This window comes from Lonchura striata, chromosome 1 (genome assembly GCF_046129695.1).
Source record: "Lonchura striata isolate bLonStr1 chromosome 1, bLonStr1.mat, whole genome shotgun sequence".
Classification (NCBI taxonomy): domain Eukaryota; kingdom Metazoa; phylum Chordata; class Aves; order Passeriformes; family Estrildidae; genus Lonchura; species Lonchura striata.
Window position 1 is genome coordinate 147,376,678 of NC_134603.1, and position 1,132,399 is coordinate 148,509,076.

The 1,132,399-nt window shown below is 38.8% G+C and overlaps 8 protein-coding genes and 1 long non-coding RNA gene across 22 annotated transcripts; 5 read left to right on the forward strand and 4 right to left on the reverse strand.

Moving 5' to 3' along the window:
* Positions 1-246: 246 nt before the first annotated feature.
* DYNC2I1 (dynein 2 intermediate chain 1) lies at positions 247-26,627 on the reverse strand. The gene is made up of 24 exons (XM_021526534.3): positions 26,553-26,627; positions 23,728-23,781; positions 22,675-23,092; positions 22,099-22,151; positions 21,162-21,488; positions 19,838-19,896; positions 18,039-18,096; positions 16,420-16,497; positions 15,045-15,240; positions 13,357-13,459; positions 10,983-11,112; positions 10,352-10,463; positions 9,851-9,945; positions 9,416-9,542; positions 8,331-8,503; positions 7,617-7,779; positions 6,333-6,446; positions 5,193-5,254; positions 4,107-4,158; positions 2,850-2,910; positions 2,495-2,591; positions 2,105-2,236; positions 1,266-1,489; positions 247-682 (listed from the first exon to the last, which is right to left on the reverse strand). Exons 1-24 carry the CDS (start codon positions 26,565-26,567, stop codon positions 511-513), a joined length of 3,075 nt encoding a protein of 1,024 aa, XP_021382209.2. The 5' UTR covers positions 26,568-26,627; the 3' UTR covers positions 247-510.
* A 7,990-nt stretch (positions 26,628-34,617) lies between these two features.
* On the forward strand, positions 34,618-113,791 carry ESYT2 (extended synaptotagmin 2). Of its 5 annotated transcripts, none has more exons than XM_021526535.3 (24): positions 34,618-35,018; positions 64,952-64,993; positions 65,582-65,716; positions 67,492-67,568; positions 73,309-73,381; positions 74,209-74,298; positions 84,132-84,187; positions 88,890-89,010; positions 89,614-89,790; positions 90,213-90,295; positions 91,513-91,561; positions 92,203-92,292; positions 92,914-93,009; positions 95,804-95,905; positions 100,381-100,443; positions 102,344-102,418; positions 103,072-103,158; positions 103,740-103,889; positions 104,901-105,289; positions 107,380-107,478; positions 108,015-108,146; positions 109,463-109,568; positions 110,456-110,505; positions 110,627-113,791. In XM_021526535.3, the coding sequence occupies exons 1-24, from the start codon at positions 34,665-34,667 to the stop codon at positions 110,670-110,672; spliced, it is 2,742 nt and encodes a 913-aa protein (XP_021382210.1). In that variant the 5' UTR covers positions 34,618-34,664; the 3' UTR covers positions 110,673-113,791. The 5 variants fall into 5 exon arrangements, with proteins under 5 accessions (XP_021382210.1, XP_021382212.1, XP_021382213.1 ...); XM_021526540.3 differs by lacking the exon at positions 34,618-35,018 and adding an exon at positions 38,705-39,524; XM_021526537.3 differs by lacking the exon at positions 100,381-100,443.
* Positions 113,792-123,317: 9,526 nt separating this feature from the next.
* On the forward strand, positions 123,318-164,628 carry NCAPG2 (non-SMC condensin II complex subunit G2). The gene is made up of 28 exons (XM_077782903.1): positions 123,318-123,371; positions 124,040-124,134; positions 127,263-127,454; positions 128,465-128,579; positions 129,052-129,209; positions 129,909-130,043; positions 134,995-135,089; positions 135,932-136,001; positions 136,698-136,784; positions 138,960-139,055; positions 142,689-142,814; positions 143,693-143,872; positions 144,863-145,015; positions 146,592-146,814; positions 148,054-148,175; positions 148,632-148,805; positions 150,992-151,062; positions 151,303-151,456; positions 151,627-151,800; positions 152,274-152,384; positions 152,500-152,643; positions 153,410-153,509; positions 153,795-153,979; positions 154,682-154,825; positions 156,666-156,769; positions 159,725-159,822; positions 160,040-160,142; positions 164,469-164,628. The coding sequence occupies exons 2-28, from the start codon at positions 124,060-124,062 to the stop codon at positions 164,626-164,628; spliced, it is 3,549 nt and encodes a 1,182-aa protein (XP_077639029.1). The 5' UTR covers positions 123,318-123,371; positions 124,040-124,059.
* Positions 164,629-180,019: 15,391 nt separating this feature from the next.
* Positions 180,020-816,056, forward strand: PTPRN2 (protein tyrosine phosphatase receptor type N2). Its single transcript, XM_077789214.1, has 23 exons — positions 180,020-180,287; positions 247,667-247,717; positions 342,680-342,793; positions 404,961-405,078; positions 409,882-410,044; positions 422,527-422,950; positions 429,370-429,624; positions 430,983-431,023; positions 432,505-432,878; positions 451,708-451,794; positions 467,326-467,405; positions 580,374-580,438; positions 710,196-710,408; positions 730,859-731,053; positions 754,178-754,325; positions 761,602-761,675; positions 769,809-769,886; positions 781,649-781,768; positions 782,913-783,079; positions 788,740-788,793; positions 790,777-790,841; positions 806,747-806,820; positions 811,411-816,056. The coding sequence occupies exons 1-23, from the start codon at positions 180,161-180,163 to the stop codon at positions 811,480-811,482; spliced, it is 3,159 nt and encodes a 1,052-aa protein (XP_077645340.1). The 5' UTR covers positions 180,020-180,160; the 3' UTR covers positions 811,483-816,056.
* LOC110468538 (uncharacterized) lies at positions 703,124-704,722 on the forward strand. Its single transcript, XR_002465091.3, has 2 exons — positions 703,124-703,263; positions 703,795-704,722. It is a non-coding gene; the product is annotated as an uncharacterized LOC110468538 (long non-coding RNA).
* Positions 816,057-903,965: 87,909 nt separating the features above from the next.
* On the reverse strand, positions 903,966-962,039 carry DNAJB6 (DnaJ heat shock protein family (Hsp40) member B6). Of its 9 annotated transcripts, XM_021526545.2 has the most exons (12): positions 961,928-962,033; positions 957,606-957,725; positions 957,213-957,253; positions 956,744-956,896; positions 952,638-952,743; positions 951,841-951,950; positions 949,101-949,160; positions 948,616-948,726; positions 937,230-937,364; positions 936,335-936,479; positions 934,795-934,865; positions 911,568-913,667 (listed from the first exon to the last, which is right to left on the reverse strand). In XM_021526545.2, the coding sequence occupies exons 5-12, from the start codon at positions 952,700-952,702 to the stop codon at positions 913,354-913,356; spliced, it is 1,011 nt and encodes a 336-aa protein (XP_021382220.1). In that variant the 5' UTR covers positions 952,703-952,743; positions 956,744-956,896; positions 957,213-957,253; positions 957,606-957,725; positions 961,928-962,033; the 3' UTR covers positions 911,568-913,353. The 9 variants fall into 9 exon arrangements, with proteins under 9 accessions (XP_021382224.1, XP_021382220.1, XP_021382219.1 ...); XM_021526544.2 differs by lacking the exon at positions 957,213-957,253; XM_021526546.2 differs by lacking the exon at positions 956,744-956,896.
* Positions 962,040-968,723: 6,684 nt separating this feature from the next.
* Positions 968,724-1,039,992, reverse strand: UBE3C (ubiquitin protein ligase E3C). Of its 2 annotated transcripts, XM_021526553.3 has the most exons (23): positions 1,039,834-1,039,992; positions 1,029,473-1,029,526; positions 1,026,714-1,026,788; positions 1,025,934-1,026,080; positions 1,025,155-1,025,270; positions 1,023,705-1,023,862; positions 1,021,564-1,021,717; positions 1,020,566-1,020,786; positions 1,020,130-1,020,284; positions 1,018,050-1,018,237; positions 1,010,946-1,011,032; positions 1,010,169-1,010,326; positions 1,009,327-1,009,559; positions 1,005,497-1,005,601; positions 1,004,892-1,004,979; positions 1,001,509-1,001,606; positions 998,184-998,316; positions 997,167-997,414; positions 984,641-984,853; positions 977,476-977,664; positions 977,312-977,378; positions 976,322-976,452; positions 968,724-973,266 (listed from the first exon to the last, which is right to left on the reverse strand). In XM_021526553.3, the coding sequence occupies exons 1-23, from the start codon at positions 1,039,897-1,039,899 to the stop codon at positions 973,096-973,098; spliced, it is 3,255 nt and encodes a 1,084-aa protein (XP_021382228.2). In that variant the 5' UTR covers positions 1,039,900-1,039,992; the 3' UTR covers positions 968,724-973,095. The 2 variants fall into 2 exon arrangements, with proteins under 2 accessions (XP_021382228.2, XP_021382227.2); XM_021526552.3 differs by lacking the exon at positions 968,724-973,266 and having other exon boundaries at positions 975,912-976,452.
* Positions 1,039,993-1,084,976: 44,984 nt separating this feature from the next.
* On the forward strand, positions 1,084,977-1,088,265 carry MNX1 (motor neuron and pancreas homeobox 1). Its single transcript, XM_021526572.2, has 3 exons — positions 1,084,977-1,085,740; positions 1,087,683-1,087,843; positions 1,087,933-1,088,265. Exons 1-3 carry the CDS (start codon positions 1,085,137-1,085,139, stop codon positions 1,088,263-1,088,265), a joined length of 1,098 nt encoding a protein of 365 aa, XP_021382247.1. The 5' UTR covers positions 1,084,977-1,085,136.
* Positions 1,088,266-1,098,987: 10,722 nt separating this feature from the next.
* Positions 1,098,988-1,113,625, reverse strand: NOM1 (nucleolar protein with MIF4G domain 1). Its single transcript, XM_021526573.3, is given in 12 exon segments — positions 1,098,988-1,100,013; positions 1,100,887-1,100,996; positions 1,101,702-1,101,833; positions 1,102,203-1,102,335; positions 1,106,090-1,106,211; positions 1,106,813-1,106,980; positions 1,107,801-1,107,911; positions 1,108,383-1,108,706; positions 1,110,589-1,110,784; positions 1,111,706-1,111,830; positions 1,112,592-1,113,598; positions 1,113,601-1,113,625. Coding segments are annotated over 12 exon segments (2,631 nt in total). The 3' UTR covers positions 1,098,988-1,099,835.
* Positions 1,113,626-1,132,399: the final 18,774 nt, after the last annotated feature.

The following is a 1,132,399-nucleotide window of genomic DNA, read 5'->3' on the forward strand; positions in this document are numbered from 1 at the left end:
GGTATTCCTTTTGCACCGTTTCAGAGTCAAAATCAGAAGATAGATATGTGTGATGTAATTTGTGTTTTGATATGTTTGCATATGGTCTTTAGGCAGACACAAGAAATTTTTGCTAAGCATTAATGTTTAAGAGGCCCAGGGGTGGAAATCTCCTCACACTCAGGTTGTACAGAAACACAACTTTATGTTTGCCAAAGAATTGCTGTGATTTCTTTCAGAGTGAAATGAGGAGAAACAACAGTGCAATTTATAGGAATGCATTTTTGCTATTTTTTAAAAATATATGTACATCTAGAGTACTTTCAGTAATGAAACACAATCAACATATTTTTGAGTACAGTAATGATAAATTTGATTCTGACATTTTTATGATAAAATATATTGTTTCAGCTGAAATATTGTATTGATAGCCTTTAGAATATACAGAAGTTACATACAAATTACATTAAATTTTTTAATTGAAGTAAAAAATAAACTATATATTTTGCAATCAACTGTACAACCCTGTTTCTAAAAAGACTGCAATAAAATAGAATACAGTTTGTCAGATTCCTCAGGCTGAGGTAATGCCCACTTCTTCTTTACATACTGAATTTCTATCTGCCCAGTTTCCTTGGCCAGCACAATTCCTAACAATCCATTTGCTTTTTCTGGCTCTCCCAGCAGAGTCATAGTTACAGCCCTGAAATCAAAATAACAAGGAAGTGGTTTTTAATTGAGGGAAAATACACAGAAATTGGTGCTTTCAATCATATTTGTATCAGGTTACCTACAGTCAACTAAATGATTCTTGTTTTCTGCTCAAGCCCCAGTGTGCTCTTTAGCTTTTCACCAGTGGAGACCATTTAATGTAAATATAACTTGCATATCTTCCCCCATGCATTTAATCATTAATTTCTAATCCTGTTTTAAATTATTTCAAGTTTTCAAAAATGAACAATGTTTGATGGCATTTTCCAGTACAGTGTAATAAATTTAAAATTTAAGTAATTTAAAATGTTAAAAATTTAAAAATTGTAGTAACTTCTCCAATGTGTTGCTACAGTTAACAAAGATTCAAGGAAAACCTTTAGTTAGAGGGATATTCAGCAAGGCAAACTTCAGCCTAGAGAAGACAGTCAAAATTTAGCACACTGTAGTTTGTTTCCACACCTTCAGTAGTTCACAATATAACAGTTAGAAAAGCAAATTCTAATGATCATTCAAAATCAAGCAAAAAAACCCAAGTAACAATATCAATATTTTGTTAAAAAGAGAGCCTTTACCTCTCTGATGGGATAGTCTGCTTGGCCACAGGCAACAAATCATTTTCCAGAAGATCCCAAATGTAAATATTGGATGATGCATCCAGGGCAAAGAACACAGCAGGTCTTGTCAAAGCCCACTGCAGGGCAATAATTGGCTGGCCCTTTGTGCTGTCATTCCACTGCATGAGGGGATACTCTGATGTCATCTGGTGTAATCTAATACTTCCATCTGAACAGCCAACCTACACCACAGATAAAAAGAAAATACTTTCTGGAACAAAACTAACTAAGCAAGATATAAGAAGTGGTGTTTAGGTACATTGCTTACTGGTGGACTTGGCAGTGATAGGTTAAGGGTTGGACTTGATCATCTTGGGGGTCTTTTCCTGTGGATATTCTCAGTTCAGTCAGAGAGAAAAAGAGAAAGATTTCTGCCAGGCTGAGCCTGGGAAAATGTCCAAGAAGAATGTAAACAATCTATTATATTATTTTCCTTTCATATTGTTTATAGATATGTTCTATCACACTAAGTCCAGTGTACCAATCAAGTGAAATGTTTTTACTTTAAGACCAATGGAATTAATGTTCACAATGTTCTCTATAAAAGAGAGAAGTGCTTTTGAATAAACATTCATTTGCCTTCTGAAATCATACCTGTCCCTGGCTCAACAGCATGCTTTTCCAACCTAAATTATCCTAATATTCTATGTGTTGTTTTTTTTTTTTTTTTGTCATCCTTCATGACAGATCTGAATTAGTGAGGTAAATCTACTAACATATCTATTAAATACATAAAATTAGAACTATTCCCTCAGCAAGTAATTAAAAATGAAACTTCCATTAAAACATTTTCATACCAAAAACAGTGGCTTTCCAAAAGGGAAGAAATCAATTGCAGTGATGCTTATGGATCTCAGTCTGCTCTCCTGGGGCCTGAATAGCTTTGGAACAACTTTTAAATCATGCCTTGTACCATGGCCTACCAGACCCTATGAACAATACAAAGAAAATTATTTAAACAAAACAAAAAAAGTTGCATTATTGGTATTACAGGAAAGAGTTAAATAATTAATGAGCTGATACTTTAATAGATCCTTACTAGCTAACAAATTTTAATAGCTAACAGACTTAAATAATATAGGCTCAAATTAGAGATTTTATACAGTCTACTGGTAAAATCCCAACTAAATGAGACAGATTCAAAACTAAAAAACTAACAACGAGATTAATTCCAGGATGGTACTCACAATGTTTGTTCCAACAATGAAGTGATTTGGATTAGAAGACAGAAATTTAATAGTCAGTGTCTGTGGCATTCTCTGGCTAATTTCCTTTGGGAAAAGGCTGAGGAAAATGGCAAAGGCAAAAGATGACATTAACACAGGGAATTGTCTCCTAAAGCTGTGCAAGTACATACAGAAATTCTGTATCTAAGATGTCTATGACTAGATCTAAGAAGAAATGTGTGTTAAAAAAACCCACAAACATGTTAAATGTTAAATATATTAAATATATCTTATGTAACAGCAAATTAGTAAAGTAAAGGTAAAAATAGCTTTGTGAGATAACATATGTAAAATTTAAATGCTCCAGTTTTCCTACCTCTTACTCAATTCCATAGTAGAGCTATGTACTAACTTCACTTTCCCTCCAGGAACTAAGCCTAAAATTATAAAAAATTATTATTTTAACTGATTTAACCACTTTGCATTAAAAAAGCACAATCAATAAATTAAATAATAAGTTAATAAGTAAAAGGATATTTCATAATTAGTTTACTGCAGATACAGCCTTTGACATAAAAATCTTAAATAATTCAGAGCTATTTACTTCAGAATTCAAATCTGAAGAGTTATGATCTTTGACAGAAATAGAAACAGTTACACATTGCTTTTTCTCTCTGTAAAACTCAATTCTAGAAATGGTTAAAGCACACATTTATGTTACTTGGATTTTTGACAATGAATTACAGGTATGAGATAGTACAATAATACATCCACGAAGTTGGTCTGTGTTACTTGTTAGCAGAGAACAATGCAAATAATGTAAATCCTCCAAAGACAAAAATTTTTTGAAGAGGAAAAAATTTTACTGCTGGTTGCAGTTAAAATGTGTCAACACATGACCACAGGTTTAAAATGTACCTCTCCACAGACATAATACCCAGCTTTAGCAGCTTTATATAGTCTGACATTGTACATGAGCTTATAGAAACTGATCAAAAATTCTACTTTTCTGGCATTACTTCATTGTTTATTTATGTATTTTCAAATGTAAAAGGATTTTAGTCACAGCCTTTTCCAGTTAGGTAAGCATGTAAGTGTAAATTTGTTCAAAGAACAAAGAATGCAATTTTCTCCATTTACATAACTCAAAAAGGGCTGAATGGACTTGGTTCTTCAGTGTCTTCACAGAAATTTTTTCTCATGCTAAATTAAGTATCTTATCTAAAAAAGAGCTTTCAGGACAATTTTCAAAAAGGAGACACAGGCAAAAACAAAAGCACTATAACAGGTTTGGTTAAAACTAAAGGATGACCAAAGACATAAGAATTGCACATTCTTTGAAAAATAAAAACAAACTGTTGACAACTACTCTGGCATTGTAAGAAATGTGGTTGTCTAGTGGCAATTAGCAATACACAATTAGCAGAAAAGATTTAGCACTGAAAATAACTCTCCTACCTAACCAATAACCCCGAACATCAGATATGAACTACTCAGAATTAATATTTTCTTCAGTAATTTTGCCTTCTTCTAAACTACTTCTTGCCATCACTGACTCTTCCTCTCTCTTTTAACTTCATAGTGTCAAAACTGGAGCATTTTATTCTACTTCTAACAGTAGTACAGTACTCACCTAAGTCAGTTTGTGAACCAGCTAGATCTGCTTTTTGCAATTCAACAACTACCTGAAAAGTCAATATTTAACATTAATAAACAATCAATATTTACCAGGCTTCAAAGTTGTAATAGTAAGCAATAACTCTAAGGGACTGTTAGGAGAGGCAGGTCTAACATTACAATGATTACAGGTAGATTCCCTGTCAATGCCTGCAATTCTAAAAATAGCTTCACATGCCTGCTGGATGTTCCCTGATGGAAAGCAGAACATGGAAAGCTACATTCTACACTTAATTGCTAGTTGGCATCTTGTTGGCTTGGTCAGTCACTAAAAAACCCACCCTAAACAAGGAATTGTAACACATTTCCTGTGCTTTCCCATACATGAAGAAAATGAACTATACACAAACTATACATAAAATAAAAAGGGCCTGAACCTGTTGTTCATTTGGCCTGAATCTGTTGCTACTAAAGTTACTAAATTAACTACAGCTAAGGCTTTAAGGAACTTAAATACTGACATGGAGGTGAAATACTTTTATCCCTTATTTTTCACAGGTTCAGCAGCTGGGCCAAAGCTGCATCAGGTAAAAAGCCACTTGAAACTTGTGATAGAAGATTTGTCAGGACAGTAATTAAGAGCAGAGGACCTAGTGCTTTCCTAACCATCATATTTTAGTCAAGGAAATCTTATCCTTTGATTTTCACTTTTTATCTCTTTAACATTTGTTTTATATGAATTAGGAATTTAACTTCTCCCCTACATTCAGTATAATCTCTGACACAACTGTGATTTTAAAATTAAAGTAGGTGAGTGAAAGATGACTGAGGACTATTAATCAAGTATTGGAAATATGTGAACATATTTTTATGAAGTAAAACAATTGATTGCCTTTTTTCATGAATTCATGTACCTGTTAATACTTTTGCCTAAAGATAACATTTGGGAATCAGATCAAAACTTTTAAGGAGAATTCCAACAGAACGGTTAGTGTTGCTATATTTTTCAGGGAGGCAATTCTTCTAAGAAATTCTGAATTTGGGTTGCTGTATTTGAAGTATTTTATTACACATTATACTCTCTCTTTTCATGCATACTCACCCACATATTGAGGATTCCATTTTCATCCATTGAAGCTATCTGAAATGTAGGGCCTGACATTTCTATGGAAGGAATGGCAACAATTTATATTCATAGACTGACCTTCCTCCTGAACAATAGCAAAGGATTTGAAACTTTTCCTACATTAATACATCCTCTGAAAAGTCTGCAATCTTCTCTGCTGCATAAAAAGGGAAAGTGCCCTAATTCTATCAAAGGGAAAAAAGGTAATGAAATTTTCTTTACTGACAGGGTGGTCAAATACTGGAGAAGGCTTCCTAGAGAGGTGGTCAATGTCCCAGCCTGACAGTGTTGAAGAAGCATTTGCAGAATACCCTTAACACATTTTAACTTGGTCAGCCCCAAACTGATCAGGGAGTTGGACTGGGTGATCCTTGTAGGACCCTTGCAACTCAAACACTCTGTTCTACATGGTCTAGTCTGGTCTATTCCAGCATTTGCAGCCTGTCCTACCAGAAAGGCAAATGATCTCAGTCTGCATCTTTTTTAAAATGTCTGGATTCTGTGTGGACTTTGGAAGGGAATATAAAGTGAAACAGATGGAATCTTGTAAAACCTGCAATAGGCAGCACATTTCTTCAAACCGCTATGGATTTTAAAGTACAAATGTGTAATGGAAGTGATAATGTCTTCCCTAGCACACTGTCTGAGAATTTGAGGATGTGAGGATTAGAGTTTCTTTGCAAAGGTTGGTCATAAAAAGAACAGGCAAAAGGCACAGGAAAAACCACTAGTTACAGCCACACATTTCAAGTGCTTTCAGATATTAGCAAGGTTCTCCACTGACTCAGACAGGGATTTTTTTGGACATTAGAGAAGCATTAAGACTCTTCCAAACACAGTTTTTGAGTGATAACTTGTTTTATCATGGAAATATAGTCTAGAAAGCAGACTTTATAACAAGCACACAACCACATCTGATGTGAAGCTGCACTGAACGAACATTACATAAAAATAAGAGCAGAAAACAAACATGAATATTGAGTGCAATTGATACTACAAACAACTTAAGAGGCAGACTGCGATTATAAACTGGATTTTGGCTATGATATATTTTTTTCACTAGATAACTAAAGAAAGACTCAGATGTATTGATGCTTAGAAGAGCAGTTTACATACCCTCCTGATAAGACAGGCTTGAGAGCCCATAACTGTGGTCACTGTTGAGAGAAGTTGAGACAGGTTCCAGTGCCAGTATAGGAGAGGTGTGGTTTACTGAGTTTAGAATGCCATCTGTAAATGAGGATAATGAAAGTTAGTACTTTCCACAAAAACCCAACAAAATCTTAATCACTTTTCAGTTTATGGGAGAATGATAATTACAAAGAAAGAATGGTGAATAATGAACTCTGCACAACTCTCAAATACAATACTGCAAACTGCTAAATTAAAAAAATACTACTAGATAAATCAGTGTTTCAATATTTCTATTCACTTCTCATTTTCCAAATTACTGATGTACCATTTATGCCACTGTACCAGACATTTAATTAAAATCTGCCATTTTAGGGTTAGCATGGAAAGGATTACTTCAAGCTCCATAAACAGCAGGGGTAGAAATAAATCACTGTGTACTATAAAAGAAGACAAAATTGAAGAAAAGTTACTCTTAGTAGAAAGTATCCTGAAAAATCCTGAAACAAAGTATTCACCAGAAGAGAATATGTTATTTAATAACATTTTAAGGCTAATGAGTGTTTCAAGTAATTTCTGGACTTGCCCTGTGCACTGAACTTAATCTCATTTAAGACCGAAGGCATTGACGCTTCCTAAGTATCCAGCATTAAACCTGTCTGCTTACATAGCAACTACATGAAACTGTACACATCCATTTGACTACCAGTGTGCAACACAAGACATCAAGTATCTTTGACCTACTAAAAAAATTAAAAGTCTATCTACAACCAACTATTGTTTACTTTTACATGGCTTCTGCAATTAGCAACACTTGTGAAGAAAGAGGATTCTTTAAATGTGTGTAGTGAGGTGTTTTAGAAAAATAATAGTACAACAGCCAAAGTTAAATCAGAAAATCATACCATGGTTTGGACTGGAAGGGATATTAAAGATCATCTGATTCCAACCCCCAGCTGTGGGCAGGGACACCTTGTGCTGGACCAGGTTGCTCAGAGCCCCATCCAGCCTGGCCTAGAACATTACCAGGGATGGGGCATCTATAACTTCTGTGGGCAGCCTGTGTCAGTGCCTCACGCCTCCCACAGGAAAAAATGTCTTCCTAATAACTAACCTAAACCTACACTCCTAATAAAATTATTTTAAAAACTATTGCTGTATGTTATTCTTCACTCTAGGATGCCTTGCATGAACATTACAGAAACATCAAGATTTAGGTGACAATTTCACTGTGCACAAAGTGGCTGACCAGGATGCACAGATGCTCACCTGTGGAAAATGTGGGAACTCTAAATGTCCACTCAGTTCCAGTGATCATCATACAAGGGTGCATTCTTGAGTCTTCTCGAAGATCCCACACCAACAATGAACCATCTACTGTTCCAGCAAAAACTAATGTTGCTTTACTGGGACTAAAGCAGCAACATATCACCTGTAAAACAGTAAAAGCATGCAGGGTTGATATTATGATAAAGATCAATGGTTTGATGAGCCTGAAATAGGTTTGTTAACATGGAAACCCAGAAAATACAGATTACACATGTTTATGGCAGAAGGGAAATCTATTATTTTAAAAGTGAAGTAGGATACAAGACTTTCAGTAGGCCTTCCCTTTTCAAAACAATCCTTGTGTAATCTGCATCTACTCTCACAAAGCTGAAAGAGGTGACTCAACTGTATGGGAATGATGAGCAGAGAGAAGTCCTAACAACATCCGAAGCAGATGTTTACTTCTATTCACTCTTCAACCATGAAATAGGGTCAAAATTAAACAATCAAAACAACCAACAAAACAACATGACCATCACTACAAACTGGTTCTGGAGCACAGAATAGAACAAGAACAGTCTTTGTTCACTAGGCTCAAGTATATGTAAAGAAGATAGAAGATGGCATATTTTGTAGTAAGACAAAAGTAAAAATAAATTTTTTTAATAAAGTCCTGTAATTGATGGAAAAATATACAATGTTAGTAAAGCATACCTCTGAATCACATATTAAAATTTTCTGAGGACTGGAGGGCTGCCAGATGTTCCAAACACATATAAGGCTCTTTCTGCTCAGCAAATCCACATCTGCCTTTTCAGGTAATCCATGAGCAGAAAGTAGTGTCTGCCTCTGAACTTGGGAGACATATAAGTAGGGTATTTTTCGGCCTAAACGAAAATTAAAAAAAAAAAAAAAGCCAAGAAAGAAAAGCAATAAATGAAAAAGCATATTCAATGCAGATGAAAAAGCATATTCAGCTACTATAGCAACAAACTAAGATGCAATTATGAAGAATATTTCTATTAACACTGTGTTTCTTTTGAAGCTATACAATAAAAAAGTAGAGACTAGAGAAGGAATTCAAAATACTAGAAGTAGAAAGTAAAAAGGAAGAGAGTCAGGAAATTAATAGAATAATTATTCTGGGCATAAGCAAGCCAATCTGATCTGATGTCAATATATACACTGAAAATTAATCGAAGTCTCAAAGGGGAAACAGCACAGGCCAGGCTTTTTTGGTTTTAGTTTTATCTACACATATTCATGTTAGATGACACAGGGTTCTGTGTTATAATAGCCCTTACTTGCATAATTACAGATGCTCTATTTTTCACTTTTCATCTGAACAGCTACTGTTTATATGGAGAAGATATAATTGCTTTACAAATATATCAGGCTACAGTGTCCCTGTTGAATAACCTGCCTTTATTTGTAACTTTGGCTCTATTGTCAGCATAAAGAGCCCAAACAAAAATTACACCCCTTGGGATGGCCTTTCAACAACAGGAACAAGAAATTACACCCATCATATTAATTGTTGGCTTTATTTCTGGTAGGAATAGATGGAATATATTTCTTGTAAGATGCTTACAAGTCTGCACAGAGTTCCAGCAATATTAGTGCAATTAAAAGGAAAGTGGGGTTTACATCATCTGTATATCCTGATATGTGCTGTTTGCAGAGTAATGACAAAGAACATGGCACTTTGCATAAGAAAGAAGAAATCATTCTGTACACTAAAAAGTGTAGAATAAGAGATCATTCTGTACACTAAAAAGTGTAGAATAAAGTTCCCTTACCATGGAGGAATGGCTGGTTAGTATTTAACTGGAAACAGCTATCACTAATAGACAGACTGGTTTGTTGAGATCTTAGTTTCCTGGGCTGTGTTGCAACTTGATCTTCCTCTAGCAAAACAGCAATCACCTTTCAAACATAATTACATTTATAGAAATAAAAGGGTCATCTTATCTTCCAGCTTTGCTATTATTGTAGCTTTCTAAAGTTATGTGGATTAATTTCATAAAAGTTTATCAACTGTCTTGTTAATTTTGTAACTTTGAAAATACAGCTTTACAGACATAAAAGTTGCACATCTCTGATTCCATTTCTTTGCAGAGAGATTATTCTCTTTGATAACAAGTATTATTTAAGTAATTCATTTAAAATAGAACAAGAACTGTAAGTGATTTATCACACAGCTCATAAGGGATATTAAAGATATATAAGCGTACCTGGCAGGCAGACCGGAGAAAATTTGCTAATCTTTGTGAGTCAATTTTAGGTGTTGGAGCTCCATGCACTGATGTATCCTGGCTGTTTATGGGACCTATGAAAAACAGATAAACAAAAAACAAACAAACAAACAAACAAACAAACAAACAAACAAAAAAACAAACCTGAGGCTTCAAAAGAGAATCAGTTAATAAAAGTGTAAGGACAATTTCATTTTTAAGCAAGAGGAGAGTGGCAGGAATCAATTTATCTTCTGTACAAATAACAGCGTTGAAGGACAAGATCTGTTGTTGCTGCCAATAGAAACATCAAGCCAGAAGGAAAAATTATTTCTGCCACTTATTTTTCATACTTTCCACATGAGGATTCAGAGTGCCTATGTCAGCTTGCTATCAATGCAGCCTGCCACTCTATAGATTCTCACAAGTAATGGATACCAAAGAGAAGGTTTATATGACATGCACTCATCCATGAGTGAATAAGATGAAAATGTTCTTCACCTCCAGATACAAGAGCACTTTCTCCTGGATGCTGTGTCCATTTCTCCAGTGTCTCAACTTCCTCAGTCTGAATGTCTCTATCAAGATTGTCCTCATTACACTGAACATATGCCTAAAGTAGAAAGATTAAATTATCAATATATGGGGTGAGACAGCTAAGACTGACAGCACATAACTGAATAGAACTTAGTAATTTTAAAACTCTTCTGTTTGTGAATTTCAGATCTAAGCATACTGACACACTGTCCTTATTTCATGCATGCACATTTTACCACATTTCACACCAGAGTGCTAAATAAATAATATTGTAAAAATACAGAATGCCTTCCATGATGTGTAAACATCAAACCCAGCATATTTGGGGACACTGAGTCACAGACAGGTGAAAAGCCCTTTAGAAAATGGGGAAGGAAAATGAGAGTCATCTTCTAATACAGAAAGGAAATTGCCTATCTGGCCAAAAGTTCTGAGGTCGTTGCTTTATTGTAATTGAGGCTTAGAGATGAATATGATTAATTTATTACTTTATGTCCTGGTAGCTTTAGCTACTTTATTTTTTAAGGACAATTCTTTTCCAGAAGGAAAATCCAGCTTTTGAGGATTGAAACATTCCTAGGTGTTTGTTACGCACCTGCTTAGTGTTCATTTTACCAAAATTCCTGATGTACATGTCGTACTCATTGACAGGGGGCAAATCCAGTAATGAAAAACTAACTGAGAAATCCAGGTCAATTAGTGGGAGAAGTTCAGAACTCCGTTTTCTTCAGGATTAATTACAAGAGAGAAACAGAAAAATGGTTAAGAACAAACATTTGGGATTTCTAAAGAAAGAAAACCTGATTTTGCATCTAAACAATCCTTTAATCTATGGGAATTGAAGTTGTACCAAAATTAATTAGCAGATAAAAATGTAACAATAGAAATACATAGACTATTGTTTAGAGTTTTCATTCAATTTTACATTGAGATAATGATCTTATTTGAAAATGCAATACTAATTGCAAATGGAAAACTTCAAATGGTTTATTACTAAAGCCAAATTATCAAAAGCTCAGCAGATCATCTTGCCTAAGTATTCCAAAGCTGTTCTATGAGGTAACAGATGAATGGCTCTTTCTTCTATAGCGAAGACAGTGGCTAATTCTCCTAAACTCATTTTATTAACTCACATCACTCATATGTGTACATGCTTTATAAAGATCTTCCATGATGTCCTAGCTTTGTTACACATATGCAGGAAAAGATTGCAAGTCCTTGTCACAATTGACCCAACTATCTATCTACTTTAATGTCATAAAGCTGTTAATATATTTCATTTCTGGAGTGAACTGCTTGAATTACACAAAGATGTCTGCTTACAAGTCAATTCCAGGCTCTTGCTGTAGTACAGTCTTTGACAATTAGATAATTTTGCAGTCTCCCTTTCTCTCTCTTGCAGGTTTTTCATGTACTTAAAAGTGATACATAAAGACAAACCAGATATAATTATGGATCTATAGCAATTCTATATCTAGACACTCTTGGAGATGCATGTTCTAGTTACAGCTTCTTGCTGAGGCAAGACGGTATTAGAAAAGGAAAAATACTAGAGTATCAAGAGCTAGAATTTTATCAGTATTTTAGAGTGACTTTTTCTTTATGCATAAGGACAATTTTCACATCTCCTTTTTCGTACTTGATGACATCTATTGCATATTCTTACACATATTTTACTTTAACTTGTGCTTCCTAATGTATCATCTCTTCAAAAACATGGGCACAGATTGCAGAGATATAACTCAAACATAAGAAACTTGCTTACTAGTTACAAATCTGAATGATACAGGCAGAGAAATCTTAAAATAAACTAATAAGCTTGCATTTATAATTTACAACTCCCAAGTGCCACAACTTATTTATGGGATGCTTTCAGTCTATTTACTGGCAGTAATGTATTATCACAACATTAAATTCCACAACCCCTTCCTCTTCCCATGAAAATGCTCATTATCTTCACAGGCTATGTATGCTGTTAGCATGCACACAGAGTTATAAACATAGTCAATCAGTCATGGTACTTAATCATCAGAGGCTGACAAACATTCCAGAAGTCAACTCTCCAGAGATGCTTTTCTGAGTTTCTTAATCTGTCTCTACAGTCTAGAGAGGAAGCCTAGACAATGAACTTGTGTAACATTTGAGTATATAATTTTAGGCAATGTGAATTAAATAACTTAGACAATAAAATCTCCCTTATGTGAAAATTAGCCACTGATGTAAAGCCATGAAACACTGGAATCTGGTATTAACAATAACATTTAATAATCTTGCTTTATGCATCCAAACATTGTAAAGAATGTTGGAGATATATACAGTGCTTCAGACAAATCTAGAGCTTCTGTCAAATTCCACAAAAAAACAGGCATCAATTTGTTTCTGTAAAAGACAGAGATGTCTCAGGTATCTCAAATCTAGATCAATAATAGCATGTTTTTACAGCAATCAATGTAAAAACAACAAACATGCCCTGAAAGGGGATGTGCTATTTAATAGCACATTCCTGAAAGGGAACGTGCTCTTTTGGCAACTTTATGCACAATATATTCTTGATTATTTCAATAAGTTACAGTTCTGCAGAGACCTAATGGTAGTTAAAAGGCTTGCTTTTTAGTACTTTAAGTCAATATCTAATTAAATGACTGAAGTATTAAACAAAGAAATTACAATCCTGGCAACACGTTCTGAAATAAAATGATGCACATAAACTGATATATAGATACATTTGTCTTATAAAATGACTTGTAGCAATACCTGTAAATTATACACACTTAAGAACTAATTACTGCTAGTTAATAAAATACTCGATTCCATAAGACTCAAGTTTATTAAGTATCACATATTTCAATTAAAATAATGAAAATAAAATTAGAATAATGAAAAAATGAATTTTCAATGAAAATAACAAAAAATTGCTGTATCTCACATAGTGAGCTGTCATTTTTGTGGATTATTTAAAATACACTTACTTCTGCTTACTGGCCATACTTCGGCTGCTTTGTCTTTGGTTTGCCATTTGGAAATCCATGAATATTCCACAAAAAGAGCTTCTGACAGAAGAATCTTGCCTTTCTGTGATATTGTAAAACACTGTGTTACAGTTCACACTTAAAAGTGTATGAAAATGTTAAGCAGTAAATCTAAAAAGCAGCAGATTTGTTACAACACAGCTACTAAAAGTTCCTGGTTCACATGTTACACAAAGTGCTCTATCACCATTTTCAGTACAATGAGTTTAACATCAGTCATGGGCCAGGATGTGGTCCTTAAAATGGTTCTTTATCAACTTATTCAAAATGACTGATCATTGTAATTTTTACTTTAGAAGACTGATGCTGAAAGTGTCTCTTTGTGTTGCCATCAGCAGGTGCTTTGTTCCCTTGTGTACAGTGAAACATTCTGTGATCAATTCTAAAGATTGCACTAAATTCACACAGACTTCACCATGTGCACACTACATCTGAGTAAGAACTCAGATAGAGGAGAGCCTCATCAACACAGGCTTAATTAATATCCTTAGATGAATAAGGAAAACACTGAAACTTCCTTGAAAAGCCACAGTTAACAGACCTACTACAGCAAGTGATGTGATGTCTACCTTACTCCCTTTCCTGGCTAGGTTGTAGCTAGCTGACCTTAAGATCCAACTTCCAGTCAGGACTACTGGTGCTTCACTTCCTCAAAGGATGACTACCTTTTTAGGCAATACTTGCAAAATGCTTTTTAACTTACAAAAATAATTGCCAGACTGATACATCACCATTTTAAGCAAACAAGAACAAAAGTTCATCAAAAAAAGAATGTGTTGAGTAATTAAGAATAAACCACCAAGTGCTACAATTCTGAAAGTGAAAAATATTTATCAATTTTGTATTGTTCATTAGAAAAATAATAATTGCATAAATATTCTGCAAGAAGAAATTCACATTACAGTATGCTGGTTCCTGCTGCAATGACCATTAACTGAAAATCTATTGACAGAATCAGAGACTCTTCTAGGCTGGAAAAGACTTTTAAGAGATACTGTAAAGACTTATAGAAACTCCATGTTATCCTTCCATGACTGTACTATGAACCAGACTAAAAAGCTATTTAATATTCTTTTGCTCAATGATTCTGTGTGGTTGTTCACTTCAGTGTAGACCTCAAAGGAGAACCACAACCGTACTTAAATAAGCAGCTCTGGCACTCACAGGTTTCAGATCAACTGAATGCCAGACATTTCAGAAAGAGCTTGCATTTAATAAAGTGCTATATATTTGAGTAGTATTGATATTTTTCTTGCTTTCTCTCCAGAACAGTTGCTTCAACTTTGCTTAAAAGTAAAAGGTGAATTTAATGCCAGTGGAAGCCCCACACTGTTTCAGCACTCCTCAAGTTTTCAAAATCCAGACTCTCATATGCTCCTCTTACTCAAAATAAGATGTACTAAATGTCAGTCTGTACTTTTTATATTTCACAATTTAAATTATTAGTAATGCCTATGAATCATTTAGTAATGGGGACGTTACAGTGCTTACCACAAATCTACATGATTCATACAGAGGACCAGATTTTGGTCTTTAGGCAGAATGTTAGAAAAAGTGGCCAGCTGACTTGTAAGTTGTATGTGTTACTCATACATTTAATAAAAAAAGGCTGGTATCTAGTAACATACCTATGTCTGCTTCCTTTTTTTCATTTTCTAGTTTCTTTGGCAATGGAGTAAAAATTCTCTCATTCTCTGCAGTAATTGCTCTTTGAATTTCTTCAATTTCTGATGTTCTGGAAAATTGAACATCTCTTAGGTTTTCTTCTGCATCTCCTGCTTCACCACTTTTGTCTTCATCATCTTCAAAATCATCTTCATAGACCTTTGAAAGTAACAGAACTTCCAATATTTGGTAAACCCAGACTATAGATGCATTTTTCAAGATCTTTTACAGAAATTATAAAATTTCAAAATAAAAACCTCATAGAGATATCTATAAATCCTCTGATGGAAAGGCATTCCAAAATAACTGATGGAAAGAAAACAGCATCTCTTGATTCTGCAGTAATTTTAATGAAGAGAAGATAATCTCAGTGTTGTTCTACAGTGCCCAAAATAGTCTTTTAATATCCTAAAGTCTTTTAATATCCTATATAATATCCTAAAATAGATACTGTAAGTTTAGATGAATTATATGTTCTTTGAAAAAATAAAATAAGAGTGTTCAGTGGCATAAATGTTTCAGGGATGTATGATGTTGTTTATTTGACAGTTTTAATTCAAGCTGTCCTTTAATGTCAGGCTCACGTTTACTAAACTGCCACACTCCCTGTCTATGCCTAAGGGTCAGCCTTTAACAAATTCTCCAAACTAAGACAGTTAATGTCATGCTAAAATATTCACCTAACACATATGGTATGAAAAGTCTTAAATGTGCTTATTTCTTATCACTGCATAGTAAAGGACTACTGCAGTGACCAGCTCAACAGTGGAAATCATCACTCCTGACATGACTGGAGATGAATTCTACCTCACTGAACAAAGATGATTCTAGTTCAGCTCAAGAAAAGCACATGCCACAAACTCTTATATCTTTAAAGTAGACAAAAGACAGCTAAAAATAGGGAATTCAATTAAACAAATTAGTGAAGTGAATGCTGTGTGTCAATACCTTTTTTCTATTATCTTTTTTCAATGATAAATGAACAGCTTTTTTATTTTTTATCTGAAATTATTAGCTCTGATTATTTAAATAATTCAGCATCTTCACAGCAAGTTACTTAAATAATTGAAATCCACAAAAAAAGAGAAAACATTTTTAAATACTTCAACTGAAAAAACAGAAGTTGGTTCCCAACCTCTGATGAAAACTAACTAAATATATAGTATAGAGTTTCTACATAACATTTTAATTATTCACTGTCTACTGTTAGCTACATTAAGGTCACTGTCACCAAAACTAAAAGCCATGTAACATCCTGTTTATTTCTGTGAACAAAGTTATTCTTTATTTTGACACTTAAGAATTACTTCAGACAGACAACTGTCTACTTTTACTCACTTCAAAGTCATCCTCATAATTCAGTGAAAAATCCTCAAGTCCTGTGTCTGGATTAGAGATGTGTGTATCTTTCACTTCCTAAATCAGAAAAATAAATTAAACCATTCAATAATCTTTCCCCAGAAAAATATCTGCCAAATCTTAGCATACAATAGATTAATAGTTACTATTCTCAGATATTTCTACATTTTCAAACAAACATACAGCATGTACTTTATACAGATAAAGAAATTTATATTATCAAGTGCTAATTACTAATTAAACTAAGTACTAATTAAACACTAATAGTACAGGAAGAAAAACAGACCTCAAGCTTATTTTGGGAAGATCAACAGTTTTTCTAATAGTATTTTTATTCAAAAAGACATAAAAATTGCTGCATTGCCCACAATTTAATTGCTTGTGCTAACAACAAAATAAGATTGCCCCACCCTTTTGAGGACTAGAAAAAATTATCCCTACACCTAAGTTATACTGGAGGACTCAATCTTTTAATAAAATAGTGCAAATGTTGAGACCAGGAAAGCAGAGCCATGGATGTAACAGGAGAATAGGATAATTTTTATACGTCAATTTTGCTTACATTGAATCCTCTACTTTATTTACATGGAATAATATTTATGGTATCCCTGCAATAACTTCAAACACATTTCCCTTCTCTAGATTATCAACTTGATTAAAATAATGCCATTTATTTATGGCAACTTACCTGGTTTCAACATTTGCAGTGCTTTATTAACAGACTGAATCCCACAGTATAATTTAAGTTTTGAGAATTTTCTCTGATTTATTCTGCCTGCAAGGTTGCAGGTAATCAGCAGTAACTAATTAATATAGCTTAATTCATATGATTTTTTAAAAAATCCTTATTCCATTTAGTCAGACCTCTTTAGTAACACACTCAAAGGTGAGTCTTTATTAGGCTTTAGGCTACTTTATAGTTTTTTTTTTTTACCTATGATCATCTCAGAAAATGCCTACAGAGCTGTCATCTTTATTCATAACACAGATGCATCTGGTATACATACAGTTTTTATACACTAAAAATCTCCACCTGTCAGTAGTTATCTGGGTTCCTAATTTAAAGAATTTATAAAGAAAAACAATATATTGTCAATATAAAGCAGGATTAGGAAGTCATGCTGGAATATCTTGAAGACTGTGGCATTTGGAGCAGTAAATATAAAAAAAATTAACAGCATAGAATGCAAACCCTGGAATTTAAGTCTCTCTGTTGAGTCAGGTCTTAAGCAGGAATTTTACCCTCCTGGGTTGTTTCCTATTGCCAATGAAGACAGAAAAGATAATGGAAAAGGAGTCTAAATATAAGAGGACTGAACTGCCTATTTCTCTCCACAAACTACAAATGAAATTTGGATCCTCACCACAGAAATTCACACCTAAAGATGAGCTGAATCAGTAAGCTGAAAATATCACAAAACTTCTTAAAGTTTTTATGTTAGAGTTAAGCTGTATCTGCACAGACTGTTCCAAATAAACCCAAGTCTTTACAGCTTCAGACTTGCTGAAAATGTGGTTCTGTCTGCACATGTCCATTTAAAAATATTAAAATAAATAATTTCAAAATATAAAAATCATTTCCTCTCCCTTAGTTTTACCTCTTGTCTTGTGTCCATGTTCTCTGTTTCAACAAATTTTCCTTTATCTTTTACAGTCCTATTAAAAAAGAAACAACAATGCTATTGGTTAACTCATAAGAAAGCAGTTCTGTTTCAGTTTTGGTTTTTTGGGATTTTGTTTTAGTAAAAAAAAAAAAAAAAAGCTTTTTTCCTGAAAAGGAAAGAACAGTTGGAAATTTTCACTTAACTGAAATATTTCTACAAGTATTTTTATAGATCTCTGTGATACAAAAGGATAATGAAATAACCAAGTGATTAATGGCAAAGAATTGAGAAACTTTGTCCAAATGTAACACCTATAATTGCATCAAAAGGCAAGAAAAAGTAGTGAGAAAAAATTCATAACTCCACACATTTACTGCTTGTATTAATATCTGCAGCAAACCAGAGATCAAGATCAGGTTGGTGCAATATGCTCAAAAGCTATAAATCAAAGACTGATTTCAAACCTGGTTTTTCATTCAGGGGTCTTCTTTATGAGGACAATACAATGAGGGTCAGAGAGCAGAAGCAAATCAACAACAAGCTTTGCTCCTCAATAATCTATTTGATTATTTCATAAGTAGAGAGTAAGCAGAGAGTATCATTCTTCAAGAAGAGAATATTTTATTTCTTATGTGAGTATTTGTATCTACTGCTGTTGGGATTGACAAACACAGGAAAAGGAAACAATAAAAATTAAAATTTGGCTGGATCGTGTCATAACAAATTGGAGTGATTCAACACTAACTGTGCCTGAAGCAGAACCAGGGTTCCAGGACATCTCACCAAACCATACTGCCTTCCCTGCCATTCAGGAATGGCTAAAATCTTCTCCCAAGCTCTGCAAAAACAATGACTCAGCCACAGCCCCAGCAGCCTGAATATTCAGGCAAACAAACAACAAAACACTGCCTGAATATTCAGCACTGCTGACACAGCGGAGTGCAGCTGCCAGGTAGCATCCCAATGTGTGTATTCTGAAATATTTCATTTTTTAGTTTTGCACAGCATCAGACTTCCACAAATTCACTTCAGCCAAAGTGGTTTGTCCCAGGTTTAACATTAGTAATACTGAGCCAACACTGTTAATGACTCCACTGCCTGTCTCCCCAGAAGCAAACAAGCCAGACTTGTATTGAGCCAGGAAGCTAAATTAGGGTTTAAGAGTGAGGATTGCAACCAACCATGTACTCAGAGAATTAGACTTCAGAAAGTTGTGTAGCCTTGAGCCTTCAGCTAAGTGCTAGAATATACAGGAAAGTTCTCTATTGCTAGTAATAAAACCTAGAAATATAATCCCTGAGGGTATCTGGAATTTTTCTTTTCATATTCAACTGCAAACTTACTATATATATAAATATAATGTATTAGATATCATCTAGGATAGGAACTGAGTATTGATATTCAAATTAAACTAAACAACAGAGTCCGATGCAGTTCATCATGAACCTTACATGTGTCCACTTGACTAAATAGTGAATTTCCAGGTGGCAAAATTCAGCACATCTGTCTCCAAAACTAAGTGCCCAGATTAATATATTTGACTGAAAAATATTTCTTGTTACCCTAATGAAGAAAAATAATTAAAGGAATACAAATACATACATTTTTTTATCTGAATCATCTTAGAGGAAACACACAGATTTTTTTCTAATTGCTGTACTATTGGGCCTATGGAAAAAAATTACATTATCCCCAGATATGTGAGATTAAGAATTTATGCATATAGGTTTGGTGGTGACTGAATCTTAGTAGACACCATCTAGTATATAATTATCTTAAATCTCTGAATTTACCTTACAAGCTGATGGCTCATTTCTTCTTGAATCCTCTCCTCCTTTTTGTATTCACTGTTCTGTGAAATAAGTCACAATATTCATGAGTCAGAAATGCTGGCAGGGAATATGTATATGACCCTGTATTAGTAGTACTCTCATCAAACAGCAAAAAAGGTTGCTAATGAATTGTTTCAATTACAGACTATTTTTTATTTCAGTCATTGCTTGAAAGATGCTCTCAAAAACTGGCAGGGCCTAAGGGCTGACCTTGGAAGGCTGTGGCCAGCCTGTTCCAAAAAATTACAGTATGAGACTTTAACAGTATGCACTACAATTCACACAAACTGGATGGAGGGACAAAAACAGTCTCAGGCACTTTTAATCCTCTGTAGAGGGACTTGAATCTTAATTTCTGTATTATGAAGGTTTGCTTAAGTTTGGAAATGTATTCAATAGGTTGTTTAAGATAAAGGTCTTTGTCTCTATCCAGAAACAGAAAATAAAATACAACTCTGGGACAGAAGCATTAGTGGGTGTGTTCTCTAACAGATACCTGAGTTCATTTCCAAGGAGTCAAACATTAAGCAGGCCCTTGATAGACTTTTGTTGTCTGCTGCAGTCAGTCAGTTTAGGAATCACTCATGGAGGGTCCCTACATTGAAAATTACTCATATTGTCACTAGAAAATGTATATTTGAACTTTTATTTAAGAAGTTTGTATATCTTCACTCTTTAGGCAACAGAAGAAACTACCCTAGACCATCTCAAATGCTGTATGTCTCATAAAATTAATTCGATTTTAAGTTACATATGACTACAGACTCCTTCTCTCAGTCTTGTTGAATAAATAGTTATAAAATTAGTAAAAAATGACAAATTATTGATTAAGTCTCTAGGATATAACATCATGCTCTGTATTAGAAATGTAAAAGATATTCTATGGCTTCAGAAGTAGAGGCAAACACCACAAATATAAAGGGTCTGTTTTCACCTGCCTACTTATGAGTTGGATAGTTGTGCTCCCTTCATAGACAACATAAACGTAGCCTCTATTAAATTTTTTTTGCTAAAAAGGCAGCCAATAAACTTTAATGGACCTCAAGAAAGAATTTTATGAATAAAATATGTTTCTAACATAAAGGCAATTTTTTTGTTCAAATTTTATGGAAGGAATCAATTCTGAATTAGCATACTTAAATGCAGATGTAGTGTTTTCATACACCACTTTAGCCTCAAATTTCAGAAAATGTTGACTTAAAATTCTACCAATTTTATTATTCCTCTATTAACAATATACTAAGAATTAAAGTAAGTGGTAAGGTAATGTTTTAGCAAAACCTACCCTTATATCATGTTTCTTTCTTTCCTTTTCTCTACTTTTTACTCTCTCATCAGCTTCTGCTGCTGGGTCTTCTCTGCCTCCATGGGAAGATTTTTCTTTAGATCTCTTTGATTTATGTTTTTCTTCCTCTTCCTTTCCATAATGTTTATGACTTTTCTCTTTAGAAAGTCTCTCTTTTTCTGCCCCAATAGAATGTTCTTTTTTTTGCCTGTGTTTTCTTTCTCTCTCTTTATCCAAGTCTTGATGTTTCTCTAATTTCTGCACATGTTCACCTTCTTCAACTTTGTATGCTAAAAATTTTTCAATTTTCTTTCTTAAATCATTATCCTGCAAAGAGGAAAATAATATTAAATGGTTAAAAAGTTCCCCAAGACCATTCTTTCTTCACAAATCTATCCATATTTGACCATTAAAATTATTGAATTTTAAGTACTTAATCTTTGTGCTACATGGTTCTTCCAGCCATTTTTTTAAATTTCCTATAATAACAAATTTAAAATTATGACTGCACTTGAGATTCTGGTGCTTCTTCTAGGACAATGCACACTTTGCTACAGGAAATTATTTAAATTATATGTTCTTCACACAAAAAAGTAATTCTTATCTACTAGGTGGTCTGAAGTAGAATGTACACTCATCAATTACCCTTGTAATAAATGCATAAATAGCAGATGTAAACTTTTGATGTAACTCACCAAAAATGAAGAAATTTTTGCTACAAAAATTTTATTTAATGTTTACTTTAAAAAAGAGAATAAAATATGTCTTTAAAATCCGGTATCTGAGATATATTTTGTTTTTGTTTTGTACACTTGTCATCACCTTACTATCTATGCATCTCTTGGATTTATTGGGAAATACAGTCTGATCCAGTTTCTTCATTATACTACAATTTTATCTTATTCTGTTATGGAAACACTTCACTAATTTCCTTTACCTTCAGTGCTTTATGTCTTCTTTCTCGCTCTTCAGTTCTTGTTTTCTCCTCCTCTAGAAAACAGATGTATAAATTAGGGAACAGATTTTATAATATTCCAATTCTGTACACAATTAACTCTAGCATGTAGAAAATAGTATTTTAGCAATTTGCTTTCTCTTACATAAGAGCTTTCTAAAAAGGAATCCTGTTGAAATTCTCTCTCCAAAGGTGGTTACACCTTCTTCTCTCCTAATGAATCCCTCCAGGTTTGTGTCATGCTAAGAGTAATGACACATGCTACTGATCTCAGCAATCACCCTGCAAGTGAAGGGATCACTCAGGACAGTGTCTAGGCACTGACCAACAATACCAGCGGTGTCCATCCTCTCTTCAGAGGAAGGGAAATAAGCATAAATCTTTTTAAATGCATCAAAATAAAACTAAGTTAAAAAAAATATTCCATAAAATACACATGCCAGTAGGTACTCACACCTGCCTGTTTTATCCTCTCTGCAAAGACGGGATATGGTTTCAGAGTATTCCTATCTAAATATCAAATATTTCCAAGTACAACAGCAACCCAAAGTTGCTTACCCAAACGATGCCTGATTTCTCTTCTTCTGTGATGTTCTGTATCTCCTCCTTCCAATGATTTCAGATAATTTTGTGGATCTGTTTGCTTTATCTCATATGTCTTGTGCTTTTTGTCTCGTTCTCTACCAGACTCCCTGTCTTTATGTTTTAGTATGCTGTGTCTCTCCTCCCATGACTCTTGAACTTTGTGTCCCTCTCTGTCTCCTCTATGGTGTTCTTTTTCCCTTTCTTTCTCTCTCCTTTTATCCCTGTCCCTTTCACTGGATTTAAACCTCTCTCTCTCTCTTGTTCTTTCCTTGCTCTTCTCTCTGTCTCTGCGTTCATGTCTGTTAGGGTCTGTGTCATGAACAGTCCTCTCTCTCTGCAGTTTCTTTTCTCTGTGTTTTCGGTCTTCATTTTGACTATCTGGTAGTAATGCCTGAAATAAAATTTTAAAATATATCATTATAATTCAGCAATCTATTTTGATAGGACTATATTCATGTGGGGGAAAAAAAAAGCCAGATTACTAAATATGTATTTAATTTCCCAAACTGTATTAAAATGTTGATATAGTTCTAGGTTTACTTTGTAAACACTAACATTATGTCTGTGCTTATTGAAGAAAACTAATAAATTGAATAATAATAACACATACTGGAAAACAGCTTTTAAAAAATACAACACAAACATAATATAAATATCAATGATGTAACTGACTGCAGCCTGAATGTCTATTTGACCAGGGGATAATGTAATTAAGCAGTTTAAAAACACAGGACAAACATGATAGATAATGATAATAAATACAATATGATTTAATAATCATAAATACAATAGATAACATGTATTTTAGGAAAGTGAATAATATATATAAAGCAGAACTGTCATTTGGATTTGGGTGACCAGCAAATCACACCCCATTGACTGCTGTGTGATTACTGTAACAATGCATTATTTCCATTTACCTAATTTAGAACAAAGAGTCGACTCTTTATGTTTTTAGACCACCAATAAATTCTAGTGCTGTAAGGCAGCTTAACATGAAGACTAGCAGAAATAAAATAAATCCACCTTTAGATGTTTCCTAAGTTCTTCTGCTTTCCAAGTATCTTCTTTGGTTCTTTTCTAGAACAGAAAATGCAGAAAAGACTGAGTAACCAATCTGCAGAGAGGAGTGATGCCACCCTGTTCTTTTAAAAGTTTTAAAGTTCTTTTAAAAGAAGTTTTATATGCCTTCTGATGTTTACATATTTCTACTGGAACTCTCACACACTGTTCATGTAAATAATTATTATTTTGCATTCTTCTTTGTGGAAGGAGAGAATTGATGGACTCTTGGTTTGACCAGTGTGGTTGGAGAGGTGGCAATTTCATTCTCCAATCCACTGTCACTTTTGGAATTCTATATATTGTGAGGTCAGAAAAAAAAGTTACTTCCTTTTGCTCTTTTGATCTCAGTGTGAGTGCGTGAATTATTTCGTATCGTGGTGAGACAAAGTAAATAATTTAACAATGAATCATATTTCTTAGGAAAGGATCAAGGTACATATGGCAAGTCTCACTGAAAAGATCATGCAAACAATAATTTGTTTTAGCTCAGTAAATCTCACCTTCCTAGACCTGGAAGAGGCCTGAAGCTCAGACTGCATGTGTAACTTGACTGAACATGAAATATTTGTATGTAGCACTGAAGAAGAACAAAAAGATAATGAAACTAATCAAAGGACACGATTGTTTCACAAGAGTGCTCTAAATAAAATAAGTTATATTTCTTCTATCTGCATTTGCAGAGCTCCTCCACTTGGCTGCTTGATTGCTGTTACAGAGACTAAATAAAAATTCATATTGTTTGAGATTACTAAGGGAAAGGAGGAATTAGAATCTATTGAATATTTTAACTAGTTCATTGAAGGATGAAGACCATATCCAACGTGACATGATCAAGCTATCCTTATTCTCAAATTTAGATTTGGCAAAAGCTACTGAAGATTAACAAAACAATCACTCATAAATATTGTAATGATGAGCTGCATTGGTGGAAGAAAATAAACATAGGGTGCCAATTTTTTTTTTTTTTTGTTAATTCATTATATGGAGGCAGTATTTTAACAGCATATATATATTTTAAACTATTCTACTATTCTACATGAGAAAGATCTTGTCTTTTCAAATTTGGATTTTAAAGAAGATTGTAGTGGACTGGTAAACTTCTGAAGTCAATGAGCAGTCCCAAGAAGGCAGTATTTATATCAAATATAAAGTGTCCTTTCAGTTTAGTTTCTTCTGATACTTAAAAAATGGGGAAAAAACAAAGAATGTAAATATTTACTACTGCAGAAAGTCAGATGAGAAAGTAAAAACAAAGCTGATAATTTTCTTAAGTCAAGATTTAACAAAGCCTAAGAAACTCAACAGAACTTGTGTGAAAGCCACCTGGAAGGAAAGATATGGATGGGAAGAGAGCAGAATGTTCAAACAATAACCCATTTAGAATCATGTTTTGGATTTAGACAATATTTGTGTATGTATCAGCAAACAAAGAATGCTAATGATGTTAATAGCATAAAATCAGCATGACCAACAGACAACATCAGATGAGGCAGCTTCAGATTCATTTCCAAACTGAGGCAAAAAGCACACAGCACACATTCACAGGTGGTTCTCTGGCAGCCAATAATATATATGTCAGTTTTCTGGAGTCTGCAGTTTTCACCTCCCCACCACAACCAGAAGCTGTTGCTTTTGTGTACAATGATTTTCCACTTAAATATCTGGTTTTGCAGAAGTATAATAAACAAACAGGGGAAATGAGATATTTTATAAAGGGTCAAGTCCTTTGTCCCTCTAAGTAAATGTCTACACGATAATGTTTCAAACAAACTTTCAAAGGATTTATTGAACTTTCTCACCTGTCTGCTAATTTAGAAGTACTTATATACTCATTTAATTCCAGATTAAGATTTGTTACTTAAATGACACTGGGGTTTATCTTAATTCATCCACCTGAGAGCATTCAGCTCATATGAAATGCCACAGATTTACTGAACTCAAAAAAATCTATGAACGTTTTTACCAGTTACGAATCTGTCCTTTAATCTAAAGATAAAGCAGTCAGTGGAAAAAGAAACCTTGTTAGTTTAGATAAATTTTGAAAGAGATCAACAGGGGTTTCTTCACTCACAACTAGAAAGATAAGAGATTTTCAGAACATACTGTTTTTATCTAATTTAACAACTCAGTTCAATGTGATTCTAAATAACAAGACACAGAAGAGAAAGACAAAATTCTGTCTTTAAGCCAGAGAAAAGTACTTTATTTTTTGCATGTAAACATTTATCTTCCTTATTTGCAGAAAGAGTCGCCAATTTGAGAGCCCTCAAATAGGTAAGAGCAGGGCTGACAGGAGCAGCAAAAGGAGGGTTCCTCACTCAGGGTGGCTGCTCCTGCCTCTGGCCCTTTGGCACCCTCACAGCGACACACCTGAGATATTTCAGATCAAATGTCACTTTTCCATCACAGCTCACTGCTTTTGCAGGTGAAAACGTCACACGGGAATTGATGCTAGCACGCGCGTGTGGGGTTGCTCCCTTTATTCCGCAGTCCTACAAACCTTCAATAATTTAACACCTTAATGCACAAGTTACGTGTGTTCCCGAAGAACTAAAGCCCGGCAATTAGCAGGAGCATCAATAATTAAACACGCTTTTATCTAGGACGTGAAACAAGGGGTATTTCTGCAGCCAGCTATCCCCCTCTGCCTCGGGATAAGGAATTCCCGGCTCTGGCGGGGGGGATTCACCGACAAACAAAGCCGCCGGGCCGGCCCCGGCAGAGCCGCGGGGGTTCTGGGGGGCAGCAGGCGAGCCCGCGGCGCTGCCCGCGGTCCCGCCCCTCACCTTGTCCCCCTCCATGGGGCCGCAGGCCGCGTCCGCCGCCGGGGCCGGCTCGGGCGCCGCGCTGTGCCCGCCCCGGCAGCCAGGGCCGGCAGCCGCGCGCCGAGCGATGGATGCGGCGCGCTGCCGCGCTGTGCCCGCCCCGGCACGGGCAGCCCCGGGCTCCAGCGGGCAGGGGAGGCCCGCCTGCGCCTCTGGCAGCCGACCGAGACACGGCTGGGGTCTGCCCCGGTTCCGGGCTCCTCGGTGCGAGAGACAAGGAGCGGATCCAGCGGAGGGCAACCAAGGTGATGAAGGAGCAGCTCTCCTTCGAGAAAAGGCTGAGGGAGCTGGCTCTGCTCGGCCTCAAGGAGAGTGACAAGGGGCCTCGTAAATGTGTGTAGATATCTATGGCAGGGTGCCAAAAGGATGGACAGGGCTCTTTGGGTGGTGCCCACCAGCAGATGGGCAGTAACTGATGCACAGAATTTCCACCTGAACGTGAGGAAGAACTTCATTACTGTGCAGGTGACCGTGCACTGCAACAGACTGCCCAGAGCTGTGGAGTCTCCCTCACTCCACAGGAGTCTCCCTCACTCCTCACTCCCTCATTCCAGAACCACCTGAGCACAATCCTCTGCCGTGTGCTCTGCTTGAGCAGGGAGGTTGGACCAGATGACCCACTGGTCATATTCTAATTCAATAACTGTAGTACATCAATCGCCTCTTTGCTGAAAAGAGGTGACTTAATGACTGGTGATGGAAAGACCAGATGACCCACTGTTCTCCCTTCCAGCCCGACCCATTCTGTGATTCTGAGCTGGTTCCGCGGCTCAGGGCTCAGACCCCGTGAGTTGGGGATGGGGGACACATCCCCCCAGCCCTCAAGCACTGTTGTTCTCCTCTGCAGCTCTGACTTATTCTAGGATCGTGAAACCATCCCTCATCGTGGCTGACTCACTTTTAATAAAGTTGTGCACAATTACTGCAGGGCAAAAAAAACGTTAAAGGGTGCTATGCTTAATCTGCCACTTATCCAGATGCTGGGTAGAGGTAGGTATGAAGAACAGTTGTATAAATAAATTAAAATGCTAATAATCTTCCCCCAGTGACAGGTACAAGAGCCGATTTCTGCAACAAAGCACAAGTGGCAGCTCACCAAACACACCTGGAATGAGCTCGATGGTTGCCTGCAGGAAAGGTGTGTGCCATTTCACAGCAAATATTTACAACATATTAACACGTGCAATTTAAAAGACCAAGTGAAAATTCCTCTGGGTTCTTTTAACTTTGTTCCCTATTTTCAGAGTGAAAAAAAAAAAAAAAAAAGTTAATATGTAACTGCTACTGCTAATATTGCTGTTTGTAGAAAACTGACTACTGGGGGCGGGAAGGAGGGAAGCAAGGGAAGAGGTATTTTTGCATTTTAGAAACATTCTTGCCATAGTTCAATGGGAGTTTGTGGCTGCTTCAGAGATAAAATTTAACCCCTTATACTTGGCTGTAGTCAATTGACAAATACATATAAACTCGTGATACCTTGCCTTGTATTCATATTTCCAGAATAAATTAAGAATGCTGTGAAAGTTTCCCCTTGTCCAAACTGTGAAATATTTTCTTTCTCATGTAGCAGAAAAGTAAATCAAGCATGCAATTATGAGCAAAAACACCCCATCTTGATATTTTCTTGAACAAAACAAAACCAAAAAACCACACAAAAACCCAACCAAGAAAAAAAACCAAAAAGCCTAAACACACCATTAAATGTAAGTATTACTTTTAAGAGCTAAATTGTATCCACTAAGTATAAACATCTATGGATACTAAAATATTTATGAGCCTTCTAATGGGTTATTTATGTGGCTTTGGCAGAACAATTATAATCTATAAGCACCTGGTTTGGGGAAACCCCTGATTTCAATCCAGGCAGACTGAGAGCAGCCCTGCCCAGCAGGATTTGGGGGTGCTGTGGGTGAGAGGCTGGACATGACCCAGCCATGGCACTCCCAGCCCAGAGACCCAAACGTGTCCTGGGCTGCATCCAAAGCCCCGTGGGCAGCAGGGCAGGGAGGGGATTCTGTCCCTCAGCTCCTCTCTAGTGAGACACCAGTTGGAATATTGCATCCAACTCTGGGGTGCCCAGGAGAAGAAGGACATGGACCTCTTGTAGTGAGTCCAAACGAGGCCACCAAGATGATCAGAGGGATGGAGAACCTCTCCTACAAGGGAAGGCAGGGAGAATTGGGATTGTTCCTCCTGGAGGAGAGAAGGCTTTGGGGTGACCTTATTGTGGCCTTCCAATACCTGAGGGGAGCCTGCAAGAAAGCTGGAGAGGGACTTTTTACAAGGTCATGTGGTGTCAGGACAAAGCATGCAAACTAAAAGAAAGTAAGTTTAGATTAGATATTGGGAAAAAAATCTTTACAGTGAGGGTGGTGAGTCACAGGAACAGGTTGTCCAGAGAAGCTGTGGATGCCCCATCCCTGGCAGTGTTCAAGGCCAGATTGGATGGAGCTCTGAGCCACCTGGACTAGGGGAAGATGTCCCTGCCCATGGCAAGAGAGTTGGAACTAGATGATCTTAAAGGTCCCTTTCAACCCAAATTTTCCTATAATTCTATGATTTTATATTTTCCTCCCCGAACAAATAAAAATGTGCGTAAAAGCCATCTTGGATTAGCTCAAAGAGCTCTTTAGCCACAGTGGTGACAGTGTATAAACAAATGGAACTAAGCATCTGCTTAGGAAGGGATCTCTACAGAAATGCTGTCCTATGTATAGAGACTGAAGGACAAAATAACCTTTTAACTGGATTTTATTTTTAACAACAATATAGCAAATACCTATAACTAAATAAGCAAATATGACAGTAATGCCAAAAACTGGATAGAAGATGCAGATTTTTTTCAAGTTCTGTTTCTCTTGTCTACTCTTTAGAACATGCATCTGTATGTATTTACTGGAGAAAAAAAAAGCAGTGAAAAATACCAGTTTAAAATACCAAGTTTGGCTGCTAATAGCTTTTCTTCTTAGCCCTATGATAGTATACTAGTCAGGCATCTCTGAGATGAGAAAAAATATAGATGTGGGAAAGTGCCACTAAAGGGTTTGGAAAGAACTTTTCAAAGTTTTCAAACTTTTAAATCTAGGGATCAAACTGAAGTTTAACTGCTGCATGAGAATACAAGGTAGAATAGCACCTTTGGAATAACAATACTAGAATTTGTGCCTGCCTCAATGTATTCATCATGTATTAAAATAAACTACAGTGCGTCACCAATGTAGTGGAGAAAATGAATACATCAGTGGTCTGACTGCTTTTACAAATGTGTGTTAGACTCAAGTGAATACAGGCAATAAAATGACACATATCTGTTGTGTAAAGCCAGCATAAAAGGATGTCCTAGATTTTCTTTCCAAGAAAAGTGTTGTAAATGTTTTTTTGGTAGCCCTGAGAATTTTATTACAATTTTAGCATTTCCAGGTTTTTCTCTTGTCTGGCTTGGTTCATATATCTCCTTCTCCACTTGCACTGTTATCTGAAAAACAGGAAGATAAAATAGCACAGCTTTTTATATTCTCTAGTAAGTAGCTTTGTTTGTTTGTTTGTTTTGTTTTTATCTTCCAAAGTTCCTCTAAGCCTGTGAAGCAGCATTGTATTTTTCTTCACCTCTATGGAATGACACATCACAGTATTAGACCAAAAAGTTAAGAAAATATTACCCCTCAGAGGGACAACAGGACAACATGGCAACTTTATACCAGGCTTAAAAATCAAGACTCTTCTATTGTTAGGGAAAAAGGAAAAAAAAAATTTTTTTTTTTTATTTTTTTTTTTTTTTTTTAATGAAGAAATAAACTTGTTAGGATCCAGGCTTTGTAGGGTCCCCTCCCCCTCCCTTTTTAACCACTTTTTCCTGAGGCCTTTTGAAGTTGAGAAGAAAATTTAAATATTTCTATCAGCAGACGTGCATAAATGATCTGCAAAGTATCAAAATGCTTTTGTTAGTCCTCCAGGTTCATAAATAGAAACAGGAAAAATGTGGATCTCTGCAGTAAAGCTTTTGTCTTTTGAGCTTGTAAGAATCCAATGAGGGGGAAAAAGGAGACTATAATTATTGTGAAAACTTGAAAAGAAACACATCTTAGTGGAAAGTATTTCTGTCTTCAGGAACAATAAATATTTGAGGATCTTGTTATGAGAGTACAATTTATGCATTCAGTGAAACTGAAGCCAGCTTGGCTGATAGCAGGGATCAAACATACATAGTTTTTCTCCAAAGAACAGAAGCTCAGGTATGTTAGAGTCTTTAGGCTCTTCTTTGTGCTATATATTAGATAATTCAAAGCAGACAAAAAATATTAGTGGTCTATGCTAGATAACCTAGAGCAGGTTGAGAGAAGTGCATAAAATCAAGCACAGACGTAGAGAGTATTCCATGATGAGAATCTATTAGGATAAAATTTCATGTAAATTATATTTTCATTAATAATTCAATTTTTTTAAGGATGATGTTCCTTAGCAAAAATTCCCAGATTTCTATTCCATAAAGAGTTCTCTTCAATGGCAAAAATGTCTAGAGAGAACCATTAGACTAAAATAACGCTGTTGGGTAAAACTAGGTGTAATACCACATATTGTCCTGTTACTGAAAATGGTCATGAAGTAACAATTAAAATTGCTTCCAAAACATGTTTTCTTGTGTGAACTCCAAAGAAGTTGGGAAAATGATTTTTTTTTTTTTAGCACATAATCTGAATTTTCCCAATTTGTCTTATGGTCAAAAATTATGTATAAACAAGATCTTTCAGGAAGTTATTTGGGAGAGTAGTGCTGGTATTTACTGGAAAACAAATCATCATGGCAATCTGATGGTGATGCAATGTAAAGATAAACATAGGATGACACTACTTTGCAATGAAAGATATAGCATTTGAAAGAGCAAAAAGGAGAAGCAAACACATATGGCTAAGAATGGGTATAAGGGGATGTTGCTAACAAAAAGTATTAATTAAAATTCTAATAATACAACTGGCTTTAAAAAGGCAGGATGTGGAAAGAATAAATGTTGTCTAAATGAAGTAAATATAATCAGCTGTGTAACTGATACAACTGATTAGAAGATGCTTAAGAAGAAGCCAGATCAATCTCTGGGCCATGAATAATTATCTTCAGGAGTTCCTGATGCACAAAGGACTACCTTTTTAAACTACATATTTTTAAATATTACTTTTTTTTAATTTTCACATTTTTAAATATTAAAATATAGGATCAGGAAATATCTGAATTTACATTTTCAAGATTCTTGAGCAAATTATTAAACCCTTTATCTGCACCAAAATATTAGAATAAACAAATAACTAGTGTTTATCTGGAACATTTTATTTAAAATTTTATAATGGAGTAACTAACCCTAACTTATCCCCTAGCAGCAGATTTTATATCTTGATTTTAACAAGATTCCTTTGTCTCTATTACAACAATGGCTATGCTAATTTCATACCACTCAGTTTCTTCATCAAAATATTGTGTGGGGCCAAGTCAGTTATCTACAAAAGTTCTTAAAAGTCAGAAGTCTTACTCTTTATCAGAACTTCCTCTAGATGTTACAGATAAACATTATCAAATTCATGCTACAAGATCTTACTTCTCTTTTCCTATTTGATTGGCACATAATCAAGCACTTTTAGTTCTAATTAATCAAACTTCCACATTGATTAATGAATTACTCTGTGCAGGATCAGTACTAGGCTGCCTGGTCTACAATTATATTATGTTTGTCATCTTAAATGCTACTACAAGATTAATTTTTATTTCCTGTTGTGTTTCTCCATTGTATTGAATTTGACCATATGGGGAACTTCTCTAAATTCTATATCCAGCTCATTTTCAAAATACATGCTGGACATACATGAGAGCAGAATAATATGTACCTTATGGTAAAGTGTTACTTGCCAAATATCACATTAATTCTATCACTTTTTTCCCCCTCATTTTGAATTTTCATTTTAATTTGTGGTACAGTTGTATTCTGACTCAGACACTGTGAGGCCGGATAGGGAAATAAAATGGACAATGGATTCCAAGGCTGAGAACAAAAGACTTGAAAAAAATGAGAGTATTAATAGTGTTGGTTGTAATGGAGGGAGCCAACATAAAATGTAGTCATTTGTACTAGGTGTTACTGAAACTCAAGAGTGAGTGACATTAAAGTCACATTATAATCAGAGTAACTGGAAGAGGAATTCAATAAATGCAAAAAATCCCTCAGATTTACTCTGGTTAAGTTGATTGGTGTCCAAAGGGTTCACAGCATCATACTTGATACCCTCAGTTTAAAGTCACAAGCTTTCCTAGGGTCTTATGGTGCTTTTCATTGAGTTCCTTCACAGTCACAGCCTGAAGGTGTTTTGAGTTTTCCAGAAAACTCAAGGTAAATTATAATTTCAAAACTTGGATTACCACCTAGTTGTAAATCACTGACTTTGTTACATCTTTTTGTATCATTTGGTTGTTCTGAATATTCACCCTGAGTAATCTAAATATACAGATGGGGAACATACAGTGTCAGTGGTAAAGAGGAGGTGAAGAAGAGCAGGAATCTATACCCAGAATTTAACTTAGAGTGGTCCATTCAGTGTGATGCCAGGCATGAAGGGATTTTGGAAAGATGAGAAAACAGAATACCACATTCAGTTGCCAAATGTGGATTCTTTTTCCAATTCTGATGTGCTACATTAAGCAAACAACTTTTCCTTTGATGTCATTGCCTTTTGGACTTTCTCTGGATAATTGAGATGAGGTTACTTTCACTTCCTAAGCAAACAAAGCTTATATAGCTTTCCTATTTGTCCACTTGTGTGTGTTTTCATAACTTTGCGGTCTATTGGCTAACGTAATTCTCCCCTCTTTACTGCCTGCAAATATGAAGTCTCAAAGTCCTACACATTTTGTGAAAATTGGCATCTGAAGAGAGGAGAAAGGATCCTGATTCCCACTAAGTGAAAGGTTAGCTATTTAAAGAAAACAACAACAACAAAAAAAAAAAAAAAAAAAAAACAAAACCCAAACCAAAATAAAAAAATAAATAAAAACAAAACAAACCACCAAACCCAAAAAACCCACACAAAACAAATAAAAAACCCACACAAACTCCTGGTAAATGCTGAGTTTAATCTGTGTGTACCAGCAAATTGATTAGGATCTGATAGCTAAGGAAAAGCATCAGCTGCCTCTTATGAAACTCGTGGCTGCATCAAAATTGTTTGAAAAGGTAAAGAAATGATAGGAGGAATGATGTGAAAACCAGGTGTTAAAGGGATACACGACACAAGCCTGTTGTAAAATCAGCTTTTTCGATTTAACAAATCCCAAGACAGTGGGTGCCACCCTCGTGTGTGCTAACTAGATGACAGAGGAGGCAGCTTTATGTGAGGATGTGCGAGCAAAACTTCAGGAAACACCTGTTGTAGCTAAGGCGCGGAGTGACCAGCGTCTGGCTGCTCTGAGGCGTTGATCAGTCTTTCCTTTAAAAGTACCATCAACAGGGAATAAAGACAGGAAGGTTGTTATCGAAGGGTGTAACAGGTAGAAACTGCCCAGCCGCGTGAGTGACTGAAGAGAAGGGCAGGCGCTGTGCTTTGCCCATGAGGAAGCGCACACACGCCTCGGCACGCTCGCTCTGCTCCTGCCACCCACCAAGAGCCCTTTCCTGGCGGCGGCCCCAGAGCCGCGCTGCTTTTCCCTCGCTCCCGGAGGCCGCGGGCGATGGCCCTGGCCCCGAGCGGCGGCGCGAACCCGCGCTCCCCGGGCAGGCCTGCGAGGGAGGGAGGAGCGGCACAGGGGAGGGGAACAGGCTGCCCGGGGCGGGGGCGGCGGCGGGCAGGGGCGTTCGTGCGGCGGCCGGGCGCCAATAGCGGCGGTCGGGGCCGAGCCGCCTCCTCCCGGCGGTCGGAGCTGGGCCGGCCGAGCCCGGAAGCGGCGGCGGGTGGTGCCGGAGCGCGGTGAGCGGGGCCGGGCGCGGGATGCGAGGAGGCGCCGCCGCCGCCCTGCCCCCTGCCCGCTCGCAGGCAGCGCCCCGGGGGGAGGAGCGGCGGGAGGAGCGGCAGCAGCAGTAGGAGCCGCCGCTGCAGTAGCATGAGCGGGGCAGCCGCTAAGCAGCCCCCCGGCGCGGGGTCCGCCGCGGATCCCGCCGCCGAGAACGCGGCGGCTGCGGACCCCGCGCCGGAGTCGCCTTCACCGCTGCTGAGCGTGGACGTGACGGGACTGGTGTCGCAGTTTGCGAGGAGCTTCGTGCTGATCTTCCCCGTGTATGTGCTGGGCTACCTGGGGCTGAGCTTCAGCTGGGTGCTTATCGCCCTGTGCGGGCTCTTCTGGATCCGCAGGCACCGCGGCGGCAAGAGCTCCCGCCTGGGCCGGGCGCTCGCCTTCCTGGAGGACGAGGAGGAGGCGGTGCGGCTCAGCGTCTCCTCCGCGGATCTGCCTGCGTGGGTGAGTGGCCAACACCCGTCGGCGCTGCCACGAGCACCCGCGCCCGGCGGGCCGGGCCTGTTACCTCCCCGGGACCCGAGGGACACGCAGGCCGGAGCCCCGCAGCCGGCCTGGCGGGAGGCTGAGGGCAGCGCATCTCCCGCGCCCCACGCTGCTTGTCCCGGTTCGCCAGCCCCTTCCCAGACGGAGCGGCGGCGGGAGCGGGCGGGCAGCGTGTCCCTTCCCTGCCGTTCTCCTTCCGCCGGGGTGGCCTGGCCGTGTCCCCGCCGCCCGCTCCGGTGCGCCCGCGGCGGTGACAGCCTGAGCCTGCCGTGACCGGGGTTCTGCTGGCAGAAAGAAACTTTACCGCAGGGTTTGGGTTTCCTTCCCCTCGGGTGCCAGTGGCGCGCACGGCTCGGTTCTGGCGCGGTCCCTGCAGAACGCGGATGTCGCGGCTTGGGCCGTTCTTACGAACTTGGGACGAGCGGGAAATAGAATCGGGCGCTTAATGCTGTTCGATCTCTCAGTAGAGTGCTGCCAAACGGGGATGAACCACAAGTGAGGTGGTGTTTCCGAGTGGTTTCAGGGCTGTGACATGAGGACTAAGGTACAAGGGGCCGTGGTGGCTTTATTTGTGCATTGATATGGTGGGTTTTTTTAAAGGCTTTCTCAAAATCTTTCTTTGAAAGTTTTAGGCTTTCTACAAGGTCTTCAGAACTAACGTTACTTACTTTTTTTGTTTGTTTTGGCTTAAATCCAGCTTCAAAGTTGCATACCTTTTGTTAGTAATTTCTCCTTTGGAGGATTTACGATGTTTTTGATGCAGCTGCCAGCGCCAGTGTGAATCTGGGCCTGCCTGTGCCCTGCTCTGCCCCGTGATGCTCTGTGCAGAGCTTGCTGCTCTTAGTGCCCATACCCAAGGTCCTGAGGGTTTCTGCTGATTCTTTCCATGTGATTCCTTTATTGACTACTCTCTGCTCCTGACCTGCAGTCACCCACATCTCTCCTAGGGACTCTTTGCAGTGACTGTGCATCCAGCAGTATGGAGATGATAGAAGCCCAAATAGCTGTTTTCATGTGATCAGACTGCAATACCTGTGACCTGTTCTAGCTCTACTAAGGAAGTTATAAGAGAGAATAGAGTGGGTAGGTGTGAGACTGGAATCTTTTACTCCTCTTCCATCATATATTTTGCCAAAGTTCTGGTGGAAGATTGTGATAAAAATAAGTGCAGTGTACAGAAGAGATTAAATGTTTTTGCCTCTTGAAGCAGAGATGTGAGTCTCAAATAATAGCTCTTACATTACCTGTGTGTTGTGTTTGGTTTTTCCTGTAATCACACAGCAAAATAATGGAAATGTTCTGATGCTGCATTTAAAATGAATTAATTGAAGCTAGATCTGTAGTAGAGGCTTGTATATAGTAACAATCTGCTAGTAACTAAGCTGCAGATATTCAAGCTTAGTGCTGTGTGTAAGTTTTGTTACCTTTGATAGAATGGCAATTAATTTCTGCATGAAGTTGTCCAAATAACTAAAGATTTGGAAAGAAGCCTTCTGACTCAAATCAGAGGCAAAAAAAAAAGTTGAGTGCTGGCTGCAAGCACCTGCATATATCCTATGGCATAGTGAGAAACCAATTATCAATATGCAGGGTGTCCCAAAAGTGTGACCCTCTCAGACACCAATTGGCAAATAGATGTAGATTTTTTTTTTGGTTATTTTTTTCTTCCTTCTTTATCCATATTCTTATATTTTAAAGGTCTTGGTTCTTTTCTTTCTGCTGATGTATTTGCTATGTTCTGGAAGCATCCTTCTTTCAAATAAAAGTAGCTTCCAGAATAAATGTAATCTGGAAATCAGAACACTTCTGCAGACTAAAGACCTGCTTAAATCAAAAGTGGTCTTCAATGTCTGCTGCTGTAGTCCTTAAGGTTTATACGAGTCTTATGGTGCTTCCATAATGCATCTTGAAAAACTTCTGTTTTTCTTCCTTCTGCATTACTTGTATTTTCCTGGAGGTTTGTGAATTTCAGTCATACTTGAAATAACAGCTACTGGATGGAACCTGACATCGCTGGTAGGGACCAGCTTTATCCATGTCAGTGTCAGCTCCAAACTGAAGTGTTTTCTCTTGGTTTCCATTATGGAAATAAATTTTAAATTGCTTGAGTAGGACAAGGCTGTGTTTAAATATAGGAAACTTTGTACTGTTTTGAGACTGATACTGAGGTGTAATAAACCATTTTTCAACTAAAATTATGTGATATCTCAAAGATTTATTTGACATGTGGTATCTTCCTGTGCCCTTGATTGGAGAAGAGCTTTAGTTTTGTGTGTTAGGTATGATTCCCTTTCCCCACACACCTTGGTATTGTCGGTTGCTTTAGTGGTTCATATTAAGTATTTAGTAATACTGCACTGAGTTATTTATTTTTAAGAAAGTGATCATTTCAAGAGAATGTTTTTCTGCTGGCAATATGCTCAGTTGCAGTTGGAAAACTGTACAGTTGGGCTGCCACACTAGAGTTTGTAATGTTAATTATTAGTTTCCTAAATCAGATTTACTTCTTCCGTGAGCAGGTGGTTATATATCAGGAATATTCTGTACTGTGCATGTAAAATGAATTAATTCAATGTGAATACAAGTTATGTTACTTAAAATGTCAACACAGAATTACATATGCACTGAAAAATACCACATTTACTGTCTTAAAAAATTAAGATCTGTACTCATAGACTTGCTAACATGTAGTTATAACTGTGCTGCTGTGTTTGAAAGGTGTCACGGATTATATGAGGTAGGAGGGAGCAGAGGTGGGTGCTTTTCCAAATAATTTAGAACTAGGCAGAAGAGTTTACAATGGGAGAGTTGGAGATCAAAATTGTCTTTAAATAGAGACATTTTAAGACTTGAGCAAGTCTTCAGCAAAAGACATTTCCCCTTTATTTGCAGCATTTTTTATGCACCAGATGTATTTTATACTGGAATTAATGTAATTTAGACACAAACATGTGTATAAGGAAAGTGGCAGTTTAAGTATCACAACATAGAGGAGGAAAGGTAGGAAAACAAGACTCTTAAGTTTTTAAAGGGCAGGTATCATGTTGCCTTTTATTTTAAAAATGGTAGTGGAATTTCATAATCTTATGGTAACAAATTTATTTTGCTCTTTCTCAGATCAGCTGAAAAAGTTAATCTAATTTTTCCATTTTAGCAGTGATTCTTGTTCCTTAGTGCCACTTTCATAACATGCCAACATATCATGTTCAACATGTTTTTGGATTAGTGAAACTTTGGCTCCTGTTTTCTTCAATATACAGATAAAAAGCCACACTGGATTTGTTTTCCCCAAATTAAATGTAAATTTGGCCTGGTACCAAGACCTGTATCTATGTGCAGTCTGTCAACAACCAGCAGATGACCAAAATAGGAACAAATCTTAGCATTTTTAAAGAGTTTATTCTGAAAACAGATTTAGACAATTTTTTGTAATCCTAAGTATGTATTATACAGAAACTGAAATACTGTATGTGATTGTAGTAAAAGTAGTGGCATGCTAGGACATTAATTACAAATCTACTGTGCCATTTTGGGTCCTACACATTTGCTTAAGTTTCTGCTCTAGTTTGGAGTTATTTTTCCTCTTGTTTTATTTTCTCATCTACTTAAGAAAAAGGAAAAAGCCTGCATAAATCTAAATAGGTGTCATCACCTTTTTAATTAAACTTTTTTGGAGTACTGTTGTAAAGAAATCTGGTAGGTCTTTCTCATAAGAAACTGTATGAAGTTTTTGTAGGTTTTTAGTATTGTGGGTCATCACTGAACTGCTGTACCACTGCTACACCTAGAGAAAGGAGATAATGTCTAATTATACAGTTAGAACAACAAAGACTTTGGTTTTTACTGGTATTGGAAAAGCAGTGCCAGTGTTTGTGGAAGAAAAGTGGTTTGGTAGCTCTAATTACAGGATCACACCTGTACCGAGTGATGTTTGCAGAGAAGGTGGCTCTTGTGTGTAGTTGATAATGAAGATTACTTGATACAGAATCAAACTTGCCATCTAGACCTTTAGATGGATGGTTCAGGACAGGAATCTCCAATGTATCCCTGCTGATGGATGTTATGGACTCAGCAAACCTGATAAACAGGTGGACTTTTGCAATACAATGTGTGTTATTTGCTGTAGAATAAAAAGATGTTCCTCTTCTCCTTATACCTGTGGTTGCTGCTGTTACTGCTGCAGCTGTGGGAACTGTAGGAGGATTTTTCTACAGCATATGAAATTTGAAGACACTGAGACATTGTGACACATTCTTCTGATCTGTTCTCCAGCTTAGTTGAGCATGTTAGGTGGAATTTACCAAGGGGTGATTTATAAGGAAAACGACTCCCATGTACAGTAACTTAGTGTTAAGCAGGATCTCATCAGTTTGGGTGATGAGTACTGCAGTGGCCATTGCTCTGGGCTGCCAACCTGCATCTGGAAAGAGTGAAGAGGTGTGAGTAAGAATAGAGTAGTAACTTGTGAGTACTTAACCACTGAACTCTGTGTTGTCCTTCTTCTGCCTGATTATTTTTCATTTTAAACTGCTTTCTGTTGTAGCTGATTCATAGTATATGAATATGCACATCTGTGTATTGTGGGTTGTGTGTGTTATTGTGGTTGGGCTTTCTTCTTAAAGGAAGAAGTTTAATTTGTTTCAGTATTACTTCTTGAAATTTAGGTAACCTGAGTGACATCCAAAGAGTACCCCATTGTTAGGAGAAATATAAATGATGGGTTTGGGAGTGGAGAACCAAACGGAGAAAAAAGGATCAATTGTCTAATATCTCTATCTCCCTGTTTCTTAGAGTTGTCAAGTTGAGTGTGTTAAAGCTATGCTGAGACAATGTCTTTCCCAAAACACCTTGTCTCACACAGTAATATGGTGAGCCTCACTATGTAATTCATATATAAAGATCCCTTTCCAAAATATTTATGGTAGAAATCCACATGTTGAATTGATGTTTGTAAAAGTTATATCAAGCTGCTAAAGCAAAACATCAGCCTGAAAGTATTAATACACTTCAATTCTTTGTAGGTGACAGTGGCTTTCTAAATATGCACTTATAATACATTATTTTTTCATCTAACAAATTATTATTATGTAGAAATTACTACTGCATTTTGGGACTACTGTAAATGTTATTTAAATATGCGGTTTGTCTGAATAATTAAGGAAGATGTGTGCAGGTCTCTTTAGTTTTTGTTTGCTCATTTGGGTTTTTTTTTTTTGCATTTTAGTCTGGTAGTGTTGTTTCTGTGCCTAAGTGCCTTTGCATATAAGGACTGCCCCATCCTAAATCATGTTTGAGAATGCAGGAGTCAGAAAGATCTTGTCTGTAGAAACTTTAGTTTTTGTGGAAGAAAAAGGTATCTAGGATTACAGTCAACCTCTTCTACCTATTCTACAAGATTCTTCTCACTTTAAATTACAACTGCTTTCTGAGATTGTGGGCATATCATAGTGTAGTGGGGTATGCCATCTAAGATTTTTTTAGTTATTTTAACATGAGAGCTTTCTGGGAAATAAAGTTGAATCAGAATTATTGTCACAACATTTTCATTGCAGTTTATAGTAATGAAAGCCTGTTTTATACATTTGAAGTGTTCAAAACAATTCTTTGGTTTCCTATTATTTTTGTTCAAAATAAAAGAAGTGGCTTGTTGTTTCTGGTAAGATTATTTTATTTAAACTTTAATAAATTATTTATCTCCCATCTATCAGTTCATCACTAATTCTCTAGTTGCTGAAATTGTCTTTGGCATAGCTTCCTTTGAGCTTTGCTGGCCATATACCCATACTGAATCTGTTTATTTTAAAAAAACTTTCTTTCAACTAGTAGCAAGTTTTAAAAGAGCACAAATTTCTAAATATCCTCTGTAGTGTCTGAAATGAGTTTGTCAGAGTCTTATAACTGTATATAAGGTTCTGAAAGCAAAAGTTAATGATTATTAATTAATCTATACAACTGATTTGGTATGTTCTGATATGTAGATAAAAGGAAATCAGTAAAATAATATGATTCTTCTGGACATACTACAGAAATGATAGATTTGGTATGAGACATTGTTAGTTTATATAGAGTTGTTTGACCTGTGGTAGCTTATCTTTATCTTTGTTTTTCTCTACTCTTGGACTATATAAATTAAATCTGATACTACCCTTTCCTAAGGAAGTGGAGAAGAGACACCCCACCAGCACGTTTGGAGCTTTCCTGTGGCCTAGCAGGGGCCAGCTTCTAGAGGTTATGTGCTAAGCTTGAAAGGGCAGCAGAATTTCAAATGTAGGATGTGTGGGGCTGCTTTTGCGCATTCAAGGTAAATACTGTGCCACTTCAAAGAAGAAAATTAAATCCTTATCTTTTGCTGCTGTTTGTGAACACTTAATGAAAATAAAGGAGTTGGTGTGTTCAACATAGAATGAAATGTGAATAACACTGGAGAAACAGTGTTTTGATAAGAATAGGGGAAGAGTGTTTTTGTTTGAAACAACTGTTTGAATTCAGTAAATTCTGAAAAGGAACTGTTTAGATAAGTCTGACACTTTTTTTCATTTGTATAGCTTTTAGATCATATGGCACTTTGATTCTGGGAAAGACTTTTTTCATTTGAATGAGGAGAGAGTTCTGTGAAGTCGAGAAAGAAAATATTTGATAAGAAACAAGAGGGAGGAATTAAACCAAGAATTTGCTAAAAGTGTGTGAAATAGTGAAATCCAGTTGCCAGATTTGTGGGTTTTTTCTGTTTCTGAGCTGGCAATAATGGATCATCAGGAGTGGAAAGAGGGGTTGTACAAACTTGCCCCATCAGCTAGGGGCATACCTGATAGTAGGCTTCTACTCCATTGAGTTGAATTAATTCAGATTTAACTTGCTTTGTAAAAACCTCATTACAAAAGTGAGGTTCAAGATTTAGGAGTAATTTCCTGGCTTATGGGGCCTGTGTTAAACCAGCACACTAGCCTTGGGAAGTCTGTTTCATTTACCTCAGCTTTGCAAGGTATTTTTTGATCCCTTGTTCCTTTATCGTTCCATCCTAATGTCAGGGTTCAGGTAAAAAGCAGTGTTCCATCTCCTTGAATCCCATTAATAGGGTGCCTGGGAGAGGGAGGAGAAGACATGTTCCTAAGCCTTCTTGTGCATCATTTGATCCCCATCCCCAACCTACTTCTAGTGTTTTATTCCCAACAGCTTTACCAAGCTTAATGTACCAGTCTTTCAGTCTTTGTTACATTAATGGAGTTTTATTTTCTTTTCAATTTAAATGGCATGGGTTTTTTTGGGTGGCTTCTTTGGTTTTGTTCTCTCTATATGCTTCCTGTGCTACAGTTAAAAGTTAGAGCAGGAGCAAGAATATTAAAGCTTTATTCTACTTGGTCCTTATTTAGGATAATTTTATTTGTAGGCTCTGCTCTGCATTCCTGCATTCATGCTTGTGGCAGAGAGGATAAGGGAGGTTAGTAAAGAAACTGATTCTGCAGTTTCAAAATGAAGTAAATGTGCACTCCTGGCAAAAAGGATGTTCTGCATCCAACTGCACTTTCCCAGTGCCACCTCATGCCAACATTAGAATTTACTTGGCCAACTAATTCTGAGTTTTCTGCCAAGTGTGGTGTTCAGCTGGATGAGTTTCATGAGTTTACTATGAGACCACAAAAGTGCCAGTGCCTACAGAAGGGAAGTGGCGGAAGCCTGTGCTCAGGTTTAAAGTGAGATGGAGCAATGGCCTGCACAAAGAGGCTGTTCTTAGAAAAAGGGTAGAAAATAATGCTGCTGAGGTATCTTTGTGGGGAAGCAGAGTTTGAATCAGAGCTGCTTATAATGTCAATTTGCATATCTACTTTTATAACATTTTAAAACATGTTATCTAATCATTAGGCATATAAACTCTCAGTATTTTGATTCAGCTTAAAAGCTGACTGTTTTTGGTGCGTGATTAGATTTGATCAACTCCACAAGTCTTTTCTTACCTGAATTATTCTATAATTTTCCTTTTTGTTTTAAGCTGTCATTTAAATTAGCTTTCAGTCTCCAGTTATGGCTTACAAATGATAAGAAATCCTTTCTGCATAAAATACAAGTATTTGCTTAAATATTAGTGTACTAGCAAGAAAAAATTAAAAAGAGGTTATCTTTAGGTGTTTTGTGACACTTTTTAGAGCATTAAGATGCCTGTCAGCTAAGTAGCTAGTATTAAAAGTTCTGTACAGCAAACGTTAAAACACACTATTTTTCAAATGGAACTCCTGTTATATAAATAACCTTTGTAAGACCAGCGTTCCCATATAATGAGTCATTGCACAAAGTTTTGTCTGCTACACCCTGATGTGACTACAGAATTTTCCTTAAGACCTGAAAATCTGAAACAGGACTAATGGTTTTCAGCTGAAGCAGCCTGGATTTATGTACCATGAAGTTGTTACTATACTAGAAACACAAAATTAGTTTTACTTGGATGAAAATAACTGTCATATGACAGACAAGAATTGCATTGTCATTTGGCTGTCCTTATCGTATAGCAGCATGGGTCGAGTTTACATTAGTTCAGTTGCAGCACTTGTACCTGAGAGATTTATATTTGCAGTGTAAATTGCATAACTTTTGGCATCTGTTTATGTGAAAACGTCAGTTGGAGTCTAGTACAGACTACACTATTGTTTTCATAACCTTTGTTTGCATTCCTTTAGTTGGATACTGGCTCAGTGAATTATCCAAGCAGACTGAAAGAGTTTCCTCTGAGAAAATTTCGAAAGATGCAACACAGAATGTAAAATTGACTGTATTGACAATCCATTGTCTTGTATTGTCACTGTCAGTCATTAGTGGGAAGATGGGAAGGTGAATGTCTAAGGATGCAGTGCCTTTCTGTTGCATTTTTAAAAGTAAACACAGAACATGCTGAAGCATGAAGGTAGCTGTAAAACTTTGCTTGCTCAGATTTGAATTAATTATGCAGTGTTATGGTCCACAATTCTGCTCTTAAAAGTTTGTAGATGATATTTTAAAAAGTAGATTACTAAAACCAAATTAATTGTGTGGAGGAAAACTTTGTGGGGAGAGCTGAAATGGAACTTCACAGCTCAGAGAACTCACAGCTTGCTTTATATTTAAGCATTATTACTGCTTCTTTGTAGTATATGGTTCTTCATGCCTTATTTCAGATCTGCATAGCTTGACAGAAGAAAACCCATGTGTCTGTGCTTTCTGAGATGCCCTTCTTCATAGCACACTCTGTAGACTAGTGAATAAGTTTACATCTTCATATCCAAAAGCTCAACAAGAACTGTGTTTGTTTTTATTCTGCAGGGAAGAGTATGAGAAGACATGCTCTGAGCTGTGAGTTTCTGTGCAGACTTACAGGGCAAACTGTCAGGACTTTTTGGTATTTAGCATGTTTGAGCTCTCTACATGTTTCAAGCTGACTGCTAATATAATGAATGTAATGATACAAATGATTAAAATGAGGAAATATCTTCTCTTCATTTGTTAGTATTTCCTAATGCAGTAAGCTTGCTGGTCCAGAATTTTGAAAAATTGTAGTTTGTTTTGAGGCAAGTCTTCCCTCCTCCCCCAGGCTGTTGATTCATCTTGCTAATTGTTGAACTAGAATGTTAAATTATCTCTTGTGTGTGGCTAGGAAGTTGCCTTAGTCTAGTAATAAATTTTATAATGCAGACTAAATTTGTATCCTAAAATGTGGTGTTCCTCACTCAGTGCCTTTCTCCTAAAATACTTGAACTAGAAAAAGAATGCTTTTCCACCCACCCTCTGCCAGTTAAATATCAAATGGCAGCCAGGAAATGATAAGAGAGTGTTTCATGGGGGGAACAGAGAACCAGTGCTCAGTCATCTGACTTGTATGTGTTAAAAGAATATTCAATAGAGATTGATATATTGGATTAAATTGTAGTAATTTCTTTTCTCTATTTGTTCATACTAATCTTTATATTGGTTTATATTTCAGGGAAGATATTTGGGCTTTTGAAAGTGTTTGGGTTTCTTTTTCTCTTAAGGGTGTGCTAGGTATGAGGACAGTGTTGATATGAATGTGCCTTAACTGTCCTTGTTCATTTGATAAAATCACTTATTTCTGTCATGTTCATGTAAGTGTTTGTAATGGGAATTAATTTTATGGTACATTTGGTTTGGCTATGTATAAAGCTTTATAAGAAGTTGCATATAATATATGCTTGTGTTGTTTTCCGGTCTTAACATAGATGTTTAATAACAGAAAAAATATTTGCCAAGAATTGTTTTTCAGCTCCTTTGTGTTTTGAAAGTTTTGCAACTATAGTTGACATTTCTTTCCCTTGTGTCCTATCTTTCGTTTATTAAAGTGAATAACCAAAATGTTACAAATCTGTTCATTTTGTTACTTTTGATTTGCCAGAAGAAAAACTCCATTAATGAAGTTTTTTTCTTGTTAGGTCATTAAGGCAATCCATTACACACAGAACCATAGTGACAGCCTGACAGTAGATCTGATTTGGAGGTTGCTTAGTTTACAAATCAAGTTTTCATATATGATTGTGTACTTGAATTTTGCTATTTGAGAGCTGAAGAATTACAAAAGTGTTATTTTAAACAATATTTCAGTGTTCTGTGATTTGCTTCCAGTGCACACAAGTTTTTACTGGTCTGCCTGCTGCCTTTATGCAGAACTCTTTGGTTTTCTGGCACAGCCAGTGAGGAAGCCTGACAAAGTGCTTGAACCTCTGTTGGGTTTGGAGAGAGGGTCTGCACTGTGGTGTTCTGGATATGATGCAGGAGTGGCAGATGATTGTAGGCAGCAGTTCTTAAGTTCAGCAGAACAACTGTAGACAAGACCATTGAGGACTAATGGGTAATTTTAGATGATGCTAAAACATTTACCAAGGAAAATAGGCAATAGGAAGACTTGAAGGGCTACTGGAAGGCAGTCTGTATTGGCTCTGGTGGGACACACCTAAACTTCCATCTTCATTCACTTTGAGTGAGTTTGGTATTTGGGATGCAGAATATTTAGCAGATATTTTGTAGAACTTTTTTTAGTGTAAGAAGTAGAGGTATTTGTGCCTGAAGTTAACTCCGGTAAAGGGATGGAAGTGATTGCATCTCTAAAGCATTTATCCTTGACTGAAATAAGATTGATTCACATCTCTGTCCTCAGGTAGCAAGCTGGTAAACTGTAGGCTCAATTTATTAGAGAGCAGTAGAATGTATTCACTTGCCAGAGAGAGAAGTTCATCAGTGTTCCTAAAATTAATGGGTTTTTTAGCTCTGACAAATCACTCTGGAATTTCCTTTGCTGCAGTGTTCTGAGTTTTGATCCCCATGGAACACATAAGATTCTAGTTTAGTTTTAACATGTAAGAGCTTAGAAGGTCATTTGCTTTCTTGCTGGTGAATTGCAGTGCTTGGGGAAATGGTTTTTCTTTTTGTTAAACCCAGTTATCTGGAGGGTTTTCATTTGTTCTAGTTTTCTTTTCTAGCAAAGTTACGAACTCCAGCTCTGCTTTCTGCCACAGTGGTTGTTTGCATTGTCAGCCACGTGGGAATAACATTCTTCTCTGTCTTGTTCCAGTGGAGAAGGCAATGTATAAGTAAAGCTCTTACATTGTGATCTCCCACTGAGTAAGTAAAATAGAAAAAACTCTTGGCTTGAAGCAGTCCAGGTTAGTCGATTACAAGGGATTTGAGATGTCACTATTTTAAAAGAAAGTAACTATATTAGCTTGTGGCAATTGAAACAAATGTATAGTTTACAATTTAATTTCAGTTGTTGTAGTTTGACCCTGGCTGGATGACAAATGCCCACCAAAATTGTTCCTCAGCTGGACAGGGTGAAAAGTGCATTGGGAAAGTTTGAGGGTTGAGATAAGGACTGGGGGAGACATCATTCACCAGTTACCAATACGGGCAAAACGGACTCAAATTGGAGAAATCACCAGAGATTTTTAGCAATCAAATCAGACTAGGATAGTGAAAAGTAAAACAAATATTAGAAACACCTTCCTCCTACCCCTCCCTCCTTCCTGAGCTTCACTGTTCCTGATTCAGTGTCTCCTCCTCTTTGGACTGTAGGGGATTCTCAGCTCTGGCACCTGGAGCATCTTCCCCTCCTTCACTGACCTTGGTGTCTGCAGAGTTATTTCTCTCATGTTCTCACTTTTCCCTGGACAGAATTACTTTTTTGAAATATTTTTTTTTCCTTCTGAAGTAAGTTACGATGTCGCATTACAACATGAAATAACTCAAGCGCTTACTCTAAGATGCAAAAGAGTAAGTAAAAGGAGTAAATTTTATTTCTGACCTCGCAATATATAGAATTCCAAAAGTGATAGTGGATTGGAGGAAGAAATTGCCATCTCTCCAACTATACTGGTCAAACCAATAGTTCATAAATTCTCACTTCCCACAAAGAATAATGCAAAACAATCATTATTTACATGAACACTGCGTGAGAAACTCCAGTAGAATTATGTAAACATCAGAAGGCATAGAAAACTTTTGAAAGAACTTTAAAAGTTTTAAAAGAACAGGGTGACATCACTGTTACTGCTGGGATCAGTCTTGTCCAGCAGCAGGTCCATCTTGGGTGCTGGCTGGCATTGTCTCTGTTGGGAGGGAAATAGGGAAATAACTCTATAGGGAAAGCTTCTGGCAACTTCCCACAATAGCCACCCCTGTGGCCCTGGCCCTCCACCTGCTCTGAAAACCTTGTCACACACCCTCAATACAATCTTAAACTGTTCAGTTAAAACAGACCTCTTTAATGTATTTTAAAAAATGAGAAGTTTGGCAGCTGAATATTCATGTCATAATGATTTCTCAAATACTTTGAGCAGTCAGGACAGTATCAGATAAGGCAAATCATATATGGCAGCAAGGGTGGTGGACTTGACTTCAGCATCCCTTGATGTTGAAAAGAAATAAAATACTTGCTTTCTTTTTTCCTCAGAGCCTAGTTGTACATGGAAAAGACTATCAAATTCTTGAAAATACTTTTTTGAGCTGGGAAGATATAGTTGCAAATTAGCTGCTATTTATGCAGATCTCTGAAAATAACTGTGGCATTTTACTCAAGGGGGTTGATTTCATTTTAACTGTCATCACTGCATTCTTCTAACTCAAGTGATGTCTTTTGCAAAAAAGTTATTACATGTGATTAAAAGCTGAGTACAGATCTAAGGCTGCTAAAAATATCAGGTAGCTGTACGGGACTGGGATTCAGGCCTGGAAGAGCACAATAAACAGTAAAACCAGTAAGAGAATCTGTTGCCAATTAATACACACAGTCACATTTCCTGTAGCAAACTGAAATTTAGGTACCATACTTGGGCACCTCATTCCAGGGACAAGGCTTCTCCCTGGAACCTGCCTTTGATGAATGGGAAGGGGTGAACAGACCTCTTTACAGGAGGTCCCTTTTCTCTGTATAATAAGAACCTATAATAATGAGGTCCTAACTACACTGCTGCTTTTTACATGCTTAAATTTATCAAGGAATAATTTGGGTCACCAGTTTTTAGATTTTAATTAATACATGTAGTAAATATTCTGTGGTAGAACTTCTAAAAAGATTACTAGCATCTGTTGTAAAATCTGCTGAGAGTTTCAGAGCTGACAGTGGCTTGGCTGCACATATTTTTCCCTGAATGGGCACAAAGATTAGCCTCTCTAAGAGAAATTCAGCTTAAGGGAGGCTCTGTTTAGGAGCAGTCAAGTAAATTGGCATTGCCATGGGCAAGATTTCTTGGAGCTAGATTTTAGACAACTGACTTACTAGGTGGTTTTTGGCAATTCAGGCAGTTGTCTTAGAATCAACGGAAATTTCATTTACAGAGTTATTACTATGTTAGGTTTTAGGCACTAGGTGTTTGGTTTTCCCTTAGAGCTAGAATCTACTGAACTTAAACTTAAACATATAGGTGCAAATTAGTTGGATTTTATCTTTATGGCCAGTATACATATCTCCAGAGGACTGTATTTGACAATAAGGAAATCTTCAAGATGCCAGATGGTTCTCTCCAGAGGCCTTTATTTCTCTTTAATTGATGATAAAGCAGGTGTAGAGTGACTTGTTTATTCTTGGGCATATAAAAGACAGAATTTTGAGAATTAGAGAAAAGTGATTTCATCAGTTGCAATTACCTACCGATTAACAATATTTGAGTATAAAAAACTGGAAATCATTGAAATTGTTCTGAAACCATACGTAGGTAAAAGGGTTGCTGAGATGTTCAAGTTCTTTTTATCTTTTCTTTGTCTTAAACTACAACCAAGATCTAGTGGATATGATCTGATTATCACAGTTCCAGCTATGGGCTGTACAAATACACAAAGTGGGACAGTAGATGCGGATTAAAATACAGAAATTGTGAGTTTAAGTATAGTTATAAACTTCTCTGTCTTAAAAGACTCTTAGATGTGTAATGTCATGACTAATTGTAGGCAGTATCTCTATACCATGACACGGCCCACTGCTGTCATTAATTAAAATGGTATTGATTTATGATGTCTGTTTTTGCTACTAAATGGCAAAGTGAAAGAACGTAGTGTGTTTGTAAGAGTTGAGCTAGGGGTAAAGAATATTCAAGAGATCCCCAAATGTTTGGCTTATCTTCAGCATTGATGATAATCAGTAATAGGAGAGGTGACTATTCTGTGTTGCACTTATAAGAGGGATAATGTATCCAGTTCCTCTTTTTTCACTCTTTCCACCTCTCCATCTTGTCTATCAAACACCCAACAATTCTAACACTGGAACATTCCTCCTTCTAGGCCAAGAAGATACTGAATCTAAATCACTCAGGTGTTTGCTGTGTGTGACCCATTGTTTGTTTGAAGGGCAGAGGCTGCCTTTATGTAAGGGCTGGTTTCAGGTGTGGGTAAAACATCTTCAAGCAGTGGCTGTTATAGAAGCAAGGTTATGTCATTCAGGTCAGCACTGCACACTTGACTGGCCATTCTAGAGGTGAACTGATAGCGTTATTGAAAATCTTAGGTATAGACTCAAGATAGGAGTTTGTCCACAGTCTATGCTTCCACTGAAGGGCTGGTTTTGTAATTGCTTCTGTGAAAACTAGAGTATTTTCTCTCAAAAAACCACAGGTACTCTCTCTCAACTCTCTCTCCAAGCGTATGCAAATAAAATAAATGAATTTACATTAGAAGCAGAGAAATGGAAATGGAGTATCATTTAAAGCATATATAGCCAAATGTTAAACTTCCCAAAACATGGGACAAAGCAGATTGTTTAGTTTCCAGTATTGTTTTAAAAACAGCTTAATTTAGAAAGAGGATTTACATTTTTTAGAATTTATGATCACTTACTTTGCTTGCTTTTTTAAGATGGAAAAACTTTTTAACAGAGTCTGAAGAATGTCTTGATGCAGAGCATTGCAAGACAGCTGTGTCAAAAGACTGTATCAGTGATGGTTTGCAGTCATGACATGAGAGAAAGTGTCTGTGTCTGCAGGAAGCTGGAATCTTAGATGTTTCCTGGGAGCAGGGCTTGGAGGAATTTTGGTAGGGTGGACAGGAACATTGCCAACTGACTGGACTTTTAATTTCTGTTTAGTGTTTTGTATTTTTGTATTTACTACTGATGTCTTAAAAGACATCAGCATCTTGAAACCTCATCACTATTTTTCCTTTTTTGTTTCCCCAAAAGATGGAATGATGGTTTAAAACTCCAGATTTCCTACATATTAGCAGTATTTCTTTTCCTCCCTTGGCTTTGTTGAGTTGTAAAAACTTAGGAACAAATGTTGCTGTTTATAAAAGTCAAAGGATCAACAGGACTGCCGAATATCCAGGTGTGTTTTAACTATAATATTAAAACATGTAGTACTGTGTTGTTGAAAAAACAGTACAGGCCAGTCTTGGGTGCTCATTTGCTGCAGTTCCACTTGAAGGGCTTTATCATCATTTTTGCTAAATGTGGATTTCAATGTATTTCATACTGTGATGTGTCTGCCAGGCAGTGTCCATCTGTTTGTAGATGAGCATAAACCTCCTAGTGCTGTGGATAGTGTACTTTGGTGTTAAATTCACTTTCTGATGAAAATTATTATACTGTTCTAGAGAGACATTGCAGGCCCAGGAGATTTGCAGCTTGCTGGATGTTCCACTGTGCAGATGCTGTATGTGCCAGCCCAGTAACATAAGCACCTGAATTTTCCTCAGAGGATGCAGTTTCAGTAGCAGCTTGTCCTTCTGCAGGTTTGATTTAAGTACACTTACTCTGCTTTTTCTAAAATAGCTTCCTGGATAAGAGGTGCTAAGCTCAGTCATGGGATAGATAGTCCAGCTGGAAGATAGGCTGTCCAAACTTGATTTGTGTGAATACAAGAATTAAAGGCTGTGGGTGCAAATTTAAAAATCTTTCTACGTGTTTGTAGAATCTTTTCAATAAACAATGAAAATACTTTTTCTGTTTCAAAACAAAGTGATATTACTGGGTGGGAATTTTTGCTTATGTTGGACATTACTTTCTGTCATTTTTGAGGACTTTTTTTCCTCTAAAGTACATTCTGTTAACATATAGATTCAAAATAGTAAGGCTTATATTGAAGGATAAGGATAATAGTTAATTTAGCTGGGGAGGCAGTCTGGGTTTTGATTCCACCTTGTAGCTCAAACATATGATGTAGCATTCCTAAGTTTAGAAACTTGATTTAGCAGGGAGTGCTTTCAGTGTCTTTCCTTAGCAACCCAGCCTATCAAAACACACCAGAGCTGCCCTTTCTGCTCTGTACTGAGGAGCAGTAGCAAGCTCTGTGGTTTTAAGGTGGAGTTTATAAAGAAAAATAGGATAATGAGTCCTGCAATTTTAGGGGATTGGAATTCAGTGGTCAGAGTATTTTTCAATTACGTATTTTGTTGGTCTTGCGTTCTCATTATGATCCTATATGAGGTTAAGAGCTGCACTAAAACTCTAGAACATCATTTTTAAGTAAACTTACCTGAAGAGTATTGATGAAATGGAATTGCTTGTGGGTTTTTTTTGCTTGGTTTTTTTTTGGCAGGGAGTGCTGCAGGATGCCATCAGCTGCTAAGGGTTGCAGCCATCCTTTGCAGAAGCTGAGAGGGCATTCTGGGAAGGATAATTTCATAGTACTGTTTTAGGTTTGATTTTTCCTTAGACATCACTTCCAATGCTGTGTTAGCTGGACCTTTGATCTTGCTTAGTGCAGAAGTTGCTATGCAATGTGTTGCCAGTGAAATGTATGACATAATTTGCATATCTCTTTCTAAAAAAAATAACACTGTTCTGTTACTGAAAACACTGAGGGGTGTTGATACACAGCCTATTGAGGGGGCCAGAATTGTTCTAGAGAGAAGGGAGAACAAATCTTATAAACCTTAAAAATTTTAGCACCTACTTAATTAGTAGAAATACTGAGCTCTGTTTATGAACCTGGTATAAGAATTTGATTAAATCCTTAAATGAAAGAACCAGAAGGAGTTACACATGTAAGCTTGTCATATGATACCTGGTGCTGTCAGGTTAACTGGGGCTTTCCTCCCCACTGTTTGTCACTGCATTAACTGAGAGCTGATTTAAACATTGTGGGCTCTTCTTGCTTTCATTTTATTAGAATGCTCTGCTTTCTCTTACTTTGTCAGCAGAGTTTTATAGTTTCAGAGAAGGTTAATCATGGATTATTTAAAAGTTTCACACGATTCCCAGACTGTTGGTCTGCATTCTTTATACTCTCTAGATTTTACATAGTGTGTTCCTAGTGTTTCGACTGGAAATGAAACAGGGATTTTAAAATGCCTGTTATATCTTGCATGATTTCTGATTATATTTCAAAAATGTTTAATATTAAGAATAAGCTCTGGCTGGATAGTACTGGATGCAGTGCAGTATTCAGAAGTTAAACACCTTTGCTGGTGTTGGGTCAGAGTCAGTCAAAACAAGCATTAAGTTTTAACTACTGAGCATATTGTACAGACTTCCTAGGATACAGGATAACCTAGCTTGAATTTTTATGTCATGATGCTGCATTTTTTGGATACCACAAAAAAAATAAAAACCCAAGTTCTCATTTTGCTCTTTTGTAGTTTCAAATACAGATTTGCAGTTTGCTCATTCCCAACCAATACAAAGTGAATTATACTTGTCATAGTTCACATTTATTTGTTTCAAATGTGTTGTGAATTATAGATGACATTAAGAAGAACAGAAGGTTGGGCTTCAGTGCATGGAGATATTTCAGGCTAAAGACAGGGAAGATGATTTAATCTGCCTGAGAAAGAGGAGTCTAGCAGAAGGTAATCATTGCTTCTTAACACTTGCCTTTTCTGAAAGCTGATGCCCATTTTTAGCTCTCACAGAGCACCTGCATGGTTCCCTTAGAGAGAAGAACTGTGCAAGCTAATGAGTGCTAAAGGAGTGAGCTCTCCCTGCTGCAGGAACCTCAGTCTCTGGATCAGAACTGACTGCAGGGTCAGGGACTCGGGCAGCGGGTCAGTGGAGGAAAAGGTGAAGAAACCTTCAATGTTTTATTGTAGATACCAGCAACAAGAGTGGCTGGCCATTTGGTGCAGAGCCCAGCACTTCTTTTCACAGCTGTAGACAGTTCAAAGAATAGTAAGTTGTGCTGTGATGCTGGTTGTATAAGCTGTTTTGAAAGCTAATGTTTAGTAGTCCAGAGAGGAAAATTTGTCTTCTCTTGACTGTCAAGAGAATAAGACACTCTGGCATGCAGTGGGGTGGGAACATGTCTGGATTCTCAAGGGAACTGAAAAGGAATTTGTTATAGAGACTAGAAAGTACAAAAGAGGTCATGTTTTTGAAATGTGACAAATTGAAAATATCATGCTAATACTTTTATAATTTTATTTTAAAAACCAAAAGTTGGAATTTCAAGGTATTAAGACTTTATTTTTAGAAAGAGAAGAACAAATTAAATTACACCTGGGAATAAAAGGGTAAAGTTAATAATGTCAAAAAAAGAGTACTGTGCAAGATTTTTTAAATTGTAAAATTTGTGGAGCCCTGAGAGCTGTGGTTCATCCTATGCCTTTTAGCAGTTTAAAGATTTAGGTCTTTGCTTTCAGTAATTGCAATGCTTGTGGGAATTTGGTGATGTGCTAATGCAGGCTTGTGAAACATTAAACATTTCATTTTGTAAAACTTGGTTGCACTATTTCTCTATAACATGACATGAGAGCAAGACTTTGGGCAGTATAAATCCAGTTGTAGAGTCTTATGCTACCAATTCTTTTTTTTTTTAAACTGTGCTCATCCTGGCCATCTGTTGGACATCAGCATTTATAAAATACAATTGTTACTGCTGTAAATGCTTGTAGAGGTGAGATTGGAGAAGGACATCCTGTTGTCCTAAGAGTTCATGGGTTCTGGTCTCTGAATGGGGAGGTGGTATAGAAAAAACATTATTGTAAATGTGGATAGTAAGCAGTCAAAATGTTAAACCTAAATTATTATGTTTCCTCACTTTAAGTTGTGCTCAACAGGTGTGAGAAATGTCTCATCCTGTGTCGGGTTATCAGTTTTTTGTCAGAGGTTCTGGATGTCAGTCCCTCAGAAGTGAAAACCATTAAAAGGTTCCTGCAACCTAATGCCCCCATAAGCCTTCTACTTCTTTATTATTTTTTTACTGTCCTGTCTCACTCCAAACTAAGCACTGAAAACTTGCCTTTGTCCTTTTTGAGATGGAAAGTGAAAAAGAAATGTGAACATGGCAATCCAGGAAATATTACAAGATATTAAACTGCAGTGAAATTAATGCAGTTTGGCTACAGAGTTGATGTCATCCGTACATTGAAGCCTGAGGTATGATATATATTACATATATATATTACATATATATATGAGAACTTGAAGATAATTCTGAAATTAGACTGTGCTAGAAGATGAATGTGTGCTAGTGGACTAAAAGCTTCAAGCTTTCTGTTCAGAAAGAGGTAACAGCTGAGGAAGGCAAACCCATGTGGTTCCCTGTGGCAGACATCGTGTGCTGTGTTTAGGGTTGATTCTGTACCCAGACACCAGGGAAAACCATGCCAATGTACTTCCACCTATTTGGAAGGAAACTCTAACCTTTACTGGTAGAGAAAGGGATTTTTGTTTCAAGTTGTTTGTGAGGTGATTAAGTCTGGATGCTTCTGGAAGTTAATGATGATTAGTTTTTAATTTCTAGACTGAACCTCTTCCCTCCGGTTGGGGCTGCAGAGGCTGAGTGTCAGGTTAGAAGAAGCAGGATTATCCAGTTCCCTTACTAGCAGGCTACTGTTCTGTCATTCTTCCAGAGCAGCTGCTTATAATGCCTATCCCGGGGGATTTTGTTAGAGCAAGCTGCTGCTAAGTAGGAGGTCTCTGGGTAACTTTCTATAGTGGCATGCTTGTTCCATCTCTGCAAAAATAGCAGCACTTAGGCAAATGTAATCTAGTTTTGGTATTGGTGAGTTAAATTGCTGAAAAGTAATGCAGCTTTTGACAAGTCACATTGCCACTGTGAGTGAAGCATATTTAATAGATGTTGAAGTGGAAGATGTGCATGAAAAAATGAAACTGCTGTGCTTTGAAATGGCATCCTTCACTTCTGAATTGCAGGACTTAGTTCTGGGCTTCTTTTTCAGTCAGAGCTCTGGAGCCTCTTTTTAGGCAGGGTTTATTTTTTTCAAATACAGCATTATTTTGCATTGCCAAAGACATTGTTTGCCATAGAAGCTGAGGAGAATATCCAGGTGAGAATATTCTGGTGATTTTGCAGGGCTGCATAAGGATGGATTCTGAATCCTCAGCTGCCAAAACTATAAGCTGATTAGGCTTTTGATGGGCTGCTAGCAAAAATTTGAGTATTGTTGATTTTCTAAATGCTGTTCCAATGAATTCTGCAATGAGAAGGAAAACCAAGGGACCACTCTCTCAATTACAGTCCTGTATATGTATTTAATATATAATATATTTTAAAAATAATTTTAGCAAAATAACATGTTTTTAGTATTTAAATGAGAAATATAGATACATTTATTGTTATTGGTAAATTGTAAAAAAGGCATTTTATAGTTTGAATTAATGGCATGCTTTAATTTTTGCACAGCAGGCAGGTTGGATCTGGGATCCCTCCATGGAGTTTGGGTTCTAGTGAGATCCAAAGGGTGTTTACATGGGCAATGGTGGCTCTTGGCAGTGTTTTGGGAGCATCTGGTTTATGCTAGTTTAGCCTGACTTTACAGGACACAGCCTATGTGCTGCTAGTTGTTTTCCTTGTCCCCCAGATATGATATATATATACTCATGTATGGTGTATATATGTGTTCATAAATATAAATATACACTTATGAATATATATTAAGAAATAATGTCCTTCAGGCCATACCAGGATGCTGAAATGTTCTGTGTATGTGAACAGCTGAAAGGGATGAGGAACAGAGGTAGCAAGGAAGGTTGTAAGGAAATTAAAATTTCTGTAGCTTATAAAGAATGTCAGTTTTATTACTCGAGGTGTATGAATTCTATTGTAGTAGCTTTCCTGTGTTAGCATTGAATCCTGGAGGTGTTGAAAAGCTGTTTGTTTCAATTTCTCCAAGCACCAGCTTGTTTTGTCTTTAATTGCTATGTTGTTGAAGAAATTACTTTTCACCTGAACACTCACAATGCCTGAAGCAGATAGCTCAGGATAGGGGGGAATACAGAGATCACTCTGGAAAACTCCTGCTGAACAGCTGTCTGTAATTTGTTGTGGCACCTCACAGGACTTGAACTGATAGAGGCAGCTCACGTGGGATGACAGTGTTTGTGCTGGTGGAGTGTTTTGGGAACATTTGGTGGGGTACCAAGTAGGTGTTTCTAAAGCCACTCTTGTCTTATAGGTGCAAATCTGACTCAAAGGACATTTAATTGCTTCTTTCATAAAGGTTTACTTTGTTTTCCAGTGTGTTGTCCAAGCACTTAAATGGCTTATGTTCCAGTTTATAAATAAATACAGTCCTTAACCTTGCTTGTTATTACAGCTGTTTCTTTCATTTAAGTATGTTTCCACTTTTTCCAATATTTCGGTTTTACTGTGAGATTTTATCATGATCATAGAGGCATGGCAAAAATTTTAGGGCCCTTCCCCACCTCCTTTATATCTGTATCTTACTCTGTGTACTCTCTGTGTAGAGGGTATAGTTTTATTTTTTTCCTCTACCCTTACTTCTGTGATGTTTGATTTTTTTAAAAACATTTTTTTTTGTTTGTTCGTTTATGGGCAGTTATTGTCAAAACCTGTATTGCTTATTTTGTAACCCTTTTAGGTTATTTGATACTGATTTATATGAGTCTTTCTAACTGGTATTTTGTGAAGTATCCTATGGACCTAAATAGTGTGTTTGACAAAACTGATTTTCTATATTTAGTCTGCTTCTGGACCTTCCAGATATTTCTGTTGAAAGATGTGGCACATGCAGCTCATCTGTAATGATTCTCAGGGAAAGTGTTTCAAGAGTCCTGGTTTAGTTCTCATGCTGCAAACGCATCACGTTTATAGTCCTGAGCATGAATTTTGCTGTGCAAAGGCAAATAATTTTAATATATTTAAAACTGCAAACCCAAAATCCATCCCAAGGCATGCTAAACAGAAACTGAATCAGATTACCAGACGTAATAGAAATAACAGTTGATTGTTAGTTTAGTAACAAGGGCCCACAGGATTTTTAAGGAAACCTTAATATTGGCATTTAACCTTTTCTTTCAGAAATACTGAATCCTGCAGTTCTGCAGCAGTAAATATTTTGTGGGTTTTTCTTGTTATTTGGAAGAGGAGAGAGCCAGGGTGTTTCTGGTATTGACAGAAGTAGGAAAATTGCTCGGTTAACCCCAGAGGTGAATTACTGAAGTGACAGAGCCTGGCTGCTGTGCTCTCACAGCCTCCCTTCTCCAGCTCCTGTCAGAAGGGAGGGGTCCTCCCTTCACCAGCGCTGGAGGAGAAGCCTCTCCAGCCTGGGTCAAGTGCCAGAAGACACTGGGTCAGTTCCTCCGTGGAAAGGAGCAAATAGCTCAGCTATTGCTGCTCCTTGTTGCTTCAGAGACTGAGAGGGGATTGCTGGCTGGAGTACATGGGATTAAGCTATTAGCCCTGCTCAGCTCTGTTTTACCTAAAATGTCCTTAGGCCAGCCTGCTTTACCAACTGGAAAACACTGGAGTGAATAGATGTTAAATTGAGCTTGAATATCACTATATGACACAATTTATTCTATCCATGCTGGGCTGCTTCTTTTAGTGACTTTCTCTGGCCTTTTTGAGTTACAAGTGCAGTGAGTTTAGACAAACTGTCAGCTATAATTCAAAGGTAAATTTAAGTTTAGTGTGTTTTGGGTTTTTGCCATGCCACTGGCTTTAGGCTTAATGGTTAAATAACTGCTTATGCTGTACATTCAGAAGGTTTTAGAGCACCTAATTTGGGCTCCTGTCCTGAATTTTCTTCTGTGGTATAGTCTCCCTATCCACTGACTATGCATGAAGAGACTATCAAAACTACTGTGATACCCTTATACATTTTTACATTTAAACTAGACAAATGCACTTTTGATAGAGTACAGGATTTTTATATATAAATTTAGCTTTCCAAAATAAGAAGGGGTCAGTATCTAATAGAAGAGATATTTGTGAAATGCCTGGAAAAGTACTCAAGAATATTTTGCTGCATTTTAACTATACCAAGAAACTTGATTATATTGTGTAACCTTAAAGTGACTGCTATAGTTTCTTTAAGATTTACGTCTGGAGCAACAAATAATCAGTGCAAATGGAAGGAACTAAGCTTAAATTAAGTAATGCTGAGTCAGAGAAGTATCTTTTAAACATAGCTATGATAGTACATTATTTTTAATGTAGAATATTCTACAGTGTGTGGAAGTGACTTGTCAAGATTGTTGAGTCCAACTCCTGGCCCTATGAAGGGCACCACAAGAATCACAGAATGTTCCTGAGAGCATTGGAAGTCTTATCATTAATCTTTGAATGTAAAATGGAAGAAATGCAAATTTTTTGGGGGTTTTGTTTGGGGCTATTTATTTATTTATTTTTAAAATTCTAACCTGCTTTTATTGCTTCCATTTCTTCCATTGCTGTAATACACAGCTCATGAAAAGTGGTTTGTTTGTAGCAAATTAAGTTTTCAGTTTTTGGAATGCTCTGATTAATACCTGTAGTTTTGTACTTTCAGTGTAGATGCTCCGGTTTTTGTTTGAGTTATGTAGATAATATTTAGGGCCTATGTGTTAATCATCAAATAAATGTCAAATTTATCTAGAGTTGTTTCATAAATATCTTTAAGGATGGAGGAAGCTTTCAAAGATAATTTTTAAAAGAAAAATGTTTTACAGTGAGGGGATCAGTGAAAAGTAACAGCTATTATGCAATTTATATTTTAAAGTAGATTATTAGTACCTGTGACTTGTTTTGAAAACAATTCAACATTAATTACAGGAGGTTGTTGTCATGTCTTTCCTTTGGAATTTCTTGTCAATGCTTTCTTTTAGTAAAATTTATGTAGATAATTGAAACTTCCTTTATGTGAATGAAAAATTATATTTAAGGCATTAATGTTATTAATTGCACTTTGAATCTCATTTCATGTTTTCTGATTGCTATTTGACTTTTCAAGTTCCCATCCATCCTTAGTCCATGGCATTTGAGTATAATAGTTATTATTCTGTGTCTAGCCTTTCATATGCAGATGATAATCTGGCCAGAAAACTGAGTCAATTTAGCCAGTGTGAAGTTTATGTAGAGAGTTTGAAAAACAAAATAGTTGTGGGTAAGAAACGTTTCTTCTGTTGTTACTGTTAGTGTAAATGGTTTTCTTTTGTCCCTTTTTTCTTTTATTGTCTTCCAGGAGAAAAGGAACTGCATTCCTTGGGCCCTTTCTGGTATTTTATTGATAATTACAAAAATTCTGTGTTCTGAACTGAGCTTTTGAAAGTGCAGGATCAGAAATAGAAAGTAAATATAGAAGTTGTTTAGAGCTAAGCACAAGCAGTTGTGTGAGAAAGCCAGATAGTGTCTTTTTAATGTGCAGAAATGCATCTTTTGAGCACTTCCAAGTATTTTGCAAAATAACTTTTAATAATAGAACTTTCCTGGAACATATTATGTTTTTTGTGTGGAACACGTCGTCGGGGCATTTCTTGCAACAGTTCTCTCTTGTTATACTTTGCTTTCAATATTGAATTGCTACACCAAGTGGCTGAAATTATACTACTTGCCAAACCTGCATGAGTAATTTATTAACAGAAGCCAAGAGGAAAATGCTTTTAGTCGTTAACTGTCTTAGCTGAAATCTTGACTTCTGTTTCTTTCTGTCATGCTTGTCAATAGATTTTGATATGAGAATTAACACATTTTGCACATCAGTTAGTCTGATTCTTGCTTCTGGCCATAAAAATGTTTGTGCAGTTGCTTCAATGTTCTTGTCTCAGTCCTGACTGATTCAGTGTACCAGCTTCTGTCCTCAGGCTTTCTCCTGTTGTCTATGCATAAAATTGTATTTGAAGTCAAAAACTCTTAAAGCAAAAAATAATTTTACCACTATTATTGCAGTCTCATATAGCAGGCTGAAAATTTATGGGATTAGTAGATGGATAAATATTTTATTTTTTGTTTTCAGACAACCTGGGTTTGGAGCATCTAAGGATTAAGCAAAGCCCAGCTTTTGATTCAAGGCTGGCTTAACTGAAAATTTCAGAGTCTTGAAAATGATCTCTGCTCTGAGTGTCAGAATAGGCACCAAACTGCATTAAAATTTGAGTGAGCGAGCAGAAAAGCAGGAATGGAAAAGGGATGAGAAACAAGAATAGAAGATACTGTATTATTTGTTGCCTGTTATCAACTGCAGGAGTAAACTAGGCTTACATAATTGAAGAGCAGGCTTAGTGCCAATTCATGTAACTATTGGAGCATGATAGGTGTGGCACACCAAAGGACAAGTAATTATTAAATCTCTGTAAAAGTTAAGAGTCATGTCCTGTTAAGTAAGGTCTTAATAAAGACTGTACAGTAGATAAAATAAAACATTAATAAATTAACATATATGGATAGATTTGAGTATCTGTGGCCTCTTATTTGTTTCCCAACCTATTTCAAGTGTTTATGCTTAATTTGAGACTGAATGTGAAGAGTGCGTGATAGGTACAAGAGAGATGCTTCCTCTTTTCCTCATTCCACAGAGGTGTATTGCATGTCAGCTGTGTGCATGGTGCAGGGAATGTGGCCTGTGCCTTCAGAAGTTTATACTCTGAATCTGGGAAGTTGATCACCCTTTGGAGGAAGGTGAATTTCATCTGTGCTGAGGTTATATTTAGAGTGGGAAGCCTCTCTCAAGTCTAGTGTGTCTTTTCTGTTGAATGTCAACTGGATACTTGTACAGAAGACTAAAAATGAATTGTGAACATGACAACTGTTATATCTTGCATTACTCACAGCAGACAAGTTTGCTTTTGGTATTTCCACGAATTTTCTTTTCCTTTCCTCATCTGAGTGTTTAATTTGTTGTTTCTATTTATTTTATTTTGTTGCTGTTCTTTGCAATTCCTGTAGAATCATAGAATTTAGGAAAAGACCTCTGAGATCATCAAGTCCAACTATTAATCTGACACTGCCAGATCTACCACTAAACTATGACCCTAAATGCCACAGCTGCAATACATCCAGCACTGGTGACTCTATTACTTCCTTAGGCAGCCTGTTCCAATGTTTAACAACTCTTTCAATGAAAAAAATTTAATTATATGCATTCTAAACCTCCAACCTGCAACTTAAGGCTATTTCCTCTTATCCTCTCTCTTTTCCACATGGGAGAAGAGAGCAACTCTCATCTGGCTACAACCTCCTTTTGGGTGATTGTAGGGAGCAATAAAGGTCTCCTCTGAGTTTCCTTTTCTCCTGACTAAACAACCCCAGCTTCATCAAGTGCTCCAGCTAAGCCTTGTGCTTCAGCCCCTTTTCCAGCTCCACTGTTCTTCTCTGGACACCTCAATGTCCTTCATGTACTGGGGGGCCCAAAACTGAACACAGCATTCCAGGTGCAGCCTCACCAGTGCCCAGAACGGGGGGACAGTCACTGCTGGTCCTGCTGGCCACTCCATTTCTGATACAGGCCAGGGTACCTTTGGCTTTCTTGGCCACCTGGCACACCTGGCTCACGTTCAGCTGCTGTCAGCCAGCAGCCCCAGGTCCTTTCCCCTCAGGGCCACTTTCCAGCCACTCTGTCCCCAGCCTGTAGCACTACCTGGGGTTGTTGTGACCCAAATGCAGGACCCAGCACTTGGCCTTGTTGAACCTCATACCACTGGCCTTGGTCCATCAGTCCAGCTGGTCCAGATCCCTCTGTAGACCCTTCCTGCCCTCCAGCACATCAACACTCCCAACCAACTTGGTGTCACCTGAAAATTGACTGAGGGTGCCATTGGTCCCTTCATACAGATGACAAACAGGAGTGTCCCCAGCACTGAGCCCTGTGGAACATGCTTGTGACTGGCCAGAGTTACAGCCATGGATGTAACTCCATTCCTTCACTCTCCCTGGGCCTGGCCATCCAGCCAGTTTTTTACCCAGCTGACTGTACACTGGTCCAAGCCATGAGCAGCCGTTTCTGCAGGACTGTGCTGGGGGAAAACATGTTGGAGGCTTCACCGAACACAGCGACAGCCTTTCCCTCATCCACTAAGTCATGCTGGCATAACAGGAGATCAGCTCCATGACCTTTGCTGGACCAAGGTCAGAGTGACAGGCCTGTGGTTCCCCATGCCCTTGTGGATGGGGTTACATTTGCTGACCTCCAGTCACCTGGGACCTCCCCAGTTAGTCAGGACTGCTGGTAAATGATGGAGAAGTGGCTCTGTGAGCACTTCTGCCAGCTGCCCCAGTGCCATAGGGTGGATTCCTTCCAGCCACAGAGGCTTGTGCTTGTCTAAGTGATGTAGCAGGTTGCTGACCATTTCCTCTTGGATTACGTTGGTGTCCCCTATGTGGAACAGCTCTGCAGCTCTCACCCTGTGAAACTGAACATCACTGATCTCTCCTACCTAAATTAGAATGAAACATGTTGATTCAACATTATGCACAACATCGTGCAGAAGTCATTACTGAGAACTGGCATTTTTTCTGTTTGCAGATTCATAAGGCAAATATTTTAAAGGAAAGATCAAGATGTTATTTATTAGTGTTGGGGTTAACAGTGTTCATTCTCTCAGTTTCTTTGACTTTTTTACCATTGGGAGCAACATGAGAACCCTGCAAGACAAAAACTGAGTGTAAACTCTGTTGAGCTCTAAGTTCATGTACATACTTGCAACTACTTGTGTTGCAAAAGTAAAAAACAATTAAGTATTTTTTGTTTTCAAAAAGTGGACACCATCCCCAACTCTCTTAAATACAGAGTTCTGACATTCTACCCACCATAATTTTCCAGGAAATTAATTCTAAGTAAATAAAATAACATGGCTCCCAAATTGTTCCATCTGTTATTTATAATTCTGTTATTTTAACTTTAGTAAAATAAATCATGTTGAATGTTTTTTCTCAGTCGAACAAATCACTGGACACTTCTGCACCACTTATAAAGTTTTTGAGATATGTGATATACTTGATAAAGATGCTGAGAACCTTTCTTGACAGTGGAAGTCAGCAGCATTTGTAATTCTTCAAGTATCTGTAGAAACATGGGGCTTACCTTTGTTGTTGACCTGAGATTGTTGAAAAAGAAACAGACTGGAGAGATACCTCTGACACTGTTGATTATGCTGATGAGGGGCAGCATAGCAAAAACTATATAGCAAAAGTTTAGGGGTTTAGATGAAATTAAGGGTTGCTCTGAGAGTAGATTGAGTGTGTGAAGAATATGTTAGTGCTGATTGTTAATGCAAGAAGTGAAGAAAAACTGAAAAGTCATTAATGGGACTTGCTTTCAAATTCATCCTGTTGGAAATACGGTTTAAAGAGTAGGTCTTTCACTGACTGTTCCTATCTGGGATATGCATAATAAATATAGCTGCTGTTGAAGCCAGTGGTGCAATCTGTTATGCTATGAAGAGATTAAGACTTGGCAATTTGGTTAAGTAGAGACACTGCTTCACAAAAGTCACTATATGTAGGTCATGGTTTTTTTGTGCGTTCAAAGGCTTTTTGTGTTTGAGAAGTGTGATCTGCATCTTGTTCTGCCTGTGAATTTCTAAGGAAATTCTTGTTAGCTTTGCTTCTTCGGGGCTTTATTTTTGTTTGGAGGGAATATTGATTGGGTTTTTTGCATGTATGTGTATTTGTAAAAGATAAAGCTACTAACTGTGCTCTCCTGTGTCTGGACAACTGTGTCTGTTCTTCCAGCATTGAATGGATGTTTTCCTATTGCCACAGGTACTTTCTGCCCTGTATATAAACTGTCACACTGTCTCTGACTGGTTTCTGCAGTTTGAGAAAAGAAATCACTAGAAATGCCTTTCAAAGGGCTCTTGGCTGAACTTAAATCCATATTCCTGAGCTTCAGCTTCACTGATTAAATATTCATAGCTGTGATTTATTGACATTGAAAAAGATTTGGCATGAATGAAAGGAAGCAGAAGTGCAGTGGGGACTCTGGCAGTCACCTGTGTCATTTTAATATTGGTTGACACAAGCCGGGTTGGCTGTGCTGGTTTTTTAGTTTGTCCATGGTGTTACAGTATGACTTTATTCCAGGTACTACTACTAGAAACAAGTCCAAGCATATATTTATGTATTTCAGAAATGAGTTTTTATTTTAATTTACTTGTATTTTAATTCTCTTGCCAGGAGTGTTGAATACTCAATATGTTGTCCACCGTCTAGGGAGATCCCTAAGCTTTCCAGTATTATAAATAACTGGACACAATTAACTAAAAAGTAGTTTGTATTTGTATTAATTTTTTGTTTTGTGTTTGTTTTGGTTTTTAGGTGCATTTTCCAGACACAGAGAGAGCAGAATGGCTCAACAAGGTAAGGAGAAACATTGATCTCAAGTGGGAAGAGGCAGGAAGGAAGGCTGAGATTAAAATAAAAGGCGAGGCAAGAATCTGAGAACAGAGTAGTTTTAACTTTAGGATTTATACACTTGAAATCTCTGGTTGTTGATCCAGTTAGTCACAAGAAAGATTAAATTTAGTTTCATGGTCCTGAAATTGTGAGTTTTATGAGTGATTTAAAGTGGCATTACAGTAATGACAGCTATAATTGCGTAGAACTCATAGCAGCTGTAAACACAATCTTTAATTTTCTTCTTGTCTGGGATACTTTCCAGTTACTGTAGGTTCCTGACCTACAATCTAAAAATAAATGAAATTTGCAGTTTTGATTTGTGTGTGTGATAATCTAAGATATAAATCTATGTAGCTTACTTTTTAAAAAATACCTTTCATTCAAAGAGCATAGAAGAACATTAATTAATTGGAAAATAGTAAGAAAAAAAGCAATATAGAATTTTCAGATAGAAAATTCAGATGCAGTGAAGTTCTGATTTTTTTACATTTATAACTTGTTCATGTATTTAAGAACTGTACTTCCATGCAGATTGTTTTTTCTCCTTAGACTGTAAAACAGATGTGGCCTTTTATTTGTCAATTCATCGAGAAACTCTTCCGAGAAACCATAGAACCAGCAGTAAGAGGAGCAAACAACCACCTCAGTACCTTCAGTTTTACAAAGATTGATATTGGTCATCAGGTCAGTGTCTGGTGAGGTTTTTTTTAAGAGACCCTGTTTTACACAACATTTTCTTATAGCCTGTTCAAATCTGCACAGAAATACTTCTCTGTGACACTTGGCCATAAGCCTGATTCTGACTTGTGTTGTAACATTACAATAAAAATGTGTGGGTTTATTAGCAGAGGCTATATTGTATTTCCTGGGATCTATGCTTCAGAAACTTGACTGAGAATTTGGAGACGACTCAGTGTAGAAATGCCTGGTCACATGAAGAGCTCACAGCAATGTGATTTTAATATTGTTCATGCAGTGCTTTACATTAAGTGAGCAGGAACCATTATCCGTTTGCCAGATGGTCCAAGTGCAATTTTCTTGTCACAGATGCACTTCTAATCACATTGTGTGGAGTCAGTGACATGGCTGCTGGCTTGGCTTTCCAAGGACTGCACAAAACACAGTATAAAGGGACAAACAGATGTTTGTCTTCTGTTCCATCCCATGAAAGAAGGGGTCCATGCCTGCAGGAGAGCCTGTTTGACCAGTGCAAGCTGAGAATCATCCCCTCTGCTTGCAGCAGGTTCAGCACTACTTAATCTTCCCTGAATTAACCTGAACTTTACTGCTTTGAGATGCAGTTTAACAGCTTTTGTTTGAAGTTGTCTTTTGTGTTTCTATTGCTTGTCATAAATTGAATGTCAAATAAGGATTTAAAAATCAACACCCCCACACACCCTCAAATGTTAGGAAAGCTGAAATTACTTTTCAGATGTGATAGAGGGGAATTGTGCTCCCTCTCTTTGTGACTCTATTTCATGTAGGTTATAGTTCATTATGCTTTACTGCACTTTTTGTGTGTTGGGTTTATTATTTTTTTAAATTGTAAAGCCTTTTACACAGGGCCTCTGTCCTGCCCTAGATATATTTGTATTGCAGACTGTAGCATTCCTTTTAAGATGTACTAATTTTAAGTAGGTTTTAGCTTCCAGACTGAACTTAAATCCGTGGTTCTGCAGCTGAATTGAGTAACCTTGGACATGACAAAGAGCTATTCTTACTTTATACTGCAGCCTTGATTGAGTTGATTGAGCTGCACAATCCCAACACAGCAGTGAGATTTTGATTTTACAGAAATTATCAAAAAGCTGTAAATAGAAATATGAAAACTTTTCAAGGAAGGAAAAATTCAAAAGTGAGGTTGTTAGTCATCCTCTCCTGCCTAGTGTTTGATGGATATTTGGGGCTTGAGTGTGTGATTGGTATGTGTTAATTCTGTGTGAGAGAGAGAGGAGAGAGTATGAATACAATGGTTTAGAGTGATAGCACAGGGTGGTTGACACAACTTTTTATGGGAATCATGGATTCTTTTCCATCTAATCTCACTAAATTCCACTTAAGGCAACTGTCTTTTTGTGAACTAAATTTAGCTTGTTGTTGTAGTTACACAGCAAAGAATGCTTTGGGAGTATCAGACATACACCTCTACAGAGAAATCAGATGTTTATGCAGGGTAGAAGGAAAGCTTGATTATTAAATATTTTGTAAATCTTGAAGTTAGTGGTCCATGCTCAGGGTAATTGTGGAAGGATTGTGGTTAATTGTATCCCAGCAAGGTAATTTTTACCCTTGAAATAAGAATTTGAACTAAATTTATAACCTTACTTCACACCTTGTAATGTTTATAGTAGGTTCTTAACTTCAGGTATTAATATGCCTATGATCACCTTTAATTCAAAGTTAAGAGTTTAATATACTTCTGTAGAAGAATCCAACTTTTACTTGCTTCATTGTTCCAGCCTCTGAGGATAAATGGTGTAAAAGTGTACACTGAAAATGTGGACAAAAGGCAGATCATTTTGGACCTTCAAATCAGGTAAACTTTGACTATATTACAGTGGAGTCTATGCTTTATAATTTGCACATTTTTTCATTTGGCAGTTAATGTTGGCCTGAAAGGAGAACTGCTTCATCATGAAAATATAATTAGTTGTAATTGTATATGAATGGAGGAATAAACTGCATGCTGTAAGTAGCATTTTTGTGAGGGAAATGGAATATCAACTCTATGTGCTTTCATCATTAAATGCATGTTTGTTAATAAAAAAATACTTTCCAAAGATAAAGCACTAGCTTTGACTTTTTCCCATAATGTAATACTTTGTAATTAAATGTAGTCTGAAATCTAAGATGTAATATTTTTTGTGTTTTTTACTTTTTTCAGTTACTTAGAGTATTTTATTAACATAGTATTAGGAAAAAATAATGATAGCTGTAGAAGATAATGTGCTTACTTTACCAGAGTAAATCTGTGTATTATAAAATGCCAGAATGACTGTGCTCCATTGCTTCAGCTTTCTTTGCTATTTCCTCATTACTTCTCTTATATAGATTTCTCATTAGATCTACCCTACATTTACCCAAGTCATTCTCAACAGAATCTGCAGTTGCAGGGTTTTTTGGAGCTTCAGTCAGTGAACCCAGCAATGTTTTTATAGTTGACCATCACAGGTCTGTGTTACCATGGCTACTTTTGCCTGCTTGTGGACTATGGAAAAGCCAAATTTGTCAGTCATTGACAGTCCAGCAAGGAGCAGCCTTCTATGTTCCTCACTGCTTCTCTGGCAGTAGCCAGGAGGGTCATCAGGCACATCTCAGCTTCAGAGGCACTTCCAAAATTCTAACTTGGTTATTCTTAAATTTGAATTCTTTGTTATTCTTAAATTTGAGTTATTTGTACAGCTATGCTGTAGCCTTTGCTGCTTTGGCAGAGCTGGGCAGGCCCCAGAGTGATAAAAGACTGCTGTCTCCTTCCCTGGGTTCCAGAGCAGGTGAGGGCTACATCTGTGAGCAGAGCCCAGTCTGTAGTGAATTGAATCTTTTTATTTCTGTAGGAAAAAGACAGCTGTCTAAATCAGGGATTGGTGTTGCTGGACAAAATACAGCAGGATTGGCTTTTGAGAGTTTATTTCACTGGAAGAACGTGTTAGCCCTAATGGAGCAACTTCCTTCAGTTTTCTCTTTGTTGCCTCTTCTGACAGCAGCTGGGAGAGCAGCTTCACCTCTTCAGAGATAAGCTCGCAGGAAAACATTCTTGTTTGACCAAACAGTCCATAGAATTTTTTTTTGAGATGCTGTTTCTGTTCCAAGACCACTTCTTCCCTTTAAGGCAGAACTATTCACAGGAAGACAGAGTAAATCCAGTATTTTTTTTTTAATTTCTGCTCATCCTCATGAAGTAGATAAAAGTAAAAAGGCTAGTAGGTTTGTACAAAAAATTCAGGGATAATGTCCTGTTAACATAGATATGAAGGAAATCTTTACCCATATGTCTCATTGTATTACCTTGCAACCTACTTAGAGAAGTGGTAGACAGCTGCAATAGAATCCAGTCTAAAAGGCCAAAATTAATTCCTTGAAGTGGTTTAAATAACAATAATAGGGCTGGGTCAGTTGGGTGCCTGATGATCCCAACAGCCTGTCCCTAATGCAGGTGGCACAGACTTCCAGGAGGAAAATGGAAATGAGAGCTCTGGAGTGACTATCACAGCTTCTAGGAATTAAAGATTAGACAAAACCATCATCAAAGGAAGTCCTTTTTCATATTTAAGACTTGTCCTTGGCACCTCATTCAGAAAGGGCTCTTTTTCAAAGGCTTTTAGTATGCAAGTTTAAGACAGAGAGTCCCCCAGCCCCCTGTACCAGTTGTTAACTGTTTGATGTTGTTTGCTTTTTAGTAGTTTGGTTCATATAACCTCTGAGAGTCTTATCAGTGATATTACCTCAGTCACAACAGGAAGAATAATTACCTCTTGATGCATTTAGATAGAGTTAAATACAGATACGAACCCTAAATTATGTTTTACATTGCAGTTGCAAGACTATAAAGAGCAGTCTCACTGCTGGAGAAAAGTCCATCCTTTGGAGTATTTATCCCTGTATATTTTAATCACCGGTTAAATTAGTTGTTATAACTTTAATTTATTTCTAAGTTTAAAGTTAGGAGCTTTCTATAAACCCTTCATTCTCTAAATACAGTTGAGAAGGACCTCTCAACCAATCTCTCTAAACTTTTATAAGAATAGTTGTAGGAAGCCAAGCCCTATGGGGTGTGTGGTGAGGGAAGGAAGGAAAGATTTTATTTATTTTTTTTCAGTTTAAAGTACATTAATTCTTTTAAGAATCCCCTTTTATCTTGCAGTTCCACTCTTGTGGCTTCTTTTAGCCCTTTCTGCTGTCAGTTGTTTGTGGTGGGGTGTGTGCATTTGCTTTGGACCTTCCATAGTGCATTTAAGTAGTTTCCATGTGTCTCTAGAGTATTTTTTTTTGCATCATCCTTGAGGGTTTTTTCCTTTGGTCTGCTTTTAATTTTAATTGCAAAAGGAGTGTGTTTTGGTTTAGTTTCTATTGTTTCTGCAAGGATACCAAGTGCATTATAATCATTGCTTCAGAGTATTTTTCAGAACTCTTTGGAACAAGTTTTGGGTATCACTCAGAGGCCAGTTAAGAACCTCACTCTAAGTAGCTTGAATAGCTAATCCACAAAGCACTCACTGGGTAATGTATCTAAAGGTTCAGTTTGAGAACCATATTTGTGAAGGGAATGCTTTGCCTTTCTCTTACTTGGAGTTTATGTTAAAAAAAATTATCAAAACTCATTACAGTTTAAAAGTCTAGATCTCGATGAAAAATATGGGCAAGGGAAAATTTCAACCACTTGAGCAAATGAAAATAAAATCTAGAGAAATTGTTAATAAAAAGAAACCTTACATTTGCTAAAGTGCGTGAATGTAGTAAATACTTGGGTAAAGGTTATAGATCAACAGAAAACAAGATAAACTCAGTCAATTTACATGTGAACTGTAGCAAAGGAAGCAAGGAAGATTGAGAGAGGGAAGAAATAGTTGTAAATAGCCTGAGTTTTTTCAGCTTCTCATGACACAAAAAAATTGTACTGGAAAGAGTTTTAGGTTGCAGATTGAAACACATGGCAGATTTTTTCAAAATGTGGAATACTTGAGTGGGGAGATTCACTACATTATACTGGCAGAAGACAGACGTAAAAATAGGGCCTAAAGACTTTCTAAAGACAATTAAGATAGTCCAGTGTACAGAACAACATAGCACTGAAATAGAAGAAATATTTTTTCCATAACCCTTTATTTTTTCTTCTTTTTCTTCTGGGTATCTTCCATGGGCTGCAATGACCACACGCAGTACATTGTGCTTCTCTTTTGATTCAGTACAGCTGCTGTTAATATTCCTACAGGAGTGTCCTCATTAAACTGTGATCTATCCTAGTGTTCTGTACCTTAAAGGGATCATAAATATTACTGGGATATTCTGATCTGAATGTATGGAATTTGCTTAGTATATGAGCTTTCAAGTTGTATGGTGTATTACAGTGGAATTCTGTAGTCATCGACTGTTAATGGACCCAGCCAAATATCTTAGGGGATAAAACCATATTTAGCTTTATTATAAAGTTAAATGTTGTTGACTTAGTCCCCTCAAATGCAGTTTGTTACTATTTTTACTTCAGTTTGTCATCAAGTTGTTATGGATTTTCAAACAAGCATATTGCTTCCCAGTCTTCATAACACAAATAGTTCTGATGCTGCAGAGTGCCGAGATTCAGTTGCAGGTTTTAATTGACCTTGCTTCTCTGTGTCATGTTGTTATGCAATTATTTATATATATATATATGGGGGAGTGTATTTATATATCTCTACTATCTCTATATATAGTTAGGTAGGTTAAAAATAGAAATTACATAGTTTTAAATTGTGTATTAAAAGTTACATACCTATTTTTAAACTGTACAGTCACACTACATTCTTTCCAAGGAAAGCAACTGTCACCTTCCTTTGACATAGACCCCATCATGTTGTTGTCTTCCAGTTCCCCAAACTGGCCATTAAACAAAAAAATTCTACATAGTATTATCTTTTGAATAATTGAAAATAAATTCCAGTGATTGATGTTTACAGGAAAGTCTTGGTACTATTGTTTATTTCTGTTTAAGGGATTGATAAGATTTGCATTTGTTGAAATCCCAAAGACAGCACCACCACACACAGAGCAGAGGAGGATACAGATGATTTGGATAATGAATATGTGGAATGCAGCAGCCCTCACCTTGTTTTTTCTTTTGGTAGTACTTTGTGCCACTCAGGCTCAGGGGAAGGCAACAGCAATCCTGCTGTTCTGCTCTTACTGTAAGAGTAATTTATTCTATATTGACTTGAGCCTGGAATAGCCAATGAAGAGAGCAATTCCATTTGTTCACAATTCCCCAAGCATTTTCGTAATAAGATTACTTCATACTCCCAAGCACAGCTAACAGTGTTTCACTGTACAGACCAGGCCTGAGGAGCTAATGTGCAGAAAGCTGGGCTCTGCTGCAGAATCTGGAACAGGATGCCCTGCAGAGGAAACAATTTTCCCCTCCTTTCCAGCAGTGTCTGGCTTTAATTTGGCTCATCTCCATCCCACTTGGCTCCTTCTTCCATTTTTTTTTTACCTGGGCAGTCTGTTCAGAAAGCTCTTCAAATTTCATTTGTGCCTCTATCTTCTTAGTGAATGTCCTAGTCCAGCTCATCTCTCCCTATTTCGAGCATGGAATTCAACTGTTGGGTTTTGCTTTTAGCTCTCATTCTGTAGAATCATTGACTAATTCCACTCTAAATCAGAGTCTCAAGCTTTCTTCCTGAATTCCTTGCTGAGTCTCAAAATTAGTTTGTTTTCAGAACCAATGTGTCTCACAGCAGTACCAGCTCTTGGAAAGAAAAGTTGCTAAGTTCTGCTGGTACATGCTTGACCTGGATGAAGCTTCAGGGAAAGCAGCTAGAAATCCAAGCCTGAGTTGTGTGTGAACAATCTCATATCCTTGTAGCATGGGCAAAATAGTTGGGACTTCTTTTTACCAACTTCAACAAATCTGAAATACAGGGCAGCATCTGGAAAATTTCAATCACTTGAACTTGCATCCCCAAAAATGGGATGCAAGAACTGTTCAGGGAAAAATATGCATAGTTTTTAATATGTTCTCTAATTGCTTCCTGCCTTCTCTCCCTTCAGAAAGGGCTCAACTGTTTTTGGCTTAGAACTTGCTTAGAAGATCATTCAGCTCAGCAAGCCCTGCTTATTGAAATTCTGAATATGACTGCCTTTGCAAGTCTATGAATATTTCAGATGAGTTTCATTTTTAGCATAACTACCATCTCTGTCTAGTACTTCTCATGATTACGTTAGATGAGAGTGGATTTGGGTACATTTACAATCAATGAGATCTGTGGAGAGCTTTCCTGAAATGGAGTATGAATTCTGTGTCCATTATTTCCCAAAAGTAGGGCCTCTTGCTTGTTTCCTGTTATGCATCCATCTGGAGATGGTAGCAATCCTAGGTATTAATTTGAGTAATTTTGATCACAGTGATGTTTTGAAGGGGGTGTTTTAGCAAACTGGCATTGTTTTATGTTCTAATATTTCAACATGCATTTTTTGTGCATACACTGGGAGACAAAATACATTGTCATGACACTGCAAAACAGAACTAACAGTTTACTGCAATTTAGTTCATAAAAGTGAAATGTATACTTTATTTTTTGGTTTAGTTTTGTTGGAAACTGTGAAATCGATTTGGAGATCAAGAGATACTTCTGCAGAGCTGGTGTGAAAAGCATACAGGTGAAATTCAATTTTTTTCTTTTGATTTTCATATCACTAAATCACTATTTTCAGATTAAATAATCTATAAGAAAGCAACAGTAATATTGTGTAGTTTTCCAGCTTTTTATTCTCATTTGAATAGTATTGATAATGCATTAGAATTTCAGTAGCATGACATGTCTTAACATAAGAAAAAAATTCCTTTAAGATGTAGAACAAATATGTAACATTTACTACAGGAATGGAGATAATTGCACATCAAGCCAATGTGATGGGTCATGTTCAAGTGATGTGTCAGTTTATAAAGGCACCATGGAGCTTAAAACTTTATTTCATGTGATATCTAAGTGTCAGCTAGAATTACTGGTTTGGATGCAATTACTGCTAGTAGATTTGCCTTCTGATATTGTTTCTGAGATTTCCTGAACTTTTTGATAACAGATTTCTCCCTAAGGAGCAGAATTAGCTCATTTGCATGTGTCTTGACATACCTGTAAGCATTTACCTGCTTTTGCTCTGATACCTGTGGATGCCACTATGCTTCTTTTATCACATTTGTTTGCATGGAGCTGTAGAAATAATCTACTTCACACTTTCAAAAAATTACCACCAACATGACACTGCATGATACAGATGAATGTAATGAATTTTTAAGCACAACTGTTAAGTGCTTGTATTAATTTTATTTGGCTTGGATAACATATAAAGACAGTATTTATATATATATATAAAATTCTTCCGTAAGCAAGAATTTAATGAATTAGACATGTGAGCATTGCCAGCAAATAAATTTTATTTAAAACTTGACTAAAGTAAATTGTCTTTTTTTTCTTTCTCTTTTACAGATCCATGGCACCATGAGGGTTATCCTGGAACCACTAATTGGGGACATGCCCCTAATTGGAGCATTATCCCTTTTTTTCCTTAGGAAACCTGTAAGCACTTATCTCCCTTTCCAATTTTTTTTAGAGTGCTGATGATGGTAGTTAGAAAATGATGGAGCAAGAATTAAGCAGCAAAAGGAAACAGTTTGGGAAGTGTTTGGTTGAACTTTGACAGATAAGCACTGGAAAAATGTTATGGATGTAGCAGGAACCAAGAAGGATAATAATTACCTTGGAATTTGGAAGTGTGTCTTGTGAAAGCTGTCAAGACTTTTCTTGGAAGTCCTCTGGGTAAGGAAAGATCAATGGAGACCATCTAGATTGGTTGTAAAAAAGCTTTTGTTGCTGGTCTCTTGATATTCTGTAGTTCTAACTTAAAATTTCACAGGATCTATGCAAGTTTGTTAAGAAAACTAATGCTGGTGTTAGCACAAATTAAAATTAGAATGGGAAATTTCCCACCTACTGTAAGTTTTTGTCCTAGGTAGCAAGTGGGCAATTTCCATTACATTTACCAGTGATCCAAGCATGGGGGTGGATGAAGCATACAGTGAGATGGAGTTGGAATTCAAAATGATCATGAGAGCAGCAAAAGTGGAAAGCAGAGAGAAGGTCACAGAATTCAGCTGGGAAATGCACTAGGCTAAAGTGCCTGTTTGGGCAGGAATAAAAGTAAAACAAAGGTGAGCCACCAAGGTCTGGCTGGTATGAAAATGATGCAGCCAAACTGGCATGTGGAAACAAGGACAGCCCTCAAATGCTTTCAGTTTTAGGCACAGCACTTCAACAAACCTTTTTTTATAAAAGTAGAAAGGATAACATAATACACATTGTACTTGGCTGGTGGAGAACTCTTTGATGTTGTGTATGTGTGTGTGAGGCAGTTTTAGCAATTTGAAGTTTGGTGCTGCTTTTAATAAGTATCCATAAGAGCTTAAGAGAAAATGTGAACAACGTGGAAATTCTTATGCTCCATAGACTTCTTTAAAGAAATTAATTGTTTCCATCTCTTACTTGAAAGTATATTTTCCATTGGAAGCTTTCCTTGAATATGTTCTAGCTAAACATTAAAACTTAGTATGTCAAGGTTTAACAGTTTCAGACTGGCAGGTCACAATTTACAAGTGCATGTGTTTAGACATAACAAAGTGATCATCTTGGTTTCATCAGCAGTCTGAAACTCTGAAAAGTTGATCTAGGCTTGCGGGGGTGAGAGTGAATTCTTCAACAGCCTTAGGAGGTACATTGCTGCTTTCTTCAAAGAAATCACATTCTTGTGATACAGTTCTTTTGAACAAATGTTTCATGATAATTTTTTGTTACCATGTTGAAAAATATGTTTGGTTTTAGGTGTTTATGTATGGCCTTGTTTCCTCTGTCTAGAGAAACCATGTGTTCTTGGGTAGAAGGAATGGAGACTTAAATCTTAGTAAAATATGTAAGAATTTGGAAATATTTTGTACCTGATTTAGTCAGTCTTTTTGTAAAAGAGAATTAGTTCATGCAAAACTGATAAAACATCAGTGCTCTTATAGTTGAGAAAGTACATTGGGATGAACCAATTTGAATTTCCACAGATTTCTCTGAAGTGAGCTTAAACACTAGGAGATGTCTGCTTAAGTTTCACCTCATTTTTAATCTCTGGCTGAGCCTTGAGTGTAGGACAACTGTTAATCTTCATGTTTATTTTAACAAAGTAAGCTTGGCCCTGAAAAGGATTGAATGCTGTCTTACGCTGGTTTGCACTATGTAATTGTTAGCATACTCTCTGATATTGTTTTGCTATTTAATCCTCTGCTAAACAGCTTCCATACTCAGTACAGTCCCCGGATCATTCCAGGGACCATCCAATAAACAAGTTAAATGCAAACATTCTGGTTTAGAGGAGCAGGGAGAAAAGTGTAGCTGTGTGGTGCTCCCTCTTTTTCCCCTACAGGAATAACGTTTCTGCATTGTCTAGACGTGGTTTGTGTTGTCTCTCTCTCAGTTCTGTTTTGTACAGTCCTTCTGCAGAAGCCATGCTGACACACTGTGCTGGAGCCATGACCCGACCCAGTATTGTCTGGATTGCCCTGGGGCACCTCCTGCAGATGCTCCTGTTTGGTGCCTTCTGGGGAAAAGGGGGGAAGCTGGAAGAGTAGGAGGGAGAGAGGAGCAGCAGGAATCCTTAGAAGCAGTTGCTGGCACTTCTCTGCTTCCCAGCATCCTGCTCTGGTAGGAGGTATCCAAACCCTCCACTTCTGGTACTCCCAGAGCCTTATCCAGTAGATTTTAACTCTGGTACCTGTGCCCACTCTTTTCTAAGTGTGATACATCTGCAGGATGCTGAACTAGGACAACTTGCACCTGAGAGAAGAATCTGAAAACATCAAGTGAAACACCCCTCATTTGGGGTCAGTTTATGAACTTTGGGAAATACTTTGTCCATAGTAATTTTGTCTTTTGTCCTAACCCTGACACTTTATTAGTGGGACAGAAAAGGATGGGAGAGCAGAGTATCAGCTTGGACTAAAATGTCAAGCCACCCTAGAAGCATTCAGTTACAAAAATGTAAAAAGTGTTTTTCACCCTTCTTTCATTTAAAAACTAAGGTAGTGGTCAAGGTCCAAGCAAACCTAAGGGTGGATGGTTCAAAAAATATTCTGAGATAGCCCATAACTTTGACAGTTACCCATGGCTGTTCAGCTTTTTCCAAACAGACTTCTCTCCCCACCGCAGTGTGTTTTCTCAGTGTTTATTTTTCTAACTTCTGTAGAAAAATGTAAAATCTTATTATAGCAAGAACCAAATTCTGTTCTCTTACTAGAGAGCAAATGGCTGCAGCCAAAGAAAGCTTTTCTTAAATATTTTTGTTAGAAGAGACGAGGAATTAGCTGGCAGCTGGCATTAGATTTTGTTCTCATATTTTCCAGTCTAAAGTAACTGGCAACAATTCCTTTTGCTCTGTATCATCTGTTTGCTGGACTTAATGACTATATAAGGCAACATGGCCTATGAGTTTACCAGTCTCATATTTCTGAGTAATACATAAAATTTTTGATCTTTCAAGAGTTCTTACATCTTATGAAACTTTCTATATACTGTATTTTGTTGTTGTTATTGTGAAGAAGGTGCTAAAAGTTTCATCAGCTTATTTTATAAGTCCAAATATGTAGGACATTTCAAGGGAGGGAAATACGTGCATTCTAATGTTTGAAGTAGTCTTTCAAATCTCTGAGTGTCAGTGCTAGAGAGAAGGTGGCACTGGATTAACAGTCATGATTTGTGAGGTTCTTTGCATATTTCTCACTATATTAGCATTATGTATATTTACCAGATAGTTGGTTCTCAGAGTTTTAGTTATTTTACTCTTAGCATGAATCAGTGCATAGTTATTTTGATTTGTTGTTCAGTTATGGAAGTTTATATGGCTTATAGTTGTAGTATAAATGGGTAATCTTCAAAAGCGTGTTCAGTGGCACACTCAGAATTGAGGGTGTGTCTTAACCCAACTGTTTTCTCTTAATAAAAGCCAAAACCCTCCCAATAAGACAAACACATACTAGTGTTCCAAAAAGAACAATGGCTGGAAAACAGGATAGCTTCCAGGAAAAATGGGCAGTTCTTCCAAAGCTCTTATTTTCAGATTCACAATTTTGCCTTCCACTTGCTGACTTGAGTACTGTTCTCCTTCAACTCACTTTACAGACTGGTTCTGTACTGTAGTTTTGATTCATTTTTGTATCAGTTTAATTTAATATTGTCTGAATTTGGAAAACTGGCTGGATGGGACTTTCAGAATTACAAGTCATGGTGAAAATTAGACTCAAAAAGGAGTGCTTGCAGCCATAATGAGTCTCAGTGAAATAACTGGAAATAAACAAAGTGGTTATATAGAATGTATAGAATACATCTAGTACATATGGGACTGCCAGGTTTGTGGAACACCTGGATAAATGCTGATGTGTGAGAACCCCAGCCTTGTTTTGGGGCCACATGTGGTGGTGAAATTCCTCCTCCAACCCGTGCTTCCAAAGAAAAACTCCGCAGGCTTAGCTGTTCGGTCTCAAGGCAGTTTATTGCTAGTTATCTAACAGATTATGTTCTTGGACTGCAGCTGTTTGATCAGCGGCCTGGGTAGAGGCACACACACACCCTGACATCCTCTCTATCTGCTGTCTTCTTCGTCTCTCTTCCCGCCCAGGGTTGCTGCTATCTTTTATAAGATATATTACGTATAACATGTTTACAATTATTCCCCAATACCTACTACCTACGTTGCCAAGTGTTTTTCTACTCTAAACCAATCTGTGAGTGCCAACATCACCAAGAACATGGAGGTAAGGAAGAAGAAGGAAGAAGGATGGGTTCAGCCCACTTTCCTCCATCTTAGAACTTCTGACCCCCATGTACAAAGTGAAAACCCCCCTGTACATGTGCTAAAACCCCCCTGTACAATACTAAAAAAAATTCCCCTCTACTTTGTAACTACTTTTACTATACTATCTAACCTTTTGTGACTGCTCGTTCCACCTCCAAAGTTGGTAATTCATTCCATGGCTCAAACTCAAAATCACAGTTGTTTTTCAGCTGTCTGCCAGGGTCTAGAATGCTTCTGACCAAGGCCTGGAACCTCTAAAAATGTCTGAGAGACATTTTGAGTTCCCACACTGATGCACAGCTACTGTTAAAATAATGTTTGTTAAGAATTAGTCTTGTTGCTTTTGAAGTGAATGGTTTGCACTGCTACTCAAAATTCGCTGCAACTTACATTTTTTCTCAGTGATTTTAGATTTTGGTAGCTTATGGGATGCTTTAAGGGCCATCACAGTTGATGTTTCCACAGTACCTTATTCTTTTTTTCCCATTTATCTTTTCATTCAATGCTGTTGTCACTCTTACACCAGTTTTGAAACTTAGCTGCTGGAGGAAGCTGGCTGGCACGATATTAAGCACCATAAGAAATGCCCAGTTTCCTGTCCTAGATGTAATTTAGTTGCCAGCTCACTAAAGTCAAAAGAGTGTCAAGACTGGTGTGAACCAAAATGCAGTCTGGTAGAAGGATAGGAAGGAGTAGAGGAGATGGAGGGAATTGGCTTGAATGAAGCTGTGAGTAGTTGACACTATAGAGCACAGCAGGTGCACTGGATTTGTGCAAAGTCAACTGTGATCCTGCTTCTGGTCACTTCAGCTCACTTGCCTGTTGTGTCTTCTACCCCCTCAAGTATACATCTTAACCTCTTTAGCAGTTGTCTTATTGAAATCTTCAGAGAGTTACTAGTGAAAAACTTTTAAACACCATTTCTGTGCAGAGCTATGCTGTGTTTCCCATAGCAACCAGTGGGAATACTACAGCTCCTACTCACTGTAGTGTTGTTTGAGAGATTGGATTTATTGTGTATTTCCTGGGGGATACACTGGGTAATGTTACATATTAAATTATTACAACAATGCCAGCACTTCAGCGTTGTAGGTGGTGATGGGCTTTGCTCTGCTAACAAACAGATTGTACCGTGTTTCTATATGGCCATTCATGAGTAACAGTAGAGGGAGGAGGGCATGTTAGTCTCCTCCTTGTAATACACTCCTGGGAATAATCACACCTTATCCCATGGAATTGTATCCTCCTGGCCTGTAGGAGATCTTAAGTTTTCCTACAAAAGTCTTGGCACTTCCATAACTTGTTTAGCAGGAAGTTGTTAATCAGCATTTTAAAACATGCTGTGGCTTCTCTACTGAGAATTAGTATTGTTTATGGCAGCCAAATCAAGCCACAAGGTTGGCAGTGTTCAGAGGCTGCTTTTTGTACTTCTGTGAACTTTATTTATGGCCCTGTGTATTCTACATTACAGCACGTATTTTTCCCTTTGTAAAGGTTTCTAGGGTCTTGAGAACACCGAATATGTATAGAGATGCTCATTAGTTTTTAGCCTATCTTTTCTTATTGGCGTTTATTTTTTAATGTGATTTTTAACCTCTTCCACAGTATGTGTTGCATTAGTTCTCAGTATAGAGCTTTGGTAAGATGTGTATTTCTTGGCTTTCAAGCAGATAACGAATTTTGTTTTTGCTTTTCTGAACAGAGGAAGAACTGTAAGAGGTTTGAGTAACAAGACACACAGACTACTTCATTGGAAAGTGTAACTGGTGTCTGGAATCCTGCCTTTGTCCAGTGAGCTGGTTGGTAGAGTCTGCAAGGCACATCACCTCTCTCAGTTGCAGTGTGTTGTGGAAAGACACCATCATTTCTGGCTTCTGACAGAATTTCATTTAGTTACAAATTCTGCACGCAGTTTTTCAATGTTCTGGAAAATTTTTCTGTTAGTTCTGCTGCAGAGAACCAGCTGGCATTCTCTGAATTTAGCTAAACTAAAAGAATTATGCATTGTTTAGAATGGTGACAGAAGAGGAAATCATATTGTTAAGCTAGTTTTTAAATATGGAAAGTTTTTAGGTTTGGTGCTTTATAAAAGATTCATCAGCTGGGAGTTCTTTGCTTGCTTCCTTTTTCTCCGTAGGACTCTTCAGTTAGGTCTGATAGCAACATTGCTGTAACTTCTGTCAGAACCACATGTTAGGGGATCCTGTTCTTCTCCAGGAAGTCATGGCATGGCAGTGCCCAAAGTACAGAATGAAAATCCCTTATTTTGCTGGACTGTGGCTGGGGGTTCCCTTCTGCTTATGAAGAAATTCTTTGCCTCCTTTCTTCTCCCTCTGTTGTGAGTGTATCTGCTATCTCTGTTATTTCTATACTTCTGCAGGTATAAGGATTTTTTTTTTCTGAGTTGCCTTTTGGAAAACTCTTCCTGAGGTGCAAACAGTGTGTCTGTTTATTGCTGGTCTGATTAAGTTTGGAAATTAAGTGCAGACTTGAAACAACTTCATTGAAAGGAAATGTGGGGTGAATTTAGAGGGGATAGAACACTAAAAGAACCAGAAAAGAAGAAAACAAAAGAAACAATTCTCCCTAATACCTGTAGACTAAGATTAGAGTGTGTGTTACTGCTTGGTGCTTCTGATAAAACTGGGAAGGAATCTCTGAGGTGGGCAAATGCAACAAACTTTATCTGACAGGGGAATTTACCTTTAAAGCCAGTGAAAGCTTGATTATGCCAGGAGTTTGAAGGTTCATATTCCTTCCAAAACATTTCATGGTTTAAGATTTATTTGCAAAGATTTTTTAATAACCCTGTAAAGTTCTTAGCTGTAGTAATGTTTTTTAACTTCTGAACTTCAGCTTCTAATGGAAGAGAATTTGTTTTTAACAATTCTGAAATTGGTCTTTTTCTTTATTCCTGTACATTAGGTGGATGAAGAGAATTTCTGATATTATATGTATTTCTTGTCTAAATGACCACTCTTAGTAGCAAACATCTCAGGTTTTTTGTGTCATTGTTTTTCCATGTGTCATGCTTTAAGGACTGATGATGAAATGAATGGGTAGGCTTGTTTTTTAGCAGAGATGTGTAATAATCAAATTATTGACAGTGAGGTTGTACTGTAGGCCCGGTGTTGTTATTTTATAGGCTGTGTTGCAACCTTTTGAAATGCTTTTTAGTCATGTCAGTGCAAAGTGTCACTTCTCAGTACCATCTCTTCAGTTGTTCTTGGTTTTCTTTTGGGCTCTGGCAGTTAATACAGAAACCACTGTGATAAATGTTTCAGTCCAGTGCAGGAGATGTTTCTCAATGTTGAATTTCAACATGCATTGTGTTGCTCAATGCATTTATTCAGTGAAGTCTGTTTAGGAGACAACACAGGACTTACTGTGTTAATTGCTGTATGCAGTACACTGAACAAAATATGAAAACCAAAGGAAATGCAAATCTTTCCTCATTTGCTATTTAATCTGAAATCGTTATGTAAAACTGTTAAATACAGGATGCAGGTATGAGCACCTCAGGATAGGGACCACTTTTGGAAGGTATTTATGGTGTCCATTTGCTTCTATTTTGCCTGTGAATAAAGAAAAAATAAATAATATAATAAACTGGGTTCTTTGTCTTAAAACAGTATAAAATGACTTCTTCTAGAAGCTAGGTAGACGGCATAGATTTTTAAAGCATCTCATAATGTACAGTCAAAACTTGTGATTAGAACAAGAGAATTAGTCTGAATACTCAATTTGTGGTTAGTCTTATCAGCTACTACCAAGCTACTTGTTTGCTATATTACTTAAACATCTGTGGGTTTGCATGATTGAGGAAGTAATATAAAACTGAAATTTTTCAGACTAAGTTGGACTTTCCATCCTGGTTCAATTATTTATTTCTTTACTTTTTTTTTTTTCCAGATTTAAGATGAGGAGGAAATTTGAGAAAATATACTAAAATTTTGTACAATTAATTTTCAAATTCGAGACAGGGACATGCTGGAATAAGTCCAGTGCAGGGCCACAAAAATAATGAAGGTATTGGGCATCTCTCATGACACCCTGCTCCAGTTCCTAAATTATCTTCATGATGCCCAGGGTAGTCTGAGCCCTGTTTGTGGCAAGGGCATGGTGCTCATGTAGATTCTCACAGTAGGTCCCGTGATGTGTGTTGCCTTTTGTTCTGGAATATCTGGTTATTACATCTTACTTTTTTCATTGAAAGGATAATGATTCTCTTTTTCCATGCTTAATTATTTGTTACGGGTAGGCCTGGTAACATTGTTCATAGGTAACATTGTTGAAATATTTTCACCATTACAAAAGTATATGAAGTAATAGTGCTCCTTATATGAGTTAATCTATTATGTTTTATCTTTACTGGAAATATTTGCAAAGGAAATCACTAATTAAACTATTAATAGATCCTTTGTAAAAGAATGGTACATGCTATTCTTAAAAAATAAAGTGAAGGTCGGATGATTCTTGTCTGTTGTGAAAATGTACATTTGTTCTTGTAGAGGTTTGTTGTTTTGTTTTAGCATTTAGATGAACCACCACAATTAGTTTCTTAACTGAGGAATATCAAAATCCTTTTGTCATGCAGTTAGATTAGGTGAGTTGGATTTGGAAACATTGTGGTAACTGGATGGATTTGGATTTATTTCTTGCTTAAATACTCTGTTAACTTCTGTGAAGTTAATTGAAATCATTCAGTGAATAGAGAACTATGGGAATTCAGATCTGTTGGTTTTGTTATCTAGAATTAGAATATTATGGGATCAAAAAGGATGTTTTTATCTTAGTTTCTAATACCAGAATCTTGAAACAGAATAGGTACCTTTGTGCAGCATAATATTCTGCAAAGATTTTCAGTGAAGAAAGTATACATGACCTAGCAATGAGTTATCCCTTTTAATTATTTCTGAGGATTTTTCTCACTTTGATACTTAATCCTGTTGATACCTTTTTCTTTATCAGTAATAGAATGAACTTGTGCCTTGAAAACAGCCTCTCATGTTTGCAAGCTGTTATCACATCTTCCTGCCACCTTCTTAATCCCAATTCTTCATGCTTTCTGTTGCCTCTGTCTTCTAGATCTCTTATTTTCCTGGTCTCATGTGGGATTCTTTGCCAGTTTATTATAATTTGCAAATTCATGTTAATGACTGTTCATCTCTAACAGGTCTATTGTGACTCCAGAAATATTTCTTCATTTCATAATTCTTTATGGGTTGTACAGAGGAGATCCTGTGTTTTTGTGTATATTTATATGAATGGTGGAAGAGTGGATAAGAGAATGGTGAAACTTTTTATAACTTTTAAAAATTGTTTCTAAAAATTCTTAAGAATGGAAGAGGGTTGTTTTGTTTAAGAATATCCTGGAAACTGGTTAATTCTCCATGGATCAAAATCTGTAACAATTGTGTTTATTTCTTTGTGTTTATTTATTCAGTGTTACAAATTCTAAGCTGCTTTTCTGTATTTTTTTTTCTGTCCTTCCCCCCCCCCCCCTTTTCTCTGCATTTTACAGCTTTTGGAAATTAACTGGACTGGACTGACCAATCTTTTGGATGTTCCAGGACTGAAGTGAGTATACCTAAAACAGTGCTTGATATATCTGCAGCCCAATAAAGCCCAGAGAATCTCAAGATCATCAATTGAATAGTTTCTAGGTTATATGACTGAGCAGTTCTCTCTTAATATAGAATTACATGAAATTGCTCAATTTGCAGAAGGTAGTGATTTCACCACAAGTCAAAGTATGCCAAAAATATATGTAGTGGGTCTTGTGAAAAATACTTTGAAAATACAATTTGTAATGTACTTCTTTTAGTGTTCTCAGCCTTTCCAGAATCTTGTGAATTTCCTATTTGCCATCTCGTGTGACAGCAGAAAGACAGAGCCTTCCTTTCATGCCAGTGGGTTCATGATATCTGGGTTCTTGGCTTTGTATGCCAGTCCATCTCTATTTAAAGGCCATTAGAAATACCTTAAGATTATTCAAATTAAATACAGCTTCTAATATTGTCAAGTGTTTACTTTTAAAGCTTTCAGTTTATTATGTGAAGATAAGTGGAGTAGCAAAAAAATTGACTGTATATAGGTATAAAATAGCTTAGCTTATTTAGAGCTTTTCCTAATACCACATGATAAAATCCCAAATTAAAAAGCATCAAGAGAGGTGCAAGCCAGGCTGCTTTCAGTCATTATAAACCTGATAAAGTTAAATCCATTAATATATTCATATTTATCAGGTTTTAATAGTTACCTTGGGGCTTTTTAATATGGAGACAATGGCAAAGGAGATAATGGCAGATCTGGATTTTGTGACTATCCCTTTTATTAGATCCCACACTCTCAAGAGTTGGCTGACTCCAGAATTATTTTTTTATTGTTTCAAAACAGGAGTTTGAATTTAGGTATTAAATTAATCCCTAGAAATAAATTGCATGACTGAAGTGGGTTTTGCTTGCCTCAGACACGTGAAGCCACTGCATGGAATCCCAGCTGAACAGTTTGAAATTAGAACTTGCATTAAGTAGGTTAATGGCTCCAAGAATTGCTCATGTTTCAAGTCTGCTTAGGCTGCCTCTGAGGAAAGAGGTTTTCTTGATGAGTGAGAGAAAATGGCTTCCAAAATACAGCTGCTGAGTAATAATTCCCCTTTTTGGTTTAACATGACTAAATTTACATTTAGTACTTAACTTTACTGGCTCCTGAGACTCACATCCTGCTACATATTTGCCTGACTGCAAACACAAAACCTCAGATGTAAACAAAGTCTCACTAAATATCTCAAGTTTATGGTTTCCAGAGCAACCAAACTTGGCCACATATGCACAAACCAGTGCCATCTAGACGTGGTATAGTTTCTATAGTAACTGTAACTGGGGTGACTCATGCTCTGCCTTGCCAAGAGGTTTCTTTAGTGCTGTATTTGTTTTTCTTATCTGTATAGATAAGTTGTGTATTTTGGTCTGACAACTTGACATATTGTAGTTGTTATAAACAATGATGAACAAGAGATTGGTGCCACCACAGGTACCTTTATAGTCCTGTGGCTGTTGGCTGCACACTAAAGTGCTTATTTCTACTGTTTGCAAATGTCTTCTGCTAATTGAATTTCAGCATTAGCTGCTGGAAGCTTCCCTGTCAGCTGTTAACATTTTTTTCATTGCTTTTCCTGTATGACTCCACAAGGAGAAGGACACACAAGTAATTCATATTCCATCATTAGTATAGCTTGTGGAGAGGTGGAATTAAAATCTCCGTGTGAGCAGGAGCCAGGCTGTGAGAATACTCAGGTGATTTCAGGAGGGGATGTGGATGTTGGGAAAGTGTTGGAGTTGCTTGAGATATAGTCAAAACACTCAATGCAGTCAGAAATGCAGTCTGTGCAGTATGAATAAAGATAGCATAGGAAAAATACACAGCTGATAAAAATTAAGTAGAGCTAAGTAGAGAGCAACACAAAAGAGTAGGCAACTAACAATTATTTTTCTGCAATGAAATTGAGTTTTTGAAGACAGTTTAATAAACTATATGAAACATTGCACACTTCTTTCACTTTTTGAACTGAAAAAATAATTGTATGTAGAATCATTGACTAAAGTTTTATGATCTTAGGAAGCTGTTTTTTAATGATGCATCAACAAAGGATTTATATTAATGCATCTTTCTCTGTTGCTTGCAGCATTTTGTCTCCGTTTTCCATAGATCAGACTTTAGATAACAAAAAATGCAAAAGATTGTAATTTTTGCCTTGTATTCATGAAGAATACTTTGCATCCAGGAACACCCCAGCTGATATAGATGAGATTTAAACAGCTTGAAAGCATTTTGTTGTTATAAAATTAATTTAATTCATTAGTTAGTTGCATACAGTCTTCAGTCTTCCTTTCCAGATCACTATATTTAAATTTAGGGTATCTGCTACCTTCTAGGAGTCCAGTTTCTCCATGTAAAACTTGGTGAAATTTCATTAATGCTGCCTTATTTTTCTCAGGTGTTTTTATGAAATTCAAGTAGTAATGTTGGGAGAAAATTATGATACTGACCTCTGGAACCAGAGTTGGGGTTTGGTTCTGGCATAAAGGATTGTCAGTTCTCTCAGTGCTTGGGCTGTGTTTCTTTCTTTTACTTAAGGAGATTTGCTGTAGCTCTTTGAACATTAGTCAGTCTTTCTCTAGTCCAGAGCAGGTTTATTTATGCCTGTGATCACATAAAGTCTGATTTTAAGGAAGATAGGGCAGCCTTTCTTTCAAGGCAGCTCTGATACTATTGCTTTCCTTGCACTGCTCCTTTGCTTTCTGTCAGTTGATTTTCTCCATTAGTTATCTGTTCTTAAGGGATTGAGCATAAAGGCAGAGCTTTCTCTTCTTGCCAAGCAGGGACACTAACAAAAGCAGGAACAAAGAAGCTTACTTTATCTCTATACTAGAGTTTTGTCATTAGACTTGTATTTTGAAAAGTGTAATTGTTGCTTGTAGTTACCATCACTTCAGCTTGGGTTTGGTTTTTCTTTTCCTTTTAATGTTATGACTCATTGAGATGTTTATCTTCAATTTTTTGTCACCTCTTAACAAAATAATGATTTCTATTTTCTTGGCTCATTTCAGAGACTTGAGCATATAAAACTGAAAGCTAGATGTTTGGCGTGATGAAACTTGAAAATTTGAAGAGCAATATGTTAAAATGATAGCTAAGTGAAGCTACTCTTCAGATAACATGATTATCTTGTAGTATTTGTCTTAAGATTTACTGAAACTGAATTTCTAGGGTTCACATAGAATGAAAACCTCTGTAAATGTGATTGGAAAAGCTCTGCATGAAAGGGAGGGGAAGGAAGACTCTTTAGGGCACATGTGAATTAACTCAGAAGCAGAGAGGAAACTTTTTTCCTCTGAGCAGTATCTTAACATTATCCACTGTTTTTTCTTTCTAACCAGAAGCCTGCACAGACCTGTCCATTGATTTTGATGCAGCCTTGAGCTCCTTCTGTTCCTGTTGCTCTGAGTACCATTACAAATCAGCCATGTTCCATCATGTGTTGTAGTTACCTGGATTTACAGTGGAAGTGGGCAGCCAAGGGGTTGCAGGCTCTTCAGGTTGCAAATCTCTGGCATGAACATCACTGTGCATTTCTAGTGAGCCAGATTGTATTTAATGGGTTTGTTCTGTTGCCCATCTCTAGCATAATGTTAATTGCTCACGACTACATTTTCTTTCCAAATGAAACTGTAACACATCATGTTTCACAGCAGCTTTTGTGGTTTTACATGCTAGCTCCTGGGTCAGAGCTACTCCCAGCTTCATATTCAGTCTTAGAAAACATCACAAGGCTCACACACAAGTGCTTCATCCAAAAAATGTTCAAAGTAATCAAACATTATTTGCATCTTGATTTCACAAAGACTGTAAAAAGGGAATCGTGGAGTGTATTTAGGAGGAGAAACTGCAGCTCCACCAGCTTTAGTGAGAACGTACCTCTGCAGTTCAGAGGATCTCAAGTACTGTTGTGATGACCTCTCTGAACCTTTGTAAATCCTCCTGGGGTGTCCTGGGCACTTGTGTTCCATGTTCTGCCTTCTGCCTGTGTAGGCAGTGTGTGGAATCATTGCTGTTGGTCTGACAACGATTTGTTGTCAGTTCAGACCTGAGCTGGGTGACCTTGTAGCTTAGGAAATTGTTCTCTTCTCTGTGTTTGTGGAGGGGTGTGGGGTTGGGTTTTATATGATTCATTACCAGTGTGGTTGCACTGCCACTCCCTTTTCACTGAACAAAACCAGTTTTGCTTCCCTAGGCTATGTTTTACTCAGCCATGAGCTTGTGTTCTTTGTGTCTGTGGTTTAAGTGATGGTCCTCCCAGCTCAAGAGGACAAGTGGTTTCATAACAATACAGGAATGGGTAGCCAAACTTGCAAGGAAAAGTAAATAATTACTGAAGTACAAAAGTAATTAAACAGTTACCATGTGCTTGGTTATATGCATTAGAGGCAAGAGCACTTATGCAATAGCCTTTTACCCAGGCTGGTTTTAAAAGGCAAGAGTGAGGGAGAAATTTGGCTGTGGCAGGGAAATGGGAACTTTATATTAATCTCTGTGGTTTCTGCTGTTCAGTGTCATCTGCTTCCACCTGGTGGCCATTTAGGCAAGAATTCTTTATTTTAAGTTTACAAACCCGGTGTGTCTTCTGCTCTCCCAGAAAGGCAAATTTTTCTCCATTTAGGTTGTTAAGCAGCAAAATGAATATTTTTTTTAAGTAACTGAGGATTCTTTTCTCCAACAGTGGCTTATCAGATACAATAATACTGGATATCATATCCAACTACTTGGTCCTTCCAAACAGAATTACAGTCCCCCTCGTCAGTGAAGTGCAGATTGCTCAGCTGCGGTTTCCTATACCAAAGGTAAGCAGGTTTCTGGTAACAGTAATAATTGGGCATTTAGTTTCTTCTAATCTGGAGAAATTTTGAAATACAGTTACTGCACTGGTACAAGTTGCTGTGAATTCAATCACTGATAATAACTGATTTAATTTATAAACAGTTTCAGTGAAGTTAATGTTTCAAAAGAACACCATTAAAGATTTATTTATTATTTGTTGCAGTCTTAAACATATTACTTTTACAATCACTAGATTGCTACAATCTAGTTTAACTGTATAGAGTAAAAAAAAAAAAAAGTAGCATCTGTTTTATATTACCATGGAAAATTACTATTAGTGTGCTTCACTAAACAGTTGTTGCTATTTTTTGCTACTCACTTCCAGAAACCTGGTATTTCTTGATGTAACTGGCATGTTTCTGATGGCTGATGAGAGTTTTTCTTTTCAGGAGTCTCTTGAGTGCTAGGTCTGTTGAGTGTGTGGATCATCACTGATATCTTCTATTTACAGTATGTCCAAAACACGTTAAGGAAATGGCAGTGGAAATGATAAAACATCTTTGTGTAAATTGTGATGACATGGAAGCTTTCGGATTACTATGCAAACTCATCTTTTCCTTTTTCAGGGTGTTCTAAGGATACACTTCATTGAAGCTCAGGACTTAGAGGGGAAAGATACTTACCTAAAAGGGATTGTCAAAGGAAAGTCAGATCCTTATGGAATCATCCGTGTAGGCAACCAAATATTCCAAAGCAAGGTCATCAAAGAAAATCTCAATCCAAAATGGAATGAAGTTTATGAGGTATAACCAATAAAAATACCTTGTTGTATCTTCTTCTTTGCAGAAGAAACAAAAGAAGAAATATCTTCTATCTTTTGTTAAAGAGAGGTTATTTTGGGGGTGTGCTTAAGAAGCTTCTTGATATCTCATTCTAGAAGCCCAAAATTCTGTAACAAAACAGAAGTTCTTCCTTTTTTTTTTTTTTGTTTAGACTGACTATCAGGAATTCTGAAAAAGTAGTCTGGGCTTTTCGAGCCAACATTGACAAATTTTATCTGAAAAGCTCTCAAAAGTGCTCTACTCATTAAATTGTAATTTTTTAAAGCATTTGCTTAACTAATGTATTTTGTTGTACAAAGGTACTGCAGCTCAGTGTTTTACTGTTATGCCATTTAACCAAGCTGATCAGTTTTACTGATAATGCCCTCTCACTGAAATTCCAGGCTTTAGTGTATGAACATCCAGGACAGGAGCTAGAGATTGAGCTCTTTGATGAAGATCCAGATAAAGATGACTTCCTGGGAAGGTAAATGTTATGGAGAATATGTTTGTAGGTGTTGGAAAGAGAATTTTTCTTCAATTATTATTTTTATTTTATTGCAGTTGTTCTGCTATCTAATTGTATTTATAAATTAATTATCTTGGTAGCTAACTACTTTATGTATATAAATACATTTATATGCAAATATGCTTGCGTGTATAGATACATGTTTATATGTTTACATCTTTTCTGAAAAAAACAGATGAATATTGTGGGTACCCAGAATTATGCCCTAGCTTTTTAATGTTTGTAAGCTAGTACTAAGTCTTAATTCTTTCTTCAGGCAAAGTTAATATAGTTTTATAACTCTATATCTTTTTCATCTTCATAGTTACTAAATGACTGTCTTCAGTTTGTTTTTCCTCTTAAGTGCTGATCTTAACTATTTGATTAAAGAAAAAAATTTTAGCGTAATGCTTTTACAGACATGACTCACTCTTTGACTCCATAGGCCATAGGTGTTTACTCATAAACATTTCAGGAGTTTAGGCAGCTTCTTTCTCCAGTAATTTGTCACCTTTATTTCTTGCAGAGTTTTGGAACTTCTCATTATTGCTTTCCATAGAGAGTAGAGCTCCCTTACCTTTCCAGCTCCTTCTCTTTTAACAGGAGCAGCAATACCTACTTCTCATTAAAATAAAGAAGTAGAAAAGCAGGAAAAGACTTCTTTTTCTTTGCACTTCCCTAGTCTTACACTGAAGTGACGGTGGGAGGAAGTGAGATAATGTGTACATCAGTACTAATAAAATAAAAAGCCAGACAAATGTTCATGTGCTGGCATGCAGGTGTCTACTCTGCTTAATTTTTATCAGATTCATTCCCTGCTACATTTTTAGCTTGTATGAACTAGAACTCTCCCAAACACTGCAAACATGAATTTGTTCATAGCATATGTCCAGGTGCTATTGCAGTGGGTCTTTGGATGTGCTCTGTTTTGAGAGTTTGGTCATGTATATGTGAGTTATATTGTGCCAGTTGCCCTTGTGGCCTCTATAGTGTAGGCATTTTTCTATTACCCTGCACTCATCTTTGCTCAGCCATTTCATTCCCTGCTCCTTCTGTTCTTAGGTGCTAAAAGAATAGTATTCTGCTCTTTTGATCTCAGTGGTGGATACTCAGCAAGCACAGAGTGGTGCTTGAGTTCTGTGCTAGATCTTTTGTTTCTTGGCTAAAATACTGCTTCTTTTTCTCCATTTTTCTAGTTTGATGATTGATTTAATTGAAGTTGAAAAGGAGCGTCTTCTAGATGAGGTAATCAAGTTCAGTAGGTTTTGGTTTAACAAGGCCCATATGTTGTACATGTAGCTGCTCTTGGATTATTTTTTTCTTGTGCATAATTCCTGTATGTGCATGAATAACCCTAATGCTGTAGAAACAGATGTCCTGTTGATCAGTACAGTGGTTTCAGAGATATGTAAACTGGTGAAATCTGAAAAATAATTACATTCTTTGTTGGTCTTGGAGTTTTAAGGTTATTCCTATGCAAATGCAAAAAATAGTAACTTAGATATTTGGTGAGAAGATTTTTTTGCAAGAGAATAGTTAATTGCTGGGCAGACTTAATTTTTGTCCTATATGTAAAAGAGATTCTATAGGAACATTTTGCCGGGTTTGTTTTCCCAGAACATCTCTACAGAACTTTAGGAATTTTCTTGGTGTTTTAAATATGCTTTTATCATATAATGTAGAGGTTTGTCTGGGTGGTTTTATCATTTTGTGTTGTAATACTTTATGCAAAACATGACATAATGGATCAGATCTTTCAGGTTATGTGGAATTCACCTCTGAGAGATTCTTAACAGACTTTAGTGCTTCCTAAATGTCCTGAAGAACCAATTGCAATCATATATTTGTTTGCCAGCTTATTTCACATTACTTTGCTTTATTTTCAGTGGTTTACTTTAGATGAAGTGTCCAAAGGAAAGTTGCATTTAAAACTGGAATGGCTCACATTGATGCCAACTGCTGACAATCTAGACAAGGTATTAAAGGAACACATTACTTTCATTCTAATCTTAATTGTTTTGGGGTGATTTTGTTGTGACTTTTTTGTTTGTTAAGTATTTAGCCGGTTTTCTATCTGCTGTGAATTTGGAGAAACTTGTAGCTTTAGTTGAAGCTCTCTGTCTTTAGAAATCTCAAAGCAGCCATAAGTGTCAATGGTTTAAATGAGATTTCCATATGCTTTTGTGGTTCTCTTCTCTTAGTGTTTGAGAATGTCTGGGAGATAAAGGTGGATATGATACTACAATCTGTCCAATCTAAAAACAATAAGTAGGAAATGGGTGCAAGTTGCCATGCAAATGGTTTTGAAATATCTGTATGAGTCTTGAAAATATACTTACTATGTTTCAGGCTCTTAATTTATGAATGTTTGCTTTTTGGGAGACAGTTTTTTGGTTTTGGGGTTTTTTTGTTGTTGTTGTTGGTTTTTTTTGTTTGTTTTGTTTTGGGTTTTTTTGTGTTTTTTGGTGGTTTGTTTTTGGTTTTGTTTGTTTGTTTGTTTTGGGGTTTTTTTGGTGTTTTTTTTTTTTTCCCCAGAAATGGGATAGAAATAGTAATACTTGGTTTCCAGAAGGGCTTACAGTGTGTTTTTGTTGTAGGTGCTAACAAGCATTAGAGCTGATAAAGACCAAGCTAATGATGGGCTTTCATCTGCATTGCTTATTCTGTATTTGGACTCAGCAAGAAATCTGCCTGTAAGTTATGTTCTCATGGATGCCCTTTTGTCACAGAGCCTCTTGGGTACTCCCAGCATGTCTTGCTTGGTAGTGTGACACACTGCTTTACTAACACACATTGTGCCACCTTCTCTATAATTCCTCTCCTTTCAAGACTTGTAATGTAAGGTCCACTTTTTTAGTAGCATAGTATTTAGCTATATATTTAATAAAACATTATTCTTTAATCAGTGTGGTTTTTCTTTAAAGAATGCTCCTTTCCTGGACTTGAAAGGCTGCATGTTTTTATTACATGATGTTTTCCCTAAATGGTATGGGACTAGCATGAGGAATTTTAAGGAACTAACTGGGAAAGAAACCCACTTCCTTAAGTTCAGGTTAACTTGCTTGCTTTGGCTTAGGGTATTGCTGGAGATTTGAAGGTACTGAAGTTCTCACCATGAAATCAGTACTGTGCAGTTGATGTTACAGTACCAGAATACTTGTAGGAGATTTCTATCAGATTGTTTTTTGCAGGGTGGGTTATTTGCTTGTGCAAAACATAGAAATAAATCATGTTCTCTCTCTCTATGGATTTATCCTATTGGACTGTGAAATAACTTGTTTTAGAGTTTATTTCAGGTTAGTAAAGTACTGTTCTGGTTGTAACTGATAGCAGTAATAAGGTTAACTCTACCACAAAGAGATAGGTGAAACTTAACTGAGTTTGCTGGTTTACAGTATTGCTATTAGATTAGAAGTTCTGGAAGTGACAACTAAAACATTAATTAGAGAATACGGTTTTCAAGCTTTGGATTTTTTGCATGCATTTTTCAGATTTGTCTGCTGAAATTCAAGTTAAAATTAAGTTAAATTAGAGAGGTAAAAAATGAAACCTTAATAGCCCAAACAATTTACATGACTGACTAGTGATTTCATGTCTGTTCCAGGGTTTATAGAGCAGAGGTTGGAGGTAGTATCTCTAGGCTATTTTAAAAGCTAAAAAGACTCATTTGGAATAGATCCTCACATTTCCTTTTTAACCTCACTGTATATTGAATTTGGGCAAAACCTGAAACTTAGCATAAAAAAAAAAAAAGAATTGCTACAGTATAGAGTAAGCAGGAACAGAACAGAATAGAATTATGGTGTGTTTAGCATCAGTTTCAGAGAACTGCAACAGATAGAAAAAGTCTGTCTGCCATATGTTTTATGTACTAGATTCAATTGAACCAATTCATATGTCTTCTTGTTCAACTACTGAATTTTACTGAAATAGCTACAAAGTTAATGTCTGGTAAAACACACTAAAGCCTCTTACTTAAAATAAATGGTGTAAATTTCTCTGATACACCAATTCCAGTCTTTTCCACATAGCTCTGATTCTCTATGTTACATTCTCCAGCAAGTACTCTGAGGCTATCATAAATTAAATTTTTTCCTTTTAAACAAACATTCTCTAACATTGTCTCCTTATTTTGGGAAGATGAGGTTGCAGGTCTCAAGTTCTACCTATTTTTGCAGACAGGATTTTAATTTCAGTTCATTTAATCAGTAGATCTCTAAATTCTAGGGCACAGAAAGGGGGAGTTCTTTGCACAAAGCAGACCAGTTAGGAAATTTGGGAACAGCATTCTGAATTTCCTATTGCTGCATTTGATATTCTGTCTACAGTAAAGAATTGCCTGGGTGGGCTGAGAATGATGGTCATAGTGTGGGACCTGTTTAATCCTCTTACTCTTTTCTTCCTCTACCAGCCCACAAAAGCAGTTGCAACAAACGACTCAATATTTAACTTCAAGTCATTTTCTTTCCAGTGTTGTAAAGAATATAATAGAAAGTAACGTGGAATAATTGTTGTACAACTTTACTACAAAATAATAATATGATATTGTGTTAAATCAAATTTTCCAAAACCAGAGACCTAAAGGCTTCACAGTTTTGTCAAACGGGGGAAATGCCACGGGAATACTTTTTTTATGCAGAACTGAAAATGTTCCTGTACATGCCAGAAAGACAATGTCATGGAGCTTCTACAAGAACTGCAGTTAATTGTAGTAAATAGAGCTTTTTAATAGCCATAGGATTCTAATATGGAGCAACATTTACAAGACTAAACATGACATTTGTTGGTTTCTTATGTTTTGCTCAAGTTCAGTGGTAGGGGTTATGTAGAGAAATAGCAAATTAATCTCTTGGATTTCTTGTATTTATGGAGAAGAGAGAATTCAAAGAGAATGGTTAAAATTACACTGACTTTTATTAATAGTTTGAAGACTTTTGTGCACCACTTTAATGTTACAGTGAAATGTTTTCTACATGAATAATTACCTTTTATGACCTTGAAAATTGCCTTAAGTGAATGCTTATCACTGTACATTTTAGGTCATGCCTATAACCTTGTTTTGTTCAAGCTGTAGTGTTGAGTTACCACAACAGAGGCCTTTCTTTTGCATCATAGTTGTGGGATGATTGAGCTGGAAAAGAAATAGAAATGGTGTAGAACACTGGTGTCTAAGTTAGTAAACATTAGTTGGATCTGCCATATAAATCTGAGCTACCAAGAGTGAGCCTGGAAAGTGGGTTAATAATATAGTTGAGTAATTAATAACAAAATAAAATTCAAAAAGCATTCCACCTTGCTGTGCTACAGAAAGTCATTTAATAGATGAAACTATTTGTAATGACAAATATTTACTTTTTGTTACCTGCTGTTTTCTCTGGAATCCTTTGACTATTTTCCTTAACTTTTCTGTGTAGTAAAGCTGCTTATGCATTCATTCTGCCACAATCCCATCACTCTGCTTTCTCCTTCCATTTCCATCTTCCTAAGAGTATCTACGAGGGAAACTTTGGGTGTGGATACTTAAAAGAGAGGAGAGCATCGGGACTAGTCTTTTGTGAAAACACTACCTCACTCTATAGAGCACTATTTGTGAGTTCTCTGGTATTGTTTGTATTGTACCTTTTCTCTGCCAGAGTGTGGATTAGTGCTACTAAAGCCACTCACTCTAGTGGAATGAGAGCATGCAATTTGTTTTCCTGCATGGTTTCAACAAGTGTGCATTGTTTTTGTGCTATTTTTATTGCATTTTAAAGGCTACTTAAATTTCATTGATCAGCATATCATTGGGTAAGTAATTAACCTTTTATGATAAAAACCCAAGATAAGTTTATTGTGAAAGCTCTTTACATTTAACTTAAATTGCTGATTCATTGAGAAATAAAATGAATACTGTACTAGCACACTGTATGCTGGTTAATTGTTGGCTTCTTTTGTAAATAAATCAAAATAATAAATATTGCAACCAATAGTTCTTCAAAAGGTGACACACTCAATGTTTGTAAGAACTTGCAACCTCTCCACACTGGTTCAAGTTGTTTTAAAAATGGGCGCAGTTCTTGGTGCTTTCCAGACTATGAATTCCCTTGTAAATTCTATCTCACTCCATGATGCTCCTTGTTTTGCAAATTCCCAAGCTCCTTTTCTTTTTTGGAAATTAGTCTGTAGTTGGGAGAATCCAGGCTAGGGTGAACTACCAAGTACTATTTTTTGCTTGAATTTAATGTTACAAAACTATTAAAAACTGATGAGCCTCTGAGTTTCTTACACTTAAATCTGGAAGTTCAGCCTTGGTATCTTCAAAAATTGAGTATCTGTTCAGAATAAGTATCTTTTCGCAGAGGGAGATGGGTTTGTCTTTGAAGATTGTGCAGATCAATTTGTAACTGGCTGGCTACATCATAACCCTTGATTTTAAAACACCTTTCCAAAGCCCAGCAAAATCCTTTCTATTAGTTTCTCTGTAGAGGTTAATTTTAAAGTATCTAAAAATTTATAACCGTTCTATAATCTTGTTAAAAAGTAATGAATGAGATAGACAATTTATAACCTACAGTTCCATCATCTTGGTATTAAAACTATTAAAGAGTTGCTGTTTCTTTTAGTTATACAGATACCACATATATATTTAAAGTAATTATTATTAAAAAACAACAACAACAACAAAAAGCTGGATTAAGGATGCAGCCCTGATGCCTGATGGTTTTTATGGATCTTAGGATCTTTGTGTTAAGATAGGTTGTCTGAATAGAGCATTTATTTAGAAATTTATTTATTTAGAAATTTATTTAGAAAAAAAATTCCAAATCCCTGAATTGATTGTGAGGCAGAGTGGAGCAGCAGCTGTTCAAAGAAAGCTGGGTCTGGATTCCCTTCTGCAGCACTGGGAGCTGCCTGGCTCTGCAGTGTCCTGGGTGCTGATCTTGCTGCAAGAGGAGAGGATTGTGGCTGAAGGCAAGGGGAGAGGAGAGGTCTGTAGTGGCCCAGGGATAAAAACAGCTCCAGCAGCCCGAGAACTGCTCTTGTTCCCAGGGCATCCTTAAATATGGGCTGTTGCACAAACATTCACACCTGCAAGCTCAGTCTCTAACGTGTAACATGAGTTACTGAGGAAGTGTTGAAAAGGGAGCTCACTTCCTATGGGGAGAGGAAAATTCTGAGTGATCTCTGTTCCTTTTTGGATAGTTTATTCACTGCTGCAGACCTAGGTTTGTGACACCAAGACGTTCACCCATTTAAATCTGATTTAGCTGAAGTTAAGGTATAAGAATTGTGTTAGTTAAATTTCCAAAAATGACATGAGTTTTATGATAATCAGTAATTCATAACAGTCTTGGTGTCTGTGTAATATATAAATTATCCATATTTTAAATGAGCTTTTAAATGTAGTGTCTTCTGGTTATCTGGTGAGGATGCACTCAGAGATACCCCAAGCAACACTCAGTGAGTCAAAAGAAATAATGAGTCATTCTCTGAAGCATATTGAATCAGGAGCTGGCTGAATAACAAGGCAATTTGTTACTTTTGTAATTTATGGGTTTGTTATTAGGATTTACTGCAAATGTCAGTGGCTGTTGGAGAATGCCACTGTGTCATTTTCAGTATATTTCTTGGATAACCCATCCTCTTTTCCTGTACTGCAGAGACATTCAGAACCATATCAAGACTATTTTGTCACGCAAAGCAAGACATTCCCTTTTTGAGTATCCCCTTTTCTCCTCTGAGTCTCCTTCCTCCCAGCCTTTCAGCCACCATCTTCATGAACCTGCAGCTTCTTCCCTTGAAACCTGAGGCCTGGCTTAAAACATATTTGCCCCAGCTGATATCCCTCCTGGCCTATCCTTGCTATGATTCCAGAGGAATTGAGATATGCTCAATATCCAGGAGTCAGTGGTTGTATGAGCACATACAAGTGTTTTGTATGTGTTATGTAGAAGTTTTGACTTCTAAAATTCCTTGAAATAATAATATAGGAGGGGAAAGATTCGTATTGAATATGCAGGTGCAAATGGGAAGGAAAAAAAGTCCAGTAAGTTGAGTGGCAGTTTAAGATTCAAAATAATATTGGTGAATTGTAGCTGCCACTTGAATAAATCAGGTACTTCTCTGTAGAGGGAAGTCATTACATCCTTATAAATGTGGGATGGAAATAGAAAGAGATTTGAAAAGAGATCTTTCTACAGAAAGAGATTTGTAGTCACACTGTGTCATATTGTCATGAAAGAAAACACTGTGCTCTATGTAGGAAAGAGGAATGCAGCCTGTGAGAAGCATGGCCTAATCCTTTTGTTCTACTTGGCCATTACCAAGGCCCTGATCTTGGCTGTAGCAATGTAAGGTCTGGAGCACAGCACTGATGATGAGACAGTAACCTTGGCTAGCAAAGAAAGGGACTTCAGCCTTAGGAAATAAATCGTGGAACCACAGAAGGGTTTGGGTTGGAAGGGACCTTAAAGATCATCTCCTTCCAAGCCCTCTGCCATGGGCAGGGACACTTAGATCAGGTTCCTCAAAAACCCCATTCAACTTGGCCTTGAACATTTCCAGGGATGGAGAATCCACAATTGCTGCAAACAAAGTGACACTTTTGCCTTTGTCAGAAAACAGGGAATGGTGCTTAAACTCCAGGAAAGAATGGTTTCAATCTCCAGCAAAAATTAGTTTCAATAAGGAATAGTTAGTTTCAATTAGTTTCAACTAGGGATAATGTGCAGTCTCCATCTTTGAAGTTCTGCAAGTACAATACTAAGTTCCTAATGTATCAGATAAATAACTGTGGACAAATCCTTGATTGTATTGTAAGAAATATAATATTAAAAAAAATACCCCACAAAAGTAGTCAAACTTATTTTTGGGTTCTCTCAAGTTTAAGAGTTGGATTTGATGTTGCTTCCAACTCAAAATATTCTGTAATTTTGTCATGGATTATATGTTCCTTCTGAAATAGAAATTTTCAAGTGAGATGCCAGGAATCTTTGGAATATTTTGGCCAACTGGAGTATATGACATCCTAAAAGAATCTGCAAAATAATATTTCTGCATAAAGGTTAAATCTCTTCAAATTTTAGTCACTTAGATTTTAATTTCTGAAAGGCATTTCTTTTGGCAAAGCATTATTACCAGTTCCTGTTCATAAACAAGAATATTTTAAAGGGCCACTATGCAATTTTTTTATTGTCACAAGCTACAGCTTCTAAAGAAGAATTATTCCTTGAAACAAAAATGTGTCCCTAAAGAAAAAAGCCAGCCATAAGTATACTAATTTGAAGTCTGTTTTATTTCCAAATCTCATTTTCTGAAATGATTTCTTATTAATTTAATGCAAATTTTTTAGACACTATTGTCACTTAAAGAACAATATATTAATCTTAAAATAAAATTCTAACATTTCCATATTTAATGGAAAGCAGTCAGAGGTGTTGTCCTGCTTAGCCAGTTTAAATTCCTATTTTTAGTGTATTTGTGTGTCTTCATTCAACTGAGTGAAGCAGCAGACCTTCATTCTAGTTAGCATGCAGTGTTTGCATCACTTTTCTGAAGAGGCTCTAAAGAACTTTGACTTTTATAATGATATAAATCCCTATCAATTAGATGTTGTAATTTCTCCCATAAAAGGGCTCCTTTGCATAATTACTTGACTTATCATCAGAGAAACTTCTGGCTTGTGAAAATATGCTCAAACAAATTCTAAAAGGGATCATTCAGAAGGCAGTTCATAGGGCATCAGGCATTAAATAAAAATATTTTGTGAATTATCTCTATTAGGGTAAAAAAAATGAGCAAAGAAATACAAGCAGACGGAAATTGGGTATCTTAGTTTTAAAACAGAATAAAATTATCCAGAGGAGAAGAGGAAAAAAAAATTTGTCCAACTTTTCTGTTATTGTTGTGGTCCTTCATTGTTTTGTTTTATTTGATAGATGTGGTTTTTTGGGGTTATTTTTAGGTTGATTTGTTTTCACCTGCTTTGTCCTATGTTGTCATGTCATAATTAATTAACCTAGTGAAATTGCTTCATTGCATGTCTTATTAACCCTTCCTATGTTCATTCTCTCCTGACTTAAAAGAATAATCCATTAGAATTTAACCCTGATGGCTTGAAGAAGGCTGCTGTTCAGAAAGCCCTAAAGGTAACATTAATATAGTTGTCCATTTAAGGTCACAAAAGTAATTGGAAATGCACGAATGCCTGCAACACTCTGCTTCCAGCACTGGATGAGATTTCTATTGCCAGATACATAGTTAGTGTGATTCTGTTTCACTTGAATTTGATTTCAAGAAGCCAGTGTCAGGATGTTGTTAAAATATTGTGCTCTCTGGTAATTTGAACTCTAGATCAGATCAGTGGAGTACAGGCTGCTTGAGAAGACTGGGGAAAAGTGCTGAGAACTAATTTGTAGTAGTAACTAAAGAATGAAGCTGACATGAAAGCTAAGACATCGTTCACATACTGAGTGATACCTTATCACTCAGCTCTGAATGATTGGTTTGGAATAATCTTATTCCTACTAGATGTTTTTAGAAGGTTTTACATCTTTATATGAGTGCTAAAGAAAATTAGGCCAGCTTTTTGGTAGGCAGACTTGGAAAGGGCTTGATGCTCAGCTGGGACAGACTTTAATAGGCTGTGCACAGCAAGTCTGTCACTACCTGGTGTTAGCGGTGCATTATATGTGTGTGTGCACATTGCTACCTGCTTAATTTGAATTAAAATTATTCCTATTTACATACCAGCATAAGTGACAGAGTCTTTTGTCAACTCCTGTATTTTGATCATTTTATGAAGAAAGTTTCAGGCACCTTTTTGTGGACAAAGAAAAAAACGAAGACAATGTCACCTGCCATTTTAAAACACCATCAGCTGCAGTGTAATGTGGCTTTCTTTCTGTTCTGTAAACCTTTGTATTCAGTTTTATTTGAGAGCTAAATATTTTTTTAAGTAGAAATGACAAAAAAAGAAAGGCAGCATTCATCCAAGAAAGGAGTGCTTTCTTAACAGCTTTATTTCTAAAGGAAAGTATGATTCTAAGCAGTATGTGACATTAAAGTTGAGAATTATTAGTGAAAGTAGGATGTCCAGATAAAAAAATATATCTAAATTATGCACTTTCTTAATTTAAAAATATAAAATATTTTAATCACTTGGTTGTAATTGTGACCTTACATGCATTAAGAGGATTTTAACTATCTGTTGATATATCTGATTTTCCTACAGGGTAGAACTCAAAGTAATCATGTATCCTACATTTTCTAGGCTTTTTAAACTGCATTAACACCTGCTTGAGATGATTAACTTTCATGTCTAAATTTTCTTTCTGAATTGAATTTTTGTTAGTTTAAATTGAAATTCATGAAAGAAACATATAGTTGGAATGTTCCTTTGCATATATAATTTGTTTCTAAACTGATGTTTGTTTTCACAGTTTGATGTAATGCTATACAGCTGATGAGCAAGGCTCAGATATGGCAGATGGTTGATTCTCTAATAAAGAGTATTTGGTAAACTGTAGAAATATCCCTCACATACATTGTAGTGCATATTCTTTCTCCCCCAAACTGAAAAGTAGGGAACATCAGTGTTGGATACCACATCCAATTTAATAGTTCTACAGCACTGTATATGAAGTTCCTGAGTTTGTGCTTTCTTCATATCTTCCATCTGCATGCAATATTCATTTTGCAGATTTAATTATGCTTCATTAGCTTTGGGGATTGTAATGCTCATTAAAAGATAAGAATTTGCATCTTACCAGTTTCATTTAAAGAAAATGGAAATGTGTCTAAAACTCCTGCTTATTAGTAGCATTTTGCTTCAGCATATTCAGGTAGTTGGATGCCTTCATGCTGATGTGTTCACCAGCTACTCGCCAGTCTGCCATTCCAGCCGGCTGAGTAAAATACTGAGAATAATAGAGAAGCATGTAGTAGAATGCATATGATTTGTATTTTTAAGATGCAAACATTTACGTTTCAGAGGGGAGAAGTTTTGCTTTATTCTGAAAGCAAAGTTTTCGTTTTTTTCTTTACCAGTCAGGAAAGAAAATAAACAGCAATCCCAACCCACTTGTTTTGCTGTCAGTTGGACACAAGGCACAGGAGAGTAAGGTAAGTTCCCACCCTTTAAAGTTGGCTTTGTCTTCACATATTTGGTAGGTCTGTGAGCTTGGCATTTGGCTACCAAATCATGGAGCATATGCACACATTAAGTTGCCACCAGAACTGAAATTGGCAATGAGCAGCCAAGGATTACAACCTATGGCCTAAAACCACCTTACCAACTAAGCCATGGCACAAAGGGTTGCATCCAGTCTTTTCTTAAACACCTCCAGGGATGGTGGCTCCACCACCTTCCTGGGCAGCACATTTCAGTGCCCAGTCACTATTTCTGTGAAGAATTTTTTTCTAATGTCTAGCCTAAACTTGCCCTGGTGCAGTTTAAGACTGTGTCCTCTTGTCCTGTCGCTGGTTGCCTGGGAGAAGAGGCTGACCCCCACCTGGCCACAGCCTCCTTTCAGGCAGCTTCCTGCCAGGGAGTTGTAGAGCAGTAAGGTTCCCCTGAGCCTCCTCCAGACAAGCAACCCCAGCTGTTCCTCATCAGACTTGTTTTCTAGACCCTTCCCGAGCCGTGCTGCCCTTCTCTGAACACACCAAACAAAACATGAAAAACGGCAAAATGAAAAATGTGCTCATCTCTTGACACCACCTCTGTTAGACAAACTGTTTGATAATTCGTGTGCTTCCTTTTTTCTTAACTTCAGATTAGATACAAGACAAATGAACCAGTATGGGAGGAAAACTTTACTTTCTTTGTACACAATCCCAAAAGACAAGATCTTGAAGTTGAGGTATGTGTCTCACTCTCTTTAGACACCTTTCTTTTCTAAGATGTTGTAGCAGTAAAAGTCACACATTAAAGGCTGTTACGAAATGACACTAAATATAATGTGAGCATTATTAAAATTATACTTAAAGTATTTTTTAATACCAAGCAATGAGATGTTTATTTCTATTTACTACTAAAAGGAAGAAAGACTATAACCAGGCTCTCACATGAATAACAGTTAATGGTTGTCTAATTAAAAAAAAAATCCAAAAGTAAATTTGGTATACCAGTTTGGAACTAGGAATATTTCCTCTTTCATACCAAGGAAATTATTTGTTCAAAGGTCTGGTAGATGTAGATGTGGTGGTTACTTTTCTATCTTACTTTTGCTTTAGATGGTAAGGTTGAAGAAATGAGGCTTTGAGTATATTTGTTTTTTCCTTCTTCAGTGTAAAGTTATCTTAAAATCAGGAAAACTTGGTTTAAGAACAAACTACTTTCAATATTGTTTGTATTTTTATTTTTAAACAAAAATCTAATTTCTTTCTTTGAATTCTTACAAAGCAGATGTTACAAAGTGACTTAATTTCTGTGTTCCTTCAGGTGAGGGATGAACAGCACCAGTGTTCTTTGGGGAACTTCAAGCTGCCTCTAAGCCAGTTGCTAGAGAGTGAAGATTTAACTATGCATCAGCGATTCCACCTGAGCAACTCTGGTCCCAACAGCACTATAAACATGAAGATTGCACTCAGGGTACTCTAAAACCTTGCCCTTTGTAAACATCTGAAAGCATATTTAGGGCTGTGGTGACTCCTGGTCTTCCAGCTTTTGAAGAAGCCAGTACATTTCCTTTGATGTCACCTGCCAAGTGTCCTTGGTTGTGCAGAGCTATCAGTACACAGAGATAGCCTCTAATTTAAATATATTCCATTTGAAAACTGTACAATGCTCAAAGTTAAACAATTGTCATCTGCATTAATTAAAACTGAAGTCCCCTGTGGTTTTAGATTTGGAAATCATGTTTGGAATTTGAATTCCTTCAAATATCTTTTGAACCCAGTGGGCTACAGATCAGTGAAAAAGCCTCTATCTAGAAATGGAGGTGAGGTTTTGATGGTTTTAAAATATAAAGTGTATCAGGAAAGGAAGTACCTGCATAGTACTGGAAAAATTCAAACCAGCTTTCAAGGATGTTGGAGTTTTGAAAACAAAACTTGCATACCTGAAAGTTGGTTTGTCTTTTTTCTCCATCTAAATTACTTGTTTTAATAAGGTATTATATCTCTTCATTATAACGCTTCTGTTATTTTTCTTTCTAAAGCACTTGGTTGCTTATGTGTGATTAATAAATTCAACATATAAAAGAGAAAGTAAGAAAAATTAATGAGAAAATATTGTGATGTAAAATTAAATTTCAAGAGAGTGGAAGAAAAAAATTACAGAATGTCTTTCCAGATGGCTAGAACTGCAAAGTGAATAGCATTTACACCAGAAGTGCATAGAATGCGGGAAGGGAATAATGAGGAATGATTCTTAATGTATGGCGAATTTCACATTGTTTTATAGTTACTGCAGTTGCCATGAAGAAGGTGGAGTTGTGTTTTGTCATGTAAAGCATTTCATATTGTAGAGTTAGCAATTGTGAATGGTTTTGGTCCTGTTTTAGTGGCTTAACTTTACAACTTGTCAACAACCAGTATTGTGATTTGTTCCTGTTTCTTATACTGCAGAATAGTAACATTATGTGTATTTTCCTGTATCCAGGTCCTTTCTCTTGAAAAGCCGGCAAGATCTCCAGATCATCAACACTCAGCCCAAGTAAAAAGGCCATCTCTTTCCAAAGATGCAAGAAAATCATCTTTTAAGCCTCAGGTTCCTGTCTCGCCAACATCTGATCCCAACAAGCCTGTTCCAGCATCCCCAGTGACTGACAGTGATAAAAAGACTGACACAGCTGATAAAAGTCAGCCTCCCAATGCCAGCCCACAGTGGCCAACAGATCTCAGCCGCAGCTCCTCCAGCCTCCACGCCTCCAACTTCTCCTGCTCGCCCAGCCACCTGTCGGTGAAGGAGCCCACGCCCAGCATCGCCTCGGACATCTCCCTGCCCATCGCCACGCAGGAGCTGCGCCAGAGGCTCCGGCAGCTCGAGAAGTACGGCCTGCACCGATGGCTGCAGCCGATTCACAAAGAGTGTCACCAAAGCAGGAGTGCTCAGTTCACATTCCAGAAATGTTCTTTACTGTTCAGTCATTGGGGTTTTTTTGCTTCTTCCTGGTATCTCAGACAGAAGCTGCAATTAGAAGTTCCTTGCCATTGTGATCGTCTGCTAGATAAAGTCCCACTTCTTCTCATAGCTGCACTTTGTAGTTTCATGGCAGTAGTTGCCTGTTTCACCACTGAATCCTATTAGCATTAATTAAGCCAATTAAGCTGGAAATGGTTGATCTTTTTAAATAACTCAGAGGGATATTAAACTATAAAGAATGTTAAATGGGTAGGCAGTTACTATGCAGTCACTGAAGTTATTGCAGACATGCTTTCTTAAATTCTTGAATTTTTTTACTTGCCTCAGTGGGCAGCTGTACTTACCAAGTACAGACAGCTGAGCAGCCATCCCGCTCTGAATAAGAGACTGGAAACTATTCATTCCCTTCTCTGTGAATCTAAGTAGAAAGATTTTCTTTTTTTATTTGCAAGGGATTTAACTAATTCCTCTTTTTCTCTGTCAGAGTTCATAGAATCAACTGAGTCATAGATGTTGGTCAGAATCTCTGGTTGATTATCCCTCTGCTCAGAGCAAATCCCTCTTCAAAGTTAGATCAGGCTTCTTCGGCCTTGTCCAAACAACTTTTCGTTATCTCTAAGGATTTGGATGCCATAACTTGTTCAGCAACTCCAGTGCTTAACCACTCCACTTTTAAAACATTCTTCCTTATTTCTGTTGAAATTTATCTTGCTGCAGCTTGACTATGGCCTCTTATTATTTTACTGTGTACAGCCATGAGGATTCTGACTTGGTCTTCTCTAAAATGTCTGCTTTAAGTAGTGGAAGGGCTGCAGTTGAGTCTGCTGTTGGCTCTCTCTTTAATTTGTACAAATACACCACCTGCTTATGTGCTCCAGACCCCCATTTATCTTCATAGTCACATGCTAACTTGTTTTGATTTGGTCAGGCTCTCTCCTGGTCCAAAACTGAGTTAGTTTGTTAATTGTGATAAAGATTGAAATACTACTCCTCACGTAATGCACAAGTGTCATATTTTGTCATTTGGTAAGAGTGGTAAAGCTACAGGTAATGAGGTCCTTTATTGCAGACCAAATGCTTTTAGGTACTTTGATTTTTTTTTTTTTTTTTTTTTTTTTTTTTTAATAACTAAGAAAATACTGAAATTAAGTCTTCATTCTATTTTTTTTAAAGTGAATGACTTGGGGATTTTAATGGATCAATCACTTTGTAGTAGATATTCACAAAACAGGCACTCTTCTCCCTTGAAGATAAGATACCTTTCAAGTGACTGAGAAATGGCAAATACGGCATATACTGTCCTGTACGATATGGAAAATACTTAGTTCACACAAACTAAAATGAGCATTTCATGGAGATGAGGGGACTGCATATGCTGGCCATTCTGTGAAACGCAAGTTCTTAAGCATGGTGCTTGCTTTTTATTTAAATATGACCTGTAAGTGTAAATTTATTTTAATCTTGTTTTCATGGTGATATAAACTATGGAAAAGTAAAATGGTTGTGGTTGTACTGAGCTTTTATGACAGGAAGTAGATTTAAATTATCACTATTTGAATCCCAAGAATATCTACATTTCTATGATAAGAGAATTTAGAAAAGAATGAGCTGGTCTTCTAATTGGCTTCCAGCCTTAGGTAAGAGTGGCCCATGCCTGAGGTTTTCATTGCAGCTATCACTATTATTCTTTCCAATTTCCTAGATGCTGCTTTGATGTTTATTTTAGGGCAAGCAAGTTTTTTACTTGTAATGAGTAAAGTCCCATATTCATAGTGACAAGAATACCTGGCCTATTTTGAAGAGCAGAGTTGCTGGCCAAGGAATTGAAGTACAAAAATCTGATGAGGATATGCTCACACACATATGTTCTCTTCTTTCACATTGGTCTAGGGAAGTTAAATGGATAATACATGATTTCTGGAAAAACTGCTCAGTTAAGTCTTACTTTTAATGTGCATTTTAAAAACTAAGCATATTGTTCTGCTTTTTCCTGCAGTGGAACAACTCTGGGGCAGTCTCCATTAGGACAGATTCAGCTAACAATTCGTCATAGTTCACAAAGAAACAAACTGATTGTGGTAGTGCATTCCTGCAGGTGAGCATACAATACACAATTTCATATTTGGGCATATTTCTTTATAAAGTTTATAATACATATCCTGACTTACTCTTAAGTGGATTGGTTAATCTTTCTTACTTTTAAAATAACATATGCATAAATAAAAAAATATACAGCACTATACTCAGAATAGTAACAACTTTGTGGAAGATTTGGCTCTGATTTTATATTTGTCTATTATGCCTCTGTCAGATTTTAAACGAAAATGACATTTAGATTTTTATCAGCAGTATCTGAAAACTAAACAGAGACTGAATTTTTTACAGAATGACCAAAACACGTGATTTCTAAAAAACCATATCTAAACTTCAAATTAGAATTTAGGGAACATTGCATTTCCACCTCTGCTCTCTGCTTACTGGTCATCTGCTCTTGTGCAAGTCACTCCATATCATATTTTGTGCAGGGGAATTGCTTCATGTACTAAATTAAGTGATGGTAGTGTGGACACTTACATTTAACAATGTCTTGTTGATTTTCTAAGTGCTTTTCCTTGTTCTTCACTTCCACAGAAATCTAATAGCATTTTCCGAAGAAGGATCTGATCCCTATGTGCGAATGTATTTATTGCCTGATAAGAGACGATCGGGAAGAAGAAAAACACATGTATCAAAGAAGACATTAAACCCAGTGTTTGATCAAATGTAGGTTCTAAACTATATGCAGTAGTTTTGTATCATGTAATTACAAGGCTGTCAAATCAAGATTTCTGTGCTTACTTGAAGTTCCTGGTTGTCACCATTAGACTTGATCATACCTTTCTCTTCTGCTGTAACAGTTCTTCTCTCCTTCTATTCCCTGTTATCACTACAGCCCTTCTTGCTGTTAGCAGCCACTTCTGTCTTTGCTGCCTTCCTACACCAGTTCCATGCTGGTAGCTCAGCTGCAGGATTTGCTCTCCTGGCAGGTGGTGAGAACACGAGTGCCTTTAGCTGGCCAGTGCTGCTGATCTCCCTTCTTGCCAGAAAGCTTGGCTGGCCGAGTGCCTGGCTGGTGCTGCCAGCCAGTGCCTGTGCATAGTCACATTGCTCAGTCACTCGGTGGTACTTCTCAGCATCCAGGGAGTCAGGAAATTTACTTGTAGGTTATATCCTGGCCCACATGTTGTAAGTTGTACCAACTTGTGCAATATTATTCTGCATAAAAATCCTTATCCTTGCACTCATCTTTTTGATAGTAGTTTCCCTCACATGTCTGCCCCTTACTCTGCTACTCATCACTTTTCCATAAAGACCTTTCTCTACAGACAGAAAATGAACTCAGAACTGTACCAATCCAGTCCTTTCTGTCCAAGGCAAATCTGTAAATCATTAGCTAGAGGCTCTAGCAGATTTTCTCGGTAGTGCAGATTTCTCCTGTTCATTCCAGGTAATAGATTTATTTCCGTGCCTTTCCAAGGAAAATGTATTGCAAAGCAATAAAGCTGTTTAAGAACTGTAGTGACAAATAGATGTAAGTTGTGGTATAACTTTGTCCTGACTTTGTCTAAGTTTCAGCTCTAGCAAAGAACTATTTTTGATAGTTTTTTTTAAGCCAGCCAGGAAAGAAAAGGAGCTCTGGTTATCAAGTACCAAGGATCAATAAGACTGACCAATCTTTTCCTTTTGGAAAATGCTAATACTGAGCTGTCAGTACAGTAGGATTCCACAGTCTCTTCTCTAGACTCATTGCTTGATCTTTGCCTCCTTTTGTCTTGTTCATGTGTTTGTTTGCTTTTACTAGTGGCCTCTAGAGGCCAAAGGTAACAGAAGTCTCAAACATTTGATGTTGATACTGATGACAATTTTCAAGAAAAAAGTTAGGCAAAACATTGGGGTTGTTTTCTTCACTTTCTCAGACCTCATTTTTTAATTTGGGGAGGGAGATGGTTTGGTTTTGATTGGAATGGCAGTTTAGCTGTAGGAACTGAACTTGGACCTCTGGTACAAAATTCCCTCTAAAGCATCTCGTTGCCTGTCAGGTTTGATTTCAGTGTTTCCCTGCCTGAAGTACAGAGAAGAACACTAGATGTAGCAGTGAAGAACAGTGGTGGATTCCTGTCCAAAGATAAAGGGCTGCTTGGCAAAGTAAGTTGGCAATAAGCAAATTCTGTTAATACAGCTTATTATATAAAGCAAAAATCCTCTTGGCATATGAGTTAGTGTTGACTGAAGCCTGGTATGAAGCTATCAAAAATTATAGGTGCCTTAGATGTCAGGCTTCAATAAGCGAAGGAACAAACTACAGAGTGAGACTTAGAAAGATGAGGCAGTAATCTTCTCTAGACAATGGTAAGTTCACAGTAACAAAAGAAATGTGCTTGTCAGAGAAAGGAAAGAACCTGTAGAAACCAGGCAATATTGCAGAAAATGTTCAGACAAAACTGGAAAGAAAACAAATACTCAGGGAAACACAAGTAATTAAATTCCCAGTTTGTAAAATCCATGAGAAAGGGCTGCTACTGGAGACATTCCCAATGCCAACACCAGCTGTTGTGTTTGTAACTTCAATGTTCTATAGGCACACATTAAATCACCCAATTTGCTACACACATGATTGGGAGCATGAAAAATGAATAGTAAATTCCTACACCCTTTCAAATTGCCATATTTGAGCTCTTGAAGAAGATGAGAGATACAGAATCATGGTCAGTTCATGGTGAACAGTGTCCTCAATTTTCCTGTTCATCTGGAAGGCTGTTAGTAGGAACACATCTGCTGATTGCCACTGCCTTGCCACTGCCACTGACGTGGTCTGGGACTGTACCACAGAAGGGTGTGGATTTTAAGGTCAAAATCAGCAACTTGGAACTTTAGGCAGATGGCAGAGAGCTGTGATGACAAGAATATAAAATACATCATTTACCAATGGCATTGCTTACCCTGTAGTTTACAGGATTGTCAGATTTGATCTTTAATAGAAATAGAATGAAAGGCACACATGGTGCATTGACTGGTAATTTAACTTTCCACAGTTATTAATACCTCTGGCATCTGAAGAACTTGCTAAAGGCTGGACCCAGTGGTAAGTATAACATTTCTGTTATTAATAATAATACTACATAGTAACAACTATTGTATTAATAATAGTTTTAATAATACATGCTAAATGTAAAAAGCAATCTTTTGGTTGTTTTCTTTTTCAGGTATGATTTGACAGAAGATGGTACAAAACCAAATGGTGCAAGTTAGGCCCATGGACACCAGGACTTCCTCATGCATATTTTGCCAACCTTTATATATTTTTAACGCGTTGTTTTCAGAGATGTACCAATGTTATTTTTATAGCTTTGCTGATTTAGTTCTTAGACACATCCCCAATAATTTTATAACACTTGGTCATTTTATGTAGACATAGCCTTCCTCATTGTTAAACTTTATATTTTATTTTGCTAAACAGTTCTATGTGTTTCTGTAATGTGCAATAGTACAGTAAAGTAACCTTTTGTGTTTAAATTGATCTTTATGATGGCTGTACCTATTAGAAAGTGAAAAGAACATGTTCTGCTGTTTTCCTGCCTTGTTTTATATCTCACCAAGGTATACTGTACCATGTAAATATATACTATTTTTTTATAATTCTTTCATGCTGGTTTGAATTCAGAGGAAAATTAGATAAAGGATACAGATATTTTCTTCTAAATGCATGTTAATTTCTTCAGATGAATCTCTTTTGTCTTTGCAGCACAATGGTCTTAATCATTTTGTGATACTCTGCAAAAAGAAACTGCAGAAAAACATTTTTACTTTATTGTGTTTTTGGCCCAGTGGGGCTAGCTTAAAATGTATAAAACATTAACATTTTAATATTTATATATAAATGTATTATTGGGAAATCATGCTATAGAATATTATAAATAAAATGAAAAATCTATAAATATTGTATAAATAGAGGATGAGGTCCACAAATAACAGTTTCTACATCTGAGTTTTCATTTAATTGTGTAAACATAACAAACAGTACAGTTTTATTATACAGGTTCGGTTGGATTTTGTTATTTATTCCTATACTCTGGAGTACTAGACATGTGATCTTTTGAAGGTATGAGGACATGGATTTTTCTGTATTATAAAGAAGATATCTAACCACTTTAAACTGTCCTTACCACCATGTTTCACTGATTTATAAGCAGACAAATCAGCTTGCAAGTTAAGTTCATATAGTAGGCATATGTACAAGACATATGTTATTTTTATTATACAGTACTGTGCTAAAATAGTATCTTATGCGATACCTTCTGTAATCCTCACATGAACACCAGTAGGTAAGAAAGTGGGGAACTGAGATGAAATTGACTGTCTTTGACAGCTGCTTCATTGCTGCTTGGTATGTTTGGTGCATGAGCAACATGCACATCAGTGGTCCAGGCAGATTTCTGAGCAATGCTGTCCTTCTCCTAAGCATTGCTGCGGGCTGGGCAGGAGGCAGCAGGAACACCGTCAGCACAGACTGATCCAGGCAGGCAGGATCTGAAGGGAGACTATCAGCCCCAACAGCTGAGCTCATAACGCTAAGATTTTGAATTATGGGACTATTTTTTTGTATTCAGAACTGATTTTTCTTTTTCTGGTAAGTTTTTTCAGACTGTTAGAAAAATGTGCATTAAGAATCCAAGAGAACAGCTTGGCTTTTGCAAAGCCAGTGTCCTCATCCTTGGAGAAGTATGCAATTAGACAAAGTATATTATTTAGCTAAGATTCTAGAATGGTATCTCAGCCAAGAAAGAATTTTAATGCAGAATGATAAACTCCTGAAATTAGCTTTATTGTAAGAAAACTGACAGAACCTTAACTCTAGATGTAGAATTTGCCTACATTACTAGATGTACCAAAGTGCCTACCATAGATGTAGCTTTTTTTGTGTTTTTCAAGTCTAAAAATTTAAGTTTATCTAAATTCAATTTAACATGAACATTTGTTGTGGATATGTGTGACCTGCACCATACACCACTATACAGTGATGGCCTTCTCATTTCCACATTTTATACACAACAATTTTATCAAACAATCTTTCATTGTAAATTGTACTTTAACTGCTGTTACTGGGCTGGGCAATAGAGATTCTTTGTAAGAAAACATTTCCATTTGAAGGCTTCACTGTATACTGGAATGTATGAGTAGCCATAGATTCACTCATCTATTAATGTAAAATATATTACAAAATAGTTATTTTCTTTGCTAGTTCTCCATTAAGATGTTATGAATGGAAAGACAGAGAATTATTCTTAATGCAATGAAAATGAAGAAACCAAATGCTGATCTGAATAAATCAGGTCTAAGCATGGCAGTTCAACATAATTGTCTTTTGCCTTTGTTCAGTCTGAGGTGGAAGGATTTTTGCTCTACATCTTGGCCGGCAACTGCACAGAGTTTGATCTGCAGCCAGCAAACAGGGTGTTAAACTGATTCAGTGCTCCAAGTCTTAAGTGAAGTCTGGGGACAGAAAACTGCACTTGAACAAAAAAAAAAATTCTGTCTTCTAAGGTTTCAAGGTGGAAAATAATGCCGTATTCAGGCAAATGTGAAAGGATAGCACAAAGTGAGTAATTGAATAAAGAATATAGGGCAGATTTTCAAAATAGCTCACTACCTAAAATTATGTATTGGTTTTTAGAGATCCCATTTTCCATTTAGGAATCTGAAATGAAGAGATTGAACTGTCATTGCAATTCAGCAACTGGAATTCCCATAGTCTGTAATCAGTTCTGGGTGCCAGATCTTCAGAAACATTCTCCTGGGTGAATTTGGATCAGACTGTGAGTGCCTAGATGAGATGGATTCTTTGGATAGTGGATGCAACTTCTTTATTACCAAATTCTAGTTGTTCCATTTATATGGAAGTAGGAAGGACAATTTTGCCTCTGGGCAAAAATTGCACCTCATTATCAAGTCATTTATTCAATGTCAACTGATAGCTTTTCATGCAGTTCTTGTTTATCCTGTGCCTTAAAATATGAACATATGAAGATGTTTAAGAAATGGTTAAAAAACAAGCTTTGTTACCTGTATGTACCAACACATGTTCTGTACTATTGAAACTGTTTTTAGAATTACTCTGCTTCACTGACAAGAAAACCAGCTTTCTTAACTATAGCAGTGGTATAACTCGAACTCAAATCAGCATGCATATCACTTGGAGGTGGACTAAAAGAGTTTTAATTTTCTGTCTTGAATCCTTTATCAGAGCTGCAGCAAATGGTGAGAGTTAAAATGAGAACAAAGGGTAATCAATTTTGTACAGATTGCCTTTTTTGCTCATGTAATTCTACATTATGATGCATGTATTTATTCAATAAATGGTTCGTATGGAAGTCGGTGTGTTGCTTCCCTCTACACACAAACTCCCCTTCTCCCCTCTTGCACATCCCTGCTCTAACTGGTAATACAGTGAAGAGAATTTTTTAAATAGTCCTGTATCCAGACTCCTGTAACCTAGAGAGCCTTATGTAAGGTCTGTAGGCAGATTTTTGGGTCTTATATGAGAGAAAGTGGAGTGAGAAGTGCAGGACACTTCATGGGGATTTCTGTGCTTGTTGTTCTGGAACAGATTTACACATAAGAATTAGTAGGTCGTTTGTTCAACTTCAGTGTCTAAATTTTATTTTTCTCTCAAATTGATCAATTGAACAAATTGTCATAATTCTAGCACTTATTAATTAATTATCTTTAATTATGCTTTCAAAAGGACCTAGAATTGTATTTAATTGCCTTAGATTTAGAATCAGCATATTTCTACCTGTGGCATTCTTTCCTATTCTTTCATTTGCTTGGTGAGGCAAATATTGATGGAAAATATAATGATGTACTGCATAAATAAGAAAAAGGGTGTTGTATCCTCTAGGCATTCCAGAAAAACTGGCACAGAAATTATGCTCTTTGCATTAAACATTAATTTATAATTAGTTATAATTCTGTAATTAATTATGATACCTCTTCCCATAAACAGCTACACCTTGTCTGAATTAATAATATTCAATCAGTTTTAATCAGCCATAAGTAAAAGCTGCAAAACTTCATCAACCAGTCACTATCCCATTTAGAATGGGCACCACTGGATAATCTTCAGTGTTACTAACTACAAAATTGTTCCACTTTGGTTTGAGGCTTTTTCCTTCGAGGGAGATATGTCCCTTTTTTTAGCAGAATAAAAAGTGCCTGCTAATCAATGGCAAGGCAGCTAAAGCCTAGGAAAAGTATGGCTGTCTCCTCATTTCCCTCGTGGCAAGGTGGTTCTGGATTGCATACTCCTTGGCAGGGCCAGTTCTGATCAGGTGTCAGCATTTTCCTGACTTGGGTCAAGATCAAACCTTCCATTCAGTCCTGCAGGACAGGTGGTAGCTGGATCAGCACTGCCTGTGTATTCACAGATCTTACTAGAGAGCAGAAATAACTATGCAAGACACTTCTACAAATGGCTTTGGTATTAATTTGATGGGCTCACCCCAGCCCAGGATTCTTCTTAGTATTTTGCTGTACTGTTTAAATTGGTTTGGGCTTTTAGTTCACCCAGTCTCCACCTAGGAGCAATGTTTGCCAATAAAGTTACCAATGTGGCTATTTTCAGTATTTTCTCAGCTAAGAGCAAAATACAAAATTTCTTTTCTATGAAGTACCTCTTTTAATCAATTTAATTGTTTATATTCTCCCTCAAACAAACTCAGAATGTTGGATGGCACCTTTGGTAGAAAGAACCAAAACTGCAGATTGTCCTGGACCCATTTGTGGTTGTAGCTGGCTGCTGAAGCAGTCAGGTTATTTAATGGTCGCTTTTTATATTCTGAAGTTCAACTGTTATATATGCTTTCCTACTGATTTCTAAGGCAGTCAGGCTCTCAACAATATTCTCAGGCACCTTCTGAAATACGTTTTATGAGAAATGCAAAAATTCACTTGTATTTCTTTCAGTGTTATGCAGTAAATTTAGCTGCCAGAGTAGATGGCAGCTCTGGGAGGAAAGTTCTCTAATCTGTATTCATGTGATAGAGGTGATACTCTCTGTTCTCACTGTCTGCAGGGAACATTGCTGCATGCCAGTCATCTACAGTGGAATCCAGTTTGAGCAGGCTTCTGCATCTCTGTTTCCTCAGACACCACTAAAGTGAAGCCAGCCTGTCTTTCATGCTAATCTTTGAGTTTTCAGGAGCTGTAAACTTCATATCAAGGGAATTGAGGCCTAACAGTGATCATTCTTCCCTTTAAGATCCATATAGGAAGATCCAAGGACAGCCCAAAGCTAGGCAAGATTCCAGCCTTTCACACCCAGGCAGGCCAGGGTGGTTTGTGGCCTGGAGACACGTGGGCCATTCCTGCAGGACTTGGTAACCCAACCCTCAGAGCTGGACACCAAGCACCTCAGCCTCTGTGCAAGAAATGACAGAAGAAAGTTGCGATGTCCCTGCACCCAGCTGTGTCCCATGAATTCACTCATCAGCTGAGTGGTAAGGATTTAATGGATGATCAATTTTATTTATTAATTATTTAAGCAAAGTATCTCCTTTCTAGAGGATGTTGCACTAGATGAACTGGTGAGGTCCATTCCAACCTCAATTCTATGTCTCTCAAGTATGTTTTTTTAAACATTAAGGTAAACTCAGTAAATGTGCTGGAGCTCTGTGTACTCCTGGCCTGTGCTGTAGAACTTCCTGGGCATTCTTCTTCCTGAGCCTAAGCTCTCAGGGATGGGCATGTAGCTACTCCAGCTGGGCAGGCACAAGGAGTCACAAAGCTGGGAGCTGCAACCTTTGCTGAATTAGGATGCAAAAATTTGATAGGAATTAAAAATACATTAATATGTGTGTAGAACTTGAGTTGTAACATAGATGGTCGGTAATTTTATTCGATAACTGGGACAAGATCCCCAAACCCCAAAAGGGTGCATACATTTAACAGAGGTTTCTTCCAGCATGAAATTTCAAACGAGTTTTTTTGTTCTGTTATTCCAGTTGAATTTGCAAGATAGTGTGTTATTATACAAACTCTGAGACTCTGACAACTAGAGCTTACTAAGCATGTCACAATGATTAATAATTTAATACAGAATATTTTGCAAGACAGTCTCATGCAGACTTCCTATGGGAGAAAAATTTCAACTGATAGGCTGAAATCCCTGATGTATTTTGCATGATTGTTGTTGCTACCTCTTGGGTTAAGCTGAAGTTACTGTGTTGCAATGTTTTTCAACTACAATTTATAGGAAAGTTAATCTAGTTTTGCATGAATCATGAAATTCTCTGAGCACAAGTAACTATGATAGCCACTGAATGAGTGCTCTGTTGTAACTTTCAGCTCGGTGTTCCACTGGGTACATTTGATGAATTGACAATAGCATCCAAACAAAGGACGTGGAATGTCTCTAAACCTGTCATTTATCATTGGGATGATACTGAAATAAAGGGAAATAAAAATGGGTTAATGGAAATGGATATTCATGCCTCAGGAATGGTATTGGTAGCAATGCTGCTTCTTTGTTTTATTTAGTAAATCATTAATTAATTTGCATGTAAAATAAGTTGGAATCAAAAGTTTAAAATACTAAGATTAGCTTTCTGACAAGTTTCAATCTTAGTTTTAGGCACCTTTGTTCTATGCCATATTTTTTATTCAATATGCTTTTCCAAGTTCAGATTATTTGAGACATGAAAAAATGCTTCATTTATAATTTTTTTCTAAAAACAATTCTGCTTATTTTGCTTTTCACATTGAGACATTGAAGTTTTTCCATGTACAGTCATTAGTGCCTAGTGTTTATTTCTGAAGGTACTGTTATGTTCCACTAGATGGTAGTGCAGACCCTATTCTCAGAATCCTTTTCTGCTGCCTGTGCACTTTCTTGTACAATAAGGAAGTGGTCTGGATGAGAGGCATGTTTGAAAGTGCAGCCTCGAGTCACCCTGGCTTAAAAGCAGTGAACAACAGGCATGGTCCTCACCGTGCTCTGCTCTCCCCTTTTCCTCTGAGGCACCAAAGATCCTAAAATAATTGAGTTTCATAATGGGGGATTTAATTTGCCAAAATGGTTTTGTAGAGGTATTTAGTTCATGAGGTACAGGGAAATTTAAAAATGGTCCATAATGTGAGAAAACATGAAACTTCTGGAAGATTAAGGTTCTCAGTTCACCCGAAATTCTGCATGCATCTGTCAGCAATTCACTGTAGGTGTTTCATGCCTTAGATACCAAATTAGATTTGATTCTAGACCTCCCTTGAGTCGCTGACACAATTTTAATGAGATTAAGTGTAAAAAGTTGAAATTAATCAGAAGCAGGCAGAAGTGAAATTACAGTTCAGGACAAGGAAAATGGCCAGCACATTTGAAACATCACTATGATTTAAGTATTAATTGTTGGTTCAAGTACATGGCTAGGAACTCAGGATAGCTAACAATGAAATCCATCATGGAGCAGTGCAATCAACATGGGGGTTATGGGAAGATAGATAAAATTCTACTAGAAAAAATAAATTAAGAATCAATTTTCCTTTGTTTAAGGATAAAACACAGGTCTTGCGATGATAAAACTGTTTGATGCCCAGAACAGGAATAAATGACAAGTATGTCTAAACTTAGTGGATATGGAAGCCCTCATGAGTGCCTGGCTCCACATTTCCCCCCAGGCTGATCCTACACTGCTGTCAGTTCTGCATGAAGGCAGCAGGATGTGCAGCCTTTAAAAAACCCCACTGGGTTTTGGTCAGGTGCCTGGTCTGGATCAAGGACATGGGGAACACCCCTGCTGGCAAAGCCAACACAGATGTGAGAGACAAGTTAATTCTTATAATGCCCAAGTAATGTAAAGCAGTTGGTTGTGTGTTTGTGTATGTTTATATATGTATAAACTAATATGGATGAGCAAATCATGACCATTCTGATATTTTTACTGTATTTTCATGTTTTGTACTAGACAGATGGAAAAGAGATGGTGTCATATCTAAATGATGTATGTCTATCACAATGAAACCTCCAAGAGCACTTGTGAAATTAATAATAACAGTGATTTTGTACCTTAGAAGTGATTTTTCTCTTAAAGACTAAAATAGAATGAGAGCTGCAAGGAGACAGGACACTTATAAGAGCAGTAAATCTCTATAAGAATGTAATTTAATAGGGTTAAAGTAATACAGACATAGCATTTGTAACTGTAGTGTTATATATCTGAAACAAATTAACTGACAAACTAGTATTATAAATTTACTAAATGATACATAGTATTTTGAAAGATGACGATGACTTTATACTAGAAAATGTTTGCTGTTGTTGTAATGAAAAATTCCACTTCCTTTTTTTTTACAGTGGGGTGGATTCAGCTATGCAAATACTGTTATTGTAATTTTTTTTTGTATCTCATAACATTTCAGAAATCTTTCCATTTTCATGGTACTAATAGTGAACAGAGAAAAATTACAGTGACTTATAACATTGTTTATAAGGAACAAGTGATAATGGTAATGGCATAGTAATACAGTAAATAGTAATTATAGGGCCAATAGAATGGTTTGGGTTGGAAGAGACCCTAAAAAATATCTATTTCCAAGACCCCTGCCCTGGGCAGGGACACCTTCAACTAGACCAAGTTGCTCAGAGCCCCAGCCAACTTTGTGTTGAACACTGCCAGGGCTGAGGCATCCACAGCTTCTGCAGACAACCTGTGCCAGTGCCTCACCACCCTCACAATAAAGAATTTCTTCTCAGTATTTAATCTAAACCTGCCCTCTGTCAGTTTAAAGCCATTCCATGCTCTTACAAAAATTCCCTCTCCTCTCTTGTAAACCCTTTAGGCACTGAAAGGTGCTCTAAAGTTTCTCCAGAGGCTTCAGGCCTCCGGGCTGAACACCCCCAGCTCTCTCAGCCCGTCTCCATCCTCCAGCCCCCTTCAAGATGTAATGACTAAGTATTTTGTCACAAAGCATCACAACAAAGCAACGAGATGCAAGTTGCAGTGTTTTCCTGGTTTAAACTGACTGGGTGTGGCTCCTGGCAGAGCCCGGCAGTAGCGGGGAGCTCCCGCGGGGCGGCAGCTCAGGACTGCGGCTCCGTCGGCAGCGGCTCCAGGGAGTGGCTCTCCCCAGCAGCTTTTGCTTTCCCTCTGCGCATTTTGTTTCCTTATTTTTATGTGAGTTAACAAGGATACGTTTTTTTTTCTTCTGCAGTGATTTTTTTCCCTACTTAATCTCTTAAACTCTAAAATTGATTCATGTTAATATTAATAATTTAAGGGAAATAAGCCTTTTCACGGTCTAATCACACCAGCATTGAGAAGTGACAGTTGCCTCTGAATAAAGGATGGCATGATTGGCAGGATTACCTTCAGGCAAGGAGAGATCTGGAGAGAAGTGGAATAGTGTGAAACTTCATCTCTCTCCCATGCTGTTCAGATTATTTATCAAAGTATGTGAAGATCAAAAAAAAAAAAAAAAATCAAGGGAAACGCATGCATGTAAATTATTAACAGCCTGCCTCAGAGGATGAGCAGATTTTGTTCATACTGTTTTAACTATAACAAGTTTTATTACATATTCAAAGAAAAAGAAGTTACAACTCCAACATGGTAGTAGATAACGTGTGAAATAATCTCATAAGAAAATATTATCTACAAAATAACATTGTAAATATAAGAAAATATTGTCAAGAAAGTAGCTGACGTACAGGGAACTACCTGTTTATTTTTTATTTATATTGTTGACTCTTATGGGTTGAAATGGAATGCTTGCTCTAGTCCAAACAATATTCTGGTGTGAGCCATCTGTAACCGAGATCTGTAATGCAGACCACCAACAAGAATAAAGACTGGTTCATGAAGCAGTAGCACAAAAGCAAATCTTTATTTGCTGTTGCTCAGCAACCATGTGCGAAAGGCCCATTTTTCATTTTTGCCTTAACTTGACAGGAAAATGATAATAAATATGAGATTATTATCACAGTGTATAGATTATTTTGAACAGATGAACAGATATGTCAAAGAGAGGTATGTAATTTGGTAATCTTGAAAGGGAGAATATTAGAGAAACTGAAAATAGAGTTGTAGGTTTATTACTGGCTTGCAGTTCATGCACAGTTCTTGAAAAAAACCTAGAAAACATTATTCTGTCTCTCTGGTTTCTCTATATGGTCCATTAAAATGAATCACTTGGTGTTATTCAGCCTGTTGTTATCTGTGTCAACTTCTAGTTTCAATACTGTGAAACAAACCATTCTGTGGTTGCTATGCAACAGAAGTTAAAAACTAAAATATGTTTTATTTTGTTTGCTAAAATGATACGTGCCCAACTAAATAAACAGTAACCAGGTGACTAAAGTGGCATCTAATTAAAAGACAAATCAAGGTATTAATGAAATATTCAGCCTACATGAGTCATGATAATAAATCCATCAGTTTGTATCTAAAATGGCAAAGATTTTTAATATATGCAGAAAATTTTTAATATAAGCATACATTAGCATAATGTATAAATTTTAGGGGTTATACTTTTTAATTTGTTTTTATAATTCTACAGGTATGCTGATTGCCCATCCAACTTATTCCAAGCAAACTGTTTCACAGGCTCCTTGCACTTAGCTGAATATGTAACTTGGGATATAAAGTCAGGTCCACAGGATGTGAAAAAGCCAGCTTCTTTTATCAAATAAATGTGCTAGAAAATGCAAAAAATCTTATTTTTTAATGTAAACTAAAACTGTGAAAGGCAGGATCATTAAGGAAGAATCTATGTTAAAAATTAAAACAGCAGAATATGTAAATGCTACTTTTAAAGGAGTGAATTTTTATCTTTAATATGAAATAAATTCTGAGTTACATAATATATTTTAAAATTACAGTCCTGAAAAGTCCAACCAGATATGATAACTTCTATGGAAATTATAGTTGGGTTTCTGTTTGTTTGCACAGTAGAGCAGCACATTCTGTACTGCTTCTACAGACTGGAAGTAAATTGCTTCAGTTATGTACTGCTCTCTTCTGAACAGCCAACACTACTGAAAATGCCAAGTGGAAAGATACAAACTAAGCCCTTAACAATACACTTTGACTGTTTTGGTTTGCAGAAGATCTCAAATAAATGGAATGGGGAATATTATAGAATTCAAAATCTAACTCTATTTCCAAACACTGCAAAGAAGAAACAGAAGATATAATTTCCTGATACATTAAAAAAATCCTTAGTTATCAAACTCTAAATATTATCTGGTTTACATAATCTGGCATATATTCTGTACATTCTCGCATATAGGCTGTTTAACTCTTGATTGCTTTTGGATGAAGAGTGCAAAGTACTCATATTGTTCACCAGGACTGTGAGGAAAAGCATAGCTGTCAGCAATAGCAACAATAACATTATTGGAGAAAAAAGCCACCAGTGTAATCATATGCATGATGTTCTATAAAAGCATTTATGTCCACGTTACCAGAGATCCATGGAGGAAGGAATTCTGTTTCCTAAGCATGAAAATGAATTTAACTGATCATGTCTTACCCCCATTTGGAAGCACTGACGCTTTGCAGGCAGGTACAGAAAGGCAACAGTGAGCGGGGCGGTGGGTTTGAACGATGGCAGCTGCCTCTGGGTAAGTGATGGATGTCACCGTGCCTCCAGCCAGCCTGGGTCAGAAAGCAGCAGAGGAAGGAGCTTTCAGCGTGGCCAAAGCTGCTGGGATATGAAAAAATTTTATGATTGGCTTTTCGCAAATGTTACAATAAATATGTGTAATGTTAGAAAGTTATGCTGTATTCATTTTCTTATGTAGTGTGTTAAATGTAGTTTTAAGTTACAGCATAATCTTAAAATAGAAACTCTGCGATATAAGATTTGTTACAAGCTCAAGCAGGGAGATAATCAAGAAACTCTTCACATAGAGATGTCAGCGAGCAGGGCCCATAAAAAGTCAGAAACTTCCACCTTCTCTCCATCTTTGTAGAACCAACAAAATTAAGGAGAAGTTGACAAAACCCAAAGTTCTTAATTTGCAAAAAATTTATGCATCATGTATGAGATATATGAATATGCAACAGGCTATTGCTTTTAAGGTTATTCCTTTGTTCACAAGGTATGCTTTTCGTGACTTAGTGTCCAAGAGCATCCTAAGGTCTGTAATTCTTTGCTTTTTATTGTCTTATAATTATCCTAACTCTAAACTTTATTACTCTAATTATATTATTATTTTATAACCATTTTATTATTATTAAAATGTTAAAAGCTGCACCAAAGGAGGTTCAGGTCGAACATTAGGAGGAATTTCTTTACAGAAAGGCCGATTGGAATGGGCTGCGCAGGGAGGTGCTGGAGGCGCCCTCCCTGAAGGTGTCTAGGAAAGACTGGAGGTGGCACTCAGTGCCATGGTCTAGTTGACCTGGTGATGTTGGGTCATCGGCTGGACTCGGTGACCTCAGGAGCCTTTTCCAGCCCAGCTCACCGTGTGCGTCCCCGAGTTTGGAACCGTGCGTCCCCGAGTTTGGAACCCTGCGCCCCCTCACGGCCTCCTTTCCCCCAGCCGCCCTCAGCGCGGGAAGGGGCGGGGGCTGCGGCCGAGTTCTCGCGAGACGGGACGGGAGTTCCGCGGCGCGCGCTCAACGCCGGCCGCGGGAGGATTCGAAAAGTGGCGGGTGAGGGAAGGGCCGGGCGGGGCCCGGAGCGCCCCCGGAGCCTCGGGGTGTCCAGCAGGGTCCCGGAGCGTCCCCGGAGCCTCGGGGTGTCCAGCAGGGTCCCGGAGCGTCCCGGAGCCTCGGGGCGTCCAGCAGGGTCCCGGAGCGTCCCCGGAGCCTCGGGGTGTCCCCGGGTGTCCCCTCCGAGCGGCTCCCGGGGCCGGTGTCTCCTCCGGCGCTGCTGCCGTGCGCCGCGGGCTCTTCGCTCGGCTGAGGCGTCCCGCGGATCCGTGAGGGTTCGGCCGCTCCGAGGGAGCCCCAGGTAAGCGGCACGTCCGGCTCTCCGCTGCCTGCTCGGCCCGGCCTGGCCGAGCCCCCGGGTGCCCCGGGACGGGGCCCGGGAGCGGCCCCCGCCCCGGTCTGTGATGTGACTTGATGCTGTGTAAGTCACTTTCCCACCTGGGAAAGCACGTCGGGAGACACCTAGCATGGAGGCAATGTTAACGTGCGCAAATAAGGCTCTTGGTGGCCTTGTCCATTTCCCATGGTTTTCTCTTGATAGACGAAATTACTTCTCTTTTTCTTTACTACCCCTTAGTGCTTCTTATATAAATAAATACTGTTGTTGGGACTGATAACCAGTTTAAATAGCGGTTTTGTGCTTAAGAATGCATTGTGCTTTTTAAAAATCAGAGTATTCATTAGCAATTTATTCTGCTTTAAGACTTATTTACTAAAAAAAAAAACCACCACGAAAAAGAAAACAAGCCCTGCAGCCTAGTGATGTTGTGAATCTAAATCCTGATTTAGATAACTAAAATATGTTGGAGGGGAAAACTGCTTTAACTATGTAGTGCATGTATAACTACTGTAATATATAACATATATAAATTAATGCTATGTATATAACTGATAGATGACTACAACAGACCAAAATGATCTTGTTTTGGTGTACAGTACCTTCTCTAACATTATGTTTTGGTTATAAAGTAGGGAAGACCAATTCCAGGATGAAACGCGAAGCATTTTTGCAAGTTGTGTCTAAAGAGACAATTGAAGACTTCCTGTGCTACACTCAGAATCGTGTAAGTGAGCCAGTGTATACGTTTATCACTCCTGGAGTCATAAGTCTCTTACAAGTGCAGAAATCATGTGACAAAGGGACAGAAACTAAACTATTTGTCTGATATGTGGGAGTAATTGCTGTAGAAAATAAGTTCAAGTGGCACTTGAGGGAATATAGGCTGAAAAAGTGGTGGAATCTGAAATATGAATGTTTATAAGCCAACTGATTTTTTGAGATTTGGTTGTTCCACATACCATTTTTAAAGAATAAATTATTAGTATTTGTGTAATTAATTCTAAACAAATATTAATTTCGTGTTGCTGAAATATTGCATTGTTAAATTTCAACCCATGAAAGAGTATTGGTATATGATGAATAAGAGTTTATGTACAAACGTAGCAGAATTGTGTTTCACTAGAATTTCTTCATCCATTTAAAAGTTTGGGCTGTCCACTTGTTCTTTGGTCCATGTTTAATTTTACTTGATTGTTCTTTCTATCACTGAATGCTTTAGAATAGGGGTAGATTGCTCTCTTGAAAGGAAGTGTGGAGAGAACAGGGAGGAACAACAAAACAAATCCCCTGAAATCTAGTATTGAAAGCTCATTCTCATATTATATATATATTGCATAATAATAGAAATAATAATTTGCATTGAGGGGTTTTCCACTCACCTTCAATCTGTCTGGTGTTAAGATATAGCTGAACTCTTCTCAACATCTTTTGCTTGCTGCCATAAATGGAATTGTCAAGTTATTTCTTAAGCTTTCTAATGGGTATTTTCCTGGCAGTACCTGTGCCAGGATAAAGTGGATCAGTTGACCTCTGTGTGCACAGAGGCATGAACTGATTTAATGTAGCAACTATTAAACTCACCATCATGTTGTATATAATAAGCTTACAGAGTTTGTCTCCAAAACATCCTTGAATCTTTCCCCAAGAAATTTGCTATTCCTTTCATTTGTGTTCCTGTATGGATGACAACTTTATTACCAGATTGCCTCTGATTAAAGTCTCCTTCCCATTTTTCCTTAAATCTGAACACTTTAACAAAAAACTATTCACTTTAGTATTCACTTACAGTGTTTCTTTTTCAGTTGATTTGGTTGTGTTGATTCTGCCATCTGCAATCAGTAATTTATTTTAATGTGCCATGAGCTATTTGGATTTAAAATGGTTGGGGTTTCTTTCATCCTTTAGTTTTTCACCACCAATTCACAGTTCTCTTGCAGCAGTTTTCAGCTGTTGCCAATATCTCTGGAAATTTTATGTCACCAGCTAAAATGAGTATGCTGATTAAAATTGTCTTCATGTCTTTGGAGCATAAGGGAGCACAAATATTCACATGACTTTTTGACTGTCCAAGGTACTCCAATTATTTTATTAATTTCCTTTTGAAACCTCCAACAATGGAGGATGCGTGACCATGTCTTAATATGAGGATCCTCCTTTTTGGATCTCCCTTGAAAAATTCTTGATTGCTTTTCTGGAGGAGGTTGTGGTTAAATAGATCATCAATAAAGCTTCACTGCTTCCCTTAGTTTGTGTATTATATTTGGTACTTAGTTGGTACTCTAGCCTTAGAATTTACTTTTTAAACTCTCTTCAAAGTTCAGTATTTAGCATCACTTCTTCTTTCAGTGTCTGTTTTCTACCTACGCCCCAACCCCCTTTTTGCTTCCCCCTTGAACTTTTCTTTTCCACACTCTATAAATATTTAGATTCATCTGTGTCTTCTAGATTTCCAGGGCTTTACTAATTTTCTGTCAAGGTTTCTCATGGGCTTTTCATTTTTTCCTTTGTAATATTTTAAAAAGGTCATAATGTGGTGCTCTTCATTGAGATCTTCAGCAGATGCTGTTAGTTTTTTCCACTAAATCCTATTCCAATTCAAGAAAATATATGAATAATTTCTTAGAATAAGAATATAAGAATAATTTCTTAGACAGAAAAATAGGAATCACAGATATGATTGTCATTCACTGTCATCCTTTCTCCTCATAGATTTTGGAATAATTCTGTCTCATATCATCCCAAAGAAAAATCTAAAAGCACTGATCTTATTACGAGTTGATTCTTTCTGTTCAAAACGGTACAATCTTAATATCCTATCTTTTGGGTTTGTTTAAAGCACAGGGCTGCAGAACTCCCTGTGAGGCCTTTGGTTTATTGTATTTGTTTTCAGGTGTAGGATAGGATAAATATGTAACAGGATCTTTCTTCTCATATCCTTCTGAGAACTTTCTGATACTTACTGCTGCTTCTTTCATTCTTTTCAGTTTTTACCTTTGACTGTCTCTTTTTGATGCCTTGCAGTGTATCTGCAAGCTAAAAATATATTTATTTTGAGATCATGGACATTCTCCCTCTTTGCTCTGAAGTGTTTTTGACCCAGTAAACATTCACTTCCATATTGGAAATTACATCTCAGAAATTACCTGTTCTTTCTCTTGACTAGGCCTGGTCTTCCTTCTTATCTTCTCTCTGCATATTCCCTGTCCTAGCTCCTTCTTTGGAGCTAACAGATTCCTTGTGTCTCTAAGGTAAATTTTTCTAGCAGAATTCTTACTAGGAAATAGTTCAGCTCAGCCTTGTGGTGCAGTCTCTACTGGAGATTGATGGTGGCTTTCCTGTCAGAGGTGTGGGGTCAATGGGCTCAGGAGCTGGGTTTGATGTGGGGCTCTAAGACAGAGCAGGGTGCAGAGCTCTGATGTGGGGAGATCATAACCCATATTAGTGCTGTCCCTATGGCTCTACTGACTGCTACAGTTCCAGTCCTTGCCTAAGGATTTTCTTTCAACAGCCGTCATCAATTGATACATAAGAGAGCAAAGACATAATCAGGGACTTAAATTCTGTGCAGTTTTGAACTTCTGAGAGTATGGAAGTGTCTTCATTGTTATCAAGGGCTAAAGACTTTGTCTTAAAAGCAGCACTCTTGCTTCATGATAAAGAGTTAATTAGCAGGGATTTCTTTTGCTATTTTGAAAAAATATAACTTCTAGAAGGTATTTTATCTCTATAAATGCAGAGGAATATAAGTCAATCATTAATGTAAAAACCCAGATTAAATGTAGAAAATATGATGATGAAATATAAGCCACTTTGCTGATCTGAGATTGTGTACTATCTTCTGATGATTTATAGAAAAACAAATTTGATAATTTTGACTTGAATGAGCTACTTCAAGAATTGCCAAGAAAGCAAAAAGAAGTGCTATGGCAGAGGTTGACACAGCTATTGACAGAGAGCTTAATGGAGAATCCTGTGGAAACATGGCACAGGACTGGAGATGGTGACAGTGATGATGCCATGGAAGTTGAGATAGTTCCAGAAATGGTAAGAATCTTGTAAAATGAAAATATGATGAGTGTTTTGTGTTTTTTGGGAAATAAAATGGAATATTTCCATAACATCTGAAAACATGCAAGGGTTATCAAATAAAATCAGTTCCAAATATCACCTTCCTGCTCATTTTTTTAAATGAGTTAATTTATGCTCATGTTAAGCTGAACTTATGATTGGTCTATGCTCTAAAAGACTAGATGTGCTCATAATTTTAATTAAGATGTGACTTAGTTTTCTTAGAGTTGAATGGGCTTTTTCTATGTCTCATGTTAGTAAACAAATGTTAATGTTGTAGATGTTAAGTTTAAGTAGCTGGCATATAGTATAAGAAATTCACTACCTGATTTGTAATGTCATTTTATTTAATGTACATCATGAAATCTAGATTTGACTGCTTCTTCCACAAATTTAGAATATATAGAATTTTTCTGACTCAGACCCTTATGTACTGCCTTCTATGCTGTATTCTGTGTAGCCCTGAGAATACTGGGGGAAAAGGTTATTTAATTTTGGGGGGGAAGAAAATACATGCAGTGGGAAAATCATTAGAGAAACCTAGAGGCTAGTAGAAAAATCAGTCATCTGTTCAGAGGCCTGTAGAATTACACTTGGAGTGAAAGTCACCAGATGTACACATCCCTGAGCTACACAAGACCCTGCTAGTTAGGGCCTTTTCAGCTCTGAAGTGGATGTGTGTTTGAGTGGGTTTGTTGCAGGTGAGGGTTTTAGTGCAGGAATGGATGCACATGTGTGGTCACAAAGTTATCTACTAGCTGGAGCTGAAAACCCTTTTCAAACTTTTTGAAACTATGTACTTTAAAAATCTATCCATTTGCCTCTTATTTGATAGGTTTTGGGTGCCAGTATACTCCTTCTTCAAAATGGAAGCATATTAACAATTCAGCTTTGCTCTCTGTTGCTAAGGTTCATTTCTTGTTTGAATTATTTTCTGAGTCCAAAACAAACGGCAGAAGTGTTTCCTCAGCATTGCTTTCTTTCAGAAACAGACTGTAGCAGTGATCCAAGGAGTGGCAGCTGTTGTGACTGCTTCCATACCTGCAGTGGATGAAAATGTAAACTACAGAGCTCTTGTAGAATGTGTTTTTATATTAAATGGTGAGTGCTTCTCTGTACAGAATGCAGCATTTTACAGAGGCTGTTTGATCTGACTGAAATCCAGCTGGCCTATGAAACAGAATTCACAGGAGAAAAGTTGGTGCTGGTTTGAGTTCGTATTTATGAGACAAAATTAAGGGAGTGTTTACCTAAAAATCAGCTGCACAATTTCAAAGTTGGAATGTAAATAGTTTTCTTTCTCCCAGCTGTTCACCCAGTGGAAGGAAACTTTGATTATCCTGTGATTTATAATACTTTTAAGGGAAACTCAATATTTCATTGTCACTGATCCAAAGAGTTGGGCCAAACCTTAGAGTTGCCTAAATACTGCAGTAATCAAAAGCCATGAAAGTGTGTAAATGCGGCAGGAGGAAGCTGACACCGTGAGGTGGAGTTAGTGTGCTAACAGACTACTGTTTTACAGGAATGACTTGGTTCATTGCAGTAAATAATTATTTCATTACTCTTGTAGGTATTCTTCCTGCATTATCTGCATCTGAAAAAATCCTACAGGATGCCATCCAACGTGTGTGTGAAATGTGGTGGGAGAAGGGACTGGAGGGGAAGGAGCAGCTGGGGAAGACTCTGTTTGTCATTCTGCTGAGAAAAAGCCTCAATAAAGTTGCTACGGTAGGCTGAGGCTCTGTTGACTTTCAGGTTATTGTCGAATATTTCAAGAAAGATAATCCCTCCAATAAAACACTGCCTTCTCTAGAACAAGTTTTAAAGGTTTTTGGCATCAGTTTCACAAGTGAACTGGATTTTAATTTTTTTTGCATTCCTCTTCATCTTTTCACTCTTTTGTCCAGTCCAATGACCAGGGTTTTTATTGCAATTAACTTTTTGTCAGCTCAAATTTTAAGTACTGCATTCAGCTAAGCATAGAAACAGCTTTTGTGGGAAGCTTCACCTTCTCTTGCTTTTTATCTTTCTACAAATAATTTTTTTCATTTTTCAAAATGTGTGAGTTACTTGGAGTATTGTGATACACATCTTTTGCACTAACCCAGTGGATGTATCCTTATGTCTTTTCCCTGTTTTTTCTTGTTAACTGCATGAATTGTATGAAGTTTAAAAAGTGAAATGATGTGGTTTTTCCATATTTTGCACAGAATGGCAATTTTCTGTACTTGAGCATGTCTTCATTTGTTGAAAGTCAGAATTTCTACATTTACAAATATTTTTCACAGTAATGTGATGAAATTAATAACCATAATTTCACAGTCTGTAACAATGCATTTCAAGATCATTATTTAAAATCCTTTCAATGCTGCTTTGCATTAAAGCAAAGCTACTCCACTCTAATGTGGGCTTCTTCTTTCCTGTCAGGGTGCAGATATAGTTCGTGTATGGAATCTACATCAGGCATTATTTTGTTTTGATTATGATTCAGATGAGAGTAATGAAGTCAAGGACTTGTTGCTTCAGTGTTTTATGAGTGTAAAACACATTAAGAAAGAAGAGGTAAGCCAGCTTTTATCTTACTGTGGTTTTGTGCCAGTGAGCTTTGGTTGCTTTTAATAGTTTTGCAGTTTGTCTTTTTTATGGTACAGTAGATAGCAACGTGAGACAAATCAGCTCTGACTCCAAGCTATAAATGGTGATACTCTGTTTCATTTGTAAAACTTGTTTCTATTCCAGACAAAAGTGTGAAAGTTTATGTCTAAATCTTCAGTCCAGTTCTTTTATCCTGAGGCAATAAGAATCAAGTGCTTTGCTTCTAGTGAATTTCTTTGGATACTTAAAATCATTCCCTGGTGTAATTCTCTTTTTTTATAGCAGTTTTTGTTTTATTCAAGACAAGTAACTGTAGCAAAATAATTTTCCTTCTAAATTACTCCATCTAGAAGATTGTGTTGCCATAAAAAGAACCCAACTTTACAGAAAAATGAGAATTACTTTATTTAACTACATAGATTTCTCTCAGTGAACAGTTGCTGTTTTGTTGTTTTTAGATTGTGCCTGTGCACCAGAATTGTGGTGTCCAAGCCTTTTTTCTGGTTAGGTGGCCAGACCACCAGACTTTGTCTCTGAAGTGCTGACTCTTCCCTGCATGTGTAAAATAGATGTATTCCTTTTCCTGTGGAATATATGAACTTCTGTCATAAAATGATCCCTGAGGTTGCTGCATAATTGTGACGGTGTAAGGCTATGTAATTTTAAAAATGGAGATAGCAAAGGAATTATGTGAAGTGTTTGACAGAGTTTGGATCCAACATCCAAATGTTTGGATACTTGCCATGAAGTCGGTGGGGCTTTTGTTACTTGCATACGATATTTTAAGCTGTTTTAGTTTTGACTAAAACTATGATGTACCAAGGCAATATGAGAGGTGAGAATGGAAGGAGAGGAAATGTGGGTGGAAAGAGGAAAGACAGGAAAGGCTTTATTGACAGAGTTTACAATTAATTTTGTGTCCTTGGTGTATTTAAGCCATTTTTTGTCATCTGGAAAAAGTGTGTACTTGTGTGTGTTCACAGTACTTAAAATGCATTAGCTGTATTTGAATCCACTGTATTAATATTTCATCTTCATTATAGGCACAGTAAATAATTGGTAAATATATGTAAAATACAACTGCTAGCTAGGCTTCAGAAGCAAATACTTGTAGTTCTTTTTTTCTTCCACATCGTGTGAGACTTTTAGTATAATGTGCTAATTAATACACAGCTTTTCTAAAGGAAGCTTGCACCTTGAATCTTTGAGTGAGAGAGTATAAAAGTTGTGGGTTTGTTGTGGGTATTATTTTAAATATGGGGGGGAAAAGCAGTGGTAATCAGTAATGAATATTTTTCCTGGCGTATTAAAACTCATCCACTTTGCTCCACAAGAATGTGCGGATTTGGCCAGGCTTTGCACATTTCGTTTTCCTGCACATTTTTCTCTTCACTCTCCCAGGGATTTCTGGTTCTTGACATTTTATTGCCTTTGCATTTTCATAGGCCCATCTCTTTCTGGGTGGATATAGAGAGCACCTTATTGCACTCTCTGCTCTGTCTGATCATTAGTGGTTTAAATCCTTAATTCTGGATACTTTGCTTTCTGGCTGGAAGGACTGGCTGAAGGCTGCAGCTCCCAGCTGTAGCCAAAGGGCTCAGCCTTGGCCAGTGGTGGGTCTGCCTTGGAGCCCACTGGCATTGGGTCTATCAACACAGGGAAAGCTTCTGGCACAGAAACCACCTCTGCAGGCCTCCACCACCGAACCCTTGCCATGCCAGCTGAAAACACAAGACACTTTACATCCTGGAGGATAGCAGTTCAAAATAAAAGGAGAAGCATTCTGGAAAGATCCCAGGACAGGGTTCAGTTAAATTAAGTGTCTGAAATAAATTTAGACATCTGTGCAGGAGCATAGTCAGTACGGGTTCTGGGGAGGATTTGATTGCCTAATGAATGACCCATGCTACGTTAAATGACCTAAGTTGCTTCAGACATCCATGTGGGGCTGGCACGTTAAACACTGTCATAGATCTCTGCCTTCTGGAAAACCATCTGGGCATGTAAAATTGCTCTCTGTTTAGGGTGTGCCATATTAACCCTAGTAAGCAGAGTCAACAGAACAATTCAGCTCCATAAAACAGTAACTAAACAGCTGATCACATAAATTACTCTCCAGACAATTAACATTTCAAGGACTTAAACATCCAAATTCACATATCTCAGATTTGTGAGCAGAAATCCAGTCTCACTATATGAACTTTCAGTACTTACCCAGAATGGGAACTGACTTGGATTTTCCTAGCTCTGCAGACAGGAGATTCAGAGTGCTCAAAGCATTTTCCTGTTGCTGTGAGGCCATTGTACTTCAGTTGCAAGTAGTTTTGTTTGGGATTTGCATGCTGTGGGAGTTCAGTTGCAGTGGTAATGCACCTCATGCATGTTCTCTAATTTCCCTTCCCGGCTCATTTCACTAATGATAGATTTCTTGTAGCAGCAAGAAACCAGCCAACTCCCCCAGTATCTCTGCTGGACTTTTTTTTGCATCCTGTATTGCTTCTAAAATGCTTGTAGTAATACCAAGTATCAACGTGATGTATTAATTGCTTTTGAGTTGAAAGTGAGCTTCTGTGTATCAGGCCTAGTGTCTGCAGACTTGTTCTGCAATTCCTAAGAAAAGTAATCCTAGCTTTTATACAGTATCCCAGAGGGCAGCACCATAGTAGCTTAAGCTGCTGTAACTCCAGGTTGCAATGATCCTGTGTTGCCATGGACTAGAATTTATCTTTTCCTTTTCATAGTGTAATGTTCAAGCAGCAATGTCATGGGTTGATTGAAGGAGGTAGCTGTTTTCTCCTAGTAAGATTATTTTTCAGACAGCTTAACTGTCTGGAATGGTTTATTATATGCAAGGCTGAAGGAAGGGAAGAGTCAGGAATGCAGTCTATCTGTTCTAAATCAGATCAAATTGATAGAGAACTGCACATTTATAATTCATTGCAAGATCTGGGAGTTCAGTGTTTCTGCCTTCCCAGGCTGTGCTGTTCAACACACAGTAATATTTCTCAGAGGCTTACCATCAGGCTGCATTAGTGGAGTGATCCTCTGAATTCATCTCTCTGTGATTTATGAAAGCATTCTTAGTCAGATGGGGTTTCCAGTCAAACAGCTGCAGAGCACGCTACTGTGTTTTAGAGGTGGGTCTGTTGTACTCGTTCCTTGCTCACCTTCTCTGTGTGTGCAGAACAACAAAGTCACATGCTCTGTGTCCACAAGCACAGCAGTACCAGACACTCAACACTCTGATACTGCATTAGTCCCAAATATGACAAGTTCACAGATAACAGATTCACCTATCACCAAGTTACCTCTCACAATAATGAGAATGTTGTTACCAATAATTATTTCAGATCCATTAATCACAAGCAGCAGATTAAGCTAGAGGCACTTATCATTTTCAGGAGCAGGCTCAATCTTTTAAAACCTAAGGCTAAAAAGAATTCATTTAAATCTATTTTTTGACTTTTTATCATCTATCCTGCTGCTGAGGTTATAGAAAATGAGATGAGTTTGTCCTCATCCTTGCCTTGTGGAGGGAAGAACTGTAAGTCAAAACGCCCTTGACCTTTTATTTTGTCAGGGATGTTGATGTGTGACATGCCAAGTGGGACTCCTCTATGTTTATATTAGGCCACCAAAGTTGGAGATAGAGACAACTCTCATTGACAACAGGAAGGATTCCATCAGACTTGAAGCCAAAAACCTTGACATTGTATTTAGCCTTTAAGTCTTGATTTTTATGAGCTTCTGAGTTCCTTCTTCACCCAAAGGCATTTCAGCTATAATTGTGCAGTTTCTGGCTATGTGCTTCCATCTCCCTCCCCTAGTCTGTGACTTCCATCTCCCTCCCCAACTCCAAGTGTGTCTGGCATTCTATTTTCTCTGTTTGGTCTTAGGTGTGAACACAACTCTTGGGCCAGTTTTCGATGGAAGTGCCTCTGGACCTCTGCTATTTATTCAGTGACCCTTTTGCACTTCTGCCAATGTGCTCTTTACTACGGCACTTCCTTTATTAATATTTCTAATTTACTTTTAGCTAGAAAGTTGAGAGATAAAAAGGATCCTTACAACTGGCTGACTTACCCTTATGTGTGATCTGACATTTTGAAGTCTTACCCTCACCTGTAAGACAAGGCAGAGTGAAGCTGCCTGTACACATACTGTATAAGACTCCAATTCCTTGGATAGATCTTGCTGGTTCTGGAAGAGGATTGGCTTATTTCCTTCATCCACAGCCTTCCACTGCCTTTTGTTACAAAATTCTATTGCACATCAGATTTGTCATCATTGTTCCTGACTTGTTAAAATGGAAGAAAATTAATTTGGGAAAAATAGTTTCTAATTTCATGAATGAAAGCAGCTCCAGGAGGTTCGCAACATTACCTTTCATGTGGCAAGAGGAAAGGAATTGTCCTTTCTGACCAAGCCATTTAATTTCTTCAGTGGCCCAGCTGTTCTTTGTGGCTTTGTTAAAAATACTTCTGTGTCCAGTGCTGGTAGAGTTGTGGTGTTTTATTTATGCCTTCGCTGTCATTCCAGTGTCATGCAGGGATGATATTGCACTTGGAAGAGCTCGCTGATCCAGCCTTGATGAGGGTGCTGATTGCACAGTCTGCTGTCATTCTGGACTGCTGCTTGAAGGCACACCAAAACAGAAAGGACATGGAAAGAGTGGAGGCAGATACATGATCCACATGTTCATTTGTTTTGTGTTTTTTCTACAGTATGAATAAAACTAGTGCTTGAATTCTGTTTAATAATTAAGAATCTTAAATAGTTTTTTCCATTTCACCTATGCATTTTAAAATTAGAGATGGGATTTCCTTTGTATTTGCTGATTTTTGCGGTAGCTCTTAAATTGGGTATTCTTCTGAGCTTTGAGTTCTGTTTGATTTTTCCTCTTTTTCCCTCTCCACAGGGAAGAAGACTCTTAAGTTTTTTGTTCAGCTGGAATATAAATTTCATTAAAATGATACATGGGACTGTTAAAAACCAATTACAATTCTTTCCAAGGTATGCATCCCAGTTAGAGTACTTAATTAGTAAGAGCTTGTCTAAAATCTTATCTTACTCTAAAAATACCTAGTGTATTGAAAAAAAAAATCAGTATCCAGAAACCCACAAATCTTCTGAATATTACTATATTGTTTCAACAACTTCATTTAATAATAGCTCTGACATGCCTGGGTGTACAGTTTTAGTAGCAGTAAATGTTTATTTGCCATTAGCTAAAGCAAATTACTTTGGATAGAAATTGGTCTGCATTATTTGCTGTGCTTGTGTTAGGATTCAGGACCATTTCTCCTTTTGTAAAGGGTTTCTATTTTTCCTATGAGTAATCTCTAATTTAATTTTCTAGGTTTCTATATAAAGCATTCTAATAAGAAGTGGCTTGCAGGATAAATCATAGCCTGAGAACTTGGCTGATGGATAAAAAATATGGATTTTTTTTTTCTCTGTTTATTCAGTGAAATATTGCTGAAGTAATTCTATGTATTAAAATCAGAGGCTTTCTAATGCGTTCATGAAGAATAATATATTCCTGTACATGTCTATAAAGAATTTAAGGCACTCTTCATGACATAACTGGTCAAGTATTTCTCTGAATGTTTTGACTCTCCTATCATAAGAGATATTTCAAGTATCATGTAATAGTGCTTGGGTTCATTAATTAAGAGTTAACTTGGTAATTATGGGTGTAGACTTGAAATCAAGATAATTTCTTCTAAAAACCAATTTGATGCACAGAATTAAGAACAGTATTGGTTCTTATGCAAAACTTAATGTTTCACCTTTATGAATTATACAGATATGGTTAGCATGCTTTCTTGACAGGGTTTCTTATATGTTAATAGAGCCTTGGTGGAATACATTGCAGAAGTTTACTTCAGGGCCTGGAAGAAGGTGTCAGTAGAATTCATAGAGGTAACACTATACTTGAAATTTCATTCGGATAGTTTTGAATTTCAAGGTGGGAAAGACTCATGATTTTCCACCAGAGAGGTTCCTTTAACAAGCCTTAAAGAGTTTTTTTTCCCCTAAGGAAAGGGCCTCTTCAGCAGTGTCAAGGAGTAACTATGTGTCATGCTTTGAATGTTTTCCCAACTGAGATCAGCTTGGCTGCAGTTAAACACCTTTAATTCTGCTGCTGAAATATCGGTTCATACAAATATACATATACACATTTTTCATAAACATACCTGTTAGCTGAATTACTGAAGCTTTTATTCACTATGTGCAAGTCTGTATAGTTGATAGCTCAAGTATGTATCTACATTTTGTGGATTTCCATGGAAATTATTAAAGGCATAATTACAGATCACAACAATGCTAGAGCAAAATTTCAGATACCAAAATACTCTTATTTACTCTGCTTTTAGCTTCTGACAATTGGATATACACACATATATATTTATGTATATTCTGAAATTTTTAAAATAAGTTGAGACAAACTGAGGCCCCCAGCATGGAAAAATCTGGGCAAAGCAGAAGCCAAGTAAGAAATAATAGCAGATACTATTTTCAGTTGCTTGTTTTAGGGAAAGATATAGTTGCTGAACAGCTACAGTACTTATTATTGTTTTATTGTGTTAACAGGAACATGTGTTTGTTTTACTGTAGGTTATTGAATACAATTGCATTCAAGATTTCATGCATCATGGAATTCATCTTCCCAGAAGTTCTCCTGTTCATTCGAAAGTTAGAGAAGTAAGTTCCAGGAAAGCATGACATGAACTAGTAGCATCAAAATGAGATCAGTTGCTATAAAGTGGAAAATCTCCATTTCATACTAAAATACCATACCAAGTGTGGCTGGAATGGAAATACTTTCCTTCATAGCAGCCTGTGTGTGCCTGTTTGTGGTGTGCTGGTGGCACAGCAATGTTCTGGCTGCTGCTGAGCGGTGCCTGTGTGGTCTCAAGGCTTTCTCCTCTGCACATTTTCCCTTGGGAGTGGGGTGGGCATGAGCAAGAAGTTGGGAGGTCACAGCTGAGACAGCTGATCCAAATTGACCAGAAGGATATTGCATGCCATATAACCATCATTCCCTCAGCAAACTGAGGGAAGGTGGGTTTTGGAGAGGCAGCCATTGCTGGGAGGCTGGCTGAGTATTGGTCTGCTTGTGGCAGGTGGTGAATGGTTGCATTTGCATCATTCCTTTGGGGATTTTTTGGTCCTTTTTGCTTCATTTATTAAACTCTCCTTATCTTGACCCATGAACTGCTTTTCTCTTCCAATTCTTTTTCTTCCCCATTGAGCAGGGAGAATGTGCATGGCTGTGGGTTCTTAGCTGGTGACTAGGGTCAACCCAACACAAATACTTTAAAAATAGCATATTCTGAGAAATAGTGTTAGAAAAATTTTAGGAGGAACATGCTTATAGTTTTGCACCAGATTTGTCTTTGCTGCTCAAAAGTAGAAGAGGATTTTCCAGAGTGACAGAAATAGATTTTGCAGTCTGTTATCTAAACTTTCTTTACCTGTAGAATTGACCTTTCCATAGATGATCACAGGGATGAAAAGTCATAACCTTCTTGAGGAAAATTTAGTAGACAGGTCTGAAATGAAACTTAGCTTTTTTCTTTATTATATGTAGGGGATTTATATATGTTTATAGGGACAAGCTTTGATTCTAGTTGTCTGTCTGTGGCATTCAGTCTTGAGCAGAACATTTGAAGCAGAATGAGACATGCACAAGGCTTTTTAAGACATTTTTATTTGATCAATGCCCCTTTCCCTCCAATGCTTTCTTCCAAATACCCAGAATCTAGAGTGTATACTGTGTGCAGTATACAGCTTGACATACCAGTGTACAATACTATAGTGGGGTTTTTTTTTGTTTTGGTTTGGATTTTTTGGGGTTGGTTTTTTTAGGGGGTTTGTTCTGTTTTGTTTTCTCATAGCTATAGGATTTCCTTGTCCTGTGATTCCTGATTGATGGAACAGGCTTTTGATAGGGCATTTCATGTTTTTCAGACTCTGGGGCTTATGATCATGAAAGAGGACAGTGAAAAAATATGTCTTTGGGCTGCAAGAGGAGTAGGTCTTGGAATAAATTTGAACTGACCACTAGAGGGTCAGCTTCTTTGCAAATTTTGTGTAATCTTGTATTCTGTTTTCCAAGATCTTCAGGGAATTATCAGTGCTATATTGATCAAGGCCAGAAATGGTCAGAGGATGATATCTTCTCACTTTCTGATTAATTACCAACCTTAGAACACAGCTCAAACTGCTTAGTGTTTCAAAGTGAAGGAATTCATATCAAGTTACATTATGTCCTTTTTCTTTCTCTGCTCTGATCTTCAACTTTCTCTTTTTTTTTTTTCTGCATAATTCAGATACAGAAAATAACAGGATTTTTAGCTAATTAAGCACTGGTTTGAGTCCCAAAGTGTGCTGATACTTGCTTTTCATCTATGCATAAAAAATATATTAGGTTTGTACATGTATATTTGGATAACTCCACTTACCAGATAAGTTCCTTTGTTCTTAACAGAGAAAAAGCTTATTTATTTGCAGTTCATAATTTCATGGTTTCAAAGTATTTTTGCCAATTACTTTAAAAATAATTTTTTACAGTACCAAAAAATTAGATGTTTCTGTGAACTTCTCTAGCCATGTTTTTTTCTTAGTTGTTGATCTTTATATAAACTTATTGACTCTATAAAGTTATAAAATATTATATTTATTAGATGTTTAAAATTTTACTATTTTTGAGACTTCCTAATAAGATAGAGGGTCAATTAATGTGTTTCATTTTATCGTTTCCATAGCATGAAAACTCTGGTCTTAGATAATTATGAAATGTAACAGCCCCTTACCACTTCCTGAGTGTAGATTGTTAAAATGGCTTTGGGGCCTGTTTTATTTGTCTTTTCTTAGATGCTGAGCTATTTTCATAAACAAAGTAAAGTCCGTCAAGGAGTTGAAGAAATGCTCTATAGATTGTATCAGCCCATCCTCTGGAGAGCACTAAAGGTAATTTTCCTTTTTAGAAATACAACTGTCTGTCTTCAGCTATTAAATTTTGGGTCCCTTCCACATCTTCTGTTTTTATTATTTGCTTTTAAAATGAAATAGCCACAAAAACCAAAATGAGTATTTAACATCACAGATGTAACTGAGTAACTTTGCAAGTTGTAATTAGGCATAGCATGCACAATAATGTTCTAATTTGTTAATATAATTTACTTGTAAAATGCACTTTTGTTTACAGGTACCTAGAGTGCTTTCCAGGATTGCAGTTGGTATTCTTACCTTTTCAGTGTGAAATTCTGTGTAACCTTGTATTATCTTTTCCAAGATCTTTAGGGAATTATCAGTGTTTTATTGATCAAAGCCAGCAATGTTCAGAGGATGGTTTAGTCTCACCTGTTGATTAATTACCTTAGAATACAGCTTTAGAATACAGCTCAATGAATTTATTAGAGTATTAATTTAGGAATTCATTTTTTCTAGTTGGATTTTATGGACATTTTTGTGAGTTAACAAAATACAGTATTCCGTTCTTAAGGGAATTGCTGCCTGTCAGTGGAGAGTCATAGTCACTTGCCAAAGCCCAGGACTCAAATGTGAGACTGGACTACTTTTTGGAGGAAGATTCTGTCAAACCTTATGAAATCTGCATACATTTATTTGGAGAAATACAACAGAAGGTGTGGCAGGTGGGGAAAAAAGGGTACTGATTGATTTGCAGCAAGACAATGGGAGAATTCCAGAAATTGTTGAAATTTTGAACACCTGCTATTCACAATTTTCACATCACTAATGATTCCATTGCTAGAGCAAATCATGGAGTACTGCATTAAATATTTGGGTTTTTGAGCTGTTGCTGTGACTCAGAATCACCAGTAGTTTAAGATGCAGAACTAAGAAGGGAAGTTTATAAGTGTTCTTACTGTTACGGATTCAACTCCAAAGCTTGAAACGTCAGTTTAATTTTAGATAACCAATTTGATGCTCCTATTTTAGCCAAATTCCTAATTTAATATAGTGAAGAACAAATTCTGTTCTTGAACACTGTTTATGAAACAGAAAGGACACACCAGGCCTCTTTACTCCTCCTTCTTGCAGAGAGCAAAAATACTTCAGTTGTAAGAATACAATGAATTCCAGAATTGTTGATGCTAAAACTACTTGATTTCATCTCAGAAATCTTTAAACTGAGAATGCATATTTGTAATGCAGATCTCTGTTTTTTCTTCAATTCCTTGTCTTGCAAGTACTTAAATTGCACAAGCTTCTGTTGGGGCTTTTACCAGCACATCTTTTATAAAACCCTTTATGAAACTCCTAAGTTTTTTATAATATAAACCCATATGTATCTTCTTAATCTTTTTTTCATGTTCTTATTATGAAAATCAAGTGTCATACAAACATAAAAGAGATGTACAGTGATTGGTCGTTAGTATGAGAAGATATATGGTTATAAAAACATTATTATTTGGTATAAGTAGTGATTAAGCTATTTCTTATCAAGCTGAAAAAGTCAAGAACCACTCCTCCAAAAATTCAAGCTGTTGAAGGAAGTGACTCCTTTAAAGTGTTTAGTTGTCTTTTAAATTTTTTTAACATCCCACATGTTTAAATGAACATGTTCTGGGGATGCAGTGTTTTAAATAATTTGAAGTTAATTTCAGAACCTGTAAGACCAGTTAAAATTTAAAAGAAAGATGTGAAAATTAACTGAAGGAAAACTTAAAATATTGTTTCAAAAGATTCTGAAAGTTTCTCAAAATAGTACAAGCATAATGGTAAAGAAATATTAGTAATTTAAATTACTGCAGGCTCTGGCATGGAAAAGTCAGTATGGATTAAAACAGTCCATGAATTTAAAGTCTTAGGTTTTACCTCTGTGAAGACATTGTACAAGCCTGAATATGCAAATACATTTGGGATAAATTCCAGTTAATTAAAGGCAGGAATTTAAGCTGTGGGTACTAAGTGCAGAATTAAAAGTGAGCTTAATGGAATTCAGTGTAATGCACTTAAAAAGTTTATGGAAATTAACTTTCTGGAATGGCTATGGTAGACAAGGTCTAGGTTATTGCACAAAACCATATTTGAATTAATTTTCACATGCAATGTTAGTGCAGAAGAGCTATTTCACCCTGAATTCACATATTATCTTGTTATGTGTTGATTCTTAAATATAGACAAGCTCAGAGCTAAAGGATTTTTCTACAACTTTATAGGATACAATTAAGAATTACAATCTTTTCACCTTTAAAATGTTTGCATTATCTATAATAAATAAAGAAGAATACAAGCCCATAACTAAAGAATGTATGTATGTACTTTATTTGCTTCTGTAGTATTCAATTTAAAATTCCTAGTAATTTTGTTGACTTGAAGAATTTGGAATGTTATGGTCCTAGTCCACCATATCAGGATTGGACAAGAAGAGAAACCCAAGACAGATTGTAAATGAAGTAACTGTTGTTCATTTCTTTTGTGCTTTTCTGGTTTTATTTGTCATTAGTTTATTTAAGTCTAAATATTACATGGTTATTACCATGTTTCTTTTCCCTGCCTTTGATCTCAATGTGATTTATGACAAGGGAAAAAGAAAATTAAATTATTAGCATAATCAGGAATCTCCCTGAACTGTTCAACTTGCTGCTAAAATTAGGCCTACTTTGCTTGTTATATTGAGAGACTTTTTTTTTTAATTGGATCCAAAATCTGGACCAGATTCTTCCTTCCAAGTCTTCTTTCCAAGAGAAGTCAGTAGAGGCTCTTAATCACCGCATTTGCTATCTTTGATAAATAAAATGTAGTTAGGTGGTTAGATTTCAGCGTTCTCCTTGAGATGCCTTGAATTTCTTCATGGTTTCATTGCCTGCTCTCTTTTTCTGTCCTTTAAGAGTCCACAGGATCAATTATCTTTCACTGAATAAGTGTCTAAATTTGCACCCTTTTTGCACCTTTTTCTTTTTCCTTTTCTGCATTTGTGGCTCTACAACCAGTAAAATATATGGTACACTGAAAATCGTTAAACATGGGAAAATGTTGTAAGGCTTCCCATAGATACTTGATGAGCTGCCTGGAGCTCAGAACATGGTCCTAATACTTATGTGCAGAGATGCAGAACTGAATATGTTTTTGCTGGACAAGTTACGCTCCAAGCTTTCTGGTACTTAGTTACTAAATACTATTTGCTTGAAGAAATAGACGGGAGCTTTTCAATTAAATCACCTGTCTCTTGACAAGCAAGTTAATTAATCCAGTCTGATTGAATTCAGGAGTCTTCTGTCCTGAAGAGGAGCTATAAGGCCACCAAGAGAAATCCCAAGTGCTTTTAATTTATTCAGCATTACAGAAAGCAGAAGGGCCCTGACTGTGATTCCTCAGGGTCATTGAAGATAATGTGCTTTGAAAGCTGATAGTAACAGTAACTCAGGTTTTATTGAATGGGTAGAAATGTAAGATAAAACAATAACATTAATATGTGACTTTAAGTTCTTCCATCCATTTATAGATTCATCTCTTCCATCTACTTAATTTAAAACACTTGTTTAAATGTTTGGAAAACAGTATTTGGCAGGATATACCTTTGGATATTAACAGTTGGTCCTTATGGAAAAAATATCTTCTCCTCCATTTTAACAGGCCAGAAACTCAGAAGTTCGAGCAAATGCAGCATTTTTGTTTGTTGATGCTTTTCCTGTTCGTGATCCCAGTTTTACTGCTGACGAGATGGACAATGAAATTCAGAAACAGTTTGAAGAACTTTTTGTAAGTTTTAATGAAAGTAAAATGTTAAACATGAAACTTTTGTCAGAACTAGCTCAAGAAAAAACATGTTGATGCAATTAAAATTTATGGAATTTCTGGATAATTGTAGGGAAATAGAGGTCTGTGGCACAGAAAATATAAAAGTAAATGAATATTTTAAATTTCTATAGTATGTTTTCTTCAGATGCTATACAGCACTTTAAACTCTAAAAAGGAACTATTTTGGTTTGTTATTCATTAATCTGTGAATGAGAGATGCCTTTGAAAGATTAAATGCTTGAGTAATGATCTTGATCCTTACTTAACCTAGGATTGTGGGGGAGAGTTTCACCGTTACTATGGAAGCACTCAATGAAAGTTCAGTACTGTATTACTAAATACTTCTGAAACTGAGTATAATGGAGAGAACCTAAAAATCTCCTTACCAGTCCAGATGGGTGAGAATGGACATAGTATTTTCATTAAGAAAATGTTGGGGAATTGCTGAGTAGACATCAGATAACTGAATGAATTTCAAACTTGTTATGTTGTTCCATAGGAACAGTGATGAGTGTAGACTTATATAAATAGAAGTCCAAATAGTCTTAATTAAGTCACAAATGCAAGACTTGATTTATTAAAAAAAAAAAATTCAAAAGTCCAATGAAAAAGGTTGGCCAATAGTTATCTGAATTTTGCTTCTGATTTAAATTTCCGTGTTTTCTTCATAGTAAAATGCATTGAGGGACTATTAATTTTACAGTTCTTTTATTGTATAACAGTTTTCATAATGATTGAAAGGTAATGGAATGCATTTGGTTTATGATAGGCTCAGGTCAAACAGCAGTAGAGTCATAATAACCCATATGCTCACAGTATTATTTTTCTGTTTGCTTTAGAATCTCTTAGAAGATCCTCATCCAGTTGTCCGCTCTACAGGGATACTTGGAGTTACTCAGATCATATCCAAATACTGGGAGATGATTCCTCCAACAGTTCTTGCTGATCTTTTAAAAAAGATAACTGGAGATCTGGCATGTGATATAACATCTGCTGATGTTCGATGCTCTGTTTTTAAAGTAAATGTTTTTTATCATGATTGTAATTTTTCTATTTTACTTGATGTGCAGGTTTCTAGTATAGGCCACTTTAAATCAAGGAAGTTACTTGTTCTTCAAAATGTCTTAGGCAATAGAATTCCTAATAAATAGAAGTTTTGCACATTTTGTAAAAGCCACATGTTTGGAAAATACAAATGTCTTGAAATAGTAACTGATTGGCTTTCTGACTCTAAGGTTTTTCAATTCCACTTGTACACACACTGTTTCAACCCAATAATTAAATTTTTTTTGCTATTAGAAATGATGCTTAGACTATATGGAGTTCCAGGATTTCTTACATCACTGGATTGAAGGCATCCTAAGACATGCATAATAAGGATTTTGTATCCCACTTTGTGTGTCTGAGGTTTGAATGGATGAAAATAATTCCACAGTTTGTCTGGTGATGCCTCCTCCCATGCATTGCTCACTATGTTAGGAATAGTTCATCTACATCTTTCTGGCATGTGAGAAGTAACTGATAGCGTGGACAGAAAAATGAACTCCCTAGGCACCATTTTCACTTGAAGATTTTGTGTCTGTGTCAGTTCAGCCTTAAATTGAAGCTGTCATCCTGTTAATCCTCACTTGCTGCACTACTGCTTCATGGTGGGGCTATCCTGGATAAGCAGAAAGTACTGATTTAAAAATGAATTAGGAAGAAACATGTATTTTTAATTTGAAATCAGCATATTTTAGAGAGCTGATGTATCCTCAGGCAGAGGGCAAGACCATGGTCTTAGTGTAGCTCTGAAGCTGATTCAGCTGAAGTGAGTTCACTGAACACTGTTCACTGTAAATTTGAAGTAATCAAAGCAGGTTTTACCAAAGAATATTACAAGAAACGTAACCATGCACAGTATCTGCCCCTGCTTTGTTTAACATGAGAAGTTTCATAGTCCTTCTCAACAATTTTTAGCTACAGATTTTTCAGCTCTACTCTTTCTGGATTTGATTTTTTTATTTTAGTGCCTACCAATAATTTTGGACAACAAGCTAAGTCACCCACTCTTGGAACAGCTCCTGCCTGCAACCAAACACAGTCTTCATGACAGTTCTGAGAAGGTGCGAGTGGCTTTTTTGGACATGCTGCTCAAAGTGAAGGCTACCAAGGCTGCTAAGGTAGGATAATGACACTTGATTAAGTAGCAACGAGACAAAATCAAGGCATTTATTTAAAAAAAAAGAAAAGTACATTTTGAGACTGCTGCAGTGTTCCTAAAAAAGAAATAACCTGTTTTGCTATGGTAATACCCTTAACATCTGTGGTATCCTGAGTGCTCTGTGGGCCCTTGTTCTCTCTGGATGGGCAGGGGAGAGCAGCGGGTTACAGCCACACTTCCCTCAGCTACTCAACTCTTCTAAATGCCTGGCACCTTAACCCAGCACCTTGTTTGCTTTTATTCTCCTATTTTTATAATGCCTGTTTTTATTTTATGAGCACATCTTTTGGATTTTGGTGTCTTTTTATAATAATTTGTAATGTATTTTGTGTTCTGCTGTGCACCCTTATTTAGGGCAATACTGTCCAGCCACAGGCATTATAGCATCTTTGAGCTCTTATTCCAATCTCTAATGTTAATAATTTCTTACTCTCAATATTATATTTTAATTTAACAATGGTTTTGTCTCTTGCTAAGCCTAATAAAGACATAAAAAAGCATCCAGAGGAACCTCTGAAGGTGGCTGTAGAGGGGAATCCATACAAGGAGTGACTGAGGTCACTTTTTGAATTATTCTGAGTTTGCTGCCATTAAAGACAGAGAAAAAAGATAATTCTCAATGTCAGGGATTTTTTAGGGGAAGGAAAGATCAGGTTTATATAAAGAAAAAAAATCCTAGTAACTGTTAGATGTTTTTCAGTAACTCCCTATTGATTTAAGAACTGTAATGTGTATCTCTGGTAAGTCCTGGGATCACTTTAAACTTATTTTTTATGACAGTTTTAATAGGAACATCCATAGCTTGAATTCACAGGGTAATTATTGGTGCAAATATTTCTACTCAAGAGTAAAATAGGTTCCTTAACATTGAAAAATATTTTTTTGTTTTAATTTGAAATTGTCCAGCATAATTAATTCAGAATCTTCTCACAAAAACTACAAATGTAGTGTTACAGCTGGAAAACAGCTGTGTAGTCTTTCTGAATTTCATAGCATTTGATTTCTGTAGTACAAGTAAACTAGAGCTCTGCTAAGAATGGGATGCATTCAATATTGTAAGGTTTGGGATGGTTTTGTAAAGGGTGTTGATCCATACAGGGTTTTAAGGTGTACACAATTCTTGTAGGTAGTTTGGTCCTACTTTGTCCTGTGAGGAGAATACAATTATTGTCATTATGTGCCATGCTTCATATTTTATGGTGATATCCTTGTAGAGTAAATAGTTCTTCCCTGTATCTATGAAATTGCATTGGTATTGCAGGTGTATTGAACTGGAAATACTTGAACCACAGTTTTAGCAGTGAGTCAGAGATACCAGGAGATTTAAAACATCAGCACAGCAAAATAACATTATTGCAACAGAATTTGACCTCCAATACAAGTTGGTGTAAAAATAAAAAATCCTCATGTTTTCCAGGTTGATATTCTTTATATCTGATTAGACTATTGACATGGAAATCACTTAATGAAGGTGATGGGTTTTTCCTCTATTTTTGTTTAACTTTTTTGAATATCTTTTTCTCACTTCACAAAAGTTCTGGAATATCTCTCCCATGGAGCATCTCCTGTCTCGCCTTGAAGCTGACTCTCGGCCGGTGTCGCGGCGCATTGTGAACCTCCTGCTGAACTCCTTCTTCCCCAGTGCCCAGCCCGAGGATGTGTGGTGTGAGCGCTGTGTCACTCTGATCCAGATGAATCCAGCAGCAGCCAGGAAGTTCTATCAATATGCCTGTGAATTCACTGCCCCCACCAATATAGGTGAAGCACAAAACTTTCTGAGCGTTTGGAATTACTGATGTCATGCTATGTAAATGCTTTTTTCTTATTATTTCTGTAACAGTGGTGCATTGTTGCTAGTTTTTTGGGGGATTTAGTATAATATTAGTTCGTAGTTTTGGAAATTCTTGACATCACCAATAAGCACAGCAGGCAGATTCATCAGCTTTTTCAACAATCAGGAGATCAAAGCTTTTCATCTCTGTTCTTAGATGCTGTACTGTACATTCCAGCTTATGGTGGTACCTGGTCCTTCTGTTCCCCTTTCTCCTTACACGTACCTTAAAATGATCTCAGTTTATACCTATTTCTCATGTAGAAATAGGGTAGCAAATATCCTGATGCCTTAAGTGATTTGAGATCTTCATGTGAAAGATTATATAGAAACTGAAAAAGTGTTTACATCTGATAATCTGCGTATCTGGGGTTTGTGGATCAGTATTTTCAAGTTGCTTAGAGAAAATCTAAAAAGTCTTCCTTCAGAAAGCTTCTGAAAGTTTCAGTGAAGAGAGCATATACTGCCCAGAATGTCACTGCTTTTTAGAACAGTCCTATTGGAACAATTAAAATCAAGAAAATTTTGTTTCAGAAAAATTCTGTTAAAACTCAGGTAATCAGCTTGGAGTGATTTGGGTAAAATGCCCAAACCATTGCCTCTCACTGATTATCTTGATAAGGTTATGAAATCACAATTATGAAATCTGCTTCTTGTTCTTCTACCAGAGTGGCATAACCCTTTCACTTTTTCTAGAGCTGAGCTCCTTGTTCAGGAATGCAGTGGTTGGGCGATGGCATCTTTGCCAAAGAATGGGAATTGACATAGGAATGAACATTGACATCAGAAGGAGCATGTTCTTGAATGTGGGTCATTCAGTTAACAGCTGTGCCAGATTAGATATAGGAGTTGTGGGAGCTTCCTCTGATTCTGACTTGATAAGGTGGTGGTTATTTAGAGTTTTTTTAGTATACTGTTTTAATAATAAAATTAAAGAGCCTGATGATAATGTTGTCATTTCTTCTTCATACTTGAGGATATAAAACATATTCACATTTTTTCCATTTCCTTTACAAGGAATTTTTCTCCATTTTTTCATAGCTGTTTCTGGTTCTGTTTCTTACTTTTTAATACTGGCTTTTTAGCATTGTAAATAGAAACACTTATTACCAACATTCTTAGCAAATAGTAAATGTCTCATTTATTCTTATTCTATTTAAATGTAGCTAAATTGATGCTCACTATTCGGAGCTGCTTGAATGCCTGCATCCAGAAAGCAGTGAAAGAGAGTCTTAATGATAGCAGGGATGATGATGATGAAGATGGAAATGAAAAGGAGAACACCAGTGTAAGAAAGTCCACTCTATTCTAAATTCTGGTAACTTCTTTTCAGTGGTGCTTAATGTGAGACAGAATATAACAGAAATGCCCTTGGGCATCTTTGGAATTGGAAGAGGAGAACTGCCATTATTGGATTTTCATGTCCTGCAGTAGCATAAGTCTGGTTAAGTAGCTAGAATAAGATAGAAGGAATATAAATGATATTTTAAATTAATAGTTGACTAATTGCAGTGCTGATTATAAACTGGTTTGATTTTGCAGTTAAATTATTTTAAAAATTACCATTGAAGATATGTGAAGTTAGGAGAGATTAAGACTGAATTGTGGAGTTCCTGTTCTACAGCAACCACAGTGCCTTTGTAAAGTGTCTAGAAGGACTTCTAGTGTCTTTAAAGCCTTATTTTAATTTAAATTTTTATTTGAAAATATAATGGGTAATATCCTCTAAATGTTTGTATTTCAGGTGCTGGATAATGTGTTGTCAGTAAATGATGTGGCCAGCATGGCAAGTTTGTTGGAGATCACTGTAATACTCTGGAGAAGCATCCGCAAAGCACTAGATCACAATGAAGATGCCAAGGATTATGCTATCAGGAAGTTTGCTTCTGTACTTCCTGAATATTTTAAAGTATTTCAGGTAATGAAAGCCTAGATTTTCCTCTATTTTCTCAGTATTTTCTTCAGATGCTTTCATGTTTTATGTCTTTTATCTATTTTTATGGCATTAAGTATTTTCTTTCATTGTTGCTATAAGCTATAGACAGCAGCAATTTTCTTAGAATCCCACAAATGGGAAGAAACTGTTCTCCAACTGCAGTGTCTGACTGATGAACCATTATCTAAATAGTCAGCTCAAAATACTTATGCAATAAATTTCTCTCCTTGTAAGGTTTTCCTAGGGTTTTATTATTTTGAATGTTTTAGAACTTTTGGAAAACAGCAAATACAAATGTGCTATTGCAGAATAAATTCTGCTTTCCTTACCCACTGTCCCCCAGACTCTTCCACCAGAACCACTTCTTATGATTCAGCTGCAACTGAAGCAGCTGAGACTTTTTACACTGAATATGAGCTGGCAGAGTGCACTTGCAGCCCAGAAAACCAAACATGTCCTTCTGACCTGCTGGAGTGAGTCCAAAGGATGGCCAAGATGATGAGAGGGATAGAGCACCTCTCCTAAATGGAAAGGCTAAAAGAATTTGGATTAAGCCTGGAAAAGAGAAAGCTTTAGGGTGTCCTAATTGAAGCCTTCCAGTGCTTGAAGGGAGCCTGCAAGAAAGACAGAGAGGAACTTTTTACAAGGGAGTGCAAGGACAGGACAAGGGGGAATGTATTCAAATTAAAAGAAAGTAGGTTAAGATTAAATATAAGAAGAAATTATTTTTTGTGAGGGTGGTGAGGCACTGGCACAGGTTGTCCAGAGCTGTGGATGCCTCAGCCCTGGCAGTGTTCAAGGCCAGGTTGGATAGAGTTTGGAACAACCTGGTTAAGTGGAATGTGTCCTTACCCATGGCAGGGTGGTTGGGTCTAAAGTCCCTTTGAACCCAAACCATTCTGTGATTCTGAGGTTTCTGCTAATTTGAATCTACACTCTAATGATCTGATGCATTTATTTATTGCTTTCATTCAACATAGGAAGTTAATTAAAATTAGTCATTTTCAAATTGTCAGTCTCCTTGCTCTCTCTAATTATTTTAGTGTTATTCTTGAGAACGATGCCATCCTGAGGGTGGCCAATAGTGGCTGCTCCATCCACAGTGAATTTGGATGGATTATGTACAGATATCTTTTTCTTAGTTGATTGTTTTTATGCTGAGGTATCCTGAAATATAGTGGCTGTTCCTGCAACTGCAAGTTTGCTTTAGATAATCGGGGAGTGAAAAGCAGCTCATTGCTACATATTATTCTACAGCACAGATACACAAGTGCTCTGTATCCTGAAAGCATTTGGAAGTTGTCAAAGATGTTCAAATCTTTTTGTAGAGGATGTATTATCGTTTCTGAAAGGGTCTTGTGAACAGACAAGATATCCAGCTTTAGCAAGCAACCTCTTTGATATTCTTATATGGTGAATAGGCAGCTTGGATCTAAAAGGACCTGTCATCAGAGGCTTAGTTCCTAAAAGTAGTGAAGCAGACTGTCTCTTTCCTGAAAAAGCTACAAATATATTTTAAAAGTTCTTTTAAAAATAAGAGCTTTAAAAAAAGGTTTTAGATCTTGGAATGGCTAAGTAGATGATAATTTCATTTGGCTGTTTCCATGAAGCTTGTACATAGAGATAAATCATTTTTAAAGAGTTCTTAACATAGATTGGTTTCTGTATAACCTGAGTGAGATTATGTTGCGGCCTAGACCATGTATTATGTCATGTTAAACATTGCCGTCCTTATATAAGAATCCTTTTCTTTAGAGTCCTTTCAATAAGTTTGTCTTGTGAATTAATTTAAGGCACTGATTGAGAATAGTTAGATGGTGTCATGGTTGTGCAATTAAACCTTAGTCTCTGGTGGAAAAAAAAGTGATGTGGAGCTGCTATTTCTTTTGCAATGAGTATTAACCTAATGGAGCCATGACTATTCATGGTAGTTATTCTGCCAGTTTGTCAAAAAGTGAAGGATATGATAATTGGTAATTGACCTCCAAAAACAAGAATCAGACATTTCCAATTGCAAGCCACATATTGTTTTGAGTTTCAGCTCCATTTGTAGTGGAAAAGGGAAATCCTGAATTTGAGGAAATGTAATTACAATTTTTCAGTAATGTCTTTAATTTTGCTTGTATGTGTGCACTTTTACATCATACAGTGTAATTCTTTTATCCTAGGATGAGCGGTGCATGGCTCCCTTGATTATTCTGGCATCTTTTATGCCCCCTGGTGCTATTCCTACATTCAGGTACTGTTTAGAAATCCAAAATGCAAATGACAAGAAGTTTCTTGTTGGCTGTATTAGTTCATTTTTCACAATCTGATATATTTTGGGTAAATTAAGACACTGAAACTGTGATAAGTCAGTAAAATGTGTGATGTTCGAGTCTGTCTAAGTCATTGGTGAATCCTTTTTTGTATTATACTAAATGTTTTCTGCATTTATGGGTGTGAAGGTAATGTATCTGTCTGTCTGTTTTCTTTTAAGCTGTGGTGTGGTTTCCAGACTCAGAAATATTGACAGTGGAGCTGACCAAAGCAAATATTCTATGCTGATCGACTGCCTGTGCCACTGGGGTCAAGTGGGACACATTATGGAATTAGCCTGCGATTGGCTGTCTGACTCGCTCACCCCAACAAAGGTGTGCTTATGCATATGACAGGGAATCGGGGAATTTCCAGACTGCTTTAAGGCATCATGTTTTTTTAAATAAAATAAGACTTTTAAATGCTGTATTATTCTGCTTTGAAATCAGTTCTAAAGTCAGATACTAACAGAGTTGTGCTGGTTTTGTTCTTTCTTCCAATTCAGAATACTAAAACATCTGGGCGAAGAGTTTGTATCCATGTAACACATGAATCAAAGCCAGACTTGGCAGTTGATTACATTGAGTATTTATTGACCAATCCTGTCAGTTGTGGTTTCCTCCTTTCTGTTCCTAAAAATAGACTGAAGAAGCTTTTGAAAATCCTTGGTACTGCAAAGGTAGTTTTCTCCTTATCATAAACTGCTTATAAAATTAGTGCTTAACATCATATATTGCCTGAGGCAAACTAAAATGCCTGCAAGAACAAATAAATGAAGCTCATTATCCCCTTTCCCTTTGTAAAAAGATTTTCCTTTTGATTTGTATTTCCAATACTCTAAACTTGAAGTAAAGTAGTTCAGATTTGTTTATAGATGGCAGATTTTAACCAGCTTCTCAGTTTTAGGTGTCTCAAAATTTTTGTGATCTAGTTTTGAGTGTTTTTAAGGGACCTGATTTTTAGAATATGTGAATAAGGAATAGTCTGAAAATCAGTTATGGCATTGAAAAAGGCTTGTTGATTATTTGGGGTTGATGCTTTGCTGTTTTTATGGGTTTGGGGTTTTTTTTAACCTTTTGTTTAAAGCTGTTGAGTAAAGAAACATTTGACAGGTGTTTCTGAAAAATGTAAATGTAAATCTTGATATTTCAGAGAGTTCTTGGCTCAATTCTGAAGGGAACAGATTCTGGTGGCTGGAATCAAGCAACCAGCTTAAGAGCCTTCAGCCTCTTTTGCAGATTGAGTATTCATCTTCAGCAGAAGGTATGATTAAAGCTTTCCAAAATAAGCTGGAGTTACAGTTGACAGTAAAAGGAAGTTCCAAAACAACTGGAGAGACAATTGGTAAACTTACCTTTGGGTTTCTTTTTTTTTTCAGTTTTCTGAAGAAGGAAAAGATCACCTTTCACTTCTGAAGGAGACAGGTGCTTGGATAAGAAGTCAAGTTGTACCTTTTTTATTAGCAAGTGGTCAAGAGGATGGTATTGCAAAACACAGCGATGTTTCCGAATTAATTATCCAGGTTAGAGGATTCTTATAATATAAATCAAGCTGCTTTCAATTTGAAAAGCTGTAGGTGTAGCAATTTTCAGACAAACTACATTGGCATTTGTGTCATCACTTGACACACAGTGTCCCTTACCCCTGATCTTGATTTGCCTTCAAAGAAAGCATTTGATGATATAATGTGGGAGAGGTTTTAGCTAGTTCAGAATTGTTTTCTGTTGCATTCCTCTGACATTTCATTTAACCCAAGATGGATTTTAGCACTGAGCTTTTACCAGATTTTGGTGAAAGATTTGGCTAACTTCACTCCTAGTCAGTGTCTTTGAACAACCCAGCTCATATATACACAGACTGATTAAAAGTTTTCACTCTGTCTATGCTTCCATCTCGTAATCTATTTAGTATGTAACAACCAGTGTATCTGTAGGGAAAAGCTCTTTTTGTCTGCTGATTTTAATTTTGCTATTAAAGGCAGGTAGAGATGTCATATTTTGCCTCAGTAAATGATCAGTGTCAATGCCTTTGATCTGAGCCTGAGTGAAAAAGAGAGGACTTAGTGCCTTTTGAGAAACTATTTACTGTTGGGAAAGGGTAATTGAAGCATTTGAAGGACTGATTGGAATTCGTGCTTTTCAACAGGTGTGAACTGAGTAACTCCAGTTTGGTATACCAGCTCTCAGTTCACACCTTGGCTAAGAGTTTGTGGTTTTATTATTTTGAGTTTTAGAATGGTTACTTTACATAAAGTTTGAGTTTCCTATAATTATGTACCTCTCTTCTAGGCCTACCTGACAGTGTGTAAAGATGTCATAATGGTGGGCCTGGGAAATGTCACGTTTCAAGCACACCTTTTAGAATTGGCCCTTCAGATTATGCAAACAGGTACCCTGTTTTGTACTAATAACAACATCTGCATTTATACTTTGCTGACTTCTCTTGTATTAGCAAGTTAGTTAATCCCTTACTTTTAAGAGTTGGAGGGAACATTGGATTCATACTTAAAATGTTAATTGGACTGTATGAAAATTTCAGCTAAGGTTGCTCAGAAAGGAAATGTATTGTCTACACTTGTAAACTATCACTATTTGTTGTATCTGATTTTCATGCTAAGCTTGTACCTGATGAATATTACAACTTTTATATTATGGTATTTATCTCTTTCTCTAGAGAGAGGTGGCTCTTGTGCTCCAGTGTTGCTGTGTACTCTAAAAGAAATTATTGAAGCTTCTTTAAATCAGAATACTGAGACAGAGGAAGTGACAAATCTTTTCCACACTCTACAGAATGTCTTTCAGAAAATTTTAGAATGTGTGGCACATAGACTTAAGAAAGAACGGGAAGGAGGAATTCAGGTATTATGTTACAGTTCAAAATGTGATGTAATTGCTAATGTGTAGATGACTCCATAATTTTTATGCAAAAGGGTATACTTAGACACTCTGAGGTTGTTACCTCTATTACCAGCTGTTTGGGTAGACATGACAAAATTTTCAGTTAAATTTTCTAAGTTTTCTTGCTACCAATTTTTTTGTCCATTTTGGTCTCACCATGACAGAAGGACCACTAAATTGCAGAACAAATGCATTCTGTTGCCAGTGATTCTGGACCATACTGGTACTTCTGTGTTGTTAATTTTACCTGCAATTAGATGAACTTCCTCAATCCAGAGCAAAGGATTTGTTTATATATATTATGATCTTGGAGGGAGGAGAAATTTTCTTTATTATTTATTTATTTTAGCCTGAATGATAACAACTTCAAAATAGGTGTGATGTTCTAAAATTCTTGAAAATCTCACATCTGAGAAATTTAGTGATCTACTTTTCAAGACTTCTGAAAAACATTCAGTTCTTTTTTGTAAGAACCACTGCTTTGTTTCTCAAATTTATGAGTAGACTTCCCAGGTGTTGCTGATTCCCCCTCCGATCCCAGTGACTAGAATACCTCTAAAGCTTTCAAGGTGTGATCTGCACTTGACAGAGAGGCTTGCTAGTATATTTCAGTTATACTCAAGCAGTCTGAAAAAACAGGTGTGTTTTTCTTTTTGGTTTTAGTTGATTCACTCTATACAGATGGCTCTTGGAGAATTCATCCATGCACTGCAGTGCTGGCATTCCTCATTCCCAGCAGTTCACCGGGGTATACTCTCCACTCTCCTGGCTGCAATAGTAGCAGAGATAAATTGTATGCTACAGAAGGTAAAGTTAATCCTGATTTTCTTTTTTCTATTTAACGCCTTTTTGCTTTTTAAGTGCTATGTTGGAACGACAGAGCTTTATTTGGAAAATTGATCTTTGTACTGCAGATTAGGATTTTGTGTGTGTTGGCATGGAACAAACAGGAAATTTTATTTGCTATAATTTCATATTAGAGTTCATCTCTCAGATTTCTGACTACAGCTGTGGAGGAACAGACTTGTCCTGATATCTATTTCAGTATCTGCCCCTGACAGGAGAGCTTAGCAGTTAGGCAGTGTTGGGGATTAATAACGTGGGTTCTGGAATATTCCCTCTGTGCTTTTGTACTGGGTCTGTCTGGGAAGGAGTCAGCTTTTCTCTCTGCAGTCCCTGTGCTGCTGTGGTTGGCATTTATGGCCAAGACATTGTTGAGGACACACCAGTTTGTTTTGGCTGCTGCTGAGAGTGCTTTGCAGAGTGTCAATGTTTCCCTGGTTCCTTCACCTTCACTCTAAAAAAAAAGTAAGGCTGTCAGTGGGCAAGAGGCTGAGAGGGAACACAGCTGAGACCATGGACCCAAACTGATCAAAGGCTTGAAATACTGTGTTCAGCAATTAGAGCTCAGGGGAAGGAGGAGGACAGGGGCTTGTTCTAAACCTACCTCACTTCATCTCACCCAGCATTAGGGAATTTTGGAAGTGAACCACTGATGTGTGACAGATTCCCATTCCCTAAATGGTCCCAGAAGGTTCTGTGGTCCTGTTTCAAAGCAGGCTGATGCCCTGCTTGGCACTGATCACTTGTGTATTCTCTACTTCCATACGGAGACATTTCACCTGCTGCATCTTTTTTTGGTTCCTTTGGTTTTTGTGCAGAGGATTTCCAAATATCTGATCTATGTTGCTTTGGAAAGTAAATAAAAAGTCTCTAATGCTGAAAAGGATGTGTAGACAGAAGTTATTTCATGTTCTGAAAGTCTCAGGAACCACAACTATCCTTGAAGGAGAAGGGCAACATTCCCACCCCATTTTTCTAATGCGGATAGTGTTAGGAGCAAATATGATTAGTAAGATTGGAAGCTTTTAGACCTGAAAAGGAAGAGTAGAGGCTGTACTTTTGCTGTGGGTTCTGCTTGTGTCAGAAACAGAGCAAGAAACAGTTGCCAGAAGGAACCACAGAGCAGCTTCCAAGGTTCTGTTACAGGAGGCACTGAAGGAGACCCAGCTGTTTGCCTGCAGATATTGATGTATCAGCTGAGAGGCTGTGGGGTGACAGGTGTCCTTTACAGATGATGCAGAGTAAACATTTCTGGGCTTGAATATACTGGAGATTCACACTCAGAGATTGAGTGTTCATTCCAGTCACTTATCTGAGCTGGGGTTTTCCCTGCCCCCAGGCTGTTGTAAATCAAAATTCAGTTCTAACTAAATATTTGTCATCTGTTCAGAACTTTATACCAAAAAGAGCAGGTGTCCAGAAAATCACTGTCAAAGTTACATTTAGAAATCGTGGATGCACACTTCAACTTGGAGCCACAGAGGGGACTCTCTTGTGTTTAATAGGTTGTGCCTTATAAAGAGCGACCACCAGTGTAGTTTAATGAAACTTCTGGTGAAAGCAACTGCAGAGAATATTTGCCTTTATACAAATGCTGTTTATGTGGTTTAGTTTTTGTCTTTCTAATTTAAATTAGTTCTGTTTATTTGGACACAACACAGTTAGATTAAAGCTATTCAAAGAATACTTGTGTATGTTCTAATTGTTTAAGGATAGGCCCTGGTTAGTGTAATTATTGAAATACAATATTCTGCATACATATCTTTCTTGAGCTACAACGGTTGTTGACTTTTTTCTTTTTTAGGCTTCCAGTGAAAAAGACTTGATTATACCAAAGACTATTTCAGATCTTCCCCCTCTTTCAAGCAGTTTAATGGCTGTCATTATGAAGTCAGTTAATGTTGTCAGGTAAATGTTTCTATATTAATTTTTCCAAGGTTTTTGTTAGTATAGAGCAGTTTATATGTTTTCAATAAAATTTTAATTTCTAAATTCAAATTAATTTTCAAGAACTAGTTACTTTCTAAATTTATCTGGACTATTTAATAATCCCTTTTTCTTGACATATAGCCTGTCGGGTTTGATTTCTGGGGTTGATTCCATTTTTTTAACCAAGAGTGCTTCTTATTTACAAGACTGTTAATCATGATGAGTTTTTTAATTATACATCTTGGCTTGCTTCTTTCATGAGATACTTATAAAGCTGAGTCCCCTCAACACAGAGATATTAAGATGAGATAAAATATTTGCCAGAAATAGAATTAATCCTTTAGTTGAACATCTCTAACAAGGTGACATGTACCTATGGCTGTATTAAAGTCACAACATCAAAATAGAAAGTATGTAACTGTTAAAAGCCTCCAAAAGTGAGCTTAGGTTATTTATCTTTTAATACTTAAACTGGAGGGAGGAGGGTATTTGCTCTATTTAGTGGAGGCCCTAAATATCTTCTAAAATTGTCACAACTGAATTTCATTTTGAATTTCAATTTTTCTTAACATGACTATACACACTACACTTGCTTTAAATTATAAAGGGCCTTAGAAATTCTATTGCTCTCCCTGACTTACCACAACTAATTCCTCTTCTTGACTTCTTCATCTGACAGGCACTGAATATCCCTGTCTCTGCTGTCATGAGGTTTTTTTTTTCTTCTCAATCCTTCTCTAATTCTAGTTGAACTTGCAAAATAAAAGACTCCAGAGACTCCAGCAATAGTCCAACTAATCCAAATCTTGCTCTTCCAGGAGGCAGCACTCAAGGTGTTCTCTTCTAGTGAAACAATTATTTTACACATCTCTTTTCAAAAGAGATGAAAATCGGTTAATTCTTGTGAGACTTTTTCTTGTAGTAATCTAGGTGAATCTTGTCCATTCTTGGTGGACAAAACTGCAAGTTTGGCCCAAATTGTTTCTGAGTACTTGGGAAAAATGTATCTTCTAGTATTTATCCTTTTAGGGCAAAGATTTAGAGATAATTTCCATCTGGTTCTACTGGTGCCTCAGAATTGAGACTACTTATAAGGCACTTTTATAAATCTGTATTGATAGGCCATAATCAGAGTTCAGTAGTGAATGGTTCAGTATTTCAGAAATATTTATGTCAGCATGAAAGCCTTTGATGTTACAAAATCTAATGTGAGGTTCTGCTCTGTGAGCTGAGAGTCATCTTGCTCTGAGTTCTGCAGAATCTGTTTTATTTTCAATACTAACCAGTCAGTCTCTAGCACTGAATTTCAATCTCCTTAGAAGTGATAGTACTGGGAGTCTTGGCAATATCTGTCCAATTGTTTATCTTTCATTTTATTAGGGAACTATCTGTATAGGAACCAATTCCTTACCTCTGAGCCTTATATGTATTTTTAAATAGCTTATTGTTTTGCTCTATTTTATCTTTGCCTGCAGGCTCATGTGACCCTTTCTCAGAAGGAGGTGGGGAAAGGCAGCTTCAGTGAGTCTTGTTACAGGTTAATAAAATTCCAGTGTTCCTTCATGGAGGTTAAGAGTGTGCTTAGTGACCCAAACAATGATAACAGCAAAGTCAGGACTCTGATCCCAGTACTGTCCATTAGCAATTTAAGAGCAAGGTGAAATAGAATGCTTGGTCACATTAGTCCACAATAATACAATGAAACTGAAGCAATGCATGAGCAACTTCATAATGCTTATTTCTGAAGCTAAAGATTTTTCATCTTTTTCAGCTCTTAGAAGCAATATTTGAATTTCTGCAAAATGTTTTTACTGAATTGATTCTTAACTGCATATTTCATTTTGATATCTTAGCACAATAAAAGCCTGAAGAACAATTGAAGTCAGAACTGGCAGTGTATGATGTTCAGTTTTCATAACAGATAATAGTATTGCTAAGGCTTTTTTGAAATATGTTAGGGAAGGTTTCTGTAACATTCTGCTCTGAGTTTTCCCTTCAGTTCTTCACAGAGCATTTTGCTTTGTGCTCTGAGGAGTATCAGGATTATGGATCTCTTCCATCTCCTGTTTTATTCCTCTTGTTCTTTTATTTTTCTCTGGTTTTGAGAATTGCTTCTGAGTTAAATTTGGGATTTTTACCACAAACACTAATGACCAGTTAGTTTCCATTCTGTGGTATTGACTTATTCCCTACTGCAGTGTAGTTTGGTTGCTGGACCCTATCTGAGACTCTCATTTTATTTTTCTTACCTTGACATATATCCCAAAACACCACTAGAGTTTGCTGGTAATACTTATATCTCTTGCTAGAAGTCACAATATCTCTTAAGCTACATATTGAGTTAGTATTTTACAAGGAGGTGCTGTCATGGTTCTGTTATTCTGTCCATAGTTTCAGTAACTAAGATGTTGCTGGAAGTGTTTCAGAGCATTGTTTAGTTATAAATTATCTTCACTGGGTTGTAATTGGAAAAACATATATTTTAATATTTATGAAAAACACATTTAAGGTCAAAATGTTAATTAAGCCTTAGTAGGTACTAGCAAACCAATAGAGTAATAGACTATATTTTTTCAAACTTGAGTAGAAATTTGAGGTAGAAATTTCAGTACAAATTCTATTAATTAAATTCCAGTAGAACCAGTAGTTTTTGATGTATTGACTTTGCTAAAATATATCCCAAGCTCTTCACTTCTCTCAACCAATTTTTCTGTTTGCAGACTTTTGTATTTTCTTCCCAAGCAATTCATCATGCTGTGATATTCTCAGATCCAGGGGCAGCACATAGTTTTCAGTTACCCAGTCACAGTGTTTTGTCCTGCATAGTATCTTTGAAGCTGTGGTGGCAAACTAGCATAATTACAAACATGTTCTGTTCTATTTTGAAAGAAATGTAGTTTATGACATATTTTTGTCTTTATTTTTTTTCCTTAGGTCAGTTTTAAAAGAATTAATGGAGTGCATTCTCTCTAAAGAAATTGAAGGGATTTTTAGTCTAACTGCTGCTGTCTGCATTGTGATTGTAATTAAAGGTCAGTTAAAACATCTTTGTACTTTTTCCATCTTTCTTTTTATGTACTACATTGAAGTACACAGTAATTAATCCAGGACAGTGAAAATCCAATTTAATATCTAATCTTCCATTAAGGAATCTATTATGTTTAAAATTATCATCTGAAAATATGGAAGGGTGGGGTTGTTGTTTGATAAATTATTATTTTGTCCAACATTTCAACTCATTTCAAATAGGTAAGCACAAAACTTCACTTCTAAAGGATATTGCACCTGCCATTCAAACGAAGCTAATAATATGCAAGGACACTGCCACAGGAGAATCCAGCAGCACTGAAAGGTGGGTGTACTGTAGGAAAGGAGCACTGAGCACTCCTATCCCCTCTCTGCAATAATTGGCTGTGTACTGTACTTGCATAACACTGTTAAGAGTGTTCTGAGTGATTGATGGCAAGGTTTAAAATACTGGGAGGGAAAGTGGGAGGTATTGAGCCCAGCACAGTATTAAATTTCCTGCCCTTGTATCTGCTGTGATTGCAATCTTTACATATTTAGCTTCAGGCTTTTTTCATTTAATTTGAATGTGTTATCACTTGAGCCTGTGTATTGCAGTTATCACTTGATCCTGTGTATTGCAGCATTCACTTCTGAAATCCAGGTCTGTTTGCAGTAGAACAAAGCAAATAGTCCAGTTCCTATTTCTTATTACTAGAAGATTTTTCTCCCACTTTGGCATTAGGCATAGGAATCCAAATCTATGCAGGCAGTAAAAATTTAACTGAATATAACAATGTCTTTGAGACCTTTCCACAAGTGGTTTTATTTTGCTCTTTTTGTTGACAGGGAATTTCAAGTATCATATCTTATGTATCTTTTGTGAAAAGTTTTTTGAAAGTGATTGGCTGCATTGTATTTGCAATCAGTTATCTCAGACCTGTTGAGAGGATGATGATGAATGCTTTAGCCTTTAGTGTCTCAAACTTGCTTAAGTCTTAAAATTTGTGAGCACCTGACTTCTGCCTAGTTATTGAACTGCCCATAGAATCAAAAAGTGTGCAAAGGAGATATTATAACCACAAATACAGAATGTGAAGAAACCAGATTGGAGTTTATGGTCATTAATCCACAATTACTGAGAAAGTTTGCAATGCACCACAGAGGCCTGAACATGTAGAGCCCCTGGCAATCTTTCATTCTTCAAACTAGTGATCCTTACATTGAATCAAACAACGGATGTAGACAGACTTTAAAATAAAGAAACCAAACCAGAGACTCCCAAACAAGCCAAAAAGCCTGTTGTGTAAGAACCTCATTGTATAGGAGCTTCATTTACTCAATAGTTTCTTGCACAGCTCTCCTAGCCTGAGCACACATTCCCATTGTTCTCTTCTTATGGATCCTTGGCCTGAGGCACGTTGTTCCCTGGCATTTTAGTGACTTGACATAGAAATTGGTGGCTGAACTGTGCTTCCATCCAGACGATGGTGCTCTGGGTCCCTTCCAGGACCTGAAAGGAGCCTGCAGGAAAGCTGGAGAGTTGCTTAGGTCAAGAGCTAGCTTAGAAACTAAATCAAACACAAATAAACAAAACCCCATTCTTTTCCTCATGAAATTACTTTACAATGGGTTGCCAAGTGTCCTACTAGAATATTTTTAACAATAATAATAATAATTATCTGGAAAAGAAGGAGAGCGGCAGGGTATCGTGTTTCAGTTTGCACTTCTTCTAATCAAGACAGTAGAAAACACTGTGAAATTAAAGTGAATCTTAACATGATTAAATAAATAGGCACATTAAAGTGAATAATTGCTGCCACTTGAGAGCACTAGTGACTATAAATTTCAGTGAGAACACAGATAATTGCTTTATGAATCTATATGATTGTCTCTGCTCAGTGAACTGGGACAAATCAACCTGCGTGTTTGGGCAGATGAAGAGTATAAGATGCTACACAGTGTTTTAATTTAATGATATATGAGTGGCTACCTTTGTATAATAGCAACCCAGGAGGCAGTTCCAGACAAAATTCAAGGGTTAGGGATATTAATATGATAATGGGAAGATTTTTTTCTATGAATCAGAATTGCACACCATGATAAAATTCAGAAGCTATCAGCTTTGCAGAATTTGAGGGGATTTAATATTTGTACAGTTATGCTGGGGAATTTTTCCCCCCAGAAGGGTAAAATAATTGATTCTGGAAAGAGGTTTGGAGGAAGTTCTGCAGTGATCAGGTTTTGCATGATGAATTGAAGTGTGTTTGCAGTCTCACAGCCAAGACAGAACGTCAGACTGGCTGGGCCTCTGGTGGCTTCTGATGTGCCATTTGTAGTGCTCTGCTGTTTGTGTGCTAATGTAGCTAAAATGTGATTACACATGTTCTAAAGCGTGCCCTATTGTTTGTAAACTATTTTATCATCCTGTTCTGCTTACCAAATTTTAGTTATGGTATGCTGCAAGCTAGATCTCTGGCCATTAATTTGAAAGCAGTCCTCTAACACACATTACTGTGCTGCTGCTGGCTAAAATACTGGGTTTTAACTAATTCTTAATAATATTACTATTTTTTGCTTCTGAATGCATTATCTCCTAATAACTCCTTGAGGGATTATTTTATTCAATACCCAGGTATACCAGGAAATGGTGACATTCGTTAATTTCCCAAGAGAACTGGTATTCTGTGCCAGCATCTTAACTTCAGACTTATGAGTAATCTCTTACATATTAGCAATGAAAGAAAAAAGTAAAAAAGCTGTCTGGTGTGGTAATTAAGGTGCTGCCCTTATACAAGGAATTGGTACACTAATTCAGAAGCAAAACTTTTCACTGCAATTTACTTTTCCCTCTTCAGCTGAGCTAGTGGTTTCAGATAGTCCTGTGGGTCTTTATTTTAAAAATGCTGTTCAGTGCATTTAAAAATTCTGGACAACATACTGTGTATTGAGAGAATTTCCTCAAGAGTAATGGCACACATATTAGTTTATAAAATGCAAATATTTATGCCTAACAAAAAAATGCAGATAAACCATTTGGAGGCTAGAGAAAAATGTCTCACATTCTGTAAAACCTAATGTGCTATAGGATAGTAACTTTTACATAATACTGTGTATTTACTTTATTTAGAATTTTGATATATGAATATTAGAATTTAAGTTTAGTTAACGGCTGTGCAGAATTTTTATTTTTTTTTAGTATTATCAATTAGCTAGTTTCAAAATTCATTATTGCACTCTCATTGCGTCTGTAAATTATGGCTCTTGAATTGTTTTGGTGTATAACTCTGGGTGTGATTTTTCTGCCTCTCATCTTTAAGTTTCCTAGAAAGGTACTTGGTAAAACTGACTTCAGCTTGTCTGGGAGGAGCAGAGTTATCCCAAGTGATGGCTTTTGGCCAACATGCCAGTGGTACCACATGACAAATCCATTGGGTTTTTTAGCCTTGAACTGTAAGAAAATAAAATTTCTACAAAGCAGCATTGTGCCTAATGCCACGGAACTTAACACAGAACTAATTCTGTAGTACCTTGTAACACTACCTTCAGTTGACACTGGAGTTTCATCCTGGCTTAAAGGCTGTGGCACTGCAGAGAGGAGTGTGAGATTAGAGATGAGAGTCAGAGTGGGACTGAGAGGAGTGTGAGGGCAGCTCGAGGAGGCAGCACTAGTAAGGATAACAGCAAAAGCTCAGGCTTGGAAAGCAGTTGTCTTGGGTGAGAAGAAAAAATATAAAGGCTGAAGAGTGAGGGAGAAATCAGGAAAGTAAAAGAATGAAAAGTGGTCTTAGAATGAATTATCCGTAAAGGATTTCACTGTTTTGTTTGAACAAAGGAGGAACAATGCTGTGCAGAAAACGAGTGGGTTCTTTAACTAGATGATGAAATATTAGAAAATGTGCTTGAATTGACATGGTAATTTAAACTGGTTTGCTGTTGGTTATTCTAATGACAGAGATGACCAGGAGGAAATGGAAAAGTTGAAAGAAAAAGAATCCAGCTATTTCAAAAGTAATTTTTAAAGGCATTTTAATAAACTAATATGGACTAACAGGTCAAAGAAATCATGTGGTAGCTGTACCCTGAGAATCAAATAGTTGAAGATTGCTTTGGCATTTAGCATTTCTAATTCTGTTACGCATTGTTTTATGGCATTTCAGATTCCTGTATGAATCATCTCTGAAAATTTTGGATGAGTTTTTGAATCCTTGACCACGCAGAAGCTTTTGTCGTGAAAATTGAGAGAAGATGTATTGCTTTGTAAAAAACTTACCTTGTAAACTTCTGAATTGCTTAAGATTATTTTCTGTTATTCTGTACATTTAAAGTAAGAAAATGTATAAAAGTGTGTATAGACATTAGGTAATAGTAAAGATTTTTAAACAGCTGCAAAGGGGTTGTTCTGTATACAAATGTCTTCTTGAGGGGAGTGCAAAATAAATATTTTTGTATCTTTGTTTTTGTAAAACAAATAATTGTATCATATATACTCCTGAGACTGAAGTTGCATGTAACCTCAGTTCCTGGGAGGACTAGAGCATATTCCTAGAGGTTATGGAAATGAATCTTATTTTGATATATGTGAGGGTGAAAATGGTGACTGAGCGTAGCCATCATGGCTTTACCAGGGGCAAACTCTGCCTAACTGACCTGACTTCCCTCCCTTTTGTAGAAGAAGAGAGAGCACAGCATGTCCTGTTTCCTATCCTTGGCAAAGACTTTTACACGGTTTTGCACAGTATCCTTACAGCCAAACTGGAGAGAGATGGGATGGATGGATAGACTTGGAAGATGAGTGGAAAACTGGCTGGACTGTCAGAGTGGAGGAATAATCTGCTAAGGAGTGAGATTGGTGGCTGTGGCACTGCTGAGGGCAGGCCCTGCTGCCAGGGCAGGTTGGTGACAGGGTGAGCAGCAACCTCGGACTGATGGCAGATGACAGCAGCTGGGAGCCACAGCTGACACCGAGGGGCATCTCCTGATGTTCAGCAAAGACCTGGAGCTGATGGGACAAATCCTGCAGCACCCACACAGGTACCTGCATGAGGGCAGCTTCTTGCTGCCTGCACCTGCCTGCAGGAGAGTAAAGACTTTCCCCAGAGATGAATGAATGAGAATGTGAGGCTGCAGAAACAACTTGAGCAAGAGAATTTCTTATTGGACATGATAAACAATCATTATGAGAGGGAAATAGAACTGGAAGAGGTTGCTCAGAAAGCCTGTGGAATACCCATCCTTGGAGATGTGCAGAACGTGGCTGACAAGGAGGGAGAGCTCTGACTATCCATGGTGTTACATCTTTGGAGTTAACCCTGCTGAGCTAGGGATTGGACCAGATTCTCCCCTTAGCTTCCTCATAACTTGAATATTCAGGTGATTCAATGCCCAGTATGCTCTGGAGAAATGTCTTAATTATTAAACATAGGCTTGACCTGTGGGCCTGTGCCAATGGCTATTGAGTCTCCAGTGTTACTGAGTGGCACTGACACTGAAGTTAACCAATCTGGCCAAATTAAGACAAGCTCTTCATTCTTGATTAAGATTTGTGCAAAGGTGTACCTCCCATCTGTCTAAACATCTACTCTACAAGCATCTACTCTGCTGGTTTTCTTTCTGTGGTAAGAGACTGTAAGGTTTTTTCAATATCTGCTGTCAGTGCAAACATCAGACCCATACCTGGGTTGATATATAAAACTTCCTTACTGGATAAAAGCTGTTTTACCTGGAATGTTGATATTTAAAAGCAATACAGTTCTTAATAATCTGGCAAGCTTTGCAACAGGATAGTCAGTGTCTGCATGGATTCATGAGTTCCAGATTTACCTCATCCACAACAGTGGCCTGACCAAAGGAACTAATGCTGGCCCAGCAGGTAGCTGCAAATCTGCCAGCTGTTTATCTATCAGCATCTTTATAAAAACTGTGTTCTTTGGCCTTCATTCTTCTACATCTGTTAACAGGCAGGTGTTCCGGTAATGACCTTTTAAATCTTCTGATTATACAAATTACTCAATGAATATGTAAATAAGTTTCTTTTTTCTGCTTCTCATTCTCTCAGTATTTGCTCATATCATTAGATTAGAAAATAATCCAAATTTACTGCCTTGTTTTTCCTCAGAGTATAGCTTTGTTTTTTTCCTGGAATTCATGGTACAGATGCAATAGCCCTGTCAGCTAGGAAGGAAATAAAGGCCATTCCATCAACATAAGAAATGTGGATTTCCTTTGAAGAACTCAGAGGTGATACTGCTAGGTAGGGTAAAATATTTAAAGATAAACTTTTGTTTTCCTGATGGCTGGTACTCAAGTGATTCTTGAGAGGGTTGAAATAATTTTCTGTTAGTCCTGCATCTGGTGAATGTATTTCTGCACAATTTCTAGTCCAGCTTTACTTAACTGCTCTGCTGTGAAAAATCATTGGCTTTCTCTAACACAAATAATGGTGGTGGCATTCCTTGAGTCAAGGTCTGTCAGGGCTTTGTCCTTAGGCCTTTGTGGCAAATTTCACAAGAATATTGGAGGAATTCTATGTTTCACTTGCTGTTCTGATTGCAAACAATCTTGCAAAACTTTAAATCTACATTCTCCTTCTGTTTGGAAGAGACAAATAAATAGGACATTTCTTAAGCTGTTATCTTTTGTAAACCTGTAAAACAGATTTGTTTCATCTTATTAATCAAAAGTGCTGTTGGGGAAGAAGTGTTTTTCTTTGGTGTTGCCTTCAGATGAGAAGGCAAGGTGACCTGGTTTCAAGGGACAGCACGGCAGCCCGGCCTCGCCTGGGCCACCCGGGCCACAGACATGCACAGACACCAACGTGGTGGGTGGTCAAATGGCATTTATTACTTTATCTCGTGAGGTTAAATAGTCAAGGGGGACTTTGCTACGTCAAAGGAAGAAGGTAGGGTCTCTAGGGTTAGTAAGGAGTGGAAAACTACTGGGTTAGGTGGGGTTACGTGTCTCAGGGGTAAATGGATCACGTATTACAGGATGAGGGGGAAGGGCCTTGCTTCTGTCACATCCCGAAATCTTCTGTTCGCCTGTCCCTATCTACCACACTATGGGTGTGTTTGAAAACTTCCCTTAATTTTAGGGATCTCTTCAGCTTTTTTAAGAAGTTGAACCTCACTTTGATTAATAAAAGTGCTTGAAAAATGAGCAAGAAAACAACAGTCTATGACACTCCTTGGGCACTGGCACTGGCAGGTGTTGGTGATGAAGAGCCACCCGCAGAAGAAGCATTCTGGACACAGTTGTACCTGTGAGGGCCATGTTAGGAACTTTTCCCTTTGTGCATATGCATTCAGGATCAATGAGACTGAAAAAAGCAATAACTTTGAACTACTTTCATTAATCAACATTGTTTGTAAGGACTGGGGCCCTTTTTGTAATGACAATGTTCATTTGCTTTGTTGTCTGGATGGGAAACAAAACCCTGTATCTGCCACCTATCACAGCTTCAACTTGTGAGCTAAGGAAAACCAGGATAAATTCCCAAGCTTCTTAGCAAATAAATATCTTCAGGTATGGATCTAAGCACACAAACTTTCAGAATAGCCAGGGAAGTTAAAAAAATTCCATTTTGAACCTGTTGTTTACTTCATGAGAGCTGCAACTCACTTTATATTTAAACTCCCATGTGCTGCTCTCAAGTTTTCTGAGGTCTTTTGACTTTCAGAAGGAAATCAGACTAATTTTGACCAAATCTTTCACCTTACCTGAAGGATGCTTAGTGACAGCTACTCCTAATAATGACTGTGATATGAAACTATGACACACAGCAGTGAACTTTCCATATTCTTTGCTGATCTGCTCCAGTGTCTTGCAGACCAAGACCATTGAAGAGTCCAGCTGTGCCTGTGCCAGAAGCCCCGTTGTGGCAGCTGCCCATGTCTGAGAGAAGAGCATGGCTTAGTACTGGCATCTGGACAAGCAGCTGGCCAAGGGCAGCTTTCAGGAACAGCTGCAGAGCTTTCCACTGGAGGCCAGCAGTTCTTCAGGTTCATTAAGCCCTTGTAAATAGGCACAGATCTTGCCTAATTGCTCTGGATAAGAATTGGTCCTGGCCTCTGTGTGCTGCCTGTCTGAGCATGACCTAAGCCAGAGCCCCAGGTTTCCAGCAGTGCTGTAGCTTTGGCTTTAATTTCCTCAGCAGTCACTGGGGAATTTTCACTTGGTTAGGGTGTTCAGCATAGATGTGTTCTGGGTCTTCTCTAATCAGAGTCCTTTGTCTCTCCAGTTCCGTATCATGGTTCTAGCAAAAATTATATGCTGTGGCACAGAGGAAGTTTCACTCTCTGTTGTATCTGTCACCAGTGTTTGAAAACAGTGTGGCAGTAGGAGTTGTTACTTTTATTTTGTTACTGTTCATGACTCTAGTAAGCAGAAATTTACCAATCTTTTTATCTTGTGTCATTCTTTTTAACCAGAGGATCACCTTTTTCTTAGCAAAATAACTTGGTTCTCAAATACATAATGTGACAATTGCTTTTTTCATGGTGCTTACATTACTTAAAATGACAATTTCCTATATTTTTCCTATGTAAAATTCTAGCATTTTGTTTTATACTCTGTCAGCTTGCCCCAGTTTCAAATATATGTTCAAACTTCATTAGTTCATGCTGATTTTTTGTGCTGTCATTAATGAAAATATTAAATAAGATGCTTTTCCAAAACATAATTAGTAATTACTTTTCAGCCTAATCTAGTTCCCTCTTCTGTTTAGTTGGTTGCTTATCCATCTTACTACACCTACAATAAATCCTTGTCTTGGGTTAATACATTTTTATTATGCTGCAGTAGCAGATGCTCTGCTGTAAAGCCTTACATTTTAAGCAGGTACATTTTAGCAGTTCTTGCTGGAGAGGTGCCTGAATCCTGTGTGACCCCATGCCCACATCAAAGGACATAAAGGATAAAGCCAGCCCAGCCTCCTTCAGAGTTCTCTGCAATGTGTAATGACGTGTGCTTCCTGCCTTTTGGGGTAATTATTAAACATTTAGATAAACTGTTTGTGTTAGCTCAGCTTCCATCTGAATAAAAGAATATTGATTTGGCCCTTTTTTTTTTTTTTTTTTTTTGTCGTTGTTTCCTACTGTTGACATCCTTACTTACCCACTGCCTAAAACTGTACCTGAGCACAAGCTGCTTAGTGAGAAATTCAGGCTTCATGCACAGGCCTTTCTGAAATCTTGCCATGGTTATTAAAAATAGGTGTTTGCAACTTTATTTTCTCAGAACAGCCTCTAAAAGAAAAATACAGCATCTGTAAGAGCCTACAAATTCAATTAGACCAGTCTAGGTCAGTACTTAGAAACAAAACAAAACAAAAATGAAAACCCAAAGTAACTCTACTTCCTGCTCTAGTTCTGGCTATTTGGGGACAGTGTCCTGCATTGAAGGAAAAGCTCCTTTGAAAGGATAGGCTCCTTTTACTGATCACTGACAAAAACTGTGTCCTTTCTTACACCAGCCTCCATGGTGGACACTACCAATACACAGGATAAAGAAAAGGCTTTTACTCTCAGTATTTTCTCAGTTGTGCACAAAGAGAAGTTCTAAGGTTTGTTCTGTATTTAAAAGTGGTCCCCTTTTTAAAGGGGATCATTCTTCCTGACAAAAATCATTGCCTTCTCTTCTGTCCCCAGTTTCCCTCTCATGGGCTTCTCTCTTGGTCTGCAGGACAGTGGTTTTCATGGGTCTGTCCCCCCACGATGTGTAAATCACTTCTTTGCCAGTGCCTGAGCTGGTCACTGGGCACAGCAGATGAGTTTGTGAACAAGAGCTGCTGGAAAATGTGCAATGACCACAACACCTATATGCAAACTGAAAGACCGTAGCAAAAATGTCTGAGATTTGCATGGTGCCCTCTGTGTTCCAAGAATCTGATTTTTAAATGAAAACTTAAAGGTGGGTTTACCATATTCCAGATCAGATTTTTTTTCCTTTTTTGTCTCCTATTGTGACTCCTATTGTCAGAATTTTAAAAGTTAATGTTATGCTAGAGCTCAAAAAGAATACAAAACCAGTTACGTGCCATGAAATTGAGAACTGTTTGATGCAAGAAAGAGCTCAAGGATCTGATTACAGCCTCCTGGTTCCCTGATTTGATCTACACTGGAATTGACAGCAAACTTTAGTTCCTAAGCCATCCATCATAGGTCAGCCAGCCTCTGGGGGATTCTTATCTTCCCAGTTGAGATCACAGGGCCTCAAACTACCTGAGTAGCACATAGAGATCAGGGAAACTTGCCTGCAGTTTTTAATTTATCAGTTGATCATGATGCATTGATTGAATGCTTAAAAGCAGGCCTGTTCCAGGGTGATCTAATATTAGAAAGCACTCTGTGCTATCTGATGAGACTCTCCTGGGCAATTAGCACATCTGAGCAGGTGTGATGCTTTTGACTCTGGAAATAAACTGAGTGTGGAAGAAAATACATGGAACCATTTTTTGGTTGGTTGGGGGTTTTTTGTTGTTTTCTCCCTTTTTTTTGTTTGTTTTAATTATAGTGAGAGGGGAGCAGATTTTTTTTTTTTTTTCATAAACCTATTTGTGAAGACCATCTTTGTTCTCTTGGCTCTCAAGCTTCCTGTTGCAGTTCCAGTTTAGGACAGCTCTTTTATCTCTAATTTTATTAATCTGCTTATGAAAGCAAATGCCAGTTACAAATTTATTTTTGTCTTGGATTTTTTTTCTAATTGTGTTTAATGTAATTCCTGCCAGTAGAATTTTGTGCCTTTACCATTTTTTCACCATGATATTCCTTTTTCCATTGGCAGCCTAGGAGATGAAATGATAGAATATCACACACCTCAGAGCAAGACTCTTGTTCATCTGTTTGCATACCTCTTCATCATGCACAGTAGAAACTCTTTTACAGAGCAGAAAAGTTAATGAGAAATGCCCAGCCTAGGAGGGAGATTCCCTAGAGAAGCAAAGTAGGTATTTTTGTTTGGTTTTTGATGCTCCATTGGAACACTCTGAACTACAACAGGGAGCAACAGGTGGGCTTTTAAAGTAGTGATTCAGAACAGAATAAGAGCCTTGTCTTTTCTATTATTCAACTTTTAATACTTTCTCCAAAACCGTGATTGTTCTCAACATAATCTTGTACTTGCAGAGACACATAATGTAATTTCACTGTAGTCTAAACAATGTTCCTCTCCCCAGCTGTCATTACCATGAACTTTCCCTATCTTTTTTTTTTTTCCCAGATCACAGCGTATTCTCAAAAAGTGACCTTCCTTTAAAAGAAATGCATTGTAGGCCCAAGCAGTCTTGTTCTCTGAGATACCAGAATGCTTTCAGCAAGACTTTCTAATTTTTTAACTGGAAATTATGTGCTTACTTTGTTTTTTATTCATTTTTAGCTATTTGAAATAACCCATGTCAATAAGTATTGTTATAAAATTGCAGTGAAAAGGGTCTGAACTCAGTTGCTCCTGCTCCATTCTGGGTTGCTATCTAACATATTGGTCAATTTTACATTTCCTTTACAGTGTACTAGGACGAAAATATCCTGAAGCTTATAGAGACACAGCAGCTATAACAAATATTCTAACCTCTGGGCAACCACCAGGTTTGCTTCTGTGTTTTACAGTAAGCAGGACAATGTTTCCTGGATAGAACATTGAGGATGAGCTTACCCCCAAGGCAAATTGTCTCCAGTAACAGGCAGCCAAAGTGAGGGAATGATGCTGGAGAAAAGAATGAAGGGGAGCTCAGGTGACTTCTTGAAAATTTGCTGTCCCACACTTCCTTTCACCAGCACAGCAAGGGGCTGAAAAATGCAAGAATCTGCACTTTGTGCTTTGTGAAATCAGATCCTCCCTTGTATGTTTTCAGGATGAGAGGAATGGCTCAAATTGTGCCAGGTGAGGTTTAGATTGGATATTAGGATCACTCTCTTCACTGAAAGGGTGGTTAAGCATTAGAATAGTCTGCCCAGGGAAGGGATGAAATCACCATCTCCCAAAGTGTTCAAAACATGTGTGGATGTATCACTTGGGGATATGGTTTTGTGGCAAACACAGGGTTGCTGGGTTGACAGTTGGATTCAATGATCTTGGAGGTCTTTTCCAACCTTAAAGATTCTATGAACACATGAGGACATGGTTTAAGAGTGTTATTAGAGCTGAAATTTCAGGCACTCAAAAGTCAAGTGGAGGCATGCACAGCTTAAATTTCTCCTGTGATTATGTGTCAAGTGACACATCTTCAATCATATTAAGAGAAGTTACTCATTCCACACGAACTGTTCCCTGTACCTGCTCCATGGATCATGCAAAGCCCTTGCTGTTGATGACACAGCAAATGGTGAGTGCTTTTATCCCCTCATGGTTCAGCACACAGCTCCACACTGAGCCTGCTGCCTGCTGTGCATACCCAGCTCCTGCAATGGCATTACTATGGCACTACTCACAGCACTCCCTGAATTTCACAGTGATTCATGTCTCTTCCCGGCTCCCTGTAGGTTTACTTTATCACCATCTTAAAAATGCAGTGACATTAAGGTAAAAATTTCCATGGATTTTCATGTTTGCCAGGTTATAACACTCGTTTCCTCGAGACACCCATCTCCAGCTGTGGGTGCTCAGCAGTGGAACCAGGCTGCAGGTTCTGAGGCAGGTACTGCAAGTGGGGGACACATAACCAGCTTCAATCAGCTACAGGCCAATTCTTTCAGAACGACAAAGTGCAGTAATCTCATTCATCCTTTAATTGAGTACAAGAGGAGTGGGTATCCCAGGGGATAGTTGCTTGTAAAATCCATTCACCAAGTATCAGGTCTTACAGATTAGCAAAGATGGATGAAAAAAGAATTTTTAAACTGTTTTTGAACTCCCTCCCATTAAAAGAACCTAATTAATTAAAAAAATTGTCTCCCTATTGACATTTCAAATCAATTTTGATCAATGGCAACCAAATCTAATTATTCATTGCACACCTAAGGATTTCAAGATGGTTTTGAAGAACAAGAACCTGTTATTAAAAAACATTACAATTGTCTAATCCTTTCACTTGGATATCCCATCATAGTGTGCTCAGACAGCAATTTTTTAAGCTGTGCTGAGACCTCTAAATGCCCATGAAAATCAGCAGAGATTCATGTGGTTTTGTTTTAAAATCTGTCTCCAGAGACTACAAAACAGGCAAGTCCCAATTCAGCCTGTGCTGGACTGAGGTGACAGCGGGTGTTAGCAGGAAATACAGCCTTTCTCAGTCAGAAGGACCAGCTCCAGAGCACCTCAGCCACCTGTGCTTGTTCTCACAGAGGCCATCCCTCTCCCAGGGAAGCTCAAATTCCCTTTTATAGCTTGACACCAATATAAAGATGCCAGAATGGCCTCAAGAGTTGGATTCATCAGTTACTGTAGCCCTGCCTTGAGACACCAGGGGTCTGTTCTTCACAGGTTCCGGACATCCACACATTGTTACTTCACTCCACCTTTGCCTTTTCTTCCAACAGCTTCATGCCAGCAGCTTCAGCAAACTTTTTCCTGTAGGTATTACCATCAGTGATATTTGAACAAGTCAGCTAGAATTTTAGATGAGCCTTAAATGAATTTGGGTTCAATCCAGACCTGCAAATGCCTACATTAACAGAAGATGCTTCTCCAGCATCCCTAGCAAACCAGCAGGAGAGATTATGGAAATTTTCCTCACACATGCACACTGAAGTGGCTGGTCTGTTACCAAGGCTTCTTACAGCCTTGGAAGTCAGCCCTGAGCACTCATATATGAAGATGTTTAGGTCTTCAGTTAATGTAAGTCACATCTCTTGCTATTCTCACTGGTAATTTTCTCTAGCTGCACTTCATCTCTTAGGCCTTGTACATTCCACTTTAGGCTCATTTCCAGAAACATATAAAAACCATTATCATTCAGTTACAGCACAGGGAATAAAACATGGGCTCATATCTTAGCAGTCATAACTAAAAGCAACCTACTTTTTTTTTTTTTTTTTTTTTCCACTTTTAAACTTCATCAGTCATGCACTTGCACAGTTCTCTAGAATTTTTCCGTCTGGCTCTGTATTGAACTCCTGTTCCTCAGTGATGCTGAAATATCTAGAGTAAAACTTTTAGTGTGCACCAGAGCAGAGGCATTTTCTAATACAATTTTGGAAACAAGAAAAAAGGCTTTAAAATAGCTGAGAACAGCCACTCAATGTCATTCTTAGATATAAAAGAATTGATATGATATTCATAAAGTTAATCATACCACTATCTTCCATCAAGCAGTCTGATATTTTCTAGATCCTGCACATATTTATTTTCAAGCTAAACTGTATTCAGTATGAATTAAACAAAAAATTCTAAGGCTCTGCTAGTTTTATAGACATTAAATAAAAAATACTGAAAATCAGTAATTTCTGTATCCAATGCTAAAATCCTCTCAAATACTTTTAGTTACACTATGAATCATTCAACAATTGAAAAAGACCACAATCACTGCTGATGTGACCTTGGACTATACATTTTCAGACCAATTAAAAACTTTTCCCTTTAGGAACTTTCTATTTCTTGTCCTAAATCTTTGTCCCTGAATTCAGAATACAACCACCAAACTTTAGAGATTTAAGTTTGTATTTGTACTGCTAAGGAGAGAGTGGTATGACTTTAGGTCTCAGTAATCCAGGCTTCTGTAGAGCTTCTCATGCTTTAAGTACTCTTACTGTCTCAGGCACTAGATGGCTTTTTAGACATATTGTTTATAACTATTGCAGAGTAAAGGCCTTCCTTCTTAATTGCTTTAATATATTAACTATTTAAATTCTATATTTAAAAAATGTTTACATGGAATAAGTTATATATTTTTTTTACTGAAATGATCAAATACACAGAGCTATATAACCATACCTGTACTTTTTCAACATACATGAGTAAAAGAAGTTACTGGTTAAGTGCATAGTACAACATTTCTATTAAACTTTCTTGATATTTTTAATACCAAGGGCTATTACAGCCTCTGCAATACAGTTGCAATACCGCCCTTCACATAATTTGAATATCAATTTTGTGACTTTAAACTTTTCATCAACAATAGTGAACAAATGTAACTAAAATATGCCAGGATATGAATTTGTGAACAGTTCTGCAGTCACTGTTTGAGTGTCTCTGCAAGATCACCCTGAAGAGTGCCTGGTGCATGTCAGCTGCCAGAGCAGAGTTTATAACTGCTCACACCAACAACCTGCAAAGTGGCAATTGGTGCTGTTCCTCTTGTAACCATGGCACCCCAAGACGTGGCTCTAGAGATGGGTTTTGTGGCCTCATTTTTCACAGTCTTGTGAAAGAAGTCCTCAAATGACACAAGGTGCAGGAGGATCACTGCTGCTTAAGCAGCTCTTTCTGCCCTCAGAAAGGTGTGGTGGATCTCACACGTGCATCAAAGACTTCAAAATCTCCCTCAGTGTCTGTAGATACATCTACAGGCTTTGAATATTTTACCTACATCCTCTCAAGCCAGAACATGGAAATAATGAAACAGTACAAATTCTGTCTTTTCTGGGCACAGATACAGCACAAGCCTCTCTATCTCTTTCTCTATTCTTTCACCCTTAACCCCCCAATACATCTTAAAGCTCTGCCAAGATATCTAGGTTACTGAATGTGAGAGATAAACTGCCTGATAGGTATTGTTCCCTGTGGACTTTGGGGCCATTAGCAGGACAAATGATCTGCAATTAACGTGTTCAGAAGTCTTGATTTGGGGAGGGGAGGGTGGAGGGGACAGGGGAATGAGAGGAAGAAAGAAAATGAAGAGGGTAATTTTAATGCTTTTTCTTTCTCTAGGGGCTTGTTTGTCTGTGCAGGTACAGTGTATTTAGCATAGCTGGAACTGACCTTTTGTTCAGGCTCTTTATACTTGGATAAACTGACAAATAGCTCCATGATCCTGGGATGAAACATGCACAGTAAAAAGATACAATTTCTGCAATCACACAGGTGTACTTATGCTTATAAATATAAGTCCTATTTGAAATTAGAAAACAGACTTGCAAAGGCTTTCAAAGACAACCTCAGTAACTAAGTACACAGAACAGTAAAACTCAGAGGTTACCTTTGTGTTGTAAGTTCTAATACTTAGCCTCTAACTACCCTGTATTTAAATTCTTGTATTTCTATTAATATCACAATTATTTACAAATTGATAAGTATTAAGAGTATTTTCCCTTTGTGTATCTTTATGCCTAACTTATTCTCTGGCAATGTTCTACTCTAAATCCTGTGTTTCTTTTTTACACCCAAACAATGTCTGGTTTGTGTAATTTTGGCACTTTTTGTTCTTACATCTCTAAAAAATTCTACAATTAACTCAATTCCCAGCTGATTAATTCACTACTCCTAATATTTCATTCTAAACAGTAATAAATCAACAAAATAAATCCTATAATGATCTTGCCTCTCCCATGCTAAACTACTACCTACAAGGTCTTTTCTAGCATGGTCATTTGCTCTTAATATAATCTTGAATGGCCCAGTGAAATTGAGAGAGGCTGACCTAAATATCTAGTGGTTAGTTCATGTCTTTGAATCAACCAGAGCAAAAATTTGAACCTTTAAAATACCAGGCAGCACAGGTGTCCTGACTACTGGGCTAATTAGCCATCCTGGGACCATTTCTGGTCCCCTCTGGATCTCTTTTTCTAACCTTCACTAGTGGATTTTTGATTAAAACAAGTATATTTCTCAAGTATGAAAAGCCTTAGTCAGACAACACAGCATTTTCAAACACAAAAGTGTTCCCTTGAAAAACTGTTGTTCAACTGTGGTTGCCATGGATAAGGATGTAAATCTTTCACATGCATACAATCATGTAGATTATTCAGCTCTCCTTTTACTTTGCCTAGCATGTTTTTCACATCTAAATGGGCATCATAAAAAGACTTAGCTCCAGCAATTAAGGACATGCTAAACCTCAATGTGTTGGACTGGATTTTCACTGGGCTGATTTTTTTGTTCAGTTCTGTCATTCTTTCATGAAGCCTCACACTCACCTCTAGACACACTAGCAAGGGAGAGCTGATATTCTACCCTACCACTCAGTATCTTTAGAATCCCTTACCAAAAATATTTAAATATGCCCTTACATAAATAATTTGCTGATACAGTTCTTAAAAAACTATCAAGTCCTACAGTTCTGTTTGAGCCCCATAACATCCCTGACTTCAGGAATGGAGTAATTTCTCTAGTCTTTCCAGAAATTTTCACAAATGACTTGCACACTTTAGGATTTCTTTTTCCAGAGTCCAGAAACTTATTGAAAACATGATAAGAAAAACCACAATCAAAACAACCTCACAAGGTTGATAGACCTAAACATGGATGCTTAATTTGTTATATGAACTATTGAAAACCTTGGCACTGATAATTGTCTTGATAAAATGACTGTGAACCAGCAAGGAAGATGCATGTGACACGTTATTTACACTGTGATACTGTTTTTCATCTAATTTGCACACAGACTCAAGCCTTGCAGTTTTTACACTTCATTAACAAAATTCATTATACCTAATACCCATTACTTCAATCTGTCTGCTCCTGGGGCTTTAAGACAGATCTGTGTATCTTTGTTAGGTGAAGCCTACTACAAAACTGTAAAATACAACCTTGCACTTCCCAGTCCTGAGAAGTGCTACTTGAGTTCTCGCTAAATGCCTAATTCACCTACTGATTGACTCTTTACTCTTTCCTTGACACCTGACTCCTGTTTTTACTGGATTTGTATATTCAAGGATTCCTTCCTGTCCTCGATGAATGCCCTTTCTTGTCCTGATTTTTCACATTGCTTCAAATGCTAGTGAACAAATGTTATTTTGCTAATCCTCTGCACAGAGTGGCTATGAGAATTTTAATTTCCGTTTAAAATCTGCATAGTATTTGATCATAAATTCACAGGAACTATGTAAATCATTCCTTGCAGAGCTGCACTGATTCCCAGTAATATCACTGCTATTTTGTATTTTGACGTACAACTTGTTCTCTCGCTGTGCCTGCCATTTGCTGCTTTCTTACCTTCAGTTGTTTTGCAGTTCTCTGCTAATTCTGATGACCTTTTTTCTTGTTCCCACTACTAGCTTTTAAAGCCAGATGGTTTGCATAACCCATGAGAATATACTAATTTATGTTTCAGCACTTTCATTTCTCATCTTGTCCTTTCCACAGAATGCTTTTCCCTCCTTTTTTGTTTCTCCTTTTTTAGTGCTCAGATTTCTCCCAGTGTCGTCAAAATTGATTTTTCTGAGGCAAAGGGACTTTTGGCTTAGCAAAACCACTCTCCTGCAAGACATAACAGTCATGTAACAGACCTCAAGAGCAGAAATGTTCAAAAAGACCATTCAGTATCAATGCATTTTGTTGAAATTTCTGTTTTCTGAATCAAGTATTGCCCTTTTTTGCATCTGAGTCACCAACCTTAACCACAAAGGAAAGGAGGTGACTTTGCACCAGTTCTAGAAGCAATGAAGTTTGTTTTTTTTTCCAGCACAGAGGTTCATGGATTTCCCACAGAGCAAAACTGAGAGGACAAGAGTTGTCAGCAGCTGTCTGTAAGTGCCCCTTGTTCTCCCCATGAGCTCCCACCCAGCCCCCCCTGCCCCAAGCCTTGGAAGTGAGCAAGGAGGAAGGTCTCTGCTCTTCCAGGGTTAATCTGTTCTGTGGACTTTTGTCATTTGCTTTTCTGCTCTATGGCAAAGCCACTTCATGTACTAAAATTTTTACTTATTAAAATACCTTGAGCATGTCTCAGTCTGGTTAAAGCCAGAGATAAAGCATGTCAGGTATAATTAGAGCTGTTTACCTGAAGTATGAAGAAGGTCGTGGGAATCTTAAACTTCAGGGAGAAATAAAGTAGATGTTTAGGTGACAGAGGGGGCTGGGACCAACATCATGGAGCTGGTTGTCCTGGCCAAAAATACATCCCCCTGAATGGAGACATGGCACCTGTGCTGTGTCACCTTGGTGGCTGTGACTGCTCTGTTAAAGGCTGAGTATTGCTACGGTGAATTTGTGAGAGAAGGAGAGTCTGTGAACCAGGAGGGACTCCATGAGGTTGAGCCTCCCTATCCCTCCTGGCAGCCTGGACTGATGCTCCCACTTGCACTGAGTGATTTGGGGACAGGAGGGGGAGGATGAACATGTCACGCATGTGGATGTCTCCCAGGCAAACACACAGAGGTGTTTACTTGAAGGCTCTTTAAATCCTTTGGAATAGCCAGTAATTTTCTGTGGAGAAAGCATTGGTACACAAGCAGCTGCTGAGGAGACCACAGGGAGGATCCACTCAGCTGGCACATGTTTCAGGACAAAACTTTGATAGGGTGGACTGATTTCACAGAATCCCAGAATCTCTAGGGTTGGTAGGGACATGAGATCACCTTGTCCAGCCTCTCTGCCAAAGCAGAGTCACCCGGAGCAGGTGACACCGGAACGTGTCCTGGAGGGTTTGGAACGTGTCCAGAGAGGGAGGCTCGATGACCTCCGTGGGCAGCGTGTTCCAGTGCCCTGACACCCTCAACGCAAAGAAGTTCTCCCTCTCGTTGAGGTGAAACTTCTTGTGTTTCAGTTCACGGCCATTGCCCCTGTACGGCTCCATTGTCTCCTCGTACAGGTGCGTGAAACAAGCACATTAACTCAATTCCTATGCCCAGTCATCTTTACGGGGGCTGCCGGCGGAGGTGGGCAGGATCCCGGTGTCCGCCAGGGTCGGTGAGAGTGAGGTGGGCGGGGGAGCCCCGGCGCTGCCCGTGTCCGGAGGAGTCCCCGGCTCTGCCCCTGCCCGGAGGAGCCCCGGCGCTGCCCGTGCCCCGGGGGAGCCCCGGCGCTGCCCGTGCCCCGGGGGAGCCCCGGCGCTGCCCGTGCCCGGAGGAGTCCCCGGCTCTGCCCTGCCCGGGGGAGCCCCGGCTCTGCCCGTGCCCGGGGGAGCCCCGGCGCTGCCCGTGCCCGGGGGAGACCCCGGCGCTGCCCGTGCCCGGGGGAGACCCCGGCGCTGCCCGTGCCCGGGGGAGACCCCGGCGCTGCCCGTGCCCGGGGGAGCCCCGGCGCTGCCCGTGCCCGGGGGAGCCCCGGCTCTGCCCGTGTCCGGAGGAGTCCCCGGCGCTGCCCGTGCCCGGGGGAGCCGCTTCCCCGCGGTCCCGGCGGGGCGGGCAGGGCGGAGCGGAGCGCTCCCCCCATCGCGGCTGCCGGGCGGGCCGGGGCGGGGCCGGGGGCGGGCGGCGCTGGTCGCTGTCCTGGGTGTTGAATCTACTGCGGCTGCCGGAGCCGGGGAGCGGCCGCGGGAGGCGCAGGGCGGGCGGGCGGCATGGAGTGAGGGCTGGCGGCGGCGGGCAGGGGAGCGGGGCATGCGATGGGCCAGGCATGATGGGGACGCTCGGCTCCGTCCTTCCGCTGCTGCTGCTGCTGCTGCCGCCGCTGCCGCAGGTGCTCGCCGCCGCCCCGCGCATCCAGCCGCCGGCCGCGGGGGCCGCCGCCGAGGCGCGGATCGGTGAGTGGGGCCGGGGCCGGGGGGAGCGGGGCTGGCGGGGAGCGCAGCCCGCGCTGCTGCCCGGGAGCCTCCCCACAGGCAGCGCGGCAGGGCCCCGCGGCCGCGCCCGCACGGCGGAGCGGCCCGGCCGGCCGGCCCTCACCGCCGGCCCCGGAGCTCCGTCCTCCGCCCCTCACCGCCGGCTCCGGAGCTCCGTCCTCCGCCCCTCACCGCCGGCTCCGGAGCTCCGTCCTCCGCCCCTCACCGCCGGCTCCGGAGCTCCGTCCTCCGTCCCTCACCGCCGGCCCCGGAGCTCCGTCCTCCGTCCCTCACCGCCGGCTCCGGATAAGCGTCCCCCGGTCTGCCAGGACCCGCTCCCGGCCCCTCGCACCTCCTGCCCCTGCCCAGCCGTGTCCCGTGTCCCGGCTCTGCGGGCGGCTCTCGCCCGCTGTCCCCTCACGCTGAAACTTCCGCCAGAGCACACGAAGCCCCTAAAATCGAGGTGCGCCAGTGGCGAGTCCCCGAAAATGCTTGCAGCCTGCACATATTTAACCCTTCTCCCGGTTTGCTGGATTCAGCCCACTGAACTGCCCGTATATTTCAAGGAGACGGGAAATCTCCGGGCCATAATCCCCCAGATGCTGCCTCTGGTGGAGTCCCCCCTCCAACTCGTGCTGCTGGAGGTGGAAGTCAGCACTGGCTGCGGGTTAAGGCTCTTTCAGAGCTGTCAGAAAACCCCCGGTGCGGACCATTAAACAGCCGCTTTCTGTTGAGACATTGTTGTCTCAACATTGTTGTCTCACCCCTTCTTCATTTAGAAGGTGTCATCTGCACTAAGCATCCCCACCTGGAAAGGGACCCATACCGGCATGAAGGGATCCTGAAAACAAAGTCTGTTTCAAATCGATGCAATTCTCCTGTGACACTCTCCCTGGCAGCTCTTTCCTTGCATTGAGACATTCAGCACTGTATGCTCACCTGAATTGTCTGCTAATATCTATTAATAGAGTCAGTCTCATTTCACTTACAGTATCTTCCCAAAGCTCACTTTAAGTCAAGAATGTCATAACTAGGAGAATTTTGTATTTTTTCTCATTTTATTATCTACTTAGGAGGGTTATGGAGATCAGAGTGAAAGCTAAACAAACTATCCTTAAGAAATCTTTTTCTAAGACAAAAAAATTAAATTCCTTTAAGAAACAAAGAAAGGCATCCAGAGGAATATTGCTGCAGTTTTCCTCATGCACATTCTGTTTATTAAGAAGGAATTAAAATCAGCTGACCATGTTTATAATGAGGCTTCAGCCAAGTGGCAATAAAAATGAACTATTATGCTTGCTATAGTGAAGGTAGTGATGCAAGGTTTTAAGGAGAAATGGCTTGGACTGGGTTTATCCATCTCTCCTCTCTCCTGGTTGCTATAGATATAGACTGTTTCTCCTAATCTGCTGAAGAGAAAGCTTGCATAAAAATATTGCAAGTAATAGCTGTAATTTTTACCTCTAATAATGCAATAGCCTGCACTGTGCTTTCAAATAGTCAGATTTTGATTCTCTCTCCCTATACAAAACCTGCAAATCAGTTTGGGTCATATAGTATTTTTCAGTTTGTTGTAGCTGGAACAGAGAAACAATGTGTGTGTTTATTTCCCTCCAGCTTCCCTGTGCTCCTGCCTCGGCAAGGATCCCTGCCTGCCAGTTAAGGCTGTCCTTGCATGGAAGGGACTGGGGGAAGAGCAGCCTTGATTTTACAAAGTGAATCCACTGCTCTGGAGGTACAATTTGGAGGCATTTCAATGGCAGCAAAACAAGCTGAGCCTCCCTACTTCTTGCTGGGATAGGGACCTCACTGACATGTCAGGGATCTCTGTGAAAGATAGGAAGGGATTGATTGTGTTTGACAGGATGCAGGAAAATGTTTGCATTGCTCAAAGTGAAACAGTTTTAGCCTGTCTCTTCCATCAGAGCTCCTTTATTTCTTTTATTGACCAGTGTTTCAGATCTCATTAATCTGGAGTTCAAACTATTTATTATTGTAGATTCTGTTCAATTTTGGAGTACCATTTTTAGACACAATCAGGGGACATAACTGTAATTGTACAAGGTATCTGAATTTTGGGATTATTTGCAGTTATAGGTGAAAGATACTAATTTGGTTTCTTCTTGTGTGCAGTCCCATCTTCTTTAATTGAAAATGAAGACAGATGCATTATGAGACCTAGAATGTGTGCTGAAAACTGCCTTAAAAGCAAAGTAGTTATAGAAACATATTTTTATGGTGTTTTTCCCCCCATTATTTCAGGAAGTCTTCCTAAAAGTTGTTTGAGAAGCAGAAGTTCAAGACCTTTACCGTTTCATGCAATGGATTAATCCAGTTTCAATCTTTCCCTCTTTTTTTATGGTCAACTTTTGTCTGCACTTTCCAGTATAGTGAGCATCTTTAAATGTTGACCTTTATTTTGCAACATAATTACAAAATTATTTAAGAAGTTAGAAGATTTAAAGTTGGAGTTAACTGAGATACACAATTTGGACTCCTGCTTCTTCTGCCTCTATAATTTATGAAGCTTTGTAGATCCTTCCTGTGGTGAGGTGTTAAGGTGCAATTACCAACAGAAGCACATATTCTTCCATTTATTGACATTTACCTTTCATCATTCATCATTCTGTGATGATTTATAGTAGCATTTTAAATGTGACCAAATAAGGAAAAGCAAAGTCTTTTCTCTCTGTCTTTTTGTTGTCTAGGTCTTGGCCAGCAGAGAGATTCTTCTCTTTTTCACAGAAAAAAAAAAAAATAAAAATCAACTGAATACACAGTAGTATTCATCAGTCTTTAATGAAACACTGTGGTTGGGAGTTTACTATTCTAAAGAAATTTTTATTCATTTATAAGACAGTTCATTTAAGATAATGGAACTTCCTTTTAAGTGTTTTACAAGTAATCATCTGTGGAAAAATACATCCTCACCATGTTTGCTCAATTCCAAAGGTTTGGGTCATTCCATTCTTGTGTTGATGGTCGTAACACTAAACAATACCTTCAGTAAAAACTGCAGCTTCAACTACTGAAATATTTTTATTGTACAGCCTTATAAGTAGTCTAATTGATTCAGAAAGTGGCAGTGGTACTTTACTTTCATTTTAGGTGGGCTGGGTGAGATAGAGAACTTGATAACAAAGTAAGCTGTGAACATTTTTAATCACGTTCTTTCATTAGTACTAAAACACCGGTACTTTATAGCAGAAGTTGTCCTCATATGTTCCAGAAAAGAGTAAATGTGCATGCTGCAGTGCCTTCACATTGACCTTTAATGTGTAAAATGATGCTTATAACCTTCACCAAATATGATTTTGCAATATAATTTGATCTTTTGTGCTGTGTGCCATCCCATTTTTCAGTATGCGTTTTTCCTCTTAAATGAGTACATTGATATGCTGTGGAAATTTCCAGAAACCTTTGTTCCACACTCTACGTAGATTTGTTCCACACACTGTGTAAAAGTTTCTTCAGAGTTGTATTAACTAACCACAGGCAGAATTTATGTCAGTCAAATGAGTGTGTGAGTTTAGTTTTTATCTTGCTAACAAAAAACCAAGTCATATTTCAGATTATAAATATACTGCTAAACTTTTAGTTGTGAGTTCCTGATACATGCAGTGAGCAAAGACAGTATCTTACATTTGTCTAGGATTTAAATTTAATTGAGGATAGCAACTTTACTAAAATACTTAAAAAATATTGCATGTTAAGTTTAGTACTTTCCCAAAGTACCGTGTGCATATTTAACCACTGAAAAAAATACTTTAGAGGTGGGTTAGGAGTAGCAAGTGACTAAATTTAGTCAGAATTAAGAAACTGCAACAGCAGGGACTTCAGTTACTGTTGGTGAAATGTATTTCTTCAGTGTTGATTCTTAAATTGCAAGAGAAATACAGAGCAGGACAGATGAAAAAATTATTTATTTAGATTTTTTGCATTTCATTCAGTGTTTTGAACACTGTCCAAAGGAGGCAGTGACAGAGAGCTTTCATCTATGGGCGTTGCATGAGGAATGGCAAAGAATTAAAAGCTTGTATCTTGATTTAGTTCTTGTTGGGTGGATGTTACCTTAACAGAACTACCACAGCTGTTCTCAGCCATCATTGTTCACTGCTTTGAAGATCCATGAGGACAGAAGTTTTGCTTCTTGCAGCAATTGAGCTGAAGCTCACTGAAGTCAATGTCAACCTTCCCACTGACTTCAGTAGCATTTGCACCAAACTTCTGGTTTGGGGCTTGCAGCAGGCTGGCTGAGAAAGTAGGAGCATTAGAGTTTTACCATCTGTTCAGTACAAAAGAAATTGCCTGACTTTCCTGTTGCATTCATTTGGAACTTCTCACAGGCACTCTGTTTTTTTAATAATGTATTTATCTGATGTAATTATTGATGGTGGTGTGTAATTTATGATATAATACTAGAAAATAAAAATAACAGCAAAATTATTTAATTAAGACAAGTTTGTATGCTCAGAATGTGAAGGATTCAGTGTAGGAAACTAGATTCTTCCCCACATCAAAAATATTTTTGCATATCCTAGAAATGTTTCTTAAGTTATCAGTTACATTAAAAAGCAGCTTTAAGGTAGATTGATATCAAAGCATGTCTACCTGTCAGTTCTGCTGAATTACAGGTAAGAACATGCATTAATATTATTGGCATCATGCCATGACTGTTCTACAATAGCTTTTTTACTGTAACTTGTTTGTGTTCAAAGTTGCAAGTGGACAGGAGGTGAATTATTTCTCTATCAGTCAAAGGACGCAGTTGCACAGTGCTCAAGGTTGCTCATAGGATGGGATTTCCCGGGAGGTTTTTTTTTGTGTTCTTGTTTGTTTTAGTGACTAAGAGAAAACAGAGAAGCTTTTGGCAAGACAGTCTTGTCTCTGCTTCCTACCTGAGTGTGCCCCAGCCCTTCTAAACCTCAGCAGAGCACACCACCATAGTTCCATGACGTCAGGCAGCCTTCTGGGGGGAATTGCCTTCCTCCTGGCAGTGAGATCCCGGAACACTTGGGCAGCTCTGCTGACACAGCCCAGGGCAGCTCATGTTGACACACTGCTGATAGGCAGGCTGTGTACTTTGTGAGCAGGGTGGGTTACAGACAGCACTGTGCTGAGACTGCCACGGAGAGGAAAGGGCAGCTGCAGTCCCTGGGGGTGCTGAGCTCATGGAGAAGAGGAGCTGAGGTCCCCTGTGTCAGTCAGATTTCCACTGCCTGGAAAGAGAGCATGAGAACATGAGCTCAGTTGTAGGTGGTTGCCATCATTCATATGTGTCCAAATCCGTAAAGAGACTTGTGCAAGTCAAAAGGCAGTGTATATTCCAGCTGCCTGAGAATGAGACATATTTTGGTCTCATGCCACTGACAATGTAGCCTAAAATTTAGCTAAAATTTCTGCAGTTATTAGTACAAAATCAGTGTATCTACTGTATTGCTAAAACCTGTGTTGGTGTTTAGGCAAAGCAGGCAAAGTTGGGAGGAAATTCAGTAACTGGAGGAAAGATCTACTTGGTTTTGATCATAATTTTGGCAGAGGATGGAAAGTCTCCAAGAGGCAAAGTTCATTGCTAGCTTCCATTACAGAAGTGCTGAGCTGGATGTGTATTTGTTTGGGCTCAGCATGGTCATTATTAATAATCTAGGAAGGTGATGAATAATATTGTTGTTTGTCAAACAGTTTTATATTTGCAAATGAGGAGTAAGCAGGTGAAGATGCAGATGAAGAAGGAAAGCAAGCAGAAGAGAAGCCAAGAAATAGAGAGAAGCATGTTGGAATGTGGATATTTAAAGGACACAATGAGAAATTAATTCTTTAGAATAGGAGATCAGAAATGGAGACTAGTCAGTTATATATGATCTGTAAAGATGTAAATTTAAGATTAAATGGAGTTACCTTTTCTCTTGGAAGAAACAGTCAATTGCAGTAGCAAATCTGAGATGTTCAGTGTGCAAGTCTGAGGCATGAGAACATGAAGGAAGGTGAGTAGAAGGATAAGAGATTTGCAAAATAAAACTATTAATTCATTATTTCAGACCAAAGCTGTGGCAAGAAGTGGAGTCAAGAAATGCATATACACTATGAGAAACTGCTCTGGGAATAGAAAGGATTTATTTCTCTTCATGTAAGGGTTGGGAATTGTCTAACTAAATGTAATTAATTGAGCTAATCACTCTAGGCTCCTTTTAACCTATTTCTAGTTTATAAATTTCAATTAATTTTACCCAACTGTACATATCTAACACAGGTCAGATAAATGTCTCCCTGAGTGCAGCTATTGCTTTCCACTTAGCATTATCTTAAATACATTTCCCAGGCTAGGGCAAGTATCTCTAAATATCTACATGGTAGGCACTGCACTTCAGCTCTTCAAAAAGCAATGTTCAGGTTAAACTGGGTAAGAGTTAAACACATTTGGAGAGTAATTCACCTGTCTTTCCCCACTAGGTGAGACTGATGAAGTAGCTTAAACTAAAGTTAGGTTGCTTGAGGCTCACCAGCTACATTTCTTCAAAACCTTTCTGAGATCTGTAGGTCTTGCCAGTGAGCTTTTTAGGGAGGTTCTGTGAGTACTCAAGCAGGTTTGTCACATAAGGGACTGAAGTGAGGTGGCTGATGGATAATTGTAATACTTGAAAGAAATGTCTCTGAGAAAATCAGCCTCTGGTAATTGCAAACAAGTGAAGGGGAGCTCCAAATGAGAGAGAGGAGAAATGGGCATAACAGAATGAGCAAGCCAAGGGGAAAAACAGGTAAATGTGCAGGAGCTCTGCAGGCAAAACAGAGAAAAAGGCAGGGGTGTGGTATTAGAGGGCTGAAGGAAGGGGACCATGAAGACATGAGTTATGGACAGTCAAGGGAAAGCATGAAGAGAATGGATGTTAATGTGTACATACATTAATGAGCTTTCTTATGTGAGTTTTAAGGCCTTTATTTGTGAGGTGGTGGAAGGGTTCTATATCTACCTCAACCATTCCACAGTGTCAATGCATTCCTGCACTCCCAGTAAGAGTTTGCCATTCAGAACAGCTGTACTCATCCAACAGTTAGGGGGTTTTATTTCTGAAGATTAGAGGAACTTAACTTTATAGATTTTATTCATTTTGAGAAGGAATTTCTTGAGAAGTAGATTAGTAAATGACCACATCTTACTGTGTCTTTTCCCCCCTATATTTGTTTCAGCAAATGGTACTTAAATACCAAACCAAACCAAATAGTTTGTTGATACACAGTTTCTCTGGACAGAGAGTTTGTGCTTACAATGTTGTCTATTTTGCTTCCAAGTAACATATTGATTAAACAAGCTGTTTTTACATGTAAAATGAGTAACTAGAAGTTTTATGGGAAGTACAGCTGGTTGTAGTGGGTGTAAGGTCTCTTCTTTCAGTCATAGCTTAGCAGCATGCAATGATGGTTACATAAGCTCGAAATCACAGCCAGAAAGAACAAGGTAATGTGCGGGGATGGTTTTGTCTCCCAAAATGTCACAGACTTCCAGATGTCCTCATAGAAAACAATGCAGCGGGGACCAAACACACATTATGTATTGCAATGAACAGAATAAGTTCAACAAACCTTAGGAAATACCCAGATACATGTAAACCCCCCTTTTTTACTCCCTCTTCCACAATTAATCTTTGCTCTCTCAAGTTTGAACCTCAACATATTATACAAGGTACCTAATGAAAATCAGTCGTGGATGCTGAATGAGGTGTTTTGAATTTCTGGTGCCCAGAAATCTTCTGCTCACATTATTCTGCAGAAGATGATTACCTGTCTGTGTGTTGCTGCCCTAAAAGGGGTAAAGATGTTATAACCTTATAACTTTATAATCTTATTATTCTGCTCTGCATCAAGAGCAGAAGTTGTCTTTTCTCTACAACTTTTTAGTTGGTTGATACAATTCAGATAAGCTCATAGCAGTTTTTTCAGGCAACAACTTTACTTCACCTGGAAGGTCATGCCTCATCTTCAGGCCTGAGGAAGAGTTTGTGTGTTAAGCAATTGTCTGTGTTTTTTTAAACTACTGCCAGCCTGCAGTACAGAATGGCAGTAACAAAATTTTATGCTATTTCTGACAGTGACTGTTGATCTTGCTTTTGTAAAGGGTATTGGTTTGGATAAAATAAAAAAAAAATGGACTTAAACCACAGCCTTGCTTACAAGCAGTGAAACCAGTGCTGGTATTAGTGCTGGTGTCCATGACATGGCAACAGGGAAATGGGTTTTGAGAGTAGGATTAGTTTATGCCACTATTTCTCTTAAGGTCTGAAAGGCATGAAATCTTGACTTATGTCTGTGTAAAAGATAGTCTCCTATTAGCCTGGCCCCTCTAAGGGGGTAGATTTATAAGTCACACATTAAATTGTATTTGCATTTTAGTGTTGAATTTAAAAATAGTATCAAAGATTATAGGCCTTGATTAATGTGGATAAATCACCACCAAATAATGTGAATGTCTATTGTATTTCTTTTAAGAATGTATACATTATTGTTTATTTTTCTTGGAAAAAATGGTTTGTTATAATTTTAATTTGTATTATGGAATACTTTATATATAAAATATTTATGTTTCAACTTTATTTGATATCTGATATGATAGATGTTAACTATCAAATACATTCAGTGAGCTATTATTCAAGAAATCTTCCTTCCTGTTCTAGATTTCAGCAAAGCTCAGTAGTCTCAGTATGTAGTCAGTCAGTGCCTTACTCAAACTAGAAAAATCTTCCACCAAGCCTCTTCTGAGGCCTGGCCACACCTCCCAGCCCAGCTGCTCAGCTAAACACTGGCTCTTCTCTTCATGGCATCAATCTGTGGATGATGCAACTCCCTCCATTTGTTGGAGATGGCTGTACTCACTGCTGACTATCCCAGTTCTTACTTTGTCATCCTAAAAGAAGAAAAAAAAGGAGGGAAAAATGAAATTTGGGAATTAGTCTATTTGGAGATAGTTTAATATTAATGAAAACAAGATACAAAGCTAAATATCATCAAGCATTTAGGTAGTGGGAGGTAGTGACACAGTTGACAAACATAACTCTACCCCAAATATTTTTCAGTGCAGAGTATTCATTAAATTTTGATTTTTTGTTTGGTCTGTATTAAAAAAGTATCAGTTTGGCTGTGTTTGTTTTATTTTGCTCCTATTTTTTATTCCTCTTGAAAACTGGGGTCAGGTTCTGCAAATTTGTCTACCTCAATTTTAAAGTTGTTAAAATATTCCTGTTAGTACTACCTACCTGGAAATTTATTTTAGTTAACTAGGTCAGCTCATAATTACAGTTTACCAACATATGTTAGATGCAGGGGCTAAATTCCAAGGACAAAAAACAGCAATAAAAAATGTGCATTCAGAATAAATGTGACAAGAATTAAAACAGAAATTTTGAAGGAAAACCCAAAGTTAACTGATGTTGTTCATTGTAGGAGCTGCAGAAAAATAAAACAATCACGTTCTTTGGAAGCAACCACTCACACTTTCAGACAATATAAAATTTATAATGCTATAATCAAGTGACATTTGAAAAGCAGAATGGGAAGGTTGTTTTAGTACTATATGTGCTGGGTTTTGTGCTGCCCAGCAAAGATCTAGGGATGAGGGCGGGTTATTTTCTGTCCATTTGCTTTTGTTTCTCTGAGTAACACCTGCTCTAATGAGTTTGTAATCTGAAAGTAAATAACTGAGCAGGGAGGAGGAAATGGGCACAACACACAGAGTTGAGAATAAACAGCTGTCAAATGGCTGCTGTTTCAGAAAGTGGAACACACAGTTTGGTTTCAGCTTGAATGAAGGAACTGATCACACCCAGTTGTCAAACTTTCCTAATTGCAGAATTACTTGAGAGAATTCTAGAACAATGTGTTATCCTCTTCAGGTTATGGAACTATTTTCACAGTTTAGCAGGTAGGGAAGTGCTCTGAAAGGATCAGCTACCCACTGGTGGGGTGGCCACGAAGGTTGTAAAAGGAGTGTGGTTGTTCTTCTTTCTCTTGCAGTTAGGGAGACTCATGCCAGAGAGACTAAATTAAATAGTAGTGCAGTAAAAGGGGATGAGCATCACCTAAGTTTTCATGAAACTGCCAGAATCTGAATTTATGTTACATATGTTTGGCCACCTGACACTCTTGTCATTCAGAGTCTTTCTTTTTCTCCATCTGGGATTAGAATAAAGCAACTTGCTTTTTGATCAGTTCATCCGTGCTATCAAGAGAGGCATATAAAATACAACTTTTAATGAGTAGTTTCACCAGTTTTCTGAGTTTGTTTCTGTGTTTGGAGTAAATTAGAGAGGTTGCAGGTTCAGTTCCTTTTGATGCCACTAGTCAAAGGTTCCTGGATTTAAGGGGATTTAAGACACCAAATATTTAAACAGGGCTTGCCTGATTTTATAGAATATGTTTAGCTCTATTTAAGACAAAGCATTACCAAATAAATATTTGGACATTTTATTTTGAGTCAGTTTTCCATTGTCTCTGTTGTAGCCTGGAAGACAGACTTGGCTCTGGAGCTCCCATGTTTTCCTTCTATTTGATCAAGATATTCTGCTTAATTCTTCTCAGTGTGGGGAGTCCTTCTTGCCAGATGATGGGCTTTGGTGGTTTGATGGAGCTCAATTTTACACCCCTGGTCCCATAGAATGGGGCAGTGCTCCCTTAGCTGGCCACACCCAAGTCACTCCCCAGGCCTGGACAATGTTCATGTTTAAATGAAAAACAAGTATTCTACTCTATGCACAGTTCAGTAAAACAACTATGGTACAAAGGAATAGGTGTGGAGAAAGATCACATAACATTCCATAATCTGTAATCTTTACCAGACTGTCAGAGTAATTATCAGAATGCTTAATTACATTTCCCAGGGGCAGATTATTTTGGTCAAATCTCATCCCCCAAAATGCAGACTGATTTTACAGGAAGAACCTGCCTTTCTGCTGTGGTTTCTCTTGGGAGAAGGCTCATTCATACCTGGGAATTCTCCCCACCTTCCAGCCCTTCAGCTGTGCTAACAGAACTATGTTTGACCAGCTTTGTCATTGCCATGGAACTTTTGGAAATTCCTTCCCAGTTGTACAAATGTCAACTAAACACTACTTTGAGAAAAAAAAAAGAAAAAAAAAGAAAAACCCAAACCAAAAAAATCTCCCAAACCATTTACACATTACCAATACAGCTCTTCCTGAACACACATTATTAAGCTGGCAGTCAGAGTACTCTAATATTAATCTGTTATGTTGGAGCCAGTGTGCAACAGCTCTTTTTCCTAGTTTTTGTAAGTAAAAGTTGAACTGGCAAGTTCTGTTGGAAATAGATTAATTTCAGTAGTTTCTTACCACTTCTTCCTATCACAGTATTTTACATTATATTTATTCATAATTTATTTTAGTCACATTTCATTTGTGAATAATGTGTATCACTTATTATGATGATATTTTTTCACTACATAAATCAAAGAAAAGCTATTTCTGTTATAATTTATTACCTGAAAGCTGTGATTAAGTCTGTCTGTTTAATTTTGGTACTGATTGCCAATGCAAAGAGTTAAGCATGTGCCCAACTATAAGTAAATGATGTTGTCACTTAGTAAACGTGAGTGTTCACTCCTTATGCTTTCAGCATGGAAAAATACAGGTTACAGCAGTTTTGTTCTTTGAATTTTTGTAGCATCTCGACCTTTATTCCACTCATTTAGTTGGTAATTGAGCACTTGGATGACATCAAAATTTTACATACTAGAAAAACTTGTAATTCCAACTTCATAGTGCTGTCACTTGCATACATGTTCAAGGTTACTCAAAGAATTCATTGTATTTCCAAGTAAGATAGTTTTAAAAAGGGTTCTAAAATGAGACTAGATAGACATTCCTAAAATTGCCTTGAATCTGCTGTTTGTAGTGCCTTGTGCAATAAAAAAGACTTTGTGTATTTAACTTTTAAAAATTTGATATGGCACAAATATAGATGAGCTAGAAGGTTTGGTTTTCATTCTTCTCCAATGAGTAGGATGTCTGCTGACATGGAAGGACTGTAAAACCTACATTTGGGATGATGCAAATGAACTGAATATTTATCTGAAATCAGATTGGTGCCAAAAATCCACTAACTGATGCTTTACAAATGCATGAAAACTGAAAGAGGTTATTCCTCCTTTTCCAAAGATGATCCTCAGTATGCATATTGCCAGTGCTTCCCCAGAAGAATGACTTGAGCTCTGGACCTTACCTTACAATCCAGTGAGATAATTGCATAGTTGCAGAAAAAATAAATATAAATTCCTGACAGTATCCCCAGGTGCCTCATGAATGAATTTTGAATTCACTCTGTAATTTCTCAGTAAAATATATTATCTGTGTGTAGTTATTCTCCATAAGTGACAAATTAGAAATAGCTTTTTAGTCTTGGTTTCATCTCAGGAGGTGAAAACTTATTTCTGCAAATATATCTTTTTGCAAATGTAAGCTTTTTTTTTTTTTAATGAAGATGATAAGTTGCTCTAGGATAAAAAATTATTAGGGAATTTTCCTTAGAGACCATTGAGAATTCTCTCCTCACAAGAGAGACTACTGGGGTGGCTAAGGGGAAAGAAAGTAGGACAGACCACAGCAAGTGAGAAGTCATTATGGAAATAGATTAAAACTTTAGTTCACCTTTTCTGTTCCATCCTTCCCCAAGCTGAATATGAACTGGATTCCTCTGAGGAGCTTGACTGTGCTTTTTAACTTGACCTAGAAGTCTCTTAAGACAGTGTTTAAATTTAAAGGGCTTGTTAGGAAGATGTTACTGTAGCAACAGGAAAGTAATATTTTTCAGATTTGACAAAAAGCTTTAATGTCCTTCTTGACTGTATCTTCCAGATTTCACAGTATGAATTTTTTTCAAAGTCACATATGGTATTTGTTGGATGAATTACCAAAAAATAGTCAAGTGGTGCAAAGACAAAAAGGATGATTTCAGATAATGATTTTTTAAAATAATCTTACCTGCTGTAATATGTTGCCATTCCATTATATGAGGCTTTAAAATAATAATAAAGTGATGATTCCTGCTTTTTCATGGGTCTGCTGAGGAACCCTCTGTTGGTGGATCAGCTCTCCAGGCTGGTATGAAGCTTGGCAGATCTGAGGATATTCCACAGTGATGGATGGCTGGCAGCTGGGAAGGTCATACCAATGTGCTTGTAATGATCTATTGCCCCATTCTTGCCTTCTTTCCCTCAGTTTCTGTCAGAGAATGATTTTGTTTTAATCTGATTTGGTTCTTGGTATTTTTTGCCCCTTTTGAGAAGAGCAAACCGAGTAAGCACAAATAGCAGCCCTGAATAATGCTTGGGTTCCCTTACAGACTGAAGGAGCCAGGAGGCTGCAGTGCTGAGGGTATTCTGGGGAATGATAGAACAATTCTGATGTTGACAAAGATTCTAGGTGCAGGAATTCAGAACCTTTCCTTTAGAAGAAAAAGAAATATATATAGTCCCAGTAATTGTGAATCAAAATTTATGCTGGTATTTGCTCATCAGGCCCTGAATAAGAAATATTTAATGAGAAACAAAATTCCATGGATTTTTGCTACTGAGCTGCTAATGCAGTGCTAAGTGTGGGCAGAAAATACAGCGGTTAAATGAGTTTTTTGTAACTGTGTTCTGGCCAGAAGTCTCCATATTAAAGTGCCCTGTTGCTGTGGCACACGTGAAAGCACAACGCAGACCACCTGCTGCTTGCAAGGTAAAAAAAGGAACGTTTATTATCTGACTCTGTCTTTTCTACCTTCCCAAGGGTGACATTGGATTGGAGAGTGAATGGGCCACCTCTCCAAAGACATTGGACAAACCACCAGTATATCAAGTGTTCTCCACCCCCATAAAAGAATGTAAACAATATGTTGTTTACAGAAATTGTGTGGGAAAGTTCTCCAAAGGAATGTAAACTCAGAAGGCTTTAGGAAGTCTTAAGAATCAGGGTGACAGTGCCCCACTGGGTTCCTGTAGCCATGGAACTATCTTGGGTGAGAGGAAAAGCCCTGTATTTGCATTGTAAGTGGAGTGTCAGTCCAGGTAAGAAAGTGTGAATAGGAAAATGTCACATCAAGGCAGAACACACAGACTATTATGGTCTGCTGAGCTGGATCATTCTACCCCACTAAGCCAGACCTCCTCTGCATCCTTCTGCCCCTGCTTTCAGGCTGAGTGGCAGCTCTGGATCCAGCAGCATGTGAGAGCTGAAAACATGGGCTTTGGAGTGTGCAGGTGGGATTTCAATGTGGCCTTCAGCTCATTTCTGTGCTCCAGGTGATGGGAAGGAACAGTTTTGGGTGTGAAATAATACAAGTGCATCTTTGTGTATAAGATCTGTGTGAGAGGGAAGATTCAATTGCAAGTGTGCTGAATTTTAGGAGACAATAGTTCAATAGGGCACTCAGAAAATAGGCAATTGAATAAAGTAGAAAGAGGTACAGTAAGTGTGCTGATTTATCATGGTCTTATATCAAATTGGTGGATATTATAACCACAGCTGAATCAATTTTTTTTCATTGCCTTGGTTTACTTTCACAAATGAACAAAGTCTTAAAAAATAAGTGTGGAGACGAGCAAACCAAGGATGATGATATTAATGAGAAAGGCACTTCACATTCAAGAAGATCTGTTACTATTTTATAACCTTGAAGTCACAGAGTTTAAAGAAGCATAACTTTTGAAGGCTTCTTTAAAGGAGGAAGGTGAAAGATTTTTTAAAAAATTAAAATTTGCTTCTTTTAATAGCACTTCTAGTTATTTGAATATGCAGCTTAAAACAGAACAGTTCCTTGAATGTTCCAGCTGTCAGAACAGGCTTGTTCTAAAACAAGCTTATAGGAATGTGTTTATCACTTTTTTAAAATTAAAATATTGCAGGAAACATTTGACTCTCCCTCAAAAATTACTACAGTGACATAAAATGGCAGTTCCTCTAAAGCTGGCTGTTGCATATAGGTTATTTGAGCAATGATTGTGAGTTTTTGCTTGAAGAGCAAGAGATCTGAAATTGCTCCCAAGTGCAGTGTGGCTGTGTAGAGCTGCTGTATTTAAGTTCTTGAGCCACTGGTTTTGTGTGATCATTAGATTAAAACTCTTCAGTGTAGTACAGATACTAAAGTTATGTTTTACATGACCTAACAGAACAAGGAAATAATTATATTTTGGGATGGTTTTGCCTGGATAGTTTTTGTGGTTTTTTACTTTCATTCCTTAATTGCAGCAGAGAGTATTCCTTGAAGAGGTTTTAGTTTTATCTGCTCAACATGTGGAATTTTTCTTTATAGGAGTCTCTCATGTTTTAACATTTGTTTTTACTCCATCTCAGAGCAAAAATAAAATAGAAAATTAAAATATATTAATGGAATAAACCACTTTAAAATCTTATTTTTGTAGAAGGTAAAATATTGAAATATTTTAAAATGTGGGGGTTTTATGTTAACACTGAAGTTTTTCAGCCTGAGCTGAAAGGTTTGTCAGCCCAAGGGCAGAGTGAAGGATTTGATAGTCCTCATCCTAAGAGTTGCAACCTCAGATCTCGTGTGTCCACCATGGGCAGGAGAACCCAATCTTGTCACTGGGCCAGGCTCCCCTGCTCACCTGATCCAGGAGGCCATACTCTGGAAGGGGAATTTGTGACCCAAAAAGTCACAAAATCAGAATAGAATCCCAGAATGGCTTGGGTTGAGAGAGACCTTTTAAAGGTGACCTGGTCCAATCCCCCTGCAATGAGCAGGGACATCTTCAACCATATCTGGTTGCTCAGAGTCCCATCCAATTTCTTTTATCTAAGGTCCCACCATTCACATCTGGCTCAGATGCATTGTAGTGTTAAATTTACCTCAAATGAAATATTTTGATTCTATTTTTTTTTTTATTAGAACTATCTTGTAGAATCTCCATTTTCTCAAAGCTACATTTTTCTTTGAAAGCTCTTGACAGTCTCCATCAGCCTTGGTTAATATAAGGATCAGAATGTTCAGAGAAGCCAACTGATTTTGTTAAAAATCCCCAAACAACCCAAAATAAAGTAGTCTTTTATTTTTTTCTTACACAAGAGCGGAATGTGAGTGAAATTTTCATGAAAATAGTTAGTTTTTTTTTTTACTTCTGCTTCTTGAGGTGCCTGCCACATGGTCTGTTTTTTTTTAATACCAGGAAAAGAAATCCTGTTTCTCATCTGTCTTCAAAGAATATTTTGATTTCACTAAAAACAATGTGTGTTTTTACATGCTTTCAAAAGCTCCAGCTTTTAAAAAATATTACAACATGTGTAAGTATCTGTGCTCTAGTGAGAATTACAGCAAAATGGGTTCTGCACAATTTTTCAATTATTTTCTAATCCCCAACAGGCTGGAAGTTACACCTATTGACAAACCTCATGAGAAATAGCAACATGCACCAAATTTCTTTTCAACTCTAGCAATTTAGTATTCAGAAGTAAGACTGTGTTAGATTAGATATTTAAAATTCTGTTGTTTTTTTTTTTCTTAAATTGCTTTTGATAAGAAACATTTCAAGTTTTTTCTTTTGAGAAAACTTGCTGGATTGTTAGTTGTGTGGTGTAGGATTCATCTTACATCAGATCTCTGCAGCTGAGTCAGTCCCTCTTTCCCATTTATGGTCACTGAAGGGGAAGAGGTACTCATGGGATGTTTGATCTGACCTATTTTACCTGTCTGAATTAGGAGGAGATGAGTGGTACTCCAGGAATATGTGGCAAACTGGCTACATTCCCTTCAACTGCAGAAGCACCAAGGTGGGAGCAAAGGCTGTATTAGAGAAATGTAAAGGAGTATGACCTCCCATCCACACTTTCTGAAATATCTCCATGAACTTTTTTAAACTTCACATCTGCATCTTAACTTCAAATGGAATAGTTTCCAAATCCTCTGTTTTAAGAGTACTTTGTAGTGCTAAGGTTTATAATCTTTAGTGGTGTCTTTTTTACACCTAAAACATATCACATAGAAGGTAAATATATTCTCATGCAGTTTTTAAAACTAAGAGAACCACAGTAACAGGAGCTCTGTAAGAGGATAGCACTGTCTTCCTTCTCTTGAAGCACAATTTGACCCTACAGTAGTGGAGTATCTTATGATTTGGGATTAAATTATATTTTTGAAAATTAAATTATATTGACATTTTTTAAAAAGTAATCTTGTTTGTAAATAAATTCTTAGTTTGAAATAAGCAATAAGCAATAAGCAATCACTAACTTTAAACTGAAAAGATGAAGTTAAATTCCAGTTTGTTTCTGAGCTCAAAAAAATTTTTGGCCATGGTATATAATCATGTAAATGCACCAGCACAGACACACTTGGCTGCAAATACATTCCTTACTTCTTCTTCTACAGTATAACAAGTTTCATAATTTTTGATGATTATTTACTTTATATGCTTTGCTCATGTTCAGCATAGCTTTTTTTTCCCCAGTACTAACTTATCTTGGGTTACTGTAAAATGTTCAGAGATATGTTTTAGGGATTTTTCTTTCACCTGTGTTTATTAGAAAATAAACCTGTTTTAAATCTGATGCAGACTGATTTTTATATAGAAATACTGCATTTTTTTTTCAAATATCTATAGTGAACTATATAGTACTTATTTATTTTATGTTGCCACCTAACATGCTGGAAATTTTAAAGATCTTTGAAAAGATGCACTTCCAGCCTGAATGGGTTGATAAATAAGGTAGGATATATAAGTAATGCAAGGATTTAAAAGTTGTATAGATTAATAGTAGTGTAAAGATGGTTAAAAATATTCTGGTTACATTAACTTAATTTGACAGTGAATCCTTTTCTGCACTGTAGTAAGAAGAGAAATATTTAACTCATTGAAGAAAGAACAATATTGTTGCCACTGTGGGCTGAAAACCCACCTGCACCAGGTCTGAGGGCTGAGAAGTCCATGGATATGGGTAAGGAGAAATTGAGAACTGGTCACACACAGGGACATCTTCTGTGCTGGCCCATGACAGTCCTGAGGGACTGGGTTTTAAGATGAGCTTTAATGAATAGAGGAGAAGCTGTAACTTGGTTCAGAAATGGAACTCTAAATGTATTGACAGGAAGACAACAGCAAATAAAAGTAAAATGAGTTGGAGGACTCAAGTTGTTTGACTGGAGAGGTGAGGGTGATGGGAGAAGAGAGAAATATTAGGAAGCAGATTGTGAAGGGCTTTGAATGTCAAGTGGCCATACAACAGGATTTGATTCCCATTTCCTGCTATGTGACATTAGGCAAATAATGACATTTATCTGGTTTTTATGAGTTGAAAATGTGGATAATGCTTGCATGCCAAGTAGCAAACTGTGGCAGCAGCTCTGATCTTGGTGCAATGTAAATGAGATATTTAATTTACTAATTTAAAAAATTCCTAAATGAACACGGTGATGTAAAAGCATTAGAGTCACACTTTCCTTGAACTTACTTTTTGTAGTACTCATTAACATATTTTTCTGTAATCAAGATTTCTGCAGAGCTTGATTTCTGTATACAAAGCTTTTTATTTATGGAAAGCAAGTTTCTACAAGGTGATTTTCTTTCTAATCTGTAGCCATATTGAATAGCTAATGAGGAAGTGTCCTCTTTGCACTTCATGATCCTAACAATTTCTTTAAAATACATAGGTAGGAGATTATATTGTGTTAAATTTAGTGTCCCTATCCATTACATAAGAGAAACATGTACAATATCATTGCCAGCTGCAGAAACAATCCGTGCATGTATTGATTTTATTTTCCAAATAAGAACCTGCTACATAAGATGCTCAGAATGGTATAGTTTGTAAAAGTAAAATGCAGTACTGCAGAGAAAGTACAACGTTCTGGAGGGAATACTTGGTTTTAAACAGGTATTTCCTTTCTTGAAGGTTAAAAAATACTAAGAATTGAGTCTGTTTGAAGTTCAAGAATTGTTGTTATATCCATGATGAGCTCACACAATATTATCTGTAAGAATTCCTGTCTCCCTTGTCCAGCTGGCTATAATACCATGTCTCATGCTGGTAGATGATGACCAAAGCTGGATTTTACATCCTTTCACTGCCTCTCATCTGGATTTCACTGGGATAATACTCTGTGGTTTAAAGTTACCCTTCTTTAGTAAAGGGTTGCTAATCCACAAAAAGGCACTGGGTGAATTCAGCAGCACAGGCAGAGGGGAGTTGGATTCTGCTTTGAACAGTGGTTTCCTACAGATCAAGCTCAAACCTACACCCTGGTGTGTAAGCTGGAACTGAATGGGCAAGACTGAGAGAAATTCACACAGAAGGAGAGCAATAGAGAGAAAACTTCATAGTTACATATTAGTCATGTCAATTCCACATGTCAATGCCCTGGAAAACAGTTGGATATGACAGCAATCCAAAACCACATAATGACAAGAAGTTCTTTATAAAAATACCATGGAACTCACGTTTGAAGATGGTAATAATTTTACTGACATTTGAGAAAACTTATCTTTTCTGAAGTTAACATTTTATGCAAAATGATTGAGAGATCTGGAGAAAACCTATATGTGAATGAGTCAGTTTGTGGGTTGTTGAGTCAGTTGGTGGCTTAGGTAAATTAAAACTAAAACAGTTTTTATTTCTGTTGGTATTTGGATATTTCTCTCATCTGCAGTAAGTAAACAATTTGCTGCTAATATTACTTGTATTTTTATTGAAATTATACTTTTGATTATGACTGGGGAAGCAAAGTGTTTCCCACTGTAAGTTAGGACCAAGTTCATGACCACCTAGGGAGCCTGAATAGATGTAAGTTGATGGAACCTGATGAGATGCATCCCAGAGTCCTGAGGAATTTGGGTGATGTAGTTGCCAAACCACTTTCTATGATATTTGAAGAGTCATGGCAGTCAGGTGAAGTCCCAGATGACTGGAAAAAGGGAAATGTTGCACCCATGTTAAAAAAGAGTAAAAAGAGGGACCCTGGGAACTCTCAGCCTGTGCCTGGGATGATCATGGAACAGATCCTCCTAGCAGATATGCTAAGGCACATGGGGGACAGGGAGGTGATTTGACATAACCAGCATGGCTTTGCCAAGGGCAAGTCCCTCCTGACCAATCTAGTGGCCTTCAATGATGGGGTGACTCCATCAGTGGGCAAGGGAAGGGCTGCAGATGTCATTCATCTGACTTCCATAAAGCCTTTGACACAGTCCCTCATGACACCCTTCTCTCTAAATTGGAGAGAGAAGCATTTCTCTCTCCAATGATGCGTGGACTGTCCAGTGATGGTTGCATCCAGAGGGTAGTGGTCTCTGGGATCCTGATGAAGATCAGTGAGAAGAGTGCCCACAGGGGTCTCTGCTGGGCCAGTGTTATTTGATGTCTTCACCAATGCCACAGACAGTGAGACTGAATGCACCCTCAGCACATGTACAGAGTGTAAAGGTGTACAGATGGCACCAAGCTGAGTGATGTGCTTGACTGCCTGAGGGGTGGGATCCATCCAGAGGGACTTAGACAAGCTCAAGAAGTGGCCCATGGGAATCTCCTGAGGTTTAATAAGATCAAGGGCAAGGTGCTGCACCTGGGTCAGGACAACCCCTGCTATCAACACAGGCTGTGGGATGAGCAGACTGAGAGCAGCCCTGCCCAGAAGGATTTGGGGGTGCTGTGGGTGAGAGGCTGGACATGACCCAGCCATGGCACTCCCAGCCCAGAGACCCAAACGTGTCCTGGGCTGTATCCAAAGCCCTGTGGGCAGCAGGGCAGGGAGGGGATTCTGTCCCTCAACTCCTCTCTAGTGAGACCTCAACTGCAGTGCTGCATCCAGATTTGGGTCCTCAAAATAAAGACATGGAACTGTTGCAGGGAGTCCAGAGAACCAGAAAGATCATCAGAGGTCTGGAACAGTTCTCCTATGAGGAAAGCCTGAGAAAGTTGGAAGTGTTCAGCTTTGGGTGATTTTATAGTGGCCTTTCAGTACCTGAAGCAGGGCCTGTAAGGAAGATGGAGAGGGACTTTTTATAAGGTCATGTAGTGACAGCAGAAGGGGGAATGGCCTTAAGATGAAGAAGAGTAGGCTGAGATTAGATATTAGGAAAAAATTATCTACTATCAGGATGCTGAGACAGGGATCATATTGTCCAAAGAAATTGTGGATGTCCCATCCCTGGAAGTGTTCAAGGCCAGGCTGGATAGAGCTTTGAGCAAGCTGATTTAGGGAAAAGTCCTAAAAGTCCCTGCCCACACCAGGGAGATTGAAAGTGGGTGATATTTAAGGTCCCTTCCTACCCAAAATATTCAATTATTCTGTGATTTTATGACCAAAAACATATTTATAGTGTCCAGTGTAATAAAATCTCTACTTACTCACACAAAAAGTTGGTTTTGAAACATGGAGATTTGGACTGAGAAGACTTTGGGAAATTTACTTGACAGCTTTGTAGTTCTGGTAAAGGCAAAACTTCATTTAATTTGTCAAGAAAACAAAGCCATAAGAAATGGTGGAAAATTTAACCTGAAACTGAATAAATTATTGCTAAAAGATGAGGGGTTTTTTAATCAGTGGGATGATAAGCCATCAAAATTATTTAACTGGGGCATACAATATAATACTTTAATTCAAACAGAAGTTGTGGACTAATAGCAGTGACCACCTGATGATGGTGATGACATTCTCTGTTGTTTTGAATGTAGAATGTACTCACCATGGTCTTTTCTGACCTTGAAATCTATCAATCACTCTCATATGACAGAGTGCATTACTGTGAAATGTGCTGTACAGATTTTTTATTTCCTCACTGTTCCTCTACCATTCACACAGTGTGAATGGTGGTACCTATTAATTCTGTAGTAAAATGATTTTATGGTTGTTTTATTATTAAAAGAAAGCAATTTTTAATGATGTTAAATAATAAGGTCTAAGAAAATCTTGTCCATCTTACCAGCATACAAAGACAAAAATGGTTATCAGCTTAACTTAAAATCTCATTTGATTGCAAAATGCTTTATTGAATGCATTTTTTAACAGGTTGACTGTAGAAGTTGGTGTGGATGGTAATTTTGTACTCATCCTTTTGTCATTTATGGCTTGTAGTCATATAAGAAAACATAGCTAAATGTTTCTTATTGTTTTTGTACCAACTGCAGAAGGAAAGGATGGAGGTCCTTTTATATAATAACAAAAGTGAAGTGGAAAATATTTTTTTACCTTTTGTACTATTTTAAAATTGATTTTGAAGGCTTGCTTGTGAAACACTGAGGCACTCAATGAACAAAATCAAATCCCTGAGTAGTAAACCAGAGAAATTATTTCTTAAATAAGCTGCCATAAGACATTTTTCTAGTTCTTGCTTTTCATCTGAGCAAGTCTTGGAAAGGAGTTCATTTTTCCAAGGACAACTTTGCCCTTGAGAACAGTGGTTTTCAGCTCCACCAGAACTTTATGAGGTTACTTAGTCTTTTATTTTTGTTCTTTTTTAGTAATGTAGTGGCATTTCTAGTGGAGTTTCAACAGAACAAAACTATTCTGAGTTATTTCCTATCAAGATAGTACTCAAGTGAGAGCATCTAGTTGTTTTATGTTGAAAATCAGAATGAATGAACATCACCTTGTAGCCCCATATCACATCTCACTTGTAGTGCTCAGTCTAAGCTGATACATTTTGGGAGAGTGAAATCCTCAATGAGTGGCAATTTTCCACAGATGTGTGTATATGTACATATATATATTATTAATCTCACATCAAGCCCAGAGTTCTCATGTTTTCATGTTCTGGTTCAGCAGTGCTCACTGTCCTTAGATACTCGCTGCATTACAGACACCTCCACGCTGAATTCTTCTTCAGAGTTCTGGTTGCAATTCACCACCAGCATTACAAAGCATCAGAGCTACCTCTGGATTCTTCTGCACTTGTCTGTTAAGTTCCCTCTGCAGCGTTTGAGGTCAGACAGTCCAAATCAGCCCAGCTGATTTTATGGTAATTAGGAAGGAGGTTACACAGGGAAAAAGCTGACGAATCTGAATTTAAAATGTAGCAATAATAGCTTTTGACCCCAAAGCACTGTATGAATTTTTATTATTTTGATGGAAAAGGGGTTGTTATTTGGTTTGGCCTGGTATTTTGCTGCAGTGCAGATTTCTATGCCTTCTTCTGCATTTTCTGTGGTGTTCCTCACTGAAGAAAGAGAATGAGAGAATGAGTCCTGTGACTTCAGGTCAGTACAGGATCATGCCCCAAAAGGCACTGTATCACTGGCTCATACAGAGCTTCAGTCTCTTACTCCCTGCCAAACTCTATATCAAAGAGAAAAGGCAGCAGGTGTTCCCATATTGCATGGGGAGAAATGTATCTGAGCTTCTATCTGCTCACATTCTGCAACTGCTGCAGAGATTTTTAGGGAGCAAGAAGAGGCTGAAATACAGTCATCTTTCAGAAATGAACAGAAAGTTTTTTAGACAGTACTTTGTTGTCTGATTTTTTTTATGATTAGACAATAAAATTTTCTTATTTTTAAAAATGACTCCTAATGACTCACCTCCTGCTGCTGGCTTTAAGTTTCATACAATTTACATGAAAAATAACTGGTAGGCAATACATTAATAGCAAAAAAAAAAAAAAAAATGGCCATGACTACAGAAGCATGAAAGGATCACCTGCCTTAGCTTGTTTGAAATAGAATCTTATATGTAACAACAAAAGCATACCTAGGAAAAAAAAAAAAAGTGTGTTATTAAAAATATTTTCCTTGAAAATACAGTTGTTGTAGAGACAAATGGAATGTGAGTCATTAGGAGCTGTGGTCTGATTGACACTCAGCTCATGTTGTGTTTTGCAAAAATAGATTGCACACTCTTCAGTAGTACTAAACTTAAACTTCTCTTGTTGAGAGCAGGAGCAATTGCGTCTTGGATAATAAAACTGGAGATATAAAACAATTTCACTGTATTTTGCTTCCATTTTATGGTATAGAAATTTGTGTGACTTAAAATGTCAATAAGGAGATAAATTGCTGGCTTTCATTGTGGAAAAATAATAGTATGATTTTTCTTATGCCAAAAGATACAGCTATTAAAAAGTAAGACAAGAACAGCTATTTTGAAGCAGCAGACATTTCTTCTATTTCATATTATTGCATATATTTTTTATAGCTATTGAAATTTTTATCTCATAGTTTTTATCTTATAGTTGAAGTAATGAAGCTACTGAAATATTTCTGTCCTTTCAAAATTATTAGAGATAAGTGTCATAGTTAGGAGGTGCTTCCAAATAGTGAGCTGTGCTAGCACATTGTCCTAAAGAAAGGCATGTCCTGATAGACCCAGTCTCAATGTATGGGCAGCTCCAGCTGGGGTGAGCTCATGGTGCAAAAGTGTCACAGCTGCAGGAAAAAAGAGCCAGAAAATGTTTGGACAGTGAAGGAAGCAAAGAGAGAATATATTCAGTGATCACCATGTTGCTGATATCTGTGGGTGCGTGCCTGGAGCTGCAAGAAATGCTTTGTGTGGCTGGTGACATAGAGGCCAGCTCTTGGTGATGGCCCCATGTCACCCATGTCACTGACCTACCTACCTCTGCTACTCCTGGTCACACAACTTGCTGGTTGCTTCATAGGGAAGATTTTTTATTTCACCTAGTAAGACCTATTCTTTAATCTATAATATTTATTTTTTTAAATTTTCCTAGCAACATTAGAAATACCAATATTTAGAAATGGTTGCATGCCTTTTAGAGAGTCTTCTCTTTTAGAAATCATCACACATCTGAGTACTTGGTGCAACACAGGCATGTGAAGCCAGATTCACTGGCAGTGTGTGTTGATTCTGAATCTGAGTTACTTAAAAGAGTGAGAGAATTGCCTTGCTAGGAGTGAGATGATTCTGGAGTTGGGAGATTTCCCCTCAGAATCATGGGGTAGTTTTACTGAAATTTTTGCTGTGACACAGCACACTCTCAGAGCTCACCAAATGAAGGTTTAAAACATTATGGAGGGCAGTTTGGTGTAGGAAAAGAGAGAATTTTAAAAAAAATTATGAATTATGGAAAAACCTAAATTTTAAAGCACTTACGTGTGGTTCTATCTACATAATTATGGACATTTGAAAACTTTCCATGTCTATTGGTTTAGTTAACACCAGTGAATTAAATATAAATTCTTACAAGATTTGTTCACCTATTTCCAGAATAGAATGACCCTTGTGCAACTACCTGTGAGGGAAAGAATATGTTCTTGACAGAGGTGCCACTTATTTCTAGAGGAGACATTTCTGCTTCTGGTAGTCAAAATTTGAGTGACTTAACAGAATTGAAAGTTATATCACTTTATTTAGTACATGAGATCACTGGAGATACAAAGTAAAATGTGAGGGTGGGACACTGTTTTAGTAGAATCCATAAATTTGAGATATAAAATTGCTTTAGCTGAAGCATAGTAAAAGGCAGCGTGGTCACAACAACATAAATTGTTGGGGACTGAATCGTGACAAATTTATGTCACCTGAAATCAAATAGTTTGATTTTTAAACCTGCTTTGTTAGATGCACTTTGAGGAAAAAATGCAAAGATTTTACAAGAACAAAAAGAAATTAAGAGCTGGACTATCAAGAGGCTTTAGGCATAATTTCCAAAAGAGAAAAGATGGTAAAGATGGTGCTTTCTGCTTCTCTCACCAGACTCTTCAGCTGATCTATTTAATTCTGAGGTCTAAAGGTACTCAAAGCTGAGCTGGTCCTCTTGAATCTGTTCCTGTGGTCTGCATGCACCAACCAGGGGTTAACCAGTGGAACTGCTGCTGGTTTGGGTGCTTTGGGCTGTCAGTGGAACTGGGGTGCACGTTGTTTGTCTCAGTGAGGCTGCAAGGCCATTTTTTTCTCAAAATGCTCACATTTTCTTGATAGACCTCACTGGTAAGGTGCAACATAGCAGAAAACCCCAACCACATTGTGATTTCTCCATCAGGACTCTTTGCAATGTTCTGAAATTACTGAGCTAGAGCTGGTCTCATGGAGCTGAGATTGGCTTGAAATAATGTCTTAGGTGAATCAATCTTCAGTGAAAAAATTAGCTAGATTAACTAGTATTTGAAAACAAGGTGGAGATTATTAGTTTATTTTTGGTTTTTTTTAAAAAACTTCTTACTTTTAAATTGAGGAATAAATCCATGTTTTTCATTCAGGCAGCAAATCTGCCATACACCACTATGATGAGATTCTAGGAGTATGGCATAGGAGTACTACTCATGTAAGACAGGAGCAGCACATTTTTTTCCAGGAAAGAGAACTACAAGCAGCTATCATTTCTAGAAGCAGATATTTCTATTTTTTTTCACATAGTAGCAGTACCTATTTTTAATTGCTGATAGTTAACAACTCCATGGGAAATGGAAAAAACCTATAGCTAGTAATTACAGCTTCTTCTCACCCTGCAGTCTTGAAGGATCCTCTCCTTAGCTAACAATTATGAAATCTGACACTCCTGGATCAGGCTGCATATTAGGTTAAACCTAAGTAGCTGTCAAGGAGAGGAGCTATCATACCCAAGACAGGCTACCAAAGGAGGGCTGCATTTCCAAAAAGTTTGAGAATTGCTGCTTTATGCAGTCCTAGAGGCACAGATTGGAATGAGCTGTCAAATACAATTTTTCACAGGCTATTGTTGAGTTTATATAATGAGCAGGAACCTACCTGCAGAACAGGATGAAGAAAGAGAAGATTAAAAGAGACATTGAGTTCCACTGGCTGATCTCTAGGACAGTAAGAAAAAAAGCGGAATGAGATTTTTATACTTAGATGAAAACTCTGTATCTATTTATTTTACAGGCTGGAATAGTAAATGTCTAAGGCTTTAGTTTGGGTTGTTTTTTTTTTTTTCTTTTTCCAAAGCTTTTTATGATAAAGGGAGTAACTCTATAAGGGGTTATATTAGGTGGCTTACAGAACAAATTCCACCTTCTGTAGATCCATGCAATTCTTTGATGAGCTGGTAATGTGGACATATCATTTTGAGTGTGATGTCAAAGACTTAAGTATATTTGGTTTATAGTAGATTTAATATAGAGCAAGAGTTTAATTGTATGAAAGTAGTATACACATTTTCCCCCAAGTAATAGAGCTCATTTAGCTTCCAAGCAAGATTTGACTACTCTTACAAATCCACACTCCTGCTCAGCTGCAATGTTATAATGATTTACCATCCCTGGCTCCAACAGATGTCAATTTTCCAAGTGTAAGCAGCTCAGAAGGAGACACATATGAAGGAGATAAATAGATGTACAGAGCCTGGCTTGGAGCAGTTATATCAGGTTGACTGATTCATGAACATATACTGAAAGAATTTAATATGTGGCAGTCTGAATTAGTGATTTGTAAGAGATGACACATGTAGACAGAAACACCTTACTGGCTGAGGACTGAACATGGTGTTTCTGACCATTTGAAAGTGTTGTAATAAGTGTCAACAGCTATATTTTATTTCTGCTGCATATCTTTGTTCAGGCAGTGTGTACTTGTCAATTGTTCTGGTTTGTATAAAATTGCAAGTGGCCATGTACAATGTGGTTTTCTCTGCTTTCCTCTTCCTACAGGAAACACACTCTTGATTCAAATATTTCCTTTTATCTTGGAGTGAGGGACACTGATAAAATATAGAAAGCCAGAACTGGCAGTTTGGACTATCCATTCTCTCTTGCTTAAGGAAGGAAATCTTTAGATTTTGATACAGCTTTGTGTGTTGATTTTTTCTTTTAAGAATAGAAAGGAAGTGCAAAATACATCTTGTTGAGGTGTGAGACCTAATACAAAAGCAATGTGAGACAGACTTCTTTGCATAGAATTTAGATTCCCACTTGAAAGGCTAAAATACCCAGAAAGTCTCCTGTGATTTAGTTTTAACTAGTTGGCAGATGTTGAATGATCTCAGGAGCTGTCTTGCTATTCAACAGTAAATATGTAGCAGACTGACTGTTTATAATCTCTGTAATAGGGGATTTGTCAGTCTTCCTTTATTACCTGTAAAATGGATTAGGAGAACAGTAAGATTGGACTGGTTCTCTAAGGAATGTAAGAGAGTTAAATGTCCATCCTTATTGGGGATTTTAATGAAAAATATGTCTTTAGTGATTATATTAAAAATAGCAAGACTACTGTCTCTGTTTCAGCTTTCTCTATTTCTATTCATCCAGCTAGATCTTAGTACTTCCACAATTCCCACCCTTTCTAAAATTACTGGGAAATTACATTTATCTTTGGACAGAAAATGCTGAGCATCTTACTAGAGCCAGTTTATGATTTAATATATGTTCTCAGTGATGCAGTAGTAATGAAGATGCAGATCTGGCTGGGCAGATAGAAAAGGTTTATTTTTCCACAGATGCAGGATTTTCCATCTCTTATCTTTAAATTTTTTTTTTTTTGTTTCAGGCTTTATTAGCAGTGAGTTGAAAAGATCAACATTGACAGACGTGACGTGTCTGTGATTCCAAGCTGGAAACCATTTCTAGCTTCTTTGCTGGGGAGGCACAGCTCTATTCAGCTGAAAAAGCCCTTTAAATATGTCTACTCAAATATGAAGCAGCAGTTGCATGAGAAAAGTGTGCATTCTAATGAATTGATTTTCAAACATCACATAGCAACTGAGAAAAACCACACAATTTAAAGCGAAAAAGAAAAGCTAAACTAAAAAGAGCCATTAGACTTGTCTGATCTGTGTTAGACCTAAAGTGTATACAAGTGAAAAAAATGAATGCAGTAAAACCAACCCAATAGACCAGTGTGGATAAATCACATAGTTAATTATAAAAGATACTCAAGATTCAGGGTTTAATTTAATCAGTGTGAATAAATCATCCTGTGGTTCTCCTTTGGAATCCTAAACAGTTTGTCTTTCTTACCCACTACTGCTAATATGAAAAAATGATGTTCATGAGTTAATTTATATTAACTCATGGAGTTAATATATGGCTTAGTACGAGAACAGAAGATAATAAAATCATTTATTAGAATTAATGTTATCTGTTTTGCTATGGAAATAGAGAGTTCACAGTGAAACCCACAGTAAAACCAGTGTTAAGATTGCCATGCAAGTGAGGACAGCCTGATGAACTGTTTTTCTGAAGAGATATTCACAGATCCATTTCTTCCAAGGTAGCAGCTAACTCCTACTGCTGGCCCATTGCTGCAGCAGTAACACAGGTGATGGCTGACAGCCATGGAAGGTAGAACATAAAACTCGTTTATTTACTGAGGTATTAAGCAAATTCCGGCAATCATTGTTAATGCTTTGGATGATATCCAAGGCAGAAGACCAGAGTCCTGTTGGCTCAGGAGTACAGGGAAGCTTTCTGGAAAATAGGAGCATTAATGAAAAGCTTATCTTACATACCAGGACTTGAGCAAAAGGCCAGAGCATCTGATAGAAGTACAGCAATCATCTTGTGAGAGGTTCTTTTTTTTTGAGAGGGTCTGACTTCTTTTGGAATAAACAGCAGAGGATTGGCCCATATCTGTAACTCTACACTTTAAAGTCAGGTGGAAGCTTTGAAGTATGTTTGCATGGCTGTATAAAAATCAATTACAAATATACCTAAAAGAGAAATATACCACAGGCTTGGTATATTTGCTTGGTCAACATTTTTCTTATAGTTCAAGGTAAATAGGATTTGAGGATAAGGCAGATAAATGTTGTATCCATAATCAAGCATGAGTGGCTGGAGATTTTGTCAGTAATCTTCCACTTCAAAAAACAAAAAACAAACAACTGCAAAACTCATATAAAAATCTTGGGAATCGCATACCTTTTCCAGGCAGCCTGGAGTGCTTGGAGACCTTGAGGAAAAGATAAGATTTATAGGTTTATATATGTTGTATAGTTGCACAAATCATGGAGATGATTTCTGCAAAAAGATTATGTGTGAATGCTGGATGGAAGGCAGCTCATAAACACAATTTTGTTGCTGCTTGTCTTGATGAATATTTCTCTGACGTGCTTGTGTACCACAGGGAGATCATATACTGCTGATCTAACTTGTACATGGATCAACATGGGTAAAATGAGCCACGTCTCCCCAGTAAAACTGGTCTGGTTTAGAGTTTCATTTGGTTTTACCGAAATTTATTATTTTTAAGGAGATATTTGCTTGTTTTCTTCATGCATTTGTTCTGTTGTTTCTATTATATTACATCTGTTTTTCTGTTCAGGATTTTGTCACCACTGTCAGGTACAGGTTACTTGAAGGGATGAAGGAATCTATACCTGCTGCTAAATCCAGCCACTTCCATGTCATACCCATCCAGATGTACAGCTTCCTCATTCAGATGGGCTGTATTTGTTCCTGAATCTGAAAAGAATATAGTGCTCTTATGCTGCTCTATTGCTATTAAAACCTTAATTTACAGTGAAGGAAAGAAGAAGTGTTTATTTGCAGTTGTTAATGTGGATATTAACTGTGATTTTATCTCGTATTTTGAGATTTTAGAAGGCTAACTGGCAACTTTCTGTGTCATTTATTTTGACAAGATGATTTTTGTTGGTCCCTACTAACTGAAATATTCTATTCTATTCTATATGACTGCTGAATTTATTTTTTGAGAACATTATAATCAATGTTAAGTAAAACAAGTTTTGAAAGGATCAATGAGGAAAACATGAGAGAGGGAAAACCCAGATCACCAAGAGTAAGAAGAGGAGTGAGGGATAGAGGAAAATTAGAAAGATTGATAATAATCTACTAAAAAATATTAAGATTATGACAATATTGGAAAACATGTAGGAAAATCTACAAGTGTTTAGGAAGAGAAATGTTGATGTATTTTATCACATCTCATCAAAGTTGATAAGGAGCATTTTTGCCTATGTGTTGCTTATTTTAGCAGTAATGTATTACTGACACATTTCCTTCAGATACATGAGAGGCCATCTATCCTTAGCTGGAAGGCATAGTAATTTATTTTCTTTGACCATACTGCTCTGTAGGCAAGCTATCTCCTGAGTAAAATAGACTATTCCTAATCCACAGAAAATTAGCAAATTTTTTGATATTAAAATAGTTATGGAAGTGAAGTAGGTGTCAAATGAAGTGCCTATGACTACAGTGAGAACAGGAGTGCAATATACAGAAAGTGTTAATGGTAATTATCTGCTAATGATTAAATCCTGTGCAAAACCTGCAAGCCAGTGGAGTTATAGAAAAGCCAACACTCATGAAAGGTCTCTTCTCTATCTCATTAAGTGAAAAACTAGAAGTGAACTGAGAAACTCGTTCTTGATTATGTGGCAAAACACAGTGATCAGAGTCTGCACTAATAAACCAAATGTCTGACCCACAGTGACACACTATAGACAATAAAACAGAATTTATTAACTTATGTATTTCACAGAAACTGCCGCTCTCATTTCTGAAAGTAGCCCAGATTGATCACTGCATTGTGGAACAAATCCAATATAAAATCAAACTCTGAATAATTTATGACAGTGCTTGTAAGCCTATATTAAAAAACTTCTCAAATGCATAAGTCCTCCAAAGGCCAGAAAAGAGTAATGAGTTTATATTTGTCTTATTTCTGCAGTGTAGACAGGTTCTTCAATGTATAGTGAGAGACTATTCATGACTTGAAATGATAGAAATTACTTTTTAAAATAATAAAATGCCAAACCCCTGTTTTAAAACCTTCATATGATTTTTTCCTGATTTTATCATAATCTTTGACTAAGACCAATGGTATTCCAGATATTTTCTTATTGTTATTGGCATATGTGGATTGAAATGGACTGTTTCCATGAAAACTTCACCAAAGTGTCCAAAAAATCCCAATATAGGCAGAAGCGCCTACTCTTCCCAAGACAGCTAGGATATTTAAATCTCATTCTAGAATGGAGAGTCTAGCATTATAAGTTTCTACTTTTCTTACTGCCCAAATACAATAAAAATAGCACATAATACTAATTATACTGGTCAGATTGGCAGTAGTGTTCTGGTTCAGAATATATTTCACCACTTATGTTGCCAGGAACATGCATTTACCATTATGTTAATAAAACAAAATGCTGTGAAGTTGGCAGCCAGAGCCATGATTCTCTTCATGATTCTCACCATATGATTTGCTAGTGAGGTCCATGGCTACTTATTTAAGGCTTTTTAAAAAGGATTAATATTTTGCCAATGGGTTTTATAGCTTTCTTCACTCTTGGAAAAAAAAAAAACAACTTATTGTTTTGTTATTTTGTTTTTCCACTCTCTGTGTCCCCCCAGCCCCCCACCACCCCTATGTCAGTACATATTAAAACATTTGAGAGGCTGATTCATCATTGTGGTGAGGCCACTAATTCTCATGATGAACATTTCTCTGTGCTTTACAGTGAATTATTGACAGAATTAAGTAAACTCAAGAGTCCTGCCTACTAATGCCCAACTGCATCCTGAACACCAAGAGCAATAATAACATTAACCCTGTTCCACTCCCCCAGGGCTGTTTTGCTCATGAGACCCTCAATGTTTTGCTGCTGGCCTGTCAAAATTTCTTCCAGTTCCTTTTGCCCTCCTTGTACTCAGAAAAAAATATATAATCCCTGTCTAGAGCATAGGAAGGTGAGGAAACCTGTTGGGTTTTATTAAGGATTGTCCTCTTTTGCCTTTCTTTGGCCTGTATTTAATATGGAGAATGTGGTAGAAGGTTGGAATATCAGAATAAGGAGGAAGAAGAAGGGTAGGAAGTAGAAAGAAGCTACTGCATCCTCTGTTACTTTTGCTCATGAAGAATACCTCAAATTTGTCACCAGGTTTATTCATTGCTCTGAAAAGTAGATGAAGGCTTTCAAATAACATCTCCTTTGAATGTAATAATCATTCTGGTGTTAAAGATTTTCTTTTCTTTCTGTGATCATAAGACTAATGTTTTCTAAACTGGGTCCCAACTGACTTCGGAAATTCTAAACCTTAAATTTATCATGTAATTTGTTACCCTACTGATGAGTTTTGAGAACTTGCTGTACTGCACATATATATTTAATGTCTCTTTTATGGTAATACAGATTATGAGCCAAAATGTAATACAGGCTTCTTAAATCCATTATTCAAAACTTACATTTCTGTCACTGCAGTAGATTTGTGGTGAGTAATTTCAGCATTTTGGAAAGTAGCCATCAACTGAATGACTCAGAGCAAAGGGTTTTACACAAATGCAGATTATGACGGTATCAATTCTTTCATAAAAAGATTGAATCAGTGACAGTAAATGTTCTTAATAAAGATGTGTTCCAGGGGCCCAATTAACACAGTCTTTTTTTATGCAACATTTGTGTTGCGAAACGAAGAACTTGTTTTAAAAAAACCTAAAATCACATGTACTTTCTAATTTAGTCTTATGGTTTTATTTATTACTTATGTTTTGCATAAGTATCCTGCATTCTCCATAATAAACTTATGAAGGAGAATAATGTGTTCCTGGACATGAAAGAACAGGAGAGGCTTTAGAGAGCCATTGAGGTTTTTGGGTGGAGTAAACAGCGAGATGCTTGTATCTGATTCCCAGCCACATCCTGGGCTGCATCCAAAGCACCGTGGGCAGCAGGTGAGGGAGGGGATTCTGCCCCTCTGCTCTGCTCTGTGAGACCCCACCTGGAATATTGATCCAGCTCTGGGGCCCCCAGCATAAGGACCTGCTGGAATGAGTCCAGAGGAGGCCACAAAGATGCTCAGAGGGCTGGAGCACCTCTGCTGTGGAGACAGGCTGTTCAGACTGGAGAAGGCTCTGGGGTGACTTTATAGCACCTTCCAGTACCTAAAGGGGCTGCCAGAGAGCTGGACAGGGACTTTTTCAAGGGTATGGGGTGATAGGACAAGGGGGAATGGTCTTAAGATGAAGGGGGTCAGATTTAGATGAGATACTAGGAAGAAATTACTTACTCTGAGGGTGGTGAAGTGCTGGTACAAGTTTCTCAGAGAAGCTGTGGATGCTCCATCCTTGGAAGTTTACAAAGACAGATTGGATGGGGCTTTGAGAAACCTGGTCTAGTGCAAGATTTCCCTGCCCATGGCAGGGGGATTGGAACTAGATGATATTTAAGGTCTCATCCAATCCAAATCATTCAGTGATTCTGTGAGTCCTTAATCTGAAATTAAAAGATAGCTAAGAACAATAGGAGGGTATGACAGTGAATAGCTTTTGCAACAAAGTAAGTTGGTGAGCATATAGTTTTTGTATGGATACTAAAGAGAATAGAAGTTGTTGAAATATAATCAAAATTGTAAAAATATGAAAAAAGTAAAAAACAAAAGATATAAAAGTATCTATAACAATATTAAATAACTGAAGAGTTCCTAGCAAGACCAGGTCTTATAGTACATCTTCACATTTCAATTATAGGAGTGCAGTTACTTAAAAGTAACTTTTAAGTAGTTGTAAATACAGGTGACAACTGAAGAAAACTAGGCTTTTCTAGTTTATGTTTGTGTTCAACTATTTCTCTCCTGGGGGTCAATACCAGTAAGCAAGGAAGTAGTAGTAAAGGTAATATTGAATGACTGGAAAGGCATGTTTTTGATTTAAGAATAGAAGCTGTAGCTTTGAGGAGGAAAGCCACTTTAGGAAAGGCATGTGAAAGAAGGAAAGCACTAGAAAGTGCTAAAAAGGAAATTGCTAGACTCAGGGGAGATGCTTATTAAAAAGAGAATAAAATCTCCATTTTATTTCCTGAAGGATTACTTACAGAGAAAAACCAAACCTTCTGTCATCAATGCACACTATCTAAATAAAGTATTTAAATCAAGACTAATGAAAAAAGCAAGAGCTTTTTGTATGTATTTATCTCTCACACAGTAGCTGCCAAGTGCTATTTCAGCAGAAGCAAAAGTCTGAATGAAGAATGGCCCAGAAGACTCTGCCAGGAACAGCAGAGGCAGATGCTCCCTGGGCAGCTGAGGATGGGAGCAGGGCTGGCACAGGCAGGAGCCTCACGAACAGGAGCCAGTCCCACCACACCTGAGCAGGGCAAGCTGGACAGACTGATGACCCCACCCAGGTTTAGGTGAGACTCTGGGCCACAGCAAGCCCATGGTGATGAGACCAGGCTGAGACATTAAATCTGAAGGTCTGGATCAGGGTCTGGATCAATAGGGGGCATGTCAAGGCACTCATGTGGTGGCAGAAGAACTGCAGTGGAGTTCAGACCAGGGGACACATGTCGGAGTCCAGGACACCCCTCTGGCTGCCCTGGCTGTCTTGAGACCCTGGCAGGGGGCTCAGAGACCTTGGCACGAAGTCAGAAACACCTCTGGCTTCAATTTTAGCCCGTGGAAAAACTGCCAACTCTTTATGAGGAATTACAAGCCACAAGGGTTTGAGTAGTGTGGTAATTGAATTAACACAGGGTGAAAAAGTAGAATTTTTGGGTTTTTAGAATGGGGTTCAAAGGGACAAGATGGAAGGATTTGGGTGTGTCCTGACTTTCTTCTCCTTGTTGTCCTCCATGTCTTGCTATGATGGTGACACTTTTCTATTGGTTTAAGGTAGGGACACACTGTCTAACATAAATGATAGATATTGGCACATTATTGTAAACATAGTACACATAGTTTTTTGGTGTAAAATGTAAACACTGCCCTAGAGTGCAGACAGAATGCCAATGCTACACAGAGCTCAGCAGGTCAGAGAAAGAATGTTATAGATAAGGAAAAATAAACAACTTTGAGAAGCTGATCCTATGCATTTCAAGCTTCTTTGGCTGCACAGACTGGGAGAACAAGGACTTTTACAATCTTGGGGTCACCTTGACACCACAGACCCCGAGAGACACAGTCTGAGCTTAACAGCAGCTCCCAAGAGATGGAGTGGGAAGTCCCCAATTCCAACTTCTTTTTTATAACGGCTGAAAGTAGTGAACTGGCCTCAAGCTGCTTCTAGGAGGGGAGAGAAATCAGAGTCCTGAGGACATCACAGTAAAATGGTGGTTTGCATAAAGAAGAACTCAGATATAAAAGATACGATTTAGATATCTAGAAGAAGATTGAGTGAAGCATAAAATCAGAATATAATAAGGCAACAGATTAATTTTTTTTAATGTATGGCAGGAGAAACAGATAACAGACCTGAGATATGGAACACCTTCTCCCAGAGAAGTTGCAGAAGAGAGGAAAGGAAGAATGTGGAATAACATAGTCTTTGTTTAAAGAATAATTAATTGATGGTTTCAAAATGAGAGAACTAAAACCAGAGAAATAAGAGGCTGAGAATGACAATAGCACAGGAAAAGTTGAATGTGATATCTGCACTAGGCAAGAAAAGGCAGCAAAAATGATCCAAAGAATTTGGTCACTCTTAAGACCACCTGTTCCAGACATGCATATAAATTGTTTGGCTAAGCAATTTTGGTTTAGGCAACAGAGTTTTCCAAACAAGGAACAGGAAGTTAAGCACCTGATATAAATGGGGTTCTTAAGAATGGAAATCCACATCAGTAACTGGGGGGCTGAAGTGAAGCAGAACTCTAAACTCTCTATCATCTGGATTTGGTACCTGTCTCAGTTGTTGTTAAACTTTCATGTTGAGACTGCAAGCCTTCACCTTTTAACTTTGACACTGTGATGGTGAATGAAACAGACATATCTCAAAATATTTTTGTTAAGGGGTTTGTTAAGGCTGTTTTGTGGAACTCACACTGCCAACCCTTGGCAGAGGGAGCCCACCACACTGAAGAGATGACTAAGTAATTTTTGAGTGATTTCTCCATTTTCAGATAATGTCATTATGTCTTCAGGCTAAGACAGGACAGAGGAAGCTGCTTCCCCAGGGAAGAATATAATTGCTTTATATAAAAACAAACAAACCAAACTTCAGTGAAATGCACTAGTCTACTTTTCCTTACAGTTCCAGGCAAAAAAAAAAAAAAAAAAAAAAAAAAAAAAAAAAAAAAAAAATCTGTCACCTAAACTGGATCATCCTCTAGGAGAATGAGGTTATGTCTTTGTTAATAAACTAATCCTGGATACGCTTTGGGCCTGAGCACAGATATGAGATAATCCAAACTCCTGAACTGCCAGCATGGTCATGTCCATGGTGCAGTTTGGAGTGTTAAATAAGCACATTTGCAGACAGTACCTAGGCAAAGTCTGGGAATCTACTATGGGCCAAGGATCCAGGGAGGCAGGATGCAGCTCTTTTATTTTGGAGAAAAAGGAGATAGAGTGAGAGAAGTCATCCAAATGCATGTGAGCCATGCTGTGCTGATAAATCCCAGAGTCAGAAAATTGTTGCTGGCCCATTTAATTTATTTTTAGGAGCAGCCTGAAAGGACAGGTAGCAGCATCCCAGAGTTATCTTGACATTTGAAGTTATGTATTGAGTAATCATAAGACTTGATAGCAAGATTGCAATGGTGCAGGCACCAGCTTTGGTTGTGGTCAGGTAAGTAGCTCCTTGATTTAAAACCCATTCTTTAAACCTTGCTTTGTCAGAGAGTACCTTCTGTCTGTGTTGAGTCAGGGCTGCAGAATGTGAAAGCTTACAGGAGCAAGATAAGAAGTTTCAAAAAGTTAAAAGCCCAGTTCCCAAGGACTTCTAATAAGACCTGAGAATCCCTTAAGTCTCTTTGAAAATCCTATGTGAAAATAAAAATTGGATGAAGTGTAGGATTTATTGGTTCTGACAAAAAAAAAAAAAAAAATAGAAACAGCAAGTTTTCAGACAAGCTGCAGACTGGAATAACAGAAGAGAAGTGATATGAATTTTCTAACAAGTCTTGTCAGTTTTCCTGTCTTTATTAAGGAGAACAGAACATCTGCAAATGGGGCAGACATGATCTTGAAAATAAGTCCTGAATCAATCAATTCAGCAAAGAACAATCTGTACACATGATTTTGGTTTTGGCAAATCATCAAACAGCTATTAACTGGAAAGCTAAATGGGGTCAGCAATTCAAGTCTGGCTGGAAGATAATAAAGTTATAAAGCATCATAATATGCATTACCTAAATGTGAATAGTCAAGGCACATTTGAATTAAGTGTGGCTGTTTTGAGGATCAGATTGTGACACCCATGTTTAGATGAGCCCATGTAGGTGCCTATAATGAATTAATTACCTAAGCTCTCATTATAGTCATTATGTCAAGGTCAGAGGCCTTTTCAGCTGATCAGATGTGGGGAGTTCACTTAGAGTGAGCTGGACAGCTATGAACTTCTGTGACTGCTGTGTCTGCTGGTCACCCATCACAGCTGCTTCATTCTTTGTGAGAATATGCCTTTTTTTTTTGTCAAATTCAACACAAGAAACTTCTGCAACACTTGTATTTTAAGCAAAGGGTTAAGAATGATCTCTAGCATACCCTGGTTACCCTATTGACTATTTCTTCTAATTAAAATACAAATCCCTTGACTACAAGATCTATAGGCAGCTGATCATCTGTATCCATGTGCTCTTAGAAACAGGACTTGGAATTGAATATCCCATGAAAGTCCTACAGCTATTTTTGGCTTATATTTTCTTCAGTTTAACTTTGGTCCTATTTTTAGCTGTGGAATATCAGTGCTTAGCAGTGAACTTGATAAGAGCAGGACACACACAACCTATACATTCTCTTTTGCATTTTGCATTTACCTGTAGCATTGGTGGCCTATGGCATTTACCTAAAAGAGTACAAAAGAATAGGGCAAACACATTCACATTTCTCTATTTTATTTTTCCAGCCTTCAGAAATTTTCAGCTCAGAAAGTGCTAAATCAAAAATTATATCAGAGTCTTGCTTATTGATTTCTAGAATTTTATGAGTCCTTCTTTAAAAAACTGTTCTTGTGTGTTGACAAGGATGGTGAACTTAGCTCTTCATGTTTATATTTTCCATGCTATGTAGGAATTTTTAATCCTTCTGTTTTACACACTCACTCCTCCAGTTGGAAAACAAGCTGAATCCATTCACTGTTTTTTCTGGATTTACTTATTTGTCCATAACATGTTTTTTGGAACCTAGTGGCATAAGTCTAAGATTTTGTTCCCTAGTAATAATTCTAAAAGGAGAGGTGAATTTCTGTTCATCTAATCTCTATGTTGGCAAATACAATTTACTCCCTAAATTTTGTTATTCTAATCTTAGTTTGAACTAATGGCAAATAAACTTCATAAGAAACATGTTAATAAAAGGAATTTTTCACAATAGTGGTAATTTTAGCTTTTGGACTTTACTGATACTGAGAAATATTTTGTAATTCTATCTTTTCTGAGGGGAAGAAAATTAAGGGTAGCAGTTTTCTAAATCAATAGGAAACAGATGTGATTCCCATGAAAACTCCTGCATTGAGGCTTCTTCATTAGCTTGTTTATAATGTTTAAGTAAATCAGCTCTAAAATAAATAGTGCTGTGGGGCAGAGGACATTGATTAACTGAGCTTGGAGGGCAGTTTTACTCAAATCCAATTTCATAGGCAAGTGGAAAATTTAAACTCATTTCAACACTGGGAAGACTTTTAAAGACCATTTATACAAATTGAGCACGTTAGTCTATATTTTTTTTTAATTGCTGTATTACAGTAAAAACAAAAGATCAGTTTTTCTTGAGGTTAGACATAGATATTAATGGTAACTAAAGAGCAATAAATGGGACATACTTAGAAAAATTAAATTCTAAATTAACGAGATGGTGCTCTGCCCTGAACTAGTGTAGTTCTAAATCTCCAAATTTCCTGGTAACTGCAAAAAGTAGAAAATGGTAACTGTGTAATATTTGAGTAGAATTATATTAATTGATGTAGGTTGGAAAAGCTTGATACAAACAAAATGGTGGAGGTAAAAAAGGCCCATATAATAAGTGAAGCTTTTGAATGGAAGTGAGTTGGGATATAGCTCTGGCAAAAGTTTTAACTTGAAAAAGCTGGGGTTTTAACTCTAAAGAGATTCTGTCATCTTGAAGGGAAATTTTCCTTTGAAGGTGATAGTTCTTTTGTTTTGTCCTGCTTATGATTGGATTTATTCATATGAATAATAAATTTTCATTGATATTAAGTGAACCTCGATTATAACTTTATTTTTCTACTTAAAAATGTAAAAAAATCAAAAAAGTTTTAGACCAAAAATGTAAGTTCTTTCTTTTTGATTGCTTTGCAAGGATATCTTACTTCTCTTTTCATGATGGTATGTCAGGTTTAATTCATGGTTTCTTTTGTTTTTGGGTTTTTTTTAGGTATTTTTTTCCTTTAATTTTTTTTTAAATTTTATTTTTGCATATAGCCTGGAGCAGAGCTGCCAGCTTTGAAAACAGAGGTTTTAAGTAAGATGACATATACCAGTTGCTTCTGAAGTGAGGTCATCTGGGATTTCTCACCTCTCATTTCGAGCTCTGGATGAAGATCAGGATACCAGATGCTTGCAGTTCTCCTTACCTGTTTCATCCCAAAGGATTCAGTTTTGTGGTTTGCACTGTTCCCTTTAATCATCACAGACACAGTGACAGCTTTGATTTGCATTCTGCACAAAGTATGTTGGAATGAATCTGGCCAATTATATTTTTTTCCACTGAGCTACAATAGTAACTCTGCATGAGAGCTTAAGGAAAAAACTGCACTAATTACAAAGTATTATAAATTTTGTATTTAGAAACTTTTTTTCAAAGTGGAGATACATCACAGTGACAAGTAAGAGCAGCTGAGATGTAATAGTGTGGAATAACTGATTACTTCTTGGCAGAAAGAGCAGTGATTTACTGGTGAGAATTTCTTCCTCTGTTCCTCTGACAATCACCAATAAATTACTTTGTCTTTTCCCCAGTTTTAAATATTTACAAGCATCCCAGGAGAAGAATGTATTCTTCATTCTCTGAACATACTTTCTGTGTCTTGTATCATCACTTACTAAAGGTATTATGACACAGTGCTATTTAGTATCTCCCAGAATCACAGCTTGAAGTCATCTCTGTCTTCTGTTTGGCTATATCTCAAATCAGGTGACACGTTTCTCATCCCTTTAAATCTGTCCTGTGGATGTGTGATATTTAGTTGTTGAATTTAAGGGAAATACAGGGATGAGCTAAAGCACTGACCTCCTGCAGGAAGCAGCTTTAATTCATCTTGCAGTTAGGGACTGTCACATTTGGTTACTGAACAGCTTTTAAAGCAAACTGTTCCAGACTCCTACTGAGGTGAATCAGAGGGGACAAAAAGTAACTTCTTCTGTCTGCACCCTGGAATTTTTGAGGCTTATAAATGTGCTACTACTTCCACTCTCTCTTGTTTACTTAGGTTTCTAAAATTGGAGTAGTGTTTAATTTTGACAGAAATTGTGGGATGATTTTAAAATTTGATTTAGCATTTTAGTAAAAACTGAGGCCTAAGCTGTAATTAATTCTGTCATTCCATTTCATTCAATGATTGTCCCTCTAATATTGATTTCTTTTTATGTTACTGTAATTATTCAGTGTCCAGTTACTTTTCCCATTGCTCATACAACTTTTAGTTTTTATATTTTAGAATGCCATTCAAATACATTCTTTACATTATAATGTATTTTTTAGTGAAATAATTTTTAATCGTGAATTTCAAACAAATGCAATAGAGACATGCTCTGTTAGGAATTTAGAAATTTCATTCTAATAAAAACAGAAATAAAATGAGGTAACATCTTAAAATACTTAAATAGGATTGCAAATATTATAGACTCAGTATTGCAAAAGTTGGAAATATTATGAGATGCTTCCTAAGTCAGGATCAATTTTGTAATGTAATCTAAATCATGTTTTACAGATTTCTTCCATAATTTTGAGCAGTAGAAGCTTATTGTTGGGAACTAATACTGTTATTTTATGTTATGTTGTATTTCATTGCTAGCAATTAAGTTTAATGAGTTGGCAGCACTAGTTATTTTGCTAGAGATGTGGAATGGTTTGTATTGGCGGGGACCTTAAGGATCATGTAGTTCCAACCTTCCTGCCATGGGGAGAAACATCTTTAACTTGTCCAGCTTCCTCAAAGCCTCATCCAGCCTGGCCTTGGACACTTCCAGGGATGGGGCATCCACAGCTCCTCTGGGCAACCTGATCCTGTGTCTCACCACACTCACAGTGCAGGATTTCTTTGTAATATCTAATCTAAACCTGCCCTTTCAGTTTGAGATCATTCCTCCTTGTCTTGTCACTGCATGTCCTTGTAAGAAATATCTCCATCTTCTGGTTTGTCCCAAAGCCTCCTTGGATAACTGTAAGTTTTTGTCTGTGTAGTGTAGCTTAAAAGATTTTTACATCTCAAAAAGTTTTCAACAGTGAAACTTTTGACAAGTTACTGTTTGAGGGGTTTGCAGGGAGTGTTTGACAAACTTCTAAAGAAATTGGAAGCCAGATTTGTCCTCTGTTGGTCTCAGATTTAGTCAAAGAAAGGGAAAATTTCTAACTAGGCAGAAGCCTGAGAAACTGCTGAGAAGAATGTAAATAAGTTCTTTATCTTTCTTGTTGTTCACATTGTTTATAATTAAGTTCTACCACTGCGTGTCATGCACTGTACACCAGTAGAGTCAATTGTTCCCACTTCAGGACCAATAGAGTTGGTCTGCACAAAGCTCTGTATAAAAAAGTGATGTATTTTAAAATAAACCAGAGTTATACTTGCTGCCTTCTGAAAAAAAGCCTATTCATTCCCGTCCTGCCTCAACAGCATCAGTCCTCAGTTATTTGAAACAACAAAATTCATAAAAGATTACTGAGTATATGTATGTTTTCTTTAAAATGAAAGCCTATATTCTTTATATGCAGTAGCAAACTTGGCAAAACTACAGAGAGTAATGGAATTGCAAAGCAGTAGGAAGGCACAGGGCTTGCAGTGGTAATTTGCAAGCATACAGCTGGCTTCAGTTTTAGTTTGGCCACAACCTACAGTCAAGCACTTGGAATAGTACATCTGAGTACTCATCCTGTGGAATTCCAAGGTTTTATAGGAAATGGACTACAGAACAAAATAGCACTCTTCAGTTCTGACAACACAAGTATTAACAGTGCAGTTTCATGCACATTTTAAGGTAACACAAAGTTCCCCTGGTGCTGAAAAAGCTGTCTGATGGATCTGCCTTCTCCTGGGCAGTTCTGCTCCTGTGCTGTCCTCGTGCTGCCCCTCCTCTGCAGGCTGGGAGAACTAAACCCACCTAAAACCAGCCAGAGATGAAAGAGGCAGGAATGAACAGTCAGGGCTGTGACCACACCACTCTATGCCAGGATTAAATGCTCATGAACTTGTTATTTTCCAGTGGTTTTTTTCTTCTCTCTATCTCTGCAGATAATTATAACCTCTTTTTTCCTGAGACAGAGCCACAGTATAAGCTCCTCAAGGCTACTCATCATCAAGGAGATATTATATTTTTGTGTCATAGAAAGATTTGATCCAGGAAAGTTATTTCTTAGAAAATGAAAGTATCTGGAGCTGGTAAAGGGGCACAAATGACTCTATTAACTTTTCAGGTGTCAGGAGTTCAAGAGATCATCAGATCTAGTCACAATTTCCACCAGGTCTGAACATTTTCGGTCAACAGTGTGTTTTAAAAATCTTTAATTACGTATTATTATTGTCTCAAATGATTAGAATTATTTTATTTTGCCTTCTGTCCTTTTATCTCTTGTTGCTGTGTTACCCTGATTAGGTTGCTCTGGTTTCTCCCACCTAGAAGTTTGGATTCAGTTATTTGGACAATACTCTCAGGCACACAGTGTGATTCATGGGGCCAGGAGCTGGGCTTCTGTGATTCTTGTGTGTCCCTTCCAGCTCAGGGTATTTGAAGGCAGAAAGAAGGGCACAATCCAGCATGCATTACTTCAGCCCACTGCCCACAGCTCTTTAAGAACACAGTCCGTGACTGCAGAGCAGGGATGCAGGAAAAGTGGTCTGGGAAAGCCAAGAAAAAGATTAAAATGACCTCCTAGTGAGAAACACAGAGTCAATGAACTCGGGTACCTCCTAAAAGCATTTTTGTGCTGCAAGTGGAGCCATGTACTCCTGATGAATCATGCTGCATTTGTAATACATCCACATCCCAGTGTGTCACATCAATAGGGGATTCAAAGGGAATGACAAGTAAAAGCAAGGAGTAACAGTGTGATGGAATGTAAGTAACATTAGTGTCTCTCTTTTTTTTCCATCATGCTACTTAAGAGGTCTGTGCTTTGATGTATAATACAAAAGGGCAGTAGTGGAGGGAAATGTGAAGGATGGGTGGGTGTTAGTGATATGCAAAATAGCAAGCTTGCCTTTAAATGTCTTGGCAAGGACCTAGCTGTGAAAAAAGGCACTGCTGACAACTTGGAATCCCCCTAAGTGTGATGTCCCTTCTCCTTGAGCAGTCTTAAAATTGAAATAGTGACAGGCTTTTAGTTATGTGCATCTGCCTTCTCATTATAGAAAGTTAGGAAAATTTATATTAATTGAGATAAAGAAAGGCTGAAGAATTGCTTTCAGTGGGAAAGTTATTTATAAATAATGGCCTTTTACTGACAGGTATACCCATTTAAAATAAAATAGATTAGCAAATAAGGAGTATTTATTGTGATTTTGTTTTATTCTTGTTGCAACATTTACCTGGTTAATGTCTTTGATGATGATCTCTTGCACTAGCTGGCACATGGCTTTCATTTTGCTTTAGTTAAATTCTTGTAACTTATAGCTTCAGGCAGAAACTGTTTTTAAAGAATGCATGCAATCATGCATTATTTGGTATTTTTAAAATGAAAGTACAGAACTTCTCTGCTCCCCCAATTTGTGGAATAATTATTGTGATGTAGTTAGAAATCTAATTAAACTTTTACACAGATGTTTTGTTCAGAAAGTGTTCTTTGCACTTTTATCTCCAACATGGAATAACACAATGAACCACCCTAGTGTAACTGCACACCAGCTTTGTAATAACAATCCTTGAAGAAGTAAAGCTTAAAATTTATTAAAGAACAATGAGAGGAAAGAAGGGACTCTTAAAAATTAATTCCCAGCTCAAGGTCAGCTTGAAGCAGTGCCAGGCTCTCAATCTTCTGCTGCTCTTAGCCAAAGGGTATAGTCCAATAGATTAAGTGGTAAGGGCCTCTTCAGCTGCTGATGCACAGAATATGCAGCAGTTGCAGATAATTTGATTTCTTTTCCTTAAAAAAACCCCAAAAAAACCCTAAAGAAAACACATCCCCCAAATATGAAAATATCACTGCTTAGGGATTTTGCTTCTTGTGCCTACATAAACAAGATAACCTGAATTATTAAAAGTGTGAATTTAAAGAGGATTTGTTGTGCCACATTTGTTAAACACCCACACTCTGTGTGGGCACTCAGAAGTAAAGTGATGTTCTTTGAGTTCAGCTTAACTGCTGACTAAGCCTTTTCTTCACAGTATGGTTGAGGTTGGCAGGGAGCTCTGGAGGTGCTCACATCCAATGCAGAGGCTCAGGCAGGGCTTCCTCAAGCCCAGGGTTGTGTCCAGCTGGCTTTTGAGCACCTCTGACAGAGGAGATGCCCCAGTCTCTGGTCCCCCTGGGCTGGTGCTGCTGTCCTTGTGGTGGAAGTGTTTCCTGATGGTCAGGGGAGCCTCCTGTGTTTCAGTTCGTCCCCTTTGCCTCTGGTCCCTCACTGGGCACTGGTGAGAAGAGCCTGGCTCCATCTTTGCACTCTCCCTTCAGATATTCATGCATCAGATCTCCTCCAAGCCTTCTCCAGGCGTGTCAGTCTCAGCTGTCTCAGTTTTCCTCACAGGAGAGATTCTCCAGTCCCTTCATCATCCCTGTGGCCCTTCCTTGGCTCTGTCCCTCTGCAGCAGTCTGGGTATGGTCTCAGCCCTGAATCACTGCTTTGAAACACTCCTCAAGTGAAGCACAGAACATTAACCTCCTCTGTGATATGGACCAAATCTTTCACGGCAGCCTTTGGCACTTAAGGTTAGAAAACACCTCTTTTTAAATTGCTTCCTTTGACTCATACACTGGGATAATTTTTAAATTATGTACTTTAGGCCCATTTTCCCACAGCTTTCTCTCTCTTGTCATGTCTTCAGTGAGTAAGACTTTATTTAAGATTATATGGCCACATCTACCACTCTAGCTTTTAGAAGTTTGATTTTATAAATACCTGGAAATTAAATTTACAGAAATGCTAATGTATAATTAATATATATATTCTCTGAGACATGCTAGGAAGGAGATCACTGTTAACCGTGCCCTTCTCTGTACTGGAATTTCTACACATTAATGGAAATTATTCCATGTTTTCCACAATATTTCCTTAATCATTTCTGGCTTTGGGATTAGCCATCTGGTCTTCGATCCAGTGATGACTTCAGGCTGGTTGTGAGAACAGGAGGAGAACTGAAGCTATTGCAGTCACCTGAAAATTCAGTGCAATTTACCTCTCTGGCTTTCCCAGATTGGTGCTCAGTGATACAGCAGCCATGGACCCCAGAGGCTGCTCAGCCTCAGATACTCTGTTATCCCTCTCAGATGACATGCTGACCCTCCTTCTTATGGATAAAAACTGTAATAATCAAATGCAGATATTACCGCCCATCTTGGGATTTGGGAACAGCACAACTACATGCTAATAAAATGCAGAAGTTGGGGCAATTTATCAGAATTCCAGTACACAAAGAACCCATAAAGACATTCCTAACAAATTATGATGGTGGTGTTAAATGACACATTGCAAACATGCCCCTATGTACTTTTTTTCTAGAGGAAAAGATGTGTGCAGTCAGAGGCATTGTCACCTGGTAATTTAAGGACTTGCTAGAACTGGTGAAATTTTACTTAGGGTGTAAATATTTTAAATAGCTTTGGATTCATTAAGCATTTCTTTCTCTGGCAGAGCAGAGAACTTATCTCTTTATTTATTTATATAGTAATTTTTCCTCTTGGCATGAAAAAGTAGCTGAATCTATGGTACCTAATTTCTTGCACACTAGAAAATTATATGGAATAATTTAATCAAGATGAACTTTAAACATGTTGTTTACAAATAAGTTTACACTGCAATTTTTTTCTTTCAGAAGTATCCTTTCATGTCAGGATAACTTGGAAATGAATAGTGTAAATTCAGTTTAAGACAGAAGCCTATGTTAGGGCTCTTCCTGACTTGTACTCATACTTTGTGTATTATTTATCATCCTCAGTGTTCTGTTTCTGCTATTCTTAGCATGTGGCTTTGTTTCATTCAAGCAATATATTGACTGTGAGGACTGGTTAAGAGCAAACTGTACAAGGCAATGAAGATCTCTTTTAATTTTTATTTTAGAAGTTCATAAGGAAAATTACAAGGTGCAAGCAATACCAGTACAAGATTGCTTGCATTTTGGTTATGTATTAATGAAGAAAAGAATTACTAGAAATAAGAGGTCAGGTTAAAATCTTCCATTTTCCTGTTCTGTATTTATCTCAGTTTGCACAGATGATGTGTGCCATGAAATGCATTCAGTGTGCAGGAAAGTCTGGAGGTAATAGAGCTGCAAAATGGAGACAAGATCTTCAATGAAGTTTTTTACCTGATACTAAAACGAGTTTTGAATATTTTTTTTTTTCATTCACTAAGAAATAAAAGCAAAGTAATTCTTAAGCATTTCTTAAAAATTATAAAAATCTGCTGTAGTACTTAGGCTTCTTATAGATTGGCAATTTGATTCTTGGTTTCAAATTCCTGGGTGCTTATCCTTTTTCCCAAAGCAGTGAATAATCCTCCTGGTTTGATTTAGCACTTCTCCAGACTACTCTTTTTGGATTGGCTAATTTTTACTTTTGTACAAACATTTCTGCTTTGTTTCTGGTCTCTGGTGCACAGTTATTACAGGGAAGGTGAATGTGAAGGGTTTGAGTCCTGTTTATTCCACAGAGCTGGGTTCTCTCACATTCTGTTTTGTTTCCTGCGTTACGGCTGCCACCTTCACTTTGCTCATGCTGTGCTTTCTGTTCCATCTCTTGTGTGGCCAGTGTCAGGAGCTTGGGCTTGTTACCCTGGTGGGGATCCATGCTGCTGATTAATAGCACAGGTGGCTAAAAATAGGTGGAGTTCAAGCAGGAGACATTTGCTGATAATAAAATGTTATGCCTTTTATCCAGGGTTCTCAAATGTGATTCTAATCAGGTGACAGAATGGCCACAACTGCTCACAAAATGAAGGAACTGATGTATAATTTTTTTAAGTCATCCTCTGCAGAATGGAAATTTCTTTTGAGCAAAACAGAAGGCACAAGCTTGTTAATCAGTTTAAATGTTATCCACAGTTATTTTTTTTTTGCCATAGATGAGAGGCTTCTGCTGAGGGAGGCTGTTGAGAATGTTGTGAAGAGCATGTGACAAATATCTTTTATCCCTTTTCAAAGTGGGAGTCTTGTGTCCTTGTTTAACTGAATATAATAGGTTTTGCTTGAATTTGAAAATTTGAAATTCTGAAATCTATACAGCAATCATAGGTGTAATGAAGATGCCAGTCATTATTTTATTGCTTAGCTGGAAATACATCTTCAGATGCTTATTTTTTTTCCTCAATCTGTATGTAAGTTGTAATTACTCTTGCAATGAAGTTTAATTATGGTTATTATTGTCACATGGAAAGCTGAATACAAGCAACTTCAGGCAACTCTCATACCCCTTGACATTTTTCATGAGTACTGCTACAGTTGGGTGCTCTATGCTCTTTTATCAAGGATAAATACCAAGGATAAATTTATCAAGTAAATTGTCTTTCCACAAAGTGATAGACCTGTGGTACACAATTATAAACACTAGAAATTATGCTTTATGTTATAAACATTAGAAGTTATACTGTACTGGCTGTATTAATTAATCCTCAGGTTTATTGAAAATATTCTACTCACCTAAAACTTGAGAAACAATGCAGAAGAAAAGTGAGCACTTTTATGGGACAGTTGGTGACACAGGTTATGTAGGGAGTAAAATGGTGTGTTCTTAATCTGTTTTATCACATGCTAATACATTTCCAAAAGTTTCATTTCTAGAGCTTTAACTAAAAGTTTTGTCCTTTCAAGAAGATTCATCTGCTTGGAAAAACTGAGCTGGCAAGTTCTTTCATATGTTTAAATGAGAGTTATGTTATGTTTGCCCATTGGAAAGGAAAAGCCAGAAATTTTACAATCATTCAAAGAAAAGAAAAACTTTGTGGGTTTTTTTACATACTCAGCTTGAAAATATTTGTGCATAAAATAAGAAAATATCATAAGCATGAAAAATGCTGCTGGTTGGATATAACCTATACATGTTTGCATTACTTTCCCCATTTGAGCACAAAATACCCTACCCTTCCAAAATCTCCTTGGCTTTTAGATCCCAGAAGCCTTTGAATTAGCTGAAAGTAAAAATTGCTGTTCAAAGTTAGAGAGATAAATACACTGAAACCTGATTTCCAGACTAGCCAGAAATCTTGCATTTGTCTCTTTTAGACCTCAGAACTTATGACTGGAGAATAAGAAAATAATAAATTCATTTTACTGATGAAGTAATTGGAGTGTAGTGAAGATGGCCATGCTTTCTGGTGTGTAAAACAGTTAATCTTCTGCTCATGGCTTAAAAAATTGTCAGACTATTTTATGGTGAAAAGGAAATGTACAGAGAAAGTAAGAGAACAGGGAAGCATTTTGATCTAATAGGGTTGTATCAGATATTGGGAACCAGAAGGCCTAATGCACTGAAATATAAGGAAAAAACAGTCAGTAATCCTGTATTAAAAAGAAAAAAAAAAGCCCAACAAAACCAAAACCAAAAACTTTTCCAAGTGTCAGGCTGGACACTTTTCTGTTCTGTTGGAGAATTTTATGCCATCTGTCTAGACTGTAAGATCTTTAAGGCAAAATGAGATACACAAGTGGCACATGGACCACTGCTAGGACTGTTAATTGCTTAGTTTTCACAACATCTGGCACACATTATAGAACACATTTTCTTCTGCCTGTTAAAAGCAGATAATATTTATTTACCTGCCTGTCACTAGGGCTTTGAAGAGCCTTATGGAAACCAAAGGAATAAATGAGCCCTGGAGGTGAATTGGTGCTTTTCAGACACCACAGTCCAGACACAGCCTTTAACTGTAGGTTTCTAAACAGTGTCTTGCCTCTCACTGGAACAGCCTTGTGATGCTCTCTCCCTGAACATCTGCTGATGGCCACTTTCATAGCCAGAAGCCAGGTCCAGACAGAAGTCCCCTGTTGCAAATGGCCAGCCTGATGTTCTTAAAATTTGCAGACTACTGTGGGACTCGTTAAGCTTCATGGTGGTGGTTTTATTGTGCCATCAGTGCCACCTCAGTTGACTGAATGGCAACAGTCATAAAAGGGGAAGAAAAACATTTTATCTTCTGTTGCCTCGGCTTCCTTCTGCTGAGCTGAGGAGATATAAAAGAGCCCTTGGAGTACCAGAATTGAAAAGGTCTCAGCTGGAAATGGTTGACAGCACTACCTCCAACAGAATAGGAGAACAGAAAATAAAATGGGACCAAAAAGTTCACTGTGCAGGAATAGCATATATAGAGTTAAGCTTGAACTGGGTCACATAACAGGATTTTTTTTCCCCCTTTCTCATTATTTCTTCTGGCTTTGAACCATTTATTTTAAAAATGAGACATCTTCAGTTAGTCATCATAAATTAGTGATCCACCAGTGTTTGAGGTATTGCCCCAAGTGAAGTAGGCTGCTGCAGTAAAGTATAATTCAGCTCCTGCATAGCCTTTCTTTGTGAACAGGGCAAATGAGCTTGGATGTGGTCTCTGTTTCTTTGTGCTTGGATTCCAGCTGCTGTGACTGGTTATGGAGGGCTCCTGCATGGCTGTTCTCTATTAGGACCTCACTGCAGAAAGGAACCTGCTGGTTCTGTGCTTACATCCCTCTGACTGCAGGAAACATCCAGATCCTATCTAGTCATATTTATCTGCATGAAGCTGCAGAAACTAAAAGTCATCCCACGGTGTTTTAGCATATGCTGAAAAATGAAATACTGTCAAACTCCTACAGTACTTGAAATAGACTTGAAATAGCCTTACAGCTTTGCTCCTTTACACTTTTTCTGTAGGGATCATTCAGGGATTCAGATGCAGTGGGGCACAGAAATAGAGAATGAATCTCTCACTTGTAGAAATGAAAATTAACCTTCTGAACTAAGATGGCTTTGGATAACTATAATCCCCAGTTTCATGCCTACTTTCTGTATTACACAGAAAGTGCAGAATGAATAATTCAATAAGTGATACCCAAGTTTATAATTTGAAAAGAGAAATGTCTGGAAATTTTCTGTGAATGAGATCTTTGTTATTTTTTAAGCCTAATTGCTACCAGCATAGATGATGGGCTAAAAATATGCTGTTGTTCATACTTATTCAGTGTAGCCAACAAGGAAATTTCATGTTTTGATCAGTAGTATCAGCAAAATAACATTATTGGTTCCAATGGTACTTGCAACAAGCAGGAATTTGCCATTAATTTTAAGGCGACTGAATTACATTGCTCTGTATACAGTTAAAATAACTTTCTAGATGGGACAAATATTGAACATCAGTGCCTTATACACAACTATGAAGCCATCCACCCTCATTTGAGGGGGGTGGGTGCTGTCCTGCTTGAATTTTGCAGTATAATTACTTTTTCTCCACAGACTGTGGTTTATTACCCCATGATTTTACAATGACTAAGTGGTGATTCAGGGAAGTTTGAAATGTTAATTTTCTTTGTTCTCCTGTTCTTTAAGAGGTCAGCATAGGTAGGGTGAACACCACTAAAACAATTTTAGTTCTAATGTTGACTGCACAAGTACAGAATGAGATTCTGCCTTCTCATTGAGTTGAAAGAAGAAAAACTCCCAAGCTAAGGTTTCTAAATTATCTTCTTACTCCCACACATGATCATTTTCAAGTGGCAAATGATTATTTCTGGAATCAAGAATCTTACTTACTTCCTGATGTGTCATTTTTTTTTCATTTTTCTAAATTGCCTTTAAATACTGCTTAGGTATAGATATCACACATAGAAAAAAAAATATAATCTGAAATTCCTAGCCTAGAGGTAAACCTGTGAGGAATGCTCTGGATTTTTTCATATGTGCAATGATTATTTGAAACCATTCTTTTCTGTATCCAGGATGATTTTTAGACTGCAGCTGTCTTGCTGAATATTCATTATGAAATGCTTGTATTTAAAAATAAACCCATTAGTTTTGTTTCTTTCCCACCATGATAGTGACCTGGCATGGTGACTGCATCTCTGAGCCTTAGGTCTCCATGGAAAACCTTCATATTTTAGATTTTTTTTTTTTTAGATCTCACACAATATGCAGATAATGTCTAGTATTTTTAAGAATGGATCCTAAAAAGATAATACAAAGTTAGCTAGCTGTTTTCTATCTTCTCCTATAAAAGCCCATGTGGCTCTCTCTTGTCCTAAGCCCCCATCTGTACCATCATACTTCCAGGATGAACTGTGTGCTTTCCAGCTTGGAATTATTTCTGATTCACAGAGTTGCTTATTTAATAACAGAAGGAATTCTGTGTGACTAGAGTAAAATATAGAGAAGGGGAAGCATATTTCTCCTTTTTCAAGTAGAGAGGAAGGTTAATTCACTTTTATATTCCTAATTTAGTTGAGGAACAGCATCTCTTCTATAATACAGCAGAAGCATTTTCCCAGTCTGCTTTAATTACTGTTCCTGTCTTCAACATTTAGGAACCAAACTTCTTATTTCAAAAATCAGTGAAGGCCTGTCAGTCCCTATACCAGGAACAAGATACTTCCCTGGTGGCTATTCCACTCTATATTGTGGAAATATGACCCCCTGCAACACTGGAAACCAGGCACAGAGGAGCAGGCAAGTGAAGGTTACAAGAACTTGTATCAGGCAGAGACACCCAGCAAACCTTGAAACCTCACGAACAAGGTCAGTACAATGTACAGGGCCTCCCTTTTTAGTTCTTCCTTCCTCTTGAGTCCTTGTATTGCCTGAATCTGTATTCTTCAAAAGTATTCAGATGATTGAGTCTTGACCAAAATTATCAGTTTTGAAGAAGTAGACTTTTGGTTTTCTGACATCTTAAGGAACAGAGTACAGAGGTCTCATCTCAGGTAACTGTAAGATCACTATGAGAAACCTGCAAGACAAGTTGAAAAAAATAGAAATTTTATAGCATGGCTCACTTAGATTATTTTAGAAAAGAAGTCTGGGTTCAGTTGCATGACAAAGGGCACCTTGAATTGCTTCAGGGGCTGTGGGACTTCTGCCTAATGTCCCTGACACTCCAGGAAGGACTGAGACTCCTACCAGACCTCTCAGTGCTGTGTGGGTATCTCAGTCTGTGGTATCTTAGATGGCAGTAGAAGAAAATGTTTTGACAACAAATTCCAACCCCATTTTATTGCAATAACAACAATAATAATGAATATGTTTTTAATATATATATCCTATAGACATGCTTAATATATTTGTCTCCATGCAGGTATAATACAGAGGTATATATACCTGTAGTTTGCAAAGACAAACTCTGATACTGAGCTTTGCAGAGTGCTTGGCACTGAGTGAAGGTGGGAGAGCAGAGGTGCAGCAGTCAGGGAGATCAGCAATCCTCTTTGGTGTGTAATTGCAGCTGTGTGCTTCGTGCTTTTGTGTGCTGTGCCTCCCGCTGGGGCAGGCACTGCACACTCAGGAGCTTTGCAAGTGAAAACATAATGTACTTTATTATTCTCGCAGAAAGGGGAGGGAGAAACCAAGCAAAAATTATCAAGAAATAAAAGCAAAGTACTTGTAGCTTCCCTTCATCATAAAGGAAAAAAAGAACATAGCAGGAAAATAGCTTCCATATTTTTAGGTGTTTGTGAGTCACCCTAAATCTCTTAGGATATTTTAGTAAAAATTATATTAAAAAAGCTTCTATGAAGTAATGAACTCGTAAGTTTTTCTGTGTGACATATTTCAGTTGCTTTTTTTAATGTTTCTTTTTAACTTCTTCAGGGTAAAGAATCAGTTATCCACCTGGGAACACAAATATTGTGAAGTGAGCTATGTGGATTGCAAGAGGAAAAAAGACTGGGAAATCTTTTCTGAGGCTGGCTGTAGCATTCTTTAGTTCTACACTGGACTATCAGCAGTAGTAATAAAGGTTTTCACACATTTGGGAAAGTAGGGGCTGGTGGGATAATACATGGCCTAAGGCCACTGTCCTGCCCATAAGGACCTTTTGGGTCTGGGCTTCAGCAGGTGTGGTGGAGATAGAGAATGGGTTAGAATAAATTCATGGTGTTGTCAAAAAATGATAAAAAAGGAATCGCATCTTTAGAGGTTTTACCAAAAGTGCAGGTAAAAGCTTGGAAGATCTGGAATTATAAAATTCTCCAGTATCCCAGTCACTTGAAAGCTTTTGGACAATTTCATATCCATTATAGAATTGAAGTTTTGCAATTAAAAGCAGCACTAACTGAGCAGTAATTATCTTTTATAGGTGTTCTACCTTTAAACCAAAATGACATAAATTGTGTGTTATTACATCATCAGATGTCAATGGGCAGAGCTGCTGAGTGTAACAGGATTCTCTGAGAGGTGGGGAGGATACAGGTATGTCCACATACTGTCAGCCAGGAGCAGCTCTCTCCCCCTTTCTCACAGTTGCTCCCTGTCCTCATATTTTGTTTAAACTGGGAACATGAATAGCTGGGTTGCTCTGATGTAAGACTCCAGCAGACTTGGACCACTTGAGGACTGTTTTTTTCATTGAACATATGTGTTAACTTAATATTTTTAGTTATGTAAAATTGCTAAAAATTATTGTGGCAATTATTCAAGAAATGGCACAAAAGGTTTTTTGATTTTGTTGTTCTGCCATCACATGAATAGCTAAAGGTGAGTTGAATTGATAGCCAAATGCCTTAGCTGTAAAAATGCTAAAAAATATTCCATGAGCACCATTTTCTTCCTATGTACCCCCCTGTAAAAATGTTCCAGGAAGTTGTACAAAAGGAAGAGAACTGTAGATACAGAGATTCTCATTCTGGTCCTTGACCTGATACTCTCCAACTGCCTGCAGGAAACTGAAGTCCCCTTCTCAGAACAGGTCAGTGCTTGATGTGAATCTGATAGTTAAGTTTTATTTTTAACAAAGCTAAATGAAGAGAAGTAGCTGGGTATTGTTTCCTTGTACAGAGTAGTGTGTAACAGCACATCACACTTTGTTTTTTTTTGACATAACATTAATGAAACAATTTCAGATCTTTCAGGCATTCTTGTCACAGTCCCATGTAAAGGAGTACTCAAATGAGGTTGCAGAGTAAAAAACTAAAAATTACTCATCTGGGCATAATTGTAATGTCCTTTTGCCTTTACTTCTGGTGCATGATAGAATAGGGAATAAAGGTCAAAAAACTTTGGATTTTTAGGGTGATTTATTTGGTTTTTTTGGTGTGTGTTTTTTTAAGGTCTTATAATTAGGATTTTTTGTAAACACTGCAGTGATGTAGAAAGCATTGCATGCACATTGTTCCTTGCTTTCTGCAGAGTATTGGATTCAGAAACAACACAAAATTAGATTTGTAATATATTCATCAAATAGAAAGTCTCCAAGCATAGTTTTAAACATTATGTTTTAATGTTTTGGATGAAGTTCAAATCCTGAAGGAAAAAAAAATTTTTTTTGAATAATACTGGTTCATTAGAATAATTTAAGAATTTTTAAGAGGGCTCCCATATGAGGTGCCAGACTGATTCTAAACCTTGCTGTATCATGTCTCAGAGAATTATGCAAATGCTGGTCAACTGCAGACTGAAGACTCATGTGTGGAACTTCATGAAATATTAACATCAAGAATTTTCTGGAGGAAAAAATAAAATCAAGTCTTTAATTAATGAATCTTTGGAATCAACTTGCAAAACTATCAATGGGATTATTGCAAAACAACTTCTGTTCTCAGGATGCCTTCAAGAAATGAGAGAGTCCCCTTCCTCTAAATTCTCAGGAATCCCAAGACAGCATCCTGTAAAGTCAGTACAAGATGCTAGCAAGGAAATTCAGGGCTGTTCTTATCTCTGCCACTGGCTTATGTCTGCTCCTTGGACTTTTTATCACTTTTAACACATCATGCATTACAGACATTTCTGTGGGGGTTATTCTGCAATTCCTTTCTCAGACCCTCTTATTTTCTCCCATTTCTTCTTTTCTTGTAGATTTTTATTCTTCAGGTGTTGCATACTGAAGTGTTCACTATTACCTCTGCTCTTCCTCCAGTATTTTCTTCTGAATTTGTACCTTTTACTGTTTCCAATTGTCTAAGTTTCCTCAGCCTCCTTGATTCTCTAAATTTCCATACAGGGAAAAAAAGAAAACCAGAACAAAACAAAACCAAAAAACCCTCTGAAGTAAACGTTGGTAATTCCTTTATGAATTAATAGGTCCCATTGTTTTTTCATTGTGTATGCTCTAGGCTAATTATCATTACCAGGGAGAGGCTGGATTCAGCAGACAGAACCAGCTCTGGAGTTCAGACCAGCTTGCTGGAGCAGTGGTGGAAGCTGAGAGGAAGTTCATGATTATACAATAATGATGTGAAAATTCCCATTCCTTTCTCTTTTCCATTATGTGCCTCCTGCCTGGTAACTCTCAGTAGCAAAGAATATCCAGGAGAGGATAGGAAATGAGCACAGAGAAGTCTGTAATGTGGAAATTAATTTTACTTTTTTTTCCCTTTTTTTCCTTGTTTTTTTTACAACGGAAAACCAGCAAAGACAAAAACAAACATACAAACAAAAACAACAACAACAACAACAACAAAACCAAACCAAAACAACAACAACAACAACAACAAAAAAAAACCTTAAAGAGAAAAAAGAAAATAGGCATTTGGACCCTATTTCCCTGCTCAGATATTTCAACTCCATCAAAATCAACAGGTATTGGAGGCTCAGTTAATGAGAGCTGGTGTCTCTATGGCTACAGAGTAGCAAAGGCTTTTTTCTCATCTTAATGGGTAAAGCACCTATGTAAACTCCTGACAGCATCCAGCCTTCAGATTTTTTTCCTTCATAAATGGATTTGGTTAAGTGCAGTTTCTCCTTGGTGGTTACAGGAGTGCAAGAGATGAACTTCCAGAATCAGAGAGGTCTAGTCTTCTAATGATCTTGTTTCTTTTTTTCCAGACAGATCTTTTGTGTACTTTTTAGGAAGGAAACAGAAGATGAATTCTGGTGCTACTCAGCATGCACGCTATTTGTCATATTTCAGAATAATCTCCAATTTCCTTGGCTTCCTCCCCAAATTGCTTTAATCATCAGGCTTTTTCTTAACTACATCTCTGATGTGTGTCATTATTGTGGCTGCCTCTCAACAACTAGCCTAGGGAAAAAACATCTCACTGGTCTCACAGAGTAGGCAGAGCTGCTTCACAGACACAACAGCAGGATGTATTCTAGGACAGCTGGCTCTACTGCCAGCCTCAGAAACATCAGGGTGAGTCAGGAGTAATTAGAGCTCAATTACTGGTCAAAATCAAGGCCATTCACTCTCAGTTCTTTCAAATAGGTGTAATTTCACAAAAGTAAGTAGAAGCAGATCATTTTACTCTGTGATAAATTTAAACATCTGTCTACAATGAGTTTTGAATCACTACAGAATAGATTGAATTCTTTATCAGCATAGCAAAACATTGTCCTAATTCTGTCCCTTGTCATTGTGATGCCCATGTAGGTGGTTATAGACGCTGCAGCCCAACAGGACTTTCACAAAGCCACAATGTGCTGCTGCACATGGATTGTTTGTCAAGAAATTATTTGTATAGATAGGGACAGCTGAGTCCTTGGTAGCTTTTAAAAAATATCTAGTAGATTAACACTTTTATGATTTTTGATTTTTTTTTCCCCTCTGGAAAGGGAGTTTTGGGCATCTTAGTAAGAACTGTTAACTTTGATGTGCTACCAATATCCTTGTGTGACCTGTTTCTCATAACTCTGTCCCATCCTAGAGGATTCTGCAGCTTCATTCGCAATTCAAATTCCCAGAGCAAATTGTAGAGATAAATCTTGATGTCACAGTCCATTGAATTTTACCTAATATTATTATTTTTCCCTCCAGAACTCCAAGAGACTATGACTTTCTTTATTGGCTTTCATTATATTTCTCCAGTACATGAATAATTAATGTGGATTACTCTGGACTGTTTAAACTCTTTATTAAAGAAATTACCAAGTGTATAAAATAGTGTTTCTTCCATTAGATGAACACAGGTGAGCTCAACACTCTAAATTAACATTCTAATGTGATTCAGAAATGCATGATAAAGGCATGAAGCTGTTTTTCCAAACAGCAGTTTTTCCTGTTTTCTACATCTATCAGACCTCCATATGGATACAGGGAAATAGACAGAATTAGACCAGTGTTTGGGTCCTGCCTGCCCTTTTTGGAGCTCTTCTATATGTGTAGTTCCCACATCCATGGGTGCTGTTGTCCAGATCAGAATTATTTCCCTTCAATAAATGACTCTGAACTATCCCCTTGCTGTTTTCTGAGTAAAACAGAACATAAAAGCTAAGAATAGCAGAGAGGTTCTCTGCAAAAAATGGTTTCTGCCTTTGAAGTCTGCTTTATATATTGTTGGGAAATGAATATTACCCCCAAATTTTGGGTAATTGGTTAGTTTTAGAGGCAATATAAGTGTATGAGAATTGCTGTAAATTATAGTTATGTTTTTTTAAGCACCAAGAAGATACTCATTAAGAATGTCTGCCAAATAATGAAAAGAAAATTTTGGCACTTGTTAGAGGGAAATGAGAAATATGTCTCTTTTCCTTCCTTTGATTATGGAAATAATGGGAGTTTTCCCAAAACAGAAGACACAACTTTAAAGAACCATTTAAAAAAAAAACCCTCTGTCACTGAATCCAGCTCTTGAAGACTGAATACTTTCAGAGAACAGGACATAAGTTCCTTAACCATGTAAGTGTTTTGAATATTTTACCTGAAAGAGTTATCTTCCAAAGCACATAGGCCCCAGACAGAGTTCCTGTTTCCTCTAGCTAATAGGTTCATTACTTCTTTGACCCAGCTTGTCTTAACCCTCACTGTGGAAGACATCTAGAATTATGTTATAATTAGGATTTTGAATTCACTCCTGTACTGCAATTTTGTAAAACAAGTATGCTGGAATAGACTGGCAGTTAGTGATGGGCAAAATGAGGTTGATAGATATAATGATGGCAGCAGTTCTTTCACAGAATAAATATCACAGAGGCCTCTGCAGTGCAATGCCTGCTGGCTTGTGTGCAATGATATTGAGGAAGGCAGTGCTGGTAATGTCATACTCTGCTGCATGTAGGCTTCAGTGTTATATCTTTTGGCTATGGATAATACCAGAAGGTTTTGCTGCCAGCAGATTTTGTGGGCAAGGATATTGTACATGCAATGGCAGGTAAAAAAAAATCAGGCTGCTTGTTAATGTATTTAAACAGTGAAGTGGAATTTAGATTCAGTGGTGTTGAGCTTTTAGAATCTCTGCCAGGCACAAAATAAAGTTTTGCTTAGCTGCAGTTGGGATTTCAGTGGGCATTGGGTGATTTTAGTTCCTGCCCAGAAATGGATTCAATTTTAGCAACTGGTGACCAGAAGGTATTTTATTGCAGTTACTGAATGCCTGCTCTGACCTTTATGACATTTTGTCTACAGTTTGTGAGTACTCCAATTAACAATTTTGAATTTTGAAGGAACAGATCCTACATTTTGTATTGTAAAGATGCTATTTTTTCCCAAATATGGGACACCAAAATGGCAAAAATCTTTTGTTTGGGGCTGTGTTACTCGAGTACTCTGCCACAATTAAAGGTAAAATATTTCAGGTAAAATATTTCAGTCATTATCCTAAGAGGTAATATTTGCAATGTCTTAAAATTATCTTCTATTTATTCTACAATAATGGATTCATCTTCCTTTTTTTTACAATATAAATAGAAAGCATGTTATTGTTCAGTATAATTAAGTATCAGTGGAGCTACTTGTTTGGCAGATTATATCTGTGCTCCCCATTTTCCTTTGAGTGAATGGCAGTCTTGCTAAACGGAGTTAGACAATATAGCAGTGAGAGAATTGTAATTTTTCAGAGGAGATAATGCAAGTTCTTTTAATAATTACTGTGAAAAAAATGACAAAATGGCTCATCAAATGGTGAATGAGCCACTTTCTGAGTGCTGGGCAAATGCAGATGCTAAATCTTTCTTAGTGATGGACTTTCAGTGTCTCTTCTCTTCATGACCTGTTATTACTGCTCACATCTTCAATTATTCTTAGCAGTGACCTTTTCTTAGTGCTCCCCAGAAGAAAAGCCCTACATCATTGCAATCATGGCATTAGTAATCAGATAAGCTAATAGTATTCTCACCACAAAGCAATTCCTTTCTTTAGTGGTGAACATGCTCAGACTACTTTGTGAAGTTAGAGATCTATTTTTTCCTCTAAATGCAGAAAGGACAAAGTAATGATTTACATAGTGAGAAATAATAATAATAAACACCATAGCATTTCTGTACTATGTTGCCTATTTCATGCACCAATCCATACATGTTGAAGGGCAAGTGATATAAAGGAGGAAGCTGAAGTACTGCTATGTAATGTCATTGAGGCTTCAGGGGAAAATCTTGGCATTAAGTTTAGTACTGAAATTTTTCCTAAATGAATGAAAACTATTCTGCGATGAATTATTCTGGCTAGAGGAATATTTCAATATTCAAAGCAGTGTGTATGAAAAATGATTGAAAGAAGGGGTAAATCTGAGATGAGGAAGTGTTAGCAGCATATGGCAACACTTGTGGGAAATCTTTCCTTACTTTACTTTGGAAACTTTTCATGTAAAAGATTGCACAGTCCTGCTGTTAACCACTGCAGGGATTTCTTTTGTCATCTTTATGACTGTTAATTTGGATTAGAGAAAAGCCTGGATTCTTCACCAGGGATGAGTGCTCCTTTGTATGAAGCTTTGTACATGCACATAATTAAAAAAGAAAGGAAAAAACCCTTCTCTCAAGAGTTTACAGTATTACAAAATCATCAGGCACATATTACACTCAAAAACCATAAAAGGCGGAGTGCAGAAAGAAGATCAAAGCTCAGTGTATTTTATGCTGACAAATGTTTTTGTCACTTTCCCTCTTGGGAGACAGACCCCCTTTAGCATTATATGCCACTTTAATATTATTCTTGACCACACTGATTTACTGTTCTTTCATCACTTAACTATTATCCAAGCAGCTGTTGACAAACCACCACAGGTTCCAAGGGCTTGATAAAATATCTTTTTCAGTGTAGAACCTTCCAGATATCCTGAGAACCTGAGGAGACACCAGAATGCAACCAAACCTACTCCTGCTTGGAAGAGCTCTGAATTAATGTAGCAAGACAGAGCAAATTCTGCCCTTCTTTTACCTCCTGTCTCAGCTCTCTCCCAGTCACGCACTGGAAGGGAGGCAGGTGGGGAATGGCTGAATGTGCTGGAAGGGAAGTGGAGGGCACCTGTGGGCATGGGTGGGACTGGACTGCCAAGAATTGCCAGCAATCAGCACTGATGAGGTGACAGTATCCTGACAGTGACCCTGCTGCTCACCTGAGGAGTGAGAGGGCACCGTAGAGTAAAAATGTGGCAAACCCTGGATGAGGGAAGAAATGATGTCTGGCTCCAGATCAGAAGGTTGAAGGATAGCTTTATTAAAACTATACTATAATACATTAATATACTATTTAAAGAGATACTATACATACATTAATATACTATTTAAAGAGATACTATACTATTCTACATACTTCTTACTTACCTAACTACCAAAACTTGTGACTCTGTGCTGGGAGACCAAGCCACAGATGGATCCAATTGGTCACTGACCCCAAACAACCTTCACCAGAATCCAACCCAGCAATCACTGCAGGTAAACAATCTCCACACCACATTCCACATAGGCAAAACAAAGGAGCAGAGATAAAGATTGTTTTCTCTTCTTCTCTCTGTGCTTCTCCTGAGAGACAGAATTATGTCTTTCTGTCCAGAGAATGTGACTGTCACAGGTACCATGTAGGAGGGGCAGTGCCTGGGAATGGCATGCACGTGTTTGGGAGGGTCAGGGAGGGGCAGCTGCATTCTGGTGGTGGGACAGTTTTTTTTGAGAGTAGAAGTTAGAGAAAGACTTCTCAGGAAGAGCATGGAGGAGTTTGGAAACAGAAAAATAAGCAATGGGATAAGAGTGAAAATTTAAAAGGTAGAGCCATCCTGAGTTTTTATCATCGTGAATGCTAAAATGAAACTAAAGCAAACAAGGCAGTTAATCAGTTGATTTTCACAGGCAATTGGTAAGTTTTGAGTAATGAGTATATACTTACATTGCATGTGCACATACCTATGTAACCCCAGGGTTTAGAAAACTGGGATGAAATTTGCTTAAAGCCTGTGATCAGCTTAAAGAACATTTTTCCCAGAGATTCTTGCAATTTTGGGTAATTCTAGACTGGTTAAGCACACGTGTATGACAGACAGATGAGGATCTGTTGAATAGATCACAGTTTTAGCAGGCTGAGCAAATTTATATCTCACCTCTATTAGTGAGCAGAATATTTTTCTCTCGAACAGATGACTTCTCCCATCAGTTTTCTGCAAGAAACCTTGTCTCATTTTTTCCTACCACTGTGTTCAGATTATCATTCATTATTGTTGGGCACCATCTTGTTTTTTTCAGTTAAAACTATCCCAGCTGTGTGAGTTGAGCACTTCTAAAATGCAATTGTTGAACCATATTTATTAATCCTACAATAGGAAAATAAACATGTGACTCACTATTTAGAGTCTTCCATAGCTGGGGCTGAAGACCCAAGGAAGCATTGACCTGCCCAGGTGTTTCCTTATTTCTTACCCTCACCAGCAGTGATGAGCTCATCCTGCAAGGTCTCCTGACCTTGTCTTGCAGCGAAATGTGAAATAAAGAAGTAAATGTAGGCTGCACTTTCGTTCTGGACTATTAAAATGCTAAAGATTGCTGGCATATTTTGATTAAGGGAACATATAGTGGCTATAATTTTGTGATGGCAGGGGTTTGTAAGGTCTGCAAAAGTGAGGAGACATTAAGTGCTTTAATGAAAGAGAGTGAAAGGAAAAGGTAGGGAACCCTCAATAACACAAAAGATTTAAAAGGTTTGTATTTTCCCAGTTTCAGAAGAAATGTAGCTGGTTTTGCCTGTTGTTTGGTTTTTTGTTTTGATGATTATAAGTCAATTTTTGATAAACAGGGTCTATGACCTACTTTAAAAATTTAATTTAGAAAAATGCTTACAGGATTTGATGGTATTCTTTGGAGAGATGTTTAGGATCATAGTGAGTTGGTTAATGGGGGAAAGGACAGAGAAATTAACATAATATAATCTATTTGAATCATCAGTCAATGTCAATTTTTGAAAAAATATTTTCCTGATAAGAGAATTTTTACAGTTTTTTCTATATGAAGTTCAAGTGACTTCATCTGCTGCCTTGACTGTCCTAACCTTCAGAGGCTCCTTGTATAAGTCAAAACAAACAAAATGTTCCAGTGCAATTGAAGCTTTCGTATTTTTTTCTTTAGGAAAGCAGAACTGCTGTATGATGAAGAGAAGGAAAAAAGAAACATAAACTTTTAGATCCTATACTTGCAGCAGTATTTTGTGATTATGTTTTGCTGCCTTTCTGAGAAACAGCACTGGAGATACAGAGGGGGAGGAGAGGCAGAAGAATTTGCAAGGCCCTATGGAATCTCTTTTTGTGGCTATTTAATAATGCACCATGTAAATATTCTGTAATGTACATTATATACAGTATATTGACCTGATTTGTCACTACTGAGATGTGGAGACCGTGCAAGTATTAGCAAAGAGTTAAATTTCAATGCAATTTTGGTAAGAAAACTCTTTAAATTCTACATTTGGCAAGGCAGCGTTTGCTGGATAATTATGTGGAGACTTTGTTATTTCAGGGCTGCTGTGTGAAGTGAGATTGGGGCTTTAGGTTTGGCATTTGAAAGTAATGTATCAACAGTTTATGTGTACTGGGAGATTTTTTTGTGGTAGGGAGATTTTTTTTGATAGAAAATGCAATGTAATTTTGTTCCCATAAGGCATGAACTGAATTAAATATATTTTGGAGATGTTACCAATTCACTCTTCAGAGTTGACTTATTACCACCATTCCTAATAGTGGGTAGATGATATTTAAAATGAAATATGATACTTCTTAGTGTTCCAGCAAATAGCAGGAGATAAATTAGTAGCTAAATTAGCATATTGACTGGTTGAGTGAAATATGCATAACAATCAACTCTAGCAATTAATACCTTGAAACAAAATATTTTTGCAAGGCATTTTGGAGGTCCATGTCTATTTTAGAGTAATCCTACATGGATATAGTTTACTATGCATTGAGTCATTAATTTGCTCTCCAAGACATTGGTTTACAAGTCTGATTGCATCAGATTTTTTGCTGTGGTGAGCATCAAATAAACAACAGTTATTAAAAGAGAAACTAAAACATGATAATGCCAGTTTTCTTTTGTGCTTTTCATGTAAAATTTATTACTCAATAAAGCAAAATCAGAGTTCTGTATAGAAGTAGCATGACTATTGATTTCTTTGTACCTAAGCAGGCTAATTTTGTTCATTTTGTACATTTTGTATCTGTATTTTTCTGCTTCTGAGAATATCAGTGTGTTATTATAGGATGGCCTCTCTTTGGCAGGTGGCTACAGACAGCAGGTGGTTGTAATCCCAGCTCCCAGGTGCTTCAAATCAGTAGAGTCAGGTGAACCTGTCACTGTTTTAATGTGCCACTCCACTAGAAATATTCCTGGCTGCAACTTCTCATCTGGAACCTTTTGGATCCATAGCACTGTGGGATGGGAAATAACCACAAAACTACCTGTCTTCCCACCATCACAGGAAAATTCAGCAGCATTTTGCTGGTCACAGATATTTCAGGCTTCTGGTTTTAATTTTTTTTTTTTTTTTTCTTCAGGAAAAAAAGAAATACTGATTTTTTTTTCCTAGCCATAAAACCTTTTTTTTTAGAACAGTTAACTTCAGATTTCTAGAAACAGGAACACTGAAGTATACATTTCCACATCTAGTGTATATTGGTGCAATGTGCAGTTCAGGCATCCTCCTGCTTGGCTGGTTCAGTAGCAGGACTGCAGTCAGGTATCTTCAGTGAGTTTCCAGACACTGTTCCAGGTCAAATGGTTCTTACAGCAGACTTGCCTGGAGCAAAACCATCCACATCTCAAGAACATGTTACAAACCACACTTTGTGTACTGTGTGAGCACAAGCCATTCTGCCACGCTCTGTGTGAAGAAGCTTTCCTGCTCTGAAACGTCTCGTTCAAAAGGTACCAAATTTACAGGGTAAATGGTACCAGTTTACTGGGGCATGGGTAAAAGGAGAGAATGCTTTTATTCCTGTGCATATTGTAAATCTGTGTAAGATTATGTGTATGTGGTCTTTGCAGGCAGGTGTGGGATGGATGTGAAGGACTCTGTTGGGTCTCCAACATGTCTTGAAGTCAATAGTTGGGCTGGTCTAGCTCAGAACTAGCACGTGCTGCTAAATCCTGCTGAGACACACAGCATGTTAGTTCATGCTTAATGATGTGCTAATACAGTTATCTGCTGAAAGGCTTTTCAGAGATTCCTAAATCACTCTATCTCACCAAAACTTTTATTTTAGCAGGATTAGGAGCCAGGTAATTTGTGGTCAGAGGGTTCTCAGCCTTTCGGTTCTTTTTCTAGGGAAATCCACAGGACATAATTCACTGGACTGCCTGGTGAAGAGAGGTGCTGTACTCTGCTTTCATGGAGATAGGCGTGGCTGGGGAGAGAGGATTTGCTCATTTGTTTGCATCTGGTGTAGTTCCTGGCTGGTTTCTTGATGCAAAGTGTGGAAAAGTTCAATACTGCTTGATATCATAACTCGGTGTGGCCATTAATAAACAAGACATTCTCCAGGAAAATTGAAGAGCTTAATTGTGAAAACGTGTTCTTAAGGGCAGTGTTTGTATCCAACATACAGCTTCATTCCTTAGATTTGCTCCAGTCCTAAGTCTTTAGCTTTGTCGGAAAATAAATTATTGGTTGGATAAACAAAGTGAGTGGCCTTAGCAGTAGCAGGCTATTTCACAGTGCCTTTGAACCTGTCCCTGTGCCCCATGTGGAAGGACAAGAACAGGGGCACATCTCGCCCACTTCCCTGCTGCCTTCACAGCTATCAGCAGGGACTCATTTTGGTTGAGCAAATGCAATAATCACTTTTTTCTCCCTGGTTGGGTGGCACCAAGGGAACAGAACACTTTATCCATGAAGATGTGTACAACTGAAGGAGCAGGATTGCCAAACTGGATGAAGTTCCCAGGGTGAAGAGTGGAGCTTGTGCAGTAGGGGCTCATCAAGCAGCAACTTTGTGATCAAATTTCCTATTTTAAATAAAAAAAAAAATCTAAGGATTTTTTAATGGACCTGTACTGATTTGGCAGCTGCCTGACAAATATTATACCTGACAGGTATTAGGGTGTCAACACAGGTGGGACCCTGGCCAGGTAATAATTGATATAGACTCCATGCATTTACAGAAGGCTGTAAATATATTAAGAAGACCACTGCTTTTTTTTATACCCTAATTTGCTACAGCTGGGCTTGATTGATCCTTTAATTAAAACACCATCACCATTGGCTAATTAAGAAACCATCTTTTGGTAAGCAAATTTGTCACACCTTCCACATGTTCACAATACCAGGTGTAGCAAGTGAAGATAAGAACTGTTTCTCATTCTTTTCTCTGATCTTCTCACAGCCTTCCCAGACCCATGCCTGAGAAAGTCTGTGCCTGCTCTCTGTGGCCAGACAGCTGCTGCCACATTAGGGTGTTGGAAGGACTGGCTTAATTTTGAAGGGCTGGCTTAATTTGGAAGCCTTTCTCCAAGGAGTTAGCACACCTGAAGTCTTAGTCCTGGTCAGTGGTTGCAATTCCTAAATCCAAGCTTAATCTGAGCAGTCTATAGGCTGATTTATAGGCTTGTCTCGTTGCAGTATTGTCAGGATGCTCTTGGTTTCTTGCTCTGTATATTCTTGTAGCGTATTGCAGCATTACTGTGCTATGGTATAATAATGTGCTCAAAATTAAGAGAACATAAGGTCCCTCAAATTACTAAATGAGAGACAAATACATGGAAAAACTGAACCTTCAGTAAAGAAATAAGAGGAGGAAAAACTCGAAAGGTTACTCTAGACATAACCAGTTAGTAAGATGTGCTGTCTAATAAGACCTGCTCCAGACTTCCTCTACATCCCAGTTTGAACACACAAGGCAAACCAAATGTCTGACTTTTTCAGAGCATTTAACAGGTCTTCAATATGCACTAATTATCCACAGTTTTAAACCTGTATTAATTTTTACCTTTCCTTTGTGTTTTTAGGCTGCCTGTTTGAGGATGACCTTTGCAAGTCTTTTGAAGTCTGTGTAAATGGTAAGTCTTCCATGTTTTGTTTGCTGGTTGGTCTGTCCTCCACTCTGTAATTGCTACATGTTTAATTCAGTAAACCAAATACATGTGTGAGTGAGAAGGAGGGGAAAAGGAAAAGTACCAGGTATGACTATTCTGGTCAGCAGTTAGGAAAAATTTAATAGATTAAAAAAAAAAAGTATTTTCTCAACCTGAGCAAAACCATTTATTTTAATGTGAAATAGATTTTAATGTAAATAAACACACTTAAATATGCTAATATTTAATTTGTCTCAATATGGGTGGAAATAACTGTTTTGTTACCTTCAGTTTCTTCCTCTTTTTAGAATATGATGTTGAGTAATTATCAGTGTCCTTGTCTTCAAAAGATTATTTTTTTATAATAAGAAAGTAAGTCTCAAAGGAACACTGCAGTTGTTGATTATACTGCTTCCTTTTTCTATGATTTTACTTGAATTATACAGAAACAGCTTTCTTCTGCTGTCCTGCATAATTTATTTTCAGTAAGTCAAAAAAGCCAACACAACATATGAATGAGGCTAATGGAATAGTACAAAAGATGTTTTCTAATAATAGCTGAAGACTGGAAATGTGCTATATGAAATTATTCCACTCCCAGTGAAGAACAGAGGAGTTTTTGAGAGAGATCTTTGAAACAATAACTGTTTTCAAATATGTGTATATGTGATGAAAGGAAGAAGGGAGTAGTTTTAGTAGTGTCTTTTGACATGGAAATATATGGCAAAAATGTATATCTGTATTAAGAGGGATTAATTTTTTAAATTAAGTATTGTATGTGAAATTTTTTTGTGACTTCATATTGTAAAGGAGAAGTTTTATTTTCCATCAAACACAGAATCAATAATATGGGCCTATTCATAAATTAAGATATTAATAAGGTTTAGCTAATGAACATTTAAGATGGAATGAGATTAAATTTCCAGTACTGTTTAACATCAGACAAATGCAAATTTATAAGACTTTTGTACTGACAATTCCCGTGATTGACACCAGGAAGGGCAGTGACAGATTTGTACAGGTTGAATTTTGCTGACTATCAATATTTTCCAGTACTTAGGCTGGAATCTTCCTCAGTGCAAGCAGATTTAATCAGTTTTAGTCAGGTTTAATCATAGGTAACTGTTATACGCAGCAGGCAGTGCATAATAGGGATTTTATGCAGCAGATAATAGCAACTTCTGTACTTTAGGGATGTGTCTATTGAAGACTTTGCTGTTCCTATGAAAGTAACTTCCTAACTTCTTGCTCTACTTGTTTTCTAAAATTAAGACGCAGTTTGTAAAACACTCATTAACATGCAAAATTAAATTATGGAAGTTGTATCTTTGAATTTGAATGAACCTTTTGTGTAGAACTGCTCATATTTTGGCATAACTTAAAGAAATGTCAGTAATGAATAAGAGTTGATCAATATTATTTTCTAATGTCTGAACTTGTTTTAAAAAAATACTTGCACAGATTCTGTCCAAGTGTTTAAGGTAACTGTAAAATACTTTATTCTTTTTTGTTCCACTGAGCGTATTTTATATGCTGTCCTTGATGCAAGTGAAGATAAACCATTCTTGAGACAATAAACAGGATCTTTGGGATATTGTGCAGTGAAATACTAAAAAATATCAGAATTTTTTGTATGTAGTAGTAAGGAAGTGGGCCTCTTGCTTCTGAGCAATCCTTCACAATTTTCCTGCCCAAAGTGGTGCTGAATCACCTGTATCTCTGAAATTTTTCAGACATTCTGATATATTAAAATTTGAGGGGTTGAGAGCTCAGGAACTGAAGTTTGTGGAGGTCACTGTGCTCAGAAGCAGAGCTCCCTTTGGAGAGGTTTGCCTCCTTTCTTGTCACATGAGTGGGTATTGCTGAAGTACAGAGTGAAAGTGGGTAAGAACCAGCAGCTGCTTTTTGGTAGCAGATCTGCAGATCTGCTTCTGGCTCCTGCAGGAAGGCTGATATTTCTGATATTTTTCTCTGCCTTCAGCAGAGGCAGAGAAAACTGACCACATTTGCAGAAATAAAACTAAGTTTGCCTACTGAAGACAAGTCACAGTATTTGCTGTCTCACATCTGTCATCAGCTGTAGATTTCAAGTGTATTTCATGCATCATTCATTTTGTGAAAGTATAACCAAAACACTAATAACTGAGCTATTTCATAGCTTAAAAATCCCCCCCTACTCTTCTTCCCTTCTCATTGCTTCTGAAGAGAGATTTTTACTGAAAGATTTTGATAAATTTTCCTTTCCATTAAGAAAAAAAAATGGTGTTCAAAGAATGGGTTTCATATTGTTAAAAGCAATGTAATAGAATTGTATGAACTGAGATAAGCAGCATAACTGTTTATAGCAGAGATAAGGGCTGCTTACATCTGCTTTGGTCACAGGACATTTTTGCAGGGCAAAGGACCTGCTGTGATAATGATTGTTGACTTTTCTGCCACTTTCCCTCATGGTATAAAGGTCTCTTTTGGCTTCAGTGATGGGTTCTTGCTTATGCTTGTTTAATAGCTCCAGCAGCATTCATGCAATATTAATTTATTTCCACAAACCTTTTATCAGTTTTCTGAGCTGCACTGACTCATTGAGTGGTTAAAAAGGAACATATTGTTTCATGTTAATTTTCATGACATAAGGATGAGCCAGGCAAAAAGACTGAGTTAGTTTTCCTGGACTCTTCCTTTACAAAGCCAGAACTTTGAGAGGTAAAGTGACTTAAATGTCATTTATTTATCTATCTTCTGGTACATTATTGCTTCTTTCTTAGCGTTGGAGGAACTGACATTTTTGTCCATCTAAAATGCTTGAAGCTTGAAAGCCTGCAGCTAAAAAGACTTGATGGGGAAGGTGAATATGCCCGAGAGAGCTGCAGACTGATAGAAAGTAACCTGGCATAGTAGAAGCTTGGAAATGCTTGTCCCCCCAATAAATGCTGAAAAGCTGTTACAAATACACCAGGAAGCAAATAACATCTTGATTAAAGAACATATACAGAAGGAAAAAATAATATGAGGAATAGTATTTGCAGTGATGGTAAGTGTAGTGACACAGTTGTGGGTGAAAAGGGGTGTGGCTTTCACACCTTCACATACTCTTTGCTGTCTGGGTTAGAAGTTCAAGCAAGAGTTTGCCTGTAAGTGTATTTTTTTCCTTAACTGCTCTGCATTGAATGTTTGTATGAAAAGGAAAGAAAACAGCATCAAGAAGGAATTTTTAGAGGATCTCTGAGACAGAAATTCTTTGCTTACCCTTGAACAGACCTTGTATTTATATACTAAATTTAGTACAGCTGGATAAGCAGGAATATGTCATGTTTTGTTTTGCATTTTAAGTGACAGATAAAGCAGTTCATGTAAAACATCAGCTCGTTTATCTTCCTTGTTGGAAGGTTTAAACAAACTGGCTCCTGTAAACAGCAAAGCAAAGACAAGTTCTTATTCTTTCTCATGAAACCGTGCTATTGAATTCTAGCAGTGCCACTGGGAAAGACACCATGTGGTACAGATAAGTGTTCATGTCAAAATAACCATCCCTTATTGGCCTATGTCCTCTTTGTTAAACCGTTTGAACTGCTCATTTTGAAGGGTAGCATTCTTTCCTTTAGCTTTAATCTCCAGATATTTTGCTTCAGAAAGCAGTTTTGTGCTGTGTTTTATGCGGGCATGGATACCATGATATCTTTGCTCCTATCAACACATCCTTTCTAAGTCAGGGCAGTTTTATTTATGAAAGAGGCTGTGGCTGTGAGCCTCCTTCCTGCATGACTTCAGAATGGGGCTCATGCAGACAAGATCAGATAGTAGAAAACAACTCTGTGAGGCCAAGCAAGGCAAGTTAATTAAACGCAGTCGCAGAGTGCATCGTTAAGCCCAGGCTGGCTGGCAAGCACCACCCTGCTCCTCGCAGCCGCGCTCTGCTGGCTGCAGCAGCGTTTGGAGAAGCTGTGCTGCTGGAAGGCTGGGCAAACAGAGCTCACAGCTGAATCAATATTGCTTTATGTATGCAAGCTGCACTTGTTAGGAGGCACTTAGGTTAGCACGGTGTGTCGGAGGCACCCAGGCATTGCAGTACGAAATCGTGAACCTTTCCAAGCCTGCATCTCTGCAGGTAGTTCAGCATATTAATGCATTTTCTTCCTCAGCTACAGAGCTCCTTGAGCATTTGGAATATAAGTGATTGTGTGTGCTGGTGATGAGCCGTAAACAATAAACATGTGCTACAGATGATAAGGGAGAGAAGTCAGGATCCCTGAAATGGTTTCTTGAACTTAATGTGTTCTGCTTTGAGGTTTTCCAGACCATTGCCTGGTAGGGTGGGATTGCAGAGAGAGATGCACCTCGGCATTGTTGAGCTAACAGATGTCTGCAGCAACATCTGCCTTGGCAAGGCACTGCTCTCCCAAAGCTATTGAATTTTTGTCAAATGACACTATAAATCTGGGCCTAAGCTATCTGAGCACTTCCAGTGACCATCAGTACTTGTTATAACTAAATCCAGACTTCTGAGGAGTAACACTGAGTGATACCTCTGCATGCCCTTGCTGTATTGTTTGTATAGAATTTATGTGCTTTACAAGGATGTGGGGAATCTTCACAAATAGCTGAAGTTCAGTTACCACCTGATGCCATTTATTGCCTGAATTTTGAAGTAAATGAGTGTGTGTGTATGTTTGCACATGGATGTTTTGTTGTTGTAAAAATCTGACCAATTAATTAAATATTAGGATTTACTTCCAGTGGTTCTTCTGTACCAGTCCAATGAAATAATGGGACTTTTTTTTCCTGACCTTTATTTTTAAATATACTTTGTGACTTCTTCTGACATTACTTATTCAATCTTGTGTGGTACTCAAGAAGGAGTAAAACTTAAAATCTGCCATTGTATAATGGTATTTTGAAAATCCACATCCTTGGAAGTATTTACACAGTCCATTCAACTGAAACCAAGGGTGAGCTAACGCCTAAATATTCCTGACAATCTGTTGATATCAGGATGGTGTCTCAGTTATTAGGAATATTTTATAGTTTTTAAAGAAATGCTCACACCTTTTGAAACAAGTCTGTGGATATAAAACCAGGATTGAAATTGACTGTATTTTTTTTTAAGTTCTCCGCACTTGTTCTTCATGAGGTTGTGTGACAGTTCTAAAATAGGAGGAACTTCATGAAATGGAGTTAGTTTGGGAGCAAGATTTCAATTTCCCATTAGCCTGTGTTCTCCTGTGTGTTGGCTCTCACTTCCCCTGAGCTATTTGAGGTACTGGAGGTAAAAAATTAACACTTAAGGTTAAAAGTCAATGCAGTGATGACTTCATCTCCTTTACTTTGAAACAGTGTGGTCATGTTTTTTTCCTCATTGAAAAAAGCCCCATCTGTGTCTTGTGTTTGTCTCAATGTGGTGTTAAAACAGCTGCCTGTGTGATGGTGGGATAGAAATGTCCAGCACAACTGGATTTAGAACTGGGGCAGTGATCAAATTGATCAAGTGATCTTAGGAAAATGTGTTTGGCATGGTAATGCAACTGTGGTAATCCAGTGCCCCAGCTGTCTGTAAAAACTTCTTTGTGGGGGCTTCTTTTTGTGGAGCATCTCGGGGTGCAGCTCCTGCAGGGCAGAGAAGCATCACTGAGACATCACTGGCAGTGCACTGCTCAGCACCAGGTGTGAGAGGCAGCCATAAATTTCCCACCAGCCATGGGTAATCCTTTATATTCCTGTGTCCTGTGCTAGTAAATAAGTTTTGGAGCTGCTGAGTGCTGCACAGTGTTATTTCATGTCGACAGACCTGCTTCTGCTCAGAGCTCAGGCAAGAATTTTGCTGTGTTGTCACAAGGAAGCTTTAGTTCTTAGTGTTGTAACTTGTGGTAATGCATTTTCTTGGCTTTCACAGAACCAGGGCAAGCATTGTAAGAAAATGCTTGATTTTGGGGCCATTTTGGTGTTCAATCCAAGCATTTTGATCACAAAATTTCACCTTCCCCCCTGCAGATTTGGGGGGATGTAAGGTGTGTCTGGTGGACAACACTGGAGAATAACCATAGTTATCTGGTATCTCTCTATTCAGAATTATACATTTGTGGTGATAAGATGGATGAATCTAATGTAATGATCTGATATTAAGTAGGATTAAAATTCTGAAATTTATGGAGTTACCCTTTATTTTATTTAGATTCAGTATTTCTCCCTACAATATTTGAGGTGATATGAAAGCTTCATCCTTACAAGATGTGTTAATTAAAAAAATACAACCAAATCTTATTTTTCCGCTGTTTTTTTTTGGACATGTAGGCATTATATGTGCAATTTAGGGTAATTCTGAACACTTATGCTAAATTAGCATGCTAAACAATATTAGAGATATTGTTTTTATCATGTATCTTATCAGTATGTAGTGGACATTTTTGTTAACACCTTTTGGGTAAGCTACATAGCAGCACATTCTCTGGGCATATTCAGACATGTTCCCTATTTCACTATTGTATTACGCTAAAAAAAATTTTAACATTTGAGAGGTCATGGAAAAGTAAAGCCTGCTTGATAAAGGCATTAGGGAGTCTCAGTGAGGTTTGAGCCTGATGAATGATGAAATACAAGAGCCTGAAAAGGACAGTGTGGTCTGGGGAGAAGAGGAGAACACCATGGGATAATGTTCTGGCAATGAGGTGGAAAGCAAATGAATCCTGGTTTGGAGTGACACTGCAGCAGTGTGTCTCTGCTCTAAATCCATCAGAGTTTGTCCTCTTCTCGTGTCAAGGGACATTCACGAGCGTGGTTCACTTCATGATGATTAAGAGTTTTGGTTACAGCTTTTGAAAAAATGGAATAGCAGGCAGATTTTTCTTCAACTGTTCACATTTACTAAGAAAAAAACAAACCAAAAGCCCACTAACAAAGAAAAAGCATAATTTTTTTTTTTATGAATAAAAGGTAGTAATAAAAATTATCAAGAGAGAAGAGATGTGAAATGAGTTGGCAGTGATGGCTACACAACCATATTGTGATTATTGGGCAGCCCCAGATTTAAGTGAGACAGGACCTTTTCTCCTGATGTTAAAGGATACCTTCAGCTTAGCATTCCAGTTGATTAAAAATGTCATTCCAAAAATGAAGTGCTTTAACAACTACTTGCTTATTTTGGGTTGCATCTGTCCTCTGTCAGAAGGGAAACTGGTGTTTGCCTTTGTTGCCCTAAATATCAGTGACTCAGTTGTCTCCGTGTAGCAGTGGTTAGTTGGGTCAATCAGATTAATTACTGAGGTACTTTGGTAATTAACTGAGGCATTGATAGGAATGCCTGAAAGGAGACAGAGGAGAAAACTTTGAACCCATCCCCTGCTTGGGAAAATGGTGCTTCTTAAAATATTCATGCTGCTTGTGTCTTTATTTTTGAAAGCTTCAGTAATCCTGTCTTATAGTACATAAGATGAAGACAAGAGGTCATGAATCAAATATATTTTCAAAATATACCAATTTTGCAAGAACATTAATGAATGACTATTCACTCTCTGCATTTTCTTGAGCCTGTAGGAGGCAAAGCTGTAGATTTCTTAAGTATATTCTGAATAACATTCTTTTGGATGTTCTTCACAGCTACGAGTTTTTCTGTGTAGAAGATGCCTTTCCCCCACCGCCCCCCCCTATTTTTCTGTCCTTTTTTCTACAAATTTTCTTTTAAAATTCTTCACCCTGTTTGCTGCACAAACTATTCATCACCTGACAGCTGTTGCATTGCACTAATAATTTAGTGAACATCACTTTGTTTCTGACTTCATAGCATTTGACAGGTACTAATAGTCTTTTAACTCTCAATCTGCCTTTAGACAGTAAATATAATGGGAAAAAATACTTCTGGTTTTTATGGGGGCGATGTTGTGCTCCTGGGTCAGCAGCTTCTTAGAGACTATAGGAAAAATGAGTACAAAACTTCCTACATGGTTCACAAGACAGTGTATCCACTGCAGCAAAGCAAAAGTGATGAGGCTGCATGAAATAGTCTCAAGACAGCTTGTGTGTGACAAATATATGCAGTAATTATTGACATCCATTTTGTCAAGCAAGAAGCAAGGAGGATGGTATTGCTTTATAATAATCTAAAGGAGATGCAAGTTTATATGCACATGAAAACCATAAATGTAGAATATACAAAAATACCTTTTAATTACCATGATTGTTTTGAATAGATGTACTAAAGAGGTTCAACATTTGCTTTTTTAAAAAGATATTTTAAAGTAAACAATGTGGAAGCTTTCCCCCAGGTTGTGTGCCTACTATCAGAGTCCTTGATTTGGATTGATTCTTCCAAAGTGAACAAGAAAATAGATCCTCTCTTTATTCTAGTGCTTGGAACAAATGCTTCGTAATAAAGAACTGTGAGAGGCTTTTATTGTTATATGTCCTCATTTAATAAACAAGAGCAATCTGAAAGTGAACTAATTATGGTGCTGTTGATTAACAGGTAAAGACCTGTTAATGAAAAGTCATCCTGCATTGTATGGCATTCCAAGCCTTTAATTTAAACAGAGTTTGCCTTCATTCCCTCCAACCCCATGGCAACAGCAACAAAAGTTGCTCTAGAGATAGACAGAACAATAAATATATTTTATAGTCCCAAACTATTTATTGTAATTTGGTCTTTACTGAAATAGCTTTGGCTGCTACTCTGCACTAGTTGAGACTATTTGGTAGCTTTTGCTGCTGTGTCAGCATGTTCCTCTAGTGCCCTGTAGTAGGATCAGTGTGATTTAAGGCTGATAACTGCAGAGGATGGTGAGTCTGAGTAAGGGAATACAGCATTTCATGTTTGGACTCATAACTCTTCAAGGTACAATGGAAAATGCTTCTAATGTAATGCACTAAACATTTGTGTTAGTAATGAATTTGCAATACTATGATAAGGTTTAAAATGTATACCTAATTTATTCTATTTAATGCTAACTCTCTTAAGATTGTATTTAGACTTTTAACTGCATTATCTGACTGAGTCTTACAGAGAAAAAGTTGTAGCATAGTTATTTTTCCTGGAAGAAACAGGACAGGTATGATTGTGAGCAACTGCACACTGCGCAATTTTTCAATGGCAAAAATGTCTGGTTTTGGTTCTCTGTCTGTCATTGAGCTGCTATTGATGTTTTCTCTATCATAAACTCTACAGTAGATGAGAAAGAGGTGTATTACCAAGACAGAAACTATAATGTACTGGTGGGGAAAAATAAATTGAGGGGAGTTGAAAAACTACTGAGACCTTCCTTCAGGTTTTTGTCTTTGTCCTGTATTCCTCTCTGTACTCCACATTATGCTGCTGCATCTCTGTTTCTGTGAGGTTAAGATAGGAAAGGTATTGGGAGACAATTTGATGAATGGATTTTTGGATGGCAAGGCTGCTAATAGTTTCATAGTTTATTTAACACTTAAAAAAAGCAATCTGCAATACCCAGTCACAGTGGAAGCAGTTTAAATGGCTTTTGTATTTCCAAAATTAAATTGATTTGTTTTCTTTGGAGGTGAAGTGGTTTTCAAAGTGGTAGTACTTTGTTTTTAAATTTTAATTATTTTCAAGCTTTAAGTAGCAAACTTGACTACTTCTTATTTACTGTGACTTAAACCCCCAAAACTTTCCAAATTATATATCTCCTGTTAGTCTTCTAATTTAATCTCTCTTTCTAGGATCTTGTTTCACTCCCAAGTTAGAGATTTGTAGAAATCTAGTAAATCTACAATAACTGACTTCCTACTTGCTGACAGCTTGCCTTCATATCAGTAGAATTTTGGTGATGGCTTATGCTGAGTAATTTAATGGAACAAACTGTTCTTTGACTGACAGCACCTGTTATAAAATTTTCCTCTCAATTTTTAACTGTAATTTTGATTGATGTGTTTGGTGAACGATTGTTTTAGAAGTATTGGACTTTTGAACTCTTTAACTTATTTTTTCGTTACTTAAAATTTCTGTAAATACTAGTTGACAAAAATGGATCAATATACAGTGAAGAAATACCAAGCCTATTCCATGTCTCAAATTATTTTTTATTAATTTCAATTTTGTTATGGTAAATATAACTTTAGATGTCCAACTTCCACACAGTGTTTTTGTTACAAGTGTTTGAAGTTGTCTAACACTAAGATTTCTCCATTGTCTTTCTGCTCCTGCATTTAGAGCTTCCCACCCAAACATTTGAGGCAGAAATTACTATAACTGAAGAAATGGAGAGCTCTGAAACAAGTTTGGGCAGAAAAGGATCCCTCTTTCACCATTGTTTTTCTTAGTGGCAAAGGATTGATAGATGTGCTTAATGTTGCAGTACAAATTATAAATGCATGTTCACTAAAATGGTAATCAGGCAGTTAGTGCCCATTTCATGTCTCTGGATCCATTGCATTCCCAATTAGAAGTCAGGCCTCCTTCTGGGCTTTATTTCAAACATCTCGAGAGATTTATGCTCTTTATGAGCTTTAATATTCTCTTATTTTGGGCAGTCCCAAAATTTTGGTTGCTCCTCTCCCAGAAATAGGATCATTGATTAAACTTATTTTGTTGTTCTGTGAAATATTACCCTTCACATATGATGTAAAAAAGATTTACTTGTCTCAATGTATTTTGTTGGCATGGTAATTGAAAATAAGTTATGACTGGCATAGACGTCAAAGGCATATTTTAGAAGGCAAGAAAGAACTTAAAAAATGCTATTTCCTCTCAAAAATCTGTGGGAAGAATCAGTCTAACAGAATTCTTTTCCTATCCCCAAGCATCTCTTCACCAACACATTAACTAATTCCTGGATTCTGAAGAGGCTTGGGCTGGGCTGGAGTTAAATTTCATCCCAGTAGCTGCTATGGGGCTATTCTGGATCCGAGCTGGAGTCAGTGTTGGTGACCCAGGGTTGTTCTCAGATGGTGAGCACAGTGCCCATGTTCTCAGGGCTTGCACAGTATCAAGGCTTCTCCTGCTCCTCATATGACCCCACAGGGAGGAGTCTGGGGAGCAAAAGGGTCTGGGAGACCTCTGGAGTGTGGGAGGGGGGGTATCCACACGCATGTCCCACACCCCAGGGTGCTGTAACCTGGGAGCTGCTGCTCAGGGACTGGCTGGACACCAGTTGGTTGGTGGTGGGAGAGTGTTTCCATTTGCATATTTTCTCTTTCTTGGATTTAATTCTCTTGGTTTTGTTCTTTTTCTTTTCATTGCAATTTATTCTTTTATTTCAGATAGATTATAGATGTTGTTTGAGTTCAATTATATTTAGATGTTCTTACTTCAACCAGGAGTTTTCTTGCTCTTACCCCATTGATTCTTTTCCCCTCCATCTTGCTGGGGGGGCAGTGAAAAGCAGCTCTTTGGTGCTTAAGTTCTGGCTGGGTTAAAACATGGCATGGTTTCACAGGGCTGTAATGGCTTGTAAAGTTAATGTTGTGGTTCCTTCCTGCTTTGCTTAGACAAGATTTCTACAAATGCTGCAGATCAGCTGGCTCAAATAATACCTTACGATTTCTCCCCAGTTATGGGAGAACAACTTCATTAGTTCATCACAGACCAAAGGAAATGATAGTTCAAAATTCTAGGGCTAAGGGGTTTTCATTGTGCATTTCATTGATGTACAGTAGTACAGGAATAAATATTTCCATGTTTCTGACTTGAATGTCTCCATAGTAGATGTAAATGGGAAATGGGCATTTGTTAATTAAGCTGCAGTAATTGCAAATTTCAGTGCCACTGCAAGCTGCTTTCTGAGGAACCATGACAATGACATTAAGCATTTGCTAAACAAAATCAACTCCTGCATGTCAGGCAGTTCACATCCTGTTTGCTATTTAAAAGTCGTTGGTACAGATAGATTTTTTTTTTTTATTAAAAACGAATAAACAGAATTTTCTTCATCTGAAATTGGCTATTTTCAGAAGTATAGTTTTTTGATGGAAAATCAAGTGGAGGTATATATAGTTTTATTCTCACCTTTTCTTGCCTATTTATTTTTTTAAATCTGAACCTGCATCTTCAAGCAGAGAAATACTTTCTCATCACAAAAATAAAATCTGATCCCTGGCCACAAAGAAATCTTACAAGGAGCCCTCCTGCAGGAGACTGGGGATCATGGTTTCATGTCTCTGTCTGTCTCACAGAGGTGGAAGTGTCAGTTCTTGCTCCAAGAACAGAGCTCTAGAATAATCTCTACTCTCCCCATAGCAGCTGGTCGTCTTGCAGGGCTGTGGAGAGGAATTATGCAGCCTGGAAAAGAGCAGGAGAGTCTTTAATCAAAGTGAGTAACCCAAAGTTTATGCAACAGTGTATCAATACACACACTACAGAGAACGCTTTTGGATTAGAAAAAAAAATAAATCTCTCTGTAATACCAAGTCCCCCGAGGCTGAAAGTCATACTTAAGTAATCAGCTATGAAATACTTCTTGTTTTCCAAGTTCTGCAAAACTTAGTCTCATCTCAATTCACATCCCCTAGACTGTTCTTAATGTTGTTTGAACTATGCAGGAATTGCTCTGCAGTCTGAGAGCCCCAAGACTCTTGTGCTGGAAAAAATTGCATGTTACAGCTATATAATCAATGACATAGTCTAAAATCACCCCATTAAAGGAAAAAAAAGGTGCAAACAATGTGAGAAACTCATATATCTGTATAGATAGATGATTATGATGATATGTGAGGTTTTCTTGGTGGAAAATACAAATTAATGCAGGTAATTTGTTTTAAAAAGCATTATCCTTTGCTAGACAAGGAGATTTTGTAAGCAGTCTAACATACTTGCAGAGGAGCAGAGCCATATGTCACTGCAGAAGGTTTGTCCTTTGGCTTCAGTAAAATGAAAATGTGAAGGATTTTATTACTTTGAGTGTTAATACAGGTCGTAATCGAGATGAAACCGAATTATCTACAGTATCAGTGCGTGAGATGCTGCAACTCAAGTGGCAGCAATTTTATGGGGGAACAGACTGATTTATTTCTCCTTGTTTACTGCCTGTGCCCGTGAGCCGTGCTGTCTGGCAGGGCTGGGGCTGAGCTTTGTGTGCCCAGAGCTGACTCTCCCCCCTTCTTGCACTGCTGCACTTGAAGCCACTCTGAAAATACTGATTAGTGGTTGTTTTTATGGAAGGTGGAACAGAATCTGAGCGAGACTTTAACAACTCAAAATTTCCTCTGTTGCTGTTGACAATATCTGAATAAACTTTAGACTCAACTGAGGAATGCAGCTCATTCTCTCAAGGCAGAGAAGGGGATGATGAGACTTTGACTTCAGTTGTCCTTGCAGAAGAGTTGGCACTGGGGATGGGGCAGCAGAAGTTGTGGTTTGCTCTTCTTTCACCTGGGTCACAGTGAGCTCTGTCCCCCAGATCTCCTCAGCCTCGTTGTTCTGCATTTGGCCGTGGTGTCCTTGCCTTATCAGAGCAGAGTCTGACTGTGACCTTTTCTCCTTGCCAGAGCCTGGGATCCTCTCTGTGAGCAGCACTTGCTACTTGAAGAAATTGATTTTACAAATTAAGTGTGGGGATGCTGAAAAGATCCTAAATGGTGGAAAAGAGGTTCTTTAGGATTGTGGAGGGAGCCTGGAGGCATGCACAGGATGGAGGAAGAGATGAGGGAATCCCAAAGGTCGTAAAAGGCTGGGGAAACCTTGGCTTCCTCCAAGCCTCCTTCCCATGTGCATCCTCACCCTTCCTTCCCAAGGTGTCACCAACACTGAAATTTAGTTTTGCCTCCATAGCTGAGGAGCTCTGGAGCACTGAAAGGAGCCTCAGAGTTGGGTGAGGAGAAGATGTGAGAAGGGCACCTATGGAGAAAGCCTGATGGTGGAACAGGGGGGTGTAAGTAACTTTTATTTTTGCATCATCAAGACTGGCATAAAGAAGCTGTTTCTGTTGGGTTCTTGGATAAATCTACCTGCTGTCTTCTGCAGCAGCCAGGTGGGTCAAAAGCACAGAAATCATTTAGCATATCACATCTCTACAGGTAAATTTTGGACCCTATTTGCAATGACACTACCTTATACTCTGCTTCCATCCCCAAATCTGTGGGGTTAATTGTTAACCCAAACTAATATTAATTTCAGATATTTGCTCCTTGAGTTCAGAGGAGCCCTCCACACATCTCACTGTGTTAGGTCTCGACTTCTGAGGCAGGTGTCAGGGTATATTAGTAGCTTAGGCATTTCCAAAAGCTTATATGGATCTGAAAGATAAATAATGTTTGGTACAACTATCACCAGCAATTTTCAAGGAAAAAAACTGTAAAAAAAAATTAATAAGAGTTTTTGTATTTATTCAGAAATAAGATCTACATACTTTTTCCTGTAAACAGCCTTTAACTCTTATGTTTAAATCCATAATTTATTATAATTTTAAAATATACCAAGTATTTTATTTTCATCTTTTTACAAGAGTGTTTAATTTTAAAATAGGAAACTTGCATTTTATGCAGGAACAGTACAAAGCACTTGGAAAAAATAATTTATGCAGTTGGTTCCTAATTTTATTCCATAAGCTCCTGTTTGCTCATTTGGATCAAGGGTGCTTGTGTAAGGAAAGGGCCAAAAATCTTGGGAGAAGTGAATGAGCTTCAGTGCCAGAAGACTGCAAAATTATCCAAGATAGACACATAATAAAAAAAAAGTTTCTTTTCCTGAATATTTTGTATGCTTTTAAAGTCTTATTCTGAGAGAATAAGAAGGATGAAAAGATTGCAAATTAAAATTTTGTCTAAAGTGAGAGCTTATGCAAGAACATGTCAGAAAAGGCTGTAAACTCCACTTGTATGGACATCCCTTTGGTTCTGCGTTGTGGGAGGTCAGTTTGATTTTTTTGCTTGTTTGTTTTCCTAGTCAGTCAAAAAAAGAAAAATTGTTATGAGCTGTTGCCCTGTTCTTTTGAGAGTTTTAAAGTTATTCTAAAAGTTTCTTATGACTTCTGATATGTATATATTTCAACTGAATTTTCTCACACATGTTCATGTAAATAATGACTGTTTTGCATTCTTCTTTGTGGGAGGAGAGACTTGATGGACTGTTGGTTTGACCAGTGTGGCTGGAGAGGTGGCAATTTCATCCTCCAATCCACTGCCACTTTTGCTATTGTATATATTGTGGAGTCAGAAAATAAAGTTTGCTTTTTTTTGGTTCTTTTTCTTTCCTTTTACATCTAGCCTGCTTGTGTGAGTTATTTCGTGTCATAGTGTGACAATGAGCTGATATGGTCAGTTGTTTTTTAATGACTTTTACCTGATTTGTGGGAGTTGAGTCTGTTTGTCGCCAGTGCTGGGCGAAGGCAGTAGCAGGCACAGTGTGTTCATTTTCTGTCTGCCTCTGTCCATCACCACTCCTGTTTAGACAAGTTCAGTCTGCTCTTATTGCCTTTGGCAAGTGGTTCAACAGCAGCTGGATGAATAAGGTAACCTCTCAACCCCATCAGCATCTCTTTGCCTGGTGCCTGTGTTGGATTGCTAGGTTAGGCTGAAGGGTACAAGCAGGGTACAGCTGGGAGCAGGAGAGTGACAGCCCCATAGTGTCAGGGTCAGGACAGAAATCACTGCAAAGAGAAGCAAAAATGGAGCAACATAACCTGTGAGTCTGCAGAAAAAACCCCATTACTTAAGCAGCAATGTATTCTGTCAGGGGTTGGTGCCAGTGTGGAGTGGTGGATGGGTGCCATAAAGGCAGCTCCATTGATACTGTGGGAAATCCTGGATAAATGGATACAGTCAGATGCCAAGTTCTACTCCAGAACTACCTAATGGCCTTCTTGGCATATCTATCATTATTTCAGCGACAGACAATGTGGAACTGGTAAGAAAGTTGCAAAGGTGAATTCCCTATTCCAAAAAGTTTTACTGTCTTAAAAATGCTTGCTTTAAGGTCAGCTTGAGTAAGAATAATAACATAATATAATTATATTGTATTGTTAATATAATAATAATAATAATATGGCTTCGAAAGTATCTTTTAGTACTGAATTTCTAGTACTTGATGTGCATTCTCTTTTCATTCTGTGACATAAGTGTGGCATTATGTGTAATAGAAAGGAAATCCAAAGAAATTGTAATGCTTACGATTACCTTGAGAGCTAGAAATGCTGATTAATCTGTTATATATTCAGCCATGTACCTTTCCCATTAAAATTAGTTGTCAGAGAATGGAAGTGAATGGGTGAAATTGGTGTGCAATAGCAAGGTGCAATGTCATAATGGGCTGTGGAAATCTGATGGATTCAGGTATGGTTTTGGTGATAGGCAGTATAGGTAGCAAAGAATTTCATAGCTGCAGAATATTCAGATAATTTGATAGAGCTGGCAGATAAGAAAACAAAGAATAAAATCACCAATACTTATAAAGGCAGGTCAGGATGGCAAAGTTTTACAGTATTTGTGTGGACACCTGCAGATCTTTGCTGTTTAAAATGATTCAGCATCAGCTGCAAGGGGAAGCAGTGACTGATACTTTGTTCAAAAGTGTTTGGCTTCTCTTTGTAGGGTGTAAGGTCACTGGTATATCAGGAAAAATGTAGAAGTTTTTTAATGTCTTAGAAATAACTTGCTGAAATGCAGTTTTTATTATTTTTTGGTGTGCTTCATGCTATCAGTATTACAACAATGTTTGTGTACTTGTAAGCAAAAATAAACATGGACAAATGTGATGTGCAAAAAGTCAAAGAAAGTTGACATTGAGTTGTTCTGACTACACAAAAGAGAAGTTACTGTTCTGTTTGTGTTATCCATGTCTGTGATATACTTACTATAGGTTTTGAAAACTGATATATTTAAAAGAAGTTACCTGGGCAAGGTATTGTGGTCTTGGGCATGGCCTCAGCAGATACTGTTCTTTCAAATCCACCTTATTTGTGCTGTTGTGGCCAGGATGCTCTAAAAGCTTTGTTTGAGACTCCTGGCTACTCTCTCCAACCTCCTTCATCCTCCCTGGATCATCTTCTTTTGCGTCTTCACGAGCAAAAGCAGGCAGCCTGGCTGTTCTCATGAGTCTCTGCCTTTTAGTTTTCTCCTTCTCTGGCCAGAAATGTTGCTGCTCTGAAAGCAACGCTTGTGTTTTTCTGTTCCCTGACTGTTGTGGCTGGATTGTCCATCTCAGTGGCTGATGCTAGCAGGTAGGATGTGGGGTCACCTTTCTACCTTGTATCCTGCAAGGGTCATGTCCTGTGGGGGCTCTGCAGTGGGCATTAGGATGAAGAACGTTGCCTGCTGGCTTTGACACACCACATGGAAACCTTTCTTCTGGCCATTGATGTGTACCTCTTCCTTTCATCCCAGGAATACCTCAAGCTTTCAGGCTTTGGTTTTCTTTGAAAAACAAGTGGACTAGGATTGGTTAATAAGCTTATGGGTTGTGTGTTCTACTTGACCAGGCTAACGTGTCCATGTGTAGCTTGCCTGTGATCTCTGTGACCATCTGAAGAGGTCAGCTAGAAGTCTGCTGTGCTGACCTCAGAAACCCCTGAGCACAGAGCTAAGGTAATACTGGGATTTAAACCCAGCTTAGAGTGTGTCCTGCCCTTCACACAGCTCCACACCCCATGATGATCCAGATGATCAGAAAATCCATGAGCAGGAGCACAAATCCCACTTTTGCTCTGGGAAATGTCCTTTCCCTCTCCTGACCCAACAAATACCCAGATTTACAGCCCATCTCTGGCTACAGGAGTATGATTGCCAGGTGAGCCAGAATTTGTGTTGGGGGTCATGGGGCATGTGCCTGTGGTCTGGATTGTGCCTGTGGCTGTGCTGCTGCAGGTGGCATCTCCCAGCTGCAGGAGATCCTGCCAGGCTGGTGGTGTGGCTTTGGGAAATCCTCCTGTGGCTGGAGATGTGCCCACCAGCACGAGGCCATTGTAGTCATGTTAAAAACAGAGCAGAAGTGGTACTTTTAATTTTTATTTTTTTTTTTCAGCACCAAACTGAAAACCATCAAAAAGACTTTTGCTGAAGTTACTTTGGGAGCATAATGTGGACCATAACATTACCTTGTTGATAGTCAATATTTCTGTACCTTTTGGGGGACTGTTCTGACCCTTCTTTCCCTCTCCCATACACACAGAGATTTATTCTGCTGTAATAGTCACAGATGCAGAATTAAGGTTCTGTTTTCAGAGAGTCTGGGGAGATGCAGTGCTCACATCTGAAAGTATGGCTTTCACAAACTAATTGATTTCTAAAGGAAAAAATACATCAGTGTTCAGTATCCAGAAAATGTACATCTAAAATGACTTATTTTCTAATAATCCTGTATATAGTATAATGGTTATCTCAGATGAGATGAGAGTATTGTCTGGGGAGCAGCAGCAGAGCTGCCCTGTTTGCTTTGCAGTTCCCTGACCTGCTTATTAGAGGACATTCTTATGAAACAGATGAATTTATATGAGAGGTGCTTAGGGGACCTGTTGTTGTTAAGGGTTTGTCAGCACTTTTCAAGGTGTTACAAATATATGCAAACTGTATTTTAAGTAGCTACTCATCCTTAGTGATAGGCAGAATAAAGCCTTATATGATAAAAAGTTTGTTTTATTTGCTATTTTATATGAGAAATAGTTGCAGATAAAAGTAGGGAAAACTGGTGAAATACATCAATAATTTTACAGTTTTTAATATTTTTCTGGGAAGTAGTAGAGGGGAAATGAAATGTTTCAGCAAAATGTGATATTTTGCATTATAATTATTTAGTGGGATTTTATTTCATAGTTTTTCATTAGAAGAGGACTATGTTTTACTGAAAAGGAATTTGTGTAGCAGTACAGTTGTATTGAAAACAACTCCAATAATTTATTTTAAGAGAAAATTCTTCACATGAAATTTAAAATAGCAAACAGTATGTTCTCTCCCAGAATGAACTGTTCCCTCCTCCTGTTCCCTTTCATTAGTCCCTCCTTGAGTACTGACCTTTTACTTTCTGCATTAATGCAGCTCTGTCTCTTGGCTCCTCATCAGCCTCTCCCTCCTGTACCCTGCTGAGGCAGGAATCCCTCAGAAGCAAGTGCAAGACTGGAGAACCCAGGATCCAAATATGCCCTGTGAATGTCATTGAAGAGTGTCATGGGTAGGGCTGATTCCATGCCAGAATTCATAGTCTGGGCCATTGTGATAAATCCTGAAAGTGCACAAAGAAAGGGAAATTTGAAACTCAAGTTTTAAAAACACAACAAACCAGCCACCTCTCCCCACAGCCCATCTTGGTTCAGTTATTTGAGAAAGATTTGACCTCTGTTGTTTGCGGGGAGGGAGGATAGGGTTTTGTGCTTTTTTTTGTTTTGTTTGTGTTTTGGTTTTGTTTTCAATAGAAAAGCAACCTATTAGAAGGCTGTGTGTCACAGGCACATTCTTCTTTCTTTCAGGATTTTTCATAGAGGAGCACAAAGGAAAGAAAGAGAAAACAATTTCTATTTCTGCTTCTTGTTTTCTCATGTGGAATGTGTTTGGAGAATTGTTTACCTGGGGTGATTGCTTGATTGGATTCTGGTGAAGATTGTGTGAGCTTGATGGCCAATCCAACCCACCTGTGTCTGGAGTCTTGAGAACAGGGTCACGAGTTGTGAGTTAGATTGGGTAGCTAGAAAATGTAGGTTTGTAGTTTTAGTATCTCCTTTAAATAGTATATTACTGTATTATAGTATAGTCATAATAAAGAAATCATTCAGCCTTCTGAACTGGAGTCAGGCATCATCATTTTTTCCCACTGGGTCACCTGCATTTACAATAGCTGTGGAGCTGAGTTATTAAAATTAGGGCTGTTACAGCTAAGAGCAGTGTAACTGCCCTTTAAGTGTTCAAAGGTAGCTGGAGCAAATGGTACCTGGTAAAGTTTTTTATTTTGTGTGGTTGGTGGTTACATGTGTGGCAAGGGGAGCCTCTCAGAAAGGCCTGCCCACCTTTGGAAGGCTGTAGATAGCTTTATCTCAGTACTGATGTGTTACTTATTGAGAATTCAGCACCAATAGGTGTAAATTACTTTGATGTAACATTTTGCTGACCCTGTTTATATCATAGATGAGCAGATGGTATGGAAAATATTTTGTACCTGTGCCAGAGAAAGGCAGCGAGACTGAAAAGTAAACCTTAGTCTGAGAGGCTTGGGCACGATGAGCTCACTGTGAGCATCTCTGGATGAGCTGACTGGAGAGCAGCCCAGGCTTGGTGGCTGTGCAGCACCTTTCCTGCAGGAGCAAATCCTGCAGAAGGCTTACAGGCAAGGAACTGCCTTGCCAAAAGAGTTGGAGAGCTGACAGTGAGCTCTGACTGATTTGTACTGGTGTGAGGAGGCTATTAATTAACCCTCATCAGCCACAAGTGCCAAAGGAGGAGTGGATTCAGAAAGGTAGCAGGTCATTTTGTGCCGGAGCTCACCTCTAGGTCAGGGGTGGCTCCATGTGGTGGAAAAGTCTCTCCTCCAACCTGTGCTTCCAAAGAAAGGCTCAGCAGTTTCTTGTTGTTTGGTCTCAAGGCAGTTTATTGCAAGTTATCTAAAAGATTTTCTTCTGGGGCTGCTGTGGTTTGCTCACAGCCCAGGCAGAGGCTCACACACACCCTGACATCCTCTCTGACTCCCGACTGCTTCTTCTCTCCCCGCCCAGGGCTGCTGCTGTCTTTTATATGGTACATTACAGGTTACATGGTTACAGTTTTTCCCCAATGCCTATTACCTATATTAAATGGTGATTTTCTATCTTTTATATGGTACATTACGTGCTGCATGTTTACAGTTTTTCCCCAATGCCTATTATCTATATTAAATGGTGCTTTTCTACTCTAAACTAATCTGTGAGTGCCAACATCACCAAGAACGTGGAGGTGAGGAAGAAGAGAGAGGGAGGACAGGACAGGCCCAGATCCCTCCATCTTAAAGCTTCTGACCCCCGTGTACAAGAGCTAAAACCCCCCTGTACAACACTCAAAAATTCTTTCCTCAACTTTGTGACTACTTCTACTATAATATCTAAACTTTTGTGACTTCTTGTTCTTCCTGCAAGGCTGGTAAATCATTCCATGGCTCAAACTCAAAATCACAGCTGTTTCCAGCTGCCTGCCAGAGTCTCAAATGCTTCTGACTGGGGGCCTGGAACCCCCAAAAATGTCTGAGGGACATTTTGAGTTCCGACAATTTTGGGTCTGTCATTTTTTATCTCTGCTTTCCTTTTGTCTTTATTTAGCTGTGTTTGGGAAAGCCAGGGGTGAGAGTGGGGAAGCTTTGCTCTTCTTGATGCCCTGATGTGGTAACTGGATTTCAGATTTTGAGGTGAGGATTCAAGTTGGTGTTTTTTGTTGGCAGTGTAAAATTCCAGAGACCAAAATGCCACTCTCTAGCAGTCAGGTGGTAGGAGAGCACATACAGAATATAGAAATGAGGAGTTTAATTCATATCAGCACAAGTGTGAAATGGGATAGGTTTCTGTAGTTGGTGTTGTGTTCTGCAGCTGCAGGCATGTTTATCAAAAACTTGTTCAAGTGTGTGTCAGCACAAAGTTATACCAAGTATATGTCATGTAAATCAGCAGAAATGGAGTGTGTAATAACCATTAGAGACCCAACTCAAACCACACAGGAGACTATTTACTGCTAAGGCTATTGGAATTGCAACCCCTGCTTATCCATGTTCATTTATGGCCGTATCTTGCATCTATCTTAGATCCTATAATGGAAATCCACAAGGAAATACTACTTTTGAATTCACAAAGGTTTTATCCAGCAAGAAATCAGTTCACACCCTCTACAGCTACATCGAGATGAATGGGGAAAACACTATGAATGAGGAAATAGTTTTAGGGGATAAAATACTGTTTCATAACACATAGGTACAAAGCACTGGTTTAAGGAGTATGACATATATAAGTTTTACTATTTTTTCAGCGCTTGACATAGCACGTAGAATCTTCAGGTGCAATTTTCTGTTTCTGAGAGATACTTTGAAGAGCAGCCACAGTCATATTACCTTCTGTATAGTAAATGCTTTAATTTGCAAGGCTTGTTCTGTTAGTAAGACACTTGAAATAAATGTAAATGCCTACCAGGGGTTGTTTCCACCTTCCAAATTCTCATGCATGGGATTATTGTATTGCATATGAAGAAGAAAACTGAAGAGTAGAAGTGAGGAGGTGGGTTGTACTTTTAGCATGAATAATGTACCTTTTTGAAATTGGTAAATACCTTAAATGAAAAAAATATCTTAGATCAGTCCATCTGAAACCATTCATCTTAATTTACAATGAGAAAATCAATTGTGCCAAACATGCAGCTATTTTTATGACAAATTTAGATGTTCATTTGTTTTGTTTTGTGCTTTCTTTCTCAACAGGAAAGCTAGAGTAATGATTTCAACATAAGCATGTAAATTATTAATTCCCTGCCCATTTTACTTTGTAAATGGCACCATAATTGAGCTAAGGAAACCATGCACAGCTCAGTCTGAGGGGAAAAATCTTCTGTGAAAGAAATGTCACAAAATTAAGCACTTTGCCTGAATTCTGTGAATACTGTGCTACATTCACTAATTTCAGACTTTCCATTAAATTTACTTTTTACCTTTGCAAAGAAAGCACACTAAATTATGTCAGCAACACACAAAAACTTTTGTTTTAATTTATTTTCTAGCAAAATGAACGTGACCATACAGATCTTAAAACTAGATCTGTGCAGCTGCGTGGTGTTGTTGTACTTGCCATAAGCTGCTCTCCTTAGAGGTGAATTTTAGGGTGCAGTTCACAACTGGGGTGACTCCTGTGTCATCTTCCTCCCCAGCTATGAACATCTGCTTGGGTCAGACCTTTCTTCTCTGGTTTTGGTGTCCTTTGGGATTCTCTAAGTTTGCCTGGTGGACAAGGACCATGCCTGCATAGTTAAGTGAGGGAGGGTGATGGGCATCCTCAACAGGCTGGCTGGGGAGCAGGGAACAAATCCTGCCTGCAGTTTTGCCTTACCTGTGGGGCTGAGCAGCCTCCTGATCAGCTCAGCTCCAGAACTAGAATTATTTCTAGTATTATTCTGTGTGGTTATTTCAGTCTGGCTCTCACTGCAGAGGTCTGAGCCATGGCCTCTGCTTCTCCTCTTCTGCAACCTCACTTGAAATAATGGAGTTTAATGAACTTGTCTGCATTGTGGTTCATGTGCTGCTACGGGAAGTGTGGGGTTTGAAATGCTCAATTTTTCCACATTAGAAACTAAATAGTATAAATGAATAGAAGGTCAAAATCAAGTTAATTCAGTTTTAGTTTTTTTTCTTTTTTTTTTCAGAGGAGGTAATTAAGAGACACTTGAGCAATAAATTAAGTCTTTGCTCTCTTTTATTTAATGTGTTTGAGTCAGCAACCTAAAACACAGTTGGGGACATGGAAAAGCTCACCATTGTCTCTAATAACTTATTTTGGCTGGACTGCATTCTTCACAGAATAAATGTGTTCTTATAATATATCATTAGGGAATAAATAATTGTGCTATTTAAAACTCTAGTGATTCCCCAAAAGAGGAGCCTCTTCCAAAATGGAAACAGGCTGCATAAAAATAAACTGGAACTTCTATGCAAGAGTTGAGCTTTTTTTGTTTACAAACAAGGTACTGTATTAAACTTTCTCTACTTTGAGAATATGTGGAGGTTTAATATTTGCTAGCAATAGATTTTGTTGTTTAAATTTGGAGTTAAGTATGCAAAATGGCTGATAACTGAAATTCTTTCTAAATTTTTCACGTCACAGTCAGCTTGGTTCTAGCAGAAGACAGAATCAATGTGTGCTGTCTGTGCAATGAGTGCTGGACTCATGGCACTTCTCTGAAGGCTTTACGTGGCTTCCAATCCCTAAAAGTGCAACCTGCTTTTAAAGAGATTATCAAAGGTTGTAATTAAATTACATAACCATTTTGGTGTTCTTTACTCACTGTTAGGTGTGTGGTGTAGGAGGATGCAGCCACTTAGCTGGCTGCTTTTATCTTGCAGTGAATAAGGCTTGTAAAGGTGTAAGTCTAGTGCATAATTTGAACTCCTGTGGATCAGAGTTTGGGCATTGAAATATGCCTGAAACTTTGGCCAAGTTTCAATGAAATTTCAGTAGTATTGGAATAGGTAAATATATATTTTTAAAGTGGATTTTATGGTTTCATTTGAATTTTGAAGAGAATTTAGGTATAGCTTTTCAGAGAGGATTCAGGCTACTTAGGTTCAGCTGAGTGCTTCATTCTGGGAATGAAAAGATAAATCAGTCTTTGTCCAGGCATTTCCAGGCAGTGCTGATCTCACTGCTACCCAGAACTCTAGCTGGGATTGTTAAATGTCATATGTAGGGTAGATTGTTTCTGTCCCCTAAAGGCTGGACAGGACTCATCAGATCACTTTTCTATAAACCAGTAGTCATTATGTTAAAGGTTGTTAAACCCCAGTACAATGGTGTAATGAAAAACCCAAAATCCAGGTGCCCCAGTGTGAGAAGGCCAACTGTGTAATGCCTTTAACATTACAGGCCCTGGATTGCTTCGTTATAGTGCCAAAAATTAAATCTGAAATCCTTACAAGTGTTTACAAGCTGGTTATCATTAGTCTTCTCTAGAATTACTTGATTTTTTCTGAAATTAGGCCTGTAATAATTTAATAAATGAAAAAATCTTGCTGGTAATGCAAGGGGCAGCCATGCCAAAGCACAAACCTTCTGCAGGGTCAGCTTTTTCTCTCCTTTTTTCTTTTTATTTTCAGGGAGGGATACCTTCTGCCAACAAAAGTGCAGGTGTACAGTATCATAATTAAATTTAGCAAGGTTTGCATATTGAATGACCAGGTGCTGCAAGCAAAAAAAAACAACAACAACAACAAAAAAAACCCCCACAACTCAAACACCTAAAACTCCGCAAGCAAATACATGCATGAAGTTTATATAAAAATGATTTTTTTTTTTAAGGTATGGAAGCTCAAATTAAAAATCTCTTTAACTTCTTAATTTTTTCTTTCATTTTCAATAAATTAAGCTTCTATATTGCAGCTGCTCTTCCCAAACAGACTAAAAGCTCCGGTTCATGCATAACTCAAGAAGGCAGGGATGACACTGAGTCAGAACTTAGTTCTGCTTTATTGATAATAGAGCTACAGAATGAAACTGCAAATCCTTTAACCAAGCAGCAAGCTGAACATCTGCAATGAAATTGGCACCTAAATTTAAGTTAAGCAGTAGTTTAAGTTCTCAGAAAGCAAATTAGGAAACTAACTGAATCTGTACTTGCAACAGAGACTGTAGTGAACACAGAGCTGGACTTGGGGATTTGTGGTTTTTGGTTTGGTTTTTCAAAAAAATCAATAGTGAACAATTGTAAACATGTGAATTTGAGGGTATGGTATCTGTTTATATAAATGAATAATCAACATATTCACATCTTGCATGCCTTCTGTGTTTTCACTGTTTGTACAGCTCCAGTCATGCAGTAAATACAACACAGGCAGAAGGGAAAGGAGCTTCCTTGCCTCCTTCCAATGGACATGGGAAACAAAGGGAGACAGGCAGGGATTCTGAGAAAAGCATAAACAAAGCTAAGCACTAATAATCTAGTATACTTTGAGAATACAATTGTCTATCCAGGATGTGGGTCTATGAAGCTTTTGTTGATTTTATTAAATTCTGCTTCTTTAATACTTCTAATACTTTAAAAATAGTTAATTAAATTAACTTAAATTATCAACTATTATTTAAATCTATAAATGAGGGTAAAGATTTTTTGAGTTACGCAGAATTTAATTATCATTTCATGTTCTCTGCTGTCTTACCTTTCAAGATCTCTAGTAAAAAAACCTCACCTGTATTGTCACGGTTAATCTCACTGTTATTATTATTATTATTAAGGGAATAAAAATTCCCAAAGAGCTTTAGGGACATGAATCCAGTATAATTGTTGGGGGGAAAAAAATCTAACCACGATATAAATTCATTTAACAGATAGATATCTGTATTTTTAAATTACACCACAAAAATATTTTGAAGTAGGAGCTAGGGAAAAAATCGTAGGACTATGACTTGGTTGGTTTGACCTTGTTCTGAGCTAGAGTTTGCCAATGTCAATGTAGCCCTGAACTAGATTTTAATGTAGGATTTAGCTTTATTCTGTTTAGAAAATGATTATGAAAAAATATATAATTATTTTCCTAAAACCAAATAATTGTGAGTGACCTGGGTAATGATGAGGGCATGGCTGGTTTTGTGCTTCCAAGCACCCAAATGGAAAGAGGAACTTCTCAAAGGGGAAGGGGCAGCTGCAGAGCAGGTGAGCACAGTCTCCCAGGCAGGTCCTTGGTGATGGATAGAGGTTGCAAAGAGCTTGATACAGGTTTTCCTCTGGCATTGTGGCAAAAAGAGGTTAACGTGATTCATGGTGTGAGAAGAGAGAGTAATTTGGGGACTTGGGGTTTGGCTTTGCTTTAGCTCTCATCAAGTCTAATGATAAGGCTGCTATGAGAATGCTGCACAAACTGTCATGCAAACATTTTAAATTGCTGTCAAAAATTGGAATGGAGACAGACAAGAGTAGCTTAAATTATTTTAAACTAGAGAAAACAATAAAGTACATAAAGTTCAGTTTGTTCATTTTTCCAAAGAATATTGTGGGAATGCATGACTATTGTGTGATAGTATTTTAATGGTCAGCAGATAGCACACATTAGTAGCTCTTCAAAGAAAGAGGAGTGTAAATATGAACTGGTGAGAAAAGACTGATAATAGGTAAATAGATTATTTATAATTTGTCTTCAAATAAGCCTCATTGTTTTGTCTCTTTTTTTTTTTAATATATATTTGAGATGCCATGTGTATTTTCTGCAATTTTGGGCAGTTGATATGGGGAGAGGAGTGAAACTGGAGTCTGAGTCATGAGCAGTTTGGTTAAATGGCCAAATCATCTCTTCTGGCCTGAACTCTGGCTGTTCGATTTTTACAAAGCAAAGGAGCAGTTTGGGTCACTTGCTATATCAGTGCATAGGAGCACACAGACTGCAATTCAGGAATAAAGGTTTCTCTAACTGCACTAAAGGACATTTGGAATATTATTTTGGAACAAGATAAATCATGTTCTGTGCTGTTTCTGAGCTGCATACTACTGTGGATGACACGGCTTTGAGCCATCACTCATTTTTAACATGGTCCTCATCAGATCTGGCCACCTCAGATCTAAATAACCCAATTCCTGCAGCAGAGCTGTTGCATTAATCATAGCCTTGCCATTAACAGCAGGACTGCACTTTACAATAATGAGGATGGGGGAGGATTTTCATTAAAATACCCTGAGCAGAGGAAGTTTGGGAAAGACCAGGAGATTTCAGTCCTGGGTCACTTTCTAAATTAGTCCTCTGTTCACTGCTTTCTTTGGATTGAACACTTTTTTTCCTGGCCAAGTCTAGTGACTCCCTTTGGAGACATTCTAATCAGGTTTCTTAATTAATCTTTTCTGCATAAATTTTGTCTCAGAATAATTTATGGGTTTATTTTAGCTTTCGTACCATGTTAAAAAGTCAGGGTTATGTGTAATAGCCACTCCTAGCCTAGTCCATTCAATTATACTTTATTGAAAAGAAATTGCCATAGATGAGGACATCAATGGTATAGGCAAGTTGCAATCTGACATTCCAGTTTGAAAAACATCTTTAACAGTTTAAAAAGTAGGTATGTATGTTAATTTCCTTTGCAAAATTAGTGATGGGCTTTTGAAATTTTTCATTAGATCTAATGGGTGAACTGTGCTCTTTTTTCCTTTGGGCACACCATACAGATTGAAGTTTATGGTTGAATTGCAAATTTGTGATGAGTACTTGAACTTTCTAATGATGAGAGTTACTTCAATTTGCTATTAAAATTAGTGAGAGCTGAGTAGGGAGTGAGATCCTGGAAGAGAACTTCTAAGTTTGTAAGATTTGATCCAGTGCTTATTGAAGCTGAAATCTACCCAAAGTGCTATGAAATAACCAGTGTATTTCAGGGACTGCTTTGTCTTCTGCTTTGGCCCAAAAAAGGATTGTGGTCAGTATTTCACATCAGCATACAGGTGGAGAAAGGATGAAGTCAGAGAAAGATTCATGTGGAGGGGGATTAATCAGCCTTAACCTTAGATATTTGCAGTTTGGGTGTCAACCTCTGAGTTGGTTGCCCAGATGTTGCCGTATAGTTGAGAGTGAAACAGGCAGGTTTTAGGTGATAGCTGAGCTAACATGCTTTAGATCTTTTCAGTAAGAGAAGATAAATTGTTCCCCTGGCTGCAGCTCTGCAAACACAGTGGATAGGATGACTGGGTCTGCTGTTGAGACCTGTTTTTAACCTTGTGAATCCCATCCATGCTGTCTTGGATAATGGCCAGTTCCTGGTACTGGCAGGCAAAACAAAAGATCTGGCAGGTACCAAGTACCTAATGCAGTCAGCACTCTCCAGGATAATCCTGTCTCCTTCCTTTGATCGTCTGAAAGGGAAATGGAAAATCTACCACCTGTGAAGGAAGCTTGCTCTGACTAGGTAAAGCAAGTACCAGTCATGTTGGGCAAGTGAACAGCAAAATTCAGAGTAACCTTGCCCACGGAGTCTGGCACCATGAGCAAACACGGAGGACAGGCTTTGCTGGCTCTGGGAGATGTTGCCTTGCACCCTTCCCCTCTCAAACCATGGTTGGTTAGACATGCCAGCAGTTTAAAAAGTGTCAGCAGGAACACCCACAAGTACAGCCTAAGATCTTATTAACTCCTAGGAGCAGCACAATAATTGCTAAGCTCCAGACTGCATGGAGCAAAGCCAGACTTTGCCTTTTGCTAAAGCCACTGTATAGAAAAGACAAGATTTTCAGAGTTGGAAAAAGAAGACAAGGGATCAGGATTGTACCCTTGTGGCTATGCTCTGATTGAGTCCTGTTCCCAAGATTATGTCAAATTTTCACTGAATAGCTGCTCAATGTACAATACATTAACAATCCTGGGGGAAGAAGCTGGAAATTATAATTGCATTCTCTCCAGCTGAATATCCTATTAGGGTACAAGAATCATACTTTTCCTTTTACTCCCTTTCTGGCTCTATGCAGCTTTTCTATTCATTGACATGGCTTCAGTATAAAGGAGACCTGTCCCAAACTCTTTTAAAATCTAATAGCCTGGGTCTATCCTGTGATATGGCAGATCAGGGAGTGAACCACCTTCAGACTGAAGAACACAAATTTCTTATTTCCCGAGTACAAGTGCTAGTGAGTAGTTTATCTCTATATGAAAATATATTTATTTAAAAAAAATTATATATATCTATGCCTAAGTATAAGTTCCTCAGACTTCCTGCCTGCCAAGAGCTGCTTTTAAGAAAGGTGCTGAGAATGCTCTCCCTCTGTGCATTTGGCTCCAGCTGGGGCTCTCAGCACACTCAGTGAACTGGACTCCTGCCTAGCTCAGAGGCCTTTCCAGTTTGCCACCAAGAATGATGGTAGTGGGGATCATATTTTTCAAAGCAAAAATATACAGAGCTTTGCTGTTATTTTCTAGGCATGGGGTGGATTTTCAGCTGCACTCTGGCTCCCAATGACTTCATACTGGGGATTGGCACTGGCACACAGCACTGTCCTCAGATAAATGAGGGTGATACTTGTGCTGCATCTGTGTAAAAATGTATGTTGTGGTTTTAATTCTCTGGTTATGCCCACTGGGGGATGCTATAATTCCTGCCCTGACAAGATACAGAAAAGGAGTTTGATGCCTTGTTCTGAGCATGCCCATGGGATATGACTGGCTTGGGCACTGCTGCAAGTCACTGTGGTATTTTTGGATGTTAAGCATTCTGTAGTCTTTCATAAGGTTTGCTTTTATATCACAGATTTGGACTGGAGGGCATGATTTCAGATCTATGATGAGAATATTGTAAATAATTTGTCTGATTTTTTTTTTAATACTGCTTATTGTATTAAATGCAGATTGGAAGAATTAAAAAAGTAAATTGTCTGTGTAAGAATGAGTGGCTTGGACTGTGTGGTTTTGGTCTTTTATACTGAGGTTATCAATATTTTTTGCAGTGCATTTTATGTTTTAACAAAAATACAATTAGATTTTTTTTCCTGATATTTTTTGTCCTGACTCACAGACAGGTATACAGTGCAGCAGGTGATATTCTTTAAATCTATGTAAAGCTGGAAAAAGAAATATATTTTCCTTTTTGAGACAAAACTCAATGAGCTTGATGTTTGACTTCTTCCTAGGTTATTTTTAAAGTGAATAAGTCTGAGGACATTTGAGGATGGTGAAAGGAGCTGTGTTCCACTAGCATGTTGAAATTCCTGAGTAGAGCAGTACCTTATTTTGTGATTGCACAGCAGTCTGATTTGGTTTTGGGTGAATATTTATATATGATTCAAAAGTCTTTTTTTAGTTTTAGTTAAAGGGCAGCAATTAAGACACCTAGTAGCACATTTGTTTATGAATCATTGGGCTTGATACTAAATACATGGACATCATTATTGTGGGAATTGCACCTACTTGTAAGTGGGTTTGTTTAAAATTTGTTGTGCAAATACTGAAGTGTTTTGTGGAAAGCTGTTTGATATTTCTGAATAGCTTGAATCATTTTATATTTTGAAAGTGGCTGGATTTAACCTTAAATACTGCAGCAATTATCTGTAGAACTTGCTGTCATAACGCTCCATTGGTGTTTACCACAACACTGACCAAAGTTTGCTTGCTTTCAATATTTTCCTTCCTTCAACTACATTCTCATACCCTTTTTCAAAGTATATAAAATACAATTTATTCACATATAACAAGTACTGTTGCTGTGGTTCCAAGAATGCTACTTTATAAAACATTTACCTTTGTCCTACCAGCACTAATTAATAGAATGTCAGACTCTGTGAAGTTCTTGGTTTACTAAGTGGATGAGGTCTACTTTTTACTTTTAGGTGTGACTTTAGTTTTAGTTTTTGTTTTAGCACAGTACTTTGTGAATTAGCAGTGGTCATCCACCAGCAGTCAGAAAACACCTAAGAAGCTGTGTTACATGAATCCCTGCAGCCACTCCCCTAGAAGTCCTGCAAATTTTCTGGGTCAAGTACAAGCAGAAGAAATGTGAGCTCTGCCACTTGCCTTCTAGAGAATCTACTTCTCTGCCACATAAACACAAGAATTATCTTGCTTCTGAAACAGAAGTAAAGCAGAAATAGCCCTGACAATGAGAAAAACCTGAACTCTTGCTGGAACTGTTCCATTAAAACTTGGTTGGCACTGCACCAGAATCTGCTCAGAAACCTCTGCCACCTCTTGTTTTTAAAACATTGCCTCCAATCAATATTTAGGCATTGCATTTCTTCTTTCATTTGCTGTAGTTGATAATTGTTTGGCTTATAAGCCACATGAAGATTCTTTGAAGGCACTGGGCACAAAATCACTATCTTACAGCTGGGACTTGTGAAGACAGGTGAAGCCACAAAAGCTGGGATTGTGCCTGGATCCAGATGGGACCAGCTCTTGAATCTTGGGGCTTGCAGGTGATCCTTTGCCCCTTTGGAAGCTGAGTGTGAGTAATCTGCTGTGATATTCACCTGGTAATGGGAGATCAGTGGCACTGACCACCTGCAGTTTGGTGATGTTGTCATCTCAGCCAGCACTGGAACTGGAGCTGGTGGTGTGGCACCCTACATTTGCATCCTTTTGCAGGTATTTTACACAAGAAATGAGGGAAAACCGTTTGTTTACTAAATTATAGTAAGGAATTGTATATGTTCTTAATAGCAGGTGAGACACAAGACTGTTTCTGCTTGCCATGGGAATGACTCCCAGATTTTGAACTGTATTTGTTTTAATTCACTTTCTTGCTCTTTGAATTTTACATGAGCTTAATGTACTCACATGTTAATTGAAAATATATTGCTAAGTTATATTAAGTTACATGGGGACAGTTAAATTACAAATTGAGTTCCTCTTGTTAAAGGTGATCAGAACCTATATTTTTTTGCACTCCTTCCATATTTTTAACTAGATAATTATATTACAAAAAAACCTGTTGTCTAAGAAGGGTGCTCCATTAAAACATCCTACTGGCTTTGTTTTCAGACAGCAGAAAAAAAGCCAGAAGTGGCTGCTACTGTTGATGGATATACTTGTATTTTTTGTATGCTACATAGGAATATAATATTTCTGATGGAAAAAACTATTTTTAAAAGGTGTTTCAGTACAGCCTTTTTACACTTTTGAGATCTTTTATCCAGGTAACTGAAAATAAAGAAAATTCATAAAAAAGGAACAAAAACTTCACGAACAATTTGTATTCTCTCAAATGAGAGGCATTTCTAGAAAACATTTAATTTTACATAATTTGAATTTTGCATCTCACAGTCAGATTGTGCTTAATCTGGTTGTCATCAGAACAATAATGGACCACCTGAATTTGAAATTTTTAAACTGTGTATTCCTTTTCTGGATTTAGCTGGTTTATCAATAAATGTACAAGTGAGGTCTCACCTTACTTAAGAGCTTACTTAAGGAAGCTTATAAGAAGCTTATATCTTTTGTGACATTATCAATTTGTCAAATGTGCAGAGACTGCCTGCTATGATCACTGTTATTAAAAAAGACCATAACATGATATATTATAGATAAACACGCTCATTTTCCAAAGGGAAACTATTTTAATTGACATTCAACATCCGCTACTTCAATTACATGACACATTTGCCAATAGCCAGCTTTTACATATTGACATACATTTTTATTTAACTTTACCTGGAAATGTCAGGAGGAGAGTTCAGGGGAAACAGAAGAAAGATGTTAATTAATACTGCTCACAGTGGGATGCAAGCATTGTTTCAGTTTCAAATTAGAGCAGTGCTCACTCAGGCATACACTGCTAATATGCTATAACTAAGGACTTGTAGAGCAAGGAGAAGTTAATGGACAGCATCTTTAATAAGGATGCTGTGCTTCACTCTGACTTGCACTGCAGCAGAGGGAATCAACGTGGCCTCACAGCCCATCCATCATTTGCCTCTGCTTCAGGTTATGCTCTGTGTGTGTGCACTAATATATCTGTGTGTGGGATAAAAACTCAGCAAAGGCCAGGAATTAGAACAGGTTTAGAGGCATAGTGTATATGTATGATCATTAAATAATCAAAAGGAGTTTTTAGAATTCTGGATATAAGCTTGCATGTGTTATTTTTTGGTGTGATTAAAAAGATGTAGCACATTTATAAAGATTTTGTTATCTTTTCTCCCTGGGACTAAATATTTTCTCCTCAAAAGCCTTTCTCTCAAAGAATCTTGGAAGTTGTAATCTTATAGATAAGCAGCTGGAAGGGTGCTCTGGCTGTAGAAACTAAATATATGACGTGGACTGGTTTTGCCACTTTTGCCATTCCCCTTGATCTAAGCAAAAACCAAACTGTTAATTCATAGGTATCTGAAAACTGTAATAACTAAGTACTTTACAGAATGAAAATTCATTGCAGAGAAAATAAATCAGGTAAGGGATATTCATGGAAGCTATAGGTAGGTATTTATAAGCATAATTGTAACAACAGGAGAGAACCATTTTGCTTCATCTGTTCTGAGGCAGGTTATTTAAATCTTTGGTCTCTTGAGTTTTGCTCAAGTTTTGGAAGCTACAGCTGTCCAAATGGAAGCTTTTTTTGTGATAAGCAAGTATGCTCATGCTCTGTTGGTAATATGGATCTGAGGATGGCATTGCTGCCCCAAAGGTGGGAAAGTGAGTCTTGTACTTGATTTGAGTTATCAAGTGAGCATCTGAAATTGGGGCTTCCAGATGGCTACTAGCAGCTCCTCCATCTACTTGTGAAAAGAGATTGTCAGACCTTGTTTTGGTGATGATTCATCCCTGACTGATAGTTTTACATAATTCTATGAGTCTCTGCCTCGCATGAACCTGATATTTTTGTGTTGTGGAAGAAAAAAATCTTTCACAAAAAATATACAGAATTATTGTAAACTTGCATTTTATTTTCCATCCAAGGATTTCTAAATATTTTGAAAATTTTAATACATTAGGACTCGTAATAATGTTTTTTTAAGAAAGGACAAGTACTATTTTACTAAACTTTATGCTTTGTAAAGGTGTGATAATAATGTCTCATGTAGGTAGTCTATTAAAATTCCTAAATTTCTCATCAGGAAGATTCAAGATGACTATTCTGTATCTTGTACAGCTGATTGTCTACCTAGGTACAGGCGTAGCATCTCAAATTTCTCCCTACTGAATCATGTCCTTTATATTATGCCATTTTTCCAATTTGAAAAGATTATTTTGATCCTAATCTTGTTTTCTAGGGGCTTGAAAGAAACTGCAGGCCTGTACTGAGTACAGAGAAATGTCACATTTGATAAGCATTCACTAGGTTCCATCATCTGCATGATTAATGAAATTACTCCATAAGTACTACTAGACCCAGGGCAGACCCACCTCACAACCTGCCTTGATACTGCCTTTTCTGCCATCCTGTTTTGACATTTATCCATTGCTAGGTCTAAATTTGTTTTTCGAAATAGTTTTATCAATTTTAGAGGATTCATTTAGGCTTGCTAATAAGAGTGTCATGTGAGATGGTACCAAAAGCCCTGCTAAGGTGAAAATAATATATCTACTGACTTGTTCCTTTGCACAAGGGCTCTTATCTGCCTTTGAGAAAATCATCTTGATTCAGCTATCTGTTATTTAAAAATTCAAGTTACTTATGCAACTTGTCCTGTCTTCTGGGTGCTTTTTATTTGCTCCAGTGTTTTTCTGAGACTCGGCTTAAACTGAGTAGTTTATATTTCCCAAAACTTTCAATTTTCTCCTTCTGAAGAGAGAAGTATTTTGATTTGCTTTTTCCAACCTCCTTGAGATACACTTCTTTCCCACAAGTCTTCCTAAGTATTAAGTGCTCTAAGTTTCCTTTAGTGTGCTTTCTAAAAATTCATTTCATCAGGCCTGTGATTTGAAAATGTAGACTATGGTTAAATGCTCACTTAATTAATTTTAGCTTTCGTTTTCTTTTTCCTAGTGCAGAGTAATTAATTGTCTGATTACAGGTTTCTTTCTAATGAAAAATGAAGCTGAAGCAGTTTGAGTGTTTTCTCATGGTCATCTATTTGTAATTTTCCTGACTAACGTGCAGTTCTTATTTTCAATGCACATATTTTTATAAAAAAGGTCCCAGAGAAATCCATGCATTGCCTAATCTTTTAAAAACAATCCATGTATTTTTCCTGTGTATAACTATGATGGCTCTTAATTTTTAACCAACAACAGGATTTTTTTTTTTTTCTTTTTCCATTTTTTCTACACAGAAAATTGTACAAATATTTTCAAAGTCAGTAATTTTCATCATGTAATGGTTTGGACTGGAAGGGACCTTTAAAACCTGTCTTGTTCCAAGCTCTCTGCTATGAGGAGGGACATTTTCAATCAGATGAGATTGCTCAGAGCCCCATTCAAACTGACCTTGAATTTTTCTGTGGTGGAGCATCCACCACTTCTCTGGGCAATCCATGCCAGTGTTTCACCACACGTATTGTAAAAAAATTCCATCTTACACCTAATCTAAATCTACCCTCTTTTAGTTTAGAACCATTACTTCTTGTCACTTTTCACTACTGTTATATATGGACTCTTTTCTGAGGGAAATTCAGGTGATCTAGCAACCATAGAAAGAGAAACTGGGAAGGATTGAATAATCTGTTTTATGACTGTTTTCATACTATTCCTGTGTCTTTTCACATGTTCTTTTTATCTGTTCCTTTGTTACATGCTACACTTCCATTTTTCTGATTTTTGTGCCATCGTGTTCTTGCTATTTTTACTAACTTGGCTTCTGAAGTGGTTTATTTTGAAGATCTTGTGATTTATCTACCCACCATCTCTAGGCACAATGAGACTTTCTGGAATACAGGCTTCACTGGATTTCTCTTAAGAAGAAAGACAGACCTTTGCCATTTTGCCATCTTTTGTACCATAACTTCTAGGACAGGTCCTGAAAAGCCCTTCTTTACTCCCAGAAGAAGCTACTGAGTGTATTTCTCTATTGCTGTCACATGTTTTTATATAAATAACCAGCCCAAAGTGTCCTGCTTCATTCTGCTTCCAGCAAGCATTTGGCAGTTCTCTTTTTCTTTGTACTTAGTGTTCTTGACTTTTTTCCTTTATTTGGTGTAATTGATTATAAAGCATTAGAAACCTATAAAATGCTGTTTGATAGTGTATGTATCCATACAAATATATTCCAAGGGAACTGTGTATGCCTACAAGTGCAAGCAAACTGCAAGGACAGTGTTTATTTAGCTTTGTTTTGGACTCAGAATTGGCAAAGCTTGGTACCTATTTTGCAGTCTAACAGTGTTACTTGAAGATTGTAATTTCATTATATCTAGTCAAGTTTTTACAATTTGCAATAAACTTAGAGTTAAACACTAAGGCAATTTTAAGGAATCTTTTTTATCTTTTATTAATTTTTTTTGTGGTAGAAAAGGTTGTATGCTGAAGCTTTGCCTTCCTCTGAGCATTTTCATTTTCCATACAATTACTGAACAGCTGAGTAAGGTATGAACTTACTTGACAGTGAAAACTGAGATTCTCATCTTGAAATATTACAGGACTTGGGTTTGAGAGCAGCAAAATATTTTGGCATATCTGGTAAAAATTGTAAATTTCAAATGGCTTCTGGGTGAACTCACATAAAAAAAATAGTAATTTTTTATTAAAACCAATATCCAATCTAGATTACATTATACAGATTTTACCTTTATCTCCAGAATCACCCTGTACTGCTTCATACTTTTTACCCCAACCAGGTATAGTATCTCCACTCTGTTTCTGCCATTTTGACATCTGTTTTTTTTACTAGCTTTTTTTTGTGTGTGTGTGGCAAGAATCACAAATCTGCAGTTCAAGTGCAGATGAGAGCAGAAAAAAATTCTAATTTAAAATTAATTAATTAAATTCATTTAAAAATCATTAATATAGGGAAATTAGATAATTATAACTCCCTTGCAGCTATCAGAAAACTTCTGGCTTCATATTAAACATGGTTTGATGCATTTTTCTCCCATGTATTTTTCAGGGGGCAAAAAAGAGAGAGTTTCAGAGAAATTCAGGAGTTTGATGAAAGCTGTAAAGAGCCTTCTCCAGTCTGAGTTCTTTTTGTGATGCAATCACTGCCTTTCTCTACAGATAAACCTATTTATCTGTACCTGACTTTGACTTTTGGTCAAAGTAAAATGAATCCCTCTCTCTTCACTGCTGCAGTCATGTAATCTTCTAATGAGAAATTTCACCTACTCTGTTTCTCCTGAGACATCCACCAAAAGTTGAGGACACTGAAGCTGTTAAGCATTACTGCATTTCTTCTATTTTCTTCCCTAGGTGAAGGGAAACACCTTAAGGGTTCTGTTTTCTTGCCCCTCTTCCAGTGATATGCAGAAGAGAAAATTCGGGGTGTGTGGGGGGAATAATTTAGATAGGGATGGCAATGACAGAGATTTCATTCTAATTTCCTTTGCTAGTGCTTAGTTATGGTGTTACTATTCATACAACCCTGTGCATTAGCAACTGGATTTGTGTATCCCCTGCATCACCTGCCAATTGCTGTTTATATAAATAAATACATTTTTGCTTCAGCAAAGCCTCTTTTGGCTCCCTCATTTTATTTTCTTGCTGTTTTGAAGTTGAACAGAATTCTGAGGTACCAGATGGCCAGGTACTAAATGCATAAAATGTATTATTTCCTTCTTCCCGTCTCTGCAGCAGTCTGTTTCTGTTTAGCTATGTAAATAAGAGTGGTTGATATTAAAAGCAGAAGTTGCAGCTGATATAGATATAAAATCAGGTGGCATTGAATATATCTGAAAAGTAAGCAACTTTTGGCATTCTTAATCTGCTTAGAATAGTGGTAAATAAAATTGTTGGCTGAAGAGATAATATTTATTCACTGTGTGTTTTATGCTGACTGCTGGGAGAGGACGGTTTGGAGGTAGAGCTCTTCTTTACTGGCAATAACATCTGTTACAAACAAGCTGGAGTGGTTCAGAGCTGATGTGACAGAAATCATTCTTGGCTGTTAATGAATTGAGGTGAATTTTAGTGTGAGAGTGAAGAATGTGTAGGGAGTTCAAATAGTTAAGCATGCTGTTGTGGACTTGCTAAAGCTACAGTATAAAATTGGTATTCCCTCATGGGGATTTAATCTTGTGAAATGCAGATAAACTAAAAACTCCTCACTGCACATCTCACCTCATATCCGGAGTTAAGTCTTGTGTAAATGGGGTTTGTCTGAGTGGCAGGAAGTTACAAGTAACTTATGGATTTCTGGTGTTTTATAATTTACTTTTCAAATAAAAAGTAATAGAGAGTTTTTGCAGGCATATTTTAATTAAGCTTTTCTCAGTAGGCAGAGTAACATAATGATCCAGCTTTGCCAGGTAGTCCCTGTCCTCAGACTTTTGCTTCATTGGTTTAAAGCTGAACATTTCATTTTAGCTCTTAAGATTGTCTTACTTGCACAATGTTCTCTAGAATGAAAAATGAGTTTAATAACTTTGAGACTTTTAAGATTTCTTGATCTTTCATATGAAAATATGAGGTATGATTTCTTATGACTTTATATAACCAAGTATCTGAGCTAAGTTCTACAGCTTTATAGATACTATTGGTTTCTGAAGCATTTTAGTAAATCTCAGGGAAAAGCTCCTGGAATGTTTGGGACTTCCTTCATGTAGGGATTGTAGTATACAGGACTACTGAAATTACTTGTCACCTTGCCTGTCATTCATTAGTGAATGCAGCAGCAGCAGCATTAATCAAAACATTCTCATTGGAGAATTTTCATCTGTGGCATATTGCTCCCATAACTCTTCCTGTGCTTTTCCTAGTGTCAGCAAGATCTGACATTTTTAGAGCAGATGCATAATTTCTGAAAATATTTGTAATTCACTTTACAAGGCATATGTATGACACAGGTGATGCTATGATATTCAGGCATCAGCATGTACAACATTTTATGGTTTGTAGGGGCTTGACCTCAATTTATTTGCAAAATAAGCTTTTGAATACTAGCATGGAAGCTTTATAATACAAAGTATTTAAGACTCCCATACTAAGTTGGGTGGGTGATCTGTCATAAAAATAGCAAAAAATACATTTTAGTCCATGAGATTTACTTTGTGGAAATGCTGAAGCACAACACCTTGAATCAGATTGATGCATAAATCCTACTGATTTCAGCAAAGTCAAAATATCACCTGCTGTCTCTCCTACCCTGTCGTGCCTACCTGTGACACCTCAGGCATAATTGTCTGTTTGAATCCTGGTTCTGAAGATGTTACCTATGCATTATTTCTTCTCATCTGATGTGTTTGTTCCAGCACCTCATCTCTGTACAGTCAAGTGGCAGGATTCCATTCTTTTTTTCTGACAAAAGTAGGTCAAGAGTAGTTTTATCCCTGTTGCCATCCATGGTTTGCACTGATGGAAGGAAATATCTTAGTATCTCTCCAATACCTTGTTATTCTCACTTTCACCTCTTGCTCTCTGTTTATTTGCAAATAACAAAGCCTTACATTTGTAATGTTGGGCTGTGTTTGGCAGAAAAATTAAAACACGCTTGTTTGGGAGTTTATTCAGGAAAATAGGTGCATTTGTTACTCAGCAATAAATCCTTTTAAGGATAGCCATGTGATGAGAACAGCAGGAAATGTGAATGGAAAGCCATCTGGTCCGTGCCACAGCCCTGAGGATACGTCTGTGCTGGCTGGAGTGGCTGTTGTGCAAACTGGGTGGTTGTAACAATTCTGCTGGGTTCTTCTTCCATTTACCCCACCTGTGCCCTGACCTTAGCCTGGGGCTGCTGTGGGACAGAGCTGTGTGTGTTACAGCTCGGTGCTCACACTGCTGAGAGCTCCTGTGCTGAAATGTCAACTAACAGGATTACTGCAGTGTGAAAAGGCCTAGTAGGTTCAAATATTGTCCTGCCCTCTCCTGTATAACTTCAGTCCTTCTCCCACAAGAGGGAGACAGAAAGTGTGGTTGAATCTAAGGAAGAAAGTATTTGGTGTGAGGAGATCCTAATTAGGAAGGAGCTTTACCATTCTGGAGAGGACAAAACTCACAGAAAGCCTAAATATCAATAGTGTGGGAACATTTGGTATGACAGAATGTTTTCTTGCAAAGGAAAGAGAAAGAGACTGTGTAAATGTGATTTTAGATTTTGAAGGAAGACAAAATGTTTCTCAGCTAGATTCTGGCTGTGTTTATGCTGGTACATAATGTGGTGCAATTGGAGCAGACCTACCAAGCAAAACACTTGATTTGCAAACCTGACATCCAGGCTTGCACAGATCTCAGGAGCTACTTTCCCTTGGAACACCTTTGGTCCAGTGCCAGGACTTGAAAGTCACTAGTTCTTATTTCCAAGAAAAACATGAGTGTGTACACTCCTCTGTGGAAACCCAAGTGTGTTCAGTGATGGTGAAGCAGAGATTTGCTGCAGAAACATATGTCTTCTGAAATAAAACAGTACTGTAAATACACCTTCCTTCTTCCATTTTTTCTAAGTCTTTGTGCCAAAGATTGTGTTTGAAATGTGAAATTTCTTATGGAAACCCCATCCAAACTTACAATATGAAATATCTTGTGGAAACCTCATCCAAACTTGGGTTTTGTCTAAAATATATTTCCTAGTATGATATTAAAATACTTTCCTGGACAGAAAAGCAAGGAAGGTGGCAGTACTCTACTAACACCGTCATCTGTTACTGAAATGCTTACCAAAACCTGAATTACATAAACTATTATATGATCATTTTGTAAAAAAAGGAGGGCAGAAGAATTTCTTTGGATATTTTTTTAAATCATGCTGACATATTGTCAGCATTTTTTTAACAAGTGCTGACAATATCCTCTGAAACAGAGCAAAAACAGAGGTGCTTCAAAACCAAGCTATTATTGACAGTTACTGCTGCACTCCTTGGTTCCTGAGGTGTTTTGTTGTTGTTGTTTTTACTGTTATATTTCTCAATAGCATTCCTCCTTCTCAGGGTTATTGATTGTTTCCCACAGTCATAGCTGAGCTGCTTCCCACAACACTGTCTTCAGTTTCTGTTTCTGCCTGTTTTCTTTGTGCAGGTTTGTACATCAATCTAATTTCACTTTAACCTTTATCTTCTGTTGCGAACAGCCTGTGCAGCCTCTGCAGTATTAGAGACCTGAGATTCTGGCAGGTCATCTAGGAGCTTTTCTGGTTTTTTTTTCCAACCCATTTATGGGTACTCTTATTAGGAATAAAAGCAAAGCTAAACAAACAAATACAACCTTTCAGTGCAATAAAATTTTGACTAGTTGAGAAAAAATGAGCTCAAACTTCATGTGTCTCTTACTTCATACATTGCTGCACGGACTAATGCAAAGTTGTTTTGCTACCCAGTGTAGAAATAAAAATGGAAGTTTGTTGTGAGGACAAAAATGGTTTGCTGTCCCTCCTTCAATACTATGCAAAAAAGATTAGCTCTGCATAGTTGATGCAAGCAGCAGAGGAGTAACAACACTGCTGGAACTGGGTAGCAGCAAAAGCCAGAAACTCTTTATATGAGATAATTTGAGATTACCTCACTTTATTTCCAGGTGCTTTTGTAGTGAAATTTATTCAATACAGTCTTAGAGCAGCAATTTTTGAGAAGTCATAGAAAGGCTCCAGAAAAAAAATAACCTTAATTTCTAGGAAAATACTTAAGTATGTATACTTCATCTGTCTGCTTATAAGTTTCTACCTGATTAAAAAGAAAAAAAAAGTAGGATAGTAACAAACAGATAAGATGCATTTGTCAAAAAATAAAAAAAAACAACCCAAAGGATTTCATATGACCTAATTTTGTCCTTTGACTGGGCTAAGCATACACATTAAGCATGATTAAATCATGAGTTTGAGGTTTTTGAGACTTGGATTCTCGAAAGGAAGCTGTACAGATAATGTCTGTGTGGAAGTCCCTAAGCTGGTGCATGCATCATTAACCTGCTGCAGCAGAAGCACTCCAGGAGGGGACCTGCTACTTTTGGACATCCCATGGGCAGCAGGATTCCCAGGTTTTGCTGGCACTGAGTCCTTCCATGCTGTGACTTGAGCAAATGTCTTCCTTTTTTCAGTGACTGGGGGCAGTCACTGCCCAGCAGCTTCTGTGTGGTTGGGGATGCTTACCTGGTGCTTTGCAACGTTTTGCAATGATTTGCACGATACACCTCAGGATGTGCTTATGGAATCTGCTGGGGGAGGTACAGGTGGGCTGTCAACATGTGAAAGGAGACACTTGAAATCTAAAACTACTTAGAAAATATTTGGGGAAATAGCCCAAAGGAAGGGGCAAGACTAACTAAGGAGGGGGCAACACTCTGGGATGTAAAATGTGTTGCTAACTGTGCTGGAGTCAGTCCTGTCACCTTTTTGCACAAATATTAAGCATCCCAAAGGTATGTTTAGCAGGGAGTGTTATGGTGAATGTATGGGAGATAATATTTTCACTTTAGTCAGCACTTTAGGGAGGCTTATTCTGGAGTAATGCTGTTTGGTGCTGGAAGGGATCTGCTTGAACAATGATGTGAAGAAATACCAGTGAAAGAATCCGTGATATGAAAAACAAAATCCTGATAGAGAGGAAAAAGGGTCTCCCTACAGTGAGAACAAAATCTTGTCGTTTAAGCTACATCATGGGATGTCAAGAGGAGGCACCAGGATAAATGTCCAAAGCTTGAGACAATGAGTATGTAAATGGATTCCTGGTGAGGCACAGCCTATAGGAATGGATTAGGGGTTTTTGCATCTGCCTGGAGGTGGGTGCTGGGCTGTCTGCTCTCAGGAGCTCTGAATGTACATCCCGCTTTCCCTGAGCTGCCAGCTGGCCTGGGTGGAGACCTCGGAGAGTCGAGAGCCAGCAGAACTGTGTGGAAGAGGCAAAAAATGGAAGCAAAATATGTTCAGCTTCCCAGGACTTTAATCTTTGAGTAGAGAAAGACACAGGTGCAACCAAATGATAGGCAGTGCCTGCAGTGTGCCAGAACACGAGTGTGTGCTGTGCTCTGCCATCTGTCACGCTGGTGACAAGCTCCCTGCAGCAAGGCAGGCCTTGCTCTTGCGAAGGCTCTGCCTGCCCACACGCTGCTCTTGTAGCCCAGCCTCCAGCTTTAAATTGTCTGTAAACTTCAGCAGAAAGTTTAAAGTTCAGCCACTTTGGTCTTTTACATTGCAATTTGTTTGAGGAGTCACGTGGCTTGTGGGGGAAGAATAGAAATCTTCCAGATAAAGGGGTTCTTTTGTAGGGTTCTTGTTGTTCTAATTGCTTCCTTGTGTGTTCTAAAATCATGTCTTAAGTACAATCTAATTTTCTAGTCACTGACCTTGGTATTCTTTACTGTCACCACAGGACCTATCCAACTGGATGCTCCTGGAATGAATATGGGATAATGTCACATAGTTTTAGCAAATCTGAGGCTTAGGTATTTAGCCTAAACAGCTCTAGGTTTCTCCTTCAGGCAGTGGATGGCAATATGTGCCTTTGGATGAGGATTTAGTGGTTAATTTTGGAGGAAAGGAATTTGAATCTGGAAAGAAAGGAGAAAGTAAAAACTTTGGTTACAGAAGAATGGAAAAATGTCACTTGTATTTGATGTGGAAAGTGTCTATTCTTTATTAAGGTAATTAATTTTGTGCTTATAGGTTTGTTAGTTTTGGAATATGCATTGCTTAAGAAGATGAAAAACAGCTGAGTAGTTGTTATATTATAATTATGCTATGACTTAGTCATACATGTATTTTAAAGATATTTTGACTTATTAGGACATAATTAGGTCATTATTATTACTGTGATATGAATTCAAATGGAGCAGCATTAATAGTTACTTGTATTTTGTTGTGGGATCATATATGCAACCTATGACTGAGCCAGAACTGTGCAAATAAGCTAGATGGAAGTTTAACAAGGCAAAAAAAAAAAAAAAAAAAGTCTTTTAGGTTTTGTTTCCATCATCTTTCCTTGTAACACTTGTAATTTAATCTTCTTTTCTGATACATGAGTGTCTAAAAGAACTTGTCTGACTTTGGTAAGTAGAAGTTACAGAAGATGAAGCCCATCCATGGAGCTTGCATGCAAATATTTTGCATGTTGCTTAAGGAGGAAAGTAAACTGTACCAGTTTATAGCATATTTAGCACAGTCTCAGCTAATCAGTACTGTCAATGAAGTTTATTGGGGATTAGTTTTATCCAGCTTTGTAACTGAAATCTGGCTTTTACCTGCTTCCCTGTAAATCATGATATAGTCATGCACATATAAAATTGGACTGTTTATGGGAAGAAGCATTTATTGAATTATTTTTTTGCATAGCAAATCTGGGAATCATTCTTGGATGATCTTACACATATATATAAAAAAAATTTACCTGCCATTTTTGATTGTGGAATACTAATATGCATTTTTTGCCTTTGGAAGCAAAGCCTTTTGAGAAGTCATAGATGGGAATGTGCAAAATATTTCCCATAAGGTACTTTTAATATGCATTTCTCTTAATGAATATATATTAGCTTTATATTTACTTCCTGGCTTTTAATAATGATTTCAGTGATGAATGCCTATGAAGGGGATGGTAAAGCTTGGACCCTTGCAGTCACTGTGGTCCATAATTATTGGAAGTGCTTTGGGATGACTTCCTATTCCCTTTTGGAGGCTGCCATCTTGTGTTCTGAAATCAAAATTTCCATTACCATGATTTATCTCTCTCAACCACTAGCTATGAAAATGGATATTAAATTGTGAACACAGTGGGGATAAATGTAGTAGTATTTACTGTAATGAGTAGATAGTAGATAAAATTGTATATAGTAATTGGTTTGCTTAAAATAATGTGATCCCAATAGTGTTTGAAGGATTTTTATTTTGAAATCCATTTCTGGACATTGAAAACACAACTGATATGAAGAACTTTGGTGCAGACTGTTGGATTTAATACTGAAAGATCATTCTCTTGTAGATTTCTGTGAGATCACTAGCAGTATTTTTCATGTAAAGTTCTTATTTAGAGATAGTTGAAGCGTGAGGTATGAAGAATTTGATATTAAGAAACATACTTCCAACTTGCTTCATAAAATTGTCTTCAAAAATTTTAAATTTAAAAGTGAAAATTCAATTTCATTAAGATGGGTCTATTTTATTCTATTTTGTTGTTTATGACATGCTTCTAGCTTTAGGTTTAGTTTGTCTTCTGGAATGTTTTCTTGTGTGAAAAGTTGAATGAGCAAATGCAAAGGTTATCTAATGTTTACTGGTAGATTGTTAAATTAGGATATTTCAGAGCTTTGAGGGTCAGGGGAGACCCATAAAGAGGCCTCAAATGTAAGAATCCAGCAGATTTGTGTCTACTACCTTTTGGTGGTAAAGGTGCTGAGCATAACCATTAATTTACAGCATGAAGTGAGTTGCATTCTGAAAAGTGCTACCATCACAGGAAATGCTTAGGAAAGTTTTCAATGTCTCATACAGACAAAAAACTAGAGCAAGACTTTGGAGAGCTGCTGGGAACAGGAAGGTTTGAGGTATTTTTCAGGCATCAGCACTGATTTGCCTTGTGCTTCTTTACAACAGTCCCAGTCTCTTGACAGAGTGAGTTAAGCAGAACATCGCTGAAATATCTGCCACCTATTGTTCTGAAATGAAACTCAAAGTGATATTTGGAAATTCACTTCAAAGTAATATTTTTCCCCACCTGTCATGATGTAAGGACTGAATTATTCTTGATTCATGGGTGAGGGGAAAAAGAAAGTGTATGTGACACGCTCAGTGGAGAGGTGTTACAATTGTTCTTGATTCATCCATGCTCACAATACAGTTACTATTTTAAGAGAGCTGCTCCAGTGTATGATGTACTGTTGCAATGATTTTCATTTCATGTTTATTTTTAACTTAACTTTATGTTGGGCTTAACATGAAAATTTATTTAATGTTATGGGCTGTCTTCATAGTCACTAAATAAATTAAACCCCCTTGAAGCAATCAATGGCAGATAACAGAAAAGCAAGACGTTTCAATTGTGAAACCATTATAGAGCACGTGACACTGCTCAAATGCAAATCTAAACCCTCACTAAATTATGAATAAAACATGGTTAAAAGCAGTTAGCAAAGATACTATTTCCAGAGCCAGTGTATAGACTCTACTGCTGCTTTTAGGGCAATCTGTGCAATTTCAAAGATTTGCTGAAGGAAAGAAGGAAAAAGCAATTTGCAGTGCCCACTTATGTACTTCCCTGATCTAGCAAATCAAGAAAGAATTTTATGCAAATGTCAAGTGAAATGAACTCTCTTTTATTGGAGAAAAAATAAAAAAAAAAAAAAAAAAGAGAAATGACTATCCTATGTAGTTTGTGTTCTAGAAATGGCTGCACCCTCAAAGGTCTGCATGTGACTGCAGATCCCAAAGGGCCAGCTGGAATCCAGGATTTGTTTGTTTAACCAAATGTAGCAAGTTTCAAGCCTAGTTAGATAACAAAACCAGGGCTTGCAATGATGAAAAAACTAGTAGCTTTGCCAGTGGGGCAGCCTAAAATGAGGATACAGTTCTACACAGAATTGCAGAACAGGTTAAAATTGGGTACTTTTCAACCACACCGTCTGGTATTACCATAAGTGTTAAAGGTGTGTATCTGTCATCATCAAAAGTATCAGCAAACCCAAAAAGCCCCCAGGCTTGCTGCTATGCTGGCAGCTCCAGAAAATGGAAGGAAATTGCAGTAATGTATCACTCTTAAAAGACATTGCTAAAGGAGAACCTGCCACGAGGTGTCATCTTCAGATGTCAGGGGAGGGGATGGATGACACTGGAATTAATTTCAGACCATTCTTGGGTTCACGTTGGTTAAGTCAGTGCCTTATTAAAGCAGAGTGCAGTACTTTCCTAGGAAGATGCAAGAGGAAACGAGTGGAGTCTGGAAAAAGAAAAGCTGCTCCAGAGGCTTTCATTAATTCCATTTGCTTAAATCCAGAAATGGATTTTCTGCTGGGGAAACAGATTTTTAGAACCAGCTGAACATAATTAGCAAGTCTATTGCAAAACAACTGGAAATAAGTCACTCCAAATACTGCAGGAAGGACTGGACTGGGGCTATGGTTAGTATTTTTCTCAAGTCCAGTAGTAGAAACAGCACTTTCATTCCCTTGGATTAGCTAAAATGGAAGAATTGTTCATTTCACTGAAACTGCTGAATCCTAGTCCAAAACACGGGGAAAAAGCTATTATTTGTTCTTATCAGTATTCTGAAATTAATATAATGTCTTTCAGCAAGCAGCAGTTTTCTTCTCAGCCAAAGCCGAGATATTGTCTGCAATATCAGTTACTTCCTTGCCTTTTTCTTTTAGAAGGAAAGAGATATAGCAATTTAAATGGGAAAAGTCTTTGATTTTGTAGGTAGAGAACCAGGGAAAAAGATAGAAATTAAATGAAATTCTCTTGATGCAGCAGGCAAGAAATGAGTCTCAACTGTTGTTACAACAAACTTTATCCATCCACCCTAAAAAACAAATCCCTTTATAATTTCAGTGAGGATCAAAAGCACTGAGATGAAATCTCGTAATATTATTTTCTGAGGGGGAAAAACTCTGTCTAAAATCTCCCATGGGGTCTGTGATGAAAATTTTCTATCCTTTTCTCTCCTTAGCTTACTACACTGAAAAAAGTATGATCCAATAATCCTTGCTTAAAAACAAAGTTCTGCTTCCTTTTCCTAAACTTTAGAAGTTTCCCACAGTATTTTTTTTTAATTTTTTCCCCAAACTTTCCCCTGTAGAGCATCAGGTTGCTGTGGATGGAGGTGTGGCAGCATCCTGGAGGCCCCCTGTCCCAGTGCTGTAAGAAAAGAGCAGGGTAAAGAGCCACTGCTGCTCATCCTGAGCTGCTGATTTTGTGAGCACAGGGGGAACATGCAAACTATGGCAGCAATGATGTCCCTTCAAGCCAGCTCTTCTTTTAGGGCACATGTCCCTTTAGTTCAGGCTCTTACCAAGTCTCCAAGTTGCTCTACAGCTCTTAAATGCCTGTTAGTGGTAGTAAACTGCTTGAAAAGGAAAAATAAAATACCTCCTGAGATGACTTTCTGCCTGAGGCCAAGGAGCACTCTGATGTGAGTGTGCTGGTGGTTTGTTCTCCACAGCATCCTGCTTTTCCTTTGTGTCGTGTACACACAACATCCCTTGAACAGGAGGCCTGAAGATTTACCTGACAGAGTTTTCCATCAGTGGCACTGTGTGCTCAGAGGTGCAGCACAGGGGAATTTTGCTGCAGGACTGGCACAAGGGGTTATCCCACTTGACACCAACCAACTGACAAGGTGTGAAAAATTCAGCTGATTCCTCTTTCCTAGCAAGGTATAAACTGCAACCAGGTTTTTGTAGCTCTGAAGTGATTATGAGATGGATGAGTAGCACAAAAAACCACAATATTTTTACAATATTTCAGGCTTTTCACACTGTTGTGTGAGCTGCTGCTGGTGAGCCCCTGCATGGAATGGGCACTTGTGCAGTGCAACAGAACATGGGCAGCAGAGGATTCAGCTGGTTACAGGTTTTCAGCAGCATCTTGGGAATTCAAAAAAGCACTGAATTATCAGATGTCCTTTCTGCCATCCCGTGGCAATCCTGATGCACTGCAAAGGGCCTGTCCTGGCTTGTTTAAACATGGACTATAGAGTGATGCTGTGATGAATCACAGCCTGGTCCTGCTTTTGAATGGAGTTGTTTTTCCTGGTCTATATCCATGTGACAGAAATACTCAAACTTGGTATCAACCATATAGATTTTTCCCCCTTGTATATGCAATTTAGCACACACTGCATCTAGCTGCAATTGTTTCTGGTTCATGAGAAAATGATGCTTATTGTCCTTCCTGTCAGGAAAATGTGAAGTGAATTTCTTCTGACTACAGCTCTTCGTATAATTCTATATTCTTGATTCATTTCTGAAATAAAAAGAAGTTATATTAACTATTAATGATAAATTTAAAAAAACCTCATACAATTGAGTTCTACTTAATATGCTTAAAAGTATTTTCTCTTTAGCTTTTACTTTAAAAAGAATCCTATTAATGGAATTTCTGGGAAGAAATTCTCTTTGGCTTTATATTCCCAGATAAGCTTGCATTCTTTTTATTGTAGTGTATTAATCTTTCTACTCTGGAATGGTTAATTTCTTTAAGTTGTCTTCATGACAGATAAAAATTTGAATTTTTAGTGACAATATACCTTAAGATGGACCTCAGAACTTAAATTTCTTAACACCTCTGTGGAAGAAGCCCAAAACATACCTAATGAAAACATGAGATGTAGATGATTTTGTTTCCCAATTGCTGTTTTCTTAAATACCTTTCTAGGAGTTGAAATTGTACAAGTGGTAAAGCCTGGAGCAGAGACAAAGTGTTTGTGTCAGGCACTGCTATTATAAATTAAAAGAGATTAGTGGACTCTCTGAATGCAAAAAACCACTAATCTCTACCCTTTAAAATTAATTTAAACTTATTTAAAAGCTGAAAATTATACCTCTGTTTATGGGTAATGATGTTTTATTCTGTGGCTGTGTATGTCCTGTGGTTCAGCTCCTGAGGGAGAGGAGAGATTGTGTCTGTTAAATATTCAAACAGATTTGAGATATAATCTTGGAGAGGTCATTCCAAGCTTTTTGGCACAGAGACTCCATGACATGGATGGCAGGTGGATGTCACTCCAGGAGTTCTGTAGGCTGGGCTTTACATGATACAACCACATCTTCATTGGGGTACCCTTGACACAGCGGATTCAGTTTGTTCCAGGTGAAGCGTCCTGAAAGCCTTGGATTTTCCAAGTCATCATTTCTAACTGGAAAATTTATCTCAAAAGGTTTGTTCCAGCCCATAAGAATTGTTAAGCTTTCCAGTCTTGTTGGGCTCTTTGTTCTTTTATATAGAAGCACAATGAAACTGTAGACACAGAGCAGTTTTCAATCAAGGCAAATTCTGGATATGTAATATAAGCAGTAAAATACAGGGAAAGCAGAACAAAACTGTGGCTGAATAAATTCCTTCATTCTGCATGCCATATATTAAATATTTATATTTTGACTTATCTATGTCTTAACAGGACATCTGACCTTTTATTCACTAGAAAATTAAGTAACCTAGGGATGTTATAGTCTTTATAGCCCAGGCACCCATAAAGTTTATACTGTGGTATATTCATCCTATTTGCTTGCTAAGCCACAAATAAATTTCCATTTCTATGGATACAAATGTTATTTCCATTTTCAGCAAGACCATTCTGGAAGAGTAAATTGTTTCTCTGGTTTATGAATCCTTTCCATACCCATAGTTTAAATATGTATAGCTGTGCATTGGGCTTTATGTAACAGTGTGCATTGTACAGCAGAGGGAGTATTTTGTCAGGAATAGAGAAGGCAATTTGTCACTGTGTCACTGAGTACTTGGCACATCACCAGCTCTAGCAAGCTATAGGATATCTCTTTATCAGGAACAATCAGGCACTAGCAGGTTAAACAGTATATAAGTGCAGAGGTTGGATGGGATAAGCTTTGAGTTACTAAACTCTTGCATTTTGTCAACTGATACAGAATAGATATCGACACTGCTGAAAATGTGGTGGAAAATAAATATACATGTTAAAATTTAAATGTTCTGTTATCAGCATTTACCTTTCTATATGCTGGGATTTTAAAATCAGCATTTGCCTTTCTATATAATGGGATTTTAAAATGTTCTTAATGATTTAAGTATTTTCAAACAGGTTTTCTCCTCTTTCTGTTCCCTAAATCAGTGATTCCTAATGTCTAAGGTTTTATGCTCTTTCTGTCTTTCATGCCTCTGTGTGTGTTAATTTGCAATAGTCCAATCCCTACTGGTCTTAATGGCTTTTACCACTCTTCTGCTGGAGTTGAAATGCTGTGTTGGACATTGGTAGGGGGCTAAACTGTGCCATGAGAGATGTGGACAATGTAATGTATGGTCTTCTATTGATGGCTAAAACAAACAAACAAAAAAAAGATAAAAAATATTTACAATGAACAGGTAGAATAGAAAGAGGGGGTGGGACCAAATTAATCCTGGTATTCTGTGATTTATTACATATTGGCCAAGATTTCAAATTTCTGCCTATTATCTTTTATAAAAAACAGGTATTAAGTAAAAACCCCAAATGAACTCTTTGTTTTTATGCTATTAGAGTTGTTCATGTACAGCCCAATAACCACAAAGCTAAATTGACTTGAAATTGATGCTGCTTTTCTGCCTTGTCCCTGTGCTCCCCTCATCAAAACTGATTGTTTAATTCTACTGGAATGCTAGAGACCAACCTGGATTTTCAGCTCTGTTTCTTTTTCTTTTCCTTTTTTTCATTTTCATTCGAAGATATTACTTGTACTTTCAAATCTTGATACTGGCATCACATTTCTATTATTTCACATTTCCTATTAGAGTTTCTTTTGTGCACTAGATTTCCTGCTACCTGGCATCACAACAAGAGCTGAACAAAACCACTGTCTTTACAGCAGGCTCTTGGCAATCCTGTCTTATCACAGAAGTGTGTGTCAGCAACACAGGGCTCAAATCCTGGAGGAGTTTGTCTTCATTCTTGCTCCTGAGCCTGCTTAGAAATGTGTGAGAACAACATGCATGCAGTTCTGTGCTGATGTGACAGACCTCACCATACCTTTTGATTTTAAAGATTTTTATTTTTCCTAAGAAGATAGCTGAATTAAGGTATAAAGAAAACTTCGCTGAACAAATACAAAACTTCCAACGTGGGCACAAAAATTGTGCTGAGTCCTCAATGTGTATTTTATGTACAAGCCTGGAATTTCCTTTTATAGAGTTTGTCAGATGGTCCCTTCTTCCCTGTTTGGTGCAGATCACTCTGTTCTATGTTGAGCCCACCTGATGCACAAAGTCCAATCTGCAGCTGCCTCCGGATTTGGGACCTGGCGTGTTTCCAGGGCAGCTGGCTCTGCTCCCAGCTCTCTTGGGTTTTTTTGGTTCTTTTTTTTGTTTGGGCTCTGTGAGGTCTCATGCTGACACAGATTTGCTCTCAGCTTTAGCATCTGAAGCAGCAAAGGTGAACTCTCCTAAGCCTTGAAATTTGTGGTGGGATGTCCTGAGGTTGCCCAGGTTAACTGTGCTCAGTGCTGCAGCACAGGAGCCCTGTTTGCAGTTGGAGTTTGAGACCTGCCTTGCCAGCAGAATAAGAAACCTTTTGTTTTGCACTAGCTTTTACTCCACGCTTGTCTTCCAAGAAGAATGGAAGTTTGGAGCTTCTCTTTAGCCTTGCTTACCAATTTTCTCAGGGCCTACTGAGTGTGGCGTGTACCTGATTGTGTCCACTCTGGACTCCAGTCCTGGGATATTTGTTCCCAACTTTCCTCTGTGCTACAGTTATTGGTCTAGTGCTGGAACTTCCTACATAAGTGAAGATCTTGGTGCACAAACATGATAATCCTTCATTTTGATGTCCTTGGTAGATTAATTGAGACAGTGCAGTGCATCATGCTGCTATCTCAGAAGGATACATCCATTTCTCATGATTTTGTTTATAATTTTGAATACAGTGTGGGGTGTTGATCCCTGAGCTACTGCTGAAAAATTGAGCTCCACAACCAAGAAGCAGCAGAGTGGTATCACTATGGTGCTGTACGGGGAATAATTAGCTTTGCTTGAGAGGCAGGCCTAATTAGCCCATGCACAATGTTGCTCTAACGAGGTTATATTCTCTCTGAGACCTCAGCTAATATCCCTGCATGGTGCTGTATAAATGTGCTGGTTTGGCTGAGCTCTGACACGATGTTGCATTGCACTGAGTAAATATGCATTTGAAGGGGAAAATAAGGGTCCAGAAAAAACTTTTTCCTTTTTTTTTTTTTTTTGGGTTTTGTAGGTTTGTTTGGGTTTTGGTTTGTTTATTTTTGTTTGTTTTTATCATATGCAGGAATACTTATTTATATCTGTGGGGTACTATTCTGTCATTCCAGCTCACTAGGAACGTCCTGGTGAAATAAATCTGTGGAGCCATTACTTATGATTCACTTAGAAAAAGAGCTGTGTCATTCAAGGTCTTAGAGCTTTAGACTTTTGAAAATGCTACTTCTCATAGAAATGTATATAAATATGACTGTCTTATAATCATGCAAGTTATCTTATCTCTATTAACATGCCACAGTGACAGCAACAGACTTCTGTCAAAATGTTAGGCAGATGTGGTTTAGCTAATTAGGAAACTTCCACTAATTTTTCTTGTGCCAAGTTGAAAGGCATTGTTGATGACTTAGTCTGAGTGCAGCCCATCTTTCATCATTGGTCCCAGTTTTTAGTCCTGTAGAGTCCCCCTGTTCTCTTTAACTTTCTGGCAGAGACTTGTAGAAAAACACCTGTTCCAGTGCCTATTGATTATTGGATTAATTTGTGCTTCTGTTTCAAAAGGCTGATTGTCGAGGATGATTTAGCTTCAACTTGGATTTTATATTTTTTCCTGCTGTTGCTGGAACGTTTTTCTAAAATATTTAAAACTAGTCCCAAAGAATGTAAAATGAAGTGCCCTGGGAGATGGGATGCCCCAAGTAATCCCCAGGTGTTTGCTTTGTGAATTAATTTCTACAGCTTTATTCAGACAAAGGAAAAACATTTGGTGTTGGAATGCTGCTCTGCCCTAAGGCCAAACTCTTCCTGAACAGGGAGCAGCACAGGCAGCACACAGCTTAGGTGCTGGGCAGTGTCCAGGCTGTGGGTTCTCAGCTCCCCAGCAAGCTGTCCAGCAATTCCCACTTGGATAATTGACTCTGAGAGTAATGTCAACAAGATTATTTCAGAAGGGTGGGGAACGTAATACTTTTCCATACCCATGCCAGGCTCTGAATCCAGTTCATGGACAATATCATAACACTTGTCTGTCGCTGTCGAGGCAGGAAGGGAATGGATGGACTTGACCCAGAAGGCTGTGAAAGAAAGACTCTGATTTATTCAAAATACACTGCTCTTTTATACAGCACTTCGTAAGGACCAAATCCATTGGTTCTGAAGTGAAAACAACCCAAAGCATTGGTGCAGAGCGTTTGACGCACAGTGATAGAGCTTAACTATAAACAATGTGAAAAACAAGAGAGATAAAGAATTATTTACATTCTTCTCCAGCTCTTTCCCAGGCGTCTGCCTGGCTAGAAACTCTCAGTTTCTTTCTTTGACTGAATTTGAGACCCACAGTTGTCATTTCCACTGAAGTGCTGATTTCACTGGGCCAGTCCAGTCCTTACCTCTCATCAGTGTGGAAATGACATTGCTGCTGGTCCCAGCCCTAAGAGAACTGAGGGACTTTTTTGACATCTGTAAAAAATACCACCTTTTGCATGTGCACTGAGCAGTTTGTCCTGTGTTGAATTTGGGTATTATGAGAGGAGGGCTGTTAAGGCCACTAAGAAAAGGTTGTGACAGTGCCTTAAACATGGAAGTGTCTGACATGTGGGACTTATTCTTTGTTACATATACCTTCAACTACTGCATCCAAATTGTTTATGAAGATGTTGAAGAGCACTGGCCCTAAAATGGAGCCCTGCCAAACCGCACTAGTGACTGAGAAGAATTTTATAAACTAAATTTTTAGGCAGTAAAATGGAATCTCACTGTGAATGTATGGCTGAGATAAAAGTACTGAAGTACACTGTGCCAAGGTTTTTTAAAGAATCTAGTAGTATAGTAGTGCTCCAATATCTAGTATGAAAAATGAATTTCACCGATTTCTTTGGTGGTTTATGAAAATGTTTACATATTGGTAAGAAAAACTGATTCAGCATTCTCCACTGTAATTCATGCTTTACTGTTGACAGAATTTTATAAAATACCAGTATAAATTATAGTCTTTAAGGAAATACCTTATCCCATAGCGAGGGTACTTGAAATCTTTGGGTTTCTCCTATTATGTTTATTGTGTATTTTGTTGTCGCTCTTCCAGTACATATTTGTATAAATTCTTACTGGTTTCACTGGGATCACTAAAAGGAAAAAAGACTCTGAAGCACAAAAGTATTGCTCCTGTTCAGTATTTCTCTCAATTCTTATTCATGTGGGTTTTTTCCTCTACATGCAAAGTTGCTTTATATGTCTTTTATCTCAAATACTCAAACCCTTCTGAGATTTTTCTTTCATTCTTTTCTTGGTCTATTTGATTATGCTTTATGCCTGTTTTCAAGGATAATTTTCATCTAAAAAATAGCCATGATGTCTTAGTATGAAACATGATTTATTTATTTTATTGTTGATAGCATCATTTGTAAATTCAGTCACACACTGAGTGCACCTAGCTAGAATATTAATTTCCTACAAACATGAGAGCAAATAGTGAGGTGTACTGTACATCTTGATCATGAGGTTATGTGAATTCAACTACTGTGGAAAGGAATATAGCTGCACAATTCTAATTTTGTTTCTTCCTGTTGATTACCATATTTAGATCTAGAACTAATGTTTTTACAGGAAAAAAGCTAAAGAGAGAGGAAAGAGAGGAATAGCACAGTAGTTTTCTTATGTGAGAGCTAAGCATACTAAATATTTCAATATTCACTTTTAAAGCAAATTAGATCAAACAAATCACTGTACTTTTGATCTGTTTCAAAGACTTCAGACATTTTTGTCACAGCATTTTGGCTGTCTCGAGTGTTGATGCCTTGACTTGTAACAGAAACAAAACAACCCTGCAAATATTTCTAAGCAGAAAACAGAACTGAAGACTACAGCTTTACTGACACCTTTGCTATGGAACAAGCACATTTACTTTTTAAATAAAAGCAACCTAATTGAGCCACGGTATCTCTGCAACAGCATTGCAAGGTTAATATGGACCTGCATTCACTGCCTGCCTCAGCATGTCCATTGTCCAAGTCTGAAAACCTTTGTATTGAGTTGGAAGGCTTTTTAAAATTTAACATTTAATGTTTTTGGGGTGATGCAGGTCAGTGTTCTCAGTGTTGGTAAATGGATTAGGTTGCAGCACACAGTATGTAGTGAGTTTGTAAGTAACTGTGTTCCCACTGTATCTTCCAGCACCTCATTAGAAATGTTATGTTGCAAATAGTTTTGGTAACCTACCAGATGATGAAAGGTTTGTGCTGGGTTTCCTTGAGAGCTCAGTGAGGACAATAACTGGGAGTGCTGTGGGTGTGCATCACTGAATTGGGAAATAAATTTATCCTAATGAAAGCCGGGCAAAGAATTGTCTACTTAAACAAGGATCTGTTGAGCTGTAGAAATCTGAGGTAAGCAAGTTACAGATAAAAATATAAAAACAAATTATGGTAAATGATAATGGATGGCATGATTGTGCTTATCTGTAATTCTGTCACCAAGAAGCAGGGACAGGCTCCTCATACAAATACTTATGGGCCCCTTTGATTGCACAAACATTCTCAATCTGCTGCAGACACTGGGCATCTGTGGTCATTCTCCAAAACTTTCAGGCTATTCTACAGGTCCAATCCACCAAAGCCCCATGGTTAATCCTTAGACACACTATTCCATACCCAGAGAGGGAATGGGTGTGCTACTGCCGTGTGCTCCTTGTGTCCAGCCCTAGAGCAGCCCTCCCAAAGGGATGCTTGTGCTAATATCCAGGTCTACAAAGGATCATAATTCTTGGTGAAAAGATAAAATTCAGCTTGGAGAAACAGTTTCTAGAATATTTTAAGGTGGAAGCAGTTCACTGAATTGATGGGGAAAATTGGAATTGTAGTGAAGATGAGACAAGATTGCACTAGCTGACTGAGTTATGGAGCTGGTGCCAATAGTCTTGGGATGATACATGGAATCCTTTGCATATTGGCAGCTGGGGCAGTACTGCAGTGGGGATAAGCTGAATGTGGATGTGCATTGTGGATACTTGGATCAAGCTAAGACTGAATTCGATGTAGCTCTGAGGTTCGCCCCAGAATGAAAGCTCTGCTTAAAAGATCACATGTGAATTTGGGAGTTGGAATTGATTACTATAATTTGAGCTCCCCTTATGTAGCCTTTGTCTTTTCCTATTTCACTTGTGCCTTTTAGAGCAGACTCAAAGGAAAAATGTCATGGAATGTTGGTATCCCAGCCAGCTGAAGGGAAGCAGTTTACCAGAACTTGCATCTTGCCAAATATTGTTAATGTGTTCTCTTCTGGATGTAGTAACAAAACTTCAGAAAGCTAAAAAAAAATCTACGAGCCACATCTTTTGACTCTTACACTTTGGTTTTTGAGTTAATGATTAATCTTATTTTTACACAGGAAATGTTTGTAAACAAATAATAAACCCAGAGTTATCATATGGACAAAGCCTGTTCTTCATGTCAGTCAGTGCCAGTTCCAATATTTTTAGTAATAAAATTCCAAGTGATAATCCAAGTCAGTCTTTCAGATCCTCAGTGGCTTGGGTATTTAGTCTCAAGCTTCACATAAAGAAATGGAAGAAAACTAGCAGATTCTTGCAGGAATACTTCAGTTGTATATTGATTTGATCTACAGGAATAATTTCATAAATAATATATGTATTACATAGATATAAAAATAGATAATTAACTACATAGCTAGAAGGGTGGTCTAATGGTGGGATGAAGGAATGTCTCATAAGTCAAGTCAAGTTTGTGACCTGTCATATTACTTAATATCTTAAAAAATTTAAAAAGTTCCACAGTCTGGTGTTCTCCATTTTTCAGCCAAGGAATTAATTGAACTGACAAGGTATGAAGAAAGCATTATAAATCATTTTCTAATGAACTTATATGTCTGAAATTTAGACCAAAAGCTGTAGGCACTTTTAATACAAGTTAGGCTTGACGTTATCTTGGCAGTGAATTCACTAATATTCTGCTGCAGCCAGTTCCTTTGAAGTCAATATTTTTCCTACAGCTTCTTCTATATGTGTAGATCATGAGGATACCTTTGCCATTCCAAACTTTGCTCTTTGTAAAGCACATAAAAAAATGCAAGGCAGGAGAGAAAATCTTTAGCAGAAATGTTGGCTGGTAAAAATTCAACAAGAATAAATTTCCTTCTTTCTGCTAATAGTATTTAATATATATATTCACAACAAATATACAAACTTGGGGGTTTTATTTCATCCTCTTTTTTTCCTCTCTCAGGAAATTCTTTTTACCTGTAAAGCTTAGACATGTTTGGAAATAAAGCATCTGAGGCAGACATGATCAGTGGATTGTTGGTTTGGGTTTTTTTCTTTTCTGTGAATAGCAGGTGTCACAAACTGCTAGCCATACTTGAGTATATGAGTCAGTTGTTGTCAGTTTGAATAACACTGTGTAGTTGTGTAGAAATGTTTGCAGCTACTGAATGAAACCAACTTATTTTCTTACCATGAAGACTTTGAAGAAAATTCAGAGAGAACTGTATCACTAGGGAGCTGTTGGCTTTGTGTGGAACCAATGACTGCATTTTGAATATAAAATATAGTGCTTTTGTGCCAAAGACCTTCTAATTTTTTGACAACAGTCAAAAAATTCCATTTATGATTCAAAAATTATGTTGTTGCACTACTCATGCCTTCATATCTGCCTGAAGATATGTCCCTGCTTGAATTTAAATTGTGGAATGGCAAATTTAAATTCTGCAAGAAAGAGATTTTGCTTTTGTGGCCTTAACCTAGAGTATTTTTATGACATTATGTGAAATAAAGCTATACTGAGTGTAGTATTTTATTTGGGATAGAGGAGAATGGAAGGAAAAATAATGGAAATTTATTAAATATTCAGCATCAGTATTTAGGTGTATGCTAAATTCTTAGTGAATACTTAATAATGGAATTCCATGTCTGTACAGCTGTATTTATTTCCAAAAACCTAGGATTCTTCCTGAATATTTTGCTGTGTCTGTAGAGGAATTAGTTACATCCTGATTTTTCTCCTGAATCTTAATACAGATTTAGGGTTTTAGGAGCATGTACTGCCCTGTTCTTCTCACATTTCCTCTGTCTTCCCTATGTGGAAATGCTCTACCATAAAAGGCTGCATGAGGTTGCCTTCCTCCTTTTGTCTGCCCTGGGTGGCTGAAGAAACACAAGATGAGCCATCCCAGCTGCTCCATGAAACCATTCATAGCTTAGAAACCCCCTTGACAAAAAACAATTTAAAGAATAGTCAGAGAGCATCAGGAGAATTAATTCAGGTGACCTTTCATATCTATGACTGCAGAAAATGCAGGGTTATTTTCATGTACGTGCAGGGGAGTAAAATCTGAGTACTATGACATCAGTTGACTATCAGTAAAGCCAAAAGCATGATGTAACTTCATGGGCTAGAAAAGCCAAGGTCAAAGTACAAAACTTAGGCTCAGAGCTTCTCTTATTATTTTAATTTTCTTTCCTACTTTAGAAAAGCTTTTAGATCACTGAAACCTATATTTTCCACCCTTTTGAAGATTCCTGAGTTGGCCCTTTTCTAGCTATGCTGGTGTGATGAGAAGTGCTGCTTCTTGTTGGAAGTATTTAATTTCTTTTGTGCATAATAATCTTACAGTGTCTGTGTATACCATTTCTTACTCTTTAATTTTTTGTTCTGTTAGTCTTACTATTCCTTTTTCTTGCCCTCTCTGCTCTTGGGAAAAAGCAGTTACAAAACCCTGTGCACTTTTTTGTTTTCTAGTTATGAAACTATTTAATTATTGGAAATTAACAGCTACCCAATATTACATAGTGGAAAATGAAGTAGTTCGTTAACTAACAATATAGTAAATCCTTCCTGAGTGAGATGAAGAATATAGAGGAAAAAAAAGAGTTCCAGTAGTGTTTTGATTTGTTTCTGTTGAGTTACAATACTGACACTTTTTTTCCTAGCTACCATGTCTTTAATTAAGAGGGCTTTGAATTTAGGGGAATTATTATTCATTAGAGAAGTCTCCCAATTATCAGAGCTTTATTCTGATAATTAAGGTCAAACTCATTAAAAAAACCAAAACAAAATAGAGAAAAGAAAAAAATGCAACTGAATACTCTATTGATGAAAGTACAAAATTTAGAATTACCAAAATTATTCTATGTCAGTCCCATATACCAATGTCATGAAAGTCAATTACATCACATGATATAGTTTGGAATGAGCAGAAGTATTTCTTTATTAAACTCACTGAAAAGTCAGTCTCTATCAAAGAGATTTCTGTCTGCTATGCTACTGTGACTGCTGAGTGTCAAGACCAAAGCCCAGCAGCATTTCAGGGCTGAGGATTGTGGGGCTCACTGGGGTCCCACGGCCACACTGAATGTGGACTCTGCTCTTTTTGGGGGATTGGGTTTGGGGGCTGGCGCTGTGACTTCAGCTGTCAAGGTCTAAAGCTCTCAGGAGAGGAAATTGCAATAAACAATGCAAAGTCAAATAGATGCCCTGGGTGCTTTGCTGCAATGAATATTGAGAAGAAACATAGTTAAACAGTTCCCAAATCTACTTTAGGCACTGGTGACCTGCTTTTTTTCTCAGAGATGTTTACTTACCATGCATACGCCACGGTCCGAATCCATTTCCCTGCCAACGTGAATAAATCTGCAAAGTCTGTTTAAATAGGTAACAATGATATTTCTTTGTTTCAAAACCACAGAGAATTTTAGAAATTGAATTTTTATATTGCTGGTTTCCAAACCAGTTTAGTAGATCTATAACCTTAAATATATAATTTTTCCCTTTCAAGTATTTGTATATCATTGATGAAACCAAGGCATTTGCCCTTTTGAAAGATGATCAGGTGTGTGAATCTAGTTACTCAACACAAATGCTAGCAGATGTGTATATTGATATTGGTTGGGATGCAAGAAGATATCTTTTGGAGAGACAATTTATCTGTTAATATTAGAGTTCTGGTTTTCACATGAAGACATTTAACATATTCCCATAGGTCATATTTGTCCTCCATGTCTATTCATATAAATATAAATCGCTTCTTACCCTTTAGGATGATGTCACGAGTGATATTTATTATCTAACATTCTGAATTGACTTATTTTGGGCATAAGTTGGAGAGAGAATTGCAGTTTTCTGACCTGTGGCTTCATTCTTGGAAGAGGTTGAGAATCAGTGGACCAAGTCCCCAAAAGTATTCATGCACAGTACCAGATCTCTGCTTATGCAAGTCCACATTTAAACAGCTGTTTGAATTTAAGTGTGTGAGGGTACCTCTCTGTGCTCAATAAACAGTACCTATTCTGTTTTTCATAGATATATTTATTTTTATTTTCATCAGCCTGTGAATGCTGCACAGCATATCCATCCCCTGTGCTAAGTCCCTATTTATTATTTAACTGTCCCATGTTGCAATAGCAATCACTTCAGTACTATTTATGTTTCTCAACATGATTAATTAGTTTACTAAACAGGGAAAAGTGATATGTAATCAATTGGGAAAGGGGAATTGGGGGGAATAAGCCTGAGACTGTCAATACTGAGTATGTACAAATAATTTTTTTTTTTTATTCCCGAGGGTTGTGGGTACATTGCAGGAGAGGGGGTTTCCAAAGAAGCATCACTTGGAATTGTGAATTAATGAAATCATATAATAGGGTGGAAAAGACCTTAAAGATCATCTTCCAAGCTCCATCCAACCTGGCCTTGAACATCCGGGGGCATCCACTACTTCTCTGGGCAACCTGCTCACGTGCCTCACCACCCTCACAATAAATAATTTCTTCCTAACATCTAATTTAACCTGCCCTCTGCCAATTTGAGGCCATTTCCCTTGTTCTTTCACTACATGGCCTTGCAAAATGTCCCTCTCCAGCTTTCCTCGAAGCCTCTTTTGCATCCTGGAAAGTGTTAGAAGGTTTCCCCAGAGCCTCCAGATATCACAACCCCAGCGCCCTCAACCTGTCTCCATAGGAGAGGTGCTCCAACCCCCAATGATCTTTGTGGCCTCTGGACTTGCTCCATCAGTTCCATGGTTTTCTTATGTTGGGGGCCCCTGATCTGGACCCAGCACTGTAGGTGAGGTCTCATGAAACCAGAGCAGAGGGGCAGAATCCCTTTCCTCCCCTGCTGCTGCTGCTGAAGCCCAGCACACATTTGGCTTTCTGGGCTGTGAATGCACATTGCCAGATCACACTGGGCTTCTCATCCACCCACATCCTCCTCAGGGCTGCTCTCATATTAGTTATTTATATAATATTATAGGATAGTATAATATCCTACTTATTTGTTTTTGCGGGCCAACAGGTGTAGCCATAAACATTGCTGCAGTCTGGCTGAACTCAACCATGAAACTCTGTCTTAACTGTCACAGCTCCTGTTCTACGCCCAGCAAAAATAGGTTTGTTAATTATAATCATCTATTGGTAAGATGGAATCAGTCAGGGTGGCTCCTTCTCTTAGGAGCCTGCAGAACTGCAAAGAGGAATGCAAGAGTAAACAGCTTGTGTGAATGGAACACCCAAAACTGCTTCAGAGGATGTTTGCCCAGAGCCTGGTACTGCTAAAGCAGAAATTAAAAAGAATGAAGTTTGCTTAAAAAGGAATATTAGCTAGTTGAAATGGTAACTAGGGAGTTACCTAGAGACTTTTGGGAGCTTCAAACCAAACAAAAAAAAAAAAAAAAAAAAAAAAAAAAAAAAAAAAAAAAAAAGAGGGGTAGCTTGAAAAGAAGTGTAAAAGAAGCATGAAAACCTGCTGGGGCAGGGAGACAGAAGTGGGAAGAGAGCAGCATCAAAAGGGTGTTTGCACTGCTGGAGGATGCCCTGGGCTGTCCTGCATGGTGCTTCCTCCCTGCTGGAGGCTGTGGTGTCTGGCACTGCTGGGATATACCCTGGGCATTCCCACCTGGCTCTGGGAGGTTCTGTTCCCTGCCTGCAAATTATGCAGCTGAGGAATGCAGGACAGGTTTGTGCCAAGCTGGAGCCCCCACATCTCCTGAAAGGGGTGCCTGTAAATAGGAATCTGTATCCCAAAAGAGGGAAATCCTTGTACTCTGCCTGTGAGTGTGCAGGGAACTGTGAATGTGGCCGTGGGAATTAGAAATTTTGGGGGTCTAGCAGTAGAAGACTGTTTAGAAAAGTGTGAGCATTTGCTGTTGTTTGGTAAGTGCCTGGTATTGTGGTTTATCTGTTTCTTTTGTTGATATTGATCCTGAATGTATAGCTCACTGATTGCCAGTTAATTATGTCCCATTAATAAATCAATAAGCTGCTTCAACTCTGATTTCTTTTAAACCATGAGACTTGGCCAATTTTTTCATGTGACAGCACTGTATGTAAAATTAAGGTAAAGGTAGATAATATATCTATAAAGTATACGAATGCCCGCTTTATTTAGCACATCAATTTAGATCATGTGTTTTTAGGATGATGGCTCAGGCTAGCATGTTTTGACAGCAACATGGGCTTTGTTCCTCAACTGATCCTGTTGTTATGGGATGTGTGGTTGGCTCCAGTAACTCCTTCAGTGTGGCTATTTTCATAAACCCAATATAAAATAACAGTAGTCTTGATTTTTGTTTATAAATTTTGATCTTTAATCAACAGTAGTATAGTAATCTTTTATAGTATTTTCGTATTTTTTTATCTTGGGCTTCAACCAAACTTCCATGAAAAGTTCAAGTGCCTCTTAGATTCAGAAAGCACATCTAGGAACGTGCTATTCTGCTCACTTTGTGCTTAGAGCCATTATCACTTTCTGCTATGTCAATCTAAGCCAAAGCTCTGGCAGTCACTGTCTGTGCTTTGTCTGACAGTGGCTAATTAAAAAAAAAAAATAAAATGATCCTATAGACATTTTTAGTAACTGGTGATAGACTTTGCACACATCCATGGTATCTATCTCTGTATCTAGTTTGCATATTATATGTTAATAAAATTAAGAAGTGTTTTGTCAGTCAAGGTTATGTATAAAGGCCAAAGAACTAGGAAGGCATTCAAAAACCATTCACTATCTGAGTATATATGCTATTTTCAGATACCCAGGCTTACAATTGCAGAATTAATGGCTATTTTGAACTTTCACTGCTGTTAGTGGCATTGTGCTTTGTGTTTCAGCTATGTAACACTAATTCATGCTGTGGACTTTGTTTCTGCAGTGAGGTGGTGTTCAGAGATCCCTCTGAGACAGCATTGCAGAGAGAACTGCTTCATTATATTTGTCAGTCCTGGCTCTAAATCAGTGCCTTGCAAATGAATTCCATTCTACAGTAAGAAAATGCTTTTAGAGAAGTAGTTCATAAAGACTGTTCCTGCAGGTGAGCAAAGCTAAAGGCATTGATATGTGTGTGTTGCTATCTCTAGCTAATGACTTGTAAAGGATGAGAATATGGAAATTCTAAATTCATTGCTAGTGATAAATGATACCCATTAAATAATTTCAATAAAGTGTTTCAACTTTTTAAAACCTCTCTCAGAAAATACCAGAATAATATTTGGTTGATAAAAGACTCATGTTGCTCATCTTCAGGCTGTGACTTCAAACTAAACTAATAAACTAGAAGGGCAAGGTTTAGAATAAGAAGCAGAGTTCAATGCTTGTTAGAAGTATATATGGAGGAAAAAAAAAGATATTCAGGCCTTGGGATGGTTGTTGAGATAGTTATATAGAACAAAATGTTTAGAGTTGAAATATTACTCAGAGGTAAGCTGGAATTGTACCAATGTAGATGCTGTCATTTTGCTTAATGTTTGCATTTTTGCTCAAGGTAGCTATCTGTGGGTGATTTTGAAAATTGAGAACAATGCATGCAGGTGAAATTCTTGTCAGCAGGGTGCTTTTGTTGCAGCAAACCTTCAGACTTGATTTAATAGCAGTCTGCCCAGTAAATCATCTTCACTCTGTACAGTGTAACAGTGGCATATACTATGTAAAAGTCTGCTGTGTTAAATTTCATTACCTCAATCTATTGCTTGTACATCAGCAGATTAATCTGTAATCAGGAGTATTTAGCAGTTTTTTTCTGGTTTGGGGTGGTTTTTGACCACTGTGACTGTGATAACTACTCTTTTCTGATACCACACACCATGAATTCAGCACAACCTTTTATCCTAATAAGCAAAAGGATTCAGAGCTTCAGAGTTTATGGAAGCAGGACTGCCCTTCAGTGACAATAGGAATAGATTCAGGCTTGAGACAGGTTGGTGGATAGCTGTACAAAAAGGGCTTTCTTCAACTTGGTAGAAAGCTGGAAGTTTGCAATCAGGCCTGCCCAGTAATTTCTGAAATATTTCACAGAGTTGCAGCCTGTGAACACTTCCATGTGCACATGGAAGACAGTTCCTGGGGACTGCACAGAGAAGTCTGTGTGTTGGTAGATGCTGTATTCATCTTGGCAGGAGCCATTCAAACTTGGTTATTTGTATAAGTGATGAGCATTTTCTATAAAGCAAATAAATGGTTGTTATAGCTCAATGCAGATGGCATCAGTACCTGGCTTTGGGCTTATGAAATGCATATATGTATTTCCATAGATAGCATTTCTCAGAGTTTAACAAACTATTAGAAAGAGCATTAGGGAAGATTTGTATGCTGTGTACATATTTCTGAGACCTGAATTCTGCCCCTGGGGAACTGACACTTCTACTGCTCAAAGGAGAAGCTATCAAGAGAAAAAAATATTGAAAATCCAAACATGAGTGAATAAGAGATGTTTTATTTCCCCTTCCCCCTTCTCCATTTGCAGAAGATTGAAAAATAACTGATATTGCAACTGTAGTGGCATAAGCCACTGAGAAGAAAAAAGGATCTAAGGGAAAGAAAATAATATTAGTGCTTTGCTTTATATTATATCTTCATCCTAACCTGCTCGAATTACAGTTGTATCATGGCTGTGACAATGGCAGGGTTGGGATTTTTTTCCTAGATTAATATTCTTTTTCTTTCAGTTGTCATTGTAGGCTACAAAGTGCATATCTTTGCAAATTTTCTATAAGGTGCTTTCAGAACAACTGAAAATATATTTTTGTAGTGCATGTAATTGCTGCTATTTTTTGGGTTTCTTTACCCTATAACTTGAGTACATTCTAGATCCCATATATGACTATTATATTTAGAGATTTGTTCTCATCATCTCCTAGAAGATAGAAAAAGAACATGCAAGAGCAGAATAATTTACTCTGCATTTCATTAGGTGAGAACTTTTGAATTTTCATGAGAATATTTCTCCCCATTTCAAACATAATATCAAAAGGCCTCAGTCCCGCACCTTTGTCATTTGGACGATACAGATAATTTCTCATTCTACATCTTTGTCTGCAAAGAAATGCACAGGTTGTTTTCATGGCAATTACTTGGTGGTTTGCAGTGTGCAGTCAAAGTGGTGTCTTCCTGAGGTGCAGCTCTTGCTGTGAGAGGTGTACAATTAATGGATTTTGTGGCAGGACCTTGGCATTTCCTGCCCCACGTAGCAATATTCCTTATTGTCAGCCCTTAGTTACGGTTTGCTGCTCACCAATTTGGAATTAGTCAGGGCCTCATTGAAAGCCTTGACTCAGCCCTTGCAAGGAGGAATCTCTGTGATGCTTGTTGGTTTTAAAGGGCCTTTGCAGAATTGCAGGAATTTGTCAGCCCAGTCTGATTCAAAGATTTAGGTGTAAGAAGAAAAGTCAGATGTCTGACATGGAATGGAAATACCTAAGAGAAGGAAGTGTGTTTGGGGTAATTTTAAGCACACTTCTTACTGATTTAGTTACTGAATAAGAAACTTTTTTTTCCCTGGAAGCCTTGTCAGCTCCCACATTAAATAACCCTCCAGTACTCTGTTCCTGCTGCACCTTGGAGATTGAAACCCAGTGTGAATAAATAAATGGCAAGTCAGACAGTATCTGCTTTGATCCAGGGCACTAGAAATAGAGACATGACTTTTAATGCAGGCACAGACACAGCCCTGGCTGTAAATGCTATATCAACTCCTGCTGTTTTTTTTCTCCTCCTGCCCCTATTTCACATGAATAAAGTCATGATGGAAATTGTACCACAGCTACATCTTCACTTGGGTGATTTGTCCTCTTTTGGCTGCTACTGAGTAATTCTGGGATGTGGACAGAAAGACGGTCACAAATGGATGTTACTAACCTATGTGTAACACCACAAACTCAGAAAAATGTGTGTTGTAAAATATTACTAAAGATATCTCTATTGTGGGCATTAAAGTTATTAGAAGTTAATGATAAATATTTAGTTACTATATACTTTTTACATTCACAGACTCAGACCTTTAAAATCTTTGAAAGGACCTCAAATCTATGTTTAAAAATAAACAACATGAAGCTATGACATCTTTCATCTATATATGTCAAAATCTCCTTTGGATGGTGGGTATCTGCAATGTCCAGCTTAGCAGACCCACCAAGAAGCTGATTTTTAAAAGCTTTTGATTTTTACATATAGCTAGTAGTTGCTGATGCTGAACTGATGTTTCCAAAACTGATGTCATTTGAGTGTCAAGCTGCACCATGGTAAAGGTACATAGTATCTCTAGATATGTTATTATGCAATACATGGGTGTTTGTATAGACAATATCATATCACGTTAATACCTACCTAAGGTATCTACTGTGGCAGATGTGTTGGAAAAATTAAGCCTGCTTATAAGGCTTGCAGAGAAATATTTTTATTCTCAATATATCACAGTGTTATAGGGAGAGCATACAAGATCCAGTGAGTATGTGGAGCATAGCAGTATCTTTGCTAAAGTATAAAAGATTTTTGGAATAGAAATAACCAGGCAGTATTTCTGAATGCCAAACAACTACACAAGAAACGTCCAGAAGGCCAGGCATTAGAAAATCCCTTTTATCTGAGAAAGCAACCTTCACTTCTTTTAAGTCTTAGCTCACTGATGTTACTGCTAGTGGAAGCAGAGACAGAGCCAGACCACTGTTGAAAAACAGCTTTAAAGGGCTCTCTGGAAGAAAATAAAATGTTTATCCTCCAGAGGGTTGGGGGAGGTTTTTTCTTCCTCTTGTTGCCCCTTCCATTTTTTTTTTTTTAAGATATGGAAATTGGGAATAGATGGTAATTCAGGGGAGTGTGTTTGTTGCTTTGCAAGGCACCATATCCTTTGCTTGACTGTACTTATGATTTGACCTTGAGTCATGACTGATTTTCCAAGATCTTTCCAAGTGCAATGGCATCAAAATTCTCCACAGTGCTGCCATTCCACTTTTGCCATCTCTGTGTCAGCAATACTGTGCACATAATGAATTTAGGGTCAAACTGGAAACTTCTTATTAAACTACACTACACTGGTGACATTGCATTGTGAGTGGTTAGCTGGTGAATAAAGTTTTTATGAGCTTCTGCATTAAACATTTTTCTTTCTTGGTATGAGGTCCCAGTCCTCACCCTGTCAGTTTTCAGGTCCTGGTCCTTTTCTGCATTTTGGGATCTAAATCTGAGGAGCACACAGAGAAGGGCATAAAATATATTCAATATCTTGTGAAAATAGATTTTTAAATTAATTAGCAGATGGTTTTTCAATTCCTCTGGAGTGCCTGGTTTAGCAACTTTGCATTCATGTGAGTGATCCTATTGACTTCAGTGGGAGACTGTATGAAAGGCTCTATGCTCTGGAGCCTTTTGCCAGCAGCTGGCAGGCCTTAGAAGGATATTTCCTTTTCTGCAGATATGAGAATAAAAAGATGTCTTTATCCAAGAGGCGACGTGCTAGAAACCTGCCTAAGCTCAGTGTCAGCCTATTGTTCTGCTGTTAAGAATGGGGCTGCTGACATTAGAGAAGCACAAAAAAGCAGCATAACACTTGTGGGCTCGACCAGCAGTAGACCTGTGAATTAGGGCAGGATGTTGACTCTGATATCTTCTTTTTTTTCCTCCTCAGAAGCCTCAGCCCCCCTTTGGAAGTGCTGTCTATGTGTTATTAGGCAGTCAAAGCACATGTTAATAGCACTGATTAGTTTTTGATTCTCAGAAAAGTAAGGAGGGGGTCAGCAGAATGGCTGCCTTTTGGACTTCCAGAGGGCTGACTTCATCCTGTTTGTGAGAGGAGCTGACTGTCCCTTGGAAGACTGTCCTGAAATGTGAAGGGGGTCACGAAGGAAATCCTAAAGTTGCAGGAGTGGGTCATCCCAGTGTGCCATAAAATAATCTTTGCTGGTGGTAAGGAAGACCAGGCTGGCTGAACAGAGAGTTTTTACTGGAACTCAGGGGAAAAAAAAAAAAAAAAAAAAAAAGGCAGAGTTTATGACCTCTGGGAGAAAGGGCAGCTCAGAAGGGGCAGGGGCAGGTCCTGCTTGACCAACCTGATGTCCCATTTAGTGGATGAGAGAAAGGCTGTAGATGTGTCTACCCAGACTTCAATAAAGCCTTTGGCACCAGCAGAAGCTGACTGCTCTGGGGTGTAGTCTTTGCTGGGTAAAAATCTGGCTGGGTGGCCAGGCCCAGAGAGTGGTGGGGAATGGAATTACATCCAGCTGGTGGCCGGTGACAAGTGTGTCCCCAGGGCTCAGTGCTGATGTTGGTATCAGTGATCTGCATGAAGGGGGTGAGTACACCCTCAGTCAGCTTGCAAATGATGCCCTGTGGAGTGGATATGTTATCTTCTGGAGGGTGGGAAGGTTCTGCAGGGGGGTCTGGACAGGCTGGATTGATGGACTGAGGACAATTGTAGAAGTTCAGCAAATTGAAATTCTGGGCCCTGCACTTGAATCACAACAACCCCAGGCAGTGCTAAAGGCTGGGGACAGAGTGGCTGGAAAGTGGCCCCAGGGAAAGGACGTGGGAGTGCTGGTTGGCAGCAGCTGAACATGAGCCAGGTGGTCAAGAAAGTCATCCTGGCTTGTATCAGAAATGGTGTGGCCAGCAGGATCAGGGCAGTGATTGTCCCCCTCTTCTCAGTACAGGGGAGACTTGGGCTTGGCAGTGCTGGGTTACTGGATGGGCTCAATCATCCGAGAGGTTTTTTCCAACTTAAACAATTCTATGATCCCACCTAACTTTTTGATCCTTATAGATTAGCAAACTTGGTCTGGCATACGTAGAAGCACTGTAGTGGGTGAGAAACTAGAAATAAAAAAGCAGACAGAAGAGAATGGCTTCTTTAGAGCCACAATCCTTGTATCCCAGCGCCTGCCAAAGTGGCCATCTCTTCCTACCTGTGCTCTGGCAGAGAAGTGTCTGCCCAAACTTACAGAATCACCCTCTTTCAACATCACAGGCACAATGCTGTCTGTGTCAGAGCCGCAGGCAAACTTAAATAGCTGAAGATATATAAAGGAACAAAGTGAAAGAGTCTTTTGAAGCCCAGAAACCACTTTGAATAATTTAGGGGTCTTCCTTATCATCTTACTGTTTACCTTGGCAGTTTAGATGTAGAGAGTCAGTGGCTTAGTTTGTCAGAAAGAAGTCAGAGGTTGGGCGACTGGAACAGCTCCAGTTTGGGTTTGTCTGTAGTTCATTATACACAACATTTTCCTCCCCTCATTACAAATAAGGGTTTTCTGAAGATTTCCAGTATTTATGGATTATGAGACACACTTAATATAAAGGTTTTGGGTTTTTTTTCTGTTTTTATTTCAAAGGTGTTGAGCTCTCAGCAAGTAAGTTTATGACAACAGATTTGCATTTTGCAGTTTCATGCAAATGTCTTTTTTCTTGCAAAATACCTTTACTTCCAGGGTGTATTTTTTACTTAAATTTTATAATCTGTCTCTTACTGAACAAAGTGAGAAAGCTTTTGCAGAAGATGAGCACAGAGGTTTGAAATATTCATGGAAGTCTAAAAATGACTACTGACTTTTGTTTACTATAGATTGCCTTGGCTTTCACGAGATGAGAATTGGCTTTTAAAGAGAAACCCAAATCCCTCCTAACGCTTCATTTTGGGAAGGAGGGGGAGAACCGACACTCTCTGATGATTTGTTTTCATGAGATGTCTGCATTAGCTCTCAAATTACAGAGCTGATTTGATGGAAAATTGCAAGAGGCTGCTCATTTGTGACTGACCCTGCCATCTAACAAGAAGATAGATCTTAGGCATAATTGGGTTGATGCTGATTTGATCGTGCACAAAAAAAGCTTAAAATAAGTCTTAGATCTGCAGAAGCAAGGCAATGCTCCATCCTTAAATTGCCCCTTTTGTTGCTTGCCACAGGATTTTGTTACACTGGATGACTGCTTATTGGAAATCATATGCCTCCTTCAGTGGATTGAGGATAAAGGGATTTTTATTGATGCTTTATGCTTCTATATTTTGTATGTATGTTTGGAGAAAGAAGCATTTGCCCAACATACACAAAGAAATGCCCCACACCTCACACTACATAACTTGAGTGGAAGCAATAAACTGGTGAGATTAGAGTCCCTGAAAGCTTCTCACCCACACATTTCACAGATCCTTGCATTAGAAACAGGTGAAATATTAGATTTGGCTAATGAAGGTAATGTGAGTCTTGAATAGTTTATGGGGAATTGATATGAATTAGTTTCATTTTCACAGGAAATTCATGAAGTGAGACCACAAACAGGGAGTTTGTCTGGGGAGGAAGCACAGTGCTTATTTCATGGTGTATCTGCACACACCATGGAAGATAGATCCCGCTATTCCGTGCTGCCGCACGTTCACGGAGGCAGCCTGCATAATCTGGGGTGTCTGGGAGACTTGTGGTGGCAGGGCTGGTTTTATAGAGCAGTGAATGAGGACTGGGAAATCTGTGAGATGTGTTAATTCGGCACCTCTCCAAGGCAGTCTCCACTGCTCCTGTGGAGCACGGCCAGCCAATTAAGCTGCCTCCACTCAGCCACCCCGTCTTGCTCGGGTGCCCATGTGGATGCAGGGGATTGTAATTTGCAACTGCCTATACAGGTGAAAATTTTACCCAAACATCCTGCTGCTTAAGGACATAGATTTTTTTTTTGCCTCCAGAGTGGTTGGGAAGCTCACTACTTGTGCTTGTAATGGGCTTGCAGAAACATTTTGCATAAGGCTGAAACTATTTTGCTCAGAGATTTGATTAGACATGTCAACAAACCAAACTTTCATCTCAACACAAACTGGTATTTTAAGCAGGTATTATTCTGAGGCCTTATACATTGCAATGGAAAAATATTTTTAAGGCTCACTCTCACAATACCCTGAATGATGCTGCAAATAACTTTCAACTCTGTTTTAGCATAGTTGCAGCAAGCATTGCTGTGTTTGTGACAGACTCCTCCCTTTGATAAGGGAGTAAATTTGCATGGCTGAGTTAAGCCCTCTGAAAATAAGGGCTTACAATGAATAAAACACCAATGTACTGTACCCCTTTAATTACCATAGTTCTAAGACAGCATAGTTATAACATGTAATTAAATTTCATTGTATAAATGGAACATGGGCTGTGGTAGGCACATCTTTCATCTTTTGATGTATAATGACATTCAAAATATTCTCTAGTACTCAGTTGATAAACAACTTGAAGAGTCAGGGTCTACAGAGTAGCTTGTTTGATTTTAAATTTGTAAGATTGGCACGTGGTCTCTTTTGACGATACTGCATTCTGATGTGATCCATTTATCTAATGTCATTAACAGTACATGCTGAATGTACAATTAAGCTTGAAACTGTCAATGTCAGTGGCTGTTAAAAAAGGGTTGATAAAAATGAGAAGAGGAACCGCTGTTTTGTAATAAGCATCTGTGTTGCTTTTAAGTCAAGAAAAAAAAATCAATGAATTTCAATATATTGCTGTCTTCATTGCCAATGTAATTCAATAAATATGTTAATTCACTTTTCTGAACACTGAAGAGAGTGAGAGCTTTTTGTAATTTATTTTTGTCTGTTGTTTTTCTTTTTTTGTTGTTTTAGTTATACTTCCAGCTTAAGTCTAGTAATAAAAATGCTATTACATTGAAGTAGAAAGGAAATATTCTATATCTCAGACTTCTAACAAACTGCAAGATTTTTTCTTTATTTGTTTGTTATCTTTGAACTTGCAAGCCAGCAAAAAATTGATGTATTCTTTTATCTTTAACAATTCTCCTCCTGATAGAATAAAATGGTAGCACTTTGAGGTTCAACGAATACAATTGTGAGTCCACATGCTAATTTCAGTGCAGAAATTTTTTCCTAACCACATTGCTGGTCTTTATCATGAAACATGATAGATTGACTTCATATATTTTAATCCTATTTAGGAATTTGCATGTTCTGTAGTTTCATGAATCAAAACTGAAGTGTTTCTTTAAGAACTCTTTGACAAAATACCATTATCTGGTAGCGAATTACATAAACTGATATGAGAAATACCTGTATTTATGTCCCTACAAGCATGCCCTTGTTTTGTAATAGTTACATCTGTTTTCTGAAGAAATTATTAAGGTATTGCTATGTGCAGCCATATAGGAGAGGCTCAGAAATCATGTTCATTACTGTAGTATCCTTTGCTGTAGTGTTTCCTGAAAAACTAATAGGTGTGCAAGTATTGGAAAGAAGATGTCAACTTGTGAGTGTGAAGAGCTGTAAGCTCCTCTTGCCATCAGCTCAGTTGCTGTATTTTGGAAAAGACTGAGAGGTTTCTGCTGATTGAGTAAGAAAGAGCCTGTGTTTGAAGCACAAAATCTCCTCAGGGCATCCATGTATTAGGCTTCTCTTTTAGCATGTGAAATCCGCTGAAAGACACCATTGGTAGCATATCAGACCTCTTCTGATTCTTCTCCCAGTGCTTTTCTGTTTAATCCTCTAAATACTAGTCAAGAAATGTATTATCAGGATAAAGAGGTATATACTATTGTGTGTGTGTATAGATATATATATATATATTTTTTTTTTCTGTTTAGTTAATGGCTGAGTTTGTGTGGACCACATGTCAATAAAATATCCCTCTGGAAGTAGTTACTCCAAAAAAGACCTTGTAAGTGCACAGGAGATATCCAAAACTACAGTTCCTACAATTGCCAGTTAATATTCCAGGTGATAAGACAGCAACAGATTTGCCAGCTGAAGTGCTTCCATGCCAAGGAAAGTTTTCAAAGGAGACAATACTATGGCTCTATTAATGATTTGCCTTTTTTTTTTAATATGATTGACGTTAACTGGGATGACTAAACCGTGGAAAAGCCAGAAATTACTCCGACTAAAGGAAAAACCATTTAAAGGATTCAATGCTGTAAAATCTCCATTTCACTTTGCAGAATGGTGGTTCTGGCAGCAGGTGATGTAAACACAGCAGTGCAGGTGGAGCAGAGTTAGTAGTGCTCATGTTGGAGGGCAAACACAAGCTGGGGAATTGGATCTGAGCTAAAGGGGAAGACAATAATATAATCCACCCAAGATGAATCGTACCAATGACCTGAAAAGACTTGCTTTGCTTTGTCCTCTTACTTTTGGAGGAGAACTAAGTTTCTAGGCAGGAAATGGAGGCAATGGCATCGACTAGAAGTCAGCAGAGCATTGGTTGGTCTATATAAGAAACTTTTATTTAAATTTCAGAATACAAAGTCTATTGAAGGAATTGTATAAAATGAATACAATGTCTTAATAGAATATGTCAATGGGAAGTATTAATGAGAGAAGCACTTGGACTGAGCTTTGTAAAAGAATTTCTAAAGAATTGATTTTCTAAAAGATCTCTATATTCTTAATATTGACTTTAGGGCAAATATTAAGATAGTACTGTCTGGAAACAGTGCTTCTTTCTTGATAAAAAAAGAAAAAGATTACCATGAAAAGAATGTGCACCTGTGAGAAGTAGAATAATAAACTCATATGATTAGTACAGAATGAAAGTTAATACAGCCAGGGACTACAAATTTGACTATTATTAGAACATTCCCGGTTGGAAATGGTGAAGGACAGGGGTTTGTATGTATTTTTCATTTATTTACTACAGTGTTACTATGAAAGACTGTGAACAATGTTAGAATGCATCAATTTGGGACATGGAGGAAGAGAGAAACAAGTAACAATGTGCATAACATTAACAAAATGTCCCCATATGGACATCTTCTTTTAAATGTACTGAAGATAATTCATTTGAAGCTGGAGGATGGGAAAACAAAGGCTGTTGATAAGGTTAGAGAGTGAAGTTTCTAATCAATGAGGAAACTGAAGGAGGGCATCCTAGTTAGCCTTGCACACTATGCCTTGAGGGATGATTGCAGATAGGCAGGAGATACAGGGTGATGTAGCTGATATCTGTCAGTCTGTGGCTGATAAAGGACCAGGGGGATAAAAGGCCTGTTTAACCATTAGCATGAGAACTAATGACTCATGAGAGGTTCAGAGCCAGACTTAGAGGATTCTTCTGAGAAGTCTGGAGCCACCTTTCATATAGGAACTTTGAACAAAACAGTGAGAAGGTGAAGCCTGGTATATTTATATCAGAGCAAATGTGTTACATGCAGCACAGAGGAAATTCCTTTCACTTTTCTTATCCTACACTTGCCTTTGAACTTAGTTGCTAAGCTGCCTGTTGCACAGAATTGTGCTTCTGTTAATGCTGCTTGGTACTTGTGAGAGGCTTACGTGTTTCAAGGAAAACATTCAGGGCAGAATCAATATCCACTGTCCTAAAATACATGACCACAGGGGCTGCAGAAATACCTGGGACTCGCTGTGTAGCCCTAGATCTGAGCTGCACAGAGTGATCCATCTCCAGTCAAAGCCAACCAGATGTGCACCAACTCCTACAGGTGTGCCTTGAAATGCTGCAGCCCATGAACTATCCAGTTAGCTTTGGTGTAAAGCTGTAGATAAAATATTAATCTACTGTGGAATGGAGCATGAAAAAAAAAAAAAAAATTAGAGACTTTGGTAAGTTGCTACTGAGTACTATTGTCCTAGAAATCATGGTTTTCTGAAAGGTTTTCACTGTTTGCACTTAATTCCACTTTAGTGAACAAATGAAAATAATACTGAATAGTAAGATCTTGTAAGAGGTTGCTAATTTTTTTAAATTAGAGATTTGGTAAAATAATGACAATTTTACATTCTTTGTGTTTAGACATGTAATTTGAGAATTTTTTCTTATATTGAAATCAGACTCTGAATGTATTAAGTTTATTTTTTTAAAATAACTAATACAGGTTTTAATTCCTTTTCTGTTTTACCAGTTACTTCAGGATTTCTCTTTGTATTCATTTTCAAATATGCACCTTTGCTCTTCTCTCTCATACCCACCATGTTTGACAGATGCTGTTTGTAACCATTCATGAGCTTAGATGTCCTTCAGATTCCTTCTTTAAATGCTCATCTGTGGAGCATACAAAGTATGCTCTGGGAACTGGACTGTGTTTAGTGTCACTTGCCATTCTGCCTAGTATTGCCAAGCTCTTATTTCATGTATCTGTGTCTAAATGCCTTAAATACTCCTTGGGGGAAGAGTATTTTAGATTGTTATTTTATTTCATATGGGTATGTAATATGTAAAGTACATATTTATGTTATAAATGTATATGTCCATATATATATACACATACAGTTATATGTCAATATATAGAGATCGTGGTTTTTTGTTGTTGTATATTTGTATTTTAAACGTGTTCCCTGAACAATTATTGAGGATGCTAGGCACTACAATGATACCAATAATTAAAATTGCTGATATAAAAGGCACATTTTAAGACTTATGGATCTTACAGCACATGCTCCTCTCCTTTGTGAGTCTTGGTGGTATTTGATATATGCCTGCTACCTTCATTAACAGTACTTTATGCAAATTTTTGACTTTGCATACAGTATTATCCTCCCATAACTTCTGCTTTTTTTTTTTTATTATTTCAGTTTTGGCTTCAGCCACCATATTGAGACTGAATTTTCCCATTCCCTGAAATGGGATGCCTGAAATTTAGTGTCTCATGTTAAACAAAGCTATCAAGCTCATATGTTTAGCTATTGTCTTCTAAAACAGATTATAATTTTTTATAATTATTTAAAAGTGATAGGATTATTTGAAGGAATATCCTCATGTTTTATATTACATGTTCACTTATAGTAAAATGCTCAGACCAATGTGTCCTCTTAAGAATAAACAGTTGATACTTTAGTGCAGCCAACTGATTCAGCTGTAGCATACGTTTCTCCCTGAAGTGATTTAAAAATTAGCTGTTAGAAATTGACTATGGTAAAAATCAAAGAAAACCAGTTCAAGTTTCCTAAGAATAAGACTTGAAAATATATTTCAAACCCCTTAAATATCTATATTTAAGAATATCCTGCTTAATGCTAGGAAATTAACAGTAATTTTATTCATTTGAAATAGAAATGCCTTCAACCTTTTAGGGAAAGCAAGAGCAAATTACAGCCAAATTTTCATTTCACAAGTCATCTTCATCCAGGATAAGCCAGGGCCCCAAGGTCAATTCTTCAATTTGGTATCCTATTTCCATAATGTTATTCTGCAGTGTACTTTCATTATTACTGGAGCACTGCTCGCTTTCCTATTAGTTTTATAAATGGCTATGTTAATGCCTTTTTGCAGACAAAACCATCTTTTGTTAATATCCCAGTGGATTTCCTAAGGATTAAAATATAGTTTTAAGCAGCCATTGGTTCTATTTATATTTTTTCATTGATGATTAGCCCTTGTCACCTACCCAAAAGTGGCATTGTTCGAACAGAGACCGAAGCAGTTTTTAAGAAGATACGAGTGATTTGCTTGACTGACAGAAAAGAAATAATTAGAAGCAGAAAATTCTAGGAATCTTTGTAAAGTTTAGTAATATCTAAACAATGCAATAGTAGAGAAAGAAGGAAAAAAAGAGGTGTGGGGGAAAATCTATTTTGGCCAGGGAGTAGCCTTTTGTTAATGCAAGGAGTTCTGTAGATAAAATTGTTTTCTTTGTCTTTTCTGTGCGTTAGTGGTGAGAAGATACCAGTGCAGCTCAGCTGGGGTACTGCTCTTACCCCTAAAATCTTGCCAGTTTTGTTGTAGGTAATTAAATATTTACTTCTGCAGTTACAATAAATACATACTTTATGTAAAATTCAGGACAAAAGTGCATGGAATATGTCTGCAGTGTTCAATAGTCTACATCCTTGACAGGAGAATTTGTGTTTACTGTGCCTAAGATGTTCTCATCCTACCTTAGAGAGAGTGGAAAATAGCTTTTATTGTGAGCCATATTGATGAAATGTGTTTTTTTTTTTTTTTTTCTGGTGTGTCTTTTGTTAGGGAAATAAATAATTTATGTACATAAAATATAAGCTTATTCAAGAAAGAGGATAATGAAAGATGCTATTGACTGATCACCTTGATTTTTCATACTCTACATACCTTGTGAACACTGTACAAACATTTCAGTAGATAAACAAGATGCTGCTCATAGTAGCAGAGTATTCTGTTCTGCTGTGGAGCTTAGAGTAGGATATTTCAGTTGGAAGGGACCTACAAAGATCATCCAGTCCAACTCTCTGAACACTTCAGGGCTGATCAGAAGTAAAACCAAAAAAGTTTTATGGCATTGTTCAGATGCCTCCTAAACACTGACAGGCCTGGAGCATCAACCATCCCTCTAGGGAGCTTGTTCCAGTGCTTGGGCACCCTCTCAGCAAAGAAATGATTCCTAATGTCCACTCTAACCCTCCCTGGCACTGTTTTGAACCATTCCCATGCATCCCAACCCTGGATCCCATGGAAACAAACTCAGCACATCCCTTTCCAATTCCCCTTGTCAGGAAGCTGTAGAGAGCAGCAAGGTCACCCTTTGAGGTGACTCAAAGCTCTTCCCTGCTCTCCAAAACACCTTCCAGCCCTTTCACCAGCTTGTTTCCTTCCTTTGGATGCATTCAAGGACCTTCACATCCTTCTTAAGTTGCAGGGCCCAGAACTGCACGAAGCACCCAGGTATAATTGTCTGTTTTGAGCAGCTGGTTGTGCAGTGTTAGGTTGAGGTTATTACATTTTATAAAGTGGATTTTTGTAACAGAGGGTGTGTCTTAGCAGGAGCTTGATCTTGAGAACAGCTAACAACTATGTTTAATTTCCGTAATTGGACTGATAAATGTTCCATACCTGAACTGCTGCATCTGGAACAAAACCAGGGCTCAGCACCCTCAAGATGGAGCAGTCATCTCACTTTGTTCAGCAGAGCTCCAACTTGTCTTTAATCAGACTTTTTATAATAGAGAGACCATTCTGAATGAATTTTGCCATGAATCCTGGTGTATTTGTAGGTCTTGGAGACATACAGTGACCTTGGTCATAGAACTCAAGCACATCTGACATACTGTGTCTGAGGAAGTTATTTTAGTTGAAATTTTCAAACTTGAATGCTTAACTATGAGTATATGTGACAACTTAATAGCAGTGTTCTGAGTGTGGTTTGCTGTTGTGTCAGTGTCAGCTTGGGGTAGGCGCATACTTCAAAAAAGAAAAGAGCATTTTCACTTTAATATGTAATAATAATTCATGTTTTCAAGGTATTTTATACTTGGATTTGAAGAAAAGTTCAGAGGTCCTTAAGTGATGGACACTTGAACTAGCATTCCCACACTGTGCAGATGGAACCAGTGTAGATCCTGAACATACATGCATAATCTCAGAAAGACTTTTTATGTGAAGGAGAAAGGTATTGTGGCCAAATTGCTGCTAGACTTCTCTGCATGCATTTGGCTAAGTCAGTGCACCTGCTTTTTGGGCTTACCCCTGTCCTGCTCAGGTGCTGATGTGAGCACCTGCTTGGGACATCTGCCCCAGGTTCACCTGACCTCACTTCAGGCTCTCTGCTGAGTGTGAGCTAAGAACTGGCAGGTTCTCCACAGCCAATGTAGAGAGGCATTTATGCAGAGTGTAATCCATCCTTCCTAAAATCAGAAATTGCTTCCAAATGTATTCCTTCTCTTGGAGAGTCTCCTCTTGGAGACTTTCCCTGTGCTGTTCTTAATTTCTTCTAAAAATCTCCATAGGTCTTGTGGCTTCCAGGGTATATGTGCTGCCTATTAGTTAAGATACTTTATATTAAAAATTGTCAAAGAAATGAAAGCAATTTCGTATGGTTCCGGAATTAATGACAGTCTGCTTGCACATTGGTTGCTTTCTGTTGGCATCTGGGGTCCTAGTACAGACTGCCATTCTTAATCATATTTTAATTTTCAAATAAATTGCTTTCATTATCCTTTCATTTACAATACCATGTGTGCATTACTGCTCATTAATGTTTGTCATCTACTTTGCTGAGACTGAGTTTTTAAATAGCCATGGTTGCAATGCAGTAATTAAAGATGATCCATGTTGGTTTTGTAGAAATTATTCTGAAGCCTTCTTACACAAAAAAAAAAAAAAACCCAAAAAAAAAAAAAAAACCCAAAAAAACCCCACACAAACCCAGAGTGCCGTTAAAATCAATTCCTTAAATGTAGGGAGGCAGCTTAGCACAAGGCATTGCCTGTGGGTAAAAAGAGGGCACTTCTAATGTTTCTGTTTGAATGTCTAATGATGGATCTGTGTGAAAACTGTATATCTCTGTAATTACTGTTGGGTTTGAGTATAATATTTTACACTTGAGATGAAATTAGTTTTTTTCCAAGTTATTTTGCAAAATGTTTTATTCCACTCTCTTTTTAGTACTATTAGTTTCTATGCAGCCAATTCCTTCCCACTTTTTTCTACTTCAGATACCAAAACCATGAAGGGACAGAAACAGCACAAAAGGGATTTTAAAATCACAGTTTTGGAACAGAATCTCTACCAGCTAGAATTCAAAGCAATAGAAAACCTGGTTTTGGTCTACCCATCTTCCATGGGTAGAATATGGAAATGCTTCCCATATCTGCATTTGCAGTTAATATTTACTTGCCTGTGACACAATCTGTGAGACTGATTTTATGCACACACAAAATTGTGAGTCTCCATGTCTGTGCTTATCTGATATTTTTATTCCTTTGCTCCTTAAGTGTCTGTGCTCAGCTTTTAAGACCTGGCCCTTAGGGATCCTTATGTGAATGTCCAAATGGAGTGTCACTACTGATATGGCACAGGAGTAAGGAAACAATTATACATTATTCAAAGAAATTTAAATGGATTTTTGAGATACAATGCTCTTTATGAACTGCCAGAGAATGAGCTGTTATTCTGGTAGTAATATTTTAAAAAGCAACTTCAAGATGTATGTAGCAACTTCAAGATGTACATGACAGCACTTGGTCCCAAGATGGGTCCCCTTCTTGGTGGGACTTGAAATTTGAGTCTTGCAGAGCTTTTGTGCTGCACTGTGTGGTCATGGCTGAAGAGGCCTCTCCTCTCTCAGGCTGCATTTGCTTCTGAGCTGAAGAGTTGAAACACATCCTGCTTCTTTCTCTCTGTGCCAACATTTGCTTCCAGTGAAGCTTGTCAGCTCTCCATGACCAAGATCTTTGCAGTCACTTCCTGCCTCAGTGCAAAAAGCAAGTCTGAAGAACCAAAATTAACGATGTGCCCAGTTTTTTTTCTGTAGTTTATATATCTTCATGGAAGTGTTGTGAAGTAAAAATATTTGGAAACACATTTTGGTGTTTTCACACCAAAAACATATATAAAACCAAATTATTTAAACAGTAGTAATTTCAAATATATGCAATTAATGATCAAGCAGTAGATTCAAGTTTATAATTTTACTTATTTCACTAATAGAAGAAAATCCAGTACCTCTCTACTTGAATCTTCTCTTTATGATTGTAGTCAAGGAAGTTGAAATAGGTGTAACACCTCCTCTTAGTGTTCACTAGCTAAAAAGCCAAACTGGATGCAAAGTGATAGAAGCACCTCAGCTAAGGCTGGATCCCTGAAATTTTTTGGAGTTTGTTCTTTTGTTATGGTTAATCCAGTCATCTCTGCCTCATGCTCTTATTTGTATCAAGGCATTTATCTCTTCAATTTATTGACTTAGATTTTCATTTGGCCAAATCACCTACAGCTTCTTTGGTATCTTTGGAGTAAATCTGTCACAAATACACCCCTAAATTACTTGTCCAATCTTGTATGGCAGGTTTGCTAAGATGTGTCAGACTTAAAAACACTTCATAATAATCAGGCCATTTACTTTTCATAAAAAGAAATGCTGATTTTTTTTGCTATTAGAAAGAATACTTTTTCTTATTTGAAAACTGTCTGTTCTCATTAATAATAGAAAATGGAAGAAAATGAATAGAGAAGTTGATAAGCCTGCACCAGATAATCTAATGACATTGTCTAGATAAAACTTCAGGTTTACTAGTAGGAGTGTGGTGAGCTTTGGGAGGGTATTTCAGAAGTTGTTTTTCACTAAAATGACAACAATTATGTTTTTGTGAAATGAATTAATCTATCCCAGGCTGAATGTAAGAGCCCAGAGTCCCATCCCACTGTGCCATAACCACCCAAAATACTTCAATCCAGGCATGGGCAGAACTTTGAAATCACATCTGCAGAGGAAGCTTCAGTGCCAAAAAAGTGTGTTTCTTCCTCATTGCATCTTCATTCCACAGGCTTTGTGTTACAGCAAAGCTTTAACATTTCCTGGAGGCTGTGGTATGATCCTAGAGGCATTTTGCAAATGCTTGTATATTTTTGCATTTTTTCCTGAAACTGTGAAAAAGCAAGAGAGCCGTGCTAGTCTGAGGCTTCAGTAAAGACAACTGCTAAGCAAGTAGTTCTGTTTAAGCATAAAAATGTTCCCAGTAGCCCCTGGGAGGCTTGCAATAAATGGAAATGTAGGCACATCTTGAATAGTAACTGGATGCATTGGAGCTTGTACAGAAAGAGTCTGGGTAACTTGATATCCTTCAGAGGTACTTGCAGCCTCAAATGCTTATGAATATTTGTCTTAAGTCCATACCTAAATTTTGTGTGAAAAGTAGAGAATTCCATGACTGTAAAATGTGTTCCAGGATATTTCTTTCAGTTTCTGGACATCTATAAATATCTATCATAGCCTACTGGATATGTAGCCTTGAGGATGGTTAGTCATTCATTGGGATAGAATAAAAGTAAACACATTTATTTTCTAATTTTGGATGTACTTCATTAAGTGATTCATTCTGATGCAGTAGAAGTATCTAAGTATCTTCTTTTACTTATTTACCACTTTTTCCAGTGGTGGATAATGATGTAATTCTGTATTTGCTGATTGTAAGATGCAAATACAATGACAGTTACAATTCATCGTGAATGTGGATGGCACCAGATTTAAATTTTTAGTAACTAGATATTCAGGAAAGGTTATTATACTAAAAATTCATAATCAGAAGAGATGCAATAAGGCCTTTTTATTCCTGTTCAAGTACATGAAGAGTATCAATATTAAGCCTGCAAATCAAAATCTGTGCAGACATGAAGAGAGGAGAGAAGAGCAGTGATACTCTAAAAGAAATGTTGTTGGTTTTGCATGGATATTCTTATTCTGGTCATGGTTATCAAGGTCTGAGGAACATCTCTGCTCCTATGAGAAGTCCCTCAAAGCATTGCAGTTGCTGCAATAGCTTTAGAATTAGCAGCCAACACTAGCTTTTCAGTAATGTAATAGGGGATCTACACAACCCTTGTCTTACTGTATAAGATGTATCAGTGATGTCAGTGAATTGCTGAGGACCTGCCAACAATGTTAAAAAACTAATCTTATTTATGTGGGTATATTTTTCTGTTTGTTTTGTGATATTAAAATAAGCAGAGCAAAAAATGATAGATGATCTTTTTTTTCCAAATAACAGTCGCTGTCCAGATAAGGTGAGGGCTAAAAGACTTCTCTTCTTCATACCACATAATATGCCATTTTCATTTTGTGCTGCTTATAACCCTGAGTGTCACAGCTTTCTATTCTAGTCTGAATAGTCAATGAAACATTATGAAGCCGATAAGAAAAGCTGGTCCCCGTTCCTTGGCAACGGCTGTTAAGCAGAGCTGAGTGCTGTTGATTGAGGAGATTAGCTGCCAGAGATAAACCTCCTCTTTTTGCTGCCCTGCTGCTTATCTTTCCACCCATAACAAGTTGCACCAAATATGACAGCAGTCAGTGGTTTAGGCAGAATGTGAACTTTGCGGCAAATGAAATTTGTGCAAAACACTTCGGGTGCTGACGTTAAAATCTTGAATTTATTCAAATTTTGCAGGTTGTTTTATGGACTGTAGTTCCTCAGTTTAGGGATGAGCATTTTTATTTGAAAGAGTGTTGCTCCAGATGTGGGAGAAATGGGATGTCCTGTTGGTTCGCAAACACTGAAGGTAGTAGCAAATATTACTAGCAGTATTCTCTTGCTGATGTTCTCAGTGACATTGAAAGAATACATAAGCTACAAAGTAAAATTACTGCAGCTACTAAGCATGCAGAAGTTGGATTAAAAAAATAAAAAATTACTATTACTATTTTGATGGCTTTAGAGAGAATGATATTGTATATTAAAAAAAAAACATCTGGATACATCTAAATCTGCTTCTGTCTGTACATGGCTTGGAAATTTTTCTGGTTTCAGCATATCCACATTACATTTAATGACAGAAGCATTGTTGCTGACTGGAAAATTTGTGCTGAAATATGACTAGGGAGAGAAACTGGTGACTTTTTCCTTCCTCAAGATTTGCATTTCTGTTTCCTTTGCCATTTTAAAAATATTGGTTTATCCCTTTGCTTTCATCAGTGAGTCTGCAGTTCTGTTTGTGTTTGTGACCTTGGGGAGGTCTCTGGTGATGCCCACACCACCACCCTGGATCTCCTGGCCCTTTGCAAACCTCTCTGTTGGCCAGAGCAGGAGCATAGGCTGGGCTGGTTGTTGGATAAGTGAGGAATAGCAAAGCACTGACAAAAGAATGAAACTCTTGAGTTGACATGCTTAAGAAAAGTTATCTGTGTGCAGAGGTCTGGGTGAATAGTTATCCATCTAATAAATGTTATGAATTCAGCAGTATTGTTTAAATGTGTGTGATTGTTGTAAATAATGCAGCAGAAGCTTCAGAATAGTACATTTGGGTTAGAGGCATTTTCCTTCAGGTAGGATGGCAACCCCTTTCTGTTAGATCCATCAAAACATCCTAAAAAACAGTGATGGCTTCTGCTGGAAGAACATTCTGCTGGAAAGAGGAAGCAACAACAGTTAAAATTTTCTGTGTTGTTTTGTTACTTCAATCAGGAATCTGGCACCTCATATAGTATCAGGAATATAGCATCAGGAAGCAATATATTATCAGGAAGACATTTAGAAAGATAGTTTGATAGATTGTTTCACTGGGTTATTTTGCTGTTTCTAAAGTCCTGGCTTTCAAGTTTTTTGTTTTGTATCTTTGATGAATGTTCTTTCATCAATTTGTAGCACGAATATTTTGTTCAAAATGATTTTTATTTATTCTCTCTTCTTTTAAGTATATGTGCTGAGTGTACAATTTGTACTTAACCACTCCAGGATATTCTAAGGACGTGAGCAGCTTAAATCCAGTCCCCAAAATCAAAGTAAAAAAATGGGGTTTAATTATATATAGTATTTTAAAAAGCTCATTACAACTTAGAAGTGTGCACAAATTCTAGGCATTTGATGTGAGTTGTATGTATTCTGTGAGTAAAATAGGAAACAATTTGGGGTTGCATATATCACATATATTGAGGGGTCTCTGTACACATTGCAAAAGCAAAAGAAGTCTTCTTTTCAGATCCCTTCTTATCATAATTTCAGATATTGCTGGTCTTAAAAGTTGTTTTGAATAGTAGCACACAAAACTGAGGAGAATAAATATTTCTGAAACTGCTCCCAGCTCTGTTCCTGATCCCCATTCCTGTATCATTCCATCTGTCTGTGGGCTTACTTAGAGAGACAAAAGATCATCTGCTGTGCTGGAGACTTCTGTGCTGGAAAGGCATTTCACCATAGGGCATTTTCCAGCCCATAAATAATCTTTGCCTCTCTCAATGCCCTTTCCAAAATTTATCATTCATCTTCAGATTTGAACTCCAGAACTCTGCATTCCCATACTGACTTTACCAGTGCTGCACACTGAACGATGTCACCTCCTTGTTCCCACTTCTTGCTGTTTTGTTCCATATATCCCCAAACCTTCTTTGTGCTTTTGCCCTCGCATTGTCTCAGGCTGAGCACTGGGGTTTGACTCAGGCAAGAGGACTTGAACTTGTGCTGCCCTTCACCTGTTGCCATCAGCAAAGCTGCAGGCAGTGCCCTGGGTCTGTCCCACAGCTGGGGAAAAACTGTGTCAGGACCTCAAATTAATTGTAACAGAAATAACTTTTCTGGCTGCAGCTTCTGATACATGGTCTGAGGCATGTGGATCATATTTAGCTATTTCAAAGCACAGTTTTATTGGAAACTGTCAGGTTTTTCATATTCTTCAAACTGTTCAGTTGAAATTGTTGGCATCCTGATGTCAGAGTTTGAGTGAGGTGCTTGGCTGTTCCAGTGCCCAAGCCTAAGCTGCAGAGGCAGCTTGATGTGCTGTGGCTTCTGTAGGCGTAGTTCAGACTTGAGCAAGGTGTAGAGATTTCTGAGATAGCTCCAAACAGTTGTAATCAGACCCCAGGGTGTAAACTCTGAATTTATCCTTGTTTATAAGGATTTCCCCTCCCCTCCAGATCACATTTAAGTTTTCTGCTGATGTTTTCAGCTTCACATAACATAATTTTCCGTAATTTAAAAAAATATTTTTTAGCTAGGGAAAAAGATGGAGCTCTTTATTACTATAATTCTGTGCACGTTTGAAGTCAGTTCCATTTAGGAATTATTTCAGTAACTCAGCTTACAAAAGCAATCTGCTGTCTCAATAAATATTGTCTTGCAAAGGTCTCGAAAGCTTCTAGTTTGGCAAAGGACAGAAATAAACCTAGTTTGCTCTATTAGACACTGCAGCTGGTGAATATGAATGGAATGGTCATTAGTCATGTTTTCACAAGAACAGAGTCTCCTGCAAACACATAATAACTAACTTTTAAAATACAAGCCCTTGGCACTTAGGACAAGTTAAAACTTTCACTATTTTGTTTTTAATACAAAATTAAAATTAATGCAGAAACGCATTTTGCTGAGCATGTTTCCTTGCAGAGTTATTTTTGCCTTGGGAATACACATGCAAGAGCAGCTACAGTCTGATCACACAGTGAAGACATTGCCAGCACCAAAGTGGTTCTTGGCACCAACCGAAAATGTAATGGGGATCCTTGAAGTGACTGAAGTACATCTCAGTGATACTTGGAAAATTAGTGTACATAAATAAGAATTAGTGTATTTGCATCTCATTGATTCCATAAATAAATTCGTAGTCCCTCCAGTAACCCCTGTTCATAAATGCATATTGTGTAAAAAAAAAAAAAAGAATTTTTTATGTCTCACCATTCCTTGTTGCTCTGGCTTAATTTTAAACAGTGCAAGCAATAGGAGCTCCATTACTCTTCCAGGAGGAAGCTGAACAGCTCCAGAATAGTTTCTCCCTGCTTGAAACTTGTTCTGATTCAGAATGTTCATTTTTTGTCTTTGCACTCCATTTCTCCCAATAATGTCATAAATTATTAATCAACCATGTTGCATAAACATTTAGTGTTTCTTGTAAAGAATCAGGTAGTTCAATGCTTAAGGCTCTATGTGACTGCTTCCTTTCTTTCATTTTTCTCAGAACTTCTCTAGTTTATTCATATCTTTCTGATAATGATGTGGTCAGAATATGATGCAGAATTCTGTCTTTTTTTCCTAGGGAAAAAAAAGGCTTTTTCTAAATAGGGGTGGGCACATGGCTTAGATTTCTCAGTATTGAAATAGCAATGTATGATAAACCTACATGTTAATCTTGCAGTCCAGTGGCTAAACATGTTAAAGGAAAAAAATAGCTTTATTTTAAGCCTACTAATACTTGATTTATACTTGAATTTAAAGTATTTATCATTTTGGAGGAGGATTTATATGTTTAAATCTTTCCTTCATTTTCTCTTTACTACCAGTATTGACCAGAAAGGGAGTTGCCGCACAGAGGATTTTGATTGCAAGCTCTTTTTTCTTAGAATCTTCACAGCTAATACTGAAGGCATATCTTTGCTTAGAAAAGCCCTCTGAACATATTAAAATTGGAAGTTCTTAGGCTTTTTCCTCAAAGGATTTCTGGATTTCCCTTGGATCAAAATTAGAGGCAGATGGTTCAGTGGGTTACAGAGTGCAGTGGTTACCTGGATGTGGAAGATGTTGATTTACTCACCGTTTTCTGATCCTTCATTATCCTCATCACAGAGCCAAAACATAACTTTTCTGCCACGTAGTTACCTAAGCTGTGGAAAGATCAAGTTTGGTTCTCTAAGAAGTATCAAGTTATTGAAGCATTATTCAGCTTGAACATTAGGTCTAGCAACAAAATTTCAAGACTTGCTTTCTTTTCATCTCTACTTTTTTTCCTTTCCTTAAAGTCCCTCCTGCCCTCTCCTCCCAAGGCATGGCCATTATTTCAATTGCAAGGCCTAAGTATGACCTGTTAAGCTTCATTTCTGTGCTCTGAATCACATAAAGTAGGCATTGAAATCTGGACCTCTCATTCTCTTAGCTGAATAACTTAAGGGCTTTTTGGAAGCAGGCAGCACTTTCTTCATGGAGATTGCTCTCCTCTTGCTTTGTCAGCCTGTAACACAGTTTTTCACAGGCCTTTCCTTCTCTCCTTTTGCTGTACTGAGGAATTTTTAGTTACGTTCTCTAAAATTTACATATTTCTGTTGTAACTTAAAAATCTCTAAGTGTGCATAGTGTTTTAGGACTGTACAATCCAGCACTTAAACTAGCAGGTTAACACAGAAATAGTTACTGAAATTATATTTGTCTTCTGTTGAAGACTATATATTTTTTCTTTTTTTTTTTTTTTTAATAAGGAAGGACTGAGTCCTCCAGAACTTGCAGTTAGAATTACTCCTTGAGACAAGGGGACCATAATGCCCAGAGGAACCATTCATGCCTCAGAATGATTTGGAGCTTTGCAAATCCCAGACCTATCACACTATTTGCACAACAGCTAACTAATGCTGCTGTTAATGTTAGCTTTTATCTTTTAATATGAGCACTTTCATAATCACTAACACCCTACCCGACTCTTTCCATCAGCAGAAATATTCGAAGGTTATAGGTTTGGGGAATTTTTTAAAGTAGACCAGCTATCCACCTTTTTCCCTTAAATATCTGGGTTCAGAGAGGTGAGAAGAGGCATTAAATCTTGTTTGAGTTCTTTTGTAGGACTGTTTGGTGACCTGGATTACAGCAGATTTTTTTTAAGTTACCTTTGCCTTCCAGACAGCAGTTTATTCAGTAGCTGAGGAAAAGTGGATTTACTGGACTCTTAGTTATCCACTGCATGGCAAATTTTTGTTGGGTAAAAAAATTTCCATGTTTAGAATGTCCTACTTTATTTTTTTTCCTGCATTTTTATGGTTTTTCTATTATATTTTAAAAAAGAAATCTACAAAAATATGCTGTGTTTTCCTTGAAGTTGAGGATTTACTTTTATTGCATAATGTTTTGTGCCTCACATGGTAGCAAAAGCAGAGTGCCACCACATGCTCTTGTTAAACAGTTTCAATGCACTTTCCTTACTTGTCTTTATTATGCTTTATTTCTAGAAACAAATATGGTAACCTTTAACTTTAAAATTAAGAGATATGATTTTAAATAGCTGCTTTAAAGTCTTCCACCTGCCTGCCAGCCATTGGGATGGGGAAGGACAGCGTGGCTGGAGGGTGGCTGGAAGTGCTTGGTTCTGTACTGGGATGAAGGCAGGTGGAATTCAGGGAATTCGGGAGGTGAGCAGCTGTGCTCCAGGACTGATCCCTGTCCACTAGATGCCACTATTACTGCTCCAAAACGGGAACAGCCCAGGGCCACTGAGGAAAACAACCAGGGACTGGGGAGATAAGCAAAATAAAATGACAGAAAGGTTTTAAAAGTTGAGCAGGGGGAGGTTGCCCCTCGGAAAGCTGCTCTCCCCCTGATTGCAAACAGCAGCTTCTCTGCTCAGCCACTGCAGGGTTTGCTGTTGGAAGCACTGGACTCACATTTCCAAAACATTGTATGAGTAATGATGCTGTGGAAGCCACTGCTGCTCTATCTGTATTATCTCTGCTTTACTTGCAAAGTGAATATAAAAATAGAGATATAAATTATGAAAAAAAATTAATAGATGGAATATTAAAAATATGTTTTTTTGCTGAAGACTTTACTTGTAAATGTTGAATGTGGATTTGTGGACTATATCTTTTGAAATAAGCCTCCTGGCATACAATTTAATGTCCTCTTCAAGGAACAATAACATTTAATATTTTCCTTTTTAATTTTTGAAAATGGATTTTGAAAATGAACTCCATACTATGGGAAGCAGCAGGGAGAGAAGAATAAAATACTGTAATAATCTCCTTCATACTTCCTAAACATTTAACATATGTGACCTTGAAGTTCAGTATCTTGAGACTTTTGAGATGCAAATATTATGCTTCCCATTGGAAAAGGATTTAATCTCTCCAGTAGGCAATTCAGGCTCTTACTGTGGGTTGTAACACTGACCTTTTTATTAGCTCTGGGCCTTATAGCACCTTAAACTACTAGCTAGGGGAAGGAGTGTGATGTCCATATTCAGTGAGAAGAAAGGATTCTTTTCTTACAGAAGGTTAAGTTGCTGGAGAATGATGCCTATTGAAAACATTATAGTAGGTTCTCTCGTTAGCTGCAAGAGCACAAATGATGCAAGCCAAGGTGGCAGAACTTGCCATTTGACACACACCACTGGCTCTGTGGACTTTATTTTTTAGAGGAACAAAGCACAGTGACTGCAGTATGGGACAAAACTTGAATTTTATTTAGAGCTTTACTTTAATTTGTTAACAATTGTCAGGTAATTAGTGCAAGGAAGCTGAAGTGTGGCTACTGACACTATCTGGAGAGCTGCTCCTTTCTGGCTCCTGCAGGAATTTGAAGAGCAGAAGAACCAGGTGCTTCAAAGCATCTGCTTGAAGGCTCCTTGGCAAAGGTCACTTGTCAGTGCCTTGTGAAAGTTTCACAGCATGCACATCTAAATAATTAATTACTGCACAGCACAATCTTTTAATTTACGTATATCAAGCTTTCAGCTGCCTGCAGACAAACTCCAGTATCTTTACCAGTCTCCAGACCTTTGCTCAGTAGCAAAGACACTCAACAAGAATTTTTTGCTGGTATTACTCAAAACTGTGCCATATCTTGGATGCATCTTAGTTTCAGTCACCAGATTAGGTATACGTAGTGGTTCCAGGATGGGATATGTTTCTCTTGCCAAGGACAGCTTTTTTTTTTTTTTTTTGGCTGGTTTCTTGTTTTTGTTTTTGTGTTTTTTTTTTTTTTTTTAAATGAGGAACGACTGCCTAAAGAGAGCGTCATGAATCAGCTGCCCAATAAATAGGGTTGCCTTCAAGGTGAAGGTTGACACTCAGCACAAGTTTCCAAAGATTTTTTAGTACCTCTTAAGCACTTGATGCCCATCACCTTTACAAAGTGAACGAACTGGCGCAACCAACTCTTCAAAACTGTTTCAAACTATTAAGTTTTTGTGTTCTCCTTTTTCATAATTCCGCACCTGGATGTCAATCATGAATGCAACATGGCACTTTCTCAGTAGGTAATGGAGGTCATATGTATGCACTAATTCATGACAAATGGGCAATAATAATGAATCATGATGGGTGTTTTCCTTTTACACCTCTCTCAATGATCAGCCTTTCAGAACCTGTGTTTTGACTTGCACATGGTTTAATCTATCAGTTTTATTTTTTTCACTAGAAGCTGATAAATATTCAGTGTAAATATGTATACCGTGCTCCAGGAAGTTGTCTTTAATAAAAGACATCTGACACTATTTGAATTACAGTAAATTTGTGTCCTTTAATCTTAGCATCTAACTCTTTAGTGCATAAATAATTGTCAAAATTCAAGACTTTAACTAAAAACTTGTAACATTTTATGTTTCTTTTCAAATATTAAGCATATCAGCAAAAGAGTCAAATGGATAAAGAAACATTTCACTGCTTCCTTGGGTGTATTATTCTTCTGGTTTATTCTCTTCTTTGAAAACAAATCTAGCAGCTTTGTAAGAGCCAACATGAGCATGCTGTTAATGCAGATTTTTCCAGTTCTAAGTATAACTGTTAAGATATCATTATGGAAACTTCTACCTTTTGCTTGCAGCAAATGATAACCCCTTAATAGCAAACATGTGTTCCTATTGCTGAGTGTCACCCTTCCCTCTTCCTTCCCTGCAGATGTCCTTGGCGAGCTCCGTTCCCTCTCCTAACACAGCTCCAGTGGAAATTCAGTGTGAGCACACTCTCAGCAGCGACAGGCACACAGAGCATGGTGTTACTAAAACATCACTCACTCCTTGGACTTCCTCTGCCCTGATATATCTCTAAAATCTGGGAGCTTTTCCACTTTCTCTTTTTGCATTATGCCCAGCTTTGGACATTTCTCCCACTGTTTGAGGCCAGCTGGTTACACAGCAGGGTCCAGAAAGATACACCATGTACTTTTTGTAAATCCCACAGTGACTGGGATAGTTCATGGCAGACTAAGCTGGACATTTTAAATATTAGATGTAATTTAATTTAATCTGTTTTTCAAGCAAAAATGAGCTTTGTGCTGGACCTAAGCCATTTCTTACCCCACATCTACCATTTAGGTTTCTTGAAAGTAAAAGAGGGACACTTTTGACAGCTGTTCTTGGTAAAATGGCTCTCCCTTGCCTTTTCTTCTCCTGCAATCTGTGTAATTGAAAGCAAGTTTATTTAAAAGACACCCTGAAAACGGAACACTCAACCTCAAGTTAATTTTTTAAGTCATATATCTTGCCACAGAAACATTATTAATTAAAAAAAAAAAAGTCAAAACACACCCAAAACCAAACAAACTAACTCTAACCAAAAAAAGAAAGCCTCAAGCAAACAGAAAAATCTGGGAAAATTCCTACTTTTTTAGAAAAAGCAGCTGAACGATGAAATGTATTATTTGCACGACTCCAGTCCAACTGTAATCCCCAGCACAAAGATCCTCTGTATTTTAGAGCTGGTATTTGCCAACCACTCCTTGGGGCATTCTGCTCTCACTCCTCTCTCCTTGTGCTGCATTTAGCAGAGCTGAGCACTATTTGTGGTTGCAGCCCCTCCAAAGCTTATTATGCCCATATTTCAAGTACAAAAGCCAAAGTAACTTACAGTTTCTCCCTAAGCAGTCCCAGTGTTTTTGGATAGATTGTATAATGCAGCTCAGGCTCATGTGCTAATTGTTAATTTTAGAATTTAAATGGGTTTTGTTCTATTCATAGGAAGTAGGCTGAAGGTTTCTGAAAACTCTGAGTTTAGGAAAGTGGTTTGGTCTCTTTTAGAGTTTGTGAGCTTTTGCATCCATGGAGATATCCTTAAATGATAATAGAAAAATCTTTCATTTTACTGAATGTGTATCCTTTTCTGGACTCTAAATAAGATTAGAATTATTTTTAAGGTACATTATCTCTAAAAAATGCATGGAATATTAGTTATTTATGTAAACATAGATTTTGTCCTAATTGCTTGTAGCCACCAATGGTGGTATTCCAAAATAGAGTTGGCTGTTTCAGGTTATGTTTCATTTTGAATAATCTTGTTCCTAAACACTGAGATGTTCTTCTGTACCTTTCTGTTATCCATCCATTTACAAGTTGACTGATATTTATATACTTTGCTTATTTCCAACTGCAGCAGGTTTTTAAACAGAGATGAATATTTTAATCTGCCGTTAGGCTGCTTTTCACATTACATGTCAGAAAACCAAACCCTATTTGTCTATGTGGTTTCCAAATTAAACCTAGTTTCCAATAGCAAAATTAGATTCAGATGTAGGGTTTTAATTTGAATTAACTTAATTTGGCAGTTTTAAGTGACAGGAGGATTGGAAAAGAGAAGAAAGAAAAAGTTGGCTAATTTCAATGAGGTATTTGTGTTTAACAGTGAGGGCTAATAATGCCCCTTTTCTGCATCCTAGTTTGGTTTATTTTCTTTTATGCCATTATTTGTGTTTAGTGAACAGCTGGGCCAGTAGTTCCCATTTGTAGTCTTTTAGCTCTGTAAAGTAGCACAGAAAGTAATGGACATTTGCAAATTAATGCTTTCCCTTATTTTCTGCTCATCTGATGCAGTTCTCCTTTTGGAGCATAGATGTAGTATCGGAGCAGAAATAATTACTGTGTTAAAACTAGGATTGCAGTAGAATATTTTGCTAATTAAACTTGTTGCATTTAAATTGCTTCCTTTGGATCACTATATAGAAGAGAACTATTTTGAACAATAAATGAAACCACTTTCTTTCTCCAAGACCCAGAATTGCAGATGGTCAGATTGTATGTGAAGCACCTAGACTCTGAATTAGGCTTTTGTATGAAAGGGAGAAAGGTAATTTGAATGTTTGAACTCCCTGTTCCTCCCACACACACACAGGAAGCTTGCCTCAAAATGAACAATTCTCTAAATAAAGACTAATAAGAAGCTAAATTAATTAGAAGGTGTGATTTGAAAAGACATTGATGAGAAGAGTCTGTCATTTCAGACAAATGGAATGGAGCTAAATAAATTAGACCACATTAATATCTCATTGTTCTGTGAGGAGCTTTCTTTTATTGCATTCATTAGAGGGTACTTCTTGAAATGAGCCTTTACTAGCCATTATGGATTCAGTTCTCATTTACCAATGCCTAACACACAGCGCCCACATTAAAAATGTTTCAGCAAATTCACATAGTTTCTGCAAATTAATATTTATATTTCTGGATGCTGCACTTTTCATCCATGTCATAGTAGGCATTGAACACTAAGGTTTTCTCTCACTGAATTGTCAGTAAAGAAGTCTTACATCTAAAGATTTGGGAAGCATAAGTCTGAAAATACTTCATAAAATGTATGACATGTATTCCTATCTCATACACTAGGATATTCCTTCAACTAATATTCTTTCCAGTATTTATTTATTTAGATAGAAAATATTCTGTCCCATGACTTCACTGGTCCTTTGATAGCTTTTTAAAGTGTCTTTTAAAAGGTTCCTTCAGTATATAATTAGGATACATTGGAAATGCGCATCTCATCATGCCGTTCTTCCTCTCAGAAAACGAAATGTGTGTTTTTCCTTTTCTTTTTTCTCTTTCCTGCAGATGGACTATTTGGGAGATGTCAGCAAATGCCAGTAATAGACATCTATAAATATGACATTTCAGCCCCCGTTCTGCAGCACCTGAGGATCATCCTGGAGCAGCTCTCACACAGAGGTACAGTCAGAACTCTAGAGTGGGGCTCAACACACTGGGGGTTACAATTATTTGTGCTCCCTCTGAGATGATGTCTGCAGAAGTTTTTGAACACATTTGTGTTTCAGCCCTGTTGGTGCAGGCATTATAAAAGTAAAAGCCTTTGGATTCACTGAATCTGCCAGGAGGACCTGGGGAAGCAATTCCAGGGGAGATGTTTCCTCCCTGTATAGCACGTCTGGGACTGACACCGTACTAAAAAATGTTAGCATCCATGAATGCTGGTGTCACATAAATCAGCAGGAAAGAAAAAAAGTTTGCCTTCTGCACCACAGCATATTTTAGGGTGCATGGGCAGAAAACACAAAACTTCCAGTTAGCTGGGAACAATTCTGAACTTTCTAATGAATTCGGATAAAAAACTGTTCTGATTTCATTACCAGCTGCAGCTGGTCTGTTTCTTTTAATTTTTGTTCACCTTTCCAATGTTAATCTCTCTACTCTTTCCGAAGCCAGAAAGGATTTTCTAGCTTTTGAATGGCATAACTTGAACTAACAAATCAAAACTTGAATGATGTGAAAGCCAGTAAGGTGAACAAACCTTTCAGATACTAATACATGAAATAAACATCTCCTGTAGACAATCACTGGATCAAGATATTTTTGTAATCTAAATTGTTCCAAGAATATTGTTGGAATGTTTAGCTTTGCACTTGCATCATCTGTGTGGGTGTTTGTACCTAAATATTTTCCAGTCACAATCTTGTTGACAAAGTAGTAATGTTGTATTAGCATGATGATAGTTTAATTATGAGAAAAAAATGGTTTATCAGAAGTTTGGGACCCTGTTTAGAGACTGTACTTCTAGTTGGGACACTCATTTAGAGAGAATTTTCCAGGGATTTATTTGCTGTCCAGCAGCCTATTCAAATGAGACAAACTCAGCAAAACTTGATTGTAGTAGCTCCTGCCTGATTAACAGTTACATGTGAATAGTACTTGTGGCTCTTTCACTTGTCATTTTCTAAAGGCTAAGTAATGCAAGCAAAGTTATGAAAATTCTCTGTTGTCAGGGCAACACTGAGTGAAAAAACTTGTGTTTGAACATAGTGAGGAAGGAGGAGAGGACACATTCATCTCATTAAGTCACCTAAATAAATACCTAAAGTGATCATGCACACATGGACAGGCAGCAGTCATTTACATCACCTGCTGTAGGTCAGGTGTCCTGTGTAAAGCTGCTCTTATGAGGATGTCTGAGGTCAGAGACCTGCAGGAGACTGATGTCCTTGTGGAAGGAACATTCAGAGGGGGATGGGATACCCCTGACTATCTCAAAGGATGCTCACCTACCTCCATTTCCCTGCTTCCCATAAGATTTTGGTTAGCTCAAAGGATTTGATGTGGCCTCCCCTTCTAAGTACTCCTCTGATCAATAAACCCACCCTTCCCAGGACCTTTGTTATCCACAACCCAGCCCCCTAAATTTAACATTTTTGTTGCAGGAAACAATAGTATGCTTCTTTTAAGGAAACTTGAACATTGAAATTTGGTCTTGTCTAATAGTTTTTTATAGCAAGAAAATTACAAGGAAAACACAGATTGAAACCATGGTGGAAATAAAGGACTTTTGCTTTTGTTTATGACATTCAGAGGTGCATACACAAATGTGTGAATTCAAACTGATATAAAACTTTTGCAAGCTGTTTTTGTGGTCTCTGGGTATCCCCATGAAGGGAATCTTAAATATATGTATGAAACATAAGAGAATTCTGGAATGCTCTTGCTCAAATCATTGATGTGATTAAATCACTTTTTCTTTTTACTCTTAGTATCTTGCAAATTTTGTCTAGTGGGGACAGAAATATGGAAGGAGTAGAATCAATACTATCAAACTGATTGATTACCGACACAAGGTTACTCAGACAAGACTCTGCTGCTTACTGGTGCTATCAGATGTAAAACATCCAGCCCTCAGGTTGTGTTTTTTAGCTGTGATGGTCACTCTGACAGTTAATGCTGCTCTCCTGCACATGGTGTGCAAAATGGGACAACCATTTCTGCAGTAAAGATACACAAAACATTGTCAAGACTGCACAAATATTTCAGGCAACCACCAGAGAGGGATTAATTTTTTCAGAGGCCTTATTTTCTTTATTTGTGTGATACCCCATTCTTGTAAACTCCAAAAGACTTCTTTCTGGCTCAATTTGGTGGTGCCCACCACCTTCCCTGGAAAGGACAGGGGACAGCATCTATTCTCTACTTTCTGTGAGCAGCAGGACACTGTTCCCATGAAAGACTGTACTGCTGGTCTTTTGATTACTAAAATTTTAGTAATGCCTATGTTGAACCCTTTCTACTTTTATTAGATGTATATACAGTTAAGGATGAAAAATTCTGGGGGCAATTAACTTGAGTGGTCTTCTAGGTTATTATTTATTTAATTTTCTAATGTGACATGGTTTGACTACTTCATTTCCTTCCTGATGTATTCTTGCAGAATTACTAAGATCTTCCTTTTCCTCCCCAACCCTGAAAATACTGCTGACATCTATTTCCATAGGATTTTTTTTAAAAAGCAATAGAAAACCATTGAAAATGTACATTTTTTTCCATCCCTCTTTGTTGATTGTTTGTAAGTAAGTGGTGCCTATGTTTGAATTATAGCCCAAATGGAAGAGTTTGTGGTGAGATGTATAAAACAAAGGGCAATGTGATGTGAATAGAAAACAGAATTTGTGACTCTGCCAACTCAAAATGTTTACTACAGTGGGGAAGAATAAGACAGAGGCTTAGATGAGTGACACACCTGATGATAATCTATTTAATAAAGGACTTTGACTAATATTGAATTCAGGTTTCATAATGATACAGATTTTGTCTTCTTTACACATTGAGTCTGTCCACACTATTGACTGGGCAGATTGATGGTAGAAATGAATGTCTTGGAATACTAGATATTTCCCTAAAAATAAATTATCTGCTAGCTTTCAAATACCCTTGCACATGTCATTTTCACTCACACTATCCTTGAGTCCTTCAAACACTCATGAAGATTTTCTGAAGGTTCAGATTATTAAATGAGACTGTCTGTATGGGAAAAACCCTTCTCACTGTTGCTGAAACATGACAAATCACTTTCTGAAGCTGATGGTACTTTATGTCATAAGCCACAATAATTTATGAGGAATTGAAAAATTTTTCATTGTCTGATAAACAGGGCAGTCAGAAGTATGCCATGTAGATGGGTCTGAATCATTTGAAAAGGGAAGTGAAGAAAGTATCAGTGTAGAGGGGTGTATGAGTAGTGCCTGAAGGACAGGGAGATACTTATCCCTGTGGTTGGTCTTCTGCATCATCTTGTCCAACTTGGAAGAAGATACTTTTTTGAGTATACAAGAATGATAAATCATGTGTGCATTTCATGGTTTGAGCTAAAATGCAGAAAATACTTTTTCCTATTTTTTTTTCCTAAGTGCATTCAATTTATTAATATTTTTTTTTTTTTTTTATTGTGCCTACAATAGTCACATTTATATTGTAAAGGCAAAATATTCACTAAAATAAGATTCTTACCAAGGTTGTGGAAACAGTTCCACATTGATTATTGACCTGTAAATCAGAGCCACGAAAAGATGAAATAGGAGAGTTGAATATAGGACATTATAACTCAAACATGAAGCATAAATAGTACTTGAAGCACCACCATAGGCAATAATAGATGATAACAGTAGTATTTTTCAACTTGCATGCTCCAAGAGGTATTTATGTGTGTTTCATGGGATTCTAAATAGTAGCAGGGGTTAGAAATGATAAGGTGGCACTAACTCTGTGAGTGTGCAGCTGCCACAGCAATGGGCATTCCCTGAGGGAGGAGCTTTTTTTGTTTTTCTGCAGGAAATGTGTAGAGTGACTGAAAAACAGATCAGTTATATATATTCTTTTTTATTTTTATGTGAGCTGGAGTAATTCCTAAATAATTCCTCAGTATGCTTGCTGCCACTTAATTTTTTCAATAATACCTTGTTCAAAATGATAGTTTAAAAGAAAGCAGTTTATTTCACTCTGTTGTAAAGAAAGTCCTGCTTAAGATACTTGGATATCAACAGTAATATTAAAAGAACCAAAATGAGTAGGATGTGCTTTTAAATTCATGTAGTTTAAGTCAGCAAGACATTCTGGAGAGATTAATGGACTGTGGAAATAGGCAACATATTTACAGACTATTTGAAAAAAATAGTATTTTTCCATCTTGTTTGCTTTCTTTGCAATGCAGGAAGCCCTTGACAGGGAGAAAAAATTATCTGTCTTAAATTAATTCTGACCAGTTAAGTGTAAGGTGATTAATATAACTTTGCTAGAAATAATTTTATACTCTTAGAGCATTTTGTTTAAAAAATGGAAATGATTTACAATCCGTTAACTTGAAAATTGAAATGAATGTGACCTGTCACTTATAGCTTGTGAATTACAAAAGGGTTGCTAAGTATTTTTTTCAGTCAGGACTATTTTTCAAGAAAAAGTATAATTTTTTACTCCAAGAAAGGAAAGAGTTGAAAGTAAGTCTTTATAAGCTCAGATTTGAAATAAACTTAAAAGGAATGGCACAGTTCTTGCACATATTTGTGAGGTGATTATCACATCATTATGGAGGAATACAGAAACCTGAAATCCTGAGAGGTAGGAGAAAGCAGGTTTTTCTTTAAATTGAAATATTGATATAAATGAAGGCAAACTCTTCTTTGGCAGAGAGCAGAGAGTTTGCATCTAATTTCCTGGGCATCAGCCTGCTCCAGACACCTGTCTATGGAGCAAATTCTTCTGCTAGATGGCTGCTGAAGCCAGGAATTGAAGCATAACTCCCATGATGAGCTACAGCAGAGGAACTCAGCTGGGACTGGACATATTTACTTTCTCCTGGTATCACTGTCACACTGCCTGAACTTTTTGGCTCAATGGACAAAAACGTGCTGAAAAGGTTGCAAAGAATTCCTGCCTTTGTTAAGTGCTGAAGCACCACTGACATTTTCTGGTCTTCAAAGACTTAAATGGAAGTTCAGAAAAGAATGAGTTTCAGAAAAAGCAAGAAGATTTATTTACAGAGCAGCAGATCCTGTTTTGAACACTCATGTGTTAGACAGTACAGAACCAAAAAAACCCCTATTTTATTTTTTTTCCGTTTGGTTCTTTGTATGGCTGCTCTGCTTACCAGACGTAATCTGACATGGCACTGACTTGTCAGATACAATATAATATAATTGTGAAAAATGATCTTTTCAGGGAATTTGTATTTATGAAGAATGCATTGGAATTATGAAAATTATTATAGGAGTGAAACAGATTCCACGTATTCTGGGAAAGATATTTAAAATTACAGAGGAAAGCTTTTTGTAATCTACATAGTGTTTTATTTGCCTACTCAACATCATTGTGTAAAGTTTTTTGATTTTGCATAATTTGATTTTTTTCTTTTTTTGGAAGACATATATGTCATTGTTATGGCACCACATTATCTGGTTTAAAAAGAATGACCAACCAGAGCTTTTACTTGGGGTTTTGATAAACTAATACATTAACTAATATGTTTGGTACAAAGGAGAAAAGGTAATGTTTCTATCAACTAGCAGTGACAATTATATAAAATTCTTTGTGGCCAACTTTACAGATCTTCTTCCAAAGGAAACTTAGAAATTAGTGATAATATGATGCAAATATCTGAGGCTGCTGATCAATTCCTGCCCTGCTTACTTTGTTTAGAAGATCTGTGTAGCACCTCGTGGATTTTAAACTTTGCATTAATGTTTTATCTTTTCCATGTCTGTGCTGGCTCTTTTGCAATTTGTTCTGACTGTCTTTATTTCTTCCTTCTGTGGAAGAAGCTGCAGATGCCTCTTATTTTTCCTTTTGGACTTCCCTGAGCAAGCTCAACAGGCATCCTCTGGATGGTTCTCAGCATCGGATTGAGCAGTAGCTCAACTGCTGAAAGTCTTTGTATTTGGGATGTTCATGAATATGTTCCCCTGTTAATGATGACACAGGGAGCTCTGAACTTCATTCTTACTCTCTTAGATAGCATAAAAAAATTAACCCCTTCCACAGGACCATTGGGCTGGACAAGCACCAGGCTTGAAACGATATAGGTGCCTAATATATTTTTAAAACACACTTGAAAATGCATCAATCAAATTGCAGTTCGTTATCAGTTGTTCCCACACTTGGAAAGTCAGCAAGTCTCAATTCAAGCATGAGATTACTTCTTTAGGTGCTATAGTCTCTAATAACACCACTTTTGTAAACTGTGAATAACAATATAGCATATCCAGACTAACTATGCCATTTTCTACCATTAATCTGTAATTATAGCCTATTTACATATTCAACATAAGACTGTTTTTTATCATTACACTACCAATTTTTTTTTTTTTTTACTTGTTTATTACTAAGGAATAGTTTCCTTGTCTATTTCTATATTCATTGCATATCCTTATTTGAAGTTCTAATCTCTATCTACATGGCCTCATGTTCTTTTAAGATATCAACTCTTAATAATACCCAGTGTTTGACATAATTTTTTAGTTTTTTAATAGGTACTCTAAATTCTGAACTTTCAACCTTATTTATCAAAATCATTATTTAATTTATCAATACAAAACTTCAGTGGGTAGATTTTGTCCCTTGCACAATCATGATAAGATTGAAGCTCTACTTTGGTTTAGTAACAAGTGTGAATTCCCACAAAAGTTCTTTTTTCCCCTTCTCTGTAGAAAAAGTATATATACATGTGTGTATGTGTATATACATACATAATATATGTTGGTGGCTTTTTATTTTCCACTTAAGGTGTTTTCATCTCTACCTCATGGCTGTGGCATGATGCTCAGAGTGCTTCTGAAAAACATAGTAGTTTCCTGGAAAATGCTGAGTAATGTTAAATTTCTTTTAAAATTCCGCTTTTGCTTTTTTTTCATGCTGATTCTTAGTATGTACTCATAACATTTCAGGCTTCCCCTTCAGTTTTGTTTTGCCTATACACAGATAGATGAAGCAGTTCATGATAATAAAATTGTAGTATCCCTCCAGGATTCTGTTGCTCAAATTTTCTTTTACAGCTTCTCCCAGCCTTAAACTGGCAAAAAAGGAGTTTCCGCCTATTTTTAGTCTTTATTCTTATTGTTGTCTGGTTTCTAATTAAACATTGCGTAGACCTGCACTACATTTTTTGCTAAATAATTTCTAGTCTTTTAGGAAGGCATTGAATGTTCTTCCTGCTTGGCTTAACATATGTCATGAATTTAGCTATTAAACTTCATTTTATTCTTTACCCCACTTTGAGGTTTGTGAGGTTTTCCTCACATGCTGTATTCTCACATTTCTTTATCATGGTTAGATAATTGATTTTCTTTTCCTTATTTTATCTGTGAGCTACTCAGCAATGTAAAACCTCTGACTGAGAGAGAAACTGTTAAGGTTCCTGAGTCTGTGATGTTTCAGAAACTTAACTTTTTTGTTCCTTTTATTTTTATGTGGCTCTTTTGAAGAGCTAAAATTCCTGCCTGAGCATCCTCTATACATTCCTGGAAAGCTGTGTTGAGTCTTTAGGTGTCCCTTCATCCCTTCTTCAGTAGAGAGAGTAATGAAGTAAAAGACTTCAGTATTCCAGCTCAGCTTTTTCCAATTGCTGATGAATTTCAAGTCCTTCCAGGTAAATTCTAACTGAACTGTGTTCACTTCTGATAATTTTATAGTTAATGACACTCATTAGAGTGTTAAACATTGAGCTTTTCATTGTTTTTATAATTATTAGGTTTTAGCAGGCATCCAGCTCATAGTCACATTCAAGATGTTGGAAGGATTTAATACCAGCCAATATTGCAAAACCTAATTCAAAATTCTACATGGTCAAAAGCTCATTTCTTTTGTTCACTCACATACCTTTTCTCTTTACAACTTTCCATCATGAAGGTCTGTTCTCTATGAAATTCCAGGCTTCCCATTTGATCTGCAATATAAAAGACAAGTTCTGAAGGTTTGGACAATTGCTCTTTAAATGATAATATTTAGAGTGTTCAAATGTATTTGATATTTGCCATCCATAAATTTCTAACCTAAAATTAATAGGTTAATTAATTTATGAAATGATTATATTTATATTTAATTATATTTATCTGCATTTCAGAAAAAGCTCTCTATGTATCCTAACTGTAATGAGTATCATCATGCACTGAAAGTACTTGGTAAGGTCAGTTCTATGTGACTAAGACCAGGCTGCTCTTTTCTAGAAAATTAAATAGAGATGAAAAAATTCGCTTTAACCCTCCATAAAATATTTATGGGTAGTAAATACTTTTACAGAAATTAGAACTGAATGTCAAACAGTTTCTAAATAGAAGAAGGGTTAAACTCTCTGCCTAACTAAACCATAATAAATGAGTCAATCCGCCCTACATAGGAAGGAAAACACATTATTTTATGTTTTGGGTTATGGTGGCTCGGACATCATCAACAATCTTCATAGAAAACTGCAAGACTGGCATTAACATTTTTGTATATATATGGGAGAGACAATGATACAATATTCTTCCCTTTTCTCCCATCAAAGTGAACTTTGTTCTGACATTGCCTGCAGGCTTGAGCAGACAGTGGTCAATGCTCAGAAATCAAGACACTACATTTAAGTTTAAAATAAAAATGCTCATCAACATGGAAAACTTCCAACTACCTTATTAACCTGTGAGGTAATTCCACCAGTCAATAAATTAAAATGGAATGTGGTCCTCAGTGGTAGTTAAACTGAGAGAAATTTTTTTAGCTAAGAATAACCTTAGAAAAAGTGGATACCAAATTCAATTCAGAAATGAGAAAAATACTCTTGAACCCATCTTGTAACTGCTTTTTCTCCCTTGTGGGCAGTGCAAAACCTGTCTGCTTTTAAATTTTAATTAAAACTTAGATTAGTTATGATCATCTAATCTTTCCTTTGCTCTGCAGTGTCTGATCACTGTATAGAAGTATCCAAAGTTTAATCTGCTTCTGGTCCTCCCAGATTTGACAGTCTAATTAAGTGCTCAACTTTAGCACTTAGTATATAAGCAATCCCACTTCATGTTTTGATAAGATTTTAGATGAAATTGGTCACTTACTTGTTCTGCTGCAATATTTCTGAATAATTTTATTGTTTCATCTTTTCTACTGCATTTATCTCCTTTAGGAACCAACAGATTTCCTTCCTGCATTATGCTAGAAATGTGTTTGAAGGCTCAACCTACCATTGACAATAAAGCATTACTGGCATTGTTCTGGGGTGTCTTAGAGACATTCCTTCAGTGTGAAAATTAATGTATAAAAATATGTCAACATACAAACATTGGTTCTAAGGCTGGTGTTTCACTGTAAAATCCACTCTATTTTTCTCACCAGGTTATGGTGACTGAAGGAGATGTGCAGATAGATATCTCTGTTGTTTTTTGCACATGACTTTGCCCTTCTCTTTGTTGGCCTTGTCTTTACTTCTATTCTGTAATCCTTCGCCTCATCCCAGGTTCCTTGCGAAACTGTTTTCCTTGGAACTTTGGGAAGACATGACATTTGTGTCTTGTTCTTAGGCCAGCAGCTAAGTGTCATAGAAAGCCGTAGCACAAAGCCTCTGTTTCCAGGTAAGGAAGTAGATCTTGCTCCTTAAGCCAGCTTGTTTAATGTGTAGATGGGTGATCCACATTCCAATAATTCCAGCTGATATTAAATGGCTGGAGATGTTATTTCAATTGCTCTTAGCAGCTCTGTTGAAAGCAGGCTTACATTTGCTCTATGTGGGCCAGCTTGACTCAATATAAATAACTAAGGGGTTGTAGATTTACAAAACTGTTAATCTTCCACCTCCTCACTTCCCATCCCACTCCCATCGCATCCCATTCCATTTTCCCTGGCATAGCTCATCCCATTTTTAATGACAGTGACTTTGAAGATGGTTCTTGAAGCACTTTGCCACCCTGGCTTGATCCTGCAGCTGCTGAGCCCACACTGTGAGCTCCTGTGGGGTGGACAGACCCAGCTCACACACACAGACCTCTGCAGCCTCTCTCTCCTGGGGCTCTTTATAAACAGGAGAGAAACAGGCACTTTTAGGGTGCCTAAAAGGATGTAAATTCAGAAAATTGTAGGATGAAGTGAATCATATCTTTGATTTCACTGACAATATTACTTTAGCTGTCCATGGACTGAAGAGTCTCTGGCTGATTACCTCTGTCTTTCATTTAGTCACCTAAATTTGGTCCTTTGTGTCTCTCTGAGTGCAGCATTTAAGTTCAGCTGCATTCCAGGCCCTGTGGAATAGAGGAATTCCCTTGTACTTCAAGGATAAGTAGCTTCTGGGTACAGCTTTAGTAGTTCTCTTCGGACTGAACAGAACCTGAGAAACAATTTCAAATTCCCAGTGCAAGGGTCACTGAAAAAGAAAAAAACCTCAACTTTGCTGTAGTTTGCTCTGGCCCTTGCTCTTGCAACATTTTAATTATTTTTCTGGAATCCTCTGGGTACTCATCAGTTATCCATGTAGCAGCATAAACTAATCAGCACTCAAATTCTGACCTTTGTTGAATAGCAGGGGCTCAGGCAATTTCTAATCCTGCTGTGTTATTTTGGCATGAACTTCTTTGTTCAACTTATGGTAGAATAGATCCTGTTTTTTTCTTGAACTTCAGTTGGACAGATCATGGTACAGGTCCCTGCCTGACAACTGATGATATGAACTCATCTTTACTGGAAGAAGTTCTGCTTTTTGCCTTGAGACCATTCTTGTGATCCTATAATTTCACTTATTTTTGTACTTCACCACTTTTTTTTTTGAACTAGGGACAAGATAACCTGTTTGCATGTCTTTCATATTTTAGTGACTATGTTGTGTAATATTATTTTTTGTAGGGAGAGAAAGCAATTTTATCTTTATAATTGTCACATAAATGTTGTAGAAGCAGATCTGTTGAAATAGTTAAACTGCAGTATTTTCCCTCTTAAAAATGAGTCTGGAATGTCTTTATTTAGTAGTGTTTCATTAATTTAAAAATACAGCACCTATCTCTGTTTCTATGTTAGTCATTCTTTGCTAAAGCTATGGAAAGCATCAATTTTTATAAAACCTACCATTTTAGATGCTTTCACCTCCCTGCTGTTTCACTGAGCAAGATGCAGCTGAGGGTGGGTGATGCTAAGAAGGAAATGACATTGAGTTTCTACTTTTGTCATACAGGAGTATTTTAGGATGTTCCTCTTTATTTTAATTTTTCTTTTTTCAAGGATTCAAGAAAAATAGGAGAAAAATACTCAGAAGTTCAAGTCAAGGATGCTGAAATCAAAACAAGCCTGAAAAAAATGGCCTTATTTTCAGGAGGATCTGTTCTAGGACGTTGGAAGGATTGAGTGAACTGCCTGTTCCCAACTGAGTTTTGAAACACTATGACGACCTAGGGCTTGAGGGATTGAAGGGCCAGAATTGAGTCTCTTGGTTTCCTTCCTAGATGGTTGAGCGATAGGCCAACAAGCTCTTCATTTAATATATAACTTCTTGAAGAAGTGTGACAATTTTTTTCCTGGAAAGCAGAGTATTATTAAGTCAATATGGCTTTTTGCTATTATACTTCCAATGACTAATGGTGTAGACACTGTTTCCATCCAGAACGAAGCAGAAATTTATTTTGCACAGGTATTATTTTATCAATATTTACAGGTTTTTTAAAATTTAATAATTTCCCTTTCAAAAATTTCTTCTGCATACATAATTTCTCAAATGTATCTCCTAAAAGGTCTGGCTAGCTGACTCTGACTCTGTGTGCTATGAAAATGTACTTAGGTAAGTTGATAAAATGCTTTTACAGGTGATTTCAGATATGAAAACCAGGTATTATATCAGAAACCTGGTGAAACTTTTTGAGTCAGAGCATTTATAACTTTTTATAGGAGTTTCCAAAACATCCAGAATATCACTCTGCATAGATGCTCAAACTTCAGTGGTGCAATGAAGAGCGAGCAGCAGGTGGAGCATGTGTATTGATTTTGTCACTGCAGGCCTTTGAATCCCACAAATCAGAATTTAAACAAAATGCAGGAGCCCTGAGAGTAGTGTCACCAGTTCTGAGATGGAGAAAAAATAACCTGAGGCTGTTATCCCTGTTATGAATTGTAGTGTGGACTTAGCATTTCCTTCCTGGTGGTACTTGGTGTGTTACTCTATACTCTGAATAATGAACCTTATCTTTTGTGTGTGCTCTTTCAATTTGTGTAGGCTTCATCAGGTGTCTATGTCTATTTTTGAGAGAAAAAATACTCATCTGGAGTTGAATCACAGATATATAGAGAATAATCAACAATCAGTCTCCTTACCTGCTTTGCTAGGGTATTGATTAATGGATTTAAGTTCAGTATTTCTAGATTTAGTTCTCATATTAAACATCATCTGTTGTTGCACAAGTGATATTTACATTCTTTACAACTTATGAAATGCCTACTGCAGCTCCTATAAATATGAGATTTAAGGAACTTTAGATCAAATTACAGTACATCCTTCATTCCCAGGCTGTGGAATTGCTCAGCTTTGTTTTATTGAGTTAGTTAGGCGATAAAAAGTCAATGATTGCAGAGTGTGTGTATGTTTGTAGGCTGGTGTATGTTGGGAGGAAGCTTCATTTGATCAGTGGGTTTGCTGTAGCTGGGCCACACACAGTGAGAAGGCCAGTGGTGTTCATTCCATCAGGATGGGTCTCACACAACACCAGGTAAGGTTACATGGCTCTTTGTGCCAGGAATTAACTTGTGAGTCGTAGCTTTAAGACTGTGAAAATTACATTCTCAACCTCAGTAATCATTTTCATTAACCTCTGTATCTATTTGCATTGTTTACAAGTTAAAGATGAAGGGTCTTGGAACCTTTGGCCATTTCCTTCTATTGTCCATCATTGCATCCAGCATTTCTAAAATTGAGCATTGTGACTTGACCTGCAACGGGGTTCTTCAAAGGGAGTCTTTGAGTTCCTCAAGTGACTCATTTCTGTTTGGCTTCCCTTTTGTTTGGATTCAGAACAGAATCCAAATTGTTTTTTATGTCTTGGCAAAGCTTTGTCAGATGATACCTGGAAATTGTAAAAAGCACAGTCCCATCACGTAGCTGGCTTCTTTTTGGTGCAGATGACTCTGAAATAGGCTTGTATTGACATTATCTCATGGCAACAAAACACCATTTGGGTTTTGTAAACAAATGTACACATGTAGGAAAATATTTGCAAACAAATCTGTCCTGCCCTTCCCTGTTAAGCCATTAGGTCTGCTAACATATTTCTGCAGACTGAAATAAAAGTTCCAGAAGCAATTGTCTGGTTTAGCCAGCTAGCAAGGCTGGAGAAGTGTAAAAACCCATTGCTCTGGGCTGGTAAATGATGTGTTAGCTCACTCAGGTGATTCATCCAGCTGAACATCCTCCTCTGACAGTGATTGGTAGCAGATGCTTTGTGGTAGATTTCAGAAGTGTGAGACACTGAGTAAGTATAGAATAAGCTTTTCCCTTGTATCACTTCTGAAACTCAGATTTTATAGGGACTTCACAATTCTTGTATTTTACTAAGGAAAAACTACTTGTAATACATAGAAGCAACTAAAAGCTGCCATTAAAGCAAAGAAGCCATGATGTGATGAAATAGGAGGAAAGATGAGAAATAATTACATCTTGTCAGCACAGGGTTCCCTTAAAAGTGTTTCATAGAATAGTGATAGTCAGTCTCCAAAATGCAGTCTCTGAATATTAGTGACATTTTTTTGGAATACTGCCTTTTCTCAAGGAAAATGCCTTATTATTCATATAGATTCTTGAGAAAATGATACAGCACATTTTTGGAATGGCTGTTCTGTTTTCCATTGAAATAACTTCTAAAATAGTTAATAGTTTCCTCTTCTGGCCAGGGTTCCCAGAGTTCATTGTGAACAACCTCTTGGTACCCCTTGAAGGAGCCTAAATTATTCTAATGTAGAATGACAGCTGGAAAATTTTCTGCATTTCCAAGGACAAACTGCACTGGTGGCAGATCCCAGGGAGAGCTACTCCTCCACCTTCTATACCAGAGGACACTTTCTCCTTAACTGTAATTACTGCAGTATGATGTAAATGAAACCTGGGTCTAGTATTTTTATCCTAATGTGGGTTTTTTTTTTGCCTATCAGGAGTAAAGATTGGTTTTCAAAATAAATTAAATGAACTGGTTTCTGGAAGGTTTGTAAGTGGTGATATGGACAATAGGAGCATGTTTCATAGGAGACTTGCTTTGGGTTTTCACTGTAATGAACCATTGGGCCACTGTCCCAGCATCCCTTTTTAGGATATCACATAACTGTATCCACTATATCTTCTGGATCCTTTCTTTTGGCTGTATCACCACTGATTCTCATTATAAATTTTTCATACATCATATGTTTGTGCTTTTAATGGAAAAGGAAAACACCAGCACCTTCTGGATTGGGCAGGGAAAGCAGATGAACTGATTTCACTGAAATGATGATGATGATGTAGAATAGTACAGGAAAGTTAAGAGCAAAATGGAATCTGCCATGGACCCGTTCCAAATCCTGTTTTGGCAGCCCAAGATTAAATGTGATCCAGCTGTGGAAAGGACCCAATTATTTGCCCCTTAATCTTTTGCAAACTCAGTTCCTGGAAGCTGCATTCCATCTGCCTTGAAATCTGTGTCTTGGCTTATTTTTCACTAAGAAACTCTACAGCCTCTAAGGATGGGCAGCTTTGGGATTCAGAGTGACTGTGCCATATGATACATCATTTGAATGTTAGAAAAGCTGTTTCTTTATGAACAGTATACTTAGTAGATAATCTAATAGGTCCATTTACCCTTTAATTTCTTACACTGCTGTTAATTAGTATCAAATCCTGGCTGCATTGAAACACTGCTGTTGGCCCTATTTTCTATTGCTGTCTCTGGGATTGAGCTTCATTTTTAATGTTCTGTAGTGAATTTTCATTACTCTAGGGGGGAAAAAAAGTATTTTTTGCTACACCGAGAAATGGGATTGTTTTCCATTTTCTTTATTTTTTTTTTTTCTTTGTTAAATCAGTGACAAGGCTGATGAATTTTTTGGAAGCATTTGGCAGCAGAAAATCAGTGTTGTGAACCTGCCACAAAAAGTGTGCCAGTGTACTCCAGATGTTGTCCCACAATGGTTTAGCAGAATCTGGGCTGTGTCTCCTTACCTGAAATGTCTTTGTTATCATTTCTAAGAGGTGTTATTTTGGATAGATGTCTTTTTAAGCAACTTTTTTGGTTGCCCACTAACTCTCTATAAGGCTGGCTAACTGTAGTAAACATAAATTGGTAACAGGTGCTCTTCTCAAAGTGTTTTCATCAGTTTTTTGCCCAATGGATTTTCGAAGAAGAGCCCACATATGATCAAAATTTACTGGGGGTGTGCTGTGCCTCCCTTTTGCTTGGAGAAGTGATGGAGAAGGTGGCATCGATTCTTTTGATGCTGTCCACAGCAGAGCAGGCACATCTGGATGGGAGACACTTTGTGCTGAGGAGTATTAAGGGTCTCTCTCCCTTATTCACAGAGATGTCAAAAATGTTCCAGGATCTCATAGAAACATGTTGCCAGGCAAATAATGCAGAACTGAATTAGTTTGACTATTTTGCTCCTGTGTTCTTGTTGGAGAAGCAGGTTCAACTAAATGAGGCAGCATAAACATGAAGCAGAGTGTTTGGGCTTAATGTTACAATTTATGAAAAAAACCTTAACTGTCAAAGACTTAAAAGGTTCAGCATCTGCTGTATCACATACTGCCAGCCTCTGTGGAGGAATCAGGGCAGCATATTCCAGAAAAGCAGCAATAAGATAAAAGCACAAGTGAAGTTAGACTCTTTCCTTTGTATTTAGAAAGTTTGCACTGAAGGCTAACAGATCGTTGAGCATATTTATCCCAGCTCTTCCCCAGTTTTGAGACTTTCCACCATTTAAAATTATTTTGTTTGAGAAGTGTTTTTGTTTTGTTTTGGTGGTTTTTTGGAGGTTTTTTTGGTTGGGTTTTTTTTGTTTGTTTTTTATATTACAGTAAAATCTAAGCACCTTTTAATTTTCAGTATTTGTGTTCTTTATGTCTGCTAGATAAAGAATGTTATCCTCATTTCACAGATGGGACATGGAAGGACTAAAGGGTCAGGATCACAGAGATATGTAAATATTTATATTTCCGTTGATTTCAGTAGCAAGTCTTCTACCTACATAAGATGCTTAAATATGTTTTTGGTCACGGACCTTGGCGATTAACTGACATTTTACAGGAAATCAGTAGTGACACAGGGATCTGAACCCTTTAGTGTTCTTTGAGTTCATCTTTTTCTGCTGTGTGCTTGCTGAGATTATGTGAAGTCTAAGCCTTCCATTCTCACCAAGCTGGTTTTAGCATAATGGGACAGAGGTAGAGAAAGCTGCTTTGATAGCTGTTTGCCTTGGGCATTATAAAACAGAATTGACTTTAAAAAGGCATTTACAAGTGACCTAGTGCTTTCTGGGAGATGGGCACTGCTGTTGGATCAAAAGCTAGAGGAGATACAGCTTCAGGTCAGCACTAAAATCTCTCTGTACTGCTAAAAGAATCAGTATCAGAAGAACTGTGGGGAGGGGTGAGGGGGTGAGGGAAAGCAGAATAGGTAAAAGTAATAATTTCTGAATGTTTATAACCTCTTTTGTGCTGTCCCACAATTGAAAACAAAGGAGGTGGAGCCTGTGTTCGTAATTAAACTCTATTTCTCCAGGTCAGAGGGTAAGGTGACCTGTCTGCACTATCAGCTTTTCAGGCCAACATATGGTGTGATTGATATTGGCTCTAAGGGGTCCTCATACAGCTGGAATGCTGGGGATGTGAATGTGATATCAGTTCCCTAGGGAGAGCTGTAAATTTAACACTGGGGGATAAAGTGAATATAGTATCAATAAAAAGATATTGCTGCTATTTTTGTCCTCTGTGCACTGACACTCGCAGCATTGGCAATAACATGCAGGTCAAAACACCTTCCAAAATGTGATGAAGATCTTACTCTGTTCTTCAGTTTCACCACTGGGGAACACAGATCTGATTTGAAAATAAATAAGTAAGGTCTCTTTCTTCCTCTTTGATATAAGAGCTGTTGATATGGCAACAAAGGTTACTTGAATTAATTCTGTAGAAAAATGTAAATACCAAAGTGTAAGATCATGGGATAATTGTATTGATTATTACAGGAAGGGTATTTTCTTCTCCTGAGTGAAAAAAAACCCAATCTTTTCTGTGTTAAATATAAAAAGGAAGAGTAAAGGAAAGACTGTTTAAAAAACAATGTAGAAAAAACAGTGGGAAAATTGATAGAAAAAAGGCTGCTGGCCATCAAATGTAAGACTTCTGAATTCAAGAAGGTAGCATGTGATGCAGGCTTACTGATTTAAATTGAGGTTGGATTGGTCCTAAGAACAGCTTTTTCTTGTCCTTTTCATCTTGGAGTATAAGGTTATAATTACTTATTTGGCATCTATATTTTTATAAGTCTTTGATTCCTGTGGTGAACATAGTTGTGAAAAGCAAAGCAGACTTTTTCAGTTTCAATTAGGCAGATTATTTTTATTTCTTTATTTTTTAATCAAAAGTCATGAGTGAAAAATTAAACTAATACATTTCAAAAAATAGAATTTTAATTCTTTTAAACCAAACTCTGCAGTATTGTCATGGTGTTAGAAGCTCCTCTGGCAGACTTTGTGTGGCTTGCTACAGAATAGGCTCAGTATGGGCAGATTCTGGAGAACCTACAACTCCAGAGACAACAGCCAGACCCCAAAGAGCATCAGTGCAGCACTTGGAAACTCTAAAATAATGTGGGTCAGCATATGACAGTAATTCTGCTATGGCAGGAGCTCTGCAGGGAGGAGGAAGGGGTGGTATGTCTTTGCATGCACAGTTCATTCTGTCAAGGCTTGAACATACAGCTCTAGGCAAGAATTTGAGATACCTCAAGTCTGCTACATACAAAGGCATTTTTCTCAGTTCAATCACTTCTGTACTTTCCAAGTGATTGGTGATAGGAAATCAGTAGGTTATACCTGGGGTTTCTGGTTGATTTTTTTTCTTCCATCAAAAGTCCAGAAAACTGAGAACTGATCTGGGGATTTTAATGGTGGAAATTCAATACTGCAGCCTCATTACCATTCTGTTATGGATTCCTTTCATCCGATATCTTGATATTACCACTTAGAGCAGTAAAATGGTTTCAATTTATTAAACTAAGTGTTTAGTTGGAGAAAATCAAAAGTGCATGCTAATGTCAGTGTATTGACAAGCCTTCATCCTCACTGTGGAGCTGCCTGTATTTATGTTACCATTCCACGTGAGCTTCTCAAAACCTTGCAGGCTGAAGCCATAGTGAAGACATTTCTGTCAGATTGCTGCTGCTTAATTAGACAATGTTGCTTTCAACAGTCCTGCTCGATGGTTGTACTTGTAAAATATCAGACATTTCCAGGGACCTGTGGACATTGTGACTTGTGTAACACGGTCTACAGCCCGAGTATTTATGAAAATTCAGTGTATAGATATTCAGAATAATTTAAAAAGTCTTTTCAGTTAGAAAACTGGCAATATAGAGAGTTTTGATTTGCCTGGTTTTGAAACATGTTTGCACATGTTTTCTAGAAATAAAATATATATGTTGCTAATTGGCTGAGGCTTGATTGACAGACCAAAATATTTTTAATTGCAAATCCTAAATCTAATTTGAATCTCATTTCATCTGTTCTAAAGAAGCTTGACTGATTAAATATATTTAATTTCACTGCCATGCAATGGATATGATTTTAGTGCCACCTTTTTTTTAATCTGGCTTTTCATTGCCAGCAGTGCAAGTGACACCTATAGACATAAAGGGAGACAGAGGTATATAGCCTAAATAAAAAAAATTCAGTATATTAACCACAAATAAAAAAGATAAAAGTTAAAGAATAAAACAGATTGGTCTTTGTCTCCTTTAAAAATACACTTTGAAACTAGCTTAAAAGAAGGTATTATTATATATAACAAAATATAAATCATATATATTGTATCAACATATATCAGAACAAATGTGTTACAGTGATGCTAGGTATGAATGCAACTCTTTTATTTCTGGGTTAACAGGCTTAGATTTTACTGCAGGTGATCTGGATTTCCTTATTGTTATATAATTTGGGCAATATGAAGGAAGTTATAGTTAAGATCTCTTTGAGTGAGATATGCTTTGGAGAAAAGGATAATATAATTATTGCAGTAGCTGAGATACTTGATAAAAAACAGACAAGTTTCTGACATGTCAGCCTTTCCTCTAGAATAAATTTGGAACAGGCACAGGAGTTGGAGTGATGAGCCCCTAGGTGGGGACATACTGTCAAGGCATTGAAGGAACTGTGCATTCCTATTTTCCCTGCACTGATTGTTTTGTGGGTGAGGTTTTAGCATTTAATGTTGACAGTCTGGCAGAAGTCATATGAATCTTTCTGGGGAAGAAGAAACGTCTCTGTTTAAGTGTTAGGGAAAAAAAAAAAAAAACCAGCCAACAACTTTCTTTACATGGAATTCTGTACATGGAATAAAAATGCAAGTTGCAAATTGATCAGATAAATGCACTGTTCACTTAAATCTGTTTACTTTGATTATCCAGGGAGGTGGGAAAACTCCTATTCCTTGTTGTTTTATCTAAGCCTGTGTCTCATTTCTGACAGTGTCAGGATAAGACATGTGAAGAAAACTTTGGAGGTTCTGTAGATTGTAGAATTTGGGCATTTCCCCCTCCTCTGGTAACTGGCTCTGAAAAAGTGCTGCAGGGCAGGTGTCTCCAACTTTGCAAAAGAAGTCTCTTGTTCCTGTTTGATAGAACCTTGAATACCTTTGTATTTAGTCAAACAAATACCCTGTGTTAATCTCCTACCAGAATCATCAAGTCAGGTATCAGTGAATTCCTCTCAATTATTTATTTACCTGATGTGATTTTGCTGTTTCTTTTTTTTAAACATAGCATTTCAAGGATGACCACTGCCTGCCCATTGCATTCATTCAGCTCAGTGGTTCATTAAGTTTTGAATTTTGGCAAAAAGCCGAGGTCTGAAATACCTTCAGTGTATACATTTGGTGGCTGGCTCAAGGAGTGCTCCCAAGTGAATATTCCTACTGAGGGTTTCCTTGATGTGTTTGGCTGGTGATACAGATATTTTGAAACCAGTCACAAGATGCAGGGGAGCATCTGAAATACAAACAACATTTTAGAGGAAGGAGAAGTGTAAATAAAGGTGTAGGACCTGTGGTGACTTAAGGAGAATGGAACAGAATTGCATGACAGGGAGTTGGTATTTCCATGGAGGTGGGATATGAACCTTAAGGAATAAAGGCTTCAGCTTTTTTCTATGTCTTTAGCCATTCTCATTGTCTGGTGTTGAATCTGTTCCTTGTTTGCTTTTGGATAAGCAGGCCAGCGCTGCTCAGAGTTTTTTAGTAGGGCATTCAGATATTTCAATATTTTAGGACTAGTAATAGCCTTCCTGTGCTCATAATTATGCATAGCTAAGCTTTCCATTTATTTCCCCCAAAAAGAAGATAATTAAATTTGTTCTCAGCAAAGTATAGCTATAGGTTATTTTGTCCAATGTATAAAAATTTCCATTTTTCAGCAGTTAACTTTGTTTTCTCAGATTCCCACATGCTATTAAGAAGCTGATTTTTCACAATGTTGTCAGATTTTCCTTAATTTCAGGGTATATACCAACCTGTGAAGATAGCTTTGCCACCTGTCACAGCTCCTTTATAGACCATTATTAAATAATCCAAAGACTCTAAAGGACCTTATATGTAAGCAAGAGAACTGAAATGGAACCAAAACATATATAATTGTAAATGCAGGATGGAAATGGAATTCTTCTTACTGCTGTTTTTAAGTTAAATATCAACATTTTCCATAACACAAGTGTTTATTGGTAGCAAGTGAAAAATTTAGTGATAGAAGTGTTTAAAATAAATAGCAAAGGGGAAACGCTTGCATGTCACTAAACGTGATTAGAATAAATTTGGCCAATCATTTCTTTCAGTCCAAGGAAAAATGAGGCAACAAGTGTGTGGCAGCCACAACTGAGGGAGGCACTGTGGCAGTCACAACTGGGCAGAGATGCCCAGTTTACCTTTACCTTCTCTGCTAAAATACCCTGCACGTGGAGACTCCTGGAAATGGATATTGGTGGGAGTTTCCCGACCTGTGTCACTGCAGCAGAGATCCAGAGCAGCTGCAGGAGAGGCAAATTTAACCCCTATTCATACAGCTCCTTTCTCACTAAATGAAGATGTTCTTTGAGAAATAGAATGCATTTGACACTGTATTTACCATTCATGTCTACTATGAACAGAATTATTTTATAGACAGACACATTGTTCTCTCACATATTAATTTTTTTAAATGCATTTCACTTCTGCTGACAAGCTATTAAAATTCAACATTTAAATGTCACACTATGGCATGTAATTTGCTGTCATGAAAACAACTATGGATTTATTTTCTGGTGAGATTCTCGTTAGGTATTGAGCAATATGTCAAAACCAAAAAGTGTCATGATTTCATAAAGTGGGGGGGGAAGGAGAAATCCCCAAATGGTATGGAATATTAAAAATCACCTGTACTGATAGGAAGAGATTCAATGGCTCTGCTTGTTTTCTTTTTTTTTTCAATTTGGAAAAGGAAATATAATTATTCTGGTGGGTTGGAGTTTTGATATAATTCTGAATAGGTCAGACCAATCAAAATTTAAGAGTTAATTACTGAGGCTGAGTTAAGTCAACTCTTGAATGGAGACCACCAGTGATAAACTGAAGATGATATACAAAGCAGTTGTCTTGCTGCTGTTCTGTTTTATCTTTTTTCTTCTTTCTGGGTCTATTTAACATTTAATCCATAATCCAGCATGGCTCTACAGAGGAATGTGCTGTTTCAGACACAGATGCCACTGCAGAGTATAATGCCTTGATCCCCTCTGGATTTTAAAGATGATAGACACCTTTTGCAAGAAGCAGCACATAAATTTCAGTGACTGACACAAACTTAATTTGGACAATTTTCTTTACCAAATTCCTCCCACACCCGTATAAAATCCATTATATTTATTTAATCATTGCCCTTATCAGCTGTTGAGGTTTGTTTTATGCTATCAGACAAGCACTGTATTCCAGACCTCAGAGGGCAACATATTAATCTCAGCTGAAGAAAAAAAGCGTGCTGTAATTTTCCAGTGCTTTCATACTAAAAGTTGTTGGTAACAGTAATAAAAATTATTTTATGCTTAGTATTGTTTGATTTAGTAATATTTTGTAGGTCCAGCTAACGGCTTATTTTTCATTCCCACTTTATCCATAGAAATTGCTTTGTTCCTTTCATTTTCATAACCCTAAAATATATCTAAAGTGAAACCAAATAGCATATTTGTGATTTCAAAATATTTTCACTGAAAACTATTTTACATTATGTACAATAACATATTCAATACCAAAGAATGTGATTGCTTTCTTAGATAAATGTAATATTATCCTCCAGGCTTCTGTAAACTTCTCCCATAAGTGATTTTTCTTTTTTTTTCCCCTCTTCTGTTTTTCATTTGTATTGAAGCTCTAACAGTATGCATAGCTTCAATGTGACTACACAACAGATTTTCATGTGAAAAGTACTGTGAAAGATTTTTAGTAACATTTTTTTTTACTGTCAGGTTACCTGTCTTTCAAACGGCCCATTTAGAAATTCTGTTAAAATGTGTGTGTCTGGTGTCAAGAGCATCAGATCCAGGCAGGGATGGGCAAGTGTTCAAAATGACCTGTCATTGCCAAAGGGAAGTGGTAAAGAGCATTGTGCTGCTCTGAAAGAAATCTACCCATGCTAAAGTCTGTAAAAGTTCCTGTATGGAAAAATTAGGGGGTAAACCACGTCTATAAAATGTTTTAATTAAACTGTGATTTTTTTCTATTGAATCAAGAATAATTTTTAGAAATACAATTCATACTATGGCCATGGTTGTTACAGAATGGTACAAACATGGATTTTGCTTTTAAAATCCTTTAATATTCCATTACAGAAACAAAATCTCAAACAAAAAATAAAACCTGTCAAGACAGGTTTTCTCTAAGGAGAGATGCTGCATTGTACAATCTTCTGGTTTTAGGTGGGGCCCAGGGATTTGGGACTGAGGGCACTATCCTGGTTGCTGCAGGCAAAGAGGCAACCGTGGAGCTCTACAAAGAAGTTATAATTATTATTGGGGTTAATTAGCAAAGCTTCTTCCCAAGCCCTCATTGGTTGCCTTTGTAACAAAATCGTGTTGCAGTTCTAGCAAAGGTTTTGTTCTTTGAGAAGACACAAGTCCAAGTCTGTTACTGGCAGAACAGATATATGTAAAGGGAAGAGATTGCCATACTCTGCTTTTAACTAGGAAAGGGAAATATGATAAAATAAGAGCTGTAATGCACCTGATCCCCTTCACCTAATCTCAGTTTAAGTTTAATTGGCAGGCTCACCTGCACAAGATTTGGAAGAGCAAGGTGAGAAGCAGAAAGCAGCTGTATGAAATCTCAGTGTGACTGCAATAAGGCTGCAAGGCTGATGGGATGAGCTCAGAGCACTCTAAATGAAGTCTCTGTTCTCCTCTTCCATCTCATACCTGATTTTTATTCCCCTTACTGCCACAGAGATGAGTACACCAATATTTTATTACAGGTCACCATGTTCATCTTTCAACGTGCTCAGCCACTTCAAGTGAGTGACTCCAGGTAGAAATTGTGACGTTAAAATAATTAGTTAAAACATCCAAGATGTTTTTGTCTTTGTTAGAGAAGTAGAGTATGCTTTTATGTCTTTGCATCCTGGTTATGCACTGAACAATATATGGGATTGGATGGATTCAGTGTAACTGTGTCAGCATAGTGCTGCTCCTGGGTTCATTAGCCCTGCTAAGTTCTGCAGTGCTTTGTTTTGTACACAGGATAGCTTTGACAGTGCCAACTTAAGTAGCTCTTCGTGGTAGTGCATTTATTGAGTAGATATGCTATTTATGGTCAATTTTAAACTCTCTTGGTGTTATAAATGCTAAGTCTTTACCTTAAATTTCTATTTGATTTTTTCAGGTAATCAGCTTTTTGTTTATCATGTTTTTATTTCCTGGAGCTTTGCTTATTTCTAGTGATTTCATCGTATCGATCATTAGAAGTAGAGTGGGTTGAGTATTATTGCTTAACTAGATTTCTAAATACAGCCTACATGTATTGACTTCCTGTTCTAAACTACCTTAAATGTGAAAGCCTTATCCAGTTTGCTGATTTTCTTCTCAGTTCACAGAAGAAATATTTTGAGTTTATTGCTAATTTACCATGGGACTCTAACCTCTTATAAAAAATTTTAATCTGCATACAATGAACCCAGAGCAATGTCTTCAAAGGCACCATATGCTTTTTTTTTTTTTTTTTTTTGTCTGGTACTTCTCTGAGAATTTTTTTTTTTTTGTTTTGTGTAATAGTGAGTTTACACACAAGAGATTTATTTTCCTTTTATTTACTAGCAGTTCTGTAGGCTTTAAAATTTGTCATCCAGTTCCATATGGACTGTCCAAGATATAAAAACATCCCTACCAAAATCTTTGCATCTGGTTTTGGTAGAGAAGCTGGTGCATGAACAAACCCCGGACTGAATGGTGAACAGCTGAATACACTCTTTTTTCAAACTTAATGAATCAGTGTTTTGGTTAAAAGTATACAGTCTTCTTCTTTTATATCTTCTTCTTTTATATCTAGATAATTCAAGGTTTAGATGCTCTCTAAAACAACTTTTTTGCCATATTAGCTATAAATAATTGGGCTATCATTGGGTGTTTCCCCATGGATGGAATTTAAATGGGAAATGAGGGGGAAATTAGTCTTGTATCACCCTGAGCACAAGCAGGAATTTTGCCTAGTAAACTTAGAAGAAATTTAACTGAGAGGAAAAGATAAAATGAGTTTTTTTTGGTTTTCTTTTTTTTTTTTTTTTTTAAGCAGTGATGAAAAAGAAGTTTTGCCAGTGATATGTGTTCTGTCTGTGTCCAATTATAATGTTAATTGCTTTCTAATTGATCCAAGCCTTTGCCCTGCCTATGGTGGTTGGGAAGTGCTCGCTAGGGAGTGGCTGTGGTTCCAGTCACAGCCCTTTCACTTTTACAGAGTGCTCTGCATCCCAAAATACAACCTTTTCCTCCCATTAACATGGCATAGACTGATAGTTAGTGCTGTCTAAATGCTGCAGATGAGTTCCTTGCTACACTAACATTCTCTAGGAATCATAGATTATATTCCCAGGCCTAAAGCTGTTTACTGTATCCATCATCAATACCACTAAATGGTAGTTTATCTAATCTGCCTTAAGGGACACAAGTGAATTTTGTCAAAGTAGTCTCAGATAAATGATTGTCCAATATACATTATTTCTCCACAGTTATTTATAAATACATTTTAAGGAAAAAAAATGTATTGTGGGAAAAATGATTGGCCTCACAAAAAGAGTAACAAATGAACATTGTCACGGATGCAGTGACACACTTCACTTGTAGGACAAGTAGCATAATGTTTATTGATATAAACCAGCAATTTAACAAAGTTTGATAGTAAAGGGTACAGTGGCTTAACAAGATTCAATGGCAAAGCACACTTTATTATTTACTGCATAGAGGACAGAGTCAGACAAAACTGCCAGAAAGACCCTACCACTGAGTAAGGAGGCTTATAAAGAATCCCCTTGTGTTCTGAACTACTTTCTGAGGGGAGTTTAGGTGTGGCTGGTTCAAGACTTAGTCACAGGCTTCTTAACGGTTTATTCTAAATGATTATATGTGCACATTAACCCTTTATATCACTTAGCTAAGACTCCAAAGTCTCAGCACTCTTATTTCCAATTCACTTGCTGAGTACCTGGTGTGATAAGCATTCTCTCAGTTTCAATGTGTAGCCTCAAGAGGTGCCTCTACTCAAGGGCAAATCCTGCCATGGAAGGGATCCTGGGAATGCTCACTGGGCCCTTGGGCTGTCCATTTTTGTGGAATAAGGTGATTAATTTATAGTCATATTCTCATTCTGGACATATTTCAGCTGGCACATGCTCAACTGGCCCTCAGCTGTCAAGTAAGGGGTTTGGCCTTCAGCTATTTTGGATTTTTCTGTCTTCCCAGAGTCCAACTCAAGCCAGATGCAGCCAGCACGGCTGCCACTAGTGGCTATTGCTCAAGCAGGAAAGGAAGGGGAGGTGAAGGACCACACCACCATGACATTACAGCAGCTGTAAAGCATCACATTCATTCAATCAGGCACTGCCAGCATGGATGTCATGTTCATATGCTTGCCTAATAATGTTTTTAACTGCCTGAACACATAGAAAGTTCTACTATTTTACAGTCTTAATTCAGAACTGGACATTTATTCCCTCACCTGAAAGGTTATGGGTCATTAAGATGACTGGGGCTGGGCAAGGGTTTGTTTCTGAAAGGGACAGGATAACTCCAGCCCAAGCAGACAATATCACCTAACTCCCAGCAGAAACTGCTTGTCATTTTGCATAGGGAGCTGCTGTGCCTGAAACTGAATTATAGAAATCTGTGTCAGGGAAGAAAGCTCTCTTTTCTCAAGGGCATGGCAATAAAACAAATATATCTAAACAAGTTCTTTGAAACATTCCACAGATTTTCTGCAAGATGATGCATTGTTAGATGAAAGAGCTGCTCAATGCCAGGTATTTTGTTTTCTGTGTTTTTCTTTTTTTTTTTTTCTTTTTTCAAAGAATTACTAGCAAGATCAAATCTAAAACCAAATTGCTTTCAGTACAAGATAGCATGATGGATTATTTTCTGGCTTATTTTCTATTTTCAAAACTCATTCTTTAATTTTTAGTGCCATTTCAATGAGCGAAATGTGCATATAAAAGTAGTGGTGGGATTTTGGCTTTCTCTTGAAATGAGAAAAGAAAAATGAGTGTATGTGGTTCTGTTTCCTGCTGACTTGTTAAAATCAGACACATTTTTGAGGGCAATGGGAAGAAATCCAGAGAAATGTGAGTCTGATAGAGGTTTGGTCATTGTTTAAAATTGTCTTTGAAAGTATTTTCCCTCAAATATATTGTACAACTGTCATATTTGAGTAACTTGTGTATGCACAGTGAGATGGACTGGAAGGGAAGTTATAATTCCATTATGTTGTCTGTTTTCTTAAATTTTGAGTAATGTGGAAATATGTGCCTAACTTGGAATTAATGTTTATCCTAACTTGGAATAAATGAAATCAGGAATGTCGTTGTAGCAGTATTGAGCCAGAGCAAATTGCAGGACAATGGATTTAGAGTAGAACTAATCAAATATTGGAAATGTTCATCTGTGAGAAATCCTTGGGGGGCAACTTTGATAATTCTGAAATAAATTGCATAGAAGTCATTATTTTAGAGCTCAGAGGCTTGAGAAGCACCATCTACTTAGAACTCCTTGGAGCTTGAGCTCCTGTGAGCTGGAGAATTTTCAGGATTTCCTGTCTTTCAGCTGACAGCCTGGAGATCCCAGGACTTCTTGTACAGCTTTTCTTGTTAGGTGAAAGAGTAGGAAAGCAGGTTGCTGTCAGGTATTTTCCAGAATGTTTTCTAAACAGAGCCTCTGTCTCTGTAAACTTCTAAGCTAATACAACATTCAAATCATGCTTCCTTTTGAGTAGTCACTGTTACCTGTTCAAAACCAACAGCAGTACAATACTTTGCTTTTCCAACATTTTTTCTCAGTACATGGAATTGTCTCATTAGGCATCTTACAGACCTAAAGCTGAAATACCCTTCAGTAGAGCTGAGGAATCACCCCAGGTATGTATACCTCTCAGAGAGAAAATCACTGCTTCAAATGAGATGGAAAGAAGAGATTGTTGATTGTTGGAGTGGAGAGAGAAAGCATTTGGGTGAGGGAGCATTAAACTCTAAATTGCATTAATATTGGTTAAACTATTTTGTCTGGCAATTGACCAAAACAGATAACATCCTATATGGCTTGGGGATGTCATTAGAAAGAATGATCATGCTCTAGTAATGGCCAGTGATCATCTGGTGATTGCCCTTGTGATTTTCTGGTAAATTTGATGCCGTGCAGTTAAATTTTCAGTGACCTGAGTGTGGGCCATGTCCCGGGGGCTGTTTGCATAATCCGAGTTACTCTTACATGGCAGTATCTGACAGCAGTAATGTCACTGCTGTGAGCCACTGTGGTTCCTCTCAGCTGTCTTTTAGCAGGAGGAATGTCTTCCTGTGTGACAATTTTCAGATATCTCCCTGCAATTTAGCACTTTAACCTTGTTGGAACTCCAAATGTCCCTCAGACATTTTTAGAGGTTCCAGGCCTTGGTCAGAAGCATTTTAGACCCTGGCAGGCAGCTGGAAACAGCTGTGATTTTGAGCTTGAGCCATGGAATGAGTTACCAACTTTGAAGGTCAAACAAACAGTCACAAAGTAAAAGTAGTTACAAAGTAGAGGGGAAATTTTTTTAGTATTGTACAGGGGTGTTTTAGCACATGTACAGGGGGCTTTTTACTTTGTACATGGGGGTCAGAAGTTCTAAGATGGAGGAAAGTGGGCTGATCCTGTTCTTCCTCCTTCTTCTTCCTTGCCTCCATGTTCTTGGTGATGCTGGCACTTATAGATTGATTTAGAGTAGAAAAGCACTTGGTAATATAGGTAGCAGGTATTGGGGAAAAACTGTAAATATGGAACACGTAATATATCATATAAAAGACAGCAGCAGCCCTGGGCGGGGAGAGAAGAAGAAGACAGCAGACAGAGAGGATGTCAGGGTGTGTGTGAGCCTCTGCCTGAGCTGCTGATCAAGCAGCCACAGCCCGAGAAGAAAATCTTTTAGATAACTTGCAATAAACTGCCTTGAGACCAAACAGCAAGAGCCTGTGCAGTTTTTCTTTGGAAGCACGGGTTGGAGGAGAGACTTTACCACCACACGAGACCCCTGACCAAGCCCAGGGTTCTCACATAACATCATCTCTGGCTTTTTTTAGTGTTCAAGGCCAGGCTGGATGGGGCTTTGGGCAGCCTGCTCTAGTGGAAGGTGTCCCTGCTTACAGCTGGGGATTGGAACTAGATGATATTTAAGGTCCTTTTCAGACAAAACCATTCTATGGTTTTATAGTGATGTTTTTCACCAGTAAAAAGATTTCACAATCCCCATTGAAGCAATAGTGATTCCAGGGAATGGTTTCAGAATCTTAGATACTTAGAATGAAAAGAATTGAAAAATCAGCTATTGTTTTATAGTGATTCGTACCAGTCTGATAAATTTTCATCCTGAGATGGAAAAAAGATAATCATAACTCATAACCTTGCAAAAAAAAAAAGTGTGTTTACTAAATGATGGAAGCAGTAGCCCTTTTCTGTCAGTGGTTTATTGCTGATGTAAATAGGATTAATTTTAGCATGAAGATGGGACCCCCTTGTGTCGAACGTGATACAAATACATAATGAGAGATTGTTTCTCCCCCATTGACTGAATCTAAGAAGGCTCTATAACAACTCCTGATAGGCATAATAATAGTGATGTTCCAAAACCCACTCAGTGGTGCTGTCAGACACGCTGAGCAGGTCACCAACACTTGTTCAGTGAGCAGCAGTGTCCCTCCTGTCAGTCCCTCTGTAAGATCTCAGTCAGATGTTTCATAAAAAACCCCAACATTGCTGACAATCCTGGTTTTGTACTTCTTCAAGGTTATGTTCCTAGCTGATGATAGGTGTTCTCTTGATTCCCTGAAGGATAATTGTCATGGAGTTCAAGTTGTCAAAACATGTTATTAGGATTGTTGGAGGAAGAATATAAAGCTTTAAATAATCATTAGGTGATACATACATAAAGACACCTTTTTCAGTGTAGAAGGGAGAGGTGATGAAGGCTAAAAGTGAGAGGACACTTGAGCAAAGGTGTTTGCTATTCTCTCCTTTCTAAGGATTCTGGGAACCATCTTAGCACAGAGTGACCTCTGATCTTGGAACTCCTCTCAGCTAATGTGTGCTAATAGTGACTTAAGTGCAGTGGAGGGCCAGGCTGGATTGCTGAGAGAGACTGAGTTACAGAGGGGATGACTGGCTTTGAGTCAATATTAATGAAAACATAGGAGGGTAAAACTTCTTGCCTTCAAATAAGACTTGGTGAGAAACATTGCTTTTGAATTGTTCAGTGGAAAAAATTAGGGTTATGGTGGGTTGAATTACTGTGAGTTTATAATTTATCTGAATAATGTAGATTGCTTTGTCCTCTGAGTGTGCAGCAGAGGTTGGATAGTTTTCAAATCCACCTTGGTATGAGAGGATTTTTCAAGTATTGCTGCATACTTGAATAATACTCAGTCAAATGTTGGTAATTATTACAGCTTCTTGTGATTATCAGCAATTTTCTTCTGTTGTCACTCAAAGTTTTATTTCTGAATGAGCTTCTTTGTAGCCCTCTTACCAATCAATACTTCAGGGTCTGAAAAAAGAGAAGAGAAACTGAACCTAGTACCAGCAGCCAGAAGGTTTTTTTTGTGTACAGAGAGCACAAACACTGGGTCTTGCTCCATGATCCATGCGATAAAATCTTCCGTAGTGTTCCTCAGCTCTCAGCTTGCTATGAGCTGGAGAGTTGGAGGTGAGAAGTTGTGACAAACGTGCTGAGCTACCACATGCTGCCCAGCATCTTGTTGAAGGAAAAGAAAACCAAAAAAGCTTTGACCCCAAACTACAAGATACATTGTCAGACCTAACACATTTTTCTGTTCTGTGTCGTTGGGATCATTTCCTACTGAGGTAGATACGGCCAGATAAAAGAACAAATGTTTTCAAGTAGTTTGCACTGCCCTTATTGTTTCTCCTATGCACTGGGGTGACTGCTTAGAGGAAATTGTTGATAAGTTGAGAAACTTCCAGTGGTCTCTTGCTGGGACATGAAAGTTTCAGTTCCCCTGATCTCTGGTTCAAGGCAGTCATAAAAATAATGCAATAATACAGGACTATTGAAAGGCACAGAGGGTGACAACTTCAGGACAGTAACTGAAGTGAACAAGACTGTACAGTAGATTTCATAATGATAGCATAATGATAAATCCTTATAGTATATGAAGTTTACTGTGTACATTCTCGACAATTACATAAAGGCCATATGATTCACTCTGCAGAATAAACACTACTTATCAAGAGAAAATCTGAACTACTTAGCACAAATGTCACTGAGAATCAGGAATATGGAGAAGTAAACCAGGATCTAACACCATGGTTTGGAGCCAGATGGTTCCTCTGAACAGAATCAGAAGATTGGGGAGCAGCACACACTCCCTTGCACATCTCTGGGAAGGAACTTACAAAATAGGATGAGGAGAAGACAATAAAATTTCCTTTGACGTGAACTGGGGTGGGAATTTTGGGCTGAAGGTGTTGTAAAGAAAAAGGAACAGAAGGTTATTTCTTGAGAAATACTCATAAAACTGGAATTTAAATGAGAGCTTCATACAGAACTGACATCCCAAGCAACCAAATTAAAAGCAATCTGTGTGTTAAAGAAGTTGAGAATATAAACAGGGAGGAGGGAGAGATAAGATATTTCAAACATTTTAACAATTACCCTGAAAGTAGATTAGAGTGGAATCCAAAGAGAGATCTTTTATCCTCTGTGGAACAGTATGAGTAATTCTTGTTTTCATTAAATTTTTCATTTTTTTAATGATGTTACATTTGCATTTTTCTTCGTAAAAGATAAGAGTTGATTAACAGTGCAGTGAGATTTCCTTCTGTGTTTCCAAAGTTTGTTCTAGAAGTTTTGTGGACTTGTCTCCTCTCTTCAGCCACATTTGGCTGGTGCACAGACCAGATGCCATGGCCAGATTGAATGACAGGGAGAGGCATAAAGTGCTGAAGGTAATTCTGTGTCCTTATGTTTGTGCCAGCTGATTATGTACATCTTCCCTTCTCTGTGGTGTGGCTTAGAAAAGCCTCTGAGCTGTCTCTGTTTGTGTTCAGAGATAACATTTCCTGAAGAGTCATAACACAGAAGAGAAATGGTCAAAGTCTCTTGGGTAGTTTTGCATCAGATTAAATGGACTGTCCAGTCTGTGCTTTTATTATGTTTTTAACCCAATATTAATTCACTAGGCTAGGAAATAAGAAGGAACTACAGAGTTTTAATCTCCTCCTTGCTTTCTTTCCACCTTTTTGACCCAATAGAAACTATTTGGAGCTTAAGAAAAGACTGGATAACCTTGCTTGCAGCATTAGAAAATATATCAGCAAGTTGGTGTAACATTATGTACTTTACTGTCCCTTTAGAATTTAGGTTCAAGTGGAAAAAAATGTTGGAAAAAGACATATGGCTTATGGGGACAGGTTTACTCTCTAGTGAAAAGTAAAGTTATTAAATGAACAGTGCCTGCCAATTGCAGAAAAGTTGGCAGGGATGCCTTGGCACTGTAGTTTTTATTTATTATTTAAAAGGCCTCATGCAGGGCTTCTGAATATGGCCTTAAAATTGGAGGCAGTGTGTGAACATAGAGGGTCAATGCACAAATTGTGTGCTGTGTTACAGGCAGGAAGGGATTACAAAATGGAACAGGAATGATATTATGAAAAATCCTCTCTGATAAAATCAGTAAATATAGTAATGACAAGCTTTCATATTAATAGATTAGAAAACCATTTCCTAAAGATTAAAACTATGTAAAAGGAGAGAATTCCTTCTCTGAGGTCCTTGCCTGAAGTCAAAGTAGAGAAGGATCTGTAATATTTCCTGGTAGTTGCTATACAAAGTTGGTCTATTAGCAGAAAAAATAACCAAAAACGCAATGGAAGTTGTTGTTTTTTGGGTGTGTTTTTTTTTTTTTTTTTTTAGGAACAGTTGTTAAAAATTTATAATTATGAATTTTGGTACAGTTTTAAGAACCATAGATTGGCAAAGAAATTAATTACATTTTCAAAATAGTACTTAGCTGTTAGTGCAAAGGAATCCCAACACACACAACAGCAGGTACTTGACTTAAGAATCTGGCTTATTGTTAATAAGAGTAGGATACAGGTACTCATCCCAGGGAGCTCTTCTTTCCCGAGATTCAAAAAATTGTCCGACCGATACACTTATGTAATAATTGAATTTTTGCATCTCTGGATAAGCCAATGGAACAAAAACAAACAGTTTTTTCAAAAACTTAAATTATTTTATTTAATAGAGATATTCCCTCTACAAAATGCATTGTATAAGATGTTTGATATTCTTAATGTAACAAATCACTGAAACTACCATGGAAGCTTCTGGAAAGCAGTTTCCAAGCAGGCAGTAGGCACAAGTAAAACCATGTGGGGGCAACTGTGCAGAAGAAGGTTGCAAGTGGTGATGCATGCAGAGTCTCTCAGGGTTTGTGTTGGAATCTGTGGTATTGATGATCCCAAGATTGTAAAAAGTCTCTTTCTGCCCCGTTGCCAAAGCAGAAGCCATAATTGGTCTGTGCTGGTTCCAAGGTTGTTTATTCTGTTTATCTCTCACATGTTCTGCTGCCCTGCCCAGCTCTGTCCTGCAGGGCAGCGTGTGGGGCTCTGCCCTCAGTGGGATGTTACAAACATTAAATACCAGAAACTCCCTGGGCTGGATTTACAATAACGTGCCAATATCTGTCACCTACGTTGGACAGTGTGTCCCCAGCCTGAACCAACAGAAAAATGCCAACACCACAGTGAAATATGGAGGGCATGAAGAAGGAGAAAAAGGACAAGACACACCCAATTTCCTCCATTTTGTCCCCTTTGGACCCCTCATCTAGAATCCTAAAATTTTACTTTTGCACCCGTGCCACACTTAATTATTACTTATATCAAACACTCAGAGCCTGTAATTCATCCTGTAAGATTGAAAACTCTTTTCCATGGACAGAGATCCCAGACAGTGTCTCTGGGGGCTCTGTCCAGGGGGGTTCCTGACCCCTGCCAGGGTCCCAGGGCAGCCAGAGGGAAGCTCTGGGTTCCCACAGGTTTGGATCTGCAGGACTGCGCTGCCCATTGAGTGCTGCTGATCCAAAGCCAGCCCTGGAGTCTGGAATCACCCTGTGACAGCAGGGCTGAGGAGCAGAGGTGCTTGAGCACAGCGATCTGAATATGAACCTCACACTCTGAAAATGTTGCACTTTGTCTTTTTCTTCAACTTGTTGCCAATACTCAGCCCTGTGTTTTTTCCCCTCATATTCATTTGACCTTTTGTTTTTTACCTAAAAGGAGCTATTTCCTGATGGTTTTGTGCCTTGTGAGATATTTCTTTTATTTTCATGCCAAAAGTTTTCTAGGAAAGAGAAAAGATTCTTAGCCCTGAGCATCTGTGTAAAAATAACATGATCATCTGGTTTCTAATTTGCTTTTAAAACACTGGAAAGGATTGCCTTTGTACAGTGGAAGCTTCAGCTCTTTTGCAAATCCAGAGTCTTCACTTTCAGTGGAACGAAATATATCAACATTGGAAGAAGCCAAGTCCTATTTAAAGCTGAAAGCCTCCTAGATGGGACAAAACCCCTGCATTTTTAAAGGGAGAAAGAGGAGGGAGAAAACCATTCACGAGAAGTATAAAATGTAATTTTGTTTTAAAGCTCACTAAAAGCTATATAGGTCATGAAGACAATCAGTCTTTTATTCTTTGAAATAATTCACATTACAGCCCTATGTATTACCACCCTTATCACAGAAAAGCCTTTAGATATGTGTTGGCAGATAATTACAAATTGATTTCTGGACCCTCATTTTGACAATGGTTTTGAAAACCTTTTCTTTTTTCTTTTTTTTTTTTCCTTTTCCTTTCTTTTTAAAAGCCTTTTATGATTTCTCCTGCCTCATAGTGGAGAAGTACTGTCATGATGAGCTGGCCAAGTGTGTGAACCATTTATAAAAAAGAGCCACAGAGTACAAGACCCAAAATATTCTGGAAATGAACTGTGAAGTGCTGCAGGTAACTGCAGTGTACTTAATTTATGTCTATCTTCATCTTTCATCCCACTCAAACTTGAAATAATTTTAAAAATAGATGGTAATTTAACAAATGATTAATCTAAAATTTTACAACCTGCAGGTTGCTCCTTTCACTGCATACCAAATCCAGTTTCCTTATTTTTTCAGCACTTATGACTGTCAAGAGGTCTTCAGAAATGAAAATACTTAACTCTTTACTACTCTGTTTACCCTTAAGGGTCAATCTGTCTCTGAAGATGCCATAGAGCGATTACCAGTGTCACAGGCTGAAAGTTTAGCTTTCAGTCTAGGACCTGTCCTAGGGGCAGCAGCCAAGTTTAGTGTGATAATCCCTGCCTTGAGGAGGCTGCAGTTTAAAACTCAGCATGCTACAGCTGAAAAACACATTTAGGTAAAGTTGATGAGTAGGAAGGGAGAAGATGAGTAACAGAAATAACTGGATATCTTGGTCTAGATGTGCTGTGTGCACAATCTGCAGTCGGCGGTGACAGCTAGCGCAGTAATCACTACTCACCACCTGCTTAGCTGTGCTATTTTTAAAGTATCATTGAATGACAGCAGTAGTGGGGCTTTTTTAATTGTTTATTATTACAGAGATTTAAATAGCCTTATCTCAGCATTTGGGATACATCTAAAGGCTTTACAGCACTAAGAATATCCCAGGCATGCAGGTATGTGAAGTAGCCTGTACGACATGCAGTAAACACTGACATAGAGAACTGGAGGCTAAATTGAAATTTTTTAGTTTTGCAGACTCTATTGATTTGGTTTTGAGTTGTTTTCCTTTCTAACTCAGCCTTATGTATTATTAAAATGTTTGCAGAACATCAAGCATTATACCATTTTTCTTTGGCTTATTTTTCTTTCAGGGGGAAGAAAGAGTCTTTCAGATATGTGGGAATGGTGGCCATTAACTTTAGCTAATAACCCACTTGCACGCCTTTGAAGTATAATTTTTTTTTTTATACAACTCCCAGAAGGATGTAATTTGTAAACAGTATTAAGAAAAGCATATGAAGTGCCACTGTCTTCAGTAATCTGTAACTCTCAAGGGAGGATACATTTTGATCACACTTCTTGTTGAGCTTGAACCTGAATACTACAAAATTTAATTTTCTTTTTCTCTTGTTTACTTTTCCCTATGTATTTATAAGTCATTTATTCTATTAATCATTTCACCTTACTTTACCTTTCAACATTCTTGTTCTTATTTTGGTGAAGAAAACTCTTCACTTAAAAATAGAAAACCAAAATTCTTTACAATGACCACTGGAATACATTAAGTTATATGAAATAAAAATAATAACCCTCCTAAATTTTTGTATAATTAAAATAACTTGGGAAAGTAGGTTCTGAGCAGGTTGAGAGGTGCTTTTTATTTCTCAGGGGCAGATCTTTAGCTGAATATAATTACCAGAGTTCCTTTTGTTTTAAAGAGCATTGGACAATTTGCACAGCTTGGACTCTGTCTCCTGATTTCCTCTGTTTTTAAGAACGTCTCTGACTTCTGTCTGTGCTGTGAATATTTCTATTTGTATGAATGATACTTGCCATAAGCTGTCTTTATTTTTTCTAGACAAGACACCTTAGCATTCTTTTGGATATCACTAATTTGTCTCCATGAGGATGCTGCTGTCCTGTTGACAACATGAACTGCTGGTGTAGATCTGCTTGCAAGAGGCAGGAATTTATGTCTGCATTTAAAGTATTTAAAATCAGGGAAAAAATACAAGAATTTAGGAATGAAGGACAAGGAATAGGAATATGTTCATGCCTTATCCTTCAAATGAGATCAGGATAGAGATATAAGTGACATGGCATATTTTTTTGTGTAATTAAGGAATACCATTTTCAGTGAAAAGGATTCCTGTTTTCCAAATTCAGCTGTGTGTGTTGTGCTGTGGACATGTATCCGTAGGAGGGGTTGCATGTGCTGCCTAACCCTGCTCAAGCCTCCCCATCCCTCAGACAGAGGGAAGGGAGCAGTCCAGCTCAGGCTGTGCACACTCATGTTCCTTTGGAGCAGTTCCTGTGCTCTGGCAATGCAAATGCAAAGACTCATTTCTTCCCCTGTAAAGCCAATGCTCAGACAATATTGCAGAACAAACCTTTCCTTACACAAAGGTTATTTTCTCTCTGGAGCATTCTCTTTTTTTGCTGAAAGGCATTGTAGACTAGAAATTCTCTGAGAGTTCATGACATCCTGAGAGCCTTCTTTTCAGAGACAAGTTGTATAATAATAATGTGGTGACAGAAAAATCGAGGAGAGGTGGCTTTCTCTGATAGAGAATTTGCCTTTAATTCTACCCTGAAGAGATTGCAATGGAGCACCAACCTTTGTTCTTACTGTAGTGCTTCACTGCTACACCAACCATTTGTTAAATGGGAAGTAATTGAGGTTGAAAAAGGATTGAATGAATAAAGCTTTTGGCAGGGAAGGGGAGGAGGCAAAGTATGGGTTAAAGGTTATTCCTTGCAGAAATTTCATAAAATGAGAGGTAATGCAGCTTTTGAGCTAAAATTGTTTGTGCCTCTGGAGGGGGAAGAGAGGGAAGAGAGCAGGCTGGGGGGAGGGAGACTCAACCTGCAGAAGCACAATGGGAATAATAAGCCAGCATCAAATATTCAGCTTTGTGGCATCTTACTGAATATACCACAAATTTCACCCAGAGATGTGCTGTCTTGGCCACCTCTGTAGGTCAGCAGAGAGCAAAGGAGGAGGAAGTGAGGAGTCAGGAGAGTACCATGAACACCCCTTAGAAGCTTTTCTCTCCAAGAAATGTTTTAGTATTGCTGTAAATTGTATTTGCTGCATCCAGAGGAATGAATGGGCTTCATGTTTCAGAGCTTTCCTGAATCCTGCAGTTTTAGTAGTCTGAAAAATAGTAAATATTTTGACTTCTTTTCCTGTTATGAACTCATATCTGTTTTGAGATTTCTTCTGTCACAGTGACACAGCATTTTTCCTTCTTTTTCTCCTCCTCAAAATAAGAAGTCTGTTATGAAAGTTAATCTTATGCTATTTTGGGCCTGGGGACTCCAGAGACAGGCAAAAAGGATTTATATCCTTGACAGAGGCCATGTTGAATAAAATGTCAGCATTACAGAGCATTAATGTATTTCCATCTACTATGCCAACCATATATATTACAGTTATTTGAAATACTTTGCTGATTCTTGTATTTGTGGTCCCAATGAGTATAAATATGTACTTTTTTTTTTTGTAGAATTATTTGGTGTTCTTATGCACATTAAATTGTGGAAAATACAAGATTTTTGCTCAAAACTGCCTGATTTTAAGGACAGTTATTTATTCTCAAATTGTATTTTCATACACAGCCTTTACATTTCTACATAATTAAGCTCGTTCACTATGCCTTGAAAAGACAAGCTTTGCATATTTTAAAAAATATTTTTAGATATTTTATTCTTTATTTGGATAGAACTATGCATTCCACTCTGAAAATAATAATGAGATTTAAATAAGATTGTTGTAGTGAAATTCCCTAGGGATAGATGCTGGCTCAGTTCTCATCCACAATTTTGTCAATAAATTGGAGATATACATGTTCTAGCTGCCAGTAAAGAAACTTCCAGATGACTGATAGACTATTGGAATGGTTAATAGTAATTGAGAATTCTACCAGAGAATTTAGAATTGTTGAAAACTTGGGCCATTCAAAAAGAGAAAAAAATGAGAATGGAGACTGGAGTTGCAATGAAGATATTTGTTCTGTTGAGAAAGGTGTCAAACCAAGCCAGCAGCTCACTGGGACTTTCTGTGAGAGCTGGGGCAAAGAAGGCTAATGTGGGTCATAGATACACAGATTAAAACAGTGATTTTGTCTACATATGTTGTGATAGGCAACTACTGGACTATCTTTTTAGTTTTGTGTCCACATTTGTTTAAATTATGTTGACAAATTGAAGTAGGTAAAAAAAATTTGCAAGAAAAAAAATTTGAGAGAATGCTTCTAGTGAGGAATTTAGAGCTCCATCTGTTCTGCTCTTCTCAAGGAAAGAGAGACAATTTGTTTACAGCTCAGAAGGGCCTTAATATGTTGAAAATATTGGTTACCTCTGTAATCTAGCAGAGAAAGACAAGATTTGGCTGAAGTAGGCTGGAAGCTGAATCCAGATAAATTCAAATGAGAAAGCAGAAACAAACAAAACCAAAAGTATCTGTAATCACAGAATAATGCTTCATGAAAAATGAAAGTCAAGATGCTATTTTTTTTTTTTAATGAGGCAGTATCATTATTGCCAAACATGGGAAATAAACAGTGCAAAGGATTATTCTACATTGACAGAATATCATCACCAGTAAATTTTGAATCTCACATTAATAAATCAGGATACCAGACTAGCAGCCACTAGCATTGATAAATATGATAGTTTATTTTTTTGTTCAGGCAGTGTGGCAACAACCAGTGTGAACAGATTACTCCCTACAACTGGAGATTTGCTGGTCTCTTAAGCAGGATATGGCCTTTGAATAAGACCACTTGGGAGAGTTTGGAAAGGCTTTTATTGTCCTAGAAAGGTGCCTGTGTCCTCAGAACAAAGCCAGTGCTCCAGCACGTGTCCAGCACTGCTGCTTCACCCAGGTGACCTGGCCAGCAATGGGCACTGCAGCACCTGCAGGATCCTGAGCTGGATTGTACTGGTGCAATTTCAGCTGCCACTTCAATAGACTGATTTTTCTTACTCTGTGGTGTTCAGGAGTCTCTGCATCACCTGGCAGTCCAAGGTCTGAAAATGAACCTTTGCATGACTCCAGACAAGCAGTTATGTGCCCACTTGAAAATGCTCAGTGCTTCCTGCTGCTCCCGGAGGGCTGGACTCAGAGAAATGAGCATCATCATTCACAGCTGAAATAACTTTTAAAATTGGGGTTAACAGAGAGATACAAAAAGTGTTAATTCTGTAAATAATGTGTTACAATTAGAAATTATCATTAATTAAAGACATTCACTTACAGAATGAGGTATTTCCTCTGTGGTACATCCAAACGTTCTCTTTACTTACATTTTTATTACTTGCAATTACAATTTATTGCTTTCCATAAAAATATTTTTCAGGCATACTAAGTTAAGTGAATGATTCAGTATTTTAAAACTGAGTATTTGTTATCTTTGAGGACTATGAAATAAATCACATATTGTTGAATTTAAAATGCCAGTCTTGTGGATAAATCAGTCCCTGGGGGAGCCATGAGCAGCACTGTCACAAAGAGAGAAAGGGAGAGTTTGCAGGGCACAGATATTTACTTCTTTCATATTTATGGCCTGATAGTCAAAGAGGCTGAGCATTTGAAGATTCAGCTGAAGTGAATTGAGTTGAAGGTGCTTCCCAAAAATCTTCATATATATGTTCACAGTTGACTGGAGGGAAAGAAAAGTTAAAAGCAGAGAAATATAGGCAGGAAAAAGACTTGGGCATGAGAGGAATCTGAGTCGTATGAAGTTAAATGTGGGCTGCTCTTTCATGTCTTGAGAGACCAGAGAGATTCCCTTTTTGTCTGAGTGGGAAATTTCATGCAGGTTTTTGAGAGAAATGATCTGCTGTCCTGGACCAAAGTCAGTGATAGGGAGGTGAGTGGACAGCTCTCTTTGTGTGACTTTTACTCCTTATGCCAGGGATCTGGATATTCCAGCATCCTTGGGGGTGGCAGGCACTCTGTAAATGTAGGACATTGTGTTATTAGCAGCACTGTCACTTCAACTTTTCATTTGTAAAGAATGCCCTGCATTGCCAACCACTTTGCTGGTGATTCTGGGAGGTGAGTTAAATGGAGTGCATATAGCACATGGAGTAGTTTTACTGCATGCAGTGGAAACTGGATCCGTTCCTGTGTAATTCCTGCAAATTAATTAATTTTGCCATCATTGCTTTTTTCCTCAAACTCTTGTACTAACTCGGAACATTACAAATCAGATAGTTTGTTGTTTTGATTAATGTAAAACCCAACAATCATGTATCATGTGGGCAAATATGGAAATGGTTTCGCATAATTGTGCACAAGCTATTAATTTCTGGTGATCTAAACACTTGTGCAAGCACATGTATATTGTCAATCTCTGTGTGGTTTCTCAGTTCAGAATCACACGTTAAGGATTTTTACATTGATTTTCAAGGAAAAGGGGAAATCTGAGGCTTTTGGCAAGAGCTGGGAATGTAGCAAAACTAATAACTGATGAATATGAAAACCAGCCTTGTGTCTCTACCTTTGTCTAGGAAAGGAGAAGATTTTTATCACGTGTGGATACTGTCATCTCCTTTGTTGAAAAGAGAATAAATATCCTGGGTAAATTATTTTTAAAAAAATTACTTCAGCTTTATCTAAAAACTGGACATTATTCCCCTTTCAAATTAGTCATTTCTGTTACGTGTGGCATCTCCTGCCATTCAAAACCTTAATTGAAACTGTAACAATTGATGCCACCTTTACAGATTTATTTCCTGTCGAAATAGTTTACACAGAGTCACAGATTCAGAAGATAAGAAGAGCATTCTGGCCATGGGCTCCTCTCCTCGAGTTGCTGTGATGATGATGAAAGTGATTTCCTTTTGAGCAGGCAGCCCAGGACTGCAATTGCACGTGCACGAAGCTTCTGATTTACAGGGGTGCTAGCACCCTGAACTCCAGTTTAATTCAGTGGGAGCTTTAGCACCAATAAATTGCAGTCAACTATGTGTTTGCACATATTTTATATACTGTGTGGCAGGTTCTGATTACTTTCATTGTCAGCTAAACTCAAGCCTACATTTCCCCTCCCCCCTCCACTTACTAAGTAGTTTGTGGTTTTTCTCATTCTTGTATAAATGATTAGAAAAACCCCACAGCAGCAATTCCCTTTTCCCCAAAGCTCCTGCTATTCTTATTCTATAGATGTTTTAGCCTTTGCTTTAATGCAAACTTATCATAGGGCACAGAACATTGCTGGCAGTGGTTCAGCAGTGTTTATCAAGGATGCATCTGGCTTAGCCAAGTGGCTCAGGTTTACTGTGTTGTGACCAAGCTCAGAATTGATTAGAGAGGAATGCCCGTTTGCCACAGCGCAGATCTTGGAGGCACAGAAAATTCTTGAGACATCAGTGTTCATGATAATTAGGTTAAACAGTGTATGGGAGGCAATCAAGTGGTCATATGCGTGAGTGAGCTGATATACTGAAGATATTATATTATATTAACACTGGAATATCCATGTCTGAATAAGAAAAATGCTGGGGCAGTTAAGAAAGCAGGAGCTGCACACCAGAGGTGTCATCATTACCCAGTTCTGTATCATATTTTTTGTGTGTTATACACAACAGTTGTGAATACTAAAAATATTATAAAAACCTCCTGAGACTGCAAATCAAGCATTCAGAAGGTATACAAATGTAATTCTGGCACATCCTACACTGCCTTAATTCAGCATCTTTTTGCTTATGTGTTACAGTGTATTGTCTGATTACAGGATCACATACAATTTTTTTTCCCACATAATCCCTGCATCGTTTAGTGCAGGAGGAGACCTATTCTTTGGATCACCTGGGATCTGAAATAGCTCCATTTGCAAGCTGATAGTTTAAACTCCTAGCAACCCAGACATGCCTACATAACCAGCAAGCTTATCTAAGGTCTTCTGTCTCAGGGAATAAATTAACCCCTTCAATCCCAATAGCTGAGAAAAAAGAAGAGAAATCAAGTGGGAAATTATTTTTATTTAAAAGCACTACAGTCTTTTATCATTTTCCTATAATTTGAAGTGTCACTAACCTCTTAAATATTTAATAGCAGAAGGGTGTGAGCAAGAAGGAGTAAGATGTCATAAATATATTGCTGCCTATTTGTTTCTTCCTTTGAAAACAGCAATTTTTATTTTTTGTTATGAAAAGAAATAATTCCATATTGAATGTGGACTGCTGCATGGAATATAGGAGCACAACTGTCTTTCTAGGAATGTGTTAAATCAAAGTGGGGTATATTCCTGAATTGAGATTTTTAATAGGAAATTTAAGTGGCTTTGAAACCCTACTTACTGTGAACGCTGGAGGGAAGGAATGTGTTACTGTATCTACTTCTGAGCTGTATTTTGAGAGTCTGCATGAGTCGTCAAAGGTGCCTGTGCGAGATGTGACCTTTTCAGATCGTATTTATTATGTCTTCCCAAATACACACCATAGCTGTACAGTGCCTGTCAACATTACATTTAGTGAAACTGGTTCTCTGAAGTGAAGAGTTCTTTTTTGATACTTAAATACTCCCTGTCTGAAGCTGGTTCTGAAAAAGGTAAAACCACCATGAAGAAAATTGTAAGGAGAGAAAGAAAGAAGTTTAAACCTCTTTTCCCTCTTTCTATTTCAAATCCTTCTTCCTGTTATCTCCCCTTTCTCCTTGTGATCTATTCTTTATATTTTACTTTGTTCTTCTGAGGGATTTTCAAATAAATGAAGTGCGAGTATCTGATCTCTAATAAAACAGTGCATTTATATTACGTTGTCTATTGACCATGTTGGGCACCCTTCTCCTTCCCAGAAATGTCTCAGCTACAGCACCTGGCTGTTGCCACCTGTGTTGGTCATGGAAGAAGGTATTAAAATATATACAGCCTTTCCAACACTTTTTATGTCTCCTTTTAACTTGCAAAGCTCTAATTATAGCCCCTAAGCTCTCACTGGTGCTGATGTCTACAACACGGATCAGAACTGCAGACAAAAAATAATGAAATATATATTGAACCTATTGAAAACATAGAAAATTTTCTGTTATCTAACCCAAGCCACCTGATCAATATGCCACTATCTTTTTGCATCATGGGTGGAGATCCTTGTGACCTGCACTGGTTTGGTGAAACTCGTCTCAGAGTTGAAGAGGCATTCTCCTCTCTCTCTGCAATTTAAAAAATAACCAGGATATAGTATACAGGATATAGTATTCTGGGCAGTGAGTAGTTAATATTGAATTGGTTTTGATTCTGAATAGGAATGTTTTGGAAACCAGCTTTTAACAAATATTGGTCAGTATTGTGAGAACTTAGTTCATTTATCTGAGCACCTGAAAGGGTCATATCAGACAGTCTGATTTGTGTCATTGCACTTTCTCAAATCTTGCAATTAGGTCAGGCTATCAAAATCTTCAACAGCTGTGCAGTTGGTCTTTATAGTAATGTGTCCTTCCTAAATCCCCACTGTGAGAAGAGTTGTTCTCAGTGGCTGGATCTTGTCTTGTCTTGAGCAACCTCATCTGTCTTCCTGCTTTGCACTGCTGCAGACAGGCTGGAACAGCTCTGAGCACAACTGGACTCTGACCAAGGCCTTTGGGCAATCCTATAATGTTTCCAATAAATCAAAATAAACTGGCCAGATGCTCTTTCCATGTCCCCTCAGTGCTCTGTATGTCTTGTTTGAAATGGGAGAAAGTCTTTTATGGATTGAATGTTTTGGCAGGGAAACAACAAAAGCCTCCAGAGCCCTCAGGTAGCAAGCCTGGGTGATGGGAAAGCAGCTGGCAGGGATAAAGCTTGTGGATGGCTGGGGGAAGAAGGAATGGCAGAAGAGCACAAGGTCTTGTTCCTGTGATTGCAGAGCACATCCTCTTCAGTATGGGGTCAACAGGAGGACCAGAGTTAGGTTTTATTTTAAGGAATCCCTTTTTGCTCCCCACAAACAGTGCTGGTGAATGTGGAGACCAGTTTACTGGCTAAGATGTACCACTTGCTTGACTTTGGTCTTTTTGTTTATTTTCTATTCTTCCATGTAAGAGTGATAATTGACCACCTGAAACATCCTTCACAGCCTCATGGGTGTACTTCAAGTGGGATGTTGGTGTAGATAAGTAAACAGCAGCATCTATACCTTAAGTGCACTGTGGGCCCCACTGTTGTTTGCTTTGCATGGGCTCCATGCCCTTGTGGCTCTACAGGATGGAAACTGGATTACACTTATTTTCTCATGTGTGAATCAGCACATTCACATTATTCTGACAATATTCTTTGTCCCTTGTCAAGCAACTGAAAAAAAAATACATAAGGTTAAAGGTAAACATTCCCAAACTTCTTTTTTTTTTTTTTTTTTTTTTGTGTGTGTGTGTGTGTTCTGAATTTCTACAAAAATTTCTGTGGGTCTAACAGCTATATAATGTATAAATCATTATAAACAAGGCATGAAAGGAACTTCACTGTTTATACTATAACTTGCCTGCCCTTTAGCAGTGATGAAAACTGAAAATACCAGTGCATCTTGAATTCAAAGGAGAAAAAAAAATAGATGAGAGATCATAAAGGGGTAACGCAGTTCAGCTAGACTCAGCGTTTGGAATATTAAGCAGATTTGACCCATGCTGAGAAGAGTCTGAAGAGCAAATTCTTCTCAGCACCATCTCTTATGTCAGGACCCTGATTAACAAAGACATTTAAATAATGTCACTGCACTTCATACAATTTGAGCCTATTTTCTCTTTTGTATAGCTTGTGAATGTAATCTTTTTTTTACTTGCCATATTTGACCTCTGTGTCCTAATAGTGGCAGGCAATGATACTTTGAATTATTATGCTGAATATAAATGTAAGCTTCAAAACTAACAAAGCTTTTGTTCCTTCCCTGATGAAAGCACAATTCTGCAGTTGCTTTAAATATTATAGCTCTAAGTCTGCTGTTGCTACTTCTACTGAGGACTTCTCAGTGAATTCATTAGAGGTGTCTGTTTTCATAGCCTGGCTTGTACAAATAAGAAGAAGGGATTTGCAAGTTCAGGGTGTATCTTGCTGTGCCTAAGCTGCAGTGTTACATGTACTGAATCTAGTTTTGTGCTTCTAGTGAGGAATAGTGCAAGCTGAACTCAGAATTTCATCATTAGGGGTTTAGGTCTCTAAGGCTAAAACAAAGGCCAAGGTTTTTTGATATTTGTTAATTCACCTGTGTGAATCAGTGTTTTCTAGAGGACATACTAAATTTTGAAGGAGCAATTCTAAAAACATAAAGGTAAGGAAAAGCCACATGTGTTTTCCAAGCATGTGAAAATAATTTCAAGGATCAGTGGCTTTGCAGTTGGAATTAACAACATGGTAGCAGAAGTAGGAAGAGGAAAAAGCATCTGCATTTCCATTTTTTGGTGTGTAATGCAGAGAACAGTGCTGTTCAGAGAATGCCACTAATGAAATAATGTTTTTAGAAATAAGGGCTTTTTCTCTTCATTACACAGATTTCTTGGTTTCATTTTCCCAACTCTCCTAATAAAATCTATTTCTAGATGAAGAAAGGATGGAGAGAAATGAACGGACAAAACCTGTCTATTTCAAATTGTGTTTAGAGATTTAGGACACAACAAACTTCTGATGATAATTTCAGCTTTCAAGTGGTTTTCTACATTTCTCTTTTGGAATAATGGACATGAAACTGCTGTTCATTTGATTAAAATATCTGAAAATGGAGGTGATTTTAGGGAGAAAAATCTTCCCTTATTATCTAACTTAGAGTTTGCCCAAAGCCTCTGTGCTGTGTTTTGAGGTAGCCTGAGCTGTAGGGAATGGCTGCCAGCTGCCCAGATGGAAACTTTAAATCAGGGAGCAGGCAAATGTGGGATTGCCTCTGTAAAAAATATCATTTTTCAGTTGTTTTGCAGATTAGGAGCTGTCACACTTCATTGCTGTCATACAGCCCTAAACATTTTTTGGGGGCATACATACACTGTGAAGAATCTGAGATGAGTAAACACATTCTTATGTAATAAGAAATTGTATCAGATTTAGACTTCATTGCAATCCACCCCATGAACAGGTTGTGTTTCTTCCCTCCCATTTTATTCTAACCCTTTAATTCACTGTACTTAGGAAACATTAAATATTTCCCCAAATTATTCCAAATCAAGGCTGTCAGTCACAGTTGTATGGAGTCAATGGCACAGACTGGGAAGACCCTTAGAATCATTTCCTTCTTCCAGCAGGTTCTCACTGCACTGTCACATAGCCCAAGAGAGCTGATGAAAGGGCAGCTTTCCAGCATCTTGACACCTGGCTTTCAGTAATTTTCAAAGAGGCAGCTGGAATACTTCTTTTTATCAGTTGAGATATCTTCAGGGTTGGTGGATGAAATGAAAGACTCTTTGCATTACACATTTGAAAACTTTGTACAATGTGTGATGCTTTTGCCAATATTTAGTGGCTGCCATGTAATCCATCTCTTCTGTTAAGACCCAAAATATCCTGCTGTTGTTGCATTAAGACAACTTTTAAACAAAGCATACAAGAATTAGAGAAAAAAAGTGGTGTGTGCTTAAGCATTTTTTATAAGCTTTACAAATCAGTGTGTGCAGACATCAAATGCAAGTCAAAATTGTAAAAGCAATGGTTTTATCTATTATTTAGAGTAAAACAATGCATTAATGTAATAATCACATTTTCTAAAGTCTCATGTAGCCCAAGAAACCTTTTCATACCTACTAAAACATATCATTCCCAGGGATGTTACTGAATAGGGTAAAATTGCTGACATATTATTTGTCTTTTTTTTTTTTTTTTTTGGCAGGGAGTGGGATCTTCAGGGGGAATGTGCTTTGTTTAACTTGGAAATGAAAAGTAGCAAAGTATCTCATAATTTTTTTTGTCCTTCATTTTCCTGGAAGCATGCTTGAGAAGTCATTTTTGCTCATCATCACCATCTAGGCTGTGAGGTTTTTGTTTCCTATTGAAACAATAGGTTATTGTTTCCTATTTTGTTTCCCATTTCAAAGCCACTTTTCCAGCTTCTACCAATAAACAGAAAGTCTTGATTTGAGCCAATCTTTTTTTCCATTTCACTTTGTATTTTATCAATTAATATTGCCCCAAGATCTCGTGTGTCATTGCAGTGCCACTTCTATGACAAGCTCTGCCAATTATTTTCTGTTTAATTAACACTTTCAGCAAGTGTAGGTTTTGCTAAAAAGAGAAGAGATACTGGTTCTGGCTAGTGAGGGAGGTGCCCTGAAGATAGCTGTGGGTCCAGTCAGGAGAATCACAGATCCAGATTCTCCCCAGAAGAAAATATTCTTATGAAAGGAGGAAGACTCTGTGTGGCTGGAGGGTACAAGGTGCTGTGGGGATTATAACTCTGAAGGAGAGCAACTTTTCTCTGCTGGATCTCCATGGATTCTCTTTGTCTGATTTCTTTCCTTGCCCTGTGCTGACAGCATTTCTCCTCAGGGAAATTCCCCTAACTCTGAGAAATCTACCCTGGGCAAAAAAGACAATATAGTTGCAGCTCTGCCACAGAAACATGTCCTTAGCCTAAGCCAGCTGACATGCTCCTGAAGAATACAATTTGCTGTATAATTCAGAGCCCTGACTAGGCTACCCCATACCCTTTTAAACCATTGTTGTTACAAACCAGATGGAAAACGAGGATGCTGCAGTGCTTTCCTTGGAAAAGCATTTGGGTTGTGCCATGCCAGGCATGACAGCAAATCTGGACTGTGCTGCTAACAGAGCAGCTCCACTCTTTGGAGATGGCCATCCCACTGACACTGAGCAGACTGTTCCACAATTCTCTGGCAGCATGCAAGAAGTTAGAGGACAGAGAATATTTTTTTACTGTGTTGCTCAGTTTTTGTGTTTTATTTCTCTTGGAAGTTGGAGATATAGTTAAAAAAAAAGTCAGATTTATCATTCAGAAAATGAAGGATAATGAATGAAGGATTTCTTACTTAGGAAGAACAAGTATGCAGCCCATAGCTTTTGCCTGATGTTATGCCAGGATAGCTTCTACATTTTTTTTTAGAATTATATAATGAAAGACTATATTTGGATTTTTACTTTATATATACTTGTTTCAAGAGGTGTCTAATGAGGTACTAAAGCCACATCAAAATGAGCTGATTGCTTTTGGGTAGTGTATGGATGGCACTGCAAAATATTCCAATGCAGAATGGAAAGAAGGTAATGGGCTTTAAGTAGTGCATTTCACAGAGCTTACAATGAAAGTCTTAAAAAGACATAGACAAACTTTCCTGTTTGTATTAAACTTTTGCATGTAGAGTAACTTCTCCTTCCCATCATCAGTGCCTCTTGTGCATTGCATGTGCATTTATGTTGCGTGTGTTTATGAACAGGTTTTTAGGATTTGGCCTCAGATCCAAACACATGAATTCTTCAAGGGTGAAGGCAGCATCACTTATCATTGATTCCACCAAGCATTTAAGAAGAAGTGACATTTACCAGCTTGTTTTGAAGATTTATAAATGCAATATAGATTTGGCAGGAATATCTGCTTCAATAAATGTTGTGCTGTAGCATATAAGCATGGGCTTTACCACCAGCAGATTCACAAGCGCTGTGTCATCCAAGTAAAAATAAATATTCAATAAACAATTTATTAGGGATGTGAGCTCACTTCTGCTTCATTCCACTTGGAAAGGCTTGAAATCTGTTGCCTACATAGTGTTATTAAGGACACAATGAAATGAAGACAAATTAATTGTGGGATTGTAAAAACTATGTCAGGGAAACTTTCCCTGCACAACAAAAATGATGCAAAGTATAGTAGAGAAGGGATATATCCAGGCTTTATATATGAGGATGGTTTGTTTAATAGCTAGGGATAACTGAATCCTAAACACCTGACTAGAAGCTCTTTTTTCCTGCACCTGACTTATATTTTATGAAAAATGCCTTTCATTTTTCAAGGCTCTTTGAAGAGCTTGCACTAAAAGTAAACAGGATTTACAGCCATTATGATCATGATTTGGACTACCAGATCTATTGGTATGGCATTAATGTGGATGATAACAGGAATAATAAAAAAAATTACTTTCTGCTTCCTATTCCTGTGATCAGTGTAAGGCCATAATGTGGGGAGAGTGGGAAAGGGTCTAGTTTAGATTTTTCAGTACAATATCTGCACCAGTTCCCATACAGGAGTGCTTCCTTGCACCCATTCAGCCAAGACTACACCAAAAATGGGGCAGGACCTGTTTTGGGCAACACTTCCAGCTAAACTTCTGTACTGATGGAGAGAAAGGCTTTATGGAGCATGCTTATCCACACAGCATAACCTGCTCAGTCTCAAGGAGAGCTTTGGGAAATAAATGGCCCTGCTTCTGTGCCAGGTACTGCTGGGACAATCCAGGTGACATCTGAGTGTGCAGGAGAGGAGCTCTAGAACAGAGACACCTGGGGAGTGCATCATGCCTTGCAGTGGTGGTACCTGCACAGCTGTTATCTGCTATGGTTGCACAATCTTATTTAACCTCATTGTAATGGAGATCACAGAAAAAAAAACTCAAAAAAATCACAAACCAGAGCATTACATCCACAAAGTATATTAACATCACAGCTAAACAGATTTTTTAACTAAATAGAGAACAGATGTGAAAAAGATTTAATTGTCCTTTTTTCATATCAGTGTGAATAAAAATATCTTTGCTGTAATCTTGGAAATCTTGACCAATTCTAATGTACTTTCAAGCAAACAGGTTGATCAAAAATTATCTTTCTGAGTAACATCGGATATATTTGGCTTCTAAAAATGTTATAGAATTAAGGACTGCATAGGAGCAAAATGAACCAAACCTGACTCTCTGCTAAATCTAATGTAAAGTACAAAAGCTCCATCTTATCTGGCTGTCAAGACAGACATATTCAGTCCATATGTTTGAACCTTTGGCATTTGGCTGAGAAGTAATTGAGAGAAGGAAATATTTTCTTTAATGTCATATAATGCATGTAAATTAATAACTATAAATATGGTTTATCTTTACATATAGAGATAGAAATAAATGGTGAATAGGAATATGAAAATAGCAATAAATCATCTAATTTGCAATGCCCTGTTTCTCTTTTATTTGCCATAGTAAATAAAAGAAGTTAATGCTAGTTTCCTCCTTTCAACAAATAGTCCTGAAGTGTAAAAATTAACTGATTGTTTCTCTAGATAAAGTATTTTTTTCTGTTTGAAACTGTGAATGTTGTGTGAAATTCACTCATTGCTCTTTCCTTTCTAAGCTTTGTGCCTTTTGGGGCCACGATAGCACTTTGTAGGTAGATTGCTTTACTGAACTACAGATTTGGACAACTGAACCACAAGCATTTTGGAGTTGGAAGAGGGCAGTTCTTTTTTATTTTATTCTGATATTTGGAACAGCCATGAAGGAGTGTATGGAACTCTTGGACACTTCAGCTCTTGGTTACATTTACAGTGAGGGTTGTTTATAATTTCTCTACTAAGAAACCTGGTCAGTGACACATAGATCTTAATTTAAATAACAAAATACTTGTAAAAATTGTGTGATATTCTGGCTTTTTAACTTTGTCTTTTGTTGTGAATTAGCTTAAACTGCTCTCAGAGCAATCAGATTGATTGCTGCAGATTTCATCTATCAAGACTGTTATAACATGGGGGGAGCACTGCTGTTAATTAAAGCTACATTACATTTCCCAGTATTATTTATATGTCTATTGGAGTAGTTTATAGATGAATAGAATAATCAATGTTCCTTTCTTACTGCATTTTGTGCCTCCCTTAAAAAGAATTAATATGCAGGTTTTGTTTTCTTAACATGGGAGAAAAATGCATGTGACATTTAACCAGGATACCCTGAGGATCTGGAAAATAAGGCACATGACTGTTCCACCACATCAAAAGTATGGTAATAGGTAGCAGTCGATTATCTAGAAATATATCATTATTTCTTAAAGCTGGGAGCCACTGATCAGAAGGCATCCTCTGTAACAATACTAACAGTGAGACATAAGAGCTACATCACAAGTGTTTTTGTAATGCTCTAACATCATTGCTGCTTCACTTCAGTCTTGCTTAAAAGCAGGTTTGCTGCTTTTTACAGCATTTAGAGCTGTTGATGAACAAATTTCTAGAATAAATGGTGTTTTGGAAAAGATATTAAATTCCTTGATATTAGTTACTAGTCCTTAAATAGTAAAAATACACCAAAGTTAAAGAAAAAATCCAAGTACCTGCCTCTTGGTTCGTACCACATTGCAGTTGCTCCTTGTTTTGCCACTGTTCCTTGTTTATGCCTACCCAGTTCTATAATATTCGAAGGTCTCATGAAATGCAGTACCACTTGAACCCCTGAAATTGTGTTTTGTGTTTTGTTCTGTCTGCGATGCAGATAGAGAAATGAGCCACACAGCTGGTGTGGCACTGCAAGTGGAAGGGCAGAACCAAGAGAAGGCACGAGTGCTTCTGGTCACCCCTCCTGGGGCTCCCCACTCTGGGGCTCAGCCTGCAGGTCCAGCCTACACCTCAAACCATGGCCTGGGCCCAGAGAAAGTTCTCTGAGTTCATAGTGAACACACTGGGAAGAGCATGTCTGTGTAATTAGTGTTAGAACTTATTGTCATGAAATTAGCAGAGCTTTTATTTTAGAATATTTGGATTATAGCTGAGCACAGAAGTCACAAAGATAAAATTTCTCCCAAGACTGATAGGAATTTCGTGTCCCTCTGTATGTTTTATTTCACCGTTGTGTCACTGTTTCTCTTTTAGAGGCATTTTGTCAGTGCCAGAGTTTCCAGTAAATTACATTTAACCTAGCTCTTTAGAGTTATAAACAAAAAACTGATTAAGCTTTTTGAATGAAGTTATGTGTTATGAATAGATGCCAACAGAAACTGTCCCCATAAAGACTTAGATTTGAGGGCTTTAAGTTCATATCTGATGAGCTTGTTCCAGTGCATCCAGTGCAAATATTTTAATCATTGACAGTCTATTTCAAAAACTAATTTAGAGGTTTAAAAAACCCTTATTTACTTGCATTGTGGTATACTGTGGTAAAATTGAGTCACAGCTTTATCATGGCATATTTTAAGTGTTCAGAGAAATCAACCCCAGAAAGCAGTAAAGAAACAATAGTGTGTGCAGCTGACAAAGCATCAGTGGGAATCCATGAATCAGCACTATATGAATTGTCTAAAAATTTTATTAAAGCTTACTGAGGTATTAACTACATGAAAGAAGGGAGGCAAAATGAGCACCATGTTGGAAATAATGTCAATCAGAGTTTCCCTTATGAAATCCTTTTCATTGTTGGCTAAAATAAGTCAAATTATAGATTTTTTACCCACAGACAACAGCTTAATATATGGGCAGACACTGTACCTTGGCTTACAAGTGGTACAGTAGTTTTTTAATTGTAACTGAGTGGCAAATCAGAGCTCTGAGATGCAAAGACCATAAAGTCTTTAATTAATAACTTCTCTGTCATTCAATGTACAGTAATTGCACCCTCCATTGCATCTGGTTGGAGGGTCAATACCCAAAAATTTTATGTGCACAAGAAAATAAAAAAGATAATTCAAATACTCCTCCAGATGAAAATGCCTTTCAGGGTTGCACAAATTCAGTGTGTGTATTTTCTCTACTCAGGGTGAATTCAAAATTAAACCTGAGGAGCTCTAATCAGATTTTGGGGAACAACATGCCCTGCAGATTGTTCATCTTTGCTGCAGGCAAACTGACTTGGCTAGCTCAGTTCCCTGGAAAACTCTGAGCTTTCAGCCACCAAGATCCTTACAAGCTTCCTAAGGGAACCCTCTCTTCTGCAACTGCTGGGCTTTTATTAATAATAATAGCAACAATAACAATTATTGTTATTGTTATTGCTGCAGAAAGAGACTCTGCAAATGCATGCAATATATGACCTTTCCCAGGAGGAATTTACAGTCTCAGAGAAATGGTTTAAAAGTGGAAAATGGAAGATATGGTTCTACACAGTGTGTAGAGTTTCTTCCAGTCCTTTAGTATAAACAAATTGCCTTTTACCTGCTATAATTTGCATCTGTCATAATGCAGCACTGAGTGTGATGAGTAGCAGACCTAAGTTCCTTCCTAGGGCAAGGGTTTCAGGAATATTGAATTTCCTGCTGGGATAGGCTGGGAGTGTCCTGGAGAAGCCTTTGCTCTGTGCTGCTGTGCATGGTCTGGTCTTTGGTCAGGGGGAATTTGTTCAGAACCAAAGGTGGAGGTGCCCTTGCAGCTGCAGCTATCGCTGCCCAGCCTGGGGTGCCACCCCTGGGGTTTGGCTTTGCAGCCAAGAGCTCTGCTCTGACAGCCGAAAATTGATTTTCACAAACATCAAAGAGTCCAACAGTTACATAAAATGGGGGTGAGAACCACTATGTGGAGCTGAAAGAACAGTTCTGCTCATAAGCATTTAAAAATACATGAAGAACTGTAGGTCTGAGATGAATTTGCTAGAGTAAATGTAACCTGTATATCCACTTAATTTTCTGTACTGATTTAAGTGTCGGCACATTTTCAACCAATTCTACCTTGTTACAGGTGATGTTTTAATTCCCAGACTGAAGACACTTCAAAAGTCCTTTCCCAGGAACTATATTTTTTGTGACAATAAGGCTGTCATCCTACTGATAGCATGAAATGAATTGGATAAAATAAAATGAGAAGGAAAACCTGCTGATTTTAAATGCATTAATAACTACTATTTGGACAAAATCTCCATTCTTAGAATCATACCATCTAGCATTACTACCAATTTATGCAAACTTGGCCTGAGTTTTAGAAAAACTTTGAATTCAAATGAAAGTGTAGAGTCGTGTAAGACATCTTGGAAGGAAATAAGATAGAAAAGGAAAAAGAAAGAAACAGAAAAATGAAAGTAATTTTGATAGAAAGAAAAGATAACTTCTTACTCTAAAAGGAGATTGTGGATGATTAATATATTAAAGAGTTGTTTTGCAGTGTGAAACTAATATCAGACCTTTTTTGTGTTAAATTTGGAATAGTTACATGCATCTTGGTGTGAGTGCTAGTTACTGCATCTGGGTTCAAAGCTCAGTGAAACAAGCAAAGTAGTCTCATCTCTATTTTAGTGTCACTGTTTTGAGTGCATGTGAGTATTTTCTCATGTTCATGAAACTCCTTGGGCTGACAGCACAGAGGAAATGTCTCTGCATAGTCCAGGGACAGAAGGAAATGCACCTTTTCTCACCATATATTAGAGTTGATTGTTTTTTAATAAGTATATCACAGCCTAGACAGGGCAGAAAGATAATCAAGTCAAAGATGGGATTGGCCATGGGTTAAATTAAAGCTGAACATTAATATAAAGTTATAACAATGCAAGATAACCTCCCTTCCTAGAAAGCATTTCTGGGAATGCTTTTGAGTTGAGGGTCCATAGTTTGTGGGAAGGTTTATATGACATGGTGAATAGCACGGGATTCATCTCAAGGATTTGGGAATCATGTATCCATTCTGTTGCAGTCTTTGGAAAGCAACCTGCTCTGTGTGGAAGTGTGGAGATATATTTTGTGTTGTCATATTAGGCTTTTATTACTATCAGATCCAGTGCCAGAAAAATCTTATGTAACACTTAGAAACTTTCTCTTGAAGAAACTCGATTATTTGTAGCTCTCTTCAAGAGTTGAAATAAAGGTATGGAGACATGACATACTGAGTCCTGTGAGAGCATTTTATAATCTTGGCAAATGAAACACTCGTTTGACTTTTTCAAATAATAGAAAAATTTCAAAAACTGAAGAGAAAAGCCTTCCCTCTACCTTCTGGGATAGTTGCTTAGAGTAAATTAAAATCAGGACTGTAAGCAGATCAGGGTTGTAATTTAATTCTATGGAGATTATCACTTTTATGTATAATAAAACAATATATGAAAAATTGAAGCTGTAATCCTTAGGTAGCCCTTTCATCTGTTCATTCAAACAGAAGCTCTTTGCCTGTGAGTGAATTGCTGCTGAGTGCAGCAAATGAAATTCTTCCATATTAGAAAAGTCTCATTAGAAACTCCATAAGAAGGCAAAAAAGTCACCAATGTAAACCTGGTACCTGGCAGTGGAAAAGGGAATTAAACAAAAAAAAAGCTCAGGAGGACTTTCAGGAGAGGATGACCACAGCTCCAGCTGAGATGGATTGGACGAGAGTGATGATAGCTGCTTATAGGCCCCAGGCATTACTTCAAATAAATTCTGAACCAGATTATCTTTTCATCTAGAAGGCAAACACAAAGTTAGACCAGAGCAAAAAAATTCCATTAAAGTAAGTTTTTCTGGAAGTGTAATACAAAGTGTTTTGGCAGACATCGTTCCATCTTTGTAGAAAACATCTTAGTAGAAATTTTCACTAAAAATGAATATTCCAATACAAAGAAATGGGGAAATTAAAATGTTGTGGTATAAGAACTGGGTTTAACTTCTCTATTTTCATTTTTGCCATTAACTTGTAATTTCAAGATGTATTAAAAAATTGCTTTTGGGTGAACTTTTATTTTAAGAGAAAACACCAGAATATTTTTGGTTGCAATCTTAGGTAGGAAATACAGCATAGTAATTGAAAGACTTAATTCTGTTGTGCACAGCAACCTCAGCATTAAATCTGCAATTTTGATTTAGGTAGAGCTGAAATATGTGAGCATTATTGGATACGTCCTTGAGCTCTGAAAAGGGAGGTCTGGAATGAGAACAGAGCAGCTCCTCTGGAGAATGTGGAAAGGCAGCCTGCAGAAAGGCATGTCTATACGTTACCCTGACCTGTCTGTTGTGAAAATAGGGAAGAAAGCAAATCATTCCCAATTCTGCAGACGTTCTGACAGCTAAAGCAGGCATTAACAATTTGCAACACATGGCATGGGGGATGAAAGTCTCTGAGCTCTACAGCTGAGAGTTTCCTGACTGAAATGAAGTAGCAGTTGAAGGTAGCTCAGAGAAAATAATATATTTTTAATCTATCATATTGGGACAAAATGCCTAACATTACCAAAAACTGGAGAAAAAAAATAATGTCACAACTCAGAAACAGTGCATATTCTGTCTTTAATTCTGAATAATTCTAAGGGTTTTGGGCCTTTATAAAGTGCATTTTCCTGACAGAGTAGGATCAAGTTTTAGTATAGAGGTTTTGCAAATTTAGAATAATCTCCTGTAATTTTTAATTATTTTGATATGTAAAAATAATTTTGTTGATAATATATTGATGCAGAACTAATAATTTTAGATTTTGATTGGTACAAGAACTGGAGGATTCAGACAAAGGTTCTGCTGGACTTTCCTGCAGAACCCCATTCAGCCTCAGCCATGCTGGTTGGGAGCAGTACCAGGAAGATTTGCACAGCCAAATCTCTGGGCAGTGAGAATTGTTGTTTCTTTAAAGGACTTATATTGAGCTCTTCTGATTTACACCAGAACTTCTCCAAACCATTAAAAAGCTTTTGTTTTCCTTGCTTAGGCTTTCAGAGGGAGGGAAATTAATTTGTATGATTAAGTCTGAACTATAATAAGTTTAAACACAGAAGTAGAAGATAAATATTTTCAAAAGCTGCTGTTATAATTGACATGCATTAAAGATGTGGTCAGGTACATTTGGAGAGACACCAAGTTTCTCTAAGATGGAAAGCAGAGTCAAAACCACACAAGAAATGCAATTGCTTAGAAAAATTGATCAACAGAGACAAGAAAATACATACTTGAATTATTTTTCAATAATTCTCTGTAACTATGATAACATCAAAGACAATTAAGCAGGTTAAGTGACATTTTATGTTGAATTTGAAAGTAATTTTTATTTTAATTTTGTAGACATAATCCTACATCTTCACCACTAGGAATCTCTGAAATTGTTTTCTTCACTATTTAAACTGCTTGCTTTTGATTTGATTTCAGCTAATAATTCTTAGAAGAGTACTCTCTGTTGACACAGCCATTGCTAAGTGTTGAATATAATGCGGACTTAAACGATTTTATTATTTTTGTAGTTATTTTTTAGTTATTTTAGTTATTTTTGTAGGGTTTTTTTGTAGTTATTTTTTATTGTTTTGTAGTTTTGTAGTTGTAGGGGATAATAATAGTAATAGTAATAATAATAATAATAATAATTAATAAATAATAATAAATAATAATAATAATAGAAGACTGTGATGTGGAAATAAAAGACCTGGGGAGATACCTGATGATATGAAAGACTATGCTACATCCAGACGACCTCCATTAGATTTGACCTTCCAGTTGGGTTTGATGAAGGTATTAATGTCTTGTCTTGATTTATTAAAAAAATATGGATATTGATCTAGTACTGATATCCAACTGCGATGGACAAAAATTCTCAAAGAGTTTAAGGTTAGAAAGTGTATGTTTATTCGACGCCAGGCAGCGTGCAGGATAGCTCCCAGATACACACCATGCCTTCCAGGTGATTACAGAGTCTTTTTATTCATACAAGTATTGAATACCAAAATACAAATACATATTCATAATTTTGGTACATCCCATTCCCCGCTTTGTATGCTGATTACTCCAAAAGCTATTAAGCATGCCTAGTTTGTTCCTTGAAATGGGTCGGTGGTCCCTTTCATGGGGAGGGGTCCCAAAATGAGGAAGTAAATGAAGTCTTCCTCGTTCTGACCTTTCTACCTTTTCAATGCAAATATGACAAATGAACTGTTGGTAGAACTCCCATTCCTTGTCTTCAATTGGTTTCAGAACAGAGGAGGCCCACAATTGTCTTATGTTCCTAAAAGCTCTTTGTCACTTTGTATATTCTTCATTATAAACCCAGCTAACTAAACATTGTGCTGACAAACAATCAAATTATTGGTCAACTACTAACTCCTTACTTCATCAAGGCCTACTCATTTATTATTATTATTTTAATTAACTCTAGTAAGGCTTATTTCTAACTAAAATCTTAGCTCCTCTAGAATCTCTAAATTCCTTAAAGTTTATGTTTCAGTCTTCACTGTGTTTATACTGGCATTCCCTTTTCACATACATTTAGGTTATAGAGTTCCAACTAAATGTAAAAAAAAAAAATTAAACATTGCGCCGACACCAATGAAAATGGCGTAGGGAATGTGGGGAAAGCCTGTACCAATGGCTGTTTTTCGTGGGGTCTCCCTATTATCAATGGCCTTCAACTGGGAGCAGCTTTGTGTCTGCTGCTGTTGTCACGGTGTTTGCGTCGTTTCGGTGTCCGCCAGACATTGACATTGTCCCTCTGTGGGAATTTGGGCTGGGAGAGCAGGGCCTGGGCCTTGCAGCCGTGGGGGGGACGGATAACCGGGGGCTGGTGACATGGAAGTAACGCGCACGGGGCTCTGCTGTGATCCTGCTCAGCCGCCGCACACAAATCGCAATAATTGGGCGCCCAATGGGCGCGAGCGGTGACGGCACCGACAAAGGGAACAGGAAATGGCCACGCGGCGTCATGTGCTCCTTCTCAAACTCAATTCTGATTGCAGCTGTCAGCGTGCCATTGTGGCTCTTGAATGTGTTGTTTTATTCAGCTCAGTGTGTGGGAGATATGTTTTTGAAACTGAAACAATGCTGGAAAATGATTGGCATGAGGTTAATTTTAGGCAGGCTGTAGTTCCCGAGTTGGTTGCTTAAGAGACAGCAATATTAAATTATTGGCAAGGGGATTTTTGAATTAGTTAAAATTTGTGGGTTTTGTCCATGTCTTGTCTTAACACTGAAGTGAGTTACAAATGCTGAAGATACAGCTGAGAGGACATATTCTCTTAACTTCAGTTTTTTCTACCTCTGTAACAAGTAGTCTTTCTTTCATCTATTTACTCTTCTTTAGTGCCATAGTTACATTTTTTTAATGCATTAAGGATGATAGTCCATCTTTACTGGTTTCAAATGCATTAGGAAAAGATGTTAAAATAGTGCAGCAATAGAAAAAATTGCACTGAAGATAGCAATAGACATACCATTCTCTTGACTAGTGAGAACAGGCATCACAATTATTTCATCTGCTCTTTTACTGAAAACGTTGGGGTTTGTAGGCACAAAACTCTGTATTTCTCAGGATTCAGAGATTAATTTCTTATCTGTATGCAGGTAGCATGGATGAACTCTTCTTGCTTTAATTTGAGAAAAGGTCTTCAGAATAATTAAATGTATTTTTCTTCAAAGTTTGTGTATTTATTATGTATTCTTTAGCCTTTAATAGGGTTAGTATTGGCTTAGAGAGTGAAACTGTAGTAATTTTGGACTCACAGTTCATGAATTCATAGTTTTAACACTTTGCTAATGATTTTACTATATATGTATTCTAGCTGAACTTTCTATGTTGCACATTCTTCTAAAATGGAAAGTTATCTTGGTTTTTTTCTCTTCATGAGATTATAAAACAAACAGAAATGTGTAGTGCTAGACAACAGAGAAGTAAAGTTGAACATTTATATATATATACATATATAAATAGGTATGGAATATGTCCCAACTTTGTTTTTAAAATAATTTTAATTACAATAGATCACAGTAATCATAGGTGCATGGTGACTCATTTTTGTGTGTTCACATAAAAACATGTACTGAGCAGCCTTAGATTTAGATTTTTAAAACTATTTGAATCCATCTTCTTACATGGCATCTTTGAAAAGGTGATATTTGCATTTGAAAAGGATGAATCAGAAATAAAACCAGATTAGATAGAGACAGATATTCTTTCCCCTCCCAAGTGTCTGGAGTCATTTACTGTAGCCATTAACATCTAATATGGCTTCAGGTGAAGTGTTTCCTCAATAAACTTGAGTAATATTTTTATTTAAGGAAAGGAGAAAGGATGACAAGTTGAATGTTACAAAGCTTTTTTGTTTGTTAAAGCCTTCATGCATGCTTACATTGGTTCAGAATTTTTTTTATTATTATTAATTTCATTAATGAAAAAAAAGTTTGGGATGCAGCCCACCTAAATCTTGCCCAAGTAGGACCTTTCTTTTTTTTTTTTTTCCTCCCCTAAATCTTTTCTAAATCCAAGACAAAAGCATAGTTTTAATGTTGTCTAGCCCTGCCTAAACGTATGCTGAACTTACAGAAGTGTCTCCTCTCTAGGATGAAAATTTGATAAATATTAAAGTAATTTTTGCTTCTGCATGCTCAGAATGGCATCCTTGGGCAGAATGGAGAAATTTAGGCAGAATGTCCTATTTAGGCTTCCTTTTTAATTCCAGAATTTAGTAAATTAATAAATAATTCTGCTTAAATTAAGTGGAAAAATTGGAAGTGCCCAATGGATAAAGCACCCATCCCAGTTAGTGAGTTGGTGCTAGTAAGTTCTGAGTTCTGCTGAGGCTGAGGATGTTTTATCTTCATCCTGAGGGTCTGCCTACACCAAAAAACCTCATGTTGACTCCAGATGGTGGTGAAGTTTATAATTTGTACATAGAATAGGGACTGAACCAGAAATTGTCCTTTCAAATTCTAGCAGCTTCCCTTCCTGCTTCTAACAACCAGATCTGACTGTCTTCATCCAGAGCTAGAGAGGATTTTTCTTTAGATGGTTTCTTACAGAAAGATACTATCAGGATAACCATATCTGGAACTTCTGTCAACAGCCATTGAGAGATTTGTAGTGTTTGGCTGCACAGGGCATAACAGCAGAAATTCTCTTCAGTTGTGTGGTATTTAGCTATTAGATATTTACAGAGAATTGCATCAGCAAATTCTGTGATCTAAAGTGTTACTAGAACATGTAAAAAAACCAGGTAACAAAGTAAAAAGCTTGTAAGATGTACAAATCAGGTAACAATTATGTTTGTGATTATATCATTATTTCAAGTATAATTACTGAGAGATTGGAAATGCACCTACTTCAGGAGTAGTCACTGTAATTTGTCTACATAGTTGCACTCACCCCTTGTTGAAAAGTTCTTTTTTGCAACATTTAAATATAACTTAATTTGACTCCGACCTGTGTTTCACTAAAACTTGCAGTACTAGCTCCTCAGTGTTTGAAACCTTAATTTTTTATGGGGAAAACAGAGAGGGGGCATTGTGCTGTGGATGGGGAGGACATGGAGCAACCTTTCAACCAGCTAGTGGGATAATTTCCATAGCTGTCCAAAATAACCCTTTTTTATCTATTAAAAATGGTTTGCAACTAGTTAAGATTCTGCTAAGACCAAAGGCTTTCAAAATGTCCTTGCATGATTTACTGTCTTCCTTCTATTGCAAGGAGGTTTCATTAGCAAAATTCCATTAACAGGTTTTCATACGGAAGAGAATCTGTAGTTCACTCGTGGGTTCCAACCAAGTGAGGCTTCTTTTTTCTTTTTTTTATAACGTTGTTTATCTAGGACTCATTTTTGCCAAACTTTCAAGTTGTTAAATAGTGAATCTTTTTCATTCTGTTTTTCTTTGTTTGTTTCATTATTGATCAGGTTTTACCTGGCGAGACGATTACACACAGCATGTTATTGGTCAGGAACTCTCAAGCATTCACAAAATCCACAGCAGACGCCCTGATGTATTTGCATCTGAAGGATCTGACACAGGAAGGTAAGTCTTCTGCAGTGTTTTTGCTTGGGTTTTGGAAAGGTTTGCAAATGATAAGAAAGAGGTTGGCCCAGAAGCAGAATTAAAAAAATTTAAAAAGCCACTATTTATATGATAAAGGCATCCACCAGTGTTCAGGGTCCAGAATGAATTAAAACCCTGGACCTTGTTCTTCTGTTTATCATCAAGTTAAGGAACTACATTTTCTATTGTTAATTGAGGTGTCAGAATTCAAAACATCAGGCCTTGCATTCAATTTATGCACTCTCTACAGTCAGTTTGGCCATCCCTACTTATGACTGGCTTAAAAAACCAAACTTATAGTAGTGGCTCAGCTACAGGAGATATTTTATTCTGGACTAAGCATTGAATGACATTCTGAGTGACTAATCATATTTTCAAAGTCAAATTCTTCCAAAACATACCTGTAATTGATTTGAAGTCCATAGATTCCTAGTGATAGTTGCAATTTTTTTCAGGAAGGAGATACCCCTGTGAGTTCCCATGACAGAAAATAATGATGAGACATGGTTTAAAAGGTATTGAGGGGGTGACTTTGCAGTAATTGGTTGCAACACACATCAGTAATTCTGTAGAACCTGTAATATGGTTGTAGAACCTGCAATTATATCATCTTTGTATACAGTTGCACATATAAAGAGACTCTTTTCCTGGTCTGTTCTGTCCTGCAGGATTTTAAGTGCAACCCAACCACACAAGCCCCAGAATGAAATTTTAGGAACCATTAAAAATGTAAATTTTGCTTTCTCTTACGTAATTTTAAGAATTATATTCTCAAATGTAGTGAAATTGAAAAAAAGGGCTTTTTGTTAAAAAAAAATCATCATAATGGCATAAATTTGAGCTTCTAGCCTTGATGGGCAAAATATTGAATGTTGGAATTCAGATCTTCCTGCACTGCAGTATGTGGTTTGCATATACTGCAAACCATTTATTTTCTAGATTATTTTATTGGTTTTTTCTGGAAATGAAGACACTTCCCAGTGTCTTCAACTGTTTTTGCCTCCGTTTGTTTTGATTTAATTCAATTCATAGTCTTTGACCCTGTATTTCACATGTTTGCTGATTCAAAAGCATTTCTGAAAATCACAGCACCATTTCAGAAGTGCAGTAAGGTAGAAACTTAATGTCTAAAGAAGATAGTGATCTAAAGATTACCATAAAGGTGATAACAACATGTGGTTGAATCCATAAACATGTTTTCACTGCTTAGATACACAAAATGTCAGTATTGAATGGATTACTCTCAGTAGATGGTATCAGAAATGATCTTCAATATCTTCTGGGAATTTTTTTTTTAAGAGAGTACCTAAAATTTTTTATTCATGAGAGTAAGATAAAATAAGCCAGATTTCCATTATATCAAGACCATATTCTGCAGTGTTCCAGATTTGTAGTTATATAAAAATAAAAAATATAAGAAGACATTAAAAAATTATTTAAGGTTTAGGTTGAAAACAAATGCTCACTTTTAAGAATTCCTGTTTTTAACAAGTTTGAGATGTTTTACATTTTTAACTATAACTATGTGTTAAAAAAAATCTGCAGCATTTTGTATGTTGATACTTCAAGAACATCAGAATTTCAAATGTGTTCACATAAAGCAGTTCCTATTGTGGATAGATTTTCTGCAGTCACCAAGCTGTGCTTCTGAAAGCATTATCTTATGTGCCAACAGTTTAAAGCATTAATTGATTTTTCTAGTTGTCCATTTGCAATGTGTTTTGTAGGTCAGAGAACAGTAGGAAACCTGGTGTCTTGTAGATTCTGATGAAGTGTGTTATATGTTCAGTGTGCTCTGTGTGCTTGCTAAAATCTTATCAGATAATAATTAAATAATTTAAAAAGCAACTTAGACTAGGTATCTAATTATCAAAGAAACATTATGTCAGGAAGACCTTTTATTAAGGCTAACGTGTGTAATAAGACAATATGAAGTCATACTAATGAGTCATTAATCCCCACAGAGCTGGTGAGAGCAAGAAAATAGACTCAGACACTTGAAAGGTAAATTGACTTAGGCTAAATTAGTGCATATGAAATCTGATGAAACAGAAGACATGGATTTCATCTAAAAAAAAAATGCTGAAACTGGGAGTTTGATTTCAAGATGAAAGTTCTTTCTTTGTTGGCTAACTGGAGTGTACATGGTATTTCCTGGGTCCTTATTAAATTTCAAAAAACCCTCTCTTGAAAGAGGGCTCAAGATAAAGGAAAAAAGTCCATTCTGCACAGAGGGAATAAATGTCAGTTGTGTTCATTGGTGCAATTAGGCAAAACCACAAACGTTTCCAGCAAACTTCAATGTATGAAATGGGGCATAGTATTATTTCTGTAATAAAACCTTCATTAAGTCAGTAATAAGATACTCTCAGCATTTAAAAGGGAGAAATTTATTCTAAAATGTGTGGTTTCTATTAATTTGGAACATTCCAGAAATAGCAGAGGTGAAGTGATTTAGATATCTCCACAAAAAAATATTCTAAAATGATAGATTTTGTAGGAAATACATAATTATTTCTGTAGATAAATAATTATATGTGGTATTGTCCTTACACTCTTAAGTTAATTTTATGCAAAGTCATCTTTCAGAGCAAATTAAAACTGAAAATATTTCCAAATAAGGGCAGAAAAAAGGACTCATTTGACAGTTATTTCTTCTACTCACCAACTGCTTTTATATATTTGTCTTTCATCCATTTTCCAGTATAACTTTGTCATATTTAAAATAAATATTTTAATTTAGTTGCTATAATTGGTCAGTTAAGGCATTCCTGAGTTAACAAGTTGATACAGTGATGAACTAGAAAATTTTTTTAAAATCTTTCAGATGTATTCATAGTACCTTATTAAAGTTGTCATCAAATGAAATAGAAAGCTTTGTATTCTTTTACATTTTAATTGTTTAAATGTTTATAACATAAAATATTATATCTAACGTGGAATGTATATATGAGTACAATTATTGTCTCCATATGAAAAATGAGAAATCTTAGATCCCAGATTTGACTTTTAAGACCAGTGACAGTGACTATATATTGTAAATAATGGTTTGAAAAGCCAACCTAAATACTGTCCTTTGTCTGTGCATTCAGTTCCCATCAGGTCCAGTGGAAATATCCTTTGGGCAGAATTTGGTCTGGGTTTTGTATTTTTTTTTTTTTTTCCTTTTCCATTCCTTTTAAAATTAGTGAAGAAAGCAGAAGATAGGTGTTGGAATTAATCAGTGAATGAAAGGTGAGTGTTGGCAACTGGGATCCTCCCTATGAAGAGAGCCTGTTTGGATTAGTTCATCTCTACTGAAGCAGCAAGCACAGTGCCCAGGTCTTTCTGAAACTCCAGGATAGTTTTGGTCTGGCTTTAAGCTGAAAAGAAGGTGGATATTGTTACCTACATGTCCACACTCCATCAGAAGGCAGAATTTAGAGCTCTGGAATAAGAAAAAAATGCAAACAGCATGAGAAGGAAGCAAGACTGATGGTAAATTATATCAGGTTTGCTATAGTGCTCTGTGCAGTAACCCTTCTTTTTCCTGGAATTTGTGTCCCTGATGGGAACCTGCTGTTATACACTGGGGAGAAGTGGAGGATTTTTCTGGTGTTTCAAAGTGAGCAAACCTGTGAGCACTGTTGGTTGCAGTGCCACCACAGTAAATTAGAATATTAATTACATCTATTAGTATTAAATTAGTAGGGACACACATTTGGTACAACTGTGAGCATGGAAGGAAGTCTGTTAATTTTTGATTAAAGTAATATAATTAAACCCCAGCTTTGGAAAATGATATAATACTGCTCTCTCAGGCTGTGCCTCTACATTAGTGCCAAGATGTGGGTTGGTAGAATAAAATTTTATTTACAGTGGCACAAAGATGTTGAAAGTCAAATTCATTCACTGAGCTGTAAAGCTCTTCCACCTGGAATTCTTCTTCACTGGAGAAGTGTGTGGGCATGTGAGCAGGAAATGGTGATACCAAAAGGTGATTTCCCTCAAACAGCTTCACTCACAGGGAAGGAAGAGGGCTGGGAACTTTCTCTCTGCTTTCTTGCACAAGGAATGAAATAGTTACCGATGCTGACATTTAAATTATCATCATCATTTATGTGTTGTTGAGATAGATGAGGACAGCTGGCAATAATTCAGATTCATTGCACACAGCACTCTGAATCCCATATAAACACCTCCACACTGCCATCATTTAATCTCATTTCTAGCTTTTCTTTGCAAATGTCACCAAAATCTGTCTAAACCACTCAGGAAACACCACTGTTCTGTGAATCCCAGGAACATTAGAAGATCAGAAGAGATGCTTCTTCCATCTCATTATTCCCTTTTCAAGCCTTTCACTGGTGTTTACTTGCTCCATTATTTCTGCATATTGAGTACTCTTTCTTCTATTCTTTACATTGGTGGAGGGCCAAATTGGCATTGAATCTCATCATCACCCAGCAAGTTTTTTAAATCTTAGAACCATCTCATGTTTCTTTAGGGTGCAATTTAATCATGTGCATTTTCTTTTTACAGGCATTTTCTTTGTTTTTGAATATGGTTTTGCCTTGATATAGCATTTTATTTGCTTTACTTTTATTTAATTAGATTCATGAAATAAATTTTTAATAGTGCAAGGTGTTTTGACTTTTGCTGAGAGATTGAATTTTCTATACTTTTGTGGTTGCTAATCTTTTGAGTGACTTACCTGTTATGTATTGAACTACAGTGGCTTGCTTGGCCACTTTGTACATTGGACAGGCTGGTAACTTTATTTTCCATGCTTTTGCTATGCAGGACTTTGGGATGGAATGAAGATAATGAAAGAAATTATGATGTGGAAAATAATGTCAACTTGGCCAAGTCTCTTCAGCAATACCTTAAATATCTCAGAATTCTCTCCCAGTCTGCATCTAAGAATTTGTATCCATGGAAGACAAGTGACAAAGCTTCTAAAAAGGTAGTATTTTTAATGTGGTCCTTACATTATGTGATTTTGGCTTCCTTTTTCTCCAAGTTCTCATTTTTGAAATTTCCCCTCTGTCTGAAGACCAGATATTGTTATTTACTCCAATTGATTATCATAAGTGCACTAAATTTTCTCAAAATGAATCACCTTCAGCATTGTAAATGCTTCAGCTTGTCAAATCTGGAGCATTTTATCCTAATTAGGGATGGATAGCATGTGATGAAGAAGGAAGAGTGGGATAAAGGTGGTAGCATCTTGACTGGCTGATCTGAAACTGCATCTGAGCTACTCTCCAAAAACGTGGCTAAGCTACCATGTGAATTCTTGCTGGTGTTTGTGCTGCTTAGGCTACAATTCATATAATCTTTAAGCAGATTTTAAAAATGGGTCTGCTAAATTGTGCCTCACATTTCCTACTTCTTATTGATCATAAGGAAGCCCACTGTGACCAGTTAAGGTTCATATGTATACATTTTAAATGTACAGATAGCTGGGCAGATAAATCACAACCATTGAGTATTGACTATGTCAAAAACTACAGACATGCCTATTTGAGAACTAAAGCGGGTTTATTTTTCCCTTTCTAGAGAAAATCAGTCTCACTCTAAGATGCAACTTGTTAAATTTATTTAAATTATTGGATGAAGGGGTTCCATACAGCAGGCCCTTATTGCCCTGTAGATTTTGCTCAAAAAGCAAAGCATGCACTCTTTGATTTTAAAGAACTAGGCTGCTGTTGCAGCAATACTTTACAAGAAATTGTCTGTGCTATTTCAATGCATCAGTATAAATGAAAAATTTGCCAAAAATATACTAAAGTTTTAGGAAAAATGTCAGGTGAACAAACTATAGTGCCAAAGCCAAACTGCTTTAATTTAATTCAGGGACTAACTCAGAGACACCAAATCTGCAACAACTCCTGGCAACAGCACCAGTTGTAGCAACCATTTGGTCATGGTTGTTATTCTTGTCAGAAGCACAATTTCCCAGATTCTCACTGACTTATAGACACTACTTGTGATTTATGGCACATAAATTTCATCTGGGGCAAGAGGAGCTTCCAGGCAGTGACAAGGCAGCTCTGTGGAGGGATCAGGAACCTCCTGATGAGCTGCTTGGTGCTGCTTTTCCTCCACTCTCCTCCTGGCTGCAGTGAGGATGCTCTGTTTTGTGTCACTGGCTTTCAACAAAAACTTGCTCAAGAAGTATTTCAGTGGGTCTGGTGTTGTCATGCAAGTTCATAAATAATCCATATGGCTGAGACCTTCTGTGGGGAAGCCTGCTGTGATAACACCACCCACCAACCTTATCGAGTGTTGCCATGGAGATGTGTACTCTGAAGCCTGGGGGAGTGGGATAAAGAGGAGAAAATCTGGGAATGAAGCACGTATAGGAGCAAACTGTACACCTCTATTTACTAAGGAGCATTTTGAAACAACAGACATTGAGTCAGATGTGTTACCTATAATTGAAAGTCAAAAAAAAAAAAGAAGGAAAAAGAAAAAATATTTTAAAAACTAATGATCAGCCGTGAATTTCAAATGATCCTGGAGATGTTTCCCTATCTTGGCAAATAAAATGCAACCGCTCTTCTTGAAAAAGCAAGAGGGACGTAATATTTTTATCTTGATTTGTTGTTTTGTTAGTGAAATAGCATTTAAACAAGAGACAAAACCAGAATTTTTGCTGCTCCAAGAAACAGAAAAAAACTCATAAAATTTAAAAAATTTGAAAAGAGAAGGTGGAAAAGTAACTGGATGAGCTACCTCTAATATGCTTGTACCATTTGAAATTGAAGATAGCTACTTTGTGCACTTTAATTGCAAGCTTCAGCAAAATATTGGTACCTTATTTTTGTGCTTAATATGTAGATTACAAACCCACATTAAATAACTGTAGCAAGATCTGATCTTTTAAACTTTTTTGTCCTTCTCTAATTAAAATAAGCACAAGACAGAGGCAATTTACACTACTTAGAACTGCAGCTTTTAGGGTTTGCCCTTCTCAAAAGTAATTTTCTTCTACCTCTGTCACTTCATTCCTGCTGTTGGGGAGTAGGGGCTATAACACTACTCTGGTTGCTTTGATACCTTACGTGCTGTGAAACGTGTCTGAATCTTGCAGAAATTTGGTGTTTCTTGACAAAATTCCTGTATGGATTCAGGGTCGAAGCCTGACATCAGAGGTCTCTGGCCAAATGTAAAACAAAGAGATAAAAGATAAAGAGGTTTGAAAATGTTCCTTATACTCTGAAAGTGTTATTTTGTATATTCACATGATTATATTTTACAAACTTTCAGTCTTCAGTTGCCGTATCATCTTCCACTTGTATTATCAGAATAAAACTACAGAGCTTCAAAATTACTGAATAGACATCACACACAGAGTTATGAAAAAAGTTGTAAAATAAAGCATCACAAAATTTAAAGCAGGTAACTCTTTTCCTATTTCCCTTGCTCAAGCAACTGTCAGCTTGAGGCTTATACAGCAGTGACAGAAACACTACCAGTAAGCTTAAATCATGTGATTGACAAAATTCCTATGGCATCTACCATTTACTACAAGAGCTTCTTCAGGTGATTTTTGAAGCACTTGAATTTCATCACTAACTCAGAATTATTTCTCAGTATACAGGCAGTATCTACTGCAGGCTGTAATCTAGCCATCTGATAGTGACTCTGACAGTAAATAAATAGAGGCAAATCAGAAGTTTGGTGTGTCTTGGTTACAGTTGGAAAGAATATTTCACTTTAGTTCAGCTGAAAAGAGTTGTTCAGGAAATGGGCACTTGGTGGCATTTGTTACTCAAGCATTAGCTAGTGGGATTTTGTGTTTGGTTTTCTTGGTCTTCCCTACACACACTTTAAGAAAGGGCTTTATGAAATTTTTACCATTCACAAAGTCTTTGTGAGTCTTTGTGATTCCTTTCTACTAAACCTGGATGCAGTATGGAAAATAACAAATACCCAGGCATATATTTTAATGAGAATTGGTTTATCTTAGCTACAGAGGTGAGAAATGCAGAGGCTTCAAGTCATGTGTGAATTGTCCCTTCTCCACTCCAGCTGGAACAAACCCCTCTCATATCAAAACACCCAAACCCCTGAAAAACCCACTGCACTTTTGACATTCCTACAGAAACTGAGGCTCAGGGTTTTGTTGGATTAGGAAGACAGCACATGGCTGGTATTGCTAAAGCTCAGAGCTGCAAAGGAGAACTTGCTGCCTTTGCTGCTGGTGTGTACGCCTGTGTTTGAATGGTTATGGGAGATTTCATCTGACCAAGAAAAGTTTTACTTATCACAGAAAGAGAACTTATTTGACGCCTGCCCCAAATGTACTTTCTGCTGGACAGGCTGTAGGAATTAGGAAGTTGCCATCACACTTGTGCTGTGGCTGTATTTCTTGTTGCAGGAATCTCTGCCCTATGATTTGGGTTTTGTGGCTTGAAGCAATTCATGGAGCTGCTTTTTCTCCTTCCCCTGACCTGGTCCCTGATGACTTCAGATGGGGCTGGTCCCACCTGCTGCTGAGGTTTTCGTCAGGCCAGTGTGCCATTCAGGCCCTTGTGGGTAGGATGGGGAGAAGAGAAAATTATGGCAGATACATTAGGGAATTTAATGAATTTTCTGTTACTGTTTCTTTGTGTTTTAGTTGCATTCATTTTCATGGTAGACTTCTTCTGTAGTTATTGTGATTATAGAAATCTCTGCATCTTAGGTATTCTTATAAATTTTAAAGTAAAGATTTCTGTGAAAAAACCAAAGCAAAACAGAATCTTTACATCAAAGAAGGGGCTAATAAAGGCCTTTTCAAATCATGAGGGGGAAAAGAAACAGGTAAAGTGATGGGTTAGTGCCAGAGAGTTGTGGCTCAGTAGTGGAATTGTGCTGAAAGGGGAGAAGCTGCAAGTAAAAATTATATAAATTATATAAACTAAAAATTCATATATTTGACGGCCTAAAAAATCAATTGTTTGAATATTTGTAATTGATCACCAAAAGAACTAAGAGATGTGGTAATTATTGAACAGAATTATTATTTATTTTAGAAAATCTGAGTGCATGAGTGCTCAAAGACATGCTTTGAGCTTCTCTGCAAATAATAATTATTGTGATTAACTAGTAAGAAATTACTTAGTCATTGCACATTTTAACCTTGAGCTTTAATTCAAAAAAACAGCACCTTTATTTATCTAACACTGATTTAAATACAGGGAGGACTGAATGAAGTTCATCAAAATTTTTACAAAAAAAAACCAACTTCTTGCAGTGTATATATTTAAACTGTTTGTATAAAGGTGAAATTTAATACTTCATATATAAGAGATTATGTATAAAAATATAATTCAGCTGTGCTTGAACACTTTAATAAAAATATTTCTAGAATCATTGATAAAGGAATGTGTCCTTGAAGCTGCAGAATTGCCTCTCTATTGGCATAATTATGCAGTGATAGCTGAACATTTCCCAAGCATTGGTGGATCCATTTGCCTGCAGCCATTACAGAGTGGGGAAGAGTAAATGCCCCTACTTCACAGACAGATTAGACAGATTTTCTGAGGTTATGCAATAATTTTTTGGTAAAGCATAAACTAAAAGCTAAACCACAAATCCCAGAAAAGTATTTAATCTTTCAGATCTTTCTCGTCTTCATGGCTCTTATAGCAAAATGGAAATAATAAATCCTCCTTAAAAAAATCAACAAACACACATACACAAAAAGCCCAAACTAACCAATGAGAAACCCCACAAAATCCAGAACCAAACCAAAACAACCCAACAAACAAACCTCCATAGGCACTGGAGCAGAAATCATTTGACCATATAAAGATGTCTGTATTGGTGCACATCAGACTAAATTCATTCCATGATCAATGGAGGGAAAAAGAGAGTTTTCAAGTTGTGATTCATCTGTTTTAATTTAAATATATAAAATGAGATGCTGTAATTTCCATCCTCATGGCCATTCTGCAGGAATCTGGTGTAGATTTTTTTTCTGGAAGGACTGGTATGCACACATTTAAAGCTCAAATAGAATCATGGACACAAAGCCTAGTAAAATTGCAATCATATTGTGTGTGGCATAAATGCACAGTCTGGTGATCTAATGTGACTTGTGATTTATTTTTTTAACTAATAATTTAGCAAGGGAGCATTCTGGTGCTAGTATCATGCTCAAGTCTTAGATCCAACCAGTACTTTTACCTACAACCCATCAGTTTATACAGGTTATAATGACAGAGTTTCAACATCTAACATAGAAATCACCATTTCCCTTATCACACAGGTATCTCAAAAGGATTAATTATTTTTTCAATTATTAGAAGATATAAGTGCCATAGAAATGTTATTATAAATGATCTGTGTCAAGTCTGGAGTCTTATTTAAAAGGGCAGTTAATTAATTTCTAGTAATTCCCAGATGAAACATAGATTGATATTTTTAAAATCTCAAATACTGACTGGATAATAAGATTTATTTATTTTTCAGACCCTTCCCTTCAAAACCAACTATTTTTTCTTTCAAATGCCATGTGTTTGGAATTTGCTTCTGTAATTTGTCCTGTGAGTTTGCTGTTTGTCTTGCAAATATTTACTCCCTGTACTTCAGTACATTGAAATCAGTAAATAGAAGATGATGAAGCTGACACAAATTTTAAAATCCGTTTTTATTTTTCTGTTATACTTATCAATGAGAGGGTAGAGCTCACAGAAATTTAAACTTACTTTATCTACCTCTGTGTGAGTATGTTGGTGTAGACATTTCAGGACAGTGGATCAACAATTTCTTTATTTTTAGTGTGGAAAAATACCTTAGCTGACCTCTAGAAGTTATCCAGCAAGTGGAAGGTTATTTTCAATGGGGTTGTAAAGCAATGTTGTGGACATCAATCCTGCAGATCTCTATTCACTTGCATTTCTTAGGATAAAAGTATTTTCTATATTCATGTGTTGGAGTTATAAATATATTGAATTGATGTTAATGTGCTTAACTTTTGGCAGATGAAGATCATCATGTTTCTATGAAAATCATCTTTAGATAATGAGATAGCTCAATATACTAGCATATGCCTACAGAAAAGTGTTTAAACATCATTCACTGAAACTTTGAGTAACAGACTTATTGGCCTATGAGCAAAATGTTCTCAGGAAAGGGAAGCTGATACACCCTGGTGGAGCCGTCAGCACTGATCTCTGGGCTGCCCCATCACTGTGGACTGACTGTCACTCTTTGGTTCCCACTGTCAGGGAGCTCCTGAATGCAGAGGTAAAGATGCCTCAAGTCTTGTGTCCCCATGTCCAGGCAGTGGCCAAGTGGAGCAGGTATTGCCAGGAGGCACCACAGGACACAAAGTACATAAGAGAGAATGGTTAGAAATGGAGTTTGCTGAGAAGACAGGACAGACATGAGCCATGGTCAGACAGGTCTGTTGGTCAGCCTGCTTACATGCTGCCATTCCAGACTACTCCTTTTTCCTAAACATCCCATAGTGTGCCTCGGACAATGACAAGATGGCACCCAGAAGGAGTCCTGCATCTCTTAAGGAGTCCCACACCCCTGCAAATGTTAACTCTTTTCAGTCTGCAGGGTGGTGCAGAGAGCTTTTCCCATCAGCCCTCTGGTGGGTGGCACTCCTAGACGTGATGGCTGATGGCTCACTGTGGTGGCCCTGGATGGAGCCAGGGCAGGGGTCCCTTGCCATTGATCAGGTTACTGGGGGTCATCCACCCTTCATTTTTCCCAGGTGTTTTATCCTTTATGTGTGGAGACAAGCCATGTGTCCCAGTGTGTAAAACTGACCTTTGTTGTTTATATTGAGCCGATCATGAATGCTGAGGAAAGACCACCCAGAACTCCTTCCACACCAAAGGAAATGTTGCTTTGGCCCACAGAATGGAGATGTGTCAGAGGGAAAGAGAGAAAACAACAGGTAGTTATGAAAACTTAAGACAGTAAGTAACATCAACTGGCAATAAAAATTATCCATGAAGGAGAGTCTGTTGTAGATAGTTGAAGGGTAGTCAAGTGGATATGATCATTCCAAAGGAGATCAAGAATGGCTGGGAACATCTGAGACTTAAAAGAGATTTTGTTAAGTAGTAACTTACACAGAAAGAAGCCAGTGTATTGTCCTTTCTTTTCTTCTTTTTTTTTTTTTTTTTGCCTTTTCTTTTTTGAATTTTTTTTTTTTGTTTAAGAGTAGAAACCAAATCTCTGAAATCAATTACAGCAGTAGAGGTTATTGAGTAGAGATTATTGATTATTGAGAGTCGGAGCCTGGATGGTCCTGTTGCACTGTGGTTTCATAACAAAGATTAGGAAACAAAATTGTGAATAGCTTCAATCAAAGCAGACTCTAAAGGCTCCTTTTGTTTGATCAAGTTTTTGACACTCCAAACTACATAATATTAATTAACAATCTCTGCCACCTTCTCTGATGTAGTTCTTAAGTGGTTTCAAAGCTACTGTATTTTTCAGAAAGAAAATAAAAGATAGTTACAGAAAATTATCAATGAAATAGTAGGTCAAGTGAGATAACTGTAGTGTTGCCTCTTGCCTTAAATCTATGAATCTGTGGAAAGGCCATGGCCTGATGCTGTCCCATCACTGCAGGAAGCATTGATTTGGCCTCTTTTCCAGTTCCTGGATTCTGAATTAGTTTTACAAATTCTTGGGGTTTGTGCATGGTATAATATTATAGTTAGTGAAAAGGTCATTAGCAGCTGGTAGAAAAGGCCTTTGCTTCATTATTGCTCAAACAATTGAAAATGCTCATTGGCTGTAGTTATTCTTTTCAGAGAAAGCTACCACTGAATTTGGTGCAGAGCGTGTAAGGTCATGTCTACAGCATGCAGAGCTTGTGAAGGGTTTCCCCCTTTCAGCTTGAACCTGGCTGGATCCTGCTGAGATATCCTGACAGGACAGCACTGTGTGGCCACAGCAGCTCACCAGCTGAAGGAATTAAGGCTTTGTTGTCACAGGACTTGCTGCTTCAGCTGTGATGCTCTGGGGACAGAGCTGTGCTACTTGCTCAGCCCTACCCCTGGGACTTTCATGCTGTCATTCCCTCCTTGACACCCATTTGGCCCTCAGGTTTCATTTCTGGGTGGATTTCTATCAATTTAAAGGTAAATTGAGCAGTACAAGCTCCAAGGCTACCCTTTGATTCAGCAATCGGGCAGTGCCCTTGTGCTGGTGTTTATTTTGGGGGTTCACATGACTACAGGTATCTCCCATGTGGTGAGTTTGCATGAGGCAAGTCTGTGTGAGTCACAGAGCATCCAGACTGTGTCTGATACAAAAAACTAAACTTCTTTCACTCCACACAGTCAGTTAAGGTGTGAGGTAATTTCATTTCTAGTAGTCTTTGGAAAATGTTATTTTATCCCCCCATAAAGATGGGCCTTCCAGTGTTTGTTGTGGTACTATCTTCTAATTTCAGAGACCATAATGTCAATATGTCAAATAGGCACAGTAAATTAAGAGTTGTAGGTGGAATCATGCTTCAGCCAAATTTAAGTGGTAGCAAACATGGGTTAATGTCTGCAAATGCATCAAACACAAAAACATAAATTAAATTGAGGGCAGAAGATTCCTTCATTATAAGTTTCAAAAGGATTTTTGTTAGCTTTATGTGCCTTCCAGATTTAGCAAATGTATGTGCAAGAAAGGAAGTATTTTGTTATAAATTTGATTCCATTCTTTCTGCACATATGCAAAACATTCAAGTCAATCTACCCTTTAGTGGATAAATTGAAGAGCATTATGTTTTATGTATCTAATCCTGCACCACTCTTTTAATTTGTATTTTTTTTAATAAAATATGTTGTTCATAGACTTTTGCACAGTGTGTCTGCAGTGTAATTTAATGTGCCCTTCCATGAATTTTCATGCAGAAAATGTCATTTAGTTACATACCTAAACCATACAAGACATTGCCCTAACAATTCCATCTTCAGAAAGGTTAGTGTGTGTGGATTTTTGTAATGTGTGAATTATTGAGATAGCTTATTTGAAAGGTGATGAAGGAGAGGGAAATCCTGTGCAGATGGAGAAATAAGATTTTTTTTAAACTGAGGGGTTTATAAATTCAGAATACTTTTCAAAGGCTTTGTATCAGTGACATGAGATAATTGAACAGTATTTTACCTATTAAAAAATGAAATGTTCCTCACAGTAACCAGGGCTTGTATACCCTTCTCAGTATAAACCATCTATATGGCAACTAGTGTATTTTTTATTCTTGTACATTCCACTTAATGTTTGTTTGGGGTGGGGTTTTTTGTTCTATTACTGGCAGTACATCATGTGGAGTCCTGTGTAATCAATCCAGAAATGTATTTTCTTTCAAAAATTTCCAGCTCTGTGTTTCCCTCTGCTTCTCCATAATGTTAGAAGGCACCAGTATGGGAATTTATATTCTTTTCATTAACCATGGACTATGCTATTTAACTTTGACATTAATCAAACTAGCAGTGTCCATGTTCTGGAGTGGGTTTTGCAAAACCCACTTCCAATAAGATAATCACAGTGCTCTGCAATTGTTATTAATAACTCGAGATGTAAATTGTATCTGGATTCTAAATTACACATTACTGATATTTTTGTTCTATATTTTGCCATAAAAATTAGATGTTTTCCCCCATACCACTTAAGCAAACCCATAGTTTAGGATTGTATTTATCAGTGCTGCAATTTTACTTGGATTTCCTCTTGCATATCACATGTACTTCTGGTGTTGTGTTTGAGATGGGAGCAGCAAGGAAGGGGACTTTTTGCTCCTGCAGGTGGGAAATTGCCATACAGCTGTGAGACCCCTTTAATTAAAGTCAGAGTAAACTACATCAGAAGGGCTGTTATCAGTGAAGACAGCTGAGCTATCAGTGCTCTACTTTAATTAGAACTTCTAATATTTCATCCCTTACTGCCCAAAGTGTGACCTGTCAAGCTGCTGAGAGGCTGCTCCTTCCTGACAGAGGTGCAGCTCTGAGCCCAGGACTGACACACACCTTTATCCAGTTTGTGCATGATCACTTGGTGGGTTGGTGGTCTTTTCTTTGTTGATGTGCTCCTTGTCTGCAAGAGCAGTAAAACACTGATCTGTTAATGCTAAACAACGCTTGGACTTGTTAAATAACTCATCAGAAGCCAGCCCACATCTCCTAGCCCTAATCTTTCACAAGGTTTGTGAGTGTCCAGCAGTTTCTTCCCCTCTAACACTTACTAATAAAGCTTAGGAGAAAAGAGAGAGCTGTATATGGGGCATCAATCCAAATTGGGGTGCAGTTACTGAGTTGGATTGAGCAATTTCTTGTTTTTCCATGACTGAATGGGGAATGTCCTCTTCCCCCTGTTGCATTTCTCCCTTTCCCAGCTCCCTGTTCTTCCTTCCCTTCAGCCCAGGAGGTCCTCTGGAAGGCTGCAAGACAGAGAGAACAGGAGTGGGCAAGGCAGATGGCAGCTTATGTGAATTTTCAGTGAATTGCTCAGGGTGTCCTGGGCAGCTTTGTGTCATCCTCTGCAGCTCCTCCTCACTCTGGAGTGAGTTTCATTAGAGGTTTTTAATTACCCCAGGCAAAGACCCATTCAAAAAGGGAGATAAATGCATTTGACTGGAAGTTTTTCATATTTAGGCTTTGCTATTAAGCATGTAAACAGTGTTCAGCTTGCATTTTGACAACTGGCTCCCCCTTGGAGCTGATCAGAGCAATGCCTACCCTGCAGCTGGAGCACTGAACCAGAGCTGCACTGCTGCTGTTTGATACAGTTCCCAGGGGACACTGAAATATTTCATACATAAAGCTGCTTGATCTCTAGCTCTGATTTTTTGACACTGCTTCACTGCAGCCCAATTTCTTGGCTTTCACAAAGCACATTTCTATGTTAAAGACCAACTGCAGAAATCCAAAGCCTTGCATTGGTAGGTCACAAACCAAAGTGGCCAAAGTGCCTTTTGTCTCTGTAATAAAATTGCCTATACCATAATTCTGTTTAAATCATGATATGGAACCATGGGATGAACCTCTTCAATCATTTCTTAAGGGGAAGAAAACTCTCTTGGAAAGAAATAGGTATGAACATATATTAACATATAAAATCCACTGGCTGTCCGCAGAAGAAATAAAATTGTTCAGATGGAGAGCAAAATTATTGTCCAGAAATTAGGACCTAGATAAAATCTAAAACTAATTCTTCATCTCTGGAGGAGTTTATCAATCTTACTTATTTTGTTTTTGCAAAGTACATTAGCAAATACATAAATCATGATTTTTCTGTCTGAATCCTTCTAATTGCCTTCCTCTGGAGTGTATAGTGTCTTCATTCCCTCTGTATTTTGCAGCTCCCTCTGTCCTAAATCATTGTGTCATCAGTGCACAGGGACACCAGTGACTCACAATAATTTATAGCAGTGAGAGCTGACATAGTTCCTGTCCTAAGGTTGCCACATTGTGATGGAGTTTGACAGTTTAACCAAGAGAGCACAGCTGAGAAGCAGGACCCATCCTGGAGCAAACATACAGGAAGGGATGTAACCTCAGCAAGTGTCCTCAGGGAATCATAAACCAAGAATCTAATTAGAATTATTGTGGATATAAGTAAACCTCTTAGTTCAAAGTTGTATTTAGCAACAACTGAAGAAAAATGATTTTTGAAATTATTTAGGAGGATAGAACTCGTTTGCTAATAGATGAAAAGGCCTGCCTTCAGGTTGTGATCAGAGCAAAAAAGCCTCTAGGATTAAGTGATAATATCCATGAGAAGAGAAACTGAAAATAGAAAATTGTACTGCAAGCCCACCTTTCCACTTTTTATTCCACAGCACTTTTTCAGTAAAAATGTGATTTGAGCTTGATTGACATGTTTTTAACATTGTTGTTTAATTTGCTGTGGCGCTTTTCCTGAAAAGAATAATTTAATTAAAAAACAATTTAAATGTTTATCATTTTTTTCCCAGTGTCAAATGATATATTTATTAGTGATTTAATTTAGTGGAAAAATGTTTCATTTAAAATAGAACAAAGTACTTAATATATGCAATAAAATGGTTTACTTACTTGGTGTTCCTTTAAAAATGACGTTTTTAATTTGACATGCTAGTTTTTGGTAAGTAATTGGAAAAAGTTATTTTTACAGGTTAAGTAAAAAGGGAAAAGGGAAAGTAGATTTATTAAATTTTCTTTCTCTGTCTGAATGGAAATAGTTCACACATAGGTAACACTGAGTTATGTTATTCTGTCTCTAATCTCTTGCTTTTTAACAATTTGATAAACTGTATGTTTGCACATTGAACAGTAGTGCCTCTTTGAAGCACACTTTACAGTCTGTGGTTTGCAGCTTACATTTGCATGGCAAGTTCCAGTTATTGTTTTCCTGGCTGGTAAAGCACGAAGGCTTCTGCCTCCAATCCCTGCACGATAATTACAAAGCAATTCTGACCCTTTCCTTTTGTCCACCTTCTGCTCTCTCTAGAGCTACATCTACAATGACCCTCTGAGGTACTACACGAGGCAGAACCCCAAGGAGCCATCACCAGCTTTGGCCCACGCATCAAAATCCCAGCAGGAATTCCCTGAGAGTGCCCGTGGCCGGAGCCTCCGCCAGCGGCAGCCGGAGAAGGGAAGGGAGCAGCAGAGCCTGATGGCCGCGCTGCACTCCTACATCACCCAGAACCTGTCTGCACAGAGCAGTGGGAACAGCCCTCACAGCAGGACTAAAGGCTCCCAGGTCTATCCTGAGAGATTGTACTCTACACAGGTCAGTCCTTCCGATGGAACTTTTGCCAAAGGCAAAGCGGAAGATTTCCCAATGCGGAAGCTGTTCCCGCAGAGGCCAACCCCAGAGATGCTGAGTCACAAATCTGCTCCCCAGCAAGACCCTCTGAGCATTGTGGATGGTAAAGTTGATATTTACTTATTGTTGCTTACCTGAAGTTTCCCTCTTGTTTACTGAACATTTTTGAGAAAAAGAAAATAAAATTAGACATTTGCTATATCTCCTAGTATTGGCATATTTATATCTGCCACAACGCAGTAATAATTTTCACCATTCCAGCTACTCTTTCCCTGCAAACATCTACCCACATTGTTCAGCCCACCTTCCATATGTGTGCAGAAATATATGGCACTTAGTAAGACATAGCGTTTATGTAATTTATTATATTTTCAAAGCATTTTACAAACAACGCATAATTACGGGTATATCTTCGCTATCAAAATCTGGTTTTATGCATTCATCCCACACTATATATATAGATAATACAGAAATGCTTGGTTTTGTTCCACATCTCTTTAACTATAAATTAAAGGACCATGGGTAAAGTTCAAAGTTAAGCACAGAAATTAACAGTGAGATGAATTCTGGTGCAGGACACAGAGAAGGGACGAGTCTGTCAGTTCCATGGATAGGTGAACAAGAAAGTGGGGTTGCATCTAGTTTTGTCTGGACATTCTGTAACAAAGAACCCAATTCCTGGGCTTTCATCTTTTATTTGATAATGCTGATTAACAATGATTGGATCGCAGTTTATTCGGTATGTGATAGTTCAAAAAATATTTAAATTAAAATGGAAAGTAACATCCCCATGCTGTGCTGCACTTAAAGCACTGCTTTATAAGATGAGTCTTGGGGATCATGTAGACTTTACAATTCATTTTGTTGTTTCTTTAAACTAATCTATCAATGTTATTACAGTGGCTCAGAATGCCTGAAAAATGAAAGACTTGATCCCCAGCCATTGTCAAGCACTTGTATCTGTTACACTGAAGTCACCAATACCCCAATGGGTTTTGGTGATATGTAAGAGGGTTCCTTTGAATCCCTCTTTATCATCCATAAAGTGTAGTGTTCTTTGATTTGTTTTGGGTGGTTTTTTAAAATATCCTCCAAAACCAGAACACACACAAACACACAGAAATGTCAGAGTTTCAGCAGAGGAAAGATAAAGCTTGCAGTTTAAAGGATGCTCAGAAGTGAAAGCATTCTTGGTATGGTGCCCAGAGATAATAGGTTTCAAGGAATGAACTATAATGTAACATCAAATCCAGGTGGCACTGTAAGTCTCTTGCACAGGTTAGACAATTTTGTTCCTAGACTCAAAACAAACTAGGCACATGCTGGTTTCATTATCCTCCAGCTGTTCCACTTCACCTTTCCTGGTAGGAGCCAACTGGGAAAAAAATGCTTAACACTTACAGAGAATAACATGTTTCACAATTCATTGGGTTGTACTACTTTGACTTCTCATACATAATATGCCCTATAGGAACTTCTGCCATTGCATTTGCTATTAAATTTTGCATAGACAAGGTATTATGAATTATTTGAGTAGGAAATACTGTGGTTTCCTTTTTATTTTTGAGCCCCTTAATAATCTCACAAGAAAGTGGTGAGGACAGACCCTGGCATATTAATTGCTTAAAATGCTGTCCAAATGTCCATTGGAATGAAAGTGGTTTAGATTCAGGTTTCCCAGAATGACCACACAACCTCTTTCTGCTGTTAACCTTTCTCCAATTTCTCTTGTGTTTATGGATTATTGTAGGCTTGTGGTTTGTTTTTCTCTTGCACTCTGTGAACTACAGAACTGTTAAAATCTGGATGGATGGGGTGCTAAATTCTCTGATCCATCTGACAGAGGATTAGACAAAGGCACTGGGCTGGGACAACAATCCAGAAGGTACTGAGCAGATTAGTACTGAGAATTGCTGCAAAAGAGTGGCAGGTAAATTCTCTAACAAGGCACCCTGAGGGAGAAATACAAAAGAAGGAAATGTGGAGTTATTTTTCTATCAGATTTAGAAGTTGTTACCACTAGGAGTAGCATGATGTGCGTGGGTACTGCCTTTGTAGTCACTGTGGAACGCTGGAATTGTTAATCTCTCCTCTGCACCAGCCGTATTTAGCATTTGGCTCAGTTTTGTGTGGTTTGTTCTAGTCTACTGATTTTTTATGTGTTAAATATTACAGAATGCGTCTCTCTGTTCCTTTGAAAAGGTCACAGAATTAGTAATTCAGATGTCTTTAAAAAATAGCAAACTTCCATGTTTATGGAACAAAAATACTTTTTTTTTTTTTTTACATCCTCTCTCTGACAAAGCTGGGATCACCATTCCGTATGGTGCTCAGCTGCTGAGGCAGCTAACATGTGGTCAGAAGGGTGATGGGATTGAAGAACACAGACCACACTGTGGAATTTCTAACAAAGTCACTGCTCCCATACCATGTGGTTGTCAGACAAGCTGGCTTTGAATCTTGTGCCAGCAGAATATGAGGCATCATTTATATGCTATACAATAAAAAGCTGTTTTCCCTGTATAAGGTGCTATTGTTCCTACTAGGGCATTCTGGTGGAGCTTATATGAAAAATTACATCTTCTAGGACATGCATGCTTTTACTGCCATTATGGTTCCAGGGTAACTATAAAAGGAAGTTTGAATTCATCAGCTGGAAAGCTGGAGCTAAGGGAGAAATCTGGTTTGCAGTTTGCAAGCCCTGTGAAACATGACTGAGCATTGCTGAGTCTACTTAGAAGGGAGTCAGTGGGAGACTATAAAAGCTGTGCACAGGTAAATGCATGTTCAAATACATGTGCTGCTTAAGTGCTGTGCCATTGCAGTATCCATCTGGTTTTTGGTCTTTCTCCAACAATATTTTCTGATTTTAATAAATACATCATATTACCCAAAGGTGCTTGCAAACAGATGCAATGATATTTATCTGTTTATCAGTGTTATCCAGTAATTTACAAATTATTGCAAACATGGACAAGTGCCATAACAAGAAGTGTAAATATCCATATTTACCATGGGCAAGGATTAGTATCATATCAGTAGGCACATGAAGTTAGCAAGACTCTTTATGAAGACCTGCATTTCACCAGGATGTTACAGACACTTTGGTGACTGACCCTCCTGGGGTACTAAAAACATGATGGTCCTCATACTTACTGGCTTTGGTTATTACCTTTGGTCCTTGGGATTTTAAGTCACATTGTAGTTGTTCAGTAAAAGTAGATATAATGCCAAAGTTTTACTCATATCAATGCAGCATTTAGGAATCTGTTTGATGAACTGTGCCCAGGTGGCAATAACCAGGGCAAGAATGTCAGTATTATATAATATGATATATGACATAATATATATTATAATATATAATATTATATACTATTATATTATAATTATATAATTATATATTATTATCTCATATATAATATAGATATTTTATATTGTTATAATATAAGGATGGTTTATAATATATTATATATTATAACATATATATTTAATATATAATGTTATATTATAATATTGAGGTTTTAGTGAGCCAGAAGAACCTCCAATGAGCCTGTCAGTATTACCTGGAACAGGGTCTGAGGCAATTTTTTTTTTTTTTTTTTGTGTTATTCCTTGCCCTGCTCCCCCATTACCATTTGTTTGAGATTAAGACTGCTTTTTTGTTGACAATGGGTATTAAAGATTAATCTGAAGACAGAATGGAGAGATAAGACTGGGCTAAGAATATAAGTAAAGAGAAGAAGTTAGTTTGGAAAAAATGGAATGGAAATGACAAGGCTACATTTGCCTGCATGTTGTTGAGTAGCAGAGTAGCTCAGTGGTTGGTCTTGACAGCTAGCTGTGAATCAAATGAAATAAACAAAAACCTAGTTGTGTTACATTAATATAACTAATTTAATTATATATGTTCTGAAATATAATTCTCTTTTATCATTTGTCTTCAAATGATGTTTTATTTGTAAAGTTTTAGTTTTGATTTGGATCTGACATATATTCTGTCTTTTCATTGCTGACTTTATTAGCTCTGCTTCAATAATTTAGGCTTTTCTGTCAAGATATTGTCCAATAGTTCTAAAAAAGATAAGATCAGAAATGATACCTAAGCAGACACAAGGCTCCTGTGGTAATGCAACAGTACAATTTTCTTCCTACAGCTTAGTTTTCTGCATTGTTGCTTTGTGTAACACTCCACCTTTCTGCCAGGTAGCTCTTGTGCTTCTTGAAAAAGTGTCTTGAACTCAGGTTGATCAAGTCTATTAAAAATTTTTGTTGCAATTTAATTTGCTCCTGTAAATTGCCTTTCTAAACTAAAGTATTGGTCACAATGTGTTTACTGTATTATTAAATTAGTGACAGGGGATGGGTACAATAAAATGAAAGGAAATTTTTCAGTTTTTTCTCTGAAGTGTTGCTAAGCTTCCATCAAACTTCAGTGTTAATTTTGCTGCTGCCACATATCTTGGCCCAGAGAGTTTGGCACAGATTGAGTTTACATCTTTGATTCAATTTCTGAACACTTGCTTTCCTGTACAAAGCTCTCTGCTATTCCAGTATGGTACCAAAATCTTTGTCAGCTGTCAATTTGAAGTAACATCACACATATAACCTATCTTTTTTATTGATAATCACAATTAAGTGTGCCTATAACTATGCTTTTTAAAGGAAATTTTAAAAGTTCACATTTTACAAGATTAGATTGTATTTTATATTACTGAATTTTATAATCAAAGAAGTAGAATTTTGTAATAACATCATGGTGGATTATTGGAAAGATATTTCCTTTTTTACCTGGAAAGTACATAAAAGAAACACCTTCCCCATATGTCAACACACTCTCAGACTCACAGTAAATCTATTATTTAAGCTGTTTAAGCTCTTTTGCCTTTTATGGACTAATTAGTTAAGGAAAAATGGCATTATTTTTTTTGGTGAATTTTGGGTCAGGTCAGGGGAAATTAGTCTTTGCTTTGAGATGGAATTAGGAATCTGATGGTGAGATGCTGAAGGGTCCAAAAAATGACAGATGTGTCTAAGGACTTGGCCTTTTATTCCCAGTGAAAAACAGTTCTTGATGCTTGTCACCCTGCAAAATCACAGATGTTCCACTGCCTCTTCCCTGAAGTCTGTTAACTACTTCAACTTCTTTTCTAGTCTCTATGTACTTCTTCCTCCTTTGTTGTGAGTAAAAAGAAAAATCCTTATTTTTAGCCCTTCTTATGACATTTGTTTTTCCCTGTTTCGCTACTTTTAAATTCACTTTTATGTGAGCCTGAAAGCTGACAGCACGATCCCAAAGTCTTGCTCACAGATGATGATGTCCAACCACTGGGCCTAATATAGATAGTGTTAATATTGAGAAAAAAGGTTGGATGGCACCTTCAGAGTGCTTCTATGTAAACTCATACGTTCAACAGAGAATTAAAAGCAGCCCTTAATTTCCTCTTCCTACACAATACTATGTGAAAGAGTTTTCTTGCTTGCATGTATATGCATAAATATGTTAAATTTCTTCTCAAAATGAATAATCAGAACAGAGGCATGGTTGGAAATGGTTTTGGTGTGCTACAGTAAGCACATTTATTGTTCCACACTCCATGGGGCGTTAGGCTGAGTTTTGCAGATCTCTACAGACTGATAGTGGAGATGCAATTGCAGTCAGAAAAGTGCCTCCCCTGGGGAGATGTTATGCTTCATCTTCTGACTCATCTTTAATATCCATTGTCCTTCAATTTCCTTATCTTCAAAACTTTTATCACATCAAAGTTGTTTTGCTGTTTGGTTTTGTTGTTTTTTCTCAATGTGACTGGTAAAACATTCATAGCTGGCAAACCAAAACAAGTTCTATATATCTCTCTATATCATCTATATTTATATCTATCTATATATGTAAATTTATATTTGAAAAAAATATATATGTTCCAAGAGAGATTAATACTATTTAGATATTTTGTCCATTACATATCCATGTATATAATGGACATATATTTATATCCCCTTCTAATTGATGAGGAGCTTTTTGATTAAAAGACAAAATATCTGACTCATTTTTTTTCCCAGAACTCTGTATAACTACTTATCTTGTGAAAGCAAATCACCAAAGAAAACTGATCTCTAGGAAACAATAATGTTGTTTGTACTGTTTTGCAGCTCAAAAAAAAAAAAAAAAAAGAAATTAGGCTACTTTAACACTTGCTTTCAGTATTTTGAGTCAATTTAGGCTAGGAAAGAATGTTCTTCATGTAAAGAAAAAGTGATCATTTCATGCCCTCTCTCTAGGAGTACTTGCTGGGCTATAACAGCATACATCTCCCTTTCCTGGCACAGATTCACCTCATCGTAAACTTTAACATCCAGTAGGAATATTGTGTTTTCTGTAAGGAATGCAACATGAATTGAGTTCACCTTCCTTTAAAAAACAGATACTCTCCATGAAGAGAAAGCTATCAAAACTTTTTAGGAAAAATATAAGCACATGTGTTTCATGTATGCAGCTAAATGTGCTTATGTTGTTTTCTGATCCAGAGACACTGATTAAAAATGTATTGAAGGACCTAGAGAAACACCAAGTGAATGTGGAGAATCTCAGCTCAACAGAACTGGATGAAATTGCTGATACCATTGCCACTGCAATCCAAAGTGTTGACATTCAGGAAGAAACAGAAAAAAGTGCTGGAAAAACTAAAGAAGACAAAACAGAAGCACAAATGAAGAAAGGAGATTCTCAAGGAAGGGGAGAGCTTCAGACTGGATTAATGGAAAACAGTGTTAATATACCAGGTATTTATTTTAGAAGTACAGCAAAAGACAGCTACCCTGATTTTCCTCTATTGCTTCACCTTAGTGCTAGACTTCTAAAAATCAGTTTTAAAGAAGTGTGAGGGAAAGTTTCTGTATTTCCCGCATGGCTGTGGAATTTTAGATTGTTTTTTTTTTTCTTTTTACAGGAGGTTCTTCATTTACCAAAAAAATCTGTTTATGAACACTTGGTCTTCAAGCTTCACAAACAAGATAAATCTACACACTCAATTATATTGAAATAAGAATTGCTTTTGGTCTAATTTCCACTTTGCTGTGTGGTATAATTTCCTATTCTTGAAAATGAGATGTTTAAGCAAAATGATAATGGAAATTATTATATTACAAGATGTATTTCAAAATATGCAGAGAAAAAGGATATGTTTTACAGATAGTCATTTTTTAACATGCCACAGCTACTTGCAGAAAAAATCTGTGACAAGTTACAGGTAGAAACCCACTCATTCCCTTTCTTTCGTAGGGAATAAGAAGAGTTATTATGGTTATTTGTTTCTGTCAGCACACATATTTTCCTGGTGATGCAGATTCAGAAGCCACAGTAATTACAATTAATGAGTGAATACCACAGTGGAGCATAAGTTACTGCTCATCCTTTTTCTATTTTAGGAATGCTGTAATATCTAGTATGTCAGAAAAGTGTACTGTAGGTCATAAAAAATGATTTTAACTGTTTTCATGGTGGTATACTGAAATCCTTACTAGCTAGGGATATTCTGGTTATTCTGATTTGTTGTAGATTAAAAGGAGCCAACTTGAGGATTTATCTTGAGTCATGCTGGGAAAGATGAATGACATTCAGTTCATAAAGCAAAAAGCCAGTATTATTGACTGAGGTTAAGGAACTGACTGAATATTATCACTGTAGTTAAACTGTAACATGATTTTGGTGAATGATATATTTTGAAATACTTCATTTTCTTCCATCAAAATAGATATAAGGGAAGTACATGTTTCCTTTTCCTTTACCATAAATGTCCATCCAGCAAGCTAGAGCCATTTTATTCTGTTTTGGTTTTTTTTTCCTCAGATATTGGTAAACTCATATGATGATTTGACACTTAATTAGCAAAATAACACTATTACATTGGCTCTTGAAGTATTCTGTCTATTGATCTCACATTAATTTGATATCAAAGTGGGGTTAGAATAACAATAACAAATTATACAGTGCTCCTTACTCTGCTTTTTCAGCTTTGATGTCTCAATGTTTAAATCACATAAAAAAAAAAACATTGCTAAAAAGCACCCTATGAGAAGTCTTTGTTTTGTATATGATGTTTGCCCTTCATAACTATATTTGTGCTTTTTATATCCTACAGATAATGGAGTGCACGAAGCCAGTGTGAGAAATGATAAAGAGGTAGAGTACCAGTATTTTAACAAAAAAAAGTGTTCCATCTCAGAATATCTGTACGCAGTGAGAGACAAACTCACACTTCTGAAATATAAGACTTGTTCTAAGTTTTGTGTGGCTATGATTCAATAACACACATGTTGTTTTAATGCACTGAAATATTAAATGAGCATTTATTTAAACCTTAACCAAAATGGGTTTTGATGTTCAAAAATCAAAATCAAGTCCTTTTTCCCCCCTTTCTCTAATTTTTAAATAGACAGAATTTATAACAGATTCACAAAGTTCAGGCTTTTCCTCAAATCAGTAGATTTGCTTCTTTTCCCCTTTGGCTTTTAGTCCTGGGGAACATCAGCTCTAGGGAACAAAAGCTCTAGGCATTACATCTTGCACCCTAGCTAGTAACACCAAAATTAGCATTTTAATCCAAATTACTTTTACAATATTCCTCCTGAGCTTTGAGTTTTATCCTATGGACTGCTGTCCAATATTTAGCCATTTTTGAGGTATATTCATCTTTCTTTTTCTCCATTTCATGGAGCAAAAAAATTTCAAAGAAATATTTTTAAAAAATGTGTTAAACTTCTCCTACTAGGTACTCTATGAAAAGCTAATACTGCAAGACTCGTAAGTGGGCAAATCCTCTTGTGTTCACAGTAAAATCTCTTTGGTCCTTCCATCAAACAAGGGAAGCACACACAGAGTGGCAGGAGCTTTAAACACCCACATGAAAATCATCAAGGAATGAAGTGCTGTAGTCACAACAGACTTACTGTGGATCTCATATATAAATTTTTTAGTGACAGTTTGAGAAGGGAATGTTTGAATAGAATTTCATGTGACACAGAGCACAAAGTGCCCATTAGCCATCATTTCCTCCCAAATGCTTGGCTGCAATAAAGTTATGTAATGAAGCTAACTAATGAATTTTTCGAGGCACCTGTTTTGACTCTGGTTCATTTGCTTATTGTTGATTTATTAGACAGATTTTGGTTTTCTGTGATCATATGTTGAGATTGTTGGATCATCCACACACAGTTTGTCACCATTTCTAGAGATGAAGAAGGGAAACAGAATTGGTCAGATAATATCTGTTCCTTTTCTGGTGTTATAACTTGTGAGACCCAAGAGGTATGAAAGTTTTCAGGCCCAACCCAGGAATATTGATGGACATTTCTATTTTTTGTCCTTTTCATTAACTTATGTGATAACAAAGTTTAATTTCTGTCAGTACTTAAACACAAAGACACATGGAAACTACTAAAAAAACTATAGTGGCATAATTTAATGCTCTTTTATTATTACTGAATAAACAGCATGTTCTTAACATAGTCTAGCAGCTTATAGAAATTAAGAAAATGACCATGCAACAGTTGTATGAGTAGATTCTACCATACCAATAAGAGTTTGAAAAAATTGTATCCAGGTTTGGTGAGTATAACCTTCCTGTGTTTAGTTTTAAAAATAATGTTATTCTTTTAATACAGGAGAACACTGCAAAACTAATTAGATTTTTGAATGAGAACGCATTAGCTGAAAATATTCATAAAGACCTTATTGCTGAAGAACCTACAAAGACAGAAACTAAGAAATCTAAAGAAACTGACCCTTCTTCCTCAGAAGAAACAAATGCTGGTGTGGAAAATGTAAAAAGTGAGACTTTCTCAAGGGAGCTGACAACTGCAAAGAACAGTGAATCTGACTCCGAAGACCCCAGCCAGACCAGCTACTGGATTAAGAATGCTTTAATGCAGGAAGGAAACTCCTATGAAAAGCCTCAGAAAAACACAGGACAAGGCTTACAACTTGAAGTGAAATCTTCTCAGGAGGAAGAATATGGCTATATTGTGACAGTGAAAGAGTAAGTACAGCAGCCAATTTGAATGGCATTTTTAACGGGGGAAAAGACAAAGTTATTGCACCTAGTGAAATATGAATGCACAAGAGGAAAATGCCACAGCCTGATTTTTAATACATCTGAAACTGTTTGGAACCTGTTCAGTACTTTGATGAAAATACAAGCAAACAGTTCCATTTTCTTACAGTTGCCTTTCCTCCCTTGCAGAAGACATTAAATTTGTAGGTCTTTTGCTTAGACCTCTCTCTATCTTCTCATGTTCTAGTGACCTTCCAATATGTCACTAAGTGTGCTTATGGTTAGTATGGGAGCTTTAAATATTTGACTTGAAAGTAGTCTAAATATCAATGCCTGAGTCATTCTTTCAGAAAACGACACACAATAATACAGCACAGTATTTTCTCTGTGGTTTTGTTTTGATCTGAAAATAACACATATAGAAATCCAAACATCACATATGCAGCTAGTTTCGAAAGAAAGGCCTAATGCTTTCAAGTCATGCCACTAATGAATTTGACATTTAATACTATACTTTCAAAAAGGCAACTTTAGCCCCCCTAATGATGCACAGTTCATTACAGGATTTGGGATTTTAGAACCATGTAGGCAATTTCATATCCTTTTCCCCTCTGTAAAACAGTGTTATGTTTGATTAGCAATCCTGACTCCTCTTCTGTGAGAAATTGGGAATTTCTAGGATGAGCTTACAAATCACTGTCCAGCATCATAGAAAAACTGAAGCAGAAATTTCTTTAGCATGTACTGGTTCTTTTGACTGTCTTAAACTTATTAACGGGATTGAAGGCAATAGAACTGTAGAGGATTATTGGTTTTACTATACTGTGTTGTATTGAAATGCATGTGGCTGCACATTAGAAACAGACCAGAAACTGGTGGAATACCCTTTAACTGCACCTCTTCATTCCTGTCTAGGAATGTTATGTAATGCGGTAGAAGACAGTTTTTCCCCAGCTCAGCACTACTTCCCTTTTCCCCCAGCTCTTTTAACTCATATCAGTCTGTAAGACTCCTTTATTCCAAAGAGTATCATAATGACACCATCTCATTTGGCTATCCAGACTTATTTGGCTCATAAATGCAGTAAAGTTTAGAACTGCCAGAGCTCTGTGAAATGGGAGACGTTCTGAATTTCAGTGTTCACAACCTGGAGATTCTTCACTGTATCATCTTACCTGGTTTTCTTCCTAGCTAGTCTCCCACTGATGACTTTTCTCTGAATTATGTCTGTTATTTTTCAATGAAACTTGTTGAAGAAGGTATTTTGTCCAAAGATTCTTGGTTCTAGAGGAGTCCATATACACAAAGATAGGTTAGCTTTACCATTTTTAATGGTTTTTAGTGGTTGGTGGCCGGACTCAGAGAGTGGTGGGGAGTGGAGTTACATCCATGGTTGTAACTCTGGGTAGACAGCAATGTGTTCCACAGGGCTCAGTACTGAAGGCAGTTCTGTTTAATATCTTTGTTGATGATCTGGATGAAGGGATCAAGTGCAGAAACAAATTTAGGAGGGAGTGTTGATCTTCTGGAGGGCAGGAAGGCTCTGCAGAGGGAAAAGCCCAGTTTGCACCAAATGCATGTTAGGAAAAACTAGAAAGGTTAGAAAGGTTTGTCAAGCTTTGAAACAGTCACCATGGCTGGAGGTGTCTAAAAGGCATGTAGATGTGAAACTTAGGGACATTATTTAGTGTTGGACTTGGCAGGGCTGGGTTAACAGTTGGACTCGATGATCTTAGAAGTCTTTTCCAACCTAAATAGTTCTATGATCCTATGATTCTGCTCAGTGCTATAGCTGACATTTGTGGGGAGATCCATTTCCTATTAGCTTCTGAGGTTTTTCAAGCACAATCCAAGGAGGTGTTAGCACTGCTGCACTGAACTCCATGAAATGCTTGGAAGATGACAGCATTTAATTGTGCCACAAACCAAATATAAGCATTTCCATCTAATACTTGAAGTAAAGATTTGTGATACTTTAAAGATTTGTCAAAATGGCAGTCTGTCAATGGCAAGAACAGTGGGTCACTCCTGCTGTGTTTGTCAAGTGAAGTGACCTTTCAGATGGTTGCAGCACTGCAATCCATACCAATCCATATTATCCATCAGTGCTAAGCTTTGGAATGAATTGACACTTTCAGTGTAGAAAATTGTCCAGCAAATCCTCCACTGTGCTGCTTCAGTATTTCATTATTCTGAGAAACCAATCAAATTGGTGATTTACTTTGTTTACTCTCTTCTCTTTCAAAAAATTGGTATTCTACTGCTGGAGTATTTATGTAAGATTTTTTTCTTTCTCAGTGTAATTTGAAGCTTTGAAGTGTTTTATTAATTTAAACTCTAAAATTCTGAAGTAATCTTATTTTTTAAAATTAATCTACGAGATGTTATTTTCATTTGTGTTCTACTTTTGCCATAATTATAAAGTACCTCTGTTATAGTTGGGATACATCAGTGTGTGCTCTCTAGTCAGAGAAGTCTTGCCTTTGGACTCTTTCTATTTTCTGAAATTCTGGTGCTTCACATTTGGGAAATGTTTTTTTCTTTGAAGAATGCCAGTTCTCCCATTTGTTTGGCAGTATTTGCTCTAAAATGAGGGCCTGGATCCCACAATCAAAACATTTGCACAGTGTTTAGTCTCCTGAGTGTCTCATGAGGAAACCCAAAGCCTGAGTTTCCAGAAAATGTAGTTCTTACCACCTCCAGTAAATTTAAATGGAAGGTGCTGCATGCTCAGCAGTTTAAATAGCCAAGCTGGCATGCAATTTGTCAAATACGAGATTGAGTAGCTAGACTTAAATGCACTAAGAAAAATCCTAGTTTGAAAGTTCATCTCTTTCTGCTGCTAATCACAGAGTCTTTCAAGCTTCAAAATCAAGTCATGCTTGTCTGAAACCATGCTTGGACACCTAATGCCGAGCATCCTGTCCTGTTTTGTGATTTTATCAGAGGGCTTGTGCTTGAAGTTTTTCATAGAAAGACTAGATCACAGGCAGCTCATGGCAGCTCTCTTAGCTTGCGAGCCAACTTCTGGCATTGCTGTGTCACACATTTCCAGGATAGTTCATGTTTTGTCATATGTTGGCTCCCAATTGCAGACTGTCTGTGTAAGATTGTATAGGTTGTAAATCTGCTCCCACCACGTGAACCGAGTTGGATGCTGCATGCATGGCTCATTCATTGGAGGGAGCTGCAGTTCTGCTCAGGTGCTGGGAAGAAATGGGGCTTGTGTTCACAATATAAAGTTGCTTTGGGATATGATTAGTCTGACCCATTTAATGTGCTGAAGGGTTGGGTTAATTACAAATGCTTGATATTATTTCTCCACCTTTACAAATGTGATAAATGATACTGCTTTGCATATAATGATTACTTTCCTCAGGATGGCATTCGGGTTAGGACCCTGAAGCTGGGTTGTAAAGAAGTCTTGGTTTATTCCTCAAGTTTTCTGTTTTCCTGGGCATATCATTAAATAATTGTATTTTTATGATCTCCATTATTTTTCCCCTACCAGGTGGAAGCATTTTAATTGCATTTAAAAATTAAATTTAAAATAAATAGGAAAAATTAATCACACTATCTACAGCAATGAAAAAAGGCTGCTATCATTTTCACTTAATAGATCTTGATGTTTTTTAGAAGCTGAGCATTTATATTCCATGAGGCTTTGCAGCTCTTTTTAGAAAATAATAACAGAATGTTCTTGTCTTTTAAGACATCTATTCAAAAAGAAACACTGATTTGACCTTCTCTGTATATCTTACTGTTCTTTTTGAAATCATCATTCTACTTACAAGTGCACTTTATTAAGAGAAAGAGATTTATTCATATTCTTCACTTAATTTCTACAACTAGCTTTAAAAATTAAGAGAAATTATAAACACACATAAACCAGAAAATCTGCTGCTACTGAAGTCTGTTAAAATCATCAAAGAATAGCACTGATGACATTAGAAAAAAAGTTAAATGTAAAATTTTTATCTCTGATTTTTTACTTCCCTTATATAACTCCTCCCTTGTATAAATAAGTTCCCTAAGTGTCCATAATTGATTTTAAAGCCAAAGGTTTTGCTTCTGACAACATTGCTTGACCCCCTATCTGAATAATACACATGGAAAATCCTTTCCTGTAATATTGTCCAGTAGGCACGATTTGGTCTTTGTCTCAGCACCAAAACCTGTAGAAAGACATAATTCTAGAATTTTCTGTTGCCAACTCTTCATGCATAATTATTCATGGTCCCTAGAGTTTTTTAGACATGAAATCTTTTTTCTATCTATAATTCTTCAGTTTTTTGTGATTCTTAGAAAGTGACAGAGATCATACCCCCCTTATTACTGCTTCACTGTCTCAATTTTGATATTATATATTCCCATAGGAAAATGATGCTTTATGCTTCCTATTCATCCACAAAAAATAACAGCAGTAGTTAATCTGGCTTTGTCACAGAGAGCAATAAATACTGCCTTTTTTTTTATGTGTGTATTCAGTTTTGTATATTTTTATTATCTCTTCTATGCACAGAGATATAAGAATCTGTTCTACTTCAGCTGCCCTTAGCTTTTGTGCTTTCAAAATCTGTTGAAATATATTGTGACAGAATGTGATTCTCAACCTGCTGATGATAATTTTACAAGAGTCCTTCCCAATGTCCATCTTTCCCTCCTTGAAGGGCTTTGCTTTCACACATATTTTCCTCTCATTTCTTTTTGGCCCAGCTCCGCATTTTTACTTCTAGAGGAACATAGAGAGAAAATTTTCTAATTTTCTAATTTTTCTAATTTTCTAATGTGGCTGGTGACCATCCAATCCGCTGCACTAACAACTAAAGGCAAGAATTCACTCTGGTCCTGATGCAGTGGACAATTTTGGGAGTGTGCCTGGAGTCCTTGGTAGCACCACAAGAACTCCCTCAGATCTGTATTACTCCACTTAGCTGAAGAGGAATGGCTGCTGGCCTGGTTTCCCAGGCCAGACATTCCCAGACATTCTCATTCCTCTTTCCATGCCTCTGTGCTCCTTTAGCACCCTATGTTTGGGTCTTCCATGTCCTTGGTTCAGGTCCAGCTCCATCACCTCTCAGTAAGCAGGTTCAGGTCACTCTGCTGACTCCAGGCTACAGAATTACACATGAAATATGCCCAAAGTAAGGATGGGGCTGGGGGCTGTGCTTTGTTTTTATAAACAGTGGGAGTTGTTAAAACCCTGAGATGCTGCAATATCTCACAATAACATATGGTCAGTTCTTCTAGGATATCACAGTGCTTTTAGGGTAATTACCATTCAGGTCATTAGGAAACAGTAATGAATTTTAAACTTTTGAAATGAGTGAGAACAAGAAAGCCAAAGATCAGGATTCCTGGGAATGCAACATACTGAATCATAGTGCAGTCTATTGCCAGTACTTTTTCATCAGTGCTGTTCTGCCCAGTCCTGGGAAGCTCAGATGTAAAAATGCCATCATTTAATTTTCATGGTTTATTTTTTAAAATTTCTTAACTCACATTATGTGTATAAAATATAAATGCTCAACCACTAAAAATTAGAATGAAGTAATTTCATGAATAGAAAATCAGTGAATAAATTTGAACAGAAGTTCTCTGGGCAACACGTGCCAGAGTCTCAGTAAAGAATCTCTTCCTAATATATTGCCTAAACCAATTCTCTTTTAGTTTGAAGCCATTCCCCCTTGTCCTGTCACTACACTTCCTGATGTAGAGCCCCCTCTGATTTCCCTGGAGGTCCCCTTCAGACTCTGGAAAGCTGCTTTGAGGTCCCCTATACAACCTTCCATTCTCCAGGCTGAACAGCCCCAACCTCCTCAGCCTGTCATCATAGAGGAGATGCTTTAGTCCCTTTATGAATGAGTATTTCTGTTTCTTGAACTCCTTTTTTTGAACACTGTATTGTTGGATATTCTTTGTCATTTTGCATTATAAATTGGTCTGGGCTTTATGCTGCCTTGAGGGAAGATAGAAGATAGGAAGGAAGGGAAAGAATAAAAAGTCAAAAGTGCATTAAAATGTGTATCATCATTTGTGCTCAATCACATTTACTAATTACTTGTATGAAGAAGTAATTTGATATGAAAGAACAGGTTTGCATTTTCAAGGCTTTTTTGCATCAGAGATTCAGGGTGCATGACAAGTAAACCCTGTAGCTGTTTCCAGGATTCAGCTTAAAATGCATTAGGGAGTACTTTGGTGGGGTCCATTTCAGCCTCAGAAGGGAGGGCAACACAATCATGGCACAGATTATTGCCATTATTTCTGTGCTTCTGCAGGCGACAAAGCATCTGTATGAATTTGTTACTATTAACACAGCTGGAGGTACTGAATGTTTGAAGTAATGCAAGCACAGGCTGGCACAGTGTCACACTTTGATTATAACTCCAGAGAGTTGGTCCTTCTCAACTTCTCTCTCTCTCTCCTGTTTGCAGGATGCTGTTATCTCCTCTGACCTTCATAGCCCGACCACTGCCATTGATTTTTAGCAAGTGTCATTTGTGTTACAAATTGGTCTGGACTTGAATCTCTCTGTATTAAGAGGTTTAGATTCACACTTACTGATGGTGGGAAAAGAGGGAAAAAATTACAGAAAGTGGGAATTTGCTGAGCTGTCAAAACAGAAGTAAGCTTAAAAAGGTTTTATGGCTAATATAGCCTTTGAGGAAACAAGCATAAAAAAACCAAAGTGCAGCCCAATGCAATAAAATTGCAGTGCCCTTAAAATGATTACAATAACAGTGCTGTGAAGTCAGCTCTCAAACAATCCAGTGAATAGCTCTGTGCTTCAAAGTTATTCAGTTGCTCTCATGAATTCTGGATAAATGTGAACCATTTACAAAATTAATCATTATTTAACTTAATGTAAGACACAGACTGTGTTCAAACCAAAATGAATCAGTGAAATGCATTCCTTCCCAGTCTTTACTGGAGATGTATGCTCCAAGATGTATGAAGGTACACTGAAGCATGGACAAAAATCTCAGACAGACAAGGCAGGCTGGCTGTTCTAACACCATGGACTTAAAGCATCACTGCCCAGGACTTTTATTATAGATTATCAAATGAGTTACTCTCAGGGCACTTCCAGAAAAGAGAAATAAATACAGTTTCAGTGTCTAAATATTTTTCTTAGGCTTGGTAGGCTCAAAAAGAATTTAATGGCAATGCTATAAAATTTCTATTAAAAATGTTCCCAGTAGTCCTTGCCATGGCACTTACCTCCTCTGTGACCTCCAGCAAACCCCTCTAGGGTCTCCATTTCTTCTCTCCATTGTATGGATAATATGCATTGTTCTTGTGATGACTGAAACTTCCTTTGTGTCTAGAAAAAGAGGAGTAGGAGCTGGAGAAAGCTGGATTTGATAGCTTTATAGTGGTGGCTGTCAGCCTGATGGGAATGGCAGAGTCATGTCACTGTGTTGCCCTGTCCTTTCCAGCAGTCTGTGTGCTGCCTGAGGTGGCAGAAGCACTTGCTCCGTCCTTGGGGCAGGAATAGATGATATCTTTCTCCATTTATTCCCTCCTCAGGCTAATGTGACATCCTTCCTTTGGATTGTGAGGTGGGTGGCTCAGAAGTTGGCAGTAGCCAGGCTTGGTAAATGACCTTTCACTTCAGAGAACATTGGTACACATGGTATTGGTGTACTAAAAAGTGCCATGAAGCCAATTCCCTGGAGACAGGAGACACTGGGAAGAGAGGAGTGAAAATCTCTAGTGGCACCTTGATAAAGCTGTATCTTTTTGTTGCAGTACCATCAGCAGCCCTCCCATGCCTCAGTTATTACTGAAATTTGCACACAAGGAGTTTCACATCAATCTATTTCATACATCAGTAGCTGAGTTTCCGATTATTTTGGTTGTTAAAATATTTACCAATCTTAGAAGAGAAAAAAAAAGATTAAAAAAAATAAAAAAAAACCCCAGGAAAATCCAAAATAATTAAACCATGTGAGATGGAGAAGTGCTGTGATCTGAGACCACATTAATTATAAGCTCCTATTTAATGATACACAATTTAAGTCCGGGCTATTTGTATGTGAGGACCACTGAGCCTGGGCCTCCAGGAGGCAGTGCCAGGGACCCTCTCTTCTCCTCTGTGGCAGCACCACACATGGAAGACCCTCAGCATCTTCTGCTGAGATACATCAGACTCTCCTGGGAGAAAAGCTGCTGTCACAGCAAAACCACAAGTTGTACCTACCCTTCAAATCAACAGGACATAAATGGGATGCTCTTCACATTAACTTTAAGGAGAGTGAGTCACAGAGCAAGGGGCGGAGTGTCACTGTGGATTAAGAGCTGGTTATGAGATAGAAGAGGAAGATTTGTCATGAACTGCTGCTCCTCAGCGTGTACAGAGATTAGTGGTACCCCATCGGCAAATTGTCTCTGCTAGGGAGAACTATGGAGGATTTAGAAAAATTCCAGATGGATTTAAATACATTGAGGGATTAAGGAGTACAATAGTAGATGAGATTCAGCTGGAATAAGTGTGACAGAATAATAGACATTAACAAAAATAATACTTTGGGGGGAAAAAGAAAGAAAAAGCAAAGTTATTCTTTAAACTCCTCATAGTCTGTGCTCTGAGGCTGTAAAAATTTGAACAGAAGATTTGTTATATCTATATACATGAATCCTGCTCTTCATATGGTGGCACATATTTTCAGACTTGAAAATTTAAAAGAAAGCATGCAAATCCTGAAGGCAGTGGCCCATTTCCCAATATGTCTAAAACACAAACTAGTGTAATATGTAGCACTGGGGTCAAGAGTTCAGGAGGAGATTTTTTTTTAAAAAGAGAGATTTTTCTAATTGCTAAGCAGATACATAATCATATTAGCTAATTGTTTGTAGAATTATAACCATAATCTTATTTCTTTTCAGAAGGGATACTCTTGCTGCAGGGTATAAGGCAAGAGGAATTCACAGTGGTATCTGTCTTTTCTTGGCCTAGGCTACAGTGCACATGTGACACACAGAAAGTGCTTGACTGATACTGTTTTTAAACACAAGGTTCATATGTTTCATGAGGATCATGTAAGGAAAACGTGGCACCATTCCTGACCTCTGGAGTCAGAGAATGAATCAGTTAGACTGATTTTTTATGTATAATATTCTAATTTATTTGGTCAGGTGCTCATAGTACTCTTGGGATAGAATATCTGTGTTTTGCTACTTTTTGACTGGGTTTTGGGCAAGTGCCTGAATAATGGCAATTTCATAGACACCCTTTCACTGTTTTAATTTTCCCTCAGGGAACTAAGGAAATACTATTTTTTGAATACTGCTACCGAATAACTCTCTTAATGTCTTTCCCTCTTTCTTTCTTGATTATTAGTGGTGCAAATACAACAGTGCCCAAGCCAAAAAAAAAAAAAATAAGATAAAAGAAAGAAAACTAAAGAACTAATGTTCATTAGAAACTGGAGTATATTGTTTGTCAAAGGACTGTTTTTCCCAGGATAGACAGATTCTTAGGTGGTCCTTACAGACTTACAGAGGCAGATCACAGCTGACCACTTCTCTTGCCCTCTCTTAGAATTTTTCCAGAATTATCTTGGACTTTATTTCTTAGCACTTACTTTTGAGCTATGCTGTATTTAGTGCTAGTTTTAGAAAATCAGGCAGTAGCATGTCCGAGGTGGTCTACAATAATCTCCAGTCTTGTGCTGGTGGCTGCTGCTGAGAACTGACTCAGGGTCTGGGGTTAACATGCACTGCTGGGAATGTGCTTCCTTCAGCATGGCTCTTCTCACTCCTTCTTGATCCCAGCAGCAGGAACTGGAAATTTCTTTCCTGCTCTTTTTCCTTTTCTCTTGACTGCTTCTAGCAGGCAAAGCAATCATGGCTGGTGTGCACCAGCCCCTTGCCCATGGATAGGCAGTGCCCAGGTCCTGCCATTCTGGCTCCTCTGCTTTTCCTTGCCAAGCAGTGCACTGAGAGGGGAGCTAGGAAGGGAAAGAAACCAAGTCTGACTGGCCCATGAAGGTGGATGGTTAAAAATGCAGAAGTTACCTGTTCCCACACTCCTCCTTTACTGAATTTCATACTTTATGTTTATTAGAGCAAGTCATAAGCAAATGGTTCCTAGCACACCTGTAAGTTATTTTACAGGAGCTCTGAAATACTCCACACACCTCAGAGTCTCATCCCTCAGCCTCAGCCCTGTGACAGACATTCCTGCTCTTTTCCAGGCATGGAGGAAGGATGGCAGCTTGGCTGGGGCTGGCCAGGCTGTCCCTCCAAGCTTACCACCAGCAGGGATTTTGCCTGCACCAGTCAAAGTCCATACTGCTGCCAAATGGTGTTAGCAGCCAGAGAAAACTGGTCCTCAACATTATTAATCCTAAAGACAGACTCCTTATTGGACTCTCTAATGCATTCCATATGGTAGTACAGACTCATATTTCTGAACTTTGATTTTTCTTTTTTTAGGTTTAGCTTTTTATCTTCAGTACTAAGGACACTGTGCTGCATATTAAGAAAGTGATACCGTTATAGCCTGTTGCTCTGTCAGTGACAGGAAGCTGATTTGATGTCAATCAAAACAAGGATATTACTGAGGAATGGCCAGGTGGAACTTCCTTAAATAATTATTTTAAACTTGGAAATTCATCTTTCTTAAAATTCAGTATTTAGAAAGACTAGTGAGAAAAAATTATTCTCAGCAATTTTACTGAGTAAAAACTACTCCCAGTTCTCAGCTCAGCAGTAAAAAAAAAATCTTAAATGTAAAAAACAGTTCCTATTTGTGTTCACTAAGAGAACGACTGTTAAAAAATCTTAAATAGAAACACTCAAAATAAATATAGTGGAAAGCAGGATCAACAAAATTATTTTTCAGATCAAAACTCAGATTAGCTCCTACAGTAAAGTACCACCACAGGGAGCCATGGATCTTTGGTGAACTCATCCAGGCAGACCTTCTGGTAGACTTTTTTTTTTGCTAACAAGTGAATCTGTGGGATAAGGAACCAAATGAGAAAGAATCTTACAATTCAAATACAACACTTTGGGCTGCAGGGCATAATCTGTGTGTAGCTCCCATTGTTTAATAAAAGTTGATTACTGAAATTAAATTCTTCAACAGATTTCATCCATTCAGCTTCTGTTTTCAAGAGCTTTGAGTATGTGTCTTGTTCCCCATGTGTTTAATATCTTTTCCCTTTAAGGCACATTTCTAGGTGTAAAGCAGAAATGTGGTTATTTCAGAATTTAGAGTGAAAGCCAGTGCCTCATTTAGGTACCAAACTGCTGGATGCTGCACATGTTCCCCAAGGTGTCATCCACTTCATTTCACATCATGGAGCTTCTTGAGAGACAGGTGAAGACATACCCACACGGGGAGGTTAGACACCTTCTTTCCTCCACTGATTAGAAGGGGCCTTTGAAGACTCCAGAAGACAGCCCAGACTGCAAAATATCTCCATTTCACTGAGACATGCCAAACAAAGTAGGATGTTCAGGGATCCAGCATGCCTAGTGCTGCTCTGCTGACAGCCACTGTGTCTAGGATCTTCTGTCTGTCTTCTGCTTGTCACTTGGAGCTTGGGAAGTGAAGCAGGAGATGGAAGAGACCTTACTGAATTTGGTCTGAGCAGTTTTAACTCCCACATGCTGGAAGAGTGTTCTGTGTACCAGAAATGAGAGATAACGCTGTCCATCATCCTCTTGATGGCCCAGTGGTTTGTCTTCAGGCCTAAAAGTAACAGAGAAAAATAATGCACCTGACTCTTAACTTGCAGCACTCAGGAGTAAGGAAGACTGCTGGTCCAAACTTAGTTTTTTGAGCATGTGTGCATTGAAAGTGGTATTAATGTCAGCTTAAGTCTGAATAAAATGTGTCCTCCCCAAAATTCCTAGATTCTGGTTTCAAACTCTGCTTCATTCTCTGATTTAGATGTGTATTAAATACTATTCAAGCTGAGCTCAGTTGTAGCCAAACTTTTGAAGATTCTCCACAGGACATAAATGGAGTGTCCATGCCACTGTGCTTGAGTTTGGACAGCAAAAGGGGCTGGGTATGAGTGGCATTTACCTGCCCAGAAAATACATTTACTGCTGGGAGGATACTGTAGTTAAGCATTCAGGCAACTCTGAGTCTAAAAAGAAATGCCTTGCAATTTTATTGTAGTGCTCATTGCTCTCAAAAATGGGCAAACTGGCCATCATTGTCTGTGTTCTGATCTAAGCAAATTTTGGGTGGATTGAACCCTACCTTACTTGAGATTTTACTGGGGATTAGACTGACATTGAGGTTTAAAGAGTGCAATTCCAATGTCAGGCACATTTCTGTACTGTATATTATTCTTCATTTTTGCAAAAATGATTCAATTGAATTAATCTGACAGGGCTGACTGGATGTCCATCACCGTGCTGCATTAAATTGCTAAACAGTATTGGAAGGGCACTAGGTACAGTCTGGTAAAGACAATACATAATTTGAATGATGGCACTAAGGGAGCATTTCAGCGTCCAGTAAGTGCGTTTCCAATGGCACTTGGCAATTGGGAGGAGGAAAAGCAAGTGAGAGCAACTGCTTGTGAGACTGACATAATACTGAACTACATGTTGTTCTCCTTGGGCTGAGAGCAGGCTTGGCAAACACCAGCAATCAAGCCATCTGTATAACTGCATCAGATTTCTTGCTACCAAAATGGTTCAATTTAGGGGATTGTTTTGACAGGCATGTTGGGAAATACAGAACATATAGTTTTCATCATTGTTTACTTCTGTTTTTCCTCTTGTTCCCTTTGACTTTGTCCACTGGCCCATATTAGAGTTTGAGCTCCATTTATCTCAGCATGCAGAGCTGGCCATGCTGCCAGTGTCCCCACAGAACTCCTGTGCCTTCATTTACATGTTTCCTTTTTGTTCTTTAACCAGAAGGGGAAACTTTGAGCCTTGAATGCATAAATCATTAGGTCCAGGTCAAAAATAGGCCATTATTCAAAATGTTTGTTCTCACTCATCAGATTTGTACTTAATCTTGGGAATTTCTTGAAGACGTGGAATCCATTTGTAACATTGTTCAGAGAATTGGAGCATGAAGATGAACTGGTTCTGAGATCAGCATCCAATATGCAGCTCTGCTTTTCTGTTAAAGTGCTCTAACTGGCCATTCATGAAGCAAGCCTGGCCCATAAGACTGGTCTCCTACTCTATTTGCCCACAGCAGGCCTTTAGCAAGACTTCTAACTCACCAGTGAGTCTGAAGTTAACTTCACTGGGATCAGGATGCTCCAAATATACTCTAAAATCAGCAAGATGTGCTCTAAAACCAGTCAGAGGCCCTGTTTGGAACAAAAGTTTTGGTAGGGGGAATAAGTGAAATTTTTAAGTTAATTTTCAGGAGGCGTAGTATTTGCTACTACATCTCCTTCATATTTGGTAGGGAGTGGTATATAGACCCAATAGTGTTGGTGCATCTGCTCTTAGACCCATAATGGATGCAAGTCAAATAATAACATTATTGTCTTTTATATAAAAATACCAGGCAGCTGACAAGGAATTTTGGTATAATTGCCTTCATTTTATGGACAGTGGAATTGCAGATAAGAAATTGTCTTGACTGGGGTAACTTGATAGACCTCTACTAGATGAAGACATATTCTGTTTCTCACTTGTTTAGCTACAGGTATTCTCTCATTTATGTATAAAACCACTGAAGACAGTGGGATTGTTTAGACAGGCAAGGAAAAAAAATGCTAGCATTACTATACATTTTGTATCTCGAACTGAGGAGAAACTCACTTAATGGGATTGTTCTAAGCTGTGCCAACTTCCTTGGAGCAGATTCTAAAAATTACTTCTCATCACTGCATTTTTCTTGTAAATTGAAAAGTTAAATCTTAATAGTCAATAGCAGGGGAAGATTATAATTCAGTGCAGTATTATTTAAATTACCTCTGTAAGTGGATTGTTCCTTAAAATATTTCTGTTTTCAGCTTTCTCACTGGGAGGGACCTAGACACTGGATGATACAAAATCTTATTTTCACCAGACAATCTAATTTTCTGGTATTCAATGTCCAGTACGCTTTGTGGAAACACTTTGACAATTACATAAAGTTGGGCTTCCAAATCCACTCTTGAACATTTAAATGGATTGCACTAATTTTCAGAAGTGCTCAACAGCTCACATTAAAGTTAAGAGATATTTATTCATGTGTTTTAATTTCAGATTCATCTCTAAATAAGATAGCTTTATAGGCTAGATCCTGCCTTTTTTTATTTGGCTGTTTGTTTTGTTTTGTTTGGTTTTTGGGGCTTTTTTTTGTTTTTTTCTTGTGTTAGACCAAACTCCTAATGAACTTATAGGGAGCTAATTGGCTCAGGATTATTTTAGGTCAACCAAGTAGATCTGAACTGGATGATTTATTTTTGACATGATTAAACTGGCTACAGAAGTTTTCATGGCTATGTCGTGACATTAAATCATGACGTCAGAGTCTTGAGCTGAGCTGGGGAGTAATTTCATCTGAAGGGATAATGCAGTACTGCCATATAATATTGGCTATTTTTAGCAGAGATATAAGCCATATTATCCAGGAGGTATAATAATGCAAGAGCCCTGCCCTGAAAAGTGAGCTAAAACAAAAGCAGTAGTGAAATATTTTGCAGATGACACTCTGAAAGACTTTGAAACTATATCTATCAATCTATGTATCTTTATAAACCCCAAAGGAAATATTTATATTTAATTCTCCACTTATTTATTCATTGTCATTAGTGTGTCAAAGTTATTCTACCAATAATATGAGATAGAGATTGGCATCTGAGTGAGACAGAGTTCTGCTACTGATGCAGTAGGGTCTGAATCTATCAACTAAAAAAATAACAGGGTAGCACTCACAGATAGAGATGGTATTAGAAAATAAAGCAATGGAAGGAAGTACATTATACATTAATTTTATACATTTTCTGACTCTCATTTCATCTTCCAAGAGAACTGGAGATGAAAACCTAAAAAGGACCTCAAAAGAATTATTTTAAACAGTGAGATGTATCACATTTTCTTTTAGCTGCTGTTATTACTTACCTTAAAAGAAGGTGCAAAAGAGAAATCTACAGCAAATGGAATGAGAGCAAAGGTAGAAAACCCAAAGTAAGCACTGTCTCGGGCTGGCAATTTTATATCATCTGCAAAAAGGTGCTTTGCCATCCAGCAGTTGACTCTTCCTAAGGCCAAAATCTAGCCCAAAGGTGATCAGAAACCTTCAAGGAATTAAAAAATGTAGTGGTAAATCAAATCATAGAATCATAGGATATCCTCAGTGGGAAGGGACCCATGAGGTTCAATTCCTGCCCCTGCACAGGACACCCAAAAATCACATTATGTGCCCAAGAATATTGTCCAAACACTTGAACTCTGCTGAGCATGCTGTGATGTGGAAGCCAATTCCAGTGGCCTTCAAGCTGGGTGTTAAAGGCACTGCAGAAACCATGTGTTTTCCTGGACATAGAAGGGGTTAGCCAACCTCAAGAGAGAATTTGGGAAATGTAAATAGCATCCATGAAAGGTCCTTCTTCTACTATTGTTTCTTTACCAGCTCATGCTTTGTATCTCTGAGGCCTATCTCTTGATTTCTCTCTTGAGGATTCACTGTTACTGGTGTACTGAAATGCCTTATCACACACTCCTGGAAAAATTGCATTGAGTTGGACCTGTCTTGGCCCTGGAATGTGAGGGGCCACAGCCCAGGGATCCCTCTGTGCTGTACTGCTTGGGGTGCCAGCAAGGACCAAACAGCACCCAAGGAGTTCCCAGATCCCCCCTGGGAACTGCAGTGACCATCTTGACAGATCAGACCGAGCAGTGTGAACCCTACCCACAATTTTTCTCCAAGTCTTTGGCCTTGATGAGATATTTCAGTTGTCAGGGTTGTCTGAGAGCTTTCTTTCTACTGTTACAACTTTAGTCTGGAGTGTCTCACTATTTGCGCCTTATCTCAACACTTATTTTTTTGTCTTTCTTTCTTGGTTTGTCTTAACACATCCTGCTGAATTAATTCCATAGCTGTTGAACCTTCACAGTCAATAGACAAGACATATTTCTATGAAAAACCCTACTCCCTAATACAGAGACTGAATTGAGCAGGCTGAGAACTAAGCGTAGTATGTGAAAGATCACAAAATCATCTGTTCTAAAAGTATTGAGTGGTTGCACTGAGGATGAGTGGCAGGGCTATGGGTGGGAGAACAGGTGATGTTTGGAAGATTGTCCTTGTGAAAGCCTGAAATTAGATGGGTGATGGTGAACAGTGCTGTTACAAGGTAGGCCAGTTTGGTTAGCACTGTGCTGGTGGAAATGATGTGATTCTCGCCATGTAAACAAAGTTAAAGGCAATCACCATAAAAACCATGCGGCAATGAGCAAAATTAAACACTAAAGAGAAGTAAAGCATTAATTGAGCATGGAAACTCATGGCCCGGCATTTTTAAAGAAAGGTTTTGAATAGTCTCCTGTCCTACAACACAGCTGTCATAGAACTGTAATAAACAGTACTAAATTGTATCAGCTCTGGGAAGTTAGAAAAATTGCATTGGAAAATATTGTGATTGTAATCATTCTTAATGGGAATCCTCAAATGTGACTGTGGGATCAGCAATAGTATTGATACCATAGAATGCTCATCCTGCAGCTATCCTGAGCTATTATGAATGATAATTTCCTAGCCTATCAAACTGCATCTGAGTATGCGAACCTTTGTGTTTGAGTTTGATATTTCATGAGAGTTACTAGGACTGATCTTGGATGCTCAGGCTTGCAAAACAATGGGCTTGCTGCACCACTTTCTCATCCATTTCCCCTCCAGCATTATTGCTGGTTTGTAGCATTTAAATGCTCTGATTACACCCCCCATTTACTGCTGCTGCATTGGCTTGCTGCAGCATATCTTGGTTTTGAATCTGGGGAAAGCTTTTTCAGAGGAGCGGGGAGGGGTAAGCTGGAAGTAGGAGGTTGAGCTTTGCAAGTGAGGCTCTGGTTAAAAAGCAACACCAATGGACACAGCAGCCTTTGCCTGCATCAGACTTGCTATTGCAGTAAAAGCACACTTGCTGACACCAATCATTTCTGTAAAATTTAAGCCAACCTCTTTGGGAGAGAAGATTTAATTAACACATAAACCCCAGAGTAACTATGACAATCTGCTTTCATAGTGATGAGAATAATCACGTTTCTATCCACTGTCAGTTCTTGAAGTATTACAGTTTTATGAATAATCTATAGTACATTTTTTCCCCTTGCACAATCAATCAGATCCTTTTGTTATTTTCACACAAGAACATTTCTGTCTTAGAAATCTAGAAAATCTCTATATTTATCTGGTGCCTTGAGGGGCTACCTCTGGTTGTGTGACAGGAGGTCTCTTGAGCATTTTGGGCTAGTAGCATGAAGGGAGGCTGAGCAATTCCATCCTAACCAAGATCCACATGAGTTATCCCATTATTTAAATAGAGGTGCCCTTAGGGCAGTGCATGCAGAAACCAGTGAAAAAAAATCCAAAAAGAAAACCAACCAAAAACAAAACCCAAACCCAGTGTTCATTGCAGACAATAAATAAAATAGTGGCAAGGAATTACCATGATGTAAAATTAGATCAAAAAGCTTTAACTCTGAGGTAGAAATAGTGACCTTTGAAAAAAGCTTTGAGAAAAATATTTTTCCCTTAGTCTTGTTGAAAAGATTGTGTCTAATACTACATGCTTTTTTTGACACCTTCTTCTCCTACTTATTATAAATCCTTGAAGGAACAAATACAGAACCTTTTTTTTCCTGTGGGTTAATCTCAGCAAAGTTGTTTCTGCTTTACCGTGGCATAAGTTAGATATGCTTGTAAGGTATAATTTTATGTCTTTGGGGCTTTAACAATGTTGAGAATAAATCTATGACCATAATTTAGACAGAGAATGTTGTCTCTGTTGTTTCACTGGACACTGTTATATAATTTCTGTATCTTTTTTTTATTTAATACTTTTTTATTTGGTTCCACAGTACTGAACAACTAAGGTAGGATCTTTGTATTAGGGATGGAATGTTCTTAATACATCTTTGGACTTGTATCAGCCCTAATCACCTGAAATTTTTGCAAATATAAATTTTGCATCTGGATAAATGCTTTTTTAAATGATAGCAGTCATATTGTGTTAGGCTTGATTGCAACCTGTTTTCTAAATTAAAAAAATGTAAATGTGGCATTGACAAAGGTTAAAAAGATTTAAAGGGTTCTCTGTCAGCAGTGTATGCACACACTAAACTAAATCCTATGTATCTAATCAGTGTCCTCTGGACTGTGTGTCTTGCTCCATTGTTTACTTTCAAATTCATAATAATTTTGTATCCTTTCACTGTGCAAAGATTCATTTTAAAATCTAATGAATTTAAAAATATGCTTTTCACTTGTCCATTTGATACCGAGCCTGCAATTTGACTTTCATTGTTTGTTTCCCTCCTTGTCTCGTCAATCCTTTTCTTTCTTTCTGTCCTTTTACTTTATTACATTTTTTATTGAGGACTGAGATGAACTGGTTGCTGCATCATGGGCCCATTACACTTCCTAACAATTCCATTTGCACCTTATTGTTTGTCTTATTGCTGGAAAATTCAGGTGATTCATCATGCCTGAAGAAGCACCTGATCCCAATTCCCTTGATATCACGATCACTATGTGACAGGAATACAGTTAGTGGTGGCTTTCAGACTCAAAGAGGCCAAGGTGATAACTCTTTTGGGACCTTTAGCCTCTCAAGTATTGATGAGTTCCATTTTTTTAATGTTCTGTTTTCTTGCTCCCTTTCAACAGCCCCCTAAGTGTGGAAAAGGGCTTGGAGTTAATAAAGGAAGTGGCAGATCTCCTGAAGCTGCAGATGAGTGTCTTCGATGATGTCAAGTATGTACATGGTATTTTCTCCTTTTTTGTTTTATTGGATGACTCATTTTTTAATAGTTTGTCTTACAAGGAAATATCTGATCTTTACTGTCAAAATCAAGAATGGGCAGGAGGGGAAAAAAGAATATTGATGATCTTTGTAACATTACTTACACATGGGAACAAAGTATTTTGAGAAAATTAGAAAGAATGAAATTTTTTTCTTCTTTCATAGGGAAAAATGTTCTGTTCCAAATGCCATACAAATACTACCAACTTTATTTAAAAATTTATAGGTAAGGAAAGTCTTCTGAAGGGTCATTTTACCCAGAATTGCCAGGGGGAAAAAAGACATCAGAGATAGATAAAAACTTGGGTGCCTGGCTTTGAGTCTGGCACATAGCACACTAGGTCATGCTTTTTGGTCAGCTACTTATTTAACAAGTCACAGGGAGTTCAGCTATGCTGAACACTGGTTTTCCTCCTATGAATCATCCTGATGAATGCTCTGCCTGTTAATCTCATTAACTAGGAGGTTATGACCTGCCATGTCTAGTGAAGATTTTTAGATTGAGGATTTTCTGAAGGCATTTCACAATACTTCAGCCTCTCTGCATAGAACATAAGGAGTTTGATGTAAAGGTAATTGAAAAGAAGGGTCAGCTGTGGGAAGGTTTTGAGAAAAGAAGTCACATTTTGGGCACACAGGAAATAACTGATGTCTGGGTAGCATCCAGCTCCTGCCTGTGTTTCAGCAGGTTTGGGATTACTTGCCTTGGCCCATGAGCTGGGTTGCTGAATTGCAGCATCTTTCTCAGCCTCACCTGTGCTGCCATCAGCTACTGTTTGATCTTCATTAACAGAATGAAATTAATTGCTTAATACTCTTTTTAAAATCATACTCTGATGATGTTTCGTCTTTAGTGGAAGTGTTTATTCTTGATTGTAAAAGGAAAAAAATTTACCTCTTCTATAACTGTATTGTATGGAGATAATGACTACTGGTGAGAAAATCTTTTCAGAAACCTGGAAATACGTATTGGCTTTAGTTATTGAAAAGGAAAATATTTCCATATTTTGTTTATTTTGATTAATTTATTTTGGTTGTATCTCATGAAATACATTTTTTGTATGAATAATGAGTTTTTAAATTGAAAATAAAAAGAAATTCTATTCTCTTTCTTGTAAAGAACTTGACTTTGAACACTAGCAGATAAGGTCTATTGCACATTTAAAGGAGAAATCCCATGGAACAATTTCTCTGCTGAATCAGTGGGTTCAGCTTCATTAACTTCATTTATTTACAGTACAAGAGCACTTTTACCTACCTTTCTAATTTTTAATATAAAGCCTTTTTGTTATTTTTTATTGTTTGATAAATCACAACACATTGCAATTGATAGGCTGTAGACTTGTTCTCTAATGAAAAATATCCTTCCAGTGGTACAGCCAGCTGTGATTGACCTTTCTTTTAATGTGCAGAATTAGCTGCCTATTTTGCATCTATTAATACACAGTCATGTGACTGTACTGAAAATATTTCTATGGTCAGTACCTTAAAAGTGTGGTATGAATTACAGGAAGTCCAATCAGGACTGAGCATTCTTTCTATCCATACAATGTTTTTACCAGTCTTTGCCTTTTTAAAAATCTGTAAGTCTGTTAAGGGTTATCCTAAATCTCAAATTAGTGAAGAATTCATCCATAGTAAATTTTCTTTGTCCAAGAGAATGAGATGCTTTGACTCAAGTTAAGCCCATAAAGTACTAAAGGAAGGTGGACCTGACTAGTAGATAAAGCAGTAGTAGAAGCTTTAGACAAAGGCCTTGCCAAAAAAAGAGTTAACACTTTTTGTAGTTATTTTCTTGCCATTGCACGACTATCAGTGGAAAACTACAAAGTTGAGTACTCTGGTTATCTTCTCTGTGGCCTAATGGAGAGGGGCTCCAGGAAAAACCTGATGTCATGCCATAATCACCACTGACATATCAGGAAATATGCTTCTTACTTGGGCTAAGGCATCATGGGCGATTTATTTTATTTCACTGGTGGATAAAAGTACCCTCTTTTTTAAAGATTCTTTTTTTTGTAAAAATGGGAAGTTATGTAGAAAAAACTATCAGTCAGCCTGGGGAAAGAGGAGTTATGAAAGGGGTGAGAATTTGTCATACTAGCCTACTTTAACTCTGACCTGAGTATTTACTTGGTCTAGAATTCTCAATTCTCTATTTTCTGTCCAAGAATTCCCAAGGTTAGAAAGTAACAGTGTAGACTTGGATTTTTTTAGATCATTGCAAACATTTCAGAGTAATGACATTAATGGGAATCACAGGGTTAATATGAGAGTATAGACAAAGTCATCACATCAAATAGGAATGGTGTGAGAACTGAGGAGAGAGGGTAAAAGATGAGTTCTTTTAAAATTCTTTAAATTCTCAGTTATCAGTTTATAGTCCTTTCATCAGAAAAATAAAGTCAAACAAACAAGAACACACAAAAAACCCCCAAAAATCCAAAAAAGAACCAAACAGAGAAAATTTTAAGTAACTGCTTCACTAATAAATTACTGCCTTTGGTTAGTTTTGTCTGCAAATATCTTTCACTCTTCCCTATATTTTTAGTTTTTCCCTGTGCTTTGGAGTTACGTAAGTGATCAATTGCTTTTGCCATGGATAGGAATCCAACACCCTGTGTTAGCTCTTGATTAGCTGGTGCTTGGTAGCCATCAGCTTATTTTATCTTCTGTCTTTCACAGAAGATGAAATTTCTGTCTGCCAACTTTAAGGATAGACTTCAGTTCACAGGATATCCCCAGGCTTATCTTCAGAGCATTCAGTCCATCTCTACAGCTGATTTGTTGTCAAGTTCACATTGACAAAAACTCTGCTCACCCTGTGAAGCAGATTAGTGGGAATAGATTTAGGGAATTCATAATTGGAAATATTTCAACGTTGAAAATAAGACCCAACATGTTAGTTGTCACTTTTGGATACAGACAGAATCTTTATGGGAGTAATAGTTATGCTTAATATGTTTTGTTAATGGTTATGTAGCTGTCAAATAAATTCCATTATTTCTTATTCCATCATTAGAGACCATTAAAAGGATATTAACATGCTGATGTAATTATGCAAGCAGACGTAAAATTACTATAGTTATGATTTTATAATCTAATTATGGGTGTCCAATGCCCCTGGTGATTGATTGTTGGACTGGTATCAGGGATTGAAGTCAGAGGGGTACTTATGTTTAGGAGGGTTTATATCTATTTTCTTTAAAAAGAGTTTGACTTTGCAATCTGCAACATTGGCTTTCTTCTTGTAATTGAGTTATTCACAACATGAAACTTTATCAAGAAACATCCAAATATAAGAAAGATGTCAAAATCTCCAAGCTCAACTTTGAAAGTAGTGGAAAGGACACAGACTTAATAGTCAAAGTCATTGATTAGAGCATAAATGACTTAACTGGTTTCTGATGAGAATACAAATAATTTTTGAATTTGTATTTTATGTTCTCACATTTGGGGTATTTCCTGCCAACACTGTAAAGGGGAAGTATCAGCTCTGACCTTAGGTGACTACCTTTGTATGGAAAGAAAACAGATTATTCTGATTTCATAGTATTTCAGGCCTTATATCCTTCCACTCACAGCCTCCAGGTAAGAGTGAGATTTTCAGCTGAATATTACATTCTCTCTAGACTGATATGATTTTCCCAATTGCCATTGAAGATCTTTTGCTCTAGGTGTCTCTTTTTCCTCCATTTTGTTCCACTTTAGCTTCCTCCACCCATTTATCTTAATGACAGTTTCCTCATTTTTGCCTTCTAATATACCAAAACTCAGTACTCAAAAAACTGAACTTTCAGAAGATGTGCTAACTTAACCAACATTTCTATTTTAATATATAATTTTTCAGCAGAAAACCTCTAGCAGAGCATTCTTTATTCATTCCATAAAACTACATTAATCTCAACCTGCTACTGTTGTTTTGAAGCGTAACAATTCACTATACAACCATATAATCTATATATATAATGTTAAGAGTGAGCAGGACACTTAGGCTAAATTTGAAATGCTAATATAAGTAGATTTTTTTTAAGTTGAAAAGACTGATTCTTATTATCTAATTTAATGTCCTGGATTGCAAAGCCATTACATTTAACCACTCTTCCCCTATCATGGATTGATGCATTTATATTGTGCATCCAAAACTAAGTTAAAAGACCAAATCCCTCATCTTTCAAAGTCTAAATCTCCATCACTCAGGATTCAGGCTGGTTGTTCAGCTTTCCCCTCACAGTGCTCCCTACCCACACTGGGACTACAGGTGAATTCAGTGTTTACTGAAATAGTTTATTACATAAAAAATGAAAAATTCAGGTTAAACATATGAAGACTTCAGCTGAAAAATAGCTTTCAAATTTTGCAGCAGACATAGCTATGTGATTTCACATTTTGAAAAGAAAATACTATAAATTCAAACTAATAACTACTTTCAAATATTAACTAAGCTTGACTTATTTAGGTGATAAGAATAAACAAAAAAATTACTTTGGACTGAACTCGAGCCATTTTCTTGTTTTGTTTTGTTCAGATGGCCAGTCTTTTGAATAACACTAATTATGATAGACTTCTGAAATATTGAATCACATCTATATATTTTTCTACAGCCAAATGCTCTATTCATCAGCAGAAAAGAAATCCTCAGTTAATGAGTAGCTCTTCAATGTTTTATTTTATTTTCATTGTTCAATGTGTGGCTTCAGGTTTTATTTATTGCACTTTATTCAGATTCTGCTTTGAGGTCAGAAACCCCATTTCCTTCTGGTTTTGTTTGGATTTTTTTTTTCCTATAGTGCTCTTCACTCCACTATCAAAATGCTTGGCAAACATGAATTGATATATTTAACTCATATGAGCTATGGGGTTTTATTAGGACTATCCAGAGCTGGAGTTATGCATGAGAAGATTAGTGCCAAAGCTTTTACCACTATGAGGTGTCCAGCGTGATGTCTCACTGCATGGCTTACTCAGCCTCCTCTGAAATGAACTTACCCTGACTGGAACAGAGATCCCATTGACTCCAATCTGCTGAGCATTCCATCCCCTGAGCATTCTGCAGTCCCAGGAATCAGCTCTTCATTCAGACAATGGTGTTTGACCTTTAACATAATTTCAGTAATTTATGTATTTTTTTATTTACTTATTTTCCCTCAAATGAACTGAGACCGAGTCTGTCTGAAGTGAATGATTTCAACAGGATTTAAAGTAACAGCAGGACCTTTAAATCTTTGTTATTCCATACTTCTTTTACAACATACCTCCTGAAGTCTGATAAAATTGAAATTAAGATCCCTGAAGATATTAGTCTTCTTTACTACTTGACTACCATCCATCTTTGTATTTCAAGGATCCTACTGAAAAAAAACACTTTAAAAAGAAAGGCTGTATTTCTGTGTTTGAAGATAGATTTTTCCTGCCATACAGTAGCACATCCATAGTGTTAATCATGTTTTTTTACCAGTTTTGTGTTAACAGTGATTTTAACAAAAGCTTGAATTTGGAAGGCTTATCATGAAGACAAGTTACAAGCACATTCTTTTCATACTTCAAATCTCTTCTTTCCAAGTACTGGGGTTAGAGACATTTTGCACCTCCTTTTCAAAGAACAGGCCTTACACAATCAAACCCTGCTGATGACTATCCCTGCTCTTAGGAAGAGCTGGAACGGTTGGGCTGGAATAAATACAATTTGAAAAGCCAGCCAACCATCCCAATGAAAAGAACTTGAACTGAGGAAGATATCTGAAAATCAAACCAAGTGGTGAAAGTTTGGATAAGCTTAAAACACTTCCAAATTGGAAGTGTTGGGCAGGCAGAGTGGGGAGTGGATCTCCCAGCCTCACCTATTATAAAGACATGCATTGGCTGTAGAGTCCCAATCATGCACTGTAGGTTCTGTTCATTGTTTGTCATGGTACTTTTATAACACCTGAAAAATTCAATCAACCAGTTAATCATATTCAGTCATCCAGAACCTAAACACTGGAACAATACTTGGCATTTTCACTCCATTGTGCTGATGGGTTATGACATGTGGTGTGTGTATGCTCTAAATGTGAACAACTCAGGAAATTATTGAGAGGCAGGACAGTGTGAGGGAAGATTATATTTAACCACTGAGCAGTGGTAGGACAGGTAACACAGGGTCTTATTAGATTCTCCATTGTGCAGATTCTCCATTATTCCATTCTCCTTGATTTGGTGTGGTTAATCTTTTCTGGTATGTTGAACATCTGTGGATTAATATTCTTGCAAAGTTTTTTTTTTCCAGATTGGCAGATTCTGGATTCTCTTGTCTATGTCATTTAGATTTACTGAGGGGAATGTTCTGTAACTCATCCTATTCTCATTCATTAACTAGAAATGGATTTTTTTTATTTCCACTCCATTTATTGTCCAGAAATTAAGCAAGATTTTTATTTCATTTTGAACTGTATCATGCTTAGTCTCAATAAAAAGAGAGACCTTTCAAGAAAGTTGAGCAGTATTTGTCATCTGCTCTCTGAATTTAAATAGCAAAAAAATAACTGTGTTTATTTGACATAATCTTGTTTAAAGTGTTATAAAAGCATAGCTCAGAAATAATGGAACCCCTTTTATTCAAAGTTGACTTCTCCCACAGATTTAATGAGTCTGGGAAACAAATTATGTGAAAAATGTATTGCTATAACTCATTGCATGCAGGCATTTATAAGAAATTACATTGTGTTTTCTGGTACATATTGTCTTATTTGACAACTAATTTATAATATAAAGATTCATCACTTTTTAGAGGAATGATGATAAGGAAAAAAAAAGGTGAAAATTTAAACGATGCATTTCCTTACTTAAAAATGAGTTATTCCACAACCTTAGCATTACATTAGTCTTGTGGCTTTTCCCCCTGAGGTACAATACATTTTGTGTTCTTTTCTTAAATGAATGTGCATATAACCAAGATAATTTTGCCTTCTCCACTATAACTTTCCTCCTAGAAAAATATAAAAGTCATTAAAGTAACAGGAAGGATTTTGGCCTCCAGCATTTTATGAATTCTAGGTTACAAAAGAGAAAGACAATAAAAATCTAAGGAGATTCTTAAAAATAATATGTGTGGTGCTTGGCTTTCCATTACAACATTTCATCTCATTAAAACAGAGGATTTGCACCTTTGTAATCAAGAGCAGAATGAATCCATTGTTATTGATATATTTCCATGAACTCTTAGGTTCCTACTCAAGAAAGGGTTTTTACAAATATGTGAACTTCTGAAGTCTAACATTTTTTAACTTCATATTTCTCTACTACACATTTCTCTGTGTGACTGAGAATGCCATCATATTCCTTTTTTAATAAAATCAAAGTTCATAACATTACAGGGTAGGCAGGATCTACTCCTTTATTTCAAGCAAGTCATTCAGTGTGTGCCATTGCATTTGATTTATATAACACTTCACATATTATTAACAGGTAATAATTTCCATTCTGCAGATGGGTAGATTGAAACCCAAGGCAGTTTTCTTCATTTTCCCTAAAATGGCACAGGACTTGATGACACATATGAGAATAGAAACAGAGAACTGTGATTCTCACTCTTGAACTAAAGCTTCATCCACAAATAGAATTCCTAATATTAGAAATGAGAAAAAGATTTTCATGTTGGGATTTGCTTAGAGAATAACCTCTTAGAAGAAATATAAAAAGTATTTTATGTCTATGTCTGTCTTGATCCTCCTGCCCTTGGCTGCCTGATTCTCCTAGAAGTACAAACACACATTTTTTACTTTCATTTTGTGACCTGGGTGGTTGGATTGCATGAGCATTCAGACCTGCTAACCCAGGGGAAAAAAATATAAAGAATTCTTTTGCATTTTTGTTACAGCCTAGCCAGTAAATATTGCATAAACAGGTCAATAAGTTGAATTACAACCTGCCTGTGGAAGGGTTTGTATTCCTTAAGATTCATAAAGACAGAGCAAATATGCATCTGTTGGTGCAACTGAAGAAGTCCAATAAATTCCACTTGCAGTGCTCCTTTGCCAAGGAAATATCTCTACCTCACAGCTGGCAGGGCAGCCTCAAGAACAAATCTCATTGATGTTCTCAGAGCTAAAGGAGAAGCCAACAGGTCCTTATGGAGACAATCAGGAGAGCTCTGGTTGTAGCACTCAGAATTTGGTAGCCTTTTGAACTAAGACTGTTGCAAAGTTTGGGTGTTTTTTTTTTGTTTTTGTTTTTTTTTTGGTTTTGTTTTGGTTTTTTTTTTTTTTTTTTTTTTTTGTTGGTTTTTTTTTTCTTTTGGTCTTTGGTTGTGCTGCCTAATACTGATGCAAGCAATTTGTGTCCTACATGGATCCTATCAAAGCTCTGAATATTCTGAACCTGTACCTCTGTAGCCACCCTAACATGTGAGTCATGCTCCTCATTAAGGATTGAAAGTCGCTTGTGCAAGCAGGGCAAAAGGTGCCTGTCATCCCAGCAGACAAATTTTCTATGTGCTTTCAGCCAGTTCCATTAACAACTCAGGTGTGTAAAGGGTGAGTAGGGCTGAGGCCAATAAAATGCATTGAAGGCTTACTGAGTGAAAATGAAAAATTTCTGCTGTTTGCAGATACAAAGGTATAAAGAAGGAGAAAGGAAATATAAATAGAATGTTTTTTTTTTCCTTTTTTATGACATAAATTTTATCCTGCAGCTTAATCCTTGGGGAGTGCAAGAAAAACCATTGTACATTTAAGAAGCTTTTTGAGACCATTTTTCCACCCTCACAGGGTCCAAACAGTTGTTGTTTTTTGGGTTTTTTTTACCATAAGAAATTATAGCACTTGTATGGTTTGTTCTTTTAAATACTGTAATTAAGAACCTTATTTGCATGGCAGGCAAAGCTGGCAACTTTCATGTACTCAGTGTGGTGAAAATGTCAAGTTTCATGGCTTGTGACAGATTAATAGAAAAATTATTTTAAAACTCTGCAAATTATTCATAGATATTGAGTAATCATCAAAAGTTGCATTTTGTGAAGAATAAAAATAGGGCAAACTGAGTGTAGCATCAATCTCTAAATTAAGCGTTGTCTCTTTTTTAAATCATTTAAATTGTAGTCTTAGCAAAATAATCTTCACCTCAGATGAAGCAAGTTGTAAAATCTTTAAAATACTCTTTCATCATCTTTTGCAATGTAAATTAGGATCAGTGTACTTAGCACGATTTTGATGCATTAGATTAAATGATTAATACAAAATTAATGATTAATGTAAAATAATTAAAGCTCCATCTTTTAGTATCAGTATCAGAGACTCACCAGACATAGATTGCTGTTTTTGGAAAGTGTCCCTTTCTGGACCAGTCATCCCTTTCCTGTGACTTCAGTCTGGAAATTACTCTAATGCCAGTAGTGTGTCATTATCTGAGCACCTTGTCGTGGCCTCTTCTCTGCCACTGAAATGCTGCCCTGTGCAGTCACTCCTCAGTGCTTTTCATGTCAGGGGGAGAGAAGAGGGCACGACAAAGTGCCCAAGGCCTTACCTGATTTATGAAGAATGTAACTTGCAGAAGTAAATCTGGGCTGCAACCATCAAATCCAGACCTAAGTTTTGTTTCCATGTAGCTGTATTTGCCAGATGTGATTGCTCTGAAACTGTCAGTCTTTCTAATCTTTGTGGTCTACCTGTTCTGCCTCCCAGCTGCCTGGTGGAAACCCCTCTAATGAAATTCAAGTGGTGATATGAAATCAGCCACTACCTGGTGAGCACTGCTGTTAGTGTCTTTCCCTTAGCAGGGACTTTGCTTTTCCATCTTTAGTTCCTGGTCACTGTCTAACACCAGGTGGAATGCCAGTCCAACAAATCTTTAACTTTCTCTCTCTATGCACTGTTTAGTGCAAGAACACTTCAGAGAATGGTGCAAATTGTTCACGCTTAGTGTATATGAAGGATATAAATATAAATAGATAATATTATACTTGCTGTGTTGCAGGGTGTTCTGGAACACTGTGCACCATTCTGCACTTTAGGGAGCATGTTGCGAGTTTACAGAGAAAGGTTTAAAAAACTCATTTTGCTAAAACAGAAAAAGATTTTTTTAATTGATCACTGGCTGTACATACATACCTGTCAATAAGAATGTGAAAATACATATAGCTCTACATTGATATTTCTGCAGTCCAGGTGCAAAGTGAAGCAAATCTTTGAACAGTAAAGATATTAAAGAGTGAGAGATGTGTGTCTTTTTAGTATTAAGTCTGAGTGATGATCAATAATTCTCTACTCAATAGTTCAGGGATGTTATTTTGTAGCAGGTCAGCACAACACATCCTTTGCAAGCTTTCCTGAATCTTTGAAGCTCAGTCAGGTATCTGCTTCTGTAATTTAAATACAGTATGATGCAATGCTTCACAAAATAAATTCTGGTCAAGAGTTCTGGTAAAAATGTTGGTCAAACTTGAATCAAGTGGTCAACTGATTTACAGCTACCCTGAGTATCAGAAGGAGAACAAGACAGCCTATGTACATATCTTAATCCATTCATGTATTATGTGTCAATGTCCAGCTGAAATTCTCTGCCTTTGCTTTTCTCTGTAAATCATGTTGTAGAAACATACTGTAGTATAAAGATGCCTCTGCTAATTATGTGCTTTTCCCCATTGATTTGATTTGACATAACTATGTTTATATACCTCTAAATATAATATATAAAACATTTACAGTAACATGAGCATCTTAATTTTTCTAAAATTGAGAAGGTGAAAAGGAGATTTCAGTGCAATATAAACAATGGACATAAGCTTCAAATTCCTAAACACAGAAGGCATTGAAATGTGTACACATTGCAAGTCATTAGTTCAAGCCCACCAAACGTTTCCTGAGACAATTACCTTCACTGCAATAAAATTTGCTTTGCATAGTCCTCTGGAGCGTTACTAATTGCATTTCTTAACCTCCAGAGATTAAAGGATTTTGAAATGAACATATAGACAAGTAGTGACTTTAATTTCAAATCTAAGCTTTATTAAGGCAAGCCCTGTTTTATTAAATCGACTCATTAAGAGAATGTTTCATGTTGGAAATAGCCAATCCTTATCTCCTCATCTTCCTCCAGTCTTGAGAAATTGCACTCTGCCTGTGTCTTAAAAATGAGATGCCACCTCGAATCATTTCCATCTGGCTCTATGTCTCATCTTCAAGAGTGCACAGAGCCATGTTGGCACTTGTTTCAGAAATCCTTTTCCACTAGGGGGTACGATAGACTGCGCCTGCATCTCAGCGGAGGCGCGGTCCGTGATGCTGGAGGACGTGCACACGAGGGAGAGGAGCAGGCGTGCAAAGCTTGCTACATCATTTATGGGGATTCAAATCCTGTCATTCATAAATATAATTATAACCTACGGCTTGAAAGTGATATGGACCTTGCCATATTGATCACGCTCCAGCTCTGTTTATTCAGATCATTCATTTGTTGACGGGGAAAATATAAGAATGCTGTTTGTTGTAAAATAATTAACAAAAGGAAATACTTCTATTTTATACAAAGAATATTCTTTGTTTCTGTGTGTGCTGTGCACCCTCCCACCTTCAGATGGGAAATATAAACCCAAGGGGAGGGGATATTATTAAATCAGCAATCAACCTTCAAGTCATTTTGGTATAAACACTGTAATTATTTCATCTCTAGTAAACAGAATAAAAGACAACAGCACATAAGGGTGACAATTTGCAATATGCTTAGAATGTCTTTGTTAAAAAACCCTTATTATGACTGAAGGCAACATTATTGTAAGTGAAAAAAAAAAGGCAAAAGTTGTGACAGCCAGCGGGGGAGGGTAATTAGTTGGTAAAGTTCAAATAATAAATGTAGCAGGTCATTGCAACAGACATTAAATTTTGTGCAGGGAGAAGTCACTATTTTTTATCCTTGAAGCCAGAATTGCTTACCTTTATTAAAAAAAATAATTCAGAAAGTATAAGGAAAAAGTGATCAGTGCAATTACATTGTATAGTCCAGATGCCTTCTAAAATTCACAATCTTCACTTGAGTGAGTATAAGTTCATTTGTGCCAGAAAAAAGTGACTACAGATTTACCTGGGGGTAATTGTAGTAGCAGGTAACTATAGTAGGACAGGGATAGACAAAAAATACTGCCTAACATTTTTAACCTCAGTTGCAGCAGATGTCAGAGGTGGGTGAGGTTTCAGCCTGGTCCATGTGGTTTCTATGTGAGTGTTTTCTCCTGCCCAGATGGGTGGGTGCTGGTTAGGGTAAGGTACAGCAGGGGTGATGTCCCAGCTCCCCCAGCATTTCCCTTGTCTGTGGGAATGGTTTGCTTGCAATTCATCACCTTAAAAACAAATGTATGCACCTCAGTGAGCCCTTGTATTTAGAACAATTTGAAGACAATTGCCATTAATGTTAGCCAGGTTTCAGAGGGTCTGACACAGGAAAGCAGTCTCATCTAGCCAACACAAATTTCCTATCAAAGTTGCATTTTATGCATCTTGAAACCCTTTTTCAGGCTGCTTGACCTCTTGTTAAAAAGTATTTTAAAAATATTTTGCAGTCAAATAATTACTGGTTTTGTTTAAATGTTCTCATCCAACACATAATGAACAGTGAGGAATTCCCTAAAGAGCATCTTTTGTTATTGAAATGTTTATTTATTGAGTGCTTTTGCCAGAAGCCCCCATGAGAAAAATCTCATTTTATGAGCTCCTGAAGCAGTCAGTTCCCAAAACATCAAGCAGAAATGCAATTTTGACCAAGTAATCTCAAGGTCTTTTGTTTGCTTTTAAATAAACAGAATGCCAATGTGCAAGAAGTTGTAACAAAAGCCACTTTGTTTTCTATATTTTGCAAATATTCCTAGTGAAGCCAGGCTGCTGTGGTGCTCAGGTGATTTCTAACATACAATAATTCTATTGCTACAGTAGAGGAAAACAATGACCCACAGAGCAACATATTAGTGGGTGTTTTAAATGATTTTGAGATTTATTCTTTCTTGCAAAAGGATGGTCTTAACTCGGTATCATCCCACCTGCGTAAGGAATTTTTTTCCTTGCCCTGTTTTTTGTTCTTGTTTTCCCTGAGCAGTGAGGAGAAATGACAACACTTGTGGCAACACTGTTGTGGGCATGGCTCAGATCTTCCCGTGTTCCTGGATTATCCAGGTGGAGTCAGTAGAAAATAGTGGGATGGTTGCTGGCAGGCTTCACTCCTTGGCAATCCCTGTCTCTCACTGCCTGGGCACTGAAATTATCCCAATTTTAATCTGTGGGATTTAATTGATGCCAGGAAGTGCAAGACTGCTGGGAGTGGGGCAGGGCAGGTAAGTGGGAGGGAGTGGGGAGTGGCTGAGAGGTAAAAGTAAAACATTCAAGTAAGGGAAGGAGGGCAGGAAACTTTTTGTCTTTGCTGATAGAGCTGAAGTGTAACTACATTGTGGTCGAAATTTTGTGTTGGTTCTAGGTTCTGTAATACAGTGAATATTTGGGGGGAATATCTGAAACTGGTTTTTCTTTCCCTCCTATCTTGGTTATGCAAGAGTTACATACTGGGGTGATGCTGCTTTTATTTAAAGCAGGTTGCTAATGGCACTGTAAATATCTGAGCACCTGAGAGGAATCAGCATTTCTCTTAGGTTGGCAACACAGAAAGGACAGTGCAAGATTAGTTAGAAGTCAGTGTTTGGTATCCCGAAACAGATGCATTTTATGGTTGATAATCTCAGGGTTAATGACAGAACAGTCTGGATTTTTGCAAAGCTGTTATCTCAAATAAAAAGTACTTGCAATTGTTGAGTGCTTTAATCCATAATATTAATATGATGTTGACAAATGTTCTATACTTGCCTGGCATTATTAGAAGTTGATTTTGGCCATTAGTGACCAGGCTTTTAGAGAGTCCTTTAACAATAGAATCTGTTTTATTTTTCTCCCCTCCATCCAAGTGTACTTCAAGAAAAATGATTGATTAATGTTAGTCCCTGTTAACTCCAGAATAAAATGTGTGCAGTGCATGCTTTGCTAGTAAAAGATGAAAAGATATTTCTTATTCTTATTCTTACTTGGATTCCCTTTGTAACCTCAAAGCAAAGTCTTATAGTTAAGAAAAGGTTTTTTCTGTGTGAAATGGAAAAAGTTTAAAGGTATTTCTGTCTAGGATATATGTGATGCAATTAAGCACACTTCATTAAGTGCAGTCCATTCTATGACTGTAAGAGATGAACATGTTACTAAAAGAATAACTTAACACTTCATTTCAAGCCCTGAAACAGAATATTTTTCAAGTTATTTCTTTTATGCAGCAATTTTTCAGATTTCATTCTCTCCTAAGGCACGGCTATAGGAAGTCAAAAGCTGTTACATGAGCAGTTCTAGCCCATGCACTTCACCTTCTAAGCAGGGCTGCTCTTCATAGTATAAATGTAATTCTTTTCACTGATAACATGAGTTTGAAAAATCTTAGGAACTTGCATAGTACATATTAGGTAAGTAAACTTTTATAAATATTGTTAATTTTTGTTTTTCTTCAGACACTATGCTCTTCTCCTCTGTAAATTCTTGCACTATAATTTATGTGGTCTCTTGTTCCCCAGAATTTTTTCTTTAATAATACATTCACTATATTTTTGTGTGTATTTTTCTTATGCGTTTTGTAGATAAGTATTTAAGTGTAGTTTTAAGGGCATCACAGCTGAAATTCCTTTCATCAGATGTACATGTAGGATGTTTATTGGGATGGAGAATGAATGCAACATTACTAATACAGATTTATTTTTCCTTAAAATTACACAGTGATATTTTTTGGTGAAACCCTGAGTACATTGCCATTCTACATCTGGTTAATCTGGTTAACCTTCCTCTGTAAATATCTTATAGATTTTAGCACCATTAAGGACCATCAGGCTACACAGAGAAAGGTCTTCACACATTCACATACTTTCCTCTCAAAAATTGTGATCCCCTCTGTTGTCAAACGATAAATACTTGAGGTATTTTTCTGGTCAAAACCAACTATTGGATCAGATATGTCCAGAACCTCTTCTCTACACAAATTCTTGCAGAATATGATTAAGATAAATATTCAGAGTTTTTATATTGTCCCTCTGACTTACAGTTGTAAAAACAGGAACTGAAGTTGTGTTGATATTGGGAATATAAAATGTGAATATACATGTAATCTTCTTTGGATGCTGAATTCCAGTGATAATCTATGCTGAACTTGACTGAATAACAATTTCAGTGCCTCCATTTTGCCATCTTCATAATAAGAATAGTATTTACAGAAGTGTTCTGAAGTTTAGTTAATGTCATTGAAATTCTTTCAGACGGGCACAAAATACACACAGGAAACCACAAGAGGTATAAAAATTTATGCAAATGTAGCTAATGAAGCAAAAGGAAGAGGGCTAAATGGTGTCTTAATAGGTTCTCTTTAAAAACCTATTTTGATAAGGGATATTATGCCATGTCTCTTGATTATGAATTTTACATTTTTTTAATAATCTCTTTCAGCGTGCTGGGACCAGCTGTGACCTTCCGAGTGCACTCAAACCTCCAAAATATTTCAACTGCAGATGTTGCCAAAGAAGCAGGTAAGTCCTTGTCCTCCTTTCCCAAACTGTGACCACCCATGTGTCTGTTTAGCAGTCAGTACCACTGCAAAAAGCACAGACACATCCTGTTTTCCCAGAACACTGACATTTAAAGGGGGAGAGAGTTGAGAGGTGAGTGGCACATAAAAAATTGAAGTTTAACATCTTTGAGTCCATTAAAACTGTTTGAGACTACCTTGTTTGTCAAGAAAATGAAATAGAAGCTTGTCATCAAGTTCCAGTGCGGTGAAAAACTCTTCAGTGTTGTCAAAAACATAAAAGCACATTAGTCATTTGTAAAAGATTATCACTTTTCTGATACTTTTTCTCAGGGAACAAAAATGTTATTACACCTTAGCCTTAATTTCTGGAACAAAAAATGGTAAAATACTCCTTTGTTGTTTTGCTGCTTCAACTATTTCAATGGCAAGTTAATCTTGGAAGTAAAGGTAACATTTCTAGAATTAAGATGCTTCTGAGTAAGTACCACTGTTCTAAGGACTCCTATTGGCTCTTTTTCAGCTTGGCTATTAACTGTATTATGGAGTTGTTGACTGCAAAAACAATTTTTGCAAAGTATCTGAATTGATGACTGATTTGTTTCCAAATTACTCAATTGATAGGCTTTAAAAATCAGAAGTAAATGAGTTGTGATATTGCTTGAAAACAGAAACAAGAAAAGTTAATGTAAATAAACACTAGGAGTTCCAATCTATTAATTAACTTCTCCTTTTGCTTCACCATGGATGAATATAGTTGCAGAAAGAACTGGGGTAGCTCCTAGACCAGAACTTTTCTCTGCAGAACGCTTTGCATTGCAGAAGGATCTTGTTAACTGGTGATTAAAGAGTAGCAACAGTAAAAAACCCTAGATGTGTACTGTCAGAACTCCAAATTTACAATAAACACTTAATTATGTGACTCATGAATGGATATGATTTTTTCCCTGGGAAAAATTAATATGGCTTTTTTATAATAATGATCTTCCCTGTCTTGTAAACGTATTGAATCTCTCTGAAAGGGTCAACAAATATGATGCTAATGGTAGAGCCTGACTGGATTGCCAGAGGTTTTTGACAAGATCTTCCCAGAAGTTGCTAAGGAAAACAATAGTTTCTTAGGATGTGGAATATGGAACAGAAAAATGGTGAATCACTAATTGGTTAGGAGGCAAGAAACAGAGATCAGGAAAAAAGTATTAGTTTTCTAAAAGGCTAAGAAAAAAAGGTGGAAAGGTGGAAGGGTCTCTGCTTGGACTGTAACATTCAAGTTATAAGTGAATAAGTTATAAGTGAATTAGAAAAGAGAGTGAGCAGGATGGTGAGAAATCCTGCTAATACTGAATTATTCACAGTATTAAAGGTGAAAGTTGGTCTTAGAAATGTATAAAGCTGAGTGAATGGACTCAAAATGGAAGATGAATTTCATTGTAAATTACTGTAAAAAATTTCATATGGAGAAAAAAATAGCTTTGCATACAAGGTCTACTTGGTAATGTACTTAGTGTAGTGATAGGTAATTTGATGAAAATGACAGTTCAGTCTCCATTATCAGTTGAACAAGAAAAATTGTTTTTGAGAATTATTTGGAATGGAATAGAAAACAGAATAATATAATTTGTTCTTTCATAAATATGTCATTTGCTTGTATTTAAATACCACACATAGTACTGCTTCTCATACCTCAGACAGATTTGAAATTCTGGTTGAAATGGAAAGATTCAGGGAAAGACAGAAGTCATGACTGTAAGTATGGAATATCTTCCATATAACCAGTGGTGCAGTAAGAAAGGAAAATTTATTTTGGAAAAAAAAAAAGACTATGGTATGAGAAAGGTCTGTCAGCTCTATAGTTGCACAGTGAATGTGTAATTGTAAGGACAGATTAAACTGGCAGAAGGCAGGTTTAAAATAAATCAGAATGCAATTTATAATTTTTCCAGTTGTGGATAATGAAGCTTAGACGTATTCAAAAGTTTACACATACGGAAATTAAAGGAATTGACATCCACTGAAATTTAGCAAGGCTGTGGAAACATTGTCAAGTCCAGGAGATTCCTGATGTGCCTTGGCCTGTTCTTAACAAGTTACTCTGAAAAGTAAAAATGTTGATTCATTATTTCAGCAAAATTATTTCAGATATAACATTCTGGTTTTTCTTATCACTGAAATCAAAGTAGTTGTTTTCAACTTCCTTAACTTAAATGCTACTGAAAAAAAACCAAGAGTATTTTTCTTGGGGAGGTTCTGGGGACAAAATAATGCCACCCCAGAGAAAAGGCAACAAAGTGGTGAAGGATCTGGAACATAAACCCTGGGAGGAATGTCCAAGAGAGCTGGAGAAAAGGAGGCTCAGGGGAGACCTTATCACTGCCTACAACTGCCGAGCAGAGGCTGTAGCCAGGTGGAGGTCAGTCTCTTCTCCCAGGCAACCACTGACAGGACAAGGGGAAATGACCTCAAGCTGTCCCAAAGGAGGTTCAGATTGGATATTAGGAAAAATGTCACTGAAAGGGTGGCTAAGCCCTGGAACAGACTGGAGTCACCATCCCTGGAAGTGTTCAAAACCAAACAGATGTGGCCCTTTGGGATATGGTTCAGTGGGCAAGGTGGTATTTGGTCAAGGTTGGACTTGATGGTCTTGGAGGTCTTCTCCAACCATAATTTCCTATGATTCTAAGAATTTCTGCAGATTCACCAATTTAAATTCATATTTTATGCAGTAATTTTATCTACTCTTTATTATATTAATATCCCAAATAGTTTTTTTACTTCTGTTTGCTTAGTGAATTAAAACTTTCAGGATTTGATGGCTGCAGAAAGAGGTTTATAGGAGTTTTACATAAGTTCCTCTTGGTATTGTCATAACTAAACCTTGTGTTTGTTCTTTATATAAAAAAAAAAATAAATAAAAAGCGCTCACAATTCTATCCATCCCTCAAATATTTTAAATTTTAAAAATATCTTATTTTTCCTTTCTAACTCATGAAGTTGCAGTGCTTGTCAATGTACTCACTAATCAATTCATTTATTTTAAGCAAACGTCTTACTTCCAGATCTCTAAGCCAAAAATAAATTCTCTTAAAAAATCAACAGCAATATATACTTACATAAGAAGTTTTTTCAGGCTGTAGTTATAATTATAAATGTTTAAAATCAACAATATCTTGAAGAAAAGCATTCCAAGTACTTAATTTACCAAGGGAAGCCAAAGGAGAATAAACCAATGCATACTTCCAAGGTAGGCCCAGGTAAATGCACAATTCCATGCTGTACTGCTGTTAGGTAACTTGACATCCTTTCAGGAGCTTGGAAAGAAGATCTTGTTTAGAGAAATGAATAGACCAAATGGACAGAAGAACTTCACAGTGTGTAACATCCTTAGAAATTAAAAGAATTTGGAAATTGAGGTAATCAGATGCCATAGTAAGTACAGGAATGTAAATTATTCAGATTTGCAAAAGGAATCTATTCGTGCAGGTGTTATGTATGTGCAAGTCTCACTGATAGCCACAAGTTTCTGTGCAGCAGTTGGGTCTTATTATTAACGTAGCATATATTTTTGTAACCCAAATGGATACACTTCATATTTTAATTGCACTATTTAAGTTTTAAATATAGGGAACTATATTTAAAGTTTTCCATCTTCCTCTGTGGAGTTTGAAAAATGTGCAGGTTAGAGAAGACATGGGACTATGCAGGGACTATGCAGGGACTATAGCAACTATGCAGGGAGGTGAATAACTTAAAATATCCACTAAAAACAAGAGATATGGAAGTATGATAATAAAAATGGTTGCCTCTGTTGTCTTGGAGTTTGAGGTTTATTCTTCTTGGTGAAGAATAAACACATGACCTGTCTTGAGGCAAAATAAGCTCTCTAAAATCCTTTAGAGACATTCTTGCTGATTAAACTTTTTTCCCCAGTAATTCACAGTTCCAATTCTGTGTAAATGTTTTGATTACTTTTGGTTGGGTTTTTTTTTCAGTTTCTAGGGCTATATAATTATATGAGGAAGCTGACAACAGAGTAATTTAAAATTGTGAATAGCTTGCTTTCTCACATTAACAACACCTTTATTTGTTCTAGAGCAGAAAACCAACATTTTGCCAGCTTCACACACTTTGACATTCAAATGATAGAATACATCTTTCATCAAGTAGCTGTCCTCTAGCCTATTTCTGTTTAATAAGTCAAGTTTGGTTGTTCAATGTAATTTAATCCCAATGTTTTGAAGAAACAAACTTTCTCAAGACATAAGTTACCTGCTCTAGGAGTAATTACAACTGGCACGTCATCATTTAGACAAACAAATGTATATTTTTTCTCTTCAGTTTAAAGGTCAGGAGAAACCTAGCAGAGAACAATTATCAGTAAGATATCTCTATATAAAATTGTAATATATTTGATGTAAAAATGAGGAATGAAATTACTTTATATGTAGTCCAGAATTCTACCATTTAGGCAAAGACAGTGATAATTAGAAAAGTGAAAACTTCTTGAAGCTTCCAATGAAAGAATTTTGACATCAGGTGCTTGTAATGGGCAGATATATATAATCTGAACACATAGAAAAGAGATGTAGGAGAGTTTTGGGTGCTCAGTACTGCTGAAATTTTTTTTAGTGTTAGAATCATGCTTCTATTTCTTTCTGTGTTGTATTGAATTGCAACATTTTAGGTGTTCAGGTGCAGACTGAAAAGCAAAGGGCTGTGGGCATAGTGTGGGCAAGGTAGTGATGGGGACAGACAGCACATTGAAAGGCTGTGCATAACCAGATATTAGGCACTTAACAGGTCTCGTGTGCAGGTTCTTGTGTCTAAGATACCTTGTGATAGACACCAGTAAGGAAAGTCAGAAATTTTGATTTATTTAATGTATATATAGGAACATAAACTTTTCAATTTTTTTTTAAATTTTCATAACTTTTAATGAAACCATTGGTTTGGATGGTTTTTGTGGTTGGCTTTTCTCTCTCTCTTTTTTTTTAATCTTTTTTAAACTTTCTGTTGCCCTGTTGGTGAAATTCACGTTTTCAAAATGCAGATGGTTCTGAAGGGGACTATTATCCTGACTTAGAGAGTAGGTTGTTGGATCATATGAAATTCTTGTCTAAAAATCATTTCTCTGTGAATGATTTAATTCTGAAAATAAAACATCACAAAATTAATTCTACTGAAACACAAAAATGCAAAACATAATATATTGTTATTCAAATTTTACTGTATTATGCAATATAACAAGCTAATTTGAATAAAGACACTGCCTCAAAGTTATTGGAATAGATTTTAAAACAGAATTTCTCATCAGCTTTAAATTACTGCAAATGATTAAATCTGTAATCTTACATATTTTGAGATTTAACATCTATAAATTTTGGTCACATCTCAGCTCAGCTGAAATATCCATGACAAAAAATATGCAATCGAATTTTTGACATTGAGCGTGAATGTTTTTGTTGGAGTTGGCAGCTCTAAACAGGCAAAACACCATCCTTAGCTTTTAGCATTAAACTGTACTTTTGAGTTAAATGAATACTTTAAACCCCTTAGAGTTAACTTGCCCTGTGTATTGTTTTCAGCTGCTGGTGTCTGGTTTGGAGTGGTCCAAGATATCATAGTTCTGCTCTTAATTAGGATGACTAAGTGGCCGAGCTCTTGTGAGCCTGCATCCAGTTGATGAAGAAAGCATTTATGCCTTATTCTGCCTCCAGTGTACTGCTTCTCTTGCTGACATAATGAAATTTGACAGTATTTTTTTTTGTGCTGGTTTGCTAATAACATCCACCTTGTTTTTCATGGTGGCTGTCAGTGCAGGAGATCTGAATTCTGTGGTATCAAAATGAGGAAACTTCAATTTCAAAGAGCAAAATCACTATAGCCAGCCTTGGTTTTCTTGTTGATTCTTGGCATAAGCTTTGCAAGTCTTGTGAGAAGTCTCAGCAAGATGAACTCTTGCTTCAGGCACCAACATGTCCATGCTGGCAGTGTCTTGGTTCCCTTTTCTACCCCACAGCTGTGAGCAGTGATGGTTGTTTTGAAAATATTCATTAGTCATTCACTGTCAGATCATAATTCAGCTGTGATGAAGTAAACAGAACAAATTTAAAGTTTTTTGTTGAATTTCTTCTATTTAGATTTTTGTAGACCAAAGTTATCTTGCTCTCTGAGATGGTACCAAAGAATGTGTCTGTGAATAATTTTAAGTTCAGAAACTTTGAACAACGTAGCCAGGAGGTTGTGAGGTTCATCTGAATTTCACTTGCCATGTCCCTGGTTTAAGTAGGATTACAATTCTTTGGTCCATAATGTGAAACATAAAGACTTGACAGGTATTTTTCTGTTCCTAAGTTCCTAAGTCTTTTGGTGTAAATCCTGATTCCTTCTCCTCAAACCTTGAGTTCACATTGTCCTTTTTCACCTCCTGAGTCCTCTGTAATGGATTGATTTCCCTTCACTACTGTACCATCAAATCCATCGGAATTATTTTTCTCAAATGTGTCCATTGTTGAGTAAAGGATGTCATTATGGTTTTGAAGATTATTCAGAAACTGAACTGTCTCCTGAAGTACCAAATGTCTGATACAATGATTAATGAGTTTTCAAGATGGCATTTCTTTCCTACCTTGTTCTTCTGTTGAAAAATAGAACAAATGAGAAATAAGTGCTACCATTCAGAAAATGTGTCTCAGTTCTGAAGAATAACCAGTACCTTTGGTTATGACTCTTCTCCATGGACTTCCTTCTAATGATGGTGTTCAATGCTGTGATTAGTAAGGGTAGAATTCATTTGAACATACATCCCTCTCCTCTAAGAATAACCGTGAAGTATCTAATTTTAGAGACAAATATTTCTTTTCTTTAAAACCACTTTCTGTTTTAACAGAAAATTGCAGAACTTTCTTCTGTTCAACTATAAAGTCATGTCATCTATTCCAGCATAATTCCTTAAATCCAGCTCCTTATTGAGAATTGTAAAGCTGCTTAATAATTTTGTAGAACGGGGGAGTAAAACAAAAAGAGCTAATTAGCATTATATAGTTAATTGTCTTTAATTTAAAGCAATTATAGTTTATACTGTTTCATTCTCATGTCTCTTATTTACACCCATTAATAAAAATTTGTCAATTAAACTAAAATAAGGAGAAACACACCATTGGTGTAGAAGAGGTCTTAGAATATTGTGGAATACAATAATGAATACCTGAACAACACAAGTTCAATGGAAATAGCAGAATGGAAGCTTAGATTGAAACCCATGTATTTCTGTTAGGTGTTTTTTTCCTGAAATCTATAAGCAGGCCTATGGAGACTGGTAAAAATGAGTCTTCTATTTAAGTAATTTATGTTGTGGTTTAGAGGTTAATAGAGATTTTTAAGCTGATTTTTTTTAAAGAGACTTCTGGTACTATATTTAAATGCATTTTAATAGTGAGGATAGAATTGATCTAAATCTGTTGCAGCTGTCTAAATATTAGGCATTTATTAAAAAATAGTTGTCTAGATTGCCTCTACATTCAAAGAGAAAAGATAGATTATCTGAAGTGACATTTATCATAGGTGGCTAAAAGTTTGAGAGAGAAATCATCACTATTGTCCACAGAATCACTGAGACATTGCTGAAGATAGAGCTCCCATACATAGATCCTGCATGTAAATCTGAGAAGATTGGTGGAAGTCAGGGTGGTAGAATTTAGTACACTGGAAAGCTTCTTCCTGTAATTGCTGCTTGGTACTCAAAAATATGGGTTTTTTTAATTGATCAATCCCTTAAGGTCTTCTGATTTCTGCAAATCCTGATTTCTTCCACATAAGTCTCCTTTATTCAGATTGTTCTTTGCTGACAGCTCTTTAAGAATTCAAAATTAGTTTAAGATCAAGTAAAAATACAAAAATTTGAATTTTGATAAATATTACCATGTGTGATACTATTAAATAACCAAATTCTTGCAGCTGACTTCTTCACACCTACAGAGCTGATAATCCAGGATGAAACTGCCCTGTAGTTGGAGTGCAAAGTGATTTTTTTTCAAGCCAAAGAAATCTCCCAATACATTTTTGACTATGGTAGTGGAAAGTCTTTTTCCATTTATATTTCCTAGAGATTTCCATGCACAGATATTTGAAACTGGCCCATACAATTTATATGTTGGACAGTTTTCAGTTGGTGAAAATCAGCAAATAGCTGCTCTAAAATCCATGACACAGAGAATATGTGACTGAAGCAAAATACTTTTTCATTTTTCATACAGCAGCACTGCTGGGGGTCCCACTGTGGACATTGCATCAAAAAGTCCCCACACTAAAATATTTGAGAACTAATTTTATTTTATTTCTGACTTAAAGCAAGCAGAAATCCCCAATCCCAAGACAATTGCTTAGTGTTGTATTTCACCATATTATTTAGCCAAATTGCTTCTATTTCACATTTTTGTGAGCAGCAGCACATTTTCCAGGAAAATTTAAATACATATGCAAGATGACATATACAGCAATAATAAATACAATTCCAGACATCTCTAAATGTTATAGTCCTTTAATAAAGTTTTATGCATTTTTGTGCAGTATACTTAAGATGCCATCTCTGTTTACAGCACATCCCAGGCATATTAAAACAAATTTTAGGAATGTGACTGTTAGAAGAAATCTGGTAATGTGAGTATATACCAGGCAGCTTTTATATAAAGAATAGTTTGGCTTTGTAATATTTTTTGATGATTATGTTACTTTCTAGGTAAGCATAAAGAAGGGAATTGAAGAAACTCTGATTTATGTCAGATATCATTGTAACCTTCTTTACCTTGGAAAGAACAGACAGCACCTTTTTTTTCCCCTATTAGAGAGATTGATTATAACTTCTCAAAATGTGGAACAACAAGATTAACCAAACGATTTTAAACTGTGCATGCAAATAAATGCTAGGCACCATGTGGAACAGGGATAATGTGGAACAGATAGTGTTCTATTTCAGTTGGTACAAACAGGAAAATAGACTTTATCTGATGTAACTAAATATCCTATTTTTAATATATGAAATTGGATGATTAGCAGTCTTGTGATTTTAGCTGATAGCTTTCATATCAGCCAAAGAATAAAAATTGTGAGTGAAAGCAGTGCTACTTCAGGAGTCTATGAAAAATAGTTTTTATTTAAAGCATTTAAAGTAAAAACAGAAAATCAATATATTAATCTCAGAATCAGGTTGTTGTCCCTTTTACCTGGAGAAAAGTAATAACATGGAAAGACCCCTCTCCAGAAACGTGGTGTTTTGGTAACAGTGTGTAAGGACAGCTGCCCTGAAACTGGGAACAATTTGTTCTCTTGGTAAAACTGCATTTACAGGTTGACATCTTGGGAGGGAGGTGACCCTGGATGAAGGGGCAGGTGGGGGGTTTCTGGCTGAGAAAGGCTTAGTTAGAAGGTCCAGGGGATTCACAGATCATCTGCCATGAAAATAGGCACTTGCATGACCTTCTACTGCTGATCATGTGTGGAGGGACGTATCTGAAAGTAATGAGCTCTTGATAGTTGGACTAGGAATTATCTGAGAGCTTTGGGAGAGTTTTTGGAGAGTTTTCTGGCAGTGCTCACAAGGGCACACTTGTCAGCAGTGCTCAGACCTGTGTTAACATTGCCTTCAGTCTGAGCAGTCTTTCTCCTGTGGGCTGAAGGCTCCTTCACCAGCAGCAGCTCCTGCCTGACACTGCACAGTTGTTAGGGAATGTTGGGACTGCAAGGCCAGGGACTTGATTTGCATGAATTGTTTGTTTTCCTCACTATCTATTTCTAAAGAAAGGGGTTTTACCCCCACCTTGAGCTTTCCTGAGCTTCACATATCCATTCTGACATGCAAGATAAGACTGAGTCGAATTTTTCACATTTGATTTTGTTCTTATTTGGGGATGATGCTTTCCATAGGCTGACAAGTTGTTTTCAGGATTTAGAGGTGATTGACCATTGTAATAATCTGCAAATACTTAAATCTTTCTAGAATTACCTAGTCCTCAGGAAAATGTTAAATCCCTTTGTTATGTTTAAAAGATACTTTCCATAAATTTGAACCTTCCAGATAAAGAGAAATTGTATGAATTTATGTTGTCTGAAGTCAGAAGACATCTCTAGGCTTAGATTCTAGATTTAGATTTAGATTCAGCCATAGACTTTTCAAGTAATACCTGTAAATTGTCTGCAGCTCAGCTTTCTTAATTGTAAATCAGAAATATGAACAGTAAAAGGCTTTTTATTAAAAAAAAAAAAAAGCTATACTGTATAAGATAATTCAGAGGATAGACAGTACTATCACCATAGGATAATTATGACCTTTTGTCTCTGTGCTGCTTCTGCTGTTTTTAAATATATTTTTTCCTGCTTGCATCAGTGAAACAAAATCAGGATGACAGCAGTCATAAAATGGTTTTGGTTGAAAGATCCATCTAGTGGGTTATTTAGACTGCCCCCCAGGATTGTGATGGGATTGGCTGGCAGGAGATCATATAGCAAATATTTGATGTTCTGTTGAAAAAAAAAAAAAAAAAAAAGACCAAAAAAAAAAAAGAAAAAAAAAAAGACAGATGAGAAAAAAAATGTATATGCCAAAATCCAGAGGGTGCCTCTTGGCAAAGTTTTATAGATATTTTAGATCAGTAACAAGAAAAGGTAGGTAGCTACACCCCATTACTCCTTCCTAAACAGCCAGGTAATTACTTTTGGCATTTTGACAAGTGTTTGCTGGAGTGAAGGTCAAAGCTGTCAGCAGAGAAGATCTATGCTAATCTGCTCAGCTGGAGAAGTCTTAGGTAGCTAATGTTTGTAATTAGAAGTTGTGGAACCCAGTTTTCACTGTAGTTTTGCACTGAGCATATGTGAACTAATAGTACAGGGTAAATTCATTTATCAGAGTTCACAAAAATTAACTAAATGGGTGCTTAGGAGTAAACATCCAGTATAAAATTGGAGAAATATGTGAAATCTGTGGTACAGAGTAAATGTATATTTCTATATATATATATGTATATGTGGTATTATATATATATACACAGAGTATGTATTATATATATAGCATTATATATAAATCTATTATATATAAACATCAGTATTGTTTATTATACATGTGTGCATTTGGCTATACATGTACAGAGAGATAAATAATTATAATACTATTATTTTACATTGAAAAATATTAATAAAAATAAAAGAAAGAAAGAGGAAAAGAAAAGGAAAAGGATGCACTTATTGAATTTAATAAAGTTGCTGAAAATAAAAAAAATTGCTAGAAATTTCAAATACAAAAATTCAATGCATGCAAAATATTCCTGTTTTTCTTGTGGGCATTTTCACTTCATCCAGCACTACTCTGTGAGTGGATTTATTTAATAGAGAGGGCTTTTAAACTGCTAAAGTGCTTTAGCAAGGTATGAGAAAATATGAAAGAAAAAAACCTGAACAAATAATTGTATTAATACAATTATGAAAACAATTAAGCTTTTTATAATAGGTATAATTTATTTTATGATGTTGATTGTCTTTTCCTGATATATTCATGTCTTTATCAGACGAAACTAGAAATTATTGTTTTCACTTATCATGGTGTTCTTTGTGCTACTGAAAGTGTCTCTGTGTGTGTGTGTGTGTGTATATATATATATATATATATGTATAAGTTAGAAACAGGGAAGGTTTCAGAGGAGTTCAAGGTGTTCAGCTAAGATCCTGAACTCCAGACAGCCCCTCAGGTCTGCAGTGATTTCACACACAATTTAGTGTTTGTATAGGTATTTGGTGACCACGAAATTCTTACTGTACATGGAGAAAGAATGCAATCAAAAAGTAATGCAGTCAAAAAGTAATGGTTTGGGACTGATTGGTGTGTACTCTGGCAATGGAAGTAGGGATTTGTTGGCCAAATCTTAGACTTAAACCTGATGAGAGAAGGTTGCAATATTTTAGTGGTTGCAGTTGGAGCTGGAGTAGAACTTCATTGGTAGCAATCAAAACATCCTGGTGGTTTGCTGAGTGGTTTTTAACCTTGACCAGTTCTGCCACAGAAACTTTGAGGAAAATATTCTTCTGACACTTTTTGCCTTTACATATCATCCAGAGCAAAAAGAGATAAAGCTTTAAATCTAGGTCTAAAGAACAGTCGGTTAATCTGAAACATGAATTTTAATTGAGAAAAAGACTATATTTTTGTTCTGGATTTCATTGTTGAATTTTTATAGGAAAAGGTTAAGCCTTTTTCAACTGTTATGCCATTGCAGATTTTGAAAAGAGATCAGAACATAACAGATTTTGAAAAGAGATCAGAAAATGTTTCCTTTTTTCCCTCCCCATCATTCCTTCTTTGAATGGGTTTTGTGTACTATATTATTCTTTATGATATTCTTTTCCTTGATATTTTTCTGTTTATGGGAATCACCATGTATTAATTCTCTTCATTAATTTAACAACTTGAGGGTATATCCTGCACCCATGTGCAGCAATATAGCTGTGGATCTCAAGTTAGCATTAATGGGAAATGTGCAGCTAAAATCAACCACACTGGGTCTAGTTACTATCCTTGGCTGTAAAATGGATTTTCACAGGAAATTATTTCCACTTGAGAACTGGGGAGTCAGAGAGGTTATGAAGTTGTTTTACATTAAATTAAGAGTAATTTAACATTATTTTTTAATGTGTTTCAGATTGAGAAATCCACCTGATACAGAACCTGTATGCAACCTTTTATGTTGCAACTTAGTATTTTCAAAGTGACATTTTAGGCACGTAAGCTGTTTTCACTTGGCAGCTCCAAATACTCTGTTTTCTATAAGGTTTAGTAAAATATGTTAATAATTTTTTTTTGTAAGTTAATGTCTTTTTAACTTTATGTTGAAGAATCAGATGCCCCTCTCAGGTTTTCTGAGGTAAACATGGATGGGTCCAAATATTTGCAATGGTTTTCTCACTCCTCTTGCAATTTTGCTTGTCTGATTCCTTTTCCTCTCATTCTATCCAAGGCTCTTTTTCCTGCTGGCAGCAGGAAAATAGTATAACTCTCATAGAATAACTAAATATCTGAAATCAGTAGTGGGGACAAAAAAGAGCTGGAACCTGGCTAAGGCTAGAAAAGCAGGTTTGGCTAGATGTTTGCCTCAGTGACAGTATGGACAAGGGAGCTGATTGTCTTCTCTGGTTATTAAAGTGGTGATGAGGCTGTGTTTGGATATTTATTGCATATTTTTCTACATATTGCTTCAGCTTATCTGATACTCTTTGCCAGTCTGAATAAGTGCATCCACTTAATATTGGTTTCTTGCTGTGTTAAATGTAGGTAAGGAGCATCAGAAAGTTTAAGAGCTCTAATTTGGTTAAACTGTTAAACTGATATCCATTACTAACTGATATCTGTTATGCAGCTAACAACCATAAATGCTACAGTTGGCAGATATTTATGTGTAGAGGCGTATGTACCAAAATGAATTATAACTTGCCCTTAAGAGTTTTAAACAAACTTAGTGGAATATTGCCATACAGTTAAATAAATCTTTGCTTTAGACAGAAGGCAGTAAGTATCTAAGAATTCTCATTGCAAAAGATGTTTACATCTCAGATTTCTTCACTGAGAAAAAGGGGGAAATGGAAGCCCTCAGGACAGAATGGTCAGTAACACAGCAAACAGTCACAGCATGTTTTCACTATCACATGGACACCTTCAAGTGCAAGTTCTGACACCCTTAGGAATAGGCACCAGTGTGGCTTTTAGCAGTGTGCATCTGGTAATGGCTGTTGGGTTATCACTGGTGCCACTGATGAGCATCCTTCATGCTCCTAGTCCCTGTTCTGGATAAAAACTTGCAAGTCACCCTTGTTCTTTAAGCCACTGTTACTGGTTTAATGAATAGTGGTAGCATAAGAGGTAAAGCTGGGTTTGGGGTAGATCCCTTCTGGAACATGAAATCTATTGCTGGTCAAGCCCTACCCTTGCCCAGGCACTGTTGTGGGAGAGATTCTCTGTTGATGCTTACACGTGCTAAAGTTAGATAGCACATTTATACCCTTTATATTTAAAGATACTCTGCATTCTTTTGACACCTTAATCACCTTAAAAAGAGAATTCCTAGAAGTTAATGTAGACATTTTTTGGAAAAGGTGGAACCAGTTGTATTTGATTTCCATACTCTTCCTTCTGAGAACTGCTGGAGATATGATACATGGCTAAAGGAACCAGATACAGCCATTCATATAGAAACCAACTCCAGGGCAAAATCACTTTTTACACATTTTAAATGTGCTCTGTCCTTCTCTGTGTTGAGACAATTATTTCTTGAATTCTTTTTCTCACGTCTGAAACTTCAGTTATAGTATTAATTTTCACTCTTCACCATTCTGTTCAGGAACTGTTGTACCTGATGGAAATGTACTTGAGTGCATCTTCTGTTTGTGAAGATCTTAAAGAGTTCTTGAACATGTTCCAAAATGTTCAGATGGGTTCTGTTCCTGTGCCAAGGGAAGTGGGAGTCACAGGTCTCCAGCAGCATGCCAGGGAGCCCAAGCTGCCCCAGTGACTTTGTCAGAATCACTTTTAACAGGCTGGTATTTGTCATGATAAATCAAAATGTTTATGATTTATGGTGAAATAATTATTTTTAATTCTGAAAAATGTCCAGATTAATTAAATATAGTCATACAGAACCTCTAACACTAAATGTGGTGGGACACAGGGGAAGGTCCTGTCCCCTTAAAATATCTTCCATCTTTTATTTCCAAGAGTCTTTAAACTTTCAAAATGCTATATATTTTGGAGGTGACAATTATTTTTTCCCCAGAAAATTTCTGGAAAGATTATAAGAACAAAAATTCTCTTCAATGTTTTAGATTTCTGATGAATTCTGAATGATGATTACCACATTTAGACATGACACTTATTTTGATTGTTAGCTAAATTCTTCTGAGAGGATTTTTGTATATAGAAATGAGAGAGTTCTTTTAAATTTATATGTCATAAACCCTTACAAATTTTCATAAGTATGCTTGGCTAGTTCATCTTTTATCCTAACCCTGGCATATTTCTTTTGAAAACATTATATGTAAAAACATGATGTTCTAATTTCCTTTTTCATTAATTTTATTATTTTAGTTTATGAACATTCTTTGTTACTTTCCAAAATCTACTCTATTTTTAATTTTTTTAAGGCTTAATTTCCCACATTTTAATAGAAGATATTTCTTTTTATCTGTAATTAAATCCATAACTTGTTATTCTCAGAAGGTTATTATGGATTGTGACTTGACTGTTACAAAAAATGACTTAAAGAGGCTCCTAATATCAATTTAGTGTAAGGATTTAATTTATTATTCATTAATTTTGTATTCATTGTAATAGCAGTAATCATTATGAACTCATTGGGTAGGTATGAGAATGTCAGGCACCCTATATTTCCATAGAAATTCAGTTCATTAGTCATCTTTAGCAAAACAAAAAATACCATTAATGCATTATTGCTGTCACTTGTTTCTCTTTATAATTATATGCCTGTTATTTTACATAAATATCTTCATATGTGTAAGTGGCACTGGAATTTAAAAGTTTCAATACATGCATAAACTCCCTTGTCTGTCCTTATGGCAACACAAATTTTGGTGGTTTAAATTAAGATAGCTTCACTCAACTGATGACAGAATACAGGCTAATTTCACATTTTATTTTAAAGAAAACACTTTCAAATATTGTCACTTTGCATTGGCAGAATGTGTTGATTTTTTCATTCATACGCTTCTACTTTTTAAAAAAGATTTCTGTTTAGCAATGCAGAATTCTAATTTTTATTTCAAACTAATTGATAGGTTCATCAGAACATATGTAATTTCCTATTTTAAAATGGGAGTTAATATTTTCCCTTCATTGCCACTGCATATTTTGAAGTGTTCAGAATAGAATTTTATTTTTTTTCCATAAATACCTCAGGTGGATCATTCGTAACTGTCCCATATTTCTGAGACTGCATCCTTTCACTGGTGAATGATTCTGCTCATGTTAAAAATGAGTTGACTGAATGCCTTGGAAGAAAACAAGTGTGTTTAGCATCATGCCAACTAATTACAGTGGCTACCTTGCAGCTCAGTGTTGAATTGGAGTTGTCCTTCTGAGCACGGACCCAATCAGTCCTGGTCAGTGTTGTGTCAGCTAACTCAATTCTTTGTAATCACATTTAAATGTAAGAGTGGATTTTGTCTCCTCTAACTCAGGTGCCTTTCGTTTTAGCTGCTTTAAGTATAAGCCAGTCAACCTTGGCTGCTGTTGCAATCAGTGCAGTGCAATAAGTGCTTCCAGAGGCTAATACATCTCATCCCATGAGAGGTGTCTGTCTCATCTGGAACTCCTCTAGCTCATCTATCTCATACATGTCTATCACACTTATGATTGGTGTCTAAGACAGGTCAAGTGTGTACCATGCCCCTGAGGATCCTGTTGTTCTCCATTAACTACAACAGAAGTCCTGCTTAGATTTCAGACTAAACAGCATCTCCCAGTGAAAGCAAATCCCTCAGATCTCTTTCAAGCACCCTTAGAGCACATTTCTGAATTAATATGGCCATGGAAATCTTTTGCTAAGGGAAGGGCAGCATTTTTTGGAGCAAGGTATTTCCACCTTCTGTTGTGCAAAAAGGATGGGTTGTACTTCACTAAATTCAGCATGGTCTGGTAGCATTCTGGGCACTGAGCAATACTTTGGCTGCCAGAAGCTCTTTCAGAAAAGTGGTTTTTTCTCATGGCCCTCAGTCACCTCTGGCCACCCCATACTGATATCTTAGGTGCTTGGGTCACCTCAAAGGGCATGTGCTGCTGTGTTTAGGCAACAGAATAAATAAGTGGGAGAAAAGGGCAAAGGGTAATATTTTGTTGCCAGTGGCTTTTAAAAGTAATTTTCAAATGGTTTATTCTACTTCAGTGCACATCTAGCCTCTACTAAGAGCAGACTCCATTCACTTAAAAAAAAAAATAAATTAGGGCACTTAATGACCCTCTTTCAGAAATTACTGTAGCAGTTTCAGTTCTGCAGCAGGTGTTGCCTTTGACTCCTCTCCAAGCAGGCTGCCATTTTTTGGCAAGTGAAGTTTGTGATGGAATGTCACCAGTTTGCACATCAATGTGTGGGAACAGCAGGTCTTTTTGAAAAATGTTTTCTGGTAGGTTGCAACTGATACTTAAATTGATTTATTTAAAGGCTACCTTGGTTTTGATATACACTGTCACTTCTTCTAACCTTTCTCCCCCAACCTGTTTTCCTTCCACCTCTGCAGAAGTGCTTTGCATTATTGTGGCCTGGAGCATCTCTGAGTGTTCTTCTAGGAGCATCTGATTCTACAAAATTATCCAATATAGATAAATAATGCTGTTTGCTGCACAAACTGCATACGTATAAGCAAATCTTTGTCTAAATTACTGACAAGAACTGCAAAACACAACAGTGAAACTTGAAATCCAAAATGCATACATTCTAAAATTCTCCTCTCAACTTGTTCCTGATTCTTGGCAAAGGCTTTAGTGATTTCAAAAGATAAATAATCCTTACTTTGTTATTTCCTGACAATATTTATAGCAATAGAGGCAAGGAGACCCCTTCAGGGATTAACTCAGCTGTAATTTGAGTCTCTGCTCATTATCACACCATAGGATTCCCATCTTTCAGGAGAAGCTTTACTTTGTCTATCCCCTTTCCAGGATATTGCAAAAAATTTGGGCACAAAGCAGGCTGCCAAGGAAAACCATTCTTACATCATTATAAACCTGCTGGAGGAGTGTGAAGCTTAGCCTCTGTTAGGGAGACATTTGGAGGTTAGCAGACCTTCTGTGAGACCTTCTGGTTTGTGCTTTGCTTAAAAAAAAAAAAAAAAAACAAACAAACAAAACACAACAACATTGAATTTGGAGAGTGAGGGAAAGTGATGTTCTACTTGAAGAGAACAAATATTTCAGTGAATAAAATTCTATCAGCTGTTAAACTTAGACCATTAGCCTCATTGAGTATGCAACATCTTTTTATTTGTGCCATTTCCTAATATATCTACTGTGTTATTAAACAATATTTTTTATTATTTTAAGAACAATTTCAATTTTAATTGTGTTGTGAATAAAAATTTCAAGGAATGCCATTTTGGACATATCTTAATTAGCAGCTTTAAATGTCATTGCCTTTAAAAAATAAGGAAAAAGCCATATGCTACTAAATCACAGATGTGATATTTGTCACTTTTACTCAATGTGCTTTTCAATTTTTCAGTATTTTCTTGTGATTTTTCTCAGCTTTAATAGAGACAATATTACATGCATTGTTGGTTGAACTGTGACTGAATCATCTCCCTATTACAGGCAAATAGAGCCTCCAAGTCACCAGCTGAAAAATTTATACATTCTCTGAAAATTATATAGGACGACTCTTACGGTGCTGAGAGTTAAAATTTACACAACTTATACAGCTTTATTAACATGTGAAAGACTTTTTTCTCCAGTGAAACTGTTTTGTTTTTTTTTTTTTAATTTCTCTTTTACATACAGTAAGGTAAATCATTATTGTAGATAAACTGAAATGACATCTTTTTTTATCCATGTGATACGCAATTGCACACTGCTGTCAAAGAGAAATCCCCTCTAGAGAATTGTCTATGTATGCTTTTTTTTCACTGCATATATGGGTAATAGTGGAATTTTTCTCTCAATAAACAAAAGCAAAACATCTTTTTGTTAAGGATATTTACTGATCTATGCCACCATTTTTCTGCCTTTTATTAACTACATTGGGAGCTTATGCAACCAACTGATATGTCAGCATGTCTCTGCAGACACTTTGGTTTAGATGTCTCAATTTGAGAACTGAATTCCACCTATACCCTCCTCTGAATGTGATGCTCTGGCACTTTAATGTTTCTCAGTTACAAGCACTAAAAAAGCTGTCTGTGTTTATTAAGTGTAAGTCTTCCTTAGCTTTTCTTCACAAGCTGTGAGAGACACATGTAAGATTGCAAGTTAGTCTTAAACAAGGCTTAGGAAATTAAAATAATTATCTAAATAAGAGATCATTTAGGGCTTTCTGTCAATAATTAAAACATTGATAGTTGCTTGATATTAAATAGTGATAAAGTTTCATAAAGGCATATGGTTAAATTTTAGGAAGGTAAAAGAAGCAAAAAGTTTTCTTCAGGTAAATTTTTTTCCTGTTGTTTTCCAGCAACAGTGGTTTGTACTTTTACGAAACATCTGTACCACATTTCCAGCAAAGATAAAATAAATGGATAGGTAGTTGATTTGACTCTAGTAAAGTACAGTTTTCTTCTTGCCATATTTGAAAATTTTACATCAGTTATTTCTATTAATGTTATAATGTTATCCTTTTGACAGCAGTTAGAGCTAATCAACAAATTCCTGTTTATTTTAATACATTCACAATTCAGATTCCTATTAATATAGACTGAAGCTTGTGATGTAGATTGAACCTTTTTAAAAACATTTCACATTTGGGTTAAAAAATAAACTGGATTTTATTCTGTCAGTAGTAAATCTGTCAAAGAAACATTCTAAATTGCTGATTTTAGATACTCGAGAATGCAGAAATCTGTTCTAATTTTTTAATATATATTAAATGAAGTAACAGAAACAGTATATGGAATCAATAACAACCACAGGCACATATCAATTACTTTATACTATATGAGACATGTGCTTTTTGTAATTTCAGTATCAAGATGTTATTTCATTGTCCAGATATTTCTATTATTTCACTATTTCAACATCCTACATTTATTTTGAAGTGCCTCTCACTTTCATTTCTTATTTCAGACTCTGAAGTGATTTATGTAGTTCATCTCTCTGTGCTGCAATACACATAAGATGGAGTAATAAGCACATGCAATTGGATAGATTATCTCTCTGGCAGAGACACACCATTGCTGTGCAGAAAATATCTCCATGCTATGTTTTGTTCTTTCCTTCCCTCTTCTGTTTTGTGTGAAATCAGAAGGAGATTATATGGAACAAATTAACATTTTATTTATGTGTAAGACATCATTAAAGTCAGAGCTAAGGTAAGCTTTTTTTTTTTCTGCCATGCTCAGTGGTACCCTAATCTAATTTCAATTGAAAACACATCTAAAACACAACTTCAACTTGAATTGTTTGCTGAATATATCTAGTAATATGCATAGGCATTTTCTCTACAGCTAATTGATACTCTTCCTGGTGTGCTTATTCCCTTTGGCCTGTACTACAGACCATGATACAAATCTATATAATCAGTTCTTCCTGATTAATTTATATGGATGAAGTCTCAGTCTATTATCAGGAATTCACTTGGTCAGGATGAATATATGAATTCACTATTTTCCTGTGCTTTAGCAAGTTTGAACCTTTAATCACAATGCTAGTAAAGTTCTGGGAAGAGATTCTCAGCCTTTCCACTAGAAGCTGTTAGGCTTTGCATGGAATAATTGAACATTCACTGACCTGGAGTGCAGGAGAGCAAAGAGAACACTGCACTGTAGCAGTTTGATGAGACATCTCCAAGTCCCTCCTTTTGTTGTATATTTAATGTAAATTAGTGAACTATTCGTTGAAAAAATAGTTGAAACTCAATTCTTCTCTTTGCTGGTTAAGGAGGGTAGCTACAACATCCACTTGTGAGCCCAGTCCTTATTGATTGATCCCAGGAATTTTTCTTTTTTTTGGGGATCATTTTGATCTGTCTGAGAACAGATCAGTGTCATTTCTTCTACTGTTTCATAATCTGTGCTAGCATGAATGCATCTTTAGAGGTCTTGGCTCCATGCTTCAGAGGGGGTCCACTTACTTGTTTGTTATTCAGTTGCAAGGAAGGTCAACAAGTAATGAATAAATGTCAAGAAAGATCACTTATGAGAAGTGGATGCTCTGCATAATAAACATTAGCACATGTTTAACAAAAAATTTCCTCCAGTAGAAGTCATTCCCATATTAATTTAATCCTGCTGTCTAAGATAATACAATCTCTTTGAAACAGTCTTGATTCTTAGTGCATAGGGACCTTTTCTGGATCAGAGGCCAAATTTCCATTACCTGATGAGCTAATCTGACGTGACAGCCTCATATGCAGATGGGGAATCTCTTGTCAATAGTTTTCTTCAGAGACAAAGAGAAACAAATGTCTATATTCATTCTCTCACTTCATGCATGAGTAACATTACCTTTCTATCTTCCTTTCTCTCTATTCAGGTAGTCAATGAGAATTTAAATATAAGCTTTTGTGTTCCTGAGTTAGCTTATGAATGCAAAGCTGTTTACAGAAGACTGGCATCCTTGTCTGTTTGTTTAAGTACAGTATGTATTTTGACATGTAAATTTACATGAGGCATATTTAATCAGTCACAATGATATGCTAATTGGATTCCTGTATGAACTGCATAAAAACAGCATTTGAAAAAAAAGTTATGAAGGGAACTTATTACCAGCTGAGACACTTCCTAATCAGTAATACGCATCATCAAAATGCACAAGGATAAAAGTGGTAGATTTCCAGGACTTTTGTAACCAATTAAAAAAAAAAAAAAAGAACTAAAGAGAAAAAAAAGTCTTTTTCTGAGCAGCCTGAAAGTTAGAAAACAGCAACTGAAATCCATAAATTAGAATGCCAAAAATCTCTCAAATGCCTCTGCAGGTTTTGGATGTTGTTCACTGACATAATTTGTGTTCTGATAAGGTTATAGGTTGATCTTGTCTCTAAAAGAGCACTGACATTTAGACTTCAGCTCTGTCTGCCCTGGGGATTTGCTCAAGCATTTTGAATATAGTTTTTTTCAATATATATTTTTATAAGCAGCTCTGACTTTTTCAGGTGCCAGTGGTTCACTTTCAAGCAAAAACAAGCCATGCCAGTCTAAACTAGCTACTATATATTTGCATGTATGAGCCTACAGTACCTTCCCATTTCTCTTCTATTTATGTACCTGAATTTCCCTGATAATTAAATTTTTAAAGCTGATAGCCTTTAACAATTTTTGTAAAACATGCCACTGGATCTATTCTTTCATGATCACATCAGACTCATTCTAATTTCTCTCTTGCAGATCACTATACCTACATAATTTCTGGCATAACACAACATAAGTATGAGTTTAACACACTTAGATTTCCAGACTGATTCAACTACTCATTTCTGGCCTTTACTGAAAATAATCTTAATTTCCAATATTTTACTTAGATTTGACTACACAAACCCCAGACAATTACAGACATAGGGAAGGCCACAGGATCACCAAGTTAAGGGATTTACCTTGGAAGGAAAAGGAAGCCTTTTACCTGAATTTAGTCCAAGAGAGGGGAAGCAATGAAAATTATGCAAAACTTTTAAATAATGGGCTGGAAGCCAACAGTGCTAGCCAGCGGGGGAAAATGGATAAATAAGTTATCTCAGTTTTCTTACCTAAGTAGAGTTTAGCTACCTGGATAGAGCTGAAATGAGGTTTACTGAGAATCCTGAGAACTGAGCTCTTTATGAAAATAAACAGAAGGAAAAAACCATAATGATTCTTCCCCAAAAATTGGATTCCTCGAGAGTCCACAGATATCACACCTCGGGGAGACTGGAAACCCCCGTTTTTCCCAAGCTTGAACCTGATTCTGGAGAGCAGACTACTGGGCATTTACAGGGGGAAAAGGGGAAGAAAAAACATCTTTTCTGTCCTTCCTGTAAAACCTGCCTCACACATCTGGAGCTGAGCAGTACTGGCTCCAGGGGTGCCCAGCCTGACACAGCCAGATGCTGCCCTGGGGCTTGGGGCTGTCAAAGTGCAATAGGAAAGAACTCAGAAATTTGATTATTGTGTGTACTGATTTTGTACCTCTCAGTGATGATGGAGTATAACAATATATAGAGACTCTTGGAGAAAGGAATGCTTTTTTCTTTACTGCTGGATGTCCTAATTACCAAATATTTGAATGTATTATAGTTCCTCCTACATTCAGTCTTACATTCATATTTTAATTTATTTATGTATATTTTGTATCAGATGGTTTGGGTGATTTCATATGTAGCCTTCGTATTAATGACCATAATTATAATTAGAGGACTGTTAGGAAGAGCTTTTCCTTATATATTACTAAGAAAGAAGGAGGAAGAGATTTGGTACATTTGTGCTTTTTTGGTTTGGAGAATTCCAATGCTTTCCGGTAACAACACTAGTATACTGTGATGATCATACATAATTTTAATTTTCTTGTTGTTGCCTTAATTTACTCTTTACCAATACATGTGTCAGGAATGTAAAAAACTATTTGAAATATAAAATAAGGAAGTAATTGGTTTAAATCATTAAGATGAAGTATTTTTAAAGTTGCCTAATTAAGATGTGGATTTTACTGTAAACACTATTATTTTGTTTACAGTAGCTTCCTTTGCTTTTTGGCTGAGGACAGAGAAGCTGAGAAGACAGTAAATGGTCATTGTCACAGTCTTCCACATATTAAACTCAACCAGTTTGTCACAAACACCTTTAATTTAACCACTGCCATTTGCGTGGCCTTAAAAAAGTCCCCTATATCTTCTTTTGAGTGGGAAAAATAACAGAAGGCCTAACACAGAAAGTTGTCTGAGCCTTAATCAAGTTTGCAAAGAGCTGTGCAGTCCATAGAGAGGAGAGCTGAAGCTGAAACTGTCACATGAGGTGATGAAAAACACATCTCTGGTTGCCCAGATGCTTAATATCCACCAGGAACTGGCTTTTATTTCCTATTGCTCACCATCTCTGGACAAGGTTAGTAAAGAGTTACATTCCTTTACTCTCAGCAGTGTGTGTCAGCCTTCTAAGGTGGCAGGAAAGTGAGCACCTCCTCTGCATGCCATGAAGTGTGAGGAAGCTTTTCTGCACAATTTAATATTTTGAGGTGAAAAGTCTGGATCTTCAACACAGGCAAAGCCAGAACAAGTGTTCTCTTTTTTTTTCCCTTGAAAAGTGAGGGTACTCAAGTTATGTAAAATTGCACGTTGTGTATGCATCTATAATGTACGGAAAATATATTTTACCATTTGGATCTTACTGAGATTTCTACAGCATGGTAATAGCACAAAATTGCTCAGGCTTCTTTGTATTAAACACCCCATGCTTCAGCTTCTGCATATTTGTTGCCTGACTGCAATCTCATTAAAATCTCTATGTATCACACTATAGTTTTCTGAACTGTAAATAGTATTTTAAATGTTTCTATTGGTGGATTGTGTCTAGATAAATGGCCTTGATCATTTATCATTTATCACTGATCATTGATTGGTGTGATCAGAGGGCTGGAGCACCTCTCCCAGGGAGATGGGTTGAGAGAGTTGGGATTGTTCAGTTTGGAGGAGAGAAGGTTTTGGGGACACCTCACTGAAGCCTTAATGAAGCTAATAAAAATGAGGAAGTTTTTATACATGCAGATAGTGATAGAACAAGGGTTTTAAGCTGAGAGAGGGCAGTTTTAGATAAATATCAGGGAGAAATTCTTTACAGTGTGGTTGATGAGACACTAACACAGGCTGCTTGGAGAAGCTGTGGATGTCCCTTGTCTGCAAGTGTGCCAGGCCAGGCTGGGTGGGGCCCTGGGCAGCCTGATCTGGTGAAAAGAATTCCATGATTCTAAGACTCTGGGATACCAAATGTGCAAAGGACAATTCAACCTTTGTTGAATTTTCTGAAACTCTAATTTAACATTTTTATATTAAAGGAAGCTCATCATCAAATCAGATTAGCACATCATGAAAAGCCATGCCAGCGAGTTATGACTGAAATGCTGTTCTACATATGAAAATGAATAGAGAAGACAGAATAAAAATAAAAATTCAAAATACATAAACAAGCAATAAAATAAGAAAAATAGTAGGGGGAATATGATAGAATTACAATGGATGCAGTGACATGCTGAATGAGACTATAAATGCTCTGTCCTCTCTGGAGTAATTGCCACATCTGTGTTTTTTGACCCCCTTAATGACTGTTTGATGGAAGTAGGCAGTCAGGGAATCTGTGAGCAATTCAACTTGATCCTGAGCACTGCTGAAAGACTTGACTGATAATGTTTCTCTCAATGAACTGCTCTGTAAGAGAAACCATGTTTTACTCAGATTCAACATGCCATCAAATGAAAAAATAAAACTCTATGATTCCTGTTCTTCATTTCAGAAACAGAAAACCTCTTTAAGGGGAAATAATATATGTATATATATTAATATAGCTAAAAATATACAAAAGGAGCTGTGAAAAATATTAGATGGATTCCAGTTCTACAGAGATTATTTAAAGAAATCATATTAGGAATTCCAGCAGAATTCTTATTATGTAGTAAAAATACTTCAAGAAGACCAAAATATAGAAAACATGGTAAAACAGAATGGAAATGGAAGTTACTTGAAAATATGTTAAGAAATCTGAAGTATGTTCAAGAGAAAAATTAGAAAGGATGGTAATAACAAATGAAGCATAAAAATGTATTAAAGTAGATGAAAAAGATCAATCAAGCAACTCGCAGATTCTTAGAAACCAATAATAAATAATTTTCAAACTGACTGGGGACAGGAAACCTCTCACAGATTCCACAGGATCAACAGTTTTGAAAAGTAGCTCTAAGAAAAGGACACCATAAATTAAAAAAAAAAAAAAATTGATAAGGCTATGCTCACTATTTTATTTTTTATTAAGGTTTTTAGGAACAAATCTTTTATTATGGAAAATTCCCCAGACAATGTCTGAAATTGAATCTATGGAACAAGTAGACAAAATTAAGAATAGTAGGTAATTTTTGCTGGATTATAATTACTCAAAATAATTCAAACTCTCCAGAATGAAATATCTGAGTCAGTGGGTGACATGGCGAAGCCCCATTGGTACAGATTGGAACACAGTAAATAGAACAATAGTTTCTAGAAAAGAGTCACAGAGAAGATTGACAGAAATGACAAATCACTGAACCAAATAGCTGTATTTTTATAAATCTGTATAAATGATTCCAAATATGAAATCACAGAAAGCGATTTAGTGAGTGTGTATGGCACATTAGAGATGGCTCAACTTTTAAAAAGGAAAGTCCTGCCTCCCAGCTTCAGGCCTTTGAATTCAGCAACAATTGTGTGTTAGAGGCAGATACTGTTGATAATGGGTCCCATGGAATTCCAAAGGCTTTCAGCAATATCTCTCAACAAAGCAGCTAAGTTGCTCAGGGATAATAGGGAGGTCTTCACAGGGATAAATAGCCAGTAAAAAGAGAGGCAGATGAGGGTAAGAATAAATGTTCCTTTCTCACAATGCAGAGGTGTCGCCAGCTGAATTCCACAGAGGTTTGTGCTCTTCAAGAGATTCATAAGTGATCTGTGAAAAGGACAGAATAACTTGTGGAGGATGTTCAGATATTCAAGATATTCAAGACAAGGGCTGACTGTTTAATGTTGGAGAAGGACATATGAGTGACTGGGCAATAAATTAGCGAATGAAATTAATTTTTTATAAATATTATAGGATACTTGGGGCTGAAAAAACCTTCAGTTCTAACTTTGCTAACACAGTGATGGACAGTGAGCTAACTATAAGTACTTGGGAATGACATTTCTGCTTTTAATGTATAGTTCTATAAAAATACCAGTGCAGTGCTCAATAGCAGCAACAAAAGCAAATCTGTTGTTAGGGAAGGAAAGAGAGGAAAAAGGAGAACAGATCACAGAAAACCATGCTGTGCCTGAGTTCCTAAATGCATGAAGCTCTGTTCCACTCCCCTCCAAAAAGTATATTATTATGGGCAGAGATATAGAGAGGCGTGACAAGCAAGATCAAAGGTTTGGAACATCTGGTGTGCAGGGAAAGATTTAATAGAATAGGAGCCTGCTAAAAGTGATATGACTGATGGAAAGATATGCGAGAAGCTTGTGAAATCATGACTGGCATGGAGTCATTGTGTAGGGTTTGAAGATTTCTTCTGTCTTCAGAACAGTAAACAGTCCTAACATTGTATGTACAGCATCCTCATTGGTAACTGTGTGAAACCAAGCTGATAACAAGCAGAAAGAAGGGGCTTTGCAGACAGTGCACTATTGAGCAAAGCCCTTGCTAATTTTTTTTTTAACACTGTAGTTTATGTTGCTTAAAAAACCCTGATACACAATTTAGTGAAAGAAAAAGACATTAATTGACAAAAGGAAAAACACCACCTCTGACTTAGAAACTTCCTAACTTGTTTTGCAGCACTGTTCTGGAAATTGTTTCTACAAGGCCTCGTTTTCGCATAGGCTTGCCTCGGTGTTTAGGATTAGTCACTGTTGGGGATGGGGTTTTAAGAAAATTATTTATGACATGAACTGTTTTATCAGGTGGCAGACTTACTGTATTTTTCCTGCTTTTTGGCTTTTTTAGCACTGTATTACTGCATTTGGGTCTCTGTATTTAAGGGATGTTTGCATTTGCAGCTTGATACCATAATAGCAATTTGGACTAATTAGTATATTCTTAAGTGCTGTAACAAAATAATGCTGTCTTGGATGCTTGGTCCAGATTTATTTCTACTTGAATTTATCTGAAATCAATGAAGTAACAGTGGTAATAAATTTTCCCTTAGGATATTTTTTCCTCCATTGGTTTCAAAGACGAAGATGTTACAGAGATGTGAATGTCAAAGTTACTTCAAACAAAGTAGCCACAAGGCAGTTACATATTTCCAAATCATCAGACCAGCACGACTTGCAGAGAAAGAGTAGGTGCAGAGAACACATAGGAAGATAAACATCAGTGAGAAATGGAGAGGAAGGGAATTTGGAGCCTTTTAGTTTATGCTGGCAGATGGGGCAGAACATTTGTCATAGAAGACTAATACAAAAATAGACATTAAAATTATGCTGCTTTTCCTACTTAAGACAAGTCATATGCTACCTTTTTATTTTTTTTTTTTAAATTTCATTTTTTTTCCCCCAGGGAAAGTATCATATGTTAAAGTATAAGTAGAATAAATTAGTATTTGGATATATGGGTTTTACATGTGTGTCTCCTGAGTGTGAAATATTCATTAACTCTTCTTTAAAAGGCTGGTGAAGCTTCTTGAGTGCATGAGACTCAGCCTCCAAAAATCAGAATTTCTTTTGGGCGCCATTAAGTGCTTGGTTTAATCTGACTATCAACCAGGTTATTTACAAAGAAGAGAGAGATGAAACTGAAAGCAACTGGATACTAGTCAAAGGGACTAATAAAAAGCCCCAGGGTGTAGCTGGGATTCTGTGATTTCACAGCCATGAATATTAATTGCATCAATTTTATTTAAAAATAATAATTACATTTGTAATAGATTTATGACTTTCTGAGCTATAGATTATGTTATGTTATAGATTTTTTAAGAATAGCACTTGATATAGGTTGTTTTAAAAGTGTCTGAATTCTTGTTTGAGGCATATAGCTACCTGTGAACGAGAGATTATAGGTGGAAAAGTATTTTTTTTCTAGCATTTTTTCATAATTTTAATTCCTAATTTTAAAAGTATAGAAAGACCACTGGAGGCCTTCTTACACTGGAAGCGAATGGTTTGTGTTAAAATAACTGGTGGAACACTCACTTCTGGACTATGTTCTGTTATCTTAATGGTGAACAGAGAGATCACATTTCTCTAAAAATCACAAAATAAAAAACAACAGCAACAAACATCCTCTGGCACTGACATGAGAGTGCCATAGACGGTGGAAATGTTACCTTAAACCTACTGTAGATAAGCTACAGAGGCTTCAAGGTGGTGTGAAGTTAAATTCCATTTTAACTTACTGAAAGAAGTCACAAACACACAGGAAACTTCCATAAAATCTGGAGTGCCAGAGCTCATGTCATGGGACATCCCATCGTGACAGTTGACCACCTTTCTAGACTAGAGATGTGTGACTTGTGTTTGCATGAGTCAGTGTACTAGCCATAGTTATTAAAAATATTTAGTATTCAGGCTTGAAGTGGAGTATAGATGGTTGTAAAAGAGAGTTTAATTAAGTATGATAAATATTAATTTTGGTGAGAGAAGATAACAGTGAGGATGGTTATGTAGCAAATACTTTTAATAGTTTACTTTCTGTTTTTTAACTTAGAACATATGGGGTTTCTTGACTTTCACCTGGCTGATATTGTTCTTATCTTGGGTGAAATACAAGCAAACAACAACTCCTAGGAGTTTACAATAAGCAAACAACAACTTCAGGAGTTTGAGGCACAGACCTGTAGAAAACATTGCTTTGGGACAGGCAGCAGGAGGAAGGCACCTCCCTCCACATTCACATTCCTGTGAGCACCAGCAGCTCCTCCATGCTCAGCAATGCAGAGGATCCAGTCCAGGCTCCCTCACTCTGAGAAGGGTTTCCTCCTTGAAGCTCACCACAAGCAGGATTGTCTTATCTGACCTGGCCTTCATATTTTATTTCTCTGTTGGCTGATTCTGCGTGTTGGTTCCTGTCCAGACAGGTATTAGTGAGCTTTTGGGAAGGTGTTTATGACCCCGTTATCCAGGACAAACAGTTCATGTGGCTAAATTAGAAGCACAATCACCTTATACAGATCTCAAACTGAGGGAAGATTCCCCAGAGGACAATTCAGAGCATCTAAGTTAAGATGCAGCTCTGACTCACCCTGTGTAGGAGGTTCTTTCTCTCCATTCTCTTGCAGAGGTCTTTGGAAATTTAACTTTCTCATAAACAGACCACAAGTTAGATTAATGAGTTAATCTAATTAATCAATAATGAGTTGTCCAGCAGTGAAACACAGGTTGTTGAGATGTGAGACAGCACTTAACTTTCTTCTTTTGAACCTATTTTTTGCTAATAGCCACCCAAAACTTTCAGCAGCTGTTAGGTAATTTCACACAGGAAAGTTTAAAGTCTTCATATTGTTTCCAGTGGATTTGTTCACATCTCTCCAGCCATTCATACAGGGCTGGCACAAGTCAGAGCAGTGAACCTCAGAGTGCTGTGTCTGACTCATACATGGGGGTTACAGGAGCACTTCAAGCAGGGCAACACAGAATTTTGTGCTGCCCCTCCTTGGACTTCACCTCTTCTGTGGTATTTCATTCCTAAGCCTTTGTAAAAGCAATCAATGAATAGACTTGCAAAGCTTTTTTTTTTTTTTTTAAATTTCCTTTTTAACATAAATCTGCTCTGACCACATTAATGCAGGATTTTATGAGTGCTAAAACTGGAAGGCTGCACATTCCCAGTGGTATTGTGTTGTGGCTGGGAACCTGACGTTCATTCCTTTCATTTAGTCTTAAATTAGAGGCAATGTGAGCCAGTTTATGTAAAAATGCTTTAATTAACAGGACTCAGATGCAGCATCAGAAGTTCTAGAGGAATTTAAAAACTATACCTAGGATTTAGTCCTCTAAATAGTAGGTGGGTTAGAGCTGTCTGAATTCCTCTGGTGTAATGCAGGATGGGCCTGCAGATTTGACTTGCTGCATTTTTTTTACAGTAAGTTATGCTGGGCCATGATAAAAGGATCCAGGGTTTCAATTTAAAACCATGGCAACTAGAAGGGGTGATTTGCATGTTTGCATGACAATGTGATCATGCTATCTCAGGAGATAATGCATGTAATGTGCATAGTGGAGCTGCTATACCTACATCTATAAAGTGTGATGGAGGAAGGGGGATCACCTCTGTTGCTGCAGGAATCATAAGCAATAAATTATTTTTTCCTCTTGGAAGGTCAAGAAACCTATAGATGTATGTGAATTATCCTTTTGATTCAATACTCAACTCAAGGACGGCTTCGAGGAAAAGCAAGTGAAAAACTCCTCTAACTTTTCCTTTCCCCTTGATTTGTACATCCTCATTAAATGAGTAAGGTACCAGTAGAAAATTTGTCCTACTATTGATCTAACTTTCTACTAAAATGACTGTCAGAGGAAATATTTTGGAGAGGAACAGAGAGAAAATCAAGTAGTAGAATATGAAACCAAAACTTTTAGATTTGGTTTTAAGGCTTTGAGGCTGTGGCTCTGCTGCCTTTGCCTCTCCTGTGCAGTGGAAGTTGTACTAAGTGACTGCTTTGATTAATTTGTGCTAAAGGCTGGCACAGATTTGGCACAAGTGATGGCAGTGTAACCTTCAGCAGATTAAATCAGCCTTCCCAAACAGGAACCAGAAACTCTCATGGCAGCAGTGGATCGCTCTGCCATGAATTCTAAAGATGAAGAGCAAGAGAAGGGTATGATTTTTTTTTTTTTTTCTCATTAATGGTGGAACAAACAGAAAAAGGTCCCTTGAAAGTTAAAGCTTAGCTACTGCAGAGTGTCCTCATGTATTATGAGTGAGAAACAAAGGAAACTGAGAAACTTCAAAGCTTTCTGTGGCATTCAGAGCTTTCCATCTTCAAAGCACCTCTCCCTTTTGTAGTTCTGCTCTGGGTTTAATTAATACATTTTAAATATTGTTACTGTAAACAGCGTCATCTTTGTTTTCTGCCCAGTTCTTTTTCAGAGTAATTTAAATTATTTTATGAAGCTATCTGTCATCTTTATTTAGTGCCTCTTAACCTCTTTTCTTTTACAAATGAGTAGTCACCTCCAGTTGAGATTAAAACAACACTGGAAAGGGGTGTATGTGCATGTGAAGCAGTCCAGAAAAAAAAAAAAAAAAGCTGTTTTGCCTGCCTTTTATCTATGTTCTCTAAAGTAAAAATAGACATAACCCTCTCACTTCATGTACTAGCAATATTTTAATATTTTAAGATGGAAAAGAGAGATTTAGAAATTTTAATGCATCTCCTTTTTTTTTTTTCTTTAGAAAGCTAATTCTAGAAAACTACATGAGAGAAAAAGTGTGAAAATTATAAATCTGCATACTTGTAGTCATACTATTTTGTTCATGCTGTCACTAATTTTTTCCACATGTATTCTGGGGATTTGGACATGGGGAGAAAGAGAAGAGAGGCAGACTAGAAGAAGTATAACATTTTGCATCTTATTAAGATGTTTTTGTCTGTGGAGACTTAAGAAATTTTATCTATTAAAATGATATAATTCTTCTGCAATATTGAGGGAAAAAGAAAGACTAATATTGAGGAAATGTCATTTTGCAATTAGTCAAAATACTGCCTTAATTGTAGCTTTACTTAACTGTAAGAGTCTACATGGAGTGATTGTTTTATAGAAAGAACACAGTACTAGGCATTTTAGTCTTTTTTTTTTTCTCTCTGTGCTTAATCCCTAAAAATGAAAAAAATTGAGAAAATAAGTAGAGAAGTAACTTGAGGAAAAACATAATAATGTTTTTCAACTCTGGTAAGTGATATGAATGTGATTGTGCTCTCATAACTGTGAGTAGCCAGTCTTATTTCAGCCCCCATCACACAATTGTTACTGTGCCACACTTGAGGCAGAGAAGAGGCATTTTTAATGCCTGTGTATGATTTCAATCTCACATCCTTCCAAAACATAATCCTTCCTGCCCTCTAGAATCTAAAAGAACTTGAGTCAGAGGGCACTGAAGCTAATGAAAGCACTCCTTTTGACATCCCTGGCCCTCGGTTCAGGCTTAAAGCACACAATGATTGCTGCTACCTTTAATTCCTTTTTAAGTCCTCTTTTCAAATCATGACTCATCTCTTCCCTCTCCTATCTGAATATCCACCATTATGGTCACTGCACACGTAAATGCCAGATTCCCCAGTGCCTGGAAAGGAAGAGAATCAAATTTTAAATGCACTCTCATTGAAGAAACAGGCTCCCATGGGCATAATTTATATAACATGAATATTTTTAGTTGTGAAAAAAAAGCAAACAGTTTTGCATCTTGACTTTCTGTGTTTGTATGTGTGTGTAGAGAGTGATTTTTAGCTTGGTGTCAACATTATTGCAAAGAAGGGAAGAAACACATACCAAAAATACAGCATGGGAATACAGAAAAATCATTGTTTACCAGACTTGTGTCAGGCAAGCTCTTATTAGTCCTACCTGCTTCTGCAAAATTTTAGTGAATTTATAAATGGATACTAAAGACTCAACAAATGTTTCCATTACTAATGGAAAATAAAATAGCACTGTATTCTAAGCTGGGTTTTCTTTGTAAATGCCATTTACTCACAATTTGTCTAGTCTGTCTTCCTAGTTACACAGCATCTGGTTTCTGTTCATCTCTTGCCTCTTACTGCAAATTGCAGTCAGGCCTTACTCAAACCATCCATTTTAATTTGTCTATGTTAAGGTCCCTTCCCTTCCCTTCCCTTCCCTTCCCTTCCCTTCCCTTCCCTTCCCTTCCCTTCCCTTCCCTTCCCTTCCCTTCCCTTCCCTTCCCTTCCCTTCCCTTCCCTTCCCTTCCCTTCCCTTCCCTTCCCTTCCCTTCCCTTCCCTTCCCTTCCCTTCCCTTCCCTTCCCTTCCCTTCCCTTCCCTTCCCTTCCCTTCCCTTCCCTTCCCTTCCCTTCCCTTCCCTTCCCTTCCCTTCCCTTCCCTTCCCTTCCCTTCCCTTCCCTTCCCTTCCCTTCCCTTCCCTTCCCTTCCCTTCCCTTCCCTTCCCTTCCCTTCCCTTCCCTCTTCTTTGCTGTAAACCTTTTCACTTAATTTCTATTTTTGTCTAGTTTTCTGGTTCCCCAACTCCATCTTTTTGCTGATATTTTATGATCCTTCCCTTTTCACAATCCTTTTCCTTATCTTTCTTTATACTTCCCTGCCTATTTACAATCCCAATCCTCAGGCTTTCCTCTCTTTGGATCTTGTTGTTTTTGCTCTATGACTGTCATTCAAAGTACTGTGGTAGCATAACACGAAGATCTCCTGAGACTCTCTGAAAAATCCTGTGAAAGAAGCTGTCCTTGTGATATTTTCAGTAGGAAAAGTGTGCAGAAAAGACCAGCAGGACCTGGTCCCCAAATAATGAACTGCAGCATCATAATTGTAACGGTTTCTCCAGGGTCTAAAGATGAAAAGGAGTGATTTTCCACTCCTGACTTGTCCATCTCCTTAGTTTTTACTTAGAGAACTACTTTCAGAACTTTGTCTTGCCATCAGAAATATTCTCCCAATAAATTTTTGCTATGATCCAGTGTGGGGTTATTTGTGTGTAGCACACAGGAAGTTTGTTTGGTGGTATCCTTTTAGACAAAATGGGATTTAACCCCATTTAAATAATAAATTACTGGTTATTTCATAATTTAAATGCCATTTTGAAGTTTTGCTTGATATCAATTCATTAATTAGCCAAATCTTCAAGGGACTTTTAAACTAAGCAATGGAAAATAAAAAAGAAGCCAATACAGCAAGATTTTGGTATGTAATTCCACAGCAAAATGTAATCTTTCTATTTGTGCACTTCTGTGTCAGAACCACCTCTAGTAAATATAGAATAGTAACGTTAAAGATAAAACTTCAAATGTGCCCAGAACAATATTGTGCTTCTGAGACATCATCTACATTATGAAAGATAATGACCAGTATTAATTATAACTGGAAACTTTTCTTTTTGGGTTGAATTAGGCTTATCTTTATGTCATATGTTATTGGGGTTTTTTTAAATTCAGAAAATTGTAGTAATTCCTATTGTTGTGATGTTTGCAAATAATCATTGTCTGTGAAAAAATCACCTGCCATTGCATAAATTTTTGGTGGAATTAGTGTGTTGGGGTTTTTACCTCTACTAAATATATATGTGTTGTGCAGTTGGTGATGATGCTTGTGACAGGTGTAGTTGGGTTATTTTTCCTTAAAAGATGAGCTTGCTTGTCAAGTGAAGCATAAGGTAATTTTTAATATCAAGTAAATATCTAATTTTTTGGTAGAAAAATACAACAGGAAACAATTTATTAGAAAATGGCTCGTTGTTAGAGGGTTTCAGCTCTCAGTGGTTCCTGTGTAAAAATCCTCTGCTTTTGTGTGTTTGCCTGGAAGTTGATGTTTCTGCACTGCTAAGTCAAATAAGTGTTTCCTTTTGAATATATTTATTGGTCAGCTTGTTATCAGAGGTTGTGCGTGTTTCAGTTTGGTTTGCAAGTGCTTATTCACACAATAATCCTTTTGGTGCTAATACTGCTAATTAGTATGTTCCTGTGCAAATGGCTGGTAGGTCAGGATCAGAATGAACAGATGAACATAAGGTTAAAGTCCATCTTCTGCAATGTTAGAATTTGTCAGTCATTTCCACATGACCCTATTACAGTACAAAAATTTGGAAAGAATTACAAAATACTAAACTCTAAACAGAAAACTCTATTTAAAATATTTCTCAGTGGTGTGTGTGTGTGTCATCTTTTTATCGTGGTTATTTCTGCATGTGGAAAATGTTGCAAAATTATTGTAATTTCATTTTCAAGTACAAGATATGGCCCTCCCAAAAGTATGATTTATGGTGATTTGAGTCTACTATCTTTCTGTTCCAGTTTAAGACCTATTAAGAGAGTATGGAAGTAAAAATAAAATACTGGGACTTTAATCCAAGCTACAAATGTAAATGTTGTGATCTCTTGTGACCTCTTCATTATTTTCTACATTTGTTAGTGGAATAAATCTTCCTTGCATTCTTCTTTTGCCTTTCTCTTCCTTGCTCTGTGAAAATTAGCATGTTACAGTATTGGGGAATTTCCCAATTAGTTGTGTCAAGTCAATCATTTGGCATTCATGAGTATTGGAATCAGTGGAATTTGTGTGGTAGATTTCTCTAGTGTAACTCTCTGGAACCAAGCAGGTAAGAAGCCATTTTTCTTTGTTTGTCACAACATGGTACTTTTTGCAGGTATATTTTTCAAGCTGAAAAAAAAAATGGATCCTCACTAAAAGCTGTTTCTGTAGTAGCTCCAAGGAGAAATAAGCCATATCATTTGTATCTCTTTGGTTCAGAGGTAATTTGATGTACCTGTATTGAACGCAATGATACCGATTCTATAATTTTATCTAAATAGGCACTAACTTCAGATGAAACTATGAAAGCTAAATAATGCATACGCATCAGAAAGCACACTGTGCCCTTTCTATCTTCCCCAGCTCTCTAGTCTCTATCTAAATCAATATCTGTGTACTGCTGTGATGGCTCACAGCACGACCTGCATTTGGCATACTGAAACTGCTACATGCTTTAAAGCAACATAGGATCTTTTGGAAAGGCACTTTTTTCCCTGAAAATGCTACTGCCAATGAAACCCCATACAAATGGTCAATAACAACCAATTGCCTCTGTTACAGAAGCCACTGAAATGGAAAAGTAACCTATACAACAGAAAATAAACTGAAAGGAAATTTTTATTCTGGAACCGTAGCAGGGTTCTCTTTCACTAATCCATCCATAAAGCTTAACTTTGGTAATATATGCTTTTCTATTTATTTACATTTCTTTCTGGTCTTTACCTTTGTTGCTATATAAAGGTTTTTTCACAACATACTGCATCCCTTCTAGAAAAAAGTGGACTTGATCTCTGGAATTATTTTAGTCCCAGGCTTTGGTTTGCTTTTTTCCCCTCCCCTCCCATTTTTAGAAATATATTGAGGATGTATCCATATCTACAGCAACAATTTGATTTTGAACCAATTATTAAAAGTGTAATAACAGATCCATTCCTTTACCTGACTGCGTTCCTGGAAATATGAGGAAATTTGAATTATTGTATGCAGTACTAGAAATGAAAACAGAGAAATAAAATGTAATGACTAGTGACATGTCTTCCAAGATGATGCAATAAAATTATTAGCTCTGTCTGAAATTTAAGGATTGATGAGAATTTCCTAACTGATATGTGGTTATGCTTATTTCAGCCAGGGCTGAAAATGTATGGGGACAGAATGAGCCTGAAAACGTTCTCTCTGGCAAAATACAATAGTTATATTTTCTGAGTAGAAGCTCTGTAAAAGCTTAAATAGATCTGCTTGCTTTTTAAGACATTCTGATGTGGCTGAACAATTTTATTAAATCTCAGAGTATTCCTTAAAGAACCACTCAGCTGTTAATGAGTTGAGTTGCGCACTGGCACAGGCTGTCCAGAGGAGCTGTGGATGCCCCATCTCTGGAAGTGTTCAAAGCCAGGCTGGATGGGGCTTTGGGCAACCTGGTCCAGTTGGAGTTTTCCCCACCCATGGCCCTAGATGGTCTTTAAGGCCCCTTCCAACCCAACCATCCTATGATTCTCTGACCCATTATTTCTCTACTTTTAGAGGACATGTTTTTTGTATATAACCTCAGGTTCCAGCTACAAAACTTGTGAATTAGAACAACTTGTTTTCTGTGATCCAGGTTTAAAAAAACCTGCCCTGCCTGTTCAGAAAGTATCCTCTTCTGTGTCTTGGAGAGGGCGAGTTTCATCTTTCAACCTTGGCCACAGTCAGTGTGCAGCTCCAGTGCCCTGGATACAATTTTCTTCTGCTCTTATTTCCCTGAGGACAGCTGTGATCCCCACTTCTACCCAGGCTGGGATATAGTGGAACATGTGGGAGGTGATAACACTTTTGCCAGTACGCATTTCTTCCCAAAATGTGGGAAGCTCTAGGAAATGTCAAACTTCAGCAAATTTGTGCTTACGCTAGGGTAGTGGAACTGCAGGTTGGACTTTATTATAGTCTTGAAAAGAAAATTGAGATCTGTGAGTACAAAGGTAGAAGTGTTGCCTTAAACTTTGTTGTAATTTGTGCTCACAAAGTGAAGGTACTTTTCTGTCACATACAAAGGTCAATCAATACATGAAATGTACTGTACATCTCTTCTTGTTTTTACTTTTAAAATCTCATGACCATTGCCAGAAAATACTTTTGCAACTTTTGAGCAGACACTCTAACAATCATGGCTGTTCACTCTGCTGTTATTTGAGAAGATATTTTTAAAAATAATTAGAAGAAGGAAAGAAAGTGGCCAAATGGAATAGTTTGCCTTTTTGGCTTTCTTTTTAGTTTCTATGTCGGTTTTCATTTTGCTATTTAAACCTCATGCATTTCCATTCTTTCATTCTGTTCACTGGTAACTTTGGGAAGACTAAAATGAAGAAATGTTTATTTATGTAATCAATATTACAGATTTCTAACTAGAGAAATCTACTATAAAAATTTCTTATTTATATGTCATACATCTTGCTAAGTCTAAAAGGTGTTACATGAAGTTCTCTAAGTTATGTGCAGGTTCAATAGCTACAATTATATTTAACCAATGTATTTTAACTGAATCTATTATAAAATAAATTATCTATAGGTTCTAAAATTAGGTCAAAGCTTTTCAATGCAAATTTAAATCTTCAGTACCAACACCTCAATAAGCATATTTCCAACTTCATTACTGAGTTTACCCTATTGTAAATCCTGCTTTATTTTATCTTTTTCATCTCACCTGATGGTCTCAACTCAATGAATTAATTTGTTCACAGTGAGTCCACACAAGCAAATCAACAGTCTTGTCACATGTGCTGGCAGATCCCTGTAGTGACCCTCAGGTCCCTCACTTGGTTTGTCCTCTCCTGCTCAGAGTTGGTTTGCTCCTAAACCTTCACATTCACAGGGATGTCTGAACTGGCTTCCCCTGTCCCCTCAATCACTCCAAAACTGCAAGTTATCACTTTGTGTAGAGTTTTGTATACCTAGGATGTGAAATAATGTCACTCTCAAAAGTTTCTGCCTTTCAGATTCTTGAAAAATGTCATGGTCTTCAGGTATTGTGCTTCAGGCTTGCTTTTGACATGGCAACCATATCATTTGGAGGAATGAAAGGCATAATGTTAAGACAGCTCTAGGAACACAGATTAAAGGATGTTTTGGCATCCCTTCTTTTCATTTACTTTTAACCCAGAAGGGACTTTTTTTTTCTAATTTGTAGGAGAAATTTAGATATTCTATCCACTGGGGATGAGTGTGGTAAACTCTACTTGTGGAAACCTTGCAAGGTTAAACCAGGGCTTTATTTTCTCTATTACGTTATAATGGTATTAATGATTATTTTGTAAATTTACGAAATACTTTTCTGCTTTTTATGTAAATTATACTATTTAGACTTATCCTGGACTTTGAGTCTACTCTCTCTGGAGTCTCAGTGATCCACAAAGTTCCTTTTCACATTAGGATTATGAAAACTTTTCAAAGAAACAAGTAGTAAACACAAAACAACATGAGTCAGATTAAAAATTCAAATACCTCCTGATTAAAATGTTTCTCAAGATATGCAGTCTTCAGCTTTTCTTTCCAATTCGACATCCAGTAGTTGTTTGGAGTTATGTAATTCATCAGATTAATTACTCTAACACAGATTGGACAGAACATTGTCATTCAGAAAATGAAATTTTTTTTTTCAAGTCAATCAGAACTCAGAAGCAGATGTGTCACAGCAATGGGGTTCACCTTGGGCCAGAGGTGTGTCTAGGTGTTTTACTTACCAGGTTTATCATGATTATAGTGTGCTAAACCTTGTAACCTTAGGATACTACATCCCCTAGGGTTACCACAGCATTTGGACTGTGAGTCAAGCACAATTATGTCGTGTGTGTGTAGAAGTCTGTGGAAAATGTCCCAGTTGGTTGAAGGACAGGTAGGATGCTCCTGACTCACACTGCTGTGCCTCCAGCTCTGTGACACTTGCATATCAGATGCTTGTTGAAAAAATTACAGTGAGTATTCTTTCCACATAGTTTTAATCCAACTTTCAGTGGTTTTATTGGCTGTGGCTTGCAGGATGCCACGCTCAGGTTTTCATTCATCTCTCTTTAGACAGTGCTTATTTTTAATGCTGCAGTCACCATGGTGCCTGGGAGAGAGAAAACATTTCTGTATGATACCAGTTTAGAGAAGTTCCCTGTTAACATAGTAAAGATTATCTGTGATATCACATCTTAAAAGTAGCAATATTGAGAAGAAAATAACGAAAAATCAGATTTCCTGTATACTCAGAATGCTTACCTGTTGTGCATATACCTACTTCATTATGATGGGATTACAAACCTGGAGCAACACTAAGAAGCATAAGAATTCCACCAATAGAAAATGTTACTTTCTTCTTATAATTTATAATTTGTTATTTGATTTATCCATGTCATAGATGTTATTGTAGCCACACCTTTCTCAGACTTCTTTAGGAGGATGAACATCTCTTCCTAATTCAGTTCCTTAATGTGAATTATTTTCTGGTTTTGAATCCTTTATATTAAAAGTCCTACTAACACATAGCAAGAATTACGAACATTATGTCCCCAGGAAGGTGAATAAGCCAAGTATGTTCAAGGGTAAGCAACACTATGACAAAACTTGGTCCAGTTACCATTTTAGTGACTTTCATGTTTCATTCTCACCTTTTCCCTCCTCTATGTCTTTATAATATCAAGCAATCTTCAAGGAAGACAATATTTTTTGAGCACATGTATTCTGAATGTGGTAGCAACTGTTTATTTCTACATTATAGCTTTAAAAGGCAGGATTTTAAATGTGAAAGCAGAATTTTCCTATTTGCAAAAATAATTAAAAAAATAAAAGAAAGCAAAATACCTGAACAAAAGTCATGCCTGAAGAAAAAATAGATCATTTTGAAAGATTCCAGTTTTAGTCTATGACATATTCTGTCCTAAATTGTTTCCTTGAGTTTATTAACCTGAGCATATTAAGTATTCCCAACTGGTCAATTAAGCTTTGGGAATTGTCCTACATCTCACTCATTATATCTCTAAAACCATAACTTGAAATATTTGCTCTTGCTCCTAATCTTCACAGTTGCCTTCTGTGGCCAGAAAGATTTATTCAAAAATTATGAGTTTCCTCATACTGTGATACTGAACTGCTGTTCATGCAGTAATTTTAAAGTAATGTTTCTTTCTCAGGAATCAGAGGATATGTTCCTCATCTGTCAACAACTTCAGGGATATACAAGGCAGATCCTAATTTTGTCATTCATTGCAAAGCTATCTTTTTTTTTCCTAATAGCCTCTGTGCTTCCATCAATTTCCAGCAATCTGATAGCTTGTTTGCAGAGATAATCAGTCAGATTTTTCAACACTTTATAATCTTCAGTAACAACTGTGGTTTGTTATCCTTTGATCATTATCTCAATTACTTTATTTTTTTCTCTTTCACTTTAATCCCAAAATCCAAGGTCTTTGAATTTATATATTGCAACAATTGAAATCAAGATGATTTCTGGCCACATTTGAATGCCACTAAATTCTTGCAAAACAGATTTTACAAATCCATGTCATTTAACATTATGGAGAGTGGAAGTGAACAAATCTCCAGCAACTTCCTGGTTAGAAGAAACTTCTGAAGAGAATTCAGGTGTTCAGCTATCAGATGTGTATATACCAGTGGTACTGGATGTCTTTAGCATCCTGTGAATCAGCCCACGAATATGAGAAGCTCAGGTAAATAAATACACAAAGGAATGGAGAGAAGCATGTCATTTAGATGCAGTTCATTTCTGACATGACCCATCTGTCTTCTGGAGCTCATGAAAACATGTCCCTCCTAATAACCATTTTATCATGTCTGACAGAGTTTCTCTTGCTGTCTTAATGCTGGACTGATGTGGGCTAAGCACACCCTGGCAGCAGTTGCGATTCAAATTTCTATTTTGTCTTTTGCTGGAAAACAGATGATTGATTGCCAGTGCAGCTCAGAAACACATGGGCCATTCATTCCTGGCTAGTTTTCTTCATGCACTTTCTACAATTGTCACTGTTTCCCTCAGTTCTTATTACAGAGCAAATCATTCCCTTGCCCCTCATCCTGCTGTGCATTCAAGGTTCCCAGCTGTCCTCATTTTCTCTATTCTTTTAAGAAAATCTCTTAAAGAATCTGCTCTTCAATGCCTTTTTCCTAATTTTCTGTGGTTTTAGGATCTCTTGTGCAAACCCACATGGGATATGGTCATTTGCATTATTCAACCCTATTATCTTACTTTAAGCCATGCCACTTTCAATTGAAGTTGTCTGGTGTATTACTCTAGTTGTGGTTATTCTTTGCAGTGTTTACTTTGATCCTCGTCTTCAAATGCAACATTTGAAAACCCTCTCTGCCTGATGCTTTTCTTTTCTGTCTAAGTGTCATGTACACGTGATTGCTGACCACAAAATACATTAGTTTAGCAAATATTTGTGCTCTCCAAATGTTTGCTGTGCTGCATGCTTTGTGTTCTAAGAGACAAAGGTACAGGCATAGAGATACATTTATGACAACCTAATTGATGACAGGAGGTTTTGTGTGTCTTTCTGACTCTCTGTGATTGACAGAAATTATCTAAGTAATGAGAAAGATCATAATTATTTTTATTTTTCTCATAAGGATTCAGTGAAGAACTGATTAAATTTTCTAGAGCATTGTGGGAATCTGGATCCCAAAATTATTGTGGTTTTAATCCTACCTGAAGACAATTGAACATATTCAGATGTCATTAGGACCTCATTTTATTTCTCATCACTGTTTAATTTAGTTTGTCACAGGAAAAAATTAACCAAGTGTGCTCAAAGTACCTTGTACTTCTAATTGGAAGAGGTAATGGTAGTAGCAGTGTTAGTAGTTTTGTGTTATTAATGGCAAGGTTTGCTGTCTAAATATTCACCAGCTGCACGTCAGAAATGTAATCTCATAATTTTATCTAATGATAAAACTTCAGCATCTCATTTACTGGAGAAAATGGTAGAACATTTATTTGGTTTATTTTTCCATACTGAGAAATCCTTGAAGATAAAATCAGATTTCATTGTTTCATCAAAAATTTTATTAAAGGATTTAATTTAACTACTTTTTCTAAGTATTTCACATTGAGGTCTCCCATAACTGGGGTGGGTTTTACCCTTGGAGAAATAAGGCTTAAGTTATGAGGAAGTCTAGATGAAAGAATTCATTTACCTGCTCTTTCCTGTACTGAATTATTGTATTTAAACTTGGGCCAGTTAAACAGGATGTCCTCTTCATTCAGACTAAAGTATTTCCAAATCCTGTCAGCAGTCTGGGGTCTTATATATCGAACTCTCCCGCTGTTTTTAAAGTATCTTATAAAACTTTCCATAAATATACTATACCCATTTTTCTTCTGAACTTTTGATTCAAGCATTTTCCATCCTCATCCCAAATATTCTTTTGGACAGATTCCCTCAGAAAACTTCCTATTCATTGACATCTTTACCAGTTTCTTTTACCAGGAGGATTTTCATTTGAGCTTATTAGATTCTATTTCTCTTTGTTTTGTAACAAAGGCATATTTTCTTAAAAATAAAAAAAAAAGTTGCTATTTTTTTTGTTAGCAATAATTTGTTTGCTTTCCTTGTTGCATGTACTATTTCCCTGATTCCTTATGTCCCCCAAAATTCAGGAGGGTATATTAAGGCCTGCTTTTTCTTTTGCTGTAAAAATTTATGGGCTATTTTAATACAGATTAGTGCAAGTGCAATACCAAAGCACTGTAGGTGGTAAAACCCAGTTATCATTTGTATGATTAGTTTCACCTTGTAGCAGTGTCTCTGAAAAATGCAATTAACAGTTTCATATTCAGCATAGCTGGCTTTTATTCCTGCTGCATGGTGTGCAACATTTGCATCATAAAAAAAACCCTAATTGGTAAACACAGCCTTGCCAGATTCTCTGCAATTCACCCAATTCTCGTCCTGTTAATTGGCTCAGCTTCAACACCCGTTGGATGGGTTTTCAAAGGCAGCCGCAGATTAGAGAGCTTGCAAGCACTTGTGTTTCACAGGACTGACTCCAAGGAGACTGAGGGAGGAAAAAAATATATTTTAAATGAATGCTGAATGCAGGCAAGCTCTCTAGTCCAAGGGTTGCCATGGAAACTGTTTTGTCTGCTAATCTGATAGCAGAGTGTATGTTTATTGGTACACATCTCTAATGACCTTCAGAGCCTAAACTCAGCTGGAAAGTAGTATTCCACCACTGTGGTCAGAGACAGCAGCTAAGTGATTACATCCTAAACTCTATTATTGTAGCTTATACTGTTGTCAGGTGGGTTGGGGTTTTTTTTTTCCCCTTTGTTATTGTTGTTCCCTGCTATGCATTGCCCCAAAAATGACAGTTTGCAGTGCTTAGATACACAGCTTTGGTAGCAGAGACTGTGTGTCAGATACAGGATGTAAAGTTTTTAGGGTGATGTCTTTATGCTGGAAATTCTTGTATTGCTGAGCTGAGGGAATTTGTCACCCTTTTGTCTCTAATAATGGGTTACTTTAAAATAGCAGTGATTCTAAAAAAAAAAAAAGTTAGAAAAAGATAAATGTAATAGGATGTGTTATCCTGGGAGAATAGGGAGACGTGATATTCATCTTCCTGATAAACAAACAGATTTAATCTCAATATTTTGAACCTATGCAATTTTTTTCTCTTACTATTAGAAAAGGTAACTCTCAAAATTCAAGAGTTATGCCTTTAAGTCAGAGACATTAATTATAGCAGCTTTGCTGACAGTTTTTAATTTTGTAGTAATAGTACACAAACTTATTATTGGAGCAATTTCTAGAAGCATACAAAAACAAATTGCATCCTAATTAACCAAGCAATCTTTCTTTAAATCTGGGGGTGTTGACTCTGCCTTAATTACCAGCACTGCATGCATGGGTGCTGTAGGATAGCCAATTAATAGAGGAGCTGTCATACAGAGAAGGATTGTGGGTTTGGTTTCAAATCCTGCAGCCCAAATGACACCTCAGCCTTGTGCACATTCAGCTCAGCCTCCACCAGGGATAATTTTGACCTTTAGGAATGAAGCATTAACCTAGTAAAAATCCTCAGCTTCGAGGTGAAGGGGAAGGTGCTGGAGGAGCATTGTCAAGGTGTGCATCTCTTCTCTCCTGCATGGGGGGTGCATGGCATGGAGCTTGTGGGAGAGCTGGAGATACAGGAGAAGGGCTGGCTGCTGCCCTGGGCTCTTGCCAGCCCTTGAGGTTTTTGCTTTTTGCCCAGACAAGAGAGAAATCTGTTGCCATGCTTCTCCTTCTCTGTGAGTGGCCTGCAGTCCGATCCCAGACTTCCCAAGGGGAAGATGGAGGCTCCAAAGGTAGAGAGATCCAACAGAGCAACATCTGAGCATTTAAGACACAAATTAAAAGGACAGTTAAGGGACATAGTAGATGAAAACAGGCAAGAAATATAAAAATTCAGAAGTGATTAAGCTACCTACATTCAATGAGTGTGAATGGTGAAGATCACCAAAAAGAAAGAAGGAAAGTTCTTGAAGCAGAAGAAAATTTATAGAAGAGGCTGAAAGATAACTGCTATTAAATGAGAGAACTAGCTAAATTGTTTTGCCTATCAGGATGTTTGAAGTTTGATTTCCTCACTTTAAAATCTTTGATTCCAAAGTTTTGATTCCAGTCATTAATGAAGAAATAAGATAATTAGCATACTAGCGCTACATCTCTGTTATTGTGATCTCATCTGTCAGAGCTTAGGACAGTGGAAACACCACAGACCTGCAAACCTTCCTGGTGGTGAGGTCTTGACATCTGCAAATCTCAGCAAGCAGCACCAGCCTGAACCTATTGCAGACACCAGGCTCCTGCTGCACCTCTCTCTCCCACAGGGCTACAACACCACCTTCTTGGGAAAAAGAGGTAAAACTGGTCTCTATGCTAGGATATCAGGTGTTTCTTTAGCTGAGCTGCAGTCATATTTATGTCAGATCTTCACACAGAGATTTCTTTTTAATCATTTTCAGAAAGGAGCTTTCCATCCCTCCTGGTTGTTGCCCTCCTACTTGTCTTTGCCAAAATGTGGTTGTTGAGCGTGGCATCAAATTTCCTTGTCCTCAGAACGCTTCATTTCTAGCCTTGACCCTCTCCCTATTCCAAGCTTTGATCTTTAAAAATTAAATAACTTGGAGATTAATATCAAGCCTTCTTTTATTTTCATCTATATTAGCTGTTATTTTCTTTTGAAAATATCAGTCCCTGCATGTTATGAATTGGATTTGAGCCGCTGGCTGCAGCTGCTCCAGTCGAGCAGAGCCGTGAGCTAACTTAGCCATGGAAGCAATTCTGAACTGTTTGTTTGTGAGAGGGCTTCAGGAAGGGAGCTGCTGTCTCTTATTGGAACAAAACAGGTATTTTCATGCAGGAGTTGAATTCTTCTCTTGATGAGATAGAAAAATGCATAAAGTAAAAGCTGGACTGGTTTGGGGTTTTTTATCTCTTTGAAGTTTTGCTGAATTTCCTTACAGGAGCTGACTTATGTTCACAAAACCAAAAATCTTCAAATCACCATCATGTGCTTCTTTTTCACCGATTAAGGCATTTATCTTCATATATGTTTAAAAAAATAATGACAGTGCTTTCTGTTCTGCTGTGTGAAGAGTATCCAAGATCCTGGGCTTATCCAGAAATTGATTTTCTTTTTTTATTTTTTTTTTTAAGTGGAAGAAAGACGGTTGCAATTTTATTATTTTATTTCTGTCATTATTCCTTGAATGCAGTCCTCCAGTCTGCTTCTGAAAGGTGCTTGAGAACCCTGATTTTTTCCCCTAAATTACCAAGTTATTAATGATCAGCTTTGTATCTCAGTAAGGAGTGCATTTATGGCTACTTACTTAGTAAGCTGTTCAAAGCTAATTTCTACATCTCCTTTAGAGCCCCAGTCCCGATGCAAGTGAAGTCAATTGCAAATCTTCAGTGCAGAAGGACAAAGTTCTAAATTGTCCCATTTCTTTCAGTTAGGGTTGGCTCTGAAAAAGCTCCTTTTTTAAAAAAACCAATCCATTGGCTGTTTTCTGCTTGAAAAGCATGGTTACAGGAAATGTATTTGCACTTTAAAAGCCATAAGGGAGCAGAAATGGAAAGCTGAGTTTTGAAAAGCTGAATGAGAAAAGGATATATGTGAGTACTACTGCTTTTTACAGTTTCCAAAGGTGTATATTATGTTTCAGTAAAAAAGATCTTTCCTACATATCTGATTCTAAAATATATGTGTTCCATGTCTCTATTGCTGTAAATATTTCTGCTGATGTTAATTTAACAGACCACAGTTGAACCATTTCTCAAATATAAGGATACTTGCATCAAGATGCACTGAAAGGTCCAGTCTTATGTTTTAATAGAAAATTAATAAATTTGAACAGAATGAAAACATAATTAACTCTACCATTTGTTATAAAATATTTTATTAAGGTCGCTTTCACAAAACATTCCAAGTATTTTCAGTTTTCATGGTGATGAGAAAAACGGCAATTTTTCAAAATTCAGAGGTCTTTTGTTCCCTTTTTAGTATCTGCTGTAAAAACTAAAGAAACATTTCTGTGGAAGAATTTGTGTTGAATTTGTCATGTATTCTTATTCTTGAGCATGTACTTGTTGATACAACTGATTTGACTCTTCCAGTAATTCAGTTTTTTCTAGATTCTCTAATATCTGGGAAGAGAAAGAAAAAAAATCTGTTTCTAGTCCACCTGAATAGTCTGTTCTGGAAATTGCCTCTCCTATTTAAATTGTGGCAAGAATTGGAACAATTTTTTTGTTTATATTAGCTATCATTGAAATTGAGTTATCTGTTTGGTTTGTTATGCACTTTGTCTGGGGAAAATTATTTCTAGAAATCTCATTAGTTACTCTTTAGTTAAACTCTTTCTATATAAGCTTTCAATCCAGTTTATCTATAGAGACAAAAAAAATCTGCAAAAGAGATCCAGGTGTTTTTATATATTTTATACACTGTGGAGCTTTCTTTTATAGGGAAGACCCAAAACATATATTTTTTTTTTTTTAATTTTGTTTTAACCATATTGAGTGAATAGACATTATGACATTCAGGAGTACTGGAGTAGTTTGTTCATTCCTTGTTAACCTTGATGGCTGCTGTGGTAGTGAATCACTGCTGAGTCATTTCCATCACCAGTTTTGCAGGGCTTTGCTGATTTTGTCCAGCTGATGCGTGGCTGTTCTGCCTTTCTGTGCAAGGCTGAGGTAGCCAATCATTACAGCACCCACCACAACCACAGGTATCAACCTTATATTTGTTTCAGAAAAAAGTAAGATGATCTCTTGTAATTTCAGAGAGATGAAGTTAAAATGAAGATAATTTGTTTTCAAACTGTGGCTGACCTTCAGCTCTGTTCTTACACATTTGTCCTCTACTAACATATCAAAACTTTTTTTAAGATACCTTTTATTTTGCCAATAACAATGCCTTGTGAATTATTCAATAAATAATTTCCATATTTTTTGCATACCATTTAATGATATGCAGAACTAACTTTCTCCAAAATCTCATTCTTAATTGTGTGCTTAATTTTCCGAGAGTTATACTGTCTTTTCAGGACATCAGTCCTGAATTGACTGCAGTAGAGTATTTAAAAAAGAATTAATTTCCAAATCATTCCACCCACATCTTCCTTGTTTTACAGAATCTCTTAGGATATAAAGAAAAACTCTGTGTTTTCATGACCTTTATTTAAAGAAGGGAAAGCATTTGACATATATACTGAAATGAAAATGCAGATGAAATCTGAAATTCTTTTCTTCTCTCTGCATTCCATTTGACCATAACATCATATGTGCTTTCATCATAAAATTGGCTTGAGAAGCAAATTCAGACTCAAACCTCTGCCTATATATGTGCCCACATAAAAGAATATGCTCAGCATGAGAAAATGGCCCTAGAGTTTTAAAATTCTATTTTAATTTCCTTTTGTTAAAGTTGTCATTCTCTGTAATAGAAAAGAGATAGATTAGTTGTGCTTATTTCCTCTGCAATATGTGTAATTATGTCCCTTAATTCCGTAAACTCTGTTTTTACAAAGTGCAAACAAATGATCACATAAGTCCAGCAGCTCAATCCATTACATAGGAAGCACCCATTGCTTTGTGACTTCTGAATTTCAAAAATAGATTAACCTATCCCCTATCAGTGAAAGGGCTGTTTCATGAAAATACTTCTTACATGTGCTTGTTCATTCAAAACTTACTCTACCAAACAGCTCAGTGTGACGATGCCACTGTTTGCACAGTTACCTTCAAAGCTGATCCTCCTCTCAAACAAGAAGCCTATTTTGAATCTGAAGTATAAAATATTCCCATTAAAATTCATAGAATTTGGCTTATCTATATTGTTCTGAGCATTTGGCATTTTAAATAATATAGTAACCTCCACAAAAGGCATGATAGATGAAGAGTAATGCCAAAATGTCAAGATTATGCTGCTTCTTCCACTCTGTCATCACACTGCACAAACACTGTAGACAAGTTAAGCTAAAGGGCCACACAAGACATGAAAACCACAGAAATACAAATATGTGCAATAATTCAGAATCTATGATCTGTGTATCCTGTTGACAGATATATTGGACTATCCATATACAAACACCAATAATTTCTTACTAATTTTTCTTAGAAAAAGATTACCTTTTATTTCTGCTGTTTGAGATGTACATCTCAGAGTGCACTTCTGCTTCTCTATCCCTAGCTCTGTCTATTGAGATTGAATTACAAGTTTATCCCTCTCAGGTAATCTCCTGACCCTAGTCATCACCAGAGGTTTCCACAGTGGATCCCTCCACTTGAAGGCACTGGTGGCAACTAAAAAATGACTTGAAACCCATTTTATAATTTGTTTTGAACTGACACATGTCAGAGGACAGAGATATTGTTTTAAATTTACATCTACGTCTCCCCAGCCTGGAGCCAAGACTGAGCAGTTCCTTTGGACATATTTTGCAGTCCTGGTTCCTTTATCCCTTTGCCAATCCAGACTGTCTTTGACAGGGTTTCTCCTCAAAGCTCCCCTAATTCAAACACCTCGCTATCCAAGCTCAAAAATGCAGGTTTGTATCCCTGCTGGATATCTCACAATTTGGTAATTCTGTACACCATGCTGGGGTCTCTCGCACTGTCACCCTGTTGGCTTTTTCAATCACTTCCAGGACAGGCTGGGCTGCAAAACTCAAGCACAGTAATTTCTGCCACTGGTCTGGACAAGCACACTTTTCACAGAGCTGTTGCATGTAGCACTCATTACAGTGAGAGATGTCAGCTCCACTGTCACAGATGTATTCCTCAATGACGTGTCATGGGGCTCCAGCCTTGTACTTTAAAAAGCTTTGTTCAGTTTGTAAATATTTATTTAGTGATCAAAGTCTGAAAGTAGCTTTCCTTTCTGATTTGGGGGTTATTTTTTCTCTGTCTAAAGATGGTTTCACAGTTAAATGCCACTTCTAATCTGCTTTTCTGTGTCTAGAGTATATTTTATTAACCCTTTTTTTTTTTATTTTCTTCAGTGATAGATTAGTAAATTCCAAAGTAGCTTAGAAACATTGCTTAGTGACCTTTTTGTTCTTTGCATTTTTTGAGGAGAAATCAACAAAAGACAACAATAGTAACCTTTCCATATTCATTACCATAAGCTGCACTGACCTTAAGAAGCAGTCTTATGATTCCACACTTGTATACAGGGTACGGCTGCTGTGCGGGTTTCAAGACCTTGACAATTTTTCTCCTCTTAGGGCTGTGAGGGACAAAGAAATTAGGTATACTTTAGTACCTGTGCATTTGCACAAAATAGAATGATGGCAAAACTCTCAAATCTTATATTGTAAAGATAATTTTGTGTGAATATTTCTTTACAAAATCGACTTCTAGGTGATTTTAAGCATAAAAGCTTCATATCTGAGTTTAATTTAATTAAAAATAGGATTATTGCTTTTTACTTTATTTTTTGAAAGAATGAAAATTAATTTAAAAAATATATTATTTTCTTTCCCTTCCATTGAGAGAAGGATAGGGTAGATGAGGAGTATTGGTATATAAAAAATAATCTAAGCTCAGCATTGATGAATTTACGTTATTGGATTACACTTGATTTCTGGAGTTTCTTGATATTTTACTAGTCTTACTGCTAAACTCTACATTCTTTTCTGGTAGATTTTCTAAAAGAAAAAACAAGGAAAGGAAATAAAAAATATGTGTAACTTGTGGACTTATCTGTTAAAATGAAAATAGCATTGAACTCATAAAGAATAAAATTATGATAAAACTGTTGTGTTCTGTATGGAGCAGGCCTGTGGTTTTAATACTGTATTAGTTGGTGATAAGTTAGGGCAAAATTGTCAAAAAAAGGCAAACCTATATTCTGGCAAAGCTCTGCTCAATTCTCAGTCCTCTGTCGTGATTACCTGAAAAATTACATTGTGCCTGATTTTCTGCCTACATACATACCATCCCTTCCTAGATTATTAATGAATCTATTAAATAGCCAGTGACCTAGAAAGTAACCACAGGATGGCCTGTCATTAGCCTTTCACCATGATAAAAATGCACCATTTAATCATATCTTTTGGCTTTTTTTTCCTCTGGTCATTTGCTCTCTGGGGGTAGAGGCTGCTTCTGTGGGCAGAACTGCAGAGGGGGCAGTTCTCTGTTTTTCTCTTTACTTTCTAGTTTCTTACCTATACTCATCTATTATAAAAGATCTTGAAAAATAATTTTAGCAATCCAACTAAGGTTTGTCAAAAGGTTTTTCTTTCCTCATTATTTTATCAACATATCGCAAGGCTTCCAAGACTGTAACTCTAAGACATGTTTTCTTCTAAATTAAACTAATCTTGAAGAACTTGTTTTTCTGTTGTGCCCCTATTGATGCCTTCTGCATAGTAAACATTATGGGAGCTGGGTTATACAATCTTTGTTATTAAATATAAATATAATTTTTAAGGAAGCTTATTGTACTCAATCTAATTGAGGTTCTCCAAAAATTACAGTGGCACAATTGTTGGTAAGGACATTACAATATATGTGAGGGGAGTGGAAACAGTGGTTTGGGGGCATTTAAGATGGCTTTTCTAGAAAATAATACATAGAGATACAGTGTTGAGTAAAGATATGGTGTTTCTTCAGAAAAACCAGCACTGATTAGCCCCTTTATTATCATCATCTTCCAAGTGTTTTGTTTTTGTGATTTGAGCTGCCATTTACATTCACTGGTCAGTAATCCCCTGGAGTGACTCAGTATCTCTGCACTGATTTTAAATACAGCTGCACTGTGCTGCACACGTCAAAAAAGCACAGAGTGAATTGTATACACTTCAGATGACTTTTAGATGCTTTTTCAGAAGCTTCATATTTGCTCCAGAATTCCTGGCACCTCTCTTTTGATAGAATTTATTCTTAATTAGTGTAAAGGAGCAAGGGTCTCCTGTTTCACTGAGGCAAAGGATCATTTGCCTTCTCAGATGGACCTTTCTCTTCCTTAACTGCTTCATTAACCTGTGATAGTCTTCAGCAAATTGTTCTCATTCTCCTCATTCCAGTGTCCTCTGAGTATCTCTGATTTGGTTTTCACTCAAAGATAGTTTTAGACTCTCAGATTTTCCTCTTTTAGAGTGTTGGCCATGTCTCTTGACTTCCATTGGGACTCTACACTTTTTTCCCAGAGTTTAGTTAACTTCCACCTAACTTTACTGGTATCTTTAATCCTGAATGATTTTTTAAAATTATTATTAAAATGATTAATGATTATTAAATTATTATTTTCTTCCCGATTTCTTCAATGCACTTGGTTTCTTAGTGGAGATTTTATTTAGTATCTGTTTTTCCAGTTCTGATTAGCCTATCATTTCTCAAAAATTTCTCCTTTGAATATTCACTAACATGGCATTAGTGAACAGTTTTTACTAAAAATACCCTACAGACTGTATCTGGAATGGGATTGACTGGGGTAGGACTGTAGGAGCAGCAAAACACTGTCATTAGCAGTGCTACATCTTCAATTTCTCAGTCTTAATGAAAAAAACTCTTGGCTTTTTATATTGGTTTATTTTCATGTGAGAAAAACAAAAGTCTGTCAGAGAAGTAATTCCAGTTTTGCAAGATAATTTTCCATTAAGAAGCAAAAGTGCAGTGCAATAGTGTTAAGCCTTGGCTTCTGTTTGATAGAGGAAATCCTGTATCCTGCACTAATTCCACTAAAATGTGATCTTTTCTGTGTGCTGGAGCCACAGAAGCAGTCCCTTGTCACCCCAGAGGGTGTGTAAGTGTCATCCCTTGAGTGCCATTCATCCAAGTGAACTCTCATTAGCCATTAGCAGCCCCTTTGTAGTCAAAGCCATGGAAGAGTCCCCAAAGAAGAACTCATAAAGTATGTTTTAGACTTCCTGTATTCTGCCTGAGACATTTATGTAAAACCCCACTTCTGGAGCTGCCTGCCTGCCCTCCAGCAACTGTAGGGAGTCAGAACAACAGGCACATAGGTGGCAAAGTTCAGTGTAATCAGTGCACCATTATGTCATCTCAGGGTTCAGGAGCAGCTGCAGCTCCCAGTGCCACCAGTGGCCCTTGGGCAGCTCCTGCTGTGTCCATGGCTTCAGTGGCAGAAGGGAAGAGGGGCAGAACTTTCCCTTAGATGTTTTATGCTATGTATCTAAAAAGGTCATGATGTTATATCTGTTTCTTAAATGTTTTTTTTTGCTAGATATCTATAAAGGTCATGTTTTACCACAGCCTGAGGTGTCTGTCCTAACCAGGGAACTGTGTTAGCCTGTTTCTATTCCCAATCTGTCATAAAAGACATCCTGCAGGATAAATTGTGTACTTAGTTACTGCAATGTAAACTCTGTTGTTCTGAAAACAAGTTCATCCAGTTGTTTCCAAGATGCTGATAGGTATTCTGCATTCATAAAATACAGCTGGTGACTTTTACTGGTTGGGTTTCTCTCAAGGTCTTGTAACTATGTGATAATTTTGCAGCATTTTTTTGTTTGTTTGGGTTTCTTTTGAGTTGCACAGATTTTATATGCTGACTCATCAGCTATTTCAAGGGCTTCTTCAAGTTTCTGTGTCTAAAAAAAAAAAAAATAAAAAGAAATTTGAGCTGGGGACTGGGCCTAATTTTACTGCCCTTCATAGAAATATTTAATGGATTCATGTCAATAGCTCTTTTGAAAAGGCATCTGTAAGGCTTCATGTCTGCTCCCATTCTGGTTCTGGAGAAGTTGACTCATGATACATCAACAGGAGATGGGAGAAATCTGCTATTTTGTAGTTATTGCCATGGCAGTGGGTCTTAGCCTCTGCAACACTGGATTTCAAACATTCCTGGCTTTTGTGCTGTATGCATAGTAGGAATTACCTGTAGGAATTACCATAGTAGGAATGGGAATTTAACTGTAAGTTCCCAGTTATACAACCTACCTTCAACCTGAGAGAAAAAAAAAAAAAATCAATATAATTACCCTCTGGTAATAATTCTATCATCTTTCGTGGCATTGAGAATATACTTGTAAAGCCCAGTGAACTGTCACTGTAAAGGTCCAGTGCTGTAGTTCCACTACCTGAATTTTATCAAATGCAAGAAGGAGCAGCAGCAAGCTCTGAGGGAGTAATTGCAAACAAGAGATCTTTCCCTTGATTTGATAGTATGGATTGGATAATTTTCCAAATCACTAATTCCTCAGTACAGCGTATGGCACAGGTGGCTGCTGATAACTCAAGCTTGCAGAGAGTCACAAAGCTGACTCGTTTGTGGCATTGCTGCTGCTGCTGCATATGTTGATATAAAATACACAATGATGCTCCTAAGGAGGAGAAGGGACGAGAAATGATAACAATAAATCAATAATCTTTATTTGACTTCTTTTATCTTTGTTCAGCTCAGTAGCACAAGAAAATGAAAGCAATGATTTTTGTGAGAAATTTGGATAGCAGAGAGCACTCAGCCACCGTGAAAGTAATTTCGTATCTGTAGATGAGCTGTGAAAGCAGCTTTTCTGTTTATTTGAGGGATAGAGCATAGAGGCCCAATGTGACCAGGAAAACAGCAGAAAGGAGAAGCTGCACATTTCTAAGTGCCTTAAATCTCTTTCAGATTAGGAGGGCAATCTCATGAGAAAGCATTAAATATGGCACACTTCTTCAACCTGCTAAATGATGGTACCACTGCCATCATTAGCTGTGAGTTTATTTTGGTAGCATGCAGACATCAGATTGTATAATTACTGCATTGGCTCTTGCAATATGTTATTGGCTCAAACCTTGGCAGACACACAGGAGCTGAGCAGACTGACCAGGTTTAGCCCCAAATAATCTGATTTTTCAGGATATGCAAGCCATCTGACACACAAAACCCAAGGGTATCATAGCTTTTTACAAATATCAGGTGTGAAAGGAAAAAAATGTTTTTACTCTCTCCACTGCCACAGCAGCCTCTTTTAATTTTTTATTGTACACCCAATATCTGAGTACTAACACTTCCAGAACAAGCATATTTCTTAATAGAAATGGGAGTTCACAGTCCAGCCATATTATAGTCAACAGTGTGGTCATCATTAAATGCATGACAGCAGTTTATAGGCTGGATAGAGAAATGTTTGCATGTGGGTAAGGGATGGCTGTTGTACTTTTTGACACCACCTAAAATCTTCCTGTCACGATATGGTCACACATTAGTCTAAAGGGAGGTAGAAAAGGCCAAAGCAAAAAATTCCTTCCAGCTGAGACTATTTAACCTGCCATCTGTTTCTGAGCTGCCAACTAGCCCCTAGCTACCAAAAAAGCTGCCATCCCATTAACCCCAGTGAGCAGCAGACTTCAACTGATGGTGGCAAAGCAGGAAGAATGCACAGATTTTAACTTCTGCGCTTCTTTTCATTGAGGGCACCCTTATGAAAGTAAAATGGCAACAGTAGCATTTCTGAGGTTTTCTTGTGTATTATGGATTCTGTGCAAGTATTAAATGAGCTGTGTTAGGATGTCAAACACGTGGGAAGTATGCATTCAAAGCAGGATTGCTCTGAGCCGGCAAGATGATTTCTTATAGCTGCAGTATTAGAAAAAATTTCAAACATCTCTTTTGTTTAGCAGCTTTGCTCTTATGTTGCTTCACTTTTCGTTTAATTTGTTGGCTCTGAGAGCACTGCAGCCTGGACTTAATCTCACCAGAGCTGCTAACTAAACATCATCATAGATGGTCTGCAAGTGGCAAGGGGACCTAGCACACCGAAGTGACTGTTCCCAGCAGTTCTGTAGGTGGCACTCTTTGCTCTGCATCTGTCTGAGCCCAGGCCTTTACACAGTGCAAGTGGATTTCTATACAGATACCAGGACTGGTACCTTTGTTTATACTCAGTTTCAGTAGGTAGCCTCTATGCAAATGATACTTTTAGACTCAACTGTTTCAATCACTACATGTTGTCCTAGATTACTACACTGTAGTGCTGTGATCTCCTGAACTCTTAATGGCTTGTAGTGGTGGTGATATTCATTACTGCATTATTTCTTGTGTGATAATGGGTACACACATGGTGTTATGAACATAAAAGTTGGTGAGTTTATTACTACTGTTGTAATGATCACTGATGGGAGCTCTGGGTGAGTTCTGCTGTTTGGGCTCACACCGAGCGCTACCTGTAGCTGAAATCATCCCACTCAGCCCAGGTATTGTTCAGCTTGGTCGGAAATGAGAGTGGCTGACTCCAGTCAGTGCTAGGAGGCTGTCAGCTCTGAGAAGTTAAATTCTGAATTTTTTCCCCAGGCTTGAGGAGTTTCCTGGGCCAAACAAGGAGTGGGATATCTCTGCTCACAGCTGAACTTTGTCAGACCATATATGATGCAGTAACAGCTGCATCATGCTTGGTGCTTCCAAGAAAGAATAATCTATAAAGAAGCCTTATATTTTCATCAACATCCTGCTCAGGTTATGGGTAGAAAGAGGGTTAAGATGGTGTTCCCTTTATTAAAAATAATTATAATAAATAGGTGAGTTGGAAATGAGAGAGACAGTTTCTCCCCCTGCTAACAGCTCAGTCTTCTTTGTAACACAAACTCCCTTGTTTGTGAAGTTCCTGAGGAGTGAATTCTGGCATTTCAGCCCACTTACCACATCTGAGATACAAAACCCTAACTGCATAGCCTTGGTTGAAGGGAATGACTGAAAGGAGAAACCATGGGTGCGTGCCTTCTTGAACTAGTAACAGTTTTATCAACTCTCTGACATCAAGGGATGTGAGACACTGACACAACCTCAAAGGCTTCCAGCTTGTTAGCCTTTCACACAGCTATTAGGATGTTCCTAGTCTGGCTCATTGGATAAATTCAGTAATTGTCTTTACAAGACATATAGAAATCTGAAAGGTGGCTGTCAGCAGCGCATTAGAAGCTGCAGGCTGGTTAGTAAAAAGGGCAGTGGGAAGCTGAACAAAGCAAAACCTCTTCCTGCAGCCTTTTAAAACTCCTCTCTGTTTTGGGCAGCTTTTAAAATATTTACAGAAATAATTATGTGTAAATACTGTATAAAAAAACTTTCAGAATATTTACTTCGACACCGAAGCAATAGAAGTCTTTAGGTAAATGTCATAACTAACATTACATTGTAAATTGCTAAAGAGACAGATGGGAAAACACATAAAGGTGTGATGGGCTGGCCCAATTTATACCTTGATGACATTGCATTGTGGAATGCATAGTCTTATTAAGGGCTTCTCATTCCTGAGAGGTAAATTCCTGAGGTAAATTAGATCAATAAAAGTGAAGAGGAAAAAAAAGGATTTTTTTGTTTTGTTTTAACTAAGCACTCAAATTATTAGCAAATATAGTTCAGAATTGAGATCTAGAAGGCACTTGTACAGGTGTCATTGGGGAAAATCTCCTTTTTTTGAAGACTTTAGAAGGTAGGAATTTCCTCTTTATCTTGACCTGAGTAGGCTTTTCCTTCTCATGTTGTCTGCAAAGATCTTTAGGTCCGCTTCTCTAATGCAAAGTTGACTTAAATTAGTCTGAATAAGAGCTACTAAATGCAGGCTCTGGAAGAACAGGTGCTGAGACTTCTGACTGTCCTACTCCTCATAAATGTGTGGCCACTTCTTGCATGGTGTGCTCTTGCATTTAACAGAATATGAGATAGCTGGTGGTACCTGCAGTGCTGAGAAATACCACATGAGTTTAATGCGCACTGCCTCCACTGAGTGTAGAGAGAATTTTAGCAAACTTCTCCTAAAGGCCCATAGAGTCTAACTTCTTTTTTAATCACAGGATTAAAGAACAACAAGTGAGACCAAATAAGAACTAAAAAAATAAGAACAACATTTCGGCTTGATATTGCTGGGTGATGGTCTCACTGCCTATTCCTTCTGGAACCCTTCAGAAAGAGTTTTTAAGTGGAATGTTGATGGCCTTGTTCTCATCTGTCCTTGGTTTCCTTCAAGCCAGGCTTTGGAAGGGAAGTGGTCAACATTCTTTTTTTTCAGAGGCAGTTTTATTCCTTGGAATGGCTCTCCTTTTCTCTCCCAAGTATTCAGGACCACAGGTGTATGTCAGCCAAGACCCACATGCATGGGATTTTGGCTGCACTGCAACAAAGCTAAATTGGTTAAAATGAAAACTCAGCACAAAAATTCATTCATTCCTCTTCATGTTGACTTAATGCCATGACCAAGCATAAGCTCCCTTGAGTCTGTCAGCTGGTTCTGGCTATCACATCATTGTTCTGTCTTCTCAGTGAGTTTATAATGCAATTACAAAAAATTATTTCGGGATAAGTTGAGAGGCATAAGTTTGCTGGACTGTTGTACCCTGGTTAAACAAGGAAAAGATGCAACAGATGAAATTTGTTATCAGGAGGAGTTTGATAAACACTTCTGCACCAAAATAATGACCTATTACAGTTTGGCTGTCAACAGTCCTATCCTTACAGTATTTAAATCAGTTTGTTCATCTGGAGAAAGACAAATGTTGAGACGTGTGCACAGAAAAAATCTGAGGCTATCAGGCATGAAAAATAAGATACAATTGGATGGGGAACCAGATTTGTGAAGTTCATAGTTTTTGTTTACCAAACTACCATATGATGTACAAAGAATTTTTTTAACTCAGTTCAGCATGCTGTGTAATATAACGTGACATTTCTGTATATGCCAGCAGAAGATTCAGCACTCGAACTTCTCACAGCATGACTCAACACCTCCTGACAACTCAGCAAATAACAACAAAAAAACCCTATCCTTAATCAATTTCTTTACCCAGTAATCTCAGTTGTGATAATAAAGAATTACCCATTAGTCTCAACTGGGATCACACAAAATCACTCCAAGTCTTTCATTACTTCATAATCAGCTTTTTCCACCAGAAAAAAAATAAAAAATATATATGCAGCTAATGAAAAGGTAAACTCCCTGTGCACACATTGACATAAATGTCAAATTTTAATGATTGCCCTCTTTGAACTTCGGACAACTCATACATACTGTGGGATCCTGCATAGGAAACAGTAAATGTCATCAAGACAGTGCATGGGATGTAATATATTATAATAAAAGGCCAAATGACTTGAAAGTCAGGTTTTCCTGCATTTTTTATGAAAGAAAAATTGATCCATTTTCATGAAAGATGTCACTAAGTCATAGTATAATTTTTGTAGCAAAATTGAAGTCAGTGACCGAGACTTGTGTTCCTAGAGACAACTAGACACTTTTGGAAATGCTTCTTCTAATTAAAAGATACCGACTGATTCAACCAAAAATGCTTTCATCTTTCATCCTGTAGAAATTGGTACATGGCCATGAAAACTGATTTTTTTCTCTCTCTTTTCTCTGAGCTTTTGCAGACTTCATCTGCAGTATGGAAACAGACTATGTTTTTGGCTGAGCAGAGACCCTTCTGTTGAAAATAGCTTTGATATCTAGGAAAGGATAGTGGATGTATCTCTGCATTTGACATTTTTCTTGAAATGAAATCAAAGACATTTTTTATTTCACTGCCTCTGATTTTTTATACATATATATATATATATATAAAGGTATGTGTGCATTTGGCAAAGAATGAGGGACTTAGAGAGATTCCTTTGAATTTTAACTTTTTCCTACCTTTAATGATTATCATTAGTGCTTCTTTCAGAACACTTCACTCTAAGAGAATGCAAGCCAATAAGCTAATCTAACACATCATTTATTTTACATTACTTAAATGACTGAAAAGTGAAAATGGGAATGTAACATAAATAATATGAATTCTTTATTAGATCAGCCCTTGGACATGACTAAATATATTAATTGGTGTTTCCATTTTAGTGCCGTCAGTTATATCCTCAATTTTTTTTTTTTTTTTGAAGTCAGCATTTTCAAGAAGTCAGGGTTAATCTAATTTATGTAAAATTGAGTAAGTAGGAAGATTTTGGAATTTGAAGATTCTCCCCTCCCTTTGTTTCACGTACTGTGAATAGACAAGCATTGGTGGGTACAAGGGAAAAAGGAGGAAGGATCAAATGCAATATTAATAGTTTCTGAATTCCTTGTCAGGAAATTCACAGCAGAATGCAGCAAATTGGCCATGAACGTTGGAAAATTGTGTGCAGGATGCTCGTTTCTGGAGTTTGCCCTCTGTTTTAGAATGTAATATATATGAAATTGCTGTGGAAAGAGAAGAAGAAAGAATGTGACACAGAACAGCAGGGAGCCTGTTTAAAAACACAGTTCAAGCCTCCCACGGTGGCACAGTTTAGCTGTGCAGGGAGAGGAAGCAGTTCCTCATGAATCCAAGCAACAAAAAGGGCATGACAGAACCACAGGCTTGATTTCAGTGCCAAGGGCTCAGCAGAAGCAGATCTCTTGGCTTGGCACCCCTTTCCTTGACAGCAGCAAATCGAGTTATCCTGACTTCCCTGCGGGAGAGACAGGCTCCAGAAGAGTACGGGCTGGTCTTGCAGCAGCAGCTGAGCACTTGGAGCAAAGGAGGATGTGGAGCTGTACCAGTGATTTCCATCGTGGCTCCAGTGCTGCTGGGGCCAGTGCCCAAAGGCAGGATGCTGGAAGAGGGTAGGTGGGGATGGAGCTGTTGAGGACCAAGCGGGCACGAAAGCAAGGTTAGGAAGCCAATATCTCCTCAAGGAAATCCTGATGTGTTCTGATTTTCTACAGGCTCTTGCCTTGTTCCTTAAACATAATTATTCTTCATCTCCACTCTTTGATTGTTATTTGCTGCTGTTGGCAGCATATGTGGAAGCAGCAGCATATGTGGGACTGGACAGGCAGCTCAGCAGAGATGCTGAGCAACACACACAATTCTCACAGGCGTGTACTGATACCCTGTATCAGAGGCTCTGCTCATGTAGAAGCCAAACTTCACACTAAATAAAGGTAAATGGTTTTGACAGGAGTAGGAAAACAGATGCTGGTTTCAGAACCAGCCCTGATGATTTGTTTCTTTATATTTTGGAACTGGTGAAAACTATGCCAAAGAACAAACTCCTGTGGAAAGTAATGCTTGCAAAATTAAAATAATTCTTCTCAATTATTTTTTTCATTAAAGTTTTCTAGTAATAATTGCTGTCCATATTTTCTGGAAGTAAATTAGCTATCCTTGGGTTTAACAAAATGCTGTGGATTATCTGTGGGTTCATTCTGTTCATGTTCCTGTTCAGGGTCACTTCAGTTCAGATGGTCTATACAGATGGTACCGTTTACTTTTTAAGAAACAGCCAACACAAAAGGAGAATGTTAAACAAATTTGAATCAAAAAATCCTTGCACACATATTGTGTTATGAGTATTTTGTATTCTGTTTGTATTTATTTGATAGTCTCACAGTTCTTTTCTTAAAATCTTACATTTTGAAAAACTGTTGTTTCAAAATAACCCTTCCCCCCTTCCACCAAAATATAGGAAATATTATTAATCAAATACAGAAATACAGGCAGAGAATTTCAAAAATTTTTAGAAGGGAGGGTAACAGGTACTTGGGAAGAAAACGTTAGCACTCCATAATAGCTTAGAAGTTTGCATGAGGAATTAGATGTGCAGAATGCAATTAAATCTAATTAGTTCGGCACAAATTCAAGGGCCAAGGTCTCCAGCATTAGCAAAAAAATACCCAAAAAATATCTACACAATAATCAGAAGATTTTATATCTTGTATGAAAAATGGCACTTCCAGGGATGTACTCTTCATTAGTACTTTCCTGAGGCATTGACTTCAGGGACAGTTATCTGTTATTTCTGGCAACATTTTATGGTTTTCTTTAAGTTATACCACTCAAGTCCCACTTCAGCACCTCTTTATGTGAAGAAATCTATTTTCAGTTTCTACTTAGAGGAAAGTAAACTGCTCATCTTTGTATTAATTTTGTAGTTCTAGAAGTTACTGCACATTTAAGATGAATTGCAAATTAAATCATTCTGCAGTTATATTAAGGTTCCATAGTAGGAATTGCTATTTTTTTCTTAATATTTTACCTTTTTAACTGTAGGTAAAAGGCTTGGCCTAATACATCTCAGGAAAGTATAGCCCTATTTGTGAACAGTTTGGTTAAATATTAATGATGAAAAGTACACAAAAGTTGCTGCATAACTGTGGATAAAAAATTCTCCCTTCAATTCCACTTTGCAATAATGAGCATTTAGAAATATTTCAATACATCTACACCATACACCACATTATTAATTGTTGCTAAACATTCCAATGGGACTTCCCATGAAAAAGGAAAGCTGCCATCATTTTGCAGAGTATCAGCATTAGTATTAAAAGCAGTGAAAACTGAGCTTCCTTATTGTCTTGCAGGCTTAATTAATGCATGAAATAACTGTGTTTATTTGCGTTGTAGGACTGTATGGATATTGAGATTCTCGTGATGCTGTCTGCTCCTCCACTTCAATACAAAACATTGTTTCTGTATGCCAGCAGTCCAAGACTGCAGCATGGTGGGGCTGAGAGCTGCAGGTTTATGGGATTATGATAGTCCTTAAATTCAGGAGCTGTTTTATCTTAACCAGAAAAGAAACACAAGTTGGCAGACAAACAAACAACAAAAAATGTCCCCACTCTTCTTCTGGAAAATAGTTATATACAGGATTAGTCTAGACTTCAAAGTAGGTGGTGCAGGTTGCTCCTACCCCAGGTTTTTACATCTCAGTTTTAGCCTGAATGTATGATAGCTGTTTTCTGAAACAATTTTATGAGTTCCTACCCTAGACATGAAGATATCCTTGTGCACTGGTGAATGAATATCATGGCTCTATCAAATGAAGTCAAATGTCCCCAGTGCAGTGTTTTCTCTTCACATGGACCCAAACCAATGTGACAGTTTGTGTTAAGGGGCTTGGACACTTTCACATCAGGACTTTCTATTTATCACTCCAAACATTTATCAGATAATAGAACTATTCTGGGAAGCATATCTTAAGAAATTGCTTTGGAGAAAGATGGGGTGATGGTCTGCTGTGTCTGCAAGTACCTCTGCATCATTTCACAAGGTGCTGCCTAAAGGAGTGGGTCACAGTATGTCCTTCTTAAGACTGATGTGCATATACTGGAATGTTGCATTTAATTTTTGCAAATACCACCTTCTAGCTTGTTAACTGGAATGGAAGCTTCTCAAATGTTCTTTGTCCTGCTGTTGCTAAAATCAAAGTCAGAGGTAGGTGTGAGGTTCTTCTGCCTTCTCACCTATGGGGGAAGCATAATTTCTCTTCCTTACTCTCCAAGAGTAAATAGTTTGTGGAACCAGCTCATGTTGCAGTGGTGCACAGAGATCAGGGTTCTGCAGTGCTGTGCCACATTTATGTGCCACATAAACATCTGTGCACCACTCTGGTGGCTCTCTGGAGTTGTATGGAAATGCTCTCTCCTTTTCAGAATAAATTCAGCACAGGGATATGGGTCTTTCCTATCACATCCTACTCTTGTTCCCCAATGCATTTTGTGGCAGAAGACAATGTTTTTTGCTTCCCTGTATTTGAGTTGGATCCATACAAAACTTTTCATCTGCATTAAAGCTGCTCTTGCTCTGCATTTACTGTCATAGGTAATTGTATAGTTTTCTCAGATTGCCCTCTAATTATTTTAATTTTCTCATTTTCTTAAAATTTTATTGTGATCTTATTTTTTTAAGATATTTGCCAAATCATCATCAGCAACAGCATCAGCATCGTTCCTCTTCTACTGTATAGGGTGCATCAGGAAGAATCCTGACAGTATTGTAGAAGGAAATCTTGAGGTTTTTATATTCCTTTGACAAATACCAGAATTTAATCATAATGCTCATTGGGGGCTGTAGTCATAAACAGATAATAGAAAATTAAGAAGAATTTAATAAAGGAAAGGGGGTCTTTTTGGTCTATTGAAAGGAAAAAAAAAAAAAAAAACAACCCAGATATTAGAAATTTATATCTGAATATGTTTATACTCTTTCCAGGAGCTTGAAATTGGTTTGTTCTATCCTCAGACTTTTTTAATTCTTTTTTTTTTTTTTTACTTTTTTTTAACTTTTTTTTTTTTTTGAATGGAAGAATATCAAGAATCAAAGAAATCTATTTATCTGGATCTGACTGTCACTTGAAAAATAGCTAGTTTGGAATAGCAGAGGAATCATACCTCTTGTTCATGGATCATTCACTGCTTGCAAGGTGATCAGCAAAATTAGCAAAAAAAGCCCAAATTCTTCTGCCTTCCTGATACTCAAATGCCAATGAGACACAAGGCTCTTTTAAGACTTTATGTATCAAAATATTTTTAACTACATAGTTCCTTTAGGAAAGATCCTATTGAATATCTAAAAATACTTGTTTCCAAATTATCTCACTAGGGCTCTAAGATAGGAGGTGCCTAACCAGAGTTCAGGAAGCATTTGAAAAGTGCTCTCAGGCACATGATGGGATTCCTGGGGTGTCATGTACAGGGCCAGGAGTTGGACATAATGATTCTCCAACTCAGGTTATTCCATGATTCTAAGATCTGCTTTTAAAGTGAGAATTGTGTTTTCTTTGTAATACCAATAAGATACCAGGTGAGAAACTTAGATTGTGTGTGGAGATGCATGCTTGGGTGAAGGATTTCCGTGGAATGTTACACTGATCACCTCAGTGTGTTCTCCTACAGCCTTGGTATGGAAACACTGTTCTGATTGAGACATGAACACCAAGGGGCTTCATTGGCTTGGATACAGGTGACCAGATAGAGATCTGCTAAACACTTTTTTTTCCCATCAATATTGAATTGCTTTATGTAATGGCTTCCTGATAATCTATGAGTATCATGGCTGCATTTACTCACAGCTTTTTTAACTTACTGATTTGGTGAGATCCAAAATAAGCATTTATAAACTACTTTATAGAGGTAATTAATGTGGAGTTGAATCTTAACAGAGTGGAAAGTACCAGAACTGAAATTACTTCAATGAGTCCATGAAAATTCATACCATCTGGAGTTCGGAATGGGGAAATTTCACCCCTGCTTTGCCCTAAGGTCCAGGTGATAGCTTCTAGTCTGCTCTGATCAGGAAAGCATAGAATGAAGATATGAAAGATTAGGAATGTTTAATTTATTCAGAATGTGGATTTAGGGTTGATAATATTTATGAATAGATTCTTAAATATTTTTTACTCTTCTGGCTAATCTTCTCTAGGCCAAACAATGGAATTCATCAAGAGATGATATTTTTAATCTCTTGTTTGCTTTTCTTTTCTTCTCATGCTCTAAGTAAAAGTTACTTTTATTTCCCTTAGTGATTGAAATAATTTTCTTTGCTGTACTAAATTGGTTTTGTATTTCATAATTTGCATGCAAATCTAGTGAAAATACTTTGACAAATTATAAGCCTCGTGAATGACACTGCTTTAAGCTTTAAAAAGCAGGCATGTTGTTGTGAAATTTTGAAGTTGCATATTTTTTTTCTCACAGGCAATCAAATTTAAAATGTACCTTGAAGCCTATCTTCTCTCCCAGTGTAACACCTGAACATAATGCTGAAATGGGCTGGCTCAGTTCATTATAGGAAACTTGCATTTTAACTTGATTCCATTACTTGCTGATATATGATCTTCCATGTGGCCTGTAATATATTTTGGCAAAGTGAGTGTCAGCTATAGCAAGTATCAGAAAATAGGAGACTGCAAGAGAGAGTGAACAGTAAAACAAGGCATTTGGCAGTAATCTTTTCCACCACTTAATATGCAGGTTTTATAAACAAAGTCATGACCCTGTCACAATATTAATTTCTTTCATGCCTTTCATGTAATAGGGAAGGTGGTAACAAGATAGGACTTCCCTGCACTGTGATTTCCTTATCATAACTCCAAGTTTTAGTGAATTGCCAAAGTATCTCCAGTTCTTTCCTTCCTTCAGCAGAATCTGTATTAATAGGAAAGAACAATTCCCCCTGTGTTTTCAGTGTGCACAAGTACAGCCTCAGTGCATGTACAGAAGTGAGCCAGTGACAGCTCAGGGTCACCTGGCCACACGTCCTGTCCCAATCTGGGCAGACACAGTGGTGGAGTTGCCCAGCTCAGATGAGCAGCAAGGTAAAAGCCAAGCTCCAGGGCACACCTCAGCCTGCCCAGCCCATCTCCATCTCCCATGGACCAGCTAAGGTTTAACATCCTCTGGGTCATGAACTGAGCAGGGAATGCCCACTGGTGGCCTTGGGCATTGCTGCTCAGCCTGAGTGCTCTTCCTGAATGAAAGGGCTGAGACAGTGGGTCCTGTCCAGATAACAAGTGGTTGTTCTCTCCCTGCAGGAATATCTGCTTTTGCAGTCAGGCCTATTTCTGAGGACAACCTTGGATGCAGCCTTTTCAGACAGTGGGGCCACATCCATCTGCATGCTCATTTCAAGCCTTGTCAATCTGGAGGTTCATTCCCAAATTTAAGACATTAATCTTTATCACATTTGTCACCTCTTCTACACCTCTTTGAGGTATGAATTTAGATTCAAGCTGCCATTTGTCTGTGGCCTAGGTTAGAAATGGGAGATGGGGCAGGTGCCTGGATTCTTCTCTTCTCACATAAAACCTATAATATATATACGACAACACAACTCTATATCTACATGAAAAGAACAAAATCAAGTCCATGCAAGAACTACGTGCTAGCAGGCCTAAGGTTGCTCTTGTAAAACTGAGCTTGGCCCCTTGGAGTGCAGGAACTCTGACATACTTTTAAAAATTAATACCTTTTGTTTCCACATGACCCTGCTTCATCAGAAGTTAGCTTGTGTTTCTTTCCATCCTCTTCATGTAGGATGTGGCCCCAGGGCTTTCCTCACCACCACATCATTCAAAACCTGCACTGAATATAAAATTATCGGTTGCTTCATTGTTCTCACAGCTATCATAACTTAATGCTTCACAGACAGTAATGAAATTATGTGCACAATACCCTGGCTGTTCATGGGTTTGCTGTCCCTACAGGTGGCAGAGGAAAATAGTTAACAGTGTATCAGCTAATTTCTAAATAGCATTTCTTTCATTGTCTGTACAATTTTTATCAATCTTTATATGTATGTGAATACAGTTTTAATCTACAATTGCAGCTATAAGTGTTCGATAGCTCAGCTCAGTTGCCTTGTATAAATACCAGAAAATGAGGAACATCAAATTAATGGTCATCTCTGGGAAATGTGAAGTAATTTGTCCAACATCACATAGGAGCTCTGTCGCAGATCCAGAAATGGAATTTACTTCTTCGGTGGCAGCTGCCTTAACCATTAAATCTTATTTTCCCATTCTGTAGTCCCTTGTTGGTTCATTATATACCTTCCAGTTCCTGAAACAAATGAGGCAGAGAGAAATGAAAGCCTCATTCACTAGATAAACCTGATTCTTTCCCCAAATACCATTTCTCAGAATACCATGCACAGTGCACACAAAAAGCACTGCAGCTATGCCATGGAAAAGTAGTCTGTATGTTCAAGAGGTCCAAAACGAGTTCCATAAACAGTTTTAATCTAGAATTTCCCATCTCTTGAGTATGTGAATTTGAATGGGATATTCAGTTATTATTTCCAAGACTTTGAAAAGAAATAGTAAAACAGAACTTCTACTGTGGTGAACAGTACTGACCTTGAGCATAGATGATCAGAATTTATATTTTCATCTTTATAGTAGAGACAACTAGCACCTGGGGTCTTAAAGTAAATATTATTCATAGGTGGCTACTTAACTTTTATGAGAATCAATCACTGGAGTAAAAACAAAGTTCACCTTATTTTCACAAAAAAACCCATAAAGTATTAAATCTCTACCATCAAATATGTGTCTAGGGAGGACCTTGGTGTAGACCCAGAGCAGACCCATCCATTCTTGTATGTCTAGGCTGTCTTTCTCTCTTTTTGTATTCGTTTGTCCCTTCATCCTGTGCCTGTTCTGCCCCTTATTCACTGTTTTTTTGCCATCACACACTTCAGGACAGAATATTTTTTTTGTAGCTGTATGTATTTATTTGTGAGCAAATTAAAAGAGCTAGTGAAAAGGGAGAGGGTACAAAGAGTGCCTTATCTAGACATTACAATAAATAACCATATTTGGACACTAGAAAGAGGACTGAATGGAGCTGAAGAGCTTTGAGGTTGTTCAAGACCTTCAGGAGGCTGGAACCTAGAGGGGTGTAAATGGAATTGGACAACCAGGTGGGGATTCTCACTATAATTCTTGCCAAAGGGAACCAAGGTCTGTCTTTCTTGACCAGCAAATCAGAGCTATTCTTTGGACACATGTCCCAGGGTGTTTTGTTCAACTCAAGGCAGCAGTTCCAGGTGCAATCTGCAATCCTGCAATCTGCATCCCACTGCAAGCCTGTACTCCCCATGGCATGGGGTTTCCTTCTGGGCTTTGGCTTTCTGGGCCACGTGGCACATGCACTGACAATGTTCTGCCAGTGGGACAGAGTACACTGGTGAGTAAATTTCCCTATGCACTTGCTGATTTTCAGTGAACCATGGCTGGGTGATGAAGCATACCCTGTTAGGCCTGGATTTGTTTGCTGTTTTCTTTAGTCCTCTGTGAACAGTTCTAATGCCGCAGTGCAGGGGCTAAATGTCAATGAGGAGTCAGGGTTGGGCAGGGATAAATCTATTACTTTCCTAAAAGAATTTTCGCTTAGCTTTCTCACTTCACTTGTTAGGACATTTTTCAGTTTCTGGCTTCTTGGTCAGGAGCCAAAATTTCCTCTCCTGTTATATCCTGGAAGGGTAATCCCTGTGGCTTTGGCAGGTGCCGATAACTTCTGAAGGGAAGTAGCTTTTGCAAAGGCATATTGTGCCAGGGAGCGTTGCTCTTTAATTCATTCCTATCCCATTTGCCTATCATAATTCAGCCGTGGAGGACCAGCTCATTTGAAAGAGCCTCTCATTTGTTAGCTATTAGTGCATGTCAGGTCGCAAAAAAAGCTATGCTTTGTTTGCATATTGCATATTTTCCCTCAGACTTAGCCAGGTTTCTCCATTTGACTACTGCAACTGCAGCTCACATGCAAAGAGGATTTCTTTTGCATTTTCTAGTAATTCTTAATAACCTTACTGGCTTTTTTAAACAGTGTTTATTCTGATTTATGCTCAGAGATTAAAGCCAAACTGATCTTGATTTCTGCTTTTGACACATGTTTCTTTGTTTGTAATCCAGGTATATAATTTTTAGAAAATAAGCAAAAATTTATTTTATCATTTAAAAAAATATTATAGCTTCAAGTCTCTTTTATGGATTTATTCTGGTCCAATAATATTTTTTTCTATTTTGTTTTTTCTTTTTTTTTTCTTTTTTAAATTTCAGTTTAGGATATGTACTATAAAATTCTTGGTAAATCATAAGGAAAATTTTGCATAGAAATTAATTCTGTCCCCCAGAGATGTAGTTTACATGGATATGAGAATAAGCCCCTGGCACAGCCCCCAGCACTTGTGTCCACTCAAGTCCTATTTTGAAGATTCTGTTAAAAGAGGAAGAGGATGTTCTGATTGATTTTGCAGGAATAAAATTAATCTTATCTAGGAGTAGAGTTTATCCATTTGAGGTCCATAGATTAAAAAAAAAAAGAAAATAAAGGAATTTTTCTAACATGCAACTAAATAGAAGTTGCAATAACTAAAGATTCAGTATCAAGATACAATAACTACAGTTTTGCCTACTTTTTATTTGTATTTAAATGAAAACTATTGCTATGATTCTGCACAGGGTGATACAAGCTACTTTGTTTAGAAATTATTTAGATTTTTTCTAAAGACGTTTAATTGTACTTTAATTTCAAGGGACTATAAAATACAAGAGTAGGGGCGGCAGCTGGCCAGACAGGTCATGGGGCCATGTTATCATTAGATCTCCATGAGCCCATGCTGTTGATAACATTTAGCCTATTCCCTCAAGATCAGAATCTGGCCCTGAAAGGTCAATCATGGAAATCATATTCATCAGCTTCAAAATAATGAGTCTTCCCCTGTTTTTAAATATCCTACCTTTGGCTGGCTGCTATCCATGGCAAAACCTTTCCAACTTTACAGTAATGGTCACGTCAGAGCCAGATTCTTTCACAGACTTTGTGCTAGTTTACCATGTTATTATTTATAAAGCCTGTGACCCTTCCCATTGGATTATTGCAGGTTCCAGCGCTTGGCTCTCTGGTGGTTTGGTTACTTTAGTCTGTCAGCATGTTCAAAACTGTGGGGAGCACACTGTCGTGCAGGAGGTATCTTGCTCAAGGCCAAATGCAAATGTCCTGGTTTGCATACAGTCCCAGAGGTTTTAATTGCTGGAGCAAGGCCTCACACTTAATAAACAAGTATCGGGGAAGCTCACATCTGGAATAGCTAGTTGTGTTCCTCTTTGTTGGGGAAAAAAGAAACAAATAAGTCCAACAAAAACCGACAAACCAAAATGAAAACGGTATCTTATTTTCAAACCTTGGAAGAATTCCTTTGATTGGTTGGAGCTATATTCCTGTTTATTCAGTCCCAAAAGTAATCATGGCTTATTCCTGTTGTAGGTCACGTCTTGAAAGATTAAAAAAACTGTGGGGGACGTTTCTTGTGGACTAAGTTTTTGAATTAATTCACTATTCATAGTGAGGGTGAGAGTAAGGAATGGTTTAGTAAAATTAGTAGTACGCTGGGCTGTCCAGAGCTCTATGCAGATCCAGGTTTGATGCTACCCCCAGCACTTTTCTTGACCTTGCAGTGTCTAGAGACTAAGGATGGAAATGCTTCTTGCAGGTGGAGATACTGAGCTGCTAGCTCAAGGTTATGTGGTTCAATCTGGGGCACAGCAGGAAAGGAGACTTCTGAGAGCTTCTGAATATAGGTCCACAGCTTAACCATCACAGCTCCTTGATATGATACCATGATTGTATGATGCATTTTGTGCTGCGATCAAAAAAAAAGGTTAATTATATATTTAGAGACTGTTTCCTACAATGACAAACTGAATAAAATCAAAGAGGAGACATGCAAAAATCCTTCATCTAAGTCTTGGGTTTGAGCAACTCTCTATTCAAGCCATGATGATTTATGAAAATTAATCAGAAAGCTAATGATAATTGTTATTTTTATTTGAGATGAAAAGCCAGAAGTAAATTTTGAGTGTTGCTTAGATGTCATGTTCTGTTTATAGCCCTGGAAATTTCTTACCAATTAAAGGCAAGCCCAGAAGTGCACAGAGAAGCAAGACCTTCATTCTCAGCATTCCATTAGGTTGTTAATTAGCCATAATGTTTATGACTTTCTAAAGCAAGTTGCTGGAACAGGCTTAGAGTAACATTCATGTTCTTTTGCATCCTGGCAATTTATAAACTGCAGCTCACTCTAAGGTATATCGAAGTGTAGGGCTTAATAGAAGAATAAAGGACTATGACTTTTTAGATAAAAATTCAGATCATAACTTATGTATTTCATCCATTAAGTATTATGTCCCAAATGATTGTTTCTGCTTGGAACTTATTGTGAAAGTGTAAGTTTCTGGTTAAATCTAGCCAGGGACAACTTCAGCTTCTTGCTGGAATTTATGAGATTATTTTCTTCTTTTTCCCTCTTCTAACTCTTCTTTTTGGAGTGTGTAATTTTTTATTTCTTTTGCAACCTCTCCATATTTCTTAAAATACCCCTTTTTCTTGTTAAAATATATATGTAGGGAGGAGGGAGAGTGTGTGACATTTTTTATAAGAAGAAAAGCAATTCTTATTTCTGATGTGACATATTTTAAATTTGAAAAGTAAATTTATTTTTTAAAATATTGTAGTGGAATACATTTCTTATTTGGACAGATTACTCAAAAATACTAACTTTTAATCATTTTCAAAAAACCTGGGTTCATTTTTTGCAATGTAAAGCCTGGAAAAAAAAACTTATAGCTCAAATTTTATTTAATAAATAAAGTAAAAGCTCCTGGAACAGCTATGCAGCTATTTTTGGTGATGTTTAGTGAAAGGGTGACAGCACTGACCTTTAGAGTGTTTGTTGAGTATGAGCAAAGTGCTCAAACCATTCACTCTGGTGATGTAAAGCTGCCAAGAATATAACCTATGAGAATCAGTGCAAGTACAGTAATAATTCTTTATAGACCTAAGGTTTTGTTCTAGCATTTTTAATACTCTGTGTGTGTGTTTATCCTTTCTGTTCCTATCAGATGTCCACTGACAGTAGAGTTCATGTGAGAGCTGCATTGTAGTGTGCCAAAATAAAAGCTGAACTGCATGACAGTACACTAATCTACATCATGGAGTTGGGCTCATGTAATTTAAATTATGGCCAGAGGTAATAAAAATTCCTATTTCTGGTTTATGAGGGAACAACATGAACCCTAACAGCTGTAGAACAGTTCACAAGAGACAATTTACCCACAGATGTGCCGAGGCTGGTTTATAATGTATGATGAGCTGTCACAGGCTGGACTTCTCATTTTTAGATTGCCCTATTTCTTCTACCAGTAAAGTTAATAGTAGAATAGGACTGCCACTATTCCAGAAAGGACTAATAAATGTAGTAGGCAACAATCTGAAAGTATATGGGTAAAAAGTATACATCTTGAGAAAAAAATGAACTTATCAACATTGTGATTGAATGCAATTACATACTTCCACTCTCTGCAGTAAGTACTGTTAGCACTGAAAGGAGTTTTAGTGAACGAGGAATACGACAATATTGTATTATGTCAGATTCTACAATATGACAAGCTTAAGAGAGATTGTATTTACATTTGACTAAAAATCTAGTTGTGGTCCTTGTGAAGACAGTGATTAAAACAGTCTTCAGTTTTAAGTGATTAAACAGTTGTGATTAAACAGTAATTAAAATGTTGGACTTCATAGGGAAGTTAACCATACATTCATTTGTTTTAAGAAAACATGCACCTGTGGAAGACATCTGAATGACAAAATAAATATTTTCAAGAGAGAATGACAAAGCAAATATTTTAATTTCTGTAAGGAAATAGTTGACTCAGGCTCAGCATTCTGATTCACTATAGATATAAAAAAGTGCAAAGTGCATTGGAAAGAAATTATGAATTTAACAGGACAGAAATGGGAATCATGATGCAAAATAATTAAATATATATTTGGGCCATGGAAGATCAAACTTTTAAAACTGAGTAACTGAGGTGAATTTTTTTTCCTCTGATTCACTAATCTTTAGCATGTGGCACCAATCTCATTCAAACTATTGTGCTTCAGGAGGTGTGTCCTGAAACTCCCAAGGGATGTTGTCTCTGTGGGGACTCACAACAATAGAATATTTCTGCAGGGTGGAAGTGCATCCTTTGGGCAGGAGGGTCCAAAAGCCAGATTGACCAAGATATTTGCTCACCAGGTGGGAAATCTGGAAATCAGAATTGTGCAGGAGCAGTAGGGTCTTTGCCAACCATTCTTGGCTTCTGGCAAGGGAGGTATCATCTTCTGAGTCACTGGAATCATTCCTTGTAGCTTATCAATTTACAGAGGGTCATGGCAAAACTTGGCCTGATCCAACCAGAACTTGCAACTGTGAGGAGTGAGGCCGTGACTGCAGTAAAGCAGGGACAAGAGTCTGCAGTGATGAACCCAGAAAGGAGCTGTCCAAGTTGTCCTGCTGCAACTTCAGCATATATCCTTACACAACAGGAGGGTGTCACTGCCAAAAATTCTGCAATATTTTATGCAAGGTTGCCAGCCAGCGAACGCTGGCCTCTGAAATATCCTTCAAGAAAAGGTGTTGTCCCTTGTGAAGGAGAACTAACAAGTAGCAAAAGAATAAAGCCATGAAGGTAGTAGTGACAGATCAGGGGGGGTGAATGAATCTTAAACACTGTACATATTTCTTTTCTACCAAGGGATTCTGATGGCGTAACAGTATTTTTCATCTCTAATCACTGGTGCTGCGTGTCAGTATCTCTTATTCCTTTCCCGATTTGAGTGACACAGTGTGATATGTCTAATGACAACTAGAACAAATTTCAGTAATGAGGTCACCTTGGGCCTGTATTACTGTCTGACTGCTGTTTTCCATAGAAATTATTTGTGAAAGCAGACCACATGCTCTGCATAACTTCCTCTGTTTTACTCAGAGTGACGAAAAGGAGATCTGCTAAAACTTGCAAGGTGCAGATGGTTTGCATTGATCTCTTCCTGATTTTGAGCTGCAAATTGATATGTAATAAGAAAGCTGCCACTTTGGTCCCTAGGAAAGAGGAAAAAAAATGTTTGTGGGTTTGGTCGAATTGTTTAACTTTTCTTTATAAATGTAAAGACATGGAAATTCTAACTGACAATAGGCAAACACATGCCAGCAAGGAAATAATAAGTGTCGGAAAGATGAGGCTGAATGAAAATCTTTGCCTCCAGCTGTAGTTGAACTAAGATTTTGGAAAACAGTTATAATTATATAACTGTTCTCTAATTATAGTGAATTCCACTGTTTTTTACAGTATATATGAAGTTTATTTACAAAAAAAAAAAAAAATAAATAAAAGGGAAGTATTTCTGCTTTTGATGTGTCACGGAAAACTGGTTGGTTGTAAATTTCCCAAGAGAGGAAAGAACTAGAGAACTAATACCAGATCTGAAGTCCATTGTGGCATTCTCAGGACATAGTTTGGTTGTCTACCATGCAGAAATAAATCAGGAACACTGATCAGGACAGCAGTATCATCTAATTTAAATCGGGACAGCAATATTAATTATCTAATTTAAATTGGATTCATTCCAGAGACTGTGAGGGATTTGAATTACAGTGATGTAATTCAATATTCAAAATTCAAATAATACAAGGTATTCATTAGTTTTCATCCTTAAAATATCAGTTAAGTATCTTTATTGATTCTAAGAACAGGATTTTTGTGGCACATCTTAAAAAGATATTGTCTGGTGCAGAAGACCAGGCTTTAAGATTTGGGACCAGATTCATAGGCATGTTAGCAATCACGAGTGGATCAAAACACAGAATCAGTGCTTCAAAACAACACTTTTTTTGCTGAAAGGTCCATAAAGAGAGAATATATATTTAGAAATAGACCATTTTGTTGAATGCATAGAGTTCAGTACAAAAGAACAAACTCAGCTCTCCTTGTGGCTTTGAAAAGAATCCCCTGCTACTTTATTTTCTTCCAAAAGTAGTGATAAATATAAAATTCATGTCCTTTAAAACATCATCATTCTCTCATTATTAAACAAGACAGTGCTGTAGCAACAGATTATGCAATGTTTGTGTAAAACTAGCCATTCATCTTAAAAATCTGCACCATTTCTCATGAATTGACTGATCACTGTTTTATTAGTTAATGGATTTCATTAGGTGTTTGTGTCCATTTCAAATTCACAATACACTTACAGAGCTACATAAAGATGATCACGAGGCTAAGAATCAAATTATAGCTAAATCAATATATTGATCAGGGAGAACATTTCTAAATTAGCTCAATTAAGGTGTTTTTTTTTCCTAGTACATGGTCATATAAAAATCCATGCAAAGATTGCACTGACTGTTGGTGACTTCCACTGAGATATGTGAAATATTCCCTAGATTGAAAGCTCTTTCCTTACAAGTAGTCCTGAGAGTTTTGCTGGCTCCTTGCAATACTTGTGCTCATTGAGGATAATTGGTCCTGATTCTGGTCTCTGATTTATAGTTAGCCAGAAAGTTAAATTAATTGAAATCAATGGAGCTATAACAGTATGAGATGTTCTGATCTCATATTAAATGTGATAAAGGTAAAATAAAATCCAATGTTTTCTCATCTATAATTCCATTAATTCAAAACATCAGTGTCCTTTAAAATTTATTATTGTTTTTACTATTAATCAGACATTGAAGAGAATATAACTGCTTTTTTTTTTACATGCCATGTATTGTCACTGGACTCTTTAATTTTCTGTTTTCTGATTCTTGTATTATGACATCAGTTACTGCTTTGGTTTGGAAACAACATCGGATTTGCTAACACAGCACCTTGCCTAGTGTAATCATGTGTCCTGCTGACAAGTGGTGAAGTCTTAGATTTCATTTGAACTATTAAACACACTTTTCCCATGGAATGACTCCTCAGTATTTGCTTGGAATCTTCTGGCTCAGTTATTGCATTTAATTTATGCAGATTGTACCCCAGAGTTGCGTTAAAAACTGAACAGCAAAATTAAAATCTAGTGAACCTCTTCTCTTGGATGATGGCCTGTAACTTCCAGGGAATTGATATGTGTTGGTAGCTAAGGCATACTGCTGATGACAACATCTTCCTCATAGACTTGGGTGCCATTTTCCTTTATTTTCCCCTGTTCTTTCTTTTTTTGTCTATAGGCTGTGCAGAAGTTTTGCTAACTTTCAAACATATTCACTTTGCATCTTCTCTTAGATCTAACTCCATAACTTCAATGTTTACCAAGTGTATCTGTTAAGTTTATTTTTGTAGCTTGTGATTTGACCATTTCACTCTTTTTAAGTATCTCTACAGACTTCCTTTGTTCCATTACACAATTATAATTTTTGATATTTTCTTTCCTCTTTGCCTGACTGTATTTTTTTTTTCTGTATGTCATGTTATATCGCTTACAACTATCCTGACAAGTTCTTACTTTTTTTAACTTTTGTACTATTCCAAGAATTTTAATCTCCCTATTGTAAAGCTAAATGTCTGAAATCCAGTTCCAAATCCATACGTAGATATACGTCTTAAAAAGTCCTTCTCTTTTGAGGAACTGTGTACTTATAATGCCCAGGGAAATCAATATTACACAAGACAGGTGAACAATTTTCTCTTGTTCCTTGTGAACTGTAAGTAAAATATGTGGTAAAATTTACTTGCTTGAGAATTAATTTTGCATCATAATGCTGGATTAAGAATAGTTGACAATATGTGTTGCAACCAGTGACTGGACTGCAGCATTCTCAGAACCCCAAACATTAGATGACATCTAATCTACATAATGATGGTGTAATCATTCTTTCCAGGGTCTGGTTATGTGAGAGAGAACTGGTGCCAACTAAGATATTTCAGCTAAAGCTCTGGTGACCTACAACACAGTCCCTTTTTCAGATATCTCAAAACCTGCCCCACAAGTATTAAATTGTTCTGTCTTGTGGTCACAAATTAGTGCAATATCCAAAAGGAGGAGATGGGCAAGTGCATGGACCAGTGTGAAGATTAAGTCATGCCTCAAAGCTAAATTTAAGTCATTGGCCATGTTTTATTTAGTATTGTTGGAGCACTTATACTTACAAAAACAGAAGGATTAGAGTTCTTAGAATTTGCAAGAGTACTATTGTTTGAAAAGAGGTTTGATTGAAAAGAGGTAGTAAATAGTCAGTTTGAGTCACAAACAAAATATAGATGTTTAAATGCTAGGTGATACTGAGTGGGGATTTGGTAAAGTGATTCATTTAATGTGGAAATGTGATGAAGTATACACAGCAGAACAAAATAAAACAGGCAAAGGAGATTTTATTAACTGTAGAAAATTGGGATGGAAAGCTTTACTTTGTGAAGAAAAAGGTGAGAAGTTATCTACTGTTTTCCTGGTACAGTGAGGGAGATTAGAACAGTGGCAAATATCTGTTTTAGCATTATAATCATGATGGAAGTGAAAGAGCTGGGGCTCCAGGAGGTCCATGTTCATGCTGAATAGTCATGTTAAAAATCAGAAAGCTCAAGCACATTGCTGATTCACTAAATTCCCAAAGTGGTCTTCCATTAGTAAAGTTAGTGTTGCACAGCTGAAGTACTAAGGAGTGATTCTTGTATTTTCCTCTAATCAGTGAATGCAACCAAGGAACATATGTGGGGTAATTATCTCTGGTTCTTCTTCTAAGAAGGCTGTAAAAAAAAAAACCTCTTTATCATATATATATATATTAAGAAAGAAAGCATGCAAACATAGATCTCTGTATTGGAACACAGCTCTTATTTTGAAGAGCTAATGAAAATTTAGGTTCATTAAGCTATTAGTAGAAAGAAAATCATGCATTTGTTGAAAAATTTTCTCATAGATACCAAAGACATGAATGATTAAAAACAAATCTGAACTAGAGGGAAGAAACAAGGCAGTCTTATTTTATGCCTTAGTAAAAAATAATGTTATGGACATTTTGAATGGCCATGAAGTTAAAAAAAATATTTGAATATCAAGAGGAATTACAAATACTAACCTATAATACTATAATGCATTCCTAATAATCTTGAAACATATTTATTACTCTTAGGCTCAACAGAAACACGGGCTTACTTGCTGCTGTGCCCACAGGGGCTTATGTTCTTAAATGATTGAATAATCTTTACTTGAAATTCAGGAATAGTTTGAACTCCTTTTATTTTTCAGTGTGGTTCAAAACATTTCTTGAATGTCTGACTGTTCCTGAATGCAGGGAATAACTGAGGTTACAATATCTGAACCAACAGCACCCATGGTGTATTTTGTTGGTTGCTTTACAATTCACTAATCAACAGTGAAAGTCTAAGCTCCTTAGCACACTGATCAGGAGCAGCGTCTGCATGACATGTCCACACCTCATATCCTTCAAACCTAGAAAGGAATGGTCAGGGAGATCTAATTATAAATGTGTCATTCTGTATTTACTTTAAAAGAAAAGCTCATTGAAGGACTCTTAATGTAGATGACAAGTGAACAAACTGAAATGTACCCCAAGCTGATTGCTACCAGAGAGATTACAGGATTAAAGGAGCTATGTTGCTTTTCTCATTGTCTCATAGAGAAATATTCTTTTAAAAAAATCCACCATCTATTTCTTTTAGCCTTTCACAATGTATTTCTAATCATAGAAAGATATTTAATATTTAAGAGAAGCATTATAGTTTAGGTTAATGAGCACAGATAATGCAAATCTTCCTCCTTCCCTTATTTTGCTATTGTTATATTGTTAGCATTATTCTTTTCAAGGGAAGGAAAACTAGACACAAATGCAGGGCACACATTCTCATATGTAGTGCATCTCCTCTGAATAGTTTAGTCTGGTGGAAGAAAATAATTTTTGTCCAGTTACTCTGCAATGCAGCTCTCTTTTTATTTACTCAGTGCAGGTCCTGGCTTTCTCCCACCAGGAGGTCTGATTTTTTTTTTTTTCCATCTATGTAAAAAAGAGTAAGAAACTATTCCTCATTCTCCCCTCTGTGTTAACCCTTAAACAAATATTGTGTTTCATCAGAGACACCACCTTCTTTTCAGCTCCAGGCACTGGCTGGGGCTCTCTCTAGAGCCAGGATACACAATTTCTGAACAGGCTGAGAGATGCCTTGTGGAGGAAGGTGTTCCAATTGCCCTCTGCTCCAGGGCTGTGCTGCTGTTTGTGCATCAGAGCCTTTCTGGGGATTTAAACAGCCTCTGGAGGCCTGAGCTCCTTTGCCATGGTTTCCTGCTTTCCACGCTGCCCCTGAGCTGCCCACCCTCCCCGTGGGAGCAGCAAGCCCTCTCTATTTGCATTTTCATGTCCTTGAATTCCGGTCAGCAATGCCGGGTAGCACGCATCGATTCCAGCTTTCATTTTTTCGAGTGTGGATATTATTTGTTATATTTCAGGTGCCAGAATGAGTGATTGTCATCCACAGACAGATGCGCTTTTGAAGTAGCAAAAAAAAAAAAAAGATTGACATGACTTTTGACATGATTTTTGTCAAGACTTTAGCATGCCATTTGCTGGCATACCTAGACTAATGAATACCTTTTACTCCTCTGAGATGTGCAATCTAATGTTATGCTATCTTTTTTCCTCTTTGATATCTAAATGTCAATCATCAGCGGGAAAATTATGTTAGTGAATAGGTAGCATGCAATTTATCCCATAGAAATTAAATATCTATCTGGGTTAGTGAAAAGAGTCTTTTCCATGCCCAAATGTAATTTCTGCATATAATTTTGTGCTTGCCAAAATCTCATTTGCACATATGGAACATTGTTTTTATAAGTCATCTTGGAATGAGTGTTTAATACATGTGGTGGTATTTTAAAAATAATTTTGTACATGTGCCACTAACAAAGGGAAAGTTAGTGCCAGCAATAGAATTAAGGCTTTTTGTTTCTCCAGGGAGTGCTCTGACCACTGAGTTAAACTAGTAGCTATTGTTGCCTGAGGCAAGAAAAGCCTTGCTGTTTTACCACAGGCTTTCTTACAATGATGAAACACCTTTTTCTTTTTTTTTTTAATCCATGTGTCTTAATGCAGATGTGAAATGTACTGTCTCTCAGCTGATGCTAAAAATTCTGCTACTTTGCAGTCACTTAATGCTGAATACTATGGAAATGATGACAATACTGTGAAGGTATTCATAAGGAACTCCTTGTTTGATGTACATGATTTCATCATGACTAATGCTATCATAAGAAATACTAGATAGTAGAAATTATTTTTATAACTTCAAAGCACTTTCAAAAATATAAAATAAAAGCTCATTATTCTTTACTATATATGCTCAAAAATGCCAAGAAACTTTTCTTCTGTGTTCTACAGTATTTTGTCTTTTATACAAAAGAAGTAGTAAAGCTTTTCAAATCAAATTTCTACTCAGTTTGGAGACTGTGAGTGCTCACCATCTCTATCTAGAATGCAATAGAAAGATGACTTTTTAAATTCATGGCCAGAGATATATTTGTGCTGACCCATCCTTTCTTTTTTTTTTTCTTTTTTCTTTTTTCTTTATTTTTATTTTTTCTTTTTTTTTTCTTTCATTTTTTTCTTCTTTTTTTTTTTTTTCCTCTTCTCATGTATTTTTTCTTTTTTTTTTTTTTTTTTAATTTTTATTCCTAAGGATAAGGAACATGAATTTTGGCACGATAAAGATAGAAAAACAAATATCTCCTCTGAAGGATGGGAAGGTTTGGCTTGGTATGTGTAGAGCTTAATGTTGCAAAGGCAAAGTAAAGGAGGTGACAGAGCTGTCTCTGTTTGCATTGTACCAACTGGGAGACTGGGCCACAGCACCATCAGTGGGTGTCTGAAACTTGGCAAAATCATGCCTTAAATGTGCTGCTTTCTCCAAATGTTATCACCATTTGCTACCTAGGGTAAAACAGGAGTCTGCTGGGGGATTTAGTATTTCCAGGCACATGGTGAGGTCTCATCCCTTCATCATCTTGCCTACACGACATTTTTTTCACCTCTTCTGACCAGGGAATCAATCACATTATGATTAGGCTATTTGACACCGTTATTGCAATATAAGCAGTGTTTAAGACTACCATAAAATTGCACATTAATGCAGAAATCACAGGAGACAAACTACCTACGTGATCCTGAAGGTGCAGCTGCTTTGGCTCCAGCAAATCAATAATACTGGAAAAAATTTGGCTTCAGCTTGTGAAATACCACTTAAAGAGTCAAACTGCAAGACTTTCTACATGGGATTTGCCTAGTTTTTTTCCTAAGTCATCACAGTTCACAAATCATTACATAATGTATAAAACTGTGAGGGAAACATTTAGTAAAGTAAATAAATGTATAATGAAAACTAACTGTAAGGGTTTGGATGAGTATGAATACATATACAGAGATGCACACACAAATGCAAACATATAGTTTTAAACAATTTGCTACAACCAGTACAAAAAGATTAATTTTGAAATTCTTCTTTAAGCAAGAAAACCAGTAATGTGTGTAGCCTTCAGGTAATTCCTATTTGAACATGTGTTTGTGAAAGTTTTCCATATGTTGTATGTATTTCAGAGGATGTTGAATTCCCTATGCCAAGAGAGAGAAAAAAAAAACCACTATGTGTAAAACTGTCTGCATGCACTTACCTACTTACATAGTTATTAGACATTTGATAAATTCCTTCTTCAGTGAAATATCAATATTTTAACACTGAATAAAACCACTGCAACTGAATAACCAAGAAGAAACTTTGAAGTAAATATATTTCTAGACCTCTATATAACTGTTATTAGAACTTCCATTTCAGCAGTGTCAAAAAAGTTCAGCCTGACAATCTCAGAACATTAGAACATAATATTGAATTATAGGAAAAATATTGCATTATTTAGAAATTAAATTCTAAAACAAGTGCAAATAAAAATAGAACAAGACTGCACCATCACAACAAAATCAAGTAAGAAAGCTCAATGTTCCAGTTTTTTTTGAGGCATTAATTTTTTTTGTCAAATGCTATAAAAATCAACATGTTCATGTAAAAATTTTAGTTTCAATGAAAAAGTGTTTCCTGATGGAGAATGGTACTTGGGGAAAACGTTGCCAGCTCAATCAGATAAATGCTTTGCGATAGGCACTCTTCTCTGGAAAGGACCATTAATTTTGAAGGTGACAACTTCTGCAGTAAAGAAATAAGTTAGACAAGGATTGACATTACTTCATCAAGAGGGAACCCAGATAACTTGCTCCTTTTAAAAGAGAAAGAGCCCATGCATTTGTTAGATTCAATAAGTTGGCTGCAGCTTTGTTTTGGGCTGCAGAGAAGAGAAAATTGGATGGAGCGAATGCATGTGAGAGATGGTGCAGGCGTGTGTGTCTGTGTGTGGCTCCCAGAGGCCGTAATATTGTTAGGGCAAGAGAGGGGTGATGTTTTTCCACTATCCTGCTGTTGTCTTAATATTGTAGCAAAACTGAAGAGAAGGTTCTGAATGACTCATGCTCCATGACAGGGCTGCCTGGCAAAGCCAGACACCCAGTGACTGCCAACTCTGTCCCTCTCTGAATGAAACTCATTTCTTGCATATAAATTTCCCATTTTATATTGATGTAATTTCCATAACTTTTCCCTGAGTATATAAAAGAAAAGACACTTGAATCAGTTTTGTTTCCCTCAGTTCCAAAAGGCAAAAGCCCCATTGTTCCTTCATTCATAAAACCCCATACCCCTGTAGGTGGACAGAACTCCTCATTCATGCACACATGGAAGAGGGGTAAGTACTTTGAAGAGAAAAACTAATATGCATAAAAGTGGTCTCCAGAGTATATTTTCAAAGTGCTCAAATTCACGCACAACTTTGGTTAATGGAATTTCTGCACCTATCCCCCTGGAGGGCTTTCAAAATGTATTCTGTTTATGAGCAGCTAATTAAATGTGCTTTCTGGTATGCAGGTAATTAGTTGTTTTTAACAATTATTCAGGTGCTGTAAGTAAAAGGTAACGATGAATTTTAATTTTAAAACGTTGATTATTTTCCCACACTGAAATACATTTATTGAATGCTAAAAGGCAAGTGACACCGTCTTTCCAATCTGGCAATCAAATAACCAAAAAAAAAAAAAAAAAAAAAAGGAAACCCATTTTTATTTTTTGGAAGTGTCAGCTTTAAGGCTCTTATCCATAATCCAGTGGTTTAAGCAGACTTAGGTTTAGATTAGGACTTGAGTTGTTATAATTACAGACACTCAATTTTAAAAATATGCATATATATGTATATGTGCACACACACACACTCAGCTTGAACTTAATCAAGAAAAATGTTCTTTGGTTTATGAGGTCAGATTAGATGCTCATAGTGGTCCCATCTGGCTTTACAATCCATGAAGTTAATTTCTTGATACAACTGAAAAATAATGTATAACTGCAAAATTAAATTTGATATATAAAGACTGATAGCTGCTAAATAGAAAAGGTAAATGAAATTTCATTAATAGTGACAGGAAGTCAGAGTTATTTGTTCCTTTAAATTTTATTTTCCTTATCACCAGAAAGAGTATATTCTCATGCTGATAGTTTGAGACTATTTTTTACCTTCCATTCAGTTAATTTTCACAATATTTTAGCTCTTGGTACTTCAGCAAAGCTGATCTTTAAAGCTTTTAGCCTTTACAAGGTCAGCATGTGTTACAATAATAGTGAGGAATTTTGACAAATGTAGAATAAAAATTGTTTTTCTTAATTTGCGTTATCTTGTATATCTCTAAAAAAATAATACCATCTACACTGAGTACATTAACATTTATGTAAATTATACATTTGTGTTTCTGTCAGGGCTCCTGCACCATATTGTTCTGCAGAAGACAAAGGTGTTTAAATGGTGGATGCTTTGCTTCACCCTCACAGTGCAAAATAATCAGCATTTCTTGGTGATTCCATTCTATTCCTACTATTACTGCTTTTTTTATCCTATAAATACTCTGTATTTAAAATAATATCATAGAAGCTGATGTGTGATTGAATAGCTTTCTAATTCTCAAAGAACAGTGTTGTGTGTTCGCGTTCTGTTTCAGACCCAGGAAATCAGAACAGCCAAGCCAAGAGGTGACTAACTCAACAGGCTTGACTAATGCCTTGTCTAGGATGAAATGACAATTCTTGAAGGCTATAAATTATTGAATAATATGTTTCATACAATCCAAAATCGCATTTTGGAGAGTGATGAGGTAATACCTAAAGTTTTGCACAGCCCAGGGAAATGGAGGGCCTGCCTTGAGTGGAGGGTAGAGCCAGTCACATTCATAGAATCATGAATCATAGAGTCATCGATTTTTGAAGAGATCTTCAGGATCATCTAGTCCAACCATAAGAGTTCCTTAATATTAGTGCTCCTGAAAGGAAAAATGTAAACAGGGTTTCCTGTTTCAGAACAAAATGTACTTTTGTGCAATAGTATCATCCTGGTGACATGAAAGTTTTGGATTGCTACATGGGTGCCCTGAAGCAGAGCTTCTTGCTACAGTATCTCAGAGATGCTGAGATCTGAAGGTAAATCATGCCCAAAAATTTGAAAATACCTATTATTTCTAAGTGTATTCACTTTATTGGTGATGATGCACCTAAAAGTAAGAAACACATACACAAATCTATTTATTTTATTGTAGAAGGCAGTGAGGTTGGTGAGGTGTGTTATAACTTTGGTGAATTCCTCTTGACTTATCCATGTCCTTCTTCTTCATATGCCTAAAAACATGTTTCAAGAGGACTAATAAAGTTACAGAGTAATGTTTTTCATACTATTGAAGTAAATATTTGAAGTAATTTTAAATTCTAGATTATGCCAACATTTTTACCTTCTACTTGCCTGTGAGAAATGTCATAAACTATAGAATATAATACTGTTGCTAATTCTGAACATTTATTTCCTATTCTATCCATCTTTCCCAACATCATTCTCTTAGATTACAAATATATATTTTTACTAGATCTGATGGAATAAAATCTTAAAAAAAAAAAAAAAAAAAGCAAACAAACAAAAAAAGACCAAAAAACCAAAACAGTGCTTCCTCAGTTCAGGTTTTCATATTTGTTCTCTTCTTTTGCATTGCTAGCAGTTGTTATAATGGTTTTGTGAAAGATTTTGCAGACCCCTGATGAGCAAATATGGTACAGAGACACTGGCAAACAGAAGTTCCTATTCACTCTTCAGATAGCTGACCCCAAGATGTATGGGAATGAGAGCATCCATGGGAAGATTTTGCAAGTTATTGTAGAAATGACATATCATGTTTAATCTGTGAGGTCAGATGAGCCTTAATGCCTCACACATTTTCAAATCGATCCTAAGCACCTGTAAGTAGATCTGTAAACCCATTCCTTTGAAGTACATTGCCATGAAAAAGAGCTGTAGTACTGTGACTTTGGGAGTGCCTTTACTCCCACTGCAGTGCAAAGGATATCCACATGAATACTTAAGTGGGAGGTTGAAATTGGAATTGTATGGTTCACAGCATTTCACTTTAGAGGGACTAAAAAGCGTCCTTCTCTCTGTTCAGATTTTTTTTTTAATTTTCCTCTGCTGAGAATCACTTGGCCTTTAGTTAACTGAAAGCTTTTTAGGCTGCTGGAATTAAAATATCAAATTAGGTTCAAATAGCTGCCTTTTTATCCTGGCAGCCACAGCTGGCTTCCTCTCACCTGGAACCTCTTTTAACTTGACACTAGTGGAAAAAACTCTTCTCCCAGACCTCATACAGTAACTTTTTTCACATTTATCTGCTTTTGTGTTCTCTGGGGGATGTCATCCCTGGGATGTGAGGTAGGGGGATGAAGCATAAAATTGTATAACCCATTGGAGAGTGCAGAAAGTGCTGTTCCTCAGCACCACTAGTGCAAGTCAGTGTAAAATGGGTACATGGCAGCCAGGTGTTGGTGATGGAAGTGTCCCATGGGCCACCAACAGCCAGCAGAGCACAGCCACCACTGCTGCTTCTGGCCCCTGTATGTGATTCCCACCCCATCACTGGTCTGCTCTCCAGGTTCCTGACTTGGCCAGGCACTGACCAAAGCTGCTCTGCACTCCCCTCTGCAGCTGGACAGGGGAGAGATAATACAACACAGGGTTCATGGGTTGAGATAAGGATTGGGAGAGGTCACTCACCACATGCCACCACCGGCAAAACTGACCCATCTTGGGGATATTAATTTAATTTATTTCTAACAAAATCAGAGTTCACTAATGAGAGTAAAGTAAATCTTTCAAACACCTTTCCCCCCCTCCCCCCCCTCTTCCGTGGGCTCTCCATTCCCCATGCCAACCTTCAGGAAATGGGGAATAGGGGATACAGCCAATCCATCACAAATTGTTTCTGCTGCTGCTCCAGTGTGTGGCCTCCCACAGGAGACAGCCCTCCATGAACTGCTCCAAGGTGGGTCACTCTTCCATGGGGTACAGTTCTTCAGGCATGGGTCCTCCACAGGGTCACAAGTCCTACCATTAAACCAGCATGAGCTCCTCTCTCCATGGGTCTGCAGGTCCCTGCCAAGACCTTGTTCCTGCACAGGCCTCCCACAGGGTCACAGCCTCCTCTGCATGGTCTCCTCCATGAGCTGCAGGTGGATCTCTGCATCCCCAGGGAGCTCCATGGGCTGCAGGGGCACAGCTGCCTTACCATGGTTGGCACCATGGGCTGCAGAGGAACCTCAGCTCTGGCACTTGAAGCACCTCCTGCCCCTCCTTCCCCAGTGACCTTGGCAGAATTGTTCTTGTCACACGTTCTCACTCTTCTCTGGCTGCAATTACATCTGTAATTTTTTCCTCTTCAATATGTTAGCACAGAGGTATTACCATAATTTCTGATTGGTCCAGCTTTGCCAGTGGTGTCTCCATCCTGGAGCTGCCTGGGATTGACCCTGCTGGATGTGGAGGAATCTTCCAGCAGGTTCTCAAGATGTCACCCCTGTAGCCCCCCCTCTACCAAAACCTGGCCATGCAAACCCAATACACTCCTTCTCCAGGAAATGCTGAAGGACCTTTTTATTGTCATCTCCATTTTTCACAAGCATCTTTCTGTTCTAAAGCAGATTAATTTATCCTCTTCTTTTCAGTTTACTCTTGGAGCCAAAAATCCCACAACCCAGTACCTTCCCCTTTACAGGGAGGTTCAGAGAGTTTTTCCTGAATGTCACTATTTTTGATTTTGTGCTCCAATTTTTCTTACATATTAGATTTCTTATCAAAGTCCCAGCTGTTTTCTCTTATCCTTTCTCTATGTTTTTACAATAAAGAAGCCAATGATGAAGCACGATTCTATCAGACATGTGGCAATCAGCACACAAGGACTGGAGTGCTGGTTCTCCTGTGTGCTTTACCAGCAAAGCCATTTCTTTCACTTTAATCAGTATTTTTATTGGCTTTTCCATCTGCACTGAAGCTTATTGGACTCTGTAGTTCTAACAAATGCAGGTTGTTACAAGGGCATGGCAGAAGTGCAATTTTTTCACATGTCCCATAGGAAGGAATACAGAAGGGATTGCTCAGTTGATTGCAGAGATAGGGAAGTGGTGCATGACTATTCAGAGTGGATGTTATGATTTGTCTGGTTAACTCAGATTCCAGCTGAGATTGCCATGATGACTGGAGGTGCAACTCCCAGAAGGTCAACCTCGCTTGGGCCATTTCGGTAGTAGACTAACAATATATTTTTGTGTCAAGACTTGGCTTGATTTGAACTCTGCACTGATTGAATACCTGATGAGAACCAGCAAATGCAATGATTCCTCTTAGGAGTTTGTGTTTGATAGCACCCCAATCTCTAATTTACTGTGTGCATGTGCTAGAATGAAAATCATTCTCACAAGGTTGTATAATTAGTGTTATTTTGTAACAACTCTGATTTTATAATTTTCTATTTTTTTATTAAAAAACCTCTTTTCTTTGGCTTACTTGAGACCTGGGTATCCTAGAACTGACCCACTAGCTAGTATTTTCTTCTTCAAATTTTTTTCTGCTATCATGCATCTTCTCTTTGTGGTAATAGTCCTACAGTTCTGATCCTTAGGGATGTGAGAGGAGGAAGAATTCTAATGATGAAAATGCTTTTCTTGGGCCCACTCTTGTAGCTGCAAAAACCCCAACTATATGATCTATTGAATTAAAGCTGTTACCTTCTTTTACAGATCTTGTCTCATAATATGTGTCAACATAAATCACTTACCAGTGGGCAGGTTGGAGAGAGATGAATATAGATGGTGTTTATAATTCTGCTTATATAGTAATAAAAAATAATGATGCATGTATTTGATTGTACTCTGCTCCATTCTTCTAAGTCACTTTTTTCTTTCACAGTATGGAGCACATTTATCTGCCCTAATCTACACATCAAAAGTTAGACATGTAAGTCAGAGTTAGTCACTTTATATACCCTTGTAGTCTGTACAGAGAGTTAGATACCTCTGTTTGTTTTCTTTTCTGATAGGTATCCAGGATATTTCAGAGCTTTTCCTTCTAGATCCACATATGTCTTTACACAGATGATAAAGTGTGGGCTTGAACATCCATCTTTTGAACTATGGTTTATTGTGAATTCACGATTCAGCTTTTAAAGTTAGAGGTTTGCTTCTTTTTGTCTTTGCATAACTTGGCACAACAGGATGTTGGATCTGAGTGCACTAGAAATAAACGGCAGTGGCGGTATTTTTTTCTAAAAAAGGAATGAAGCAGTAGAAAACAACTACATTTAAAATACCTGCCATAATTATTAGTTAGGTCCAGTTTCCACATGTGGTCTCTTCATGTCCCACTCCTAGGCAGGAAACTTGCAATTAGGACATAAATGTGCTTGCTTTGATCACTGTGAGGTTTTTCCTTCTGCTATGCCACACTTCCTCTGCTCAGGGCCAGGGTAGTCCCAAACATAACTCATGCAAAAGTTCAAGTCAAAGGTGATCTATGAAAAGCCCTAATCACTGATATGCCAAAGATTTCTTGGCATTTCCATCTTCTCCTGTGTTTGGAGAGCACAACGCATTGGTACTCATGAGCATGCTAGTGCTAGTAAGGGAAGTGCTACCATGAGACCTTGTTGTTTGAGGTATAAAACTTTGTTTTTGGGAACTCTTTAGAGAGCCATAGGATTTATCCTCTGATACAAAAACATTATTTGAAGCAAAGAATTAAAAGTGTGCACAGATTTAATACTGTTCCAAGCAAATTGTTGCATTTTGAGTTGGAGTAGCAGCAGTAAAACCATGAAAGCATTTAGGAAGTGTTAGACTATCTGTGCAAGACATGTTTCATACATACAACTAAAAAATGTGGACAAATTACCAGAGTAGTTGGATTTTTAATATAATGAACAGATACCAAAATAACGAATAAGAAATAATAATTTTGTCATGTGCTGTTACCTTGTTCTTACAAATTGCTGGGTGACCCAACATTCTAAGTTAATATTTTCTATGACTATGAATCAAACATTAAGTTAAACCAAAGAATCTTAGAAGTTCCAGCATTTTTTTAAGTAATAAATAGTTATTATGGCGAATGGAGAGGGAAAGCAAAGAATTGCTGGGATAATTTAGCATAAGATTGGAGCAGGACAACTTTAACATTTACAGACATCTCCAATTCCATGTTTCTCTCCCAACAGTATCAAATAGGATGCTTGCATTTTATAAAATGAAGTTAATGTCCTAGAATTATGCTTTTAGTGCCTCTTTCCTTCTATGGTTTTAGAGCTAGAGTTAGTATTTATGTTATTGTGTTTTTCAAATTAAAGTGGTACCTTTTCTGTTCTGTGCTCATCACTGATTTCACTGTGACTTTAAAATCATTTATGTCCAGCCTAGTCTCTTATAGTGCAATTGAATTCCATTTGTACAAAGTGAATTAGCTAAAAGAGATTTCTGATTTTTATTCAATTTTTACAATATTTTTCTTCATTTGCTGGTCAACTTTCTGTGTGAATTTGAAAAAAATATAAGCATTATAAGCCAAGAAAAGTTAGCAATGATGCTAAGGCAAGATTCATGTACCTAAAAATATATGACCTATGGATATTTTTGAAATAGCTCTAGTGATTTCTGGGGTAAATAATTTACATTACCATAATATGTATTCATAGAAGTTCTTGCACTACTTTGCCATCATATAACCCTAAGATTTGAAAATAGGGCTGTCTTGTCAGGAGGATCCACTTAAAGAGAATGATATTTTTGAGAGACTAAACACAAAATAAAATTATTTTCTTACTTCTTTCGTGCATTTCCATTAGCTTGTTTCATTTGTCCCCTCATCTGTGGGCTGATGATTTTGGATACATCTCTAAGTAATATCCCACGATTGCTGCACCCTGAACAGAAGCCTCAGGTAGCATTTCAAAGCCAGCTCAGGTTCAAGGAGCAGGCTGGTTGCATTATGGTGTTATGAACTGCTTTGCCCATCTTCTCTGCAGGACTAAGTAGTCCAGGCAAACTTCCAGGTTAAGTGGTTTGGCTACAAAATGTAGCCTGTTAAAAGACATATCTCTGTTGCCAGATTTGCTGTGACAAATCTTCTGGGCTACCAGGAACCACCAAAGTGCTGCTGGGGCCCTTGGGCAGCCCCGGGGAGCCAGGCTGGCAGAGGGAGCTGAACTACACTTGGTTTTCTGTTCTTGGTTTCTCTGGAACACTTCTGATTCACCAAAGGCCTCAGCTGTCCTGGAGCTGTATACTGGGAATGACACATCCTTGCTCAAAGAGATGCATGCTTTAAAGGGCCTGTTAATTTTCAGTCCAATTTTATATTAAGTGTGTTTATACATATACACATTGTCATTTTTCCCTTAGGAATTATGCTACTAAAGTCTAGGCATTGATATGCAACAATGTTAAATGTCTGTGTTTCCATATGTGTATATTTTTGGTGAGTAAAAATGGCATTTGTGAAATGTCCTGTGGTTAGTACAAGATAGGGAGTGTTTGAAATACCAGTGTAGCCAAATGGCCGTGTCAGGGCAAGAACCATTGTCAGTCTCCTGTGGCAGGTGTAATTTCTGCTGTCATTAGTGTCCTTCTCTCTGCCATAAGTGGACAGTAGGTCCTTGAGAAATATATTCCTGGCAATGTGGCAGTGCATATTCTGCACCAAATTACACCTCAGCACTTCAGGTGTTCTTCCATTCAGGAAAAATAAAACATTCAAATTGCTGAAGACAATTTCGTTCTGATCTTTACTCTCTGAAGGATGAAAAAAACACCTCTGAAACTCCACATTATGAACATTCTGCATTTTCCAATTCTTCTGTCTGCCACCTGCATAAAAAAAAAACAAAAAAAACACACAAAACAAAACAAATAAACATACAAAAAGCAATACAAGTGTTCCCAATAGTAAGAAAATAATAACAAGAAATGTGGAAGTGACAAAGTGAATATTGTCTTTTGCTTTTCTAAGTGTAGAGTGCTTCATACACCTATATAGCAGCAATTTTTTTAATGGAAATGCTTTCTGTTGACAGTGTAAATATGATACCATGTGAAGCATTTGAATGATGTAACTCAAACCATTCTACTTTCATTACTTTTAGCAGGAGACTATTCCACAATCTGATAGATCTCACCTTTAGGAACTTTTTTTTTTCTTGAACTTAATGCTACTTATCTGAATTCCACCCCAAGACTGTACAGAAATCTCTATAGAGTTCTTTGGATAATTCCTCTTTATACTTACTCGTTTCTTTCAGATCACTAGCAAAGGTTCTCCTTTCCCAAACCAACCTCATGGTCCTTCACTGGCAACTTGACATTGCCTTTTTCTTCTTCCCCTTCTGGCTCATTCAGTCAGGAACAGATCCATCAGTCAGCAGCACTGTGAGATGGAAGCAAGCTCTGGAGGGGATTGCTGTTTATAAAGTCAAGGCAGAAGATCAACATGGGACATTCCTGCTTGATCCATAGGGAGGAGTCCATATATTTTCCTTCTTCCAATGCTTTACATTCAGGAGACTGAAATTCCTTACTGTTTATTTTACAGGTTTTAATTTTTAAATTAAAACAAAAACAAAAAAACACTTAGCTTGTCTTAGAGGTCATTTATCGTCTTTTTTGAGCAGCTCCTTATACAACAGTTCTCAAAGTATTTATTCCTATCTGATGAAAAGGCTACAGCAACTGCTAGATCAAGGGTCACATGCTGATAGCTGTAATGATACATTTATTTATTTGAAATGCTTTAATGAACTCTTGGCAAGCTTCATGTAATGAAAGACCAAAAAGAGTAACATTTCTGCAGTTCCTTGATGTCCTCAGAACCAAAGAAATCATAAGTGATTGTAATAAATAAATAAGCAGATAAAGTTATTCAAAATGAGAAAAAGTCATCTTAGATTCTGACCTTGCATGTTCTAGTAATAAGGTCCATCAAAAGAGAAGGAGTTGCTAAATCTACAGCCTTTAAGATTAAGGATTTAAAGAGTTGAGATGAAAAACCCTGGAGCTTTGGTTCCTGAAAACCAAGTGATTTTTCAGTTGGACTGAATACTGAAGGACCATGAGGTTGGTTTGGGAAAGGAGAACCTTTGCTAGTGATCTGAAAGAAACGAGTAAGTATAAAGAGGAATTATCCAAAGAACTCTATAGAGATTTCTGTACAGTCTTGGGGTGGAATTCAGATAAGTAATATTAAGTTAAAAAAAAAAAAATGTTCCTAAAGGTGAGATCTATCAAAGGTGAGATTGTGGAATAGTCTCCTGCTAAAAGTAATGAAAGTAGAATGGTTTGAGTTACATCATTCAAATGCTTCACATGGTATCATATTTACACTGTCAACAGAAAGCATTTCCATTAAAAAAATTGCTGCTATATAGGTGTATGAAGCACTTGTTTGAAGACTTTGCAAGACTGAGAGATGATACAATGCTTTAAGACCAGAAGAGGTCTGAGACCCCAGACATTGTTGCCTTGGCTTTCTTTGGGTTATTTGCCTGGAATAATTTAAAGGATACTGAACTTAAAATCCTCACAAGAGAGAACTTTAAGTTAGGGAGAATAAAATCCATGGTAACCCAACTATGGTGAACTACAAAATTTTATTTAAAGCTCTTTAGAAAGGCAAGAAGGAAAATCACTAAAGCAGTGAAACAGAGAGCAGTTCTGAAGAGATTCAGCCTCACCAGGAAAAACAGACTTTCTTAAATGTAGACACCACCAGTTGTGATTGCATTGTGTTTCATTGATTTGATCCTCTCCTGCCTCACCTCTAATTAATTTATAGCTGTGCAGCTGGTATGATTTAAAGGCAAGTACCTTGCAGAAACTGTAAATGACACCATGTGGTGCCCAGGTGTGGACTACTGCAATGAATGAGCCCAAACACTGAACTTTGAACCAAAGAGGGAGTGCAGTCAGAGTTAAAGAATATGTTCACAAGCAGATGTTTTTAAGGAGGCTATCCCAGACCTGTACCTTTGTACAATGTAAATAAGTTACATGGAGAACCTCATCTCTAAACCTCATGGGCCTTCCTAGGCACAGGTTCCCTGAATTGTGTTCCAAGCACAATTTGAATCAAGAAGTAAAAGTGGAAATCCATATTGAATGTGAGAAATCATGCTTCTGAACTCATCTCAACATATATAATTGTATTAAGCTTATGATAATTAGTGACCTAGAAAAAAGGGAGTTCAAGACCGAGGGGAATGAGGAAAACATGAATTTGAGGAAAACCTCCTAGAATTCAGGAAGTCAGGCTTTGGCTTCTCAGGACACTGGTAGGCAAGATCCTGTGAGAGGGAACTCTAAAGGAAAAAACAGCTCAGGAGAACTGGCAGGTATCTGAGACAGAAAGCTCAAGAATGATCTTTCCTGGTACTCTGGAAAAGATGTACCAGGAAACTGGCTTGGGAATAAGGACTGAGTTCCAGAGCAAAAAGGGTGTATGCAGGAAGGACATGTTAACAAGCAGAGCTTCTACCACTGTGTTAAAAAATAACAGGAAAAGGAAATGAAAAAAAAGGAAAAAAGGCCTGCTTCTGAATGGGGCAGATGGTACAAATAGGCAAACGCAGAATAAACAGAAGTGCTCAATATCAGCATTGTGACCTGCAGCAAAAATAAGGTCTCCCAAGTCAATACATGCAGACAGAGTTTTTAAGGAGAGAAACTGCAATCTGCAATAATAGAAGAAGACAGTTGAGTCAAAGAGCTCTTATGAAATCTTGACATAGGAAAGTCCATGGGTCAAGACAGATGCATACAAGGATACTCAAAAACATGGCTGATGTCACTCTATATTCTTTGAAAATTGTGAAAACTGGTGTTTAAGGCTGCAGAAAAGCCAGTGTTGCACACATATTCAGAAAAAGCAAGAAGGAACATTCCAGGAATCAGAGGCTGACCAGCTTCACTTTGAACCCTGAGAAAATTATGGAGTGGAAGCTATTACTGGGCACATGAAGGACAGGATGATGACTGGGACTAGATAGCATGAATTAATCATGGGCTAACCATGTCCGACCAACCTCATTGCCTTCTGCAAGGAAATGACAAGCTCTGTGGATAACCAGGAAAGAGTGGCTGTTATCTCTTTTTTACCTAAACAATACTTTTGACGTGATCTCCTGTAGCTTCCCTGAATTTACAGTTCAGACATTTCAGTCTCAATGAGTGTATTAGTACAAAGGTGAAAAGCTGCCTGGATCATTGGAATCAAAGGGAACTAATTAATTGTTTGTAATCTGCCTGGAGGCCTGTTATGAGTGGGATAACATTTGTGCAAGTGGCAATATTTGCTAGAAAAGTAGAAAATGTGGCAGCCAGGAGACAGCATTGGAATTAGTGTCTGAGATGTACCACTGTGTCAGTGCTCTGCCTGGCTGTCTAGATGCTTGCTCATATTTAGGATAACAGATCTGTTTCCTCTAGGAAAGAAATAGAAAATTAAGCTGGGAGACTTATTGAAATATTGAGTTCTTTGCTGCTTGCAGAGAGAGAAGTTAAGGTGTCTTAAATATGCAAATGTACCTAGAGATTCTTGGCATGGTGACTCTGATGGGAGACTTTCAAGCCTGGCCTGTGAGTGTTCCTTGGGGACCATATCAGGATGAGGGTGATGAGACAGACACAGAAGGGATAGGAGCCAAGTATGATGTGATGTGATGTGATGTGGGTATTCCTGGTGGAGCTCCAAGACAGAACCATCCTGGAGGGGGCTCTGAGGCATAGGGAAGCCCTCAGACCATGGCAGAATATTCTAATATATCATGGCTCCTAGAGGAATTTAAGAGGAAAAGACACTAAACTAATATAGCATCATCCTATTTTTCCTTACAGCAGAGTACGAAGGCTCACTTCAGGATGAATCTTTAAATATGTATCCACTTTCTCTCAGAAATCCAAAAATATTCTATCCTGATACTAAACTTCATCATAATGACTTGTGTTGTCCTGATTCTGGCCAGGACTGGGTTAATTTTTGTACACACCCACACACCTACACATCCACACACCTATACATCCACACCCACACCCTCTGTCCAAACCAGGGAGTTCCAAAACTATTGCAGTTGCACAGGCTTTTAATACATCATTATCATCTTTCCTTGCTCAACAGAGCACAATTTGGAATTTGCTGGAATAAGTGCTGTTTCAGATAATGAATAATCCACAGCATTAATCCAAAAATTGCCACTACTCACAGGAAAGTTGTTTCTGAATACACTATTCCTACTGTCCAAGGCCCAGGAGTCATAGTTCTAAATCACATTCTCAGTCCTTAGCATATCTTCCTCTACTGTAAAATAACAAAACAAGAAAAAAACTTTTGCACAATTAGGATTTCAGTGAAGTCTGTGGCAAAATTTCTACACTATGGTGTGAAGATTTTCCCTTCAGCTCTAGAAATAAAGGATCTTGAGGAAGTCAGTGTTTCCAAGGGTTTGCACTGCTGGGGTGATGCTCACAGTTTAGCTGTGGCATCTTGGACCCGTGCCTCTCACTGGCCTCCCCTCATTGTTGTGGTGACATGGCAGAGCTGCCAAACTCCCTGGGTTATACCTCCATATTTTTACACTGTCCCTGAAATAACTGTGCCCATATAAAAATATAAATAAATAATATTGCATAGTTAATAAAGTCTTGGTTTCTCGAAGAAGTATTAATGACAATCTGTAAAGAAAATAAGTAGAAATAAGAAAAGAGACAGAAAAGAGACAGTTGAAGAATGATATGAAGCTATTTCCCTACATGAGACTCCTGCCTTGTGCTATGGCAGGGCAAGTTGAAAACCTGTAATTGTGCTTGCTGACAGGCTGTCTCGAGAAACAAGCGTTTGATTGTGATCATCCTTGACAAAGATATAGGGCACAGGCACCCTTGGATGCCTAATTTATGGATTTTTATCTTGTTTTATAAACTGTCTGTAGAGTTAAATTGCTGAATAGGAAATGCAAAGTGAGCTGGAGACAAGGTATTTGAAAAGCAGAACTCAGGGAAGACTAATAATAACGACAGGCTGAGGAGATCAGAGAGCTAAAAGACTACTTCAGCTAAATAAACAAGGTAGCCTCTGACCTCTCTGAAATCCAATAAGCTGGTTATCAGTCTAAGAAATAATGTTGCTTTATCAGCTCGTTTTTAAATGGGCCAAAGTATCAAGTACAATGAATTGTTAGATGTATTTATAATAAAGAATCTTTCACTTAATGTTATTTTGTTGTGCACTGATTGCTGCTGTTTTCCCAATGGTGGTTTCTCTTTTCCCCACAGAAAATTTCCTTACCTTTCTTTGGAAAAAGGCTGAGGGTAAAAAAAGAGAAAAAATATTTAGCCCAGCTGTTTTCTTTAGCTCTGTAATTTTATTTTACTTTCACTTATTTATTTTTATCCTGCACCCTTGGTAGTGTTCGATTACCAGTTCTGTGCTGGAGTGGACATGTTAAACTATGAGTATTTTTAGAAATATTATATTTTTTAACATCTGACAGGACACTGAGGGGTTCTGGTTTTGGCAGTAGGCTGCTTGGTGACTTACACAAATCACTTTTATCTCACTCTTTCACAATTTTCCTATCCTATATGGAAGACAAAGGCTTTTACTGATGCAGGTTTTACTGTACAAAGGGGATGTGTCTATATTATGCAACTCTTTCCAGTCACAAAGCAGAAGCAGCTTGATATGACTTTTATGTCTAGCTAAAATTGATGCACAGCAGTTATATTTGAGGGAGTTGAACCAACTGGCCATGAAAGTGTGACCCTATAAAATCAACAGGATATGGTTCCCCCTTGACAGCACCTACCTGGAGCACGGCAGTGAAATCAGTGAGGTGGTTACGAGCTCACTCCGAGTTTCAGCCCTGGGTGAACCTCTGAGTTATGGCCTAGGAGTTATGCACAGAAAACTGTTCTTCAAATTAAGTCTGACAAAGCCATAAGATCAGGATGTTGGAGACAATTTACAAACACATAAAAGAATATTATATGAATTTGTATTTATATATTTTATGCTATGACTGTTTTATACTATGACTAGAGCAAAAAAATTGTTCAGACACCTTTGCTGTCATCAGCCACATAACCAACACTGTGCCTAACTCATGAGTGCTCAAATAAAACTGCAAAACAGGAAAAAAATGCAAGCTCAGTAGGGAAAATATGCCTTTTTCTGAGTTGAATTCTTAATAAATTGAGATTAATTGGGCTGTATTGAGATGCAGGGATGCACAGGGATGGCTTCAGCTATGGGACTGAGGCAGACATGCTCTGATAGCTTTGGCTGCAAAATGGGAAATGTTATGTATGGCTCCTACTTGTTCATTTTGCCAAGGGCTATCATTGCCATGGCAGCTCAGCAGGCTGGGGCATGTGTCCAGCTGTCCCTTGTCACTGCCAGGCCCGGGGAGGGCAGAGCATGCCAAGATGCAGAGTTCCACCTTGGCAGCCCAGACACAAACACAGATTCTGCTCTAGAGTTGTAATTTCTGTGAGAGGAATACCAGCTGCAACTTTTATTAGCAACATCTCAGGATCCCCCAGGTATGTGCCCAAGTATGTGCCAGGGAGCTTGACTGTGGGTCAGATGCTGATTACATGAGCAGAGGGAAGAATTGTGTTCTTCCCACAGAACAGGTATTCTTTCCCATTAGAAACAGGCACAAATTTAAAACAAATTTGAGGCAAAACCTAATAATGGACGTAAAATACAGTTATCTACTTATTTTGTTTTCACTTTTCACAAAAGCACTTTCCCTCATTCTCAAAAAAAATTTGTTTAACATATGTGCAATGTTCCCTCCCCTACTGGGAGCATCTTCACATGTGGTATTATCTAGCACCCAGGTTTAAGATGGGATCAGCATCTTGAATATGACAAGAATCTCTTGATTCTGCTACAATTAAAAAAATCATAATCATGGTCTTTTTGAAAGTCAATATTGATTAATTAAACTAAACAGTATATGAAATTCAAAGCTGTAGGTTTGAAAAAGACCTAATGCCAAAGTCAAATCCAAAAGTCACTTTAATTGGTTTGTGACTTGTTGAAGGCTGAAAACATGTTGTATAATATTAACTTGTCAGAAAAATAGGCTGTTTAAGTAATTTAACTTAATTGTTGTTAAAAAAGCAACCTCTGCCTACCTTATAGAAGGTAGCTTAGCTTCTTCTTCACAGTCCACTGACAATTATAAATACAAGTAATATTTGTAGTTTGTGTAATCTCTCTGGTCCAAAAGTCCAATGTGTCATATATTTGTCTCTGAATTACTACCGTGCTTACTGATAACAAGCCTTATAATAGAATAACTTGTATGTCCTTCTCAAACACTACATTTTAGTTAGAGCAGCATTTAAATTCATTGGGGTCTGTTCAGACTTTCATTGGATCTCTGAACTACTCAAGGTAAAGGAAGCCTTTCAAAATCTGAAATCAATACATGCATTCTGTGCCATCAGATGGTGGGGCCTCCTTTGATGCTGCTCTGCTCTTCTCTCCCAAGTACTTCATGTTCCACACCAAAGGCAAGGCTTCACTTTGAACAACTGCAGTTCAAACTCTGCATAGAAAACATATTTAGATACTGTGAGTGCTTTCCCCTTCAGATGTATTAGGCTCTATAAAATTGCTGTTTTCCTTTAGCACTACTGCTGTTGAAATAATGTTAAAGTGTGGCATAGTACATAGTAAAATTGCACAAGTAATAGTGTGGCAGTGTTTAAAAGAATGAGGTAGATGCCATAATATGATCTATATAATAATGGAATTATATGTTAGAGTTATCTAATAGATGGTATATTCTAATTCCTTTTAATGAATTGTCAGCAGTGCCTGTTATTTGATTTAGATAGGCTTATATCTTTAAAGTATTCTAACTACTAATATAATTCCCACCAAGTAATACAGTGCTATATTTAAAAGTTAATTTTATATTAATTATTATTTAAGTATTAATATATTTGAATTTAATTCAAAGATTGTAATTGATTCAAGAGTATAATGCATTATTAATGTCTATTATTTAATGTAATTCATAATACCAAACATCTTGTTGATATTTTTAAATAAGAAAATAGATGGGTAGATCATTATACACTGTGAAATTAGGGAAATGAAGGAGATGCATCTTCTCCCTGTTATCTCTGTTTCTCTTTCTGCCTTTATTGCACTTTTTTCCCAAGATATTGAAGATCTGATGAATATTCAAATATATGCAAGTCCTATTGCAGCACCATACATCGTACACACAAAACACATACACCTTGCATATAATTCCATCCTACATTTATCTGTATTTACAGGACCTTGGTCTTTTTATCCATTAAAGATAAGGTTTTTTAGGATTTGCATTTCTAACTTGACCCAAGGAATTATCCAGATACAAAATTACAGAACATCTAATTAAGTTGGCCATCAAAAAGGGATGGAGCAACCTGTAAATTATTTTGCCTTCATCTTCTCACCCATCCCATAGGTGAAAAACAACCCTCCTTTCTCCTTCCTATCCCCACTTGTAAGGCAGAAGGACATTCAGCTTCTCATTCAACCTTTGGTGCAACTAATTGCTTGAAATTGCTCATTTTTTATATTTGGCACACTGTTACATGAAGGAGCATCAAGCCTTCCTGCAGTGTGACAATGTAATATAGAGATTGCTCTTTTGCTGGGGCCCCCATTTATATTAATTCCCACAACACCAAATCCGTTCAGCATAACCCTGGAGATACTTGTTCCAACTGAGGATTTGTCAACTTTGTCTATTCAGCAAATTTTATGGGATAGGAAGTTTTTTGTACGTCTTATCAATCAAAATTGAATCTTGTAGTACACATAATCCTGTTGGTTTTTTTTTTACCCACAGTAGAAATACAAAAAACTTTAATATTCAATTAGCTTCAAAACAGGCTGTGAGTAATGAATGAAAGAATTCATATATTAAAATATATTGTAACATAATTGCAGAACAAAAAAGCACTTTAATAATTCAGAAAACAAAAATAAGATGCTGTAGTCTGCACTTAGTAAAAACCATTCTTGGTATTTTAAAATTAATGAAATGTTTTATAGCTCTCATTTTGTCATCTATTCTCTCACTTTGAATTTTTCTCGGTCAATTTTATCACTTTATGTTAGTATTACTCACTACTAGGTTATATTCTAGACCGTATAAAATTTTAAAAATATATGAATGGAGAAAAAATACTGTTTTGGTTTCTTTTTTTTTTTAGGAGAAAATCCAAAATTGCACTTTCAGAATCATAGGCAAACATCTAAAATGTTACAAGTTTTTTTTTTTTTTTATAGTCTGGGTGAGTCAGCCTGTGGTTAGGAGAGATTTCCCCTTCTTTCCATGTTGATTTTCTACCCATTAATTCGATATCCCCCTTCCTTGAAAGATCACCTACCTTCTGTATCATGAAAGTCAGTTCCTGGAGTTTTTGCATCAATCCCCAGCTGCTTTTAGGGTATCATGGCTGCATGTAAAATGGATGGTGGCATTGTATTTGTGTGTGAATTATGTCTTCATTGGAGAGGATGAAGCACTCTCTGGAAGTGCCTCTCTCTATCAGCTGTAAGGGAAGTACCAAAGAAACTTGAACTAAATGCCTAATTTTCAGATATCTAAAACTACGTTTGGAAACTGCCTTTGAATTTCAGATTGGAAAGTGTAGGGAGTAGCCAAACCTAATCTGAAGTCCTGAGTAGTTTTTTCCTTGCCCCCATCCCTCTGTGTTTCCATGGCTCTCTCTTTCTCCTCTCCCTTGGTGTCTGCCTCATGCTTTGGCTGAGATAAAACTCAGTGTCCTTTAACCACCTGCCATTTTTGCAGTGACATCACAATGCTTCAAGAAGAGACCTTTCTTTTCTCTAAAAAACTTTCCTTTTATTTTTTCCCTATTCACATAATGTTCCAATTTTTAATCCTTGCATTTTCTCCAGTTTTGCTCTCATAACCTAGTTCGGCCCTGTTATGACGACCATGAAGATTTGCATGCCCCAAATGTTAGTTGGTTTTGAATTTTCCCAAATTTTTCACTTTCTCCTCTTTACTCCAGTGCTTTTGGGTTGTGATTCATCAGCTGAAACATCTTAAAGTGGTTGGCTGCATAAGAGCAAACTGACCCAGAAATAAAATTGCTTTGCTGATCCAAGGTCTGACTGATGATGGTACTTTTGAGAACAGCAGCCTTTCCTCATAAAAATATGTAGTACCTATTTCAAGGAACGAATTGTCAGTACTTCAGAAATGTTGGGATGAAATAAGAGTTTCTTGTGAAGATCATTGTCTTTAATGGTTTTTGATACATATATATTTATAATCACAGACAAATTGGAGTCAGAAGGGACCTCTGGAGGTCATTGGGTCAAACAACCAATCTAAAGCAGTGCCAAATTTGAAATTTGTGTTCTTGGGGCCCTGATCCACTTGAATTGTGAAAATATCAATGAATTCTACAGCTTCTTCTGGCAGCCTGTCCCAGTGCTTAGTCATCACTTACTAAGAAAATAATTTGTTCCTTCAGTACAATCAAAATTTCCTTTGTAGCAACTTTCCTCAAGTCCTTTTGGTGTGAGTCTCTGCAAAATTCTGATTCCATCTATTTTATAATCCTGCTCAAGAAGCAGCCAGCAGCAGTTAAATTACCATTTAGACTTCTGTGAAGTCTTTGCTGGACAAACCCCAGGCTGAGCCTCTCCTTGAATTTGTTTCAGTCCCTTTATTGGCCCTTCTCTGGACCATCTCTGATGGTTTGCTGGTGTCTTTATTTTGTTGGAGACATAGAACAGACCATAACACACCTGGAACAGTCACATGAATCAGTCACCAGGTAAAAAGGCAGTAGCTACAAAGCTCTGCATCTTATTTCGCTAAATAAAGCAAAATGCAGGTAAAGTTCTGCAAAGATGAAGTACAAGACAGAATGCCCTTCATTCCCTGTGTTCAGCAAAGCAACAGAAGGGCACCAAGGAAATTCAAATTATGAAACATTCCTGATGAAATATTAATAAAACCATACTATGGTCTTAATTGCTATAATTTAACACCCTTTATGATATAAATATTTCAGAAATGTGGGAAAATGGAACATTAAGAAGGGGTCAAGGGATAATAATATACATTAATCTCGATGGGTGGAGATGTATACCTCATACTTAATTTATGTTTATACTACAGTTCTGTATTCATTTTTGAAGAGTAGAATGTGGAATAAGCTATATGTTTGCATCTTACATTGAGACATGCATGTTATGTGTGTATGTGTAGATTATTGTAGGTATTTATAAAGTACAGGACTCTGGTATGTAATATAGATCCATAGGGATATATATATATATAGATATATATATATAAAGGAATTTTAAATTGCCTTCACAGCTGCATGCTCTCCTTTAGAAATCAGTCATGGATCCAGCAGTCTACAAAAGCAAAATGGTCAGGAAATATGCAAACCACTTTCTCCCAAAATTATTTCCCAAGGAAGTCATTATCTATCCTGCTCTTGCAATGGCCACGTTTCTTTTTCAGTAGCAAATATTTCTTTTAAGGCTAGTTTCCATATATTTCCATGAAGGGGAAACCCTGGAAACAAACCTGTGCTATGGCCACAGTGTCAAGGAGGAGAAAGCATGGTTTTGTTCACAGTCTTAGGGTACTTTGCAGCCTGTCTTGGTAGGACAGTCAGACAAAAGTCAGAAAATGTTTCACTGAACTTTTAACTCTCCTATAGATTTTCACCCGATTAGAATGCTATTGTGCTATTTTTTTTCCCAAAATAGCATGCAGAAATTGCTTGAAATTGCTGGCACTCTAATAGTGACCTGTGCCCATGTATGCATAAAGCAGATTAGGCATTTCATTTACATTTCTTAAAAATTGTATGCAGTTATGATTCCTATGTGTTAAATTGCATAATCCATACAAGTCTGACATTCTTATAAAGGCTGTGGGCCAATGTCTCCTTCTGAATGTATCAGTGCCAATGAAAGGGGTTATCATACCCTTGAGAGAGGTTACTGCTGTTCTGTGTTGGCTGGTGGAACTGCTCCTGTGGTCACTCTCTAAACCATGTCAGCCAAATTTACCAAGTAGGCTCAACTAGTTTAAACATCAGATTTTTTGCTAATGATGCACATTTTGAAAATACAAAGGATAAGGGGCTACTTATAAGAGGGTGTAACTGGCATTTTGATGGACAGTGAACAGTTTTAGCAGGGCAGACTCCTGATTCACAGCATTAGTCCACAGTCTCTCACTGCCATTTCACCTGTCTTCTTTATCCTAAATGTTTTGCAGTTGCTTATGATTTATTTTTAAAAACACAGCATGACGAAATGCTTTGCTCCTGGGATGCAGGATTCTCACACAAAGCGCACAGAGGTCTGCCACACAGAACAGCATTTTGCCCAATGAGAGGTTTATAATCAGATTTTTAACCTGCTCAGATGGAGCTGGCACCATTGGAAGCAGCACAGCCCAAGTAACCTTTTCTTCACTTTGAAGGGATGTCCTAAAAATGTTTCCATAGCATTGTTAGAAGAGGGATAGTGCCAGCAGAAACTCATTCCAATGAGCACTGGGTTAAACCTACCACAAAGGAGAGACCTCTCCATCACACCATTTAGAGAATGGGAAAGCTTTGCCTTTGCTTCCAGCACTTCTGGGAGAGATGATCAGTGTCCTTTCCTGCCATTTCTCCTTGTTTTAAACTCTGCCAATAAGTCTCTTCTGCCCCTAACAGTGAAACAGTGAAAGTGCTGCAGCTTGTAAAGGATTTATAAGGCTTAGCTGAACACATCACTTCCCATGCCAAAGCATAAGAGAAAGAATGTTGTGTGGATGGAGGCAGCTTTGGCATTCTGCTGTTCTCTTGCCTAATATCCATTTCTTGTTATCTCTACCCCTCTGCCACCAATTACTGTCTCCACTCATTTGGTAGATACGAGCTCTTTTGCACAGGAACCACCTTTTAGCATGTTTGCACAGTGCCTTTGGCACAGTGATTCTGGCCATGAGCAGCATTGTAGAGGAGGTTGTAATAATCATAATGTTTTGAGTACTGCAAAGCAGCCATCCTTCACACACTCAGATCTCTCCTGTTATGTGCTTCTCCTCATTCCCATCAAATGTTCATACCTGCAGACACAGGCACATTCAAATCCTGTAAATGCATTTAGGACACAGTTATCTCTGTAGGCAAGCATTTATCTTCCTTATTTTGCACTTCACCCACCCAAGGATAAAAATAATGTTTTTTTATGAAATTATTAAAGTTTGTATTCTTCAAATAATATTTGGCCTGTATTTCTGAAATATAAGGGTTTTTCCATTCTTGTTGATTTTCAAGAATTCCTTTTAAAGGTAGTGAAATAGCCTCCATAATTTTCATGAAAGCAGAATTATGAAAAACTGTTCTGAGAAACAATGGGCAAGTTAACATCGTCTCTCTTCACTCTCATCTGAAAGCTTTATTGTGACTCTTGTTACTAGTGGCATCCTTGGTAATAAATATTTTCATTTTATTCTGAGGCACAGCAAATAGATTTTGTTAGTGAATGACCTTGTGCATTAGCTGTGCTATTCATGATTTAGTGAGCCAGTCAGTTGAAATATTGCTAATGTTTTTATGACTCAGTCTTGTTACATTTGTGCCACAAGGATGACATTAAGTGTAGTCGTAGATGAATAACAAATAACGTGTCTCCAAGTTGTGTTTTGGATCATTAAAGAAATGAACCTACAGGGTGCTGTTTTATTAACTGAGGAAATGACTGGGAAAAAAATGACAGTTCTTGAATGTGTATTTATTAAAAATAACATTTGGCAAGCTGAGAATTAGTGGTAGTGTCCGATAATTTTTTTATAAACCAGCACAAATACACCACAGTGCCCATCCAAAGATTTTGACAAATTTTAAATGTGTAAGAATAATTCATACATTTCTTACTGTTGCAGGCTAAAACTCAAAATGGTGAAAGCAGGACAATGATAAAAATGTAGAGCATAACAAAGATGAGGATTAATAATTAGATGCTAATATGGATATTTTAAAATATTATGTATTATAATATGAAAAAGGCTCAGTGTACTTTCCAGGGATACCCTAGGGAGGTGTGGATTGCTTCTTTAAAAGTGCAACAACTATTTTTGGATTTATTTTCCTGAGTCTGTCCATTTCTTTTGTGTTAATAATGGAAAATCTAGAAGAAGTATCTTGTAGACTTCTGGAGAGATGGTTTAGTCCTTTCCTTTGCCCCAGTAACAGATCATCTATTCTAAAGAAACCACAGTTAAGTTCCAGATAACAGACTTTCCTGAATTTCTACAAAGCTACAACCATAAAGATCAACCTCTGGATGACTTCAGTGGTTCTTTCTGTTTATTTAAAAATAATTAATCACAAAGAGGAGATGGAATGGATATCCTGAGAGACCAAAATATGTTATATGGAAAGAGAGGCTATTCAAATAGAAGGAAAAAGCAGATACAAAGCTAGAATATTAGCTACTCTTGAAAAGCTGAGTTACTGCCATTATCTGCTTTTTTTGTGTAGTATTTTCAGCCCAAGAAAATTAAAGCAATCTGTTGAATTCTTGACTAGAAATAAAACATGGCAGAAAACCTGTTCCTTTATATTGTTATTCCAAAAAATTTTCTATTTAAAAGGAAAAAAACTGTAGCCTTAAGCTTGTTTTATGGACTTTTGCTTTTCACAGAGTGGTGAATGTGAGGAGGCCAAGAGTCCTCTGCATGGGAAGGGCTAAGAAAGGTCCAGGTGGTTTTTCTTGCCTGCCCATCCCCTGGGACCATGAATCTTCCTTTCTGTTTTTTAAATGTTAAGGTTGGACTCATGATGGTGAACTTTGACATTGAGCTAAATGGGACTTTTAATAGGACCATTAATAGTTGATCCAGACATTAGCAATCACCCAGAAATGACTCTGCAGAGAAGCACTGCACTGGTAGTCACACCTTGGTCTACCTGAACCTGCTCTGCTCCAGTTTCAGCTCAACACCCTGCTGGTTGTTTCATCTGAATTTTCTGCTCAGAGCTGAAACTTGTCAAGGAATATTTATGTGAGCAAATTTTGATGTGAAAAGTGGAATGACACTTCTTTTTTTCATTTTCTGCTAACACTGGCTGAATTGGAACAACTTTTGTTATAAATAATGGATAAGTGTTTTAAGTATGCAAGCGAGTTGTTATACATACATGCATTGCACTCTGTCAAGTAATGTGCAGCATTGAATTGTCACTGTTAAAATGGCCAGTAGCGTTAAAAATTGTCACTGTTAAACATTCATTGAAATATATTTTGTGTTTCTAAAGCATATGCAACATATAACTATATATATATACATATATACATATATACACACATATATACAAAAGATAACAAGATACATAACTCTTTTGATGGACACCAATCTGTTTATTTAAGAGAATATTATTGATAATGGGTTCCTGATGTTCTGCCAAAAAAAAAAATATTTAGGATAGATGATGGTTTTTAATTTCTACAGTTCTAATTCATATAAACTGGGTTTGTTCATACTTCAGAAGCAGAATCATCCTTACACCACACCTTAAAAATCCCTCTCTGTAGCCATGGCATTGTCTGTTGAAATGTTTTACTGTTGAAGTATTTTGGAGGTTGTGTACATGTGTTTCTTACAAGGAAATGCCAGTGGAAACAAAAAAAAAAAAAATAGGATTGGTTGATGCAGCAGGCATTTCCAGGCATATATATATATATATATAAACTATAACGATCTCAAGATGGCATAAGTAAATCTCTGGTGATATCTATTTACTTCTCTTGACAAGGCAGGGAATTTGACTGATTTTTTAGTTGAGACAGCAAAGGCTGTAGAGATGGATCCCATCACAAAGCAAAAAAACTCCAGAGAAATAAAAAAATGTGCATTTCATACATCTCAAACCCCTTAAATACAATTTAAATAGCAGATTTTAGATAATTCCCAAATTGCAGTGTGGTAATTTTAAAGGAAAGTTAAAGGAAAACATACATTTGAGCAGTTGTTTGTTGAAGAAGTGGAAATAAGTCAATACAAGCAGTCATGCAGAAAGAATGTGTTAAAATGCATCCCTAATCTATGCAATGACATAGGTACCTGAGGTCCTGCTGTATAAAATCATTGCTACTCTATCCTTTAATATCACGTGGGCATGGATATAAGAGGTAGATGGTTTAGAGTGGGAAAAGTGACATTGTTTGAGTGAATAAGTTTAAAAAATATACAGTTCTTGATAGGTATTCAAGTATGGCCCAGTTTCCCTCTTAGGGAAACATTCTGTGTTGCTATTTCACTTACAAAGGAATTTTGTGTGTATTTGTTGTACAGAATTAAATACAAACAGAGATGGAAAATTGCTTGATTGTGAGCATGGAGATTTAGCTGCCTCGTACCAAAATCTGTGAGAATGCAAAGGTGCACAGGGAGTGTTGAGCATGGTCTGAATTTCCATCTGCTGGTTTTATTGGCTGGAGCAGTTTGTAAAAGATGTGTGCTCTCAAAATTGCTAGAGATGCAAACAATATTTTAAATTACTCCAGGCAGCAAGGTACTGCATCTGAACAGATTGAAAGCTGAAATGTTGATATCAGAAATTAAATTAATGCACATGAGATTGAAACAATATCTAATTAAAGTTACTTGAAAAATGACTTGAAAATTGAATATGACATAGTATTTAGCGGGCTGTTGCTAGCACAGCAATGTGGCGTTGACTTTTCTGCAACCATTTCCATTCCAGGCCTGGCTGCCAGTTAAATAGAAATTACACATGAAGCAGCTATCTTGTGCCATCACCCTGTAAAGATTGGAGGAGAAAATACCTTCTGCCTGCAGCTTGTGTACTTGTTTCTCACTAATTGCATTGTAAAATGTATTACAGTCACCCTTCTTCTCACGTTATCTGGTCACTTGAGTTGGTCATTCTTGTTCTGAGCTGATGCATTTGGGATATTCCATGTTGTGCTTTTGATTTGCTGTGTATATGCCTGGCACAGTGTGTAGCCATGCCAAAGACAAAGGCACTCTCTTTGAACCATGCTATGAAGAACCTTTCCAAATATTCAAGAGCTCCTTGTAGGGGAGGAGAAAGAGAAGTCCAACTTGAGGTAAATAAATGAAATATTTACTCGTCTTAGAGATACTTGTTAAAAAGCTAAAAACTGTAATAAGCACTGTCTCTCTGGAATTCCCTTTCTCCTTTTCTCTTTCTATCCTCAGAGAGGAAAATAAATGAAATTCTTCTAAATGTGGCTCTTTGAAAGGAGCTTTGCAGCAAGATGATGGAAAGAAAAAAGTGGTTGTAGAATTCATCTGACAGCCTCAATCTGAATTAGTTGCCCTCAATTTATTGACTGGAGGTCCAGTCAATATAGTTAGTGAGTCTAGAGCATGAATTGGCTCATTCCAAAATGGGCAGGTAATAGAGGTCAGGGGAATCATGTACCCATAAATACTTTTCTCCTTACATTCAATTCAATACAACTCAAAGTCAGATACAAACCAAAAATCAAGTTTTCCTGGTGAGTGATGCCATCTTCCCAGGAAACATTATTTTGTATTTAAGGGTGGTTACTTCTTTGGGGAAGGTAAATCCTGCAATAGGTTGGGAGCCAAGCTGGGGAGGCTTCCTGCTGAACCCTTTCCCTGGTTCCCTTTTCTTCACTCGTGCCAGTGTGTGCTCCCATGAGTCAGCTGAGGCTGCAGCTGTGCTAGATAGAAAAGCTCCTTCCAGAAGTGCAATAATGAGGCTGGAGCTCTGCTCAGAGCCCTCCATAACTTGCTCCTTCTAATAACTGATGGATTCCGAGGTTAAACCTGCCAAACCTACGCACTCCAATTCCTGACTGTGCCACTGACAGATAACTTTGCTAAAGGAAATAAACGTTTGCCCTCAGAAAACACATCAGGCCTCCCTGAGGTTATTGAGGAAGAATGAGCAGTGACAATCCCTACCCTGAAACACTCAGTAACACCCTCATCATGCTCTCTAATAGAGCAAAGCCATTAAGTTGTCCCCATTGTAATTTAGATCACAGAAGAGACTTCCACAGATTCTTTCAGGTTAAAATAACTGGTATACAGAGAGTAGGCAAAATTATTCCACTGTAGCTACGTGCTTAATTATATGGAATACTGCATAAATTGTCAAGTGCAAAGAATTATTCTGATAAATTAAAATACTAATTAAATAGGCTATTGCAGAATTTTGAGAACATTATAGGGCTCCGCTTCTTCAGGTAATTTGCATATCCTTCATCTAGTGAATTTAATTTAAAGGCCTCCGTTTTTGTGTGTTTGGAAACCGTTTTTGTTTCAATGGAAGATTAAAAAATGGATTTTTATTTTGCTAGCTGGTTTGAGGGGGGTTTTGTTTGGGCATTTTTTCTTTCTTTTTTTTTTTTTTTTGTTTGTTTGTTTGTTTTTTTTAAATTTTGAATAGCAGTCCTTATTATGCCTCTTTGCTCACAAGTTTGTCAGTTCTCCATTAGTATTATAGGACTTTAAACTGTGACCATAAAAATATAACCTTGATGAAATGTGCAATATATCATGATACCCACAATTGTAATTTCTACTTTCATAAAATTTACAACTGAAACATGAGCTGCTGTATACTGGTATTTGAATAAGAGCTAGCAGTTAGTACACCAAAATATTTTCAAAAATTTGGGCCAATTTTCAGAGAATTAGTAGCCTTTTCTTAATATCTGAATACATTGTCCCACCACTTCTTCCATCTATCTATATTGACTTGGTCTTCTTGTTTCAAATTCTACGTTATAGTCCTGCATAGGAAAGGTTAAGTGGTTGTATTCACCATTCCACAGCTGGAAGCAGCTGCTGGATACGTGGTTACTGCTTCAGCTTCAGCACGGTTTCTGACAGAATTTCTTGACCTTCCTGGGCAGCTTGTGGAGTTCAAGGTTAGCTAAAACTCTCTCCTGCTCACGCCTGTCGGCCGTGCCTCCCTCCACAGCTGACAGAGCCTGGCTTGGCCATTTTCCGGTTATGATTTAATCAATAACACCTCGTGCCTTCATGCCTCCTAATTTTGGCAGGGTTTGTGTTAGCATGGCTGTCAGACCCGTCCTTTGTGTTTCAAGGGGGAAAGCAGGGCTATTAAATAAACCTTTTTTGTTGTTGTTTTTTTAATATCAAAGCTTCGATAATTAATGTCTGCAGGAAACCTATGAAAAGGAGGTCAAATCTGTAATAGTAATTATAAAATTCAGCGATTCAGCACACCCAATATTTTCTATTAACTGTTCATGTGGTAAGAAATTACACAGTGGGATTTAAGCTTTGTTGTTTACTTATAGCCATTTATTTTGCAGCCACTCTGCTGTGCAGTTTTCTTTATCCTAATCTGCCAAAGAATCCTTTGTTGGACCATTCAGTTTCTTTGAAGGAGGCTGTGGAACATTCTCATTTTATAAATATATTTTTGCATTTAGTAGAAATGTGCCTTTAATGTGTTTTCTGGGTGTGAGGTGGTCAGTGTGGTAGCATGACATATATTTTCAAATATTTACTTATTTTTTGGAAATTCATACCACACAAGGCATACAAAACCGCAAAATGTGATCTTAAATTTCATATTTCACTCAGCTTGCCTTCACAGGGTCCCTTTGGCTCTGGGTAGAATAAATATGTTTGTAAATGTATAAATTATGGCTCGGGTGTTAAGTATGTGAGTATTGCATGCAGGTTTTAAGGTGTCATTCAGGAAAAATGCATTTAAACTTTCTTAGGTTGGGATTCCATGTATTCTCTGCTTAATCAGCGTATTAAAAGGATGCAAAAATAAGAGTATCTGGGTCTAAAATGTGTACAGAGCTTTCTTCTTTGTTTGAATTGGGAGCAAAATTCACCCCTTGCAGAAGGCAGTCAGAAAAGTTTTTGTGTTAGAATTGCTAGAGGTGTAACTTCTGGAGCCGTTGCATGTAAAAACTCTTACAAAAATATTTCCATAAGTGGTGGGATGGAGCCTAATGATCTGACTTACCTCTGGAATAAATGTGAGTCATTTGTGTTGCACTTTGGACAAACTCAGTAAAGTATCAGTTCAGAATAATCTTCAAGAAATGTCTGCTGAAATCTGAGCTGTTTTAAATGTTTCAAATGACAACAATTAAAGGGAATTTTTCACAAATGATAAAAAAGTTAATTCCTTTAAGTATTTTCATATAAATTTACAGTGTGCAGTATGTTCCTAGTACTTGCCCTTTCTGATTGGAAGGTTTGCTTCAGGCAACCAAAATTGAGAAGCTGCATCTATCAAATTTTGTTCTTAATCAAAGAAGAGGTAGGTGCCTGCAGATATGTGTAAAATGTGCGGGATGACTCACCACATTAAATGTGCATCCCTTTCCAAAGACAACAGAGAGAACCCAGATGACTCACTTGGATTCCAGGCAGCTGAAGGAAGGAGAGGTTAACAAGGCTGCAAGACTTCATTGCCACTCATAAATAAATCAAGCCGGGTGCCTGGGTTTTGGCCACAAGTCCAACTGACAAAATTTGCATTTGGAAGGTTAAAACCTTCCCATCCAAAATGGGATGGCAGTACCCATACACCCAGCTAGGAATAATCTCATCCTTCTGTTCCCAGAACTGTGGTTGAGCACTGTTTTTTGAGGCTGCTAGCAGTCACAGGCCAAAAGCATATCAGACCTGATATCACATATCAGAGCATAGGTTTAAGAGAATGGGCAATTGTACAACAGTGCTCAAGCCCATGCCTTGAGCGGGTTTGGGTTGCAAGTATAATTGTAATCTTGGTGATTATTACCTTCATTTAACTGATTTATGCTGGGTTGCTTTATTTTAGTTTTTAATGCTTTTAGTGATATGGAGATAAAGAGAAAAAACTATTTTTTTTTAATTGTGCATTGCATCCTGGTGGTGTGAAATAAACTCTTTTACCTGTGAGATAAGAAAAGTCCTGTTGTGAAAAGTCCTACACAATGACAGTGCTGTTCTCATGGTAAATTACTGCTCTGCTCTTCAATGCAAGCAAGTGGGAAGTATCCTCAGAAAAGAACTTTCCAAACAAATTGTGTATCTGTGTTAAATGTGTGTAATATTGTAGAAAATAGAATTAGCTTGGCTTTCTTTCTCACAAAATAATGAGCAATTAATAGCATAAATTGCCTTCAAAAAATTGACTAGCAGAGGTGCTCTCAGGAAAAGATATTCCATAGATGGAATAGGTAGGAACTGTCATGAATTTATTGATGAAGGAAAGAGGGTTGGTGGGAACTGTTGTAAAATCATACATATTCCAGTTTTCCTTTAACTCTCTCAATCTTAATGTTTCCTTACAGCCATAAACAAAGAGAAGCTTGAAAAAACAACTGGACTGAAAATTCTGCAGACTGGTGTGGGGGAGGTAAGTGCCTTTCAGGCATTTTACATTCTCAAAAATATTTTCATTATTGGGATTTTTAAAAGAAATTCTGGAGCTCATGAACGTTTGTGAGCTACCAGTCTCATGGTGCTAAGGGCCTTTTTATGATACAGTTGCATCTGTCAAAATACAATCTGCTGCACAAATAGCACTATATCCCACAGAGAAAAAAAATACCATCCTTATGAGAAAAGTGCAGCCAGTTTTAAAAAATGCAGTTTTTGCTGTGTTGTATCACAGGAAAAAAATCCCCAAAGATGAGCAACGTGACTGAAGTCGTCATATTATTCCCCTTGGTTTTCATGGAGTGCTATCTCATGTAGAACAGTGGAAGTTTGAATTTGGGGTAAAGAATCTTTAGATATTAGAGAGAATCTGACATCTGAATGTCTCACTTATTTTGGATGTAACTTGAAATATAAATAAAACATGTTTCTGTTATTATAGTGATATCACTAAGCAAAAACTCCACTAAGCAGTTCATCATTTATTAATAAACATGATGCTATCTGCTAAGAACCTTGTATGAACTACAGTTGATTGCTAATTCTCGTGCTAATTTTGTGTACACAGTTATCTCTTTTTTTCCCTTTTCATTTAAGTAATTTTCCTAGGGGTGAATGCTTACAAGGCTAGGCAAATGTCTTTTTCTCGTGACTGCATTATTCTCAGTATTAAAAATAATAAATTACTAACTTCTAATATACTGAAGGTATAGGTTGTTTTCTTTCTTTACTGATTTTTGGGGGTTTTATTTCTGATTTTTTATTTTCTGATAATCCTAAGGATTATCCTGCCTAAGGATATCCTGACTTTTTCATGCCTAAGAACTTGACGAGATTTGTGAGATTCACTGTGCAGCTTCATTCACATTACTGAAAGGCTCGGTCTTGAAGAGGTGATAACACTGAGACCTGCTGTGATGCTGAGGGCCAAAGCTGAAAGATTGGGAACTTGGAAACAAAAATAGGTGAAATCATCAGAAGATGGAAGCCATAATCTCTCTTTAACTGATTTATCTGGGAATGTTTCTTATGGGTGCATAACCTTAGAAACTGGGAAGTGCCTGCTGGGGCTGTGCACCTCAGGCTGTGTCCTGACTTGAGGCCAGGCTGAAGTTTGTGGCTGTGCTGTCTGCAGCCCCTGGTTTCTGTTTAATAGCAGGAGAACCAGGACTGGGGTACAGGCTGTGGAAGCCACTCAGTTTAATTTTACCCAACGGGACTCATCCATGCTAATAAAATACCTCCATGTATTTTGTCCAATTCCAGTCATTGAATGGATTCCAGTCTGCTGCGAAATCAGCTGGAGAATGAAATCCCACTTTAGATGCTGACTGTTAAATCAGTTTTTGTATTATATGTGGTCAATGGAAGAAAAATTCCCTTCTGGATAGTTGGAATGCAGGAAGTTTTCACCTGCTAAATGTATAATTAATAGCAATAGGATTGTAGCAATAGGATTGCTGTAACCATGGTAGTCTAGGAATGTTATGGAGCTATAACTTTAAGGACTTCCTAGATTCTAAGACCATCTAACAGAGCATGAAAAATTGAAGAGTTCTTAGGCCAGAGACCTCACCAGCCTGATTCTTGTGTTTAGTTTAGAAAAAGTCACTATAGAATTCACCTTCCATATATTTAGGCTGTTGTAAATTTTTTATAAAAAAACACTGATATAACTTGGATTAATGAAGACTTTGACAGAATTTTGTGCATTACACTCTACCAAATATATATTATTATAAGGCAAAAAGTAATAACTGGCTAACCCAAGCAAAGCTGACATTTTGGCCTAAATACAATCCAGGTTATATCTGAAAGAGGGTGATCAGCAGAGAAAGAACCACGTGGTTTGGACCAAGTAAGGTGATAGAAGAACATGTATGCAGCTGCTTATGTATTTTGTTGGATGTGAATTCTCCCAGCTGTGCAAATTCTCCTTTCTAAATCTTATCAGATATGATTGTGTACCTAATGAATACATTTCTGTGGTCTCACATAAAAAAAAAATAGAGGAGTGCTGTAACCAAGCTTTTTTTTTCTGTTGATACAGTATCAGATTCAGGCTATTTCAGGTTAAATATAAATACGGTAATCCAGTTTTGCAGTTTGTGTTTTATTCACCCTGGTGAATAATTATTATTGAAACTATAGAAAGTATGTATTTTAAGATAATGAAAGAGCTTTTTGTTAAATAAGCATTCTTTTACTTCACACTGGAATTAGGAATGGAATTATATATAATGGTGACAGTAAATCAAAGTCAAGATGCTCTAATCAAAAGTACTTAGAAAAACTTTAGTAGAGAATGAGAAATGACCTTTTTGTTTGGACAGCAGTGAGGTGCATGACAAAGTTAATGGATATTTAATCTTCATGTGCAGGCATGTAAAATAAAAAGGATTGATATGACAAGGCAATTTTCATAACTGAAATACCTCAAGAGATGGTAGTGGCAAATGGAGCCACTGTCCAGACAAATGCAGGAGCCCTCCCAAGCTCAGCAGTAATTCATGTGTGGCTCTGGACAGTGGAATCTGTTTTAGGTGTCGGTCTATGATAACAGGATTTGTGTCTCTGTAAGGAATGTGTGGACACTAGTGACTTCCCAGGCCTTGGCTGTGCTGGAAGGAAACTGTCTTTTCCTCTGTGGAGATGAGAAATGCTTCTCAGAGCTCCTCAATCCATCACTTTCTTTCCCCTATCTCAAGAAAAAACATTTCAAAAGCAACAACAGACTATGAAATTCACACCAAGCTTACTGAGCCATTCAGTCAAGTCCAGGGAGGGCTGATGAATTGCTTTTATGTCACTGCATAAACATGTGCTCTATAGTCATTAACAACATGAGTCTGCAGTCTGCCACAGCTGCAATCCAGTTCATCATCTTTATGTCATGTAAAAGATTTCCACAGCTTGTGATTCTCTCAGCTAGGCCTGAGTTTGCTGCCTTGTGTCAGTGTAGGTAGACTCCGCTTTAGCAGGATTAAAAATGAGTTCCTAAGCTGGGACTTCAGAAGCTGCTCATGTTTCAGGATGTTGATTTAAAAGTTCTGTACACTTTGTGGGAAGGTGTGAATGATAAAATGCAAAGCACTGTCTGGACTCTGGGCAAGCAGAGCTTCTTTCAGGCCATCATAGAACAGATTTTACCAGTATTTCCACCTTACTTTCACCTCAACATTGAACATTTTTAACAGAATATTCAACAGTACAGGGATCCAGAAAGTTAGATTAGAGTTTGCTATAATGTGTATCACTCTTAAAATGAGAATTATTTTGACACTTATCTTGTTTTCAAGAAGGTGATTTTACCAGAAAACCAGAATAATTCTGCTGTAGAACAAAACAGTGCTGAGGTTATAATCTTGACAATCTGTGCATTGCTGTAGCATTGATCATCCCTGGAATTATATTTGCCAAGATGTTTATTTTTTATTTGCAGTTTTCCAGCACCTAAAACAGGAGCTGGAAAAAACTAAAACCAAAAAACCAGTAGAACTCCTCTACAGTATCCATTTGAGATTTGTTGGTCTCATTGTCATGCATGTTTGTGCCAGACAAATCCTTCATGAGCATTTCACATCTTCTTGTTTATTCAGATACAATGAAGCTTTGAGGTATTTTCTTTTGATCTCCTACACATGAAATAAATCTCTGAAGTCCTGAGGTCATCTTCAGCTGTTCAGCTGTGTCTATGAGGGTATGAATGTATGTGTTGTGTTATTTAGATGTCTATTTGCATAATACCATGAAAGACACAATAATGGTAAAAAACTGAAGAGTTAAACAGCATTTAAGCAGGACCCATAACTCTCTTCTCCTCTGCTCCAACTTGATGTGAACAATTACTTGAGTTGAACTTGATGCTTTGAATGGCTGAGCCCTCCTGCAAGATCTTGGGGATAACATTTTGTCTCACATGAAGGGAGAGCCTCTGTAGCAGCTGCACAGCTCCACCTGAACTCCACCACAGCTCCTGAGCTCAGGAATCAGCAGCAGCAGCAGCCCCATCCCACACCAGCATTATTCCAACTGGATTTGTTCCCAGGAGTTTCTCTCCAGCCCAAGGGAGCTCAGCAGACACCATGAGCCACAGCCCTGCACAGGGGTCACCATGCCAGGTATCCCTTCAGCATCCTTTAGGAACATAACTACTTCTAGCTCTCTACATAAGCACCATTGAAGTATTACAGGAACACAGTATTTTTAAGTTCAATTCCATCCTCAGGTTGACTGTGACCAAAATTACTGTGACACGGATAAATGTTTATTCAGCTTTTGGCTGCAATTTGTTTTCAACCACAGTTTCAGAGTAACAAGTCAGGCTCTCCAGTGAGTCAAGAAAATGTTATCCATTTTTGGGGTATAAGAGTCTGTGAGCTGAATAATCAATGAATGAGGCCTGAAACAAACCAAAGGAATGGCACTGTTCCTGTCTCGAACTGGCAAAACAGTACCCACTTCAGAATAAGTTACATTAAATTACCTCTTTCAATTTCCCAGTAAGAATGCACAGAAGAAATTAATCACTGGAATCATAACTTGATTTGTAGGATTTGAATCATGGCTTTCATATGGTAGACATAAAAATTAGAACAGTTTTCTAAAGCAAATGGAAATAACCCAAAATATATGCAGAATGAATGCTTCACCATACCTCTAGATGTCCTAAAATAGAGCAGTGATATTTTGACATGTTTCAGGATATTTTCATTTATAGATATTTTGATAGGTGTAGAATTATGTTGATGTTGCATAAAGTGATGTTACTACAATAAAGAAATCTGTGTTTAAAAATTCTAGTGAAGCTAGAGGACATGATAAGACAGACTTTCCAGTGATGTACAGGCTTCAGAGGCAGGAGTCAGGTTTCTAGCTTCTTACCTTCCTTAATTGTGCCAGATTTTGTCCCTATTGTCCCTATATATCCAGATTTTACCTAGAATGATACTGGCTTGGAAAGCCATAAAAAATTGGAGTGCAGAACTCGACAAATCATTTTCAGTTGTTGTAGAATAATGTATAAACCTTTTTTCTGATCTTTGACTACTAGGTAAAGTGCTAAGTGCTGGATTTTGGCTTATAAAGACCAAGTCAGCCTGGGATCTACTCCAGCTGTCTCTGTTACAGTGACATCTTGGCAAGCCAAAAGCTCCTGACCTGGAGCAGGTACTGCCCAGGGCTATCCAGGGTTGGAAGGGACGCTGAATGCTGTACCAAAGATCACTTAGATGACGTAGGTCTGAGACATGGTGTATGAACAGCAGCTGTGCATGTACAAATACTCGAGTTTTAGCTCAAGACACAGCTGAGTTTTTCCACTTCCATTGAAACCCACCCTTCTTTTACCAGGCTGAAGCCAGGCACAGGCACATGTGAGGCAGACACCTCTGCTCTGCAGGGGAAGCATTCTTAGACCAGAGGGCACCAGGGAGGGCTTTTCCCCCATGCCTGCCTTCAGCATTTTTTTCTTACAAACCCCGTGGCTTAAAGATCAACAAGTTGGTTTATTTTTTCCTGTTATGTGAGACTGGAGCTCCCACAGCCAGCTCTTGCTGTTGGCTTTTGCTGATCACTGTGGCTGTGGTGGTAAGGGGCAGTGTTTGGAGCCACATGCATTATTGTGGATAAAGTGTGGATCAGGTCACAAAGTGGTTCTTTGCCTTAAGGCATGCAAATTTATTTCTAGAAATAAGGGCAATGGCATTAAATAAAAAGCTTTTAGGAGTACAATCCTTGAAATATTCTTGGTGAAGGCACAATGAGAAAGACTTACCTTATCCCACATGCACAAATTACAGATTCTAAAGATGTGTAACCTTTAAAAAACACTAGATTTGTATTTTACATAGAATTCTACTAGAAATATACTACTTATGTGAAATTTTACTAACAGTGAATAATGTCTCACTATTACAGTTTGTAAGTACACCTGAATAGTAAAGTTATGCTAATCAGAAATTAGTCACACAGTAGCATTTAGAAGTAACACTTCAAAAAATTTTAGGAATAAAGCTAAACAGAACATTAAATCTCACCAAACAGAATGATGAAGATCTATGGCTCATTTATTTAAGACCTTGTATGCTTTTGAAAAATGCATTCTAACTAATATTTAGATATAATGTTAATGCTATTTATTAACTATTCATTACAGTGCATAGCCCACTAGAGGGCTGCTTTTCAAGTAAATTGCATCCAGAGTGTTAATAAAAGTGTTAAATGTTTAAAAACAGAAAAATATGCAGCAAAAATATGTGTATCATTTTACCACATTATTTTGTCAACTATCTTCTGCTACTGCATGTTGTATACAGAGCATACTAAGACAATATAAGTCATGACCCCAAATCTACAAACGTTTAGAATATGCTTAGCTTTAAGTATATAGTTAGGCATTCCTTTTAAGCTGCTGCTAAGTTTAGAGTTAAAGATATGCCTGGATGCTCCTGAGACTGTCTTCTGTCACATATCACACCGTCTCTGGTTGTGGAAGGGCAAAGTTCCAATGTTTATCCCCTGTATTTGATTTGAATATTGCATAGCAGAGGTATTTTGACATCTGAATGACAGGTCACAGCTTCAGTTTGGAAATCATGTGTCAGTAGTAATTTCTTTTCTTGTGCTCTGATTGTGACAACACCCTCCATCTTCTTTACAAATTTTTAAAGAACAAGACAAGGAAATGAGGATATTATAATGTAAAGAAAAATATAGCAAACCTGATTTTCAGAGACAGATATCAGTCTATACTGATTTATGTTTTCCTCCTGAAACAGTATATAAAGCACAAGTATTCAAGTGTCACATTGGTTCATGAGTTCCTTTACAGTAGCACTGTGTGATTTAAAGGAGCAGAAGTGCCAAGTGATGTGGCAGTTGCCATGGCAACTACAGCAATTCAATTTTTATTCAGTATCATGTAAAATGAAACAAGATATGGTTTGCCTTGTGGCTTCAGGAACTTATGCATCCTACCAGTGTTGTTCCTTTTTTCTCTTTTTTAAAATTGTGCTGGTTAAAACGTAGCATGTGTTTGTTTTAAGGATTTATCTCAGGTTTAGGCTGTGTCATGCCATTGTTTTTAAAGCAGAGTTTCCCTTACAAACCATTATAAATCTTCAGAGAGAAGAGATTTAGATACTAGCACTGGCTACATCGAGCAAACTGCAGGGTAATTCTCTTTAAGAATCAATGCTATTATTCACCTTAACTGTGATTTGGCAGCCTGCACTCAATATATTAATAAAGAATCTTTAAATAGGAGAACATGATTGTTTGTACTAGATATCTTACTGATTCATGAAATTCAGCAACCTCCTTCTACCAGCAGACAGATTATTATGACTCAAAGGAAAACAAAATCTTGGGTGGTGTAATGGGTCAGCTGGGGAGGCTGCAGATTAAATTCTTTTAAAGTGTCTGAAGTTTGAGGGATAGAGATGGTCAGAAATTGTAAAGAAGGGAGAATGCTCCATCTCCACAGCTAGGAGCTTGATCCTGTCAGGAACACGTGGATTTCAAGCAATCTCAAACACATATTTAACTATTTAAGGAGAGGAAGAAGTGGCAGATCCCAGTCTCTCAGCCCTCTCTCTAGAAGACCCTGGCCAGGAAATGCTCCCACATAGGTCAACATGGAAATGAACCTGTCAGGACCTCTGTTCTGGGTTTGTAAGCACGGAGAATAAGGGTTCTAAGATTCAAACTCTTAAGTCATCCAACTTTCCAATAGGAATCCTTGACATCAGGGGCCCAGAGCTGGTAAAATGAACAGGAACAGGACCAGAGCCTATCGTGGTCCCACGTTTGTCTGTACTGTCAAGTTGTTGTCAGTCACTCACATTGTGTCCTGTGCCAGTTAGGACTCTTGGGCTGTTTGCTTCTCCATCTAAGCAAGATCCTTTCCAGGGACCATTCACATCAGGCAGCTTCACTGTGGTCACCTTTGGAGCATGGGTGTAAAGGCATGTTAAAATTAAAGAATAATAAAATTAAAACTTCAGCTGTGGGTTAAAAGAATTGTGTCATTTATTGTAGGGTTTTCAGTACTAAGCTTTAGGTACTTCAGTAAAACTTGAGATCTTTGCTTTCTGGGAAGGCTTGATAGCACATTCTTATTGATCCTTCTCAGAACTGCTTTGCACTTGTACATCACTAAGTTTCCACCCTCAAATGCAACATGGCTGTAGTGTCCATCACTTCAAACTACTTCAGAATGCAAGGCTTTATCTGTTATACATATTAAAGCAAATTTTTGTCAGAAATCTTTAAGCAAGCTTCTAAATTTAAATGTGATGATTCCTAATAAATGAGTTTGTTGGAGCTTGGTTTTTTTCTTTTTTGAATTAATCAGCAAATTTATCCTGATGAGATAGCTTTAAGATCTAGCTGAGAAAAATGTTGGAGTTGCTTTGACTAAGCATAGTCTTGTGTGCACTTTGGTTTCAAAGGGAAATGTTGTGGAGTTGTTTTGCAATAAGAATGCAAACATACTTCACTGAATTACTAACTCAAAGTTTCTGTAGAAACAGCAATGAAGTGGCTCCTGAACTGCAGCATGTCCCCAGCAGGTTTCCACTTTCACTTTGGAACATGTAGGTGTCTCTGATTTGCATTACTGGGCATTAGGCACAAGGAGATAACAGATAGATGAGGAGAGACCTGGAACAGTGCAGCTCCTGCAAAACACCCATTTATTTCAGTGAAGAATGAAATGTACTGTACTGCACAGGCAGACCTGAGCACAGCCAGGCCTGGAGACAGCTCCGGGGTCAGCGTGGCTGCTTTTAGTGCCGTGCAGAGATTGGAGGGAGGGACTTTGTGTGACCTGAGCAGAGCAAGAGGGTGAGTGCACCTTTGACAAGGCACAGGGACGTGATTCTGTGCCCCAGAAAAGTGACCTGGCCCAGGAATGCCCAGGGCCACTGTGGCTGGCAACAGCTCACTGTGCACTTGCTCTCACAAAGGGGTGCCACTGTGCAAACTGTCTGTCTGTCTGTCTGGTTCTTTACCTTTAGCAGGGAATGACTTCATTTTACAAATGTCACTGCTGGTTTCATGACATGGATTTCACTTGATTGTTAAACTGTTCATTTACAGATCTTTACTAAGTGAATGCAAACAAATTCTGGTCCTCAAAGCTCTGCTAATGCACAATGTTTGAATTTTAATTTCCAGTCCATCTTAGATTATGGTGATGAAAAACAATATTTAATCCCTCGTTAACACATGAATAAGCGGAAACTGTCATTTCCCACCAAACAATAATGGGATTATCTCAAGAACTGTCAGTTTATGTGAAAACATTATGTTGCCCAAATTTTCATAAAAATTAGCAGTGGGTAATATTCAAGATCAGAGCAATGGAAAGAGGGAAATCTGCATTCATGGTAATAAATATTCATATTTGTCTGCTCAGGAGATGAAAATCTAATCAAGGGGCTATTGATGCACTGGCTTTTTTTTTCTTCTTCTTCTTTTTTTTTTTTTTTTAACCAAGATGTTTCATCTAAATTGGGTTTGATATGGAAATTAGTCTTACTCCAAGTCCTCCAGGCCATGAGCATGCTGGGATAACACTGGAGGTGTCCGGTACATCAGATGTTGCTGCTGGCATCTGCTTCTACAGACAACAAACACAATAAAATTAAATAAAAAATTGACAACATCTCAAGGGTCAAGCTCCCAGTGGCTTAGGGTGTTGTGGCGGGTTTTTCCCCCTTAAACATTTTAATTCTATCCCAGTTAAATCCTCAGTACTGTAGGGTTAAAATGGTTGGCATTTTTTGCTTTTGTTGACAATTACCATAAATCAGAAGACACTCTGCATGAAGCTTAATGAAATATGTATGATACAAAAATGGGAAGATAAGTGCAGTTTGCTGCTTTAGGATTTTGTGTGTGTATCTCTGTATCAGTGTGCACACATGCACAGCCTGAAGAGGTAACTTGTATTTTGTGTGCTGTGCACTGAACAGAATAGTCAGGCAGTTACTGACTAGACAACATACAAAAAAATGTGAAAAAAAGTATTAAAGTTTATCCAAAAGTGAGAATAGTATGTTGTCTGTATCAAATAATTCGTTGAACTAATATACTTGCATGTTAAAATACTCAGTTTAAAATATTTCTTCATACTTATTTTTGTTTACTAGCATGAAAATCTGGTTTGACCTAAGAGAAGTATTTTCCTTGAAATACTTCATTATTTACTGTTGCTATTACTATTATTGCTGCTATTATTATTATTATTATTATTATTATTATTATTATTATTATATTATTATTATTATTATTATTATTATTATTATTATTATTATTATACTCAGTAGTTGCACACAGTATCTTGTTCTTCATTGTGCTTCTCATGATTTTATGACCTTTTAAAAAAATTAGGCACATCATTAAGATTCTGATCCTACAAATAACCCCATATATATATACATATATACATGTACACACATATATATATGTGTGTGTATAAAGGATATCCTTTTGTGGAAGGGTCTTGTGTTTTCTGACATTTACCTGACAGACCTGTGTGTGCTACTGGACACTGGACAGTTCACACACACAGACTCAAACACACAGAATTCACAGAATCACTGGGCTGGGAGAGACCTTCATGATCATTGAGTCCAAAACAGCCCCAACACCCCAACTAAACCATGGCACCAAGTGCCACATCTAGTCTTTTTTTAAACACATCCAGGGATGTTCCATTCAGCTCCTGATTGTTGTGCACACACCAGGAATGTGTGAGTCAGTCCTCTTAACACTCGAAATGCCTGCGCTGAGTTTATTGGATTCCTGCAGAAATCGCCATACAAAAAGCATATTTTTTAAGATTTGGAACTGAGCAAAAAAATATATCAGCAACATTCAGCTATACTGGCTGTAGCAGGAGAGAGCAGAAATATAGGCAGAGCCTGCTCTGAAAGAAAGGATATTCCTGCTGACCAAGAAAAGACAGTTAGAATACAAATATTTCTTGTTTCGGGGACTGCACCCTTTCTTTATGAACTCTATAATAAATAGGAATATGGAGATATGCTTTTTTTTTTTTCCCAGAATTCCAGTAATTTGTGCAATAAATTATTGTGAGGCAAGTGTAAGCAGCCTGAAAAGTGTGGTGTGCATGTATTGGCAGACCTGATATCTTTAACTGTACAATCTGTGCTGGCATCTTTGTCCAAAGTGTTTTTCAGAGACCTTATCTTCCTAATCAACTCCTTTGCCAAGCTAAAAAAAGAGAAAGGAAATGCATGTAGCATATATAGCAGATGGGTGTTCAGCTGTACAGGTGTCTGGTGTGCAGGTGCCAGATAATGCAAAGCAGTTAGATATTTTCTGGGAAATTCCATTACTTGTTCCAAAAAGAGAGAGTCATCCATTCTTCTAGTGCTACCTGCTCCAGCAAGATGCACACCTGGGAGTGTTAATGACCCCTCTTAACTCTTTCCCATTTCATCCGAGTGGTTCTTAGAGAGCTGCTTTTTTTCTCTTTGCCTTTTCCCAAGACAGTGAATAGACTCTGGAGTTCATCAGTTTCTGCAGCAGAACAGCAGGAGCCTGTGTCGAGGTTCAGCAGCATCATTTGAACCAAGCTCTTCTTTATTCATTTCACCTTCTTACATGGATTAAAGCATCCATCATAGAATGGTTTGGGTTGGAAGGAACCTTAAAGATCATCCAGTTCCAGCCCTCCTGCCATGGACAGGGACACCTTCCACTAGATGAGGTGGCTGAAAGCCTCATCCAGCCTGGTCTTAAATATTTCAGCCACAGATAATCTATTAAGGTATAATACATCTCAAAGCAGTATCTGGAGATAAGCAGTGTAGTGTACCTGTAAGCAATATATCCAACATCATATGAGTACTCACACCACTATGCAGCCAAATTTCAAATGTTAAGGTGGCAGTGTATTAAGTTATATCCTCAGGTCCTTACCACAGGTAAGAGAGAGGCTTCAGGTGCTTCATGGACCTCAGCTGTGGTCCTGGGTCCCATTTCCAGTCGCCTTCATGCAGGGAGCTGCTACTGCACACTACTGAAGTATCACAGGCAGCTTCTGGATGTGCACTCTGATCTTCCCACAAAAGTACCACGTGCACACTTGGCAGGTCTGTGTGCTGCAGAGCTTGTGGAGCATTACTGCTTTCCCATTTGGATGAATTTTTTCATGACAGAAACAGAACAGAGACCCAAATTTGAGGAGAGGTGTAGGCCCTTATGCAGAAGGAGGGACACTGATTTTCTGTATGGCTCTTCTCTGTGGGCTGAACCTCATTAGCTACACTGAGCATTACCCTCCTGGAACAGTTTCTACTTTTTTAAGCTATTTTAATATTCCAGATAGCTTATGAGACCCTGGGACGGGTATTTGTTCAACATAGCTCCTGGTTTATATCAAGATTCTTCTTCTGAGTCAGATGGGTGAAGGCTTGGACTTTGGTTTCCCATAGGAGTGCTCTGACACTAAACTATAGATGGTGGTAAAGCTTTCTGCCAACTGAACATTAATAAAAAATCATGCTTTTGACATGAAAAGAAATTCTGTATTCAAAGTTTCCCTAAAACTTATGTGGACCTATTGAAAAAGAATTCTGCAGCAAATTGATATTTCTTTGCATAAATCATTTAATTGAAAAAAGGCTGAGTAGTTTTGATTAGCAGGAGCATTACAGTAATGCTTTCTAGACAGGATTGGGATCTCACTGGGTACCTGCCCACACATAAAGTGACAGGAAAGCTGTGTCTTTGAGTGATTAAGATAATCACCGAAAAGACAAGATTAGGAAAGAAAGGGAATAAAAATGATCACCTTTCTCATTTTAAAATTAAGTATACAAGTTTTAAAGATTTTAAATGAAATTACCCAGATTTAAAAACAAGCCCATGAGAAATTTTTAGGACCCAAAGTCCTACCCAGTGTCAGAACCAGACACTCACCTTTCCTGCCCATTAGAGTGCAATTCCAGAAGAATCAGGATGGAAGCTTATCTTCAGACTTGACTTAACAAAATGTTTTAATAATCCTAGCTATGAAATGCTAGGAGCTGATCTTGGATTTTACAATAAGAGGCAAAGTGGTTGTGATACTCTATGTTATGTAAATTATATGCAAAGTATATTGGCATGCAAATTTGAATGCTGAAAGAAAATCATTCTTTTCTAAGCCAGAGAAGAGAGTTTTTCACTCAGATAAGCCAGAATCTGCAGATAATTTCTTAACATATTGATGGTGTTTCATTACATCTTTAAATATATAATAAATATATAAAATAAAAATAATTGTGTCTTCTTTCTAAATAAGTTCCATTTCTCTACTTTGCTAGTACCAAGTAGGCAAAAATGCTAAAAGTCTGTCAGATAGATAAGATTTTATCAGAATGCCATAAAATTTTAAGAATATATTATTAATGTGTGAAAATTTTAAACTGCCATTTTAATATTTTACTATTTTGGTTTTAACAGTCAAAGCTTGGAGTAGATCCAGGTGTTGTTTGTGACCCTGTTGGCCAGTAACATCCACAGTGGCTAATGCCATGTTGTTATTACTGGTTTTTATCCATGAGACAATGAAATGTTTCTCTGTCTATTGACATGTTGAACTTTGGAAATGCTAATGGGCAGATACAGAATATTTCATGAATAGGTAATGTTCACAGCACATGATAAGATACACCTGGTTGTCCCTCTGGCTCACCAATAACACAACAGTGCTATTAACCATATTTTGTTAGGTGTGACAAGACAAAACAGAGCAATAGTGGCTGTGTCTGCTGTCTTTTCTCTGTTTTATCTTTTTCATTTTGAGCTTGAGTTTTGTGCCAGACTAATAGCCGGTGGCAATGGGCTGGGGAAATGAAACTTTTGCTAAGATTAGGGACTGTGCAGAAAACAATGTGTGAAATCCTGATTTGACAAGGATGAACAGACTGGTGAGGGCACTGAGACATTTTGCAAAGTGAAACCATGTTTGTACTCAATGTGCCTTGTAAAAAATGATATCAACAGAGGTACCAAAAGAACCCACCCAGAAGACAATAGAATGGCATCCTCATTATACCAGACAGGGAATAAAGGAGGTGTGGAGTTTATTCTGCCCTTTCTAATTACTGGTAGCTTTATTAATTGATGGCAGTGGAGCAATGTGTATGTTGTTGTGCTCTGGGGTGATTATCCTTGTGAGACTGTAAGTTCAACAGTTGTCATGCAATTTGGAGTTGCAGACTGGTGATTTTAGTAATTGAATCTCAGGAAATAAACAAAATATGGCAACTTGATGCATTTTGAGCAATTAAATTTCTGCTGAATTTTCTGCTTCATCCTGGGGACTCCCAGATTCTCAGCCAAATTCTGTCTCTGATTAAGAATGCAAATAACCCAAAGAAACAGAAGAAGGAAGCCATCTTTAATATATCTGTATGTCACAACACTATATTGTATTGGCGCCTGCCTTTAATTTAAAATGTAGTCTAAAACATCTGCCATCAGACCACAAGTCAGAAGAGCAGAATGAAAAATTGTGCCAACTGTGGCTTTTCTGGCTCGGGAGAACAGAAACCACATTTGTAGAATTTGAATTCAGTATTCTTGCTCAGCCCATTTAGGATGTACAGCCTTCAGAGGAAGCTCCTTTCCTTGCTTCATGCCAGGTCTCTTATATGCTTATTATTAATTACCATGATGTAGCAGGTACAGGGAACCACTGGGCTGCATTCCCTCATGCTAAATACCTGAAAGATTAGCAGATGCTCAGGGGTTTGCTGGATTATTTCCTGAGAAGGTAAATGGTACATGCAATTTATTTCTTGGGTGCAGTCCTGTTCATTAATAGAAACTTTACCCCAGCTCTTGTTTCATGGGACACTGGAGGAGTGGTGATTTCCAGATCTCAGCCCATAAGACTGGCTCTGGCTGTTCCCAACACTTTGAAAGACTGGCTCACAGTTCCCTGCACCCTTACCCTCCAGTGAGATATGAGCCCACTGATTAGAAAAGTGACATTATCCACCCCAAACTTGGCTGTACAGACACTTAACTGAATCATCTGTGATAGGAGTGTAGTCAGCTGAGCTCTATAATCAGCAGAGTCCAGCTATGATTGGAATTGCCTTTTATTTCCCATCGCTGATTAAAGGGAAAGTCAAAAGCTGGGGCTGCATAGTTAAATGGAATTCAGATTAAAAGCTAAGACTGAATAACTCTGTTATGTCTAAGATGTCAAAATGATTCTGTCATATAAATAACTAGGTAAACTAGGATATCACAGTAGTGTTGGCTGAAGATGCAAATGGTGTAAATAATCACCAAACTCCATGTCAGCCATTTGTGGCTATCTTTGACAGAGCACTGAGGCTGTGCCCACAGAGCACACTGAGCTTGAGCAGTCAGATCTCAGAGTCCAGCCAGTCTCCCAACTCTTGTGCATTTCTAAGAGTCCATAAGAGAGCTCTTTAGTCTGTCCTACACTTCATGTAGCACACGAATTGATGACCCAGTGGGTGATTTACCTTCTAGGGCAACCCTCTGAAAACTGCTGGCCTAAGCACTGAATAGTCTGTAATCTGCATGAGTTTCATAGCTGATCAAGAGTCTTTTCTAGTAGCTTGAAACCCTCTCTTTACTGGCAAGTTCCCTAATATTAACTTTTGAACACAAAGAGAATAAAGACTTCATTCTTTTTTTGGCTGGTGTTGAGAATTGGTATGGGGTCGGCCATGCTGACAGGACACTTTGCAAGGGAAGAGGAAGGTGTTTGTGGTATCTAAAGGACATTTCCTTCTTTTCTTTTCTTTTCCTTTTTACTTTGTGTTAAAGATGTATGACTTCCCAGTCAGCGCAGCTTGCAGTCCGCCTTTGTTTTCCAAATTAGAAAAACCAAACAAGCTGTTTCTCAATATAGTTGTCGGGCAGTTCGTTGCATCAAGCTGTGAGCAATGTATGCCATGGAAGGAGCCCTGGCTGATGCCAGCACAGGAGGTGTGTGATGGGGATACAAAAATAGTGATGTCACTCAAATGTATGCAAACAACTGTGGTTCTCCTCTGTTTGTGTAGAAACCCCTGGTGCGTCCTCGAATCTCAAAGCTAACTTAGAAGAAAAAGATAATAATGTTGTCATCTCTTACTTTTGTTCTTTCTTTCCAGTGCTTCCTCCTTCCTTCCAGAAGAGGGAGACAACTCTCCCACAATGTAAAATTCAGAAATTTAGAAGGATGAAATACCTTTGAATTTATCTTTTTTGCTTTGAAATAATTTAATTGAGAATGTATGATTTTCCAGGGCAAGGAAAGCATTACAGGTCATTGATAGAAGTCATCAAGTCTCTTTGCCAAAATAGTTTGCTACGCAGTTGGATAAAAAAAATTAAACCTATTCCTTTCTGCCAGTAGTTTCCATGTAGTTCTTGATATTGGGGATGTCTTCTCTGTTTTGATTTTAGACTTGTTTTCATTTCTATTCTATTCAGAACAAGTCAGTATAATATTTCCTCAAAAGTTATTTACTGAATTAGCATTAATTTTTATTTAATATTAACTTGGTGAATGAAAATAAAGAAAAAAAATACTCAGGTGGAACTGAATTTCAGTTTCTATCAAACACATAAATGTGATAGTGTGAAATAGAGTAAAAAGTGTTAAAAAATTGTAGAAATTGTAGAAGGGAAGCACTGCTCATATATGCCAGTAGGTATCTGTTCCTCATTGATTTTCAGAGTCAGCTTCCAGTCATCTGACTCTTTACATCTTTTGAAATATAATGCAATATATAAAAATAAATCATCTGATTTGCAGCATGCAGTATTATGATGTCAAGGGTAAATGAACTCATTGAAAAAGCAACAAATGCACTTCATTGATTGCATTTTTTTAGATTTTATCAGCCAGTGTGCAGATTTCATCTGTCTAAACACAACGTAGTCACCATTTATCTCCTATAAAATCAGTCAAAACAGAAACTCCTTTGTAATAATTTTGACTCAGTGATGGTTTGGGTGGTGGTGGTGCTGGCAGAGAGAATGACTTTTCTCCAGCAATTCTCAGCCAGCCAATAAACACAACTTATCAGGGGTTACCTAGCAACTGTATGCTGCTGTTAGTTGAAGTATAGTGATTAGTTAATAGCCCATGACTTCTCAGGTTACTTTCTTTACAATTACATAGAAGTATTTAGCATTTGATTTCTTTTGAAAACCCCTTCTGATACAGAAATTAATATCAGGTCAGATTACGACTGGCGTTTATCTTGCCAGTATAGAGATAGCAGTAAGTGCTTCCTTTCCTCCACCTTCCCCATCATATTTTATGTCTTTCAGATGATTGTTACAACTTAAGTACATTAGTAAGGGAAAATTATGAAGTGCCAAAAAGACATCTGTGGAATTTTCTGGAATTTTTATAATTTAGATTTTACCTGTGAATTGCATGATGAACAGTCTGTTTGCATCTCCCATGTCATACTAGACTGGGCAAGAGAAAAGATCTCACAAATGCAGAAGTATCATGGGGTGTTGCTAAAGGACACGTGAAAGCACAATGCGAGCCACCTGCTATTTGCAAGGTAAAGAAGAAAGTTTATTTTCTGACTCCAGCTTTTATACTTTTCCAAAGGTGACAGTGGTTTGGAGAGTGGATGGGCCACCTCTCCAAAGACACTGGACAAACCACTAGTACATCAAGTTTCTCCACCCCGGTGAAGGAATGCAAAACAATATGTTTATAGAAATTATGTGGGAAAGTTTTCTAACAGAATGTAAACTCAGAAAGCTTTAGAAAATCTTAATAATCAGGGTGACAATGGGGTGCATTCATGACCCACTATTTCAGATATTACAGCATGGTATAAGGGGGACTTGACTGCCACATACACTTTTCTCAAGCCTTCAGCAGTGCTTGAGTGTTTTGGTACAAGGTACAACCCTTCACATGGTATTTTTCCTTGGGGTACTTTTTTTACCCTTTTTTTGACCTTTTAACTTTCTACTAAAACCATGCCAAAAAATCCTCTAAATACTCGCTCTTTTCTGTGCGATGCATTTATAAAATTTGGAACAGTGCATTCTCTAGATTAGCAGGAAAAGTGCATCTGTACTGCCCAGGTGACCCAGGCATCCTTCAGGCATGAGCATTTGGTTCTGTATGAAGTCTGTAGCTCCAAAGAGGGACAGAGGTGAACTGTCAGCTGCACCTTATTCTTCCTGTGGCCCAAATGACCATGACTGGAATGCCCATCCAGTGCTGACTGCAAGGTTGTTTCTCTTTTTTATGGTGAAGTTTCTTCATATTGCTGTCATATTTCAAAGCCTGTGTGCTTCTACAAGCATCTGGAGAAGCGAAAACAAAGTCTTGAAAAGATTGTGTGAATGGACCTCAGATCCAGTGTGTCTCATCTCCTGCTCAAAACGGGGTGGTTGCCAACACTGGATCAGATTTCCTTTCTGTACTGGCACTTTGAGCGCCATCATTAGAAAATGAGGACAAATTTTTAAAGGCAGAAGGAAAAGGTGGGAATTGCCCCCTTAGCTGTAAGGAAATATCATCCTCTGGGTGTTACTAACTTGTTTGTGCAATCTGGTCCCATGCCTTTTCCAAGGATTTTTTTCTGTCCTTAGTCTTTTGTTGACTGATGGTGATATTGGTATGTCCCTAGGAGAACTGTCCTGGTTCTGGCATTCTTGCCATCTGGCACATGATAAATAATGATGATTTCTCTTTGTCTTCTTTCACCTGCTCAAAGGCATGCATCAAATGCTCTGCATGTAATAAATGTATCTGCCACAGATGCCTTTGGGGTGACAATCACCCATAATCACATAGAACCTTCTTTCCCTGTCCTGCCAGGCCTGGGCAGGGTGAGGAATGCCATCATTGTCATGGCTTTCTCTATACCTTGTGGACTGGCTGGTTGAATTAGCTTAAAAAACAAACTTAAAGATCCCTGCAGCTATTTTCTTTCTGTACATAACCATGGGCTTTGCATAAATGTGCAGTCTTGTTTGGTCCTGGAGAAACTTTTAGAATTTACTAGAAATGTTCTGGACACAGTCAGTGACAGAGCTTATTCCCCTGTTCCTGCTTCCATCTCTGAAGGAGCTTGGGACCATCTGCCTACAACAGTTGTGATTGAAAATGCTAAGGAAAAAATGGAGGAAATGCTTTGAATAGGTCTCAAACAAATACATTAGAATCATTGGGATGGAAGATAAAGCACCAATAGTAGAAAGTCTACTACACCCATTTGTTCTTGCATATAGGAAAAAGACAAGGAAAATTAAGGAGCTTTCCTATATTCCTTGGGTTCACTTCCTTGGTCTAATTGCATGTCATAAACACCACTTGGCAGCTATCCCAAAAGGAAGAGCACAACCTTGTTTGCCAATGCCCTGCTAAGAAGAACTGTTCCCTTTGGAAGCACGGTGTAGCTGCCCATGGCATGGCCATGGTCTCTTTGAAGATCCCCCCGGGATTTTTTTAGTGGGGACTCCTTGACCTTAGTCTGAGTTCCAAACTCCACACAGCTTTTGCTAGGCTTGAAAGCACAGACCAGACTTCATATAACTTGCTTCAGGTCCAGGGCTTTCTTAAGGCTTCAACAAATTGCAGTTGGTATCTCACAGACCTATACAAGTTATTCTTACAAGGACAGGGAAGAGCAGACAGAGCTTTGTTCTGTTTGTCTCTTTTAATGGGACTTAAATCTGCAACTAATGGTTATAAGGTCTATGAGAATTCACAAAGACTTAAACATAAAAAATAAATTTATTTCTACTGGGAACTAAAGACAAAAATATATTACAATTTTATTATAAATTTTATGCTCCTAATTGTAAATTCTATTCCACGGACTACATATATCTGCTTCCCATAAGCCAAATTCCTATTCACATGTTAGTGTAAGATAAAACCCAATCCTTTTATAACTTAGTAAAATTTAACATGTTTTATGGGTGCAAGGGTTGAATTTTTATTAATTATAACAGAACAATCATTTCCATCATGAAGTACCTAGTAATTTTAAACTTTGATCTCATTATTAGGGTCAGATTTTGTTATTGTTGGGAAGGACTCTTTAAAGATAGCTGCTGCAGTTTCTGAATAGAGATCATAGGGGTTGGGTTAGAATATCACAATGATTTATGTGACTTTGGAGATATTTTATCACACAGTACTAAATATAAACTGCAGGTACAACAGATGGCTTTTGCCCTACAATCCATTTATGCTTCATTCTCTAATGTGTGGTTATCACTGCATGTATACAAGATGTTTTGTCTTGCAGAAGTTTTCCTAAAGGATTGCAGCAGGATTTGTGCTGTCATTTATTAAGCAGCAGCCCCAGACCACAAAGTGGTGCTACACCATGGCAGCTGCCATTCTCCACAAAAATAGCATTTTTCATGTGTCTGGCTCTTTCTCTCAGTCGGCTCTACAGCAACTTTAAGTAATTCATCTCTTTCTTTCTGTTTTGAGGGGCAAATATAGCTGGAAATTGACTGAAGGATCATTTCAGCATGTTTGGGTGTCTTACCATGTTCATTTGTAAAGTGGTTGATCAGTCTAGTGGAAGGAGCTGTTGCTACATCCCTGCCTCATTAGCTTTTTAACTGACTGTGTGGTATGTGAGCCCTGCTTGAAAGTAGAGGGAGGTGGTTTGCTTCTGGTTTCATCAAAAGCAGCTTTCAAGCAGCAGCATAAAGATATGGGAAAATATTTGTTAAATTAAACTAATAAGACCAAAACTGGGACCAAAGACTCCTTTCTCTCATTCCCATGTTCAGATATCCTTGGTTATTCTTTTCAAAGAAGTGCTGTTCAAATCCTAGCAGGCAGATTTGGAGTTAGTAATGACATTTTGAGTGGAGCCTCCCTGTCATCCTGGGCCATGTGCTGGAGGAACACTCCCCTGTTTGTTTAGTGGCAACATCACATACACAGCTCGTCTGGCACTGGTCATATTGTTTTTCAATTTGGTGTGAGCAAATTATTTAACACTGATTGCACGAAGGGTTTTTTAGCTCCCAGAAGAGTATTTTACTGCATGTTTGATCCTCTTTTATTGCCACATTTCACACTCAACAAAAGCTTTGAACTGAGAGCCTCTGCATCCATTGGTAACAGCAGGTTTCATTCCCTTCTTTTACACACCTGTTTTACAGCACCTAAGTGAATAATTTTAAGAATAGAGCCTGTATATCCAAATCCCTCCAAAACCTGAACTGCTCTAGATACAAATGTCATCTAAATAGCAAGTGGTTTATCTGAAGTCTGTGTTGTGTGCTCTGACACAAATGCTTGTCTGGCAGGTGTGAGCAGCACCTGCCCCTGACACCCAGCTTGCTTCACATGCACTCGTGAACTCTTTGTGGTTTCCTTTAGAAAATTGTATTCCCTGTGAAAGGACTTGTCACAAGTTAAATTATCTGTGAGATCACTAACTCTTGCCTCCATCCTAGTGTTAAATTCATAACAATTTCTGTCAACCTTCAGTATCAACAAGGACGTTTAATGAAACTCGTACAGTAGTAAAACCACATCATTTTGGCACTGGTGATGATGAATCAGAATACAGCCCTGGACCATACCATTAACTTATCAACTAGAGAATTCCTACTGGGTACATCCCTGCTTGTACAGCTTTTACTTTTTCTTTCTTCTTATTTTTAATCTAAAAGAGTAAACTTTGGCATGAATTGGTGAGTTTGCATCCACATCTGGAGTTTATTTCTTACAGGGTCCTTGCAGATCTTACAGTAAGGCATTTTCAACTACACTTATCTAAATGAATAATCATATTTTGCAGGTCACAGTGTAAAGATTTTTCCTCGTGGCATTTATTTTCCCTGATATTTTCATTCTGTTGTTGTGTAATTAAATTCATCTTTTAAATTTGCCCAATGTGAAAAAGAGATCTAGATGTAAATATTACCAGTATTTTATCAAAGGTTTTGTTTGTCTAGGGGGAAGATGAAGGAATATCCAAAGGTTCAAAATATACAAGGGATAATTAGGAAAGTTCTATGAGTAAGTGACCATTGTGACAAATTTACCTTCATAATTCATGAAGATGTGACAGTGGATTCTATATACCACCATTTAGGCATTTTCTTTCAGCCTTGCTCTGCTATATGTATTTAAATGCTACATCTTCACCATCAAAGTGCAAAAAAACACTGCAAAATTGGCACATAGTGCAGCAGGAGACAGCGTGTCCCTATTTTCAGCTCTTTGGATGTATCAGAGTGGAAGCTGCTGGCTCTCAGTGTAGCATTTATGATGTTACTCTGCAGAAACTAGGGGTGAATTCTGGTCTGGGGACCAGGCAGGAGACAAACTTCTCTGTTTCTGCCTGGAAGAGATGCTGAGCAGCTGTAAACTGTGCACAGGAGCTTTGTGGTACAGGTCTGTAAGCATAAAAAGAAATTAAAATATAGACTTGAAATGGCCATTGCACAGAGCTAAATAAAACTGCCTTCAGTCTCATCAGTGACCCTTGCTGAACTTCTAATGCTGGGGCACTCAGTGTGCACTGACTCCAGCTCAGCCTCTGTTTTCACCCAACCTGCTAATGGAAAGAGCATGTTTGTTTACTGATTATCAGGGAGATACCTGCCCTGCTTCCTGCATTTTCATAGTTAATGTTTAAAACCATGCTATTTTAATAATAAAATAAAATAAATAGTATCCACCAGGAATAAACATTATCCCTTAATTTCTAAAAATAATTAAAATATGCATGTTAAAATTCAGAAGAGTGTGTCTCATGAATAGGAATCTAATTTAACGATTTAAATGGTGATGGTACAGCTAGAAAGCAACTCAAGTACATAATACACCAACCTAAGATTCTGATATTTTTCTGTAATATCAATTCAGCATTATCAACACTAAGCCACCTGCTTTTTCCTTAATAGTGCATGAGTTATTAAGATCAATGTTTTAAATTATGTTTATGCTCTAATAGAAAGGATCTGGTTTCTTAATTTAAGAGGTGATTTAGTTTACCTGCTTTCCTCGGCATATTAATTATTAAGTCACTGTCTGTGTGTCATGTAAGATTAAATCATGCTGAATTGCTTTGTAAAAAAAAAAACAATCAGTAAGATAGGTTTAAGGAACAGCTTGGGTGAAAGAAATTAGCATAAACTAAAGCAGATCATGACTGGGGGGCAAGAGAAGTCTTGTGGACATGACTGAATATTTCTAGTTAGAAGATTCAGGAATTTTTCTGCACTGTGCTGAAAACTTTATTTCACTTCTTATCAAGGCTCTTACTAGCGTTTCAAAGGTACTTTTTAATTTTGAATTATTTAGATTTGGGCTCAGTGTTTAGCATGTGTCACTGTCATTTGATTTTCAAAGCTAGTGAGTACTCAAAGCTACAGTTTGAATCAGATGAGATCCAAAATGCTAGGCAATTTTGAAAATGAGGCTTCATTTTTGGAACTTTACAGCATAAATTTTTTATACAGTAAACTGTGGGTTTAGGATAGAAATTCCAGTAATCTATTTTTCTAATTCGTGCATTACCTAGTCATATTAATCAAAACATGTATTTTCATGTTTAAATTTTAAGAATAAGTTTACTTAAATTGATCTGGATTTTTTTAAGTTACATCAAGATGAAGTGCTAACATTTGTGATTATAAAATATACAGTTAGAAATTTTGAGACTTTAATAACTTTTTATGGAAAGGAAAATTAATAATTCTGATTATTTCTGAGTGTTGTCAATGTCTTTGATGCCTAGAAAAGTCTTGTACTGAGAAATTTTCTTCTAGTGCTACAAGTAGAATTTTCCTGATGTTGGATATTTGTCAGGGGAAATTCAAGAGGAGGGAGTTAATTTTTGTTGACTTTATGGATTGTCAGAGCAAAGCAGATCTCTCTCAAATTTCTTGAATACCTTTGTGTCATATTGCAGGATAATATGGATAAGGAGACAGACTGCAGAACTGCAGGAGCCATTGATTTGTTGGTTCAGCCTTTCTTTGTCCTGCTTTCTCATCTCAAGAAAATGCACAATTATGCTTGGGTGTTAAATATTGAATTCCAGCTCCTCTTGATAAAGCATAGCAACCAGATTTCCATCAGGAAAACAATCAGGTTTTCCTGGACATTTTATAAGGCAAGATAAAGGTGAATGCATTAGAACTTGATTTAGAGTCTCTTAACATCTTAAGCTTGGAAAGAGTTAGGATGGTTCAGACTTGTCAAGAGATTCCAAAACTTCAGTACATGAGGACAGTTTAAATGGGATACCTCTAGAGTGTGAGATTCAGGAATACCCTTCCTCTTCTCTCTGCTTAGAGGCAGGAATAGAGGCTTTCACATCCCAGGATGTTGGACCATATTTCAGATCGAGTGGTATCCACAGAAGAGCTCAAGATCCTGAAGCCTCCAAATTAAATCCCACCATGTTACAGGGTGGAGGCTGAGAGAGAATCATCACATGGCCAGTGCCATGCCAGTGCAAGTGTCCTGACTTGTTTCTCCACCTGTTCTTACTCCTCTCCAAGCACCCACCTGTGGTTGCTGCCACAAGAAGAGTTTTCAATATCTGGATTTGTCATCTAACTTGGTTAGATCACTCCTATGTTTTTAAAGACTGAGAAATCCACATCTCAGGTGTTCTTTGGCTATTAAGAAAATAATAGCTTCTCTTGTTGATCAGATCCTATTATTGTAGATCAGTGTTTATATTATTGGTGCAAAAATAGAAAAGACAAGGCTTATCTTGCAGAATGCAAAAGAGAAAACTGATGATGATGTATATGATTTAGACTAGGTCTTTTTTTTGTCTCCAGATATCTCCTTTGTTTCCAGCAGAAAGAGCAACAATAAATCTTATTTACACACCACATATTGTGATTTCAAAGGACAGCAGAAGTCCAGCTCTATGCCAGCTCAGAAAAAGGCATATGTTTGCCCTCAGTAGTTATGTTTAGTGAAGTCATTGCTCTGCCAAACCAAAATATGGTCCTGTCCAGGCCTCCCAGCAGCCTTGTGCCACTAACTTCACAGGGATGACAGGGCAGTCAGTGTCACACACAGGGGAACAGAGAGCTTCAGCAACAGCAAAATAGAAAATTAGTGATCTAGAAATACCAAAACTGCTGTAGGACTCTCTAGCTTGCACCAAAACCAGTCCCATACTCACTGAAGAATGAAAATGCACTGAAAACAAAACCACACTTATTTAAAAAAAAAAAAAAAATTGTTTCTTTCTGGGGCAGCTGACAGCCCTGGGGCCTCAACACCTACAAGTGATGATCCTATTCCTTCTGATGCCTTCCTGCAGACACTTTTGAATGAGGCTGCAGCAAGCAGTGGCTGGATCAGTCTGGATTTATGGATTTCAGAGATTATTCGATGTAGGTGGCTGCTCATAGGAAGTGGCTATTGTTCCCCAGATGTATTTCAGTCCTTCAACACACAGACACCACATATGCACATATTTTCACCTGTGATATTTATTCTGTCTCAAAGCCCCATCCCTACCACTGAGTGGCTGCTCCAGCCATTAAAGGAGGGGTGGTGGAGCCCTTCTGAGGTACAGCCAGGTATCATAACCACTGCTACAGCTGGGAGCTGGAACAGAGAAATTAACTGTGTCCATAACCCATGTGGAAAGGCAGCAACAGACTTGAGAATTGGCTTGATATATCCTCAGCCTCATTTCCATATCTTCTTTGCTTTGCTCTGTCCTGTTCTTTTTCCTTCCTTTCCTCTTTTCCCCAACTGAGAGCATTATCTGGAGGTGGAGAGAGGAACTGAGCTGAGACCTGAACTACCCATGAGCAGATCAAGTCCTGGAGCACCACAGACATTGTGGGAACCCAGCCTCTGCCAAACTTATCATAGAAAAGGCTTACATTTCTACAGTGGTGTGTTTTGCAAAGATTCACCCATTTTTCAGTTTAAAAATCTCTACCTTATTAGCTGTACAACTTTTAAAGCTTCTACCTGTACACTCATCTTTCTACTCTTTTTATAGAATCCATCTACCTGGCAGCCTCAAAGGCATTTACTTTTATGAGAGTTGATGAAGGTAGGGCAGTAATGTGCATCCTTCAATTACAAATGGGGAGCCAAGTCAGGGATGGGCTATTGGCCCTGGGGATGCATTTGGTATCCAGGATCTCCTCAGTCCTAAGCCAGTATCCTCTTCTCTGGACCATCCTCTCAGCCCTTCCTTGAAGGTTTTTGAATTCTGGGGCTCTGTTGTCATAAAAAAAGGAATCCTTTCATCCATGCCTCCATCCGTCATGCATTGCTATCACGTCTAGCAGCAGATGCACACATTTGAGCCACATGACAAGGAAAAAAAAAAAGGAACAAAGACCAATGTTTACATACCATGGTTTGAAATCTTTGTAGTTGGCAACCAAATCAAAGGAATGCTTATGTTTTGATGTACAGCAGTCTTAAATCATTTGTAATTTTCTATCACCTCATTTTATCAACAAATTAACATCTTGATATATAAGATCATCAGTAAATTAGCAATCAGCACCAGAACACAAATTTATTTTTAATGTGTGTACAAAACAAAGGACAATTGATAATATGTGGTGTAGCACTTTACATTTTAAAGAGAAAATTAAAATATTTATATATGTCAAGATATTTTTTAATTTATTCTGGCACCTGCAATTGGTGAATTTCTCTAGTCTTTGTGTCATTTTGATGTATGTGCTGCCCAAACTCTTCTTGCCAAGAGTCCTCAATTTTCATGAACAAGACGGGAGGATGGGGAGCTGTATCAAGGAAAAGGGAACACATCTGCATCTTTCTCAAGGAAAATGTTTCCAATGTAATATTGAAAAAATGCTAATTTCAGAGATAAATTCTCTATGTGTGTATGATGACAGTATTTCCTGTAAACAAAGTAAAGTAATAGTTTAAGCATGGATTTAAAGCTAACATCTAAAATTGCAGACTAAATCCTCCTCCCCCCAACAATCATTAATTCATTAATTCTTGAAACCATCACTGCATTGTTTTCTGGTAATTATACACACCTCATATGCCAGCTTTTTAAGACATTAATTGCATGATTAGTTTTATGATTTCTTCTGATTACCAATTAAGTTACCTTTTTCTCTCTTTTTTGTATTTCATACATACCATTAGACTTTATAGTGCTTCTTTTTTAATTTCTCACCTAGCAGGGGTTCTCACACATTCGAAGACAGCATTATCCACTCAATAAACAGAGAGAGAGTTTAATTTTCTGTGTAAAGTATTGCTATGGACTTGGAAGGATGATGTTTCAGATATTATGCTATCAAGAGTGACATTTAATTTTACAGGGGAAAAAAATCTTGTTTTTCCCTGTCATAACAATGTTCACAAAGCATGATTTTAAAGATGTGCAGAGACCAAATCAAGTGATTCTGTCTGTTGGTTTAGCTGAAGTTGTCACATCTTCCTTTTTTGCCCAACATGTATTGCCAGCTGGTCTTCGATTATATTAGTCTAATTTCTTGTATAGAGTTCTCTTGGTCTGTGTAGCCTCCCATACACCATAAATCAGATACAGAAGCACAAGGCTCTCTAAGACTCAGGGGAAAAAAAATTGATCAGTGGGAGTACAAGTCTGAATAGAGCTGAATTTACAAATCCAGTTTAACTGCATCCCAATTATCTTGTAGCCTGCATCCTTCAGATGCTGAGAAGTCTCAACTTTCATTTCATTCAACACATTTGACTTTCAGCAAACTGGGCTTCTATGAGCTGCAGTGGCAATATGCTAATGCCTATACACATTAAGTGAAGATCCTGGAGGTGCTTTGGGGGATTTATAGATGAGAATATTGCAGAAACCACAGAAATAAAAAAACAGATGCTATAAATGGGTTTTACTCTCTATATTGTACAAACATGGACAAATGTTCATTTTGGTATGTGTTTCTTTCTCTGTGTGTACTTGTGTGCTTGGTTTATCAAATATTTGTGTGTTATTCTTATACATCTTTGCAGTGTAAAAGCAATTTCATTTAATAATCAACACCAGACAAGATGCCTAAATGGAATTTAATTGAGAAAGTCCCTTATGTAAAGGAAACAGGGAACTGACTCAGAGACCTTCTTGAAGAGAATAATACAGTCTAGAGCATATTGTGTGAGTGGTTTTAAGGCAATCTGGTATCGATTTAAATGAGTACACACTTCCAAATTCCTGACAGCTATGGCAGGTGAGAGAATAGAAAGACGTTGGGAGTTGCAGGGTAGCTCTAATTGGACCAACACAGAAAATAAACTCCCAACTTTTCTGTTGATCCTTAAAATGCTTGCTTGCCAGAGCTGTACTGTGGTTCTCTAGTAGGGGGGGAAATTGTCCAGAGTGCACCATATGCTGTTCTACAAGTACCCTGTGGACAGCAAGTCAGCATTTAGAAATGTGCAAAGCTGAAGGTGTTCCTGCAATAAGAAGTAAGGGCATCTCCAGCTCTATGAAAAATGCAATTTTTTAATACATAATAGAAAAAAAAATGGATTTTCTGATTAACCTTTATTTTTCTGTTATGATTTTTATTTTTAAGTGATGTTTTAAATCTATTTCATTTGGTCCCACTTTGTATTGTATAATACAGAAGATAGCAGCCAACTTTGCCAGGCCAGAAAGCAGAGGACTCCAGGGCACCGATTGTTGCCTGACAAGGTCAGGAACAGAGTTGAAATGTCCAGAGGTTGCAATCACCTTGGGCACAACAGATAGTACCTTCAATACTTCACTGCAGTTAGCTTTGTTGTCTTTAGAAGTATTTTTAAACATAAATCTATCTATTGCACTCATGTTTTCTATTTAATAACCAGTATAAATTGTTTGAAATATTTTCCATTACCCAAAAAGAGGAATGTGTACTTATGCCATATGTTCCAGGTTGTGTCAAACTCAATAATCAAAGCATAAATATTTCCTTCTAATTGCTGGTTGTTTTGTTTTGTTTTGTTTTTGTTTGTTTGTTTGTTTTTTTAATTGCACACTTCCGCTTTTAGCCATTCATAAAAAAGTGATACACAAGAGTCACTGAGTTAGGACCAAGTGTTGTGCCTAACTTGAAAAATAAGAGTTAGCAGCATAGAGATTTGTGGTTCTTTCTCTTTGACAAAAGTTACTTGACTGTTTTTGAAGCAAGAAAAATTTCGAGAGATTTGGAGTAAAGAAAAAAGCCATCATTTAAGCTTGCTCTTGTATAAAGTTTTTATTGGTGACAAGGCAAGAAGGATTCTCTTGAAAACACACTCAACATTTTTCCCAAAAGACATTTAGAAATTCTCTTCTTCTTTTTTTTTTTTTATTTAATTCTGTTTCTTCTTTCCACAAATGTCCAAATTGTCATTTGTCTTTCTGAAGGCTGAGTCCATGACATACACATCCTTTCTCTGCACTAAGACAGTGCCTACAGGCTAGCCTTCCTTCTCTTCTGCCACTCTGAGAAGAACTCTTGCCTGCATTTCTAGAGTAAGGAGTTTAGAAGTCAATAGACATACTTTATTTATAGCATGTCGAAATTCAAATCAAGTATTATAGGTTCAAATGCTTATCCCTCTTAAAAATTTACAGCACTGCATGGAGATATGTTGCTGGGTATCATGGACCATCTGCAAATAAAAATTGATAAAACACCAAAACCCAATAAACAAATCAATCAATACAATAAATATATTTTATATTGAATTGTATATATTCATATAGTCCTATACTGGTTATTATTTTATATATCATTTTATTATTAAGTATATTTGCAGGTACAGTTCCTTGTGAGGGGAAGAGGAGCAGACACTGGTCTCTTTGTGGTGACAGTGACAAGGCCTGAGAGAATGGCCTGAAGTTGTGTCAGAGCAGGTTTAGATTGGATATTAGGGAAAGGTTTTTCACCCAGAGGGTGTTTGGGCACTGGAACAGCTCCCCAGAGAAGTGATCAAGGCACCAGCCTGACAGAGCCCAAGGAGCCTTTGGACAACACTCAGGCATTCTCAGTCAGGTGTGACTCTTGGGGTGTCCTGTGCAGGGCCAGGAGTTGGATCCTTGTGGATCCCTTCTAACTCCAAATATTCTATGATTCTGTTATAATACTGCTGTGCTGAAAGTGTTTAGTGCTGAGAAAATTACTTCTTGCCCTCAGAGAATACTATGAGTTTCAGAAGTTTCGTTGACATATCTGAGAAGGTGCTTTCAGAGCAATAGAGCACACCCTTGAAACTAGAAAGTACAGCCAAGCAGTGTGAAAATGCTGAAGTATGAATAAATGAACCAGTAACAATTCCAGTTTGGGCAGTCTGGTGTAGCCCAAAACTTTAACAAAACTTTAACAGAATAGTCATTTGAACAATATGTTTTCATCCTCTTGCACTTCCTTCATTGTGGGTTTAGTTTTCCCCAAATGTATGAATTGCTGAAAGTGTCACCAGAGGCTTTTCCCTTCCTGAGGTCATTTGCAGTTGCATGTTGTGTAAAGCCAGGAAACAACAATATTAATCCTTTTCAAACTGAACTGCAGCTCCAGAATTTCAGTTTGCCCATCACTAATGTTCATTCAAATCCATGTTTAAATTGGGAACAAAACTATCTCCAGTTTACAGAAATCCATAGCAGCCCAAATGGATTAGGATTGCTGCATCAGAGAAGTCCATTAGTGTAGTGTAAAGTAAAGATACACTATAAGCCATTTCAAAAAGTACAGCTGCCTCTGAACAACCCAAAAAAATCCTCTTATTTCTGAAAACACAATGTAAAAATGCACAGCAGGCTACGGGCCAAATATTTCAAGTACGTATTTTTTAGAAGTTGAGTTTAACCCATATGAGTCATCATTCATTCACTCCTAAATTTCTATTATTCTGTTATTCTTGATATCATCCCAGTTTAAATGGATGCTGAAGGCCACAATGGATGTCTCATCCATTTCTCTTCCTTGAAGCATCCAAGGAACTTGATGTACAGTTTTTTGCTGGCTGGCCCTGCATTCATACTGACCTCCTGTCCATTAATTGCACACAAGCATGGCACGTGAGGGTCCAAGTCCAGGCACTGGAAACAGGACTTGGAGAGCAGGCAGTCCTGGAGTATATCATGCTGTTGTTATAAGGGGTTGTCACAACTAGAATGCCAATATGACATTTCTCATTTCTTCAGCCATGAGAAGGGGTAAAATAGACACCTTCCTTGGTCTTGCAATGTTCTCCTTCTCCTGCAATGTTCGTTTGCTGCAAGGAATGGACCACTGAGGAAGCCAACCCAGCCCAGGCTGCATGGGTTTGCTGAAAAGGGCTGTTTTTCCTCAATGGATTTCCTCCACACACTCATCAGAGGATGAAATCCTAACCAGTGCTGAGGAGCAGGGGGGGTGGATGGGCAGGACCTAAAGGCAGCTAGATGTACAGCAACACCTGATTTCTGTCTGTGTTAACATCCAAACCTAAACCCCCTGATTGTTCAAGTGTCAGTAAAGAGTTTATTGATGCTATCAGTCAGAGTGGAAGGACATCATTGCATGGCATAAAACACTGTATTCTACATCCTCTGTGGAAGCTGTGAATGGGAGAAATACAGTTCTCATCAGGTACTCTGGAGAGGAAAGCAGGAGGACTCAGATTTAGAAAACAAAGGGACAGCTTTCAAAGGGGCAGGACAGAAATGCCACACTAAACTGCTCTGGCTGGACATCTCATTTGAGATCTTTTCTCCCCTACCTCCTTTTCCAGTAAAATTATCCTGAAAACTTGTTTCTGAATGCAGGATATCTATTTATAGAGAAAGTTGTTGCTTTTTTACATTTTGCAGGAGCAATCTTTGATATCAAAATTTGTTTGATATGGAAATACTGTATACTTGCTATTTTTTTAGCCCACCTACATGCACACCAAGTTTCTGAATTACCAGTAAAAATCTTTGTTTGAGCTTTTGTGCACAAACAAGCTCAGCTTTTTAGTATGCACCTCCTTAAGCAATTTCTTTGAAACCAGCATACTTGGGTTTCAGTTTTTTGCCTATAAATAGCCTTGCTTTGTAGGATGTAGTTTATTGCAGACTCTTTTAAATGCATTTCTAAGGGGAAATATGTGGGGAAATTTTAATAAGTTGTCCTTATTAAAAATGAATTATATACATCAAAATTATAGTTGTTTGCAATAACACAACATTCTTCTTTATCTTGCGCTATCAGCACAATCAGTGGAAAACATAAAAGGAGATATCCCATACACATTTGAAATTACAATTACAATATTGGGGAGGGGCTCTTTTAAGTCAGAACTTTTTTTCTTGAGAACTAGGCTAATTTTCTTAAGGACTTGCATTTCCTACAGATTCCTGGCTCCAGCACATAACTGAATCAGCTCTGGAGCAGAAGGCTGAGGGAGGAGGAAGTCCTGCCTCACACATTGGGAGACACCAAATGCTCACATTTAAAGATACAGTAGAAATTAAAAGCAAAACAAAACAAACCCCATAATAATAAATAATAATTATATAATTAAATATAATTAATACAAATATATTTAATTAATTATATTAAATAATAATTATATATTGAGACACAAAACACATTTTCCTACTATCATTAGCTTTTACAGTTTTCTTTTAAAGTGCTGTGCAGACAAAACTGACTCCTGGGACTATTAAAATAATTCTTTGTGAGGATAGTTCATGTTTTGTTTCAGTCAATCAGGAATACATGTTCCAGGACACTTCAGTGGATCCATTCAACTTGTTTGACTTTCTCACAAAAATTATTTAAACTTATATACTGTTGCTTGGATAAGATCTGAAAATGCAAGTGATGTGACAGCTGGGTTGTACCTTCATAATCAACTCATTCTTTAGTGATCTGGTATTATTGTAGCAAAGATCAAGTTTTTGGACTATTAGTCATTCAATTCATTTTTTTTTTTCATTATACCAGTGATAGTCAATAACTGACAGACTCAGAGCAACAGTAAAATTTAAAGATAATCTCTGTCTTTGCATGTGTGTTTGAGTTGTACATGGACATCTCAGAAGTTGGCTTTAATACAATGTTACCTTCTTGGAGCCTTACTAATTTTTTTTGCTTTAATGTTTTTCTCATTCCTAGATTGTCATTAAAATATTTCAACTTCCTAGCAGTATTGGATGAGTAAGCCTATGATCTAGTGTTGATAGACACATCAAAGTTAATCACAGACTTAATTTAAAAGAGATAACCCAGAAAGCATAACCAATAAATAAAAAGCAAGGTGTGCATCCATTTTGAATCAAAATCCTAAATCCATTAGCATATTTATACTCAAGACCAGGCTGATATGTGGGCCCCATAAAATTAATAAAGTTTTCTTTTTAATTTTGGGTCTGACAGAAGTGCAGGTTGGTTTTTAGTCATGCACAAGTCTTCCTTTAAGGTGGCTGTCCCCACCAGTCCTGAGAGCTTAACAGAAAATTATGACAACTGCACTTGCTAAATGAATTCACTTGCATCTGAAACTGTGGAGCACATGAGCTCAAAAGTGTGCAATTCTACTGAGTATTTGCTCTTTCTTTTTTTTTTTTAATCTGTTTTTTAAGTTTTTCTGCTTTTGGAAGCAGAACAGAGGATACATTTGTATGCTGTGTGTTTTCTCTGGAAGATAAAAGGCACTTTTGATGGAGGTACAGTCTCCATTCATGGTAACTTTCAGGATATGGTGAAAAGATGCCACATACAAGCATCTTGAAATTTCTTTCTTAGTTACTTTGTTTATAGCTTATACCTTGGACAAAATTACCAACCATTAAAGTTTCTTGGCACTCCTTGATAGAAATTTCAGCTGCAAACTTTAATAATCAGAAAGTACCTAACATACTCTCTGCTTCTGGCTGAATTTTCTTAGGAAAATTACAACAAAAACAACTCAGTCATTTTTGAAATTGCACTGTTGAAAACTGAACCTAAGCCAGTATGAAAAAGTTATGGTGCTTTTTTTTCCTTTTAACTGTCCCAGTGATTCATCCCTTTTACCTTTGTTTGATGCTGATGGGTAGGGGAAGCCATGTATTTTGCCCTTTTTTTATGGAAATCCAGGAAATCCTTTCCAAAGTAGTTATAAATCTGTGTATGTCTGTGGTTTGCACATGCCCTGAAGAAGTTGGTGGCATTTTAGCATCTGAATTCACCAGACAATCCATCCCATCATTGGTCAAGGTAGCAAAATGCTTGTTGAGAGCTTGTGGACCTTGATCCTGCATGATCAGGGTGAGAAATGTTTTCTAAATAAATAAAGGAAGTTTCTATAATACAGACCTGGTTATTAGAGGGGACCTTAACCTCTGTGCTGTACCAGCAATTCCACAGGACACAGCAGTCAAGAAGGCTTTGGAAAGGTGTCAGGGATGACATCTTGTAACAAGAAATGCACCAAGGCCACCCTTGGTCTGCAGGAGAATTGGCCAGGAAAGATACAACCAAGACTACCATGGAGAGAAACTTTCATACTGGGACTGGGTAGGTGAAGAACAGAGGGTCTGGGAAAAAGATGGGTTCAGATTTGGAAGACATTATGTAGAGTACCTTCCTTCACAGTGAGTTCTGACATTGCTGGTTTTTGTTTGAGAGACTCCCTGCATCAGCAGAGAGATGTGGAACTGATGGTAACACAGTGACTCTCCTCAGGGAAGTGCTGAAGTCACCATCTCTGGAGGTATTTAAAGATCTCTGGAAGTATTTAAAAGATGCGTAGAAGTGGAATTCAGACACATTTTAGTATTGGATTTGGAAGTGCTGGACTCAATGATCTTAGAACTCCATGATTCTTTGATTCTGTACTTGATTCCAGTAGCCTAAATGACATAGGTCTGGTTGATGGATATTAAGTCAAGTGACAAGCTATATTGGAGTCTGTATGAAGGCTAAAGAGGAAAGTCCTTTTTTCTCAGAATCAAAATCTTGTGATATATTTTTTTATTCCAAAAAGAATATTTTCTTTGGAAAAAGAATGCAAAGTTAAGCCCTTGAAATTTAATGCCTGACTTACATTTTTTTGTACATCCTTAATTTGTCTCATTTTTCCATGTCTGTTAAGCTAGCTTGTTTAATTACAGAATCATGCTTCATTCATATGCAGGAAGAGTCAGGTCTGTCAGTGAACTAGGACTTTGCACTAAAGCAAATGATTAAGAGTCCCCCACCTCCTTTGTTAAGTCAGAAAGTATAGAATGAATGAGACAGGATGGTCTCTTGGTTAAAACAGCAAAATTAATTTTTTCTCCAGAGAGACTTTTATGACAGTGGGCAATTTTCTTACACCAGTTTTGTCAATTCTTTCTCATTTTCTAGATGTACAAGACCTTCCATATAGTGCTTGACCCAAGATTTTGGTGAGCACTGACATAGCAAATGTATGAACTGAAGAGTGTACATGAATATATGAAATCCTAAAAAATATAGAGACAGCTCAGACTGTACCCAAAATTAATGAGTACCTTTTGACATAAATCTCTCAGTGCTTCAAATCCACTTTGTACAGAGGGAATAATACCCACATGTACTAGCAGGATATGAAATTCATTAAAATTATGTAGTGTTTGTATACTGGGAAAATGAGTACCAAAGTATGAAATTAAAGTATTGAAAATTATTAATCTATCCTCAAAACTGACATCTGTCATCACAGAGAGCATTGTGTAATGTGAGGTAAACAAGGCCAATGGCCAAATGTAAATATAGGTGCAAAAAAATAAGATGTCCTGAACGAAGAGGAGAACTTATAAAACACCATTTCAAAATACATGTAGAGGGCAAGATAGATTTGATGAGGCAACCATAATCCTGGCTTTTCCTGACACTGAGTGCTTTCTTTTCCAAACTTAGTTCAATAATTAAAGAAAAGCTATTGTAAATACAGGTGAACCTAATGGGAATAAATGACAATGTCTGACTCAATTTAGAAGGTTGAATGATTTCTTTATTATGACTATGCTAAAATACATTAATATACTATATAAAGGAAGATACTAAAACTACATACTACTTTCTCTAACTCAACTCTGTGACCCTCTCGCACGAGTCCAGTCACAGGTGGGCTGGATTGGCCATCAGGCTCAAACAATCCTCACTAGAATCAAATCAAACAATCACCCCAGGTAAACAATTTTCTAAACACATTCCACATGAGAAAAACAAGGAGTAGAAATAAAAATTGTTTTCTCTTCCATTTCTCTCTGTGCACCTCTATGAAAAATCCTGAGAGAGGGAGAAATGTGCTGTCAGAAAAAGCTTCCCAGGATTCCTTGGTCCAAGCAAGAGCAGCAGGTAAATCTAAAAAAAAAATCTCATTCCTTGGGCATACAAATTGACTCAAGCTTCACCCCAGATCCAGGATGCAGAGCCCAGATTTCCCTCCCCATCACAGCACTTGACCCATGTGCTTGGCCCCCTGGGTGTGTGTTGACCTGACTGTGTCTGTTTTGGGAAATCCATAGAAAAAACTTCAACATTCATGTGAGCAGAGATGGAACTCTGTCTCCAGGGCCTGACAAAACTACTGAGCTACAGTGGGATGCTCACTACTCTCTGACCCAATGAATTTTTAATTGGGCCATACAAAGTGGGAGGGTTCCATCAGAATGGACCATGAGGAGCTTCCATAGGATGCTCCAGCTCTGGAGGCTTCAGCTGTCTGGTGGGAGGGATCCGAGGTGGGAGGAGGAAATTTTTGATCAAGGCAGGAGCCCACATCATATGGTCAGATGCTTCAAACACTGAGCTAGTGGAGGAAAAGGGGCACCATCATCTTGCCCTTGGAGAAGACCAGACCTCCTTTGCTCACCTGAAGAATTTATGTGGCTGCCTGAACCCTGAATGCAGGTAAGTGTAAGTGAGGCCTTGGATGAGGAAGGCTGAAGTTGTACCCATCTTCTACTGGCCAGGCTGGACAGGTCCAGTGATGTGGTAGTTGTGAAGCATTTTTCTTACCCTAAAATGCCTAATTCAGAGCTTGGCAGGATGGTATCTAGGAGGCAATTGTTGCAGTGAATTTATCAAATGCTCTTGGGCTGCTTTAGCCCAAGGGGGAAAAAAGGATATTTAGGGATGGCAAGATGTAGTCCACACATTCTTAGGTAGCATCTGCAGGGAAATATGCATAATCTCAGAGGAATGTTTTTCATTAATGTAAAATACAAGGCTGCTCCTGAGAAACCTTTTCTGAAGTGTGTTTAAACTATGCACTTCAAAGCATGCTGGTGCTTCTGTGAGCCCTGGCTTCACAAGAAACTTTGCCATAGATACAAAGAAGGAGAAAATCTCCAAAGTAATGTATGGAAATAAGAGGAAAGGCTGTTTGCTCCTTTTGCATGAATGCACCAGATTTTGACACAAGAAAGGAAACAGCATACAAAAGTTCAAAGCTCCCATTGCAGCCCTTTTACAGTAATAATAAAATATGGGGTTTAGCCAAATCTCAGCTTTCTCCATTATTTCTGTCTGCTGCTTTCTTGCCCATGACCTGCCCAGCTTGTATCCCAGAGCATCATTTGTGTCTGTGCTTTAAATGCCATAGTTACACCCCTCTCAAGCTGAGTACTAACAGTAGGTGGAGATACAATCCAATTGTTCTGTAGTGATTCCAAACAATCTGAAGCCAGTCTGACTTGCTATTAATTTTAATTAAGTCTTGCAATAAAAACCAACAGAACAGTGAAAACCGTGAGCAAAAATAAATGTATAGGTCATGCCTTTAATTCCTTTTGTGCAGTAATCTGATAGCTTGTTTTGGCATCACTGGTGGAATACATAGACCTAAGTTTAGTCTCTGCTGTTTGTTTTTCTCTCAAAACCCATGCCTTCTGCTATTCCTTTCCCTAAGTTAAAGAAAATTATAATGAAAGGGAGATGATTCCGAGACCAATTCAAGCATCACAATACAAACTGATTTTTAAAAAATATCTGTCAGGTTATTCAAGATACTCAAGTTGGTGCATTTATTTTTTAAAGGAAAGGCAACATGAAATGCTGACATTATGTTAATTAAACTTCTACCATAGCTGGATTTGAAAAGCTATCTCTGATCTATGTTTCCACAAAGGTGAAACAAAATGGTGACCATGTTTCTTTGCAGGTTTAAACTTTGGAAAATGAAGGTCATAACCAGTTTTTTTGCCCATGCAGCTACACTCACTTTGCTCCCTGGGCAGCAGGCAGTGAATATTGACAGTTCTGGCAAAAACTCTTAATCATGCTATTAAAGTGCTCCCAGACATGCAAATCAATAGGAAGAGCAGCATTCCACCCCTGGGAATATACCCCTGAAGAGTTATGTCTGCCCATTTTGATGGTACCTGCTGTCCAGCTTTTCAGATGATTGCAGGTTTAATATTTAGAACTTCAACTTTAATTTATATCCTTTTCACTCACAATCAGTCCAATCCAGCTGGATATCAGGGAACAATAGTTTTGTTATTTGTTTTTTTATATCAGAATGGTGCCATAGTTGTGCTATGGCACTGCATCTCCTTCAGAAGCCTCCAGAAATACACCACCATGAAAACCAGCCAGCACTAGGCTGCAGGATGGCAGGAAGACTAATGTTCATTAGGGTACAGAAAGTGCTTCTCTGGGAATAAATCTGTTTTCTGAAGGTACCTGCCCTTTTGCTTTGTGTTTTTATGCTGTTTGTCATACACAGCCTTTATCCTGTCCTCTTTTTCATTCTTATGAAATATCTGATGATATGCACAGCTTGGTTTACCCTTAGATCTTCAGCTTCAGAAGGAAGCTCTCAATAGAAATAAAGATATAAGGGAAGCAAAGGGATGAAGTCTCTTGGCATACAGCAGACTGCAGAATATCATATGGAGATGCCTGTAGGTTCTGAAACCTATTCACTGCTCCCAGTAGCCTCTCCCAACTCACAATTTCTTATCCCATGGCAGATTGGTCAGACGTGTTACCAAAGAGTATACTAAGATGACAAAATGATAGTTAATGGAAAGCTATTAAATAAAAGGTTCTTTCTTTCATATTGTTAGTTTGATTAAGTCAATTTTCAGAGGAAAGCACCAGAACACCAGGAATCACAGTGAACTTTGGAGAAGGTGCAGTTACCTCTCATGTGAAAGTCAAGTCACATATGTTTCACCAGTGTTTTGTAGATCTCATGCCAAATAATTGCTACTGCTGGAAAATATCTGTCTTTCTGTGCTGCACATATCATATTCATCCAACTTATAGGACTTCTTTCATTAATAGATGCATTAAAATAGCACCCCACTCATGCTCTAAAGCAGCACTCAAAACTTAGCAATTACTGAATTTTTAATTACATTATTTTGTTATTTCTTCACTGTCTTTAAATTCTTTGCTTATGCTACTGAAGACTAGGAGAAAAAAATAAACTTTGAATGAAAGAGCACATGGATCTTGTGTGTAGATATTTCTGTGCCTGCCTTTCATTTAAAGAAACTGAATTTTAAATGAACAAAAATAAAATTCAAGAGACATCCACATCTCACCAACACTCAGCTTCTAGAAATTTAGGGTATGATTCACCATAGTCCAAAATCCTGATAATGAAACACATTTCTTCCACAAATGTTTTCTGTATTGCATCATTTGGTAGCACATTTTGATAGCAGAACCCCACATTGCAACCTACCAGAGCTCTTTAGTGCCCCTGTGGACCAGAAAGAACCTGGTTTAAAGTGAATTCACTTGATCTTTGTTGTCTGATAGTGTTATCAATTTTCTAGGATTGAGTGTGTGTGTGTGTATATGTGTATATATATATATATATATATATATATATATATATATATGTATATGTATATGTATATATATGTATACTATTGAGTATATGGATTTAGTATATATGTATTTTCTAGCAGTGAGTACATATATATATATAGTCTATGGCAAACAATGATAATTCATAATGCTTCTCTGACATGAGTGAAAGTTTTGTTCACCTTGTGTTTTGTGTCCATAGGAAATACCTTTATATTGCCACCAAGATTTTATATCTTATTTATTTTATATATTTGAAACAGCATGAGACACTCAAGGATGCTTGAGCTCAGTTTTACATGTTGATTTCCACTTGCATTCAGGCAAATTCAGTGAAACCAGAAAACATTTAAAAGAGCATTTTGTGTTCAACAAAAAGATGTCATTAACTTGATTTCCTCAGCCTAGATCTGTGCAATGAGCCACAGAGGTTCACCTTGGCTTTCTAGGGGATATCTTACAAAGCAGAGCCTGTGATTTTGCCTGGGGTCTGCTCCCACACAGAGGGCATTGAGCACCAAAACTCTGTCACTTTGGCAAGGATTTTTTTCCCTCCTACATTTGTTTTGCTGATAGTAATTTCAGTGTGTGCTGCCACTGTGTACCTACCTCTGCCCTGAGCTGTGGATGTGTTTATAAATTGAAAGATTTCAGACATGATAAACTTCATTTTAACAGCAATTAGAGCATATGGTGACATTGAGTCTTATTAAAAAGAACTCTATTGCAAAGATTTCAGTCTACCAGTAATGGAAATATGACATTTATGCAGGCTTTGTGTTGTTTGAAGCTACTGCCCATTGTAGCTGAATTGCTGTGTGGCTCCACTCAGCCAGTCTCTTTCACAGAGGTTTTTCTTGAGCAGGCAGTCATTTCTTTTCTTTTTCTTTTGTTTGTTTGTTTGTTGGTTTGTAAAAGGCCCAGTGAGTTGTGTAGCTTTCCCTGGGAAGCAAAAAGGCTTGCAAAGACTTATTCCTCTCTGACATTTCAAATCTATGTGGTTGTGGTTAAACATTTAGTTACATGGCAACTTTTCTAATGAAGCACCTTGCTTAAAAATGAACTCTAAAATGCCAGCAGCTATTTTATGATCAAATTCCCTGGTGAAGTATGTGTAACTTGCTGACTTCAGTGGAAGCAATATACATCTGAGGGCAAAATTTGTCTCATGGATTGACTGATTGTCAGCTGTTTGGTGCTACGTGCCAACTATTCAGAGGCACTTAGCTCCCAGCAACTCTTGCAATGAGACCTCAGGCTGAATTTTCACAGGCTTTTTGTGAATCTCACATACAATGTGTAAATAAAAATGGGCCTGAGTCCTTATGTTCAATGGGAAGTAATTTATTCTCAGGAGCAGTCCCAATGTGTATCCAGATCCTGTTGAGATGATTAAGTACTTATTAACATGAGCAAGGGTTACAGATTACAGTATTCTGTTGACTATTTAAAAAATCACGAGGCATGATTCATGTTGAAGTCAATGGGCAGAGGCTGGAGGAGCAGGAAGAATTCATCAGAGACATGAGCTACACTGGGGTCTCTGGGAGCCTGTGTTTGTTGAGCTTGAGGTGGGATTTTTAAATTGCATCTTTGGTTTTGTGGGTGCCACTTTACACTTGCAACTACTCATGCCCATCATTTTGAACTGAAAAGATATCTCACTTTCACTCAGCTTTTTCTCGTGGGTGGTTAATCTAACACACAGAAGTAAAGTGCAATTTAAGGGTAAATCTAAGGAAGAATATTGTTTTCCAAGCAGACTGTCTTGTAAAAACTGATACTTTTCTCTATACTCTCCCACTATAAGCAGGATATTAATATTTTCTTTCCTCAGGTTAACATTTTACAGGGTACTTAGAACTGTTTTTCACCTGCATTTCAGGGTCACAGTTTTGCTACATTTCATATGGGGTTTGAGGAGTAAGAGAACCCATGACTGGGGAGCAAGGTTGTGTTCACCCCCACCAAGCACTGGTGATGCTCTTCGAGGCTGAGCCCAAATCCTGAGCTGCCTTCAGATTTAGACTAAGGACAGTATTCAGCCTCTGAGATATGAGCTGCTTTATCAAGTGTTTCTGCATAAATCAAACATGTTTAACAGTTTCTAGAATATAACCTTTTAAATTACAGACATCCAACTATCAGTCCCACCACCCAAACAGAATGACAGGGCATTTTGTGACATTCTGGGCTCATAAATTAATTGACTTGCTTGATGGTGAATTATTTTTATTTTGAGTTTGATAGGAAAACAGCACACATTGAGGGTTAGTTTCATTTTGAGTCTAATCATCATTCATTTATCAAATGAGGTGTCACTTTGTGTTGGTTGATGGAGTCACACAGATTTGTGGGCCCAGACAGTTTTACTCTGGAAGCTGCTCAGACCAGAGAGTTTTTTTTCCTCACCAGAAGTCATTCACACACTCTTATGAACAATATAATCAATAATCTAAGAAAAAAACATATTGTTCCTTATCTTGAACAAGCAATAATATAATCAAAGCTTCTGAACATGACATCTGAGAGCTTGAAATTTTTGGAATTGTCTGAAGAATGTGGTTGTTTGTGCACACAGAATATAATGACAAAGGTGGATTATATCCCATGACTTCAGGCAAAATAACTCAAACTGAGAAGCCATGTGACATTTGCATGTCTTTTCATCATGTCATATATATATATTCATTGTAAAGAAAGCCAGAGATCTACAGATCTCATACAACCACTGAAAATAAATATCATATCAGTCCCCTGTGAATATAGCTCAGTCTATGCTAGTAATAAAAGCCAAATATTTTGAAATTTAAAAGAGTATCATGTGATTGTTAGAAAACTTAAGTCATCCCATTCCGCACAAAAAGTCGGAGAGAAAGGTGTATAGATCTGGGCAACAGCTGAGCATATTATTCCAGAGTTTAATCATAACAAAAGAGGCCATCATGAAACCTTAGAGACCTAACTTCAAAACAAAATTATTAATAGCCAAGGGGGTAAAAAGCTCTAGTCAAATTCGGAATCCAGTTCAAAATAGGATCTCCACTTCAAGATGAATAATAGATGGAGTCCAACTGTTATGTGGTTGAGCACAAATTAGTGATTCATTGATTGTAATCAAAAGCAGCTGCTTGTAATCAAAGCATAGGTTTTGATAGGTCATTATCAAATGATATGCTAATTTTCCATGTATATAAAGAGCAGAGATGGAGCTTTTCAAGAAAGATCTTGATGATGCAAAAGAGATTTTTTGAGAAGTTTACCTTGGTGTTTTCTTTCTTATCTGTCCTTTTTCTCAGTCAGTATTTTCTGTCTCCATAATTAGTTTCAGTTTTGCAGCAGCTTATTGGAAATGTCACCGACAGCTGGTTTGATGCAGCACAGCAAAATAATGCATTTATTGGAGGAAAGCAGGTCTTAGGCCTTCCTTTTATCATTATTAACTTGCAATGAATACTCCTTCCTATGGACATAAGTTTGTGAGTCCAAATTTAGCTAAGTGCTTAGGCAAGTATTTTTCAAATTCATCTGTTTCAATTTAGAAGCCTTCAGTAAATTGGCAGCAGCTAGCCAGCAATAATTAGTGGATGAGAATTACAGCTATCTAGAAACTGAAAACCAGGTAAGTATTTAAATTCTTTAGTTTATACACACATTTGGAAATACCTTGCCCTCATGTCTCATAGTCCTGAAGTTTACTGGGAAATAGGTCCATGCAAAATTAGTTTCCCACATATTTAATCACAAAACATCTCTGAAGTCCAAAATCTCCTTGACTTCCCTTCTTTTTCAAGAGACATTGTTTTGCCAGTTCCTGGCTAGGAAGGGTTGCTAGTGTCAGGTAGGTGTCTGGCTATCTCTCTTCTTGCTCTGCAGTACCCTTTTTCGAGCCAGGAACTTCATCTTTGGATTTGAGCTCCAGCTGTGGAACTGAAACAGAGGAGGTTTGAAGGCCAAAAAAGACAGTTGCAATTCCCTAGTCTGAATTCAAAACACAATAGCCAATTCAATGGAAATTAAGCCAAGCTCAGTGTTCCTCTAAAGGACACCATCACTGTCCCTTTTTACCATATGTTTCATTTACCATTGATCTTGGTGTTTGCAATCTGTAGTTATTGTTCCTCCCTAGCTGTTTTTAGGTGCTCAAGAGGAGTTTTCCATATCAATACAGCAAAATTTTTCCATTTCAATACAGGCAGAAAGTAACTTTTTTTAGCCTTAAACCTTGATGCTACAAGCCATTCTTTATGTCATTTCCAGACAGTCTTTTTGTGGTTGCTATTTAAATTGATTTGGAATCTAAAACTACTACACCTCTGTCACAAAACTGTCAATCTCAGCTAGTGACCACAGGATAAGTATTAGATTAATATGAAGATGATGGCAAACAGACAGCTGTCAGACGTTCTCTGGCCTCTCAGACAAGTTTATAAAGTGTGTTACTTGTTACTTGTAGAAGCACTGACAACCTGGCACATTGGGTTGGGCTTTTGAACCACAGTTTTCTGTAACCTGTAACCTGGTGTGTTTTTGACATTGAGGCTTCTTTTATTGAAGTGTTTCTGATATCACTGATACCAGAATGCAGTTGATGCAACAGGAGGAGTAAGGAGGGAATCCCAGCACTGTTGCCCTGGTGGGTAATTACAGCTGACCATGTGCATGTCTGACCTCTGAGAACAGATTTGCAGAATTAGGACTTGAAACTTCCTGACGAAGGAGGTTCTGCCCTTCTAATTGTGGGATTTTGCATCCAGGATGTTGAAAGACCTGTAATCATAAAGGGGATCAGTGATCAGGCATTGGTACTGCCATGTGAGGAGGACACCAGCATCCCACATCCCACAGGGATCCACTGTCCCTTCCCAGCCCCTCTGTGCAGGAGTATCAGCATGTCTTACTTGTGGGCAAACAACTCTCTGGTTCTGTAACTAATCCCAATAATATAATGATTATTTCTAGCTTATCCTCAGTTTTCCCCCTGAAACAGTCCTAGTCTTGGAGCCATTTTCACTCATCAGTATGTGCTTATAAAGCAAACAGAGTCCAGATTATGCCGGGGTTTCTGAATGGAAAATCACAGAAAAACAGAGGATTCTTTTCTCACTAATCATGGGTTTTGTGAGTAAGATGGAAAATGTGGACAAAAACAGAGAAAAATTACCACAGGTTGGGTGAGGTGATGGGTTTTTTTGCATTTTCCCTTTTGAAAATGGGAAATAATTTTTCTTCAGTGAGGCAATTTAATTAAATTGTGAAGGTATTAAAACAATCACAGCACTTATATAATTTCTGAATTTGGTCTAAAATATTTATAAACGTAGATGGGGAGAAAATATTATTATTACAAAAATAAATAAAATTTCAAAGAACTAATCGTCTTTTTCTTTTTGCTGATCATATTCTCAGTCTTCATCAGGAATGTGGCTTGAGCTGGAGGACAGTTATTTGCTTACATTGTTTCTATGACCTTAGAAATATTAGTATACAATTAATACTTTATTTTTGGAATGACTGTTGTGTGAGTATTTCAATTTTGGACAATATGAGTGGGGACAGTTTTGATTTAACTTAATATCTATTTTCAAAAATGAGCCAATAAACACATAAAAATATTTTTTCATTATAATTTTTTGAAGGGGAAATTGTTCAGTTTTTCTCTATTCTTAAACTCATCTTCCCAATATTTCTCACTTTTTACTCTCTCACTATAAGTTAGGGGCTTGATTGTCTAACTGGGAAAATTAGATAGTCTATTCTTTCCATCTTATCCTTCAGAGGTTAATACATAGAAAAATTGAACCAAAATTTAGTCAAAAAATTGTAAAGTATTTTTAAAAATAAAAAAATTAATTTTGTTAATCCAGAGTCCAGGCGCAGGCCAAGTGTGGCAGAGGGATGGAGAGAGGATGAAGCCCTTGCTGCTGAGATATGAGGAACAAATCTGACACAGTAGAAACAGTTTCCTCCAACTTTCACCTCAGCAGGAGTCACACACTAAATTTTCCCCTTCTGGATGATCAGTGCTGTGCCATGGTCAAAGTGGGTCAAAGAACCCAAGTCCTTTGATTATCTCTGGCAGTGGTTGCCTCAGCTGGCTTTGCCTGTAGGACAAAAATGTACTCACAATAAAGAATAAATAAGAAACATGAATTCAATTTAAAATAACATTACCTTTCTTTCTTACAAAGGTTTTCTTTGGGGAAAAAAATTAAAAAATAAGAAGATAAATGATACCATCTCTCTTATTTTTCCAGCCTCAGCCTCAAGCCATTATAATTGCTGGAGTAAAGGTAAACAGCAAGCCAAACCAAGCCAGGCATTTGGCTCCCTGTTCTGCTGACTGATGTATTGTTATTTGAAGTGCTACATACCTCATTATCTGCAGTTAATAAAGTAGTATTGTGGGCAGATCTGCAGTGCTCTCAGATCTAAGGAGCAGGTTAAAAAGTGGACTAGCACTTAGAGGTTGTGAAGCAGAGAAAATAATCTGTGACATTCATAGTGAATAACAATGCATATCTTCCATCATTGTGTTGCCCCCTGTTTTCTGCTTTTAACCACAGCCAAAACAGCCCATTTTCCTTTTTTTTTTTTTTTATTTTTTCTCTATATACGTATTCACCTTGGTATATTTCTTCATCTAGTTGTGGGACTGTATTCAAATTTTCACACTGGGACCATAAGGCTAAAGTATACTTTTTGTTCTCTAGGTGAAAATGTCTTTGCAATAAACAGGGTAGGTAAGATTTGCACCTAAATTCAAAGAAGGAGTGAAACATTTTTTATTAATCTGGAATTTGATAAAAATATGCTACAGGACATGGCCTTTCTTTGGTTGTTAGAGAAATCAAAACTTTAGTGATATTCACGCAAGATTTCAAGTAAAGGGATTTCATTAAAAGGTTGCAATATGAGTTTCAGAGCTTTCCACATCTTAAAAACAAATGGTTTAGAAGAGTAGAACAAACAAACAAGCTCAAGATAACAAAAGCCAGGGAATCTCAGAAAAAGGGAAACTGGACAGGACAAACACAGATCTGAACCAATGTGGTTAATCAAACGTTCTCTCCTTATTCGAGATAAGATGGCAGTTTATATAAGCTTCTACATAGTTTACAGATTACAAACCACTCTGATTGGCAAGCTAACATTGTTTACCTTTTCCTTAAGGTGGCCTAAACCTTACACTATAAACCTATACTAATTCACACCCAGACAGCCCAGTGCTCCCAATCACACCTTAATACTATTTCTAACTGCACCACAAACTCTTAATTTCTAACTGCGTCAGAGGCTTGAAGGCCTCACAAGGCCCAGATCTGAGGCCCAGACTGGAGTAGCTCAAATCTCATAACTCATATTCTCTTTCTCTCAAAAATGCTGCAACAGATAACTTTAGTTCATAGGATCCCATGTCTGTTGCTGCTGTGGCCAACAGTAATTATCGGAAGACCAATAACAAGGTTGAGTGTGCTGGAAGATGTTTTATTTCCCTCCTTGGCCACTTATAAAATTTCCTCTCTGTTTTTTATGTGCTTTTACACCTTCTGCACTCCAGAAGTGTGGAGTGGGACTGGGACAGTCCCAGAGCAGAAGTCAGGAGCCCTGGGATGCTCACAAGCTCTGTCCCCAGGCAGCACAGTGACTCTGGGGCTCTGACATCCTCTCTACCAGGTCATCAGTGCTCAGTAGCACAGCAGATGAGGAGAGCTTTGCCTCCATTTCTACTCCAGCCCCTTTGAGAGGAGCGTTTGCCCATCCCACACATCCTGCACATTCACTGAGTAGTAAGCTCCAGCAAGTCCAGACCTTTTCAGATTTTGGACCACCAAAATATGTCTTAAAGAAACAAGTTTATAGATGTTACAAGCAATTCAAGTAATGGTTTGTAGCTCACCAAAAATGTTTTAGGCATCCAGGTCATAAAGATTGAAGCCACCAGCTTGATACAGAAGCTTTAAATGGACAAAAGGGATACTAGAAGAAAATAGGAGGATTTGTGAAACAAATAGATAAAAATGCTCTCAGCCATTTCTTTATTTACAGAATATGAGTTTTGGCTAGCTATCTTGAGCCTTGTTTGTCCTACAGGCCTCCATTATAGAGGGAAAAAATGGGTAAGGCATAGGCAATCAATTAAACAGAACTAAATTAAAGTTGTTGACAAAAAATCCTAATGTGCATTTGATTATTCAGCTTCGATGAAACAAATATTTCAGACAGCATTCAAGCTTCCATTGTTTTTATGGCCAGTATGTTTGCTGTCATGAACTCAATCACAGCACAATAGGAGGTGAGACTAAATGGTTTGACACATAACAAGTAATCATGATAAAAGAATTGACACTATGCAGTGCAGAGGCTGTTACATTTTTAAATGCAAAGTTAATTTCGAGATTGATTGAAGTCTTCTGCCTTTCTTCTAGCAGTGGAATTAGTGTATTGTGGGCCTTCTGCAGCTCTTTGTCTGGTGTGTGGCATCTGCAGTGAGTTCAGCAGTGTTTAAAAATGCATTTAGATTTGAGCTTTAGAATAACCTTTGTGAGTACTTTTCCCCCTTGAAACTTCACGATGGATTTGATATGGGAGACGGAGGAGGAAAAGGAGGAGGAGTTGGCATTAGAGCTTCACAGGATACTGAAGGATTCTGTTTACCCGAGCCCAGGTAAATTGCTGGAGATTTAGCACACAGCTCATGCCATTTGTCTGAGCATGACCTTGAGAGGACACCTTCTTTCTGGTTTGAGGGGGGTAATTTTGTTTCATGCACTTGTCACTCTTGCAGCTATTTCTCCAAAAGCAAGCAAGCGTGCTGAAGGAAATGTGTGACAGCGCTGAGAGGTGGCCCTCCAAAGTGTAAGGGTTGATTATTAATTAAGCTGAGACTGCATCCAAAGCTGCAATGCCACAGTACAAAGTTATTTCTGTTGTTTTTTGAGGGATTTGTGTGTGCTGGGCTAGCACAGTTCAGATCTTGCACACAGGATTATTTGCAAACAGAAGCAATCATCTGTATGTGACACTCTACACTGTGTTTGCAAGTCCTCTTGCTAAAGGCAGTGGTGAATCCATGCTTGGTGGAGGTCTGCTGGAACAGATCTGTGCTAATCAAGATGATTTTTTTTTGTCTCTTGGGTAATTCCTATGGTCTTAACTAAATCAGACTTCAGGGCACTTCTAATTGCTTCCCTCACACTGATTTACAGCTGCAATGGAAATGGCGTGCTCCAATTCCTCTGCTGAGTATCAACAGGTTGTGAAGTGTTTGTGCAAGAGAGGGAGGTGGCATTGTCTGGGTGGTTGGTGCTGGCAGGAGATTTGCTGGAGGCTGCAGGGGCACAGCAACAAGGGAAGCCCCCACCATTGTCCTTGCTATGCAAATGCTCTTGTTCATTACCTTAACTCTAGCCTTGCAATTAAAAAATAAGAAGAAAGAGACTGGCAATAAATAGTGCAATGTCTAAAATTGTGAGTTACAGTACACCCTAAATCTGCTAACTCAGATTAGCCAAAATCTGCTAACGTTTATTCATGCTGGGAGAACAATTTCTCTGCATTTCAATAGTTTTCCCAAACTGGATGTATTTCCTTGTGCTTCAGTTGGCCTATAACAGAGCTACATACAGAATGAAGACCTTACCACTTCAATGATGTGACCAACAGAAGTTATCCTTTAAGATCTGTTCAACTTAATTTTACCACAAGTCCTGAGAAACAATCACTGGGAAGCTGAGAGTCGAGCCCTGGGAAGGCTCATGGAAGATTAGGAAACCACCAGATCTTATTGCAAGGAGTGCTTCTGCTGGTAACTAAGATTTTTTTTGAAGTCTTGCACAGTCAGATGTTGTTCACATGTCTGCCAGTTTGCCAGGAAGGCAGGACATGGATGGGGACATTTACTGTGGAACAAGTGCACGGCAGCATGGAGTGTTGGGAAGTGACCTGAGGTCCCAGCCAGGCACTTCTGGATGTTCTACCCAAACCAAATGACAATAAAAAATAAAATAAATGCAGTTATAAAACAGTCAGAATGTTACTTTCCAAGCTTAGTTTAAAAAAAGTAGAATTAATACTTAGGTTTATGCAGCATGTGTGGTATACTTCACGGGGCTAGTCAAACATTTTGTTTTAAATTGTTTTAAAGTTTGTTTTAAAAGTTTTCTAATGGAAGACAATTTCAAAGAATTTTTTAAATTCAGGCTTTTTTTAAAAAAATAAGCTTTGGAATTTTGAGATGCACACTTGGATATGTTTTCATAACAGCATGGGGTTTTTTTTCTGAATTTTTATAATAATTCACATCTAGAACTTAAAAATTGCCAAAATAGCAGTGAATCATTGTACCTTATTTGAATTATGTGCTTACTGTCATTCAAATAATTTATTAAAATTTGCTGTAGGGCAAAATGCAGATTATTGTGTTTGAGTTAATGAATAAAATTAGAATTTTGAAACCCCTTAATTATTCACCAGGCAAAAAAGACAGTTTCCAGCTCAGTTGTGCTGGTTTGTGTGTCATGTAGTGAAGAATCAAGTACTGGAAAGAGTTAAAGCAATTTAGGGCTCTATCTTCTTTCTCACTAATGGCATCTTCACTGCAAATCAAGCCTGAACACCATGTGAGTCACCCTACTCCTAAATTTTCTTTAGAAATTCAGTAATGCTGAAGAGAAACCTGTAACTTTCTAGCAACTATAATGGGAGTAGTACTTCACCCCAACTAACCAGGCCAGTGAAGCATTGTTGTAATCACTCTCTTATGCATAGTTCAGCAGTAATAATCTCAATTACATATAGATAACACTTTGTCTTCATAAAGACAGCTCTAAATCTTCAAAAACTTGCAATCTGTATTTACTAGTTTTAAGCTGTTTTATTTTTTGCTTTTGAATAACTTTTTAAAAATTATCTCTCCCCATAAAAACTCCTTTCTGTGTTCATTGATCATTAAACAGCAATATGTTTTAATTTTAAAAGTCTTAGCATTTCAGATTAAAATAGATTCATTAATTACTCTTTTCCCCCAAATTAATTTAATTTACCTGCCTCTATATAGGCCTCTGTCTTTGTTTTATCACTTGGACTTAATTCTAGGGACTAAATATAGGCAAAATATTCAAAACATTTAATGCATAGGGAGAAATGGCAGCGCTGTCTACCATTGCAATTGCCTAAAATGCCCAGATTGGAAAGGACCTGGAAAGATCATCTGGTCTCTCTTTCCATGGGAAGGGGAACCCAGATGAGATTATCTGGCCTCCTGTCCAACCACATATTGAAAACCTCCAGTAATGGAGACTCCACCATGCCCCTGGGGAAGTTGTTCCAGTTAATGATTGTTCTTACTGTAAACAATTTCTTTCTTATATTGACGTGAAACTTTTCCTCTGGGACTTGTACCCATTGTCATTTGCCTTCTCCATGTGGCTCCCTGTGAAATGAAAGATTCCATCCTCTTTCTCTCTGCCCTATAAGTGCTGGAATATTTTGACAGGGTGCTCCCTCAGCCTTCTCTTTTCCAGGGACAAAAGAAATACCTCCTTAAATCTTTCCATTAGGGCAGGTGCTCCAGCCCTTTGATCACCTTTGGGGCCCTCATTTGGGCTCTCTCCAGTCTATCTGTGTCTTTCTTGAATTGTGGTGACCAGAGCTGGCTGTGCTCCAGGTGCAGCCTATCAGGCTGAGCAGAGTGGGATGGTCACAGCTCTTCTCTCTGTCACTCCTGCCCTGGGGATGCAGCTTTGCCTGCTTTGCCTTTGCTGCTGCAGAGGTGCCCTGCTGATCCTGGCTGGGGTGTGACCCACCAGGATCTCCAGCCCCCTTCAGCAAGGCTGCTCCCCAGAGCAGAGCCTGGCGTGTGCTGGGCTTGTCACTGATATCACCCCAAGTGCAAGACTTTGCTCTTGCCTTTGTTAAACTTCGTGCTGTTCTCCCTTGTCCCCTCTCCCAACCCTGTCCGGGGCTGTCTGTAACGTGGGTCACCCTTCTGCCATGTTCTTCTCACCACCTGGGCTTGTGTCACCAGCAAAATTGGTGCTTTCAGTCCCATCTGCCAGTTTACTCAGGAAGATGTTGAACAACATGGGGCACTAACAGTCGCAGGAAACCCCTTTTGGGACCAGCTGATACTTTCCAAGAATGCAATTAATTGGGTAGGTTACAGAAGAGTTACCCCAACTGAGCAAACCAAAAGCATGCTCAGTTACTTCACAGCAGTCATTTCCTCAAGTATTTAGACTTCATGGGTAATGCAGGTTACCTTCTCTCACTTTACCCCCGAGGCTTAATGCAAAAACTACACAGTGAACGTAAAATATTCAGCAGTTGCTGATTCAGAAAGCACCAGCTGAGGACTTTGTGAAAAAGGGGTCTGTGATCATGTAATTAACGACAGGAGCAAAATACATATTTATGAGCTGGATGGATTTTGGTGTTCCCTAATTTTTGAGCACTTTTCACTGTAATCTTAATATTTAAAACATTTCTCCTGCATGTGTAGCATGTCAGTTATTGTGGGCAACAGAAGGCATGACTGGCTCCCAAAGCTGCTGCTTCTAAGAGCCTACCTGGCTTTAGGGCACCAAGTAACAACCAAAACTGTCTTTTTGTCTCTCCAACAGAAGAGTCAGTCCATGAGGACTATCCTTCCTAGAAGGCACAGGGAAGAGTTTTGTGGATTATTTACCTCATGGTCCAACTCACAGAAAGAATTCTCTCTCTTCCCATTCTCGTGCAAGTTATCTTACATCTTACAGATATACATCTTACAGATGTAGCTGATGTTAACAATTCAAGAATAAGAATTGAAAAGGACTACCTAAAGCATTTAAAAAGGAAATTTGGGGCAGCTGCCACCAGATTTATTTTAATTAATAACTGAATGGCTTTAAATATCCAGTAAATATCACCTTAGATCTTTATTACTCCAGCTTCCTTTATTTATGCTTGCACATTCTCTGCACAATGGTTATTTCAGTTGTAGTAAAGGCAAAGTACTAGAAACAGAAAAAACATGCAAATAAAATTCCTGCACGTCCTTCAGAAACTGTCTGTGCAGCCTGTAATTTCTAGGGCAAAGGTTTGATGTCTGATGCTTCTAGTGAAGTTTGAAACTGAAACAAACCCTGGCTCCTGTGGAGAAGAAAATGTGTTGAGGAAGTTTGTCCTTTTTAATCAGAGCACCTAAGAAAAAGTGTTAGATCTAAAATATAAAGGTTTTGTCAGAACAGGCTTCTATAAAGAAATCGAGACAGAGAATTTTTTCTGAATTTTTAAAATAAGATTTACATTGAAAAATAAGATTTTCAAAGTCTCTCTCTCAATTCTACCATCCTGGACAGAGCATTTAGGAGATTAACTGTTTAACTGAAGACAAGAGAAATGAAGAATTGCAGTACATACCAACATAAATAACTTTTTAAAGTATTCTAATAAAAAAATTTTGTTGATAGATAATTATATTACATTTTCACTTGGAAACAGGGCCCATTCTAGTTTCTCTGGTTGTTATGGCACTTTCAGTATCTCCATTCCTCTGTAAAACTGTAGAAAATAAATTAATGAAAAATTGTCTACAACTGCTAGAGGTGGGCCTCCAAACAGATCATCTCAAAATCAACTTCCTAGTACATCATTGGTTTATTGTGTTGAAATAAACAAACATCACAAGGGCTTTTTCAGAGGATTAAATGTTTTTAAACAAGGACAATTTCAAGGTAAAATCTTATAAAATATATCAGCACTTCCCCATGTACATGAGCTTGTGAGTGCATACCATGAGTGTAAATTCATATATAAAGACTTCTGGGGGGATACCATCTCATTAACACACTTAAATCCTAGAGATGAACACATGCCAGTGTTGCAAATTTAACTAAAGGAGAAAATTTATATTACTGTGACAACCTCCACCAAAAGAAGGATTAAAGTCAGAGGCAGTAGCCAGTTACAGTGAACTTTTCCATCAGATTTACTAAGTGTCAGGTATGGCTGTGCCTAAGACAATATTATGCATTTTTTAATGTTTGGATCACATATGACATTGTATAGAGACATTGAGCGGGGAGGGGGAAGAAAAAATAATTATCACCTGTGTGTGAATGTTTGGTTTCAATCTTTGACCTTCCTTGAACTCATGGCTGCTGAGAGCTTTTAATTTTGTCAGCAGTTTCATTCTTTTATGCCTAAAGGTAGGCAATTATATTTTGTATTTGAGTTTCAAATATCCTCTGAAAATCAAGTGATTTATTTAAGTGCTTTGCTGTGAACTTAGCCCAATTCTGTTACTCAGGCTGGAATATGTTGGCTACTATTCTTCAAAAGTTTGTCTCAGAATTAATAGGCATATGCAAACAGGCATGTTTTGATCTGCTCAGTTTTTGTGTTCCTGCTTCTTTTAATAGGTACTCAAACATCCCATGCAACCTTTTGTCCATCTCCTTCTCCACAGGAGTATATTTATAAATGGTTTCACCTTTAATATGCCCCTGCTTTCCTATTTTAGAGAACAGAAATGACTTATCAGCCCGGTAGCAGATCCCTATTTTGTCTGTCTCCCATAATCCATCAGGAGAGGGTTAAGAAAAGGACCAGTTATCTCATAGCAGTCAAATTCTTTGTACATCATTGAGTTTTACATTGAACATCTCTGTGTGCTGTCAGCTGCAGAGAAAGAAGATTACACTGTGTGTCTGCTACATGAATACCCTGTAAATACTGCTTTGGTGCAAAAGGCAGATTTCTAATCAGCTATGAAATAAACAGAAACTGCTGGTCATTTCAGCATTCAAACAGCCAAATTTGGTTGCTTTAATGCACAACAGCAATTTACTTCATGTGTTAACAGAAAGCTAATAGCAAAACACCCGGAATATCCTAAAGAGTAAAACAAACCCTACAAATGAGAGAGGTTATGAAAATCTTTAAGAGTAGTCCTTCATACTAGGCTGCTCACCACCATTTAAAGTGCAAAAGTTCTTTTTTGAATTTATAAATGGTTTTGAATCACTGACCCCCAGGCTGGGGATGCAAACAGTAACCATTCTTGAATGCATGTTGTCACCCAAAGCATGTCTGTGTACAGGAATATTTGAGACTCTAATACATTCCAGAAGAGGAAAAAAATCTGAATTAGAGTGGTGGAGGTTTCTTGCAGAATGCTCCTTTATCTTTTAAAAATGACAGGCATCTTTATGAAGTGATACAGCACTCACAGAGTCACAGCAAATGTGCAGATTGCTCATTCTGCTGCTGGTGGGGATTGTAATAGTATAGCCTGCATGGGGCTTTGTTTTCACAGCCAGACACAGAAACAAATTCAAACTTCATAATTAGGGCATAACCTAAATCCCAGGCTATTAAAAACATCTATTTAACTCTGCTGTTTATTATGTTTCCCCAAGGACTCAATACTGATCGATAGCTGAAATTTGACTGTTGGCCATGGGGGGCTTTTACAAATAATGCCCCTTGTAAAGTCCAAAGTGCAGCAAACAACCTTAGTACCACAGATCATCACTTCAGAAATTCCTACATTTAGAATGTGCCCCTTTCCTATGGCACTTGGAAGTATTATGATTTAAAAATTGGTGTAGACCCTTAGTAAGAGGCTGGACTATTTTAAATGTCACAGAGAAAATATCAACTCCTATATAGATTGATCAGGTTTGGTAAGTGAAAATGATATAGCAGAGAGACATCCATCATAATGGGTTTATGCCAACTCAGTTTAATACAAAGAAAATTCTGCACATCACTAGTTATTCTTTGACAGTTTTTTTGTTATTTCTTCCATTTTCATTTCAATGCAGGGAGAGTCTTCAAATTTTTAAGATATGCTGGTTGTGCTCCATTTCTTATGCAACACTGGAAGCATCACAAAGATCTGTTTACAAATGGGAATGCTGTCCTGCCTAGTGAGTGCAATGCTCTATTTTGGGGCACAGGATTCCATTCACTTCTCAGCTATGTTACTGTCCTGCTTATGACCACATGGCAAGGATGCAGGTGCATCCCTGGTGAAAATAGGTCTAGGTCAGTTTCTTTACATTAAATGGGTGAAAAATGCAGCTTAGTTATTGTGGTTTCAATTCTGAGCCACATTCTTTAAAGAATGAAAATTGCAAAGCTTAGTGACTCTGAAGGATAACTATATTTTTCTTAGGTATGTAGTCTCTCCTGCTGTTGCTGATTAGAATTCTACATGTACTTTCAAAATTGTACTCAAATCTTGGGCATGGCATTTTATTCCATCTTAGCCTATAAGGAAAAAAAATGGCTTTGAACTCTTAACTAGGATATTTTAAGAGGGAAAGAAGGGAAAAATCTTTCAATTTTGATATCTGGAATTCTCTCCTTTTTTTTTTCCAAGCTTTGAATTACTGTTGTTGGGTTGGGTTTTTTTATTTCTCTTTTAATGAAAGTGTTGTGTGGGGGAGGGGAAAGGGAGTCCTTTCTAGTACATGACATAAAATAAATAATATGTGAAACAGAATATAGATGGAAGAAATGAAAACTCTTTTTGTCTTAGATTTCTCTGGCTTCAACTTTCCATCAGGGCAAGTCTCTAACTTAGCCTGGGCAATAGAAGTCACATTAGAATTTTCTTTTCCTAAATCCATTTGTGAAAACACTTGTTTCTTCAACTGGTATAAAATTTAACTACCCATTTTTCTTCTATACCTATTAATTTTTTTTCTTATAAAGCTATTTGTTAGAGACTGAGGTCTTAGATTTGCCAGTCAAGCCTTCCCTCAGACAAAGAAGTACACTGACAATAAAGATCAGGGGTTTCATGTGAAAATAATTTACAATTTACACACACTTAAATTTATTTTTTCTTTTCAGGTTAATAAAAAAACCATAGTTTTTAAATAATATGTAACCTCTGATCATGGGACTGACTGCAATCTATGCTGGCTTCAGTCTTGGAGTCAACTGCAGGTCTGGAGCCTTGTTTTATATTTTCAAAGCAGTAAGCATCCCATTTTCCACAGTAGCATATAGAAACACTGGCTCCTCAGCTTTGGTCTGTTCAACCACAGATAAGCAAGGCATTCCAACTTTAACTAATAAGAACTTGAATTGTTGCCAAAAGATGTGTTAAAAGTACAATAGCAAGTCTAAAAATCAAAATACATCATTCATTCCCTCTGGAACGGATTCCTGATGCTCAAAGGCTTCATTTCAATCCCAAAGCAAATATGAGCAACTTTGAATAGCTGTGTACCATCTTTTGAAGTTATTTTTCTTTAAAAAAAGGGAGGAAACTTTTCTTACTATATTGTATCCTCAAATCTTATTAATCAATAAAGCCTTAAAGTGGCAAGTCAGTCACATCCTCCTGCTAGGCTAAATGATGGTTTAAACCTTTTCTAAAAATTGCTTCCTTTTCTCCTCTCTTCTCCATCATAACATTTGTTTTGTTACAGGCTGCAAATGTGCTTTTCTGACTGCACTTTGTCACCCACAGATTCCACAGTGGGTGGAGAGCTGGGGATTTGTGTTCTGTTTTCATGCAGAGCTGTGCATTAAAAAATGTGCTGCTGCTGTTGTATGGGAAGTAGAACATCTTACACAAGCAGATAAATGAAAGTCTTTCCAATCTAAATAAAACTAAATAAACCAACTTGATTACTTTCTATTCAGAAAATTGAAATACAAAAGAAAACAAAAATAAGAAAAAAAAAGGCAAAAAATCTTAAATCTCTGGTGGTACTTACACATGTATGTTTGGTTATGGTTCCATTTATCATAAACTAAAGTCCTGTGCTTTAATGAGGAGACAAGAGGCATCAATTGTGCCCCTTGTTATTAGTTCAACTTTTCATTATGACTAATTCTGACCTGTATAATGAAATCAGATTATGTGTGAAAAATGAAGCAGTGCTGTACTGAAATGCAGTGTGAAGGTCAAATGTGGATTTGTAGCTGTAGGAAACAACTGCAGCTGTGAGACAACTCTTTTTCAAATACAGTGAGCAAAACATTTCTGATTCTGAAATACAATTCAAGAGGGAGATAAAAGGAGCAAGGAAAGAGAGGTATGGTTTGAACAACCAAAAAGAGAAGGGACTGAAAAATGTCATTTCCTAAGACAACCTATGACACAGAACTTGATTCCAGTCACTAACTCATCTTCTGTTTTGTTTTGTGTACACAGGGAATTACAATACTCATCAAGGGTCTGGGTCAGGCCCCTAGTGCTGTGAATGAAAACACATCCACTGCCTGTAGTGGTAGCTCATCATTCAGGGCTTCCAGAGGTTCATGCTTATTTATAAGCAGATTGTTCCTGGCTTCATTTGTATTATTTAAAGGTGAAAAATGTCACACTGATGCTTAGGAAATGAAATTCTATGACAATATTTGCTCAGCATTTAAATGTTTAAATTCTGTGTGGTGCACTTTAAGTGAAACACAGACATTCTGAGAATGATTATGGCATTAATCAAATGCTCTCCATACGATTGATATGGATTTAATACATTTAAAACAAAGTTTTGAGAGTTTGTTTTTTCTTTCTTTTCCAAAATTTTAGCTTTGCAAAGGAGCAAGAAACATTAAAAAAAACCCAGAATTTAATGTTGTTGAGTGCAATTGAAAAGAGCAAAGTCAATAAAGAACAAAATGTATTTATAAATAACTATTTAAGGATGAAAATATTTAAAATATGCAAGTGTTACCAAGAATTATCTAGCTTGCTGTACAAATAGTCACCCTCTGGGAGATTGATGCTTCTATTCAAAAAAAAACCACATTCTAAATGCACTCTCAACAAAGACTGCAGGTCTGTTCAAATTTAGAGAAAAGAATTACCTAGTTCACAAATTATTCCAAAAGGATGGAACAAGCAAGACTTGAACTGAAAACTCTGGATATGGGAACACGTGTCCTGCAGACCATGAGGAACAAGGTCTCAGATACAAATCTAAGTTCTGGATTGTAAACCCAGGAAAGGACAATTCCCATTTTGATAAAAATAACTCACACCCCTCTGCCTGCCAAGGCTTTGCTGCTCTGCCCCAGCTGCCTCCACTTTGGAAAGGTTTGTGGGGCTGCCTCCCTTCTTCCAAGTGTGACTCGTTACAGGCTTATATTGGGATACCCCAGTATCAGTGGGAGAATAAATCCCACAAAAGGTCAAAGTTTCATCTATTTTCCATCAAAGTTGGAAAAATATGACTCTTAGAAGGGGATGTCCATTCTGGTAAGTCATCAATGACTGAAGTGTTTTATTTTTACCAGTGTTGATGTCTCAATTTATTTCATATTTTTAACAGACTATCTTAACTGCTTCCCTTGCACTCCAACAAAATCATCTTTTCCCATTCATTAGGGGTTTATTATGTTTTGCAGAAGCAGGTATGAGAGTACAAGATGATTTCCTATTTAGTGGTGTGTGTTGTTAAACCAATACTGACTTTCAGTATGGAATTAGTTTTTGTCTCTCCAGCTGGAATATTAGTTTAATTTGTGAGGGATTCCAACATCTTTTAGATGATATGCAATGTATAATATTGAGTTTTATTATGAAGATAAGCAGAATAGACCCTAAAAATGCTTTCACACAATCCCACATGACTTCATGTGTTAATATGAGGAACTTGTAAATTGTCAGCACTAACAAAATATTTTGCTGAGCTGCCTCTTTAGGCTAGTTGTGCATTAGTGAGATTTTTGGTCTGTAAATACAGTACTATGTAAAGAAATATCTATGACACTGGATATCACTGCAGCAGTGACATTTCTTTATTGAAATTCTTGGTTTAAGAAGATGTTCCTGTTTATAATCTGAAATAAGATCAAAATTTTAAAATGTAATAGGGAAATGATTGCTACTCTTGATTGTGTTTCTGTCCTCACAGTAAATCAAAACACAGTTTACTAGAAAGAGGAATATCATGGATTTGAGGGTGTTGGGAGCTTTTCTAATTATTTAATTAAAGTATAAGGAGTCACATTTAAAGCTTCAGGAAACAGTGGGAGAAGAGGATCATGGGCTGCTCCATTTCACACAGTTTACACCTCTTCATGGAGGAATGCTGCTTTCCAGCAAAGACTTTGCTTATGCAAAATCTTGTCTTTCCCTGACCAGAGCTCCTCAGTTTGGTCCGAAATAAAAGACTCTTTATCAGGATATCTGATTAATTGTATATCATAATGTCTGAGGAAGTTGTACACTTCAGTTAGATGTCACTTACCCAAGTTCACTCAAAACTGAATAGCAGCTTCTCTGGTAACTAATCCTTTATTATATTAGCTCAAAATTAAACACTGTTGAAGGTATCTGAAACTTGCCTCACTCTGGCAAAGTTACAATTAGCTGGTTTATTTGTTTGCAGGCTGTGTTGTGTTGTATGCTTTTCCAAAAAGAATGACAAGTTGGAGGTGTTCATCTTGGCTCTGATCTCTCCAAAAAGGCTGTTTCCCTTTCCAGTGGCAGAAATCAGGACACCAGATCTCAGGGGTCAGGGGCTGCAAACAGAGGTCCACTGCAAGGGTAGAGAAGGAGAGATGCTTGTGAAGAGGGGGAGACCTGCCTTCTGCAAGGACTCTGAGCTATAGAGGTTTGCCCATGTATCCAGAACTGTGTGTCAGGGCTGGGTTGGCCCAGTAAGGGCCTGAAAATCACCCTTTGCAAAAATCTTGGTCTCCCCATTGCTGAGTGTTCACTACACGATGAGTAGTTACTGCATTGAGGGTTAGTATTTTGTGCTGTCGTAAAAATCAGCCTTGAAGAATTGGAACCTTTTGCTGTCTCTGCTTGTCTTGGTGAACAGGTGATCCCTTTCCTCACAAGGCTGCCCAGGTACCCATCACATTCACCTGCAGGGTGAATTTTAAGGCTAAGCCACCTAGCTCAGAGGTGCAACCATCTGCCTTCTGCAGCGAGAGGTGATGAGCTGCCTCTGGGCAGCCTCCTGCACGTGTTCCCTTCTGGGTTTGCTTCTGGTTCCATGGCCCAGGTCAGCTCCAGCCCAAAAGGGCACAGGGGTGTCACAGAAGCCCAGGGCTGTTGTAGCAGCAGCAGATACAGCAAGTTGGAGGCTGATGATGTGTTTGAGATTGAGGTGGTCCCCACTAGGGCTGACTCTGAATTTAATATCTCACAAGACTTTCTCAAGTGCAATGGAATGCATTTCTGTCAGTACTCAGATTATTTATTTTACAGGAACTGACTAAGAACCCCATGGAAATTGGTCCCTTTGGCCACAAAGAAGCCCAGTTGTCTCCATTTTATTGATTCACATTCAACAGTGCAAGGCCTAGACTCACCAAGTCCTGGCAGTGCTTGCAGAGGCTGACCCATGTGGTCCCTGGCAGCCCTAAAAAGTAAAGTTTGTATGACCCACCTAATCCAGCATTTTTGGGATTATGTAACGTCAGGTCCACAGCTCTGTGGAAGCTTCTGGGACTGAAAGTTGCTAATCCTTCATGAAATACTGGAGTATAATAGTTCTTTGAGAAGACCTAGTCCCGTGCTTCTTGTACAGTGACCATAACAGAGCAGTGGTGGGGAGGAAGAGGATTGTAGGGTGAAGGCTCTGTTTTACTGAATGCAGAGTTCTTCTCTCACAGAATTCATCTATTCCCATAAGTCAGCAACCAGCAAAATGCTTCTCCATTTTTTTTTCATCAGGCATCAGTTGGTGTTTAAATGATTATAAGCATGTTATGAAAATTGATCTGTGCTCAACTTGCTTTATAGTTGGAACTAAATCAGTATTGATTTTATATTTTTGTATTAAATTATATATCACAGCTTTAAAGTGCCAAATGTATGAATAAATAGAAACCAATTTTAAAGCAGTTTGTGGCACATGTTCTTCCAGAAGGTGGCAGTTGGGGAGCTCATACTACTTACTGCATGGTACCTTCAGACAACTACAGTGTGAAACCTTTGTGTAGGAGAAATAAGATTATGACAGAGCAGAAAGAGAACACCTCTACTCACTACCACGCATATATTTGAATTGGGAGTTGTATCAGAATCTTGTTCTGAACTCTTCTAATGGTATGAATGCTTTTTTTCCGCAAGAAAAAAAATCAGACTATTTGAGATATCTATGTATAGTTATTTAAGATATCTATATATATTTATTTTTCTATGCATATATATACACACACATAAATATAAATGAAAAAAGCAAAAAGTCTGCAGAGGGAAGAGATGGGAAACCAAGACAAAGCAGAATGGGGTAGGTCTAAGTGGATGAAATCCAGAGAGGAGGCTGATGTGGCAGTTAGGTTTGAAATACTCCAGTGCAAAGCTATAGAACTTCTGCCACAGAGCAGAAATATGCCCAGGGATCAAAATTTATCAGAACAAACTGGGAAATAAACAGGGGAAGAGAGGTAGAACTCTGGTGGTGATAGAAATAAATTCCTGCACAATTTTTAAAATGAGAGGGTTTTTTAGGCTGATTTTTGAAACTATAGGAGAGTTTGTTTGAAGTGATGACTTGGTATGTGTGAGAAGGTGGGTAGGAGCTCCCAAGAGTGAAAAGCTGGAGCATGTTGAGGTCAGAAAGAATTTTGCAGCTGTTATAGGGAACTTGGTGATAATATATTGGCATAGTTTGGCTTTTCCTTCTCCTGAGCATTATTTTGAGTGAGCCATGAAACACTTGCAGCTTGACAAGCATGGCTGCTCTTTCCTGGAGCAACAGCTGATCACATTTTCTCAAGAATGCCATTCAAAAAATTGGAAAATGCAATTTTTCATTTTGGGGAGGAGGGGGCACAGAGGGGGAAATTTGACTAAAGGGAGTTGATTAATTCTAAATAAAACCAAAAAGGTTGTTATTTCCAAAGGAATGAACTGTATATTTAGGAATTTAGGTTCAACTTTGTCTCTTCTAGGTTAGTTTTCTTGAACACTTTAAAAGACAAACAGTTGAGAATTTACCTGTTTCACAAGTAATTATGAAAGGTCCAGCAGAATAGTCTGTACTTTGCATCAAAAGGAGAAAAATGCATTTCAATGGCCATTTCCTGGTCCTGGTAGCTGGAAATATGCAATACTAAGTTTTGACAGAAATTTCTAGTTAATTAAGAATGTTGTACATTTATGTGCACTGGAAATCAGAAAATCGTCTTGCTTGTGATGAGCAGCTTTGATGTCACTGGACTATTAAGGTCAGTTTTGAGAACAGACTTTACAAACAAAACTTTAGTAGCAGACCTGCCAAATCAGCAGCACTAGTTTCATATTCTGGTTGCATTTGTGCTCCCTTTTTATTAAGAACAATTCTAATTAATGGTTTCTGTGAGAGACTCTTCATTTTAGCTTTAAACCTTCATGGGAATCTCCAGAAGAGAACAACTGATCTCAGTTCTATGAAATTTAATTGGCTTTAACACGGTTCCTGCTAATAAAATAGAAAAGTAATGTATCAGTAGGTGTCCTCCCTTGTTGCTTTCTCCTATTACAGCAATCCCACGTTGGACTGGGAGAGCAATTTGATTCACAAGTAAATCAGGAACGCTTTCTTAAAGGGTGGTTGGTGAGGCACAGCACTGCTGCAGAAAGTAGCTTTGATTAGTGAGTAGTTGACATCCGTCCCTGAAAAACCTCGTGTTAGAGAGAGCATTTTACAGTATTTCAGGTGGAGAAATTAAAAGGCTATTGATCTCTTGTTTGTTAACGATCTTATTACACTTTTGCTACCCTGGCTGCCTAATACCCTGTCAAAATTCACCCTTGGCTGCCTGTCATACAGCTGCATGCTTTCCAGCATCAGCCCTGTAGGATAATACAACGTTTTTTACTTTCTGTCTTAAACTGTTATGAAATCTTGTCCTGTGATATTTACACTTATCCAGAAGCAGTTGCATATCAGCACTTAGTGAGAGATTCCCTAGACACACTTGAGTTGTACAAATGTTAAGGCCCCACACTTACAGTAAATATTCCACCACTCATACAGTATTAATAATACAAATTCATAATATTTATAATATATCCCAGGGGAGATGAAGGGAGGTTCGCTTGAGTGCATTGCATATCATATCAAAAAGATTTGGAAACAGCTGCTTTTTTTCCCTAGCTCGTGGCTGCTGAGGGATGCTGCTGCTCTTGGAGACAGGGCTGTCTGCCATCAGGTAATGGATGTGCTGCTGGAGAGCTCCAGCATCCCACGGGGAGCCTGGTGGCACAGCCACTCCTTGTGCCACAAGCACAGGTCACTGACACTGCGGGAGCAGCAGCTGCAGGAAGGCCAGTACACCCAGTGCCAAACCTGATGGTGATTTTACCACTGAAAGTTCACTGGGAGGAAGAGGTGAGTGAGTCACACCTGTTGAAAAACACTGTGTCATCTGGATTTTCCCAAGATAAATTGCACATTGTTCAGTGACAAATCAGTCACTTCTGAAAGCAAAATCTCAGTGACCAGATGCTGCATTTTTATCCAGAGTTCTATTACATTACTCCAAACATCAGCTCTGCTGCCTTTATATTTTAAAAATAGTAAAGGTAGGGTATACAGGGAAAAGCCCCATCAAGCAGTTAGGATTAGGATTTATGGGAAAGATCCTAAATGGACTTAGGGATTCAATCTTTTGAAAATCCTATCTTAAGACTACATGAGGTTTCAGCTTCCAAAGGACAATATGTTCATAAATATTCAGAGTCTTTGCTGGGTGACCCAGGAGAAGTCAGTGGTCTGTATTAGCACAAGTACAGTGCAAATTCATGTGGTTTATCATTTTAAAATACCTTCCCTTTTTAGAAGGGGTTTTGTTCAGGATAGCAATATTGATTCTGGCTTTCTCTAACTTTTGACTAAAAAAATCTCATTCAAAATGTTTTATTCAAAAAATACTTCAAAACAAAAGTGTTCTGCTGACTCAGATCAGGTTGCCTGCATGCTAGTTCTTAGCCTTGATGCAGGCTAAAACTCAAGGATGTCCTATTAAGCCCACCTGCAGGCAGTTTTAGACCTTTTTAGCTTTTTTTTCCTGTTGAGTACCTCATCTTCCTCCTAATCTCCCCATAATGTGCTTTCTAAGAAAATGGAGCCTAGGTTAAGATTTTATTTTCTTTGGTTAGGATCCAGCAGCTGAGGGGCTTTTTTTTTTTTGATAGATTTTAACCAAAGATACATCTTTGAATCACACAGTCTATGATATTTAATTACTTGTAATAATTGTAAACAATAGGACACCTATAAGCAACTGTAGGTCTTGGGTTATCAATGAAATGGTAATTTTATTAATATATCACTGTAAGCAGCAGAGGTAAGAACTAAACCTTGTGACTGTGCTCATATGAGATGCATCACAGAGATGCAATAGCTCACTTCTGCATTAAAATTATATTTGCATTTTGGTAGAGATTTAATGTATATAAGATATATTTCTGTGTAGCTTGATGATGTGTAACTATTTTTCATGTAACTCTGGAGCAGAGTAGATAGATTTAGGTGTTGCTGTTGAGAGGGTGTAGGTTTCTTTGGGAGTCACAAAACACAGCAATTTTTCCAAAATATTAGTGAGTCTACAGCTGCAATCTGAATTGATTGAAGCTGACCAGAGGGGTTATGTTTGTTTGAATTTGGTGCAAAGATCCTGCAAATTTCTGTTTACCCACCCTCCTAAAAATGAGCATAAACATGTGTCGATGTTTATAAACTGTGTATAAATTTTTTAAAAGGGGATAAAACATATAAACATTGTCATTTTCCCTTCTCTGAAGGGATGAGGCCTGATTCACTTATCCAACTCATTTTTTTGAGAGACTTTGGACAGGGGGAAGGAAAGGAGGAAAATAGTTTCCCCTGGTGAAGACAAGGATGCTGGTGCTGTTTTTACTCTATTGCAGAGTGGGTAAAGCTCCATTTCTGCTGTGTTTGGAGGACAGGTTTCAGAGAAAAGGGATGAGAATGCTTTTTAACCAGACCATTATGGACAGTGGTCCACAAGTGTGGAGGCTGGGAACCTCCCCTGGAAGTCCACTGTTCAAATCCTATAAGCAGGGGTGCAGCAGATCCTTTTCCTGCATGCAGAAATTTGGCTGCTCTTTTTGACTGTGCTGGTGAAGGGTGGGAAATAAAGGTGGTGAGAATATTAAAAATAAAAATCCAAGCTGAACTGTAGAAAGATGATGTTTGTAGCACCTACTATATGCATATGTATGTGTGCCATCACAGGTCACCAAATGATTATTTAAACAGAGAGTTGTAAAGGAAAAACCTGTATCTGGATTTTATCATAGTGATGGTCCTGGAAATGATTTTATATCTCTTCAGATTTATCACTGGAAAAGTCCCTTTGCTCTCATTTTGTGCTAGTCTTGGGGCTCAGCTCTTAATGCAGCCCTATAAAAACACAAACCTGTAATACATGCCTGATTTCAGCTGTAAAAAGGCTTTTGTTCCTACAGTGGCCTCCCTTTGCTGAAAGTCTGCTTTGCCAGAGCTTTCTCAGTGTGTAATTACCTGAGGATCTATAGGTAAGACTTTTCAGTACTTAAATAACTACTATATGAAAACTCCATGGTGAGGCCTTTCATAAATCAGTGGAGGCTTTGGTGCAATTGATTTGATGATGCAGTTCACTCTGGGGGCTGTGGATGATGGAGTCTAATGAAGAATATTGAAAGGGTTGCAGAACTTCCTCTTGCTCTGTGTGCTTTTTGTTTTGAGGCTGATGCTTGAATGGTAGAAACAGTCAAGTTATTAAATCCCACACCTTTCATTTTTATTTACAATACATATTTCTTCACTTCAAAACACATTTCTTCATTTCAAAACACAATATGGACATATTTGTCCATATTTTTTCTTTTGGCAGTGCAAAAATTATGATTTCTGACTATTATAGGCTTTTCTTTTTTTTTTTTTTCTCATGCATTTATTGCAAAAAAATATGCAAAAATTCAGTGTAGATCTTTGCTGTACTAAGGGTGTTCATAAAAAAAATACTGCTCAGAAATGCTTTGGCTGCTGTTACTTATGTTTCCTCTTCCCTCTCTTGCAAGAAGGTCTTGGGGAGTTTCCTGAGTCTTGCATTGCACTTTGAGGGTAACATTTAAGCCCTGTAGTGGATGCATTGCAGCAGAATGGCAAACAGCAAACACTTTCCTATATGGCATTTTAGCATAAAATTCTCTGAAGGCCTCTGGATTTTCTCTGTTTAGAGAGAGAAAGCACAGAGTTATTCAAGATTGGGCAAGTTTTTCCACAATATATCAGTGAAGTCTTTTCTGTGAAGGACAGAGCTCAGCAAGCCTTCAAGCAGCAAGGCTTTCCTTTAGTGAATATGGTTCTTTTTGATGTCTGTCAGTCTTTTTGGAATTATATGTCTGGATTTAAGAAAAATATATAGTAATGTTAACTTGTATTTCTTCCTTTAGTCAAAAGGCTCATATTTCTTTCAATCCTTCCTTTGTTGTTTTTGTGAGTTTTTTTTTTTTTTCAAGATAGAAGAAAAGACTAAGGCAGTCTTATTCTGATTTGGCTGAAGAAATCTTTAGATAGCAGTGTTAAGATTATGGCACAAAGGCAAATGCCATTGCACTCATACTGCTTTTATACAGCAATCACGTTGTACCAGAAATAATAATCTCTTGGTAAGCTAATTTCAAAATGATGATAATGACATTGATCTCCTTTCTAAAGTGCTTTGAGATTTACTGATGAATGTCTCAATGCAAGAAATAGATATAAATTATCATCAAAAGCATTCATGTACAGAAATTCCAAGGAAAATCATCAGAAAATTTAGGTTCCAAAGTTTAATACTGCTATGGAAATTCTGTCTTCTGCCATTACCATCGCTAAGGAGTGAAAATGAAGATGAAAATATGCAGGGCCAGCAAAGTAACCCTATGTGTGAGCCCCCCCTGCTGCCTCTGGCTGCCATTACCTGGCAAGCCCCTTCCCATGATCACTCCAGAGCTCATTTAGGAGCTTCAGGGAGGAGCAAAGGGGACACAGTAGGCGGAATGAGAATCAAATTAATTCAAGAGAGAAGTCAAACTAGGAAAGGGCACTTTTTTATTCCTTCAACCAAAACTCTAAAATATATTTCCAAGAAAGGATGTGTTTGGAAAACTTTTTTAAAGCTAATAATATTTGGTTTTTATAAAGGTGTAACTGTTATTTTCAGAATGTCATCAGATGTAAAATAGTACTAAAATTATACAGGACCCTTTGAATTTTTGAAATGTTGACAGACAAATTTAATTTATTTGTCTTTAAAAATAACCTCTTCTCTGCTAGGACTTTTAAATATAATGTTTCTGATAGAAGGAATTTGGAAATACAAGTGTAAGGATTTATAGTGCTGTAGCCTTGCAGCTTCTTTGTTCATTTTCACCTGCTCAGCAGGAGAGGAGAATGGAGTGAGGGCTCCAGCAGGAAGTGTAGCACATTATACCTTTTGAGCAAAAGTATCAATATCAAGGCAAGGCAGCAAAGGATCAGGGCCCCTGAAAAGACACTGCACCAAAAGTTGTGCTCCTTCGAGTAGGGGATGGGTTGCCCACGGAAATTATCTTTCAGACTAGATTTAAAATTTGGAATCTGTGGCTAGAAATAAGACCATGACACATGCTGCAGTTCTGTTCTGGATGTGCTGTTTTATAACTGATGCCAATATGAGCCACAGTACGAGTGTAAATGCTCTGTTCTGGTAATTCTGAGGAATTAATATTTGTAGTTTTGCTTTCTTGGTTTATTTCCCAATATATGCTGGGAAAAATAATTTCTCATAAAATAAATTGGGAGGAATCCTACATATAAATACATCTCTGTGTGTGTCTGTCTGCTCTGGTATCTTACATCTGTCCTCTTATTTGGCATGAATGAACTCCTGTAGAAGAGCTAGAAATGAACAAACATACTTAGATGGGCAAAAAATAATGGAAAACCAGTGGAAGGAGAAAAATACAGAGCTAGGTTGCCCACTACTGCAACTAATGAGCTGCAGTGTTAACAGTGTAGAGATAATGATGGCTGATTTGGGGAGGAAGATGAAACTGGGAAGTTACAGGAACTGAAGCAAAGAGCAGTGCTTAATGCCAGCAGCCTGAAGGTTTCTTTTCTGGAAAACTTATTCTGAACTGCTGTGTCATTCCCTGAAAGCTGGAGACTTTACGTGGATTTTAGAGACTTTGGGATTCACTGAGAGAGCTGTGGGAGAACAAGGTAAAGCTTTTCCAGGGATTATCTTTAAAATAATAATTTTTAAAAGAGTTATGTAAGGTTATGTTCTCAGAGGGACTATATAGAGATTGAAGGCAAAGCATATGCTGTTAAACTGTGAAAGTGATTATATTGTACACACCTAAAATAACCCTGGAAATGCTGTTTTAGAGTAGACTGCATTTGCTTTTAAAGAAATGTGTAGGTTTGCTCTAAATTGTTAAATAGTTACGGTATACTAGCCTGAAAGCTGCTGAACTTCACCAGTGTATGAAGGTTGGTATGGGATGCTTACATGGCCTCCAAGATGAAAAGGACATTAAAAGGGTTTTCCCAAGAGTTTTGTGGGCTTTAGCTTAGACAAGCTAAAGGCTACAGCACTATAAGCTGTTGTTTATAAAAGAAAATTATGGCCATTGCTTGGCAAAATTTAGCACTCCTGGTTTTGGGAACCCCTTCATGGCTTCAATAACATGGCTACAGAGAATGAGGCTAAGGTTCTATAATCTCCTTCAGATGTATGTGCTGAAAGCCTTGAAATTCTTATGCTGTGGAACATGTGGCAATATAGTGTCAAACTGGTTTATGTAAAACTTTTAGCAATTTGGGAATCCATCACTACTGCTTAAGAAAACTCCTTGAAGGCTACAGTTGACCTTGGATTTATAACTGTCATGTTTTTGACATTCTCTTTCTTATTAAAGGTGTATATTCACTTTGCACTGTCTTAATCACAAATACAAGATGAGATTGATGAGACCCATCTATTAATTCCAACTTTTTCATGACACATCTTGCACATCTCCTGTCCCATCTCTAGCCTGTCCTTTTCATATTAAGTAATAATGTGAACTTGCATAAAAGCAGTCAAGATACAAGGGGAACTTGGTCTTTCCAGATAATAGAGTTTAACCTTTTGATTTCTTAATGTGATTCCTTTCAAGGATGCAAAGTGGTGATATTTCTATTTGATACACAGAAGGTCATTAGAACTTGAACTCCTGAGCAGGAAACAACACAAACAAGGGAAACAGTCTAAAGACCATAAAAAAAAAATACTGCAGTCACAAAAAGGCAGGATATCATCTTTATTTTAGACAAATCCTGAAATAAAAACCATAATTTATTGATATTCTTAATCACACTGCAGAATGTGAATGACACTTCTGGGGTATGTTTAGCAAAGGATTATGGTTACAGTTGCTCTGGTTTATTCAATCAGCCATTTTTCCTTTCTGACCTGTCAATAAACACTTTGCTGCAAAAGCTGATGGAAGGTGAACGCTGTGCTGTTAGTGAGCTGGACATTCCAATAATGGCACAACCCAACAGACTGCTGGGCAAATAAAAAGCTGGGTTTAGGAACGTGTTCTTTGCCTTCCCCTTGGGTGAAATAAGGAAATCTTGGCTGAACTGAGCACGAAGAATGTGAGTGTAGGGAAATTTGTTTTTATGTCAGCTCAGCCCACCTATTGTCATTTTTCTGCAAAGAGTTAAGAAAGGCCTTTGGAGGAGGGAAAGGGGAAATGGAAGAAGGGAAATCAAGTACAGCCTGGAAGAGGTCCTTGGTGATACCTGGGTGCTTTTAATTAGGGAAGGCCTCTATCTTGGCTCTATCCAGCCTGGCAATAATCTATAATCTGCCTTAATCTATATCCATATAAAATCATGTAAATGTGGTGTGGCATGAGACTGGGGGAACTGCCAGTCCTTACTGAAAGGGACCCTGAGAGAGAGTCTGTTGTAGCTTTGCATCTCACAGATAGAAAATTGTATGAAGGGGCAGGCAAGGTCAAACTTGCACAGACACTTGTATTTATTTACCCCCTTAGTGAGTAAATACTGTTCTCATAAATGTGGTAGGGTTCTCTTTTTTCGTTCATCAAAGTTTCTAAACTGTGTAGAGCTGATAGCTGCTGCTCTGACACCCAGACTAGCCATGGGCTGTGAAAACCTGGGTGATTGTGAGGACACTTAAATTACTATGGCACTTATGTTATATTTAATTTTAGGGAATCTCACTCAATGATTTGTAATTTTTTTAGAGAAAAAGGGATGTTGTCCTCCCTCTGCCTCAACTGCCACCTAAACAAAACAGAAAATGTTTAGTTCTGCAAATTATTTTTATAAAGGAGAGAGAAAAGAGAGAAATACATAAAGAAAATATTATCTAAAGAGAATATATATATAAATAGAAAATTATAGCCATTAAGGATGCAATACCATAGCATTAACCCTGCCATTGGACACTGGGGCAGAACATAGAGGCTGTGTCTGTTCAGAACCACAGGATAAAAGTTAAAAAGTATCATGAGTTTTTTTTCATTTATAGCTTGCACATAAGAGATTTATTTTTTTTCTCCCCCCCAATTTGGACTCTTTATCTCAGGGCATTTGGCTTTGGCAAGCCAGCCAAGCTCTGCCTGAGATGAATGCTGGGTGTTGCATGTGTGCATAAGCACGCAGCAAAAGCTTAGTTATTGTCTATATTATCTCTGTGCACTGGGCTGTGATTTTTCATTTCAGAGCTCTGTCACAAATTGGTGTGCTTGAACTGGTGACACAAAGGAAAGGATTTGGACATATATTGGCATGGGTTTCATTAGCCACTGCACTGCCCTGGTCTGAGCTGGTTTTACAGATAAATCCTGTATTCTTGCCCCAGAAGTAAGCAACAGAATAATTCTTCAGGGGTGTATTTTGTGTAATCCCCATATGGGAGCAGTCACATCTTATTTCATTTTACAACAGCCGTTTTGTTCTGCTAAATGCTTTCTTTTCCAGAGAGGTGTGAAGGGTGAAAATAGCTTTTCTTTGGTTTTTAACCTATGCTACATGGCTATGTCAAGTTATAGAAACACTCAATACATTTGCAAGCCACAAACCATGTGCCGGTTTATCTGCAACTTCACTAGCCATTGTTTTGGTGCCTTTCAGTTTCCTTAATTTCAGTAAAAGAGAAAGGCTCCTCGTATCTTGTAGGATTTTTGGGGGTGGGCTAAGTGAAAGGTCGATGCCATGAAGGAGGTTTGCCAACATGGGGCAGGTCAGGCTAGCTGAGCCTCCTGATAGACGAAGAACAGAAAAGGCATCATGACATTATTGTTCTGCCTGCCCGAATCTGAAGTGTTTTGGATGTTCATCCCGTTTCATCCCTCAGCTATTTTTATTCTCTGGCCATTACAATTCTTTTTTAGCACAAAGGCTGTATTTACTGTGTTTATGCAGATATGAACACACTTCCAGAGACAGCACAAACTGGGAGTTCTGAGGCTGTGTTTCTGCGGACGTCGCTCTTGGCATCAAAGGCAGCGTGAGCTGTTCCCGCTTTTCTCCTCTTCAACTCCATCTGTTTATTCCATTTAGCTCCAACTGCTCACTCCAGGGGTGGCTCCTCAGTTGTGCCATTGCCACTTTTTGCAGGGCTATAGATGAACTGGCTGACCTCAGCTGTATTAAAACTATACTCAGTCCTTGCTTGTAGTTCTTTAACAGGATTAGTTGCAAGTTCACTTTCTTGATGTAGTTCATCACAAGGTCACACAGCCAAACATCTGCAGGACTGAGGGACAAAGGCAGAAAGAGGCACATTGTCCTGTTTTTGCCTCCCAGAAATGTGTCCTGAAACTGTGACATGAAGCCCAGTTAAGTGTCAGAACCAAGCTTTTCATTATGATCTTTGTGCCTGAGGCCTTTGCTTCCCTTATTAGGATGATTAGGAATAACTCTGGGACAAAACTCTGCATTCTTAACACCTCAGAACTGTAGAGAAGGTGAATGGGCATTTAAGGATGGAGCTTGCTTTATTGTTAGCTTTGGTTTTTAAACTGTCTTCTATCCTCCTGTGCAATATATTCTAATTCCTCTTTATTTATATCCAGTACTTTGTGAAATTGCCTTTATCATCTGATTGTTATCCTCTTCCCAGCCATGCAGGAACAAATTTTGGCTTTCTTTGCTGGCTCACCTTTTAACTTCTCTTGTTCCTGTGCTGTTTGCCTTTTTCACAATGAATGCTGATGAGGTACTATTTGGTCTGTCTTCAGCAGTCATTTTCTGGGTAATTTCTTTAAGCAGCAAACACTAATTCCTCCCACTCTTTAAAGTGCCATATGGGATCAGATTACCAGATTAAACATGAATCCATTTTTGGATGGCATTTATGTCCCATGCTAGTTCTATTAAAATTATTGACTATCTGGCCAAAAGTACTGCCATCTCAAGACTTACAGGCAGCTATTTTTGGGCCAGAACAAGAAGGGAAAAGGGCCATTTTGAAATGTTGTTTCTAACATCTTTATCTCAAAGTTTGCACTTATGCAAACATTGCTAAGTGTTTTCCCTTTGTTCGTGTTAACAGGAACTGCTACAAACACAAAAATATATTTTTAGCAGTTATCCTCCTATGAGGCATTTTCAATCCTACTGACACATGCAATAATTTCAAAAGATCTAATGGGGGGCCTCAGCAAGAGGATGTGGCCCTAGGGATTATCATCATCACTGAGACAGTAAAGTTGCACACATTTTAGGGGCAGATGATAGTTTACAGGCTGTATTTGGTAGCCTTTAGAGAGCTAAATATTTGCCAAAAAAACTGGTATGAGGAACATGTTTATAGGAGTAAAACTCTTCTCCTACATGACAATTTCTCATGCATTACTATATAGTGAGTGGACTGGGCTGGATAGTCAGGCAGGAGCAGCCTGGTAGTAATGGGGTACTTTGTGTTATTCTCTCTTGAAAATTTTATATTTGCTGAGGCTGGGTAATGCAAGGTTTAACAGCATGGGTTTTGCTCCAAAAAGGAAGAACACACTGTGTTTAGTCTGTGGCTAAAAGGTGGCTAACTGATTTCCATACCCTACTGATTGGCTCTCCTCTCCTTGCCCAATAGGTGTTATGGTGCAGAGTGTGGGAATTCCTTCACACTGGAGGCTTCTTGGAGACAGGGGACTAGTCCATCAGCCAAAATGGCATAAACAAGATTTAAAATCATTAGCATGGCTTCTGCCATTATGCTCTCAGCAGATATTGTAAACTTGCAGGATTTGATTCATCATTTGCATTGGTGCAAAATTGGCCGTGACTGCCAAAAAACAATTGACTGTTCCTTCCCAGCTGTTTTCTAATTACATTAGAATACTGTGGTGTCTAATGCAGCTGCTCAGCCATGGTGTGGACCTGCCTTCTCCCACAGGGACCTTTCCAAAGCAGCAACACTTGCTTTGAGATTATATCTGCAGCAGAGGTGGCTGGTACACAGGTAGCAGTGACAGTCCAGTCATCGCCAATTCATTTCTTTCCTGGGAAGCTATCCCACAGGACACATGACTGCTGAAAAGTCAGAGATTAGAAGAATAATGCTAAAAACATCAAGTCATCTCACATCATGCTGGCACACAGCCCAGAAGCTTGTAAAAATGCAACTTCATCAGACAAAAAGGAGTTACCGGAAAAGGAACAGAACAGAGAAGAAAATACCTTCCAGCTCTAACTTGTGATGTTCCTGTGCTTCATAAGCTATGTGCAGCTTTGTTACCCTGTCTCCCACTGGATGTGACAGAACTGGAAGTTCTGTAGAGAAGGTGCCAGCCTGAACAGGGGAATTGAGCAGTTTCTGTACAGGTAGAGTCTGAATGCACCAAATCCCTTCATCCTGTGGAAAAAGGAGTCTCATGATGTGCATAATGCTGTGAACAGCAAAGATGTAAAGGCATGTACAAAATTATACATGATCTAGAGGATATAGGGATGAGTTGATCATCCCCTGCTACCACAGAATAAGAAGCAGGGGCACCATGAAATTGCTAGGCAGCAGGAAAGCACTTTTAATGCCTAATGCAAAACAAATTGAGGATTTCATTGATACAGGATACTTTGGTTCCACATGTTTAAAGATCTTTAAGAAAAGATTGGACAAATTCAAGACAGAAAGATGCAGAAAAGGTTGATAAATAAAGTGGTCTGGTTACCACTTCCAGCTCAGGAAAACACAAAATTTTTAACTGACGGAAACTAGAAGTTTATGTTAGGGGAATATCACCTGGCAGCTTTGGGCTAGATGAGGACAGATATCTTCAATTGTCTGGATATTTTACATGCTTTCTTTCATGAGAATGGACCAGCCTGGCCCAAGCCAGGAAAATAGTATTACTATTGTTTTAGTACTCTGCCCATCTTTCCAAAGGGAAGAAGATCCCATCCCTCTCTACTTTCAGTGTGTACTCTGCTGGTACCTCAAGAAACACAAACTTGTTCTCCCTCTCCCCATCTTTCTGGCTTCCCAGATAGTTGTTTTGGGGACTTTTTTCTTTTTTTGGTCCATCATACTCCTTGCTTTCTTCATGTTAAGCTGAGGATTCTTGGAGAAGGACTGGAAGCAGGAAGAGGCATATCCTCAGGCTAGTGCTAAAAAGCAGTTAAACTGGCTCAAGTAACAGCCACAAAGGAGTACAACCCTAAAATTGGTCATTGGTGAGGGACAATTTACTTGTTCGGTAGCCCAGGTGCCTTTGGCCTAAGGCAAAGAGAAATGAGAAATATCCTTACAGTGTGGTCTGGTTTGGTTTCTTTGGGGTTTTTTCGTGTGGTTTTAACAGGCAAAGACAGACTAAAAGCATGTCCAGGAGATTTTTTTTTTTTTTTTTTTTTTGCCTGTGGGGAGTGTTTTGTTATGACCAGAGTCTCTATTTATGTAGCAAAGAAGTTATCATCTTTTTATGCTTGAAATGATAATGAGGCAAATTAAGTGTAAACCAACAAGATGAGATTGTCTGAGTCACAAGATGGTCTAAAACAAGAACCAGACTGCCTTCATTGCACTAATGAGTTGATGTCCAGCTAGGATGATATTGCCTCTTTTACTGCTAAGGAAGATTTTAAAGGAGACTAATAGAGAATATTAATACATAGTATTTTATACATAAAGTATAAAATGTTTATGACACTGCCTGTTACCATCTACTGGTGCTGTTTTAGCATAGTTGGGAGAGTAAATACAAAACAATACAAAAATAATGCAAAAATAATTCCTTGGTAGCAACTAAACTAGGTCTAAACATATGTGTTACATCTCTTGCTATGTACTGAATCAAATGAAGATGCCAAATAGGCAGCCTAAAGATTGCTCATGCACATTTTTTCTTTTTTGTGTCTGCAAGTAACATATATAAGAAACATCAGATCTCTTCTTATTTGAAGAACATGGATTCAAAGCTTAACAACATTTTAAAAATTACAGGGCATGACTTAATGAATTCTAGATATGTTTAGTGGTGATGGAAAGAATAACCTGAGTTAGCTTTGCTGAAGGTGTTCATTATCCTCTGGGTTATATTGACAAAGATGACTCAAACAACAGACTAAAAATAATTTTAAATGGAAGGTGTGTGTTTGGTTTTCTTTCTGTCCTACAGAGATTATTGTAGAGGATGACACTGGCTGTCTTGTGAGACAACAAAATAATAGGGGCAGGTAGAATGGCCTGACTTAGCTCATCACTTCAACTGAAGTGATTAAACAGTTTAGAATTAAGAATTATTTTCCCCCCTCTTTTTATATATATATATATATATATATTAAAATACCCTGGAGCCCCTTCTCAGAATTGTGCTTCAGTGCCTTCTAAATGGTGTAAGGAGAGATGGTTCCTGCTCTTTGTCATTCCTGTGGCTCACTGGCTAAACATGGCCATCTGCTAAATGTTGGGCTTGCAGGCTGACAGACTCACCAGGCCATGGAGGTAGAAGTCTTATTCAAACCTTATTTTTGGGACCACACAAATGAGGACAGCTGCAGCTACTGACACCTCGAAACATGACTCTGTGAATACTAAATATTGCCACAAAAATGGCAGGGAGGCTGCTGGCATCCTTTAAAGAGCTGCTGTTTGGTGCAGAAGGGTTAAAAAGGAAAAATTCTGTGCCCAGAGGCTTTGGATGATACAAAACAGTTTGCATCTGAGCTTCTTTGTGCCAAGTTTCCAACTCTGCAAAAGTTTTGTACATCCATTTAGAGTTGTTATCACTGATAATGATGATGACCTTGTTTCTCTCTAGTAATAGAAAGTCCTTTGATATTCTTCCTTCTCACTGATGAGAAGCAAAGTGAGGTTTTGACTCTGGAATTTCACCTGGTGAGGCTGATCTGTAAAGGACAGTTACACCCTATGGGATCCCAAGAGGACACACTGTACATATGAATTATATCTAAATTTTCCAGCCCAGACATTTTACCTACTTGAAATAAGACCTGAACCTGACTGATAAATTCACACTATAATTTCTGTTTATTTTTCTGTGCAAGAGAACTGTGAATTGTGAGTAGTGTTATCCTACCTTCCAGACAAAGAATTCAGTGGAAACAGCAGGTGTGCACCTAACATTTCACCTAATACTTTTCTAAAATTATTTAAACTATCAAACAAGAGAGAACTATAATCCAGATATGTTGGTGGTGTGGTGTTAGAAATATATTGCAGATGTTTCACTTTCAAATTCATCAGGATAAGGGAAAAATTGCAAGCAATCTTTGCTATTTAATTGTTATTATAGTGCATTATTATTATTAGAGTTTCAAAGGTACATCTTGTAAGATGGGGAATTAGCTGTTCTCTGTTCCAGGTAACTGTATGTGGTCCCACACAGAAACTGGAACTTACAGGTGACACTGAGCAGGAGATGTGAGAAGGACATATCTGGATGACATTTTAAAGCATCCTTACTTTCTACTGTGTCTTGCAGATGAGGTAGACAGCATCATCCTCTAGAGAAAATTGCTATAATAAGTAAAATGTCTGGGAGCAGAAGTAGGATCTTGTGCAGATACTTTGGAAGGGATTTGGGAGAAAATACAGTGAGTGTAAAGAGGCTGCTTTCAGCTTTCAGCAGAGTAGGGAGGATGGGAGCAGCCACAAAGCACTCAAAGGTCCACAATAGCATCAAGCACTGATGAATTTTTTTCACTATATTGTGATTCAGAATCATCCTTGAGCAGTAAAATTCTGGTATAATCTGGAAGATTATTGAGCAGTAAAATTCTGGTATAATCTGGAAGATTATTTGCAGAAAAACTGTGTTGATGAATTCTCCCTATTATCCTGCATGCTCTTCATAATTTTACAGACAGTGTAAGACATAGTAACAGCATGACCCCTAGGGTATACTGAACAACAGCAAGTACAAGTTGAGACAATATGCAACGACCTTGCAAAAAACCAAAAAAGTATTTGTAATTTTAAAATCCTAGAATCAAAATGTAGGTGTTAAGTCAGAATAGCACATATTTACAAAATTCATAGTCTGATGAGTTTTAAGTGAAAAATGTTCTCACCTTATATATGTCCATGTGCAATTAAGTAACAACTACAATTCCCATTGGTGCCCAGACCTGTTATGGAGATGCCTTTCATTTCTCTTTGTTGTGTTTGGGTGGTTTTATGATGTTTGTCAGTAGCACTGAAAATGTTTATCTTTCAGGGCTGTATCAATAGATATTAGATTCCTGTTCACTGCTAGGAATATGGAAATGTGCAACTTCCTAGATCACACATCATTGTTTAAAGAGAGCCCTGGTTTGGGGTACCTCTGGTTTTACCCCTCAAATAGCACACCCTTTTTTCTTCTAAAAACACTTGTTTTTAGAAGGTGCGTAGCCCAAATACATGAAAACCAGTACCTTTTGTAGTATCTTTAAATTATTTTCTTTTATCATTTTGGGTACACAGGAGGAATTATTCCGAAGAACAATTTTGAAGACTAGGATGAAAGTTTAGCCTTCAGATATTAAAGAAATTAAAAGCCAAGAATGAGCTGGCTTTTGCTTGCTGTAGCAAGTGTTAAGTTTGCCAGTGGAACTGTATGAATACAGAACACTTCTCTTTAGGCTCATGACTGCTAAAAGTATATATGGCTCTGCAGAGCAATGTTGGGTATCAATATTGTATGCCTTTTCACTTTTTGTTAGAGAATGGATAATTTAGGTCTAACTTGAAAGAGCACTTGGCGCCAATGATTCTGATAATTGAAATGTATGAGAATTCTGTTTAAATACAAATCTAATCAGGATATCACTGGTAGCCCAAGTGAAATTCAGAGTGCTCTAATACTTTGATCTATGAAGGTCTTTTCTAACAGGAAGGGGAATTAGTCTTGGTGGCTAAACAAACCAAGTTTGCTTTCTTTTATTTTCCTTTGCCTCTGACGTTTGTTTCTGTTTGAAGATCACTCCAATTTTATTCATTTTCGTTTTCTTCCTTTGTGTTCTTTTCAAATGCCCCCTCTCCTGACTCTTCTGTGTGATTACTCAGATCCCTTCTTTTCCACAGCAGTGACCTGATACTGCAGTCTCACTCCTGTCTTGCAATGAAAAAACCTCAGCAGTAACATTATTTTAGAATAATAGAAGGTAGTTGCTTTATTGTATTGAGCAGTTCTATCTTTGCAAGAAGTGCAGTCTCAGCAGCTCTGAGTCTGGCCTCTATGGTAGTTTATTATCTGAGCAGCTCCTTTTTTGGGGAGAGTACCAGGATGCCAGTCCATGGCTGACTGAAACAGATGACCTCCTAATTCACCATATCCAGAAGGAAATCAGCTGAGATTTCTTGGCAGTCTGTTCTTTGGTTTTCATTGCCTCCATGTGATTAATGTGTCCCTGCATCATTTTTTAGAAGTCTTTTCTCATCATTGTGTTTCTTTTGTCACAGGCTCCATCACACCACTCTTCACTAAAATACCCTACATTTGTTAATGACATCTCTAACTTGATGCTTCTATCACTTTTGTAACAAAAAGGCTTTCCACTTCTGCTAGTAATTCCCATTTATGGGAAGAGAAGGATAATTCAATGGCTGTGGTACTTTCCATTATTCAGAATGACATAAAATTACTTCTTTTCAGTGCAGCTTGCTCTCTTTGACCCAAATTTACAAGGCCTCAATTTTGCCCAAGTCTCTGTGTTTGCTACTTACTCTTGACTGACAACTTCTTATCAACCTAGACCTTCTGAAGGATATTCAATAAAAAAGGACAAACTACAAATAAGAATGCATATTTCCTTGCCTTCTGTGTCAGAGTGGATATATATGGACAGTCCACTGCTATGTTAGACATAAACAGTTTAGTTCAGAATGAGGTAATAGGGGTGTAAGTGGAAATCAGGTTATTTGATTCTCATCTTAGAGTTGTAAATTATTATTATTATTACTGTGCCACCTTCTCTTCTGCCTGTTGTACTGATAGATTTGAGGAGTTTCTCAGTGAACCAAGCCAGAGAATTTAGCTTTATATGAAAATGTTAGTTTTATTTACAGCACTTCAGATCTTTCATGTAGCTATACAGCATCAGTTTGGTGGCACCAGATTAAATTCTTGCCTTATAGAACCATTTTAAGTGAGAAGATAAGAGAATTGTAACTCCCTCATACCCAGTTTGAATTTTGCTCCTAGATTTTTAGCTTTTTTTTTTAAAGCTTATGTCAAGGTTTACTAGTTCCTCAGCCATCTAAGATAAGTATTGAAGAAGAGCTGTACTAAGGAAGACAAGTGATTTGAACCTAGATTTTTTTCCTTCTTTTCCTTTTTACGATTTGTTCCCCATGACTATGTTGCATTATTGCCATTCCAACAGACCTCTAGTTCTGTTTACCTGAGCTGTTGTTAGCAGGCTGTTTAGTTGTTTTTTTTTTTAGTGTAAGATTTATGGCATAGTTTGACTACTGCCATTTTAATGTCTGTGTCTATAGGGTCTTAATCACACTGAAATCTCTGGATCTCTTAGATTTACCAAGAGTTCTCCAAGGAAATCAGAATTGCAAAAGCTGAAGAAAGCCCTGGAGGCTTTCCAACTTAATTAGGAGTGAACTCCTTCCCTGTAAATGAAGTGGTTCTTTAAAATGACTTAGAGTCTCCATTGGCGTCTTCTGACAGTGCTATGATGAAGTACAAAATATTATTAGAATGATGTTCCCCTCCTGTGACACTCTCTTTATCTCTTCTATCTTATGGAAATAGCCATATTTTGTGAGTACCCATAGCATTATTTTCCTTGTACTGAGACAATAAAAAAAAAAGAGGGAAAAAAGAAGTTATGTATTTTTTTAAATAGTGCAAAATAACAGATCTCTGTAGCATTACAATCTGGACTTTTGTATTTTTGAATACAACATTGCGAATGTAAAACGATCATGGATGGAAAAGCTTTTTAATGAATGGCTGAGATTAAATGATTTATAATAGCCTTAATCTTACAAAGGGCCATTGTCTTGCTATATTTCACATTTAAATGATGCTGCTGTAAAAAGCAAATCATACATCCTAATATTTACTGGTTTATTAAACATCTTTTCCTGCAAAGAAAATGTGATCTTGTGCACTGGTGAGGTATTCCTAGGGGCCACAAAATTGTGAAAAACTCTTTCCATTTAGGTTAACTGAGCAACACCAAATTTCAAGTAATGGCAGATAAGCTTGAGACAAGCTGTTCATATTCTTCAAAATTGTCTCTAAACTGTTTTCTTTATGGAGGATTTCTCTATACATCTTCCTCCCATGTCATTTAACAAGCAAAATATTGCCTAACCTTCTATTTATATACCATGTATCACACATAGTAGCACCAAAACACAGCTTTTCTTCTTCATTCCGAAAAGTAATAGTTCCATTCCAATAAGCCACATACAGCTCTCCAGAGTAAACATGGAATATCTGCTTGAAGGTGGCTGAAGTAGCCTGGATTACACTGGTGTTGGGGGACTTGCTTCTAATAGGTGACTTCCTGTTTGGAAAGTCATTAAAGAGTGAAAGGTTTTGTATGCTAATCAAATTATCACAGTGAAGTTTGGTAAGCATTTTAAATTGAAGTCTACTGAGGAAGAAAACCAAGGAAAATTTCAGAAGAAATTTCTAACACAGCTGCAGGATGTATGGAAAAGCAGATGCAAGGCCCACCCAAATGTTTTTGTTTTCCTATAGTTATTCCATGTATTTGACTGGCAAGATTGACAAAAATCAGCTCTGAAGATTTTTTTCCATGCTTTTCTTTGTCTATTTCAGCAATAGGAGAGAAGATCAAGAAAAGGGAGAATGTGCAAGTTGCTGCTATTGGATGGTGCTAACTGAAGGGACAGGTCATTTTGCAGGGTAGATTGTTATCCAGTTTTGTAATTACAATAACTCCCTTTCTGGCTATTCTGTGTTCTCTTTTGCAGTGCCATTATAGATATTTTTATTCACTGCATAATTCAGTGATGCCCAGCTGCAAAAATCAAGGAGACCTCCACCCAAAATTTGGGCCCAGTGTGCCAGCATGGTTGTTCTGCAGTTGAGCTAGTAATCTGCTAATGAGTCTTTTCTAATTATTAATCCTTTTCTTGACTCAAAGCTGTTTGGAAACTAACATTAAGAAGAGGTGTAAGTGCAGAATATAAAGGAATCTTATGATCTGCTTCTGAAATAACACCAAATTATACGGGAAGCTCATCTGTTCTTTCACTGCTGTTGTGCAGAAAAGGAGAAATTACTTGCTTATTTCTGGACAAGGGTGTTTTAATAATAAAAAAAAAAAAAGAATGAAACAGGGTGGGTTTAGCCATTACTGCTTTGATTGCTGCTGGCTCATTAGCATTGGCCACGCTCCTTCAGATTAGCAGTAATTAAACTGTGAAATCAGACCGATTGCCTTAAGCTGAGACACCATACCAGGCTGTCAAGAGAAATCACAGGGGATAAATCAAGGGCCCTGTGCATCTCAGATCACCCTTGGCATGGGTGAGAGTGTGAGAAGTGGAATAATGAGGACATTCAGTTTTTTGTATCTGGTGAACTCTCGGCAGACAAGCTTTGGAAGCGTTGTCATGACAATGACAACAGCAAGGATAAACTCTTACTCCCACTAGCTGTGGTTAATGAAGATGATAATGAAAAATTATGCCAACATTACTGCAATTTTTTTATTCCGACTGGCACTTGTAACCTTACGCCTAATGACACAACACAATAGTGACAGTAATTGTGCATTGATAAATGGGGTAAAGATGCCGAAAAAATGTCTGACTTGAAGATATACAAGTTTAGCTAGCTGAGTAATTTCTTTCAATAAGCATTTGCTTTGTTCTTTGAACTCTCACTAGGTGGTTTTGGACTGTGCATGCCAAAAAACATCTCTAATCACTTTTCATTGTTTACTAAAGAATAGACCCAGCAATTAAGGCAAAGAGTGCCTGTGTTTTATTTCTTCTAAGCAGAACAAACGCGATCAAGATAAATAACAGTAATAAAACAACAATACTTTTTACAAATTCTGAATGGGTTTACAAATTCAGTGTTTGTTTAACTGCTGGTTTCTGGGACACCCAGTTTGTCCCACTCCAAGTGTAAAGCTTTGGTGGATAAATCTCCAATTACATTATGTAATGGCTGTCTCACCCCCACATTGCCCCTGCCTAAATGCCACCATTTATTCAGATTGCATTAGCACTTACGTAAGTGTCTCTTTCAAGCACAGCTCCTAAATCCTGCCACGTGGGGGAGAATGGATGGATAGACAGATAGATAGACTGACGGACTGACTGGTGGTATGTTTTAAGAATATAGTTAAACCATTGTAAAAACTTTCTTCTGACCTATCCCAGCTATCTGCATCCTTTTTCCTTCTTACATTAAACCTGTGATTAATCATGCTGATCCACCCAGTCCAGGATGCTAAGTGGACAAAAATCTGCTGACTTCATACTCTTTATACTCTCTTGGTTCAGCTCCCTGGTCCAGATGAGGGCTGGAGATGGGGCAAGAGAAGCAGCATGAGCATGTAGGCCAAAGTGGCAGTGGCAGCCAGCCCAACCAAAACCTTCCCATCCTACCTTGAAGCATGAGGGCTGTTCATGCCATTGTGGAAGGATCTGCACTACAAACTCTCACTGCTTTCCAGTTAAGCACTGTGAGACCATAATCCTGAAGAGGCTTATGGAAGCGGTTCAAAAGGCACTCGCAGTGAGAACAGAAGCAGCCACCAGAGCTTTTGCAAGCACATCTCACAGGGATTCCCAAAGGGCCACATGGCACCTCAGGAATCCCTCCTGCTCCCCAGGCCACCCTCTTCCCACTGCTGAAAGGCTGATGTTCTTTCAACAAGCAAGCGTGATACTGACAATAAAGAATAGCAAACTCTTTCAATTTATGTAGTGGATTCCAACTCTGCTGCAATCCAGCGTCCACACTCCCACTTTAGAAGCCACACCACTTGGCTTTAAAGAATAGCCCAATTGAATGTGTGAGTATGCTGCAGCACAATAACCTCTCTGGGATTAGACAAATAAATGCAAATGAATCATTTAATGCAAACAAATCACTTAAAGGAGTAAGTGTTGTTTTATTTACCCAAAAACTACCTAAAATAATAGCTCTTTTGATAGCTTTAGTAAAGTGTTTGGGGGTTTTTTCCTATGTAAAGTTCTACTGTTGCTCACCAGTGGCCTCATTCCATCAAAGCTTTAGAAATCTAGATTGTCGGATGTGGGATTTTTTTGTTCAATCACTGTTTGTTTGGTTTTGTTTGGTTTTAAGAAAAAAGATTAATCACAGAGCATTTGGAGGTGTATCAGATATATGAGGGTTTCTCCTTGACTAAGTGGTATTTGTCTTTTCAGTTCTTGAAAGGCAGTATTAAGACAGCACAGTAATGTTTGTGATTCATGGTTGCAATTCTCTTTTTATTGCTGAGCACCAGCAGTGAATAGGAGCTGCAGAAGGACACGTTTCCAATTACTCTATCTCAGAGTTCTCCATTGCTTCTTAACAGAGATGTCTCTATCTCTGCAAGTGAGTGTAATACAAAAGTTTATACAAAAATAAATGTGTGCATGTGTATATATATACACACATACACTGAAGAAAGATTTCTTTGCTCTTTCAGCTGTTCTGTCTTAAAGTTGATTCAGTGTCTGCTGCTTTGTTGCCAATCTTGTCACTAGAAGAATAGAGAGGATTTAACCATTAGAGAAAGGTATTACATGAAACAATGTCCAAAGAATATGGAATGTTTTTTGGGAAGAGATGGCCTGACTCTTGAATACAAAGTGGTGGAATCCTTGCACAGAATTACATAAATGGCTTAGCCATGCAAGATCATAATTCCCTCAGCATGCAATAGGTTCAAGTAGGAAATTTAGAAACTGAATACTGCTTCCTATAGAAAAGCATTTTCCTGGACTGTGGTCTTTGGTCTTTTGTGAGTTTGGGCCCTAATACTTGTAGTGGGATGAACCAAAGCTTGTTACCTGTGCAGGTGCAGAGGTTGATGCATCTCAAATGGAATCTCTGGTCCTTCAACATTTACTTGATTATTTCTTCATAAAATGGGGTGCTGATGGAGGGGAAGAACAAAAGTCCCAATTACATTTTCCTTGAGTATCTTTAACCTTTATCAGCACCAGTTTTAGGAGAGAATTTTTTAAAAAGTGAGACAGGAAAAACATCAAAATACTCTGCCTAAACATTAATACAGGGCACAGCTCCAAAATTGAGAAATCAGTGCTAGGGAGAAGTCAGGAAAAAATGATCAAAAACACTAAAGAAAGGAGAATAACAGTACAGAGCACCATGCACTGAGTGAGTTTGATTTAAAGCATTTTAAAAGAAAACTCCATTTACTTTAGAGACTGACAAAAGTTTATACATTCATGAATGAGCTCTTTATGTATTTAAGAGGGATGACAGCAGACAAAGGGAATATTTGATGAATGTTAAGACAAGATTCTGAAAGTCAGAGATCATTGAGAGAGGACTGAAGGTTCTGGCTTTTTCTTACAAATAACTGCATCTGTTTGGCACTTTGTGTTTCCATTCTGTGTGCTAGAATTGTGAGAGAACTAGAAAAGGTATTTGGGAGCTGAGTGAGCAACTTAAAAATATAAAAGGTTTAGGAAAGCTATGCCTCACATCCTTTCATAACTTGCTTTTCATCTTGCCCTATAATGGAGTACCCTGGCTAAAATTAGCAGCTAGCATAGACAGGACAGTTGTAGAGATACAAGGCTGTGACTTGAATTCATTGAGAACAAGTGAGAGAAAACTGAAGTAGTTTTTGTATATTTTTGGGGTTATGTATTTTGTTATTAAAGCTTTTGATGGTGATGTTTATTTCAACTCTGCCCTGTCAACAGAAAAAGAGTGGACACCTGTACTTCAAGGACATCCCTTTGCAGACTGATATCTCAGCAATTTGAAGGGGCTGTCTGAGATATGGGCCCAGGTTTTAGTTTGTCCGTCTGTCCAGGGGCAGTAACTTTGGCAGAAAGATGGGAAAAATAACTGAGAGCAGTAACATCTAAACCACCTCAGCAAAATTTGCTGAAATTTGTTTGCTACAACATATCTTTTCTGTTAAATCAGCAAATCTTGAGGTTTCAAAGTTCTTAATTATTTATGATAGAGTTTAATTTGCGTAAGACTTGGAGACCATACACCAAATACTGCAGGTAGATTTTTAATATGATGACCAGTAAAGGTATTCAGATCCTCTCTTGCCAGACAAAGTATTTACTTCTTATTTTAAAATATTCAGGATGACATCAGGTATACAGAAAACAGAGGTGCTGGTGAAGTATGTTAATGAAGCATCATGGCATTGATGGGAGCAGCTTACCAGACTTCAGGTAGCAGGTGTAGAGATCTCTAGATCTGTAGAGTAATCTGAGAACCAAAACTAAAATGGACCCACCAGATGATATAAATCAGTGATTACTCTACATGACACTGCACCAGTTCCAAATTACTAACAGTTAAATAGATAATATTTCTGGTGGGACTGCTGTCAGCAGTCCTTGTGCCAGGTTAAGTAACATTTGCCCTGCCCAAGTTTTACTGCCATTGTTTCAAAACAGGCCTTTTCTTCTGACCCACTTCTTGTTCTCACCATGTAATCACCGAGTCACTGCACAGGGACATTCTAGTCCCTCTTGAAATGCAAGGCCAATGCAAGTCACTCCACAGAGTAAAGCATCCTCTGGATGTTACACTATCTTCTTTAGTAAACTGAGTTGGTGTCTTTTTCTTCTTTGTTTTTTCCTATCTTGAGCTGGCAAAAAGTATCAAAATACAGGATACCTCTGAAATGAGGAAGATATGATTACCACAGCCTTCTGCTTTCTGTGGTGTGCACCTGTGTCTATTGCCAGGGCAGATAGTCCCATGTCCCTTTGTGAGCCCATACAGCAGAGGGCTGGCAGAAGTCATCACACAGCAGGAAAGGCACTGGGGTTGTAAACAGCTTAACACAAGCTACATGTGGAGGAGGAGCCATGTCAGCAAGCTCCTAGCAGTCATCAAACTGGAAATCATGAATACAGAGAATCACAGAATAAACTGAGTTGGAATGGACTCACAAGAATCACCGAGTCCAACTCCTGGTCCTGCACAGGACCATTCCCAAGAGTCACACCATGTCCCCAAGAGCGCTGTCCAATTGCTCCTTGAGCCTTGGTGCTGTGAGCACTTCCTGGGGAGCTTTTTTCTAATATCCAACCTAAACCTCCCCTGACACAACTTGAGGCTTGGGTCCTGTCCCTGGCCACCAGAGAGATCAGTGTTTGTCCCTCCTCTTATCGTCAGAAGGAAGTTGGCACTGCAGTGAGGTCTCCCTTCAGTCTCCTCCAGGCCGCTCTTCACATGGCTTCCCCTCCAGACCCACACCAACTTAGACCTTAGCTAGGAGCATGAAATAGCCCTGTGCTTGTTCATGGGATGCAAAGGGAGGGATGGCAGCAGAGGAGGATTGTCCTGTGCACACTGTGGAAATGGCGCTCTGGCCCTCAGCGTCTTTATCAGCCAGCGATCACAGGGATGATCACGCAAACAGCGGGGTGAGGGCTCCCCGCCATGGCCGCTGTGCCTCCAGATGCACACAGCCCCTGCGGCTTGGGCAGACCGAGGCCTGTGGGTGGCTCAGGATCGCCCTGACGGGGCCCAGCGCCAACGTGGCATCCCCCGAGCCCAGACCCAGCGGGCAGGAGGAGCTGATGGCTGGCGGCTGACCGCCCGCGGAGCCGGCGAGCGGTGGCCGAGCCGGCGGCAGTGCAGGATGCCAGCGCCGTGCCCGAGGCTCGTGCCGACGTGTAAAAGCCTCCTGCAGATTTGCACCTTTGGCAGTGGCTGTGCGGAGTGTGGCTGGGGCACCAGGGCATGAGCTGCCTTGGCCTTGGCCCGTGTTGGGCTCCTGCCCGCTGTCTGTGCTGACTTTGGACACTGGAGAGCAAACAGTAATTTTCAGGGAGAATTAGGCCTTGCTTAGATTTCAAAGTTTTTAATCACAAAGTAAAAAGGCAGTGAGGTAGTACTCAGAGACACCTGTTTTGGTAGAAAGTTTCGGACAAGAATTGTGTACTCGTTCCCCTGTGATCCCTGCTTACCCTCCATTTTCTTCATCCCTATGACTCACTCCTTATTATGTCTAGCATTTAGAAGCCTATCTCGTTGTTTTATGATTACATAGTAATTCTTGCTATTTACGGTGTATTTAGTGTTCAAATTCCAATGTTAATTTAACTTTCCAGCAATCTCCATCATGAAACTTGCATGACCCTTGTCAATTTTTATATCAAAACTTCTGTATTGGTGGATTTAACACTTTGGAAACAAACAAGAAATCATGATGAAAATTATAGTTTATTGTTTTTATATTCACTGACCCCAGTGCTAATGCCTTTACAAAAATAATTTATTGTTTTCCTTATCTCAAATTTCTTCCTCTTTCTTCTTGCAGATATAGTTGCATAGAGATATTATAATGGTGTATTTTTATTTCACATTCCATAAAAAAATCTTAGATTTTTAATTGTTCTAAACACTGAAGGACTGAAGTTTTGAATCAATTGAAGTCAGTGACAGCTTTGCTGTTAACTTCACACATCAGGATTTTGTCTAGCTGTTCCTAATGCATTTGATTCAGAATTTTCTATATTATTTACTTTTACCTATTTAGGAATACCACCAAACAAAAAAAAATATTCGAAAGGGAAACTTAGTTCGTAATCTTGAGAAAGAAGAGTACCAATATAAAAAACCTGTGTTGTCTCTGTTTTTATTCCCCTACTGGAACTGCCCCTTCCTTCAAGTAGAACTCAGCTGGTTTAGTGGTGGTTTCCAGCCAGTCCGCTGTACAACAGAACGCAGAACTCTGCCCACTGGTAGCCAACATTTCATTTAAAAAGTTGTCTATATCTGCCCCAAGGGACTTTTTGTGTATCCAGAATTGAGCAACTGCATGGAAGGTTAGGTCCCTTGGGAATGTTTTGTTCAGTTTTAGCTGTTTTGGCTGCTGTAATGTCTTTCTGGAGTTCTGCCCCAAAGCTAAAGTCTCAGACTGGGAGTTTCTTTTGGCAAGGATTTCACTTCTTTCTAAAATGGGCAACATGTTGCCTAAAATAGTCACTCTCTAACACTAATAATAGTTACCTATCAGATGTCAGGGGAAAAGAAATGTAATTGCAGAATTGGTCAGTTGATCATGTTGGCAGAAAATAATCAAAACTACACATTGCCTTGTAGCTTTCTACCTCTGAATTAATCACTGCTGGCTCCCTTTACAGTCAGTGGAGAGAAACGGGCATTTTTCAGATGTGATTCTTCTGGCCTATTTTAGATATCTAGTTTAGGACAAGATGAACTACAGCCTAGAAGTGTCTATTTCTCATTGCTGATTATAAAAGGAGTCTAGACATCTCCGGGAGAAGTAGGCAGCCAGATTGCAGATGTTTTTATTTGTCATTGTGTGTCTTCATGTGGCATGGGTGACTAAAAAGGCTTCTAAGCTCTATTTTGTTAGAGTTATTCCAGTACAGTAAATTTAAGCCTCACTACTGAAAATGAGAGATCTTTTTATAGGTTATTATTTTGTAGATGGCAATTAACCACTCAGAAGAGCTGCTAGCTTTGACACGCACATGCTCAGCCACTTCATGCTTTAATGTTAAATTATATTTGACATTTAATTTAAGCTCATATTGCCTTCATTCAAAAATAAACCCTACTGCATTAGTAGTGAGAAGGTGGAGGGATAATTTTTCTCCCCAAATTCACACTCAGTGAAATCTAAACTGATTTTTCACGCTTAGTTTTTCAAGTATATTATGTGCATTCTTCTGAATAGGTCTGTGCAATTGCTTCTCAGATGTGAGGGAAAGAAATCGATGCATCTTTTTTAGTGAGCAATTACAACATAAAAGTGTATTTTTAATAGGTGTTTTGAAGGCTGCACACACTGTGAGGTTTGTTGCCCCCTTGAACCAATTGTAATCAGAAGTGACATATACTATTATTTGCCGGGCAAAGTAGCACTGATTTTGTGGTTGTACCAGTGCATAATGTGATCTCTTTAGTCTTATGTATTAAACAGGATGAAGACTTAGCTGACACAAATGTAATGCCAGGACACAGAAGGAGCTACTGTCTGGTGTCCTGGCAGTGATATTTATCCTCCCTGAGTGGCAATGGAGAGCTGTCCCACCAGGTCTCTGCTACAAGGACCTGAAAGGATGCCAAAGAGAAATGGCTTCTTCCTCAGGCTAGTGTGAGCCATAACTTAGGGGTTTCCTTTGCAGAGTCTATGTCAGTCCTTGGGTTCTTCCACAGTCCTTCCTCTTGCCCTTAGAAAAGGCAAATCATGCTTAATATTGATCTACCTTTAACTTCATAGCTATTGCACGTCACAAAACATGCTGCTATTCCTGGCAAAGAAGCAAAATCTCTCTCCTCGGGGGCACTGCAGCACCTCTGATTGAAGTTTAAACTCATCTGGTATCCTGAATGCTGGTGTCTGTGAGAGACCCCATGGGTTGCTTAGGAGCACAGTTTATTGAGCCAAATTAGAACTCGGGCTGCTGCATTCTTTTCATCATTTAGCTCTTCAGCCCATCTTGGCTTCTTCAAGCTCTTTATGCATCCCATAACCATGACCTGCTGGAAAACGGTAGTGGGGAAATTCTTCCAGTGAATTTTGCAGTCATGGACGTGGATGGTGATTATTTGAAGGAACTGGTCATGTCTGGGAATGGCTTTATGCAAATCACAGAGTCACAGAATTTCCTGAGTTAGAAAGAATCAACAAGGATCACCCAGTCCAACTCCTGGCCCTACACATGACAACCCCAGAGTCACACTGTGTGCCTGAAAGCACTGTCCAAATGCTCCTTGAGCTCTGTCAGCGTTGGTGCTGTGACCACTGCCCTGGGAAGCCTGTTCCTGTTCCCAGCCACCCTCTGGGTGAAAAGCCTTTTCTAGTATCTGACCCAAATCTCCCCTGACACAACTTCAGGCCATTCCCTCAGATTCTGTTACTGTTCATCACAGAGAAGAGATCAGTGCCTGCCCCTCTGCTTCTCCTCATGAGGAAGCTGAAGACTACAGTGAGGTCTCCCCTCAGTCCCCTCTTCTCCAGGCTGAGCAAGCCAAGCCATCTCAGCTACTCCTCACATGGCTTCCCCTATAGACCCTTCAGAATCTTCATGGCTCTCCTTTGGGTGATCTCAAACACCTTTATAGTCATCATATGATGAGGTGTCCAAAACTGCCCCCAGCACTCGAGGTAAGGCTGCCCCAACCCAGAGCAGAGCAGGATTATCCCCTTCCTCACCCAGCTGGAGATGCTGGGCCTGGTGCACCTCATTGTTTTCAATGATTGGGAGTCACTACTGCACAAAAATAAAACAAACAAACAAAAACCAAAATTAGGCCCTCCCAACATCAAATAAACCAGTGCAACTACAGCTCTTCAGCACTTTTTTTTTTTGCTGTTAAATTGAGTGATTTATGCACCTTGCAATAGACATTAGCATTAAGGGACATAGTCTTTCTCAGATGCAATTCATTATTTATCTTAATGTGATTATGCTTCAAAGGCCACTAAATGCACATCTTCAAAGTACTTAATTACTCCCTATTATTACTTTTGACAATAAAATAAATAAAGTTTAGTTAAATTCTACATGTTAAACCCAAATTACTTGTTTCACTGTGCCAACCAAACAGACCACTAAATAAAATCAAACAAAACACTAGGAAACAAAAACACCAAAACCCAAACCCTCCACTCAGAACATAAATGGTTTAATATATTGTGATTGACAAACAATCATAAAACTAGGTTGAAGACATTTGAAATTGCATTTTTTCAATTTAAATGCATTCAGCATCAAAAGTATGATTACAGGAATAGAAGAATAAATATTTAACATCAAACAAATTTCTTTATTAATATAATTATATGGTGTAAAATGCATTTCCTAATATTGCTTTAAATAAATTTTAAAAATTCATATTGCAATGCTAGCACTATCAACAACAGAATCTAGATAATAGGTAAATAGCTCTTTGGGTGGCACTTCCTTTAAAAACAGCAGTGAAAGCCAAAATTTCCATTTGTCTCTGTTTTCTAATGCAAATTCTTCATAAGCTTTGCACAGGATAAACATGTTCAAGCTGTGCCCTGGCTGCACGGAGTTGTGCGGCAGGGAGACGTTTTCTGATGTTTGTGCTAATTGCATCGGAGCTGGACTCTTCCTGGGGGTCCACCAGGTCACTGCACAGAGTGGCACAGAGGGAGAGAGGAGAATATCTTGGACAAATGGTGTAGAACATTGCAGCAGACAGACTTGCCAGATGCTCAGGTTATCCAGGCAGCCCGGGGCTATGGGACGTGTCAGCCGCCCGCGCGCGGTGTCTCCGCACCCGCCCCGCGCACCTCCTGCCCACGTCTCCAGGCCTGGTGGCACCCTCCTTTCCTCAGCCCTTGGGGTCTGAGATGAAGAGCAAAGCATAAAAGAAACACATCTGCTTCCTGAAACAACAGCGTTAGGGCTCAGGGTTTGTGCTACCCCAGCTCAAATGCTGACTGAGCCTGTCCTTCTTTGTGAAACAGGCTCCACTGCTCTGTCAGTGCACAGTCTGGCCCTGTATTTTGCAGGTTGTTCAGAAATGGAGTGATCTTCTTTAGACTTTTAGCAAATTTCCACGTTCTTTAACTCTGCACCCCCTGTTAGGGGGGCCTCAAGGAGTGACGTGTCCTGACAGTAGAGATTTATACCTGGCATACACCATCTATAAGGAGGCTCCTCTCTGTTGGGGCATCTGCCATCCAGAATCATGGCCCAGCTCAGTTCTTTCAGGTCTTCTTTAGTAACAGAGACCTTAAAAGTACAGCTTTCCCTTTGTGCCTGGGACTATGTTTGCTCTGTGGTGCCTTTAACAAAAGACATGCATTCTGTTGGCAGGGATGGGGGTGCTGTTCCAATTTGTCCCCTTTTCTCCCCCCTTCAATTAATTCAGTGGAGTCTGTAGATCACCTGTTGCCTTCTCTCTGACAGAGTGCTTCATGTTCCCACCTCTTCCCAGCACCACCATCTTCCCTCTGGCTAGGAGGCAGTCATTTGGAAAGGCATTACCTTAAACTTCATGGGGAGACACCCACATTGAGATAGTGCCATTGGCATTCAGGCCAGGTACCTGAAGCAGATAGTAGCAGTCCCACCTTCAGCCCTCCCAATTTCTTTTCCCACACACACCCCAACCCCACTCTAGCAAAAAATGCAGTTGATTATATTGATGATTTTCCCCCTGGCTGCCTGGGCACATAAAAACATCTTTCTTGGACCATGGAAGTCTGTGTTCAGCTGCAGGCAACAGCAGGATGGAATAGGGCCAGTGACACTTTGCTGATGTATTTCCCCATCTTCTGGTGATTCGTGTTCCAGGGACTTCCTGCATCAGAGATGGTATCTTTGTGTTTAATAGCCTTTAATACATTTTTTTCTCCCTTCAATTCACCTCCACCATTCCTCTTGATATTCTGGAGGAGAGTAGATGTGCCATTCCCAAAATTCATAATGTTGTATTCAATTTAAAAAAAAATGCCCAGAGTGGATTGTAGATTCTCCCAGTCTCAACAAGTTTCTTTTACTATACATTTACAGCAGTCAGGTTTCTCAAATTTGGTGTAAATCAAGCTGTTGTCTGATTGAGTTTGTGTTGACTGGGACACAGGTGATCCTGCCTGTTGGTTAAACTCAGCTGAATTAGAGTGAAAGACAAATTTTGACAAACAAGACCCGGAAATGGAGAAGTCCTGAAAGACAATGGCAAGGCAGAAGTGTGATATGAGGTGAGTAGTTCAGTTATCAGCAAGATAGGAGAGAGTCTGGGACCAAATGCTGGCTGTTTGTTCTGGAGTGCAGCTTTAACTTTAGGGCTGTGTCTTTTTCAGGACTGGTCAGTGAAATTTTCAGCTAAAAGCCCACATTTGTAACTGTGGCAATCAGGTTGGGCAGCAAGGCTTGTATTTAAGTGTTAAAATAGGCATAATTCTCCAAGTGTTCATTACCCCATGTCTTAAGTTAGATGAGTTGTGTGGTCCCACCAGCTCTTTAAATCAGAAGTCGGGTACATTTGGGTGAGTTTTGATGCTGAGATCAGACAGTTTGAGTATGGCATGAGGCTTCTCTCAGTTTACACAGGTTTTATCTGAACCAAGTGACTTAAGATGTTTTAGTAAAGATATTAAACCAAGTGATCTAGGAGCTCCTGTGCCAAGGCTGAATGAAGTATTTAAAATTTTCATAGATTCCTGGTAGAAGATATTTACAGTGGCTGAAGTCAGTGTAAAACAGCATATGTCCAAGTGTGCCTGGTATAGAGGACGTTTGGGGTTTTTTTTAAAAGTCTTGTGTTTCTACTTTGCAAAATTTAAGAAATTGGTCTGATCTACCAGCTTTTGCTTTATACTATAAATTATTCCTGGGAGGGAAGCTCATCACCATGCAAACATCAAAACTGGACTATTTGTCAGAGCATCTAAGATTTTTCATTTTACAACGTAGAGAGAATATAACTGAGGTGTCAAAAGCACAGAGGAAAAAATCTTTGTAAAAGAGCTTCAGTAAAAGTTTTGCATTTATTTAGGCAAATGGAAATGTGCACAATGACTGCATAGAGCTGAACAGCTCTTGGACACAGGGTTGTTAACAAGTTTGAAAAAAACTGCATCATTAGGAAGACAAGAAGTAGGGGAAAGCAGGATCTAGCTTTCTTTTTTCTGGATATTCATGGCTTGTATAAATGTCAGAGGCCAAATAACTGACTTTTATTGGTAATAGCCTGGACTGTATTACAATGTGTATACGTAGTTGTTACTGCAATATATCAGCAAGCTGCCACACTGGGTCAGAGCTGGTTATGTGGATTATAATGGGGTAATATGCAGGCTCAGGAGTTCTCTTTGGATAGGACCCTTTGTGCCCTTTTCTTGTAAAACATACAGGTATATGTAGTCAACTGCTATAATGAGGCACCTTAAAACATCTAATTCAGCAGGAAATGTAGCATCTTCTGTTCAATCATACAATCACTGTTCAACAAATAGAAATTGAAGAGACTTTTTTCCTAGTGAAATTTTCTTTTGTAATACGTGCCTCATCTAGAGCATGTACTGGTGAGTCAACAGTGGAAAAATTTTGTACAGCTTATCTAAAATCATGCCATATTGTGCTCTGTGCTGTAGTTTTCTGCTATTTCAAAGATCAGGGCAATTAAGATTGCTCACCTGTGATTAAGGATTGCTCCTCTCCCCTGTTAAAGACAGCCTAATCCATTATGCTGAGGTTTGTCTGTACTGATTCTTTCCACATTTATATTTTCAGTACCCACGTTTCTGATGAAGAAGTGCACGTACACTTCTTAGTGCTTCAAAACCTATGGTTCCCATGCAGTTATTAGTATTTTAGCACAACATAATGTGTTTGATTTTTTACTTCTAAGATCTTCCACTGTCCAGTGCCAGGTACCTTTATCTGCTGGAACTCATGCTCTTTCCTAGAAATGCTCAAAACCCAGGCTCTCTCTTTGCCCTTCAGTGTTTCATACTTTTGGAGTATAGGAGCTGAACACGTTCATTTTAAAGATGCCTCGTTCAAAATGAGGAAGTTTTCTGATGGAATTCATATATAGAACTCCATTGTCAGCAACACAGTTCCTACACTCTCCAGGGAAGTGAAAGTTCCCCCACAGTTGCATGGGAAGTGTGGGACTGTCCCTTGATGTAACCTTTGGGCTTAGAGTTTAATATCACACCCTATGCAGAAGAGAAGATAGAAAGAAAAGACTATATAGGGGCTATTAAATGGTGAGAATTCCTCCATTTCTGTTAGTCTTCATATCTATAGAACTGAGGTTAGATCCAGCAGACCCAGCTGACAGAAGATTATACCTGAAAGAATTTGAGAAGCAAGTCAGTTTATGATAAAGCAATTTTTTTTCTCCAATGCTAAACCACCTTCAGTTCCTCTACCAGGCTTAAGGAAAATTTTACTGCTCTTGATCTAGAGCAATCTAGACTTCTCCTTTCTAATTATATATGTTCTAAGTACACTGTATCCATACAGTTTAAAATTAAGATAGATTTTAAATCCAAAAATAAAGATGAGGTTTTTTAATAGTCTCAGAAAAGAACAAGTTATTTTCAGAACTCATTCAACTTTTATGATCACTTCCATGTAATAAATTAAAGTTCTCCTAAAAATACTGATGTACCATTACCTAATTAAACTATTTCATGCAGTACAACCTCAGAAGCCTGGATGCTTCTAGATTCAATCTCTAGTAAATGTACTTTCCCACTGAAAGAGCAGGGAGTTCGGAAAACACCTGATTTCAAAAAGGGCTGCAACTGAAATTATCCTGTGTCTCATGCTAATAAGATCACTCAGTATGGATGGAAATAGAAAAGGTCAACTCAAAAAGAGGAAATTTTTCTTTTTGCCATAGGCCTTTATTTGCATTCCAATTGAACCTATTTTGAAGATCTTTTCCTGTGAATCTAATGAACTCTTGTACAGACCTGTGCAGAAGTGTGGACTTCAGAAATGTTCAGAGGGCTCAGTGGAATGAGAACATCTTTCCTAGGGATAGGATTCAACCTTTCTCAAGGACTAGACAGAGGAGACCTGGTATCTGATTACATGCCACAAATTCCCATTGTGGCATTGTCCCATTAAATTCCCAGTTTAACTAGCACTTGGAATCAGGTTCTTCTGTGATCTCATGGGCTGTTCTGAGAAAGGATGGGTATGGGGCAAAAATTCTCCCAGAAAATAAATCAGCTGCACTTTTAGGTCTTATCTGTCTGATTTCTGCTAAACCTTGCCTTCTCTTGGTCACAGACTCTATAAAGGAGGTGTGAAGGAATCATAGATGCCTCAGTGGTACCACCAGGCTGGCAAGGTCACTTGCAGGTGTCACGGCACAGTCCTGTGCTCAGGTGAGCCATCACCCTAGGTGAGCTTCCAGAGGGGCACGATGTAGTCCCATTGGCCTCTCCTGCTCTGCCCAGGTCTGGCTCTTGGCACACCTCAAAGAGAAGGAGTACCTCCTAATCACAACCTGCAAGGGTAGTGCTGCTGCAGTTCTTTTAATTTGAATGTATATTGTGTTTATAAGTAGTCAATGGCATGCAAGGATTAATGCTTAAAGCAGCATATGCTAGCTGATTGTTAGGAGTAGTGCTATTAAAAAGTGATAGTGCTCCAGCTATAAATGGATGCAATTTAATGGATAGTATTAGTAGCAGAGCTGTTCAGCTGAAGCCATGGCTAAAGGGACTCTGGATTAATAACTTTCTAATTACATCTGTATAAGCTGGGTCACTTAGCAGCAAACTGACAGGTTTACATTTCCTTATATACAAGGTATTGCTCTGTGTATTAGCCCTACACTAGAATTGCAAATAGAAAATAATTGGGTTGCATTTTTAGCCTCCCCAAATGGTTTAAATTAGTGGCAGTGCCGATCAACACAATGCCTTCATGTGTGTGATTTTAACCTTCATTGATTTTCGCAGTTCCAGGGCAGCCTGACATTGGCTAGAGAGCCACGCTGATGGGGTGGCTGCCCAGCTGAAAGGAGGTTTAGGCAGTATAAAATTAGTTCCTGGTATTCAAGAGCACACATTACAGAAAAACAAAGGCTCAGTTCTTCAAATCCTATGTCATGGGTGCTATTCCTCAGGGCAGAGAAATTTAGTGTCATTCTGTTTATGAATGGCTGGCAGCAGCTTTGCTTCAAGGTTTGAAATCCCTGAAGGAAATCTGGCCGAAATGCATCAGGAAAAGTTTTCAGCTGGGATAAGCAGGAAGGCTGCAGTGGCTATAAACAAACAGGCTCATGGAGATTGTACCAAGCATCTTCCACATATAGTGCACTTTAAATTGTATTAATTGCAGTCGTGCCTGTTACCATGACAGCTAGGTGCTGCAATTACCTCACACCTCGAGGAATTGCATGCTCAGTACAGCATTCAGAGTCTACTTCCTGCTAATTTGTTTTTATTTTACTACTTTTTTTTGTACTTTGGAGAAGTATTATAGAAAGTAGAGCAGAGATATGCCTTGAAAGAAGCATGTTTATACTCCCAGGGCACTATAAACCCTGTTTAGCCATGTCCTGAGGAACCAGTAAAACATAATAATCTCAGTGGGGATCAAATGCAGTGACTGAGGCTGAGTTATCCCTTGTAACCGTCCAGGATGGCCAGGAGTCATGAGAAGAGCTCCTCAGTGAGAGGGACATGCTGCACTGTAAAATGACTTTGACAAAAAGATTTACAGGGTGAAAGCCACAACATCCCCTCATCCAGAGGGATTAGCCTGAAGTCTAGCTGTGAGCTTCTGCATAATCTAGGCATTTCAGCTTCAGGGTAAGACCACAGCAAAAAAAAAAAAAAAAAAAAATATATATGTATATATATATATTTAGAAAGAATGTCCTTTTCCATTGGGGTGCTTTTGAATTAGAAATCTGGCTGCAGTGACCAGGTGTGCTGGGCACTGGGGTATCAGAGCAGGGCAGGGACCACAGTGCTGCAAACCCAGAGACAGGATAGGAAAGGAGGCTCACTCACAGTGCTTGAGAAAATACATCTGTTAATCCCTTCTTTAAGGTGTTAAGCAGGCTCAGCTGTCATGCAAGCCTTGTGCTGGTGATTCACTACAGAATATTTCCACAAGTAGCCAATTTGAAGCTCACTTACTGTACAGTATCACTTTGAAGAGTGTTGTAAACAAAGAGGTATAGGCTAGGCAACATCCTCTGGGCAAACATGAACCCTTTAGACTGAAGCTGGAGATTCAAGCACTTACACCCAACCAGCAATAGTTCACAGATCAGGTTTCCAACCTGCCATAGCAGCAGTGCTGTTTTATTTGAATCTGTCAGCATTTTCACATCATAAACCTCCGTGCGTGTTGCAGTATATCTCAGCTGTTTCTAATCCCTGAGAACTGAGACTTGGCATATAAATTGCTAACCCATATATTAATTTGAGTCTAAGTTATACAACAAATTATATTGATTTTTATTTCAATTACATACACACTGTCTGCCAAAGTCCTGTAAAATATGTTTTTCACTACAAGGAATTGCATGTTCATTATGTTTTACATTAATTGATGTCTTTTATATTATTTTGAATGCTTTTGAAATGGCCATTTTGTTTCTATTAAATAAACTTTAGCTAATATTCTATTTTGTACATCATTACTCACTAATACTAGAATGGCAGCCGTGAGCCAGATGAAGACCTTTTGGCTTTGGTCTTGTTCTTAATTTACATAAAGGTTTGCTAAAACTTTATTTTAAATCTGAAAACCATGTATCAGTATTTGCTGACAAAAATGCACATGTCAGTGAGAGCCAAAAGATTATTATTGTTCAAATGTCACAGCATTCAAATATTGGAGACATTTCTAACAGAAATAATAAAAATACATTTTTTTTAATCTTGGGTATTTACAGAACATTGGTTGTGTTTTTGACCTTAATCCAGTTGCTGGTACATGTTTATTTACCTGTATGCTGGGAGGGGATTGATTATTTCTTTAAAAAGGTGGAGGAAAAATCCCTGGCAGACAGAAAAGAACCTCCAGCAAACAGAAATTACATACTTAGGATATGCAAAACATAAGTGTTCTCCATTCTGTATGTAAGACTGCACTCACATGATAGCTTCACAAAATCAAATTTACTTCACCTGCCTTCTAATGAATTTTTCTGCATTCTAAAGAGATAGTGCTATTCTAAAGAGTAGCCAGAGTGAGTAACATTTGGTATATTAGCATATACCAGTCCAGAAGCCACTGTATTTTCTCATGACTAGGGAGCTTTTACAGAGATGTGAATACAAACTTCACAATTGTGAGACAAGTCAGATTTTCTGCCGATCTAAATAAATTGAGGGCTTTCTCTTTCCCCCCTCAACCTGTACTGCCCAAACAGACTACCAAGAAATAGCAGTTTTCAGTCAAAAATAATCACATGTCAAAGTCTTTGGAATGAGCTGTCAAGTAATGGGTGATCCTGAGCTCCAGGTACTGTTACTTGGCAACTTCTAAGAGGGGATTAACCTTCTGTGGGCATCCCTTGCACTGCTTTTTGTACTCCTTCATATACCCAGGTGTAAGTCTCCTGCAGATCAATCAGAGATTTCCCTGAAGGAAATCCAAGTATTGCATTGCTCTGCCTGTGCAGTGGGCTGGGTGCAGCTCAGACAAACTGAGCAGCAGTCCCAGCACAGCACTGCTGATCTGCCCATGAACAATAATGCAGATGTACCTCAAACAGCTTTTCCATGTATAGATCATCTTACAGGGCATAATCCAGGGCTTCACTACTATAATCATTCTTGTTAAATGTGTTTCAATATATGTGGCAATGTATTTGTCATAGCACATAAACCAGAATAGCCTGATATGTGTGCAATTACTTTTTCTATCAGATTTCCAGGCTGTGCTTTGGTCAATCTCACCAACTGTTTAAAAATCCTCAGCAATAAGGCAACTCTCCTTTTCTTCTGCTGCACCCCCAAAAGAGTGTACTTTGAAAAGTCATACATGGCAAACTATGTTAGATAATAGAGTGTGGAGTGCAGTGTGGAGACTCTGTTTCAAATGATACTTACCTGTAGATGAGTGTAGTCTATTATTTTGTTATCTGCTCTTCTGATGTAAATATAAAATCCCCATGAATATTAATGGTAGTTTCTTGAGAATTGTCTAAACAGGAAAGAACAGACACTACAAAAATCAATTCATTTGACATGACTGGTAAAATTCCTGATGCTGTAATAATTTGTCAGAACCATTCTTTATCCCTTAGAACAAAATTACTGCTTTCACAAGAGCTATACTTTTTATTATCTTTTGTGTAAATACTTATATCCACCATGTTAACTTTCACTTAACATTATTTGGTGTCACAGAAATGGTGATTGGAAGGGACATGTGGCCTCTGACTCTAGGCCAAACTCTAGTTCAAACTGCAGCTGCTGCCAATGCATTCTCAGGTCAGTCCTGGTTTGGTCCTCCTAAGTCTTGAAAACACCAAGGGTGGAAATTCCACAGCCTCTCTTGGGCTGTCCTGATCTCACTGGCCACAGCTGGTGACCACTGTCCTCATTTGTCATTTACCAGTGCTGCAGAGTTTGGCTTTGCCACCTCTTTAATTAACCCTTAGGTAGCTGCAGGGTGCTATAGGTTGCCCTTTTAACCCATCTTTACCAAGTATTCAATTCATTTAGGAACACAAGCATTCCTAATGTTCTTTTTGTTCATATTGTTGTTTCTGGCCTGACTGTTCAATTGCTGTCTATGCTCTGCTCAAGCCACTAAGGGGAATTTTCTCTTGGTACAGCTTGTTCCCACAGTTTCCTGTACTACATCTTTTCTGGTGCCTGTGGGGAGCACAAGGCTAAAAGCATCTGTGCAATCAAAAGGTTCCTCCACCCTCTGATAACTGATTTCAGTCAGTGGAGATAAAGATTTCAGTGATAGCAATAGGAAAGGCTAGGCCCAGGTTGTAAATGGAAGTTGAGAAGAACACCACAGTAATATTTTGCTCATCTGTTTTGGCACAGAAACAGTCAAGAAAGATTAGGCTCAAAGGATCCTGCCTTATTTTTCTCCCCACCTTCATTAACCTGGATGGCCAGCAGGTGATAGCAATTTATGCAAATCCTTTTCTCTATACAACATTTTACCTTTTGACAATAGGCAACCAAGCAGATGACACAGCTCCAGACAAGAGGGTTTTGAAGACCCAATTTAAAATCTGAGATACCATATATTTTTCAAAAGCTTTTCTAAGGATAAGATAAGAATATAATCCCTTAGTTTGGTGCAAATATTTTAAGACTTTGTGTTTCTAAAATCCAGTTTGAATTAGCCTTGAAATTTAAAGCTGTTTATGTCTACTGAACCAAAAGGCACTGTGTGATGCATATAATAGAAAGCATCATGCAGTCATTCTATTTCTCCTCCCCTTCTGATACTGGTCTATAGTATTTGCCAAGAAAATCATCCAAAGGCAAAATGTCATAACTTAAAAAAAAAAAAAAAATTAAAAGCTAGTCCCTTTGTAACAAAGGACTTACAAACCTTCCTTTTCCTTAGGATTCTATAGTCTTACAATTTATTAGGAACTCTTGTAATCAAATATACTTAGGATAAACTTGACATTTTGGGTGAAGTTATTTCCAATATCATGTTATATAAAATGCATCTTGATGCTCAGAACAGCTTGGATAAGTCTGCTGCACCTTTGAGAGTCAGCACTTTGGGAATCTGTGTGCTGATGTGACTTGTGAGAGGAGGGCCCAGCATATAATGAGATGTTGACTTGCTATCACTTCAAACCACGCATTATTTGAGAATCAAGAGGAGAAGGTTGGGCAAACTGCCATGGATTCCTTCACTCCCAATCAGCCTGCCAATACTTTTGCCTGAAATGGGCTTCTCTGTAAAAGTTTGCCCACTTTCAGGATCTATCAATTGTTCACAAAACTCCTGATACTTTAGGCACTGGAGTAAATTACCTCTTTGTGACTTAGATTATTCCTTTAGATATAATGCAGTTTTAATTTCTCACCAACGTGGTCGAACTAATGGCAGCACAATTCATAAGCACCATTTCTGAAGTAACTTTCTTCTATGTGTTATTAGTTTAAAAAAAAGCTCTCTCTAATGACAACTAGTTATTAACCAAATTTATATGTGAGAAATTCACCATGCAGGTTACTCATTCAGTGCATAGGGTTTGCAGATCCAGTAAATAAACCATAAAACTGACTAGGAACTGCCTAAGGAAGACAAAGAGGATTAAGTCACGTATATTAAAGGAAAGACAAAAAATCAGGAGATCAAGATGGGAATTAAAACCTTGGAGCTTATTCTACTTGTAGATTTTTATCCACCAGACAGATTTCAAGAAAAAAAAAACAATAGTAGTTGGAGACACTGTCCACGGACAGTGCCTTATCTTCTGACTTGTAGATCACCAAGGACATCGGACAACCAGATTCAATTTCCACGCTTTGAGAAATATACTGACATGTCTGAAGTTTGTAACTCACCAGCATGTTCTCAGGTGCTTTCTATCAGGCTTTCCTGTTGAAGTTGTTCCACTGTACATGGAGTAATTAAATGATTGGGCTAGAGGGGCCAACATCATAAAATCATATATTAATGGACTGATTTGTGTTGGAAGGCACCTTAAAGATTACCTAGTTCCAAACCTCCTGCCATGGGCAGGCATAGAGGGGGCACCTTCAACTAGATCAGGTTGCTCAAAACCCCATCCAACCTCAACTTGAACATTTCCAGGCATGGGGCATCCGCAGCCTCTCTGGGCAACCCATTCCATTGTCTTATCATCCTCATTATAAAGAATTTCTTTCTTATATCTAAATCTATCAAAAACTGTTACTCCTTTTCCTTTTATTATAACTTTCTCATCTTTTTTAAATGCCCCCTTTAAATACTGAAAGGCCACAGTAAGATCTTCCCCAGGCTTTCTACTCTCCATGCTAAAAATCCCAACTCTCTCAGACATTCCTCATAGGAGGGGAACTCCACCCCCCCGATCCACGTGTCCCTTGCTAAACAAATATACATGTGGCTAAAACAAGATAAGGTAGGAAACTGTGGCAGTGCTTTTGACAGCCTTTATAGTGGCACCTCCCTAAGCATTTTTGTTATTTCAAAATTCATTTTAGCATGGATGACAATATAGACCCTATCTTTGGTGTCACCAAATCCCTTTTAAAAGTTGCAAAGATCTTCCTGGCAGAGCACAATGAACACACCTGCTATCTGCTTCCTACATCTGTAGGTGATGCTTATGTTCAAGGGCCAGTACCTGGTACAGCTACTTTGGATTAAATGGCAGAGATGACCTACAAACTGGTGGCTTAACAAAAGAGACACTTAAAGCAAATGGATAATCAACAAAGCTTTATTTACAGGGTATCAGGCCATTATATTAATGTCTTAAATATATGGCTTTTTGTCTCATTCATCTGTGCCCGAGTGGGAAAAAATCCGTAACAAGTGTAGCTGCCTAATGAAAATAATATGAATAAGAAAAAATCTTCTTAGCTTTAAAAGTAAATGTCACGATCTATGTAAAAGTTAGTCTTTTGATACTGTTTGCAAGACCAACATCTTATTGAATTACCTTTGTGCTACTTTTCCACTCTCTAAACCTCACTCTTCAAAGCTTTGTGGCTGCACATTGCTGTGTGAATAGGCTTATGGATGCTATGAACACTTAACAAAAAATCCATTATAATGATACTTTGCTGTTTCAGGGATATTCACTGTATAACAATCCTAATGGTTCTGGTGAAGCAATAGGTATGGAAATGCTGGGTAGAAGATAGCTTCTCCCTACTTGAGTTGTTATATGAAAGGTTCTGGCTCCAGTTATTGATGATCTAACCACCTGCAGCACTTAAACTTGCTTTTTACTTTTGTCCCCAGCAGTAGTCCCATTGCATTCAGTAGGACTGCATACATGATTAGTCTGATCAAGGTCTAATTAGTGAAAGAAGTGCAGCCACTGGGGCTGCAGACAGAAGGCTGTGCCCTGAGCCTGTCTTCCAGACACATTTTTTACCCCTGTACCTTTGTCCATGCACCCACACAGGCACGAGCTGCAGGCAGAATGTTATTCTGAACAAGCATTTAAATCTAGATGTAAAATAGTTTCATAGTTTGCATCCTCTGGAGAACCAGACAAAAACTGTCAATTTTGATTCTAGAATATTTCAGCAGCCTAATCAGGACCACTTGGTGAATGCAGAATTCCCTTTCAAGGGGAAAGTAACAAGTGAATATTTATTTGTTCTGCTTTTGAAACAACAAGGCCTTATTCAGGCAGCAGCTAAGGACTCCATTTCTCCATGAAGTGATCAAACAGCAAAGTTGCTCTGGCCCTGTGTGGAGCCACTGGAGAAAGAACAAGATACGTGTCCTCAAAACACTTTAGCCAGAGCAGACTCATTCTTGTCCATAGCCCAGGTATCCTACAGAAACGAGTTTCCCAGTCTAACCAGTCAGGAAAGGTGCCTCAGGCTGGACAATCTCAATCTTTCAGGACTTTTGCTGCTAAGCTCCATTGCAAATGCACAGTGAGGGTAATGATTTTCTGCAATATTTAGCACTGCATGCTTTGCAGAATAAAAAAATTAAAAGCAGTGATTGAGCTTTGGGGTCCTTTTTATTTATTTTTTTTTTTTTTTTTTTTTTTTTTTTTTTTTTTTGTGTTAAAACAGTCACAGTCTGGTGTGCCAAAGGTGCTTTTGCCCCATTTCCTAATGTGAAAGGATATAAAAGGCATTTAAATTCTTGGGGAATTATTAAATTAATGTTTTAAAGAGTTTTTATTTCCCTGTAAAAATTGTTGCTGTTTAAAAAAATATTCCAAACTAAACTTTGATCCTCAAGCTTCAAAATATCATGTAGATGTTAAATAGTTGAAGTAGGTAAGCACTGGGAGTAAACTGGAGAAGTGGCTAATGGAACAACTGGAAGTAGGAGAGTTGGCTGATGAAATCTCATAGTACAAGTGTACATTACATGGGTAACTGCACCAAGATGACTCCATAAATCATTCTGTTCATGAAAATGCTGGTGAGTCCTCAAAGCTTTTTGTGAGCTTTCGTGGGCACTGAAAAGTCATGCTAAGTGAATATTCATGATTCGGTGTTGACAGTGACTTTCTTTCCAACCTTTGAAAAATTTTACTCATTCAGTCAGGATAAGGAACATAGTACTGTGTTAATTAAATGCCCAACTAAATGACACAAATTGTGAGTATGTAATAATTAAAAGGAAAAGTTCATATAATAGTTCAGATAAAAATTTTCAGACTCTGAATATTTGGAAAATATTTATGAATTATAAATGAACAGCTAGAAAATTAATTATTGACTCGTGAATTATTTACTAACCAGAACAGATGTTAAAGTTCTGCATTATTTATTATGATGCATTTATTTCAGTGCTGAGTATAACCTATGAAAATAATAGTGATATTAAAACTGTATTATTTAAACAGGTTGATCAGTTGTAATTATTATGTCTATTTAACTGGGGAGTCAACTAAAAAACACAGGGAGGGAGATTTTCAAAGTACCCAAGGAGTGAGGGTTCCACAAGTCTAATAAAAATTAATGAGAGTTGCACTTCTGAATCCCTCGGGTGCTTATGAAAAATCTTTCATTGGGAGGTTAAATTGCATTCCCAGGAGGAGTCAAGAGCTTGAAATAGAGCCTGAGAGCTCTGATCCCAACTTAAATTTTTATTGTATCTGACATCTCTGTTTTGGGGCTGGGTTTTTTTGTCATGGTACTGGAATGTAAGGGTCATTAGATATCAGGCTTTCCTAGCTAGACCAAGCAGTTTATCCCTCTGACCCACCTGCATGTAACAAATCCATTGTTCAGATATTCATATATTTGGGGTTTGCCAAACTATTATTATCTCTTTATTTTTTTCTTTTTGCCCAAGACTGCATTGAAATAGGTTTTTTTGTCATTTTCTAATGAAACTAACTATCCCTTAGCAGCCATCTCATTATACTTTAGATTTTTCATCTTTTGGGTGGAGTTGACTTTGCATATCCATGACATATTATAAGATCTGAGGAAGATTATGAAATTGCAGAGTTGGCACTGCAATGATACAAGGAACCATTCAGCCATCCTGAAGATCTGTTAGAATCCTCAGACACAAAATAAACACCCCCCTCCAAAGAAAAATCATTTTTCTTCCCTTAGTGCTTTGGTTTTGGTATATTTCACAAAGACACCTTTGTTTATTCCTGCTTTGTGGCATTTGTTACAGGAATCTGTCTGAACATCTGTCTATCAGCTGTCATATTTAAATTAACTGCATTATGTCCCTCTTGCCTATTGTTCATCCAGAGTAAAAATACTTGGAAAATACTTGCTTAATTTAATTTTATTTTTTCTGTGCCTGGTCCTGTTTTCAAATTTGTGTTGGTAGTGTCCTATCAAAGCCTTGCAGTAAGCTTGGAATCTGACCTTATATTCAGTGAGTTCATGTTACTTGTGTTTGCTAGAAATCCATGCAGTCCAGAGGCAGCTCTCTTTGGTGGTCCCAAAGGGGAGTTACACTTTCTTCAAAAAGGATATGCCAATTTCCAATACCCACCTATAACTTTTCTGCTTGGGCCACAAAGAAAAATGTAGCAAATGACTATGATAGCAGAAGAAAACCTGTATATGTGTTTTTTTTTTTGTTACAATCTTCACCATTTATATGGTAACTTTTGGCTAAAAGCTTGACTGCATCTTATAAATTTTAATGACTTGAATTCTGCAACAACCTTGTGAGGAATTGAAGTTCTGCCATGTCCATTTTACAAATAAGAAAACTGAGGAACTGATAAATGTAATAACAAGAAAGATTATACCAAGTGTCATGAGCAGACATGGGAAGAAAACTAAAGTAAACTCAATGCCTGCTTATCACTTTACCTTCCCAAGGTCCAAAAACATATGGAAACCTGGAGAAAAAGCCACTTAGCTGACATTGTTAGCTCTGGAGGGCTTTTTATGCTGCTCTGATGAGATCTGGCTTGAACCTGAAGATGGAAATCAGACTCTTCCCATTCATCCTTTCATCTCCATCTGATCCACTGACCATACTTTAATTTGAAAAGGAGAGGATAATATATGAAATTAAATCTTTTAATTGGGGGATGAGCACCTTGGAGGATTCAGAAAGGTGCTCTGATAAACTCTGTATTTAAGAAAGTTGTTGATTTCCCCCCCCAGTCTGGAGTAGGTGCACTGGTACCAACCCCAGCTGTGGATTGATTGGTCCAGCTGTGTGATGGGTTTATGCCAGTGTGATTTTCCTTGTGTGGCCAGGCCACAAGAGGATGAACAGGGCTCTCCATGAAGGTGCCTTGTCCTGGCCCCAGGCAGGTATCTTGATTTCTCCATCTAGAGTCCCAATCAGCCCATAAAATCCACTATTCCCCTCCTGTCTGCCTAAATGCCCCCACCTTTAGCCTATACCTACCAATAGAAGCCTATGATATCAACCTCTAGGCTTTAAAATTAACCTGTTGTTGTTGTGCTGACAATATTATTCGGCACATGTAAAGAAATAAATAAAATGTTTGCATCTTTTGTTTTTGCAGAGGTCTCTGTAATCCTCTTTAACTAGAGTTGTTTAAAAAAATCCCATCTTTTCTTTAAAATCAAATGGAAGCCTATTCTTATTGAAATGAGGTGCATAAATCATTCTGCCAGGACAAGTTGTTCAGATCTGATCATCACAATAAAATAATAATAATCTCCTATATAGAAATTAGTGTGAGCACACATTTTCTACTGTGAGGGGCAATAGTGATCTACAGCAAGAAAAAATTCTCTGCTGGGATCCTTTTTAATAAAGAGAAGCAGCAAGCCACTGGAGAGGTGTTAAAAACATAGCACATCTTAGTCACAGGGTTTAAAGCTGCATTCCAACAAAAGAGATCTTAAGGAATTGTTTGGTGTTCCTCTAAGTAAAATCTGTTTGCACCACACATATTTCATAACCATTTAGAGAGTTTTACTGACAAATAGATTGATATTAATATTTTAAATTAATGTATAACTAAGAGTCCTTGATTTTTCTCAATGATAAATAATCCAGCAGTTCAGTAGATGATGAATGTCCCTACTCTGAGAAACTTGAGAGCTGGCACTCTGAGGAAAATGCATAATGCAGCTGCCACTGAAACTGGGGGCTGAATTCAGTGCAGGATTTAAGAGCCAACATCCAAAACTGTAGTCCAGCTGCCCTCACTTCTCTCTCCCTCAGTGATACACATCTCTGTGTGGTCAGGAAGCTCTTGCAGCATTTGTGTTTGCTTTCTTCAGTGGTCACACGCAGTCAGTGCCTGCTGAGGGCAGCCCAGTGCCTTTGGGAAAGTTTGTCTGCAGCAGTCAAGAGCATGGCATCCAGTCTGAATCTGCACTTGTATCAGACAATATCAACTTTTTTAACTGCATCTGCAATGATTTGTGTTATCCACATCAGGTCTCTCAGTGAGTGAGCCTGGCTGGCCAGTTTGCCCCGTGGTGGCCATGCAGTGTTTCTGCTCAGAGGTGGTGATGGGCTCCAGCACTCATCTCTGAGTGAGAGACCAAAGATGTGCCCAAGCACGAGCTCTCCCCACTCCACCCTTACACAGTTTTCTAATGCATGAGTCTCAGCATGTGACAAAATGTCCCTTCTGGGTCTGAGCTTGAGCTGAGAGCAGCTTTTAGAGGCACAGAGGATGGTTCCGAGGTGATTCTTTGCTTCTCTGCTCTAAGTGCCTTGATGTGCTGGAGCAGGATTGGGCTGGAGCTGCAGCCCTGCTCCTGCCCTGCTGAGCATGGTGTGCGAGTTCCTGGGAAGTCGTGACTCCCCTCCCTCCGAGCAGCATCAGTCTGCTCCCAGCTGCCTCCTCCTCTCCTGAAAAAGGGCACAGCTCCAGTCCTGAGGAGCCCTCCCGCAAGGAAACACCATGAGGGAGTGGGAAGGGAGGAATGCCCCCAGCTCTGAGCAGCAGGAGAGGGGCTGCAGCATCCCTGCAGCCCTGCAGTTAGCAGTGACCGGCTGATGCAGCCCCGGCAGCCGAGGGACCAGCGCTGGCAGCCCAGGTTTCCTCAGCAGAAACCTGAGAGATGCAGTAGCTCAGCCTGTGTCACCCTTCAGGGAGTACACCCTCGAAAATTATGATTTGTAATTGGAGCTCTAAACCATACACCATACCTGTGAGATAGTACAGTTGTTTGATTTCGTCTCCTTTAAAAAGCCCTTTGGATTTATTCCCTTTCTTAGCCACTGAAAAGCAATTTATAATATTCTTATTTTCTAGCTCTTGATTACAATGAGGGCAGGCTCTCTGTCCAAATAGAGTTTATTTTGTTCAACACACATTTTGATAAATGTGTTGACAAAATTGCAATCAAAATCTTTAGAAATTCTCTTCCCCTTCTTAGCACATATTAGCATACAAAACCAGGATTAAAACCTAACTTTTGGATCTCTTAATTCAGTGTTGTAATAGGGTATAAAGCAACAGAGCCTTCATAGTCTTGGATCCATAGTCTTCCCTTTAAATTCTGTTCTGCACAACAGAAAGCAAAAGCCAGGGCTCTGTAGGAAACTTACAGAAGGATAGCAGCTTAAAAATAAATAATGACCTTGATGATCTGTTTTTTAGGTTTTCTGCTCATTTTCCTTCAGGCAGATGAATTGCCTTTTAAAATCTAAAGTGTTATGGAGAGGTTGTTTCAAAGACATAAGTGGTGAGACGGAATGCCAAGAGAAATTAGAAACTGGTCTAATATTCTACTAGAACTTGTCTGATAGGGCAAAGAGTCAGAGCTTGTTCCTAAGCATCTCCCCTCTACTGCTCCATCAGCTGAAGTAACCTGGGCTTCAGAGTAGAAGCTTTGACAGAACCAAAGTCCTACCAAGGAAACTGGTAATATGCTATATTTTACCCCAGCTCTGCATTTATTGCAAGTAACCCAGTGCAGTGGGGAAATTTCTTGTTAAAAAACCAAATTGTAACAAGGAATCCCATTGAAAGAAGAGCCAGATGAAATGGTTGGGATGAGGTATGCAAGCTTGTTCCACCTCTTGTTTCCATGTAGATGAATGCTCAAACTCAACTCAATGAATGCTCAAACTTACGAAGAGTATACAGGATTCATAGGATTCATGGATAAGACAGGAGCCTTCTGGTCTTCTTCCTGAGACATTTCCCATTTTGAGGGACCACTCAAAGTGAGAATGGGGATCTCTACAAAGAAGCTTGATGTTCTTGTTTTAAGTTTGTTCCTATCCTGAAGGAGTGGCTTTTCTGTAAAGGCTGGCAGGAATCAATACACAGCCACTCTTCTGCCTCTCTGATGCAAGGGAATCCTCAAGGACCTGCCTACCCCAGGTCTGCAGCTGGCTGAAAACTTCAGAGTCACAAAGCAACTGGGGTGGGCCAAAATCCAACACTCACTCATGGATGAGATGAACAGGTACAGAAAGATACCATTTTTCTTTGCCATACATATGATAGTCATGTTTCCAAACCCTGCAATTTCAAAATTGTGTAATTGTCATATAATGGTAATCATGGTTGTTACACTGTGGTACATCTAGGGGGAAAAAAGGGGTAGGAAATTTGTTCTGTGTGAAACTACCAGATTAAGGTATACAGCAGACACACGAGCTTGTATCTACATTAATTTACCCACTTGACTGCATCTTAAATTTTATATCTGTTCTATCATCCTCTTAATTAAGCCCTGAGTAATTTAAGGCTTTGAGGTGGACTACTGTTTTATTTCTAGCTGTGGTGCATGGAAGTGTGATTCATACGTGTGAATAAAAATAGATGAGGACAGACCTTCCCCAGTGTAAACTGTTACAGCTCCAGAGATTTGTCTCTCAGAGAGGAGACAGGAGAAGTGGCACAGAGATTTTTGTCATGGTTTTAGGACCAGGTTTGTTACTTATACATGGCAGAGGTACAGGACCACGGAGAAGGGGCGTCAGGGCTGAAGCTTTGAATTAATCCCATTACATATTTGTTCTTATCTAAAGGCAGATGAATGATGAGGTAAACACAGATAAACTCTCACAATGGAGAAATTAAATACATCCTGCTGAAGAAATAAGGTGAGGAGGGCTACTGAAGAAAGTAGCACCTCCATTTAGCAAATTTCTCACTTCATGTAAAAATAGCCTGTGCTCAGGTGTGTGGCCAGTGGGGAGCTCTCTGCCAGGGCAGCTTCAGCACGTTAATCACCTGCCTTTGATATCCAGATACAAAGTCCAGCTCTCACAGGCACCCCAGAATGTTATGGCACTGAGTCTATAAACCAAAAAATGTGTTTTGCTGTTCCAGACAATGTTGATCAACTGCGTTTTGAAACAAACAGATCTATTGCTATGTGAAACTCCTTCTGTGGCACTGAATAGAAGCATAATTACCAAAGATTTGAAATCAACTTCCAGCTGAAAACCTGCCACAATATGCTTGTGTTTCATAACTAAACCTTTCCCTTCAGTCCATGCTGGCAGTGGCAAATTTCTGCCTCTTGCTAATGCCTAATGAGCAAAGCCTATTATCAGCATGGCTGGGCTACAATTTGGGGTAAAATTCAGAATATAACCCTTCATGAGAGTGGTGCTGGTGAAAAATTATATCCAAGTATATAAATGATATCTAAATATTTCCAAAACCTCTTCTTTCATTTTAGAAATAGCAATAAACTAAATCAGAAGCAAGATACCAAGGATACCTCATTTACAGCTGTACTATGCACTGCCCTTCCTGGGTTTAGGATGAAAATACTACATTTATCTTTCTGAGTGGCAGGAAATTTATAATCAAAATCTTTAAGTTAATTTAAAGAGTGGGATCACTTCCAGAATATGTTTCTCTGATGGTGTCTCTGCATACATCTGTCCTGATAAGATACTGCTTTTCACCTTCATATAATCTCAGTTAATTCCTTGGGTTTATTCTCTTTTTCCATGTCATACAGCTGAAGTGGGAGCACAGAACCCAATTCTGATAGCAGAAAACCTAAAACTATATTTTAACAATCAGAATATGCTGATTATATAAATTAGTAAGTGGGTAGTGGCAAGTTCCCCCTGAACATAAGGAAGAATTTTACAAGCCTTAAAGAGGGGGGCTGAGCAGTGAAAGAGGTTGCCCAGAGAGGTTGCAGAGTCTCCTTCTGCAGAGATATTCAAAAGCTGTCTGAACATAATCCTGAGTAATTGCTGTAGCATAACCTGCCTGAGCAGGAGGTTGGACTAAATGACCTCTATTGGTCCCTTCCAACCATCCCCATGTTGTGATTCTGTGTTAAAAAAAAAATAAATTAAAAAAAAAAATTATTTGAAAATTCTCTTTAATATGGAAAATGTTTGCAGCATTTTTGGCAAATTTATGTGCTCAGTGGAAGCTAAGCATTGATAGAAAGAAAACCAGGATTTTTTGGTGCTTTTTTTAAACTGGGTTTATTGTTTTCCTTATATCTGTCCTCTGATGGGTTTTTTTCTCTCTTTTAGTAAGGGAGGAAAAAATAGAGAAAGAGATAAAAAAGAAAGGAGAAAATAGGGCTGAGCAAAATTAGGAGGACTTTTACCACTAAAAATTCAGAAGCAAATTTCTAAGATTCCCTACATTAAGAAAAAGAAATGTAACATTTTTATAAGAGCCTGAAGAACAAAAAAATAGTTCAATTTTGTTGTTTTTCCTCATTTTCAGGTTGGCTCTACTACAAAGAAAATGAGAAAACTGTCATTATTATCATTAATCTAGTTCCATTCAGCCATGCTGTTTATCTACAGCAGACCCAGTAATGCAAAGGGAAGGCACAATGCCTTTATATTATTATCTCCTCTAAATATGCAAGAGTTTATGAATAAACTATTTATCAGCTTTCTTTGTGACCAGCTCTGAATTTTCTTTAAATTTACATTATTATTACTTGTGAAGCACCTTCCACTTTGACTACAGCTTATTTTCTCCTGCTTCCATATGATCAAAGTGTCTAATGCGAAGGACCTTCTTCTGCTCTGCCAGAATATGTCAGAGTTTGCCAGCTATGCCATGGAAGGAGGATGGAGCAGCATCACATGTGAGATTAATGTTATGCTACAGATTGGTATAAAGAAATGAAAATTAAGTTAGAAAGCCCAGTAGTGTGGCCTGGATTACATTAAATTAGGACATTTTTCAATTTAAAATTTTCTTACTTTAAGATACAACATTAAAATTCTTTCTGTCTGTACTGTGTCTCATTTCAGACAATTTTCTTTCCATTCATCTTGTCTACTACCATGCAAATATATTTTCAAAGTTATTCTTCCTTTCCCAGTAGCTTTTGCTGGCATTGCTTACATTCTATGTGTTTTGTCACTCTTCATTTTTGTTCTCTCCTTCCTCAGTCAGGTGTTTGAACAAGAGACGACAGTGTTCAAGTTTTCTCTGGGGATGTAAGGTAGAAAAGATAAAATCAAAAGTTGGGTCATGTCATGATATACATTTATTGAGACAAAAACATCTCTATCCTAAAAGAGTGTATGTTTGTAGATGTATTTTTAAACTAATGACTCACTGGATGTGTTACAGTTTTTAATGGGGCATGAGTAATGCCTGGGAGTCTGTATTTAAATGTGAGGGAAATCTTGACATTTTTAAAGGGAATTCTCTGGTGTTGTTTCTATGGTAACTTTTCTAAGGGGACGACATTTTTTCATTTGATTTTTAATTGTGATCAACACTAGAGTAACTAAAATATTGAACATAAAAGAGAAGAAATTACATTTGTTATAAGCCCTTTCAGACCAGCAGGGGACCAAGGCAGGGGTTGCACCTCACTTAAGCCCTCACTGGAGACCAAAAGAACTTTCTGTGGTTCATGGACTTGACTTGGGGTTTTGGAGGCAGGGGGCAGGGTGAAAGGCACAAGCATTATTTTGGGGAACATAGATAGTGGGGTTGCAGCCCAGAAATCCCCAATAGTGCTAGGGAAGCTTAGTGAAGCCAGGATAATCAATCCCAAAGCTTTACATAGCCAGAGAAACAAAACTATTAAAACCAGTGAATTAGCGATAATGACATAGGAACATGAAAGCCTTAAGGAGTATCTTCACACACCCTTTCCTCAAAAGCATCTTCTCAATTTGCTTGAAGAGCTAAACAGTAGAATTTTAAAAATAATTTTATTAATTAATAATTAAGCTACAACTCTTAAAACTTCCTGTAGGTGTATGTTTTAAAACAGTGCAATACTTTCAGGCATAGTTTCCTTTTACCTGTGAAGTCAGACCCTACAGTGCTTTTTTCCTGCTAGCAGGGCTAGGTAGTAGGAAAAGGTGCAAGCTTTGGTTATGGCACACATTTCCTGGTCTCTGAGGTGCCTCTGGGAGAGTTACACTTTCATGCACCAGACAATTGATCCAGGCACCAAGCTTGTAGCTCTTCCCTGGGTATATTTAAAATCTGTCCTGAGATCTCCATGGTGCCCTCAGGAGCTCTGAGGCCAGGAGCAGAGGGAAACTGGAAGGACTTCCAGATGAAAAGATTCCATAAGTACATAAGATTTTACATAAGTAAATAAGTAAATTAATTCCATTAATTTCCTTGATTTTACAACAAAATATGACTCATAAAACTTAGGAGCAGCTGTGTTGGAGACTGCCTAATTCATTGTGGTAAACTAAATTCTGTACATAGTTTTGGATGCTAAATTCCCAAATTTTCCTGAGCTCTGTGTCTGAATGGGCTGCATCATCAGTATTACTGACAATTTAAACTTTGATATTGAATTAAGAGAAATCTTTAAAATGTATTGAAAACTTTTTGTACAAAGTTATCATACACAGAGTGATTAAAAGGAGGGAAGAGACAAGAAGGTCTTTCTTTCAAAGGACTGAGCAAATCACTAAAAAAAAGTGATAAACAGAACATCTCAGAAATTCTGGCTTTCCCTCTGCAATTAGTGTTGCATGAGAGGCTTGTCAGTGCACGTCTGCTCAGGCTTTGACATGACCCCTCCACTCTTGGCCCTTCTGAAACTTTGACAAAGTTATGGGAATACACTCTAGGTGTCACTTCTAAGACCAAAGCTGAAGATGAAAGCTTCTGTTTGTATAAATTGCACCATTGTTCTTCTTCTTCTACTTAAAAAAAAAGGAGACTTCATGATAATCACTTCAAGCACCAAGTGAAAACCCAGGGACCATACCCACATCTGCTGGAGATTGACATTCCTGTGTCAGTAAAGCACTGATTCTAAAGTCTTACTGGTTTAACTGGAATTATGATTTTGAACTCTGTTTTGAAATCAATTGAAAAGCTCTGCTGGGAGTGTGTGCATGCCTCATTAAGTGGAAAACATAGGATAGGTGCTTTTTCAACAACCTTTCTGATTTCGTATGTAATCTGAAGCTACATATTTAAAGCACATATTTTTAAAATGACTATGTGACACATTTATGCTAGCACACTATCATTAGCATGCTATCACACATGATTGTTTATCTAGGTTTTATAGCTTGTACTTGCATAAACTGATGATGTCGCCTTCTTTTTTTCTGCAGTCAGAAAAGGCAAAATTTTTCAATGTTCTCAAATGCTTGTATGACTCAGAGAAGAAAGGGACATTCTGAAAGTTATGTAGTTTCTATCCTCCTTCCTATAAGTGTCAGGATCTTCCTTCTCTTTTTAGTAAGTGTTAATATTTTCAGCATTCTAGTTATATTACAAATGCCACAGACATAATGCCCACTTGCTTTATTGGCTAAGGGCCTGCTTCCAGCGAAGAAGGGACATTTTGTCATTTCTTCAGTAGGAGGAGAAAAAGAGGAAAACCCTGGTAAATTGCTTTCTAAAATAGAGAAGTGGGGTGTGAGTGGAGGAGGTGTCTTTATTAGATACAGTGCAAGTACATTTAGGATTTTATTGGGTGTCTGCCGTCTTTGCCAAATTATCCATTGAAGCCCAGCTCCAGGACCAGTATTGCTGGTGATATTTCTTATGCTGCTCAGACTTCTACTGTTTCTGTGTATCACAACAAATAATCAAGGCTTTTTTCAGGGACACTAAAGCAATGGTAGCAACAACTAGAAATCAAAAATAAAGTGGAGTTCTTCCAGTAAATGAACTTCAATTGGCCAGACAGTGTTCTGCAATTCTAATTTTTCTCAAAACTTTGTACACCAGTTTAAATGCTGTCTCCATCCATTTTCATAGAAGGCATTGCTGAATATTCCACAGAGGTGGTTCTCTGCAGTCAGAAATGGAAGGTCAGTGCCAAAAGAAAGTCAATGGGACTGTATGAAGTACATAAGAACTTTGTAAACTGTCTGCTTCAGAACTTTAAACTATTTATAAAAGTATTTTATTAATTTAAATGTATAATGCAAACAATTTAAAGCTAATAAAAATGTTCTAACATCAGATTGAGGTAGGTTGGAAGTGAATTTCGATCAATATAATGAAGGACAATTTTCTAATGTAATCTATGTTTGTCCTGAGGCTACTAGTATTAGGAGATAAGATAGAAAGAGCAATATCTGTGTCAAAGGCAGAAAAAACACATCTGATTTCAATTCTCCTTCAGATTTGCAGCACTAGCTACTATTCTGAAAATACTTTTTCATAGTTAAACTGTACTAGTTTGTTTTCATCTCAGGAAAGAAACAAACACCCTTTCCACAGCACTTTAACAAACTAATCTGCTGATGTTACAGTAGAGAAAACTGATACCTCACAGTTCTCTGAATTCTTGGCACATACTACACTGATGCATAAAAGGAGTCCAGCATTTCAATGATAGCCACATTTTGTTATAACAAGATCACAGTGTAAAATCATGCATTTCTCATCATGTTTTGCCATTAAACATGTTTTAAGTTGACATTTTTATAGAAGCTTCTTAACCAGGCTTTCATAATAATAGTGTTTAGTCTTATGTGAAAACAGATTAATATTTATATCTACATTCTGTGCATATAAACCTAATCACAATGGAATTAAAGTTTGAATAGTGATTTTTATTTTTCTTTTGTGGAATACCAATTTATATAAAGCCTCACTCTGAAAACTTTGGCTACTGTGTTCCAGGTGCTATTCTGATTGGTTCTGTTGATTTGTATTTAATTTCTTAAAATGAAGTGTGCAGGATTGGGTCCTACAAAGACACTCAAAATGTTCTGTATAATGGACAGGTTGCAAAACACCTGCTGTGACTCCTAAGGCATTTTGAAACTTTGTCTTCAATATTTAGTTTTCCTTCAGCTGATGCTGCTCCTCAAATATTTGAAGGATATAATTATTACTGAATTAGTAGAATTACACTTATTTTTTGATGTAGCTACTAACAAGAATCCTCTCCCTTGTCCTGTGCTTTATCTTAAGAAAGAGATGCACCTGCAAATCTAGAACACATCAGCTTTAATTAAATTGAATATTAAAAATTGAATTTATCCACTGGTCTTGTAATATTTTGTTAGTGGATGAGAGAGCTCTAACAGCTTTGGGGCTTTTTAAGTTACCAGGAAAAACGTAATACAGTAAAATCTCATTTTGTTTAAAAATGTCTATAAATGCATCCAGTTTTGTCTCACTAATTACCTTTATAAGCAATACTTGATCAGGATGCCACTTTTACAGGGCTACATCAGCCTCCTGGAAGACTGAACTGACCTTTTCAGTCAGTTGGACCTCACTTCACTAATGGGAACCCCCAAACATTTCTGCATATTTTTCCTATTTAAAAATAAACAGTCAAGAGCCAATGTGAACATAAAACTAATCAATAGGAAAATTTGCATCCAAGTTTGTTTTGATGAAGCACTGAACTATTTTATTTATTGAAACTGTATTAATGTAATTAAAATAAATGGAAAATGCACTCTTTACTTAATTAATATTTTAAGCTGTCTCTGAAGAATAGTATGCAGCTTGAATTTAGTTATCATTTTTAAACTGCAAGACAGATTAATTAGATTCAAATCTTAGCCAGAATGAAATAATTTTCTTAATAAAGCTAAGAGCTCTAGAATTTACTAGTAGAATGTGTCTGTTGTTGATCTTCAGAGATGAACATGAGAAGATAAGACATAAAACTCAATGGAGTATAGTGGTTAAAATTCTGCTAACTCTACTTTTAAATTATGGTCCTAGGTGTTAGTTTTATTTATAAGAATGGTGTAGTGTTTTCAAGACATGGGACTTCTGCCTCTTTCTTAATACATGTATTCCTAAAGTTAAAGTAATTTAAATGCAGGTGGTATAGGTAGTTAATATTTGGAAAAAATGTTTTGTTCATCAGAATGAAGGAAATTCAACTTTGATTTCAATATCCACATAAACAGAAAATCTATGGAAAATCCTCCACAGCATGTTTGGATCTGTATTTAATGAGCAAGGCTCCAAAGGATAACTCATAAACAAAACAACAAATGAGATTAAATGGTGTTTTAGTTTTATCATACATGCTTTAAAAGAATGAAAATCTATTTCATGCTGTGTATGGTGCATGCATTTGCAGAATGAAGAGGCTAAACTTAGAAGTGCAAACAGATCTGTAATCAGAAATTAAGGAAAATGGTCAGTGTGGTTTTCAGTGCCCAGTTATGAAGAACAGATTTTTGGGGAGTCCTGACAAACATTGGTGGTTCTCAGGCAAGAGTTTTGTTCTGTGCAAAATGGGAATATGTTTCAGCATCATTCTCACTGAAATTGCAAGATTTAGAATATTTTGAGTTTAGGCATAGTTCAGACACAGCTCTTGAATTCGGATGAATGTTAATGTGAATCTTCAAAATAGCAGTATTTTTAGATGCGCTAAACCCAAAGAAACTGTCTCAAAGTCATTTATACTTTCAATGTCAACTTTTTTTCTAAGAAAAAGACGTTAAACTTTCTAGAAATTTTATAATTAAATGCTGCTGATGACGGGGTTTTTTTGTTTTCCCATTTTTTAATTAATTAAATCATATGAGAAAATTTATCAGTAAGTCAATTCACTGATATGTGACCAACAGTTCTATAGATGCTTTTAAAACAGATTTTAAATTTAAAATGAGTAAACAATTGAAAATTATTTCTTCTATCTCTCAACACCTTCTACATTTGTAATGAATAACACGTTAAACAATCTATGTTTAAATAATTTCTCCCTGTGACATAACCCTCACAAGTATCTATCATCACTTCAAAGGTCATATTTAGAATGGGATAAAAGTAATTAAAATTACATAAACGTGAAAAGTTTTTTTTAAATTTCACCACAAATTCTTCAAAATCTTACTGTTAAAAAAAAAAATATATGTGTTTTAACAAGTATTTTGCTGTCTCTTGACACTTGGCCAGTCAAATTCATGTTGAACCCATTCAGCACCTGACAGTTCTGAAAAGATCCAATATTTTTCCAGGATATGTTAATGAATATATTTTTAAATACTAAATACAAACTACAAAGCTAATGGAAGTATTTATCAGTTTCAGACAGTTCATTAGAAGGATCAATATGCAAACACACGCATCCTTTTAATGAAATCACTTGGCGGGTTCATTTATCTTTCAACTTAAGGAATGCAGGTTAGTGAGGAGATTATGTATGCTCTGGTTTTTCCGGGGACAGGAGAATATCAGACGGAGAGGGTCCTCTCAGGATGACAAACTGACAGAGCAATGCTTTCAGACCAAGCACTACAAACGTGGCTAAGGAAATGTTTGGAGAAGCCAAATTTTTTTTAATCTGTGGGAACGTGAAGGATTTTGCATGAGCAGAAGCCAGGTGAGGAGTACTTCTCCTGCCTGGAAACCTTTTCAGAAACGGTGGTGGATGTAAAGAGCATCTTCCTTGTCCTGGGATGGGAAGGCTGGGTGTGGGGCTGTGAGTGGGGGGAGCCCATGGCAAAACCAATCTGCACTTTCTGGACACGGCAGAACGTTCCTGTACAGGGGATAGTGATGACATTTCTGTGCTGTCCTGCAAGTTTAAGTGAAGTGTTGCTCTGAGGCGAGGTGAGGATGCTCTGAGAACTCAGGCGTCCTTCCTTTGGCACCCCGCACAGGTGCGTATCCCTTTCCCTTACCCAGGTGCTGGCTACTGTGGGGTGCTGGCAGCATGAATACTCTGCAGAGGAAAAGGGGGCAAAGGAATTGCTACACGGCGCTAATGCGGTGTCCCTGGGACACCCGCGAAGAGCCAGGGCCGCTCGTTCCAGCCGGGAAGGCAAAGCCTGCCGGGGCCGGGCAGGCGGCAGTGGCCGAGCCCCAGAAGGCTGCCAGGACAGCAGGGGTGTGGGGTAAGGGTGGCCATGCCATGCCGTGCCATGGCGTGCCGTGCCGTGCCGTCCCTCACACTGCCTCCTCCGCTCCGTCCCGCCGCGGGGGTCGCTCCGGGTGGGGGTTCCTGCCGAGGGAGGTGTGTGCCGCTGCCCGGCTCGGGACAGCTCTGCCCGGCTCGGGACAGCTCTGCCCGGCTCGGGACAGCTCTGCCCGGCTCGGGACAGCTCTGCCCGGGAGCAGCCGCCGCCCTCGGGCCGGGGCAGGCCGGGGCACAGGCGGCGTGGGGGCGGGACGGCTGGGGAGGAGAAGGGAAAGGGGAAAGGGAAGAGGAAGGGGAAAGGGAAAGGACTGCCCGCCTCCACGGACAGAGGAGAGCCGGCTCTGCCCTGCCTGCCGTCCCTGGGCAGTGACAGCGGGAAACAATGGGGACAGGGAAGCGGGAGGGCTGTCCATCGGCGGGGGAAGGGAGACCGAAGGGACCTGCCACCCGCGCCCGGCAGCCCCCCTGCCGCTCCCCGCCCGCTCCCGTCCCGCTCCCGCAGCCGGGGCGCTTCGTGGGCAGATGCTGGGGTTTAGGGAGGGGAGGGGGTGCACAGCGTGTTGCTAGCGGCATGCGGGAATTTGAGGAGCTGGGGAAGACTGCAGGGTCCGTTTCGTTACGAGGGTCGGTGTTGCCCCGGGCCCCTGGGCTCTGACTGGGAGTTACGGTGCGCAGCGCCGGGCCCGGCACGGCCCCGCTCGTCCGCGCCGGCTCCGAGCGGTGCCTCTCGCTATTTATCGGACTGGACTTCGTTACTGTCCCGGGGCTGGTCGGAACACACTCCTCCTTCCTAATTTCCTGTGTCATTTGGAGAACGAGGACGAGAGGGGGGAAAGTTTGGATCTTCTTTGCTTGGCAGTGTGTGGATTTTTTTTTTTTTTTTTTTTTTTTTTTTTTTTTTTGAGGAAAGTCTTTTCAGGAAGAAGCGTTGTGGGCTCCTTTGCCGTATTGTGATTCAAATGATTTGTAGCTTTTTCTTGCTGTCCTTGTTTGATTTTATTTTTGGCTTTCTGTCATTGTTCTACCCTCCACTTCCATCTTGCAAGACAGGCACCAAGAAAATAATAATAATAATTTTTAAAAAGCAAATAAAAAAAAAAGATGGGGGAGGGTGCGTGTAAAAAATCAACCAAAAGAAAAAAAAAAAAAAAACCAAAAAAAAACAACCGCACATCCACAACAGAAACCCCAAACAGCTTCTCCAAATGAGTGACACAGCCCGTGTCCATTCATCGTCGCACTCCGGCGAAGGGTTTCTGCACAGCCCAGACCTCCTTAGCCAATTGCTGCCAGCAACATGTGGAGGGGAGGCATCGCTATAGCAACCGGTGGATGGGCCATGTGCGGCAGCCGGCAGGGGCTGCGAGCCGCCCGATATAAGGAGGGCAGCGCCGGGGCGCGCCGGCATCCTCCGCCCGCGCCCCGCGGGGACCACCGGGCCGCCCGGGGCCGCCGCCTGCCCCCGCCGCACCGCGCCGGGAGGCGGCCGCGGGCGGCGAGGGGCGACTGTGCTGGCCGCCGCCTTTGTCTGCGCTGAGGAGGGGCGGGGGGTGAGAGGGGGAAGTTTTGGCACCGGAGGAGGATTGCTAGAGCCCGCCGAGGTGCGCCGACCCCTCGCAGAGAGGGGCCCGTCCCGGCCCGCCGGCAGCAGGTACATGCGGCGGAGGAGGGGTGTGGGGAGCGCCCGCGTCTCTCGAGGCGGCCCGGCCGGCGCTCGGGAGAGCCTTGTGCGCGGCGTGGGCCGGGGGGCGGCCGGGACGGGGCAGCCGCAGCCGTGTCGGGGCCGGGCCGGGTCTCCGCGGAGCAGCGCGGGCGGGCGGAGGGCTCGCTTCCCCTCCGCGCGGCCGCCACAGCCCTGCGAGCCCCCGGCCGAGCGCAGCCCCGGGATGCTCCCGGCGCGGGGCCGTCGAACAGGCGCGGGGCGGAGGGGGCAGCGGGCACGGCGGGGCGAGGCGAGGACGTGTTCCCGGCTCGGGTCCCCGCGGTGGGTGCGGGCGTGCGGCCGCGGAGCCGCGTCCCCGGGCGGGGACGGCCGAGGGACCGGGCCCGGCTCCCTGCGAGACGGGGCGGCTGCTCCGCCGACGGATCTGCCGACGCCTGCCAGCGTAACCGAGAGCTGGCTCGTTTGCTGGCACTCGGCTGTAAGGGCGCCTTATCTAATCCCTGAATTATGTGCCTTCAGCATCAGCATTAGATCAGCGCTGGCGCTGCGGCTCGTGTTCCCCTTGCTAGCTGAAGACATTTGATTAAGCTCGGCAATCTCTGACCGTCCTCTTGGCTCGGGCTCTGACACTCTGTGACTTAGACCTGCCGAGTCCCTCTCTTTCACGGTTTTACTCCGGCTAACAAAGCCTGGGCTGCGGAGGAAAACCTGCTTCCTGGTGCACCCACTCTGCTGCTTTGCCCTATCTGCTCCCGAGTCCTTAGAGACGGGGATCGAAGTTTCTTCACCGTGGTTTCTTCACCGTCTCCGCGCTCTCTTCTTGCTGCCACCTCACAGGTGCACTGTGCGGCTTCGGACAGGATGGGCCACGCTCCTCCATCTCCGACTCACCTACCTCTTCCACAGGCATGGATGTGGCTGTCCGGTTTCCTGAGTTGTGCGTTATCCCTACACTGTCTCAGTGATGCTGTAGGCTTTTGTGCTTTACTCTTTACCTAACTGCTGACTTAAAAAAATACCCAGATGCTCATGAAAATCTTGAAGCTCATTGAATTTCCTCTTTCACAACCTTATCCTTTATCACCATGCCACAAACTTCTTCGGGGTGCTTGGACATTCCGGCATTTCGGTATTACCTTGTAGTGGGATTCAGAATAATAGCTCTAATGTCTTGTAACTCTAACCAGAAACTTCACTTATGTTTACCTTTAGGAAGCCAGAAGAAAATATCTACCATTGATCAAGGGATCTTTGAACTCAGTGAATTCTTGATTGTATTCAGTCATTGTTCATGGTATTAATCCTACTAAAAGGTATAGAGACGCTCCAGAGTGCTTTGTGGTGTTGAAGGTTGTGGAAAGATCATTGTACCCCTACAGATGAATAGATCTGTGGCTTTTGCAGTGACCTTTCTCAGTGATTTGAATTAAGCTGCAGTTCCCAGAAATCCATCTGCCTTTTGTGTTTGTCGATTTGTCTAATCTTTCCGACCCCTAAAAGAAGCAAAAAGTGCCTTCCCATCCGATTTCATCCTCCCGAGTAAAAGCATTAAATTGACCTCGTTTCAGGTGATGAACTGACATTTGCTGAAAGTGATCCTGGCATCAGGTGAGCTTTCTGGGGAGAGAAGGAGGGGGTGTGAACAGGGAGTCAGAAGGTATCGGCCCTAGAAATCTCTCAGTAACTCTAAAGATAGTATTTAAAGCACCAACAAGTAGCCTGGACCAAGCAGCTTGGGAGTGCAGTGCTGAACACAAGGGGTGTTACATGCACAAAAGGTGAACATCCCCAGGCCCTGCTGCCCCTGCCTAACCTGACTGGGGGGCACAGCAGGGGAGGAGGCACAGCATCTACATCTGGGGGACATGCTGCTTTCCCTTCTGTTTTGTTTTCTTACTTTATGAAAGGTAAAAATATCTTCTCTGTAGCTTTCCCGGGGACAGATTATGGTAGCCAGCCTCCTCCTGACGTAAAGTGCTTCTCTGGTTTTCTAGTAACCTATCAAAACTTAACCAGCAGAGTGTATCAACCTATACAAGTCTCAGATAACCCCTGAGAGAGGGAAATTACTAGAAGTGAACTTAAGTTTAGATTTATATAAATGAGCAGACATACACGGATGTGTGTATATATACATATGAACACACACACACACATTATATATATACACACCCACACACATCCCTTTCTTCATGCTTTCTATATAAGGAAATAATATGCATATCCTTTATATTTTCATGTAATGTCAGTGGCTGCAACTGTTAACACAGGATATTCCTTAGAAAACAAACAAACAATGAACCAACACTTATTTTAGAGAAGTTTAATTTTAAGATTAATGGTTTTCTTGTAGAATTCTTTTTTTCTGCCTAGGTACTTTTTTCCCTCCTTGAATGGCATATTTGCAAGTACAATTTCATCTGCACAGAGGAACAATAGCTTTCAGTTGCACAAAGGATTTCTCCCACCCTGAATCCAAACCACAATGCCTCTTGCTCTGATAATAGCTTCTGAAAAGATTTTGTAATGCACAGAATTAATACATGATTATTTCCGCCTCACTTCTCTCATTTATTAGATTCTATAGTGAATTCCAAATTAAAAATAGCACCTCTTGAGTTTCTTAACGTTCTAATATTTTGAAACAATCATATTCTGAAGTTCCTCTTTTTGCCCATATTTACTGAGAAATCTTCAATTTTTCATTATTGTTCAGAAACAAAACTGTGTAATATAAATTTAAAAAAATGAAGCATGTGGAAATTGCAAAAAAAATGATAATGTTGAGTTGTTTAAAAATTAATTTCAGTGATTTTTCCATTGCTAACTGGAAGAGTGGTCAGGTGCAGTAACTGGCAAATTGGGTTTTAAATATTTTTAAATTTATGAAGCAAAACAAAACCTCAACTTCAGTTAGAGTTTTGCAAGGACCAGAATCATGCCCTGTGTCCTAAAGTAAATAATGAAGTGTAATTCTGCTGAGGCATCTGGATGGTGAGCTTCCACATCACTTCATGGGGAGCTCCTCTCTGCTCTTACAAAGACTTTCTCCAACACTTCCAGCATAGGTGTGAGAACTTATTTACATGAAAGCGTACATTAAATATTTACTGACATTTGCCTGGGATTCGTTTGAAATGTCGACTGTTCTGCTGCATCATGGGATGACACCGCGGAACGGGACGCTGCTCTTTGATTAGAGCAGTGATTTGTGACTCCGGTGTTATGGCTGCTCTAGTTAATGACTCACTTTTGGGTGTATATAAAATGTGTTCTGTCGAGGGACCAGGAAAGCCTACATGAGATCAGACCCTAAGAATTTTCTTTCCTCTTAAAAAACCCACAGACCCACACAGAAACAGTGTACTTCAAGTAAACACTGGGTGTTAGGTGTGCTGTTGTTCTTTGCTTTCTTTGCATTTAAGCTAGGTCGGGCTGTTTCAAAGCAAGTAAAGGCTGGATGAACACCTCCAAAGCCTCTTGATTCAGATTCACTTTCTAAGCCATTCATTTAGGAATTAGTTATTTTCCTTCATTGGGACTTCATTGATAGTCCACACTTTTTGAAGGAGAAAATCATTCAGAGGAATGTCAATATATTCCGTTATGTGAAGTTTAAAAAATGCATACTTACATGTAGCTGAGTTTAATATTTAATTGCGTGTAATTTATGTGATCCATTTATTTGTTAAGCCTTGGGTGGGGAGGTAATTTGTTTTTCTTGTTATGCAATAGCTATTGTTCCCCTTCCACCCCAGGCACACGCACCATGGCACACGCACCACGGCAGCCCCAGCCAGCACAGGGAGAGGTGTTCTGCTTTAAAAGACATCCGACTGTAAATGTCAAATTCATAAATATTTAAACACTTTTCTTTCAATTTCAAGTCAAGGCTGACAGGACGCCTCTAATTAACCCTGGGCTCCGTTTCAGGCTGGGGCCTTATTGCAGGGAAGAATCAGGGGGTTAGGCGAGGTGGGGAAATCTGTGCTCCTGGTTAGAGGCAGCGGGGGCGGCTGCGGGGAGAGGTGGGAGGACGGAGGGAGCTGGTAACTAACACGTCGGATTAATTTTTACCCGTTTCATAATGTGATGTTTGGTCAGGCATCGAGCAGGATGAAAGGGCAGCGGGTTCCTCCAGCTGCCGCGGGGACAGTGGGGGCTGTGTTCTGATGGGACGTACTTGGGGGACCGGGCCGGGCTACCCTCTGCCGTTCCCGGTGTCCCCAGCCCGGGGCTCGGGGACGCCGCGGATGCGCGGCCCGGAGCTGGAGCAGGAGGCGGGTGATGGGACCCTGCTCGGCCTCTCCCGGCGGTTCCTGCGGGACGGGGCAGGGGCCATCAGCCGCTGGTGGCTCCCTGGGCGGCGTGGGGCTGGCCGAGGTGGCCCGAAGCACCAGCCCGCCGCGGGCAGGGAGGGGAGAGCGGAGTCATCCGGGCCCCGACGGCAGCGACTCCGGAGCTGCTCCCCGTGAGGCGGGACGGAGGAAAGGAGCGGGAGAAGGGCCGGCGGCTCCGTGGCAGAGCCCCTCTGCCTTCCCCTTCGGCGGATCCGACGTGGCGGGCGCCGCCGGGCAGCGGGGAGCGGCCGGGCCCCTTGGCCCTTCGCCCCTTCCCTCCCGCCGCGGGGCCTCCATCTCCTCCCAGGGCACGGGGGTCGGGGCAGGCGTGGGCGCCGCTGCCCCTGGACGTGCAGGGGCTTTGTAAGCCCTCGCCCGTCCGAAGCCTGTCACCAGGGACGGGGCTACACAGATTCCCCCCAGGCAGATGCTTGCCGAGGTGTAAGCAATGCCGAACGCCCCACGGAAGGTTTCTAACTCTTCCCCGTGCTTCAGGCTGCCGAGTGCAGCTGTTCGCTAGGAGTAGGTAGGGGGGTGGTCTTGGAGCAATTCTTTTGTCAAGGGCAGCCAGCTCCTGGGACGGCGGCCCCGGCTTTGCGGGGAAAACTGCCTGGCAAAGTTGGAAGCAACATCTAAAATAGCTCTAACTCCGGTGGGAGAAAGAGCCTGCCGCCCTTTCTCTTCTGCATGTTTACTCGGAGCTTTTGACAGCACTTTGCTCCCATCATTGTCATCGTTTCTCTCGCATAGCCCGTCCCCGTGTGCTTGGTGCGGCTCTGCCACACGGCATCCGGAGAAAAAAAGCAATCGTTTAAAACCGTGGTGGAGATAGCAGAGAAGGCTCAGGAGCAGTGTCCGAAACTGCCCGCCAGCCTCTTTCCTTCCGTCGGTGCCCCTGAGCACCGACGGCTGCCCGAGCCGCCCGATGAGCGGAGCTGGCCCGCGGGGGAGTCCGGGGGTGCGGGGCTTGTCCCTGCCTGGCTGATGGGGGCCAAACACCGCGGCGACAAGGACTAACGTCCCGGGGCGCAGCGCTTCGGCGGGAGCCGCCTATTGAGATGCAGATTGCGACCCTTGGCCCCGGGGGGACGGGGCCTTTCAGGGCGATGCTAACGGCAGTCGCAGCAGCCCTTCACCCCGCCGGGGACGAGCGGCGGGAGCAGCGGGACCGCGGCGGCGCCGTCGGTGCTGCCCCTCCCGTGTCCCCCGCCCGGCGCGGGACGGGGCCGCGCTCCCCCGGGGCAGCCGGGGCAGGTGCCCGGCGGGGGCGGTGGCGAGGAGGCGGCCCCGGATCCCCCCGCGGCCGGGGCGGGGTGGGGTGGGGGTGCAGCCCCCTCCCCCTGGTGGCTGTTGGGATTTGGAGGAGGGGCCGCTGCCGAGCAGGGGAGGGGAGGCGGCGGGCGCGGCGGTGGCTGCGCGGACGGCACACGGCCGGTGGCCGCGGCCAGCCCCGCGCCCGCCCCCCGCCGCCCCGCCGGGGCGCACGGACCGGCGATCCTCCTCCGCGCGGCGCATCCGGGCAAGAAAATCCGGGAGTCTGACTGAACCTGCATTTCCATTAACTCAGCCTCAGCCCCGGCTAATCCTCAGCACTGAAGGCAAGGAGGCTAATTAATGACAAGCTTTTACAGTCAAGACCAGCGATAATTGCTTTGGTGGCCTTTATGATTACAAGATAAAAATGGACCGGGCCTGACATAAGAGCCACTGTGTACACTGCAAGACAGGAGGAAATTAAGAGCTGGCTAGCTGAATACGGAGCAGAAAATTACTAATAGAGGAGAGATAATGAATAGGCCGGCTAGGCATTCATGGGGAAAAATCCATTTTGTTACCACGCGAAATTAGGTGGTGGAAAGGAGTTTGCTAATTGTTCTCGTCTTGTAGCAACCAGGACTGAGGCAGGGGCGTGCTTTTCAATTCATTTCCCTGGTAATTGTGAAAGGGGGAATGCAGGCCAAATGAGTCTTGCTGCAATTTGCGCGCCTGGTCTTTTCATTTTCATGTTGCGTTTTTAATTGTTGCTAATATAGGTTATAATGAAGCTAATGAGGGGAAATTATTGTACAACTTTTTAGCACATGGAGACAAGTGAAATGCACTAGAAGGATTCTCTCCTATTGCTACAAAAATAATAGTAATCTGGAGGAGTTTGGAACTATCGGGGTTTTTTTTTAAGCCGCTTCCCTCTACAACAGACAAAAGGAAGGATCGCCACCTACTTTCTTTTTTTTCCCCTGTGTTTTATTTTTCACTAAGAAAAAACCGGATTTTCCCTTGCTGCGCCCCTCGCAGCCCCTGGCTCTCGATGCGGTGCGAGCGGGGCGCGAAGCCGCGGGGCGCTCCGCGGGGCTTGCGCGCATCCAGCGGGTCCGCCTCCGCCTCTCGGTAGTTAACTGAGAGCCGGCGGAGGGGAGGGCACGGAGCGGGACCCGGCAGCAGCCCTGTCTCTGCCCCTCTGTTTGCCTCCCTCCCCGGCCGAAAGTTAGGGCTGCCGAGTGTTCCCCCCGACGGGATCCCCGCTCCGCGCTGCTCCGCGACCGCGCAACTCAGGCGCTGCCTCTCTCTCCTTCCCTGCAGAAAAGCAACGTCCCGCCGCTCGCGCAGCGCGGGGAAGAGGCGCAGTCCGCGAAATTCCTCCTCCTCACCCTCTTTTCCCTCGCCTGCATCGCCGGGGTCCTGGCGGCGTCGGGGGTCGCCTACTGCCTCCGCCACCGCGCCCACCACCGCCTGAAGGAGAAGCTCTCGGCCCTGGGGGCTGACGCCGGCTCCGATGCTCCCACTGCTTACCAGGTAAGGACCAAGCTCTCCTCCTCCGCTGCCCGGCAGACCCCCGGGGCCTTCTCGCCCTGGGAGTCGTGGGGGTGGGTTTGTTTCCGACTCTTCCCCCCCCGTTTCTATTCATAGTCCCGCGGATTCGGTGTAGCAGCTTTTTACTACTGGGTATTAATCTTGGCTATTCTGGTAGCTGCTGTAAATTTGTGCCTAATTAGAAACATAAAAAAAAAAAAAAAAAAAAGGAAAAAAATCCCAGCCCTTGCCATTGGAATTCTCAGAAAAATAGCATTAATATCCATAATCTGTCACCCCTGCCACTATTAATAACGGAAAATCTTTAGCATTTATGAGGAATGGATTGCACAGTTATCTGAAGATGTCTCTCTTTTTGAGTAATCGACTTCTTCAGGGTCTGATATGAAAAGAGCCTTTGACCCGATCTGTTGCCACCTTCTGCCATTATTCAGATAAAATGAAATCTAATGCTGATAGATGGGAGGTAAACCAGGACTGGTTCTAGGAGAACAATGATAGCAGATGTGTACCCAGTAATGCTGGAGGACTGCACTCAGCTTCTCGGAAATAAATCAGAAACCTCGAGCTTTCTCTTTCACTTTCAAAAGTGTTGGGTGGAGAGACACTGCATCTTCCTGAAGTTTGTTTTAGATGTTATGGCATGAATTTCTTGGTGTGCTATTGGTGTGGTAGTGCATGTGTTATGGTCCTATACCAGACAGCCCAGGTCTGCTATCCAAAAATATTTGGAGTGTAACCAGGAAAAAGAATCTGAGAATGTGTAAACATTGTCTCTGTAGTATCTCTGTCTGTTGTGCACCCACAGTGCCTCGCTAATGGCACTTTTTTGTCAAGTTTTACTTTACTTTCTTGTTCTGCTTAGGATCAGACATTCTGACCTTTCTGTATCCTGGAGCTGAGATAGATTCAAATTGGCAGCTGAGAGTATTATGGGAATAAACTCATATTTCCTCACAAAGTTTGGGTCTGTCTGTATCTCTTAGATGTTAAAGATGTAATGTATTAAGTATATCTCCACAGGCTGGGTCTAGAGAGAATTAAGTACAGAATAATAAATATGAATGTTACTGTAACAATTAGTATCTTCAGGAATCGTTTTAGTTTTCACTTTTAAAGAAATGTTTACTTTAAAAAAATTAAATTACATCTTTGCATTTAATGACTTCCAAAGCAAGACTAAGTGAGAGCAAGAGCATTTCCTGAAGACAAAAAAAGGAAATGTTCTCTGGGATAAAGTGTGAACAAAACAGCAGTTTTGTCAGTTTTGTTGGCCAATGAGACTGTGGCCATAAATATTTTTGTTTGATTTTAATAGGTGACTAGCTATTGGTTTATTTAAAGCACAGAAGCAATAGGTAGCCTTTTCTTCCGTTAATTGTGAATACAGGAATTCTTAATTTTTTTGAAAAGCCCTCCAGGTTCCAAAACCACACTTGAAACTGAATTTCTGATAATTAACAGGACAATCTTCCTACTGACAGCTCTAATTAATAGTATCTGTAATTAAAATCGTGCCCTTCCAGCAGGAAAATTGTTTGAATTTCTTGGAGTGACCTTTTTTGCCATTTCTCCTGGGAGTGTAGTGGTTGATATTGATTTTATAATGAGCTTGGTTTGTTTAATAAGAATCAGTAATCCAGACATTAAATGAAATATGTGCTTCCTTTTTTTCTTCACAAATTTATATATATTTTAAAATCTTCATATTTAGATCTGAGAATGTCATTTTTTGTTTTGAAAACAACAACAATGCTTCGAGGTTTCTGCTCAGTTTTTCAATAGCAAGGCTGTATTAATATTCTTTGTTCCTGACCTCTGGGCCTGCTCCTGACCACCTGACTTCTTAAACGGTTCCATTGTGTTTTCAGGAGAACTGCAGTCATGAGTGGGAGGAAAAATGTTTTTCCTTAAAAACAAAGGTTTCTAAGAGCTTGGCTCTTCACCCATGGAAGTAAATGGGAATTCTGCCATTTGTTTCAATGGCAGCAGTAGGAAGCCCTAGTATAGGCAGACAAAATGCTCAGGCAGTTTTGATGCTGCTAAGCAGCATTTTATCAAAATGAATCGCTGTGCTTGGGTCTGAACATAATAAACTATTCATGTGGATTTGAAGAGAAATAGGATTGAGCCCTATTCACATTGTCAGAATCACCTTATGTTGAGCTGTGTTAAGTGTAATGGATATCTGGTGTGATGCATGTTTTGGATAACATCAATTAGGTCTCAGAAGGGCATCTGCTATCTTTTTCCTCATCTTCTCTGGATACTTGTAGGGGAATAATGTAACCTGTATTAATATGGGGGTAGGAAAGAGGCAGGCAGCTTTCAAAACAGTTGGTTCTCATTTATGTTTCCCACATAGCCACTCAGTTAACTCAGTGTTTTTTAGAAATATGAAATATTTCAGGGGCTGCTACCACTAGGCTTTGAAGCATGGTACTCCAATGTGTTGCTGCTCACAGCTGACATGGCAATTCAGATTTTTTTTTTTTTTTAATTTGAAGGGAGAGAAATTGGTTGGTATAAAAGGGCCTGGTGGCCCAATGTGATTCAGAGAGAACACAGAAATATCACTTCAATTCACATGCTTCTCAAAATGTCAGTTGTTTATATCTTCACATAAACAAGACTGACCTAAATTTTCAGCATTTAGTAGAAGCATTTTTCATCCTAACCCAGTTCAGCCAGGAGAGTTCATTCAGGGTTTTACTCCTTCCTTATCCTGTGAACTCGGAAGAGTTTTTTCCCATGGCTGTTTTTTGGCGGGACTTGGGGTTTTTTTCCTCCCATTTGTGCAATGAAATGCCATCTTGAGAAGGGGGAAGCAGACAAACCATATTATCAGAGAAATAACAGGTTGGCTGCTAAGTCTCCCCCCATACTGGAGGCGTAGCACTTGTCATGTAGCATCACCCTCCCTCAGGCACGAGCACTCCTCACACGTAGCTACTAACACAAGTATTTCTTGTGCAACTGTGTGAAGAAGGCAGGACAACCTGTACTGGGTAAAAGTTGAAGCAGGCAGATTGAATTGCTGCAGTGCAGGATAAGCTGCCAAACCTGGTTATTCAGGTGTTGGGGTGAGGCAAGCAGCTGGCCCTCCAAGTGTTGAAGTAGGGAAAACCTACTGAAAGACTAAGTAACAGGAGGAAGGATAGCTACACAATTGAAACTTCATTTATCTTTGACTCTACTAAACAACAAAATTACAGGCTGGTTTAATTAGACAGTAGCTGAGGAGCTTTTCAAAATTAATGGAAACAGTGTGTCTCATAAAATGTTACGTTTTAGCCAAAAAGGCGGACAGTTTTGGTGTCTCTCACAAACACATCTCCTGTCCTTTCAAACCACACGTGGAATGATTAGATAAGTCAGCCTTAGCATTCAGGGATGACTAAAAAGAGGCTCTTGGTGCCTCCGCGGAGCCCCCGGCGCATGCGCGCACCTGCACCCCTGCTTTTAATTGTTGCTGGCATTGCTTTGATCTTCTTTGAAAAGCAAGTTTAGCATTCTGCAAGCCCACTCTCTGGTCCAGGAGATTAGGGCAGAAGCGTTTTAGGAATTTTCTGCAGACACTCTTTGATTTATTTCACAACACTGAGCAGATTTTCTTCATGCACTTTGAAGACTTTGGAACATAACCCAGAGAAAAACGGGCACTCAGGCATCAGGAGCAGGCAGCAAACAGGGCCACTAAGTGCACATCTTACTTGTTGTCACTGCTCCCATTAGTGAGCAATTTATTAATGTAATGAGTGTGTGGTAGTGACTGCTATGATTTAGGGATGCTCTGTTTGATTCAGGGTGATGTATTTGTGAGTCCAGCTGAACCCTGGCTTTTGACCCCTGTGTGGGGAACGCTGGCGTGTGCATGCTAAATCATCAGCATATTTTATACTTTGCACTGCAGAACTTTCCTATGAGCACGGTCTTCTGCATCACTGATAATGCTCAGCAAAACCTTGCCCATAATGGAATTAAAAGGCAAAAGTTAAAATGCTCTGAAGCTGGCTTCAGCAAGCTTGCCTTTTAATATTTTATGTCAATAACATTCTTTTTAATTTTCCTTCATCTCAGACAAAAGAACTTCCTTTGAAAAGTGAGGAGGAAAAGACCAAACAGTTTACAATGAAGTTCTTTCTTAAACTGCCTGAAGTATTCAAGGTTACATGCAGATGGATTACAACATCAGCTGTTTTAAAAACTTGTCCAATTAACTTGATTTGTCAGGCATATAATTGTAAATTATATGTTAAATTCTACATTATTACATGTATTGTATTATGTATAAATTATATATTCCTTTGTCAAATACAGTCTTATTAATTACATGATCTTGCTGGATTCAAAGCCCCTAAGAACTTCTCCGTGCTCTTACTGATTTGAACATGCTGGTATTTTTTATTAGAGATGTTAAGAACACACTATTTGCAACAATTACAATAAATATTTTGCTGCAAATATTTTAAAAGACTCCAACTGAATCTGCTGGAAACAAACACTCTACTTAACCATCATGCATGGGTTGTGTGTTTAAATACAGATAACTCATTACCTCTAATATGGCTTAATATTTTACACTCTAGATTGAATTTCAAAAGCAAACTTGTTATTATAATATTAGACCTTAATGTTATAGTAATACTGTATGTCAACTCCTTAGAAATTTTGTGGACTAAGTGAAAACAGGGGGTGGGGAAAAGGAAAATTTTGCTGTTCGTATTTATCAAGTTCTCAGTAATATTTCAGCCTTACTACCAAGGGAAACTGGTAAACTGGGGATAATGTGTACCATAAAGTATTACCTTCTACCTTTATAAAACTTAATTTTAAAGGACCCTCCTACACTTAAGCACAAAAGATATCACTGAGAATGAAGTTATTCAGTACATGAGTATTTAGTAAACATTTCAGAAGGAATAAATTTTTTAAGGATTTTGGATAGATGAAAATTTTGCCTTAAGGCAGAATGCTGTGAAGGGCTTGCTTGTGTTCTCTTCTGGGAAAACAAAGGGCATAATGCATTTTTAATATTTTCTTTTCCTGTGTCCATATTTAAAGAGGCAAAAAGAGACCATCTCATGACTATGTAAAGCTACAGGACAAGCTGTAATTGTTTGTGATAAAGCACACATGGCATTGTATATGAATTAGAAGAGTTTTTCTTGTCCATTTAAGTCTACTTATTGTGTATTGTGTGAACAATTTTGTCTCTCTTTGATTAGCATTTTGTCTCAGAATAAATTCTCAGGAACCTGCAGATACTTTGTATGTACAGTAGTTACATAAACCACTTCACTTTAAGGCGAGACAGTTTTCACAGTGTACAAAATATGTGTGACTACACAGAATTCACAGTAGTCACACATTGCAATTCTGGGAGAGTAGAAGAAGGGGGGAGTGTTTCAAGGTGATTAGAAGAAGAGTTTGCCTTATGTTTAAACACTTCTTTGAAGTCAAACAGGTCAAAACAGAGTGAAGCAAAACAGGATGTGTACAAATCTGGATTTAACTTTTAGTCAATTTTTTATCTGATTAGTGTTCAGAGCTATCCTCAGTTCCTGTGGTGCAGTGGACGCTGCTTTTCACCAACCTCGTTTCCTGTGGTAGCCATAAAATTGAGTTAAATGGTAGCAGTGCTCAAAATAGCATTCCAAAATACTGTATGAATTTGTAAATCAGCCTAAATTTATCAAGCTTGCTTGATCAATAAATCAGGATACAAATAAATAGGGGTGTATTTGTTAACACAGCATTTAAAATCAACTTCAAAGTAGTGCTTAATGAGAAATGCCCATCTTAAAGGCTGGATGGAGCTTGATGGCAGAGATTTCAGAGGGCACTTCTGGAAGTCTTTATTTGAGCCTGTGGTGTGTGTCTCAAGGGACAGAGCTCTCGTGTCACCTCCTGTCCCTGCTCTGCCCCTCTGCTCCAGCACACCCAGCCTGGCTGAGGAGCAGCCCTGGGAACCACACAGGCCATGGGAAAGGGACTTGCTGGGCTTATGACTGATGGCTCTCCTCCAGCCTTTTCCTGTCTCCATGAATAACTTCTGTGAATTATTCAGAGGTGGAGAAATGGACTAGCCCTTACCAGAGGAGGTTTCACCTTCACAGCCCAGACCATGGGTTGCTGCAGCAGTGGCAGTGCAGCAACACCTAGGAGTAAAATACTCCTTTACATTAGAGCAAGCAGGTTGTTGCAGGTGTGGAAGGAAAATGAGCATATATGCAAGTCCTGGAGTGCTTGGATGAGAAGGTGCCATGCATGCTACATTTTCATTTAAAAACTATCTTTTTTCAGTACTTGTCCATTTTTCTGCCAAAAAAAGTGGCAAAGAGAAGGTGATGCTGACCCTCTCCTCTTAGCCAACTTTGTTTGTTTTTTTGAAAGTACGATTTTTCAAAAGCTTGATGTTTAGTGAAGCAAGGACAAATGTGCCCCAAGCATCTTGCAGTATAATTTCTGTGTATCTAGGATGTAAGAAAATGCTAAGTAAAAATAGTAGGAGGCAAAATTAAGTTAGTGACTCATTTTAATTACTGGGAAATCCAGAGTTCCTACCCAAACAGCCATTTCTTAGAAAATGTGCTGGAGGTGCTCTGGACTTGCAGGCTGCATCTCAACTGGTAAATTAAGCCAGTAAATATTTTGAATGGTCCTGGCACTATTTCAGGTCAGGCAACTCAACTTTCCCCAGTTTCTTAGCAGAGTAAGCACAAACAAAGAAAAATAAATAAATTCACTCAACAGTTTTATTAATAATTTGGCTGTAGCCATGTGGTTTTAGAGGGTGAGAATTCCTGTTGCTTTATCTGCCCTAGCTTCCTGTCCTGGACCACCAAGGTCTGGGCTCCTGAGCATTCTGCTCCTGCTTCTGAGCTCCTTTCACCCATCCCTGTGGTGCCACAGGCTGTTTGCCAGTTGAGCGTGGGCTGGTTCTGGATAAGTACAATGGATTGTCTCCCCCTGGTAAATTGATTATGTCCCAGAGCCTGTACGTTATAAAGAAGCCAAAGATAACCACAGCCTTGCCTAATGGGCTGGAGAGTATTTGATTTGCAGTTCCAGGCTGTACATCATCTCAAGTGTCCTGATTTCTTTCTGGAATAACTGTACTGTCTTCGATGCCTTTTTTTTTTTTTTTTTCCCATGTTATGTAGAGGATAATCAGGCCTGTCTTTCCTACACACTTCTACCCTTTTTTTCTGTTTTAGGATATTCCTTTTTCTTTTGCAGCATCTCTGTTATCACATTTCAGATTTGACACATTCTTCTATTGTATGTTCTCTGAATGCTCAGTAGCTAACACTGCAATCTGGCTTGCTGATCCTTTCATATTCCTCCAGAATGCTTCACTAGAAGGAAAAAGATATATTTTTTTAAGTTTTTAACTGGAAAATTTTGGGGTTTTTTTCAGGATAAATCTTACACCAGGACCTCTGAAAGGGAGTAGAAATAATTTTGTGTACATAAGGAACTGTGGTAGATGATGCTTGTAAGTTCTTGTAGGACCATGTTGTCTGAGCAAGAACAGGTTGCAGTTTATTCTCTGGAGTCTGTAAGGTATATAAAAACATTCATCCTACTGCTTTCTTCTTGGTACATCTGTTCCTCCTGCACACCAGTCTCCCAGGGTGGGCAGTCGAAGGGAACGGGGAATGCTGCATCGCTTCCTTCTCCTTCTCCTTCTCCTTCTCCTTCTCCTTCTCCTTCTCCTTCTCCTTCTCCTTCTCCTTCTCCTTCTCCTTCTCCTTCTCCTTCTCCTTCTCCTTCTCCTTCTCCTTCTCCTTCTCCTTCTCCTTCTCCTTCTCCTTCTCCTTCTCCTTCTCCTTCTCCTTCTCCTTCTCCTCCTTCTCCTTCTCCTTCTCCTCCTTCTCCTTCTCCGTGCTGTGCTTGGCCCTGTGGGCAGAGCAGGGCTGTGTCCTGCCCAAAGCAGCAGCATCCTTCCTCCAAGGGTCTTTGTCCCTCCTGCACTGTGTATTTGTGCTTTGCCTTTGGGAAGGGTTTGAGGCTGATCTCAGCCACCTGAGGTTTTACCCTGGCAAGGCATTATGGATTTGGCTGCTTTGTGGGACAGATGGACAAAAGTCAGTCTCAAATCCTCCACTTTTCTCTGCCTGTAGCCCTGTAGGGACTCTTGTAGGGATTTTGCCAAGTAGAATATTCAGTGTGGGCTTGCTTGTTCTATTGTGATATAAGCTTAAACTTAAGAGAAGTTTGGGTAGAGCAGGCTGGAGCTCTCCTAGAGCCGTGATGCTCCAGTCTTAAGGGCACAAGTGAGAGGTGTCATCCCAAACAGCCTCGTGAGTGTGTGTGATATGTGAAGGCAAGGAGATCCATGGAAGGCCTGTGTGCTGAGCTACAACAAGTCAGACATTGAGGATGTGATTTGTGTTGGCTGGACAAGAGGCCAAGCTTCATTTCTTTCAACAGAGAAAAAGCTCTGGCTCCCAGGATGGGGGCCTTCTATCCAAGATATTTTCTTTCTCTTGTAATTTTGTGCACAACAGAGATCTAAATTTTTTCTAGTGGTTTAAAGAGCTGTAAAAGATAATCTGAGTGATCTAATGCACACCAGCAAGCCATGATAAAGGGCTGAGGCAGCTCACCTGCTTTCTTTGTTCTGTGGGTTTTTTGCTGTGACATGTTCTAAGCTATCAGTTCATCCCAGTACTTTATTTCAGTTGAGGCATTCCTGCAGCTCTTCTCATTCCAGTTCAGGTTTGCAGCTTTCAGTTTTCATCACTTGTATTCTTAGCAAACAACCAAACCAAGACTGAAGATGGGAGACTGTAAAAGGATGTTCCTAAAAGTCAAATCCCTCAAAGAAGCAAAATTAATTTGGAGGGTGAAAAAGAATAGCTTTTGAATGGGAGAAAATCAAATTTAGTTTAAGTGGCTTATCCAAAGGAGGAAATTAATGTGGTTTTCTCTAGCTTTGTTGACCAGTTTCTGTACTTTTTACTAAAGGCAAATGAGTGATGTTTTATTGTTGATTGGTTGGGATGACTGCATTCTGAACAAGCACAGATTTTAAGCAGGGCAATGATTTTTAAAAAAATTAATCTTTCACGCAGATAAAACCCTGTTGAATTTCAGTGCAGTTTTTATTTTTCTGTTTTCCTGTCTAGCTGACATTGTTGCAGGTTTCTTGATGATTCCAGCTTTTTCCTTTTACATAGGGTGGCTGTTGTTTTGCAGAGCCGTGTTCTGGCAACCTCTCAGGAAGTCTCAGAGAGGGCTGATCTTGCTCTCCAAAGTGAGAACAGCTCAACATTATCCTGATAAAGCTTACTTTTGGTATTGGGATTACATGCTTAGCTTGGCTGATTGAAATCACTCTTTTTCCCCTCACCAAGTGTCACCTGGCTTGGGGAGCCCTGCACTCCATGCAGGTTGGAAGGTCCTTGGTCCCACTGACAGCAGCAGAGGTGCTGGTTTGAAGTGGGCTGCCCTAGAGCCCTTAGGACCAACACCACCCATTTCCTGGTACTGCTGCTCTCAACATCCCCCTGGTCTTCAGAAGTGTGTTGGGAGAATATTCCCATGTTAGAGACATACTGATCTTCCCCACTAGCAAGAAAAGAATTGAGGGAATGGTGAAAAAGTAAAATTCACTACATTGGTGCCTTTCTGATGGCATAGGAAAAAGAAACTTGGATTTTACTTTTTTCAGCTTCTCAATTGGAGTTCATTCTGGCCTTCTGGGAAAGAAAAATGCCTCAAATGGAGTGATTTGCTGGAAGAGGTTTTGCTGCAGTGGCTCACAGCACAAGCTGCCAGTGGCTGGCTATTTACACCAAATAGAAGGAGAAATGTGATGGAGCTGAATGTGTTTTTGGGAGCAAAACAATGTACACATATAAATTTGTCTTATATAGGGAAATTATGTCATACATCTCCCTCTGTACTGAGTGGTAACAGTATGTATAGTAACATGGGAATTTGAGCATGTAAATTCTGTGTATTGTGACCCCCCAAGAACAAAATAAAGAACTGCATTTCCTAGTTAACCTCACTGAAAAGCACTTGGGTGTGAAGTTAAAACATACATAAGGGTTGCCTAGCAAGCTGTTCCAAATTTCAGCTTCTTTTTGGAGGTCTGAGTCAACCCAATTGCTCTGCAGGCATTGTTAACAAAGAATTCTGTTTGCTTCTTTGAGGACTTTAGAAGTTAATTAAGTATAAATCAATGCTCAAGGCTTCTGTGAGTGCTGGTCACTCCATCGCCAAAGGGACAATGCAGAAATGGAAGGAGCAGGGAAAAGGTGACAAGAATGATTAAGGGAATGGAAAATTCCTATGAAGAGAGATTGAAAAGGCAGATTATTTCTTCTAAAATAGTAACAAATAGTATAGAAAAGAAAAAAAAATATAAAATGAGAAACTGAAGAAAGAGTGAGACTTTTATTCTGTCTTTGGCCACCAGGACAAAGATTTTTCAGTTACATGAAGTATGTAAAATAAAATACTAGAATAAATAAAAAAGCTATCAGCAGAATACAACTGCAACAAGCAACACTTTCTGCAGAATGTTGTTGATGCACAGGTTATTAGCAAGAATCTCAAAAACCAAAGGAGCCACATGAGAAAAAATATTCTGGGATAAAAAATACTAATAAAACATTATTAGTAATGTTTTAGAAGATGCCTGTAGCTTCATGCCTCAGTTCTTAAAATAATCCAAATATAAGTGTGACCATTTAAGAAATGGGCCTACTTTGAACTTGTCCTCCTGTGCTGTTCCCATGGTGCATCTTGCAGACAAAACTGGTGCTTGGTGGAGAGGTCCAAGGAATAATAGTGACCCTCTGTGCTTGCATGGGTTGGGAAAAGAAATTGCAGGAACCTCAGTCATGGGCAGGGAAGTCCTTTTATTTGAATGCAAACACCCATATTAACCCCTTGCTGTTGCAGGGTATTTAGTGGAACTGGTGCCATGGGACAGGTCAGGGACAGTGGAGAGGCTGCAGGTCTCTTCTGGCCAGGCACTCTCAGGGCACAACCCTGATCCAGCTGTGCACAGCTGTACAGAGAGATATGGGAGAGCCCAAGAAAAAATGTGCATTTTTGCTGCTGTTGCTGTCTTCTCCAAAATATGAGGTCTCCCTGTATCTCTGACCATCAGTACCAAGTATTAAATCCCTGTTAGTTTGTCCAGTATCTCCTATGACACCAGTACAGTGAAAGTGTAGAAATATTGATCATTTTTTAATCCTTGAAGACCTTTGTGATGTGTGATAGAATGACACAAGATAGAGATACAAGGAAACTTATACATACTATTTTTTTCCCATAGTTTAAATAGGGTTTCTCTGTATTACCAAAGATTTGGCTCTTAATAACCTACCGTGACTTAGTAGTAACTTTGTTCTTTATAGATCCTTTTTTAACACTTGTGCACTAAATTTGCATTTGGTCTTCCCAGCAGAGCTGATGAGGGATTTAATTTTTTTCAGTGGAGAGTGGGTGAGAAGCAGTGAGTTTAGTTTTCAAATCAGGAGTGGGTAATGACTGGCAATTTTAACTGTCATGCTAGATGATGTTTTTTAAAAAAAATTGTCATGATGGCCATCTTTGGTAAATACTTCCTTTATCCTTGCATCACCTCTGGTGTATGTCTGCCTTCTGTGGAAAAAAAAAAGTATTTGGGGTTTTTAGAAGTTTTAGGATTTCTTTTCCCATTTCTCTGACTGCTTTTAGAAACTCTGTTACCATGAATGCAGTTACACAGATTTAGGGAGAAGCAATACTAATCTTTGTAGTGGAGTAGAATAACATTTTTAGACATAAACTAGTGGCTATTTTGTTTCTGCCCAAGCTGGAAGTGCTCACTGAGTCCTGTTGGCTGCTGGGAATTCTTATTTCTAGCAGAAATGATCTTCCATTTTCAGTCCTGCAGGGCAATAAAATAGTGGACTAGACAGCCTTAATGTATAGCTTGCCTGAGAAACTACAGCTGTCTTGGGACTGCATTTTTTGCCCACTTTGGGCCCCAGGCAACTATAAATGCTGGGAGTGAAAAAGGAAACATTTGTGGCAGTTATCTTTAAGAGCACTGGCATCTGCTGGAAGCTGGTCAGGCTTTGGGTGGGTTAGACAAAGTCAGAATACATGATGGATTTACACGTGGTTCTGCATGGCCTTTCAGGTTAATTCAATTGTTACTATGGTTTATTTGTAACCCATACTGTGCTGTGTGGCTCTCACTGTGCTAGAGGGGAATTTTCTGTGCCAATTCATATTAAGGAGCAGCTGTGCCCTCATGAGCTTGTATTAGAGTTAGTTAAGATGAAAGAAACATGGCAAAGGTGAAGTGTGCTTTACAGGCTATTTTTTTATTTATCTGGTTATTCCTTTAAGAAATCTTTCCTCTTCAGCTTCATACTTGCCATATATTCATATACTTGTAAAACATTATATGCAGGCACAGCTGAAATGCAATTTAGAAACCAGCACTGGTTGAAACCACTATTTTTTGTGGCAGGTAGGTCAATGTGATATACTATCACTTCCAGAATTGCAGATGTCTGAACCGCCAGGAAGGCCAGGAAAACTCTGACATTGTCAGGAACAACCTGAGAAGAAAAATTGGGTGCTTTTACACCTGTAGATTTCAGGTGACTTCAGGTACATAGTTTGCAGATATATCTTATTCAAAACAAACACTGATTTCCTTGGAGTCATCCAGGTAGTCCCTTTGAATTCTTAGGGAAGCCACCATCATGTCATTGTGCAAGGAAGATACTCTTCCAAATCAGTCTAAAGAATCACAGCCTTTCTTTGTGTAACTCCTGTTTGTGAAGACCAGGGTGCTGGAGTCCTCTTTAGTCAGCATCTGTTTCATAAAACTTTTAGAAATAAAGGCTCCAAACTGTCATACTCCAGTCAGTCAGAGGTTTCTGTGTTTTTGTATAGGAAAACATTCCCCAGCTGAGTAAACGAAACATGAACTTCAAATTTTACTGACCCTCTGGAAAGCAGTATTACCCCAAAGATACCTGTGCTCTCCTGGCATGGATTGCAGGGCAGTATTAACATTATTTCAGAGAAATATCATTAGACCTATGCTGTCATGTCTTCCTTGGCCATGTGAGCCATGGATATACCTGCCTCCTCCAGGAGCTTCTGGACTGTTCAGATTGCTTCATCATTGATGAGAGATTGCTGAAAGGATGAAAGTAAAACTATTTTCTTAAGCTATAATGCATAGACAGCACCTTTGGTTCTGTGCAATTTTCATGTCTGCTGGACTCCTGGAGATGTGTACAAGACCATGATGGCTTTTCATTCCATTTGGTAGGACAAGACTGTGCAAATGTTTGAATTTAAATAGAGGGAATAAAACAAAGAAATTAAAAACCCTTTTTTTTTAAAAGGAAAAGTAATTTTTTTGTTTAAAGTTAGCCATATTTTCTTTGCCTTTCCCTTTCTTCATGGCCTCGACTTTCTTTGTATACATGAGGAAAGGGAAATAACAATTGATGAGTCATCACCAGAAAACACATGCAATGCTAAAATAATTGAAATTTTAAGTTTCACAAGCCACAATCAAAATTGAGGTTTTGTTAGGAGAATGATTCTCAAGCCTGTATTTGGCCGTGATGCTCTCAAAAAGAAATGGCATCCCTTGGTTTTAGATCATTTAAAAATCAAGCAAAGTAATCCTCCCCTGTCCCAAGGTTCAGAGTTATATTCAGATATACAGAGTGTGGTACAAGAGGGCAGATAGTGAACTGAACTGGGCATGTGAAGGCTGCATTGACAATCAAAGAAATTTATTTAGCTTTCTTCTTTCTTTCTTTCTTTCTTTTGTTGTTTCTGTTCCTCCCAAGATCTATCACATACAAGTGTAAATAAAAATGAATTGTTCAGAGTATGGATGTGTAATTATACATTTGATGCTGTTTCTTTCAATATATTACTCTTAATCATTTTTCAAATATAACCCTTTATCTCTTTTCTGAAGGGACACAGATATAAGATACAGTTGCCTTTTCTGAGAAGAATAGAAAATATACATGCAAATATTCCCTATATGTAAACAGCTCTTTTATTGCTGGACAAAAAGTATGTTACAATTAAGCTAAAGCTTGAAAGTATGTTTCAATAACTCAAAAATAAATGGTAATAAAGCTGTAATTATCCCCAAAGCTACAAATACAGTAAATAAGTTAAAGTTAAATTTATAACACCTGGAAGCTTATCAAGTATGCAAAAGCAAAACAAAGGCGGCCAAATTACTTTAGCTTCACCCTGTAGTGGTGAAGCAAACACTAAGCAAATTTAGTTAGAGAATAATGATGTTTATAGTCCTAGATCCATTTGTTGAAAAAAAGAGCTTATTTTTTCATTTTTAAAATCTCATTGTCTGATGACTGCACCCATTGCAGAACAGTAAAATTCAGGCTGTACATGCAGACCTCAGCTCATCCTGTGAATAATACCTTCTGAAAAGGGGAATGAGACTTCTGTTGAATTAAATGCATTGAAGCTGAGGGGGAAAAAAAAGGCATTTTAAAGGTCTTATTCCTCCATACCTAGCGTATAGATTACTTATATTCTTATTCTTCATTATACATTTTATTAAAAGGTGTAGTCTTGAATTATTTAGAATTAAGTGTCAGCGTTTTAATTTAAAATTTCTGTGAAATATGTTTGTTTCACATATAAAATTAACACAGTGTTCTTGTGATCAGACCTGCTTAGGCAGATTTGTTTCTTGATTGCTAGAATATTAGGCAGGTCAGGTTGGAAGGGCTTGGTGTACACTCATCTATCACTTTTAATAAACAGTAATTTGTTTGGTTTAGTGTCTCTTCGTTTTCTTAATAATTATCTTAATAATTATGGAAAGCTTTTTTCTCTCTTATATTTTGCTAATTCTAGAATAATTTTGCCACACTTATTTCTGGACTAATTAAAGTGGTTTCCATTGTAATTTGCTAAACAAAAATTATTTAAAGTGTGGAAATGCCTATTTCCTGGACTTAATTTTTTGTTTTGTGAAAATGTTGGGATCAGTTACAAAATAGATTATTTTTGTTAATATATTGTAATGAAATTATATTTCTTTTTCTAAATAAGCTGAAAAGTTGACACTTCCCTCAGATCCCAGATCACCTGTTAGTCAGATCTGAGGTGAAAGTGGCTGGGAAAAAAGAGGAGTGCTTTATATGCAAAGCTATTTTTGTTTGCTTTGGACTGAACATTTATCATGTTCCTGGTACCAGCTAGAAGAGAATGATTCATGTGCCATCATCACTGGCTGGACTTGGAATACCTGAAGATATTGCTTAGAGAATTTGCATAAAACATTTGCAATATCCTTTCTGGAGGCAGCTTTGAGGTGCAATGGCTCGTGTTTAATGACTGCAGAGCTGAGGTGAACGTTGGCATCTTAACTGGGATGCTCCAGTCAGCTCTCCTGCCTGTACTGTGTCACCTGTGGTTCTCAAATTCCATTTTTGCCAATAAATCAAGGGAAAAGATTCAATATTATCCATTAGCCTCAGTTACATCTGGTTTAAGTTCTATGGTTACCTATACTCATAATCCTTACCAGGGCATATACATATATTTCTCTCTAAAACCAAACGTTTCAAGAAACTATGCAGCTTCAATGGATTTTCCAATTTCCTTACGTGGATTTTCCAGTAGATGACAGATAAAATTTTCTCTGAGCTCTCTTTTGCTGCCTTGCCCTTCTGTGGCAGCAGTGGCTGCTGTGCATCGCAAGCCACATGGCAGGAGATGCAGCTCCCATCACTGGCTGGTGACAGAGCCCAAAACTCCTGCTGGTAAGCAACTCACATCTCCAGAGCAGCCTGGACAGGTATCTGTGGGCTCAATTTCTGAACAGATTTGATGCCTCCTCGTTTGAGAGGAGAGTTTTTTACCTCTTCAGGCTCAGAGACCCACCTAACAAAATATGGTGGCAAGACTGGCTCTCAGTTTTGTCCAGGAGGTGCAGCAAGTCTCTTAATGCCTTTCTTTAAATGTGGATAAACTACATTTATGCTGCAGAGTGGTTAATTCACAAGTAGAATGTATGGATTTGAGAATCTATTTGTTGCACCTGAGGAAATAGTTGCACTTCATGCTTCTGCCTGTCTCTGTGTGGACAGCCAAGTATTAGGAATATTTTAGAACCTCATTGTGAAGAGGATTGAGGGGTTTCCAAGAATACTGTTTATGGTTTGTTTAAGGTTATCAATTGTGTGTCAAATAAAAAGCTCACTGCAGATGATCATGGTGCAGTGCTTTGAACTCATTTAACTCAACATTATTTACAGAATATTTATCTTGGTTATGGCAGTTTTTGGCATACAGCAATATTACTTCTCCATTATATACTGCATGTGACCGCCATATCAGTTTGATAATAAATGCTGGGAAATAAAAAACAGAGTAAGTGCCTTAGTATGATAGCAATTCCCATGTGATGGGAAATAATGTCATAAACTTCAAATTACCTTTTAAATAAATGTTTATGTCCAACCCATCCATTAGATCATAGCCTGAAGGTCAGGAGGATCGTTTCTTCATCTTTCACTGTATGCATTATGGTTGCTTTTTTAGGTGTAAATGATGTTTTTAAATGAAGAATGGCACTAGAACTATACACAAACAATGGCTAGACATTACTGAGTCACAGCATGGCAGAAATAGCCTCAGCCACTCTGCTAAATATAGAAATGCAGCAGTAAATTGAATTCATTCTTAGAAAATATTTTTAATGGCTGAGACAATACAGAAATACAGTTCATATAATTCTCACAGTATGAAGCTTTGACATTTTAGTCAAGAATGAATTCTAGTTGTGGTTTAGTAAATGGCTGATTTGCAAAATTCTTGTGAGAGTAAAGATTTTGGAGAGGAAGGCAGAGCATACCTGAGCATGCAGAGAAGTGCACAAGTAACAGATATTGTATTTATGAGGGTCTGAACCATTCAGGGCTTTTTGCATTTGTGAAGAGATGCCAGCTCAGTAAGTGCCATGGGATGGTGTGAAACACCCCACACTCTGAGACCCCACTGTTCCCAATGCCTTTTGTAGGAAGGGAACACTGATGCCCCATCTCAAGGCCAAATTCCACGTAAAGACATTTCCCTGCTTTCAGCTGGACATTCCTTGTCCGTCTGTCCTGGAGGAACTCAAATGGCTCCTCAACACACTCAAAGCTTTTACATGTGGTGGTCTTGAACATGTTGTCCCTGCAGTGCCAGGCTAGAAACCCAGGTGGGAGCTGGAATGGTTGGGCTGGCAGAGAGGTGGCTTTGGGGCAGCAGAAGCTGTGGCTGTCCTGAGGTGGCTGATGTGTGCGTGGGGATGGGGCAGGTTCCTCAGCCAGGGCTGGGCTAGCTGGGAAAGGGGCAAGGTAGAGTTGTCGAGGGCTGTCACACTGCTCTGGAAATAAATTCAACCCAAAATCTTCTGTTTGCAGGCAGAGGAAAATTCATTGTCATGGAGATTTAAAACTCCAATCAAGAAAATCAGAAGTGTGTTTGCTTCAGCTATGATTTGACCTTCCTGTTTACATTAAGCATTTTTTACGGCAGAGTGCAGTGACGTGGGTGCTTTGTTTGAGGTATTTGACAGTAAAAGCAGTTCTGGGAATTATTATTTTGGTTCTTTATATGTCAGGAAAGAAATATGTTAAAATTTGAGAGAAGGTAATTTTTAAAAAAATGTATTTAAATTTGTTAGGATTCTCAACTTCATCTTCTTCCACAAGGACCATGAGCATGTTAAACTTCATTTTAAAACAACATTTCTTAGTAGCATACTAAATTCTTTATGTCCAAAAATATTTTGGTTAGAGGTTAATCTGGTCCAGAATCAATTGTCTAAAGATTGTTTCTTTTGTCATTATAATTCATGTAAAAATGGTACATTAATTTCTTAGAGATCACTTGATCTCAATTCTTTTTTGTTAACAGAGGTCTATAATCCTTTCCACAGCAACCACTTGTAAAAGCAGAGGATTATGGCTTGAGGCAGGATATGAACAGCAGGAACAGATCAACTTAAAAACAAAGATCCTGTTTGAGTACAAATGCTATTGTTAGCACAGAGTTGGGGTGAGTCAAGTGGCAGGATGTCTATTAGAATATAATAAATTCATATCAATGCCACATGGCATGCTAGCCAGAAGACACATCCTTCTAGGTTTTATGTGATGGACTTCTTATTTTTATACCTTTACTTATTATACTTTTGCTTAGTCCAATAAACCATTCTCTCTGGGAATGGCTGATGTTTAAACATCTGAGCAGCTTTTTGGTTTTTTGTAGATTTATTTTTCTGTCTAAAAAGCTTCCACTCTGTTAAAATTTTTCCCAAACCTGCTAAAAGCTGGGATTTGAAATTACACTACTGCAGGGTCATTCTGAGGTTAGTAATAGACAGTGAGGACTATTGCTATCCTTTCTTATAAAGTGTGTGATCCTCCAGAGAAAAGGAGAAAAAGAGGTTTTTTCTTTGTTCCTACATTTAAAAATATAAGATATCTTTTCCTTTATTAAAATCTTGGGTTTAGTACAGATAGTTTAACTGACCTATTTAACAGCAATATATGTGAGTCAATTAAACATACTTTTGAAGTTTAAGTTATTTTTCTAATATTTTTCATGTTTTCATGCTACAAAGGTACGAACTGACAGAATACATACTACTCAAGTGTAGAACACCCCTACTTTTGGTAAAAATTGGAAAAATTCTTTCATGGCCTAGACAAAATCAATAAATATAAAAAAATGCAGTGATGGAGTCAGGTAGCAGTTTTCTGTACAGTTATTCCAACAACTGACACCATATAGAATTAGTAATCTCTGCTTCCCAAGCTTCTGTTGACTGTGTTTTTGTAGCGCAGTGAAATATATCCTGTTTATAAATTATACACATTTCATCTCAATGTATCTTAATTTGTACATGCATACATACATATATGTATCTATATATATACATACTGTATTAAATACCATCAAATAGTAAGAGTCCACATAAGCACCTCTAATGGCAAATAAGACAGAAGTTTTGGTAGAAAAGAATATTTGAAGGGGTCTTTAATCATTGTCATGTGGTGACAGAAGTTTCTATATGATGGTTTCAGGGAGTTTGTTTGAATACTTACTGCTACATAGATTAGGATCCCCCTTCAGTGTCCTAGAGTTTGCAAGGTTAAAAAAAGCCCCAAACGTAGTCTTAAGTTATATTTTGAACTCCTGTGTGAAAAGATTTTATTGCACTTGATAAATAATGGTTTTCAGATCATCCTACTAATGGCACTTGGGCTGCAACTAAATTATCAATGAATAAGAAAACAGAAGCCATGGCATTCCAGTGGTATGAATTTTTCAGCCTGTATTATTTTGTTAGCCTGAGGCAAAAGATTGAGCTTCTAGTACTTGTCTGTGCAGAATGAGTAATCTGAGATAAATTTGTTCCCACACTGTGTGTGCAATATGGCCACATCCTATAGACTTACCAAGCAGCCAAGGACCCCTCATGGACAATAGTCATATGTTAAAAAAATGATCATTTTATTACAGTGTCTGTGGTCTCACCACTACAGCTGATTCTAACAGCATTGCAACATGACAGAGTAACTGTGGGTCTGCTCATCTTGTTAGAATCAGAATTTTATACTATTAGGAGTTGGTTTTACCAGCAGGATTTTCTGTTACCTAACCAGAATTCTATATATTTTCACGAATTCTATGCATGAGAGCAACTGAAAATACGTATTCCCAGTGCTATCTATTTTGGTGTTTCAACACGACTTGCATTAGTGTGTGTGATAGCTTGAATTTCCTTTATTCGCCAAAGCTGCTTAAACAATACAATGACAGATTTCTGCTTTTATTCTTCGTTAATGTCATTCTTCATCCTCTCTGCCCCACATCAGGGAGGAAGTGTTGCGAGTTTGCTATTTTAATGAAGAGAAATGAGGCATCTATCAACTAGGATTTACATTGGAGAGCACATCAATTCAGTTGCCTTGAGCTTGCTGAGTTTGCATATCCAGGGCCAAGCAGTGCTCTCAATTACTCCCGTGCAACCCCATTAACTTCAGGAGGTTGTGTGGTTCAAAAGTGGCTTTGCAGAATGTGGGGCAATATTAGGGGAAGAAAAAAAATATATATCTGCTAGAGGAGTCAAGCTCCAAAATAGGATTTTTGGTTATCTATAGGAGATGTGCGTGCAGCCACTTTTGAAAGGTTAGGGTAGTCATCGTGTAGTAATTTCATTGAGCATCCCTTTGTAGCTTAACAGAACAGACAGCCGCCCAAAAATTACTGCAGTGAGGGGGAAAACACTTCCAGCTTTGGAAACATATTGTAAATCATATGTCTTTAGTAGAGTCTATCCTGTAATTACTCAGCTGTAGGTTGTTTCCTCCTCTCTCTCTCTCTGTCTCCAGGAGCTATGCCGGCAGCGCATGGCGGTGAAGACCTCTGACCGCCCGGAGCCCCCGCGCGCGTCCCGAATCAGCAGCGTTTCCTCACAGCTCAGCGATGGGCCCGTGCCCAGCCCCTCGGCCCGGAGCAGCACCTCGTCCTGGAGCGAGGAGCCGGTCCAGTCCAACATGGACATCTCCACCGGTCACATGATCCTGGTAAGGCGCTCCCGTCTTCCAGAAATTCCCACTGAATTTCACACAGCTGTTGGAAGGAGAGCTTTAAAACGTGTTTTCACGAGTGAAAAATATTCCTGAGCTTCATTGGTAATCTGAACTTTGTATAATTAAACCAGGCACTTTTATTTCCTATCTTTTTTTTCATTATATCTTTGTTTTTCTTCTCTCGGGAACATTCTTTTAATCTGAAAATATGAATTGTTTGTATGCCTGCTTTTAAGGAAAAAAAAGCCCTGTGGTGTCCTCTTGTCCTATTAATTTATGTTTAGCTTAGCTCGGACAACTGAAGAAAGCTGCCAGATTTCTGATCAGCTCACTGCTTTTTCTCATGTGTCTCCAGTGTGTGGAGGTATCTGAGCTGAGAAGGCAACAGAAGATTGATAATATGGAGCAATTTGTGTCTGTCACCCTCAGAAAAGGGATCTGAAATGTCTGAAATTTGAGCTTTGCCTGGATTTTTTTTTTTTTTTTTTTTTTTTTTTTTGTCCTTAGATAAGTGTCTTCCAAGTTGGATTTCTCATGTTTGAAATGATCCAAATATATTCCATTGATGGAGTCTGTGTTGGAAATATTGGGTTGCTTCCAAGGACAGCTTGAGACCAGTATCACTGTAGAAAATGGACACCTGAAGAGTTTTCTGCATGTAAGAGTCAGAGTCCAGTGGTTGGGACTGGTGGAGATTGTTTCTGTCCTGTTGGGAGAGCTGTAGAGTAATCCTTCATTTTTTCTGCCTTATTTTCATCTTTCTTTAAATATTTACTCTCTCTAGAGTACATTGACATTAGCCGAGTAGAAGTTAGGTTGTGGTGAAGAACTTAACTAAAAGTTGTGTTATTTTGCTTGTATATTTGACTTCTGTCTTTACCTAAAGCAAGCATCCTTTGCAGTTGATAGTTTGCCATATTTCTGGAAACTTCTCTCCATCATGTCATACTTTTGGGTCATAATTTTTAAACTTCTTTGTTTTTCTGGACTTAAATTTAAAGGTACTATCTTATGAGGTATTTTTCAAGTTCTTACAAGCCAACCTCCCATTGTGGAGAAAGGAATGAAGGCAGGCAATATCCAAAAACCTAATTTGACCTCAGCCAAGTTACTGACCTCCTTCAGCCTTGATCGAGTCAGCTATAAAACAGAGCAAAAGCAGGGTAGGATTTTAAACCAGATGCTTCCTCAGAGTTTATCATCCTGAGTAAATACATCCCCTTCCAAAAGTAATTAATTAATTATTATATTAATATCTGTTAGACAAGTGCATCTTGAAAGTCTTGTTCCCATGACAGAAAACCATTTGTTACAGTTTTGACTGTTCCACTTTTGCCTAACCATAATTAAAATCCACTTGATTTCCTTTCATAGTTAAGTAAAATACTTGGGGGCTGGGGGGAGTGGGAGGATTGGGAACCCCAAACATTTCCAGTTGCCCAGTCTCAAAATAAATACAAATTCTGAGGCAAAAAGGATTCAAAAAGATCTAGGCAATATGTTTGTATGGAAATAAGAGCAAGATTTCCTGTGTAGATGGAAATACTAATTTAACATTTGCAAACAGTTTCAGCTACTTCAAATTGAGCAAAATTGCTTTCAGTGGCATTATTGAGAAATATAAAAATATAATCTCAAAATCACGTTTAAAGGAGAGGAAGTTGCATATAGGAACCTCTTGTTTTGGCTCTGCAAATTTCTGCAAAATTGCAAGAAAGAATTGTCTTCATATGGCAGTAAATAAACTTTAAAAAATAGTCAGGTTGGTCAAGATCACTCTTAGAGTGTTCAGTGTTCATAATTCAGTCAATCCTGCTTAAACCTGGATGAAATCATACATGTGTTAACTTTCTAACAGCAGATGTTACATCTTAGATGGGGAGGGTTCAAAGAAGGGTAAAGAAATACTGTAGGGTTTTGAGAGTGCAAGCCACACAGAGAGAGTAAAAACAGTTAATTTGCTAAGTCTAACCTGAACAAACAAAAAAATCAGTCATTCAGGGGAGTCTGCCTATGTGCTGTGACATAGAGGATGGGGAATATTTGTTCTTAATGGACTCAGATGATACAATTAGGAAGAAAATACGTGTTAGCATCGAAATATGCATTTATCTTTGCTATCAGGGCAAGTCTAATAGGAGGGTCAGGCAGGCAGTGGGATGTTTACTTAAGGAAGCAGTTAAACCATAAATACAAGATTTGCTGAAGGCAGAGAAGGGTTAGGTTTACATGGAAGGATCAGCATCTCTCAGCTCCAGCACAGGAGCAGATGATTGGGCTTGATCAGAAATGCTCATGTTTTGTGTCACTGTGGGTCACAATGAAACCAGAGAGCTGACCCAGTTTATATTCTGCTCAAAAATAAATGCACATCTCTGTAATACCTTATTTACCTGAATTTCTCTCCTTCTGGGGATGCTGTGGCTTGTTGGACCTCAGCAACAGAAGGAGTTCACCAGAGGTGAACTCTTCCTCCCTTTGCCTTGCAGATACAAGTGGATGAGACTGAGGAGACACTGCAATTTTATACTGTTCAATACAAGACAATTTTCAGTTCTTCTCTTTTCCCTCTGCCACAATGTTCTTCCTTTTAAACTTTGTAGGTATTTCCTTTGAAAAATGTCTCCGTGCCCAAAAAAACACCTGAGAAATACTAGCAAAGGGCCTAGTAAGAATGGCAGATACCCTCTTGCTTTGCAGGGTAAATGCACTTACAGGTCTGTAAATGTGGTTTTGAGCTCCACAACGTGCAGTGGTAGTTAGCTGAACTAAGGTTCCTCAGTCCTTATTGCTCATAGGTGCCAGGGTTTCCCTAGAGAAAATAAAACAATGGATTACTGTGTAAAGTGGTAGCAGGAAATAATTTTTTTGATTCATAAAGAGAATAAAACTTTAATGAAAATAGCTTAGAAGTGTGTGACTGCTGAATGGCTCCACACAGTCTTATTCAGAGGTAGCATTGGTCAGAAATATTTCTGTGGAGCTGTTTAATTTGGTGGAAAATGCTATCAGTCATACCTGCAGTCATATCTAAGTCATCTCAGCTTGGGGTTTGTTGGAACTTGGGTTAGCCACAGGTACTGCTTTCTTGGAGGACTTGCCTATTGTTTATAGTGCTCGAGGTGTGCAGGAACCAGGAATCTTCCAAGCCCTGTGGCTGTGGGGCAGTGTCCTCACTTAGAAACCAGCCTTCAAAGGGAAAAATCCTGCATTTCTGCATTTCTGCCACTTCCCTGCACTGCTGCCAGCAGCGTGAGGTGGTTTGAGCTGTTGGCAGGAGGAAGCAGGGAGGGCTCAGGAGGCCCAGAAGGACAGCGATAACAACATTCAGAGGGTTTTTTTTTTTCCTTTTCACTGTCTTTTTCATCACATTTCTAACAGGAGGGTGGTGCATATGGCACATTTTGATTCTGTCTTTCTAAAATATCCAAGCACTTTGGAAAGTGTAATTAGAGGAGCATGTTTAATGCAGTCGTGTTTGTGGCACTGACTGGCTGGTTTTAGCAGCAGCAACAGCTCAGGATGTGTGCCCTCATTTTGGTCACCACTGGTTTTGCAAGAAAGCATCATTCAGAAGGCCACCACAAGGGAAAGCATAGGAACTTAATTTTCCACCCACTTTATTCTCATGTGTATGTCTATATTGCAGCCGACAAGAGAAGTTCTAATAAAGGGCAACAATTCCATTTGCAGTCCAGCAAGAAAACCAAAGGTGGTTTAAAAGTGATCAGGAAAGATTTAGTCTCCCTACTTGGGCTCCTGAATTTTAGGTATTTAATGAAGTGTTGGTGCTGACTTGAGTCCATAAATACCCCCTCTACTTGATGAAGTGAGTAGGTGGCTCTGAAGCTCTCCAGAGAATTAGGCAGAGAGTGGATTTCTTGTGAGATGCCTCCTTTGTGCTGCACAATCCAGTTGATGTTTGCAGCTTACAGGGAGTCTTTTTTGATGGTGCTGTAGCACAAGCTCAGCACCAAGGTGGATTGGTTCCTACGCCTGCTGCATGTTTTTACCACACCTTGTTTTGGTTAAAATAATTATAATATTTTATGAGGTTTTAAATGAAGAAGAGTACTGCAAGAAGAGAATGTATGCTTTTGGTGATACTATTATGAGGCTGCTATCTGAATACCATATAAGAGAGGGTATTTGCAGAAGCAGAAGTGATTTTCTGTGTTTTGTTGGCTTTTTCCTTGTAAAGACAGACGTGCAGAAATCGGAACATTATACATAAATTAGAATTTCAGAAAGTGTGAATTTACAAAAGGTCTTTTTCAGATTTTTTTGTAAGCTGAAATCTTAGCTGTCTTCTCCCAGAGGGTATGAAACTGATTTATGTATTGGAAATAATAATAATGTGTAATTGTTGTGATTATGTACTTTTCAGAAGGAGAAGGAAGTTTCATACTTGGGCTGAATGAGGAGATGAGAACAGATGAACTAGAGCCTGAAATCTATGGGCTTTTATCTAAGAGATATCAGCCTGCTTAATCCCCATGTCTTTGGCAATATGCCTGTAAAACCAGGAGGACATTCACCATAGAGAAGTGAAGGATGGCCTCCTATGAGAACTTTCTGTCAAAGTGCTGGGACAGATTGTGTCTCAGAAGCTGACACAGCCTTGGCTGGGGACATGGGGTGGGGGCCTGGTAAAACAGGCAAACCCCAGGTGCTGAATTTTCATCCACTTTAATTTTGATGCTGAATCACTGGCAGGATTGCTGTAGGACTGGGAAGGGTAACAGGGAAAGAGAAGAGTTTACAAGATTGAACTTGGGGGTTTTTGATGGTATTGATGGTATCTGTTGCTCTCTGAATAGTAAATTTTAAAGGTTTCTTAGCAGTTTTCCCCTCACTCTCATTTTTTGAATGAATTCTTTTTTAAATTAGCTCTGTAGGGTAGCAGCTAAAGTTTTGTTGTTTTTTTTTTTTAAATTGAATATGGAAGAGTGTAGAACTGAGTGACTGAAGACACATTGCAACAAGAAAAGGTATTTGCTAGATCCTGTATTACATCTTGCTGAAATTCCTTCATTTTATCCCTAAAGCTGTAATAAAATTGGGAGCAAAAGGCATCTAAACACACTTCTCTAAATGAAGAGAGTAGCTCCAGCATGTAAGGACAAATAGCACTGAGCAAGAAGCATGTGTACTTTCCACCTTGACCTTAATCCATATACACACTGAGCATCTCCTGAGCAAAGCAGCACGCAGGGCGTGAGTGCAGTGCACTGCCTGGGGACACAGATGCTGCAGAGGTGATTAATGCTGGCAGGGACTAAGGTGAGGAGTGCAGGTATGGAAAACAAGGTCTTTGTCACAATCATTTGTTTGATTATTAAATGGATTCTAATATTTTTTGCTTTTTCCCACTGTCTCCTTCTACCAGCATTACCTCTTCATGCATCTCAAGAATATAAATACCCTGTTTAAAAAAAGCTTGTGGCTGAGAAAATGAAGGAAAAAATCCTCCCTCACATGGGAAGGGAAAGAATTCAGTGGCAAAGTTTAGCTCAAAGTATAAACTCCTTACAGATGTGCTAAGTGGATCTTAATCCCAACTTATCTTTCAGCTGTGCCAGTATAAATAGTTGTAGAAGTCTCACAAAATTAAGTCCCAAGAAAGCTTTGGCCCTAAAGGCCATTTCATCATGAACAGTTGGACAGGAGGAGTCACAAGGGAAAGGGCTGTTATAAATTGTGTTACTCAGTGACAGGATAGCCAATATCCCAAAAGGACATAAACACTGTGGATGGGAAAATCTTTACCCATCTCTCCCTGAGTTGTCATGCTTTTAGGGACAAGCAGAGCTGGCTGCCTCCTGAAAGATCTGCTGATGAAGTAGTATTTATCCTTTCATTTTACATCTTTTTTTCCCTCCCCAAATGTTTAAGTTGTTTCGAAACATTTGCCTGTGTTTGTTTAAAGCTGAGACTTGAGATACACGAGCAAAGAAAAGCTGCAAAGAAAAGTGGAAAAAAATCTCCTGGCATATGGAAACAGCTCTACTAATAGATCCATAAATCTAATAAATGGATGTATGTACTACATAGATTATATCAATAAAACTCAGAAAAAATATTCATGAACATGTTACCCTTTGATTCTTCCATTTTATTTGTTTCATAATAAGTTGCTCCCCATTTTCTATATTAATTTTGTTGAATGGGCTTTAGGAAATAATGACAATTGCACAGTCAGTATTAAATTGAGAAAAACATTCCTCTTGAACATGGTATGAAATTGATTTCAAAATGCTTTTTCTCCCTAAATTCTTCCATGCCAGTTGTTTTCCCCTAATGTATTCATGATTAGAAATAACTCACCAAATTTCTATGACTACATCTTACTCTGTGATTTGACTGCACAGTGTTTATTCCAGCTTTGTTTAAGCTGCTTTGGTTGAACGCTTTTATCCAACTTACATCATTCCCTAAGGCTTTTAGTAGAAAGATGAAGAAAACATTTCTCTTAATATTCTAGATTACTAATTTTAACAGTGTTACATTGGGAGAAATATGCGATACAAAACTAGGTTATGCAACTGTGTGCACCAAGTAAAAAGAAAGGATCATTTTCTTGGCTGAGATAAATCTTGGTGGCTGTCTGGAATTTTTCTGTTTCACCCAGCTTTCTTGCATTTCTAGAGGACATCCAAGTAATGTCAAGGCAAGACAACTATCAGCTGTAGAAAGTAGCAATAAATGGGGATTTAATTAAAATTATTTGAGTTTTGATACTTCAGGTTGAAGACAAGGAATGTTACTGGATACTCAGCTGCTTCTGAGAGTCTCATGAACCATGGAGTCTCCTGGAGATTAATATTTATCTGAGAGATCTTGTCTTTTGGCTCCAAATGCATCCTCAGTGATGAAGTGCTCTTGCTGTATTTTTCCTATTGTGCATGCTCACATCACATGCATTAAATCCTTGATAACTCATTGTAGCAGATACAGCAGTTAATCATGTTTTGGATCTAGCAGGTGGAAACGCCTGTTTAGAAGGATACTAGAAAGAGGACAATTCAGGAAGACTTCTCAGGCAGGAAATCCAAGATGATAATATACATTACAGAGTATTTCTGAGCTGGTGGCAGAGTTCAGATATGAGCAGGTGGTGAGTTTTGACTCACTGTGGGGTAAAGAAATTACTTCACATGGGTTGCTAGACATGGCACACTGCTAAGATCAAATGTGGTAAATGGGACTGCAGCTTCAGAGCTCCTTGAAATGTGTAAGAGTTCAGGGTGAAGCCAGGACTTGCTTCATGATACTTCCAAAGAGACACAATATTGGCACTGTGTTTTTGCACTGCTGTGCCAGTTGCAGTTTAGGAGAACTCCCATCAATATTTTGGAGAGCCCTTTGTTTTTGTGTGGGCCATCCAGCAAAAGTTATTGAACATGGTCTGGTTATTGGTAATGAAGACAGTTCAACCCCTCCACCAATTCAGTAATGTCTGATTCAACAAAGTTCTTCAGGGCAAGATTAAAAACTCTTATCCTTTGCTTTCTGCAACTCCTTCTGGGATTAGACCATAATTTGGCAGTGTTTTCTGAGCAAGGTAACAGAATTTGGGTGGTATTTGGAAAATTTGATGTGTAGGACACAGACAAAATGCTCCTGTGATGATCAAATTTTGCATATGCACCCACGACGCAGCTGTGGCAACATTTTTAAATTAGGAGATAAACATTAAAATAATCTGTGAAGTTTACTTGGAAGTGGATGACATAGTATTTGCTGTTCAATTAAAGAGGACTGTTTTACGTTTTGGTCAAAACCAGGTATATTCCATCCTCAGAAATTACATCCCTGCCCCAGTATGTCTTTATAAAAGACATGATTTTACTGAGTTTGTCTCCTTTATGTAACTGTCCTTTTGTTTCAGACCAGAGTAATATCTTACTTTTTTTTTTCCTAAAGTTGGCAGCTCTCCCTCAATGCTGTCATGTCTCCCTTATCCTCTTCTCCTAAACTCATGAGCTAATGCTGCTTTAGGTTGCCAAGCTGGCCAAGAAAACCCTATTCATAGCAAGGGAGAATTATGAGCTGCCTCTTGTTGCTGGCTGTATGTTGGACCTTTGCATTGAACTAAGAATAGAAGGGAGTAGTGATAAACTGCCCACAAGCATCACCTCCTCCAAGCACAGCCTGCCACTGCTCTAGGAATTATTCTCTGGCCTTTTTCTTTCTGGAATGATTATGAGGGCTGATGTCCAGGTCTCAAATGTTTTTGTCCTCTGTCTGGTCAGTAGTAAATCCATCGAGGTTTCTTGAAGATGGTTGGTTTCTGGATTTGACTCATCTTTAAAAAATATTTCTCTGACTATGTATCACAACTGTGTTATTTTTAAGATGATTTATGTGAAGGTTTGCCACCTTCTGATTGGGCTGTTTGTACCAACTAAAATATTCCCATGAACATCCAAAAACTCCACTGCACATAGAAACTAAGCTCTAGTAGCTGTCAGACTGCAGTGAATTGAAGCACATTTCTGTACATCTTTTATTAAATATGTGCACATGCAGCACATTTCTTTAAGGAAAATAAAAGATGACAATGTCTCCTTTCTGGATGCATTATATTTGTACTTCAGCATTGAAGAGAGTCTGGTAATTATAAAGCTGTTTACACGATTTTATTTTAAAATTATAAAGGTACTGAACTTGAGAAAACAAATGCAGTCAGTTATTTACTGCTGACTACTTTCATTCTTTCTATATTTCATTTAAGTGGACTGACTTTAGCTGGTTGCAAATAAAAATACTAAAGGACTAGCAATGCGCACCATGATTTGTGTTCTTGCTGTCATGCAAATTCACAGAAAGAAGGAAACATATTAAAGAAATTTGATAAGACCAGGTGGTCTGAGTGAATAATTTCCCTTTCATTAACATATTCCCCTTATTAACTCTGTAATTAATTGTACATAGCAAAGGAAAGCTATGGAAATTGCATTTTGAGATGTATCAAAGCTGACTTTATGCTTCAGACTTCCATGCAATTTACTATTAATGAAGCAAGAGATGGAGGCCCCAAATCTATAATTATTACTTACTATTTGAATGACAAGCAAAGAATTTTATCAGCACAGTTTCAAATGAAAGAGGATTAGCAGCTAATGTTGAAATTGTTAATCTTTCTTATTAAAATAATTTTGACGAGAGTGTTTAGCCTGAAAGAGGTTTCTGGAACATCATTTACCATTAAAACAGCTATTTTCTGAGGCTCAGTATGAATTTGTCTAAGTTTGACAGCAGGGTGCAAATATTTTTTAAATGAATGAATATTTTATGGGAGCTAAGGCTGTTCGTGTGTGAGCTGATGCCGAGCTGCTTGCTGTGTGCATATTCCTAGAATGTGTAGCAGGATGGTAGCTCAATATCTATCTCACCAAAGTGAAGATGTCTACTGAGATAACAAGGGGAAAAAAGCTACAGCAGGAAAATCTGAGAGCTGAAATTGCACCCACGGCTGTGTCTGCAGCCGAGTGATTAGCGGGTGGGAGCCCAGTCAGAATCAGGCCCTAGATCTTGGTGTTATATTTATGACACAGTGTTACTTCATGTTTATTTAGGCCTTCTTATACCTTTAAATACTGGTATATTTTTAGGGTTTGTATATTGGTTTTAGTATCATGTGCCTGGAGATGACTGTTCAGTGGTGGGTGCTTTTTACCCACATGCATGCTTGTGTACAAATCCCATGAGCAGCAATGGTATCCTCTATAGGTATAGATAAACATTTGGGAGCAGAGATACAATATATACAACTAACTTTTCTGTGTTAATTGAAAACTGTTCAGCATTTTAAATTTTAAAACTTTTCCTTGCAATATTTGCAATTTTTGTCTCTTACAACACTGTTTTAAATGAAGCTGACAAGGCTGCTTGTGTTCCTTGGGATGAGGAAATTGCAAATATATAGTGACATAAATGGTGAAAAGCACAGCAGTGATAATTTATAAAATTTAATTTGCAGTGGTCTCAGCCACATCAGTACTGGAGGAGATGTATGTTAAAGAACCCTTTTAATCTGCCTGTGTCACATTACAGAGAAAAGCTAATGGAAAAGATGTCACATGTCTTTGCCAGTGACAAATTTTACCAGTAGAATAGATAGAGATCATTTAAATGCTTTAAGACATTATTTTCATGAGTAGATGGACTATGTGTAGAAGTGCCATCAACACAACAAACCCTCATGTAGCTGCTCTACCATGAGATTTCTCCAAGCTTTACCTCTGTGTGGAGCACATGGAACTTCACTGGGCTCACCCCAAAAACTGCAGGTTGCAGAACTAATCTTTTATCTGTAGTCCTACAACGTTCCTTGGAGCATTCTTGCAGAAGGAGTGTCAGGACACACCCTGAAGTCTGCATCCACTTCATTCACCAGAAAATACCAAAGGAGTTTTAGCTTAAACATAGCAGTTGGTAAATAGCATGCAGTAATCATACCAGAGAAGCCCTTTCATCACAAAATCATATTTCATATATTATAATTATGTGTTAGGCCAAAGGCATAAAGAGTGCTTCTTAACCTGTAGGAATCATAACAAACTGTGTAGACCATGGCATTAAGAGACAGTCACCATGCCAGTGTAGTAGGCTGTGGTGGACTTAAAACATGGAATTTTTCAAGGATGAAGCTAACACAGAATCTAAACCCAAAGCTTTTCTAAATGCAGGAGTATTTCTGATGCAGCTGTTTATCTACTGCTTTATCTGCTGCTGGGGAAGGCACCTGGAAGGGTTTGGTTTATTAAGCACAGCAAGAAGATCCCCAGGATAGTGCTGGCTCACAGCAGAGGGGTGTCCTGCTGCTTCTCAGGTGTGTGTGTGTGTAATGCCTGCCTGAGAAAAGTGCTTTCTTCATTTTTCTTTGCCTCCCTTCACCTGTGGGTGTCTTTGTTTGCATTGGGGCAATCTGATTGATAACATCATGATAGTGTCTAATTGCTGTAGTAAATGTACTAATGGTGCCTAACACACTGCTTCTTCTGAAAGTCCATAAATGGCTTTTGTTTCATTTGAAGTTCTGTTGTACCAAGAAAACTCTGTGGTATCTGAGGGTATCCACCAGCATTTTATTTAGCATATGTGTGTCCTCATAAAAAAAATTTTGAGAAACTTTGTCCTTCAGGTATGATTCTGGCGCCTGATAAAAGAAATTTTGATTAAAGTCACCAAGATTCTTTCAACTCACTTTAGTAACCCAAATAATAATAAGCTAATGCTTATTTACTACTTTTGATCAGTAGATTCAAAGCTCTTTTTAAAGGTCACTATCATTATCCTGCCTTTTTAGTCCAGGAAACTCCTGCACAGGCAGGGAAACATCTTGACCAAGACAAACCTTAAGGCTGGAAACAGAGCCAGGAGTAGGCTCCCATTCCCTGGTGTCCCTGTGCTGAGCTCTAACAACTCATCCTATTGCCTTTAACAGAAAAAGGATTGTATGGAAGGATAATACTTTTGCCCTTTAAAGTCACTCATAACTTTTTTTTAAGACATGAAAGTATAAAGGAATTCTGGACTTGGGTTTGTCAGATTTCATTCTGCTGGTTTAGTTTTCACCTCATTATCTAACAGCAAAATAGCCCATATTTGAAGAGCTGACTGAAAGATATTAAATACATATTGAAAAAGCTTGTGAAAACCAAACTGAGGATGTGCAGTCTATAGTAAAGAAATCTATGATAGAAAAGGATCCCTTCCACACGTTTTTAGTCTTCTCTGAATTGATAAGTTTTCTTCAAGAATATATACCCAATCTGCTAAATCCTTAGCAATCATGAACATGCACCAAATTTTATGTTCTTTTTCTTTCTGTTTAACAGTCATCCATACTCCTACTGTCTACTCTAAACTACTCCTGTCACCCTCTCAATGTATTCTCCTTGTTCAGAAGTTGAAGGGAAGTGTTCCAAGGAAAAGAAACAGCATGAAAGGAAATGTTGAGAGTTACCAGTTATGACCAAAATTTGCTTCTTGCTGTAGCATTTAGCTGTGTTCTGGTTTTTGTTTTTCTGACTTTCTTCCTTTGCAGTATAGTGTCTTCTTTCATCATTTCACTACTTTGTTGACCTCTACAGTCTGTTCTTGGCTTTTTCTTCTGTCCTCTTTCACATTGTTTTTCCCCTGTTCTTATTTTTGCCCTCTGTCACTTCAAATATTTTCATCTGTGGATTAGACCAGTGTTTCTCAAACTTTTTTAAAGTGTTATTCTTTACTGGCTTCCATGGAAACCCAAGAGTCCCAGGAGTAGGCAGGATGTCTTCAGCTTATGCACTTCTAAAGCTTTTCTATCATCACTTCACAATCCCTTTTGAATGCTTTCATGAGAAAAATATTTGAGCTAGGCCAGCATCAGTTGAAAATCCCATGGTGCATAGATAAAAGGTTACCTGAAAAATGGGACACTTCCTCCAGATTTGGGAGCTGGGGAGATGCCAGCTGCATCTTGCTCACAGTCAGCATTGCTTATTCTCCTACTGCATGTTGTTTCAACGTGGCTGTGAGTGTGACATGGAAGGGGTAGGGCAGAAGTGTTGTCCCTTAAGTTCTGAAAAAGCTTCTGTGGAAAAATAAATTCTTCATTTCCTACTGTCACAAAATCGTAAAGTCATTTAGGTTGGAAGAGACCTCCAATATCAAGTACAACCATTAAAAAATCAGTATTCCTTCAACCTGCTTTCTGAGTTGTCTTGTATAGTCAAGCTCCTTGTTTTTGCTATTGCACTGAGTTTGCTCTGCACCCATGGGACTGGCAGTTCACAAAGTGTTGCTTCTCTGTGTGCAAACATGGAACTTTGTAGGTAGTGGACGTGGTTCCAAAATGGTCCTGAGTGCAGGGATGTGATCATTTGAAGATGATTGTGGAGTTCTAAGTGTCTGGTCTCTGTTACAGGAGATTTCTAAGGAAAAGGCTGATTATCCAGTCTGTTCTTTCCCTGCTTTTTCTCTCAGGTAACCTGATGGTCACTTGTGCTTATATGCATAGTCTGCCTGTGGGTATAGCACAAATTGCAAGACTTCTTGGATTTCATATTTCATGTTTTCAATTTTCTACAACCTCTGTGTGTGTTTAGATACAAACTCACTCAGTTCAATATCTTACCTTGCCCCACCACACACAAAAAAAACCCCTAAACCCACACTGAAAAGCAGAGGGGTTTTCCTGTATGAGTTATTATTTTTTTTCCTGGTGAAGCACTTTTGACTTTTGAGTAGCAGTAAGTAAGTACTTATCCCTTTTCTTTAGCAGGGATATTATGTATGTAAAAGAAATATTTTCCTGTCTGCCCTCAAGATGGCAAGTGTCTAACACAGTGATATTTTTCCAGAATATCTATAAATCACATCGTGTTCTGTGTCACTTGGATATACTTGGTCATGGTTGCCTGGGTTTTACTGGTCTCATTATCTCTGTAGAGCCTGACCACGCTTGAAGAGAGGATTATTTTTAAACATGATGTTTTCAGAATTCTTTATTTATCTCTTGGTAATTTTTATATATATAGTAAAGGAAGATGACTATAAAAGTGCTCTGAAAAGAAACACAGACTGTAATTCATTAAAATTTAAATTTGAAAATACAGTATCCAACAGGGAACCCAAATTTAGATGCTTAATTGAGTTAGCAGGGCTACGAGAAGAAGCCAGGGAATTTGGTTTTATGTTTTCAGCCAGGTAATTAGTGTGCAGTAATATATTTTTAAAGTTTTCATTTCAGACACACAACAGATGTATAAATGAATCACAAATATGTCTTGGATTGTGGTATGGTGTTAAAATATTAGTAAAAATGGAGTGAGACGGGATCATCTGAAAAATTGATTTAATGTGTAAGAAGAAAATAGCAGTTTTCTGTGAGAGTGGTGTTGGGTGTCAATATTTATCACAAAGAGTCAAAGGACTTGATTTGTATATTTTAGTTCAGTTTTCCAGCTAGTTTTTACATGCTTGTGCTTTTACATTTTAACAAAGCTACCAGGAATGTTTCCCAAAATGTCTCACTTGAAGAATTCAGCTGACACTCTCCTTGGTGCCAGTTCCTGTACTGCAGAGCTGTCTTTAATGGGGAGGTTTGGGCTGAGTTTTTCTTGTTTTGTGTTTATTTTTGGTTTTAAGAAATGTCACAACATATCTTGTGCTATGAAATAGCAGTATTTGGCTAAGAGGTTTAGACCTTAATTTTTTAAAGTAATATTGTTCCTTTTTGTGAAGGCTATTATTTAAGATTTTTCTAATTAAATCTACTATAAGAAGTACAGAAATTTTAGAAACTGCTTTTGAATGATTCATCTTTTACATATATATTATTTACCTTGGCATGTCTTTGCATAGACAGCATTCAGCATGTGCATAAATTTATCTACTCACCAGACACTTAAACCATGTACTTCTAAACAAAATCCCCAACCCAAAATCTGTACTAATTCCATCGCAGTCAGAACATTTGGTATACTTTTAATTACATAAATGTTCTCAGATATGGATTCATTAAGGTGTCCTGACTTTTAGCCGTGTCTATAAACATGATCATGGAGTAAAAAACAGCTGTCAAGAATATTCCTGCAAAAATTAGTGGTTTAGGAGCATATTCTTTGACCCTGGGAAATTCATTTCAATGTTCCTGCCCTTTCATTTCCCATCTGTGAAGCAGCAGTGGTACTTGCCTCCCCTGCAGAAGTAATGTGAGCACTTTCAGACAGTTGGACAAGAAGGAGCTTTAGAAACACAGGGATTGTAAGGGAGCAAATTATATTCCTTTTATGGCAATCATCTTCTCCTTTTTGTTGAGGTTTATTTAAAGCAAAGTAATTGCAGAGGTGAAACTTCAGAGGCATAATTTAGATTTCAAGAAAGGGGATAAGGAGGAGGAGATGAGGGTGGTTGTATTTTAAGACCTAGAAGACACCATTAAGTAGCTGATATTCCTTAAGAAGGGATTCCTTGTAGAGTGAATTTCTTTATCTTCTGCTATATTTAGAGAGCCAGGTGGAGTAAATATTTCATAATTAAGCATTCAATTTTTAAAATGTTTAACTTCATAGCTGCATTTCTTTTTAAAAGTATACCTGCCTCCACCATTCCAGTTGAAGCAATTCTTAGCAGCACATGTATTTTCCAAGATTTCCTCCAGAGATGACAACCTGTGTCAGTCCAGACCAGGTTGTATCCATCCACTTCACTGGGATTTCACTGAACACCTTTGGCAGCTGGGAGCTGTAAGAAAAGGGATTAGCAAGTGTTTGTGTGACACACAGTGATCCCAGCACCTGCTGATTGGATTGAAGTAATCCTTTTACAAGTTACAAAACTCTATTATCAGAGCATTAGGAGAGGGAGAGATGGTGATGTACGCTGCATCAAGGGTGTATTAATTTAGGAAACAGAACATTGGTTGCCATCTAACATGCCTGTGAATTACAGCCTTTCTTGTCAAAGTTGCACACTGGTCCAGTCTGGTAAATAATGCCTTACACTTCTTGTGCAGAGGTGATTCTTCTCTAGCAAACCAGGGACAACAATTTAACATTATTTAAGATGACATGCTGAAAGCACAACTGCTCTCTGTGTGCATGCTTAGGTGTCTACGATGAGCTTTATATCTAAAAATATGAAACTGAAACTATGGAATGTCATTTTTATTGTTGGCTGGTATCACCATGGAAGTTAAATTATTTCTGAATAATACAACCTATTTGAAGCAATCTAGGGATATTATTCTCAACCACACTGAATAGTTGCTTTGTCAGTGAATTGCCTCTCTCTGGCTTTTTTTTTAAGTTTTCCTTCATCACCTACCATATTATGTATGATATTAGTAGTGTTTCATGCCAAATTACAAGTAGAGCTCCATAGTATTTTTCAGTACCTAACTGAAAAGCTTCAAAACTATTTTTTTCACTGGTGCAATCATGTCCTGAGAAATACAAGAACTATTAGAGCAAAACAAATCATGGTAGTAATATGGCTGCAAATTGAAGAGGAAAAATAATTTCTCGGTGTCTTTTGCAAAGAGAAAATACAAATTTCCAAGTTTTTACTTCCCATATTTTTTCATTTGTGGTTACTATAAGCAGGATATCTGAGATGGCACAGGACAAATTAGAAAAGAGAAAGGAGCCTTCAGCCTGAAATGACTGACTAATCAGCTGATGAAATCCTGGTTCCAGTAAAGTAGGGATGCAGAACACTCCCTGGGATTGAGAGCATGTGAGGCTTTATAGCCAGATGGTAATTTACTGAGATTTCTTCCAGATACAAGTTCTGTGAGATACTGACAATGAGCTGCCACGACAGAATTTTTATTTTATATGTCTATATAAGCCAAATATAACTACCCCTATAAAGCCACACTTCTTTGCAGTTAATATTGAGAAATTGATCTTTAATATTAAAGCTGGTATTCCTGACATTTATGGATTGTTGCTTCAGAGATGGAGCTGGTCTTGGTACAGGCTCTGCATTACTGGGGGTTGGTTGGATTAGAGCACCAGAAACAACTGTGGGACTTCCATGGAACAACAATTTATTGGAAAAAAATTATTTTCTTAACATGCTAGTTGATGGAAAAACTGAAATTGGTTGAGATAGTGCATACTCTATTTATTTAAGTTCTGCTTTTCTAGGAAGAAAAGTAGGAAAGCAGGGACATAGTTTGGCTCTGCTCCCAGGTTTCAGCACCACTGAAAGTTTCTTGGAAACATGTGATGGGCTCCCAGCCTTTTGTCTGTGCAAGGACACCAGGGCAGCTGAGGAAAAAGGACTGATCTGCAAGCAAGACCCTAAAGTAACTTCAGTGTTACTATGAAACTGTGCTGAGAAGTGAGAAATGCTTAAAAAGTATAGAAAAAACATTGTGGTGCTCTGCAGGATCTGAATATGGCTCAGAGTTGTGATAGCGACACTGATCTCAGGGGGCTTTATTTGATCTAGACAGGCTTGTGTACACCAAAATAGAAGAATAAAGTAATAATTTTTTAAAAATTATTTTTTTACAAAGAAGAGTGGGGAGCAAGAACAGAGAAGAGAAATGAACTTTTCTGTTGCTATTCCTCAAGTCTAGACTTTAGTCCTAGAAAATAATGCAGCACATATTAAAAAAGGAGTTGCTGATTATCTAGAGAGAGATTTTTCAAGGGCATAAAAGGAAAATAAATGTAAGGGTGTCATTTAAGAGGATGGGGAAGGCTGGAGTTGTTCCTTTGTGTGTTTGCTAATCTCCTTCACCCTTTCCATTGGATAGCTGAACAATGAGTAGGAATATGCATAATTTTCTAAAGAGCAAATCTTACCTGGACAAACCTGATTGCTTTTTATTTAAGTAAAACTACAAAACCCAGTAGATGAAGTGAAAACAACAGATGTTATACATACTTTTAATAAAGTCGTGACACTGTCTCATGAATAGTTAATTGAAAAATTAATGCCAATTTTTTAGAGGACAATTATGTGGATTGAAATGAGGCAAAAGGTTGATATGCAAAAAGTAATGATAGAAAGCTATGTCTAGGAGTGTCTGGCAGAGTACAGGAATTGCTCCTAGATCCAATTATATTTAACTTTTTAAATAATGATGTGGAAATCAGTGGAAGTGACAATGACTTTCCTCACAGTCTAAAGTTTTGCACAGACGTGATGACAGAGGAGTAATTCAAAAGTTTGAAAGTGTTAAACCTGGAAACACGTGCAACAAAGAAATTATCTTTGAAGAAAAGAGTCACAAGACATATCTATAATTTGCATATATCCATTAATTCATGATCTGTGAAGACACTGGAATATACAAGCAGACATTATGGAGAACAGCAATATTCCAGGCAAACAGACTAAAGTTGAAATACATGGCTTGCTGAAAATGAGTAGCGAATTAAGTTTGAAATAGAAAAGCAATATTTTTGACATCCCTATGAAAAAAATATCTCAAATGAAAACTAGTATTCCTTACTAAAAATATTTGTATATTTCCAGGTATATAATGTATAGTTCAGAACAGTTAGAGTCCCAAGAAGTAGCAATGAACTGTGCTTTAGGCTTCTGCTTTAGATATGGAACAGCCAAATGTTAGAAAGATTCTAGTGAAGTACAAGAAATTACATTATTTGAAGGCCTGGAGAAGCAAGGCCTTTGAAGACTGGAAGCAAGTAATCAGATAGGCTGCTTCTGTCTCTGAATTCTATAGCACTGTGAGTAATATGAGTGGGAACAGAGAAATTTACTGTGAAGCCACTAATGATAAGGTATTAATCCAGAAAATGGAAGGACAAAACCATATGTGGTGTTGAAAGCGAACTGGATTTATGCAGAAAAGTATTCCTCTTACATGTAGTCAATGCAATGTGTACTAAAGTTCAAACAGAGTAGCAAGAATTCTGGGGTATCCTGGGCCAGAACAATGCAACCCATGAGTTAGCAAGGAACAAAGGCAAAAAACCACATTATTTAAATTAAGTGGCGAGAATAAAAAACAATTTTTTTTTCAAGTATAGCATTTTCTGCGCAATTTGCTATATAATAGCTAAGACAAATTGCCTCCTCTAGAATTTCCTCTCCTCCTTCTGAGGAACCCTGGGAAGCATGACAGGACTGCCTGGCCCTCTGCATCTCTGGGAAGGGCAGCAGTAGTTTGAAAGCAGTGGTTCCCACACTGCTGGGTGTACAGTGTGGGTTTGAGCAGTCACCATTCACAAGGATTAAGATAATTTCACATCCACATCTTCAGCTGACATTTGAAATTCGATTAGACCTGTCAAGATCTGTCAATTTGAGAGCTGTACATATTTTCACTGAAAGATGCATCCTCAGTCATGAAAAGGGTTTCTGCTCAAGTACTGTACTGGAAGTATGTTGTCAAAAATAATTGTGGGAACTGAACATCAGCTAATAAAATAGACATTTTTAAAACAAATATCTTGACAGATGCAAACCATACTGCCTCTGAAGAAAGTATTGTGTCTCTTCACCCAAGTAAAAAGTGATAGAAGAGAAAATGGCCTCAAGTTGTGCCAGGGAAGGTTCAGATTGGATATTAGAGAAAATTTCTTCACCAAAAGGGCTGCCAAGCACTGAAACAAGCTGTCCAGGGCAGTGGTGGGGTCACCACTATTTCTGGGGGTATTTAAAAGACATATAGATGTGGTACTGAGGAAAATGGCTTAGTGGTGGACTTGGAAGTGCTGGGTTACCAGCTGGACTTGATGATCTGAGAGACTTTTCCAACCTAAATGATTCGGTGATTCTATGAGTTAAAGATTGATCAGTTAATTAGAATGTAATAGTTAGATTTTTAACCTTATTTAGTCACAGAGCATATGTTGGACACCCCTCTTGATAAAAGTGTAAAGAAGAAAAAAAAGAAAACTGAAGTAGTTGGACACCATATTACAACATCAGCAGAGCACACAGGAAGCTCTAACAAACCCATGTTCTACCAAAACCAAGCTGGGCCACTGTGCTCTGTCCTTGTGCCTGGGTTCAGGCAGATGGAATCTGTCTTAATATGTGCCACTGGCAGTGTGACTTTAGCCCATTCACTGTCCCTGGGACAGCTTTTCATCCTCTTGCTGAAAGCTCCCTTTTTGCCTTGCAACTGGCAGGTCTCACACAGTAATAATGGATTTTATAATACATCCACTCTGTCCTCATTACATCAGCACATCTCCTTATCCCCACAGCATGTTTGGTAGCAAGATTATCTCCTCTGTCTAAACAAGAGAAAGTAGGGACTGGGCTATCAATTGTCCTTGCAGGTGAGGCCCTGGGGAAGGAAAAGTAAGGTTAATGGAATTTAAGGTGCATCAGAGGATCTGTGCAAGCAGATGGTGTTTGTTTAAATAATAGCATATACTTGGGATTACAGGACTTGCCTTGTTGTGCCCATATTGGTGAGGCTAGACCTCTGGTTTTTTCAGCAGGCTTGAGGATCATTGCAATAACAGTGGTGACAACCTCTATTTATTTTACCTGCTGCTCTGGGACAAGGACAATCATGTGCGTGTTTGACATGTTGGTAATGAATTTCTTTTGCACCACGCAAACACTGCAGAATGTCTCATCAAAACATCCTAATTAAGGAGTGGATTTGAGTAGACATACAATCTCTAAAATATCAGAAGTTCCACTCAATTTAATGTACATCCAGCAGCTCCCAAGAGAGTGTTTCAAAATCACTAAGCTTCTGTTTAGCAAAGTGGGGATGAGCGTGGGGGCTCTGAAGGACTGTAAATGAAAGATTACTTAACTCTGAGGGAATTGTCTGTCTCCTGAATGTTTTAAAGCAAGCTGCTTTCTCAGTAGCTTTTAAAAATGTGTGTAAAGCAGATGTTCATATTGGGCAGAGCCTTCCATGGGTCCATTCAAGTAGTCAAACACCTCTTGAAGGTCTGTCGGGAAGTGCCCTGTGAACCTGATCCATGTGATGCAGGAACTGAAACCACACAAAAAATGGTTGGTTAAAGTAGAGATTTCAGTGTGTTTTCATTTGAAAATTCATGTATCTTTACACTCAAGATTACCTGAAAAATGAAGGTAAAAGTAATAACCTTTAAAGAACATTGAGTTATTTAAAAGTTCATGTGCAATAAAAGCAGTCAATTTACCTTAACAGTAAACTTTACCTTAACTGTGTCAGATTTGACAATTTAAAAAGGAAATTAAATTTCTTTTTAAAATACAATCCTTGAAATCATCAGAGAGACAAGCTGGAGTCAACAGAAAGCTCCTTACTGCATTCAGTCCTGCCTTAGGAATCAAATGTTCATGGTCCTTTTCCTACAGCTTTGTGGACCTACCAATATTTTGGAGAGATTCAGTGTTGGCAGATCTGTATATCTGCATAAAATGTCCCTGAAGTCTGTGGGATATTGGTGATGGGCATGTCAAAATGAATCAGATTATAAAACTGTGGTTTAAAATGGGAAGATGCTACAAGCTGGTCCTTGACTGCCTGATCTCTGCTGCATGCTAAACAGCTGCTCTGAAGCCAGCAGTCTTGGCTGGGTGGTATTGTAAGATTTTGCTATTTTTTCCCTTTGCCTCATAAAAATTCTTGTATACCAGCAACTCTCTGCTCTGGAGGGATTATCTTTTTTTTTTTTTTCCACTATGATTTCAGTATACATGTCCAGGCACAGATTTGCTAGGAGAAAAGAACAGGATCTTTAGCCTCCCTCCTTTCCCTTGTAACAGCCTTTTGACAAGGACAAACAAACTATTAGAGGATGGTTTCCTCCTGTTAACTTGCAAGTTAATGCTGGGAACGTGTTACCAGACCCACACCCTGACACACACCGGGGCCACGCTGCTCTCCCAGCTCCACATCTGTCAGGTCACAGCTCTGTCCACTGCAATGCTTCTTCCTTCATTATAGAAAAGCAGCAATCACACAGTGTTTTGATTGTATCTAGGCCACCACTATTTTTTACCTCCTTTAGAAATCTTTCTTCTAATGCAATATTTTTCTGTGTCCTTAAAGATGTCCCTTCTGGAAGCGTCGCTTCTTGAATTGGTTTTTCAGTACCAGCTTTGATTTACAAACCTTGTGTAAAGACAGCCTGACAAACCCTGCACCAAACAAAGCTGTGTGTCAGGGGTTCTTTTGTCATCAAAAAGCTGTTCTAGCTGCAGCAGGGAGCTGTATCCTGCCCTGCCAGCCAGGTGGGAAGCGCAGTGGCACAACAGATTTGCAGAGCTCCTGTTTGGCAGAGGACAAGCTGCAAGCTTTTTGCACCTTCTGTTAAACCTGTAGACTGGGCATGAGAGCTTTTCTTCTTTAAAGCACATTTGGGAGGAGCAATTTGACATCACAGAGATTGTCTATGGAAAGGGTTTCCTAAGCAATTAAAGTACTTTTTAATTTTACAGTCAATCCTTTCTGGGAGCTTTTTCCTAAGCAATTAAAGTGCTTTTTAACTTTACAGTCAATCCTTTCTGGGAGCTTTTTCTAGACAAGTTTTGCTACATATTGGGCTGTATTCTTGAAAGTTCCAGCAATAACCACCGTGGCTGATGTTTGGGCCAGAAGCTCTGCTACCGACCTCAGCCCTGAGCCTGTCTCCCGAACAGTCTGTCCTTTTTAAATCTGTTTACTAATGTTAATTTCAACCTACCTAGTAAAGGCAGTATTGAGTTTAATTTGCAGATATGAACAGGTGTAACGTGAGATGACTCTCTTGCTTGTTGTAGAAGATGGCAGGCTCTGCAAGGTAATGAGCCTGTATAAGTAGGCTTGAAGTACTAGGTGATCACTTTCTTAATTTTCATGCTAAAGGGCAGGGAAGATTTCTGGGTTTCCCCACTCTTCCTCCTTTCTGCTGTCCTCCCCTCATATACTTGGATTATCTTCTGATCCATGTTGCTTCACTTTTCTCAAATCTTTGGTGCTGAATTCTTATCCACTGCTGGACTGGAGCTCTAGCCTTGGGAGAACTACGAAAGATCAGCACCAAGATACTTGGATGGCCCATCATTCCCACCACAGACAGTTTTCTTCGGTGATGCTTTTCCCAATACTCTTAACTGAATGCAATGTACAATGTATAACAACATATATTAATAATAATTAGCAACATCTCCTCAGTTCAAGGCCCTCTCTGTGCCTGTTCATCTGCAAGATGAGCTTCTGATGACCCAGTGCTTAAGCCTCAACAATTCATCCTAGCAATTTTTAAATTCTTTTCAACATTTCCATCACTGTTTTGACATGTGTATGTGTTTGAACTTTGGTTGTAAAATTCTTTGTTTTGACAGAAGGTATTTGTAGTAATTTTTGTCAATGGAACTTGGTTTTTTTCATTGCCTGATGAAAGAGACATTTGGGCTTCTGTTTTCTAAGTACTAAAGAAGAAATAATTTCCTCCTAAAGCTCAGTGACTGGATGTTTCATACATTTCCTCTCTGTTAGCAATGGTACATTTTATCATTCTCGTTTTTTATAGCACAAATAAGCTTGGAGTAAACTCTATTAAGTAAATAAATGAACCTTAAAACTAAGCCCCTTTTTTTCCCCAAAGCTCAGCATTCCCATGCTTTGAGCAACATCCTTTAAGCTTAGCTCTGAGCCTAGCTAAGTTATTGCTTAATGTAGTACTCTTTGAATTCCAGTCCTACATGGAAGATCACCTGAAAAACAAGAACCGCCTGGAGAAGGAGTGGGAAGCTCTGTGTGCGTACCAGGCCGAGCCCAACGAGAGCAGCGCGGCGCAGCAGGAGGAGAACGTGCAGAAGAACCGCTGCCGGGCCGTGGTGCCGTGTACGTACACTTCCCTTTCATCCTGCCCTTCTGACTTCTGGGTGCATTGTTCTTTGCCCAGGGCTGTGAAAGCTGCAGAGGGCAGGTAAACAACCTGGAGTGGTTTCTGTGGGTACTGGAGAGCTGTGGCTGTGACTGCGGGCTGGGTGCGTGTCCTGTTGTCTTATCAGGCCCTGTTTATCTCCTCGTGAGTCGCATTTATGATACAAAAATGCACAACTGTGCCACGTCACACTGCTGCTGCAGCTGTGCTGTCTCACCAAATTCCACAGAGAGTGATTGTCAGTACTGGAATTGCCTGTAGCTATTCAGTAAAGTCTCTTCTTCTTTTGACCAAGACATGTTGGTCTCTTGTCCATCCAGCAGTTATAGCAGCAGTCTACAGGCAGAGCTAGCTAATCTGATTATCAGATACTCAGCTGTACTGAAAGAGCCCCTTTAGGCTTCAGTGGATAAGTTTGCAAACTGGCTTCTCTCTTCAAGGCTTCTCTAAATAACAAAAATAAAAATAATGATTAAAAATACCCCCCGATGTTTATATTCCTAGAATCTGCTCTTTCCTGTAAGCAGCTGCCTTTTGAGCTTGAAATAAAAGTAATATATTTTTTGCTGTGCAAACATATATATATCTTATAGATTACATTAGTAATGTATGGACACATATTTCATTAAGCAACCAATGAAACGAAAATGAAACTGAGAATATATGCACGGTCCACAGCAACCAAAATGCTCTCAATCAGCATGCCCACAATCCAGCTGGATAGCTTGGCAAACATATATAGCTGGTTTAATTTTTAAGGTGCCCTGAAAACATTAATTTTCCCTAAGAGTGTCTTGAGTAAGTAGTATTCCTCCTTTAGAAATGGAGAAATGACAGGTAACACTTTAAGTAAATGTCATAGCCAGATTTAGAGTGACGAATCTCTGGAAGGACATGGTAATTTAACTGAGCCCATCAGTCCCTGCATATTTGCTTCAGAAGGGTTGGTCTTCTTTGTTTATGTAGTGGCTCTTTCTGCAATACTTTTCTACTTAGAAGAGGATTAGAGCAACTTAGCAGTATTAATTCTCCTGAGTAAATTCGGTGCTGGTCAAAAGCCTTTTGGGGCAACAGCAGCAGTTTGCTGATTTCCATGTGTTTGGGGATCAGGCTTGCTGAGAAGTTCTAAAAAATTCACCATGAAAGTTAAAGTAGTGCAAGCCTTCTGTGTCCTTTTACATCCTGAAAAAAAAAAAAACAGCTCTTAAAGGACATGGTAGGCAGTGAAAATTTTCCATGAAAATATGTATTGATCCAAGTTAATCTTCCTGCTTAAAGTCTTCTATCAATATGGACTTACAGTCAGACCATCTTAAGATATTTCAAGTTCCTGCTCATAAATTAAGCTAGACTGCTTTTGGTTGCTGCCACAGAAGACAGTATGGGAGCTACAGATGTTGGCAGAAATTGGTGCTGGTTATTTGACTGATGTAGAAACTGTGTCTTCATGGTACAATGAGCTATAAGATAGAAACCTTCAGACTAGACTTTTCTACCTCCAAATCCAGAGGTATCATGGCTGTGACAGTGCTAAAGAGCAGAGATTTTTAACTTGGGTGTCATAGAATCATTTGGGTTGGGAAAGATGTCTGAGATCATCATGTTCAGTGGTTAACCCAGCACTGCCAGGTCACCACTAAACCACATCTCTGAATACCACATGTACATGTCTTTTAAATACACTCAGGGATGGTGACAGGTAATCTGTCTCTTTTCATCATATTGGAGCTCTGGATGCATCAGCCAGCACTGAGCAGCCTTTGTTTCTCTGCCATTGCTTCTTCCATGGTGTGTTGTTATGCCTTTATTCCCATATCTGGGTCTAGACTGAATCAGTGCTGCCTGAAAGAGATTTCGTGAAGATTTAGACATGGATAGGGTGACTGCAATTTATCTGACATTTTAACTATAACTATTTAAATACATTTAAAAGGATAAAATGATACATTTGCTTTGTTTCTTCTATGTGGAAATTTCTATTACAAATATTAGTGCACTGAGAATTTTCCTTTTTCACTGAATTGCACAAAATTATCTGCCTTCACTTTCTGAAGTTGCTGTGCACTGGTAAACAGCTGTCATTTTATGCATGTTTGAACTACTTACTACTTTGTTGATGGGTGGAAAGTATGGTATAGAGTTTAAACAATAATAAATTTTGATAAGGCGATGGTTATTTTAGACTCTAAGATGAGAAGACCCAGTTTGCCCACCTTTTTTTTAAAGTGTGCTAGACACTAAAACTATAGCAAAAAAGCAATAGATTTGGTTAATCATGTATGAAGAAACAAACCTGATATGCTTTTGATATTCTACAGAGCTGTTATGCTCCATTCAGTGTATTCTCACAGAGTAATGCCTTGTTAGTGTTTCCCTACCCCTTTCATAATCATAATCACCTCGACAGGGGTAGAACAAGATTGCCAATTCACATAGAAGATTTCCTCTTAGAAAGGCTTCAAAGAAGCTTTAATATGTTGTATTTGCTTTGTGGTTTTCTTTCTGAACCAGTCTTGAAGTAATGCAATATTTTTTTACTGATTATATAGCTCATCTAATTATTATCAAAACTTTTTATCATAGATTACTCTTGTACCTAACTTTTCTGTTTTCTTTACAAACAGCTTTTAAAATACTTGATAGCAGAACACCTTGACACTGCACTTAACTAATTACTAGTTTAAAAAATACTAACAATTCAAGTCACCTGGACCTTCTAGATTAACAAATCTGTATCCTTTTATCCAATCAAGAAGCAGATTGCCATAATTTAGAGCACATGGTGTTTATATTTAGTGGTATAATTTAGTGATGCTTATTTTGTTTGTGAATAGATGAGCAGCTCAAAAAAGCTTTCCAATTTTTTTTCTCCCTTTGCATCTCTGGAAAACAAACCCATCTCAATAGAGTCAATGCTGTATGTTTTTATTCATGTGCACCATGAATATATACAGGTATTTTAAACATTTGGCAAACAACTTTTTGCAGTGGACATCTATCAAAAAATGTCCACCACAGTCATGTCCATGGGTCGTGGTATATATTTAAGCAACCTGCTTATTTCTGTGCTGCCTTTCCTCTAAAGGAGATCAAAGCATTTAGGGGCAGAACATGCACCCAGACCTGTCTTGTTTGCCTTGAGAGCACAGCCTGGGCTTGTGCACCAGAGATGGGAACACCTGAGCAGGGAGTTGTGTGCATTATCCATGTTATGGATGCATGTGCAAACAGTGCTTTGAAGTGAATGAACTTGAGCAGTTCAGAGCAAAGAAAAGTTCTATTTTCTGCAGATCATCTATAGGCAAAATAATGATAATCAGCAGATTATGATTCTTCATAATCTTCAGGCTGCATCACTTTCATTTCTCAGTAGTTCTTCACTTTCCTAATTCAGTGGAGTCCTGTGTAGTGCTTTGTATGAAAAAAAAAAAAAAAAAAAAAAAACCAACAACAAAACCACAAAAATCAGTCTAAACCTAAAAGGAAGAAAATTATGATCCAGGCAGGTTGTGCCAGGTTGATTGCCTTCTTCTGTTATGCCTGGATTCAGAGAACCTAAATTTGCCCATATTCCTTTTTTTTCAACCTTATATTTATTGGTTCTGTTCCTTCAGAAGTATCTGATCAAAAGGAAACAAAAGACTGAGGGAAAATGTGAGTCTTATTTTACAAGCATTCAGTCTCCATCTAACAACAAAAATGATCTTCTTCAAGATGCAGGGCCAGTGAGAGAAAAGTAAAAGGTTGAGATGACATACTACTTCAGTATTGGTCAATAATAATTAATAATAATTATTCAGATAATAATTCAGACAGTAATGACATTTTATGCTTGACTAAGTCATTTAAGCACAGGAATCCAGTGTTGTTTGAGATGCCTAAAGTGTTCAAGGTACCCAGGCAGAACTGGGTACTGGGTATAACACCAGCCCTGTGGGAGATTTGTGACCCTCTGCCTGCTAGCCCAAGTGTCTTTAGGACTCTGAAATATCAGAAGAAACTAGGCATGAGTCTGTGACACTGTAGATCAGGATGCCTGAATTTAAGTGTCTCCATGTAGTTGCCTCCATGTGAGGCTGGTGACAAAGCCCCTGATACAGCCAGGGAGGAGCCAGTCAGTGCAGTGACATCAGGAGAGCTGTGCAGTGGCCAGAGTTGGTATTTGTTTTATTGTGAAATAAAGAGCTTTAGGATGCCACTGTATCTTGTGTGAGCTTCAGATGCTGGTCTAATTGGGTAAAAGTGTTGGGGTCTTGTGTCCTGTCTGTTTTCCTTGTTCAATGTCTCATCTAACCTACAGTTTCTCAAACAGTCTATGTTCATGTTTAGCTACCTAAATCAAGCTCCATTAACCACCTCACATGAAGATATCTATGTGTATACACCAAAGCATAGATTTTTCAGTCTATAAATTAAGATTTATATACTGCAAACTCATGTGTGTTTGCTTATATCATGTCCTTGATGCTCTATCCTCTGTATGTTATGATTTATATTTTACATGTATATAAAACCCAACATTGTGCTGTGTTTCTCTGGAGCTACAGGTTAATATTAACCTTCTTATTTAGGAAGCCTCTGTCTGCCACATGATCCATCTATACATTTTGCTTTTCTTTTGGTTGTTGCTTGGCTGGAGCAATAGCAAATGCAAAGCAGTTCAGCATTCAGCAGCAGCTATTGTAGATACTTAAAATGATGACGAGTTGTAGCTTGGCCAGATTGCAGTAGCTAGTTACAGCATTTGTCTTTTCTTTCACTTCCTTATTACCATCCTCTCCTCTCTCCTCTCCTCTCCTCTCCTCCCCTCTCCTCTCCTCTCCTCTCCTCTCCTCTCCTCTCCTCTCCTCTCCTCTCCTCTCCTCTCCTCTCCTCTCCTCTCCTCTCCTCTCCTCTCCTCTCCTCTCCTCTCCTCTCCTCTCCTCTCCTCTCCTCTCCTCTCCTCTCCTCTCCTCTCCTCTCCTCTCCTCTCCTCTCCTCTCCTCTCCTCTCCTCTCCTCTCCTCTCCTCTCCTCTCCTCTCCTCTCCTCTCCTCTCCTCTCCTCTCCTCTCCCCTCTCCTTTTCCTTTTCTGACATACCTTCCTTACTTGTATTTCCTGCTTTTCCTGCTTCTCTTATAATCAATATGCAGTTTGCAAAAACAAACAAACAAAAAAAATCTGTACATTTGGCATTTTCCCCATAGTTGCTCATTGTTAACATCATAATCTGTGTCCATGGTACTCTTTTGAGGTTTTTTTTCATTTTCTTCTTCCCCTGCCTGTTTCAGAAGAGCTATTATGCTTGTTCCTAGAAGCTTTGAGGTGATAAGATGCACAGACAAGCACAATCTGTTCATTGTCAATATGAATGTTTGATGCTGCAATGGAAGCACACATGGGTGCAAACTCTTGAAATACGCAGAAAGACATGTAGAACCTTTTTTGTACACTTCTTTTTTCTAAGAGCAAACACAGTCTCAACACCTTTTCACTACCAAACCCTTAGCATGTCTTGCCCTCTGATAAGCCCTCCAAGACTGCAAGATAATGACATGGCACACTAAATCAGAGGGTCTGGAGAAAACACTATGTTTTGAAAAAAAAAGATCCATAAGTTACTGATCTCACACCTGACTCTTACTGGAGAGTCACCCTGACATCTGTTTGCTAAGTACTGATGAATCACTGTCTGCTCTCTCTCCTTCATCCTCTGAAAACATTTCACACGTTTCCTTTGGTGATTAGTTCAAACATTTTTGCTATTCAATGAACAGGGCTTATCCTGAGTGCTTGCTTAGCTTAAGGTATGTGAGAGACCACATTTACTGCATGTAACCTGTCTACCTCTGCAAAGCCAGAAGGTTTCAGAGCTGCAATTCTTCAAAGCACTCTGTGACACTGCTCATTGCAAAGCCTTCTGTAAAAAATATTTGGTAGCCCAAGATCTCAGGTGTCAAAAGTTCTTATTTATATTTTGGATTTTTTGTGCAGTGGTGCCAAAGTGGGATGGAAATGAAAAATGTACATGAGCATGTTCCCTGTCCTGTCCTTTTCATCCTCAATCCTCTCAAAACATCAGTATCTGTGTTCAGCTAATAGAGGGTTACAGAAAGGGCAGCTCCACAACCTCTTTCTACCATATACTGTGCAGGATAGGTTTCCTGAGAAGTAAAAATTGTGCTGGTTATATATCAGGTACAAGTTGTTTGGAATTCATATGTAGACTTAGACATCTCTAAAATTATCTGAGTGTGGTCTGGGCTTTCTTTCTTCAGTCAGTGGAAAGAAATGGCATTTCTTAAACACAATTTGGCCTGTTTGTGACAGCTAAAACAGGATGAAATGATTCATCACATAGAAACATTTCTCATAACAGCAAGTGAGTCTGGATGATTGGAAGAGATGCAGATATCTGCATTGTCTCTGCCTGAGTACAGACAAATAAAACCTGTCCATTATATGTGTTCTGATGTAGAAATAATTATAAAATAAAAAAGGACTAGAGTTTGGGGTGTACCAGCTTTAAATATAATTGAGGTAGCAGCAGTATAATTCCAAGTTTAAAAGTGATAATTGTGATGATGGGCAAACAGGAGTGAGTCTCCTATGTCCAGAATTGCTGTTTTCTTCACTGGTGTCTGAAGTGTAAGATATCTGTGTGTGCTCCAGTTGTGCTTTAAGTGAAATTGTTGGCATTTTTCCTCTCCCATGATCATCTCCAAGTCATATTGTCTCTCCATGTCACGAGTGGAACACCACACAGCACTGGTCTTTGACCAGGACAGATTAACTTACTGCCCAGCTCTCAGTACTTCCATGCCCCTGCTGTTCCTATTTTAGAGAAGCCAGATGGACAAAGTCCCATCAGCTTCCCTCTTCCATGACCCTGCAAGCACAGGAATGTTTGCTATAATACTGGGGGGTTTTAGTGGTTTGCCTAGTTTAAATCTTAAACTCCCTGAACAGAAGAGATTTTTTTTTTTTCCTATGAGAGGTTGTAGCACATCAGTGCAACTCATGGACACAGCCTTTGTGATACCAAGCCTCTGCAATATCCCATTGTTTCATTCCTCAGTCAGGCTGTGTTACTGTGGCTGTATCCACCCTATGGCTAGGTTGGGAGTCAGAAGGAAACATCCTTTCTGATATTTTCCTCTCTTGAAAAGCACATTATTCTGGCTTTGAATTGTCTAACATAAAATGTGTAGAATACTGTGTAGAAACTTTCTTCTCTTGTTTTCTCCTTTGCAGATGACCATTCCAGGATATGTCTGAAAGGTGAAAGTAGCCACGACAATTCAGACTACATCAATGCCAGTCCAATTGTAAGTATGGTAATTTATGAGAAGTGTTCCAAGTAGTTGATCCTTGTTGCCAAAATAGGGTCACTCCAGGCACCTCACTGCTAATCTCAGGTTGTGAGTACCTCACAATGCTGGTGCTGCAGCCTGTCCTTTCAAATTGAAGAGAAATATATATGCATGCAATCCTTGAAGTTTATTTACTAAGAAAAAGTCACTAGATAACCCTCGTTCTACCTTGTAATACTGTCAGTTTTTCTGTACTTGATATTAGAAATTATTAACTTACATATTATAAAATTCAGTGCTTTACTTTAGTGGAGCTTTTCCTTCTCCTGAGAGGTAAAAATAGCTTGTTCATTTTTGTATTGTCCTACTAGCTACAGTAGGAGGAATTGTTTCTGTAGGCTGGAGGCCTGAGCTCCACAGACTTCTGAGCTTCTTCTGCATTAGGAAGTGACATTTCCTCTTACCTTTCTTATTCTGTTGACCTAGTGATGCACAGTCTGGTGGTTCTGTAGCTCTCCTGGTTCTTCTCTGAGCTTGCTGTTTTGAAAGCAAGAGCAGGATCCCCTAGCCCCTGAGTATTCATACCAACTGCAAAGTAGGTCAGTCCAATTTTTGTGTCCAGACACTCCAGTGTTGCCCAGCTGCCATTTCCCATGACTGTGTGAGTTAATGTGAGTCCTCTTCTTGTCCATGAAAGGTGATAAGGAGAAAAGATCTTTATTTGCAGACACTCAACAGGTACAGTAATGCCAGTGGCATTGCCCTGTCAAAGCACCTCAATGGAAGTGTCAGGATATCCGAGTGGAGGGGGAAAAGGCACTGTGTCCTTGACCTTGTGGGACTGCTGGTATTGCAGCCACTTTTTATCACAGTTCTTATTCACATTAATTAGGCGCCAAAAAGTTATTACAGGGCAACTGTGAGAAAGAACTTAGGATGGAAAATAAGTTCCCACTGCAGTGGGCTGTATTTGCCATTACTGGTTCATTTTCCTGGGGAGTATCACTCCCCCAGTTCAATGACTTTGTGTGGGCAAGGCAGCTGACAATTTGCAACAGCATGAAATTACAGGCTGCTTACTTCCAATGTTGTTGATAATACTTTTTTTCCTTAAAAAAACATGCAGCAGCTACATAAAAAGTGTTCCCTGATCTTTGTTTCAGCAGAGTTCAAAGCTTCATTTCCTTCAACACATAAAAGTGCTTTATTCAAAGAGTTAAAAAACACACAGAAAGAAGCCAAAAAAAAAAACCACCTTTGGGATTTTTTTGTCTTTGGCTTAGGATAGAGGGGAAGCCAAAGCACCTGCATGTTGAGGGATTGCCAGTTTCTATTTCAGAGGACAAGGGTAGATAGACACAGATTAGAGTTTTTAGACTGCTTTTAGGTATGTCTCTGACTAGACCAAGCTGTGTCTGGCACCAGGATCAGGGGATCACAGGCCCTGTTCCAAGGAACGTGCATCCTGCTTGTAAAATCATACACAGAGGTCCAGCTCCAGGGCTTCAGTGCTCTGTTTGTGTCTTCAGGACCCAGCTGGTGAGTTATGTTTGGTCAAGCCTTCATCTGATAGTAGAAACTGAGAGGTTTTGTGGGAAGGACAGGAGTGGGAGGTGATAACTGGGAGTGAGATACTGTATTCTTGTAAGAGCTTGGTTGTAATTCACATGGCAACAACGTGGTATCAAAGTGGAATTACAGCATCTGTAGACAGTGCTAGGTGGGGTTCAGTGTTGTACAACTGCTGGGTTTTTACTGGATTTCTGCAACCTGCCCAAAGGTCTGTGTAGGCACAGCTTAACTAGTTTTAGTACACAATTTTGGCTGGAGAAGGGGGTGAATTCTTGCATGTGTGTATATGTCTGTTGCAATTGTAATTTTGGATTATAGTGTAGCTGTTTCTTTAATTACACTGAAGAGTAAAGTATTAGATGAAGTAGTGTTGTAAGTGAAGGAATAGGACTAGGATATCCCACTGACAAAACTGGGAAGAAGTTTGCTTTGTCAGAATTCCCAAAGCTCATGCAAGCATGTAAACTCCCACAGCTTTAACTCTTGTGTTTTCACAAAGGGCTGTAATCTTGCCTTTCCATCAGCTCTTAATAAGGGTCTTTCTGCAGAGTTAGAACATATTTCTTTTTTTTGTTGTCATCCCAGACTCAAGAGTTCTGTTCAGTACAACAAGTCACACTGATGAACCAAAAATTTTATGGTTGTCTTTGTATCTCTTACAGAAATACTTCTATGCCCAGAAATAAGTGGGTTCACAAGTGTTTCATTAGATTGGGATTAGTGCCCAGTAACTTGCACAGCCAAGAAAAACTGCCAAGAAAAAAATTCAAGTTCCTCTTCTTCATAGTAGGATAGAGACCCTACTGTAAGGAGAGGATGCCACAGCTGACATTTGTGTAGACCTGTTATTCCAAGGAAAGAGATGCTCCAGTTAGTTACATGAGTTTGCTCCACTTAGCCAGTAGTCATTTTGCTATTTTGAAAGCAATAGATCAAACTATGTTTCCTGGAGATGATGCAGTGTGGGGCTGATAGGACAAAATCCCTGCTTTGCAAGCCCATGGTATGGAAAGATTCCCTGCAAACTGCTGAATTTTGAGCCAAATTAAATATCCTCAGATTAGTGTAAATATATTTGTTAATCTGGTGTAGTTTTTGTATAATGCGGTCAAATATAAAAGTGGCAGAGTCTTTGTCCTCCCCACTTCAAATGCCTATTGCAATACTGAATTGGGCACTTGATTCTGGAATATTTACTGTGTTTATACAAATATTGAAGCCTAAGTTGGACATATGTGCTATTTGTACTGCTGTTTGCTTGAGATCTTTTTTGGTAGCAGGCACACATTTAGTGAGTGTCCCTGAAAGCACAAAGTGGATGTGGAGTATCAACACAACTGCTTTCACTCACTCTTGCAAAAATCCTACCATTTCTTTCCTTCAGACTGTTTCAGCTTAAATAACCTCAGTAATTATCCTGTCAATACAGTGATGCTGCTGGTGCATTTCTCCTTGCAGTGCCTGGCTGAGGAGTGAGCACTGTTGTGAGATGGGCATTGATAGCACAGGATCAGTATGGGATGAACTGACTGGAAGAGGCTTTTTCCTCCCTGTGTGTGGGAGCTGTCTGGTGCAGGAAGAGTGTAAAATAAAGTAATTCCACTTGAGCTTCAGAGAGGGAGGCTGCCAGTCCTGTACATGTTGCTGGGTATCTCCAGCTTCTGGGTCAGTGGTCCAGTCTCCAGCTGGGGCTCACTCAACCTTCACTGAAGTCTAAATGAGTGCAGCAGCACATTGTAAAAAAATCCCTGTGCTAGACAATGAGCTGGCCACCTGCCCACATGTTTCTTCCTTTTAAAAAATGCTGCCCCCCCCTCAATACCTCAATACTTCACAGTAGGATGTGAAAACTGAGGTTATATTGGTGGCCTCAGAGCAGCTGGGAATGGGTGAAGAGAATCTGGAAAGATTTAGTCCAAGTTCTTCCCATATGTCTTTTATTTAGCTGTAGCATGAGGCCAGGGAAAATGAGTCCTTAGGATATATTTGCAGGGTAAAAGTGAGGTAGAAATCTATTTCCCTCCTCTCTGAAATAACATAAAGTACTATGATAATAACTCTGGTATAGGCAGCTGAATGAAAGGCTTGCAATTACAGCACAAGGAGACCCTGACTGTGCAGAATAAAACTGTGATAATTACTTCTGTCATATTTGTACTTAGTCCTCATTAAATTTCAGGAAAATCATCCAGTAGTAAATAATGTGCAATCTTTGCTTTTAAATCAGAGGTCATGAAAGTAAATGGGAAATTCTGTTTTTCCTCATAGGGTGTCTGAGAGAGAAAAATCCCATCAACTACATTTAAAAACTCAGTTTGCTTATTATTGAAGACACCAGACTGAGGAATGTCATTAGCATGACAGTTTGTTCAAATACAGCATACAAATTTCATCAGCAAGAATAGACTCTGAAATTCATAATGGCATAGGCAACCAGATTTGCTTCTTTCATTCCATTAGGGGCTTAAAAGGAAGGATTAAAAAAATTGTTTTAAATTTTAATTCAAACATGAAGATGAGGACTAGTGTACCTTTTTAATTTTAATGCTGAGGTGAATGATTACAAAATTTATCTGCATTTGCAGGATATGCTTTCTTTTGCAAAAACAAATACACTTCTTCTTTAAAGACTGTCTATACTTTGTGTAATAAATATATGCATGGAAGTAGATTTTCTTGGTATTGTAAACACATTAAATCTGGAAGCCACACAGAAGGTTGAATCCATACCAATTTTTAAGGTGTTAATCAGATTTCAACTTCTTTTCTGTTATATTTGGTCTACACTGGATTTCATTCTGATCTCATGATTCAGGAATATTTCAGATGGACTCAGAGGCTTTAAAGGAAGGTAAATATGGTGTGACTGAGACCACATCTCACCCTGTGGAAATTAAAGATCTGACAAGATGAAAGGGAAGGTAAAGGGAAAGACTTCGTCAGTATTATTATTTACATAAAATTTCAAAATGGTCATTGATGCCTATTGACACTTTTACTTCAGTTTGCAGTCTTACAAGACTGCTTAACAAGAATCTACATGTACCACTCTCAAGGATTTACTCCCACAATGTATTGATTTTTCTGTATTTCATCAGCATTATCAGTGAAATCATGCAGCAGCACAATCTCTATCAAAAACGCAACAAAATTCAGTATTCTTCAGGGAATTCTTGCAAAGTCTTAGAATAAGGCAGCTGGATAATTGAACTCTTGAGGGAAGAACCAGCTTTTATTCTGCAGTAAAGCCAAGGTGGAATCCTGGTCTGATATTAACAAGATGCAACCAGTTGTGATAATGTTCTTCATATATTTTCCTACTTTAGGGTACTGTAAGTCAGCTGATACTGCAAAGCCCTGTAGGAAAACACAAGTTGTGCCACTAAAGTTTGCTCTAGTTTTTCCATTCTAAGAAGAAATCTCAGTGCTCCTCATTTTTCTTTTCATTTGATTTTGATACTGGTAGTGATGGAAATCAGTACAATCAATTGCATGGCCAGTTATAGTAACCCTTGACCCCTAACATAAAATCATGGAAAAATAGATTGAAACATTATCACCAGATTTGCCTTTGCTGTACTGCAGCACAAAATGAGAATTCCACCATAGCAGAACAGTTGTAATAATTGCAGGTTTTTCTTTCCAACAATGGCTGTTCAATCCCATTCTGATGTAAGCCTTGTGAACTTGGTGCTTTGATGTGGAAATAGAGGGAAAAATGATGTTCTTTTTGAACAATTATTATTAGGGTGATTTCTGAAGGTTGTTCTGATGTAAAATGTTAGCAAACAATCAATTTTTGTTTTAATACTTGATTGTATGGAGTCTGGAGTTCTCCATTCTTCTCTGGAGAATACATTTTCTATTTTATTTTCCTGAAGTGAGAAATCTGAGGGATCCTTGAAAGAAGATAATGACTACTGACATTAAAAAAAAAAGCTTTTTACTTGATCCTTGATTAGTTAGTTTAAAACCCATTACTGACTTTATTTCTTTATTCAAACTTCTGTTAACTTTGATAGATTAAGATGCCCTTGGTGTTCTTGCTGACCTTGGGAGAATAAAAAAGAACAAAGAAAAAACATTCAAGAACTGTTCCTTGCCATCACCTACTCATATTAAATTGAATGTGACCAGAGTAGGGATTTTTCACACTTTTCTTGAAATCCATGGTCTTTTAAACAGTGCATGTAATACAAAATTGATGAAACCAGGAATTTCATTTAATTAGTGTAAACTTTGCTCTTATCTTTGTTCAGTTAAAGATCATTTAATAGTGTGATAGCATTTTCTGCCATTTTCTATTTGCTCCAAGCAAGAAGAGTTTCTGCTCATAATTGTTTTTTGTGCAACACAATGTGCTTGGAATGTAATAATTGTAATTGTCTTTTGAATTATTGTTAAACTGCTGATACACTTCACCATTCTGTGCTTATTGTAATGTTTGCCACGTTCCAACAGCACCTTTGTGACAGAGATTGATTAATGCTGAAATGCCAAGATTGGCCTATTCCTGATTTATCAGCTGAATGTTGAGACGTATTTCCTCCATGACAGCACTATTTGCATCATCCTTGATTTCTTCTGCCTTTGTTTTCTGGCATATCTACATTTTAAAAAAATAATAATTTAGGAAGAATTCAAAGTAAATTTTATTTTTTCTAAAGTTTTGTGTATTTACTGTTGGTTACTTTTCCAAGCCAAGCTCTAGCCTGTGGAGAAATGACATCAGTTCTGAGTGGATGCAGCCTACAACAATTTCCTCTGGGAGTAGCATATCCTCCTTGGTGTAGGTCAATTTTTCTAAGTTAAGATTTTTAGTTCCAGCATAGGAAATCATTTCACCACAAAATTAAATCTTGTAGATCTTTGGGATTCGAAACGAGACAACAACAAATTATTTCAACTGTAACCGAAAATAAAATTCCCCCCTGCTTGTAAGCTTGACTTTGCTTGATCACATTTACTGTTGTTTTCAGCTGTGTTTAGTTCAGAGTCTCAATTCTTACAAAACAAAGCAAAGCACAACAACAACAAAAAAAATTGCCCCTTTTGAAATTTTTCCTAAGGGCTTTTTTATTAATACCAATTTCTGAAGAAAGCTAGTTTTCATTGGTGTTAAAATACCCACAGTAGTAAATGTGCTGCTATTAGAATTGCTTTTGACAAAAGGCAAAGAAAGCAAGGTTGACATTTCTAGTGAGCAGTTGCTTGTTGGGAAGATTTATTTGCTGATAAGAGAAGCATCCCAATGAAACTTGGAATAAAATGATGGTATTACAGACATCCTGGTCAAGGTTTTTTTGTAACTATGGGTGATGAATCAGAAGTAAGCTTTTAGTCTAAATGGAGTCAGTGACTTTTACCTGTGTTGTGTTGTCATGGAGAATTTTAATATTAAGTCCAGCTTAATTATACATCAGAAAATTAGAAACACAAAAGTGTTCTTTTCCTTTTTACAACATTCATCATATTGTTGTTCTGTTAGAATAACTTACATCTGTTCTTTTATGGTTCTTCCCTCTTTTATGTTGCACATAATTATGAGGTGCCTTTTTTACGCTGACATGTACCATCACTGAAAATTTTGATAGGCTATGAATAAATTCAGGAGATGCCTGTTAATGCAAATGTGACTCACATTCATTCTTATTCAGATCTTTACTTATAGAACAGAACTGTGTATTGAGACAAATTCTGCCTTCAGCTACATGAGTATAAGTTAACTCTTACCGACTTCAGTGTCACTGAGTCACACCCACACATCTCAGAGCTGAAATGGGTCTCTTTTCTTTATGTTCAAAGTTTTGTCCTGCCCAGTTCAGGGTTAGAATGAGTTTGTTTGTTTTTTAATCCTATCAACAGATCTTCTTTTTCAGCAGAATGGGTCCTAAGATTTAGAACCAAGAAAACAACCCATCAGTTCAAAAACATTCATTGTAACACACTAATCCTATTTACTCCTGATGGCTTTGTTTCTTAGATTCTTTATTTTCTCTGCTCAGTGAATTTTCTGCTCCTTGAATTAAACGTAATAATTAAGGTCTTTAAGCAGAACTTCCTTCATTGAGGCCAAATCCATGCATTTAGATAAATCAGCTAACCAGAAAAAGCCAGAAACTGAATTTGTTCCCCATTTTTGCTGTTTTTTAGTTACATCTGCCCTTGACTTGCATGGTGGAAATGGAGAACATATTTAGATGTGTGGAGCATTCTTAACATTCAGTGTAGAAAAATGTTTCAAAAGGCTCCTAGGTTGCTATGAAACCACGAGTACTGATCTCAAATAAATGCCTTTGTCAGCCACCATAAATGATCTTCCTCTGCATGTTGAGGACATGGGACATTGCTCATCACGTGTGCTGATATTCATCTGGTGTCATCAGTCTTTTGGGGGAAAACTTCTCCTCTGAGCTCACAAATAGAAATAAAACACTTTACTTGCCAATAAAGGGTGGATGGATATGACAGTCTTTTAGGAAGTTTTTTGTTCTGCCCTCACAGGCTTTCTGTCTCTAACACTCCAAGGGATTTCCTTCAAATAAATCCAGTCTGTGTTCTTCTTCCTTATTCCAGATGGACCATGACCCCCGAAACCCTGCATATATTGCCACCCAGGGCCCTCTCCCTGCTACTGTTGCTGACTTCTGGCAAGTAAGTTAAACATCTTTTTGAAAGTTGAATTTATGTCACAAGTTTTCCTTTACTTCTTGAAATGTAATTTGCGTAAAAGTATGTTGTGCTTGAGTCACTGTAAATGGACCTTGATTTCAAAATATTTAAAATCTAGTGCATGGCTATTCAAGCCATTTATGTGTAAAACAAGCCCTGCTAAGGAATAGTTTCTCTGAAAATTATACTGAGAACCTCAGGGCAAAGTATTTATATTTTAATGCCTGGTCACTGTAACTAAATTACTGCCAAGAATTCAGTGATTTTCAGAGGGCCTGAAGAGTGTAGCCAGAATTCATTGTCATTCTCCAGATCAGAAAGGACCTAACACCAAGTGCCATGAATTTTCCATTGAAATCTATTCCACACGTGTCCCAGTTCTCCAATATGCTTAAATCTTTATGCATTTCCCCTGCCACAGGCAGTTAGGACCCAGCTGCATAAATTTAAGTAGGAGCAGAATTCTTTGCAGGACTGGGACTAAATGGAGTAGTTTTTGATGCATAATTAGGAGCTTACTTTGCAAGCAGGTGTTTTAGTGCTGTGCAGCTCTCAGGTTTGGACATACACACGCTGTAGATGTGTGTGATGGTGTGATGGATATGAATGTTAGATATTCCTTTGGAAGTACAGAACTGTGTCTGAAAGTTTGCAGAAGCTGCCTGGGGAGGAGGCCAGCTGGGGCTTATTATCAACATGAACATATGCTTTTATTTTTTGTTTTGCATTATGAATTTAGAAATTTTTGTTCTGAAGAGAAGAGAAGAGAATGTCTGTGTGACAATTTCAGAAGTGTCATTGTATTTTAGGAGCTTGCATCTGTTGAAGTCATCTCTTCATCTGCATCACTTGACCTATCCTTAGAAATTATTAACTGATCTCAAATGAAGACTCTTTTCATGTCACGATTTTTCTGATGAGTAATCAGGACATTTTCAAAAAAGTTGTTGAATTTTGGGCGCATGGATATTTAAGTGCTCAGTCCAAGATATTTTGGGACTGTTTTCTAGAAGGGCAGAGCAAATGCTTTCTGCTTGAAGTCAGGTGAGCTTTTGGTCTGGCTTGAATCTTCAAGTAGCTTGTGAATTTTGTCTTCACTGTTTGGTAATTAGCTAAAATTGAGAAGACTGATCTTTTTTGCTTGGTAAATGGATTCCTTCTAACAGGCATGATACTTGAAAATGTATTTGTTAAGCTACACATGCAAAATCAAATAGTATGTTAGCTATTCTTTAATGACATTTTATGATTTCTATGGTCCAGGTTTTTAATTGTTTCTTTTTTCATATTTGTTTATCTACACTGTGTGTACTTTGACCTGTAAATGCCTCTTTACAAGTTGAAGAATATATGTTCTTGTTTTTAAATACAGCATTTAAAAAGCCCACTTTGAGTAAGCATTGCAGAAATCAGAATTAATCATACAAGCATAGTATGAAGGATATATTTTGTATTTCTCCCACATCAGTTTGAAAAGTTAGGCACCCTGTTTGCACGGTCACAAAGACTACAACTTTGTTCTGTGGCACCATCTTCTTCATTCCACTTCATACTTAAAAGTTCTCTTTCTTTATTTCCTCATGCTATTTTGTGTGGAAAAGTCTTCACTTTCCTTCTGCTGCTTTTGCTATTTCTCTTCCAGTAATCCATCAGTGAAAGTTCACTCCAGCCCCCCACCAGATTTGCTGTAAACATCTCACCAAAAGCTGTTTGGGAGCCGTGGTTCAGCTTTGATTTGAGTGTGCCTGTGTGCATTTCTGATGTGATGCTCTTCTACTATTTCTTCTGTTAGGTTCCATAGAAAAGGTGTTTTTTGAAATTTATTTTGATGATGTCTGTCACTTCAACATAACAATCTACCTATGCCAGTGTCCTGGGTTGGTCCATGTAAACTGCCTGTCAATCACAATTCAATGTCCAAGTTCTTGTCCCAGGCCATTTACACAGCCCAGGCTGTCAACCAGATGTAGTAAACAGGCCAAGAGATATGAGTTCCTTGCAGAACACTGCATCCACGACCATGAAAATAAAGAAGTCTGCAAGTCAAAAGCCATGGCTTGAATATTTTGCAGTTTATGCGCAGTTGCAGGAGAAAAGTTAATTTCTATTTTCACCTAATTGTGCCTATTTTAATGTAAAGCATAGGAAACCTGAACTTGCTATGGAAAACAGTCTTAACTCCTGTCAAGGCACAGTCAGTTGATATTTACTTGGATACAGTTTTCTGCTGTTTATGGTGCTTCCATGATAATGCCGCAAGGGATTGTTTAATGATTCAATTATTCATTCCTGATACATCTTCTCAGTGGTTCTCCTCCCTCTCCCTCCTCCACTTAATGGCAGCTGTTGCAGAGTTGCATTTCTGTTTTCCCTTTTTGTGCTCAGTGAAGCAGTTTTCTGACTGATAGTGAGAAGAGCAGCTGCCTCCAGAGGGACCTGGGACTATTCTGCTGTTCCTTGTCTAAATGCACAATGTCATGCTTTAGCAAGTCAAACAGAAACTCTTGGAGCTTGACACCACCTTCCATGGCAATATTTGCTGGATGTATTGATTCCTATTTTGCAGAGATTTGGCTGCTGAGATTCCCAACAGTCAGGGTGCACAGTGGTCATCAGTCACTCCGTTGTGTCTTGGCTGAAAGGTTGCCCCAGCAAGAACCTGTTGTAATTGTCTCCACTCCTGTAGGCTTTTCAAGCTGACTTCTAGAAAACTCTTGTCTACAGAACATTTGTTTTACTTGACAGTGTAAGGCAACTTTCTTGGCATTCGCAACACAGCTGATATCCACAATGAAATCCAGACTGCTTCTGATCTGTACTGACTGTCTGCATTTCATGCTCTTATTCCAGATATAGTTTCTAGACCAGCTTTCTCTCAAGCTTTCATGATATTCTCCCACCAGTCAGTGACTACTTCTACAGCAGCAAATAGTCTGGCCTGCTATGAATGGATTTGTGGAATGTCACAATACTTTGTAGGTTTTAACAAACAGATAATTTAGTTTTGGGCAATCTTTTTTTCTAGTTTTACTGGCAGGCCCCTCTAAAACCTGTTATGTTGATCCAGTGCCCAGTATTTTAGTGCAAGTGCTGTTAGACACTTAGCAAACAAATTCCCATTTACTGTATTTGAGTTGCCCAGATCCAAACAAAGATCATAGTCAGCTCAGTGCCTTTGCTTTCTCAAACTAGGCAGAGTTTTTTCATACAACACTGATGGTGCTTGGCCCAGGCTCATGTAGTTTAGCATTCTTAGTACAGGTGAGGTCTAAGCTGCACCTATATTTATAGGTTGGATATTAGGAAAAAGTTTTTTACAGAAAGGGTAATAAAGTACTGGAATGGCCTGCCCAGGGAGCTGATGGAGTCACCATCCCTGGATGTGTTGAAAAAAAGACTGGGTGTGGCACTGGGTGCCAGGGTTGAGGTGTTAGGGCTGGGTTGGACTTGATGATCTTAAAGATCTCTTCCAACCCAGTGGTTCTGTGTGATTCAGTGTGATCTAAGCCTAGTACCATTATGGGATTGAAGAGGCACCAGTTCCATTTATCTCACTAGTGACCACCTCTTGGAAGATTGAGTCTTTTTGGTAGGGTGGAGAAGAGCAGGTATCATTCTTCAGTACCATTTAATTTGGGCCTCTAGAGTAGGCCATTAGTCTCAGAATTTTCTGTAAAACTTTCTATTAATTTGGGTTTCCAAGCTGACCTGAAGGATCAGCTTGATGAAAGTTTTTCTTTCAAAGGCACATGTTTGAGCTGGAGATGGTCCAAATGCCTGGATATTTGTTATTTGCAAATGGTGTTAGAATTTGTATATACTGTAAGAAAAATAATGATATCAAAAGCAGCAATCTTACACTGACTTTTCTAATGGCAAAAAGCCTCCATGCTTATCTGTGTCCCTCTGGTTTACTTCTCCAGCTCCTTAGATTCTTGGCATAGCGTCTCTAAGTTAGCAAGTGCCAAGTTAGTTCCAACTTTCCTGGCTTACCTATTCCTTTGAAAACTTTCTAGCCTGCAGGAGTTGTGTTGTCAGTCATCTCATTGATCTGTTTTGCCACAGGGCTTCTTAATCTGTCTGGATGCTCTGTGTTTGCAGCTCAAGCAGAGATTTCATCTCTACCCGCTTGTCATCTCTTGGACCACTCTGGAAATTTTCCAGCCACTACTTTAATTAATTTTGAAAAGCCTCCAGCTGATTTAAGTCTTCTTTTAATTTTATCTGGTCTTGTTTTCATTTTTTACCAATTACTATTTCTGAGAAATACATCCTCTATTGATTCTATTCTTGTTCAGTGGGAATTCCACCTCATGATTCCCTTTCTTGAAAACTGGATGACTGTCCTCACATGGTATTAATCCATTTTTACCTGAGTGGTTAAACAATTTGTCAGGTCTGTGGGTTGTTTTCTTCTCAGCTGGAAAGAAAATTCATCCTCAGGACAGGGTTTTGCTTTGATAGAGTTCCATTTTATTTACAAAGAAATAACAGAGTTTTATTTCCTTGAACAAAGACAGAATCAAATAACAGTCAATAACTTCTATTTTCCAAATCTCATTCACCCAGTGTTTTACCCCCAACCTCTCTTTCAGTTTTTCTTCTACCAGGATCACAATGCTAGTTTGTCGAGCTTTGCTGGTGGTGTCTTTATTCCTTTTACACATTTATGCTGCTTATCAGGATTAATCATCTTGCCTTGATTAATGCTCTCTCTCTGCATTAAGCATATCAGTTTCTAGAGAAGCTCACAGGTCCATATGCTTCATGTTTCTCTTGTTTTTGATGATAACTTCTGTAATTTCAGTTATCAGGCTTCATAAAAGAGTTTGCTTGTTTCTTACATTTATCTTGAATGAAAGGTGATGATTTTGTCCGGCAGCTTCAGTGAGATTTCACTCAGCTCTTTCACATAGCGCTATTAAAATTCAACATCTCTTTGAACATAATTCAAAAGAAAGAGGATGTAGAACATTTCTGATCTATAACAAGTTTTCGCAGCAGGAGTTCCATGTTGTGAATAATTCTGGAGGCATAAAATTTTATTATTTTCAGTATGTGCTGGGTTATAATTCCACAAAATATTTGACATGTAGTACATGTCTTAACTTGCAAAGTATTCTAAGAAGCAAGGGATGATAATATGCAAGAAACTATTTCTAAGAGTTAGTATACTTAAAACCAACTGTCCTTTCACTGAAAAATTGTTCTTAATTATGCTGGTTTTATAAATTGCATGTCTGCTAAGGTTTGTCATCTCCAAATGAACATTTCTGTAGGAGGACATAAATTTTCTTTCTGAAAAATATTCTATATAATGCCTTTCTTTCATAAATCTACCCACATTTGCCCTTCTTTCCCCTCCTTCTTTTTGGAGGGAAGTGCATTTTCACTTTTTTTTTTAATTTACCACATTAAGTGAAATAGGGGGAGGGAACAAGCACTTCATGCCATGCTTTAGTTGCCTTGGAAAATGAAATAATATGTCCTATATATAGTTTTGTAAGCATTTGTTGTGCTCTTGTGATGTCCTCCCTCCATGAAGAACATAATTAATCATTATCTGAACATTATTGAAGTTCTGCAGCAGGGTTAGACAAATATGATTTTCCTCATTTTGCAAATGCTGAGTAAAGTACAGTGCACCTATAGCAGTAAGTCATGAGAGTAAGTGAAATACAGTTCACCGTCGTAGTGGACACACTCGTAGTTTAGACCAGAAAACTCCACGGGTTTTGCCTAAACAGATCTGTAGCTCAGGCTGGATAGATCCCCCAGTGCTTCAGTCTGGCAAGGATGACAGAGCAGACACCACTCATGAGCAGCAGAGTCAGACAGGAGGTGGAAGGCAGATTTCAGGTAGTGCTGCCCCTTTGTGGCTGGGATGCTCCTCTAGGAAGCAAGAAAAAGCTTCATCATCCTACAATTCTGTGTCAAACCCATCGTTTTCCTTACCCATCTTGCCTCCATTACTTGTCTGTACATGAAATAGTCTTGCAACTGGAAATGCCTTTCAGCCTTCAACTGCCATTTGCTTTTTGTTGCCCCAGTCCTGCATTTCTTAATCTAAAAATATTTTTACTTTTCTCTACCCCTGTTCAGGAGTAAGTTGACAGCATCAGTCCGAAAAATTGACTGTTGGTTTCCTCTGAGATCACAGTGGCATATTAAGAACTGATTCCTGAATCACAGTCTTGAGGACATGACAAATCTTTGCATGTCTCATCAGCAACACTTGCTTCTCTCTTCCAGTTTTGGAATTCAGTAAAATATTGTCAGTTGACTGTTTCCTCTGTAAAAAGGATTAGTCATCAGTAGTCTCCAAGGGCAAATCCCAGTAGCAGGAGACCATGTCCCCATTGCTGAATGAGTCTTCCAGCAAAGTCAGTGTTCCAAGCCCATGGGCTGAGTAGGAACAACTGTACCAAACCCTTGTCTGCTCTAAATGCTGGTTTCTGTTCTTCCAGTTCAGCACGTTTTATGAGTGCTGAAATTAATTTACAGACTAAATTATTCTTCTGCATTTTGTTCTGTGCAGACACTGGGCTTTCAAGCAGTTGTGATTCCCAAGTTTTATTTTCTTTGCCTGGAATGGGACTTCCTGCATGTCTAATTAGTTCTCACCTTCAGACAGAAGAGCAGCTGAAAACCAACAGAAAGCAATTCAATGTGTAAAATATGCATATTTTAATTTAATAAAGGAAAAACAGCAAGGGAGACATAGGCACAGAACAGTGGCCCCTAGAGCTCTAGTAACTTGTCATGCCATGAGAAATAAATACAGCATTAGAAATTCCATAAGCGTTCAGTGAAGGAGTCTGCTTTTACCATGCTCCCTCTAATTATGGCTCTGGTTGGAGAAGGTACTTAGAAATGGTCCCTTAAAATTTGTAGCCCTGTATTGTTTAGTTTCCACATTTTCAGTACTAAAGGAAAAGCTAATTTCTAATTATTTTGGTGGACTTTTGCTCCTTAATGTAGTTTTGTCAGCGGTGCAGCTCTAAACAAAGCTCATGTTTAAATTACTTAATAATAAGGCTTGTTAGGAATCTACTGAGAAGAATAAGAACAGTTTATGTCTCTATGAGAAAGCAGAAAGGGAAATTATTGCAACACGTACAGTCATCTTGAATTTGCCTTTCCCTATGACTTTCAAATAAGTGTTGCTACAGCAGAAAGGGGACACAATACAAGTGTGTATTTATGTATGGTTCTCTCTGAAGTCATTTTTCCAGCTGCAGTCAGATACTTTTTAAATTAAGTACAGATTGTTGACCATTAATCTTTCATTCTACAGATTTGCTTAACTTTCAGGCACTGTTATGATTTACAAATGGCAATTCTCCCCTTGCCAGATTTGACCCATTTCATATTAAAATTATGTCATTTACAAACAAAATATTTAATAAAAAAAGTCTGTATGACTTTCTGACTGGTGAATTTGGTAATTGTGAAGTTGGTAACAAAAATCTAAATTCAACACATTTTTTTCCTTCAGTTAGAAGATCCTAATTTTTTTAAAAGCTTGAAAGACATCACAGTTGAGTTAATTATTTTCACAATATGTAATGGGATGAATGTTATCTGATGCAGCAAGGGTTAGCACCTTGTGTTGTTTTTTAGGAGTCCTGTTTATTAATATTGAGTTTTGATTATCAGAAATTATTTGGGTTTTCTTTGCTTCTTCATCTGCTTTTCCAAGTCTTTGTATTTACCAGTTATACCAATTGTATGGGAAGCCTAAAAGACTGAAAAAGTAAATTCTGTAGTTTGCTGGAGGTCTCTCCCAGAGAGCAGCTGGTGTGATTTGCAGGTTATATTTAGTGAACTGGATTGATTTAACTGATTATCCCATCTATTTTCTACTTCTAAATCATTGCATTTTGGAAATCTTTCTACTAGTCTCCATTAAATGAAGAGTGTCTGGGCAGAGTTCATATCTTGTCATTTCCCCGTCACAAAAATGACAGAAATGGCTGAAAAAGGAGTTTGAGAAGAATCATTTATTATAAAAAGAAGCTTCAAAGTGATAAAGTGTCTGAAAAAGAAAACGGGTTCATATTAACAATTTTATTTACAAGCTAGTAAACAAGGACATTTTAAAGTATAAACTATCAAAAACTGATGTTTTATCAGATTTATGGCATTGTTGTAACACTGCTATTTGTGACTTTGTTTTTATCATTACATGAAAAACCAATTCTGTGCTTCTTTTCAAGTAATTCTTACTAAATATAATTCATCCCAATGTGGAAGCCTTTTATATGGAGCTGGCAATGCTGGATAACCACAGCATGAGGTCTCTACACTTGGTGGATTTCATCAACAGGGAATTCTGAGGATCACAAATGCTCTGCTCATCTTTGGGTTGCAGGATTCAGCCTTTAATTTGCAGCAAATGGAACAGGATGGTGTTATTCTTGTCCAAGAAGTGTTCTGAGAATGATGCATACAGCAGAACCTCATTAAAGATCATTAACATGTTATTCTCTAGGCCTACAGGTGGACATCTCATACAAAATCATGCAGTGTCCTCCCTTTTCAGCAAAGAATGCACTGCAGGCTCTGCAGTGAGCTCCTGTACAGAACTTGGGCTTTCACAGGACTCCATTCAACATTTCTTCTTCTTTTGCTGAAAATATTACCATGAATTACAAACATGAGCCTGCCTGTGCTAAGTGATTTTTAAAAAGTAAAATAAAATAAAATTAGTTTTATATATTGCAAATATATACATGTGTATATTATATGATGCGTGTATATATATAAATATATTTAGTTTTTGTAGAAACTTAGAGTCTAAGGCTTAATTTTGCTGGGTGCTACATAAAAAGAAAAGCCTGTGCTCTGTGGAGCTGCTATCCTCTTTATTCTTCTCTGCAAGCATACAAAGTTCAGAAATATGTGAATTACTGCATGTTTGCAGTTGAACTTCTTCCTCCATTCTCCAAGGCCTGCTGAAATGTATCTTTGGTAACCACAGGCACTTCAGAGGCTGTGCTGGGATTGTGCAGACCAGGTCTGAGTCCAGTTCTTTCTTTACCAAGACACATTCTTGGGGCCACTTTGTAGTTTATGAGTGTGTCTGGACACTGAGCACAGCCAAGTGTGAAGTGCTGGGAGATGCAGCTTCTGAAAACCCCATCAGTTGCTGAAAGATGAGGAGGTAAACAGATGACAATGTAAAACTGTGAGCTGCCTTTGACTCATCCTGCTTCCAAGTTATTTGGAAATACGTGGTAATAGATACCAAGCTGATGTTCTAATATTTAAATCAGCAAGGAAACAATGAAAATGCTGTAGTCCTCCAGTCACAGGTGGTGAGCCTTAGTGAAAATCCCATCTCAATGGTAAGCACAGGAGATGCAGGGACAGTTGCTTGTAACAGGAATGGAGGCACTACATTGCATTGCCTTCTTGATTTAGTAGATTTGACTTCTACTTTTCACACAATGACCTAAAAGAAATATTATACCCCAGAGTAACTTTGAAATTGTTTGTTTAAATTAACTTTCATTTGGATTTATGCTTAATGAAATCTTCAGAGATGCAGACAGCCCCTCTCTAATGAAATGCTCTGTCTTTGAACCAATGAACAGGGTTGCCAAACTGTAAGGATTCCTCTCTAAATGAGTGGGCTTTTATAACGTTACACTTGGGTGGCACAAGCAGAGTGCTCGATGATTAGTTTATGGTCTAGATCATTGTATTTTTATTACACTCATAAAAACTGTGTTTCTCCTCATTTTCGTAATGGCTTCAATGAGCTTCTATACCTTCTAGAGGCACATTAAATCGTTATGTGATGAAAGTACTGATTTAGTGGGGCTAGTTTTAAAGTAAGATGCATGTTTTGAATTCTTATCTTAGTCTGATTGCTGACTGAAAAAGGTGAAACTATTTTAGAATGAAAGAAATCTGTATCATCTTCCTTACATATAAAGAAGGTTTCCAGCTGTGGCCTGAAACAAATGTAGTACAAAAAAGATACAATGATAAATATACATCTATCTGTAAATTGTCTATAATTTTAAAGTATGTTTAAATGGTTTTGTGGCATTGTGAGGTTTTAACGTGAGGATGAGGAAATTACAAACATTTTTATTTAAAAAGCATTTTTTAAGGGGCTAAAAATTAAAATATTTTTCCTAAATTCCACTGTAATTTTTCACCCCACTTCTTTTCAAAATGATAAATAACCCTATTCTGTGTAAACCCTAGATTCATTTCTCTAAATAATTCTAAGCCCATTTTAAAAGTAGTTTTAATTATGCTGCAAAATGAAATAAGGGAAGAAAAACATTATTTGTTTCTCTATATGCAAGCTATTCTTAAAAGAGAAGACAACATCATTATCCATGAATGGGAAACCTTTTTATTTGATATGTAATTTAAAAAATAATCCTTGAATTGAATGTATCATCTCTTCTTTGCACATTTTAGACAAAGGCCTTTTTTGTTGACAAAATTTACATGTCAATACAGTTGCTTATAAATATTTCTGTGAAATAAACATAACCCTTCACAAAAAGAGCAGTTTACTCTTCATTTAGTAATTTTATATGCTAGCAATAAGACAATGAAAGTTGTATGCAAATATAACATCAATGTACAGCATAATAATAACAGTTTTTAGTGATTATGCTGCTTGGTATTAATTCATAGGAGCCTTTTTGTTCAGTCATGGGCTGTTTGGAACAGAGATATGCCAGACCAGAGCATTTCTGCTTGTTTGGTGTTTGTGAGAGACATCCACAAATCCTTTAGTTGAGGATGTGCTTGATTCTTCTATCCTCCTCTGTGGCTGGTCTAAATTATTAACTGATCATGCTGACAGGAATATACTCTGTTTTCCTCTGCTTCTGCTGTACCTGTGCTCTGTGAGTGCACTGTCTGCAGCACAAGTTGGACTTTCATTCTACCTCCAGGAAAAAATAAAAGGGGGGAGAAAAGGGGAAAACAGAACTAGAAAAGAGAAAGGAGGAGGGGAGGAAAAAAATAAGAAAAATAAAGTAGAAAAGAGGGAAAGAAAAAGGAAAATAAAAAGAAAAAAAATTTTAAAAGGGACAAAGGAAGAAAGAAGACAAAGGAAAGTTAGAAGGAAAGAAAGAAGGAAAAAGAAAGTAATGCACATTTGCAATGAATCTTTTATAAATGTGCATTTGGAGGTATGATTTCTCTATCCAAAATGTTTCTGGAAAAAACAAGAATTTTCTCTGCCTTTTCTTCATTACTGTGGTTCAGATGCAACTTTTATGATCGTTTCAGCAATGCAGCACTTTAATGGCTTTTGCTGCTTGACAAACTGAGAAAAGACATGGGGTTGAGAACACAAACAGGTTTCAGTACATGTGACTTTAGTAGGTCTGTGCTTGCTTCAGTGTTAAATATCATATCTTAAATAGATGGGTGTTCTGCAAGCATCATTCAGTGTTCCTTTAGTGGATCTAAAAGTTGGACAGAAAAGCAGTTGAACATGGTACGGGGAGCCAGCAGAGATTTTGGGGATGACCTGAATTGAAATCGCAGGAAATTCTTTAATATTTCATGGCCGCCTGCAAAATATGGTACCAGTTTATTCAGGGATTTGAAAGCAGCTGCAGAGTAAAAGTGTCTAATGAAAATGAAATAAATTTCCTGTGAATGGAATAAATTTTGATTGTGTGTCTGAGTGCAGTAATTATACATGTCACGCAGTAATTAGGCAGTCACAATGTGGCCACGGTGTCTTTCTTTGTCTGCAGATGGTCTGGGAGAACGGCTGTGTCGTTATTGTCATGCTGACACCCCTCGTGGAAAACGGAGTCAAACAGTGCTACCACTATTGGCCAGACGAAGGGTCAAACCTCTACCACATCTACGAGGTACCTGCACAAAATTTCTGGTTGCAAACGTGACAGTAAGTGCAGGGGCTGATTCCATAAGGGCAGAAGGATGCTGGAGGTGTTCTAACCTGAAGGTCGAGCTGCATACTCTGAAATACATTTGGTGTGCCTTCGGATAGTTCTGTATTTGCAAAAAAAATTGGAGTGCAGCTTTAACAGCAAGGTGCTTTCCACCGAATAAAGTATAGTAAATAGTGGGTGAAATATTGCAATATTAAAAAGGACAATAATGTTTGCATTTTGAATGGTTTTACAAGTGGTTGATATATGAAAGCGTGTATTTGTGTTTTATAGGAAACTAGTATTTTTAGAACTAGTGGATTTTGCCTTAGGATAGCCATATGTAAATCTTTGTAGAAAAACCTCTATATTGCTGTAGTAATTAATCCTATCTATTTTTATCTCTTGCCTCAGTCACAACAAATATATATTTTTATTTTCTGCTTTGCATTTCTAGCCCAAAATATCACAAGTTATGTTGCAATGCAACATTGACAACGACTGTCAGATTTTTCCAGTGGTCCAGCTGTGTAGAGGAAGACAATAATACCACAATGCCAAATATGAAGAAATGTGGAGAAATTGTGAAGTAATTCTGTTATTTAAACTAAAAGGAGAATAAAATCATTTTCTGAAAAGATGAGCTCTGCAAATAACCTGCATTTTTAAATGTTTATTTTTCTTAATAGCAAAAGAAACCAAATTTTTACTTCTCTTGTGAATTCAACTCAGATTTTTAAGACCACTGAGGGTGGGCTGGACAATGCATTTGTAGACATTTCTGAAAAGAAAAGAGCTGCCAGTCTAACACATTTTCAATACAAAATATCTTTTTTGTTCACATAATGTTATAAAGATATAATTCAGTGAATTTTCCTTTTGCATTAAAATTGTCAAGATTTTTCTTATATTTTCTATGCAAGAGCAATGGCAGCTAACCCCTTTCTGACAGCTACATTGATTGCTAAATGATTTTTTTTTTCCCTTAATACTGGCCAATTTGCTAATAAAAATAAAATTTTCGTGCAATTTCTTCATCCCAGAAATCTTACACCTGCAATCCTGGAGACATGACTTGCAACCAGAATTGCTGATCTCCATTTTTTCCTTCCTGTGGGTGTAGGTAAATCTTGTCTCTGAGCACATCTGGTGCGAGGATTTCCTCGTGAGGAGCTTCTACCTGAAGAACCTGCAGACCAACGAGACCCGCACGGTGACCCAGTTCCACTTCCTCAGCTGGAACGATCAGAGGGCTCCTGCTTCCACCAGATCCCTTCTGGATTTCCGCAGGTAAAGCACAAAGTATGGCGCTTCTTCTAAGACCATACGGGTCTGAGGAACTAGTGCTTTTTTTTTTTTCCTTTAAAGATTTTTGGGTTGAAAGTGGGCTCCTCAGCCTGTAATGCCAAGTGCTAAACCAAGAGAAATATCGTCAGTAGGTTGATGTCTAGCGTTGCCTCACACAGAGATGCTGCCTGGGTTTGACATATTCATTTTGCATTTAGAGATCGATACCTTTCCTACTTTTGTATAATCTCAGTGCTTCTGTATTTCTTTGTTTTTCAAGTATTTATCAATTTCTGCAACTTCCAGGCTTTTCGTGTGACTCCCCCAAGATCCTTATATAAGGACTTTCACAAGTAAATTAGAAAGTGTGAGCTTTAAAAAAAGAATCACAATGGAGTCGTATGGTGATAACATCATTCCCATGGTACCATTTGCTCATAAGGATCCAACAGCGAGGTCTGCAGACCTTTGGCTGCAGGAAGGTGGAAGCCTGAGAAAGCAGATGAAAATATTGACAAAGGGTACCCTTTGGAACTTTAAAGAAAGTCAGTGTGGCTTTAAAATACAAATATACAAAGGCAAAAGCTGTGAAAGTCCTCACCACCTTCCACCTTCTCTAATGTTTGCTGTGCCTATCTAAATTTTAATTTGAAAATGAAAGCCATGCATGATAAATACTGGAGCGAAATAATCTTCATTTGATTGCAAACCATGCCCAGTGCATCACGTGTAGGTGTTAGCGTGTACCAGCTAATCCACAGCGACGCGCTTATGACTAATGAAAAGAATCTCCAGGAGGTTTGGGGAGTTGGTGCTCCATCCACCAGCGGCCTGTGGGATCACGTGCTGTTCTCTCTGCTCTACAATATTATCTACAACCTCCCAAAGTGATTATACGGGGCTCAGAGCTCAAAAGATCCAAACTTGTTTCTTTCAACGAGCGCTGGGAGCTCTGACTGATGCGAGTCAAAGTTGTGCATCTGCACCCGAGGGGAGGAGCTGGCATACAGCCAGCAGGAGCTGGTTGCACAGTTGTCTGTTGGCAAAATTCTACCCTTAAAAATTTAGGGCTAAATGCCACCCTTCATGTACTCAGTATTCTTGTACGTATTGCAAGGCTTTTCAAAGCAGAGAGACATCTCACACGGTGCAGGTCAGGTAATGGAGTGCAGCTGCTCTGAGTCACTTGGAGCTATGGCTAGGTGAGGATGTAAGGATATACTACAGAGTCACAACACAAAAGCAGTAGTGGAGCAAGGAAGCACAGCCATAGAATGGAGTTGAAATTGTAATTGAATTTTCAAGGTTTTCTTCTCTGGGTTCAACTTTAATATGATTTTTATAGGTTGATTTCCCTTTGCTTGTGGCACCGAGGAAGTTGCCTGTAGTGAATTTTTGTAGTGAGGATTGTGACTCGGTTCCATTAAGCTGTGTGAGGCTGCAGCACAGAGCTGGTGCAACATCCGGCTTTGCCCTTTTCAAAGTTAGTGGCAAATCTGCTCACAATTCTAACTGGAGCATAAATGAGCCTGTACAGCCAGGACATCTGAAGTTCAGAGCACCTCGCCTCTGACTCGTTTCAGTCAGGATTGAGGTCCCTGCGTGAGCTGCAGGATTAGATCCACAGTAAGTCACAGTTCACGCCGCCAGGAAAGCGCCTCTTAGAGTGACATTGTGTAAGGGTTAAATAGCCGTGTGGAAGAAGTGTTGTGCAATACTTTGAAAAAGAAAAATGATAACTAGATGAGAAAAGTAGCAGAGCTGCCAATCTTTGTATTTTAAGCCAGTATGGGAATGAACCTGTTAAGATTTAATTGAATTCTGAGTGTTCATTTCACATGTATTCACAGTCCAGTGTAGGGTACTGTAATCATTTGCTACGTGCAGGTTTTGTACAATGAACTCATAGTACTGAATGCATAGTAAAATTCCACCTGAAAAGGAATTTTGGCATGCACAATAGCTGGTCTATGAATCTCAGTTTTCTTGGTCATCTGATCTTCGGGTTGTTTTTTCTTTTTTGTTCTTTTTTAATGACAAAAAAACTAATGCACTATTGCTAAAATAATGTATTTGGAATTCATTTATACAATACATGTTTTGCACCTGAAGCTTTCTATTGAAAGTACAGACTCTGCTAGATTACAACAGCTGAGTCATAAAGCCCCCAGAAAAATGTCTGACAGTGCTACCATACTCTTAGTAGGGTAGTGCTAGGAAGGGGCTGCTCTCATTTCTTTTAATCTTATCTATGTTTTTATGTGCATTCAGTGTGTTTGTATATATATATGGATATGTGTGTATATTTATATATTCACACATACATATATGAAATTAAGCATATACATAACCAACCCTCTATTTTTTATAATTCATCACCAAGAAAAATTGGATTCCCAAAATTACCTTGCCCAGAGTCTGTGGAAATATGGACCTCAACATTTTTATTGAAGTAAATTTTGCAAGTCTCTTTGAAAACTGAAAGCTTACATTTCTCTTACTGTGTATCAGACAGTGATTTAGATGATTTTGCATCTAGCAAATACATTAAACCTTGCTGAATAATCTATCATACTTTCATAATGTAGGAATAAATTGCCAAAAAGATATTATTCTATATACTTTACAAATCTGTACAAAAGACAGTCCCTGAGAGGTGAGGCTACTAAGGAAACCACTGGTCAGTTTTAAATGCTTCTGGAGTCCTAATTTCATTTTGAACAATAGACCAATCATTATTGCTCTGGACTAGCTTGTTAGTCATGCACTGATATGTGTCATTAAATATTTCTGAAGCCCAGAGGGAGCACATTTACACTTTAAAGAGGGACTGCTAAGCTAAAAGATAATTAGCATCACATGTGAGGGCTTTGCTTAAAATATATATCTATTATGCTATCACTTCTCGCTGTGTGCAATGGCATTTACTAACACTGCTCACTTTAAAAATGGACAAATTCTTATTTTGCCAGCTAATTAGCGGTTGCCAGTGTCATTTTTGTGATGTTGCAGCTAGTAATATGAGCCCAGTTGCATAGTCACAAAAGTGATCATTGGAAACTGTGACTCTGCTGCAGGGACAATGTGGGAAACCCCTTTTCTGAGCCTCTAACGACCTCTGACCTTTGCTTGCTGATGGTTTGCATGATGATTTCTTTTTCACTCAATGAGCCAAGGGTTGGTTTGTATTACTAATCATTCTTTCTAAGTTAATTCTTCCTGTATATGTATATATATATATATAATATATATTTTCTTCAACATTCAAGAACTTTGCTTACTGATGAATTTTCAGCTCACTCTCATTAGCCAGAACTAAGAATGAAATGAGATGTTGCTGCACTTCTAAATATTTTCATAAGCTATATATAGACAAAGCTATGAACCAGCTGGATTGAAACCCTTTGTTTTAATGTGTTTTCTGAAATGTGTGATAATGAGAATGTTTGAAACGCCTTCAATAAAACTGACAAACATAAGGTGTCTTTCCCTAACATGTGTCTCTGGCTGTCTGATTTACTGAGAGGTCTGATAGATTTAGATCGAGTTTGTCATTGAAATGGTATTAGGACTTTGGTAGATGGCTAGTCACAACATGCAAATATCATATTAGTGGTGCCACGCAAGGAACAAAGGAACCACACAAGCAGAAAGAGAAACGGTAAATACCCCCCTGTTGTGATTAGCTTTTATTTAATACTTGAAATGGAAAAACAACTCTTCACTGATGCACTTGATGGGGGTGGGGGGACAGTGACCAGCAGCAAGTTGGGGAATGCAGGCTGACTGTTTCAGATGTTGGTACAGACATTTCAAATATAATTTACTGTACAATACCAAAAAAAAAAAAAAAAGGTAAACCCCCCCCCAAAAAAAAAAAAACACCAAACCAGGCATTGTATCATAAAGAAGGACCTGATCCTCATGATACGACTGTCAGAATTTGAATGGTTTATTCCTGTGAAAACTCTGCTGTAGCCCAAGTCATTGAAGTTTTGTTTGGTACTGCCTGCATATAGATATATTTATGGACATATAAATGGTCCATTTAACTTCTGAGGTCATGTGCTTCTCAATGACTTACCACTCATTTAATAAGAGCATCGTTCTACTGCACTAATTACTTACATCCAGTGAATATAAATAGAGACAGAATGTCTCTGCAAGTATGATTTACATAAGTAAGCAAAAGAGTAAGAATTGTGAAAAGTCCCTGAATTCAAATGTCTAAAGGGAATCCCAACAAGAACTTAATATTGTTCTCAAGTTTGGTTAGAATCTGAACTAACAAAAATAAGAATATGATAACATGGTTTCATGGGATATCACCAATACCTCCATAGCCCATTTGGGTTGAGTTCCAGGTATCCCAACACCCTGTCAGAAGTTTAGGCATCTTCAGGCTATACTGTAAGCAGTGTTTAAAGATATGTGCATGTTTTCACAGCACAGATGTTAGTGAATAGATGAACAGCCAAGAACTAAATGATTCAGTAGGTTAGTTATGCTTTAAAATTCATAATAACATCACACCACTGTTGTCAGATTTCGGCAGCTCCCTTTAGTTATCAGGATCCCGTGTAACACACTGAGCTGGGGAGCACACCTTATACTATTAGAGCACCCCTTGTCAGCTGCCCTATGAAATTATTTTACAGGAGACCTTCTAGCTCCAGTAATCTCAAACATCTCATCAAATAATTTGAATGAAAGGTTTTGATTTCTTGAAGCAATGCTTTCCTATTTTAGCCTTTATTCATCTTGCCTTGTTAACATATGTGTGCATATTTTACGGGATTTTGGCCTGCGATGTTCTTGACATGCAAAATATATCCTAGAGCAAAAGAGAAGGCTTGGGATTTTGGTGTTTTTAAGGCAATTTAAATAGATTTAAGCCAATTTTGTGGGCTCTATTCTTAGAATGAGTATCTTGCTTTACTTCAGCACTAGTTAATTCCTTCATAGAGTTTACACATCAGCTGACCTGTTCTGTGGCTGTACTTTTATTGATTGATTTCACATATATTCTCTTGCCACTGAAAGGGTTTAATCAGGAAGCTGTTGTCGAAGACAACAATGTGTAAATATTAAATATATAACACTTCTGCAGTAGAACCAAAGCAGTAGAACCAAAGCGTACTGATGGGTTTAGTTATTTTTACTATGGTAAGATTACATTTTAGAATTTTTAAGAAGTGTTTCAGGAGATTTGGCATTTGCCTTTCTGGGAAGAAGTGATGCTACAGATCAGCGCACATTGTACAAGGTGTAGTGGAATAGCCTTTTAAAAATTTTTATTCAGTTTGATGACCCTTGATATTTCCTTGAGTAAGCTCATGAACTCAAAGTTTTCCTCAAAATCAAGGCATCTTAAGATAATCATAGTTTTGCAGCTAAGAAATGAACCATTTGAGAAAATAGCTCATTTGTTTTGCCAGGACAACAGTAATAATGGAATGTTTTCTGGGATTTCTTGGGCAGTAAACCAGAATCAAACTTTAAAGATTATCTACCTAGTTGCTTGTTATATTAGGAAACTATCAACCTGAGTATTTATTCAAAGACAGTAATATTTGCATTTTCTTATTTCTTATTTTTGACAGTTGGCAAAAGAAACAGTATATAATATGCTTAATTAATTTCTTGTGTCTGTTTTATTTCAGAAAAGTAAACAAGTGCTACAGGGGTCGCTCTTGTCCAGTAGTTGTTCATTGCAGGCAAGTACAATTTCTAAAATAGCTTTAGAGAGCTCTGTATATGCAAGAATTTAACACAGATATAAACAAAATGGGCAAATTAAAGCTTTACATTAATCACTAAACAGTGAGGTAGGCTAAAAGTTTTAAGTATAACTCAATTGAGTTTTAATGCTATTTAATACTTAGGATCTGTTTTCATCACAAATTTATTGTTCCATATAACTTTTTAGATGTTGAGCCATGACATAACAACGTATGGCCACACTTATTCTAGTATAAGTAGCACTTCAGTTTCATACATCTCCTTCAAAATTACAGGTGTTCCTTGCATGCCCTCCCAATTTAGTCTGCTTTATTTTATTAACACTTAATTATGTTTTATTTCTTCTTTACTTGTTTTTAGTGATCAGGGTAAGAAGAGGGCAATGCCAGGCTGCCCATGGATTGAGTAATTCCTTAAGCACAGAGTATTTTTAGGCCTGACAACATGATAGATGCACTCTAAAGCTGTCAGGCAGTTCAGTGGAAAAGTTTACCATAATAACATTAGTGTTGGGTTTTGCCACTGGGGGTTCTGACTTATTTATCAAAAATATCCTTGTAGATAATGAAGACAGAAAAGAGCCCTGCTAAGAGGCAGGATGTTTGCCATGTGGCACTTCACTTTGGATGGGAGTGAGGAGGGAGGGGATGTGTTTCTCACGTGAGGATGCCAGGAGCTGAATGTTCCAGAGTGGGTTTGTCTGCATTGCCTTCAGGAAACATCAGAAAGGAGCTATTTGATGCACAATGAAGAACCTTCATGTTTCCTGCTATTTCCTTACTGGGATGGATGGAAATATCTACCATGAGCTCAGGAGTTTTTGTTTTTATTGGGCCTGATTGCTGTCTTGTCTCTCATTATTCAGCTTAACTAATAAGACTGTGTCTTTGTTCCCTTCACAGACAGAGAAAAAAAATTATTACCACTAGCTCCTTTTCTCTAAATAGTGATCTAGTAACTGAAAGAAAAAAATCTCTGTCTACAGAAATTAAGTTTCATAGCCTGACTGTAAACAGAATACAATAACGTGCTTCATGCTGTTCTATTATTTTTTTTCTTTCATTAATTGTTTTACACAAATTGAGCTATCAATAAAAATAATGTCTTAATTAATAGAACTATATACCAGCCTAATGGGTCACACATGCACCTTTGTAAAAATTTTGGGGAGGGAAAGAAAAAAAAGCTTTTACTTAAAGTCTTAATTATGTTTGCTAACAGCAGCTCTAAAAGAGCATCACGCTGGCAATTACACGTTGCTCTCTGAAAGGGACACAAGCTGCATTCAGATTAGGGAGCTTTCCTCCTCCTGAGGCTTGGTCTCACATCTCTGAGGAAGGGCTATGGATACACAAAAGTTAAAGCTATTTCTTAAAATTACAAGATAATATTTCTTTCTGGTCATTGTTACTAGGGAACAATTAAAGGGAAAGATACAGTGCAAAAAAAAACAAACCGCTCATATATAGTGAAGAAAATTGCAGTCCTCAGTAATTAAATATTTGTTCTTGAGCAGATCTCTGCATTCCCTGTGATCACTGTGGTCACATGCAATCTGGAGCATTTTTAACTGTTCTGGATAATGTTCTAGTCAAACTTACTCTGAGTTCTTCATCTCATATATTAGTGACTGTAAGGTCAATTATATGTACACTTTTTTAATAGAAATGGTATCCTGGTTTAGGATTTTCCACTGTTGTTTAAAATGTTTCTCTTGCATAAACTTGAAAAATCAAAGCAAATCCCTGTTATCCATGCAGGGTAGTAGTTAATCTTCCACAAGCAGCTTGTGTTTATTCAGTGCAAGCTTTCTCTCCTCTCAGTACCCTCCTTTAACCCCTCATTCTCTCCTCTCGCACCAAGTGTAACACGGTAACGTTAAGGGCAGGTACCTTCATGTTGAGTCTAGATGCACACTGATAGGCTTTATTTTTTTCTTTTTCCTTTTCTGTTGGCAGCGATGGTGCGGGAAGAAGTGGAACCTACATTCTAATTGACATGGTTCTCAATAAAATGGCCAAAGGTGAGAATCAAAAGGCTTGTTACTTCCTCAGAGCTGAAATATGTGCTTGTGTTGCCATGACAACAGTGGGGGAGCAATATTCACAGAAAATCTGAGAATAAATTAGAGGCAAATTGTACTCTTTCCTGAATGTTCTGTAGTTTTATTTTCATACCAAACGCAAATGCTTTGTGAATGAGAGGTGTGTTTGTGCTGTTGAGAAGTATTTGAATTTTTGAATTTATCATTTAAAATAGTTATTACAGCTTTTACAAGAGATGCCTTGGGGCTGTGCAACCCTAATTTAGTGGTTACAGGAGCTAGGTCCCAGGCTGTGTCATGGCTGTTGCCCATGTGGGTGTTACCTGCCCCACCATGACGGTCAGATGTGATTATTTCCTTTTTTGGAGCTGCCCATTGCCACCAACGCGTGTAGAAGTGGTGGTGCCAGACAGGGCCTCGTGTCTGGCACAGATTTGTTTCTTACAAGGAAAAAGACTGTAGTGAACAGGACAGAGAACTGAAAATAAATCTCCATTGCCAGTTCTGGCACTATCTCTTTGATACTGAACAATGTATTTAACTTTTCTGTTTCTTAGAAGTCTCATCTGTGATGTGTAATTTTATGATGTGGGAAATAATCTGTCAACTAAACATAAACTTGTTTGTTAAAATGAACAATCTATAGATTATCTAGAGATTGGGACCATTCCTTTTTATTTTTTTTCTTGTTTGGTAAGTTGTGCATGGTGGGAAGTACTTGAGATACTCGGAAATCATCTTTGTTAGAACTGACCATATTTTTAATGCTGATACTGTCTTCAGAAGAAAGGAGGATGAGAGTGAGCCTGTAAACCTGACCAAATAAACAAAAATAAATTTTCCTTTATTGATTCTTAACCTGAGTTCTTAAGCCAGATCTAGCATTATACCCACACGTGTATTTAATGAAAAAGGATTAGTTGTAAAAATATACAAATTTATAGAGAAAAACAATATTTAGTTCTTTGAATTCTAATCACTTTACAGTGTTTAATATCTTCTAACACAGACGTACTTTTATATGTAGTTTAAAAATACTCTCCATGCTTTGCAGTCATCTGCTGTTGCATCCTGAATATTCCAGTCCTCTGGGACATGGTGGTATCCGGTCCCTTTAGAAAGAAGATTTTAGCTTTTCTTTTTTTTCTCTCCAGATTTTGTTAACATGTCTCATCAAACATGGACTGAATTTTCTGCCCGCAAGCATCATGTGGAACTTGCCACTGATGCTAAAAGAAGTTGTATGTTTGCCTTCTCCTTTGCGCTGTACTGAAAATAAATTTTTCAGTAGGATGAGATTAGCTTTTCATGCTCGTTGGAAAATAGGTTTTTGCTCTGTGAAGGAATATGGAGATATTTCCAATGCTTGTTACTTGCCACGTGACAACGTAGACTTTAAAAATAGAAGCAATGGTACATCATAAAATTAATGTGGACCTTTGTTAAGTGTTTGTTCACTCATTTCGGCTATCAGCAGTGAGAAGCCATAATGAAAACTAGATTTAAACTATATGCAATTTATTGGCATATAGAAGTAAATGAGGAGTATTTTCTAGCTCGAGGCTTTCAGCCACTTAAGGGAGGGTTGACTTTGTTGTAAAAGCACTGAAGAATGCCATTTATTGACTCCATTGTACCATGTAATGTCAAATTCCATTTTAAGTGTGGGCTTAGCGCTGCACAATGCCAGACAAGTCATGTGAAACTGGCCAGAGAAAGGCGTCACAGGGCTTTTTGGAGATCGGTCACCCCCATTTTGTTCTTGACCTGCTCCCCTCTGCCCATGGGGGTGTGCGACGCGAAATCCCCTGACCTGGTGCTTTGGCTGGAGTTTAAATGAAAGATCAAAGGGCAGAGCGGGCATCTCAGCCCTGCTGAGGTGGGCCTTTCCCAGGCTGTCACACTGTGCGGCCGCCAAAGGTTTTGTTCGGGCGGGAGCCGCGGCCCAGCCTGTGCGGCCGGGGCGCTCTTTGTCTGGCCTGAGAAGCTGGAGGCCCAGGTTGAGGATCCAATGTTCATCAAATGATCAAAGGCCTGAAGCCCTGGACATGAAATCTTTCTTTCCATTTCCTTTTCTTAGAGAATGAATTGCACGAGTGGCAAAGAATGCCCTTTCCAAAGCTTTTATGTGCAGTGCGAGGGCTAACTTCAGAGTCCTTCAGCGCTGAACATAAAAATGTAAGTGCACTTTCAATCTGGGCCCAGCTGCAGGGCCAGCATCGAGGAACCCTTCTTTCAAAAAGCCTTTTAAGGATTAAGGCCTTCAGTCTTTCAAAAAAAAAAAAAAAAAAAAAAAAAAGCAAAAAAAAACCCAACCGAAAAAAACCTCCACGGACTTTTAAGAATAAACTTAGAATAATTTGAGTTTCTTGTTCCGTGGTCTGGTTTATTAGAAAGTAGACAATAATGCATTTTTAAATCAAAGTAAATAGAGGAGCACTTAGTTTCAGCAGTGGGAAAGTAGAAAGCAATCAATAAATACCTTGGCTCTTTAGTGGGGTCTTTAATAGGTTGGGCAAAGGAGCTCTTTTATCATGTAGTGATTTACTTCCCTGCATTCTCTTAGACAGTTAACTGTAAATGCCTTTGTCATTTACAATTTCTTCTCCTGCTCATTGAATTAGTGCTAACACTTAGTCTATTAAACGCGTTATAAATTCATATCTTCTACTACTCTGTTGTTGCCAACCCTCATATTATTTTAGAAGCTGAAAGCCACCAACAAGGGACCTGTTCCTAAAAACTAAAGCAGGGCAAAAGAAACCAAGCTGGGGCGGATTTTGTGTTTGACATCTGCCACATCAATTTGACGGCTCCAACTCCTCTGATGAAGGGAATTTTGAGGAACGAAAATTTTAAAATTTTAAATTCAGCTCAGGGCACTTGCAGAACAGTAAAAGTTGGTAACAAGGGCAGAAATGCTCCCAAAGGTGTACTTGAGAGGTGAATTAAGCTGGTGGAAGGATGTGCAGGAGCTCACAGGGGCACTGGGACAGATCTGCTGTTGGGGGAAGTTCTTAATAAATTCCACTGTCTCCGGTGCAGCAAATGCAATGATTGCATCTGTGCACTTTTCCTAACAGCCACATGAAATAATCTGAGATACTGGAATCGGCAGAGAGCACCAGTGTCTGTCCAGTGCTGTCATTCCAGTGTCATGTCAGCTGGGAGTTACAATGCCAAGTAGATCCTTTTGTTTCATTGTTCCAATAATAAATGTAGCTATTTATCATGTCATTTATTACTGTATTTTTTTTTCTTCCTAGTTTCATATGCTGTTGCCTAGAAAGATTAGACAAGTTGATCCTTGAGGTCCTATTCCAACCCGGTGTTCTCTGATTCTGTGATATGCAGAGACTCTGATCCTATATCCATCAAGGCAATAAGAAACATGAAACAGTGTTGAATCTGGCCTTACACTAACATATCTTAATATTATTTAACATGTTTCAACCATGGCACCTATTTAACTATGATAACTATTTGTACATGGGTGTTAAAGTTTTAATACAGTTACCAAATCACCTCACATTTCAGTGACAGCCATCTTAGGACAAGCTTTAGTTTTGAGTTAGAAGCTGAGACGTGATTTTGTTCAACCCATGTGCATTTTGATTATTTAAATAAATACAAAAAATTATAATGGATTGTTTTTGTAGATAACAATGCTTGCTGGATTTTTATAGGGACTGGCTGATTTCCTCTGAGGCTGATTTCTACTGAGAATTTCAATGTTCCTGATGTATTTACAAGTTTTATCCTTTGTTACTATGGAAGACAAGATGCTTTAGATTTAGTTTACTTGATGTTTCTTCTTCACCCCAAACTCGCAGTAATGCTGAGCTGATCAGATTTTTTTCTTTTTGTGTGATCTAGAGAAAAGTTGAGAATTTTCTCATTTCATGTCTTTCCCGCAGGCTGATTGTAGTGACTAAAAGTGTGATATATTGCAAGACATTTTTATTGAGTGATTCTGGCACCAAAAAAAAATTTTAAAAAAATTATGAGGTCTTCCCACTTTCATTTTTCTGAACTGTGAGGGTTGGATAGTATAGATAATAGTGTGATTTTTAGATATTCATCCAGCCAGCAGCTGCTTAGGGTTTGCTGACCATCCATTTTCTTGTGTTTGAACTAGCTGAAACAAGATGAGTCAAAGGGAAGGCGAATATGAATTTTAAAATCCTTTTAAAGTATTGATTTCCAAATTCTAAAACCCAGCAAAAAAGATTTGATTTAGCAAAGCCGAACCAATGGTTTATTCTCTTGCATTCAAAAGCTTGGATTATAATTGATGAGCATGCACACTCCGGCCAGGGCTGGCTGTGGAGGTTATCTCCCCAAGTCCTTTCCTTGCCCCTGCTACCCTATTGTCTGAGGGTCTTGTGAGTCAGCTCCTGAGCAGATGCAGTTTATACCGTGACATTTTAAGGCAAAACAAAAGATTCCTTAATTCGCCTTCTGACTCATCGTGATCAAATGATTTGGGCTAATCTGAACCCTTGCTGAGGTTTTGCTTATCTGCTGTTTGGGTTTAACCATCATAATGAAGTTGTGAGGTTAGCTCCTCTCTGAAAGGATTTTATTAAAAGAAATGCTTGCCCATAGTCATGTTAAAATTAATTAAATCTGCTTATTTTTGAGTCCTTATGCAAAGTCTGAGAAAATTCTATTGTTCTGTTGTTCTGATACAAATCTAGAGCTGACTATTTCTGACCTGCTTTTGGTGAATGAGGGAATATTTCCTCAGCCCAGGATCAAGCTTCTCCCATGAAAACAAAATTTAACATACTGCTTTCCTTCAGAGGTTGAGACAATATATAGTGTAAATGAGAGATTTCTTTTTTCTTTTTTTTTTTTTTTTAAGGTAATACTAGTTAGAGGGTCAAAAAGTGGGATTAGAAATAAGTGGTATTCTGGGAAAAAAATTATAGCAGAAAAATTCAGGACTTAAAAACAGAATTGTTTTCAGGGTCTAAATTTGAATTAATTACATGGCTGGCCTTTGAGATTTGGATGAGACAGATTATTATCTCTAGAAACACAGAAGAAAAAACACAGAGCCAAAAAATTTGGGGTTTTTTGTTTACCGTTGTGCTGTCCACAAGACTGCCTCAGTTCTCAGCAGCAGTAATGCCAACCATGTAAATCTGAAATGCTGCTGTTTCAATTTCCAAAGGAAGTTGCTCGTGTCCATGTAAACATATTGTATGTTATAAGGCTGGTTTTTCCAATGAACTGCATTTATGTATTGTAACTTTTATGTAATGAGTTACCCTGGAAACACAATTAGGCAAATAGTGCTCGTTCTTGCAGCCTTTCCCAGCAGATAATTAATCACTATGAGAGCTGGGCCCCCAGCTACATGCACAAGTGTATAGGGAATGTATAGGATAGTTTTTCACAGTCCAGCCTGAGGTGCTCAGCAAACTCTTACTATTTAGAAAAAGCTGTTTAAAATAGTGTTTATTTCCTTTGAAAAACACATTTGGGCATCTGAAAAGCTTTAGAGCTTTTCGCATGTTATTGGCTGTATGGAGTCATTGATTAATAGCTTATAAAAGGAAGATAAAAATGTAGCATGTTCTACAAGCTTCTGCTCTGAAATGAATTAGTGACCATGGGAAAGGTATTCTTGGTTGATGTTTCTCACTGTATGTTGTATGGTCTGCATTTTTAGGGGTTTCCTTTACAGAATATAAAGATTTCAAGCAAAAAGCAAACATGTTATTGATACATTTTCTTTAGCTTTTATATATGTATATCTATATAATTTAGTGGTCAGGGATTAACCTAAAAGAGCCGTATTTCTTCAGTTATTTGCTATTCTTAGGATTTTATTGGAAACAACTTGGGAGTAGGAAAGTATAGTAGAAAGCAATCATTATCCAGGGTTAGGGGCAAATAAATTGTGAAGAAAGACTGATCAGGCATGGGCTATTCCTTGGGAGAGGGAGCACAAAGGGGGGTCCCCATAGAGTGCTGGAAGACCCTGAAAGAAATGTATTGATGTCAGTAAGCAGCTTGAGATAGTGACTAATTTGAAAACAAGAGGTCATTGACTGAAACTAAGGAGGAGACAAGCAGATAAGGAATTTGTGCAGCGTTTTTCCCACCATGGGTAGGTTAGGATATGGAAAAGCGAAAAAGCTGGGTCATAGTAGTACTGTGCTGCAGCTTTGAAAGCAGCTGAGCACATGTTTGGAAAAGGAAGTTTATATACAGAGAGTAAAACCATTTGTTTTTTGGTAGCTAATCTCATGCAGCAGAGGAGTGTTCATTTGACCAGTGGTGGTCTTCTGGCAGTAAAGGATAAAGTAAAGTTTAGCTAAAGTTTAGCTAAAGTGGAGCTAAAACTATTCCATAATTTCTATAACTGGACCAGTTTAGTCACTTTTAAGGATAAACTCTGTTTAAATAGTTTAAAGATTGAATCCATAACAGTTGCATCTTTTATTCAGGTCACTTCATATACTGTCTTGTGAGAGCTTTACCACCTACGTGCAATGTAAAATGAAAGTAATGTAAAATGTAGTTCTTACAATTTAATAGATTTATGTAGGCGAGCTACTTCTGTGTCTCCTGGAAAGAAAATGTATATTTTCCAAAGGGGACTTCAAGATTTTTTTAAGGCCAAGTGAGATGTGTTTTCATAAATGTCATTTTTGCAATAAGCATCTTAACTTTGTTCGTGTTTGATTCATCAAATGGAAATCAACTGCCAGGTAATGAACCAAGAGTTTCTGGAAGAGATACTAAAAGAAGTAAATTGTGTAAAACTCCATGGAGCTGATCCTGGGGAACATCTATTAGCAGGGAGTAACAGCACATTCACAGTACCTGCTTTATATGTGCTTTGTGTATGCATGTGTGTCTGCACATGCACATGTAAGTTGAATTTAGATGCATGCACTGGTATTTTCTACAGTGATAATAGGTGATCATGGGATATTTTACCCCATAAGGAAAAAACCTTATTAGCATCCATATCTATAGCAGTTCTTATGTAGTAATTTAGGCATATTCATTTTACTTTTAACTTCTGGGGAGGGTGGAGGAAATCTAATTTTAAAAGAGAAACAATTCCTATAATGTATAGAATGCAATGTGACAATTCTCACACACACACTGGAAGTGAGGAAGGATTGGTCCTCAAATTAGCATCCATTTGCATTCAGTTAGAATGTGTGGTTTCTGCATGTTTTTTTCTGCATTGACAAAGGATATTAACTTAAAAACTGACATGTCAGCAATGAATCTCTATCCCTGCAAGGCTGTTAAAATCAGTGTAAAACTTAGAAGCATTATTTTCCTGTATAATTTTTTAAAATATTAGATTATGCCTATGTCTTCCATCTTCAGTGTCACCTTCCTTTGGATTGTGTACTGACAAAGCCATTACACATTTGTACATTTATTACATGCAGACTTCAAGTATTAATACAAAATGTGTAAACAGTAGCACATTATGTAATGCATATATATAACGTATACTCTGTGTGTGCATGACTGTCACAATAATTTTAATTACTTTGCTTTTATTACTTTAAGCACTCCCTTCTACACTTACATGCTTGCTTTGCCCATTGGGTGCTTTTGTTGAAGTTGTTTTTGTTTGGTTTTCTTTTTAATAAAGGTAATGAAATTTTAATTTGGGTTGTTAGGGGCACAGAAGCACTTACGTATTTTGTCTGAAATTACAGACAGTTCACTGACTCAGGCATAGGCTGGGTCCATCCCTAACTACACACACATGCACATAGATTTTGTTAATCTCAAAGAGTGAATTTATAATGAAAATGAGACCCTGAATACATTAATCTTTTTTGTTATCTTTAAAAGTGTACCCCTCAGTAGGATTTTGCTGACGCTTTTCTCTTTCCATGAAAAGCATCAAATGATCCTCCTGGCCAAGAGCAGAGCTACAGCAGTAGACATCTAGATAACTACAAATGAAAATTGTTTTTATTTTTGTAGTTTCCAGATGATGGTCAGGCCTCTTTTTTATCTCTAATACTTAAAAGTGATTTTTATTTAGTGGGCACTTTGTGCAAGAAGGAAGAAAATATTCTTGTTTCTTTGCAGCAGAGCACTATACAAACAGCAGTTACTCAAAGCACACATTTTTCACTTCCATGGCCTTCACTACACTGCAGTGCTGGTTTATCTTTTCAGTGTGGTTCCGTGTTGCCTTTCGTCTGTCATTCCTTCAAAATCACCAAATGTGGAGGTAAGGGAAATAGGGAAGGCTACAGACACAAAGCACAGATCTCAAACACCATAAGCTTTAGCAGATTCTAGCATTTGTGAGGCCAGAAGTGAAGAGCAGAAACTCAGCTCTTTTCAGCCCAGGTTCATTCCAACTAACTTTAGGCACATAAAACATCTGGCGTTAAGCATCTCACCTAACCTAGTTGTCTGGGTCTCCTCAGTCATCAAGAAGAACGATACACACCTCTGGAGGATAATTCTCAGGCAAATGAATTGCCCATCAGAGCTTACCCTCTCTTTCTTAGCTGTTGAGAGAGGAGATGACTAACTCCAATTCCAACTTCAAGGATGGCTGGAGTAGATGAGATGAGGTTGGGCCTTTGAGACTAAGCTAGTTAGTAAATATTACCGGTTTGCTATTAAAACTAATGGTCAGTGAAGAAGTGGTGTTACACTCCCCCTAGTTATGACCCTTTTCTCTTTAATCAGATTGAGTTTGCCCCTCATATGGTGTGATTAAATGTTTTGCTGCAACATTAAGCACTCAATGGGGCAAACACTTGCTGGGGCAGCTACATGAGCCTTTCGTTAGAAGCTCTCAGTGGGAAGCTGGAGGCATGTAGGGCTTTAGGAGATTTGCAAATCTGCAGCATATCTGTGCTATGTCCAGCAACATTAGACATTGGAAACAGTGTGGCTGGGACAGTGTAACAGTCCACGAGTGCTGATTTACCCTCCCAACTCCCCAGAGAGCCCACTTGTGTCTCTACACACTACAGCAGACAGAAGCGTAGATGGGTGTGTTTGTGTATTAGGCTCCTGACAGACCTGGATCTATTTACTGCCTGTCCTTTGGTCTCCATACTTCACTATCCCCTTGCTATGGCAAAGCTGAATGCAGAAGAGGACCAGAAAATGCAGCACCAAAGAAAGCCTCTTTGTCAGAGTTCAGATGGGGAGGGAAGAAAGGCAGCGTGAAGCCGCCGCGCGCGCGTTTGCTCCACGTTTAGACATGAGTCATGCAGCCATCACCCAAACATGACAAACACTTGTATTCTTCCTAAACACAGGCACGCTGTGATGAGACAGCTTAGTGTCCTCACTTGTTTCCCCTCATTTTCTTTCTCAAGTGTATTTTTGCTGTTTCACATTATTACAAGTGTATTTTCTGCAGCACTCCCGGCTGCCTGGGAAGACTGAGCCATGCAGGGTCCGAGGCTAAAGGCTGCTGATCAGCAGCATCCTGCAAACACTAATTGGTTCTTCTTCAGCTTCTAGCAACAGCAGCGTAAAGATGTGTGGTAGGGAGGCACTGTTCCTTCAAGATTTTAACAAGCTAGTTTTTAATCTTAGCTAACAAGTCCCTTTGCCCTTCAAGGCCTAATTCAAAATCTATGCAATATAATAAATATAAAAAGATGCATCAGGCAGGTAATATCTGACTAGAATGAAGCTGAGTACTTTCTGCTACAAAAAGCAAGGCATTTGACAGGTCATTTCTGTATTGCTCTTAGTACTCCATTTTTTCTGTTGGGATAAATGCTTATTCCCACACTGATCATCATCATTTCCTTAAGGAGAAATGGTAAAGGTGCCAGGAATGCCCCCTTTACAACTGCTCAGCATGACTCCTACCTCATATATTCAGTATTGTGATCACTTTGTGGTCAAGAAAAACAGAAAGATAGACAAAAAAGGTACAATGGGTATTGGGACAAAAAAAAGAGGATCTATCTAGGTCTTCACCTCTCTAGTGTCCAAGTACCTTATAATCATTAATGGATTTGCTTTCATAACAACTCATTAGGTAGGTGGAAAAAATGGTTCATTTTAGAAATGATGGTGTGAAACATAGGGTGAATTTAATGATTTAGCCCAAGTGGGCTAAATCATTTAGCAGGAAGTCAAAATCTCAGTCTGCAAGAGAACTGAAATCCATCTAAACATAGCCCCCTAATGACCAAGCCATCCTCTAGGACTCACAGTAACAAATTTATAGCCATTCTGCAGAGTTATAATCATAACTTTTTGAGGTATAGCTGGAAGTTTTTCCCAACTAAAAAAAATCCTTTTTAATTTAATATTTATGAGCAAAATGTATTTGTGCAAGATTCACAAAGAAAATTCTTCAGTTTGGGATATTTAAAAGGAAACCCCCCACAAATAACTGCTTTGATGAAGTATTTAAGCATCATTTTATTTTTATAAATACACAGGAAATTCAGAGCATCTAGAATCTAAAATATTCCTTTTAAGACAGAGCCTTAATATAAAATTCTATCAGTCTCACAGAATCTACACTGCACTTTTCATTAGCACTGAATAAAACAGAAGATTTGACTTTACTTTCAGTTTATGTTGAAGCCTATTACATAAAAATCTCAAAGATTACCTTAATTAAGCTAAAACTTCTCATGCATTTATGTAACAATGATGATTGCTCTTATAACTGAAAAAAAAAAACCCAGCACATTTTCAGATGCACAAACTCTGTAGTTTGCTGAACCTGAAAAAACTTTTTAATGCTATGTCTTCATTTTTTCTTCCCAGCTGATGCATTTAAAGATGTTACTCCTCTTGACAAACATTGTCATATTCCTGTGCCATCATAGTGACAGCAGTACTGCTACAATGTGGAAGGGACCATCCTCCACAGAAGGTTTCTCACGTGTCTTGTGCTTAGCAAAATAGGACCCCTGCCATGTCTAGGGGAATGAGAAGAGAGGGAAGCTTTCATTATTATAGTCATAAAACTAACATTAGGTAATACACGGTGATTTTAAATATTGTGAGCTGCTGGTCATGCGGCAGAATTAGGCTGGGTTGTTATTTATTGCAGGAAAAAAGGGGAATTTGCCCATGTTTTTATGACATGCTGGATACTCCACTTACACAACTGTCTAAGGGCAAACACTTTAACCCCTTGAGATCTGCTAATCAGGAGCACCAGCTGGTAAGTGCCAGTGTGCATCCAGCATTCATGCCTGCGGGGAGAGAAAGGGTTGCAAAGGATATGACCCTAAACTTCAGAAACCTCTTCTCTCCTTGGGGGCAAAATATCATTCAGCTTGCATCTTCTCCTGTTTTCTTTCAGTTTATCCAGTTAATGTTCCTGGTGTGGGTTGTTGTGCACTCACTGTGAATGCTTCAAGCCTTTAGGAAGATGATAGTTAATTACTGAAGTTAAAATCTGGCTTGCACTGGTGTGGAAGTGCTTTCAGAGGTATTTATTCAGCCAGCTCACTGAGCTGCTAGGGGCAGGGGAAGGCTGGCAGTATCTGGCTCACAGTGAATTACTGCAAATGTATGTTCTGTTTGAAAAAAATAGCACATTGCACAGTCATTTTTCACAATACTGTTGGTACAATATTAGCTCAGTCTCACACTAAGTTACATTGGTATGTTCATTTAAAACAAGCAATGAAATCCTTTGTGAAAAAGGCTGTCTCAAACACAACCCAAATTTATTCCCTGCAAAGTGAAATGCAGTCAAAAGATGAAAAGGCAGTTCTTTATTGTATAAATGCTTTTTCTTTTATCCTTCTCTTTAGCTTCTGAAACCACTAGCAGACACATATATATTGGTGGGAAGAAAAGATAGAAAATACTGTATTTTTGACATGTTTTGTTTTCCTTTCCAAATGTCACTTGCTCTCCAGCCTAGTATTTTTAACCCTTCCTTTAGATTATTTGTGGTATGACAATGAATTTACATCTGCATCTATTACTGGACTTAATAGTTCAGAAGCCTAAGCAAAATACTTCCAATAATTGGATATCCTTGGAATCAGTGAATCAAGCTCTTCTAACTTTTGCTCTACACCACTGCATCAAATTTAGTTTGTGTGAGCTTTCCAGATAAGCAATGTTGCAAATGCCTTAGCAGTATGTGGATATTTTGCAGCCATCTCACTATAAGCATGACTTGACCCTAATGTCCTTAGATGCAATATTCCCCTCTCCCAATGTCATGCAGCATATGCTGGATTTTTGTCACCTGAATTGGCTCAAAAGCATAAATAAATTGTTATTGGGTAGTGTAGAATGGAATGCCATATTGTCATACTCCCAGATTAAAGATAAAGCCTCAGCATGGCAGAGAAAGTGTTGAATTTGTGTCAGATTCCAGCAAAATAATTCCAAAGAGAATTGAAAGTTCATGCTGCACTTAAACACCGAGCTCTTCTCACCTGTGAAGGCAGGTGGGGTTCAGACCTCCCTTTGTACCTTGAAAATGTCTTTGTCTGTGTCTGTCACCAGAAAACTTTTTACAGACTATTGCACACGCCAGTGACAGTGAGCTGAATTTACATAATCCAATAGCAGAGTATCCTAAGCTTGAATAGAAAAAAAGCCCTCACCACAAAATGAGATTTAGTAGAGGACAAGCAATATATATTTAAACACATTTGTTTTAGTCACAATAAGGGAATAGATGCAGAACATGTAGATGCAGAGGAGGAAGAGAGGCTTACTCATGTAGAGAGAGAATGAGTCATGCTGGCTTTTTCCTATGCCATTGATTTCATCTCCTGTCCTGTGAATTTTCTTGTTCCAAGATGTTTTTCTTCTGAAACAGTGTCCTGTCTCTGCAGCACTAAGTTTCATTGATCAGTCTCTCCAGGCACTTAAGTATTTCCCATCACTGTAGTATCCAAGGCATTCAGAGGTGATAAAAATGGTGCAGCAAACCAATCCCTGTCTCTGCTTTGGATTGTCTCTAATCCAATGGCATCTCAACAAGACACTTGATTTGCTTTGCTTTTCCTTAAAATTACCTATGGCTGAGGACATCTGAAATGCTTTTGGATGACCTGCTGATCACAACACATGGGCTGGGGACACTAGTGAGTAAAAACTGATGTTTTAGGAACTTTACTGACAAAACTCTTCAGGACAAGCTTCCCATTAAGCACCCCAGACCACTAAGACTCTTCTTATGTTCCAGTGCATGCATATTCTTTGGTGTTTTCCTAAATCAGGATTTTTTAATCAAGTGTTGTTCATACTATTAGTCATGTCATTCCCTTAATGATGATAAAAAAGCAAACATCAGTTCACTAGTAAATGCCGCAGTCTGCATGACAGAAATGGAGGAATTAACCCTTTCAAAGGTAAACTCAGATGCCTGGCTGGCCATTAAAAAGTGTAACTATGTCTTGTCATAAACCTTTTCTCTTTTTGTCCTGAGGGTAGAATATTTTCAAATAAAGATCATCACTCGGTGGTGGGGGGACATACATGTTGCAGTAATGGGTACTTGAGCCTGCCAGCTGCAGAAGGGGAATCTCTGAGTTCATCCTTGCACCATACACCTGGGAAGCTCAGAACTGTGGTTAACCTTGTCCATGGATAGCAGTGTCTTGAATATTTCTCATATCTTAATTTCTGAAAGGAGAATTCCTCTTACTTTGAACCAAGATGCTAGTGGAACATTTTGTTTCCTGGTAATCAAATGAAGCTACAAGTGAGGCTGTAAAGTATGTGCAGTACTCACATAGCTCTGCTTCCATCCACAGCTGTGGTGGAACAGGAAAATCCCACATAATTGCACATGTATGTGTCAGAGCAAACACTGAAGAGAGCTACTGTGTTACACCAGTGTTAGGGTTTGTGAAGAGAGCACCTTTAGTGATGCTTTCCAGATTAATTGCCACTGCAAAACCTGCAACAGATTTAAGGTATAATTACTGTCACTGTTATCAGACTTTACAGTGTATGTAAGTATTGCTTTGCTCTGTTGTAAGGAGATCTGGGGGGTTTTAATTTTAAAATAAAACCTTCTATTTTTTTTCAAAGCTCATTGCTGTAAATCCTGGGGAGGGGTGGGGAGCAAAAGGTGTGCAATGCTTCAATCCATGGTAATTAGCAAAACTGTCTGTAAGATACCATTTCTAAGTTGTGAATATTATATTTACTGAAATAATTCATTCCATTTCTGATACAGCTGAAGAACATATTTTCATTTATTTGAAGAACATATTCCAAATCAATAATTCTTGTAGAGCTGATAATATTTTAAAATATAATTTCATCTATTTTATCCAGGAAACCAAATGAAATCATTCACTATTCATTGCTTTTCTGGATTTTTTAAAAGATGGTGTTGAGCTATAAAGTTGAGTTGGGAAAATGAGGAGGTGCATGATGTTTGCATTGATATGACCCCAACTATAGATAGACAAGCCCTTAAATTACAAGAGCTGTAGGAAGAGTGGTAAGTGTTGGGTCCAATTCTCCAAATCTAGTTCTGGGAATTCAACGAGTATGTGTTCTAGATGTGTACAAGTTACATTGCAGCAGCAATGCTCTAGGTGCATGGCCCACAAGCTGGCCACTGAGACCCCTGTGAATATTTGGGGATATTTAAATGCCTCCAGAAGGAAATCCCAAATTGGCAGAGGGTGGCTCAGGAAATTTGTAGGAGAAGGCAGCAGGAAACAGTTGACAAGTCTTCTTCAGAGCACACCACTGAGTATCCCTTAAAATAGAGCAGATTCCAGAATTGTGGCCAATCCCTGCTCTTGATAAACCATCCAATGACAAAAGTGAATGTACAAAACAGGAGAGAGCTGAGGTCAGCATGTGTCCAAGCTCCTGTAGCTATGGGCCCATGTCAGCCCTAGGAGAGTGAACAGCCACCCAGGGCAGTAGGGCATAGTGGAGCAGGGATGGGGTGGAATGGCCCATCTGCCTGGCGCTTTGGTACCCTGAGATGTTCTTGCAAGATGCAGAAGGGAGCAGATACAAGAAAACCAAATTCTCCATGTGAAATTTTCTCCTCAAAGGCTTTCCAGACAGCATTTTATTCTTGAAGCTCATACGGGAAGGACCAAAATCCTGATTCCCCCTCAGTCCCTTCATAAAATATCAGATTAGGCACTTAAGGAAAATGAGGAGGGTGATCTTGAAATATCAGTCACTGGAGGAAATTGAGGAGGAAATCAGCATCTCCCTGTCCCCTTCAATTCTCTAATCTTTGTGGATTATAAGAATGGGAAGAGTCTCAAGGACTTGCTTTGATCTCCATAGTTCATTTTTGAAAGAAAGCTCCCCTGTGTGCATGGGGCAGGGAGCCAGTCCCAGCCAGGCTGTCTGTGCCTGCTTCACATGCCCTGGTGCTACCAATGGCTACAGGGCAGCTGTGGCCAGACACCTGGAGTGGAACCTAAAGAAAATGTCACAGACTGGCCAGGTGAAACAGTGGCCACACAGCAAGGTCCTGATCTAGGAAGCCACAGACAGGTTTTCTGGGTGCCAGCTGCAGGTAGCAAAAGGTCACCTAAATCTTGTTTTTACAGCATTAATCATTGTGTGGTTCAGGCCCTTTATTCAGTGCATACTCTTAGAAGTGACAAAGGGGACACTCAGTGGCACTGCCATGACAGACCCTAAAGTTGCACAAAATATATTCTGCTCTGGTGCAGAGACATTTTTAAGAATTTGTTTTTTCTCTGGTTTCTCTTGAATTAATGTTAGTAAAAGGTGCCCCAACCTCTTATTTTTCTATATGAAGACAAAAATTGCAGCTGCCTGCCAAGTCTGCTGAGAGATGGATGTAATAATTTTCAATTGGACTGTTAGCCCAAAGGGAACCCGATAGCAAGAGATTGACAGATGCAGCATGGATTATCTTGTGCTCTGAACTCAGCCCAATTTGTGGTTTGTTGCAGGTGCTAAAGAGATTGATATTGCTGCTACCCTGGAGCACTTGAGGGACCAGAGACCAGGCATGGTCCAGACAAAGGTACTGTCAATAAATCCACTGGGATTTTAAATACATTAAAGGTCTTTCACAGTAGTTGTTTTCATGACAGAAGAGAAAGGGTATGACCTAATTTAACGCAGGTCGCTTGCTGATTACTCTGTTTGGCTCCCTACCAACTGAGGTTTATTTATGCTGAAGATTTATCTAGGTTACTTTCTTTGGTGTTTACTGTTCTTTCTTGTAACATCTCCAGCATCTATCTTGATTATCATATATGAAGGGCAGTCAAGACAACAATCTTGCCTGCTAAAGAAAATGTGCATTTGAAAGAATGTTCTTGCTTTCATCCTGAACTATGGATTATTTTCTTAGGGTATCTGTGCTTAACTGTGGCATGTAATATTTTTTTGAAAGCTTCTACTCATTAAAGAGAATGTAACTGCTGCATTTGATATTTTTTGCTGAAAAAAAGAACTCATAAGTTTTGAATTAAAGGAAATAAAACTTTGCAGGGAATCAAGTAATCTTTAGTATCTTCGAATGGAGGAGCTTGCATCAGCCTTTATGGATGTAACATGGCAACTATATTTTTACACTTTGGTGAGATGAATGCCTTATTCTCAAATTCCTGTCAGTTGTAATAGTTTTGACATTTTTCTACAATGTAAAATTTTTAAATATAGAAGCTGATGGTGCAATTCTAGTACCTTAAATTAGAAATGAAACTTTCTGTTATTAACAAGTCTAGTGATGTATGGAATGATATTGTGGGATATATGCCACAAGTTAAGAGCTGCAAATATGACAATAAAAGAACTCTTTCATGGTATGAAGGTGAAATAAATCTGTTTATGGCCTTATAAAATATCAAATGATAGTTATAGTCCCAAACTGAGTAACAAGAGCAATGTGACAGCACTGTGTCTTGGCCAGGCTGGAATTGATAGAAAATTCTGCAGTGAATTGAAATTCCTGAGGGGCAAAGGTGAAATAAATGTGTGTTGCAGGAATCATTGGTTCATAATTTTTCCTGACTCTCTTCTCAATCATGTTATTTTCCACTAATACTAGGGGAAAGTACTGCTGAGAAACAGCTTGGGGAATGTTAATTATTATTTACCAATTATGTAAGTGCATAAAAAATAAAGATGAGCAGTCAAATCTAACTAATCTTTATCTGCAAGGAAGACATAAAATTGCACAAGTCTTTTTCTGCTTTGATTATTCCAACTGGAACAAAAGGCAAATAGCACACAGTATCCAATGTCATATATATTTACTCTGAGGTAAGATGCAAATCCTGGGCTACTCTGCAAAATATGTAGCAGCTCTGTGGCAACATAGAGCTCAGATTATAGTTTCCTTTTCAGGGCAGAGAAATTATGGCTTGTTGCCTTCAACAAAAGAAAAAAACATTGCTCCAGAACCAAAGAATGTGGTTATATGAACAACTTCTCCTACTTAGCCACCAATAGTTACCTGAATTCCATGAAAATCTTCCTCAATACATGTTTTTTCCCTCCAAACATTTGTCTGGAAGAGCTCCAGAAAACAAATGTATCCTGTGTTTTCATCCAGAATGAAAAATTTTCTCAGGATATTGCTTATCTCTCCTCTTGCTCCTTCTTCCATCATTGTCATTTTCTCAAAACCACCCAAATCACTTATTCAAGCTAATGTCTTGCAAATTATAAATATCTGGTTACATGCTAGCAATGTATAATCCCCAGAGAATTTTTTCTGATGGATTTAAACAAACCCCTGTGCTTTCCCAACTGAATACAAATGAGGAATATTAGACTCTAGGAGTAATTTAAAACGATGGATTAAAAGTCAGGTTAGAAATGCCAATTACAGAATATCCCTAGGCAAAATAAACACCAACTTCCTTCAGCAATGTTATTTTGTTTCCAGCAGGCAGCGCTCCACCTTTCCAATAGGCATGGGAAAGATTTGTTTGCAGAATTTTGTCTTCTGGAAGGGATCTTTAATTCAGAAGCACTGTATATAATAAATTGAAATGAAATTATCATAACAGCATTCTGCATTTCTAAGAAGCATAATAGAGGATTTGTGGGTTTGTTGGATTTTTTTTTCCAGGGGAATTGTAAAATAGAATTGATATGTCACATATGAGAGGAAAAAGTAATGAAGGACGAAGTGTATTCTCTGTGATAGGAAAAAGATATATTTCTTTTTTTTTTCCTGTCTCCTATATCCTCTCACAATCTATAATAGTAGATAGATTCCTTACTTTGTTATATATGCTACATGAACCTGGGAATTTTTATTTGTAGACTTAATGAAACATAGCCATAGTTACTTTTTATTAAGTATATTCTTGTCACCTCTGCATTATAGCTGAACTGAGACCACAGAATGTCTGTCCAGCTACGTTTTCTAGGCAAAGCTAGATGTTAAAATTCATCTCCAGGCAGTCTTGTACATGCAAATAAAACATGTGAATGGCAGTGTAGCTGTACAAAACAACAAACTGAGCTCCTTTAGAAATTACTGACATTAATTTGCTCTAACTGCAGTTGTCCTCATGGAAAAGTGTGGAAGGTGTGGGAAGACCTTTCCTGGGAGAGTGGTGATGCACATCAGTGGGAGCTGCACTCCCTGCCTTTCACCTGGCTGTGTTATGCAGAAGGATGGAGGGGAAGAGCTCAGCTGGCCATCCCTGACAGGCCATGTCCTCACACATCTCATTTCTGCTCTCCTGTCCCTTTGCAGTCAGTTCTGAGCTCTGGCTGTGCAGATTATACTCTGCAAATTGTTTTGTCTCAGTCATTAAGGTCACACTGCCTGTTCCTCAGTCCCTGGTGAGGCAGACACTTCCTCAGGCTTTTTGAGCTGGTGCAAGCATCCAGTTTGGTTCTGCCCCAAAATGTCCCATATATGCCCCCTCTGACCCTGCTGCTCTCCAGCTTCCCTCACACACTCATTGTGCTCCAGTTAAAATACAACTGATGCTCCTGGATGGCCCCATCTTTCCCAGAGTTTCCTTTAATTGCAGAGACCTTAGACAGTGCAGGGAGCCTCAGGCAGTCTTGCACACCATCTTCAGTGCCTTCTGAGGATGAGTCCTACTCTTCAGGGTGAATTGATGTCTGATTAAAAGCTGTTGGCTGCAGTCCAGCAAGTGTACATGGCTGCCACTTTGACAGCAACAAGCAGACAGCAAAATTCTTGAATGGCAGTGTCGCTGAGAAATTATTCTGTTTTATTCTGCTTTTTCTGCTCTGGCACTGTGCCCATCATTGCTTCTCTGAAGCATCTCCACATGGGAGCTGACTGCAGTCGGGTAAGACAAGGCAGAGAAGACTGGCACTGGATTGCAGGAATTAAGAGTCAGCTGCCTTTCTGAACTATGAGTTGTACATCTGTAGCTTGTTCTTTCATCCTTCCTGAACCTTTCTGCAGTAAAATGAAACACTGTGGAAAATTAATGTTATCGGTTCAGTGATCACTTTTGGGGGTGGCTGTGTTCTGTAACCATCCCACACAGCCCCTGGCAGCACCAACTGAGGTGCCAGAGGTACAGACCTCCAGTTTTCTAATGGGAGACACAGACAGTGGCCCAGCAGTGATCTTGGGCTGCTTTGAAGGGTGCATCTCAAACCTGCATCCTCAGAGTTGATTCCTCAGCAGTTCTTCCTCCAGCTGGCTTAAACCTCTGGAGTACTTCCAGAAAATCCAGGAATTTCTCCACAGTTCTTATCTGGTGTCTTTGATTTGCCTGTATTTTAAGAAAACTTTCCACTGGAAAGTCTCAAACTCCAAATCACCCTGTCAGTTATTTCAGTAAGCTAAATTACTGAGAAAAAAAATCACTTGCTTGGAAAATGCAACACCTGTTAACTATGAGGATTTAAAACTGCTTTGTCCTTCTGTAGGACTACACAGTTCAAGAGTGTGTTAGGGTTGCATTTAGAAGAAGTAGCCATTCATGGCTGTGTCACTCACACCTCTGCCAGCCCAGGACAGAAGCTGGTAAATTTTGGTGTTGAGGTTACAGTAAAGCAGAGAAAAGCCTTCCCAAGTATTTCTTATATAGGAGTGGTCTTAACAAAATTGCATAATTTCTGAGTGTGGAATGGACAATAAAAAGAGAGGTTCAAGAAGATCAATGACAGGTAAGCCAAAAAACAGATATTGTTCTATATAATAGATATCAAGGGAGGACATATGTATTTTAGGTTCTTTCAACTAGAAACAGTTCTGAGAAAAGCCAAAGTCTCTGCTTTACAGCATCTCACTTACTTCATATTTCAATAATGTATTGAGTTCCCATCTCCGTGTCAGAAGGAAATGGTTGGTGATCAGCTACTCCCAAGCCCTTCTGACCATGCAATGGCAATATATCACTGTGCCCCAATAGCTTGGGCTCTGCTACTAACATTTTTCTCCATTAAAATGACTCTGGCTTCAAGATGCTGTCAAACATGTTATATGACATCAATACTCCCAGAACATTTTGTTCCTTTCTGTTGCAGTGTACAGTTCACCGTGCATATTCATATTTTTAACAATGTCTTGAGGACGTTCAGCTGCAGAATAGAGCACCAAGCTTTGTGGCAAGTGTTTTGTTTTGTTATTCAGGGTGTGCATTTGTTCTCTCCGCAGGAGCAGTTTGAGTTTGCTTTGACAGCAGTGGCAGAGGAAGTGAATGCAATACTCAAGGCCCTTCCCCAGTGAGCAGCTCAGTCTCCTGAAGGTTCCTGCAGAATCCATCCCTCGTTTTCCTCATCCTCAGTCCCTGTGAATGTTCTTGGAAACCGTGACCTGACCTTAACTGTGTATCTTCTGTTGTAACCACATAGTGATAGGGTCCTTACAAACTGCTTTAGCTGGTAAAAGTTCAACAGTTAAAATGTGTATTCTGTTTTTTGGGGGTTTAAACAATTTTTTTAAAGTACATCAAAGCCTCGGATTAAGTGACAGAACAATCCATCTAATTCCTCCTACATCCTTGAAGCCCTGAATGTCACACTTTGAAAGCACACATTAATGTTCTTAATAGCAAATATACAATATTGTGGGTAATTAGTGCAGAAAACAGTGTTCTGTTATATTTTTCAATTTCTCAAAAGCTAAATAAGAGTGAGGGCTGAAGAGGATGGTGATTGTTCCCATATAGTGCCAAGCTGAAGCATGAAACAGTGCAGTGGGTGTGAGCAAACACAGGTCCAGACTCTGGCAAGGAGAGCTTGCACCTTCTCATGCCAGGCTTTGGCAAGCAAATGCTTTCTTAACTGTTGTTTACTTTTCAGCTTTGTGCCATGAGAGGCACAAAATCTGAGCTATGAGAAAAGAGGCTTGCATGGTTGTTGCAACTGGGGAGAAAACATGTTGGTCACATTAATGGGAAGCTAGGGAAAAATGAGCACAACTCATGTACCTGGCATGACAGCACAGAAGAGGAGAGCATAGGCTCCCTTCAGGTGATGGGAAAGGTCCTGTCAGCAGTCAGGTAATTGTCTGGAGCTGTTATGGAAAGAGATTGTTGGTTTTATGGGATTACTGAGGAAGAAAATGGGATTCTCCCTTTTATATCTTTACATTTCCCTCTGTAAAGCTCCGCTGTGCCATCCATTTTAGCCAGGAAAGTGTATTTCTGTAAAAGCCTGGCTGAAGAAGAAATCTCCAATCTGCATTTTATGACTCTCATCGAGTTTGTCTGATCCAGGCATTTGTTGCAGCTCTCTGCAGAGGCTTTGCTCACTCCTTGTTCTGCAGGACACCTATTTGAACTGAGCATGAAGGGGTAAAGCAGCACAAAGATTGAATTTCAGAGATTCATGTGTTCTCAAAAGTCTAATGCCTACTGTTGCAAAGTACTTCTAAAATATGTCTGTAAATGGTTTGGATATGCAATCTTGCTTCTGTGATTTCACAGGTTTAGTTGTGGCACTTTTCTAAAGGAATTTACATTATTGATAGAAAGTACTCTGATATGTTTGAACAAAGGGCCTGAGAGTAAAATTATTGAAGGCACCTAAGTGATCTAAGCTATTAATTTCATTCTCAAAAGTGAATATTTGAATGCTTTTTCATCTGCTATCCTACATCTCCGTGACGTAAGAATCTGGGGTACTTTTTTCCCAAAGTCTTATGAGTATTGTGTGCTTGAAACCGTATTAGGCTAATTGTTTAACTTCAACACTGGAAAATATATCATTGAATTTAATTTGGGAAGGGGAGCTTTCATAAACTTCTAATCAGTGAAATGTTAAAAATAACAGTATCACACAGTTTTGCTGGCACAAAGGTGATGAGCATCAATCAAAATCAACCATGTTGCAATTTTGTGTTGTAGGTGTGGGTATTGGTGATTTCTTCTTTTTAGCAATTAAAGAGTTCCTTAAAATAAAAAACAAAAAAGTAAAGAAAAAAAGCAAAAGGCTTGTTACTTTTTGCCATACATTTTTGTATGCTTTACTTGATATATGCTGTTGCTTAATTTGTGCATCCCATCACTATAGCAGTGCAGAGCAGTTACTGCAGATGCCATCATCCTCTTAAGTACACATACTGTACATTAAGCCACATGTTTATTTTATGACCTAAGCATTTTAGAGCTTTCCTAGCAATAACTAAAAAAACTAATGGAGTATAAATGAGAAAATTGCCTTTTTCATTTGATAATTTAGGTTTACCAGGATTCTTTTATTACTTTAGCTAACACAAAATTTAAGATCAGGGCAGATGAGATCAGTTTGAGCTGTATCAGCAAGTGTTTGAAATAGATTTACTGTGAGCCACGTACTGCAGCTTTCTGAAAATACAGGTGTATGCAAACTGTCCAAAGAATCAAAACTGGGGCATCCTAAGTCAAGCCCTCTGATTACTGGGTGGAATGATTTTCCAGTGTTAGATGCTGTGCCATCACCCACTGCCAATGGGCTAATGGGGTTTTACCACAGATTTCTGCCCTGGGATTCATTAGTGTTTGCCTCCTTACTGTCCCTGTGTATACCACAAACATGACTGACGAGCCTTTCATTGTACTTCAGGAATATTTTTTAATTGTTCTTTTGCAAATATTTGCATTTCATAATAGCAATTTCAGGGTGATCCCTATTAATTCACAAGCAGCTGAGTGTGGGACTTGATGCTTCAGAGTTTATTTAGAGTAGATTAGAGGGCATTAATCTTCCCCAAGGCTAATGGGGCAGGAATGTATTGTTTTATTCATCCTTGTGGAGCAGAAAGATGCAGTCTTACTCAGAGGGTTAGAGTATCTCCCACTGACCTTCATCGACAATCCTGTTATTTCAGCCATGTTTTGTACAGTTCTTCCACAAAGAGGTGCAAGGCTTATTCTGTTGACTGTAAACAACCACACAGAATGTTTCATTTGTGCATAGCACACTGTTCACACCTCTCAATTAATGCCCTGCTTCTGGAGGTGATAATCTGCTGCAGGGTCAATTAGTGAAACGCAGCTTTCAGTTGCACCAGGGCAATCTAGAGGGATCTGACTATCCATGTCCCAGGAAGATGCTAAAGCCATGGATGAAGCCACAGAGATGGATTTGCCATGCAGGGCAGGAATTTATTTTTACTGCAGTTAACATAATCCTTGTGATCTGGTGAAGGAGGTCATTCAGGCCAACCCCCAGTCACTTGCACTAGATGTGGGGTGCACCCCATGTTCACTGTCAGGTTGAGTTGAGCTTCTGCCTGAACACTGGGATCACCTGGGAGCTCAGAGTCAAATGAGACCCACCATCCTTCTCTGTTCAATTTTCTGCTGATCTTTAGTAAACTCATTGCCATTGAAGCTGGGGCTGGTGCCTGACTTGGCCACAAACAGCACGTGTTTGATATTGGATATGCTTACATTCTTGACAAACTGAGTGTACAGGTTCTGTTTGTGTGCTTGAACCTTTAAGTGACATTTTAGGTGGTGACCTGCAGGAGGGCAGTTTAACCCCACTGCTCCTCACTGCTCAGAGGCAGAAATCTCTGTTTTCTCACAGGCAGCACACACAGCTGCTGTCCCTGAGCAGGGCAGGGAGCTGACCAGACCCCTGCTGGTGCAGTCAGAGTGTCCAGATAGGAGAGACAGAAAGGTGGCTGTCACCAGAGCTGATGCTTCACAGGAGTAAAAGCACAGTTGCTCTCTCCAGCCTTCACATAGGCTGGGAGTTAGAGGAATGGAGAGGCAGGGCAGCACCACTCCCCAGATCCCAGATGCTCGAGGTTCAGGCTGAGGCACAGGGCTGAACAGCAGTGTGGGTTTGCTGCTGGCTGCAGGTGTTCAGGTGTGACCTGTAACCATTGCTGTTGGCCACTGTCATGGGACCTGCTGCAGCCCAGGTAACTCCCATCCCAGTGGAAGTCCTTGGCCAGGAATGAATTTCAGCAGAAAATCACAAATCCAAATCTCAATCCAGTAGCAAAACAAGCCAGATTATTTTTGTAGAAGCTACTAAATGTTTAACATATTTCAAAATATTTTTAGAATCTACTCCCATGACTAAACCTTGTCCCTGTCTCCAGCATGCATGCAGAACCAATCCCATCCATTCCCAGGGGAATGACAGCTATAGTACCTGTAAGGAGTTCATGCTTTATTAGTCAAGTGGAACATTAATAAAACCTGGCCCACTTCATAATTTCCAGAATAGTCATTAATTAAAAAAACTGTTTATTGGAACAGAAAACAAGTATTTGATTAGCTTTGTTACAGAACAATAGCTCTCCTCATTTTTATTCTGCATATTTTATTCTTTCTTTAGAAAATTCTCTTAAGAAGCATTTGAGATAATTCGCTTTTTAAAACTGTACAGTTTCTATGGTTTTGCTTTTTAAATGAGAGTACACTTTGTAGATTTGATTATTATATTTTTCTGTTAATATTACATTGGGCATTACAAAAGCATTCCCCACCACAGTGAAAAGAAAGTGATCCTGTTGGTTTACTGTAAAAGAAAAAATAATTAAAACAAAATTGCAGAGCTGTGGCATACTCAATCCAATTAGAGCATGACTCTTTACTACTTTTCATTTACCACATGAGAAAAAAAATAGTTACACCAGCAAGATTTCATTTGAAGCTGTTCATGCATGCTGTTTGTACTGTATTTGATGGCATAATATTGTTTTGTTTACAACCTTTTCTTTCTCGTCATTCTATTATATTCTTTATATGTATATAGTTTAAAAAAAAAAGATTATACAAAGTATTTTGTTCTACCTCTGTAAAAATCATATTTGTGAATAAAGTCACGTTGTCTGTGGAGTATGGTATTGTGAATACAGCATTAACAGCTGGTGCTTTGCTTTTATTTGGGGGGTGGGAGTGGTGCCGATGTCTCTTGCTGGAGGGGTGGGGTCTGACTACCAAGGTGGGAACAGGAGGCTCACAGGGAGGGATATGCACATTTCATCTGCTCTGAAAAGAGATTTCAGCCAGCTCTGGCTCAGGTGTGTGGTCCTTAATACTGCACCTTACAGGATTTTGATTGAGACAGATTCCTGTGCTCAGGTCGAAAGTGAAGCAGGCAGAAGAATCACTAAATTCCAGGGATCCTCCTTGTATTGCCAGAAAGTGGAAAAAGATCACCTAGAGCCTGTGCCACAGAGTGTACAAGTTAACAAACAGATTAAATGGAACCTGCTTGCAGGAAAATTAAAGGCAGGAAAATGTTTTTGGGAAGGCTGGTGGATCACACCATCACAAAATGGCCAAGGATTTATAGTTTTAAAATAGTAGCAGTTCATAGGAGTATTTGAATAGGCAAAAGAAACTTCTCACTGTTATATTAAATAAGGCTAAGAGAAATAAATATAAGGTTACCATACAAACACAGCTTTCAATAAAGGGTCTTTTTCTGGGGTATAGGAAGTAATTTTCCCATAAGCACTGTCCTTTATATGAAGGTTTTGGATCTTCCCATTAAATACATACTGTGAAATGTCTTTGGGTTTAGACAGCCCTGGCATGGCAGTTTTCATGGTCCTGTGTTATGTGTTGAAATTTCACTTGTGTTTTAAAGAAGACTTAAAATATGTTTTCCACTTACCTGGAAATCACTAGAAAAATGTAAACAGAAACCTAAAGTGGTCCTGGTCCAGCTCGCTTCCTTCCTATCAGAATAATCACATTTTACATTTTTTAAACCTTGTTTATGTAGATTATACATGTTTTAATATCTGTGCCTTTTTCAGTGTAAGAAGGTGACTTTCATCTTGGAAGCAAAATATATGCACCATTACAGCTATTTTCCTGTTGTGTAATTTAAAAGGTCTTTCATCTCCAAGACAGCTTTCTGAAAACTCTGGTAACATCAAATGAAGGACAAAAAGAGAAATGTGTTTAACTGTATAAATACTGGAGCATTGTGAATCTTCTAGGGGGAACCAAAGCCACCAGTTGTGCATCATTCATTCATGCAGGCAGTGCTGCTCTGCCCTCACACTGCACAGGTGCACACAGCTGTAAAAACAAGTGCTGATGGGACTGCTATTCCTGGTTTTGGATGCTGGGCAAAAAACTGCACAGCCACAGGGAGGGGTGGCAGGTAGGCTGGGTTTATGTGTGCTTGAAACAACTGAGTCCTTGGGGAAATTCTTCTTAGGTCAAAAATTAATTTCTCCCCTTGAGAGTGTACAAGTTAACCCCCCACATGTAGGTTAAATCAGCAATACAGATAAAAGACTCAATGTGGATGACCAATCTGGGACTTCAGGCTTTTTAAGGTTTGGGCTATTTGGCTGATGTACTGCACTGTCCCAGATTTTTCCTGCAGTAGCTTTGCTCACACTTCTCAAAAATACAGGATTGTGTTGCTCCCATCATTTCCAGCATATAGTACAGGTGGGATTCATCTTAACCAGCCTCTGAGCAGCTTTTCATGGGCTTCCACAAACCACCCACTCATCATAAGCTTCCTCTGTGGTAAATAAAGGAAAACAGAGCATTTTTAGAGTGGGAATTAACTGGTTTGGCTTCCACTTCACCATGAGGTGATTCATCCTATTCACCCCATACCCTGAAACAGAGAACATCAAAATTTTACTATGTGCTAAGTACAAAAGCATCTCATTTCTATATTGTAATCCTATTCCCTCAAAACTGAATTGAATCACTTGTATGAAAAAGAGAAAATATTTCTGATTTTATAGACCTTGAATTTATAGACATCCTTATCCTATTCCTCCTTCATTTCTCCTGTTCTATGGGGATGACTCATGTCCCCTCTTACAGAAGATGTCCTGTGCCTTGATCAGCTTGCTACCCTTCACCTTAACTTGTCCAAGTCTGTTTGCACTACACTCCGAGGTACACAGGGGCCAGGCTGTGGTCCAGTGTCACAGTGATGGTTTTAGATATTTAAAATATTTTCCTCCTCTTTAGAATGTCTAATGTTTTGTTGCCCTTCTCCACTGCTGACCATTGAGGTTCTGCTCACAGTCACTCATTTACAGCAGCACCAAATGCTTTTCTTCAGGTCGTCTTTATATCTTTATTGTTAAGAAGTATTTAATTATATGAATTACTTTATCTCCAGTAATTTCATCTGCCATCCTCACAGTCCTACAGTATCACAAGGTCTCTCCAGGACACTTCATAGCTACTTTTGTTTTTATAATGATAGGTAATAGAATGTGTGTCATTCACAATCTGCCACCTCTTCCTTTTTCCTATTGTTTAAAGTAGGGAATCACCATCACTACAAAAACTGTCCCTTTCTTCACAACGTGTTTCTTAACTTTGAATCCTTCATTAACCCACAAAAAACTTTCCCCTAATGCAATGGCAACTGAGTTTATTTAAGAACCTTTCATGAGACAGCTTTTGCCAAATGTTTTTAGGAATACTAAATACAAAATAATCACACACATCATTGAACTCACTGATTTTTTTCAAGTCTTTTAGGAGGCTTTTGCAACACAACTTGACCCTGCAAAAGCCTTGATGCTTCTTCCTCCTCTTTACACCATCAGTTATGCAGGATCTAGACACAGGGGTGTGGATGCTGCTTATAGAGTAGGACACAATAAAATAGCTTTGATATCCCTTTAGAGTCAGAGGAGAGCTCCTGGATGACCTAAAAATGGAGCTGTGGAGCTCAGCTAGTGCAAGCCCCACTCAACACAGCACTTGGAGCACATAGCTCAGGGTCATTCCCAGGCACTTTGGAGTATCTCCAGCAATGCAGACTCCTCTGGGTCCTCTTTGTGAAAAATATCTTTTGAAGATCTCATTGAAATTTCCCTTGATGCTGTTTGATTGCCAACCAGCTCCCCAAAAGGAGATGCCTTGTGTAGACAAATCCCTCTGTAGGTTCCACCATCAAGGTTGTCATTGTAGAGCACACTCAGGCAAGCAGCACACATGGAAGGATTTAAAAATAAATTCTTAATCCATGAGCTGAATCCCACCCTCTGGGCAGGATTCAGTGCTTGCTGCTGAGTGGTTGATGTCACTGCAGATGCTGTGGGTCCCCTGCCCACCCTGCAGCACTCCTGCCAAATGGCTGAATCTGAGGTCTTGCTTGTTTGCCAGCCCTGTGCTGGTGGGTAAAATCTTCTGAAGTGCCTCAAATAATGTTGGATGCTTACATTCAGGGATCTGAGTCCTACATCATGTGTCTAGTAGTTGGATTCTGTATCTTCTACCAAAATTTAACGTATGGGAGGGAATTTGACAGAACAGCAGCTTCCCAGATAATCCACCAGTCCAAAAGAGGCAGCAGCTTCTGAAAACCCTAATTTTGCTGTCAGAACTGGATTCAAGGCAGGGCTGTGACTTCAGCAGCATTACCTGAGTGTGTGCCAAGCCCGGGCACGAGCTGCTGCAATGACCACAGCAGGGCAGAGCTGGAGAGCTGCCCTTGTGCTGGGTAGCACTAAAAGGCTTTGTGTACCTCACAGCCAGTGACAGCATTGTGTGGGACCAGAGGCACTGTTGCTTTCCAACACAAGACAGCAAGAAAGGGAAAAAAGCCAAAAGCATGAGTTCATATAAAATAAAAACTAGTCTACAGCAGTGCTCCATTAGCACTTGTTTCTAAATGTGGCATCCATTTCCTTCTTGCAGGAAGTCTGCTCCGTTTTCCAACAGGTTTCATTGTATTGTCCAAGTTAGAAATGTTTGTTCCTGAAGGTGGATATTACAACAGAGAGCATCAGCAAGAGCAGTTCTTGAGGTGTTCCTGATGCTACACCTGAGCTATTGAGCAGAGGCCAAGGTGGACCCACAGCTTTGTGATCCTGATAAAAGCATTGCCAAGGCTGAAAGGAAAACAGAGCTCTGGTAAGTGGCTGAAAGGGAAAAACAAACTTCCACTTTTTCCAGAAAAACTCTTTGATTCTTTAGACATTATTTCCATAAGCAGTGCTTATGACACAATGCTTTTTGAAAAGGGAGATTGATTTAACATCTGGTGTGTCTAGCTGTGCATGGTTGAAGGAGCTGAGTGACCTCACCCAGTGAGGTGTTCCTTGCAGAACAGAAGGTCTTTAGCATTGACTTTCTCATCTGTTCTACTCTTCATTCTAAGAAGACACGGTATTTTCATTATATTTTATTTAAATATGGTAATATAGAAGCTGGAGTAACAAGCTGGGATCTGTTAGGGTTAATCTGAAATTAATTACCTTCCTGCCCATGCCATATATTTCCATTACAAAGACCCTCAAGACAGGCAACTAAGCCAAACTGTGTTCCTAAGCAGTTAGGCAGGATTTGGCTTTCCTTACAGTTACAGCACTAAACGCTGAGCTTTTTGAAGAAACACTTTGGTTGTGTTTGCTAAGTTCAATTGCTTTTATTTTTTTCTCTGCAGTTCAGAGAATAAAGACACTATAACAATATGATGAGCTAATGACCTGACTTGGGAAATAAAACATTTCTTGATGCACTACTGGCTCATAGACATCCAGGTATCTTTTTCTGGAAGGTTTTGTTATGGCTCTGTCTGCTGAACCAGACCCATGCTGGATTCTCTGTTGTGCCAAATTCCTGCCCTGCTCGACTTCCACCTCCTTATCCTCCATGGCCAAGAGGCCAGATGGAGATGGATGTACTTTGTAGCTGGTCCCCCTCTGACATGAGGATGTGAGGCACAAGAATAGAATCTTGCAGGAAAGATGTGGGTGCTTGCTCTGCAGCAGAGAGCTTAGAGCAGAGGTTCCTGTACCATCACCAAGGAACGGAAAGGATGGACATCTTTGTAGTGATCTGCCAGAGCTGTCATCTCATTGCTGAGCAAGTTCCTGTCTCTGATAATCTTCTTCTTCTCAGTAAAAAAAAAGAACACATTTCTTGTCAGTGTTGTAGGTATTTATCCAGGAAGATCTTCACAGACCTTCTTTTTTGCTGCATCTAGCTTTCCTTTCTGTAAGTTGCCAACACAACATCTAATGTGCACAGAACCATATAAATGTCCACAAAGGTTCTTTTTTTGACAGAATTCTGGCTTGAAAAAACTTATTCAATTCTCTCTGATTTCCAGTCCTGTACAAGCAGGACTTAGGTAAATGGCAGACACAAGCAGCCCTGTCATACATAACCAGTGCTGGTCCTCCCTCCTAAAGCAGACTCCTGTAACTATATATACAAACCTAGCTGCATCTGACCAATGTGAGTCACTGAGACCATCCCATTTTAAATGTTTCTTCAGAAATAATGGCTGATGCTGCACAAGTTACACTATTTCTAATGTATGTCAATTAATTAACAATTTAATGCTGGCTGAAAATGCCATTATAGCTTTTACTTTTGGCTTCCATGAAAGCTCATTTAATATTATTAAGTGTTTTAAGTCAGGGAAAAGTAATTTAATTACTTGTCTGAGTTTCCTTTTAATGCACAGTGAGATTGAGAGGGTTGTGCAAGAAGGAAAGGAAGCATAAGGATAAACTTGAAAAACATCTCCTGCCTATATTCAGAGTGAGGGAATGCACTGACAGGTTAGATCTTCCAGGAGGCAAGAGGTAAGAGGGCAGCAGTGTACAACTAACAGATCTTTTTCTAAACCCTCTAATAAGTATTTACTTATACACTTTCCTATCCCCATAACATCTGCTCCCCTACCCTTCAGTAAGTAATGTAAGTGTAGAAGGTGGGATTTGCTTCCTCTAATCCAAACAACTAAAAATTAAGTAGTAGTCCCAGATAATCCTTTCAGCTTCCTTCCAAATCAGCAGAGAGAAAGAAACAGTGGTAAATCACTTAGCCCAGAATTATCTGTGGGCTAAGAGCAGAAAAGTACCATTCCCAGTGGAAAATACAGGCTGGGCAAGCAGGCAGGCCATTACTGAATAGCCTCCCTTGCAGGAGGAAAGCATCATGAGATGTGGAAGGACTCCCACCTGCCATGGGCTTTAGGTCTCCCCTGAAAGCTGCCATTCCCCAGCGTGTGCAGGGCCCTGAGCAGGGACCCTGCATCTCACGGGAATGCCAACAGGCAGCTGCTAGACCCAGCTCCCACAAATCCTCACTGGTGTGCCAGGAGGACTGCAGCACCAAGCTGAGAGTGAGGATTGCCCCTGCACAGGCCAGATTGGTGTGAGGATTATGAATAACTGGCACTTTGAAGTAGGGGGAAAGAAAGACATCTGTTTTTCTTTTTTAGCTGGAGACTATAAAACCAACACCAGATAGTGTTCCAGGACTTAGGTCTGCCCCTTGTACTGAGACACAGGTTTGCTCTTCAGCCATCTTCACCCTTAAATTCACCAGTTACCCACAATAAAAGTGAAGGTGATGGGCAGCAACTCTGGGATCCTAAACCAGAGTGGAGAAGCTGCCCTGGCATGGTGTGAAGTGGCTCAGGAATAGATGGGGATGGAAGGCAAACTGTCTTCAGCAAAGTTTGAAGCCATCTGGGGGATTTTGTTACCATATGGGTTAGCACTGTGCTCATGCCATAGAAGCAGAATCACCTCCAGACCCACAGTCCAGCCTCCTTTTCACCATGTTTCAGCCAAAATTTCACTCTTATTCAACCTTTTGGTGAAGGACAGGGGAGCGTGTTCCACTCACTTCGTGCCCAAGTTAAGTCAATGAAGGAGCTTTTGTGCAGTAACAGAATAAGCAGCTCCTGGTCTGAGAAGGGATAAAGGTGTGAGGTTTTCCATTGTAACTGTGGTCTTTCCTGACCCCAAAGGCTCTGAGACCAGACAGCAGCCCTTGAGCAGAAGAGGGTTGGAGCTGAACAATGGTCTACCCTCTTACAGCACCAAACACAGAAGGAAGGAGAGACCAGCACCAAGGAAGCTGAGCAGGGATTTCTTTTCCTGCCTCATGTCAACATGAGATATGCTGACAGTGGCATCATTTTGTAAATGAAAATATCTTTTTCCCCTAGAGAGAGGGGCATAAATTCATTAGCTAAGCAAAGGGCTCAGAGGTGAATCATGACAGGTCTGGTAATCTGATAAAAAGAAATGTTTCCTCATTAAAATACAAATGGAACGCTTTATTATTGTTATTTAAAAATCCTGTCTGCCCCACTGAAAGGCCAGCAGGAAAAGGATATGCTATTTTTTGGCTCTGGGAAAAAGTGAGCTATGGACAGAAGGAACAGGATAGGTTTGCACTTTTCACCTGGCTGGTCTGGAGACTTTATTGCTCCTATTCCTTAAGTTCTTTCATGTCTGCCAGGCTACAATAATCCAATCTACTTTCCTTTCATATTTGACTTAAAATCAGAAGTTCTGTTGTCTCTGAACATCTCCTGGAACTTAAAGGGGAACCAAACGAGTCTGTAGTGCCTTGCTAACTTTCTCTCTGATATTTTTTTTTCCTATGCTTTGTTTATTTTTGGAAATGCATTCTGTTGACCAGTTGCAACTAATAGGACTGTGCCTCTTAATTTTGGCTGCAATTTTGCTAACACAGTATTTTTTCTCTATGGACCATACCTTGCAACAGATGTTTATCTGTGCAACTATCTCTGGAGCTGTTTTAGAGAGAGATATATCTCACACAGATCTCGACATAAATAAACTACAGCAGAAAAAAAAAAAAAAAAAAGGAGAATAAATAAGAGCACAGGATGGCCAACAGATGGATAAATGTCCCTCCAGACATTTGTGCTGGATAAAATAGTACCACAGCACTCCTACAAGACACATGTTCACTTATTCATGGTTGGACAGATGTAATTTTTGGTGTAGGAGATCCAACCCTTCACTATCACGTTGGTTGTGCTGGGATCTGAGAGTTATTCTGGATCTGCTGGCATCCCCACACCAGCTGGCAGCAGGGCCTCTCCCACCAGTCCCCTCCAGTGATTCCACCAACACAAGGTGGTTCTCCGTGGTAGGAAACTGAAAATCTGATAGAAGGGTAAAAGCTGGAAGAGTCATGGGTTGAGATAAAGACATTTCAACTGGTAAAGCAAAAGCCACACCATGTGCAAAGCAAATCAAAGAATTCATTTACCACTTCCCATGGGCAGGTAGGTGTTCAACCATTCCCAGGAAAGCAGGGCTCCATCACACATAGCAGCGACTTGGGAAGAAAAACACCATCATTCCAAATGTTCTCCACTCCCTCCTCTTCCCCCCTCTTTCTGTACTGAGCATGATGCCATATGGTGTGGGATACCCCCTGGCCCAGCTGGGGTCAGCTGTCCTGGCTCTGTTTCCTTCCAGTATCTTGTGCACCTCCAGCCACCTTTGCTGGCAGGGTGATACGAGAAGCAGAAAAGGCCTTGACTCTGTGTTTAGCCCTGCTCAGGAATGACAAAAACATCTCTACATTATCAAAGCTGTTTTCAGCATAAATCCAAAACACAGCCTCATTCTAGAAATTGTGAAGAAATTTAACTCTATTCCAGACAAAACCAGCACAGTGATACACCTTACACCATCCTCCCTTTAACTCATTGCCTTTTCTATGCCTTTGGAGCAGGCAGGACAAAGAGCTTTATTATTCCACATCCAATCTTGACACTGCCTAGTCCCACAGAAGGGTGGTTAGGGGTTCTACCCCTACACAGCCATTCCACATTAGAGGGCAGGTTTGGGACTCTGAAGTCTTCTGTCCCGCCATCTTCTGCCTGGGCTGACATGCCACATGCTTCAGTCACTGGAGCAGTCCTTTCCATGTTTACTGGCACAGCCTGGGCTTGCACATGCTACTTCCTTTGCAGCCAATACTTGGAATGTCACCCCTGCTGCCTCCAGGGAGCAAAGTCCTCCACCTGCAGCACAGGGAAGGGAGAACTTTCAATAAGGCTGACAGGACACTGCCCTGACAGTGGATTGCCCTATCTCCCAGGGCCATCCACTCTCCTCCACTGGCTGTTCTGTGGGAGGTGTTCCCACCAGCTTCTTCATGGGTCTAAATTAGCAGCCTGAAGTTATTTGCTCATCAGTAGTTAAATGCTAGACCCTGTGACAAAGTCAACCTTCTCCCATGGTGGCAGAAGGAGCCGAGATCTCACCTGCAGTATTTAACCCAGACATCAAATTTTGTGGGAGCACTGCTCCTCTCTCAGAGGGAGGTGAGCCTGGGCATGTCCCTGCCAAACCCCTGACCAGGTCATATTGGCTTGGCTAGCCTCAGTCCACCCCCAGGGAGTGCAGGAGCGAGTGCAGCAGCTACACTGCTGGTTATTAGAGTGAGAGAATGAATAATTTTCACAGGTTCAGTTAGGAGATTTCAGACAAATTGCTGAGACATATCAAGTGTACGTGATGGAAGACTAAAAGGTGAAACTCTGAAAACATGAAATTATTCTTGCTCTTAGCTCCCCTGGGCCTTATCCAGAAAATGCTTAACTTGGCTTTTCCATATAGCACCATTCAGGAACAATGTTCACAGCGTGTTGTATAGAGCTGGGTCTTTATTTTATCCATCTGCATTTCTCCTCTAATTTATTGACTTCTCCAGTTCTGATGATTAGGTCAGGCAGTGTCACATGCTTCAAGTACTGAGGCCAATTAACACTCTTTCTGGGTGACCAGGATTGCTGATCGATTAAGCTGCTCCATCCCACTGAGATTCCTTGCTGTTGCAAAGGCAGGCACACGGTCACATAAAATACATTGAAATAGAATTAATGAAAAGGCAGGCCTGAATGACAGCCAAGATGGGCTTTTTATTTTATTTCTGGAAGGAACCTAAGGAGGGGTTTATTGGACTCCTCTTCCCAGCAGTTGCAAAGAAAAAACAACTGTTATTAAAAGAAAGCTTTCTGGGGAGGGGGGAAGGAAAATGGGTAGAAGCAACTAAAATACTATCTGAACAAAATAACCCTGTTCCTTCCAGAAAATAGTGAAAGTGGGAAATCATAGCAATAATAAAATTTAGGCTTTTTCTAAAAGATATACACATTTAGCATACTCCCATCTACCCAGGAAAGATGTATTTTTAAACAATATTCAAAAGCTGTACAGCTCATGTTCCTCAATTTTTTTACATATCTACATGAAAATGAAATTAACTGGGTACAGCAAGGTACGTGACCTTGAAGTGCTGTGCTAACAATGTTTTTTTTGGACAAAAAACATTCCAGCTTGCATGATATTAAGAGGGGCAAGAGTCTGCTGGATATCCTTGCACTAGGCAATGAGGGTGGGGAAGAAATGGAGAGGGAGTTTTGCTGCTGGAGGTGACTCTCTGCCCACATGGTACTGTCTGGCAGTGGATCAGACCAGCCTGATCTGCCACCAGAGACACCCCTTGGACATTGATTCAATTTTTTCTCGCTTTCAGACAGAGTAGCTTAAAAAGCAATCCACATCATTGCATAAAAAGCAAACTCTCATCATTTTCTCTGGCTGAATACATCAGAAGAGCACTGGGCATTTGCAGAACTAACACTTCAATGCAAGTGAAACTTGAATGAATAGCAGCATTAACTACCAGCCTGCATCAGAGTCATTGGCTTGTCGAACAGTCTGGGTTGGAAAGAGCCTTTAAAAGCCCATCCCCACTGCAATAAGCAGGGATAACTTCAACTAGATCAGGTTGTTGAAAGCCTGTACAACCTGACCTTTCATGTTTCCAGGCATGGGACATCAACCACATCTCTGAGCAATCTGTGCCAGTGTTTCTCCACACTTACCATAAAAAAATTATTCTTTATATCAAATCTAAATCTACCCTTATTTTTTAAAATCATTACCTCTTGTCCTGTCACTGCAGACCCTGATAAGCCTCTGTCCTCATCTTTCTTTTACGCCCCTTTAGGTACTGAAAGGAGCTCTAAAATCCTCCTGAAATGTTCTCTTCTCCAGGCTGAACAACCCCAGCTCTCTCAGTCTGTCTTTGTAGGAGAGGTGCTCCAACCCTCTGATCATTTTTGTGGCCTCCTCTGGACTCACTCCAACAGGTCCATGTCTCTCCGAGGCTGGGGACCCCCGAACTGGACACAACACTCCAGGGGGAATCTCACAAGAGCAGAGCAGAAGTATTTGTCTGGGGCAGTCATGATGATGTCCCAGCTCAGGTTAGCACCTTCTGGACCAGGCACAAACCCACCACAAGTTTTCTCCAAAGAGTAAAGCCTAACTGCACAAGAGGCATGAAAGTTAATGATGGAAGGAGGCAAATTATTGCTTTAGTTGAAGGTAATGTAGAAAACTTGAAATGTTCCTGGGCTGATACGACTGCCTTTGTGTGGCAGAACATCTTTAAAACAAAGTCCTGTTTCTAGTCTTGACCCCTCATCCTGGAATTTTCATGCATGGCAAATCCTGTCTCAGCCTGGCTGAAGATCTGGCAGGCTGTGCATATGCAGAGCATCCTGTTAGCATCACTACAGATTTGGATACAAACAGACCCACACAGAACATTGTGGAAATGGGATTGCACTCTCTCCAAACCTTCTCTTGGGTATGTGCATGATTTCCCCTGTGATCTGTACCTTCTGGCTCCTTGGGCTGGATGGTCTCTAATGCCAGTCAATTCATCAGCTTTCTGCAAAAAGAGAGTAATTTTGGAAAGCTGAAACATGGTCTTAATTAACACGCTATTGTGGTTAATCTGTTTTACCAATCCCTTAATGCAGAGAATCAATAGTTACAGACATCAAAGTTGATGAGTTTCCTCACAGGAAAAGAAAAATCTATAAAACATAGATGGTTACACTTCTCAAAGCTGCAAATTAAAAACAATGAGTTTCACTAAACCTTACACCAAGGTGAAAGCTGCTGATTCTTTAAATAAGCCTGGGCTTATTTATTTATTTACTTTAAATAAGCTGGCTCCTGGACCAAAATTATTGTACAGCCCTTTGAGCAGCAGGAAGACTGAGACAACTGCCTTCATAACCTTCATAACCTTCCTAGCTTGTATTGCACCTCAGTACATGACTTGGTGGATTTGCAAAAGTAATATTTTTCTTAGTACATTCCAACCAAATGGCTGTGGTATTGATCTAAATACAACAAATCTTCCAGACTTGTTGAGAAAATTTACCAGGCACAGTATTACATGGCTTTACAGGACTACAGTGATTGATGAAGGACAACTGTGAATAATAAGATACTTAACTGCCAAAAAAATTCTATGTCATGGAGCATAATATTGTTTAGTTTCACAGTATGCAAGAAAGTTGTATCTTTGCAACAGTTTGACATCTTTAATATTCTACAGACTGAAAAAACCAGAGAGACTTAGCTAAATTCAACCTGCCCTGGAGGAGTGGAAACCCAGCCACTAGGGGCAAGAGTTTGTCCATCTTTGCAGTTGGTTCTTATGGTCTAGCTAAGATAAACAGCTCTCCAATTCATCATCTATATAGGGTTTGCTCCCTTGCTTCTGGCAGATATGGCCACATTACTTAGTGAAATACTTTTAAATGTTTTCTCATAGCAGATTTGATGCAAAAAAAAACAACTTCTGCCAACCTTCACAAAATATGCAGGAATTGAGGTTTACTATCTATGTCTAATCACATATAATTTTACACTTAAATTTTATTTAAGTATTTTACATTTTAGCTCTTCTTAAAAAGACTAAATCAATACCCATACTCCTCAGACGGTCTGAATATTGGAGCATTTACTGTAGGGAGGAGTTGTAGTTCTAGATCTGGGGATGCAACCAGCCATTGAAAAGAAACTTGTATTTTCAGTGCCAAAGTTTTGCTGCATTCCTTGTAGCCTCGCTGTGTTAAAAGTTCCATAAGGTACTTACAGCTTAGAAAAGAAGACTTAATCTGGTAGGGTTTTTTATGGGTATTCAGTGGGACACAAGGAGATTTATGGTGCCTTTCCTTGGACATTTGGCAGTGGCATGAATCCCTTTTGGTGTGAAATTACAAGATCAGAGCACATTTACCATAAATATCTGGGTTGTAGCAAGCAGAGGTTTTTCTTATGTTAGATACTTCTCACATAGATATACTGAAACTTTCTGGCCTTTAAAGATTTTATATTTTCCTTGGAGAATAAATTTTACAGAGCTGCCTAAAAGCTAACCAAGAGCTGAGTGCAGAGCATTGTGTAAGTGTAGTAGTCAATCCCTTCTCAGAAAAGCTTTTGCAATTTCAAATACCTTGTTTAAGCCTTTTTTTTTTTTTTTTTTCTCCCAGCTGTTGCTGTTTGAACATGGCTTTCAGTGAGGAAGATAAGCAAACAGGTACCTTCTCTGCAAAGGAACAGCAGTTTTGGAGGTGTTAGAACCTCTGAGAAAATAGCAGAGTTCATGGCTGGAATTCTTGCTGCTACCCCTGGGGCATTCAAGTAACAAAGTTTTAGTGCTTGACTGCCTGGAAGTCACTCAGGGTGAGTGAGGTGCAACACCACAGATTTGGGTATCAAAGTAGACCCCTCATTGCATGTCTCCTGTTATAGCAACTTCTGTGTCAGAAACATTCTCTCCCAAATTTCTAGTAAATCCTGACTGCTCTCAGCCTGAGTTGGTGATTTTTCAGCTTTTGAGTAGGACCTTCCCAGTGTGGTCAGTTTTTCTGGACTCGTCTAAACACTCCCCTCGTGTGCCTTGATCCAGAATGATATTTCCTGTGCTCCCACCAAGACTGATGTCATCATGACAGCATCTGAACAGGGAGTCCCAATGGTCTAGCTCAAGGGACTCTGTAGTCACTGGGGGATTTACAGATGTCCAAAGTGAAAAAAAAAAAAAAAAAAAAAAGAAAAGAAAAAAAAAAGAGTTAAGTACTATTCCTCCTGGCACTAAGCAACCAAATTCCCAATGGATTTTTGTAAAGCATCTCTCATAATATCCATCCCTTCATCTGATTAAAACCCCTTCTTTGTTTAAAAATAAGTCTTGAATCCGTTCAGTTTTCTAAAAATATTCACACTTTTAGTTGAGATGCTGCTAATTGGTGACAACTTTGTATTCTGGGTCTTACTCATTTCTCATCAAATGTAAGAGTCAGGCTTCACTGATTCTTTATGCTGGTGTTAAAAGCTTTACACACTGGATGCACCATCCCTGCTTTATGAAAAACAGAGCTTGTTTGGGTTTTTCTTCCCCTTAATGTGCATGAAATTTTGAAGGTCATCTCCTCCTATGGCTTCTGACCTGCCTTATTATTACAGTTTTCATATGTTTCTGTTCTCTTTCTCTGGCATCCTCTTTATAACAACTGAGAGAAGATGCTATTTATTTTTAAGGTCTGCTGGTGAAACAGTCACGTCCATGAATAATTGAACCCAAATCCAGTGCTATAATCTATGTGGGCAGGATGCAGATCCATTCATTCCATTAGGAGTCTGTGTGTAGGACAATCCTGTGAACAAACTCAGGGAAATCAATGATTTCTGGTGAGTTAAATTCATTGACAGGAAGAGGACTTGCATATGGAATGTGTCAGAACATATAAGATGAGATTCTGGCACTGTCCATGGCAGGGATGGGAGTTTTGAGTCAGTAGTTTAGATTCCACACATGGCTTGCTGTTTTCCTCCTTCTAAGTTTTACAGGCATGCAATTATTTGCACAAGTACGACAGGACTGGCAAATTCAATAAGGCAAGTTTTTGATAAAGGTCTTTGGCTAATTTAGTGCCAGACTTGGAAAAAAAAAATGTACAGCCTTAGGTTGTTGAGATTAATGAAGTGTATTCTGGAGGTGTCCTGAACTGGATGCATTAGCAAAATAAGCCAAGAAAGCACCAGCAGACAAATCAAGCAAAATGCTTGACTTAGGAACTCCAGCAACTAAAGAGCTCACTGAGGAGCCAGAAGTAAATAAAGCCACAGTAAAACAGGGATGCAATGGGCTTCTAATTGCTCTGGGCTGAGCACATACAGAGCACTCTACATGGAAAGAGAGAGAAAATGGGAAATCCCTCCAGAAGGTGCCAGGCTGACGTTGCCTCGGTACAGTAGAGCAAGCCATCTCCTATTATCACTTCCATCTCTCATGCTGGGTTTTTTAGTGTGATAAAGAATTAGGTTTAGCAAATTAGGTAAGGGAAAGGGAATTTGGAAATGACATCCCCAGTGATTGATGATACTAATAAGTGTTGTGTCAAGGAGATCCCCTTCCCCCATCACACAGGGCACATCCACACACAGCCTTCCTTGCACACTGCCTGAACAGAAACGTCACTGCATTCCACATATATTTAGAGAGGGGAAATAAAAAATGTACACAACAATATTTATGCATGCAAAGTCTGTTCAATGCTGCTAAGTACACACACGCTATTCATCCAAGTAGAAGAATGCAAAGAGGGAGACAATTTATACACACAGAAATATGTATATTTTAAAAATCCCCCCGCATACATATCTCCCTTTACAAAAAGATAATGGAGCCAAACCATGACAGATGATTGTTAATCTTGCGCTGCAGGAAACTCCAGCTCAGTTCCCTGGTTTTGCTTCATTTGAGGCAAAATTCGAACCATTCCCCTGAGGGGAAGGTATTCTGCAGAGAAAATTTTTTGCTTGAGCATGTTCATTCAAACAGGGAGAGCTGGCAGTAGGGTTAAAGTAGGATGTGGGAGAGGAGTCATATTTCTCTGCATCAAATGATTCAGAGCAAAATTTGAACCCGCCTGTCACACATCAGTTCTTTAACCAGCAAGCTGGAGGGGCCTGCCAGGGTGGCAAGACTGGCAGAGGTAAAAAATGAATACAGGGCCATATTTGTCCCTAGGCTGTCCACTGGGTGAACCACAGCTCATTTAATCATCTCCCCAGAGTTTCAAAGGTACTGGATAGTAAAGTGAGGAAATTCTGTATTTGGGGATCTTTAAGTCTTGTTTCAGCTTGGGCTGGAACACTTAGCACATTCTCAGCTATGGGCAGCACCTGTATCCAGGAACTTTAAATAAACACAGGAGTGTGCGGAAGCTTAATAATATTTTGTGACTGCAATAACACCCAGCTGACAGATCTGGGTGCTGAAGGATACCTAAATTCCATTTGAAGTGCTGGACCTCTGTTGCTATGGTGATGAGAACTGTATAAAAAGCTACACAGAGTGGAATAAAATATTGTATTTAAATAGACCGATGGAGATCTACAAGTTTATTTCTTTTTTAGGTTTCCTACTCATGCACACCGCTGTGTGCCTGCCATAGCTGCAATTTCCTTCTTCAGTTTGACACATGGGATTAGGTGACATTGAGTGCACTCTGTGCTCCCCCTGCAGCTGCCAGCCCAGACAGTCAAAGACTTGGAATACAGCAAAAACTGGAAATGCTACTTTTGCCCACTCAACAGGAATGTGTTAATCACATAGGAAGTATGTGGTGAGTGGTGCTAGAGGGTATTTGAAAGGTGTAGATGTGTGTGTGTGTTTGTGTAGGGACAGCAGACTTTGTTGCAGACTAAACTGGGGGCTATCACCACATCTGCAAGCCTAAGATTTCAGTATTGCTTGCTCCAAAACACAAAATGTAAAATGAATGCTGACTTCTCTACCCAAGGTATGTCCTTCTCTCTCCCCAACATTTTATTCCAAAATTCATTTTATTCTTGACACAACCACTGTCAAGAGATAGAAGGGGCCACACACACACACTCACTCCTTGGTCTCTGTGAGAATCATTTTAGAGCATAGAAAGACTTTGTTCTGCTGTCAGCTGAGAGGCAGCTTTTTACCATTCCAGCAAGCAGAGTTTCCTTCCAGCAGGCTCCTTCTGAAGTTATTCCTAACTCATCACATCGTGATGAGAAACTCACAGTCAGCCCATTCAATGTAATGGCAAACACAAAACTCCTCAGATTACAATAGCATAGGGATACAATTCCTTCAATTTTCTGGTGCACTGGTTTTTAGAGCAAAACTTTTGCTTTCTGTTCTTTGTGTTCTAGTCTCCTGCTCTAATTTAGTCTCAGTTGAGAAGTCTGGAACTGCATTTCAGCTACAAAATGTGCTAAAAACTTCCTAGATCACAGAATCACAGAAATTCTGGTTGCAATGGACATCTGGAGATCTCTAGTCTCCATCATTCTACTCATCACCCACAAGGGACCAGCCTGTGGCTTTTTGCAGCTGAGATGTGCAAACTTCAAAATATGGAGGTTGATCAACATTTCTGGTGAACTCTTCCACTGCTGTACCTCCTGCTGAAATCTTTACTTAATGTTCAGAGCCAGTCTGGAAACCCCAAATCTCATTTTGTGGTCTCGCCTTATAGTGCCTGGAAGTACCAAGGGTTTGGGTCTTCTTTGTAGCTTCAAGTGCTTTTAGCTACAAGTGTGTCCCTTAGCCTTGTCTCCAGAAAGGCAGGACAGACTCAACTCTCTTGGCCTCTTCTTGTGAGCCATGAGCTCACAAGAAAATGAGCTCCCAACCTCGTGCCATTTTGGTAGTCCACCATTTCACCTGCTGCAGTTACTTCCTCTCCTTCTTCAGCTGGAGCCCAAAGCAGACACAAAAGCATAGATGGGATTTCATGAGAGTCCAGCACTCTGTTCACTGCCAGCTATCAGCCAGATATCAAACCACTGATTTCTCCCCATCTCTTCATGAAATCAAGGGGGACCTAAAAATCTGCAGGCATCACAGCCTTGAACACCAGTGTTCCTGAGGCAATTCATGTTGTATTTTCAGCTGTGCCCAGAAGTTTCTCAGTTTTAACAGATCTGAGCAGCTCAACATTCATCTTAGACATGAATCCTGTTGGTACCCACAAATGAGGCATCTGCCTTGCATGCAGGGGAGCCTAAGCCTGTGATCAAGGAGCAAAAGAACAGATGATTCACAGAAAGACAGCAAATAACCAGCAAAGTCTACTGTGACAACTCACTGCCAGTCCGTTGTCAGTGACCCTACAGATCTTCTCTTTTCCAGGATACTGGCTGCCTGTGACATTTTTTCTTCATCCAACATTCAAATTAAAATGATCAGAGGCTGACCCACAGAGTCTAGTTCATCACAAATTTTGTCTTACTGATTGCATAAATAATCACAGGCAGGAAAGTGCCTTTTACATCAGTACACAATTGCATAAGCTTTTGTAAGAACATCAGGAGGAGTGAGTGGTAAAGGCATGCTTGAATTGTCTTATTTATCTTGTAAGTCTAAAGGCCTGTCATCTGCAAAGTGACAAAGCTGTCTGTTTAACCTAGACTCATCTCCATTTTCTAACCTATTAATGCATTTGGAGGGCATGGATATACAACAGTATTTAACACTGACGTTCTTTGGGATACTCTTTTTCTCTGGGCTCTGAGAGATTTTGTATATTTTGCACCTTTTTTTTTTCTTTTGAGGCATTAATGGCAGAATCATGAGCAAATTCAAGGGATTAGGATGGAATTCTTTCTTAAACAAAAGAAATGTGCAAAAGCAAAGGAATAGGCAACCTGCTATGCAAATCAAAACTATGAGGTTAAGTACAAAATAGACACAGCATTGCCTGAAGGAATACAATGAAAAGAGGCCCAGATCTGTGAAAACATGACAAGGATAAGGTTATCGGCTTCATGCATTCAACAAAATATGGAGACTGCACTGTGAGGTCAGACTGATAGAAAAATCTGCCTTTTGTGTGACTCACCTCATCTTTGGTCTTCAAGGAAAGATGGACAAATGCAGCACAGAGGTTGCTTCATCTTGGTTAGTGAAATTTCTGAATAAATTCTCTCCATTTCATCCGAGTGACGTGTCTTTCTAACAGATGATTGAAGGTCATAGGAAGGAAGATTGGAGACTCTGTTTGGTTATGCAGTTGGGATAGCAAATAGAGAAAATGAGTCACAAGCTCTAATATTAAACATAGATGTATTTCCATTTCCCAGAAAGTGGTCTTTATATGCAGGCTCTGAGCCACTCAGCCAGCTGGCACAGGAGCCCAAGACACCTTCTGAGCATTCTTTCATGTCACTGTGGCAGAATTTTCCTCTGTTCCCTTCTTTTCTGGCACAGCTCTGGAGCCTGCTTGTGGCTGGCCAGTCTCTTCAAGCTTCAGATCTGTGCTCAGCATCACAGCTGGGCCCTGCTGCTACCAGAGCTAATTAGAGTCCTGCAGATCACTGCCTTCATGAAGATGTTTTTGTTGTTTTGTACCAAGTACCCCATTCCCTGGCTACTGGCACTTAACCTACTTTCAGCACTGAGCCCTAAAGCTCTAAGACACCAGTGAAGCCAGACTCTCAGTACAATAATTAGGCTGAAACACAGAAGAAAAGCAATCTATTTTCTCCTGCCACAGCTAGCATCACTTCTTAGGTCTTCTCTCCCACTCCCCTCCCAGATTGCTGTGTGGTGTGTGTAATGGTAGTGTGCTCTAATTAATCCATGTGAGATTGGGAGCTGTGCTGGAAGGCTTGTGAGGTGGATCTTACAGAGGAACAACACTTGTTCACCTCTAAGGGGGAAGTTTCACAGGCAGAGAGGGCAAGCTCACAGCTCACCTCTCTGGGGTACAGCCCCCATCCCTGCTGCTGCTGGCAGTGCTCACCCACCCTATGTCCCTCACATAGGCTCAGCTAGGACACTAAACATCCATTTCTGCTTTTCTTCCTGTATGTTAATGGTTTTTTCTCTGTAGTGATACAGACTGGCTGATACAAGGTCCAAATATCAGAGTAAATGCAAGGGAAGCAGTTAGACCACAGGATCTGCATGGGAGGATGTAACATTTTTGCAGACTGGGGAACTGAAGGCTGAGCTGCCTCACAAAACTTTATTCTAAGTACCTGGGCTGTGACTGATTGGGAGAAAACAAATGAAAACTGACTCTGGTCTTAACCTTTTCTTGGGAATATTTAGCCTTAAAAACATGCATGTACTAAGCAAAAATCAGCCCAAGAGAGAGATGCTGTACCTCTCCAAAAAGTATTTGTGTCATTCTCTCAAGGGTGCTACACTTATATGCCTATGTCAAGAAAATCATAGACTCATTACAGAATCAAAGGATAGTCTGGCTGGGGAAGGACCTTAAAGACCATCTAGCTACAGATCCCTGGGACACCTTTAACTAGACCTGGTTGCCCAGATCTTCATCCAACATGGCCTGAAACATTTCCAGGGATGGGAAATGAGCATTGACTTTTTCATCCTGAGCTCAAGGAACATCAGTAAAAGACCAGCAAGGAAAGAGCAGCTCTTTAGTTTTTGAGTAAACTGTGGAGCCTTCAGATGTGTAGTGAATGTCTAAAGAGGAAATGCTGTGGCAATGGGAAAAAAAGAGACACTTTCTTATGCAGGTGTATGGTTCAGTCTGATGACAACTGTGTGGTTAGGTATGGAACAAATCCCATTTCAAAGAGGCAAAAGTGAAACGCTGTTTTACTGATCAACTTCAGTGATAGTTGCCAAGGGTTATATCCATGCAACATCCAGAAATAGGCCCTTTGTGCTTAATTTCCAGGCAAGGTAAAAACCTTTTTGAATAATGAAAATATGTGAATATGGATTACATACTGTGCTGAAGCCTCTGGAGCTTGATTCACTGGGGTGCTGGAGGTGTCTAACTGCTGGTCTATGTGCTAACTTCCAAACCAGCCATCTTACAGGCTTCCTTGGTACCTAAATTATATAGATACCGTGGCTCTCCTCCCATACAGAAATCCCTGTGGCACCTGAATTTCAACTACTGCTGCTCCCTATCTCAGGCTCACAAATCAAACATTTTCCTGCTTGCTGTGCTCATGGGACCTGAGCTATTCCACGCTGCAATGAAAACATACATATTCATTAAGGCACAGGGAACAAGAAGCTGTAAAGAGTTGATTCTGCAGCCTTGAGGGCTGGATCCTTACCTGCACTGGAGGAGAGGCAGCACTGTCTGCCTTAGTCTGTACATACTGAGTTGCAAATGCAAAGGAAAAGGCTTCTATTACATTGAGAACAACTTATTGGATTGACCAAGACAGCCACATCCTATCTCAGTCAGTACCCCACTGGCAGAAAGTTTCCATAAAGAGGGGAGATCTGTGAGTTTCTGTCCCAAAACACACAAAGCAGGGATTTTGTCTCAGGGATACTCAAAAGAGCTGTGGTTTACATGTGTAGCAGGGAGGAGTATTTGGCTGTGCTTTGTGAGAAGATGCAAGGATATGGAGGAAAAGGATGGCTTCAGGATTTGGTACTCTGGGAAAGGGAGAAAATTTATCAGTGAAACAGATGTCAAGCATCTCAGAGTCATCAAATTGCAGGTGAAGGTCTATCTGTGCAAGCACAGTGCAATGGCACCTGGAAAAACTGAGCAGTGGAAACTTTTGTATTTAGGGAATTAAACATTTCCTGTTTAAATAAATTTAATTAAAGGGAAGAGAAGAGAGTTTAAAAATTTACATTTAGATTTAGAGCATAAAGTGGCTGTTAGTATCCTGATCTGTTCTTGTAAATCTGGCCCCAAAGCTTTTACTCGCTTTTTTTAGTTTAAGTTAGTATTTTTAACAACTTGTTCTTTCTCTACAGAATTTTCTAAAAATAGCAAGGATAATAATATGGGTGGAAAAACCACAAAATCCAAAGACCTTAAGGGCAGAGCCAACAGCACACAAATGATCACCCTCTCCCCCGAGTGCATGGCAGGCAGTTATCAGTGCCAGTCTAATTCCCCTGTCTCTTCTCTGATATCAGCAAAACAAAAGGGGCCAAGCAAATCCCTGGTGTCATTCCAAGGAAGTTGCTCAGCCTGGGTTTGCCCAGCACGTTTAGCAGAGTGATGTATGCTAATGTGCAGGCATCTCCCCTGTGCATCTGCACCTGGCCTCGGGTCCACACCAAGTATCTGTCCATCACTGCATTTCTCTACTTGTGTTTTGGATTCCTGTGAAATATATTCTTGCCTCTTTTGTTTAACCTTTGTCTTCCAGTTTTTGTCTGCCTTGTGAGTTTTGCCTAATTAGGAACCTTTCAAATTCCCTTGTGGCCTTGAGTTTTCTCATGCAGAATTTGGAATTAGTGTATTATTTTGTGGCTAGTTTTCAGGGCCAGGTTCATGCTTTTTAAAGTGCTAAAATAACAATTAACAATACTTTGCACTTCCATACCACTTATTTTTTCCTCTGGGGACCTGAAAGCACTTTATAAGCAGCAATTAATTAAGATTCAACATTATGAGGGGAGGAATGTATAGGGACACATTTCTGCTGTAGGAATGCAGACATTTCTGGGGTAGCTAGTAATAACTAGTTTAAGAGAGTTACTATAACATATTGAATACCAGACAGCAGTTTTTAGACTGTAAAAGACCAATGCTATACCCAGCTGAATTTGCAGAAGAGCTTTATAGAATCAGAATGAAACTACAGAAATTAATTTTGACTACAACGCCAAAGTCAGGCCCCCTCTTACCCATGGCCAGAAGTGCTGCTTCATGTCCTGCACAGAAGCAACCAGCCCTGATACCTGACTCAAACTGGGCCTTAAGGCTCTCACACATGGTGCTGGGACTCAGATTTGGTCCTAAATCCAGAGGAAATAGTGCCACCTACTGAGCCAGCACCCCACCAAGGACCAGTGCTCAGGGTGAATTCCTGTAATGAGTGATACCCACACCCAATACGTAAAATCCAGTCTATTTTCTACGTGATGTATATACAATACATGTACAGATAGACAGGCAGACAGCAGAAGAGTCAACATGCCAGAAAATATAGAAACTTGGACTTGTGTGATTATATCACTATTTTATGACAGCAAGGAGATAAGACCTGAGTATGGACTGAAGCACCAGCACCAGCTGTGTCTTTTGAGGGCCCACAGTAACTAGCAGTCATGTCTTGCCTTTGCTTCCACAGCCTTCAGCATGTTAATGAAGGAAAGAGTGTTTATTATTTTCAACACTCATCCTCCCTACAAGGATAGTATTAATGATGTAAGGAAGTAAACAACCCACCGAGCCACAAGGCTCTAACAGTTATTAATTTCTGAGGAACTATCCTCACACCAATCTAGGAACTGGAGCATTGAAGAATGGTGTGAATAAATATGAACACAGACACATGCTGGTTTACAAATATCAGACACTGGTCCTGTTTGTCAAAACTGCTCCTTTTCAACAGTTTCATATTGGGTGATGATAGCTAAATCCACATAGGTTTAGCCCCAGTTTTGCCCACACTTTTTGCTGCAGTGGCTGGTGTGGGCAGCATGGTTGAGGCTACTGATCCTAAAGCAACCCAAGCATAGACCAAGAGGCCCCTGCAGCCTCTCAGCTTCCATATAAGCCAGGACTTCTGATACCACCAGGGTGGTGCAGATATTTCCCTGTTGCTGCTGTGGCTGCACCATGCTGGGACAGATCTTCTGGTGGAGTTAAGAGTGACTGGATAAAAACTAGGAGAAAGCCATGGTAAAACTTGTGCATGCCTGATGACTGACCATGCATGGCTCCCTCCTGCTTGCTGTCTCTTGCATGAGACTCTTGACAGCTTGGCTGTACCCTGGTGTGGCTTGGAAAGAAGAGTTGGTGATTGCTCTCATCCAGGATACAGTAAATGGGAAATGGGATCCCAGATCTTCCTGCATAAGGGGAAAGCTGAGAGCTAGATGATTCCCATCTTAAATCAGTACTCTAAGTTCTGTCATGTAGTTCATAACATAACAAATGGCACCATCCAGTACTAGAATCCTGCCTTTATAGAAAGGGGTGATGGAGCAGATTCCAAAGGCACAAAGACAACTAACATTTCCAGTGAATCTCCTCTTCTTTCCTCACACATTATAAATATGGGAGACAGGAGCAAGCTCTGGAAGTCTTTATCGGTGCTTATGCCTTTGCACTGACTGCAATTAAAAAAAAAAATCTAAAAATATTTAGGTAGCTGCATCCATTTCTTTTTCCTTCTGCCCAGGCCCCTAAAATTTTAATCATACATGCAAGCTAGAGCAGCTGGATTCAGGCCACTTTCATAGATCCATAGAATGATAGAATAGTTTGGATTAGAAGGGACCTTTAAAGTTCATCTAGTCCAACCCCCGTGGAGTGAGAAAGGATATCTTCCACTTAATCAGGTTGCTCAGAGCCCCATCAACATCCCTATCTCCACAGATGGGGCCTCTACCACCTTCCCAGGCAGTAATGCTCATTACCCCTCTGTGGTCGCTCTTCAGGGCTTTTTTGTGCAGTGTCAAGAGGTCTAGACCTCAGAGAACTCTGCAAAATCCAGGCAAAATCTGCAATTCAGGATCAGCTCTCAGCAGAGCTTAAGAGTGCAAAGTCAGCTCAAGGCTGATCCTTACTACAGGTAAAATTCAATACTGCAAAACCAAAAAAAAAAAAAAAAAAAAAAAAGAGGAAGACTGTAGGAAAAGCTGGGAGACACCAGTTTGGGGGAAGATTGCTTTTCTAAGCTGTCTCTGAGCTATCTGCCTGAAAACTTTGTGGGTAGAAACAGGAGATCAGGTGAGAGGGGGAAGGGACAAGCCTGGGAAGGAGAACTAGACTTGCTTCTTCAGTTGTTGCTGAGGAGGAAGAAACAGATTAATAATCATTATCTCTGACAGTATCTGCCAGCATCTGTGCAATAGAGCCTGGCCAGAGAGGGGCTGGGGACCAGGGACTGGGGACCAGGGAGTGGGGAGGGCTTTGCCACGTGCCTTGTCCAAGCAAGGCAGTCTGCCAGCCACTGCTGCCACAGGGAACCACCAACTCTGCCTGTCTGCAAAGGCACTGCTGGAGGAATAAAGACAGAGTTCCTATCTTGGAGCATGTTTTTCCCCCAAAGCTCTGTGTTACTGCAGGGACTCATCTTGCTGGAGTCTTTTAGAGATATAGGACTCTCATCAGGAAGCTCTGCTGCACATCATGGCAGCTGTCTCTTCTCTTCAACCACTTCTGTCTGAGGTCACTTATTGACCTGTTGGGAAAGGAATTCAATTTTTCTGAAAGGGAGCAGTTTCATTTTCTTATATATAAATCCACATTTGATTTCAAGCTGTTTGTAACACAGTACTGAGCACAAAGACCCTAATCCTCATCAAAGCCCTTGGGTATGTGTTCACTACAGAAACAAACAAAAATAGTGATTGCATTAGTTACCCACTCAGCAAACCTGGCTGCCATTTAAGGATGCTGTTTCTTGCTGTCCTTCTGCAGAGCACTATCCTCAAAAATGAAAATAATTTCAAATAATCATTTCAGTTTCAGGTTGCTCAAAGCCAGGCACTTGTAGGGGCAGGCTGTCAATTTTCCTGCATCAATTAATGTATTGATAAAGCTTCTGGAGTAGTGACATTAACAGCATTATCTTACAAAGATACCTGCAGGTAATATCAACACAATTACTATTGAATCTGAAGTGGAGAAACTGGTGAGCCTGCCTTAACAGAATTACCAAGAAACATTGAATTATTTCTACTGATATGGAAACTTATATAAAAACAAAGCACTGAGTGAGACATATTTGTCTTTGTTGAGCAAAGCTGAAGCACAGATGTTCCCCAGGCCATTGTGGCCCATGCTGGTGATATATTCAGAGCTCTGGATGTTTCAAGTAAATACATCTTTAGCCACACTCCCTCCACTGTCCTTATTGCTTTTGCTTAAAGGAACAGACCTAAAGCAAAAGGCTTCCCAGCTACAGAAAGGTGACTTACATCTGCAGCACCACAGCCAGGGCAGGAGGCTTAGCCCCAAGGTGGGATGTCAGAAGGGGCTCTTACCAAGGTATGGATGGGCACAAGGCATTCATCCACTTTCACTCCTGCAGCAAAACCCAGTGGCCAAAACAGCATTTAACAACCTCTGGACTTACTCCAGCCAGTGCAGAGATGTTAGCTTCAGGGTGAGGAGAGTGGGGAATGTGATCAGACAGGAACAGTCACAGGGCATCTCAGTGAAAACAAAGGAAAGGATGCCAGATGAGAGAGAGTTGGGGTATGTCCATCTTAGCCCTACATAGTAAATGCCTCTACTCTCAAAATTTGAGCATGGCCTTATAAAATCTTAATGTGCCCTAGCTATGATCTGTCCCTTTTTCACTTAACCCATGTATGTATGCATATACATATACAAATATATAATTTTAATATATAATAAGTGACCCATTGAAGAAACAAAGGAGCAAACACCACACAGGGTAAGCAATCCTACTCAGAGACATTGCTTCCCCTGTTTCACTTGCTTTGGTAGATTGCTACATTGTGCAGCGATATCTCCTCAGTTTCCTCTTAATTATCCTTAATTCTATTAAACAGACAAACATCAACTGCAAATAATGCATGCTTAATTATGCAGTGTTGGTGGCTGATATTGTATTATCACCAGCTTTTCTTTTAATATTTTGGCAACACTCAAATGAAACTGCTACAATATGCTTAAATAGCCTCTATCAGAGTGATGGTCACGAATCCACTGCATGCAGAGTAACCTCACCTCTGCCCACAGAAGGCCAGCAGGGATGGTGAAAGGGAGCAGTTTCCATCCCAAATGAGCTTCCAGATGCCCTTGCTCGATATGGATCTGATGGCAGGAGGCTAGCAAATGGTTGCCAGGCGACCCCAGAGAGAGGCAGCAAGCACCGCCATGCAACACAAAACAATCATTTTCAAAATAAAGCAAAAATTCTCTGGGTTTTGTCATCATTATTATTTGTAATCGCTTCTGAGGATGGAGAAGGCTTGTCAGACCAGATGGGACCAGAATATATAATGAAGGACACAGTACATTGCACAGGAACCAGAGGTAGCTGAGAGCAATAGGGCCCCAGGACTGTCACTATTGCATTAGGGACAAACAAAACCACAGGGACACCAGTAAAAGATGCATCTATTTTCACAATGACATTGCAAAGATGCCATATGACAGACAGCATTTTTAATCACTAAATAATCATCTGGTACAGACACTCTTTACCTGTCATGGTAGACTTGGTCTGGGCCTCCAAGGATCTAGGATCTTCTTGGGTTTGGCTCTGTGTGTCATATTTGCCACAGAATCTGTAATTCAAACCACAATAATTTGTTTTCTATGTTGACTATTTCCAGGAACAAGGTGTAAAAAAATTTGGTGAAATGGGATTTCTTTTGCTAGATGCTTTACTTTGCTTTCTTGTCTCTTCCACCTATGTACTGCCCAAGCAGAAGTGGTACATTTTCCTGCTGTTACACAACAGCTTAAATAAATCCATGAGCCACCTCCCCATTTCAGAGGACACAAAACACCTGAGGCATGGCCCTGTGCCAGCATCCAGCTAATGAGAAGAGCTGAACCAACTCCTAGTGGGCCCAAAGGAGGGTTTAGAAAAATTGAGATAGAAAAGTTCTTTTACAGTGAATTGGTCAAAGTTTTTCAAGTAGATTTATCCTCATGCTAATTTAGAGGAGTCCTGGTTGAAGACACTGCACTTCCCAGAACGAGACTATAAGGAGAATCTAGCCCTTGACCCATTAAGTATACACCATTCCAAACATAAAAAGCCAGGTGCACTTCTCCTTCCAGACCCCTCCTAAATACTTGAAATGGGTTGGGTGAAATAGGTCTCAAGCCAGTGCTGGCCCTGCTTGAAATGGGAGTTTGGGCTGGGTTGTGTCCCAAGGTCCTTTTGGTGTGAACAGTGCTGGAGTGGTGCAGTGATGAGGAGGAAACCTGGGCCCTGTGAAGCCCCTTCAGATCCCTTGAAGCATCCTAAATTCACATTGGCAGAAGTGCAAGGAGTAGAGATTCCTTTCTTTGCTGATCGAATCAGTCAAGCGCCTGAAACACCTTCAGGGTGCAGAAGCAGCTCTGCATTCACATGGCTGAGTCACACAGGCCAGAGACAGCCTTGTGCCAACGTGGGATTGGCACAAAAGCTGAATAATGAAGAGATGTTTATGCTGCTGCTGCTGCTACTGCTGCTGCCTTTACTCAGGGACTCGTTTTATTCTTGCAGGCTCTCCGGCAGTCACCATTCATGCACAGGTGCAACCATAAAGGGGCCAAATGTGGAAGGCAGGGTGTGACTAAGCCCAAAAATGAGCGACGCAAATGCATTATTCATGCAGAAAGCTTACAATGCTCCACAATTCCTTTCTTCAGAGCAGATCACTCCACTACCAACGTCAGCTACACGATTCTTCATTTCTGACACCTGCCTTTGTTCCTTTTCTACCTCAGAAGTGAGGTGACCTGGGTGTTTGCCTGAAATGGTTGCTCAGGACAAATTTTCCAGCAATGCTGCGTAACAGCCTGGGACATGTAGGGGGTAGAAGTGATGCAAGTGACGACAGGGTCCTGCCCTCTTAGGCTGTCTGCTCCTCTGAGCACAGGAGTCTGTGTGATGTTAGGAACTTTGCTAGAGAAATGTATTAGAGGAAAAGAAGGGTTTAAAAAAGAGAGAGGAAGATGAGATCAGAGCAAGCAAAAGAGAAGGTGAGGATGGGAAGAGAAAGAAAGTTCCAATCAACATTAAAAAAAAAAGATGGAACCTTGACTATGTTGAAAATAATAGGGGTTTTAACAGTTAAAAGGTTTTAAAAGGTCATTATGCATTTAGCAGCAAAAGAGCAATATGAATTTCTAAGCAGCAACATCTGGAAGATCAAAAGAAATCATACTTCAATCAACATGAAAATCTCTGCTCATTACACACAATCATATTTAGTTATTAATAGACACAGGCTAGACACTGACATTTTACACATTTCATCCTGTGATGCGCCAGGGACACTTCTGGCATTTAGTTTATCATTTTCATCAGTGTCATGGAAAGAGTGACCGATATGACCCCAAAAAATCTCACACTGTCACTCATCATAAGTGAATTTATCAACACATACGAAATCGGAATCCACATGAGAGTTTTAACTGTTTGCATACTAAATTACTTCATTCTTCACGCTTCAAAAAAAAAAAATCTGTTTTGCATAATAAATAATGATAAGGGCCAGTGGACAATTATATAGGTGGAAACAATATGCAAAATACTTGGAATTCAAATTTGACGTGTGAACATATCCAGAAGTTGCTTAAGTAATCAGCTCAGCAGCTGTATTAGCCATTGTTAGAGCTTAATACAAAAGCTCTTCAGCTTATATTAAAAGCAGCCCAACTTAAACTGCAGTTGGCACATGTCCTATTAGTATTTTTGTTTTGTTAGACAGCTTCCAATGGATTCAGATGTGCAATTAGGTCAATATTAAAATTAAATGGTCTGTAGTTTTAAGTCAGAATACAAAGAGGTCTTTGGGAGGAAGGACTCAGTCCAAAAATATCGTTGACTCCAACATGAGCACAAAAACAAAGTGCTGTAAGCCATCAGCCCCAGCCTAAATCTGTACCTTGTGGTGTGAGAGGGAAGGCTCTTAGCTGAGAATTGCTTGCTAAACTGGCATATTCGATTTCATGACTGATTTTTGTGTGTAATAATTGCATTAAAAAAATAATGAGAGTGGGTTTCTTTCTAGTTTTAGCAATCACTATGGCAAACATGCTGAGACGCTTCAGACAGAAATGTGATTTTACTTCTAATGACAATTATTTTTGGACTGAATTGTAATTTAGTTCGTTAATTAGATCTGTCACTGCATTTTCTAACTCGGTTATTGCATCCTTTGATGATTTTACTAGAATTATACTTCTATTTCTGCCACTTTGCATTCTATGCTTTAATAATTCTTCAGACAAGTATGCTAGGCAGTTGATTACATTTTGTGGCAGCAGTAATGTAAACCCTCTCCTGTGTTACATTAATTCAAAAATCACTCTGGTCACTGAACCAACATGCTAAGCCAATGCTGCTCTGAATGAGTGGCATTGAACTATTCAGAGGAATTCAGCCAGGGACAGATTGTGGACATGCTTTTTTAGTCATTAAATGGCTATAAAGAGTTACAAGCAATTGTAAATGTAAACAAGATTTTTAAAAAATACCCTGAATGTTCTAAAACTCATTTAGTTATCCGCAAAAGGAGATCTTATCTACTAAATTAGTTCAGGGCAAGCTTGTGTAGGTTTATTATATATTAATGAACAGACAGATTTTTAAAGATCTTGCCATTTCAACAACTTTAGAAAATGGATTGTTTGTATGCGAGGTCTGGCTTTTTATTCACCCAGAACTGTGGGTGTAGTTAGAAATTCACTTCTGCAATAAAGACAATATGATCAAAATAGTCACATCCAAAAAAACTCCAGCACTCCCAAACAAACCAAACATAGGGAGGCTGATTCCTCCTAGCCTCCCTGTGTACCCAGACATCTGCCAGTCAGGTGCTGTGTGATGTGGATTACAAGACAAAATCCTGCTGCTGAAAATAAAATACCCACTACTAAACATAGTTGGTAGAGCAGTGAGCAGCCTGGACTATGCTGGCTCTAATTCCACTGTCTGCCTTGCACAGGAGACAGCTTGGAGTTGCCCTGCAGCCCAGGCAGAGCAGGGAATGATCAGAGTTTCCCTCTTCTCTTTGCTTGTTCAAAGCAGAAACATTTGCTCTGCTTCCTTCCCTGGAATTAAACTGCTTCTCTGTCTCTCTTTCAAGAGAAGGATCACAGAGCCAGAATTCCAGAAATGACCTAGCTTTATCTGACATGTCCTTACTCAGTTCTGTCCCACTCCTAAAACAATGCATTTGATAGAAGATTTTTATTTAACACATTCAGAGATATTTTTAATACCAGTTTAAGAGCATTTTCATGCTTACTGTACAGCTGGATTTTTCCAAAGTAGCTGTGCAGGCCCTAGGAAGACATCCTGTGAATCCAGTATTTGCTTGTTTGGCTTTAGGGGTGCTGTGAATTTCCTAGCAGTGACTTACCAGACTTCCAGGACACAGGGACCAGCTAATGACTTCCCAATAGTCTTCTTCCCACATTTCATTTAATTCATCCAAGTGGGCTCAATTTTCAATCCACTAAGCAACAGCACAGGGTAAAAATATTTGTAATTCTAATAGTTGATTTGTAATTATTTCTTAACCTCCACGGATTTCTTTTCACTTCTTGAAATGTTGGGCTGCAGAACAGAAATGGATATTGCTTTAAAAGGTTCTATAAGCCTGGAAAAGGGAGCAATGCTCACATACCAGATTGGTGGTCAGAAAGGCCTTGCTGGGTTATGAAGGAAACACTGAATCAACAGTGTTCAGCCCCATGAAGAGGCTGTCCATTATTCCACAGACCAGCCCAGAAACTGGGCTATGGCATATCTCCCATATGTTTTTTGATCATAAAAGTGCACCTTAAAATAACTACACTTAATAATAAACCATTTGAATCTCAATTTCTAAGGATTTAAAATTTCCAAGGATTTTACTAAAATTACCAAAAATTCTTCATGAAGGTGCTTTCCAGTCTCAGAAATACATCCCAAGCTGGTGGGAATGAGTTCATGGGCTTGGAAGTGGAGTTGCAAGAGAGGATGTCTAGGAATTTCTGCCTTATCCTCTCCATGGGTTTTTGTCATGTTGTCATGGTTTAATTTTGGCAATTTACCTCCTCTACTAAAAAGATCGTTTTTCTCTACTAAAAATATAGTTTACAGTGCTGAGGAGGAAACCTGGGCACTGTGAAGCCCCTTCAGAGCCCTCGAAGCATCCTAAATTCATATTGGCAAAAGTGCAAGTAGAGATTCCTTTATTTGCTGATCGAATCAGTCAAGAACCACAAACACCTAATAGGCAGATCATTTGTGGCTTTTCTGAACAAATTTTGAGGGTTTTTTTTAATTTGGTAAGCAAAAATACTTTAATGTCTACAGTGCTTTCTGAAGAGGCAAGACAGAGAAAGATAAAGCCCATGGACATGAGGGAGAGGTGGGATATTTGGCCATTTGCTGCAAGATTAGACACCTGGAACAAAACAAAGCTGTTTAAATTGTAAATCTGTAGGAGCACCATATGAGCAGGGCAGAAGGAGGGTAGGTTTGAAGCGCAACAGCAAAAAAAAAAAATAATCACTTATCTTTTAACAACCACTACTTATAACTATTAAAAACCTGAAAAAATCATGTGCATAACTTAAGGTGGAGGGAGTAGCTAAAGAGCAGCTTTGTATCACAGTAAAGGCACATGTGTTCCTTGGATGCAGTAGGGTGCTGGCCCTTGTCCCCACAAGTGCTTTCTTCCTGCATGCTCTGCCCCAGACTCTGGGAGGTCACAGCAAAGAACAGATCCAGTGAGGACTGGACATGCTCTTTTTCTAGGAGAGAAAAAAGCCCTGAGAAATCCTGGAGCATGACATCCACACTGGGTCAGTAATTTAATGGAAGAGGGGAGGCAAGCAGAAAAGCAAGGAAGGAAAAGCACAAAAGGTTTTCTCTTGGCATGAAAAGTGCCCTGTGACATCTGGTCAGGATGCTTGTGGAGCAGTAGGATTCATGCAGGTAAAAAAGTCTATCCTGATGCAGGCCTGAAGCAAGGCAAGGTAGGCTAGCTGTGGGAGGACTGTCAGAAGGGATGTAGTCACTCTGAAACAGAGATGCCTCTGCACAAAATTTGTACCAGTGCAACTCATTCCAAAACAGACTCGTGCTTCTTCCAAAGTGGTTTAATTAAGGCAGAATCAAAATGTCAGCTTAAAATAAAGGAAAAAAGAAAAAGAAAAGAACTTTTGTATGAAGACACAAGGCATCTGATGCCAAAAAACCTACAAAAATTACAGAGGAGGAGAAAAAAAACCTCAACATTTCCATCTTGCCAAAGACCTTTCTCACTGGAGGGAATTTCAGTTGAATAGTTGCTACTGCCAGCAGCTGGAGTTGCAAACTGAGCAGGGAAGCAGCAGGGTTCTCATTCTCTTGCCTTGCTGACCAAGGACTCTGACAACCCAGCTCATTATTTTCACAAGCTCAGCTCAAAGCAGCAGTTCCAGCGCTTGCTGGGCCCACATTAGTCCGTTTACAGCATTTGTACCATCCAGTACCGGGATTCTGGCAAGAACTGAGGTAAAAACCATCTTGGAAAGGAGGTTTGGTGAATGGCAACACTAAAAAGCACTCCTGGTTTTTCTATGCAAGAGGAAATTCAGTGAGAAATCTATTGCAGTTTTGGGGGGGCAGTGTAAAGGATGGGAAGGAAGAGCTTCATTCCAAGTGGAGAAGCCTTGGGTGACTTTCTTCCACAGAATGTCTGCTGGAGGTTTACAAACTTCCACATGCACTTTGGAAGGGGAACTGAAGAAACTGAAACTGTGATTGCTGCTTTTGCTCCAGACTGGCTTGGGCATCTGGGTAGTTCCTCAGCTGCAAAGCAGCACCTGCCTTGCCCTCATGCAAACCACAGGCAAAGGTCCAGGCAGCAGCTCCAGAGATGGTTTTGGAAATGGTACCCCAGTGCCAGACTGGACCAAATCAGTTCACAGCAAGGAGAGACTCAGAGCACCTGCAACAAAGGTGGGTGTTTTTTCAGCTTTTCTAATCTAAAAACAACAGTTAATAAAACTTAGAAAATCTTCTCTGAGAAATTTCACCATGTGCAAATTTTTTATGCCTGAGTTACAAACCCAAGTAATTAACACCACTCCAATGGAAATGATAGTAAAAAACACACTGCAGTAGAGCTATGGGGAATGCTTTCCCTGCTTGTTAGAGTTCTTTTGTCCCAAGCTGGAAATAAATATATAAGTTGAATAAAATAAAAATGCCCACCTGTGCAGATGCATAGTTAATTATTAACTTAATTAAACCCACTGAGCTTCAATGGGAAAGAAATGCAATCTGATAGTCAAGGCAATATTTTTCCGTTCTTTCTAGTGTTTGAAAACATCTACTTTATTCTATTAGTACCTGAATTCAGTGGATTGATGCCAATTTTTTTGTTTAATTTGGTTTTAGAAAGTTTGTATAATATTAAATAGATAACATACCATGGGTAAAAATAACAGTGTCATTATGTTTCTGGAAAATATTAAAAAACATTATTAAAAATAAATATATATACATTTGTGAATAGATTGATTAAAGAGGTATTTAGTGAGAAAATTTGCTTTGGGATGAAAGTTGATTTAAAAAAATCATGTGCTTATGGCTCCAAAAAAGACACTGCTAGAAAATATTGAAGTGTGTGGTTCGTTATATTTGAAATCTGAGATTCCTGTGTTAATGGCTCCCCAGTATTCATTACCATAATGCAGCATTAAACAAGCTATGCTACACTGCCTGCACAACACGCTGCTGTCCATCAGCAGGGAGCAGGCCACTGGGGACCTGATCTGCAGCTCTGTGCAGCCAAAGGCTGCTCTGCTTGTTTGCCCTGCCTTTCCTTTCACCTACAGCACGAGGTGGCACCTGCGCCCCAGGAGCGCTCACGTTGGGCACGGCTGAGCAGGCTGTGCTGCTCCTCTCACTCTATACACTCTGCCCACAGATAAAGGCAAAGGCAGCTCAACCTGACTCAGGAGGCAGGCAAAACTGAGATATGGCCTCAGGGTAAAGGATCAGGGCCAGGCTGCTGGATCCATGCCCAGCATAGAAAGCTCTCTATGAAACTGAATTTATCTATCCTGATTTTGCCAGGGATGGCAGCAAGAACACCTTCTCCAAGAGCTGTGTAAATACTGCCCTCAGCATCCTATGTACCACTGCCAGCACACACGTGTATTACATCACAATAGTTGCCAAAGCAAAAGACAATTTGGGGATTGGGGGACTATTAAAAGGGTTAGTAAAAAAATCCCACACTGTGCATTCATGGGAAGATTTTTGGGAAAGGCTTAAGGAAAACTCTCACACAAAGCTCAGTGCAAGTATTGATATATTCATATATAACCGTGTGCTTAAGTCTTGGCCTGGGTCCAAAGCTATAAAGAAATAATATCCACAATAATGCTGACTGCATGCCTCTCCATGAGCTATATGGAGCCACTACATCTGAGGGCAAACCCCTGTGGCACAATGCCCTTGTTTATAAATATATGCTCATGCTTTCATAGAGGTGCATATATAAACACACATACACACATATATATTATATATATGTGTCAGCATCGACTGTCTAAAGACCACAAGATGCTTTCAACATAACTCTCATTACTTAGATTCTCTAGTCTGAGCTTTACAGATAATGGATTTTTTTATCTAGTGTCTCTGAAAAAATGATGCTGAAATAAGTAACAAACTACTTTGTTACTTATCTGCAAACAGAAAAATAGTTTAAAATCATTATATCAGATAAAATGCTTAATGTACCAAAATATTTTATTTTTCATCTGATGTTAAGAATTTAGAACATTTTTGAATAAATTTTCATGTCATTTCTAGCTAAAATGTACTTTCCAACTAAAGAAATCAAATATACCACCCTGACAGTTTTACAAAGAAGCATAGTTCCTATGAAATTAGAAAGCAAAATTCACAGTGAGATAGCATTTTTTTACCAGTAAATATTTAGTATCATGAAAACTTCTTGGTTCAACAGAAGTTTTGCATAAAATAGTTCATCCAGTTGTGCATTTGGGCCGCCTATGGTTCCTGGTTTTGAAGTTGTAGACAGACTGGGAGCAGTTTATGGTATGTCCTTAGTCTCCCAGACTTTTTTGTGCAATTATATATTATGTGCTGTTGGGGGTAAGAGACATTAGGGAAGGGAATACACATGCTTTTGGTTCTTGAGCTGCATTAGTACTGGGAAATGAAACATTTACTTTGGCAATGAATACATTAACAGTAAAAAGGGAAAGGGGAGTCATTACTTGTTTACAGTGTAGCAAACTCTTGTGCTGAACCTGCTTCTGGTATGCACCATGGAAAACAAGTCCCTGCACTTTGCCTCCATCCAGCTTTGCCTTTGTCCAGAAGGAAACAGTGCAGGAAACCCAGTGGGTGAGTGCATCCTCCTGCCTCTGTCCAAGGGCATGGCAAAGAGGCTGCTCCCTGCACACTGCCACAGAGTGCAGGCAAGGGGAGGACAAACAGATGTGGCCCAGCTCTCCCTGGGATGCTGCCCCTGCACCCAACTCTTCTCCTCTCACCTCCACTGAACAGCCAGGCAAAATGGAAGGGAAGAAAAGGAAGGAGCTCAAAACCAAAACCAACTGCTGTGACTACAGCAACATACAAAAAGCTGTTTATGCCCTGCCTCACACACACTGATGTCACATTTGTCAGGCATCCTTCTCCTAGGACAAAACATGAGACCATAGTTAGTCCTGGCACTCTTGGGGTCTCCAGCTGCCTACAGCCAATGGAGTCTGACAGTTCCATGTCCATGGAGCTGAAAAGGAAACCAATCTTGAGGAGCTGCAGACAGGTGAAGGAAATCAAAGGACGCCTAAAAATTGTTATTACCAAAATGCACAGCAATAGAATTTAATGACTATTCAGCTGAAAAGATAAGTATCAACATGTGGAAGAAATCCTGAGCAGGAAATAGCAAAAAAAGAAAGGCCAGTTACACTATCATTTGTTTAATCATGAATATAATAGACGATGGTGAAGGAAAAGGTCTTGCCAACAATGCAGTTTAGTTGTATCCTTAGTGAGGCATAAGCTTTGCTCTCAGAAAGTCTTTATTGAAAAATAAATTCATATTGGCTTGAATACAGGCGCTGTCACACAGAGTGACAACTGGCTGAGTGGCTGTAAACAAAAGGTAAAGATAAATGACACTACATCAGGTCGGTGTGTCTGCATGGAAATGATGGCCAACAAGATACATCGAGGAGAGGCTGGAGCTGTCAGAGAGATACCCTGGCTTTATTTAACATCTTTGCTAATTATGGAAGGGGAAATGCACTGCATTTACTTCATATGATATTCAAGAAAAGAGGCAAGACTCTCACCTGCTCCTAGGAGACCCCTAATACCAAAGCACTGCTATCCCAGCGTCAGCAGGGAGATGGATTGCTCTGAGGCTGCACAGGCAATTGTTTGGGAAAAAGCCTGATGGTGGAGGTGGTGGCAGCAGTACAAAAGAGTATGTAGCAATTATGTGCCTGGCCAGGGGACTGTACAGGAGCAATCCAGCTCCTGACGTAAGCAAAATGCAGTAAAACAGATAAATAAATATCTGTGTGTTGAGGAGGTTTTCAATAAACCTGCAGGGATTTTTGCTCCAAATTATTTTAAGTATCTGTGATATTTCCATGGGGAATTTTTTATCTCCTCCTTCCGTTGTGAGGATGTTCATTCACCTTGCAGGCATATGAGTGAGGAGAAAGAGGTGAGACAGCATTCATTACTTGGATGTCTTAGAGGTTTTACATCACAAGCAGGGGGAAGAGTAGCAAGAGGAGTTTTTGAGTGGGCAGCCCAAAGGAGGAGCAGGGACAGAGAAAGAGAATGGTGAGGATTAGGCAGAGATGTCACAAAGTATGTTAAAGCCAGAAGGAAAAGGACTCTTTTCTTTCAGCCTTTTAGATGAAGGCAGGCCTGGCTCTGTTGCATCCCACACTCCTTACTGCCAAAAACAGAGCAACACTGTTTAAATAAGAGGGGAGAAACTTCAAGACGGGGAAAATAGAGTAAATGGTAGATGAAAAGAAGACACAAATAACTTTTCATGCTGGAGGAAGGGATAATCCTTCCATAGGACAACAGGCACAGAGGACAGAAATTGCTTTGGTCTCCTGTGGCTAGAGAAGAGAGAAGGAAAAAAGCAAGCAAGTGCTGATGGATTTCTCCTACACTGCTTCTGAATTTTCTCATTCCAAAGATGGTTCTTAGCAGGCTGCTCAAGAGGACTATCACCTAACCACTCCCCTGATTTCTTGATAATTTCTGCTGTATTGCATAGGTGGTTCTATTGTCAGATGCTGAAGAGAGACAGAGCAAGGCTAGGAAAACAAAAACAAATTATTAGTAATCTCTTCAGAAATTCAGCAAGTGACTCTAGAAAATAGGTCTGCACTTACATCCTGGTTTTAGCAAATTAAGTGCACTATTACCTTTACTCAATTTTGTCTTATTTTCCTAAAGGTATTTTTAAGTTATTTTTCCTGCACTATAAACCAGGGAATAATATCCCTCTATAGAAGGGAGTTCTGCCATTTCATCATAATATGCAGAGGGAAGTCTGTCGTTGCTCAAGGTCAATATACTTGCAAAACCTTGAATGTTGAAGCTGAGAGACAGGGGATGTTCCCAATAGCCTGAGTCTCATCCTCAGGTTGCAAAAGCAGAGCAGTAGCTGAAGTGAGTTGATGCTGCTTCATGGAAGTCTGTCTGGTTGTTCCCATACCAGTCCTGAAAGCTGGAAATGATGGGATTTCAAGCAATGTCACTCTCTATGTTTGGACCAGACATGTGTATTAGTAGGTGCTGTTGGAGAACAAAAAATGAATAAATATGACCATGTGTGTGTCCAGTAACTGCTTCACCAAAGAACTTCAAGCATCAGTATCCAATAGCCTTTCAAACAAATCTTTCTACATTGCCATTATAAAGTGAAAGTGGCCCTTGACTCTTTAAAAGGTTTTTTCCCTCAGCTCTGAGTGGTATAAATGCAATATGATTTCATATCACTTTAGATACGTGATACTGTCCAGAGCAGGCTGCTCTGTATCACTGAGATGCCAACATTTGGCTAGCAGAAGTGGAAACACAGCAGGTAACAATCCAGCAGAGGCAGGCTGATGGAACTATTTTATTCTGTGCTGTGACCCATGTTACAACGGGAAAATATATTGGATTGCTGGTCTCTCCTTGTGATCCAAAAGAAGGGAAAGTTGTCAAGACACAGTCACGACCCCAGGTCAAGAATTACTGACACGATGGTCTAATCAAACTTTTCTCTTTCCCTATGGCAATCAGGTCATGCTGGGAAACTTCCACCTCTCTTGCCATAAGAGATTCAACAGTCAGAATTCAATCCTAATCCTATTCAAGGACAGAGATGCCACTGGCATCAATAGGAGCAGCACTGGTATGAAACAGTTGAAATGTCAAGTGTGTATTTGCAGAAACTGATTCTACTGAAGACTATGCAGATATAATTATGCTGCTCTTTTCCCCATTGCTCTCCTTTTATATTATCTAAGGCAAAGTGCCCACAGAGGACACAGATGCACTCTATTAGATGTAGAGTGAGTATTGTTAAAAATATCCTCTCTAAAACCAACTAGATATTTACTCCTTTGTAACCTCATCAACTGTGACACGATGCAATTACAGATTGTTCAAGAGTCTTGTCTGCCCACTCAGTGCCAGACTGAAAAACAACTAAAGAAAATATAAAAAGCAAAACAGACAACTGAGTATGCACCCTCCACAATGTTCCCAGGAGGCTCAGTAACCAAGTATACACTACACATCTCAGGGAGGAGAGTGCCCATCTACAACATTCTTCTCCTCCACAAGGCATTTTCACAACACTAAAGTTGTGGGAAAGTAAAGTTTAGACAAAATCAATGTGGATGAGTCACTTTTATTTTTTTATTTCTGCAGTACTAGCTTTCAGAAAAAGTCTATGGTTTTTTTCTGGGTAATGATTTCCTCTCTCATGCTCTGTTGGTGTACCCAGTGTTGTGCCAAGGCTCTGCCTAAAGTCCCCAAGGTTTGTCCCAGTAGCACAAAATTCAGTCCTTGTCCTGTAATCAGCCCTGCCTGGGCAGAGCATCAGTACATGCAGAGCTCTGCTGAGTTTTGGGAGCTCTGCATGGATGAGGCAATCTTCCCACGCAGATCAAGGATTGAGAGTGGGGCTTAAGAGAGAAAATAATAAACAAGAGGATAAAACCCACTGTGAAATACTGGGTAATTTTTAAAAATGTAATTTAGCAGGTGTTTAGTGATTACCCTGAAAATAAGGCAAAAACACTTTCATGACTCATATTCGTGCTTCAGTTGAATTCTCTTTTCCATGCTACAGCTGTAATTTAAAACATTTGCTTCATCCTGAGAGGAAAAATGAAGATGTTTGAAATAAAGCACTGCTGCAGAACTTACACCTGTAGGGTACACACAAAAACTACGCCACCAGCAAAGGTTGAATTCTAATCACAGCTCCTCCTTGGGGAAGAGCTGCATTAACCTTCTTATTCTGAATTCCTCTCTCCTTTTACACTAAATGCTTAGACCTGGTCGGCTATAAATAGTGAATATTACAGGATAAACAGCTAATATTACAGATCAACATTTTGGTGTTATGGGAACTGCATTACATTTTTGTCCTAATCTAGTGATGTTCTACAATGGCAGGTCTGTCTTAATGTTTTCATAATGTGAAAGGTAAATGCTGATTATATAAATTAATAACTGGAGGGGTACAGTGACAAACTACTTATTGACAGCAAATTGTTAGTGAAATTGTAACTGTTCCTTTGTGTTTAACATGACTTGCTAAATTAAGTGTTTGGGGTTTTCTGTGATTTCACCATGACTCTGCAGAGCACCACACAGGTTATCCCTGCTTTAGCCAGTGTTCCTTAACCTAATGTGCTTCTCTGTAAAGCACTTCCTACATCATCAAGTGCTATAAAGAGCAACAGCTCCACAGAGAGGAGCTGACCCCACCACTGGAGTTTGGCTGGTTTGTGCCAGGCGTGGTCTAAGACATAGTACTGCTTCTCAGTATTGCAGAAATAAGCTGAAATCAAGAGAAAATGCCTCTTCCAAGCAATTCCTTTTGAACCTCTCCTCTTTCTTTCTTAGATAGTTTCTTCATCTTTCCTCATCTCTTATTAGAAGACAGTGTTAGTTTCTCACCATCCAGCATGTAGAATGAAGAAATCTCTGGCAGGAAGATGTAGGGAAAGCAAGAGCTGGGAAGTGATTCTTAGAGGCAGAACACCAGGTAAGTTATACAATGACTCTATCGGTTTATATAGGTATTCCCTGGTGGAAAAGACACCTAATAAAGGGCTTTCAATCTCTGTTGACAAAAGCTTGAACAAGATTGAATGGCTGAAAGTTAGACAAATTCAACCTTGAAACAAGATGTAACTTTCTGGCTGACAGGGTAATTAAACACTAAAAGATTACCAGTGAATGTGAGGGTCTCACTACTGGCTGGAGGCTGCAAGGCAATACCACACACCTTCCTAAAGATGTGCTTTCAATACAACCTCAGGAGCAAGCCTGGGCATGAAGGATCCCTTCCCCCTCTCCCTCTCATGCTCAGCTGGTCAGATGGAGATGACTGAGCATATGGAGATTGGGAATTTTTATTTATTTGACTGTTTGAGGGTTCAGGTTTGCTTTCAAAATTACAGACTTGCTATAACTGACAAAAAGGCACCAAAGATCTGGCTTCTAACCAGACAGAGACAAATGTTCCTGGATACTATGTATGTATTTCTGGTTTAAATACACAAAACCGTATTGATTAAAAGTTGGAAAGAATTTCTCAAGTCAAATTGGGAAAAAAATAGTTAAGAGGTGGGAGAAAGCACTACTTTTACTAATTGTGACCAATTAGGCATGTCCCATTTAATAAACTCTCCATCATCACTGAAGCCTCACACATACTTGGCACTACAGCTTGTTCTTTCTGTGTTATGCCTGTGGCATTCAACTTCTACCCCTGAAGAATTAAATTCTTTAATTGAACTAAAACCATCATTTAAACCATGAAAATATTTGTGTATCAACCACAACTGAATAGACCACATTATACAGGAGATCAAACTAGAGGATCTTATGGTGCTTTCCTATTTTATAAGGATTACTCTTAAGAAATCAAGGATCAATGCTGTTTTCCTTTATCACAATATGAGTTTTGATACCAATGCCAACAAAATTCCTATATATGCACAGGGATATTCAAACCTGCCACCTTTGCCAGGAGCTATGAGTTCAAGACCTGATTGAAAAGCTCAAACACTGCACAATGCAGCAGCCTACTGCATTACACAGGGATTGCTGAAGGTAAATTGGAACTCTTGCTTGCAAATAAGCCGACTAATGTTTTAACTATTACACTCCAATTATCTATGCTGCTTTTTTTCACACCACCTGTTACCATATCAACATCTCTGCAACACAGGCACTTATTCTCTATGAAACATCCCTAATTCTGGTACCACAGTCCTTTCTCCAGAAGGAATCTATCCATCATGGTACCTTTTCTTCCCAGGCCATACATAACAGAAGCTGTTTGTAATCTAGTAGAATTATGGCACATGGGATCCACATCCAAAGTGCTGTTATTCCTCTTATCTCACTGTTTTATTCCAGTTTTGGATAAATGGCAACATCTTGACTGATTCTATTTGATCACAGAGCATGGACAAAACAGTGGGATGTGTCACTATGGTAATCATGGCAAATACACAGTGATTTCTGGAGATGTATTAGACATCTCACTGCTGGCTGGCTGCAGCTTCACAGCTCAGCTGCCAGCTGTCTTGGAAAGCTGAAGCAGCTACCAAGCTGCTGTTAAAGCAGATTCTGTGGTTCCACTTGCCATGATCCTACCAACAGCTGCTGCCCAAATAGTGGGGAGGCCAGTAACCAGTTGCTTTGGAGTAACTGTTCCTGGCTCATTCAGAAAAAGGCTCTTCCCAGGTTTGTGTACAAGTTTTGTGTGAAAGAGGATTGTGTGGCAGACAGCAAAGAGTAGCAGGGATGAGATGTTTCATAAAATCTTTCAGGCTGGAAAAGACCTTTAAGATCATTGAGGCCAACCCTTAACCCCTCACTGCCAAGTTCACCACTGAAGCAGTCCTTAAGTGCCACATATACACATCTTTTAAATACCTCTAGGGATGGTGATTCCACCACTTCCCTGGGCAGCCTGTTCCAGTGCTCAACAACCCTTGAAGAGAAAACATTTTCCTTAATATCCAGTCAAATCCTCCCCTGGTGCAAGTTAGGCTGTGCCCTCTTGTCCTGCTGCTTATTCCTTGGGAGGACAGACTGACCCCCACCTGGCTACACCCTTCTTTCAGGCAGTTGTAAAGAGTGATAAGGTCTCCCCTGAGCTTTCTTTATCCAGGGTAAACAACCTCAGTTCCCTCACAATATTTGTTCTTCTGACCCTTCACCAGCTTTGTTGCCCTCCTCTGGACACTCTCCAACACCTCAACGTCCTTCTTGCAGTGAGAGGCCCAAAACAGAATCCAGGATTAGAAGCGCAGCCTCACCAGTGCCCAGAACGGGGGGACAGTCACTGCTGGTCCTGCTGGCCACTCCATTTCTGATACAGGCCAGGGTACCTTTGGCTTTCTTGGCCACCTGGCACACCTGGCTCACGTTCAGCTGCTGTCAGCCAGCAGCCCCAGGTCCTTTCCCTCAGGGCCACTTTCCAGCCACTCTGTCCCCAGCCTGTAGCACTGCCTCATGTTGTTGTGACCCAAATGCAGGACCCAGCACTTGGCCTTGTTGAACCTCATACCACTGGCCTTGGTCCATCAGTCCAGCTGGTCCAGATCCCTCTGCAGACCCTTCCTGCCCTCCAGCATATCAACACTCCCAACCAACTTGGTGTCACCTGAAAATTGACTGAGGGCACACTCAATCCACTCACCTAGATCACTGCTGAAGATATTAAGCAGAATTTACCCCAGCACTGAGCCCTGGGGAGCACACTTGTGACCATCCACCAGCTGGATGTAATTCCATTCCCCACCACCCTCTGGGCCTGGCCACCCAGCCAGTTTTTATCCAGTAAACTGAGCACCTGTTCTTCAAGCCATGAACAACCGCTTTCTGGAGGAGAATGCTATGGGAAATGGTGTCAAAGGCTTTCTTTCCTACAATCCTGGTAAACATCTACAGCCTTTCCCTCACCCACTTAGGTCACTTTGTCACTGGAGGAGATGAGCTTGGTCAAGCAAGGCCTGCATTTCATAAACCCTTACTGGCTGGGCCTGATCCCCTGGCTGCTCTGTACAGAGATCTTTTGAAACAAATATAAAGTGAGTTTCCTGAAGAGCCTGGATCACCCTAACACACTGACAATATACTCATTTTGGCCTTCCGATCCCAACACACCTACTTCCAGGACACAGGCCTGTCTCAATCTAAGGAAGACAGAACTAAATAGATCAAGCAAATTATGTGCCAAATAATGTTTATCTCCAATGCCTGGGCTCACTAGATCTGCAGTAAATTTCTCCTCTGTAAATATCTAACATGATGAAATAAATGCTGTCACTGTGGACAGAAAGGTTTGGATCCATAGTAGATTGCATCATATTGGCTGTTCTTTCTCACAGGACAATTATGCTGCAAACAGAACCAAATCTGAAAGACTATCTGGCTCTAATAACCATAAAGTATTATGGCACCAGCAGCCTCTGAGTCACTCATCTGTTTCTTCCAAATCTATATCTCCCAATATCCACTATTCAAACAATAAAATGTGAGAACATATTTGCATATTATGACAATTTCTAAATGAGTAGGCTTCATCATAAGCTCTGGCTGAGCTTATATGCTTTGTACTGAAGAAGTTTTTCACCTAGTGCTGTATCATAAAGATGCACAAGTCATATCCCACAGAACGTTTACAGTTAGCATGTTACAAAATACATTGCAGAGTTTTGTACTAGGATTTTTCCTCTGGTCCAAAACATAACATTCAAGAACTAAACATGCATTTTAAAGGATCCCTGAAAATTTGAAGAGATTAATGAAATTAGCAAGAAAAGAGTCATACTGTGCTGTTAACCTGCACAATTCTGAACAATCATTGCAAAATTCCTTGTATTTTTGGTGCACAGTCATGGGACATCTACAGCAAAGTGCCTCTTATGGCTCTGAATTCACAGAGCCAAGTTGCTTTGCTGTTCATTCCAGAGTGGTTGTCAACAGTGCTCTCATTTTACAGTACCTTGCTGGGGACATTTTTATCAAGTAGCATCAGCATATGCTATGTTCATTCTCCCAAACCAGCTCTTCTGCTTCCCAGTCACATGAAAGAGTGCCCACCCTTCATGAAAGGGCTACCAATAGAGAGGTTCATCCAGTAGAGAGGTTCATCCAGTTATTACCCTGCCAACAATTTGGTCCTATTTCCTCAGATGTCCCACCTGTCAACTTAGCATTGTATCAAGAGGTAAAACTCCCTTAAGTGGTGATAAACAAGGTACATTCACAGGTACATGGCAAAAAAAAAAAAAACAGGGTTGAAGAAAATCCTTGCTGTCAAGACAAGTGAAAAAAAGAGCAGTTGCCCACAATGTTGTTCACTTTCAAGGTCTGGCAATGAGCCCACAGATCTCCTAGGAGCAGGATTTTCACTGAAATCCTGGCCTTTAGCGAACCTGATGGGGAACATTAGAGAGAGCAAAGAGGGCATGTTTTGAAAAACTCCCAGCAATCCCACAGAGGTGAGCCCAAATGGGACAAATTCATGTCTGGGAAGCCAGAAGGAGGCCCAGGGGTAGATTAAAAAGAACTCACCATATCCTTGTTCATACTAATAACAAGAGCTGCCTGTCTTAGGGTTTGCTAACAGACTGTTCCCAGTGCCCTTGACCTGAAACTCACTTTACTTTTGACATTTCCTGAGCAGCTGGCATTAAACAGAGGGTTTCTTTATCTGGGCTGCAATACTCTACTTTATCCTTTGTTGATTCTCATCAACTTCATCACACTATACAATGTTTGTGGATTAATGTAAACTCTATGAAGATTACTGATAGCATAAACTGGTTGAAATTACTTCAGGAAAAAATGTTTTAAATTACAAAAGGATCTTTGTGAAGAATATGTTTGTACTAAAGCACAATTTTAAAACTATTATTGATAAAAATGCAAAGCTTTTTTGTTTATACAGTTCTAATAGAAAAGGAGCATTAGCAAGTTTGCATTTTTTAAAGTAAATTGAAAGAAGCCCTTTGTTTCTAAATGAAAGAAACTTCTACCAAAAGAAAAACAACAATAACATTTAAAATTTGGGGGAAATATGACTGTTCTTTTCCATTGAAATTTATTTGATTTTTTTTTTCAATCAGATGCCACAGAAATTAAGAAAAAAATATAGATTGCTATTTTTCCTTTGTTTCTCCTAGCTGCTCCTGCTTTCTGAAGATTCCCTCCTGCTCCACCCTGGCCACACATCAACTTCCCGCTCATCATACACCAAAATGTTCCCTTTCCTCATTCAGCTCTTTCTTTAAGAGCTGCTTCTTTTGTGAAAGCTTCCTGCATCATTTTTTTCTCCCTGTTGGTGACTCCAGACCTTCTCACAGTTGAACTATTGTCCAGTATGTATCATATCCATTTGAGTCAGGTTGTTAGGTCCATACCCCAGAGGCCTCCAGCCCCTCCTTCGCCCCTCAGCGCACAAACATGGCAAAGGGAATTACAAAATCTTAATCAGGAGAACTCAGCAAGGTTCCTCCTGAGGAGCTGCCTGCAAAATGTCCTGGGGAAGATGCAAGGCTTGCTGGAGTTGAGGTGTCTCTGCTCTGAAGGTTCAAGCAGTGCTTTGGTGAAGTTTGGACTGATGCATGAAAGCAAAAGCTGTGCTGCAGACATCATTACAAGAGCTTTCCACAACCTGACAGCAGACTTACAGAAAGAGCTTGGCTGCTGCTGGTTGAATTTCTTGTGATTCCTCAATAGAAAGCATGGGAGAGGTGCTAGGGCCATTTCAAGCACTGGAAATATGGGTTTGTTTAAATTGCTTATGCGCTAGGAAGTCATTTGCTGCCTCTCTGCTGACTATTTAAGCTATCCCAAATCTCATGGTACGTGCCACGTGTATGGGTGTCGGAATAATCATCATCCACTGCCTTGGACATAAAGTATTATATACAAAAATGAAGATCAATAAATTAAATGTGTAAGCCATAATTATTTGGTTCACAAAAATCATTGTCTACATTTCCTGCAAGTGCAAACTGTTAACATATCTTTTGGTTTAGTGCATGTTGCAGGGAACCACTGCCACCAAAAAAAAAAAATTAAAAATCAACAAAATGAATACATCCATATATATAAATTTTAATAACATGTTTTCAGCTAAACATATCTCAGACACTTCTCAACTTAAAGTACCATGTGTTCTCTAATTCTATAGCCTCAATTTTTTTAATGGAATTTGATGAAATCTCTTTCAAAAATGGGTGGGATAGACAATACAGTTTTGCCTTAATCATTTGCTTCAACAGAAAACATTTTAATAATAGAAAATAATAACACATAAGGACTGTTACAAGTGAAGCTCTTAGAGACTGCCTGATGGCCAGACTCACCGTAAGCGTTTTCTTCTCCTGTATACAGTGTTTCACAGACTTTCTTGTTTTTTAAGTGCTCAATGGTTTTTACACAACAGAACATTTTGTTTAACAATCCTAGATACAAGGCATCACTCTACTCTGAATCACAGGAGGGTTGGATACATTTTGTCTTCATCTCAGAGCTCTTACTGAAGTTTACTTCTCCCAGAGGAAAAACCATGAACCAATCGGGATCTTACGTGCACAAGGCATAAAATTCCACAATACAAAATACATAGAAATTCATCTACTTGCTCAGTAATTTCCTTGCTGAGTAAACTGTTTAGTGTAGACTTCTCTGAAAAACAAGGCTCTGAGGAGGAGCATGTCATTTCTCACATCAGTGATGAACCTTCAAGGTACAAAGAGATCTCTGCTCTGGTCAATATTTGGACAGCTAAGGGTGCCCACTTTCAGCTGAGTCTGACCAAAATTAGCTGATTCAAAACAAGAATAGGTTCATAATTTTTGGTAGAATTAAGAAATTTTCAAATCACATTTGTCCATGGAGGCTTAACACAGAAAGGATTGAAACAATTTGTCCCTGGTTTGAAAAAAAAAAAACACTAACCAAAAACCCTTCATGAGCACAAGAGGGGTGTCTCTTCTGACATCAGTATTCATTAGGTATAGGCAAATATTATCATTTCTGTAGTATAACATCCACCATACTTCTTATTCAAAGAACATTAGGAGGAATAAATGAATTGTAGCAACCTGTGTATTCAGGTATGAAGCACCAGAGGCTTTGTTCAAGCGGGGCTGGAGGGGTTCCAGCTGGGGAGTGATCTGTGGGGAACAAGGTCCAGCTTTGTTGGAAGTGAAGCGGTCATGTTACAGCTGTGGCATTCACAGGGAGCATCTCCACTGCCAAAGGTTTCTGAGCTACCATTTCCAGAGGCCCGAGCTTCTCAACCACAGCGATGAAGGTCTTGGGTCACGTCTGGGCAAAGGTATCTTCCAGGAGGCAAGCAAAGCCAGCCTGGCTGCTGCCTTCCTCATGCACCGAGGGGGCGATTTCCTCCCCAGCTGTTAGAAAACGCCACTTCTGGTGTTTGTATCCTATTTTGTCTCCGAACCAAAGAGGGGGGAAAAAATAATACCCCAGTAGGTCATGGAGTTCAGTGAAAAATCCTACAAGCTTTTCCTGAACAAATAACAGATAGTGACCTCTGGCCCTGCCTTTGCATGAGAATTGCCGTCGGCTTCGGGAGCCACTGCTGCGGCGGGGGACGCGCAAACGGCAGATTCTGATTTAAAACTGATTTCCCCCCCACTCCATCCCCCTATTTTTTTTTTAACTATTTTTTTTAAGAACCTAGAAGAAAAGGGGGGTGGGGGACGGGATGGGGGGGAGGCCTGGCAGCTCATCTGCATTACAGATGAGGCGCTCTTTGAGCGAAGCGAGCATCCATAATTCATTACATGTTTCCTGCAGGGCCTGCAGACGGCAGAGCCTCCCTAGCAACAGAGCCATGGCAACGGCGCGCGCCGCCCGGCCAATCCGCCGGCGCCTTACAGCTGCCGCCGGGCCAATCAGGAGGCGCGGCAGAGCGGAGGGCGGGCTGTGAGGGCGCGGCGAGCTTCGGGCGCTGCGGCCGGGCAGTCCCGGCCGGGAGCGCCCTGCGGAGCTGAGGGGAGCTGCGCCGTTGGGCACGGGAAGCGGATGATTTATCTGCTTCTTTGTCCATTTCTAGGAATTTCAGGGTTTTTTTGGGGTTTTTTTTTGTTGTTTTTTTTTTAAATTTGGTTTTCGCGGAGCAGAAATGCTCCTCGAGAGCGGGCTGTGCTACCCCGTGAATGACACATCTCTTTTAGAGAATCAGCTTAAAAATCAGATTATTTTTTTTCCCTCCACTGCACCCTCCAGCAACAATCATTGCGTTGCGGCTTTGCCCTTCCAAGCCCGTGGCTTGTCTTATCACACGACACAGTCATTGCTCTCGGATGACATACGGGGGGACAAAGCAAAAATGCAAGTGACAGGATTTTTTGGGTGGAAACAACCCAAAAATTTGCTGTAGTAGAAGTTGTACCTGGAAACAAAAAGTCCTGAAAGCAGTGAACCTCACCACATGCAATTCCTTCGTGGAGTTTTGTGAACTCTTGTTGCAGTTGTGCTACACACGCAAAAAATGTGTAATTTCCCTTCTCTGAGAGGGAGGAAAGGGATTGAGTTTTGTTTGGATTAAATAAGAGCAGTGAAGGCAGAAAAGCTTGTTGATCGCAGAAGGCACACAATGGTACCTTACTGCAACCATCATCTTCTGTAAAGTAGTATCATTTTTCTCAGAATGTCATAAGGAAGTCGTTGCCTTTGAATATTTGTATTTAACATACATTTTAAAAGAAACACTTGATGTCCATGTGGGTAGAGAGGTCTGTAAATCCTAGTATAAACCTGTATCTTTTATCTGCAGGGAAAATGAAAAGCAATCATTTATCTAAACTTGAACACTGCACTTGAAGCTGAGATACTGTGGGTTATCTAAGTAAGCGCTTCACCCCTCAACCTAAAAGCTGATCTCAAATTCCACTCTAATGCATATGTTGCTCAGATAGTAAGAGCAGAGATCAGAAGATTTGCTATGGATGCTTCAAAGTACATTTTGGGACCCAGTGCCCCGCACTGAACTTCAAGAGATGATGTATAAATTGAATAAAGCCGTGAAGGCTGCCAGGGGAAGATTGAAAAATACATTCCAATCTCCCCTCATATATTTTTATATAATGTTGCAAACTACCTGCCTTCTCAAGGCCATGCCTTCTGAGATTCCACAAATGAAAAAAATACTGTATCACTAAATTTTTGATCTGATGAATGGCTGAGAACTCTTATTTATCTTTCCTTTCTTTCAACAAATTAGTATGACTAATTACTTTGTTTTCTGTTCAGAAGTAGCATCTTCCCCTTTGTTTGAAGAGAAGCTGTGTTAGGGTTTTCACAGCAGTATTTTGCAGCAGACAAACCTGAGATCAAAATATTTATTTTAGTTTAAAAAAAACCCAACAACAAATATTCTGAAAACATAATTAATGACCATAATTTTTTTTTCTCATGTCAAGAACGATCAATTTACCAATTTCATATTTGGCTTGTAATTAGACACAAATGAAGATTTGAACATCAGGCCTGTGACTGTTCATTAAAATAATTTAATGAACCTTGTGGTCTGCATAGTTAAAAATCAGAAATTGCCTTCCAAGATGGTGAAGTTGTCCCATACCTTTATCCTTAACTTTGACAGGTTCTACATAGGACTGGAGGCATGCTCACTGTGAAAGGCACAGTGCTCTCTAATGAGCTGTTACAATCACACAACTGATGCTAATGAATTTCTTATCCTCTTATGTGGATAAAAGTTTCTGTTAGAAGTCAAAAGATCTCTGCTTTTTAAGTGGATTCGTATTTGCATTTGGGGAGGGAGGGGAGGAAAGGATACTGCAATGAGTGGAATTCATTGTATTCTTTTTTTAACAAACAGTGCTGTGTGACAATAACAAAACCATCACAATTCATAAAGAATCTTCACATGCTCCATTTGAAGTGTGGAACACTGCAGGGCAAAGACATGGATCCACAGGCACAGGTGGAAATAGGAGCTCACGCTTGAATGAGTCAAGTGAGTGTGTGCAGGAGAGGGGACCCTGTCCCCCTCACATCCTTGAATGACTCCGTGTGTGGGGAGGAAGGCTCGGTGCTGGCAGAGGACCCCCACCTGTGTCACTGCAACACAGTGTGTGGAATAATCTGTCACTTCATCTGCAAAGGCTAAAATCTTCATTTGTAAGGGGGTTTTCTGATGCACTGATGAACAGCATCAGTCCCGAGCTTCACAGTGGTGAGATGCTGTAAGTAACAATACTGCACACTTAGACAGGGATCTGGAAGCACTTTGTAACCATTTACTGCTCACACCTCACAGCATCAGAGATATTTCACCTAGGCCATAAAAACTATGTTGTTCCACATTTAAGTGCTACTGCCCCTGTAGAAACTCTGTGTAAGCTCAAGAGCTGGAAGGGAAAGTCCTGAATTATTTCACTCTGATGTGCAGACTGCAGTCTGAAAGCCAGGGGTGCCTTAAGAAAGGAAGCCAAGGATAGAAGGGAGGAAAAGAAAGGAAAGGGAGGGGGGAAAAGAAAGGGAAAGGGAAAGGAAAGGGAAAGGGAAAGGGAAAGGGAAAGGGAAAGGGAAAGGGAAAGGGAAAGGGAAAGGGAAAGGGAAAGGGAAAGGGAAAGGGAAAGGGAAAGGGAAAGGGAAAGGGAAAGGGAAAGGGAAAGGGAAAGGGAAAGGAAGCCTTGACTACAATTTCATCTCCTGTACATGGTCTTGGAGTGTTTCAAAAGGTTTTCAATCTTGCCAGTGAGTTTCACATGGAGGTTCTGGGCATATGTTAACTCATGCTGCTGAATTAGCTTCTCTGCTCAGCAAGTGGAGAATTATTTTCTCTACTCTTGTCTTAGGAGTACGTAGAGCGTCTGCACATCTCTTTTGAGCAGTTTGCTGTTTGTGTAATTTAAAATAGTGAAGGCTGAAATTGTAGGATACCTTAACAAGTTAAAAGTATTTACTAGTTACATCCTAGGTCCAAATTCTCGTTACAAAGTAAGCAGCTAAACCATGCTTATTTCTCTGAGGTCTGCTTTGAAGGCAGCAAAATCTTGATCATTGAGTTCAGTAGGAACTGCAACCCCTATCTGAACAAAATTCAACCCAGACTTGAAAGAGCAGAAGATACCTATGAAAAGGTAGCTCTTGACTCAAAATTCCCCATTAGCTCCTTAAAGATCTGCCCAGAGACTAATTTAAGGACAGAAGCCCAGTCATGGCCTGACCTAAAGCCTGTGAAATTCAGCCAGAACATCTTATTTCAAAAGATTGAGATCAGACTTTAAAGGAGCTACCTGCAACAATTCAAACCCCAAACAACAAGTAGGATAGGTGATTTTATTTGTTGTTTCTTGTCTGACAACACAGAACCTGAATTTTTCAGTGTATTTCACATGATCCTTGCTTTCTTAAAGTACTTCATGGAAGCGTTTTCCCCAAATTTCGGGCTGATGTGTAGGGATAGGTCAGTGGATTTGCAGTTGTGCTGAGAATGTCACCAAAACCTCCAAGTGGCTCGAAACCTGTACTTCAGCACTTCACTTTTATTTGGATTTTAAAGCTTTGCTCAGCTAATCCTACTGTGTCCCAGCAGCCTGGAAAATCCCCAGAAAAAAATAACCCTTTTGCTATTGTCTCTTTTCAAAAGGGGCCCAGGTAGTGACTTGTGAGTTCCCTCTGCACAAAGCAGAGCGAGGAAAAAAGAACTAATCTCCCCTGCCCCCCGTGTGCGAGAGAAAGCCGGGGCTCAGCAGCGTGTGTGCGTCCCAGCGAGAGCGGGGCTGGGGCACAGGATGACCTCCCGCCACAAAGGGACCATGGCATTGACACAGCCTGACTGCTCTCCTTCGGAGGGGACAGATTGAGAGGAAGTGACCCTTGGTGCCCCCCTTCTGCAGGGGACCTTGTGAAATAAGTGTTGCTCTTCTCTTCCTTCCTTCCTCAGGCAGCTCAAAGAATTTAACGATGAGAAATCGCTCGCTTTTACTTCATCATTCAAAGAACAAGCAATGAAGAGACTTTTTCCTTTAAAAGGATGAGGAGGAAGTGTAGAGGAGCTAGCATTAACTATTTACTTCTGTCTTGGGAAATCCAAAACTGGTCCACAGGGTTCATGGATGACAGGGCAGCAGGCAGCAGCAGCAGGAGCTCTGGGTGAGGCTGTGGGAGCCTGTCGGGAGTTGTTTTCTAAGGGGACTCATAAAATGATCCCTGCGCCCCCATTCCCAAGAACCAGGAACATGGGGATGTTCAGAGCTGTTTAACATAACTCCCTAATGGCATCTGGTTAATTCCAAGTGAAACCCAGATCTGGGAGGACAAGAAAGATTCTGGGGGCTGTGAAAAGGAAAAGGCTGATTTGCGGGAAAGGAACATAAATGGTTAGGCCCATGTCACAGCAGTGTGATCAATCTCTGCCCATCCATGCTGAAGTTCACGGTGCTAAACTTGGAACCCAAGGCCAGACCTGGGTAGGTTTGAGTATCAAGGTCCTCTGAGGGGCAGCTGGGGGCGTTCAGCCTGAAGAAGAGGGGGGCCTCATCGCTTCCTACAACAGGAGAGGTTGTAGCCAGATGGGAGTTGGTCTCTCCTCCTGAGCAAAAAGTGGTAGGACAAGAAGAAATGGCCTTGAGTTGTGCCAGGGGAGGTTTAGATTGAGTATTAGGAAAAATTTTTCTCAATGAAAGTGTTATCAAGCACAGGCTTCCCAGGGATGTGGTGGAGTCGTCATTCCTGCAGGTATTTATAAGACATGTAGATGTGGCACTTAAGGACATGGTTTAGTGGTGGACTTTGCAGTGCTGGGAAAATGGTTGGACTTGATGGTGTAAAGGTCTTTTCCAACCTAAACAGTTCTGGGATTCTATGATAAACATTTCATGCACAGCCCTGGTTCACATCTCCTGGCTGTTGAGGGGCAGTAGGTAAAGCACATGGACTCGGTCTCTCCTCTCCCTCTCCAAAGGAGTTTTAAATGTCTTTCAGATGCACTTGGGGTAAGCTGGGGAGGGAGGGAATGACCTTTGGATTCTCCCTCCAGAGGGAACCTGAGAAAATGACCTTTTGGCCCTTAGCTCTGCAGGGACTCGGGAGAGGTCGGGAGGAATGACTCTTGGTCCAATCTTGCTCACCACAGGGGCTAGGGGAAGGCAAAAGAGAAGGAACTCCAAGAATATGTGATCACAGGAATTTCTGTCATCTTCTGAAAAAGAGGCATGTTTACTTCATAGCCCCTGTAAGAAAAATAACCTGCCAGTGAGAAACAAGCAAGTCCATTTAAAGCAAGAAAAAGCCTCAACTCAGCGACCTAGAAATCAATGTCAAAAGTAAAAGCTGATAAATAAATAAATAAGTAAATAAAATAATCAGGGATGTCGTGCAAAAATCAAGGGGTGCCCTCTGAAGAGGTGTAATCAAGGCTCTGAGCCTTCAGTTATAATGGTTTTGATTAAAGAAAGCTGTGCAGAAGTAATCTATTTTATTTTTAAATGGCCTGATTTTCCATCACTACTCTCTTGGAGGCTGAACCTAGAACAATTTGGAGGAGAACATGAAGTGTTCAGTGAAAAACACAAGAGAAAAGTTATGCATTTAATAAAAAGAAAACCAACATCTGCTTAAGTTACTTTTGGGGTTTGATGGCACACATTAAAATTCACTGAAAATAGCAGTGCTCTGATAAAATAAAAACATGAAATCCTGGCTGATCAAGCCACACAGTTCTGCACTTTTTCCCCAAAACTTGCAATATAATTGAAAGCACAGTTCTCTCTCAGAGCTGGGGATGGGGTTCATCATGTGATGTATGCCTGGGGGTTTATGTACTCTTTTTATTCTTCCCAATATATAAACCTGAAAAACTTCTACCCACAAACTTTATTCACAATTTTGAACTCTTCACTTCTTTCCATTATAGCTGAAAAACTTCTTCAAGTTTGAAAATCTGCTCTTATATAGGGCCAAACACATTTTCTTTGCTTGATAAATAAAGACAAATAGTAGAAAAGAATGTCAAAAGAATCCCAGCTTGGAAGGGAGGGGAGGGAAGTTTACATTTTCTTCCTTGAGAAGGTCAGATGTTTATTCAAGCCTATCTGAGCCTTTGAACAGAGCCTGGGCTGTGCTGGAAATCTCCTGAGAGCTGCGTTCCTTAGAGAATGGAAGGGAGGGCTGCCTTCAGAAGGGCTGGCCACAGAGTGCTCTGCTGGCTTCAGAGTCTGGCAGTGCCAAAGGTGCACTGAACACAGGGTGCAGAAACAAAATTTTGAAATACTGTCAATGCTCAGCTCTTTCCTAATTTATTTCTTTCATTGTTAAAATAAGCTGCATAAACTACTAAAGCCTGGAAAAGCAAAGGGAATCCAAAACTTCTACCAAGTGTGCAGCTTTGGTTTGGTAAGTTACATGTTTTAGTGGAAACCCAGACCACATCTTCATTTGCCTGTGGTCAAATTTTTTGGAAGATAAAGCAACTTTGCCATTGGCTTTCTTTTGATACCTCTTAATGCTTCAGGCTTACAATAGTGTTATTTTCATATTGGAAGTTTGACATACAGGCTAATGTACACAGAAAGAAAGATATCATTGTGCAACTTGGCCTATAAAAGCTTCAACAGCACATTTACAGCACAGCAGAGCTGTTTAAAGCTGAGAATCTTAACTCTTCTTCATGGGAGGATGGCTGTAAGCATGAGCACAGACAAGATGCTGATGTCCTCTTTGCAAAGGTAGGCAAGAGCATTAGATAGTGCCTGCAGCCACAGTGTGCCAGGACTAGGAAATGGAAGTACTTCTCTCCTAATAAAATACAACAGTCCAAACAGACCTGCAAAATACAATTTTTGTAGAGGCTTGGAAATTATCTTTGACCACAATGAATGGGCAAAAGCTTATTGTGTCCTCCAATCCCCAGTCATAATTAACATTTGATTTCTAAAAGCAATCTTGTATGTTCTTTGCAGGAACAGCATGTGTTCTCTATTCAGAGGAAATCAAAGTTGTATGATGTTTACATTTCAGCAGTGTGCTTCAGAGAACAAATTCAGTCACTCAAAGCAGAGCTGCTTTTAAAGAATATTAAGATAATAAGGAATAGTGGAACAGAGGACCAAATGAAGTTACATTTCTCACCTCTTCAAATTACTTTTATAATATGCTGTCTGCTGCTTTAGCTTCTGAGGTCTGCAGGTAAAATAAGGGTCTAAACCAAAAGTTATTTAACCCATTTGTGAGGAATAATGTCATGGCACTCATGACCTTGCCTGTATCTGGAGCCTCCCTTTCCCAAAGTGACACTCATCCTCTGCAGCCATCTGGGAGCATCCAGCACAGCAGCCATGCAGCACTTTTTCTGCTGGGAGACCGTTTTACATATTTTTTAAAAACCTTTTACCAGGTATTTATGCACTGATGTGCTGCCCAGTCTGGGGGACAGTTATGGGAAAACACATCAGATGTCATTTATAAGGCCTGTGGTACCCTAAGGTTGCCTCAGTTATTTCTGCAAAATGCTGAACCATGCTGTGTAGACACATCTTTTTGTTGCTCTTCAGGAGAAAATTTACTCCATAATGATGAGAAAAAGCTGAACAAAATTTGATTTATCCAAAAATAATGTCCTTTTTTGTCCTCTTAAAGTCACAGGGTTTTTTTTGTGGAAACGAGACCTCTTTCACAATGTATAGCCAGAAGGAGAAAAACAGTCAACTCTAAGAAAACACAGTCACTTGAAATAAACTAGAATTCACAACATCATTTTCCACATCAGTGTAGTGTACATATGCACTGGACAAATATCCATGTTCATTAAGGAGGGAGAAATTGCTTGGGGGGTCACCTACAAAATTCAGACACTTGGTTTCAGCAAATTATTTTTTCTCTTGGTTTGTGTCCCAGGCTTATTTAGTTCATGTGAACACTTTACAGGTTATGCAGGGATTTCTGGAGCTTACATTCCATGTAGATGAAATGTAAATCCACTGAATCTTTGCCACTGATGATGAAAAATGTGTGTAATACATTATTATTAAGTGAGAAAAAGCAACGTGTGATGAAAATCCATGTCTTTGACACCATTAAGATTCTTTCTGTTAATATTGGTGAGCAGTGGCTGTAAGTCTGTGTGCATTTGTGTGAACAGGATTAAAAATAATAAAAAGATGACTGGAATCACAGAAGTACAGGGATACTAATACAACCACCATTCTTGTACAGGGATTGGCTGCCTTGCCCCTGGCATGTGCTTTTGCCAAAATACCACTGAGCAGTGCATGTTTGCTGGGTGAGTATTGTAACACATCCTAACATAAAACAGGGAGGGGGCATTCCGTGACACATTCTGATTAATTGGTTAACAGGAGCCTCCTCGTACTCATTGCAGCTATTCAGCCATATCACTCTTAAAATCTGAAAGCACAATTTTATCTGAGAGTCCATATGGCTTATTAGGAAACTGTGCATATAGAAAACTACCACTATCCTGAACCAAGATAATATTTATCTAATAGACCATAACAACTCAGAGACAGTCAATATGGTCTCTCATTTGAGCATGCATTTTGATATGCATTCTACCTATGCAAACACAAGTCATTTACATTGCAAGCTATCTGTCTGGTAAATCCATGTTTAGGAAATTCCTATAACGGTGGGCCTTTTTCACCAGAGAGATTATGAAGATGACTTGAATGTATTGTAGTCCATGGGCTAATTTGGAAATTACTGAGTATTTGCCTGATAGATTGTAATGGACTGTGATGGAGCTGTTGGCTTTTATCAGCTAAACCCATATTTTGGTATGTAAGCAAATTTGAAAAAGCAAAATATTTGCAGGATAATCAACCAGGCTGCTCTGTTTGACTTGCAGCATCCTGCCTGCTTTGAGCCACCAGGTTGATGGAAAGAGGAACTATCTGCTACCATGGCACAGACCTGGCAGAAATGAGCCATTACTGTAAATTCTCTCATGTCCCTTCAACTTTGAGCAGCCTGAGAGTGTGGAGAGCAGATTGCTGTGGGCTAATGGCTGAGGAAAAGTGAACAGGTAACCCTGCTCACTTAATCCCATACAGTTCTGCAGAGAATATCCTATGGTGAAGCCGTGGCTGCCCTGAGAGTCCCAAGCAGATCCCTGGCTGTATGTCTAGAAAGCATTTAACAGGTTAGTTAAATAAGCTTAATCATAGTCAACTCTCTGTATTTTCTGTTCTATTTTCCTTCCATTGGAAAAGCAAAGGAAAATAAAGAGAAAAATGGAGAGAAGGCAGAGAGTATTGGAATATGGAAAAAGAAAAATAGCAACTAGATATTGTTTAGGTTTTATTTCAGTTTGGATACTGTTCAAAGTGAAGGATCAGACATTTTTCAAAGAACACGGCGTTTTGTGAAAAATACACTCAAAGAGATTTTTTTTCTTTTAAGGCAGCATTTTTGGCAAATCCCAGCCAAGAAAATTAAGTCTTCCTAAGGAAGGATTGCCAAAATCACAGTGGCCCCTCAGCATAAGCTCTGAGAGGCCACAAATAGAGGGATGAAGGTGCTTTCCTCTTCACTGAATGTAGAGGGACCCCACGTGGCTGGTGTAGACTATATGCTTGCTTCCTAAATTACTCCAGTTAAGGGAGTTGCAACCTACTCAAATTCTGCTTTTTCACCAGATCATCTCATTGAAGAATAAAGGAAAAGCACTCAGGCAGCACCAGTCTTTCCCACAATTTTCTGTAAGTTACCACAGTGGCTCTCCCCTTGTATCAATGTGGACAATTCCTTTGATTAAATTGATTTCAGTCACATTTATACCATCTTCAAATCATTTGGTGGCATTTCTGGTAGAGGCAGAAGGTGCTGACACCGGGTGGAGTAGAGAGGGAGTTATTCTGTGTTGGAGTCACACAGAGAATAAGTGCTACAGTTTTGGTAGGTCTTCGTGCAACTGTGCAGGGAGTTGCAGTTATTATCATTATGAGGCATTTATGAACTCTAAACTAAAATTCTGATAAATAATGTAAACTGAAATGCAAATTTTTATCAGATCTAATTTTTCTGGAGTATCAGTAAAATAGCAGTTGACATGGTGCCAGTAAGATAGAATAATGAAAGGTAGTATTTAATTTCCTTGAAAATTTATTTAGATTTGATTACTGAGAGTCTGTAGTCAGCTGTTAAGCTGCTAGAACAGGCTTCAAGACCTACTAGATTGACTACATAACCCAAACCCTTCCTATTAGCTACATAAATAATCTTTATTCCTCTGTAGCTATTAAAGAAACTAGTTGCTGTGTGGCAGAAATGAAGGTGTTATGAAGAAATGAAGATTCTGAGCATAGAGCTTGCACAAATCACTGCACAGGTTTGTCTTAGTTTTTAAGAAGAGGATTAAAAGGAATGTGCTGATTTCTGCCCTGCCAAGTCTTGCCCATCTTCCAAAGTGAATGAGGGGAGAGGAGCCTTTCCACAGTATTCCTCACTTTGCTGATGCAGTACAAGACTATCTAGGAAGCTCCAGGCTGGTTCCTGTGTACTCTGCATGGTAAGTAAGCACGCTACATTTAATTTCCATTGAAACAGAAACACAGATTCAACAGTGCATCTTCCTGAGGCTTCCTACATACTTTTGTATTTCATCTGTCACCTCCAGTCTCAGTTCTTGCTTTTCCTCACTTCCTACTGCCACCAAACCCCAGTGATAGTTGTGCCTGATGTTCTCAACAATATTTCTGTCTCAAGCCCATCTCTGACCCTCTCCTGGCCTTCAGCCATATGTGTAGCTTTTTTCTCACCAAACTAAATTGATGCATACTTCTAACCATGGAATGATTCTAAGCACAGCCATCACATCATCCCTCTTTTAAGGAGAAGGAATTTGGGACAAACAGTTACTGAGTTCAGGAAAACATCATTTGACATCAGTGAGGATGGCCCATGTTTGAAGGATATATTTTGAGTGCTTTGCAGAAACAGAGTTCCAGTCAGTCATCTACTTGCCTCAGTTTCCCCTCAGTTTCCCCAGGGGAGTTGCCATTTACTCACATTACTGATGTGTGGTGAGCTCCCACTGACTGTGTGTTCACAATGTGCTTGGGAAAATGCCACTCGCTTTTCCAAAGGTCTGAATTGCCTCTCTTTAATTTCAACTGGTTTCGTTTGTAGCCTCCAATGTTCTTTCCCTGTAGATTATGTCTGTGTGATTTCTTTATGGGTTAAAATTAAAATGCATCAGGAAAGTTCCTGAATAACAAAATGCAGCACTCCAGCCACCTGGATTTTTACTCTATTTGTATGCCCACTCCTGCTTCAGTGACTCTTTCAGAGGTTCCCACTCACAGCTGCAGCTAAGTGGGCACATCTAAAGGTGCTAGATTGAGAATATATGTTCAAGTCCATGTATAAATGTATATATAGATTTCCATTCCTCCTTTGTTTCTTCCTCCTGTTCACTGATGTTAAAGCACACACTTGCAATTTAAACCCCACCATACATTGTTATTTTTTAAAATAATAAAAATATTGCTCACCTTCATCCCTTCCCTTTCACAGAATTTCACATCATTTCCCTCACTCCTGGTTGACAAGGGACTCTCATAAAGCTAGTGATCGTCTTCTTTGACCATATCCTTGTCATCCCAGCAGAAGTATTTCCTGCGCCACAGCATTCCTATGTAGGTCTAAGCTGACAGTTGACTAGGAAGGCTTCAGATCCAAATCAGACTTCCTGACACAACTGATATGTGCCTCGCAAGACTCTGTGGAGTGTCATGGCTTGTACTACTTTATATTTACCTGGAAAATTCAGAATCTGATTAATACTGTAAAGCTCTCAAAGTTGAAGGGACTTGCACTGGTGAGGGGCTGGGAACCATGATTCTGGGCTTACGTTTTTACATCTGTTCACTTCAACCACCCTTGTGCTGCTTTTGTGTTCACTTTCTTTGAATATTCATGTGATTGAATTCTGTGTCCATTAACATTCACAGAAAATGAACCTCAGAGCTGCACATATATTTGCAGAAGCAGCAGTTTACATTTGCACACTTAGGTATTCATAGCTAAAAGCACTCACTCGAGGAACAAAATCACTACCATTTACCCAGCCAGTCCCATGCAAAACTGTTTATTACTCACAAAGAACTGATTTTTGAACCTGCTGTAGATTTTTTTTGCTTGCTTTTAGAAAAAATTGTCTATGTGTATCACTACTTTCCATACATTTGTGCAAGTAGAAGAAAAGCTTAGACAGATTATGTATTAGGAAGTATTTGTTTAGAGTTTGGATACTCCTGCCACAAAAGCATGACCTCTAGTAGATCTTGGTGGTATAGAAACTATGACACACAGCTGAGCAGATACAGGCTTTTCAGCAGAGATGTTACACATCCACCTGACACAGTTAATTAAAATGTCACTTGTATAGGAGTAAAGGGAGATGAATGTGAGCCAAACAGCTGAGCAGAGAATTTTGTTTTGCCTTTGAGCAATTCACTGTAATTTTGTTTAAACACAGGGTGAGGGTGGGGGGGGGGGGGTAGTGAGGTTTCCATTGTATTGATCAATAAAAAGCTACAAAATTTACCCTAAAAAAACACTGGCATATTCAAAATGTTTTATTTAAAACTTAGACTTACTGGTCCCAAACTTTCCAGCCTGTTCTGCACAGTGGCCTGACACAGTCTCATCCCTGCCAAGACCCCTTGTGATTTCAGTGGGAGTTATAACAATCTTGCCAAGAGGATGTTTAACATCCAAGGATTGACTAAATGACAACATGCCATACTCCATCAGGGTATGTGAAGTACCATGGGGTTGGTTGAAAACATACCCTAGATGCAAACACTGAATTGGCACAAATGCCAGGAGTATTTGATGGTGTGTGCTGATGGCACAAAGCTGGGAGGTGTTCCCAACAGAGAACTCATGGGGTACAAGGGGGGATTGCATTATGCTTCAAACTGAAATAATGGAAACTGGGTAAAATTAATACAAGGTGCAAAATGTTAACTGATACATTTGGAACTAACACCCAAATAATAACACCCATCAATGGAAATGACTGAAAGGTTATGAGCTGATTGTGTGGCAGCTGTAAGCCACCAGCCCCAGGGCAGTTGTGAGAAGGCTGCCTTCAGCTGTACCAGGAGAGAAATTCCTAGGAGAGCTAAGGTAAGAGTCATGATCTTCTGGGCTGGTCTAATGGCTCACTCCTGCCCTAAAAACAGACACGAGTCTTGTGCCCTTTTCCTACACTCAGACATGGCTCCCACTATCTCCTGTGCACCATCTCTATTCTCCTCAATCCCTTCTCATGGTCTTCTGCTGCCTGTCAGTCCAGTTTCCTGCAATTTTGTGGTAACCAAGGAACAAAAAATGGGGTTTTTCTGAGTGAATGAGCTGCAGCCATTTGCAGAGGGATCCAGAGAGCCACATACCTACCACATGGCTAATGACAAGAGTATGTAGCAGGCAGCAGAGATGGAGGAGAGGGAAAGGAGTAGGCACTGATTCTACTGGGAAGTGGCTGTTAGGTCAGTTTATCCCATTTTGGAAAAACTGCTGCCTTAGTGGCTTTGAGCAAGACTTTGTATGAGAGGAGCTCATCCAAAGCATTGCAAACATGTGATGGTCACACCAGGATGGGTCTTCTGGTGGTGTCTTTTGCAGAGCAGCCAGAGAAAGGAGACTGCCTCACTGCCCTCCAGAGATGCTCCTGGGACAGTCAGGGGCTGGGACTTGCTTGCCAGCTGGAAAATGTATTGTGCCAGCTGGCAGCCTCTGTGAGAGGCTTGCTCCCAGATCTCCAGTTTGTGATAGCAACTCATCAGTGCAAAGCAGACTCCAGAGTGTGCCATGCCAGCACACAAGTGCTGCAAACACCATTATGGGGTCCTTTTTGTAAGCCCGTTAAGAGTTTTTTGTTTCCCTCAGCTGAAAACCTGATCCAGAACCTGCCTCTACTCAATAGAAATATAGTGATTTTCAGCTAAGTGTATTTAAGACCAGGGAATGCAGGGGATCAAGTAAACTCCGTGGCAAAACAAGAGGAGGCAATTAACAGGATATATGGCCAAGCTCTTAATATTGAAAGCAAATGGTCACAAGGATACAAATACAAAAGACAAATCTGCTCAGGGATAGCAACAAACCTCCAGCTCCTAGACACCCCAAGAGCCTTTTCAGCTACCACACCTGGGGATCAGGAACTCCTAGAGACACCCTACCTTCCAAATTTCTCCCCCATTTCTATGTATCCTTGTATTCCTGGTGTTGTACCAGCTTCAGGAGCAGGTGTCCTGTTTTTATCCAATAATCCTTTCCTGGGCATTCCTTCAGCATCAGGTACTTTCACCATACAGCAACTTACCCCTCTTTGTCACAGAGGCTTTGACACATGTTGCACAAATGATGTCTGTCTCAGGATGCAGATCTGGAGTAGTGCCATCACTTTGCAGGAGCTGTGCCATGCAGTGCTCTCTCCCACTGCAGAGATTCCTTCACTGCTGTGCCCAAGACTGCAGGTCCCAGCATCCTGGAAGTGGTGTCTGAAAGGATCCAGCACAGTGATGAGGAGAGCCAGGGAATGCATCCAACCAATGCAAGAGCATGAGGAGGCTGGGAAAAATGTGAAAGATGAGGTGTTTTCTGCTTTTCAGAAAGAGAACTGGGAAATAGGTCTGGGAAATAGAGCAGGAGGTGTGAGAACTGCATGATTTATGTGTATGTACACACGAGAAAATGAGAAGCAAAGTTTCAAACTGACAATTCATTTGTGTTTTTTATTGATTATAAATTGAATCTGCAAGCTATAATTAATAACCTGAGCCTGAACCATACCTGTTATAGAGAGTTGCTAACACATCTCTATAAAATGTCTAGCAAGGCAGTAGCTAAACATAAATTCTGTGAAGCTTATGATTCCCAGCATGTTACCAACTTCCTATAAAGGCAGTCTGTTGTTATAAAACATGGCAGCAGGCATGGCCATGAAATGCTGCTTGAAAACATCTCTTCTAGCAATTGTTTTCAGTGCTGCTACACTTTTTGTGCAGCCTTTGTAAGGTTTCTGTGGCCCATTTTCACCTCTTTCCTCTTCATTCTTGAATAAAATAAATGCAATAGTCATACAAGAAAGTATGTTCAAAGACCATGAATGTTGTTTTAATGCCTGTGTTTATGTCATAATTTACACTTTTCCCTTTGGACACAGCTATTTATACCCACAGCTGAAAATTCAGCTTTGGGCTTGGGGCTGTGTGATTTGGGCTGAAATGGCATTGCAAATTTTGACTTTGTGGATGGGGTTTTTATGTATATACATATATATACAAAACTCTTTTGCCTTGACAGACCTAAAAAGGGGGCGAAAGCACCCAAATGCTTTTATCTTTTCTCTTACACATGACTCCAACAATAATATAATCATTTTCATTTTAAAGTGCATTAATGCCATTTTAATCATTTTTTTTAGCAACTAACGTAATACAAAGGAAAGGATGAAATTGAATATTTGTGGCTGCAGAGACAGATATCATTATTCAAGGGTAGAAGCATGTGAAAGGGTAAAGGGGGTTTAAAGAGATACTCTTTTGTTGTACTTAACACTGATAAATGACATACAAGTCAGGATAACAGGGCAGAGCTCCTGTCAGGGAGACAGTGATAAATGTGGAGGCTGGGACAGAAAGGTCCACTAAACAGAAATCTGTATATGACACGTTGTACATTTGATAGACTTGTCTGCATGGTCTGAGCCACAAAGTGTTCCTCATGGCTCAAATTATGGCCCTTGAGCACATCCTATACAACCACTGAGCTGATGTTTGTTTTCCCATTTCCATGTGGCAGCAAAGATCAATTCCCCTTAATCAGTGCAACACACAGGGCTAAAACCAGTGAGGAAAAAATGTTCTTATACAAATATAATTGATATCTCTTTCAGGCAAATCATTGTATAATAGGAAGCAAAGAGCAAACAGACCTTTTTATTATTACTGCTCTCTCCTTTTAAAAAAATGCCCATCATTTATTTAAGAGAAAACAAAATCTCATATTATTTCTTTATGAATGAAACAGAAGGTCTTTGATTTGTGCATTAAGCTTCCTACATCTCATGCAACATGACCCATACTCCTTGAATATCCTCTGCATCAAGAATGAAGACAGAGGAGTGGAGTCAGAAAAGGCATTTATGTTCTGCAGAAGCAGCTTTAACAGTTCACAAAAAAAAAATTCCAAGTCCTGACAGATGACCAAGGCTTGTGCTTTCAATAGGAGGAGCATGCATGGAGTCTGTGTGATACCAGGTAAGAAAACAAGGAAGATTGAATGAAAGCAACTCTGCAAGACTGGTGGAGGATTAGAGACTGTTGGTCAGTCACTCTGGTGTCCCTTTAGGGACACAGACATTTTGACTGCCATGTTCTGCCAGTCTCATTGAGTGCTGTGAGTCTGGTGGTGCAGTGGAGAATTGCCAAGTTCTAGGTGGGAACACTTTCTCTGTTACAGCAGGTTGAGGCTGTGTCAGGTTAGGTGAAGCTGCCATAAGAGTCTGTGGGGACCAATATCATAGGAGCATAGAATGTTTTGGGTTGGAGACCACCTAGTTCTGAAGCCCTTGCCATGGGCTGGGCCACCTTCCACTCAGACCAGGATGCTCAGAGGCCCCCACAACCCAGCCTCAAATACCTCCAGAGGTGGGGAATCCACAACTTTCCTGGGCAAGTTGTGCCAGCGCCTCACCACCATCACGGTAAATAATTTCTTCCTAATATCCCTTTTTAAACTTCCCTCTTAGTTTGAAGCTGTTCCCCCTTGTTCTAACACTTCATGTCCTTGTCAGAAGTCCCTCTCCAGCTCTCTTGCATCCCCTTTAGGAACTGGAAGGTGCTCTGAGGACTCTCTGGAGCCTTCTTTTCTCCAGACTGATCAACCCCAGCTGTCTCAGCCTGTCTCCATGGGAGATATGCTCCAGCCCTCTCATCATCTTCATCACCCTCTTCTGATCATCTTCATCACCCTCCTCTGGATTTGCTTCATTGGGTCCAGGTGTTGACACAGTTTAACAAAGATGAGTCACAAGGGCAGCGTTGAAACCTGAATTTCAAAGTTTTCAGCTCCATATCTGCACGTGTCACCACTGGCTGCTTTTGTCCCTTGCCATCTCCAGCACAGTCCCAGGGAGAGGCACATCTGTGCTCCAGACCATGCTCACCTCTCACTTACTGAATTTAGGGCTGGGAAAAGAGGTGGGAAAGAGCTCCCCTCTCCAGCATTGTGCAGAGGAGAGAGGGACAGCAACACAAGTATCTATGTTCACTTTTCTGCTGAGAACTCCCTTCTTCCAAAGTATTCTGGGACTCTAGGAGGGATCAGCAACATTGCTGTCAAAGATGTTTTATAGGGAAAAAATATTGGAGGCCTTCCACTGAAGTGGCTTCACTTTCCAAGCAATCACTAAGTTCAGGAATAGGTTGTCCAAGCTGTTCTGCAGAGGAAAGGGAGTAGAGACCATCTCTGCAACCACACAACTGAGTCGAAATTCCAGGGAAGGGTTCCCATGAGGGTGGCCAATCTCAAGACCCTCTTATCAGTAATCAGTGTGGGAGGTGTAAGAGCCACAGATTTTAACACAGTGAGGCCAAGCAGATGGGTGCCCACACAGAAATTGTGGATATGGGGGTAATCTCAAGAAAAAACAAGACCCTTTAATAAATCCTGCCATATTTCAGACCCCTGCTTTAGGGGAGCTGTGTTTAAATTTAATAAGCTACCCCTTCAAAGCATCCCTTTTCATAATCACTGCTGTGACACCACAGCTGACACAGTCCAAACAGATTGACTTGGGGAGGGAAGAGGGAGAAGGGAGGAAAATAATGTGTTGTCCCCACATGCTGTTTTCTGTCTTAATTTGCTACCTCTTGCAATGTAGGTGAGAATTGGCATCCTGAGAGTGAAATCTCCTGTTAGTCTCCAGAATCAAAGAGAGCATTAAATAACAGACCTCACCTCCATGGTTTTAAAACAATATTACAAGAATTTCTCCATTTAAAATGTATTTCTATTAGAGAGTATAAATATTGATTTCAGGCTATAAAATTTTGCATGTTAGGATAGAAAGAGAGAAATATGCTGCATTTTCCCATTTTTGACTATTACATTACCTTTTTTGTTATTAAAATAGAAGAATTTGTCAACTGTTAGCTGTTCTATATCTTGTTTTTTTCCATTTTAATCCTGTAAATTTTTGACAGGAACTGAAATAAGCTCTACAGGGATTTTTTGAAGAAGAAAAGTCTATTCAATAGTAATGTAAAATGCAAATTAAATATTTGTTCAGTGTTTAGTCATTCCTCAGAGACTAAAAGAAATTCTTCATCACGACCTCTATACCGACCTTCACATCAAATTAGAAAGTTATAGTGTTTATGTGGAGCCATATACACTGTCCCTATTGTAAAGAAGAAATGAATATTTTACAACGATTGCAATTTGCTTCAAGGATCATTTTCTGAGATCTCTACTTGCTGAAGACTACAATTTACCTTTTTACAATTTCATTTAATGATCTGACATTTGAGACACTTCCTAATTAATTCTGTCGCTGCCTAAGCCAGCTGTGATAAATATAACCTGTGCATACAGGATTACATTGTGGCTTTTAGAAAATACATCCAGTGAGAAAAGGTGAAGCTTCCATGCCAGGACATTTGTGTCATCCATAATGGAAAGTGAAACTCTGGAACAGCCACTGCACAGAGGAGCTGGTGTGAAAGGCTGCACAAAGGAAGGATGAGAGCAGAGGCTGCTTTGTGCTTTCATGGTTTAAGTTGTTTTTTAGCACTCAGAACCAGCTGTTTCAGAGTTTGGCATTTGTGGGATGCTTCTTTATCAGTAGTTCTGGAATGGAGCTCCTTGGCTTGGCTGTGGTCAGCGTGAGGCAATCCAGCAGGAACGTGGGGTGTGTAAATCCCCTTGGGAAACCAGGGGGAATGTCCAGAGCTTGGACAGAGCGTGGGCTGCAGCTCGTGGCTGGGTCACAGCTGAGGGATGCTGTGGTTAAAGAAGTCAAGCTACAAAAATGGTCTTTGCAAGCCAGCGATGGGGTCATTTTTAAAATGGCTTTGCAAGCAGCAGCTGTGCCAGCAGATGACACAATTTGGAGTGACCACTGGGCCACCAGGCTGAGCAGATTCTTTGTTCTGTGTACAGTGAGTCATGGACCTTGCTTATCAATCAGAAAATAAAACAGCATTTTTAAATCTGACAAACACTCCTGGATACTGCCCAAAAATTATACACAGCATGTGCAAACTTCTTTATATCTTTACTTCCAAGTAAATATTTGAAGTGGTTTTTTTTCTCTTTTTGATCAGTAAATTAAAGCAGGGGTGTGAAAGGGAAGTTTTTCATGCCATGAGAGTTGGGGGCTTCCCCCATTAAAGAGCAAAAATATATAGAATAAGATTATAATAGATCTTGATCTGTTCATTATTTGTAATATAAAAGATCCTGCTGTGGAGGAAATAGTAATTGCAACAACTGGAATAAGTCTAATACTTCCAAATTTCTGTTTCTATGGTGACTTCAATAAATTCTTTTCAAGATAAATTTAGGTACTCAGGAACATAAATGCTTCCTGCCTTCTGTTTCAGACAAAAATAGAATCATATTTGCACAGATATGTTTCAGATACATTTGGCATATTTTCCCCAGATTACCACATTCTTGGTGGCTATTATTTTTTTTTTGGAAAAGTAGCAGATAGCCATATATACAACTTTATTTAGATTAGAGAACCTGTGATTGCAATAGCAGGAGTAGACCTGGTGTGGAAAAGGGAAATTCTGCAGCTTCCAGAGACCCAGAATGAGATAATTTCACTTTTGCTGTGGCTATCACTCACAAAACCCTCAGCAGCAGGAGGAGCAGCCTGGCCATCAGAGATTATTTGGTTGCCTAAATGTGTCTGGTGGCTGCAGACTCAAGCTATGGCTGTTCCCCCTCAGTCTTGGATTCTTTTCTTGTGTCAGCACAGGTGCTCTGCAAGAAGGGCTTTGCCAGAAAAGGAATTCCAACATTGTTTCCCCTTTGTTAAAGTTGTGAGCTTTAACTCTGGTCCAAAGTGACACAAACATTTTCCCCATCTTTCTTTTCCTCCTGTGTCTATAGAACCAATAACTTTATGTCATGTTAAAATTTGATTTTAAACTAGAAGTAATCTGCAGCCAGAAATATAACAGCTGTGTTTGGAGTCTTCCATCCGAGAGAGAGCAGGAGAGACGGGGCTGGAAGTGCTGGAGCAGTTGCAGCTGAGTTTGTTTTTATAGTGGAGGTTTCCCTCCAGTGGCTTCTCCAAAAAGTGCAGCGTTGAAGAAGCAGCCAGGGTTTTATGCTGAAATAAGGGTGAAATAAGGTGGTCTCACATGTCCCAAAGCTAGCCCCATGCTCTGTTACCTTAGGGAAAAAGCCAATGAATGAGGCAAACTGATGTCTGCATTCACAGCTCCTAAGGGAGTTCACAATATCCAACTCACAGGGAATTTAGTCCTGTCTTTCTGTTGAATGAAAAAGTTACCACCCTCCTTAATTTATCCTAATGATGTACTTTGGTTTTCTCTAATAACAAACTCCTGAATGTAGTTCATACCCTAAAAATAAAAAATATACACAAAATCAAAGAAATCATGAACAACTACATTTATTCTGTATAATAAAATATTTCTATAAAGTACTATGTCAAAGGTGGGTTTTGTTTTTTTTCTTAAGCCTTGTGCCAAAATATAATTAAAATAAGAGCTCTGAAGGCAGATAATGATGTCGTGTTGTGGCTGTTTAGATGTCTCTCCCGAGCCCCAGGGCCTATGGAAGAAACTAGAGAGGTTCTTGTTGGAAAAGTGAACCAGGAATGATGGCACCCTGGCAGGGAGAAGTGCATTGACAGGCAGTGGAAGCTGAGGCAGAAGGTTGGGAGCTGGCCAGGCTGTGCCCAGAGAGCCAAGACAACAGGCTGATGTTCAGTATCTGAGAAAGAGGTGTCAGTGTGGAAAAAGGAAGGTGAGAGGCAATCCAGGATGGAAAATGACCTTTTGTAGCTCAGGGGTAGGAGCAGGCTAGGAATGAATTTCTCAAGGGTAGCTGAAAGAAACCTGCAAGGATATAAGTGTGAAAATGGGGTGCCTGGAGGAGAGGTTTGCCTGTGGGCATTGCTGGGAAGGGTTGGCTGATAGAGAAGTCAGAAATGAAGAAGCATTGAGATTTCAGTAATCACAGATGAGCCAAATCCCAGCTCATACAATGGCTGGGCTGGGAGCCTGAGTGACAGGCAGAACAGCCTTATCACCTGCCACGATTAGGAAAGGATGTGGAAAGGAGGAAACATTGTGAGGAAAGATTAAAAACTGAGCAAAAAGGAACTGACCAATCATAAAGATGTGCCAGGGTTTTAGTCTGGACAGCAAAGGTAGGATCCAAGTCCTGCTTAGGACAGGATCTAAGGAATCTGCCAGGGTGGCTGCGTGTAGGACCCTGTTGCAGTTGCTGTCAGTGGGAGCTCTGGAGCCCAGAGGGGAACCATGTGGCCAAAGGCAGGTCAGAACTTCAGGATGATCTCCAGTATTCCTGTGGATCAATGGATTGCCCTGACCAGAGCTCTGCTGTCTGCTGTAGGTGCTTAGGCAGTAGGTCCAAGGACACAGCCACCTATGGGTGCTTTCCATCCTAGGAACCCAGTAATCCAGATGTTGTCAGCATTGGGAGGACACTGGGATCAAATCCAGTGATGCCCCAGAGAGGATTGGAAAGAGAGATTATAAAGAAGCAAATGGATGTAGACAGGAGAATCACTAAAGGACAATGTTTAGTTCTAAATTTTGTCTAGCCTGAGTGAGAAAGTTTTGAGTCCTCGGTGGACTTCTTTGAAAGGCAGCCTTTGTTTGTTTGCTTGCTTTGCTTATCTATTTAATAGATTTAAAACAGACACTTTAATCTAGAGACACTGTTTTCACATCCCAGCATGACCCATCACTGGCCAGGTGAGAGAAATTTTGACCACAGTTTAGCAAGGCACACTGCGTGCAACTTAAAGACTGGTCCCTCTGAAAGCCAGGAAACAATTCACACATTTGAATGCATCTAAAGACTTAACTTGTTTTTAATCATAATCACAGAAAATTACTCATTTAAATACTACTAGGGATTATAAATCTCTTCCCTATGCTCACTGATTTTTACAGCACTTGATTTTTTAGCATTTAACATTAAAATATAAGTGCTATGATTTTTATTTTGGATGTGCTTTTACTTTGCTCTAGAGCTGCTTAATTCGCTGCCATATCTGGAATGACATTTGCCACGGATGTCAGCCAGTAAGTTTGTGAAAGTTTTCCTGGTTCCCTGGAAACCTTCCCTAACATCCCACCCTGCCCAGAGTTTAGACAATGACACATCTCAGTGTTACATACTTCCCATGCCTCAGTTCTGAAGGGATTTTTCCCCTTTGCATATGAAGAAGAGCTGACATAGCCTAGATGGCTTTTGAGACATTCTTGGAATAGTCAAGATGCTCAGTGTTTAAGAGAAATATTTATTTTACAGTTCACAGCCAAGGGCAGCTGGCCTGGCTCAGAACCCATTGACTCCATCAGGAATTGGCATTGGCTGAAGGAAGCTGCTCCCTGCCTGCCAACAGATACATGGCCAACCAAAAGTGTAAACCTGAGAACTGGGGGATTTGTGCTACCAGTTAATAAAAAAATATGAGTTTATACAGATTACACAAAGAGAACAGTGCTTGGCCTGCAATTTCAGGGGAATTTACCTTTGCCCAAGACTTAGAGAGTTTAAAGAGCCCCTGAAATGCAGATCTGGGCCCCAGTCTGGTGCACCCTGGGGACAGAAGAGACACATATCAGTACCATTGAGTACCAGACTCCAACCTGAGAGACCCAAGCAAGGGATAAGCAGCACCTGTGGCAACATTTCCAGAGGATGAGCACTCAGAAGGAATTAAAATCAGAATACAAGTTGGTGTATTTCAGAAAAAAAAACAACCCACAATATAATAACTGATCTATAATAATATTCTTCAGGCTTTCTCCATATAGTCAAGTCCTCCTGCAATTCCTTTGACTGTCAGAGTTTTCCATCAGATTTCCCAATTCCCAGCAGATTTCCCAATTTCTAAGCTTTTTGCTCTGTCTCCTGTTTGCAGAGCATCTGTTTCTTCCAAAATAAGCAGGACTTATTCCTGCTGGTGCTATCCCTTTTACACATAAAATAACCTGGGTAGAACAATAACAATCAGATGTGATATATGATGTATCATAATCTGTAACAGCAACATCTCTCTCCAGCCCAGGAGGGTTATTTCATTCATCAGGTGTAACGAGTGTTCAAGCAGTTTATGACACATACTGCTTCACACAATCTAAATGCAGCTATGTCATTATATCAGATAAATCTTCCTAAGCAAGAAATCTGTGCTATCACACACACACACACAAATGGTGTCTGTGCTACTCCAAGGGCTCGAGTTTTGCCAAATTAATTCAATTGGGATTTGGGTTAATGGTTTTAAAGACAATTATTCTACACTAACAGTGAGTTTAGGGCTTTTTAATATTAGTTCCGCTCCTGTGCTGGGTCAGTGGGAAGGTTCTGAGGCTGTGCAAAAAGTAGGTCCCATGAGACCCCTGGCAGACAGATTTTGGGGGTGTCCTGCCAACAGCATGGTTTTATTCCTAGTTTGTGATATCTGTGAACTGTATTTAGTAATAAAACCTACACAGATTAGAAGTAAAGAAAAGAGACAACATGAGACTTAACAATATTGTGGTTTCCAGGTAGGGGTCAAGGTCAAAGAGCATTTCTGTATTGAAATCAGCAGCCATCATTCCCATGTGCCTATTTCTTGTCCCCAGCCATACATGCTGCTGAAAGAGCCACATGCACATCAGGAGCAGGCTGGTGAGAACTTCTGGCAACACTCCAAAGGTAGGCTATAATGAGCAAATGACAGCTGGGAACTGGCAAATTTCTTGGTTTCTTTCTAAGATTTTAAAATATGAATGGGTTTTGCAGGTAGTGAGGGAGTTATCAGTAAAATATTTCCCTGGCATCAAAATTATTAATCTGAAATAATTCAAGAATGATAGTAGTGGTCTGCAAAATCCTGGTTTGAAGAATTTTTAAAAGAGGAAAACTAGGAGAAGTAGGGATTAGAATCACGTTACTAACAACGTGGAACAATACAGATATATTTCTTTTGAAAGGTTACCATTAATGCCAGTCATAATAAAATGCCTGTAAACTTGTAAAGATATGGAATCCATTATAATCACATATTGAGCAATAAGCAATAAATTCTTTGATACAGTTTGCCTTAATACAGCCCTATCTAGACTAATAGCATCCTTGAAAATTATTTGATAACATAATATTCATATACTGAGGCAATTGTTTGTAGAAGTCTTGAGGTTAAAAAGAAGTGATGTAAATTCAAACTGGATTGATAGCTTCAAAATAAATTCCTATTTTAACTTGGATGAGTTATTTAGATTTATAAGCAGAACTTGAGCACTCCAATGCCTAACAAGCACTGTTGCAAGTCAAACACTTTAAGGAATGGCATCAAGATAAGGTAAACTGACAAAATGTTATAGGGGAAGGGGCTAAAAACACCACTTCCATATGAAGCTGTCCTATGGAGAGAACTCTGCTGATGCCAGATGTTAAGGTCAAGCATTCCCACATTTATGAAATCCTGGAATTGCTGTTTGAGATATGTCCAGTGACTCTTCTCCCTACAGCTGCAGAGCCTTGTGGGCAGCAGATGAAGCTGTTGAAGCCTTCAGGCAGCTGAGGGAGGAGATGAACTTGAAGCTACTCCAGCCCAGCAGGAGGTTTCATCCCCTGAGCATAAATCGGGCACGTGGCCTTTTCAGGGCCAGCTCTGAAGGTGAGATGGGCACGGAGCACCTTGGTGGTGACCCCCAGCAGGAGCTCAGGTTGCTGCACAGACCTGGGGCAGTGTCTCTCTGAATGCTGAATATGTAGGGGTGTTAAAGGAAATCTCCAAAGAGAACCTGGTGAGGCCCCAAGCTTTGGACACACAGATTTGGCCAAGGAGGGTTGGTAGATGAAGGCTAGGCAGGTAGACTTTGAGCTTTGGCTTTGGAATTACTTTTTTATCTCTTTGGTGCCCTGCCCGTAGGGAAGAGATAACAGGTTTTTCTCCTGCTGTTGATAAAGTGGCAAAGAAAATTTAAAAAAAAAAAAAAAAGGAAAAAAGAAAGAGAAAGGGAGACAGTTATATAAAGCTAGACAGACAGAGACACATTACCTCAACAGCACCAGAATCTGGGCTGAAAAAGAGAGAGAAAATTGTGTTTGTCCTGGAATTAATAACTTTCAGAAGAGCAAATTGAAAGCCCAGTAGACTACAAATTAAAAGCCTATCTGTTCTCTCTTTGGGGGAAAACTGATTAAAGGACTGAATCACAGAGGGACAGTGAAGGACCAGTCACTGAACACACAAGTCTGAAGATGGGCAGGTGAAGATGCTCAGTAGCCCTGGCACAATTTACTGTCAAACGACAGCAGAAGCCATACAACAAGAAAGACAAAGGATGCACCAACTTCTCTGTGTCCTGGAAGGTGCCACCAGCCCAGCCTGAGGAGCTGCAGAAATGAAGAAGAGAGGGCTGGAGCTGGGCTGAGCCTAGAGATGGTCTCTGGAAGCTCCTTGTAAAGAAGGAGAGGAGCAACGAGGGGACTTGTGCCAGAGCAAGCAGGACTGCAGAGCAGCAATGTAACCACTGCCCTCCCCTCAGTGCTTGGACTCCAGGACACACCTGAACCCAGGCACCATCTTGAGGGCTTAGTGAAAAAGGGCTGAGTTTTAATAAGGAATAATTTCTTCACACTGCAGTGATAATTTGCCCAATTTCTGCTACTTGTAAAAGCAGTGATGGTGTCTGTGGGACAGGGAGGTGCCTGGGGGATGAGTGTGGGGCTCCTGCAGGGAGCCAGCGAGCTCGGAGCGCATTGTCCCAGCAGAGAGGGGTCTGATCTGGCCATGCCTGTCTGTGGAAGCCTGAGCAGATTCAAACAGCTGAACACTGATGTGTCTGGGATCAGGAGCTCAGGGCAGAGAGGATTAGGAGGAAGGATCTGTGGCTGCCTCCAGCTCTCCTGCAGCTGGCAGCATCTGGGACTCTTTGTCACCAGCTGTGTCCTGTTCTCGTGGCCAGGCCAGCTCACTCTCGTGTTCAGCAGCGTGGGACATGGGTCCTCAGAGATTTACCCAAAGGTGTAAATGTTTCACATTTTTAAAATGGTTAAAGTGGACCTAGAAGGAGGACACAGGCACTGGTCCTGCTGGAAAGACATCACTTTAGGGCTAATATTGTGTATATTTTTTTATTTCCAGTCTTTGCCACAGCTGTAAATAATTAAAAAAAAAAATCCAAACCCAAAACTCTAACACTTTCTGTTTAAGTTGCTGTAAAAATCCAGTCCCTGGGTGCTTTGATAGGAGATAGCCTAATCCTCTTCTTGCTTGAGTAGTCTCTCCAATTTCTGCTGTAGAGCTGACAAGTCCCTTTGGGGTTTATGGTGAGGGATTTTTTTTTAGTCTGGTTTTTTCTCCTTTTGCTCTACTGATTTTACCTCAAGGGAAATCACTGAGGTTTTGGGGTTTTTTACAAGCAATAGCTTTTTATTTATTTAGCTAAGATATCTAATTCCATTAAAGATAGCTGCTTTAAGGGTTTTCTTAAACATTCCTCCTTTTGCTCTGGATTCTTGAGTTTTTACAGCATCTTGTTACCACACTAGTTGGCTTGGATAGTTAGAATTCCATTACATTTGTCTAATAAGCAGGAAAATGTATTTAAACCCTTCAGAGAGGAAAGTCCTATGGTCTGTTCCACTCCAGTGGGACCCACATCCAGTGTGCTGGGGCAGAGCTGAGGGAGAGCCAGAAGACAACTGGGAACTTTGCCTCTGCACTAACCCTTACCCCCAAAATGTGTGTGCCTACAGAAGGGTCAGGTCACAAATACAGAAGATAAATAACTGAAGGATTAATATCTAATTGGTTATTAAACTACCATTTGGTTTAATGACTTAATTGGTAACGGATGTGCTGAAATTTTCCTATAAATCAAGATGGTGTCTTCCTATAGGGCTGCTCCGTGCCACATCCCAGAGTGGTGGATGGACATCATGGCACAGGAACAGCTGGACAAAGAGTTACAGGCTGAATTATGCCAAAGGGCAGGAATGTGCTGCTCCTCCAAATACCATTTCAGCTGTTCAGTTTTGTTTTCTCTTGACAAACAAGGGATAAATTAATTTCATTGTAATGCAGATAGCTGTGGATGGAAGTGAAATAGAGCCCCTTATCTCTGGGAAAGCCCTCGGATGTGACTGTGGCTGTACAAATACTTGCACTGCAAATACAATTACTCAGAATGAGAGGGGATACAAGGAGAGCCACAGGCAGAGGGTGGAGCAGGGCACTTAGCAGACCTCACCCATCTCCCTCTCTGCTGTGTCTAGATTTCAGGGACAGGGAGAAATGTGCTCTCTCAGTGTTGCTCTAAGGAGAAACACCCTACAGGGTTTAATTTCATATTTATAAGCTGAAACAAGGCTATTTATTGTGCATTATTCCACATTGTTTCTCTCTGTTTGCCTTGTGAAGCAGCATTTTTGGTTTCCTGGTCTGAAAAGATAATGAGATAAATGCACTGAATGAAGTGCAAGAGATATACAGGGGGAACAGAGAGGCTGACTGGAAACCACTCTAAGATTGGCTCAAGAAATCAGAAGCAGAGTCAGGAACTGCATGAAAACCCTCTGAGTCCCAGTCTCTTAACCCTGAATCCCACCTTGTAAAGGACAGAGTTCTGTTTGTAATGTGGCTGTGCATCATACAACAAGCCACTTTCAGCTTTGATTTTCATGTCTGTAAGGGCAAATTCCTCCAGAAAAAAAAAAAAAATTAAAAAAAGGTTCTTCTAGAATAGTGAGTTCACCAAGCCCAAATGCTCAGGAATTGCAGAAAATCAGAAAGACTCAAAAGAAAGAGATACTGGTTTTTTACAAAGCTGATAAATCAGGCTAATATGCTGGGAAATGCAGCTGTATCAAAAACAAGGCTGAGGTAGTAGCTGACAAAGCAGAAAGCACTTGGCTGATGCCAAAAAGCTGCTTCAGTGTTGATTTCCTTTTGACAACAGTCAGGAGCACAGCAACCTCAGCTTTCTTTATGAAGTCAGGAACCTGACTGGAGCACGTTAAACTTTGTGGAGCAAAGCTCCTTGTAGGCTCAGAAATGGTGTCAGGATTTGGGGGTTTACTGTGGGTGCTGGAGTTCACTCATCACAGCAAAGTGCTCCGTGTTTGGAGCCATACAAAGCAGTTGGTGAAGGCTGCTTTAGGATAAAGTGCCTTGATGGGATTTCTTCCCCACTGCACTTGGAAGGATGCATCAAGATTTAACTCACTGAATATCAGCATATATTAGTGCAAATAGCACAGCAGCTGGCAGGACTAAATTAAGGAATGGCTAGCTCCATTCAGAAAAGCATTGTGCACTCCACAAGGTTTAATTTAAATAGGATGATTTTTTGCGGATCTTTTATAGAGGGCACATCCTGATAATGTCATCAACTTATGACTGGATTCTGAGGTTGCAACATGGTACTTCTGTTACTTGGCTTCTCTGTTTTCTGATCAAAAAAAATATCCCTTAAGAGTGAGACTCAGGGTAATGATGCATATAACAATACTTTATGTTACATGCATGAAGCCTTAAATAATTCCAGAATCTGTGTTGATATAATTAATGTTTAACACCTCTTTAGGTTCACATATCATTATTCCAGTAAAGGTATTTATAACTAGAAATGAAGTGCTAAAACACACAGTGCTGAGTCCTGCACCAGGTGAGCACACAAGTACACACACAAATACATCCCCTCCAAAAAGGGGCAGTAAAGTGGGAAAAGCTGCACCTGCAGGAAATGCATCCACGTGACAGAAATCCCAGACAGAAGGCAAGGGTCTGATATAAAAAGCATGGTATTTCTTTTAAATTAATCTTCAAAGTGTAAGAATACAGCTGTGTCCTGGGGCTCTAATTTCAGATAAGGAAACAAAACTGTGCACTCCCTTTGGCAGCTCTCTATCTCTTATCCAGCTCTTGCAAGTGGAAGAAATAAAATACACCAAAATCCCCTTAACAACAGTGTAATTATGTTTATCAAAGTCTGTGTAATTATAGCTACCCTGGAAGATGTATTTATGCCATTTCCCCCACTAAAACCCATTCCTTGCAGCTAACTCAGGACAAACCCTGCATTTAGTCCTGGCCAGAGATGCTCCTACCTGTGCAAAGACCCTGCAGCCAGTTGTGTAGATGGAGCTGCTGTTTGGGGCACTGAGTAAACTGAATTACCTTCTGTATGGGATGATGCTTAAAAGAGATAAGTATTCCAGTTGTGGATGGGTGTTTCTCTATGAAATAGACTCAGGGCTTGCCATGAGATCATAACTTAAATGCAGGCATCATTAAGTGAAATTATATGGTCCCACGTATTGGAGCAGATCAGATTTTTATAATATAATCCTCTTGACCAAAAACAAAGGAGTTCCACTGAGGAATCCCAAATCAGGCTTAGATCCCTCCAGTGTTTGGCACTGCCTGAACATAAATTCAGAGGCCTGAAAAGTAAAGGCTCTGCCCAAAGATATTCAGAAAAGTGCTGATCCCATTGCTTTAAGATTGATAAAGTCAATTCCAGTTCACTTCAGCTTCCTAGCTGCTGGGACAGTATCCATCTTCATGGCCTAATAAAAGTAGGTAAGAACATCCCAAAAGATGTTTAAGGTCCATATACATGTGGATGTGTATGTTTGAATATTTATTTCTGTGAAGAAAGAAACAACTTTAGGGTATTCACTTCAGCATGAGCAGAAATTGGCCCCAAAGCAGAGCAAGCAGGCTGGCAGGAAGGAGCAGTAAAACTGATCCAGAATACAACTTTACCTGACAGAAAATTGACTTTTTAAAATTAATGGTCCAGCTCTTCCTGTCTGATGTACCTGCTTCCTCCAGGAACATTCATCTTTGTCAAAATACCTTAATGAAAATATCTTGATTAACTGTTTTTCTGAGCAGCTCAGTTCTGTATAGGGAAATAATTTGGTCCCTGTGTCATTGGTCCTTTGTGCAGCAGCAATAGGTGTATGTTCAGTGTTCAGCCTTTCCTGTACAAATGTGCAGGTGAACCTTTTTGGATGTGTGATTTTTTACCAATAATTTTGCAAAAAAATAATGTGGCCCCTGATGCAGTGCATTGTAGGACAGAGCTTGTTGACTTCTTGATTTGTTGATTCCTAGAAGATGAAAATTCCCACCCTACAGGGAGGGCTTCTGTAAGAAGCTTCTGGAAGCTTCCCCTGTGTCCAGCAGAGCCAATGCCAGATGCTTCCAGGATGGATGTGCTGCTGGCCAAGGCTGGGCCAATTAGGAATCGTAGGAATGCCTCTGGGATAACATATTTGAGAAGAGAAAAAAGAGTTATTGGGCCCTTGTGGGGTACCCTCACTGATGCAGGCTGCTGTTGCCCTGATTTTTAAAAGTGTAACGTTTTTTTGTATAGTTCTTTTGAACGTTTTAAGGTTCTTGTAAAAGTTTTCTATGCCTTCTGATGTTTACATATTTCTGCTGGAGTTCCCACACATTGTTCATGTAAATAATGATTATTTTGCATTCTTCTTTGTGGAAGGAGAGAATTGTTAGACTGTTGGTTTGACCAGTGTGGTTGGAGAGGTGGCAATTTCGTCCTCCAATCCACTGTCACTTTTGGAACTCTATATATTGTGAGGTCAGAAATAAAATTGGCTCTTTTTCTCTTTTGAACTTACCAAGCTTCTGTGCAGTCATTTCAGGCTGTGCCTGAAGGACTGGCCCCATGGACGAGTGACCCAAGAGCTGGAGCAATTCATGGAAAATTGCCTCCCTTGGGAGAGAGCCCACACTGGAGCAGGGGAAGGACCTCTCTCCCTGGGCAGCAGCAGGAACAATGTGGATGAAGGGACTGTAACCCCACTCCCCAAATCCTGAGAGCTGGCAGGGGAAGAGACAGCCCAGGAAGAAGGAGTGGGGGAGGAGAGGACATAAAGAGGGGGAGGGGGTCAGGTGTTTTTAAGATTCATTTTACTTCTCATTATCCTGCTCTGATTCTGATGGGTAAATTAAAATAACATCCTCAAGTCAAGCCTGTTTTGCCTGGCTGTTAATCTGTGTGTGATCTTTCCCTGTCCTTATCTCAACTCATGAACCCTTCATTATATTTTCTCTCTCCTGTCCAATTGCAGAGGGAATGGACAGAGTGGCTTTGGTGCGTGCCTCGCATCCAGCCAGGATCAACCCACCACACCATGGCTATTTCTAATTTTAAAAAATCCAAAGAGATACAGGAGATTTCTTAGTTCATTTGCTCCGTGAAAGGTAAAAAAAGTGTTCCCAAATAGGCAAAACCTTAATTTATTTGTCCTTCAAGAAGCACAAGACATTTTCAGCATTAGTGAGGAGAGAACCCAATTCTGTTCTGGCTGGGGGAGAGCTGGCCCAGGACAGCCAAGGCCAACCAGCTGGAGCAAAGATAGCTGAAAAAGAGCAAGAATAAAAGAAAAAACAGAAACTGCCTCACGGATGTCCCCAGACATTTCTGGGTAATGTCTTGCACAGCTCTTAGGGGAAGAGGTTCTCCTTCCCTGCAGTTACATTGGTCCATTTTTTGTTATTAGTATTGTGGGGTTTTAATAATGAATCCTCAGTGCTGACCATCATCTCTACCATGAGTGAAGGGAAGTGACAGCAGGTCTCAGGTCAGCTTTGCCCTTTCCCCTCCTCCTTCCACCATCTCCAGTATCCAAAACACCTCCTTCCCTGCCAGCCCGTTCAGCTCCACACCTACACAACTGCTTCCTGCATAGGCACCAAACCCTTAAAATGGTAACAGATGTTTTCCTTAACATATTTTTTAACATTTTTTCATGAAATCTGAGGTTAAAAATACATATCTACAATTGCTCTGCAGCACTAGACAAACAGCCTTCACGCTCCAAAGGTAAAAGCCTTATTTCAGGAAAGCAAGCACACTGATGGCAAAGCACAGACCACTATCAATTGCTGCTCCCATAAATCACATTTATTTTCCAAATAATAGGAAGATTCATTATTTTCTGCCAAGAAGTGTCACCTGGTAATAGGAGCCAGTCAAAGCAACAGGAATTTTCATGCCATAAAAACAGTATCAAGACCGTTCACTGAGTAGGATGAATGCTATTGATTGGGGGAAAAAACCCTATAAAAACAGGAGACAAAAATTAAGTAATGATGTATCAGGTGTGTAATGAAAGGTCTGTTAACATTTCCATTATTCAGCTTCCCTCTCTGGATGCCTCCTCTGAAGCAGTTATGACGCACTAGGAAACCTTCTCCTCAAACCAGGGCTGTAAGGGGTTAATGGTGTGAGACCAACACTTAGAGAAGAGCAGTTCCAACCATTGTACAGAAATGAAGGGAAAGGTCCTGCCCTGACCTCTGCTTATTGACACAGCAAAAGCCCCAGAGCGTTTCACTGAATTGACTTTTTCTGCTGCTAAAAGACACAGGGCTGAAGGGAGGGGACTGCAGAAGGGCTGTGGTCAGGAGAAGCCACAGGGCTGTGGAGAGAAGACACTTGTGCTTACCCCAGATCTGTCCCCTGCATGAGGGGCTGGAAACTACAGGGGCCCTGCACTGAGTCCACTAGCAGTCAAAACAAACAGCACAAGAAAAGCTGAGCATACACATCCTTATTCTCAATATTTGCCTAAGCTTCTACCAAAAAAAATGCTTTTCCACTCTGACCAGATACTTGCAGGCTGCCCAGCTGAGAGGCTGTTTGCTTGTGCAGCCTTGGCAGATCCATGGGCATTTCAGCTGCCAGCAAAGCACCTGGCTGAAGGTCTCAGGTGGTGAGACCTTGGTGGAGAGGGACCAAGACCCATTGGTTCGCACCACTTACATCATCCACATCCCACAGACACGATTTCATACTCAGACTTCTGCAGCATCCTGGAGGAATGTCCTTTGTCCTTGGGAATGACCACCAAGAGCACAGCCAGCAGGGACAGAAATACAAAACCTACCTTGAGCACTTGTGCCTGTGTGCAGGCCTCTGTCACTGGGTTAAACTGAGAAGAACAGGGGCCTGTTCTGTAACCTCCTGGCTTTCCAAATGGTACCTCCATAATCTCACTTCTCAGCAGCAACAGGTGATGGCATCATCACCCCCTTCGAGTCAGTGCCAGAAGAAGATAGTTCTAAAATAAAGGCCATCTCAAAACCTCTCCCCTCTCATTGTCTCATCCTGATGACTGGAGCTTCTGAGCACATATAACCCTTTCTAGCAAGAGACCCATGACTTTTCTGGGTGGAAAATAGATTCTGAGGCAGCTCATTGTTGGCAGCTTAAAAAACCACATTGTTAAATGACAGACTAAAATCTATCTGCTAAACTAACCCAGGAAAAACTTACTAATTCCTGTATGAACCAGTGGTTGTTTCATAATTGGGCTGGTGGAAACACCTATAGCTTTCTGCCTTTCTCAGCTGACACATCACAATAAAACATGATATGAGGTGATTCATTACCATCGTGTTCTATCACATCCATCTCATAATGCAACCTCAGACTTGTCTTACATGAGCTAAATAATATTTTCCTGAGAAATCATGATAGAAAAATCTGTGGTTCCAAGGGAAGTAATTTTGCTGATTAAAGAAAATGCCACCACCAAACCTGAATCCTGCTGAGAAAAATAGGGGCTCAGGTGCACCCAAACCTCCTCCCTGAACTTCCAACAGGGCTGTCTGCTGGAGCAGAGGCATAGCAGGCAGGGGTCATCCATCACCTGAGTCTGTGTCTGCACTCAGGACAAAAACATATTGGGCAAAATCTCATTTACAGTGGAGCTGGATCTGACCCAGAACTGCAGAGCCAGACACAATCTGGGCTTTGACAGGTCCTGACACAACCTTTTGGGGGCTCAGCTCAATGAGCTGGTTTTGCCTTTGCACTTCAACTATCACTCTGTGTTGTCCTGTGCCCTCCCATCTCTCTGGATGTTCCATCACTGACATTTCCTCATAACTATTTCCTCAGACATTTAAGATTTCCCGGATGACGTGGGTGACCCAAAAACCCAGTGAACACTTACACGCAGCTGTCCCTGCACAAAACATGCTGATGGGAACGAGGGAAGCTCACAGCCCAGATTGCTACAGATGGGAAATATCTTCTGCACATTGAACGAGGGGTTGGCAGTGGAAAAGCTGCTGCAGTGCCAGGGGCAGTGCTGCAGAAATCGGGGACACGTGGAGTGACACTGCCCCGGACTCCAGGCACTGCAGGGACGTGCCACTCCCGGAGCACGGTGCCTTCCCAAGGTTCCTGGGCCCATCTCCCTGGCTGGCAGGGATCCTCCAGGCAGTGCCAGCTTTCTGTGGCAGCAGGAGCCTGGCAGTGGCCACAGAGCTCAGCCTGGTGCTGCCAGCCGGGCAGAGGCACCGACAGCCAACACTTAGGGGAGCAACGAGTGGAGGCAGGAGCTGAGCCTGGGCCAGGAGCAGCACATCCCAAATGCTGCCAGGGAATGTCCCATGATGTGATTTCAGCTGAGGGGGAGGGAAGGTGTGTGGGACTGTGCTCTGGAGATACCATCACTGCCATGAGCTCATGTGTTTGCACCCTCTGTGAGAGCCTGGTGAGACTGAGGGCAGCAGAGCCAGGGCCCAGCTCTGCCCTTCCTGCATCCCAGGCTGTGCATGGCCCACTTCTCTTCCTGTCACTGGAGTATTAGCAAGCTGATAGCATGCTAGTCATGTTTGTCCAGATGGTCAGCATGATTTATGGAGCTGAGCCACTCTTTAACCATCTTTCCCCATTCTGAGAGGGTGATCAAAGGTAGGAAATGCTTTCTGCAAGGAATGGCTCAATGTGCTGAACCTCTTGAGCCATAAAAGAGTTAACCAAAGGCTGGCATGAGTGTAAAATCATGAGTGGCATGGAAAAGGTGAGTGAGGATGAGGTGGGCAGTGTCTCTTCCCCTGCTGGGATGGAGGAGGGGAGGAAGCCAAAGGAAGATGTAGGAGAGAGTTTTAAAACACAGCACCTATCTCATTACCCAGTGGAGTCACATGAGGAATGCCTTGTCATAGGACAATGAGAATTGAGCAGCTTTCTAGGTCAACAAGTCAATGGGGAAAAAAATACTGGGTAACAAAAAGGCCATTTCTGGATCCAGGAGCCTCTGAGCCCCAAAGAGCCACAGCTGGGAAAACATTTTGGTGAGGTGTAGCACGCTTAGCCTGTTCCTGTGCTTTCCCATGGCAGCCACCATTAGTCACTATCAGAGCCAGGACAGTGGGCCAGGCAGCTGACAAATCCTTTTCATGGGCACAGAGCGTGACTCACAGCCCCGGGAAGGCTCCAGTGCAGGAACCTCCTCCCCGGCGTCCCGCAGCGAAACCCGTGTTGTCACAGCTCCAGCAGCATGGCAGGTTGTAGCTTGTGTCTGCTGCCAGCATCGAGCCACCCACCTGTGTCAATGTCCCTTCCAGGTACTGTGGGAAGTGTTTTTGTTAGTGCTTCAAAACGTGTCCTCAGTGCTCCTTCCCTTCCTTAGCTCTGAGTGTGCAGTCTGCTACAGAGGCTGCAAACCATCTCCTGGTCTGACCTAGCAATACGCAATAGCACTGCTCATCTAAACACATTAAACTGTCCAAAAATGACACATGTCTGAACTCGAAAAATCAAGCAGAAACACATATTTTATAGGTTTAACCCCATTACATTCAAGGGGTGTACATGCATAAAAGCTTTGGTGTGATCCATCTGATTTTGCCATCTCAGCTTTCATCTCAAAAGCCTGGAAGTAAGTTTTGTTTTTTAAGGTAAAGGAAATTTTCCCAGCTGCAATCTCTAACACTGAAATAATGTAAAAAAAACCCCACCTGCCATAGAAGACTTCATTAAATTTCAACCACCAGCAGCCTAAAGAACAAACAAATTGCTCAGCATTGACCAAAGGATAAGCACTTCCCAAACAAGGGATGGAAAAAATGACATCTGCTGTTTCACTAGAAAGGTGCATGTGTGTGCCAATGGAAAGAGACACCGAAGAGATGCAATCAGACATCCAGCCAGCACAGTGAGGTCCCATTCCCTCCTTGAAGACATCCTAGAAAATCCGTGATCGCTTCCAGGCAGATACTGAGGTATTTCCCTGAAATCAAAGCATTCAGACTCATTATCAGCACAAGTGTTTTAATCTCCCTCTCACACTCACTTCTTACTTTTTGTGCTGGTTTTGCAGTGACATGAGGCCTTCAGGAAGAGGCAGGATCCTGCCTATCTCAAGTCTGGGATACTTGAAACTGTAGTTCAAGATATGCCAAATGACATGGTCAGTCTCTTCTTGTCATGATGAGAGCAGAACCTACCCCATGCTTGGAAATGTCATCTCACGTCAGCTCAGCCACTTTGTAAGTGCTTCACTCACTGTCAGGAGCTAACAGCTGGTGGCTAAGAGGGCACCATAACAAATCTGACACTTCCTAATACCCCACCTAATCCTTTTGGGCTAGGAGAGCTTGTGAAGAGACAAAGTGTGCTAACACAGGGCAGGTCAATCTATAAAAGCTCCAAATATGAATGTTTAGTGAGATCTGTATGTGGCTGTAAGTGCCCTCTTTTAATTCCCATCAATGGGGAGGAAAGTTGCCTTGCCTGGAGTTTTTACTGCAACAGGTAGCAATGAGAAAAGTATTGCAAAGAGTGATAAAAAGTCTCTTAAGACCAGCTTCTCCCTTGGAAAGAAGAGAATTAAATATCACTAATCATGGGCAAATATGTCACCCCCATCCTCCCATCAATGTGTGAGTTACAGGGCAGCAAGGTGCTCCCTGGGCAAGGAACATGAGAGAGCCCTAAAATGTGAGCTCAGCTTGGACATAAAAGAAAACTGTATAAGATAACCAGGATCTGAAATGCAGGAAGAACTAACCTGTGCATCCAGGGAATCCTGTGCAACTAGCACACAAAACAAAAGGGAAAAAAAAATGGAAGTTAATAGAATTCTTTGCAGGTAGAATAAAACAATGTCATTTGATATAGTAACAAGCTAATCCCATCACTTGATAGGCACCAGTTTGGTGGCACATGGTGGGGAACATTCCTGAAGAACAAGGGGGTACAAGTCACACATTTCAGATGTGGTTGGGAAAACAGGCACCTTAGTGCTTACCTGATGATTGCTACACATTTTCTAGATATTTGACTCATCATCTTTTCAGTGTGTTACTGCAAGAAATTCATACAAAGGCTTATGAAATAGTTTGACATTTGGGGAAAAGGGAAGTCTGTAAAGGCAGCCAAGCTGACAGAAGGAAACAGAGTTTTGTGTTACCTCTAGGAGCAGGATGTACAGGTCTGCAAGCTGCTCATGAAGGTGGCACCAGCACGGAGTAGGGATTGGGCAAAAAAATGAAAAATACTTTTTTATCGTTGTAACACCTACACACTCTGAGGTCATTTATTTTAGGTCAAAGTCTTGCCAAATCTTGTTTCAAAGAGTAGACTGTGCACATCTCCGTAAGGTGTGGAAAAACAACTGAATTTAAACCGTTTTCATAGTGGCAGCTTCCAAGTGAGAAGCAGGAGCATTTATCTGTCAGCCTTGTGTTTGTTTGCAATTGTGTCCCCTCTATCTCAAAACTGGGGTTTTTCCACTGTTGTCTTTTTAAGAGATACCTCTCAGTGTATCCTTCCTCTTACTCAACTGTTATCTACCCTAGTAAATTTATATTCTCATAGGATACATTTCAGGTCTTGGAGCCTAGGTATCTGCTCCATAAAGAATCATTTTGCAATACATTTTATACATCACATCAGGCCCCCTATTTAAACTAGCTCTGTTTCTGTTCTCAGCTCTTCCATAGAAGTTTGTGGGATGGGCAGGAATCATTTCCCAACTTTCACAATATCTTTATTCACAGCCATTCTTGGGCCAGCATCATCTGTTATCAGCTGCGGTGTCTCACACCCACCTGCATTTTTTTCCTACCCTAACACATATTTAAGTACCCACATCATCAGGCAGCCTTCACCTGTGGCAGATGGATGCACTGGGATGCAGAACCATGTTCCTGCTCCTACAGACACAGCACCAGCTCCAGAATGTCCTGGAAGCAGCACAGCCACATGAACACAGTGCTACAGCCACACTACACTTGGTTCCCCTTCAGCTAAAATCCAGAAATAATTGGGCTGAGAAAGAAGGAACAAGGCTCAATGGCCATGGCCCTACATCTCTTAATTTCCAGGCAAGCTCAGACAGATTCTAGGCAGTTATGGGAGAGATAATGCCCGTGGCTCCCTCCTCTGGGGACTCTGTTTCCCAGGAGTTTCTCCCAGTGGGTGTAGGAGGCCACCTGCAAGCACAGCAGCTCCTTTCCAGTGGGGTGAGGATGCCTTTGTTGAGACAGGCTTTTCCTCACTAATTTAGAGCCTGCATGCAGGTCGCCTAATTAATGTTCTACATCAAGCCTAATACAGGGATTGAGTCAAGGAAATATTTATGTACCAAATCCCTGTCTGCTCTACCTCTTCAAGGCACATTCTTGATCTGGAGCCACTCTGTCCCATTACGTGAGGTTGCTCACAGCACAGGGACAGCCCTGGGGAGACCAGCCCTGTGCTGGTGTCACCTCTCCCTTCCTCCACCTCTGCTGCTTTCCCAAAGCATGCACCATGTCCCCAGCAAATAATGAGCAGTAACAGCTTTAACATATTTATGGGGGACATTTCTCCTAGAATATGGAAAGCAACCCAACCAGAATGCAGTTCAATGTTGTGCATTATCCAGGATGAATATTCCTTGCATGGCAAATGTGCAAGCTCTCCTCATAGTGATGTTTCCAGCCAGAAAGAACCCTCATTTTCCAGTATCAGCCATCTGACACAGGGTCTATATTGACTTGCTCATGGATTTAACAAAAGGAATTACCTGGAATGCTTGTGGGCATTGTGTGAATGAGGACTCCCCCCCTGCGCTTACAGCCTGAACTTTAATGTAAATGAACCAGACAACTGATGCCAGTCTACAGCACAGTGCAAGAGGACAAAGTATAAAGGCAGATTTTCTTTATTTTTAAATATTAGTAACACTGCACAAAAAAAAAAAGTGGTACTTAAGTGACAGAAAACCGGTACTCAGTCCTTATTTGATTTAACCGTAATTTACAGACCCTAAGAGAGTTCACAGATGGTTATTGTGTGTTATATGGTGCCTGCAGAGGGTTACATTGGGTAATTGAAGCTAAACCATTCAGATACCAGAGACACCAGAATTTGTTATATCAAACCATGCTAGAATGCAGACTTGGCTTTTCTGTTTAGCTCCTCTCTTACACCATTATGTGCATTCCTGCATCTTTGAGACGTTAGGATGAGCGAGTTTCTCCAGAAACTGTGGACTTTCAATATTGCCAGGTTTAAGGCTGTTACATCAACAACATATTGGCAAGAGGAAGACAAAAGAAACAAAACAAAACCATAAGCTGCTAACTCCTACCTGGAGGTTAAAAAAAAAGGAGACAAGAAACATGACAAGAAACATGCAGGTAAATGCTTAAGGCAACGAAGGGGCTCTGTACACACTAAAAGGTTAAGAGAAGCAATGTGGCATGCACACGAGACAAGTATGGGAAGCAAGGAAGTCATCTTGGCAGGAAATATGTATTTCTTTTAAATCTAAGACAGCTTTTCAAGCTAAAAAAAATAGTCCTACAATAAAACCAATGCAAAATGCTTTCATACATAAAGGTATAAGTTCTTTGCAGAAACAAGTTGATGAAATCTAAAACGGATGCTGAAAAAATGTTTGTTATCTAAAACCTACTCAGGAGAAACAAAGAGCAGTTTTAAAGTAGCACTTGGATCATTTGTCTCTAGGTTCTGAAAATAAACTTTTAAAATAAGGAATGATTTCACTAAATGATTCATCAGGAGTCAACTAAGCCTAAAGAAATCAGTAGGAGTGCTTACAGGAGACCATCATTACACTACATTTCTTAAAATCAGAAGATATAACTTCAAGATACAATTTAATATGAGGGAACATTTTAATAGGGACAGAACTGCCCAGCCTGGGGGAAAAAAAAAAAAAAAAAAAAAAAAAAACACAAAAACCCAACCATAAAAGTCACTTATTAATCTTGCATAAATTACCCTATAAGAGCTCGTCTCAGTCCCACTCCCAACATGAGTGAACAGGACTCTTCTTTCAACAGGCCTGATTTGATGCCAGTGACCAAACAAGGAGGCATTTGCCTTTTATATCCTACAAGACAAATAACAAACACTAGACTAGAGTTGCCTTAGTCCCAGGGAAGGAAGAGGTAAGGAATTCTGTAACGCTTTCCAATCTTCAAACACAACACACGTCTAACCACGACCTGCCTGAATTCCCTAACCTGAACGGGCAAGAAAGCCACTCCGTGAAACTAAAAGGAATAACATAGTGCAATTTTAGTACAGTTTTAAACATGAGTCACTTCCTTGGTAGCAGTGTGAACAATCAAAAAATATACACAAAAAAGAGGTGTGCTCGAAGGTAACATGAAGTTGTAGTCATTGTTTTAAAGGTATTGGCATAGCAGAGAAGTCCATTTTAGTAACTCGCTTTGGTTGACTTCTTCTTCTTCAGTTCCTCTCTCTGCTTCTGCTTCCTCCTCTTGCTGCCTTCTTTGTATCCTGAGGAAACATGGCTTGTAAAACACTTTTCACAGCATTCACAGACTTTTCTCTCTAGCAAAAGCATATGTTCTCTGAATGGTTTAAATAATATTAAAGAAAAGGTCTGGCTTCCTAATATGTTGTTTGTTTTTTAATTTAAATTGCCATTTCCACTATATCCCCCATTCTACTATATCCCTTACATAGGATAGAAAGAAAATACTACCAATCTTTGAAGTTTTAAAAGATCTGGATAACTTTCAAAATACTTCAAAGCCATTCAGGAAAAGCTTCAAAATTAGAGCACATGCAAAACCAGAATAATTTTCAAAAAGGAAGCAATAAATAAGACTTATGCAGCAGGAGCAATTTAAGTACTGGCATTTCCTGCTCAGGGTAGTCAGAATTACCATGATATTTGCATTTCCATTTTAAGACTAGGGAAGGCCAAGAATCCTGAGTAAATGAGAAGGTGCTCAGTGTTTACCAATATATATTTTATATGCTGGTCATCAGCCTGCTCATGCTTAACTATGCACCACAGGTTATATTCGACTGCAGCCCCAATGGTGCATGAAAGCATTGAGTTCAAGCAACAATTATTTGCTACAGCTTCAGTAGGCACAAGCTTCCAGCCATGTGATCATCATTCCAATGGTTTATTACCCCCACAGGGATGTGTGTAAAACAGTTGTTGCTCATCACACCTTTTCCTCCAAACCTGCAGTAAAACCCAACTTGCTGGCACGCTTGCACGGGCAGTGAACTGTGTGAACCACCACATCCACCCAGGTGCACTCAGAAATCTAAACTGAGAGCCAGTAAACATTTCCCTCAGACAATCATTCTGTGATGTTTTGAGACAGCTGGAGGGATCTTTCAGCTCAGTGGTGCTGTCACTGGAAATCAGCACAGTCCAGTGACCAGGACCAGCACAGAGCAGAGCAGCCCTTGCGATCCAACTGAGGGGCAGGGCTGGGAGTCAGAGGAATGGCTCTGTGGAAAGGCACAGCTCTGCCTCTATGAAAAATCTCTTTTTTTTCCTCTGTCCTGTCAGCAGGCAGGCAGAGATGGCCCCAGGGAAACAGTTTCACCAGTGCACCTGGTTCTCCATCAATTTATCAACAGCAAAATTAAGATGGGAAAAGGAAGTTGTGGGAGGCTGGGGGAGAACAAAGCCACGCTGTGGCTGCAGTTTGCTCCTCACCAGAGCTCCTCCCAAGCACAGTTAGAGATGTGCCCACAGCACAGCTGAAGTCCTTCAGTTTAAGCTTAAGACTTGGGGAGAACCACAAGGTAAGTCTTTTGGCTAAAACCATTTGAGACATTATCAAAAGTTTAGAGGAAATACACTCATTGTACAACGGAAAACTGTTCTAGGTTATCACTCTAGCTCCTGTGCTGTACCCACAGCATGACTTCATCTTTTGTAATTACCTGAGTCAAGAGGCAGGATATTTATTTAGAAATTCTGCCATGAGCAATCAGCCTGCACAAAGTTAGAGTGGAAACCAGTGTTCTTGTTTAAGGAAGAGAGAAACTGGCGGTGCTTAGCAGAATTGCAGATGACACTGGGTTTTCCCCTGCACTCTGTCACCCCCTGAGCTGAACTCCTGTCCCTGTTCACGGTGTGAACATCTCCTCACTAAGAACTCCATCCAGGAAGTTTTCTTCCACGTCAGCCCCTTGGTCACCAAAAATAGGATCCTTTTGCATTCAATTCACTGAGTAAGACACCCATCCCTGAAGGGCTCAAGCATCTCCCTGCTTTCTCACAGAGGTCAAGGGAGGCGGAAGAGATGTGCTGACTCCTGAGAATCAGTCATCTGGGAGGTGTTATTCAAAGGATTCCTTCCTTTACTGGAAGGAAAAACAGCATCATATCAGCTGATCAGAACTAGCTCTTGTAATAACTATGAAACAATAACACATGTTTGGGAAAGGATCATTAAGCCCTAGCAGGTATTAGCTTCATAATTTTTTTAATTTCTCGTTCTCAAAACAGTGTCAGTGTTTCTAAAAGGTTTCCACATCCAGGCATGATAGCATTTGATGCTGTTATTTTATATCATAATACTTTTTTTTTCCCATTTTCTTCAAATGCTTGAGATTTTGAAAGCAATTCTAGCAACTGTTTCTTAAAAATACTGAGTCAATGTAAATTATGACTTGAAGTGAATGCCACATAATTTATTGTCTTATAAATGAAACAACTCAAATGTTAAAATATTACAGTATGAAGATATTTAGGCATTTGACAACATTGTCTCCTACCAGCTTCTGGTATGATAAGGCTGAAAAGTGGAAATCTTTCAAGCGTTATCACTGACACACAGAAAGAGATTGCCCAAAGCAGGAGATAACACACAAACACAGAGTATTCCTCAAGAGAAAATGGCCAGGTCCTTTCTGTTTTGAGCCTGCTGTGATAAATAATTTCACTGTCTGCCGTTTCCTTTTCTATCTCCACCTAAGAAGAAAGGATAGGTCAAACTTTGCCAGTCTGTTGCTCCAGTGATGCTGGGTGATAACAGCCAAAAACCTGATCCAAACGAGTGAAGCAGCTCCTAACATAAATAAAGATTGCACACTGAAGAAGTAACCCTTCAGTATTTATTTCACTCCAACACTTCAACCAGCGCTAATTAAAAGCATATTTAGCTGCCTTGGTTACAAGACTAGCCCCAAAGTCATGAGACAACAAAATCTGAATTAGAAAGCAGCAGCCCAATGACTGATCACTCTGCAGTGAGCCTGTGTCCTGGCGAGTTGCCAGCATCCCAAAGTGTCCATAGAAACTTCCCTTAGTGCTGCACTTCAGCCAAACAGTGCTGGCCTTGGAGGAGGCTGTTCAGATTTGCACCCTTAGCAGCAATCTTTAGCCACCCCAACTCTAGAAATGCCTCACAGGGCAGAGGGAGAACAGGTTGCCAAGAGCTTCTCCAAGCTGTGACGTCTGGAAAACAGATTCACTCAAATGCAGATAGAAATCTCCCTAAGTTGGTATTTCTTGCTTTTGTCAGCTGCCAGGAGCAGAGATGGGTGAAGCAGGGATCCACACCATTTGGAATTACACCTGCTTTACTGCTTGGATAATTCTTGTCTAAAACAACCAGCATCAGCTAACCAACTCCTTCCACGTCATCCCCTTCTTTTCTACTTCTAGAAAAGCCACAAGGAGCACATTCAGAAGCTGTTCCAGCTTTCGTGAAGCTACTGAAGGCTGAAAACAACTTCCAGAAACACTTAGGTGCAACTGCTTCACCCATCACTCAGCAAGGACCAAAACAAACTGGGAAGATCCTCTGCTGTGTCCCAGATTGACTTTCCTTCTGGCTTTCTACTTCCCTGCCATCTGCACCTCCCAAAGTCACGAGTTTGTTCAGTCACTGCCCGTGAAACTCATCACATTCTTGGGTGGCAACTGCAAGGGAGGTGTGCACGTCGCGCGGCCGATCCCAAGGCACAATGTCCTGGGGAAGGCACTCCTACCCAATGCATTTCTGCTATCCTGCTTTTTCCTGCCCTGCCTGACATCTGCCTGCTCTACCAGGATGCAGAGAGGCCACGGGTCTGCTCCACCTTCCTTCTGCCAGCACAGAGCAGCGTAGGAGTCAGCAGAAGGAAACAAGGTGTTCGGTCACAGCTGACAATTAACACACAGCATTGCTGCTGCTTGACCCACATCAGCGAGCAACAAAGGCCATGGCACGATTTTTACAGAAGATCTGCTAAGGTGAAGACTTTGGAGCAGCCTCCTTCCACTTTCAGAGAGAAACATTGAGGTTGGGGGTGGGAGGGATTCATATTTTCTGCTCAAGTCTCAGAGAAAATGTTCTGCAAGATCTACCAACTTTTTGCTAAGATTGTGGCCTTCCTTCAAAGCATGGAAGCAGCCATGGCCCCAGCACCCACAGAGCTTTAAAAGGGCAGTGAGGCAATTTCAAGCTGGGTTCTGTAGTGCTCTTTCTAATTTTCTGCTCCTAGAAATCTCTCTCTAGTCAAAACAATAAACTGCCATTTTAAAGGCAGCTGGCTCACTTCTGAGTTGCAGCCACCCTCAGTTATTTTAGACTGACCACACTCACATATGCCGTTGTAAAAACACATACCAGATCACAGCTTGAGTATAATTTCATGTGTGACTCAATTTGCAATTACAACTTTACACTTTCACATCCCCTCCCCTCAGCCTGAGCCACTGCCCAGCACACAGCACAACCTGACCTACTAATTCCCTGTCCTCATCCCCAGCTCCTGCCTGCTCCTCCTCCTCCTCCTGTGCCACGGAGCATCATGGAGAGGGAGCCTTTAGTCAAGACCTGGGGTGACAAAACATCCCACCCTGTCTAGGTATGCTGTTCCACTATTCAATTATCCACACTGTTAAATCCAAGGGGTGAGTTCTCCAGTTTCACTGGCCAATCTGGTGATGTAATCCCAACTTTGATCTTTTAGGGGACTGAGAAGCTTTAGCAACTTGCAGGGGCCTTCCTTCATGCTTGTTCACCATGTCATGGTCTTTACCAATTCTGCTTAGAATTGCCACAAGAACAAACCAAGCCAGATATCATCTGTTTTCCTACTGTAACACAAGCACTGAATAGATTTCCAAGGTTTTACTCCCAGGTGGCAAGCAAAAGCTTGCAAGGCTCTGCAGCCATGGAAGCCCTTCCACACACAACCCAGCTATCTTTGATGGGTAACAGGATGATTTAATACCAGCAGCCAAAATACCATGCTTGAGGGCAGCTCTGGGCTAAGCCTGGGGGCAACCAGCCAGCCTCCAAACCCACCAGCCAGCCTCCAAACCCACCAGCCAACCTTCCCAGCCCCTGCCCTATACAGGTACAGCTGTTACCCCATCCCACTTGCACAGTTACAGCAAGGGGATGTGGAGCAAAGTGAGGGCAAACTCCACCTCTGCACCTCCAGCATTCCTCATGTATTAGACTTCCACAAAAATCAGTGGCTTTGCTTTCCTTTCTATTTCCATTAAATGCCCAAAACAAAGTTTGTGATGGAATTATAAAGTAATTAGTTTGGATAACAAAGCACATCACTGTTACTAGTTAGTAAAGTGTAATTCAGGAAACTGCACATTGGTAAAAAGAACGGAGACTGAATTAAAGATGAAATGAACTACAAACAGCTCAACTTTCCAGCAGAGGAAACCATGCCAGGAAAGGATCAAGATTAGTTAAGCTACTTCTTTTAGAGTGGTTTCCTCTTCACAGGTGCCAGCAGATGAAAATGCAGCAAAAAAATGAATTATTAATGTTGTGAGTTGTAGGTTAATGCAAGCTATTTCTTTGAAAAGGAAGAGCAAACCTTGCAATATTATCTTCCAAATAATGAAATTTGTAACATTTTTTTTGTCTATTTTAACAATTAAACATTTCAATCATTCTTGTTGGATAAAGGTCAAAACTCTCAAATCCAAAGCAGTAGTTTTTAAGGGGTAGTTACCACTACCTCTGGCATTACCAGCTGCCATCCCCAGGTCTCTGCTGGCATTAGCACTTTTGACATGGCTCAGATCCCCCCAGCCAGCTGTGTATCACACTATCAGGGAGCACATCACTTGCAGTATCTGAATTCTTATTTCAAAAATTCCTTTTTGGAGCTAGAGAACTGTTTGATACATGCAGCAACTTCAGAGCACGAGAGGTGAAGTTTTATTCTAAAAGGCCATTATGAAACCGAGAACAGTTTCCAGGGCAATTTCTACTAAAACACAAAGTGCCCATGGCAGATGAAGAATTAAATTAAACTCACAATTTTTTTCTTAAATACCCACTGTGATAACTGGCAATCCTGACTAAGGAGAGGATTCATCTCACCTCTGGATATTGCCAGCATAAAGGAGTTGGCCAGCCTTTCCTCTTGGGCCCTAGAATTATGCCACTTCCAGAGGGATTCCCACCACATAGTCAAGATGAAACCTATCCCCTTCTCCTTAATTTAAATTTCCTACAGACATACAAATCAAAATTCAGTCCCATTCTTAGAGCTGGGAAAATAAAAACACTTCCCTGCAGGTGAATCATTAATGACTGAGGGTTTTCTTGAGATGCTGCAACTGGGACAACATCTAAAACTGCTGCGTGGTCCTGCTGCCAGGAACCCCACGCTGGTGGTGGCAAAAACATCTGATTCAAGGTGGAACTGCACCTGGTTTGAGGCCATTGAACTCAGCTGTTTCCCAGTGACTTGAGAGGGCTTTGGAGCAAGGCAGAAATTCTCTCCTGACGCCGGCCCGTGGAAGCACGGCAGTGATGGATGAGAAGCCAAGCGAGTAGAGTGGTCTCTGTAACTACAGAGCTGTGCTGGTGAAGCTGCTTGCTGGGCAAGAGGTGAACACCCATGAAGGGGAATGGCATAACTGGCCAGGACTCGTGCACACACTCCCCAGGGAAGGATTAAGACACTCACGTAGGTTTTTATGACTGACTCGACCAGTCCTTCAGCAGCCCTGTCCATCAGAGGAACAGCAGGCAAAATATTTAAAGCAACAGTAAAATCTTAGTCTTACTGCAATCAAGTTTTCACCCTGAGTTTTTTTGGCAACTCACAATCTACTGGTAGAAGAGAGCATTTTGTGATTGCACTAATACTTCTAGAAATTAATTTTAATTGCAAACTTGTGCGTCTTGGAGCATAAATAAATTCACAGCAAAAAGTCTTAAGCAATCTTAAAAATTGCTCCAAAAATTGCATGGTGCTTTTCAAACTCAGCTGCTCCTTGGAATCCATTGCAAAATATTGTGATTGCAGACACCCTAGTGTGTCCAAAGGCAGAGCCAAGGTTTTGTTTTGCCAGCCACAGACACAGGACACCAAACCTGTAGCCCTTGCGTGGGAGGCTTCAGAAAATCAGCCCAGAGATGTCATTTAGGCCTCTGTAACTTTTTGCCTTTTTTTTGTTTTAAAAAGAAAAGTTTCAACTTGGTCATCTTTAAAAACACAAACAACAACTTATCAGGAGGACATTAATCTAAATTATTCTATTTTGTCAATGGGTCATCTATCATATCTTCAGGTCTTCCATACAAAAGACATTGTTAGGTTTAAAGGCTCATAAACACATTGGAAGTTGGTATAGCACTGGGAGTACGTGAGCACCTGGTTTGGGATACAGTGCATATTTTTCATGTGCTGTGTTTACTTTGAGAAGCCTCCTAGGCTCACACTTCCCAGCACTTGACACTACTGAGAAGGGTCCTTGCTTTGGGCATCCAAGTAGAAAAGCTTCTTTCACATATCAGAAAAACCTGTCCTCACAGTCCTAGATATATCTCACCACAGGTTCCAATTAAATCAAGTACTTATGAGGACTTCATTGTCCAAGATAGCCTCTGGACTACATTGCCAAAAAATTACAGACTGGAAATATATGAAAGGACTAATTACTTCAAAAATAACCCGGACAATTGCCACGTTGTCACGTTTGCTTGAACGTTCTCAGCATCCTCTATTAGGATTTAGTTGCCTAAAACTGCAGCTTCCAGAAATAGTATCAACTTGCTGAACTTCTCCTTGGACAAGGAAGCCAAGCACAATTTAAGTAAATGAATGTGCAAAGTATTGTGATGAGTTAACCTCTAAAATGCCTTCACTTTTAACAACAAAGAGCACAGGCACTTCAGCAGCACAGCAGTATTTGCCCTGGATCCTTAAATATCCCAGGGCATTAGTGAATCTAGGCTAAATGGAAGATCAGAGCTAAAGCAGGATGAAGGCAAAGAGCTGCTATTTATTATCTACCAGGGAACTAGCATTAAGTCAACACACAGCACCAACTTCTTGATTGGCTTTTTGGGTTTGGCTTTTGACTATGTGATGGGTCCTTCTCTGCACGTTTCTCACCAACATGCTTGTGCACACCTGATAAATAAATAGGGGTCTCGAAGCTGCTCAGAACCCGGCTCCTGTCCTGTTCTTCCACCTCATCACCATTGTGGTAGCAGGCAAAGCGAGGGGAGGTGCCAGGCTTGTGAGGCTTCAGCAGGCGGAGGTTGCTGGGCTGGGAGGGCAGCGCGTGTTGTCCTCTCCGTCTGCACTCCTCGGCAAAGGCTTCCTCATCTGCCTCCCCTGCAAAAAGCAACAAAGGCGAGAAAGGTCAGCTGCACCCGCAGTGCATCAATTTAGTCTGGAAAAAAGCCCTCAGAAATGGGCTGGGTGTTAGGGGTCACAAAGCTCATGCCTTGGCTGTGGTTGGTCATGGACAGTCCTGTGTACCTGCAGATTGGGGAGTGTCAGGAGCAGAAAGCTCCATCAGTGGTCGGTCACTGTACCCAAAGAAGTCCACTAGATATGACGACTCAGGTGCCACTGTACCCTTTTCCCCAAAAGGCAGGGTGAGGGAGCTGAGCACATGGCCCTGGACAGGATTTCTGTCCTGTGCAGAGCATGTGATCAAATCCCACATCATCTGGACTGTCCTGCTCAAGGAAAAGATAAAGGGAAAGGAGAGATAAATACACAAGCTGGCTACAGGGGTGATGGGACAAGCATTAAGCCAGCATGGGTTCAGAGGGGCCAGATGTTTGACATCACAGCTGGAAGGATGACGGAGATGTGTGATGGAACACCTGAAGACAAGAAAACATGTTGGAGTTGTGAGAGGTGTACGCAGCCCAGAGGCAAGGCAGGCACACACAGCACAGGCCAATGCACACAATGGAAATAAAACCCAATGTTTGCAAAAACTGGTATGAAAGATGAGATACTCCTGTCATACTCATGCTGTTTTACAGATGACACTTCCCTTTGCTGCAGAAACTGCAACAGTACCACTGCTGCAAAGCAGAGAAATCAGCTACCATAACACACACAAAACTCAGGAAAACCACACATTGGAAAACAAACAGATGCCAAAAAGTCAACAAAAGATGTTCAACAGGGAAAATAAGGGGGGCAGGAGGGAAGACTTGGAACAAAGGTGTGTACCAGATTCATCTCTTAAAGGCTTTTTAAAGTTTCATTAGTTCAATTACTTAAGTACTGCTAATAGAGCTGATGAAATATGGCATCATTTTATTTTCATCAAAAGTGGTGTGTCATATTCTGCAAGATTTTCCTGGGATGTGCCCGGCATCAGCTGCTCAGGGAGGGGTGTGTGCTCTCAGCTAATGCTCTTAGTTCATGGCTGGAAAATGCTTTGAAGATGAAAAAGGTACCACGTACGCAAGACAGGACAGAGCAGGAATCCCCACTTTGTGTGTGCCCCACATCACCACTTCCAAACACAACGGGCTGCATTGTCTTTACCTTGTAATTGTACACAGGGAAATGCTTCTGAGGGCATGAGGAAAAGGAGGCAAGGTGTGTTTAGAAAGTCATTCCACAGCACAGTGAGGCACCGAGGCCCGCGGCAGAGGAGGATCCTGAGCACCCCACGGGCTGTGCTCAGGTGTCAGCAGAGGATGCTCCTTCCCGAGGAGCCCATCCCCACCTCAATGCTCCTGGAGTCCCCCACACTTGCAAAGGAACAAGCAGACACCACAGAAACTCGAGTGATGGCAAGACAAGGATTTCTGCATTTAGCCTCTGCCTGCCTGCATCATGCCAGGTAAAACCCTGGGTGGATGGTTCTCCTTGCAGAAGGAGAGGGCTGCCAGGATGGCACCAGGGCTTCAGCTACGAGAGGCAGGGGGGAAGGAAAAGCTCAGGAAAGGCCAGATGCAGAACTGCCATCATTACTCATAAGAAGCTACAGGATTTTACACACCATACAAACAGCACTGAAGAAGGTATCAGGCTGATGTTACCTATGAAGGGAAGCCTATAAAATGCCAAGACTAAGGGAAAAAAAGTACATGGAACCTGTTTGTATCAGCTGCACATACAAAAACTAGTCAAGAAGGTTCACTTCCTAACAAATTACAGTGTGTCACAAATAGGAGATCCCTCCTCTCCCATGGAAACACAAAATGCATGGATTTCTTTTTCATGTGCAAAGTCTTGCTTAATGTACATCTAAAATTTATATTTGCAAATAGATGCAGGAATGGAAAACATGCTGAGGCAATCCTTGAGGCTCTGGGTGTGTTTGCATTACAGAGACATCCCAACCAGGCACACTCACACAGCTCCTCAGTACTGGGCTCAGGAAACCAGCCCACCTTTGCAATCACAGAACACTCCAGCTGGAAGGAGCCTTTAAAGCTCGTCTGATCCAACCCTCCTGTAATAAACAGGGACATCTTCCCTGATCAGGGTGTCTCAGGGCCCCATCCAACCTGACCTTGAATGTTCCCAGGGATGAGACACCTACCAACTCCCTGGGTAACCTGTGCTGGCATTTCATGACCCTCACTGTAAACATTTCATCACTGTATCTAAGTCAAGCCTCCTTCAGTTTAAAACCATTACCCCTTGTCCTGTCACTACAGGCCCTACTAAAAGGTCTGTCTCCATCTTTCGTATAAGCTCTCTTAAAGAATTTGAGAGGATTAAATCCATCACCTAACAGAGTCCTTCACTCTTCCATATCCCCAAAGCAAAGGCAAATTTTAGTTCAACAAGTAGACTCAAAAAAATTGCTCAAACTTTTTCCCCCTTATGAGTTATGGGAGAGCAGGATGGCACCAGAAATTAGTTAAATGGTGTAACATCACGTCAGCTGTGATTTAAATACTGAATCTACTGCAGTGCTATGCATGGCATGAGCTGTCAGATCTTCCTCTGATCATCCACCTTTAGCACACCTGGCACAGCAAAGCTAAAGTGTGATTTGCATCAACTATTCTCTCCTGTTCTACATATTTGAAACATTAGAGCCAGACTGTACCACTGCAAATAGAAAACTTGAATAGAATTTACTCTGGGAGAAGTCAGCCACAAAGGACATCACCACCAAAAAGTGCTTAAATTCTGCTAGAGCTTTGTCAGCAGTGATGTTTATCCTGGAAATGGCTTTTAGGAAGACAGCAGGTATTGGGGATGAGGGCTGGGTGGGAATGCCCAAGTTCTGAGCAGGAATATCCACCCAGGGAGCACCTTCCAGGAATGCTCAGGGTTTAAACAGCCCTCAGTTCCCCCAGCATCTCCTTTTTGCTGTTCTCTGTGCCTCCACACCCACGTGAGAGCTGGGCAGCCGTGCCGTGACCCAAGCAGGGACTGACCCAGGTTAAAAATAACTCTTTTTGCCAGCTTATTTTTAACCTGGCCCAGAGCCTGCAGCCAGCTCATCGTGCAGCCGCCCCAGCTGGGGCAGGGAAGGGGGAAATTGTTGAGGACAGCTGGAATCAGCATCCAGCTTACGGTGTTAAGCAAAAGATCTTATTCTACTGATGCAAATAATCATTAAGAACCTAGCAGTTATTTCACTTGCAAAACCAGTTTTGAGAAGTTACATTTCTACGGGTCAGTTCCGAAAATTACAGATTTGGCGCTACCAGTAACTTTTAAAAACAATGATTAAGATTTGGGTTTGAGCTGCAGCAGGCTCTCCGAAATGAACAGGAGCTTCCAGGGAAGAAAAAACCAAACAGGAGCTGCAGCATCCTAAAAAGCTGTGTTAAAAGCTGCCTTCTGCTGCACGGGAGAAGGGCCGGGAAAGAACCCGTGGCAGCAAGGAGGAGGCGATGGGAATGCCGGAGCCAGCAGAGGGCAATGTCTGCTGTCGCGGTGTCGCAGCGGGACATCCCGAGCACAGGACTGAAAACAGCGGCAGGGATTTCCAGGTGAGCTGGGACAGGTAAGTCTCGGAGCGCTTCACGCCAAAGCACCCCCGCACGGGTTACCACTATTATCGAAGTACGTTTAAGTAATATCCATGTATGTCCCGGAATTGAACTGAAATCCTAACAGGAATCAGCAGTAATTAATGGCCAGGCAGTAATGACAGAACTGTGGCGAACAAACCAGGGTAAACATCCTGAGGAGACGGAGCTGCTGATTTGCATTCACTGCTCGCTTCCCGCACGGCAGCCCTGCTGCTGCCCGCTGTGTTCTGACACACCTCACCACAGAAATGCACCTCGAATCGGGGTTTTCCCTGCTTTAGGAAATAAAAAGCAGGTGCACCAGTTTGCTGGGTCCAAAGGAACACTTCCCTGAGGCCACAAGCACCTGGTCCCTCAGCAGCATCAGGAGATGCAGCTGGCGAGGGACATCGGGCTGTGCGTAAGGACACAAGAGCTCCGGGCGAAGCTCCTGCCCCCAGGCATTCACAGTGGGCTTGCGGGAAGCCTCCTCCATTCAAATCTGCCTTGAAGGATGCCTGCGAAGTGTCTTTCTAATACTTCAAGACTCTAAAGTTAAGTGGCGGTGTAAACTCAGAGCAAGGCATCATCAACTCAGAGCAAGGCATCCTATTGCTGCTTCAGGCAGCCTGAGGTTCACCTGAGCTGTTCCTGATGCATGCTGACATCGCAGAGTGCATAAAGCTGGGGGGGGGGAGGAACTTTTCTTGAACTTTTTCCCCCCTCCTATTACAAGGGTTTGGAATTTACACTGTGCTTACAGAGGATGCTGGAGTTTCTGATCACTCAACTACATCCACTGCTGCTGTGCAGAGCTGAACCGCAATGGAAGGAGCAACCAAAAGTGAAAGAAAAAAGATCCCCATTTAAACACATTTCTCTGAAGTCGATTGCACTGTGATCTTTGCAACGTGTTGATAAGATTTTTCTACCAATTAACTTTTTCATTGTTAATACCAGCAACTCTGGTATTAATATTTACCTTAGCAGAAGCTACCAGGGTTCTTCCTAGACTGAAGTCCACCAGTTGCTGGGAAATCTTAGGCTTTACAGCAACCAGTTCAATCTGAGAACTCATCTAACAGATCTGTCTACAGGCCTGGATTACCCTGGGCTGAAAAAAATCCTGGAGATAACTGGATCTTTTGTTTCTTCTCAGGAAAGCTTCATATCTAATGTATAATAGCACAGAAAAGACAGCAGGAGGCCAAGTGACTCTACTAAAACACAGAAATTGTCTAATTTAGGAGACCACACCTTGAAAGTTGTTATCATAAAGTTGCCAAATCATCAGTTTTCTTAATTCCTGTTGGAAATGATGGATGCTCATTACAGAACACCCAGCCCAGGGTATTTTCCAAAACCACGTGAACACACACACCCCTCACCTCTCCTGAAACTGTAGACAACATGCTGAGCCAAGAAAATACTCCCTCACCATTACTAGAGGCTATGTTGAGCAAGTTCTTCTGATTAATTGTTCTTAAACTTGTTTCTAAATGCCAGGAAACACTAACACTGTGACGCTTAGCAGGAGTTATAAAACCCTCTTTTCAGCCTGTGCTCTCCTGGGTTTGTCAGACTCGACAGAAACCAAAATTTGCATCGAGCCCTCTTTGGAAAACATCTCTGAGTTTGACAGTGACAGTCCTTAAAAATCTCTCTCTTGCTATTTGATGTGATGCTTACAAGAAAAAGCAGCCATTTTAAAATCCTCTGATTAAAAAGATGCACAGAGTTTTGAAAGCTGAAAGAGCTGAAATCACTCAGAAACTATCCAGGGAATGCTGGAGCAGCTGTCCCATCTGCACCATCGCTTTTGTAAACTGTAGAGGGAGTTTATTTCAACAGTGACGTTTATCAGCCAAAGCACAGGACAAACAACGAGGTTTTGAGTCAGCTCACAACAGATCAGTGTCTTTCACCAATTATTGGCAATTATTTTGCTTCCAGAGCAAATGCACTCAGTGTTACAGAGAACACAAGGTGATTCAAGTTTCCTGATGTCTGAGACTCCTGACCTGCAGAATTCAAGGAAATATTTATTCACAGTGGTGCCTGGAGCACTCAGCTGGGTAGAAACTGAAGATGCCAGAAGCTCCCAATCCATGCCCTGCAGAAACCTGCTCTCAGTGTCCCACCCCTCCTCTCCCTGTCTCACATCCTGCACTGGCTCTGACAGCTCAGCTCTCTCGGCACTGATGGCACTGCACTTGGATGTGGGTCATGTCTCCCTGCTTCAACCCAAAAACTCATATTAAGTTTATAATTAGGGGATTTGGGCTGGCCTTTCCCAAGCCAGGACCAGCACTACTATCTCACCTGCCATGCAAGCCAGGCATTTTCTGCAAGGGGGGAACAAAAATCTAGAAGTGGCAGGAGATGGCAGGGGAGGTAGTGGCAAAGTCCTGGGAAGTGATGGAAAAACAAGGGTGTGGGATTTGGGAAAAGGGACAGGCTGATGGAGTGCTATTTCTGTGCTGGGAGAGGCTTGGCTGCAGCACCTCCAGTGTCCGGGAAAGGGCAGGGCTCAATGCTTTCTGCTCCATGCTCACAGCAACCCTCTGCTCTTCTGGCTTTAAAAGCTGGCAATGGACTTGCTCCTTTATTTTTGCCCTCGTATTCATCAGCTCCAGTGCCAGCTCACACTGTTCCTGCCCAGCAGTACTCCTGTGGCACAGACCAGAGCAGGGAAAGCCCCTGCTGGGTTCACTCACCCACCCTGCCCTGCAGCAGCTCCCTTGGAAAGTTCAAACTTTTGATTTTTCATTTTTTTTAGGTTGGATTTACCTACCACCCCCATCCACACCCAAGAACCCCATTATATCTTGCATTCAGCTCAGCGTGTACCAACACGAATCCTGCATTCCCAGCACATCACAACCTACTCAAGGCACATTTCACCACAGAGATTCCCCAGTCTGCAACAAACTGGTAAAATAAAGTGAGTTTTCAGCATACACCAACAATGGTGCTGCTTTGAAAGGAAATGTGATCATGCTGTTCCCCATAGTGGCTATCAGGGATCAATGGCTACAGCCACTCCTGTTGGACCAGGTCGAGCTCTGGAGCCTGGCTTAAAGGGAGGGAGCTGCTGGGAGAGCCTGGAGTTACCTCCTCCCTGCCAAAACTTCCTCATCAGAACCTTTTAAAGCCCAATGAATTGGTCCTACATTGTTTCTGATGCAAGAGAGAAGGCACAGGCTGGGCACACCCAGGTTTCTGCAGCTATTTTCTTCTGTTAAAGCACACCAGGGCATGTGTGGATAATGCCAGTTGCTCTCATCTTAAAGATCTGGGATGTTGGAAATGCAAATGGCAGGAGGTAAGATGAATCCTCACATTTCCAGCAAGCAGAGAGATGACCCAATTTGCATGCTCAAAGGGAATTTTATTAATTTTAAAAGACTTTATCAAGCAGGGGACTTTTATTCATTTCTGCATGAATTTTGAAAGGAAGCAAAGAATGAGGAGTAAGCTTCACAGCTTGACATATATAAATACAAATTAGCAAGATTTCAAGCTTGACCAAGTGAACCTGATTTTTAAACAGCAATCATGATTACTTAAAGTATTATATTTTCTACACTCTTCAGGGTCATGTCAGAGGTCTACCCCAGTTTCCTGCAAGTGTCATTGCACAGTACTACACTGAAGTGACCAGACCCCTTTAACAACCTGTACCAGGGGCTTCTACTCTAACTTATGGCTGAGATGGAGCTCAGAACACTGCACCTCTCTCTGTCTCTTACATGGTTACTCTTCCTCCAGAAATTGTATCGCTGACATCAAATTATTTGATTTGGTTTGATACTTACAAGGGCAGATAATAGGACATGGGGGAATGGCTTTAAACCTGAAAGGGGGCAGGTTTAAATTAGATATTTGGAAGAAATCTTTACTGAGGGGATGGTGAGGCCCTAGCACAGGTTGCCCAGAGAAGCTGTGGATGCCCCATCCCTGGAAGTGATCAAGGCCAGGATGGACAGGGCTCTGAGCAGCCTGGTCTAGTGGAAGGTGTCCCTGACCATGGCAGGGGATCAGAACTGGCTGAACTTTAAGATCCCTTCCAACTCAAATTGTCCTGAAACAAACAGGGTTTTTTCATATCAGCTATATTTTGACCTCAGACAGAAATCCCCGTGGGTTTCATCTCTATCATAAGGAAGCCTCACAGCCCAAGTTTCACTTTGAAATTGTATTTGAAGTGCAAACCAAAATCCCACTGAGGAAAAAAAAAAAAAAAAAAAAAAAGATGAGAAAAAAAGGAACCATCACATATAGTGAAACTTAATACTCATTACTAGAGGAAAACAAAGAAATAAAAATTCCACAGTGCAACTACATGCAGCCCTGCCAGGTCCTCTATCATGTACCCAGACAAGAGGTTCCTCCCACCAGTATTTCCTCTGCCCCTGTGCCCAAGCAGAGCCCTGTGGACCTTCCCATCTCTCACACTTGTTCTCCAGGACCTCCCAGTTCCAGATGAAACAGCTCCTTCACCACCCTCAAAGACAAAACTTCGCTTGTCTTCCCCTTCTAGGAGTTTCCACCACCAGGTCAAGCAAAATTGGCTTCTAATTAAAAAGCTCTTCAAACAGCAAAAGCAGAGGAAAAGTGCTCTTCTACTTTTGCAACAGATCTTTATAACTCTTAAAAACTAATGAAGTATCAAGACATCATCTTATATTCCCATTAGTGGCCCTCACTAAAGGAGCAACTTCAGAACAGTTCTGAGCAAGCCCTAATTTGCAGATTGTACAGATGTTACATATTTTTCCATTGATTATGAGCTTTAAACCAGTCTTCAAAACCTTAATGCACACCAACCCCAGATTACCGTAAAAGAAAAAAAGATCCATGAAGAAAAATCCATGCAGTTAAATTTAAAAAGAAAAGAATCTCATGAGTGACTTCAGAAAAATGTGATGAATGACTTCCCCAGCTGTTTTGTCAACACTTCCATAGTAATTTGGCAAAAGCACAAAATCACTAAGTTTATACTTTCATCAAATGGCTATTAGTGCTGTTGAAATATCACAGACACGAGACAGTAAGTGCAAGCTCCACGTTTCATATTGCACTGTCCACAGTCAGTTTGCAAGGCCTCATCTTTTCAGGTTAATAATTTGAAAAATATTCTCCCTTCTACTCTGAGGCTTAAATATGACACAATGGCTCTGACATTAAGGGTTCCATGTATTAAATACAAGAAAAAGAAGAGATACCTGCTCTCTTATAATTATACCCCCTCAACATGCAATTTATTCCTCATCCATCTATCCCTGTAATATGAGGACTACAGCAAGCAAAGCCCATCTGCAGTGTGAGCACACATCCCTGATTTACAGAGCTCCAGAGACCATCATCTTTTAAATAACCCTGAAAGCATCACATGCTCACAGTAACAGCACATCTTTCTGAGGCTCAGTAGGTTTCAAAGTATTTCATGAACCTTCATCACAAAACCCAGTTCCCAATGACAGGCACACTAAGTTGTTAGCTGCTGTTCCATAGCCTGAATTTAAAAAAAAAATAGTGTTTCAAGTTGACATTCAATGGTATTTTTGACTTAATACTATATTTAATTGTGAAACCTGTACAATTTGCCTTAGAGGAGACATGACTCCCAACCCTGCACCAACTTTTGTTGTTTGGCATCTCCAATCCATCTCAAAGTTTCCAAACATTCTTCCTTTCCCACCCATAGTCGAGATCTATGCCTTAAAACCCACCACAATTTAGAAAAACAACTAATTTTTCAAATCCTGCCAATAACAAAATGTTTAAAATGCAAATGTATGCACACATATATACACACATATATACATGCAGGTATTTAAATAGACAAAAATTAATTGTTCCATGTATGCTTCTAAAACTGAACTTGTGACGCAAACAAGCAATAAAGAGAGCACAGAAATGAAGATTTTTCTCAACTGAAAAAACCCCAAACACCAAACCAGGAACACGACTACCACCCAACACTAACAATACTTACAATTCTCTTTTGTGCCTGGAAACAGTATCATCAGTTTATACGCTCCTTCTGCAGAGATCCAGTGGGAGCAGGCAAGATTTTACCAAGAGAGCTTTGTGAGTTTTGGAAAGAGAAGGAGAGGTTGAAGAGTGACATTAGTGCCTCCTGGAGCACCCAGGAAGGCCATGTATTTCCCAGGAATGCCATGTACTTCCCAGGAATGCCATGTACTTCCCAGGAAGGCCACCTATCTCCCAGGAATGTCACCCCAGCGTTGCCCAAGCCCAGAGTGAGGGCTGCTCCCATCCTGTGTGGCTGCAGTGGCACCATCCCACCTTCTCCTCTTCTCACACACCTTGAGATCCGTGGGATGAAGCACCAAGGACAGGAACAACCACAATCTCTGGGGCCAAAGCAAAAGAAGGGGGGACCAGTATTTAAGAACTTTCCATAAAGGCAGAGAAGCTGGAGCGCTCCACGTCCCAGAAGGATGGAATGCACACTGGAGTGCCCACTTGGTGAAGTGGATGTACCATGAACATGTGCCCTCATCTCCTGTAATTCTGTAATGGCAGTGAAAACTTTACGAAGGAATGCTTAAGCGACTATTTGTCAGTGGGCTCAGTATATCATGGTAAAAATATTTGAAAAATTATAAAAACAAGTATCAAAACTGCTGCGGTTTGAGCTATGTAACTACAATTCTGTAGCAGCTCAAAGTGCAGCATCCAACAGAGCTACTCCACCTCCTCCTTGAGCTCAGAATCTTCTCACAAACATTTGCCAAGAGTTTTACTGAGTGTGAAGGTGTCAAACTTAATTTACACAAAAGCATTTCTCCTCAGCCTGGTGAACCAGCGTGGCTCCCTTTGCAGGGCTGGAAATGTCCTGCAGTCAGCACTGTGACAGAGAAAGCAAAGCTGCAACAAATGCACAACAGGTAAGGCTGATGTTCACCTACATTTGTTATCATGCAAGTCAGTTTCTGACAGAAATCATCCCAGATTTTGCATGTTTGAGAACATTTTGTCGCTTTCCAATTAAAATTCTGACCTTGCTTGAACTGCTGGTATTGGATACAGCCTGGTATTTCTACCGAAACAATCTCCATTTACAGTAATATTTAAAAATACTAAATAAAAGAATCATGAACTGTTTTTCTAAGGAGAAAGTTGCTTAGACAAGACTGAATAATGGACTGGGAACAGAATTGGAGCCAAAAGGGCAGCAAAATTGCCTTCCAGGAGATGGAATCTGTTTGCAAAAGCCTTCAAAGCACTGATTTCAACTGAGAAGATAAATCAATAAATAAAACCACACTGTTGTAACAGCAATAAATAGACACTGATGACAGTTCAATTAGGACCTGAGTGTCCACCTCTCCCCCATTTTCAACTGAAAATCTGGAGGACCTATATTTTAAAAGATTAGCCAGAATTGTCATGAAAATAGAAAACCCAAGAGGCTTTGACCTCTGTTAACAATCTATCAGCCAACTTACATGAGAGCTGCACTCCAAGTTGCCAGCTTGGCTCTGTGCCACTTACAGGCCCAAACCCAAGAGCAGAGACACTGACAATTTGGGTAATTTTGCCACCACACCCAGAAAACACAACAGCGAGCTGAATCTAGAGCGCAGCATGAACCAAGGGCTGGCTTCTGGTTTCAGGAGGAGCTGGGAGACACAAGGCAAAGCTCCCTGCCACAAACAGCTCTCATAAAAGAAATTTCCACTACTGGAAACTATTCTGTGCAGGGCAGCAAGCACCTCCCCTGCAGCAGAGCAGCATGGGCATGCACTTGGCTTTGTGACTTATTCCACAAAAAGGGTTACCAGGGATGTAGTCATCACCTTCTATAAACATTTTGAGGGCAAAGCCACACATGTGATCTCAGAGCAAGTGCTAGAGAGGGAAGAGTGGAAACCACCTAAGACTAATCAATTAATCCTATGTTCTGAATTTGGTTGATCAAGAAGAGCAGGGAGGTTTGAACACCTGTATCTTCTCAGAAAAATGTTTTATTTCCCTGAGTAGTTTTTTGTTTTTACGTGTGATTACAAGAAGCATCTTCTCAATTAGTCACTGCATTAGAAGCCACTTAAAAGTCACTTTCTGTTCTATGACGCTTTTTGAGACAGAATTATAGCTATTAATAAATGAATTATTAATGGCTACAAAACTGCTGTGAGAAAGCTTCAGGACAAATTACTCTACTTTCTTTTAACCTTTAACCAAAAGGACTTCCTTCCAATTCTTTCAGGCTAATACTTCCAATATAGATCAAAAGTAGGGCAATAGCAATATTTCAAAAACACTTTTGAAATTCAGACACCCTCCCCTTGCAATAGATCCTACAATTTAGATACTATATAGGAGTAGCTGACATTGATATGTAACACCTTTAAAATATGAATATGCATAGTAAAGTACACATAATTTTCTTTTTACTTAACAGTGGTAAAACCCGATCATCTGCTTGTCATTTTCTACCTGCTTCTCAAAAGAAAACAGTGTTTATTCTACAAACACCAGGCAGTGACTGTAACAGGGGACTTGAGCTGTACAGCAAACAAAACTGCGTTTTCCATCTCTGGAATAGGTTCCAGACAGAATGCAACTCAAATCTTTGAAGGTCCTTGGAAAATACAGATAAAATTGATTGAATTGTTTTGCTTTGACAAGTTCCAGTTCTGGTACATTTAAAAACAATTGGTTTTAACAATTTTTAATAGTTTTGAAGCCATTTACTGTTAACGAACATTCAAGGTGTGCACTGGCTACACACTTTGCAAACTACAGAAATGTTTCTGTCCAAGCCTCATTTTAGGCCAGAAAAGGGCAGAGCAGTACAGCACATACACCTGTTTGCTTTTCCATTAACAAGATTCCTTTTGTCACTACAGCTGGCTCTGTCCATGCTGGTGACTGAAAAAAGCCTTACACTTTTTATTACTTGCTCAAAAAAGACACTGCACAAAGGCTATTTTCAGGGCTGAATATTTAGATTTCAAAATATAGTTCATTTGACCATTGGAGAATAACATTCTGGAATTCCAGTGCTCTTCAAGCAGGAAACCTTACCCAGAAAATTTGGAAGGACCTCAAGAGATACCAAAATTTTACCACACAATAGTTTACCATTTAGTTTTGTTACAAACTATGTTTGTTCCTTATATGACCCAAATGAATTACAACTCTAGGAAGTTGCCCTTCCTCAAGTTCTCCTTAGAAATAAACCTAACAAATGCAAAAAAGTCATCCTCAGAGAGGTTGTTCACACACAGCCCTGTAGGACACTTCCCTGGCTATTCTGTAGAACCATTTATCTGATATAATGCAGTCTCAGGCATTTAGCACAATACCAAAGGTGATTCCATTAACAAAAAGCCAGCTCTTTTCATCACAGTCACTTAAAATTCAGAACACATGTATTGCTAGCCACATGAGATTTAACACACACTAAAAATAAAAAACTCTAGATCATTAAAACATTGCCAACATTCAAGGAAATGAATATTTACTCTGAAATGTGGATATCTGCTGTATCATTACATTGATCAACAAGAGACATCCTAATCTTCAACTGAGGAGTTGGAATTAGGCTACCTCAAGGTGTGCAGTCAGTAGTTGGTGAGAAGACAGAACATGCACAAGGGATCATTGTATTGCAAATTCCAAATCTAACTCCCTGGCACAGTCATCACAGACCTCGCCCTGGTTCCTCCTCCTCCTCCTCACTTAACATCCAATTCATCCATTACAATAAAGCAACTTACCTGAGCAAATTCAGAATGTCTTCTCCCACATGAAGTCCACTCTTGGCACCTACACATCCCAAACTGGATGCTTTAGGGCAAGAGTCATCAGGCTGCCCCAGATGCACGTGGTGTTGGCTCTCTCTCATCAGCTCCCCTGCTTCCTCGGCACCTCCCGAGACAAAACAGCCCCCACATCACAAAAGTACCCCCCAGCCTCAAAACCACAGTAAGGAACATGACCTGGGCATCAATGACAACACATCAGGAGGGAAGAAGCCAAGGCTCCTCCCATGGAGGAGGGCTGGAAGGACACTGTGCTCCATGGTGGATCTCGCTCTGTGCCCCAGGCTCCCAGAGCTTCCACTACTTCTCTGTAAAGCCCAAGCACTCCCTTCTCACTAGGAGATATTTTTTCAGAAAGCTGGTCTTTAAGACATGAAAGCCAGAGAAACTACTGCTCTTGGCAGCTTCTTCCAACAGTTAATCATGTATGTGTTAAAAATGTGTGCTTAACTTCTCATTTGAATTTGTCTAGCCTGATACAAATATTTATACTCTTCTTCCAAACAAGGCGACCTTTGATATGTAGTTTTTTCTAACTGGTCTACACACTTATTTAGAATCAAAGTGGAATTTGGCACACCATCCTCAGGCTGCAGAAGCACCTCCCTTGCTTGTGCTGGCAGGGGAATAGCCTCCAGAGCAGTGCTGAGCCTGGGCAGCCAGAGAATAGGCAGGGTTCACTGGAGGAGCAGACACAGACAAACACCCACCACTTCTGCATTCACTGTGATAACTCATGATCATGTTTTCTGATGAGAAAAGTCCTTGAAATTTGTCAACAGCACAAAACAAGCTGCATTGTTTTCCTCTTTATCCCTTAGTGGTTTCAAGGACCTTAAGATTTGCTGTTCTTCTCAGGGGTACACCATCCAATCCCAGAAAATACAGAAGTAGAAACAGCACTAGAGCTGCTTAATAAAAGAAACATTTTGATAGTTGTCTTAACTCTCAAGGTGAATGTCCCCAGAAAAAAAAAATCTTTCACCTCTTTGCAATTACTTAGGAGCTCAATCAAAAACTGAGGGCAGGAAGCTTGTGAACGCTACTCCTGCTTGCAGGCAGTACCAGATACACCCAAAATAGCTCTAAGTGAATTTCTAACTCTCTACTGCTCTCCTGGACACACAGCTCCCACTTTGTGTAGAACAGACAAATAATGTCCTTTCATTACCCAAGTGCAGTACATTTGGTGATAAGAACCTGACCATATTTCCATAGGTACCCAGTGGTAAGAAATGAGATTAGAAGAGTAACTCTCAGGGGCATCTGACTGACTACTTAACAGGAGATGTCCAAATAACAAAATGCACCAAAGTGCCTTCTGACAAGAGGCAGTGTTACTACAGAAAGCCTGGCCAAACTCCTCTGGAGACAGAAGGCCCAGTCCTCTGGCTAAGAAATGCTGCAGGAAAGGCTGAACCTTGGCTATGTGAGTTTTCTCCATTTTCCTTCAGAAACACTCTTTCACAGAGAAGTTCAAAACAATTTTAAAACATCTACAGTCTAGCTCCCCCCGGAAGGAGAATGACAGTGACTGATACTGCAGAATTATATTTCACAAAAGCAAAGCACAGTATTTCTATTGCTGAGTATGACAAATATCACTACAGGATGACAAATGCAGATTTAGCTTCTGTGAAGAGTAAAAGGCACCCTCCAACTATATGTCTAGGAGAAAACTTTGCCAGAGGTGGCTATGGTGACAGTTATGCAAATGTGTGATAAATTAGCAAGTTAATCTTACTCTATATATCAGTTACAAAGATTAACACAGACTTGACATGTATTTCTGGAGGGAAACTGAAAGATGGATGAGGGTGCCCAGCTCCTCTACCAGATGTCTCAAAGCCTCTGCAGCCTTATGACTTTTTTTATTACTGGGATGTGAATTCCCCTCCTGCACCACAATTCAATCAAGTTTGTGACTGGAACCAAGACAGAAGATTCCAGAGCTACTGCTTTGCATTTTCAGCTGGTTTAGTAACACCTTCAAGCAACTCCATTACAGACACAGCCAAGTAATTCTCTTTTCTGGACATCACGAATGTGTGTTCCACAACATGAATTTATGACCAGTCACCCAGGCTGGATTCCTCTCTCATTCTAGTGACTCAAATGAATTCACAAATAAGAAACAGTGCAGGAAATTTCAAATTTAACTTTAAACACTCAAAAAGAAGGAAAAACTGAAACGTTCTCAATGTACCATGTTATCTGTTCTATCACATAATAGACCAGCAAGCTCACATGAGCTTTTCCAAACTAGGTGTTACTATTTCATCTCTCTCTTAACAATCAGGTGAATGAAAGGATTCAGATTTACTTTCACTGCTGGTAAACTAGCAACTACAGGCTTTTGTTTCTTCTATTTTTATGACATTCAGCTTGAAGTTGCTTGCATTGCAAAGAAGAGCTAGAAGAGCCCTCATCTGAGATTCAGAGGCAAGGATATGCTATAGGCCAAAGCCAAATTTTAAGAGTTATTACCAGAAACCTCTAAAAATATGGTTTTTTGACTGTCAGTTTTAAGTCAGGTTCAAAAAATACCTATTTTAGTGACTTCAAAATTAACTCAACATGTTGCAAAGTTAACTTTATTGTAAAAACCAGAGAAACTAAAGAGAATTCTATTTAACAGTGTCCTGATAAAATTTTTACTTATCTTCTCAATTAAACATACTTTAATCCCCACCACAACATTTTGAAGCTGACAGCATCTGAAAGTCTTCCACTTCCTTTATGTAGAAGGTAATTAGCAGTCAGGCCATCAGTGCAATCTACCTCACACCAGGACAGCCCAGCTTTCAGGCCTGGGCACTATCACCTCCCAACTCCTGCCTATCTTTTGGCTACAGCAGCATGACAGAGCATAAACTACTCATGTGGGGTTTTGATTAACTTTCTACCAGGTGTTTTAAGTGAGATAACACCTAATGCAGTGCTGAGTCTAACACAACAGAGCTTTCAGAGAAGTTTCAATGAGTTTAAATCAGCACATCTTGCAGAGGTTCAGGGTTACTGCTCTGATCATCACAGGATTTTAATTATTTCAGGTTTTTTTTAAATCTGACAGCTACATCTCAAACATAAGGTTTATTATTTTGTGAATGTATGACCTATATAGCAGAGTATGAACCAACCACCTTCAGTCTAACCTTTCAGGAGTGCACTCTACTCAACAACCAACTCTAACCAAGGTATATTTTCCAAAACCAAGTAGGAAACCCACTAGAATTATAAATTCAAAGGTAGAGTTTGTAACACTAACAAAGTCAACATTCTTCATTCCAGCCTTAATGCAAGGTAAGGACCATTTCAGGTGGAAGATAAGAAGTTCTGTACCTACAACAACCACCTGAAGACAAACAATAATGAGAAAACCCAAACTATGTTGAGTACTGGGTAAAGCAAGTCTGTGGTCACAATTCAATCCTAAAGTAAACGAGTCCTGAGGGAGCAGACAGTACAAACAGGCTTTCTTATGTTAAAAAAAGGGGAAGTTTCAAAGTTTGGTTACTGCTGACTGGCAGATTACTCATGTCCATACTGCCATTAGCCCGTGAGAATACCATGACTTAAAAATAAGCCTAAACACCGTAACATCCAAAAATCACAACCAAAGAGGCAAATTTTCCAAAAATACGAAGAAACACTTCCACAAAAAGGTTAACAAGTATTTTAAGTACTAAGCCCTCCTTTTCAAAGGTTCTCTGACCACAAGCATCAAACAGCTGTAGCATTCATTCTGCAAAACAACCACCATCAGAAGCACTATCCTGTTACAACCACAGATTAAACTCGGGCAAAGGAAATATTAAGCTCACTTCTCAAACAGAACAGAAGCAGATTCAGGATGAGTTCCTGAATTTCCATTTCCTAAAATAAGAAATAAAATCTAACTTTATCACTGGACTATCCCACAGACGGTGTGAAACACAGCACAGCTAAATACAAAAGACAAACCTCCAGTTACACCTAATGCCAAAACACTGAAGGAGTCAAGGAAACAGGATAACCAAACACAAACACTGAGAAGAGACACAAACCCTCTGGGCTTAGAGAAGATGGGTTTTTAAATCTTTTACAATCTTGTTTTCACCATTCCAACTCAACTCATCAATTAACCACAAGTTGATACAGGATCCACCTTGCAAATGCTACGCACACATTCTCTGCAGAGCAGCTTTGTCACCTACACCACAAACCAACCCCTGTGATTCTCAGCAGAGAGAACTGAGCACTGCAGGAGTGCAGCATTTTACAGTGTGAAGCATTCCAACACAAAATCCCAACTCCTTCAGTAAAGCCAAGTGGAAGGGGTAGGTGCCATGCAATCTATAGAGAAACTGGGGTTAGTGTGCTGCACTGGGATTACTGCCATGCACAAGGGACTGCAAAGAGGCTGCAGCAGGAGAAAGCATTACAAAGTTCTTGTATCCACAAATGAACTTTGAAGCAGAGCATGAAAGACTAAATGACTTAGCAGGTTCAAAAACTCCATCTTGGTTTTTCCAAACTGCTGTTTTTCCAGGAAGCTTAATTTAAATGGGATGGTGTCCCTAAACATTCAAAATTAACCCCTGCATGTATTGAAAGATGGGACTTTTAATCCTGCCAGAACCTGGATTTTCAAATCTGCCTCATCCCACTGTACATTTGTACCTAGCATTTGCTATCAAGAACTTTTTCTGTTATTAATTATTTTGTGCTATTTTGGCCAAAATTGAAGTTTGATGAAATGTGCTGACCTTGATGATCTATCTATCTAGCAGGTCTCGTACATCCATGCAAATTATGTATTAGCAAGGAACAACAAAATGTTTTTCAAAGCAACCTAACAAGTGGGTTTTCAAGAGAAAACAACTAAATTCAGCAAAAAAATTCTGAATATAACATGGAATGTGGATTTGTGTTTTAAAATAGGAGCTGGATGCAAGAAGTTGCATCTAAAAAAAATGTTGGATGTGATGTTACTTCAAAAAACACACTGAAAGAGACGGAGACTGTTAGGTTTAGGTCAAGCGAATTATTACAAATTTTTAAACCTGGAAGTGGAACTGCTGGTCCAAGGATGTATTTGGACCAAGACCACATATCCAGTTCAACTACCAGCCTATGGAAATGCTGGTGTGTGGGTATCTTGTTCCTGCAGGAATCTACTGCCAAATTCTGCCTTCTGCTGACTCATGCCCTGTGTTTTGCCAATTTCTACCAAGGAAATGCAGCACTGCCATTTCAATGCTGCATTTTGGCCAGCTCTGATAAGCAGCTTCAGGGATCTGAAGTCAGAACAGACTATCCAAAAAACTGAGTCATGAGCATATTTAGTGTTAAAAATTTTCATTACAGAATCCTGATGTGACCTGTTTGTGTGTAACACTGTGAGAAGGAGAAGGCAAGAAAATAAGCATGTGGGTACAGATCTGCCACCCTGTGTTCTTAACCTGAGCAAGGTAATTTAAATGTTAAAGAAGATGACTTGGAATAAAACTAGAAGGCGAAGTTTGGCACTTTATATAAAAACTTATGGGTATCCAGAGGAAGGCATTCAAACTCAACTCCAGATTGTCCTAATTTTATTTGAATTGGTTAATCAATTTTAAAGCACTTTTTACAATTTACATAATTTAAAGGAGCACACTGCATCCTATAAATATAAATTAACAATTTTAATAACTCAAGACATCACAACAAAGCCAAATTTTGAAATAAATGTCATGTTTAGTTATCTGGATCAAGAAGTAACATACATGGGGAGGGAAAAAACAGCATTAACAAGAAAACACTGTTTAGTTCTAAACTAAGTTTAGTTCTAAGTTTGTGCTTCTACATCAAAAACACAACACTGAAGTGACAGGAACTCTGGAAAGAACTTGAAAAGGTATATAACTACTTTAGTCCCAAAACCAAAGTATATATTTATATTTTCTTCTACATGTTGGTTTTTTTTCAGTTCTATCAAATTAGCATTAATGGTAGAGGGACAAAAGCACAATATACTAACTTTACTGCAAATACAAATTCTGTTGTAACAGTTTGTTAGCTTGGTTTGGCTTAAGTTGAAATGGTTTTCCTGCATGAAAAACAAGAGCATCTCTTTTCAATGTATTTAATAATCAACACATTTGTTAGTACAAAGCAGATGGTGTTCAGCAAGAAGGCATTAGGTGACCATTTGAAAACACCATGCTTTTTTTTTTTTTTTTTTTTTTTTTGTTAACCACTAAGACACTCTTCAGAGTTTTGTGAAGGCCAGATGTTCAAAGCTGGTACACAGATGAAAACTGCAGATCCATGATCTATGCATGGAACAATCCAGAACCTGGCAGGTGTTAACACACACCATTAGTTACTTGCATGCTTTCTCTGTGACACACCAAAACCAAATCATCTTTCACTAAGCTTTGAAAATCTGGTCTTAGCTACAAATAAACACATTACTTCATTAATTTAACAAAGGGCATTAATCCATCTTTTGATTTTTGGTTGAGAATTAAAAATAAGAGTGAGATATCATAATCCTAATAATTTTGTCCGAATCTTCAAAGCAATTATTTATTCTTAAAAGCAAAAAAAAAAAAAATCTCATAATTCTCAAGTCTTTTTGTAATTATTAAATGTTAAATAAATAAATTTATCAAATGTATATTTATATTTACTACAGATTATTTTTTGAAGCAAATCTCAGAACAACTTTAGAAAACTTTTTAAAATAGAGTTACTTTAGGCCTAGACTTAAAATAATTACATATTAGGGCAAAAGATGGAGTTAAGAGAGTCAGTCTCTGAATGCTTCTTAAAAACAGGTGCTTCAAATACAGATTTAGAAATTAAATTAAAAATCATGTTTTCAGTCACACTGAAGAAAACATCTGCGAAGAAAAAAGGCCCTCATCCTTAAGATTGAAGAAAAAGATAAGGGGAGGAAAAAAAAAAAAAGCACCGTTTTCCCAAGTTGCCCAAATCACACACAGACACAGGAAAGTTACAAATGCCATTCATGAAAGAATGCACCACAAACATCAGCATTTATTCATTTTGAATTTTTTTAGCAAATGACAAAAGACTCAGCTCACTGGCTTCACTTTTGTTTACCTTTTGCTTACATTACACATTTAAACATTTGTCAAAACTTTACTAAAGTTGTCTGCATTCATGCACAACTAGAAAACATCCTTAATTTATTTAAACCAGAAATGCATTACCAGAAATGTATTAACATTGTTCACTACTAAACATTAAAAAAAAAAAAAAAAAGTTGAAATTATTAAAAAGGTTATCCTGGAACTGTTAACTTCACAGCAGACTTGAACTACCAATTGGCTCACATTTCATATTGGAAAAAGCAAGATTCATGCTAGTGTTAGTGTACATCTTGCCCTAGCACTACTGAAGGATCATGGTTCACCTTGATCACAGATAAGAAAAGAAAAGTGCATACAGAAGTTTACAACAATTTTAAGGACAAAAAATGGTCCAATTGATGTGGTCCCAACAATTAACTCAAAAGTCTATGACAAATATGAGCTTCTGTGAGCTACTTATACTACTTAAGATTGAGTACGGATATACAGAAAGTTGAATTCATTTGAAATCTTCAAAAAAATGTTCCTGTCAATCCTCAAATGGTGGCTGTTAGAGCTTAAAATTTCTGTTAAATGCGTGCGTTGAATTACTTGTTATCCAAGCGTAGCAGCTGCTCCTTACCATTTATTGTTAGCGACCTTAACTGGCCATCTTCTTCAACTTCTACTCTCTCTTGTCCATTCTCAACAATCCTGCAGACAAAAACACCATGAGCCATTTTAGAGCACTGTAGGCAGTTTTAAACACACACCAGGCCTTGGGTTTAGATAACAAACTGTAAGGGAGCACCACCTGCTTAATGCAACTGTACTTGGCAAGCTTTGGTATTTACCAGCACCAGAGCTGTCAGGAGTACCCATGTGCATTTCCCCACTGCTTAGTCAGGAAAATTGCCTTCTGGAAGTTGGAATCCTCCACGATGTAGAGTTCACAGTTACAGCTGCCACCTCATACATTGTCACAGTTTTGCTCACACTACACACTGTTACCTAGGCCTTAAAGCCTTGACAGATCAACTGCACGATCCTGACACTGCATTTAGTCCCTACATGTTTGTTAAATGATATTCTAGATCTAATCACAATTTTGTACACAAGACAGTCTTAAACCCACTTTTAATTTGATCAGAGCTAGCAATTTGTAGACCTACTATACACCAACTTTATAACCAGTATGCATGTTACAAAATTCAAGTATCTCTGATTGAAAAGAGAGATTATTAAAGAGCTTTTGAGTTTTCAGATTTTTCTGGAATACACTCATAGAAAAATATCATGACCACACCAGCAGGTGATCCAGAGGCTGTTATTAAGTGGTCAAGATGGACAGGAGCTCTCCAGTACCACAGTTCAGAGAAGAACCTTGCACTTACAAGTATGGGACCCAAGTTAACAAACAAAAACAATTAATCCTCCCTCACTATTCTGTAATTTTCTATTAAGTAGTGAAATTACACTTAACTACTTTTTCAGTACTCCTGTATTGATTTCAGTATTCCATGTAGGTTATTCTATAGCTAAGACTTGGGTTTCCCAAATGCAATGATTTCCCTTTCACAAACATGAAATGGACAGAAAGTACACTGTGTACAAGACTTAAAAATTCACTTTCCAACAAACAGGTACATTTTTCTCCAAAGCAGGCTTCAGTTGCTTATTTCATTTAACAGACAGAAAAAAGTTACTAGAGAGACTTCACTCAAACACTGCCTAGGAAAGCACACTAAGCAGATGCTAGGTAAACATCTTTCATAACATCTGCAAAACTAAAATTCTTCCCAATTCCTAGTTATAAGCTTCATAATCACTAGACACCAAGCACACTTTTCTTCCAGAAGTTCAAGCTGACTGGGCAGACAGCAGTCAAGGACCATAATAAAAGGTTAAGCACTACACAGGAGGCTCTGAAGCCTAAAAGAGCTCCAGCTACAGCATTAAGTAACTCAACAATGCCAAGAAGAGACAGAGAAACCAAAAAAGTATTTCAAAATGCTTTTAAGCATTCAGAGAAATCAAGTAATATGATGAACAAAATAACAGAAGTAAAACATAAAAACATGTATCACTGCATGTGTGTATGCAAAGATACAGTATATTTATAGCCATGTAACTATAGGTACGGTTAGTCTCTACATATAGTTTCATATAAATATATCACTCACCTCTTTGTAGTAATTTTTCTGCCATTAACTATTTTAGTTGAGGTTGATACGGATTTGAAGTTTCCCATTCCACTGCCACCAAATGACGTAGAGGAGAATGACGAAGTAATGCCTCCATGTCCCAGGGAGCCAAACGAAGGAAAACCTATTGAAAAATAAGGCCTTTGAATAAAATGTAATTTTTCATGACTGTGGGATCCAAATTTATCATCCATTCTGACTACCTCCTACTTTCAGGAAGCCCTCTGCTGGTTTCATCACACAGCATCAGTGACTAGATGGCATTAACACCAGCCTGAGAACAAAACCACAGCTTCAGCCCCATCCATTTCTCTCATATGGACCCACAGTTCAATGTCCAAAAACCATTTGTCAGCTCCTCCCCTGAAAGGCATTCAACCTTTACCCACACTCTGCCCTCAGGGGAAAGCCAGCAACTCTAATGAATCTGATCACAGCTTTAGTGCAGATGTTGGGACGCCCCGAGCCGGCAGACAGAACAAGTCCTGCATCAGTAACATCCCAACCCATGCCCAGATTCCCAGCACCCTAAGCACTACCATGGGGTTTAGGCACATGTTTTTCAGGATCTGTAATAAAAGCCATCACACCCCTGAAAGCAAACAGAACAAAAGAATTCTAAAGCCATGAAAAAACTGTAGCACCAAAATAAGGAAACAGGAAGTTCTACTTCTTAGAGATCTGTTCACTATATATGAACTTTCAGATAGCCCAAATACTTAATTTACACTTAACATCTTACAGACAGCAGCTTAATTAAAAAAAAAAAAAAAAAAAAGAGTCCCAGAATTGCCTGAATGGAGAAGCCAGCTTATTATACTGCAATCCTTTATAAGCCAAAATCACATTCTTTCTTAAATGTAATGATATTTACCTGTGTCAAATGGAGAGAAACCACTTCCAAAAGCAGGGAATCCACCAAAGGCAGAGAAAAATGATCCACCACCACCTCTGTTTCTGCTTCCCCTTGGACCCCGCCTGCCACCGAAGAAGTCCTCAAAAGGGTCTTCTACAAAACAGAAGACAACATTTAAGAGATAAATATTACTGAGTGATTCTGTATTTAATAATTAGGGATTATTCATTTTAAAAAGAAATTTCTTGTTAACAGGTAAGATTCTTCCTTTGAAATAATTGAGGCTACTGAAGTAAGACTCCCTCAAAGGTAATTGCTATGCTCCTTCTGGTTTAAATTCTGCTTGCTTCTGAAGCTAAAGTTAATTTTATATATATAAAGTAGTTGATTTCATTATTTTACCTATTTAGCATTAAAAACTAGTACACCTAATGGAAAATATTGCATACAGGTACCTGAACTTTCCAGCTTATTTCTATTCAAGATTTATTGTGGATCACCATGATCTGAAAAGTAACTTCCAGATAGGTTGTATTAATTATTGAAATCTAAAAAAAGCAGCCAGGGATTGATGACTCATAATCCTAAAGTGTTCCAAGTGTTTTAATTTAGCACTTGCCACATCAGATACTCCAAACACGTATTCTGATGCACATTTAGCAGCAAACTATGGACGTTTACACACAGTGTCCCAAAGAGGCATTTGGTCTGTACTAAGCCGGGGAGAAAGGGGGTCATGGATAAAATGTTATTTCAAATTCAAGTTCCATTCTTATGTCATTCAGCTATTGTTCCATCCCCACCAGGAAGACAATAGTCTTTCCAAAAAGGAAAAAAAAAGATGGGGGAAGTGTCAGGCCATGGGGTACAACACCAGCACCTATACAAGCAGTCTTTATTTACTAGAATTATCAGAAAACTGCTTTTCTCTAAAACCTCTCGAGACAAAGAACAACAAAAAAAAAATTGCTATCATGAACCAGAAAGTCAATAAACATAATACTTACATTAAAACCAGAAAAGTTTAGGAACTACAACTACTCTCTTCATCAATCACAACTCTCCCAAAATGAGTGCTGCTGAGAACACCAATGATTTTACCAAGTTTTTCACATAGAAACTAGTACTGAAAACTCAGAATAAGCTTTTAATGAAAAATGCAGAACCTTGTGACAGCAGCAATAGAGGTATGAAAGCAAGGAAAAGACTTGTGACTGCCTGACTGTTCAGAACTACAACTGACAAAGAGAAGGTCAGAAATGAAGTATTTGTTCCACTTCTGGTACATCCACAAAAATCCAAGCTGATTTATGATAAATCACCAAGTTAATACAATATACATGATGCATCATTAAGTAATCAATATGATAATAAAAATATGTAAGCTACCATCTGTTTTATGTGCAAATACTTAAATGTGATACATCACAATATATTTACGCTGAACAAGAGCAGCTCCTAAAAAATATCCCTACCCCTCTCCCAAACTCCAGTTATTGAGTAAAACAACAGAAGACTAAACTTTTCTCTTACATACACTGGCAAGCAAGTGGTTAAGATTTTTTTCTACCTTGGACACTTTTTGTTTTGTAGCTTCTTTTTTTTTCCATGTAAAGCAAGCTTTCCTCAATATAAAGATGACCTATTAGTATCTTTACAGAAGTTAACCAACACTTAGCATGGAAATATGGGCATTATTATAATTTCCAAAACAAGCTCTATGTCAATTTTTAAAATAGACCAGTTTTGTCAGTCTAGCATATCAATCAGCAAGTACCACAGCAGTTAATTGTTTTGTAGTCCAATTTATTCTCACAGGAATGACTCATAGGTTAGTTATGAAGGTCATTCACTCACGTGTACAAATGATCTATATACTGTATTACTCGCACTGTTAAGCTTTCTATTTATAATCCAAATTTTCTCGTTACCTGGTGTTTGAATAAAAACAAAACAACCTATCATGTAAACTGAGTTTTTAATCTCCCACAGTGTGCCAGCCTATTCTGCAAGTGAATCCTCTCCTCCCCAACACAACAGCTGCAGAAACAAAGTTATTTAAGGGAAGATCATGGACTCTCGTAGAGATCCCTGATATCAATCCAGCTTCTCAGTGGATTATTGCCACACCAAAGCCCAGCCAAGACTTGGCCATGCCTTATCAGCCTGCACAGCAAAGGAAGAGGTCAGCACTTGGTATCAGCACGTGTTCAAACGTCAGGTGATTGCTGCCAGCAGCCCTGGGAACAATTCTCCAGTGCTCTTCCTGCAATTCTCTCAAGTAAGACAGAGCAGCCACTCTTCTGCAGTGCACTGCAGAATGCTCAGCAAGATGGATTATCCTGAGACAGCAAAAGGGGCAGGACTTGTCAGAGAAACTACTCCTTTATGATTCTGACAGCTATGTACAGCAGGCAAAAGAAAAAAATACCAAAAATATTAAGAGAAGGCAGCAGGAGGCTGCTGCACTGTAATTTGTTGTATCTACCAACAAATACACATTAATACAATCTCATAGCTACTCAGACCCTGTTTATGCTTTTACTCCCTAAATCAGGATGATTAATAGCACCACTCAGCAAAATAATAACATTTCAGCTCTGTAATTCTATTTTAGCAGAACCTTTCCATCCCTGATAACCTTTTCACAAAAAAAGGCCTTTTCCAAACAGTTCAAATGCAGGGCGTTGGGTTTTTTTTAATGATTACTCTTATTATAGTGATTTTGGTACTTCCAGTCCATTTTTTACTGAATGTGAGCAACATATTAGATTAAGAAAACTAAGCAACAAAAAGAAAAGGGAAGGAAAAAAAAAAAGCCTTTCTAAAAAGGGGAAATGCTATATAAATACAACTTCCAAGCTTCAGAAAATTGAAATGCTAAAACTCTTAAGTAATACTTAAGAGTATTACTAATCACTGCTTGGAGATGAATTCAGTATATTATAATCTAGGTATTACCAGAAGCTTATGGGAGGACAGAGCATTAGATTCCGTTTCAATAAAAATGTTGGAGTACACTTCTAATTTAGAATTTGTGGTGCTGTAAAAACAGCAAAGATCAAGAGAGAACAAAAGGTGAGAAACCTCAAGAAAGCAAATGAGAAAGATTTATCTATTAACAACAGCAGATGACAGGAAACTTTTTAGAAAAAGGCAAATGCTTGTGCAAAGAACTCATGGTAGCCCATCATCAAAACAAAATTAAGGACTTCATGACTCTTGCTGTTACTATGTAGCAAAACTGGAAGTTACAGAAACCAAAATGTTAATGTGGAGATTGGAACACAAAACCTCCAGCAACACAGAAGACTGTACACTAACAAACCTGTCTAAAAATGATTGCATTGGAGGTAACATTTCCAGGAAAATTTACTTTCTTTAGTGTCATGGTTTGACGCTGGCACAATGCCAGCACCCCCATGAAACCACAATATTTAGAAAAAACATTGCCAATTCAAAAGCAACAACTGTCTTGTTCCTCAGGGTAAAACATTCAACTTGCTACCTGCAAACCATGGAATACTACCGTGTTTTTCTGTAGTCACAGGAAAAGAATTTCACCTCTAAACAGGTCAAATAACAACAACGACTGTACTAAATATCACACTGCAGCTCAAAATAAGGCAGGTCGTGATCTCTCCACTCTGAGGAGTCTCCAGCTGTAACACAGAAACAGGATTTTTTCCCTTTCAGCTCAGGGCAGAACACTATTTAAAAGATGTGATTGTTCTCCTTTCCTGCCTTTTGATCACGGAACCAAACAAGTTGCACTAATTCACTGATCCAAAAGAAAACACTGAATTGTTACTTTCTGTAACAATTAGCACCCATGAGCTAATCTCTTTCAGCACCGGAAAGACTCATGTATTGGAAAAAAAATGGGCAGGAAAGCACCATACAACAGGGGAAGAAGGGAGGAAAGGAGTCAAACCCCACAATTTGAAGCAGTCCACAATGCAGCTAAAACTCTAAATTCATTATAGTAATCTAAGGCATTAGCTGAAATTACAATACTTGATAAACTACAAGCGTCACATTTCCTATGGCTGTCACTTCTACCAAGACCCCTGTATTCTGGCTGTTGCTGGGGGAACTAGATCAGGAATTGATGTGCTGAAAAGAGCATCTCCAAACGAAAGCAAGTTCAGCCATATCAATTATTTGCTCGAGTTCACAGTGTGGCTGTAAAAGCAACTGTGCAGGTTACAAGACAGGCAGCAGCAGAAGTGCCCAAGGGTCAAAGGCAGCACAGGAAGATTCTTTCAGCCACAGAACGATGCTATACTGCCATGCCATCATTCACCTCCAAAAATCAAAGGTGTTGAGATAAATGGTGAGCTACCAGCAAATGCTCTCCCATGCATGTACTGTCACAGTGAGAAATATTGATCATCTTCACAGGACAGTGTGCAAAGGAAATTACCCTGTCCAAGCAGGGCCACTGCTCAGGCCCCACTCACTACACCACCTCCCCAACCAGTGAACCTTGTTTCCTTTATTCTCCACCACCAGAGCCTCACCACTGCCTCTGCCAAAACACAGCACCTGAGCAGAGTGCTCCTGCTGCAGATGCACGAGGGTGGCACTGGCACAACACAGGTTAATGGAGAAAGGATAAAGGATGCTGTGCAGCCCCCACTGAAAGGCACAGCCAAACCCAATGGCATTGAGCATTGCTGCAGTAAGCAAAGGCTGCCTGCCCCATTCCTTCTTCATATCAAAAGCATTCTGTATTGACTTTATACATCCTGCCCTGCCAGAAGAGAGTCTCAAATGCAGGTCTGAACAATGTGTTCACACAAAGGGCTACAGACACAACACCCTGAATACAAAAGAATTCTTGAAGTAGGTGTTTTCTACCTTGTATCATCTCTGAAAAAAAGTTTCAAATATGCAACTTTGCAGTAAACACACACAGAACCTCATGCTACAGCTCTGGAGAGCACTCGGGCACTAAAAAACATACCCTGAGAACTGGAGGGACCACAGCAACCTGTAAGCACATTTGCATGGAAGTATTTTCTTCCTTACAAAGTAATCACACTGTTGATGCCCCTTACTAAGGGGAGACACTAAGATGTTGTTGCAAGCACTGTTGTTTCATGTGCCTGTAATGGTCTCTGTAATGCTCACTTTCATAAATTAGATGTCAAACAGATGTCTGCCTCACTCATATGATAAATTACCAAAAAAACCATTGGGAAGTCCTTTTAATGACACATAGCAGAGTTCTTGGATTCATTATTTTCTAGAAAAGGAGACCTAAAACATCACCTCTGAATGCCATCTATATGGTAATTACAGAGATGCTGCTGTACACTAATCAGCATTTCATACTTATCAAATGAATGCTCAAATGTTCAGGCACACCTTAAAAATTGAGGCAACTTCCATTAACTCTGTATGACCTGCTCTCCTTGAGTGATGTTCAGCATTTGTGCTCTGACCAATTTAACCAGCTACCTTTCCAAGAAAACCAAGTCAAAACATTTTCTTGGGGACTAACAACCTCAACTGAACTGGAATTCCCAAGACAAACTTTGGCTAGTCTGCTACCAAACAGTTTCTCAATCTATTTAATGGGACATTAGACAAAGATTAAAGTTTTAAGATAAACATGAGCATTTGGAGCAAGGCCTCCTCCTTTCAGCAGGCCTTTGTATTAGTTTGGCCATGGAGCCACAGCACTAGCTATTCCTATCTGATAATGCTGTCTGGGTGAGACACTTCAAATATTCTCTTCACACCTATCAAGTTATTTTTGAAAAATTCATAGTGAGATTTGGACCATTCAGTGGATAATTATGATCTAAGACTGGTCGTTTATGAAATAAAACTGCACATTCATACCAAAGCAATGAATGCACACACAAATCTGTGAGCACTTCATAAATTGCACCAAAAGCAGCAAATTTACATCAACAAAAAGATTAATTACCAAAAAGACACTGCTGTTCAAGATAGCTTTAAATGAACACCACCTCCATTTTCAGTTTTAATAACCTATTTAACTAACAAATACATTTTGCATTAGAACACTTAACCAATTATCAGAAATGGAACAGCATGTGAATTAAAACCATGACCTGATTCTTATGTGAATCTTTTGCCACGGCAAGACAACTTTCTGTCCTTGAGACAAGCAGTTTGATGAAGCTGTCCCATTCAGGAAAAACATCCTAAAACACCTATCACACAGAGCTTGCAATGATTACTGCTTTCCTCTCTCTTGTCACATTAAGACTCCTTTGCCTGGATACTAAAAGAAACTCACTGTACTTTTCCAGAACAGTCCTGCTTCTTTTTATGTAATCAATATTACAGTAGTCAATCTGAAGTAATTCTGACCTTTGATGGAACCAAACTACTTACTAGACAACCAGCTAGCTGATACTCTCTGGGACAAATATTTGTATCCAACTAGTTGTATGAAGGTTTTAAGTTTCATTTTACCTTTCATTTCCAAGAGTAGATTTTGAAATATCACGTAAACCAGGTACCCAGAATTCTCAAGGGAAAACTCCACAGAATCCCTATGGGTTTATATGCATTAAAATACATTGTGAATTCTGCTTCACAATCTAAAAAAACATTTAAAGGCATTTACATATAACCGTCTCCAATTGTACATTCAGAAACCACAGCAAAACTGTCAAAACTACAGTCAATGTTTAAAGAGATCCCACAAACAGACTTCTCTTGGGACATCCAAGTCTAGAGGGGCATCCACCAGGAGCAATTAATCATGTCACATCAATAACACGTTGTGCCAGGGAGAAAAGCCTGGTTGCTTATGGGATTCATTTAACTACACACACAGGCACTGGAAGCAGTTTGAAATGCCCTAAACCATCCTGTCAAGCTTGTAGACACAGCTGCTGGAAGACACGGGTCTGCTGCAGGCCCTGAGTTGTATTTCCAAGCCCATACACAAATTACTCAGGCATCATTGATACATCTGGAGTCAGCTGAGATAGTTTAGGGTGTGTATCCAGCTTCTAGTCTAGAAAAAAAAGAATTAACTCCTTAATGAGTTTCTGTTGGCTAATGTTATGATATTATTATACCATCTCCATTTTCCACAGTAACTTCTCATTGGTAACACCTTCCAACATAGAGCCCACTCTTGAAGTGAGAATCTGGAAAGCCTCTAAACCAAAACCAAATCAATTCTTTAACAGCCCAGAAACACAACCCAGCCTACACCAAACCACATCAATTTCTGTTCCTCAGCCTGAAGCAGCAGTCCTTCATCAATGCACTTCCATTACCAGTGGTAACACTGGAATCCTTCCCTCCTGTGAACTGTTAAAAGTACAGAAGAAAGAAAGTCCTTGAAAAGTTTACAAGTAAAATACAAATAAACAGAACAAGGAACACAAACCAAATCAAGCCAAGCAGCACGCATAAATGGAGTAGGATATAGGTGAAGTATAAAAGTTTAAGTATACTGACATGAGAAACCAATCCCTACATTAAGAGTAAACAATAAGTTCCCATGTCAAAGAGCAGCCAGAGTCAGAGGTGTGTGGGACAGACTGAACAGCAGATCACCAACACTGCTACACCAAGGCAGCACTTTGCAATGCAAAGTGTATTGCTGCATAGGAAGCACCAACTTTTCTTCCTGTCACAAAGATCACCATGCATCCATATGGCACAGGCTAAAAACTATCCCTAGGAGAGCTCACCAGGAATACGCACTCTGCTGTAACCATGTGCCACAAAAAGCTAACCCACAAATCTCAGAGTAAGAGTTAAACATCTGTCATAGCATCAGATCAAGTTTTAAAGTCCTTGCCTTCATGCACTCCTAGATTTACAAAGAATTTGCCTGAAAGAAACAGTGTCTCCAGTGCAACACACAGCACCTAACATTAACTTTGCTCCATTCTGAAGTGTTCAGAGCTGTCTCCAACAGTATTATAGATTTTCATTTGAAAAGCTTGAAAGGACTCATCATTTAAAAATCTACATTCTCCTCTTTTCTACATATGAATAAAGATGTCTCTGTTTATAAAGAAAACTTTCTGCAACTGCAACAGCAGTGCAGTATAGTTCAGTAGAGTTGAACAGACTCAATTCATAGCACCATTTCAGAAATTCTTCACATCCATAAATCTACAAGAACTATGCATATGGATGCCGCTTTTTACATACTCAGTGACAATCAGGATATAGGGAGTTCCACCTGCATTCTGTGGGCCTCACTACAAGCCACTTCAAACTGCATAAAAAGTACATATGTTTTAAAGTATTTATTCAATTTCATCTTTGATTCCACCAGTACACATTTTTAGAAAACATTACCTCAGTACTTATTTAGTGGCTTAGAATATCAATTATAAGCTGAGTAGCTCCTTAAGAAGTTAATAATTCCACAGAAAACTCATCAACAAGTTGAAAACTCCTCATTTTTAGAAGATAAATTATCTTATTATTCAGGACAGAACTGTTCCACTAGTGTTTCAACACAACAGAGCCTATAAGGGCTGCAGTTCACCAATACAAATATTCATGCTATACATGCAATTCTACCGCTTGCTTTTGGAATTATAAAATGCACTACATTAAGCTGAAAGCAAACATATTTTTATGTTGTACTATCTTGAAACATTAATTTATGTGCAAAGACCAATTCAAACACTTTTTACAGAAACTGGTGTAAAAAAATGGAGTCACAATTACCCATGTTAGAAAATGTCTTAAACATCTTAAAGAAAAAAATAAGAAAGTGCCCACTTTGAAACCTTCCAACTAGAAAAATTTCAAGAGCTTATGCTCAAAATCCAAAGCTTAACTGAGGGTTTTAGGCCTCTGGTCACTGACACTGCAACTATCCCCAGAAAGTAGAGAGGCAGCTTAGGAACGATTAGTTTTCATTAATTGGAGTGCACACAACACTGCTGACACTGCCAGAAGCTTGGCAAGAAGCAGAGCCTGTGCTCAGCACTCTTTATCTTCCAGCTGACAAAGACAGTGATCAATACATGAAGCAGATAACCTGCTTTTGAATAAATAAATAAATCTGTGTGTTAAGCAGGGGGAGAATGTCTCTCTAGGTCACTAGTGCAGAGGTATGTTGCAAAGTCACTGGTGCCCCAAGGCAAGATGGACCACAGCCTCTATAGGAGAGGCTACTGCAGCATCCCATGGAACACTGGCAGCAGTGGGACCTCCATTTGACAAGCTGGATAGCTCTGTGCACTGTGCTGTACAGTCTTCCTTCTAAGGAACCCAAAAGGCAGGGCCTCAGCTTTCTTTAAGCCCATCATTTATTTAACAGCAGAACTAAACTTCAGGGCTTTAAGCTCAATCCTGAATACTGACATTTTCAGACAGCAAGTTGTCTTCTGCTAGTATTGATGAAGTAAATACAAACACAATCAGAGCCCATCTCAGTCTTCCACTAGTAGTATCTCACCTATACAATGTACTATAAAGATATTTGATTGAGAACCAACTATTTTGTTTAACAGATCTTCAATCAAAAAATAAACAAAAGAACCGAACATTCTCTCCCAGCTCCTCCACACTAGCTTCCTACTCAACATCTTGCTCAGATTTTTCCAGGTTTTCTACCACACAATCACAAAACAACTGAGTTTGACAAGGACCTCTAGGGCTCATCCAGTCCAACCCCCTGCTCAAACAGGATTAACTGGAGTGGGATTTCCAGGACCACTCCATACGCCTTCTGGCTATCTCCAAACATGGAGATTCCACAACCTCTCTGGACAACCTGCCCCAACACTGCTGCCCTCACAGTACAGTTGTGCTACCTTAAGTTCAGGCAGAGACTCCTGTGACTCCTGTGCTTCCATTTGTGGTCGTTGCCTCTGATCTCTCCACTCCCTTCCCAATGCACTGATGAAACTCTTACCCTAAGCTTTCTCCATACTGAACAATTCCAGCAATTCTCCCCATCTGTTCTTCAGAGAAGCTCCTGTAATTATCTTAGTGGCCTTTCACTGGACTCTATCCAGTAGCTGTTTCTTTTACTATGGAGCCCAGAAGTGAACCCAGTACTCCAGATGTGTCCTAACCAGTGCTGAGGTCACTCACCTAAACTGAAATCCTTGTGTAGTACTTCCTAAAATTCTTATTTTACTGCAGACAGTGAAGAAGTTGCATCTACCAAGTTCAGAGCCCATTCCACTCATCAGTATTTTGATAGAAGTTTACTCCAGTCTTCCCTTTCCTACTTTCAGCTGATTTCACACTGGATTCAACTGCCCAATTCAGCTGCCTATCTTCTACCAGATTCTTCCTCTAGCTATTAATCTAATTCATCAACTACCATTCTACTGCATTCAACCTCTAGCCCTTCAACCCCCTTTCTAATCCTTCATTAGTCATCTAACAGCTGATGATCCTGAAATAGCAAACCAGAGAAAGATATAATTAAAATCTGAGCTGAACTACCCCCTTAATGCTGCCAAAGACAATAAATTACTTTAAAAATTATTAAAACATTTACAAACATTATTACAGAGCTAAATCAGTATCTACATACTGAACAGGAAGAAAGCCTGTTTTTCAAGTATACTTCTTGCAGCTTTCAGTATGAAACTTTCTCACAGAAAATACTGAACACAGGATCTGTTCTCCTTTATAGGTCAGCATTTTGCTGAGTTGAACATACACACAGAGATTGCATAAGAATCCCAGCACCTCTGAAAAGACCTTCTGCTTGCTAGAGCAAGCAACAACACAAGCCAGAAGACCTTCAGCATGAGGGCAAAAAGATTACTTCGACAATTTTTACCACATACTGCTTCCTAAATGAAGAATTCAGGCCTAAAGAACTATTTTAACTGAGTCTCTAAAGGCTCTATACCCCAAGTAAACAAGTGACATGAATTTGGGAGAATATCTAGATTATGTATGCAACTTTTCCTTTTCTGATAGCAGAAAATTGGTCCTGCTAGGACACAAGTTCACACTGAGAGTTATGGTGTAACAGTAATAGTTAAGCTGTCCTGTTCAGAAGCTCTCAAAGTTTTATTTTAATTTATTTACAGATCAAAAGAGAGAAATCAACAGACTAAGTTAGCCTGCTCAAATTCTCAAGAGAAAATTCCAGTATGCACTTTTTCTGTTGAACGTGATTTCCTTTCAAATTAGAGACATTGGTTAGCAAACCAATTGGTTGGATAAGGTTTGGCAAACCAGGCCTTCCAACAAAACATTAATCGGCAAGCCATACCTATTCTTATACAATAAAATTAACCAAGAAACAGGTATGAAACGAAGATTTCAAATATAATACAAAATACCAGTTGTTTGCCTCATTTTCAAAACAATTTCTATTAAAACTACATTAGCTATGTTTGTTTTGTACGAGTAAAGTTTTAGTCACACTTTATACACACGTAACTAAAACCAGGGGATCATTTACCGAAGAAGTCAAATGAAAAGGGGTCCCTTCCACCAAAAAACTCCCTGAAGACATCATCTGGGTTGCGGAATGTAAATCCAAAATCAAATGGATTATCATGATGATTTCCACCTGCAAAAAAAAGAAAAAAAGGAAAAAAGTTAAATTTAAGCTACCTTTACTAATAAGAAAGTTCAGGCCTATAAGGCACTTCAATTATCCAGAAATATAATCAATTTACAAGATTTTCCTTCAGCTATCGTTCAGATTTTCAGATATCATTCAATTTAAGTATACACATTATTTTTTTATTTTTTATAATAGGTTTTCTGTTTTCAGATAACAGCAATACCTTTCATACTAACTAGAAAAACTGTAAAACAATTGCAATCTCGATTTTTAGAAGACTGAATTTTAAACCCTAATAGAGACATTTCTAAATTCCTGTCTTGAAAAGAAAGCTACAGAAAACAGAGAAAACAAAAAACTGCTGGTTGTCAACATACCTCCACCTCCATTTATTAGGCCTTCTTTTCCATATCTGTCATAGATGTCACGCTTTTTAGCTACAAGGAGAAGTTGTACATCACATCAGTAAACAGATTTGTTGGTTTTGTGAAAAAACAAAAACACTTCACCAGCATTCTCAGTTAAACATCTTCTCAAAGCTAGCTTATTTAAGAAAGTTCTGGCATATAATTGCTGACCATCTTCAACAAGAACTGCCAAAGCAATTTAGTTCAGAAAAAAGTTACTGAACTTCAAACTTAAAACCAGTAAGTTGCAGAAGGTCCAGTCCTGATATATGAGAAAAAGTTTGGTTTAAGGACAAACTTCACATGGAAATTTGCCTTTAAGAAGGATATGGCAGATTTCTTCTTTGGACAGCTACCATGAAAAGTTTTAAGGCTGTGAAGGACCTCTGGACTTCAACCTGCTCCTCCACACAAGTCTAATCATGAAGCTGGTCACATCTTGCCTGAACAAACCTGTGATCTTATCTTACATAAGATTCTACAAGCTGTGTGGAGAACAGTTCCAGTGTTCAAGCATTCCCTTCCTTCTCTCCCTCTTGCAAACTTTGACCATTGCCTCTCTTCCTTTTATTGCACAAGACCGAGCCCATTGTGGGGCAGTTATGAGAACGGAAGACAGTGTTTATACGAGTGACTGCAAAACCCATAAAATTAATTATAACCACTTCTGCTAGTTTAATTGTGGGATATGGAATGGAGGATGAAGTGATGTTCCAAAATGCCATGGAAGGATGTGACTCAAACTGCTTGCTCTCTATTATTTTAGAAGGCATGGAATGACTATTAATTTTCACTGCAGACCAGCCAGTATCCATGAGAAAGGAGAGAAAAATGAACTTTACATTACTGCACAAGATCAGATGGCACTTTGGTACTGGAAGGGAACCTGAAGACCTTAAAGAGGTAGACAACTCACTTTGCCTGTACTGCTGCAGAAGTATCAGTCAAAAACCAATCAGGGCATTTGATTTTATTCTCTTAATATTATTATGATTTTTCCCAGTGGAATCTCCTCAGTGAAAGATGTTTTTAAAATTTAAACAGCATCACTGAAAGAACATGCAGTTACCTCAAACAGATGCTGGAAAGTAAAATACTTCCGACTAACAGGAATTAAAATTTTATATAATGGTTATCATCTCAAATAGCTTGCAACAGGTTCACATGGAGACAAATCCCCAAAGCTCAATACATTTTCTGTACTGCTTTGCTAGACAGCAGTTTTTTAAAGAAAGGAGGTTAACCTACCCATCAAATTATGAAGAAGAAAGCAGCAAGGTAGATAAACTGTCACGGGCAGGAAACAGCAAGTGTGCCCTGAGGGCTCACAAAGACCAAAATTCATCTTGAAAAATGTTCCACTTTTGAAACCAGAAGGTTTCCCACAAGGGAAATGTGTTCAATGATCACCCAATTTCAGGTTTTTTTTTGCTTATGTAATCCCTTACAAAACTATTCTTCTGCCAAAATCTGTCATCATTCAAGCCTGTAATGGTGTCAGAAAATTTCATTAAGTTTGCAGAACATTTGACTGCCTCTTATTCACTGGGCTCAGGATTCTGGTATCCCTGCTGCACAAATGATTGTTAAGACACCAGTAACTTAGGATTTGGCATAGATCCAAAAACTGGCAGCGCTTTTAGAAGCTGTTCTAAAATTCTAGCACTGCACTGTTTCCAAAGAACTTGGAGATCTGTATAACAATCAGATCAGTATTCTATTTTTATCCCGCTCAAAAAAATTAGCTTAAGCAGGATAAAGTACTCTAAAAGACAAGTATACAATGAACTAATGATAAATTAAGTTATTTTTCTCCCCTGTTAATTAAGTATCAAAACCAAGCAAAGAAATACAGCGTACAAGACTGCAGCTCACTAAATCAGGCTGAACTCTGAGAGGTAATCTAGATGCTACTAGAGCTTTAAATATAGCTTTCCCATGCTCACTGTCTCAGGTGAAATCAAGGACACTTCAGAAATAGCATATAGACAGCTGCAGTCAATTACAGAGGAAAATAATCAAAGTAGCTTAAATCACTTTGTTATGATTCAGGCAGCTTTTGTCAGAACATTGGCAAAAGTTAATGATACTCTTCAAGCAAAAAGACACGGGTGAACTGTAAACTGCATTCCTGCACTACATGGGTCAGGCTAAACACCTCTTTCAGAACAATTCAAAATAAATACTATCTTTAGTATCACAGTTGACTGAATTTACAGAACTCACTCAAATGAAACCAAAACTTTCAGTAAGGTTTACAGTATGCCTGGGCTTTGTCAAGACTAATGTACTGTTACAAAAGCTAAAAGCTGTAGGTCCAACAGTGGGTACTTCAGAGTTGGTCAAGCCTGACTTTAGAGGATAAAAACAATACCCCTATACTGATCATAATGCTGGCCTCACTTGCTAAGATAAAATTAATCTTGGGATTCACAGAAGTCTCCACAAAAATTTCTAGCAGACACTGAATTTCAGTTTCTAGTAGTTTGGTTACCTATTTAGGGAGATTCTAAACTTTTTGTTTCAAAATTTCTGCTTATTCTGTCTTATCTGCAACCATCTTTCTCTTTCCTTGGTTTTGAAAAGGAAGTAGTCAAGTTGGATGGTGAACTAAAATTACAATATCCCTTCAAACCACCATTGATCAACATTTTCAGTCTGATTCCCAGGACAGAGAAAGGCAGTTCAAGCACCCTTTTAAAATACTTACCATCTGACAAGACTTCATAGGCTTCAGCTACTTGCTTAAATTGCCGCTCCGCCTCATCTTTATTGTCTGGATTTTTATCAGGGTGCCATTTTAGTGCCAATTTACGGTACCTGAGTGGAAGGAACACAAAGGATATTTTGCTCTGAAATAACAGAATATGCTATACAAATAAAACAGGTTGTCAGGGATTGAAGAAAGAAATTCCTGGTGCTTTGTATCTTGCATTTAGATGTTGGGACCAACAGATCCTGCAGGTACACAAAGAACCACCTATTCAGGTATGTATTAAATTAGAAAGTAGGTTTGGGTTCCTTACTTATTCTGATGTGCATTTCTGATGATCAACATCTGTGAGACCTAAGCAAAACAATCCAAAATATCTCTGCTGTGGGCTTCTCCTTAGAGCTCTGTAATTATTCAGTACTATAACTAACCAAGGGAGGCACCAAGAAGGATCTGGTACATTAAAAGTTGATAAAGCTCCAAGAACACAGACTGTGACATCTTAAGATCAATGCCTGCTTTGACAGCTACACCTGCACACAATTCCTACCATCAAATGAAACATTTTAGGCAAGGTGTTCATAACTACTTACTTAGAGGGGCAAAACTAAACTTGCACTTAGGTTGATGGGCTTTGCAATTATCCAAGATCACAGTTCAAACATATGAGTTGATAAAGTAGCACGTGCATGAATTTGCAAAAGAACACAGGAAGACAACAAAATGTGAATCCAAAAACCATGTAATTATATCAGTCCCTTAAAATCCATAACATCCACACCAGTGACACTCACGCTTTTTTGATATCCTCTGCTGAGGCATGCTTCTGCACTCCCAGAACTTCATAATAATCCACCATGTTTCAGGAATTCTTGTAACAACAGTCAAGTCCTTCCAGTCCTGTAACAGAAACAATTTGTAAATGAAGCCTGTCCAGTGCTGCTACTTCATAAATGTCAGGTAGGAGCCTGGTACTGCCTTGTATCAAACCTGACCAAAGAAAGAAATTTTCTAAATCTCAAAAAATAAACCACTTCACTTTAGGTCAAGAGATCAAACAATTACTTTAATTCAGATTTTTGTATTCTTTAATCTCACTGAAATACAGTACACAAACACAGATATATAGCAGTTCCTGAAACAGATTAGATTGATAAGCTAAATTCAATCAGTATTTTAAGAAGGGCATTTGGATTACAGTTTTGGTGTAGATATTAATAACTCTGAATGCGAAAGTTCACCTGTTATCTATGACACCTGTCATGTCTAAAGCACATATGGGCATAAACAAAGGGACCCATCTTTCACATCTGTTCTTCAGAAAATTACTTCTACCAATATGCTCCCTTTAGAAAAGCAATGTTTGTGCAGGCCTTAGAAATTTAAAATTCAAACTTATTGAGTCCAATAAGCCTTTTTTGTACTCAGACTCTGACAAAAAATGTGCATGTTGCCAAAGCTACTGAATACCATTAGCCTCCTTTAAGTTTACCAAGAGAACCACATAACCAGGCAAGATTGCTCCAACTGCAAGGTAACCAACCAAGTCAAGTGCAGAGGCACCTACTGTTTGTTATTATAAAATAATAGCTACCACAAGAGTCCTGAGAAACCTAGAAGTTAATAAAGGAATTTAAATACTGACAGTTTCTTGTCAACATTAAATAATTACAAGGAACAGTTACACTGACCATTACTCCTTTACTCCAACTAAAAGACCATCAAGATGAAAGAACATTTCTAAAGTTTCAAGAATGTTTCATGTCTTCATGCAATGCTGCCTTTCTCTCAATTGCTAAAAAAATCTCCATTCTGGCAAAACTTCCAAACCCCTTTCCATCCCACCACTGCTGGTTTGTTCCAATTTAATGAACAAGGAAACAGTGACCTTTTCCAGTAGTTATCAGCTTGTTGCAGGGAAAGTCACCCAAATACACCCAGAACATAATACACCAATATATTAGTCACATTTCCTTATCTCATGCATCACAAAGAAAGATTAATTGAAATAATCTTTCCCCCCTCAAGTCATTCAGCATTTTTCATTTTAGCCCAGGCAGTCTCAGTTTCCTTTTCTTTCCTATAAGTGCTGAAAGAACCAAGTATGATGTAGCCTAATGAAATATTCTGAAATTAATTTATTGTACTACTTTTACATTAATCTTTCAACATCCTGGGATATAAACATTGAAAAAATACTTCATTTTAAAATAAATTGGTACATCTTCAAAATATGTTCCTGCTGTAGGTTAAAGCTTAATTAACTTTAATTATGGATTATGGTTACACACACATTTCCTCAAATGGCAGAACTAGTTTAAGAGATACCCTGCCATGCTTCCTCCCCTCTCCAAACCACTTACAGAAGCAAATGTATTGAAGGGCCCACGTGTTTAAAACTTGGGGGTGGTTTTAGCGATCTACTTAACCATACAGTCCCACAGACACAAAATTAAAGTGTAGGAAGTAAACAACCCTTTGAAGAAATCTCCACATCAAAAAACCATAAGAGCATAGTTAATACTGTGACCAACACCAAAGGAAGTTGGGGGACCTGCATTAACATTAAGAATGCCAATAATGATATACTAATGGCAGGGTTCAATATGTAAAAATACAGATTACCAAAAATATCCCAGGATATTTGCTATCAACTGGCCTCTCTAGTTTTGCTGTTTCCCACACAACAATTAGAACAGCTCTGTGAACACAGAGGCAAGGAGCAAAGTCAGTATGGTTAAGCATGTTATCAAATCCCACAGTCAGCCTTACGAACAATAGCATATATGGAACGTATAGTTTGCAAAAAGAAATCAGAAGGAGGAAATCCAGTATGAGTCAAGCTTAAGGCCAGAGGTCAGAGTCCCTCCTAACAAGAGACACCAGCCTAAAACTAGCACACAAACAGCAAGAAGCCACAGGATAGGAGCACATACCATAGCACTAAGTGTTCTTTCCATATTCTCCTTTTCTTACACACAAGACTTTCATTAGCTCTCAAATCTGGTACCTATCTTGGAGGAAAAACTTAAAACTCAAGCTTTGAACTAGAAAGTGCATGTAGGAAAAGCAACTTAGGTGTAAAATATAAATCACATTTTTTCCTAGAGAACTTTGTGCACACAGGTAGTCATACTGATTTCAACATAGTATTTTTTTCAAAACTTTCCTGCTTGTTTAAAAGCAATGCTGCAGAGCTGTGAAGTTCAGACTAAATATAAACACCATATATCCTAGACAACAGAAGCCTGAAGTTGGGACAAAATACAAAGGTAAAGCAACATGACCACCTTTTAACAAATAACTCTGACCCTAAAAAGCTACTTCTTCAAGATAGAGAAATTATTTGTTTCAAAGTAATGTCTGGGGGATTGCATATTCTGTCTTTAGTGAGTGTTATTGCTCACTAGTATAGAGTCTGGAATGAAAACAAACCAGAAAGCTTCTAAAGAAAACAAATTATTATTATGCTCCTTCTCCAAAGTCAGATGACAGGAAGCATCTATCTGATATCCTGTTATTTATATCTGCTAGTTATCATAAAGCATAAACTGTACTGCTGAAACTTCAGTTATCATATGAACTTTTTTATGTAAAACAGTTTAAAAATATTTATAAAAAAAATTAATCTGCAGCTTCTTTTGTCCAGCTTAAGAAAAAAATGCCAGCTAATATTTAGCTCCTCAACAGCCAGTAAGACTGACCAAAAAACACCATGCACACCCAGAAAACTGCCCTCCCCCAAAATATCCAACAATATTCACAAATAGAAAAGACCTCTATCTGCAACCTTTCCAGGACAGAAGTATTTAAAACATTCACTCAAGAAAATAGCCACCATCAGCTTATAATAAAGCAGAATACGGATGGCCATTGACTTAGAAAATAAAAGATGGCAAATTAAAAAAAAAAAATCACTAATTTTAAGGCTAGTAGGAATGTGCATGATGAAAATGCCTAAATGTTTCAAAGATTCAAACCATATACCTCTCTGCAAGAAATCACCCAACTGTCCTAACCAAAATGACATCACAAAAATCTTTTCCAAATATGCAATCTGTCAAATAAATTTTCCCAAATATACAAGCAAGGCTCATTAATTAGGCACTTGAAAGTTTTTTCTAAAGCCAAGAGGATGCCAGCCCACATTAGCTGATTTCCTGCCTCCATCCACAGAAAATCTTCAAAATATCAGAAGACAAGCCAAAAAACAATAAACCATCTGAAAGAAGATGTTTCATGGTCTTTGTGTTTGCTTGCAAAAATCTGTAGCTCCCTGAGCTGGGAACTGCACTATCAGTGTGCTGTCAGCTATTCCAGCTCCTTCTTTGGGGCATGAAAATCAAACAGGCCAATGTTTATGTGAACCAAAGGTTTCCACAGTTTATAGATTTCTCAGTCATCACAGGAGAAGGCAGCTTTGTTCTGGTTTACAGAGCAGAGGCCCTGAACTACTGGCTCTAGGCAAGTGACCGGGCCACATGACCAGGCTCAGGCTCTCCCCACACAGCTCAGCCAGTTACCCAAAACCTGGCTCATAAACTCTCTTTACAGCACAGTCCTCAGCTACATAAAAAGCACGAGAAGTATTACAGAAGACAGATATGTAGAGAGCTCCAAACTCTTATAAGATCAGATGAACAGAGAAAACAAGTAATCCAACAAACAACCAGCAGGGATGACAAAGCAGCACCCCTAACTAAATACAGAAAGGGGGAAAGCATCCAAACAAGAAATTCTTTAGAGCAGCCAGGAGGGAATTCAGACAGCAAGGGCCATGCGACCTTTGCAGTCAGCTCAGTCAGAAAAAGTTATCTATTTCTGGCCATGAAGCAATGGGCAGCACAGAGAGTCCTCAAAGATGCCAGAACAGCTCGAGCTTAGTGACTACAGCAGTCACCTGGAGAGCAGGATGGAGTTCCAGACTCCTGATTCACGAAGTTCACAGAGCAGGCATTCATCAACATCCTCTGCAAGTCCCAGAGCCACCCAGGTCCCAGCACCTGCCTGTCTTCCATGGACTCAACTAAAGGATTGCATCTTGCTGTCAGCTCTGGAAGAATAAACACCCTGCTCTGAATCCCAGTTCACTTTGACTGAACTCTCAAAAATCCACTGTGCTAACACAAAAGTTCCCTCAGTTTAACAGAAAATTTTCCTAAGAGTAAAAATGCTAAGGAACAAATAAAGTTACCCATGAGTGCAAGAACACAGAGCAAGAATATCTGTGTAAGTTTTGTGATTAATAAACCTGACAAATACATTTAAACAAGGCACCAGCATTAATTTTTTTCCTCCCATTTACACATGCACAGTGCAGTGCAGACTAAAGCATATCCACAATTTTGATACCTTTAGTTTTTACTTACCTAAGCTTAGAAAAGCCGTCACAGTTTAACTTCACAGGTTCCTGAAATTTATTGTTTCACAGAAAAATGTCCATTTACCATATAATTCAAATTAAGAAAATGTACTTAAATAACCATGTTTATGCTCATTATTTTAATATTCCCTCAGCATCCCCAGAGATGAATTTAATAAAACAAACATTCCAAAAAGCTTAGTTTAATCTCATGTTTACAGCAAACATCCTGCTTGTATGTCAGACAGCAGAGTGGATTTGGATACACTTGTTATTATTATACCAGTTCACACAGGAAGAAGGCAGCTGGGCTGACTGCTTTACCTCACAGTTCATATTCCATTGTAGAAAAGCCAGCAACAATAAAACTCCACCACAGCCAAACAAGAGAGGCCCTCACCCCTTAAGGCAGGAAGCTACAAAGAATCCTGTCCACTCCTCTCCTCCTCAAGGGCAGCAAACACAACTCTGGCACGATTTACAGGACTTGATCTGTATTGCTGCCTGGCACATGGAAAGCCTGTAGAGGGCAACAAGTAAGAAACCATTAAAAAAGAGTGAGCCAACCAAAAATGGAAACAGAAGAAATTCAAACTCTTCATCTGTGAAAGAAATGTAAACTGGCTAACAAATAACAGGAAAGGATGTTGATCAGTCAACAGGCCACCCTCACTCTCTTGAGCTGAGACTCTCCTCTGTTTATCCATCTGATCTCTGATAATGGGGGACTTACTAATGATCTTTCCTTAAAGCAAAGGAGCAAAACAACTCAGGTGTCCAAATTTGGAATTGTGTCACAAATATCTGGAACACTGTCACTTTCCTAAAACTAACCATAAAAGGCTATTTTATAGGAAGTAAAAGTCATGTTTTATTTCAAAAAATATATGATCTGCATATGATTAAGCAATTAAAAATAGTGAAAGCCTCAACTGAAAGACATGGCCCAGAAAGTTTTAGGCAAATCACATGCAGACAATCCTTTAGGGAAACGAAAACAGGGAAAATAGTTCAAAGTTTCTACACATTTCCCCTGAACTGTTTTTGAGTCATGATTACTTTATTTAAGCCAAACAAAAAGAAAAAAGAAAAATAAGCTTCATTAAAGCAAAGAGTAAGTTCTTATCAGAGTGTTGACAGACTTACCAATTCAGACTACATTTTAAGATAAAAAGAACAATTCTGATGAGAAAAATTAATGTTTTAATAAAAACTTGCTACAGTGTAGCTATAAATGGCTTCAGACTTACTATATGGCCTTTAAGATCCTTAAGTACTGAGTACTCACTAACACCAGTGGGATTTCAGTATTCAGAACAAATAGAAAACAAAACCTACAACTAGTAACTGTAGGAGTGTAATGTATATGCATGAATTATTTTTTCCCTAGCAGTTAAATAAATAAAGCAGAATGATTTCATTACGTCTAAAGTAAAGAAAGTCTAACATCCATTGAAATGTATTTCATTCAGAAGAAAATATAATTTAAACTACTAATACCCTCAACTAGAGTTTTATTTTAAATCTATCCTAAAAGAAACAAGCATCATATGCAAGATCCAACAAGTTTTGGCAAAGCTAAGTAATTTCTCACTAATCTTTCCATTGCTTGAAAAAGACAAAGGAAAAGCTTTGTCAGGAAATGTTTCCAGGACACAACTGAGGAGATTCTTTACAAATGCTATTAGAGATATGGAGCACTACCTACTTAAGGAGCACATCGCTTAAACATAAACCTCACACAGCTAAGTCTAAAATTACAGCAACGAATTCCCTTCAGAGCATGGCTCCACATTTCAGAAGCGGTGGATGTGCCCCGGGAAGTCTGAGTGCAGTGCGGGCTGTGCAGTGCAGGGCGGGCCGTGCCCTCCCGGGCTCGCAGGGCTGTGCAGGGTGGGCTGTGCCCTCCCGGGCTCGCAGGGGCCGGGCCGTGCCCTCCCGGGCTCGCAGGGGCCGGGCCGTGCCCTCCCGGGCTCGCAGGGGCCGGGCCGTGCCCTCCCGGGCTCGCAGGGGCGCGGACATTTCCGCCCGTGCCGGGCTCCGGAGCGGGCAGAGCGCACCCGCCGCCCCCGCTCGCAGACCTCGCTGCGCCAACGAGCGCGTTGAGGCACAGACGCACAACAGACCAAAAACCTGGTGGTCGTTTCTCGTGCGCTGTTAGGAACGCCTATATCCTACATAAAATGATGATGATGATTTAACGTAAATTATTCCCTCTCCTCGCATACATTCCAAAACTTCTAATGGATAAAAGAAAGAATAGAGTTCGCAAAGAAATCTATTCATCTATTTTTAAAAAGTCAGTACCAAAACACGTTAGCCTCTAACTAAAACTTCAGTGTTACACAAAAGTAAAGCCCTGCATGCCTTCTTCCCAAGCTCTGCCAAGATAAATTAGCAATCTGCATCGATCTGGGAAGGACAGAGAAAATAACCAGAGAGAGAAGCTGCCTGGATAAGAATCTGCTGTAGTTTGAAAGCACAAGTACTAAAAAGACAAGCCTGATGGAGAACAAGGGGAACTCTGCACTTTACAGATTTAGTTTACATTATTAGTAGCATTGTAGTCTAAACAGTGCTGCCAATAAAAGCAGCAATTTAAATTTCTACTCTAATAGAGATTATTTAAGAAAATTTAACACTAATTTAACTTCTATTTTCAACACTCTTATTCTCCACTGAGAAGTCAGCACAGGAGCCAAGGGGAGTACACAAAGTTAGACTAGTGTTGTGCAATAGTTAAAATTCTGGTTGTTTGCAATAAAAAAAGTAATCACGCAGACAAGATCTGTAAATACACTTATTCATTGGTCCAAACAAATCTTCTTTGACAACATAATCCATCAAACTAAATGGTATTTTCACTATTAGGCTCTTGATCACCAGCTGAACATAAAATCCCTAACTGGAGTACAAGGATCTCCAAAGAGTAAACAAAAATTAAGGTCAGCAGACAGCAGTGACTGCAACCTCTGCTGCAAGACCAGAGAGGCAGAGCCTTGCTTCATCCCAGTGGTCCCTTATGTCAGCACCTTGTTCTTATCACTTTTTGACACTTTATACTCTAAAAACTCTTGGGTTTGATCACTGACTATGCAATGACACAAGTCTAACTATTTGCACATAGTAAACGCAGATTTCATGCTACCGTGCCTAAATAAGTAGTTTATTATTACCACAATTTAGAACAGATTTGTTCAGTATTGTGAATTATTTCTAACACCTTTGTTAGCATGGTCGCAGCACGTTTTCAGCAGCCAAGGAGAGCTCAGACAGCAACACAACACAAAGCGTTGGTGCAAACAGGAACGCGAGTGGTAAACCCAGCCTGCTGTCCCCTCTGAAGTGCAACAAATACTGACGACAAACAGTGTTCCTTACCTGGCAGTATCAGTTTTCACCTCGGCTCGGAACCTGGCAACAGCGAGCTCAAAACACCCGACCTCTGCCGACCTCACCCACAACAAACCTCCCTCCTGCCGGCACCCCGAGTAATCAACACTGAGCAACGAAACCGAACTGCTTCCATCGGGGGAGAATCACAGCTCGTTTGGCGTACGGTCACCAGGGGTGGAAAACGCCTCTGAGATCACCCAGGGCAAACACCCCCAACACCGCCACCGAGATCACCCAGGGCAAACACCCCCCAACACCGCCACCGAGATCACCCAGGGCAAACACCCCCCAACACCGCCTCTGAGATCACCCAGGGCAAACACCCCCAACACCGCCACTGAGATTATCCAGGGCAAACACCCCCAACACCGCCACTGAGATCACCCAGGGCAAACACCCCCAACACCGCCACTGAGATCACCCAGGGCAAACACCCCCCAACACCGCCACCGAGATCACCCAGGGCAAAGACCCCCCAACACCGCCACTGAGATTATCCAGGGCAAACACCCCCCAACACCGCCTCTGAGATTATCCAGGGCAAACACCCCCCAACACCGCCACCGAGATCACCCAGGGCAAACATCCCCAACACCGCCTCTGAGATCACCCAGGGCAAACACCCCCCAACACCGCCACTGCGTCCCTTAACCACAAACCCGCCCCGCGCCACATCCAGCCGCTCCCGAACACTTCCAAAGCTGCCGACTCCACCACCACCCTAGGCAACCTATTCCAATGGCTGGCCACCCTAAATGTGAACTATTTTTTACACTATCTAATCTGAATCACGCCGTCTCATCTTAAGGCCATTTCCACTGATCCTCTCTCTGTCTGCAGGCACGGCCCGCAGCTCATCGCCATCTCCTTTCAGGGACTGGCAGAAAAAAGGAGGCCACAACGCTCGCAAGCCGCCCAGGCAGCACCCTGCGACAAAAAGCGCTTTAAGGACAAGGTGTGTTTAACGAAACGAGGCTCGCCCTCATCCCCTGGGAGTTGACACCCCTGTGAGCAAGGAATGGGAATCCGGAATTTTTTTTCTGCCTTGCGGCAGAGCGGGCTGGCACCGAACGTCCCGGGGTTTGTCCCGCCGGGGGCAGCCCTGGCCAGCCGCTGCCTCCCCGAGCTCCCAGCGACCCCCGAGCCCCGCCAAGGCCGAGCAGAGCCGCCGCGGCACCCGCGGCCGCTCCACCGCCGCCAGCAGGCCCCGCTACCAGGCACGCCGCTGCCCGGCACCGCGGCCCGGCCAAGCGGCCGCTCCCCGCCGCCCTCCGCCCGCCGCACGGCCGCGGCCGGGCAGCCCCGGGCCGAGGTCCCCGCGCTCACCCGCCGGTGGCTCCGCAGCGCGGCCGCCGCTCCCCGCCCGCCGCTCCCGCCGGCACCAACGGCAGCGGCCGCAAACAGGAAGTGCCGCCAGCGCGCGCCGCCGCTTCCGCCCCGCCGCTTCCGGAAGTTTCTGGAACGGCCCCGCCGGGCTCCCGTGCGAGCGGAGAGCGCCCCCTGCCGGCGGCCCGCGGCGCCGGGGCGGGGCTTCTGAGGGCCGGGTGTGCAGCAAAACAGGCAAAAAAGAAAAAGAAAAAGGTTAAGAAACCTTCTTTGAATAGCTGAGAAGTGAGATGGCAAAAATTCTTCCACTTTTGTGTCTGTACTCTCAAAAACTGGGGGTGGCAAGAGCATGGACAAGGCTCTGCTCCAGCAAGAGGAGATGAGGCAATGGGCAGAAACTGAGGCACGGAATTTCCACCTGAACGTGAGGGAGAACTTCTTTAGTGTGCAGTGACCGTGCACTGGAACAGGCTGCCCAGAGGAGCTGTGGAGTCTCCCACACTGGGTATTCCAGAGCCATCTAAACACAATCCTGTGCCACGGGCTCTGGGATCACCCTTCCAGCCTGACCCCTGCTGGGATTCTGTGAGGGAATTGCAAAAAGTGATGCCTGGGTGTGGTGCTGTAGGAAAAGGTGAAAAAACAACAATTTTAACAAACATTCTTTGAATAGGTGAGTTTGGGTGCTCAAGGTGAGATACCAAAAATTTTTCCCCTTTGTGTGTTTAAAGTTGGAGTCTCAAAAATTGTAACTCTGGCACACAATTCCTTTGAGGTCAGATTCCTCTCCATGCATGTAGCGCCCTGCACTGGCTGAATATATTGGAGCATCCTTTGTGTTATATTCAAGTATGTGGTTTTCTGAGTGCCATGGTTGAGAGCAAAGTATAAAGCAACAAAGTTACTATTTTAATTCTAAAATATAGATTTTATCCATGCTTTAAATTGCTGTAAAATTATATTTCTTGCCCCTAATTTAAAAAGTGGAGGCATTAATTTATAGCTCACCAAAATGAAGTTAGAGAGTTTCCACGCCTAAAATGTATGCTTCCAAAATAAATTCAATGAAAAGGCTACGCATTATTTAGGAAGTGTTTGTGTGGGAGTGGGGTCAGTTCAAAAAGACAAAAGCCAGCTTGCAATAAGGAAGAGGAAAACCTAAAACAAATCAGCAGGACAAGTAGTAGGACAACCCTAAGTACAGGCTTGGTGCTTTGGGGAAATGCAAGCTTCAAAAGAAATACTGTTGATTGTTGATGCTATGTTGTGGTCGTGGAAACAATTCTTCAAAATTAGAGCAGAGAGACACCTCACTCCATTATTAGTTTCTCATCAGCAAGTAGCTGTGAAGTCCAAGTTGTTGGTCCACTGGGAAAGAAAACACCCAAAGGATTAGTGGGTTAGACTGGCTCTTCCTAATGGGCCAAGTTCAGACCTCAGAGGATTCACAGCCTGGCAAATGCAAAGGCAGGTCAGTATTGTGAGGTGAGGGAGGAGACCATACAAAATTTTGATTTAATCCTTTAAACATTTCTTGTTCTTGAAATAATGGTTTTTCTCCAGCCTTTCATTACCAATTACAGGGGAGAAAAAAAGTGAAGAGTACTAAAACCTGAGCTGTAGTAAACAAGACAAAAGTCACACGAGGAAGTCTCTTTGCTTTAATAAGAGCAGATTTTATATTTACAGTTAAATATGATGGATGCCAACCATAAAACTTTCTGTTTAGCCAAGCAAGCAGAACATGGCAAAGAAGCATGATTCCATATGGAACTAGAGGGTTGGAATCAAAACACTGCCTGCATCAATGCAACCAGGACCATGGCTTCTTTAACACAATTTGTTATCATTACATTAATCTGCCCAGCGATTTTCTAACACTGTTCTGACTCTAAACAGCATAGCCCTGCTTTAGCATCCTTCAGATACAGGAATAACATTTGGGAAAGCTTAGAGACCAATTTTGCATTTGGAGAAAGGAAGGTATGAGAAGGTAAATTGCCTGCTCATAGCTGAGGGCAGCGTAGTTTAGCATTTTCTACAGCAAAACACTGAGAATGTTAATAAATGTTTCCTAACAAAGTTATAGATGAAAACAAAATAATTATTTTTTAAATAAAAAAAATTTAATTGGTTTATGCTTGTCTTTGAAAAAGATAAGAAGACATTTCCCAATACTTCTCTGAAGAGGCAGTTTACAGAGCCACCAATTACAAATATAATTTATTAGGGGATCTCTTTTTTTTTAACTTATGGTCATTGATAGCTCAGATTATCTCCTGAACAATAACAAGAATTATTTACTTTTTAAACATTTGCTCAAATTGGCACACAATATTTAATTTTCTGTTCTCTGTTACAGGGAAAGGCAGGTGATTTCAATTAAAATAGCATGTGGCAAAGCCCACCAGAAGAGGTACTGCAGGGGATACCGAAGCACACACATCCAGGATTGCCCTGGTTGAACTTCAAATGGTTGGTGATTGCCCAGCCCTCTGATTTGTCTGGGTCTCTGCAGGGCCTCCCTTCCCTCAAGGGAGTCAGCAACTCCTCCCAGTTTAGTGTCCTTGGCAAACTTAGTTAGTATCCCATCCGAGTCATTGATGAGGATGTTGAGGAGCGCAGGGCTGAGGCTGGGCCCTGTGGAACCCCAGTGGGGACAGGACACCAGCCTGCTGTCACCCCATCCACTGCAACCCTTGGTGCTGACCCGTGAGCCAAACGCTCGCCCATCCCATGATGTGTTTATCCAGCTGTGTGCTGGACATTTTGTCCACAAGGATCCTGGGAGAGAGAGTACTGAATGTTTTATTGAAATCCAAAAGGATTGCATAACTGGCTCATTAACATTTTTAATTAGCTCTATGTATAGGACTAATAAAACTGAAAAGCTTTTTGATTCAGAACACCTTCAAAGGTATTTTCAAAAGTATGAAGTCAAAGTGTCCTGTGTTTTTATGGCTTGCTGCTTGCAGCAGAAGCCTGGAGTTGCTGGCAGAGCATCAACATTCCAATAACAAAAGAGGGTCTGTGGGTCTGTTAAAGCTGGTATCAGAGATCCAGGCTGATATCCAAGTGCCAAGTCATTGAGTCAGAGTAAAGCTGCTATCAAAGAATCTTAATTGTTTAAGAATTTTCAACTCTCCTCTGGGAACATGAGAGAAAGGTTTTGTCATCTCACCCAAATTCAGCTGTCTCGAACATCCAGTTCAAGGCCATTGACTGTGAAGAGAGGGGAGGAGAGGACACATCCAGGGCTCAGTTCCTTCCACCCTCTTTGGAGATGTGTTTTAGGAAAGGAACCACCCACCAGAGCTCTGTCCCAGGGCTGCCTTTTCTCCCTAAATGCCACCTCACAGATGCCTGAAGTTAAGTGAGATGAATTCAGCCCTAACTGGCAGCTATAACCTAATGATGGAAATCACGTGGCAGTGTTCCAGGAGGTATTGGCAATTCACAGGGTTCCCAGATGCTTTTTTTAAACCATCTTTCATGATTTATGGAGGTCAATTATATAAAGCCCATCAGAACACAAGAAATGTTTAAAAATGCTGCATTAGAGAGACATTAATGTTAATCCTCCTGAGGTGGTAATGGCTGTAGCCTTCCCAGCCTGCTGCTCTGCCCTGCTGTGTAATGCATCCCGTTCTTCTATTTACAGATTTACAGATTCTATTTTTGGTGTTAACAAAGAATATGAGCATATGTATCAAAGACTGTTCTCATATCATCTAATTATAGTACTGCTGGCAAAGTAATTCTGGAAAGTGCCACTTAATTAAATGTAAGCATTAACTTTTTCCTGATAGTTTATCAGAAACAATTAGACTTGAAATATGTGCAATACACCTAGAGTTTAAAACTTTCAGTAGAAGCATTAAAAGCACAAAATAACCCAATTTCTCTTGCATTCTCCAGTGTTTTCCTGCTGAGCACAACCTCAGTTTTCATCTGTAGTGTGTGTGTCTTAGGTAATCTAGAGGCTGCAAGTTTATCTGGACTCCTCTTTGTGTGCAAAAAGCTGAGCTAAGAGAATGCTTTTGAAAGTACTTAAACCACTTCAGCATAGTTGATGCTTCTGCCAATTCCTCCTGAAATATCAGATCTATTTTGCTGACTATTTGAGGTCTGCACAAAACAACCCAGAACTGTTTGGGGCAGTCAGACAATCTCACAGCTTATGCAAAATGCTTATTCTTTGCAAGGACAGCTTGATCAGCACTTATGTTCATTAACTTGATCAGGGATATGCTTTTTTGTCCATGTGACAATGTGAAATATTAGTTAATTCCATGTAATTTTTTATCAATAGCCAGATAGATCTACCAGATAATTATACCTAAAGTATCTCTGCAGAACTTTGAGGTCTGCTGCTTTTTACCTGAAAAGTGAAGAGGGGAAAAAAGAAAAACAGAGCTGTAATGAAAATAATTCCTAAGTAAAGATACAAGGTCTAAAAGAAACAATTCCTTCAGAAGGTTTGTTTGACAACATACAGCAAAACTACATAGCAACTGAGAGAGATGCTTTTCCCAGGTCTAACATTTTGGCAAGCAGCAGTAGCAGGAGGATCTGAAATAACACCATCTGGTGAATGCCTGTTTCTTTCTTCAGCAACCAAGAACTATGTATAACTATAAACAAGGAATAAAATAGAAATAATGCAAAACTACTTTTCAGTTAAATGTTACACAGAATGAACAAACAGCTGCTCTGGGAATGCAGAAAAGAATGATGTTAAATATAGTAGGAAATTTGAGCATGCTGCTCCTATAAATACATGAACCAACTTTGCACACAGAATTTATGATTCTGCAGAGCTGTGGACAGGGAAGCTTAGGCCCAGACTGGAGAGCAACTATTCTGGCAATAAATGTAGCAACGATTTAATCATCACACAAGGAGAGCTCATCCCTTGACAGTGTGAAATCAAGCTGCAGGACATCTCTGCCTGCCTTTATGTCCCATTTTTTGCCAGTCAGAATGCCTATGTTTCTCCTATTTGACAGTCTGATGTGATTTGCTGAATTTTGGGCTACTCGACCTTCAGAAGACAGTCAAAATACAGGAGTTTGCACAAGATGTTGCACTTGGGTGTTTGATACTGTTGGTGGCAGAAGCAAATAAACAGTTAGGTGATTTAACATTAATCCTATGGCTTTTATATCAATATTTAGCAACCTATCTATAAACATTTGTGAAAATAACTCAGAGATCAGTTTTTACAAAGTCTGCTATTTTACATTGATAAGAGTTTTGCAAAATCCTTGAAAAGTCAAAGCAGAACTGGAAGTTGAAAAAGTAAAGCCACAAAATCTTAAATCCAACCTTACCTGGTAAGTGCCACTGATTAACCACCACAGGAATCTGGTAAGGAAGAGACTGTCACTTAACTCAGTCCCCAGTCACATCAAACTCTACAAAAGGTATTTTGAAGATGCTGCTGGGGTCACTAACAAGGCAGAGCAAGATGATTGAGGTTTTGGAGGCCGTGTCATATGATGAGAGGCTGATGCTGTTCAGCCTGGAAAAGGCTCAGCTTCCTTAGTACTGCCCCACAGGACAAGAGGCAAGGGGCACAAATTGGAATACAAGAAATGTGTTTAAACATGATTTTAAAGGTTTTATTGTGAAGTTAATTGAACACTGAAAACAGATTGCACAGAGAAGTTGTGGATTCTCCATCCAAGAAGACATTCAGAACTCCACAGGTGAAGGTCTTGCAACCTGCTGTAGGTGACCCTGCTTTGAGCTGGGGGTTGGAAGAGGTGATCTCCAGACATTCCTCCTGACTTCAGCTATTCTATGTTCTCTCTAATGGATTCAATTTGTCTAACTTCATGATCACTTCTTGCCTTGTTTTGTCTCTCTATACACATGAGAAATTTAATGCCCTTTCCAGACTACCAGATACATACTGAAAAACAGGTCAGATACATGGGCATTTGTCTTTTTATTAATGTTACAAATTAGCAAATGCCCTACAAGAGGAGTTTTCTGTAGTTTTATGTCTACCACATTTTTAGTAGCAGGTAAGCTGAAGCATATATGCTGCTATTTCTAAACATTCAAAAATAAATATGCACCATACTAACTATAAATATTAAAAGAACTAAAAGTGTATTTAGCAAAGAAAATAATAAATAAGCAAAGGGAAGAAGATTAAGTCTAATTATCAAAGGAGATAAAACTAAATTGTACCTTCAAAGGAGCCCACATGTGCTAGAATTCCAGAAACAGTTGAGACATTTTTGTGTTTGCTGACAGAAATTTTTGTGTTTGCTGAAGAGTAGCATTCTTCACTATCAATTCCAGCTTCTCAGACTTCTATCCATGGAGTTTTATTCTTTCCAAAGATTCTGAACAAGTTTTCACAAATCAGAGCAAGTGCATTGTTTGAAAGACACCCTGAAAACAACGGTAAACTTCAGAGCTGCAGCTTCCTTGCCAGAGTGGGAAATCACAGCTCGAAAGCTGAAGGGTAGGAACCATCCCAAAGCAGCAGAACCACAGGAATGTTTAAGTTGGAAAACAGCGATGACTGAGCCCAGCCATTAACCCAGCACTGCCAATCCCACCATGTGAACCAAGTCCCTCAGTGACACATCAACAGGAATTTTTAATTCCTCCATGAATGGTGACTCCAGCACTGCCTCGGATGGCCAGTTCCAACAGTAATCCCTTCAAGACCAACAAGCAGTTAATATTACATTCTTTTAGAACCTAATTAGTATCATCAGTTTTTAACAAGAGAATGCCCAATTTACTGCAAAAATGAAAGAGTGTTTCTGCAGAGTTTCAATAAAACTCAAATTATTTTATTCACAAAAGCAGAAGTCAATAAAAATATAGATATCCTGATCAATTTTACAGACCATATTCTTCACTCCTTCACTGACAGGCAAAAGCATCATGGAAAAAAAAAAGTAACAAGCATTTACATCACAAACCATTATTAACACAGATTTGTGTATATGAGCAAATATTACAGGTCCAACAAACATTCCTTTTTTTTTTTTTTCTGTGCTGTTGTGTTTTTCAGTGGTGAATATGTGCTGTCTCACTGGTATTTAACTAACAGTTTTTGGTAGAAACTGAAATGTATGAACTCACTGCATTCAAAGTGTTTTCTCTGAATTCCAAACCTCTTTATAGGATTAAATGAGGATGTTCGTGCTATATTACTCAAGTGATGCCAAAAAAAAAAAAAAAAAAAAAAAAAAATCAACATTGCTATTAACAGAATCAGGAAGCTCAGATTTTATTATTTTTATGGAGCACCTCCCTAAAAAATACATGAAGATATCCTCCTCATTCAAATCAAACTTCTGTCAGCTCAGTGTTTACACAGGGAACTGGAAGAAAATCTTTCCTCTTTTGAAGATATATAAATGTTCCCTAGCAATCAGTTTTGTAAAATTATATAAGTCTGGCTTTCAGGACCATGATGGAAGACAACAGAGATTAAAGACAAGGCCAATTACGCCTGGTTTGGTTTGCTGTGCTTTTTTTTTTTTTTTTTTTTTTTTTTAATCCACCTAATAGGACTGAACTCCCATCTGGAAAAACTTCCATTGAAATAAAGAGACCGAGTGCTAATTTTATGTCTTTATTCCACTTTTAACACCTTTGAACTTTGTAGAGATGAAAAATTTGTGAACTCTTCCATCATACAGACCTTGACAAAAATGTTTGTAGAACAGGTTACAAAATTACAAACCCAAACCTACTTGAAAACAAAAATCAATCAGAAAATGCTTGCTTTTTCAAAAAGCAAATAATGAACTAGGAGGAAGAAACACTGTAGTACAGAAACTTACATTATGGAAAGGTTATCTTGTACAGAAACCAACCCCAAACTCATAATTATTACTGCTGTAATTCTGATTATCAAATTTACAATAAAATTTCAGCTTGCTTGTATGCAGAGTGCTCCTGCCTGTGCCTACCTCAGCCCTGGGAGCATCACCACCGGTTTGCTCTTCCTCTAAAATCCAGAAAATCCAGTGTCATATAGAAACAATTCTTGCTACATAAGAGGTACAAGAGATCATTTTGACCCCCCCTGCTCCTCAGGACATTACTGTTACTTCTCACACCTTCATCTCCTGTTCTTTAAAATATCCAGCAACAGGTCATTGAAAAGCAGGAATTCATGCTTCATCCTGCCAGTCTGAAAACAGCTGGCAGAGCTGGAAGCACGGGCTGCCAAAGGCAAGCCCCACTCCTCTCACTGCAGCCTGGATTCTGAAGGTGGGGAAGCTGCACAGACCTGCAGCCTGTGCAGTGAAACACAACTGCTCTGTGCCTGTGCCAGTGTCACACTCCAGGGACAGGATACACAAACACCACCGAGCGCTGCAGAACGAAGAAATGAAACATCAGAGCACCGCCAGCAAACTCACGTTCTCTCCTGAAGGTTTCTGGAGCTCTGTGATTGCTGCAATTGCAGCTCTGTGCAAGTCACACTTCCCCCAGCCTACCCTCCCTGTGGCACCCTCTGCTCTCCTGCCACAGACAGCAATAGTGGGCACTGGCTCCTTTTCAAAAGCACAAAGTGGGCAGTACCAGTCACCAGTACTTGGCATGACTCCAACACAATCTTCAAAATACAAATATTTAATAGAAAAATTTAATTTAATTTTACAAAATACAGATACAACACTACTCAATGTAGCATAATAATGGAATTGAAAAATAATTTCAAAATATTTAAAGCATTAGGTTCTAAAATAAATAATGCTATCTAAAAGAAGTCTTCAGGGTTTGCAATTAGGAGGAGGCAGTTTCACTATTACTGATCTCTTCAACTTCTTTACAAGTTTCATAATTTATGTAGAAAAATATACAAGAAAAGAATTTGGGATAAAGAATAGGTTGAGCATGTAACATTTAACATAAATAAAAAGCCTAAAGCAAAACCAAAAAGAAAACCAATCATTTTATTTCTGTACATCAAGACTACAAATAGTATCTTAACACTTCATTTATTACCCAAATTAAGAAATTATACATTTTTATATGGTTACTAGTAAACATCTTAAAACCACTCAATTTCCCCACATTTAAAAGGATATTGCTGGTTACTGCTTATTAAATAGGAAATCCAGCAGAGTTTCCAGTAACAGCAAAATTTTTTTTTTGCATAAGAGATGAATACAAATTTGATTGTAATTTTGGATGATTTAAAATATAAAAGTGAAGTTCAGAGGGATGGACTGATGAATCTTACAGTCTGAACTATAATTCCTTTTCTAAACTCACTGGAGTTTGCATACGAAACCCTACGACGTGCCTACTATTGGAGGATCAGCTCCTTCCATATGAGAGCAATTTTTTACCCAGATATCAAATTATATTAAGCAGCATATTCCCACTTACTTTTCTCAGCAGAAATACTGCAGGGAAATGGACATAAAAGCTGTTTAATCACAAAAAAAAAGTTAATTTGTTTAGTGTCTACGGCACACCTACGGCATTTAAGATGGGAAGAAATAATAGGGAAAAGGAATGTGAACACCACAGGCTTCAAATATAAAAGATAAAGCCTGATAACTTTGGTTCAAATAACTTTAATAATTATTACATGTATATTTTTCCAAAGTGGTGACTTCTATATGTACTGTATGCAATAGGAGACTGATTCATTTAAACCCAACCAACCAATCAACAAACCTGTACAGGCACAAAAGACAGAAACAGGACAGAGAAAACCTGGAAAGTCACATCCATTCAGAACAGTGTCCAAGTGATAATGATGCAGCAAAGGTTGAACTTAAAATAATGCAAATCTGTTTTCTTCCAAGTGTTTCAGAAAGTACAAATGGAATATTACACCCATTTTATATTTTATCTCAGTGTCTATCATCTTGAGGGAAGGCAATATGAAACAAAATCAGTTCTGCAACAACTATCCTAGAATCATGGACTATGCTGAGTTGGAAGGGGTTGATCAGGATCATCCAGTCCAACTCCTGGTCCTGCACAGGACACCCCAAGAGTCACAACAAGTGTCTGAGAGCATTGTTCCAACACTTATTGAACTATGGCAGACAGGGCTGCGACCACTGCCCTGGGGAGCCTGTTCAGTGCCCAGCCACTCTCTGGGTGAGGAAACCATTTCATGATACCCAACCTGAACCTTCCACAGATCCAGTTCCATGCTGTTTTCTCAGGTCTCATCACTGTCACCAGAGAGCAGAGATCAGTGCCTGCCTCTCCTCTTCCCCTCACGAGGAGCTGTTACTGCAGTGAGGTCTCCTCCAGGCCTTTTTTACTTTTTGCACTTTATTGTCATTAACAGTATCTTTTTACCAAACCCTTCACCACCCTCACAGCCTCCTCTGGATGCTCTCTAATGGCTCAAAGTCTTCTTTATATTGTGGCACCAAAATATGCCCCCAGCACTTGAGGTGAGGCTGCCTCAGTGCACAGCGGAGGGGACAATCCCCTCCCTTGCCCAGCTGGCCATGCTGGGCCTGATGTCCCCAGGACAGGGCTGGCCCTCCTGGCTGCCAGAGCACTGCTGGCTGGTGTTCCACTTGCCATCAACCAGGACTGCCCTGTCCCAAGTGTAGAACCCAGCACTTGCCCTGGTTAAATTTCATATGATTGGGGATTGCCCATCTCTCTATGATTTGTAAACAACTCTACAATGTAAGTTGTCAGGTTGTCAGAAATGAGCATTTTCATCCTCTCAGTTCTGGGATATCTGCAAACATCTGCTTGCCTTCCTTTTAAAAGATTAATTACAGGATGTTAGCCCTGTCTCGTCCCAATGCACCGCACAGTACACAACTTTATTGCCAGTTTGCAAAATTATTTATGTTTGAACAGCACAAAGCCAAAGCTTCATCTTTGGTTAATTTCACTGAGATGTCACTGTTCTTTAAATGTGCTCTTTCTTCACATTAACACAGAAATCAGCCACACTGCACACAGCATTCATTGTTTTGAGACATAAAGCAGTGTCAATGCAATATTCAGTAATGGAAGCTAACTAAGAAATCGTGTTTAGAAATGAAACCTATTTGAGGGCATTTGGTAAGACACAAGAGCTGCAGAAACGTAGACAGAATTCCCTTAAAACTGCTTGGGTACAGGTGCTGCTTATAGAGTAGGCACTGGTTCGTTCTTCTGCAGATCATCCGGATAAGCACGGGTTGGACTCAGCTGAGCTCAAATCCAGCAGCACATTCAATGGCATAGAGGAGCTTGCTTCGCATCAGGTTCTCATCATAAAACTCAGGAAGCTTCAGCAAGTTCATGCAGGTACTGGCAGTAGGCAGCCTGTCTAAATCAGATCCTCCGTTGTGAATGCAAAATGCAGGATATAACTCCTGAAGATGCAACCAAGACAAAAAACAACCACATATCAAAAATAGGTATACAAGCCAAAACCTACCCTGCAGCAGCTGGCACACATCTCTACAAAGTAAATCACTAGGTGAAAAGCTGTCACAATGACACTCAAACGGCATTTCTGTCATTCCTCATACCACTCTTGAATTACGTAGTGTCTCCCTCTTTGGAATACACAAAACAATTTATGTGATTCTAAGGAAAATACAATGACTTGTTATTGTTCATACAGTCTATGGTACAAATGTACAATGCTACACAAATATAATATCAATGTGCATAGTGAGTCTGTAATGAAAAAAACTTGTCAAACCCTGATTATTCTTCTGATGTGTTAACTACTGATCTGAAGAGCACACTTTAAAGATATTTTGTATATAGTATTTAATTGTTTTAATAATATCCCATTTATCTTCTTCCAAAAAGTAGTATAGCAAAAAATAGATTTATTTTTTACGTCCAAATCATTGCTTTTGCTGGCAAGACAGTATTCATTTTAGCAAAAGCTTGCCTGAGGTAAAAAAGTTCTCATTTTAGAAACTGGAAAAAAATTCCAGCTTCAAAGGCAAAAGGTCAATGAAATTCTAAGCTAAATTATTGTTCAAATGGAGGCCTTAAAAGTATTTCATGGCTAAAATGTTGCATTTTTAGTGTTCCTTTCAAAATGCTAATTGAATTCCCCGACTCTAGCTTTAAAAATGGAAAAATGGAGTTCTAAATTGAAATGTCATGCCAAGGGCACCATTTGTTGCATAATTAAATACTGTACAGCGGGAAACTGCAATAGTTTGGAAGGGAAAAGTATCATCAATTTATTATGTGACCTGATTGGAACTTAACAATTTTCAACCACACTTAAATGATTTTTTTTTTTTTGTCTGTGACAATCACATTTATTAAACTTATTAAACTTTAATTAGCTTTAGTAAGTGTTATTCTGAACCTGAATCTGGCAATGAAAGTTGAAAATTTTTAAATTATCAAAGCTAGACTATGTTATCTATAAGCCATGACCATCAAGATATTTCCTAATCTTAAATCAACATGCACTAACTTAAAGAAAACATGATGATGTCACAATATAATGCATACACAGAAAACTTCAGAGTGAGAACCAAAAATTGTGTTTCTGTCAGAAAAATACAGCCCACACACTGAAAGTGCAAACACATTTTGAAGACTGTTTGTGTTCATGTCTCCCACCAACATAAACACGTTCTCATGCTTACTTGGCTCGTAATACACAGCACTCCTGCACCTTCCAAGCTCCAAACAATGCACTGCCATGGGCAAGCAAGACATTCCTGCTGATGACAATACCAGTCACCCACTGCCTCTTCTGGCAGACACTTGCTGGCAAGCCCCTGGTTTGGAGGTAAATCCCTGTGCACAGGTCCTGCTGCAGCCACCACGGCTGAGGTCCCGCCCTGAGCTGCCCAGCAGAGAGGCTCCAATGCCCTCTCAGCTGCTCTCCTCTGCCAACACTGCTGCATGTGGCTGAGCATGCACGCCCCTTGCACAGCGAATTCATCTTTTAACTTACAACTTTCATGCTGAAAATATGGTGACTAATTTGCTTCCATTTTTTCTTAACCATGTCTGTTACAGGCAGTTTGAGGCCCATCTCCCAAATGAAAACACAAACTGCAGCTTTCCCCATTTAGCTTCTTTCAAGTGTGTCACTGTCAGCCTTAGTATTTTTAGACTTTTGATTCACTTCCTCCATCTCTTCAAATGTCACACCGGATACCTCGAAGCTGGGTACCTACATCTGCATTTTCTCCTCTCCCCTTGTAATTAAAGAGGATGACAACAAATGGGAACTTCTGCTTACTTGGTTTCCCAGTTGTTTCCTAATTCTCCCTTCCTAATGTGATTGATATGCACTGTTCTATCTTGGTATCATCCAGGAGTTTTCCAATTGCTCTTCCTGCTGTCCTGTAAAATCCTATTTATTGCTACAGTACTGTACAGTGATATTTGCATGGACTTGGGTTTAGGAGAAAGGCCTGCAGACTTTTAACTAAGGAATCAAATAAATCAATAGACAAATACCCAAGACAGGATTAGTGTGATTCAACAGCCATGTCCACTGTCTCTATATCCATATCTATGGACACTTTTACTGTTAAAGGGGATGTGGTTAGCATGTCTTGGGGGAGTCTGAGATATGACTCATTCTGAAGCTGACACATGGAACACTCAGACCAATTACCAACTCGAAGTTGGCAATCCAGTTCCAACCCTAGATGTCTATAAAAGGAGTGCAGCTGAGCTATAGATTACAGATACTAAAGATGGAGGATGTTGCCCATCCACATGGTAACACCATCACACAGCACTAAATGTTCCCACATTTTAGAGGAAATTATGTGATGGCTGGGTCTTAGCCAAAATTTTGTAGTCCACTGAAATTCATGGGTAGAACAACCCCAGAATTTAGTTTCAAAATGTCTTTACCTTGCCTTGGTCCCTCTTTAGTTTTAATAGTAATACAACAAATTTTCATACTTAAGCTCTCCTGTAAAAAGCAATCTGGAGACTGCAGCTAAATATTTTGCTGCGTAGGGTAATGAGCTATGAGCTACAAGCAAATAAATGGTAATTAGAAGAAAAGAAAATACATGTCCTGCTCCAAATGTTTAATTTAAGAAGATCAAATTTAATAACTGCTTTTATATCCTAAATTCTCTTTTGCCTGAATTAGAATACACTAGGTTTAACTCAATCTGTTCCTTGAAATTGATAGCAACTCTCCTGCACATGAAATGGCAGCAAGATCTTCCATCACACACAGCAAGTGCTCTAATCAGTGATTTACAAACTTATCAAATTTTACAGTTAAAACAGAAAACAACAGAACACTTCATTACATATTTTAAAACTGTACTTATTATATATGTAAATGCAAACATTGAAGCTGTTTCTGCAGTCACAGACGAGTAATCTCAAGTTGTAGATTCCTAGACTAGAAAAACTTGGACCACCATCTGCAGCACTTCTAAAAGCTTGCCAGGAAGCCAGAGGACATACTTTAAACCCCAGAAGAGGTGGTCGAGAACAGCTCGTCACAAATTTCAGGAGTTTGCGTTTCTCTTCATCAGTGAAGCTTTCTACAACCCTCCAAAATATTTTAATTACAGGATGGTCTGCTGTGTAGCCACCTGCAAAGAGATTTAAAATATTTACAGCTAGAATAGCTTTATGTAATACATAAATTATACAGAAAACTTAGCATCAATCTTGAAAGTTTGGGGAAAGTATTATAGCCAACAGGCTTGTATTGCTAACTTCCAGTACCTACAGATCTGTTATCACTGCAATTTCAGTTTCATTCTATGGCTACTATATTCCTCAGCTTCTTAAATGCAGTTTTCTTCACTGAAGCCTATTTTAAATTGATTTTATTTAGTTTATCGTTTAGCTAGTAACTTTAGATTACTGCCTTTCACTCCAAGAGTGTGCAAAATCTACATGAGCGAGGATGTTATGGAATGAATCCACTTACCCTGAGGTAAGCCCAGATGTGAACTGATTATTTGGTAGCTACTTTTTGATTACATTCATGATAAAGGCAGGGGACAAATGAAGTAAGATACCTTGCATTTTTCACAAGGAAAATATATGATCTCTCTCTTCAGACTGTCTGAAAAATGGTAAGTATCTAAATGATGTAGTAGAAACTACTATCCCAAAGTAATTTGCAGACTTATTTTCAGATCAATCAGACACAGACAGTGACTAATTTCAATTCAGAAAAGAAACACCCTCAAATTATCTGGCTATAAACTTGAATTTAAGCATGTGAATAAAGTAAACTGTGTATTTCAATTTCCCACCATCTATAAAACTGCATTGTAATTTTAGCCAATTTTCTGAATTTGGCCAAAGGTAACAAGAATGACCCTGCAACCTTTTCTTAAAAGGTAGGATAAAAAGCACAGTTATTCCCAAGTCATAATAAATTTTTTTACTTAAGCAAAAATATGCTTAAGTGAACAAAAAACCCCAAAATATGCTTACCTGAATAGTTTGTGAAAGACTTAAGGTCATCCAAACTGATAGGAACTTGTGCACCAGAAGTCAGAACCTAACAGCAAAGGAAATCAGACCGTTACATTACAGGCAGAAATCAGCAATTATTTCTGTTTAGAGCAATTGCTTTGTGCAGCTTTAAGCAGCAGTACCTGTATTTCCTGCTGATCAAACATCCGAAGCCACTCGAGGTTCACCACGTTGGCCAGCCCCTGGCGGAAGGCCAGGCAGTGGTGGCGGATCTGTTTGTTCAGCCGGTAGTCTGCCACCAGATGGATGTACGCGATCCGGTTGGCGCTGGTGACGGGAATGTCCTTTCCACCCGGCTTCAGCTCAACCACCTACAAACAAACACAGCCATTCTCACCACCTGGCAAACTGCACTTCTGTGCTCTAACTGCAGAACATTCTAGTCAGTGATGTGTCTGTTTGAAGTTAGCTAGAATACGCTCAGGAATATTCACCTCAAAGGAAGGTAGAAGATTATGAGAGTTACGAAGGTACCAGTTTTCTGGTTATGTGCAAGAGCACATTCTGTGCACCCAGACCTCCAGCTGTCAATGCAGCTCATCACACAGCCCCATGGTTTATCATAAGAAAGCTGGATTAGACAAAGCTGTGCTTGACTGGCTGGGCTCTTCCCTAACTGCTGCTGGTGAATTCTGCAGGGTCACATTATGGTAAAAGCAATGTCCGCCAAGTCAAAATTCCAAGTCTGACACAAGCCTGATTTTCCGAATGCTCAGCATTCACAATTCATCCTGTGGGAAATCTACTGATGTAAATACTCAGTACATTCAATGAAAGTAAAAAAACAAATCAAGCCTAAGTGTTTTGCTACTGGAAAGCTCAACTTTTGTCCTTCAATTACACCAAGGTACCTCAGTATGGGAGAATTTTTAAAGAAAAACCCCAAAACTAAAGATACTGTACTTGCATTAAGATATAAACCAGGTTCAAAGATGGCTGTTATTACAACACTACAGGCCTTCATATAGTCTACTCTTTCCTACACGAGGTTAATTTTATTAAGCAGCAGCCCAATTGGAAGGTATTATTAGAGTACTTAAGAATTTTAAAAACCTAAAAAGCTGAAATACCATCACCTTCTGAACTCCTCCAAACACTGCTTTTTTTTTTATACTCTAGAGTCAGCAATTTCTTCATTTAAACCAACGGTGCACTTCAATATGTGGTAATAATGACATCTTTAGAGTACAAAGAATTGAACACATGAATAGCATATTTTCTAACATGCTGCCTAATACTGTGAGCTGTTCTTGTCTTAAGCAAAATGTGCAAAATGGTATCATTAAAAATGCACTGTGCTTTTGAGCATTCAGATTTTTTCTTGACTCATAGCTCTTTAAGGCAAAAGGAACCATTAAGATCTGTGAATTCTGACCTCCCAAATAACACAAGCCAGAGGATTCTGTCTAGAGATTCCCATATGTAACTCCATAAATCCACAGATGAGTTAGAGCACATTTTTAGAGACGTGCAATCCTGTGATGGTGTATCTATCACTTTTTTTGATAAGCTACCACAACCTGAATTACAATAGGTGTTAAAAATATGTCTTACTTCCCACTTTAATCCTTCAGCTGCAAGTTTCTGGCTTTTGTTAGTCCTTACAGTAACAAATACTCCACCATGCCTGGGTGCAGGTACTGATAATGTTTAAACCCTATGCAAGAATTAAGCAAAAGGAAAGTGCCAGTGTAGGTGGCACCATTTCACACCCTGTACACATTATCTTGTTCTCTTTGACAAGAACCAGGGACAGTAGAGCCAGGAGGGCTCTCTCTGGGATCCACCCATCACAGCACCTGGCCTGGGACACAGCCAGGGACTGTTTCCAGAGGGTACAGGCCAGTGCCTGGGGCCACTGGCTGGCCTGAGGGTGAGGGTATTTTTACTGGTAAAGTCCACATGGAGTATTAATAGATGTGTGGGACATGTTCCATTCCATAGCTGATGAGATGGGGCCCCAGCACTGCTGAGCTCTCTGTGTTTCATCCACTGTAGTAATTCTACTACTGTTGCTGGAAAGTTAATAATCAGATTAATCCAATTATTGACAAGAAACATTCTAATTTTCATTTCAAATCCAATGGGTAAAGCTCCTTCATACCCACTGTCCTTATTCCAGTGTTGAAGAGCTTAATCAGCTCTTTCATTTCTCCTCAAATATATCCACGAGGTATTACTTAAGGGCAGTGACTTCATTAATCTTTCCAGAGACTTCTACATGGAACTAGACAATTCTTTTAATTTCCTCCTATGAAAAATACTTCTTACAAAGCCTAACAAGACCAGAAAGCCTTTTTTCACTTCTTAAATTCTTGTCCTCCTTTAACTTTAAAAGACCAGAGCAACCAGTGATGTTCCACATGAACAGATCAGTGTTGTGACCTCAGTATTACCTAATACTTCACTATCTGCCCACTTCCAAACCTTCTCTACTTGTTTTGCAAAACTGCAGAATCCCTTGGGTTTTTGACACCATTTAATACAATCCCTCTCTCTGAGGTATGGACACACTGAATTAGGCCATAAAAAAGTGCATTACAGCATATTTGTATCACCTAACTCATCAAACATCTCTAAGGAATATGGACGCCAACAAAACAGGAACAGATATCATTCCATGTGCATACAATTTCTGTGAGCTCAGTATTTACACTAAAAGATGCTTGAACTGACCTCCTTCCTAAAATAGCCAAAGGGAACTACTGGCAGGGTGTTCTAGAAAGCTTCTGTATTTTAAGATTCATCCCATCACTAGGTGAAGTAAAATGTCTGACCTTCCCTGCAGGCTGGCAAACAGAAATAAGGACACAGATTAATTTACATCTGCATTGTAATAGCACTGGCTCCATGGTGCTGTAAGGATGTCAGGAAAGCTGTATTCATTCTATTATAAAAAGCTATTCTCTCCCCATAAAGCTCTTCCTTCAAAACAAAGGAAAAAAAAGGTGTTGCACTCTTTCTGACCACTATTTTTAGAAAACAGGACAAAGTTGATTTGTTGTTATTTTTTTTTAAATCCTATTATTTCTTTAATTTTTGTATTTTTAAGTAGCAAATATTGATTTCTGATCCAGCAACACTTCTGTAGCTCCTCTTCCTCCGTCCATTGCCACAAGTCCAGATACAGTTAAGTGCATTTCCTGGGGTCTTCCAGAGACCAAATTATCCATTTTCAGAGTTTGTCAGTGTGAGATTAATTTTACCACTGGTGTGTCAAAGTATCATCCAAGACCAAAACAAAAGGGATAACAGAACACAAACAACAAATATATTATGCCAAAAAGACTAAGAAGAATGTAAAACAGAAAACAGTAACACTTAGTAAGCATAAAACTAAAGTTAGATGCAGTCAGTGTTTTCATGGCATTAAAGTAACTATTGTAGAATTCCCACTTAATTCTAAAAGTCAGGAATGATTGTTAAAGAGTTCCTTTTCAAAAAGGCCATAGCACAAATTAAAAGATGAAAAACATTTTATCAGCTTCATTTTTATTTTAGCCATCCAGTCTTGGCCACTAGATGGGGCAAGACAATAACCCAGGTTACCCGGGACGGCCACACGAGGATACTACAGCCCTGTCATCTTTCTATTCTGCAGATCTAAGTTTAAACAAACAAACAAACAAAAAGCACTTTAACTTGGTTTGTAATCAAAATCGCATGTACTAAAGGCAATTAAACCATAGATATAATTGAGGTAAGTATTCAGATTGTTCAGACAAATTTGATTCCCAACTCACAAAGTACATCTTCAAAATTAAGGGGAAATATCAGAAGGGAACAGAAAAGTCTCATATGAAGACGTAAGACATATTAGCTCTTCACAGAATCACAGAACCTCCAGTGCAATTTCATACAGCTCTTATAGATATTCAAGAACTCCTACAAGTTGAGAATCTTTTATCTTTTCTCTTGGGCTCTGATCACTTTTGTTCACATCACCCCTACAGTTTTCCCCCACTCTGTAAAGAAGTCAATCAAGTTTTTTTTTCTTTCCCTGTCATCTGCCTTCCAGAAGTTCATGCAGGAGTTCTATGTAAGAGAGTGCATATGAATGCCTAAGAATGCATTTTCTGTGTTATGAGTCTGCCTGAGAAAGCTCAGCCTCAGCTTCATTACTTTGCTGCTGAAAAACTTCTAATCATCCATCTAAGCCACTACATCCTCGTAAAAAGGTTGTCAAGACAGAAAGTTTCAAAACTCTTTTAAGGCTTCAAAATTTTCCCTCAAAAAAATTTAAAGGCAAAGAATTCCCCTTTGATGAGTCAGCATATTTTCAGTGACAGCAATGGCATTCACACCTTTTTAAAAAGACCAAGGTGTCCCAAATCCAAGTTCTGTATGAGATGGGTTTCATAGAAACTGCTGCCATATATATCATAGTGCTTCTCTGTGGATTTGTGCTTTTACACTTTATTTATGCAATCTTCTGATCACACCTGATTTGTGATCCATGTAATCTCAAGTATCACTGTTTTGAGACTGATACTCTCAAGCAGAGTTTCTGAAGTACAGCATCCAACATTTCTGAAGGAAGAGGACTGAGTATTTACATCTCCCTCTTGCCCTGGACAGCCACAAAACTTGCCTTCCTCACTGAAAGAAGGGGAGGGAGGAAGATCTGAGAAGAGAAAATCTGAGAAGAGAATTTGCTAACCTTATTCTTACAAACTTTTCATAGCCATCTCATCTACAAGATAAAAGGAAAAACTAAATCAATATACAGACCTGCAACCACAGGCTGACCTCCTCTGAGACTTTGCTACTGGCCACCATTTTCTGCAGGAGACCCAACAGCTGAAATGCAGGCTGGTATCACTGCATTAGATAGATCTTTATCAAAAGCTATTTGGGGTTGGAAGATAAGGTTGATGGCATAGCTCCCCTAATTAGCAGGTCTAATGTGCAAATTATTAAGTACCTTTTTCAACTTCTGGTGAATGCACTTTGACAATAGTTTAATGGGGTCTAAAAGCACATTACAGGATTGGAATCAATACACTGATAATAGAATTTCTACCTTCTACTACTGACAGAGGCAATAGAGCCTCTTTTGAATGTGTCTTTCATTGCAGATAATGCTTTTGTGGCACAATTGGTGGATGGACACTGTCATGAGCAGAGCTATTTACAATGATAGATTTATGATGCATTTATTGGGCCCTAATTTATTAAACACTAAAGTGGTTGTTTAGCTGAAAACTACATATAATGTACATTCAACATAAGGAGTGCAAATTAAGCTCTTTTCTCAAAGTGAATTAGCCTTACCTTGGCACAATGAATTAGTATGCAATGGTTACAAGTCAAATAGCAGATAAAATGTATTTATCCATATGAGGTTTATTAAGGTAATGAAATGAAGGATAGAAAGAGACTTGTTGCACTGAAAGGCAACAGTGACAAGAACCAATGGGTTCTGTTGAACTACACCTAACAGGCAGTGAGCCTCATAAAAAGATGGCTGATAGTGGGTAGAATGTTCTCTCTTCAAGTATAAAAACAGCAAACCAACATCAGAATATTTATTTTAGCTTACATTTCATCTTGTTACTCAGCAACTCACTAATATACTAAATCTTCCTTTTAAAGTTATGCCAAAAAACTACAAATCAGAAGTCTTGAAAACAGCAGCCATAGCCCTCATTTTAGATACTAAATTGGATTTGTGTTAGCTGTGACCAACAAAGCTATTACTTTAAGCAGAATGAAATAAACAGTTTTAGAATTCAGACCTTCCTCCCACTGTTAAAAATCCCAGGTAATACTGGAAATTGCCATTTGATGTGCTTTGCTCCCTAGAACCCAACCTCTGGGTGCTACAGACCTCAGTTCAGTACCAGCACATGGTACAGGCACTCCAAAAATGTGCTCTTGGAGAAGTTCTGTGCTAAGATCTGATCTGTATCACATCTTTATCTCATGTTTTTGAGTGTTTTTCTAAACACAGTGCAGGTCAGATGTTTTCATATAGGGAGTATAATCCAGGGAGGAAAATGACATATGGCGTATGTTTAATATTAAATGTTACTTATATCAGGCAACTGTTGCCTCTCTCTTTACTGTGCTTTAGGAATCCCAAATGTGAGGGTACGATTTTAAAATTTAATCCAATCCAGATTTTAGGATCTTCCAAAATGACAGAAAACTGATGACAGAAGAGTAAGATAAAATCCAAGCCTGACACTGTTCAAGCAAACTTGCCATGACTTCAGCAGCCTCAGAGAACTCAAGCTCCCAGTTTCCAGGGCAGGTGACTGCATCTCAGTGGTGCTGCTGCTCTGGAAATGTGCACAGTCCTGGCCCCCCTGAGCAGCAAACCCAGAGCACTGCTCAGTCCCTCCTGGAGTCTGTTTCTGCCTCACAACAGGAGGCTGAATTAAGATGTTGCTGCTTAACACAGCATGGTCAGGTCTACTTTTTTTCATACAATTATGTGCCATGATCAAGTGTAAGTTTGAAATCTTCAATTTTAAATCCTCCAAATTGAAAGAGGGAGCATGACAAAAGACTTTACCTAGGAGGTTACCTGCATTAACACACTAAGGCAGGCTTTTAGAGCTCTAGTGACATTTATTTTCTACTATGAGTGATCTTTAGTAGACACAACAGAGCAAATAAAAGCTGTAATCAAATTATATGGTGCAACTGCATTAAAAACTCAGACTTAAGGATTGCTTTTCAGAAGCACTGAACAGCAGTTATCCCCTCTGACTAATCTGGTATCTCAACCCCTAAAATAAAGGGCAGGGGGTAAAAAAAAAAAAAAATAAAAAAAATTTGAGGTTGGTCAAACTTCAGGCTCTCTTACTTTGAAAATTACAGATAAAGGAGAAAATGCTTATCTCACAACAAAGGGTCTTTACTATCAGTATTATTTAAAACCTCTCTGACTGATAACTGTCATTTTAACACCAGGCAGCACTTCTGTAGTTTACACATCATCTAAACTTCACTATTATTACAAGTGCAACTGAAGATACAAGACATTTTTGTTCAAGAAACATTCTTAGGCAATAGAACTTTGTATGTATGACTGTTAGAAAATAATCACTACCATTTACTCCTTAAAAGACCAGACCTTTAAGTAATCATCAAAAGTTATTTCTTAAGTACACATTTAGTTACTCTCTACTCCAAATATTGAGTAATAATCCCAACTGATGCCTCACAGCACCTTTAACAATTATTTCCCATTACATTTCAATTAAAAAAAAATTAGTAGTGATAGTAAAGATTCATCAGTCATAGATTAAAGAAAAAAAAACTCAAATCCATTCTTACCTGCGCTTCCCCAAGGTCATTATTGACCACGGTGAAGTTTAGTCCAAGTTCTTCCACGTCCCCTTCATAGCTCTTTAGAAAAAGCAAATTTTTGTACATTTCTGGATCTAGTGAAGCTAAGTGATGAATGTCAACATCAGCACTTGTCCCTAATAATTTTGAGAGGAAAAAGCTAGCAAATGGCAGCTCCACCAGCATATTTTCATAAAGAGCCTGAAAAATAAAGCAATTCAAAACACATTAGATTCTATTGTAGTACATGCAGAAATTCAGAAGGTTATTGTATTTCTCAACTTTTAAGTAATTCTGTCTTAATTTGAAGTCTGAGTAGGTTCTTCTGGCATGGAAATATCTCAAATAGTGTATAAATTTAAGAATATTCATCCAAAATTTGAAATGTGAATATTCTTGTGAAATACCAAGGTCCCAAATCTCACAAATGAATCATGTTGTGTTTTAAAACGCAAAATTCATTGTTTATCTGTCATTACTCCTCATCCAAATTGCATTTATTTTCAGGAAAAGCAAGGTTTGCTAAAGGACAATATAACTGCATCAAGAATGTCTTATACAAAGTAAGCTTACACCTCTACTTCCATTAGCACCATCACAAGCAGCATTATTCCATCCACATCAATCACTACATGCAGAACTGTCATCCCCCTAATCCCCTTAAAATAACTCTGTAAACCCAGTGCATTTTAAACTAATAAAAACTATCCAGTGCATGTTACAGATTCATGGCTGCACATTTGGTGAATTCCACAGTAAAACAATCCTCGTTTCCAAGCCAAGAGTTTACCAGTTCTGGCTGTGTCACAGGTCCAATCCTTTCTGTGCCTGACCCTGCTACAGGTGTCAAAAGCTGATTAAACATGTACCTAACCCAAATCTTTTGACTGCAAACTCAAATTATCCCCAAAAATTTTCAAACTCCAGCAGCACCATTCTAGGTTCATCTACTGTACGAGCACATTTCCGTGTAATGCAAAGTATCTTTGCATTATTTTTTATTAAGTCAGTAACAACTGCTTGCTTGGAAGAAAAAAGTACTTATGGTAACTTTCAGATGAATGTGAGGTGTATCCTTCAGAGCTATTCTGAATAAAGGACCTTGCTTTAATAGAATCCATTCCTGGCACATGCTGCCTCTGCCTTTCTCGTTGTCCACCCTGTTTGCCACATCAGCATCTCTAGCAATGACAACCAAATCTTTACAGAACATTGACATCACTGCCAGGCTGACCAGACAAGGCATCACCAACACAACATCATTGTAATATCACTGTTTGCTCCCTTTTAACTCTCGAGGAGCAGAGTTTTGGTGTTACTTAATTCCTCCATAATCTGCTGCAAACTTAGAAAAGGAATCCCACTGAGGGGAAAAAAAAAAGAAAACTGAAAAAAGATTAATAGATGCAGCTCTAATCACTCAATGATATTCCAACAAAGACTTTAAGAAAAATATACACAATTCCTTAAACTTTTGAAAGAACATTTTTCTATGAGGTAAGTTAGACCTTGCAAAAAAACCTGAGAATAACGAGTTCAAAGCCAAAGGGTGCATTATATTTAGAGCCATATGATTTATTCAAGGTGTAGAAGTCAAAATCCTCATTTGTATAGCTGACTTTAAAAGCAAACTAGAGGGATAAATCATTAATTTGCAATGTGTAAGGTCAGTGTTTGCTGTTCCTGCATTAGTAACAATAAAGCTATTGTAATTCCTTAAATATATCAAAGCTACCCGAATTTAAAATGGAATTCCATCTGTGACTCATAAAATGTAAATGCAGAGGTGTAATTTTTTACACAAGGCAGGTTTAAGCCTTTAGAGCATTCAATATACAAGGACTAATAAATGATACCACTAAAAACTATGATCACATCAGCTAAATGGATTATAAATTAAATTTCCATAATGTATGCAACTGAAATACAAATGTAGACATAAATCAAGGTATTTTCTAAACACAGGTTAATTACACAAATTCAAAACCTGTCTATTTTTTATGCAAAATAATCCACTTAGCATTTTTCAAACTGGTCTTAAGTCTTCACCACTTGCAACACTTGATCCTAGAAGCCTATCAATAATTCCTTGTCAGGAAAAAAACAGCAATAGGTATATTGAAGAAACTTGTACGTTATTTTTCAAGTGTCTGTCTTTTATGAGTGTTTATTGCTAGAAATTGTGCCAAAATGATTTGAAATAAAAAGGATTAATTATGGTAGAAGCTTTTTAATATAAGTGAGTGCAGCTGCAATGCAATTAATGCAAATTGTGATGCTATCAGGAAAATAAATGTGAACAACATCACTGGCTATTTCTGTTTGCTGCCAAATAACTTCAGTAATTTACTACATTAAGAATCAATAAAAAAATAATGCATTTCAAATGCATCACTATTAATCTTCAGGTAGTTCCAAAGTGAACATTTATAACTTCATCTAAAAACTATATAAAGCATTTTTAAATAAACTAAATTGTGCAACTTGAGAATAACTTTAATTACTCCCTCTCTTAGCTAAGTGATTGCAATATTCAAAATAAAGTATTTTTGGAAAGAAGACAAACAGTAGTGTTTCAATTAGTTTGAAAGTCAAGCTATCCTAATAAAGTTTAATAAAAAATGCACTAAAACTCTGGTGAAGAAAGTCATGATGAACTTTGGTTTTGTTTCAAAGAGGTGAAGGCCACCATTACAGCCCCAGCACTGTGCAGAGATCCTGAGAAGTGCTGTGTATAGTATGAGTACATAAACTGAAATCTTATTATTTTCTGGACTCCATCTAACTTTTCTGTTTCTCAGTCAGCATCAACTGATCAAACTACCTGTTGTTGCTAAAAAATTTGATTCCATACATTCCTGCCAGGGCAACAACACCATCAGCTGCTTGCAAACAAAGCAGAGCAGTTGTACAGTAGAGGCTACAGGCTCATTACAACCTGTGTAAGGTTCAAAACTTGCAGATTATTTGTGCTGTGCTTTTTTTGGGTTGTTGGATTTGGAGTTTGCAGGGTTTGGGTGTGTGTTGGTGGCCACAGCATGGACATTGAAGCTTCTTCTAAATTAGAGTAAGATCCAGCTCACAGCCATGGCTGAAACAGAGTGGGAATTGCAGGACATTTAGTTTTTACCAGGAGCACAACCTTCCAGCTGCCAGCTGCCCATGGAAGCCCAGCCTGATGGGGATTTTTCTTACTAAAGCTAATCTAAGGGCCAGAAGGGAGACTTCCCTCCTTGTTTTTCCATACTGAACTGCCTTGGGAAGCTCTAAGTTACCGTGTTTTAAGCTTAGTTTTTTGCCTGTCTGAACTCTCTAAACTGGCATCAGCAAACATCAACATCAAACATCGAGGAGGAAGGAGCCCAGTATCAGCAACAGGCAAGGAAATGGTGACCACCTCTACCAGAGGAAAGCAGCTGCCAAATTAATCAGCTGCAGTGTGAAGCTGCATCATTAGAGAATACCTACACAGTCCTTTAATACAATATATGGTCACACTCTCTATACAGAACTTGTCCTCTTTCTTCCTCTCAAACCAATGAGCAACAATATTGATGGCAGCAACTGGCCATCTCTGCTGGCCAGAGATGTCTACTTCTGTTTGCCTAAATCAGAGCTTCCTGTTCAGCCACTGCTTCAGGAGCTCAAAGCCAGCAAGTTTAACCAATGTATATTTTAAAAACTAATGTCTTCTCAAACTTCAAGTACTCTCACCCTCTCCCAAGTTTTCTTTCATTCTGCAGTCATCACCAATGCCTTCCTATGATGAGTTCTGACAGTTCCCATTCCCAGCTTTCCCATCTGAGCCTCTGACCCCACTGCATCTACCCTGCAGCCCATAACCTGCAGCAGGCCCATGGAAGGCAAAAAGTCCAGATGGGAAGTCCTGAAAGGAACAATTGGTGGCTCTGTATGGCATCAGACTTGCAGCTTCTAACATTCAGAATTTGGGATCAACACCAACAACCTCAACCCACCCTACAGAGCTCTGCCTCCCTGAAGGCTGGGATATTAACACTCCAGCTGGACAGAAGGGCAATTTTCAGGTACAAGCTTGGGGAAAGAGGCTGGTCTGAAGCAGAGACAATGATGTTCACATCAAGGGCAATCCCACAAGCACTGTAATGCTCACAGGGTGACACATTCCCAAGTAGCTAAAAGGTAATGTCTGCTGAAAAGGCCAGCCTGGATTTCCCAGCACTTTTTCAAACTCATGTAGATTAGGAATGCTCTTTAGTTAAAAGTTGACATCTCTAGATATCAAAAAAAGTAATTTAAAACCTTCTGAAATGACTAAACAAAAAAAAAAAAAAAAAAAAATTATTTTTAGTACTCTCCAACCCAGTGTTCTAATTATGTCAAGCCCTTTCTATTTTCTTAAGAGATGGTTAAATTAAGGGTTTTTTTTTTTTTTTCTGGTTAAAAGGCCAAGAGCAATTACTTCACTATGGAAAAAGTAGTATTCAGTGAGAGGAACTTCATCCACCTGTCTCCCCCTTTGTGAGAATGGCTGCAGAACACACCAGAATATTAAAAACCACCAAAGTAACAGAAAGCCTACTGTGGTTAGTAGTTTTCACTTCACATGCAGTCTGAAGTCCCTTGTCCTCTTTTAAATAATCTCAGCTACCTGTGTTACTGTGTAGTTCCACAGTAATTGATTGCTACAGGGATTGGCCTTTACTCAGTTTGGTGACACAGATCACAACGTGGGCATTTGAAGTGATGGAAAATATGGTCTTCAGACACAAATATACCGATTCACTACACATCTGTGACGTGGAGGAACAAGAAACAGTTCTTTAAAGCAAGCACCCTTCAGAATACAGGCATGCTATTAGTATCTGTAATATATTATGGAAGAAGGATCTGGGCTGAGGGACAGCTGTACACAGTGGCAAAAAGAGAAGGATGACAGTTCTGTGGTCAAGGAGGTCTTTTCTTCTTTCAACAAAATAACAATACTGCCTGACAGAGACTCCAGATGGTAACTCACGACACCATTGAGGTACTCCATAGTCACACAAGGTATTGTTCAGGTAGGACCCCAAGACTGGGAAACTGCTCTTCAGAAAGAGATGATTTCACACCATGTTTTACATTTGGACAAAATGTAAGCTGTTGGAGTAATTTCAGCCAGATTAGCTATGCACAGTAGATATTACACGAGCACTACAACGTGCTGAATAAATTGCATAAACAAATTTACAGATGAACTAATAAAATCTCCCTCCCTGTAAGGCAGCTTTAGTGCCTTTCTTACACTTTCAGGTCTAAAACTAATTCTCATTTATTATTTCAACTAAAATCTTTCATAAGAAAAATAATCAGTCACTGCTTCTACTTTCCATTAATCCTTCACAACCCTGAACTGTATTTTAAAGCACAAACAATGCTAAAGTCATATACCTAGAAAGAAGCACAGGTTTTGGGATAAGGCAGTAAATGACTGGACTTAAATCCAGTTATTTCCATAATCAGTCGCCAAGACCATAACCCCTTCTATTTCAGTAATTTTAAACAGTTACTATTAAATAATACTTAGCACTTACAGAGTGCAATAGATCTTCAAAGCTGTACAGAACCATTAATAAAAATGAACGAAAAATAGGAAAACCATTAGAACTTCCTTCTACATTATTATTTATATCCTAGAAATATTTCATCACACTCACAAAGCTTTTGGGGGCAGGAGAGACATTTCAACCCTAATGAAAAAGACTAAACTAAAAATTTGCATTCAATTAAAATCAACATGTACATATTTTTAGATCTAACATTTAGTAATCTCTAGATAAAAGAATTTCTTAAAGATATGCTAAATAATGTGCTTAAAAGTGAGCAAACCCTAAATGATATTGTTTCTAATGCCAATACAGTAAAATAAAATTATTTTTCCCAGGTGTGTGTATCAATGCAATGTGTCCTGTTACCTTAGAGCTGTAAGCCACTGTTTCCAAGCCTCTGAGCAGTAGCAGATGTCTACATGCATTAATGGAAAATCTGGTGCATTATCTCCCCTGTATTACTGTGAAAATTCATAGCTTGACTTTGTTCTGTCTTTTAAAAGAACAGGAGTCTACAATTCCACATCTTGATGCCTGTAATTCGGCTTCTGCAAGCTTTAATAGCCCTTACAGCAGTGTCAATATAACTGAATTTAAAAAACGTTGTTTTTTTAGAAGAAGCCTTTTGTATACTTGTTTTACTTCAGATTTCCCACTCAGTGTGAATTTGAAGGTCAGTAAGTACAAGTTTATAGAAGTTTCAGAAATTTAAAGTGGCAAGACTCAGGTGTAAAAGATCTGCCTGTCACAGGTGCTGCAAATCCCTATAATGGATGGCAGGGATCAAATACCTGAAATGTGGCAGCACAGACCAAACTCCTAACTCCTGAACACAGAAGCAGGAAAATGCAAGGATCCATTCCCAAAGACTTCCTTGGATCATATCAATTGTAATGACCTTGAGTTAATTTTTAATTTAAAAATGGCAAGTCATGCTAGTATTTTTATTCTAGGAATTTAGGATGTCTTTAATTACATTAATATTTATTACTGAAACAGAGTGCTTCAGAAATACCAGCACGTGCAGAAAACTACAATTTAACCAGTTTGATACTTTCTTTCTCATTTAATAGGAACAGTTTTCTCCACAACTTATACCATAAATATGATATAAATTGCTATCAATCTCATTTGGGGGGTTTTGAGGGATGAGAGAGAAAAGCACTATGGATACCTGTGGATGCACTGGATAATTGATAGTTATCATTCATTACTGAAGTTCCAGTAAAGGCTTAATAGATTTTTCTTGTCTCAAATTTAAACATAATTTAAGAAGAACTTGAAGATAAATGGAAAACTTATCCGTATTGAAGTTTAATCTTCTGACATCCTGAAACACTTAATAATATATAACTAACCTCTGGATATGCTCCTAAGATAAATTTGTATTTTAATAGCAGTGAAACTAGTAATTTTTAAAGTTCAAACCAATTTAAGAATTTCAGTAAATATTCCAAACCTAATTGATTGAAATGGACGTAGGTGTTCCCAACTGTGAAAAAAGATCAGGATACCATTACCACACACTCTATTTATTCCCTGTCTAGGAACCTGATTTAGAGGCAATAAAATGCAATCAGTACACAAACCAGAAGCAGGAATCATCTGCTAATGGAACTTTTAACTGAGGAGTGACCACTGACATGAGGTAATTCTTTCCATGCAGAACTCCTTGCAGAGACCTCTATGCACTTTATCACGGTAAACAATCACTAACATATGCATTAAAGAAAATTTAAATACATTATGACCCAATAAATATCACAATCCATCAATAAACACTTTTCCTCCCTAAAGATTTAGAGTTAAAATACCACATTTCAGTAGTCTTTTAGCACTAGACATATATTTACAAGGTTACTACTAACACAGCTATTTGTAATCAAAAGATAATTGGTTTTGTTAAATGCACCAGTACACAAAGGAATTGTCAAGCTGAAGAACTGCGTCAGAAAATAGATTCAAATTAGTTTACATCTGCATTCATAAATCATGAAATAACTTCCATAAGGTATCAATTCTGCTGTCTTAGCAGTGTGCTTCTGCACTGCAAGTTTATCATTAAAGGACCATGCTACTTTCCATGGTAAGTTCCTGTTTTGATTCCATATCATATGATTCAGGATTTTCTGAGACAAATGACCATCAGTTAATTTGCTCTTAAGCAAAATGCTGAATCTACAAAATCATGTGAGAGGTAATTGAAATTAATAAAACCAAGAGTTTATACCAATTACCTCTTCTTTGCATCAGTATCACCAATCCCATACCTACCATTCCAGGTACTACTAGTACCACCTGGGGCTGCAGCGCAAACTAATTAAGGGTGTACTGACTTAAATCAAGCCAAAGAGGGTCTAATTAAGTGAACAATAAGAAAAGGGAAAGGCCAGCCTAAAAATCAGAAGGAAAAAACCACCACCCTCCAACAGGCAGAGTGGCAATGCATTGCTTGCCACCATCCTACCAAACAATCAAGCAGATGAAAGTCAACTCTCACTGTACAGTTTGCTTGCTTTGCTTTCTTTCCACAAGGTTTTGGTGCACGAATGGCACTCAAATATGTTAATAGAAACATTTCCTTAAATATTTTAACTCCATACATGCAGCTTATTTATAATCAAAGAGTTTAGGATCTGATGCAGATCTTGCTCTGGAAAGACTTCCCTGAATCAATACTTCTTAGATAAGGCCCGAGAATGGTTAAGAACTACTTTAGTTTTTCTGCAGAATGGATTCCACAGACACTGCTCATCTCAGAACTGTAACTTTCAGACAGGCACAATATTCACAGTTACCATAACAGTAACCATAAGGCACACTCTCCAATACACAGAAAAATAATCTAATCAATAATTAGGTCCCACATTTACTTGTAGTCTAATAAAATCTGTATTTGATCTACTATTACTCTTCAAAAGCTTCAGTTTACCCAAGGACTTATTTTGTAACTCTTTTTTTCAATTATATACCTTTAATAACATTTAGATGTGTGCAAAGACCAGTCTGTTAGATCTTAAATCAGTAAACTACAAAAGCTCATAGGAAAATAAACAACTTTGACTTTCATCAATATAATATCCACAAGTCCATACAAATTACTGATGTCCTATATACAATTAAATATTAATGATCAAAGAACAAAACCTAGATTGTATCCACTATCAAAATAATGCTAAAATTTAAAATGAACATGCTAGTTTTTCTCAATCCTTGCTGTTTCTTCTAAAGAAGTTCTTTACTTGGCTCCACAAATGTTCAAAAACAACTCAAAAGACATTTTGTTCTCCATATTGCTTTCCCAATCATTTAAGGCAGAAGTTGGGTCTTGGCAAAACAAATCTAAATCTTTTCAGAAAACCTGCAGTCTTCCAAGGACTGCAGATTCTATTGTTTAGAAAAGGGGACTTAATATTATATTGCAAAAATAGATGTTCTTCAGCAACATGAATATGTGACTCACAAATGTTATTTAATATTCTGGAATAAGAGAGGTGGTAGAATTCAGTAAATGCAAAGATGCCGAGTGTATTATACAAAAATCTCTACTGTCAGAGTCATTCTGTTTAACATGCAAAGACAGTCACTGCAAAACAAAATAAATGCAAGAACTAGCAGGTTTATGTCAAAAGGGAAGAAGAGGAAACCATAAAAATTATCATACTAATCTATCTATGGATTTCCTGCCATATTCTTAAACTAATGCTGATACTTCATGAAATTTAAGTAAATTATCCTAAGAATTAGCAGCTTGATCTCAAAGAATTCCAAATGCAAATAATGTCCTTTTCAACAACATCCGTCACAGTAACATCATTGAATAAATGCAAATGGAAATTGGAAATGGAGAAGAATGTTCTATACTAGACTAGGCTTAGGACAGAACATGGTGAAGTTCAGATTTTAATTCTCTGTCACTGTTCTTCTACCTAGATACTGTTTCTGCTGGAATGGTTAACCAGTGTTTCCCTCTTTTCAAGTTTGCAGCAGACCACTCAAGAATCAGCATGGAGAAAAACCTCATTTAATATTCTCAGGTGTTGCTTCCAAATTTCCTTGCTTTGTTGCTTCTTGGCAGCCTTTCAAAAAAGTACCTTTTGTGTTCTCCTGAGCCAGTTCCACTACTACCCAAACATGCAGCAGGAGAGTCTGCATGTGGGGAGATTTTAATGCAGTCAGAACAACAACTACTGCACACAGAAAGGAAGTGGAACCAAACCAGGAGCCTGCCCACAGCCCAAAATTACCAAGAGAGCAAAAGGATCACATCCATCCTTCTACGACACCACTTGGGACAGGAAGACTTTACTTTGCAGAGAGGACAACAAAGGATTTGTGGTTAGAACTCCTCTGCCTGAACATTGCTGACAGCCCAGGGCACCCTTGGCTCTCAAGCAAAGCCTGGGGCTCAGGGAGTCCCAGCTGTGCTTCCCGTGGGCAGCACTGAGAGGTTCAAGTCTCTAACCCCTCTGGCTGTAGGAGACTCTTACCAAAGGTGTGCACGGCAAGCTGAGCTTTAAGGAAGAGAAAGGAAAATGCTTAAAAGGCACCAGTGTTAAGGTGATATTTACATTTCAGAGTAAAGTCACTGACAGTTGAGAAATGTAAGCTTTGGAAGTGTTTGAGTAGCTGCTGCTTAAGCAAACTCATTTCTGTTTTTTTTTAAGGATGATTTCAGACAACATATGCAATTACATGATCACACAGTATTATTTCTACAAGACCTTTTGCTCATCCAGTGACTACAAAAGCTGCATGAACAAGCTATACATTTTGTACACAGATTTTAATTTCTTCATTAACTAGAAAGAGACCCAAAAGTCAGTAATTTATTCAGGATTAAAATTATTAACATTTTCAAATATATCAGTCTTCAAGATACGTTTTCTATTTTCTGATGTTTCTGCTTCTGAACTGACCAATTAACAAAGAAGATGCCAAGCTGTTAGAAACTTCCTGGTGAGAAGAAAAACTGAATTAGGTGTAACTTTATGGTGCTGAAAGTTAAATGCATTTGGATATTAGTACAAAGTGGTTACCAAGAGACAGAGAATTTCTATAAATTATTATATTTTAATTTATTTGTTTTCTGATAACATTGAAGCTCCTTACGTGAGAGTTTTTGGTGGCAGCACTCTTTACGTACTCATTTCCACAAGTAAAAAATTGCTGTGGATGCCTGATTGCTTCCGTTGCATTATATCTGCTTTGTTTGCAAAGGGGCTTTTAATAATTCACTATTGCTCACAAACAACCCTGTGCAAAGCAGAAAATGGACACATTTTTGAAAACGGATGAGTGAGTATTCAATAACCTAACCAAGATCACAATACTGGCAGGTTTTGAATAGTATGGCCGTGCCTTATCTTTCTGTTTAATTCATCAAGTCTCTAAATACACTACTTAAAAAGGTGTCTGTGCACCTGGGCAAGGGTAAATATTAAGTAGCACTGTCAATTCGTACCTTATCTACACATACTGCAAATACAAAAACAATTTATGCTTTCAAAATGTTAAATAATAGATTCTCTGATTTAAAAAAACAAAAAACTCTACTTGTAGCACTCTGTGGAATTAAACACATTTTGCAACTTCTGCCTCTATGCTAGTATCTGAAATTCAATTATAGAAGGCAATGTGTTGTTTTGACAGAGGAAACTGAAGACTCAAAATTACAATTTTTTTTTTTTTTTAATGTTTCAAACTTTCCCTCACAGTTGAGCCCTTCCTAGATATACACAAAACATTTCTGTGGTGAAGTAACCCCCTTAACAACAATACCACAAGTGTTTGCTTTCCCACTCCAAAAATCTATACATGCAGAAAGAAAATGAAGCTTAGCTATGTAGTATCAGACATAATTACCAGCTGTTGTATTAGTACAGAATCCATCTCCCAAGAGGAGTGGGAACATCACTCCAAAATTATTTCCTGAAACGGCCAATTTGTAATTTCCATTCTTTAGAAAATCTGGATATGGCAGTAGTTGGGATGCATTAGCAGGGTATTTGCTTACAAAAGGCAGTTTGATCTAAATCAGTTGACTGGCAACTCCCAAGCACAGCACTGATTCAACAATTCACTGTTTGCCAACAACATCCCTTGAAACCACTTCCAGCTACACTACAAAGACATCCAACTGCACATCAAACCTCTCTGCAAGGCAGCAGCAGGATTTTACCTCCAAAATACTGCAGGCAGTTAACTGGGGCTTTTACATCTTAAATACCTTCACTATTATAAAGCTAAGTAGCAGTTAATACTTTTTTTCCTGAAATAGAATTTGTATTCCAAAATTTGTTTCACAATTATTAGCTTTATAAAAATTATTATTTCAAGTGCTTAGAATGAAACAGCCTCTGTATTAAACCTGACCATAAAAGAAAATTGAATGTAATTAATGTTTGTAATGGTTTCTGTCTTTGTTCCTCTCCCTTCATTTTTCATCTAGCTCAACAAGCATCTATTAGCCTTTGAACATTCATATCACCAAATTATCAAGCACTAAAACTCAAGAAATATGCAAAATGTACAAAATTCCAAACAGAATATGTGAAAAGTAGTTTGCATGCGCCTCTTAAGTATGGTAAATGCTGATGGCAAATTTTAAATGCTACCACAAATTGTATACCTCTTACAACTAGTAACTGTTTAAAACATTCATTTCATATATTCCAAATGATGGAAATGTAAACTGCAGTCATAATCCTAAATGCTCCAGGTTGAAAATCAAGGATAATGCGAATTTACTGTACCTCCCAAGTATATAATTTATTAAAATCAACCAGAAATTTAGTAGTAATGTTTATACCCAGTATCTGAAAGTTACCGTCTCTGAAGTCTGGGAAAATATTTGGTTTTTCCCATCCACTCCTCCTAATTAGAAAGAACACTACTGAATAATTTCAGCACTGCTATAGCTTTGTATGACAGAACTCTGGTTTTACCTTTCCAAGCATTCTCCCAAGGAAGTAATAATGTCGGGCGAACGAGTCTCCAACGAGCATCTGTGCAGCAGGGTTAGGGTAAAGCAGACCCTCATTGGTGGTCTTAAAAAAACCCTGATTAGGGTTAAATCCTGATTTGAGGAGTTCATTCAGAAATTCTCTGAAAATTCCACCACCATCAATACCAGCTTCATCAAGACCGTGTGCATTAAGCAAGTGAACACGAATGCGCTTTTTTAGGTCAGGTTCTGCAGGGAAAGGAGACAAACTCAAATGCAATTGTCTGCTTCAGTTTTGTATGGATAAAAACACATGTAACTACACACACAAACTATATATCCTAGAATAAAATCTGACCTAGTAAACAATAGCAAAACTCTTATTACTGGCTTAAATTTTGGAATATTCAGTTTGTGAAACACTAATTTTGTAGTCAAAATGTCTTAAGAGTCATCAAAAAAAGAAGTGGATAATATCGTAAGTAGGGGAAGAAAAAAAATCCTACAAAATATTAAGAGACCTAGGAATAATTTGAAAATTGTATTTATACAAAATATTATGAGTTCAAGATCATACAGATTCACACGAATATGTAATTTAATTCAATGTAGTAAAATTTATAGTACTACATCCCATTATTAAAAGGAGCCCTGCACTATTATCAGACACACTGAATCAAGCAAATCCTGTTCAGTCCGTAAGTATTCCTTGGCCAAGATTACTAAAGTAGATAATATCTAATGAATTATGCTGAAAAATATACAAATTACAATTATTCGGACAACCAAATGGGAAGAAAATCACCAAAAAAATAGGTAAGAGATATTTAGACTGCAATAATCACAAATAATATGGGTAAGAATTGCTTCTGTTAAAACAAGGACATTTAACTTTTAAAAATTTTCACATCTCAGAGCTGATAGACCTACAGCATACCAGTCAAATAAACAAATACGGAACAACATGGTAAGAACAATAAAGTGTTGTAACAAGCTGATAACTTAACTGCTAACCTACCATTCTCATGAGAAAGTTTATCATAAGCATCTTCATAAATATAATTTCTTCTGATAGTGACATTAATTCCATCCAAAAATGGGCCATCTCCTTGAACTTCTTGCTTATCAGCATAGATCAGTCTTTGAAAAATCTGTTTAAGTGAGTGAAAAGAGCAATCATGTCATTGTGCAGATCTAAACATTCAGTGAGAGATGGTTCTTCACTACTGTTACTGTCCTTTGAGCTGCCTCTGGCACTCACTTTCAAGTTGTCTTCTCCCTCACTGAGCTGCAGAAACTTAATACTGAGCCATGACCCATGGAAGGGGAGGAGGGGACAGAAATGCAAAGAACTTTTCTGTGCTAAGATAACATCCTCAGTTCTTTCTACAATAAAGGAGCACATCTACAGACATTGTGCCAGTGTTTCCAGTTTCCTCTCCCTAACTTCAGAGTTCTGAAATGTAAAGTATTCAAGAACAAATGAAAAATGCCCCATGAGTATTTCACACACACAGAGCTTATTTTCAACACTGGTAAATAATTTTTTGTTGCTGTTTCCAATGGTCAGGATCATTCTCGGTAATAAAAAAATAGGTATCACTTCCCCTTGTATAAGCAGTGAATAAATAATTCTGATTAAAATAATGGATATTACTGCCATAAAAAAAGAACCAGAGAAAAAGAACCAGAATCATAAAAATTCAAAACAATTATGCTAGGTGAAGTACAAATTGAACTTCACACTGTCCATTTTCAAGTCTTCAGAACCTGTTCCCCTGAAGAGTAACTGTAGCTCACTGTGTTTCTATGCCAAGATGTAGCATGGGAGGGGGTTGCCTAATGTTTAATAATATTCCCTCTATCCAGGGATATATACAGTATGTTTACTGTATTCTCTCTTGCCATCATTCCCATACTCAATAAATAGTCTAGCACATTTTCCAAGGGATATAATCTCCCAGTAATAAATCAGATCATTTTTAATGAAGAAGATTAAGTATGAGTCTGCAGGAATTTTTAAAAACAAGTTTACCATGAAAGAGGAAATCTGACCACAACAAACAGAGTAAGGTCTCAAATCTACTGTTTTTATGTGCAACTGTTGCTAGTGAAGAAGATGCTTTCCAACCAGGAAGATTACAGTACAGACAAAGGAGGAATCTTTCCTAAGGTACACAGCAGGAAAACAAGAGAAAATAGTCCTAAGCTGCAGAAGAGAAACAAAGGATGGACACAAAGAAAAAAGTTCATCATGGGAGTGATTAGGAATTGGAAAAGGTTACCTAAGAGTTTGTGAAATCTCCATTTCTGGAGATAGTCAAAACTCATGTGGACAAGTCCTTTTGCATGCTGACCTAAGTCTGAAGTTATTCTTGAGTGAGGAAAGATGTGGACTAGAGTACCTCCAGAGGTCCCTTCTGGCCTAAATTTTTCTACAGTTTTATACCATCAAGACCTGTAGTCACAGGCACTTTTTTATGTAAAGAGCAAGGGAATATGCTCACCACCACTCTCCTTCCTGAAGCAGGCCTAGAAACAGTTTATTAATTATTGTTACCAAACTCCAGATGGAATAAATCACCTAGTATTACATCTCAGAGCAAAATTCGTTTTGGTACTGACTCTGACTCCCTACATAACCCAATGTTCATAGATATGTTAGTCCTGAAAATGTGAACTCTAATGCACAACTGAAGCATTTGCAATGACTTCAGACAAATAGATAAAAACAAGCAAGGCTGACCAAAGTATGGCCTAAGGAGGTGAGAAGCGAGGTACTGCTACAAATTGGATTCATTACCTCCCACAGACTGAAAGGTGCACCCCAATGTGCCTTAAGGCTGAAGGGGAAAACATTCCCTGGGGCCAGAAAGCTGAAGAGCTTACCATGGAACTGGACTCTGCAATTGCTTGTTAAAGTATCTGTTATCTGGTAAGTCAAGGTAAAAATGGCATGAGGGAGTCAGAAAATGAAAAGGCATATGAACAACCCCCACACACAAGGAGCATTGAGTTTACCATAATAAATTACAGAGCAATAGACAGCAACTGACCAAAAGGAAAAACAACCCTTATTATGGTCATGGTATTTTTTTCCCTTATTGCAACTTGCTCTGTAGAGGCAGTGGGAGACTCCAAGGAATGCTGACTCCCACTATTATACAAAAAGGACTGTATACATTTGTTCCAAAATACAGTGTAACAGGATCGCCTTTGAAGTACAGAAGTTCAGTTGTAGCTTTATCCCTATCTCCAAGCTCTCATGCCATTGTTACTTCAGTTTTTGTGATAAAAGCACACAAGGTTCTGTGAATTCCAATTGCACCAAAAAAGGCTTTATGAATTCTAAAAACATAACATGTATGCATCTCAACACAGCTTTAAAAAGTCCAGAGGCTGGAAGGCAGTGACTAAGTCATGACACAGAGATCCTTGCTTGAGATCAGTTCCTATCATTTCCCTGTAAGCCTAGTGAGGAATTGCCATACAGTAATAAGATGTTTTGTTGAAACAATTGTTTCACAGAAGCCTGAGAAAAAAACCACACATTTTCTATCAAAGCTGCCTCTGTCTGTTTTGACAAAAAAAGACTGACTTTCCCTATGGAATTACTCTTCATTCCCTTGATGGTGTCCTGAAACATAACATTTCCAAGACAATTGAGGGAGCAGTTTTTAAATAATTGACATTGTTGAAAACTAAACCAGTTTAAAAAAATATATGCTTAATAGAAAATAAAACTTTAAGAATATTTATAATGCAAACTGAAATAGGCAATAGAACTAACAATTACACATATAAAATCTCAAAAGCATTCAAAAGCAAATCCAATCAAGTATAAGAATCTTGCAAGCTTTAGGCTATACACTCTATTAAAGTTCAGCTACTCAGCTATGAACGCAGGAACTTAATCTCTAGGTGTTAATTTCCCAAAACAGAGATCCATAATCTCATTTGGAGCAAACCCACCCGTGCTCCCGGGTCTCCAGCTGTGTCCCTGCACTCTGGTACAAGACACAACTGGCCGGCGCTGTGCCACCACAAGAGGGTGCAATCATGTAGAGCCATCTCTGCCGGGACTGCAAACTGCTCTCAGCTGTCAGAATAAATGTTCCTAACCTCACTGCAAATATTATTAAGGGCAACACAAGCAGGACAGTAAGAGAGAAGTCGGTAACTTCAAATGTTCAGTTGCTGCATGAGTACTGCAGAAAAAGAGTGCAGACTGTCATATCCTTCTGTAGGGAATCTATCCAGTTTCTACTTCACTAAGTGCCCTTTTTACAATTAAAACAAAAAACTAAAAACACCAATTTCATATTAAATTAGAAATTAGGTACCTTTACTCTTTCTTCAAAAGGAACTACAAAAGGTAGCTCTGTCAGAATTGCAAGCTGTCGTTCTTCAGATACAGAAAGAGGTGCTGGTTCCAAACCCACTTAAAATAGAAATAATAACTTTAAAATTTTTTGAAAGAACATTTTTTAAAACAATTTATTTTGTATCAAATGACTCAATCTATACTGTACAAAATACATACATTAAAATAGTTTATTTACTACATACTCACTCAAAGCCTTACCTTTCTTTAAACATTAGTTGCTACAGGCAAACTAAAATATAAGTAGTGAAAACATACAAAACAAAATGCATATAAAAACATGTACTTCTGTACCTCTATTTTATTCAGAAAAAAATTCTTATTGACATTTTAGCTTAGGAATTAGGAAAAAGTGCATTATATAAGACAATTAGCAACTGTGATGATTTAGAATTTTCATTGCAGAAATATACAATATGCCTATTCTGATGCTCAGAATAGTTTACATTTATTGTGTTTTCAATTACATCATCAAGTTTCAATCAAGTCATTTTAGGTAAAAACCTTAAGAATTAAACCAAATCTAAGGAAACCAACAAAAAGATAACATTCATTTCCATGAGTTTTCTCTCCTAACAGCAACCACATTAAATCCCAGTGACTGAAGAAACAATGAAAACATCATCAAGAACCTGTATAATGTATTTAAGACAAAAATCTTGGAGAAGAATTCAAGAAGCCACAGCAGAGAGGCTCATTCATGCAGCTCCCGAACTACTGTGCAGCTCCTTTGAATTCACAGGGTATTTTTAGGAACCAACTCAACATTTGGTAATGCACAGTAGAAATGACAATCCTACTCTAATTTTACGGGAGGAAACTCAGTTGGTGAGCACATATCTGACTGTAAATTAATTAAGTGCAGTCAGTATTGCTCACTGACAAGCCACTGTGGCCAAAGGTCCACCTGACTTCAGTCTACAGTGGTAACAACACCCACAGTTCCTTGGTTGTTTCATTTTCATGTTTAATAACCACCTCTGAAAAAAGACTCCAGAGTCTGGACACACAGAGTGCATTACCAAATAAGTAAATGCTTCATGTCACTACCCGGTCTGCAAGATTTTTATTAGTTTCAAGGTCTTTTCTTTGGCTTCTACCCATGGTGACAAGCATCTCCTGCAATTTTCTGGACCAAACACTTCAATGTTCTTTTTTTGTTTTGTTTTTTAAATCCTCAAAGCACTTTAAGTAGGGATATTTTAAGCACCAATTTAATAGGATATGACCCTAAACATCACTAATCTTGATATATATTTATTGGGAGCAGGTTTCAACATTGCCAGCCTTTGGAATTTCTAATAAAATGCTGATTTGTGATTACCTTTAGTTTACTTAGTAAACATTTTTAATTAAAGTCAATGTATGAAGCCTATTAAGCTAACAGTTAAAATCATTTTAAATGGAAAGTGCATGTACAGCAAAGGTAAACTACTACATGACTTCGACAGTTCAATTATTTCAGTCAATTAGTCAATTTTATCTGCATTTCTCCATCACAGCTTCCTTCTTTAAAGAGAAATATGGGATGGAGTCATCAATACAGAGGGCATTTAGAACTCACAAGTCTGCCATTTAAGTAAATGAAAAAGCACAAATAAACATGACCATATGTGATTCAGCAGTACTTTCATGCTAATTGGCTTTAACCCATATGGAGTCAAGAGGGATTAAACAAGTCATGTGCACAAGGTTACCTGCCTGTTTTCACACATTCATGTTGACTGCACTTTCTTTTTAGCCTTTGTTTGAAAAGGAGGTTTACAAGAACACACTGTGCCATCTTTCCACACCATCTTGCCTCCAACACACTTCTTGAGTTCATCAGCTGAACTTCAACTTTGACAGAGAATAGGAGATTCAAAAACACCAAGTTACTGTGAAAATTTTCAACAGGCCAGAGAGGAGAAATTCCTTTAGCCTGAATACAGGCACAGCCAGGAGAGCAGTCCTCAGTGTGCCAGCTCACCTGGAGCCAGCCTGGAAAAGGACACACAGCTGCTCACACCAGCACAGCACAGACACTCCTTATCCCCCAACTGCCCACACCAGGAGAGGCATGAAGTGGAGGGAACTGGGGCCATTTGGGGAAGGAAGACCTGACAGAGAGCCCAAGGTAGTATAGGTGTGAGGGCAAGGAGAGCAGGAGAATGTGGAAGGGATAAATGTGGAAGAGGTCTGGCAGTGGAGAACATCCAGACAGTATAAACAGCTGTGGAAAGTCATGTTGGTCAGTGAAAGAAACAAGGATTGCTGATGTGGAGAAGTGGTGACTTCCAAAGAAAAAAACTAAACTGGAAAAGTATATACTCAATAATTCTCAGCAGTACTTAAACTGAGCCACCTATTTATTATCTGGCAACTACACTAATAAGGTAATCAAAATAAGCTTTTACCATCATAGCTACTCAAAAATTATCACTAGAAATCTTAAGGTTTCAACCCTGGCCAAAGCTCTAAATTCTGTACAACCCTACAGAAGCTTTCAAATGCTACAACCTCTCCATGATCTAGTGGATCTGGCTAAACTAACTCAAGCAGATTGCATTATCTTGAAAGAGAGTAAGGACTTCTGTAGATGAATCGTTTTCCTGCTTAAAGGCCCCATTTTAAATTCATTATTAATTCTGCACAAGTGCCAGTGACTTAATAATTATTTTACCTGTTCACAGAGAGGTAAAATTCTAGAACAGTGAAGCTGAAAAGGTATGAAAAGCTGGAATAAACAGACTGTCTACATGAGAAAGCATATTGGAACAATCTAATGTAAATTTATCCTGAATGCTAAGTTTGTCCCACTCTCTAATCTTTCTCTGCAAGTTCCATAAAATCTTGGTATTTTGAGTAATTCAGAGGTTTACATTTCTGCCTTATCTAATTAGACACAATATTTATAAACAGGAATTAATATTTACCATGCAAAGCCTGTTTGTTACAATTTAATATGTAACAAAAATTTTATAGTATACAAAAGCAAAATCTCAATGCCTTACGTCTTCTGCAACTGTATTCATTTTCTGTTCTATGCAACTGCATTTTATACATATTATTACATATTTATACATTATTTTAAGAACACATTCTTTCCCCTCAATGCCAGTGGAAGCTTGGGTGAAGAAATTATTAAATAACATGACGTACTATAAAGATAGACACACGTGCATACAAGAACACAATATTTAAAAATATCTTAACCAAAATTATAAAAGATTGTCTTGCTTTTGATTATGAAGATTTTACTACAAAACACTCAACTGAGTTCTACAAAAGACAGATTTCTTTGCATGAGTCAATCTCTTATTTTGACTTAATACAGCTGAAATTGCATGGACAGTGTCTTACCATCCAAAGTAGACTGCAGTGGTCCTATTCTCCCCATCCTCCTGACTCTCCAGACGTGTCTGGCTGATGGCACATACAGCTGTGTGACCTCACAAATTAACAGGATTTCACAGTTAAACAGGACCTAATCACACATTACAATTTACTGCTGCATACTAAACACACAGAGTTGTCACATGCAGGAGTGTCTGAACACCTCAACATCTTCATTTCTGCTGATCCCTCCTTACACTTGTGCCTTACAGGAGAAATGCATAATTAACAACAGTACAATATAAAGCCCCTGTATTTAAAAATACACACAATGTTACATTCAGTTCTGGTATTTAGGACACTAGAGAGCTGATTTTGAATTTTGTGATGTCAAATATTCTGTATGTTTTGTACTGAGCATGTGTCATGATTCAAAAGAATCTAGTCCACAGCAGGTATCTGCTTTTTCCTTTTGCACACACATACACACTTTTTGAGATCAATGTCCTTTTTTCAAAAGATCTTAGAAAAAGACAGTCCCTTCTAGGTGAGCTAAGTATAGAAAATGCTGCTGAATTTTCCTCTATTTTGGAAGATAATTTTCCTCACTATAGAGTAATTATTTAATTTACCTTATCTGCTTTAATGTTTTCTTGTTCTGAGAGCCAGTGATTTGGTGGACAGAAATTTCTCCTTGTATCCCTAGATTTCAACATTTTCACCAAGTTTGTGATGACCTAGGTGTCAGAAAAACACACGTTCAGTATACATTTAGCACTGTGAATGAAATTACATAACAGACAAAGAAAAAGCTTGTTTTTAAAAAGCAGTAACATATAAAATTGCCACTTATTTTTAACTCACAAAAACTTGCCATTAGACTTAAATACATTAGAATGAAATTAAGTAATCATGGTTCACTTGCAAGACATCAAAACCTTATTAAAGTCTCATTCCAAAATCTAGGAACAAGGACTACAAAGGATTTAGCAGTACTGCACACCTAAAGTGCTACATGCCAGTTCAAGGAAGTCCAAACAAATCATTATCAACATTAAATTACTTATTTAAATAAAATTACACCAAATCAAGTATACACACAATGTATATCAGGTATGGATATAATGTTCTTTTTTATCTTCCTATCAAAATTGAGAGGCTGAGAAAAATTGTTATCATAGTCACTAGGGTATCTTTGCAATTTTAGTGTTTTTCCTGGCAGTTTCCTCCCATACAGAAAAAAAATAAAATTGAGTAGAGAAACCAAGTTAACAAATTCTCCACCTCAAGCAGAACTGCCATACTCAGCTGCATGCCTTCTGTCCAAAGATGAATCAAGTTCACCTCCACTACATAAAACATAATTAAGTGGAATCAATACAATAGTAAATTACTAGGCTAAAAAGACATTATCACTGCTACAATGAAGAGCCATCTGTTTGGTAACTTCAAAGTACAGCACTTGAAAAATGAGTAAGAAAAAACTGTACACTTTTCTGAAATAATCTTGCTAAAAGACACTCTTAATAGACAAGTGTCAACAGTAACAAAGTTCAATGGGCTTTCTAAAGGATTCTGTCTAGATGCTACACAGAAGAGCTTTTAACATCCCTTTTTTAAGGTAATGTCTTTATTCAAGACAGAACAAATAATGCTATTAAGTGAACTGTCTGATTACATGGGAGTTTTCATCACCTTTCCCTTATAAAATTTCCCTTATACATGAATCACTGAAGCTCTCTGATCCCATTACCACTGTAAGGGAGGCAAACATTATTAAAAACTAAAATAAAATCAGAAAAGACTATCCACATGAAGACCATGAAAATACAATATTTTAGAAGCAGCTGAAGAAATCTTAAAGGAAGCTGAATCAGATTAGGTGAAACTGCAGCTTCTCCTGCAGAATGCATGGGTACTGAGAACACTAACCCAACTGCCACCCCAACTCAATATTCCTTTGTAAAAATTTTCATGAGTACGTGTTCTATGGAAAGGGAAGATGCACCCCAATAACAAACATTAAAATGGGGGTTTCTTTCCAATAAACTGTCCAGTGCAAGCAATATTTAAAATTAAAATCCAGCAAAATTAGAAACTTGATTTCACAGGATTAACTCAAGATAGTGAATTAATTCTTTTGTTTAACAAAATCCATTTTCAAATACTCATAACTTCAGATTTTCTATGGAATCACAACAGCTGACTATACTATTCATCATTCTACCAAGCCAAAAATGTGGGATTCTGTTGAAGGAAGATATTTGCACATATACATCTTACCAAAGACCTCCAATCTGTTAGCAAATATGCACATCACTGTCAGCAGCCTCCCTGTTTCCAGATTTACCATTACCTTGCAGAAATAAAGCCTATATTTGTATGTGTGTTTATATATATATATCATTTCATTCACTTCATATATACACATATGTATTTCACTAGACACCCGAGACATGGAAAATACACAAAAGAAGTGAGGAGTTAAAAGAAAAAAGAGAAATTAAAAGCACAGATTATAAGGAAGTATTGTGCCTTTTTTTCCACCAGCACCTTGCAAAAGCTTTAGCAAAGATAAATCCCATATATTTGATAGATATATTTGACATAGTGCAAAAGAAAGAAAAAGCATTTTCTACTTGAATTTATAATTAACTACTTTAGCTTTGTTTTAATGATTTGGAAGATGGTACTGCTGCCTGCTTACTGGCAGGATGCAATTTTGAAGCTGCTGTCAGGAAAGACTCAGTGGTACACACAGGAGTCTTCTTGATGACATTAACCTTAGCCACGTTCAATTTTTATCTGTGACAACAAACATGCTTTTGAAGAAGTAAACAAGGGAAGCTTTGCTATTATATTCTTTTTGGAGTAGAACTGAAGCCTTCCAGATACCCTCAAGACTTGTATTTCCAATTCAGCTGATGGAAGACAACCCTGGCTCCTGAACATACTAAGAGTTCTGGGACCCAGTTTTGACAATTCCACTACAAGTTTAATTTCAGACTGGCAAAGTAGGACAAAGTAACTCAGAACTTTGAGTGAATGACAGTAAAATATGATCACATTCACCTGAAATCCATCAACTTACACAAAGATTGATTAAGCATAACAAACTAAAGCAAACAAAAAGAAGGAGGCATGATATGAACTGCATGATAAAAATACCCCTGGTCTGACATCTTTTCCAGAAAAAAAAGACATATTAGGGGTTTCATTAGGACCTTTAAATCAAAAGTTTATTTGGCAATTTAAAGGCAAGTAATTAAATTACATTGTGCAAACATATATTAGATCAATCTGTGCAAATTACAGATTCAGTGGTGCATTAGGACTGTATTCAATGCAATCAAAACATTATCAGTTACTCTCACTGCTATTAATGCTTATGCTCATAAGTGAAATGTGTTGTAAAATCAGGCAGAATAGGCTGGATAGAGGCTACCTTAGACTTGTAGAATGAATAAGCATTCCTTAATTAGCCCATCAGGTTAAGTGCAAGCCTTAATGGGCCTTTCCTAAAGTCTAGCATGACATCTTTCTCCAAACATGGCCAAGAAGAAAGTTCCATTAGCAATATTAATACAAGCTTAGTTGATCATTTTCATTCAATTAACTTCTTTCAATTAAATAGATAGCTTGACAAAAGCAGTGATAAAAGACCTGAAGGGACAGCTGATGACTCGAACTGAACATTAGTGTGCGAGAGGTCGCCAGTATTAAACAGACTGTAAATCTAGCATTCAATTTGGAAAATGCATTTCTTCTGCTCCCACTTCTTTAATGAGCAATTTTAGCTGACTAGATGTGTTTGCTGCAGAATTTTCATGACAAGTCAAGCACTTCTTTTTTTCAGCAACAGTTATATCAGGGTTTTTTTTTTCATGCCATTTTCAGCTTCTAGTAACCCATGTCTTAGCTAGGATGCCACGGATAAAACCAGCAGAAAAACACTAGTAGATATCCAGTAAGAACATACATTAAATTCACATTTGCTAAGTCAGATGCACCTTCCCTTTAGTATTCCAGCAAACCCAAAATGAGGAATACCAACAGGTTTTGGGAGAATACCAAAAAAACCAATACAGCCTGGTACCAGTATAGTGAAGTCTTGTAACACAGAAGTACCTGAGTAGTCATGAGCTTTTGTTAGAAATTCACACCTTAATTTAGAATTAAGCACCTTGGTTAATGGGACTCCAAGTTAAACCCCGTATTTTACACAGTAATTGTTTTATAAACAAGATAAGCAAGAAAATTAAGAGTTGACTGAAGGAAAAAAAAATGTTACTGTTATCAGAATTTAGTTACTTGAAATTTAGCATATATGCCAAACAGCAATCTTCCTAAATCCCTATTCCTTATTGCAAGAGCAATTAGAGAAAAAAAAATCTAATTTAATATCTTCAGCAGAATAATAAAAATTTTATTCAGCTATGTTCTGAAAATTAACACAATTTACCTTGAATAACTGAATCCACCTTTTCTGTTCTGTCTGTATACATTGCTGCATTTCTGTGTTTTTTGTTACTCCAACACTTTGAAATGCTGCAATATATTCCTCACGGACCTCTGGTTTGGTTTCTGGGTAAGCCAACTTTATGATTCCTAGACATGCATCTCGAAGGCAGCGGGAGAGTATTACAAGCTCTTCTAGTGTAAAAGGCATCATTGATGATTGTCTTTGACCTACAACTATATGAAACACAAGCTTAAGTTTCCTTAAATTACTTTTAAAAACTGTAATTATTTAATTCAACTTTAATATTCACACAAGTAATCTAGAGAAAAGAAACATCACCCAAAAAAAAGAATGAGTAAACATTTAGAAAATAATGAGTAAACATTCAGAAACATCACCCACAAAAAGAATGAGTAAACATATAGAAAGGAGATAAAATCTTGGGATTGTGTGTAGGCACAATTATTTTAATTACAATATCGCCTTGATCTCTTTTGTGATTCCTGCTAAGTTAAATTTATATATTAAACTGCAGGTTCAGTCCAGAAGAATTTTGCTTTCTTCACTAACTCATTAAAAATTATCATGATTAAGAACTTCCATATCAGACCCTGTGTAAAGCTAGGGTTCCCAAGGTGCAGACCATTAATTTTTCTCTCTTTTTTTCTAAGTGCAATCACGATAAAAGAGTCAGCTGACAGCTGAGTGCTCAGGGGACCATCAGCAAGCCAGGCCAGAAGATCCTTCCTCCCACATGTCAGCAAATCATTGCCCAGGGAGCTCTCCAGCCTCACACAAAAACATTCTACAAAGCACTGCCATTTAGTATGCTCAAAACTCACCTTCTATTGGGTCACCAAAGAATTCATTATCATGAATAGAAATAAGTGAGTGACTAAACAAAGAACTGAAAAGGTAGAAGAGAGGGATAATTCGGCTAGAGTCCTCTAAAGACATTGGAGAGCCTCTTGAAATCACTTGAAGGAGTGGCACCATAGACCTTAAAATACAAAATGCAGTGTAAAAGAGAGGATTAATAAAATACTCTATGACAGTACTACCTTCAGCTTTCTTGTAAAAGAATGTGGTAGTAGCTCCAACAGCAATAAAACAATAGTGATTTCAGTTAAAGAACTATTATTTCCAATGCTGGAAAATAAGATTACTCTTCACAAGTTCTTGTCACTGGTACCTCAGTGTCCCCATGACAAATTAACTTGGGCATTAACTAATACAGACTGCAGATATTTTGAAGACACAAAGCAAAAAGAATAATTCTTTGCTTGTCAGCACTGAACACATCTGCAGGTCCAGTGCCTCAGCTCCCAAGATGCTTCTGTTGCCATCTATTTCTGGACTAGTCAGAGCAGGTGTGATAAAACTCACACTTGGCATGAACCACCTGGGGCTTCAGTGTTTGTTACATTGAGGCTTGTAAGAACTACAAAGTATTCAATTCATTTTAAATAAGTATTTTTTTTTTATCCTGTCTGATTTCCAAGATTTTGCTCAGTTTTATGAAATCACAGGAGGTAAGTAACCATATCTCTAACTGTCCCTTCCCTTTCAACTAGATAGGCTCTATTTTAACAAAGAATCAGAAATGGCACAATACATACCCTGTAATCATCCGTGTAGTCATTGAAGATATCAAATACCAAAGATGCCTCAGGAATCTGGCATTAAAGGCTAAACTATAAAGGAGCCTGTAAGAAGAAGTTAAATTAATTGGGTTTTCCAAATTACTCTAAATTCACAAAACACAATGTTTCTGTAAGAACTTTTCAGTCAAGAATTTCTGAGAAATTAACAATTTAAATTTACTTTTTCCAAATGGAAGGTTTTGTTCTGATCAGCTGTGGTGAAAGTCACAAAAACTGACAACCGAGCATATAAAAACCTTATACCAAAATTAAGAACTTTCATTATCTCAGCAACAAACCATACAATATAAATAACTTTCATTAAACCCACATTTCCAGTCTTTCACTTAATTCAACAAATATTAATAAAAATAACATAATACTGAATTAATTATCTGATACCTTTTTAATTCTAATATAGAAAATAACACCAAACTAGTTAATAGGTCACTTCTGTGGTTCCTCTGACAGAAAAAAACATAGTAATTTTTTGCAAAAGGTAGATTAAAATACCTGAATTTATGTCAGAACTATAGCAATTTTACTGATCTATTCAGCTTGGCAGAGAGAAATAGAACATCAATGGAACAATGTCAGGACTGCTACATGTACACTAACCCATCTGCAGACAGAAAATCGTTTATTGTTTGAAAATTTCTTACTAATTTGTATTAAGTAAATGTGTAACTCCACAAGTCAGTTATACACAGGACTGACTTTAACCACATTACTTCAGACATGATCACAGTATCAAAACCTTTTTGTAGAAATGAGAAATAAAAAGCTTCTGGAAACTAAAAAGTCATCCCTAGCATATCTTCTTCCCCTTGTAGGAAGCAACACATGAGACAAAATCATTTGAAACAATGTCTTCTAGAAACCAAACCAGATTTCACTGACTAAACAGTAATTTTTTTTCAGGTATCAAAGAACATTATTCAGCTAATTTTTCTAGATGCTACTTTCCTAGGTCTCCTAATTAGTATGAGGAAGTAAAACAAATCCTGAGATAACATCTCTCAGTGGCCAAGAGTTTTGCAACATCAAAATTCTCTGTGAACAGGCATACAAGAGATAGGAGGCTGGGAAATGGGGGCAGGGAGGGGAGACTACCTCCTGCCAGAAAACGAAGTATTTATTGTGGACCACGTGGAAATTAAAATTTACCAGATGGCAAAAGGAAAAAAAAGCACACATTTCATTAAAGAAAAAAAGTAAAGTATCAATAAAGGCTTAAAAACATTGGAGAATAGTTTAGCTCCCACACAAGAACACCTACACACCCTCTCACAAATGCTCCTGGGTCCTGGCTGGCTGCTCCTCCTGCTTCTTCCCAGCAGCACAGCCTCAATGCTGAGCCCTCAGCTGGTCCCTTCCTCGGCTCCCAGCTCACCTGCACACAAGGATCTGTGCTGGGATAAAGCAGCGAGAGGCAGGCACAATTCACTGAGCAAAAAGGATCGTTTCACAGGGAGTTTTGGAAACAGACTAGGGCCATGCAGAAAAATGGGAAATGAAACAAGCGGCCTTGAGTTTGCAGTGTGGCTCTTTGAATTTTAAATGCAAAGATCACTACATTTAAAAAGAGTTGGGAGCTTCACTAATTTCAAAGAAATTGCACATTGGGAACATTACCAAGCCCAAGTTAAATTTGAAGCAACTAATGCCAGTTTAAGATAAGCTTTGCTGTTACATTAAATTATATTTTAACTATGTGGGTTTTTTAAAAAAAATTCAACCTGAATTTGATACACGAGAATTCTATTCTCTTCTAAAGTCACATTATTTTGACATTTGGTGAAAATTATGCATTAACATGTAAGGACAGCCTTATCATGCCTAGATAATTTAGAATAAGGATTTGTATTTTAATGTTTAAATATCTGAATGATAGCTCAGATGTCTTGGTTTCCGAAATGAGAAACTTCCTCAGTGACCTTCAGTTTTCAGCCTCATATTTAAAACTAAATGTAATTTGGCACCTTGCCTTCAGGTTCCACGCATCTTCCAATGAAAAAGTTGTTGATTTCACAATCATCCCTGGAAATTATGTAACAGTTTGAGCAGAAATGAACAAACATTATGGACAATGAACCTATCATAATGTAATTCATTGTTTCATTCTAGCAATATTAGGCAGTAATGAAGGGGAAAGAAGGACAAACCTTAATAGCTTACAATAATAACCTTTGCCTAAGTTCTAGCCATTTTTATTCCATATCCGTGATTCAGGCAGTCAATTGTAGCAACTGCTCTGTTTCATGGCTCAGTTCCAAAAATGCTGAATTAATTCAACTTTCACACTTCCCTTTCCTGAAAATCTGGTTAAGCACAAAAATGCACATTAGGTAGAAGAGCACCAACAGCCTGTTTCATTGACATGAAATAACTGCAAATATGAAGCAAATTAATTCATCTGTTCTAAAACTTCCATTCTAAAGTTTCTGTGCTGTGACCAGAAAACAACAAACTGAACACAGAATGGGGAATTGGGCCATGTGTTAAAAGAGATTTGCATTGCTAGATTCACCTGAAATTTAATCCATTACAAAAGTAAAGATGGCACAAAAAACCAGCTACTTTCTCACTCCACGTACAGAAATTGGCTTTCAAAGTCGAAAATGACAACTGTAATCAAAAAATACAAAAATGAAACCTACCACAAAATGCAAGCATGACTTTGGAAAGTTGTAGCTGCACAGAATCAGCTGTAATAAAGTTTCAAAATTTTTGGTTTCACACTGACAAAAAAAAAAAAGCACTGAAAAGCAAAAAACAACTAAGTAGAAAAAAACAACAACCTTGGAGAAGCAAAATAGGTCCATATCTACCTTATTTAATCTTTTTCCTTAGCAGATAAAAGATGTTCATCTGGTTAAAAACAGCCTTTGTAGACAGAGCTACATTAAAATGACAGAGCAAAAATTCCTGATAAACTGCAAAAGAATACAGGGATGGTTTATACATCCTGAGGAAAAAGCCTTATGAATCCACAAAGTTTAGATATCAGCTAATATAATGCTTGATCAATTTTTCAAGAGGAAAAAAAAATTCAAAACACAAAAAGAACTAGAAATAAAAAAGATTACAGACATTTTGATTTTTATGTAAACCTCTAAAATTTAACTCAGGAGTTTCATTTTTAATATTTGCATCATTCTAAAAAAAACTCCAAACAACTAAAGCTTAAATTCCTCATATCTGGAGGCTTTGCATTTTCTTGAAAATCTCACTGAATGCCACCAACTTCTTTATTATGAGACCATTATACAAGTTTTATGTAATGGGATTCATTAATAGATTTTCTGTAAAGTCCAATATTAAGACTTAGCACAGTTATTTGGAAGAAAGAAACATTTCTCTGCTACCAGAAAGGATAAACTCTTTTCAAGCAGAAAAACACACACTGCCTGAACCTCAGGCTGTGATAGAGTTAAATTCACTTAGTGATTCCTGTTAAGTATCAATTTTAATCATACCAAATTAAATTATCTGTTCCCAAAAGTAAGTACATAACGATCATTTATTTAGAACCTTGTTTCTCTCTCTAGGTATCTAATTGTCCACAAAGGCCACATGATTTATGTCTACTTGCCAGATTAGCATTTCGGGCACCTCTGGTTTAAAAAAAAGTGTCAAATTCCTCCTGTGCAGTGGGACAGATTAAATGACCCATTAAGCTTAATTTAGCTGAGGCACCACTACAAGTTAATTAGTTAAAGGCAAGATTTTCAGTCTAGGTCATAAATTGGGCTCAGTTTCCCACTGAGACCATTTAAGTTAATGAAGAGAATACAGCAGAATGAGAGGAGCTCACACAGCCCACGACAGGTCACTGCTGCTGGGGCAGCAGATTCTGTCACTGCTCAACTGTGAGGTGTCACAGGTATGAGACAGCAGCACAGCCACTGGTAAATGAACTGTCCTGATCTTTAGGCTGCTCTTCCACCTCTGTTTGTACTGGACCACAAACATAAAGCAATGCTTAAAAAAAGAAGATTAAAACTGCATACGCAATGATTTTGGCATTCAGAAAAACACAGCAGTGTCAGAAGGCTGCCTAAGGAATGACCCCAACAGCCCCTGGTAAAACCTGGCTAGCTCAGCACACATATGAAGACAAACTGCTCAGATCACACCAGAGTGGCATTTGCCAAATGTGCTGAACCACAGGCTAAGATGAGCAGTTTCAGTCATGGAGCAGCAGTGAGGAACAGGGACTGTGGAGCTGTTAGTGAGAGAACTCGTCAGACACTGATGGTGACTGACATCCCAGCACCAACACAGCTTCCACCACCATTCAGCTGAAATAAAGATGAAGGCTAAGGTATTAAATTACACCCCAAAATATCTTATAGAAACAGAACATACTTATTTAAAGTATCTGTTTGATGAAAAAAGTCTTGCAAGTCTCTCTATAAGAACTACTGTCCAAGACACAAGTTTTTCTCTTTTTTTTTTTAGTAACTGTATCCAATAATATGTATCAACTTCATAATGAAAAGATTAAAAGCCACATCCTTTTGAAAACAAGCAGAACTCCCAATGGTTCCTTTATAATCAGGATTTTATTTTACACCTCTAATCCAGGTTACTGAACACAGGGTACAGGTTTTTTTTTATTTTGTATTTGTATTTTTTTACAGGTTCTTCTTGTATTGTGACCTTTTTTTAATTTTGCTTGATTGCATATTTCCAGAATTATTTCAGAGTTCATCAAAATTCTTAATAACTAACCCAGAGCAATGTGTATTTTCAGTTATCCACCTCTGAAAATTGAGATCTCTACACAGACCTAGATCTATAGATCTAGATCTCTGTCCAGAACATCAGAAAATAATTTTACACGTTTGCTCCTTTCAAAACTACATTATATTTGTGGGCATCTTGTTTAGATCTTGGTCTCTGTTAAAAAACCAAGGAAAATACTGAGTTGATTCAGCAACACCAATGTTCCTAACACCACACAATATCAGCATCATCAGCCAAATTATAAAGGTACTGACAAGCCTCAAAAAAAAAGCATTCAGCTTTAACAGAGTAACACAAGTCTATATTCTGAAATCCTCATCTTTGTCCAAGAAGGAAAAAAAACTCAGAACTATAAAAACAATACTGAGATATTTGTTATTTTCTCCCTTCTAAAGCCTGTGTTGATCTTAGCCCAATCATCTTGATATTGAAAAATTATTTTCAATCTTTACTGTATTTATCATCCAATTTTCCAGATTTGAAGCTTCTGTTTTTATCATTATTTTATATCACATATGTATATGCTATTAAACAAATGAAGTCTTTTTAACAACTCCTATTTTAAACCATTTGACCCAGTATGATTTCAAACATGAAACACAAGAGCACTATTAAGCTCTTAGACTAGATTAAAAACAATTTGAGATAAATTATTTTTGCATAAGTATTTCAACATGGTTTTATTAAGTAGATATACTTCACTCTGGATATTAAGTAATTTAAAAATTTCAAAGTAAGTGCAGCATCTTTCAAAATACTATCATTAAATTTGATAAAATTATTTGGACATTTAAAAAAATCACCAGATAAATAAAAAAAGTGAAACTTAATGACAAAATGTATTTTAATTATCTTTTTAAATTCCACAAATAAGCATCATCTGTCCTTCAAAAACCACTCAAAAATTATGTTTAGAATAGCTGCTTGGTAAACTAGGCCAGGTCTAAAATGCACTGAGAATGGGACAAAAGACTGACAGTTGCTGAAATGGTAATCCCTGACAAACTCAGCACTTACAGCTGACTCCTAAGTCAAAACTAGTAATTAAATGTTTACTTTAATTTACCAAATATCTATGTAAATCAACTTCATTTTGACAACAAAAGTAATTGTGCTGGTATCATTGACAGAAATCTTAGTATCTACTACTCATTTCTAAAATTCAGCTATTCAAAAGTCACAATTTGTGAATTATTTTCTACTAGAAGATGCTGAGTAGAACTTTCATAACGCCTGAATTTATCCAATGTGTAAATAGCTTATTATCACAAATAATTGCAAAGACCCAACACAGCTTCTGAGAGGAAATAGATGCCATACTCATACAATTAAAGTTCAGTGACTTCTTTATTCATTAAACACCCTTTTCCACACAGTTCACCAGCAAGCCTCCAGTCAAAGCAGTGATGCATTCAAGCTCAGTAATTACTATCCAAGGCAATGTACTACTTGCAACAATAAAGCTGGCACACTAATTCAACTGCTGCTATGATCTTCAGGTCTCACATCCTGCTCTAATGCAATTAGTCTACAAAGAACTAATTACCCTAATCGAGCAATCACAGTTTCACTGACATCTTACTTCCTCTAGAAGCTATAAACACCATTGGGCTAAGATAGCACCTAATTAGTTTTCTGTATCACTGTTTACAATGCAGTTTGAATTATGTTTACAACATTCCCTGAATACTTACTTTACTACCAGCAACTACATAGGTACTCAAAACTACTTGCACCAGAACAGTGTTAATACTTATGGGTCTCAGTCTGATAATAAAAAGGTCAAAAATCTTCTCCCATTGTTCTAACATTTGTGGTTTGCAATCTTTGTAAAAGAATACCGTGCAAAGGAACATGTCCTTTATTTTCATCTCGGGTGCCAAACCCTCCCAAAACAGCAGTGATTTTCAATAGTTAGGAATTATTTTAATTTGTAGCAAGAGATTTTGGCATATACTAAAGAAGGGTGTGAACGAGTTGGTTTCAGTGCTCAGCTAGCCAGAGAGACTGGGGAATTCAGAGCACTGAATGTTTTAAAAACAAGGGAGTCCAATTTCTACTAGAATGATACTCACACTGCCTAGGAACATGGGAACAGATAAAATGCTCAGAAGAATCTTGAGAGGGCATAGTGAATAGCAAGAAAAGTAAGAAACAATCCACTCTTTGGTTTGCCTGGAATTACTGTTAAATTCTGAAATTCTAATTTATTTCAGCTAGTTGTACAAGACAACACATAAAAACTACACATAGAATTTAAAACAAGTCTATCTAAGACAATTAATTTCAGATATACTACAGGTCAAGATGACTATTATATCCACTTGCCTGACTTTTGGCACCATCATTCGGTGTTGTACCATTAGTGTGTGGCAAATTGATGCCATCAGGGTAAAGACCTCTTCACTGGCTGAATCTCTCCAAACCATGCTTAGTAGAGTGTTTGTCTGCTGTTTTGTGTCCAATTTCTTGAGGCACTCGTCAGTTATGTACTGGACTGATATTCTCCCATCACCCTACAAACACATCAAAGGAAAGTTTACTTTTAATTCTTTTTAATGGTATCTCCTTTTCAATTAAAAAATACCTCCAAATGTAACTAGAATGAAGTTTTCTTGTACAATAAATAAAGCAGAAGCACGTATGTATATCCAAATTTTTTAAATATCAGGTCCAAGAGCCAACTTAAAGCCCCAGGCAGGTAAGTGTTGAGCTTTGAAGAGCATCCTTCACTGAGGCCAGTGGAAATACTGCCTTTACTACAAGTATGCTCTGTAACACTTGCATACAATTAGACAAAATCTCTAACTGGCATGAAAAGTGAATAGTCATTTCTTCTCTGCTGACATCAGTCAGCACTGGACATGAAACCCAGAAATGGACCTTGACTTTAAATTCCTTTATAAGTACTATTTTCACATTTACAATTCTTGGGTTAACAAATGACAACAAACTTCAGGGTGGTCAGTACATGTCTGAGTAGTACCAGCAGTGTGTGAAGAGGAATGCATTCTCTTGGCATGCAACTGAGTCCACCTTAACCTTTTCCTAATTTCCTGTCTTTATCTTGCCCCCAACTGAGCAAAGCTGTAAGGCTCATTGAAGGACAAGTTAACCAGTTATAAATTTTAAGAAAGTGGGTTCCCCACCCACTCACCTTTTTTTTCCAATGGTAAGACAGGCATGCATTAAAATACAGAATAGGTACAAAAAAAAATCACAGGAGAAACACACAAAAAACCATATTGCAATAAGGAATATTATTTATATAAAGTCTCCTCAGAGCAGTTTTTTCTTAATTTATGAATTACTGTAAATTATCTGTGAACAGAAATTACTGCTTTGTTTTGACCTAATCACCTCCTAAGTATTACCGATCTCTAAGCCACAAGTAGAATCTGCCAATATTTATATTGCACACAGCATGTGTGTCTGGCAAAGAAAGTATTTTATTCACACTACACTGGTAAAGATGTTGGTGTGACAGTAGCATGCAGCATCTAAAAACACTCAAGTAAAATGCTGCAATTAGTCTCTGGCAGCATGGTTCTTCCTAAGTTTTTTTTAATAGACTTTAAATATGGTGAAATTTCTCACTTTCCAGAAGAAAAACATGCACACTATGTCCTTTGAATAGCTGTGTCTTCTGAAAGATTACATAAAGGCCAGTAATAAACTGCTGAATTTACATCTGTCCAACTTTGGTTAGTCCAAGCCTTGATATGAGTAGTAGGAGGCTAAAGTCAGCACAGATTTATTCTATTTGTAAGGTTAAAATATAGTGAAGAAGTTCTATGTATAACAGTGTCTCTATGTATTATTACAGAAAGCAGGTGTTGGATTCTATTTGTAAGTTTAAAATATAGTGAAGAAGTTCTATGTATAACAGTGTCTCTATGTATTATTACAGAAAGCAGGTGTTGGTTTCCCTTTTGAGGGCTTTTGAGTTAGTGGGTATACAACTGACCTATTCTACAGCATAAAGACTGTAGTTATTTCTACTAGAAATGCATTTCTCTGAGAAAAAAAAAATGAAAACACTAAGTTGGAGTATCAGTGTATTTAATGATATCTCAGCATCATTGTGGACCTACAGAATACAGAGAGTAAGAAAATCTCTGTAAAATACAAATGTAAAAAGGCAATTTTAAGCCTTTTTTAAATAAAAGCTTTGTACTTTCACAGACACGTTATCAATAGTTTTGGATCTATTATTACAGTAAGGAGTTTGCTTTAATGTAAGCAATCAGTTCCATTTACTTGCAGGGAACAGTCATCAATTTTTAAGAAGCAAACAGGCTCCCTTCTACACCTATAGAAAAATACTAGACTTAGAGTGATCATGTTTTTGCCTATGTTTGCTGCTGCTGCAGTACAAATCCATTCACAGGAATTCTGCACTGCTTACTGGTGTAGTTGTCATTTTACTGATCTCCTCATCCTCATCTTCAGAATCACTGTTTTCATCTTGACACTTTGTACCAGCAGCAGACACAGGCAGCTGAGAGAGAAAAGTCTGGAGTACCCTCAAATACACAAGAAGTCCTTCCTCTGAAAGGGATCCTAGAGCACATACATAGAAACAAAACATCATCAGCGAGATCATAATGTGCTATAAAAAATATTTTACCAGAAATACCTGACCAAAACAAGTTATACCAAATCTTACCAAATTATTGCATTTTTATAATGAAAAGGGTAAGAAAAGGTAACAGAACAGATCTCTCCAACACTTTTATCCACAAACTGTCCTTTTTACTTGGCAATGAACCAAGCTGAGGAAATACGTAACATATTAATTCTAACATGAAGAAACCAATGAATTGTCCACTCAGCTTGCTCACCCAAATATGTTTTTCCAACTGTTAACACAAAGTAGAAGAGCCATGGGGCTTGATCACTTCTTCTTGAACATCCACTTTCTGCTAATAATAGTGCATTCAGAAAGAGTTCATAAGGGAAAGTGGTCTGCACATCAGCAAGCGCTGGAATGATGAAATGGAATATCTGATCTGTAAAAGGTGCTGCCAGAAACTCCTCTGTGAAGGCTGCAAAAATCTGCTGCCTGAAAGGAAGAAAAATTGTTGCTATAGAAAATACAGGCAAAATTTCCCACTATTATAACAATGGAATAATAGATCATTTTGCAAGTAAGAACACATCCATCAAGAGGACTTCAAAGATGTGCTCCATTAATTCCATCCTAGCGCATCAGATTTCTCAAAAATTAACTTCTTATACTAAATCCTCTTCCTAATGATCTTACATGCAATTTTATCCTTTAAACTTTTCATGAACTGGAAGAAAACTATTCTGAAATTAAATATATTTTAGTAATATTGAAGGGAAAAGAATACATCTAAAAAACACTTTTTACACAAATTCCTATTGTAACAAAAATACTACTGTATGTGATACAACCTGAATTCACGTTTCCTCTGTTTACATATCTGACTCTGACTCTTGTAAGCTGCCTTAGTAATTTCTCTCCATAAATCTCAGCTCATCTGTCACAAAGTTCTTTTGAACTCTAAAATTCTTTTCATCTACCCTTTGCTGCATCTCTGCTCTCACCTAAATTTTCCACACCCTCATTCCTGTGTACTGATACATGCTATTCTCTGTGCTCTGTTTATTGCAGCATTCAGCATTTTATTGCCTTTTTCTTAAAAACACCTGAAACTACATTGTTTCAGTGATGTACAGTGTTACCAAAAAATCATTACTGTACAAATAAATCAACAAACTGCACTGGAAGAATGACTGGACATTAGACAACAACAAACTGCACCTCTGTCTATAGCAAATGAGTACACAAATGTTTCATATTATCTTTATTTACCTTGCACCTTCTGGACAGGAGCTATATGTAAAGTGCAATGGCTTCAGAACATTCTCCAGAAGTATTTTTGCAATAGGGACACGAGAAACATCAGAATACTCAATACTCGAGGGAAGCTTATTGTTAATTAACAAATAAAGCGACTTGTAGTAACCTGCAAGTAAAAAAAAAATCACTTTTAAACACAGCATTATTTTTCTTCTTTTCCATATAAAACAATACAAATGAAGTTGAAAAATACTGTCTAATTCATTACATGAAGCTTGACTTAGGAAGACATTTTACAATAGTCCAAGTCACATTCACATAATTAATAGATCATATCAGCAATCTCTTTGGAAACATCACAGTATAAAATCATTCATAGATAACCATAGTCAGAGTCAGTTTGATTTTGAAAGATCAATCAGCTCTTGCTGATGAAGCAAATACTTTGATTTTTAAAAGAATGATTTCTGACAAAGATGTTCTCTTCTCCTTTGAGTGACTCTAGTCATGTTGTCCTTTCACTCTTCCAGAAATGAAGAATTTTCTACTCTTTTCCAAAACATGACTGCATCATACAGGCAAGAGGCCTGCTAGCAGAATGTCCCAATTCTGTGAGCACCTTGCCTTAGCAGGCTGAAGAATACAATCACTATTTCCAGAGCAGGGCTCCCTCAGACAGTAATAAAATGCATTATCACCCACGCCATAAAGACATGTATAGAGAGTAATTTATTTTTGTCTCACTGAAGTACAAACGGAACCACGTGATTTCATTCTTCTTAAACCAACTTCCTTCATGCTCAATGAACTCCCAAAGTAAGACACAAGTTCCACAATTACAGGAACACTGTAAATGCATAAACAGTGTCACATCACTGAGAGCCCTGTCTAAGAACCCTTCTCAGGGACCACCTAACTTGTCACAGTGGAAGGCCCCATAAATGAATGACTTTGCAATGCTCACCATACACACATGGAAAGCAAATTATATCCAAAAGCATACACTAATGAAAACTGGTAACAGATTCTTTACAAGTTAAGCATCAAAACTTATAAGGAGATAGAACATTTGCACTTGCACAAAGCCACTTTTTTTTTTTTTCATTGTAAGTAATTAGAAAGCTAAATTTTAGTAAAAAATGTATGATTCTATAATCTCAAACTTTTGTGTATCAGTTGTGAGGACAGAGTATTATACTGAAAATAAATACATGCATATTTACAATATACAAACCAATGTGACAAACCAAGTTTTTGTTATGCCAAGGCAAGTAAAATAAATGTGCTACATTAGGAGTAATTTTTTTCCTCATAGTGACTTCAACGTACAGTCCTTAGGATTAGGTAGTCAAGTCCACTGAATGTACTGTAAATATTATATAGAAATTTCCAATAACCAATGATTAGATGATGATCTTTCTGCATTTTACACCAAAGAGGCTGGATCCAAGAGAATTCTTCCAAAATGTTTTTGTCTTTCCTCATGATCCACAAGTTTTTCAAACTCAAGCCACCATATGAAAAAGGCTAAATAATTTATTTTGGACATTCCCAGAGTAATAAAGTTTCTTTGCAACTAATTATTTTGGTGCTAACTATCCAATTCATTAACTTTTGGTATGTTTGCACAGGTGTCACTGACTGCAGTTTAGCAAATGGTTTTGCTGATGATGGTAGGAGAGAAATAAAAGCCAGGCTACCATCTCTGCTAAGGTGTCTGAGTGCTGGCAGGATGAAAAGCCAGTGCCAGCCTAGAATAATAATGAATATTAACATTTACAGAGAACAGTACTGCAATAAAATGACCAACTTTTACACAACTGAAGTTTAGATCTGCCACAGTGTGTGTCCACATGAGAGTGTTAAACATCAACTGGAATAAAACTTTTGTTAGGCAATATCCACCTACTCTCAAAAGCTGTGCTACAGCTCTGTATAAATAACTTAGTAGAATATTAAATTTATAAAGAGAATTTCCAAAAAAATCAAGCAGCTATTTCTCAAGCCATGACCTCATTACAAGGACAATATCCACCTAATGCACAGGTTAGTGTATGTAGCTGTGGTAAAGACAAAAATTTGATTAAACAATGTGGGCTTCAGGTGTTCAATTTTTGATTATTTCCCAGAACTGCTGGTTCCTAGCTACTCACCTTTTTGAACCATGTAGTGCAAAATTTGTTCAATTAATGATGTCACAAAGCTGACATCTTGTAAAACAGGCAAATACGTATTCTCAGATGAAAATACCTCAAGCATTCTCATAGGAAGTGCAACATTCAGACTGTCATCATTGCAATTCTGCAGTAGCCTATAAATGAAATTAAAATTATTTAACAAGAGATTTCTCATATTTCTTCACACATTCATCTTAAAGTAACTTATTTCTATCTACTTGGTTTCCAGGTGCTCTCAGCGGTTCAGCTACATCTTTTTGATGGCATCTTTATAATAATAACTCCTGATTTTAGGGTATCTACGAACATAACATTCTACTTTTAAATCCTACTAAATTCTTGCTCTGAGTGATTTGAAAATTTGGAGGTCTACTGCATAAACTGGAAGAGAAGCAAAGAATAATACACGTTTTACCAACATGTACCACTAAACATATTAAAAATGAAGCCATGAAAGTCCCAGAGCAACATGAGATGGGAACAGGTGTTAGGGAACATCACGTGCATAACTAACACAATATATCTTTGATTACAAACTCAAATATTAAAAATACAACCATTCCCACCCTTTTAACAGCTTGCATATGTTATGTAACAGCTACCAGTAACCACGAACTTATGATGATTAAGAGCCTATTTAGAATTCAAAGTATTTTTTATTGCGAGATGTGTACGGATTGACTTGTCCTAACAATGTGCTTTCTTCCCTATCCATATTAAGAACTGCATTTAAAAAACAAAATTTCCACTGTAGTGAAAATGTACGATTCCATGCAGCAATACCACATCTGTGTCCCACTGCACATGGACTTTAAAGGCCAGCACCCAAGTCTTCTTTAGAATCTGGTGTCACTGTTTATCATACATACACTCTACACGCTTATAAGAACACAAGCTTTAGTGACTTAAATGAAACACTTTTCTAAAAAACAAGTATTTTAAAGCTCTGCAGAGTGTAACTAGTCCCTATTATTGATAAGAACAAATATGTTGTTTTCTAATAATAGAATAACAATAGCTGCCCGATATTCAGGTCACCTTAACAGATTTACTTTCCTGTGACTCTCCCACTACAAATAATAAATGTAATAATGAAGCCAATAATGTAACTGCTCAATATGCCTTCCTCTCAAAATAAAGTGTGAGGAAAGCCATATACAAGTAAGAACACACTCAGGCCTATCCTACAAGAGCATCCCTTAAGCACATGTTGAACTTGAAAGTCAACAGAACTTAAGAGCATTTGACTGTTCTACATGGGAACAGATATCCTATATCATGGCCAACACATATGTAATATAAACAGTCCTCTACATAAAATTAATGTGCATTTAATACTTCACTTGCTACAAAAAGAAACAAAAAAGTGCCCAACATAATTTCTGAACGTTTTTTATACAGTAACATGTAGAAAAAAAGAAATTACCTGCAACACAGCCCCAACAGTCTTTTTATTTGGAATAAGCAAGTAAGTCTGTCTGGACCATCCAATTGCTTAACAAACTGAGAACTCTGTTTAATTAAATTCTGACACATCCATACCTGCAACAAGATATGGCCAAGTTTACAGTTTATAATGACAAATTCTATCATCTATGACAACTCAGACAGTAATATTTCAGTGCTGTTATGGATACCTTTGGAAGACTTACAAAGCACAAACTCAGACTGAATCATGTTCAGTTGAGAAAAAAAAAATGTTATTCATTATAAACTCCATGACCACTAAGTACTAAACTTTCAAAGTTAAGACTGAGTTACACCATCTGGTAATTTTTTGTTTTTAACAAGCCATAATTCTTCAATGTGCACTATGAATCACACCTTCTCATACATTTGGGAAGCTGGCAGTGACTTTGCAATTGATATGCCAGCAATACTGAACAGTGAGAAAAGAAATACCACCCGAACACCTTGGGAATGACCATGGGGCTAAGCAGAAATACTGTCTAAAAAATAAAATCCTAATAGAAGTATAGTATTTTTAAAAACTTAGTGTGACTAATGCACATTGGTTTTTTCAAGGCTTCATTTGACATTTTCTGTATGTGTGTGGGCACGTGCACTTGTAAAAACTAATGTTAAGTTATTGTGACTAAATGAAAAACAGCAGAGTGCAGTGAAAAGTGCATTCTGAAGTTAAACACTACTTTAAAAGTGCATGAAGTGCAAGTACTACAGATCAAAGTATGTAACAGTACTCACCAAACGCTTTGAATCCTCATTCTGTCTATAGAAAAAGAGTAACTGGCGAACCAGAAGGGTCAAATTCGCTCCATTAGCAGTGGAAAAGGTTCCTCCAGACTGAGCCAAATTAGCACAACGATCAAATTCACTTCTTTGGATAGAGTACTTAAAAACAAAACATGCATCAATACATCAGTAACAGTCATGATTCGAAACAGAGCAAAATTTCAGCTTCCCATCCAGTGAGGTTGCAAAGCAGTAAAACAGATACAACACATGTTTGTTCAGAGATCAAAAAATACACATGGTATCATAACTCCATTCTGTAACTCAAAGCACAGTTGCAACAAATCTGTTGCTTATCAAGCATTATCACATCAAACATTTTAGTCCAGTTTACTCAAATTAACAAATTTAAACAAAACTCTTTCTTAGGAGAATCTATCCAACAGCAATTTAGAACAACTTTTTGACTCAAACTACCACCTTAGCAATACTATAAATACAAAATTAAAAGCTCCACTGGTGTGTGAAAGTTCTTACTACCCTAATGCTTTTTATCAAATTTATCAGCTTAAAAAAACATTGCAGGATCTCATTCAGATCCAGTCACACTCATGCTTTGTAGACTATATATCTGTTTACTAAAATATTGAGCTTGAAATGAAAATGCTGAGAGTGAAAAAAGAACATCCACTTTCTCAAATACTCAAAATCATTTTTTCAATGAAATTATTTATTATAAGTCTCATTTTCAGCAAAATTATTTAGCATCTTTCTAATTAATCAGGTACTGACTTGATGTTTTCTGTCTCTGTACCCTCTTACAAATGACTGGATTATTATTGCATTTTTCAGCCTCCGCCTTTCTTCCTGTAAAACAAAGCAAGAAAACTGAAATCAACACCATAGGACTGACTCTTATTTCTACCATTTTATCAAATGTATTTGTATTTAATATGGGCTTTTAATGAAAATGAAGCAGCAATCATTAGTCAAATAGATTATTTGAATGTTTGTACCTAATAGATATAAATCAGTGAGAATGCTTTTTGTTTGTAAATGCAAATTTACCATTAAATATTGCAAATTAATCTTTAATACTCAGTAAGTATGTAATAGTACAGAAATCAACATAAATATTTTATTACTTTGCATCACTTTATTGTTAATGCATTTTATTAGACAAAGTCTTAATGCTATGTTGAAAAATGTTGAAGGATTCATCAAATTCAATTACATAATTCCTCTTTCTGCATACAACAGCAAAAACTGACAATCCACTTATTTGTTTTCATTCAAATAACAGAAAAGCACAGTTTAGATGTGAGGAAAACAATACAAAAATCAGTTATTTGCAGACAGTACCTCTGTTAAAAGGAAAAGAGGCTTAAAGTGCATTGTGGCCCAGAAGCAAAATCTATAAATTAATAAAAATTCTTAGTCTCTTTTCCAAACCAGATATATCTAATGAATCCTTTTATGACATCTTCCTCAGAAAGTGGAAAGAGTAGCAAAAATCATCCCTTTACAATGGCTCAGAGGAACTGAAAGCCAGCTTGCTTGAGATGGTATGGAAAGAGCTTTTGGAGGGGTCCCTGATAACACCCTGAGCATATCCCATTACAATAAATATCTATGGGAAGTAGCTGCTGTAATTATATTTCTAACAATATCCATATGGTGCCTTAGGGAATAAAAGGAGGGAAATAAGGAGTTGCTCATGAACCTAGAGCTACAAAGCAGTGGATGAAGGAAAAGTACAAGGATCAAGAAGCCTGCTTTAAAAAGAGAACTTTTAGCCTAACCAATCCTTAAACTATATTGAACCTATAATTCTGAGGGTCACCAGACAAAACAAAGCACCAAAATGTTTTCATATATTTCATTCAAATACTTTTGGAAAGTTCACATAAACTTTCAAGTCCCAAAACCTTGATTTCCAATTTACTGTTCTATAAAGACACATCCAATTTAAAAGCATGACCTGAACTGACCAGAGAGAACACCAGACAAAATTGCTATTCAAGGCCTATTTTATTTTTCTTGGAAAACCCTGGTTCTTAAAGCAACTTATCTGAATAAGCAGATTCTTGAAGACTAACTGCCTCTAAATCATGGACCAAAATCAAAATTTTGATGGACCAAAGGATATTTCTCTCTCCAAAATATTGACAGTAAAAGTGCAATCAGAAGAGAGTTTCAGAGATGCAGTGTCTCTTCATAAACATAATGTAAGGCACAACTAAAACACAGATAACTTTTCTTCCTCTCTAGGTACTGGTTTTATCTCAGGACACATAATTGTCAATTAGAGACTCCTAACTGCAAAGGTTTTAAGTCTAAGGTCACTGCTAAGATTCTGCTACAGGCAGTTTTTAAAAGCCATAGTTGATTTTATTCTCAGAGGAGTCATTCATTTTGTGAAAATGTGCTCCATGCCACAGCAAATCACTGTGTGCACATGTGTACCTGCACTGTGTCTGGCTCTACACAAGTTTTGCAAAGAACAGAGACAAGCAACTGAATGGGTTTATGGATCACAAAGAATAATTTTTACATATGTTACTAGGAACTCATTGACCATAAAGCTGATTGATAGCATGGAATTCTGAACTAATAGGTGAAATCCTGGTACTTGAACTTAGTCTATAACTACACACCCATGTTGGAGAGGAAAAAAAAGCACTAACTGTCCACAGAAACTGCAGAACTTCAGCTTAATCTAGCATGGGTCAAACACACCTTTAAGGGTCAAAGAGCTGTTTTCTTCATCAGCATGAAACTTGCATAGTTACATTTTTAATCAGTATTTAACACCAGGGGTTTTTTTACTTATATGGGAGAGGTGGGGGAAAAATGACAAAATTAACATAGCGACTCAAATTCCATACTACTAAATTTTGGGTTCTTTATTTCAGTGCCTATTCCTCCTCTGCACTGTTCCAGTCTGAATTTTCCAGAGCAGTAAGCTCCCATCATAAACCAGTATTAAGGTTTCTTAAAGGATCAAAACTTAGCTTCTCACTGGTCCTTCATGAGCAGGTGATTTCAAAGCACTTAGGCTTTCTTGAATTCTTTACAAAGAATTCAAGAATCATTGCTCTGATTTTACCTTCACAGAACACAGGTACACACTGGGGAAGTACTAAAGGTCAGCCAAGAAACCATAGCAGAACCAGGAGCAGAAGAAAGTTTGCTGAGCCTAAGACATAGTAATAGATTAAGAATAAGGTAAAATTTGCAATTTACTAGCCAAATCCTTAGCTTTTCTCAAAAAAATACTAGATCCAATAAACACCAAAATAAAAGGGAAGCTTCCCTATGTACCTACTGCATCTTTTATCTTCTTTTGAGATGAAAAGCACTTCTAAGGAACAGCTTAAAGCACTCAAATTATTTTGCCAAGTAAAGTATACTTTAAGGCTATACAGAACTTGCAAATTGAATGAAAACATTGCTGAACTAAGTATGACTGCAGCAGAAGTACTTTGCACTGTAAATGTAACACCAAAGGGAAATACAGAGGCCAGGCAAACGCTTACAGGCTACTTTACCTCTCGTTTTCTCCTTTCTTCCTGAGTACGATGAAGGAGAGAAGCCTTTTCTTCCTGTAAGACACAAATAAAGACACTACTGCATTTTCATTCAAAAACACTTCAACTCTGTTCAGGATATTTAATGCAGACCTCACTTCAGGGATTGCTCAAAATGCATAGCACATAAAACACAGAGAAAACTCGATGTTAATAATTTTCTGAACTCACAAATACATGGCATGCAGCCTTCCCAGAAGAACAGAGATGGAGATAAGTTATGACCCTATGAAAAGGGACCAGCAAAGAGCAGCAAACTGTACTGATCCCTGTCCATATTTGTGCTCTCAGCATCCCAATTACCCTGACAAACATATCTCATTTACAAATGACAGAGCTGGAGCACAATAAGGTCCCAGTCCCACCAGATCATACCAGAAGTCTGAGTGTTTTCCTTGCCTGGAGGGTACATAAATCCCTGGCCCAGGTGCACACAGCAAGCTGTGGCACGTTCAGAGCAATCACATCCTGTTCCAAAGCCCCTTGCTTTTGTCTAACTTAAAAAAAGCATGAAGCTCTTGTATTTACTTATCCTTTTCCCCAAAGCTTGCCCAGAAAAGATGTCAAGAGAGACACAGCACAAATGGCAGGAATTTTTTCTTTTAAAATTTTGAACTCTTCACCCAAATTAAAGCTACGTACCAAAACTTTCGGACAGTGATCTCACCAACAGAGAAAAAGACAAGAATACTAAAGCATTCATGAGGCCTCAAAGCCCAATATTATTACAACAGAAAAACCATGCATTTGCTTTTAAACCACAATTTTATACAAGTACTCACTGATTACAATATATAAACAAAGCTTTATTTGCAAGAGTCTCTTATGGATGGTTCTGGGTAATTTCCAAGGAAATATACAAAATAACTCAATTTTGATGTACCGTATTCAGTTTCCACTGCAGACAACAGGAGATGAAAGCACCCTGGCACCTTCCCAAATCCAGTCTAAAATGCACAGCAAATTTAAGAAAACTATTTTCATTTTTTGACACTACGACACAAATGACAACTTAGTTTTTCTCTGTATGCCCATATTAGCCTAGAGAAGTTAAAAAAACTAAAAAACACTCAAGCTGAAAATGTATTTTCTGTATTTTAATACAGAAAAATCAATTTGAAGTTGGCACACAAATGTTTATAAAATATTTAAGTACAGCTGAAACAACCATGCTGGAATACTTTTAGTGTCTATCAGTAGATACAAAGCATGACAGCACAACTCTTCAGCATTTCTGTTTTGAAGATACAGAGGAAGGAAAGTCATGATTCTCTCGGTTTCTTTAGGATAGAAAATACTCTAACAGACCACCAAGAGAGTAAAAAAAAAAAAAAAAAAAGCCCACAAGAAGGTTAACCATCTTTCCCCTAAAGACAGCATTTATGGCCAAAGACACCACTAACTACAGCATTGCCCACTAAAGACAGGGTTTGCTCCATGTGTTAAACACAGGACAAACAAAGTAAGGAAATCCATACATAAGGATGATGTATCTCCACTCAAGCAGTACAGAAAGGCAAACACAAAGACAAAACAAGATACTAAATTAATAATCAAGAAATGGCTTAAAGTTTCAGGACTTTTTCAACAGTTGATATCTGATGCATTAAAGAAGTTGGTGAAATGTCCCAGATTAGAAAGGACTGTGCTGCAGAAAGCACAATGTAAAGTGCATTTCTGCTTAGAAACAATGTTTTGTCATTTGTCCTTACACTTCAGAGATAACTGAAAGAAAAAGCAGAACAAAATACAGGAAAACAAATTGCTTTGGGTGAATAGAGAAGAGAATGGAATGAAAAAACACAAGCAAACACAGAAAATACAAATTATTAGTAAATAAAGGGAAATAAGTGGCCAAAGGGTTTATCAGAAATAAACAAGTTTAAATCATTTGAAGAGGGAGATAGAAAAGGGCAGTGCACCCTTAGTGTATCACCAGCTTTCCACTGATGAAGACCTGAGCCACTTTGTAGCAATCAGTCTTTAATACAATCCACTCTTAAACTAACAAAAGTTTCCAGTCAACCACATACTTGCTTTGAGTACTTGCAAAGAAAAATGCCAACTTGTTAGAGTATAAATTAAAAGAACTGTCCTAAGACAATAAAATATTCAGAGATAAGTACATGCCACCTTTAATGAATTACCATGGGTAAAATAATACTGTTACTCATGTTCACAAGATATACACAGATCATAACTATGACTAAAGAATACATTTAAATCAAAGTCAAGAAAAATATACCCCCTTAAAGAGTTATTACACCAAGCTGGAATACACTGTCTCTTCAGAAATTAAAAAGTAACCACGCATGCGCAAAGTAAAATAAACCTGCAGTGGGAAAGACATGAAAAGAAACATGAAATAATCTTCTTCCACAACAAAGGGCATTCTATCAAAATTACTTCTTAAAGGGAGTCACCTCTGAAATCCTCCCTGAACTGGCCCTTGACAACCAGCACTGTGAAAAGGAGCCGAACTCGGTAGCGGCTGTTCCGTGGCTGGTTGTGAACGACAACAGCGCTCCTCAAGTGACACCCGTGTGACAACTCCCACCAGAGCCTCCCTCCGCAGTGCTGCCAGCGGCAGCCGCAGTTCCACAGCTCTCCTGCTGCCCACAGCCAGGGCTGCTCACAGCAGGCCATGGCCCGACAGGAACTGCCAAACCTGGCTTGCTCCCACTCCCCACCCTGCCCTGATCCTGGGCTGCTCACGCCATCATCGCCTTTCTTCACCTGCCACACGGGCACACGTCAGGTGTCGAGTCTTTCTTCCAAGGTAGGCAGGCAGACAAGGTAGGGAGAACGAAGCATGAGCTTGTCCTGACTCTGTCACCTCTAATTCAAAAGGAGTGAAAAGCCATTCCCTCAGTCACAGTCCTGACTTTTTATGATGTGGTCTTTTTCCTTCAGGCCTTGCCCTCCCAAATGCAGAACAAGGAATACACCGTCCGTGAGTTTCCATGCAACGTAGAATACGTGGCCGTGTCCTGCCTGATGCGCTGTCCAACTGAGAAAAGACAACCAACCTCCTGCTCTAGCATTTGAGCTGCAGCACCATGAAAAACCCCATTTCAGAAGTTTTCTGTGGGGCATGGCACAAAGAAACAAGAAATTTTTCTGTGTATGTGACAGCAAAACACAGAGTGACATTACAGAAATGACTCTGAGGGTAAGAGAGGAGGGAAGAGGTTAAAACAGAAGCAGAGGGAGGACAGTACACAGAAAGGAAAATGTGTGACTGCCATCAAAGAAATGCTGAGTAATATATGAAATGTTAATTTGTACACGGGGATAAAGTACACTTCCATGTACTGTGCTATTCATCACAGCAAAGTTCCTGGTGGCAGAACTGCTCTGAGGCAGCAGCTGTGAGCAGCCACATCTGACAGTGGAGCGATGTCAACGCCAGTGCTTCACAACCAGCAGTTCAATCCATAATGAACAAAGACTGTTCAATTAAAGTTGTTTTCTTATCCTTGTTTTGCTGAAATACAATTTTTGGTTGCAGAAGTATGTTTGCAGAACTCTCAGCTTTCACGTATCCTAGCCAAAGACTGAATAAGGTACACAAATATAGAAACTATTACTCTTTTCCTTCTGCATTTGAACGCTTTGTCTTGAGAGAAATAAACTTTCAGCCCTCTTGGCTCAAAATCCAGATTCAGAAAAACAAAATGTATACATAATTAAATCCTCCTCAACACTTCTAATATTTGCTGTCTTGTAAAATCTGAAATTGAACACTCTTGGACAGCTATTTACTTGCTATCTTATAGCAAATAAATTTAAAACTTAAACATGCCCAGATGTAAAGATGAAACTAAAAAATTACTTTCAGGTACCAGCTAAACACAGATTTTTTTAAAAAATTAATAATAACACACTGAAGCAAAAATTTAGTATTATTAAAGCTTGATGCTTCTTTATAAATGAAGAGGGTTTATTTTGGTTAGTAGCTGAGAATGCTTTGCACTTCACATTTCAAGAGGTCATGCAAAGTACAAGGCATGACTTTTTATGAAATTTTCTTTAAGAAACAAACACTTGAACTTTTTTAATTTTTGTTGACAATTATAAAAACTTGTGTGGTTTTTATCTACAAAATCCAGGAACTTGAATCTTTTTTCCTTTCCCTAAAATGAGGAGCATGACTTTACAGCTGAATTTAACTTGAACCACATAAAAATCAGTAACAACTCCCAAAACAATTGAAGCGACCTAAGCAATTTATAGAATAAAATTCCTCTCAACACAAGTATTCAGTAACTCCTGCCAATAAATGGAAAATTTTTTAACATTTATTTTTACAGAATAAATGTGGCCACTGGGAAATATCCCCTACCTTCTCAAAAATGTTTCTATCTCCTGACATTATTTTAGACCAGATGAACTCCAAGTGGGTTTTTTGATCTGAATAGTAAAAGAAATTTGCATTTTAAAATGCTTACAACAATACCTTGAACTGAACCTCAACAATTTAAATTCCATTGAACATGTCTGAGTACGTTCAGCAGCCTGAAATATTCTGCTTTTAAGCAGTTTGTGATTCGAATTCTTAATAATGACGTAAATAATCAGCTAAGTTTATATGTAGAGCAGACAATCTTGCAGAAGGAAAGGAGCTGAACCATGCCCAGGACAGGCATCTAGCCCTGCAAAGCCTGGCCTCACTGCAGTCAGTGTCACAGTGCTTGCCAGAACACACCTCAGCATTTCAGCTGAAATTCACCCTGGGATGTAGGGAGCACCTGGAACCTCTCCTATCATGTGGCACCCACAAAACCACACATGGGGGAACCAGAATTTGCTTGGAGACTCTAAAGGCCAACTGAAAAGCAAGAAAGCTGCTTTTACATTTATGCTCAGTCTGTCCCTATTATGACTTCTAAGATGTGTACTGTACACAGAGCTGTGAGTGATTTCTAGTGGAAGGTGTCCCTGCCCAAGGCAAGGGGGTTGGAACGGGGTAATGTAATCGTTAAGATCCCTTCCAACCAAACCATTCTGTGACTCATCATTTTCTCAGGAACAAGGGAGGAAAACATATTTACAAAAGCAGAATTTTTTTATTTGAATCTGAAAAAATAGCAAATAACTGATAACAGCGTTATCACTGCTGTCAGCTAACTACAACTCCATCTTTTGTAGCTTGATTTCAAATGAGGAGAATTTCATTTGTTACAGAGAGAAAAAGAAGCCTAAGAATCAGGGATGCATTAACAGCCTAGTTTCCTACTGACAGGCAGTCATTATTTTACAACATAAAGGTTTCCTCATACTTCCACACCACAGATCTGAAATTCCAAGAGTATTTCAAGGCTTAGGCTGTGACACTGCAAGATTCAAGCTGACTCTAGAGTGAGGTGTGTAGCTGCACACAGAGCTACACCATGTGCCCAACAGGACAAAGGTTTTAGGAGCCAAGCACTGCAATTCCTTCCATTCAAAATAAATACTCAATTTGTAATTGTAATCTAGAACTCCCATACTATAAATCCTTACCATCATTTCACCTCCACTGTGGCATGATGTAGAGTTAAATAAGTTATAATAAAATAGAAAATATTCCTTCCTAAAATTATTAACTATTTTCCTCAATCCATCAGTAAGAGAGAAATAAAACTGGTTTTTAACTGCCCCATCAATGCTTATATCCTACAGGCATCTACCATAACAATCAATCCCAACATGGACAGATCTCTCCATGCACTGGCAATTTTACACCCTACTGTTTGTAAAATTTTAATTATAATTCCACAAGAAGTTATTTCATGTGTAGACTACAGACAACAAAGAGCAAACAAGGTGTTTCTGGAGTTCTAACACTGCACTTCAGCTGAAAGCAGGGGGAAATATAAACAAGAATCTAATGCTTAATGTCATGCTAGTAATTTAAGAAAGCAAATCAGAAACTACTAAATTAAAATATAAACAAACTTTGTAAATTTAATATCTCTTATTAGTAAAATGTCCATATTAAAATAAATTAGTAAGACTTTTTAAAATACAGATGGAGTCATCAATATTTGCTCATTAGTAAGCTTCTGTGTCTTCCATAAAAAAGGCAAAGACCAAAAAGAACCCCAAACTCAATGAAGTGTTTTCACTTTCACTTTCATGACCCTGCTAACTCATCCGTATTACAAATGCTGAAAAAGGAGGGGTTTTGAAATTATCGCATAATGCATTATCATTTAAAAATCATCTATTTTAAACAGTCTTGGGATTTGTAAAAGTATGGTTTAGACAGCTCAAGTGATACTGTACATTTGACTTAATACTCTTTCACACATTTTTCCTGTTAGACTTCCAAGGTGTCATTCATACATTTCACAATGTAATCAAACAATGTGGAGGTACAGAGCCCCTTGTACATTCCAGCATTGGCCTGGGGATCCCTTGCACGGATGCACTAAAGCATTGCTACCTCAAATTTTTCTTAATATTACTGAAATGAATGAAGTAACACTAGGCCTGACAGTCCCAAGTCAAGCTGACGTGGTTAAACCGATTTTGTGCTGTGTTCAACCTCACGCTAAAATCAGTGAAAGCTGACAGCTGTCCCCAAAAGACCTGGTGACACTCCACCTAGCAGAAATATGTTCACTGCACGGGACACAGGGATGGGCTGGGAAGCAGCCAGGTGAAGGCACCATCTGCTCCAGTCCTCTCACAGTTGGGTTGGGTGAGGCCAATCTGAGCTGCACCCCAAGCCAACTCTTCATGCACAGATCTGCATTTCCTGCCTAACACACCACAGGCTCTCTGCAGCCACAGCCTTCCAGGCAACAATTGTGTCCTCTACAAAATGTCCATGAGTAATTCAAGATGTTCCCATATTGAACTCTAGTAACAGCACTCATTTTTGGAGGCTGCTTTACCTAAGAAGCACAAATACAGTCTGCCAGTTACAATTAAACTAAATTTGAAAATTTCTTTTGAAGAGCCTCATAACACACAGAACCATGTTTTAAAGGTGATGATAAACTACCCCAAAAATAAATAAATAAATAAAACCCTCTAAAATTAGTTTAGCACATTGTAAATAATGCTAATGTCCTGTATCTACACACTCAAACACATAAAACAGGGCAAAAAGTCCAGATGAATCAGCAGATTCTTGAAAGTAGGTATGGAAGGAAAAGTTCAAACACCGACAATACCACCTACATTTCTGCACTTCTGTACAATGCATTATTATAATGCTACAATAATATTCTGAAAGGATCAGTCACTGAGGTAGTAATTTTGAGAATATTAATTTGCAGCCTGTGACTAGAACAAAAACAAGTGATGCTTGATATGGGTGGAATGAAGTGCCTCTCAAGAGCATACACAATTCCAACCATAACACACATGACATAAGATGCAAACAGCTAAAAACAGACCCAAAGCTCTCTGTTTTTGTAATTAAAAAATGCCATACAAGCTAATGATGAGAAGGCACACTAGATTCAGTACCTTAATGCCACAATTATGCAAGTGCCCAGTTTTACTCCTATCATTGTGCTCTTACTGATAGAAAGTACTGAAGTCAGCCCCCTGTGAGGCCTAAGGAAACACTGCAGACACACACAGCAGTGCCAGACAGGTGTCAGCACATGTGAGTGTGCCCAACACAGCCACTGTTTGCAGCTGCAGTTCCATCAGCAAAACCACACTTCTAATAGTGTTGCTGATCACTATTTTGGTGTAGTTGCACTCATTTCAGGCCCCACTGGCACCTTTACCACTGACTGGCTCCTCAAACAGGAGGTTTTGTCATTGTTCTGCAGTGGTGCAACTATGTTTGGGAAACTTCCCCAAAGTGGGTACAGAGTTATTCTTAGCATTAAACAGCCTGCATGGCTCCAGTGTTTCGGAATGGTGCCTTCTTCTACCAAAGGAATCACGATAGGCAGCACTAAGTATGCAACTAGCTGCCAAAAGCACATCAAAGGTACAGCTTCTAAAGAATACACCATTTAGGAGGGCAAGGGCATTTGTCAAAAAAAATGAGGGTTTTTTTGTATGTGTACCAAAATCTGGAAGGAAACAATTAACGATTCAGCTTTCTATAAAAATGAAGCTTATACATCTGAGAAATTTGATCCCAAGGAACCTATGATGTGAAATGAGAAACTCACATGATGCCTAATTCAGGCTTACCTAGAAACAGACATCAGACAAAGTCAAAAGATAAAAGCAGATATATTCAATGAAGGGCCTTCAGGTACATTAAGAGCAGGTAAAACCTTCCCAAGGGGCTACATCCAAAATGAACAATGATCATGAGTTTCAGACTGATACAAGTTTGGTCTATTTACATATCAGGGGTTAGACCTCCAATTACAGCTTCAGGTAATGAAATCCTATTCCCCCAGTTTGCTCCAACCCAAATAATTTTTGTTTATACTTTTTGGGGCCTGAGGCTGTAGGGTGTCCTCGGATAACAGGCCCAGAGGGATTGCTTTGTCTAACCAAAATGTGAAGACAGTTAACTACACTTTATAAGGAGTTTAAAGCTATGCCCTAATGCAGTATAGGATTTGAAAAATACAAAATCTAAAATCTTAAGGCATAACATAGAACCCACAAACACTTCCCACAGTAATCTCTGCTGTAGAATGTTTTCACAGAAGTTCAGCTAAACTGCATTTACAAGTAATTTTTAGTACTTCTTAAAAAAATTCTTTCATTAGTACTGTACACGGTTTCTGAAAATCTTTCAAGCTCTTTCAAGGACACTCTAGGATGTCTATGTAACCATGATGCCCAAAGCTGCCTGTGATTTGCACTGATGCAGCACAAGCACTTTGGTGAACTGATGTAGAATCATGAAATCTGTGCACCAGTCAGTATCAATCTTGTCATGAACCACAACCTCCACTGCACACAGTGAAGGTTATGCATCAATTTCAGTTTCCAGTCCTTTACATGCTAATATTTGCCCTTGGAAATGTATACCTGCATAACATTAATAAATTTGTCCCATATAATTACAACAGACATAATTCTGATACATTTTCATGAATTGCTAAGTGTAAAAGAAGATGTTATAGCCGTTGTTTACTACTGTAGGAGGGAGAATGTTCAGCAAGAAACACTATGAGCAAGTCAGGGTCAAAAGTTGCAAAGTACCTGAAGTGTACAGCTGAGGACCAGGGCATGTTCTGCCAACTCCTACTTAAGCTGGGGAGTATTTATGGCATTTTGACTCATGTAATGCCAGTTTACATGGCCTAATGAACAGACATGTCTTAAGATAAACAGAAGATGAATCAGAGGAAAAGCTGCATAATCTAAATACAGTTCTGTATACAATCTCTTGTAATTTCTTTTATTATGCCAAAATGCAAACTTCACTGTGATTTTACTATCACATATTGCAATATTTTTCCTCATTTCCTCACTGTACTGCCAAACCTCAAAAGTTTCCAAGAATCAAACGTGCTTTTAATGCACAGTAATAAAAACTTGAGACTTATTTATCTAATTAAAATTCAAAAATAGGAATGGAAACACTCGTTAGCTTCCCACACAGTCATCTCCAATGACAACGAGGAGACTTAGTATTTTCACAGTGAATTAAAGTGACCCCTACAGATCAGGCCACTTCTAAAAACACTCTGTCCTTTCTGTCGTTCTTCCGAAGTCCTGTGCCCTTCAGCGCTCGACTAAACATTTGCTTACCCTGTCCAATCAGCAAGATCTGAATAAATCATCCTGCTTCTTTCCCATCAATAAACACTGTTCGAGGAGATCAAACAGTCTGGTACAGCTGACAATTAACTGTTACCAGCCCTGCGCACAACAAACTGACCGAACCTAAACTTGACAGAGACCGACCCGGCGGCCCCGGCTCCCGTTGATGAACCTGCCCCGGCAACTGGGGCTGTGCGAGGCTGCGTGTGTGTGCCACATCCCCCGATGGGCAGGTCCACGCCAGACATCCCCACCGCAGGGAAATGACAGGAGGTCTCCGAGTCCTTTCCCCCTGGAGAGCGACTGCTGGGGAGGTGCCACCGGCCACGACAGCCGGGATGGATCGACCGCCGGCGGGGGGACGAGCCAAGGAGACATTTCCTCGCTTCCCACAATTCTTACTACACTACAAGCCTGGCATGGTGTGGCCTGACTATACAAAAAAATTAATAATAACAGTGAGGCAGGGAGATCAGAGATAGACACATCATCAGGAGGGGAGGGTTTTTCTCCTCTATTAAACCTTAGTCATCGCTGCTCCCATTTCAGAAGGCCCGACAGTAAAAGCACCGATAACAGGGCGGGGGGCGACAGAACCGACACAGACACGGGCACGGCCGGGCGCCGCTCCTTACCTTCCTGCTCGCTCCTCCGAGGGACACCTTGGGCCTTGTTTTGAAATCGCCTTCAAAGCTGAACATGTTTACAGCTTATCCCATGGGGAGCGGGGCCCGGCCGGCCGGCAGGGCGAGCGGAGGGGCCGCACGAACCCCCCGGGCTGGCGCCCCGCGGCCCGCCCGCCCCCGCGGGGCTGCTCCCCCGTCCCCCGCCTTCCCTGCGGCCTTCGCTATCCCGGTCGCCCCGTTCCTGACCGGCGGCGACGGCGGAGCGTAGTGGGAGGAGGGAGAAGGAGGAGGAGGGAGAAGGAGGAGGGGGCAGAGGCAGCGCTCCCGCCGGACGCGCAGAGAAGATGGCGGCCGCCCGCCGCCCGCCGCGCGCGCTCCCGACACTCGGCCGCGCGCGCCGCCCCGCCCCCGGCGCGGCTGAGGGAGCTCCGCGGGAAGCGGCCGTGCTGGGGGTGTGCCAGGGGAAGCGTCCCTGCTCCGGGCGTTCCACGGGAAGCTTCCCTGCTCCGGGCGTTCCAGGGGAAGCTTCCCTGCTGAGGGAGTTCCAGGGGAAGCTTCCCTGCCCCGGGAGCTGCCTGCCGGTGCGCAGGGCCGGACTGCGCTGCGCTGCCGCGTCCTGCGCACCCGGCCAGAACCGAGCTGAGGGGGCAGCCGGGCTTTGCCGTGCTGCCCTCCTCAGCGTCATTTGGCGGTGGGAACACGCTTGGTACACACACATATGTAATTTGTGCTTTCAGTAGCATAAGCATATCAGCGAATAAATAAGGTTGAAGAAGATCTCTGAGGTCATAGAGTCGAACTTTTCACCAAACACCTCCATCAACTAAGAGCCCCATCCGGTCCTTAGCTCCAGGGACGGTGACTCCACCTCTCTGGGCAGCCCATTCCGATGTTTAGTCAGCCTTTTCCGGGAAAAAAATTCCTCCTAAGTCCAACCTGAACATCCCTTTGTGAAAAATGCATATTTTATGATTAGCTTTTCGCAAATGTTACAATGAATATTATATGTGTAATGTTAGAAACCTATGCTGTATTAATTCTCTTAAGTAGTGTGTTAAAAACAGCTTTAGGTTACAACATAAGGTTAAAATAGAAATTCTGCGATATAATGTTTGTTACAAGCTCAAGCGAGAAGATGAGAATCAATCTCTTCACACAGAGATGTCAGCGAACAGGGCCCATAAAAAGTTACTGCCTCCTTATCAGAAAAGACAAACATTCTTCCACCTTCTCTCCATCTTTTTAGAACCACCAAGACTAAAGAGAAGTTGACAAAAAACAGAAAAGTTCTTAATTTACAAGACATTTATGCATCATGTATGAGATATATGAATACGCAACAGGCTGTTGCTTTTAAAGTTATTCCTTTGTTCACAAGGTATGTTTTTCGTGACAGTGTCCAAGAGCATCCTAACATCCATAATTCTTTACTTTTTATTGTCTTGTAATTGTCCTAACTCTAAACTTTATTAGTCTAATCGTATTACTATTTCTATAACAATTTTATTATTATTAAACTTTTAAAAATTTTAAAAACCAAGTGATAAGCATTTTTCACACCTTGGTTAAAGTTGAGGCCAGTTCTCTCATCCTATGCTGGGAGAAGAGCCTGACCCCTACCTGGCTACGCCTTCCTCTCAGGGAGTTTAGGGGGGACAAGGTCATTCCTGAGCCTCCTTTTCTCCGGGAAGAGATGGACACGGCCCCATTGCAAAGCCTTTGTGATCAGTGTGTAGACTGGACACACCAATACAGGCATGTGTAGCCATGAAAATACACTTGGGAAAGTCCATGATAGAGGTGGGCTCAGAAATGGGACCGCAGCTGGTGAGGAGTGGAAAAAGAAAAAGGCTGTACTGTAAAAGCAGCAAACCCAAACGGTGAAACTACACCTGAGGCTGCTTTACTTTTCTTAGCCCATTCTCCATTTCTTCAGCGTGGTGACTGCATCCCTCCAGATACAGCGCAAACAACAACAGTAACAAAAAGCAGTTACTCAGTCTGCAGCTCAAGGTGGTAAATAAATATAGGTGGCCAAATCCAGCTTTAATTCCCTTCAGTGGAAATTTGATTTCACAAGCTCTAGCTTGTGAATTCTCACATCGGCATATCACAGCAAATAAATTGCAAGCACCCTTGTCAGGAGAGGATGTCTGTGCTTTGCAGCTGTTCATACCAAGAGCACAATGCTCTTTCACTATTGTCAAGCTGACTGGCAAATGAAATATTTGTTCAGATTTCATTGGATTTGGAGGATTCAGAAGAGCCTAAGTTTTAAAATTTCAGGCTTTTCATAAGGGAATGTGTGCTTAGCAAGAGTAAGCATTAGTCTGGCATTTCTGCAGATAACATCGTCTCAGTATTAGCAAGCCTGGCCTCCCTAAATACTGTTTACAAATGCAGATGCTGTTTAGGATATTGTGAAATACCATGTCAAATGTTTGTGCACAGTTTCAACACATTTCATTGCTGATGAAATACCCGACCACTCTATATTGAAATGATAGTTTTTTTTTCTGAACGTGAGTAGATTATTTTCAATTTTACTTTGGCTTTGATAAACTTTATAAGTCTCATACAAAAAAAAGGACTAATCTAGGTGTCTCTAGCAGTTAGTTTTCATTAGCATAGAAGCAATCTGTTAGGTCATGAGTTTATGCCATTTTTATCAGTAGCAAAGACAGCTTAGGGATGCAATCTCTCCTTATGTAAGAAGCAAAAAAAACCATGAAATTACAGAAAGTGGAGTTTCTATGAAGTAAGGTTTTCACTGATATGCATTTGACATGTTCCAGCTTCAGTGTCAGAAGGACACAAGATCTTCTGCAGAAGTTAACAGCCAGGGTCAGCAGAAGTGGTTGGTAAATGACACCCACCCAACTGATGAGTGTCTGAGAAGTCATTGCAATTTCTGGCATCCCCAGCACAGAAAGGGCATCAGCCTGTTGAACTGAGTCCAGAGGAGACCACCAAGAAGATTAGAGGGATGGAGCACCTCTCCTATGAGGAAAGGTTGGGAGAATTGGAGTTGTTCAGCCTGGAGAACATGGAGCAACCTCATTGTAGCATTCCAGTACCTAAAGGGAGCCTGCAAGAAAGATGGAAAGAAAGTTCTTACTATAGAATGTAGTGACAGGACAAGGGGGAATGACTTTAAACAACAACAACAACAAAAAAATAGGTTCAGATTAGATACTAGAAAGAAAGTCTTTACATTGAGGGTAGTGAGGTGTCACAGCACATGTCACAGTCAGGACAGCCATGACACACACAGAATGTCACCATGAAGAAAAGCTTCAACCCATACAGAATAGCACCATACCACATCAGAAAGCTGCAAGCATCTACCCTTCTTGTTCTTTAGCCCAGCCTTTTATCCCCCTCATGTTCATGCACTGCACCTGTGTGCCCTCTGTTCCCTTTGGTGGTTGCTCAGCACACCTCGGCACTCCCTGGCTCATTGCTGTCAGTGCTGCTCACCTGCTGCTCACAGCTGAGCCCACTGGGGATGAGACTTAGCCACAGCTCCACTCCCACTCACCACAAACTGTGTGCCTACAGTGAGGCACTGGAACAGATTTCCCAGAGAAGTTGTGGATGCCCCATCCCTGGAAGAATTCAGGGACAGGTTGGATGGGAACTCTGAGCAACCTGGCCTGGTGGGAGGTGTCCCTATCCATGGCAGGGGGATTTGAACTAGATGATTTTAAGGCCCTTTCCAACCCAAACCATTCTGTGATTCTATGATTTGTATATGCCCCTCAAGGCTGTGACTGGCTTAATATTCTCAGGGAGCAGCAAGAACACGTTGTTCCATGAAGGAAGCAAAGTGGATGCCCCCAGCACAGGCCCTCCCAGGTCAGAACATAATTCCACAGGATTCAGAGAGAGAGGGCAGAGCCTGGCAGTGGTGATACAGGATTCAGCCCCAGGCAGGGTGAGTGGACAACTCCTGAGAGGCCAGACACTGCTATGATGTAGCCCAAGGTCCATCCAGGAGGAAGGGCTGGAGACAGGTACACCTGAACCTAGATGGGCTGATGAGCAGCGGGGTGAGAGAGTGGGGGCCCCAGATGTGGCTGTCCAGGGCCCTGACAAACACATACTCAAAGATGTAAGAATATTGTTCTTGTATGTGTGCTGTGCTAACCCATCTGCCTCTCCCACTTCAATCTTTCCCATCTTTCTCATCTCTTTGTTGCACATTCCACAAGACTTTTTGTATTCTCCTAGTCACAGTTCTCTGCCCTATGTTTGTACCTTTTTGTCTCTGCATACATGCTCCCAGGTACAGATGGCTTGGTCCAGCTGTTTGTTCAGATGTAGTCTATTAAAAAGATGACATTCCTCAACATTTATTCACTCCCTGAAATCAAGTTTTCCAAGTGTGTGCAAATACCATCTTTTTCTTGTAAATGCAGCATAGAAATTAAAACAGCAGCACAAAGGTAGTCACAGTTGTAGAAAACATGGGTAAATTGTGTTCCAATCCACATTACAGAGAAACTTATCTATGGGGTGTCTCCAGGGTCTGCTTCTAGGTGCCAAGGGACAGGAAAAATCTCTGGTACCCATATGGCTGTCGTAAGATCTTCCTTTTTCTCTGTGACTGGCTCAGAGAAAAGCCATCTTCTGAAAGTCTCTTGCTGACAATTCTGAATGTCTCTTGTTGAGCAGAAGAAAAAGAGGAATGAAGATTTGGTGGGTAGCAATAATAACAAGAAAAAATATTTCTTCCCAACAGTGACAAAGATCTTGAATTGTTGTTCTGGGTGCCAAAGATAACATTACTGAGGTAGCCTACGAACTTTTAAAATTATGAGCTCCTGGTACCTTAATGTAAGTAGCAGCACACTCTGCCTCTGCCAGGGCGATTTTTGGATTTTTGTAAATACTCTTTCTGCATATTAAAACAAATCGATGGCACTTAAATTTTAGAAGGAAAATAAATATTACTCATGTTTTACCCTTTTAATGAGCACTGTTTTATATCTAGAATCTTTTTTCTATCCTCAGACTATCCCCAAACAATTTAAGTTCTGATGCATTGTCCTTCTGGCCTCATTCTGTACACACATTCCTGATTTAGACAAGGTAAACAACCAAAACTGTATTTGGCAATTGCTCAGTTCTGTAGGGTATGATGGCCAAATTGTCACCCCCCCACCATTAGTTTCCATTCCCTATGCAATTATAATAAAGTGTCTTAAACTTTTTTGCTGACTTGCTGAAGTCAGATGGAAATCTAAGATGCACTGACAGTGCCTCATTATGTGCTACATTATTTCCCAAGGTACAGAAAGATATTTTACAAGAGTGCATAAAAATGAATAGTAAATAAGTTAGAAATGCTTTAATTTACAAGAGATGAGGTTTGAGATTAGTCCAAATGCTGTGATAGGCCAATATCTGATTTTTAGTAATGCTTTTAGTAAGGTTTGCTGCCATATGGATTGACGGTGGGAGGTAATTTTTTTTTCAATTTATTTACTCTGGGTAAAATACTGAAAATTAAATTTATTCTATCAGAGAAGATACTGGCAAGACTGCAATGTAAAAAGCACTTCACTTAAGCACTTCCTTTAGTTAAACCTGAGTGCCAATAGACACTGCCAAGGAATGAAGACATTTTATTTAAAATTACACTGGCAAGAGACCATCAAATTATCCTTAACATTTTCATTAAATTGAGATACAGATATAGTTAGGATAGTAAATCTTTTCAATACAAGGAGTTTATTCCTGAGCCAAGGCCAGATTCAGCAGTAATTGTTGGAACTATTAAGACCTAAAGGCTCATCTACATTACCAAAACAACTGTTCAAGGCTTTGGCCCAGTTTTGAAAAATGGACAGGCTCCATCCTGTACTACAGAGCTAATCACATCAGCAAACTACAGTGATAGATTTAGATTCCAGTCTAGGGCCATCATTCCATGTTTTGTTGGCTTGGATCAGTGAGATTTTGGGGGTTTCCATTAAAAATCTACAAATATCAATTGGTTGCCTGCTGTCCCTGTTCTTAAGGATGTAAAAAAGTCAAGTGGTTCCTTTCTCAGTATTGACACCTTACTCCTCTAAAGGCATGTTGAGCTGAAGAAATGAGGAACCTTAAGATGAAAAAATTATTAGCCTATAGTCTCAGCTCCTTTATAATATCTACATCACAAAATTTACCCCCTAGAGATGCCTACACTTCATTCACAGCTTCTGATGAAGCAAGATAATTTCTTTTCAGAATCCAGTCTTCTGAGGAGCACTGGGGGTAAGGGCCTTTTATAGTTTTAGAGCTATAGTTGTAAGACATTATGATGATATTTGTGTCAGTTAACCATAAATTCTGTTTTATTTTCTAGGGTTTAAAAACATAAACATATTTAATTTAAATTATATTGCTGCAAAGATGTTCAGCTAAATAGTAAAGATTAGGATAATCTTTTTCAAGTCTGCCTAAACCCCAAAATACTTATTTTAATAGGAAGAGACTATTCAGGATCCTTACATGTCATTGAAAGTCCAATTTTAAAGAATAATTATCCTCAAGTGAACACAAACATAACTTCATATTTACCTTACTATCTTTGGCTCACCTTTGGTACACCTGGAAGCTTTCCCTAAACATAAGCATTATAAAAACTGACATTCCAAGTAATTCCAACGTGTTGATTTTATCTTGAGAGAAACATGTGCCATGGGCAAGTACACATCTAACTGTTGTTAAAACGTGTTCCATTTAATTTCCTATTTAAATTGGTTGGAGTATTTTCACCCTCCCTTGGTGCCCATGTAAACAAGAACCTTGTAAAATCTTTCATGTGGTTTGAAGAAAACCAGACCAGATTATTTCTTGAAATTAGGTCACCTGAGCTTCCCTGTGATCCAGAAAGGCACATACACATATGCATACTGACATGTGCATGTATTGATATAATGATTTATGGATGAGATTTCAGGCAGGAATTCACAAAAGAATTTAAAGAGGTCCTTCATAACAAATTACTCATAATTACAAATGCTAACAGTATTGAATGTCTGAGGAAGATCCCAGTACACCCCAACCTCTGTTCATTAAGTATGAACATTCAGATGGGTGCACAAGGCCTGGGCTCCTATAACACTGGAAAAAAAAAATGAAAACACCTGTTAATACCATGTCCACTCAGAAAGTAAATTTTCCCTAACCACTTTTTTTTTTTATGAGATGGAAGTGGCCTTCATCTGGAAACAGCTTGAAATTAAAAGCAGCCCGTAAACTCATGTTCTGAAGACTTATTCAAAAAGTATTTAAGGGACGCAAATTATGATCTGGTGGAAAATAATTACAAGAAATAAAAAAAAAAAAAAAAAAAAAGACACAGAAATCAGTTTAGATAACTAAGGGAAAACAATAGTATTCTGATATTTAAAATTACTCTGAAGAATTTACTACAGCTAGCCTTGGGATCCTGAACAATTGTTCTGATTTACATCTGTGTATCATTCAAGTTTTTCAGATTATTTTTCTGCATGGGTGTTTTAGCTTAGTCCTATATGAGGACTAAGTTTAGATTTTGCATGGCTCAGATTCATGCATTCAGGTTTGCCATTTATAAAAATGATCACAGATACACAGAATTCAGCAGGAGTAAAGACAATTTATGCTGCCTTAGAATAAAGTTCCTGAATTTTACTCCTACCTACTCTTACATTTCTTTATAGCTGACATCATCATAATCTAATTTTAGCTGTCTAAGTATCAGGCATCTGGTCTAACCTCTTCATCTAGACCTCTCCACACAGGGAGTCACTTCCTTCCTCTTCTAAACTCCTCCCTTACAAGGGGTTCAGGTCACTGCATGTGCTGATTGACTGAAAGTTCTTTATGAGATTGGGCACTTGCCATGTGCAAGGTTGAAGTTAGCTGGAGCCAGTTCACCTTCCATGCGACTGAAAACAAGCCAGTAAAGAAACAAAATATATATAAGGAAAATAAAACAATAAAGAAAATATTATCCTTTATCCTTAAAGTAGGAGCAATGATGCTGAGGCACTCCTAAACAGATTTTAAGACCTAAATGACAAATGAACAATAAAAGTATTCAGGATGATTATTTATGTCACAGAAGGATGTTGTGAAAAGTGTCAGAGACTGCTGAATAATTCCCATTTTACCAGTTCTGAAGACTGTAGTTAACATCTAGAAAAAGACACAAAAATGACATTTTTCTTTTGATCTCTTCTAGTAAATTTGGATTTTCAAAGTGCCTTTAGGAAAAGATGAAGGTGCCACAGGATTTGGGAGCTGTATTTTAAACACTGAGCACTTCCAGTAACCTTCTGTATAATCATAGCAAGTAATCCAGCTGGAAAACACCTGTGCACAGAAGGGGCTGGGCTCCAGCTAGGCAAGAAGCAGAAGATGAGAGGCCAATGTGCCCTTGCAGCAAAGCAAACCAGTTGTGTAGCAGGCTGCATTGTAGAGCTTAGCCAGCAGCTTGATGGAACTTCTCTCCGCACTCTTTTCACTCTCTTCTCTCTGAGGGTGCATCTGGAGAGCTCCATGCAATTGTGGGCTCCTCAAGGCAAGAAAGATTTTGGAACACTGTAGGAAATCATCAGAGAACCAACAGCATGATGAGGTACTGGACTGCATGATACAAAGAGAGGCCGGAAGGATTTGGTTTGCTCAGCCTTGAGACCAGAGGCTGAAGGAAAGAACTCCCTGCATTTGATTACCATCTAATTGGAGTGTTAGTGAAGGTGGAACCAAACTCATCTTGAGGACACAAGTTGCAATGGACACAAGTTCCAACAAGGGAAATTAGATTATTTTCAGCTGGATATTAGGAAGAAACTTCTCATGCTGGTGATGATGAAACACCCTGGATGGTACCCAGAGAACTACCGTGTGAAACTTCCATCCTAGGGGACATTCAAACCTACACTATACAGTGTGCTGAGCAATCTGTTGTCCTGCTTTGTCCACAGGTCCCTTCCAGCCTCAGCTCTTCTCTGACTCTGTGACTCAGTTCACCAAACAAATGGCTGTGTGTGGTTGTTTGCATCTCATCTGGTTGCTCTGGGTTCCTGGGATCACTGTTGTGACTCTTCCAGTGCCTGCCTCACGATGAGATCCACCAATCTGTGGTCAGGATTATTGCTCTGTTGCTGAGATCTTTCTGATGACAAAGGGATGTCTCCTCTAAGCCACAACTTAATCATATCATTATCACACTCTTCAGCTCTCTTTCACGCTTGCAAAGCAGAGAAACTCCTACCTTAATACTTTTTTGGAGGAGCACTTTGTTAATATTTGACTCTCACTCAGGGACTGTGGTGTTGGCTGCTGTGTATGAAAAAATAAAGAAAGAAGGCCTTCCAGATGATGACAGCACAATGGCTCTCTCCTCCCCTAAGCAATGCCAACAATAATTTAAAATTAGCCTTTTATCTTCAAATGTATTTCAGAGCCACTTCAGAGTGAGAAGAGCTTCTTAACATATGAACTTTCAGATGGGTGGGTTGAAGAAAATATGGAGCTTTCCTTTAAACAATTAGAGACCATTTTGCTAATCAATTTTTGTCAGGCGCCTAGAAACATTTTTCATTATCAGATTCCAAATTGTCTTAAACAGTACAAACTAATGAACTTTTATCAGTCTAGTTTGGGGCACTCTGATACATCCCTGCTCAAATTAAATAAATCACAAACCTTAATTAACAAAGACTGGCATGGCTGCAAAAGCAATGAATTAGTTTGTACGCTATCTGAGAGATCACAAACCTACAGTAGTTACAATTAATGGATTTTATTTTAAATGCTAGGGCTCCAGCATGAAAGTGCCTGAGAAGTCCATCCTGGCATTCTTATTACACTTTAATTATAATTGATGTACCTGGGAAAGATGTCAGCAATGTACATTTTAACACAGGTGCTGGTTTCCCTTAAGAACTCATAGTCCTTGCTAGAAACAGTCAATGATATGCAACAAGATTTTGATGAAATCCAAATTTATTAGGGCTATTAAAAGTTATTAATTATTTGGCTCTGTAGAGATGTAATCTGATACTATTTTTTAATCGACAGCTTTATATATTTAAGTTTAAGAATTGAGGTTTATTTTTAGTTTCAAACATTTCTGTCCCTCTTGGCCACCTCCTGTCATTCTCGTTTCTTCAGATTTGCAGATTTGGGGGGTTTTTTCCCTTCTTAGGCTAAGCTCTTATCTTCCAAGCAAATATTTCCAGCTATTTTCCATGGATTTTTTCCAGCCTCAGGAGAGGTCTTCACTGCTCCACTATCACCATTCCTGTATGAAGAAGCTCCCTGCGATGAAGTCAGTCAACTCTAAAAGATAAAGTCAGTGAACATGAGCAGAAGATAAATCCATCTTCTGTAAATTGCATCAATCTGCTGCTGTTTGAGGTGTCAAGCTTGAACTGAACATAAGTGGCCTCATATTTCCAAGGGTAATTCTCTGCTTCCTTCCATCCCACATGCAGCCCAGTAAGCTGTGGTGACACCAGGCAGAGATGAAGTCACAATCTGACAGCTCTGCTCCCACTGCACCCCTGCCTGTGCCATCTGCAGAACAGGACCAGCAGCTCCTGCCTCTGCAGGGCAGAAAAGGTGGCAGCAGCAAGGAAGGGAGGTGGACATCATTGCTTCCAAGAGCAGACATTCTTGCTTCCACCCACCTCTCCCCCTGAGGCACAATGGCAAGGACAGCTCAGCTGGGATCTGCATCCCACCCTCCCTCCCAGCTTGGTCCTTCCACCTTCTCAGAGTCGTCTGGACCACACTCCCAGCCCTTAATTCCAGGGCATTCCTCTCCAATTCATCAAATCTCCCTGTGAGACACTACTCTTTTCCTGCAGGATGAGTTTAAAAGAAAAATTTGCTCTCCAATTGACTGGAAACACTTAATTGGAGCACAAACCTTATGATAACTTGTCCTTCTCTTATTGCCTCAACTCCTGGACTTATTAGACTATGGGAAAACTCCATCAGTCAGTTAAGGAGGAAAATTAATTTTTTTATTATTGAGATTGGAAATGACAAGTAGGTGACTCCTGAAGGCTCATAAAAAACAAAAGGCAATTAAAACTAATCCCATATGGATTTCGTCATTGACTTTACAAAAGGTTTGTCATTGACTTTAATGTAATCAGAATTTTCTTGATTCCTTTTGAAATTTATTTTTAAGAATGTGTCCTGGTTATTGGGATCTCATTCACAATTTTTGAATGTTTTGGCTTGGCAATATAGTCATTTTGTGGAACTCTGTAACCACAGAGGTCCAACCATTTGCTAGATCTATTGTGTATTATAATAGTATTATAATATTTGCTAGATCTATTGTGTATTATAATGTATGTGTATTATGCATCTCTGGAACACAAACCTTTAATATGAAAATTAAATTATTTTAATCAAAAAATGGATATAAGATCTACACAACTGGATTTTGTGTGAATTAAATACTCACTTTCATCACTTTAATTTTCTATGCTTACCAATTAGTCTCTACAGAATTTGAAATCAATAACAGCAAAGTGGATGTTGGAGAATAAAAATGAAAGATTTTTAACTGAGAAATGGAAAACTTGCCTACAAGGTGTGTTTGTTTTGCACTAATACCCTAGTCTTAAGAAAGGAAATATTTTGGCCAGATAAGAATGCTCATTTGGTCTCTTGTGATATATAGCACATGGAATTTGGTTCATTTGCCTCTGCAGTGATCCATACACTTTGGACCTAGGACTTGTAAAGGCAACCTGCACCATGCACTCTGGTCCCCTGCTACCTCACATTCCTTACATATAATCCTTTGCATAAATTTATGAAGCTCCATCCTAAGAACATTTAGATTATTTGAAGCAGGGACTGATATGTTTCCCCTTCAAGAGTTTGGCCATTCCCTGTTTGAGCCCATTTATTCTTGTGGCCTCTATAACATCCTCCAATAGCAGAATCCTGTTGCTGCATGCTTATAAATGCTCTGTGAGTGAAAAAGTAATGTCCTCTAAGTTCTAAGTTTTTTACTTGAGTGTTAACTGGGTGTCCCTCAGTGTTTATGTCTTTCCCATTTTCCTGACTAATCCAAATGGAAACTGAAGAATCTGGCTGGTATAGAGCCTAAAACCACTCTTCAAACTTGCAGCCCAGCTCTGTTCATGACCAGTTTGTGTCTATTTATTCTTGCAACAGCACTGGCTTCTGTCTTGTCTGGTTGAATGTTGGCAGACAAAATCTCCTTTCTGCCCTATCGAGTTTTTCTAGGTTGAGCAAGCTTTGCTCTTCTGAGTTAGGTGAGGTTGCCAGGATCAGGCTGAGTCAATCTATCAGCTTCTTGCCACAGAAAGGGATACCTGATTTTCTTCTCCTCTTCCTCCTCCTCCTTCTCTTCCTCGTCTGCTCTCTCCTATCCATATATATATATTTCCTGTGCAACTGGTTCTGGCTCTTGTCTGACTATTCAATATAGGTAATTAAATCAATATAAGTAAAATAGATTATTAGATCAATAAAATAACCCAGCAGATAATACAAAGAGTTTTCTGCTGATTTAGAGAGCAGGATCAGTTTGACAGGTGGTCAAAACTGGGCTTGTTCAGGCCTCTGTTAGGAACCACTGTGTCTTGTTGTAAGATCAGCTCCCTATTCCCAGCATCATCTCATTAACCCATCACACTTTTTGTCGGGATATCTGGCCAGAGCTGGGTGATAAATTGCACAGCAAATCTCCCTTGTCAAATTGAAATTCTCCTTGTGCTGTTTGAAGTACTTCTGTGAATGCATTTCCATTCACTTTTCTCATTTCTGCGTAATGTTGTTTGCTAATAGTGCTGGTATTCACTGGTACATCCTGATCTTCCTTCTCCTCAGACATTCTCAGCTGGTGAGTTCAATTTACAGCAGAAGTCCCCCTGATGGCTCCCCTAAAGCAGGACACTTTAGCACAATGAAATTTGGAGCCAGTTTTTGATTCCAGCACTTCTGGTTATTTGGTAGTTTCTTTGTCCTGGATATTCAGATCCCTTTCAGTATCAACAGTGCCTCTCAACTTTTTTACTTTTGGCAAATTCCTGATGTGTGTGTCAAGGTCATTGAAAGAAAAATTGTACAAGACAAGACCCAGGTTGGACAGGCACTAGAGAACATCTCTCATGACCCCTCAGACAATTTCTGCTTGACTGAAGTTTTTCTTCACTAAACTCTGATTACAGTAATCTTAAGGAAAATACAGTGTTGCAAAGCAGACAGATTATGTCAGACAACATGGCCTTGAGCTTTTCCTCACCATCCAAAGTACTGTAAAGCCTAAACAGGAGGAAAAGTTAAAAAAAAAAGAGTAAAAATATACAGGTTAAGTGTGGTCAGTTACTGTACTGCTCTTGCCATTTTCATGTTTGTGTAAAGCTTTCTTGAATTGGGTTTGTTTCCAGGGTAGATTGCCTTTGGAAGGCTTCCTGGACAAAGTAAATTTAATAGTTAACTTTCAGAGAATAGAAGGTCGTGAATTTGTTTCAAAAGGAGACGGGCCATGCATCTGATCTCCTTATTGCTTAGAATTGGTGTTAATAATTTTCAGGTGATATGCTATTTATTGTTATTTATTTGGCAGCCAGCTAAATCCCCTGCCTCCATTTGATTTATTCTTAAGTCACAATGACATGGTATGTTTAACATGGTTGGGAGTCACCAGGTACTACACCACAGATAAAGTTCAGATATTTACTTACCTGACTATAGAGATAGAATAACGAGATCTTGACTATTAGCTAGTTGTTAGCTGTAATTAAGTTATTTTTAGACTCTGCCATGATGATTTTTCTTCCTGACTCTGCACCAAACTGACATAATTCCTAGGTAAATCTCCTGCCCTCAGGAGCCACAGGAGCAAACAAAACACCCTGGGATGCAAAAAATTATACAGCCTTTGATATGGATTTGTTGGCCCTGCACTGTACACTATCTATCTAGTATGCAAAACTGACAAGGGAACCAAATCTTATGTATATGTTTAACTTTTGAACTCAAGAAAAGCTCTTTACATAGTTTCAGACTGTGCCTGCTCAAATGACAGTTTTGCAGAGCAGCCTTATGCTGTGCTTGATACGCTACAGCAATGTGTCACTGCTGATTACTAATTTACTAAAGAAAGTATCTCTGGCAACAATTTTCCAAGATATAACATCTTCTATAAATTGTCTTTTGATTTTAAGAACATTAATTTCAAGAAGTCAAATAACAAGGCCTGATGGAAAGTAACATTTTCCATAGCATAACCCTGGTCTCTAGGAAAAGAAAATAGCTGAGTGAATGCAAAGAAAGTATAATTATATTCAAAGAGCAATTATTGCTGTACTTGCATTAACCTTGCAAGTCTCCTGCCTACAATGCCTATATAATGTATTCTACCAGGCATTTCATAATGAAATGTGATGAGCAGATCACTGTAGCAAAGGTTGATCAGGAAATGCTCACTATGATCAGCACTGCTACAATGTGCAGGATCAGATGCTGCAATATGGAAACAAAAAGTAAAAACATACAAAGTGATAGGTAAGGAAAAACAAGGCAAGAGAGAGAACTGTCAAGAATTGAAGTTATTTTGATGGTGCTAGATCATCTAGTGGCTTCCTGAAACTGGTGTTTCATTGTTTTTCAATTAAAAAAAAAACTTCAAAAAAGCTCTGATTATTGGTGTCCAGGCAACCAAGTGACAAAAACTTTTGGAATTAAAAGAAAATAGACAGGTGGCTGGTATTTACAGCAAAGCTAGGTGATGTAGTCATTGAAATGTACTTTCTAGTCATAGTCAAATGCACACACAGAAACTTTTAATTTAGAAGGATAATGTCTTGAACTCAATTTGATTAGGCCACTGGGGTAAAGAGGCCACATAGCCCAGTCCACCCTCAGTTCTTACACAGTCACACAATATGAGCCCAGACCAGCTCTGCTCAGCCAGGGTCTTCTTACAAATCCTCTCGGAGTCCAAACTACTTCCATGTTCACCAGGAATGAAGTTGCTCAATATATCAACTTTTATGAGTGCCGTGAAATCTAAAACTTGTCTTTGTTGGACAAATGAATAAATGCAGAACAATATGGACACAATTTGAATGTTAGTTCACAGAATAACTCAAGTGAAGCTAACTAAAAAAAAAAAAAACCTACAGAAAAATAAACTCTGTTGCCTCCGTAGTGATGACAGTATTAAGATAAAATTAATTCATAGCTGTTATGAACATTGACCCCTCCTAGTATCAGACCATAGCTAGCAAATGATGCAGTTTTTCACAATCCAAAAGAAGTGCAATATTCATCTTCAATATTTAACATTAAAACTGGATTAATTCATTTGGCTATTCAAATTTCATTCCTTTACAGTTAATGTTCTTCTTGTGCTGAAAAAAACAATCAAAGACATTTCATATTATTTGTCTTTTACAATTGATTTCTATGACAAGATTACAAATGGAGTTTTGGAGGCAGCATTTAATGTGAAACCACCAAGATGTTTCTCTATTGACAATTGAAGTGAGATATGCCTTTAGAAGATAAATTTAGTTAATTTTGTGCTACAGAAAGCTGCAGTTAATTACAATAATTTTGCTGAAAATTTACAAATGCATTTGTCTAGCAGCTTGTATAATATAAGAAAATAAAAATTTTCTTCTGAGGGTTTCATTATTTTTCTTTTTATTATTAGATTATTAGATTATTTAGATTATTCGATTATTTTGTATATAATTTTTTTTAAGAGGGTTTGGACATGTTTACCTGTATTGAAGCATCCATATGAAAAGAACTGTAAAAGTCACAAAAATTTCAGAGATTTACTGCTGTGAAATCTGGCTACTGTTCTGTAGCAAAACAAAGACTGAAGGTACATTCCGGTTGTGTGAATCTGCTAATGTAGCATCTCTAATTCCATGGATTTATTGTTCCTTTTTAATTATGTTCATGGCAATGGCAGTATGCTATTTTTAAATTTTGGCAGTTTAAAAATCTTATAAATTTGGAGAAAGACTGAAAATGCATTCACTAATATCTTTTTGGGCCTTGCCTCTGCAATCTGCAGGTCATCATGTGGGTGTTGTCACTTAATGTTCCACTGATTACTATTTTAGAAAGGATGCTGTCTAATGTGACAGATTAATCACAAATGGACTCAGGGTTTGGAGGATTAATGGATTTGATGACAAATATTTAAAAGGCAGCCCAGCACTTGAGTTTATATGGACATTTGTTTTTAAAATAGGAATGAAATTGTTTTCTAATACATGAATAATAAGATGTCACTGTCCCAAACTCTTAGTCATAGGAAACTAAAACCATTAGATGAAAATGTTAGATAAGGCTATTACATTATGTTCTAACCATCTTTGAAACAGCTCCTCTGGAAAATTGTATTGGCAAATAAAATTCTTCTTTGGATCTGTCTAAAGGTAGTTTCTGAAGTCTGTAGGTTGAAAAATGATCCATTTGTAGATTATTCTAAAGTCTAGGACAGGGACTATTTTAAGGTTTACTAATGTGTACATTTTGGCTTTCATAGAGTCACTAACGTTTCACATTCCAGAGCTTGCCATATAACAGTCTTCCCAAAATGTATCTGCTAAAAATTACTTTCAAAATTAGCTTGTAATAAAGTTTTTCACAGCAAATACGGCATGACAAAATTGGGTTTGTGTCCATTACTTATGAAGAATAAGCTATGAATAGTATTCTTCCAGGACAAGCCACGCAGAGAACAGCAGAGATAACAGATTTTATCAGAGGAGTAACTTGAGCTTTGCCAGTTGAGTGATTCAGCATTTCACTGAGTTTTAACCTCTTAGCCAAAGAAGCCCCTCTGCTGCAGCCCATCATTGCAGTCTGAGCCCCAGACTTGCCCTTCTTCTGTCTCCCTGCCCTGTCTTAGAGCAAGTGGCTCTGTGTAATTCCCAGGTTTCAAAATTACTGCTCCCACAGTAAAACTTGAAATTCAAATCAAGCAAGGATGATAATTTTCTAGCAATAAGAAGCTCTCAATAATTCATGGATTTTTGTCAGATTTTTTAAGCTATGCAAGATCTTTCAAGAGATCTTTCTGAGTGGCTCAGAGGAACATCTTCCTCCATTTCCATAGGGGGGATCCTCCCGCAGGGATTTGAACCCAACTTCAATACAGCAAGCTCAGAGAGCAGCTCCAGGGTCATGGTGAAGATGCTCAACCACAGGCTGGAAGGCAAAAGCACCATAAGAAATGGATTTGACACCATTGAAGTAAACTCAAGAAAATCCACCAGCAATCCCACTCTTTTCCATAAACAATCACTCCATGGTACAGAAGGGCTGGTGACAAAAATTCACATAGTCCCATCATGGCTTCTTCCAGTTAAGCTATTTTAGCTGTATTTGATATCTGACTATTGAACAAATCACTCTGTGGATGTAAGCATTACATCATGTATTACCTGGCACACATGGAGAAAAAAAATGCAGAAATGGGATGAAACAGCCTCAGTAAGGGCCAGGAATTATCCCTTTACACAAAGATTTCCTGAGATTTTCCCTTTAAACTGAACTTCTATCTTTCTTTTTTTTCATTTTTTTTTCTTTTTCATGAAAAGGAAGGAAATCTGAGGCATCTATGCAGTCTGAGCTTCACAAGAAATTTTTTTAGGGTATGCTATTATTTCTGTTTTTCAGACTACATCAGCCAGCTTTTGGCTGGGTCAGCAATCCATGGTGCCTTGCAGCTGGTGAATCAGGACATCCCCAGAGGCAAGAGGCTGGAGATGATTTGCCAGATGGCTCCAGGGACCCTTGGTGGGTTTGGTTTTCACTGTTGTTCCATTGCAGTTTCAGGTGTTTGGTGTATAAGACATCAACTCTCTCTTTTGGAGACAGATTACTCCCACCCTGGCACCTGTGATCAGAGAAATCACAGCACACACCTTCCAAATTACCCAGCCCCATCTAGGAAAACCAGAAATGACCAACAATCTCTGCTAATTTTGAGGCAATAATGAAGTAGAAGGAACCTTTTATTAAAGAAACAAGACAAATTCTCTCAGTGCTCTTTAACTGTTCCTAAGAGTAATTTTCATGTTGCTTTTAAAGCACAAGATGAAGTAATTGGGTGTTCTGGAAGCAGAGAAAACTCTAAAGAAATTATAGAGGTCATTTTAACAATCAAATTAGTTGTGATTAATACTCCATACTTTTATGCTTTCGAATCCTCATAGAGGAAACTTCTAATGAGAGAAATGTCTGATGAAAGATGGCCATCAGCTGGAGTTTCCTTCTCATCTACAAGATTTTACATGGAGGAGATTAAATTGGCTGGCTTCACAGCCCTATTTCCTCTTGAGCTCATTGCCCCGTTCACTCAGTCACTGCCCACCATTTGCTAGTGCTATAGCTGGGAAATTCCCTGCAAATTAACCAAAGATGACATAGGAGAAACCCCCCAAGACCCGCTCCTAAGAAAAATCCCAACACCTAAAATACTTTTTTAAGAGCTTTAACTGTATTCCTCACTTGATGCTGTTGAGCCAGGGATGGGTGAAATTACTCATATGATTTCAGAAGGTAAATTAATGTTTATTCAAAAGCACCTCTCTCTTTTATAGAGAACATCATGAACATTAATTCCATTGGTCTTAAAGTAAAAACATTTCACCTGATTGGTACACTGGACTTAGATTAGTGTGGTAGAACATATCTATAAAAAATATGAATGGAAAACAAGATAATAGATTGTTCACATTTCTCCCAGACTTTTTCCCAGGCTTGGCCTGGCAGAAAGGTTTCTCTTTTTCCCTCTGACTGAACTGAGAATATCCACACCTCACTGATTCAAAAACATCAAAAAACAGCAGTGAATGTCAGCATTCGCTCAGAGCCCTCTGCCACTCTGGTGCTGACCCCCAGGAGCAGAATTACACTGTACCACTGCACTTGTGTTCCACTCAGGACCCACACCATGAAGCAGCAAAGTGTGGGGCTTTTGCCAGCATGGGGTGGAGGTGTTCTGTCCTCTCAGACCTCAGATGTCCATGAGATGAGAATCCCCCTGTCCTTCAGGTCCCCATTCCCCAAATTTTCACTTCCTTCTATTTAAAAACACCTATGGCTAATCTGCACCCATGGGTATTTGCCCTGAATTTGGTGAGAGAAACCCATGCTAAGAGCTGTGGCCTTCCTCTCCTATTTCATTCTGCCTTGCCAGGACCTGTCTCCAAAATCCTACAGAACTCAACTGATCCCTGTGTTGTCCTTGGGATCATGGGAAATTGTAATAAGGAGGCAAAAGGAATCTTCGTGTTGCTCATGCTGTCTTGGTAAGTTTGGTACTTTTCTAATTGTTTTGGATTCCTGTAATCAATTTTGTAATAAAACAAAGCTTCTCAGGTTTGGAGAGTCTCTATTTGAGGCCATAGAGCCCTGTACGATGTAACACTGTCAAATGCAATAAGCAGGCTAAAGTTTACAAAATCTAAATTCATGGTTACAGAATTATGGTGGTCTGGGCTTACTTTGTCCTGTTTCTTTCAGATCGCATCTGGTACAGTTTCAAATTTTTTTCATCTGCAAACTATATGTGGAATTAGAATGATAATAGAGCTGCAGCTACAGAACTTGGGCTGATAATGAATAAACCAGAACAAGAATCCAAGAACCTGGGATGGAAAGCATTGTAACTTTGTTAGATGGGTTTTATGCCAGCTTAGTTCCCAAAAGTTTAGAAGTTGGGCCTCAGCTTAATCCAGCAGGATTTGACTCCTTTATTATTTTTATTTCTTTTTAGGGTTGTTGGTTGGGCTTTTTTTAGGTTTTTACAACTTGAAGCTGTCACTCAAGTCTCTCAGCAGTTTGCATAACTCACACAGGAAGGGTGGAGGTATTTTGTCTGTCAGAAAACATCCTCAGCTCCCTTAGCTTCAAAGAAAGCCTGTCAGGTTCCTAATGGTCTGCTCTGCTTCTTTGTCAGAAAACTCTGTTTTTCACAAGGTTGAAGTACCACTTCTCAAATCCTGTTTGTACATGATGATAGTACAAGAGGGCTGGATTAGCCAGTCAAGCTGAGCTGTGTTCAGCGTGGAGAAGGCAGGAGAACAAAGGAAACCTGGACATGCTCATCCTAATCCTTGGGCCACTCAACTGTTCATTAATCCCAGCTGCCTGCGGCCCCCAGGATTTATGATTCACCATAACACTGGGATTTTGGGCTCTATCCCTTTTCCTAGGAATGTCTACAAAGGTCAGGGTAAAGCTGACTTCCAGGGCCTTTGTGATGTTTAATTGCTAGAAAATAATTGCATAAATTGCAAAATAAAATTAGGTGACTCCTCACAAACTCCAGTTTGCTCTGATGCCTGGTGAAAACTTTCTGAAAGTTCTCATACTCTGGAAATGGTGTTTGTTGTAGTGCTTCATCATGATTTTGTGCTCACCTACTTCTCCATATTCAACTCTCGGGCTTAGAGCTGTCTTTTCTTGGGTTTGTGAAACACCCAGCACCTTGGGACTAAACATAGACAATAAATAGCATTGCAACAATAATTAAAATCAGAGGCCAGTGTCGTAAACACAGGGGGAAATAGCAGTTTACCCATCCAAATAATTCCTGAGAGAAAGCAAAAGCAAGGTCCTTTCCTTTCTTGGCAATGAGTCACTGATGTAACTTCAATTAGACTTTTCAGAAGCAACAAAGATCATGATATGAATGCAGTTTAATCAGTCATTTTACAGCAGCAACAGTAGCAATTAGAAGTGGTTTAGTACTTTTAGGTCAAGATTAAAAATTACAGAATTTATTGCTGCTGATTTAGATATAAGTGTGTCAATTAATCAATTACTCAACATAAAGAATTGACAATTCATTGACATTCTTTTTACACTGTTTGATAGTCTAGAATTTAAATAGATATATTTATGGATCTGGAATGAGAAGTCCTTTGGAAGAAGTGCAGGTGGGTAAAAATAGGCTAGATAAAAATAACATTGAGAACCTTAGCAGTTTTCATCAACCTCTGTAGCCACAGGGTTATTGCAGAATGAAAAATCAGATGCAGCATTTGATTTTTGTGTAGGACACAAACAAACTCTGCAGCAAACAGAGCTGTGGTTCTTAGGCAGCCTGGGAGTCACTTCTTCCCCTCTTCCCAGACCTGTTTCTGCTGTTGCCTTTCTTAAGCAGTTGCCAGAAGGCCTTTGGGGGAAGTAGAATGAATGAAGAACATACTGGGCAATCCCTTTCAGTTTTCTCCTTGGGTTTGGCCATACCTACCTTTCTTGTTTCTAAATAATCCAGCCTTCCTATTAAATCTGTGCTCCAAAACCAGCCATTCCCACCAGGTGTTGTTTTCATGGCAGCAGTCAGAATTGCCTGGAGAGCTATTTCTGTTCTGTACAAAAACAGAGACAAACTTTGAATAGTGCCTCCAAACCATTGTGTTGTGTTGGTGTTAGAAGAAATAGCACCAAGGAGTTAGTGGGCCTTGGAATTTGTGTGAGAGGAATCTGCCCATGAGTGCCAGTGTGATTCCCACCTCGCCCAGGAGGGATAGAGGCTGCAGTTTCCAAGGTGCTGAGAAATCACTGCCCTGCAGGCTGCTGGGCTCACTCTGGTTCTATGGCCAGAAAATCCTGTCTCAGTAGTCAACATAATGGGGCTACACAGTACTGTGCTACTCAGCCAAAAGTGTATACACCTGCATGTAAGAAATATTTGCATTTCTTTGTGTTTGCAAGAAGGAGAGAGAAAAAGAAGAAAGTCAAAGATCCAAATTCCTTTTGATATGAGTATTCCTACACACACAGATATTGTATAAATGCAGCATGTTGTAGGGTTTTTTTGTTATTTGAATCAAATCTACCCATAGGAAATGGATGAGAGAGAACTTTTGCATTTAAATAACTTGTTAATGTCTAGAAACCAAAACAGTCACAGAACAGCAATAAAGAACCTCTTCAATTGTTGCTGGAGGATGTCCATAAAGAGGATATAATGAAAAAGACTGCCCAAATGTGCAAGGATAATATAGTTAATGTATTACTTCTTTTATTATTTTATCATCTTTCATTAATTGCTGGCATCTTTCCTGCAGAAGCTAGTTCCATGAAAAGGGCTTTTAGTCAAATGTCCTAAATGAAACAACCACTTAGAACCCAAGAACAAGGTTGAAATAAGGTTCACCTGACTTCTCTAAATCACACTGGAAGGGTGAGGGCAAGCTTCATGGGTTTCATTTTTGGCATCCAAATGTCAGGACTGAACCAGACCCCACAGAAAGGTGTCCCCAGGAGTACAGCTATATCCCTATCCTGAAGTAAAGACCAGGTCTGAGAGCATTAAAAGATACTTCTATCCATCTGGGCTTGTGCTTAGTAGCTGTCTTTAGTGAATTCTCACAGAATCAATCCTGGTGTAGATGCTGGCCAGATGGGCTGTAACATTTTTTACTCTTCCTAGCCAAATGGCCAGGCCAACACTGAGGCACAGAGCAAGCTTGTCCTCTCCACTGCAGGGAGTCCTGGGCTCAGTTTTGAGCAAAGAAGAACAAGCCTCAGCCAGTGCAAACATTTCCTCTCAGTCAAAAGCTACCAAAAGTCAACAGCTTTTCCAAAAACCTTCCGAGAACCTTGCCAGGACAAGGGAAGTAGCATGGAGGTGTGTCCCTGTTCATACCCAGCTGTAACAGCAGAGAAATGGATCTCCAGGTGAAACATGGGGAGCAAAGGCTGGTGCTCACACCAGGAACATTCATCGAGGTCACTCCTCCACCTCTCCCACTTTCCCCCCAAAGTCAGCAGAAGGCTGCTGTGCAAGGGTGCCCATGATGAGCACAGGGCCTGGAGTAAGCCACAGGTAATACTTGGAAAGGCCCATTCCAGTTCTGTGCCAAGTTTCCATGTGTGGGCACCTCAGAAAAACAGAGCCCAGGGAAGGGCACATTCTGCTTGCTCTGAGCTCTGGGCCAAGTCCAGGGAAGTCTAAAGAAACATTCCCAGTCCAGCTCACTGGGCTTTGAATCAAGTCCTTTGTGCAGGAGGTTTTGAGTAACTTCTCTTCAGAAGCAGCAGTGACCCCTCCTCTCCACAATTTTAATGATCCACAAATACACTTCCAAGTCAAATGGTTACCCCCATTTCCCCACTAGAGGAAAGTCATGGACTTGACTTCATCAGGGATACAGGAGTCACTGATCACATACAGATGTCACCATTTTTGACTGACTGATTTTTATTAAAACTCAGTGAGAGTCAGATATTTCCCAGTGTTGAACATGGGTACTTCCTTGATCACAAGCTGGCCATTTTATGTTCCCATTACAGTTGTTCACCATTCTTCTGCAGCAGAGACTTTTTTTCCAGCTACCAATTAAAAACATAAACCAGTAAGGATATTCTAAAATTTGTGGAGAAAATGTCTAGAAAGAAACCCATTCACTGATACTGGAGTAGGCACCATAGAGACAACCCAGCAAATCAGAAGCAGCCAGGGACAAAAGAAATACTTTCTTTGTCAGACCAAATTTTATAAAAATCCTGAGCTTTTGACCTTTAGACCATAACAACTGATTTTAGTTGAATTGCTCCCAGGTTGCTCGACAATAGCTGGGAGGAGAATGAATCCATATGTCTTCACTTTATATTAATTTCTAACACTGTCAGGAAGACAAAAGGGCTGCTTTACCCCAGGCAGTGTAAGCAGGACAAAAGAGCAACCCCTGACTCTTGCACAGGTTGTATTGTTGCTTTTGCTCTATGACTTTGATTAAGCTATGCTCAGTTAATTCAATTTAACTGTCTAGCTAAACTGATATAATACATAAGGGAATTTATTATAATCATTGGGCCTGCACCAGTTTGGAACTTTCTGGTTTGGGTCTGTGCATGCCCCAATTCTTGCTGAGTTTGGTGTCAGGATGCAGCATTACCAAACAGGAACTTTTCAATTAAATCCTTTCCAGTTAGGGAAGTCTTTTACAGAAACACAGCAGTTTAAAAGAAAATGTTTCCTCACTTCTGGTTGGAACTTTTGGCCAGAAAGAGGAACAAAAAAGATTGATTTCAGGACTCACCTGCCACAAGGGGAAAGGGTCCAGGTCTCTCACCCAAGCAAGTGCTGGCAGCTGCCAGGTTTGGTTAACAAGGGCTGGGGAGGAGACTTGGTGCTTGTATCTAAGTATAAATCACTGGTAAAGCAAGAACCATGTCACCTGGTAGCATGAGAACCATCAGGCATGTTAAATTCATGGGATTCCATCCAAACCCATTGAAATATAGGAAAGTTAATTCAAGTCACTTCAAATCATGAAGTTGCTGTTGATCCAAGATAAGGCAAGTGAGACAAAGAGCAGCCATGAGATTTGCCTGCCACAGTCACAGGTAACATCCACTGTGCTTACAGAGGGTATTTCTGCAGAAGATAAAGGATTTGTAGACAGTCTTTTGCTGAATAAGTTTAACTTTCTGTTTTATTCTTTTGCAAGATCATTCAGAAATTCCCTGGGAGCTGTCACTATGTAGTTAGGTCAGCCATTTCAGCTCATGTTCACAAATTATAAAGTAATTTTTCATAAAGTATTCAGTCTCTCTGACATGTGCCTCATGGCTGATAGATAGGCAAAGTGGAACTCTGAGCAGGGCAAATGTAATGATTCTCAGGAAAGGCCAGTTTTGGCAAAGAAAATGAGGTATCCCACTGGCAATAGCTGATCATCATGTGGTGACTCAGAACAAGGGCAGAAAACACACTTCCTCCACAGACACAAGCCACACACCATCTCTGAAGAGAAAATTAAAACTTTAGGTGGTTGAGATCAGAGATTCAGAAAAAGGTACTCTAGTTCCTCTTCCTCATTGAAAGCAGCAACTTCCACTGTTAATCACACCAAACTGGAGCTTTTTCACTTCGTTTCACTTTGGACTCAGTAAACAGGGCTGTGCAACCATCCTTCTCCAGGGATTTGATTTCCAAGCTTTTGCAAGTTTTTTTCTTTCATGCATACTTTCAGCCATTGCCAACTTTCCCTTCTCTTTCTTTCCACCCTTCCCACTTCTAGGCCTGATGGGACATCAGACCTTCTTCACATTTTAAGGGTTTGGCACAAGCCACCCTCTTGATCCCTGTGGTCCCAGAGTAAGTTCAGTGATCCTCTTCTGCCATAGCTTTTCCTCTTCAGGAGAGGCTCCTTTTCACTGCAACTTTTTGCTGACTGTGTTGCTTGCTTTTTCAAGAGTTTAATAATAGAAGGGTTTGATGATTCTCTTTCCCTGCTTGCCAAAACCCAAAACATTTAAATGCTTACCTTGCCTCGCACAATGGAAAGAACCTAATGTGCTTAAACATGGGTTTGGGAGTTCGTAGGCAAGAGGAGATTGCCAATGTTTTAAAGTCATTCATTTCCAAAACAGAGGGAAAAGCAATTCTGTCATGATCTGTATTTTATTATCTAGCTTATGATTTGTAAGCCATGAGGACAGAAGGGACATTTTCTCTCCCTTGGATTGGCCAGAATAACTCATAGCTCATTTTAAAATCAATTATATTACAAAGCAGATTTTCAGCAGTTCAGCCTGGAACTGCTCTCAGATCTTAGAAAATAGGATTGTCAAAGACCTTGAGAAGCCCTTGATTCAGCCCCCAGGGCGTGATCAAAAATACCTACATAATCTCTGATTGAACTTTTGTTAGCCAGATCTACTAAAAGTATTTTACTGCATTAGACTTCAAGCCCCTCCTGCTTCTGGATATATCTCTTCATGCTTTACAGGCTGCTCATGCAGGAGAACTCACCTTCCTTATACAGCCCAGTCCAGGATCAAAGTTTGGATCAGTCCATCACCTTCAGTTGCAGCTTTACTGTATACCTGGTGTAGAAGGTTTATTCTTAAGGCTTTGGTTTCATTCCGTAAAAGTGTAAGTCCCAGAAATATGTTTATCTGATGCTATGTAACTGTGTTTCCTCTATGGTTCAGTATTGGTACTGGAAGGTTCTGAATGTATAAAAACTAGAGCAACCCTTAAATATTATTTAAACTTTTTTCAAACTCTTTTTGCATTTAAATCAGAACAGATGATTTTGTTGAATCTGAAAGATCATATGGAGAGGTTTTCTCAGAGGGTTTCAAAGACAAAATATCTGAAGTCCTGGGTAAGCCTCCAGATCATGGCAAAACTGCAGACAGAAAGTGGAGCCTGTTTTGATCCCAGCCTGGATGTCTGCAAGCAGATCCCATTCCCAGGAGCCACCTGCAGAAGTTCTGACTACAGGTTTAAGAAAAGGGCTGTCCTTGGTAATTACTACCTTTCTTGACCCTTTTTTTCATATGGGTGGGACAGGACAGAAAGAGATGACATAGCAGAGACTGGAGAGGCATTGGCTCTCTGTCCCAAGTGAGGAAATTTGTTTGGTGTGAACTGTGGCAAGCACATTTTTCTCTCTCTCAGGATTTTTCATAGAGGTGCACAGAGAGACAGAAAGAGAAAACAATTTCTATTTCTGCTCCTTGTTTTTCCTATGTGGAATGTGTTTGGAGAATTGTTTACCTGGGGTGATTGCTTGACTGGATTATGGTGAGGATTGTTTGAGCCTGATGGCCAATCTGATCCACCTGTGTCTGGACTTTCAAGAGAGGGTCACAGAGTTGTGAGTGAGATATGTTAGTTAGAATAAGTAGTATGTAGTTGTAGTATTTTCCTTTATATAGTATATTAATGTATTTTAGCACAGTTATAATAAAGAAATCAATCAGCCTTCTGAACTGGAGTCAGACATCATAATTTCTTCCCACTGGGTTCACCTGCATTTACAATAGTGAATAACAAAGCCCTAGGAAATGAGCCTAAAACCAGATATTTGGACAAGAGGCAGTATTTCTATTTGAGTGGGACTTGGGATATATAACCTCTACTGACTAACAACTCCCCTAAATAAATCTTCACCAGAAGCTTTGATTGACCATCCTTTTTTTTTTTTGTCCCTACTCCTTGTGCAAGGCTTAAAAGTCCTGTGTTTACTTAAATAAAGGTTTGTTCTGTTCCAGTGGTGAATGGCAGCAAAGGTGAAAAATCTCAGCAGTGCCACTAAATGAGAAACTGTCCTCCTCTAGGAGAGCTGTTCCCTTCAGCAGCCCATCTCTCACTGTCCTGCAGAGGCAGCTGCCAACAGTGATGGGGAGTTTTGCAGTAGGTGACTCTTCAGCCATACCCACCTGCACAACAGAGAATTTGCTCAGAAGTAGCTTGGTTACCAAGCCCAAAATACCTGTGGCTGTTTGTGTATGAAATGGTCATTGCATTACAGCCAGCAGTGCTGATAAAGGTTAATTACTTAGATAAATTGAAAAATCTATGTTCATTTACAAATGGACATAAAATGAAGTTTCAATTATTTTAATTTATTTACACTGTCAGCTTAGATGACAACATATTCAAAAATATTGCTGAAAGCTGGTGCCCTGGGGCTGATTCTTCAGAGCCTTACTCTCTGAGTAACACTACTGGAGTCAAAATAGTTAAGAGAGAGCAAGGTTTGTGTTTTGTGGGGAAATAGAATCTAACTTATATAAGAGAAGAATGTATCAAGAATTTCTTCCTTGCCCAAAAGACATGCATATTTGATTTGGAAAGTCTGGAGCATTTTTGTGCTACAGTAAATTCACAGCAAATATAAAAAGACACTTCCATATATTTATTACTCCAGAGAGACTTGTAGATGGATTTCACCTCACTTACCATAACACAAGCAAATTATGTTGAAATCCTTCCAAGATCTGAAATGATATGTTTATAAATTCTCCTTATTGAACTCTTGGCCTCAAGTAACTTTATTATAATAAAACATTTAGGTGTTTGTTTTATTTTTTTTAATGCTTTCTGTTTACTGTGAGAGGTGGAAGCAGTTGTAACTTCACATCCATCGGCTGAATTTTATACTGCAAAACAATCATAAAGTAAAATGAACCAAATAAAAAAACAACACCCCAGCATATCAGATATGTAATGAATTTCTGTATGTACTGTTGTTTTCATTATGCTGATTTACAGCCACTTTAATGTACCCAGCCTTCTTAAACAACTTAGAGTTGATTGTTCTGGAACTAGACTGTGATTCAAGATAGCAATAGTGGCTCTTTGCCATCTTTTAGCAAAATTCTAAACCCCTCTGGGAGCAAACAGCCTTGTATTAAAGAGTTTGGGCTATTCAACATACAAATTATGTCCTAACCACTAAAACTAATTGCTCAAATGTGGTGGAAGCAAAATCAACACCCCTGGAGGTGAAGACAAGTAAGCAGCGGAGGATTAGTGTCTGCAGGTATCCACAAATCACACATCAGTCCTTAGGTACTAAGAGTTCCTGGTGCACTCACAGTAATTTCACTTGAGGATTTGCCTTTAATGGCACAAGGCAGTTCTGGCATTGCTGTGTGTTATTTGTATTCCCCTGCAATAGCCTGGCAGAGTCCTTTTTGACAGTGGCTGGTGTGTGCAGGCAGGAAAATGCAGAGAGAACCTCGCTGCAGGACTGAGCTTTCCAGCAAGGTCAGCATTTCAACCAGTGCCCCACATCTCCAGAGGCTGGAGGAAAGAGATGCTCTTTGGAATACAGTCAATATCAATGTACCTGCTACACTTCCAGGAAATACTTGCATTCTTCAAACAGCAGAGAAAAATAGGCAAGTCTGTATGTCCCAGAGATGAATCAATGTCACTACAAACACTGCAGCTCTGTTAGAGAAAAGCTGTCGCTATTGGACACAAAATGAGTGCACAGAAGCTTGATAAGTTCAAAAGAGAAAAAGAGCCAATTTTTTTCTGACCTTGCAATATATAGAATTCCAAAAGTGACAATGGATTGGAGGATGAAATTGCCACCTCTCCAACCACACTGGTCAAACCAACAGTCCATCAATTCTATCCTCCCACAAAGAAAAATGCAAAACAATCATTATTTACATGAACAGTGCATGAGAACTCCAGTAGAAATATGTAAACATCAGAAGGCATAGAAAACTTTTAAAATAACTTTAAAACTTTCAAAATAATTATAAAAGAAAACTTTACACTTTGAAAAATCAGGGCAACAAAAAGCATCATCCTGAGCTTTTCTTTTCTGACCACTGCGAGTCTTTCAGCCCAAGGGTGGCTTTCAATGTTGTTTTTTCATTTTCCATCCACCCCACCACAATGTCCTGTGATGCTGGCAGGTCCCCAGTATTCCTGCTGTGGATGGGGTATGCCAGGCCCAGCTCCTCGCTGCCTGCCTGGAGCCCAGGCTGACACAGCTGGAGCCTTCCTGACCCACCAAGATGCCCCTGCTCAGCCCCTGAGGGTGGCAGGGAGTAGCACAATTCCAAGTTACAGGAATGCTGCTTCAGATGCTGCTCAGCAGCTCCTCACCCAGATCAGCACACGGCTGAGCCAATACCTGCTTGTCATCCCTGTGATTGAACCAAACTTGCTGGTTAATGGGAAGGTCTGGGAAGCCAGCTATGAAACTTAACTAGACAATGAAACAGAAACTTAACTGGACCCCACAAAACCTTGTGAACTTCACATTTGCAAGAGACCATGCTAGGAGAGGACTCTATGTTTTCTCCTCAAGCATTTCCCTGTAGCATTGCTGCCACAGTCGCTGTCACTGAGGTGCCCCCATCTCCCTCAGCTTTGTCAAGACAGCTCTGAGCAGCAGCCACTAATGTCACCAGCAACAAAATCTCTCTGATTCGTTCCCAAATCTGACTTTTCTTGCTCAGCACCCTCTGTTCCCCTTTACCATCCAACACCCTTGCAGGAGCAGGCCCTGAACCTCCAGAGCCATACATGCCAGCAGTGACTGCAGCAGGACTTGAAACAAGAGCTGCACCAGAGCTTGCTGCCAAAAATTACAGCTACTCTTCTCTCTTTTAATCTTATCTCTTTTACTCTCATCAGCTTCTCAGTGAGCTATAAGTATTGTAATAACATTAATTAGGTGTCCATTAGTATCGCAGATAGCACTTTTCATGCAGCATTACAGAGATACAGATTTATAAAATGTCAATATTTTCTTTCCCTGCATTATGTTAATCATGCTGTGAGTTGCCACATGAACAGGCCTCGTGGAGGCTGTGATATTTATGCTGATTTAACATTTACAAGCCGCCAGTCTGCCTGGGCACTGTGCTCTGCACAAACACATGTGAAAGGCTAATGGGCTGGACTGAAATATGTGCCTGACTTAAGTAATTTTATAAACACTTTAAGCACATTAGGACACTTACACTGCTCTGCAGACACAGGGCTTGGTCCTATTCGCTGTCAAACTGGTGGCAAAATTCCCACTGAATTCCCTGAGACCCGGTTCACTGGGCCTCAACTGAACAAATGTGCAATAAATGTGCAATAAATGTACAGTAAATGTACAGTAAATGTGCACTAAATGTGGAAAATGCAGACTCACTTCCACCCAGAGCAGAGAACACCTTGAGTCCAAGATACACAGGGAACCTGCTGGGAGATGGGACCATGCACGGGCTGGGCTGAGCCTGCGACGTCGAGGAGGTTTTTACACAGTGCAGTGTTTGGGGCAGGGTCCATTCCTGCCCAAATTCCTTCCCAGGGTAGGTGTCTGCAGTACCTGTGCCGGGTGAGAGCTGCCTCACAAATATTTGTGAGCTCTGTCACCCAGTTCCACATTTTGTGATGCCCTTCTGGGCTTTAGGTTGGACTGAGTGGAACTTTGACAGATCTTCTCAGCTGGGCTGCAGTGTTGGATGGAGGTGGATCAGGACACAGTCAAGAATATTCCCCAAATGTCACACTGCAAGAAGGTAAGGTGATGGGACATATCAACTCATCTCCCTTAAACACATTGATTAGTTAGAAAAGGTGTTGGGTGACTCCAACATCAGCTTTTCTTTCCCATCAGCATCAGCCTGCCAAGTTCTCCAGTCCCTTCTCCTTCTTCTCTGTGAGCCCATGAGTCCCCAGAGCATCACGCTCCTCATCCTTCACCTCTCTCCTTTCCACACAGAAAATTCAGCAAAGCAGAGGCCCCTGTCCCCACGTTGCCCCTGCTGTCTTTTGGACTGTCCTTGCCATGTCCCCTTACAGATATCTGCTGTCCCCATCTGTGGCAGCTTTCTGAGCCAGGAGGGGTTGTGCAGGTCTGTGTTTGCTCAGCACCAAATGCTGCAGGGATTGATCCACCACAGGAGCTCCCAGGCCTGATGGAGCCCAGCAGCTGCTCCTGCTGCTGTCAGAGTTTGTACTGGAGGAACGTTGTTTGTTTCTTCTTATGAGACCAGTTTCTGTTGGCATTGGTTGGTCTAAATGTCAGCATCACAGTATCCTCATTTTGCAGCACTTATTTCATGTAGTCCTGATGTGATAACTGTGTTCACTTAATCTTGCATGGAAATTTCTTTTCAGTGTCCATTGGCCTGTGCTGATTTATGCAGACACTGCTTTCTTGTGTCACCGTGAACTGCTCTCCATAGATTTTCTGTGTCATTGATTTGCCATCATCTCCACAATCCAATACAATTTTCCTCCACTTGCATTTGATATTCTTATGTTGACACCAAAGACCTGCATCACTAATATTGTATTAACATCATTTTGACATGGGAAGAAACCCTCATGCTAATAACATTTACTGATATTAACTCACCATAATGCAGTTACCAGTAATTTGCTTCCAGAGGATTGAGTCTTTGGACTTGATGTTCACCCATCCTCTTCAAAGTGTTCCTGATAATGGTACCCTGCAGTGCACTTTCCTCTCTAAATGAGTATTAATAATGCAATAGCAATAAACTGATAGATCAGATTTTCAAAGACACTGCAAGCATTTAATTCCCACAACAACCTAGGCAAGAAATACTCTTCCTGTTGCATATAGCAACAAGCTGGAGAGGTTTTTAAGTTTGCTTTATGACAAACCAGTAGATGATCCTTGGAGTAAGGAATGGCCCAAGGGCCTTGTCAGTTATGTGAGAGACTCGCAGCCCTTCAGCTCCTCTACCTGACCCGGACAGGCTCCAGATGGCTGCCCTGACCTGCTGGCCATTCCCCATTCAAAGATTTCATTTTTTGTTACAGTCAGAGATTCTGGCTCAGGCCCTAGCAATCTCTCTCAACAAAATTTAATCAGTACTGATATGTTCCCATGAAAAGTTTCCGTTTTAATAAATCAGCATTTTCCAAAAGAAAAACATCTGGTTGGAAAACTCCCAGCCCACTCACATCTCTGCTATCAGCTACAGAAAGTCAATATTATTTTCCATCATCAGGACCACCTCTACACTCCAATTTTTTAAGGAAGTTAAACTAAAGCCCCGATAAAGAATATGATTTTTTTAAAGGTGCCCAAAAGATGGAAGACCCCAGCATTTTCATAGGACTCCTGTTCCAAAGTCATTCATAAGCTTTTGAAAATCCCAGTTTAAATCTATCATTTTGAAGTGCAGTTTGTTTTTAAAGTCTGTGATTCAAAGACATAGCGAAACCTAAACAAAGCTTTTTTGAGACCACAAAGCAAGATGATACTGTGCACAGAATGGTGAGAAGGGGAAGTTTTGAGCACTCCTCTCTTTCATGTGTGGGTAGGGCAGCAAACCTGGGCTCTTTGCAGGTGGAGACAGTTATTTTCTTCTTTTTAATAGCCATGTTCATCACCTGGCCTCAGTTCCATTCATTTACCAATATAATTTGAACTGTCAAAAAAAGCCAGAGCAGAGCCCCTGCCAAAAGGGGGTGTTGGAGCCATGACCCACAGGTACCTTTTTGAAAACTACTCTGAGCTCAGCAGCAGAAGCTGTGGATGAAACCACTCCTCTGTGTATTACCCATTGTCAGAGTCATGGAATCACAGAATGATTGAATTATTTGGGTTGGAAGGAACCTCAAAGATCATCCAGTTCCAACCCCTCTGCCATTGGCAGGGATTGCACCCACTAGACCAGGTTGCCCAGGGCTCCATCTGACTCAGACTTGAGGACACAAAGCAGCCCAGTACTAACTTCCAGTAGCAATCCTGAGGTACTCACAGCCCACTAGGAAACTCTGGGGGAAACAAAAGGATCTTCCAAGTTGCCCACAGCCCCTCTTCTACTTGCTGAAATAATCTATTCAGCAGAGAGCTTTAGGACAGCTCAGTATTAAATTGTTATTTTGTCAATAAAATGTCATTTCATCAATAGTACATCCAGGTGGCCAAATGTTTCTGCATAATTAATTCAACTGATGCATTAAGGAATGTTATACACGATATTAATCAAAAACTACTGTCAATATAAGGATCATATATAAACCCAGCTAAGAAAACTACAAACCTGTTTGAAAGCTGAGCTCTTTTTTCCAAGATGATCCTTCAATCTACAGAGATGTGGATCCCGCTATTGAAAATACCATTAAGAAAATAGCATGACAGTCCAGTCCATGGAAATATATTATTTAATTCCACTACTGTTTTGTCATCAGAAGGGCATTACTGGGATCTGAACTGAAATTGTACCATCTGATACCCAGGGATCACTGAGACCAGAGCCTTCAAGGAAGCAGCATTTGTGGTTTTTGGGAAACTCTGTAATTTTGACATTTGTGTTTATTCTGAATAAAAATTATCTGCAAATGTTTTACAGCTTTCTGAGAAAACAGAGCTTTGAGAATACTCTGTCAAGCCAAGTAAAAGCATTTTCTTGCAGTGTGGATTGAAATGGTTTGCCACGTCAAATTTTTTGCAAAGTTGCTTCTGCAGTGAAAATGAGGTTATTTAATTCCAGGACCATCAGGAATTCACTCCTCTGTGGGCAGTCACTGAGCACAGCAGCAGCAGCTGATTGAGAGCACTGACCACCACTGACCATCACTGCCCACCACTAACCATCAATGACCACTACTGACCACTGCCAACCATCACTGACCATCACTGACCATCACCGACCATCACTGATCATCAATGACCATCACTGACCGCTGCTGACCATCACTGACCATCAATTACCATCAATTACCATCACTGATTGCTGCTGACCATCACTGACCATCACTGATCATCAATGACCACCACTGACCACTGCCAACCATCACTGACCATCAATGACCACCACTGACCACTGGCAACCATCACTGACCATCAATTACCATCACTGATTGCTGCTGACCATCACTGACCACCACTGACCATCACTGACCTCTCCCTCTTTGCCTGCGGTCGCTGCCTCTCACTGCCCCGCCACCCCTCCTGTTCTTCCTCCCCTCACAGCACCCTGTCCCTTCCCCCAGCTCCAGCATCTCCATCTCTGGGGTCCCCCAGCTCCAGCATCTCCGTCTCTGGGGTCCCCCAGCTCCAGCATCTCCATCTCTGGGGTCTCCCCCAGCTCCAGCATCTCCATCTCTGGGGTCTCCCCCAGCTCCAGCATCTCCGTCTCTGGGGTCCCCCAGCTCCAGCATCTCCATCTCTGGGGTCCCCCAGCTCCAGCATCTCCGTCTCTGGGGTCCCCCAGCTCCAGCATCTCCGTCTCTGGGGTCCCCCAGCTCCAGCATCTCCGTCTCTGGGGTGCCCCAGCTCCAGCATCTCTATCTCTGGGGTCTCCCCCAGCTCCAGCATCTCTGTCTCTGGGGTCCCCCAGCTCCAGCATCTCCATCTCTGGGGTCCCCCAGCTCCAGCATCTCCGTCTCTGGGGTGCCCCAGCCCTGAATTCCCCGCCAGCCCCGCAGCTGCGGTACCCGGAGCATCCCTGCCCCGGCTGCCGCTGTTCCTCGCCGAGCTCCCAGTCCCCTCGCAGCGCTGCTGCAGCCCACGGGAGGCAGCAAAACCAGCGACAGGGAGGGAAATCCTGCTCAGACCCGGCCAGGAGCCGGGGCAGCCCCTGGGAGGGTGTGCAGCTCACGGAGGAGCCGCTTTGGGAAGTTTTCTGATTTGGCCAAAGGCTGGGTTTGCGGCATCAGTGACCGCCCTGTGCCGGGGGGCTGATCCCAGCCAGCCCCGTCTGTAAATCAGGGCTCGGTGGGTGTGCAAACACCCTCACCGGGAGACTTTAAACCGGCTGAAAAAACTAGATAGATTATTTAATCTATTTAGTCTGGGTTTTCGAAATGGCTGAGCCACTTTTGTTTAAAAAAAAAAAAAAATGCAGGCAGATATTTCAGATACTCAGGAATTTCAGTCCACTCAAATGTGTAAAAATGGAAGCAAGTAAACACAGGTCTCAGAAAGGGTATTTCAGGCATATTTATTTACAGACAAAGTCAGCAGCTCTGCTAAAAGTAATAATAATCCAGACAGGGAAAATCAGCATTGTTCTCACTCCTAAGAGAGTCACCAGTATGAGGCTCGATGAACAATGCAACAGCATCTACATGAGCTCTGTTGGAGTTTATATTGACAATATATATTCATATTTTCAGAAAATTTTCAATCATTTTGTTTGCATCAGTCATTCTACCACAAAAATAGCTCCACTGTAATTAGTTGCAGAAGCAAAGAAATTTAATTCTGCTCTTAAAATTAAGTGTTTTATTCTGAAATTAATAGCATGAACTTCAAACGATTTTCTAGCCTTCTATAAACAAGATCATGTTCTAGAAAATTTCATCAGAGATATTTTTAATTCCTTTGCCTCCTTGCAATTATTTCCTATCCTTAACATGGAAAAACTTATTCTAGGTTGTTATCTGTCCCAGAAAATTTTAAGTGTCACAAGTTGACAAGGTTCTGCACAAATAAGCCACTAAAGCAAAGAAACCACTTAGATTAATCTATTTTATTTGTGTCTAATATTCTCAGTGTGTCTGCATTTTAAATGTATTTTAATGTAAAGGTTAATGGAGTTTTAATAAAGGGCAGATGGCTACTCTAATTGCAGAACACACAGCATACTCTCTTAAAAACCTCTTTAGCTGGCTAGACAGATATTAATAATTCTGAATGCCATTAGAAAAGCAGAGGTTTGAATCAAATGATCCTTTGAAGTTACATTTATTATTAAACCAAAACTGCAATCATTGCATATATTTTGCAAAGAAAAAAATTGCATTATCAATGTATTTCCTATCAAGTAATCCTGTGAACTCTCTATTGTCTATTAAAATTATTTCTATTAAAACACCAAGTGTTCAACTTTCTATTACATATTGTTTTTCATCTAGATGTCAATTTTCAGCCTTTTTTTTTTTTTTTTTTTTTTTGTAATTCTCTAAATATTTTGTTAGGCACTCAGTCTGTTTCCCATTCCACTAATTTGATTTTTTTTTTTTTTTTTGCAAGAGCGTGATTCCTGGCTGACATACCATTATGCTTGCACATTGCAATCCCTGGTATGTGTCTTTAAAAAGAGAAGAGAAAAGGAAATAAAAGGCATGAGCTATTTTGCACTAGGCCCTGCGCCAAGCAGAGCCTCCTACCTCCAGAAAAAACAGTGAAAGCAAACAGTATCTATGAATATCTTCAGAGCAGCCACTTCACTGGGAGTGGAGGGTGGCCAAATTCTATGCAGAAATCAAGAAGCCACAGGTAAAAATACTGGGGTTTATCGCTAAAATAATTTGATTTTTTTGAGCATTTAGAGTCAGGCATTTCGAAGTGCTGGTTAAAGCCTTGCGAGCTCTGATGTGAATCTGAAGGCACAGCAGAATGACCATGTAACATCTAAAATAATTTAAACTGGACAGCAATTTTCTGCTTTGGAAATAATTCCTCTAACCTCTTCCTGCCCCTAATGCAGACCCCTCAGCACAAGCCCATGTACACCATAACCATCCCCATCAGCCTCTGAAATTAGCAGTTACATTAACGAGGTTTTGAATTATTGGCTGGGATGCAGTTTGGGGCTCTCCAATGGAAGAAAAGTAAGTTTTATACCGTTTTATGAACGGATATTAATCAATGCTAAATCACAATGAGAGTCTTATGGAATCACATATTACAATCTCCTGAATCACAGGAGGAACTCGCTGTGATTGATGTCACTACGATGACATTTGGTGCCATCAGTAGTGAGAGCAGCTCACGTTTAGGTTTTACCACATTAGGTGCTTTTTTTTGAGCCCACCATGGATGGGATGAACCTTTGGAGCCCTGGCCAGGAAACAATAGTATTTGCCACATAATTAATCTACCCTTATGATTTATCTGCTATCCTTCCTGGCATTTATGTTGTTCCTCTGACATGCACACTGGATGCCCAAAGAGTCCCAGGGCTGAACAGCCTGAAGGTGAAGAGAAGCTTCGTGTGTATCCTGGAGAGGTGGCAAATGTCCCACTCTCCATCCACATGGGTTTCTTATTTCTCCAAATAATTCCTCTAAAATAATTACAAGAGGCTTTGCCTGGTTGGAGAGAGGGTCCTACAGAGATAGGGCTGGAGATGGAGATGGGAACCACCTAAATATGGAAGCTGAAGGAAACCTCCAAGATCTGTGGACCCTGTCACATTCCCGTTTGGAGAGTGCAGGGACACCAGTGACAGCAAAGTCCAGCTCTGCCTGCTGCAGGAGGGACTCTGTGCACAGCTTTTCTTTGCCCAAGCTATCATGGAGAGGTCTGGCATTACCCCAGATGTGGGTGGGAGACAACCTCTGTGATGGTGTTTAAAAGCACAAATCAGTGAAGGAGCACCCAGAAAGGCACAGGATGTCCCCAGTCACTGTGTGCAGGTGTGACACCATCAGACACCTGCGTCAGCCCCACAGCGACCCTCGGGTGCTGGAGGGTAGCGTGGCATGGGCTGGACCAGGGAGGTGGCATCAGCTGAGGGATGTAGCAGTAGGAGACCAGGGATGCTCATGTCCATGTGCACTAAGAGGGAACCCCAGGGGGACAGGGGAGCCCCAGGGGGACAAGGGAGCAGGAAACAAAGTGCGTCCTCCACAGTCCCACATTGTCACAGCCCTGTCACAGCCATGCTCACCTTCCCACGCAGTGTTTCCCAGCACCCACCCTGCTCCTGGGGCACTGCTTCATCGACCTTGTGTATATTCCGGTGCCTCCATGGCTCATGGGGTCCCCTCAAGTGCCACAGCATGGGGACAGAGCCAACCCAGCTCATGGAGAAGGTGAGACTGCATCGAGCCCGTGGCTGTTCAGCTGCACCGGCGGTAGGATGACCTGAGAAAGACTTAGACAAGACCATCCATGTTGCCCAGCCTGTGTTTTAGGGCAGCTCCAGGGGTTTTTCCTGCACAGGAGAGGGGAGCAGAAGGTGAAAATTCACCAGCCCCCCCCGCTGCTTCTGCCACAGGAGGGACACACATCCCCCTCCACCCCCAGCCCACCCCTCGGGCAGTGCTTTGGGGAGGCCCCTGCAGGTCACCCCAGCCAGGAGAGGGCTGGTTATTTCATACCGCATTGCTTACATTTGATACACATTTAATTCCCTCCATAGCTCCCAGCCCCGGCTCCTGCAGGGACAGGCAGCAGGGCAGGGAGATGTCCCTGCGCAGCCCCTGAGCTGCGGCACTGCGGGGCTGCCAGAGCAGGGGGGACGGGGGGAGCCCCAAAGGCGTTTTGCAGCCCCCGGAACTGCGCTGGAAAACGAAGCAAAACAAAGCAAACCCTCAGCTTTCCCCCCAAGCAGCCCGGTTCGCCCGCAGCGGCGGCGGAAGGAGCAGCGCAAGCGATTTTCAGAGCTGCGCGCAGCCACCGCGGCCACGTGCGGAACGCGGGAGGGACCGCGGGGCGGCCGCTCCCCAGCGCGGAAAATCCGCGCGGTGTTTCCCAGCGGTGCGTTTAGCCAGATGTTTAAGACGTATGAGAGAAGAGTAGTTAAAACCCACATTATATAGTTCTGCCTAGTCTAAAATTGCACGCGCTGACCCATATATTTTAAACTGTAAACGGACTCCAGTCACTTAAAATATTGCAACGTCGATAGGACTAATTAATTGGAAATAAGAAACGAAAGAATACAATTAAACGAGGAGAGAATCATTTTCTAATTTAATAGCGGGACATTTATAAAGATCACAAGCTAAAAGGCATCGAATGATCCTATCGACGGAGTGTTAAATCAGCGCAGCTGGAGGCGGGGAACGGCCCCGGCCCCTCTCCCTCTCCTCCGGGCCGCCGCCCCCGCGCAGAGCCGCGCCCCGGCCCGCGGAAGCCCCGCGCGGTGCCCTCAAATGCGGTGATGTTTTATTAGCCCCATTTCCTAACAATAATTTATTGCGATAAAACAGACACCCGAGGTCCTCTTAAATTGTCTTTTTATAATGAATAAATTTAAACTGGCTAATTAATATATAAACTAACCCAATTTGTCAGGTTGATTTGTATTTTAGTTAATTGTGAAAGTAATTACCACACGGGCAAATTAACAGCTTTCTGGAAATGACCAAGGCAGGGTTTTTATTTCCTTCCTGGGTGAACAAAATTCATTTTTCCCAGCTCTTGATGTGATGAATAAAAGTCATAAATCTGGGTGATTGGTGCAGGCAGAGTCTAAATGGCTTCATATTTCATTTTAGGTTTAATAGAAATATTCATGCTCTGTTTTAATGAAATTAAATTGAAGGGGGGTGGACTGAGAGGCTGTCAGTCGGGCTTAAAGGGGCAGCGCACTCTGGGTGGGCTTTTTGTTGTTTTCCTGTGGATGAACAAAAACTGTCCAGCATCCGTTATTCCATACCGCGACTGATGCGGGAATTGCAGCGGTAGCAGGAATACATTTTAAATTTTTGTTCCACATTATCTGAAAAGCAGGACTAAAGGAATCCATGCAAAAGTTTGGATAATGGCTTGTAAGGAAGACGAAAAAGAAAACAACCAAAAAATATCTAGAAAAAGCATCCCGGCCTTCTAAGGCACGGCCGGCTTTTTGTTCAGATGTGGGGTCTGAGGTGAAGGCAGGGTTTTGGCAGACCGGCCCCTCTCTGCAGCTCGGAGACCTTGGAGTGCATGAAATGCCCTTTCCCCGGGAGGGACGGGCGGAGGCTGTCGCCCCCCGAGACCCCAGAAGGGACAAGGTGCTGGTGGGGACCCAGCCGCCTCTGGGACGTGCCCGGAGCCCTCCCGGCAACCCCAGCTTCTTTGCCGGACGAAAATAAAAAGTTTGATAACGCAGATGCGTTTTCCAAGTACCTGAGGGTGTTCGCCCCAGCCCAAGCACCCGGAGGGGCTCATTTGCCCCCCAGAACGGCCCGGGGCAGCCCCCGGCCCTGGGGCGGCCCCGGCGCGGGAGCCGCCGGCAGCCGCGGCCGCTCCGTAATGGATCTGATCTGTGACTTGTTGATTTCCCCTGAGCAAATAAGGCTTTGATGCAGTCCCGGCGAGAGTGGTTAGCTGATGAATTGACAAAAACTAATCAGCTTTATTGGGAAACAGGTTAAGGGCAGCAGAGTGTCAATAATTCTCCGCCTGACCCCCTCATCCATTAGGAGAGGCAGCTGATTAGACCGAGAAGACCCTGTGCTTTTTGCACTGAAATTGCTTTCATAAACTCACCATTATTAGCAGTCAATGCAAGCGGCTAATTTAGAGGAGACATCCCGAGGATGTCACATTTATCAGGGAGGTTTATGTATCATTATCTCATTTACAGAATGTCGCAGTGTAATATGTGTTTTTGGCAATAACGCCGGCCCGCGCCTGCGTTTTGTAGCGGCTTTGGGAATAGCGGGGGAGTTAATTCGGAAAAATGAGAGACACCCCCATCGCAGGGCTCGGGGCGCTCCGCTGTTCCCACCGGGATTTACCCCAGAGCCCCAGGCCGCCCCCTGCGTGCACCGCCCCGGCTTTTCAAAAGGCGAGATAGGCATCTGTTTGCCCACGGCCGGGCAGCGGGGGCTCTGCTGAAAGGGACCACCCGGAGGTGTGGGGGCAGCGCGCTCCTTGCGCTATCTCCGCCGAGATAACCGCGCATTGTTGGCTCCCGGGCAATATACTGGATCAACACAGGTGCGGGAGCCGCGGGGAGTTCAGCAGGCCCGGATGCCCTGCGGCACCTGTGGGGACAAACACACGGAACGGAACGGCGCGGAGGAAGAAAAAAAAAAAGGCTTTAAAAATTGCAACGAAAAAGGAAAAAACAATAACATGGTTCTAGAAAGGGAAAGGAAAGGGAAAGGAAAGGGAAAGGAAAGGGAAAGGAAAGGAAAGGAAAGGAAAGGAAAGGAAAGGAAAGGAAAGGAAAGGAAAGGAAAGGAAAGGAAAGGAAAGGAAAGGAAAGGAAAGGAAAGGAAAGGAAAGGAAAGGAAAGGAAAGGAAAGGAATTTTTAAAAATTGTACCCTTAAAAAAAAAAAAGTAAAACAAAAACAAAACAAAAAAAAAGGTCTGAAAATCGAAATCCTTCTCCAAGCACTAAATATCCATCAGCAAAAAGATGCGACAACCGGGCCGAAGGCGCGGGGTGTCCAGACGGGGCGGCCAGCCTGAGCCCGCCCCCGGGGCGGTGATGGACCGGGGTCGGGGTCCTCGTCCCCCACCAGCCGGCCTCGCCTTCTGCCCCATCGCCGCCTGGAGAAGCGTTCACGGCACCGCCCACCCTCCGCCGCCGGCCGCGCATCCCCCCGGCGGCGGGCACGCGTCCCCACGGGGGTCCCGAGCGCAGCCCTGCGCCCATGGCTCCCTGCTGACCCCGGATGGCTTCTCCTGCAGCTCGGCCCCTCGTCCCAAAACTGCCCCGAGAAGGGGCCGCACGCCGTACCCAAAGCCGTGTCCCTGCGTGCGGGACCATCCGCAGCAGCCACGGGCCCGCGCAGCCCCGGCGCCCCCGACCCGGGCATCGGGACCGGCGCCGGCGCTGCCCGGGCGCCCGGCCGGTGGCAGCCGCGTCCCCGTGTCCAGCGGGCTGGACACCGCACACTGGAGGGGGGTGGCCCTCATCCCGGCCGGGACGCAGGGAAGGAGGCGGCTGCGGGTGCACCACCCTCCTCCTCCTCCGGAATCTGTCACAGGGACAAGCCCCTGGTCCGGCCACTCGCTGCTCTGGGGCTGCCCGTGCGTGGGGCCGAAGTGATGGTCAGTGCGAAACGTGGGGCCGGTGGGGATGCCAGGGCGACGGCCGCGAACCCAGGTCCATTCCCTGTGGCCTCCTCAGCCCCTCGGTGCCCGGACAAAACCGAAGCGGCTCATTAAAAGCGATTCGGTGTCCCCCTCTTCATCCCAGGGAGCGGGGGGCACTGGGGTCCTGTGCAGCTGTGAGGCTCGACTCCAGCCCCTGCGGCATGTGCGGGCTGTGCTCGGTGCGTTTTGGGGTTTCCCGGGCGGCAGAGGCTGTTCGGGAGCATCTGTGTGTGGGGGCTGTGTGTGTGTGTGTGTGTGCGTTTGGCTCTGCTGCGCCACGCGTGTGCATCGTGCCAGACCTGTGCACGGGTGTGTCCGTGTGCCTGCAGGAATTGTGTCCATATGTCTCTCCTGCTTGTGTCTGTGTGTCTGTCGTGCGTGTGTGCCCGGAGGCTCTAGTGAGGTCAAGGCGGGGGAAAAGTGCAGGGGAAAAGAGGAATACGAGGGCACTGAGCAGAGGGTTCGTTGTCTGTCTGTGTGCACCTGTGAGGTGCTCCGGGCCTCCCTTCCACGGAGTAGCGGCAAGGGGACAGGGCCAAAGTTGTCAGATATTTTGTTGGTTGTGTTGGACTCCGTTTCTTTTCTCCATTTCCCCCCTTTCTCTCTTTATTTTCTCCTTCTCTTTTCATCGCTTTTACGTTTCCCACCCCGGGGGCAGGGGCCGGGAGGGACAGCGCGCTCTTGTTGTGGTGGCCCCGGCCGCCCCTGGGGCACAGTCCCGCCGCCCCCCGGGTACGGAGCGGCCCCTCCAGGGGGCTCACGGTGATGGAGCCGCGATTTGGGCATTTCCCGCAGCCGAGACCATCCTCTACGGGGGAGAACTTTTGAAAGGAATCGTGTTTGTCTTGGTAGTGCTTCGTGCCGCAGCCTGACCTTTCGCTCACACGGCCGGGGCCCCCCCGGGGAAGCGGGACCCTGGTAAGGAGAGACCCCTCGCCCCGCTCTTTCCCTTTTCTGTCCGAGGCTGTTTGCCTTAGATAAGCAGGTGTAATAAGGCTGTTGACAGACCCGGGATTTGGTGGCAGGGTGACTCCCTGACCCGCAGGTGTTTATTCTTTCCGACTCGTTAAAAAGCGGCCGGCGGCGCGTTTACGGCAAATACTTGCCGGGTGCGGGAATGTTGGAAAATTGTCATTGGACACACGGCGGAGCCAGCGCGGCCGGCGGAGAGCCGCACACTGCCGCGGCTGGGAGAGTTCTCTCCGCGGGGAGCAGCCGGTTCCGCAAGGGTGTCCCGGGCTGTTCCCCACGGATGTCCCTCGCTGTCCCCACAGATGTCCCGGGCTATCCCCCATGTGTGTCCTGCTCTGTCCCCCATGGATGTCCCGCTCTGTCCCCGATGTGTGTCCCGGGCTGTCCCGGGCTGTCCCCCATGTGTGTCCCGCTCTGTCCCCCATGTGTGTCCCGGGCTGTCCCCCATGGATGTCCCGAGCTGTCCCGGGTTGTCCCCAGTGTGTGTCCCGGGTTGTCCCCATGTATGTCCCGCTCTGTCCCCATGTGTGTCCCGGGCTGTCCCGGTCTGTCCCCATGTGTGTCCCCACGTGTATCCCGGGCTGTCCCGGGTTGTCCCCATGTGTGTCCCGCTCTGTCCCCATGTGTGTCCCCATGTGTGTCCCGCTCTGTCCCCATGTGTGTCCCCATGTGTGTCCCCATGTGTGTCCCCAGGTGTGTCCCGGGCTGTCCCCATGTGTGTCCCCATGTGTGTCCCCATGTGTGTCCCCATGTGTGTCCCCATGTATGTCCCGGGCTGTCCCCATGTGTGTCCCGCTCTGTCCCCATGTGTGTCCCGGGCTGTCCCCATGTGTATCCCGGGCTGTCCCCATGTGTGTCCCGCTCTGTCCCCATGTGTGTCCCCATGTGTGTCCCGGGCTGTCCCCATGTGTGTCCCCACGTGTGTCCCCATGTGTGTCCCCATATGTGTCCCCATGTATGTCCCGGGCTGTCCCCATGTGTGTCCCGCTCTGTCCCCATGTGTGTCCCGGGCTGTCCCGCTCTGTCCCCATGTGTGTCCCGCTCTGTCCCCATGTGTGTCCCGGGCTGTCCCCATGTGTGTCCCGGGCTGTCCCGCTCTGTCCCCATGTGTGTCCCCATGTGTGTCCCGCTCTGTCCCCATGTGTGTCCCGGGCTGTCCCGCTCTGTCCCCATGTGTGTCCCGGGCTGTCCCCATGTGTGTCCCGCTCTGTCCCCATGTGTGTCCCGGGCTGTCCCGCTCTGTCCCCATGTGTGTCCCCATGTGTGTCCCGGGCTGTCCCCATGTGTGTCCCGGGCTGTCCCGGGCTGTCCCCATGTCTGTCCCCATGTCTGTCCCCATGTCTGTCCCCATGTGTGTCCCCATGTGTGTCCCCATGTGTGTCCCGCTCTGTCCCCATGTGTATCCCGGGCTGTCCCCATGTGTGTCCCGCTCTGTCCCCATGTGTGTCCCGGGCTGTCCCCATGTGTGTCCCGCTCTGTCCCCATGTGTGTCCCCATGTGTGTCCCGGGCTGTCCCCATGTGTGTCCCCATGTGTGTCCCCATGTGTGTCCCGCTCTGTCCCCATGTGTGTCCCGGGCTGTCCCGCTCTGTCCCCATGTGTGTCCCGGGCTGTCCCCATGTGTGTCCCGCTCTGTCCCCATGTGTGTCCCGGGCTGTCCCGCTCTGTCCCCATGTGTGTCCCCATGTGTGTCCCCATGTGTGTCCCGCTCTGTCCCCATGTGTGTCCCGGGCTGTCCCGCTCTGTCCCCATGTGTGTCCCCATGTGTGTCCCCATGTGTGTCCCGCTCTGTCCCCATGTGTATCCCGGGCTGTCCCCATCTGTGTCCCGCTCTGTCCCCATGTGTGTCCCGCTCTGTCCCCATGTGTGTCCCGGGCTGTCCCCATGTGTGTCCCGCTCTGTCCCCATGTGTATCCCGGGCTGTCCCCATGTGTGTCCCGGGCTGTCCCCATGTGTATCCCACTCTGTCCCCATGTGTGTCCCGGGCTGTCCCGCTCTGTCCCCATGTGTGTCCCCATGTGTGTCCCCATGTGTGTCCCGCTCTGTCCCCATGTGTGTCCCCATGTGTGTCCCCATGTGTGTCCCCATGTGTGTCCCCATGTGTGTCCCGGGCTGTCCCGCTCTGTCCCCGCCGCCCGCGGGGCGCGGGGCGCGCGGAGGGGGCGGGCTCTCGGCGGTGACGGGTGTGCAGCTCAGCCAATGGCGAGCGAGGCCGCAGCGGCGCGGGGCCAATGGGCGCCGCCTGCGGCCCTTGAAGGGGCGCGCCGCGGAGCGCGGCCGCACTGCCGCCGCCGCCGCCGGGAGACGCGGCCGGCCCGGGGCAGCCGCGCGGTGCCCACCGCCTCCCGCCGGCGCTCCCATGGAAAAATCCAAAAATTTCCGCATCGACGCGCTGCTGGCTGTCGACCCCCCCAAGGCGGCGGCGGGGCAGAGCGCGCCGCTGGCCCTGGTCACCTCGCTGGGCGGCAGCGGTAGTAGCAGCAGCGGGAGCGGCAGCCCTCCGTCCTCGTCCTCCTCTTCCTCGTCCTCTTCATCCTCCTCCGAGCACCCCTCCGGCGGCCCCGCCGACTGCCTGCGTACCGACAGCCCCTCTCCGCCGCGCCTCCTGGCCGCCCACTGCGCGCTGGTCCCCAAGCCCGGCTTCCTGCCCGGGGCGGGCGCAGGCTCGCACCCGCACCACCACGCCTCGGCGGCCGGCATGGCCCTGGGACTGCACCCCGCGGCGCCCGGCGGGCCGGGCATGCCGGCGCAGGCGGCTCTCTACGGGCACCCGGTGTACGGGTACTCGGCGCTGGGCGGGCAGCACCCGGCGCTCTCCTACCCCTACTCGCAGGTGCAGGGAGCGCACCCCTCGCACCCCGCCGCCGACCCCATCAAGCTCAGCGCCGGCACCTTCCAGCTGGACCAGTGGCTGCGGGCCTCCACCGCGGGCATGATCCTGCCCAAGATGCCCGACTTCAACTGTGAGTATTTATTTGCCTCCCTCCGCACCGCAGCCGCGCCCCCTCCATCGCCTGTGCCGCTGCACCCGCCTGCCGGGAGCTGCCTCCTTCCGAGGGGGTAGAAGCCCCCTCCTGCCCCGCCTAAACAAGGTGCAGACTTAAACTGGAAGAGACGCTTTTATTTTTTGCAAAATTTATGTTAGAAGAAAGAAGTGGAAATGGGAAACGGGGGTGCGCGGTCCCATCGCCATTCCCTGCCCTTGACGAGCCCCGGAGAGCCTGGCCTCTCACGGCAGGTTAAACGGGAAGGTGACAAATTGCTCCCTGCCTCTGCAAATGCCCTTCCTGGAGGGTAGAAGCCGCCGGGGAGGGGAGGTGGGAGTTGGTCAGGGGCCAGGGCAGGGGTCCTTATGGTGTCCCTAAAACCCCAGTCTCAATGTAACCCCCCAAAAGCGAGGTGGCAGGTCGCATCACTCACTCGCCGTTCTTAATTTTATTTCTCCTTTATCGGAAATAGACATATAATAACGATGTCAAGCCTCCTAGGCGAAGGGATGTAGGGAGAATCTGGGATCGGCCTAAACCTTGGGGTTCTGCGTTCCCTGGAGATAACGAATGGGAAGGAGGTACAGTCGGAAGGGTTTAGGTTTGGGCCCAGGAAAGGCTGGAAGTGCTGGATGGAGCCAGGCAACCCCGGAGTCCCAGCAAAGCAGAGCTCTAGGCCTCGCGGCGATGTGGAACTTGCGTGCATCTGGTTTAAGCAAAAGATCATTTTCGGAGGTGTGAGCTCTCGGTGGGAATGGCCGGTTTAACAATACCGGAGGTGTAGTTTTACGAAAATCATGCCAGGAAAAGAATTGCGATTTTTTTCCCCCCTTCTCCTACTCGGCACACACATTCGCAGACAAAAAAGTCCATTGTTTTCTCTCGGATTGGGATTGTTTAGACTGGAACATTCAAGAAGAAAAAATAATTAGGAAAGCTGTTAGAGTCCTGCCTCTCAAACAAGGGGCAGAGGGGAATAAATAACCAAGCAGAACGAGTCTCGGAAAATCGCACGGCGGTGAGAAAATCTCCCGGTGCTGCGCCCGGGAGCAGACACTGTCCTATTCTTTCCGCCGCTTTAGCGAGCTGTCACTAACCGTGGCCGGAGAGCAGAAGCCGCCCTTTCCGAAATTTCTTTTATTTTTCTAAACCTAATAAGCCAAAGTATCTAAATAATTTGAGAAATGGGCAGCAGTGCTGCCAGGTCGCATGCCCAGGGTTATCGGGGCCTTCAAAGAGGATTAGTTCCCGCTTTCTTGTGGCTGAATATTTTTTGGTTTGTTCTTTTTCCCCTCTCTCTAATAAATCCTTAGTTTTGATTATTTTTGAATGCGGAAAACACGCCTTTCCCCCTCCGATTCCAATACAGTTTTCCAGTCCTCGCGGATGATGTACGCTCCGAGGGGCAGCCGGTGCTTTCAGGGCGAGGAGCGAGCCCCAGTCTCGGTCCCGGTCCTGGTTCCGGCCGGCAATCCCGCTAATTAAACGGATATGGGCGGGCAGGGAGTGCGGCAGGTTTAACTAAAACATTAAATGGAGCAAATTGCCGCTCCCCGGAGAGCCCCGTGCCCCTTCGCCGCGATCCCTGGCTTCGGTTTATTGTCTCGCGTTTGTTAGGCTCTTGGGAAATCAAGAGACATATTTTCCTTTATTTAAAAGATTTAATTTAATTCCATTTTATTTTTTTTTTTTTGGTCCCTGTGGGCGATCCCCTGACACGGCGGAAGCCGAGAAACCCCGGAGTCGGAGGGCCCGGAGGCGATCCGCGCCCCGGCGGATAATGGTCCAGCCTTGCTCCAGTCTCTCCCGCAGAGCCGTTCCTGCTTCCAGCGCCCTCCCGGGGGCTGCGCGGCCGCGGCAGGGCGGCTCCGCGCTCACCTCCGCGCTCACCTCCGCGCTCCCCCTTCTCCTTCCCCAGCCCAGGCGCAGTCCAACCTCCTGGGAAAGTGCCGCCGACCCCGCACGGCCTTCACCAGCCAGCAGCTGCTGGAGCTGGAGCACCAGTTCAAGCTCAACAAGTACCTCTCCCGGCCCAAGCGCTTCGAGGTGGCCACGTCGCTCATGCTGACCGAGACACAGGTGAGTGTGAGCCCCGCGGGGGCTGGGCGGGCGTGGCCGCCCTGGCGGGCGGTGGGTGAGGGGATGTGTTTGTGTCCCGTCTCCCCCAGGTGAAGATCTGGTTCCAGAACCGGCGCATGAAGTGGAAGCGGAGCAAGAAGGCGAAGGAGCAGGCGGCGCAGGAGGCCGAGAAGCCGAAGGGGGGCGGCGGCGAGGACAAGGGGGATGAGGACCTGCTGCTGCCCGCCCCCGAGAAGAGCGCCGGCAGGAGGATGCGGGAGCTGCCCGACAGCGAACCTGAAGACGAGGAAGAGGAGGAGGAGGAAGAAGAGGCGGCGGCGGCCGGGAGATGCTGCCCGTACCACTCCTCCGACTGTTCCGAGGCGGACGAGGAGGACACGCAGCCCCGGGGCCGGCACGGAGCCCCGGCGCAGCCCCAGTGAGCCCCCGCGCGTCCAGCTGCTCCAGCCGCCCCGCCGCGGGGGTGTCCCGCCGCTCCTGGTTGGCACCGCTCCCGCTCCCCCCTCGTTGTGATTTCTCCCTGCTTGGAGAGGGATGGAGAAGAGGATCCTCCGCATGCCGAGCGGGGAAGAGGATTTATCGTGAATACAGTGTTATTATTGACTGAAAAACCAGACAAAACTTGAGCTCCCCCACCCCCCCCATCCCTGCCCCCTGGAAGCGCGTTCCTTTCGCTGAGTATTGGAAATGTTTTGTTCTTACTATATATCGGGAAATCTGTTTATGATGACATTAACGTTAAAACTGCTGGAAATCTCAGTACTGTCTTTATTTTTGTATATTGTATTTATAAAAAAAATTACCTCTACTTATGCATGCTAAATTATTCCCTAGGTCCTCCCACCCGTGCGATGGGGGAAAAATAAACGGAGTTTTTTACTGGAGGTGTACGAGCACTGTGTGAGGGGAGGGTTGCTCGCCGCCCCCGGGCCGGGGCATCCCGGTGCTTTGGGAGGTGCTAAAGCGCTCGGGAGGGAGTCAGGAACCGCTTCCTAATCCGGATTTAGTCCAGTGCCACAACTGCCGTGAAATATGACTATATTGAGAGGATATTTCCGAGAGGAGCGCTTCAGTTACAGGGGCGAGCTGCCCCCGGCAGCAGCGCTGAGGATCCCAGGCGGCTTTCGGGGAGGCGGCGGCGCTCGGGCCGTGCGATGCTTTTGGGAGCTCGGGGATTGGCGGCGGCATCCCCTCCCGAGGGGATGGGGCCGAGGAAAGGAGGGAGCAGCGCTGCTTTCCAGGGGCGACTCGATTTCCGAAGGAGCAAAGCCCTCCCAGGGACCGAGAACGGGGCCCCCGGCTCCCCTCCCCGCGGCGGCGGAGCGCGGGGTTTGCGATAACTGCGCGATTTATCTCGCCAATAAATTTGCAGATCAATTAATCCCTGTCACCGCGGCTCTTCCCCAAATCAATTAGAGAGAATTTAAATATAATCACTGGCTCATCCCCACCAGCTCAGGGCCACGTCTGGCAATTCATTCCCGTGAATGAATGACGGGGCGGCTCCGCTGCGCTCCCGCGTAGGGCCGCGCAGGGGGGCGGAAGGACCCGGGTCCCGCATCCCGCTGCTCGTGGGGCACTGCACCCCCTCCTAGCCCCGGAGGATGAGAATGAGGAGCCCTGAAACACAGGGCTTTCCCACTTCCGTGCACTTTAAAAATAAAACAATAATAATTTAAATAAAGACATTTCCTACAAAATCGCGTTAACCTGTCATGTGAGGCCGCAGCGTGGCCCCTCTTAACAGCTGTGAAAGTCCGCCCAGTGGAGCACGGGCTGGCGGATCCATGAGATTATGGGATGAGATTGACCAAGGAAAAGTGTTATCCCTCGCGGAGAGCTTCAGGTGGCTCGGCTGGAGGTGGCATCCCGGCACAACGCGGGTTATTACCAGCTCACGGGTCCGCACATCCCGTGCCGACACGGCAAAAATCACCATATACCAAAAATCTGAACAGATCCCATATGTCAAAAAACTTGACCGGGATAATCTCGGTACGGGCTTGACCGATACTTAACCCCTTGCACGGAAATGATGGCATCTGAGCCTCTGATTTAAATTTCTAAACGATTTTCTTTTGGTCACAGGCTGTGGAGACTTCAAGGCGATAGAAAAATAAAGGCATTAGTATCTCTGTGGTTTTCTATGCCGCTGGTTGAGGCTGCATCTTCGTGGGTGAACGGCCGGGCAGGAGCGCGCAAAACCCGCGTAGGGCCGCGGTGGCTCCTCCGCCCTAATCCCGGCAACACGTCCGAGTTACTGTCAGCAGGATTTACCTCTTGCTTAGATCTTAAAACGTCTGAACCGTATCACTCTGGACGACACCTTACTATTTCAAAAAAAATCAATAAATTAAATATAGCGTATAGTTTTTATAACAACACCAATAAAAACAACAACAACAACAACAACAACAACAACAATAATAATAATAATAATAATAATAATAATAATAATAATAATAATAATAATAATAATAATAATAATAATGCTACCTGAGATCGCACCCCACCAAACAATAAAGATCCTCCCTCAGTCATTAATTTCCAATTAAACACCCATTAATTAAGCTGGCAGACGTGCCCCACCAAGCCAGAAATATCCTGTATGTCCAGGAGGTATGTGTCCAAACTTGTCTCAGCCCCACGGAAACCAGCCTTGCGGGTACAGGCAGCTATTCACCGACTCGGTATCAAAGTCCTACCGGTGTATTGTGTCTGTCTCAATAAAATTAATCTCTTTAAAGCCCAGCGTCTCACAAGAATACCTTCAGTGTTCCAGACTGAAAGGGCAAATATGTTTTTCAGATTCTGTTTTTATGGACGGATTAAAGTTTATTTTCCATAATAGGGCACCTAATAAAACTCATAAAGCTCTGTAAGTCTTACAGCTGGTGGCCTCATTTAACACTTTCACTTCGTAAATCATTTTACAACTTACCAGGTGTTTCCAAAACTGAAAGGAAAGGAGAGGGAGAGAAAGAGGGGGGAAGAGAAATTAAAGTCACTTAAAATATAGATACGGTCCTTTGGCCCTGGGTGCGTTTGCATTGTCGCTTGGAAGGGCTTCAAAGAAGGTGTCGGTCCCAACGGGGGAGAAAAGCCTTTTAATCAGGATTTCCCACGCTCTTTTGAAGTGCGGAGCTCGTCCCCACGTGCAGGGCAATCAAAGGCTCGGGGCGATTAGCGGAGCCGGTACCGTGTGCGCCACGCTCCGCGCCCCGGAGCGCCCGGCCCGGGGAGGCTCCGCGCCCGCTCCCGGAGCGCCCCGGCCGGGGGGGCTCGGCCGGGAGGTACCGGAGGGGCCCCGGTGTCCAGCCCAGCCCGCGGCCGGGGCGGAGCGGACTCTCTCTCTGGCTGAGCCCGCTGCAGGCTCCCCCCGCACCGACTCCGGGGTGTCCCCGCGTCCGGCCTCGTCCCCCGGCACCCTCACCCTGCCCCGGGAGCCGCTCCCAGCCTGCCTCCCCCACACCGACCTCCCTGCACCCCAACACCAGCCCCCGGGTGTTGGGGTTGCGTTGCCTCAAGCCCCAGCACAGGCAGGGCTTTAATCTAAACTCCTGTTTGTAATTTCATTATTCGGTCGGTTCCCTCCCCAGACGCAGTAGGTAACAGACCTCTTAAAATTTTCATTGCTGTACTTGAGAAGTGGTAAGTATGAACACGGACCTTTGGTAGACATTTTACTTTAAAAAGCAACACGGTTTAGGCATGGATGTCATTAACTGGCAATTTCACAAGCATTAAGTGCTAAAACAAAAGAACCAAAACAGGATCCATATGTTCGAGGTAAACCTGCTAAAAGTCTTTCAAATGGGAAACCATAAATATATAATCTCCCTCAAACTCTCCGTGAAACTGCTGCGAGTGAAATACTCCGCTAGCAGAAAGACTATTGATTATTTCGGGAGCCCATACTGTTACGTCCATCCAAAACGAAGACATGAATGTTCTGTTTCTCAGTGATTTCTTCCTCTCACACTCGTTCCCTCGGTGCCTGCGGGGAGGGCTGACACTGTGCCCGTGCTCCCGCGGCTCCTTCCCGCCTGGTTCCTGCCGCAGCTCCGATTCCTCTGCCGGGGAGCTGCACCAAGTCCTTCCAGGTGACACCAGAGAGGCACCAGGACTGTGAATTTGATCGTAGATGCCCTTCTTCCTTTCTCAGATTTCCCCTCGAGCGCTGTGGGTGCTTCAGCTGTGAAAGCAGGAAGATAATTTGTTAATTCCTATGGGTGTATGGAGCTTCTTGGTCGGCTATTTGAATCCCAGGAACAACGCACAGGACAAATAGCAGAAGAGATGAAGCTCCCAAGCTTCTTGGTCTCCCCTGGGTGCTGTGTAGTGACCAAATTACAATCTTTCTGCCCCCCAAAAATGGTCAGGTCTGGTCTGGCCAGAGTTAAAGACCAACTGCACATACTCTGAGAATTACTCAGCAACTCTGACACAGATTTTTTATTTTTCACCAATGCTCATGCAACCAGAATCACAGCAACAGTGGATTGAGGTTGTTCCACATTAAGAAGAGGTAGTTTTGTCTTCTCTGGGACTTTTTTGCTTCATTTTTCTTGCCTTGAGGGTTGTGTAATGCCTCTTTCAAACAATTCTCTACAAGGGCAGTGGATTCAGGAGGTATTTACTGTCTTCTCCCTACTCTGAGGACAGAAGAACTTTAACTAAGTCCTAGGTGGAAATGGAAGTGCCTGTATGGAAATGGGATCACCTGCAACATGTAGGAAATGAGAGTGATTTTTCTCTGATCACCAGCTACTATAAAATTTGGCTTTCCGCTTCCTTTTGGAAAAACAAAACAAAACAAAACAACACATTTTGCTGAGTTAGTCTAACTGGCACTGGTCTCTAAAATGAGTAAAGAGCAACACAATTTTCCTCTAGTAAAACTCAGCAGAGGCAGTGCCTTGCAATGGATTTTGTAGCTGCAAGGCTTAGCTCCATTTTACTACCTGCAGGATATTTGCAAGCAGACCACAATTTCCTCTAATTAATCCACTATTTTAAATTATTATTCATAGGACTTGTGTTAATGTTCTTGGCCAGTGGCACCTTTTGGCAGGTGGGACTCCTGTCTGAAGAGGGAGTATGGATGCACAATGCAGAAGTTCCTGATTCAGCTGTCTCCTCTCTTCCCGCACAGAGGAGATGGGGACGGAGGATTCCTGTCCTCATCCAGCCCTGCTTGGCTGTGGGTACCATTTCCATAAATAATAATAATAAAAAGAGCAGCCAGCGTGGATTTTGATGTTAGGCTGGGGCAGGGGAGTGCTCTCAATTTAGAACACCTCAAGGGATGGGGCAGATTGTCCATTGCTTTGGTATCCCTGGATGGCCTTTCTGGAAAAGACGTGGAAGCCAAGCAGAAGCTGCCGAGCCACCTCCAGCTCGGAAATTAGCCACTGCTAATTTCTGCAGTGTAATAGTGGCTGGCAGAGTGCTGGGGCCTGCCTAGACCATCTAATGATTCTTTCTGGACTTCAAAATGATAGATCTATAAAGCATGTATTGCTGTAGCAGCTAGGTGCAATTTTAGAAATGTTAATGAGTAATTACATAAAGGTTGTCCACAGTCATCGATGTTAATCACTGTTCTTTTGCCAGGGATAATTAAGATGACACTTCAGCAGCATCAGCCAGTGGTTCCTGCTGTCTGTGCTGCCTTCTTCTCCCCTCCCAGCTCCTGCTGTGGCTCTCACCCTCCTTCAGGGATCTCTTCCCTCCCTTCATTCCTCCCTGCCTTTTCTGAAGGGCCTCGTTCACCACAACCTGAGGGTTTTAAAGCTGTTTAATAGCATTTCACATGATATTGTGAGGGTGAGCTGGGGGTGCTGGGAGAAGCAGGTTTGGGTGATGGGAGGCAGTGATCTCCTGCTCAGAGCATCAGGCACTCAGCTCTATTCTGCAGGTAACTTGCTTAGACAATGTGTGCAGGCTACTTCACCTTTCTTGAGCCTCCAGCTCAGGAAATGGCTGGTCTTGACATCTTGTTTTGCCTATTTGTGTGTCTCAGAAACCTCAATAAATGACAGTGGAGGAGATGGAATAACAGCTATCTAAGTGTGTGGTTTGCTGTAATGAAACCTGCAAATTCTATCCACATTTTCACTCTTCAGCCTGTGCTCAGATTCCACTCAGTGTAACAAAGGTTTCAAGTGATGGAAAGCCCATGGTGGAGGTTTGAGCAGAGGTGAGATGCCCTGTCTGTGCCTCTGAAATGTGCCATTCCTGCAGTAACCCAAAACCTCATGGGCTCCTCTGGGTTTGGGGTGGGAGGAAGAAATCTCTTTCATCAGCTACAGATGGTAAGATACCTAATTATATACAATTATACATTGTATATAATATACATTTAGACAGAACCCCCCCCCCCATTTCTTTATTCCTCCAAATCTTGATCTCCAGGACTGATTATTACATCTCCAGGTTAGATTTGAGGGTAGATTTTGGTAGCAGATGAAAATGGGACAATGTTGAAAAGTCATTTGCTCTTCTGCAAAACCTGCGCCTCTGACAGCCCCACATCAGCCCTGGGTAGCTCTGGCTCCTCCCTGGAGGAGGCCACTTCAGGGAAAGTGTGAAACAGCTTCAGTGAGGGTGTCAGAAACCTGGCCAGGAATAAAGGTTTGCTTCTCCAGTTCTTAGCAGTCTGAAGGCTCCTTAAACTCACAAACTCAGTGTGAGGCTTCCCAAGAACCAGGCAGCCCAGAAGCATGATGGGTTTAGAGTCTCTGCAGATCTGATTCACACACTGATTTCAGACCAGAGATAAGAGAATTGAACTGATTCAAAACTCACAACAGCTTTTGAGTTGATCTATTGCCTTCTGCTCAAGCTCTGAAGTGCTGGTGAAGAGCTCCCTAGAGCCTCCCTGCACAGCTTTTATCATCACAGGAACAGTTCAGGATTCTCAGGTGCTGTCCCTGCCTTTCTGCAGCACTTCCTCATCCCTGACACACAGTACCTGCATAATCCCTGGCATAATAAATATCCCCAAGGGACCAACACACAGTTTCAAACCATTTAGGTAGGGAAATTTGGAAAGTAAATACCATCTAGCCAATATTTTAAGGGTGTTCTGAACTACAGAGTAAGGAAAAAAAAATTCCACTCAGAATCTAAGGCTTTGCCTGAGGAAGAATGATAATTTTTTGAAGATGCAAGCCTAAAAAATGCAATCAAGGTGACTTATTTTTCCTGAAGGTGACACCAAGCATATCTTGGATTATTGTCTCTATATTAGAAAAGCATATTGTTCTGCCCCTTGACAACCAATGGCTGCTCTCCAGTAACTTCAATGCCTCCAACAATATTCCACACTAGAGCCATGAGGGCCTGTGCACCCAGGAGAGATTTGAAGGTACTCTTATCATCTGAAGCATAAAAGGTCCATAATGGAGTTTTTAATGAAAAATGTGTAATGCTTGGAAATCTTTCACTTACGAAAATGAAACAACCATTTCACTGTAACTGATAAAAGACTATTAAGGAACAATTCAAAAATGGTCTCTCTTTTAATTTTGCTCTGTACCTCTCATTCTGGTTATATTACTCAGTCACTTTTAAGTCACTTTGAAATGAATTCCACTCAATTCACACCAAGTTAGCTGTTTTTGGTGTGTTAACAGTTTTGTCCTATGACACAAGTTTTAAGGAATTTTTGGTGCCAGTTGGCTCTTCCTAAGCTTATCCTTGATAGATGCTCATTCATTTCCTTAAAGTGTTATTAGGGAAACCATGTGGTATCCAGTTTGGAATTGTGCATGCATCTAAATGAGAGGAAGGCTACTGTAATTAGCTTTAAAGCAAGGCTGGAGGTCAAACCAGAATTTGGGGATAGCACAGCTGTTTCATACAGGCAGCTTTCTTACCCATGTCTGCAAGCCTCATACTAAACTATGCTTTACTAGAGGGTGAAGGAAAGTTCCTCCAGGAGATGAAATCACAAAAAGTGTCATATAGTAAAAGAGTCGTATCTCTACCTACAATCCCTAAAATCAGTACAACACAAAAAGTCTTGGGTAAAACGTACACTCAGCCTTTTAAAAGTGACCCTAGGATCAAATTATCTCCTGAAAACAAAGTTGCTTTATCAACTGCAGGAAAAAATCTCATATTGACTCACACACACGGGATGTAGCTGGGCACTAAACTGCAATTACCATCAGTGCAACAAAAATTGGAGCATCAGAGCTGCCACTCACATATTTCTTCAGCTGAAATCACTGTCGTGCACCAGCTGCTGCTGCCGGGCTGTGGCTTTTCATGTGCAAAAGTTCAGCCGCAGAACAATGGGAATGAAACGATCCCAGATGTGCTCTGAGCACGGGATTGGGTTGCACACCTTCGCTAGCAGCAGGCAGGGCAGCCCGGCTGCTCTGCACCTTGGGAGCATCACTGACATCAGCCCCTCATCCCCGGCGTGCAGGACAATGGAAAAATGTCAAGCGGAAAAAAAAGCCCTGCAGATACTTGGCTCGTTCAGGTGTGGTGTTAAAACCCTGCCAAAAGGACTTACGTGTGATTTATCAGCGTAACACTCCGGCCAAAGCTAAAAACCAGACTTCACTGCCCTGTTAATTTTGATACAGAAAACAGAGAAAGTTTCAAACATCGCTGTCCAGCTGAAAAGAAAGCAAAAATCGAAGCTGCCATAATAGCTGCGAGTGGATCGTGCTGTTTAAAGGAGGAATTGAAATTTTCTGCTACACAGCTAAAAAAATCAAACATCCGGGTTTTTGTTAAATGCATCTAAAGCAAATCTCACCGTGTTTTCCACTGGTCTGCTGGGAGCAAGGATTAGTGTTGCAACTGTAGCTGCTTGGCTTTCCAGCATATTGTATTTTTACCAATCCAAAACCCTTTTCTTCTCATTAAGTAGCAACTCTCCCAAACCTGTTGTATGGAAGAATTTGGGACATTTTAAGTGGCATCTCCATTATTGGAAAGATCAGGGACCATTTCTCACAGGAGTTAGACGTGGTGGGCTGCCAGACTAATACTCAACAGGAAGAAACCTCAATGGGCTGTATTTTGTGTAGTTATTGAACACTTACTCTGTGCAGACAAAGCAGAATGTGTCCCAGCCAGGTGATACTTCCCCAGCAGCCTCTGCTGGCAGGCAGTGCTCAGTGTGCAGTCCTGCAGGAAGGCAACTGCCAGCATTTGGTCTTGCTGCTCTTACAGAGACCTTACAGCCCTGCTAGAAGGAGGAGAGACTCTGGCAGGGCCACCTCTGCTGGGACAAGTTTTTTCTCCAGGGTTTTAAGTATAACACATGCAAAAAAATTATACATTGTGTATAATACACGTTTAGACATGGAAGCATACATGCAGAATACCTATAAAATACATTATGCATATATATATTTGATATAAATACACATATAAGTAAGTACAGAATGCTCTCTGCTTTCCTTTTCACACATGCTTTATATCCTTGGAATGTAATGACCACTGAAGCAACAGCTTGCAGATGCTTATGCACATCAACAGCAGAGTCTGCCAGGCCTTCCACCTCTGTCAAGCTGGGGCAGTCTGGCCAGTAGGACCATGGAAAAAGTTGTTAAATATGACAAGATCCAAGACTCAGGAATTCACATGTATCTTGGAATTGTCAGATTTCTGTCAGACAGTTATTCCCTCACTGAATCACAGTGAGAGGATGGGACTTGTGCAGAATCACCCACAAAACCCATCATTGATGTGACTACAGCATTGTGGGCTGGCAGTATATTTCTGCTGCTTTCCTTGAAAAGTGTTTCTGGTGTTTTTTTTTTTTTTTTTTTTGTTTTTCTCCAAATGATGTATACACAAATCTACTGAATGCAAAATCCCAGGCAGGTAAAATTTGTTTTCTTCAGAAACAAAGCAATGGCTCTGATAACACCAATTTTGAACCAAGCATATGAGTTCTTTGGGAGAAATAATAATTCATGCAAGTCTCAGTGTGAGGAAAAAAGAAAAAAGCAACTGTAATTCTTGACGGTAAGGTTAAAACCATCTCCTCTAATTGCACAGCAACACCTGCATTGCACCACCTCAGGCAGCTGCAGCAAGTGACTGCTCACACCCATAAAACACTTGGCAGTGCTGCCACAGCAGCAAAGCAGGTCAGCTCCCATCACCAAGCAAAGCCCTCACACCAGGCAGGGACAGGCAGCCTGGCACCTTTGGGCTCAGGAAGATGATTCGAAATTTATCTCCAGCAGAACTATTGCCTCAGCCTCCCTGCCAGAGCAATGTGCTTCCATTGGTGTGTTATTAAACCACCAACACATTGACATGCTGGGTCCACCTAAACTCCTGCAAAAAGGGCAATTAAGTGGCTGTTGCAGTACAGGGGGAACAACTTTTACTCATAGAGTCCCATGTGCTCCACAGCAGCTATTTCTAGGGGCTTGCACAGATTTTTCTCCTGAGTCTATACTCCAAACCTTAAGTATAAGGTTTGGCATGGTTGGTTGTAAGAGATGTTTACACACACTCAATAAAGTTGTGACTTTTGTAAACACCAAAATAGCATCAATTCTGCTGCTGCCCACACTTTGTTAATTGGTTTGAATTCTATAAAACATTGTAATTAATTTTATCACAATTAATTTTTAAGTTTTCTACACTTAAAAACTGCCAATGGTATGAAACAGGCTGAATAAATCTAGGATGAAAAAAAAACATCTCACTTTTTCTGTTGCTACTTTGCTAGTGCAACCCAGGATTTGAAAGTGGGTTTCTGCTCCCAGGACACTTCTTCCCCTAAAGCTTGCCCTATCCTCTCAGAAGAAAGGTGAGAAAAAACAGCTCCCTGGCTGCTGGGGGAAGCACTTCTTCCCCTGGAAACAGTACACCTGAGTAAGCAGAATATACTACATTTAACAATATGATTAAAAAAGAACTTTTCCCAACAGGGACAAATCAATTGGTATTAAAGGCAAATTGGGAGGCACCCTAAGTAAATGGCCCCATTGGACATCAGAGGCAAGTCTGGCTACAGAAACAGGGCTGACAGCTCTAACACAGGAAGATCACAGATGCACATTCAGACAAGAAAGCATTTCCCTTCTCCACCCCACTTAAGGTCATTCCCTTCCTTGCAGGCCAGCCAGAGTAAAGATAACACAAACACCAAAGCATTTAGAAAAATGCCAGTTTAATGTGTAGTGGTAAGGTGACAAAAGAAACAAACCATTTACAGAGTGTTACAAAAGGACATGTGCCTATTTTTTTAAGCATCCAAATGAAAAATCTGAGCAAACTCTTAAGGGATATATTCTCTTCTTATGACTTATATTAATGATATTGTTTATGCCTAGAAAAATCTGATTAACACAAGTGATTTGACAATTCCAATTCTAAAGGTGTGAAAAACAGGCTAAAAAAGCCATAAAACTATGCTGTGATCTCTAAACCCAATATAATTGGGCAAAGACAGATCTTCAAGTTGCTTTGCTACAGCTTTGAATCCAACTGAAGATCTTTTCCTGACCTGCAGTCAGGGAATCAATTCACAGAATTAGCAAATAACTTCCAACACTTTAAGAAAAAAGTCGATTTTTTCCCCAGCCGACTCACCAGTGCTTGTGCCATCTAGTGGCCCCTTTCTTCAGGTGAGTACCATGGTTCCTTATTAAAAGCCTTTAGTTAAGGCTGCTTATTTTATTACTTTAACTGAAAGGCTAGAATATGCAATGCAGAACGCCCTGCTGACAAAGTATCACAGCAGACAAATTCACCCTTTTCTCCAGATACCAACCATCAACATGAAGCACTTGTACCAAAAAGAGACATGACAAAACTACATTTTCTCTTTCTTCAAAAAGGCCTTGTATCCCCTTCAATTAAACCTCTATCTAGCACACAGAGTGAAATAACTGTTTACATTTAAAAAAAAATTGATCCTTTACAGTAACACAGCTCTCCTTCTTAGGTCTGAAAGACTCTAGATTGGTTTTTCTGCATGTTTTATTAGAAAAAAATATAACTATAGCTTCAATTTGGGTTCTTTTGCCTCCAAAGCCTTGGTTGCTAGTTCCACTCTCTCTTTTAGCAAGCCAGCTTCTTCAGCACTCTTTTGGGCTTGGGCATGTTTCAGTAAGAAGTGGGTAAGGAAGAGTTTCAAGCTTTCCTGCAGCACTCCCAGTTTGGGGTTGTCAGATATCCTGTAAAGATACAGATCAAAAGTATAATTTAGTCTTCCCCCATTTCAAAAGTTCCTTAATTTTATCATCTTCAAATAAGGCAGTAGAAAAACATCCAACCTATAAAAGAAGTTTTATTGAAGAAGCTTTCAAATTACCAAGTCTACCTTGGTTTGGCAAACAGCCCAAACACTCGACATACAACTGGCCTCAACAATAAAATGGAATATTGCAGCCTAAGGCTTGCTTTATGTAAACAATTACATTACAGCAAAGAACAAAGCAAACACCATGTTCAAGCTTCCTTGTGTTGCTGCATGACAGCTGAAACACCACCACCTAATTTTTTCAAATTTTATGTGACATGGCAAGACTTATACACTCAAGTCTTAAGCATCTCTAAGGATGGAAATTCCCCAGCCTCTCCAGGCAACCCTGTTCCATATCAAAAATAAGATTTTTCAGAGAACACTGATAAAAAACCCATTAAAAATACCCCAAACATTTGCCTCTTTAGTATCACTTTCTTTTTCCTTCTTGAGATACATCCTAGAAATGACAGCTGGCAGAGTGAATTCCACTGCACACAGGTGGTATAGCAGTAAGGGAAACAGGGAATTGCAGAGCTCTGCTCACGAAAATCCTATGACCAAAATGATACACTGAGTATCTGGAATTCTTATTTTATATAACACAATTGCATCTCTATCAGAGCCTGTACCAAGACACATATAACACACTGGCCCCACTCAGCCAGGAAGAGTTCACATTTTAAGGGATGGAGGGCTGATGTGTGGAAAAGGCACAGTGTAATTCCAAACAAAATAGGCAAACTTCTTTTCTTCTTAATTACTACTCAACAAGGGTTCTCTGGAGGTGCCAGTGATCACTTACCTCATAAAAATGTCAGTAATTTCTTCCTCATCTGCTTTAGTTAACAGTGTGCTTAATACCTGTCGTAGGAAACGGACTTTGGGTTTGTCCAGTTCACTGAATTCAATCACCTGGCAGACAGAGAGGGTGAATTAGATTAATTCAAGTATTTCAAACAGCTGGTCTTCTCTCCTAAATTAAGAACTTTCAGCACATCAGCTGGACTCTGAAATATACTGTGCCTTGAGTTTAGCACAGAATAATTACCTGAGAAGGCTGCTTCCAAAAGCCAATCAATAATGAAAGCAAAGAACCTTCTAAGGAATAGAAGTCTACTGGTACCAGAATACCAGATGTCCTTTCTCAATTAGATAAATACTTTGTAAGTACCTGGGACAATCCACTTAATTGCCTGTTTAATACATTCCAGTTACTCTTCTAATAGAATTCTATGGACTACCCATTCTGAAATCCAAGAAATCTACTCAGCACTTTCTTGTCTAATAATATCAGCTAAAAACCATAGCACAAAAACCACTGGCAAAACCTGCTAATGAAGGAGCCTCAGTTCCAACTCTGGATACTCTAAAGGAAATAATCCCACAACTGCTCTAGATAAAGAAATGTAGACTTTCTCTATGCCTGGGTCACCACAAGTTCCCTTCCCCACATGACAGCATTACCATAATCAATTGGAACAATTTGGTAATTTTAAAACAAGTTTGTCTTAGCATAATCAGCTAAAGTGCCAGAAAAATAACAGAGAAAATATGCCTTCCACAGAGCTAGCAAATGCAGGGAAAACACAGAAGGATTTGAAAAGAAAACACACCAACCTTGAGAACTGAAAGTGGCAGTGATTTTGTCCTTATTAAGTGAGCCAGCAGTGACACCAAGTTGGAGATGGCAGCAGCTGACAGGTTTTCTAAGTCTCTGATTTTGTCCCAAATACTAAACTGAAATGTCACCTAGGGGTCAAAGGGAAAAAATAATCTACAAATCAACTGGCTGTTTAATTGAGCAACAACATAACAAACCTTTTGACCTTGTATTCTTTATAAGCCCTCCTTTAATTAAAAGAAATGCTTGATCAGACTGTTCAAATTATTTTAAAATGCATAAAACAGAACAAAGAAAACATTCAGCATTTCATTTCCTATTCAGATCTGACCATGAGTATTCCTTACTGAATGTTTAGCCATAACAGCAGAATTTTTCTTTGAGATCAAGATCCTAACAGGCATGCATCCATTCTCAGGTATGCAGTAACTGCCTTCCTAACCACAGTCATGACACAAAACATGAAGCAAAAAATGAAGCAACAAATTTGTCTTTACCTGAAATCTTCTTTCATATCCACAAAACTTATTAGCCAAAAATGCATAGAAGGGGTTGAATGTCTTCTCCTGTAAGCAGCAGTAAAGGATGACATGAACTATTTCTCTCTCCTGCTGATCTTTCAGTCCAAGCCTAAAATTTAGCAAGAAGTTGAGAACAATTTTGTAAGGAAAAACTTGGCTGAAACAAAGTAAGAGCTACAGTCACCATCTGACAGAAATACCTTTAAACCTATCAAAATATCACATTAAATTTTACTTGTTACAAAGTACCTATGAAGTCTTTAAAACTCCTAATGGACTCCAACCTTTAAGTGTGTTGGCAAAACAAGTATCCTGGTATGGTTCTGTGGAAATGCTGAAGCACTATGGGTGTTAAAGGAGGAGATGCAAAAGTAAGGCCTCAAGAAACAGAAGTGGAATGATAGAAGTATTATCATTGCCCAGGAAAAGAAAGAAAACACTCCATGTTTGCAGCTCTCCATGAACAGAAGAGAGGGCACAGAGGTACCAGCAGCAGCACTGCACCCACAGATACCACTACAAGGGTCAAACAGTGAAACAAGAACTGTAGGGTCCCATTGTGATAATCTCATGCTTGTACTTATGGTCATGGGAGGAAAACCAGCCTTTTGATCAGAGCAAACCTATTTGGAGAAACATTTTCAGAGCCTTTCACTTCTGTGTTACTTAGTAGGGATAAGAAAATATTCTTAAATGTTTTTCTTACTTGGTGATATGAATTTTTAAATCTCTGGGTCAAACCCATGCTACATGATACATTCAATTCATTTTTTTTTTATAGTAGTCTAAGGGGATACAGTCAGTGATTACAAAGCACCTTAAAAAAAAAAGCCTGGAGAAAACACCATCTATGAATCCATCCATCTTATGTTGGCTGCCTCAGTATGAAGGCCAAGGACTGAGCAGCCTTTCCACTCCAACAGCTGACCAGTGTAAAAGAGGGCTGAGAAACTCTGGCAATGGAATGGTGACTAACTCACAATGCACCTGGTCTGTGAATAATATGATTTAACTTCCTAATGCTGCCAGATGCTTGGCAGCATTAAAACCAATTAAAATGAAAAATGCATAATATTAGAATCTGAAAAATAGAAACCAAAATTCTTCTCATTGCTTCAAGTTCAAGTTTCACAGGGCATTAGCACAACTCAAGAATACTTTCAACCAAGTTTGACTCCACTGGAACTTGCCTTACTGTCTGTCTCTAGGGTAGCTGGTCATTACTTCATGCCAATATCCCTCCTTTGTACACACCTCCAGACATCTGCATTGCATGTGACCACAGATACCCCAGATTAAGAGAGAAAACTGTGTGGAGCCCAAACTCCCTAGAATTTAAAGTTTTACAGTAGGAAAATCTGGGATGATTTCTAGGCTAACGAGCAGTAAAAATTTAATAGTTTGCTCTTCTAAAAGGGATCAGTACTTGAAGTGCTTGCTGTGTCTTGTCATAACCCACCTGCTCTCCCATCAGCCAAGCTCCATCTGATTTCAGAGCAACAAAAGGTTTTTTTTTTACAAAGGTTTTTTTTTTTTTACAATATAGAGGTTTTCAGCCATCAGATTTGCATTTAATAGATGACTAGGGAAGTTACACTGGCACACTCTCCTTTTACTTGTTCATCATCACTCTTATCATGACTTGCTTATTTAGAAAATACTCATGTTGCTAGAGTTGTAACCAAGTGACAAAACTCGGATACTCAATTTTCTTCTTACCTTCACTTCTTCACAGAACTAGAACTCCTAAATATCTAAAATTTAAGTCTGGACTATCTTTCATTGCTGAGCTTCACCATAAACCTGTGTAGATTTCATAAGCCTGATATTCCTTGATAAAGAGTGTGAAATCTTCTCACTGACTCAATTATTAATGAGTTACAGTATTCCCATGGACTTGTGTATCTTGATCCTGCTATAAATGGGATAACTGCCTCTCAAGTAGGTTGTTTGACACCAGCAGAAGCCTGCCTCCAAGTAGTTTAGTTATCATCAGCTGAAGCTCAGCTACCACTGACTACCACTGCCTTCAGACCAAAAATACCAACACTTAAATCCCATTTTAAGTCACTTTAAATTATATTAGTAGATACAGTCACTTTGGTAGTGAGTATTTAGTAAGAAATTGAGAATCATTTCATAAGGAAAAACTTGCTGACACAAAGTTATCCTGAATTACACATCTCACTCCAATAGGATAGCTGAACCTTTAATGAGTGGCTCAGTGTTTTCTGAGACGTGAAGATACTCAAATTCTTTATGTCTACAAAGTAACTTCAAAAATTGCCTCTCCATCAAATGTAAGCAGCATTCATTCTCTCTCCTGAGAGAAACTGTGGTTTGTGAAGGTGTGGCCTTTAAGCTGATGAAGAACATCCAGTCTCATTCTCTCCTCTTTGCCACCAGTGATGTTCCCAGCTCTCTCTTCACTAACACCTCTGCAATCACTAAGCCACTTCAGGGAGTTGTTCTGGCTTCAAACTAATACTTTCATCTGGAGTAAGGAGGAAAGGGACTAGAAAAACTATAGCAGCCTAGATTTCAAATAGTTTCTATTATCCTTTAACCACACCTCAACTCTGCCACAGAACTAGCAGCAGATGAATCAACAAGAGTAGTTAAAGTATTTCTTTATATGCTCTTCCTCATGAGACATCAAACGTACAAATACAAATTCCCTTACACTCTGGAACACAAGTTCACACTGAAGCTAATTCCTTCACTGACAATTATGTGTACTTTCCATTATACTCTGCAGATGTGGGCAGATTTAAGAATTCCTCTCTTTGAATTTGTTGTATAAACATCAGCACCAACACACACCAGGCAGCCTGCAGAGAGATTTTTTTGCCAAGCCTGTATGTATTCAGATTTGTGTACTAGCTTAAATAGCACAGATGAGAGTCAAGTCCAATTTGCAAATTGAGCTGCCAGGTCTTGGCAAGAGCTGCAGCAGCAACTAATTTCTTTTAATTGAACAGGCCATATTAAGATATTGGAATGACTCCATCACAGTATCAAATCCAAGCTCTGTTTTGCAAAAGTGGCATTTAATCAAATATTAGTTGACTTTATTACAAAGTCTGTTTTGGTTCAGTAAGCAAATTAAATAATTGCATGCCATCCTGGTAAGACAATACCCTTGAGTTACAATGCTGAGACAGAAAAGTTCAGATCTGATCTCTCCCCTCCCAGTTCCTACAAACTTACAAATAATATTCTGACAAACACAAGGAATGGCTTAGTTTAAGCTCTTCCCTGATCACACGTTTTGAAGATCTGCTTGTCAGGGGGTAAGTGAACTGGTCTCCATGTGAAGCAAACCCAAAGCTAATAAATTCTGCAAGAGGGAAATGAAGGTTCTAGAACACTACCAGGTCATGCAAGTTTGGGCAGAGGTGGCTTAACAAGGTGGCAGGAAGTCAAAGAAGTGGCAGTAGTACAGAAATCACAGCAATCCAAGCAAAAAACCCAAAAGATGTTCTGCAAGGGCTTCTGGTCTGCCTCTGTAAGGAAACAATTCTGCAGCAACCTTCCATCCACTCTACTGGGATACACAGCTCCAATGCAAAAAGACACAGGCTCCTTACATGAAAAGATGCTGCAAATCATAGTTACAGCCAGGAGTGACAACAACAGGGGCTATTCCTTTCCTCTGACTGCCAGTCAGTCCTTCCTGCCCCCATTAATCCTTACACCATGGTTCTGGTCCCCTCTCCTACCCTTTTGTCCTATTTGGGTCCCTAGCTATGCACTTCTTTTAATTGCATTATCATCTGAATGTTCTTAAGCCCAGACCAGAAATGCTGCATTTTCAACCTATTTTTAGTTCTGGGCTGATTTCTGTACTAGGCTGTACTTACCTCAGAAGTTTTTCAAAAGCATCCATGAAGTCCTCACTCATCATCAAGACACAAAAAATACTTCTCCTGATATCAGTGTTCATTCTCAGCTTACGAGCAAGCTCCATTATTTTTGAACTCACCTGAAAATAAATTATATGCTATTTTATTTCTGTTTGCCTTAAAAAAAGCTATTTCTGTACAGACTTAAATAACACCATCAGTGAAGCTCTCCAGTAAACTATGAATCACCAGTCCAAAGGTCCAGAGCTCTTGTCCAGAGGCACAGCCATCATCAGGAGCTTTTTCAACTATGGAAATACATTTTAATCTACTTTAATTAAGCCAATTAATTTTAAGATGTGCTTCTTTAGCATAAGTAATTCACCATGACCATATCATCACATTACTTTTGGAATCAGCTTCAACATATGCCACAGACGGACACCACAACCTGTCAGAATTCCTACTAGCAAATCCACTGTTGAATCAACTCTCTTCTTTCACTTTAGCAATTCCACAGGGTAAGGAAAAACAAGCTATACCATATTTGTAGTAACAGCTCTTATGAAGCACATGAGTACAATGTTTTAAAAAAATGGAGAGCAGAATTTACAATCCAAAAGCTTCCTCTTACGAGAGCATGGGAAGGATTTTTTTTGGTGGGCTCTGAAATGAACTTACTGACACATATGAAAAATCTTCAAGAGATCACAAACACTTTGACTTATAATTTGGATTTACCTTTCCTATGTGCAGCTTTTGCTGAGCCTGGCATTTTGTATCACTGATCATTGGTGCTCCACTCCAGGATGACCCCACAATCCACCAGCGACCAGCCTGGTCAGCACTGAGCAGAGACTCCAGGGACACGCGGAGCTGGGTGTCTTTTCCTGAACCACTGCTGTGAACCTTGAATAATGAAACAAAAATAAAAACCAATACAAAAGCTTTTATTTGAAACTTTTTTCTCTCTTCTTACAATAACAAAGATTTTAATTACTTAAAATTATTTTTAAACAAAAACTTTAAACATATAAATTCATCTCTTCATTAAGATCTTTGCATGTTTCCTCCCTAACCTTTGTTTCAATCAGCAACCTGGAAAGAATGTACAAGTTTCCCATATGCTGTAATTTTCTAAATGTATAAAGTTGCATAAATCTATATGTAGAAACTCTTGGACTTTTTATTTGAAAAAAGAGATACTAATCTAAAAAGTAGACATTTTCCAGTCACAAAGTTTGATTAGAATTCAGAGGATGCTGACATTGCAGCATCCTACAATCAGGTCATGATTTTCCTTTTGAACATCTGTGACTACATAAAATGACAGAACAAACTGCCTTGTGCATTGTACAGCTCAAATAACAAAAGTTTTAAACTCTGAACAAAATAACAATTTTCAACAGCAGAGTCTAGAAGCATATCAGAAGTACTGCAAAAATTTAAGAGAGGAAGAGAGGAAATCCTACAGAACTCTGTTACCTAGCTTGTTTTTACCTGGCCTAATAACCTGATATGCACATCCTGGACTGATAAATTACTCTCATCCGTTTTATACTGGGTTGTTCTTGACTAACTGCCCATTCTTTAAAAAAAGAACCCAAAAAACAAAACAACAAACAAAAAAAAATACCAACAAAAGATCCCCAAGAAAGCCGAAATCCAATACAAATAATTACTCCTGGATTAAGATTAACAAGGCCACACCAGGCAAGAGAATTCTCACCAGTGCTCTCTGCAATTTGCGGAGTCTTTCAACTGGCTCAGGGTCATAGCCAGGAATTTTACGCATGTCATTGTTCCTAAGTGCCAGCATAGTCTCCAGCATAAACCGAACCTATTGGGAAAAGAAATAGTTCTGTCAATTCTAAACTATGGGTTTATTAACAAAAGTAGAAGAGTGTACTTTGAAATTACTATTCTGTGAGAATAAGCAGCTCAGCTGCCAATATACACCAAAATTAAAATACAACATGTTTACTTTTATCCCTATTAAATTAATTTGTGTACAAGCTTCATCTGATAAACACCTGAGCATTTTCTGAAGTGTACAAAGTATCATGAAACAGAAAAACTCTACACTGCATGAGACACAAACCAGTCCTGCCTCACCCATCATGAGCAGTTTGGTGTTTGTGTTCTAAGGAATGCAGAAAGACAGACAAGAAGAATGTAAATAACTGAATGTTACACTAATGGCAATTTAAAACCTGAACAGAATGCAGCAGAAAACATATCTGTAAATTAAACTCTGTATCCAAGTACTTATTACAGGCTGTTGAAAATATGAAATCTTTAGAACACATACCCTTGTCTGATCCTGGAATTTCTTCTCTGCTGTGCTTGCTTTCCTCTGGGCTTCAGTGATCAGTTCTTTCAAAGCCAATGCATCATCTTTTCTTAAGGAAAAGCCCACATTTTTCAGAAGAAACAAAATCAGCTCAATCTCTTTTTCAGTGAAAGCGCTAACAAGCTTTTTCAGAATATCAAAGATCAGCAGGCAATGAACCACATGGAAGTTATATAGATGAGCAATCAAGGCAAGCAGATTTTCACATTCCTTCCCTTCAGCATCACTTTTACAGAGTTCATCAAATTTCTTCACCACAGCTTCCAAAAAGTGAGCACCGACCTGGCAACAATTCCATTAGGGGGAAAAAAAAAAATCCAGCAGTTAACTCTAAGTAGATTTTACAGATATCCGTAAAACTCATTTTTGAGTCACTGCCACTATGAATTTTAAGGAAATACTGTTGCTTCTTTGAACCAATAGGGATGTTCTACATTTACATACATAAATATTTAAGTGGTGTGACATTTTTTTAGAAGTCTATGTTATTTACACTTCATATTTGACATCCAGGTGCCTTTTAAACCTGTGCAAGAAGAACAAGAATTATGAACCTACTCTACACAAACATCAGCATTCATTTACATAATATTCAAGAACACATATTAGCATCTTTTCAGCTGTCAGACTAGCATGCTGTTACTGCTAGTCAGGCATCCAGGAAAAGCTGCATGTCAAAATGCAAACACATTCCTGAGTTTGGTATTTCAGATAAAAATCCTTAGCAGAAGGATAAAAAATAACATTGTGGAAAAAATCCCCCAAATACCAAATTTTCATAGTTGCTGAGCATAAGGTGAATCTGCTTTTGAACTGGGGATAATTCTTACATGTTTGTCAGTGGTATAGCTGGGAAAAGAAATTTTGAGATATATCTATTTCTGAAGAGAGAACTGATGCTAAAGGCTGGGACTAGAAAGCTTATAGGCTCTAAAACACATGGAAGTAATGAATACATTGCTGCTAAGGAAGGCCTTCACCCATTATTATTGTGTTAAAATTTACTGACCTTAAGAAAACCAGGAGTCCCAACAGCAGTACTGACCTGCATTGCAAGCCTTGACCCAGCTTAGCTGCACAAATTCATAAATGGCTGCACAAATTCATAAACACAGGGCAACTTCTGCATTGTTCAACCTAACCTTCAGTGCAGCTGTACTATCACATTTTCATGTAATGCATACTGTACATTTATTTTACAGAAACATTGCATTTTGCAGTCAGAACTGCCTTTCAAGCAGCAAAGAGGGACAAAATAAAGGTTTAATGCCAAGGCTACAGGGAGAAAGCTGTTTTAATTGCATCCATCTGATGTTTAATATGGTTTCAGAGCCAGCATTCAGGCCACAGTATGACAAACTGAAAAACTTGCATTAATACATCTTTTGCATTGAGATGGGGGAAGAAAGAAGAATCATCTAATAGCAACACACTGCTGAAACAACTTCATTTCCTGACAGACATTTTACTGAAATTAGCTAAAATATTCCCTTTGACATCAGGAGCTTCAGCATCAGCTTGGGCAAGAGGGATTTTACCTCATTCATCAGGCTTAAAAACACAAAACAAAATCCCCTCCAAAAATTGCCATGCTTTTTAAAGTTTTTAATATCCCATGTTAAAACTACTTAATTCCACTGATTATTTGCATGATTTGCTTAGAAAAGAAGTTTATCCACCATTTAAAAAGGATTCCTGTAGTTGCAACACTTTTCTTATCTGGATATACATAGTTCAAGAACAATACCAACATGTACCCATGAGAACAGAAACAGACTAGTGTAACTAAAGGGAGGAGAAGCAGAAGGTTAGAAAATTTTGATTACTGCTTGCAGAAAGATTGTGATGAAAAAACGATGATTTTATAATTGACTAGTGGAAACTCATGGAGGAGATAAAATCAGACAAAGCAATGGACTTAGACCATTTCACTTATGGAAGCCTTGCAAATACTGTGTCCTAAGAACTAATGCAGAAAGATAGACAAGAAGAATGCTTAGACCTTTTCACTTGTGGAAGCCACAAAATACTGATGAAAACTCAACTAAAGGTGCTTGTCAGTGCCACACTGTTAAAAATGACAAGGCAGATCAAACAAAATGTCAAGGAAAACACTCTACATTATGTATTACTATACAAAATTTGCCCCCAGCACAAGAATTACCTCAATTCCCACATTATGATGAAGAATGCTGACCAGAAGGACGTGCTCCATCATGAGTCTTGCAGGCATGGCAACTGCAGTAACACAGGCATTCATGAGAATGTCTGTCAGAGTGTCATTCATGTCCTTTCTGCTGTTGGCCATGTAGAGCTCTTCCATCTGTCCACTGATGGAGGACAAATTTGGTTCACTCAGCCTATGGAGAAACAAAATCCAACGTTCACTCTTTCTTCTCCTTACATAGTTCCACAATTTTGAGTTCACCCAACTATTTTTTTTAGAGAAACTAGTTTGACTTAAGAAGAAAAGATTGAAGATTGATAAGATGACTCGAAGGAACCTTTTGTATTTTTCTGTGTTTACTAAACTAACAAAATATAGTACATTTAATTCTAGTGTAGTGTAAAAAATTACAAGTAAAAACATGTCAGGAACAGTATTTACACAGCACTGTCAATCTGCTTACTGTCACGCTGAACAGATTTATTACAAAAAGAGACTGGTTTTAGCAGTTTTAACTGTGGCACATCACAGTCTTTGAAGAAGTTAAGTATGAAAATAATTAATACTTTAACATATATGGTATATCAAATTTCAAATGACTGAAAAAATTCTAGTCCAGGTTTTACAGGTAACAGATGAAAACTGCCAACAAATTTCTGATTTTAAAAATACTCTAAACTTGAAATGAATGTTAACTACTTTTTCTATTCTGCAGTACTTTAACCTATGAAGGGTTGCTCCTCCTCAGTTGTAGCATTGGAGAAATTGAATTTATTAAAAAAACCCCAAAACCTGTTTTCTTCTGATTTTTTTTTTTGTTTTAATAAGCATACTCCAACTGACACTTAGTGAATTATACCTAGCAGTTGCAGGGAACTGCTGTGTGGAATCCAGCCCAATCTTAAATTTATTTTCTAGGTTTTTCAACATCTAGAATGACTAACTTTGAAGAATTTACACCAATAAAGATAATTATTCTTAACAATAGCAGACATGATTGCCAACTTAAAATCAGTTTGTAAAGAGAAAAAGTCACATCCTTGCCACCTGGGCTTGAATGATGAGCATTGTCACATTGATCCAGAAAGATTAATGACTTCCCTTATTACACTACCTATTAATGAGGCCATTCACCATTTTCTTCAGTCTTCCCAATTCTTCTCTTTTCTTGTCATCTGGCGTCTCCTGCACTTTCCTTATTTGAGGAGGAATATACTTTGTAGCACTGTGATTATCACTCTTAGGAGGAAAACAAGAAAACAAGGTATCAGATGAGATCAGTATCTTAAACACTTGAACACAAATACACATTTCTATTTAAGATTAAAGTGCCAAACTTTTAGTTAAGGATATAGATTATCATCTAATAATCAACGCCAAAGGAACAACATGAAGAAAAGAAGCAGGCAAAAAGTTATCCTTTATGACAAACTTGATGACAGGAAAGCCCCTCTTCCCTAACTTTCTTTAAGTTATGGTTATTAAAACCTGGCATCTTAAGTCTTTGTTTTATTCAAGTTTTATTTAGGCCCATGAAGGCTAAACGACCTGTGTGACCTCATTTCCTCCACCCATTCAACAAGACCTAATACTGGCAGAACCTCTGACATCGTTCAGAAAGTAACATTTGTGTGTAACTGCTGCTGATTTCAACACAAGCTCTCTTTGCAGAAGGGCTTGATCATATTCTTACACTCCAATGCCAGAGCAGCTCCTTTTATTTGCAGATTTCACACACAGCTACAACACGCGTTGTGCTGTAGGGTATTATCTGCCACCAGCCTGACTCGGTCAGGCTAACAAGTGTCTCCAGGACCTGGCAGACCCCGCAAGTCAACACTGTCGCTGGGCCCGGCTGTTTTGAACCAGGACAACACTCCACGTGGCCCGACTGGCCAGCGAACACCCGGGCTTAACAGCGGCGATGCAACTCTGCTGTGTTCAGGCTGTGGGATGTGCTTTGGGAAGCAGGTCTGTGCTAGCTGAGCCGAACATCCTACCTCTGCCTCCCCCTTCTCCTCCTCCTCGCTCGAGGGCTCGCTGGCCTCTGGCACCCCGCCGTCCTCAGGGGCCGAGCTCTCGCTCTCCCAAAGTCCTTCCCCGTCATCCGCCTCGGAGGGGTCTGAGGCGTCTTCCTGAGCCTCCTCGGCCTCGCCATCCTCCTCGGCCTGGCCATCCTCCTCGGTCTCGCCATCCTCCTCGGCCTGGCCATCCTCCTGTCCCGGCGGGCGCTGCCGCGGCCCCGGCTGGGTATGCTCCTGCTGCTCCTCGTCGCTGCTGTCGCAGAGCTGGCTGAGCCCGGCCCGTGTGCCCAGCGCTCCCAGCACGTACCCCAGCCCGTCCCGCAGGAAGCTCTGCGGCACCCGCTCGGCCGCGGGCCCCTCCTGCTTCTTGCGCCGCTTCCCGAGCCCCAGCTGCCGCTCCAGCCGCCGGATCTCCTTCTCCTCCTCCTCGTTGGCTTCCAGCAGGGCCCGTTTCCGCGCCGAGGTGGCTGCGGCGGTGGAAGGGGCCTCAAGGGCTGTCGATGTCGGTGCCGACACCGGCCTGGGCCGCTGCTTGCCAGCGGCGGGCGAAGCCGGGGCTCCGGGGCGGGCGGTAGGAGCTGTCTTGACCGGAGTGGGCTTGGCCGGGGCCGGCTTAGCTGGGGCCGGCTTGACCGAAGCGGGTTTGGCCGGGGCCGGCTTGGCTGGAGCGGGCTTGGTTGGAGCGGGCTTGGCCAGGGCGGTGGGAACCTCCAGCAGCTCCCCGCGTTGGAGTCGGCGGCGGCGGCTCCGCTTTAGTCTGCGCTTTTCCTTCCTGGCTTCCCGGCGGCTCCTGCGGTTGTGCCTGTCCGAGTCTTTGAGCAGGGCCAGCGGCGGCTCGCCGCCGGCCGCCTGCACGTATTCGTGCACCGCCTGCCGCAGCCGGTCCAGTTTCCCGCCGCGGCGGGGGCGGGCGGCCGCCCCCCGCTTCACCCGGCCCGCCGCCACACCGCGCCTGGGCGCCGCCATCTTGCAGAGCGGCCGCGCTGCCGCTTCCGCCGCGCGGGCGCCATGCCGGGCACGGCGCCCCCTGCTGGGCGCGGGCGGCGGAGCGGCTCTGAGGGGACGGGGCCCTGGAGTGCCGCGTCCGAGGCGCTCGGTCGTAGAGATGCCCTGATTTGTGTGTGTGTTTTTAAGAATTATAGAATAAATTAGGTTGAAAAGGACCCCTGAGATCATCGAGTCCAGCTTCTGACCGAACACTATCACGGTAACTAGACCGTGGCGTTAAATCCAGTGCTTAAGAAAACACCTCCAGGCACCGGACTCCACCACGTCCCTGGGCAGTCCATTCCAGTCTCCCTTTCTGTGAAGAAATTTCTCCTGATGTCCAACCTGAACATCCTCTGGTGCAGTCTGAGGCTGTGTCCCCTCGTCCTATCACTTGTCCTGGGAGAAGAGCCCAACCACCAGCAGGTTACACCCTCCTTTCAGGTGCTTAGAGAGCAGTAAGGTCATCCCTAAACCTGCTTTTCTCCAGGCTGAACAACCCCAGCTCCCTCAGCCACTGCTTATAGCATTTATGCTACAGACCCGTCACCAGCTTTGTTGCCCGTTTTTAGACATGCTCCAGAAAGAAAATGCAAGGCTTGTCCATCTTACACCAGGGACTGGAGCAGTTTGTCCATCACAGGCCTGGCTGTGCTCACAGGGCTCCCATGTGGCACGAGGCTCTCGCTGATGCCTCTCGAGGAGCTGAGGGACACCAGCCCCTGGACATATTTTAAGCCCCTTCCAGAACTGCCAAGCTCAGGTGTCTCTTCCTGAGTGTGCCAGAGCCAGCACCCATGTCCATGGTCTTCTATAGAGGAACTTGGGGGTGCTGATGGATGACAAGCTGTTCATGAGTCACCAGTGCTTCCTTGTGGCCAAGAAAACAATGGGATCCTGGAATGCATTTGGATCAGCATTGTCAGCAGGTCAGGGAGGTGATGCTGCCTCTCTACTCAGCTCTTGTGAGGCACATCTGGATTGCTGTGTACAGTTCTGGGCTCCTCAGGACAAGAGCAAATCAAGTGGAGGGTACAGAGAGGATCAAGGGACTAGAGCATCTCTCTTATGAGAAAAGGCTGAGGGAGCAGGGCTTGTTCAGCCTCTAAAAGAGATGACTAAGAGGGGACCTCAATAATGTATATAAATTTCTAGGGAGGGTGCCAAGAGGATGGACCAGGCTCTTCTCAGTGGTACCAAGCAATAGCACAAGAGGCAATGGGCAGGAACTGATGTGCAGAAGTTCCACCTGAACATGATGAAGAACTGTTGAGTGGGTGACCATGTACTGGAAGAGATTGCCCAGAGAGGATCTGGAGTCTCCCTTACTGAAGGAATTCCAGAAGCATCTGGATGCAATCCTGTGATGTGTGCTCTGGGATAACCCTGCTTGTGCAGATGACACACTGTGGTCCCTTCCAGCCTGACCCATTCTGGTATTCTGTGACTAGTGCCAGCTTCTCTTGGGGCATTTTCACCCTCACCAGCATTCAGGACAAGGTGATGCCACTGCTGGGGCCTGTGTCCCTGCAACAGGCATACATCCTCCTGGCTCTGCACAGCTGGTGACAACTTGTCTGACATCCATGTGATCAGGGGAAATTAAATGTCCCATGGTAGTTTGCTGCTGTCAGCAGGAAAACCAATTGGTCAGTCTTATTTTTAGTCTCTGCTGTGCTCCAGGCTTATGGAGCCTGCTGGGTGTGTGCTAGATGACAGGAGTTCCCCAAAACACAGAATTTTCCTAAGTTTAATTAAAAAGTGGGCAGAGGAAAGAATTTCTTGGCTGTACAAAGAGCCCCAAGATGAGCCTAGACATTAGCAGACATGAGAAAAACAAATGAAAGCCAGCACACAAGACCCAGTTTCAGAAGACGAGTTGGTCTTGAACCTGCTGTGGGGGCCAAATCCAGAGGAAGTCAGGTTTCATTTTGTTTGTTGTAGTACTCCTGATCTCTTTTGGACAATGAAGTACTGCACAGGACTTAAATTCTACCTGACAATTTAATATGGCTTTATTACCTAGAGGATTATTTTTGTCTTTCTATGCATGTTTCCATATTCTCTGATTACATCATATGTCCTAGGTGACCCATGCCTCAGAAATTCAGCTTTCTCAAGGCTGATGCATAATGAATCTTTCATCTCACTGACAAAATATGTTGCATTGATTTGTCAAGGCATTCCTTTTGCTACATTTTAAACTATATATTATGTTGTAATTTATTGCTAGGCCACTCTTTATTCATGCACAGACAGCTCACATGCATTTTGCATCCTATTTATAGATTTATTGATAACAGTAATCCAGCAGCATGCCAGAGTGCAAGATAAATACAGCTGAATATAATTTGAGAAAATATTAGGTGCTTTTAGAACCCTAAGATTTGCATCTTCCTTGTGTCTAATAATGTAATTTGTTAGTCAGGGAAAGAGAGCTTTACAATAATGGGAAATTTCATGTATCTTCAAAGAGAGAAAATGCCATTATTTGCCTTCTTCAATAACTCTTGTCACAAAGCAAAATGTGAAGAGCGTGTATTTTGCTAAACCCCATAATCCAAATTTTGGGTCAAAATAGGCATGTTACTTTTGCAAAATGTATGGATAGAATTATTATTACCCATTTTTTAAGTAAAAATACTTTCAAATAATTAAAACAACATTTCAGGCAAAATGTAAACATCATAGTCAAGAAAATGTAATATTTAAACAAATACTTATCTGCTTAATAGACTAATCCAGTATTCAAATCTAATGATGCCACATCAAAAGAAATACATTACAACAAATATTTCAGATCCTACCCAAGAATATTGTGGTTTATTGTTTTACATTTACCGGTTTAGTTTTGAGTACCTGTTAACTACAGTCTTCTTAAGGTCTAAAATGTGAATAAATTAGAAACTCCTGCTAAGGACTCTTCCAACATTCCTGTGTTGTCTAAGTACCAGAAAAGGGAGGAAATCCAGTTTCCATTTCACAAATTTCACTTTTAGATCTCTGCATCATGTGAGCATCACTTACCAAACAGGAATTTGGAGTTGAGGGAACATTTTGTAATTGTTCATTGTTTTGACAGTGGTCCCACATCAGAGAACAAGCCACGAGGGCAGGCTTCACATTTGCAATGAAATTGAGCATAATGGCATGATTCACTGGAAATGAAAGTTCATATAGAATTGCTGCTTCCTGCTGAGATAATCTTTGTTAACAGGTTTCCTTTGGTTTCCTTTCCTATTTATATTAATGGATTATTATTTCCCAGCCCTCAGCAGAATGAGCAGAATACAATTCCTTCAGCTGCCTGCTATTGTCTCCTGATCCCCTCCCACATGCCATGAAAATGTGCCTTAGTGACTACATAATGCACATAGGTAGATTCTGGCTCTTTTGTAATTTGCAGCTATTGAGAATATTTATCACCACAGGAAATATCAAAGCAGCACCAGAAAGACTTTTAGACTGAGCTCATAAGGGTGGCTCTTTGTTCTCACCAATGGAGAAAACAACCTGATTGATGTAAGAGCATAGCTTTAAATACAAAGACTTTTTTGACTCTACAGAATAAAAGCTTCTTGCCAGAATGAATTTATTCTCAGCACTGAGAGCCCCCAAACAGTGCAAGTGACTCCCCTATGAGTATCTAGCACAGCATCCATCTACTGCCTCTCCCCATGTCATATAGTTCTGGGATCAGCAGAACTGAAATTTGGTCTGCTGTGAAAGATTGTCTATGGGAGGACACTTTTCTTCTGGAAAACATTTTCCAGAGTCTCAAGGCAGTACAAAGTTGCTGGTTCTTCAGATGTGTTTCAGTCCCATCTATTGCAGAAGGTATTGGTAGGTGAAGAAAGTGGTTTCTGTAGTGCTTTAAAGACACATCCCTGTTGCTCAGAATCTTGGTGGGGATTTTTTGGTTGTTGGTTTGTTTTGGGGATGGTTTTTTTTTTCCCCAGGGTGTATGTGCTAAGCAATTCCTGCAGTCTTGGTCTGTAGACAGTTTAGCCAGGCATGCTGAAAACTGACTACACAAAGAGTCTGGAAAAATATCTGTTCTGGCACTTTCTCCCACATTTCCATCATCTTTGTACCTGACCTTGGGCTGGTCATTTATCTTCCCTCTGCTGCCTTTGTACAAAATGAACTTCCTTCCACCATTCTGAGACTAAAGCCACGCAAGCTTCTGTAGCTCCAGGTTTGTCTGAGAAGTTCCACCCATAGCACCTCCCCTTGAGGTGTAATTCCTGCCCCTTCTCTGGGGCTGTCCCAACAGATTTGCTGACTGGAAGCTGTTTGCTGAGTTTTTAATGTAATTTCTCTCTTTTAGTCCCTGAAATCAATGTCATTTGAGTCAGTGCTCGCCGGTGATGCTCCTTAAAAGACATCTACCATTAGTTTGAGCTCATTTAGGCTGTTTGATTGAGACAAATTAGAAAGTAATCATGAGTATTTCACATGAGAATGTCTGTAGCTTTCCCCCCACCCTCCAAAAAAGCAGAAGATTAAATGGAAACTTCAGCTGGCAAAACTCAAGTAGGCAAAATATGCATATTCACTGATTTTAATCATTAATATATTTTAGTTCATTGGAAGGAAGGAGTGGATACTAAAGGTTATTATTTAGATAAATGATCCAAAAGACAAGCATAAAAAAGACAGATATGCTGAGTGAAAGCAGAAACTCATTTCCCCAATCCATTAGCATTTTTAGTTTTAAACTATAAGGAGATTATCTAATATGTTGCACAAGGATGACTGAAAAAATTCAATCAGATTACTTTCTTGCTATTAAAAGGAAGAGGTAAATTTCCATTAAAATGAGCTTTAAAATTAGTGTTTTGTTCCCATCATAGTCAAAAAACCAAACAATTGTAAATCAGAATAGCACCATTGATCAAAGTTCCACATTATGGCACTTTGCATTTTTTTCCCACAAAATTTATATAATCAAAGCTTCTATGCCAAGAATTGTCCCTGTGGGAGACATAGTGCTAAATACCAACCTTATCTAATGAACACTTGTATTGTCATTTAGAAGGCAGTTTTCATCAAAAACCTGTACAAGGGATCCTTTTCTCTCTGTTCTTTCTCCTTTGTTGTTAATTACTTAGCTTTAACATCCCAGTTGGAATTCTGTTCCCTGAAGATCATTCTTTATTAGCTACATTTTAATTCTGACAAGGCAAGTTTAGAAAAAGAACACTTAGAGTGACACTCCAGAATAAATACTTGGGAAGGCTTGAATTCAACACATTCCCTAAATTTAACAGGTACTGTTACTTTGTTAAAGTCACTTTTTATCTGTTTGTTTGTTTATTTACTTATAAGAGTGAAGACAGTGACAAGAGTATGTGCTGTGCCACTGCCACAGAAGCAGTGGCAGCAGTTGCAGTGTGCAGTGCTTCTGTTCATCCCCTGTCTCTGGTGGAAGGTGGTCATTTCCAGAGACAATCTCCAGCAGTCTTTTTAGCTCACTGAGGTGCTCCTAGCTATTAACAAAAGTCTTACTGCATTTTTTTCCTGAGGCTTTGCTAAACATGCAAAATATGATGTGTGTCTGAGCCAAATACAATGAAGATTTGGAGGTCTCACCAGGGTGTCAGCAACCTTGTACTGAAACAATGATATCAGTTCGTACATTTTGGATGCGATCCTATATTTTAATCCCAGTTCTTATGAAGCATGATGTTATTATGTATAATATAATATTGATTTAAATAGAGCTCCTGATCAGGAGCTCTACTTACATGACCATAAGCAGAGTGCAGCAGTGGACTGTGCCTGCCACATCTCTAGTTACAGCCCCTTCTCTCAAAGTACTTTGAAATAGCCACACTGATCTAAGCCTGACAGACAAGATCTTCTCAGTTTAGACAGACACCTACAGCTGAGCCAGTCTCCTTGCTGCCTGTTTAAAGTCAAATGGAGTGAAATAATGGTTTTTAGAGACAAAGTCCCTAATCTAATTCATTTTAGGCTTCTGCATCAGTACAAGATGATCAGTGCCTTAGACTCCCTTAGCCCAAGGTGAAAAGGCTGCCTTCCATGACTGGCTTAGCTGCAGGCAATGGCCTTGCAGATACCTCTTTAGGTGACTCATGCAAAGGTCATGGCAGCAAAACAAAACCATACTCACATGACCTTAAGCAACCTCGTGATTACACAGTTTGTGTCTGGCAGTATGTAAAACTAGATACCGCCCTAATTTACTCCTTCACTTGATGACTTCCCCCTCAATTGATTGCTACCTTTCAAACCTGCAGTTTTGCAGCTCTTTTAGGTCAATCTCAATCTGCCATGAATGTCCAGATAATGCATTTCCTCATGTTAACACCAGGAGTCACAGCATAATGCACCAAATTCAAGATTTGATCAGAATGAAACTAAAAGTTTTTAAATTGGACTGGCTTAATTTTGTGATTCAGCTACACAAAGAGGTAGCTGAACTTCTTCCAGCAGCAGCACAGAGCAAGACCACTCATAATCAGTTATGAATCTACACTGTTAGCAGAATACAGAAATTACAGTGTCAGAGTTATTTTCCATGCTTCTTTAACGGAGAATTCATTATTCAACAGCTACAGCTGGCCCTTCTGTTGTCCTATTTGAAACAGGTTTTGAAACAGAGGTGAAAAGAGGAACAATTACAAAACCCTTTTTTGGTGTAATTACATTGTCATGAAAGCATGCTCTCTGCTCTCCTTAATAATTTTCTAAAAAGCAAAGCGCACTAACACATAAATTAATGTTAAGAATAAAGCCTACACAACTGTGTGTGCCTAGGGAGCTGGCTGAGTCTGTACAGATTGAATTTTTGTTTCCTCAGTGGAAATTTCCTCCTTGTTTACTGGTAGCAAAGGTAAGAAATCTATTTTTAGGACAACCTACATTTGTCTGGATGTACTTTAAGAATGGCAGTGTTAAACTTACTGCATCCTATTCCTCTAAGTAATCATGGGAAAACACACACTTAAATTGAGGCCCATGTAATATCATTTAGAATTTTATGATTACAGAAATCAACTGAAGAGACAGTTTTATTCTTCATCTTATAATTGCAGTTGTAAATTCTTAACTGCAGGTGTGATATTTTCATTAAGTGTTTAAATAAATCCTCACAATTGGGGCCCTCATCCCTGATGTGGGACTCCTGCAGCCCCGTAATGAAGAAGAAACAACAAAAACAATAATAAGTTACTGTGCCCTTGCTTTTAAGGCATGTCAAGGTGTTGGTTTGAATTCTGAGCTCTTTAAGTAGTCCTGAATCCTGCACGAGTGGTTCCAGTTCTTAGACCTGTTACTGGTGACACTTCCGCCTGGTTTTGAACTCTGCAGATGAAAGAGGAAGCTTGAAAAGAAGAGAAGCATATTAATAATATGACCATATATATATTTTCCCTTTTACTTTTCCTAGTAGAGGAGACAGTTAATGCATATTAAAGCATGGCACTAGTAGTGATGATGATATTTGTCTATGGATGAGCTGCCCATATGCAGAATTGGCTTTCTTCTCTGGCATTCACAGAAGGAGAACAATACCATCTATGTGATCTTAATGTTCCTTTTCTTGGTAAATTAATCATGTCTTCTTTCTGTTTCAACTTGAGTATTGAAAGAAACTTGATCTACACAGGACCAAAGACCAGATGTAACCGAGTTTCAGTCCTGATGTAGTAACATCCTCTCTGTAGCCTTGGGCAGGTGACTTGATCTTTGAATTTTACAGCTTCATATTTTGTTATGCAAATTAATTATAAAGATATTGTGATGTTAATCTGAGGTGCATTAGTGGTGGGATAACTGTTTAGATGTTCTTCATACACGATGGTGAAGAGGAAGTTGTGCTAGGCAAGAAGTGTTATTAGAGATACATCTGAATAGCAAAATTCAGAGATACTGAACTTAAAGATGAGAAAGCACTGGGAGTTGGGGTTCAATATGATATTGACTATTTTTTAACTCACAGGATCAAGCGGTTGATATGTTTTGTTAAATATTGGAATTTTGTATTTACCATACCCTTCACATGCCTAATTTTAATTGCTTTTTCCCATCGGCAGGAAAGGTCATTCTCATTAGGAGACAAATAACACAAATTGGATGCGTTCAATTTGCAGGTTTGAATATGCAAATGAACACTCTTCCCAGTTTTCTTCCCAAGGACTGACCTCTCAGTCAAACAGAATTTATTCTACTCTTAGCTGAAAGTGAACTTCTATACAATAAGGATGGCTGGGAGTCACAGGGCATGTGACATATTTTAGCTAATTATGATTCCAGATATTTGATGGCAGACAGAAAACCTGTGGCGGGATTTCACAAGAATGAAAAATTAGAAGTCAGCCTAGATTCCAGTTTTTGTGTAGAAACAGAGGTGATTAAGTGAAATTATTAGACTTGTTCAAGGCCAACATCAAAAATAGTTTTAGAGACTCGTGTATAAGATTGATGTTATCAGCAGCCTCTTGATGCAGACTGGGAACATAGCCATGGAACAATCCCAACCTCCAGCAATAAGGAAGCAGATTCAAGGTCACTTGCAAGCTGAGATGCTTTATATAGCACATCTTAATGCTTGCTTACATTCTGCACTGACCAGAGGTTCTTGCAGTACCAAGGATTGTCCTTTTATTAGGTAATCACTATGAGTGATTATCAGATGAGAAAAACCTTGCCATCATTATCTGTGATGGACAATACACCATTATTCTGCAATAGAATTTAAAAGTATCACCACACTTTATTCTTTAGTAACTAGATTGAATAAGGGTGTGATCCAGTATTACTCTTCAGTTCCTTCAAAAATAATTACGCACTAAAAATTGTAATACATCAAAAATTTAATTACACTAAAAGTGCTTACTAATGTTTTGTTATTACTCTGTTTAATCTTGGCATCAGCATGCCATCCATTAATTTATTTCAGTAAAAACTATAGGTCACATTGTGGAATTATTATTATATTTCTATATAGTCAAAACTCCCAATTTTTTTCCAGAGTATAGTTTAAATGAAGATATTGATTTGAGCTACATGACTTTGTGCATGCAGTGATGCATTTAACAAGGGAAGATAAAAAAGATAATGCTTTAGTTTGTGTATATTTCAGATTTGTCTATAATAATGTTTTTCAGTTTATGACACTTTAGGTTATTTGTTCTTGTATTATTTTAAGCAGCCATTTAATTATTTTTTCCATTTTTAAATAACAAATTTATTTGGGGCACAAACTTCAATGCTCTTCTTAAGGAAATAAAATATAAACTGCAGAATAAAATGATAAGCTGAAGAGGCACTGCATAGCAAAATGAAGCTAGAGAGGTAATGCATAATAAAATGATAAGCTAAAGAGGCCCTCCAACACTAATCAACCTATCTTTTTCTTTCATATATATACTCACACAAACTCACATGGATGAGCAATATGAGCTGCTGCTTCATTGTAAAGGCAAAAATACCATTTTCAGAAAAGTCACTAGACCATGATTTTATAAAAAAAAAAGCTCATACCCATACCTTTCTTCATGTTAACTCAGCATACAAATTATGTAATTTGACTCTTGTAAAGAAATTCTCAAGAGGACACAACCCAATGATCTTTTATGTATAAGCTTATTTTAGTACTATAGAAGAGCAATTCTCTTTTTGAGAATTTTAAATAAAAAGAAAGAATTTTAAAATAAAAAACACCACACACAGACATATAAATACACAGGCCCGCACTGTATGTAAGTATGCATACAATATATAAATTCATTCAATTATGTGAAAAAGTACACTTTAAAATCTACTGCATAAGTGAATCTTTGAATAAACTCTTAAAAAATGCAATAAACTTATCCCGCTGGCATTCTGCATATGTATGTCTTATTCCATAGCCCAGGACAGGAAGAATTCTCTGAAAATTATTGGTCTGTAGTTATATCTGGACTCATAAATCCTTTATGAGGATTGTGATTATGGAGCAAAAGAACAATATATTTCTCACATTTTCTATTACTCTCAGTACTGCAAATGGCATTGGTTAAACAAAAAAATATATATGTGATTGTTTTACATCTACACTGTAGTTCCCAAGCATTTCTCCTTGCAACAGTGATGGCTGGAGTAGCTCTCTGTGCTCAGTTTATATCATTCCTTCTGTTGTGTAAATGCAGAATGAACTGGCTGAGAGAATTCATTCTGATTGAATTTTTTATTTTTGCTCAGTTGTTTTCCCCAGGTCTGATCAGCCACGTATGGCTGTGCCAGTGCTACTGAGGGGTAGTGAGAATAAATTGAACAAGAACAGAGCTAGACAGGATCAGCACTACAGCCAAACAAGTATTTGCTTGAGTACTTTTACAAAGATCTGAGATGAAACCCTCACTTGGGTTTTTCAGAGGCTCTATGGAGATTATTAGCTGCAATAATATAAAAATCAATTAGATGTAGGGAGCTTGGAGTTGTACAGTGTCTACTGCAGGATTCATTCACAAGTGTGTGAAAATTTTAGAACTTGAATAGACAAAATAGTTTGTGATTCAGATATTCTATAAGGTGCTCTAGGCCACAGAGAAGGAATCTGAGACTTCCTGCAGAGCTGTTGACAGGAGAGCTAATGTTCCCTCAAGCTTGGCATGACTCAAGGTCCATCGAGAAAATATGAAGGGGATGCATCAGCAGATCCTGCTGTGTGGTGATGGTGTTACATATGGGAGTCATGGTGGGGCTGCAAGACAGAGCAAGACAAGGAGCAGGGCTGGAATTTCATCTCACCAGGGTGTTGCTCGTGTTTTACTGTGGCCTGTGGGATGAGCCTGGAAAGATGATGAGCTCACTGGTGTGCTATCTCTGTGACTACAAAAAATATTCCAACTGTATGTCATAGCCCATAGTGTTATTTAGGACAAGAGCAGTGTTCAATAATTAATTCCCTAACAGGTTTGCTAGCAGCCTGAATGCATTTCAGACTAACTATCACTTAGATTGTTTTCTCACTTTGTTGATGATACCCAGGTGTTAATACACAATGAGAAAGCAAATAGTTCTGAAAGTATATTCTAATTATGCTCATTTTAGGGCATGTGACTATAAATGGACCAAAGGGTGCTGCAGGCTAGGATTTGAAGGTGGGGTTGATGTCAGGTTAGTGTATGTCCAGAGAACTGGCACTTAGATAACCCCCAGTGATGACAGGACAGAGTGTGGGGTAGGGAGATGGGCTGTCAGGCTACAGAAACAGACATGATGCATAAATAGCAAAGCTGTCATATGCTATGCAGAATTAATGGCACTGCAATGAAAACTATTTCCTCTGCAATGCTTTACCAGTGACTACAAACTGCAGTTATTTCCCATAGTTTGTTGTTTTTAATATTAAGGATGAAGTGACCCTTTTGTATTCAGGTTTTCCCATGTGCCTTATAGTGACTTCTAGTGTACTCTTTTAATTTATGTTTATCTATTGGCAAATAAAAAACAGTGCCAAAAATATTGTTTCTGTAAAAGCAAGTAAGTTTTAAGGTATTAATACACATGATGTAAAACAGTATGAATACATTCTATGAAACTTTGTTGACTTTGTACTACGTCTGCAATTTAGGTAAGGTAATTACATAGTAAGATGAAGTATGTGAACAGTAGTCTTTAGACAAACCTTGGATTCAGGTATTTTGTAGGACAGCTACATGCTTTTCTGTATCTTGTGTAGATTGACCTTTCCTCTTGATCAGGCCAAGGGCTACAAGTCAATAAAACAGGAAAAAAAATCAAGGAGCACAGTGTGATAGTGATTTTCAAAGGGATGCCTTATGGAGTGGAATGAGGCTGTGTCAGAGGAAGTTCAGACTGCACTTCAGTTAGGAAAAGGTTCTCCACTGACAGGGTGGCTGGCCACTGGAACAGGCTTCCCAGAGAAGCGGTCATGGCACTGAGCTTGTCAGAGTTCAGAGAATATCTGCACGTTGCTCTTAATCACATGGTTTTTCCAGGTAGTCCTGCCAGGAGCAGGGAGTTGGGCTTGACAATACTTACGGGTGCCTTTCAACTCAAAAGTTTCTGGGATTCTGGGTGACACACCACACGTAAAATGTGATCAAATATCACATAAGTGCCTTGTAGCACAGACAGAGATGGCGTATCAGCATGCAGCATCTCTGCAGTTGCAATCACTGGCAGGGTGGGTATCATCTGAGTTCAGTATATGGCATACAGGACCTAAAATTAGAAAGATGAAAATATTTAAAAGAGTTAGATGAATCACAACCTATTCCTTGTTCTGTCCTCCTACTGTCAAGTGAAATGAAATCTCTGGAGTCCTCCATTCAAATACTTATACCCAAGTGACTAGAGATGGCTTTTGCTTTTATATGAGGGCCAGAGGACTATATATCATCCCAGGGACTGAGGATCCTGCCATTTTTTTTTTTCTTACTTGCAGGTGTAATTACTGTAATGTAATGTCTACTTGAGAAAGGAAATTAAACTCTCAAGAACAAATTAGCTAATTTCACATTAATGGCATGATTTTTGTTAAAAGGCCTGCTAGAGCTCAATCCAGTTTCTGAAAATAAGTATTGTCTTATGTTATAAAATCACTTGCTCTCTTGATGTCAGCATTTTCTGATAGACCACTGGTGGAATGGAGGAGTGCATGTCTTCTGTGGATCAATTACTGGACACAGTAGCAATAGGAGGAGTGTAGTCTTTGATGGGATAGCTGCATAAAATTCTCCCAGTCAGGAGATCATACCTGACAGACCTTTTTGGTTGTCCAGCCTTTGGTGGCTTTTACAATGGCAATAATCTTATACAGCAATGAGCAGCTGGCAGATGCTGTAAAAGTGCATTTTATATATGACTGTTGCAGGAAGAAACACCTGCTAAAATTTATTTGCCGTGTCCTTGAACAACATTGAATTCTCCAGATTAGGTGGTGCCAGTGGAGCAAACCTATTCATTTTGCTAATGAGACAGAGGAGGAAGATAAAGATTTAAAAAATGCCTGGCATCATATTTTATTAGTCACCCAATATAATTATTGACAGGGATCGAGGATGTTAAGTTCCAGAAAAGGACTACTTATTATCTTAACACTCCTGAAATGCATTAAACACATTTGAATTTAATTAGAAAGGAGTATCCATGATTTAAGAATAAATCTTGTACCTATTAATTTAAGAAATTAAGATGATTAATTTCCTTTAAAATTTCTAGCATTTTGGATAAAAGTCCTTCATAAAAGGTGCATGGCTTACTTTCAAAGACTAAATTTATACTATGTGATTTTTGTCACCCAGACTGAAAAACGGTTGTAATTAATACTGGATAGATTTTTGAAATGTCTTCCATGTGGTATATAACAGTACAAGAATCTTAGTCATGATGAGTCAGATGCTGAATTTAGAGAAAAAAATTATTTAACTAATACCAAATTTTTTTTATTATTGTTTAGGGACTTCAAAGTGCAACCTCTCTTCTCCAAAAATGGAAAAATTCCATTTCTCAAAACTATGTAACTAACAAAAAAATAGCTTGAGCATAGTTCAGAGTAAGCACAGATGGCCCAGCAGATTAATGATTTAATTTTTTTTAAAGGATGATGATTACAGCCATGTTAAGTAGTCAGGAACTGATCATATGGGTGGATATTTGCAATTTCGTCATTTATAATACAGCTAATGCATGATCACATCTTTTAGAATCAATAGCAGATTGGCAAGCTCAGATATCTAATGCAAGCTGTTGACTGGCCCACAAATCTAAGGAGAATATTCTGAAAGGCCAGAGAAACACTGTAAGTAACAAGGTGAGTGATCAGCAAAGCTTGTGGAGAAAGCCCAGGGGCAGACTCTGCACTATGCTCTGATGTAACGTGGTGCCATGTACACAACAAACCAAGGGGCAGCAGGGCCTGGGATCATCTAGAATGGGACCACATCGGCACCTCAAGAGTGGCAACGAAACAGAGGCTGAAGAGAAGCACAGAGTGAAGAAAGCATCTCTCCTGGAAGAACAGAAGAATTGTTTGTGACACTTGGGTTTCAGAGACACCTTTGGTGCCAGTGCTAAAACAGCATTAAAGCTTCTAATGATTATTTGCTAACAGAAATAATACTGACTTCACTCTTGGATAAGTCTTAATCCCCTTATGGTGTTGCCATGGAACCAACCCGTGATCTTGGCAAACTTCTATTACATATGGGCAAACACAACACATGCAATCAGTAAAATAATTATTTTATGTACTTAGTACATCAGGAACTGGCAGATAGCACAAAAATACTGGCAAATACTGGAAACAGGAGTGGTAAATTACAAAGATGAGCTAATCATACAGAGCAATCTGAAATATTTGGGAAGCAGAAAACAAAAGAGGCTTGAATGTTGTAAATGCAGGCAGACCCAATGGGAAGAGATGATGATGTCTGACTCAGTTCAGAAGGCTGAATGATTTCTTTATTATAATTATGCCAAAATACATTAATATACTATATAAAGGAAGATACTACAAACCTACTTGTTTTAACTATATCTCTAATTTACCCAACTCCTGACCCTGTCTTGAGAGTACAGACACAGGTGGATCAGATTGGCCATCAGGCTCAAACAGTCCTCACCAGAATCCAATCAAGCAATTACCCCAGGTAAACAATTCTCCAAACACATTCCACATGAGTAAAACAAGGAGCAGAAATAGAAATTGTTTTCTCTTTCTGTCTCTCTGTGCATCTCTATGAAAAATCCTGAGAGAGAAATGTGCTTGCCACAGTTGAATTAAGTCAAAAGCCCAGGAATGCACCAGCAACAAAGGGCTGAAGTCCTTTCTACAGAATCAGGGCTGTATCTGCAGGGCAGTGATTCAGAATAGAAATTACAGATTGCTGCTGGTTGGTGTGAGTGAAGTGCAGAGGTAACCACTATTTTCTATGTCAAGGAAATGATTGCTATAGCATTTGGATTAAAATGTCCCTAAAATTGGCTTTAGTCTGTAAGGAAGTAAGTGGACATGGCAATCAAATCCACAAGGCAGCCTTTTACCTACAGCCATACCTCTGACAGCAGGAAGACAGGAGTATATACAAGTGTCTTCAACTGCACATTCCATTTACTTCTGTGAAGTAATCATGTTTTTCACCTCTGAATCTGTTTGCTGTTTTCCTCTGTAATGATTAAATGGTCTGTAACAAAGAGCATAAAATAAGGTGATTTTACATCTCTTCATAGAATTGCTGAAACTGAGCCTAGAATACTGCTTTCAGTTCTTGTGCCTGCATTTTAATAAGAAGGTTAAAAGTTTGGAGACAATTCAGGGATGAAAGGAAAAAAAAGAGTCCACGGTTAAGAAAAATCTTCAAAGGGTAAATTTACTTAGAGTAAATCTTTTTAACTGACTGAAAAGGAGATTTTGAGGAGAATTGTGATTAGCAGGAATTAAATATTGAGCACACCATGAGGAGAAGTAATGAATTTTCATTCTTTTCATCCATCCACTCTCACTGAACCCTTTTCAGACAGAGGCTGATTGAGTATAACACTAATTTCTGGGCTAAAACAAGATATAGACTGGTGAAAGGGACACTTATTTTTTATTTTTTAAGTTGATTTAGTTCTTTGGTTCTTCTGTAACAACATTGAATCAGAGAGCAGTTCCAGAATTTTACCAATAAATACCTATATGAAGAATCAGCCCAAACAGCCATGGGCACACAGCATGGAACAGATGACCCTGGCCTCGTTCACATCTACACAGCAGGTGAACTTTGGCTTGCAGATGCAGCTGCATATCCTTGAGTATCACCTTTCATTTTATTCCTAATCAAGTTGAAGCTGCAACTTGGTGTGAGTTTTGCTTTGTTTTGATTTGAGGAGTGCTTTGGATGCTCCAAATGGGACATGAAAGACCCATTACGGGTGAATGGAGGCAAAATGAACTTTCAGTCACTTCATGCTGCCTAGATACGGAAAAGAAACTGTTCTAGCTTCATGATGTGACTTACGCTTCCTTTACCTGACAGCATTGAACTCCTGCAGAGTTTATGCCTCTGGCCATAATAAACTCTGAAGGTTTTCTGACTCTAGGCTCCTATCAGTGAAGGAAACTTAAAGAATAGAAGGGGTTTTATTCATTACTAAATCCAGTTCCTTGTAATTGAAAGCAATCTCACTTAATTTTTTACAAGTGAAGCAACTTGAAGTTAGAAATAGTGTAGAGTTTTGCTAAAATGTTAATTTAAAAAACTTGTTCAAAATGGTAATACTTTGATTGTGCTTTTTTCTTCTTTTTGGGGGGAGTATATATTCATCAAAACATTTATGACTATATATATATATATAAAATCCAGTACATACCTATGTGAGTCTATACTAAATGAGTTTATATTCTCTTTTTTCATGCTGACATTGTAATTTTCAATATAAATTTCTTTCCCTTGGCTGTTTCAAAAAGTTAAAATATATATATATATTGTGCTACAATACAGCATTTAGCTAGGGAGTTATTGTTACTGGGTTGATACAATTAAAATACAAGCTGGAAGTATTTGGAACAAAAAATAAACCCTTCTTTAAAAAAAAAAAATCAAGGAAATAGAAAGTATAGGCTAGCAATATTTTAAGCTGAATCCAGATCCAAGACTGATTGAGCTGGATTTCTAAAGTTATAATGCAATTCTTGCTATGCTTTAACTTACCACATATAGGAAACTGAATAAAATCACCTAGTAAATAAACTTAATGTACATAATTATGATAGCATTATGTTTCTTTTATACTATGATCAAGATATTTTAACTTCTGAATTTTTCTTTTTCTCTTCCATAATTGGCTTTTGAGTATAAAGTGCTGGCTCTAAACCGTGGTATGTACGTACCCAAAGTTCTCTTAAAGTCAGTGGTCATTCTTGGAAGCATATTAAAGTGGGCTTTGGGCTTCAATCCAACCAAATCTTTGATAATATCTTGAGTATAAGTATGTAAGTAGTCATACTAACTGGAAGAATATCTTCCTATTTTCTGTTTAGCCCAAGCTTCATCTGGCTGAAGAATGATTTGAAAAGAAGGTATCACCTACTCAAATGCTGTGAGATAAATTTAGATTTAAAGGCATGGTGCCAATTTTGCATTTACAGTTAAAGAGTGCTTTAAAATCCATTGGCAAATTCTGAATCTTCCTAGAGAAACAGTTCCAACTTTAAAAACTTCCATGTTTGACAACTGAAATGAATTTTATTAGCTTTAATATCCCAACATTTTTTCTGAAAAATCTCAGAGGTAACCCTGTGCACATAAAACCCTTCTTGGGCATTTGGGGTTTCAGTTACTTACTGGGTCATCCTGGAGCTGGAAAATGACATTAAAACTATGCTGAAAAGCAATAAACTGAGCAAAATCTCATAATCTCAGTTTTTATGTTGAGGGATTAGGGATCATCAAGTGTAAATTTAGAAGTCTGGATTTTATTACTACTTTTGTGTATGTGTATCTGTACATTACCAGTGTGAGAAAGTTTTCTATTTACACCTACATCATGTGTAGCTCACACCAGGTCCCTTAGGGTTACTGAGGAGGTCCTAGGAATAGCTGAGGACAGCCCCTCCAGCACTGTCTCATTTTGTCTGGGATATGGATGAGAAACACCTGGAGGTCTCTTAACCACTCTCTGGTGTAAAGTACCACAAACTTGCTTTGGTAGTTTTACATCTAGTATGCTTCAAATTACTACTTTTGTACTCCCATCAGATCAATACATGCATCAGTTTGCAAGAGCTGCCTACTTTAGACTGAATTTCCTTTGGTATAAATAGATTTTGCTGTGGTGGCTACTCTGACTTTCCTTTGTGATGTAGATACCTCAGAACTGAGCAGTTACTTCTGCCCAAGAAAGGATCAAAGCTATTTCCACCCCTCCCCTGCCTTTTCAGTAAATATAAATGGGTATGTTGTTTCTGATGATTCATCTGCTAGAACTGGAAAAAAGAACTTGACAGTCCACAGTATGAGACAAGTGATGTACTATATCTCCTCCTTAGGTTTACTTCAAATTCAGAAAATTAAAAAGAACACATATTGCTCACGTGGGAGTGGAAGCTTTAGGTCTTCTAAATCTCAATTTCTGTAAGCTACAAAAATACAGTTAATTTTCCTTACAATCTTCCAGTGTTTAACATGTCTGTAGATAAAGTTAGAAATGCTTGAATTGCTGTTTCTTGACAGTGGGTGAGTAATTTCTCAGGTAGCTCAGGAACTAACCCTCACCTCAGGCTTGGACTACTGGCTGAATCTCTGGTTGTTCCTGTTCTTCCTCTTTGATTGGGCCATCTGGTCTCCCTAGTAAAGCAGGTTTTCTCTGGTGACAGCATTTCTCTCTTTGTCACAAATCCAGTGAAGGTCTAACAGTTCCTAACAGCCTGGCTCCAATACCATTGTCATTTATTGTATGGGTCTTTTTTATAAGATGATAAAAGTTGGGATCCTGTCTGTTCTATTCCAATATTTCTATAGGCAGCTCTAGGAGAATTTGGTTTCCCTGGGATCAGGTTTGCCCATGCCAGTTGTCTGTTCTTGCCATATGTGTTTGTTATAATAAAAGATATTTTATCTACCTATAACCTTGTCTTCAGTGGCACTGTTCAGTCTGGATCAGATCCTGAGCAGAGAACAGCACTAGCCTAATGCTAGTCAAAATTAGAACTAGGCTTCAACTAAAAGCCTAATTCTTTGTCAAATTCATCTTGGAAACTAAGGATGCTTTCATCACTTTCAGCATGTGAAGAAGAAAAGGAGATTGAAGACAAATGGGAATAGGCAAAGAAA

What these genes read in the sequence shown, in the direction of transcription:
- ESYT2 (XM_021526535.3), top strand. Translation starts at nt 34,665, where the DNA reads ATGAGCGGGGCAGCCGCTAAGCAGCCCCCCGGCGCGGGGTCCGCCGCG. An exon ending in GAGCAGAATGGCTCAACAAG is followed by an intron (nt 64,994 to 65,581) that starts GTAAGGAGAAAC and finishes TTTTCTCCTTAG; the next exon opens with ACTGTAAAACAGATGTGGCC. An exon ending in ATTTTGGACCTTCAAATCAG is followed by an intron (nt 67,569 to 73,308) that starts GTAAACTTTGAC and finishes TTTTTGGTTTAG; the next exon opens with TTTTGTTGGAAACTGTGAAA.
- NCAPG2 (XM_077782903.1), top strand. Translation starts at nt 124,060, where the DNA reads ATGAAACGCGAAGCATTTTTGCAAGTTGTGTCTAAAGAGACAATTGAA. An exon ending in TTTCCGAATTAATTATCCAG is followed by an intron (nt 152,644 to 153,409) that starts GTTAGAGGATTC and finishes CCTCTCTTCTAG; the next exon opens with GCCTACCTGACAGTGTGTAA. An exon ending in GAATCCAGCAGCACTGAAAG is followed by an intron (nt 160,143 to 164,468) that starts GTGGGTGTACTG and finishes TCCCTTTTGTAG; the next exon opens with AAGAAGAGAGAGCACAGCAT.
- DYNC2I1 (XM_021526534.3), bottom strand. An exon ending in ACATGGACACAAGACAAGAG is followed by an intron (nt 16,498 to 18,038) that starts GTAAAACTAAGG and finishes TTTCTGATTTAG; the next exon opens with GAAGTGAAAGATACACACAT. An exon ending in AGTTCCCACATTTTCCACAG is followed by an intron (nt 6,447 to 7,616) that starts GTGAGCATCTGT and finishes CCTCATTTACAG; the next exon opens with ATGGCATTCTAAACTCAGTA.
- PTPRN2 (XM_077789214.1), top strand. Translation starts at nt 180,161, where the DNA reads ATGATGGGGACGCTCGGCTCCGTCCTTCCGCTGCTGCTGCTGCTGCTG. An exon ending in TTTTGAAGTCTGTGTAAATG is followed by an intron (nt 247,718 to 342,679) that starts GTAAGTCTTCCA and finishes TCTTTCCTGCAG; the next exon opens with ATGGACTATTTGGGAGATGT. An exon ending in ACATCAATGCCAGTCCAATT is followed by an intron (nt 761,676 to 769,808) that starts GTAAGTATGGTA and finishes TCCTTATTCCAG; the next exon opens with ATGGACCATGACCCCCGAAA.
- UBE3C (XM_021526552.3), bottom strand. Translation starts at nt 1,039,899, where the DNA reads ATGTTCAGCTTTGAAGGCGATTTCAAAACAAGGCCCAAGGTGTCCCTC. An exon ending in ATGAGGATTCAAAGCGTTTG is followed by an intron (nt 1,025,271 to 1,025,933) that starts GTGAGTACTGTT and finishes ATCTTGTTGCAG; the next exon opens with GTATGGATGTGTCAGAATTT. An exon ending in AAAACATTAAAGCAGATAAG is followed by an intron (nt 1,004,980 to 1,005,496) that starts GTAAATTAAATA and finishes TTAATTTGTGAG; the next exon opens with GTCACACAGCTGTATGTGCC.
- MNX1 (XM_021526572.2), top strand. Translation starts at nt 1,085,137, where the DNA reads ATGGAAAAATCCAAAAATTTCCGCATCGACGCGCTGCTGGCTGTCGAC. An exon ending in CAAGATGCCCGACTTCAACT is followed by an intron (nt 1,085,741 to 1,087,682) that starts GTGAGTATTTAT and finishes CTCCTTCCCCAG; the next exon opens with CCCAGGCGCAGTCCAACCTC. An exon ending in TCATGCTGACCGAGACACAG is followed by an intron (nt 1,087,844 to 1,087,932) that starts GTGAGTGTGAGC and finishes CGTCTCCCCCAG; the next exon opens with GTGAAGATCTGGTTCCAGAA.
- DNAJB6 (XM_021526543.2), bottom strand. Translation starts at nt 952,702, where the DNA reads ATGGTGGATTATTATGAAGTTCTGGGAGTGCAGAAGCATGCCTCAGCA. An exon ending in CCTAATAAATGGAGGTGGAG is followed by an intron (nt 948,727 to 949,100) that starts GTATGTTGACAA and finishes TTTTTTTTGCAG; the next exon opens with GTGGAAATCATCATGATAAT. An exon ending in CTTTTCATTTGACTTCTTCG is followed by an intron (nt 937,365 to 948,615) that starts GTAAATGATCCC and finishes TCTGTTTTGTAG; the next exon opens with AAGACCCTTTTGAGGACTTC.